At 48.8% G+C, this 1,076,617-nt stretch overlaps 2 protein-coding genes and 2 long non-coding RNA genes across 6 annotated transcripts; 2 read left to right on the plus strand and 2 right to left on the minus strand.

Annotated features, from left to right (window-relative positions):
* Window positions 1-228,486: 228,486 nt before the first annotated feature.
* Window positions 228,487-285,903, minus strand: LOC140403885 (uncharacterized). The gene is made up of 2 exons (XR_011938429.1): window positions 285,771-285,903; window positions 228,487-228,984 (listed from the first exon to the last, which is right to left on the minus strand). It is a non-coding gene; the product is annotated as an uncharacterized lncRNA (long non-coding RNA).
* Window positions 241,186-352,523, plus strand: LOC140403881 (uncharacterized). Its single transcript, XR_011938428.1, has 4 exons — window positions 241,186-241,225; window positions 259,535-259,604; window positions 349,080-349,227; window positions 351,810-352,523. It is a non-coding gene; the product is annotated as an uncharacterized lncRNA (long non-coding RNA).
* Window positions 341,758-891,758, minus strand: kcnh5b (potassium voltage-gated channel, subfamily H (eag-related), member 5b). 3 transcript variants are annotated; one of them, XM_072492088.1, is made up of 12 exons: window positions 891,574-891,758; window positions 802,307-802,430; window positions 776,439-776,545; window positions 706,445-706,573; window positions 681,706-681,821; window positions 680,659-681,051; window positions 646,077-646,506; window positions 560,194-560,408; window positions 535,366-535,618; window positions 521,167-521,363; window positions 479,403-479,453; window positions 347,481-347,607 (listed from the first exon to the last, which is right to left on the minus strand). In XM_072492088.1, exons 1-11 carry the CDS (start codon window positions 891,644-891,646, stop codon window positions 479,424-479,426), a joined length of 2,067 nt encoding a protein of 688 aa, XP_072348189.1. In that variant the 5' UTR covers window positions 891,647-891,758; the 3' UTR covers window positions 347,481-347,607; window positions 479,403-479,423. The 3 variants fall into 3 exon arrangements, with proteins under 3 accessions (XP_072348181.1, XP_072348172.1, XP_072348189.1); XM_072492080.1 differs by lacking the exon at window positions 479,403-479,453 and having other exon boundaries at window positions 341,758-347,607; window positions 560,209-560,408; XM_072492071.1 differs by lacking the exon at window positions 479,403-479,453 and having other exon boundaries at window positions 341,758-347,607.
* Window positions 891,759-976,751: 84,993 nt separating this feature from the next.
* Window positions 976,752-1,048,918, plus strand: rhoj (ras homolog family member J). Its single transcript, XM_072492114.1, has 5 exons — window positions 976,752-977,324; window positions 1,017,361-1,017,419; window positions 1,040,157-1,040,321; window positions 1,041,865-1,041,960; window positions 1,044,698-1,048,918. Exons 1-5 carry the CDS (start codon window positions 977,144-977,146, stop codon window positions 1,044,842-1,044,844), a joined length of 648 nt encoding a protein of 215 aa, XP_072348215.1. The 5' UTR covers window positions 976,752-977,143; the 3' UTR covers window positions 1,044,845-1,048,918.
* Window positions 1,048,919-1,076,617: the final 27,699 nt, after the last annotated feature.

Genomic DNA, 1,076,617 nt, shown 5'->3' on the forward strand with positions numbered 1-1,076,617 from the left:
CCCATCCACCTTGAGATCCTGCTTCTCTTCGACACAGGTAGAAAACACCTTGTTCCGATAGGACAAAGTCAAGGGTGAGGTTATCCCATCACTACATGTTGACTCCCCATACCTGCCTGACTTGCAGTCACACCTTCTTGTCCCTGACCACACACCAACTCTAAATTTCTGCTCATTCTAAGGGTCGTGACCGCTTCTTGGAATAAAGGGGGGATTCTCCCATCCCGCGGCAGAGTGTCCACGCCGTCGCGTTGTCCAACGGCGTGAACGGGCTGCTGCCAGGAGTAATTCTGGCCCCTACAGGGGGCCAAGACGGCGCTGGAGCGGTTCATGCCGCTCCAGATGCCGATCCAGGCATGAACTGTGCACTGCGGGATCTGCGCATGCGCAGTGGCGCCGGTGTCAACACGCGCATGCGCAGTGGCCTCCTACAACGCGCCGGCCCCGACGCAACATGGCGCAGGGCTACAGGGGCCGACGCGTAGGAAAGGAGGCCCCCAGCTAGAGAGGCCGGCTCACCGATCGGTGGGCCCCGATAGCGGGCCAGGCCACATTGGAGGCCGCCCCCCCCCCCCCGGGGTCGTACCCCCCTCCCCCCCCACAGGCCGCCACCCGACCCTTCAATGCCGAGGTCCCACCGGCTCAGGGCAGGTTGGAACAGCGCCGGCGTACTCGGTTCTTTTTACGGCCGCTCGGTCCATCCGAGCCGGAGAATTGGCAGGCCGGCCACGTAGAGCGGCGCGCGACCAGTGCCGCGCCAACCACGCCGGCACCAATGGCGCCAATTCTCAGCTCTGTGGAGAATCGCGTGCCGACGTCGGGGTGGCGTGGTCCGGTTGCGGGGGTTCTCCGGCCCGGCCCAGGGCTGGAAGAATCCCGGCCCGCAGTGTCTAAGTTACTCAGGGTAGTGCTCTGTGTATGTGGGATTGAATCCTGCCATTGCAGATGGTAAAATCTGAATTCAGTAAAATACATGGAATTAAAACTCTGACGATGACCACAAAACCATTGTCACAAAAAACAATCTGGTTCACTAATGTCCTTTAGGGAAGGGAGTCTACCATCCTTACCTCGACTGGCCCACATGTGACTCCAGATTCACAACAATGTGTTTGACTTTTAACTGCCCTCAGGAATGACCTAGCAAGCAACTCAGTTCAAGGGCAATTAGGAGGAGCAACAAATGCTGGCCTAGACAGCGAAGCCCAAATCCCGTGAATAAATAAAAAAACAAAGATAATTTTCCGTTCCCCTGATGCATCACAGTGTCTGCAGATCAGCCTCCAGCTCAATGACTTTGGGCTGAATCTTAAGCCATTGACACTACTCCAGATGTGTTTTACCTGGATCACACTGGCATCCAGGGGCACCCACATTCTGCAATCACAACACATCAGTTGCTGTGCCATGTTTATTATACGTGAATTAATCAATCAATCAATCATTTTTCCTTAATTATTTTAAAATTAATGTAGCCTATTAATCCCAATAACCTTTAATACTGCTTTAACACGACCAATAAAAACTTTAAATTATGAATGAATTACACATTGCCGAACGATAATAAAGCAAAATATTCAGCAACCAATCACATTGTTTCCCTGTAACCTTGTACTTTGGTAACTACTTACTCCATTCTAGCTTTTTCAGATTCCTCTCACTGTTAATGACCCTGCTCCTCTCACACTCTCTCACTGTTATTGACCCTGCTCCTCTCACACTCGCTCACTGTTAATGACTCTGCTCCTCTCACACTCTCTCCCGTTAATGACCCCGCTCCTCTCACACTCTCTCACTGTTAATGACCCTGCTCCTCTCACACTCGCTCACTGTTAATGACTCTGCTCCTCTCACACTCTCTCCCTGTTAATGACCCCGCTCCTCTCACACTCTCTCACTGTTCATGACCCTGCTCCTCTCACACTCTCTCACTGTTAATGACCCTGCTCCTCTCACACTCTCTCACTGTTAATGACACTGCTCCTCTCACACTCTCTCCCTGTTAATGACCCCCTCCTCTCACACTCTCTCACTGTTAATGACTCTGCTCCTCTCACACTCTCTCCCTGTTAATGACCCCTTCCTCTCACACTCTCTCACTGTTATTGACTCTGCTCCTCTCACACTCTCTCACTGTTAATGACCCCGCTCCTCTCACACTCCCTCACTGTTAATGACCCTGCTCCTCTCACACTCTCTCACTGTTAATGACCTGCTCCTCTCACACTCTCTCACTGTTAATGACCCTGCTCCTCTCACACTCTCTCACTGTTAATGACTGTGCTCCTCTCACACTCTCTCACTGTTAATGACCCTGCTCCCCTCACACTCTCTCACTGTTAATGACCCTGCTCCTCTCACACTGTTAATGACCCTGCTCCTCTCACACTCTCTCACTGTTAATGACTGTGCTCCTCTCACACTCTCTCACTGTTAATGACCCTGCTCCCCTCACACCCTCTCACTGTTAATGACCCCCCTCCTCTCACACTCTCTCACTGTTAATGACTCTGCTCCTCTCACACACTCTGACTGTTAATGACTGTGCTCCTCTCACACTCTCTCCCTGTTAATGACCCCGCTCCTCTCACACTCTCTCACTGTTAATGACCCTGCTCCTCTCACACTCTCTCACTGTTAATGACCCTGCTCCTCTCACACTCTCTCACTGTAAATGACACTGCTCCTCTCACACTCTCTCCCTGTTAATGACCCCCTCCTCTCACACTCTCTCACTGTTAATGACTCTGCTCCTCTCACACTCTCTCCCTGTTAATGACCCCTTCCTCTCACACTCTCTCACTGTTATTGACTCTGCTCCTCTCACACTCTCTCACTGTTAATGACCCCGCTCCTCTCACACTCCCTCACTGTTAATGACCCTGCTCCTCTCACACTCTCTCACTGTTAATGACCTGCTCCTCTCACACTCTCTCACTGTTAATGACCCTGCTCCTCTCACACTCTCTCACTGTTAATGACTGTGCTCCTCTCACACTCTCTCACTGTTAATGACCCTGCTCCCCTCACACTCTCTCACTGTTAATGACCCTGCTCCTCTCACACTGTTAATGACCCTGCTCCTCTCACACTCTCTCACTGTTAATGACTGTGCTCCTCTCACACTCTCTCACTGTTAATGACCCTGCTCCCCTCACACCCTCTCACTGTTAATGACCCCCCTCCTCTCACACTCTCTCACTGTTAATGACTCTGCTCCTCTCACACACTCTGACTGTTAATGACTGTGCTCCTCTCACACTCTCTCACTGTTAATGACTCTGCTCCTCTCACACTCCCTCACTGTTAATGACCCTGCTCCTCTCACACTCTCTCACTGTTAATGACTGTGCTCCTCTCACACTCTCTCACTGTTAATGACTCTGCTCCTCTCACACTCCCTCACTGTTAATGACCCTGCTCCTCTCACACTCTCTCACTGTTAATGACTGCTCCTCTCACACTCTCTCACTGTTAATGACTGTGCTCCTCTCACACTCTCTCACTGTTAATGACCCTGCTCCTCTCACACTCTCTCACTGTTAATGACCCTGCTCCTCTCACACTCCCTCACTGTTAATGACCCTGCTCCTCTCACACTCTCTCACTGTTAATGACTGTGCTCCTCTCACACTCTCTCACTGTTAATGACTCTGCTCCTCTCACACTCTCTCACTGTTAATGACCCTGCTCCTCTCACACTCTCTCACTGTTAATGACCCTGCTCCTCTCACACTCTCTCACTGTTAATGACCCTGCTCCTCTCACACTCCCTCACTGTTAATGACCCTGCTCCTCTCACACTCTCTCACTGTTAATGACTGTGCTCCTCTCACACTCTCTCACTGTTAATGACTCTGCTCCTCTCACACTCTCTCACTGTTAATGACCCTGCTCCTCTCACACTCTCTCGCTGTTAATGACCCTGCTCCTCTCACACTCTCTCACTGTTAATGACTCTGCTCCTCTCACACTCTCTCACTGTTAATGACCCTGCTCCTCTCACACTCTCTCACTGTTAATGACTGTGCTCCTCTCACACTCTCTCACTGTTAATGACTGTGCTCCACTCACACTCTCTCACTGTTAATGACCCTGCTCCTCTCACACTCTCTCACTGTAAATGACCCTGCTCCTCTCACTCTCTCACTGTTAATGACCCTGCACCTCTCACACTCTCTCACTGTTAATGACTCTGCTCCTCTCACACTCTCTCACTGTTAATGACTCTGCTCCTCTCACACTCTCTCACTGTTAATGACCCTGTTCCTCTCACACTCTCTCACTGTAAATGACTGTGCTCCTCTCACACTCTCTCACTGTTAATGACCCTGCTCCTCTCACACACTCTCACTGTTAATGACCCTGCACCTCTCACACTCTCTCACTGTTAATGACTCTGCTCCTCTCACACTCTCTCACTGTTAATGACTCTGCTCCTCTCACACTCTCACTGTTAATGACTGTGCTCCTCTCACACTCTCTCACTGTTAATGACCCTGCTCCTCTCACACTCTCTCACTGTTAATGACCCTGCTCCTCTCACACACTCTCACTGTTAATGACCCTGCTCCTCTCACACACTCTCACTGTTAATGACCCTGCTCCTCTCACACACTCTCACTGTTAATGAGTCTGCTCCTCTCACACTCTCTCACTGTTAATGACCCTGCTCCTCTCACACACTCTCACTGTTAATGACTCTGCTCCTCTCACACTCTCTCACTGTTAATGAGTCTGCTCCTCTCACACTCTCTCACTGTTAATGACTGTGCTCCTCTCACACTCTCTCACTGTTAATGACCCTGCTCCTCTCACACACTCTCACTGTTAATGACTGTGCTCCTCTCACACTCTCTCACTGCTAATGACCCTGCTCCTCTCACACACTCTCACTGTTAATGACTCTGCTCCTCTCACACTCTCTCACTGTTAATGACCCTGCTCCTCTCACACTCTCTCACTGTTAATGCCTGTGCTCCTCTCACACTCTCTCACTGTTAATGCCTCTGCTCCTCGCACACTCTCTCACTGTTAATGACCCTGCTCCTCTCACACTCTCTCACTGTAAATGACCCTGCTCCTCTCACACTCTCTCACTGTTAATGACTCTGCTCCTCTCACACTCTCTCACTGTTAATGACTGTGCTCCTCTCACTCTCTCTCACTGTTAATGCCCCTTCTCCTCTCACACTCTCTCACTGTTAATGACCCTGCTCCTGTCACACTCTCTCACTGTTAATGACTGTGCTCCTCTCACTCTCTCACTGTTAATGACCCTGCTCCTCTCACACTCTCTCACTGTTAATGACTGTGCTCCTCTCACACACTCTCACTGTTAATGACTCTGCTCCTCTCACACTCTCTCACTGTTAATGACCCTGCTCCTCTCACACTCTCTCACTGTTAATGACTCTGCTCCTCTCACACTCTCACTGTTAATGACTGTGCTCCTCTCACACTCTCTCACTGTTAATGACCCTGCTCCTCTCACACTCTCTCACTGTTAATGACCCTGCTCCTCTCACACTCTCACTGTTAATGACTGTGCTCCTCTCACACACTCTCAATGTTAATGACCCTGCTCCTCTCACACTCTCTCACTGTTAATGACCCTGCTCCTCTCACACACTCTCACTGTTAATGAGTCTGCTCCTCTCACACTCTCTCACTGTTAATGACTCTGCTCCTCTCACACTCTCTCACTGTTAATGACCCTGCTCCTCTCACACTCTCACTGTTAATGACTGTGCTCCTCTCACACACTCTCACTGTTAATGACCCTGCTCCTCTCACACTCTCTCACTGTTAATGACTGTGCTCCTCTCACACACTCTCACTGTTAATGACCCTGCTCCTCTCATACTCTCTCACTGTTAATGACCCTGCTCCTCTCACACACTCTCACTGTTAATGAACCTGCACCTCTCACACTCTCTCACTGTTAATGACTCTGCTCCTCTCACACTCTCTCACTGTTAATGACTCTGCTCCTCTCACACTCTCACTGTTAATGACCCTGCTCCTCTCACACTCTCTCACTGTTAATGACCCTGCTCCTCTCACACTCTCACTGTTAATGACTGTGCTCCTCTCACACACTCTCACTGTTAATGACCCTGCTCCTCTCACACTCTCTCACTGTTAATGACCCTGCTCCTCTCACACACTCTCACTGTTAATGAGTCTGCTCCTCTCACACTCTCTCACTGTTAATGACTCTGCTCCTCTCACACTCTCTCACTGTTAATGACCCTGCTCCTCTCACACTCTCTCACTGTTAATGACCCTGCTCCTCTCACACTCTCTCACTGTTAATGACTCTGCTCCTCTCACACTCTCACTGTTAATGACTGTGCTCCTCTCACACTCTCTCACTGTTAATGACCCTGCTCCTCTCACACTCTCTCACTGTTAATGACCCTGCTCCTCTCACACTCTCACTGTTAATGACTGTGCTCCTCTCACACACTCTCAATGTTAATGACCCTGCTCCTCTCACACTCTCTCACTGTTAATGAGTCTGCTCCTTTCACACTCTCTCACTGTTAATGACTCTGCTCCTCTCACACTCTCTCACTGTTAATGACCCTGCTCCTCTCACACTCTCACTGTTAATGACTGTGCTCCTCTCACACACTCTCACTGTTAATGACCCTGCTCCTCTCACACTCTCTCACTGTTAATGACTGTGCTCCTCTCACACACTCTCACTGTTAATGACCCTGCTCCTCTCACACTCTCTCACTGTTAATGACCCTGCTCCTCTCACACACTCTCACTGTTAATGAACCTGCACCTCTCACACTCTCTCACTGTTAATGACTCTGCTCCTCTCACACTCTCTCACTGTTAATGACTCTGCTCCTCTCACACTCTCACTGTTAATGACTGTGCTCCTCTCACACTCTCTCACTGTTAATGACCCTGCTCCTCTCACACTCTCTCACTGTTAATGACCCTGCTCATCTCACACTCTCACTGTTAATGACTGTGCTCCTCTCACACACTCTCACTGTTAATGACCCTGCTCCTCTCACACTCTCTCACTGTTAATGACCCTGCTCCTCTCACACCCTCTCACTGTTAATGAGTCTGCTCCTCTCACACTCTCTCACTGTTAATGACTCTGCTCCTCTCACACTCTCTCACTGTTAATGACCCTGCTCCTCTCACACTCTCACTGTTAATGACTGTGCTCCTCTCACACACTCTCACTGTTAATGACCCTGCTCCTCTCACACTCTCTCACTGTTAATGACTCTGCTCCTCTCACACTCTCTCACTGTTAATGAGTCTGCTCCTCTCACACTCTCTCACTGTTAATGACTGTGCTCCTCTCACACTCTCTCACTGTTAATGACCCTGCTCCTCTCACACACTCTCACTGTTAATGACTGTGCTCCTCTCACACTCTCTCACTGCTAATGACCCTGCTCCTCTCACACACTCTCACTGTTAATGAGTCTGCTCCTCTCACACACTCTCACTGTTAATGCCTGTGCTCCTCTCACACTCTCTCACTGTTAATGCCTCTGCTCCTCGCACACTCTCTCACTGTTAATGGCCCTGCTCCTCTCACACTCTCTCACTGTAAATGACCCTGCTCCTCTCACACTCTCTCACTGTTAATGACTCTGCTCCTCTCACACTCTCTCACTGTTAATGACTGTGCTCCTCTCACTCTCTCTCACTGTTAATGACCCTTCTCCTCTCACACTCTCTCACTGTTAATGACCCTGCTCCTGTCACACTCTCTCACTGTTAATGACTGTGCTCCTCTCACTCTCTCACTGTTAATGACCCTGCTCCTCTCACACTCTCTCACTGTTAATGACTGTGCTCCTCTCACACACTCTCACTGTTAATGACTCTGCTCCTCTCACACTCTCTCACTGTTAATGACCCTGCTCCTCTCACACTCTCTCACTGTTAATGACTCTGCTCCTCTCACACTCTCTCACTGTTAATGCCTCTGCTCCTCGCACACTCTCTCACTGTTAATGACCCTGCTCCTCTCACACTCTCTCACTGTAAATGACCCTGCTCCTCTCACACTCTCTCACTGTTAATGACTCTGCTCCTCTCACACTCTCTCACTGTTAATGACTGTGCTCCTCTCACTCTCTCTCACTGTTAATGACTTTTCTCCTGTCACACTCTCTCACTGTTAATGACCCTGCTCCTCTCACACTCTCTCACTGTTAATGACTGTGCTCCTCTCACTCTCTCACTGTTAATGACCCTGCACCTCTCACACTCTCTCACTGTTAATGACTCTGCTCCTCTCACACTCTCAATGTTAATGACTCTGCTCCTCTCACACTCTCTCACTGTTAATGACCCTGCTCCTCTCACACACTCTCACTGTAAATGACCCTGCTCCTCTCACTCTCTCACTGTTAATGACCCTGCTCCTCTCACACTCTCTCACTGTTATTGACTCTGATCCTCTCACACTCTCTCACTGTTAATGACCCTGCTCCTCTCACACACTCTCACTGTGAATGACCCTGCTCCTCTCACACTCTCTCACTGTTAATGACCCTGCTCCTCTCACACTCCCTCACTGTTAATGACCCTGCTCCTCTCACACTCTCTCACTGTTAATGACCCTGCTCCTCTCACACTCTCACTGTTAATGAGTCTGCTCCTCTCACACTCTCTCACTGTTAATGACCCTGCTCCTCTCACACTATCTCACTGTTAATGACCCTGCTCCTCTCACACACTCTCACTGTTAATGACTCTGCTCCTCTCACACTCTCTCACTGTTAATGACCCTGCTCCTCTCACACTCTCTCACTGTTAATGACTGTGCTCCTCTCACACTCTCTCACTGTTAATGACTGTGCTCCTCTCACACTCTCTCACTGTTAATGCCTCTGCTCCTCGCACACTCTCTCACTGTTAATGACCCTGCTCCTCTCACACTCTCTCACTGTAAATGACCCTGCTCCTCTCACTCTCTCACTGTTAATGACCCTGCACCTCTCACACTCTCTCACTGTTAATGACTCTGCTCCTCTCACACTCTCACTGTTAATGACTGTGCTCCTCTCACACTCTCTCACTGTTAATGACCCTGCTCCTCTCACACTCTCTCACTGTTAATGACTCTGCTCCTCTCACATTCTCTCACTGTTAATGACTGTGCTCCTCTCACACTCTCTCCCTGTGAATGACCCTGCTCCTCTCACACTCTCTCACTGTTAATGACACTGCTCCTCTCACACTCTCTCACTGTTAATGACCCTGCTCCTCTCACACTCTCTCACTGTTAATGACTGTGCTCCTCTCACACTCTCTCACTGTTAATGACCCTGCTCCTCTCACACTCTCTCACTGTTAATGACCCTGCTCCTCTCACACTCTCTCACTGTTAATGACCCTCCTCCTCTCACACTCTCTCACTGTTAATGACTGTGCTCCTCTCACACTCTCTCACTGTTAATGACCCTGCTCCTCTCACACTCTCTCACTGTTAATGACTCTGCTCCTCTCACACTCTCTCACTGTTAATGACCCTGCTCCTCTCACACTCTCACTGTTAATGACTCTGCTCCTCTCACACTCCCTCACTGTTAATGACCCTGCTCCTCTCACACTCTCTCACTGTTAATGACTGTGTTCCTCTCACACTCTCTCACTGTTAATGACTCTGCTCCTCTCACACTGTTAATGACTGTGCTCCTCTCGCACTCTCTCACTGTTAATGACTCTGCTCTCCTCACACTCTCTCACTGTTAATGACTCTGCTCCTCTCACACTCCCTCACTGTTAATGACCCTGCTCCTCTCACACTCTCACTGTTAATGTCTCTGCTCCTCTCACACTCTCTCACTGTAAATGACTGTGCTCCTCTCACACTCTCTCACTGTTAATGACCCTGCTCCTCTCACACTCTCTCACTGTTAATGACCCTGCTCCTCTCACACACTCTCACTGTTAATGACTGTGCTCCTCTCACACTCTCTCACTGTTAATGACTCTGCTCCTCTCACACTGTTAATGACTGTGCTCCTCTCACACTCTCTCACTGTTAATGACTCTGCTCTTCTCACACTCTCTCACTGTTAATGACTCTGCTCCTCTCACACTCCCTCACTGTTAATGACCCTGCTCCTCTCACACTCTCTCACTGTAAATGACTGTGCTCCTCTCACACTCTCTCACTGTTAATGACCCTGCTCCTCTCACACTCTCTCACTGTTAATGACCCTGCTCCTCTCACACTCTCTCACTGTTAATGACTCTGCTCCTCTCACACACTCTCACTGTTAATGACCCTGCTCCTCTCACACTCTCTCACTGTTAATGACCCTGCTCCTCTCACACTCTCTCACTGTTAATGACTGTGCTCCTCTCACACTCTCTCACTGTTAATGACCCTGCTCCTCTCACACATTCTCACTGTTAATGACCCTGCTTCTCTCACACTCTCTCACTGTGAATGACTGTGCTCCTCTCACACTCTCTCACTGTTAATGACCCTGCTCCTCTCACACTCCCTCACTGTTAATGACCCTGCTCCTCTCACACTCTCTCACTGTTAATGACTGTGCTCCTCTCACACTCTCTCACTGTTAATGACTCTGCTCCTCTCACACTGTTAATGACTGTGCTCCTCTCACACTCTCTCACTGTTAATGACCCTGCTCCTCTCACACTCTCTCACTGTTAATGACTGTGCTCCTCTCACACTCTCTCACTGTTAATAACCCTGCTCCTCTCACACTCTCTCACTGTTAATGACCCTGCTCCTCTCACACTCACTCACTGTTAATGACTCTGCTCCACTCACACTCTCTCACTGTTAATGACCCTGCTCCTCTCACAGTCTCTCACTGTTTTTTTTTAAAGAATATTTTATTGAAAATTTCTGGTCAACCATCACAGTACATTGTGTATCCTTTACACAATAATATAACAGTATAAATAACAATGACCTGTTTTATAAACAAAGAATAAATAATATATAACAAAAACTAAAACTAAAACTAAATGGCAACTGCCTTGTCTCAGATAAACACTCTCCAAAAATATGGTTTAACAATCCAATATACAATTATTTATAGCAACGACCTATACATATTATACATATGTATTAATAACCCTGAGACTCCTTCTGGTTCCTCCCCCCCCCCCCCCCCCCTCTCCCCCCTGGGCTGCTGCTGCTGCCTTCTTCTTTTCCATTCCATCTATCTTTCTGTGAGGTATTCGACGAACGGTTGCCACCGCCTGGTGAACCCTTGAGCCGATCCCCTTAGGTCGAACTTAATCCGTTCCAGCGTTATAAACCCTGCCATGTCATTTATCCAGGTCTCCACACCCAGGGGCTTGGCTTCCTTCCACATCAGCAGTATCCTGCGCCGGGCTACTAGGGACGCAAAGGCGAGAACATCGGCCTCTCTCGCCTCCTGCACTCCCGGCTCTTGTGCAACCCCAAATATAGCCAACCCCCAGCTTGGTTCGACCTGGACCCCCACTACTTTCGAAAGCACCTTTGTCACCCCCACCCAGAACCCCTGTAGTGCCGGACATGACCAGAACATGTGGGTGTGATTCGCTGGGCTTCTCGAGCATCTCGCACACCTATCCTCTACCCCAAAAAATTTACTGAGCCGTGCTCCAGTCATATGCGCCCTGTGTAACACCTTAAATTGAATCCGGCTTAGCCTGGCACACGAGGACGATGTGTTTACCCTACTTAGGGCATCCGCCCACAGCCCCTCCTCAATCTCCTCCCCCAGCTCTTCTTCCCATTTCCCTTTCAGCTTATCTACCATAATCTCCCCCTCGTTCCTCATTTCCCTATATATATCTGACACCTTACCGTTCCCCCACCCATGTCTTTGAGATTACTCTGTCCTGCACCTCATGCGTCGGGAGCTGCGGGAATTCCCTCACCTGCTGCCTCGCAAAAGCCCTCAGTTGCATATACCGGAATGCATTCCCTTGGGGCAACCCATATTTCTCGGTCAGCGCTCCCAGACTTGCGAACTTCCCATCCACAAACAGATCTTTCAGTTGCGTTACTCCTGCTCTTTGCCATATTCCAAATCCCCCATCCATTCTCCCCGGGGCAAACCTATGGTTGTTTCTTATCGGGGACCCCACCAAGGCTCCCGTCTTTCCCCTATGCCGTCTCCACTGTCCCCAAATTTTCAAAGTCGCCACCACCACCGGGCTTGTGGTGTATTTCTTCGGTGAGAACGGCAATAGGACCGTAACCATAGCTTGTAGGCTAGTCCCCCTACAGGACGCCCTCTCCAATCTCTTCCACGCCGCTCCCTCCTCTTCCCCCATCCACTTACTCACCATTGAGATATTGGCGGCCCAGTAGTACTCACTTAGGCTTGGTAGTGCCAGCACCCCCCTATCCCTACTACGCTGTAAGAATCCTTTCCTCACTCTCGGGGTCTTCCCGGCCCACACAAAACTCATGATACTCTTTTCGATCCTTTTGTAAAAAGCCATCGTGATCACCACCGGGAGGCACTGAAACACAAAGAGGAATCTCGGGAGGACTACCATTTTAACTGCCTGCACCCTCCCTGCCAGTGACAGGGATACCATGTCCCATCTCTTGAAGTCCTCCTCCATTTGTTCCACCAATCGCGTTAAATTTAACCTATGCAATGTACCCCAATTCTTGGCTATCTGGATCCCCAAGTAACGAAAGTCCCTTGTTACCTTCCTCAGCGGAAAGTCCTCTATTTCTCTGCTCTGCTCCCCTGGATGCACCACAAACAACTCACTTTTCCCCATGTTCAGTTTATATCCTGAGAATTCTCCAAACTCCCGAAGTGTCCGCATTATCTCTGGCATCCCCTCCGCCGGGTCCGCTACATATAACAACAAATCATCCGCATACAGAGATACCCGGTGTTCTTCTCCTCCTCTAAGTACTCCCCTCCACTTCTTGGCACCCCTCAATGCTATTGCCAGGGGCTCAATTGCCAGTGCAAACAGTAACGGGGACAGAGGGCATCCCTGCCTTGTCCCTCTATGGAGCCGAAAGTATGCAGATCCCCGTCCATTCGTGACCACACTCGCCACTGGGGCCCTATACAACAGCTGCACCCATCCAACATACTCATCTCCAAAACCAAATCTCCTCAGCACCTCCCACAAATAATCCCACTCCACTCTATCAAATGCTTTCTCGGCATCCATCGCCACCACTATCTCCGCTTCCCCCTCTGGTGGGGGCATCATCATTACCCCTAGCAGCCTCCGTATATTCGTATTCCGCTGTCTCCCCTTCACAAACCCAGTTTGGTCCTCATGGACCACCCTCGGGACACAATCCTCTATCCTCATTGCCATTACCTTGGCCAGAATCTTAGCGTCTACATTTAGGAGGGAAATAGGTCTATAGGACCCGCATTGCAGCGGGTCCTTTTCCTTCTTTAGGAGAAGCGATATCGTTGCCTCAGACATAGTCGGGGGCAGCTGTCCCCTTTCCTTTGCCTCATTCAAGGTCCTCATCAGTAGTGGGGCGAGCAAGTCCACATATTTCCTTTAAAATTCAACTGGGAATCCATCCGGTCCCGGAGCCTTCCCCGCCTGCATGCTCCTAATTCCTTTCACTACTTCCTCTATTTCAATCTGTGCTCCCAGTCCCACCCTTTCCTGCTCCTCCACCTTGGGAAATTCCAGCCGGTCCAGAAAGCCCATCATTCTCTCCCTCCCATCCGGGGGTTGAGTTCGTATAATTTTTTATAAAATGCCTTGAACACTCCATTCACTCTCTCCGCTCCCCGCTCCATCTCTCCTTCCTCATCCCTCACTCCCCCTATTTCCCTCGCTGCTCCCCTTTTCCTCAATTGGTGGGCCAGCAACCTGCTCGCCTTCTCTCCATATTCGTACTGTACACCCTGTGCCTTCCTCCACTGTGCCTCTGCAGTACCCGTTGTCAGCAAGTCAAATTCTACGTGTAGCCTTTGCCTTTCCCTGTACAGTCCCTCCTCCGGTGCCTCCGCATATTGCCTGTCCACCCTCAGAAGTTCTTGCAGCAACCGCTCCCGTTCCCTACTCTCCTGCTTTCCTTTATGTGCCCTTATTGATATCAGCTCCCCTCTAACCACTGCCTTCAGCGCCTCCCAGACCACTCCCACCTGGACCTCCCCATTGTCATTGAGTTCCAAGTACTTTTCAATGCACCCCCTCACCCTTAGACACACCCCCTCATCTGCCATTAGTCCCATGTCCATTCTCCAGGGTGGGCGCCCTTCTGTTTCCTCCCCTATCTCTAAGTCCACCCAATGTGGAGCGTGATCCGAAATGGCTATAGCCGTATACTCCGTTCCCCTCACCTTCGGGATCAACGCCCTTCCCAAAACAAAAAAGTCTATTCGCGAATAGACTTTGTGGACATAGGAGAAAAACGAAAACTCCTTACTCCTAGGCCTGCTAAATCTCCACGGGTCTACTCCTCCCATCTGCTCCATAAAATCTTTAAGCACCTTGGCTGCTGCCGGCCTCCTTCCAGTCCTGGACCTCGACCTGTCCAGCCCTGGTTCCAACACCGTATTGAAATCTCCCCCCATTACCAACTTTCCCACCTCTAGGTCCGGGATGCGTCCTAGCATACGCCTCATAAAATTGGCATCATCCCAGTTCGGGGCATGTACGTTTACCAAAACCACCGTCTCCCCCTGTAGTTTGCCACTCACCATCACGTATCTGCCCCCGCTATCCGCCACTATAGTCTTTGCCTCAAACATTACCCGCTTCCCCACTAATATAGCCACCCCCCTGTTTTTCGCATCTAGCCCCGAATGGAACACCTGCCCCACCCAACCTTTGCGTAGTCTCACCTGGTCTATCAGTTTCAAATGCGTTTCCTGTAACATAACCACGTCTGCCTTAAGTTTCTTAAGGTGTGCGAGTACCCGTGCCTTCTTTATCGGCCCGTTCAGCCCTCTCACGTTCCACGTGATCAGCCGGGTTGGGGGGCTTTTTACCCCCCCCCCCTTGTCGATTAGCCATCCCCTTTTTCCAGCTCCTCACCCTGTTCTCACGCAGCTGTGTCCCCCCCAGGCGGTGCCCCCCCGCCCATCCCACCCCATACCAGCTCCCCCCTCTCCCCAGCAGCAGCAGCCCAATAATTCCCCCCTCCCACCCCCCCCGCTAGATCCCCCACTAGCGTAGTTACGCCCCCCATGTTGTTCCCAGAAGTCAGCAAACTCTGGCCGACCTCGGCTTCCCCCCCGTGACCTCGGCTCGCACCGTGCGATGCCCCCTCCTTCCTGCTTCCCTATTCCCGCCATGATTATCATAGCGCGGGAACCGAGCCCGCGCTTCCCCCTTGGCCCCGCCCCCAATGGCCAACGCCCCATCTCTTCCACCTCCTTTCCTCCCCCCACCACGTCCTGTGGAAGAGAGAAAAGTTACCACATCGCAGGATTAATAACATAAAACTCCTCTTTCCCCCCTTCTTCGCCCCCCATACTCGCCCCACCACGTTGTTTCAAACGTTCTTTTTTTTAATAACCCGCTCATTCCAATTTTTCTTCCACGATAAAAGTCCACGCCTCATCCGCCGTCTCAAAGTAGTGGTGCCTCCCTTGATATGTGACCCACAGTCTTGCCGGTTGCAGCATTCCGAATTTTATCTTCTTTTTGTGAAGCACCGCCTTGGCCCGATTAAAGCTCGCCCTCCTTCTCGCTACCTCCGCACTCCAGTCTTGGTATACGCGGATCACCGCGTTCTCCCACTTACTGCTCCGAGTTTTCTTTGCCCATCTAAGGACCATCTCTCTGTCCTTAAAACGGAGGAATCTCACCACTATGGCTCTAGGAATTTCTCCTGCTCTCGGTCCTCGCGCCATCACTCGGTATGCTCCCTCCACCTCCAGCGGACCCGCCGGGGCCTCCGCTCCCATTAACGAGTGCAGCATCGTGCTCACATATGCCCCGACGTCCGCTCCCTCCGCACCTTCAGGAAGGCCAAGAATCCTTAGGTTGTTCCTCCTCGCGTTGTTCTCCAGCGCCTCCAGCCTTTCCACGCATCGTTTATGGTGTGCCTCGTGCATCTCCGTCTTCACCACCAGGCCCTGTATGTCGTCCTCATTCTCGGCAGCCTGTGCCTTCACGACCCGAAGCTCCCGCTCCTGGGTCTTTTGCTCCTCCTTTAGCCCTTCGATCGCCTGTAATATCGGGGCCAACAGCTCCTTCTTCATTTCCTTTTTGAGTTCTTCCACGCAGCGTTTCAAAAACTCGTGTTGTTCAGGGCCCCATATTAAACTGCCACCTTCCGACGCCATCTTGGTTTTTGCTTGCCTTCCTTGCCGCTGCTCTAAAGGATCCACCGCAATCCGGCCACCTTCCTCTCCTTTTTCCATCCGTATCCAGGGGGGATTCCCTTCTGGATCACCGCACAGTACTTTTAGCCGTTAAAGTTGCCGTTGGGGCTCTTATTAAGAGCCAAAAGTCCGTTACACCGGGAGCTGCCGAAACGTGCGACTCAGCTGGTTATCGCCGCACCCGGAAGTCCACTCTCTCACTGTTAATGACCCTGCTCCTCTCACACTCTCTCACTGTTAATGACCCTGCTCCTCTCACACTCTCTCACTGTCAATGACTCTGCTCCTCTCACACTTTCTCACTGTTAATGACCCTGCTCCTCTCACACTCACTCACTGTTATTGACTCTGCTCCTCTCACACTCTCTCACTGTTAATGAGTCTGCTCCTCTCACACTCTCTCACTGTTAATGACCCTGCTCCTCTCACACTCCCTCACTGTTAATGACTCTGCTTCTCGCACACTCTCTCACTGTTAATGACCCTGCTCCTCTCACACTCTCTCACTGTTAATGACCCTGCTCCTCTCACACTCTCTCACTGTTAATGACTGTGCTCCTCTCACACTCACTCACTGTTATTGACTCTGCTACTCTCACACTCTCTCACTGTTAATGACTGTGCTCCTCTCACACTCACTCACTGTTATTGACTCTGCTCCTCTCACACACTCTCACTGTTAATGACCCTGCTCCTCTCACACTCTCTCACTGTTAATGACCCTGCTCCTCTCACACTCTCTCACTGTTAATGACCCTGCTCCTCTCACGCTCTCTCACTGTTAATGCCTCTGCTCCTCGCACACTCTCTCACTATTAATGACCCTGCTCCTCTCACACTCTCTCACTGTTAATGACCCTGCTCCTCTCACACTCTCTCACTGTTAATGACCTGCTCCTCTCACACTCTCTCACTGTTAATAACCCAGCTCCTCTCACACTCTCTCACTGTTAATGACTGTGCTCCTCTCACACTCCCTCACTGTTAATGACTCTGCTCCTCTCACACTCTCTCACTGTTAATGAGTCTGCTCCTCTCACACTCTCTCACTGTTAATGACCCTGCTCCTCTCACACTCTCTCACTGTTAATGACCCTGCTCCTCTCACACTCTCTCACTGTTAATGACCCTGCTCCTCTCACACTCTCACTGTTAATGACCCTGCTCCTCTCACACTCTCACTGTTAATGACTCTGCTCCTCTCACACTCTCTCACTGTTAATGACTGTGCTCCTCTCACACTCTCTCACTGCTAATGACCCTGCTCCTCGCACACTCTCTCACTGTTGATGACTCTGCTCCTCTCACACTCTCTCACTGTTAATGACTCTGCTCCTCTCACACTCTCTCCCTGTTAATGACTCTGCTCCTCTCACACTCTCTCACTGTTAATGACCCTGCTCCTCGCACACTCTCTCACTGTCAATGACTGTGCTCCTCTCACACTCTCTCACTGTTAATGACTGTGCTCCTCTCACACTCTCTCCCTGTTAATGACTCTGCTCCTCTCACACTCTCTCACTGTTGATGACTCTGCTCCTCTCACACTCTCTCACTGTTAATGACCTTGCTCCTCTCACACTCTCTCACTGTTAATGACCCTGCTCCTCTCACACTCTCTCACTGTTAATGACCCTGCTCCTCTCACACTCTCTCACTGTTAATGACCCTGCTCCTCTCACACTCTCTCACTGTTAATGACTCTGCTCCTCTCACACTCTCTCACTGTTAATGACTCTGCTCCTCTCACACTCTCTCATTGTTATTGACTCTGCTCCTCTCACGCTCTCTCACTGCTAATGACCCTGCTCCTCGCACACTCTCTCACTGTTAATGACCCTGCTCCTCGCACACTCTCTCACTGTTAATGACCCTGCTCCTCTCACACTCTCTCACTGTTAATGACCCTGCTCCTCTCACACTCTCTCACGGTTAATGACCCTGCTCCTCTCACACTCTCTCACTGTTAATGACCCTGCTCCTCTCACACTCCCTCACTGTTAATGACCCTGCTCCTCTCACACTCTCACTGTTAATGTCTCTGCTCCTCTCACACTCTCTCACTGTCAATGACTCTGCTCCTCTCACACTCTCTCACTGTTAATGCCCCTGCTCCTCTCACACTCTCTCACTGTTAATGACCCTGCTCCTCTCACACTCTCTCACTGTCAATGACTCTGCTCCTCTCACACTCTCTCACTGTTAATGACCCTGCTCCTCTCACACTCTCTCACTGTTAATGACTGTGCTCCTCTCACACACTCTCACTGTTAATGAGTCTGCTGCTCTCACACTCTCTCACTGGTAATGACTCTGCTCCTCTCACACTCTCTCACTGTTAATGACTCTGCTCCTCTCACACTCTCTCACTGTTAATGACTCTGCTCCTCTCACACTCTCTCACTGTTAATGACTGTGCTCCTCTCACACTCTCTCACTGTTATTGACTCTGCTCCTCTCACACTCTCTCACTGTTAATGACTCTGCTCCTCTCACACTCTCTCACTGTTAATGACCCTGCTCCTCTCACACTCTCTCACTGTTAATGACCCTGCTCCTCGCACACTCTCTCACTGTTAAAGACCCTTCTCCTCTCACATTCTCTCACTGTTAATGACCCTGCTCCTCTCACGCTCTCTCACTGTTAATGCCTCTGCTCCTCGCACACTCTCTCACTATTAATGACCCTGCTCCTCTCACACTCTCTCACTGTTAATGACCCTGCTCCTCGCACACTCTCTCACTGTTAATGACCTGCTCCTCTCACACTCTCTCACTGTTAATGACCCTGCTCCTCTCACACTCTCTCACTGTTAATGACCCTGCTCCTCTCACACTCTCTCACTGTTAATGACCCTGCTCCTCGCACACTCTCTCACTGTTAATGACCTGCTCCTCTCACACTCTCTCACTGTTAATGACCTGCTCCTCTCACACTCTCTCACTGTTAATAACCCAGCTCCTCTCACACTCTCTCACTGTTAATGACTGTGCTCCTCTCACACTCCCTCACTGTTAATGACTCTGCTCCTCTCACACTCCCTCACTGTTAATGACTCTGCTTCTCGCACACTCTCTCACTGTTAATGACCCTGCTCCTCTCACACTCTCTCACTGTTAATGACCCTGCCCCTCTCACACTCTCTCACTGTTAATGACTGTGCTCCTCTCACACTCACTCACTGTTATTGACTCTGCTCCTCTCACACTCTCTCACTGTTAATGACAGTGCTCCTCTCACACTCACTCACTGTTATTGACTCTGCTCCTCTCACACACTCTCACTGTTAATGACCCTGCTCCTCTCACACTCTCTCACTGTTAATGACCCTGCTCCTCTCACACTCTCTCACTGTTAATGACCCTGCTCCTCTCACGCTCTCTCACTGTTAATGCCTCTGCTCCTCGCACACTCTCTCACTATTAATGACCCTGCTCCTCTCACACTCTCTCACTGTTAATGACCCTGCTCCTCTCAAACTCTCTCACTGTTAATGACCCTGCTCCTCGCACACTCTCTCACTGTTAATGGCCTGCTCCTCTCACACTCTCTCACTGTTAATGACCTGCTCCTCTCAGACTCTCTCACTGTTAATAACCCAGCTCCTCTCACACTCTCTCACTGTTAATGACTGTGCTCCTCTCACACTCCCTCACTGTTAATGACTCTGCTCCTCTCACACTCTCTCACTGTTAATGAGTCTGCTCCTCTCACACTCTCTCACTGTTAATGACTCTGCTCCTCTCACACTCTCTCACTGTTAATGACCCTGCTCCTCTCACACTCTCTCACTGTTAATGACCCTGCTCCTCGCACACTCTCTCACTGTTAAAGACCCTTCTCCTCTCACATTCTCTCACTGTTAATGACCCTGCTCCTCTCACGCTCTCTCACTGTTAATGCCTCTGCTCCTCGCACACTCTCTCACTATTAATGACCCTGCTCCTCTCACACTCTCACTGTTAATGACCCTGCTCCTCGCACACTCTCTCACTGTTAATGACCTGCTCCTCTCACACTCTCTCACTGTTAATGACCTTGCTCCTCTCACACTCTCTCACTGTTAATGACCCTGCTCCTCTCACACTCTCTCACTGTTAATGACCCTGCTCCTCTCACACTCTCTCACTGTTAATGACCCTGCTTCTCTCACACTCTCTCACTGTTAATGACCCTGCTCCTCTCACACTCTCTCACTGTTAATGACCCTGCTCATCTCCTTCGCTCTCTCACTGTTAATGCCTCTGCTCCTCGCACACTCTCTCACTGTTAATGACCCTGCTCCTCTCACACTCTCTCACTGTTAATGACCCTGCTCCTCTCACACTCACTCACTGTTATTGACTCTGCTCCTCTCACACTCTCTCACTGTTAATGACTCTGCTCCTCTCACACTCTCTCACTGTTAATGACCCTGCTCCTCTCACACTGTTAATGACCCTGCTCCTCGCACACTCTCTCACTGTTAAAGACCCTTCTCCTCTCACATTCTCTCACTGTTAATGACCCTGCTCCTCTCACGCTCTCTGACTGTTAATGCCTCTGCTCCTCGCACACTCTCTCACTATTAATGACCCTGCTCCTCTCACACTCTCTCACTGTTAATGACCCTGCTCCTCGCACACTCTCTCACTGTTAATGACCTGCTCCTCTCACACTCTCTCACTGTTAATGACCCTGCTCCTCTCACACTCTCTCACTGTTAATGACCCTGCTCCTCTCACACTCTCTCACTGTTAATGACCCTGCTCCTCTCACACTCTCTCACTGTTAATGCCCCTGCTTCTCTCACACTCTCTCACTGTTAATGACCCTGCTCCTCTCACACTCTCTCACTGTTAATGACCCTGCTCATCTCCTTCGCTCTCTCACTGTTAATGCCTCTGCTCCTCGCACACTCTCTCACTGTTAATGACCCTGCTCCTCTCACACTCTCTCACTGTTAATGACCCTGCTCCTCTCACACTCTCTCACTGTTAATGACCCTGCTCCTCTCACACTCTCTCACTGTTAATGACCCTGCTCCTCTCACACTCTCTCACTGTTAATGACCCTGCTTCTCTCACACTCTCTCACTGTTAATGACTCTGCTCCTCTCACACTCTCTCACTGTTAATGACTCTGCTCCTCTCACACTCTCTCACTGTTAATGACTGTGCTCCTCTCACACTCTCTCACTGTTATTGACTCTGCTCCTCTCACACTCTCTCACTGTTAATGACTCTGCTCCTCTCACACTCTCTCACTGTTAATGACCCTGCTCCTCTCACACTCTCTCACTGTTAATGACCCTGCTCCTCGCACACTCTCTCACTGTTAAAGACCCTTCCCCTCTCACATTCTCTCACTGTTAATGACCCTGCTCCTCTCACGCTCTCTCACTGTTAATGCCTCTGCTCCTCGCACACTCTCTCACTATTAATGACCCTGCTCCTCTCACACTCTCTCACTGTTAATGACCCTGCTCCTCGCACACTCTCTCACTGTTAATGACCTGCTCCTCTCACACTCTCTCACTGTTAATGACCCTGCTCCTCTCACACTCTCTCACTGTTAATAACCCAGCTCCTCTCACACTCTCTCACTGTTAATGACTGTGCTCCTCTCACACTCCCTCACTGTTAATGACTCTGCTCCTCTCACACTCCCTCACTGTTAATGACTCTGCTTCTCGCACACTCTCTCACTGTTAGTGACCCTGCTCCTCTCACACTCTCTCACTGTTAATGACCCTGCCCCTCTCACACTCTCTCACTGTTAATGACTGTGCTCCTCTCACACTCACTCACTGTTATTGACTCTGCTCCTCTCACACTCTCTCACTGTTAATGACAGTGCTCCTCTCACACTCACTCACTGTTATTGACTCTGCTCCTCTCACACACTCTCACTGTTAATGACCCTGCTCCTCTCACACTCTCTCACTGTTAATGACCCTGCTCCTCTCACACTCTCTCACTGTTAATGACCCTGCTCCTCTCACGCTCTCTCACTGTTAATGCCTCTGCTCCTCGCACACTCTCTCACTATTAATGACCCTGCTCCTCTCACACTCTCTCACTGTTAATGACCCTGCTCCTCTCACACTCTCTCACTGTTAATGACCCTGCTCCTCGCACACTCTCTCACTGTTAATGGCCTGCTCCTCTCACACTCTCTCACTGTTAATGACCTGCTCCTCTCACACTCTCTCACTGTTAATAACCCAGCTCCTCTCACACTCTCTCACTGTTAATGACTGTGCTCCTCTCACACTCCCTCACTGTTAATGACTCTGCTCCTCTCACACTCTCTCACTGTTAATGAGTCTGCTCCTCTCACACTCTCTCACTGTTAATGACTCTGCTCCTCTCACACTCTCTCACTGTTAATGACCCTGCTCCTCTCACACTCTCTCACTGTTAATGACCCTGCTCCTCGCACACTCTCTCACTGTTAAAGACCCTTCTCCTCTCACATTCTCTCACTGTTAATGACCCTGCTCCTCTCACGCTCTCTCACTGTTAATGCCTCTGCTCCTCGCACACTCTCTCACTATTAATGACCCTGCTCCTCTCACACTCTCTCACTGTTAATGACCCTGCTCCTCGCACACTCTCTCACTGTTAATGACCTGCTCCTCTCATACTCTCTCACTGTTAATGACCCTGCTCCTCTCACACTCTCTCACTGTTAATGACCCTGCTCCTCTCACACTCTCTCACTGTTAATGACCCTGCTCCTCTCACACTCTCTCACTGTTAATGACCCTGCTTCTCTAACACTCTCTCACTGTTAATGACCCTGCTCCTCTCACACTCTCTCACTGTTAATGACCCTGCTCATCTCCTTCGCTCTCTCACTGTTAATGCCTCTGCTCCTCGCACACTCTCTCACTGTTAATGACCCTGCTCCTCTCACACTCTCTCACTGTTAATGACCCTGCTCCTCTCACACTCACTCACTGTTATTGACTCTGCTCCTCTCACACTCTCTCACTGTTAATGACTCTGCTCCTCTCACACTCTCTCACTGTTAATGACCCTGCTCCTCTCCCACTGTTAATGACCCTGCTCCTCGCACACTCTCTCACTGTTAAAGACCCTTCTCCTCTCACATTCTCTCACTGTTAATGACCCTGCTCCTCTCACGCTCTCTGACTGTTAATGCCTCTGCTCCTCGCACACTCTCTCACTATTAATGACCCTGCTCCTCTCACACTCTCTCACTGTTAATGACCCTGCTCCTCGCACACTCTCTCACTGTTAATGACCTGCTCCTCTCACACTCTCTCACTGTTAATGACCCTGCTCCTCTCACACTCTCTCACTGTTAATGACCCTGCTCCTCTCACACTCTCTCACTGTTAATGACCCTGCTCCTCTCACACTCTCTCACTGTTAATGACCCTGCTTCTCTCACACTCTCTCACTGTTAATGACCCTGCTCCTCTCACACTCTCTCACTGTTAATGACCCTGCTCCTCTCCTTCGCTCTCTCACTGTTAATGCCTCTGCTCCTCGCACACTCTCTCACTGTTAATGACCCTGCTCCTCTCACACTCTCTCACTGTTAATGACCCTGCTCCTCTCACACACACTCACTGTTATTGACTCTGCTCCTCTCACACTCTCTCACTGTTAATGACCCTGCTCCTCTCACACTCTCTCACTGTTAATGACCCTCCTCCTCTCTCACTCTCTCACTGTTAATGACCCTGCTCCTCTCACGCTCTCTCACTGTTAATTCCTCTGCTTCTCGCACACTCTCTCACTGTTAATGACCCTGCTCCTCTCACACTCTCTCACTGTTAATGACCCTGCTCCTCTCACACTCTCTCACTGTTAATGACTCTGCTTCTCTCACACTCTCTCACTGTTAATGACCCTGCTCCTCTGACACTCTCACACTGTTAATGACCCTGCTCCTCTCACACTCTCTCACTGTAAATGACCCTGCTCCTCTCACACTCTCTATCTGTGAATGGGCTGTCTCTGAATATCCCCTTTTTGTGCAGATAGTTGATTGGAGAAATGATAATGAAGCCTAACACTTAAAATGCCTCCCAGCATTCTGGCTGTCTCAGAATCTTTGTGAATGAGTGTTAAAATTTCGCCTGAAATGCAGTCCTCGTTGCACACCTTAACACTATGTTTGCACTCACGAATACATAATGTACCTTGCCACTAAGTGGTTCAAAACCTCTTTTCGGCAAGATGATGATCAGATTCTAACAGAGGATTTTAGAAGCTCCAATGACCCACAAAATGAAGCATTTTCTGAAAGATTTATTGTGAAAGCACAGGAAAAACATTTGAACCTCAAGCTTCACTTGACAAAATGTAATACTGAACAGGAATGATTTGCGGAAATAAACGTAAGCAGGTGCAAGTGGCGAAAGGAACTCAGATTTTAGGCAAGTTTGGCCAGAGTTGAAGATTGAGGAAACATTAATTTGGATGTATGCAGAGAATATTTTGATCGTTTAGGGAAAAGCCATTAAAGGAAGTGTGATGATGAGTTCCCCGAAGGTAAGATGAGGACCAAAAACCCAAACAAAAATAAATAAATTTCATGGAAAAGTTAACACGGGGTGCATGAAAGTTTTAAATGAAAGTTTGATGATGGGGAGAAGCAGAAAATAATACTCCACACGGAACATATGGGATGGGAATGTTTGTCTTCCCTGTGCTCCGAGTATGAGCTCACCCGCTAAGTGCAGGGCATCTCAATTAACCCATTCATATAAGGTCAGCCAGAAAGGCACTGAGCTTGGTGGAACCCAGCAAGGATCTACCAGGTTGTGTACATATCATTTGTGTAAATAAAACTTTGTTTCTTATTCTACTTAGTGTGGACTCGCCGTGTCCTTATTAAACAGAAGATCAAGGAATTTTTTATTTGAAGTGTAGTGTAATGAGCAGAAGCCTTTATTTTTATTGGAAGAAGAATATTTTCATTTCGTTGAGTCTATTGCTCTTTGAGAACAGAAAATGTGCACAAGTCTCATTCAGGTCACCAACTTGAGTTATTTTGGCTTCCCATTTATGCTGCATTAGGCTGTGCAAAACATTTGGCATCCTGATGATTGCTGTGTTTCTGTTATCCATCACTACCCACTCCCATCTCCAGAGCAGAATCCAACTCTGCCCCAGCTTCACTCTTACCATCACTCAAATCTTCAACACTATTGTCACCAGCAGGTGCAATGTGTCGAGCATTCAATCTTTCATCATCCACCTACACTGACTCATTTAAGCTTTTAGCTTTCGGTAATTGTTAAAGATTATCATTCATCATCCGTGTCCTTGGCAGAAAACAAGCACCACACCAAATTTAGCAAATCCATGCTGGCTTTCCTTAATTCATCCATTGTTGTCGAAGTGACTGTCAGTTTCGCCCTGGATTATTGGATTATCATTTGTAAAAGCTTCTCTACCACTTGGTTTAAAGAGACCGCCCAGTAATTGCTGGGGTTATCCTGTAATAGTCAACGAGAGAATCCTTCAGGCCTATAACATTTTTTTAACCTCCATCTTGAGGATGTGTTTCTTATTACTCTGTTGGTAATTTAAATGCATGTTTTAAATCATCTTTTCTTATGTGTGTGTGTTTTTGTGTGTTTGGGGAGTGGGTGTTCATTGATTTAACTTGCAAGAAAGCCTGCTTGTGTCCTATACTGTCACAGCACTCAACAGGGTTAAAACACTTCTTCCAAAATGCATCTTGTTGCAATCAGATGAGAGATGAGAAAAGGGGAAGAATCATCATGTGCCTCTCTCTTAGTCTGTAACAATCCTTCCACCTTTGCACTCTGGCCCCAGCCCTGTATCTAAGGAGGAGTAGATTATTATTCACTTTCCTTGCGACCTTCAGATACATCTCATCAGGTCCTGGTGACTTATCAACAGCCAGCCTTTCTCGAGCCTCCTTTTTATCAATGTTTATCCCATGCAGTGCCTCAACTACCTCCTCTTTTATTGAATTTGGTGAAGGCAGATGCAAAGTGCTTGTTGAACCTCATAACAACGGCAGAAAGGACTCAGTCCCGGGGTTCCCAGAACCCCAAATTTCTGCTAGTGTGGGAGAAGGACGTAGGCTGAATTCTAAACCTGACCTGATCCATTGTGAGGGGTTGATATCTCCAAGCTCCCCACAATTTCCATGGAGTTAGCTTCTCAAGGACGTGTGGCTCACAGCCCCTCAAAAGAGTAATCGACCAAAGTCTGGATGTGAGAACATTTTGAAAGATAATTTTAAAAAGACTTACTCATGCCTCCAACAATTCTTCATACCCTCCATGCAAACTCATGGCATTACCTTGCCCATTGCCCAGTATAAACGATGTACAGAACCAAAGTAACAATGGCATGAAATGTTTAAAAAAGCTATTCATAACATTCTTCAAAACACTGCTGCAACAACCCATACAAAGTGTCAATCAACCAAACTTTTAAAGTATCAGTAATAGAACTTGACATCTCTTTTATCTTGTGTTATGGGCCGGGGTTTAGAGAACCCCAAAGTGTAGCATGGAGTTCACCTGACCCACAACTTTTACTAGATTGTGGTATGGGGAGCACATGGCCCACTCTACAGGTGTGGTACAGCAGAAATGGAAAAGTATTTTTAAAGCAAAACAATGTTTATTCTATGAACTCAAGTTAACCTTTTTAAAACATACAGTGAACATCTTAGCAGCCATTAATTCAAATACAACCCCCAAAGACTACAACACTAAGTAAACCTTTAAGCGTTCTTTTTAACATCCATACAACTTAAAAACAAAACCTTTATCAGAAGCACATCAGGTTAAAGTCATTATTGAAAACATTTATAATTCTGAATTTACCAAATGATCAAGAGATAGTCTTTTGATGGCAGAGAGAACAGCAGTACACCTGTTTGGTCTGGCTTCAGCTCCAACACTGAAAATAAAACTAAAACACACCCTGCAGCCAGCTCAAAAACAAAAGTAAAAAGCTGACAGACAGCCCAGCTCCACCCACTCTCTGACATCACTGCAGTAATAAGCACCCATTTCTTAAAGGTATTCTCACTACAGATATTTATATACACACCCATTTATAAACACCCATTTCTTAAAGGTACTCTCACATGACACCTCCCCGCAAGAAAAAAAACCCATCAACTTCAAGATGGTTTCATTTTTCACCTTTTCACTATCCTTTAAGAAATGCACACAGTAAATATACTTTTTCGTTACAAAAAACAACACACACAAACAGGTACAATAACATAGTCCATTTTTTCCCCCATTCTTTTCCTTCAACTGAAATCCTTCTCAATTGACAGTCTCTTTGAACAAGAAGTTCTCTGCACGATCTGTCCTTTTCTCTACGCCTTGGCATTTCTCTTTAAAGTCAGATACTTTAGTTCAACCTGATCACAGAGTCCCTTGTAATTCTCCAACACAGGAACATTGGTTATCACAGCTTTCAGGCAGTCAAATGCCTGTTGAAAGTCCGTTGTCCATTGACATTTTCGACGTTTCTTCAGCAGGTCCATCAGTGGAGCAATCACGCTACAAAACTTTTGCACAAATGTTCGATCAAATCCACTCATGCCAAGAAATCGCATTATTTCCCTCCGTCTTGAGGGTATTGAAAACTCCTCAATAACTGTTAGTTTCACATCCCGCGTGACCTTTCGACCCTGTCCGATTGTATGGCCAAGGAAAGTGACTGCGCTTTTCCAAATTCACTTTGGCTAGGTTGATCACCAAACCCGCCTCCTGATGTCGATCAAATAATTCCTTCAGATGTTTTAAATGTTCTGTCCATGTCTGGCTGAAAATTACCAGATCGTCGATGTATACTGCACAATTGGGTAATCCTGAAACAACTTTGTTAGTTAACCGTTGAAATGTTGCTGGGGTGTTTTTCATGCCAAATGGCATAACTCTGAATTGGTATATACCATCTGGAGTTACAAAAGCTGAAATCTCCTTCACCCTTCGGATAAAGGTACCTGCCAGTAACTTTTAAGTAAATCCAGTTTGGAAACAAAAACTGATTGTCCCACTTTCTCAATGCAATCCTCCAAATGTGGGATAGGATAACAGTCCATTCTTGTAACTGCATTAACCTTTCTATAGTCCACACACAACCGCTGGGTACCGTCTGGTTTTGGTACCATCACTATGGGTGAGCTCCATTGGCTGCAACCCACTTCAATTATGCCATTTTCAAGCATACCCTCAATCTCTTTGTTAACTTGTGCCAATTTTAAAGGGTTAAGTCTGTATGGATGTTGTTTGATTGGAACGGCATTTCCCACATCTACATCATGTATAGCCATTTTAGTACTTCCCAATTTATCTCCACAAATATGCCCATGTGATATCAATAACTCTTTCAGGTCAGTCTGTTTTTCCTCTGGAAGGTAACTCAACAATTTATCTCAATTTTTAAGAACATCCTCGTTTTCCAATTTAATTTGAGGTACGTCAAATTCACAGTCATCTGGATTTGGTTCGTCACTTTGTGTTAGAATTATTAAAACCTCCTCCTTTTCCTCTCCTTCCCTTTCAAAGTACCTTTTAAGCATATTCACATGACACACTCGGTGAGTCTTCCTTCTATATGGTGTTTTTACCACATAATTCACCTCACTTAATTTCCTTTCAATCTGATAAGGTCCACAAAACCTAGCTTTTAAATGTTCACCTACCAATGGTAACAATACTAAAGCTTTATCTCCAATGGCAAAACTACAAACTTTGGATTTCTTTCCGCTACCCGTTTCATCACATTTTAAATGTTGTCTAGCCAATTCATCTGCTCGATTTAATCGTTCCCTAAAATTTGATACGTAATCCAATAATGTAATTTCCGATTTCTCAGTCACCAATTTTTCCTTAATCAATTTAAGTGGTCCTCCTACTTCATGACCAAAAATTAGTTCAAAAGGACTGAATTTGGTTGACTCATTAGGTGCATCCCGAATTGCAAACAGTACGAATGGAATTACTTTATCCCAATCCTCTGGATAATCTTGACAATAAGCCCTCAACATTGTCTTTAATGTCTGATGCCACCTTTCTAATGCTCCCTGCGATTCTGGATGGTACGCAGTTGATTTAAATCGTTCTATTCCTAAACTATCCATAACGTCTGTGAATAACCTTGAGGTAAAATTTGATCATTGATCCGATTGTATTTCCACGGGTAGTCCATATCTAGTAAAGAATTTAAGTAACTCCTCCACAATCTTTTTAGCTGTAATATTATGTACTGGAATGGCCTCTGGAAACCTAGTAGACACATCCATTATCGTCAAAAGATATTGATTCCCACTTTTTGTTTTAGGAAGCGGTCCTACGCAATCAATTCGGACTCATGTAAAAGGTTCCTCAAATGCTGGAATGGGTATTAAGGACGCTGGTTTTATCACTGCTTGACGTTTCCCTATCACTTGACATGTGTGACATGTTTGACAAAATGTAACTACATCTTTATGTAGTCCAGGCCAATAAAAATGTTTCTGGATTTTAGCTTGAGTTTTCCTTTTTCCCAAATGACCTCCCACTGGTACCTCATGTGCAACTCACAACACCTCCTTTCTATACCCTACCGGCAATACTACTTGATGAACGTCTGCCCAATTTTCATCTGCCTGCATATGTAAAGGTCTCCATTTTCTCATCAAGACATTACTTTTACGGTTATAACACTCTGGTATACGCGCAGATTCCTCTTCCGTATATGCTTTCTGATACATCCGTTTTATTTTTATATCTTTCTGTTGTTTTCCTGAACTAAAAATATCTGCCTCATCCTCCACCTGTTCTTGTTCTTTTTCAACCATCTGATCAAAAATTGTTTCTGATAATTGCTCTTCAACGTCATCTTCACTCTTTAAATTCTCCTCTTGTCTTAGTCTGTGACTTTGCGACCTTGTTACTACAAACTCCGGAAAAATCCCAGGATATTCATCCTTCGACACTTCAGTTGTCTGATTTTCCACTGGCTTATCAACCACAGTAGGCATCACTCCCACCTGCGATCCAGCTATATCATTACCCAAGATAAACTGTATTCCTGGACAAGATAGTTTCTCTATTACTCCTACTACCACTTCACCACTCTTCACTGGACTTTCCAACCTTATCTTATATAATTGAACACTACTCCTCTCACCCTGAATTCCACATATTACCACCTTTTCTGGCAACATTCTTCCCAAACTACATAACTCCTCATCTCTTACCATTAAAGATTGACTAGCTCCCGTATCTATTAAAATTGTGACTTCTTTACCTGCTCCTCCTGATACACATGAGTAAACTTTACCCAGACAAGTAAATTCTTTGAAGAGATCTGGCACCTTCTTATCAATCACCTCTTGATCAGGCTGTACAATCTTTTGCACCTCCTTCACTTCACTTGGGCTTTCCTTTACCACTTTAACAAACCCTACTGTCTTATCCTGTTTTACCTCATCAGCCGTCCCAGTACTTTTCTTCAACCACCAACACTGTGACTTTACATGGCCTAGTTTATTACAGTGAAAACATTTGAAACTTTTCATTTCTTTTCCACCCTCCTGGATCTCTTTTTAAATCTGAGGTACACTCTCCTTATTATCTCCCATCAGATCACTTTTACCTTTATCACTTGAGTATTTTTCATGTCCCCAGTGTAGCCACCCGGGTTGGCCACTTCCCGACTTAAAATGGAGGCCCGCAAAGGCTGCAGGGAAATTCAGCCAACACAGGCAAAAACTAGCAAGTGCAGAAATCCTGTGTATTAGAACTTGCAAAAGCCCAGACAGCACTGAATCACACAGCCATCTGCATATTAATGAGCGATCCCCGGGACCAATTGAAACATTTAACGTGAATAAGGCCAAGCCAGACTCCTTGGCGCCAGCAGGAGCCAAGACAAAGGAAGGCCAACGGACACCTAGGGACCGCCCAGCGATCAGGGAACAACTCCAGTATTGGAGAAATCGATCCAAGTGATCGGAACGTAGTCCAATCACTTGGAACCAGATACGGGGTCCGCCCCAAAGGGCGGGAAGCCCATGGGGACTATAAAGTAGAGCCCCCAAGTTCAAATCATCCTTCTTGGCAGGGTCACTCAGCAGTGAATCAACCCTTGAGAGTGAACTGTCTAAGCTGCCGCATCAACCAAATAAGTCTCCAGTCAACGCTCGCTACGAGATAGGCGCTCCTAGCGACCAGCCCATACCAGCTTTTGAATCCTGCAGACTCAGATCGAACGAAAGGCCATTTGTTACCCAGACCTGGTGGGCCAATTCTGAAGCTAAGTATAGGCCTTTTAGTGACAGAGAATAGTCTAGAAAGTAGAGTTTGTGCATGAGTAGTGATTTTCTGTGTATAATAAATGTGTTTTAATTTGAATCTTACTAATTGGTGTGTTGAGTTATTGATCAGTACTTGAACTTGAACCTCGTGGCGGTATCATAAAGATACCTGGCGACTCTAGAGCAAAGGTTATAGAAACAGAGCAAATTCAGTAAAGATACAACGGGCAACATTTAAGAGCCAACCAAAAGTTAGCAACACCAATTTCTATCCTTCACAGGCTGAAACTGATGTCGGAAACCAAGCTTTGATTTATGAACTAATTCATAATCATCTGCCATTTCTGCTGCTAATCTCACAGTTTTAACCCTCTGCTCTTCCACATGAGTTCTCACTACATCAGGAATTGAATTTTTAAACTCCTCCAAAAGTATAATTTCTCTGAGAGCTTCATACGTTTGGTCTATTTTCAAAGCCCTTATCCACCTATCAAAATTACTCTGTTTGAGTCCTTCAAACTACATGTATGTTTGACCAAATTCTTTCCTTAAATTTCTAAACCTTTGTCTGTAAGCTTCAGGCACTAGTTCATATGCACCGAAGATGGATTTTTTTCACCTCCTCATACGACTCAGATACCTCCTCTGAAAGTGATGCAAACACTTCACTAGCCCTACCTTTCAGCTTTGTTTGAATCAGTAATACCCACATGTCCTGTGGCCATTTAATTTGTTTAGCTACGTTCTCAAATGAAATGAAAAGGCTTCCACTTCTTTCTCGTCAAACCTGGGCAATGCTTGGACATATTTAAATAGACCCCAACCAAGCCTTCGACTATGACGCTCTTTCTCACTATGCTCATCACAATCATCCAACTGTATGTTTCCCTTTACGTCTGCCAATTTTAACTGACTGTTATGTTTCATGGCCATTTTCTGAAGTTCAAACTCTCTCTCTTTATCTTTTTCCCTGATCTGTACCTCCCTTTCTCTTTCTTTTTGTTCTGCTGTGGGCTATTCTTTCTGTTTTCCTTTCTTCTCTCTCTTTTTCCTCTCTCTCTCTCTTTTTCTTTCTCTTTCTTTTTCCTCTCTCTCTCTTTCTCTTTCTTTTTCTTCTCTCTCTCTTTCGTATTCAAGCTGTTTTAATTCTTTCTCATGTTCCATTTGTTTAATTTGCAACTGAATTTTTGCTATTTCCAATCAGTCAAACTGTATCTCAGGCAACTTTAAATGCTTAGCCACCGCCATAATTACCTCATCTTTTTGCATTTTGTCAGGTAATGTTAACTGCAATGTTTTTGCCAAATCTAACAGTCTGCTTTTAGTCTCTGTCCGTAAGGTACTGCGTGTGACCATCTCCACCCTGTAGCCTTCTGAGATGGCCATTTAGAACAAGAAACATGGACGCTCGCAAAGCCTAAAGGGAAATGTGGACAATGTAAGATTGAAGGCAGCCCTTCGAGCACTCCACCGTTCCACCACGGAACAGAGGCAGAGTTCGGTGGACCATGCCAAGTGCAGGCAGCAAATTGCAAGATTGCAATCACTGCTCTCAGTCCAGAATGGGTTCAGAGATACCTTTGGCCCACAGTTAGATCAGGAAGATGGCCCCGATTGGCAGGAACTTAATGAAACAGCCCACCGAAATGTGAACGAAACAGAAAGTCAGAAAAGAGCCCCCCAGGTTCCGAAAAGGAAAGCACCCGCACCACCGACTGCACAGGCAGCACCCAACCCTATGAATCCAGTCACCACGCAGCGTAGAGTCCCGACCGAAGACCAACCCGATTTTGTGTACCCCACCCCACTAACCATCACCCAGTTAAGAGATGCCTGCGACAAAATAGAAACTTTTCAACCCACATCAGACTCACACCACTTTTTTGAACGAGTTAGACAACAGACCGTCATGTACGGTCTGGATGAGCAGGAAGAAGTAAAACTCATTGTAATAAGCCCTGACCCATCTGTTAGTTCAGCCCTTCCCGACCCACAAAATGTAGGAGGAGGTAGCCTGCAAGATATGAAAAGAGCCATCTTAGATGCCATTGGCTATAATAAAGGAGATCCAGTAGAAGGACTCAACCAATGCAGACAGAAAAAGGGAGAGCATCCAACAGCATTTGCTGGATGTCTCTGGATCCACTTCACTGCAGTATTCGGTGATTTAGCCCACGCCCATTTATCTGCAGACAATACGGCCAAATGGACCCGTATTCTAGTCTCCCACGCCACGGAGGCAGGACAAAAGGCATGTACGAATTACGATGCCTCAGACCTGGAAAGAATGAAGTGTGGGTACTGAAGCGACTATATAGAGCTTGGGAACAATCCCTACATAAAAAGACAGAGCAGGAGAAAGTAGATGGGAACATGAACCCCGTAAGGGTACACCAAGACCCTGCATGGGTAAATGAAGGTAGAAGTAACACGCAGCACCCTAAAGCGCAGGGATGCTACAATTGTGAACACGAGGGCCATTACGCCCGAGAATGCAATGCCCTCCTGAAACAGCAACAGAATCAGCCCACAAATGCCCCACCTAGGAACAATGCCAGACCTATCCACAGCGTTAGCGCCTGTGCAGATAAGTGTTCGGACTCCGCAACTTGGGTCTGCGACACACTTTGGGACAAGTCCAGAAGACCGGTAGTTGCAGGCACAGTCTGGGACACCCAGTAGAGTTCCTTTGGGACACAGGAGGGTCCCGAACCACGTTAAACTCTTCCACGATGTACCAGCGCGTTATATGGCCCACTACGGACACTATCACTCTTATTGGCTTTACAGGACACCTCCAGCAGGGACACATTACAGCCACTGTGGATATCCAGATCGGTAACATTAAAACCAAGCACTCAGTCGTTTTGGTAGATTTACCCCAGACAGCAGAGCACATCTTGGGGATAGATTTTATGAGCTCACAAAATTGTTCTTTCGACCCCGTAAATAAATGTGTGTGGAAAATGGCTAGAGAAGCACGAGCCCCCGCCACGCTCACTGTAGGAGACTACGCACACAGGATTAGCTCAGTGGGAGATTACTGGTTTGATCCACAAACCATTACCACAGACAAGACAGTTAGGGAAGTCTTGAAAAGACATAAAGCATTGTTTGCCCAGCACAAGCATGATTGTGGTAAAATCCCAGGAATGATCAACATTACAGGTCCCGATCCTAAGCCCCAGAAACAATACGGTTTTCCACAGCAGGCTGAGGGAGAGATAGCTAAAGTAATCCAGAGTTTATTGGACCAAGGAGTAATTTGGCCCGTAGCCTCAACGAACAATGCCCCGATTTGGCCCGTAAGAAAACCAGATGGTTCACGGCGACTGGCCATCGATTATAGAGAATTAAACAAAGTAACTCAGTTAGCAGCCCCCACCATTGCCATGAGTCACAAGACCATGTTAAAGTAGGGACTTCAGTCAAATGTTTCACGGTTTTGTACATTAGCAATGGCTTTTGGTCCATTCCATTGGACAAAACGTGCCAGTACAAATTTACGTTCACTTTCCATGGACAGCAGTACACATGGACATGCCTTCCACAAGGCTTCCACAACTCCCCCTCCATTTTTCACAGACAATTGGCGAATGGATTAGCAAAATGTTCCCGACCTGAATGCCTCGTTCAGTATGTGGACGACTTGCTCCTACAGACTGACACCAAGGAAGAGCACATTTCGCTTCTTTCTGAACTATTAGGACTCCTAAAAGAAATTGGATACAAAATGAACCCCCAAAAAGCCCAAATTCTCCAAAAGAAGGTCACTTATTTAGGTATGGTCATAACTCATGGTAAGCGTGAGAAGAACAGAAATGGATCGATTCAATTGTAAAATTGCCCTTGCCCCAAAATGTTACAGCACTCCGGTCATTTTTAGGACAGGTCGGTGTCATAATATACATCAGCATATTATGGTGCAGACACACACACACACTGATGGACATGCAGTGGGACCAATCAGCATACACAACACCGCAGCCAATCACCAGTGAGAGCACACGCACTATAAAGACAGGGGACAGGAGAGTTCCCGCTCATTCTAGTAGCAGCCAGCTCGGAGCACAGAGCTCACAGCCTGCAGCACAGACATTCACCATATGCTGAGTGCATCACCTGGTTAGGACTAGGCAAGGGTCAACAGTTAAAGTTGGTATTGCATTTACCCACAGTTCAAGTATGTTAATATAGTTAACCTTATAATAAAATAGAGTTGCACCACTTCCAGTGTTGGTGACCTGTTTGTGATCCAGAACACCCAACACATCATGGTACAAGGAGTGGTTGCATACATGCACTTCTGAGACCCACCTGCAACTAATCAGCATTCCGGCATCCTGAAGTATGGAGAACATCAACCCGCCGCCGCCGCTCCGCATCGTCGGCAATCTCGGGGTCAATTGGAAGATTTTTAAACAGCGCTTCCAGGTCTTTCTCGAAGCCACGGACAGGGAGAACGCCTCGGACACCAGGAAGATTGCTCTGCTCCTCTCCACGGCCGGGCAACACGCCATCCACATCTTCAACTCCTTCACATTTGCAGACGACGAGGACAAGACAAAGTACAAGACGGTTCTCCTCAAATTCGATACCCACTTCAGCATAGAGGTCAATGAAAGCTTCGAAAGATACCTGTTCCAGCAGCGCATGCAGGGTAAGGACGAGCCTTTCCAATCCTTTTTAACACACCTCCGCATCCTTGCGCAGTCCTGCGGCTATGGGCCCACCTCCGACTCCATGATACGCGACCAGATCGTATTTGGTGTTCTGTCGGACCCCCTGCGTCAGCAGCTCCTCAAAATTAAGCAACTCACCCTAGCGACTGCCATCGAGACCTGTGTCCTGCATGAAAATGCCACCAGCTGGTACTCCCACATACAGGCGGCTGAAACGGGGCGGCAAGGTCCCCACGAGGTGGAACGGGTCCAAACAATTGAACACCTCCAAGGCTGCAGCCTGGATGAGGGCGGTCATTTTGTGCGCTTTTCGCGGCATCCCGCGCTTGTACGCGGCAAACGAGGGGACGGTGAGATGGAGGAACATGATGCGCAGGCGCGCACCACGCAGGACCGCACCGTGCATGCGCGGTGGCACAACGAGCGTACTGACGTCACGACGTGTGGCAACTGTGGCTCTGCCCATTTAAAGCGGCAATGTCCTGCAAAATCGTGACAATGCCTATGATGTGGCAGACTTGGTCACTATGCTGCCGGCTGTCGAGCAGCTCAGCCTGCCAATTCGCATCGCTTCAGCCAGCCTCGCAGGAACGTTCGGGTAATTCAACCCATGTTCACCGAGTCCGATTCCGACTTCCCGCAGATCAGTGACACCGAGGACCCGAGGGAGCCTTTTCAAGTCGCTGTTATAACAAAGAACAGGCTGTCCCCAAATCAAAACCAACAGCCGCTGTCGGTGCACAGCATTGATCCAGACGACGAGTGGTGTGCCACCCTGACGGTCAACCAATCCCAGATACAATTCCGCCTGGACACTGGTGCTTCCGCTAATCTCCTAGCGTGGTCAGACTTTCAGACCCTTGGGGTTAAACCAACCATTCTTCCGTCGACCTGCCAACTAGTGGACTACAATGACAACGTCATTCCTGCTACTGGTTCATGCCAACTCGAAGTGACGCACGACTCGCGAAAAGCCATCCTTCCCTTCGAGATTGTGGGCTCCTCGAAGGACTCTCTGCTAGGCGCACAGGCGTGCAAACTCCTAAAACTCGTTCAACGAGTACACTCTCTCTCCAGAGGACATGTCTGCCTTCCAGGATGCGGACTTCAGGGCGCAACTCAATGCCATCATCGACCAGCACCGCAACGTTTTCGAAGGCATGGCCACACTTCCATACACTTACAAAATCCTGCTCAAACAAGACGCCACGCCTGTGGTTCATGCACCTCGCAGAGTCCCAGCACACCTCAAGGACCGCCTCAAGCAGCAGCTGCAGGACCTCCAGGACCAAGGAGTGCTCTCCAGAGTGACGGAACCAACCGACTGGGTCAGTTCCATGGTGTGCGCAAAGAAGCCTTCCGACGAGCTCCGGATCTGCATTGACCCAAAGGATCTGAATCGCAACAGAATGAGGGAGCATTACCCTATCCCCAAGCACGAGGAGATCACGTGCGAGATGGCTCGGGCCAACATCTTCACCAAACTTGACGCCTCGAAAGGATTCTGGCAATTTCAACTCGACAGGTCCAGCAGAAAGCTGTGTACCTTTAATACCCCATTTGGCAGATACTGCTACAACAGGATGCTGTTTGGGATTATATCGGCATCAGAAGTATTCCACCGGATCATGGAGCAAATGATGGAGGGCATTGAGGGTGTGCGCGTCTATGTTGACGACATCATCATTTGGTCCACCACCCCGCAGGAGCATATCAGTCGCCTCCAGCGCGTTTTCAAACGAATACGGGACCAAGGCCTTCGCCTCAACAGAGCCAAATGTTCCTTCGGCCAGACGGAACTCAAGTTCCTAGGGGACCACATCTCCCGGTTGGGTGTGCGGCTAGATGCGGACAAGGTGGCAGCCATCACGGCCATGCAGAAGCTAACGGATAAGAAGGCGGTCCTCTGATTTTTGGGCATGGTCAACTTCTTGGGGAAGTTCATCCCCAACCTTGCCTCCCATACCACAGCTCTCCGGAACCTGGTCAGGAAGACGACAGACTTCCAATGGCTTCCCGCCCAAGAGCACGAATGGGAGGAGCTTAAGACCAAGCTTACCACGGCCCCGGTATTGGTATTTTTTGATCCCACGAAGGAAACAAAAATTTCAACGGATGCCAGCCAATCCGGCATTGGGGCGGTGCTCCTGCAACGCGATGAGGCCTCATCATGGGCCCCCGTTGCATATGCGTTACGTGTCATGACCCCCACGGAACAGCGCTACGCGCAGATCGAAAAGGAGTGCCTGGGCCTGTTGACCGGGGGCGACAAATTTCATGATTACGTGTACGGCCTCCCCCAATTCACTGTCGAGACCGACCATCGCCCGCTGGTCAACATTATACAGAAAGACCTGAATCATATGACACCTCGCCTCCAGCGCATTCTGCTTAAACTCCGGCGGTACGATTTCCAGCTCCTATACACCCAGGGCAAGGACCTGATCATAGTAGATGCTCTGACCAGGGCAGTCAACACCCCGTGTGACCCAGAGGGGTTCGTCTGCCAGGTTGACGCCCATGTGGCCTTCACGGCCTCCAATCTGCCGGCCACGGATGAACGCCTTATCCACATTCGCCGCGAGACTGCGGCTGACCCCCTACTACAGCGTGTCATGCGCCACATCACGGACGGGTGGCTCAAGGGCCAATGCCCGCAGTTCTACAATATCAGGGCCGATCTGGCAGTAGTCGATGGTTTCCTCCTGAAGCTGGACTGCATCGTGATCCCGCACAGCATGCGCCAGCTCGTTTTGGAACAGCTACACGAGGCCCATCGTGGCATGGAGAAGTGCCGACGGAGGTCCCGAGAGGCTGTGTACTGGCCCGGCATCAATGAGGACATCGCCAACACAGTGCTCAACTGTCCCGCCTGTCAGCGGTTCCAGCCGGCCCAACACGTGAGACCCTACAGCCCCATGAGTTGGTTACGTCCTCTTGGTCTAAGGTAGGCGTTGACCTGTTCCATGCGCTCGACAGGGACTATGTTCTGATTGTCGACTATTTTTCGAACTACCCGGAGGTCGTACGCCTGCACGACATCACAACATCGGCGGTCATCCATGCCTGCAAGGAGACCTTTGCTCGTCACGGCATCCCACTCACGGTGATGTCGGACAATGGCCCCTGCTTCTCGAGCCAGGAATGGTCCAACTTTGCCAGCAGGTACATCTTTGTGCATGTGACCCTGCACCCCCAATCCAATGGCAAAGCGGAAAAGGGCGTCCACATCGTCAAACGGCTCCTCTGCAAGGCTGCCGATGCAGGATCCGACTTCTACCTCGCTTTGCTGGCCTATCATTCGGCCCCATTCTCCACCGGCCTGTCGCCAGCCCAGCTGCTCGTGGGTCGCACCCTCAGGACCACGGAGCCGTCCATTCACGTCCCAGACCTCGATCATGTTCCGGTCCTTCAGCGGATGCAACAGTCTCGTGCACAACACAAGGTGGCGCATGATGCTCGGGCGACTGATCTCCCTGCTCTGGCGCCAGATGTCAACGTCCGCATCCATCTTCCGGAGGGTGGCTGGTCTCCAACTGCTGTGGTTCTTCGGCAGGTATCTCCCCGCTCGCTCCTGGTTCGTCTGTCGGAAGGTTCCATTCGCCGCCGCAATCGGCGTGCCCTTCGTCTCGTTCCACGCTCACTCCGTGATCCTCCCCTGGTGCCACGCCCTCCTGTTGTCCCCAACCTGGACTATGTGGAGATTCCGAATACTCTGCATCCTCCTCACTCTGCCGTGGCCCAGCCCGTTCCTCAGCCGGTGGCTCCTGACCCACCCTTGAGGTGGTCAACCAGAATTTGTCGCCCACCTCAGAGACTTGATTTATGAGTTTTACAATGTTGGACTCTTTGATCTGTTCTGTTATCCTGTTTCATCGTTCCAGTAGTTTGTATATAATGTTCATTTCGTTGTTGGTGTGACACCCTATTTCTCTGCACCAGGCACCTTCCCGTGTAAATAGATTAGCCTCATGTACATAGTCATGTAAATAACACGCACACACATAGTCAGGTACATTCACTACACGATATTTATTGTCACGCAGGCACATGTTCTTTATATAAAAGGGGGGATGTCATAATATACACCAGCATATTATGGTGCACACACACACAGACACAGACACACACACACTGATGGACATGCAGTGGGACCAATCAGCATACACAACACCGCAGCCAATCACCAGTGAGAGCATACGCACTATAAAGACAGGGGACAGGAGAGTTACCGTTCATTCTAGTAGCAGCCAGCTCGGAGCACAGAGCTCACAGCCTGCAACACAGACATTCACCATGTGCTGAGTGCATCACCTGGTTAGGACTAGGCAAGGGTCAACAGTTAAAGCTGGTAGTGCATTTACCCACAGTTCAAGTATGTTAATATAGTTAACCTTATAATAAAATAGAGTTGCACCACTTCCAGTGTTGGTGACCTGTTTGTGATCCAGAACACCCAACACATCAGTCGGTTACTGCAGGAACCACATAGACGGTTTCGCCACAAAAGCAGCCCCACTGTCCAAGCTCCTTAAGAAACAGGCCCCCTGGAAATGGCTTCCACAGCACACGGATGCCGTAGATGCATTGAAACGTGCCCTAAGCACAGCCCCCGCTTTACAGGCACCAGACCCACACTCCCCATACGCAATAGAGGTAGCGACCACCGACCGAACCCTTTCGGCCGTACTTCTACAGGAAAGGCACGAGCGTTTAGGACCCGTAGCCTATGCCTCACGAGTTTTGGATCCCGTAGAGCAGGGATTTTCAGTCTGCAAAAGGCACTTACTCGCAGTTTTTTTGACTGTTCAATACTTCTCATACATAACAGGACTCAACCCCGTAACCATTTTGACCGAGCACACCCCGACACAGCTACTGTTAGACGGTAGGCTAAAAGACGGCACAGTAAGCCACATTCGCGCAGCACGCTGGACCCTACTCCGACAAGGATGCAACATTATGGTAAAAAGTACAAAGGCGCACACGTTTCTGGCCGACAGTTTACAATATGCAGGAACCCACATGAGTGCGAGATCTTTGCAGCCAAGCACAACACAGGAACCTTTGTTCCCAAATCGGTGCCAAAAAAGACAGGCATCCGACCACAGACGACCCAGTCCACAGACAAAGCTCTAAAAATTTATGTAGATGGCTCCTCCACCATTCTAAATGGTAAAAGGATCACAGGATGCGGCATTTATGTAGAGGATGCGCATGGTCGCGCTTTAGAGGAAACCTTGTTACAATTGCCAGGACATTTAGGTTCGCAGGCAGCCGAGTTAGCAGCCATTGCATACATTGTGCAGAACCCAGATTCGTTCCCGACCCCAGCAGACATATATTCGGACAGTTTGTATGTTTGCAACAGCCTGACAGAATTCCTGCCCCTGTGGGAATCTAGAGGATTTATATCCGCCGACGGAAATCCCCTACCCTCAGCACCATTACTAAAACACATTCTCCAGACAGCGAACGGTCGAAAATACGGAATCATAAAAGTTAGAAGCCATCATCGTTCCTTCCACCCGGTAACGTGAAAGCAGACGCCCTAGCGAAAGCAGGCTCAAGACATGGTCACTTTTGGCAGCCCCCCCCCCCCCCCCCCCCCCCCGAGAGTGCCCCAGTACTCGCGGTCCAGGTCTCACAGACCAATATTCAAGATTTAGCACAGGCACAAAAGGAAGATGACACTCTAAAGGAAATTTTAAAAGGAAACTTCCCAGCAACCTATGATAGGTTTAAAGGCACTTTAACGATACACGAGGGAATCATATTAAAGGATGGTATTTATGTGGTCCCCACCCAGGACAGGAACCAGATTATTTGCCAATTCCATGACGGACACGGACACCAAGGGATAGAATCCACCCTTGCCCACCTCAGACCTCTCTGTTGGTGGCCCGATTTAAAAACTGATGTAACCCACTACGTTGAGAATTGTTTGATTTGCGCCCAGAACAATCCAGACAGATAAGCAAAGAAAGGTCAACTAAGACACACCCACTCTGTTAATGGCCCATGGACGAACTTGCCATTAGACTATATTGGTCCCCTCCCCCCCTGCAGAAATGGATTTAAATATGTGATGGTCGTCATCGACGCCTTCACAAAATGGGTGGAAACGTTCCCTTCAAGAACGAACACGGCCAAAGCAACAGCAAAAATTCTGGCCGAGCACATTTTTACTAGATGGGGACTCCCCAGTAGTATTGAGTGGGACCAAAGTTCACACTTCACAGGCAGAGTAATGAAAAACGTCCTGACGATTTTCGGAATAAAACAGAAGTTTCACATTGCCTATCACCCACAATCCAGCAGCATTGTGGAACGCATGAATCGAACCCTAAAGGCAACACTTAGGAAGATGGTACAGCAGCACAATACGACATGGGACACAGTTCTCCCATTCGCACTGATGTTTATTAGAAACACGGTGTAGAGTTCGACAAGGTACACCCCCCATACCCTCATGACCGGACGACCCATGAAGGGTACCGAGTATTTATTGGGACTTGATTTGACCAGGCCCCAGTCACTACAGCCCCAGTGACACCGACCACGATATGTTCGGCCCCTCAGAGACAATTTATTTGCCATCACCAGAATCTGACCCACCGCCTGACGATAGCGACCCCCCCATTGCCCCTACCGCCCTACAGGATACGAAACAATGGCACCGCGACAATTCTTATCGACTGATAAGAAACGACGAGATGGATCCCACATCGGCCCACGCCCCATTGGCACAGAAACGCCAGTCACGAGTTTGGCAACCGGGAGATGGTGATGACTCAGAGTCTGACTCCTACCATGCTAACCCCTTTAAGACCCTTTTTGGAATGGGACACTGAGGTGTCCAGATGATGAGAGAAAGGAACCGATTGAGATTTACGGTGTCCTATTCCCTGATGGAACCTGCCCGCTTTCTTCTTCAGTGTGTTTTTTAATGTTGAATGTTTCTCCCTTGTACAACTTTGTTTGTCGATCTCATGCAAATTTCTTGATACAGGTATGACTACTCCTTTGACGCCATATGGTAGTTAAAGGTACAAGTTTGTTGAAAGTCCATAAATATTCAAATTCTTACCGTTCTTGTAAGGTCACTCAGGCAGTGGAGTAATGGCACTGATCCCCGCCCTGCCTGAGGACCCCCTATGTATTTGGTCAGCCAAGCTCAGGTAGTGGAGTAACGGCACTGGTCACCGCCCTACCTGGAGATTCCACCCATTCTTGCCCTGCCGCAGCTCATATGCACCCCATTCGGAAAGTACTTTTTGAAATTCTTTTGCTGTTCGTTTAAAAATGTGGTTTAAAGAATGCACTTTGCCACAACTTTTGTTTCCTTTCCGGCGACCCTTCGGTTGCTAACCCCCACCTGCTATTTACATGTTAAAACACTTGGTTGAAACGAATTTGCACTGGACAGAGAAATTGTCCGCCCACTCAGCCCATAAAACACAGGCTGCGAGAGTGCTCGCACTGTGACAGAATTACTTTTCAGATGTCTTGTCTCCCAAATGGTTGGTTTAAAAAAAAATGAGTGAGTCACATATGGTGACGATTCTAAATGAGAAATTGACGTTAAGAAGAAACAGACAGACAAACGAGATATTAAACAACAAGATAATAATAGACATTATGCTTGTACCCCCAGGAAGATACGAATATACCAGGAGAAATAGGAAGACACAGACAAGATGAAGATGGACCTGATGATCTGCATCATGATCGTCATTGGATCAATACAGTTGCGCGCATTATCCGCCCCCACACCCCTCACCACACAGGCCCTAAACATGACCACCCAACACGATACCCCTAGTGCGGACACTACACCACACATCGACACAGCCACTGATACCCCCACATGGTGCGAAAATATCATAAAGTGGTATTCCCTTTCGTACACGGTAGAAGCCCTATTGATTATAGCGATACTTTGCAGTGTCATCCAGACGATCAGATTTTGGAAATGGCGAAGGAGAGCCTCCTGCCCTCCAGTATACACACTCAGAGCCCCTTTTCTGAGACTTCAACAGACACCACACTCTTTTTGAACCCTTTTACTCCCTAATAAATTCCACTGTTTTTAATAAAATTACTTTCTCTATAAATTGTTAAGTAGGAATGTGATGCTGCTATTGTTTATTTTGTACTGTAATATAAGTTCCTTTGATTATTAGATAGCAGCATCAGTGTAGTTTAGGTAAGGACAGTTAGAGAAACTGAAATGTATGATTGAATGTTATAGTGCCCCCTTAGAATTTTTACAGATGTGTGCTGTATTAGAGAAAACTTAGGTAAATGTTCCGACCCATAGGACAGAGTAGGATAGAACCTGTCCTTGATTGAGGGTACCCGGCATACCAGAGAACAGGAGAAGATTCAGTAGTGTGATCCTTCACGCTTCGCATTGAGGATCAAGAGGACGGTCTGTAGCCACCTGGGATGGCCACTTACAACAAGAAACATGGACGCTCACAAAGCCTAACGGGAAATGTGGATTTTAATTGCGTTTTGTTCATGTGCTGGGCTGAGAGTATCTTGCTACATGTAGCCTAACTCTCTGCCAAGCTGGGTAGTAGCGAAATAGTAAAGCTTTCCCATTGGTCATTCTAGCTGACCTGAAGGGGCAGTGAATCAACTGCATTGAGGGTGTACAGGCCAACTCTTTGGATTCTGTAAATAACTTCCGCAGGAAACATGTAGATACACCGTGTACAATTGCAACAAAATCTCCCTATTTTTAAACCGACCCTTTGCCAACCCCTTTGCAATAAAGGGCAAAATGCCGTTAGCCTTCTTTTTTTCAAAAAATGTTTTTTATTCTCCATTTTCACATTTTCCTTCAAAATTTACACCCCACCCACAAGCAGTAAACGGTAACAAATACAAAATCAATCCCCTTAACAATACCAACGATCCCATCCTCCCACCACCCCAAACAATGGCCCACCTGTCAATATCTGCATCCAACAAAACAAACCCTCCCACGGTGGAAACAAAAAACAAAGGAGAAAAAGAAAAAGGAGTCCGGGAACGCCCATGGTCACCATTAACCTACAGAGTCCACTCCCCCCCCCCCCCCCCCCCCCCACACACACACACACACACACACACTCAACGCCATCCAACCTCTGAAAGAGTACCGTACATGATACCCAAGAGTTGATACCCCCCAGTCTCCAACTCCTCCCATCCACTGCCTCTTGTAAAACTCCTCCCCCTAACCTCGGTTCCTTCCCCCCAACTTTCCACCCCGGCTAGACCATTCGGACCCTGTTCTGCCAGGCTCCGATAGCCGCAGCCCCTCCCCCCACCTCACTCCCGTTCACTGGCCGGCTTAAACCGGCCAGCGTGGAGGCCACCGCCCGGGTCCCTTTCCCCTTGCCCGGCCCTAGAAATCCCCTTTTAGCACACAAACCCTGCATCTCCACCTACACCCCAAAGAGCCCTCATTTCGAGTGAAAGTCCCATCACTTCCCTTGTCCAAATATATACAACATTGGCTCCTTTAGCCCATACACCCGCACGCAGTGAAACAAAAAAGAAGAAAATACAGTCATGAGGTTACATCGGCACATGGCCATTTCTCAATTTCTCAGTATTGCCACAGTCCTTCTTCCTTCGCAAACTCCTCCGCTGCTTCCGCCATTCCAAAATAAAAGTCCTTGAGCTTGTAAGTCACCCTCAGCTTCGCTGGATATGCAATGCTGCACTGCACCTTGCTAATGTGCAATGCCCTCTTCACCCGGTTGAAGGCAGCCCGCCTCCTCGCCAGCTCCACCGTAAAGTCCTGGTATACACGTATACCAGCTCCAGCCCACTGCACAACCCGCTTCTGCTTGGCCCAGCTCAGGACCTTCTCCTTCACACTGTACGTACGGAAGCACAGAGTCACTACCCTTGGCGGCTCACTCGCCTTTGGTACAGGCCTCCACGACCGATGAGCCCGATCCAGTTAATCTCCATCACCTTCCGCATCTCCTTCCCCATCAAGGTAAGTTGATCACCGTGCTGCAATAATGTCTCCTCCACTTCCTTCAGCGCCTCCCCTTGCTCCCGCACCTCCGCCACTGTGCTCACCACCGTCACCGGGGAAATCGCCTCCTCCACCAGCACACTCAAAACCTCCCTCCTCTCCTTCCTCATTGTCTCCATGTATTTTGTAAACTGCCTTTCGAATTCCGCAGCCATCACCTTAGTTATTTCTTCAACCGTAAGCAATGCAGCCTCCCCTGGTGCTCCAGCCTCCATTTTCCCTGGTGACCCCGCGGCAACCTTTCCACTCCCCGACAGCCAGCTCTAGGCAGGAAGATTTCAAGTGAAAATTTTCTGGTGAGGATGAGGGCCGTCCTGGTCCTCTGAGTGTTTTGGACCCTCCATCTCTTTCTCCAGCTCCTCCCTGGGCTCATCCTCCATCTCCTCCTGTTGCGTCTCCCCTCCCTCCTCAGATGAAACCACATGTCCCTCCCCTCCTCTGCCAGCATGTCACCCCGCTGCTGTGCCTGGTTTGGAGTGCACAGCAGACAACCATGCAGCGGGTGTACTTCAGGGCACCACCAGAGCGATCGAGGCATCGGAACTGCATTTTAACCCAGTTGAATGCACAATGTCAGCACAGGTGGCACCATGGGCCTCATTACAATTTGTCTCTTCCTCGGTCTCTGGCCTCCGCACTGGCATCATCGGTCACCACCTCAGCGGTTATCCCTTGTCCCCCAAGAGCCAACCCGTCATCCTGGGGTGATCCTCGAAGATGCCGGGAATCTCCGAGTGTCCAGGATGTAGCTGTCATGCACACTCTATAGGCAGCGGGCACACACGTGCCTGATCTGGAATAGTGGTCGCACATAATCTGAACAGCCAGGGAGTGGAACCTCTTTCTGATAATAGAGGGAACTCTGGCGCACCCAGTGCATGCAGGGTGACATGCGTGCCATTGACTTCTCCCTCGACCCAGAGATCCCAGCGAATCCTGCAGCCTCGCATTTTGGTGGGCATGGTCCAGCTCAAAGGTGATAAAGTCTGATGCCTGGGAAATCAGGGCATTCGTGACCTCCCGGATGCACCTGTAGGCAGTAGATTGTGAAATGCCGCACAGGTCCCCGCTCGAGCTCTGGAATTAACTAATGGTAAAAACGTTGAGTGCTGTGATGACCTTCACGGCCACCGGGAGTGGATGTCCTGCTCTTCTACGGGGTGCCAAGTCCACGAGGGCGTGGCACAGATGCCGCACTGTCTCACTCCTGAGACGGAGTCTCCTGCAGCACATAGTTGTCCGTCATCTCATTGAAAGACCAATAATGCCTGTTCACCTTGGGCCATCACTGCCCCCCCCCCTCTGGGTTCTTCCTCAGTCTTATGGGTGACCGAGTTGTCAGGGTGTGCACATGGGGCTCCACATCCAGCCTGCATCGTTGCTGTTCCTTCTCCAGCATCTGGCCACCTGGGCTGCCACCAACAATGCGAAGGCAGCCGACACCACCATCCATTTTGGTATATGTAAGGAATGAGAGGAGGAGAGAAACCAAAAATCAATTGGGGTTTCCAACCCGGGACCCTTGAATCCTACAAACCACCCGACCCTTACGCAGCCCAGTATCTCAGAGTGCCATCCAGCAAGCCAGTTGTGCTGGCAAATCTTGTTCTTCACACTCACCCCGGCCACATCAGGCCCCAGACCCCAAACCTCTGCCGGGAACATTAGGGACACTGTGCTCAGGTGCCGTCCACTGATCCACACTTACCTTTCGCCGTGGGAGGATCCCCAATGCTGAAGCCCGGCTATTTGGTGTTTAATTGTTGACAGTTGCCTTGATGGTGCTGACGCTCGTAAAGTACAGGCACACTGTTCACGCTTCAAAGTTTCCTTGCACGAATCATCCTCTGAGGCATGGCACATGTGCCCTCGAGGAGGCACTTGAGAGTTGAGAATATTTTGTTCATTAAACAGTCAACAGTAGCAAAGATTTAAAAATCAACTCTGTAACATTCCACATTTCACATTAACCATTAAACAACAAGGTAACATCACCGTTCCATATTGGTACCAATACAAAGCTATATCAGCTCATTTTCACACAAAAAACAAATACACAATATCACACCTCGCAGATTCCTCAACAGAAATAGATATTAAGCCTGAGAATGTGTTATTATGTCCAGAACTTTGACGTAGAAATGATCTGTCCCAAGTGTCAGTGCCATTCTGTGTCCAGGAGTCGCAGCTTTGCAAATCCTCCCACACGGCTCAATCTCACTGGAACCCAATCCTGGCATCCGCATATTCCCCTGGCTCTCAAGGTGCAGTTGAACATTCTTGACTTCCAGTATGTTTAACCCACGGGTGATGCGCCAATTACGTGGAGCACTCACCACACCAGCATCAACAATCTGCAAAAGCATTTCCTCAATGGCGTTAGCAGGTGGCCCGTTTGGAACAATGTCATGCATCAGATCCAGCAGCGTCTTCCTGCATCAAATTAGATTGCCTTCTGGACTCATACGTCCCCTGAGCCCGGTGTTCCAGGACCCAGGTATCTTAGCAAAAATTGTCTTTCTTTCCAGCTACAGAAAAGGAAGGAAACAGCAACAGCTGCCTCCAGGCATCTGCAGCCACCAGCAGGAGCAAGCAGCAAACACAACCTGCAGCTGTGAAGTACGCTCACAACTAACAAGGTTAACTTGCCATTTGCAATAGCCTTCAACTGTGAAGAAAGAGGCTGCTCACAGTCAAAGGGAGTGAAATAGACTTTCAGCATTGAAGCCACAGCAAGGCTCTGTCCAAGAAGTGCTTAGTAGGAAAGGGAGAGAGCAGCTGTGGTATCTTTGTTATAGGTCTCCACAATATTAAAAGATGGCTCAAAGGCCTCACAAACGCAAAGCCCTTCGCACTCCCGGCCCAGGGCGACCCCCAATCTGGAACGCTTTAGCTCCCAGACCAAGCCCAACTCCCCTGAGGGATACAGGCAGTCCACACCGAGTAAAATATAGAAGCAAAGTTTTTACTTACAGCACAATATATACACAGCCCAGTAGATCCCTACCGGGTTACTCTCTGGTCGATGCCTTACTGACTGACCTTTTGCACATAGGGCACTAGAGATCCCCCACCCATAGCAGGGGAGCTTGAACTCTGCAAGGGCCACAGGGAAGATAATCATTGCCACCCCGTAGGCCCTTTGCGAGCTATTGCAGCTGAGATGCTGAACGTGCCACCGGGAGCGGGCCGGGTGAATTGTAAACTGATTCGCTCCCGGCACGAATCTCGATTTTGGTCTTTCCGGCTATTTAATGCGGTGGTTAAATTGCTTCCATACTCTATTTTTAGAATACTGTTGAAAGAAAGAACTAACTTTTAGATGTTAGGTGTCGTTCACACATTTAGGATTTTCAGTTGTCCACGGTGGCACAATGGTTAGCATTACTGCCTCACAGCTCCAGGGTCCCAGGTTCAATTCCAGCCACGGGTGACTGTCTGTGTGGAGGTTGCACTTCCTCCCCGTATCTGCGCGGGTTTCCTCCGGGTGCTCCGGTTTCCTCCTACAGTCCAAAGATGTGCAGGTTAGATGGATTGGCCATGCTAAATTGCCCCTTAGTGTCCAAAAAGGTTAGGTGGGGTTACTGGGTTACGGGGATAGGGTGGAGGCATGGACTTAAGTAGGGTGCTCTTTCCAAGGGCCGGTGCAAACGCGATGGGCCGAATGGCCTCCTTCTGCACTGTAAATCCTACGATTCTATGATTCTATGATCCCACCAGTTGGAAAAATCCCACCTAAACTGCTGAAAATACTCAGCAGGTCTGCCAGCACCTGTGGAGGGTGAAACAGAGGGAACGTTTTGAGTCAAATATGATTCTTGCAGAACTGAAGGCGTTCTGAAGATAAGTTATATTCAACCTAATCTTATCTCTGTTTGTCTCCGCTGATGCTGCCAGACCTGCTGAGGATTTTGGCACTTTCTGTTTTATATTAGATTTCAGGCTTCCGTGTTATCTCACTTCTATCCTGTAATAGAAGGTGTTTTCCCCTGATCTGATGGGTTATTAAACTTCTTTCTGCATTGCCTTCCCATTTAACCTGCCTCTTTTTCTGTCTTCACACATAATGGTGTTTCGCTCCACATCCCTGCACCTTGGCTTCTAAATTTTAAAATAAAAATTGCCAACATGTGATTCTGACAACCCAACTCTGACCTGTACTCCATGGGCTGTCTGCTCCACTCCAGGTGAGTTATGAGCTGTTTGATCTATTGCTGGATCCTGCTCTTCCAGCGCAAGAGCAATTTCTTTTTATGGCGTGGCTGCAATCTTTCACTCAGATGCTGTCCCAGATCAGTTGCTTCCTTCAAAATAAAAAGTTAATGCACGAGTGAAGGGAAAGTCTGAAGGTGAACAGTTCTCTGACTTACAGGCAGCACTTTTAGAGAACACCTAAGCGCTTAATGGGGTATGAATTTGTTCCATAAGTGTTTTTTTAAATTATTTTTTTCTTTACTAAGACTGGCACCGTATTTTCTCTACCATTGGCATTAGTGTCAAGAGGAAAGCTTACATCATTTCACTTTCTCAATCAATGTGCATAAATGATGTTTTGCTGACGTCGAACTTGAATTTTCAGATTAATAAGACAAGGGAGAAATTAAACCTATTGGGCTGGATTCTATGCCCCCTGACGGCGAAATCGCGTTCGGCGATGGGGCGGAGAATCGGTTTTGGCGCCGAAATCGGGAGCGACGCCGATTTTTTAATTCTCCGGCCCCCGAAAATTGGTATACTCGTGGAGTACGCCTCTCCGAGTATCCACCGCCTCAGCCCACTGCCTGAGTCCCATCCCGCGATGCTCCGTTGCCGACTGGCCAGATTCCTGATGGCCTGGGACTCTCATGGTCCCAGCCGTAGGGGGACCTCGCTAGGCGGCTGCGGACTTAGTCCGGGGCCGCTGCAATCGGGGGAGGGCCGATCGGCGGTCGGGGGGGCTTCATTCGGGGCTGGGGGCAATGTGGGCGGACCGTCCGGGGTGCGGAAGCGAGGCACTGCTTTTCCAGTCCAGGTCCGCAGGTTGAGTCTGCCATGGAGCACGGCGCGGCCGCTGCAGGCCGCCGCAGTGCACATGCACAGCCTCTGACCCGTAGGTGCTGGGGGCCGTATCAGCAGCTCGAGCTGCGAGCTCTACAACAGTTGCCTGTTCGCCCCCAGCAAAACGGTGAATCTGTGGCCTTTTGACACCAGTTGTCCTGGCGTAAAAGACCACAGTTTTCACGACGGCGTGGGAATATAGTCCCAAAAACAGAGAATCCAGCTAATTGTCTTCTGTGCTTTCCTTGGGGCCCCAGTTACATATCTACATTTTCTGCTTGTTTTATGCCAATTTATGGCGGATGTGGATGAGATTGATGGGAAATTCTGGCCCAAGACGCCTTAGGCAAAATACACAGGGAAACTAATATACATTGCATCACAACGCATGACAGTTATTTTCTCAGTTTGCACAGAAATGCAAAATGCGTTTTCGCCTGGCTTAAGTTTTGTCTTGGAGATTTGAAATTGCACTAAGCTCAATAAATTGGCAGAAGAAAGTATTTTGAATTAGTTTATGTTTTGTTTTGCTTGACTAGTCACCCGTGTTTCTAACTAATTGGGTGACATGCAAATTGATTCATACCCATCAGTTGAAGGAAATTTGGGATTGGCCCATCGACAAGGAGCTTGTCAGATAAGTTTAGAAATTAATACATTTGACTGATTAAGTGTGATGCAGAAGTGTAACATGAAATTGTTCACAAGCAGGAACTATCGGTGCACACATCGGGCACAATTTAATGGCCGCGTTGTGCTTAAGCGAGAGCACGACGAGGCTGTTAAATCACGGGGGAGGCCAAAAACGAGAACCGCGCCGAGCGCTGATCTGATTGCGATCTAACCGGCCCGCACCTGTTGGCTAATTCCGGATCCTGCCGTAGCGTGGTGAGAAACCAATAATCAGCACTTAAGCCCAATCTCCATACAATTAATGGGAGCGACCCCTATCTAACGGCCTCCCCAACAAGTGGTCATGCAGGTGTCAATTAATACTCCTTTTTAAAAATGTGAAGCTGGTGGAAACAGTGCTGCAGGACTCGAGGAGGTGAGTAGCCACCTTCGCTCACAGGCAAAGAGCTCATGGCACTGGGGTCAATGCCCCAGTCGTCGGAGAGGGGTGGAGGAGTCACCGGGGGGGCCAGCCTCAGCTGGGGTGGGCCACTATTGGGGGGGGGGGTTGGCCCCCCGTGGCCTGGTCTGGCTGGGGGGGGGGGAGAAAGGGTGTCCCAGCGCCCATGGGTCCGCCATGCCAACCCCTGGACCGTGTGGTCCCATTCTGGGGCATCCTCAGCACCTGCCCTCTTGCCCCACCGACTACTCATAACCACCACAGCCGCTGAAGGGTATAGCTAATTGGGAATTGGCAATCGTAATTAAATGAGCACTTTGCAGCTCCCACGTGGATCCCTGTGGGTAGGCGTGCTACGTAGCATGTGGGGGTTATTGCCTAGCATCCCAATCAGACACTGTGCCTGAACACTGAGGGAAGCAACACCATGGATGCACGGCTAACATCCGAGCATCCAGGGGCTGGGCCATGCCGCAGGGACATTTTGGCGACCGGAGGGATGGTGTGTGCTCCGGGGAGGGGACCAGCGCCCCGGTCCAGGTAACGTTACGTGTAGGTGTCTGGGGTCTGGAGTCAGTGAGTTCAGGCTGCGGCTGGGGGTGTGTGGGCAGGGTGTGTCGGAGGGGGGAGGAGGAGCAATGGGGGGTCTGGAGGGTCCCTGTGTGGACAATACCGCTGGTAGCCAGTCTCACACCCTCTCCAATTCTTTACAGATATTACACAGTATGGGCGATATCTTGGACCCCGCGGAACTTGCCCCATGCAAATCATCTTCTCCTCTCACGAGGCTGTTTAAATATTGATCAAAGTTAACATGGTGACTCATAGATTTCTGCCTTTAATGCTTTTATCTTTGCTAATGTTGTACAAAGTCAAAATTGCCAAAACCCGTCATTTTAATATATAATTAAGAAGAATTTCACCCGGACCTGTGAAGTTCTGTTGTCAGAAGCTTATTGAGAATCCTAGAATCAATACTGAGCAGAAGTTATTTTGACACAGTTTCTTGGGGCAGAATGTAATGCCCTCCCACATGACGAGGAGGAAATTTAATCAGGGCAGAGGATGGCAGGTGCAGACCCTCACCACCTTGATTAAAGTCCGTGGTCCGAAGGCCCATGGATGGCCAATTTAGGCTCCTAAGTGGCAGGTTAATGCCCATTCTGGGCCTCGTTCTGTTGTCGTTGGTTTTCAACAAGTGGCAGGTCAGGGACTCGCCATGTGAAGGGCTCAAAAAGCAAACTCTGTTGGGATTGCTTGTGGGCTCCTGTGAGCTGAGGTTGGGGGGCCCTCAGTCGAAGTCGCGCAGTGCCTGATCGAGGGAGCTGACATTGGGGGGGAGGGGGGGGGGGGGGGGGGAGGGGGGGGGGTGCCCTGCAGAGTGCCATTCCCTTGACCTTGTTGCTGACCCCATCCCACTTTCCCATCATTCATCTCAGCCTGGGTCCATCCACGATCCTAGGCCTCAGGTGTGTGTAGTACCAGCAGCGACATCAGCTCCCTGGTGGTGCTGCCGTTCAATGAAGGGTTGCCAGCCTCTGATCGGCAAGCAGGTCTTGGTGAGCTGGACTTCTCGTGCCAAGGTTCTTGATCCCAGGGAGAGCCTGCCGCTGCCTTGTTAAGTGCCAGGTAGCACTAAATTTAGTGGGCCTTCTCCAAAGGAGGCGACACTAGCAGCGGGATCCCCACCCCCTCCATTGAATACAGCCCTTCGGTACTTCCAAATTCAAGATTTTGAGTATCTCTATCAAATCACTGCTCTAATGAGAACAACTTCAGTAGCCTCCCCACATAACTGAAAAGTTGGGTTTTCAGCCCTGGTACCATTCCAATAAATCTCCTCTGCTTTGACATACTTACTGAAGTGAATGATTGGATGCTTGTGGGACACCATTAGCCCTTTACTTCCAATTTGAGTACATGCCCATTCCTTACAATCTGTCCTCTAATATCTTCTAATTCCTAATTTCTTTGAATTTCCGAACCAGCTAGGTCAATAATTTGCTGTCATTTGTGCTCAACTCCATGAGCTTTGATTTTAGATAACCGTGGTGCCTTATTGAATATCTTCTGGACATCTTCTGGACATCCTTATAAACCACATCCATTGAACATTCTCTTTTCTACTCCTTTAGTGTCTTCTTAAAAAAATACATTTGTCTTCCCTGACCGACCTTTTAGAAATCCGCAAGGGGAGATGAGGATGTGCCTATGTGGGAATTAAGGGAGGTATTGTGCAACGTAGCTGCTGTGCATTGGGGGATTTGGCACATGGTGAATGTTGCTTTCAGTCAAGGGGGAAAGGGCATTTGAGGCACCATGCCAGCCTCGCCTGTCCTTGTGAAGCACTTTTCACTTTTTGTATTGTTAATATCATGCCTTTGAGGGAGTTGGAAGTTGGAAGTCACTGACAATGCCAGCTCCTGCAGGAGGAATGACTGACATTGTGGTGTCTAGCATGGTGAATAGAGGACCCTTGGGAGCATGAGGTTTCTGTCTTGTACCTCCTGGAGGAAGGGCTCGCAGCCTCCATCAGAAAAGCTGATTGTTCTTCTGTTCAACACAATGGCATGGACACAGGTAGCAACTGACTGGGCGTAAGTGCCAATCTGCACGGTGGCACAGTGGTTAGCACTGCTCCCTCATGGTGGCGAGGACCCGGGTTCGATCCCGGCCCCAGGTCACTGTCCGTGTGGAGTTTGCACATTCTCCCCATGTCTGTGTGGGTCTCTCCCGCACAACAGAAAAATTGTGCAGGGTAGGTGAATTGGCCACACTAAATTGCCCCTTAATTGGGAAAAAATAAATTGGGTACTCTATATTTATATTAAAAAAATTAATGGACTGATGCTGAAGGTGAGAAATGCAGTTTGAGTGACTCGGTGCAAATTGCCAGTGAGACCAATCGTTGGCAGCTTATCTTGTTAGTCAGTATTCTATTGCTGCTGGAAATTTGTGATAACTATGGGGTGGCTCAGTGGCACAAGGGGCAGCACGGTGCAGAAGGGGTGGCACAGTGGCACAAGGAGTGGCACAAGGGGTGGCACAAGGTGGATGATCTGAATCCTGTTCAGCCTAGTACTGAAGCACTGCAAACTTTATGAGTTACTGCAGAGTTTAAGGTTCGCTCAAAGTTTACGATAATCCTAACTATGGTACCTGACCTGAAGGATTTGGAAGATGGGAAATGATGTTGTCAAATCACCTGAGTTACTATTGCCACCTGATACCACAGGTAGAAGAATGGGAAACTGGGGACATGAGGATATTTGTGGCCAACTGAAGACTCACCTGTAACAGACTGAAAGGAATATCACAGTATCCAATGTGACTCATGTCAATCTGCTCTAGAGCAGTGATCCCTATGTCCAGTTTACACCAGCAGCCAACTTGTCGACCAGAGTGTCTGACTTTGCCAAGTTAGGTGAGAATTCCCTTTGTTTCTGTGTCCACACAATTATGGGCACGATTCAATGGAAAACTTTCAAAGTCTCGTTTTGGATACGCTTGGCGGGGTGTTTTGCGTCGACCGTGTTGGCAAGATCACCGTATTTAACCGCACTTATCCTAGAATCATAGAATTATAGAATTTACAGTGCAGAAGGAGGCCATTTGGCCCATTAGTCTGCACCGGCTCCTATTTAAGCCCACACCTCCACCCTATCCCCGTAACCCAGTAACCCAATGGTCAATCCACCTAACCTGCACATCTTTGGACTGTGGGAGGAAACCGGAGCACCCGGAGGAAAACCCACACAGACACGGGGAGTACGTGCAGACTCCGCACAGTGACCCAAGTCAGGAATTGACTGGAGCTATGAAGCAACTGTGCTAACCACTGTGCTACCGTGCCTCCCATAAGCCCCCAAGAGATTCCTGACATTACTGGCCGCCTTGCCACCTGATTCGCCGGATTCGCTCCTCAGTAAGTCGTCATTAAACAAGGCGGAGCTGCTTTTAAACGCTCCCTCACCACTCACTCCCAGTCAACACACAAGCATGGCAGCGCGCAGACCCGCTCCTCACTTTGGGGTGCCAACCTACAAGACTTCTCGACACTGTGGATGAGAGGCAGGCCACCCTATTCCCCCCCGAGGGGGTCGAGGATGAGCTGTAAAGGTAAGTTACCACCTCCCTCCTGTCATCAATTCTGTCTGCTACCTCTCAAACTCTTAAACACCCTCATCCTTCAAATCACTGGCTGACACCTCGCACCCTCCCAAATCCGATCTTTGTACTTGTTTCTCAGAACCCTCTGGCACCCACCAGAACAACACCTTCATGTCCAGGTGCGGTGCCCATACATTTCACCTGGCATTGACCCTCCTGACCCACCAAGTGTGTGGCTCACAATGCCCTCTCTTTGTCCCTGCAGGAGAAGATAGCTCATAATAAATGGGAAGGGGCCAAAATGGGGGGCGAAATTCCAGAGATTCGAGTCCTCGTCCCTATGAGGAACGGGTCCTGGTTGACCGTGGAGAGAGCAGTCACTGACAGTGAGGTTGGCCTGCACCGCACATGTCCATTGTCTCGCAGGATCTCCATCTGATGAGGCTGGGCCATTTGGAGTTGTACCCCCTCTGCCCCCAAGAGACCATCTCGGAGGAGAGCTCCAAGGAAATCACCATCGAGGCATCACAACGTTTACCTGCACCTTTCATTAGCGCAGAGACACACACCTTGATGGGCGACATTAGTGGACAGGCTTCTGGGGCACAATCTGGTGAGTACCACACAGTTGTTGATGCTCATCAGGTGGAGACAAGAACATCTAAGGGAGCCAGCCATTGGAGGTCTGCTGGATCCCAGGATTCAGTTGGGTCCAGCCAGATGCCAAGCCTCTGGACAATGTTCTCCCAGAGCTGATGTAGATGATAGGACACAGCAAACATAGTTATATCTGGAAGGAATTGGAGAAGGAGGGAGATCGATAATCAGTTAGAGCTTCCATCCCGGCACCCTTAATTGCCCCAAGCACCTCCCACCCTTACCATGACTGTTCCCGCCTTCCCTCAGAGTGCCAGCCCACGAGTCAGTTGTGCTGGCAAACCTTCCTCTGCACACCCACCCCTAACCAAGATCCCAGACCTGTGCTGAGAACATTAGGGAGGATGTGCTCATCTGCCTTCCTCTCATCCACACACTGATTCTCAGTGCTGAAGCCCTCCTCTTCAGTGTCTGATTGTTGGCAGCTGTCTCTATGGTGCTGACGCTCCTAGAGTTCAGGTACACTGTTCGGGCGACAAAGGTTGCTGGACCTGCAGTGCACTAATCATCCTCTGAGACATGGCACCTGTACCGTGAGGAGGCATTTGAGAGTTGAACATAAGAACATAAGAACTAGGAGCAGGAGTAGGCCATCTGGCCCCTCGAGCCTGCTCCACCATTCAATGAGATCATGGCTGATCTTTTGTGGACTCAGCTCCACTTTCCGGCCCGAACACCATAACCCTTAATCCCTTTATTCTTCAAAAAACTATCTATCTTTTTCTTAAAAACATTTAATGAAAGAGCCTCGACTGCTTCACTGGGCAAAGAATTCCATAGATTCACAACCCTTTGGGTGAAGAAGTTCCTCCTAAACTCAGTCCTAAATCTACTTCCCCTAATTTTGAGGCTATGCCCCCTAGTTCTGCTTTCACCCGCCAGTGGAAACAACCTGCCCGCATCTATCCTATCTATTCCCTTCATAATCTTATATGTTTCTATAAGATCCCCCCTCATCCTTCTAAATTCCAACGAATACAGTCCCAGTCTACTCAATCTCTCCTCGTAATCCAACCCCTTCAGCTCTGGGATTAACCTAGTGAATCCCCTCTGCACACCCTCCAGTGCCAGTACGTCCTTTCTCAAGTAAGGAGACCAAAACTGAACACAATACTCCAGGTATGGCCTCACTAACACCTTATACAATTGCAGCATAACCTCCCTAGTCTTAAACTCCATCCCTCTAGCAATGAAGGACAAAATTCCATTTGCCTTCTTAATCACCTGTTGCACCTGCAAACCAACTTTTTGCGACTCATGCACTAGCACACCCAGGTCTCTCTGCACAGCAGCATGTTTTAATATTTTATCATTTAAATAATAATCCCTTTTGCTGTTATTCCTACCAAAATGGATAACCTCACATTTGTCAACATTGTATTCCATCTGCCAGACCCTAGCCCATTCACTTAGCCAATCCAAATCCCTCTGCAGACTTCCAGTATCCTCTGCACTTTTTGCTTTACCACTTAACGTAGTGTCGTCTGCAAACTTGGACACATTGCCCTTGGTCCCCAACTCCAAATCATCTATGTAAATTGTGAACAGTTGTGGGCCCAACACTGATCCCTGAGGGACACCACTAGCTACTGATTGCCAACCAGAGAAACACCCATTAATCCCCACTTTTTGTTTTCTATTAATTAACCAATCCTCTATCCATGCTACTACTTTCCCCTTAATGCCATGCATCTTTATCTTATGCAGTTGAGGTACGTGAAGTTCACTCACAACTAAAAAGGCTAGTTCCTCGTCTAAAATAGCCTTCAGCTGTGAAGCTAGAGGCTCCTCACAGTCAAAGGGAATGAAATTGAATTTCAGGAGAGAAGCAGCCGGCTCTGTCCTGGAAGAGTTTGATGTGGAGATGCCGCCGTTGGACTGGAGTGAGCACAGTTCGTGGTGTTGTAAGACTTCTTACAGGAAGTTTGGTAGGACAAACAGGCTGCAGTTGTGGTTGCCGCTGTTATGGGTCTGCACAATACTTAAAGACGGCTTGATGCCCTCACAGACGCAAAGTCCCTCATCCCCACTTCCCCCCTCCCCCACCCAACCCCGACCAAGGGCAACACCTGACCTAGAGCGCTTCAGTCCCCTGACCAATCCCAACCCCCTTAAGCAGCCCCCCCCCTCCCACCCAAGCACTGGGCCAGAAGCTCAGCTGCCCTGGAGCTACATGCTGGGAAATGGAAATGGCTACTCACCTTCTCACTTCCCTTCAGTAGCCATTGTGCCAGCGTCCCATTTTTGAAGAGGCGTACTAAATGACGCTCGCGTGACTTCTTGCTGGGGAGTCAGGTAATTCCCGGGAGGCCGCTGCATTCAACTTCAATCTCGTTAATGAGATTGAAATGAATGCAAATGAAGTTTAATGATATTCTCGCCATTTTTGAGCGGAACTTGCCATCGTAAGCGGGCCGGGTGAATCGCAACATGGTTTGCACTCGCATCAAATCTCGATTTTTGCCCTCTGCAGCTATTCACCCGGCATGCCCCGACTAAAGGTCCCAGCCACATTGAGAGGCCGGGGAGAAGAGAAGCGTGTAAGGTAAGCGGGTAGAGTAGTGAGGAGGTCAGGTGGTCAGTCGGGTATTGGAGTGTGAGGGATAGTCACCAAAGTCAGTGTGGTGATATACATCACTGTAAGTACACAAAGGGTTAATGTACATACACTACACCTACCTAGACACTAGAGGGAGCACCAGAGACATGACACACAGACAGTCAACCAATAGGTCAGTAAGATAGGATACGGCCAATGGGCATTCAAGATACACACAGAGGTGACACCACCACAGGGGGGCATTACACCAACCCATATAAAAAGGACACAACACACATGACCTTCTTCTTTCCAGTGGAGACACTCAGTGAGTACAGACACAGGGTTGATTGAACATCACATCCACCTCGTGGATTGTAGCAGACTGGTTCGTCAGTCTGATTAGCTATAGAAGGATTAACAGTAGCGTTGAATCCAAGTAGGAGAATTGTTAATAGTTTAATAAACATGTTAAAGCTATCTCCAAGTCTGAACCTTCCTTTGTCAGCGTGCACATCAAGGAAGCAGCTTATGCTATGTCAAGAGCATAGCAAAACAGTCAGGAGGGTAGTTGGAGATTATTTGGGGTGGTGGGGGGCTAGTTGGAGGGTTGGCAGGATAGTTGTGGCTGGGTGGCAATCAGGTGGTCCCTTGGGAGAGTTGAGGGGTGGGTGGTGTGAGGGGTGGCCAGTATTAAAGGACTAAAGGTACCCAGGAGTTAGAAGCAGTTTTAGTTATTCTAATGTATTGGATAACTATTCTGGTAAGACAGTCTGAACCGTCCAAAGTCTCCGACTTAAATTGGAATATCAGATGGTTCCCAGTGGAGGGTCATTGCCCAATGGAAATTTGAAATTCTGGACAATTCCCATGCAGTCCTTGCCTGAGGACCTCTGTGGGATTCCAAGCACATCTTCTGGGTACAACACCCGGTGGTTGGAACCTGTGGGACACTGTCTTGGGCCTCAATTGTGTAGGTTTGGGTGAATTTTTCTACGTTTGTGGAATGTTGAGAAATGATACATGGTTGTTAATTCAACAAGCAAAGGCTGTTAATCTTCCCTGGAAAATAATGTCAAGATGTGATTGTTAAATAATATGGTTAAGTAAGCGATGATAATGAGTTAAACATCTGACAAACTTAAACAGGATCTGTCTGACATCTTTGAAATAGCAATTACATAGTATTATGGTGTATAACATGTGTTGAAGTTTAATGAACAAGTCGTTACATTGAGAAGCTAATTAATGGTCTAACTACATGTATCAATGTCTTGGAGAAGCAAATGTGGTTACATATCTCATCAAATGTTTCGACTTTGTAGGAAATGCTGTGAAATGTTATGCAGAATTGTGACCTTTGGAATCTGCAGCAAGTAGTTCAGGAAAACCTGTACGGGTCTGTGGACTGAAAGGTAAAGAGATCTTAGCATCACACTAAATCAATCATGTTAGCTTGATTAATGCAACTTTAATTCAATCATGTTAACTCACTGAACCATCATATAGTCATGGGGGAACAAGGATGTAACTCTAATCTAATTATATTCGTATGGTAAGGCACCAGCCTTGTCATAATAAGAATAAAAGTGAGACCACTGCTGCAAACCAGCAGAAGTAGAACCAAAGACCATCAGTCATTAATGAAGATCCATGTGCCACAGCCAATTGGAACCCACAAACCGATATTCAACTGAACTGACTGTATGCTGCCTTTGTGAAGTATCATTCATGCTTTGCCTTATCTTGAAATAGCTTAATAAGTCTTGTTTCAACTCACTTGTAACCAGAGTGATCTGTGGTTAATCATGAATGTGTTTTAACCTGGATTTAGCCATAAACTTACAATTGAAGTATGTGAAATGGGAACCCCACCAACTTTGGGTGAACAGTTTAGCTACGGTTCAACATTGGAAACAAATGTGTGGCTTTCTAACAGTTAGGCAACTTGGGACATTTTGACGTCCAATCTGCCCTGTTTCTTCTGGGCTGTTGAATTTCAAAAAAAAAGCCAGTATTGTTATTCAGGCAAACGGTTTAGATTGTCAGGCAGCAGCAACACAAATAATATGCTACAGAGTGGACCAATATAGACGATGGACAAAATCTGATCTCGAGTCCTCTGGGGTACCCGTATAGATCCATCAGAGCCTAGAGCTTTGACAAAGAGTCATCCAGACTCGAAACATTAGCTCCCTTTTCTCTCCACAGCAGTTAGACTTGCTGAGATTATCCAGTATTCTCTATTTTTGTTTCAGAATCCAGAGGACCTGGTTTGAAACCTGACCCTTTAGAAGGAGTGTTCACGCATGTTCAAAGAATAAAAATTATTACTCGAGTGTACTACAAACAAAAAGCTGCTCTGAGGATGGATTGATTTCAAAATGTTTTTGAGAATAGTGTGTTATCCTGTGAAGCAGAGTGTACATGCGTATATGTGTGCGTGTAAAGATTTAATTAAGCTGGAGAAAGGTTATTGGAGACAACTTGTCTGGTAGAGTTGAGCGATAAAAGGGGGAAAGGTGCTAAATGTGTTCATTTGTAATGAGAGGAAATGGTGAAGTGGATTTATTTATTTTTAAAATAATTCCAATTAAGGGGCAATTTAGCGTGGCCAATCCACCTCCCCTGCACATGTTTGGGTTGTGAGGGTGAGATCCCACACTGACACGGGGAGAATGTGCAAACTCCACATGGACAGTGATCCGAGGCCAGGTTCGAACCTAGGTCCTCGGCGCCGTGAAGCAGCAGTGCTAACCACTGCGCCACCATGCTGCCCCGTGAAGTGGATTAATAAGTGCATATTGGCTCGGAAATTTGCATTGGAAGACTTGATTTTCAGTTGTTGAATTTCAAACAGGAGTAAGGTTTTTATTTACAACTTACAAAGGTTTCAGAAGTAAAGGAAGGTTATTAAATTCTCCGTAAGGACCTGAAAGGGGATGCAATAGGAAGACTTGAAATATTTTTATATTTTTCGAAAAGCTGAGTTCAAAGAGATGCTAAAGACAATAGAATCAAAGATGAAATGGAAAATGGATATTTAAGGAATGATGTTGAGCTGAATTGTGTTGGTTCTGTGGGGGGAAGGTGTCCTGAGGCCAAGCCCTGTGTTGAGAGAAGGTATAACATCTGAAGCAGCCATCCAGAAGTCAGGAAAGTCTTTGTTTTAGAAAGCAGCCTTGTTTCTGAATTCTCTTGGATTTCCAAGCGCGGCACGGTGGCACAATGGTGAACACTGCTGCCTCACAGCCCCAGGGTCCCAGGTTCAATTCCGGCCTTGGGAGACTGCCTGTGTGGAGCTTGCACTTTCTCTTGTGTCTGCGTGGGTACCCTCCGGGTGCTCTGGCTTCCTCACACAGTCCAAAGATGTGCAGGTAGGTGGATTGGCCACGTTAAATTGCTTAAATACCTATGTTGGGTTACTGGGTTACGGGGATAGGGTGGAAGCCTGGGCTTAAGTATGGTGCTCTTTCCAACGGCCGGTGCAGACTAGATGGGCCGAATGGCCTCCTTTTGCACTGTAAAATTCTGTGATTCTATGAATGGAAACAATTGAGAAGTTATGTGGTATACCTTTACTTAAGTGACAGCAATTTTGCCTTGGGTAATATTACTGGCTTTTTAGAGTTTAAAAATCTATAAGGGAGTGTTGCAAGAAGATGGTTACTTGTGTTTTCTGACCAAATGAAGTTTTGCAAGACTGTTTTAACTGTGTAACTTTATCTTGCATGTGTAAAGATTAAAGGTCCATTCTTGACCAACCACAGACCACTCTGGGTACAAATGAATTGAAACAAGGCCATCAGATTTAATAAGCTATTTCAGGATAAGGACTGAAAGTTACTTAACAATGGCAGCATACAGTCAGTTCAGTTGAATATCGGTCCATGGGTTCCAATTGACTGTGGAACATGTATCTTCACTAATGGCTGATGGTGTTCAGTTCTTCTCCTGTTGGTGTGCACCAGTGTCTCAAATTGTTTCACTTTTATTCTTCCCAGGGTGCTGGTGCCTTGTCACACAAATGTAATTAGATTAGAGTTACATCATTATTCGCCCATGACCATAACGGTGGTTCAGTGAGCTAACATGATTGAATTAAAGTTACATCAATCAAGCAAACATGATTGATTTAGTGTGATGTTAAAACAGCTTTACCTTTTAGTCCACAGACCCTTACAGGTTTCCTTCTTAATATGTTTTTCAATTTAAAAAAAAATCCTAAAGTATTAGTGGAATTCTATACTTCTGGGATCTGTATGTTTCCCCTCGCTTTCAGAACACAAGGAAAAAGGTTATGATCAGTTTGACAAGTTTCCCCCTGGGTTTTGGCTTGCTCAGCAAATAACATCTGCTGTGGTCATTAACTGTGTATTTATTTTCTCAACTTACTACAAAAAAAATTACATCATTTTTTGGAAATAGATTATGTGGAACACTTCACATAATATCAATGATGATTTATTGAATATCTCCAGGTATTTAACTTGCACATTAATCAAGATGGGCAGCACGGTGGCACAGTGGTTAGCACTGCTGCCTCACAGCACCAGGGACCTGGGTCCAATTTCGACCTCGGGTGACTGTCTTTGTGAAGTTTGCACTTTCTCCCGGTGTCTTCGTGGGTTTCCTCCGGGTGGCCCGGTTTCTTCCCTAAGGCCAAAGATGTGTAGGTTAGGTGACTTGGCCATTTTAAGTTGCCCCTAAGTGTCCAGAGGTTGGGTGGGGTTACAGGGACAGGGTAGGGAACTGGGCCTAGGTAAGGTGCTCTATCGAAGGGTCGGTGCAGATTCGATGGGCCGAATGGCCTCCTTCTGGATTGTAGGGATTCTATGATTCTATGAAGATGTAGCTCAGCCAGCAATGTCAACATAACAAGAAAAATGTAAAATGACTGTCACTGTATAGGTGCACTTTTTATGCAAAAAGGCTATATTTTATTGCTTGGGACGAGGGCAAGAGCCTACTAAAATGTCAGTTTATGGAAAATCTTATTTATACACACTGTTTATGCACACTAGGTTTTCCTCTGGCTATGAAGGCTCCTCAAGGACTATCCAACAATTCCACAGAACTATTTCTTTTAAAAATATATATATTTATTAAAGTTTTTCAACAACACAATTTTTTCCCGTTACAAACAATAACCCCCCACCCCCGTAACAAAATAACACTAAATCGCACTGAGCAAGATATATACATGGCAAAATGGTATATTTACATAGCTTTATACACTGGCTCTTTCCCGCACGTGCCAGTTTCCCCCACCCTTCATGTTATCTCCTACTCCTCCATCCCCCCAAGCAATCCCCCATCCCCCCCCCCCCTCCCCCCCAGGGTTGCTGCTGCTGCTGACCGACCTTCCTCTAACGCTTCGCGAGATAGTCTAGGAACGGTTGCCACTGCCTGTAGAACCCCTGCGCAGACCCTCTCAAGGAAAACTTAATCCTCTCCAGCTTTATGAACCCAGCCATGTCGTTTATCCAGGCCTCCAGGCTAGGGGGCTTCGCCTCCTTCCACATTAGCAGATCTGTCGCCGGGCTACTAGGGACGCAAAGGCCAGAATGCCGGCCTCTTTCGCCTCCTGCACTCCTGGCTCGTCCACTACTCCAAATATTGCTAGCCCCCAGCTTGGCTTGACCCGGACTTTCACCACCTGAGATATTGCTCCCGCCACTCCTCTCCAGAGCCCCTCCAGTGCCGGGCATGACCAAAACATCTGGACATGGTTCGCCGGACTCCCTGAACACCTTCCACATCTGTCCTCTACCCCAAAGAACCTACGCAGCCTCGCCCCCGTCAAGTGCGCTCTGTGAACCACCTGAAATTGTATCAGACTGAGCCTGGCACATGAGGAGGAGGAATTAACCCTACCCAGGGCATCAGCCCACATACCTTCCTCGATCTCCTCCCCCAGCTCCTCCTCCCATTTACCCTTCAACTCTTCTGCTAGCGCTTCCCCCTCTTCTTTCATCTCTTGGTGTATTGCCGAAACCTTGCCCTCCCTGACCCATACACCCGAGATCATCCTGTCTTGAAGTTCTTGTGTCGGGAGAAATGGGAATTCCCTGACCTGTCGCCTCTCAAAAGCCCTCACCTGCATATATCTAAATGCATTTCCCGGGGGTAGCTGAAACTTCTCCTCCAGTGCCCCTAGGTTCGCAAATGTCCCGTCAATGAACATGTCCCCCATTCTTCTAATCCCCGCCCGATGCCAGCCCTGGAACCCCCCATCCATCTTCCCCGGGACAAACCGGTGGTTACCCCTGATCGGGGACCACACCGAGGCTCCCACTGCACCCCTGTGCCGTCTCCACTGGCCCCAGATCCTTAACGTTGCCGCCACCACCGGGCTCGTGGTATACTTTGTCGGCGAGAACGGCAGTGGTGCCGTCACCAACAACCCCAAGCTCGTTCCTTTACAGGACGCCATCTCCATCCTCTTCCATGCCGCCCCCTCTCCCTCCATAACCCACTTGCGGATCATCGCCACATTTGCTGCCCAGTAGTAGCTCCCTAGGTTTGGCAGCACCAACCCTCCTCGGTCCCTGCTGCGTTCCAGGAACCCTCTCCTTACCCTCGGGGTCTTATTCGCCCACACAAACCCCATAATACTCCTACCCACTCTCTTGAAAAAGCCCTTGGTGATCACGATGGGAAGGCACTGAAACACAAACAAAAACCTCGGAAGGACAACCATTTTGACCGACTGCACTCTACCCGCCAGCGAGAGCGGTAACATGTCCCATCTTTTGAAGTCCTCCTCCATTTGCTCCACCAACCTCGTCAGATTTATGTAGGGCCCCCCAACTCCTGGCTATCTGGATCCCCAGATACCGAAAACTCCCCACCGCCCTCCTCAGCGGTAGGTCCCCTTTCCCTCTTTCTTGGTCCCTTGCCTGTAATACAAAAAGCTCACTCTTCCCTACATTGAGCTGAGAGCCCGAGAACTCCCCAAACTCCCTATGAGTCTGCATGACCTCCACCATCCCCTCCATTGGGTCCGCCACGTACAGCAACAGGTCATCCGCGTATAGCGGCACCCGATGCTCTTCTCCCCCTCGGACCACCCCCTCCATTTATTAGACTCCCTCAGTGATATGGCCAAGGGTTCGATCGCCAATGCAAACAACAGGGGGGACAGAGGGCACCCCTGCCTCGTTCCTCGGTACAGCCGAAAGTACTCCGACCTCCGCTGGTTCGTCACTACACTCGCTACCGGGGCTCTGTAAAGGAGCTTAATCCAGCTGATAAACCCTCCCCCGAACCCAAACCTACGCAACACCTCCCAGAGGTACTCCCACTCTACTTGGTCAAAGGCCTTTTCTGCGTCCATAGCTGCCACTATCTCCGCCTCTCCCTCCTCCGATGGCATCATTATCACGTTTAAGAGCCGCCGCACATTAGTGTTTAATTGCCTGCCCTTTACGAATCCCGTCTGGTCCTCATGAATCACCCCCGGGACACAATCCTCAATCCTCGTGGCCAGCACTTTTGCCAATAACTTAGCGTCCACATTGAGGAGCGAGATCGGCCTGAACGATCCACATTGCAGTGGGTCCTTGTCTCGCTTTAGAATCAAGGAAATTGTTGCCTCCGACATTGTCGGGGGCAGGGTCCCCTCTTCTCTTGCCTCGTTAAAGGTCCTCACTAGTAGCGGGGCCAACTGGTCTACGTACTTTCTATAGAACTCCACCGGGAACCCGTCCGGCCCTGGGGCCTTCCCCGCCTGCATACTCCCCAAACCCTTGCTGAGCTCCTCCAACCCGATTGGTGCCCCCAAACCAGCCACCTCTTGCTCCTCCACCCTCGGGAACCTCAGTTGGTCTAGGAATCGTCTCATCCCCTCTTCCCCCCCTGGGGGCTGGGATCTGTACAGCTCTTCATAAAAGGCCTTGAATACCTTGTTTATTTTCGTTACACTCTGAACCGTGGCTCCCCTTCCATCTTTGATTCCCCCTATTTCCCTCGCTGCCGTCCTCTTACGGAGCTGGTGTGCCAGCATCCGACTAGCCTTTTCCCCATACTCGTAGGTCGCCCCCTGCGCCTTCCTCCACTGTGCCTCCGCCTTCCCCGTGGTCAACAGGTCAAACACCGTCTGGAGCCGTCGTCTTTCCCCAAGTAATCTTTCCTCCGGGGCCTCTGCGTACCTCCTGTCCACTCTCAAAATCTCCCCCACTAACCTCTCCCTTTCCATGCCCTCTGTCTTCTCCCTCTGAGCCCTGATGGAGATTAGCTCTCCCCTGATCACCGCCTTCAACGCCTCGCATACCACCCCCACTCGCACATCACCATTGTCGTTGGCCTCCAAGTACCTTTCGATACACCCCCTCACCTTCCCACACACCACCTCATCTGCCAGCAGTCCCACATCCAGCTGCCACAGCGGGCGTTGGTCCCACTCCTCTCCCAGCCCCATTTCCACCCAGTGCGGGGCGTGATCAGAAACGGCTATGGCCGAATACTCCGTCCCCTCCACACTCGGGATGAGCGCCCTGCCCAGAACAAAGAAATCTATCCGGGAGTAGGCTTTGTGCACGTGGGAGAAGAAAGAAAATTCCTTGGCCTGCGGTCTTGCAAACCTCCATGGGTCCACTCCCCCCATCTGATCCATAAACTTCCTGAGCACCTTGGCCGCCGCCGGCCTCTTTCCCGTCCTTGATCTGGAGCGGTCCAGTGCTGAGTCCAGCACTGTATTGAAGTCCCCTCCCATTATCAGGCCTCCTACCTCCAGGTCCGGAATGTGCCCCAACATGCGCTTCATGAATCCAGCATCACCCAGTTCGGGGCGTATACATTTACCAACACCACCCACGTCCCTTGCAACCTACCACTCACCATCACGTATCTCCCTCCATTATCTACTGCGATAGTCTTGGCCTCAAATGACACATGCTTTCCCACCAAAATTGCCACCCCTCTATTTTTCGCGTCCAGTCCCGAGTGGAATACCTGTCCTACCCATCTCCTTCTTAACCTGACCTGGTCCGCCACCTTCAGGTGTGTCTCTTGGAGCATAGCCGCGTCTGCCTTCAGTCCCTTCAAGTGCGCGAACACTCGAGCCCTCTTCACCGGCCCATTCAGGCCCCTCACGTTCCACATTATCAGCCGGATTGGAGGGGCTCTCACCCCCCCCACCCGCCGACTAGCCATCTCCTTTTCTGGGCCAGTCCCGTGTCCGCGTCTCCCTCGCCCTCCAGTTCCCCAGCCGGGGGACCTCCGTCCCAACCACCTCTTCTGTGTCCCATTCCCTTTCGGCCAGTGCAGCAGCAACCCATTTCCCCCCCCCTTCCCCCCTCCCCTCCCCCCCCGCTAGACCCCTGTCTAGCTTTTTTCCCCCCATATCACTCCCGTAAGTCAGATGACATCTCCTGACCCCGGCTTCCCCCGCCGTCCCTTTGACCCCCCCCTGTGTGGGAGTCTCCCAATCAATCCTTCGTGCCCCTTCCCGCCTTTCTTCCCTCGCACGGGAAAAAAAAAAACGTGCTTTCCAAAGCCTGCCCCGCCCCCTCTCTCCCCCAGCCCATATAACATTTCCTGCGCGTGATTGACCCCCTATATACAACAGCCATCATACTTCAACCATCAAACACCCCCCCCACCCTCACAAAACCTCAGTTAGAGTCCAACTTTTCAGCTTGTATAAAGGTCCACGCCTCTTCAGGCGTTTTGAAGTAGTAATGTTGGTCCTTGTATGTGACCCACAGTCGCGCTGGCTGTAGCATTCCAAATTTCACTCCTTTCCGATGCAGCACTGCTTTGGCCCGGTTGAAACCCGCTCTCTGCTTGGCAACCTCTGTGCTCCAGTCCGGGTATATTCGGATCTCTGCATTGTCCCACTTGCTACTCCGCTCCTTCTTGGCCCATTTCAGGACGCTCTCTCTGTCCGTGAACCGGTGAAATCTCACCACCATCGCCCTTGGCGGCTCAGTTGCCTTGGGCTTCCTCGCCAGCACCCGGTGCGCCCCGTCCAGCTCCAGCGACCTCGAAGGGGCCTCCGCGCCCATCATCGCCCCGATCATCGTGCCCGCGAATGCCGCGGCATCGGCCCCCTCCACTCCTTCTGGGAGACCCAGGATCCTCAGATTATTTCTTCTCGACCTGTTCTCCAGGTCTTCGTGTCTTCCCGCCCACTTCTTGTGTAGCGCCTCGTGCCGCTCCTCTCTCACCGCCAGGCCCAAGAGCTCGTCCTCATTCTCACTCACTCTTTTCTGGACCTCCTGGATCTTCACCTCGTGGGCCTTCTGGGTTATCCCTAGTCCTTCAATTACCGCCAGCATAGGCGCCAGCATCTCCTTACGCAGCTCCTCGAAGCAGCGCTTGATGAATTCCTGCATCTCCTCTTTGTCCCCGGCCGCCGCCATTTTGCTTTTTTTCCCTCGCTTCTCCTGCTGCTCCAATGCCGCTTTTTTGGCCGTTGCACTTCGGGTCCGGTCCATAAAAGTTGGTAGGGGACCTCTCTCTTCTCTTCCCCACGGGCTGTCTGTAAAAAAAATTCCATTGGGGCTCCTCTAGCCAGCCCGAAAGTCCGTAATCGCGGGAGCTGCCGAATCGTGCGGCTTAGCTCCGCATAGCCGCAACCGGAAGTCCACAGAACTATTTCTACTATGCATTTTGGAAAAGGCAAAAAGACAGGACAATTAAATATGAAATTGGCACATTCATTAAGAACTCCTGTAATAATATTAGTTACATGTGATTCATAGAGCTGATGGTGCTCATCCATTGCAGCCGAAATACTTCCAATAAACATCCTTTTTGTACTGTCAGTGGACAGATGGCTGACACAGGATTTCTCAGTAGCTTCACTAATATTGTGTAGGTTGGCGTATTCATCAATCCAATCTATGCAGTAATGTAGGACGTGGTGAACAGATGTTCTTCAGTTGAGTAATAGAGAGATAAAGAATAAATGTATTCAAACTGTTTTCAGTTAGCAGTAAAAAGGAATTATCTGACACAATTTTGTTGCTCGGACCGCTTTTAAAGTTCCAGCACCACAAAACATTAGTAATTTTACTGAAAATCTTAAAACCTATCCCATCCAAAAAGACAGTGAACCATGCACTAGTACCCCATCTCTGTTTAAATTTGAACAAGCCTCCAAATGGTTTCTGTGTCATGCCTCCTAAATTCCAATCACAATGATTTTCTAAGTGTCCTGAGACCAGGGCCGGAATTCTTTTGCCGTTGGGATTCTCTGTTTCCGCCATCAGCTCACCCCCACCTGCGTGTCTCCCGACGGCCTGGGCTGGGTTCAATGGGAATCCCATTGACAAGCGGTGGGGACAGAGAATCCTGCCGCCAGCGAATCGTGCAGCGCCGAGAAAAACGGGGCTGGGGGACCAGGGAATACCGTCCCAGTAATAGATTGTAGCACTTTCCTTATTACTGATGTCAGGCTAACTCCTCTACATGTAGTAACAGAAGTAGTTGCATGGGCATTCAATTCAATCTCGGGACAAAGGCCCAATTTGTAAGTGTGAATGAGAATGGGGCATGAAATCACTGAACCTACGGAGTAGAGGCCTTAATTGAATTATTTTTTTCCAGTGCATCTATGCAAATCAGGTCAGGTAGAGGAGCAGGAGATCAGGGCAGAGGGCCATTGGTAAGATAAGTTGCCTTGGTCCCAGATGACCTTTGACTTCTTTCCCTTTTGAGCGGGAGAGCTGAATGGGGGTGGTTTAACCTGAGGATCACCACCCCTCAGGCAAGGGGCAAGGTTGAGAAAGCGGGGCCTTCATGGATAATCTCAGCCGGTACAGGAATCGAATCTGCGCTGCTGGCCTTGTTCTACATCACAAAGCAGCCACCTAGCCCACTGAGCTAAACCGGTCCCTGAGAGTCATAGCTGGGGAAATGTGCCGAGTTGTCAATTGAAGACGGCCTGGGAAAGGGGGAGCCAATCTTTTCTGGTGCTCTTCTTAGCCAATGAGGAAACCTAAAATGAACCTTTTCAAACTTACCGATAGGGACCCTTCTGGCCAGCAATCCTCATCCTGTTGGGAAGCCACTGCTATCCCACTTGCGAACATTACAGTCAGCTCCTGTTGATGTCTACTTGAAGATAGACTCTTCTTCCATCCTGCATGTGTGCTGCTTGCCTGCTCCAAACAACGATTTGAAGTCAGGACAGGCTGGAGAGGCAGCGCTATTGGGGGGTGAGGTGAAGTGGGGGGAGTGGGAGTTGCGGCAATTTGTGGCAATCTGATCAACGGTTAATGTGATGGAGCGGTTGAGCATGTCAGCAAGCAGCTGCAGAGTTGGATGCACAGCCTGAGGTGACGCTGGATGTTTTGGAATGTATTGGAAGAGAGGGAGTTTCTCGGGTGTAAGTGGATAGTTGGGAATACAACTATCCCTGAGGGTTAAGTTTCCTCATGATGTGAGTCTTACGATACGGAAGTTGGAAATGCTGAGAATCCAAAGCATTCATCCTTCTCGCATACATCGATCTTTCTTAAGCGTTAATGCAGTTTGTAACAATTCACCATTACTCATAAACTCTTAGAATCCTTTCAGTGAAGAGGAAGGCCATTTGGCCCATCGAGTCTGCACTGACCTTCCAAAAATGCAAACTCCACACAGTCGCCTGAAATTGAACTTGGGATCGTGGCATTGTGAGGCAGCAGTGCTACCCACTGTGCCACGGTGATGCTCACAGTACCTGCATCGCAAAAGGCCAGGGGCATATTAACTTCAAATTAAACACAGCCCGATGCCATCTGGCAAATGTCATCTAAATGGAAATTTACCTGTTCCTCTTTAAAGAGACATTTTCTTCTTCCCTATTCCCCACCCACCCTGTTTTCCAGGCTTCAGCACCATCACCTGCTACACTAAACATATTTGTTGAGCTCAGCAGGTTTATTTCAAGCTTGTTTGACTGATTAACAGAGTTATAACCAGAATTTCAATGAGAAACTGCATTGCAAATGCCAGATTTGATCACAATGCTGAAAATTAAAATGTGCAACGTTGTATGTTTTTGGAGCTGTCAATGCCGCTACCAGAAACAGCTGGAATAAATGCCAGAAGGGAAATCCAGGTATATCCATCCAAGCTGATTCCAAATCCTATAATGACCAGTCAGTCCCCAGGGGAAGTTCCCCAAATTTGTTAACCCGGGCAAGACCTCGCAATTTGCTACCGGTCCGGCTGGGATACAAAATTGTTAACCCGGGTGAGGATGGATGAACTTTATTCCACCCCCTCTGCTGGTCACTACAAGAATAATCTAAAAGAACCCCTCCAGACCTAATATTTATGTTTTAAAGGGAGCCAATTTAACCAGACTTTCTTGAATTTGTGATACAGTGACTAGATAGATAGAGCAAAGATAGATGGGAAGGCATATGTATATGCATTCACACAGATTAGAAGTGAGAATTGAGTCCAAAGTAAATTTTAAAAAGTATAAGAAACAGTTCTTGACTCGTGAAGAGTAGATGACTGAGTGTTATGGCCGTTGCAATTCAGTGGCATGAATTGAGAACTGGTTAGCAAACAGGAAACAGAGAGTTGAAATAAATGGGTCTTTCTTGAAGTGGCAGGCAATGCTTAGACACCAGGTATTCGCAATATACATCAATATTTTGGAGGAGGGAACCAAATGTAACATTTACAGGTTTGCCAACAACACAAAATATGGTGGGATGTGCGTGACCAGGAGGATTCCAAGAAGCCTCATGGTGCTTTAGACCAGTTGAGTGAGTGGACAAATACATGGTAGATGCAGTATAATGTGGATAAATGTGAACTTATCCACTTTGGATGGAGAAACAGAATGGCAGAGTATTATTTAAATGGTGACAGATTGGGGAAATGGGAAATGTGACCTGCAATGGGACCAGAAGAGGCTCTCCAGCATGATGCCTGGAACAAAGAGGCAGGAGTTGGTGTGAATGTCAGTGGCAGGGGTCCCTGGAGGAGAGGGTAGGGGATGCCCTGGCGCAATCTCAAGGGGGGGTGAATGGGTTTTTCTGGTATAGATGGGGTGGAAGCGTGGTTAGGGAGGTCTGGAGCTCCCTGTTGCATGAAGGGTGGGTGTCCCCAGTCTGAAGGGACCTTTTTTTTTAATAAACATTTTATTGACGTATTTTTGGTATTGTAACAACATCAAAATAAACAATGTACATGAAACTATAAACATAGTGCAAAAGCCGTCTCCCTTCCTTACAGGTCCCACCTTTATTAACCCCCTACTCAAAGCTAAACTAACTCACCCCCCTCCCCCTTCTGCTGACGACTGATTTTCCGCGAAGAAGTCGATGAACAGTTGCCACCTCCGGGTGAACCCTAACAGTGACCCTCTCAAGGCGAACTTGATTTTCTCCAAACAGAGAAAGCTAGCCATGTCCGATAGCCAGGTCTCCGACTTCGGGGGCTTTGAGTCCCTCCAAGCTAATAGTATCCGTTTCCGGGCTACCTCTGGGAAGCAAAGGCTAGAACCTCTGCCTCTTTCTTCTCCTGGATTCCCGGGTCTTCCGACGCCCTGAAAATCGCCACCTCTGGACTCAGCGCCATCCTTGTTTTTAACACCGTGGACATGACATCTGCAAACCCCTGCCAAAATCCCGTAAGCTTCGGACATGCCCAGAACATGTGGACATGGTTCGCTAGTCCTCTCGCACATTTTGCACACCTGTCTTCCACCCTAAAGAATCGGCTCCTCCGGGCCACTGACCTTGAATTGTTACAATTGAATTCAACGTCCTTGAACTGTATCAGGCTGACCCTGGCACATGTGGCGGACGCGTTGACTCTACTCAACACGTCCGCGCATAGACCATCCTCTATCTCACCTCCCAGCTCCTCCTCCCACTTGTGCTTCAGCTCCTCTGTCTGCGTCTCCTCTGACCCCATAAGTTCCTTGTAAATGTCACAGACACTCCCTTCTCCCACCCACCCTCTGGAAACTACCCTGTCCTGAATCCCCTTTAGCGGTAGGAGCAGGAAGGTTGACACCTGTTTATGTAGGAAGTCCCTGCAGATACTTCAATTCGTTTCCCCTCGCTAACCCAAACATCTCCTCCAGTGCCCTCATACTCGGAAAGCTCCCCTCTATAAACATATCCCCCATCCTCTCGATCCCTGCTCTCCATCATATCCGGAACCCCCCATCCAAACTTCCCAGGGGAAACCGGTGATTATTACAGATTGGGGACCAGGCCGATGCTCCCTCTGCCCCCACATGTGTCCTCCATTGCCCCCAGACTCTCAGGGCCACCACCAACACTGGACTGGTGGAGTACCGTGCCGGCGGGAACGGCAGAGGCGCAGTTACGAACACCCCCAAACTGGTGCCCTTGCATGACGTGACCTCCATACGCTCCCATGCCGACCCCTCCCCCACCACCCACTTCCTGATCATGGCTATATTCGCCGCCCAGTAATAGTTACTAAAATTTGGCAGTGCCAGCCCGCCCTCTCCCCGACTCCGCTCAAGCAGTACCTTCCTTACCCCCAGGGTCTTGCCCGCCCAAACAAAGCCAGAGATCACTTTGTTGACACGTTTAAAAAAGGACCGGGGAATAAAGATGGGGAGACATTGAAACACGAACAGGAATCTTGGGAGGACCATCATCTTCACTGTCTGCACCCTCCCAGCCAGTGACAACGGAAGCGTGTCCCATCTCCGAAAATCGGCCTTCATTTGGTCTACTAGTCGGGCCAGATTTAATTTATGCAGCCAGTCCCATTCCCGCGTCGCTTGGATGCCTAGGTACCTAAAGCTTCCCCCTACTAATCTAAACGGCAGCTCCCCCAATCGCCTCTCCTGCCCCCTCTCCTGGACCGCAAACATCTCACTTTTCCCCATATTTAGCTTATACCCTGAAAATCGGCCAAATTCCTCCAGAATCCTCATGATTTCTTCCATCCCCTCTATTGGGTCCAATTCATACAGAAGCAGGTCGTCTGCATAGAGCGAGACTCTGTGCTCCACCCCACCCCGGACCAGCCCCCTCCAGCCCCTTGAGGCTCTCAGAGCAATTGCCAACGTCTCTATAGCTAGCGCAAACAACAGTGGGGAGAGGGGCATCCCTGTCTCATCCCCCGGTGCAGTCTAAAATAGTCCGATGTTGTCCTATTCATCCGTACGCTTGCCACAGGAGCCTGATACAGCAACCTGACCCAGTCAATAAAGCCCCGCCCAAATCCGAACCGTCCCAGTACCTCCCACAGATAATCCTATTCTACCCGATCAAAAGCCTTTTCTGCATCCATTGCGATCACTACCTCCACCTCCCTACCTTCCGGGGGTATCATGATCACATTTAACAGCCTTCTTACATTGGCCACCAACTGCCTGCCCTTAACAAACCCCGTCTGGTCCTCCCCAATAACGTCCGGAACACAATCCTCGATCCTGGAGGACAAAATTTTGGACAGCAATTTAGCATCCACATTCAACAGGGATATCGGCCTGTAGGACCCACACAGCTCCGGGTTCTTGTCCCACTTCAGAATCAGCAAAATCATGGCCTGTGACATCGTCGGGGGCAGCGCCCTTCTTTCCCTTGCCTCATTGAACATCCTCATCAACACCTGCCCCAATATCCCAGAGAACCTTTTATAAAACTCCACTGGGTACCCGTCTGGCCCCGGGCCTTTACCCGACTGCATGGCCTTCAGACCCTCCACTATCTCTTCCAACCCGATCGGGGCCCCCAGCCCTTCTACCAGCTCCCCGTCCACCTTTGGGAAATTCAGCCCCTCCAAGAAGTGTCTCATCCCCTCCGGTCCTGTAGGGGGTTCCGACCTGTACAGCCTGCTGTAAAAATCCCTAAAGGCCATATTCACCCCTGCTTAACCTCCAACCAGGTTCCCATCTCCGTCATTTACTTTCCCTATCTCCCTGGCCGCCTCCCTCTTTCTAAGCTGCTGTGCAAGCATTCTGCTGGCCTTCTCTCCATACTCATAGATCGCCCCCCCCTCGCCTTTCTCAGCTGCTCCACCACCCTCCCTGTGGTTAACAAGCCAAACTCTGCCTGCAGCCTCCGCCGTTCCCTTAAAAGCCCTGCCTCTGGGGTCTCCGCATACCTCCTATCGATCTGTAGTATCTCCTTTACCAGTCGGTCTGTCTCTGCCCTGTCCACCTTCTCCCTATGGGCCCGAATCGAGATCAGCTCCCCCCTGACCACCGCCTTCAGTGCTTCCCAAACCACCATTACTGAAATTTCCCCCGTGTCATTGACCTGCAGGTAGTTCTGAATACATTTCCTCAGCCGCTCGCACACCCCTTCATCCGCCAAAAGTCCCACATCTAACCTCCAGTGCGGGCGCTGGTTACTGTCTTTACTAACCTGCAGGTCAACCCAGTGCGGAGATGGTCTGAGATTGTGATCGCCAAGTACCCCGTATCCACCACCCCTGCCAGCAAGGCCCTGCTCAAAATAAAGAAATCAATCCGGGGGTACACCTTATGCACATGTGAGTAGAAGAGAACTCCTTCACCCTCGGCTGCCCAAATCTCCATGGATCCCCCCCCCCCCCCCCCCGCCATCTGCTCCATGAACCCTTTAAGTTCCGCCCCAACCTCCTCTCTGTCCCTTAGCCCAAGTCCCTCCCTTGTCAGCAAAACATTTACCACCCCTACCTCCCTAGTAACAACACTCTGTAGCCCACCCCCTTTAATAAACCGAACATATGCACACTCCCCACTGCACTTCTGTGAGCTAGCCTGCCCAGCTAGCTTGGTGGCCCCCATCCCTGGTGCCGGATAGTCTTCCACCTATTGTTCCCTCCCCACCCTCCCCTATGCTCATACAAACATACTCCAACATCAAACAATCCCCACACGATTGCCCGACAGAAAAACACCAAGATCTAAACAAGCACACCTCCATCCCCCAACAGTGCAAATGCAAACCTTGACTCACTCAGCTCTACCGCTGGTCCCAAATGAATGCAAAAGGCATTACAAACAGCTTCCACAAAACAAAAAACAAGAAACTTTTTTAAAAAAAAGAACAGAAAAACAAAAACAAACAAACCCCCCCGCCCCCCCAAGAACGTTGCAGCAAAGTTCAAAAGTTCTCAGTCCACCACTAGTCCTTTCCTTTTTACGAAGTCCAGCGCGTCCTCAGGCGACTCAAAATAAAAGTGCTGTTCCTCGTGCGTGACGCAGAGATGGGCCGGAAACAACAGTCCGAACTTCACCTTTTTAAAAAAAGATCGATCTAATCTGGTTGAAGCCTGCTCTTCTCCTGGCCACCTCCACACTCCGGTCTTGGTAAACCCGCAGAATACGGTTGTCCCACTTACAGCTCCGTGTCTGCTTGGCCCACTGTAGATTGCGCTCCTTATCCAAGTACCTGTGGAATCTCACCATCATTGGGGGGTCTCCCATTCGTGGCTTCCTCTCGAGTGCTCTGTGAGCCCTATCCACCTCAAAGGGTCGGGAGAATGCCCCATCCCCCAGCAGCTTCTCACACATATCTGCGATGTATGCCCCAGCGTCCGCTCCTTCGGACCACTCTGGGAGCCCAACGATTCTCAAGTTCTGCCGACGGGGCCTATTCTCTCGGTCCTCCACCCTCTCCAGGAGCTTCTTTTGCTGGTCTCTCAGCATCCCCACCTACAGCTCCACCACAGTCTGATGTTCCTCCTGCTAAGCCAGTGCCTTGTCTACCTTCTGGATCGCCCGATCTTGGGCGTCCAATCTAAGCTCCAGCCGCTCAATCGACTCTTTTATTGGGTCCAAGCAGTCCTGTTTCTGCTTAGCAAAGCCTTCCTGAATAACTTGCATCAGCTGCTCCGTTGACGCTGGGTCGACAAACCAGAGGTCCGGTCCTCCGCCATGCTGTCTCCCGCTGCAGCTTCAGCCCAAGCCTTCTCTGTCTTTCTGTTTCTGCCTTTACGAGCACTTCTAGTCCTTCTCTCCATGCAGCGAAGTGGGAATTCAGTACACAATTGCCTCTGTCATCAGTTTTACAATTCAAGTCCAAAAGTCCGACCAGAGCGGGAGCCTTCATAGCCACCACTGGAAGTCCTGAAGGGACCTTTTGATGCAAGCATCCCCCCCGCCCCCCCCTCTCCACCCTTCCACCAATGGGGACAGATTACCCTTCTGTACTCTGTCCACACTCTTGATGATTTTGAATATCTCGATCAAAGCTGCTCTCAACTCTCTTTTCCTAGGAGAATTGTCCTAACTTTTCTAAACCAAGTAGCTAGCGGATAATCTTCATCCCTGGAATGATTCTTGTGAATCTTTTCTGCACCTTCTCTAATGCCTCCTTCCTAAAGTGTGGCTTCTGGAACTGGACACAATACTTCAGTTAGTCCAAGCTAGAGTTCTATATGAGTTGAACATAAAGTCCTTGCTTTTGTACTCTATCTCCCTGTTAATAAAGCCCAGGATACTGCGTGCTTTATTAACTGCATTCTCTATCTATCCTGCCACATTCAATGAGTTATACACAAATACCTTGGGGTAACTCTTTTCCTGCACCCCCTTTCCAATTGTAAAGTGTTAAACGTCAGGAGGCCATAGACAGGCGGCTGGAATGGGAGGATAAATGAAAGATGAAATTCGAATCCGAGCAGTGTGAAGTGATTCATTTTAATCGGAAGAACACAGGGAGACAGTGTAAAATAAAGGGTACAATTCTAAGGGTCAAAGACTCTGGTTCAGCCTCAAATGGAATATTATGCTCAGTTTAGGACATGTTTAAAACTGCAGATTTGGAACAACAGCGTTCGAGAGGGTGCAGGAGACATTCACGAGACTGGCCCCCGGGGTGAAGAATGTTAGCTGCGTGGATAGATTGGTGAAGTAGGAACTCTTCTTCTAGGAGAAAACAAAGTTGAGAGGAGGTGTTCAAAAGCATAGGGCTTCCAGACAATGTCGATCAAGAAACAGTTCCCTTGGTAGAAGGAACATGAACCAGAGACCATTTTTATTGCAACAACTAGTCTAATTGAATAGCAGATGCAGTTATAATTTAGCTAATAATGAATCAAGAACTAACGTGTTGCTGTACAGTCAATGAGAAGACAGCATATGTAATAAAGCAGATGTCACCACTCTGTAATGAATTTTCAGTAAGTTCTGTGACAATACTGGCATCGATGTAAATTCATTTTGACAGAAATATTTGCGATGAGGAGTGGCTCTCCTGTACAAAATCGATTTTGGAGTCCACTATTCATGTGAAGGTCAGCACTTGAAACAAAAGTGACGTAACTTTCACATCCTTATTCATGATAGAACTTGCTTCAGGAAAGGAGCTTATTTGTAATTGCTGAGAAACCTTTCAAATGTGTTCCTGATGTTTTCCATTTTTCAATACAGTGACTTTCGAGAATAAATCTCACCACCAAAGCTTGGTGTTGTGTCCCACAGAGTTTCAAGCCAGTGTAAATATGCACTATTTTGTATAATGGGATGAATTCATAGTGTATGCTTGAGCAATTTTTATACAAGCAATTTTTTTTCTCACCCAGTTTTAGAATTTCATGTCAAGGTGAGCTTCAGGCAGTTAGGAAAAGTACAATTATGCAATATATTTTCTGCTAAAGATTAAACTTCATTTAAAATGCATATAATTAATATCTTAGCTCAGAGATATTAGTTCCAGCAAAACCATTCTTACTCCTTCATAGTATTCTCGATTGTCCGTGTGACATTCATGCGGTTCTTCATCTGTCCCACTTCAATTCTTTTAGCTGAAGTAAATTTTGAACCCAATGATTATTCAAGTCCCAGTTCAGCGATTTAAAAAAATCTATTAAAAAAGGTGTTTTTGCCAAATCTCATGTAGGTTAAAGAGGAATTAGTGATTTTCATTTTAATGATGGTAAGGGCGGAACCTGACAAAATGCTGTAACAGAAAGTCTGAGAATGTAAGCTACTTGTGCCAGAAACATCTGGTGCACAATCCCTCATAGTTAAAATATCGAACCTGTAAGTTAAAGCAGAAAAATACATCCTGCCTAATTAAAGAGGGCACAGCTGTTGGAAGCAATGGGCCAGAGACCCTAAACTCTTTTAAAAAGTACCTGGAGCTGCACCTGAAGTGCTCTTATGCTACGTGGCTATGGACCGGATGCAGGAAGGTGGGATTAGAAGGGGCACCTGCCTGTCCTTGGGCTGGCATGGACATGATGGGCCGTATGGTCTCCTTCTGTGTTGTAACTCTTCTATGATTCCATTTTGCTGTCAAAGTAATGATGAGTCTAATGGCACCTACTGCTGCTGATGTGTAAATGCTGCAGAAACTTCAGGCAATGAGCTGATGTCTGCTTAAACTCAAATATCCAAAAATTGCTGTCCAACTTGTGCTGATCCAAATCAGCTTTGTGAAACATTGTTTTGTTGTCTGCCTCACCATTGGGGGTGCATTGAATATCATGGCATTGCTGCAGATTGATAGGAACTTAACCTGCTGCTGATATTCAGGGATTGTAATTAAAAGCCTGTTATAACCTGCCTGCTTACCATTGGCTGGGTACTAATGACAATCCCACAATCCTGTGGGAGTATGTGCTTCCCCAATGAGGGGGGCGGAGAAATCATTAGCAGACTTCCTGTATAAATAAAGCTGGCCAGTTTGGAACCAGCAGGAAGGAGTAAGCAGCAAGTGAGGCCGCCGCCTGTTGGATACAGGTTGGAAGTTGTTTTCTATTACACCATGCCTCTGTACGGATGTTTGGATGCTTTTGATGCTGCGCTGGAAAGCTGGAACCAGTACGCACAACGGATGTGTTACTATTTCCAGACAAACAATATCACCAAAAATGAGTGTCAGGTGGTCATATTGCTCACCGCCTGCGGCCCGCATACGTTTGGGGTGATTAGGAGCCTTACATACCCAGCTGCGGCGGACACCAAAACGTTTGATGAACTTGTGAATTTAGTGGGGCTGCATTTTAACCCAACCCTGTCCATGATAGTCCAACGTTACCGGTTTAATACCGCTGAGAGGACCCCAGGGGAATCTCTTGCCGACTTTCTATCCAGGCTACGCAGGATTGCGGAGTACTGTGACTATGGTGAGACCTTGTCAGAAATGTTACGCGACCGTTTGGTTTGCGGTATTAACAATGTGGCCACCCAGAGAAAACTGTTAGCTCAGCCAACATTGACTTTTCAACAGGCCATTCAAATAGTATTGGCCCGAGAGAGCGCAGAACGAGGAGTGCAGGAGATACAGGGAATGGAAGTGCATGCCTTGGGACGCAACCCCGTCCATCCGAAAACGTGCCCCCGCACTCCTGTGGTACCTTGGGCGAGGCGACGTCCGGACCGACGCCAGTGGCCGCCAGTGGCCGTCGGACATTCCTCCCCGAAGGGAGCCTTCTCCAGAACCAATGGATGAGGAGCCATGTCCGTGTCAGACTTGTAGGCGCCGACCCCGTCGCGCACGCTGGTCCTGGGGGCGCCAGAGGCGCCGTCGTTCCGACCGAAACTGGGACCAGCCCAGGGGCCGTACCTTCCATGTGGATGAACCTGCGGCAACTACTCCTGAGGACGTGGAGACGGAGGACGACTGCCTGCAGCTGCATTGTGTGGCAGCTCCCCGTGTGGCCCCATTAAGGTGACAGTACGGGTCAATGGTCACCCGCTTGAGATGGAGTTGGACACTGGCGCAGCGGTCTCCGTGATCGCCCAGAGGACATTCGACCGCATCAAATAGGGTATACAGACCCTTACATTAACTGACAGACAGGCCAGGTTGGCCACCTACACGGGGGAACCATTGGACATTGCAGGAACTACGATGACCTCTGTTGTTTATGGACGCCAGGAGGGGCATTTCCCATTTATCATGGTGCACGGCCATGGGCCCAGCCTGTTGGGTCGGGACTGGTTGCGCCATTTGCACTTGCAGTGGCAGCACATCCTCCAAACAGTTTCTGGAGGGTTGACTGAGGTGCTAGGACGATACCCAGATGTATTCCAGCCCGGTTTGGAGAAAATAAAAGGGGCCGTAGCCCGTATCCAAGTCGAACCAGGAGACACGCCGCGCTATTTCCGGGCGCGCCTGGTGCCTTACGCCTTGCTCGAGAAGGTAGAAGGGGAGCTCACTCATTTGGAAACTTTGGGTATTATCAGGCCCGTCCGTTTCGCTGACTGGGCAGCACCAATTGTACCTGTAATGAAGCCAGATGCCACAGTTCGCTTGTGCGGCGACTATAAACTTACAGTGAATATGGCTTCCCGACTCGACCGATATCCAATGCCTCGCATAGAGGATCTCTACGCAAAGCTTGCAGGTGGACTCTCATTCACAAAATTAGATATGAGTCACGCCTACCTACAGTTGGAGCTGGAACCTGCCTCCCGACCATATGTAACGATTAATACACACTGGGGCCTGTAGGAATATACACGATTGCCCTTTGGAGTATCCTCTGCCTGCGCTATTTTTCAACGCGTTAAGGAGGACATTTTGAGAGGTTTACCGCGTGTTGCTGTCTACTTAGATGACGTTTTGATCACAGGGACGTCGGAGCAGGAACATTTGGAAAATCTGGAGGCTGTCCTTAGATGCTTTTCGGAGGCTGGAGCCTGTTTACGCTGCACAAAGTGCGTCTTTCAGGCGAAGGAAGTAGTCTACCTGGGTTATCTGGTGGACCGCGAAGGTTTGCACTACGTCGCAGAGAAGGTGCGCGCGATTCACCAGGCCCCCGCCCCGACGGACACTTCGCACCTTCGTTCTTTTCTCGGACTCGTAAACTATTACGGGAAGTTCCTCCCCAATCTGGCAACTACGCTGGCCCCATTGCATTGCACCTTCTGCAGAAGAAAAATCACACCTGCGTTTGGGGCCAGCCGCAAGAAACCGCTTTCCGGCGGATAAAACAACAATTGTCGTCGTCTGGGTAACTAACCCACTCTGATCCTGGAAAGCCTTTGCTCATCACATGTGATGCATCCCCATATGGTATTGGGGCCATTCTGTCCCACAAAATGGAGAACGCGGCCGATAGCTTTGGCAGTGCTCTTTGCAGTGAAACGTTTCCACCAGTACCTGTATGGCCACCACTTCACTATCGTGACTGATCATAAGCCTCTGCTGGGACTTTTCAGAGAGGATAGGCCAATACCGCCCATTGCATCCACAAGGCTCCAGCGCTGGGCTTTGTTGCTCGCTGCATACGTGTATTCTCTGGAGCACAAACCAGGAACGCAGATGGAGAATGCCGACACACTGAGCCGATTGCCTTTATCGACCGGCCCCATGTCGACCCCCACGACCGGTGAGGTGGTTGCAACCCTGAATTTTATGGACACCTTGCCTGTCACGGCATCACAGATCCGTGAGTGGACCCAGACGGAGCCAGTCCTGTCAAAGGTTCGACACATAGTCTTGTATGGTGGGCAGCATAGACAGCTCCCTGGCGAGTTGCGGGCATTTTTCTCCAAGCTGTCAGAATTCAGCGTGGAAGACGGCATACTTTTGTGGGGGACGCGTGTGATTGTCCCGGAAAAAGGACAGGAGCTGATGCTCAGACTTGCACAATGGGCATCCAGGTGTGACCAAAATGAAAATGTTGGCCCGTAGTTATGTCTGGTGGCCAGGCCTCGACACCGACATTGAGAAGGTGGCCCAAAACTGCTCCATTTGTCAGGGGCATCAGAAGCTTCCGCCGGCCGCGCCCCTACATCACTGGGAATGGCCAGGGCGGCCTTGGGCGTGCTTGCATGCGGATTTCGCCTGCCCTTTTCAAGGATCCATGTTCCTTTTATTAATTGACGCCTAGTCTAAATGGCTAGAGGTGCATAAGATGCTAGGCACAACGTCCTGCGCAACAATTGAGAAGATGCGCTTGTCTTTTAGTACACATGGCCTCCCCGAGGTGCTGGTCACGGATAACGGCACTCCATTCACCAGTGAGGAGTTTGCGAGGTTCATGAAGATGAGCGGCATACGCCATATCCGCACTGCCCCTTACCACCAAGCTTCAAATGGGTTGGTGGAGCGCGCAGTGCAGACATTCAAACGAGGCCTAAAGAAGCAGTCTTCCGGGTCAATGGACACGAGACTGGCTCGCTTTTTGTTTTCGTATAGGACCACCCCCCATGCGGTGACTGGGGTAGCTCCCGCAGAACTCCTAATGGGCCGGAGACTTCGCACCTGCCTTAGTATGGTTTTCCCGGACATTGCCGCAAAAGTACGCTGCACACAAGAACGGCAGGGACAGGGTTTTTCTCGGCATCGGCCGATTCGGCAGTTTGCGACCGGTGACCCAGTGTTCGTTCGCAATTTTGCTGGTGGTGCCCAGTGGGTCCCTGGCGTAGTCTTTTGCCAACGGGCCCTATATCTTACCAGGTGCAAGCCCAGGGTCGTCTCCAGTGCAAACATGTAGACCACGTTCAGTCCAGAAGACTATCCCTTCCAAAGATTCCCTGCCCCCGGAGCTCATTTCTACAGCCACAGAGACCAGAGACATTGGAAAGTAGTCCTCACAATCTTCCTCTGGTGCCTCACTCGAAACCTGCGCAGGTCGTTACAGAACCGCGCGGAGATAGAGACGCCGAGATGACAGAGGCAGCAGACTCTGACTCCGAGATGGAGACACAGGACGCATCAGAGGGGGAATCCTCGGGCCCACGGGCCGTGGATGTATAACCGTTACGCCGTTCATCATGGAAGCGCCGGTCTCCGTCTCATTACATGCCGCCCGATCCAGCGCCTCGTGCAAATGGTGTCCGGCCTGCGGCAAAACGAGTCCGAAGCCCTCCTTCGCCAGGGTCTTCGGTGGATTCCTTGGATTTTGGGGGGGAGGGATGTTATAACCTGCCTGCTTACCATTGGCTGGGGACTAATGACAATCCCACAATCATGTGGGAGTATGAGCTTCCCCAATGAGGGGGGCAGAGAAATCATTAGCAGAAGCCCTGTATAAATAAAGCTGGCAAGTTTGGAACCAGCAGGAAGGAGTAAACAGCAAGCGAGGTTGCTGCTGTTGTGTATATATATGTTATTGTAAATAAATGTTATTTCTTTGTATCCTTGAAACTCGTGCTGGATTCTTCGTGGCCCTCACAAAAATGACTAAGTGCCTTTTTTGTGTGGATGGTCAATCAACCAAAAATCAAGTGTGCAATCTCATTCTTTCTGGTTTTGATTTTCTTCAGGATGTCTCAAATGTCATCATGTGTTTTTTTCCCTTCTCTCTCTCGTCAACCTTTCTTTCCCTCTCTTTATTTCTCTTTCTGTGCCGGATTCAACATCAAATTCACATTCTTTAATTCACCATCCCACCTCTTAGCCCTTTCACTGTTCACTTCCCAATTTTCAAATTTTATTATTTAAGAAGATACTTTTGTCATTGCTTTGATCACAATTGCCAGCTTACACTGTCAGCAAATTTGTGGGTGCGTGCTTTGAATGAACAAGTGCAGATTAAGGCTAACTTATCACAGGCTCGGTTAGATGCTCTCGTTCAGCAAAATCCAGCCCTGTACATGTTAGTTTAATTCTGCATGTTAAGACCACGCAATCAGTTCAACATATGGCTCAGAACTTTTAGGCCTCCATGGTAGAACTACCATGCCAGTTCCGTCTCAGTTCAGGTAGCGGATAGCCAATTCATCTTATTAAGGTCTAGTGTCTTCTGGATGGAATTTTCTAGTCAGCCTGCAGCACCCTGGAGGCGCTGGAACAGAATAGTTGTCCAGTAGCAGTTTCCAGTAGCAGACTGAAGATCTGGTACTTTAGGCAGGCTTAGAGGGCCTCCCTGCCTGCCCTGCTTTAACTGCAGCGGCAGACTATCCTGTGGAGGTGTTCCACACAGACACAGGCACAGGCACACACACAGATGACCTGGCCAGCTGCTGAGGATGATTTTATTTTAAATTTGAAAATATTGGAGAGAAGGGGACCTCCATTTTGGGTTCCCTTCTCCCTCACTTCCTTTCCACCTGCTGCTGGTGAATTGGCTAATTTGAGGAAAATCACTGATTCTTTTCCACGCATTGCAGGTTTCCGACCCCCATTTTTGTGAGTTATGCTCATATCTGAAACTAATGGCAATGCTCTGATGCCTGCAGTGAAAATCCTGCCCAGAAACTGTGACATTAGTGCTTTAGTAGTTAGTAACACTAATTAGTAATTAGTGGGGCGGCATGGTGACACAGTGGTTAGCACTGCTGCCTCACAGCACTAGGGACCCGGGTTCAATTCCAGCCTTGGGTGACCAAGATAGGATGCTCTTTCAGAGGGTGGGTGCAGAGTTGATGGGCCGAATGGCCTCCTTCTGCTCTGTAGAAATTCTATGGAATTCTATCTCATTGTGATATTTCCTGTAAAATGGATTAGAAAGCTGCCTTTCTCACACTGTGATTGGTAGAGCAGTTACTGGTTTGATATAATGTTAAGTCCAAGTTCCACTGCTGGAAGAAAGGAAGGAAGGACCTCAAAGTATTGTATCTCTTGGAATGTTTCCAGCCAACAAAGTTTTTTTTAAAATATAAATTTAGAGTACCCAATTATTTTTTTCTAATTAAGGGGCAATTTAGCCTGGCCAATCTACTTAGTTTACACATCTTTGGGGTGTGGGGGTGAGACCCATGCAGACATGGGGGAAATGTGCAAACTCCATATAGACATTGACCTGGGACCGGGATTGAACTCTGATCCTCAGTGCCATGAGGCAGCAGTGCTAACCACTATGCCACCGTGCCGTCATTTCCAGCCAACAAAGTTGAATTGTTGAGTTGGATTTCCATGGAGGCATAGAGACTCCATGGAGGTGTGAAAATGGTGGCTAGGACTAGATCCCACTGCTGGTGGTGTTTCTGATTTTCACTGGTGCTGTTTAATGGTGTAGGCTGGTAGGGACTATCTGTCCATATTCTGCACAACTGGCCTAGTCAGCACTATTGCAGGTGCAGGCATGTTCTAGTCCTCCACAATTTTCATGGAGTCGGGCCAACTTTTAAAGGACTTGAGGTGCATGGCACCTCAGATATCTTGCGAATCATCGTCTGGATGAGCAAACCTTTGAAAGATATGTTTAAAAGTTCATACCCATGCCAAGCTATGCACCCTCTCCCATCCCTCATGGTCCTGCCTAACCTCCGTGCCAACATAAGTCCCTCTACCCACCCTAGCCAAGAATATTTAATGAGGCTTGGCTGAGAGCCCAGAAATCCATTGTTGAAACAGCTGCGTCCAAAGAACATATTGCTCGATTGGCAGCTCTGACTCTCTGATCTCTTCTGTCAATTTCACAATCTTTATTTACAAAACAGAGATTTCAAGAGCATCCAGTTTCTGCGAATGATATTTTAAAGGGTCTGGATGATTGACTCTTTTATTGGGCCGTAGTAAAAGGAATTGTTATTAATTAATCCCTATTTTAAAAGAAATTTAATGCATCCTATTGTCAGTATAGGGTTCATTGTATAGAACCAATGTACAGTGGGTGAATGTGCACGCAAGTGTTATAGCTTGAAATGGGGGATATGAGAGTCCTTGAGGATGGAGGTAGAAGCATAGGTTAACATGGAGATAATGAGGAACCATGGGGTGTGGGTGAGGTGGCATGGGTGGAATATAGGGAGTGTGTGGGGCGGTGATAGTGTTTAAATGGTGAGGGCTAGAGGTTCTTACTGTTTTTAATATAAATTTCAATGCAGTCCCAAAGCATCGAGTTGGACCTTTCAAACAGCCTACCTCAGCAACCAGCAACCCCTGTGATTACCCCCAAAATCTTTCCGGTAGTAGTGGGCCTGACGTCGGTTGGCATCTCACCTCTGGTACAAAAATCTCGTCTTTGTGGGCACTTTCTCCTGAGGCTGATGCACCTAACCAGGGCATTTCCCGGCTCCTGCTGCCTGGCTCGCAGATGAAAATCCAGGCCATAGTTTCCTGTTTTGCAGGCAAGCGCAGCAGCCAATTTGCAAGGAAGCACAAATAGCAATGAGATCTCATCAGATTGTTTTAATGGTTGAGGGTGAATTTTATTTCTGCGAAGTTGACAACTATTTATGACATGGGGCGCGATTCTCCGACCCCCCACCGGGTCGGAGAAACGGAGAATCGCCGGGGGCTGGCGTGAATCCCGCCCCCGCCGTGTCCCGAATTCTCCGCCATCAGAGATTCGGTGGTCGCAGGAATCACGCCGTGTCGGTCGGTGGAAATCACAGTCTTCACTATGGCGGAGGCAGGAGCGACCCCCTCCATTGCGCATGCGCGGGGATGCCGTGAGCGGCCGCTGACGCTCCCGCGCATGTGTCGCACGGCAAAGTCATTTATTCCGCGCCAGCTGGGAGGGATTCTCCGCAATCGGAGCGATGTCCGCCAAACGGCGCGAATCAGTCCGGCATCGCGCTGCCCCAAAGGTGCGGAATTCTACGCATCTTGAGGGGCCGAGCCCTCACCTTGAGGGGCTAGGCCCGCGCCGGACTGATTTTCCGCCCCGCCAGCTGGCGAGAAAGGCCTTTGGCGCCCCGCCAGCTGGCGCGGAAATGACTTTGCCGTGCGACGCATGCGCGGGAGCGTCAGCGGCCGCTCACGGCATCCCCGCGCATGCGCAGTGGAGGAGATCTCTTCCGCCTCCGCCATAGTGAAGACCATGGTGAAGGCGGAAGGAAAAGAGTGCCCCCACGGCACAGGCCCGCCTGCGGATCGGTGGGCCCCGATCGCGGGCCAGGCCACCGTGGGGGCCCCCCCTGGGGCCAGATCACCCCGCGCCCCCCCCCCCTCCCAGGACCCCGGAGCCCACCCGCACCGCCTTGTCCCGCCGTTCGAAAGGTGGTTCAATCCATGCCGGCTGGCGTAGGTTGACAGCGGCGGGACTTCGGCCCATCGCGGACCGGAGAATCGCCGGGGGTGGGCCCGCCGACCGGCGCGATGACCGACGAGGCGCGATTCCTGCCCCCGCCGAATCTCCGGTGGCAAATAATTCGGGGCACAGCGGGGGCGGGATTCACGCCGGCCCCCGGCGATTCTCCGACCCGGTGGGGGGTCGGAGAAGCGCGCCCCTGAGCTCTAAATGTATTGAGAGTCGAACATTGAAAATAAGGTGAAATTACATCCAGGGGACCAGAGTAGAGAGATAGAAGGCTTGCCTCTAAGGAAAGTGGAAAGAAACTTCCGATACCTGGGGATTCAGATCGCTAGGAGCTGGGGAACCTTGCACAGACTTAATCTGACACGGTTGGTAGAACAAATGGAGGAGGACTTCAAGAGGTGGGACATGCAGCCTCTATCGCTGGCGGGCAGGGTGCAAGCAATTAAGATGATGGTCCTCCCGAGGTTCTTATTTGTATTTCAATGTCTCCCTATACTAATCACTAAGACCTTTTTTAATAAAATAGACAGGAGCATCACGAGCTTCGTGTGGGCAGGGAAAGTTCCGAGAGTAAGGAGGGGGTTCCTTCAGCGTAGTAGGGACAGAGGAGGATTGGCACTACCGAACTTGGGCGATTACTATTGGGCCGCCAATGTGGCAATGATACGTAAATGGATGATGGAGGGTGAGGGAGCGGCGTGGGAAAGACTGGAGAGAAAGTCCTGTAAAGGGACGAGTTTAGAGGCGCTGGTGACGGCGCCGCTACCGATCTCACCTAAAAAGTTTACCACGAACCCGGTGGTGGCGGCAACATTGAATATCTGGGGACAGTGGAGGCGACAGAGAGGGGTGCGGGGAGCCCTGGTGGGGTCCCCAATCAGGAACAACCATAGGTTCGCCCCAGGAAGAATGGATGGAGGATTTCAGAGCTGGTTCCAGTTGGGAATTAGGAGGGTGGGAGATTTATTTATAGATGGGACTTTTGCGAGCTTGGGAGCATTGGAGGAAAAGTATAAGTTGCCCCGGGGAAATTTCTTGAGATATATGCAGGTGAGGGCATTTACTAGACAACAGGTGAGGGAATTTCCATTGCTCCCGACACAGGGGATACAGGACAGGGTGCTTTCAGGGGTGTGGGTCGGAGAGGGCAAGGTGTCAGAGATTTACCGAGAGATGAGGGAAGAGGGGGAGAAGTCGGTGGGCGAACTAAAAGGAAAGTGGGAAGAAGAACTAGGGGAGGAGATAGAGGAGGGTATGTGGGCTGATGCCCTAAGCAGGGTAAATTCCTCTTCCTCATGCGCCAGGCTTAGCCTGATTCAATTTAAGGTGCTACATAGAGCACACATAACGGGAGCAAGATTGAGCAGGTTCTTTGGAGTGGAGGACAAATGTGGGAGGTGTGGCGGGAGCCCGGCAAACCACGCACATATGTTTTGGGCATGCCCGGCACTGGAAGGGTATTGGAAGGGAGTGACGGGAGTGATTTCGCGGGTGGTGAAGGCCCGGGTCAAACCAGGCTGGGGGTTAGCTCTATTTGGAGTTGCGGAAGAGCCGGGAGTGCAGGAGGCGAAAGAGGCCGACGTTGTGGCCTTTGCGTCCCTAGTAGCCCGGCGCAGGATCCTACTCATGTGGAAGGAGGCGAAACCCCCCGGACTGGAGGCCTGGGTAAATGATATGGCGGGGTTCATTAAACTGGAGCAGATAAAGTTTGCCCTGAGAGGATCGGCTCAAGGGTTCACCAGGCGGTGGCAGCCATTTCTCGACTACCTAGGGGAACGTTAGAGGGAAGACAGATGACCAGCAGCAGCAACCCAGGGGGAGGGGGGGGGGGGGGGGGGGAGGGGGGGTTTAGTTTAGGTCAAAGATAAAGGGGTTTTGTTACTTGTGTATTGTTTAAAATTTCTGTATTGTTATTGTTGCGTTTGCTTTGTAAGAGGGGAAAAATTGTTGTTTGGGAAAAAATTTTCAATAAAACATTTATAAAAAAAAAAAAAAAAGAAAATAAGGTGAAATTTGCTTTTGAAATTCCCTCAAACTTCCAAAGATTAATATGCAGGAAAGCATGTTTTTAAAAATGCAATCAAAGACGGATTTGTTTTTATGTCTTCTTCTGGCAACTTTCATGCCAGAAATATTTTATATTTGATCGTCAGCATAAATCCTTTTTCGATCACAATATACTGCACATAGATCCACAGCTTTAATGTTCTTTAAACCTGAAAGTTTGTTCACACATTTGTGCATCAGTGCCTGTAATATCTGCATTTGCCATCTCATTAACTGGTGCAAAGACGCAACAGTACTCATCATCTGATCAAAAGAAAACTACAGTGCAAGTTGCACATTGTAAAAGAAAATAGAAATTTATGCTGGATATTTGAGCAAAAAATACTCCTTTATCAATAACGCCATCAATGTAGATAAAGGACACAATGGGGTAAGTTTGAGCCCACGTTAGTCGTCAGTGAGAATGGCGACGCGGATGTAAAACCCGGAGAGTGTCGGAAAACGTGGTTCACTCCGGCATCGGAGTGTCGTGAAACATGCTGTGGGAGTCCGGGGACCTCTTACATTAATATGCCATTAGCGAGCACTCACTCTGGAACTTCCCACACTGAAAATCCAGCGGGCGCCAGCAGGAAGTCACGCTGCCAACATTTACAACAGGTTTATATAAATGTGAACATGACAGCCTCACCTCTGTCGGGGATTTTGGAGGTATTCTCTCAGCCGGCCACCACCCTCCAGGGTGTTAAATGCTCAGGGTGCAACGGGAGAGGACGCGGGGAACACTGATAAGTTCAACTTGGGGCTGGAGGTGGAGTTCAGTCTCTCAATCTCAGGGGGAGCGACCGCTCGCAGGCCTTAACTTCCCTTCCTGTCGGGGCATCCCTTGTTTCAGGAAATCTGACAGCTGGCATGCAGGCAATGCTTCCTGTGTGCTCCTTGCTGGGGTTGTGCTCAAATAACCGCTGAGGGACTGCCTTTCCTCAGCCGGAGCTGGAAAGTGGGTGGGAGGAGGTGAATAAAGAGGGTCAGCATGGGGGTGATATGAGGTACCTGGGTTCCATGAGGCTGTAAGAGCAGAGTGGGGAGACTCAGGAATGGGTTCATGAGGCATGAAGACCCTCTCAGTTGGAGAGAGGACGACTGCAGTGTGAACTAAAGTCCACTCTCAGGCAGCACTGTGAGCACAGGCATTGAGCTGCATGGAAGTTCAAATGAAGGTGCCCTCTAGGGAATGTGCTTGTCATGCTCCTTGCAGGCTTCACTCAAATCAGCTGTGCCTGATTTGCCACCAGGAGGCAGTCATTTGCGCAAAATGGTACCTCCCCCCTCCTTGACTCGTCAGTTGTGCAAATGAAATCTGCAGAGCTAAACATCAGTGTTATTGATTGGAGTTTTTAATCGTTTGGAAGTGTTGGCTTCAAGCATTAAACTCCAAATGCTCATGCAAGTGTTGACATTACACATATGATACTGATGTGTACCCCTATGCAAGGCGTGGTGGTGATGTCTATCATCATTCACCCCATTCAAGGTCATGACGGGGGTGAGGCATCTTTGGGGTGCCCAGTGAGGATGCAGATGTTGGCCCCATGCATTAACTCAACTGCCCTTTCCCCTAATGCCAAGATTGGGGGGTATGGAATTGTCAGGGCTAAGGTGCCATTGAGACTCTCAAGGGTCCATGTGCCTCATCTAGGTGGAGTTGAGAGGGACAACTGTGGGGAAGTGGCTACAATGTGAAAGGGGAGGATGTGAGGCTTAGTGGAGAGGCATTCAGTAAGAGGGAAGCGCATTGCTGGATGTCCCAGAGGTGTGGAGAGCTGGGGTCAGGGCTCTGACAGGAATCCTCACCGCTCCCTCTGGTGTTCTCGTCTTTTCAGTTTATGATTCCGGGGGATCATGAAGCCAGTCGAGTTGTCTTTTCTACTCCTAGCGATCGAGCAGTACAACAGCAGCGACATTGATGTGCAGCTGCACGTGGCCAGGACCAGCGGCCTGTAGATGAGGGGCAGGCTGAACCCATAACTGCTCCAGGAGCAGCACCACACATGATAGAGCCTCGTAGGAGACACTACCGGCAAAGGGTCTTCCAACGTCAGACATTCTACTTGCAGACGTTGGAGCTTCAGTGCGTCTGTCCCGGGGCACAGTGGACCACCTTTTGCCAGGGAGTGCAAGAGCTGGCCCAAATGGAATGGGTGGACTCCCATTTGTGCAGGCTGCTCATTTCAGGGCAGCAGCAGTGATCTATGTGGCACTGCCCAGTCAGCTGCACACAAGCGCATCAAGGAGGTAACAGATCCCCTTTATGTGAGTGTATAAACTTGGACCGGGACCAGGTGAGTCAGGACGCCAGAGTCATGGGTTTTACCCACTTAGCAGGCATGCCCCAGGTGCAGAGTGTGAAAGACTGCACCCACGTGGCCCTGCGTTCTCCATGGCGGCATGTGGCACAATTCATGAACCGCAAGGGGCACCAGTGCGGAGGCTGCAAATGCCTGTGGTGACTCCCTACAACGAGGCTCATGCATCAACGTCTGTGCTGATTAAGAAGGCAATTGGACTGCTCAAGATGCAGTTCTGGTGCTTGGCCCTCCAATACAGCCCCCAGAGGGTGTACCGCATAATTGTGGACAGACAGACAGAGGTCTGCTGCACTCTCCACAACTTGGGCCGTGCAAGCAGCAAAGCATCTTCATTGAGTCATCAGTATGGGAGACACATAGCACTGCCACTCTCACACGAGACAGGGATGAAGCGCCGAGTGCGTGTGGCCGTTTGCGGAGCATGGTGGCATGAAATGACAGGGCAGAGGATCTGCTGGAGAACAAAGTGATGTTTAATACAAGAACGATATTACAATGGTCACCTACCTCAACTAGTGCCTAGGTTGACCCGTGCCCAATAAGTGCCGACAGTTTCTTACTCTTCTTCACCTGCGATGTCCAGGTATATCTCCATAATCCGCAGCTGAGGTTGAGGAGACCTGCTGCCTTCTATGCCATTGTCCAAGATGTGGAGATGCCAGCATTGGACTGGGCTGAGCACAGTAAGAAGTCTTACAACCCCATGTTAAAGTCCAACAGGTTTGTTTCAAATCACTAGCTTTCAGAGCACTGCTCCTTCCACAGGTGAATGAAGAGGTAGGTTCCAGAAACATATGTCTCGACAAAGTCAAAGATGCAAGACAATACTTTGAATGCAAGCATTTGCAGATAATTAAGTCTTTACAGAGCCAGAGTGAGGGGTAATCCCAGGTTAAAGAGGTGTGAATTGTCTCAAGCCAGGACAGTTGTTAAGATTTTGCAAGCCCAGGCCAGATGGTGGGGGGGGGGGTTGTGAGTGAATGTAATGCGACATGAATCCAAGGTCCCGGTTGAGGCCATACTCATGTGTGCGGAACTTGGCTATAAGTTTCTGCTCGGCGATTCTGCGTTGTCGCGCGTCCTGAAGGCTGCCTTGGAGAACGCTTATCTGAAGATCAGAGGCTGAATGCCCTTGACTGCTGAAGTGTTCCCCGACTGGAAGGGAACATTCCTGCCTGGCGATTGTTGCGCGATGTCTGTTCCTCCGTTGTCGCAGCGTCTGCATGGTCTCGCCAATGAACCACGCTTCCGGACATTCTTTCCTGCAGTGTATGAGGTAGACAACATTGGCCGAGTCGCACGAGTATGTACCGCGTACCTGGTGGGTGGCGTTCTCACGTGTAATGGTGGTACCCATATAGATGATCTGGCACGTCTTGCAGAGGTTGCCATGGCAGGGTTGTGTGGTGTTGTGGTCGCTGTTCTGAAGGCTGGGTAGTTTGCTGCAAACAGTGGTTTGTTTGAGGTTGAGCTTTTATTTTAAGGCACGTAGTGGGGGTGTGGGGATGACCTTGGCAAGATGTTCGTCTTCATTGATGACGTGTTGAAGGCTGCGAAGAAGATGTCGTAGTTTCTCCGCTCAGGGGAAGTACTGGACGATGAAGGGTACTCTGTTGGTTGTGTCCCGTGTTTGTCTTCTGAGGAGGTCGGTGAGGATTTTTTGCTGTGGTGCGTTGAAACGGTCAATCGATGAGTCGAGCGCCATATCCCGTTGGTACGTAGGCATCTTTCAGTGTCTGTGGATGTCTGTTGAGCTCCTCATCTGAGCAGATCCTGTTTATACAGAGGGCTTGTCCATAGGGGATGGCTTCTTTAATGTGATTAGGGTGGAAGCTGGAGAAGTGGAGCATCGTGAGGTTATCCGTGGGCTTGCGGTAAAGCGAAGTGCTGAGGTGACCATCCTTGATGGAGATCAGTGTGTCCAAGAATGCAACTGATTTTGGAAAGTAGTCCATGGTGCGATGGAACTTATTGATGTCATTGTGTAGTCGTTTCAGTGATTCTTCGCAGTGGGTCCAAAGGAAAAAATGTAATCAATGTATCTGGTGTATAACGTTGGTTGAAGGTCCTGTGCGGTGAGGAGGTCTTGTTCAAACTTGTGCATGAAGATGTTGGCATATTGAGGTGCAAATTTGGTCCCCATGACTGTTCCGTGTGTCTGGATGAAGAACTTGTTGTCGAAGATGAAGACGTTGTGATCCAGAATGAAGCAGATGAGTTGCAGAATTGCGTCTGGAGATTGGTAGTTGTCGGTGTTGAGTATTGAGGCTGTTGCAGCAATGCCGTTGTCATGGGGAATGCTGGCGCAGAGTGCCGAGACGTCCATTGTGACGAGGAATGTTCCTGATGGAACTGGTCCATAGGTGCTGAGTTTCTGTAAGAAGCTGAGACGAACTTAGCTCACCAGTGCAGGAAAGTGACTCACGGATTGGGGTGCCATTTTTAAATGCCGTCCCAATCTTCTGACACCCACTCTCCAGCCCGACCGCGGCATCCGTCACTGCCCAACCCTAACTCTTAGGGGGTCCTCGAGTCCCCTCTCACCCCACCTTTTAAGAACAGGACGGCCCTGGGCCCGATCCCTGGCACGGGCAACCTGGTTCCCAGGCACCTTCGCATTGCCAGCCCTGGCACCCTGGCAGTACCGCTGTCAGCTTGGCAGTGCCACCCAGACACTGGCACTGCCAAGGTGCCCAATTCGCAGAGTCAAGATGCCCAGGTGCCAGTGGGAGTGCCGGGGTACCAACCTGCCCAGAGCCCGACCACCCGGGTGCCTCATTAAATCTCCCGAGGTGTTCTGAACATCGTGAATCACGCGAGAGGCCTCTCACGAGAGTAAACAGCTTCGTCCCGACACCAAGTCTGATGTGATAAGGGCATTAGATGTGTCCTTTGTTTCTCTCACATGCATATATTATAAATATCCCGGCTTTGGATTGGAGGATGCAAAACCTGTTTCCAATATTTCACTCTGTTTCCTTTTCCAAGTTGTTCCAGTAAAGATTTTCACTAGCTTATGTCTCCATATATCATCTCCACCGAACAAACCTCATAAATTGAGCTACACAGGGGCTAATGGGCTTGAACACTGGAAAAGTAAGTTGACTTGACTCTATTTCTGTCCTTACTGGACCATGGAATGATAAATCAGCTTCATTTGGTGGTGCCTATTTTCGACCATGTATCTATGCAAGAATGAATTTTGTCAGGTAATCTTGCCACTCAGAGTTGGGAAATGAAAATATTTTCTGACACCAAATATAGCTCAAGAAAACAAATTTTGTTACTGTGCAAAAAATTTGAGCTGTAGCCTTTCTGTTCCAAAGAACAGCTACGATATTACTTTTCTTTTAGGAAATTGGTTTAAAGGCTAGAGCATTGTTTTTAAAAAAAAAAATCTTTGGACAGAGTTTTAAAACTCTTTCAAAATGGCTCCAAGCTACCAGACAGAATTGTGTATTTTACGCTGGGTCTCCCCTTCTGAGAGAACAAAAGCCAATCCTTAATTTATGGTTCATTGTCGAATTGTCCAAGAGATAACAACGTTTTTGTAGACACCTCATTGTAAGCTGCCCGAACAAAAGCTGAGAACCACAGAAAAGCCATTTGAAATGTTGATGCCTTATAAGGAAAGTGACTCACCATTTTTGTCCAGGTCACAAGATAACCGTGACCATCTTGGATTACCTGCCGAGAGCATTGAAAAGGTGAGGGAGCTGGCGATCGACAGAGAATCATCTGGGCCGACCAGTCCTCTGTCCCCTTCACTGTCAGGTCAGATTACCTGAAGATGCTGGGGATATGGTTCGGAGCGGCTGGGGCGTGCACCAAAAACTGGGAGGAGCGCATCGCCAAGGTAGGACAGAAACTGGGCGGGTGGGAGCAACGCTCCCTCTCCATTGCGGGCAAAACCCTGGTCATCAGGTGTGAGGCACTCACGGTGTTACTGCACCTAGCGCAGGTCTGGCCCATTACCCGACCCTACGCCGCAGCAGTCACCCGGGCCATCTTCAAATTCATCTGGAGATCCAAGATGGACCGTGTCCGAAGGGACAAGATGTACAAACCTCTGGATAAGGGAGGGAAAAAAGTACCCAACGTCTCCCTCATCCTGATGGCCACCTTTGTGTGCAGCTGCATCAAGCTGTGTGTGGACCCCCGGTATGCAAACACCAAGTGTCACATACTGAGGTTCTACCTGTTCCCGGTGTTACGAAGGATGGGCCTGGCCTCATTGCCGCGGAACGCTCCAAGTAGTTGGACCGTGCCGTACCACCTGTCCCTCGTGGAAACGTTTTTGAAGAAAAACACCTTTGACCACTAGGCAATGAAGCAGTGGTCAGCACGTAATTTCCTCGAGGCCCTCAGGGAAAAGCGGACTGTGGAGGACGTTGGACGGTTCCCTGAGCAGACTGTCAGAGTCATCTGGCAGAACGTCTCATCACCAGAACTTACAAGCAAGCACCAAGACCTAGCTTGGCTGGTGGTGAGAAGGGCCCTCCCCGTCAGATTCTTCATGTACACCCGTAGGCTCTGCGCCGTTGCACGCTGTCCTCGGAGTGGCTGTGGGGGAAATGAGACGGAATGTGCCTTTGCAAAGAAGGTCTGGAGAGAGATGCAGTGGTATTTGTCAAGGTTCATCCCGAGCAGGTCTGTGACGCAGGACTCTGTGCTCTACGGACTGTTTCCAGGGGGACACACCGAGACAAACATCAACTGCTGCTGGAAGGTCATCAACTCGGTGAAAGACGCTCTTTGGCCTGCCCGAAACTTGCTGATCTTCCAGTGCAAAGAGCTGTCCTCGACCGAGTGTTGCAGACTGGCACATTCCAAGGTCCAGGACTACGTGCTGAGGGATGCACTCAAGCTTGGGGCAGCTGCTGCCAAGGCGCAATGGGGAAAGACCACTGTAAGGTCTTACCAGCAAATGTACACCAAGGGGCGGGTAACAGTGTAAACCCCCCTCGGTCTGGGTCATTAACACTCCAATGTATAAAAGAAACATGACAATGTAAATGTTTAAAAAAGAATTGTAACGTAAAGAGCGATGTGTGTAACGTTATCAAAATTGAATGGAAGAAAGTCAAGGGAATGTGTAACTCTGATGGAAATGTCCAGTCAAGACAATTCGAAATGTTCAGTAATGTTTATGATAGATTTTATGAATAAAGTATATTTTTTGGAAAAAAAAAGAATCATCTTGAAGAAGTTTTAACCCAGGGAGAGACAGAACACATATTGGTCTGCTGTAAAGTAACTATGCAGATAAAAGTGCCATGCTTGCAAGGGTAGAAGTAAGGAACCTTCTCTCCTCCCTGTAAACCTGATTGCACGTACGAAGCTCACTTGTGAAAGCAACCTCTGGACGTTCGACAACCGAAGCTATCGCAGCTACAGAGACAATCCTGAAGCCACCTGGGTTGGCCACTTCCCGACGTAAAATGGAGAACAGCAAAGGCTGAAGGGAAATTCAGCCAATGCAGGCAGAAACTAGCAGGTGCAAGTTTACTGTGTATTAGACTCTGCAAAAACCCAGACAGCAGCAACCATCGGCATAATAATGTAGCAGCCATCTACATACTAATGAGCGATCCCCGGGAACAATCAAAACATTTAAGGTAAACAAGGCCAAGCCAGACTCCTCGGCGCCAGCAAGAGCCAACACAAAAGAGGTTAACGGACACCTAAAGACCGCCCAACGATCAGGGAACCGCTCCAGCATTGGAGAAATCGAACCAAGCGATTGGAACAAAGTCCAATCACTTGAAACCAGGTACGGGGTCCGCCCCGAAAGGCGGGAAGCCCCTGGGGACTATAAAGTAAAGCCCCCAAGTTCAAATCGTCCTTCTTGACAGGGTCACTCAGCAACACGAACCAACCCTTGACAGTGACCTGTCCAGCTGCTTCCAAAAAACATAAGTCTCAAGTCAACGCTCGCTATGAGATAGGCGCTCCTAGCTACCAGTCCATACCAGCTTTGAATCCCGCAGACTCAGAACCCAAACAAAAGACCATTTGTTCCCCTGACCTGGTGGGCCAGTCCGAAGCTAAGTATAGGCCTGTTAGTTGTAGAAATAGCTTAGAAAGCAGAGTTTATGCATGAGTAGTGATTTACTGTGTATAATAAATGTGCTTTGATTTGAATCTTACTAATTGGTGTATTGAGTTATTGATCATTACTTGAACTTGAACCTCGTGGCGATATCATAAAGATACCTGGCGGCTCTAGAGCAAAGGTTATAAAACAGAGCCAATTGAACCAACCAAAAGTTAGCAACATATTACTGGCGACATCCTGACGGGACCCGATCTAGAAGTGGCTTAACCACTCCGGGAGAACCCAAAATTTGAATTAGAAATCCAATTGGGAACAGAAAAACCACAAGTGTTCAAGCAGTTCTGATCAATCCTCGTAATTCAGACGTGTGTTCAATGCATGCGTAACTAACAGGGCGATAAGGTAATACTGCTAGATTTTTTTGTTGCGACAAAACTGTCGGGAGTTTGTATTCCGGAAAATAGCGAAAGCCGTACCCGTAATTACAGCACCGCCTTAGTACCCCTCGTTCCAAATTTAAGAAAGCATTCAGAGGAAAGATGGCAATGAAGGCAATGCAACGCCTCATGAACCCCGAAGAATTCGCGGTCGCAGCGACCAGCAGCAGTAGAGTAGGACAGTGTCCCGTTTGGGAAGAGGAAATCAGGAAGTACCTCAAAGGGAAAAGATGGCCCCTTTGGAGCGAATTCTGTGAAAATGAGGAAACGGGTCCCGGGAGTACAGGACATACTTGGTGGGAGAACCTGAGCGAGATTCACAAGAAGAGCTTAGGAAAAGCTCGCAAGCCGATGGCAATCGTGTCCTGTTTGGCACAATTGCGAGGCACAGAGGAGGTCGTTAGGACTCTCCGGAAAGAGATAGAAGGCATACATCGAATGAGCAAGGTCGATGTCAGTGAGGTAGAAAAAGAGAACGTAGAGCTAAGGAGGAGGTTAGCAGCAAAGGACGGAGAGATGGATGATGCCAAGAAGGCACACCAGTCTTGTCTGGCACACCTAAGCAGCTTCCAATCCCAGTACGAAAAGGCCTATCAGGACACGCAACGTGCAGTCCTGGTATGAGAGGAAACCGAGAAGCAGGTAGAGGCATTGCAGAGGCAGTGTAGTGACCTGAAGGCAGCGTTAAGAGCACTCCATGCTGCCACCACGGAGCAAAGACAAAGCTCACTAGACACGCAAAGTGCCGGAAGCAGATTGCAGAACTGCAATCTCTGCTGTCAGTTCAAAAAGGATTCCAGGAAACCTTTGGATCACAGCTAGATGAGGAAGATGGCCCTGATGGGGAAGAATTGAGTGAGACAGCGCAGAGATATGTTCAGGGAACATGTGCGCAGGGAAAGCCCCAGAAGAGAGAAGCGCCCCAACTCCCCACAGAGCAGATAGTTCAGGCTCCAATGAACCCAGTCACCACCCACCGCACAGCCACATCGGACGACACAGAATTTCTGTATACCACCCCCTTAACAGTAACCCAATTACGGGACGCGTGTGATAAAATCACACCATTCCTCCCCACCTCAGACCCCCACCATTTCTTTGCCAGAGTAAAGCAGCAGGCGACCATATACAGCCTGGATGAGCGAGAGCAAGTAAAGCTCACAGTTTTGAGTTTAGACCCTTCGGTCGTAGCAGCCCTTCCCGACCCACAGAATGTAGGAGGAGGCACCCTTGCAGAAATGCATACCGCGATCCTAGACGCGATCGGGTATAACAGGGGTGACCCCGTAGATGGCCTCAATAAGTGCAGGCAAAAGAAAACCGAGCACCCCACAGAGTTTGCTGGACGCCTGTGGATCCATTTCGCAGCAGTTTTCGGAGACTTAGACCGCGTCCATTTGTCCCCAGACAACATGGCCAAATGGACCCGCACCCTTATCTCCCATGCCACAGAAACAGGACAAAAAGCTTGTGCGAATGATGACCCCTCAGAGGAGGCTCATAATGAGAAATGGGTTGTAAAAAGATTGTCCCGCACCTGGGAGCAATCTGTTCAAAACAAACCCACGAACAAAAATCCCGAAGAACAGCAGGCAGAAGCAGACATACAAGCAGTTAAGGCACACCAGAACCCCGCATGGGTAAATGAAAGCAAGAACAGCCCCCCACAAAAGTCACAGGAGTGTTACAACTGTGGACAGTTGGGACACTTTGCAAGAGAATGAAATGCCCCACAAAAGCAGCAGAGAGCACAGCAGACAGGCACTCTAAATAAGAACAGGACAAAGCCAATACATAGCGTTAGCACCCGTTGGATCTGCAACAGCCTTTGGGATAGGCCCGGCCGACCAGTAGTTGCAGCAAAGATACAGGGGCAGCCCATCGAATTTCTCTGGGACACAGGAGGGTCCCGCACCACAATCAATTCCTCCACCATATTTCAAAAGGACACGTGGCCCACTACAGCCACCATCACCCTCAGCGGTTTTACAGGCCACTCACAGCAGGGACACATCACAGCCCCTGTACCCATTCAAATCGGCAACATCACCACCAAGCACCCCATAGTTTTAGTCAATCTACCCCACACAGCAGAACACATTTTGGGAATTGACTTTATGAATTCCCACAACCTGTCCTTTGATCCAGTCAATCAATGTGTCTGGAGAATGGCAAAATCAGCAAGAGCTCACCATAGGAGAATATGCAAACAAGATTAGCGCAGTAGGCGAGTTTTGGTTTGACCCAACTACGATTAGCACGGACAAGCAGGTTAGGGCAGTTTTACAAAGGAACAGGACAGCATTCGCGACCCACAAACACGACTGTGGCCGGATGACTGGTTCAGTACAAATCACAGGACCTGACCCTAGACCCCAAAAGCAATATGGATTTCCCCAAGAGGCAGAGGGAGAAATCTCAAAAGTAATCGACAGCTTATTAGAGCAGGGCGTACTCAGATCAGTAGCCTCCACTAATAATGCCCCGATTTGGCCAGTGAGAAAGCCCGATGGATCATGGCGACTGACCATTGATTACCGGGAACTCAACAAAATCACTCCCGCAGCAGCCCCCACAGTAGCCACCAGTCCCGAGACCATGCTCAAGCAGGGACTCAATTCCCGATACTTTATGGTTTTGGACATCAGTAATGGATTCTGGTCCATTCCATTGGCAAAGGCGTGCCAGTACAAATTTGCCTTCACCTTTAAAAATCAGCAGTACACGTGGACATGCCTTCCACAAGGATTCCACAACTCCCCCTCCATTTTCCACCGACAGCTGGCAAATGGTTTAGCCAAATTGTCTCGCCCCGAATGTCTGGTCCAGTACGTAAACGACCTACTACTGCAGACAGATACCAAGGAAGAGCACATCGAGCTTCTGTCTGAACACCTGGAACTCCTACAGAAAATTGGATGTAAAGTTAACTCCCAAAAGGCCCAGATTTTGGAAAACAAGGTGATATATTTGAGTACAATTATCACGCACGGTAAACGCGAGATCGAGCATAAAAGGAGTGACTCGATTGCTAAATTGCCCCTTCCCCAGAACGTTTCAGCCCTCCGGTCATTTCTAGGACTGGTTGGCAACTGCCGAAACCACAGACGGTTTCGCCAGCAAGGCAGCACCCCTCTCAGACCTCCTAAAGAAAGGAGCCCCCTGGGAATGGCTTCCGCAGCATACGGATGCTGTGGACTCGTTGAAAAGAGCACTCATAGCAGCCCCCGCACTACAAGTTCCAGACCCGCTTTCTCCTTACGCCATAGAGGTAGCAAGCACAGACCGCACCCTTTCAGCCGTGCTCCTCCAGGAACGGCACGAACAGTTAAGGCCCGTGGCTTACGCCTCCAGAGTTTTAGATGCTGTGGAGCAAGGATTTTCAGCCTGTGAAAGGCACCTGCTCGCAGTTTTTTGGGCAGCACAGTATTTTTCTTACATAACCGGACTAAACCCCATCACAATCCTCAGAGAACACCCCCCCCATCCAACTTTTACTTGACGGACGACTCAAGGACGGTACAGTTAGTCAAATTAGAGCAGCTAGCTGGACCCTTCTTTTGCAGGGACGGGACATCACTGTAAAAAGGACAAAGACCCACACTTTTTTAGCCGATAACCTAAAGTACTCCGGAACCCCCCATGAGTGTGAAATTATCTCACCGCACCACAACACAGGCTTCTTTATTGCTAAAACACCCCCCAGAAAGGTAGGTAGTTCAACCCAGAGCCCCAAGCACACAGACACGTGCGAACCCATTAGGATATATGTGGATGGATCTTCCACATTATTAGAAGGGAAGCGCATAACAGGATGCGGCATTTATGTCGAGGACGCGCAGGGATGCGCCCGAGAAGAAATAGTTATTGTTAAATGTTGTTTGTGAAATCGGAATTTATTTCCACGGCTCCACACCTTATTTTTCGGCCTTAACCTCTGAGAACTTGTCAGCACGCTCATCAGCAGAAACCTCTGAGAGCTTGCCAGACCCCCGTTCGTAACTGTCCTTCTGGTTCGAAGGAACAACCAATACGGCAACCCCCCACGATGACTACATTTCTTGCCAGTTCTTGTTGTTTGCTCAGGCAGTGGAGAAACGGCATTGGGACCCGCCCTGCTTGGGAACCCCCCTCTGGTCAGCTACGCTCGGGGAGAGCACACACTGCATTGGTCGCCGTCCTACCAGGGGACTCCATCCAAATCTTACCCGTCGCAGCCCATACGCACCTCATTTCGGCAATTTTCGTTCAAAAAGTTTTGTTTTTGTTTTCAGGTGACCCTTAGGTTGCCATCCCTATGCTATTTACACCCTCAAACATTTGGATGGTAAATCGCATGGCCTGCGAGATAGCTCGCACTGGTTCAGTATTTGTAAGTGTGTCTTGTCCTGAAATTCGGTTTTTGTTTTTTTTAAAATGAGGGAGTCACACATAGTGATCAATTATAAAGGGAGTAATTGGCACTAAAGGACAGACATGCTATCATACGAGATATTAAACCAAGATAGTAACAGACACTATGCTTGATCCCACAGAACTCCGGAAGCTCCAGGAACAGAAGGGAAGAGAAGAGAAAGAAGAAGAACCATGAGGACATCCTCCGTGTTACTCATCACCCTCATGAACATTTGGTTGCGCGCGAACGCGAACCCCCTGACCCCAACCCCTCCCCCCAGCCATTAATGATTCACTTCCCCACAGTACCCAGAGCCCAGTCACAAGCGACACCACACCATCTTGGTGTGACAGGTTTGTAACTTGGTACTCCCTGTCCTACTTAATAGAATCCCTACTAGTATTGGCGATACTCTGCTGCATCGTGCAGACTATTCGTCTGAGGAAATGGCGAAGTAGAGCCTACCGCGCTCGCACCCCGGTATATAGGATAAGATCCCCTATAAGATCCCCCGACCCCCGCGATCTATAATAAAGAACATTCGTTTGCGTTCCTTTTTGTGAATAAATAAATGTTTCATGAGCGATTGTACAATCCTGAGCTTGACTGCCAAGTCAGGAAAAGTGTGAATACTGCTGCTATGATTTTGTTTGTGTATCGTTTAAGGAAGTTAGTATGATTGAATGTTTGAGTGAGTGTAGTTTATTGAGGCTAGTTAAAGGTACCGTTTTTCTTATTTTGTAATGTATGTCCCTGTTTTGACATAGCGCCACTTAGAATTGTCAGTTAAAATTTTCTTGCATAGTTATGGTCAGTGTAGAGGCCATAGAAGAGTGCTCGCAAGGTCAGGGAATGAAGACAACGCAGTTATGTGATCCCTCACGCTTCGCGTTAGGATCACAAGGAGGGAGTGTAGCCACCTGGGTTGGCCACTTCCTGACGTAAAATGGAGAACAGCAAAGGCTGAAGGGAAATTCAGCCAACATAGGCAGAAACTAGCAGGTGCAAGTTTACTGTGTATTAGACTCTGCAAAAGCCCAGACAGCATCGATACCAGCAACCATCGGCATAATAATGTAGCAGCCATCTACATACTAATGAGCGATCCCCGGGAACAATCAAAACATTTAAGGTAAACAAGGCCAAGCCAGACTCCTCGGCGCCAGCAGGAGCCAACACAAAAGAGGTTAACGGACACCTAAAGACCGCCCATCGATCAGGGAACCGCTCCAATATTGGAGAAATCGAACCAAGCGATTGGAACAAAGTCCAATCACTTGAAACCAGGTACGGGGTCCGCCCCAAAAGGCGGGAAGCCCCTGGAGACTATAAAGTAAAGCCCCCAAGTGCAAATCGTCCTTCTTGACAGGGTCACTCAGCAACGCGAACCAACCCTTGACAGTGACCTGTCCAGCTGCCTCCAAAAAACGTAAGTCTCAAGTCAATGCTCGCTATGAAATAGGCGCTCCTAGCTACCAGTCCATACCAGCTTTGAATCTCAGAACCCAAACAAAAGGCCATTTGTTCCCCTGACCTGGTGGGCCAGTCCGAAGCTAAGTATGGGCCTGTTAGTTGTAGAAATAGATTAGAAAGTAGAGTTTATGCATGAGTAGCGATTTACTGTGTATAATAAATGTGCTTTGATTTGAATCTTACTAATTGGTGTATTGAGTTATTGATCATTACTTGAACTTGAACCTCGTGGCGGTATCATAAAGATACCTGGCGGCTCTAGAGCAAAGGTTATAAAACAGAGCCAATTGAACCAACCAAAAGGTAGCAACAATCCTATCATTCAAAAGCTTGACTTCAGACAATGCAACATCTCAACTTCAAAAATATCAGGCCTACACGAAATATGGATTAAATTGATCCAATTTTTGTAAGTATCATTCATTCCTCATTTATAACTACATTATCGCAAGTGTACGAGTTAGTAACTTTAGCATTTCTGAAGTAACTTACAGAGCAATGAAGTGAAAAAATGAAACTTTTATTTTTTAAGTAAAAAGCCATTGCAGTTGGGTTATTTTAAATTGCATTTTTCATTCCTCGGGTAAGAAAATAGATGCACGCACATACAAATATATTGTTGATGGGAAATTGTGAGGATAAATTGTGGTGTTTTGTGGTGATTGGCCCTTTAAGGGCAAGCAACAAAGCAGAAGAGGGTCAGCTGTCTTGAGCAATCAATTGGAACCGAGAATGGTTAATCATGCGGCGGAGTCCTCTTGTGGGTAGAAGACAAGGAGAAGACATGTAAGTATTGGGGCAGACGGTGAGTTTCTCTAGGGCAGCTGTGGGGCTGCCGGCCTCTTTACAGTTTTTTTGTGAATAAATATCCTTTGTGTTTCTAGTGATGTCTGTGAGCGTGTATCATTGCATTTGGCGACGAGGATAAAATTATGATGACACAGCCTCTGGCCCGACACCTGTGAGCATCCTGTTGTAGTCAAAGTCTGAAGTAAAAAGTACTCACCCGAATGCTTCTGTTTGGACGAATAGGCCGACTTGAAATGCCGAGATATTGCCCAGCCCTGAGGGGCAGATGTGGAATGTGCCTGGATTGGCCAGTACAGTCAGAAGTTTAGAAATATATAAAAAAGAAGAGAAAATAGCCCTCAGATGCAAGGGCTGTGACTTTAAGTTTGAAAAAAAATGGAACTTAAGTTAAGAGAATGCAAAGAGTTGCTGCAAAATGAGAAAAGAAAAGAGAGCGCAGAGAGCAATGTTTGAGTGATAAGGAAAAACATGCCCTAAGTAGCTGCACAATTTTTGGGTTGTGGGGGTGAGACCCACGCAGACACGGGCAGAATGTGCAAACTCCACAGAATGTTCTGAAGTTTTTGAAAGAGGAAAAGATCTCGACCTATTTAAAGGAAGTAAAATAAAGTTTTGAAAACAACAGCCCCTGGGACCTAGAAAACGCCGGGTCTCCAACGCAAGACCTCAGGGTAGGCAATTGAAGACCCAGAAAGTGGGTAAAAGCCCCAGAAGGAAGGCACTGAAAGACCCCAGAATGAAAGACAATAAATGACCCAATGAAGAGCGATGAGAGAATTACAGAATGGAATCAAGTCAACATTTCATTTGAGACAGACCCGACCATCGGTGAAGCCGAAAGGGTTTGACTGAAGTTAAGACAAGTAGAAGTGAATGTTCCACTTGTGAAATGTATAGGTCCAGTAAGAACATGATGGATTTCCCTCCCGAGAAATGCAGACTTCAAAAGAAACTCGGCGCTATTGAACATAAAGAGGAATCAGCAAAAAGAATTAAAGTTCAAGAGAAGACATTAAAATAACAAGTTGAAATGACTGACAGCAAACTTAAACAGAGTACGACCATTCCTTCACACGTGACAGACTGAGATTGTGAAAGGACTGGCAAGGTATAAAACCTTGTTGTATTGTGATGATATGTGCCTGCATACGTTATAATGTAAGGTGCTCAGCAGAGCAAGCGTCAACGTGGGACAGGAGAATGGCACTGCCCACAGAGTGAAGTATACAGTCACATGGTCAGAGAACAGTCTAGGACATAGAGGAGTTAAAGGGTAAGAGATGTGGTGATTTGTGGTGATTGTCCTGTTAGAGGTGAAAATATTCACACGTAGGCCTGAGTATAAGTAAAAAAAGCAATTTATCATGTCAGAATTCTGGGAGGGAAGGTCTCAGACTCCGCAGCCTTTGACAGCACCTTCTCTCACTTGAGCTAAAGCTCACACGGGTTAATATACAGATTCAATGGGCGGAATTAGTTGTTTTCTCATTTACATCCAATCAATCAACTATATTCGCGTCACACTTATTACATGCAGTCAATCATCACATATATGGTTAAAGTGGGTGTTGTCTTACCCACCCCTAACTTCATACAGAAGTCATTCAAAACTAACATAATAATGTGTCCTGTCTACAGCTGTAGACCTTGAGCTTATCAAGGATACATTGCATGTCTTGTTCTGTGAAGCTGTTATCAGCAGCAGTTGGGACACTCTCTATACATAACCACGCTTGGGTCTCATGAGACAGTTTACAGGGAATGTGGCTTGTTCAGCCATTTTGTGTCATTAATATCACAAAATAGCTCACAGCCATTTTGTGTCTTTTCTGATATTAACAGCATAGTGTATACACAATCTATTTCTACAAATTGCCTCTCCTAAACAGGCATCTAAGCCAATGAGTATCTTTTGTTTCATCAGAACTATTCAAAACTAATATAGGAGCACAAATGTAGTTACAGGGCTACCTATAATTTATATCATAGTCCAGTATCACAAAATGGCCTCCAACAGTCCCTTTAAGAGCAACACAGCAGAAGAGGGCCACCTGGCTTGGGGGAACCAATTGGGACCGAGAGTGGGTAATCGCCTCAGGGGATTGAATCCTCTCTTAGGCAGAAGTCATGTAGAAGATGATGCATGATCAATCACTACTGAAGCGAGATTGTGGTCCAATTGAAGGCTTTAATGAACAAGTAATTACCCCAGCAGCTCCGGTACAGAATGACTGCTGTGGGTGAAACACAGACTCTTATGCTCCGCCTGCTGGGCGGAACCAGCAGGCAGGTTCTACCAATCATACTACAGTATAAGGTACATCCCACCTAGGTACCGCGATACCCCTAATATAGCCTACCACAGAAGACATGCAAGGTGAGCTGGTGGGCTGTCGACCCCTGTACAGCTTTTCTTATTAATAAATACGATCCCTGTAACTAAAGAAGTCTATGAACATGCATCATTACAAAAACCTTTTAAAACGTCTGTGACTTCTACATAGTTCTGTGGTCTCAGAGGATTGGTGCTGACTATCAAAAACAGATTATTTCAGGCAGAAATTCTGCCAGTAAATTACACACGAAAGTAGGAACTAAAATGGTTTTTATGTTTGTGTTATATATTATACATTTAATTTGCTTGAGCGAAAACCAGGTATATTTTTTAGATGTCTGTGTGCCAATCCCAGATGGCTATGAAACAATATTTCTGGCTTGCAACTTAATTTCAAGGGTTCATTAATCATCGTTTATCTGTGGTAGTATTTACAAAACACAGTCAAGGGCTTGTCGATAATAATTTCTGTTTCTTCTTGCAAACCTGCTGTACAAGCTCTGTCGCTCTTTCAAACCAATGTGATGCTAAACCGTATCTTGTAGCCAACGTGAAAGCACATTCCAAGGTGGGTATCCGCCTGACAGTAATTGAATCATGCCTTATTTATTTTAGAAATTGCATTATGGAGAAAACCTAACATAATGAAACTAGAGGGTGCAACCTCAAATTCTGTACTTGGAGGTCATACCAGTATAGCTGCTGTCTGTTCCGGTTAGGGGAATTCATTCTGAGGGCAATTGGAATCTACTTTAATCAACATTTTTTTGTGTGACTTCTTTTCTTCTTGTGACTGATGTCATTGCTTAAAAATACAACTCTTTTTCTCCATTTTTAGGCACTGCATCAGTGAAACACCATCAATAATAGACGACGAGTGATAAACGTAACTGAGGCTTTAATACACTAAACAGCCAGCTGCCTGCCTCTGGACCCGAACTGGGTCCGGAGGCGGAGACTTGCCACTTTTATACAGAAGCTGTGAGGGGAGGAGCCACAGGTGGAGCCAGCCTGGACAAGCCCAGGCACGTACAACACAGCACAGTGAATATAATACAATAAACACAATAACGTGGTTTACCACATTCACCCCCGGCGGGGGTGAAGTGGTGTTAAAGGTCAAGTCTGTCGGGCGCCGGGGACTTCCGGTGGCATGGGCGAGCAGGGCAGCCGCAGCAACAAGAGCTCCCGCCGGTGACCGCGATTTGCGGCGATTTCAGGGAAATCGCCGAGTCCTCATGCACCCCCCGACTATCGTCGGCCTTTGGGGCCGCCACGAGCAGCCAGCGGGGCCGGTTTAAAAACCGGCGAAGAACCCCGCGCGGGTGTCGGGCGGCGGGAGGGCTGAGGCGCTGGGCCCGGCGTGGCAGGTCAGAGTAGCGGGGGCGGAGTTACAAGGAGGCCGAGGCAGCAGGCCCGAGGCCAGGGCACCTTGTAGGGAGGGTGCTCCACATCGGATGGCTCCCACCTAGGAAGAAGAAAGAAGGTTGAAGCCTGGTCCTAGGTGAATGCAGAGGAGAAAGAAAGAAGATTTAAGGAAGTTTGGTGAAAGTTTTTTTTTTCTTTTTTCTCTCTCCCCATTTTTTTTTCAAAAGAGAAGAATGTCAGATTGACAAAGGGCAGGAGGGTGAAGGGGGAGAGAGGAGAAAAGAAAAGATTAAAAAACAATAAGCCGCTAAAGGATCCGAAGAGCAGCGTCGAAGAAAAGAGGAAACGCGGGTTCGCCGCCGAAGGAGAAGACGAGCAAAAGTGTTGACAGGATGGCGGAAGCACTATTTACGGTGGAGAAGATGACCGAGGTGATGGCGGTGGAGCTGGAAAAACATTTGGTGAGGCACATGGAGGCCTTGAGGAAAGAGATGGCGGTCGTGTTGAGGTCATGGGTGGAGGAGGCAATCGTCCCGATGAGGGTGGAGGTGGCAAAGGCATCGGCCGAGGTGAGAGAGCAGGGCGAGAAGATGAAGGAGGTGGAGGAGGCCGTGACACGACACAGCGACCAGGTCACCTCGATGGGGGATGGGCTGCGGAGGGTGGTGGAGGTTAACAGAGGACTCCGAGCAAAGCTGGAAAACTTGGAAAACCGCTCAAGGCAGCACAATTTGAGAATTGTGAGCTTGCCCGAAGGGACAGAGGGCTCAAGGCCAACGCAATACTTCGCTAAGAAGTTGGCGGAGCTGATGGGGGAGGGTGAGAGCCCCACCCTGTACGAGCTAGACCGAGCTCATCGGTCATTAAGGCCGAAGCCCAAAGTGAACGAGCCGCCAAGGGCAGTAATTATCTGCTTCCACAAGTTTTGCATGAAGGAGAAAGTATTAAGCTGGGCGAAGCAGGAGCGTGAGGTGCTGTGGGATGGTACTGCGGTTCGGATCTACCAGGACTTGACGGTGGAGTTGGCAAAAAGACGAGCGGCGTTTGGGCGAGTGAAGGCGGCTTTGTACAAGAAGGGGGTGCGATTTGGTGTGGTGTATCCGGCAAAGTTGAGAGTAACATATAACGGCAAAGACTTTTATTTTGAGACAGCGGAGGCGGCTGAGGCGTTCGTGAGGGCAGAAGGCTTGGGACAGACGTGAAGAGCGGAACTGGAAGAGAGACTGTGGACTGTGTTTGAGCGGCTGGAAAATGTACAAATGTTACAGCTTTCTTTTTACTGATTTGTATTGAAATTTACTTCTCTTTGCATTGTTACAGAGTTCAAGTTAATGGTGTTCTGTGTTGCGTCAGTTAAATGTTATGTTAGTGAATTGTAGGGGTTGGATTGTTGGGTTTGTTTTGGGGTTTCTTTCTCTGGGACTGGGTGGAAGGGGGCGAGAGTTCTTGGCGGGGGAGCCACCCGCGCTAGCTAACTAGAGTCAGTTAGTGAACGGGGGTGAGGTGAGAGGAGGACTGCGGACGTTGGAGCCTGGGTAGCAGGCTTCAATGGGCCTACGAGGCGAGCAAGAGGGGGTGGAGGGATGGATGTTGGTGGATGTTTTTGAAGGGGGGGGGGTCTTGGGAGGGGGGGAAGGGGTTCGATGTTAACAATGGAGAGGGACGGGTCAGGCTTATGGGGCAGAGCCTGGTGGTATGGTGATGGTGGATAAGAAAGGTGGGGGGAAGGGGGGGGGGGGTGAGAGACCCCCAGTAAGGATAATCACGTGGAGCGTGAGAGGGCTAGGAGGTCCGGTCAAGAGGTCAAGTGTGCTTGCACATCTTAAAAGTTTGAAAGCCGATGTAGCAATGCTGCAGGAGACTCACTTGAGGGTGAAGGACCAGGTGAGACTTAAAAAGGGCTGGGTTAGCCAAGTGTTTCACTCCGGACTTGATGGAAGGGCTCGAGGGGTAGCGGTGCTGGTCAGCAAGAGGGTACGCTTCCAGATGGAGAAGGTGGTGGCAGATCAGGGGGCTAGATATGTGATTGTGACAGGGGCACTGGAGGGGAGATTAGTGGCGCTGTTAAGTGTATACGGTCCCAATTGGGATGATGTGGGATTCGCGAGGAAGGTGTTTGGGGCTATTCCCGACTTGGACACACATGAGCTGATTGTGGGGGGGGACTGGAACCTGGTGCAGGAGCCAAGGTTAGACAGATCACGGCCGCGCTTGCTGGTCCCATCAGGGTGGGGCGAAAGCGATGGCTGGGCTAATGGCGGAAATGGGAGGGGTGGACTCTTGGAGGTTCCTGCACCCAAGGGAACGGGAGTATTCGTTTTTCTCAGCGGTCCATAAGGTATACTCGCAGATCGACTTTTTTGTGGTGGGGAAGGCTTTGCTGGCTGGAGTCAAGGGTCGGAATACTCTGCAATTGCAGTGTCAGATCACGCTCCACATTGGGTGGATATGGTGCTGGAGAAGGGGCAGCGCAGAGACTGGGGTGGAAACTGGATGTGGGGCTTTTGGGGAACCAAGTGTTCTGTGAGAAAATTGAAAAGGTAATTAAGGAATATGTACGTTTCAATTGTACGGGTGAGGTGTCGAAGGCAGTCGTCTGGGAGGCTCTAAAGGCGGTGGTGAGAGGTGAGGTAATTTTGTTTAAGGCCAGGGTGGATAAAGAGGAGAGGTTGGAGCGGCAGAGGGTAATAGATGAGATGTTGGAGGTCGATAGGAGGTATTCAGAGGATGGGGACCCGGCGAAGCTGGAAAAGAGGAAGGAACTACAGGCGAGCTTCGACCGACTGTCCACCAGGAAGGCAGTGCGCCAACTGAGACGAGCAAGGGGTGCAGTTTATGAACATGGAGATAAGTTATGTTAGCAGGTGAGCTCTGGAGGGAGGCAGTGGCAAGGGAAATTCTTCTGGTGAAGGATTGGGCAGGCAAGTTGGTGGTGGCCCCAGTGCTGATTAACAAGGTTTTTGAGGAGTTTTATGAGAGGTTGTACAAGTCAGAGCCACTCGGAGGAGACTGTGAGATGCAGGAATTTCTCGATGGGTTGGAGTACCTGAGGCTAGGGGAGGGGGACAGGGCTACATTAGAAGGAGCAATAGTGGAGCAGGAGATAAAGGATGCGATTGGGAGGATGCAGTCGGGGAAGGTGGCAGGGCCAGATGGGTTTCCGGTGGAATATTATAAAAAATGTAAGGATAGGTTGGCACCCCTGATGGTGGGGATGTTTGAGGAGGCGATAGGGAAGGGGGTGTTGCCGCAAACCTTGGGGCAGGCATCGATTTCCTTGTTACTAAAAAAAGATAAGGATCCGACGGAGTGTGGGTCGTATCGGCCCATATCACTTCTGAATGTGGACGTAAAAATGTTGGCAAAGGTACTGGCGGGTAGGCTGGAGGAGTGCCTTCCGAAGGTGATAGGGGAGGATCAGACGGGGTTCGTGAAAGGGAGGCAGCTGTTTTCAAACATTAGGAGGGTTTTGAACGTTGTTATGGCACCAGCGGAAAGAAAGGAAACAGAGGTAGTTGTGGCATTAGACGCCGAAAAGGCGTTTGATCGGGTAGAATGGGGGTACCTGATGGCAGTGCTGGAGCGGTTTGGGATTGGACCAAGGTTTGTGAACTGGGTAAAGCTATTATATAAGGAACCGAAGGCGAGTGTCCGCACAAATAATATCAGTTCGAGATACGTTTCTCTCCACCGTGGGACGAGACAGGGATGTCCTATGTCCCCCCTGCTGTTTGCACTTGCGATTGAGCCGTTGGTCATCGCATTGAGAAGTTCGGGAGCATGGAAAGGAATAGTGCAGAGGGGGTGGGGGGATAGAGCATAGGGTGTCCTCATATGCCGACGACTTGCTGCTGTATGTGTCGGAGCCGAGTGCGTCGACAGGAGGAATATTGGAGCTACTGCGGGTATTTGGGTCTTTCTCGGGGTACAAGTTGAACCTGGACAAGAGTGAGTACTTTGTGGTGTCTCGGCCGGGGGTGGGGGCAGGGGTGGGGGGGCTGCCATTCCGTAGAGCAGGGACTCATTTTATGTATCTGGGGGTGCAGGTTACCCGGGAGTGGGGGAGGCTTCGCAGGTACATCACTATTTTGGTGGGGAGAGTGAAAGCCGATCTGGCAAGGTGGGATGGCCTTCCTCTGTCACTGGCGGGTCGGGTACAGGCGGTTAAAATGAATGTGTTGCCGCAATTCCTGTTTATTTTTCAATGCCTACCGATTTTCCTGCCAAAGTCTTTTTTCAGGGAGACTGAGGGAAGGATTACTTCGTTCATATGGGGAGGGAAGGTGGCCAGAGTGAGAAAGGTGCTGCTACAGAGGAGAAGGCAGGCAGGGGGTTTGGGTCTCCCGAACTTGTTGTACTACTACTGGGCGGCAAACGTGGAGAAAGTGCGGAGCTGGGTCAGAGGGGTTGAATCTCAGTGGATCAGAATGGAGAAGAGTTTGTGCAGGGGGTCGGGGCTGAAGGCACTTGCAACAGCACCGCTCCCGATAGCTCCGGGGAAATATTCAGGGAGTCCGGTAATAGCTTCATTGAAAATTTGGAGGCAGTTTCGCCAACACTTCGGGTTGGGTTTAGGGTCAAGGGAAATGCCGATTCGGGGGAACCACAGATTTGAGCCAAGGAGGTGGGATGGAAGTTTTCGGAAATGGGAATAGAAGGGGATTAAGACGCTAAAAGACTTGTTTCTTCGGGGTCGGTTTGCAGGATTGAGGGAGCTGGAAGCGAAGTATGGGCTAGAGCAGGGAGAAGTGTTTAGGTACATGCAGGTTCGGGATTTTGCCAGGAAGGAGATATAGAGCTTCCCAGAGGAACCGGCCTCCACATTGCTGGAGGAGGTGTTGACGACAAGGGGACTGGAGAAGGGGGCAGTGTCAGCGGTGTACGGAGTTATTCTGGAAGAGTTTAAGGCACCACTGGAAGGGATCAAAGCAAAGTGGGAGGAAGAGCTGGGAGAGGTTATAGAGGAGGGGGTCTGGTGTGAGGTGCTCCGGAGAGTGAATGCCTCCACCTCATGTGCGAGGTTGGGGCTGATACAGCTGAAGGTGGTATATAGAGCGCACCTCACAAGGGCGAGGATGAGCTGATTTTTTGAAGGAGTAGAGGATGTGTTTGAGCGTTGCGGGGGCGACCCGCTAATCACGTTCATATGTTTTGGTCCTGTCCAAAGCTAGGGGAGTACTGGAAGGAGGTGTTTAAGGTAATTTCCAAGGTGGTGCGTGTGAAACTGGACCCGGGTCCCCAGGAGGCCATATTCGGAGTGTCGGACCAGCCAGGGTTGGAAACTGGAGCGGAGGCAGATATCATAGCCTTCGCCTCGTTGATCGCCCGAAGGCGGATCCTGCTGGGATGGAGAGCAGCCTCTCCACCCAGTGCCCTGGCGTGGCGGGGGGACCTGTTGGAATACTTGACCCTTGAGAGGGTTAAGTTCGAACTGAGGGGAAGCTCGGAGGGGTTCTACAAGTCATGGGCACTATTTATTATGCACTTTCAAGAACTGGATAACATCGACCATTAGTTGGGGGGGGTGGGTGGGGTGGAGGGGGTTGTGTAGATTAAGGGTGACTATGGGTAATCCCTGATTCCTTTTTGTCATTTGTTTCTGTAAACAAGCGGGTTGAGGTTTGGGGGTTGGTGGGTAGATGGGATCGTTGTTACTATGGGGACTGACATATCTTGCTGATTATTTGGCCCACTGAAGGATAGGCAAGGGAATCTATGTGTGGAGCCAGAGGAAATGGGCGAGGTACTAAATGAATACTTTGCATCAGTATTCACCAAAGAGAAGGAATTGGTAGATGTTGAGTCTGGAGAAGGGGGTGTAGATAGCCTGGGTCACATTGTGATCCAAAAAGACGAGGTGTTGGGTGTCTTAAAAAATATTAAGGTAGATAAGTCCCCAGGGCCGGATGGGATCTACCCCAGAATACTGAAGGAGGCTGGAGAGGAAATTGCTGAGGCCTTGACAGAAATCTTTGGATCCTCGCTGTCTTCAGGGGATGTCCCGGAGGACTGGAGAATAGCCAATGTTGTTCCTCTGTTTAAGAAGGGTGGCAGGGATAATCCCGGGAACTACAGGCCGGTGAGCCTTACTTCAGTGGTAGGGAAATTACTGGAGAGAATTCTTCGAGACAGGATCTACTCCCATTTGGAAGCAAATGGACGTATTAGTGAGAGGCAGCACGGTTTTGTGAAGGGGAGGTCGTGTCTCACTAACTTGATCGAGTTTTTCGAGGAGGTCACTAAGATGATTGATGCAGGTAGGGCAGTAGATGTTGTCTATATGGACTTCAGTAAGGCCTTTGACAAGGTCCCTCATGGTAGACTAGTACAAAAGGTGAAGTCACACGGGATCAGGGGTGAACTGGCAAGGTGGATACAGAACTGGCTAGGCCATAGAAGGCAGAGGGTAGCAATGGAGGGACGCTTTTCTAATTGGAGGGCTGTGACCAGTGGTGTTCCACAGGGATCAGTGCTGGGACCTTTGCTCTTTGTAGTATATATAAATGATTTGGAGGAAAATGTAACTGGTCTGATTAGTAAGTTTGCAGACGACACAAAGGTTGGTGGAATTGCGGATAGCGATGAGGACTGTCTGAGGATACAGCAGGATTTAGATTGTCTGGAGACTTGGGCGGAGAGATGGCAGATGGAGTTTAACCTGGACAAATGTGAGGTAATGCATTTTGGAAGGGCTAATGCAGGTAGGGAATATACAGTTAATGGTAGAACCCTCAAGAGTATTCAAAGTCAAAGAGATCTAGGAGTACAGGTCCACAGATCACTGAAAGGGGCTACACAGGTGGAGAAGGTAGTCAAGAAGGCATACGGCATGCTTGCCTTCATTGGCCGGGGCATTGAGTATAAGAATTGGCAAGTCATGTTGCAGCTGTATAGAACCTTAGTTAGGCCACACTTGGAGTATAGTGTTCAATTCTGGTCGCCACACTACCAGAAGGATGTGGAGGCTTTAGAGAGGGTGCAGAAGAGATTTACCAGAATGTTGCCTGGTATGGAGGGCATAAGCTATGAGGAGCGATTGAATAAACTCGGTTTGTTCTCACTGGAACGAAGGAGGTTGAGGGGCGACCTGATAGAGGTATACAAAATTATGAGGGGCATAGACAGAGTGGATAGTCAGAGGCTTTTCCCCAGGGTAGAGGGGTCAATTACTAGGGGGCATAGGTTTAAGGTGAGAGGGGCAAAGTTTAGAGTAGATGTACGAGGCAAGTTTTTTACGCAGAGGGTAGTGGGTGCATGGAACTCACTACCGGAGGAGGTAGTGGAGGCAGGGACGATAGGGACATTTAAGGGGCATCTTGACAAATATATGAATAGGATGGGAATAGAAGGATACGGACCCAGGAAGTGTAGAAGATTGTAGTTTAGTCGGGCAGTATGGTCGGCACGGGCTTGGAGGGCCGAAGGGCCTGTTCCTGTGCTGTACATTTCTTTGTTCTTTGTTTGTTTGTATTGTTTATTGCTGATGGGTGTAAATGTGGGAGAAAATGTGAAAAAGGAGAATAAAAATATATATTTTTTTTAATTAAAAAAAGTCTTTCGGGGGCCTTGCCCTTCCTCTGTGACCGCCTCAGTCCCGGCTGTGTTGTTGGCACCAGCGTCGAGACCTGCGCGTCCGGGAGCGTGTTGTCATCTTCACCCAGATGTTGATTCGGCGAAGGGGGGGGGTGGTGTATGGGCGGGGGTGGTGGTGCTTGTCCTCAGTGGGCCTGCAGGAGTGTGGTAAACACCACTAGTAACACATTGCATGTATTACGGTACTGTATTACAGGTACATCGGTAAATCCCAGCCTGCTGGCTCCGCCCAGCAGGCGACGTATAAAATTGTATGCTCTCCTACGCTGCTCCCATTCTGGTTCCAGCTGCAGGAGGCACAACATCTTGTGCAATAAAGCCTCGATTGTTTCACCATTCTCGTCTCGTGGTAATTGACGGTACATCAGGGAGTCAGTTCATGAGGGAAGTGGGCGGAGGTGGGGGGAGACGGTGTAGGGTGGGGTGTGGCAGTGATTGTCGCTGGGGAACCTGCAGGAGCCAAATCCCAAAGGGAGACTGTGGTAGGCTATATTAGGGGTATTGGGGTACCTGGGTGGGATGTACCTTATACTGTAGTCTGGTAGAACCTGCCTGCTAGTTCCGCCCAGCAGGCGGAGCATAAGAGTCTGTGTTTCACCCACAGCAGTCATTCTGTACCGGAGCTGCTGGGGTAACTACTTGTTCATTAAAGCCTTCAATTGGACTACAATCTCGCTTCAGTAGTGATTGATCATGGATCAATTTAATGAACAAGAATTGAAGAATGGCTGCTCTCCGCATCAAGCCAGAGTGTCTACAAATCAACCCCACGCGGCAAATGCAGCAGCAACTTTTAAACATTGGCTGGCATGTTTCAACGGGTACATCAGAACGGCCCCGACTACCCCCACGGCGAAACAGAAACTGCAAGTCCTCCACTCAAGGGTGGGCCCACAAATCTACACGCTTATCGAAGACGCGGGCGGTTTCGAGGACGCAATGACTTTGTTAAAAGAGCACTACGTCCGCACTGTGAATCAGGTATACGCTCGGCATCTTTTCGCTACCAGAAGGCAGATCCCAGGGTAATCACTGGACGATTTTTACCGCGCATTGTTAGTGTTAGGTAGAAACTGTAACTGTCCACAAGTCTCAGCCAATGACCACACCAAACTCTTAATACGGGATGCTTTTGTTGCGGGCATGCTGTCCTCTAAAATCCGCCAGCGACTGCTGGAAAACGACACGCGAGGGCTTAAAGAGGCACGGAAACGTGCGCACTCCCTAGATGTAGCCTCCCGCAACGCCCAGGCCTACGTTCCCGACCACGCGATACCCGCATGGACAGGGTGGACTCACCTGCGGCCGATTCCAAAGCACCCCTAAATGCTCCACAAGCTTGTGCAGTGCGGCAGCCACAAAACCCTGGGGGGGGCCCAATTCTATTTCTGCGGGCAAAACAAACACCCCCGGCAACACTGCCCGGCCCAATCCGCAATCTGCAAAGGCTACGGGAAGACGGGGCACCTCGTAGCAGTATGCCAGGCCCAGTTGGTCGCCGCTGTCTCCACAGGCGAACCGGGACCACTGCCATTCCTCTCCTCACAGGCCATGTGCGACTCATGGGGGCAGCCATCTTGGATGACGTCTCAGGAACTCGACTCGGCTGGCCATGTATCGCCTCATGAGATCTCCCAGCCGGCCATGTGCGATTCATGGGGGCAGCCATCTTGGATGACGTCTCAGGACCCCGACTCGGGTCGCCGTGTATCGCCCGACGAGATCTCTCAGCTTCTGCCACAACTCGCCTCAGTGACACTGGACCAGTCTCGGCCCCGAATCCTTTCAACCGCTACAACGTCGGTACTCATCAATGGGCATGTGGTAAACCACTGTTGCCCCTATATTAGGTGATGTACGGTAGGACCTGTACTACAGGTACGGCGGTAGTCCCTGCCTGCTGGCTCCGCCCAGTAGGTGGAGTATAAATATGTGTGTCCTCCGTGCAGCAGCCATTTCGCCAGCTGCTATGGGAGGCCACACATCTTAGAACAATAAAGCCTCAGTCGTATTCAACTCTCGTCTTTGTCCAATTGATCGTGCATCAATTTATTGCTCTAAGATTCTCAGAAGATGGACCTCCATTTCAAGCGGGATCGCCTGCAGTTGGATCCGCAATCAAGCGACGCCAAAAGGACTTCAGCACTGGCTACCTTGTTTCAAGGCGTACATCAGGTCTGCACCAGACCCTGTTCCGGAGGCTCAGAAAATACAGATACTGTACTGAAGATTGAGCTCCAACGTCTTTCCGCTGATCCAGGATGTGCCAAACTACGCCGAAGCCACGGTGCTACTTAAAGAAAATTACGCCCAGCGGACGAACGCGCTCTTCGGCAGACACGTACTCGCCACTTGCTCTCAGCTCCCTGGTGAGTCCATAGAAGACTTCTGGCGGGCCCTAATCCCACTGGCCCGGGATTGTGACCGTCAGGCCGTTACGGCCACTGCACATTCTAACCTCCTTATGCGGGACGCTTTTGTGACGGAGATTGGGTCGGACCTCATACGCCAGCGACTTTTAGAAGGGGCCACGGTCGATCTCGCAGAGACAAAGAAGCTAACGTTCTCTATGACGGTCGCCTCGCGCAATATTCAGGCTTACGCCCCCAGCCGCGCGGCCCACCCCTCTTACGCATCTTGGACCCCACAGACGGCCGCCTCAGCGGGGGCCTTACCCAGCCAATACGCCTGCGCCACGAGCCAGCCAGCTAGCCCCGAGGATCCCCAATGTTACTTTTGCGGCCAGCAGAAACACCCCTGCCAACGCTGCCCGGCACGCGCTGCCCTTTGTAAGGTTTGCGTTAAGAAGGGGCACTTCGCAGCGATGTGCCAGGCCCACGCAGTCGCTGCTATCGCCCCCACCCCCTCGTTTATGCACAATGGGCGCCGGCATCTTCACCCCCCCGGACCAAACGCGGCCAGTGGGCTCCGCCATCTTCCCCTCTGCGCAACACGTGCGGCATATGGGCGCCGCCATCTTGATCAACCCCCGCCACGCGCGGCCCATGGGCGCCGCCATTTTGTCCTCTCATAGAACTTCAGGCCTCGCCATCTTGTCTCCCCCACGGCACATCGGCACCACCAGCGTTCCAGGACCCGTGCAGCCCGGGCACCCCATCATCTGACACCAGCGACGACCAACCACGACTCGCCTTAGTGACCATCGACTAGTCTCGTCCGCACAACCTGGCCACCGCATCGACCAGCGTTAAAATCGACGGACACGTGACCTCTTGCCTGCTGGACTCCAGGAGCACCGAAGGTTTCATTCACCCGGATACGGTAAGGCGCTGCTCCCTCGCGGTACACCCTGCGAATCAAAGAATCTCCCTGGCCTCCGGATCCCTCTCCGTGGCGGTCCAGGGGTACTGTACGGTCACACTCACAGTCCAGGGCGTAGAAATCAGCGGTTTCCACCTCTATGTCCTCCCTAACCTCTGCGCTGCCCTACTACTCGGCCTGGACTTCCAGTGTAACCTCCAGAGCCTAACCCTGAAATTCAGCGGGCCCCTACCACCCCTTACTGTCTGCAGCCTCGCGACCCTAAAGGTCGATCCACCTTCCCTCTTCGCAAATTTAACCCCGGATTGCAAACCCGTCACCACCAGGAGCCGACGGTACAGCACCCAGGACAGGGCCTTTGTCAGGTCCGAGGTCCAGCGGCTGCTTCGGGAAGGCATCATCGAGGCCAGCAACAGCCCCTGGAGAGCCCAAGTGGGAGTCTGGGGTGAAACACAGAATTGTCGTGGACTACAGCAGAAAATACCGAGGCATGGGATTCAGGGTGATTTAGCAGTTTAGATCAGAAATTGTCTAGCTGGAAGAAGACAAAGGGTGGTGGTTGATGGGAAATGTTCAGACTGGAGTCCAGTTACTAGTGGTGTACCACAAGGATCTGTTTTGGGGCCACTGCTGTTTGTCATTTTTATAAATGACCTGGAGGAGGGCGTAGAAGGATGGGTGAGTAAATTTGCAGATGACACTAAAGTCGGTGGAGTTGTGGACATTGAGGAAGGATGTTACAAATTACAGAGGGACATAGATAAGCTGTAGCGCTGGGCTGAGAGATGCCAAATGGAATTTAATACAGAAAAGTGTGAGGTGATTCATTTTGGAAGGAATAACAGGAAGACAGAGTACTGGGCTAATGGTAAGATTCTTGGCAGTGTGGATGAGCAGAGAGATCTCGGTGTCCATGTGCATAGATCCCTGAAAGTTGCCACCCAGGTTGAGAGGGTTGTTAAGAAGGCGTACGGTGTGTTAGCTTTTATTGGTAAAGGGGTTGAGTTTCGGAGCCATGAGGTCATGTTGCAGCTGTACAAACTCTGGTGCGGCCGCATTTGGAGTATTGTGTGCAACTCTGGTTGCCGCATTATAGGAAGGATGTGGAAGCATTGGAAAGGGTGCAGAGGAGATTTACCAGAATGTTGCCTGGTATGGAGGGAAGATCTTATGAGGAAAGGCTGAGGGACTTGAGGCTGTTTTCGTTAGAGAGAAGAAGGTTAAGAGGTAACTTAATTGAGGCATACAAGATGATCAAAGGATTGGATAGGGTGGATAGTGAGAGCCTTTTTCCTCGGATGGTGATGTCTATCCCGAGGGGACATAGCTTTAAATTGAGGGGCGATAGATATAGGACAGATGTCAGAGGTAGGTTCTTTACTCAGATAGTAGTAAGGGCGTGGAACGCCCTACCTGCAACAGTAGTGGACTCGCCAACACTAAGGGCATTCAAATGGTCATTGGATAGACATATGGACTATAAGGGAATAGTGCAGATGGGCTTTAGAGTGGTTTCACAGGTCGGCGCAACATCGAGGGCCGAAGGGCCTGTACTGCGCTGTAATGTTCTATGTTCTACAGCCAGATCATCAATCGGTACACGCAGCTCGACGCGACCTCCTCCCACGCATATCTGATATGGTCAATCAGATCGCACAGTACCGGGTCTTCTCAACGGTAGACGTCAAATCCGCCTACCACCAGCTCCCCATCCATAAGGCGGACCGTCCATACACTGCATTCGAGGCAGACTGCTGCCACTATCACTTCCTCAGGGTTCCCTTCGACGTCACTAACGGGGTCTCGGTCTTCCAAAGGGAGATGGACCGAATGGTCGACTGGTACGGTTTGCGGGCCACCTTCCTGTACCTAGACAACGTCACCATCTGTGGCCACGATCACCAGGACCACGATGCCAACCTTGCCAAATTTCTCCACACCGCCACTCTCCTAAACCTCACCTACAACAAAGAGAAGTGCGTGTTCAGCACAAACCGCTTAGCCATCCTCGGCTATGTGGTCCAGAACGGTGTCATAATATACACCAGTATATTATGGTGCAGACACACACACACACATTGATGGACATGCAGTGGGACCAATCAGCATACACAACACCGCAGCCAATCACCAGTGAGAGCACACGCACTATGAAGACAGGGGACAGGAGAGTTCCCGCACTTTCTAGTAGCAGCCAGCTCGGAGCACAGAGCTCACAGCCTGCAACACAGACATTCTCCATGTGCTGAGTGCATCACCTGGTTAGGACTAGGCAAGGGTCAACAGTTAAAGCTGGTATTGCATTTACCCACAGTTCAAGTATGTTAATATAGTTAACCTCATAATAAAATAGAGTTGCACCACTTCCAGTGTTGGTGACTTGTTTGTGATCCAGAACACCCAAAACATCAAACGGAGTTCTGGGGCCCGATCCCAACCGCATGCACCCCCTCATGGAGTTCCCCCTCCCCCACTGCCCCAAGGCCCTCAAACGCTGCCTGCGGTTCTTTTCGAACTACACCCAGTGGGTCCCAAACTACGCGGACAAGGCCCGCCCACTCATACAGTCCACCCATTTTCCCCTGACGGCCGAGACTCAACAGGCCTTCGCCCGTATCAGAGCCAATATCGCCAAGGCTGCGATGCACGCAGTAGACGAGACGCTGCCCTTTCAAGTGGAGAGCGACGCATCAGGCGTCGCCCTAGCCGCCACCCACAATCAGGCAGGCAGGCCCATGGCATTCTTTTGCCGCACCATTCATGCCTCAGAAATTCGGCACTCATCCGTTGAAAAAGAGGCCCAAGCTATCGTTGAAGTTGTGTGGCATTGGAGGCATTACCTAGCCGGCAGGAGATTCACTCTCCTCACTGACCAACGGTCGGTAGCCTTCATGTTCAACAACACACAGCGGGGCAAGGTCAAGAATGATAAGATCTTGAGGTGGAGGATTGAGCTCTCCACCTACAATTACGAGATTTCGTATCGCCCCGGCAAGCTCAACAAGCCCCCAGACGCCCTATCCCGAGGTACATGTGCCAGCGCACAAGTAGACCGACTCCGGGCCCTGCACGACAGCCTTTGTCACCCGGGAGTCACACGGTTGTACCATTTCATAAAGGCCCGCAATCTGCCCTACTCCGTCGAGGAAGTATGGACAATCACCAGGGACTGCCAGGTCTGTGCGGAATGCAAACCGCACTTCTACCAGCCGGACCGTGCGCGCCTGATGAAGGTCTCCCGCCCCTTTGAACGCCTCAGCGTGGATTTCAAAGGGCCCCTCCCCTCCACCAACCGTAACACGTATTTTCTCAGTTGGTCGATGAGTACTCCAGATTCCCCTTCGCCATCCCATGCCCCATGACGTCTGCCACCATCATCAAAGCCCTCAACACAATCATCGCTCTGTTCGGTTTCCCCACCTACATCCACAGCGACAGGGGATCCTCATTCATGAGTGATGAGCTGCGTCAGTTCCTGCTCAGCAGGGGTATCGCCTCCAGCAGGACGACCAGCTATAACCCCCGGGAAATGGACAGGTAGAGAGGGAGAACGGGACGGTATGGAGGGCCGTCCAACTGGCCCTACGATCCAGGAACCTCCCGGCCTCCCATTGGCAGGAGGTCCTCCCTGATGCAGTACACTCCATTCGGTCACTGCTGTGCACCGCCACTAACAACACATCCCATGAACGTCTCTTGCCTTCCTCAGGAAGTTCACATCCGGGATGTCGCTCCCGATTTGGCTCGCAGCTCCAGGACCCGTCCTTCTCCGTTGGCACGTCCGACTCCACAAGGCGGACCCGTTGGTGGAGAGGGTACAGTTGCTCCATGCGAACCCCCAGTATGCCGACGTGGCGTACCCCGACGGCCGCCAGGATACTGTCTCCCTCAGGGACCTGGCACCAGCAGGTTCCACACACACATACACACCTCTGGCCCGGCTCCACACGCCAACCCCCCCTCCCCCCCCCCTCCCTCCCCAGGCGCTCCCAGCACCAACCCCCCCCCAGGACCATCCGTCTTCCCCCTGCCCAGGCCCGAGGATGAAGAAGATTTTGGCACGCTCCCGGAGTCACCGGAGACCAGAGCTGCATCGGCATCGCCGCCACCACTGCGTCACTCCCAGCGGCACAGCAAGGCCCCGGACCAGTTAAACCTCTAACTGGTTCACTGGACTTCAACAGAATTTTTCTTTTTTCGCAAATATTGTCTATGTAAATTCAATTGCTGTATATAGTTCTCCACCAACCCCGCCGGACTCAATTTTAACAGGGGGTGAATATGGTAAACCACTGTTGCACCTATATTAGGTGATGTATAGTAGGACCTGTACTACAGGTTCGCCGGTAGTCCCTGCCTGCTGGCTCTGCCCAGTATAAATATGTGTGTCCTCTGTGCAGCAGCTATTTCACCAGCTGCTGTGGGGGCCATACATCTTAGAGCAATAAAGCCTCAGTTGTATTCAACTCTCGTCTTTGTCCAATTGATTGTGCATCAGGGCACAAGACATCCTGCTTGATCGACTCTGGGGGCATGGAGAACTTCATCCATCCCAATACGGTAAGACACTGCTCCCTTGCTGTACACCCGATTAAACAAAAGATCTCCCTGGCCTCTGGGTCCCACTCTGTGGAGATCCGGGGGTACTGCATAGGCAACCTCACGGTCCTAGGCGTGGAGTTCAATAACTTCCGACTCTACGTCCTCCCCCATCTCTGCGCTGCCACACTCCTGGGATTGGACTTCCAGTGTAACCTGCAAAGTTTAACTTTCAAATTCGGCGGTCCCATGCCCCCCTCACTGCCTACGGCCTCGCAACCCTCAAGGTCGACCCGCCTTCCCTGTTTGCAAACCTTAACCCCGATTGCAGACCCGTCGCCACCAGGGGCAGACGGTACAGTGCCCAGGACCGGACCTTCATTCAGTCGGAAGTCCAACGGTTACTAAAGGAAGGCATTATCGAGGCCAGCAACAGCCCCTGGAGAGCTCAAGTGGTGGTTGTAAAGACCGGGGAGAAACATAGGATGGTCATAGACTACAGTCAGACCATCAACAGGTTACGCAGCTCGACGCGTACCCTCTCCCCCGCATATCTGAAATGGTCAACCAGATAGCGCAATACAAGGTTTTCTCCATAGTAGACCTTAAATCAGCCTACCACCAGCTCCCCATTCGCCCGGACGACCGCATGTACACTGCATTCGAAGCAGATGGCCGGCTCTACCACTTTCTAAGGGTTCCCTTTGGTGTCACAAATGGGGTCTCGGTCTTCCAATGGGAGATGGACCGAATGGTTGACCAGTACGGTCTGCGGGCCACGTTCCCGTACCTCGACAATGTCACCATCTGTGGCCACGACCAGCCGGACCACGATGCCAACCTCCACAAATTCCTCCATACCGCAAAAGTCCTTAACTTAACCTATAACAAGGACAAATGCGTGTTTAGCACCGATCGCCTAGCCATCTTCGGCTACGTAGTGCATGATGGAGTCATAGGCCCAGTTCCTGAACGCATGCGCCCCCTCATGCAGTTTCCCCTCCCCCACTGCCCCAAGGCCCTGAAATGTTGCCTGGGCTTCTTTTCTTATTATGCCCAGTGGGTCCCCAATTATGCGGACAAGGCCTGCCCACTAATCCAGTCCATGGTTTTTCCCCTATCGGCAGAGGCCCGCCAGGCTTTCAGTCGCATTAAAGCAGACATCGCCAGGGCGACACGCAATCGAGGAGTCCCTCCCCTTCCAGGTCAAGAGCGACGCATCAGACGTAGCTCTGGCTGCCACCCTCTATCAGGCGGGCAGACCCGTGGCCTTCTTTTCACGCACTCTCCACGCCTCAGAAATCCGCCATTCCTCCGTCGAGAAGGAGGCCCAAGCCATCGTCGAAGCTGTGCGGCATTGGAAGCATTACCTGGCCAGCAGGAGATTCACTCTCCTCACTGGCCAACAGTTGGTAGCCTTCATGTTTGACAATGCACAGTGGGGCAAAATTAAGAATAAGATCTTACGGTGGAGGATCGAGCTCTCCACCTATAATTACGAGATCTTGTATCGTCCCAGGAAGCTCAACGAGCCTCCTGATGCCCTGTCCCACGGCACTTGTGCCGGTGTACAAATAGACCGACACCGAGCCCTCCACGGCAACCTCTGCCACCCGGGGGTCACCCGGTTCTTCCACTTTGTTAAAACCCGCAATCTGCCCTACGCCATCGAGGAGGTCAGGGCCGTAACCAGAAACTGCCAAATCTGCGCGGAGTGCAAGCCGCACTTCTACAGGCCAGAGAAAGCGCACCTGGTGAAGGCTTCCCGCCCCTTTGAACGCCTCAGCGTGGATTTCAAAGGGCCCCTTCCCTCCACTGACCGCAACATGTGTTTCTTAAACATGATTGATGAGTACTCCCGGTTCACTTTCGCCATCCCCTGTCCCGAAATGACGGCTGCCACCGTCATGAAAGCCCTCCACAGCATCTTTACCCTGTTCGGTTTCCCCGCCTACATCCATAGCGATAGGGGGTCCTCCTTCATGAGTGACGAGCTGCGTCAATTCCTGCTCAGCAAGGGCATCGCCTCCAGCAGGACGACCAGTTATAACCCCCGGGGAAACGGGCAGGTAGAGAGGGACAACGGGACAGTATCCTGATGGCAGGAGGTTCTCCCCGATGAACTTCACTCCATCCGATCACTACTGTGCACTACTACCAACGAAACACCTCATGAACGTCTCCTTGCCTTCCCTAGGATGTCCTCCTCAGGGACCTCGCTCCCAACATGGCTGGTAGCCCCCGGACCCATCCTACTCCGCAAACACGTTTGGGCACACAAGTTGGACCCACTGGTCGAGAGGGTACATCTCCTCCATGCTAACCCCTTGTACGCCTATGTGGCGCACCCCGATGGCCGACAAGACACGGTCTCCCTCCGGGATCTGGCCCCCGCTGTATCCCCTCCCTCACCCCCCCCCCCCCCCCCCCAACTCCACACCAACCCCAACCATTTTTTCACCGGCCCTGCACATCCGGATGCGATGAAGCTGACGACGACACACTCCCAGAGCCACGGATGCCCGAGCTGACGCCAGCATCACCGCCGGGACTGCGACGATCACAGAGGACGACCAGGGCCCCCGACCGGCTGATAGTTTCATTGTAAAATGAACTTGTAAATAATTGTCTGTAAATATGTGTATTGCACGTAAAGGCACCGAAGGGTACCGCTGTAACCTCTACCACTGTAAAAGCAAGGCCACCATCCCCGCCGGACTCTTTTTTTTTAAACAGGGGATGAATGTGGTAGGCTATATTAGGGGTATTGGGTTACCTAGGTGGGATGTACCTTATACTGTAGTATGATTGGTAGAACCTGCCTGCTGGTTCCGCCCAGCAGGCAGAGCATAAGAGTCTGTGTTTCACCCACAGCAGTCATTCTGTACCGGAGCTGTTGGGGTAATTACTTGTTCATTAAAGCCTTCAATTGGACTACAATCTCGTTTCAGTAGTGATTGATCGTGCATCAGAGACCGTGTCCTGCCGCCCGTCCTGGTGTGTCACGTAGGCATATTGGGGGTTTGCATGGAGCAGCAGGACCTTCTCAACAAGGGGATCGGTTTTATGACTCCTCGCATGCTTACGGAGAAGAACAGGCCCCGGGACTGTCAGCCAGGATGGAAGCGAGACCCCAGAGGTGGACTTCCTGGGGAAGGCAAACATACGCTCATGAGGAGTCTGGTTAGTGGCAGTACACAGGAGCGACCAGATGGAGTGGAGCGCATCGGGGAGGACCTCCTGCCAGCGGGAGACTGGGAGACTTTTCAACCGTAGGGCCAGGAGGACGGCCTTCCAGACCGTTGCGTTCTCCCTCACCACCTGTCCGTTTCCCCGGGGGTTATAGCTGGTCGTCCTGCTGGAGGCGATGCCTTTGCTGAGCAGGAACAGACACAACACGTCGCTCATAAAGGAGGAGCCCCGATCACTGTGGATGTAGGCGGGGAACCCGAACAGGGTGAAAAGGCTGTGCAGGGCCTTGATAACGGAGGCAGAGGTCATGTCAGAGCATGGGATGGCGAAGGGGAATCTGGAGTACTCATCAACGATGTTGAGGAAGTACACATTACGGTCAGTGGAGGGGAGGGGCCCTTTGAAGTCGATGCTGAGGCACTCAAAGGGGCGAGAGGCCTTTACCAGGTGCGCCCTGTCTGGCCGATAGAAGTGCGGTTTGCACTCCGCGCAGACCTGGCAGTCCCTGGTCACGGACCTGACCTCCTCGATGGAGTAAGGCAGGTTGCAAGCCTTGATAAAGTGGAAAAAACGGGTGACCCCGGGTGACAGAGGTCGTTGTGGAGGGCCCTTAGTTGGTCTACTTGTGCGCTGGCACATGTACCGCGGGAGAGGGCATATGGGGGCTCATTGAGCTTCCCGGCCCGATACAAGATGTCATAGCTGTAGGTGGAGAGCTCGATCCTCCACCTCAGAATCTTGTCATTCTTGATTTTGCCCCGCTGTGTGTTATTAAACATGAAGGCAACTGACCGTTGGTCAGTGAGGAGAGTGAATCGCCTGCCGGCCAGGTAATGCCTCCAATGTCTCACAGCTTCTACAATGGCTTGGGCCTCCTTTTCGACGGAGGAGTGTCGAATTTCGGAGGCATGGAGCGTACGGGAGAAGAAAGCCACGGGCCTGCCCGCCTGGTTGAGCGTGGCCGCCAGAGCAAAGTCCGACGCATCGCTCTCCACTTGGAAAGGGATGGACTCGTCCACAGCGTGCATCGCGGCTTTGGCGATGTCTGCTTTGATGCGATCGAAGGCCAGTCCGGCCTCAGTCACCAGGGGAAACGTGGTGGACTTGATCAGTGGGCAGGCCATGTCCGTGTAGTTGGGGACCCACTGGGCATAATAAGAAAAGAACCCCAGGCATCTCTTCAGGGCCTTGGGGCAGTGGGGGAGGGGGAGTTCCAGGAGGGGGCGCATGCAGTCGGGGTCGGGCCCTAGGACTCCGTGTTCCACGACGTAGCCGAGGATGGCCAGGCGAGTTGTGCGAAAGACTCATTTCTCTCTATTATAAGTGAGGTTCAGGAGTTTTGCAGTGTGGAGGAAGCGCCGGAGGTTCTCGTCATGGTCCTGCTGGTCACGGCCGCAGATGGTGATGTTATCATGGTACGGGAACGTGGCCCGCAGTCCGTACTTGTCAACCATTCGGTCCATTTCCCTTTGGAAGACCGAGACCCCGTTGGTGACGCCGAAGGGAACTCTGAGGAAGTGATAGAGGTGGCCGTCTGCCTCAAAGGCAGTTTATTGGCGGTCCTCCAGGCGGATAGGGAGCTGGTGGTACGCATACGTCAAGTCGACTGTAGAGAAGACTCGATACTGCGCAATCTGATTGACCATGTCAGATATGCGGGGGAGTGAGTACGCATCGAGCTGCGTGTACCGGTTGATGGTCTGGCTATAATCGATGAGCATCCGATGCTTCTCCCCAGTCTTGACGACCACCACTTGGGCCCTCCAGAGGCTGTTACTAACCTCATTGATCCCCTCTCGCAGGAGTTGCTGGACCACTGACCTGATGAAGGCCCTGTCCTAGGCACTGTAGTGTCTGCTTCTGGTAGCGATGGGCTTACAGTCCAGGGTGAGGTTTGCAAAGAGGGAGAGTGGGCGACCTTAAGGGTCGCGAGGCTACAGACGGTGAGGGGGGGGGGCAGGGGTCCATTGAACTTTAGGGTAAGGCTCTGGAGGTGGCACTGGAAGTCGAGCCCCAGTAATAGGGCAGCGCAGAGTTGGGGGAGGACGTACAGCCTAAAGTTGGCGTACTCTACGCCTTGCACAGTGAGGGTCGCGACACAGTACCCCCGGATCTCCACTGCGTGGGATCCGGAAGCCAGGGAGATTTTCTGGGTTGCGGGTAGGATTGGGAAGGAGCAGCGCCTTACCATATCTGGGTGTATGAAGCTGTCCATGCTCCCGGAGTCGAAAAGGTAGGCTGTCTCGAGCCCATTGATCCGGACGGTCATTGTAGACTTCGCGAGGTGGTGCGGCCGGGACTTGTCCAGTGTGCCGGAGGCGAGTGTTGGAAGGAGGCTTGCTGTTTAGTGTATTAAATTGATATACCATTAATAATAGACAACGAGTGATAAACGTAACTGAGGCTTTAATACACTAAACAACAAGCCTCCTGCTTCTGGACCTGAACTGGGTCCGGAGGCGGAGACTTGCCACTTTTGTACAGAAGCCCTGAGGGGAGGAGCCACAGGCGGAGCCAGCTTGGATGAGCCCAGGCATGTACAGCACAGCACAGTGAATATAATACAATAACGTGGTTTACCACAATCAACTTTCTACATTCTTGACGGTGACCCTTAACATGCCTCATCAATGTTTCTTCTTTGGATCTAGATAATTGGATTGAACGGTTCACAGTTTGCTCTTGTGTTAACCCACGCAACAATAATTTACAGCATCAATCCTGTAGTGGCCACAGAGGAGTCCAAACAATAGGAGTAAAGAAAACGGTTTTATTGTAAACTAAACTATTGTTCTGGGATAGACGTTTTCAGAACCCCAAAATGTATCATGGAGTTCAACCAACCTCCCCCTTTAATGGATTGTTGCTTTTGAAGCACACGGCTTGTTCACCAGGTGTGGTATTACAATTATGGACACGTGGGTTTTTAAACACAAAACAATGTGTATTCCATGAACTCAACTTAACCTTTTAAATAAACATTGGATCACTTAACACCCCTTACTTCAAAGATAACCCCGAAAATAATACAACACTAAATACTCCTTCAGTTATTCCTTTCAACGTCCAAGAGACTAACACCTTTACACAGAAACACATCAGGTTAAAGGCATTACTATTATGAGTTTAAATCACCCAAATGATCCAGAGATAGTCTTTCATGGCAGAGATCACAGCAGATCCAGCTCACTGCAAACACATACACACCCAAGCTCTTTTCCTCAAAACTGAAACTAAAAACTGCAAAATGGCTGAGCTAAAAACCCAGCTCCACCCACACTCTGACATCACTGCATTTCTTAAAGGTACATTGCTTAAACATCCATTTCTTAAAGGCACTCTCACATGACACTATATACACTTCAAGTCCCAGCCAGGACTATCCATGCTCCATTCTCATCTGGACCAGCTTTTATGCTAGATTCCATTTACTCCGCTGATGGGCCCCCTCAGCGGAGAAGCTCGTACTCAATGGGGCTCAAGGGGAGGTTAATTGGTCCATCCACGAAGGTCTTGTGCGCGTTGTAACAAATCCTTATTATCATGATATCCATATTAACATATCATGGTGCAATCACACACACACTGATGGACAGGTAGATGGACCAACCAACACACACACAACATCACAGCCAATCATCAGTGAGAGCACATGTACTATAAAACAGGGAACACCACAGTTCCCGCTCATTCTAACAGGAGATAGCTCAGAGCACAGAGCTCACAGCGTGCCACTCAGACATACACCATGTGCTGAGTGCCTCACTAAGATAGTGCCAGGGCTGGGTCCACAGGTTAGCTGGTGAAGTACGAACCACAGCCAGAAGTTGATAGTTATTATTGTACAGAATAATAAAACAGAGTTGTACCATCTACAACCGTGTTGGTTCGTTTGTGTATCGGAACATCCAACACGACACTTAACTGTTATTACAAGTGATCTAACAATTACCTGTGCCAGGATCTTTTTGTGACTGCTACATTTATATCCCCATTTCTCTGAAGTTGTTCACAGTTGCTTAACCGACCTTGTGTTTTTCCAGAGAATCTTACAAAATGGGTGAATTTGGTGCGGGTGGGGGGGTCTGAAACTGGAACCCACCCCACCTTGAATCTGTTCCCTTTCAGTTTTAGTGATGCCACGACAAGGGGAAGGCAGCTGATCTGGTCACAGGACAGTTGGTTCAGTTAAATAATTTAGCAAAGCTTCAAGTTAAGTGATACCAATCTTTAACCACAGCTGTGGAAGGTGAAAGGAGGTAAGAAGGGCTCAATCCATCAGTTAAGTGACTTTACAACATTGCTTGTGGGCCAGGAGGAACAGGAATGTTCATTCTATGCCCAACATGTTCACCCTGCAAACACTTGCCCAACCCTCCCTCATTCCAATGAATTATCTGCTCTTCCCCCTTCCACTCGAACTACGCAATGTCTTCACTTTGTTAAAATTCCAGGCCTTTGGGCTAACACCCACTTCCAGGTTTCCTGACCACTATTCCGACCACAATACCCTTTTCTAAAATTGTTTCAAGGTTGTGATTCATTAAATATCACGGTCTCAGCCAAACTCAGCAAAATTATCAGAGATCCTCTAGGCCAAATATGTTGTCTGTTTTTCTGAATTGAACTTATAGTGACACCACTGAAGGTGAATGTCGAAAGTCCTGGTAATGATCCAAGCTTCATTAGAAAATGTGCATCATTTGACCCGTCGTTTCAAAAGGCCAGGGCTCTTATCTAGAAATTGAAGTTTTGTGACCCCCCCCCAGCTCGTATGGCATGGATGAAAAAGTTCTGCATACTTTTGTTATTAGAAACATGGAAAATATGTGGCAAAATCAGGACTTACTCTGATGCTTCGGACAAAAAAGGCGTTTTTTGTCCAGCTGATCTGCATAAGTGTTTCTAATCAAAAGTGACAACTGACTCTCAGGCACAGAGCTTCAAGGTGACTATCAAGTGAATTGCTGGTATCTGCATTCTAAAACGTGGTGCATTTTCTGGATTTCACAAATAAGAATTCACAGTGAACTCAATATTTTAAACAATTATTTACTTTCTTTTAAACAATACTCTTGGCACTTCCATGCAATAGCACAAGGATAGAAGTCTAGGTTTATGAATATCAGGACAGGCATTGAAATTTATTTAGTTACACAGATGTTGCTAACAGCTAATTTGATTTTCAAAATGGGCGATTGAAACCAGAGTATTTGACTAATTTAAGAAATGGTTCAATGTTGTTATTGTTGCATTTGTCTCCAAGAGGGGGCAGTGGTGTAGTGGTATTGTCACTGGACTAGCAATGCAGAGACCCAGGATAATGCTCTGGGGACCTGGGTTCAGATGGTGGAATTTGAATTCAATTAAAATCTGGAGTTAAAAGTCTAATGACGACCATGAAACCATTGTCGATTGTTGTAAAATCCCATCTGGTTCACCACTGCCCTTTAGGGAAGGAAATCTGTCATCCTTGTGTGGTCTGGCCTACATGTGGCTCCAATGTGGTTAAATGCCCTCAGGGATGGGCAATAAGTACTGGTGCAGCCAGCGACGCCCACATCCCATGAACGAATAAAAACATTTGGTCAATGAACCTCAGTTGAAAACATTTGGAATGTGCAATTTTGTTTTTGTTACCATCTTTTTATTATAACTTGGAAATAGTACATTATATTAAATGCATTATTTCTTTTGCAAATATAAATTCCTGAAGCTAAGCAATAGCCTCCTCATTTGCTGAGTATAAGGTGATTAGTTTGTCACTTAGTCTGTAGAGGGGGCACTCCTCGGTAACGCACAGTACTGTTTGTGCTTCTTCACAAGGGCATAAAGGGTTTGTACAGAGGCTCCATTGATGGAGATTGGGTGCACAGGGTCCCTGGCCTGTCTTGAACCTGATTAGCAAGGACCACTCTCACTGTGGTGGTTCAAAGCCTGCCATTTGACAAATGGTATTTGTCACAAGAAACCTGTTAGTGACTTCCATGTTTCCCACTCCTTAATCCAAAGAATGTTTGTTGGGAGATCTTGCGAAGGAAGGGTGCTCCATATGGGACGCTGAGATGGAAGGTGGGTTGACCACCTCCTCATAGATTGTGCAAATGAGTTGCAAGGCAGATGGTTTCAACCAACTTGTGGATTTTCATCAGGAGGTGGATGTTTGGGGGAGAGGTGTTTGCAAGAACAGGAATCCAAGGGAGGGTTGTTGAGCTGAGTGCTCCGGCTATGATATGCATTGTGGTATTCAGCTGAGTGTCAACAAGACATGTCTGTGTGATGGCCAGACAAGTACACATCTATCTGCTGCGGAAAACAAGTACACATCTATAGAGGGACAGGTAGTATTGCGGAATCAAGGGGGCTGCAGAAGGACTTGGACAAGCTAGGAGAATGGGCAATGAAGTGGCAAATGAAATACAATGTGGAAAAGTGTGAGGTTATGCACTTTGAAAGGAGGAATTTAGGCATAGACTATTTTCTAAATGGTGAAATGCTTCGGAAAGCAGAAGCACAAAGGGACTTGGGAGTCGTTGTTTACGATTCTCTAAAGGTTAATGTACAGGTTCAGTCGGCAGTTAAGCAGGCAAATGCAATGTTAGCATTCATGTCAAGAGGACTAGAATATAAGACCAGGGATGTACTTCTGAGGCTGTATAAGGCTCTGGTCAGACATCATTTGGAGTATTGTGAGAAGTTTTGGGCCCCGTATCTAAGGAAGGATGTGCTGGCCTTGGAAAGGGTCCAGAGGAGGTTCAGAAGAGTGATCCCTGGAATGAAGAACTTGTTGTATGAGGAACATTTGAGGACTCTGGGTCTGTACTCGTTGGAGTTTAGAAGGATGAGAGGGGATCTTATTGAAGCTTACAAGATACTGCGAGGCCTGGATAGAGTGGACGTGGAGAGGATGTTTCCACTTGTAGGAAAAACTGGAACCAGAGGACACCATCTCAGACTAAAGGGACGATCCTTTAAAACAGAGATGAGGAGGAAGTTCTTCAGCCAGAGGGTGGTGAATCTGTGGAACTCTTTGCCGCAGAAGGCTGTGGAGGCCAATTCACTGAGTGTCTTTAAAACAGAGATAGATAGGTTCTTGATTAATAAGGGGATCAGGGGTTATGGGGAGAAAGCAGGAAGATGGGGATGAGAAAATACCAGCCATGATTGAATGCCAGAGCAGACTCGATGGGTCAAGTGGCCTAATTTTGCTCCCGTGTCTTATGGTCTTATGGTCTGGACTGTTGTGGTTGCAGCACTGCACATACATCCAGCAAGTTCAAACCCAGCAAACTCTGACAAAGAGCCATCTGAACTCGAAGTGTTGGCTTTGTTTTCTCTCCACAGATGCTGTCAGACCTGCTGTGAGTTTTCTGTTTTTGTTTCAGATTCCAGCACCCGTAGTAATTTGCTTTTTCTTAAGTTTGGTTATTGGGCTGTTTCTCATTTTGACCTTTGCTGGCGTTTGCTTAAGATGTTCCCTGAATGACACGATGCTATCTCAAATCTTTCCATGATGAGTTTGGATCATGTTTTAATCTCTGGCCATTGATGTAGGTATTATTTTCTGGCACTGGCATTGTGGAGTTGGAATATACTGGAGATGGCTTCAGAGGGATTCAATGTGGGACACCATGTGCTGCAGTAGCTTTGTAATGTCCTCATTAAGGATCTGGTCCAGATTGCAGGAGAATGTAGCTTGAGTGCCACAACAGATGTCCTCAGTACAGAGGAACCTTTGGGATGTGCTTGTTGGCAGGTCATTTGTATACATGTCGGGGCTAGCACTGAGAACTTTAGTGGCCCCTTATCCAGTCTTGTCCACGCACTTCTCCCATCCCCAAGGTGGATTCTGAATCATTTGTTGCAAAGGAGTGGTCCAACTATTGTCCCAACCCAAGTTGGAAACACTCTGAACAGCTTTAGATGCCATCGTAGGCAACTGTGAGGACCAGTAGCACTCTGCTTGTCTTCAGATTCTTTAGGAAGCCATTTTCATTGTAGATAATAATGATAATCTTTATTAGTGTCACAAGTAAGGGGAAGTAGATTTAGGACTGAGTTTAGGAGGAACTTCTCCACCCAAAGGGTTGTGAATCTATGGAATTCCTTGCCCAGCGAAGCAGTAGAGGCTCCTTCATTAAATGTTTTTAAGATAAAGATAGATAGTTTTTTGAAGAATAAAGGGATTAAGGGTTATGGTGTTCGGGCCGGAAAGTGGAGCTGAGTCCACAAAAGATCAGCCATGATCTCTTTGAATGACGGAGCAGGCTCGGGGCCTACTCCAGATGGCCTACCCCTGCTCCTAGTTCTTATGTTCTTAAGTAGGCATACATTAACACTGCAATGAAGCTACTGTGTGGGGAGTGTCAGAACTTGATCACAACAAGTGGGCGGCATGGTAGCACAGTGGTTAGCACGGTAGCTTCACAACGCCAGGGACCTGGGTTCGATTCCGGGCTTGGGTCACTGTCTGTGCGGAGTCTGAAAGTTCTCCTGATGTCTGTGTGGGTTTCCTCCGGGTGCTCCGGTTTCCTCCCACAAATCCCGAAAGACATGCTTGTAGGTGAACCGGACATTCTGAATTCTCCCTCTGTGTAACCGAACAGGCGTGGAATGTGGCGACTAGGGGATTTTCACAGTAACTTCATTGCAGCGTTAATGTAAGCCTACTTGTGACACTAATAAAGATTATTACATGTTCTGTACCCTTTACAGAAACCAGCTTGATCAAATTTAAGGATGGCCTCTACTTCCAGAGATAGGCATTGTAGGATAAGACGCACAAAGATCTTAAGGCACACAGAAAGTTCTGAAATTGGTTGATAGCTGGTCACGAAAGTGAGATCTTTTCCAGGTTTTGGAATGGCAATGATGCTGTCGCATCCTCCAATCTGACAGGGAATGCAGCATTGAGAGAGTCAATGAGCTGTGTGCTATATTGAACTGGTCAGATGATTCGTACCCATTTAGGAATGCTGCACTCTCTGAAGACATGCTGTATAGAAGGGTGGTGGCCATCATGGGACTGATGCGGCACTGCTCAGGTGAATATTTATGACCCCATCTGGCTGAATAGAATATTCCTTGTTGCTTGGGGTTCTTTATGAGGGTGAGTTCATTTCTGGAGGCAATATCGGCAGGACTTGCTATTCCCAGCTAGCATTTGGAGGCTTGCACACTTTCACAATGTGGAAATTGCTGAGCTGAATTGGCACAGACAAGTAATGACATGACGGCTGCACTGACAATGTCGGATTTGGCATTGGTGCCACGGCCGTGTTTAGCTTGAAGGGTGTAGCACAGTAGGTCAAAACCTTTGATGTAATAATGACCTGTTTCTTCAGTTCCAATATGGGCCTCTTGTGACAGCGAGAAAGTGTTGTGTGACATCCAGTGAGGTTTCACTCAATGGCCTACGGGCCTTCAACAACCCCGAACATGCAAACACCTTTGTTGAACATGAATCTAACTAGAGTTTTGCCCTTTTTCACACAGAAACACTAAATTCAACTAACATAAATCTATACCTTATTTCTAATGTCCAACAATGCAAACATTGCTTCCTGATATGCTGTTATCTCCATTACAGGCTGCTTCCAGAGTGTTCTATGAGTCTATTACCATGTGGCTCTTTTTACATAATAGCCTGGGTAGTGCTATTTTGCAGTCACACATTAATCCTTTCACTGCCAAGCACCATTACATCAGAATGGCATGCAGGAATATGCAATGTAATACAACATTCCCTTTTCTTCTTAATAAAAAACTTTCCTCCCTTCTAATGGAGCGTAACTTTTGCAATACAATCTTTGCTTGCTTTCCCACCCATCACAAGTCTCTGACTGTATAAATTCAGGTGGCCTTTATTCTTGACAGCCTGCCAAGAATAGTAGTACGCCGTGTTCCTGGTACCTGCTTATCTCTATTCGATTCGCCTTTTGCACTCCTTCGAGTTGTGTTTCTCTGTATTAATACCATGTCAGCTTTTTTCGGTCACTGTGGTTTTTTTTTCCCATTCCTCCCAAATGAACTTTTCACTCCGTTCATTTCTAGAGCGGACTTGAATTTTCTTTTTCCTTGGTGCCCGTCATGTCCTTGCCGGATGAATATGTTTCGCAAATGGAACCTTCATTTCCACTTGTTTCACAATCTCAGGCAAACTTTTGTTCGTTGTTTCATTCTTCAGGTCATTTCACAAGCTTTAAAATTTTTTTTTTAGAAAATATTTTATTGAAGCATTTGTAATTTTCACAGTTTAACACATTAACATTTCTTAAACAACCCCGTGGGCCGACACACGCAAAACACCTAAAAGAACAAAAAGCAGAAAACGACGTTCCCTAATACCCCCGCCCTATTCCCGAATTACCCATATGCTAAAAGCTTTAGAATCTTTACATTTAGCTCAGCTATGTCGTCTTTTTGTTCCTTGTGCTTTAGCTTCGGGTTTATATTTCCTGATCTTATTTCTGTCTGTTCTTTCTCTGTCTGTAGCTGGGAAAGTTCGATGGCTTTTCCTTTCAATGCCTCTTCATTTTCATAACACTTCCTTTGTCAGTTCAGCAATTTTTTCCTGTAGCTTTTGGCTTGCTCCTGAAATGTGGAATGTTGTTCTCTTTGTAATCTTCCAGACGGATAAACTTTGTCTGGATGGATTCTTGTAGTGTGTGAAGATCCGTCAACAGGATTTCCTTTTCTTTGCAAAACTCACTTTATCTTGAGTTTTTCTCTAATTTGGCAATGTCTCCTCGGGTTTCTTCTGTCGCACTTCCATTCTGCTGTTTCAGACAGTCTTCATTTCTTCATGCTGCTCAATAGTTATGCATTCCTTTTGCATTTGATCATGACGGACAATCAGCTGTTCTTTCAACTATCTATTTTCTGTTGACTTACTTTGGGCTTCGGTGCATCGTCTTATTGCTATTGATGGTTCCAACGCAGCCTTTTCTGAAGTAATATTCAACATCTTTTTTGGCTGCCCATGTTTTTGCATGGCTACATTTAGAATCTTGAAGGGGTCTTTCAGGATCATAACTTGTCTGCGTGCCTTTTCTGCTGCTGTTTTGCCAGGCTGCACAACTGGTTGAATTTTCCCAACTCCCGCTCTGATTTGCCAACTGTGAAAATGAAGGTCATTCCGTCCTCCTGTTACCTTCATGTCGTGTCTAAAATTTGTTTGTTCAAATATCAAACAGCTCAGTTCATTGAAGGCTTCAGTTTATCATGCATTTTCAAAAGTATATACTCAGCTTGAATCTTGCGCTTCAAATCTGAACGTTCAGTTCTGATGTGAACATTTCCCTGTGGGACAACTTCATTGACGTTTTGCTTCTTTTGAGTTAAGTCAGATAGCTTTTCTTCATTCTCAGCAATCTGCTCACTCAGAACTGTCATGTGTTGTTGCACTTTAGGTGCCATGTAAGCATTTTCAAAAAGACTATTTTTAAGCCTTCCGGCTGATTCAGAGCCATTTCCTACTTCTGCACTAAATTCTTTGGCTCATGTGTTTCATTCCACTGACATGGTCAGCAATCATCTTGTGGTTCATTTGAATTTTGTCTCGCTTATTCTGGAGTCTTCTGTTTCCCTCGCTCTGGGGTCTTGTGTTGCCCTCACTCTGGGGTCTTGTGTTGCCTTCAGTCTGGAGTCTTCTGTTACAGAAGACAAGGGGTAGCAGTAAAAGGGTGTTTTTCAGAATGGAAGATTGTGACTAGTGGTGTTCCACAGGAATCTGTGCTGGGGCCTCTGTTGTTTGTAGTATACATAGAGGAAAATGTAGCTGGTCTGATTAGTAAATTTGTAGTTGATACCAAGGTTGAGGATTGTCAGAGGATTCAGCAGGACATAGATAGGTTGGAGGCTTGGGCAGAGAAATGGCAAATGGAGTTTAATCTGGTCAAGTGTGAGGTAATACATTTTGATAGGTCTAACATAGAGGGGAAATATGCCGTAAATGGCAAAACTCTTAGGATTATGGAAAGTCAGAGAGATTTGGGCGTGCAGGTCCACAGATCTTTGAAGGTGGCAACAGAGTGGACAAGGTAGTCAAGAAAGCAAACGGAATGCTTGCCTTCATTGGACTGGGCATCAAGTATAAAAACTGGCAAGTCATGCTACAGCCGTATGGAACCTTGGTAAGGCCACACTTGGAATATTACGCACAATTTTAGTTGCCACACTACCAGAAGGATGTGGAGGCTTTGAAGAGGGAGCAGAGGAGGTTTACCAGAATGCTGCCTGGTCTGGAGGGTATTACCTCTGGGGAGAGGCTGAATAGACTCGGACTGTTTTCATTAAAAAGACGGAGGTTGAGGGGTGACCTGATAGAAGTCTACAAGATTATGAGGGGCATGGATAGAATGGATGGGCAGGCACTCCTTCCCAGGGTGGAGGGGTTAGTCACCGGGGGGCATAGGTTTAAGGTTCATGGCGCAAAGTTTAGAGGCAAGGCAGGTTTTTTACGCAGAGGGTGGTGAGTGCATGGAACGTGTTGCCAGGGGAGGTTGTGGAAGCAGATACATTAACAGCGTTCAAAAGGCATTTTGACAACCACATGGACAGGATGGGTATAGGGGGATATCGCACAAGGAAATGCTGACGGTTTTGGCAAAGATTGGTATCATGACCGGTAAAGGCTTGGAGGGCCAAAGGCCCTCTTCCAGAGCTGTATTGTTCTTTCTTCTTGTTCTTTGTTACCCGCTCTCTGGGGTCTCTAGTTACCCGCTCTCTGGAGTCTCTAATTACCCGCTCTCTGGGGTCTCTAGTTACCCTCTCTCTGGGGTCTCCAGTTACCCGCTCTCTGGGGTCTCTAGTTACCCTCTCTCTGGGGTTCCTTGTTGCCCTCAGTGCTTTATTTGGGGGTGTACCAGACTTTCTTTAAGGGTCAGTTGGAGTTTAACATATCTGTCAAAGCCTTTTAATATTTCACCAAATGTTGTTGAGTATTGATGTATACATGAGCTGTGGAGTACTTCACCAACAAATGAACTGAAGATGAATAAAAACTTAGCAACTTGCAATTCTTTTGATTCCTTATTCAATCCTGCAAATCTCCTGTAAACTGGAAATTGTCTAATCCAAGACTCCCATTCACGTGTCCGGTCAAGCTATTTCCTTATCCAAAATGCATTTGACTCTTGCGATTTCCTGCCCGTGACTGTTCTCTTTTCTGGTTGTTACAGCGTTAAATGTCATTGTCCCTTTAAGGTTATCAGTGCTGGAACCGTTTTTTCACCCTCGCTTTCTGCAGCCTGTCGGGTTCACTCTCTGTGATTTTCCAATGCTTTTTCAGGATCCCTGCAATCGTGGGTGGGTTTTTTTTAACTCTGAAAAAATTTCTGCAGCAATGTCTCCTCTGAAAATCGATTGCAAGGAAGTTTTTTTTAAACTCTTCGGGTGTTTGTCTTTCCTGCGCTGCACTTTCCTGATTTTGGCATGTTCTCCTGCAATTGGCTGCTTCATTTATTTCAAACGCTTTTGGAAACTTGCCTTTATTTTTTAAAGTATATTTATTAAGGTTTGAAACTTTGACAAACTATGAGCAAAACCAGAATAATGATACAGTACAGCAAGCAAAAACACGCTCAGTGTAAATGAATCCAGAAGGGAACAAGAGAACAGCAGATTAATGTGCTCCACACAATCATTCGACATAACTTGATGCCCAATCAGTGAACAAGGGAGAATTTATTTTATTAGTTCATGGGATGTCGGCATCACTTGTGGGGTCAACATTTCTTGCCCATCCCTGAGGGCATTTAAGAATCAAGTCTGGAGTCACATGAAGGCCAGACCAGGTAAAGACAACAGATTTCCTTCCCTAAAGGACATTAGTGAACCAGATGGGTTTTTACAACAATTGACAATGGTTTCATGGTCATCATTAGATTTTTAATTCCAGAATTGTATTGAACTCTAATTTCATCATTTGCCATAGTGGGATTTAAACCCAGGTCCCCAGAGCATTACCCTAAGGTCTCTGGATTACTCATCCAGCGACAATATCACTGCGCCACTGGCTCCCCAGTGGCTAAGTAGGATTAGGCCATGAAAACATGGTAAAATGGTGCACACTTTCCCACACAATGAATGCTCACAATTGCCATGAGTGTTCAGTTTAAGTTTTTCATGCCACGTTCAGGTGCACAACAATATATATCGCCCTCAACACCAGCAGCATCAGAGGAACCAATGACACAACATAACCTTGCCTCCTCAGATGCCAAATCCGTCTGCACCCATGCGGAAACCAATCACGGACTCTTTATACCAACCCTTACAAAAAAGGAAACACACCACGAAAATATGAAAGAACCCCAGTTCTAAAAGGGTGTTACATCCATATCTCACAATGCAACATAACCCCAGTCTCAGGCCCAGTACAGAACCAACATCATTCCATACATATACACAGAGAGGACCAGCAACAACATATACAGTTATGATCAGTGCCTTCAACACATCCCAAGAAAAACAATAAGGAAGGAGAACTAAAACTACCAAGAGTGGGTCACAGGATTACAAAGGATCAGGACCCCACCCTGGGTCGGTATACCTCCGGCGCACACCCATCACCCATTTAGTGAAGAAAAGAACAAGCTGTTTATTCCAACAAGAAAGTACCCTGCCCATTAGGGGGCAACTCGATATCAACCAAAGTAAAGACCTCGGCTCAACCCCAGGCCACCGTGCACAGAAGAAGCAAGGCCCAGCCTTGCAGGATGTCCCTAAAAACCGCCTCTGAGAAGGGCCATCCCAATCCTCAGGGGGCAACAGGATATCAACCATAGCACCCAACCTGGCCTAGCCCAGCCCAATCTGACACACAGGAATCAGTACCGCCATGACCACCAGCACACCCCAAACGTACACCCCTGCTAATACTGCACCTGAGCAATCACACCCAGGAGAGTGCACCATCCCCATCTTTACCAAAAAAAGGATTATGGCAGTCCCAGCCGGGAGATCCCATCACCGAAGAGAAAAAGAATCCTCAAGCCACGTAATAATTGGGTGCCCTGGAAAGGGGAGGGGGTGGGGGTTGAATTCCTCCCACCCACCCTCACACCCCCCCACCACACCCCTCCCCACCCCCTCACCCTGGTAAGGTGAAACTCCCACAGACGATTGGACCAGACCAGGATTTGTAACAGCACACTGAGCACTCATGCTCAGATGAAGAGAAAAAGAAAAAAAAACCCTGAGGGAAGAATGTCCAAGCTGACCTATGAGTATTAGTGCCATCACAAGAAGGATAGTAAGGGAAACAACAGCGCTGCCTAAACAGAGGCACAAACACTGCTTTCACATGGAAAACCTAACCACAACGAGGAGGACACGCAGGAAACCACCATGTAAGACCACTTGAAGGAGGGCACCAAACACCCCCTCAAACCTTCCCCCGCAAAAGGGAAGGGCACTTCCTGGCAAACAATCTCTCTCTTCAACAAAGCAGTCAAGGATTGACCAAACCCACCTCAGCATGTGGCACCACTCCATCCCTTCTATTCTAAAAGATCTGAAGAGAAAAAAACCTCAAAAAACACTCCAACCCCAAGAAAAATTCAAAAGGAACCTCCCGGATACATAACACACCCGGGCCATCGAAGCAGACAAGCACGGATTCCTAAATTCAAAATAACAAAAAACAAAATAAAGACCTGATATGGTTAGCTCTAACTGGGGGGCTATTCCTCAACCTCAGTGGGGACTCAACTAACCCAACTCCACATCAAACGACCACCCAGGGCAGAACCACGAAAGAGGTTGGTAGGGTACAGACTTTCAAAAGGTCGACTGCTGAGGTCTGGTGGATCGCCTCAGTTCCCTGACAGGTTCTTCCAGCATCGAGGTTGTGGTGTCGTCAGCAACAGCTGGTTGTGTAAAGGTGTCAGAGGTGCATCGGTGTGGCTCCCCTCTCCAGGTCCCTCTGATGCAGCAGGAAGGGCATCTTCTGAAACAGCCGGTTCCTCCATTTCTGGATCTGATGAAGAAACATTAGTAGTAAACACTGGATCCATTTGTTTTGCTGTCCAGAGCTACAGACTCTCTCCTCCTTACATGGTCCATGTACTTTCACACCTGTCTCCTTTGTAGGTCCACCAAATAAGACACAGGCCCAAACATTTTTTCCCAGGTAATCATGTTGGCCAACCCCGAAGTTTCTGACAAAAACCAGATCACCTGCTTTGAAGGATCTGTTACCTTTGGTTGAGGCACGGTATTGCGGAGCTTACCTCGCTTCCATCCTTCCCGCCAAATTGGGGAACATCAAGTCCAGCCGAGTACAGAGACGACGGCCCAGCGACAGTTGCGTAGGTGTGACCAAAGGTGGTAATTTGGGGGATGGTGGTGTATGAAAGGAGGAAATTGGCTAGCTTGAGACACAATGTCCTGTCTGGCTGCTTCTTCATCGCCAATTGGAAACTTTGCACCACTCTTTCGCCAGGGCGTTCGAGGCCGGGTGATAGGGGGCTGTACGGGTGTATTGTATACCGTTAGTCAGGACAAAACGCTAGAATTCCCCCTCCATAAAGGTGATGCTGTTATCCAAAACTATAACTTCTGGGAGTTCATCAATCATGAAAATCCGTCTTAAAGCTTCGATGGTGGCTGTCAAAGTCGTTGTGCTCATTTCCTGTTCATCCAACCACTTGGAGTGAGTGTCTACCAGTACCAAGAACATATTACCTAGGAAAGGGCCAGAAAAATCTCAAAATCTTGTCCGAAGGCGGCCTGGCCATTCCCAAGGATGCAGTTGAGCAGCAGGGTTTGCAGTGACTGGCACTGGTGGACCATTCTCGAATCTTTGTCAATCCCCGGCCACCATATGTAGCTCCTGGCCAACATTTTCATTTTGGTTTCACCAGGGCGTGCGCTATGTGGTGCTTGCAGTAACGGCTCTCTTGCTGGGGGTGGTACCACCACCCAGGAACACCAGAGTAATCCCCCGTCTTGGCAAATTAGTTAGTCTTTCCTCAGTTTGTAGGGTCTGAGCTGCTCTGAGTTACCTTACTTCCAGCCACCTGTCATACTGCCAGCCATGTAAAACCATCCACTTAACCTTTGATAGGACCCCGTCCCTCCTCAGTCCAGTTCTGGGTGTGAGTCGCTGGCATGGGCAATGTATCCAATAAATTTAAAGCCAAAGCAATTTCTTGTGGCACCCGTGATGGAGCCACGTTCTGACGGAACGGGGGTTGACTCAAAACGTCAGCATCGGAGATCTGAGTCCCCGGTCAATGCTGAAAAACATAACCACAGGCAGCCAAAAACAGAGCCCAGCACTGTACCCTAGCCGAAGCAATGGTGGAATGGACTTATCCTCGTGGAGTAAACCACTGGCCTGAATGGTGCACTTTCCCCTTTTGACGTGACGTCACGGCCTGCAGGTAAGGGATTGGCTGGTGACTGGTAAGTAGTTTTTATTTTATTTTCCCTCAGGTGTTATTGTGCGGGGCGTAGAGGTTGTTGAGTGAGTGCTTGCTGAGAAGGGGAGTGAATAACAGGTAAGCTCTTTCTTTCTTTTTCTTGTTTTATCTAGAGGGGATGGCAGGGAAGGTAGTGCAATGTTGCTCCTGCAGAATGTTTGAGGTGAGGGACGCCGTCAGTGTCCCTGCTGATTTCATCTGTGGGAAGTGCACCCATCTCCAGCTCCTCAGAAACCGCGTTGGGGAACTGGAGCTGGAGCTGGATGAACTTCGGATCGTTCAGGAGGCAGAGGTGGTCATAGATAGAAGCTTCAGGGATGTAGTAACTCCGAAGAATAAAGATAGATGGGTGATGGTGAGAGGGCTGGGTGGAAGCAGTCAGTACAGGGATCCCCTGTGGCCGTTCCCCTTAGTAACAAGTATACCGCTTTGGATACTGTTGGGGGGGGGGGGGGGGACTTACCAGGGGTAAGCCATGGGGTACAGGTCTCTGGCGCAGCATCTGTCCCTGTTGCTCAGAAGGGAAGGGGGAGAGGAGTAGAGCATTAGTCAATGAAGACTCCATAGTTAGGGGGATAGATAGGAGATTCTGTGGGAACGAGAGGGACTCACGGTTGGTGTGCTGCCTCCCAGGTGCCAGGGTCCGTGATGTCTCGGATCGTGTTTTGGGGATCCTTCAGGGGAAGGGGGAGCAGCCCCAAGTCGTGGTCCACATAGGTATCAACGACATAGGTAGGAAAAGGGATAGGGATGTAAGGCAGGAATTCAGGGAGCTAGGGTGGAAACATAGATCTAGGACAAATAGAGTTATTATCTCTGGGTTGTTACCCGTGCCATGTGATAGCGAGACGAGGAATAGGGAGAGAGAGGAGTTGAACACGTGGCTACAGGGATGGTGCAGGAGGGAGGGTTTCAGATTTCTGGATAATTGGGGCTCATTCTGGGGTCGGTGGGACCTCTACAAACGGGATGGTCTACCCCTGGACCAGAGGGGTACCAATATCCTGGTGGTGAAATTTGCTAATGCTCTTCGGGAGGGTTTAAACTAGTTCAGCAGGGGCTTCGGAACCTGAATTGTAGCTCCAGTATACAGGAGGTTGAGAGTAGTGAGGTCATGAGTAAGATTTCAAAGTTGCAGGAGTGTACCGGCAGGCAGGAAGGTGGTTTAAAGTGTGTCTTCTTCAAGGCCAGGAGCATCGAGAATAAGGTGGGTGAACTTGCGGCATGGGTTGGTACCTGGGACTTCGATGTTGTGGCCATTTTGGAGACATGGATAGAGCAGGCACAGGAATGGTTGTTGCAGGTGCCAGGGTTTAGATATTTCAGTAAGCGCAGGGAAGGTGGTAAAAGAGGGGGAGGGGTAGCATTGTTAGTCAAGGACAGTAGTACGGTGGCAGAAAGGACGTTTGATGACGACACGTCTACTGAGGTAGTATGGGCTGAGGTTAGAAACAGGAAAGGAGAGGTCACCCTGTTAGGGGTTTTCTATAGGCCTCCGAAAAGTTCCAGAGATGTAGAGGAAAGGATTGCAAAGTTGATTCTGGATAGGAGCGAAAGCAACAGGGTAGTTGTTATGGGGGACTTTAACTTTCCAAATATTGACTGGAAACGCTATAGTTTGAGTACTTTAGATGGGTCCGTTTTTGTCCAATGTGTGCAGGAGGATTTCCCGACACAGTATGTAGATAGGCCAACGAGAGGCAAGGCCGTATTGGATTTGGTACTGGGTAATGAACCAGGACAGGTGTTAGATTTGGAGGTAGGTGAGCACTTTGGTGTCAGTGACCACAATTTGACTACGTTTACTTTAGTGATGGAAAATGATAGGTATATACCGCAGGGCAAGAGTTATATCTGGGGGAAAGGCAATTATGATGCGATGAGGCAAGACTTAGGATGCATCGGATGGAGAGGAAAACTGCAGGGGATGGGCACAATGGAAATGTGGAGCTTGTTCAAGGAACAGCTACTGCGTGTCCTTGATAAGTATGTACCTGTCAGGCAGGGAGGAAGTGGTCGAGCAAGGGAACCGTGGTTTACTAAAGCAGTCAAAACACTTATCACGAGGAAGAAGGAGGCTTATGTAAAGATGAGACATGAAGGTTCAGTTAAGGCGCTCGAGAGTTACAAGTTAGCTAGGAAAGACCGAAAGAGAGCTAAGGAGAGCCAGGAGGGGACATGGGAAGTCTTTGGCAGGTAGGATCAAGGATAACCCTAAAGCTTTCTATAGATATTCAGGAATAAACGAATGACGAGGGTAAGAGTAGGGCCAGTCAAGGACAGTAGTGGGAAGTTGTGCTTGGAGTCCGAGGAGATAGGAGAGGTGCTAAATGAATATTGTTCATCAGTATTCACACGGGAAAAAGACAATGTTGTCGAGGAGAATACTGAGATTCAGGCTACTGGACTAGAAGGGCTTAAGGTTCATAAGGAGGAGGTGTTAGCAATTCTGGAAAGTGTGAAAATAGATAAGTCCCCTGGGCCGGATGGGATTTATCCTAGGATTCTCTGGGAAGCTAGGGAGGAGATTGCTGAGCCTTTGGCTTTGATCTTTATGCCATCTTCATCTACAGGAATAGTGCCAGAAGACTGGAGGGTAGCAAATGTTGTCCCCTTGTTCAAGAAGGGGAGTAGAGACAACCCCGGTAACTGTAGACCAGTGAGCCTTACTTCTATTGTGGGCAAAATCTTGGAAAGGTTTATAAGAGATAGGATGTATAATCATCTGGAAAGGAATAATTTGATTGGAGATAGTCAACACGGTTTTGTGAAGGGTAGGTCGTGCCTCACAAACCTTATAGAGTTCTTTGAGAAGGTGACCAAACAGGTGGATGAGGGTAAAGCAGTTGATGTGGTCTATATGGATTTCAGTAAAGCGTTTGATAATGTTCCGCACAGTAGGCTTCTGCAGAAAATACGGAGGCATGGGATTCAGGGTGATTTAGCAGTTTGGATCAGAAATTGGCTAGCTGGAAGAAGGGTGGTGGTTGATGGGAAATGTTCAGACTGGAGTCCAGTTACTAGTGGTGCACCACAAGGATCTGTTTTGGGGCCACTGTTGTTTGTCATTTTTATAAATGACCTGGAGGAGGGCGTAGAAAGATGGGTGAGTAAATTTGCAGATGACACTAAAGTCGGTGGAGTTGTGGACACTGCGGACGGATGTTACAAGTTACAGAGGGACATAGATATCCTGGCCGCGAGGTTTGCGAGTGTCATACGGGAGGGTTTAAACTAGTATGGCAGGGGGGTGGGCACGGGAGCAATAGGTCAGAAGGTGAGAGCATTGAGGGAGAACGAGGGAATAGGGACAGTATGGCTCTGAGGCAGAGCAGACAGGGTGACGTTGCTGAACACAGCGGGTCTGGTGGCCTGAAGTGCATATGTTTTAATGCAAGAAGTATTACGGGTAAGGCAGATGAACTTAAGAGCTTGGATTAGTACTTGGAACTATGATGTTGTTGCCATTACTGAGACCTGGTTGAGGGAAGGGCAGGATTGGCAGCTAAACGTTCCAGGATTTAGATGTTTCAGGTGGGATAGAGGGGGATGTAAAAGGGGTGACGGAGTTGCGCTACTGGTTAGGGAGGATATCACAGCTGTACTACGGGAGGACACCTCAGAGGGCAGTGAGGCTATATGGGTAGAGATCAGGAATAAGAAGGGTGCAGTCACAATGTTGGGGATTTACTACAGGCCTCCCAACAGCCAGCAGGAGAAAGAGGAGCAGATAGGTAGACAGATTTTGGAAAAGAGTAAAAACAACAGGGTTGTGGTGATGTGAGACTTCAACTTCCCCAATATTGACTGGGACTCACTTAGTGCCAGGGGCTTAGACGGGACAGAGTTTGTAAGGAGCATCCAGGAGGGCTTCTTAAATCAATATGTAGACAGTCCAACTAGGGAAGGGGCGGTACTGGACCTGGTATTGGGGAATGAGCCCGGCCAGGTGGTAGAAGTTTCAGTAGGGGAGCATTTTGGAAACAGTGACCACAATTCAGTAAGTTTTAAAGTGCTGGTGGACAAGGATAAGAGTGGTCCTAGGGTGAATGTGCTAAATTGGGGGAAGGCTAATTATAACAATATTAGGCGGGAACTGAAGCACCTAGATTGGGGGCGGATGTTTGAGGGTAAATCAACATCTGACATGTGGGAGACTTTCAGGTGTCAGTTGAAAGGAATTCAGGACAGGCATGTTCCTGTGAGGAAGAAGGATAAATACGGCAATTTTCGGGAACCTTGGATAACGAGAGATATTGTAGGCCTCGTCAAAAAGAAAAAGGAGGCATTTGTCAGGGCTAAAAGGCTGGGAACAGACAAAGCCTGCGTGGAATATAAGGAAAATAGGAAGGAACTTAAGCAAGGAGTCAGGAGGGCTAGAAGGGGTCACGAAAAGTCATTGGCAAATCGGGTTAAGGAAAATTCCAAGGCTTTTTACACGTACATAAAAAGCAAGAGGGTAGCCAGGGAAAGGGTTGGCCAACTGAAGGCTAGGCAAGGGAATCTATGTGTGGAGCCAGAGGAAATGGGCGAGGTACTAAATGAATACTTTGCATTAGTATTCACCAAAGAGAAGGAATTAGTAGACGTTGAGTCTGGAGAAGGGTGTGCAGATAGCCTGGGTCACATTGAGATCCAAAAAGACGAGGTGCTGGGCGTCTTGAAAAATATTAAGGTTGATAAGTCCCCAGGGCCTGATGGGATCTACCCCAGAATACTGAAGGAGGCTAGAGAGGAAATTGCTGAGGCCCTGACAGAAATCTTTCGATCCTCACTGTCTTCAGGTGATGTCCTGGAGGACTGGAGAATAGCCAATGTTGTTCCTCTGTTTAAGAAGGGTAGCAAGGATAACCCAGGGAACTACAGCCCGGTGAGCCTTACATCAGTGGTGGGAAAATTACTTGAGAGAATTCTTCGAGACAGGATCTACTCCCATTTGGAAGCAAATGGACATATTAGCGAGAGGCAGCATGGTTTTGTGAAGGGGAGGTCGTGTCTCACTAACTTGATAGAGTTTTTCGAGGAGGTCACAAAGATGATTGACGCAGGTAAGGCAGTGGATGTTGTCTATATGGACTTCAGTGAGGCCTTTGACAAGGTCCCTCATGGTAGACTAGTACAAAAGGTGAAGTCACACGGGATCAGGGGTGAGCTGGCAAGGTGGATACAGAACTGGCTAGGTCATAGAAGGCAGAGAGTAGTAATGGAAGGATGCTTTTCTAATTGGAGGGCTGTGACTAGTGGTGTTCCGCAGGGATCAGTGCTGGAACCTTTGCTGTTTGTAGTATATAAAAATGATTTGGAGGAAAATGTAACTGGTCTGATTAGTAAGTTTGCAGACGACACAAAGGTTGGTGGAATTGCGGATAGCGATGAGGACTGTCAGAGGATACAGCAGGATTTAGATTGTTTGGAGACTTGGGCGGAGAGATGGCAGATGGAGTTTAATCTGGACAAATGTGAGGTAATGCATTTTGGAAGGTCTAATGCAGGTAGGGAATATACAGTGAATGGTAAAACCCTCAAGTGTATTGAAAGTCAAAGAGATCTAGGTGTACAGGTCCACAGGTCTCTGAAAGGGGCTACACAGGTGGAGAAGGTAGTCAAGAAGGCATACGGCATGCTTGCCTTCATTGGCCGGGGCATTGAGTATAAGAATTGGCAAGTCATGTTGCAGCTGTATAGACCTTAGTTAGGTCACACTTGGAGTATAGTGTTCAATTCTGGTCTCCACACTACCAGAAGGATGTATAGGATTTAGAGAGGGTGCAGAAGAGATTTACCAGAATGTTGCCTGGTATGGAGGGCATTAGCTATGAGGAGCGGTTGAATAAACTCGGTTTGTTCTCACTGGAACGACGGAGGTTGAGGGGCGACCTGATAGAGGTCTACAAAATTATGAGGGGCATAGACAGAGTGGATAGTCAGAGGCTTTTCCCCAGGGTAGAGGGGTCAATTGCTAGGGGGCATAGGTTTAAGGTGCGAGGGGCAAGGTTTAGAGTAGATGTATGAGGCAAGTGTTTTACGCCGAGGGTAGTGGGTGCCTGGAACTCGCTACCGGAGGAGATGGTGGAAGCAGGGACGATAGTGACATTTAAGGGGCATCTTGACAAATACATGAATAGGATGGGAATCGAGGGATACGGACCCAGGAAGTGTAGAAGATTGTAGTTTAGTCGGACAGCCTGGTCGGCACGGGCTTGGAGGGCCGAAGGGCCTGTTCCTGTGCTGGACTTTTCTTTGTTCTTTGTTCTTTGTTCTAGATAAGCTGCAGCGCTGGGCTGAGAGGTGGCAAATGGAGTTTAATGCAGAAAAGTGTGAGGTGATTCATTTTGGAAGGAATAACAGGAAGACAGAGTACTGGGCTAATGGTAGGATTCTTGGAAGTGTGGATGAGCAGAGAGATCTCGGTGTCCATGTACATAGATCCCTGAAAGTTGCCACCCAGATTGAGAGGGTTGTTAAGAAGGCGTACGGTGTGTTAGCTTTTATTTGTAGAGGGATTGAGTTTCGGAGCCATGAGGTCATGTTGCAGCTGTACAAAACTCTGGTGTGGCCGCATTTGGAGTATTGTATTGGAGTATCTGGTCGCCGCATTATAGGAAGGATGTGGAAGCATTTGAAAGGGTGCAGCGGAGATTTACCAGAATGTTGCCTGGTATGGAGGGAAGATCTTATGAGGAAAGGCTGAGGGACTTGAGGCTGTTTTCGTTAGAGAGAAGAAGGTTAAGTGGTGACTTAATTGAGGTATATAAGATGATCAGAGGATTGGATAAGGTGGACAGTGAGAGCCTTCTTCCTTGGATGGTGATGTCTAGTACGAGGGGGCATAGCTTTAAATTGAGGGGAGATAGATATAAGACAGATGTCAGAGGTAGGTTCTTTATTCAGAGAGTAGTAAGGGCGTGGAATGCCCTGACTGCAACAGTAGTGGACTCGCCAACACTAAGGGCATTCAAATGGTCATTGGATAGACATATGGACGATAAGGGAATCGTGTAGATGGGCTTTAGAGTGGTTTCACAGGTCGGCACAACATCGAGGGCCGAAGGGCCTGTACTGCGCTGTAATGTTCTATGTTCTAAGTCTCTAAACCTTGTAGTGACTTCCTACATACTGGCCAGATATTTTTCATGTGAAGTCCCTGTCACCAAAATATCATTTTGATAAACGTCTTTGTACTTGTACAGGATCTCTTAAAAAGCACCATGCAATATTTTTAAACTTTCTAGCCAATTTAGCTTGATCTGTCGTAGTCAGCCCCACCTCATGAGGCTTGGTCCCTGACCTTACACAATGATCATGGGTAATTGAGCAGATTCGCGTTGATACGATACAATGTGGTATCAATTATTAGGGTTTCCCCTGTATAAGTTACTAACTTAGCAGCTATGCTGTCCAGTCTCAGAGGCTGGACTTCTCCTCACAGGTAATTGTAGGTTTGTTCAGCCACCACCATAGCTGAAGCACCTGTGTCGGTCACCGTACTCAATGGTCCCCCGTTAACCATAAGTACCATCTCGATGTGAGCCTTCTTACTGCACTTTTACCATGTTCAACTTACAAAATTCAGCTTATTCCACAGGACTTTTTCTACCTTATGTACTGGAGTCAAGGTTAATTTTTTTTTTAAAAACTGGTTACGTCCTGTCTGACATGTGTCAACGTGCTTGAATGTGGCCTTTCCTGTTACAATTGGAGCAAACAAAATCTTTGCACTGGCACATTTCTTGAGGGTGGTCTCCCCCACATCTGTATCACTCATCAGAATTCCTGGGCTGACAGTCTGTTTTTTTCTTTTGCTGTTGTCCACAATCCTGCTCCTGGGGTCTCGATTCAGCCTCCTCTCTGCCCACCACAGGGGGCTCTCATCGAGCAGCCATTCCACTCCAAAGTTGATGCACCTCACCTCCCTGTACATGCTGTAACCCAGAAGCACCCTTTTCTGTGGCCCGAGCTATCTCTATCGCTTTATCCAGGGATATTTTTGTTTTGGCCAACAATTTTCTTTGGACATTGAGGTTGTTAGTGTTGCAAATCAGACGATCGCGTAACATGTCACCTAATGAAGAGCTGTTCAGCCATTTGACAAAACTTGGCTACAAATGCAGAAATTGTCTCCCCTGGGCCCCTGATGGTCAATTTAAATTTACACCGTTGCAGTATGATTGGGGCGGTGGGGGGGGGGGGCGGGGGGAGGGGGAGTCTGAAGTTGTAATGCTCTTTCACTAACATGACTAACTGAATGAAGTTATAAATCTGGGGTCCGCATACTGTCAGCAAGATGACCTTTTGTTTGTCTTCCCAGATAATCTCACCAGCAGTGAAAGAGTACTGAAGTCTCTCAATGCTTTGGCCCTAGTACCCCTGGTCAAAATAATTCAATTAGTGCCATTGTTTCTCACTCACTATTACTGCAGAGATCACTTCCCTGGAGGTTTCTGATGGCGAACCCTTCCCCCCTCGAAATTTTGAAGCTCGTGGCTATTGTCCGATTTACTCTCATCGCCCATGTGTCAATGAGGAGACTTCTTAAATAATGAAGTGATTTATTGGAATTAACAATGAGGTTAAACTATTTACAGGAACAGCAGTTGAAATACAGGTTTTAACTCCTTGATTCCCGAGTCCACACTCCCTGGGACCCTGCTCCATGGGCCCTATGTTTTCTTACCTTTGGTCAGGGTTGGCGCAGTCCCAAACAATAGGCCCCAGTTCAGTCACATTGCCTACCACACTAATAGAATATTATTGTTTATTGTGAGTGGAGCTGATTACAAAAATAGAGAAGTTATACTTCAGTTGTACAGGACATTGGTGACACCACATATGGAATAGTGTACAAGTATTGCTCACCTTATTGAAGGAAGGATGTAAATGCATTGGAAGCAGTTCAGAGAAGGTTTACCAGACTAATACCTGGAATGAGTGGGTTGACTTATGAGGAAAAGTTAGACAGGGTGGTCGTGGAGAGGACATTTCCTCTTGTGGAAGATTCTAGAGCGAGGAATCACTGCTTAAAATAAGGGGTCACCCATTTAAAACTGAGATGAGGTGAAATTTCTTTCTATCAGAGGGTTGTGAGTCTCTGGAACTCTTCCTGAAAAGGTGGTGGAAGCAGAGTCGTTGAATATTTTTAAGGCAGAGGGGATAGATTATTGGTAAGCAAGAAGCCTATTCCCGTTCTGGTTGGGTGAGGGAGGGGGTGTGTGGGGAGGGAGTGGGCTGGGAAAATAGTGGGAGGAGTGATATTGGGACATTCCCCTCATGGAATCCTGTCACTAGGAACTTGCTGCTTCTTTGAGCTTTTGGAACAAAGCTCATTACATTGTTAATGCAATATCTGGGTACAGTCAAGGTACATTCCCTTGAATGGGAAAGGTGGGTGCGGTAGTCACCACTGATGTATTATACTGTATATATATGGGTTTTATGGTAAGGCCCCTGTACTACAGGTACGGGGGTAGATCCCTGTCTGCTGGCTCCGCCCAGTAGGTGGAGTATAAATATGTGTGCTCTTCGTACAGCAGCCATTTCATCAGCTGCTGTAGGAGGCCACACATCTCTGTGTAATAAAGCCTCGATTACATTCTACTCTCATCTCGTCGTAATTGATAGTACATCAAAAATGATAAAATCTTGAGGTGGAGGATCGAACTCTCCACCTACAACTACGAGATTTTGTATCGACCCGGTAAGCTCAACGAGCCCCCCGATGGCCGATCCCGCGGCACATGTGCCAGCGCACAAGTGGACCGACCCCGGACCCTGCACGACAATCTCTGTCACCCAGGTGTTACCCGTTTTTACCATTTCATTAAGGCCTGCAATCTGCCCTACTCCATCGAGGAAGTCAGGGCTATCACCGGAGACCGCCAGGTCTGCGCAGAGTGTAAACTGCACTTCTACCGGCCAGACCGTTCGCACCTGGTGAAGGCCTCCCGCCCCTTTGAACGCCTCAGCGTGGACTTCAAAGGGCCCCTCCCCTCCACCGACCGCAGCACGTACTTCCTCAGTGTGGTAGTCGCATATTCCCGATTCCCCTTTGCCGTCACATGCCCCGACATGACGTCTGCCACCGTCATCAAAGCCCTCAACATCATCTTCGTTCTGTTCGGTTTCCCCGCCTACGTCCACAGCAACCGGGGATCCTCATTTATGAGCGAGGAGCTGCGCCAGTACCTGCTCAACAGGGGCATTGCCTCGAGCAGGATGACCAGCTACAACCCCAGGGGAAACGGGCAGGTGGAGCGGGAGAATGGGACGGTCTGGAAGGCCGTCCAGCTGGCCCTACGGTCCAGAAATCTCCCGGCCTCCCGCTGGCAGAGCTCCTCCCAGACGCACTTCACTCCATTCGGTCGCTCCTGTGCACCGTGACTAACGAAACCCCCCATGAAGGTCTCTTTGCCTTCCCCAGGCAGTCCACCTTCGGGGTTTTGCTCCCAATGTGGCTGGCAGCTCCAGGACCCGTTCCTCTCTGCAGACACGTGCAACTCCACAAGGCGGACCCGTTGGTTGAGAGGGTACAGCTACTCCACGCCAACCCGCAGTACGCTTACGTAGCATACCACGACGCCCGCCAAGACACAGTCTCCCTCAGGGACCTGGCACCAGCTGGGTCCCCACGGTAGCATTGTGGATAGCACAATTGCTTCACAGCTCCAGGGTCCAAGGTTCGATTCCGGCTTGGGTCGCTGTCTGTGCGGAGTCTGCATGTCCTCCCCGTGTGTGCGTGGGTTTCCTCCGGGTGCTCCGGTTTCCTCCCACAGTCCAAAGATGTGCAGGTTAGGTGGATTGGCCGTGATAAATTGCCCTTAGTGTCCAAAATTGCCCTTAGTTATGGGTGGGGTTACTGGGTTATGGGGATAGGGTGGAGGTATTGACCTTGGGTAGGGTGCTCGTTCCAGGAGCCGGTGCAGACTCGATGGGCCAGGTGGCATCCTTCTGCACTGTAAATTCTATGAACCACCCCCCCCCCCTGCCCTGGTGCCACCCTCCCCTCCCCCGGTGCACCCCACCGCAGCCCCCGCTCCAGGACAATCTGTCCTCCCCTTGCTCCCACACGGGGATGAAGAGGATTTCGACACGCTCCCGGAGTCATCGAAGACCAAGCCGACCCCTGAGTCGCCACCAGCACTGCGGCGCTCTCGACGACAGATCAAGCCACCGGATTACTAAATTTGTAATATTCTCTGTGAGTTTTAAAAGCAACTTGCCTGTATATAATCCTCCACCATCCCCGCTGGACTCATTTTTAACAGGGGGTGAATGTGGTAGTCGGCACTGATGTATTATACTGTATTTTTATGGGTTTTACGGTAAGGCCCCTGTACTACAGGTATGGGGGTAGATGCCTGTCTGCTGGCTCCGCCCAGTAGGCGGAGTATAAATATGTGTGCTCTTTGTACAGCATCCATTTCATCAGCTGCTGCAGGAGGCCACACATCTCTGTGCAATAAAGCCTCAATTACATTCTACTCTCGTCTCGTCGTAATTGATAGTGCATCAATTTATTACACAGAGATTTTTCAGAGATGGTCCTCCGCATCAAGCCAGATCGCCTGCAGCTGCATCCTCAAGCAGACAACGGCAAAAAAGACTTCGAACATTGGCTAGCCTGTTTTGAAGCATCAGTGGGGCCAACAAATTCAAAGATCCCTGGATGACAAAAGAGATACAGGACAGGATTTTCTATTGCGAGTCACCATCGCTACCGCTGCCATCGAGGACGGAGAATCTCCAAGCACTGCAGTGGGAATGGAGAATCCCGCCGGCGTGAAGGAACGGAGAGTCAAAGTCACAGATTAAAATGAGGAAGAAAACGTGTGCTTATGTCGGATGTCAGCCAGAAAATACAATTGAGAACCAGCTGAGTATAGAAGGTGCTGAGGAGAGGTGGAAATGCAAATAAGAGAAGCCAAGAGGGAGTATGAAAAGAGATTGACAGCCAACATAAAAGAGAATCCCAAAATCTTCTATCTGCATATAAATTGTAAAAGAATGGTAAAGGACAAGTGGGACCAATTAGGGAGAATGAAAGAGGATTTATGAATGGAGGCAGAGGGCATAGCTGAGGTATTAAATGAAAATTTTGCATCTGTCATTCTTAGAGAAGAAGATTCAACCAGTCTGGGGAGAAAGATGAAGTTATTCAGACAATAGAAGAGTTTAAAATTGATAAAGAGGAGGTAAAGGATTGCGTATCTGTACTGTGGTGATATACATCACTGTAAGTACACAAAGGGCTAATGTACATACACTACAGTAATAAACATGTTAAAGCTATCTCCAAGTCTGAACCTTCCTTTGTCAGAGTGCACATCAAGGAAGCAGCTTATGCTACAACAAGAGCAATACAAAACAGTTTGGATGTGGGGACCAAATGTAATCTTTCCAAGTTTGCAGATGATACAAAGCTAAGCGAAATGTGTGTTGTGAGGAAGATGTAAAGCAGATGCAGAAGATTTAGACAGACCTAGTGAGTGGTCAAGAACATGACAGATGGAACGTAATGAGGAAAATGTGAGGTAATCCACGTTGGTGGAAGGAACAGATGTACAGAGTATTTCCTAAATGGTAAGAAATTAGCAAGTGTTGATGTCAAAGGGGTCTGGGTAATCCTTTTTTTAAATAATTTAAAAAAAAATTTAGAGTACCCAATTATTTTTCTTCCAATTAAGGGGCAATTTAGTGTGGCCAATCCACCTAACTTGCACATCTTTGGGTTGTGGGGGTGAAACCCACGCAGACATGGGGAGAACGTGCAAACTCCACACGGACAGCGACCCAGGGCCGGGATTCGAACCCGGGTCCTCAGCGTCGTAGGCAGCAATGCTAACCACTGTGCCACCGTGCTGCCCGATCTGGATAATCCTGTCCATAAGTCAATGAAGGCTAACATGCAGAGGAAGGTTAATGGAATGTTAGCTTTTATCGCAAGAGGAGAAGTGAGATCTTGCTTCAATTGTATAGAAGCTTGGTTCGACAGCACCTGGAGTACTGTGTGCAGTTTTAGTCACCTTATCTCAGAAAGGATATGACTGCCATAGAGGGAGTGCAGCAGAGGTCAAAGATTCACCCAGACTTGTTCTGAGGATGGTGAGACTGTCTTGTGAAGGGCAAACTGGGCCTGTGTTCTCTAGAGTTTTGAAGAATGAGAGGTGATCTAATTGAAACCTACAATATACATAAAGAAATAGACAGGATAGATGCAGGTAAGATACTTTCCTTGTTGAGGTGTCGAGAAGCAGGGGACACAATTTCAAAATAAGAGGGATGCCACTTAGGACCGAGATGAGGAGAAATGTCTTTATACCAAGTGTTGTGAACCTTGGGAACTCTCTACCCCATTGGGCTGTGGAAACCCAGTTGTTGAGTATGTTTATGGTAGAGATTGATAGATATCTGGTTAACAATAACGTAAAGGGTTATGGAATAGTGTGGGTAGAAGGCATTGAAAGGTCCTTTAAGCCATGATCGTATCGAATGACAGAGCAGGTTCGATGGGCTGGATGCTATGTTCCTATGGTAAGAGAGGGTTGCTGAGAGAAATGTTGTTGATGTGGTGTACATAGAATTTCAAATAGCATTTGATACTGTGCCCCACAACAGTCTTGTGGAAAGAGTTATAGCTCATGGAATATGGACAGTAGTAACATGGCTTTGAAATTGGCTGAGTGGCAGGGAACAGAGAGTAGTTGTTAATGGGTGTTTTGTCGGCTGGAGGTGGGTTTGCAGTGGAGTTTCCCCAGGGGTCAGTGTTGGGACCTTTTCTTTTCCTGATACATATTGATCACCTCGAACTTGGGATAAAGGGCATAATTTGAAAATTTGTGGATGATAGTAAAATTGTAAGCATGAACTGTGGGGGAGATAATGTAGAACTTCAAAAGGACATTGGCATGTCGGTGGAATTGGCGGACAGACGGCAGATGAAGTTCAATGCGGAAAAATGTAAAATTATTCATTTTTGGTAGGAAGAACATGGAGAGGCAATATAAAATAAAGGGCACGATTTTAAAGGGTGTGTGTTTTTGTTTTAGAAATACCAACAATGCAGAAGAAGGCCATTCGGCCCATCAAATCTGCACCGACCTTCCGAAAGAGCACTCCTCCCAGGCCCACTCCCTCAACTCATCTCCGCAACCTGCACATCTTTGGACTGTGGGAGGAAACTGGAGCACCCGGAGGAAACCCACGCAGACAAGGGGGAGAAAGTGCAAACTCCACACAGTCACCCAATGTCAGAATCAAACCTGGGTCCCTGGCACTGTGAGGCAGTAAAGGGAAATTAATGTACATGTCATGTGCATAGGTCATTGAAGAAGTCAGGACAATTTGAGAGAGTGGCTGATAAAGTGTACAGTATCCGAAGCTTTATTAATAGGGGATTAGAGTACTAGAGTAAGGAGGTTATCTTGAATTTGTGTAAAACACTAGTCCAGCCTCAGCTGGCGTATTATGTCCAGTTCTGGACACCGCACAGTAGGAGGGACGTGAAGGCATTGGAGAGAGTGCAGAAAGGATTCATGGGAATGTTTCCAGGGATGAGGAACTTCCATTATGAAGCTAGATTGGGGAATTTGGGGCTGTTTCCTTGGAGAAAAGAAAGCTGAGAGGAGATTTGATCTAGGTCTTCAAAACCATACGGTGTATGGACAGAGGAGGTAGGGAGAAACTACCCCCACTCATGAAAGGACTGAGAATGAGCGGGCACCGGTTTAAAGTGTTTGCCAAAAGAAGCATAAGCAAGATGAGGAAAAAGAAAGTTTTCATGCAGCAAATAGTTAAGGTCTGGAATGCGCTACCTGAGAAAGAGGTGGAGGCGATTTAATTAAAGCAGGCAAAAGGGAATTAGACTATTATCTGAAAAGGAAGAATTTGCATGGTTACAGGGATAGTTGAGGCAGCAGAGGGAGATGGATGTATATGGACATAGGTCATTGAAGGAGGCAGGACAGGTTGAGAGAGTAGTTAATAAAGTATACAGTAACCTAGGCACTCAGTGAATTGCTCTTTTGGAGTCCTGCTCCCAGATTTGGCTGTGTGAATTTTAATCCCTGCCTCTAAATCTCCCTTTATTATGAGGCATCCTGAGCGACTCTGACATGCTTCAGCAGCGCCCTCCCCTACCCCAATGGCATTTCTGAGGCTCTAGACTGCCAGCTCTCTGCTTCGGAGAATTCACCCGCTGCCATTATTAGATGAGCATAGCCTTGGCTAATTAGGAGGCCATCTCCAAGTAAATTGTGATGCGGTGTTTGAGGCACCATCAATTGGACGAAGACGATACTTGAATCCAACTGAGGCTTTATTGCTATCAGATGTGTGGCCTCCCACAGCAGCTGGCGAAATGGCTGCTGGCTGGAGGACACGCATATTTATACAGGCAGGGACTACCGGTGAACCTGTAGTACAGGTCCTACCGTACATCACCTAATACACCTGCAACAGTGGGTTACCACAGTGTTGCTGCCGGACTTATGGGCTCAGGACCCCATGTGTACCCAATGTCTGGTCCGAAAGCCCAAAGGAAAATCCAGCCCATTGTTTAACGTACTTTCTACTCCTTGCAGGGTAATGGTCATGGCTATCATTGCAATTGTGCTGTTTTCGTGCAGTTTTATCACATTCAGCGTTGGAGCTAGGTTAGGACTACTGGAAGGGGTTAACCAGATCGCCCAGCACTGGGTATTCTCCACGGTTGACCTAAAATCCGCCTACCATCAGCTCCCTATCCGCCCGGAGGACCGCCCCTACACGGCCTTCGAAGCAGCCAGTCGGCTTTTTCACTTCCTCAGGGTCCCTGTTGGCGTCATAAACGGAGTCTCCATTTTTCAAAGGGCGATGGACCAAATGGTGGACCAGTATGGCTTACGGGTTACATACCCGTACTTGGACAATGTCACCATCTGCGGCCATGACCAGCAGGACCACTACTCAAACCTAAAAAAGTTCCTCTAGACCACCCGGGCCCTCAATCTGACCTACAACAAAGAGAAATGCGTTTTCCACACAACCCGACTAGCCATCCTCGGCTACGTTGTGGAAAAAGGGGTCCTAGGCCCAGACCCCGACTGCATGCGCTCCCTTAAGGAACTTCCCCTTCCCCGTAGCCTCAAGGCACTCAAACGGTGGCACTCAAACGGTGCTGTTATGTAGCGGTTATGTAGACAGTCCAACTAGGGAAGGGGCGGTACTGGACCTGGTATTGGGGAATGAGCCCGGCCAGGTGGTAGATGTTTCAGTAGGGGAGCATTTCGGTAACAGTGACCACAATTCAGTAAGTTTTAAAGTACTGGTGGACAAGGATAAGAGTGGTCCGAGGATGAATGTGCTAAATTGGGGGAAGGCTAATTATAACAATATTAGGCGGGAACTGAAGAACATAGATTGGGGGCGGATGTTTGAGGGCAAATCAACATCTGACATGTGGGAGGCTTTCAAGTGGCAGTTGAAAGGAATTCAGGACAGGCATCTTCCTGTGAGGAAGAAAGATAAATACGGCAATTTTCGGGAACCTTGGATGACGAGTGATATTGTAGGCCTCGTCAAAAAGAAAAATGAGGCATTTGTCAGGGCTAAAAGGCTGGGAACAGACGAAGCCTGTGTGGAATATAAGGAAAATAGGAAGGAACTTAAGCAAGGAGTCAGGAGGGCTAGAAGGGGTCACGAAAAGTCATTGGCAAATCGGGTTAAGGAAAATCCCAAGGCTTTTTACACGTACATAAAAAGCAAGAGGGTAGCCAGGGAAAGGGTTGGCCCACTGAAGGATAGGCAAGGGAATCTATGTGTGGAGCCAGAGGAAATGGGCGAGGTGCTAAATGAATACTTTGCATCAGTATTCACCAAAGAGAAGGAATTGGTAGATGTTGAGTCTGGAGAAGGGTGTGTAGATAGCCTGGGTCACATTGAGATCCAAAAAGACGAGGTGTTGGGTGTCTTAAAAAATATTAAGGTAGATAAATCCCCAGGGCCTGATGGGATCTACCCCAGAATACTGAAGGAGGCTGGAGAGGAAATTGCTGAGGCCTTGACAGAAATCTTTGGATCCTCACTGTCTTCAGGTGATGTCCCGGAGGACTGGAGAATAGCCAATGTTGTTCCTCTGTTTAAGAAGGGTAGCAAGGATAATCCAGGGAACTACAGGCCGGTGAGCCTTACTTCAGTGGTAGGGAAATTACTGGAGAGAATTCTTCGAGACAGGATCTACTCCCATTTGGAAGCAAATGGACGTATTAGTGAGAGGCAGCACGGTTTTGTGAAGGGGAGGTCGTGTCTCACGAACCTGATAGAGTTTTTCGAGGAGGTCACTAAGATGATTGATGCAGGTAGGGCAGTAGATGTTGTTTATATGGACTTCAGTAAGGCCTTTGACAAGGTCCCTCATGGTAGACTAGTACAAAAGGTGAAGTCACACGGGATCAGGGGTGAGCTGGCAAGGTGGATACAGAACTGGCTAGTCCATAGAAGGCAGAGAGTAGCAATGGAGGGATGCTTTTCTAATTGGAGGGCTGTGACCAGTGGTGTTCCACAGGGATCAGTGCTGGGACCTTTGCTCTTTGTAGTATATATAAATGATTTGGAGGAAAATGTAACTGGTCTGATTAGTAAGTTTGCAGACGACACAAAGGTTGGTGGAATTGCGGATAGTGATGAGGACTGTCGGAAGATACAGCAGGATTTAGATTGTCTGGAGACTTGGGCGGAGAGATGGCAGATGGAGTTTAATCTGGACAAATGTGAGGTAATGCATTTTGGAATGTCTAATGCAGGTTGGGAATATACAGTGAATGGTCGAACCCTCAAGAGTATTGAAAGTCAAAGAGATCTAGGAGTACAGGTCCACAGGTCATTGAAAGGGGCAACACAGGTGGAGAAGGTAGTCAAGAAGGCATACGGCATGCTTGCCTTCATTGGCCGGGGCATTGAGTATAAGAATTGGCAAGTCATGTTGCAGCTGTATAGAACCTTAGCTAGGCCACACTTGGAGTATAGTGTTCAATTCTGGTCGCCACACTACCAGAAGGAAGTGGAGGCTTTAGAGAGGGTGCAGAAGAGATTTACCAGAATGTTGCCTGGTATGGAGGGCATTAGCTATGAGGAGCGGTTGAATAAACTCGGTTTGTTCTCACTGGAACGAAGGAGGTTGAGGGGAGACCTGATAGAGGTATACAAAATTATGAGGGGCATAGACAGAGTGGATAGTCAGAGGCTTTTCCCCAGGGTAGAGGGGTCAATTACTAGGGGGCATAGGTTTAAGGTGAGAGGGGCAAGGTTTAGAGTAGATGTACGAGGCAAGTTTTTTACGCAGAGGGTAGTGGGTGCCTGGAACTCGCTACCGGAGGAGGTAGTGGAAGCAGGGACGATAGGGACATTTAAGGGGCATCTTGACAAATATATGAATAGGATGGGAATAGAAGGATACGGACCCAGGAAGTGGAGAAGATTGTAGTTTAGTCGGGCAGCATGGTCGGCACGGGCTTGGAGGGCCTAAGGGCCTGTTCCTGTGCTGTACATTTCTTTGTTCTTTGTTGTTGTTGCTTGGGGCTCTTTTCCTATTACGCCCAGTGGGTCCCCAGATATGCGGACAAAGCCCGACCACTCATTAAGACCACGGATTTTCCCCTGACGGCTGAGGCCCGGTTAGCCTTCAGTCGTATCAAGGCTGATATCATCAAGGCCGCCATGCACGCGGTGGACGAAACCATCCCCTTTCAGGTAGAAAGCGATGCATCAGACGTCGACCTGGCTGCTATCCTCAACCAGGCAGGCAGGCCAGTAGCATTTTACTCCCGAACCCTCACCGCCTCGGAAATTCATCACTCTGCAGTAGAGAAGGAGGCACAAGCCATTGTGGAGGCCGTGCGGCACTGGAGGCACTACCTAGCCGGTAGGAGGTTCGCCGTCGTCACTGACCAATGGCCGGTAGCCTTCATGTTTGATAACGCACAACGGGGCAAAATAAAAACTGATAAAATCTTGAGGTGGAGGATTGAACTCTCCACCTACGCGTACGATGTTACATATCATCCGGGGAAGCTCAACGAGTCCCCAGATGCCCTGTCCCACGGCACGTGCGCCAACGCGCAGAAATACTGTCTGCGGGCCATCCAAGATGACCTCTGTCACCCGGGGGTCACCCGGGGGTCACCCGGCTTGCTCATTTCATCAGGTCCCGCAACCTACCTTACTCCACCAAGGAGATCAAGGCCATGACCAAGGCTTGCCAGATCTGTGCGGAGTGCAAACCGCACTTCTACCGACCAGACAAGGCTCACCTGGTGAAAGCCTCTGGGCCCTTTGAGCGACTAAGCGTGGACTTCAAAGGGCCCCTCCCGTCCACTAACTGCAACATCTACTTCCTCACTGTCATCGACAAATTCTCCCGCTTCCCCTTCGCTGTCCCCTGCCCCGACATGACCTCGGCCACTGTAATCAATGCACTGCACAGCATCTTCACCCTGTTTGGTTTCCCCGCCTATATCCACAGCGACCGGGGTACATCGTTCATGAGCGATGAGCTGCGTCAGTATCTGCTCAACAAGGGCATCGCCTCGAGCAGAACGACCAGCTATAATCCGCGGGGAAACGGGCAGGTGGAGAGGGAGAACACGACAGTTTGGAAGGCTGTCCTTCTCGCCCTACGGTCAAGAAGTCTCCCAACCACCCGCTGGCAGGAGGTCCTACCCGATGCCCAACACTCCATTAGGTCGCTCCTCTGCACGGCCATGAACGAGACCCCTCACAATCGCTTGTTTGTCTTCCCCAGAAAGTCCACCTCTGGGGTCTCGCTTCCACGTTGGCTGACGACTCCGGGACCAGTTCTACTCCGGAGGCACACGAGTAGCCATAAGACGGACCCTCTAGTCGAGAGGGTCCAGCTTCTGCATACGAACCCCCAATACGCCTACGTCGAGCACCTCGACGGAAGGCAAGACACAGTTTCCCTGCGAGACCTGGCACCCGCTGGTTCTCCCACCGACGCCCCCCCTCTACCAACGCTCCCCCCCCTGCACCGGCTGCCAACACCGACAGCGCCCCCCTCTAGCACCTGCCCCCCCCGCCCGCGCCAGCACCAATCACCCTAATTACCCCGGATACCCCCCCTGCTCCACCACGGGCAAAGGCTCAGTCCCTGTGCTTCCGGATTTACCCCCACTGAAGACGCCCGCGTCCGCCGCACCACCGCCGGAGCTGAGAAGGACAACAAGGACAATCAGACGACCCAAAAGATTGGACATGTAATTGCACTTCACCCCCGACGGACTCTGTGTTTTCTTTTAAAACAGGGGGTGAATGTGATGAATGATTACTGCACCTTTAATGTAATTTTTTTTTTTTTCATAGAATTTACAGTGCAGAAGGAGGCCATTCGGCCCATCGAGTCTGCACCGGCTCTTGGAAAGAGCACCCTACCCAAGCCCACACCACCCTATCCCCATAACCCAGTAGCCCCACTCAACCAACACTCAGGGCAATTTTGGACACTAAGGGCAATTTAGCATGGCCAATCCACCTAACCTGCACATCTTTGGACTAATGATCCCTTTAAGACCGTGTTTGGAACCCTGGGGGACTCCGTCTCCGGCTCCACCCCCCAGGGAGCCATATATAAGGTAATGTCCAGTGGGCAGTATGCAGTGAGCACACTTCTCGGTAGCTGATTGGTTCTCTGCTAATTAAAGCCTTTGTATTACCAACCATCTCTCTCAAGTTGTAATTGAGGGTATCTCACTGTGGCTGCTGCTGGAAGGACAGGCACTGGCGACCCACAATCACAGAAGACCCAGGCTGCAGGTAAGTAAAGTGCGGAGGGAGGGGTTTCGTGAGATTCACGTGAAGAAAGTGACAGGGGTATCAGGAGCAAGAGCGGGAGGTGGCTCTAAGCTCCCCCTTCCCACTGTCCAGCCTCTTGATCAGGCATGGTGTACCTTTGATCAATGGTCAACCCCAGCCCTCGAGGTCAGAAGCGGCCTGCACCTGTCATGTACACCTCATAGCAACAGGCCTGCCTGCATGTGGGTAAATCCCAGCTGTGGCGCAATGAGGCCCTCAATTGGCCACCCACCATGGGCCTTCCCACCCATAACCCACCTGTGGTGGAAGTGAAAGGGACACAGTTCAGGTATGCTGCCACCCTGTCTAATTACATTTCTGCCTCGAAGCTCATCGCTAGTCAGAGCAGAAAATAATCTGCCTTTTGTCTCTAATGCTGTGCTGTTCAATTTGACAAAAAAAAGTACTCAGGCCAGATTCTCCATTCCTGAGACTAAGTATAGCCGCCAACGCAGGATTTGTGGACTTTCACGACTAAAACTGGCACCGCTCCTGGATCGATTTTCCAACTGCGGAGGGGCTAGCACCAGCGCCATGTGGAGCACAATCAAAATGGTGCGGGATTCACCGGGTCCGTGATTGACACTCGAGAGGCTGACAAGCTGCAGCCGCATAAACACATTTCACTCCCCACACACACCGTCGCAGCCAACATGATGGCACTGGTTGTGCTGGAGCACGCCCATACAGCTGATGGGTCGGCTGGGGCCAGAGGGCACCTGTGGGGGGGTGGGGGGGGGGTGGGGGGGGGCGGTGACACTCATACGCCCCATGGCCTTGTCAGCTGCATGCAATGGTGTTCCATGCACATCCATCCTGACCCCACAGCCCACCTCCTGGCCACCTCCCGCTACTCCCCCGAGCCCTGACAGAAGCCCCCACCCCGGCCAGCGGCACAACTGTCAGCAAACTATGGCAATGTTGGACACTTTCTGTACCCCCTCCCTCTCCCTCAGCAGCCACGGCACCTGTTTCCCGATTTATAAAAGCACAAGTGAACCGCGCCGTTGGTAACTCGACCCATTGGAGACGGAGCATCGGGAAGGCCCCCGGAGAATACCGGGTCGGGCCCACTAATGACATTGAAACAGTGTTTACTGTACATGCGTCCTGGACCACATTGACGACGCTGTCGAGGAGAATTGCGATTTGGCGTCAAATCGGCGTCTGCCATGATTTTGGCATCGGAACCTATTCCACGCCCAATCGCGTTTTGCGATTTCGGCGCCTGCTAATGGAGAATCCCTCATATTTGTGTGACCTTTCAACATTGTTAACAAAAGTAGTTAAAGTGAAGTATATGCTGCCTTGTGGGGTTTGACATCCTGGAGCAAGAAAAAGGTTTCCACTGCAGCTTTGTCTCCAGCTACTGTTGCTGTTTCGAAATTCTTGCTTTCTCAAACTCTTTTTTTTAATCATCTGGTTGGTAGGTATTGCTGCTGAATAAACTACCTGCTGTACGCTACTTGGACATGCTGTCACCACACTGGCCAAAAGGCTTCACTGACAGATGCAATGAGTCAGAGTGAAGCGATGTGAAATGGATGTGATTGGAGACAACACTTTTCTTACATATTTGAACTGACCTATTTAAAATGGACTCCAGGGCAAGTGTGAATTCATTTTTGAGTGACGCTAAATTTTATATCACTCGATGAAGCTGTTACGTAGAAAAAAAGTTAAGCAGTTTCTTTTCTGGGAGAAATTAAATGCAAGTTCAAACTGCTAATTTTGCTCCTCAGTAATTCTTCCAAGTACTAAACTTAAATACATTTTTTAAATATAAAATTAGAGTACCCAAGTCATTTTTTCCAAATAAGGGGCAAATTAACATGGCCAATCCACCTACCTGCACATCTTTGGGTTGTGGGGGTGAAACCCACGCAAACACGGGGAGAATGTGCAAACTCCACACGGACAATGACTCAGAGCTGGGATCAAACCTTGGACTTCGGTGCCATGAGGCAGCAGTGCTAACCACTGCGCCACCATGCTGCCCCTAAACATACATACATAAGCGTAGCTCAGTTAATTCTGATGAATTAATGTCCCCATCTCTGTTTTGTACTCCTAGCAACAGGAGGCCACGCTCCTTTGTTCTTAGCTTTAAATGGAAGCCAAAGCAGTTGGGGCCAGGACATTGAGGAACCGACATCTCTCAACTCTGCCAAGAGAAGCTGGACAAAACAAGGGAGTTAGAAAGAGTTACGCTTCCTAAGGAACAAGGTACAGTCCAGCTAACCAAGGAACTGGGACTTAGGATGATTGAAGTTAAGTGAATAGAGACCAAGGTATTGTTCAGAAGAATTCAAGGAAGAGTAAACTGAGTGTTCTGAGGTAAAGAGGAATTTGCTGCAACTAGATTTAAGATGAGATAGACGAGTTCAGGGATAGATGAAATGTTTGATGTCATCTTGATAAGAGACTGGGAATCGAGAGTTTAAGCAATTGTAAGCAGTTTGCATAGCAGTCAAGACAAAGAAATCCAAAAGGGGCTGGTGTAAAGTTCTGGGCTGGATTCACTGTTCAAGGTGGAGTGGGATCTTTGTTTGAATGTGTAATTTGGAAAACCTGTCTTGGATTTCGGAATGCAAACCATTAAGGGAAAGCTTATTATAAGAGAACATTTGAAAGCATGTTTTTGGGAGCAGAGTTTAGAAATTCTCATTTGGCAATCATCTGGGGGAATTCTCAGGAGAAAACCACAGACATTCATTTGGGTTCAGAGAGCAGTATTTGGCCACGATCATCTTGTGTGCTTAAAAGGGACTTTTGTGTTAATGAGACCATAGTAGCTCACAGTGTACTTTGTAATCTGTTTGCATCTTAAAATCTATGTGTATTTGTTAAACTAAAATGGGAGCAGAGGAGTATTATATAATAATCCAACCTTTCATGTTTAATAATCGTTTTTTTCTTGTTGTTGAAACTAATAGTGGTCCTGTGACTCTGTTCCTCCATGTTTTATTAAAAAATGTAAATGTTCAGTCTTTTGAGCCAGAGTTCCATTCTGGGATCTTCCTGTTCAGCTAGAACATCAACTGGGATTGTACCAGAAAAGCTCAATTCTGACCAAGCTCCTGTGTGAAACATTAAAAGATGTGAATGAGCAGGAGCATTTCCCCATCCGCCTTTCCCTGTTGGTAAAGTACAATTGGGCTGTAAAAGGGAAAAAGGGAAATTGTTTTTCAAGAGAAGGGGGGCAGGATTCTCCGTTGGCTGACACCGAAATCGGGGAATGTGGTTGGGCGGAGAATAGGTTCCGATGCCAAAATCGTTGATGGCAAATCGCAATTCTCCGCCACCTTGACAGCAGCGTCAATGCGGTCTGGAACGCATGTACAGTAGACACTATTTGCATATCATTAGCGGGCCTGACCTGGTATTCTCCAGGACCTCTGCGATTCTCCGCATCCAATGGACCGCGTTCCCGACGGCGCAGTTCACTTGTGCTTTTAAAAATCTTGAAACCACTATCATGGCTGCTGAGGGAGAGAGAGCGGGGACGGAAAGTGTCCAACATCACCATAGTTTGCTGATTGTTGTGGCCCTGGCCAGGGGGGGCTTCTGTCAGGGCCGGGGGGAGCAGCGGGAGGTGGCCAGGAGGTGGGCTGTGGAGTCAGGGTGGATGGGCACGAAGACTGCCGTAGCTGGAAAGGCAGCCATGCAGTTGCGCACGCCGCTAACAGCCCACTCTCTCAGTGACGCCCCAGGCCACCCCCTGAACCATTAGCTGTATGGGCGCCCTCCAGCACAACCAGTGCCATCTTATTGGCTAGGAGGAATGTGTGTGGGGATTGGAACGTGTATATGCGGCTGCAGCTTATCAGCCTCCTGAGTGTCAATCATGGACCCGGCGAATCCAGCACCATTTCTCATTGGAATCAATTGTGTTCCACGTGGCGCCGGTGCTAGCCCCTTCACAGTCACTGAATTGGTCCAGGTGCGGCACCAGTTTTGCTGCTGTGGAAGTCCATGAATCCTGCCCCGGCGTCAGCGCTTACCATCAGGAACGGAAAATATCGCCCAGAGTTTGAGAGTGTTACAAGAAGTATTTGGCAAAATGTTAGTGTTTTCCCCTAGCTGCAAAACAAATGATGCGCATTTTGAGGAAGTTTCTTTCTAACTTTTGTTGCACATTGCTGCCATCAGTTGTAACATCCAGCAGACACAACTTTAATATGGCAATTTATACTGATTGCATCAACGCACTTGTGGTCTTGCTACCTTTCATTGAATATAAAGTTTTCCAATAAACATTAGTCCCAAACTGGAAAAAAGAACAGTGCCTCATTTGTGAACTATCAATAGTGAGCTGATATAACACCTGTCACTTTATTTCTCCCTCGTCGTTTTTGCTATGTCGTTATTGTTTAGCTGATTACGGCTAATATAGTTATCGCCATGAATAGCATGATGTAACTCTGTTGGCCCTTACATTCTTTTATTCAATGTAATATATTTTTGCTCTGCTTGAGTTGCCAGTAACCCTTTAACTTCCACTTTCAAAGCATACAACACCATTTTGAAAGTGTATAAATGTGTCCCAGAAATCATGGGTAAATGGTTTACTGCCATGTTTAAGTATTTTTGGTTTGACTCAATCTTTAGCACTGTAAAAATTATTTTACTTTTACTGAATAAAAAATATATTGAATGTGCCTTTACCCCATTTTTCTTCAAGTAGCTTAGCACAGAAAATATTTTTCATACCATTTAATGGACTCCTGTCATGTGGCTCAGTGTATAATGTAGGTGGGAGTTGTTTCAGCAGACCTGAGGCTAAGACTGTCCTCGGATTATTTCTTTATGCATAGAGAGAGCCCCCCTGGTATCATGATTATTAACTACTGTTTAACCCAGCCTGCGTTTATATCCATTGGGAAAGGTGTGAGGAGGAGTTAGAAGCTAAATTGATGTGCTATTTTAGGCTAAATTCAAGAAAATATTCATGCTATTTGCATGTTCTCCATCCTTACTATTCAACATAATACTGTCAGATTGTCTTGTTCAGCTCCCCAGAAGGTAAAATACATTTTTATTGGCTGGCATATTTTCCTTCACAAACCATGATTTCCAGAAAGCATTTTAACTGTGTTGCTATAGCGTGTTCATATAATTTATTTGTTCCAACAAAAAAACATGTTTTTCCTGAAGATTTTCATTTATTAATAAAGGTGTGCATCACAAGAGTTTCCTTTGTGAATTGTGACTTTTGGGAAATTGTTAAAATGCAGTAGAAAATGCTTTATTGGCAAATAATAAATATAACTTTATATGAATCTTTAATTCCATTCATCTTGTCTGCCAGAATATGGCATCACCTCCCTGTGAAACATGTGTAAATTTATGAGCGCTGCAATGGCAGAAAGAAAGACCAAATGCACCGATGATGCGCCCAAACATTTTATCGACCATTTAAGCTGAGGGAATATTCATTTACAATGGTATGGCAGGCTGAGCTCCTGTTCAGGTTCCACTTGGATTAATATTAGAAGGATAAATGATTATTCAAGCGTTATAGGCTGTGGTATCCAAGTAGATAGCTGAGGATATTCATTTTATGCAGGTGGTGGGTATCAACTGGGGAATAAATGTGAACATATTGAAATTAGCTTTGTTAGGGCAGCATGGTGGCGCAGTGGTTAGCATTTCTGCCTCACGCCGCTGAGGTCCCAAGTTCGATCCGGGTTCTGGGTCACTGTCCGTGGAGATTGCACCTTCTCCCCGTGTTTGCATGGGTTTCGCCCCCACAACCCAAAGATGTGTAGGCGAGGTGGATTAGCCATGCTAAATTGTCCCATAATTGGAAAAAATGAATTGGGTACTCTAAATTGAAAAGAAAAGAAATTGGGATTGTTAGGTTAGGAAGGCCATGTTTACAAAGTCCATCACTGAAAACGCTTATGGAAGTGTGTAAATATTGGCTCCAGTTGTATCCTTCAGCACCTGGCTTTCTAAAGTAGAATAGGGGGCACTCAGAAATTCCTGACTACCAATTTGGGAGCCATACTCCTTAAATGGCTTGGACACAGACTTCGATCCCAGAAATGAGTCTGTTTGACTGCTTTATCATCCAGAAATTGAGCACAGCTTGGGACCACTTCCTCTCCCAATATGTTGGTTTAGAATCCTATACTCTTGGAGTGCATTTTATTTTTATCAAGAAATTATTCCCGTTGAATGGTAATATGCCTTCATCTCACAGCCTCTATGCAAATGCTGAGCCAGAAGAGACAGCACACTGGGCTTATGATGAAGTGTTCAAGGCTAATTGTCATTCAACTCTAATAGAACAAAAAATAAAGCTAGCATCATTATCAAGTTAATGATGCTCTAACTGCCTCCCCCAGATTCTTTAACTTCTAGAATATGAAGGCGAGGAAGGATTGGAAAGAATACTGGAAGCATGTGAAAAGGATGACCAAATGGGGTAAATGTAAAACTGCAAATAACCGTGATTGCAGATATTAAATAGAATGAGAAATTCTTCAAATGTCAAAACAGCAAGAGCGCAGTTGGGGAATAGCTGGTGCCAATGGGGTTTAAACTGAGGATGAGCAGTATGTTGTTAATGTACAGAATGAATAAATCACTAGAGAATACTTCGCACTGATACAATTAATCCATGCAGACTAATGGGCTTTGACATGAGCAATGTTAAGGTTTTAGATATACTTACAGGGCTCAAGGAATAATTTGGCAGGGATAAGTGATATCGATCCTAAAATACCCAAGGAGATGAGGGGTGAGAAAACCAAATATTTTTTGGGAGGGGGGGGTCCCCCCACCGCGCCCTATCTCAACCCAACCCTGCACATCGTTGGACTGTGGGAGGAAACCGGAGCACCCGGAGGAAACCCACGCAGACACGTGGAGAAAGTGCAATCTCCACAAAGACAGTCAACCAAGGCCGGAATTGAACCCAGCTCCCTGATGTTGCACGGGAGCAGTGCTAACCACTGTGCCACCCCTTATAGTGTGCACTTCTTCCAGTATTTTGCCTGCAAAAAGTGTGGAACAATGAGACTGTACAATCAGTATCAGGATATCCTCCTTTTCCGTGTGAAACTATAAATGCAGAAATTTGTAATTCATACAGTATTCAGTTTTGAAAGTTGATTGTGGGGGAGCAGAAAGCTAAGGTTCACCGAGAGCTCCCAATTATCTTGCATTGGCCCTGGGGAAGTCCCATCAGCTTGAGAACAAGATGATACCGTGCCCATATAAAGTCTTGAAGAAAGATCACTGACCTGAAATATTGAGACTTTGGGCATCATCCGTGGAGACAGAAAGTGTTGTGAGCTTTCTAAATTTTCTGTTTTATTTAAGCCTTTCAGCATCTATATTTTGTTTTCGTTTACGTCTATTGTCTAAGTCATTTTGTACTTTTCAAGGTTTTTTGTGAGATGTTACTATGAAAGTTTTTCAGTTATCACCGTAACCATGGTGATTCCATTTACAATGACTTTATACTTCTTTTGTTGCTCTGATCTGTGGACAGTGACCTCCATTTATCAATCTCCCATGTTAATACTACTGAAATGTTCTGTTCCCAGTGTGAACTTGCTTGAGGCTGGTTCAGGAAGGTCAGCCTATATCTTTCCCTCTTTCGGTATTCCCTCTGTTTTTTTTCCTTGTGAGCTTCCCAGGTTTCTGTTACCCTCGTTGTTTCTCTCCCAAATTCATGTTACTCCCCAAAGTTTTCATATTCTCAATTTTCTTTATTAGACTCTCACTGCGCCTGTTATTAACTCTTGTTATTCCAGTGAACATTTCCAGCTGTATTCTTTTTTTCTTCAAGTGAGTGATCTCCGTAGAATCCCTACGGGGCAGATGGAGGCCATTTGACCCATCAAGTCTGCACCGACCCTCTGAAAGAGCACGTTACCTAGGCCCATTCCCCCTGCCATTTCCCTGTAACCCCACCTAACCTGCATATCTTTAGACACCAAGGGGCAATTTTACCATGGCCAATCCACCTAACCCACACATCTTTAGATTGTGAGAGGAAACCGGAGCACCCAGAGGAAACCCACACAGACACAGGGAGAATGTGCAAACTCCACACAGTCACCCAAGGCCGGAATTGAACCTGGGTCCCCAGCACTATGATGCAGCGGTGCTAACCACTGTGCTGCTACTGCATTTTCCATCCTACTATTAAGGGACTCCTCCACTCTCTCTAGCAGCTAATCAGTACGTTGTATGAAATGCTTTTCTAGGACTCTAAACACATGGTCAATACACAGTTAGCAACTTGTGAAGATTAAGGAGATGAGTCAGAGCTTATGCCTCTTGGGTCAGAGTTGGCTGCAGCCACAGGATTCACAGGGTAGTTGACTTCACCTCGGCGGTTGCTTTTTCAGCCACTGTACTGCATCACTCTGGAAATCTCCCCTCACTATTCTCTCCCCACAAAGGTTTCTTGGCCTTGCTGCCTTGTATCCCTATTGCTTAAGTTTCTGCTTAAGTTTTAAGTTTTTCCTTTGGCGGAGTTCACAGAACAGATACTTGTGCCTTTCCGTGTGGCATGTTTGGTGGGGTAGGGTCATTTAATTCGATGATGGGTAGCACGGTGGTACCGTGGTTAGCACTGCTGCCTCACAGTGCCAGAAACCTGGATTCAGTTCTGGCCTTTGGTGACTGTCTGTATGGAGTTTGCACTTTCTCCCCATGACTACGCGGGTTTCCTCCGGGTGTTCCAGTTTCCTCCCATAGTCAAAGGTTGTGCAGGTTAGGTGGATTGGCCATGCTCTAAATTGACCCTTAGTATCCAGGAATGTGCAAGGTTAGGTGGGGTTATGGGGACGGGCTGGGGGAGTTGGTCTAGGTAGGGTCCTCTTTCGGTGGATCAATGCAGACTCGATGGGCTGAATAGCCTCGTGCTGCACTGAAGGAACTCTATGATTCTATGGTTGGTAGCAGGAGGAGACCTATTCTCCCTACTCCCAATGAGGTGCCACTGATTACTGCCCACTTATGGGCTTCACCCTATCAGTGGTGTTAACCCTGTCATAGGAGGGGGTGGATGCCATGTGGGTTGTATGACAAGCAAAACCTTGCACGTAGTTGTGGGCTCTCGGCGATGGGGGAGGTCCTTTGTTCAAAGATACTCAGTACCTGATCGAGGGGACCAGTCCCCTGACCTTGCTGCCAAACCATCTCCCCCGACCATCAGTCACCTGTGCCTGGATCGCTTCTGCTTCTCTGCCTTGGGTGGTTGTTGTACTAACAACAGCCATTGCCTCCCAGTGGCGCTGCTGCGTATAGAAGGGATGCAGGCCTCTGTTTGGTCAGCTGCTCTCATCAAACACGACTTCTACCATTGGGGCCTTTGATCCTGGCGGATGGCCCATTGCTGGCCAGTTAAGCGCCTGAGTGGCACAAGATGTGGCAGGCCTTCTCACTGAGGAGGCATTGCCTTGTTTTAGCTGGCAGCTGACAACCCTCCTATTACCTCCACAAATGCTCCCATGCTTTCTACTTTCCCCTCCTGTTTTCTGATCCTTTTTCCTTTCTAGCTTGTGACAAGATATTTGCCCCACCTCAGCTCATCTACTGCTAAAACCCTCATCCATGCCTTTGTTATCACAAGATTAGACTATTTCAATGCTTTCCTGGCCAATTTCCTATCTTGTATGCTCTATAAATTTGAACTCATCCAAAGCTCTGTTGTAGATTATTTTAACGCTTATCATGTGCCGATCACCCATCCTTACTCCCGGTCGGGAAGGCCTCAATTTTAAAACTCTCACCTTTGCTTTCGAATCCCTCCTCAACCTCACCCTTTCCTATAACCTCCTTCAGCCCGACAAACCTTCTCCCTGTACCTGAGTGACCTCCTCCCTGTACCTGAGTGTTGCTGATTCTGATCACTCCACTATTGGAGGCGATGCTTTCAGTTCCCTCAGCTCTAAGCTTTGGAATTCCTTCTCCAAAATTTCCCTCTCACCTTTTTAAAGAAAATCTTCATTGTCCAAGCTTCTGATCATCTGCCCTAATGTCTCCTTACGTGCTTGGTGTCAAACGTTTGTCTGATCGTTCATGTAAAGTGCCCTGAGGTGTTTCATTACACTAAAGGCTCTATATAAAATGCTTGTGGTCTTGCAAAACACTGAAACTGTGTCTTTCTGGGTGGGGGGATTGACATATGAATGCCAATTACTTTGGAAAAAGCCATGTACAGCGGCAGTTTGTGTGACTGGAGACTTGCAAATCTGAATGAAAACACTTGTGTTCCATATTATCCTCCAGTGTTTCATAATATAGCAGTGTGGTAGTATGCATTAGGGGTCATGTGGGACTGTGAAGCCGTGATGTCATTGGCTGACAGATCCCGGGTCCTGGTTGGCTGTTGACCTCTAGCTCCGCCCTGAAGGCGGAGTATAAGAACCAGGCGTTCTCCCCCGCAGGCCAGTCTGTTGCTGAACTGCGGGGAACAAGTCACGCTTAATAAAGCCTCATCGACTTCATCTCTATTCGTCTCTCGTGAGTCTTTGTGCGCTACAAGCAGAAATTGTTCGAAGTGTTACGATCCCAGTTGATGTTATAACTGGATGGGAAAATCTCAGAATGGAACCCTGACTCAAAAGAAACTTTTACTTTGTTTTAGAAAACATGGAGGAACAGGGTCACAGGACCGCTAATTAGTTTTAACAACACGGGAAAAACATTCCTTAAACGTGGAAACATTGGATTATAATGCTATATTCCTTTACTTATCTTAGGCCTTTATCTTAACACATACACACACATTTAAAGATCAATATGGATTATAGTGTACATCTTAAGATACAATTGTTCCATTCACACAAAGTCCCTTAATGTACACAGGTTGGCTGAGGTCTGAACTCAAGTTAGTGCCTGTAGTTTTCTCCTCAGAATCCCCCCAGATGATTGTCACAATAGAGTTTCCAAACTCCACTTCCAAAAGCATCCTTTAAAAGCTTCTCTCACAATAATGCTTTCCCTTAGCAGTTTGCATTCCAAAATAACACTTTTAAGCAAAGCTTCTGCTCCACTTCTAACAGAAAATCCAATCCAGGATTTTACAACCACCTCCTTTAGGATTCCTTTCTTTTGACTGCTGTACAAACTGTTCACAATTGCATTAACTCTCAATTCCCAAATTCTAATAAAATGGAATTAAACATATCATTTAACTCTGAAGTCTGCTGTCCCACTTTAAATGTAGTTACTGCAAATGTCTCTTTAACTCAGAACACTTTGTATACTCTTCCTTGAATTCTTCTGAACAATACCTTGGTCTCTGTTCTCTTAAACTTCAGTTATCTTAAGGCATTCTTTCTGTTCCAATTCTCTGGTTACAGGACTGCAACTTGTTCTTTAGAAAGCCTACATCTGCAACTCCCTTGTCTGATCTAGCTTCTCTTGGCAGAGAGACTTGCCATATTAATACTGTGGCTACCTGGGCAGGTCAAAGGCTAGGAATCCTATGGCAAGTTACACACAAGCTTTCCTACCCTTAAAAGGGCCTCCAGTTACTAAGCAATGGCCACATACTTCAGCTGGCCTATTTATTTTTCACGCCATAGCTCTCTAAGCACAATAGAAACACAGTTGGAATTGAAACCAACCTCCACAAATACAAACACTATTGTCCAGCATTAATCTAACTAGGTGTTTACCCTTCCAGGCACAGAAACATTAAATTAAACCCATTTAAAACTATACTTTATTACTAATGTTTATCAATACAAATATAAATTCCTTAAGACTACCTTTGTTTTCCAACATAACTCACGGTATATATGTTCTGATTAGAAGGTTTAAAAAGAATAAAATACCTCAAATGATAAGTTAATGTTGAATGAAGATTCAGTGTTGTGGTTGGAAAACTCATGCAAGGTGAAATTCAAATAAGGTCAGAAAATGAACGTTACAAAGGAAGCGGATGTGACAGAAGTAGCTGCCACTAAAGATCCCACACACATAGGTTTCTCAGAATATTTGGTTCTTCAAGTGAAGATCGGGCAAAGTAAAACTCTGTGGCTCTCTCTATTTCATTCTAATGCACCCCATTTCCTTCTCTGTTGTTCCTCTTCTTTTGTCCTCAATCCTTCAGATTTCATCATTAAAGAGATAGACTGCTGGCCTCATTATGTCAGCAGCCTCACTGACCTACCACTTCCGGCAAAGTGCAACACAATAAACCCGAGCAGGGTGGAGGGGGTGGGCAAAGAAATCTAACCATTGAGGGCCCACTGCCATAGTTGTTACAAACATATTTGAAACAAATTTAAAGGCAGCAATTTTCTCATCACAAGTAATCGTGAATCGGTGTTGAAGAAAAGCATGACATTCAAGAAGGTATCACGCAGCAAGCTGAGAATTGCTTCAATTAGCTGCAGCTGTCATCTAAAATGAAAACCTAATTTCCTTGCATGGGAACCGTATAGTCCCCTGCCCTCCCGATGTTGCTTTTCTACTCTGAGTTTCAAATGTTATCACCAGGTGAGCCACTTTGAGTGCGCTGCGTTTCAGCTGCAAAATTAGTCATCTGTAACCATTGAAGTGTGGCTACATTCAATTACTCAATGTTTTGTGTGAAACAGTAGTGGCTGGGGCATGCTTTGTAGGTCTTTTAGCCTGGTGTTTGACATTAATTCTACGCAGATGCAAGTTGTGTTAATCCGCGGAATAAAATATACTAAGGGTAGAGGGCAGCATTTAATATTGGCAACAAGGGTTTTCCTTGTTGAGAACCAAAGGGAGTCTCCCAAGGGACTGTGAATCTGTGGAATTCGCTACCCCAGAGTGCGGTGGATGCACGGACAGTGAGTACATTTGTGGAGTTAAACAGATTTGTTAATTGGTAATGGGTTGAAGGATTATGGACAATGGGCAGGACGGTGGAGTTGAAGCTAGGATTGGATCAGCCATGATCACATTGAGGGTATTAGGCTCGGGAGGCTAAATTGCCTACTCCCGCTCCTAGGTCATGTGTTCTAGTGAGGAGATGCTCTGGCTGATTTCGCAATCTAGCTCTTGGTCTGTAACATTGTAGGTAGCAGATGAGGAAAATATCAGCCATGATAGAATGGCAGAGCAGACCCGATGGGCCGAATGGCCTAATTATGCTCCTGTAAGTTCTTATGAACTTATGAACCACGTTGGGAAAGGCCTTCCTGTGTTTCAAGATCAGTGGGGTGGAACACGAAATTGAGGCACATCTCAAAACGCCTGACCACAAGGAAATTCTTGAGTTCATTGGAAAGAACATTCAGTTTGGAAAAAGAGCTAGCTGATTTCCTTCATGCAACACTGGTCAACAAGAATTTAAAAATTGTTGATCGTAAACAATGGCAAGAACAGGAGCAAAAGGAGCCAGCACAGAAACATGCTCAACAACCCAACCCTAAAGGGTAAACTGGATATGTTCTTAAAGGGGGCGAACCCTTTTGGAAATCCACAGGAGCAGCAGATGTAACTGGAGAGGCTAGAATTGTATTCCTAAACAAGGTCTAAAACATGAGGGTGAATGCAGCAAGGATGAAACCTTGAGGGGCAAGACACAGGGTCTGGCGGAAGCATGCCACAATCTGGAGAAGGCACCGCAGATGCTGTGCCGCCAAATTCAGGTAAAGACACCCTGATATGCAGCCGGGAAGGGCAGCAGTTGGCAACTAAAAAACACATTGGCAGCCTGGAACAAGAACTTAAAGAACAAGCCTTTGAAGTGAAAGCTCTGGAAAAGCAGCTGATTGTGTCCAATTCTAGTCACCACACTACCAGAAGGATGTGGATCCTTTTGGAGAGGGTACAAAAGCGGTTTACTAGGATGTTGCCTGGTATGGAGGGCATTAGCTATGAGGAGAAGTCAGATAAACTCGGTCTGTTCTCACTGGAACGACGGAAGTTGAGAGGCGACCTGATAGAGGTCTACAAAATTATGACTGGCATGGACAGAGTGGATAGTCAGATGCTCTTTCCTAGGGTAGCAGAGTCAAGTACTAGGGGACATGGTTTAAAGTGCATGGGGAGATGTTTAGAACTGATGTGCGAGGCAAGTTTTTTTACACAGAGGGTGGTAAATATATGCGCTGCCTGAGGAGGTGGTGGGAGCAGGTACGATAGCGGCATTTAAGAGGCATCGAGACAAATCTATGAATAGGGTGGGAATGGAAGGATACGTACTCCGTAAGTGCATATGGTTTTAGTTTAGGCAGGTACCATGGTTGGTGCAGGTTTGGAGGGCCGAAGGGCCTGTTCCTCTGAGGTATTGTTCTTTGTTCTTTAAATCAGGTTTTGCGAATGAAAACAGGGCTAAATGCCATGTTTTTCAGAAAGGTCAAGAGATATTGGTAAGGAACTGCACCAACTACAGCACAAATCAGTGTAAGCCGGGGTCATTATAATAAATTAATATAAGTAAACAAAGTAATAATAATCTTTATTGGCACAAGTAGGCTTACATTAATACTGCAATGAAGTTACTGTGAAAATCCCCTAGTCGCCACATTCCGGCGCCTGTTCGGGTACACAGAAGGAGAATTCAGAGTGTCCTATTCATGTAACAAGCACGTCTTTCGGGACTTGTGGGACGAAACCGGAGCACCCGGAGGAAACCCACACAGACACGGGGAGAACGTGCAGACTCCGCACACACAGTGACCCAAGCCGGGAATCGAACCTAGGACCCTAGCGCTGTGAAACAACAATGCTAACCACTGTGCTACCGTGTAGGGTAAGGGAAGTAAAGTTAGCCGAAGGGAGTAAGTAAATAGTATTCTTATATAGCTTATGTTTTGTTAAAAAGGAGTAAATAAGGGGCATAAGGGTCGTTATTATTTTTATTAGTCATGCAGGAGAGCTTGCACCCATGATATGCTTCTCCTGTGCTATTTGGCTAATCATGGAAGCTTGAGATGCCTCTGGTAACCACCTGTGCAGGAAGTGTGTCCAACTGCAGCTACTGGCTAACCGCATTTCTGAGCTGGAGCTGAGGGTGGATTCACTGTGGGGCATCTGCGATGCTGAGCAGGTCGTGGATAGCACATTCAGTGGTCAAATAGCAAGTGAGGATTGAACATGAAGAAAGGGCACGATTGACCACCATAGAACCATAGAATTTACAGTGCAGAAGGAGGCCATTTAGACAAACAGGAGGTTCTGAGTGGTCTGGCAGGCTTAAAGGTAGACAAATCTCCAGGGCCAGATGAAATCTGTCCCAGATTTTTGCTGCAGAGTGAGGCAAGGGAGGAAGTAGCAGGCGCGCTGGCAATAATTTTCAGTTCCTCACTGGCCATAGGAGAGCTGCCAGAGGACTGGAGGATAGCCAATTATTCAAGAAGGGAGGAAGGGATAAACCTGCAAGCTACAGGCCAGTCAGTCTAATCTCAGTGATGGCCAAACTGTTAGAAACAATTGTAAGAGTCAGAGTGAACCTGCGTTTGGAGAGGCAGCGATTAATTAAGAGCAGTGAGCAAGGTTTTGTTAAGGGGAGGTCATGTCTGACCAGGTGTGTAGTTGAGGGAAATGCATTTGACATAGTCCACTTGGACTTCAGCAATGCTTTTGATATGGTCTTGCATGGGAGACTAATAGCGAAGGTAAGAACCCATGGGATCCAAGAAAATTTGGCAAATTGGATCAAAAATTGGCTGTATGGCAGGAAGAAAAGGGTGATGGTCGTGGGGTGGTTTTCTGACTGGAAGCATGTGTCCAGTGGGGTTCCGCAGGGATCAGTATTGGGGCCCTTTCTGTTTGTACTTTATGTAAATGATTTAGATTTGAATGTAGGAGGGTTGATCAGCAAGTCTGTGGATGGTATGAAAATTGATGGGGTGATAAATTGTGAGGAGGAATGCCTTCGATTAACAGAGGATGTAGACGGGTTGGCCAGATGGGCTGATCAGTGACAAATGGAATTTAATCTGGGTAAGTGTGAGGTGATGCACCTGGGCAGGACAAACAAGGCAAGGGAATACATGATAAACGGCAGGACCCTGGGAAGCACCGAGGATCAGGGGGACCTTGGTGTATATGTACATTGGCCGCTTAAGGTAGCAGAGCAGGCAGATACAGTGGTCAAGAGGGCATATTGTGTATTTGCCTTTATTAGCCGAGGCATAGAGTTTAAGTGCAGGCAGGTTATGCTGGAATTAAATAAAACATTGGTTTGGCCGCAGCTAGAATATTGCGTTCAGTTCAGGAATCCACATTATAGGAAGGATGTGGTAGCACTGGAAAGAGTGCAGAGGAGATTTACCAGGATGTTGTCTGGGCTGGAGAGTTTTAGCTATGATGTGAGATTGGATAGACTTGGATTATTTTCCTTGGAGCAGAGGAGTCATGAAGGGGACATGACTGAGATGTATAAAATTATGAGTGGCATAGATAGAGTAGATAGGAAGAAACATTTCCCCTTGGTGGTGGGTCAATGACCAGGGGGCATTGATTTAAGGTAAGGGGCAGGAGGTTTAGAGGGGATGTGAGGAAAAACATTTTTACCCAGAGGGTGGTGGGAGTCTGCAACTCACTGCCTGAAAGGGTGGTGGAGGCAGAGACCTTCATAACATTTAAGATGTATTTAGATGTGCACTTGCGATGCCAAGGCATACAAGGCTATGGGCCAAGTGCTGGAAAATGGGACTAGAATGGTTAGATGGTTGTTTTTCATGGGCGCAGATGGGATGGGCCGAAGGACCTTTTATGTGCTGTATGATTCTATGACTCTCTGATTCTATGACACCAGTGAGAAATTGATATCTGCCATCATATTGGCATAGACAGGACCGGCCTCCTGCACCTTTCAAATTCTGGATGATGTAGTTTGGAGAAAACATGCTGATCAATTTTTAGCAACTAGAACTAGTTTTCCAGAGTCAACCGTGAGTCCGCAACAAACTGTGTCAAGTGAAGACCTAGACATTCTCGAGAACCTGACAATGCCAGAAACAATTATGGGAGACAGTATCCCAGTTGAGGACACTTCAACACCGAGTCAACCTCTGAACCTTACATCGACTCTGGTTGAGAAAACAACAGATGACGTACAAACTACACCAAAAACACCAGAGGTTAGAGCCAATATGAAAAAGCAGGTGCCTGAGGTTCACCGACAACCACACAGGCATCAACGTCCTCTCAAATGTTGTTTGTTAATTGTTCATATTGTAAATTTTAATTGTTAACATTATATTGTGTTTAAATGCAGGAAACTCTGATGGAAAGGGGAAGAATGTGCTGTGTATTCATCTTTGTTCCTAGTGGGAACAGGGTCACTTTAGGAGTTCGAGCACATGACGCACTAATGACGTCATTAGCAGTTTGGGCGGGCCTGTGTGACAACACCTTCTAGTAGCCTGTGTGACAACACCTTCCCAATAAAGCTCTTATTTGTTTCGTACCTTCCTGGTCTGCAAGCTTCTCTTTTAAAGCACCACAAGAAACTTGTTGCACTGGTTTTTGACAGTGGAAATTTGTGAGTTTGCAAGAGAACGCTGCTACTATTTCACCACTCCACTAATGCCTAATTTCCACTTCATTTGTCAATAATTATCCATCCCCACGGTCAAATGATTGGGAATGAAATGTTTCCTGTATTGATGTCAGTTCTAAGCAGGTGTAAACTAACATACTAGATATAGCATAGTCGAGAATTACCTGACAGTAATGCAATTCCGCTTTATGGAGTTTGATTACTATTTTCGTCTACCAAGACTGACATTATTATGAATCAAGGGCTTTGGTCTTTGTGTTTTGCCCTATTTTTCTGTTCAGTAAGATGCAGTTGGATTGGCCCCCCGATGGGCATATCTCTGTTTTTCATGATAATGGAGGAGGCATAAGAACAGTGTGTGCAATTGGATTCAAGTGTGGCATCAAGGGCGAAGGCAGCATGTATCTATTTACAACAGACCATTAGCTGATTGGTGACAATATGTTTCCATTACCTTAAATGCTCTGGCTGAGGGCGATAGGTTCTGCAGGAAATTCTGGCACAAGTTCCCGTTGGCAAGATCAATGTAGAAACCAATGTAAATTTTGGCCTATTTTCTACATCAGTGGGATTAATAAAATCCAAGCCAAGGTTTCTGATTTACATAAAACAATTTGTAAAACGTACAAAAAGGTTAATGCAACCTATTAAAAGAAGTAGGCAATCCATATCGCAAGTCACAATTTTGGGTCACATCCAATGAGGTAATTGCCATAACATAGGTCATCATGGTAGAAGCTAATTTAAATTCATATAATAGTTACTTTGCACTTTTTCTCTCTTGCTGTATATGGGCCAATTGCACTGTCTCAGGTTTGTGTGCTTAATAACCATGAAAATAAGTAAGTAAGTAAAGTTGCCTTAGTCGTCGATGACCATAGGATGATTTCCCCTTTGAGGGGGAGAGCTGACTGGTGGTGATTTAACCTGAGGATCACCACACCTCAGGCGAGGGACCAGGTTGAGAAGGCGGGGCCTTCCATGAATAACCTTGTTAAGGGAATTGAACACGCGCTGTTGGCCTCGCTCTGCATCACAAACCAGCTGAGAAAATGCTGGAAAATCTCAGCAGGTCTGATAGCATCTGTAGGGAGAGAAAAGAGCTAACGTTTTGAGTCCAATGACCCTTTGTCAAAGCTAACAGACAGAGAGAGTGGGAAATATTTATACGATGGGGGCTATACGGTATAAATATTTCCCACTTTTTATGACATTGATGCTCGATCAATGACTCCAGAAGCGAGATTGGATGACAATTGAAGGCTTTATTGGACTAGATGTTTCCCCCAGCAGCGCAGGTACAGAATGCAGCTGCTAGGGAGACACAGACTCTTATACTCCGCCTTACTGGGCGGAACCAGCAGGCAGGCTTCACCAATGATCTTCCTGTCTCAGGTACTTCCCACACCAGTGATCTTACAGCCTCAACCTAGGTACCGTAATACCCCTAATACCGACTACCACATACACCCCCTGTTTAAAAAAAACGTCCGGCGGGGGTGGTGGTCTCGCGTCATACAGTGGTAGAGGTTATGGTGGTGCCCGTCGGTGGTACAGTGTTTTCCCTTATTACATGTCACAACTATTTACAATATTTATTTTACATGTACATATCAGAATGAAGCAATTAGGCGATCGGGGGCCCTGGTCGTCCTGTGATTGTCACAGTTTCGGCGGTGATGCAGGCGCTTGCTCGGGCATCCGGGACTCCGGGAGCGTGACTTCGGCTTCTTCGGTAGCTTCATCACCCCTGGGTGGGACCAGTGGAAGAACCGATCCACCTGAGAAGGGGGCAGTCGTGGGGTGCGCCGGTGGGAGGGAGGGTGGGGGTGTGTGAGTGGGGATCCAGCGGGCGCCAGGTCCCGTGGGGAGACCGTATCCTGCCAGCTGTCGGCGTACACCACGTAGGCGTACTGAGGGTTAGCGTGAAGGAGGTGGACCCTCTCTACCAATGGGTCCGACTTGTCCGCCCGCGCGTGTTTGCGGTGCAGAATGGGTCCAGGAGCTGCCAGCCAGGTTGGGAGCGAGCTCCCGGAGGAGGACTTCCTAGGGAAGACAAGGAGAAGTTCATGAGGTGTTTCGTTTGTCGTGGTACACAGCAGTGATCGGATGGAGTGGAGAGCATCCGGAAGGACCTCCTGCCAGCGGGAGACTGGGAGATTCCTGGACCGTAGGGCCAGTAGGACGGTCTTCCAGACCGTTCTGTTCTCCCTCTCTATCTGTCCGTTTCCCCACTGGGGTTATTACTGGGTGTCCTGCTTGAGGCGATGCCCTTGCTGAGCAGGAATTGAGGCAGTTCATCGCTCATGAAGGAGGATCCCCTATCACTGTGTATGTAGGCGGGGAAACCTAACAGGGTAAAGATACTGTGGAGGGCTTTTATGACGGTAGCTGTGGTCATGCCGGGGCAGGGGATGGCGAATGGGAACCGGGAGTACTCGTCAATCACGTTCAGGAAGTACGTGTTGCGGTCGGTGGAGGGGAGGGGCCCTTTGAAGTCCATACAAGGGATGGGAAGCCTTTATCAGGTGCGTTTTCTCTGGCCTGTAGAAGTGCGGCTTGCACTCCGCGCAGATTTGGCAGTTCCTGGTGGTGGTCCAGACCTCCCCGAGGGAGTAGGGCTGGTTGCGGGTCTTGATAAACTGGAAGAATCGAGTGACCTCCAGGTGGCAGAGGTCTTCATGGAGGGCCCGGAGTCGGTCCACTTGTGCGTTGGCACATGTGCCGCGTGATAGGGCATCAGGAGGCTCGTTTAGCTTCCCGGGACGATACAAGATCTCGTTGTTGTAGGTGGAGAGCTCGATCCTCCACCGTAAGATCTTATCGTTCTTTATCTTGCCCCGCTGTGCATTATCGACCATGAAAGCTACCGACCGTTGGTCAGTGAGGAGCGTGAATCTCCTGCCGGCCAGGTAATGCCTCCAGTGCCGCACAGCTTCTACTATGGTCTGGGCCTCCTTTTCGACTGAGGAATGGCGGATTTCTGAAGCATGGAGGGTGCGTGAGAAGAAGACCACGGGCCTGCCCGCTTGGTTGAGGGTGGCCGCCAGAGCTACGTCGGACGCGTCGCTCTCGACTTGGAAGGGAAGGGATTCATCGATTGCGTGCATCGTGGCATTTGCGATGTCCGCCTTTGTGCCGCTGAAGGCCTGACGGGCCTCTGCCAACAGGGGGAAAACCGAGGATTGGATTAGTGGGCGGGCCTTGTCCGCATAATTGGGGACCCACTGGGCGTAATATGAAAAATATCCCAGGCAGCGTTTCAGGGCCTTGGAGCAGTGGGGGAGGGGAAACTCCATGAGGGGTCGCATGCGTTCGGGATATGGGCCTATGACTCCATCATGCACTACGTAGCCGAGGATGGCTAGACGGTCGCTGCTGAACATGCAACAATTTGTCCTTGTTGTAGGTTAAGTTAAGGGTTTTTGCGGTATGGAGGAATTTGCGGAGGTTGGTGTCGTGGTCCTGCTGGTCATGGCCGCAGATGGTGACGTTGTCGAGGTACAGAAATGTGGCCCACAAACCATACCGGTCAACCATTCGGTCCATCTCCTGTTGGAAGACCGAGACTCCATTTGTGACACCGAAGGGAACCCTTAGGAAGTGGTCGAGCCACCCATCTGCTTCGAATGCAGCGTACTTGCGGTCGCCTGGGCAGATGGCGAGCTGGTGGTGGGCGGATTTGAGGTCCACCGTGGAAAAGACCTTGTATTGTGCAATCTGATCGACCAAATCAGATATGCGGGGGAGAGGGTACGCGTCGAACTGCGTATACCTGTTGATGGTTTGACTATAATCGATGACCATCCTATGCTTCTCCCCGGTCTTTGCAATCACTACTTGAGCTCTCCAGGGGCTGTTGCTAACCTTGATAATACCTTCCTTCAGTAGCCGCTGGACTTTAGACCTGATGAAGGTCCTGTCCTGGGCACTGTACCGTCTGCCCCTGGTGGCAACAGGTTTGCAATCCGGGGTGAGGTTCGCAAAAAGGGAAGGCGGGTCGACCTTGAGGGTCGCGAGGCTGCAGACAGTGAGGGGAGGTATAGGGCCGCCGAATTTAAAGGTTAAGCTCTGGAGGTTGCATTGGAAGTCCAATCCCAGGAGCGTGGCAGCGCAGAAGTGAGAGAGGACGTAGTCGGAAATTTTTTAATTCTCTTCCCTGGACCGTGAGGTTCGTTACGCAGAACCCCTTGATCTCTACAGAGTGAGACCCGGAGGCCAGGGAGATTCTTTGGTTTACTGGGTGTATGGGAAGAGAACAGCGCCTTACCTTGTTAGGGTGTATGAAGCTCTCTGTGCTCCCGGATTCAATCAGGCACGATGTTTTGCGCCCATTGATGAGCACGGTCGTCGTCGCGCTCGAGAGCGTTCGGGGCCGAGACTGGTCCAGGGTCACCGAGGTGAGTCGTGGTAAAAGTTGAAGATTTTCCTCGGGCGGTATATGGTCATCCGAATCAGGGTCCTGACACCCCAGCCAAGATGGCGGCGCCCACGGGTCGCACATGGCTGGGGGTGGGCTTGATGGCGGCGCCCACGCATCGCACGTGGTCCCTGGGGAACAAGGTGGCGGCGCCCGGGGCCCGCACATGACTCGGGAAAATGAAGATGGCAGCACCCACGGCCCGCACGTGGCCCGGTGGAGAGAATTGTGGTGGCGGGCCCGGTTCGCCCCCGGAGACAGTGGCGACCGCCCAGGCCTGGCACACCACCACGAAATGGCCCTTTTTGCCACAACCTTTGCAGGTGGAGGTTAGGGCCGGGCAGCGCTGCCGGGGATGCTTGGCTTGCCCGCAAAAATAACAGCGGGGCACCCCGGGGTTGCCTGGTAGCCGCGCGGCACAAGTTTGTGGGGGATGGGGGATGCATCGGGGTCGGCCGCGGGTGGGTTCCACGCTGCCCAAGGAGCTGCCGCACGGTCGGGGACATCCTCGTGGGCGTTTCGGTAGGCTACATCCAGGGAGCTAGCAAGGGCCCATGCCTCCTTGAGGCCTAGTGTCTCTTTCTCCATCAGCCGCTGACGGATTTGGGAGGACAGCATACCTGCAACGAATGCGTCCCGGATTAAATGTTCTGTGTGGTCTCTGGCTGAAACTTGCAGGCCGTCACAGTTCCTACATAGTACCAGGAGCGCGCGGTAGAATTCATCCAGCGATTCTCCTGGGATTTGTGGCCTTGTCGCTAGCAGATGTCGGGCGTAAACCTGGTTTACTGGGTGAATGTAGTGTCCTTTCAACAGGGCCATCTCGGCCTCGAAATCGTCCGCATCCTCGATGAGGGTGTAGATCTCTGGGCTCACCCTCGAGTGGAAAACTTGCATCTTCTGGTCCTCCGTGGGTGCAGTTATGGCCATCCTGAGGTACCCGTTGAAGCATGGCAGCTAGTGTTTGAAGGTTGCCACTGAGTTTGCCGTGTGGGGGCTGAGTTACAGACACTCCAACTTGATTCGGAGCTCCATTCTTTAAAATCTAGTCCAATAAATTGATGCTCGATCAATGACTCCAGAAGCGAGATTGGATGACAATTGAAGGCTTTATTGGACTAGATGTTTCCCCCAGCAGCGCAGGTACAGAAGGCGGTTGCTAGGGAGACACAGACTCTTATACTCCACCTTACTGGGCGGAACCAGCAGGCAGGCTTCACCAATGATCTTCATGCCTCAGGTATCTCCCACACCAATGATCTTACAGCTTCAACCTAGGTACCGTAATACCCCTAATACCGACTACCACAGTCTGTTAGCTTTGACAAAGAGTCATCTGGACTCAAAACGTTAGCTCTTTTCTCTCCCTACAGATGCTGCCAGACCTGCACTGTTTTTCCTGCATTTTCTCTTTAATTTCAGATTCCAGCATCCGCAGTAATTTGCTTTTATCACAAACCAGCTGTCTAGTCAACTGAGCAATAACCTTCACGGGTAGCACGTGAAAGTATATACATGTCTAATTAATTGCATAGAATGGTTTCTGAGTTGGCCATGCCATTACTTATACCTGAAAGTAAATGCATGCCAGAATTATGCTATTGAATTTAATCCTTTACATTTAAATTTTCAGGTTTGTCAAGACGTGTTGACAAATGGGTTGGCCTGGTTGGTGTGAAATATGCATCTGACTGAAAACACAAACCAAAACCTGGTGATTAGCAGCTTTTAATCTGAGGTGAATAAATTGATATTGTACATAATTGTTCCATTTAGAATATCACACCATGGCAACTGGTGAAATTGAAATTCAATTAATAAATTAAAAAATAAAAAGATAGTCTCTGCTTTACGGAAGGCAACCTACCATTCTTACCTGATTTGGCTTATATGTAACTGCAGTCCCACAGCGAGATTCTTAATGCCCCTAGCAAGCCACTCTGTTGGAGCAAACTGCTACAATGAAAATAGATGGACATAGACACTTGAAAGAACAATGTCAACCCAGTAAAGGCCTCCTCCGGGAATTGAACCTGGCACCCTAGCGGTGTGAAGCAACAATGCTAACCACTGTGCTACCGTGCCGCCCACTGAATGAAGGCGGAACTGTACAATAGCGGCGTGCGGAGACTTTTGTGAGACTTTGGCAGAAGGACTGGGGCAGAAATGTGAAATGGGACTGGGGTCTGGTCTCGAACTGAAGGTAGAGGTGTGGAAGATTGTTTATAGTTCGATTTCATGTTGTTTATTGCGATTTAAGGGTGTGCATTTACCTGTTTAGGAAGGGTAAGAGTTGGGATTTTCTGTGATGGCAGTTTTGTGGGGTTTGTGTGTTTGCACTGAGTTTGTTTATCTGATAGGAATTTCTTTGTTTTTTAGGGACAGGGCATGGGGAAGGGGATTGGGAGGAGGGCCTGGGCAAGGGGCCAGTGTGCTGTAGTGGGGGGAGGGGACATGGTCATTGGAACCTGGTTGAACAGATTTCGATGGGCATGGGAGGTGTGAAAAGTGGGGGGATGAGATTGATACTTGGAGAAGTGTTTACGTGAGGAAGTGGATGGGGGGATTATGGGGGTGGGGGGTGAGGTTTGACGGCAACAAAGAGATGGGGCAGGCCATGTCCAGTGGGCTGGGCCTGGGGTTATGATGATGGTGGATTGGCGAGGCGGGGGCGGTGAGAGACCCCCATCAGAATAGTAACGTGGAACGTGAGGGGTTGGGGGAACCAGTGAAGAGATCCGGGTGTTTGCTCACCGAAAAAGCTTAAAGACTGATGTAGCCATGTTACAAGAGACTCACCTGAAGGTAAAGGACCAGGAAGGGTTGGGTGAGCCAAGTATTTCATTTAGGGGTTGACAGTAGGGCTCGGGGTGGTAGTGGTGTTGGGGTAACAGGGTGAGGTTCCAGATGGCGAAGGTGGTGGTAGACCACGGAGGTAGATATGTAATGGTAACGGGGGCGTTGGATATGAGGTTTGTGGCGCTGGCGAGTGAGTATGGCCCTAACTGCAATGATGCAGGGTTTCTGAGGAGGGTGCTGGGGGCCATATGTTTTGGTACTGTCCGAAGCTGGAGAGGTATTGGAGGGAGGTCTTTATCACCATTTCAGGGGACCTGGAGCCCTGGTCCTTTATAGTCCATTTTCGGGGTGTCGGACCGGCCTGAGCTGCAGGCAGATGTGGGGGAAGATGTTTTAGCCTTCGCCTCACTGTTTGCCCGGAGGCGGGTCCTGTTGGGGCAGAGGTCAGCTTCTCTACCCTGCGCCTCAGCTTGGCGGGGGGATCTACTTGAAATTTTGACCCTTGAGAAGGTGAAGTTTGAGCTGAGGGGGACGAAGGAGGTTCTACAATTCGTGGGTTTATTATGCACTTTCGGGAACTGGTTACCATTGAACATTGGGGGGGGGGGGTGAAATTGGGTTTACCGTTTCACTGTTTTGTTGCTAACTTTCACCTGGAATCATGGATTATCGTAGAATTTACAGTGCAGAAGGAGGCCATTCGGCCCATTGGGTCTGCACCGGCTCTTGGAAAGAGCACCCTACCCAAGGTCAACACCTCCACCCTATCCCCATAACCCAGTAACCCCGCCCAACACTAAGGGCAATTTATCATGGCCAATCCACCTAACCTGCACATCTTTGGACTGTGGGAGGAAACCGGAGCACCCGGAGGAAACCCACGCACACACTGGGAGGATGTGCAGAATCCGCACAGACAGTGACCCAAGCCGGGAATCGAACCTGGGACCCTGGAGCTGTGAAGCAATTGTGCTATCCACAATGCTACCGTGCTGCCCCAGTGTACGAATGGATGTATTGGACTGTGTTTTGAGGGTGCTGTTCGGTTTTGGGGATTGTTATTCTGTTTATTTTTCTTTTGTTGTTTGTTTGAGGAAAATGATGAAAACGTAAAGAATAAAAAGATTTTTTTTAAATTAAACCCATTTAAACCTATACCTTATTTCTGATGTTTACTGATACCAATGTAAATCCCTTAAAACTACCTTTCTTTTCCTAACAGTGGACAACAAATAACAGTAGGAGCATGCTCCAAAAATATACTCCTCCTCAATGAGGGGAAGGCTAGAATATCAGTATGAAAGATGAAACTGAAGCATTTGCTACAATCTTCAGCCAGATATGATATTAAGAATAAGGAACAGGAATAGAGCAAATGGCCCGTGCTGAGTGAATGATCCATCTCAGCTTCCTCCTCACAGATGCTGGTCTTCAGCCAATTCAATTCACTCCACACAATATCAAAAAACAGCTGAAATTGTTGGATATTGCAGAGGCTATTGGCCCTGACAATATTCCGGCAATAGCACTGAGACTTGTGCTTGAGAACTGACCATGCCACTAGCCAGCCTGTTCCAGTACAGCTACAACTCTGGCAACTACTCAGCAATGTGAAAAATTGCCCAGGTATGGCCTGTCCACAAAAAGCAGGACAAATCTAATCCAGCCAATTGCCATCCTATCTAGATCATCTGCAAAGTGATGGAAGGGGTCAATGACAGTGCTATCAAGTGATACGTGTAGTGGTATCATGGTTGTGTTGTAATTCACCGACTGACCACTAGGCATCTCACTAGTATATAAGTGAATGTTAAAGTCAGTTGACCTCAGACTGGCTGGAGGAAGTTGAAGAGAGAGGTTGCTTCACATGATTTTACTGTTTTTCATTTGTTGTCTCGTATATAGTTTACCCACAGTTAAAGTTAATAAATCATTTGTAACTTTAGCTACAAGTGTTCTTGTAATAAATAAGGCCATCCGACGAGAATATTGCAACACGTAGCAATAACCTGCTCACTGATGATCAGTTTGGATTGTGCCAGGGCGACTCAACTACTGGCCTCATTACAGCCTTGGTCTAATCATGGACAAAAGAGCTGATCTCAAGAGGTGAGGTGATATCAAGACCACATTTGACCAAGTGTGGCATCAAGAGGCCCCAGCAAAATTGAAGTTAATGGAAATCAGGGGGGAAAATCTCCACAGGTTGGGGTCATACCTGGCACAAAGGAAGAGTGTTGTGGTTGTTGGAGGTCAATCACCTCAGCATCAGGACACTGTTGCAGGATATCCTCAGGGTAGTGGGTAGGCCCAACTATCTTCATCAATGACATTCTTTCCATCACAAGTTGAGAAATGGGGACATCCTTTGATGATTGCACCATTTAGCATTCCTCCGATACTGAAGCAATCCATATCCGTATGCAACAAAACCTGTACAACATACAGACTTGGGCCAGTAAGTGACTAGTAACATCTGTTCCACACAAGTGCCAGGCAATGACCATATTCAACATGAGATAATCCAGCCATCTCCTCATGCCATTCAATGGCATTATCATTGTTGAATCCTTCACTGTCAACTTCCTGGAGGTTACAATTGATTAGAAACTGAACTGGACTAGACAAATAAATACGGTACTATGGTTAGAAGAGCAGGATAGAGGCTGGGAATTCTGCGGCAAGTAACTCACCTCCTGACTCCCCCAAGCCTGCCCACCATCTACAAGGCTATCTAGGATGAGAGAGCATTATCAAAAAGCAAGGGACCGTTCATTTAAGACATAGATGTGGAGGAATTTCTTCTCTCAGACGGTAATGAATCTGTGGAATTCTTTACCGCAGAGAGCTGTAGAGGCTGGGTCGCTAAGTATGTTCAAGGATGAGATAGGACTGGAGATAAGGCAGCAAAGTGGAGTTGAGGATTATATCAGATCAGCCACGATCTCATTGAATAGCGGATCGGATCCGATGGGCCAAGTGGCCTACTTTTGCTCCTACATCTTATTGTCTTATGGCACAAGTCAGGACTGTGATGGAATACTCTCCACTTGCCAAGAACATTCAAGAAGCTTGACAATGTCCAGGACAAAGCAGTGTATTTTATTGACATGCCATCCACCACCTTAAACATTCACACCATGCACCACCAATCTAGTGGCAAAAGTGTGTACCATATACTGTACAAGGTGCACTGCAGAAACTCACCAAGGCTCCTTTACAGCACCTTCCAAACCCACAACCTCTACCGTCTAGAAGCACAAAAACATAAAATGCATGAGAACACCATCACCTGCAAATTCGCCTCCCAGATACTCACCACCCGGATTTGGAAATATATCAACATTCCTTCACTGTCACGGGGTCAAAATCTGCAATGTCTGCAACAGTTTAAGAAGGCAGCTCACCACCACCTTTTCAAGGGTAATGAGGGATGGGTAACAATTGTTGGCCTAACCAGTGATCACCACATCCCATTGATGAATAAAATAAAAAGTGTTGGAAGCCAATTAAATGTTTGCTCCCAACAACCAATCAAACAAGGTAAAAAATAATTGAGAATTTGATGAAACTTGAGAGGACCTTTATAGCTATTATATTAGTGATAGGCACGGTAGCACAGTGGTTAGCACTGTTGCTTCACAGTGCCAGGGTACCGGGTTCGATTCCCGGATGAGTCACTGTCTGTGTGGATTCTGCATGTTCTCCCAGTTTCTGCGTGGGTTTCCTCAGGATGCTCCGGTTTCCTCCCACAAGTCCTGAAAGACGTGCTGTTAGGTGAATTGGACATTCTGAATTCTCCCTCAGTGTACCTGAACAGGTGCCGGAGTGTGGTGATAGCGAATTTTCACAGTACCTTCATTGCAGTGTTAATACAAGTCTACTTGTGACAATAATAAAGATTATTATATTATATTGCGGACCAAGGCTGTATGTAGTCCAAGCTGTTGTAAAAGTGTGAAGTCCTCAAGAGATGAGCTATAAAAGTGAAACATTAAGTATCGAATTGGAACTTTTACAAAGGCATCTTACTTGGGGTGGAACCCGTCAAATCTTCACAAACCTCACACTGGACATCCAGCATCTATTGCCTCACAGACAACTGCAGAGGCTCAAAATCAGTCACTCGGATCAGCCTGGACACAACTGGGACTGCCCGAGGCCTGTTTCACTGGAGTCCCTGGCAGCTGCACGTGTGGAAATGAAGTGTCCTCACCAGTTTGCCCACGATCCCTGTCCAATGCACCATCCCCTGCTGAGGTGCCAGTACCTGTGATGGCGCTTGGTGCTGAGAGAGAATGTGACGCTGCATCTTCCGTGAGTTCTTCCTCTTCCTCGGAGGGAGGAGATGGCGTAACCTCTGGCAGAGGGTGTGCGGAAGAGGCTTCTCTTGTAACAGAGGTACCTCAGTAAGGGGGATAATAGGCAACAAAGACTTTGCCACACACCCTTTTGCACAACTCTCATCAACTGTTTTACTGTCTGCAATGCATGAATGGACTCCGCAGTTGCAATATGCATTTGAATGATCAGGTGAAGGTTCAGATTATGAAGCTTGTCATGATTTCAATATGTGAATTATATTCAATAGCCAGATTGGATAACACCTACCCTGCATTATACCTGTACTCGCCATCTCCCCTTTTGTATCTGATTGAGCATTTTGCCATCTCACCAGACCCAGACCGTCCTCCAACCTCACCTCTACCGAGACCTATGGAGGACTCTGTGTCCAATGCGGCCAGCACCTCCTCTTCAAAAGGACTCAGGTTGTGAACTCCCCTGCCTGTATGTGTTTTCTCGCGGGAGTTGTGGGCTCATTTTTCCCGAAAACATATCTGAGAGATCAGTCATCAACAATTTCAAAACCTCATATGGTATGCTTCCATCACATCATCAGCACAGTGCGCGTCAGCCTGGCAGCGACAATCATGCGTCATCTGTAATCCACCCAGGCTATAACTAGATCATTGCTTGATGTGCACAATGGCATGGTCTAGAACAGCTATGTCGTTGTAGAAACATGCTGCCTTTGAGAAACAGCCAAACTCAGTTTTCTCCTGCATTTGTAAATGCAACGAACTAATGTCATACTCACCCTTAGGTCATTGAGCTTTTACTGGCACTGGAACCAAGTCCTTCTGACCAAGCCTACACTGTTGACCATCTTGGCCACCTCCTCCCACAGAGCATGTATCTGGGTCCTCCTTTTGCCAGGGGCTGGCATAAGATGCTCACGTCGGTCAGATAGTGTACACGGGAGAGATCTGAGTGAGTCCTCGTTGAAAATAAGGGCTGGCTTGGTCCTTCGATTCTGCCTCTCCCCTCACTCCGAGGGCACAGACATCTCTGTATGTAAACATGTATCATATCTACAACCCCTTCATGCCAAGAAATGGGAGACTTGCTGAGGTTTATGAAGAGTGAAAAGGTTTGGAGGTAATTACTAGAAATCAAGAATTTCACCTAACAAGTCTAGAAACTGTAGAAGCCCAAGATTTTCAAACAAATTTCACACAATCTTTAACTTGCTGGGTAAGCTGGCACTGTCCCGTACCAGGGGACCCTTTAAGGTGCTGGCCGTGACCTCACTCCAGGTCAGGGTCTACGACCTCGGAGACTTGACATCACATCCTCCAGCACTCATTGGACGGGATGAATGCCCCTAACATGTTTGTAATTACCTGCAAAGACTCTCATTCAAAGTGACATCTTGCATCATTGACTTTGTCAATATATGTCTTTGTGGAACCCACCTCTTCACTCACCTGATGAAGGAGCTATGCTCCGAAAGCTAGTGATTCCAAATAAACCTGTTTGTCTTTAACCTGGTGTTGTAAGACTTCTTACTGTGCCCACCCCAGTCCGACGCCGGCATCTCCACATCACGGCCTCGATGCTAATGAGCGTCAATTTACATATTCTTATTCTTGGTCGTGTTCCAATGGCACGCTCTGAAACCGGACTGCCGCCCACTTCCGGGTGCGGAATCCACCCTCGGCATGCCTCCCAATGAGTGAAGATTGAGCATATTCAATTACATGCGTAAGGCACTCACTTTTGAGTATCCTTGCGATCCTGCATTGGGTATATGCTTCATGTCACGTGCTAAGATTCTCTGGCCACAAACGCACAGCAAATACAAAGCTTGCTCTCGGATTAGATTATTTTAAAAATAGCATTCTGAATCTGCTAATTCTTCAATGTTTTGTGACAATCGCAAACAAATTTGTCAATTCCAAGTTTTTATCTGTAGCCATCCTACATCTGATGTGGCTGGCAGTACTTTTCATTATGGCAGAGGGGTCCCCCCCCCCCCCCCCCCCCCCCCACCCCCCCACCCCCCACCCCTCCCGCCCCTCGCCAACCATGGAGAAGGATCAGGTTTAAGATCCTGGTTTAGAGGGAGATTGCTTTTAGGTGTACAGAGTTGTTCCCTCAAGAATGAGGGCAGATGAAAATAGTTTGTATGGAGACCTAAATGGCAGGGCAAGAGAGGTGATCCTGATGGAGTTTATTTATTTCTTTTCTTCACACTTCATGAGGGAAAATTGGAACCATTGGGATGCATATAAGGAAAGTGTGGAGTTCCTCCTTGAAGTCAAGTGAATGTCTTTCTTTAATGCTGTTTTAAGATTGTTATATTACCTTGTTATTAGAAGCCCACAACCACTATGTTGTGCTAACTAAGTTATTTTTTATTAGTTATCACTAAGTTATTTTTCGTGTCGCCTAATTCCAAATTTTAACAATACTGCAAGAACTAATTTGAAGGCTGACTTTATTAATTGAACATTAAAAAGGAACATATTAAAATGCAATGTTATATACATGTGTGTCTATAATATAAAACCAAACTCCACCTTGTATGGATTTGCTGCAATGGCGGGCTGCAGCTTCTTCATTACTGGAGGACTTCCTAATGGGCCTTCAGTTTCAGGAGCCTGCCCATCAATCTTAATTGGCTAACCATGAAAAGTAATGCTGTCTGGTAGCTACTCCCACCAGAGTGCAGGATTAGGACCCGCATTTGATGTCAACATCAGGGCCTGAACCAAAATGGAAAATCCTGCCATAGACTAACTTAATTTAGTAACATAGGACAAGGGGTAAGGAATCTATCAAATATAAGCTGTGTTACTGCACCAGACATTGTTACCTGGGCAAACAAATCTTTCTCCAAACTGCTCAAAACAATGTGTTGCTATGGTAACAGTTAAATTGTGTGTGCAATCCATTCACCTAGAGATGTGCTTAAAAAGCTTTCCGATTGTCAGTGATGCTGTGTACTTCCAAGATGTATTAGATTAGCAAGACGGGACAGCGCGTTGGCACAGTGGTTAGCACTGCTGCCTCACAGCACCAGGGACCCCGGTTCAATTCCAACATTGGGTGACTGTCTGTGTGGAGTTTGCATTTTTTCCCTGCATCTGCGTGGGTTTCTTCCGGGTGCTCCGGTTCCTCCATTAGTCCAAAGATGTGTAGGTTTGGTGGACTGACCGTGCTAGAATTGCCCCTTGGTGTCCATAAAGGTTGGGTGGGGTTTTGGGGATAGGGCGGGGGAGTGGGCCTATGTTAAGGTGCTCTTTCAGGGAAGGTCGGTGCAGGCTCGATGGGCCGAATGGCCTCCTTCTGCACTGTAGTGAATCTATGATTCTATTACTTCAGTAATGAAGCTAAGACTGAAGGAATTGTTTCTATCATTAAATTTGAACATTATGAGCCCAGTTGTCAGGGGTTCAAATATTTACTGTGCAGATTTCTGCTTGAAGGAAATTTCACTGGGTATTGTCACTGGTTGAGTGTGCAGGTTGCTGTTGGAATTATATTCTTATGAATTTGAAAGTAGCCGGTGTCCCATTTCGGACTGGGAAACACAGAGGGTGAAGAAGGCGGACTAGTCTTCATAAACCCGCTCCTCCCCAAAACTACTGCAATGGGTCACTTTCTTGCTTGGACAGTGAGAAAAGAAAAATGTCCCGGCCAGAGTCCCATTACTTTTTTAAAATCTTGCTAAACTATACATCATTACATTAGTGTAATGGCTTGAGACAATACATGAGAAACCTCCAGTAACAGCAAAGGGGGTTTATTAACAATGGGCAATGATAACTATGTACAGGCACAGAGCAACAATGACTGGCTCTTAACTCTCTGGCTCTGGAGTCCACACTGCCTGGGCCCCTCTTCCAGGGCCCCACCCTTTCTCTCCATTGGTTGGGGTGCGCGCTCCTGCACGATTGGCCCCCAGCCGGTCACTTCGACCGTGAGGGTTTGTCCCTTAAAGGGGCCACATCCCTCCCTCCTTAAGTCCCTTAATTACATTTTACAAAACAGGTGTTACATGCAGGCGAAAAGATCGGGGAAAGAATTCATCACAGAATCAGTTTGTCCGGGGCCCTTCAAGTCCTCATGGACCGCCTCAGTTCCCCAACCGGCTCCTCCATCTCTGAGGTGGCCTTGCTGTCTACAAAAGAGGCCAGGCCAGAAGACTCCACTGCTTCTTTAGGGTCGCTCCCTTCTCCAGCTCCCATTTGGCTGAGTTAATTCTGAGTTCCTCAGCTCTCTCTGCTCTGGGACAGCCATGGGGAAACCTGTGGCACCTGTTGGACACGTCTCCTCTGGAATGGGTGTTGTCACCCCCCGAACTGTTTAAAACGTTGGTTAGGCACAGCTTGAGTACTGTGCGCAGTTCTGGAATCCACATTATAGGAAGGACATGACAGCACTGGAAAGGGTGCAGAGGAGATTTATCGGAATGTTGCCTGGGCTGGAGAGTAATGAAGAGCGATTGGACAAACTTGGATTGTTTTTCTTGGAACAGAGGAGACTGAGGGGGGACTTGATTGAGATGTATAAAGTTATGAGGGGCAAAGATAGAGTAGACAGGTAGAATCTTTTGACCAGGGGGCATAGATTTAAGGGGCTGGGTTCTCTGATTTGCAGACTAAGAGCGGACACCGGCGTGGGAACAGTGGCGTTTTATGCCCCAAAAAATGGCGCAACAACTGCACCGATCCTCTGTCCGGTGGGGTACCAGCAGCCGCGCAGCGTAAAGCCCCCGGCTTTACCTGTGGATACGGCTGGAGAATTGCTGGGTTTGTGGCCAGGCATGTGCGCGGCCGTGCCGTGCAACATGACACCGGCTCCGTGCGGATCCGATCTGCCCAAAACTGTCCCCCTGTGACCAGCCTCGCTACCCGGACCACCACCCACCAGTCCCCACTGAAGCCCCCCTTGCCAGCAGACTGGCTGCTCCCCGACTGTGGCGGCGCTGGACGCAGTTTGCAACCATCACGCGAGGTCCCCGAAAAAAAAAAACATTAGTGTTCCGCGCCATTGGGAACTCGGCCCATCTTGGGGGGGGGGAGGGTGGGGGGGAGCATTAGGGGAGGTCATCAGATTATATCCTGAGGCCGTCCAAATGCTGAGCGGCGTAACCCCCAAGTATGCCGTTTCTGAGGGAGTGGAGCATCGCAACAGCGCCGCCGCCACTGATTTCGGCGTGAGGAAGGATTCTCCGGCCGATCGTCGAACGCGATTTCGCCATTGCCGACTGGAAAATCCCGCCCAGGGTAAGGGGCAGGAGGTTCAGAGGGAATGTGAGGACAAACTTTTTAATCCAGAGGGTGGTGGGAGTCTGGAACTTGCTGCCAGAAAGGGTGCTGGAGGCAGAGACCCTCACAACATTTAAGAAGTATTTTGATGTGTACTTGCGACTGCATGCAAGGCTATGGGCCAAGTGCTGGAAAATGGGATTTGAATCGTTAGGTGGTTGTTTCTGACCGGCGCAGATGCGATGAGCCAATGGGCATTCTCTGTGCTGTATGACCTTATGACATCTCATGTGGTCAGTCTGCTCTGTTTGCCCTTCCAGTCACATTTTGGGCTCAATCCTGCCTGGTAACCAGAGCGAGCCCCAGGCACCCACCTGGAATGACTCGTCACCTTTTTGTGAAGTATGTTGGTTCCTTTGGGAAGCCTGACATGCCTCCACCCTCCCCGCCAAATTTGGGAATATCAAGTTCAGATGAGTCCGCAGGCGATGGCCCATAGGTAACTCAGCCGACCTGACCCCCGCGGTCGCTTGGGCAGTCTTACTGTAGGCCAAGAGAAAATTGACCAACCTTTAGCACAACTGGTGGCCTGATTGTTTTTTCATAGCATTTTTAAAAGTTTGGTCAGCTCTTTCCTCCGACCTGTTTGATACGGGGGGATATGGGGCCGTTTTGGTGTATCGAATTCCGTTTGTTTGAAGGAAGCTTTTGAACTCCTCCCCAGTGAAAGGAGTGCCATTGTCAGATATGACGGCTTCTGGGAGGCCCGTGTGCGGCAAATGCCCGGTACTAGGCTTCTACAGTGGCCACCGAGGTCATCACACGCATCTCTTGCATGGAAAGCCATTTGGAATGAGCACCTACCAAGGCGAGGAACATCCCCAAGAAAAGGTCTGCAAAGTCGATGTGCACTCTGGGCCATGGACAACGTGGTCACTTCCAGGGTGGAGATTGGCTGTAGGAGGCAACGATTTTTGCAAAGGGAGTTGACTCAACGTGTCTGCATTGGACATTTGGGTGCCTGGTTTGTATTGGAAAGTTTAATTGTATGCTACTATCAGCAATGCCCATTATTGCACCCTGGCAGAGGTGATTGGGGGTATCAGCCTTGTCTTCTCTTCTGACTCCCAGCATTGGTTTGTGGTTGGTTATTATTGCAAAACGTTGCCCTTGGATGTATTGGTGTAACATTTTAATTCTGTAGTTAACGGAAATCCCCCGTTTTCAATTTGGGCGTAATTTTGCTCAGCTTTTGAGAGAGTCCTGGAGGCAAAGAGAATTGGCCTTTCTAATACATCTACCATTTGATGGGATAGATGGCCCCTATCCCATATGGCAATGTATCACAAGTTAAGACGATTGGTTTTCCAAGGCAGGAAAGTTATTTGGTCAGTTGATGAGGCAGTGGGAGCGCCAGGGTCTGGGAAAGTTATCTTGCTCTTTAATTATTTTCCCCATTCTCCTCTTGTGAATGACCTTATCTGCAGTCAGTCCCAGCCCAATGGGCCAGCGGAGACTTGGGTCTTATTCCGTTGTTCTGCGCTACATATCGAGACACTGTAGAAAAATGCTTTTTCACTGAAACATCTGACATGCATCATTAACAATTGAAGATTTGAGTGCCTGCGAGGATGGAAGTCAAAAACAATAATCTCTGATAACGAATGCAATCTTTTGGAGCCAAAAGACTGTTCAATGTGCAATCAATGGGAAGGATGTACTGAGGGTTCAATTCTCCTGGGATATCTTTAATAAATTAATGCAACTCTATTTCATCTATCAGGTTTTTAAGAGTTCCTCATAGATATGTATCAGCACAGTATGCAAATCTGTAAAAATTGCATACAGTAAAATCCCATTGATTCAAATCCTAGAGGATCGTCGACAAATTTAAGTTAAGCGGAACTTGGTGATTGCCAAAGAGGTCCCATTGCACATGAATGTGTCTGTATGACATGATGTGCCTACAAACACGGTCAATGTCAAAATCAACAGTTTCAAATGCCAATGAACACACTGTAAAATAGTAACTGTGTGAAAGAGCTCACGTCTTACAATGGCCTGACCTGTAAAAGGCCGGAGTTTTGCATTGAAAAGTGGCGGGTGTTAGTTCCAGAGAAACTCTGTAATCTTCGTCTGCTCGGGCGAGTGGCCAGGCACACATCAGATTCGTCAGGTTATCGGCCTCCTCAGGATCCTCGGTTGAAAGAAGTACAGCATCCACGATTGCATCGTCTGTCAGTTCCCTCGTGCAGCATACGGCATTGTCCACGTAAGTCTCCATGGTTACCTCTGCTGGAGTTTCCATGCCGATCTCCCCACAGGTGAATGAAAAGTGCCTCTTCATCTGCTTGATCAACCTCACCTGACTCCTCCTCATTTTTGACGCCTTGCTGTGCAGTTGTAAGCCGTTTGAAGCCAACCTCTGATTGACAAAACATTTAACTCTCTTTTAGGGTTAGCCATACTCACAGACAGAATCCTAGAAGGTTTTCAGCACAGAAAGAGACAATTGGCCTATCGTGTCTGCACCGTTCGAATGAAGAGCCACCCAGCTTAATCCCACTTTCCAGCATTTGGTCCCTAGCTCTGCAGGTTACGGCAGTTGAGGTTCATACCCAGACATCCTTTCAATGAGTCAGGGTTTCTGCCTCTACTACACTTTCAGGTAGTGAGTTCCAGACCATGACAACCCCTTCAATGAAAAATATTTCCTCATCCCCCCCTATAAACCTTCTGCCAATCACTTTAAAACTTGCCCCCTAGCCACTGACCTCTGTGCTAAGATAGATACTCCCTTCCCAACCATTCTATCCAGACCCTTCTCAATTTTGTTCATCTCAATCAAATCCCTCCTCATCCTCCTTTGTCCCAAGGAGAACAACCCTGGCTTATCCAATCTTTCTTAGATGTAATTTTCCAGTCCTGGCAACATCCTCGTAAATCTCTTCTGTGTCCTCTCTGGTGCAATTACGCAATGAGATAACCAAAACTGCGCGACAGTACTCTGATTGTGGCCTAACTAGTGTTTCATATAGCTGCAGCATGACGTCCCTCCCCTTATATTCTATACCTCGACTAATGAAGGAAAGAATTCCGAATGACTTCTTGGACACCTTATCGACTTGTCCTGCTACTTCAGGCATCTGTGGGCATTCATGCCAAAGTCCTCAGGTTCCTCTACACTGCTCAGTATCCTCCCATTTATGGTGTATTCCTTCGCATTCCCAAATGCATAATCTCACACTTCTCTGGGTTGAATTCCATTTGCCACCTTTTGTCCATCTGACCAGTCCATTGATATCTTCTTGCAATGTTTTGTTATGCTCTTGACGTAGCATAAGCTGCTTCCTTGATGTGCACTCTGACAAAGGAAGGTTCAGACTTGGAGATAGCTTTAACACGTTTATTAAACTATTAACAATTCTCCTACTTGGATTCGATGCTACTGTTAATCCTGCTATAGCTACTCAGACTGACGAACCAGTCTGCTACGATCCACGTGGTGGGAGTGATGTTCAATCAACCCTGTGTCTGTACTTACAGAGTGTCTCCACTGGAAAGAGACTGAGCATATGTGATGTGTCCTTTTATATGGGTTGGTGTAATGCCCTCCTGTTGTAGTGTCACCTCTGTGTGTATCGTGACTGCCCATTGGTCGTGTCCTATCATACTGACCTATTGGTTGACTGTCTGTGTGTCATGTCTCTGGTGTTCCCTCTAGTGTCTAGCTAGGTATAGTGTATGTACATTAACCCTTTGTGTACTTACAGTGATGTATATCACACAATGTTTAGCTATTCTCCTCACTGTCAACCACGTGGCAAATTTTTGTGTTATCTGCAGACTAGTTGATCATTCTTCCTACATTTACATCCAAATCATTTATATGTACCACAAAAAAAAAGGGAATGAAATGCTGAGCCCTGCAGAACCACTAGAAACAGCCTTCCAGAAACAATTACACTTTGCTCCTTCCAAAGAACCAATTATGCATCCAGCTTCCTGCGTTTCCCTGGTTCCTATGGGCTTATATTTTTTTAACCAGTCTGCCTTGTGGGATCTCGTCAAAAGCCTTGCTAAAATTCATGCAGACCATATCAACTGCACTACCCTCACAATCACCCTTGGTACATCCTCAAAAAATTCAATCAAGTTAGTCAGACACGATCTTCCTTGGACAAATCTATGCTGACTATTCTTGATTAATCTGTACCCGAGTGATAGTAGATCTGTCTCTCGGAATTGACCCCAATAATTTGCCCACTATCGAGGTCAGACTGACTGGTCTGTAATTATTCGGTCCATCCCTCGTTGCCTTTTTAAGCAAAGCTACAAGGTTAACAGTCCTCCAGTCATAGAATCATAGAATTTACAGTGGAGAAGGAGGCCATTTGGCCCATCGAGTCTGCACCAGCCCTTACAAAGAGCACTCTACTGAAGCACACGTATCTACCCTATCTCCATAACCCAGTAACCCGCACTTTACATTTTTTGGACACTAAGGGCACTTTAGCATGGCCAATCCACCTAATTCGCATATCTTTGGACTGTGGGAGGAAACAAGAGCACCCGGAGGAAAGCCACGCAGACACGGGGAGAACTTGCAGACTCCGCACAGACAGTGACGCAGCCGGGAATCGAACCTGGGACCCTGGAGCTGTGAAGCAACTGTGTTAACCACTATGCTACCGCCTCCGTCACCACACCTTGTCCAGTGAGGATTGGAAAATGATGGTCAGGCCCCCAACTATTTCCTCCCAGGCTTCTTTTAACAGCCTGGGGTAACCTTTCTTCATTTGGCCGTGGTTCTTTGTCCACTTTTAAGAACGCTAATCCCCAGAGTACTTCCTCTCTCCCTCTGTTAATCACATCTAATATTACCTCCCACTTTTGTGAAGACAAGCACGAAGTATTCATCAAAAAACCATAAGCATGTCCTCTGCTTACTTGTTTTGGTCTTTTCTGGTCCCTACTTAGTTATTTAAAATTAAAAAAAATTTTTTTTTAAGAGTACCCAATTTTTTTTTCCAATTAAGGGGCAATTTAGCGTGGCCAATCCACCTAACCTGCACATCTTTGGGTTGTGGGGTGAAACCCACGCAGACATGGGGAGAATGTGCAAACTCCACACGGACAGTGACCCAGAGCCGGGATTCGAACCCGGGTCCTCAGCGCCGCAGTCCCAGTGCTAACCACTGCACCACATGCCGCCCTCCTACTTAGTTATTTGCACCACTTTTCACATGGAGTTCTCGCTATCAAATGATGGCTTGCCCAGGGTTCCATGATTCATGCATTTGTCTGGTCTAACTGCATTTTGATTGGTTGGTGCAGTCATATGACAAGCTTTGACAAGGTCAGGTAATCCAGAGTTACCAATCGAGAATTTTGGTCACTCACGGGCATTGTTCCCTGGGATGAACTATTCTGCTGGCTGGAATGGCTGACGACTTCGACATAACTAAAATTTAGTGTCATCCGAGTTTGACTCGTGGCAAATTCACAATACTTGGATAGCTCGAATCTTGGATAATTGGAGCTTGGATACTTGAATCTTTGGAATTCTGCATCATTAGTGATAAAATCCCACAAGCAGGTAAGGTATAATGTTCTCCAAAAGGCTAATTGCAAAGCATGATTAATCTTCCAGTAATTGTGTTCATGTAGCACTTCATCGTATCAATGACTCAAAGAGCTTTACGCAGTGATTTACGTTTGAAAGGCATTGATTGTTTTGATGCAGATTGGATGATGAAGTTCTACCACTGAATCTCAGCTGAACATTCAATAGAGGGCTAACGACAGGGAACAAGCTTTTATTGTCTTCGAGCCTTAACAACAGAGAGGCATAAACTATGGTGCCTCGCAACTGATGGCATAACTCATCGCCCATTGTTTCTAGGAACTTTGACATTTTAAATAATGATGCATTCTGTAGATGCACTCAATATGATAATGCTGCAAATTCAGGTCAATCAGACGAAAGCTCAATGCTTGGCAGGCATTCTGGCCAGATTTTCACCATGATCAAGAGCCTCTGTGTCATGGTGAAAATAGCTGCCTGAAAATCGCAGGTCCCGCCTTCGAACACCGCGCTTCCCATCTTCCAAGGGGTAGGGCACAATTTACAAGGTCAGCTGGCCATTTAAATCAACAGCTGCCTCCGCTTTGGCTTGATTTTGGTCTCCTAGGCGGCGGATACTGAAGGGTGTAAAGAAGACCCGATAAGAGCAGGTTTGAACTTGGGTGTATTATTTTGGATATCCAGGTTGGAGAAGTAGGGTACCCCTGTGGAATTTGCCTTAAAATTTTATTCACAGGCCCAGTGGTGGCACCAAACAGATTTCAACTGTCTTCCCTGAACCCAAGTGAGCAGGAGGCTCCAGGTTTCACAGGACAATTATTTTTTCCACTACTGACTCGTGCACCCACGTGGTCGGAAGAAGGCTTTGCTGAAGGAGGGCAAAGGAACATAGAAGATAGACATGGCCCCCTCGCCTATAGAGGCCATAGACGCCAGGCACCATTAACAGCCATAGGTCAGAGGGAAGACAGAAGGTCAGGAGGGAGAGGCTGCTGCCCACACACCAGGAAGGAGGTGGGGGAGAGTCAGGACAACTAGCTACTATTCTGTGGGAAGGGTGTACAGAACCAGGACATTCTACCTCAATATGATGGAGACTTAGGGCAGCACGGTAGCACAAGTGGATAGCACTGTGGCTTCACAGCGCCATGGTCCCAGGTTCGATTACCGGCTTGGGGCACTGTCTGTGTGGAGTCTGCACGTTCTCCCCGTGTCTGCGTGGATTTCCTCCGGGTGCTCCGGTTTCCTCCCACAGTCCAAAGACGTGCAGGTTAGGTGGATTGGCCATGATAAATTGCCCTTAGTGACCAAAAAGGTTAGGAGTTATTGGGTTACGGGGATAGGGTGGAAGTGAGGGCTTAAGTGGATCGGTGCAGACTCGATGGGCCGAATGGCCTGCTTCTGCACTGTATGTTTTATGTTCTAATGTCAAATGAGATTGAGGCCAAGCCCCGAGGATGTGACAGACCAATGTTGCATTGTCCAGCAGCAACTCGAACCATAATTCATTGACCCCCCCCCCGCCCGCAACTCGAACCATAATTCATTGACCCCCCCCTCCCAGGCCATGGCTGAGACGGTAACTATCGCTCTCAACTTCTATGCTTCGGGATCTTTCCAGGGATCATCAGGAGACTTGCCTGGTATTTCCTAGTCACCAGCATACAGCTGCATTAAGTCTGTAACTAATGCCCTCTTTGTTTGCGTAGGGATCATATTAATTTCCCTATAGATTTGGCATCTCAGGCACAGAGAGTCACAGAATTTGCCCAATTAGCAGACGTTTCTCAGACACAGGGCATTATTGTCTAGTTGAAGTGTCTTGCTGCTGCAGATTCTCTGTAGAAATATAGGAAATAGAAGCAGGAGTAGGCCATTCGGCCCCTCGAGCCAGCTCTGCCTATCAATTAGATCCTGGCTGATCTTTTTTGCCATTTTCCTGCATTGTCCCCATATCCCTTGATGTGTAGAAATTGAATGCCAGATGGTAGAAATCATCAGAAGCAAACCTCTAAAAGGCCTTGGGGCAACCGTAATTGGAATTAACGGCAAATGCTATTCTTCTGTGCTGGGAGAAAAATCTGGGCCGTACAACAAATGCTCTTAATGCTCTTTATATTGGATCATGCTAATGCTGAAATTATCAAGTGCTATCTTCCTTATCACTTATTCTAACAAGACTGAAAACCATCTCTAAATGTTATCGAGAAGTTCGATTGCATATTGATCAATCCTTCATTGTTGCTGGGCCCAAATCCTGAAACTCCTGCTCTAACAGCACTGTGGGTGTACCTACATCTCAGGGACAGCAGCGGTTCCAGAAGGCAGCTCACTATCACCTTCTGAAGCACAACTAGGGATGGGTAATAAACGCTGGCTTAGCCACCGATGTCTGCTTCCTGTAAATAAAAATAGCTACTCCAGTATTTTGTTACAATAATGTAGTTAATTGGTTATAAACCAGTTGCAAGTTATGAACAACCAATTATGTTTAATTTCCTCAACACTCCTTCAGTGTAATGTGCTTTTTCAATTATTGAAAATGTAGCATAATAAAATCAGATATAGTCTCTCCATGGATCATAGGTGACAGATTTCAGATAAACCATGAGTTTATCATTAGTTGGGTGGGATCAAATGCCTTTGATTTATTCACTTCCCTAGCTTTCACTTTCCTGTTTTAATGTCATGAGCTCCAACACTGAGCACAGTATCAATGAAATGTTTTACATTATACTTGTTGTCTCGCCATTTTCCTCCATTGATAAAATGTGACCAACGTCCTTGTATTGCCCCAGAGCTATTATCTGTTGACATGAGTCAGCTGGAAACACTATTTCTTTTCAACAGCTAGTGAAAGGATTTATTCGCTCAGTGACATTTTCATCACACTTGAATGTACACTTTTATTCTAGATACTCCATCAAAAGCACCAAATCAATAAATGATAAGATGTTACAGCATTTTGTAACTTGGTACTGTTAGTGTATCAATTTTAGCCTATATTTATTGAGTTAAAGTTATTAATTGGACCTTTAACATTCAAGTTATCAGAGTTAAAAGTAAAATGCTCTGTTAAGTGAATGTTATGTACAATATACCTTCCTCCAGAAACAACCATGTTTTGCATGGATTAGATGTCATGCTGTTCACTCAATCACAACATGGTGAAATCACAGATGGAGGCCATTCAGCCAGCCAGCCGGATGTGTCTGTGCCAACCCTCTGCAACAACTCAGTTATTCCCACTCCTTGCCCTTTCTCATAAACATGCATATTTTTATCTTCAGATAATTATTCAATTTCCTTTTGAAAGTCTCGACCAACCTTTCACAAAGTATTCCAGATCCTGACCACCTGCTGTTTAAATCTGCTCCTCACTCCGTAACTGGTCCTTTTGCCATTCACCTGAAATCAATGTCCTCTGGTTTGCAACCCTTCCAGCAACTAGGTTAATCCTGTTAAGATACTCAACCACACATTGTAAATTGCAAACAATTTATTATCCCATTTATTCTTTGACAGTGGTGTCACACAGCCTCCATTTGACAAAAAACAATTAGTTAAAAAAATCAAACCGGAAAACTTCGCAATAGCAAATGGAAAGGATTCTGCTCAAATAAAAGCAAAATACTGTGGATGCTGGAAATCTTAAATAAAAACAGAAAATGCCGGATAAAGGTAGCAGGTCTTGCAGCATCTGTGGAGAGAGAAACAGAGTTAATGGGCTGGATTCTCCGCCGTGCAATAACGGGAAAGGCCAATCGCAATCGGATAGAGAATCGGGCGTCAGGCCACAAATTGAGGTCCCCACCCGCCGCCGATTCGGGCATCATGCTCTGGTCCCTCCCTGGGGGCGAAAACAAGGTGTGTGCCCTATGCCAGCTGGGGACACGTAAAACTGGCAATTAATTTTTATAATCTTTATTAGTGTCACAAGTAGGCTTACATTAACACTATAATGAAGTTACTGTGAAAAGCCCCCAGTCGTCGGCGTCAACGGCCTTCCAGGCCCAGTAATTCTCCTCTTCTTCGGGAGCTGGCATGGCGCCGGAGTGCTCCGGCACCGAACGCTGGCTGTACACGGCTGGCGGGTGGTTGCCGTCTCCGCGCCGGCCCCTGCGCAACATGGCGGAGCCCTACAGGGGCCCAGCGCGGAGGAATATAGGCCTCCTCCCCCGGAATAAGCCCGCCCGCCAATCGGTAGCCCTCGATCGCGGGCCTGGCCACCATGGAGGCTCCCCCCCCCCCCCCCCCCCCGGGGTCGGATTCCCCCCCCCCCCCCCACAAGGACGGCCCCCGCAGCCAGAATGCCAAGGTCCTGCCAGGTGGGACCATATGTAAACCATGCCGGCGGGACTCGGCGGGCACTCGACCCGTCCAGCGCGGAGATTCACCACGGGGGCCGCTTTCAACGGCCCACGACCGGCGCCACGGCGACCGCGCGGGCACGATCGGCAGCCCAGCGTCGGAACGGTGTGGCGGGATTCTCGCGCGCCCTCGGCGATTCTCTGACCCAGCGCGGGCTCGGAGAATCCTGGCCCACGTCTTTCAGGACTTGTGGGAGGAAACCGGAGCACCCGGAGGAACCCACGCAGACAAGGGGAGAACGTGTCTCGGCACAGACTCTGCACAGACAGTTACCCAGGCTGGGAATTGAACCTGGGACCCTGGCGCTGTGAAGCAACAGTGCTAACCACTGTGCATCTGTGCCGCCCTAAGTTTTGTATGCATTTAGATGTACTTACAAGGTCGGACCCTGTATGCTCCATGCTTCTGTGATGCTCCGCCCCTCTAGGCAGAAGTCATGTGGTTGCGATTTACTGCTGGTATTTGCAAGCGGGGACTGGGTGCCATGGCTACTGAGGGTGAGCGAGAAAGTAAGCAAAATTTTAAGAAGTGTTAAAAATTGTAGCGCTTGCTGGGGTGGTGGCTGCCAGGGTCGGGGGGGGGGGGTGGAGGAGCAGCGGGGAGTGACTTGATGACAGCTCTGTGGATTCAGGATGTCCCCTCGGGATCGGGGTGGCCTGGCTCAGGCTGCCATTGCTGCAGTATTAGTTTTAAACAAACCCATTCGGTACAAGTTACAGGCCCCTGGTTGCTCACTCTGCTGACTGCTCACTGTGTCCTGTAAATGTTCAGAGAGCCACGGGTCATTTGGGAGCCCACGCAGGCCACCCGTCTGGAAACATCGGACCCCAGCTGACCCATCACTGGGATGGGCAGGGCCAAGCTCAATCAGCGGCACACCAGGTGCTGGCTGCCACTCCTCAGTTCACTCAGCATAAGCATAGCCCCCACTTCAGGGGAAGCAGGGGGATAGCAGAGCTCACCCCAAACACAGGACACATGCACCGTGATCTTTGGCACCCTCCCTGACACACAGGCCTCAACAGTGACATTATCAGCTCTGGTGCTCCTCATTGTTTGACAAAGTCTGACTGCTGCCTTCAGGATCACATTCCACTGTCCGCCTCCCTTGTGGTGCTCGATGGCCCCCAGGCTATTCCATGGGATGGAGATGAGGCCGGAGTGAGCTCCAGAGGCTCTACTGTCAACTGGCACTGTCAATGCTGGAGGTCTACCTTTGTCTGAACCAGGATCTTGATGCCCTCAACCATGGGACACTGGTTAGCAGTGCTGCCTCACAGCGCCAGGGACCTCGTTGAATTCTGAGCTTCGGTGATTGTGTGGAGTTTGTACATTCTCCCAGTGTCTGCATGGGTTTCCACCGGGTGCTCCGATTTCCTCCCACATCCAAAGGTGCATTCCTGGCATCCCGGGATGGAGAATCCAGCCCTAAGTCTACCAAACGGAGAATCCTGCCCAATGTTTCAGGTCCATAAGACCCTTCTACAGAATTGAGTATCAATAGAAATGTACTGAATTATATACATGTCGGGGGGGGGGGCAGAAAGGAAAGTCAGTAATAGGTCGGAGTTAAGGAGAGATTGACAAAGACGCATGGACATAAGACAAGTGAGCTGTTAATGAGCACCGACATTTGTTCTCCTATTAACACATTTGAAGTCGCATGGGGTTCAGGGTGTACTAGCTAGATGGATTTAGAACTGGCTGGGCAACAGGAGACAGAGAGTAGTGGTGGAAGGGACTGTCTCAAAATGGAGAAAGGTGACCAGTGGTGTTCCACAGGGATCCGTGCTCGGACCACTGTTGTTTGTGATATACATAAATGATCTGGACGAAGGTCTAGGTGGTCTGATTAGCAAGTTTGCAGATGATACTAAGATTGATGGAGTTGCAGATAGCGAGGAGGACTGTCAGAGAATACAGCAAAATATAGATAGATTGGAGAGTTGGGCAGAGAAATGGCAGATGGAGTTAAATCCAGGCAAATGCGAGGTGATGCATTTTGGAAGATCTAATTCAAGAGTGGACTATACGGTCAATGGATGAGTCCTGGGGAAAATTGATGTACAGAGAGATCTGGGAGTTCAGGCCCATTCTACCCTGAAGGTGGCAACGCAGGTCGATAGAGTGGTCAAGAAGGCATACAGCATGCTTGCCATTGTCGGACGGGGTATTGAGTACAAGAGTCGGCAGGTCATGTTACAGTTGTATAGGACTTTGGTTAGGCCACATTTGGAATACTGCGTGCAGTTCTGGTCGCCACATTACCAGAAGGATGTGGATGCTTTAGAGAGGGTGCAGAGGAGGTTCACCAGGATGTTGCCTGGTATGGAGGGTGCTAGCTATGAAGAAAAGTTGAGTAGATTAGGATTGTTTTCATTGGAAAAACAGAGGTTGAGGGGGAACCTGATTGAGGTCTACAAAATTATGAGAGGTATGGACAGGGTGGATAGCAACAAGCTTTTTCCAAGAGTGGGGGTGTCAATTACAAGGGGTCATGATTTCAAGGTGAGAGGGGGAAAGTTTAAGGGAGATGTGCGTGGAAAGTTTTTTACGCAGAGGGTGGAATGCTTTGCCAGTGGATGTGGTAGAGGCGGGCACGGTAGCATCATTTAAGATTCATCTAGACAGATATATGAACGGGTGGGGAACAGAGGGAAGTATATCCTTGGAAAATAGGCGACAGGTTTAGATAAAGGATCTGGATCTGCACAGGCTGGGAGGGCCGAAGGGCCTGTTCCTGTGCTGTAATTTTCTTTTCTTTGTCCTATCCCATTTTTACCACTTTTAACACTCTTCAGGTTCTCATGGTACCGTTAATCCTTTGCCTCAAGGTCAATAATGGAGGAGAACATTCACAGTCTGAAGCTGTCGAACTCAGTGCTAAATCCAGAAGGCTGGAAAGTGCCTGATCGGGAGATGAGCTGCTGTTCCTCCAGTTTGTGCTGGGCTTCATTGGAACATTGAAGCAGGCAAAGGACAGAAATGTAGATATGAGAGCAAGAGGGTGAATTGAAATGGCAAGCGGCTGGAAGATTGGGGTCTCGATTGCGGACTGAGCAAAGGTGTTTCGCAAAGCATTCATCCAATCTGCGTTTAGTGTTCCCAATATAAAGGAGACTGCATTGGAAGCAGCGAATACTGTAGAAAAAATTGAAGGAGGTGCAGGTGCGTCGCTGCTTCACCTGAAAGGAGTTTTTGGGGCCTTGGACAATCAGGAGTCAGGAGGGAAAGAGGCAGATGTTTCGCCTTCCACGATTGCATGGGACGGTGTTGTGGGAAGGGGATGAGGAGTTCAGGGTGATGGAGGAGTGGACCAGGATGTCCTGCGGAATGCTGATGGGGGATGGTGAGGGGTAATAGTGTTTCATGGTCGAGTCATGATGCACTTGGCGGAAATGGCAGAAGATGATCCTTTGAATGCAAAGGCTGGTGGGGTGAAAAATGCGGACAAGTGGGACCCTGTCATGGTTCTGGGAGGGGTGGGGGAAGGAGTGAGGACAGAGGTGTAGGAGATGGGTCAGACATGGTTGAGTACACTGTCAATCACAATGGTTTGGGGAGGGGAACCCTGGACTCAGGAAAAAGGCAGACATGTCAGCAGTGCTATTTTGGAAGGCGGCAACATCTGGATGGCTGCATTTTAAATGCAGATCTACCTCTTGCCTGAAGCTGTTCCATTAATGTATAAATAGCAGTGCGTGCGACTAGAGCCACCATTATTTTGACATAAAAATCTGGCTTCATAGCTTGGAACCCAAAATGTCTAACCCTTTGACCGGAATTTGTGACTGTGAGTCGAGAAGGCTTGCAAAATGGCACAGGAAGGCATCGGTGTTGAGTGGTGGGGGGTGGGGTGGTCGGGGTGAGTGGACCTCAGCCGACCGGGTAAAATTCAACCCACTGTAACAGGACCTGACCCGGGAGCACAGCTGTAAATCCATCATCTTGGAGAGAATTGTTCAAGGGTGGTTAACTCTTAAATCCACTGTTACTCGAGCTTGTTACGGTGGATAAGACACAACATTTCCTGATGTGGAAAACCGTAGCGTGACAAAGGAAGTCAAAGCAGGAATTTATCTCTGATTTAGAATGATGACATGTACTTTTACTGAGAAGATTTTATTTTATGACTTTATAAACGGATCACTTGAGATAAATAACCAGTTTGTTTGGAATGGTAGGTAGTTAGTGAAAGCTGGCAAAACTAAAATAAAGATTGGAAACCTTCATGAATCACAGAGTTACTGTTTAGCACAGGGCTAAATCGCTGGCTTTGAAAACAGACCAAGGCAGGCCAGCAGCACGGTTCAATTCCCGTAACAGCCTCCCCGAACAGGCGCCGGAACGTGGCGACTAGGGACTTTTCACAGTAACTTCATTTGAAGCCTACTTGTGATAATAAGCGATTTTCATTTCATTTCATTTCACATGATTCCTTTTTTTTAAACTAAAATATGCAATAGTCACTTATAGAGAACATAAAATCTGCTTAAACATGTAACATACATGTAACATAATGAAGAATAATTCCAATGTAAGCTTCATTTTAATATACATTTCATATATTGGGGGGGGGGGGGGTTTAGGGGTGGAGGTCAGTAGCGGGAAAGGCAGATGGGTTGTGTAGTGGTAACATCACTGGATTAATAATCCAGGACCATGTTAATTGTCTGGGGTAAAGGGTTCAAATGGTATCACGGCAGCTGGTGGGATTTACATTCAAGTAAAACATTTGGAATTGTAAAGCTAGGCTCAGTAATAGTAACCACGACAACTATCATCAATTGCTGTAAAAAACAATCTGATTCATCAATGTCCTTTTGGCAACCTGCCATCCTTAGATGGTCTGGCCTTCATGTGACTCCAGATCGATGGCAATGTGGTTGAATCTTAACTGCCCTGGGAAATGGCCGAGAATGTCACTCAATTCAAGGACAATTAGAGATGGACAACAAATGCTGGCACTGTCAGCAATGCCCACACCCCATGAAATAAAAATAAACAGAAAGATCCAACTGTATCACATTGGTACATTTATTTATTTTTATTTAAAAAATATATATTTTTATTCTCCTTTTTCACATTTTCATCAAATTTGCATCAACAAATAATCAACAATAACAAATACAATGGCAATCCCCTGGTCAACAATCCCCTTACCCCACCCACCCTCACACAGCTCCCAACACCTTTAATAAGAACACCAATGAAAAAGAATCAGGAATACGCCATCAACCCAGAAAGAATCATCAATAACGTGTAAATTCCAAACCCCCCCAGCCCCTCCCCCAAAGTCCGACACCATCCAATTCATGAAAATGCATGATAAACAAGGCCCATGAATTTTAGAACCCTTCCATCCTCCCCCTCAACATGAACTTCACTTTCTTGAGCATTAACAACTCCAACAGGTCCCCCTGCCACGCAGGGTGGAGAAGCTGACCTCCACCCCAACAGAATCCGGGCAATCTGTGAGGTGAAGGCTAAGACAATTACCTCCGCACCCGCTTCCAGCCCCAGCTGATCCAACACCCCAAATATGGCTTCTAGGGGACCTGGTTCGAATCTCACGTGACCACCTTTGAGATTACCCTAAAGACCTCCCTCCAATACCCCTCCAGTTTTGGGCAGGACCAAAACATAAGAATGTGATTTGCGGCCCCCCCCCCACACCGTCGTCGGTGGCTAGGATTAGGAAAGTGCTGTTGCAGAGAGAACGGCAGTCAGGAGGGTTGGGTCTCCCGAATTGATTGTATTATTACTGGGCGACAGATGCTAAGAAGGTGAGGGACTCGGTTAGAGGGGGCGGGGGGGACTCCCAGTGGGTTAGAATGGAGGAGAGTCTATGCAGGGGGTCGGGGTTGAGGGCATTGGTAACAGAGCCGCTCCCGATGGCCCCGGGAAAATATTTTGGGAGTCTGATGGTGGTGGCGATATTGAAGATCCGGAGGCAGTTGCGCCAACACTTTAGGTTGTGGCTGGAGTCAAGGAAATGCCGATTCGAGGGAATCATAGATTTGAGCCAGGGAGGTGGGATGGGAAGTTTCGGAGATGGGAGGAGAGGGGAGTTAGGGTACTAAAGGATTTGTTTCTGGGGTTTGCGAAGTTGGAGGAGTTGGGGGAGAAATATGGGTTGGAGCAGGTAAAGATGTTTAGGTATATGCAGGTCCGAGATTTTGCTAGGATGGAGGTACAGAGCTTTCCGGCGGCGGCTTCCACACTGTTGGAACTGATACTGATGGCAGGGGAATAGAGAAAGGGGTTGTGTCAGCGATTTCTGGGGTTATTCTGGGAGAAGATAAGGAGCTGGATTCTCCGCCGTCGGGATGCTCCATTTTGCCGGCAGCCCGGGGGTTTCCTGTCGGCGTGGGGTTGCCCCACAATGGGAAACCCATTGACCAGCCGGCGTAACGGAGCATCCCGCCGGCGGGGTGAAACAGAAATGTGGCGCGGCGGGCTGGAGAATCCAGCCCTGGGTATCACTGGAGGGGATAAAGGCAAGGTGGGAGGAAGAGTTGAGGAAGGGTATGGAGCAGGGGTTGTGGTGTGAGGTGCTCCGGAGGGTGAGTGCGTCAACCTCGTCAAGTTGGGGCTGATACAGTTGAAGGTGGTGTAAAGGGCGTATCTCACAAGGGCGAGGATGAGCCGACTTTTTGAGTGGGTAGAGGATTTCTAATGAAAGCTGCCAATAGGTTTTAATTAGGATTCAATGTTGTGAGGCACCCTGACCTTCCATTACTGTCAAGTAGGCACCATTGTGAAGTAATTTCTCTGGATAGTTATTAGTATTGCGAGACACCCCTATCCCTTCAGTACACTATTTTGGTCACATTTATTTATTCTGCTTTATTTACTCAAATTCATTTATTCTTTAGAGTGGAAATCATACTTGATGTGTTGGGTAGGCTGGGTCGATGTGGACTGCACTTGATGAAGTGCAGCGAGAGACAGACCTCCAACACTTGATAAGATGCAACATGATTTTATTAAACATCTATACATGTTCAACTGTGGGTTGACACTATGCTGATTTGACTGGAGACCTGATACTAGCCTAACCAGACTTTCTAGCTACCACATGGTGTTTGCACTGGCCAGCTCACTAACTCTGACTGTCTCAGAGGCTGGGTCCCGAGAGTGCGGGAAAACTGGTGCCCTCTGGCTTTATAGTGGTCGTGTCCTGTCTGGTGATTGGCTGCTCTGTTCTGTGTGCTTACTGGTCATCCTGTGTCAATCACTGCCTGTCTGCACGCCATTGTATACATAGATGTCTATTATGCCATCTCCCCCCCTTTTTCTTTTGTTCTGTATTGTGTGTGTTGAGATAATAAATATTAAGATGCATGTGCGTGTGGATGCGTATATGTGCATGACTATATACAGAATGTGCTAAAATAACCTTATGTACACAGGAAGGTGTCGCTAGTGCAGATATAGGGCAGATGAAATGGTAACAACGATATTTACAGAGGTCAAAACGATAAGGTAACACAGTTGTGCCTGAAGCCCTTTTAAGAGTTTGAGTTTGGAGAGAATAGAAGGTTTACTTACCCTGGTGGAGCGGATGAAAGCATTCATCCTTCAAACACTGCAGGGCGGTCCTTTTTAGTTTACCACAGGCCCTGGCGACCTCCTCCCAGGTCACTGAGGTGGGGTGGGTGGTCCCCCTGCTGGCGACTCTCAGAAAGAGGACCTCCTTCCTTTCCTGGATGGCATGGAGAAGCTCCTCCAGGGAGGCTTCACTAAATTGTGGTGCAAATGTGTTTGTGCATTTTGGCGGCATGCTAATTGAGTCATTCAGCATACACCTGGCCTGCAGTGAGCAATTGTATGTGCAGGTGCCGCTTAAAAATGGCGCCAGGACCTTTGACACCATGTGGCATGACAGGGCGGATAAATCGGTGCCCCCCCCACCACCCCCACCCCGATATTCAACGGGCTCCTCACTCATGCGTAAGTAATGAGCAGGAATATGGAAGATCAGGTGCAGAAACCTGCCACAAATCGATTTTCCCACCCTTAACTGTCTCCAAAACGGAAAATTCTGCTACGAAAGATAACTTGAACACCTTTATATCCAAATTGCACTTGAACCTGGGTCTGTGAACCAGAAAACACGACAGCTGCACAATTCTGATAACGGGCCTGCATATACTTTTCAGATGCCGATGGACCTGTCTACTTGCAACATCGTTAACTTCAGATTTCCAGCATTTTCAGTTCCTATCCTTCATCTCCTGAGGAGTCACCACACAATCCAACCTCTCCAGCCCAATTATTTTTATTCAATTTTCCAGCCATTGACTTTGCCTCAGGATAGTTATATAAATAGAAAAAAAAAACACACGTGATAACGTTTCACAAGCCAGGTTCCTCACAGGGGGCCCTGAACATTTATGTCAACATTCAATCTGGTAATCCGGCGTCAGTGCCTGATAATATGACTTACTTGATAAATGGCAAGGAAAAAATTATTTTCAAAATTCTCTTCATTGAAAATAGTCGATCTGCACAATGCCATCTGACGAGAATTTTCCCTTTTGATTTGAAAAGAAGGCCGTTTCGAGTTTGATTGTCAACGTTTCAATCATCATGGTCCTATTTTGCTTTCAAACGCACTTTCTCTCGCCTTATTTCCCCCTTACTGTGACATGTTTCTCTTGTAGATTTTATCGTGAAAAAATGCTCCATGAAGGAATGGTAATTGCCGTCTTCATTCCCTCTGTTCTCATTTACAATATCTGAAACAAATTTGATACGATTTATCTTATCATTTACTGTGTTCTCATAACCCTATTCATGATACTGGTTGATTGCTCCTTGACTTTTTAAAAAAACTTGCTTAATTTCATTCTCACTCTCCCCTGCAACCATCTGTCTCTGGAAAATGTACTGAGAGTCAGTGAGTAGATGACAGATTTCCCACAGCTTAATGCATTCCTCAGCAGTCTTGACTGGGCAAGAAATGTATTTCAATGTCTCCACATAAGCAGTAGAGTTCCAGAGCGGTCAAACTCTCCAGGGGAGTTCCACAGGCTGAAGTGCAAATCTTTACTGTTGATGTCCCTCTGAACCTTCTGAATGATGTGAATTTTTAGAGATGTGTTATCTCTTGTGCGTTTAGAATTAAGTGTGTGTGTGGCGGGAGGGGGTGGGGGGTGGGGGGGGGGGGGTACCTGACAAGAGTGGTAGCATCTGCCAAAGAGACTGGAAATTCTGGCACATTTTATCACTGTTTTGAGGATGGCTCTGATGCGTGGTAAACCATCCTTACACAGTCCACCCGCCATAGTATGTCAAGGGGCGGTATGCATCAAAGAATGTTTGACATGGAATGTAAATGGAAGTGGCTAATGAGATAGCTGATGCATTGGTTTTAATTTTCAAAACTTCCCTAGAATTGGGGATTGTTCTATTAGGTTGGAAGATAGCAAATGTAACTCCTTTATTTTAAAAAGGTGGGGGTGGGGTGGAGAGAGAGACAGAAAGCAGGAAACTATAGGCCAGGTAGGCTAATCTGTCATTGGGAAAATGTTAGAAGTCATTATTAAAGATGTTATAGCAGGACACTTGGAAACATTGATGGCAATCAGGCAGAAACAACAAGGTTTTGTTAAAGGGAAATCATGTTTAACCAATTCATTGGAGTTGTTTGAAGGAGTCATATGTGCTGTGGATAAAGGGGAACCAGTAGATGTACTGCACTTAGATTTCCAGGTGCCACATCAAAGGTTATTGCGTAAAGTAAAAGCTCATGGTGCATAGAGGCATGGATTGAAGATTGGCTAGCTAACAGGAAACAGTTGGCATAAATGTGTCTTCTCGGCAGGATGTGACGAGTAGTTTGCCACAAGGATCAATACTGGGGCCTCAACTTTGTGCGATTTAAATAAATGACTTGGATGAAGGGACTGAAGGTGTGCTGCTAAATTTGCTGATGGTGCAAAGATAGTTAGGAACGTAAATTGTGAAGAGGTCATAAGGAGGGCACAGAGGGACATAGATAGGTTATGTGAGTGGCCACAATTTTAGCAAATGGTGTATAATGTTTGCAAATGTGAAATTGTCCAGTTTGGCAGGATGAATAAATATGAAGCTTGTTATCTAAAAGATGAGAGAGTGTAGAGCACTGAGGTGCAGAAGGACCTGAGTTTCCTTGTGCTTGAATCACAAATGTCTAGTATAAAGGTACAGCAAATAATTAAGAACGCTAATAGAATGTTATCATTTATTGTGAGGAGATTTGATTACAAAAGTAGGGAGGTTTAGCTTTGGCATTGGAGGGACCACGTCTGTAGTATTGTGTACAGTATTGGTCTCCTTATTGAAGAAAAGATGTAAATGTATTAGAAGCAGTTCAGAGAAGTTTACTGGACTAATACCAGGAATGGGCATGTTGTCTTATAAGAAATGGTTGGAGAGGTTTTGGTTTATATCCACAAGTGTTTAGAAGAGGCAACTTGATTGGAACACCAACGATCCTGAGTGGTATGGACAGGGTGGATGTAGATAGAATGTTTCCTCTTGTCGGAGAACCTAGAACTAGGGGTCGTTGTTTACAAATAAGGGGCAATTCATTTCAGACAAAGATGAGGAGAGTTTTTCCACCGATTCCCCCGATGGCAGAGGGTACGTTAAATGGGAAACCAGGAGATCCCACCACTGGCAAGACACCTCTGCCGCCGCAACGCTGAGGATGGAAAATCTTCCCCTTCAAATATTTTTAAGAGCTGGATAGATTCTTGATTAACAAGGGGGTGAAAGGTTATCGGCAGTAGGCAGGAATGTGGGGTTGAGGATACAATCAGATCTCATTAAATGGAGGAACAGGCTCGAAGGGCTGAGTGGCCTACTCCTGCTCCTAATTCATATGTTCATATGAAGCACCTCATCTGTGGTGATTTGCATGTACACATAAATATATATAGTTGTATAAATGTATATCGTTGTATATCAGTGCACATAGCTATTGGTACGACCTCCGGCCAGCAGGTGGCGTCAGACATCAGTCACATGACTGGAGACACCCGGCAGTTGGTAGTAGGACGTACAACAGGATAGTCGCACATAGAGTAGCTACAGGAGAATTCACTGAATTCATTTAGTAACTTTGTCTGCATAGTAATCTGTTAGTTATCTTTCCACGTGTTTATTAATAAATCAGCTTTCTAGTTAAACAACTAGATGTTCTCATAGAATCATTGAATCATAGAATTTACAGTACAGAAGGAGGCCATTTGGCCCATGGAGTCTGCACCGGCCCTTGGAGGTGAGCCCATGCTTCCACCCTATCCCTGTAACCCAGTAACCCCACCCAACCTTTTCGGACACTAAGGGCAATCTATCATGGCCAATCCGCCCTACCTGCATATCTTTGGACTGTGGGAGGAAACCGGAGCACCCGGAGGAAACCCACGCACACACGGGGAGGATGTGCAGACTCCGCACAGACAGTAACCCAAGCCGGGAATCGAACCCAGGTCCCTGGCGCTGCGAAGCAACAGTGCTAACCACTGTGCTACCATGTTCTGTGGAAATCATTACAACAGCCCTCTCGCAGAACACAACATCATACACTGCTATGAAAGAATTGATCTGTATTGCACATTCAAACTGTAATGCCAAATTCAAGCTGTTAGGTCATATACGTCTACAGATTTTTATGAAAAAAATAATATTTTTAGGAAAGATAATCCTTGCACAACCACAAGTTTGGATAGTTGTGGAAGGCAAATATGTGTATTTTGTGTAGTAGTTGGAGGAGTCCTATGAACAGATGTTTGGAAACATTCCATAGATTATATCAGTTTTTCTCTCCACTCTGCCATTCTTGGGCAAGGATTAATGAACAGAATTTCCAGCGGATAGCAAAAGGATTTTATTCGCTACAACTGATCAGAGGTGAGATCTAAACCAAAGTGTTTGTTTTCTATTAAGATAAGTAAGGAAGATGCAGAGTTGTATTAGGGTCAGCGCCTTTATAACATGAGTTTCAACACAGGGTGGCCATTATTACTTTTCAGGCAACATTAACTTTTTAAAAAAAATATGTTTTATTGAAAATTTTTCCCAAACAACAATTTTTCCCCTCTTACAAAGCAAACGCAACAATAACAATACAGAAATTTTTAACAATACACAAGTAACAAAACCCCTTTATCTTTGACCTAAACTAAACTAACCCCCCCCCCCCTCCCCCCTCCCCCCCCCTTCCCCCTGGGTTGCTGCTGCTGGTCATCTGTCTTCCCTCTAATGTTCCCCTAGGTAGTCGAGAAATGGCTGCCACCGCTTGGTGAACCCTTGAGCCGATCCTCTCACGGCAAACTTTATCTGCTCCAGTTTAATGAACCCCGCCATATCATTTACCCAGGCCTCCAGTCCGGGGGGTTTCGCCTCCTTCCACATGAGTAGGATCCTGCGCCGGGCTACTAGGGACGCAAAGGCCACAACGTCGGCCTCTTTCGCCTCCTGCACTCCCGGCTCTTCCGCAACTCCAAATAGAGCTAACCCCCAGCCTGGTTTGACCCGGGCCTTCACCACCCGCGAAATCACTCCCGTCACTCCCTTCCAATACCCTTCCAGTGCTGGGCACGCCCAAAACATATGTGCGTGGTTTGCCGGGCTCCCGCCACACCTCCCACATTTGTCCTCCACTCCAAAGAACCTGCTCAATCTTGCTCCCGTTATGTGTGCTCTATGTAGCACCTTAAATTGAATCAGGCTAAGCCTGGCGCATGAGGAAGAGGAATTTACCCTGCTTAGGGCATCAGCCCACATACCCTCCTCTATCTCCTCCCCTAGTTCTTCTTCCCACTTTCCTTTTAGTTCGCCCACCGACTCCTCCCCCTCTTCCCTCATCTCTCGGTAAATCTCTGACACCTTGCCCTCTCCGACCCACACCCCTGAAAGCACCCTGTCCTGTGTCCCCTGTGTCGGGAGCAACGGAAATTCCCTCACCTGTTGTCTAGTAAACGTCCTCACCTGCATATATCTCAAGAAATTTCCCCGGGGCAACTTATACTTTTCCTCCAATGCTCCCAAGCTCGCAAAAGTCCCATCTATAAATAAATCTCCCACCCTCCTAATTCCAAACTGCTCCCAGCTCTGAAATCCTCCATCCATTCTTCCTGGGGCAAACCTATGGTTGTTCCTGATTGGGGACCCCACCAGGGCTCCCCGCACCCCTCTCTGTCGCCTCCACTGTCATATTCAATGTTGCCGCCACCACCGGGTTCGTGGTAAACTTTTTAGGTGAGATCGGTAGCGGCGCCGTCACCAGCGCCTCTAAACTCGGCCCTTTACAGGACTTTCTCTCCAGTCTTTTCCACACCGATCCCTCACCCTCCATCATCCATTTACGTATCATTGCCACATTGGCGGCCCAATAATAATCGCCCAAGTTCGGTAGTGCCAATCCTCCTCTGTCCCTACTACACTGAAGGAACCCCCTCCTTACTCTCGGTACTTTCCCTGCCCACACGAAGCTCGTGATGCTCCTGTCTATTTTATTAAAAAAGGTCTTGGTGATTAGTATAGGGAGACATTGAAATACAAATAAGAACCTCGGGAGGACCATCATCTTAATTGCTTGCACCCTGCCCGCCAGCGATAGAGGCTGCATGTCCCACCTCTTGAAGTCCTCCTCCATTTGTTCTACCAACCGTGTCAGATTAAGTCTGTGCAAGGTTCCCCAGCTCCTAGCGATCTGAATCCCCAGGTATCGGAAGTTTCTTTCCACTTTCCTTAGAGGCAAGCCTTCTATCTCTCTACTCTGGTCCCCTGGATGTATCACAAATAATTCACTCTTCCCCATGTTTAGCCTATACCCCGAGAAATCCCCGAACCCCCTCAAAATTCGCATAACCTCTATCATCCCCCCCGCTGGGTCCGACACGTATAACAATAGGTCATCCGCGTATAACGAGACTCGGTGTTCTTCTCCCCCTCTAATCACCCCTCTCCATTTCCTGGAGTCTCTCAACGCCATGGCCAGAGGTTCAATTGCCAACGCGAACAACAATGGAGACAGCGGGCATCCCTGTCTTGTTCCCCTATATAGTCGGAAATACTCCGATCTATGTCGATCTGTAACTACACTTGCCGTTGGAGCCCCATAAAGAAGTCTAACCCAGCTAATAAACCCGTTCCCAAACCCAAACCTCCTTAACACTTCCCATAAATACTCCCACTCCACCCTATCAAATGCCTTCTCTGCGTCCATTGCCGCCACTATCTCTGCCTCCCCCTCCACTGGGGGCATCATTATCACCCCTAATAGTCGTCGCACGTTAACATTCAGTTGTCTCCCTTTTACGAACCCTGTCTGGTCTTCGTGCACCACCCCCGGGACACAGTCCTCTATCCTCGATGCCAGTACCTTTGCCAGCAATTTGGTGTCCGCGTTCAATAGTGAAATAGGTCTATAGGACCCGCACTGCAACGGATCTTTGTCCCTCTTCAAAATTAGCGATATCGTCACCTCCGACATCGTCGGGGGTAGAGTCCCCCCTTCCCTGGCCTCATTGAACGTCCTCGCCATCAACGGGGCCAACAAGTCCACATATTTTCTGTAATACTCCACCGGGAACCCGTCTGGTCCTGGGGCCTTCCCTGCTTGCATGCTTCCCAGTCCCTTAATAACCTCGTCCACCCCAATCGGTGCCCCCAGGCCTACCACCCCCCGCTCCTCCACTTTCGGGAACCTCAATTGGTCCAGGGACTGCCGCATCCCCTCCTCTCCCTCTGGGGGTTGAGACCTATACAGTTCCTCATAGAAGGTCTTGAACACCTCATTTATCTTTCCTGCCCTTCGCACCGTGTCTCCCCTTTCGTCTCTAATTCCTCCTATCTCCCTCGCTGCTGCCCTCTTTCGCAATTGATGAGCCAACAGGCGACTAGCCTTTTCCCCATATTCATACCTCCTCCCCTGTGCCTTCCTCCACAGTACCTCCGCCTTTCTGGTGGTCAGAAGGTCAAATTCCGTCTGGAGTCGTCTCCTCTCCCTGTACAATTCCTCCTCCGGGGTCTCTGCAAATTCCCTATCCACCCTTAAAATCTCCCCCAGTAATCTTTCCCTTTCCTTGGCCTCTGTTTTCCTTTTGTGGGCTCCAATGGAGATCAGCTCTCCTCTGACCACCGCATTTAGTGCTTCCCATACCACTCCCACAGGGACCTCGCCGTCGTCATTGACCTCCAGGTATCTCTCAATACACCCCCGCACTCTTGCACACACTCCCTCATTCGCCATCAGTCCCACATCTAATCGCCAGAGTGTTCTCTGCTCCCTTTCCTCTCCTAATTCCAGGTCCACCCAATGTGGGGCATGATCCGAAACCGCTATGGCTGAGTACTCAGCTTCTTCCACCCTAGAGATCAACGACCTTCCCAAAACAAAAAAATCTATCCGGGAGTACGCTTTATGGACATGGGAGAAGAAGGAAAACTCCCTAGCCCTAGGTCTAAGAAATCGCCATGGATCCACTCCCCCCATTTGGTCCATAAACCCCTTAAGTACCTTGGCCGCTGCCGGCCTTCTTCCGGTCCTTGAGCTGGATCTATCCAGCCCCGGGTCCAGCACCGTATTAAAGTCCCCTCCTAAAATCAAGTTTCCTACCTCCAGGTCCGGTATACGCCCCAGCATCCGTCTCATAAATCCCGCATCGTCCCAGTTTGGGGCATACACATTAACCAACACGACCTCTATTCCCTCCAGCCTGTCACTCACCATTACATATCTACCTCCGCTATCTGCTACGATGTTCTTTGCTTCAAATGCTACCCGTTTCCCCACCAAAATGGCCACCCCTCTATTCTTTGCGTCCAGTCCTGAGTGGAACACCTGTCCCACCCATCCTTTCCTTAGCCTAACTTGGTCCGCCACCTTTAGGTGCGTCTCTTGGAGCATAACCACGTCTGCCCTTAGTCCTTTCAAATGCGCGAGCACTCGGGCCCTTTTTATCGGTCCGTTCAGGCCTCTCACGTTCCACGTGATCAGCCTCACTAGGGGGCTACCTGCCCCCCTCCCGTGTCGACTAGCCATTACCTTCTCTAGGCCAGTCCCATATCCCGCCTCCGCGCTCCCCCAGCTCTCTAGGCCAGTCCCATATCCCGCTCGCTCCCCCAGCGTCGCACACCATCCCCGCCCACCCACTCTTTAGCCATTTCCTTTTGGATTTCCGCAGCAGCAACCCAGTTGTCCCCCCCCCCTCCCCCTCCCCCCCCCCCTCCCCGCTAGATCTCTTTCTAGCATGATTGCTCCCCCCATATTACTTCCGTAAGTCAGCTGACTTCAACTGACCCCGGCTACTCCTGCTCACTCCTCGACCCCCCCGTGTGGGGAACTCCCATCCGCCTTGCGCCTGTCTTCCCGCCTTATAGGCAACATTAACTTAACTAACGACTCTGAAAGAAAGATTATCTTTCTAACTTTACATTTCATTCACATTAAATATTTAATGCCATATTTCACCTAAGGGGCACTATGTATGCGGCTCATAGTTTTTAACCGTCAACTCACTGCCTATGATAGTGGAAACACTAGCTGGGATAGATTTTCATCTTCTCTATCTGGGTGAAAAACTGACAAAACCGTTGTGGAATCTGCCTGATTTTCATTCTAATAACTTCAGATCAAGAGTCGGCGTAATATCTTCAAGAATTAGCTCCGCCTGTTAGCTTAAAAACACAACCATTTATTAGAGCTGTAAACAATTATTTACAGAGTGCTTAAAACAATCTTTCCATGCTCAGCAACTGTTGGGACAAGTTCCAACACATCCCAATGGATTCCTAACTCCATCCCTGATTGGACTAGCGGGTCACATGACTCCTCACTCAAAGAGCATCCCTTAAAGGGGATGGCTACTACATCCTTCCACCTTTAATCCTTTTTTGAGTGGCACAGTAGCACAGTGGTGAGCATTGTTGTTTCACAGTGCCCAGGTTGGATTCTCGCTTGGGTCACTGTCTGTGCGGAATCTGCACGTTCTCCCCGTGTCTGCGTGGGTTTCCTCCGGGTGCTCCGGTTTCCTCCCATATGCCCCGAAAGACGTGCTTGTTCGGTGAATTGGACATTCTGAATTCTCCCACTGTGTACCCGAACAGGCGCTGGAGTGTGGCGAACGAGGGGATTTTCACAGTTACTTCATTGCAGTGTCAATGTAAGCCTACTTGTGACAATAATAAAGATTATTATTATTATGTACCTTTTTACACATTGGAATAATTAAATGACACAGTTGCCAAAACAGTAACTAGAATGAACATTTTTACACTAGTCCATGAATAACTGAATCTAGAAGTGACAACTTCTTTCTCATAGAGTGACATAGCACAAGTGACTGAGGTTCCTCTGTTGAGGTAGTTACTGTAAGCCTTATTTCACAAGGACTCGCTCGTTGTCCCGACAACTCACCTTCCTCTGTTTCCACTGTTTCCTGGGGGCTAAAACTCTGACCTGTTACTGGCTGATCCGACAGTTCATTCATAGAACATAGTACATACATTGCAGAAGGGGCAATTTGGCCCATTGAGTCTGCACCGCCCCACTTAAACCCTCACTTCCACCCTATCCCCGTAACCTAATAACCCCTCCTAACCTTTTTTGGTCACTAAGGGCAATTTATCATGGCCAATCCACCTAACCTGCACGTCTTTGGACTGTGGGAGGAAACCGGAGCACCCGGAGGAAACCCACGCAGATTCCTCAGGAAATTCGCAATACTTCCTGTTGGCGCACTTAGATCAGGCCGTAGCACTGGCTCATGCCCACACAAATGGTTTATTTGCATGCTCCTTTAAAATTTTGTCCTGTCCTTTAACCTCATAGGATGCCGGCCCTGTCCATGTCACAACAACTCCTGGAACCCAATTTCGTCTGTTATCAAAATTCTTCACAAACACTGGATCCTCTGTCTCGAATGCTCATGTGCTTTTAAACAAATAATGGTTCCTCTTCTGGTTCCTCAGGCTTGTCTCCACCCTACCGGCTAAATTTGGGACCACCAGGCTTAACCAGGTCCTCAGCTGACCACCAATCAGCAGCTCAGCTGCAGAGACTCCAGTCGCTTGCAGGGTGATCCTGTATGATAGCAGGACCAAGTAAACCTGGTGTATAAAGACGCGGGTGGTTGCTTCTTCAAGCCAGACCTGGAAGTCTGCACTGCCCTTTTGGCCAGGCTATTGGATGAAGGATGGGACGGTGCCCTTCTGACATGTCTTATTCCATTAAAAGTCATAAACGTTTGAAACTCGGCACTGGTAAAAGCTATTCCGTTGTCCAAACCGTGACCTCTGGTAACCCGTGGATTGCGAAACACTGGCACAGCCTGTCAACTGTTGCATGAGCAGTTGTGGATCTCATCTAAAACGCCTCCATCCATTTTGAATGGGCATCCACCAACAACAAATACATCATGCCCATAAACGTTCCCGCATAATTGACATGGACCCTAACCCATGGCCATTCCCATGTAACAAGGCTGCGGCAGGTAACTTCTGCTGAAATTGGCACTGATCGCAGTGCTTTACCATTCTTTCAATTGCAGTGTTGATGCCAGGCCGCCACACATAACATTTTCATTTTAGACACACTCGGATGGGCACTATGTAACTCTTCCAGTAATAATTCTCTTCCTGGTCCGGGGCCAATCATCACTCTCAATCCCCAGAGGACGATAGCTTCCTCACAGCTAATTTTGTCTTTCCTGACCTGGTAAAGCTTAATTTCCTCTGGAGCTCTCTTGTCCCACCCTACATACAATGTCGTCTGCTTCACCTTCGACAACAATGGGTTTCTGTTTCTCCATTACTTAATCTGTTGAGCCGGTACTGGCAAAGTACTTAGAGAATTCATGACCAATCTGGATCTCTTCTGGTAGGGGGGGGGGCGCGCGGTGAGGGATATGGGGGGGGGGCATCCATCTCTAACAAAGGAGTATGACTCAGGGCATCTGCATTGGCTATTGGTGTCCCTGGACGATGTTGAATGGTGTACTCAAAGGCCGACAAGAACAACTCCCAACTCTATGTCCAGGCCTGAAGTTATTGGTGGAATCGCATTATCTTTCCAATAAACCCAACAATGGTTTGTGGGTTGTTGTTAAAGTGAAATGTTTCCAGTATAGATATTGATGGAACTTGTTGATGCCACAGATGACAGCTGATCCCTTTCTCTCGATTTGTGAAAGGTTCTTCTCCGCGTCTGTAAGGGTTTACAGCACCAATCCCACAAGTCTCTCCGACCCATCATCCATTCTGTGGGTTAAAACTGCCCCAGCACCATATGGGGATGCATCACATGTTAGTATTATCTTCTTGGTGGGGTTGAATTTAGCTTGACCAGGCTAAATGCCTCTTTGTGGTGTCTTCCAGACCCAGTTATGGCATTTCCTTAATAATACATGTCCTGGAGCTAACACTGTTGACAGTGGCGGTATGATAGCACAATTGTTAGCACTGTTGCTTCACACCTCCAGGGACCCAGGTTCAATTCCCGTGTTGCGTCACTGTCTGTGCACATTCTCCCTGTGTTTTCATGGGTTCCCTCCGGGTGCTCCGGTTTTCTCCCAGTCCAAAGATGTGAAGGTTAGGTGGATTGGCCATGCTAAATTGCCCTTCGTATCCAAAAAGATTAGGTGGGGTTTGTAGCCATCTGGGATGGCCACGTCCCGATTACAAAATGGACACTTGCAAAGAATGCAGGGAAAATTGGACAATACCGAAAAAGCAAGCAGGTGCAAGATCTGTCTGTTGATTAGAGCCTTAGCTCTCAGACAGGACCGGTACTACTAAGCCATCTACATACTAATGAGCCATCCTCGGGAACAAAAGGCAACATTTAGGTAAACAATGCTAAGCCAGACATCCCGCCGCCAGAGGACATTAAAACAAAGCAAACCAACGGCCACCTATGACACGCCCAGCAACCAGGGAACCCACCCCTCTATTGGAGGAAAATCGATAAGGACAATTGGGAAACGGCCCAATTAATTGGGGCCAAGTTCAAGGCCCGCCCAAAAGTGCGCGAAGCCCTTTTGGGGTATAAAAAGGATTCCCCAAGAGAGGATCGCTCTCTTGGCCTTGGCTCTCAGCGAGGAGATACCAGCCTAGCAGCTATGCCAGACCAAGTAAGTTCCAAGTCAACGCACGCTACGAGATAAACGCTCCTAGTTGCTATCCTGTAAACAGCTCAACCCAGCAGCCTCAGAACCGAGCAACGGCCATTGTTCCTCTGACTGAGTGGGCACCCGAAGCTAAGTATAGGCTTTTAGTAATAGCGATAGTTTTGGTCGTAGAGTTTTATGCATGCGTAGATTTGACTGTGTGTAAATAAATGAGCATTGCTTTTGAACTTACTAACTGGTGTATCGAGCCTTTGATCAGTATTCAGTTTTGAACCTTGCGGCGGTGTCGAAAGATACCTGGCGACTCTTGAGCAAACGTAATTAAACAGAGCCAAATTAAGAGAAACACAATTAGCAACAGGTTACTGGGTTACGGGGATAGGGTGGAGGTGTGGGCGTAAGTAGGGTGCTCTTTACAAGGGCTGGTGCAGGCTCGATGTGCCGAATGGTCTCCTTCTGCACTGTAAATTCTATGATTCTATGATTGACAGGTTTGGAGGGACCGCCCATAATGGTTAATTCCAGAAAGGATTTTAGTTCTGACGTATTCCTAGGGGCCGGTGGCTCCTTAATTACTCTCATCTTGTCCTCCATGGGGTGTAACCCTGTGTGTCCAACTGACAAGCCAGGTAAGTACCTCACTAGCCTGAAAGGTAAATTTATCTCTCTTGAGGCGCATTCCTCCTTCTTAGAATCTCCTTAATGCTTCTTCCAAACTGGACAAGTTTTCTTTTTCTGTAGGTCCTGTTACTAATACATCATCCAAGAACACAACAACACCCGACAAGCCTTGCAACAAAATTTCCATGGTCCTTTAGAATATAGTACATGGCAATGAAACTCCAAAGGGCAACTATGTGTACTGGTACAACCCTTTATGGGTGTTTATGGTCACATATTCCCTCGAGCCATCGTCCAGCTCCAGCTGCTGGTAGGCATGACTCACGTCTAACTGAGTGAACGTTTGGCCTCCAGCCAGTTTACCTATTGATCTTTGATTTTGGGGATGGGGTACTTGTCCAGCTTCACAACCTTGTTTACCGTCAGCTTGTAATCCCTACCATTGTGAATGGTTTTATCTGGTTTCTCTACTGGCACCATGGGTACTGCCCATTCTGCAAATTGCACTAGTTGAATGATGCTTAGGTCTTCCAGCCTTTCCAACGCCATTTTGAAGTTTTCTAATAACACATAGGGGACAGAAAAATCTTGGAGTGGCTTCTAGGTTCACATGAATTCTCGCTTATACTTCTTTTATTTTCCCCAGCTCTTCCTGGAGACATCTTGGTACTCGCTGATGATCTTATGCAGGCCTTCTTTGATGCTAAATTTCTTTAACCAATTTAATTTGATCTGCTGGAGTCAGTCATGCCCCATTAAACTCGGCCTCTGACCAGCCACCGCGACTAAAGGCATCTGAGCGGATTGCTGTCGATAACTGACTGGACTCATCATTGTTCCTATTATCTTTATGCTCTCCTCCATATATGTCGGCAGCCTGGTCCCCGTGTTCATTAAACTCAAGGGATGGACCCCTTCTTGAAGGTACCAGTGGCCTGCTGCCCATCATGGTGTCTGAGGCCCCAGTATCCACTTCCACCCATAACACCCTTCCATTTACCACTAATTCCACTGTGATTGGGACCACTTTGTCCACTTTTACATTATTGACAGGCATAACTTTCCGCTCTGCCTCAGGACCATCTTCCATACGGTATACATGTGTTTTACTGTTTGATTTACTTGTATTAGGCAGGCTCTGCGTTTACTTGCACTTATGTTCCAAATGTCCTTTTTTTCACACCTGAAGCATTCAGCTTCCTTAAATCTGCATACGTCTGTGGGATGGCTTCCCCCACATCTGTAACACTCTGGCACTCTGGGCCTATATTAGGTTGTGGGTTTAATCGTGTATGCATTCTGCCTCTACTACTTCCCAGCATCTTCACTCCTGGTGCCACTGCTGCTTGGGTTTTCCCACCCTGGAAGGCTCGGTGGCGCAGTGGTTAGCACTGCTGCCTACGGCGCTGAGGACCCAGGATCGATCCTGGCCCCGGGTCACTGTCTGCGTTGTGGAGTTTGCACATTCTCCCCATGTCTGTGGGGGTTTCACGCACACAACCCAAAAAAAAAAGATGTGCAGGCTAGGTGGATTGGCTACACTAAATTGCCCCTTAATTGGAAAAACGTAATTGGGTACTCTAAACTTTTTAAAAAAGTGTTTTCCTGCCCTAACTGCACTGCTCTGAGCACATTGTAGCTCCTGGGCACCCTTTTCCATGCATCCCATAGCTAAAATAGTCTCCTGCTCTTTTTTAAAATCTGTGTCCGATTCTGTCAAATGTTTCTTTTGTACGCCTTCATTGTTAACACCACCTACTAAACAATATCTTAGCATCTCCCTGCGTGGGTTTCCTCCGGGTGCTCCGTTTTCCTGCCACAGTCCAAAGACGTGCAGGTTAGGTGGATTGGCCATGAGAAATTGCCCTTAGTGACCAAAAAAGGTTAGGAGGGGTTATTGGGTTACGAGAACAGGGTGGAAGTGAGGGCTTAAGTGGGTCGGTGCAGACTCGATGGGCCAAATGGCCTCCTTCTGCACAATATGTTCTATGTTCTATCTCATTTAACACAGTCCCAAAATCGCAATGCGCTAAAAGCTTCTTGAACTTCACCACAAAGGCTGCAACGGCCACCCCTGGTGCTCTCGCCTGGTCAAATTAAACTTGAACACTGTAAAATTACTGTGGGTATGGGGTAGTAGTGTCCTTTGAATAACTCTACAATCTTTGTGAATATTCTGGTATTGGGGGATGTTAAGGTTTGAATCAGACTGCATGTCTGGGCCCCACACGCAGTTAACAAAATTACTCTCCATTTCCCCTCCCCGTCTATTTCATTCATACCAAAAATAATTTTAGGCATTCCACATACTGTATCCAATCTTCTGTGGCAAGATCAAACAGCTCTGGTTTTCTGAAAAGAGGCATTTAGACTGTTCTCTTCCTTGCAGGCTCGACTTGTTCCGCAACTCTTTGCAAGTGGACTTTATTCCACAAATTCTTGCCAACTGAGTCACTGATTCCATCCTTATCGCCAGTTAACTTATAAAACACAACGATTTATTACAACTATGAACAACTATTTACAGAGTTCTAAAATGGTCTTTTCTCTAGGGCCCAACTGCAGGGTCATGTCCCAGTGAATTCCCAACTTCGTCCCTGATTGGACTCGCGCGTCACATGTCTCCTCTCTCAGAGAACGTCCCTTAAAGGGGCTAGCTACAACATCCGGTAACATAATTGAATTGGCGGAAACTAAATGAGAAATAGTGTGCAGTAGAAAATGAAATTAATAAACCAAACACTGCAAAATTATATTTAATCTTCAGGGAGAAAATATTAATCAAATCACTGAACATAAGGCTATTCCCAAGGAGAAAGACTATAACATGAATGAAATTTTAAAAAGTATGCCAATTCACTCCAGCTTATTGCAAGCATTGCATATCAATTCTTTGGATTCGTAAATAGATTCAATCAATTGAATTATTCTGGTGTTAACCAGGTGACTAATTTTGTTCTATTCAATTGAGAATGTGTGATGAACGGTTACTGCCTTATCATCATGTAAGGTGATGTCCCCTTTAAGACCGGGCTTGGAACCCTGGGGACTCCGCCTCTGGCTCCGCCCGTCTGGGAGCCATACATAAAGGCCTGCCTCATGGTCTGTGTAACAGTCAGCTCTCGTCTCTAGCTGTAGTATAGTTATTAGTCTAATAAAGCCTTCTTTACAGTTTAATCTCTAAGCGTCATTATTGAGGGTACCTCAATTTATTAGACTAAACTAGATTCAGGATGGACGCAGGCCTAAAACCAGAGAAGCTCAATCTGGGAGCACGAACGCCGGAGGCAAAGGAAATTTTAAAATACTGGCTGCGGTGCTTCGAGGCCTACCTGGACTCCGCAGAGATTCCCATCCTAGGGCCACGCAAGCTGCGTCTACTCCACGTCCGGGTGAGTCACAGAATCTCCGCCACGCTCGAAAAGGCGACGACTTATGAGGAAGCGATTGAGTTGCTCCGCAAGCGGTTTGTCAAACCCGTCAATGAGGTGCACGCCCGGCATCTGCTCTCTACCTGCCGGCAGCGCTCCGGGGAATCGCTCGACGAGTTTGTTGAAAAACTCACCGCGCTTGCCAGGGACTGTGACCATCAGGATGTGACAGGGGAAGTCCATATGAACCTGCATATCAGAGATGCTTTCGTGTCCGGCATCTGCTCGATCTACATCCAGCAGCGGCTGCTCAAAAACGGGGCAAAAGACCTCCAGGAGACGCTAACGCTCGCCTCCTCGCTGGAGGTGGCCCGACATAACTTGGGTACGTACCCCGCGGACTCTGCCAGCCCCCCCCCCGGACCTCCTCAGAATCAACCGTATTACAGGCCTGCGCCACGCGGCGACCCGCTCACCATGGGGGCACACCATGCTACTTCTGCGGGCAGGGCCAGCACCCACACCCACGCTGCCCAGCCCGCTCCGCGATCTGCAGCGACTGCGGGAAGAAAGGGCACTTTGCGAGGGTCTGCCTGGCCAGACCCATGGACAGAAAAACAAAGAACAGCCGGCCCGAAAATCAGGCTCTCAGGCCCGCAGGCCTCGCAATGCTGCTGCGCACCGACCCGACACGCCCTATTCTGACGCGTCATCAGCCTCGTGCGAATCATGGGAGCGGCCATCTGGTCAGCGGCCATCTTCTCGACCCGACACGTGCGACCGACGGCAGCGGCCATTTTACGAGTCCGACTCGGCTGACGACTCCGACTAACGCGACTGGGTGCGATCACCCTCGATCAAACTCGGCCAAAACACCTTCAGAACTTCATGATGCAGGTCCAGGTCAACGGGCACGACACTGCATGCCTCTTCGACTCCGGGAGCACGGAGAGCTTTATCCACCCTGAAACGGTAAGGTGCTGCTCCCTACGCACCCATCCCGCATCCCAAACCATAGCCCTCGCATCTGGGTCCCACTCGGTACAAATCACAGGGTACTGTATTGCGGATCTCTCGATCCAGGGTGCCAAATACACCCGGTTCAAATTTTATATCCTCCCTCACCTCTGTGCCCCCCTGCTGCTCGGACTGGATTTCCAGTGCAGCCACCGAAGCCTGACACTGAAGTTCGGCGGACCCTTGCCCCCCCTCATGGTGTGCTGCCTTGCGACACTGAAAGTCGCACCCCCCTCGCTATTCGCTAACCTCACTCCTGACTGTAAGCCCGTCGCCACCAGGAGCCGGCGCTACAGTGCCCAAGATATGGCTTTTATCAAGTCAGAGGTCCAGCGTTTACTGGGAGAGGGGGTCACCGAGGCTAGCAACAGCCCTTGGAGAGCGCAAGTGGTGGTAGTCCGGTCCGGGGAGAAGAAACGGATGGTCGTGAATTATAGCCAGACCATAAACCGATTCACGCAGCTTGATGCGTACCCCCTTCCTCGCATCGCGGAAATGGTAAATCGGATCGCCCAATACCGAGTCTTTTCCACGGTCGACCTCAAATCTGCCTACCACCAGCTCCCCATCCGACCAAAAGACCGCCCCTATACTGCCTTTGAAGCAGCCGGCCGGTTCTTCCACTTCCTCAGGGTCACCTTTGGTGTCACAAATGGGGTCTCCGTCTTTCAAAGGGCGATGGACCAAATGGTGGACCAGTACGGTTTGCGGGCTACATACCCGTACTTGGACAATGTCACCATCTACGGCCATGATCAGCAGGACCATGACGCTAACCTCAAAAAGTTCCTCCAGACCGCCCGAGCCATTAACCTGACCTATAACGAGGGCAAATGCGTTTTCCACACCACCCGGCTGGCCATCCTCGGCTATGACGTGGAAGACAGGGTCCTAGGTCCCGACCCCGACCGCATGCGCCCCCTTAAGGAACTCCCTCTCCCCCGCAGCCTCAAAGCCCTCAAACGGTGCTTGGGGCTTTTCTCCTATTACGCTCAGTGGGTCCCCAAGTATGCGGACAAAGCCCGCCCACGCCTAAAGACCACCACTTTTCCCCTCTCGGCTGAGGCTCAATTGGCCTTCAACCGCATCAAGGCTGACATCATCAAGGCCGCCATGCACACGGTGGACGAAACCATCCCTTTCCAGGTAGAGAGCGATGCATCAGACATCGCCCTGGCTGCTACCCTCAATCAAGGAGGCAGACCAGTAGCGTTCTTCTCCCGAACCCTCACCGCCTCCGAGGTTCGACACTCTGCAGTCGAAAAGGAGGCACAAGCCATTGTGGAGGCTGTGCGGTGCAGGAGACACTACCTCGCCGGTCGGAGGTTTACCCTCGTCACCGACCAACGGTCGGTCGCCTATATGTTCGATAACACGCAACGGGGCAAAATAAAAAACGATAAAATTTTGAGGTGGAGGATCGAACTCTCCACCTACTCGTATGATATCAAGTATCGTCCAGGGGAGCTCAACGAGCCCCCAGATGCCCTGTCCCGCGGCACATGCGCCAACGCGCAGGAGGACTGCCTGCAAGCCATCCACAATGACCTCTGCCACCCGGGGGTTACCCGGCTCGTCCATTTCATCAAGTCCCTCAACCTACCTTACTCAACCAAGGAGGTCAAGGCCATGGTCAGGACCTGCCAAGTCTGTGCGGAGTGCAAACCGCACTTCTATCGGCCAGATAAGGTTTGGCTCGTGAAGGCCTCGGGCCCCTTTGAGCGACTGAGCGTGGATTTCAAGGGGCCCCTCCCATCCACCAACCGTTATGCCTATTTCCTCACCGTGATCGATGAGTTCTCCCGTTTCCCATTCGCCATTCCCTGCACCGACATGACCTCAGCCACGGTGATTAAGGCACTGCACAGCATCTTCACCCTGTTCGGTTTCCCTGCTTATATCCACAGCGACCGGGGTACATCATTCATGAGCGATGAACTGCGTCAGTATCTGCTCAGCAAAGGCATCGCCTCGAGCAGAACGACCAGTTATAACCCACGGGGAAACGGGCAGGTGGAGAGGGAGAAAGCGACCGTGTGGAAGGCTGTCCTTCTGGCCCTGTGGTCGAGAAATCTCCCAACCACCCGCTGGCAGGAGGTCCTACCCAATGCCCTACACTCCATTAGGTCACTCCTCTGCATGGCCACGAATGAGACCCCTCACGACCGATTGTTTCTCTTCCCCAGGAAGTCTACCTCCGGGGTCTCGCTTCCACCTTGGCTGATGGCTCCGGGACCTGTTCTTCTCCGGAGGCACGCGAGGAGCCATAAAACGGACCCCCTAGTTGAAAAGGTCCGACTGCTCCACGCCAACCCCAGTTACGCCTACGTGGAGTACTCCGACGGCAGGCAAGATACGGTTTCCCTCCGGGATCTGGCACCCGCCGGATCCTCCACCACAGACGCCCCTTCCCGTGCCGCGTCCCTGCAGGACCCGTCGCCCCCTACAACACACCCCCTTCCGGCCCTACCACCCATTGGTGAGCTCCTACCGTGCGCCCCCCCTTGCGTCCCCCCTTTACACACCCCGCCGGCGCCGGCTCCGCTACCCCCGGCCCTGCCTAGTTCCTCTGCCCCGACCCGGACCGAAGCTCCGACCGCTGTGCTCCCGGATGTGCCCTCAACCGGGACTTCCGTGCCCGCCGCACCACCGCCCGAGTCGAGGAGGACGATCCGGCTACCGAGACGGATGGACCTATGATGGCACTTCACCCCCGCCGGACTCCTTTTTAAACAGGGGGTGAATGTGATGAACGGTTACTTCCTTATCATCATGTAAAGTGATGTCCCCTTTAAGACCGGGCTTGGAACCCTGGGGACTCCGCCTCTGGCTCCGCCCATCTGGGAGCCATACATAAAGGCCTGCCTCATGGTCTGTGTAACAGTCAGCTCTCGTCTCTAGCTGTAGTATAGTTATTAGTCTAATAAAGCCTTCTTTACAGTTTAATCTCTAAGCGTCATTATTGAGGGTACCTCAGAATGAAAGTAAGCTTTGTGTTGAATATTTATTTTGGGAGTCTGCTCATGCCGATGGATCCATTGGTTTGACTGGTATCTTTTCAGGCTTCTTTCAAGATCCAAATTACAATTTCTGTTTAATGGTCTCCTAAACCTAAGACAATATATGCTTGCAGAACGTTACCTGGCTCTGAGCTATTTTGTGCATTGCTTTATTACCCATTCTTATTAATATTTATCTTGGGGTATGTATTTTTTTATCACAAATCTTCCCTCCTGTCATTAATTTGGATCACTCTTTTGTTAACTCTTAGCATTGTGATTCGCTTTGGCACCATTTCTCTTTTAATGCTGCTGTGTCAAATGTCACGGTAATTGCACTTGCTAAGCCAGTGGCTGAGGGAGAACATTTCTGGTTTTGTTTCTCTCTCACAGCCCTGTCATCAGATTGTTTTCCTGTCAGATACAAAGAAGAGCTTGAAGACAATTACGTTTCTCCCATCCTGACTGCAAATCTGGGGGAGGGGGTGGGGAAGAATCACGTTTTGAAGTTTGCAGCTCAGTCTCTCCTGCCCACATTTGGACATCTGTCTCCTCAACCTGTTTCCCTGCTCTGTTTCCTTGACCCTGTCTTATTACTTACACTCTGGCCTTTAGTGCTTGTCTTGGCCAATCTCCCATTCATCCCACTCATTTTAAACTGCACCTTTCTCCACTGCTGCCTGGCTCCATTAGTCAGTTCGCTCCGTAACTTGCTCTAAGGCTGCTTGATCCACAACCTGACTGTTTCCTGCTGGTGACATTTTAGCCTTATGTTTTGTGATAGCCTATTGCTAAAGAGTACAGGTTTCTATGAGAGCGGACATAATAAAAACAAAAGTGGCTTCTATGTTGCGTAGCAATTGCATTTTGAATGCAATGAGCAAGGGGAAGAATATGTTGAGGGACAAGTTACCAGAGGGGATAGTTTGAGCATGTTAGGAGCCCAGGCACCTAAGTAAAGACAGCCTTTCCGTGGATTACATCCATGGAGTTATGGCAGATAAACAGATAATCCAGCACTATGTTTCCTCTCTCACAAGAAATGTTCAATCATTTGCAGAACTCTTTTAATATCTGTATGAATATTTGTATTGAGTTAATTATTGTGGGTCTGCATCCAGGACTGATCCCTCTTCAGCACTGGTATGAAGGATTAGGCTTAGATTCTGTCAGGCCCCCCTCGTGGTGCAGGCTTCTACTATTTTCAGGAAAATTGGGCAACCTTATCCTGACCCCATAGTTCATGGTGCGGGTTCCCCTGGAAGGTACAATCGAGGGGTAAGTGCTGGGATTCATGTGCACTGATTGTTTGGGCCATTTGTAAGTATCAGGTCAGCTGATGAAATAATTCATGCTCTTTCAAGTAGGCCCTGAAAGCTGCCAGGTTTGCCTGGGTTTTCACCTGCAGGGAAGGAAACCTGTGTGTGCTCTACACGTGACTCCTCTCAGCTCTAGATGGCAGACTCTTAAATGCCTTCTGGTCTTTCTAACATCACTTACATCCCCGCCTCTGCTCACCCAACTGTCAACCCAATGCACATTGCTTATTAGTAGACAGATGAATCATTCTAAAGAATCCGAAAGAGATTAATCTTAGAATAGCAGAAAGGAGAAAAGTTTCACTGCAGTTGCTTCTGAAATAGCTTCTGTTGGCAACCCCCTTATGTTTCAGTTGTTTCAGTGTGCAGCATGCAAATAACTGAAGACATTTTTAGATGTAAAGAATTTTAAGTTTAATTCTTTCTGCTAATGGACATTCCAGCATTTGCATTACAGTGAGGAACCTCAGGCAGATGAAAACATTTGGGTAGGATCTCCTCATCTAATGAGCTGTCAGTCTCTGATGCAAAGACCCAGTGTGGGTCACCAATTCTAAATTAGCGGTGTGGCTTAAATTTGAAACACACTCTGTCAATCATACTTGCAATTGTGCGATTAACCTGCACTGCCTCTGTCAACGTGTAATTATACATTCCCTTGATCCGACTTGGCTTTGGAATTCTTTTTTCTTTAGGTTTATTCCTTCCCATTTCATTGCCCTCTTGACAACTGAAGCAATTTGGGATTATACAATGTCACAAGCCAGGCACAAGTGGACAATTGGTTTGCTGACCCCTATCGGGAGCATGAAGTGTCTGGAAAATTCAAAAGTTTATATGTAAATGTTGTCAGACATTCGTCTATCTTAGAGATTGCCTTCTTTAGTTCCAGATCGCAATTTGACATCTAAGGCAGAGATTTCCAACCTCTGTTCACACAAGTACTGCTGTATCTCAATCATCAATCTCACTGAAGCCTGGACAGACATTGTATAAATGGAGTAAATATAATCCCAGGTCTCTTCATCTTTCTCTGTTTCTCTTGTTTACTGGGACTAAGATTCTGCTATTTGTTATACAAATAGGTGAGCTGTTGCCGAGCCGACAATGGAGAAAATACATTTCAATGCCCCATTCTTGTGCTTTGCTGTCTGTTTCACTGCCTTTCTGGCTGCTGAACTTTCAGGTCCCACTGGGGACAGGTACAGAGGTGGCCAGTGTGCCAGTTTCCTAATGCCATTCCTGGCACCAGAAAATTTCACCAGAATAGGGGGAGAGTGGATCTGCAACCCTACTGACCTCTGGTTCGAGTCAATTTTGATGCTCAAGGAGTTTGTTAAGAGCTCATTAATAGGAGATGTAATGATTTGACTGGGGTGCATGGGCTGTATTTGCTCTCTGGGCAGACCAGGTGAAGAGAGGGAGGTGCACACTGGGCAAGCACTCCTGACCAGCCCAGGGAATTAACTGCGCTCCATAAAAGTGTGATTGGCAGCGAGCGAACCTCACCCATTGATGCGCAGATTCCCTTCAGTGCTGCACAGGTGGGCAGAGTGGGCAGTAAGCGCTCAGGCAGGTACAAGGCAGGGGGAGGCTCGTGACCTTTGTGTATCCCAGGGGTCACATGAACAGGAGGTAAGGTTGCCAAAGACAATTAGGTGACCAAAAGCTTTCAAAGAGGAAATGACTGAGATACCATCAGTGGCGATGAGGAGTAACAGTAGGCAGAGCAAGCCCGAGGTATCAGGAGGGAAGGTGTTACAATCTCCATAGAGGTCAATAATATTGAAAGAGAAATTTGATCTTCCAATTAATAGCTGAAAGGATGACACATCAAGATGTGACATTTTAAAACTTTTATTGTGGAAATGTTTTAAAAACCTTTGACTAAAGACTATTTTGTAGGCAACTAATATTTTTGTCATTGACCGCATGTGGATGTTTCCTCAGCCAGGCTTCATCACATGACCCATCACTGTAACTTGGGCTAGGTTTCCTTATTTTCCATTCTTGTACTTTATTCTTCCTGTCCATGACCTCCACTGCCTGTCCATCATCCTGGATAATTCAGCCAATTCTTATATTTTCCAATAGGCTTTCCTGCCTGTCCCACTATTGTTGCATCAATCCAGTTGTCCAATACTTCTGGAGAATACTATATCCGGGAACCCACTTGGGGGAGTTGACCTCTGGGGAAAAAAATAGCCCCTTCCTGTTCATCGCAATCTGGTTTTCTGCTGATATCCAACTCCTGATCTATTATATCTTGTCCCTTGGCTCTGCCCCACAAAATAGAAGAGTATGAGACACACATGGTGCTTTGTCATCTTCCATCACATTATCACAATGCAATGATCTGTGAGGAATGGGCTTTTATTGTTTGATTCCCATGTTGGATAATCACCGATTTCCCTTCACGCTCTGTAACTTTCACTGGGCCTTTCCATTCCTTTTGCATCAGGTCAGCTGAAGTAAATTCTACCTCAGATGTGTTTATAGGGTGTTGTAGTGCCCTTCTAATTCCTTGTGATACCATAGCTTGATTAATGTTTGCAAGGCATTTAAGTGGGAGAAAAAATAGAGCGAATTTTCCTTCAAGAGCAAGGGGAGCTTCTGAAATCACCGAAGGCTGTAATGATATGTACACAGACATGTAACTAAAGGGTTATTCACAACACTTAGCTGTAACACGACCACAAGAGGGCATTACTAGATACACTATATAACTGACTTCGCAGAAGCTCTAGCTCTCTTTCAGCTCTCATTACATGCAGGAGTTACCAGATAACAGCAGTGTAGCAGAGAGGATGTAGCTTAGATACAGTTTGTACAGTTAGTTATCTTTACATTATTTGCTAGAGTTAGTTCAGTGGAGTGTCAAACTCATTTATTAGTTTTATCGTTACTTAATAAATTCTTTCAGTTTACTTCGAAGACTCGAGTGTTCTTCAACATCATCTACAGTTAGTAACGACATATATTACTTAAATCCAGTAATATAACAAAGGCAACTTCAGGGGCGAAATTCTCCGTTATCGGCGGAAACTCCGCCGATCGGCGCAAAAAACGGCGCAAATCCCACTTGCGTCACGTCATAAAAAAGGGCCGATAGTCTGCGGCCCGAAATGGGCTAGCAGCGACGTAACGGGATCCGCGCTTGCGCAGTGGTTCACGCCGTGCAGTGTCATACGCGCTGCACGGCGTGACGGCTCATAAGGCAGCGCAGCTCCCCCCCACGCGACCGGAACACCCGACCGCAACACCCGACTTGATGGCTGGCCGTCGCTCAGCCCCGAGGTTCGAGTCACGCGATGTGGAGGCGCTCCTGGACGCGGTGGAGCAGAGGAGGGACGCCCTGTATCCCGGGCACGGCCGCAGAGTTGCCCCACGCCACAGCCGGCGTCTGTGGAGGGAGGTGGCAGAGGCCGTCACCGCTGTGGCCCTAACACCACGGACAGGCACCCAGTGCCACAAGAAGGTGAACGACCTCGTCAGAGCAGGCAGGGTGAGCCTCCCCCATATCCCCCCCTCCCCATATCCCCCATATCCCCCCTCCCCCATATCCCCCATATCCCCCCTCCCCCATATCCCCCCTCCCCCATATCCCCCCTCCCCCATATCCCCCATATCCCCCCTCCCCCATATCCCCCCTCCCCCATATCCCCCATATCCCCCCTCCCCCATATCCCCCCTCCCCCATATCCCCCATATTCCCCCCTCCCCCATATCCCCCCTCCCCCATATCCCCCCCTCCCCATATCCCCACTCCCCCATATCCCCCATATCCCCCCCATATCCCCCCTCCCCCATATCCCCCCTCCCCATATCCCCCTCCCCCATATCCCCCATATCCCCCCTCCCCCATATGACCCCCTCCCCCATATCCCCCTCCCCCATATCCCCCCTCCCCATATCCCCCCTCCCCCATATCCCCCCTCCCCATATCCCCCCTCCCCCATATCCCCCATATCCCCCCTCCCCCATATCCCCCCCCCTCCCCATATCCCCCCTCCCCCATATCCCCCCTCCCCCATATCCCCCCCTCCCCCATATCCCCCCTCCCCCATATCCCCCCTCCCCCATATCCCCCCTCCCCCATATCCCCAAGTAAATCCAGCCCTAACCTTAACCTCTGCAATGCACGCGCAACCGATGGCGTGCATTCATATACCTGCCTAACACTGTTGCCTTTTACCCCTGCCACCCCCCCCCCCCAGGAGAAGCGCGCACACAACAATAGGGAGCATGTGAGGACTGGAGGAGGGCCCGCTGATGAGAGGCCACTGACCGTACACGAGGAAAGGGCCCTGGAACTGGCTGGCGGACCTGAGGACCGGGAGGTTGCTGATGCAGAGGTTGGGGCCCCACGAGCAAGTGAGCCACCAACAGCCCGTCCCCATATCCCCCCCTCCCCGATATCCCCCTCCCCCGTATCACCTGATCACTGCCTGATGTCGAACCATGCATGCTTCATTGTGTATCGCAGGACCAAACGTCGAGGCACCCATCCCCGCAGATGCAGACCGCCCGCAGGATGCCCCTCGGAGACCACAGGAGACGGAGAGACCCGCACCCTCCAGCATGCGACGCCCGCAGGATGCCCCTCGGAGACCACGGGAGACGGAGAGACCCGCACCCTCCAGCATGCGACGCCCGCAGGATGCCCCTCGCACACCACGGGAGACGGAGAGACCTGGAGCAACAGGGAGACGACACCCCCGTCACGTGCGGGAGCGACCACCCAGCGATGAGGGGGGCAGCCACAGGCCCCCGTCACATCCGAGCCAGGACACCCCTACCCGGGACACCACTACCCAGGACACCCCTACCCGGGACAGCACTACCCGGGACAGCACTACCCGGGACAGCACTACCCAGGACACCCCTACCCGGGAAGACGAAATACCGGACAGTGACTCAGAGTGGATGGGTGGAGACGAACCCCCACCCCAACGTGCCATGGACTCAGAGTGGGACGAAGAGCACGACACAACGCCACTGCTGTCACCAACACCCTCCACCATCGCAGAAACACTCACCACGGTTGGGCACTTTAGTGATGAGGCGTCTGGTACACTCACTGGTGCGCACAACACAGCTGTCCCGGTACAGCAGGTGGAGGTAGGAGCAGCAGAGGGACCGGGCGGTCGGAGGGCAGCCCAGGCCAAGCGAACATCTGCCGCCCAGATGGATCCCAGGTTCCTGCAGTTACCACACCCACACATAGATCCGATGCAACCACCGACACGGAGACGAGCGAATAGGGTGACGGGTGGCTTGCGGCGGCTGCGGTCGCAGGTGGAGGAGTCCACCCGCGTCCAGGAGCTGGGAGTGGTCCCGGTCATGCGTGCCACCCAGGCTGACACCGCACGGGTGGCGTCCGCGGTGGAGGCAATGGGTGCGACGGTGTCAGACATGGGGAACGGTTTGCGAGGCCTGGGGCCTTCCGTGCAGGCGGCGTCTGTGGCCCAGGAAATGGCTGCCCTCTCACAGGAGGCCATGAGCCAGTGCCAGCGCCAGATGGCAGAGGCGCTCAACGCCATAGCCCAGTCTCAGCAGGCCATGGCCCAGTCTCAGCAGGCCATGGCCCAGTCTCAGCAGGCCATAGCCCAGTCTCTGCAGGCCATGGCCCAGTCTCTGCAGGCCATGGCCCAGTCTCAGCAGGCCATCGCTGAGGGCATCGGCGCCAGTGGCCATGTGCGAGCTGGCGTCGCACTGTCGCAGACAGGGTTCGACAACCCCCTGGGCTCCATGGTTGCAAACCTGCAGACCCCTGTCGATACCAGCACGGGCCTCCAGGACTGGCAGCGCCAGATGTCGGGGGCGCGTCGGATGGCCAGTCCGTTCGCATCCCCCACCCATGTAGAGGCCTGGGGGCCATCGGGCACCCCGAGGGAGGAGGAGGTGGTGCGGTCCGTCCCGGCTCCCTCTGTAGGGGAGGTCCCGGTACACCGCGACACCTCGGACTCCCCCCCTTCCGTCCCAGGTGCATCGGGTGGGCAACGGGCAGGACAGGCTGGCAGCTCGCCATCCCAGTCGCCCGGGCCGCAGCCTGGCCCATCTAGGCCAGGACGCCTCAGGAAACGGCCGCCAAAGGGATCCGGTGTCAGAGGGCAGGAATCACAGGAGTCCACCTCCAGTTCTGCTGTACCGTCTGGGGAACCACGTAGACGTAGTCAAAGGGCCCGTAAGGCCAAACAATTAGACACTGAGTAAGTTGGCACAGGTGCAGGGCACAGATGAGTTTTAGGGGCTAGGGCACGTGCATGAACTCCTTTGGTTATTAAAGTCAATGTTACACCTACCGAAGCTGCCTTTGTGCTCTGTCCAAAGTGTGCGGGCGTGTCATGTACGTTGAGCGCAAGTGTGTGTGTGACGGGTGGTCTTACCTCAGCCCCAGGTGAGTCTGCCCCCTTCCCCCTGGGCCGCCATCAACATCCCCCGGGCAGAGGACGGGACCGGGCGCTGCAGTGTCACAGCCGCATGCAGGGATGGTCCGGGTGGATGGTGGTACTGTGGCCATGGGTCAGACATAGTCCAACGATGTAGAGCCAGGAGCTCATCGGAGGCGGGTTGTCATCATCCTCCATGCCCTGCGATAGACACGCGTCCACCCGCAACTGGGTGAGCCCGGCCCCTTGTGCCGCCGGTGGATCGGCAATTGGGGGTGGGGGGGTGGTGTGCATGCGGGTGGGGTGTGTGGGGTTGGGGAGGGGGGTGAGGGTGCTGGGTGGGTGGATGGGTGGGGGGTGTGGGTGGTCGGCTGTTGTCATGGTGTGCGGTCTGTGGCCATACTACCCGATTCCCACGCCCATCTAGTCAGTGAAGCGGGCGTCTATCAGTCTGTCCCGTGCCCGCTGGGCCAGCCGGTAACGGTGGACAGCCGCCCGCCTGTGTCTACCCCGTCTGCCCTGACCATTGCCCCCATCCCCCTCATCTGGGGAGGACTGGGCCTCTTCCTGCTGCTCCTCCACTCAGCCCTCCTCTGCCTGCGGCACATCGCCCCTCTGCTGGGCTATGTTGTGCAGGACGCAGCACACCACAATGATGCGGCCGACCCTATCTGACCGATACTGGAGGGCGCCCCCAGAGAGGTCCAGGCACCTGAAACGCATCTTCAGCACGCCAAAGCACCTCTCGATCACTCCCCTTGTCGCTACATGGGCATCATTGTAGCGGTTCTCCGCCTCATTGCGTGGCCTCCGTATAGGCGTCATCAGCCACAATCGCAATGGGTAGCCCCTGTCGCCCAGCAACCAGCCCCTCAGCCGGGGATGGCGTCCCTCGTACATGCCGGGATGGATGACCGCGACAACACGAATGAGTCGTGTACACTGCCTGGGTGACGGGCGCAGACGTGCAGGATCATCATGCGGTGGTCGCAGACCACCTGTACGTTCATTGAATAGGTCCCCTTCCTATTAGTGAACACGGCCCTGTTCTCTGCAGGTGGCCGCACGGCGACGTGCATCCCATCGATCGCGCCCTGGACCATGGGGAACCCGGCAACGGCAGAGAAGCCCACGGCCCGGGCATCTTGGCTGGCCTGGTCCACGGGGAAGCGGATGTAGCGGTGCGCCATGGCATAAAGGGCATCTGTCACTGCCCGGATGCACCGATGCACCGATGTCTGCGATATGCCGGACAGGTCCCCACTCGGTGCCTGGAATGACCCCGTTGCATAAAAGTTCAGGGCCACCGTAACCTTGACGGACACGGGGAGAGGGTGTCCCCCGCCAGTGCCACGCGGTGACAGGTGTGCCAGCAGGTGGCAGATGTGTGCCACGGTTTCCCGGCTCATCCGGAGTCTCCTCCTGCATTCCCGGTCCGTGAGGTCCTGGTATGACTGCCGGGGCCGGTACACACGGGGCGCCCTCGGGTGCCTCCGTTGCCGTGGGGCCACGACGTCCTCCTCCCCCTCCTCGTCCTGTCGGTCAGGTGTCCCTCCAGCCTGGGCGGCTGCCGCCTGCCCCTCTGCGGCAGCCTGCGCCGCCTCTCTGGCACGCTCCTCCTCCTCCTCCTCCTCCTCCTCCTCATCCAGGGCAACATAGACATGAGCGGCTGCCACCACGGCAGCCAACATCGCTGGATGGTCTGAAAACATGACGGCCTGGTGGGGGGGAGGGGAACGACGACATGTCATCATTGCCCATATCCCCTCCTCCCCCCAGCCAGGTGGCATGGACCGCATGGGTCCAACTGTTGGAGGCTGGCACCTGGCCAGGTGGACCAACTCATTTGCCCTCCCATCACCCACCCCGGCACGGACCCCCTCCCCAACCCCCAACCTCCACCCCAGCACGGACCCCCCCCCCCAACCTCCACCCCGGCACGGACCCCCTCCCCAACCCACAACCTCCACCCCAGCACGGACCACCCCCCAACCTCCACCCCGGCACGGACCCCCTCCCCAACCTCCACCCCGGCACGGACCCCCTCCCCAACCCCCAACCTCCACCCCAGCACGGACCCCCCCCCAACCTCCACCCCGGCACGGACCCCCTCCCCAACCTCCACACCGGCACGGACCCCCTCCCCAACCCCCAACCTCCACCCCAGCACGGACCCCCCCCCAACCTCCACCCCGGCACGGACCCCCTCCCCAACCTCCACCCCAGCACGGACCCCCCCCCCCCAACCTCCACCCCGGCACGGACCCCCTCCCCAACCTCCACCCCAGCACGGACCCCCTCCCCAACCTCCACCCCAGCACGGACCCCCCCCCCAACCTCCACCCCGGCACGGACCCCCTCCCCAACCTCCACCCCGGCACGGACCCCCTCCCCAACCTCCACCCCAGCACGGACCCCCCCCCCCCAACCTCCATCCCGGCACGGACCCCCTCCCCAACCTCCACCCCAGCACGGACCCCCCCCAACCCCCAACCTCCACCCCGGCACGGACCCTCTCCCGGAGCCCAGCCTACTCTAACCACCCCCCCCCCCCCCGCCGCACACACACACAAGCCGAGACACACCTCTCCTCACGCAATCAGTCTGCGGCCACGCCATTTCCTGCCCAGAGCCAACCCCCCAGGCCGTCACTCACCTCCTCGCTGGTCGGCGTGAGCCTGGAGCACCGGGTCACGCCGATGAAAAGGAGGTTTGATTCACGTCGACGTGAACGGTCATCACGTCGACGGGACTTCGGCCCATCCGGAAGGGAGAATATCGGCAGGCCGAATATCGGCTGCCTTGCGCAGACCCGTGACATTCTCCGCGGCAGCGGCGCCATTAACGCCCCGCCGACTTTTCTCCCTTCGGAGACTTCGGCGGGGGCAGGGGCGGGATTCACGGCGGCCAACGGCCATTCTCCGACCTGGCGGGGGGTCGGAGAATGACGCCCCAGATTCCTACCATACTATACCCAGCCACCCCCTCCAACCATTTGCAAAGATTCTTTTGTAGGTATTTCCCATGTCAATGCCACTTGTAATGCAGTGGTCAATAAGTATTTTATGTCAACTACTGTCAACTACTGCATTGGTTCCCCTCAGACTGACCATTACTCAATAGGATCTCAGTTGCTGTTTTCATGAATATGGGCTGGAGAAGTCCAGCGAAGCCGGAAACGTGATTGGGAGGAGAGTTGTGCGTCAGCCGAAAATTGTGGCCGGCGCAGGGCACCCGCCAGAATGCCATGCTCCGGTGCCTTGACAGTGGTGTGAATGCATTCTACCCCACACGTACAGTAAATGCCATTGGCATATCATAGAACATAGAACATAGAACGATACAGCGCAGTACCGGCCCTTCGGCCCACGATGTTGCACCGAAACAAAAGCCATCTAACCTACACTATGCCATTATCATCCATATGTTTATCCAATAAACTCTTAAATGCCCACAATGTTGGCGAGTTCACTACTGTTGCAGGTAGGGCATTCCACGGCCTCACTACTCTTTGCGTAAAGAACCTACCTCTGACCTCTGTCCTATATCTATTACCCCTCAGTTTAAAGTTATGTCCCCTCGTGCCAGCCATTTCCATCCGCGGGAGAAGGCTCTCACTGTCCACCCTATCTAACCCCCTGATCATTTTGTATGCCTCTATTAAGTCTCCTCTTAACCTTCTTCTCTCTAACGAAAACAACCTCAAGTCCATCAGCCTTTCCTCATAAGATTTTCCCTCCATACCAGGCAACATCCTGGTAAATCTCCTCTGCACCCGCTCCAAAGCCTCCACGTCCTTCCTATAATGCGGTGACCAGAACTGTACGCAATACTCCAAATGCGGCCGTACCAGAGTTTTGTACAGCTGCAACATGACCTCCCGACTCCGGAACTCAATCCCTCTACCAATAAAGGCCAACACTCCATAGGCCTTCTTCACAACCCTATCAACCTGGGTGGCAACTTTCAGGGATCTATGTACATGGACACCTAGATCCCTCTGCTCATCCACACTTCCAAGAACTTTACCATTAGCCAAATATTCTGCATTCCTGTTATTCCTTCCAAAGTGAATCACCTCACACTTCTCTACATTAAACTCCATTTGCCACCTCTCAGCCCAGCTCTGCAGCTTATCTATGTCCCTCTGTAACCTGCTACATCCTTCCACACTGTCGACAACACCACCGACTTTAGTGTCGTCTGCAAATTTACTCACCCACCCTTCTGTGCCTTCCTCTAGGTCATTGATAAAAATGACAAACAGCAACAGCCCCAGAACAGATCCTTGTGGTACGCCACTTGTAACTGAACTCCATTCTGAACATTTCCCATCAACCACCACCCTCTGTCTTCTTTCAGCTAGCCAATTTCTGATCCACATCTCTAAATCACCCTCAATCCCCAGCCTCCGTATTTTCTGCAATAGCCTACCATGGGGAACCTTATCAAACGCTTTACTGAAATCCATATACACCACATCAACTGCTCTACCCTCGACTACCTGTTCAGTCACCTTCTCAAAGAACTCGATAAGGTTTGTGAGGCATGACCTACCCTTCACAAAGCCATGCTGACTATCCCTGATCATATTATTCCTATCTAGATGATTATAAATCTTGTCTCTTATAATCCCCTCCAAGACTTTACCCACTACAGACGTGAGGCTCACCGGTCTATAGTTGCCGGGGTTGTCTCTGCTCCCCTTTTTGAACAAAGGGACCACATTTGCTATCCTCCAGTCCTCTGGCACTATTCCTGTAGCCAATGATGACATAAAAATCAAAGCCAAAGGTCCAGCAATCTCTTCCCTGACCTCCCAGAGAATCCTAGGATAAATCCCATCAGGCCCCGGGGACTTACTTATCTATTTTCAGCCTGTCCAGAATTGCCAACACCTCTTCCCTACGTACCTCAATGCCATCTATTCTAATAGCCTGGGTCTCAGCATTCTCCTCCACAACATTATCTTTTTCCTGAGTGAATACTGACGAAAAATACTCATTTAGTATCTCGCCTATCTCTTCAGACTCCACACACAACTTCCCATCCCTGTCCTTGACTGGTCCTACTCTTTCCCTAGTCATTCGCTTATTCCTGACATACCTATAGAAAGCTTTTGGGTTTTCCTTGATCCTACCTGCCAAATACTTCTCATGTCCCCTCCTTGCTCGTCTTAGCTCTCTCTTTAGATCCTTCCTCGCTATCTTGTAACTATCCATCGCCCCAACTGAAACTTCACACCTCATCTTCACATAGGCCTCCTTCTTCCTCTTAACAAGAGATTCCACTTCTTTGGTAAACCACGGTTCCCTCGTTCTACGCCTTCCTCCCTGCCTGACCGGTACATACTTATCAAGAACACGCAGTAGCTGATCCTTGAACAAGCTCCACTTATCCAGTGTGCCCAACACTTGCAGCCTACTTCTCCACCTTATCCCCCCCAAGTCACGTCTAATGGCATCATAATCGCCCTTCCTCCAGCTATAACTCTTGCCCTGCGGTGTATACTTATCCCTTTCCATCATTAACGTAAACGTCACCGAATTGTGGTCACTGTCCCCAAAGTGCTCTCCTACCTCCAAATCCAACACCTGGCCTGATTCATTACCCAAAACCAAATCCAACGTGGCCTCGCCTCTTGTTGGCCTGTCAACATATTGTGTCAGGAAACCCTCCTGCACACACTGTACAAAAAAAAAAAAACCCATCTAATGTACTCGAAATATCATAACTCAAGTTTTACATTTTGTACATTGTACACTCGTTAAAGGTAGATGCAATGGTTCAATTCACAAACTGTTCTTCTTCTGTGTCGCCCTCCCTTCGCAAGCACCCCCCCCCACACACACACACAAACACACACCCTCCCCCCCCACCCCCGGCCCCCTCTACCTCCCTTCTTTTGCTATTTTAGGGTCCATTCCTGGCCCTTTACCGTGAATAATTTGTATCTGCTGCCTGTGGTCCTGTTGGCTCCCATGCGTTTCCCCCCCTCCCCCACTCTATTGATTGTTGGCTTCGAACAGGCATCACTCAGTGACTGCCACGTCCCTCTGAGACTGGTGCAGCTCAGCCAGAGTCGGGGCAATGCCGACAACGCCCTCAGCCATAACCCATTGAGACTGGGCCAAGCGCTGTAATGCCAGGTGGCCCTGGTACCTCGCTGCCTGTGACAGGGCAGCCCAGTCCTGTGCCTTGACCACCACCCGCACAGAGTACCCCAGGCCTTGGATGCCCAGGCCTTGAATGCCCTGACCCATGGTCGATACCTTCGCCCCCAGGGTTCCACCGCAGGCGCCACCTGTCAGTGTTGGCTTAGGTGGCAAGCATCGTCGGCACCTGGACTGCACGCAGTTGGACTCCTCCAACTGCACCTGCAGGCGCTGGGTGATTGCTGACAATGCCTCATGTTGTCCCCGGCTCTGTGTCTGCATCTCCATTATTGATGGGACCGCTGTTTCCGCTTCACTAGAGAGCCCAACCGAGGTGAGTGTTTCAGGGATGGTGGAAGGTGTTAGTGACAGTTGTGAGAGGAAGTCAGTGTCATCCTCGGTCTGGAGGTCCGCGGTGTCTCCAGATGGTATTTGAGGGCTCGTCTCACTGTCCATTTCCTCCTCGTCGCTGGAATCTGCTTGGGGGTGGGGGACACCAGAAGGGCCTGCCCTGTCGCTAGGTGATCCTGCAAAGATGATGCATTATTGAATCGTGGGTTGGGGTGGTGGGTAGTGAAAATGAAAAAAAAAATGCAATGAAAATCGCTTATTGTCACAAGTAAGCTTCAAATGAAGTTACTATGAAAAGCCCCTAGTCGCCACATTCCGGCGCCTGTTCGGGGAGGCTGGTACGGGAATTGAACCGTGCTGCTGGCCTGCCTTGGTCTGCTTTCAAAGCCAGTGAATTAGCCCTGTGCTAAACCAGCCCCTAGTGTGGGTGAGGTGGGGCGGTGTGGGGTTATGCCACACATGACATGGAAAACCAGTACACAGCAGTTGCCCGATGCCAACCTCCACTTTGTTAACGGCCCTATCGCCAGGCCCACTGATCGGGTCCAGTGCCCGCTGCTCTGTGGTGTCCGTCAGTTCACCTCCGTTCTTCTCTCATTCCCTGCGGCTGTGCACCGTCTTCTCCGGGGGGAGGGGGGGGGGGGCATGAGAAGACAGAAAGCGCACAATATTAGACAGTTGGATGTGGGCAGCAGAGGGGGTGGGCAGCTGGTGGGCTTCGTGGCCAGGGCACCTGGCTATGGCGACCGGCATGGGTGATGGCATATGGTGCAGGGTGGGAGCAAGCACACTGCCGGCAGGTGGGGTTTTGTCGCCCTCGAGGCGGGGGGGTTACCGGTGTGTGTGACGGGGGCTGGTGCCAGGAGCACAGTGCTGCCTCCTCACCCAGGCCGGTCCTGAGGAGGTCCTGCAGTTTCATACAGCTCTGCTGGCCAGTTCTGGTGGTGTGGCCTACGGCGCTGATGGCCTCTGTCAACTGTGCCCAAGGCCTGGTGTACGGCAGCGGGTCCCAGCCTCCTTACCACTCTGGGGAACAGGGTGGGCCGCGTCTCCTCCATGGCGGCCAGCAAGGTCTCCAGCTCGGCCTCCGTAAACCGCTGTGCCACTCTCGGTGCTGCCATCTTGTTGGCTGGAATGAGTATGTGTGGGGAGTGGGGCACGAATATGTGGGTGCAGCTGTCAGCCTCTCGAGTGCCAATCCTGACCCGGCAAATCGGACACTGTTTTTCATTGGAATCGATCCTGTTCCACATGGCACTGGTGCGAGCCCATTAACCAATCCTGAATTGCTCTGGGATTGGGACCAATTTAGTTGTCGTACAAGCCCACCGATTCAGTCCCAGCGTCAACACTCACGCTCTGAAACGAAGAATCCTGCCCATGATATCCACATTTTCCCATATGTCTTTCCTGAAATTCATCATTTGAAATTTGTTTTTCCTTTATTACATTGGGAATTTTCTCGGTGTCCCTAATCCATTACACACCCATTTCCCCATGACAATGGTCTGTTTATCCTCGCTATGTATTACCATAAATAGGCTAAATCTAGTCACGACATCTGCAAAATATAGCAATGAAAATACCTCAATCCTTGTCCCATACTTTTAAGTACATTGTCAGTGAACATCATTAAATTCCCTGGTCAGTGGCAGATTCGCAACAGGATGTGGTGGTGTCCTTCAATATTTAACACAAATGTCACATTGAGCTATAACGCGCTCAATAATCCTGTCATATTCTTTATCAACTACTCCAGCATCTCACAACAGAGCTTTCAGTTTCTTTGACACTGGCTGTGTGAATTTTCTGTGTAACTTCCAGATAATCCTTTTCTTGTCTGCCAAAGAGTGCACCACGAGAAGTTAACAATACGGCTTAGACTCCCTGATGAGAAAAACTGGCTTTCTCAATGGCTGGCAGTAATGGTCTATTTGCATCTATTTGCATAAAATGCAGACCTATGGGGTGGGATTCTCTGAAAATGGGGCTACGTTCCCATGCCGGCGGAAAAACTGGCGCCAACGACTCCGACGTCAATGGCCCCCCAAGGTGAGGAATTCTCACCTTTCTAGGGGGCTAGGTCGCCAGCGGAGTCGTCTTCGGTGCTCCAATCGGCGCCAAAGGGCCGGCGCGGGTTCGCGCATGCGCGGAACGGTCGGCGTATTCCGCACATGCGCGGGGGTTCTCTTCTCCGCGCCAGCCCCTGGGCAATATGGCGGAGCCCTACAGTGGCCCGGTGTGGAGGAAAGAAGGCCCCCACGGAAACAGCACGCCCGCAGGATCGGTAGGCCCCAAAAGCGGACCATCGTCAGATTGCCTATCAATATTCCTGTTTATGTACTGTCTAATATTTTGGCCATGATGTGGAGATTCCGGCGTTGGACTGGGGTGAGCAATATTTTGGCAATCTCAAACTTCGGTAACCAGGGAGTCTTCCATCCTTTGCTTTACAGCAGAGTTGTCCGTATTTGATTGGAAAATAACTGGGAATTACCGCTATCCCAAAAGTAGGACAGCAGCCATTTGGTATGGAGAGAATCTTTCCCATGCAATTGAACACATGTCTAAACCGAAAGTCTCTTGACATGAGAAACAAATCCACAAGAGAAAGTGGATGAGAAAATATCAGCAATGATTGAATGGCGGAACAAACTCGATGGGCCGAGTGGCCTAATTCTGCTCCTATGTCTTATGGTCTTCCAGCCAGAGACTTGAAAGCCAATGCAGACTCCAGGATTTCAAGGTTAAACTTTTTCAGCCTCTTACCAAAGTCCATAATATATTCCTTCATAAACTGACCTGTCAAAGATTGACCATATTTCATATGCTTCCAGTAAATCATCCTTTGCATAAAACCTTTTCAAAAACTGTAATAGAAAGGTTAATCCTTTTTCGCTGTCCAAATCATCCACATCCAATCCTGAAAATACTTCACCCTTTTTTGCTAGTTACGACAAAGCCAAGGCCACACCTTGCTTCCTCCGGGTAACCCACGCAGACACGGGGAGAACGTGCAGACTCCACACAGACAGTGACCCAAGCCGGGAATAAAACCTCGGACCCTGGTGCTGTGAAGCAACAGTGCTAACCACTGCACTGCCGTACCGCCCCGCCAGCATCAGGACCTCGGATCTGGCTGAAAAGTTATAACTCCCCACACAGTTGGTCCTTGCGGTGAGAGCTTTGGCCCATGAAACAGGTTGACCGTTCCTGACCACCCTTGGTGAACCACAGGGCCTAAACCTCCAGGCCAATATCACCACAATATGACTGAAAACACTTACAATCCCCAAACAACCGGTCTTGCCCAGTGAAAGTAGGCCTGAGTCAAGGTAGCCAGCCCTGACGCTCCTTATGACTACAGTGCCAGACCCCACGGCCTTGGCTTTTTATTACAATCTTATTAAAAACATCAACGCTCATTTCCTGAAGATATTGTGTTGAACGGTGAACATACTTCCTGAGGCATCCTGCTGGATGTCTGCTGCTTTTAGTGTCTTTAGACTGATTCATGCCTTGGTCCAGACAAACCCATTCATCGCTGACACTGTTTCTACGACAGAAACAATGGACCCCATTCAGGTGAGTTGCTGCTCTCGAATAAGGGGCGGGATTCTCCCTAATCCGACGGCAAAATCAGGAAAGGCGATTAGGCTGAGAATTGATTCCGCCAGGCGCCGATTTGACGCCAAATCGCAATGCTCCAGCACCTCGACAGCGGCGTCAATGCGTTCTGGAATGCACCTACAGTAGGCACCTTATGCATACCATTAGCGGGCCGGATCCGGTATTCTCCGGAGACTCCGCAATCCTCCGCCTCCGATGGGCCGAGTTCCCGAAAGCATGGTTCACCTGTGCTTCTAAAAATTGTGAAACTGGCGTGGTGGCTGCTGAGGGAGAGATAGGGGGCTGGATTCACCGATTCTGGGGTTATGTCCCCATGCTGGTGTGGGAACGATAACTTTTAGACCAGAAAGACTGGCGCAAAACAGCCATCGATTTCCCGTTTTGCTGGGGGCCAGCAGGACGGCAGCGTAGAGCACCTGGCTCCAGCTGCCGATATGCCCATAGAATCGCCGGGTTTGTGGGCGCGCATGCGCACGCCTGCGACCTGCAGCGGCCGCGCCGTGCAACATGGCGAACGCAGCCCGCGAAATACAGCCCCGTCTTTGGCTGGCTCACGTGCCCCGGACCACCTCCCCACAGTGCCCCCAGCCCCGAATAATGCCCCCCTGCCCGCGGATCAGCCCTCCCCGAACTGTGGGCCGCTGGACTGAGTCCGCAGCCGCCACGCTTAGTTCCCGACAGGTGAGACCATGAGAAACCCACGCTGTCGGGAACGCAGCCAGTCGGGGGCGGAGCATCAGGAGGCGGGCCTCAGGCAATGTCCTGAGACCGTTGATACGTGGTGCAGCTTATTCCTAGAGTACGCCGCTTTGGTGGGGGAGGAGCATCGCGAAAGCGGCACCGCCCCCGATACTGTCGCAAACGTGGATTCTACGCCCGTTTGACGAACCCGATTTCGGCGTTGGCGACCGGAGAATCCAGCCCAGGGCATACAGAAGGTGTCCAACATCACCATAGTTTGCTGATAGTTGTGCCGCTGGCTGGGGGGCTTCTGCCAGGGCCGGGGGGTGTAGTGGGGGTTTGGACAGAAGCCCGCGGATTCTGCATTGGCGTCAACACTTAGTCTCAGAAACGGAGAATCCCGCCCAAGATGTTTTCATCTCTGTCCTCTGTAGTATCAGAATCCCCTCTAACTGGACTTCTATTAAATATAAGACCCCTAAATCCAAGGCCAGAAACACTGCAAATAAACAGGCTAAACCCCACACAGCAGCGGCCTTTTACAGTCAGGGGGTAATCGTCAAAGCATGTCAATATCGATCCCAACCTGATACCATGTAAGGAAACTGCGTTATCATCACAATGGCGCAAGATAGTCGCCATCAGGCAACTTAATTAAAGAAATTGGGGAGATCCACATAGCAGACAGCCCCAAACAACAGCCATCATTCAAGCAGCACCAACAGCAGCTATGGAGAAATGAACTTTGTTCCGTGTTTATCAATCTGGGAGCCAGAGGCCTCTAACCTGAACGGGGTCCATGAGGGCCGATTTGGCAGAATGTGCTCATCAGTGGGACACGGACAAATGCAAATTGTAACTGTGGCACTAAAGACTTGTTGGAAAAATAACCGCAAGTTAACGATGCAAGTGTTATGGTGTAAATCAACCAGCAAATCCCAAGGTTTAAGAGTTATCCTGTAAATTATGGATCTCCAGAATTTGCAGGTCGATTTACAATGCTCTGCTGTTTGCTTTGTATAATACAATCTCACCCTTTGTCTCTCTGTTATTTTTCAGAACTTTCATGATTTACACATTTATTGCTCAATGCACTTGTTTCAGGAAGTCAAGTCTGCTTATTAGCAGCGTAAGTACCCTTTAACCATGTCAGAATTGTTATTGTGGTGCCAATCAATCTGTCTGAGCCAGAAAATGGACTATGTCAATTGGGGACTCTCAGTCTTTAAGATGGTGAATTTAAATTTTTTGTGTGTTCAGTTTTTTAAATCTCCATTTTTACCCAATCTTTAACTCCTTTTGTCTCTCTGTCGGTGACTGATGTGATCCTCCTTCACCCCCTCTGCTCTCTCGCTCAGCCACTGCAGTCTCTTTCTCAACTACCCAATGAGGTTTTAATTTGTTCCACCATTCGCGGAGCTCTCGGATGGCCTGTCGCCTCCGCCACACCTCCATCAGCTTCCACGTCCAACATGCAGGAATTTTTATTTCAGCTGAAGGGTGCAGAGAAATATTTAATGGGGCTGGACACAAGTTGTCCCAATCCAACAAGATTCATGTCCGCAATTTGAAATTCATTTCAGTTTCCAATTAGACAATTGGCTGGATTCCCCGATTCTGCGGCTGTGTCCGCAGGATCCATCTGGTCGGCGTCGCCCCTGCACCGATCCTCTGCCCGGTGGGGGGGCTAGCAATCGCACCGCATAACCGGCCACGCTGTCGGGGAGTCGGCCCATCGGTGGGCATAGCATCAGGGCGGGGCCTCAGGTGACGCCCTGAGGCCGTCCCGATGGCGTGCAGCGTACTCCCCGAGTACCCCAATTTTTGAGGGGGCGGAGCATCGGAAAAACGGCACCACCCCCGATCCCAGCGTAAAAACACCTTCTCCGGCCGATGGCAGAATGTGATTTCGGCGTCGGCGACTGGAGAATGCAGCCCAATGAGTCGGATACACACAGTTCTGTCAGCAGGTGTGAGAATTTCTTTATATAAAACACACCCAGCTTGAGCTGTGCCGACTAATTTCCTGCTCATTGCTGAGAGCAGTTTACAAGACTGAATTAGGTACAGCACATTTACTCTGACATTTTCTTTTCTCAATGAGAGTTGTGTGCGTGTTGAAACTGCACAACGCCACACATTAACTGTCAAGAATTGCTTTGAAGTCTAAAAGCAATTAGATATCAACAAGGACCTACTGTTGTTGAAAGATTCCAACAAATTAGCATCAATTTCGGTTGGGCTGAGATCGCCAAACATCATAAATTATTCCCTGAAACAGGCAAGAGAAATGTGCTCATTAAGAGGATTCAGCCACAAATAGAAAGCAGTGGACAAGGTATTCCTGATGCACAAACGGCTACTTCCATTTTATATTTAAAGCTGGAGATGAACTATTTATCATCAGCTCAATAAGATAAACTGATTTGATTACTGTGCTAAATCACTGACTAATTACTTGTTATTTGACTGACCTACTGACACCTGGCTGCCAGCTCCTCGGCACCCAAATACCAAGGCTGGATTCTCTGTTTCGGGGGCTATGTCCCTGTTGTGTTATGCTGCTTCATGTAGCATAAACTGCTTCCTTGATGTATGCTCTGACAAAGGAAGCGCCAGACTATGAAATGAGATCAACTTGTTTATTGAACTATTAACACAGTTCTTAAATGAGTTTGACTCTCTGATAATCTAGCTGTAGTAACTCAGTCTATCTTTACCAGCCTGCGCTAAGCCACGTGCTGGGTGTGATGCTGTTGATCAACCCTGATGTACTGTCTAGATATCTGTCTGTGGAAAGAGGCAGAGCATGTGTGCCCTGTCCTTTTGTATGGGTTGTGAAGTGCCCCCTTGTGGTAATGCCATCTCTGGGTGTCCTGATTACCCATTGGTTATGTCCTGTTGTAATGACGCATTGGCTGTATGTCTGCATATCATGACATCACTGGTGCTCCCTCTAGTGGTTACTTAGTTGTGTGTATTTCCATTAACTCCTTGTGTATATATCGTGATGCATATCACCACACACCCCTTTTTTCGTGTTACATATTTTCTGTACTTGGTTAAAGAAAATTGAACAAAATAGGTAGATAAGTGATGACATGTACAAGTCATGATGACAGTGATGATTATACAATACCAAATAATATTTGTGAGTCCAAAGTTCATGAATTTATATGGTTGAGTGTCTTTCATGTTTTCTTATTGAAGTGTCGATATTGATGTTGTCATTTCCTTGTGAATGCCGTCAGTGTCCCTCTGCTTAAGGAACTAAGAAGTCATCAGGAGGTGTTCAAATGGTCAAATCACTTTGTTATCTGATTTGGACTCTTTTTTTTTTGCGATGCTTGTGTTAGCGGTTCTTGATGTCATCTTTCCTGTCTGACCTGGACTGGTGTCTGTGTTTGCGGTATTGATGCCGTATGTCAGCTGCCTTGAAAGCTGATTTGTAAGATGCGTTATCATGCCATGGTATGTCTGCACACTTGCCATTGTCTTGAGCTGTACTGTCACAGTGTCCTGCATTTGCATATTGAGTTGTGCCATGTCGTACCAGTCGTTGTTCCAGTGTTGTTGGTTTTGTCGTGCTTGTTGTTGCCGTTGGTGCCATTGGTACGCTTCTTGTTGTTGTCTGTGTCGTTGTTTTTGTAGGTTTTGTTGTTGTGTTTGTTGCGCTCACTGACCATTCCGAGTGGAGAATTTGAGTTCTTCACAAAGTTACTTGTGTCAGTGTCCTTTGTGGCATCGGTTGTTTCATTGAGCGTTTTGTCTTTGATTCCTCGGTATTTGACAGGTTGCTGTAACCAATGTATCGACGATCTGCCATGGCATCATGGTATTGGATTCATCTACTATGAGAAGAGTCGTGTTGAGCTTTGCAACTGTGTTGCTGATGCTGTGATCAGCATATCCGAATAACTCAGCCATGTCTGAGTAGTATTCTTCAATAAACCAATTACCTTCTTTTGTTTCGGTATTGTCATTGCGCTCTCTGTGTCCAAGGAAGAAATCATCGTCTGAGTAGTAGTCTTCAAGGACCAAATCATCTCTTTGGGCAGTGCTAACTGCTTGTTGCAGGGTCTGCGGAGGTTGATTTCAACCACTGGTAGAAGTTCAGGCATTGTTCTGTCTTTCGAGGTGAAAGAATGGTGAGTTGCGGCTTTAAAACTCTTCTTTTAAATTTTCGGACATTTCCCCTTTAAGTAGGCGTGGTCCGGGGCCTCTGATGTCATGACGCTCATGACATAAAGCGTAGGAATGGATTGCGCATGCGAAAATCGCTTTTCCTTTACCGTGCGCTCTTTTCGCAACTGCGCATGCGCGGCTTCTCGCGCATGAGCAAAACACTGTTTTGCCGGTTTGCGTCGCCCAGGGAACTGCGCATGTGCGGACTGGGCTGGCTGGATACGCGCAAGATGGCTGCCAATCAAAATTGCCGTTTGCTTCTGTTGCAACCCTACCTCTGTCTCGTGGTGAGTATTGGTGCCAATTGTACCGATTTCTTTTGTGTTTACCTCGCAGTAGCTTTCAAATTTGTCCACGACTGTCTGGAATTGTGTTCTGTTCCGCCCTTTGGAGTATTTAAAGGAGTAGAAGATCTCTATTGCATGTTCAGCCGCAATGGTGAGTAGAAGAGCAAGCTTCTCAGCATCGGCCACGCCAGTTAGGTCGGATGCTTCCATGTGAAGCTGAAATCGTTGCTTGAATGCACGCCAGTTGGCATTGAGATTGCCGTGGTACCTGAGTGGATTAGGTACTGGAATCTCGATCATCGTGCCTCGGTCCGGTTTCTGGTTGACACGGATCTTGCTGAGTTGAGCTAAATAGATTGAACAGGCACTCCTGGTATCATGTTGTGCTATGCTGCTTCGTGTAGCATAAGCTGCTTCCTTGATGTATGCTTTGACAAAGGAAACTCCAGACTATAAAATGAATTCAACTCGTTAATTAGGGCAGCATGGTAGCATGGTGGTTAGCACAATTGCTTCACAGCTCCAGGGTCCCAGGTTCGATTCCGGCTTGGGTCACTGTCTGTGCGGAGTCTGCACGTTCTCCCCGTGTGTGCGTGGGTTTCCTCCGGGTGCTCCGGTTTCCTCCACAGTCCAAAGTCCAAAGATGTGCAGGTTAGGTGGATTGGTCATGCAAAATTGCCCTAAGTGTCCAAAATTGCCCTTAGGGTTGGGCTATGGGGATAGGGTGGAGGTGTGGGCTTGGGTGGGGTGCTCTTTCAGGGGGCTGGTGCAGACTCGATGGGCTGAATGGCCCCCTTCTGCACTGTAAATTCTATGATTCTATGATTGAACTATTAACACAGTTCTTAAATGAGTTCGACTCTCTGCTAATCCAGCTGCAGTAACTCAGTCTATCTTTACCAGCCTGCTCTAAGCCACGTGCTGGGTGTGATGCTGTTGATCAACCCTGATGTACTGACTAGATATCTGTCTGTGGAAAGAGGCAGATCATGTCTGCCCTGTCCTTTTATATGGGTTGTGAAGTACCCCCTTGTGGTAATGCCACCTCTGTGTATCCTGATTACCCTATTGTAATGACCCATTGGCTGTATGTCTGCATGTCATGACATCTCTGGTGCTCCCTCTAGTGGTTACTTAGTTGCAGTGTATTTCCATTAACCCCTTGTGTATATATAGTGATGCATATCACCACAGTCCCCACGCCGGCGTGGGAACGGTGAAAAATGACGCAAAACAACCACAGATTCTCTATGTAGCTGGGGGCTCGCATGCCGGCAGCGTAGAACACCCGGCTCTAGCTGCTGATACGCCCCGGAGAATTGCCGGATCCGTGGCCGCGCATGCGCATGGTGGCGCCATGTAGCACGGTGCGGCTGCTCGTGGACCCAGCCCGCGATATATTCCCCCTCTTCGGCCGGCCCGTGCACCCCGGATTACCCCCCCTCCCCCTACAGTGCCCGAATAATGTCTCCCCTGCCCGCAGATCAGCCCTCCCACGAATGTGACGGCGCTGAACTGAGTCCGCAGCTGCCACGCCGAGTTCCCGACGGGTGGGACCATGAGAGATCCACGCCGTCGGGAACTCGGCAAGTCGGTGGATGAGCATCAGGGGTCGGGCCTCAGACAATATCCTGAGGCTGTCGATACGTGGTGTGGTGTACTCCTAGAGTACTCCGCTTTCCAGGCGGCGGAGCATCGCAAAAGCGGCACCGCCCCTAATTTGGTTGTGAACCCGGATTATCCGGCCGGTTGTCGAACACGATTTTGGCGCGGTGACCAGAGAATCCAGCCCCAATAGCTGGCTTTGCAACAGGTCCATTTTCTCTGCATTGTCTTTATTTTTGTAACAATAATCTCCTAATGACAGAATCAGATCTGTCCAGATGTGCCCATAAAAAATATGAATGTGTGTGAGGTGTGGCTCCTCATACTTCCTCAAAGTTTCTTTATGAACAATGGAAAATGGTCAATTAGCTTAACTTCTTGCGCTGGTTACAAAAACTCCAGCGTGGTTCAAAGTGACTCCTTTAAAGTCACCGCTGTAAATCTGTTAGGGTGCAATTAGTCCTTGCTGGCATAGTGCAAAACGGTAGCCTTGTGGATAGCACAATTGCTTCACAGCTCCCGGGTCCCAGGTTCGATTCCAGCTTGGGTCACTGTCTGTGCGGAGTCTGCACATCCTCCCCGTGTGTGCGTGGGTTTCCTCCGGGTGCTCCGGTTTCCTCCCACAGTCCAAAGATGTGCAGGTTAGGTGGATTGGCCATGCTAAATTGCCCTTAGTGTCCAAAATTGCCTTTAGCGTTGGGTGGGGTTACTGGGTTATGGGGATAGGGTGGCGGTGTTGGCCTTGGGTAGGGTGCTCTTTCCAAGAGCCGGTGCAGACTCGATGGGCCGAATGGCCTCCTTCTGCACTGTAAATTCTATGATTCTATGAAAACAGGCTAGTAATTCACTACAGCTTGATTTACACAATTGAAATTGCTCAATTTCACTTCATTTGACTCTATTATTCTGATGGTTTATATACATTGGGTGAATTCTCTGCTGGTGAGATTCTCCGTTGCGCCAGCAGCGCACCCCTGCCCGTGGGTTTCCTGGCGGCGTGGAGTCGCTGCAGTGGGAAGTCCCATTGGCCGGCGGTGGAGTGGAGAGTGTCAGCGACGGCCGCGAAACACGCAGCTGGGAAGGCAGGGAATTCATCTCATTGTGTTACATGTATTTAAGGGCGGCACAGTGGTTAGCACTGCTGCCTCACAGTGCCAGGTTCGATTCTGGCCTTGGGTGACTGTGGAGTTTGCACGTTCTCCCCGCCTCTGCGTGGGTTTCCTCCGGGTGCTCCGCTTTCCTCCCACAGTCCAAAGATGTGCAGCTTAGGTGGATTGGCCATGAGCAATGCACGGAGTTGTGGGGATAGGGTGGGGGAATGAGCCTGGGTAGAATACTCTTATGGGGGTGGTGCAGACTCGATGGGCTGAATGGCCTCCTTCTGCACTGTAGGGATTCTATGGATTCTATGGATAAGGAAACCTCTTCAAGTCAATTTAAATGCTTCCTCATGGTTCAGGCTCACTGCTTATTGTCCAAACACAAGTTTATTACTTAGACACCAATAGTATAATAAACTAATAAAATCATACAACTGGATTTCCTGCAGACCCAAGGTGACCAGGCCTAGTTTCTGTAGGCCAGACTTCGGGCTGAGCTGACAGCATAACCCAAAATGCCGGTTATTTGATCTTGTGGCTTACTCCAATGTGAGTACTTTCATATGATATCCAGATTTTTAAATATTCTTTCATGGGATGTTGCTGGCCAGGCCAGCATTTGTTGCCCATCCTGACTGTCCTTGAGAAAGTGGGAGTGACCTGCAGTCCATGTGGTGCACACGCTTCCACAGTGCTGCTGGGAAGGGAATTCTGGGATTTTGCCCCCATCACAGTGAAGGAATGGCGATATATTTCCAACTCAGGATGGTGCGTCACTTGGTGGGAGACTTCCAGATGGTGGTGTTCCCAAATTGAAGTGAGGTTCTCCTCGAATTTCCAGGTGCTTACATACATGCCATCTTGATGATTTGATTGATAATCCTGTCCAGCATTCCAGTGGGACAGGATTTGCCCTGGCAATCGATTGTTCCAACCAACCTCTGTTCTTACCTTAAATCTATATCTGATTTATTTTGATGAGACACAAAGCAAATTCTAACAGATATTCTAACAGAAAGGCAAACTTGCAGGTTGAGTCCATAATTAAGAAAGCAAATGCAATGTTGTCATTCATCTCAAGAGGCTTGGAATATAAAAGCAGGGATGTACTTCTGAAGCTTTATAAAGCATTAGTTAGGCCCCATTTAGAATACTGTGAGCAATTTTGGGCCCCACACCTCAGGAAGGACATACTGGCACTGGAGCGGGTCCAGCGGAGATTCACACGGATGATCCCAGGAATGGTAGGCCTAACATACGATGAACGCCTGAGGATCCTGGGATTATATTCATTGAAGTTTAGGAGGTTGAGGAGAGATCTAATAGAAACTTACAAGATAATGAATGGCTTAGATAGGGTGGATGTAGGGAAGTTGTTTCCATTAGCAGGGGAGATTAGGACCCGGGGGCACAGCCTTAGAATGAAAGGGAGTCACTTTAGAACAGAGATGAGAAATTTCTTCAGCCAGAGAGTGGTGGGTCTGTGGAATTCATTGCCACAGAGGGTGGTGGAGGCCGGGACGTTGAGTGTCTTTAAGACAGAAGTTGATAAATTCTTGATTTCTCGAGGAATTAAGGGCTATGGAGAGAGAGCGGGTAAATGGAGTTGAAATCAGCCATGATTGAATGGTGGAGTGGACTCGATGGGCCGAATGGCCTTACTCCCGCTCCTATGTCTTATGGTCTTATATGCTCCACCATTCTACTGGCACAAAACAGTCTGAAATAATTTCAGCAATTACAAGTGGTATTTGTGTTATAATCCTATGCATGGTAGTAATTGGAAGATTACCTGAAATATATGGTGCAGACGAAGCTATATAACCTAACTAGTCTGTTCTGTTCCTTTTCCCCCTCATGTACTTATCTACCTTCCTCTTAAATGCAACAATGCTGTTTGCCTCAACTACACCATGTTGCAGCAAGTTCTACATTCTAATAACTCTCTGGATGAAGACGCTTCTCCTGATTTGCTTTTTGGATTTATATGTGACCATCCTATAGTGGGATGAGCAGTGTATCCTTTTCTTTTCCACAAGTTCCATTAGCATCCTGCCATCCTATTGACTGTTGATGGTAGATTTATGCTCTCTCAGCTCAGCTTGTCCAATGAGGCCCAACCTTCTGTTCCATTGATCCGCCCCACAACCCATGAATACCCCCCTGACCAGTCGACTAACCCCACCCCATGTGCATTTCAAGCACTAAGTGCATTCCAATCACTCAAGCATGTGATTTCACTGCACTTATCTCCCTTTGATGTGGTCAATTTTTACTAACATTGGGGTTTCACCACTTAGGTCACTGAACCATGAAGGGCGATGAATGAATCAAAGCTGCAGATGGTTTGTAGAAGCTGTCAATCACAGACCACTGCTAGAAACCTATGAATGGCTTGCAGCTAGTAGACCTGTGGCAAGCAGACACAGGTCACAGCTGCTCTCCTTCCAGGAATGGACCCATGGAGCTTCAAGGTGAGTGTTACAGCTGTAATTTATGTCACTGCCCATATCTGGGCTGCTCTCTAGCTTCCAGACAGGGGTCCCTTTTCTGGGGAGTGGGGGTGGGTAGGGTCTGTGGGGGGCCTCTTTAGGCAGAGGGTCCCTGTGGAGAGACCCCCGTTAACAGAGGTCTCTGTGGAGTATTACTGCGGTCCCTGGGAGGTCCCCCTATTGCAGGGATCCCTGGGGGGGTCTCCCTATTACAGGGGGACGTGGGGGGGGGTGTTGGTGGAGGAGGTGTGGGCAGGCAGTGCATTGTTGGGGGGTGGGGGGGTGATCCTCGGATAGAGTGGTCCTAATGTGGTGCCCCTTGCGGAGGACCCATAGCAAGGTCCACCTTACCAGGGCCACGCAAGTAGAGACCACAAGTGATCTGTGCCCACGTGATTCCTGGCTGGTGGGACCAGAGAATCATGAAAGGCCAGAGCATTGGGTGCTGGGCCTGCTAAATGGATGAAAATGGGTCATTTAAACATATTTGCATTTACTTACATGTTCCTGCTGGTGTGTGGCGTGGACCTTGTTCCCGCCACCAGCGGGGTTCGGAGCATCACGATCGTGTCAGCGCTCGCCGACAATCCCGATTTTGCCCCAATACCCGATTCTCCGTCCCATCGGGGAACACAGGGACGGAGAATCTCGCCCATTCTCTCTCCTTCTCACGTGCACATGCATGGAGTAGGATTTGCCCTCTCTGCGGAGGGTCCCCCTATTACTGCGGTCCCTGGGAGGTCCCCCTATTGCAGGGATCCCTGGGGGGGTCTCCCTATTACAGGGGGACGTGGGGGGGGGGGGGGGGTTGGTGGAGGAGGTGTGGGCAGGCAGTGCATTGTTGGGGGGTGGGGGGGTGATCCTCGGAACAGACATAGCATTTACAATTATAAAACCAAAGAAACACCAGCATTTGCGTACTTCCTGTTAATTGCATTATGCCAAGAGAATTTGAATGCATGTTCTGGGATCTAAACCAGCACATGCCACCTCTCGAATCAGTGACAGCTTCTAACATTCCCACATCCTTAGCATTGCACATCACCTTTTATGATATACTGACAGCCTGATTAAGTACAACCCAAAAAGATCAACCCCAACTATCGTTTCTTGTCTATGGTTTTGTTCATTCTTAAATTGCCTGAAGTTATGTTTCTTTTTAGTGACATTACCAAACTAATTTCACTCACTGGAAGATCTAATTTGTGGTGTTGATTCACTCCAGTTAGAAACAGAACTCTGCTAGGATAACCCAAACTTGCTTCACTGTGAATCATTATCAGGTATCCAAGTGACTTTTCTGCCAATCGATGTTGGAGTTAACAAAGAAAGGGGTAAAAACACAATCTAACGAGAATACTCAATTTCATTTTCAACTGTTTGTGACTCAGAAGCTTTAAGTTAATAGCACCACAAGATGAATGGTTTCGAAATGTAATAGGTTTTGCTACTTACAATCAATGATGTGGTCTTCCCCCAGTTCTATGAGGCTATGTGGATTTAAACATGTATTATTAACAGGTTAATAGGGTTAAACTGACCCCTCCCTTAGTCCCACTCATCAGTTGGTTATAGCAGAGTTTGAATTTAAAAGGGAGGCGATATTGCCGGTAATATATATATATTCAACTGTGTATAGCTTGCTGTGAGTAATAAATCAGCCGTGTTCTAATTCTAACAACTAAAGAATTAGTTTTATTGCCAGAACTCACTCAGGTAATGATGCAGAAATTATTAACAAAAGATTTCCAAATGTTCAATTACCCACTAATGCAAAAATAACACACACAATTCCACCCCCCCCCCCAAAAAATGCAAGACAGAAGTTCAACTCTGCAGAATATTAGATTTTGCAAACATGGCCAAGTAATAATTAAAGTCAAAGAAAACAATTATTCAGGAAGTGTCCAGATGCTTGTTTCCAGCTGAAGAGTCCTGGATCACTGCTGCTGCTGATTCTTTGGGTTTCTCACTGGAGACAGAGGCGTTGATTTGGTATTCTCCTTTACAAACTCTTGGTTTGCAGCAATGAGGTCTACTCGTGGGTTTTTCAAATCACAAATAAGTCAGCTTTGGTGCTAGAGATTTAAGAAGAAAGACAGATGGGCTAAGGGTGCTACCCCAGTGGCAACCTCTCTGACTTTACAAAATACAGTGCTTTTCACCCAAGAGAGGGGTCACGTGACTTCTCTCCGAGAGCTCCATTGACTCAGTGTCTCCAGAAATAGCAGCTTGTGTCCTTCACAATTACAGAATAGGAGCTGCTGTAAGCCATTGTCCTTTGCTTAGAAAAATGTGTCCTTTTCTCAAAAAACGCCCTGTACATACGTTTGTTCAGCTGATTACATTGTAAAGTAATACATGTCCAGCCGATGACATTATAAATTGAGGTCTTATATAATACATCTTTACTCCACAGGTCACATTAACAAAAGGATGGACAACTTCATTGAGCTGAATGGCTTCAGGAGTTTTCAAATTAACCTGCATGCTTGTTTGGGTTCAGAATTGGCGCGATGCAATCAGTGTACACTCAAAGCATGAAGGCCGTTCAGTGCATTGTGGGGGCTGGAGGTGGTTTATATTTGGAGTGGGTTACAGTAGAGGGTGCAGTCACTACTTCTGAGGAGGCCCTGCTTCACAAACTCAACAAAAACGAGTTTTATTTAAATAGAATATTTTTCACAACCTGTCTTCGGTTGCACTGAAAATTCACCAGTCATTTCTAAAAGAACATCAGCTGTTCCGCATCCATTTAGATATTTAATGGATCCATCATTATTTTAGGCATCTACTCATAATGCATTTTATTTTTAAAAAACACGGATTTAGCAGTGGGATCAATGCCTGCATAGGTTGTGGATTTGCAGTACACCGCTATATTGATGTGAGTCGCTCATTTTATGCCCACATAGCAGATACAAAACATAACAATTTTGTTCTCATTACTTCGATTATATCCATTTCTTGTAATTTGCCTTTTGCAGATACTGAAAAGAAATTATGTTATGCATACTGCGCATTATTTCATTTTAAGTGATGCACGTTTCTGCCTTGAGATATTATTAGGTGTAAAATGGCAGAATTCAAGGTAAGTAAGTAGAAGAATGTGTTTTGGAAAATATTTTTATTGGAATTTTTGCATTTAGTATCAAAACTTTGCAGAACAATATAAAAACAATGATAATAACCCAAATAATAACACCAACACAAGTATTGCAAGCTGCCACTGCATCTGTGACAGTGGTCCCAGTTCTATCATTTCCTTACATTATTTCCAATAGTGTGTCCCATATAGTTTTTTTTTAGATGTGTTCTTATTGGGACTTTTAATGTTTAGTAATAAGCATTATACACAATTTTGCATTCGTATTTACAATTACTGCCCCAACTCTTTATATTGTTTATAATTACATTCATAATTGGGGGTGGGGGGGGGGGGGGGTGGGGGGGGGGGGGTGAGGGGAGTCCTGTTTGCCCCTTGAGTTCTCGAGGGAGGTTAGGATGGACCGCCTTCCCGGTTTGGCACGTGTGGGAGGGATTTTTGCCCCCTCATGTGAATGCCCTTCCTCCCCTGCCTATCCCTCCCCCTCCCTTCCTATCTGCTCACCCAGTTAGTTGCTGGTTGCCCACAGGTCTGTAAAGAGGTTTCTAGTTGCAGGAACTCGACCAAGTCTGAGAGCCACTCTGAAGCCCTGGGTGGCGCTGCCAACTTCCAACCTAGCAGATGTCTCTGCCTGGCAATCAGCGGGAGAAGGGCCAGGGCGTCCGCCCCCTTCCCTCTAAAGAGCTCTGGATGCTCTGACAACCCATGATACGCCATAGATTGGCACGGCTCCATCTTGACCCTCACCAGCCTGGACATGGCCTTTTGGAAAAGGCCAGCAAAACTCCCTGAGTCTGGGGCAGGACCAGAATATGTGGGTGTGGTTGGCCAGGCCCCCCCCAACACCGCTCGCACCTACTCTCCACCTACGGGAAGATCCCGCTCATGTGTGTCTTAGTACACAAAGCGTACCACCTTGGCTGCATTAGGTTTAGCTCGGCGCATGAGGAGGTGGAGTTGATCCCGTGCAGTGTCTTGATCCAGAGTCCTCCCCCTATCTCCATGCCTAGCTCCTCCTCCCATTTCCACCGGGTCTCGTCCAGTAGGGTCCTGACCTTTTTTATGAGTCATCAGTTGGTGCTGTGACATTTGTCACCCCCTAACCAGTCCAGCCCTACTATTGTGTCCAGAAATGTGTCCATGTCTCTGGGGAATGTTTTTGTCTCCGTGGGGAGAAAATCTCGCAGCTGCAGGTACCTGAGCTCAATCCCTTTTGGAAGTCGAAGTGTCTCTGAAAGGTCCCCCAGGTAGCCAGTCTATTATCTACACACTTGTCCTCGACTCTCAGTGTTCCTCTGTCCTCCTTCCACGTCTCAAACGTGGCATCTATCCTCGCCAGTGTGAACCTACGGTTGTTGCAGATGGAGGGGATTTATGGACATCTCGCCAAGCTTGAAATGGTGCCTGAATCGGTTTCCATGTCCTTAGTGTGGCCACTACCACCAGGCTCCTGGAGAGTGTGTGCGTGTGTGTGGGCGGGAGCGGTGTGGTGGCCAGTGCTCGGAGAGACATTCCCATGCAGGAGGCCTCCTCCATTCGCAGTCTGCCTCCGTTTCCCTTAACCACTCCTTCACCCTCTCCGCGTTTGCCGCTCAGTGGTAGAATAGGAGATTCTGTAAGGCCTGGCCTCCCATGTGTCACCCTCGCTGTAAGATTGGTCTTGTGTATCCTCGGGACTCTACCCGCAGACGAAGGCCAAGATTAACTTGTCGACCCTGATGAAGAAGGATTTAGGGACGAAGATCGTGAGTGATCAGATTATGAAGAGGAACCTAGGCAGCAACTTCATTTTGACCGTCCGTTACCTTCCCGCTGGCGAAAGAAGGAGCGGGTCCCATCTGTTCAGGTTCCTCTTCACCTCCTCCACCAGGCTGGAGAGGTTCCATTTGTGGAGCCTCGGCCAGCTGTGGGCCAGTTAGATCCCAGGTAACTGAACTTGGTTTGTGTTACTTTAAACGGTAGTTCTTCCATCTCCGCTCCTCCCTCTTGGGGGTTCAGTGGGAAGATTCCGCTCTTTCCCAGCTGGTGTTTGCAACCTGAGCAGGCACCGAACTCCCTAAGGAATCCTGTTATATTTCCTATGCTGGCTAGAGGGTTCGGCACGTAGAGGAGCAGGTCCCCCACGTAGAGGGAGACTCTATCCTCTCTGCCCGCTCTCCGAATACCCTTTCACCACTCCGCCAACGTAAGCACGGCGGCCAGTGGTTCCATTGCGAGTGCAAACAGGAGCACGGATCACGGGCACCCCTGCCCCATTCCCCTGTGGAGCCAAAAGTATTCAGAGCTGGTGGTGTTTGTCCGTGCACTCGCCATAGGAGCGCAGCACAGGAGCTTCACCCACGTGGTGAACCCTGCTCCAAACTCAAACTGTTCAAGCACTTCCATGAGGTACCTCCATTTTATTTGATTGAAGGTTTTCTCAGCGTTCAGGGAAATGATCACCTCTGGTGTCCTCTCCCCGGATGGGGTGTTTATTACATTCAGCAGACAACTGGGGCCGGATTCTCTGCTCCTGAGATTAAATGTTGATGCCGGGGCAGGGTTAGTGGATTCTACGACAGCAAAACTGGCGCCACACCTGGACCAATTCACCGGCCGTTAAGGGGCTAACACCGGCGCCACGTGGAACACGATCAATTCCGATGAGAAACGCTGCCGGATTTTCCGGGTTCGGGATTGACATTCTGGAGGCTGACAAGCTGCAGCCGCATATACACACTTCACTCCCCAAGCGCACACATCCCAGCCAACAAGATGGCAGCAAGGAGAGCGGCACCCCATTTCACGGACGCTGAACTGGAGTCTCTGCTAGTTGGTGTGGAGGGGAGGCGGGAGATCCTGTACCCCGGGGTGGAAAGGAGGCTGCCAGTCGCCGCCGTTTGCTGTGCCTGGACGCAGGTGTCAGAGGTCTTGAGCGCTGTGGCAACACCGTCAGGACCGGCCAGCAGTGCCATAAAAAACTGCACAGCCTCCTCAGGGCCAACCCTCATCCCACACACCCGTAGCCCCACCACCCCTCGCCCAGGACAAGGCTGCCCTCAAAGCCAACCCTCATCCCACACACCCGTAGCCCCACCACCCCTCGCCCAGGACAAGGCTGCCCTCAGGGCCAACCCTCATCCCACACACCCGTAGCCCCACCACCCCTCACCCAGGACAAGGCTGCCCTCAGAGCCAACCCTCATCCCACACACCCGTAGCCCCACCACCCCTCGCACCCAGCGGGCGGCCGAACCCCCCACTTTTGTGCGGGCAGTGGCCGAGGCCCAGGACAAGGCTGCCCTGTCACAGGCAGCCATGTACCAGAGCTACTTGGACATTGCAGCAGCGCTCCAGGGTCTGACCCAGTCACAGCCGGTCACGACTGAGAGCTTAGGCGGCATTGGCTGGGTGCTGGCCGACATGGCACAGTCATAGAACGGGGTGGCCCAGTCGCAGAGGGCGATGACGCGGTCACTGGCACAGACCCAGAAGGTGGTTGCACAGCCAAAGCGTGATGTGGTGCAGTCACAGAGGGAGATTGCCCAGTCCCTGTGCTCCATGGCAGTGAGCATTTGAGATCCTGGTCGACACGAGAGCTGGTCTCCAGGACTGGCAGATGTTATGGGCCAGGATTTAGAGAACCCCAAAGTGTATCATGGAGTTCACCTGACCCACAACTTTTAATAGATTGTGGTATGGGGAGCACACGGCCCACTCTACAGGTGTGGTACAGCAGAAATGGAAAAGTATTTTTTTAAGCAAAACACTGTTTATTCTATGAACTCAAGTTAACCTTTGCAAAACAAACAGTGAACATCTTAGCAACCATTAATTCAAATACAACCCCCAAAGAGTACAACACTAAGTAATCCTTTAAGCTTTCCTTTTAACATCCATAAGACTTAAAACACCTTTTACCAGAAGCACATCAGGTTAAAGTCACTGCTGTTATTAGTTTTAAATCACCAGGATCGATTTACAGTCTTTAGATTACAGAGAGAAACTCATACACCTTCTGGCTGTGACTGCAGCTATCCAGCTCTGAAAAAGAAACTAAAGCACACCCAATTAGCCTAAAATGAAAGTAAAAAGCTGACAGACAGCCCAGCTCCACCTACTATCTGACATCACTGCAGTAATAAACACCCATTTCTTAAAGGTACTCTCACTACAGATATTTATATACCCACCCATTTATAAACACCCATTTCTTAAAGATACTCTCACATGACACAGGGCTAGGTGGCGAGGAGGCCTCAGGGGATAGCTCGGCTCGCACCCCACCCACGGAATAGCCCGGGGAGGAGGAGTTGATGGGGCCCTTGCTGGTGACTCCTGCAGCGGGTGTTGCCGGAACACCTCGGGCTCCCACCCTCCTGTCCCTGGCGCATCACATGGACAGCGGGCAGAACAGGGTGGCATCACACCAACCGGGACACCCGAGCAGCAGATCTTCATAGCTGACTGGTTTTTGCATTACCATCAACTACACATAAATGTGATGAAGGAGCATAGGTGGGAGACACAGGAAGAAATGTTCTCAAAAATATAGCAACATATTAAGGAATGGTAGCAGGAGATTGATTCAACTTATTTGGTAGCAGAGGGTTGAGTAAATATTGATGACCATTGTCAAAAATTACCAATTTTCTAGGGCTATGCCCCTGCACCCCTGTATAATTATACAAAGAATGGTTTTAATTACATAATGCATTGGTGAGAAATGCTCTGGGATGAAAATAGTCTGGAGTACATTCTTCACCTCCCCAGCTGTGTGTTCCTCAGCGACACGCTGTTGCAGGCAGCGGGATTTCCCATTGCAGCCACCCCGTACCACTGGCAAACCCGGAATTCACCCCACATATTCAATTTTGTGTTGGCTGTATGGTACACCATAGCCTGAATTCTCCGGTCGTTGTGATTTGCCGCTGTTTTCCCACCAGCAGTGGACCACCGTTCCCCCCCACCCCCCGCCCCATGGGGTGGCTTCAATGGGAAATCCCACTGACAAGCGGCAGGAGTATAGAATCCCAGCAGCAGCGAATGGCGTACCCCTGAGAAACACGCAGCTGGGGTACCGGAGAATCCAGCAATTCCAAGAAACAAAATCAGGGCCGAAATTCTCCATTTGGGAGAAATGTTCCCACTGGGATTGAATAGCCTATGATTTGCGTTTCCGTTGGGGGGGGATTTTCCATTCTGTGATTCAAGACATGCTGTCACGAGCTGCCTCCGCATGGTGAGGTTGGCAGCACAGACCGTCTCTGCCACCTCCTCCCTGGCACTGTTCAGAAGGGTGGGTTTGAGTCTGCGGCCCAGAATTATCGCTAAAGAACCTGACAGCTGGAGCTGTTCCAAAGTGTTCCACTCCCACACACTCACTGCAGCCATGGGTCGAAGAGTTCAGTCCTCGATGCTGGGTGCGATTCAGCGGACTCACGTTAAACTCAGCTGAACGGCACGGTTAGCGGGCTGTTTATAGGCAGCTGCAGCGCCGAAAAAGCATCCCGCTATCTAACGGCACTTTGGGTTTTTCTTCTGCCGAGGCTACACTTGGGATTTCCTGCCTCAGCCTGCCAGCGGGAAAGGCTTCCCGGCAGATCGGGGCGATATTTTGACCGGCAATCCTGATCTCCCCCCCTTTCAAGTTCCCAACCTCCCCCCACTTTTTAACCCCTCCTCATACCCACAACCTTGGGAACCCCTCCCCCCCCCCCCAACCTGGCAAGGCCCCCCCCCCCCCCTCGGGCCTGACACCTGGCAGTGCCAACTTGGCATCTGGGGCACTCAGGCACTCAGGCACAACCTGGCAGTACCCCCTGGGAACGCTGGCAGTGCTACTGTGGCTACATGCTCTCTGATCAACCATTGACTTGAGATGCAGCCAAGCAATTGCTGCTCCGATAGTTCACTGCTGAGATCCTTTGTAACCCATGGAGGCGCAAGTTCTATTTTAATTGCATGAAACCTCTTTCCAGCTTATTTTAATTAATCACAATGTAGCAAAAATATTTTCCTTTGTCATGCTGTGCACATAAATTAGAATTTCAAGTATAGCTAATGAAACATTTTTTTTTCCTTGCTAGACCTTGGTTCTTAATTAGCAAGTTGATGGCTTTAATGTGAATTCATTATCCCGCAAGCTCTAATTCTGTACTTAAATGCTGCTTTTGGACTGACCATAAGATTCCTGTTTGAATTTTAATTTTGTTCGCCAGTTGGTAAATTTATTGGGTCCCTTTCAGCTGCTGCACAGCTGTTTCCTTGAGACATCTGTATGTAAATGCTGAATATTTGTCCAGATGACATTATGAAGAATAGAACACAAACCTGGACTGCTGAGTGCTTGACATACTACAGAAGCCCAATGTTTCATCTCCATAGCAACGGATCCAACCCCCTTATTTTCATCTCTGAAAGCTAATTTTCCACACAGAGAACGGACAATGCACTTGCATTTGGAGTTTGCAGCAAACTGTTAACACTCAAGCAGCAAAGTAAAATGACCTTTCGGCAATAAGGCAAACAGCATTATGAGAATTCTGTGAGCAACAGGCCCCAGGTGATTTGCCTCTGATTCTGTGGTGCTATGGCTGATAAACAATTATCGGAATCCAGTGATGGACAGTCAAAAGTTACACCCTTCCAAAGTTGCAATGCTCCTTGATCAGGGTTGAAAGATTGTCTCCAACTTGTCTCTCCTCTTGCAGACTTGGCTGCTTTCGATCTCCGATAGCGGGGAGCTTCTTTACAGAACAGATGCTCCCATCTATTGTCAAATTGAAACTTTCCCCGTGGATTTTCTCACCATTCTGCAAAAACCGCCAGCACCAAATTCTGAAGCATTATGGGGACCAATATTTAGTGACTGGTCAGTAACTCTGAGACGCTAAAGGCCAGGTTTTGCTGAAAAAATTTAAATGATGCGCACCATGATTAGCATGCTCATTAGTGACTTGCAACGAGTGAGTTATGCACAACAAATTGGCACAGGTTGCTGGCTAATTTGGGTCATTCCGCCATTAGCTTCACAAAAGCGACATCTCACACTTGACCTCATAATTATCATCAGTTTGGACATTTGCATAATAATTGTCCATTAAGCTCACCACACCGGCATATCTAGTCATGAATAGTATTTTTTAAATGTGGCCATTATTTTTTTCTTTTTTTTAAGTAAATTTAGAGTACCCAATTATGTTTTCTAATTAAGGGGTAATTTAGCATGGCCAATCCACCAAACCTGCACATCTTTTGGGTTGTGGGGGTGAAACCCACGCAGACACGGTGAGAATGTGCAAACTCCACACGGACAGTGACCCAGGGTCGGGATCGAACCTGGATCCTCAGTGCCGTGAGGCAGCAGTGCTAGCCACTGTGCCACCGTGCCGCCCCTAAATGTGGCCATTATGAATGACAGCCAATCAACACTTCTTAACCAGAAAGTGAACAACTATAGATAGGATATACCATTCCTTCAGGTTGTGAGTTGTTTAGGAGATATTGGGCGGTATTCCCCCTGCCATGGTGTGTTTTGCGGCGGCAGAGGGAGCTCGCGATTGGATGGCGGTTGGATCGTCCAATCGTGCCACTGTCAACGGATTTTCCCATTGTTTGCACCCTCTGCCACTGGGGAACCTATGGTGGGGGTGGGAGGCGGGTTCACCGCCGGCGGGACTGGAAGTACCATCGGCAGGAACGGACGGAGAATTTCAGCTATTATCGGGAGGTTTTCTGAAAAGATCTTTCTTTTCCTTTCTTGTACGTCCTCTTTTAATCCAACCTTTCCTTCATCCTCTCTTTTTGCTTTCTGTCCTTGAGTTGGCATTGAACTCACTCCCTTTAATTCATTCTCCTCCTTGACCCACCTTTTTTCTTACTCCCTTAATCTTGAGACTGTCCCATTGCTCACCTATGCCCTGTTGCTCTTGCCCTGTTATTATCTCAAACTTCCAGCAATTTTTTGGACAAAAGAAAAAGAAAACGTCAATATGCAAAAGCAAGTGTAACTAACGGAGCATGCCATGGGAATGCCCATGCCAGTGAAACCTGTCCTAAAACCTTGCACTCATTTATCAATTTAATTCAGAGTATTTTATGAGCTCTAAATAAATACTTTACAAGACCGTTGTCTTTGATTTTCAGGGGTGTATTTTCCCTTTTGAGGTGTGGAGTGCAAGTCAGGAGATTTCCCGATAACACCTCCTGCCTGGCGATGTTGTTCTGCACTATCTTCATGGTGAGGTGGTGGAATCAGGGCTGCTGCCTCCAGAGGAAGACAGCAGGCGGATGGCGCTGAGGTGGGCAGATTTGTAGGCCTGCTTTTATTTCACTATTACATCAACCCAGTCGTGCGCCTGAGTTTAGGCATCCTACCCCTCATCCTTCCACCCATCCTCATTCCCCCACCATACACTCATGCCCTCTCATGTCGCCCCATGCCCACTCACCTGCTATCCACAATGGACACGACTTTTGAGTTTTAATATCAATGATATTATATGGTGGAAGAATAATACAGAAGCTTGTATTTTACCTTCAGCAAGTTTATTCTACATACAGCTCAGTAGAGATACAAACTCCTTATGGTTCTCCAAACCAACTGTTTCAGCTGTGTCCATTTATATACTTTTGGAGATTGAGCCAATGATCATCATCTGTCTTTAATTATTTTCTTGAATTTTTCTTTGGAATTTTGCAGTTTACACATAATTTGCAAAAAGTGATCATCGTGTATTTACATATGCATAGTTCCTTCCACCCACATCTTCCCCTCCTCCCCTCTGTCGGTTAGCGCCACCCCCCCCCCCCCCCCAACTTCTCCTCCTCCCCCTTGTTTTAGGTGTTCCCTTCGCGCCTTGGTCTATTTTGCCTTATTTGCTTGTGCCGACCCCATTAGGGCCCGAGGCCCTGTAACTGGTTCTATCAGTCTGCCGGTTAGTATGGACCTTTCCGCCCGGGGGGATGGGGGGGGGGAGGGGTTTTCGTACCCCTCCCCGTACCGGATGGTTTGGTCTTTGCTGGCCCCCACTTTGACCTGGGGCCTTTTGCCCCTGCAGGGCCCTGTCTTTGTGGCCCTTTTCTTGCCCCCCCCCCCCCCCCATTATTTGTTCCAGCTGTTCCCCCCCCTCCCACCGCCCTTTACTTTACCCTTCCCCTTCCTCCTTTCCTCTCTTTTCCTGTACTTTGGTGTCCCCTATTGGCTATTGACTTCAAACAGGTCCTGGAACAAGTTAGTGAATGGCTTCCATGTCTCCTGGAAGACCACCTCCGACCCTCGGATGGTGAAATTCATTTTCTGCCTGGCTGGCCGGTCTGTCGGAATTTCTCCACCTGGAGAAATTGCCTTTAATAAGGCAATTATCTTACAAATGGAATTTTCAAAGCATACACGCTGATTGACAATGAGCACTGCAATAGCATTGGAAAGTCTGTGTGATATCCATGGAACTGGCAAAATTAATAATCATTCCAACTCCACCTGGCAAAACTTTAATCCTCTTAAGTCGACATAAAACCGTGAAAATCAACATAATTGAAAAACTTCTTCTAACATAATTCTCTTTGGCGATCATAAAACTGTCTATCATAAAGCTCACAGTTCTCTTGGCAGCGATATCAACAGCCGTTGCTAAGCTAAGTCTATTTGTGGGACTTTGAGTTCAGTCAAGCAGTCAAAATAGATTCCATTGCACAGCACTGTCAACAAAACATCCAGAGCTGAATGAGTTAAAACCTTTGAAGTAGTCTAACAGATATCTGGGCTGTCAGTCAATGTAAATAACAAAGAACAGGGACCAATTGAGATACTAAAGTCTGATTCTCAATGCTGTTGAATGCATAAAAGTACTTTATCCACTGAACATATTTGTCAAAAGGTTCCCAGGTACAGAAGATGTCCCTATGCTTCATGGCTCCTCTGACCTGATGAAGTTCACACAAACTTCAGAATTCCATCTGTCCAAATCTCATTGAAACATGGTGAATGAGGAATTATTGCAACAATCTACAACATGGATGTCAGCATGGAATCAATAGCTAATTGAGTGACTTGTGGTCATCTTCAAATCTTAGTTTAGAAAGGAACAGTTCTTCAAATGCGCGATATATTGTGAGCAGTAAACTCAAAACTCTTGTGTGTGAACCTTGCTTCTCTTACCCAGAAATAGTGATCCGTTGATTTGGTGCATGGCCTCCTCAGTGGATGCAACACCGTTAGACAAAAAGCAATGCACACACAGGGGTGTTTCTGATATACATATTTTGAGGTGTTTGTATTCTCATCTGCAGCAAGGTTGTCGAAAGGTGATTTATTTCTTATTGATAAAAGTGGGATCTTCTATGGGATGTTATGGGTCCGGGTTTACAGAACCCCAAAGTGTTTCATGGAGTTCAACCGACCTACAACTTTTAATCGATTGTGGTGTGGGAAGCACACGGCGTACTCTCAAGGTGTGATACAGCAATTATGGACAAATGGTTTTTAAAACAAAAGAATGTTTATTCTATGAACTCAATTCAACCTTTAAAACTCAAACATTGAATATCTTAACACCCATTACTTCAAAGATAACCCCAAAAGACTACAACACTAAATAATCCTTCAAACTGTTCCTTTAAGCATCCAAAAGACTTCAACCTTCAAAAACAGACATGAAGTTACGTTCAATATATTTATAGTCTTTGGATTGCAGAAATCAACAGACCAGCTCTGTGTTTTCTTCCTGCAGCCCTCAGCAAAACACACAGACACTCCCAGCTTTCTCCTCAAACTGAAACCAAAAGCAGAAGTGAGCTCAGCTCCCCCCACCCTCTGACATCACTTCAGTAATATGATCAGCTCCATTTCTTAAAAGTACATTGCTTACATCAATTTCTTAAAGGTACTCTCACATGACAGTGATAATTAACTCCCCATCTGGAAAAGGTGGTTAACGTATTGGCAGAATTAAACAGTCAGCAGGCAAATAGTATGTCCTGAAAATACCAACACAAACTAATAACACTGTCCAGAATGATGAAGAATGATTGTGAGATAGCAGCATATATCAGATCACCTAGCCTCCTCGTCCAATTATCCTCCTTATTTTTCCCCATCCAAAATACCTCTTTCATTTATAAAAGTTAATCAGTATGAATGCTTTCAAATGTCAAGAACGTAGCTATTTCCTTTTGAACATGGTTTTGAATCACTAGCACTGATGGTTTGATAGGTTGAACACATTTTGGCTGAAGAAATACTTCTGGAATTGCCTATTTGGCTTATTCTTCCCTATCGTGAATCTTCTATGCAGTAGAAAACATGATTTGTTTCAAATTTAGTGAAGCGTTTATACAGAACAAAATACCGTGGATGCTTGAAGTTAAAAAAAATTACATTTATATAATACTTTCCACAACTGGGGGTCTCAGAATACGTTACAGGCTGTGAAGTACCTTCTGAAGCATAGTAGCTGCTGTAATGTTGGACACGCATCGGCAAATATGTCTGTAGCAAGCTCCTGGGGCTGGGTTTTAGAGGGGTTGTCGGTGAGGAGGTGTGTACTTACTGCTTGACATCCTGAAAGTCAGTTCCAAACTATCTGGCTTTAAATAAGGCCACCCACCGTGATAACACACCCCAGGCGGCCTAAACAAATTGGACGTTGGCCTTTATCCTTCAATGGGACAAAGTCCTGTCCTCAAGAGCTGCCAGCCAAATTGATAGACTCAGCAATGCCAGAACGTAGCAATGGGTACTGCTGGGACTGCAAGAGGGACATTGGATCTGAGTAAGTCCCAGGCCTTTTAGGTGCGGAGAGATTGTTGAACAAACAGCCTCACCAGTATTGACCGGCATCCACTGCCCAGCATTTATGGCAGTGTAGTCAGATTGATGGCTTCAAACTGGCAAAGTTGGCCACTTAAGTCCTTCAATTGTCCTGACCGCGTCAGGGGTGGGCTGGAAAAGTGGTGGGTTAGCCACCCAACATATTTCATGTGCTCAACATGCTCATCAGATGAGGTGGAGTGGGATGACGTGGGCATAAATTCCAGCTCCAGAAAAGAGCAGTGTGATAGTGACTCAATAATCTGTTTTTGTGATGTTGATTGAGAGCTAAATATTGGCCAGGTCACCATGGGTAACTCCCTTGCTCTTCTGAACAGTGCCATGGGATATTTGACATCCACCAAGAAGGCAGACCCTGGTGACGCCAGAGGCACGAGTGCTTGTGACACAGAAGGTGCTGCCCTTACTCAGCAGGTTAGGCAACAGCTGAAGAGGCAGAAACAGCGTTCATGTGGGGATTCTCAGAGTCATGGGGATATCGAGAGCTGCATATCGCAGGGTAGGAAATCGGTTGTAATTGAATGAGCATTGAAGTGGCTAATTAACTCAACTACAGCATGGGCATCATGAGTATCGCACTTTCGGGTTTTGCATCCAATCAGAGAGTGAATGGGTTGACGGTCCAAGTCTGTCAAAGTGAGAATTTCAAGTTCAAGATACTGTATCCCTCGGTCAGGAGTAGAAAATTCTTTGAGTTGGATCTCTGTGTGCAAACCTCTCTGTCATGGGGAGTGGCATATTCCTGAGGAGAAGGCAGCTCGTGCTGCCGATGCTGCTGCTCCTCTTGCCCCTCACCAGAGGTCCACAGTAGAGCTGTGCAAGCTGCTTTCATGGAGCAGTAAGTACTGACAGCAGGGAGGTGCTGATCAAGAAGAGTGAAGTGTGTGGCAGGTGAACAAACTTTTCAAGAAGCTGGGAATCTCCTGCCAAATTATACGAGCCCGCCTAGGCATGACTGTAATATCACCTGGGGCTGAGGTCATTAGCCTCCAACAACCACAACAATCTTTCTTTGTGCCTAGGCATGACTTCAATCCATGAAGAACATAAAACATTGAACATAGAGTGCAGAAGGAGGCCGTTCGGCCCATCGAGTCTGCACCAACCCACTTAAGCCCTCACTTCCACCCTATCCCCATAACCCAATAACCCCTCCTAACCTTTTTGGTCACTAAGGGCAATTTATCATGGCCAATCCACCTAACCTGCACGTCTTTGAAGAGTTTTCCCTCTGATTGGCATTGACTCCAGTTTGGCTAGGACTCCTTGATGCCACTATCAATCAAAGGCTGCCTCGATGTCGAGGCAGTCACTCAATCTCACCTCACCTCTTGAGTTTTCATAGAATTTACAGTGCAGAAGGAGGCCATTCGGCCCATCGAGTCTGCACTGGCTCTTGGAAAGAGCACCCTACCGCAAGGTCAACACCTCCACCCTATCCCCATAACCCAGTAACCCCACCCAACACTAAGGCCAATTTTGGACACTAAGGGCAATTTACCATGGCCAATCCACCTAACCTGCACATCTTTGGACTGCGGGAGGAAACCGGAGCACCCGGAGGAAACCCACGCACACACGGGGAGGATGTACAGACTCCGCACAGACAGTGATCCAAGCCGGAATCGAACCTGGGACCCTGGAGCTGTGAAGCAATTGTGCTATCCACAAGGCTACCGTGCTGCCCTCTTTTGACCATGTTTGGACGAAGGCGGTAAAGAGGTCAGGAGCCGAGTGGCCCGGCAGGGCCTAGATTGAGCTTCAGCGAGTATGTTATTGTTGTGGAAGTGCAGCTTGCTGGCACTGATTCCATCACATTTCCATCAATTAGCTGATCTTTGAGAGTTGAATAATGGGGTGACAATTGGCTGGATTGGATTTGCCCTGGATTTGTTTGGGACATTTTTGGGTAGATGCCGGCACTGTCGGTGGAATATCTTGGCTGAGGGAATGGCTAGTTCTGACACACAAATCCTCATCAGTGCTGGAGTGTTGTCAGGGACCATACTCTTTGCAGTAAACAGTAGTTCCACCCATTTCTTGATGACCACGGGGTGTGAATAGAATTGACTGAAGATAGGCACATGCGATGCTGAGGATCAGGGGAGGAGGCCGAGATGGGTCATCCATTTGACACTTCTGGCTGAAGGTGATTAAAATGATGGTGTCCAAATTACAAGCTTTGAGGTAAATGTCTTCCCATTAACATTTATTCCACTTCTCTTCTTGCACCTAGTGGTGCACTAAGGCAGGCTTGTATAGCTAGTAATTCCTGGAACAGTTCTCTAGTCTGTTGCCAGAAGCTTATAGCTTGAGGGGGCTCCATTCCACATCAAGTGTGACTGGCCAGGAGTCTCTCACGCTCTTACCGTCAGTCATTGACGTGTTTGGAAGGATTTTCAGGTTGACATTCAACCTGTTTTAGCCATGTTATGAACGGGCATTCCTTGGCCATCAAGTACTGGGGTAGGACCCGAACCTGGAGCTCTTGGCTGAGAGGCAGTGACGCTATCCATTGTGCCACAACAACTCCTCCTCATTTACTCCAACTAGCTGTCTCTTAATTCAATTAATTTTCACATATCCTGGGGCCTGAATCATGTTCAATCATTTTTTTTACGTTAAACAACTTGAATGGCATTTAATCCTTAACAGCATGGTCAGTAACACCAAACGTGACTAACCGCTGCTAAACCCCACTTACTTACTTTAACTTATGCTCTTGAGCTGATTTCCTGTAGTGTCCTTTAGAAATGTCTAAAGCACATTTTGTTCAGTAATTGATGTGCATCATGTGCACTAAGCCCCAGCCTGTTTTCACTTTTGTTACTTTCCAGTCCTCTGCAATTGTTCTGGAGAGCAGTGCATGTTGGGAGATATCGGTAAGTGATTTCACAATCACCTGTTTAAACTCTGAGGTTAAACTGGTCAGAGTGCGTTGGAGACAACTGACTATAATAAAACAGAAAATAAATCAATCCACTTCGGAGCCTTTGACTGCAGGAGCTTTTAGCGCTGAAGTGGACCTCTGTGTTTTGTCTGAATAATAGGCACAGCATGACCAAATTATCCGTTGTGTGTGAAGGACTTCAGAGTCATTTCTAAAAGATGAATTAAAGCACTTTAACAAGTCTACCTTGCTGTCTAAGGTCTGTAGCAACTGGCAGTGCCCAGCACAATGATTAGAAAACTCTTTCTCCAGATTATAGAGCCTCTCTCCAAGAGAATGTATTTGCCCTTGGATACAAAAATGTCAACGCAAAGACAACTATCATTAATTGAACCAGAGTTGTTGGAACATGCATTAAACTGTGCAAATCTGTAACTTATTCATTGGTATCACCGCACAATTTATTCAGGGCTTTAGTTGCTCCCAGCAACCACCGAGGTCAAATATGTGAAGTTGCTTTTCTGATATTTGCCTCGACTATACTGTATTCTTGGCACCAAGTTAACAAAAAAGAGCTAAAATTGTAAACTGATTTGTTGGTTGAAAGTGAGGCATAAATCAGACTATCTCACTGACATCCAGGAAATAATGGGAATGATTTCAATCCTGCGTGCCCAGCGGTTAGAAACAAGCAGGTTATTTAAGGAAAGAAAGTTTAGCTTATTTAACCTGCAAGCCTTTCCTGCAAATTGGATTTTCAACCTGCACGGTTCTGCAGGTGAAAGAGAGACCAGCTTAAAACAGGAAGGGATTCTGTTTGCTAACTATCCAGGGTTATTTCGTGGAAAGAGTTTTCCAGTGCGGTCTACTCTACATTGGAGAGACTAAACGCAGACTGGGTGACCGCTTTGCAGAACGCCTCCGGTCCGTCCGCAAGCAGGACCCAGACCTTTACTGTCGCTGTCATTTCAACTCTCCATCCTGCTCCCACATCCACATGTCCGTCCTTGGCCAGTGCAATGTTCCAGTGAAGCCCAGCACAAACTGGAGGAACAGCACCTCATCTTCCAATTAGGCACGTTACAGCCTTCCGGACTTAACATTGAGTTCAACAACTTCAGGCTGTGAACGCTCTCCTCCACCGTCACCCAATTTTTATTTCTATCCATTTATTGTCCACAACACACTCCCAACTTAAACTAAAATACCACACCTGAAAAGCAACCACAATATGCTCACCCCTCACTGTCTTTAGGTTCACTAAGCCAATCCAATAGATAGACTTTTATCCCCCTCGAGCCCCCAATTTGTTATGGGCCAGGGTTTTGCGAATCCCAAAGTGTATCATGGATTTCACCTTACCCACAACTTTTAATAGATTGTGGTATGGGGAGCACACGGCCCACTCTACAGGTGTGGTACAGCAGAAATGGAAAAGTATTTTTTAAAAGCAAAACAATGTTTATTCTATGGACTCAAGTTAACCTTTTTAAAACATACAGTGAACATCTTAGCAACCATTAATTCAAATACAACCCCCAAAGACTACAACACTAAGTAAACCTTTAAGCTTTCCTTTTAACATCCACACAAAACAAACATATTTTAACAGAAGCACATTAGCTTTACATTCACTACTGAGAACATTTATAATTCTGAATTGACCAAATGATCAAGAGATAGTCTTTTGATGGGAGAGAGATCAACAGTACACTTGCTCTGTCTGGCTTCAGCTCCCACACTGAAAACAAAACTAAAACACACTCTGCAGCAAACAGCCTAAAACGAAAATAAAAAGCTGACAGACAGCCCAGCTCCACCCACTCTCTGATATCACTGCAGTACTAAACACCCATATCTTAAAGGTACTCTCACTGCAGATATTTATATACACACCCATTTCTAAACACCCATTTCTTAAAAGGACTCTCACATGACATCAGCCATGATCATAATGAATGGCGGAGCAGGCTCGAAGGGCCGAAAGACCTCCTATTTTCTATGTATGTTTCCATGCATTATTCAAAAGTTTTACCCAGATGGCTTTATTGAAGAGGCAAACAAAGGAAACATATGTGTATAAATCCAAAAACTTTATTCAACAAACAGTAAAAATCAGTTACTGTTAAATTATCCTAAAATATTACTATAAAGTCCCAAGATTCTTAATACTACCAGTGCCGATGAACTCAGTCGCGCTGTGGGTCCGATTCTCTGAGTCTCAATTTCCTCAGGATCTTTCTTCGTTGCGAAGGTGGGTCTTGCAAGCTGCTTCCTTACGTCTCTGCTGCATGGAGTCCTCGTTGTTGGGAGGTCCAGGGGTTTGATTCTTATGCCACTCCCCATGCCTTTTCAGAATGCTCTCCAGCCCCAGTTGATAAGGTCACAGGATAGGAGTGGCACCATCCAATGGAATTACTAATGGCTACCCAGCAGGACATTGGGGTCCATTTCCTGACATATTGTTTGTCTGTAACCTAGTTTACTCAAAACAATTGACCTATGAATAGAGCTGATTGCCTCTTGATGGGTGATTGATTTACTCAACCATTTGAATAGAGGCAATTGTCTCTTGATGGATAATTGATAGGTCCACACATGTCCTGACAGTTTGTCTGAGTTTCAGTCTATTCAAACTTTGCCAAGTTCTAATTCCCATCAGGCCATTTGCTGGAGCTGACTCTGTCTTGATTTAAAATGTCTAATAATTTACTTTAATGTGTCTGATTTTATCGGGCCTAAAATCCAGGCCATTACAGATTATTACATTATTGGTTCACTTCCTCACCAGTCAGATATGTAGCTTGACTCCAGGGGCGGGATTCTCCGACCCCACGCTGGGTCGGCGAATAGCCGGGGGCTGACGTGAATCCCGCCCCTGTCGTGTCCCGAAGTCTCCGCCACCCGAGATTCGGCGGGGGCGGGAATCGCGCTGCGCCGGTCGGCGGGCCCACCCCCGCTGATTCTCCGGCCCGCGATGGGCCGAAGTCCCGCTGCTGGAATGCCTGTCCCGCCAGCGTGGATTAAACCACCTTTTGAACGGCGGGACAAGGCAGCGCGGGCAGGCTCTGGGTTCCTAGGGGGGGGGCACAGGGCGATCTGGCCCCGGGGGGTGCCCCCACGGTGGCCTGGCTCGCGATCGGGGCCCACCGATCCGCAGGCGGGCCTGTGCCGTGGGGGCACTCTTTTTCTTCCGCCTTCGCCATGGTCTTCACTATGGCAGAGGCAGAAGAGACCCCCTCCCCTGCACATGCGCGGGAATGACGCCGGCAGCCACTGATGCTCCCGCGCATGCGCCGACCCGCATCGCCCGGCGAAGACCTTTCGGCTCCGGCTGGCCTGGCGCCAAAGGCCTTTCCTGCCAGCCGGTGGAACGCAAACCACTCCGGCGCGGGCCTAGCCCCTCAAGGTGAGGGCTTGGCCCCTAAAGGTGCGGAGACTTCCCGAGTGGTTCCCGCCACTCCATTACGCCGGAACCCCCCGCCCCGCCGGGTAGGGGAGATTCCCGCCCCAGATTCTGAATCTGCACTGGATTCTGCAAAACCTGTTAGAGAGATAGTTCAGATTAGTTTATAGGAGGCTCCTATACATTAACTATGGCGCTAATCTTTGCTAAAGCATTTGAAATAATTGCCGAGGTTCGTAAGTGTCACCATTACATCGGTGGACTCTGAAATAACACCGCTTAAAATAAGTTGCAAAATTCAAATTTACTTTAGCTCTGCATCAGCTGGGGGGACAGGCGTAGAAACATTAGCGTCTTTGAAGAAGCCAAGAGCACCAGTATCACGGATATAATCATCCGAAAACAGCTCCGCTGAGCCGTGGCCAAGTGCTTAAGATATCAGGGTCCCGACTGCCAAAGCAAATCTTCTTCATAATGAAGGATGCTGGACAACAGGAGGTCAAAGGAAGCACTGCAGAGACACCCTGAAGGCTTACCTCAAAAAGTGCAACATAACCATCACGTCTGGGAGACCCTTGCTCAGAAGAGACCTACTTAGACCTCCTGATTGAAGGGACACAATTCTTTGAAGACATCCGATGGTAATGGGAAGCCCAGAAAAGGAGCCTGACAAAGGAATACCAGCGACCTAGAGTGCAAGGACCTATCCCACCTTTTGGAAACTTCAGTGAGTAACTGAAGATGTGGCTCTAGGATTTGGCTCATCAGTCACGCAAGGACCCAGAGAACGCGTGTCCTGTAACACGGAGTTTCCAAGGCGGACAATCATTAGCGAGTGATCATCAAAGATTACATCCACTCCAAAACCAATCGATCCATTTTAGTTTCTTTAATGGAATTCACGTCCTCATGACAAACCAACATTTAAAAAAATCTTTCTTTCACTTTGTGACTCTAAATTCACTTTTTATACTAAAGTACTTTTTAATGGAATTAACAGCTTCATGACAAACAAAAGTTTAAAAAAATAGTTTAGTGGGCACAGACGAGTCCGCGGTGAATGGATAAAGAGAAACAAGTTCTATTGCAAAGTAATAATATGTACAATACTCTTCAGATCCCGACTGGGTCTGAGGAGACAGTTTCAAACATGGCCGACATTTATACCAAAGGCTATTGGCTCTCCCTCAGCAGGGGAGTTCATATGCAATGAGGGCGGTGGAGTCGGAAGATGTCTGCGTCTCTTCGCTCCTGGCTGTGCCCCTGCCACCTGCTGGGCTGAACCAGGCGGCGTATACCTGGATGGCAAACACCGTTTCTATACTGGCCGCGGTGGAGGCACTGTTAAAGGCTGTTGAATGGCTTGTTCCCCATCGGAAATTCCTGACTCCTGTGTCTCCATGTCAGAATCAGTATCAATGACCGCCCGCATTTCAGTATCCTGTCCCCCTTGGGGCAATGCTCTTCAATCTAGAGGCTGGCAACAATTGGCTTCTCCCGAGGAGCTCTGTACACCACTGGTCTTCTGTTCCTGATATGATCAATGTGTTTTTCTCATGATGTGCTTGAACCTGGTATGATACCATGCCTGTATGGCGAAGAAGCATTCCTGAGATCCACTGGGTGCCATCTGTAAAGTTCCTAATGTAGACGTCGTCACCAGGTACAAACAGTCTGCTCCGCTTACATCCAAATGGCCTTGCTGCTCTTGGCCATGGTGTACATTCCTGGCAATATCTGGAAACGCAAGACTGAGACGGGTCCGCAGTCGCCGGCCCATTAATAACTCTGCCGGTGCTACCTCGGCTGCGGCATGTGGCATGGTTCGGTTACAGAACAGGAATCTGGCCAGCCGAGTGTCCATCAATCCTGAAATCTGTTTTTTCAGTTCCCGCTTAAATATTTGCACAATCCTTTCCTCCAGCCCATTCGAAGCCGGGTGATACGGGGCCGTCTGGATGTGCTGTACCCCGTTTGCCTTCATAACCCCCGTGAATTCCTCACTGGTAAAGGACGACCCAGTGTCGGTGACCAGCACCTCTGGATACCGTGCGTGCAGAATGAGAGCCGGAATTTTTCAATGGTCGTCCTCGAGGTAGTCAACACCATTCTGTTGATTTCAAGCCTTTTCGAGTGTGCGTCCACCATAATCATAGATATAATCATAGTATCATAGATTCTGGTAAAGAAGTATCTGCTACTCCTGACAAACACTGTATTGCTGGTCCAGCCTTTCTATTTCTGCATTCGAGTCCAGCCCCAAGACATAGCTGCGGATGAACACTTTCATTTTTGACACCCCTGGATTTCTGTTTTGCAGGTCTCACAAGATAGAGTCCTGGCCCTTGCTTGGGATGATGACATGTATCCCCCCACAGCAGGGTGCTGCCTTCAACACTGAATCTGGATATTTTGGTCGAAAATGCTTCCACTGTTGCCCACCGTACAACACTATGTGGCGGACTTTGGATCCATCTGCATCCAGTCCCGTATCTGGGACACTGTAACTGGCGTGGCTGCTACTTCATCAGACTTAGGAGGAAAGGGAGGGCACATTGGCAATGGCAGTCTGCTTAATGCATTGTTCGTCCGATGGCCAGCTATGCCTACTGTAGCTCCACTTTTATTCTCGTCGCCAATTTAGTGACCACAGACGAGTCCGAGGTGAGTGAATAAAGAGAAGCTAGTTTTATTCCAAAATAATAATACGTACAATACCCTTCAGATCAAGCAACATCTTAATCTCTATGTTTTGGCTCTAGGCCTGCAGACCCAGCCTGATGAAAGGGGAATCGCATTGTTGCTAACGGTGGCAGGTCTACAGGCAATTAAACTGCATAACTCATTTGCATTCAATGGTGAGGAGGGGCACAAGAAATATGATGAAGTCGTGTGGCACTTTGATCAGCATTGCTTCCCCAAAAAGAATGAGACTATTATTATTTTTTTAAATTTAGAGTACCCAATTAAGTTTTTCCAATTAAGTGGCAATTTAGCGTGGCCAATCCACCTAACCTGCACATCTTTGGGCTGTGGGGGCGAAACCCACACAAACACGGGGAGAATGTGCAAACTCCACACGGACAGTGACCCAGAGCCGGGATCGAATCTGTGAGGCAGCAGGGCTAACCCACTGCTCCACCATGCTGCCCCAAAAGAATGAGACATTTGAGCGATACATGTTCCTTATGCGTACCCAAAAACCGGGTGACAGTTTTGTTACTGACTTGAGGCTGAAGGCCCAGTCGTGCAACTTCAGCAGCCAGAAATCCTCTCTGATGTGCGACCAAATTGTCTTTTGTGTATCAAATGAGGAGCGTTGCTCAAATGAGAGGTAGCTGCACAGCAAATCAGCACACTCTGCTCAAAGAATTTTGGCGCCAACTCAGAGGAAGATGCCAGCGCTATTAGTGCTGTGACGCAAGTCATGAAGAAACATGGTCTCACTGCGGGTGGCCATTTTAAGTGGGTGACAGGAGACGCCACCGCCATGTTGTACCAAAAGTGTGGCACTCGGCATGGCCCATGGCAATGTCTGGTTTTTGGATATGTCTGTTCCAGGTGCAGCCGTATTGAGCACTTTGCAAATCAATGTTTTGTGCGTCCTACAATGGACCATACAAGATCAGTAAATGTAGTTGATGAGATAAGTACTGAAGACCAGTTTTTCATCATCCGGCGACCAGGCAATCCCGCCCAAGGTCAATGAAGTTCTCCATTGTCGGCGTTTCGCCGTGGCGCTCTTGCAGTGGGCGGGGTGGGAGAATCCTGGGACGGGGATTCTCCGACCCCCCGCCGGGTCCGAGAATCGCTGGGGGCGGCGTGAATCCCGCCCCTGCCGGCTGCCGAATTCTCCGGCACCAGCGATGGGCCAAAGTCCCGCTGCTGTAATGCCGGTCCCACCGGCGTGAATTAAACCACCTCCCTTTCCAGTGGGACCAGGCGGCGCGAGCGGGCTCCGGGGTCCTGGGGGGGGCGTGGGGCGATCTGGCCCCGGGGGGTGCCCTCACGGTGGCCTGGCCCGCGATCGGGGCCCACCGATCCGCGGGCGGGCCTGTGCCGTGGGGGCAGTCTTTTACTATGCGTCTGCCGTGTAGGTCTCCGCGATGGCCGACGCGTCGTTGACCCCCCACCCTGCGCATGTGCGGGGATGACGTCAGCAGCCGCGGACTTCCGCCGACGGCAGAGTCCCTTCGGCCCCGGCTGGCGTGGCGCCAAAGGCCTTCCACGCCAGCCGGCGGTACGGCAATCATTCCGGCGCGGGCCTAGCCCCTAAAGGTGAGGGCTTGGCCCCTAAAGGGGCGGCCCGACGCTGGAGTGGTTCGCGCCACTCCATCCCGCCAGGACCCCCCCGCCCCGCCGGGTAGTGGAGAATCCCGCCTCAGCTCTCTGTTTCTCTCTCCATAGATGCTGTCAGACCTGCTGCTTTTATCCACCATCTTTGGTTTATTATTTCAGGTTTCCAGCATCCTCAGTAATTTGCCTTTATTTTCTGTGGCTGTGGAGTCAGTAACTTATTTACAGTTTGAGATTGATGGCTACAATATACTTAAGAATAACAAAGCTGCAATTTGCAAATATATATTAATTTTTAATCAAATGAACAAATATAACTTCTTTTTGAGCACAGTCTCGCATTACCCAGTGTGCTATTAATAGTTGCATGCTTAATATTTTCCAAAACCATTGATTTCCTCACTATTTGTCTTTGCAAAAAGCATTAACCTGTTCAGCCGGCTACCTCAGTGAGTTGCATGTTGCAAGATGATTTCAGTGAATTGTGCAACACCAGAGTGCGTGTGCAAAATAACTGATGTACTTCATAATTTACTGGTAGGGTCAGTGATGATGAAACACAAAATGGTTTGAGTTATGTTTGCTGAGTGCATTGTTTGCTATCCACTTCAGGTTCTCTATAGTGTGCTTACTTTTTTTCCCAACCTTTATCATTCTTCACCTTAGGAAAGGTGGGGCCCCTGAGGACAGGGGGCAGGTGTCCCTTATGGAAGGGTGTTTATCACTTAGAAAAGACAGAGTGTGTCTTAGGAAAGGGATGCGTGATGTCTCTCAGGAAAGGCTCGGGTGCAAGGCAGCTTGTTGGAAATACAACCTCGGGAATTAAACCTAATAAGTCAAGCTTTTAAGTAATGGTTAATGACTGTATCAACTTGATGCAGATTTCAGCACCCATTTTTGAACCCTTTTAATATTCTTGTGAAAGGTGACTGAAGGCTGTTTTTAGTATCTGGACCAAAGGGCATTTGTTCATTTGTGAGCCTGGATAGCATGTGATAGCTGGCTATTTGGCCACTGGGGCATCATGGCCGAGCCTAGTTTATACATAGAAACTTTCCAGCAGGGCTCACTTTAATAGGGAGGCAGTGGTGTAATGGTATTGTCATTGGCCTTCTATTCCAATGACCCAGGGTACTGCCCTGGGGAGCTGAGTTCGAATCCCACCATGGCAAGTGGTGCAATTTGAATTAAAAAGAAAAAGGGAATTAAAAGTCAAATGGTGACCGTGGAACTATTGTTGATTTAAAAACCCAACTGGTTCACTAGTGCTCTTTAGGGAAGGAAATCTGCCATCCTTACCCGGTCAGGCCTACATGTGGCTCCAGACCCACAGCAATGCCTTCTGAAATGGCTGAGCAAGCCACTCAGTTCAAGGGCAATTTGGGATGGGCAATAAATGCTAGCACCTGCATCCCACAAAAGAATGTTTTAAAACTTTAAAAATAGCAGTCTGAAATAGTAACCCTGGGCTGGATTTAGTCCTAACACCACCACATTCACCGGCAGGGTCATCCGGGATCCGTCCTGGGTCCCTGGCAGTCAGCTGCCTTACTGTAGCCACCTGGGTTGGCCACTTCCCGACTTTAAAATGGTGACCCGCAAAGACTACAGGGAAATTCAGTCAACACAGGCAAAACAAACAGGTGCAAAGTTTCCTGTGTATTAAAACTTGCAGAAGCCCAGACAGCACTGAAACCAACAGCCATCTGCATATTAATGAGCGATCCCCGGGAACAATTGAAACATTTAAGATAAACAATCCAAGCCAGACTCCTCGGCGCCAGCAGGAGCCAAGACAAAGGAAGGCCAACGGACACTTACCTTCAATCAAGGAACAGCTCCAGTATTGGAGAAATCAATCCAAGTGATCGGAACGCAGTCCAATCACTTGGAACCAGGTATGGGGTCCGCCCAAAAGGGCGTGAAGCCCCTGGGGACTATAAAATAGAGTCCCCAAGTTCAATTTGTCCTTCTTGGCAGGGTCACTAAGCAGCTCGAACCAACCCTTGACAGTGACCTGCCTAGCTGCTGCATCAACCAAGTAAGTCTCCAGTCAACGCACGCTACGAGATAGGCGCTCCTAGCTACCAGTCTATACCAGCTTTGAATCCCACAGACTCAGGACCTGAACGAAAGGCCATTTGTTCCCCTGACCTGGTGGGCCAGTTCCAAAGCTAAGTATAGGCCTATAGTATAGAGATAGTCTAGTAAGTAGAGTTTTATGCATGAGTAGTGATTGACTGTGTATAATAAATGTGTTTTGATCTGAAACTTACTAACTGGTGTATTGAGTTATTGATCAGCACTTGAAATTGAACCTCGTGGTGGTATCATAAAGATACCTGGCGACGCGAGAGCAAAGGTTATAGAAACAGAGCAAGTTGAGTAATGACACAACGAGCAACATTTAAGAGCCAACCAAAAGTTAGCAGCATTACCCTTAGAGACACCGATCTGTGATGATGCTTTGAGGGGAGACCCTTCTGCACCTCAGCTGTGCGCTGCCCCTTTACATTCTGGACCCAAAGAACATTACAGCACAGGAAGAAGGCCTTCGGCTCACCAAGCCTGCGCCGATACAGATTCCTCAATTAGACCTACTACTTATTTCCCAAATGATCTGTATCCCTCCATTCTCCGCCCGATCATGTATCTATCAAGATACATTGTAAAAGTTGCTATCGTGCCTGCCTCCCCCACCTCCACTGGCAATGCATTCCAGGCACCCACCACCCTCTGCGTAAAAACCTACCCCGCACATCTCCCCAAACCTTTCCCCCTCTCACCTTGAACCTGGCCCCCTTGTAATTGAGTCTTCCACCCTGGGAAAAAGCTTCTGACTATTCACCCCGTACCTCTAGGTTCTGAATTTCCTGCCTTAGACTCCGCCTCCCAGAGTGTCAGCCCAACAGGTTTTTATACAGAGAGAATGTCTCCAAGGTCAATCCAGTGGCTCCTGGGGATCCAAAGGACTCTCACTTTGAATCAAGGGAGCCACATAAAAGCCACCAGCTATTACTTAGGCAGGCTAAAAGGCTCAAGAGTCATTTATGAGTTTCACTAAATTGAGGATATAGGATTATGTTACATCAAATTGTATTTACACTACATGTAAGTGGACAATTAAGCATATCTAAGAGTTTCCTGCCCTCAATGGGCCAGTTTCCCATTTTGTTTTCACACCAATGACCTACTCGCTTAGTTTTCCTGGAGCCGGGAGTTTGGCGCACAACCTTCCATGTAATTCTCCATGTCCACCCATCATCTTGCTTTTCCCATTCGGCACCACAAAATCCAGCCTTCTACCTGTTCTAGAGACAGCAATTACAGCTATTAGTGCAATCCTCCCTACTCCATTCCCAATTTCCCAGTTTATAAGGCAAAATATATACTTTTATTTGGGAACATAATTATAACATGGAAAATACTGGACGAAACCCAAATCACCATTGAAAGTTGCCAGGAGAGGTCCTGGCAACTGGTTTCTGAAACCTACTTCTATCTGATACAGTCAGTATTTATTACTTAAAAGTTTGATGGAGAGGGTCAATTTCCAATGTTGTGTTTTGAGCAAACAATCTCGCCACAGATGGTATGTGTTAATAATTTATATTGATATATGTGTTTCAATGTGGTAAAATATCTTAAGTGATTCACAGAGGCAGAGGTTTTAAATAAGGTTACCTAACCAAGGAAGGTGAATTTAATAGGGGGTCACAAAACGCTTGGGCAAAGAGTTGTGTTTAGCAATCGTCTTGGAGATGGTGAGAATATGGACAGGAAGCCTTGGCATTCATCAGCACACTTACACGAGGTGTGACCTACAAGTGCGGATTCTATTCTTGAATCGTGTGGACGGGGAAGCAGAGAGGGTTAAGGATGACGTTTGGAGGACGACAGAGGTAACAACTCAGCGGCCTTGAGGAGAAGCCATTGCGAGGGATGAGAAAAAGAATGGGACCAAGGCAGAGCAGTTCCACCAAGCAGGAGGTCAACTATAATCAGAGACTGCGGGGAGACGTATGGGGAAGGGTAATTCACCATGTTCACAGTCACCGACCGATGCAGCTCTGATTTTGTTTAAAGCTATTTCAGTGCTGCTGACTCAAGTGGGAAAGTCGGCATGGACCTTTCAACCTGGGCAGCACCACACATCTACAATGGACAGCATTCTTCTTCGTTTCTAATTGCCGATTAGAAATGAACAAGAGTCTATAGTCAGGAGCATAAGTCAGAAAATAACTCAGGGAAAATCAATGAAAAGAAAAATTGGGCAGTTTCTCCAAAGACTGGCTGATCTTTAATGTTGCCTTTCACACCCAGGCAGAAAGTTATAAATCTGCCACATGGTTACAAAAGTTGATGGTTGGTTAAAGTTTACAATTGAACTGTTGAGAAGTGTTATTGATTTATGACTAAACAGCTCCCCAGTGATAAATGTAGTTCTCCTTTAGATTACGGATGGTGACTCTGTGAGAGAGTTATGGTGTACAAAACTTTTTATGCTGATAATTTGTGGTGTTTTCTATCATTGAGCATCCTAGCAGGTTGGAGATAAGGCCAGTGGCATTATAAACATGACTTTGTATCTAATGCTGGCGTCGTTGTTTAAAGATGCTTCAAACCCCGTTTAGGTTATTGGCATTTATTGGACTTTTCAATTTATTTTACTCTGGGTTTGTCATTGAGTTTTTAGAATCTGCCTGCAATAGTTTTGCTAATAAGATTACTGTAAATCAGAAGCACTTCTCCAAAGTCATCTGTCCCATATTAAGGTTTTAAATAAATGTGTTGCATTAATAGGCTCTGCTGCTTCATTGTTGCTTCAGCAATTTAAAATTCTGCCATTGGTCAGCTTTATGTCGTCTCGTTGGTTTTTTGGGGATTCATTTCTTTTTCTTCAGCTCTAACTAACAATGTTCACTTTGCAATTTTCAAGCATAATGGTCCGATAAGTGCTGTGACCGACCAATGAGCAGCACCCACTGAGCTTGACTCGCCTCTTCCTCATTAAGTGTCGACAATGTTTGCCCTGGGATTTGCTGCAAGTGGAAGAGCAAAATTGTGCAATGCCCTCTACAGGGAATTTGGGATCACCTGGGATCTAAGTGATCAGGGAAAGCAATTGTGCATCTCCTCAACCAATTAACCCTATAAATCCATAAAACCCCTACAGTGCAGAAGGAGGCCATTCAGCCCATCAAGTCTGCACCGACCCTCCAAAAGAGCACTCCATCTAGGCCCACTCCCCCGCCTATCCCCCATAATCATGACCAATCCACCTACCCTGCATATCATTGGACACAAAGGGGCAATTTAGCATGGCCATTCCACCTAACCTGCATTTCAGTGGACACAAAGGGGCAATTTAGCATGGCCAATCCACCTAACCTGCACATTATTGGACACAAAGGGGCAATTTAGCATGGCCAATCCACCTAACCTGCACATCATTGGACACAAAGGGGCAATTTAGCATTGCCAATCCACTTAACCTGCACATCATTGGACACAAAGGGGCAATTTATCATGGCCAATCCGCCTAACCTGCACATCTTTGGACTGTGGGAGGAACCCGGAGCACCTGGAGTGAAACCCATGCACACACGGGGAGAATGTGCAAACTCCACACATAGAGGGCGGGATTCTCCGACCCCCCCCGCCGGTTTGGAGAATCGCCGGGGGCTGGTGTGAATCCCGCCCCCGCCGCTAGCCGATTTCTCCGGCACCGGATATTCGGCGGGGGCTGGAATCGCGTTGCGCCAGTCGGCGGGCCCCCCCCGGCAATTCTCTGGCCCGCGATGGGCCGAAGTCCCGCTGCTGGAATGCCTGTCCCACCGGCGAAGATCAAACCACCTCTCTTCCCGGCGGGACCTGGCGGCGAGGGGCGGGCTCCAGGGTCCTGGGGGGGGGGGGGGGGGCGCGGGACGATCTGGCCCCGGGGGGTGCCCCCACGGTGGCCTGGCCCGCGATCGGGGCTCACTGATCTGCGGGCGGTCCTGCGCCGTGGGGGCACCCTTTTCCCTCCACCTTGGCCACAGCCTTCACCATGGCCGACGCGTAAGAGACACCCCCCCCCCTCCGCATGCGCGGGGATGACGTCAGCAGCCGCTGACGCTCCCACGCATGCGCTGACTCGCGCCGGCCGGCAGAGTCCTTTCGGCCCCGGCTGGCGTGGCGCCAAAGGCCTTCCAGGCCGGCATGTGGATCGGAAACCACTCCTCCGTGGGCCTAGCCCCTCAAGGCCCCTAAAGGTGCGGATAAATCCTCATCTTTGGGGCGGCCCGACGCTGGAGTGGTTCCCGCCACTCCATCCCGCCGGGACCCCCCGTCCCGCCCGATAGGGGAGAATTCCGCCCAGAGTCACCCAAGGCTGGAATCGAACCTGGGTCCCTAGCGCTGTGAGGCAGCAGTGCTAACCACTTGGAGGATTCTGCAATTAACACCACAAAGTTTCAGAAGAAAGTACAAGTTGAAAAAGTAAGTCCAATGTCAAATCAAGTACGGAAACAGAAATAATGAGGGAAGGATTGGATTAATAGAGAGACCAAAATGAGAAGATTAAGGGTGGCATGCTTCTGCCCTCCTCACCGGTGGGATCTTCCGGTTCCTCCGAAGCCGACTTCCACCACGGGTTCCCCGTCGGCAGCCCAGGCAAGAAATATAAATCGTCGTCGACTTTCGTGGAACCGGCAGATCCCACCGCCAGCTGATGGTGTGCTGCCTCCGCCGTGGGAAAACCACCACGGCGGAACTGGAGAACTCTACCCAAAATGTATTTAAATTTTAAAAACTATCCTCGAACAATGAAACATCCATACTTGCCATAGTTGATTTTCAGTGCCAAAGAGATTGATCAGCAGCAATTAATGCTGAACATTTTGTCAAGGGCGTATTTAGACTGAAATGGACAAGGCTTAATATATTCTGTGGTCAGGTTTCTGTGACCACACAAATACAAGAAATTCATACTGTTCAATGCATTTAAATGGGGAACCGGTCAGAAAATGTAATTTCGATAATGGTGAAAAGGAGCATCTCCCACAGAATAATTTCATATGACCATGCTTAATCGCATATCTTCCCTCACTTGTGTTATGGACCAGGGTTTAGAGAACCCCCAAGTGTATCATGGAGTTCAGCTGACCCACAACTTTTAATAGATTGTGGTATGGGGAGCACACGGTCCACTCTACAGGTGTGGTACAGCAGTATTTTTTAAAGCAAAACAATGTTTATTCTATGAATTTAAGTTTACCTTTTTAAAACAAACAGTGAACATCTTAGCAACCATCAATTCAAATACAACCCCCAAAGAGTACAACACTAAGTAATCCTTTAAGCTATCCTTTTAACATCCATAAGACTTAAAACACCTTTTACCAGAAAAACATCAGGTTAAAGTCACTACTGTTATTAGTTTTAAATCACCAGGATCGATTAACAATCTTTAGATTACAGAGAGAAACTCATACACCTTCTGGCTGTGACTGCAGCTATCCAGCTCTGAAAATGAAACTAAAACACACCCTGCAGCAAACAGCCTAAAACAAAAGTAAAAAGCTGACAGACAGCCCAGCTCCACCCACTCTCTGACATCTACGCAGTAGTAAACACCCATTTCTTAAAGGTACTCTCACTACAGATATTTATATACACACCCATTTATAAACACCCATTTCTTAAAGATACTCTCACATGACACCTGAAAACGATGTAGCCTTTGTACATAAGGAATGGTGAGCCCCATTAGCTTCATTAATTTGGGATGTAAAGATTGTGGTCCCATAAAATGTAGCCACCGCACGTCGCAAGGGTAAGTGCCAATGCTGGGCAATTAGCTTTTTGTCTGTGGAGGCCTTTGGAGATAATTGGTCACTGCGATGGTTGAGGTTCACAAAAATATCTGAAAATCCTGGGTAATGACGCTAATTAGGGAAACAATTGTACTTTTTTGGGGTTACTCTGAACTAATTGAATGATGGTAAAAAATATTTAATATATTTGAGCTATTTACATTTGAGCTATTTGCGTGGTCTCTAACAGTGGCAATATTTCCCACTCAGTTTTTCACTGTACATTCCAGACAATATGATTTGCAATCACAAACATCATAGCCATCGAATAGGTTTGCATGCAGGAGTTCTCCTAATTACCAGATACCCCCATTGTCATTGGCCTCAGTAAGTTGTTAGATATTGTTAGAATGCTACCAAAGAAGGGTATTTTTTTGCCTTGCACTCAGCTCTTTCATAATAAAACAAAAGGGTGCCTTAAAAAAATCAGCTCACTTAATCCCGCTGCTTTCTCTGTGTGCCGTCGTGCTGTGATGGTATTCTAGCATTATATTGTTATTTGCTACGTTAGTAACATTCCTGTCTAATCCGATGGTAGGAATTCTGGCAGTGCTGTTCTCTGATAAACCAAAGGGGGAAGTCATGTGTGGGGGAGGTTGGAAAGCCGTCACTCATGAGGTTTCAATAATTGTACTCTACTGTTAGACAATGTAGAGATTGTTCGCAGCTATAGACTCTCATAAGAACTCTCCAACCTGGGACACTGTTTTCAGTACATTAGTTCACAGTGGTGTCATGGTGTCAGAACCCTTGTGGAGGAAAATTACAGTCTAATAAATGGTGTTTCTGTGGCATTGAGGCATAAGCTGTGAACATTGGGAAGTAAAGCACTGTGTGGGAGACTTGCATCAGAATTTGATTAATGATGCTGCAAACTAAAATAATTCAGATTTGTATATTTTGTTTTAACAGTGCTGTTGCTAGAGATTACTACTCTTCACAGTGGAAAGGATGTGGTTTTTAAATGAGCTGTTGTACGTTGAATTCTATTATTCTAAGTAAAGACTAGTGTCACGAGTTTTCAGTAAGACCAACTAAGCAACGTTGCAACATATTCTGAGTATTGGGTAAAACAACATTGGTTGTGACGTGTCTACCTTCAATAGTGGAACAGGGAGTCAGGGTGGTACTCGGTTTGGGTTGAAATCATGAGTAGCAAGGGAAGGAAGACAAGGGTGGGAGTAGTCTATGGACTCCCAAAATATGACCTCCCAAGAGGTCAGAGGATAAATGGAGAAATATCAAAGGCATGTTTGATGGGAACTGCAATTATCATGGCAGACTTTAATCTGTAATCGATTGGGCAAACCAGACCGGCAAGGGTAGCGAAGAAAAAGCATTTGTGGAATGCATCAGGGAGTGCTTTTTAGAGTTGTATGTTATGGAACCTACCCAGGAATAGGCTATTTTAAATTTGAAGAAGGAATAATAAGGGATCTTGTGGTTAAGGATGTCCAAAGGGTAGTGACCACAGATATCCCTAAGATAGCAGATGAGCTGTTTTCAAATAACATGGTAGAACATACAAAAATCCCAATCACAAGGGATAGAGTATTAGAGAAACTCAAGGGGCTAAAGGTCACCAGAACCCGATGAACCGAACATTAGGGCCGGGATTCTCCCCTACCCGGCGGGGCGGGGGGTTCCGGCGTAATGGAGTGGTGGGAACCACTCCGGCGTCGGGCTGCCCCTAAGGTGCGGAAGTCTGCGCACCTTTAGGGGCCAAGCCCTCACCTTGAAGGGCTAGGCCCATGCCGGAGTGGTTGGTGCTCCGCTAGCTGTCGTGGACAGCCTTTGGCGCCATGCCAGCCGGGGCCGAAAGGTCTGCGCCGATCGGCGGAAGTTCGCGCATGCGCGGGAGCGTCAGTGGCTGCTGATGTCATCCACGTGCATGCGCAGGGGAGGGGGGTCTCTTCCGCCTCCGCCATGGTGAAGACCATGGCGAAGGCGGAAGAAAAAGAGTGCCCCCACGGCGCAGGCCCGCCCGCCGATCGGTGTGCCCTGATCGCGGACCAGGCCACCGTGGGGGCACTCCCCAGGGCCAGATCGCCCCGCGACCACCCCCCCCCCCACCCCAGGACCACGGAGCCCACCTGCGCCGTCTGCTCTCGCTGGGTAAAGAGGTGGTTTGATCCATGCCGGCGGGAGAGGGTTGACAGCGGCGGGACTTCGGCCCATCGCAGGTCGGAGAATCGCCGGTGGGGGGGGCCGGCCGACCGGCGCGCCGCGATTCCCGCCCCCGCCGACCGGCACGCCGCGATTCCCGTCCCTGCCAAATCTCGGAGAATCGGGACATGGCGGGGGTGGGATTCACGCCAGCCCCCGGCGATTCTCCGACCCGGCGGGGGGGTCAGAGAATCCCGCCCTAGGGTTTTAATGGAAGTGTCTGCAGAGATAGTGGAGCCATTGGTTGAAATTTTTTGTAACTTGCTGAATTCCGGGAGGGCACCAGAAAATTGGAAAACAGTTAATGCGGCTCCGTTGTCCAAAAAGGGAGAAAGGCAGAAGGCAGGGAACTATAGGCCAGTTAGTTTAACATCTATTATTGGCAAGATGCTGGAGTCAATAATCAAAGAGGAAATAGCTAATCATTTAGGAAAGCCGAATATGATCAAACGTAGTTAAAATGGTTTTTTGAAAGATAAATCATGTTCGACAAATTTGCTCAAATTCTTTGAGGATGTAACAGTGAGAGTAGGCGGAGGGGAACCTGTAGATGTAGTGTTTTTAGATTTCCAAAAGACATTTGACAAGGTGCTGCATAAGAGGCTGGTGCATAGAATAAACTTGGAGGGAGTGGGTAGCATGGATTGAAATCTGGATGTCACATAGTAGATAGAGTTAGAAGCAATGGATCCTTTTCAGCGTGGAAAGATGTAACTAGTGGAATACCGCAGGTATCAGTTCTTGGCCTGCAATTGAGCATTATTTGCATCAATGACCTGGAGGAAGGAACAGAATCTAAGTTTTCCAAATTTACCAATGGTAAGAAAATAGGTGGAAGAGCAAGTTATGATGAGGATATTGTGATTCGGCAACAGGATTGAATGACTGGGCAAAAACCTGGCAAATGGATTTTAATGTGGGGGAAGTGTGAGGTCATGCACTTCAGTGGGAGGAATCAAAAGGCAGATTATTACCCAATAAGAGAGACTGCAGGTGAGTAAAATTCAGAGGGATCTAGGTGTTCTAGAGCAGGAATCACAAAAAGCTAGCAGGCAGGTGCAACAAGTAGTTAAGAAGGCTAACGGCATTTTGCCCCTTATTGCAAAGGGTTGGAAAGGGGTCGTTTTAAAAATAGTGAGATTTTGTTGCAGTTGTACACGGTGTATTTGCATGTTTGTGACAGGATAATGGTTCTTGCGGAAGCTATTTACAGAATCCAAAGAGTTGGCCTGTACACCCTCAATGCAGTTGATTCACTGCCCCTTCAGGTCAGCTAGAATGACCAATGGGAAAGCTTTCCGATTTCTCTACTACCCAGCTTGGCAGAGAATTAGGCTACGTGTAGCAAGATACTCTCAGCCCAGCACATGAACAAAACGCAATTAAAATAAAATGATGAGTTGCAAATGGAAATGATAAAATTACATCATAAAATTAATAAATTGGTCGTAATTTTAAGCCAAAGAAAACATTATAGTGCACTGAGAGACTTTATTAATGATTTAAGTGAGGGAACTAAAGGTATCTCCAAATTTGCAGATGACACAAAGTTGGGTGGGAGGGTGAGCTGTGAGGAGGATGCAGAGATGCTTCAATGTGATTTAGATAAGTTGAGTGAGTGGGCAAATGCATGACAAATGCAGTATAATGTGGATAAATGTGAGGTTATCAACTTTGGTAGCAAAAACAGGAAGGCAGATTATTATCTGAACGGTTATACATTGAAAGAGGGGCATGTACAACGAGACCTGGGTGTCCTTGTACACCAGTCGCTGAAAGTAAGCATGAAGGTGCAACAGGCAGTAGAGATGGCAAATGGTATGTTGGCCTTCATTGCGAGAGGATTCGAGTACAGGAGCAGGGATGTCTTGCTGCAATTATATAGGGGCTTGGTGAGGCCACATCTGGAATATTGTGCAGAGTTTGGTCTCCTTATCTGTGGAAGGATGTTCTTGCTATAGAGGGAGTGCTGTGTATGCTTACCAGACTGAATTCTGGGGTGCCGGATGTGACATGTGAGGAGACATTGAGTCGGTTAGGATTATATTCACAGGAGTTTTGTAGAATGAGGGGGGTAGAATTCCTGCAGTGCGGAAAAAGCCCATTAAGCCCATTGTGTCTGCACACGCCCTCTGAAATGGGGCCCTACCTAGGCCCACCCCCCACCCCATCCCCATAACCCAGTAACCCAACCTAACCTTTTGGACACGAAGGGGCAATTTAGCATGGCAAATCCACCTAGCCTGCACATCTTTGGACTGCAGGAGGAAACCGGAGCACCCGGAGAAAAGCCATGCAGACACAGGGAGAAAGTGCAAACTCTAGACAGACAGTCACCCGAGGCTAAAATTGAACCCAGGTCCCTGACGGTGTGAGGCAGCAGTGCTAACCACTGTGCTACATTGACGGCCTTATAGAATCTTACAGAAACCTCTATAATTCTAACAGGGCTAGACAGGGTAGATGCAGAAAGGACGTTCTCGATGGCGGAGCAGTCCAGAACCAGGGGCGTCATTCTCCGACCCCCCAGCGGGTCGGAGAATGGCCGTTGGCCGCCGTGAATCCCGCCCCCGCCGGTTGCCGAAGTCTCTGAAGGGAGAAAAGTCGGCGGGGCGTTAATGGTGCCGCTGACGTCGGAGAATGGCACGGGTGGGCGCAAGGCAGCCGATTTTGGGCCTGCCGATATTCTCCCGTCCGGATGGGCCGAAGTCCCGTCGACGTGATGACGGGTCACGTCGACGTAAATCAAACCTCCTTTTAAGCGGCGTCAACCTGTGCTCCAGGTTCACGCCGACCAGCGTGGAGGTGAGTGACGGCCTGGGGGGTTGGCTGCTGGACAGGCGATGGCGTGGCCGCAGTCTGAATGTGTGGGGAGAGGTGTGTCTCGGGATGTGTGTGTGTGTTTGCGGCGGGGTGGTTGGCTAGAGTGGGCTGGGCTCTGGGGGAGTGCCGGGAGGGGGGGTCCGTGCCAGGAAGGAGGATGGGGGGCCCGTGCCGGGGAGGAGGATGGGGTCCGTGCCGGGGAGGAGGATGGGGGGTCTGTGCCAGGAAGGAGGATGGGGGGCCCGTGCTGGGGAGGAGGATGGGGCCCGTGCCGGGAAGGAGGATGGGGTCCGTGCCGGGGAGGAGGATGGGGCCCGTGCCGGGAAGGAGGATGGGGTCCGTGCCGGGGAGGAGGATGGGGGGTCCGTGCTGGGGAGGAGGATGGGGGGCCCGTGCTGGGGAGGAGCATGGGGGGCCCGTGCTGGGGAGGAGGATGGGGGGCCCGTGCTGGGGAGGAGGATGGGGGGCCCGTGCCGGGAAGGAGGATGGGGTCCGTGCCGGGGAGGAGGATGGGGGGTCCGTGCCAGGAAGGAGGATGGGGGGCCCGTGCCGGGGAGGAGGATGGGGCCCGTGCCGGGGAGGAGGATGGGGGGCCCGTGCCGGGAAGGAGGATGGGGTCCGTGCCGGGGAGGAGGATGGGGCCCGTGCTGGGGAGGAGGATGGGGGGCCCGTACCGGGGAGGAGGATGGGGGGTCCGTGCCAGGAAGGAGGATGGGGGGCCCGTGCCGGGGAGGAGGATGGGGCCCGTGCCGGGGAGGAGGATGGGGGGCCCGTGCCGGGAAGGAGGATGGGGTCCGTGCCGGGGAGGAGGATGGGGCCCGTGCCGGGAAGGAGGATGGGGTCCGTGCCGGGGAGGAGGATGGGGGGTCCGTGCCAGGAAGGAGGATGGGGGGCCCGTGCCGGGGAGGAGGATGGGGCCCGTGCTGGGGAGGAGGATGGGGGGCCCGTGCCGGGGAGGAGGATGGGGGGTCCGTGCCGGGAAGGAGGATGGGGGGGTCCATGCCGGGAAGGAGGATGGGGTCCGTGCCGGGAAGGAGGATGGGGTCCGTGCCGGGAAGGAGGATGGGGGGCCCGTGCCGGGAAGGAGGATGGGGTCCGTGCCGGGAAGGAGGATGGGGTCCGTGCCGGGGAGGAGGATGGGGGGTCCGTGCCGGGAAGGAGGATGGGGTCCGTGCCGGGAAGGAGGATGGGGTCCGTGCCGGGAAGGAGGATGGGGTCCGTGCCGGGGAGGAGGATGGGGGGTCCGTGCCGGGGAGGAGGATGGGGGGTCCGTGCCAGGAAGGAGGATGGGGGACCTGTGCCGGGGAGGAGGATGGGGGGGCCCGTGCCGGGGAGGAGGATGGGGGGTCCGTGCCGGGGAGGAGGATGGGGTCCGTGCCAGGGAGGGGGATGGGGTCCGTGCCGGGGAGGAGGATGGGGGGTCCGTGCCGGGGAGGAGGATGGGGGGTCTGTGCCGGGGAGGAGGATGGGGTCCGTGCCGGGGAGGAGGATGGGGTCCGTGCCAGGGAGGGGGATGGGGTCCGTGCCGGGGAGGAGGATTGGGGGTCCGTGCCGGGGAGGAGGATGGGGGGTCTGTGCCGGGGAGGAGGATGGGGGTCCGTGCCGGGGAGGAGGATGGGGTCCATGCCGTGGAGGGGGGGAGAGAGGGCAAGTGAGTTGGTCCACCTGGCCAGATGCCAGCCTCCAACAGTTGGACCCATGTGGTCCATGCCACCTGGCTGGGGGGAGGAGGGGGTATGGGCAATGATGACATGTCGTTTCCCCCCCCCCCCCCCAACCAGGCCGTCATGTTTTCCGATCATCCAGCGATGTTGGCCGCCGTGGCGGCAGCCGCTAATGTCTATGTTGCCCTGGAGGAGGAGCGTGCCAGAGAGGCGGCGCAGGCTGCCGCAGAGGGGCAGGTGGCAGCCGCCCAGGCTGGTGGTACACCTGACCGACAGGACGAGGAGGGGGAGGAGGACATAGTACATAGAACAATACAGCGCAGTACAGGCCCTTCGGCCCACGATGTTGCACCGAAACAAAAGCCATCTAACCTACACTATGCCATTATCATCCATATGTTTATCCAATAAACTTTTAAATGCCCTCAATGTTGGCGAGTTCACTACTGTAGCAGGTAGGGCATTCCACGGCCTCACTACTCTTTGTGTAAAGAACCTACCTCTGACCTCTGTCCTATATCTATTACCCCTCAGTTTAAAGTTATGTCCCCTCGTGCCAGCCATTTCCATCCGCGGGAGAAGGCTCTCACTGTCCACCCTATCCAACCCCCTGATCATTTTGTATGCCTCTATTAAGTCTCCTCTTAACCTTCTTCTCTCCAACGAAAACAACCTCAAGTCCATCAGCCTTTCCTCATAAGATTTTCCCTCCATACCAGGCAACATCCTGGTAAATCTCCTCTGCACCCGCTCCAAAGCCTCCACGTCCTTCCTATAATGCGGTGACCAGAACTGTACGCAATACTCCAAATGCGGCCGTACCAGAGTTCTGTACAGCTGCAACATGACCTCCCGACTCCGGAACTCAATCCCTCTACCAATAAAGGCCAACACTCCATAGGCCTTCTTCACAACCCTATCAACCTGGGTGGCAACTTTCAGGGATCTATGTACATGGACACCTAGATCCCTCTGCTCATCCACACTTTCAAGAACTTTACCATTAGCCAAATATTCCGCATTCCTGTTATTCCTTCCAAAGTGAATCACCTCACACTTCTCTACATTAAACTCCATTTGCTACCTCTCAGCCCAGCTCTGCAGCTTATCTATATCCCTCTGTAACCTGCTACATCCTTCCCCACTATCGACAACACCACCGACTTTAGTATCGTCTGCAAATTTACTCACCCACCCTTCTGCGCCTTCCTCTAGGTCATTGATAAAAATGACAAACAGCAACGGCCCCAGAACAGATCCTTGTGGTACTCCACTTGTGACTGTACTCCATTCTGAACATTTCCCATCAACCACCACCCTCTGTCTTCTTTCAGCTAGCCAATTTCTGATCCACATCTCTAAATCACCCTCAATCCCCAGCCTCCGTATTTTTTGCAATAGCCTACCGTCGCGGCCTCACGGCAACGAAGGCACCCGAGGGCGCCCCGTGTGTACCAGCCCCGGCAGTCATACCAGGACCTCACGGACCGGGAATGCAGGAGGAGACTCCGGATGAGGCGGGAAACCGTGGCACACATCTTCCACCTGCTGGCACACCTGTCACCGCGTGGCACTGGCGGGGGACACCCTCTCCCCGTGTCCGTCAAGGTTACTGTGGCCCTGAACTTTTATGCAACGGGGTCATTCCAGGCACCGAGTGGGGACCTGTCCGGCATATCGCAGACATCGGTGCACCGGTGCATCCGGGCAGTGACAGACTCCCTATATGCCATGGCGCACCGCTACATCCGCTTCACTGTGGACTGGGCCAGCCAAGATGCCCGGGCCGTGGGCTTCTCTGCCGTGGCCGGGTTCCCCATGGTCCAGGGCGCGATTGATGGGATGCACGTCGCCGTGCGGCCACCTGCAGATAACAGGGCCGTGTTCACCAATAGGAAGGGGACCTATTCGATGAACATACAGGTGGTCTGCGACCACCGCATGATGATCCTGCACGTCTGCGCCCGTTACCCGGGCAGTGTACACGGCTCATACGTGTTGTCGCGGTCATCCATCACCGGCATGTACGAGGGACGCCATCCCCGGCTGAGGGGCTGGTTGCTGGGCGACAGGGGCTACCCATTGCGATCGTGGCTGATGACGCCTATACGGAGTCCACGCAATGAGGCGGAGAACCGCTACAATGATGCCCATGTAGCGACAAGGGGAGTTATAGAGAGGTGCTTTGGCATGCTGAAGATGCGTTTCAGGTGCCTGGACCTCTCTGGGGGCGCCCTCCAGTATCGGTCAGATAGGGTCGGCCGCATCATTGTGGTGTGCTGCGTCCTGCACAATATAGCCCAGCAGAGGGGCGATGTGCCGCAGGCAGAGGAGGTCGGAGTGGAGGAGCAGCAGGAAGAGGCGCTGTCCTCCCCAGATGAGGGGGATGGGGGCAATGGTCAGGGCAGATGGGCTAGATACAGGCGGGTGGCTGTCCACCGTTACCGGCTGGCCCAGCGGGCACGGGACAGGCTGATAGCCGCCCGCTTCACTGACTAGATGGGCGTGGGAATCGGGTAGTATGGCCACAGACCGCACACCATGGCAACAGCCGACCACCCACACCCCCACCCATCCACCCACCCAGCACCCTCACCCCTCTCCTCAAGCCCACCCACCCCACCCGCATGCACACCACCCCCCCCCCCATTGCCGATCCACCTGCGGCACAACGGCCGGGCTCACACAGTTGCCGGTGGACACGTGTCTATTGCAGGCCATGGGGGATGATGACAACCCGCCCTGCGATGAGCTCCTGGCTCCACATCGTCGGACTATGTCTGACCCATGGCCACAGTACCACCATCCACCCGGACCATCCCTGCATGCGGCTGTGACACTGCAGCGCACGGTCCCGTCCTCTGCCCGGGGGATGTTGATGGCAGCCCAGGGGGAAGGGGGCAGACTCACCTGGGGCTGACCACCCCTCACACACACACACTTGCGCTCAACGTACATGACACCCCCCGCACGCTTTGGACAGAGCACAAAGGCAGCTTCTGTAGGTGTAACATTGAATTTAATAACCAAAGGAGTTCATGCACGTGCCCTAGCCCCTAAAACTCATCTGTGCCCTGCACCCGTGCCAACTTACTCAGTGTCTAATTGTTTGGCCTTACGGGCCCTTTGACTACGTCCATGTGGTTCCCCAGACGGTACAGCAGAACTGGAGGTGGACTCCTGTGATTCCTGCCCTCTGACACGGGATCCCTTTGGCAGCTGTTTCCTGGGGCGTCCTGGCCTAGATGGGCCAGGCTGCGGCCCGGGCGACTGGGATGGTGAGCTGCCAGCCTGCCCTGCCCGTTGCCCACCCGATGCACCTGGGACGGAAGGGGGGGAGTCCGAGGTGTCGCGGTGTTCCGGGACCTCCCCTACAGGGGGACCCAGGACGGACCACAGCACCTCCTCCTCCCTCGGGGTTCCCGATGGCCCCCAGGCCTCTACATGGGTGGGGGGTGCGAACGGACTGGCCATACGACGCCCCCCCCAACATCTGGCACTGCCAGTCCTGGAGGCCCGTGCTGGTATCGACAGGGGTCTGCAGGTTTGCAGCCATGGAGCCCAGGGGATTGGCAAACCCTGTCTGTGACTGTGCGACGCCGGCTCGCACATGGCCAATGGCGCCGATGCCCTCAGCGATGGCCTGCTGAGACTGGGCCATGGACTGCTGAGACTGGGCTATGGCCTGCAGAGACTGGGCTATGGCCTGCTGAGACTGGGCCATGGCCTGCAGAGACTGGGCTATGGCCTGCAGAGACTGGGCCATGGCCTGCTGAGACTGGGCCATGGCCTGCAGGGACTGGGCTATGGCGTTGAGCGCCTCTGCCATCTGGCGCTGGCACTGGCTCATGGCCTCCTGTGAGAGGGCAGCCATGTCCTGGGCCACAGACGCCGCCTGCACGGAAAGCCCCAGGCCTCGCAAACCGTTCCCCATATCTGACACCGTCGCACCCATTGCCTCCACCGCGGACGCCACCCGTGCGGTGTCGGCCTGGGTGGCACGTATGACCGGCACCACTCCCAGCTCCTGGACGCGGGTGGACTCCTCCACCTGCGACTGCAGCCGCCGCAAGCCGGCCGTCACCCTCTTCGCTCGTCTCCGGGTCGGTGGTTGCATCGGATCTATGGGTGGGTGTGGTAACTCCAGGAACCCGGGATCCATCTGGCGGCAGATGTTCGCTTGGGCTGGGCTGCCCTCCGACCGCCCGGCCCCTCTGCTGCTCCTACCTCCACCTGCTGTACCGGGACGGCTGTGTTGTGCGCACCAGTGAGTGTACCAGACGCCTCATCACTAAAGTGCCCAACCGTGGTGAGTGTTTCTGCGATGGTGGAGGGTGTTGGTGACAGCAGTGACGTTGTGTCGTGCTCTTCATCCCACTCTGAGTCCATGGCACTTTGGGGTGGGGGTTCGTCTCCACCCATCCACTCTGTGTCACTGTCCGGTATTTCATCTTCCTGGGTAGTGCTGTCCCGGGTAGGGGTGTCCTGGGTAGTGGTGTCCTGGGTAGTGGTGTCCTGGGTAGTGGTGTCCTGACTCGGCTGTGACGGGGGCCTGTGACTGCCCCTCTCGTCGCTGGGTGGCACACGCCTGCGTCGTCGCACCCGCACGAGACGGGGGCGTCGTCTCCCTGTTGCTCCAGGTCTCTCCGTCTCCCGTGGTCTCCAAGGGACATCCTGCGGGCGTCGCATGCCGGAGGGTCCGGGTCTCTCTGTCTCCCCTGGTGTGCGAGGGGCATCCTGCGGGCGTCGCATGCCGGAGGGTCCGGGTCCCTCCGTCTCCCGTGGTGTGCGAGGGGCATCCTGCGGGCGTCGCATGCTGGAGGGTCCGGGTCTCTCCGTCTCCCGTGGCCTCCGTGGGGCATCCTGCGGGCGGTCTGCATCTGCGGCGATGGGTGCCTCGACGTTTGCTCCTGCGATACACAATGAAGCATGCATGGTTAGACATGCAGGCAGTGATCAGGTGATACGGGGGAGGGGGATATAGGGGAGGGGGGATATGGGGACGGGCTGTCGGTGGCTCACTTGCTGGTGGGCCCCCGACCTCTGCATCAGCAACCTCCCAGTCCTCAGGTCCACCAGCCAGTTCCAGGGCCCTTTCCTCGTGTTCGGTCAGTGGCCTCTCATCAGCGGGGCCTCCTCCAGTCCTCACATGCTCCCTGGTGTTGGGTGCGCGTTTCTCCTGTGGCGGGGGGAGGGGGGGGGGGCGGGGGATAAAAGGCAACAGTGTTGGACAGGTATATGAATGCACGCCATCGGTTGCACGTGTATTGCAGAGGTTAAGGTTAGGGCTGGATTCACTTGGGGATATGGGGGAGGGGGGATATGGGGGATATGGGGGAGGGGGGATATGGGGGAGGGGGGTATGGGGAGGGGCATATGGGGGATATGGGGGAAGGGGGATATGGGGGAGGGGGGATATGGGGGATATGGTGGAGGGGGATATGGGGAGGGGGGATATGGGGGAGGGGGGATATGGGGGATATGGAGGAGGGGGGATATGGGGGAGGGGGTTATGGGGGAGGGGGTTATGGGGGAGGGGGTTATGGGGGAGGGGGTTATGGGGGAGGGGGTTATGGGGGAGGGGGTTATGGGGGAGGGGGTTATGGGGGATATGGGCGAGGGGGATATGGGCGAGGGGGATATGGGCGAGGGGGGATATGGGCGAGGGGGGATATGGGCGAGGGGGGATATGGGGGAGGGGGGATATGGGCGAGGGGGGATATGGGGGATAAGGGGGAGGGGGGATAAGGGGGAGGGGAGATAAGGGGGAGGGGGGATATGAGGGATATGGGGGAAGGGGGATATGGGGGAGGGGGGATATGGGGGATATGAGGGAGGGGGGATATGGGGGATATGGGGGAGGGGGATATTGGGGGTATGGGGATGGGGGATATGGGGGAGGGGGGATATGGGGGAGCGGGGATAGGGGGTAGGGGGGATAGGGGATAGGGGGGAGGGGGGATATGGGGGATCTGGATATCGGGCAGGGGGGGGTGGAGGCTCACCCTGCCTGCTCTGAAGAGGTTGTTCACCTTCTTGTGGCACTGGGTGCCTGTCCGTGGTGTCAGGGCCACAGCGGTGACGGCCTCTGCCACCTCCCTCCACAGACGCCGGCTGTGGCGTGGGGCAACTCTGCGGCCGTGCCCGGGATACAGGGCCTCCCTCCTCTGCTCCACTGCGTCCAGGAGCGCCTCCACATCCCGTGACTGGAACCTTGGGGCTGAGCGGCGGCCAGCCATCCGGTCGGGTGTTCAGGTCGGGTGTTCCGGTCGGGTGGGGGGGAGCAGCGCGGCCTTATGAGCCGTCACGCCATGCGGCGTGTATGATGCTGCACGGCGTGAACCACGTGAACAAGCGCGGATCCTGTCACGTCGCTGCTAGCCCATTTCGGGCTGGAGACTTCGCGACGATTTTTGCGGCGTGACACAGGTCAGATTTTGCGCCGATCGGCGGACTTTGCGCCGATAACGGAGAATTTCGCCCCAGGGATCACAGTCTAAGGATACGGGGACTGAGATTAGGAGAAATCTTTTCACCCAGAGGGTGGTGAACCGGTGGAATGCACGACCACAGAAAGCAGCTCAGCCCAACACATTGTGGCTGGGCTTCTCAGTTTGGGGGACTGTGGGTGGAATTCAACCAAAACATTTCTTGAGGGCGCGATCTTCCAAAAAGTGAACAGTCACCCAGCGAGCGTGTTTAGCCGCGTGTATCCCAGCACTCGCAGTGCCAAGAAACACATGACTATTCAACCCGACTGGTGTTGAATTACGGGCCTTAATGGGGAACGGGCAGCCGAGGTCGCACACAGCGCCGTTTTTTTACAATGGGCAGCTGCGCTCGCTGGAACTGCCCGTTGTAGTGAGAGATTGGGACGTCATTTTTCAATGGTGCCCCGATCTCCGAGGCCCCCAAAACAAGCTCCGACCTTTTCCCCAGCCCGAACGCTGGGCAGGTCCCCCACCGCACCCGCCCCAAACACCCACACTGGGCAACCCCAGCCCGATCGCACATGCACAAGAAATGCTAGATTGGCACCTTGGCTGTGCCCCTGCCAGCTGACAGTGCCATCCAGGCACCTTGGTAGTGCCCCCAGCTGGCAATGCCAGGGTACCCCGGTGGCACCAGCAGTGCCAGGGCACCGCCTTGCCCAAAGGGCATGCAGCTGGGGGCCTCTGATCCCCTTGGAGACCCCCACAACTGCCGTTCTGTCTGGTCCCTGTTTGTCGCGTTCGGCGATCAGCCAGACAATCACAGTTCCCGACCAAATGGGAGGCGGCGCCGCTTTCGCGATGCTCCGTCCCCTCCAAAGTACGCTGCGCGATGTAGCGATGGCCTCAGGAAATTCCTTGAGGCCTGCCCCCTGATGTGTCACCCCCGACCGGCCAGGTTCCTGGCGGCTAAGGTTGATTGTGGTCACATCCGTCGGGAACTCGCCGTGGCTGCTGCAGACTCAGTTCAACGCCACCACAGTCGGGGGAGGGCCGATCCGTGGGAAGGGGGGAATTTATCAGTGGTTGGGGGCACTGTGGGGGCTGGTCAGGGGTGCTCGAGCCAGCCAAAGGGGGGGACTATTTCACGAGGCAGGTCCGCAAGCAGCCGGCACCATGTTGCACAGCGCAGCCGCTGTAGTCCACCGCTGTGCACACGTGCAGCCACAGACCCGGCAATGCCCCGGGCGGTATCAGCAGCTAGAGCCGCTTTACGCTGCTGGCATGCTCGCCCCCGGCCAAACGGAGGGTCGGTGGCTGTTTTACAACAATTTTTCTGTAAGTTCCCACACCGGCGTCGGGACATCGCCTCAAAATCGGAGGATCCGGTCCAAGGTCTCTGAGGCAAAGGAATTGAATCCCGAAGCTTCAGGTACCTCGGGAATCTGCACATTAGAGTAAGGCTAGCTGTCTCACTCTAATATGCAGATTTGCTAAAAACTGATCCCGCCCATTTGTGCGGGATTCACATCGCCACGTCTCGCCAGGCTTTGCGAGCCGGGTAGATCCCGGCTTTCAATGGCCATGCTGCACCGCGGAGCTGCTTTTCCGGCGCAGCGCGGTGGTTGGATCGCACCTGAAGTGTAATTTTGGGTGAGTTTGGCGGGGTGTTTCCCGCGGACGTTTTGGGTGAGATCCACACCGGTTTCACCCACTTTGGGCTAGGGGCTGTTTAGCACAGGGCTAAATCGCTGGCTTTGAAAGCAGACCAAGGTAAGCCAGCAGAACGGTTCAATTCCCGTACTAGCCTCCCTGAACAGGTGCCGGAATGTGGCGACTAGGGGCTTTTCACAGTAACTTCATTTGAAGCCTACTCGTGACAATAAGCGATTTTCATTTTTTCTCCCTGGTCTAGCCCAACCTGAGAGTTTTTTCCAACAGTGCGGAGCTGAACGCGCCAGCTCCTCAGAGGTCAGGCCACCATTTTGAAAGGGTACCCTGATCTCTAAGTGAGGTTGAGGGTCCCCCATAACCCCCACCCACTCACGATGTGGCCACCCCCCTGCACATTTGGGCATTAGCCCCTCCCCCAAATGAGGACAACGCTATGGGATGGCTGAGGACACCCCCCTTTTCAGGGGTCCCCACCACCCCCTTCGGCACCCCCCATTTAAGGACCCCCCAACCTTTATGAGGCCCCTTCACAGCTGCCTTTACCCTCCCCCCCCCCAAGCCTTTATACTCTCCTTATCCCCCCTTTCATGGGTATGGTCCCACTGAGGCCCCAACTCATAGCAGTGCCATCCTGGCACCCATGCACCCTGGCAGTGATAACATGCCGGGGCCATGGACAGCGCCATAGTGCCCAGGTGCTATCGGGAATGCCAGTTTCTAAATTTCTATATTTCTAGATGCAGATATTCTGCAGTGATCCCAATTTATGGAATGTCCCATTCATTCTTTGCAGTTATTAATGTCAAGTTGAGTTCCAGTGGGTTCGAATTAATGCTGAGTGCCGCTTGTTATTACTTTGGTAAAACTACTTGACTTAATTTGATTTTGATATGCCTATTGTGCACCTAAACATCTGCCGAATAAGGACCCACTTCATTTTCAGTCTGATCTGTCTGAACCTTGGTGCGATGAGTAAAAACTGGATTATATACTCATCAGTGTAGGTGGAAGCTACAATGAAGCAAATCAGAAGCAACATCTATTGATCGCAAGAGGCTACAGGAGGGCTGTTAATGCTGACAGAAAGCACAGCTGTAGTTAGGTAATAGCAAATCTGGCTGCTTCATTTTGTTCTTGGATATGGCCACATAAAGCATCAGCACGTAGCTAAGATAAAGTAGCTTTAACGTGGCCAATGCTTGACTCATTCCAATACTAACCATAAAACCATAAGATTTCGGAGCAAAAGTAGGCTAGTCGGCCCATCGAGTCTGCTCTGCCATTTAATGAGATCATGACTGATCTGCTGTGATAATCCTCATCGCCACTTTCCTGTCTTATTCCCATAACCCTTGATTCCTTTCCTGATTAAAAATCTGTCTATCTCAGCCTTGAACATACCTAATGACCCAGCCACCACAACTCTCTGCGGTAAAGAATTCCACAAATTCACTACCCTCTGCGAGAAGAAATTACTCTTCACCTCTGTTTTAAATAGACGACACCTTACTCTGAGATTATGGATGGCTCTGAGATCATGGACGACCCCTTACTCTGAGATTATGGACGACCCCTTACTCTGAGATTATGGACGGCCCCTTACTCTGATATTATGGACGACCCCTTGCTCTGAGATTATGGATAACCCCTGACTCTGAGATTATGGATAACCCCTTACTCTGAGATTATGGACGACCCCTTACTCTGAGATTATGGACGACCCCTTACTCTGAGATTATGGACGACGCCTTACTCTGAGTTTATGGATAACAACTTGCTCTGAGACTATGGATGACGACTTACTCTGAGATTATGGGTAACCCCTTACTCTGAGATTATGGACGACCCCTTACTCTGAGATTATGGACGACCCCTTACTCTGAGATTATGGACGACCCCTTACTCTGAGATTATGGACGACCCCTTACTCTGAGATTATGGATAACCCCTTACTCTGAGATTATGGACCACCCGTTACTCTGAGATTATGGATAACCACTTACTCTGATATTATGGATAACCCCTTACTCTGAGATTATGGATGACCCCTTACTCTGAGATTATGGACGACCCCTTACTCTGAAATTATGGATGACCACTTACTCTGAGATTATGGATAACTACTTACTCTGAGATTATGGATAACTACTTACTCTGAGACTATGGATAACCCCTTACTCTGAGATTATGGACGACCCCTTACTCTGAGATTATGGACGACCCCTTACTCTGAGATTATGGAGGACCCCTTACTCTGAGATTATGGATAACCCCTTACTCTGAGATTATGGACGACCCCTTACTCTGAGATTATGGATAACCCCTTACTCTGAGATTCTGGATGATCCCTTACTCTGAGATTATGGACGACCCCTTACTCTGAGATTATGGATAACCCCTTACTCTGAGATTATGGACGACCCCTTACTCTGAGATTATGGATAACCACTTACTCTGAGATTATGGACAACCCCTTACTCTGAGATTAAGGATAACCCCTTACTCTGAGATTATGGACGACCCCTTACTCTGAGATTATGGACGACCCCTTACTCTGAGATTATGGGTAACCCCTTACTCTGAGATTATGGACGACCCCTTACTCTGAGATTATGGACGACCCCTTACTCTGAGATTATGGATAACCCCTTACTCTGAGATTATGGACGACCCCTTACTCTGAGATTATGGACGACCCCTTACTCTGAGATTATGGATGACCCCTTACTCTGAGATTATGGATAACCCCTTACTCTGAGATTATGGACGACCCCTTACTCTGAGATTATGGACGACCCCTTACACTAATATTATGGACGACCCCTTACTCTGAGATTATGGACGACCCCTTACTCTGAGATTATGGACGACCCCCCACTCTGAGATTATGGACGATCCCTTACTCTGAGATTATGGACGACCCCTTACTCTGAGATTATGGGTAACCCCTTACTCTGAGATTATGGACGACCCCTTACTCTGAGATTATGGACAACCCCTTACTCTGAGATTATGGACGACCCCTTACTCTGAGATTATGGACGACCCCTTACTCAGATTATGGACAACCCCTTACTCTGAGATTATGGATGACCTCTTACTCTGAGATTATGGACGACCCCTTACTCTGAGATTATGGATGACCTATTACTCTGAGATTATGGACAACCCCTTACTCTGAGATTATGGACGACCACTTACTCTGAGATTATGGATAACTACTTACTCTGAGACTATGTATAACCCCTTACTCTGAGATTATGGACGACCCCTTACTCTGAGATTATGAACGACCCCTTACTCTGAGATTATGGATGACCCCTTACTCTGAGATTATGGATAACCACTTACTCTGAGATTATGGACGACCCCTTACTCTGAGATTATGGATAACCCCTAACTCTGAGATTTTGGACGACCCCTTACTCTGAGATTATGGACGACACCTTACTCTGAGATTATGGATAACCCCTTACTCTGAGATTATGGACGACCCCTTACTCTGAGATTATGGACGACCCCTTACTCTGAGATTATGGATGACCACTTACTCTGAGATTATGGATGCCCACTTACTCTGAGATCATGGACGATCCCTTACTCTGATATTATGGACCCTCTCTTACTCTGAGATTATGGATGACCACTTACTCTGAGATCATGGACGACCACTTACTCTGAGATTATGGACGACCCCTTACTCTGAGATTATGGATAACCCCTTACTCTGAGATCATGGATAACCCCTTACTATGAGATTATGGATAACCCCTTACTCTGAGATTATGCCCTCTGGTCCGAGGTGCAGATTCTATCAAAATTACATATTGGGTAACTTGCCTAAGTCAAAGTAAAAATATTACTTAAAACGGCCATTATTAAAAATTGAAGGCAGGTTTAAAAGTGCAAATGTATCATTATAAAGGATCCACTGGAGTAACTTTCAATTTTGGGTTGGAAACCTGATGCTGTCTGACTTGCCTTCCCAATAACTCAGAATAGGTATAAAATGAGTGATCAATGGGTTCTACCAGTTTTGTATCAGTGGAATACTGCCTCAGCAGCCCCCCCCCCCCCCCCCCCCCCCCCACCCCCCCCCCCCCGCGCCCCATGCCTCCCAACCCACCGCCTTCACATCACCCCAATTATTGTTAAAATTTGTGTGTTGTGTCATCTATCCAATGGGCGGAACTGTGGTTAGCATCACTGCCTCACAGCGCCAGGGATCCGGGTTTAATTCCGGCCTTGGGTCACTGTCTGTGGTGTTTGCACTTTCTGTCTGTGCCTGTGTGGGTTTCCTCTGGGTGCTCCAGTTTCCCCCACAGTTCAAAGATGAGCAGTTTAGGTGGATTGGCCATGCTAAATTGCCCCTGAGTGTCCAAGGTTGGGCTGGGTTACAGGGATAGGATGGGCCATTATACCCTAGGTAGGGTGTTCTTTGATTGGTCGGTGAGGACTCAATTGCCGAATGGCCTCCTTCTGCACTGTAGGGATTCTATGATTTTATTTTTCTGTGACTACAGTAGAAACTATCAGGTTTTCCATGTTGATTGTCTCCAAGTCTGGCGATTGCTGATGTCACATTTTTAATGGGATTTTTTGCAATATTGAGCCAATTCTGGCTGGAATAACACTGTCAAGCCAACAATGCTTCCTTCGTAATGAGCAAATCAGCCAGCAAACTTGGACTTCAGAGATTCAACATGAGTTGCAAATCTCCACAATTTTCTGGTCGATTTATGGCTCTTTGCCATTTGTTTCATACAAATTAAGCATCACCTTAAGCCCCCCTATTATTTTTAAAAGCTTGATGGAGCTACACATGAACCTCCCATTAAACTAGCCACTGCAGGTTTGTGTTTAAGAGCGTTTTTCCAGTCGGCATGTGGCACTGCTGCCTACGGCGCTGAGGACCCGGGTTCGAATCCCGGCCTGGGTCACTGTCCCTGTGGAGTTTGCACATTCTCCCCGTGTCTATGTAGGTTTCACCCCCACAACCCAAAGATGTTTAGGGTAGGTGGATTGGCCTCGCTAAATTGCCCCTTAATTGGAAAATAAAATAATTTGATACTCTAAATTTATATTTAAAAAAAGAGCGTTTTTAAAGATATAATGTTGTGCAATGACAGTCAATCCCATGGCCCAGAGAGTGAACAATTTAAACTGTTCATTCCGTGGGGAGGTGGTGGCATAACAGTAATGTCACTGGACAAGTTCAAATCAAATTCGATTAATCATTAAAGCTGGTCTCAGTAATGGTGACCATGAAACTATCATCGATTGTTGCACAAACCTGTCCCTCCAGGGAAAGAAATCTGCCGTCCTTACCTGGCCTGGCCTACATGTGATTCCAGGTCCATAGCAATGTGATTGACTCTTAACTGCCCTCTGTTGGCAAGATCCACAGTTCAAGGGTTATTTAGGGATGGGCACAAATGCTGGCTTTGCCAGCTGTATGATGATGTAAATAGTATTGATTAAGTTAGAGACCTGGGGGGAGGTGTAGTATAAAGGATTAATAATGAATATGTACATCATCAGTGATGTAAGATCACATGGTAACAGAGTATAGAAAGAGAGAGTTCCATGTAGAGCACCATGTAGAGACTAACTTGTAAATAACATAATATTAAATAAAACATAGATCTTGTTAACGGTATGGACTCCAACCTTATCTATAAGTCCTGGGTCATGACCGACATATCAGACCAAAGACAACAATCAAAGATAGTGGCAATGGTTAATACGATGCAAAGAGCAACGATGAAGAGCCTAACAACTAGAAGGAGCAGCGAGGAAGTTGGCTGCAGTACAAGAACAACACGGAAAAACATTTAACTATCCTCCAGAAGCAGCAATATTGAAAGGAAGAAGTAGAAAAATTCTAGATTCCACATTTCTTCTGCCATGCTGTAAAGAGCTCGTACTTCTGGCACAATGTGGTGCCAGGGGATTTTGAGCTGCCCTCACTAACTAACCTCACGCTGCACTCCCAACAAATTCCAGTCTAATATGACTGGCCGTGTTGTCGCAGCTACATGCACTGACCACTGGGTGGCCCTGCAGAGGCAAAATGCAAACTTTCTTCCCAGATGTCACTTTGATTTTTTTTAAACATCTGAGGTAATTGAAGTTTTGGCAACGTCTTGAGTTATAAATCAAAGGATGTTCGTGCCATCTGCCCCTCACAGTTTTCACTCTTGGAGGCTTCTCGGTATCAGTGATCCAGGATGTTCTGTGGCCCAAACATGGACATGTGCCAAAGGTGAATTATTTTCTGACCACGGGCACTCAGATACTGCAGGAACCCAATCTTGTTCTGTGGGCTGTCCTTAAATTACCTTTCCATCGGAGGCCCGATGTTCAGGCTCAGCTTTGTAATGGAATGTGGGTATCACTGCCATTTGCTGCCCACCTCTAATTGCTCTTGGAAAACACGATACTGAGCAGCCTTCTTCAACTGCGTTAATTGGATCCCGGTTGCAGGATTTTGATCCCAAGACAATCCCAGTTGATGTTATAACTGGACGGGAAGATCCCAGAATGGAACCCTGACTCAACGACCTTAGCTTTTACTGTTTTTTTATTAAAACGTGAAGGAACAGAGTCATAGGACCGCTAATTAATTTTAACAACAGGAGAAAATGTTTATTAAGCAAGAAAATATTGAATTATGGTACAATATGCCAATATACCCCACCCCCCACCCCCCAACACCGGATTAACAAGTTTTACAATGACCATGGATTACAAAGTACATATTAATCCACAAGGCCTCATGAACACAAAGTCCATTTTAAGCACACAAGATGACTGTGGTCAAATACACGCACTCTGCTCTGAACCCAAGTTAGTGTCTGTGGCTTTCCCTTCAGAATCTCCCCTGAGGATGATCACACGATAGTTTCCAAACTCCACTCCCAAAAGCATGCTTTAAAATCTTCTCTCATAATAATGCTTTCCCTTAGCACTTTGCATTCTGAAATCCTGACCGTGTTTTCCAAAATGGCATCTTTAAACAAAGCTTCCACTCCACCTTTAACAGCAAATCTAGCCCAGCATTTTACACCAATCCCCTTAGGAATTTTTTGTCTTGATTGCTGTGCAAACTTTTCTTAATTGCTTTAACTCTCGCTTCCCAGACATCTTCATTTCATCTACCTCTGAAGTAAGCTGTCCCACTTTAAACCTAGTTACTGCAATTGTCTCTTTAACGCAGAACGCTTGTTTACTCTTCCCTGAATTCTCCTGAACAATCCCTTGGTTTCTGTTCACTTAACTCCAGACTTCTTGGACACTTCTCTTTATTTTCCCAGTTTCCTTCACCAGCTGCTGTTCGGGGGCGAAATTCTCCGGAAGCGGCGCGATGTCCGCCAACTGGCGCCCAAAACAGCGCCAATTAGACGGGCATTGCGCTGCCCCAAAGGTGCGGAATGCTCCGCATCTTTGGGGGCCGAGCCCCAACATTGAGGGGCTAGGCCGAAGCCGGAGGAATTTCCGCCCCGCCAGCTTTGGTGCCCCGCCAGCTGGCGCGGAAATGACATCTCCGGGCGGCGCATGCGCGGGAGCGTCAGCGGCCGCTGACAGTTTCCCACGCATGCGCAGTGGAGGGAGTCTCTTCCACCTCCGCCATGGTGGAGACCGTGGCGGAGGCGGAAGGGAAAGAGTGCCCCACGGCACAGGCCCGCCCGCGGATCGGTGGGCCCCGATCGCGGGCCAGGCCACCCTGGGGGCACCCCCACGGGGTCAGATCACTCCGCGCCCCCCCCCAGGACCCTGGAGCCCGCCCACGCCGCCTTGTCCCGCTGGTAAGGTAGGTGATTTAATTTACGCCGGCGGGACAGGCAATTTATCGGCGGGACTTCGGCCCATCCGGGCCGGAGAATCAAGCGGGGGGGCCCGCCAACCTGCGCGGCGCGATTCCCGCCCCTGCCGAATATCCGGTGGTGGAGACTTTGGCAACCGGCGGGGGCGGGATTCACGCCAGCCCCCGGCGATTCTCCGACCCAGCGGGGGGTCGGAGAATGTCGCCCCAGATCTCAGCACCTGTTTTCTTAACCATTACTCCTTGGTATAGCTTTTCTTCTGGCAAAGCTGAGAGAGATATTCCCACTCTAGCTTTCTAAACCATCTGCTTCTAGTAGAGTGGCTTTTCACTCACTACCTATTACCAACTGCAATCAACTTAGCTAAATTAAAACTTGAAAGCTTCTCTACCTTAGAAGCTGTTGCTGAGCAACCACAACTGGTTTATTTATTCTTCATGCTATAGCTCCCCCTAAGCACAATAGAAACACAGTTGGAACTTAACCAACCTCCACACATACAAACACCTTTGTCCAGCATGAATTTAACTATAGATTTTATCCTTTCAGGTACATGAGCATTAAATTAAACACACCTAGAACTATACCTGATTTTCATGTTTACCGATGCAAATATAAATCCCTTAAAACTACCTTTGTTTTCCTAACATGGTGAAGGAACAGAGATGTAGTTTCAATTCAGGATGGTGTGTAGCTTGGAGGGGAACTTGCTGTCCTTGTCACTCTCATTGGTGGAGGCCACGTATTTGGAAGATGTTCCACTGTGCATCGGTAGTGGAGGGAGTGAACAGTTAATGTGGTGGATGGGGTCCCATTCAAGCAGGTTGCTTTGTCCCATAGGATGATGAAGATGGTTGGGCCTAGGACACTACCCTGAACAATTCTTGCAGCAATACCCTGGGATTAAGATGTTTGGCCTTCAACAACAATAACCATCTTTCTTTGTGCTATGTATGACACCAACTTTCTCCAACTGAATCCCATTGATTTCAATTAGACCAGGGCTCCTTGATGCTACACTCAGTTGAATGTTACCTTGAGTCAAGGACAGTCACTCGCACCTCACCTCTTGAGCTCAGCTTTTCTGCCCATGTTTGGATCAAGTTTGGAATGAGGTCAAGAGTCAAATGGCTTTGGCAGAACCCAAACTGAGCACCAATGAGCAGGTTATTGCTGGGTAAGCTCCCTTGATAGAACTGTCAATGACACCTTCCATCATTTTGTTGATGATGGAGGAGCACCTGATGGGGCGGTAATTGGTCGGGTTGGATTTGTCCTGCTTTTTGTTGGTAGGATATAGGTGGGCAATGTTCCAAATTGTCGGGTAGATACCAGTGTTGTAGCTGTCCTGGAGCAGCTTGGCTCGGGGCACGGCTAGTTCTGAAGCGCAAGTCTTCAGTACTATTGCTGGGATGTTGCTTTATTTTTTTCTATAAATTAGAAGCCCATTATCTGCTGCTCTTATCCTTGTTATCCCCTTTCTGTTCCTCATTGCCTTTCTTCCATTCAAGACTCTGAGCCTGCTCTACTATCTCCCTCATGGTCTCTGAATGTGTTCCAACTTCCTCTTTGTCTCCAAGGTACAATAGACATGCTCCGTGTTCCCTTTTCCCTCCTGACATCTAATCATCTTCTGCTTTCTCTTTTCTCTCCACATTCCTCCTTTTATTTACTTCCCTCCAGTCACCCCCCCCCCCACACACACACACTCGATTTGCCAAGGTCCCAATATTCCCCCCCACTCTCAAACAGCCTTTTCCCTGAAAAATTGGCTTGATTGGGACTTTCTGTCTGAAAGACTATCTGAGTTGAGTTTGTAGAAATTAAAACAATGAACAAAAACATTGTCGCCAAGTTTTGCTGCTGAATTTATTGATGAACAAAGCAGCTCGTACTGGTTTGGGAAACAGGGAGGTGGTTGGAACTATCTGAAAGAAAAAAATGAATCCATTAGTTAAGTTGCAGCCTGTTCAAGAGAGGCATTGTGTAATTTTAGATTTAGGCTCAAGGCCTAAACTTTCCTGTGAGCTCTAGAGGAATACTCCTTCCGGTCCACACAAAGGAAAGTTTGAAAAGAAAGTGTTTGGAGGACTTCATCTTCATCCTGATTCTCTTCTAGTTGCCCTTCAGCTGGTGAGAAATGTAAATGTTAAAATTGCTGTTTGGGTTTGAAGTCAACATTCAATTAGTATGCGTAAAGTGGGATCTCACCGGCTTTGGGAATATGGTTTAGCCATTGACCAGCGGTGACATTCCAAGTTAAAATGGTGGAGTCTGGGCAGTTTTGTGATGTGACATTGTAATTGTACACCTCCCCCCTTCACATCATGCAGACACTGCCATGTCAATAGGATTAGAATTCTCTCCCAGGTATCTACCCTGTGTGACTGCATGTACATGGCGTAAACCAACAAACTGTAAACTTTACAGAAGTCGATTTTTAAAAAAATCTTTTAAAGAAAGGACAAATGTGAATTCACTAAAGTAGCTGAGTTGATGTATTTTAAAATCCAATTTCAGCTGTCAGAGGTGGAAGTGAGAGTAGATTAAGTTAGAATCCTGGAAAGGAAATGCACACAATTGTTGATCTGGAGGGTTTTTTGAGAAGAACCACCTTTAAATCCAAAACTCAATGTCCAACAATTGGGGCAAAAGGTTACTTCACTTTCCTATCCCCTGAACGTTTGATGAACCATTTAGGTCAGAAATGATCTACTCCCTTCATAACTGGAGTCTGAATCAAGGAGTTTTAAGACTGGTTTCTCATTCGTGTTTTAATGCATAGGATTCATTCATCGACTTCTGTACACAACTTGGAGTACTGGAATTTGAAACTTCAGGAGTGGGATTCTCCGTTGGCTGACTCCGATATTGGAAAACGCGATTGGACGGAGAATAGTTCTCGGGCCAAATCGCAATTCTCCGTCATCTCGACAGTGGCGTCAATGCTGTCCGGAGCACACGTACAGTAAACACCTTCTGTATATCTTTGGCGGGCCTGACCCGGTATTCTCCGGGGCCTCCGCGATCTCCGCCTCCGATGGGCTGGGTTCCCGACCGCGCTGTTCACTTGTCCTTTTCAAAATTGTGAAACCGGTGTCATGGCTGGTGATGGAGAGAGAGGAGAGGACACAGAGCGGCGTGACCATGGTCTGTCGGGCCGGACACTGGCCGGGCTGACTGGGGTTAGGGGACACTGCCAGGGCTGGGAGGGGGTGACGGGGGAATGGGTCGAGTGGCCGGGGTGACCCTCCATGGGACTGGGGCAGTGTCCAGGCATGGAGCGCAATTGCTGCGCACCCCATGCACCTTGGCCCCTGATGTATGTGTGCCCCCACCCCTCCAACCCCTGCACCCCACCCTCCGCCACACCCAACCAACCCAGCCGCCACCTGTCAGCAGGGCATCAGGCGGCCCACTCAGGGCAGTGCCCACTCTAGCCACTATGGGAGTGCCGAGCGGGGGCTGCGGTACCCCTGGCATCATGGAGAGGCACCAGGGGCCAGAGGCTCTCGCGGTGCTGGGTACCAATGGGGCCAGGAGTGACGTTCACCCTGAACTTCCACGCGATGAGATCCTTCCAGGAGCCGAGTAGGAACCTGTGCGGGATCTCACAGCCTCGGTGCACAGGGGCATCCGCGTCGTCACGCGGCTCAATACATCCATTTCAATGTGGACCGAGCCCACCAGGATACCCAGGCAGCAGTGTTCAATGCCATCGCTGACATGCCTCGGGTCCATGGGATGATCGACAGGATGCATATCCCCCTGCGAGCACTTGCAGCTGACAGGCTGCCCTACACAAACCGAAAGGGAAGTCACTCGATGAACGTGCACCTGATATGTGGCCATCAGCTGCGCATCACACACATTACGCCCGATACCCGGGCAGTGTCCTTCATTCTGGCACACTCGACAATTCCTGACATGTTCGAGATGCACCCCCGCTGTGAGATTGGCTCCAGGGCAAAAGGCGTTCTCCACTGCAGTCATGGCTGGTGACACCTATCTGGAGGCCACAGACCAACCCCGGGACCCCCTACAACGATGCTCATGCCGCAACCAAGAGCGTGATCGAGCGGTGCTTTGGCCTCCTTAATATGCGCTTCAGGTGCCTGGACCGCTCATGATGAGGCTGGTTGTGAGGATGGTTGTGGAGAGTTGTTGACACATGTGTCACAGGAATGGTCTCACTTGCGCGCGGCCGAACTCCACGCTGACCTCTTCCCATTTCTCCGGGCCGCCGACCATGCCCAGGGCCACGGTCAGGGTTCACAGGTCCGGTGGCCCCCCTCCAGTTTTCTCCCGCTCCCGGCGGTATGGGTGGCCTTCTCCTGGGGGGCGGGGGGGAAACAGAAAACAACAGAGGTAGACAGTCGGACGCATGCAGCCCAAGGGGTGGGTGGCTGATGGCTGCAGTGGCCAGGGCACCCGGCCATGGCAGCCGGTATGGGTAATGGCATGTGGGGCAGGGCCGGTGTTTGGCCACCCCCCGGGTTGTGGGGAGGGGGTGTTACAGGTGTGTGGGATGGGGTTAGTGGCACAGTACTGCCTACTCACCCTGGTAGCTCTTTCCCGGTACCGCTGGATGGTATGGACAGTGTTATTTGTGGTGCTGACCGCCTCTGCCGCCTGTGCCCAGGCACGGCGAATGCTGCCGGTTGGCAGCCTCATTCCCACCTTTCCTCCACCGCTTCCAGGAGGGTCTCCAGCTTGGCGTCGGTGAAGTGTGGTGCCGCACATCTTGTTGGCTAGGATGGTGTGTCTGGGGAGTGAAGTATGTATACGTGGCTGCAGCTTGTCAGCCTCCTGAGTGTCAATCACAAAACCAGAGAATCACGCACCGTTTCTCATTGGAATCGATTGTGTTCCACATGACGCAGGTGCCAGCCCCTTAACGGTAGCTAAATTGGTCCTGGTGCGGCGCCAGTTTTGCTGTCGTGGAATTCCACGAATTCCTGCCCGGCATCAACACTTAGTCTCAGGAACGGAGAATCCCACAGTAGGTTTTCCAAACAGTTAAGTGATGGAGATAGCCCCTTCAGGAGCTGAGATCTGAGTCAATTGATGCCTATTGAGTTGAAAAGTATTTTCGAGAGATATCCGACATTCAGCAAGGCTCAAAGATTTTCTTCAGCTTGAGTTTTGAAGAGCAATGGTTTGGATGAATTGTGTTAAAAGGTGTCTGGCAGAGACTGTGGATTTGAACATTAAGTTGTAGCAGTATCTGGATAAGGAGAAGGAAGCTGTGGTCTTAATGAAGGGACCTTCAGCTTTTGGCAATCAGTCGGTTTGATATGAATGAATAGGATAGAAACACACCGAGTTATAGATTAAGAGGAGAAAAAAAAAAAGAAATGATGGGCACCCAAGCCAAAGAAACTTTGGGTCTCCGGCTGATGTTGGGATTGAAACGTCTTCACTGCATGTGTGTCCAACATTTAATTACTCTGGGGGCAGAATGCTCCCAGCACCCTGCCCGTCCTCACTGAAAACGGGAAGTTGTATTCGGAATGGCTTACACATAGACATAGACACAGACATAGAAGTTACAATGCAGAAGGAGGCCATTCGGCCCATCGAGGCTGCACCGACCCATGGAAAGAACACCCCACACCTTCACCCTATCCCCGTAACCCAGTAACCCCACTTAGCCTTTTTGGACACTAAGGGACAATTTATCACGGCCAATCCACCTAACCTGCACAGCTTTGGACTGTGGAAGGAAACTGGAGCACCCGGAGGAAACCCACGCAGATATGGGGAGAAGGTGCAGACTCCACACAGACAGTGACCTAAGCCGGGAATCGAACCTGGGACCCTGGAGCTGTGAAGAATCTGTGCTAACCACTGTGCTACCGTGCTTCACTATGCATTTGGAATTTTTGCCTGATTAACCCTCTCCCTGGTCAGGAGTGTGATGGGACACTCTCCACTGGACTGGACGAGTCAGCTCCAACAACACTCAGAAAGCTTGGCACCATCCAGGCAAAGCAGCCCGCTTGTTTGGTACCCTTTCCACAAACATTCACTCCCTCCACCACCAATGCACAATTCGTGTGCACCATCTGCAAGATGCACTGCAGGAACTCACCAAGGCTCCTCAGGCAGCATCTTCTATGCATGCCACCCAGGCCAACACTGCATGGGTGGCATCTGTAGTGAAGGCATTTGGGTGAGGGTTTTGACTATGGATCAGCATGTCCAAGGCCTGGGGCATTCTGTTCAGGTGCTGGCCGAGGCCCAGGACAGGGTTGCCACCTCACAGGCGGCCATGTCCCAGAGACACCTAGAAATTGCAGCGGTGCTCCTGAGCGTGGGCCAGTCACACCAGGCCATGGCTGGGAATATCAGGGCATTGCCCAGTTACAGGCTGTTGTGACACAGGCCCAGAAGGTGGTGGCACAGTCAATCGGTGATGTGGCGCAGTCCCAGACGGCGATGGTCCACTCCCTATGCTCCAAGGTCGCCAACATGCAGACCCTGGTCGAGACCAGAGCGTGCCTCCAGGACCGGCAGTGCCACGTGGTGGAGGAGCCTCAGGGGATAGCTCTGCTCGCATCCCTGCCCCATGGAGTAGCCAAGGGCCATCGGGCAGCCTGAGGGAAGAGGTGATGGGGCCCGTGCCAGTGACCTCCGCAGGGGAGGTGCCGGAACTCTGCAGCACCCCGGACTCCCACTCCCTCCTGTTGCTGGTGCACCTTGTGGGCACCGTGCAGAACAGGGTGACACCATGCCACTTGGGACACCCGAGCGGCAGCCGGCCCCAGACTACTGCAGCCAACGGGGACCCAGGTCGCAAGCAGGAGTCACAGCAGGCCGCCTCCACTCCTGATGTACAGTCTGGGGATCCATCTAGATGCAGTGTTAGGGCCCGTAAGGTCAGAAAGTTACACTCTAGTTAAGTTGGCACGGGTGCAGGGCACTATTTAGCTATAGGGGCTAGGGAACGTATCTGTAAATATTTGAGCACATTAAACACCTTTTAACACTGATACAACCTGCCTCGGTGCTCTGTCTGATGTGTTTGAGGGCTGGGCTGGGCTGGTCTGGGCCAGGGAGAGGGTGCGCGGGGAATGGGCGAATGTTGTGGGCCTCGAACATGTCAGGAATCGTCGAGTGTGCCTGGATGAAGGCGCTGTGCACCTTGCTCGGGTATCCGGCGCTGACGTGTCAGATGTGCATCTGATGGTCAATTAGCTTCTGCACGTTCAGCGCGTGGAACCTCTTTAGAGCGGCCTGTCATCTGCAGGTGCTTGTACAGGGACATGCAGTCCAAAGATGTGCAGGTTAGTGGATTGGCTGTGCTAAATTGCCCTTAGTGTCCAAATAAAAAGGTTAGGTGGGGATAGTGTGGAGGTGTAGAGATGGTGTGGGGATAGGGTGGAGGTATGGTCTGTCATGATATGCTGACATGCAGATAATGATATACAGACAGGCAGTTAATGAACACAGAGAACAGGACATGACCAATGAACAGGCAGGACACTCAGGGGTGGTATCTCACTATAAAAGGCACGAGGTACTCACACTCCGTCTCTTTCCACTGATGAACATCTACAGAGTGAGTCAGGGTGTATGCACAGTATCACACCTCCAGCACGTGGTTAAGAGCTAGTCTGGTTCAGTCAGACAGAGTAACCACACTTAGGTTAGCAAAGAGTCAAACTCATAGACAACTGTGCTAACTGTGCTCCTGGTTCAATAAATCAGATTGAACTAACTTCAAGGTCTGGAGTATCTTTTGGTTAAAGCTGCATCCAGTTGCAGCCTGTGTTATCCCAGAGTACATAACACGACATGCTACCAGGAGACTGCTTAGTCTAGGTGGTTTACCTCAGTCCGTGCCATGACGACCAGCGAATGTATCCCGGCACCATGGAGAAGATTCAGGCTCCTCACCAGCTCAGGACCTCCGGCAATCTCAGTGCCACCTGGCGGACATTCAAGCAAAAATTCCCGCCGTACATCGAAGCTTCAGACCTCGTGGATGCGTCTGATGCAAGGAAGATCACGCTTCTCCTCTCAACAGCGGGTGATCAAGCCATCGAACTCTTCAACTCTTTTCATTTCACCAAAGGCCAGGACAAGACAAAGTTACAGACCATCCTGGACAAGTTTGACAGTCACTGTGAAGTGGACACCAATGAAATCTTCGAGCGCTACATATTCAAACAGCGTCTACAAGGTAAAGATGAATCTTTCAACTCCTTCTTAACTAACCTCCGCCTGCTAGCGCTGTCCTGCAATTTTGGTGATATTGCTGACTCCATGATCAGAGACCAAATCGTTTTTGGAGTTCACTCTAATCCTCTGAGGGAGCAGCTACTGAAAATCAAGCATATGACCCTGCCAGTCGCGATTGAAACATGCACAGTGCATGAGCACGCCAAAAATCGCAATGCCCAGTACAAATCGGCTGAAAATGAGAAACTTGCCTCCCACGAGGCAGAGAGTGTGCAGGCCATCTCCCGGATGCAGTGCCTCAGCATTGATGAAAGCGACCATTTTGCGCGCTTTTCCCGGGGCCCCACGCATGCGCGATGCGAACGGGATAACGAAACGGCCGACACCTGCACTGCTCTCGAACTGCGGCAACGCCCACTTAAAGAAACACTGCCCTGAAAGAGGCAGCACGGTAGCCTTGTGGATAGCACAATTGCTTCACAGCTCCAGGGTCCCAGGTTCGATTCCGGCTTGGGTCACTGTCTGTGCGTAGTCTGCACATCCTCCCCGTGTGTGCGTGGGTTTCCTCCGGGTGCTCAGGATTCCTCCCACAGTCCAAAGATGTGCGGGTCAGGTGGATTGGCCATGATAAATTGCCCTTAGTGTCCAAAATTGCCCTTAGTGTTGGGTGGGGTTACTGGGTTATGGGGATGGGGCGGAAGTGTTGACCTTGGGTGGGGTGCTCTTTCCAAGAGCCGGTGCAGACTCGATGGGCCGAATGGCCTCCTTCTGCACTGTAAATTCTATAAAATTCTATGAAAAGAGGCAGGCGATGTTTAAACTGCGAGAAGCCTGGGCACTATGCAGCCTTGTGCAGGTCTGCACCACCAGTCAGGGGCCAGCGCTCCCAATTCCGACGACGGCGCGTAGAGAGTGCAACAACGATTACAGGATTCTGATCCTGGCAGCACAGCGGATCCAGAGTAGAATGCCTGGACTCCGCCTACTGTGTGGGCATCATTACCAAATGTGAATATGCCACATCCAACTCATCACAAATTCAATCCATCCTCGCTGTGAATTCTGCGGACGAATGGCGTGCGGTGATGCAGGTCAACCACTGCTCCATCCAGTTTTCGCTGGACACAGGTGCCTCTGCCAACCTCCTCTCACAGGCAGATTTCAAACGCATCAAGAAGCCCCCCAAGGTCCTTCCAGCAGCCTGCAGGCTCCTGGACTACAACGGAAAAGCCACCATGGAACTGGGATCCTGCCATCTCTCGTCTTCAACTGGAGCACCAATGCACGGTTACATTTTGAAATTGTCAAGCCAGACAGGGCATCCCTACTTGGCGCGCAAGCCTGCAAGCAACTGAACCTCGTGCAGTTGGTTTACACAACGACATCCTCCAATGTGGATCTTCAGGCCGGCATTGACGACACCCTTGCTCAGTATCCGGATGTGTTCGAGGGGATGGGCACGCTGCCATATTGATACAAGATTCTGCTACGACCTGATGCCAAGCCAGTGGTCCACGCACCACGCCGGGTCCCGGCTCCACTGAGGAAGCGCCTGAAGGCACAGCTCAAGGATCTTCAGCAACAGGGCATCATTTCCAAGGTAACCAAACCGACTGACTGGGTCAGCTCGATGGTATGTGTTAGAAAGCCTTCGGGAGACCTGCGCATCTGCATTGATCCCAAGGATCTCAATAAGAATATAATGCGTGAAGACTACCCCATCCTGAAGCGGGAGGAACTCACCAGTGAGATGGCACACGCACGGTTTTTCACCAAGTTAGATGCGTCACATGGATTTTGGCAAATCCAGCTGGATGAGTCCAGCAGAAGGCTCTGCACCTTCAACACACCGTTTGGCAGATACTGCTATAATGGCATGCCGTTTGACATTGTCTCGGCATCGGAGATCTTCCATCGCATCATGGAGCAGATGATGGAGGACATTGAAGGGGTTCGTGTGTACGTGGACAACATCATCATATGGTCCACGACCCCTGAAGAGCATGTTTCCCGTCTCCAGCAGGTATTCCGCTGTGTACATGCCAATGGCCTGAAGCTGAACAGGTCCAAATGTTGCTTTGGCATGACGACACTCAAGTCCCTAGGTGACCAGATCTCTCAGCAGGGTGTGCGCTTGGACACAGACAAGGTCAAGGCCATCAAAGCCATGAAGGTCCCTGAAGACAAGAAGGTGGTGTTGCGCTTCCTGGGCATGGTCAATTTTCTGGGCAAGTTCATCCCAAACCTGGCCTCACACACCACAGCCCTACGAAACCTGGTGAAAAAGTCCACTGCCTTTGAGTGGAAGGCAGCACATCAGGCAGAGTGGTTGGAGCTGAAAGCCAAGCTCACCACTGCACCCGTCTTGGCATTTTTCAACCCAGATAGGGAGATGAAGATCTCGATAGATGCGAGCCAGGATGGCATCGGTGCGGTGCTGCTTCAACGCGATGACACTTCATCCTGGGCACCGGTAGCCTACGCATCGAGGGCCATGACGCCCACCGAAACGAGGTATGCGCAAATAGAGAAGGAATGCCTGGGTCTTCTCACTGGCATTCTCAAATTTCACGACTATGTCAACGGCCTACTGACATTCACTGTCGAGACGGATCATAGGCCTCTGGTCCACATTATCCATAAGGACCTGAACGACATGACGCTTCGGTTGCAGCGCATCCTCCTCAAACTCAGAAGGGACGACTTTGACTTAGTGTACACGCCTGGCAAGGAGCTCATCATCGCTGATGCATTGTCCCGCTCCATCACATTGCCTAGTGAACCGCTGGAAATCATCCGGCAGATTGAATCACAAGTGCAGCTGTGTGCTAGCACCCACCTGGTGTCTGATGAGGTGGTTCGTATCCGCGAGGAGACAGCCAAAGACCCCCTCTTGCAGCGTGTCATGCACTACCTCGCCAATGGCTGGCAGAAAGGGCAGTGTCCTCAATTTTACAATGTAAAGGACGACCTGACGGTGATTGATGGTATCCTCCTCAAGCCAGACCAGATTGTCATTCCACTCAGTCTCCAGAGCTTGGTGCTCCGCCAAACCCATGAGGGACACCTGGGCATCAAGAAATGCAGAGGAAGAGCCAGGCAGGCTGTCTACTGACCCGGTATTAGCCAGGACATCTCGAACATGGACCTCAACTGTACGACCTGTCAATGCTTCCAGCCAGCGCAGAGCAAGGAGACGCTCCAGCAGCATGAAATTGAGACCTCCCCGTGGTCCAAGGTTGGCATTGACCTCTTTCGCGCGAATGTTCGTGATTACCTGTTGAATATTGACAATTTCTCTAATTACCCTGAAGTCGTGAAGCTCTCAGACGTCACATTTCGGACCGCCATCAAGTCCTGTAAGGAGACGTTCTCCAGGCATGGTATCGCACTCACTGTCATGAGTGAAAATGGCCCGTGCTTCAACAGCCACGAGTGGTCTATGTTTGCCAAGTCATACCATTTCAAACATGTCACTTCCAGCCCACACTATCCGCAGTCCAATGGGAAGGTTGAGAAAGGGGTGCACATTGTGAAACAGCTCATCTGCAAGGCCGCGGATTCTGCGTCTGACATCTACCTCACGCTGCTTGCGTACAGGGGATTCTGGCCCTGGCACCTGTCCCTACTGCCAGCGGTACCGTCGGCTGATGCTGCCCTTGCCAGCAGTATGGTCTACGGCCCTCACCTGGCATCCCCGTAGGGCCTACAGTGGGCATTGCCCTAGATGGGCCGCCTGATGCCCCACCAGTGTGTGGTGGCTAGTAAGGTGTGGTATGGCAGAAGGTGGGAGCACCCATACAGCCGGTGACACTCTGTAGAACCAGGGGTTAAGGTGGTTGGTCAGTGGAGTGCGCAGCAAGAGGGCTGTCTTACAGGCTGTGGCAATGGCAGTTCGTGCATGGACACCTCCTCAGTCTCGTGGAGGGTCACCCCGGCTATATGGCCCACGCCCCCGTCACCCCACCCCCCAGGCATGGCAGGGACCCGCCCCACCCTAGCTAGCCCGGCCAGTGTCCAGCCCGGCAGCCTGCAGTCGCACCTCTCTCTGCCTTACCTCCTCTCTCTCCCTTACCAGCCAGAACGCTGTTTTCACGATTTTTAAAAGCACAAGTGAACCTCGCCGTCGGGAATTTGGCGCATTGGAGGTGGAGAATCAGGGAGGCTGCAGAGAAGACAAGGTTGGGCCCATTAATGTTATGCAAACGTGTTTATTGTACATGCATTCCGGTACACATTGACGCCACTGTAGAATAACAGAGAATTGCGATTTGGCGTGAAATCGGCACCCGCTGTGATTTTGGCATTGGAACTGATTCTCCGCCCAATCGTGTTTCACGGTTTTGGCGTCGGCTGACGGAGAATCCTTCCCCTCCATGTCACCTTCCTTTTTCTGTCCTGATTAAGTCTGGGGAGGAAGGCTGTTGGGTGGCCTGTCTGCCCCACTGCCAAGTGAGGCCCTTAAGTCGGCAATTAATGCCTATGTCTTCTGATTGGCCAGCAATTCTTGGAGGGTGAGACTTGATCCTGGTGAAGATCTTCTGCTACTGGTTAAGTCCCTGAGTGGCACTTAATTCGGTGGGTCTCCCCAAAAGGAGGCCACACAGGACTCCCATCAGCTGCTGAGACCCCCATCGCCATCATTAAATAACCCCCATAGTGTAGCCACAATGTGCCACTGGAGGAAGGAAGAGGAGGATGGGAGGGAACGCTGAGTTACATGCAGAGGTGGCACTGAAGCTACTGCATCCTCCTGGGGGATTGTGTCAAAACTCTTGAGTGTCGACATGGCTATGCCCATGCAGATGAATGATGGGCATGCCATTACACTTCTGACCTTGAGCCTTGTAGATGATGAAGAGGCTTTGGGTAGTCAGGAGGTGAGATGCTACACAGAGTATCCAGCTACTGCCTTTATTCTGTGGACACTGTGGTGATATGGCTGGACCAGTTAAACATTGTTGAGTGATGTTGTGTGACGTTGAAGGACAGGAAGGGATGGTTGAGCTTTTGTCTTGTAGGTGGTCACTTCAATGTGGTGAATGTTCCCCACTACCATACAACGATTAATAAAAGACTGAATGAATTTGCTGTTACAATGTAATTTTTGATTTTAATGGGGTTGGACTGGGAGTTACAGAACAGACAACAAACCCACTTCCAGGAGACAATTTAGTCCCAGCATCAAAATCTCCCAGGTGGACAATTTCACCCACTTCACTTTGTTAAACAGATAAACCTCCCTCAGAAACTGCAATTAGCCTTGACTTGATCCTGGGGTGTGCTTACTCCCTCCATTCTGCATGTGTTAACTGAGCAGGGATAGATTGGATTACTTCTGTGCCCCAGTTACATTCTGTGACCTTAAAGGGGACAGGCTCATTAGACTTAGCTCCAAAGTGCAGCAGGCATCTTTCCTCAGACATTTTGACAGCTGGAACAGAAGTCCTCCAGTGCAGAAGGAGGCCAAGACTATCAAAACATAAGTGGTCCCATGAGAGGACAGCATAACTTCTGATTGACTGTGAGAAATGTCATGTGCAGTCTGCCACTGTAGAAAAAAATTAATGGGCAGTGCTGAAGAGAAGGAAGCATAAAGATATTGCAGAAAAGGCTATGAGGTGTTTTCAGTGTTCCATGCTTTTTTATTATGAAATTATAGGAAAGGGGCATTTAACTCCCTGTGGTAGTGCTTCAGTTTGTACATAAATAGTGGTTCTGCAGTGAAAGCACAACAGCTGTACATACGTGCAATAACTTTCCATTTTCTATTCATAAAACATATACATTGCATATTTCAAAGACTGATATTTTACAGTACCAGAATACATACATCTGTGCTTTCTTATAAAAACAAACAGGCTCTTATCAATCCATTTAAAAGAAAACAATTAAGAGAAAAAGATGAAGATGGATGCCTAAAACGTACAACGGCTTATGGGAATGGATTCCGAGATTTAACTAAATTGAGAACTGATTACACTTTGATATTTCTTCTAACCAAAGCTCACAGGCGCAAGGTGAATTCCTGGATTGTACTCCTAATGACTGGGTATAAAAACATTCCATGTAAAGACCAAAACCTCCTTTTAAGTAAACCGTGTTCAACCGCATTTCTTGTACTTTGCATCAATAATTGCCAAACGTTCTGTATTCCTTTTGTGAAAAGTATTCCTTGATTAACTGCCCATCATTTCGCTGCTCTCTTGCTCTCTTTAAGGTACAGTAGCATTTTTAACAGCTATAACAGCTAACAAAAATAAAGGCAAGCCCAGTTAAACTTATCAAATACTTTGATAGCCTGGCTTGCGTTAATTGTGACCGGCTGTACAGTGCACAGGTCTATAAAATGTATATAAAAACTGGCAGTTTTTACAATGTAACACATTGCCATAAAGAAGCTGTAAGTAATTTACTGTTAGGTCATGAATAGATGTAATTTTAAAAGTCTATGGAACGGTTTGTTAAAACGTACGTGTTCCATGCTTTCTAATTGAAGTTTACGTGTACTGTTGCTTATAAGAGTACACGTTACAGTTTTAGCAGTAGGAAATAAAATACATGGTGCCCAATTTTTCCCAGTGGATTTATTGCATCAATGGAATGGATTTGTTTCCATTCAGAAATATAATCTGCACTTTCTCTCTCCGAGTTCAAAACAAAGATTTCAATATGCTGCCACCTGTCAAGCAGAACATTCACAAGATTGTAGCCATTTCCATTTTCATCCTTGGGCTTCTTCAGTGAGTTTGGTTCTACAGCATGCAAAGCATCCAGTTATGAAATTAAAATAATGAAAGAAATGTCAGTGTTCCTTTTTCCGTAATCATGGCTGTGCCACCCAGCTTGCTGCCTGCTTTAGCCCCTTCCCTGCTCCTTACACTCAGAAATGTGGGGGTTGGTTAGCTCAGTTGGCTAGATGGTTTAAAGTGTGAGCAGAATGACTCCGATGACACAGGTTCAACCCCAATACCAGTTGTGGTAATTCATGGAGGGATGCCTCCTTGCCTTGCCCCATGGTTGATGCAGAGTAGTGGACCTCAAGCTAAGGCTAATTATAACAATATTAGGCAGGAGCTGAAGAACCTAGATTGGGGGCGGATGTTTGAGGGTAAATCAACATCTGACATGTGGGAGGCTTTCAAGTGTCAGTTGAAAGGAATTCAGGACCGGCATGTTCCTGTGAGGAAGAAGGATAAATATGGCAATTTTCGGGAACCTTGGATAACGAGAGATATTGTAGGCCTCGTCAAAAAGAAAAAGGAGGCATTTGTCAGGGCTAGAAGGCTGGGAACAGACAAAGCCTGTGTGGAATATAAGGAAAGTAGGAAGGAACTTAAGCAAGGAGGGCTAGAAGGGGTCACAAAAAGTCATTGACAAATAGGGTTAAGGAAAATTCCAAGGCTTTTTACATGTACATAAAAAGCAAGAGGGTAGCCAGGGAAAGGGTTGGCCCACTGAAGGATAGGCAAGGGAATCTATGTGTGGAGCCAGAGGAAATGGGTGAGGTACTAAATGAATACTTTGTATCAGTATTCACCAAAGAGAAGGAATTGGTGGATGTTGAGTCTGGAGAAGGGTGTGTAGATAGCCTGGGTCACATTGAGATCCAAAAAGACGAGGTGTTGGGCGTCTTGAAAAATATTAAGGTAGGTAAGTCCCCAGGGCCTGATGGGATCTACCCCAGAATACTGAAGGAGTCTAGAGAGGAAATTGCTGAGGCCTTGACAGAAATCTTTGGATCCTCACTGTCTTCAGGTGATGTCCCGGAGGACTGGAGAAGAGTGAATGTTGTTCCTCTGTTTAAGAAGTGTAGCAAGGATAATCCAGGGAACTACAGGCCGGTGAGCCTTACGTCAGTGGTAGTGAAATTACTGGAGAGAATTCTTCGAGACAGGATCTACTCCCATTTGGAAGCAAATTGACGTATTAGTGAGAGGCAGCATGGTTTTGTGAAGGGGAGGTCGTGTCTCACTAACTTGATCGAGTTTTTCGAGGAGGTCGCAAAGATGATTGATACATGTAGGACAGTGGATGTTGTCTATATGGACTTCAGTAAGGCCTTTGACAAGGTCCCTCATGGTAGACTAGTACAAAAGGTGAAGTCACACGGGATCAGGGGTGAGCTGGCAAGGTGAATACAGAACTGGCTAAGTCATAGAAGGCAGAGAGTAGCAATGGAAGGATGCTTTTCTAATTGGAGGGCTGTGACTAGTGGTGTTCCGCAGGGATCAGTGCTGGGACCTTTGCTGTTCGTAGTATATATAAATGATTTGGAGGAAAATGTAACTGGTCTGATTAGTAAGTTTGCCGACGACACAAAGGTTGGTGGAATTGCGGATAGCGATGAGAACTGTCAGAGGATAGAGCAGGATTTAGATCGTTTGGAGACTTGGGCGGAGAGATGGCAGATGGAGTTTAATCCGGACAAATGTGAGGTAATGCATTTTGGAAGGTCTAATGCAGGTAGGGAATATACAGTGAATGGTCGAACCCTCAAGAGTATTGAAAGTCAGAGAGATCTACGTGTACAGGTCCACAGGTCACTGAAAGGGGCTACACAGGTGGAAAAGGTAGTCAAGAAGGCATACGGCATGCTTGCCTTCATTAGCCGGGGCATTGAATATAAGAATTGGCAAGTCATGTTGCAGCTGTATAGAACCTTAGTTAGGCCACACTTGGAATATAGTGTTCAATTCTGGTCGCCACACTACCAGAAGGACGTGGAGGCTTTAGAGAGGGTGCAGAAGAGATTTACCAGAATGTTGCCTGGTATGGAGGGCATTAGCTATGAGGAGCGGTTGAATAAACTTGGTTTGTTCTCACTGGAAAGACGGAGGTTGAGGGGCGACCCGATAGAGGTCTACAAAATTATGAGGGGCATAGACAGAGTGGATAGTCAGAGGCTTTTCCCCAGGGTAGAGGGGTCAATTACTAGGGAGCATAGGTTTAAGGTGCGAGGGGCAAGGTTTAGAGTAGATGTACGAGGCAAGTGTTTTACGCAGAGGGTAGTGGGTGCCTGGAACTCGCTACCGGAGGAGGTGGTGGAAGCAGGGACGATAGTAACATTTAAGGGGCATCTTGACAAATACATGAATAGGATGGGAATAGAGGGATACGGACCCAGGAAGTGTAGAAGATTGTAGTTTAGTTGGGCAACATGGTCGGCACGGGCTTGGAGGGCTGAAGGGCCTGTTCCTGTGCTGTACTTTTCTTTGTTCTTTGTTCTCTTTATTCTATACTAATTGTCTTGCTCTAACAGAGGGAGATGACAATTGTCCCGCATAGAGTATAACTAATTACCTTACCTTACTCAGAAACAATAGCAAAAGACAATAGCATGTCACCTCCTGCTGTCATGCATGATAGAATCATTGAATCACTACAGTGGCCTTTCGGCCTTCAAATCTGCACCGATCCTCTGATAGAGCACTCCACCCTAGCCCACTTACCCACCCTATCCCAATAACCCCTTAACCTAACCTACACATCCCTGACACAAAGAGCAATTTAGCATAGCCAATCCATTTAACCTGCACATCTTTGGACTCTGGGAAGAAACTTGAGCACCCAGAGGAAACCCACACAGACATGGGGAGAATGTGCAAACTCCACACGGTCACTAGAGGATAGAATTGAACCCAAGCCTCTGACGCTGTGAGGCAGCAGTGCTAACCACTGTGAGTGGATGATCTATCTCGGCGTGATCCCGAGGTACACAGTCTTCATTCAATTTGATTCAGTCCACATGAAATCAAGACGTGACTAAAGGCACTGAATCAAGCAAAGGCTTTGGCCCAGACAATGTAACCTGGCAGTAGTCCTGAAGACTTGTGCCCCAGAACTAGCCACACCCCTAGCTATTGTGTTCCAGTATGGCTGGAACATTGGCATCTATCTGATAACGTGGAAGGTTGTCCAGGTATATCTTGTTTGCAAAAGCAGGACAAACCCGACCCAGACAGTTATTGCCCCATCAGTCTACTTTCAATTATCGGCAAAGTGATGGAAGACTCAACTTTTTGGAACTCTCGAGGGTTTGATTATGCAGTTATGTAATGGAATCACATTATGAATGCTTGGCTGAGCTCCAAACCCCATTCATGTATTTAGCACAGCAAAGGTTGTTTTCATAGCTGTGAAAGGGACTGTGGGCTTTTTTGACAGTTGAATGAGCAGCTAATTGCATTGATGTGTTTTGAAGAGGTTTTTGAATGGTTGTTTATTTATTTTGACAGATTTATGAGCACTTAAAAGGAGAAAATGTTTTTCAAGAGGGGTTTGAATGGCTGTTAGTTTATGAGCTACCAAGGGGATTGTTTTATGTGAGGATTGAATGGATTATTGTTTATTTAGCTGGCCTTTTAACCTTTCCACTTGGGCATCTGTCTGTCTCAATTCCTGCCTTGGGCCTTCTTTGGAGGTGGCAGCCTTGCTCCAGCCCATCCCTGCCAAGACAATAGTGTGGGCAAACACTGCCGGTCAGGAGGTGGGGTTGTAAAACTGGGAAATGGCCCGACTTGTGATTCCTGCCTTAAGATTGATCATGCAGACCCAGAACGCTCTCTCTCACTTGAAGGTAAATGGTGCTCACAAAATCGACCGTACCGTCCTGATATCATAAAATTAATGTTGGACTTTAACTATAAAGACTGACTTCCTGATATGCAAATAAAACCAATTGTGCGATGTTTTTAAAATGCTTCAGAAAATATGTAGCATAGTGGTTGAAACCTGCGGGGTTTTCACCATTTACAGATCTGACTTTCCCAAACTGTTGGGACTGTGTTTCCTCTCATCCCACTGACAGTCAAAGTAGCAGCAATAATAGCTTCATCAAATACTTCAAGTCACTCTGTATCCTCAAGCACCAGCAATTAACAGTATGACAAACAATCAGGGACAAGATAGCTCAGATCAGAGGTTCAACTAAATGGAGAATAATTCTCGAAGTAGGAAAGGTGCTGTGTGTCCAAAGTATTCCTCCCAGAAATACAATCATAAACATTTCAGTCGGCACTGGGTTTTACAAATGTTGCATCCGGTGATGGGGATATTCATTCCCAATCAAGTATGTCTCAGCCATCTGCAAACAAAGATCCATCCAGTCTGCCTCAGGAGGAAGGAGGCGATACCTCCTGACTGGGAAGCCCACATGCAGATCAGCAGACGACTGTGGTTTGCACCAGTGAATGATGGCAATTTGTTTTCTCAAAGTTAGCTTTTTGTAACATCCTTTGTCACCAGTATGGAGGAAGTACTTTGGGTTAAAAGCATTTCTTCCACGATACTGTCTCAGGTCCCGTCTTAACTAACTGGAGCCGCAGCAGAGGCAGGAGAAAAGTCTGTCTTAACAAAATGCTTGTAATAATGAGTTTCACCAGTCCCATACACTGAAAGACTTGTATTAATATATGAAACACCTATGACCACCAGACTTGGTGAAGCACTTTATAACTAGTGAACTTGTTATAACTAGTGAAGTGCTCTCTGAAGTACTGTCCCTGTTTCAGTGTAGGAAGCACAGCAACCAATTTGTGTTTAGCAAGTTCCCACAATCAGAACTGTGATAATGACCAGATGACCTGTTTGTGAGATGTTGAGAAAAATTAGCCAGGGCACCAGAGGTAACTCTTCAAACAAGTGGCATCAGGCCTTCTACGTCTGGACTGACCTTGATTTCTGTGCTCAATTCCTGGAGTAGGCCTTGAACACAGAACCGTCTGACTCCGGTGATAGTGTTACCAACTGAACCACAGCTGACACCAGACATAGGTATTACATTCAGGTGGAGGAGTTCTTTCTGAAGAAAATAAATATTGTGGTATAATTGAAAACAATGATGCTCTTCTATTTCTATTCAACTGTTTAGATTGCCCCAATTTTTAAGCCCAAGACATTACTAATTGACGAGCTGACTGTAATTAACTTTGGAATGTATTGCGTGCTATTGTAAAATAACAAATGGAACTCGGGTTTAGATTAGAAAATTAAATAATCAATTCTATTGTTTTGGGATTTGGTTTTATAATTATGTACTCGTATAAAGTGATAAATCTGTGCCTTTGGATCAAGTAATTAAACCACATTTCTATCTCCCATGAAGCTGAATGTTATCAGTTGATAAAGCGATGTTTTCCAACCTGATCACGTCTTCATGTAGAAATTGTTGATGAAAATAATAATCTAGGAATGCGATTTAAGGGAGAATAGAGGTTGCCACCTACTTTCATCAATGGTCACCGGTAATCATTTTCTTTTCCAAAATCAATATTTCATTTTTCAAAACACTGCCACAATGATAGTTGGTTCATAGAGAAAACACTTATGTAAAGTTAATCTTGAATAGCTGGCGCGATATTAAAAAGGTAACCGTTTATTTTTCTCAAGAGGGTTTCCCCAAAAGAAGACATTGTGCAGAATTCTCTGGACTTTAGGAAAATCACAGGTGATCTCACTGATTTATTTATGCTGAGATGTCTGGCTGGAAAACCCAGATCTATGTGTTACAGCCTGAGGACAAGGTGTGGCCATTGTGGACAGAGTTGGGGAGAAACTTGTTCACTCAGAGAACTTTGAATCTTTGGAATTATCTACCACAGAGAGCTGTGGATGCTCAGTTCATGAGATCAGTCAATTCAAGACTAAGATTAATAGATTTCTTGAACGCTTGGAATCAAGGCATATGGAAACAAGGTGAGAAAATGGAGTTGATGTAGGAATTCAGCCATGATCTTCTTGAGTGATGGAGCAGGCTTGATGGGCCATATGGCCTAGTCTAGCTCCTATTTCTTAGGTTGGTCTCTACAGTGCGTAGTTACAAAAAGGGAAAAGAAAATTTGACTTTCTTGCAAACATCCCTTGTGTTCTCTTCCCCAAGTTCTTCTTCTTGAATGCTAATAGTTGTGGTTGGATGGGGGGGGGGGTCTTATTCCTAATCTGGCAGCTGTAAAAAGAACAGAAAATGATCCTGGGAAGCAAATTTCTTTGTACAATAGGAGAAGTGTCTCCAAATTAGAAATTTGCTTTTTAAATTTCGGTAGTAAAGGGATTTATTTATGTAGCCATTCAATTTAAAATTCTGAAGCTGGTTTGGAATAACAAGATGAATCAAATAGGAAATAAGGAGAGACTTCCATAGCAAACAGCTTACTTGAGCCGATGGAAAGTATCCTATCTTAAAGTTATGTGAACCTTTGGTCCAATTACCCAAGCCTGACTTTAAAAAAATAAACTGAAGATATTGGGAAGCTTTTGCGAATGGGAACAAAATTCCTCCCCTAAGTAATAGATAAAATAAGGTGCATTTCTATCTTTGTATCTGTTCAGTTTTGCTCCTGCACTGTGGTGACAGATACCAAAGTCAAATAATGGTGATTGGTGATTGGTGAGTCAATTAATATTCAACCCGTATACTTACTTATAAGCTCATAATATGCAGATTCTTTTGAATATCAGGGAACTCCAGGACAAAAATCTCTTAAATGCAATTTTACAGATTATTTTGCCTGAACATGTTAAATCTTGCATGACAACACTACTGAATTATTAACATTAACCTCTCTCAGCTTCCTGAATACCTGAATGGAGTTGAAACAAAAAAAAACATAAATCTTCATGTCCATAAGGAATTCAAAATTATTTGCTGCAAGTAGCAAAATGATTCGTCTGGTATTATTTAATATTTCTCCAGTTATGGCACAAAAATTAATTTATTAATATTGGAGTGTATCATTTCTAATGCGTCTTTGTATATGTGCGCACATACCTGGATGCACAACAGGTTTTAAACTGTCTGTAATCCATCAAGATGGATTCTGATGTCAACATTATTTCCCCTCCCCTCCCCAAAAGGTTTTAAAGTGATTAAATTGACTTTAAAGTGTTTTTTTTAAGTTTGGTAAATTTCTCAACGTGTAAACTAAAACTTGCAGTGATACGTATGCATCAACAGCATTTGGTTTTTCTTTTAATGACCCTGAAGAAATAAAGCATGCAATAAACTGCCCCTGAAGAGGCAAGAAACATTAGTTCCCCACACAATAAGGGTAAAACGTTTCCATTTTCAAGCCTGCGGTCGTTCAGAGACATGGGCCGGGAGAACCACTGCCAGTCCATGATCTCTGAAGTCTAAAGGGAAAAACAGTAACTACACTACGCTGCACAGAATGACCCAAGATATGGAGTGAAGGATTGTAAACAAAGTTTTATATGTGCATGCAGATATGTATATAATTACAAGCAATATCTCTGTTAACAATTTTCTTTGGCAGGCCAGAATCCAGCTGGACATGCAAAAGTCTTTTGACTGTCAAAGCAGTCATCTTGTGCATTTGGTTAGAACTCTTGTGAGAAAGTTAAATCTTTACAGCATTTCTAAGCTAAAACTGAGCATCCTCCTCTTCCAACGAAGGAGTTACAGGCCTAGAAACATGAAATATTTCCTGACTGGAGTGTTGAGACTTCTCAGAAGGCATTTCCGCCAGGTTCTTTTCAGACAGTATTTGAAGGATTTCAGTCACTTGCTTCTCAAGGCCAGTCATTCTGTTGCATAGCAACTGAATGTCTTCTTTTAGTTCCATTTTGGCCTCTTGCAAGGTGGTCTGCAAAGCCTGCTCGGGGATTGGGTAAAAGGGGTGTCTGACATCGGCTTGAACTGGGCTGTGCTCCAGTGGGCTGCGGATCTCCCCTGCCTTGTCTAATCGCAGGTCACTTTTCGTAATGCCGCTGTCGCACGAGTCCGTTTTCCTCAAAGGATTCTTTGTGACATCATTCTCCGATTCAGTGCCTTTCGGTTCGTCTGAAAGAATCTCCATGGATTCAGCTTTGACCACATTGTTCCAGCTTTCCTGCTTCTCCTCTCTCGATCCGGGAAAGGAATCAGTGAAGGCAACAGAACTTTTAAGTCTTAGCCATCCTTTTCCATTTCCGGTCTTTGTCAGTATTGAACTGTTGCCCTTCAAGCACATCTGGTCATTCAGCCCATTTGGCTTCAGCTCCACAGTTTCGTGCTGCACCTGGGGCTTTTGCTCATTATTTCTCACAAATGAGAGTGAAGTTGAGATTGGTGTGATTTGAGACACGGTCACCACGCTCGTGCCTGTGGTGGAGACACCATTGTGAAGCAAATGGTTTTCCACTCTGAGGTGGCTTCCGACGGAGTCACCGTGCCCTGCCGCCTGATTCCGCAATTGCTTCTGCTGCTTGAACTTCTGGAAGAGTTTCCGGACGGGATGGTCCACTGGGATGCTCAGTGTAACCTCGTTTTTCAGCCGAAGCCGCTCTTCCTCCTCTTTCTTCACATCAAGAATCTTCCGGAAAATGATCTATAATGAGTCCCAGAGAAAAAAGAATGAAATTAGATTTCCGAAATGGAAGGTTTTTAAAATATTCCCAGAAGGCTGCAACCAGCAAAGCAGAATATTACTTTCAGCACAAATATCATTAAAATGTCTTTCAAAATTCTAAGGTGCATCTTATTTGATAGTAAAGTATAACATGGGTGGAATATCTGAAGCAATTTTATCCTGTTTCATATACATGCAGCTAGCTTTGTTTTGTACGAGGTATGACTCACCCACCTCCTTGTAACTGTTTTTCCTCATTCATGCAATTAATTTTTGATGACTACAATTGAATCTGAAGCTACCACTCAATAGGCATGGCATTTCAAAGGCTATGCAGTCACTACAGCAAGGCATTTTTCATGTCACCTCTCGTTCTTTTGCCAATCACTTTAAATTGCTGCTCTCTGCTTATCAACTCTTCAACCGGTCAAAACGGTTCCTATTTATCGAGTGATCATGAAGACCTCTGGCAACTCTCCTCTTAGCCTTCTCGTCCCTAATGATAGCAATCCCAGCTTCTCCGGTCTCTTCACCCTTCCATAGCTTTCATAGAATCCCTACGGAGCAGAAGGAGGCCATTTGACTCATCGAGTCTGCACGACCCTCTGAAAGAGCACCCTACTCCCTAAGCCCACTTCCCCAACCTATCCCCGCAACCCGATGGCCCCACCCAACCTACAGATCTTTGGACGCTAAGAGGCAATTTAGCATGGCCAAACCACCTAATCTGCACATGTGACCATTATAGTAGAATCTGATCTGTACCCTCTCCAAAACCTTCATGTCCTTCCTGTGCATTAGGTGCAATACTCCAGCTGTGCTGAACAACTGTTTCCCATAGGTTTAGTTTAACTTCCTGTTTTTTGTACTGCATGCTTCACTGTGTAAAGCCCAAGATCCCATAACATTAACTGTTATTTTGACCTGTCTTGCCACCTTCAAAAGTTTATGCACCCCCACGTATCTCTATGCACCTCACTCGCTTTAAAATTGTATCATTTAGTATGTATGGTTTCTGCACATTCTTCCCACCGAAATGTATCACCCCAAAACTTATCTGCGTTGAATTTCATCTGCCACACGTCCTTCTGTCCCATCAGTGATCCATGTCATCCCAAAGTCTATTGCTATTGTCTTCATTGTTTACTACACTGCCAAGAATCATGTCACCCTTTTGAAATTTGTGCCCTCTACCCCCAAGTCCAAGTCACTATTGTCCATCAAATTCAGGAGTGGTTCTAATTCGGAACCTTGTGGAACACCATGTAAACCTCCCTAAGTTTGATTAAACAGCCACACGGGCGATTTTTTGACCTTGTGACATTTGGATAGCTTTCACATTTATTTTTTTCTGCTTAAAAAAGGCTTCTGCAGTCTAACTCTCGCAGTCTCAAAAACTGTTTCACAACAGTTGTGGACCGTGTTTATCTTTCAAATCATTTTTTTTTCAGGACAATATTGGCCCTGTTCATGAGAAATGGCAGATGTTCCCTTGAGTGTTAATGGCTTCACCCAGCAGATTGGAGAAGATACAACAGTTGGCATAATGGAGTTGGCAGCTAACCTGGAATATTTCATGGATACTGTCAATTTAATTATGTACGTAACGTATGCTCCCTTTTTTCACTGCTGTCTCAGAAACGTCTCTGCAAGAGAACTCACTGTTTGAAAAAAAAAAACCATAAATCGCCATTATTCTAACTCATTCTAACCCCCACCAACCTCGAAATTCTGCGGAGATGACACCGGTTTCTATCGGCAGGTCTTTCTGGCCCCGTTGTGGTGGGTTTCCCTCGTGGTGGATGCAGTGATGCCGTGGTAGGGATGGATGATCCCACCAGCGGGAGGGCTCGGAAAATCCCACCCTTTGGGCTTAATTCAGCGTACAAATGTTAAAGTGGCTTTTGGGCACATTTGCAGGGTGTTCCTCTGTTTCTTGGCGGCTGCAGTGCTGAGAAACACCCTGCCATTCAACGGCTATTTTTGGCCTCGGCAAGTTTCTCCCCACTAAGGCCGCACTTTAGTTGATTGATTAGCCCACAAAGAGACACAGAAACAAATGCTGAACAGTTGAAGCGCTGCTCACAGATCGGGGTGCCACTTGGACCTGAAGCCCTGTTTTCTCCCCCGTTTTGGGCTATCCCCCGCTTTACTGGTACCCCCCCCTTCACCCCCAACCTTGCCGAGACCATGGGAACGCCCCCACCAATGGGTTAGGACCCGGGCCCGATCCCTGGTGGTGCTAATGTGCGTGGGTGCTAGAGAGAGTGCTCGGGTACTACCTTTCCCTGACCCTGACCACCCGGGGGGTTTTAATGGCCTGTGAAACCCGTCCTCTTCCTCTCGCCCCGAGGTGCCATCATGCCTGGTTTACATTTGTGTGAACCAGTACTAATCGTGCTCTGGCGAGGTCTTGTAGGTGCAGCCATTAATTCCCAGGCGATGGGTGAATCCAGCGTCCAGGTTTTTAAATCAGCTTAATGGCTCATTTAAATATGCAGATCTGGATCCCGGCCAGTCAGGGCGCAATCTAGTCAGGTGATTCGCAATCGACCTGGCTCCTGGCATGGAACCCGATTTGGGCCTCTTCTGCGCCTAGTGGGGATAGAAGCAAGAAGTTCTAAGCAGGAGAGCGGCCAGCACTTTTAAATAAAGCTCCACCTTAGCCATAATGGACATGATGTTCGGTGCATCGTGCCCATTGTGTCGAAGTTGGAGCTCTATTTAAAAGTGCTGTCTGCTCTCCTGCTTAGAGCTTCTTGCTTCTATTTAGTTTCTCTTTCTTAGTAACCACTATGGTTGACTAGCACGCAAAGGGAACAGTTACTTATCGCACACAATCAAATGCCAAACAGTTGAATAATTGAATATTGAATTTTGCAAGTTCTGTATGATTTTAAAATAACAAGCACAGTGAATAGTGTCACTTGTAAAACCCCAAACTTGAATTGACTACAGAGAACTGGGGGGTTGAGATCAATCCAAAGGGAGAATATAATGGTCTGTACATATCATGAGCATTAATGCAATTTACTGGATATGAAAAATGGGCCAAATGATCTTCTCCAGTTGCAATCATCCTTTCTTTAGTTAAGAAGTACATCATCATGGTAGGGGGAAAATGTAATTGAGAAGATTAGATAAATAAAGGAATTATTAATTAGTTGACACTGAGCTTGGATTTTCAATGCCTGTTGACTATAAGATAGAGGGAGGCCTGGAGAGAGGAAGGCTCAGGCATGGAAGACATCGGGTAAGAATCAGGGATAAGTGTTGATAGCCACACAGTGTAGGTGCAAGGAGAAGTACTCACACTTTCTTGTTAGTCCATAAGTTAAAAGAAGAATCACTTTAGTAAATCTCTAGTAAAAACGTGGGCAGCACGGTCGCATAGTGGTTAGCACAATTGCTTCACAGCTCCAAGGTTCCAGGTTCGATTCCCGGCTTGGGTCACTGTCTGTGCGGAGTCTGCATGTTCTCCCTGTGGCTGCGTGGGTTTCCGCCGGGTGCTCCGGTTTCCTCCCACATTCCAAAGATGTGCAGGTTAGGTAGATTGGCCGTGCTAAATTGCCCTCAGTGTCCAAAATTGCCCTTAATGTTAGGTGGGGTTATTGGGTAATGGGGATGGGGCAGAGGTATGGGTACGGTGCTCTTTCCAAGAGCCAGTGCAGACTCAATGGGTCGATTGGCCTCCTTCTGCACTGTAAATTCTATGAAAAAATCTGTTTAGCTTAGTCAGGTACAATGCAGTCCTTCTTACAGTTGGGAAAGGGCCAAACCTGCATCCTCAGGATAGTCTGTGCTTATCCTTTGTGTATATTTAATCATTCTCAGGATTGAATCATGGCATTTAATATGATTTTTTAGGGCTGTTCCAGACAGGATTTTCCCCACTTATTCTCAATATGCAGTTTAGTTTTTCAACCGTCAATTAGATGCTAAGCCAATTACTGAAAATAATTCAATTAATGTTAAAAAAAAATTTATGTACTGATGTGCAAGCATGAGAAATTGTGGTTATTTCTGAAGATCTGCATTTTTCTGACTTAAATAGACGGTGAACAGCCTTAGCGTGTGTTCATGAAGACTATCTTGAAATGATATCCACCTAGACCTCAGATGGATTCAGATTGGAGCTTATTTAACTTTGGAAAGATTAATGTACTCTTCCTTTACGGCAGAGATTCCGTCAATGGAAGAGGCACAGTGGGAAGCAGCAGGAGAGGAATGATGTGTGTCACAGAAAGCGAGTGAACAAAACGGCCGGTTCCCTGGAATACAATGTTCAGCATTCCTGGGTGAGAGAAACCCGGAGCTGAGTTCACTCAAGAAGCAAGCTGATGGAATCACTGGCATTGCCTGTTACAGCATTCACCATGTACCAAGCACTCTTTGTAATCTACACTTGTCATCTGATGAGTAGCACTCGCCTCATAATTAATTCTATTATATGCCTTGCTAAAGACAACTTAACCCATGGCATGTTCCACTGAGTGACGACAATGTAATTATTTTTCAATTTGTGATGCTAATTGGTGTTTTTAATTAACAGTAAACAGGTTTTGACTAATCATCCAGTGATATATTATAGCAGTTTTCTACATGTCTCCACATATTCTCCAAAGGAACTGATGGGAATTACTATTGGTTACTTAGTGAATGATTGGTTTTATTTAAAAAGAATGAGGAAGGACGGAAATACCGCACACTCTTTCTGACCAGATTAAACGGTACACTCTGATGAGTGACAAGTGTGTAATCCTGTGACATTGCATATTAATTCCCATCAGTATATTTGGCAAAGTACTCTTCTTGTAGTGATCCGCATTACTAACCACCTTAAGTCTGAATAGCTGAAACATCATTTCATAAAGGCATAGATAATATGTGGATTTTAATACTATTAAAAAGTCTAATCGTGCTAGGAATTTGTAATAGTTGCTTTTCAGTGGAGCGATGGTTTATTCACTGCCTGCTCTGATGTTTTATTTCATTCAGTCATGCTGGGTTATTGAGTATGTTGCTCTCCTACTACATGAAATCAAAAATCAGAAGGGGGTACATCAAGTAGTAATGAAGAAGCCCCCTCCTGATAACTTTAGAGGAGGTTAAGTGACTTTTTTTTATTGTAGTGCCAGTCCATTTGAAGTTAATTTGTTCTTATCCTTCATTACCACAGAGATGGAAACTTAAACAAAGGGCTGGCTGGTTAGAGTGAGAGTTCATCAGCATAACAACTAGGGGTAGCAGCCTCTGTTTCCAACTAATTGTTCAGGGAGAAACTTGATATGATTGAGGATATTTATCACATTCTTCTTCAACTATAGGTTGGAGTCCAACAAGATATACTACTTCAGCAGTGATCCTCATTCTCCAAAACAGGAGTTAAGTCCGTGAGAATCACAGCTCAAAAACAAGGAAACCATGATTTCAAGATTTACTGCCACTCCCGAAGATGTTTAAGACATGTGGGAGCTTTCTGATCTCTGTTTGAAGTGTAAAGGTGTGCAAAATAGGTTTGGCCCTGTTGTCAGGCCTAGACTTTCTTTTAGTACACTCCTGTATCATCTTTTATTACACTTCTTTGTATGTTTTGATATACTGCAGAGTGCAATATGTGTTACTCAAAGCTTAGTTGCTGATGAGGTCTTCTGAATCTCGATGAAGAAGACTCAAACTCGTCCAGTCATAACAAAAGGTTTATTGAGTAACTATAACAATAATTGCGTGAGCTCTTTACTTTAACATTGATACTAATGATAACGTCAACAAGATCTAACTACAGTAACTATGCTTAACTACACTAACCATCTGAGCTAATCTTATACTCCTGTCCTGGTCACAGTACACCCGAAAGAGAGAGAGAGAGGCACAATGCAGTTGCTTTTATACCCCTGTTGGTCTGGCCCTCTACTGATCATCTGGTACTACTGATTACACATTAGCAACTTATGTACATGCACATAAAGATCACTACAGACTTGACACTGTGTGGGCCTGAACCACAAGGCCGCAGGATTGGTAGATAGTGGTTATTGGACTTCATTCTGCATGTTACTGACCCTGCATGTGCTTCCGTAGGCAGTTTGCTGAATGGGTAAAAACAATCAATGACCACATGACTCTCCAGCCACCGCCTTCAAGGAAATCTTGTGGTGGTAGGCTTGGAGCAGGCTACTGAGAGGCTCAGGGTAGTTGGTTGAATCACAACTCCCGTGGAATCATAGAATCACTACAGTGCAGAAGGAGGCCATTCAGCCCATCGAGTCTGCTCTGATGCACTTCGCCTTATACCCGTAACCCAACTTGCACATCCCTGGGCACGAAGGGACAATTAAGCATGGCCAATCCACCTAACTTGCATATATTTGGATTGTGACGAGAAAACCGGAGCACCCGGAGGAAATCCACGCAGATACGGAGAGAAAGTGCAAACTCCACACAGGCAGTCACCCAAGGCCGGAATTGAACCCGGGTCCATGGCTCTGTGAGGCAGCAGTGTTAACCACTAGACTCTGGAATATTCATGTACTCGTCCTGGCTCCATAAGAAAGGGTATGATTTTTTTTTAAAATTCATGTCGGAGACTGATGAAGAAAACTGGGGCTAGATTTTGATCTTGGAGGCAGGGATTTGGAGTCAGGAATTTTCCCAACATTGCAATTCCACTGATGTACTGGCAATGCAGGAAGGGGCGATTTAGCCTCCGGGAGGGTGGGATGGACTGGAGTTGGGCCTGCCACAGGAGCTGTGCTGAGCTGAGGAGGCCTGGTTAAAAGGTCTACCCCCGCTCCCAGAGACACCGACCTAATTATGCAGATCACTGTAAATGCCCCTTATCCTCATCCCCCTAACCCTCTAGTCCCCTTTAACCCATCAACCACACAGTGCCCGTCCCTGCTCACCACACTCCCAACAACAACCGACCACTCACCCAAGGCCAGAATTTCATTATTAAGGTGGGAAAAGTGACTCGGGCCATTTCTGGATGCTGTTATTGCACCTCCTACCCAGCAGTGCCTGCCCATGCTATTTATGTGTTGGGAAAGTGGGGGCTGGCTGGTGTTGGAGTCATTACCTTGAAAAGCAGGCCCAAGACAATAATGGAGGCAGGCATATGCTGACACGGGCAGGTTGGAAGGCCTACCTCAGTTCCCAAAGATATTGGCCCAGTTCTGTAAATGCATGTTAGGCATCATAGCCCGCTACCCAGTATCTACTATTGACAGAACTCATGAATTCTTTTAGGAAGTCTTTGTGATGCTCATCACACTGCCAAAATAAACAACAACCATTCAAAAACCTTTTCAACAAAATTATCCTTGTAGCTAATAACTCAGTCAATAAAAATAAAACTCACAGTCCCTTTGTATCAAAAGTATCAAAACTTCCGGCTGATCTGAATCGCTCAGTGATGTCTGAAGCTCAGCCAAGAATTCATATTAGATTAAATTGTCCAAATGTGTTGATTAAATCTCCAGAGCTAAATACATTAAGATCTTTGTTGTAGTGGAACAGATGACCACCTACTTCAAAGGCTTAATAGATACAGAGCTGTTCATCAAATAAGTCAGCCATCTGTTCTACTTGCTTCAAAAGATCAACAAATGGTTAGGCTGTCAATCCAAAAGGTCAGCCATCCATTCTGCTATTTAAAAGACTTAACAGAGGGCTAGGGTGTTACTCAGCGCAACAATCAAACACATTGTCCAGGTGACACCGTAAAATATGAATCTCCATACTGTTGAATCAAGAAAACTTTATCTACTGGAGGAAGCACTCTAATGCGTCTAAAATCTTTTCCACTTTCACAATGTGGTCAATTAAGTGACCATATCATTTTTCAACAAAACCCGATCAGAAGTCCCTGCATTACCAAAGAGCATCTCATTATGACATGTGAAGTTGTGACATTCTTTTGAACCTATCTGTCAAAGGTTCCTGTCTTCAGATTAGATTTGTGATTCCTCTCAGGTGTGTGGACTATATCACCTACAAAATAGCGGAGACCTGAAAAGGAAGAACATGGATGTCCCACTTGCCGGTAAATCCAGGGGTTTTGGCCAGGAATGGATCAGAAACCCTCAGGAGGTGGGTGTTGGGTTCTGGAGGCTGGGGGATGCATAAATGGCTGCTGCCATTTTGGGAAGTGCTCCCATTGGGCACAAGAAACCCCCCCCCCTGCCAAAAGAGATACCCCCTTCCTTCCTGCCTTTGAGCCTGAGGTTGGCCTGGTCTCCTTTGTTCCAACTTACCCTGCCACTGAAGTATGGCAGTGGAGGCAGAAACATGCTCTTAACTGGCTCATTGAGGGCCTAAATAGGCCTAACGATGGATGGCCCAAATAGGCCTAACGATGGATGGCCCGGCTTACCTGTCCACAGGGTATAGCTTGGGGGCGGGCGGGAAGGCGGTGGGTTACCCACCCATTCTATTGTAGGTGCCTCCCTGCCTGCAAATGCACCCCCGGGAGGGAAGGGATGGTAAAACCCCCAGAAATTTCTTTAAAATGTTTAGGTAATCTGAAATTGATTTCAAGAGTGCTTGAAACTGACTTTGCAAGAGTTTGAATGAATTGTGAAGGAATAAATTGTAATTTCCTTCAGCACTAAGGAATACTGGTCCACCTGACTTGGCGACCCTCATGGCTGGCTAAGTAGCTATTGTTGTAAAGAACAATGGAGAGCTGCAGCAAAGGGGAGAACAGAGAAAGCATATCTACAGGGAGGTGTGTGCGTGCGTGTAATACAGGTAAACTGAAGACAGAGTGGATTCTCCATCAGCACGATCCTCCCTTTGGCCAGCAGCGCACGCACGCACGCCCGCGGAATACCCAACGGCGTGGGGGTGCCCATAATAGGAAACCCCTTGGCTGGCTTCCGGGACAGAGATCCCGCTGCTGGTGGGGCGAGCCGCACCAGAAAACGGGTGCGGAGGGACAGAGAATCCCGCCTAGGGTTAGAGCAGAGATTGTGAATTGGATAATTCTACAGCTATGCTTCATTTTGCCAGAGCCGACCAGATTATCAAATGAGAATTATTAAAGTAGTCAGACAAAGAAGACTCCTATGTCGTCAAGATTTCTGTGAATCTAGCCCAGGAGTTCCTGCAGGAATCTGCTATTTGGGTGACGACTGGCTCCATGGGATACCAATAGAATGGAGATACCATTGTTACTGGAGGACCAAATCTATTGAGTGAGAAAAGTGAGTTTCCACTTTCCAGAGGCTGTGTTGGAAAGACTGATATTGCACCACATCAGATGGTGAAATTGGAATTCAATGAAAACAATCGAAATTAAAGTCCAACGATGACCATGAAACCATTGCCAATAGTCATAAGAACCCACCTTGTTCACTAATGTCCTTTAGGGAAGGAAATCTGCCATCTTTACCTGGTCTGGCTGACATGTGGCTCCAGATCCACAGTAATGTGGTTGACTCTTAAATGTCCTCTGAAATGGCCGAGCAAGCCACTCAGCCCAAGGGCAATTAGGGAGAGGCGAGTAATGCTGACCCAGCCAGCAACTCCCACATCCCATTAATGAATTAGAAGTATTTTCGTATCTGCTATTCCATATGTAGTTTATTGTCCGTACTGACTGTAATTTGCTTGTTAATTCAACTTTGATATACGTGGCTTCTGATTAATATTAAAATAAAAGCTACCAAAAGTGGAATCTTGCTGGTAATTGCTTCATTTGGGTGGTGTTCAGTTTAGAACATAGAACATAGAAAATACAGCACAGAACAGGCCCTTCGGCCCACGATGTTGTGCCGAACCTTTGTCCTAGATTAATCATAGATTATCATTGAATTTACAGTGCAGAAGGAGGCCATTCGGCCCTTTGAGTCTGCACCAGCTCTTGGAAAGAGCACCCTACGCAAACTCAACACCTCCGCCCAACACCAAGGGCAATTTGGACATTAAGGGCAATTTATCATTGGCCAATTCACCTAACCCGCACATCTTTGGACTGTGGGAGGAAACCGGAGCACCCGGAGGAAACCCACGCAGACACGGGGAGGACGTGCAGACTCCGCACAGACAATGACCCAAGCCGGAATCGAACCTGGGACCATGGATCTGTGAAGCAATTGTGCTATCCACAATGCTACCGTGCTGCCCTTGAGAACAAATAAATCTACACTATATCATTTAACTGTAATCCATGTACCTATCCAACAGCTGCTTGAAGGTCCCTAATGTTTCCGACTCAACTACTTCCACAGGCAGTGCATTCCATGCCCCCACTACTCTCTGGGTAAAGAACCTACCTCTGATATCCCTCCTATATCTTCCACCTTTCACCTTAAATTTATGTCCCCTTGTAATGGTGTGTTCCACCTGGGGAAAAAGTCTCTGACTGTCTACTCTATCTATTCCCCTGATCATCTTATAAACCTCTATCAAGTCGCCCCTCATCCTTCTCCGCTCTAATGAGAAAAGGCCTAGCACCCTCAACCTTTCCTCGTAAGACCTACTCTCCATTCCAGGCAACATCCTGGTAAATCTTCTTTGCACCTTTTCCAGAGCTTCCACATCCTTCCTAAAATGAGGCGACCAGAACTGTACACAGTACTCCAAATGTGGCCTTACCAAAGTTTTGTACAGCTGCATCATCACCTCACGGCTCTTAAATTCAATCCCTCTGTTAATGAACGCGAGCACACCATAGGCCTTCTTCACAGCTCTATCCACTTGAGTGGCAACTTTCAAAGATGTATGAACATAGACCCCAAGGTCTCTCTGCTCCTCCACAATGCCAAGAACTCTACCGTTAACCCTGTATTCCGCATTCATATTTGTCCTTCCAAAATGGACAACCTCACACTTTTCAGGGTTAAACTCCATCTGCCACTTCTCAGCCCAGCTCTGCATCCTATCTATGTCTCTTTGCAGCCGACAACAGCCCTCCTTACTATCCACAACTCCACCAATCTTCGTATCGTCTGCAAATTTACTGACCCACCCTTCAACTCCCTCATCCAAGTCATTAATGAAAATCACAAACAGCAGAGGACCCAGAACTGATCCCTGCGGTACACCACTGGTAACTGGGATCCAGGCTGAATATTTGCCATCCACCACCACTCTCTGACTTCTATCGGTTAGCCAGTTCGTTATCCAACTGGCCAAATTTCCCACTATCCCATTACGGTTACCCCATGAGGATTGTAACACCCCTATCACAGTGTTGTTGCAGGTTTAACCTGATAGTGTTTCTAACTGCAGATAGAACTGAGCAGTGGAAAGGGATTGTTCCCTTGAAGGTAGAAATAAAAGAGTCCTTCGTTCTTAGAGCTTCCAATATGCATTGAACTCACTCATTGCTGCACCTCACTTTAGTGAGAGAATTGTCAGCTTCAGCCTCGGATGGCAAGTTAGCACAGCAAATCCCCCCACCCCCACCCCCACTACCCCATGATTGAAATCAATGGAAATGAAATTTTTGAATAATGCACCAGCTTACACCCAACTGAAAATTAGAGAGCTAAAATTTCTTCAAGGAATTTTGTTCCCTTATACACATGTGAGCAAATGAGGCAGATCGCTAGGAAAGGGGTGGTACTGATTGTCAGGAAACAAAGGTCATTTTAAGTAATCTATATTTGTAATTGCAGATGTTAAAAACATGGTGAAGCTTTAAGTGAGTTTAATTTTGCATTCATGTACAAGAAAGGGTTAAAACCTCCGTTGACTCATGCTAATGGTGCCAGCATGTCTGTGGGTTTTCATTTCATTTCAAGCTGGACCTGCATTGTAATTGAGGGTTTGTGATGTGAAATCACATCCAGGGGCCATGCAACATAAGTGTAGTTGAGTTGAAGCCAGGTAGCTGATAAGAAAGCAGCGGCCAGCAGAGAGGTAGGATAATGGAGTAAGGTGCAGAAAGCAATTCCCAGAAGCTAAAGAACAGATGGTTGTAGAAACCAGGGAATGAAAGAGAAGTCCCAGGAAGACTGAAGTTAGAGGGACCAAGAACAAAAAGTTGAACAAGACCCTGTTCGGGGAATTGAAGTAAAGTGCAGAGGAAGTGTTCTGAGTTAAAGAAACAGCTGCAAGAGTAATGTTTAAAGTGAGAAACCGGACATCAGAGGTAAATCAAAGGTTTGGTGACATCTTACTACAGCCTGTGGAGCAGTGGTGTTCTGCAGGTATGGCTGGGTACTTGAGAGATTGTGTGGGAGCTTGAATGCAGGTGGCCATCAGAGGCAGAGGAATACTGAAAGGAAGGATCAAAATCCTGGAAGTGGATCCTAGATGAATCATAGATTCATAGAGTTTACAGTGCAGGAGGCCATTCGGCCCATCGAGTCTGCACCGCCCTTACAAAGAGCACCCTACTCAAGTCCACGTCTCTTCCCTATCCCCGTAACCCAGTAACCCCCACTTAACCCTTTTGGACACTAAGGGCAATTTACCATGGCCAATCCACCTAACCTGCACATCTTTGTACTGTGGGAGGAAACCGGAGCACCCGGAGGAAACCCACACAGACACTGGGAGAACGTGCAGACTCCGCACAGACAGTGACCCAAGCTGGGAATCGAACCTGGGACCCTGGAGCTGTGAAGCAACTGTGAAGGCATATGAGAGAAAGCATTGTTTGGGAGGAGATCCCAAGGCATGTTTCTTAGTGAGTGGGGTTTGGAAGCACTCAGGCGGAAATGAGACTTCCAGTGAGACTAGTTGGCTTACAGTGTGACAAGCATTTGGGTGGATTTTATGAGATATCCACCCAACTTGTATTCAGTGGCATCTGCCACTTGGTTTCAGAGTGTAGTGTGTCTGACCACCGTTGACCTGCTGGTTTACATGGATTGCGTACTTCCCAATAGCATTACAGTAGAAGATATCTTTTTACCATTGACTGTGTTTACATTACTGTGTACTTACTGAGAACATTGGAATATAAGATAGGGTTAATAGGGTGCTCTTTCCAAGGGCTGATGCAGACTTGATGGTCTGAATGGCCTCCTTCTGCACTGGAAATTCTGTGATAAAGTTTGTAAATTGTGTTATCCTTAGAAATCTGTGAGGATACAAAGAAGTTAGGAGCAGGAGGAGGCCTTTTGGCCCTTCGAACCTGCTCCGCCATTCATCACGATTATGGCTGATCATCCAACTCAATAGCCTAATCCTGCTTTTTCCCCATAGCCTTTGATCCCATTCTCCCCAAGTGCCATATCTAGCCGCCTCTTTAATAGATTCAATGTTTTAGCATCAACTACTTCTGTGGTAATGAATTCCACAGGCTCACCACTCTTTGGGTGAAGAAATGTCTCCTCATCTCTGTCCGAAATGGTTTACCCTGAATCCTCAGACTGTGACCCCTGGCTCTGGACACACCCATCATTGGGAACATCTTCCCTGCATCTATCCTGTCTAGGCCCATTAGAATTTTATAAGTCTCCATGTGATCCCCCCTCATTCTTCTGAACCCCAGCAAGAACAGACCCAACCTAGTCAATCTCTCCTCACATGAGTCCCAACCTAGTCAATCTCTCCTCCGCCATCCCTGGAATCAGTCTGGTAAACCTTATAGGTGGGAGGAAGGAGTATTTTATTACAGTCAATCTTTTCATTTTTAATAAATGTTTTATTCTGTTGTTAAAAGTTAATTGACAGCCTTGTGACCCTTTTGATCCGTGTTTCCAAAGAAAGAACAGTTACAGTCTATTGAGTCAGCGTTCCATTCTGGGACCTGACTGTCCTGTAGCAACATTAGCTGGAATCGTAACACTCAGGTCTTCCTGGAGCTCTTCAGCCTCCTTTTAGCCCATACTGCAGCAGCTTGGCTACTAGCACAGCTAGTTCTGAAGCATAAGTCTTCAGTGCTATTGCCGGAATGCTGTCAGGGCCCCAAGCCTTTTCATCCAGTACTTTAGGCGAGGCTTTTTCAAACTGGGGGTCGCGACACATGGGTGGGTCGGGGGTGGATCTCAGGAGGGTTGCAAAGCGATCGGTCGCGGAGTTCCTGATCAAGGGAGAAGCGCCCAATGCCCTTGACTGGTTTTTAAGCATGCCGACCATGACCGGCCTTTAAATACGAACGCTGGAGTTGTCCCACCAGAAGCGGCGGCAAAGAGCAGGTCGCACACTCGGTGCGTACACTGACATCACGTGCCCTGTGCGTCCGGGCCTTGGGTGTGAAATCAGGGAGGAGAGTTTCCTCCATTTTTAGCTGCCACAATGCAAGCAACAGGACAGTGTGAAGAGATGAAAATGGGTAATTTTGAAGTAAGGAATAGAGGGCCAGAGACACAAACAGGCCAGGATCTCACAACCGAATCTGCTGGAGAGAGCTGCGCAGGAGAGTCCATGGTAATGCTGGTGTGAGCTGGAGAGAGAGCTTCAGGGCCTCTGGTAAACTTCACATTAAGAAGAACCTGAAGTTGGGAACAAAGCAGTAAAAAGATGATTTCTGGAGTTATGGCTTTGTTAAGTGTGCCAATGCAAATCAGGATGCAAAGCCTATGTGTGTTATATACAGGGACGCACTGGTAAATGAGAGATGGATGCTAACTATATCTTACCTTGCAGACATATTTTCAATTCTAAATGAACTGAACCTCAAATTGCAAGGGAAGGATGATGATTGTGCTCGGCCTGTGAAGAAATAGATGCTTTCCAAAAATCATTGAAAGTTTGGCAAATGCGAGTTCAAAGCCAAAACTACAACATTGCTATAACACATCAAAGAAAGTAATGTCTGTAAGGGAACTTCAAAAGACTGGAAAACCTTATTCAGTAGCATCTGGCTGTGCTGATCAACAGTTTTGTCGCTACTTTCCAGAGGAGAAGTTTCAGATTTTGAAATAGTACAGGTGGATGAAAGATCCTTTAGAATTTGAGACCCTAGAGTCAATTATTAACTTTCAGCTGACTCAAAGCTGACTTCAAGAGACTTAACTTCTGCACCTCACCTGTGACAGTACATTAAAAACATGCAACAAGTCCATGAAGCTGTCAGCATTCTGGAGTAGTGTCTCCGAGTAGTATCCAGTGCTGAGTAAAACAAGCATTTTGTTGCTCTTGCCCTTTATGCCAACCTACATGTGCAAGGTTGGATTTTCCATCCTCATAAAGATGAAGACAGCACAAAGGAACCGACTGAACTCTGTACCTGCTATATGCATTGCCCTCTCGTCCTGTGAGCCTGGTTGGAGTGAGGTCATGAGGACCAAACAGGCTCACCTCTCACATTAAAGGTAAGCGAAGATGGTGTGTTGCAAAGGCCGGTCAGCGTGCGTCGCGATGGTCGGCCGGCGTGGATCCCAAAAGGTTGGCTGGTTGGTAAAAGTGGTCCCGGGATTAAAAGTTTGAAAAACTGATTTAAGCCCTTTCTTGATATCATGTGGAGTGAATTGTATTGGCTGAAGACTGGCGCAAAGGCTGAGATGAATCCTTCACTTGGTACTTCTGGTTGCAAATGGTTTAAACTTGTCCTTTGCACTGATGATGCGCTGATCATTGGGGATGGGCATGTTTGTGTGGCTTCCTCTGCCTGTTGGTTGTTTAATTGCTCACCACTATTTCTGACTGGATGTGGCAGGACTGCAGAGCTTTGATCTGATCCTTTGGTTGTGGGATGGGTTAGCTCTGTCCATTGCATGCTGCTTCCACGGTTTTAAATACATGTAATCCTGTGTTGTAGTTTCAGGAGGTTGGCACCTCATCTTTAAACATGCATAGTGCTGCTCCTGGCATGTTCCTGTGCACTTCTATTGTCTCTCCCCATGCCAAGCGGCACCTGAAGCACATGCTTACACCTGTAGCTAACTTTTGCTGAAACAGGCCACTAACCTGTTGCCAGAGGGGCACCACCATCAAGACTGGCTGGACTAGGGGACTCTCCCACTCTTACATCTCTCCTCAGTTCTAATCTCATCTGCTTTGTGTCCCTTCCCCTTCCATTCCCGTCGGAACCCCATGCCATAAACTAAAGGTGATACAACTAAAAATATCTCTGCTAAAACGTTTGTGTCAAAAGCTAGAAAAAAAACTTGCCACAAAAGAGGCAGCACAAAGCTTCATTTAAAGAACTGTAGAGGAAGGTATCATAGAAGGAGGTTAAAAGAAACACAAACATACTCCAAAATAACCCGTCCATTCTGATTGTTGCTGCGTTCCCTCTAGGGAACTGTTTGGCATCTGGTCAATAGCTTCCTTCAAAGACCCAGCAAAAAATGAGAGGTTGTTGTGTGGACAGCTACTAGCACAATTTAATCTTGAACCTTTCTTTTTTTTTTTAAATCTGTCAAACGTTTATAAATGGTAAAAGTTTCTGGATTGTGTGCACTTCAGATTGTCACGCTTGCATCATGAAACATGATTTTGACATGCCCATGTCTCTGTCAGGCCTGCCAAGTTATACTATTACTATATATCATTAGATTTATTTTTGCTCTGATTGACATAGATTTTGTTTGGCAACAAGTGCACTTACTCATCATTTACTGGGGAAAGAAATTCAAATGGTAAGGTTCTCTGTCGCCAGTGTTCTCAGCTCCAGTCCACTGTCCTATAAGACCTAAGAACAGTAGAAGATGTTGAGTTGCCATCTCTGGTTGGAGATATTTCTGAAGTTTGATTATGTGACATTCAAATCACATGACATCTAATCATGTGACATTTGGGCAAGTGACCGTTACTCATATATTTTGAGATGACGTACCATCTGCAAATACTATCCCTCCACGTCCCTTATCTCCTTGGACTCTGGTTGCATGTGAAGATCACAAATCTGAACTGTGAGCCTCAGTCAGAGCTGATTTATACCCAGACTTTACACTTCAGAAACCTACTTTCCTGCCATGCATTCCCCCACCCTTCAAACTCCCCCTCCACCCTCCTTTCACAGGCATGGACCACCTTGGGCCCTGACCCTTGGCAGTTCCAGCCTGGCACCCGTGCACCCTTGCACTGCCATCCTGGCCCTACTCCTGCCAGCTTGACAGTGCTACCCGGGTACCTTGACAGTGCCAAGATCTTAGCTGGGCAATGCCAAGGTGCCTGTGTTTCAGGGGGAGGGCCAGGGAGCCACGCTGCCCTGTCCCTGACCACCAAGGGGTCTCTGAAGGCCCTGGAGACGCCTGGGGTGCTATTCCACCTGGTCCACATTTGTGTGGACCAGTACTGAATGGCACCAAGTGGCAGCCTCGCTGGGGAGGATGGTGGATCGCGGGAGGCCGGTAGCTATTGGGTGAACTCCCCTAATTAGGTTTAAAGCCTACTTAGGCGTGCAACATTTAGTCACGCCCCCTTTGGGCATGCTTCAGATTCCGACGCCTCGCGGACTTGGGTAGATCCCGCAAGGCATGAAGGCTGCCGGGAAGCACATTTACCCGCTCTCTCTCCATAGCCCGTAATTCCTCGAGAAATCAAGAATTTATCAACTTCTGTCTTAAAGACACTCAACTTGTGCCTTGCAGACGGTGAACTGCCTCTCCGTAATCAGGAGAGGTGTTACGCACTGCAGCTTTTCCCAGCCTCTGACCTGCTCTTGTAGCCAGGTTATTTCTACGGCTGGTCCAGTTCAGCTTTTGGACAATGGTAACCCCCAGGACTTTGGTAGTCGGGCATTCAGTGATGGTAATGCTATTGGATGCAAAGGGAAGATGGTTAAATTACCTCTTGTTGGAGATGGTCATTGCCTGGCACCTGTGCGGCACAAATGTTATTTGCCTTAATATCTAAACTAATATCTCATGTGGCTTAATGTCAGATTTTATTTTCTAATTCTCCTAGGAAGTGTCTTGATATATTTTAATATATTAAAGGATCTATATGAATACAAGCTGTTGTTGAGTTGTGTAGTTTGCCTTTGTGCCAATTCAGTTAAAGGGCTGTTTGAGCTGTTTCAAACCGTTAGTTCCATGACTTGAAGAAGTTGATTAAAAATGGCATTTGCACAGTTCAAAGCACACAGATGTGGGTAATGGAAAGTTACCTCCATCAGAAATGAAATTTATTGTATTTCATTTATATCATTAACTTTTTTCTCCTCCATACTGGCAGTGCAAGAACAAAACAAGCATTTCTCCGGCGTTTTCAGATCATCCATCACGCGTTGCCTTGAGAAGGTGGTGGTGGGTCGCCTTGATGAGTGGATAATGGTTTCATACAACTGAGAGGCTTGATTGGTCACTTGACAGCAAGCTAAAAGGCGGCATAATCTCTGGGCTGGAGCCATGTATAAACCGCACCTGGTAAGAGCACATTTCTACAGCATTCTGATCATGGTCATTTACTGGCAAAATTAATTCCTTTTTTGCAAGTTATTTTAAAAACGGATTGAAATTGTCAAAGCTAATGGTGGCTGAGAATATATTCCCTCGGTTCTAATCTTATCTGTTTTGCCTTCCTCCTTCCTGCATTCCCACTGGAATCCCAAAGTTAAAATCTAAAACTGTTGCAACTAATAAATCTCTGCTAAAGCAATTGCGAAGAGGGGGGCGAGGGGGCAGAGAAAGCCAGGCTAAGGGCAGGACGGGAAAGGGTGAGTAGCATGAACATTAGGCATGTAGGATTTTGCTGGGTTTGACAATGAACAAAAATGGGGAGGGCACGTGAGTGGGCAGTGCGATCTGTGGTCGTCAGCACACTGTCTGCACTGAAAAGCCAGCCACCACCCAGCAGGAAGGAGAAAAAGGGAAAGACAGAGGGAGAAACGGAAGGGGAAATCAAAGAGGAGCGGAGCTAGATTAGCGGGGAAACGTATCTGTTACCCCCCCCCCCCCCCCCCCTTGCACAGGTTACAGGAGTTCTCTTAGTATTGGATCAACAAGTGTCGATCGGTGATTTGAGATTTTATCTCTGTTTTCAGGTTGTGCACTCTTTATAAACAGCTTCAGCTTTACCACTGCCATTTATAAAATATTTAAAATTGCTCGGTTGCCAAACTGTCGAGTATCAGCTGTCAGGAAAAATAGTGATGACATGAAAACATCAGGGAGATCCAATAATTTGGAATATTCTTTGCTGGTTATATATTTTAAAAACTATGGGAAAGTGTAAGCAGGGAGAGTTTGATCACACTGATGGAACTAGTGCTTTTGATATGTTGATGAGTCCAGCAACACTGCAAACTAAGGCAAGTTGGTAACAATGGGAAACAGAATATGAAATGATTGAAAGTACAGCCCAGCAAACTTATGAAAAGGACAGCAGAAGACAGCTTGCAAAACAGCCCAGGAAATTTTAGAATCAGAAGCACCAGGGTACGCAAGGCTCATTCTATGCTCAATTATACACGGTAAGTGAGACTGGAGTCCCAAGGATCCAAATTTACACATTGGAAGGAAGTTCCTGCCTGAAACAGCTGGGCGCCATAGGTGTGCTTCCCAGGACCTTCTCAAGATAAGCGTGGCTGCAGCAGTGAAGTAAAGATGACAGTCAGTCAGGGCAGCATGGTGGTGTAGTGGTTAGCACTGCTGCCTCACGGCACCGAGGTCCCAGCTTTGATGCTCTGGGTCACTGTCCGCGTGGAGTTTGCACATTCTCCCCGTGTCTGCATGGATTTCGCCCCCACAACCCAAAGATGTGCAGGGTAGGTGGATTGGCCACGCTAAATTGCCCCTTATTTGGGAAAATGAATTGGGTACTCTAAATTTTTTTTTTTAAAGTAGTCTGTCAGTGACCCATTGCCACTTTTGGGATGCTACCACTCGGTTACATGGGACAGAATTCTGTGATCCTGAGTCTAAGTGTTTACACCGTCGGAAACGCCGCCGCGTTTCTCAACGGCGTCAACACGGCCTCAGGATCAGCAATTCTGGCCGCTACAGGGGGCCAGCACGGCACTGGAGCGGTTCACGCCGGACCAGCTGCTGATCCCGGCGTCAAATGGGTGCCACGGGATCCACGCATGCGCAGTGGCTCCGGCACCAACGCGCGCATGCACAGTGGCTTCCTTCAACGCACCAGCCCCGACGCAACAGGGCGCAGGACTACAGGGGCCGTCACAGAAGAAAGGAGGCCGTCAGCCAGAGAGGCCGACCCGCTGATTGGTGGGCCCCGATCGCGGGCCAGGCCACATCAGAGGCTGCCCCGGGGTCGGACCTCCCCTCTACCCTCACAGGCCGCCCCCCGACCCTCCCACGCCAAGGTCCCGCTGGCTGAGAGCAGGTGTGGATGGTGTCGGTGGGATTCTGCGTATTTACGACGGTCGCTCGGCCCATCTCGGGCCGAAAATCGGCAGGCCGGCTGCGTAGAGTGGCCCCCGACCGGCGCCGCGCCAACCACGCCGGCGCCAATGGCGCCGAATCTCTGCTCTGCGGCGAATGGCGTGCTACCGTTGGGGCGGCATGGCGCGATTCGCGCCGGTCGCGGGGATTCTCTGGCCCGGCCCCGGGCTGAGAGAATCCCGCCCAAGGAGTTGAAATTGGTCCTACACTTTTCCGGAAATGCTCTTGCCAAACTTGTACTTCAAAACTGCAAAAGTTCTCAAGTGTTCACTCCAGGAGATGCGGAGTGAAAAGCCAAACTGGGTTATTTTAAACTGAAAATTATTCTGCTACCGCGGCTCACAAAACAAACGTCCTGGCCCGGGACAATCGAGAACTGCCGGTCCGGGTCTGGGAGCTACATTTAAAGGTCTCGCTAATGAGCCTAGCTGAGCAGGACTCCGCTCGCTTACCGTAGGAACCGGCATCCTACGTTGCCCCAAGGGTGATCAAGCAGCCATTCCTCCCATGGTCCTTGTTGTCACACCCATATTTACACAGTTTGCCAAGCACTTTTGCAATTTAAAAGCAGAATGTGCTTTTCCAATAAATGTTCCTAACTTAAAATATATTGCTCAAGCTTCACATTTTCAAAGTGGTCGATTAGGTCGCTTGTTCACGATCCAAGGCAGCAGGAGGCTTGTTTTGCCCCTTTCTTATTCCATGCTTCCTTGTGCCGCAATGTACTACATTGATCAAACAAGGGAAGTACTAAAATGCTGCCATTTTGACCAAATAGTAATTGCAATACTGCTAAAAGATGTTGAAGCTGCTTTTCAGCTGAGTGGAGGTATTATGCGTAAATAGCCAATAAAACGAAACGGAACTAAAATATCCAAAGGCATGCGGGTGATCGAGCAATACAAATGTTTACAACTTCAGATGGAAGCAGAAAGCTGGTAATAAATGGTGTCCCTGAGGCGATGAGTATTTAATATTTATGCTTCTGTGTATATACTCATTACTCATGCAGATGCATCTCACTTATGCAAATAGAAGGAAGTTTAGTTGCACATGGGCTCGGCTTGGAAAGACAAAGTTCCAAAGTGTGTAGAGTGATTCTACAGGATGTTAACCAATTGTAATCATAGTTATTCCCAGGCTTATTCGGGTCAGAAATTTAAATTCTAAAGTAGTAACAATCGGGTAGCGGAGTTCCCGAGGCGGCAGAGAATCATGCGTCGGGTAAAAAGCAGGATTGGTGCCCAGAGGCAGCAGCAAGCTACAATCCTTGCACCGGCGGGAAGATGCAAATGGATCCTTTGAACCCATCTGCATCTGATTAGCAGGCTGGAAGCTTGATTCTTTATGTCTCTATGATGCTCTGACCCTCTTGGCTGGGATTCACAATGGTGTGGATTGGTGCAAGTATTTTTAAGCATGGCCCTGACTTGGTGGGTCAAGGATGTTAGTATGGAAGTAGGTGCCCCCAAAGTCTATCGGAGGGACCCCCTCTCCCCCAAATGCAAATCCTGCCCAACCCCACCCAGTCCCCCATCAGATTCCCCCAATCAGAACCCCATATCAGAGACCCCCACATATCAGAGATTCCCTATCACTGACCCCCATATCAGAGGCCCGCTATCAAAGACACCCCACACATCAGAGACCTCTCCCCCCCTCCATCAGGGACTGCCCCAAAAGTCACCCCTGCCTGGAAGCAAAAGAGCGGTCCAGGCAGAAACAATGAAAAATCACAGATTTTTCAGTTGCCCAGCCCTTATACCTGCTGCCTCAGACAGAAGTGTAAAAAGCAGCAGGTGTTACTTCATAGAAAGCCAAAACACATCAAAAGGCTTTAAATTCCCTTAAATCCTTTGATCTGTGAGGTCTCCATTCAATTTCAAAGAGAAATAGCTTATAGTAGGCTGTAATTAGAGCCTGCAATCAACCATCATACGTCGGGAAGAAATTGATCAGAAACTGAACTGGACTAGCCATATTAATACTGTGGCTACAGGGCAGGTCAAAGGCAAGGAATCTTATGACGAGTAACTCATCTCCTGACCCCCCCCAAAGCCTGTTAACCATCAGCAAAATACAAGTCAGGAGTGTAATGGAATACTATCCACTTGCCTGGATGAGTGCAGCTCCAACAACACTCAAGAAGCTCAACACCATCCAGGACAAAGACGCCCGCTTGATTGCTCCTCCTTCCACAAACATTCAAATCTTCCTCCATCGACGAACAATGGCAGCCTGTGTCCCATCTACAAGATGCATTGCAGTAACTCACCAAGGTTCCTTCGCCAGCACCTTCCAAACCCATGACTACTACCATCTAGAAGGACAAGAGCACCAGATACCTGGGAACCCCACCACCTGGAGGTCCCCTCCAAGTCACCCACCACCCTGACTTGGAAATATATCGCCATTCCTTCGCTGTCGCTTGGACAGTCCTGGAACTCCCTTCCTAACAGCGCTGTGGATGTACCTACACCTGAAGGACTGCATTGGTTCAAGAAGGCAACTCACCACCACCACCGGCAACTTGGGATAGGCAATAAATGCTGGCCTAACTAGCGACGCCCACATCCCGTAAATTAATAAAAAGAATTAGACCATAAGACATAAGAGCAGAATTAGGTCAGTTGGCCCATCGAGTCTACTCTACCATTTAAGCATGGCTGGCATGTTTCTCATATTGACAAGGTAATAGCTTCCAGACAGCCAGGTGTCTGTATTATTTATTGTCATTTCCTTTCAGGCTTGACTGCATCTCAAGTACTTTGCTGTGAAGCTAACCACAATGTTTATAAACATCTCGGAGATAAGTGCTTTCACTTCCTCTTTTTCTCAGCAGAAAGTACTTAACTGCTTTTGATGTGGTGAGGACCTGTCAACCATAGCTAGATGTTGAACTGATGATCTGATAGCGGGATTCGGAACAGAATCCCATGAGCTCCAAGCCTTGCATAATTAAGCATGGCAAGGGAAAGTGAATCATTCCTGGGCACCGCTTCTAGTGCCAGCGCAGGCCTGGAGTGATTCTACTCAGGTGGGACAACATTGTCTCCCAAATGGAGAATCCTGCCCAATGAAAAGCCTGTGATCCACCAAGTGCACAAGCACCTCTCTGCGTCACTACAGTAGACAGACGGTTCAAAGAAAATTTAAATTCACACAAGTTTAATATGGATGAGAAGGGAAGCCATTTTGCTTACTTTAACACATCTCAGAAGAAAGAAAAAGTTTTACAACACCAGGTTAAAGTCCAACAGGTTTGTTTCGATGTCACTAGCTTTCGGAGCGCTGCTCCTTCCTCAGGTGAATGAAGAGGTATGTTCCAGAAACATATATATAGACAGATTCAAAGATGCCAGACAATGCTTGGAATGCGAGCATTAGCAGGTGATTAAATCTTTACAGATCCAGAGATGGGGTAACCCCAGGTTAGAGAGGTGTGAATTGTGTCAAGCCCAGTTGGTAGGATTTCGCAGGCCAGATGGTGGGGGATGAATGTAATGCGACATGAATCCCAGGTCCCGATTGAGGCCGCACTCATGTGTGCGGAACTTGGCTATAAGCTTCTGCTCGGCGATTCTGCGACTCGGCCAACGTTGTCTACCTCATACGCTGCAGGAAAGGATGTCCCGAAGCGTGGTACATTGGCGAGACCATGCAGACGCTGCGACAACGAATGAACGGACATCGTGCGACAATCACCAGGCAGGAATGTTCCCTTCCAGTCGGGGAACACTTCAGCAGTCAAGGGCATTCAGCCTCTGATCTCCGGGTAAGCGTTCTCCAAGGCGGCCTTCAGGATGCGCGACAACGCAGAATCGTCGAGCAGAAGCTTATAGCCAAGTTCCGCACACATGAGTGCGGCCTCAACTAGGACCTGGGATTCATGTCGCATTACATTCATCCCCCACCATCTGGCCTGCAAAATCCTACCAACTGTTCTGGCTTGACACAATTCACACCTCTTTAACCTGGGGTTACCCCATCTCTGGATCTGTAAAGATTTAATCACCTGCTAATGCTCGCATTCCAAGCATTGTCTGGCATCTTTGAATCTGTCTATATATATGTTTCTGGAACATACCTCTTCATTCACCTGAGGAAGGAGCAGCGCTCCGAAAGCTGGTGACATCGAAACAAACCTGTTGGACTTTAACCTGGTGTTGTAAAACTTCTTACTGTGCTCACCCCAGTCCAACGCCGTCATCTCCACAAAAAATCTTTTGTTCTCACCCTGCTAACACAATGATTCATCTCCGTTAGTTCTCCTCTAACCAAATCTTGAATAACTCTTCCATTAAACATGCTATTCTCAAAGTTTCTTACTTGAAGACGTTTTCCCCAACACCAGTCCTAAATTTGTCTTTCACCATATTGAGTATATGCTTCCTTGCACTATTGCTGTGACATAAGTAGATGTGATGCTTCATTTTTTTTCCTACACCATTGTGCATTCATAAGGATCTCTCCGTTGTCTTCTGCCAAAGTTCAAAATGCCTAAGTTTGCTCATTGTTCCTTATAGTTTAGTTCTCTGCTGTTGGGAATCCATTTGTGAGGGTGCATTTACGTATCATTGCCAGGGATTTCCAGCCTTGCAATAACGTCAGCGATGGTGTGTGAAAAGAATAGTTGCTGGCTGGAATTGATTGCATTTCTATTTCCACCTCTTATTGGTTTCAAAACCAAATTCAACGAGCAGATCCAATCCAATCAGCTGTAGTTTAGGTCCAAAAGTCTGAATTTCAGCAGAGTGAGAGAGGAGGAATTAGTAACTTGTCAAGAGACCATCCCCAATCAGTCAACCCTCCTGAGGATAAAATCAAAAATAATTTTGCAGCAAGAAAGAGCAGAAATGGACGTACAGTGTGATGTGTTAGAATTGAGGTGAATTAGTTAACCCTTTAAGCCCTTCACTCTCAATTTCTGAAATGACTTGAAGTGACGGTGGTTCTATTTTATTCAGGGAAAGTAAGATTTGACACTTGCTGATATCTCAGCAGTGGCATTAAAGTGCAACAGATTATCATTATGCTCTTGGTAAAGGCCAGATGGCAACGCCAAATGGCTGTGCCCCAGACACTGTCACCCCAGTCTGTGTGACATGTACAGGCAGTCCCTCCGCTAGCCGATCCTTCCACAAGGATCCATCTGCGTGATAGCCCCAAACCTCCTCTGGCCCAAAACCTCTATACCTTAAGTGCTCAGGACACCTGAATCATTCATTGTCTTAGTTTGCACCACCCTCGTGGGCAGTGAGTTACTGGTCAGTAATACTCATGGAGTAAAAAGATTCCTCCTCACATTCCTCCTGCATCGCTTACCCAGAATGTTAAATCGGTCTCTCCTAGTCCTTGTGCTATCGGCTGATGGGAGCCGATTTTTGACTTGTTTATCTAATCCAATCCTGCCATACTCTTGTACCCCTCTATCAAATGTTCTCTCAATCTTCTTTGCTCCAAGGAAATAATCCAAGCTTTTCCAACCTAATCTTGTGACTAACTTCCTTCATCCCTGGAACCATTCTGGTACATCTCCTCTAAGCCGTCAGAAGGACCATCACATCCTTCCTAAAGTGTGGTGACCAGGACTGGACTCAATATTCTAGTTATTGTAGCATTAGGGTGTTTACGACTGTAAGGGTTAATATGGGACTGGGGAAACGGCACCATCAACATTGTGCCCACAAGGATGGTGGAAACAAAGTCAATGAATGATTTCAAAAGAAAATTGGATTGTCACTTTAAAAGAAATAAAATCACAGGGCTACTGGGATCGAGCAGGACAATGAGACAGGCTAGGCTGCTCCATGGAAAGCCAGCCAAATGGTCTGTACAGTACATAACTCTTTGGTAATTTCACACTGTTGTTCCTTTAAATTATTTTGCATTAACTTCAAGTCTTATAAAATGAAAATGAGTAAATCTTTCCGTATGCCCAATGTTGCAATATAACTTTAATGGAATGTCACCATACTAATTAGTTGAAAACATAAACTGGAACTATAGATCCCAAATCGTTTGAAATGACTGCTGAACCAGCGGGTGTCAAAATACATTTACTAGCTCTGTATAAAATGTACTTTTTCAATTAAAAGAAAAATATATAATGCATGTGGACTCTGATTTTTGCTATGTTCTATTATTCATTACGCAGTGTTAATTTTACTGGTAAAAGGCAATTCGCATTGGAGTTGGTAAACAAAGAAAATGTAACTATGTTTACTGCCCTTTGCTATTCAGTTTGAGAGTCAATATGCAGTCCTTTTAGGAACTATGGTAGTACCAGGTATTGCGGTACCTTAGAGGCTGATGACCACTGGTTAGACCCAGGATTTACCATGGCTGTTGTTACGTAGCTCCGCCCTGACCGGCGGAGTATAAGAAATGGTGCCGTCCCATCAGCCTTCACTTTCTGTACCGAAGCTGCTGGGGAACAAGTTCTAGACGATTAAAGCCTTCAGTTATGAAATCACTTTGTCTTGAGTGTAATTGATCGCGCACCAATTTAATCTACTAGACTTAAGCTGGAAGGATGGATCTCCGAATCAAACCGGAGTGCCTTCAACTCAGCCCCCACGCGGAGAACTCGGCTGCAATATTTAAACACTGGCTGGCGTGCTTTAAAGGCTACCTCGAGACAGCCGGAGGCACCCCCTCAGAAGGACAGAAAATGCATCTCCTGCGCTCAAGGGTAAGCCCTGGGATCTACACCCTTATCGAGGTGGCGGAGAACTATGATGCCACGATCGAACTGTTAGAAGGACATTATATCCGCCCTGTAAATCAGGTCTATGCACGTCACCTGCTTGCAACTAGACGGCAAAGCCCCGGGGAATTGTTGGAAGATTTCTACCGGGCGCTACTGGTGCTGGGCCGAAATTGTGGCTGTCCGCAAGTTTCGGGGAGCGAGCACACGGAACCTTTAATCAGGGATGCTTTCGTAGCAAGTATGAGCTCCCCAGATATCCGCCGAAGACTACTAGAAAAGGACACCCTGGGACTTAGAGAGGCACGGGCCCTGGCAGAGTCCATGGACGTTGCCTACAAAAACGCGCAGTCCTATGCGCCCGACCGTGCGGCGGCCCCCTGGGCTGCATGGCACCCCGCAGCGGCAGCCCCACAGACCTACCCCCTGATCCCGCAGGCCTGCGCTACGAGACGGCCCGCTAACACCGCCGGGCCTCGCTGTTTCTTCTGCGGGCAGGCGAATCATCCCCGCCCGCGCTGCCCGGCCCGCACCGCCGCCTGCAAAGGGGGCGGCAAGAAGGGCCACTTTGTGGGGGTCTGCCAGGCCTGCGCCGTGGCCGCGGTCTCCAGCGACTCCGGACCACCGCGGCAAACCCCCCTTCAGACCCCGACCGGCCAGCGCTCACCGGCACCCCCCTATCCTAGTGCCACGTGCGACCCACGGGCGCGGCCATCTTGCCCCCCGGACACCACACTGGATGGGTGGGCGCCGCCATTTTGTCTATCGCTGCCACCATCTTGTTCATCCCCGGACACCATGTTCAACCAATGGATGACGCCATCTTGGATGGGGCCCCAGGCCCCCAGCACGGCCGACTACACGCTGCCCGATCAGAACTCGCAACTGCTTCATCTGGCCTCTGTGACACTGGACCAAAGTCGACCCCGGACACTCGCAACAGCTACAACAACGGTCTTCATCAACGGCCACGAGACGTCTTGCCTGATTGACTCTGGGAGCACGGAAAGCTTTGTTCACCCCGACACTGGTAAACAGGATCGCACAATACAAAGTGGATCTCAAGTTCGCCTACCACCAGTTACCCCTCCGTAATAGTGACCGCAAGTACACTGCCTTCGAAGCAGATGGGCGGCTCTCTCAATTTTTAAGAGTTCCCTTTGGTGTCACTAATGGGGTCTCGGTCTTCCAGCGAGAGATGGACCGAATGGTTGACCGGTACGGCTCACGTGCAATGTTCCCGTATCTGGATAACGTCACCATCTGCAGCCATGACCAGCAGGACCACGACACCAACCTCCGCAAATTTCTCCAGACCGCGAAAATCCTTAACCTGACATACAATAATGATAAATGCGTGTTTAGCACCGACCGTCTAGCCATTCTAGGCTACGTAGTGCAAAATGGAGTTATAGGCCCCGACCCTGAGCACATGCGCCCCCTTATTGAGTTCCCCCTCCCTCACTGCCCCAAAGCCCTGAAGCGCTGCCTCGGGTTTTTCAGCTATTACGCACAGTGGGTCCCTAACTATGCAGACAAAGCCTGACCCCTAATCCAGTCCACAACCTTCCCCCTGTCGACGGAGGCCCGCCAGGCCTTCAGCCGCATCAAAGCAGACATTGCAAAGGCCACGATGCGCGCCATCGACCGAGTCCCTCCCCTTCCAGGTCGAGAGCGATGCGTCCGACATAGCTCTGGCGGCCACGCTCAACCAAGCGGGCAGGCCCGGAGCTTTCTTCTCCTGTACCTTCCATGCTTCCGAAATTCGCCATTCCTCGGTCGAAAAAGAGACACAAGTCATAGTAGAAGCTGTGTGACACTGGAGGCATTACCTGGCTGGCAGGAGATTCTCCTCACGGACCAACGGTCGGTTGCCTTCATGTTCGATAATGCACAGCGGGGCAAGATTAAAAGCGACAAGATCTTGCGGTGGAGGATAGAGCTCTCCACCTTCAACTACGAGATCTTGTACCGGCCGGGGAAGCTAAACGAGCCTCCTGATGCCCTGTCTCACGGCACTTGTGCCACTGCACAAGTGGACCACCTCCGAGCCCTCCACGAGGACCTCTGCCACCCGGGGGTCACTCATTTCTTCCACTTCATCAAGACCCGCGACCTGCCCTACTCCATCGAGGAGGTCAGGACAGTCACCAGGGACTGCCAAATCTGCGCAGAGTGCAAACTGCACTTCTACCGGCCAGAGAGGGCGTCCCTATGAACGCCTCAGCATGGATTTCAAAGGCCCCCTCCCCTCTACCGACCGCAACACGTATTTCCTGAACGTGATTGACGAGTACTCCCGGTTCCTATTCGCCATCCCCTGCCCAGACATGACCACAACCACCGTCATCAAGGTCCTCCAGGGTATCTTTACACGGTTCGGTTTCCCCGCGTACATACACAGTGATAGGGGGTCCTCCTTTATGAGCGACGAACTGCGTCAATTCCTGCTCATCAAGGGCATCGCCTCGAGCAGGACGACCAGTTACAACCCCCGGGGAAACGGACAGGTGGAGAGGGAGAACGGAACGGTCTGGAAGACTGTTCTACTGGCCCTACGGTCCAGGAATCTCCCAGTCTCCCGCTGGCAAGAAGTCCTCCCGATGGCCCTCCACGCCATCCGGTCGCTGCTCTGTACAACCACTAATCAGACACCTCATGAACGTCTCCTTGTTTTCCCCAGGAAGACCTCCCCCGGGACCTCGCTCCCAACCTCGCTAGCGACACGCGGACCCATCCTGCTTCGGAAGCACGTGCGGGCGCACAGGTCGGACCCGTTGGACGAGAGTGTCCACCTGCTGCACGCAGGTGCCTACGTGGCGTTCCATGACGGCCGGCAAGATGTAGTCTCCCTTCGGGACCTGGCGCCCGCCGGAACCCCACGCGCACCCGAACCATTACCCTCACCCCCACCCTCCCACAGCAGTGGGAGGGGTAAGTCCTCCCGCCGCTCCTGCCTAGGCCCACCCACCCACCAACGCCCCCCGTTGGCGTACAGGCGCCTCCCCCGTGTCAACCGTTTGCCCCAACAGCGCTGCCTAGGGGTGACGAAGCTGCCTGGGAGGCTGAAACCACGCTCCCGGAGCGTGGTGGCCCCACCAGAATCACCACCGAAGCCCAGACGCTCCAGAAGGACGACCAGGCCACCCGATTGACTGATTGCTTCGCTGTGACTTTAACTGTGAACAAACACTTTGTAAATATCCTCGACAGCACGGTACCTCCATACCTGATCATACCATGTTAAAGGCGACTGTTACCACTGGCCACCACCCCCGCCGGACTCTTTTTTAACAGGGGGTGAATGTGGTAGTACCAGGTATTGTAGTACCTAAGAGGCTGATGACCATTGGTTAGACCCAGGAGTTTACCATTGGCTGTTGTTACGTAGCTCCGCCCTGACAGGCGGAGTATAAGAAATGGTGCCGTCCCAGCAGACGTCACTTTCTGTACCGAAGCTGCTGGGGAACAAGTTCTAGGAGATTAAAGCCTTCAGTTATGAAATCACTTCGTCTTGAGTGTAATTGATCGCGCATCAGGAACGTAATGTTGATATTTGGTTGATGAATAAGGCCTATAATATGAAGCGGCTCACACACAAAGATGATATTCTTGCCTGGTTATTTTGAATGAAATGGTAAACAAAAGAACAGCTACAAATCCATTGGGGAGGCTGCTGAAACTTACTCAAATGTGTAATGTAGCAAGCCAATGATCCAGCCAGGAATTTAATTTGATGTACAAATCATATCAGAAGACTGTATGATGTACAATATGAAAATCGCTTATTGTCACAAGTAGGCTTCAATGAAGTTACTGTGAAAAGCCCCTAGTCGCCACATTCCGGCGCCTGTTCGGGGAGGCTGGTACGGGAGGCTGGTACACAATATTGTGTTCACCAACACAAGACAATATTAATATGTCACTAATAAAGGACAGATCTGGATCCGGAGGCTAATTCATTAAATTGATTCTGGTGAGAGATAAACGTTAGGGGAATTCAAGTTTTTTTTTAAACTAACAACCAAAAGCTTTGCTAAAATTATGCATCAAGCACTACAATTAGTCTGCTTCCGGCCTCAGTTCTATAAATATCTCTAGTAGGTCGGCCAGACATGTCTGAGTTCAGATAGTAGAAGCAACTACTGGATATCCAATTAATATAAAATAAAATATTTATTGGTTCTGGGTTTTATTTAGCAGCGTATGGTTGGGAACAGCATTCTGTCACATCATTAGTGACAGAATAGGGCAGTTCACTTTGGACCTCATTGTTAAGACTGGATAGAATTTTGATAAACTAGAGTTATTTAAAATACTAACAGCCATTCTTGAAAAACTGAATGCTGGATATCACCGCTGGAATAAAAGTACGGAATATTGAGAAGATACAAAGTGCTGATCAGCATTTGCATTCTGAGGAAGAGTCCCCCTCAAAATGTTGGCCATTCATTTAGTCTCAAGGTTGCTGTGCATGTCCAGAACTTCTTTTTATATCACAGCCCAATGTTTGCTTGCGTCGGAACATTTTAAAGGTTATTGACTGAAAGCAAAATGTCAGACCCATTTAAAATACATGGAACTCTGGAATAGTTTGTAATGAATTTCACTACCATTTCAAATATGGATGAGTAATTGAGATCTGTTTCGGTTAGGTATTTGTTGTGTTATGTACTCTGGGAGAACACAGGCTGCAACTTGATGCAGCTTTGACCAAAAGATACTCCAGACATTGAAGTAAGTTCAATGTGATTTATTGAACATTAGCACAGTTCTCTATGAGTTCGACTCTCCTGCTAATCCTGCTGTAGTAACTCAGTCTAACTAACCAGTCTGCTCTAAGCCACGTGGTGGGTGTGATGCTTCTGATCTGCCCCTGTCCTACTCCCTAAGTGTTGCCTGTGGAAAGAGACAGGCGTGTGTGCCCTGTCCATATATATGGGTTGGGTAATGCCCCCTTGTGGTAGTGTCACCTCTGGGTTTCTTGACTGCCCATTGGTCGTGTCCTATTCTATGTGTTCATTAGCTGTATGTCTGCATGTCATGACGTCTCTGGTGCTCCCTCTAGTGTTTACTTAGTCGAAATGTATTTACATTAACCCCTTGTGTAAGTATTCAAGGCAGGGAGGAGTATAGGGCTTTGGGTAGAGCACAGATTAATGGACTCCATTTTGGATTGTTCTCACAAAGAGCAAGGATGGGCAGAATGGTTACCCTCTCTGCTGTGAATTCTTTTGCACAATAAAAATAAAACAAATTATGCTCTGCATTAAGAAATGCAGCAATGACTGAAGAGCATTGGCTTCAGTAAAACTAATGGTGACTTACCTTTACCCTTATAAAACAAAGACATGCTTCATTACTTTTATCAGGCTGACTGTTGGCAATAACTCTAGTTATTGTCAGGGAACTTACACCTTACACTCTATAATTTTATAGAATATATATAGATGTCCTCACGGCTAATTTCTAACATGTTAAAAACTCGACAATGATCTTTTAAAATGGCTGAAGCTATGTCTGTTTCCGATCCTGAACTTAATAAGCTATTTGGAAGTTTTGAACAAGCTTACACCTCATTATCTCTGGAGAGACCCTGTGGGCTACAGAGACTAAGTTCAAGAAGAATTATACAAAGGCCATTTGCATTTCAGAACCCAATGTGGTCAACCAGTGTGTACTAGTCTGCTAGGACAAAGAACCCTGCACCCTTCCTTTTAATTCTTAATGGCGGGGACATTTAGCCACCTTGGGGACTCAGAAGATGAATGCACGTCCTTTATCAAAGGCAGTGGGGAGAGGTGGGAGTCAAGTGACATCAACCTGTAGTTGGTGGAATCTTGTGGAGCTGCAAAGCTCAGTCTGCCATTTTTACCATTTTCAAGCAACAGCGCAGAAAAGGGGCTCTGTACAGATTTGAATGCCTGGCCCCCATCTACACTGCTTTGACTGGAACTTCTGTAACATCGTGTGCAAGACTGATTCATTCCTGTACATCTATCCCATCGTGGAATTAATCTTTCCTGGAAAAATTAATTATCCAGTATCAGTTCAACCTTCTGACCTATATGAAGGAATACACCAGTGGTCTTTGATTCTTGACTCTGGACAGTTATTTATGGCCTTGACCCTGTAAACCTTACTTTTCTATACCTCTTTTATGGTATAAGTGCACAATGAGCCCCCCCCCCTCCCGCCACCTCCACCCCCCCCCCCTCACATTTGAAGTCTGTGCAAGTAAGTAAACTAACTCTGAGTTCATCCTATTTCAAGTTTGCTGTTGTGTTATTGGGTTATTAATAGCAGATTGAGTCATACCAAAACAGAGGGGTTAGGGAAGTAAATCAAAACATCTTCCTGCTCATGGACTGGCGGTGAGAGGGTTGCTTAAATTAACCCACTCCTGTCCATAGCATTATATTGCAAAGAGCGAGTTTCCCTGCTGTGATGTTGTCTCGTGGAAATACTAATGCAAAAAGAATAATTTAACTACCAAACATGTTGAGATTTGAATCCACAAATATACTCGATGCTCTGCTTTTGTTGTTTATCACAGTTTTTTCAGTTTTTTCTTGCCTCTTAAAAGTTGATTCATTTGCGTGGGTTTTGCCCCCACAACCCAAAGATGTGCAGGGTAGGTGGAATGGCCACGTTAAATTGCCCCTTAATTGGAAAAAATGAATTGGGTACGCTAATTTTTAAAAAAAGTTGATTCAGTTCAGTGGAGTGCCAGAACCGACCTGTAGGTCGTCTGAAAGCCGCTGACAACCCCAAAAGTAAATAGGACCATAAGGCATAGAAACAGAATTAGGCCACTCGGCCCATCGAGTCTGCTCCGCCATTCAATCATGGCTGATATTTTTCTCACCCCCATTCTCCTGCCTTCTGCCCAAACCCCTGATCCCCTCATTGTCACTAAGGCTAGACACCTCATGCAGGGTTTTCCACACAAGCTTCAGAATCTCACTCACTGTCAGGCTCCTGATTGGGGGGGTACGGGGGGGGGGGGGGGGGGGGGGGGGGGGAGGTAAGCACTGGAAACAGTCATTCATTGTCTGTGTGGAGTTTGCCCATGTCTGCGTGGGCTTTCTCCGGGTGCTCCAGTTTCCTCCCACAGTCCAAAGATGTGCAGGTTAGGTAAACTGGCTATGCTAATATTACCCCCAAAAACAGTTAGGTGGGGTTACGGGGATAGGAGCGGGGCATTGGGACTACGTAGGATGCTGTATCGGAGCAAGAGCCAGTGCAGACTCGATGAGCGAAATGGCCTCTTTCAGCACTGTAGGGATTCTATGATCTTGATTTTCCCCCCCAATTGCCCAGAGGGTGGGTTCGAAGTCAAGGATGGTGGGTGGGCTCTTGAAGCTGGAGGGCTAATACCGGACCCTACACAGAAACTGCAGCAGGAGGCTCCAACTGCTCTAACTGAGGGAGAGGGGCAGAGGCACCATCCCTGTAACCTGCATAAATGTAATATTAGAAAGTAAACTCCACAGCCAGTCCATCATTGTGGGTGGAGGGTAGCTTGCGACTGCAACTAGAGCCAAGGAACCAGGGATGTCCTCTAAGCCTCCCTAGTGATGGCCTCCACACACTGCCCTCTTTCCTGCCACCTCCGGAGACTTGGAGGCTGAGTGGAAGATTCCAGCCTTACAATAGATGTTAGTAAAATCAGCCTATCTGCTTCGGAGCAGACGGCCGTACTGCTTCCCCACTCCAGCCTCCAGGGACATGGATGGAACCTGAGAACCAACACACCAGCCAGTGGTTTAAAATTTCCGGTCCTGCTACCTCTATGTCCACACCCATTAGGACCTAAACCTTTAGACCCTATTAGTTTTTTTCCAGCCGCCAACCTTAGTGAGTCAAAGCAGGCTGTTGCTGGCTCTGCATGACCAGTGTATCAGGAGCTAGTGGCCCCTGGCAGCACATTGAAAATGAAAAATGAAATGAAAATCGCATTTGTCACAAGTAGGCTTCAAATGAAGTTACTGTGAAAAGCCGCTAGTTGCCACATTCCGGCGCCTGTTCGGGGAGGCTGGAACGGGAAATGAACCCGCGCTGCTGGCCCTCCATGGTCTGCTTTAAAAGCCAGCTATTTGCCCTGTGCTAAACCAGTCCCTAATTTGAGCTCTTTATAAAAACGACTCTAGCTTCCAATGCTCCTTTCAAAATAAATTTGATCCTCTCCTTTAGTTTTCTTGCACCAGAACAGAACAGGGGAAAAAAGACACAACTTGAGAAAAAGACAAGCCTGGCACTGAGAAAGTGAGAAAAGTGAAAGCTGCAAAACTGCACGTTCCAGTTTTATGCCAATGCCTTTCAATTTTCCTACATGTCCTGCTCAAGAGACTACTGGATTATCAAATATAAAGATTACTGAAGAGCACTGGCTTCAGTAAAACTAATGGTAGCTTATATGAAACTCAATGTGGGGACATGCTTCATTACGTTTATCAGGTTGACTGTTGCCAACAGCTCAAGAATTATTGAAAAATCTGAAGGCACTTAGGGCTGTATTTTCACCATTGAGGTGGGAGGTTCGAGGCTGAAAATTTCCCGTCTCCACATAAATGGCCCCTGAATGCACTATTTTCACTCTGGGGAGGCGGGGGCGGGATCGTGCTGGGCCTGCTGATTGCAAAGTAGATTAATGGAGTTGGGGGAGAGCTGAGGTGGGCTGGTTAGAAGGCCCACCTTGGATATCTGGGACATAGTTTGCGGGCTTGTATTAAAGGAGGTGAAGCTCTCTAGCCCTCACCCCTCACAAACCCTCAAACTGCCATCTCTCCCCCCATGCCACCTCCATGTCCCCATGCCCTTCTATGCCTATTGCCTTCCCTCCATTCCCCTTCCATGTCCCCTGCATCCTTCATGCCCATTCACCCAGTATGCACCATAGAATCAATGAGCCAATAATAATGAAAGGAATTTAATTACAAAATTCAAAAATCTGCTTTGAAAGATAATGCTGCTCGTACAACCCTATAAAATGTCAATCAAATAGAGTCATAATGGTATCAATTGCAGAGGCTTTACCTCCCTTCTAACCTCTTAATCTTGTCCACATATATTTGTAGACATTAAAAGAAACAGTTCAAAGGAAGTATAACAATGTCAGTCACTCAAAACAAACACTCCACTTCAGTCTGTGATAATAGAGTCCTTGCATTTTGGACCACAGCCAAGCATTCATAATGAGGCCTTCTGGCTAAACAGATGTTATGATCCAGCAGGTGTTAATTGTTGAGGTATCCAAATTCCAAAGAAAAACTTTGCATGCCATCACGACGATTTTCAATTTGCATTTTACTACAAAAAGATATATATGCTGAAGTGAGCTTTCACACTCCCGGTGAGAGAGCAGACACATCCAGAATGAGGCACATTGAAGAGGAGTTTAGGAGCTGGGAAATTGAAGCTAGGTGGGAACTTGAGGCTGTGTGGAAGGAGGTGCTTTTTATCCCTTGATTTGTTACACTCAAATTTCCAGTCAATGGCCTTGCCCTGCTGCAGTTGACTACAAGGGAGAGAGCTGATTGATGAGTAGCAGGTAAGGCAGGTAAGTCCTTAACTTCTATCGCTTATAATACTGTCTTGGTTTCTAATCTGTAATGATAGTACAAGGACCAGGAAAGAAGGGTCATAGAGTTCTGGATGTAATGTAATATAAAGTACTCTCCAAGGTTTAATTTAATTTCAAGAGGTAAACCATGGCAGGGGAGCTCAAATCTTGGTTTGCTCCTCTTGTTCCATATGGCAGGCAGTGAACATATCCCGTTCCCTGGGTTAGCATGTGTGCAGGAAGTGTCTCCTGCTACAGCTCCTGGAAGCTCGAGTTTCAGAGCTGGAGCGGCGCTTGGGGACACTGTGGAGCATCCACGAGGCAGGGAGTATCGTGGATAGCACGTATAGAGGGACGGTCACATCGCAGGCTCAGACTCCGCAGGCAGGAAGGGAATGGGTGACCTCCAGACAAAGCAAGAGAGATAGTCAGGTAGTGCAGGATGCGCCTGTGGCCATCCACTGCAAAACAGATGTACCATTTTGGATACTGTTCGGGGGAATGACCTCCAGGGGAAAGCAGCGGCAGCCAAACTCGTTGTACCATGGTTGGTTCTACGGCAGAGAGGAGGGGTAAAAGGTGTGCCAGTGCAATAGTTACAGGGGATTCAATTGTAAGGGGAATAGACAGGTGTTTCTGTGGTCACAGAATGGTATGTTGCCTCCCTGGTGCTAAGGTTAAGGATGTCTCGGAACGGGTACAGGACATTCTGGAGGGAGAGGGTGAACAGCCAGTGGTCATGGTACACATTGGTACAAATGACATGGGTTAAAAAAAAGGGATGAGGTCCTAAAAGCAGAATACAGGGAGCTAGGAAGAAAGTTAAGAAATTGGACCTCCAAGGTAGTGATCTCAGCATTATTACCGGTGCCACATGCTAGTCAAAGTAGAAATGACAGGACCCATCGGATGAATACGTGGCTGAAGAGATGGTGTCAGGGGAGGGTTTCAGATTCCTGGGGCATTGGGACCGGTTCTGGGGGAGGTGGGATCTGTAAAGATTGGAAGGATTACACATGGGCAGGACTCGGACTGATGTCCTAGGGGAAGTGTTTCCTGGAGCAGTTGGGGAGGGTTTAAACTAAAATGCCAATGGGGTTGGAACCTCTGTAAGGAGTCAGAGAAGGAGGGGGAAAGGACAAAAACAAAAGGTAGAAAGGGGAATATGAAAAGTGATAGGCAGAGAAACCAAGGACAAAATTCAAACAGTGCTGCAGCAAAAAATATTGGGAGCAAGACAAGCAATGTTAAAAAGACAAGCTAAAAGTCTCTGTGCCTTAATGTGTGGAGCATTTGCAATAAAGTGGATGAATTAATTGCACAGATAGATGTAAACGGGTACGATATAATTGGAATTATGGAGACATGGCTGCAGGGTGACCAGGGATGGGAACTGAATGTCCCAGGGTATTTAATATTTAGGAAGGACAGGCAAAAAGGAAACCATGGTGGTGGCATTGCTGGTTGAAGAGAAAATTAACACAATAGTGAGAAAGGACATTAGCTCTGACAATGCGGAGTCTGTATGGGTACAGTTGAGAAATACCAAGGGGCAAAAATGACTAGTGGGCATCATAGATAGACCCCCACACTGCAGTGCTGATTTTAATCTGCACACTAACATTAAACAGGAAATTAGAGATGCATGTGACAAGGGAATATCTGTGATCATGGGTGATTTTAATCTGCACATAGGTTGGCAAATGAAATTAGTCACAGTAATGTAGAGGAGAAATTCCTGGAGTGTATACAGGATGGTTTTCTTGACCAATATGTAGAGAAACCAACTGAAGAGCAGGCCATCTTCGACTGGTTACTGTGTAATGAGAAGGAAATCATTACCAATCTGGCTGTGCGAGACACTTTGGAGATGAGCGACCATAACATGGCGGAAGTTTTTATCAAGATGGAGAGTGAAGTAGTTGATTCTGAGATGAGGGTGCTGAATCTTAATAAAGGAAACTATGAAGATATGAGGTTTGAGTTGGCCTTGATAGATTGGGGAGAGTTACTTAAAGGGATGACAGTGGATAGGCAATGGCAGACATTCAGGGAGCGCATGGAGGAACTGCAACAACTGTTTATTCCTATCCGGCTCAAAAGCAAAATGGGCCAATCCATGGAGGGTCAAAGGAAATTAGAGATAGTATCCAATCCAAGGAAGAAGTATATGCCATAATATACACACAGGTATATGATGGTGCACAGACAGGCAGTGATTGACACACAGGATGACCAGTGAACACACAGAACACAGCAGCCAATCACCAGACAGGACACGACCACTATAAAGCCAGAGGGCACTAGTTTTCCCGCTCTCTTGGGATCCAGCCTCTGACAGTCAGAGCCCGTGAGCAGCAACTAGAACATACACCATGTGGTAGTAAGATAGTCTGGTCAGGTTAGCCTCAGGTCTCCAGTCAAGTCAGCATAGTGTCAACCCACAGTTAAAGTATGTATGATAGTTACGAGTTCAATAAAATCGAGTTGCATTTCTTCAAGTGTTGGAAGCCTGTTTCTCTCACTGCTGCAGTAAACGCAGTCCTCGCAGACCCGGCATACCCAACACATCAGTATACAGATTGGCCAAGAAAAATAATAGGCCTGAGGATTGGGAGCAGTTTAGAATTCAGCAAAAAGGACCAAGGGATTGATTAAGAAGGACAAAATACAGTACGAAAGTAAGCTTGCAGGGAATATAAAGACTGACACTAAGAGTTTCTATAAGTACATGAAGAGAGAGATTGATGAAGATGAATGTAAGTCCCCTACAGAAGAAATGGGGGAATGTATAATAGGGGACACAGAAATGGCTTAGCAACCGAATACATACTTTGGTTATGTATTCACGAAAGAGGACACAAATCAGATACCAGAAAGGTTGGAGAGTGCAAGATTTAGTGAGAGGAAAGAATTGAGGGAGATCAATATTAGTAGAGAAATGGTGCTGGGGAAATTGATGGGATTGAAGGCTGATAAATCCCCAGGGCCTGATAATCTACATCCCAGAGTACTTAAGGAAGTGGCTCTAGAAATAATGGATGAATTGGTGGTCATCTTCCAGGATTCTATAGATTCTGGAGCAGTCCCTGCAGATTGTCACTCCAATATTCAAAAAGGGAGGTAAAGAGAAAACAGGGAATTACAGACCAGTAAGCCTGGGGAGAATTCTCGAATCCATTATGAAGGACTTTATAGTGGAGCACTTCGAAAATAGTGACAGGATCAGTCAAAGTCAGCATGGATTTATGAAGGGGAAATCATGTTTGACAAATCTATTGGAATGCTTTGAAGATGTAATTCGTTGAGTTGGCAAGGATGGGCCAGTCGATGTGGTATATTTGGACTTTCAGAAAGCGTTTGATAAAGTCCTGCATAAAAGATTATCGTGCAAAATTAAAGAATATAGGATTGGGGGAAGTGTATTGAGATGGATAGAAAACTGTTTGGCAGAAAGGAAACAAAGAGTAGGAATTAACGGGTCCTTTTCAAATTGGCAGGCAGTAACGAGCGGGGTGCCACAGGGATCGGTACTGGGATCCCAGCTATCCACATTATATATTAATGATTTGGACGAGGGAACAAAATGTAACATCTCAAAGTTTGCAGATGATACCAAGTTACCAAGTTGAGTGGGAGGGTGAACTGTGACAAGGATGCAGAGATCCTTCAGCATGATTTGGACAGGTTGGGTGAGTGAGCATATCAATGGCAGATGCATATAATTTGGATAAATGTGAGGTTATTCACTTTGGAAGAAAAAACAAGAAGGCAGATTACTACCTGAATGGCTGTAAATTGGGAGAGGGGAGTGCGCAGTGGGACCTGGGTGTCCTTGTGCACCAGTCGCTGAAGGTAAGCATGCAGGTGCAGCAGGCAGTAAAGAAGGCAAATCATAGAATTTACAGTGCAAAAGGAGGCCAATCGGCCCATCGAGTCTGCACGGCTCTTGGAAAGAGCACCCTTCCCAAGGCCAACACCGCCACCCTATCCCCATAACCCAGTAACCCCAACCAACACTAAGGGCAATTTTGGACACTAAGGGCAATTTATCATGGCCAATCCACCTAACCTGCACATCTTTAGACTGTGGGAGGAAACCGGAGCACCCGGAGGAAACCCACGCACACACGGGGAGGATGTGCAGACTCCGCACAGACAGTGACCCAAGCTGGAATCGAACCTGGGACCCTGGAGCTGTGAAGCAATTGTGCTATCCACAAGGCTACCGTGCTGCCCAATGGTATGTTGGCTTTCATTACAAGAGGTTTCGAGTACAGGAGCAGGAATATGTTGTTGCAATTATCCAAGCCTTTGGTGAGGCCACACTTGGAGTATTGTGTGCAGTTTTGGTCTCCTTTTCTGAGGAAGGATATTCTTGCTCTCAAGGGAGTGCAGTGAAGGTTTACCAGGCTGATTCCAGGGATGGCGGGACTGACGTATGAGGAGAGATTGACTAGGTTAGGATTGTTTTCGTTGGAGTTCAGACGAATGAGGGGGGATCTCAGAGACTTATAACGTTCAATCAGGACTAGATAGGGTTGATGCAGAGAGGATGTTCCCAATGGTGGGTGTGTCTAGAACCAGGTGTTGGCTGAGGATTCGGGGTAGACCATTTAGGACAGAGGAGACATTTCTTCAACTATGATGATCAATGATTAATCTAGGACAAAGGTTCGGCACAACATCGTGGGCCGAAGGGCCTGTTCTGTGCTGTATTTTTCTATGTTCTATGTAAAGAGCGGTGAGCCTGTGGAAGTAGTTGAGGCTAAGTCATTGTATACATTCAAGAGGCGGCTAGATATTGCACTTGAGGCGAATGAGATCAAGGGTTACTGGGAGAAAACAGGATTAGGCTATTGAATTGGACAATCAGCCATGGTCATAATGAATGGCTGAGCAGGTTCAAAGGGCCGAATGGCCTCCTCCTGCTCCTATCTTCTATGTTTCTAAGTCAGGAATCACAAATTCCAATAACACTTTTGGAGATTTTAAATAATAAATTAAAACATTTATTAACCAAAGCAAAGAAAACCTAAACTCACCAGATTATATTTACACAATTAAAACTCATCTTGCAGAACATTTCCTCCAAAAGATTTCTCTTAGGTTTTACTCACAAACACTCCTTTAGGCAACAGTACCTATTTTTAATCTATACAAATTCCAGTAACATTCCACAAGGCACCCACTGTTACTCGAGGGAAAATATATCACAGCGATTCTCTCTGTATAATCCCACTCCACTGGGGAGAATTCCAAAAGCTTTAGAACAAAACCCTGCTTTTTGAAGACTACAGGCACTCTTCTGGGTGGCTGAAGACTGTTTCATTCTGCCTATTTTCACAGCTCTGACCTAGCACAGAGAATCAGGGTCGTGCATGGCCACATCTCTGAACACAGCTTCCAACCTTTCCTGAAATATTTTGTTTCTCTTTCATCTTTAAAACCATGTTTGCAACATCTCTCTGAACTTAACAGTCATGAACAAAAATATCTTTAATGCTCTCTATTGCCCCCACACTTGGGTCAAATAAAAGATTATAACCATTCCCGGGTTTATTATGTTGTAAGACATAGTTCCCCTTGGAAAGTTAGCAATTGAAATCCAAACTCTTATCTATCACCTAATGCAAATTTCAACCCGTGTCTTATGCACCCCTGTAGAACATCCACCCTATTCACAAATGACTGCTCTTCACACCCAGTCCCTTTGATGATCTTAATTCCATAGACACTCAGTCCCCAGTTTAATTAAGTTAATTACTCACACATGCATATACACTCAGCCCCCACAATCCTGGTTTACAGAATGCCATGGTACTTCTGAAATATTTTTTAAAAATAACATTTTATTCACACAGATGTCTATCTCTTCTGTTGATACAGTTCACCGTTAGCCTTCATTATGATTTTTTTGGTTGAACTCCAAGATTCCTTAGATTGTTATCCCAGCAAGGGTCTGCTTTCACAGGTAGAAGTGGAGTGTTTGCAGTAATTCACTGATACCTTTATGAGGTTATAATATATTGGGCTGGATTCATCGTTTTTGAGACTAAGTGCAGAGGAACTGTGGCGTTTTATGTCAAAAAATTTGAAGCCAACCCCTCACCAATCCTGCAACCGGTGAAGGGCTAGCAGCCGCATCGAGTAAAACTCCCGGCTCCCACGATATAAACGCCTGGTGAATGGCCGGGTCCATGGCCACGCATGCGCACGGCGACGACCTGCAGCGGTCGCACCGTAAAACATGGCTCTGCCGTGCGTGGACCCAACCTGCCAGATAGTGCCCCCCCCGGCCACCCGCCACCTGTTCCCCCAGCCCTCGCGGATGACCCCCGGCTATGAGCACACCTCCCGGCCAACTGTGGCGGTGCTAGACACAGTCCGAAGCCGCCACGCCGGGTTCCTGACCGCTGAGACCACGCGTCAACTGCGCGGTCAGGAACTCGGCCCTACAAGGGTAGAGCATCGGGGAAGGGCCCTCAGGTGACGCGCTAACGCCATCCCAATGGCCTGCAGCGCGACATGATGATGCCATTTCAGAGGGGGGGGGGGGGGGAGGATACAATACCTGTGTCAACGAAACACCACCACCGATTTTGACGTCAGAAGGGAATTCTCTGCCCGATCGGCGATTACAAAATTGGCATCAGGAAATGGTGAATCCGCCCATGATTTTTGTTAGAATGAAACAGATTAACTTGCTCTTGGTAACAGACTGTAATCTAGGCGTGCTTGACTTCAGTTAGAGGTGTTAAAATGACATACATCCGTCCATTTACCAATACACACTGGCTGGTCCGTATCAGTGGCTGTGCGGGCTTTGAACTCATGGCCTTCTGATTCAGAGGCATATGATTAATTATGCCTTAACTAACTAATGGGCTTAAAAATAATCTTATGTTTGACATCATTCAATCCTTTGAAGAAGGATCAGGAAACCTGCAATATTTAAAATTCGAATTTCATGGACATGAAATGAGAAGGCAAGCATCCAGTGAGGTATCTTAATTATTTTCACACTTTCACATCACTTTCCACTTTTACATACACTGGGGTAGATTTTTGTCTTTCACCCAGGTATAAAGCTGGAGCTATTCACGCATGATAGAAACCGTCTGATTTACAATTGCAATGAAATTAACACATTCTATCCTATATTGTTGACCTGCTATGCCACTGAGAAGCTATTTATGTTCCAACATCAATTGATTAACCTCATGGAAGCAAAACTCGAGGTGCACTAAACATGGGTTTCCTTTCAAAGGAGTTAACTAATTATACTAATTCAAGATGTGATGTTTGATTCCTTTTGAAGTAAGGAGCTGACATCCTAAAGAATGCTGCTGGCGAATTTTTTTCAACAAGTAAACAAATTCAAGTTTCACAATTTGTGACGCTGCTAATTAAAATACTAATATCTGCTTTGAAACTTTGAATTCAGGCATAATCTGCTAAATTTGCAAGCCAGGACAATAGCATTAGGTGATTCTATTGTAGATACATACAGCCCTCAGACTCACAGCTCAACTGGTCCCTGAAAACCACGTTGTAATTCGAAATGTTGTAAGTCGGAACTGATTTTCCCATAGGAAAACCAAGGTGGGAAATCACTCATGGGGCACCTGGCAGTGGAAAAGTATCTCAACTCTTGCCCTGTCAAGTGGCTGAGGCAACTGCTGATGTCTGCACATCTTAGCACAAGTTCCTCAGATAGTGTAAATCATAGAATTTACAGTGCAGAAGGAGGCCATTCGGCCCATCGAGTCTGCACCGGCTCTTTGAAAGAGCACCCTAGCCAAGCCCACACCTCCACCCTATCCCCATAACCCAGTAACCCCACCCAACATTAAGGGCAATTTTGGACACTAAAGGCAATTTAGCATTGCCAATCCACCTAACCTGCACATCTTTGGACTGTGGGAGGATCCGGAGCACCCGGAGGAAACCCACGCACACAGGGGGAGAACGTGCAGACTCCGTACAGACAGTGTCCCAAGCCGGTAATCGAACTGGGACCCTGGAGCTGTGAAGCTACCGTGCTGCTGTGGGGATATAATGAAGCTATTCGATCACGGTCAGCTGCCTCTTTAACCTTGAACTTTTCTTGGTCTGAGCACAGATTAAATATAACATAAGTGCATTAATGCATTAAAATCACTACGGTTCCACCAAAAAGAATAAAACACTTGTTTCCTCCCGCAAGAAGATGGCGGACGGATCTTGCGGGGCCGCGGAAGTACGGATGTCCTCCTTCAGAGAGGACGGCCCGACGATCGGTGGGCACCGATCGCGGTCCATGCCACATTTGAGGTACCCCCCCGGTGCAGGATCCCCCTCCCCCTCCCGCAGGCCGCCCCCCCCAGCGTTCCCGCGCTGTTCCCGATGGCAGCGACCAGGTGTGGACGGCGCCGGGGGGGAACCCGCCGTTTTGGCCTGGCCGCTCGGCCCATCCGGGCCTGAGAATAGCGGGGGTGCCGGAGAATCGCCATTTTGGGTGTCTCCGGCGATTCTCCGGCCTTTGGCCCGCGGAGCTTGACGGGGCCGTTCCCGCCGCTTGGGAGAATCGCGGGAGGGCGTCGGACCGGCGTCCCGGGAAATTTTGGCGGCCGAGGCGACTCTCCCAACCAGCGTGGGAGTAGAGAATCTCGCCCAGGATATTTAATTCTAACAATGCCAATTGACTCATTGCAATCGCCCATCATGCTGGCCTGGTACATGATTGATTGATTGATTTATTGTCACGTGTACCGAAGTACAGTGAAAAGTATTTTTCTGCGGCCAAGGGTCTTCAGACTTCTTGGGCGTCATTCTCCGACCCCCCGCCGGGTTGCAGAATCGCCGGGGGCTGCCGTGAATCCCGCCCCCGCCGGTTGCCGAAGTCTCCGGTACCGGACATTCGGCGGGGGCGGGAATCGGGCCGCACCGGTTTGCGGGCCCCCCCGCTGGATTCTCCGGCCCGGATGGGCCGAAGTCCCGCCGATAAATTGCCTGTCCCGCCGGCGTGGATTAAACCACCCTTTGAACGGCGGGACAAGGCGGCGTGGGCGGGCTCCGGGGTCCTGGGGGGGCGCGGGGCAATCTGGCCCCGGGGGGTGCCCCCACGGTGGCCTGGCCCGCGATTGGGGCCCACCGATCCACGGGCGGGCCTGTGCCGTGGGGGCACTCTTTCCCTTCCGCCTCCGCCACGGTCTCCACCATGGCCGAGGCGGAAGAGACTCCCTCCACTGCGCATGCGTGGGAAACTATCAGTGGCCGCTGACGCTCCCGCGCATGCGCCGCCCGGGGATGTCATTTCCGCGCCAGCTGGCGGGGTAACAAAGGCCGTTTCCGCCAGCTGGCGGGGCGGAAATTCCTCCGGCGCCGGCCTAGCCCCTCAATGTTGGGGCTCGGCCCCCAAAGATGCGGAGCATTCCGCACCTTTGGGGCGGCACGATGCCCGTCTGATTGGCGCCGTTTTGGGCGCCAGTCAGCGGACATCGCGCCATTTCGGGAGAATTTTGCCCCTTATCTTCTGCCTGATGGAAGGGTCTGGAAGAGGGCAAAGCCTGGGTGTGAAGGGGCTCTGACAAAGCTGTCTGCCTTCCTGAGGCAGCGGGAGGTGTAGACAGAATCAATGGGAGGGTGGCAAGCTTGTGCGATGCATTGTGATGAGTTCACCAAACTCTGCAGTTTCTTGTGATCTTGGGCCAAGCAGTTGCCATACCAAGCTGTGATGCAGCCAGATAGGATGCTCTGTGGCACATCTGCAGAAGTTAGTGAGAGTGGGTGCAGACATGCCGAATTTCTTTAGCTTCCGCAGGAAGTAGAGACGTTGTTGGGCTTTCTTGACTGTTGCATCAACGTGAGTGGACCAGGACAGACTGTTGGTGATGGTGACCCCCAGAAACTTAAAGCTGTCGACCATCTCCACTTCGGAGCCATTGATGTAGATAGGGGGGCGATGGAGGGGGGGCTGTCCTGCTACTCTTCTTCAAGTTGATGATCAGATCCTTGGTTTTGCTGATGTTTAGAGAGAGACATTTAGAGACGCAATCACTTTGATTACTTTATTTTTTTGTGGACAAAGTCCGGGATATTGGTCAATGGTTTCAGGTAGGTTGACACAGATTTCTACTTATTCCTCTGATTTTGGTTCCTGCTGGTGCATGGAAGAAAATTAAGTATGTCAGGGCTATAGGGAATGCAGTTAATTATAAAAATAAATCAATATGAAACCAGGGTTTAAACCAATCATGAGTCCCATGCAACTAAATTAACTAAATTTATTTCAAGCATCTACCATTGCGAAACAAAAAATAACACACTCCTCCTCCCTGCACAGCAGGATAATTTAATGCATCTGTCTCCAATTACTTCAATACCTAACATCACTAGCGAGCATGAGGGCTAAAACAAATCTTTCATCTCATCTTCCTCATCAGGCCTGCACGCATGATCTTCTGCATCCATACAAACAAACATTAACTGGAATTCTCCGGTTGCCGGGATTCATTTGTCCCGTGGGCAGCGCATCCTGCCAGCAGGTTTGCGCCGGTGTGGGATGGTTTCAATGGGAAATCCCACTGACAATTGGCGGAACGATAAAATCTCACCGCCAGCGAACGGCACCTGGCTGAAAAACATACGGCTCGGGGACCTGTGAATTCCGTCCATGGATTATATTCTCCTTCAGAGGAGTCAGTGGATAGTAAGGGGCTGGTTTAGCACAGTGGGCTAAACAGCTGACTTGTAATGCAGAACAAGGCGAGCAGCGCGGGTTCAATTCCCGTACCGGCCTCCCCGAACAGGCGCCGTAATATGGCAACGAGGGTCTTTTCACAGTAACTTCATTGAAGCCTACGTGTGACAATAAGCGATTATTATCTTGGCTATTTTGTTAGCCACTGATGATTCATTACTTCGTAAATGGATACTTCAATATTTTTCTTAGCTTGGTCACAAAGCACAGCAATTTAACCTTTGCGACCTCTCTCCTCACACCTCGGCAGAGTTCCTCTTGCTCTGAGAAGAGTTTTTCAATAGCAAAATCAGTTCAGTCTGCCTCTGCACCATTTTGATTGTTGCTGTGTTTCCTTTATTCCCCAGATATTAACTGCATCTTTAATTTTTAATACATCGTTTCTTATGGTGTTTTTATTGTGCTTTCTGCTTTTATTTGATTTTCTTCTGCACAAGATTCACAGCATGCAGACCATGACCATGGTGTTCATAGACCAGAAAATCTATATTCTAGTCTGTGTTGTCCACTCAATCGCAAGTCATTTACAATCCTATTCCTGTCTCAGACCGTTCTTGCGTCTGTTTTTCATGTTGGAAATGTTTTTAGAAGCTCAAGTATTGTCTTCTGAAGCTTCCATAACATAGTGGGTCTGGATTTCCACAGAAGGTTCTGCTGTTCGTCCTCCATAACTTTGCTGTTGTTCCAGAGTTCCAACTGTTTTATAAGGAGTTAATTCCAACTGTCATAGAATCACAGTGCAGAAGGAGACCATTCAGCCCATCGAGTCTGCACCGCCCCTCCGAAGGAGCACCCTACATAGGCCCAGACCCGCCCAATGCCTGTAAACCCAACTAAACGTTTTGGACATTAAAGGGCAACTTAGCACAGCCAATCCAAATAAACTGCACATCTTTGGACTGTGGGAGGAAAACGGAGCACCCGGAGGAAACCCACGCAGACACAGAGTGGATGTGCAATGTCCACACAGACAGTTATCCAAGGTCAGAATTGAACCCGGGTCCCTGGCACTGTAAAGCAGCAGTGCTAACAACTGCCATCGTGCCGCCCTAGTGTAATATGCTAATTGTGTAATATTCTAACCAAATACATCACAGGTGTTGATGCAACATCAGATGGTTTGCTCTCTTACTATAGCTAGCACAGTAAGATGTGTCTCAATAAAGCTCCTGTTTTATAGACATCTACAGGCTTGGTAAATATTTGGTATTTGTCGAACAATACCAAGAATATTATGGAGTGACACCGAGTGAAAGAACAGTTGAGAAAAAGTCTCCCACCACTGGAAAGTTTGAAGAAAGTTACAGGCCCCAAACAAGCACAAGCATGGCTGAATTGGTATCTGTGATGATTTGCTAGATATTGAACTGTGTGAGGCCTCATTGTGATGGCAAGCAGTGAGCAGGTCAGAACACTGCTATATGTGATGGGTGACTGTGCAGATGGTATCCTCATCAGGCATGAAGAAAAGCCATGTATGATGGAGTATTCAAAGCATTTGATAAATACTTCAATCTGAAAAAGAATACCCTTGCCAAGCAGTCTAAATTTAACAAATGTATTCAACAAGGGGAAAGTGTTGATACATTTCTAAATGACCAGTCTAGACTTGCAGAACTGTGGGCTTGCCATCTTAAAAGATGAGCTAATCATAGACACAACTTACATGGGTGTGTTGGATGATGCCTTGTCTGACCAGTTGAAGTTGAGAGATGGTCTAACCTTAGCAAAGGCTTTCCAACTGAGCAAGCAAACTGTGTTCAGGAAGCAGAGTCAGTTATGAGAACACCACATGGGCTACCGTTGTTTAAGAAAACTCCTCCCTCTCATCTTTTATTGGGGATGTGCAATAAATATGGCCTTATACCCACATCTCAAGAACAAATTAAAAACAAAATAGATTTTAATAAAATTATATATTTTAGCTAATTGATTCTTTAGCACCACTTGTTACTTGCATTACTTGGAAGAGTAAATAGTTTTACTTTCAGTGTTGGAAGACCACGGGGTTGAATTTTCACAGCAGCACTCCTGGTCATCTGCTACAACACAATCACAGAAGTGTTACAGTGCAGGAGGAGGCCATTCGGCCCGTCATTTCCAACCTGCTCTCTGAATGAACAAGTCACCTAGTGCCATTCCCATGCCTTCTCCCTCCAACCCTGCAAATACTTCCTTTTCAGATAACAATCCAATACCCTTTTGAATGCCCCCATTGAACCTGCCTCCAATGCACTCAGGTTGTGCATTCCTGACCCCCAACCAGTTGTATGAAAAGGTTTTCCTCTTGTCGCTTTTGCCTCAATTTTGCAAATGACTTTAAATCTGCGCTCTCTCGTTCTCGATCCTTTCACAAGTGGGAAGTTTCTCCCCACCTACTCTGTCTAGACCCCACAAGATTTTGAATAGCCCTATCAAATTTCCCCTCAGCCTTCTCTTCTCTAAGGAAAACAGTCCCAACTACTGGAGAAAAATCTACTGATAGCCTGGGGAAATGAATGTCATTTGCGTCTTTTCTCCAGGGTATCCATGGATCATCTGCTGAAGATTGGATGGAATCCTGCGGAAATGCAACTCCCAGATGCCTCCTTCAAGCTAAAAGAAAGACTGACATTTATATAGCGGCTTTCGCAACCCTGGATGTGACAAAGAAATTCACAGCCAATTAAATGCTTTTGAAATGCAGTCACTTACTCATTACACTTTGCTGCAAAGTGTGAAGAATGAATTTTACTTTGGGATAAAGAGTAAGTTTGTTTATGTATTGCTTGCTAGGTGTAGTGTAAGTAAGTTAATAAAATTATATATTTTAGCTAATTGATTCTTTAGCACCACTTGTTACTTGCATTACTTGGAAGAGTAAATAGTTTTACTTTCAGTGTTGGAAGACCACGGGGTTGAATTTTCACAGCAGGGTCCCAGGTTCGATTCCCTGCTGGGTCACTGTCTGTGCGGAGTTTGCACGTTCTCCCCGTGTCCGCGTGGGTTTCCTCCGGGTGCTCCGGTTTCCTCCCACAGTCCAAAGACGTGCAGGTTAGGTGGATTGGCCATGCTAAATTACCCGTAGTGTCCATAAGGGTTGGGAGGGGTTATTGGGTTGCGGGGATAAGGTGGAAGTGAGGGATTAATGTGGGTCGGTGCAGACTCGATGGGCCGAATGGCCTCCTTCTGCACTGTATGTTCTATGTAATTCTATGTAATTCTATTACCGATAAGCAATTTTTTTTCAATTGTTCTCTCCTTCATTCTAATCCTTTTCCTGTCCACTCTTTGCTACCAATCCAATGTTTATTTTTCAAGCCTCTCTCAGTTCTACTCCTTTCCACGTGACCACTAACTCCCAAAATAATGTTTCTTTCATTTGCAGTGAAGGACTTTCTCTAAATTACTAATCATTTTGAGTATATATACCAATGCTAAAAACCTCTGTCTTTCCGATTGGATATGCATTGACTTATTGACGAGATTCTCTTTTGGGATTACACAGTCAACTTCATACCTATTGGGACTTCCGGTGGCGGCCATGGAGTGAATGGTCGCACACAGGGCAGCTCCGGCTCAAAGGCATTGATTTGAACTCATTTTACTCGAAAGTGGGGAAATTTCAGCAGGAAAGCGCAGCTGAAGGTGTGGAGGAGACATTCCACCCGTGAGTGGCATGTCTGCTGGTTATCAGACCCAGCAGAAGAAGGATCAATACTCAGCCAAGGAACTGGAAGAAACCTGTGGCACAGTAGCAATTGGGAAGATGGCGGAGGGAAAAGGGTTGCCGAAAACCCCAGAAGGAGCAGTCAATGACGTTTATTAGAGAGAAGTTCCGCCAGTAGCGAAAGGAGATGCATGGAGATCGGTCGAAGGCCTTTGAGAGAGTGGTAGCACCCCTGAAAGGTTCAATGGAGAGAGTAAAGACATGTAGAGAGGCACAGAGGTCGCAGATCTGGGAGATGGAAAAGGTGATGTCTGATCACAGTGATCAGGTGGAGATGGAGTGGGGCTCCTGGCGGACCTTTGCAAGTTGCTAAGGGCAAAGGTAGAAGAGCAAGAGAACAGATCCAGAAGGCCGAACCTGTGTATCATTGGCTTGCCAGAGGTTGTGGAAGACACAAGCTATGTCTCAAATATGCTGGTGGGACTGGTGGCGGAGGGGGTGCTGGGCAAGGCCCCGGAGGTGGATAGGGTACATGGGTCCCAAAGGCTGAAGCCGAGAGGGGGAGAGCCGCCATGGGCAGTGATTATGAGGCTCCATGAGTTTGTCGAGAAGGAGAAGATCCTGCAGTGGATCAGGGAGAAGAGGGACTGCGGGGAGGGGAACAGGATCCGAATCTATCAGGATATTGGACAGGAGCTGGTGAAAAGGCATGCCAGGTTCAACAAAGCTAAAGCCGTTCTATACCGGAGGCAGATCCGGTTTGGGGTACTGTACCCCGCAAAATTGTGAGTTTTGAAGGCCGGAAGTACTATCTTGGAACCTCAGAGGAGGCCAATGACTTCATTACAAGCCATAAAATGGGGGAGAACTGAATGCTGATGGGAGGCGGAGGAGCTGGCACAACAGAGATGGGAAGATGCAAGTATCATGGGGGCTGGAGAGTAGGGAGCTTTTTCTCAGATGGGGTGATTTTACCGTTGTGATTGTTTGCTAAGGCGCAACAAGTTTGTAAAGGGGAAACTCCCCCCCCCCCCCCCCCGCCCCCCGGCGTTTGTGGTGTTTTGCATTTTAGAGGGGCTGACCTGTGGTTTTGGATGTGTCTTTGTTTGTGTGGTGGAGGGGTCCAACAGGTAGCCATTTGCACAGACTAAGGAGGGCAAGGTAGCAGAGGGGTGGAGGGTTAGATAGCAGGAGCCTTCGGGCAGGAGCTGCCATGTTGCCAGGTAATGCTGGTGAACGGAGGTGAGGTGGGGGAGGTGTCCGCACGGGTTGGCCAAGTCGGGGTGGGGGAGGGGCTGTGACATGGCAGTGTTGCAGAATGAATGAGGTCATGGGTGGAGAAGGGGGCCATGTTGGATGGGCCCGGTTCAGGGCGGAATCAAAGGAGGTAGAATCGTGAGGGGAGTATGGCAGATCGTTGAGGGAATGGAGGCACAAGCCTCTGGTAAGGTTCATGACATGGAATGTACGGGGACTGAACGGGCCGTGAAGAAGTCTCAGGTCATCGCGCACTTGAGGAGCTTGAAGGCGTGTATGGTCTTTTTCCAGGAATTGCACCTCTGGATGAAGGATCAGGTTAGGTTGAGAAAGGGATGGGTGGGTCAGGTATTCCACTCAGGGTTTGATTCAAAGTCGCGAGTGGTGGCCATCTTGCTCAGCAAAAGAACGGGGTTTGGAGAGGCCAAGGAAGTGCGGGACCTGGGTGGGAGATATGTGATAGTGAGCAGGGTGTTGGAGAGGACAGCGGTGGTGCTAGTGAATGTTTATGTGCCGAATTGTGACATGTGGGGTCTGTGAGGGGTTGCTGGGAACGATTTCGGACTTAGACACGCATCAGTTGAATATGCGGGGTGATTTTAATTCCGTGCTGGAAAGGAGGGGAGATAGGTCGAGCCCTAAGTCATGGAAGGTTGAGGATGGCAAAGGAGCTGGGAGGGTTTATGGAAAGGATGGGATTAGTGGATCCATGGAGGTTTAGGAACCCTGGGGAGGGGAGTACTCCTTCTTCTCACACGTGTACAAGGTATACTCCAGAATCTTTCGTAGTGAGCCGAGCTGTGATGGTGGGGGTGGAATATGCAGGAATCGTGATCTCAGATCATGCGCCACATTGGCTGGAAGTCAGGCTTAGTTCGAGGCAGGAGCAGAGGCCAGGATGGAGGTTAGATTTAGCGCTTTTGGCGGTTAAGGGGTTCTGTGAGAAGGTGCGGTCTGTGATCAGAGACTATATGGAGTTGAATCATTTCGGCGGTATATATAGGGAAATATCGGGAAAAATCGCCACATTTTCGGAGGCGTTTAAGGTGGTGGTTTGGGGGGAGGTTATCTTGTTCAAGGTGCACAGAGATAGGAGAAGAACGGAGGTATCAATGGTTGTTGGATAAGATAATCAAAGTGGACAGGAAACATTCGAGTGCCCCCAACAAGGAGGGGCTGGCGGAGAGAATGAGGTTACTGAGGGAGTTTGACATGCTGACGACAGGGAAGGAAGTGGAGCAGCTATGAAGGGCGAGGTGGGTGCAGTGTGACCATGGACAGAAAGTGAGCTTTATGCTACCCCATCAGCTACGAAGGTAGGCCCCATCCATGGAAATTCTGAGGGTGCGGACATGGAAGGGGGAGGCAGTGTCGTAGCTGGGTAAGATTAATCAGGCGCTCAGGGAGTATTATGAGATGTTTTACAGGGCTGATCTGGGTGGTGGGGAAGGGGATATGGGGTGTTTTTTGGATGAGCTGGAATTTCCAACGCTGGATGAGGAGAGGAGGCAAGCTTTGGCTGAGAGAGGTGATGGATAGCATAAAAGGGATGAAGTCGGGGAAGGCCCTGGGGCCAGATGGTTACCTGGCGGAGTTCTATAAGGAGTTCACAATGGACTTGGCACCACATTTACTGGGGATATTTTGCGAGGTGTTGGAGAAGGGGGGCCTACCGGAACACTGACACAGGCATCGATCACGCTAACCCCGAAAAAGGGGAAGGACTCATTGGAGTGTGCGTCATACAGGCCCATATCACGGGGCAGCATTGTGGATAGCACAATTGCTTCACAGCTCCAGGGTCCCAGGTTCGATTCCGGCTTGGCTCGCTGTCTGTGTGGAGTCTGCACATCCTCCCCGTGTGTGCGTGGGTTTCCTCCGGGTGCTCCGGTTTCCTCCCACAGTCCAAAGATGTGCAGGTTAGGTGGATTGGCCATGATAAATTGCCCTTAGTGTCCAAAATTGCCCTTAGTGTTGGGTGGGGTTACTGGGAGCGGGTGGAGGTGTTGACCTTGGGTAGGGTGCTCTTTCCAAGAGCCGGTGCAGACTCGACGGGCCGAATGGCCTCCTTCTGCACTGTACATTCTATGATCTATGATAAACACGGATTTGAAAGTGTTGGCTAAGTTGGTGGCTGGGAGGATGGAATGATGCATTCTGGGTATGGTTGTAGTGGACGAAAGGGCAGGCAGCTTTCCATAACATTAGGCGGTTATGAAAAGTGATTATGACCCCACCGAAGGGACGGGTACTGGCGGTAGTGATCTCTATGGATGCGGAGAAGACTTTCGACCAGGTGGAGTGGTGGTACCAGTTTGAGATTTTGGGAAGGTTTGGGTTTGGACCCAAATTTGTGGCATGGGTGCATCTGTTATACATGGCCCTGGTGGCGAGTGTACGGACAAATGGGATGAGTTTACGGAACTTTGGGTTGCATAGGGGAACGTGGCAGTGGTGTCCTCTGTCGCCGCTGCTATTTGCACTGGCAATGGCCCTTAAAGGGTCAGTAGAGTGGCAGCGGATCGCAAAGGGGAGTAGGGAATACCGGGTGTCGCTGTAGGCAGCCGACCTGCTGCTGTTCGTATCAGATCCACTGGAGAGTATGGAGAGAAGTATGGACATACTAGAGAGGTTAGGGGCCTTCTCGTGCTATAAGCTGAATGTCAGAAAAAATAAGGGGCGCTATTCTCCCCCCCCCCCACGCCAGGTGGGAGAATCGCCGGGACACCGCCCCGACCCCCGCACGCGATTCTCCCACCCCCTGGAAACCAGCGGTGCGCGATTTGCACCGGGCCGCTCGGAGAACCGGCAAGCAGCGATTCTCCGGCCGGATGGGCCGAGCGGCCGCTACGACACAAAAGGTTCCCCCCGGGCCTACCTCCTTCCGCGCGCGGCCCCAGGACACCGGCTCCATGTTGGTGAGGGGCCGGCGTGCGTAAGACGTTCCCCACGCATGCGCAAGTTGGCGCTGCGTAAGGATGCTGGAGGAGCATGAACCGCTCCAGCGCCGTGCTGGCCCCCTGTGGGGGCCAGAATAGGTTGTGTCTGGGCCCTGTTTGTGCCGTCGTGAAACGCGACGGCGTTCACGACGGCGCGAACACTTGGCCTCCATATCGGAGAATCGCCCCCAAGGTGTTTCTGGTGAATGCGGCGGGTCAGGGAGCGAATCTTGGGGCGTTGCCATTTAGAATAGCCAGGGACAGGTTTAGGTATTTGGGCGTTCAGGTGATGGGCGAGTGGGCAACAATGCACAAGTGGAACCTGACAAAGTCGGTGGAGGAGGTTAGGGAGGACTTTAGGAGATGGGATTCGTGACAGCTGGCATTGGTGGGGAGGGCTCAGGTGCTAAAACTGAACGTTCTGCCAAGGTTCTTTTTCGTATTTCAGACCCTCCAGGGCCTGTTTCCAGAAACTGGATGCAGTGATTTTGGAGTTTATATGGGCAGGGAAGGTTCCGAGGGTAAAGAGGGCCCTGCTACAGAGGCAGAAAGGGGAGTTGGTGCTATCAAGCCTGTTGCATTACAACAGGCTGGAAAAGATCAAGTTCAAATTGAAGAGATCAGCGGAGGGCTTTGAGACACAGTGGAGACGGTTCATGTCCTTGCGGATAAGTGAGGCGGTGGTGGAAAGGAGAGGGGTTAGAGTGGGTTAGGATGGAGCAAGAGTCCTGTAGGGGGTCCAGCCTGAGGGCCACAGTGCTGGCGGGGCTGTCGCCGAGGACGTATACTAAGAGCCCGGTCGTACAGTCCACGATGAGGAGACACTTTAGGATGGAAGGGAATGTCGGTGCCAACACCACTGTGTGGGAACCATGGGTTTAAGCCAGGGGAGAGGGATGGCATGTACAGGAGGTGGAGCTGGGTAAGGGCAAGGGATTTATATCTGGAAGAGAGGTTTGCAAGTCTGGAAGAGCTGTGGGAGGGTGGACCTGCCAAGCGGAAGCACATTCAGGTATATGCAAGTGAGGGACTTTGCGCTGAAGGAATGGAGAGGGTTTCCCAAGCTTCCAGAATATACCCTGTTGGAGTGGTTGCTGCTCCCGGATGTGGAAGGGGAGGGTAGGATTGGAGATATATTTGGGTGGCTGGGGGAACAAGGGGGACCTCACGTGGTGAGGATTAAGGAGAAATGAGAGGAAAAGGGGAGATAAGATGGGGAGTATGGAGTGAGGCGATGCACAAGGTCAATTCGACCTCCTCGTGTGCGAGGATGAGTTTGATTCAGTTTAAGGTGGCGCATCGGGTGCATATGACTCAGGCGAGGATGGATGGTTTTTTCCAGGGGGTGGCAGACGAGTGTGAGAAGTGTGGGCGAGGACCAGCGAACCACACGTATATGTTCTGGGGCTGCGAGAAGTTGGGGAGATACTAGGACGGAGTATTTAGGATGCTATCAAAGATTGTGGGGGTAGAGATTCCTGGGCTATCGGAAATGCCAGAGCCAATTGAGGGGAGGAAGACCGCCGTTGTGGCTTTCGCCTCTCTTGATGCTTGCCGAAGGATTCTGTTGGAATGGCGGTCGACAACGCTTTCGGGGGTGGCGGTCTGGCTGGGGCACCTGTATGAGCTCCCCCGGCTGGAAAAGGTCAAGTTCATATTGAGGGGATCAGCGGAGGGCTTTGAGATATGGTGGGGACGGTTCTTGACCATGTTTGAGGAATCGCTTGTCGTGGCGGGGGCTGGGGTGGGAGGGGGGTGAAAGGGGGGTGAAATGTGCACAAACTGTGAACTGGGAGGTGTGGAGAATGTTTCTTGTGATTTATTTATACCTTTGTAACCTTTGAATATGTTTGGAATAAAATACTTTTTAAAAAAAACTTCATAGCTCCTGAAATTGGACAGGCTCCCCCCGTTTGGCCTTATGATGCGAAAATATCTATGGCTATTCCACAAGCCAGTCAGTGCATAGCTTGGTGTTTCCAACAACATGCCACCCATTTTTTATTGGCTTGTCCTATTCTCTTCTCCCACTTACTCCTGCACCTCATAATAAATGGAGAGAGGACAGAGAAACAGCTGCGCTGGGGAAAACCAAAGAAGTCATGGATGGGGCAGCAGGATTTTGAACTCCAATGAAACTTCCCCTTTCTTTCCACCCCTGTATTAAAACTGATTTTTACCCTTAATGTTTTGCAGCAAAGCTAATGTGTGTGATAATGATACTTATCTCTGTGCAGTAAATATATAAAAGTTCCGACTGGAATTTTTTGCCACATTGCGAATTAACGGCCATCTGCGGATGACAAAACACGAACGAAACGCAGGAGTTTAGCTGTTATTTTGTAACTACTCCTTCTATATGGCAGAATTCTCTTTTGGTAAACATCAAACAGTTTGTGAATCAAGATTATTTTATGAATCAAGATTATTTTTTTAAATGGCATTTTTCTCCAGGTGTATTGAATGTTTTTCTTGTAAATTAATACCATTGCCTGCCGCATCACGATGGCTCCACGAGGCAGTGCAGCCCAAAACATTTCATTAATACTCTTAACTCCAGCATTTGTGTTTTCTTCAGAAGAATTTAAAAGACAATCTTTAGTTGGAAAGCAATAAACCTGCTAAAAATTCAGATTTATTTTCAACTTGCAATTTAGCTATTAAGAGCACAATCGAAATTTCAGCTTGCAGACAATTCTTTAGTTTACCAAGATTTATGGGGCTGGATTCTCCCAAAATGGGGTTATGTCCCCACGCTGGTGTAAAAATGCTGGTGTTTCACTCCCCAGTTTCCTGTAGAACAGACAAGGCGATTCACTTACCTTCTGGGGGCTAGCAGGGACCCGTATAACTTTACGCAGCTTTGGCTGCGGATTCGGGCCCCCGCACTTCCGGTTCTGAGTCCGCGCATGGGCACGGTGGCGTTCTCCAGCGGCCATGCCGAGTGCCATGGCGGACTCGGACCAACATGAACAAACTAGGTCCCCCCGTTTGGCCGCTTGCCGCTGCATCGGATCGGCCTGATCGCTGCCCCGGCCGCCACCTGGCCCCACCAGCGCGGGCGCAGACTGAGTCCGCAGCCGCCGTGCGAGAGTCCCGACCGGCCATACCACATTCGTTCCACGCCGTCAGGAACTCGGCCGTTCAGGAGCGGAGTATCGCTGGGAGGGCCTCTGGCAAAGGGCCCCCAGCCGCGCGTCTTAATTCGCGGGTATGTGATTCTCTGGGGCCCGGAGAATCGCAGGAGCGGCGCAGGCCCCAATTCGGTTGGGAACTTCGATTCACCGCCCCCGCCAAACGCGATTTTGGTGCGGGGCTGTGGAGAATCCAGCCCATGGTCTCCACGAAGTTCAAAGTGTAATTGATTCAAAGTACAATAGACTCTTTGAAGCTATCTTTTGCTAGTGTGTGCTCCCTTGTGTTACCAATGCAGATTATAATTCAGTCTGAGAGAGATGTATTCACATTCAAATGACTTAAGGTGCCTAGCAATAAGATGAATAGATATAACAGGGTAATTAAAAATCAGGCGATATTTGCTGGAATCATAGGAGGTCTCACGAACAGCAATGGGAAATAACCTCATAAATAGAAGCTTTGTACGTAAATGCTAGGAAGCTGGATTTTGGGATTAACTTCAATGGTTATACTGCAGCAGCAATCACATACATTTAACTTTTTCATCAAGACAAGTGCTTTGATCTGTGAAACCTTGTTATTTGCACATGGGATTTCCATAGCTACAATTGATACAGAGCGTTGTCGGTGGCACAGTGGAGTGGGGTGGCACAGTGGTTAGCTTCTTCACAGCACCAGAGACCCGGATTCAATTATGGCCTTGGGTGACGGTCTGCGTGCTTTGCACATTCTCCCCGTGTCAGCGTGGGTTTCCCCCGGTTTCCTCCCACAGTCCTAAAATGTACACGTTAGGTGGATTGGCCATGCTAATTTGCCTCTTCGTGTCCAGGGATGTGCAGGTTAGATGGGGTTATGGAGTTACACGGATAGGCTGGGAGAGTTGGCCGAGGTAGGGTACTCTTTCAGTGGGTCGGGGCAGACTCGATGGGCTGAGTGGCCTCCTTCTATACAGTAGCAATTCCATGGTTCTAGAATTTTTGAATAAATTTAAGTCAAATAATAAATGCTGCAATTGTTAATTCATTTTTTTACAATGGCTTTTCTTTGTTTTAAAGTTCTTAACCCATTATGACACTGCCATGATTAGAAGAACAGGAACAATTTGTGAAATTTTAGCAGACGAGACCAGGACCAAGAATGTGTACTTTGAAAATACGGTGACTTATGTGAATTGACAGTATTTGGGTAGTACAGTGATTAAGATCGAAAAGAGAAATTAAATTATTGGGAAGGTCTCAACCTACTCAAGGTGACACACGTTCATGAAGTTTTTCCTTTTCAATGAATTGCATATTAATGTATGCCAGTCCTCACATCCTAATAATGTCCTGGCTTTGTGAAGTTATTTGATTAGTGATGGGCTGTGAGATAACAAGGGTTGGAATTTCTGCTGTTGGGATCCTCCGTTACGCTGGCAGCGCACCCACGTCCGGAGATTTCCCGACGGAATGGTGTTGCCCACAGTGGTTCGTTGGGATCCAGGATGAGCTGCCGTGGAAGTGATAAAATGATGTGGGCTTGGAAATCTGAAGTATAATTTCAAAATTTGTGGACAACACCAAACTGGAGGGAGTGGGGTATATTTAATCCAGAGAAGGAGAGTGTCAAAATTTAGGAAGACATTAATATATTTACTTTGTTAATGTTTCAAGTCTGCATGACCCTTCTTCTGAACTAAAGAGAGGGAAAACTGCAATTATATATGAGGGGGTGGAACAGCGATTAGTGAGAGCTGGGAGAGATCGCAACAAAGAGGTAGCAAAGTTTAAGAACAAGTGACGGGTGGCCCGGTGGGGGAGGGGGAGGCAGGGTTTTTGCTTAGGAACCCAGAAAAAATTGGAGGGGGATATATAAAAAGATAAAGGTGGAGGAGAAAGGTCACAGTCTAAAGTTGTTGAACTCAACATTGAGTCCTGATCGGAAGATGTGATGCTGCTCCTCCAGTTTGCATTGGGTTTCACTGGAGCAATCCCCCTCCATCCCCAAACCGGGTCATCTGTCACTTGTCCTTCCGTTTTGCTACATCTTTGTTGCTGTCTCTCCCAATTCCCACTAAACATATTCGGAGTCGAAACGTTGTCAACTCTGTTTCTCTCTCCCTACAGATGCTGTTGGACCTGCTGAGTTTTCCCAGCTTTCTCTGTTTTTGTTTCAGATTCCAGCGTCTGCAGTATTTTGCTATTTTAATACATTTACTGCAATTGGCAATTGAACCTCAGCATAGTTAAGTGGATGGTGGCACATTTTGGTCGGAATAAATAAAGAGGTCACATACTCATCAGAAAATAAGTGTCTAAATGGAGCTGAGAAACCATAGAAACTGTGGTTACTGATACATAAGTCACTAAGTTGTGATGCAGGCTAATAAAGCCATAAAATAGCAAAGCACTGGGGCTTTTTTATAGAGGGATGGAACTGAGAGTAAAGCATCTTGACTGGATTCTCCGGTCGCCGAAATCACGTTCGGCGATCGGCTGGAGAATCACAGTACCTGACCAAATCGGGGCGGCACCGCTTTCGGGATGCTTCCTCCCCTCCAAAGACCACGTATCGACGGCCTCAGGACATTGCCTGAGGCCCACCACCCGATGCTCCGGCCTAACCAGCCGAGTCCCGACGGCATCGGTCGCGTGTGGTCTCATCTAACAGGGACTCGGCGTGGCGGCTGCGGACTCAGTCCAGCACCGCCACAGTTGGGGGAGGGCTGATCTGCAGGCAGGGGGGACATTATCAGGGGCTGGGGGCACTGTGGAGGGGTGGTCCTAGGCACGCAAGCTGGCCAAAGGGGGGGACTATTTCGCGGGCCGGGTCCACGAGCGGCCGGGGCCATGTAGCACTGCATGGACGCTGCAATGCGTGGCCACGGACCGGGAATTCTCCGGGTGCTCTACGCTGCCGGCATGCTAGTCCCCACCCAAACGGAGAATTGGTGGCCCTTTCAGGCCATTTTACCTGTTGTAAAACACCACCTGTTGTAAATCGCTGGCGTGGTGACATAGCCTCAAAATCGGAGAATCCAGCCCTTATGTTATACTTGTATAAACCAGGGGCAAAATTCTCCCCAAACGGCGCGATGTCCGCCGAGGGCGCCGTTTTTCAGACGGGCATCACGCCGCCCCAAAGGTGCGGAATGCTCCGCATCTTTGGGGGCCGAGCCCCAACCTTAAGGGGCTAGGCCGGCGCCGGAGGGATTTCCGCCCCGCTAGCTGGCGGAAATGGCCTTTGTTGCCCCGCCAGCTGGCGCGGAAATGACATGTCGGGGCGGCGCATGCGCGGGAGCGTCAGCGGCCGCTGACAGTTTCCCGCGCATGCGCAGTGGAAAGAGTCTCTTCCGCCTCCGCCATGGTGGAGGCCGTTGCGGAGGCGGAAGGGAAAGAGTGCCCCCACGGCACAGGCCCACCCGCGGATTGGTGGGCCCCGATCGCGGGCCAGGCCACCGTGGGGGCACCCCCCGGGGTCAGATCGCCCCGCGCCCCCCCCAGGACCCCGGAGCCCGCCCACGCCGCCTTGTCCCGCCGGTAAATAGGTACTTTAATTTACGCCGGCGGGACAGGCAATTTATCGGCGGGACTTCGGCCCATCCGGGCCGGAGAATCGAGCGGGGGGGGCCCGCCAACCGGCGCGGCGCGATTCCAGCCCCCGCCCAATCTCCGGTGCCGGATAACCAGCGGGGGCGGGATTCACGGCAGCCCCCGGCGATTTGATCACACTTGAGTACTGTGAACAGTTCTGCTCTCCATGTTATAAAAAAGATATAGAGGAGTTGCAAAAGGATTTAGTGGAATTATATGAGAACTGAAAGTGATACCCATCAAGAAAGATTGAATAAGCTAAAAAAAGAGATGACTTGAGAAGTGCATTTAAAATCATGACAGGGCTTCTTCATAAGGTAAATGTCGAGATGATGGGCTGGATTTAATGCAATCCATCACAGTGAGAACCATGGTAACCAGGCCCACTCAATCATAGGAGAGGCTCCATGTCAGTCTTCTGGCAGTGGCAAATCCTCCCAGATCGGACGGTGGAAGGAACTGTCATGGGATTCCCGGTCGCCAATAATGGGATGACAATTAGGTTCATTAATGAGACAATTAGTACCCATTCTTCCGGAGCCCACTGCAATCCAACGGTGGCTCATGGATTAAGTGGGAGCTACATGATTCTGCAGCTTCCCGAGGATTGCCCACAAACCCTATCAGGTTTGCCAGTGGCCTACTGGGTGGAGGTGGGTCCCTTGTTACCAGGCACTGTGTCTGATTGAGAGACCCAGCCTTGTGGAGGGGGAGGGGCTACTGAAAGCTACCCTGGCTCTTGTCTCGGACACCCCTGTCTCTCGTACCAGTGGCTCCCGCCTTGCAATACACATCCTGCAATTAAAAGGAAGCAAGATGAACATTTGGGAGAGAAAGGGGCAGAATGATTATATTGATAGGATTAGTGAAGAAGGGGGAAGGATGCTTATGTGGAGCACAAATCCTCAGGGGCATGCACCTTCTGGACTTAATCATCTGTCCCTGTGCTGTTAGTGTTATTTAATAAGAGTCATTACAACACAGAATAAAGCCATTCAGCCCATTGAATCCATGCCAGAAATGCAACAATGATTCGTGTCTGATTCAAAGTGCTTTGAAGGTATGATGCCAGGTATTTAATTATTTATATCTCTCCATATTTTACACATTTTTGTTCAGTTTGTTTGTAGATTTTCCTGGGATGAATTGTCAATTTCACAAATATCAGAAAATTACATTAAAAAGATGTAATTCTTTGTCAATTTATCAGGGACGTATGTGTTTTTGAGGTACAATCTTGAAGGGGCATCAGTGCTGTTGTTATAATTCCAATGGAGATCATGGGATCAGGATCATACGATTTCCCATGACCTCCCCAGAATATGAACTTCCCCTTTAATCAGGGCGGGACTTCCCCTTTAAGGAGTGGGGCGTCTCCTTAACAGAAGAGACCCAGCTGCATAAAATTCCTGGCCTGGTTGCAGGTCGAGGGAGGAGACCATTAACGAGTGGAGGGGTATTTGGAATTGTCTTGTAATAAACCTTGTTCAGTAATTTCTACTATCGCCTATGCATCCTGCTTACCATGGATTCATAAGACCATAAAGGAACTTTGCCAAATCACTCACCCTTACCCCGCCTTTGGCGGCTCCAGGTCCCGCCAACACAGCAAAATCCATCTCCGGGCTATCAGGGAGGCAAAGGCCAAGACGTGGCCTCTCTCTCCATCTACACTCAACCACGGACACACCCAAAATATTCGCTCATGGTTTCCCCCCCCATACCACACACACACACGCCACCTACACCTATCTCCATCCCTGGGGAGAACCGACTCATCCTGGACACCATCATGTGGGCTCCATGCACCACCTTAAATTGGATAAGACTTAGCCGAGCACATGACAAGGGTGCATTCAACCTGTGCAAAGCTTTTGAAGAGTTAAAGTTGTTGGAACTAATAACTGCAGAGGAAAGGAAACGGACTCTGAGTCATCCAAATGTTATTTACATTCAATTGTTTGAGACACTAATGCCTTAGAATGTTGTTAGTCTCCTCCTGCAGACTAGAAGTTGCTTTTAAATCCTATTTTCCATTATTTCACAGCTAATGTTCTTTAAAAAGGTGTTTATAACTAGCCACTTAAGAAACCTATTTGAATTGATGGTATCTACTGAGGTACAGGTGGTGAAAAACTAAAGGTTTTAAAAATTCAAGACAGGCAAAAAAAAATTTTTAATCAGGTGTCTTACCTTAACTTCAAGCTTTAGGAAATTATTTATATTTGATATTTGCAAATAAAACTTTTCCTGCTGCAAGTGCAATTTTTTTGCAACAAATGTACGGCAAAATAACCTTTAAATAAAAGTCTGCACGAAAATGGCAAGATCTGAATATTATTGAAAATGTAAATATCACAGTACCCCACAGTTCTGCCAAAATAATTATCCAAATGCTGATTGAACTTGCAGTTAAAAATATAATCCAGCCTTTTAAAACAGTTTTCTCAGCGCATGACTCAAATGACAGTGGTAGAATTGAAATATCCAGAATAGATATTGCGCAGGATTTGATGAGCTGATTTTGGGAACAGCAGCCCTTAATCTAATGGATTCATTCCGAGACATCAGAATGGGTTTCAGCTGAAAATTGAAAAAAAGACATTGCGGTTCTGTAAAGGTGTCTTTCAGAATTGAATTTGGGCAAAAACAGGGTAAAAAGAAAATCCTTCGATTACTGGCACTAAAAACCATCCTAGCTTGAGTCTCTGCTCTGGAAAACAAAAGTGACAGATTTTAAATACCTTATCTTGACCATGTTACTTCCTTCCCTTCACAGTGTGAACACCGCCGGGCATAATATAATAGACTGGTGCCTTTCATTGAGGCTACATAATGAAAGCCACCACATGTGGTGAAATGCTGCAAGATTCCTGTTCCCGGGAACTGCAATTTTCTAACATACAAAAATAAACCATATGTTAAAGGGGTAGTTCACAGCAACATATCTCTCCCAAACCCTTCTCCTCCCCTCACGGAATCTCTTAACTTGGCTTTCACTGTGCAATCAAAATTGAGGCCGCTCTCTGTTTCATAACATGAGATCCTTTGTGACTGTGACCAGAGTGTATTATTGCTCCTTGTCCCATTCAATCTTTCTTTCCCTTTTGAAACTACTGACTGCACTGTCAATCTCTCCTCTATTAACTGGTTCCTGCACGACTCTGTTCCAAATGACCTGAATGCAGCCAGTTCCTTCTCTCGCAATGGTGTCTCTTCCTGCTGCTTCATATTCATCCCAAAGGTTCCCCAACGGGCCCAGGCTTTAGTTTCTCCCTCTTCTCCATCTTGATTCTCCCCTCAAGATGTCATGCACAGGCACTAAAGGGCAGTTTGTGGATGAGGAAGAGGCGGCAGCCAAGGCTAGATTCTTGAACAATGATAGAGGTTATTGTCCGGGGATTGGAAGTTGCTGGAGATGTGCTGGCTGTATTTGTATGCAGATGATACCCGGCTCCTATTTACCACTTTCCTCCACCTAGTGGCCTCTGTGCTGGCATTCTGCCTGACTGGCGTGAAGTTATGTCTGAGCGAAAGCCTTTTTTTAATTGAACATTAGGAAAAATTAAGGCATCATTTTTGACCATTACCTTAAACTGCGGTCTGCTGTTACTGATTACACTCGGCCTGAGCGAAACCTTGGAATCCTGGGCAACTCAGAGTCAAGTCTCAGACTCAATCATTAAGAGTGTTTACTCCTGTCCCTATGCCCAGCTTCACCCCATTGCTGACAAAGCCCATATCCACATTTTGCAGAATTTCAGACTCTGCTGGTGGTTTTGAAGGTAGGCGGGGACAGATCATTTTCTGGCTAGCCTTTTCATCACCATCGTACCTGCCCCTGACCTGTCTTCAATTTTCTGTGGCACAAGCAAAGCTTAGGGCGACCCATTCTTGTCCAACTGAGGTCCTTAAGTGGCCAATTTTGAGGCTAACGGGAGGACTTTGGGGAAAAGCCCCGCAGGTCACCCAAAATTGCTTCCCATAGGAGCCCCTTTCCGCTTCGGGTACCCTCCCCTCTAAGGTCGACTGTAATCGCACCCCCCCCCCCCCCCCCCCCTCTCCCCAACAGGTGCTCCCTCTTCTCCCAATCTCTCTATCTGCACTTACCTGGTCCTAGATTGTGGGACTTGGAATCCGGGGACTGCTTGTAATTCAAATCCTGGCCACTGCTTCCACTGGCACTATTGAGGCTACGGAGCTGCCTGCCAATCGGATTGGTCGGCAGCCCACTAAGGTGAAACCTCCAATCGTGTAGGGGAAGAATACTTATTGATGGGTGTGGGGCTGCTGAGATGGGCAGGGACGTGCTGTCAGTTGACTCTTTGTGTGGTGGGATGGAAAACCCCACCAACTGAAAAATCCTGCCCAATTTCTCCAAAGTTCTGCCTCCTAGGCTACCACTATGAACTCCAGCATACTGAAAACTGAGCTGTCTGTATTCTGTCCTATAAAACCGATAAACCATTGCTGCCTACTCTGCTCTCAGTTGCGGTTTATATAGATGGCTCTTTTCCTTGAATATATAAAAGCAAAATACTGCAGATGCTGGAAATATGAACTATAAACAAAAAATTCTGGAAATGCTCAGCAGATTGGGCCGCACCAGTGGAGAGGGATGAAGAGTTAATACTTCAGGCCAATGACCTGTCGTCTATTTCATGATGGGTCATTGGCTTGAACCATTTACCCAGTTTCTCTCTACGCTGATGCTGCAAGACCTGCTGAGCATTTCCAGCATTTCTGCTATTAATGCCTCTATTATACACCAATTTGCCCTGTACCAGTGCTGGGGACAGCATGAGCACTAATCAGTGTGCATAAGCCCAGGCCTCAGATGCTCGCGAGTTGAGGGGGCTTCCTTTTATGGGCTGTCTGCGTGACAGCATTAAACAAAAAGAGTGCGCTCTCACTGGCCATTTTGTAGCTAGTACTGGGGAAAATTAGACTCCAAACCATGACCCTAATCATCTCCTCCACTCAAATGCAAGAATGGGATGGAGGGGAGTTCAAAATTCATTGAGGGGTAGTGGCTCGTACAAATAATCTATCCCCCTGATGGACAGAATATTTTCACACAGCTGCAAGGGGACTGTGTTCCCCACTGAGATAATGTATGTAAGCCTGCCCTAAATTGCAACTGTGTTACAGCAAATCCAAGAATGCCTGTGCTGACAGTGGATGCAAAACAAAAGAACATTGTATCTTATCGCTGTCACTTAATAATGAGCACGCGTACACAGTGAATCAGGCAGAAGTGGATTGAAAGAGAGCACACCGCACATGTCTGCAAGCTCCCAGCAGGGGGGAAAATTGGAAAGGTTTAGAAGTAATTACATGTATTTTCAAAATAAGCTTCTTAACTCGATAGCGCTGATTATTTGTAAACAAAATACTCAGATTGGCGGTAAGGTGTCGTTTCCTCTGTTTGGTATGCGTCTGAATATTCACATACTTCAGTGAATGTTTTTCTCTATCAATGAGCTGAGATCAATGTTTTTGAAACTGAGCTTGATTACTCGCCCACTCTAAGGCCACACCACAGTTTGAGGAAGTCTGTCACAAGCTCAGGCAGTTGTTTTAAGACATCCTCTGGAAATTTAATCCTGTCGATTATTCCATTTTATGTTGCGGCCAAAAATAAAATTTCCCAGCGGACAGACGAAATGTCCAAAATACCCGCTTGGTGAAATTCCCTCCCATTATACAAAGTCTGTATTCGTTGACAAATTATGGATTAACAATTGAGTATTTTACACTTGGGAGCATTTCGATGTTGCGCACACGGTGACCACGAATGAGAAGATACATTTTCAAACTTACTCATGACCTCTGGCTGCTCTGGAAAGTTCCAGCCTATGCTATCAGGGACTGGGAAACAATATACTATTTGGAACTCTGGATCACACCTAAAATAAGAATTGTCTGGGCATTGCCTGTCGTGTTATGTACTCTGGGATAACACAGGCTGCAACTGGATGCAGCTTTAACCAAAAGATACTCCAGATCTTGAAGTTAGTTCAATCTGATTTATTGAACCAGTAGCACAGTTAGCACAGTTCTCTATGAGTTTGACTCTCTGCTAACCTATGTGTGGTTACTCTGACTGACTGAACCAGACTAGCTCTTAGACACGTGCTGGAGGTGTGATATTGTAAATACACCCTGACTCACTCTGTAGATGTTCATCAGTGGAAAGAGGCGGAGTGTGAGTGCCTCGTGCTTTTACAGTGAGATACCACCACTGAGTGTCCTGCCTGCTCATTGGTCGTGTCCTGTTCTCTGTGTTCATTAGCTGCCTGCCTGTGCCTGTCTGTATATCATTATCTGCATGTCTGCATATCATGACATCTCCCCTTTCTTTATGTTTTGTTGGCATATGGGAACGTACTTACATGTGGTGGCATATATTAGCATATTTACAAGCGGTGGCATATGAGAACGTATTTACATGTGAAGACAGCTGTCTAATGTGAGAAAACAGAACATAGCAAACAAAACAAATGTTCATAAGTCCAGTCTCTGGGGCTTGCGTCTGAACCTTGTTGACCGCCGGAGAGGTGGTGGTGGGGACGCCGGCGCCTTGACAGGCGGGATGGAATCCTGACTGGTGGCCTCGTAGTTCGAGGTATCAGAAGGTGGCAAAACAACGGACGGAAACGGAGAAGAAAGCGTTTGCAGGCAGGCAACTTTGCGCAGTGCCCGTCTGTTTCGTCGCACAACAGAACCATCAGCCATACGTACAACATACGGGTGTCGAACAGCGACAGCTGGAGCAGACCACCCACCATCCGGTATCTTGGTCCTGACAGTGTCTGCCGGGGATAACACGAGCAAATCGGTGGCATGAGCATCATAGCCCTGCTTTTGCTGGTTTCGGAGCTGCTGCACCTTCTGCAGCACCGGGAGGTGATCCAGGTTGGGCAAGTGTATGGCTGGAAGTGTCGTCCGCAGGTCCCTGTTCATCAGGAGTTGAGCCGGCGACATGCCAGTGGACAGTGGGGTCGCCCTGTACGCAAGCAGCGTGAGGGAGATGTCAGAAGCAGAATCCGCGGCCTTGCAGATGAGCTGTTTCACAATGTGCACCCCATTTTGAACCTTCCCATTGGACTGTGGATAGTGTGGGCTGGAAGTGACATGTTTGAAATGGTATGAATTGGCAAACATAGACCACTCATAGTTGTTGAGGCACGGGCAATTGTCACTCATGACAGTGAGTGCGATACCATGCTGGAGAACGTCTCCTTGATGACGGTCCGTGATGTGAGGTCTGAGAGCTACACGACTTCAGGGTAATTGGAGAAATAGTCAATAATCAACACGTAGTCACGACCATTTGTACAAAAGAGGTCGATGCCAACCTTGGGCCACGGGGTGGTCTCGATTTCATGCTGCTGGAGCGTCTCCTTGCTCTGCGCAGGCTGGAAACATTGACAGGTCGTACAGTTGAGGTCCATGTTCGAGATGTCCTGGCTAATACCGAGCTAGTAGACAGCCTGCCTGGCTCTGCATCTGCACTTCTTGATGCCCACGTGTCCCTCATGGATTTGGCGGAGCACCAATCTCTGGAGACTGAGTGGAATGACAATCCGGCCCAGCTTGAGGAGGATACCATCAATCACCATCAGGTTGTCCTTTACATTGTATAATTGAGGGCACTGCCCTTTCTGCCAGCCATTGGCGAGGTGGTGCATGACCCACTGCAAGAGGGGGTCTTTGGCTGTCTCCTCGCAGATACGAACCACCTTCTCATCAGACACCAGGTGGGTGCTAGCACACAGCTGCACCTGTGATTCAATCTGCTGGATGATTTCCAGCGGTTCACTAGGCAATGTGATGGAGCGGGACAATGCATCAGCGAAGATGAGCTCCTTGCCAGGCGTGTACACTAAGTCAAAGTCGTACCTTCTGAGTTTGAGGAGGATGCGCTGCAACCGAGGCGTCATGTCGTTCAGGTCCTTGTGGATAATGTGGACCAGAGGCCTATGATCCGTCTTGACAGTGAATGTCAGCAGGCTGTAGACATAGTCGTGAAACTTGAGAATACCAGTGAGAAGACACAGGAATACCTTCTCTATTTGCGCAGACCTTGTTTCGGTGGGTGTCATGGCCCTCGATGCGTAGGCTACCAGTGCCCAGGATGAAGTGTCATCGCGTTGAAGCAGCACCGCACCGATGCCATCCTGGCTCGCATCTATCAAGATCTTCGTCTCCCTATCCGGGTCGAAAAATGCCAAGACGGGTGCAGTGGTGAGCTTGGCTTTCAGCTCCAACCACTCTGCCTGTTGTGCTGCCTTCCACTCAAAGACAGTGGACTTTTTCACCAGGTTTCCTAGGGCCGTGGTGTGTGAGGCCAGGTTTGGGATGAACTTGCCCAGAAAATTGGCCATGCCCAGGAAGCGCAACACCGTATTCTTGTCTTCAGGGACCATCATGGCTTAGATGGCCTTGACCATGTCTGTGTCCGGGTGCACGCCCTGCTGAGAGATCTAGTCACCTAGGAACTTGAGTGTCGAAATGTCAAAGCATCATTTGGACCTGTTCAGCTTCAGGCCAATAGCATGGACACGGCAGTATCTGCCAAACGGTGTGTTGAAGGTGCAGAGCCATTTGTTGGACTCATCCAGCTGCATTTGCCAAAATCCATGTGACGCATCATACTTGGTGAAAAAACGTGCGTGTGCCATCTCACTGGTGAGTTCCTCCCGCTTCGGGATGGGGTAGTGTTCACGCATTATATTCTTATTGAGATCCTTGGGATCAATGCAGATGCGCAGGTCTCCCAAAGGCTTTCTAACACATACCATCGAGCTGACCCAGTCAGTCGGTTCGGTTACCTTGGAAATGATGCCCTGTTGCTGAAGATCCCTGAGCTGTGCCTTCAGGCTCTCCCTCAGCGAAGCCGGGACCCGGCGTTGTGCGTGGATCACTGGCTTGGCATCAGGTCGTAGCAGAATCTTGTATCGATATGGCAGCGTGCCCATCCCCTCGAACACATCCAGATACTGAGCGAGGATGTCGTCAATGCCCGACTGAAGAGCCACATTGGAGGATGTCGTTGTGTAAACCCGCTGCACGAGGTTCAGCTGCTTGCAGGCATGCGCGCCAAGTAGGGATGCCCTGTCTGGCTTGATAATTTCAAAATGTAAACATGCATGGGTGCTCCAGTTGAAGACGAGAGATGGCAGGATCCCAGTGCCGTGATGGCATTTCCGTTATAGTCCAGGAGTCTGCAGGCTGCTAGAAGGACCTTGGGGGGCTTCTTGATGCGTTTGAAATCTGCCTGTGAGAGGAGGTTGGCAGAAGCACCTGTGTCCAGCTTAAACTGGATGGAGCAGTTGTTGACCTGCATCACTGCACGCCATTCATCCGCAGAATCCACAGCGAGGATGGATTGAATTTGTGATGAGTTGGATGTGGCATATTCACATTTGGTAATGATGCCCACACAGTAGGCGGAGTCCAGGCATTCTTCCTCTGGATCCGCTGTGCTGCCAGGATCAGAATCCTGTAATCATTGTTGCACACGCAGAACGCGCCGTCTTCGGAATTGGGAGCGCTGGCCTCTGACTGGTGGTGCAGACCTGCACAAGGCTGCATAGTGTCCAGGCTTCCCGCAGTTTATGCATCACCTGTCTCTTGCAGGGCAGTGTTTCTTTAAGTGTGCGTTGCTGCAGTTCGAGCTCGTCATGACGTCGGCGTCCTGACGCTCCGTGCATTGTGGCACATGCGCAGTGCGGGTGTCAGGCGCTTAGTTATCCCGTTCGCATCGCGCATGCGTGGGGTCCTGGGAAAAGTGCGCAAAATGGCCGTTTTCATCAATACTGAGGCGCTGCATCCGGGAGATGGCCTGCACACTCTCTGCCTCATGGGAGGCAGGTTTCTCATTTTCAGCCGATTTGTACTGGGCATAGCGATTTTTGGCGTGCTCATGCACTGTGCATGTTTCATTCGCGACTGGCAGGGTCATATGCTTGATTTTCAGTAGCTGCTCTCTCAGAGCATCAGAGTGAACTCCAAAAATGATTTGGTCTCTGAGCATGGAGTCAGCAATATCACCAAAGTTGCAGGACAGCGCTATCAGGCGGAGGTTAGTTAAGATGGAGTTGAAAGATTCATCTTTACCTTTTAGACGCGGTTTAAATATACAACGCTTGAAGATTTCATTGGTGTCCACTTCACAGTGACTGTCAAACTTGTCCAGGATTGTCTGAAACTTTGTCTTGTCCTGGCCTTGGGTGAAGTGAAAAGAGTTGAAGAGTTCGATGGCTTGACCACCCACTGTTGAGAGGAGAAGCGCGATCTTCCTTGCATCAGACGCACCCACGAAGTCGGAAGCTTCGATGTACAGCAGAAACTTTTGCTTGAATGTCCGCCAGTTGGCACTGAGATTGCCGGAGGTCCTGAGCTGGTGAGGAGCCTGAATCTTCTCCATGGTGCCGGGATACATTCGCTGGTCATCACGGAACGGACTGAGGTAAACCACCGAGATTAAGCAGTCTCCTGGTAGCATGTCGTGTTATGTACTCTGGGATAACACAGGCTGCAACTGGATGCAGCTTTAACCAAAAGATACTCCAGACCTTGAAGTTAGTTCAATCTGATTTATTGAACCAGGAGCACAGTTAGCACAGTTCTCTATGAGTTTGACTCTCTGCTAACCTAAGTGTGGTTACTCTGTCTGACTGAACCAGACTAGCTCTTCGCCACGTGCTGGAGTTGTGATACTGTAAATACACCCTGACTCACTCTGTAGATGTTCATCACTGGAAAGAGGAGAGGGTGTGAGTGCCTCGTGCCTTTTATAGTGAGATACCATCCCTGAGTGTCCTGCCTGCTCATTGGTCGTGTCCTGTTCTCTGTGTTCATTAGCTGCCACTGCCAGTCTGTATATCATTATCTGCATGTCTGCATATCATAACACCTCCCCTTTTTTTAATGTTTTGTTGGCATATGGGAACATACTTACATGTGGTGGCATATATTAACATATTTACAAGCGGTGGCATATATGAACGTATTTACATGTGAAGACAGCTGTCTAATGTGAGAAAACAAAACATAGCAAACAAAACAATTGTTTATAAGTTCAGTCTCTGGGGCTTGCGTCTGATCCTTGTCGTCCGCCGGAGAGGTGGTGGTGGGGACGACGGTGCCTTGACAGGCGGGATGGAAGCCAGACTGGTGGCCTCGTAGTTCGAGGTATCAGGAGGTGGCAAAACAACGGACGGAAACGGAGAAGAAAGCGGTTACGGGCAGGCAACTTTGCGCAGTGCCCGTCTGTTTCGTCGCACAACAGAACCATCAGCCATACGTACAACATGCGAGCGGGGTGCAGCCTGTCGAATAGCGACAGCTGGAGCAGACCACCCACCATCCGGTATCTTGGTCCTGACAGTGTCTGCCGGGGATAACACGGGCAAATCGGTGGCATGAGCATCATAGCCCTGCTTTTGCTGGTTTCGGAGCTGCTGCACCTTCTGCAGCACCGGGAGGCGATCCAGGTTGGGCAAGTGTATCGCTGGAAGTGTCGTCCGCAGGTCCCTGTTCATCAGGAGTTGAGCCGGCGACATGCCAGTGGACAGTGGGGTCGCCCTGTACGCAAGCAGCGTGAGGTAGATGTCAAAAGGGGATCCGCGGCCTTGCAGATGAGCTGTTTCACAATGTGCACCCCATTTTGAACCTTCCCATTGGACTGCGGATAGTGTGGGCTGGAAGTGACATGTTTGAAATGGTATGACTTGGCAAACATAGACCACTCGTGGCTGTTGAAGCACGGGCCATTGTCACTCATGACAGTGAGTGGGATATCATGCCTGGAGAACGTCTCCTTACAGGCCTTGTTGACGGTCCGAGATGTGACGTCTGAGAGCTTCACGACTTCAGGGTAATTGGAGAAATAGTCATTAATCAACACGTTGTCACGTCCATTCACACAAAAGAGGTCGATGCCAACCTTGGATGTTGGGGAGGTCTCGATTTCATGCTGCTGGAGCGTCTCCTTGCTCTGCGCTGGCTGGAAGCGTTGACAGGGCGCACAGTTGAGGACCATGTTCAAGATGACCTGGCTAATACCGGGTCAGTAGACAGCCTGCCTGACTCTTCCTCTGCACTTCTCGACGCCGACGTGTCCCTCATGGATTTGGCGGAGCACCAAGCTCTGGAGACTGAGTGGAATGACAATCCGGTCCAGCTTGAGGAGGATACCATCAATCACCATCAGGTCATCCTTTACATTGTAAAATTGAGGCCACTGCCCTTTCTGCCAGCCATTGGCGAGGTGGTGCATGACACGCTGCATGAGGGAGTCTTTGGCTGTCTCCTCGCAGATACGAACCACCTTCTCATCAGACGCCGTGAGGGTGCTAGCACACAGCTGCACTTGTGATTCAATCTGCCGGATGATTTCCAGCGGTTCACTAGGCAATGTGATGGAGCGAGACAACGCATCAGCGATGATGAACTCCTTGCCAGGTGTGTACACTAAGTCAAAGTCGTACGTTCTGAGTTTGAGGAGGATGCGCTGCAACCGAGGCGTCATGTCGTTCAGGTCCTTGTGGATAATGTGGACCAGGGGCCTATGATCCGTCTTGACAGTGAATGTCAGCAGGCCGTAGACATATTCGTGAAACTTGAGAATGCCAGTGAGAAGACCCAGGCATACCTCCGGCATTCCCCCCACCGGGTCCGCCACATATAGCAACAAGTCGTCCGCATAGAGCGACACCCTATGCTCCTCCCCACCCTGCACCAGCCCCCTCAAGTTCCTCGACTCCCTCAGTGCCATAGCCAGGGGTTCAATCGCCAGTGCGAAGAGCAGGGCGGACAGGGGACACCCCTGCCTCGTCCCTCGATGCAACCGAAAGTACTCAGACCTCCTCTTGTTCATGGCCACACTCGCCATCGGGACCTCGTACAACAGCCTAACCCACCTGACGAATCCCTCCCCAAACCTGAACCTCTTCAGCACCTCCCAGAAGCACCCCCACTCTATCCTATCGAAGGCCTTCTCAGCGTCCATCGCCACCACTATCTCCGCCTCCCCCTCCCTCGCCGGCATCATAATAACATTCAGGAGCCTCCGCACATTCACGTTCAACTGCCTCCCCTTCACGAACCCCGTCTGATCATCGTGGATGACCTGCGGCACCCAATCCTCAATTCTCGTGGCTAAGACCTTCGCCAGCACCTTGGCATCTACACTTAACAACGAAATCGGCCTGTAAGACCCACACTGCAGGGGGTTCTTGTCCCGCTTCAGGATCAAGGAGATCAGTGCCCAGGACATCGTCGGGGGAAAAGCCCCCCCCTCCGTTGCCTCATTGAAGGTCCTAACCAGCAACGGGCCCAACAGGTCCACATATCTCTTGTAAAATTCGACCGGGAAACGTCCGGCCCGGGTGCCTTCCCCGCCTGCACGCTTCCTATTCCTTTGGCCAGCTCCTCCAGCCCAATCGGGGCCCCTAATCCCGCCACCAGTCCCTCCTCCACCTTCAGGAACCTCAGTTGGTCCAGAAAGCGGCCCATCCTTCCCTCCTCCAGTGGGGGCTCGGACCGATACAGTTCCTCATAAAAGTCCCTGAAGACCCCATTGATGCCAACCCCACTCGGCACCACACTCCCTCCCCTATCCTTAACTCCCCCGATCTCCCTAGCTGCGTCCCACTTCCGAAGCTGATGTGCCAGCATCCGACTTGCCTTTTCCCCATGTTCATAAATCGCCCCCTGGGCCTTCCACCAATGCGCCTCCACCTTCCTAGTGGTCAACAGGTCGAATTCAGCCTGGAGGCTACGTCTCTCCCTCAACAGTCCCTCCTCCGGCACCTCCGCATACTTCCTGTCTACCCTCACCATCTCCCCCACCAGCCTCTCCCTCTGCTCTCTCCTCTCCTTGTGGGCCCTAATGGAGATCAGCTCTCCCCTAACCACCGCCTTCAGCGCTTCCCAGACCATCCCCACTCGGATCTCCCCGTTATCGTTGGTCTCCAGGTATCTCTCTATGCTTCCTCAGACCTGCTCACTCACCTCCTCGTCCGCCAACAGCCCCACCTCCAAGTGCCACAACGGGCGCTGGTCCCTCTCCTCCCCCAGCTCTAGGTCTACCCAATGCGGGGCGTGATCCGAAATGGCTATCGCTGAGTACTCGGTATCCTCTACACTCGCAATCAGCGCCCTGCTCAAAACAAAAAAGTCGACCCGGGAATAGGCCTCATGAACGTGCGAGAAGAATGAAAATTCCCTAGCCTCCGGCCTTGCAAATCTCCCCTCCCATCTGGTCCATAAACCCCTCAGCACTTTAGTCGCCGATGGCCTCCTACCCGTCCTAGACCTGGAGCGATCCAGTGCCGGATCCAACACCGTGTTAAAGTCCCCCCCCCCATTATCAGGCCCCCCACTTCCAAGTCCGGGATCCGACCCAACATGCGCCGCATAAAACCCGCATCGTCCCAGTGCGGGGTGTACACGTTGACAAGCACCACCCTCTCCCCTTGCAACTTACCACTTACCATTACGTACCTGCCGCCATTGTCTGCCACAATGCTCGACGCCTCGAACGACATCCTCTTTCCATCCAAGATCGCCACCCCCCCCGATATTTGGCATCCAGCCCCGAATGAAACTCCTGGTCTACCCACCCCTTCCTCAATCTTACCTGGTCTGCCACCTTCAGGTGTGTCTCCTGGAGCATGACCACATCCGCCTTCAGCCCCTTAAGGTGCGCGAACACGCGGGCCCGCTTAAACGACCCGTTCAGTCCCCTTACGTTCCAGGTTATCAGCTGGATCAGGGGGCTACACGCCCCCCTCCCCCGCCGACTAGCCATAACCCCTCCTCGGCCAGCCACGCGTCCGCACCCCACGCCCGGCCCGTTCCCAATGGCGGCAGACCCCCCATCCCAACCCCCTCTACTCGCTCCAGCTCCCCCTTGACCATACCAGCAGCAACACGGTTCCCCCCGCCCTCCACCCCCCACCCCCCCCCCCAGCTAGGACCCCTCCTAGCTGCATTGCTCCCCCCATTGGACTCCCGCAAGTCAGCTGACTCCTGCTGACCCCGGCCGCTCCCGCCTCTCCTTCGATTCCTCCCATTGTGAGACTTCCCCTCCACCTCCATTACCCACCCGCAGACTCTCCGCCTCCCCCTTCCATCCCAAGCGGGAGGAGGACCGCCCCAATACCGTCCTGGCTCGCGTCAGTGGATATTTTGGTCTCTTTGGTAGGGTCGAAGAACGCCACAGCCGGGGCTGTGGTGAGTTTTGCCCTCAGCTCATGCCATTCGTTCACATGAGCGTGCAGCCACTGGAATTCCGTCGACTTTTTGATGAGATGGCGGAGGGCTGTGGTGTGTGCCGCCATGTTGGGAATGAACTTCCCGAGGAAGTTGACCATCCCTAGAAAGCGGAGCACAGCCTTCTTGTCCTCTGGGGTCTTCATGGCGTTGATCTCCGAGACCTTGTCAGCATCTGGCCGCACGCCTTGCAGCGAGATGTGGTCACCAAGGAATTTGATTTCTGAGTGACCGAACGAGCACTTGGCTCTGTTGAGTCGGAGGCCATGCTCATGGATTCTGTGGAATACCTGCTTGAGGAAATCGAGGTGTTCTTGAGGAGTTGTGGACCAGATTATGACATTGTCAACATACACGCGCACCCCCTCGATACCCTCCATCATCTGTTCCATGATGCGGTGAAATACCTCTGAGGGAGAGATGATGCCAAAAGGCATCCGGTTGTAGCAGTAGAGACCAAACGGGGTATTGAATGTGCACAGCTTGCGACTGGATGCATCCAGCTGCATTTGCCAAAACCCCTTGGAGGCGTCCATCTTCGTAAAGAGTTTGGCATGAGCCATCTCGTTGGTCAACTTTTCTTGTTTTGGTATCGGGTAATGTTCCCTCATGATGTTGAGGTTTAAATCCTTGGGGTCGATGCAGATTCGAAGCTTCCCTGATGGCTTCTTGACGCAGACCATGGAGCTGACCCAGTCCGTGGGTTCTGTGACCTTTGATATGATGCCCTGGTCCTGGAGGTCCTGTAACTGCTGCTTGAGGCGGTCCTTGAGGGGTGCCGGCACCCGACATGGTGCGTGGATCACAGGGGTGGCGTTTGGTTTGAGCAGGATTTTGTATCGGTATGGGAGTGTGCCCATTCCGTCGAACACGCTGTGGTACTGCATGATGATGTCATCAATTTCAGCCTGCAAGTTCTCATCAAGTGAGGCCATTGCCTGTGAGGATGACATGGTGTGGACTCGCTGAACCAAGTTCAGGAGTTTGCAGGACCGAGCACCGAGCAGGGATGCTCTGTCAGGTCCCATGATCTCAAATCGCAGTGTCGCTTTAAATGACTTATTGGAAACTCCGAGTTGGCATGAGCCACTGGCAGCTATGGCATTGCCATTGTAGTCAAGGAGCTGGCAGGCCTGTGGAAGAATGCTTGGTCTGATGCGGATGGTGTCGAGATCGGATTTGGAGATGAGGTTCGCCATTGCGCCGGTGTCCAGTTTGAACCGGATGTGAGCCTTGTTGACTGTGAGGACAGCACACCACTTGTCGTCGGGATCCACGCTGAGGGTCGGGAGGTGCTTCGCTGTCTTGGAGAAAGGCAGCGCATGCTTCGTAATGATGCCCACCCAGTATGGAGAATGGAGATTTGAGGCACGCAGCATCAGGATCTGTTGGGCTGTCGGGGTCGGAGTCTGGCATGGCCTGCTGTATTGAACGGACGCTTCTGCGCCGCGGCTGGGATCACTGGATGCTGGACAGTGGAACAGATCTGCAAAGGGCTGCGTAGCGGCCAAGCTTGCCACACTGTAGACATCGTCGTGATTTTGCCGGACATTGGCGCTTGAAATCGGCGGAGCCACAATTCGGTCACGTAATGACGCCAACGTCAGCGCGTTCCATGCGCCATTGCACATGCGCAGTGCGGTCGAACGACGTACGCACCTGCGCAGTCTGGTCGTCGGTCTCGCCGCCCCCTCGGTCATGGCGCGCATGCGCAGGGGCCCGGGAAAAGCGTGCGGAATGGCCACTCTCGTCGATACTTAGCCCTGCATTTGTGCGATGGTCTGCACCCCTTCCGCCTCGTGGGAGGTTAGCTTTGCCGTTTCTGCCGCCCTGATGTGGGAGTACCGATTGTTAGCATGTTCGTGGAGAACACACATTTCGATGGCGATGGTGAGGATGAGCTGCTTGACTTTCAGGAGCTACTGGCGAAGGAAATCAGAGTGGACCCCGAAAACGATCTGATCCCGGATCATGGAATCAGTGGTTGAGTCATAGTTACATGACTGCGTGAGGATGCGGAGATGGGTCAGAAAGGATTGAAAAGGTTCATCCTTACCCTGAAGCCTCTGCTGGAAAAGGTACCATTCAAAGCCCTCATTCACCTCAATGTTGCAGTGGCTGTTGAACTTCAGTAAGGGAGTTGTAGATGTGGATGGCGTGGTCCCCGGCTGTATGGAGGAATAGTGCGATCTTCCTGGCGTCCGATGCGGCCTCGAGGTCGGTGGCTTCTAAATAGTGGCTTTATAGTGGTCGTGTCCTGTCTGGTGATTGGCTGCTCTGTTCTGTGTGCTTACTGGTCATCCTGTGTGTCAATCACTGCCTGTCTGCACTCCATTATATACATAGATGTATATTATGACAAAACTGACCTCCACCCCAACAGGATCTGCCTTTGGGCGATCAGCGAGGCGAAGGCTGTGAGGTGATTCATTTTGGAAGGAATAACAGGAAGACAGAGTACTGGGCTAATGGTAAGATTCTTGGCAGTGTGGATGAGCAGAGAGATCTCGGTGTCCATGTACATAGATCCCTGAAAGTTGCCACCCAGGTTGAGAGGGTTGTTAAGAAGGCGTACAGTGTGTTAGCTTTTATTGGTAGAGGGATTGAGTTTCGGAGCCATGAGGTCATGTTGTAGCTGTACAAAACTCTGGTGCGGCCGCATTTGGAGGATTGCGTGCAATTCTGGTCGCCGCATTATAGGAAGGATGTGGAAGCATTGGAAAGGGTGCAGAGGAAATTTCCCAGAATGTTGCCTGGTATGGGGAGAAGATCTTATGAGGAACGGCTGAGGGACTTGAGGCTGTTTTCGTTAGAGAGAAGAAGGTTAAGAGGTGACTTAATTGAGGCATACAAGATGATCAGAGGATTGGATAGGGTGGACAGTGAGAGCCTTTTTCCTCGGATGGTGATGTCTAGCACGAGGGGGCATAGCTTTAAATTGAGGGGAGATAGATATAAGACAGATGTCAGATGTAGGTTCTTTACTCAGAGAGTAGTAAGGGCGTGGAATGCCCTGCCTGCAACAGTAGTGGACTCGCCAACACTAAGGGCATTTAAATGGTCATTGGATAGACATATGGTCGATAAGGGAATAGTGTAGATGGGCTTTAGAGTGGTTTCACAGGTCGGCGCAACATCGAGGGCCGAAGGGCCTGTACTGCGCTGTAATGTTCTATGTTCTTTGTTCTATCTGCCTCCAGCCCCGGCCGATCCAATCCTCCGAATATGTCCTCCAGAGGACCGGGCTCAAGCCTCACATGTACCACCTTCAAAATTACCCTGAAAACCTCCCTCCAATACCTCTCCATCTTTGGACAGGACCAAAACGTATGAACGCCGTTTGCAGGGCCCCCCCGCAACATTCACAAACAAAGGGCCTGCACTGTGCTGTACTGTTCTATGTTCTAACCCCTACCCCCTCAAAGAGTCGGCTCATCCTCACCTTTGTGAGGTGCACCACCTTCAGCTGTATGAGCTCCAACTCACGCACAAATTCGCGGAATTCACCCTCCGGAGCACCTCACATAACCCCTCCTCCATGCCCTCTCTCAACTCTTCCTCCCACTTTGTCTTAACCCCCTCCAGCGGTGCCTTCTCTTCTCCCAGAATCGCCCCATAAACCGCTGACACCACCCTCTTCTCCATTCCCCCTTTCGTCAGCACCTCCTCCAACAGTGTGGAGGCTGTTGCCATCAAAAAGCTCTGCATCTCCTTCTTAGCAAAATCTCAGACCTGAATATACCTAAACATTCCCCCTTGCCCCAACCCATATTTCACCCCCAGCTCCTTCAGTCTTGCACACCGGTCCCCCAGGAACAAACCCTTTAGTGCCTTGACTCCCTTCTCCTCCCACCTCCAAAAGCTCCCATCCCACTTCCCTGGTTCAAATCTGTGATTCCCCCAAATCGGCATTTCCGTTGACCCCACCCCCAGCCTAAAGTGCTGGCGCAACTGCCTCCAAGTTTTCAATGTCGCTATTACCACCGGACTCCCTGAGTATTTCCCTGGGCCATCGGGAGCGGCGCTGTTGCCAACGCCCTCAGCCCCGACCCCCTGCAAAGACTCTCCTCCATTCTCACCCACTGGGAGTCCCCCCCTCTAACCCAGCTCCTCACCTTCTCCGCATTCGCCACCCAGTAATAATATCGTAAATTTGGAAGGCCCAACCCCTCCCCGACTACGGTCCTCTCTGCAACAGCACCTTCCTAATCCTAGTCACCTTCCCCCCGCATATAAACGAGGTAATCATCTTTTCAACCTCCTTGAAATGAAGTGCGCATTTAACGATAGCCGATTCCCACTTAGCTATAGCCTTCCACCACGCGGCCAGAGCCCTCCGCGGTCAGTGGGAGGTATGGGTGCCCAGTGGGGCAAGCGGGCTGGGGTTGCCCCTGGGAACGGGACCACATGGTCCAGTGGTTGGCATGGTGAGAGATCCACCCCCCCCCCCCCCCCCCCAAGCCTAGCCCAGGCCACGGGCGGCCATCCCCCTGCTCTGCAAACCCCCCGCTCCGCCGATAGAGGCCCACCTCGACCGAGGCTGACCCTTTGGTGGCTCCCCCACTCACCTCCCCAGTGCCCCTGGGCTCTTTGCCTTTGAGTGAAGATGGCTACTCACCTCCTTGGATCCCCACTGCAGCCCCACCACCAGTTTCATGTTTCTAAAAAGGTGTACTAATTGGTGCCATGTGACCACTTGCTGGGGAGGCCATTAGATCACGGGAGGCTGTTGGGTAGTGGATCGCTCCCATTAATTGTATGGAGATTAGGCTTAAGTGCTGATTATTGGTTTCTCACCACGCTACGGCAGGATCCGGAATTAGCCAACGGGAGTGGGCCGGTTCGACCACAATTGGCACTCGGTGCGGTTCTTATCTTTGGCCTCTCCCGCGATTTAACGGCTTTGTCGCGCTCCCGCTTAAGTGCCCATTGAATAATAACAAATGTCAACAAATAGATGTGGCAGGAACTGAGTATATGTAAAAGTTAAAAATATTTGTAATTAGGGTGTGTGTGACAGTCCGTCGATGGATTTTCTTCAATTGAACAAAAATAACATTGAAAAATAAATGCCTATTTTAAATACAATGCAAATTCGGCACGTGGGTGGATAAAATAGCTTCAGAAACCTGTGAATTTATTATTCTGTCACTTTTAGTTCAGCTTCCCTTGTTTGCTACCTTAACCTTATTTAATCCTGGGTGCTTCATGTGACTATCGTACTTCATGGCAAATGCCACATTATTTCCTGTACTCATCTCAATATATGAAATCACCATTCATCTTTTGCTCTGAGAATTTAGGCTGCTCACGAACACATTACTGGGGTGAAATAAATTCCACAGATAATTTCTTTACCAAGGAAACAACAGTGATAAATGGCTGTGAGATTTTTAAAGCCAAATATCTGTGATGGATCAAGAGATGTATCTACCAGTGTACCGTAAAGGGAGGAGGGCATTCCCGGCAGTTTTTCCCATAATATCCGCAGCAGTGAAGTCGGTTCTCAGCTACCATAAGGGAAGGAGCTACAGTCAGGCTGTGATTACAGAACATGATGGCTTGTATCGAGGGAGATTACACAGTTACTGGTCAGAGGGCATGGGAATTATAACCACATTCTGAAGCACCGGACGTTTTTAGGAAGCTGACAGTAGTGTATGTTAGAATTTCATTTCCAGGCACAATGATGGATGTGCTTCCATTGAAACATGCTCCTGCAGCTGTTGACGGTACTTGCAGAAACTGTCGGAACTAGGTCAACCTCACATTTCAGATTCTTTCCATTAATATCTTGTTATAAAGAAATAAAATAACTCATTTTTTAACAATCTTACGGTTTGTTACTTTTACGAACTCTTAAGTTTTCTCATGATATGCGGAAGATCAGCGTAATCATTGGAGCAGCAAATGATACCGGAAAGATTGATGGAGGCCATTCAGCCCATCAGCTCTTTGTGAGGGAATGAGGGAATCAGGCACTCCGGAGGAAACAAATGATACTGATAACACCGGCCTTAAAAATGGAACACTTTGTAATGCAGATAGGGGGCGGGATTCTCCGACCCCGCGGTTGGCACGGCACCGGTCGGGGGCCGCTGCGATTCTCCCAGCGCAATGGGCCGAGTTAGGCCGAGTCCCGCCGGCGCCGTTCTCGTATGGTCCTACCCGGCGGGACCTCGGCATTCATGTTGCGGGGGGCGGCCTGGTGGGGGGGGGGCAAGGGGGATCCGACCCCGGCGGGGCCTCCACAGTGGCCTGACCCGCGATCAGGGCCTACCAATTGGCGGGCGGGCTTATCCTGGTGGGGGCCTATGTTCCTCCGGGCCCCTGTAGCTCTCCGCCATGTTGTGTCGGGGCCGGCACGGAGTAGGCAACCCACGTGCATTCGCGAACTCGCTCCGGCCGTAGCGCGCATGCGCAGACCCGCGGCACCTGTGCTGCCGCCAGTATCGGCAGCTGGAGCAGCGTGACGCTCTCCAGTCCTGTGCTGGGCCCCTGTGCGGCGCAGGATCGCTGATCCTAGTAGCCTGTTGATGCCGTCGTAAAACGCTCCGGCGTTTACGACGGCATCAACACTTAGCCCCAGGATCAGAGAATCCCGCCCAGTGTATTTTTTTAGTAGTTATGCAATACATATAGCATTTACAGTCATCAATACTATATCAATACTAATGCATTAAAATTCACATCTATACCACTGATGAAAATTAACAATTTAATGCTTAAATGTTTAATAGTAGCTGCTTGCTGTTTGGATGAGAAATATGGGATTGATTCCACATGTGAGAGGGCATGTATTACGATCCCAGGGCAGACCCCCAACAGTGGATAGGACACTGCACCCAAACCCCAATATTTTAGTTTATTTGAAAGACAGTGCGGAAAGAATGATTCGCTCCAGGAGTGATTTCATGAAGAAACAGGGCTTGGTTATTTTTAAAACAAAACTTTATTATGACTACAACATTAAACTTTGTTAACTTCACAGCCGTAAAGAAGTTTACAATTTACACCTTAAACACTACTACTCAATTTCTCATTAAACAACAAAAGAAACATACAGATCTCAATCTATCTTACTGTGGGAGAATTGTGGACTTAGCGTCAGGCAGATCAAACTTCAACTCCTCTCGCTAAGGCTTTCTCCAAAGAATCTGCCTCTCTCCACAGCTTTCTCCATTAACTGCCTCTCGAAAACTTTTCAAAATGTCTCTCTGCATTCCTTGGCTCCACCTAGCAATGACCTTAACTACCAAAGCTGAAAAATAAATTATCTCCGCAGGCTGCAAAGCACATTAACTCCAAAGGGGCTTCTCCAGTCAAACCACAATCCATTAACCTAGACTGTAAAACACAGAGCTGGATTCTCCGTTTCAGCGAATAAGTGTTGCCGCCAACCGAGCATGCGTGGTCTTTTATGATCAAAATTTCTGAATGAAACCCTCACCGATTCCAGGACTGGTGAGGGGCTAGCAGCGGCGCTGGGTGAAACGTCCGGCTTCCGCACCGGAAATGGGTGGAGAATGACCAGGTCCCTGGCCGCGCATGCGCACGGCTGATGACCTGCAGCTTTTTCCATTTTTAATCGAAATTTTGATCATCCTTTGCTGGTTTCCAAAACTCCTCCAGTCCTCAGGAAAACTACTATGATTTATAACATTATAAATCTCCATTAATACTAGCTGTAACTTGTTTAGTAAGGCATGGCTGGATCACATTTCCCATGGAGTTTTTGTTTCTCAAAGGAATGTATTTTCCTTGAGAATGTTGCATTATTTCTTTAAACGATTGCTATTCCTATTTGCCTCGATACCTTTTAATCTATTTTCTCAGTCAACCTTGGCCGATGGGCAGCACGGTAGCATTGTGGATAGCACAATTGCTTCACAGATCCAGGGTCCCAGGTTCGATTCCCGGCTTGGGTCACTGTCTGTGCGGAGTCTGCACGTCCTCCCCGTGTGTGCGTGGGTTTCCTCCGGGTGCTCCGGTTTCCTCCCACAGTCCAAAGATGTGCAGGTTAGGTGGATTGGCCGTGATAAATTTGCCCTTAGTGTCCAAAATTGCCCTTAGTATTGGGTGTGGTTACTGGGTAATGGGAATAGGGTGGAGGTGTCGACCTTGGGTAGGGTGCTCTATCCATGAGCCGGTGCAGACTCGATGGGCCGAATGGCCTCCTTCTGCACTGTAAATTCTATGATAATCTATCTATGATGTATTCCTCATACCTACGTTATTGGCTTTATTTAAGTCTGAGGCCCTTGTTTCAAATATAAGTGTGTCTCTCTCAAACCTAATGTGAAATTCTATCATATTATGATGACTCTGCCCCATAGCATCCTTTAATAAGAGGTTGTTAATTCACCATGTGCCATTAACATAATATAAGATTTAAAAATGAACCTTACCATATCCCGAATGCATTCCATGAATTTGTCCACCAGATTACCGCTGCCAATTTACTTTGGCCAGTCTATATGAAGATTAATCACCCTCTACGATTATTGGATCATCTTAATCACAAGTTCTCATTATTTCTTGATTAATACTCTATCCAAGATACAGGTACTGTTAGGGGCCTGCTAACTACTCCTCTGCCCCCCCCCCGAAATGGGGATGGAGGAAGTTGAAACATTTTAAACTTTCTTCTCTAAAATCGGGAATAGTTAAGCATCAAGAATAAGTGGAAGGTTCCAAATATGTGATTTGATTTAGATATTTTCTTCAGCAGTCCCGCATCTACTTTACTGACTTTCTCTTCCATAGCTGCATCTAGTTCACACATTTTAACTTTTTTTGAGACAACTTATGCACAGCTATCTGAGAACAGCTTGTAGCTTCACCTTGTGAAGAGCTTGTATTGCTGGTCCGCTGTCCCAAGCCCCATTCAACAAATCCAAAAAGGTGCAATCTTCGAACACACCAAAGTAAATCAGAAGGAAATTAGCGATGAGGAGAGGTTGAATAAACTTGGTTTGTTCTCACTGGAGCGAAGAAGATTGGGGGGCGACCTGATAGAGGTCTACAAAATTATGAGGGGCATAGACAGAGTGGATAGTCAGAGACTTTTTCCCAGGGTAGAGGGGTCAATAACAAGGGGGCATAGGTTTAAGGTGCGAGGGGCAAGGTTTAGAGGAGATGTGCGAGGCAAGTTTTTTTACACAGAGGGTAGTGGGTGCCTGGAACTCGCTGCCGGAGGAGGTGGTGGGAGCAGGGACAATAGTGACGTTTAAGGGGCACCTTGACAAAATACGTGAATAGGATGGGAATAGAGGGATAGGGATCCGGGAAGTGTAGAAGATTTTTGTTTAGACGGGCAGCATGGTCGGCACAGGCTTGGAGGGCTGAAGGGCCTGTTACTTTTCTTTGTTCTTTGAAAGAAGGTAGGGTAAATAACCGAGCCTTGCTAGGTGGAGCTCCACTGTGAAATGAGAAGATAACAAAAATAAACTCCTTTGGCCAAGGAGTTCTAAGGCTAGGTTTAAGGATACAAATAAGAGAGCAAAGAGTTTGATGGAAGGATAAAGTAAGAGAACTGTCATCACTTTATATGTTAGTGCAAATGATAAAATAATTTATTATATTACAGGGGCCCAGTTAGTTCAGTTGGTTAGATGGCTAGCAAGTGGTTCAGAATAATGCCGACAGTGCGGGTTTGATTCTCGTGCCGGCTGAGATAGATTTGGGAACTGCCTCCTCACTTTGTCCTTGAGAGGGGAAAGCAATGACAAACCCCCACAGATAAAAAAACTGACAAGAAAAATAGCTTAGGATGAAGCACCAGCAGACAATCAACCAAGGATCTTCCTTCAAGCAGATTACTCATGGAATGGAGTGGAATTACATTAAAGGCGCTATATAAATAAAACACAGTAGCGTAGTGGTAATCTCACTGATCTGGTAATCCAGAGGCCAATGTTCTGGGAAACATGCATCCAAATCCTCTGTGACTCTACATGTGACTCAATATCCACAGCAATGTGGCCGACTCATAACGAGCCTCAAAAATAGCCTAGCAAGCCATTCAATTCAATGGGCAATTAGGAATGGGCAAAAAATGCTGGCCTTGCCTGCAATATCCATAAGACCATAAGACACAGGAGCAGAATTAGATGACTTGGCCCACCGGGTCTGCTCCGCCATTCAATCATGCTGATATTTTTCTCATCCCCATTCTCCTGCCTACTCCCATTAACCCCTGATCCCCTTATTAATCAAGAACCTATCTTTCTCTGCCTTAAAGACACTCAGTGACAGCCTCCACAGCCTTCTGCGGCAAAGAGTTCCACAGAGTCACCACCCTCTGGGTCAAGAAATTCCTCCTCATCCCTGTTTTAAAGGATCATCCCCTCAGTCTAAGGCTGTGCCCACAAGTTCTAGTTTTTCCTACTAATGGAAACATCCTCTCCACATTCACTCTATCCAGGCCTCGAGTATCCTGTAAGTTTCAATAAGATCTCCCCTCATCCTTCTAAACTCCAATGAGTACAGACACAGAGTCCTCAACGGCTTCTCATATGACAAACTCTTCGTTCCAGAGATCATTCTTATGAACCTCCTCTGGATCCTTTCCAAGGTCAGCACATCGTTCCTTAGAAACAGGGCACAAAATTGCTCACATTACTCCAAATGGGGTCTGACCAGAGCCTTATATGGTATCAGAAGTACATCCCTGCTCAATATATGTATATTTACCAAATCACATGTGGCGATATGAGGTCAGGTGGTCAAAGAGGTAGATTTTAAGAAGTGATTTAAAGGCGGAAAGTGAGATAGAGAGGCTGAGCGACAGGTATAGGGAAACAACTCCAGAACCTACAGCCCAGGTGACTGAAATCCTGGCTACCACTAGTGGAGCAATTAAAATCAAGAATGAAGAGACCAGAATTAAGTGAGTACAGATATATTGGATGGTTGTGGGACTGGAGAAGATTACAGAGATATTGAGGGGTGATGTCATGGAGAAATTTGAAAGCAAGGATGCCAACTTTTACATCAAGCCATTGACTGACCGGATGAACGGTGAGAACAGAGGTGATAGGTGACCAGGACTTGGTGTGAGTCAGGCCACTTCCGCAGGGTTTTGGATGGCCTCCAGCTTACAGGGGATAGAATGTGGGAGACCAGCCGGGAGTGCATTGGAATAGGCAAGTAGAGAGGTAACAAAAGCATCCATGAGGTTTCAACAGCAAATGGGCTGGGGAAAGTTCATTAGGCAATGTTACAGAGCTGAAATTGGTGATGGTGTCATTATGTGTTTAGGATCTCATCTCAGGCTCAAGTGTGACACCACGGTTGCCAACTGTTCGGTTTAGCCTTGGAGATTGGCAGGTAGAGGGAGTCGGTGCTTGGGGAACGGAGTTTGGAGCTGAAACTGAAAATAATGGTTTCGGTCTTACCAATACTTAAATGGAGGGAATTTCTTCTCATCCAGTATTGGATGTCGGATATGCAGACTAATAATTTAGGGTGGAATTCTCCCATTGGGTATTAGTCCCCGTGGCAAGAGTAGGAATGTGGCTTGTTTGCTGCTGCGAAGGCCAGCAGGAAAACAGGTAAAATCTTCTGGCCCTGACCTCATTAATTATGGAACCGGGGGTTTTGCACTGTATTCCGTCATGGGGCAGGTCTGATGGCGGGTAGTAGATCGTCTTATCTGTGCACCATATTGAAAAAGCTGCCCGGATCCTCACTGACCCTCTATTGAGGAAAGAGGGCGAACCTCCTGAAAATGAAGATAGATCTCTGGTAGAACTCTGAGACCAGAAGGTGGATTTACTGAGAAAGAAGATGGACCTCTCGGATACATTCTGAGGCTGGAAGATGGACCCTCTCCAGGACACCAAATCTGGAATGTTCACCTGTAGATACTCGCCCGACCCACTGTTGTGTTCTGGTATCCAGAGCTGCCATAAGCCTCCATCTTGAACTCTGGAGGCAGTCCCAGGCATTGTTCATTTGGGTCCCGACATCTGCACGCCATGAAGTTCCAGGCGTGTATTCCCACTGGTGCCGTGAAGGATTGAACATTGGTGGTAAGGCCTTCATCTGCATCCCATTAACGGGAGATCTGGAATTTCACGTCAACTTCCAGCAGGTTTCCGATTGGCCGTGGATAAAAATGGCAGCATAATAATGATTTTGGGCCTCCCGCCAAATTCTTCCCCATCCCGTTGAGATGGTTGGTAGAATTATGCCCTTAGTAACAATGAAGCAGTTAAGAGAAGTGGCAGTGAGGTAGAGTTGTGCGTTGTCAGCGTAGATAGGAAAACTGATGAGGTACTTGTGAATGATGTCACGAGGGGCAGCAGGCAGGTGAGAAATAGGAGGGGCCAAGGTCATTCTTGGGGGGGGGGCGGCAGAGGGACATCAGAGATAACGGTGTGGGAGCAGGAAGAGAATCCATTACAAAGTGATACTCTAGCTACAATTAGGTAGTTAAGAATGGAACCAGCAGAAAGTTGCCAAAGTCTGTCTCACAAAGGTCGATTACCAGAACACAGGGAACACATTTAAGAATTTGATGCTAAGTTGGTTTCCTGGTCATTGGTGGTAGGCCAGAAAATGTAAGCTTATTGCTTTCACTGATTGGGCGGGATTCTCCAGTACGTCTGTGGTGAGACCCGTTGAGGGCAAGAAGGAAAATTTGGCATTCCAGCCGAACCTTCATTCACTTCCCGCAGCACTGGAAAATCCCAGCTACAAATCAGGACAGAAGATTTCACCCATTGAGTTAGAAGAAAGCATTGTCATTTCAAATGGATTAGCAATCACAGATCTCCATGTAAATTAAAATACTATATAATTCTCTTCCTGTGAAAGTGCTGCATGAACATATCTTAATAATGCTTTTAAGAAAATAGGTATTCACTAACCAATTTGGTTGAGATATAGCATAAATGACTCTCGTCGTCGGGTCAATGAAAATATTTGATGTACACATAACCCACCTATACTATGCTCTCTGATATTCACTGTGTTCCGTTCCATTGCTAATTTCCCTGAAATTAGCAGACAACTTGTATTAGATTAAAGTTTACAGCGAATTATGGGGAAGTGCAATCAAGAGAGAAACACAGCGTTGCTCCCTTACAGGGTTTGCTGAGGAGTCAGCAATGTCTATCACTATTCTGGAAGCAAGCTGGAGTCGGAGGATTATAGATGCATGCAGAGTATCATTCAGAAAGAGCTGTCAAGAGAAGTACAGACACTGCCAGGCTGTCTTTCATTACATCAACTGTTAGTGTTTCAGCCTCCCGTGGTGGCAGCAATCTGCTCCCGCCTCTTACCAAGCCCAACGCAAGTTTACTTTACTTTCTAGAAAATAGCAACGCAAATGGAGTGGCTGAAAGAAAAGTGGACATTATCTACCCATGCAAAGTAAATTGATAGGCTGGGCCTAGGAAGTTTATACTTCCCTGTCAGAGAGGTGTTAAAGAATTATGACAAGGTAAAAAAGGCTATTCTGGGTGCATATGAATTGGTTCTCGAAGCATATCAGCAAAAGTTTTGGAAGTTAAGGAGACAGCCAGGTGCAGACATATGCCAAATTTGAAAGGGTTACGCAGAACAATTTTGATAGATGGGAAGAGCCTTGGGTTTTGTAACTACCTATGAGGCTCTGAGAGTGGTCATTCTCTTAGATGAATTTAAGAATTCCCTACCTTCTATGATAAGAACCCATGTTGAAGACCAGAGGGTAACAACTGCTAGACAAGCAGCTATGATGGATGACGATTATGAGCTAATCCATAAATTTACACCTTTGTTCCATCACCTCCATAATCTTGAGAAGGATAGGAAGTGGGAGAGTGAAAGGAAGGCAGGTAGCCAAGGTAAAGAATGGATAACTGGGAATGCTCCGAGATCCCTCCAGAGAGTTCAATGAAAGCACGTAATTTGTGAAGCGGACATGTAGAGACTATATCCTATCAGCAGAAGAAGAATAGAGAGAAGATCTAATAGAGATACTGAAAGAATATAGACAGAGTTGTAGGGAAACACCAGGGGACACTCCATAAGCAATCATGATGTAGCCATCAGAACACCTGAACCAATAAAGCCACATCCATCCCAGCTAAAACCATGGACTGTGATTTATTGTCAGGTCCAGTAGTTGTCAGAGTAATTAAGGAGTTACCAGTGGATGGAGTAGACTTACTTTTGGGGAATGATTTGGTAGGAGTGAAGCTTGTAGCTTCACCCATGATTACAGAGAGTCCAAGGAATGCACTGCAGATAGCGCATAAGAGACCAATGGCAGGACAGGTGGGAATTAGGAAAACTCATTGGGCATTAAACCACACAAAGAAAGAATTGCTGAAAGACATTAATCACACATCAAATGACAATGGTAGTGAATCTGATTCTGCTGATACTGATGAAGTTATCTCAAACAGAAGTTTGTCAAAGATAAAATCGAGTAGAGAACCAAGTTCAGAGAACTCCAAGACTGTAGATGATCCTAAGAAGGAGGAGTCCTAATCTAATAGTAATAACAGGTATGAAGATTCAGACGGGAGTTCTGAATCCGATTTGGGTTCTGTTTATGAAGAAACGATAAATCTCTGCTCCCGAATAGACTAACTGATCTTGAACAGTTGGCAAGAAATTTTTCCAAAGCTCAGAAAGGAAAACAGCAAATCAGAAGAAGAAAGTGAATTGGATTTCTAAAAGTAACTTACTCCTGCCTCTTGCAGTGAAGCCATTGCCATTCACGTGAAGTGCAAATATTTCCAAGAGCATTCCCGCTTTGAAGGTAAAAATGCATGGCATCAGCTATTCAGGATGAGGACGGCAATGACTGTGAAGTGACACCAAGCAAACGGCTGTCAACCCACATCATTTTAAAGGCCTACAGTGCCACTTCAAGGTAAAGGAAGCAAATATGAAAGGAGATGAAATAATTGGTGATCAATTCCTTTTGAAAATGAAGAGGAAGGTGGATGAAGAACCACACAGTAATTGTGCAACCACATCTGTTAACAAAAAGCAGAAAGTTAATGGAACCAACAATGTGCTGATAGTGATGTAAAAATTAGTTGCAGGCCATCACCATTTAAAGGAACAATGTCTCCTCAATTCAACACATTCACCATGGACACTCCTAGCTACAGGGTTCACATTAGTATATCTGAAAGTAAAGAAGAAAAGATGAAATCTGGAAAACACAAACTGTATCAGTCCGTATTACTACAAAGATAAAAGCTGTGCTTACGAAGACTCTGAGGATGAGGTAAAAACTGTAAATCAAAGAAGGGTGTATATAAAGCAAACCAACTCTGTGAAGATTGAACCCTCAGCTTTACAGTCGCTGAAAATAGAGAATGTAAAGCTGGAGGGATTGAAGAGTGTTTATTGATTAAAAATGAACCAAACAGTTCTCTCAGTATTGACAATATTGTTGGTAGTTTGGCTGCAGAAGATCCTCAAAATTTGGATATACATTCATTGGACAATCAGGAAAGAGAGGTTGTATTACACGCGAGACAGAAAGAGATAGAAGTACAGAAGAAACGCATTTGGGGGCCCTCTCCAATTCGGACAGTCAGAAACCTGACAAAGGGAGGCATATTCAGTGGGATTCTCCGCCGGCAGGATTCTCCGTTGCGCCGACAGTGCACCCACACCCGCGAGTTTCCCGGCAGCGTGGGGTGGCCAGAATGGGAAATCCCATTGGCAGGTGGCGGGAATGGAGAATCCTGCTGCCGGCGAGGTTGCACCGCCTGGAAAAAAGCAGCTGGCGGACTGGAGAATTCCACTTATTGTTTTTGATTTTGTTGTCGAGAATGAAAGCAAGGCGCTGTTTGAAGATATCAGAGGGAGTTCTAAAACCAAAGATGCAAACCTATCAGTAGAAGATGAACAGAGAAAAGATCTAACAGAGATACTGAAAGAATAGACAGAGTTGTGGGGAAACACCAGGGGGAACTCCATTAACTAATCATGATGTAGACATAAGAAACTCTGAACCAGTAAAGCCACATCTGTCTCAACTAAAGCCATGGAGGATGGTTCAGTTCGGAACAGATGTACAATGAATGTTGGATATGTTGTGGAAAGAAGTGGAAATGGTGTGATCCACAGAACACCCAGTAGAGTTTGGGAGATTGAAGGCCAGGTTAGTGGGCGAACTGGCGAACCACCCCAGACTTATCCAGCCCATTAAAATGGTCATAGATGCCAGTGACCTGGGAGCAGGGGTAATTCTACTAGCCCTCCAGCATTTTGAAGTATATGCCTGACATGACAATAAACAAAGCTAAGTTTATCCGGGCCATAATCCGCTTGTGTTTATAGAAAAGTTCTAAACCTGGAATGAAGGGTTATTCTGTTGGAGTTTATTATTACAAAAGTATTATTACAACAGTTGAATGTTAAAATTGTACACATTCCCAGAAAGAATAACGTGACTGTGGTTACTTTGTCACGGGTTTAAGGACTGACTAATTACCAATGTAGAGACTGGGAAGGGAGCTTATATAAAGGAGATGGATGGATGGATATGTGTTTGTGATTTGTGTCTTGCGTACCTCATCCATGCCCTGACATTTCATTCCTTTTAGAGAGGGTGGTATGTAAGGGTCCTTCCCCTTTCTTTACCTTTTCCATGATCATTTTTGATCCCTGGATGCTTAATGGGCAGGAAAACAGGTCAAATCTTGCAGCCATGACCTCATTAATTATGGAACAGGGGGTATTGCACCATATTCCGTTACAGGCCAGGTCTGATGGCTCGTAGTCCACCATCTTATCTGGGTGCCAAGTTGAAAAAGCTCCCAGCCTCACTGACCCACTATTGAAGAAAGAAGGTGAACCTCTTGAAATGAAGATAGATCTCAAGGAGAACTCTGAAACCAGAAGGTGGATCTCCTGAGAAAAAAACGATGGATCTCCAAGAACATTCTGAGGCTGGAAGATGGACATCTGAAATGTCCACCTGTACATGCTCCCCCGACCCACTGCTGTATTGTGGGGTTCAGGGCTGCTAAAGGCTTCCATCCTGAACTCTGGAGGCAGTCTCAGGCATTGCTCATCTGGGTCCGGACATCTGCACGCCATGTTGTTCCAGCCATGTATTCCCAGTGGTGCCGTGAAGAATCGGGCATGGGGGGAGGGTCCTTCATCCACATCCCAATGAACGGGATGAAAACGAGTTTCACGTCAACTTTCAGCAGGTTTCCCGATCGGCCGTGGTGGGCACCAGCGTAATAAATACCAACATAAAAATGATTTTTGGACCTTCCACTGAATTCTTCCCTCTGCCAATGGGGGGGTTGGGAGAATTCTGCCCTTAGTAGCAGTGAAGGAGTTGAGAAGGTGGTGAAGAGGTAGAGTTGTGCGTTGTCAGCGTAGATAGGAAAACTGATGAGGTACTTTCGAATGATGTCACCGAGGGGCAGCAGGCAGATGAGAAATAGGAGGGGCTAAGGTTGTTCTTGGGGAGTGGGGGGCAGAGAGGGACATCAGAGATAACGGCGTGGGAGCAGGAAGAGAACCCTTACGAAATGATACTCTTGCCACAATTAGATAGTTAAGAATGGAACCAGGGAACCAGCAGAAAGCAGACAATGTCTGTCTCCCAAAGGTCGATTACCAGAACACAGGGAACACATTTAAGAATTTAAAAAAAATATATATATAAGTTTAGAGTACCCAATTCATTATTTCCAATTAAGGGGCAATTTAGCATCTTCGATCCACCTACCCTGCACATCTTTGGGTTGTGGGGGCGAAACCCACGCAAACACGGGGAGAATGTGCAAACTCCACACGGACAGTGACCCAGAGCCGGGATCGAACCTGGGACCTCGGCGCCATGAGACTGCAGGGCTAACCCACTGCGCCACCGTGCTGCCCTACATTTAAGAATTTGATACTAAGTTGGTTTCCTGGTCATTGGTGGTAGACCAGAAACGTCTGTGGCAGGACCCGTTGAGAGCAAGAAGGAAAATTTGGCATTCCAACCGAATCTTCATTCACTTCCCGCAGCACCGGAAAATCCCAGCTACAAATCAGGACAGAAGATTTCACCCATTGGGTTTGAAGAAAGCTTTGTCTTTTCAAATGGATTAGCAATCACAGATCTCCATGTAAACTAAAATACCATGGGCTGGATTCTCTTATTTGCAGACTAAGTGCTGACGCCGGCGTGGGAACTGTGGTGTTTTACGCCCGAAAAAGGCGCAAAAGCTGCACCGATCCTCTGTCCGGTGGGGTGCCAGCAGGCATGCAGCGTAGAGCCCCCGGCTTTACCTGCGGATATGGCCGGGTCCGTGGCCGTGCATGCGCACTGCGGCCCCCTCTCCAGTCTCCCAGGAGACCACTTCGGAGGAGAGCTCTGAGGATGCCACTGTGATAGTTGAGACACAGCTGCCATCCCCACCCTCCAGCAGCGCAGATACACACATCTCAGTGGGTCACGTTAGTGGACAGGCTTCTGGGGCACGATCTGGTGAACACCACACTGCTGCTGATGCACATCAGGTGGAGGCAGGAACCCCCAGGTGTCACAGCAGTTGGAGGGCTGCTAGATCCCAGGTCGCACCTGGGCCCCAGCCTGATGCTGAGCCTGTGGAACAGAGTTACCTTCAGCTGTTCGAAACAATAGGGAGAAGCCGGGGCATTCAGAGAGAGATGTCAGCATCACTCCAGCAGCTCCATAGCAGAATGGAGGAGTCCCCGAGGCTACGGGCACAGGGCATGTCACTGGCAATGAGTGGCACCGAAGTCAACACTGCTAGCGTGGTGACCGCAGTGAAGAACCATGGACACGATGTCGGCACCATTAGTGGTAGTGTCCAAGGCGTCGCGCTGTTGGTGACGACAATGGCTGAGGGTCTCGGCAGAATGTCTGCCTCACTGGGTATCACCCAGCACTTGGTTGACATGATGAGTTTCTGCAGGACATGTCCCACTCTCAGATGGGAATGGCCGAGCTGCTGCGGAGCTTGTCCCAGTCGCAGGTGGGCATTGCTGAGGCGCTGGCAGAGCATGTCCCATTCACTGAGGGGTATCACCGAGGGCATCGACACGATGGTGCTGACCATGGGGAACCACAAGGGCTCGCAGAGCTAGATGATGCAGGGGCAGCCAGCCTCAAACCAGCTGCCTCTCCATCCCAAGGTGAACCCCAGGGCTCTATGGGCACCGACCGAGAGGAGGGAGCGCTGAGTGCCAACCCAGACCCGTCCCATGGAGTGGGAATAGTGGCCACCAGCTCCCATGAGTTCCACCCCTCTGATAAGGCTGCGTCTCAAAGTCAGCACACGGGACAGTGAGGCGGGGCGGCACCATCGGGAGAGTTGGACTTGTATTACACATTAAACACCGTTTATACACAACCAGTGTGATGCCTCAGTCACTTTCTTCCACAAAACGGGCCGACCTCCAAACCCTTGGCCCATCTCTCCAGGCATCTCCGCATCCATGTGGCACCCACCGACCCTCCAGCCACGGACATGTCCCCAGAGATGTGTCCCAACCCCTGGGTGTTCGGATGTTGGCTGCTGCATATGTGCTGTTGCCTCCCCCAGTGTTCAGGTAGTGTCCACGCGTCAAGGTGTGATTGGGATGCTAGGAAATGACTCCCACATGCTACATGGCCCGCCCACCCACAGGAATCCACTTGGGTTGTATGAAGTGCTCACTTAACCATGGTTGCCAACTCACCATTATCAATAGCCTTCAGCCACACGGCCAGAGGCTTCGGAAGTCAGCCGGGGTTATGGGTGGTCATTGGGTAGACAGGGAGTGACAAGGGTTTCCCCCGGAATGGGTAAGCACGAGCCAGAGGTAGGCACGGTGGTGCTGCGAACGATTGTCCCCCTGATTGCCCTCCCACGATGGCCCACCCCTGGGGAGGGTCCCCCACGCCCTGCCGAGCACAGGGGCGGCAATCCCAGCGCTCCCGTGCCCTTTGTCTGTGAGCAAAGATGGCTACTCACCTCCTTGGCTCCCCACAGAAGCCCTTCCGCCAGGTTCACGTTTTTCAAAAGGAGCACTAATCGGCGCCAACGTGACCACTTGTTGGGGAGGCTGATGAATCATGGGAGGCCATTGGATATGGAGTGGCTCTCGTTAATTGTATATGGATTGGGCTTAAGTGGTGATAATTGGTTTCTCGCCACGCTGCGGCGAGATCCCAATTTCACCTGCGGGAGGGGTCCGGTTGAATCGCAAACTGCCGCCTGGCAAGGTTCTCGTTTATTGCCTCTCCCACTATCACTAACCTCGTTTCGCTTGAGCGAGAGCGTAACGAGGCCGGAGAATCACATCCCTAACACCAGATTGGAGTTTACAGGTAATTATGGGGAAGTGCAGTCAAGAGAGAAACACAGCGTTGCTCCCTTACAGGGTTTGCTGAGGAGCCAGCAATGTCTATCACTATTCTGGAAGCAAGCTGGAGTCGGAGGATTATAGATGCATGCAGAGTATCATTCAGAAAGAGCTGTCAGGAGAAGTACAGACACTGCTAGAATGTTTTTCATTACATTAACTGTCAGTGTTCCTGCCTCACGGGAGGCAGCAATCTGTTCCCGCCTCCCACCAAGCCCGTCGCACGTTTACTCTCTGGGCCACTTCCTGCAGTCATCCGGTACTCTTCAGATTATTAGTGGACACGCTGGAAAGCCTTTACTGGCCTTGGAAGTCTGGGATCCCAGTTTGAGAACCCATTGCTGCGGATTCCGGAAGGACACTTCCTGGCTGTCCACTTGAATAGGGGAGAGGGAAAAGATCAGCTTAGAATGCAGGGAGTGCCATTTAACCAACTTGGAACCAGGATACAGAATTTCGTAATAAAGTCCCAGTAATGCTGGGAAGCTGATAGTGACAGTAACTAGTTCATTAACTTCGTAGAATGCACGATAGCTTACACCGGTCAAGCACATAGGTACACGCAGAGCTGGGGATTTTCTGGTCCCCTCGTGGCGTGTTTTCCAGCAGCGGAGGCAGCTCGCCATTGTCCACTGGCGGCATCTTCTGGTCCCGCCATCGTCTGGCATGGCTTTGCCTATCCTGCTGCCAGGGTGCCTGCCCCGGATGGGTCGCCATTAGCAGGACTGGAAGATCCCGCCAACAGGAAGGGCTGGAAAATTCCACCCAGAATTGCTCGAAACATTTTGATCCTGATACTGGAAGCATTATAATTGAATGCCGGAATGATGGGCCTTGGTTTCCATGGGATTTTCAGATGTGATTGACACTTAAAATTGATTTTGCTAAGGAATGTTTCACTATTCAAGACATTAGGTAAGCACAAGAGGTGAAAATGATTTGAGTTAGTGTTTATTTGTGAGCTGTAGTGACATCATTTGATCGGTAGGTATGAGAAGTACCGGTGGAATAGTAATTATTACCATTGCAACTGCTGAGGTAGACTAATAAACACTATTTTTTGACACAGTCTCATTTCAACTGGGCCTAATTTTCTCTTAAGTGCATTGGGCAATAATAACTGTGTTACAGAGGAAAGTGAGTTAGCTTTAAATTGACGCTGAAGGATAAATAAAAAGCCTTGTGCGTCCCCAGAGGTGGAGAAAATGAGGGTTCAAGATAAACTGGAGCGTCAAAGGCTAAATAGAGAATATAACCGAAAAAGGCATCTTAATAGAGTCATAGCTGTTTACAGCATGGAAACAGGCCCTTTGGCCCAGCTTGTCCATGCCGCCCAGTTTCTATCACTAAGCTAGTCCCACTTGCCCGCATTTGGCCCATATCCCTCTATACCCACCCTGTCCATGTAACTGTCTAACTGTTTTTTAAAGGAAAAAATTGTACCCGCCTCTACCACTGCCTCTGGCAGCTCATTCCAGCTGCTCACCATCCTCTGTGTGAAGAAATTTCCCCTCTGGTCTCTTTTGTATCTCTCCCCTCTCACCTTAAACCTATGTCCTCTAGTTCTAGACTCCTCTACCTTTGGGAAAAGCTGTTGACTATTTACCTTATCTATGCTGTAGCCACCTGGGTTGGCCACTTCCCGACTTAAAATGAAGGTCCGCAAAGACTACAGGGAAATTCAGCCAACACAGGCAAAAACTAGCAAGTGCAAAATCTCCTGCTTATTAGCACTTGCAAAAGCCCAGACAGCACTGAAACTCACAGACATCTGCATACTAATGAGCGATCCCCGGGAACAATCGAAACATGTAAGGTGAATAAGGCCCAGCCATGCTCCTTGGCGCCAGCAGGAGCCAAGACAAAGGAAGGCCAACGGACACTCAGGGATCGCCCAGCGATCAGGGAACGGCTCCAGTATTGGAGAAATCGATCCAAGTGATCGGAACGTAGTCCAATCACTTGGAACCAGATACGGGGTCCACCCCAAACGGCGCGAAGCCCCTGGGGAATATAAAGTAAAGCCCCCAAGTTCAAATCGTCCTTCTTGACAGGGTCACTCAGCAGCGAATCAACCCTTGAGAGTGAACTGCCCAAGCTGCCGCACCAACCAAGTAAGTCTCCAGTCAACGCACGCTGCGAGATAGGCGCTCCTAGCTACCAGTCCATACCAGCTTTTGAATCCTGCAGACTCAGGATCGAACAAAAGGCCATTTGTTCCCCTGACCTGGTGGGCCAGTTCCGAAGCTAAGTAAAGGCCTGTAGTGTTAGAGATAGTCTAGTAAGTAGAGTTTTATGCATGAGTAGTGATTGACTGTGTATAATAAATGTGTTTTGATTTGAATCTTACTAATTGGTGCATTGAGTTATTGATCAGTACTTGAACTTGAACCTGGCGACTCTAGAGCAAAGGTTATAGAAACAGCGCAAATTAATTAAAGACCCAACGGGCAACGAATTAAGAGCCAACCAAAGTTAGCAACAATGCCCATCATTATTTTATAGACCTCTATAAGATCACCCCTAAGCCTCCTACGCTCCATGGAAAATAGTCCCAGCCTATCCAGCCTCTCCTGATATCTCAGACCATCAAGTCCTGGTAGCATACTCGTAAATCTCTTCTGCACTCTTTCTAGTTTAACAATATCCTTCCTATAATAGGGTGACCAGAACTGAACACAGTATTTCATGTGTGGTCTTACTAATGTCTTGTACAACTTCAACAAGATGTCCCAACTCCTGTATTCAATATTCTGACCAATAAAACCTAGCATGCTGAATGCCTTCTTCACCACCCTGTCCACCTGTGATTCCACCTTCAAAGAGCTATGAACCTGTACCCATAAATCTCTTTGTTCTGTAACTCTCCCCAACTCCCTACCATTAACTGAGTAGGTCCTGCCTTAATTTGATCTACCAAAATGCATCACCTCACTTTATCCAAATTAAACTCCATCTGCCGTTCACTGGCCCACTGGCCCAATTGGTCAAGATCCTGTTGCAATCTTATATAACGTTCTTCACTATCTACTATGCCACCAATCTTGGTGTCATCTTCAAATTTACTAACCATGTGTCCTACATTCTCATCCAAATCATACTATATACAAATAACAGACTCAGCACTGATCCCCGAGGCACACTTCTGGTCACAGGCCTCCAGTTTGAAAAAACACCCTCCACACCACCCTTTGGCTTTGGTCGCCAAGCCAATTTTGTACCCAATTGGCTACCTCACCCTCAATTTTGTGAGATTGAACCTTTTGCAACAACCTACCATGCGGCACCTTGTCAAAGGCCTTGCTAAAGTCCATGTAGACAACGTTGACTGCACTGCCCTCATCTACCTTCTTGGTTACCCCTTCAAAAAACCCACTCAAATTGTGAGACATGACTTTCCCCTTACAAAGCCATGCTGACTTTCCCTAATTAGCTCTTGCCTGTCTAAATGCCTGTAGATCCTGTCCCTCAGAATATCTTCTAACAATTTATCCACTACAGAAGTAAGGCTAACCAGTCTGTAGTTCCCAGGCTTATCCCTACAGCCCTTCTTAAACAAGGGCACAACATTTGCTACCCTCCAATCTTCAGGCACCTCTCCTGTGGCCGTCGATGATTCAAATATCTCAGCTAAGGGGCCGGCAATTTCCTCCCTAGCCTCCCACAACATCCTGGGATACATGTCATCAGGTCCCGGGGATTTATCTATCTTGATGCGCTTTAATACCTCCAGCACCTCCTTCTCTGAAATATGTACACTCCTCAAGGCATCATTTTTAATTCCACAATTTCCCTAACATTCGTGCCTTTCTTAACAGTAAACACTGATGAGAAATATTCATTTAGGACCTCTCCCATCCCATGTGGATCTGCACATAGATGACCTTGTTTATCCTTAAGTGGTCCTACCCTCTCCTTAGTCACTCTTTTGCCCTTTATATATTTGTAAAAGCTCTTTGGATTTTCCTTTGCCTTATCTGCCAAGACAATCTCATGGCCCCTTTTTGCCCTCCTGATTTCTCTCTTGACTCTACACCGACAAGCCCTATACTCGTCAAGGGATCCATTTGATTCTAGCTGCCTATGCATGTCATATGCCTCCTTCTTCCTTCTGACCATGGCCTCAATACCCCGCGTCATCCAGGATTCCCTCTTTCTACGAGCCTTACCCTTCACTCTAAGAGGAATGTACTAACCTTGAACCCTAGTTAACCCCTTTTTGAAAGATTCCGACCTACCAGCTGTCTCCATGCCTGCGAATAGGCACCGCAATCAACATTTGAAAGTTCCCACCTAATACCCTCGAAATTGGCCTTGCTCCAATTAAAATTTTTAACTTTTGGGCCAGAACTATCATTCTCCAAAGCTATCTTAAAACTAATGGAATTATGGTCACTGGTCCCAAAGTGACCCCTCACTAACACTTCCATCACCTGCCCTTCCATCTTCCCCAAGAGGAGGTCAGGTTTTGCCCCGTCTCTGGTCGTGTCATCCACATATTGAATGAGGACTTCTTCCTGAATACACTTGACAAATTTCTCTCCATCCAACCCCCTAGTTCTATGGCAGTCCCAATTAATGTTGGGAAAGTTAAAGTCCCCAACTATAACCACCCTATTTTTCCGGCAGTTATTTGTAATCACTTTACATATTTGCTCCTCAATATCCCGCTGGCTATTTGGGGCCTCTAGTACAGTCCTATCAAAGTGATCTCACACTTCTTGGGCGAAATTCTCCCCAAACGGCGCGATGTCCGCTGGCTGGCGCCCAAAACGGCGCCAATCAGGTGGGCATCGCGCCGCCCCAAAGGTGCGGAATGCTCCGCATCTTTGGGGGCCGAGCCCCAACATTGAGGGGCTAGGCCGATGCCGGAGGGATTTCCGCCCCGCCAGCTGGCGGAAACGGCCTTTGTTGCCCCGCCAGCAGGTGCGGAAATGACATCCCCGGGCGGCGCATGCGCGGGAGCGTCAGCAGCCGCTGACAGTTTCCCGCGCATGCGCAGTGGAGGGAGTCTCTTCCGCCTCCGCCATGGTGGAGTCCGTGGCGGAGGCGGAAGGGAAACAGTGCCCCCCACGGCACAGGCCCGCCCGCGGATCGGTGGGCCCCGATCGCGGGCCAGGCCACCGTGGGGGCACGCCCCAGGGCCAGATCGCCCCGCGCACCCCCTCAGGACCCCGGAGCCTGCCCATGCCGCCTTGTCCCGCCGTTCAAAAGGTGGTTTAATCCACGCCGGCGGGACAGGCAATTTATCGGCGGGACTTCGGCCCATTCGGGCCGGAGAATCCAGCGGGGGGGGCTGCCAACCGGCGCGGCCCGATTCCCGCCCCCGCCGAATATCCGGTGCCGGAGACTTCGGCAACCGGCGGGGGCGGGATTCACGGCAGCCCCCGGCGATTCACCAACCCGGCGGGGGGTCAGAGAATGACGCCCCTTATTTTTCAGTTCTTCCCATATAGACTCAGTCGGCGAACCCTCGGATATATCCTCCCTGTGTACTGCCGTCATACTGTCCCTCATCTAAAACGCAATTCCCCCTTCTCTCTTACCTCCTGTTCTATCTTTCCTATAGCATCTGTACCCCGGAACATTCACTGCCAGTCCTGCCCCTCGATGAGTCAAGTTTCAGTAATAGCTATAATATCCCAGTCCCATGTACCTATCCATGCCCTGAGTTCATCTGCCTTGCCCATTAGGCTTCTTGCATTGAAATAAACGCAGTTCATCCGTTTCTCTGCCTTCCACTTTTCTCCTTACTAACTTTTGTTTCTGTCCTCTCTTTACTACCCTCCAACTTCCTGCATTGGTTCCCACCCCCTGCCAAATTAGTCTAAACCCTCCCCAACAGTGCTAGCAAACAACCCCTCTAGGACATGGGTTCCAGTCCTGCCCAGGTGTAGACCGTCCGATTTCTAATGGTCCCACCTCCCCCAGAACTGGTTCCATTGTCCCAAAAATCTGAATCCCTCCCTCCTGCACCATCTCTCAAGCCACGTATTCATCCTGTCTATCCTGTCATTCCTACTCTGACTAGCACATGGCACTGGTTCCAATCCCGAGATTACTACCTTTGAGGTCCTACTTTTTAGTTTATCTCCTAACTCCCTAAATTCACAAGGGGTTAATGTGAACACACTACAACTAAGTAAACACTAGAGGGAGCACCGGAGATGTCATGACATGCAGACATACAGCTGATGAACACATAGAATAGGACATGACCAATGGGCAGTCAAGACACCCAGAGGTGACACTACCGCAAGGGGGCAACCCATATAAAAGGACCCGGCACACATGCTCTTTCTCTTTCCACAGGCGACACTCAGAGAGAAGGACAGGGGCATTTCAGAAGCATCACACCCACCGCATGGCTTAGAGCAGACTGGTTAGTTCGACTGAGTTACTATAGCAAGATTAGCAGGAGAGTCAAACTCATAGAGAACTGTGCTAATGGTTCAATAAATCACATTGAACTTATTTCAAAGTCTGGAGTATCTTTTGGTCAAAGCTGCATCGAGTTGCAGCCTGTGTTATCCCAAAGTACATAACAAATCAGGACCTCATCCCATTTTTTACTTATATCGTTGGTATACCTATATCATATTTTACCTATATCGTTTACCTAATCTGTACAAGTCCAGAGAAAATAGGGGCTAGTATAAAATATAATAATTATTATATTTATAATAATCTTTATTGTCACAAGTAAGCTCACATTAACACTGCAATGAAGTTACTGTGAAAAGCCCCTAGTCGCCACATTCCGGCACCTGTTCGTGTACACAGAGGGAAAATTCTGAATGTCCAATTCACCTAACAACACATCTTTCAGGACTTGCGGAGGAAACCCACACAGACACAGGGAGAACGTGCAGACTCTGCACAAACAGTGGCCCAAGCTGAGAATCGAACCTGGGACCGTGGCACTGTGAAGCAACAGTGCTAACCACTGTGCTGCCGTGCTGCCCATATATGAGGACAATTAATTTCAGCATTCAGAATGTTAAAATGGCATTTTGAAAAGTATAGTGCTTGATTACTGTGGTGAGTGCAATACGTATTTTAAAGCTGTGCTAGGAAAAAGATTAAGAAATGTATATTTGGGGCAGAATTCTCCCCTCCTGGCAGCAGCAGGAATCATAGCGAGTGGGTGCATTTCATTTGGCATGAGGCAAAATGTCTGTTTCCCGGCGGCGGGATAAACTGTTGGCAATGTTTTTCTCCCACCTTTCAAGGCAGGTTAAAGGCGGATTGAGCTTCCCGACAAACAATGTCAGGAATTCCATTTGCATGCATTGGCATCTCATGCATGCTCATTAAAAGGCCAACTTGCCTGGATTAACTTTGCCCTCCAAATTAAGTTCACCGCCCAGTGAGAATTTTCAATATTCAACTTTACAACTGTGTATAAGTGGAGTGCACCTGGCATGTTGGCACTGCTGTCTCACAGTGCCAGGGATGTAGGTTCAATTCCGGACTTGCATGACTGTTCGCGTGGAGTTTGCACATTTTCCCCTTGTCTGTGTGGGTTTCCTCCGGGTGCTCCAGTCTCCTCCCACAGTCCAAAGATGTGCAGGTTAGGCTAGGCCATGATAAATTGCCCCTAGTGCCCAAAAGATGTGCAGGGGAGGTGTGATTACGGGGTAAGGTGGGGGATTGGCCTAGGTAGGGTGCACTTTCAGAGGGTTGGAGCAGACTCGTTGGGCCGAATGGGCTCCTTCTGCATTGTATGGATTCTATGGATGAATTTGAGGGCTCTAGATAATGCTTTATTCTTCTTTGGAACATCGTAGAACTTCATTCAAATGCCCTTAGCAAACGCTGCACTAATATTGGGCAAGGGAGGCAGACAAATGCTGGAAGGGGAGTAAGGTGAAGGGGTAGAGTAAAGTTGGGCAGGTGAAGAGGGGGAGCAATGCCTGAAGAAGGGAGGGAGGGGAGCGTCTTAGAGGGTGGGGTTGGTGGTGTCGATGGTGGGGTCCTGGGGGGGGGGGGGGGAGAACTCAGGGTACTGATGATAGCAGGGAGCAGTCACAGACAGAAAAGTGAAGGCGATGCTGTAGGGTGTCTAGTCCAGGGTGAGACTCTGGTAGGTGAATGTCTTATCGGGTGGGTTACAGAGGGGAACAAGGCAGGTGGCTCGGATAACGGGAGGGGGCAGGATCAGAGTAGGCATGGGGACAATAATGGGTGTGGGCTCTGAGAGGAGGAAAGAAATGTGGAGGTGGGCAGTGATAGGGTCCAAGAGGGAAGATGAATGTAGACCGTGGCTGGGTCAAGAGTAATTAGAGGAAGTTGGTGGGTGACAGGGGGAGGATTGAAGGTGACGGAATGAGTTTGAAAGATGACGCAGACTAATTTTGCAAAATGACCCTTGTCGTGTTATTTACTCTGGGATAACACATGCTGCAACTGGATGCAGCTTTAACTAAAAGATACTCCAGACCTTGAAGTTAGTTCAATCTGATTTATTGAACCAGTAGCACAGTTAGCACAGTTGTCTATGAGTTCGACTCTCTGCTAACCTAAGTGTGGTTACTCTGTCTGACTGAACCAGACTAGCTCTTAGCCATGTGCTGGAGGTGTGATACTGTACATACACCCTGACTCACTCTGTAGACGTTCATCAGTGGAAAGAGGCGGAGTGTGAGTGTCTCTTGCCTTTTATAGTGAGATACCACCCCTGAGTGTCCTGCCTGCTCATTGGTCATGTTCTGTTCTCTGTGTTCATTAGCTGCCTGTCTGTACCTGTCTGTATATCATTATCTGCATGTCTGCATATCATGACAACCCTGACCATGGATTTAGTCAGTCAGTGAGATCCCTCGAGGCAGGAGAAGGATTAATTCAGGAGGGCAGAGTTCAAATCAGTACAAATGGCTGACTAAAGGGACACCTTAATAATCATGAGACAACGGGATGTCAAGGATGCTCACTTGTGTTCTCCTCTCTATGGTGAAGACGCATTGTAATAGATGTGTTCCCAAACTCGTGTGTCTCATAACATCGAAATCCCAGCAAGGTGTGGAGCTGCCGTTCATTCTGTGCACCATTTGCCATTAGCTGCAGCGTAGAGTCAGGCCTGAAGGGAAAGGAGCACGGCTGTGGAGGGCAGCCAACTCAATGACTCCAAACCTCTGTCCTCCCGGGTGAATGGCCATTCTTGACAAGCTATCACGTCATTGTATGATGCCACGGCAATGATCTCTCTATAGAATTTCAAGGATAGTGGAAACAAGTAGAAAAGTGCCTCCATGGCTCTCATCAACCTGGTCAATGAAGAATTTGCATTATGCATATGCATTCTAGTACGAATGGGAAGAGCACCCATCTCTGGTCCTTTACCTGGAAAGGGGGGTGGGTGGAGATACCATCCCTAGATGGAGACCGAGTGAAGGGCTTAGCACTGGCCTTCTGGTTTTGGAATTGAGGGAAACCTGTAACGCATATGCTAATGAAACCTTTCACTTCTCTTCAGACACACATCCTGCAGTTACCTACAGAGCGATGTCGCTGGGCACATTCATAGGCTAAAGAGGCTTCCTGTTGATGAAATTGAGACCGTGGGCAAGGTTCTCCGACCCCCCCGCAGGTCGGAGAATCGCCGGGGGGCAGCGTGAATCTCGCCCCTGCTGGCCGCCGAATTCTCCGGCGCCAGAGATTCGGCGGGGGCGGGAATCGCACCGCGCCGGTCAGCGGACCCACCCCGGCGATTCGCCGACCCGCGATGGGCTGAAGTCACACTGCTGTCATGCCAGTCCCGCCGGCGGGTATTAAACCATCTCTCTTACCGGCGGGACTGGCGGCGCGGGCAGGCTCCGGGGTCCTGGGGGTGCCCCACGGTGGCCTGGTCCGCGATCGGGGCCCACCGATTCGCGGGCGGGCCTATGCTTTGGGGGCACTCTTTTCCCTCCACCTCAGCCATAGCCTCCGCCAACGCGGAAGTGACCCCCCCCCTGCGCATGCGCGGGAATGCTGTCAGCAGCCGCTGACGCTCCCGTGCATGCACGGACGTCCGTCCTGGCTGGCGTGGCGCCAAAGACCTTTCCCGCCGGCCGGCGGCCGCCAACCACTCCGGCGCGGGCCTAGCCCCTCAACCACTCCTTCCCACTGGGACCCCCGCCCTGCCGGGTAGGGGAGAATCTCGGCCCATGTTCAGTCAGGGTCTTTATTACCACCTTGGACCTGGGAGAATCCGACTTGACACCCTTGGCTACTCACCTGACCTGCAATCAGACATCCCATGCAGGTCTCCAGAACCTGCAAGTTACAAATGAGGTTGTCAATGACTTAATGGGGCCACGACATTTAGATTTAAATTGACAGTCTGCCTCCATGCAGAGGGAGCCTCAGCTGAATTATAATTCAGGTAAAATGTGCTTTGCATGGGACATACATGAGGTTCATCCAGCTGGGGATGATTGTTCCCTTGTCCTGATTGGACCAGGAATTAACCAGCATTTGTATATTCGGTCAGCCTCTGTAGTAGCCGATGGAAAGGAGTAAGGACCCGGTAATGTGTATCCGGGGTCCTATGTGTGTGCCGCTGTAAAGCCGAAGTTCCCTGTGAACTCGCCGGACTCCATGTCATGACCAGAGCCTAAATGCCTCGGAGATATGAAGAGATGATACCAGTTTCTATGTCTGAACAGGAGCCTTATCCAATGCCCTAAAATGATGCAGCAGCCAATAGCTTACTGTTTACTGTTAATTTTTCTTTCCCAGTAACACCATCCAGACCTGACTGATGTGTTGGGTGTTCTGGATCACAAACAGGTCACCAACACTGGAAGTGGTGCAACTCTATTTTATTATAAGGTTAACTATATTAACATACTTGAACAGTGGGTAAATGCAATACAAGCTTTAACTGTTGACCCTTGCCTAGTCCTGACCAGGTGATGCACTCAGCACATGGTGAATGTCTGTGTTGCAGGCTGTGAGCTCTGTGCTCCGAGCTGGCTGCTACTAGAATGAGCGGGAACTCTCCTGTCCCCTGTCTTTATAGTGTGTGTGCTCTCACTGGTGATTGGCTGCAGTGTTGTGCATGCTGATTGGTCCCACTGCATGTCCATCAGTGTGTGGGTGTGTGTTTGCACCATGATATACTGGTGTATATTATGACATCCCCCCTTTTATATAAAGAATATGTGCCTGCGTGACAATAAATATCGTGTAGTGAATTTACCTGACTATGTGTGTGTGTGTGTTATTTACATGACTATGTACATGAGGCTAATCTATTTACACGGGAAGGTGCCTGGTGCAGAGAAATAGGGTGTCACACCAACACATTATAGACAAACTACTGGAACAATAAAACAGGATAACAGAACAGATCAAAGAGTCCAACATCGTAAAACTCATAAGTCAAGTTTCTGAGCTGGGCAACGAATTCTGGTTGACCCTCAGGGTGGCACACCACTCATCGCCTGGATCAATGCTGTGCACCAACAGCGGCTGGTGGTTTTGATTTGGGGACAGCCTGTTCTTTGTTATAACAGCGACTCGAAGAGGCTCCCTCGGGTCCTCGGTGTCACTGGTCTGCGGGAAGTCGGAATCGGTTTTGGGGTAGGTAACTGCTTGTTGCAGGGTTGTTCGGAGGTTTATTTCATTTCCTGGTTCAATTTGAGGCATTGTGCTGTCATTCCAGGTGAAGGAAGGTTGTTTTACAGCTTTAAAAGATTTTTTCTTTGATTTGGGACGTTTCCCCTTTAAATGGGCGTGGTCTGGGGCCTCTGACGTCATGACGCGCGCGACGTAGCACGTAGGAGACGTTTGCACATGTGCAGATCGCGGTTCCTTTACTGATGGCCGTTTTCGTGATCGCGCATGCGCGGCGTCGCGCAACTGCGCAAGTGCAGTTCCTTTAGAAAGATGGCCACCGACCAAAATCGTTCTCTGCTCCGGGATTTCGGACTCAAGGTGAGTACTGGCACTTCTCTTACCTTTCCTTGCTGGTTGGAGTGTGTTTTCCTCACAGTATTTGCCGAATTTGTCCAGGACTGCCTGGAAGTCGCTCCTGTTTTGCCCCTTGGAGAACGTGAATTTTTAAAAGGTTTCTTCTGCTCTGGCACTGGTGATGGTGAGAAGAAGCTCTGTTTTTTCAGGATTGGCCAGGTCTTCTAGTTCGGCTGCCAGCAGGAAGATTTCAAACTTTTGCCGGAATGCCCGCCAGTTTTCGCAGAGATCGCCGTGGCACTGGAGCTGCTGCAGAACCCGGATCTTGAACATCTTGCCTGGGTATCGTCGCTGGTTGTCACTGTACGCTGAGGTGCCGGCGATGCGGAGCGGCCGCGGCGGGTTGATGTTCTCCATACTTCAGGATGTCGGAATGCTGATTAGTTGCAGGTGGGTCTCAGAAGTGCTAGTATGCAACCACTCCTTGTACCATGATGTGTTGGGTGTTCTGGATCACAAACAGGTCACCAACACTGAAAGTGGTGCAACTCTATTTTATTATGAGGTTAACTATATTAACATACTTGAACTGTGGGTAAATGCAACACCAGCTTCAACTGTTGACCCTTGCCTAGTCCTGACCAGGTAATGCACTCAGCACATGGTGAATGTCTGTGTTGCAGGCTGTGAGCTCTGTGCTCCGAGCTGGCTGCTACTAGAATGAGCGGGAACTCTCCTGTTCTCTGTCTTTATAGTGCGTGTGCTCTCACTGGTGATTGGCTGCAGTGTTGTGTATGCTGATTGGTCCCACTGCATGGCCATCAGTGTGTGTGTGTGTGCCTGCACCATGATATACTGGTGTATATTATGACACTGACTAGCAGCACATAGAAGGTTCAACAGGCACAGTGTGGCACGGAAGCACAGTCGTTAACAATGTTGCTTCACAGCACCAGGAACCCGGGTTCGATTGCCGGCTTGGGTCACTGTCTGTGTGCAGTCTGCACGTTCTCCCCGTGTCTGCGTGGGTTTCCTCCGGGTGCTCCGGATTCCTCCCACAAGTCCCGAAAGACGTGCTTGTAAGGTGAATTGGACATTCGGAATTCTCCCTCAGTGAACCCGAACAGGTGCCGGAGTGTGGCAACTAGGGATTTTCACAGTAACTTCATGATCTCGATCAATAACTCCAGAAGCGAGATTGGAGACAATTGAAGGCTTTATTACACTAGATGTTTCCCCCAGCAGCGCAGGTAAAGAAGGCAGCTGCTGGGGCGACACAGCCTCTTATACCCCGCCTTGCTGGGCAGAGCCAGCAGACACGCTTAACCAATGAGAACAGAGTACCTTCTACACCAATGGTCTTCCGGCATTACAGAGTACCGTAATACCTCTAATACTGACTACCACATTCACCCCCTGTTAAAAAAGAGTCCGGCGGGGGTGGTGGCTCCGGCGGGGGTGGTGGCCTCACATTACAGAGTTAAGGTTAAGGTTAAGTAGAAGTTAAGGTTATGAAGGTACCTGGTATACCTCCGTACAGTGTTTCGCCTCGTTACATCTCAACTGTTTACAAAATTGATTTACATTTCAGAATGAAGCAATTAGTCGATCGGGGGCCCTGCTCGTCCTCTGCGATCATCGTAGCTTTGGTGGTGATGCAGGCGGCGGCTCGGGCGTCTGTGGCTCCGGGGGCGTGGCCTTGGCTTCTTCAGCAGCTGCTTCATCACCCCTAGACGGGACCGGTGGGAGAACCGGTCCACCTGGGAAGGGGGCGGCTGTGGGGTGCGCCAGTGGGAGGGAGAGTGGGACTGGGGGGGGGGGGGGGGGGGGATCAAGCGGGCGGCAGGTCCTGTAGGGAGACCTTATCCTGTCGGCCGTCGGGGTACGCCACGTAGGCGTACTGAGGGTTAGCGTGGAGGAGATGGACCCTCTCGACCAATGGGTCCGATTTGTGCGCCCGCACGTGTTTGCGGAGCAGGATGGGTCCAGGAGCTGCCAGCCAGGTCGGGAGCGAGGTCCCAGAGGAGGACTTCCCAGGGAAGACAAGGAGACGTTCGTGAGGTGTTTGGTTGGTCGTGGTACACAGCAGTGACCGGATGGAGTGGAGGGCATCCGGAAGGACTTCCTGCCAGCGGGAGACTGGGAGAGTCCTGGACCATAGGGCCAGTAGGACGGTCTTCCAGACCGTTCCGTTCTCCCTCTCTACCTGTCCCTTTCCCCGGGGGATGTAACTGGTCGTCTTTTTCGAGGCAATGCCCTTGCAGAGCAGGAATTGACGCAGTTCGCCGCTCATAAAGGAGGACCCCCTATCGCTGTGTATGTAGGCGGGGAAACCGAACAGCGTAAAGATACTGTGGAGGGCTTTTATGACGGTGGCTGCAGTCATGTTGGGGCAGGGGATGGCGAATGGGAACCAGGAGTACTCGTCAATCACGTTCAGGAAGTACGTGTTGCGGTCGGAGGAGGGGAGGGGGCCTTTGAAGTCCATACTGAGGCGTTCAAAGGGACGGGAAGCCTTTATCAGGTGCGTTTTCTCTGGCCTGTAAAAGTGCGGCTTGCACTCCGTGCAGATTTGGCAGTCCCTGGTGGCTGTCCTGACCTCCTCGATGGAGTAGGGCAGGTTGCGGGTCTTGATGAAATGAAAGAATCGAGTGACCCCCGGGTGGCAGAGGTCCTCGTGGAGGGCTCGGAGCCGGTCCACTTGTGCGTTGGCACATGTGCCGTGGGATAGGGCAACAGGAGGCTCCTTTAGCTTCCCGGGACGATACAAGATCTCATAGTTGTAGGTGGAGAGTTTGATCCTCCACCGTAAGATCTTGCCGTTTTTTATCTTGCCCCGCTGTGCATTATTGAACATGAACGCAACCGATCGTTGGTCAGTGAGGAGAGTGAATCTCCTGCCGGCCAGGTAATGCCTCCAATGTTGCACAGCTTCTACTATGGCCTGGGCCTCCTTTTCAACTGAGGAATGGCGGATTTCTGACATGTGGAGGGTGCGTGAGAAGAAGGCCACGGGTCTGCCCGCTTGGTTGAGGGTGGCCGCCAGAGCTACGACGGACGCGTCGCTCTCGACCTGGAAGGGGAGGGACTCATCGATGGCGTGCGTCGAGGCCTTTGCAATGTCTGCTTTGATGCGGCTGAAGGCCTGGCGGACCTCTTATCGACAGGGGAAAAACCGTGGATTGGATCAGCGGGCGGGCCTTGTCTGCATAGTTGGGGACCCACTGGGCATAATAAGAGAAAAACCCGAGGCAGCATTTCAGGGCCTTGGAGCAGTGAGGAAGGGGGAACTCCATAAGGGGGCTAATCATGTGTTCAGGGTCTGGGCCTATAAATCCATTATGCACTACGTAGCCGAGGATGGCCAGGCAGTCGGTGCTGAACATGCATTTATCCTTGTTACATGTGAGGTTAAGGATTTTTGCGGTTTGGAGGAATTTTCGGAGGTTGGTGTCGTGGTCCTGCTGGTCGTGGCCGCAGATGGTAACATTATCGAGGTATGGGAATGTGGCCCGCAAACCGTACCGGTCAACCATTCATTCCATCTCTCGTTGGAAGACTGAGACTCCATTATTGACACCGAAGGGAACCCTTAGGAGTGGTAGAGCCGCCCATCTGCTTCGAAAGCAGTGTATTTGTGGTCGCGAGGGCGGATGGGGAGCTGGTGGTAGGTGGACTTTAGATCCATCGTGGAAAAGACCTTGTATTGCGCGATCCTGTTGACCAGGTCGGATATGCGGGGGAGAGGGTACGAGTCAAGCTGTGTATATCTGTTGATGGTCTGGCTATAGTCTATGACCATCCTATGCTTCTCCCCGGTCTTCACAACCACTACTTGAGCTCTCCAGGGGTTGTTGCTAGCCTCAATGATACCTTCCCTCAGTAATCGCTGGACATCCGACCTAATAAAGGTCCGGTCCTGGGCACTGTACCGTCTGCTCCTGGTGGCGACGGGTTTGCAATCCGGGGTGAGGTTCGCAAACAGGGAAGGCGGATCGACCTTGAGGGTTGCGAGGCCGATGACAGTGAGGGGGGGTATCAGGCCGCCGAATTTGAAAGTTAGGCTTTGGAGGTTGCACTGAAAATCTAACCCTAGGAGTGTGGCAGCGCAGAGGTGGGGAAGGACGTAGAGCCGGTAGTTTTTAAACTCCCTTCCCTAGACCATGAGGTTCGCTATGCAAAACCCCTTGATTTCTACTGAATGAGACCCGGAGGCCAAGGAGATTTTTTGGTTAACGGGGTGAACGGGGAGAGAACAGCGCCTTACCGTGTCGGGGTGTATGAAGCTCGCCGTGCTCCCAGAATCGATCAGACAGGACGTTTCATGCCCGTTGATGAGCACCGTCGTCGTTGCAGTCGAGAGTGTTCGTGGCCGAGACTGGTCCAGGGTCACTGAGGCTATTCGTGGCAGCAGTTGGATGTTCTCTTCGGGCTGTGTGTGGTCATCCGAATTGGAGTCCTGAGAGTCCAGCCAGGATGGCGCCGCCCACTGGTCGCACATGGCTGGGGGCGTGCAAGATGGCGGCACCCATCCATCGCACGTGGTGTCCGAGAGACAAGATGGCGACGCCCGGAGGCCACACATGGCCCTGGAGGAGGAAGATGGCGGCGCCCGCTGGCCGCACGGGACCCATGGAGAGGGTTGTGGTGGCGGTCCATATTCGCATCCTGGGACCGCAGCAACTGCATGGGCTTGGCATACCGTCACAAAGTGGCCCTTTTTTGCCGCATCCTTTGCAGAAGGATGAGCGGGCCGGGCAGCACTGTCGGGAGTGCTTGGCTTGCCCGCAAAAATAGCAGTGGGGCCCCCCGGGGTTGCCAGGCTGTCTCGCAGCAGAAGCTTGTGGGGGGATGGGAGATGCATCGGGGTCGGCCGCGGTGGGGGAGGGGGGGGGTTCCATGCTGCCCAGGGGACTGCCGCGCGGTCGGGGATGTAAGCGCGGGCGTTTCGGGAGTATACACTGTCAAGTGCCCGTATCTCCTTGAGGCCTAGAGTCTCTTTCTCCAGCAATCGCTGACGGATTTGGGAGGACAGCATACCTGCAACAAAAGCGTCCCGGACCAAAAGTTCTGTGTGGTCGCTCGCCGAAACTTACGGGCAGCTGCAGTTTCTCCCCAACACCAGGAGCGCACGGTAGAATTCCTCCAGCGATTCCCCAGGGATTTGTCGCCTCGCCGCTAGTAGATGTCGGGCGTTGACCTGGTTTACGGGGCGAATATAATGTCCTTTCAGCATATCCATTGCGGCCTCAAAGTCGTCCGCATCCTCGATGAGGGTGTAGATCTCTGGGCTCACCCTTGAGTGCAGAATGTGTAGTTTCTGGTCTTCCGTGGGTGTGTTTTCGGCCATCCAGAGATATCCATTGAAGCATGCCAGCCAGTGCTTGAAAGTTGCCGCTGAATTTGCCACGTGGGGGCTGAGTTGCAGACACTCCGGCTTGATTCGGAGCTCCATTTTTAAAAATCTAGTGCAATAAATTGATGCTCGATCAATAACTCCAGAAGCAAGATTGGAGACAATTGAAGGCTTTATTGCACTAGATGTTTCCCCCAGCAACTCAGATACAGAAGGCAGCTGCTGGGGCGATACGGACTCTTATACCCCGCCTTGCTGGGCGGAGACAGCAGACAGGCTTAACCAATGAGAACAGAGCACCTTCTACACCATTGGTCTTCCGGCAATACAGAGTACCCAGTATCTCTAATACTGACTACCACACTTCATTGCAGTGTTAATGTAAGCCAAGTGAATACCACAGTCACGATGTGGATTTGGCCAATTTTCAATTCAATCACGTCCTGTTCCCACTGGTGTGGTAGAAGAGCTGAGTATGTTAGTTAAACACAAAGACAGTTGTTTCAGTTGTACATCCTTCAGAGGAACTGGCTCTGCGTAAACAATATTTAAAAAGGAACAGGGCGAATGGAAAGGAGAAGGAATGGAGTGGTCTGTGAAGTGCTTAAGTGGAAAACAGGCGATGGTTAAATGACTAAAATAATATTAAGAGAAAAATAGGAAAAATATTAGAAAATAAAGACCGTTGTGAGAAGCAGAGAATGTGCAAACAGCCGTGGCAGTGGGTAATTATGAAAGCAGCGAGCCATTTAATTATGTCTTTTGTAAGCAATTTACAGATGGTTCTATGTTTTGTGCCTATGTGGGTGTTCTTCTCCCCTCCCTTTTTTACTCTCTTTTTAAATGCTGTCCGTCTGTAATTTCCAACTGTTCTGACAAGGCTTCCACACCCGAACTGTTAACGCTCCTGTTTTCTTCTGACTGACCTACTTGAATGCTACTTAATTTCACTGTTTTCGTTTCAGATTCTATGCATCTGAAATTTTATTTTTTAATTTGTACTTTTGTTTATGGACATCAGCCAGCTGTTTGTCCCTCCTCACAGCTTACCATAACAAATCCGTTTAAAATCTATTCTGCTCATTCTCTTTCTGATAGTAACTTGCATTCCTCACTGTCGAATTTGCCCCCATTTCACAACTGAAACATTGGGTGAGATTTTACGGAAAGGTGTTATTTGTGGCGAGTTTTGCTGGGAGTTTCCCACCGGCGAATTCCCCACCGCGAGCTAACAACATTTGTCACTTTTCTGGGCCCTGGAGAGTTTCTCACCGGTTTAGCCCATTCTTAGGGCATGATCGGACGCTCAGGCTGCACCCAAAAAGCAGCGCGCCATGGCGCAACATGGCCGATAGAAACCAGGAGACCCCACTCCCAGGATCTAACCGGCTCGCAATGGCTTGCGAGATCTAACGTTTTGGCTAATTTGGCGAGACATCTAGTCTCACTGTAATATGCAGTTTCCCGAGCACCTGAGGCACTGGGATCGATCCCCTTTACCTGGGAGACCTCGGGCGAGCGCCGCGCAGTACTGGTCCCCACAAACGAGGACCAGACGGAACGGTCCTCGCTACACTGGGGAATTCCGGCAAGTGCAGCTCAGTGCAGAAAATGGGGCTATGGGCAGCCTCGGCCACGCATTCCTGCTGAGGCCCCCTATCTAACCCAAGCAATGCTTTTTTATAAATAAACATTTTTTAAATTGAGGTATTTTTGGTTTTACAACAACGACAAAATAAACAATATACATAAGTCTATAAACATAGTGCAAAAAAAAAGCCTGCTACCTCCCTTGCAAGTCCCACCTTTATTAACCCCATACTCTAAACTAAACTAACCCCCCACCCCTTCTGCCGACGATTAATTTTCTGCAAATGATGACCGGTTGCCACCTCCGGGCGAACCCTAACAGTGACACTCTCAAGGCGAACTTGATTTTCTCCAGATAGAGAAAGCTAGCCATGTCGGTAAGCCAGGTCTCCGACTTCGGGGGCTTTGAGTCCCTCCAAGCTAATAGTATCCGTCTCCGGGCTACCAGGGAAGCAAAGGCCAGAACGTCTGCCTCTTTCTCCTCCTGGATTCCCGGGTCTTCCGACACCCTGAAAATCGCCACCTCTGGACTCAGTGCCACCCTTGTTTTTAACACCGTGGACATGACCTCCGCAAACCCCTGCCAAAATCCCCTGAGCTTCGGGCATGTCCAGAACATGTGGACATGGTTCGCTGGCCCCCCCATGGCACACCTTGCGCACCTATCTTCTACCCCAAAGAATCTGCTCATCCGGGCCTCTGTCACGTGAGCCCGGTGAACGACCTCTAACTGTATCAGGCTGAGCCTGGCGCATGTTTTGGACGCGTTGATTCTACTCAACGCATCCGCCTAGAGACCATCCTCTATCTCTCCTCCTAACTCCTCTTCCCATTTGCGCTTCAGCTCCTCAGTCTGCGTGTCCTCTGACCCCATGAGCCTTATAAATGTCAGAGACTTTCCCTTCTCCCACCCCCACTCTAGAAACTGCCCTATCCTGAATCCCCATTGGTGGTAGGAGAGGGAAGGTTGAGACCTGTCTACGTAGGAAGTCCCGCACCTGCAGGTACGCAAATTAGTTTCCTCTCGCCAATCCATATTTCTCCTCCAGCTCCCTCAAGCTAGGAAAGCTCCCTTCTATGAACATATCCCCCCAACCCAAGTGACGTTTAAGAGCATTGTGTTTCTTGGCGCTGCGAGCACCCGGAAACACGCGGTTAAACACGCTCACTAGAGGACTTTGTTCCCATTTAGATAAATCACGCCCTTAGAATTTTTTTCATCACTGGGGAGCTGAAGTCAAAGATCCCAGGGCCCTCCCCTCTTCTGAAACTCCCACACCCCCTTCCAGGCACCCCCCTCTTCAAGGATCCCCACCCGTCACCTCCCCCAACCTCCCAGGGGCCCCTTCTTACCTGCCCTGCACCCCCCACCCTTCATACCCCCTTCCACCCTCCTTTCATGGGCATGGCCCCCCTTGGGCCCTGACCCTTGGCACTGCCAGACTGGCAGTGATCCTGCCAGCTTGGCAGGACCACCCAGGCATCTTGGCAATGCCAGGGATGCAGTGCCAAGGCTCAACTTGGCAGTGCCAAAGTGCCTGCATTTCAGGGGGAGGGCCAGGGGGCCACCCTGCCTTATCCCTGATGGCCCAGGGGCCTCTGATGGCCTGGGAGACACCCCCGGGTGCCATTCTGCTTGGTCCACGTTTGTGTGGACCAGTACTGAACAGCGCCCAGCTGCGGCCTCCCTGGGATGGCCGGAAGATGCCGGGAGGCTAATAGATACCAGGTAAGTAGGCCTTAAGTAGGTTTAAGGCCTAATCACTCGAGTGCACCTTGGTCCCACCCATTGCAGGGGGGTTCCTGATCCCGATGCCGCACGGGACTTGGGTAGATCCCTCGAGATGTCATGGCTATTGGGACGCCTTTGGGGCGGCTTTAATCAGGATCTAATGGCCATGTCGTGCTCTCATTGGGGCGAGTTCTGACCAGGAGATTGCGCCCGTTATCTTTCCTCTGCCTCCATTGATACTGCCTCAACCGTGGCCTTCAGAGTGTTTTCTCCAACCTCTTGTTTTTATCCAGCGTCTGTGGTATTTTATCTTTTTATTTAACTTCAACTTCCTTCCGTGATTAATCCCTTTGAAAGAGGTCTCTTTATCTTCCAGCTCCCAATTCTAATGAAGGGTTGACATCCAATTTTTGGCTTGTTATTTTTCTTCAGCATTTTGTATTGATTGTTTTAAATTATGCAGAAGTCTTTATTCTTCCTCATGAAACCAGCTTTTAAAGCTAGTTGTGTAGTGCTGGAAAGGGAATGAATAAAGCCCAAGTAATTGTTCAGATGTTAAATATTATTTATCTGTCAGCTCTGATCTTATATGTGTCTGATAATCACCATGGAGCGGTATAACATTCGATTACCTTCTGTTTAGCTTCAGCTGCCTTTTTCTGGAACTAATTCCACTGTCGGTATGACAAAATGCTTGGTGGTTATATTTTACGTGTTCTCCGAAAATTCCTGCTGCCTCTGTCCTAACTTGCACCAAATCTCATTCCCCCATCACCTCTGTGCTCGCTGGCCTACATTTGCTCCCATTTAAGCCATGCCAAAGTGATTTGTGTCTCCAGTTCTCTCACCCTCTGAGATCTCTGCGCTTCTCTAATTCTGTCCTCCTCAGCAGCCCCACTCTACCACCACTGGCCATGTCTTCAGTTGCCAAGGCACAAAACTGTGGAACTCCCTCGCTAAACCTCTCTGCTCCAGGAATATTGGAACAGGAAGAGACGACTTACCCCCTTCATTTAACAATCTCTAAGGAGAGTCAAGGAGGGGGTCTGGTGGAGGTGCAGGGGAGTCGGGGGGTGGGGGGGGTTGAGGTCAGTTGTACAGTTACCCACATGTTAGATGTGGTTTTCTCTTGTCTACCTGTTCGCCTGGTTACTGAGAGTCAGTTCTCAGTTTCCAGAGTATCTCGTCAGGTAAGTAAGTCAGAACTGTCTGAGGTCTCTGGCTCTAAAGAGTTGCAGACTTTTTCCAGAGTGTTATGGCGCAGGGGGAATTGCCCATTAGAAACTGAAACTTTTTGGGCAATTCCAGCAGAGCCCCTGCATTGGGACTTATGAAGGGTCCCCAAGCACATCCTCCAGGGTTGGCCTATATCTGGAGTATGGCCATCCAGTCACTAGGTGATCCAGGTCATAATATAGCTAATATATGCTCAGTAATCCACCTAGAATATGAATTATGGTCTTGCACAAATTTCCATTCAGTGTTTACCAAAACTCAGTTCTTTCCCCACCTGTTTCTTGGCTTCATTTAATTCTTCTCACTGTCCCAAAAATCCGTATCCTTGCTCAGGTGTGGTGCTCAAAACTGATCACAGTACTCCAGATTAGTCTAACTAGGGTTTTGTATAGCTGAAGCATGACATCTTCCCCCATTGTATTACATTCTTGTAGATATACATGTCAGCATTCTATTCCCGTTTTGGATTTTTTTTTGTATCTGCTCATGACATTACTGGTGAGTTGGCTTTTGAACCGCTGCAGTCCAAAGGTGCAGCATATATCCGCAGTGCTTCTGGAGAGGAAGTTCCAGGATTCTGACCCAGCGACAGTGAAGGAAGAGCGATACAGTTCCAAGTCAGGATGGTGTGTGACTTGGAGGGGAAAGCGGTGGTTTTCTCATCCTTCTGCTGCCCCTGCCCTTCTAGGCAGCAGAGTTCACGGATTTAGAAGGTCTTGTCGAAGGAGGCTTGGTAAATTGTTGGAGTGTATCTTGTAGATGGCACGTACTGCTGTCACTGTACACTGGTAGTGGATGGAGTGAATGTTTAAGGAATTGAATGGGGGGGCAATCAAGCATGCTGCTTTGTCTTGTGCAGTGTCACGCTTCCCATACCAGCCTCCCCGAACAGGTGCCGGAATGTGGCGACTTGGAGCTTTTCACAGTAACTTCATTTGAAGCCTACTTGTGACAATAAGCGATTTTCATTTCATTTCATTTCTTGAGTGTGTTGGAGCTGCGATCATTCAGGCAAATGGAGAATATTCCATCACACTTCTTACTTAAGACCATAAGACATAGGAGCGGAAGTAAGGCCATTCGGCCCATCGAGTCCACTCCACCATTCAATCATGGCTGATTTCAACTCCATTTACCCGCTCTCTCTCCATAGCCCTTAATTCCTCAAGAAATCAAGAATTTATCAACTTCTGTCTTAAAGACACTCAACTTGTGCCTTGCAGACGGTGAACTGACTCTCAGTAATCAGGAGAGGTGTTACGCACTGCAGCTTTTCCCAGCCTCTGACCTGCTCTTGTAGCCAGGTTATTTCTACGGCTGGTCCAGTTCAGCTTTTGGACAATGGTAACCCCCAGGACTTTGGTAGTCGGGCATTCAGTGATGGTAATGCTATTGGATGCAAAGGGAAGATGGTTAAATTACCTCTTGTTGGAGATGGTCATTGCCTGGCACCTGTGCGGCACAAATGTTATTTGCCTTAATATCTAAACTAATATCTCATGTGGCTTAATGTCAGATTTTATTTTCTAATGCTCCTGTGAAGTGTCTTGATATATTTTAATATATTAAAGGATCTATATGAATACAAGCTGTTGTTGAGTTGTGTAGTTTGCCTTTGTGCCAATTCAGTTAAAGGGCTGTTTGAGCTGTTTCAAACCGTTAGTTCCATGACTTGAAGAAGTTGATTAAAAATGGCATTTGCACAGTTCAAAGCACACAGATGTGGGTAATGGAAAGTTACCTCCATCGGAAATGAAATTTATTGTATTTCATTTATATCATTAACATTTTTCTCCTCCATACTGGCAGTGCAAGAACAAAACAAGCATTTCAACCTTGCATAAAAATCAATAGAATGAAATAAGGCAGAGGGCTGGGGTTTTATCCATTATCTCAGATGAAACAGATGAGAAAGTGGGAGGAATGGGCAAAAACGCCAGGACTAAAAGTCAGCTTCTCAGCTCTGAGTTCCTCAGCTCACTATTTCTCTGCTCACTGATAACCATAGAAAATGGCAGCAGGCACAGGGCACAGCCATCATGTCCACAAATTGAGGGAAAGTGGCAAACACGGGAATGGTACCAATTGTAGCGTTTTTCAAACTGGGAGTCACGGTGGTTCACGGGCAAGTATCGGGAGGGTTGCGGTGTTCCCGATTAAGGGAGAATCGCCCGATGGCCACAACCGGCTTTTAAGAATGCCGGACATGACCAGCCTTTAAACAATAATAATAATCTTTATTAGTGTCACAAGTACGCTAACATTAACAATGCAATGAAGTTATTGTAAAAATCCCCTAGTTGCCACACTACGGCGCCTGTTCAGGTACACTGAGGGAGAATTCAGAATGTCCAGTTCACCTAACAGCACGTCTTTCAGGACTGTGGGAGGAAACCGGAGCACATGGTGGAAACCCACGCAGACACGGGGAGAACGTGCAGACTCTGCACAGACAGTGACCCAAGGCAGGAATCGAACCCGATTCCCTGGCACTGTAAAGCAACAGTGCTTACACTGTGTTACCGTACCATCCATATGTCAACGCTGGAGTTGTCCCACCAGAAGTGGCGGCAGAGAGCAGGTCACGGACACAGCATGTTCCTGTGAGAGATTCCTCAATTTTGTAGCTGCCAGAATGCAAGCAGCAGGACTGAGAAGAGCTGAAGGTGGGTCATTTTGAATAAGGAATAGAGGGCCAGAGACACAAACAGGCTAGGATCTCACAACTGAATCTGCTGGAGAGAGTTGCTCAGGAGAATACAAGGCAGTGCTGGTATGAGCTGGAGACAGAGCTCCATGGCTTCCGGTGAACTCATTAAGAAGAAACTGTAATCAGGAACAAAGCAGTATGAAGATGATTTCTGGAGATATAGCTATGTTAATTGTGCCAATGCAAATCAGGATGCAAAGCCCATGTGTGTTATATGCAGGGAAATGAGAGCTGGGGGCTAACTATATCTTACCTTGCAGACATCTTTTCAATTCTAAACAAACTGAACCTCAAATTGCAAGGAAAGGTTCATGATTGCGTTCAGCACTGTGAGGAAATAGATGCTTTCCAAATGTAATTGAAAGGTTGGCAAGTGCGAGTCCAAAGCCAAAACTATTAAATGTTCCCAACACTGCTACGACGCATCAAACAATACAATGTTAGTAAGGAAACTGTCAATCGACTGGCAAGCCTTATTCAGTCGCATCTGGCTGCGTCGATCAACAGTGTTTGTTGCTACTTTTCAGGGAAGAACTTTCAGATTTTGAAAGAGAGGTGAGCGAAAAATCCTTTTGAATTTGAGACGCTAGAGTCAATGATTAACTTACAGCTGACTCCAAATGAAGCAACTGAACTTCTGCATCGCACCTGTGACAGCACATTAAAAACACGCCACAAGTCTATGAGGCTGTCAGCATTCTGGAGTAGCGCCACCAAGGAGTATCCAGTGTTGAGTAAAACAAGCATTTTGTTGCTATTGCTCATCACAAAGACCTCCATGTGCAAGGTTGGAATTTCCATCCTCACAAAGAGGAAAACAGTGCAAAGGAACCAGCTGAACTCTGTATCTGATATGTGCATTGCTCTTTCCTCCTGTGAACCTGATTGGAGTGAGATCGTGAGGACCAAGCAGGCTCACCTGTCGCATTATAGGTAAGTGGAAACGGTGTGTTGCGAAGGTCGGCCGGCGTGAGTCACAAAGGTCGACCAGAGTGGGTCGCGAAGGTCAGCCGGTTGGTGAAAGTGGGTCCCGGGAAGAAAATTTGGAAAACACTGGCATAGTGTTAATGTTATAGCACTAGCAATTTAGAGGCCATTCTGATGTTCAAATACCACCATGGCAGCTGGTGGAATATAAATTCAATTAATAAATAACCCTGGAATCAAAAGCTAGTCTCAGTAATGTGTGGTAATGAAATTGGCAGATTATGACAAAAATTAATCTGGTTCACGAATGCCCTTTAGGAAATCTGCTATCCTTAAACTTATCCAGTCTGCATCTCAATCTAGGATCCAGCTACAACAGTGATAGCTTCCAAATAATGTCGGAAAATTGCCCAGGTGGTTCTTGTCCACAAAACGCAGGACAAATACAATCCAGCCACTTAGTGATAATGCACAGTGTTCAGCAACATTGCGACTCCTCAGATACAGAAGTGATCCGTGTTATGTTCTTTAAAAAAAAAAATTGTTGTTAGAAATGCTAAAAATGTTATATTTAATTATTTTTTAAATCTCTGGCCTGCTTTTCTGTCTCTTTTCCCTCATACTCAATCCAATCTTTCTTTCCTCCTCTTTATTTCCCTCTCTGTAGCTAATTTGAATCAAACTCACCCTATTTTCTTCTGCACGTTATGGCTGCGGGGCGGGCTGGCATGAAGAGGGTTGGCTTCACGCCGACTTTAATTCCAGGGTGGGGGGAGGTGGGGGACGGAATCCATCCCCGTCTCCTGGAATATTCTTCCAAATGGTTTTGGCAAAGTTCTAACTCTCCAGTATGAATAAATGGCCCTATTTTTAAAGGCTGCTGTTATACAGAGGTTTTCTTTTTTAAAATAAATTTAGAGTACCCAATCATTTTTTTCCAATTAAGGGGCAATTTAGCGAGGCCAATCCACCTACCCTGCACATCTTTTGGGTTGTGGGGGCGAAACCCGCGCAGACACGGGGAGAATGTGCAAACTCCACACGGACAGTAACACCCAGGGCCGGGATTCGAACCCGGGTCATCAGCGCTGCTAACCACTGTGCCACCGTGCTGCCCTCGACAGAGGTTTTCTTTCAATTGAATTCAGATTTCACCATCTGCTGTGGTGGAATTCGAACCTGGCTGCCCAGAGTCACTGAATTGCTTGCACAGTGACAATACCACGACACCACCGACTTTCTTGGGCAGATAGTGGCCTCTTGGTAATGTCACTGGACTAGTCATCCAAAGACCCAGACTAATGCTTTGGATTCAAATTCCACGATGGCAGCTGGTGGAATTTTAATTCAGATAATAAGTCTGGAATTCTAAAGCTAATGGTGACCATGAAGCTATCACCGATTGTCATAAAAACCCATCTGGTTCACTCATGTCCCTTTAGGGAAGTAAATCTGCCACCCTTACCTGGTCTGGCCTACATGCAACTCCAGGCCCACAGCGATAGAACATAGAACATACAGGGCAGAAGGAGGCCATTCGGCCCATCGAGTCTGCACCCACCCACTAAAGCTCTCACCTCCACCCTATCCCCGTAACTCAATAACCCCTCCTAACCTTTTTAGTCTCTCAGGGCAATTTGAAATGAAAATGAAATGAAAATTGCTTAGTGTCACAAGTAGGCTTCAAATGAAGTTACTGTGAAAAGCCCCTAGTCGCCACATTCCGGCGCCTGTTCGGGGAGGCTGGTATGGGAATTGAGCCTTACTGCTGACCTGCCTTGGTCTGCTTTCAAAGTCAGCAATTTAGCCCTGTGCTAAATCACCTCCTGACCAATCCACCTAACCTGCACGTCTTTGGACTGTGGGAAGAAACCGGAGCATCCGGAGGAAACCCACGCACACACGGGGAGAACGCGCAGACTTCGCACAGACAGTGACCCAGCAGGGAATCGAACCTGGGACCCTTGCGCTGTGAAGCCACAGTGCTAGTCACTTGTGCTACCGTGCTGCCCCTGTGGCTGACTCTTAACTGCCCTCTGATGTGGCCCAGCAAGCCACACGGGTCAAGGGAAATTTGGAATAGGCAACAAATGCTGGCCTTGCCAATGATGCCCTCATCCCATGAAAGAGTAAAGAAAAATATGCTGCACTCAAAAACTCAAGTGTTGTTTTGTTCTTGAAGTGACCATTGAAGTGATTGGGCAGTTAAAATTTCAGGAGGATTGGGCATTGTTCCCTCAGGTGATCAACTAAAATATCTTCCACTTTGGAAGCTTTGTCATTTGGCGTAAAGAAAAAGTTATGATCACAAACATTTTGATCGTCTCATTTTACACAGTTAGTTGTGGATGCAGCTGGCCCATAAACACTGGGGCGATCTCACGTTCAATCTCTGGCTTCAATTCAGGTCACTCGGGATTTGACTAATACTTGGTTTAGCAAGTGGAAAATTGTTTAGTGCTGTCAGTTCTGATCTCTAACCACCAAACATACCCTAAAGTTTCATTTGCCGTTTCTAATTACTTAATGATCAAACAATAATTTGATGAAATGGAAATCTTGATTGGTTTTGCAGCAATGTTCTTTGATGTGTGAAATAAAGTTTATTCCATTGAGCAGATTTTGAGGAGCAGCAGTGCAAATGATTCTCACTTGCCTTCAAACAGCTGCAGTACAATTAGAAATTATTGATTATTTTATCCACCATAGTTTGGAAATATGCGTACGGTGTAATGGGGAAAGTCCAGAAAACTACACTTGGAAGGAGTTATCAAAAATGTGGAATTTGCTGCAAAGGGGGTGGAATTCTGATGGGCCAGCTCGAAGGTTTTTGTGTAGAACCCAGGACTGATCTAAATGAAAGCTGTCAACATTGTCCCGAATTGAGGGGATGGAGTTATGACAGCTGCATGGGCATACTGGTTGTTCCAGCCTCAACAGTCCAACAGCTTTGTGGAATTTTGAAGCTCTTACTAGTCTCATAGCAGCACCCATGCCTGCACTCAATACCCATTCCATTGGACCTATCGGGGTGAAATTTCCCAGGAAACTCAGAAACGACATCAGCCATACAACCTTAACTTGGAGAGGGCTGGCATTAGACCTATCGACAATTGTTCCACCTGCCTTTGCTCACCACCCCCTGCCTTGTTCCAAAGCCTTCTTGCTGCTTGCAGCAATGTCCAGATGTACCAAGCTCGTGGACAGGGTTTTGTGCCCCTCAAATTTAGAAGCCGGGATTTGCCACTGTTCCGATATTCTGACACTTTCCAGACAAAGGCCTTGGTTTCACACAGAGGCAGCGTAGAATATATAATGTGGAACATTTCACACGGAGGCAATACCAGTTCAATTTGTTAGTGTAGAGTCTGGGCTTTGTCTATGAAAATGAATAAGCGTTAACATTTAATTTATCCATCGTACTCTCGCTTATGGGATGCATCTTTTCTCCTATTCTACTTTCAATATTTTTAAAAACGTTGTACCTTCTACTATTATTATTATTTAATTGTAAACAAATACGTAGGAAAAGGCAAAGTTAATGAGGCAGTCATCAATGCTTGTAACCCTAGCTCTACCATTTACGAATGCTACCCTCATTGTGAATATCGCAATCATTTATGTCTTTATAGGTCATTTTAACATTGTGTAAATGAGCGGGTTTTGACTGACACGTTATTGGTTTGCTTGACAGATTCTTCCAAACCTAATTTAAATCTAATGTCTCCTGGCTACAGATTCTTGGCATACAGATTGCAGTAACATTCAAGACTTACTTTTCATATAGATACTCCATCTTGTTTCTACACTATGGACCTGGGAGCATCATTCCACCCGGGTGGCATTTCGTTTTGCAGTTTGGTGACCAAAATTACTCACGTGTTGCAAATATGGTCTGACCAGTGCACTGTGAATCCTGGCATCATTTTTGAAGAGTTGTTAGGTCTGATAATACAGTTCCTGCACAGAGCTCCCAATCATAGAATTTACAGTGCAGAAGGAGGCCTATTGGCCGATTGGGTCTGCCCCAACCCTTGGAAAGAGCACCCTACTTAAGTCCACGCCTCCACCCTATTCCAGTAAACCCAGTAACCCCACCTGACCTTTCGGACACTAAGGGGCAACTTATCATGGCCACACCGCCTAACCTGCACACCTTTGGACTGTGGGAGGAAATCAGAGCACTCGGAGGAAACCCATGCAGACAAGGGGAGAAAGTGCAAACTCCACACAGTCACCCGAGGCCAGAATTGAACCTGGGTCCCTGAAGCTGTGAGGCAGCAGTGCTAACCACTGTGCCACCCCAATGTTGGTTCCATTTAAGTGCACCCTCTAGTTATACGCACACAGGTATGGGTATAGGACGATGCAGCAGTGGTGGTGTTGGGGCATGATTTTGGGTGGGTTATGCAGAGGATTTTTACTGTTTTCTTAAATTGGGGCCTCCGCTTTTGTCCACTCCCCAAATGGACAACAGAGGCGGGATTCTCCGTCCCACCACATTTGTGCCCCGGCCCGCCGGCGGGATTCTCCAATACGCCGGCTAGTCAATGGGATTTCCCATTGTGGGGCAGCCCCATGCCGTTGGGAAACCCCCGGGGGCGGCAAAACGGCGAATCACGCCGGCGAAGAATCCTACCCGTGTGTCTGAAGGGCCACTCCATTCATATGGCAAAATTCCCAAATTTGATACAAGCAAAATTTGTACAAATGCTTCCATTACTGGCTTATTAAGGCACACTGGATGCAGAGTAAGGCCTCTGCACCTTATGATGTGGGGCATTGCATTACCAGTGTTACAGTTTCCTATTCTTTGTATACATCCTACCATTCAATTAGCTTTGAATTGCTTTATCACATTGTTTAGAAACTGAAAATAATGAGCTTACAATTATCCCCATGCACCTTATTAAATCTCCCTCTGGGAATGTAAATTCCTTGCATTTTTAAAATTGCAGCAATTATCAATGTTAAAGTTTTGTTGCCATTTGTCTGAAGTTGTGATGTCAGCATGACTCAGTGATAACACTCCTCACCTCCTTGAGATAGAAGCACTGCTCCACGAATTAAACACATGATCAACTGACGCATGTGTGCGCAGTACCGAGGCATTGCTGCATTGTTGGAAATGCTGTCTTTCTCATTAAGCCACAAAACCAAGACTCCTGCTTGTTCAGGTGAAAGCAAGTGATTCCTTCGCACTATTTAAAGATGAGGGGCGTTATTCTCCGACCCCCCGGCGGGTCGGAGAATGGCTGTAGGCCGCCGTGAATCCAGCCCCCGCCCAAGTCTCCGGTACCGGAGATTGGGCGGGGGCAGGAATCCGGCCACGCCGGTTGGCGGGACCCCCCGCTGGATTCTCCGGCCCGGATGGGCCGAAGTCCCGCCCAGAGATTGCCTGTCCCGCCGGCGTAAATCAAACCTGGTATTTACCGGCGGGACCAGGCGGCGCGGGCGGGATCCGGGGTCCTGGGGGGGGGGGCGCGGGGCGATCTGACCCCAGGGGGGTGCCCCCACGGTGGCCTGGCCCGCGATCGGGGCCCACCGATCCGCGGGCGAGCCTGTGCCGTGGGGGCACTCTTTCCCTTCTGCCTCCGCCACGGCCTCCACCATGGCGGAGGCGGAAGAGACTCTCCCCACTGCGCATGCGCGGGAAACTGACAGCGGCCGCTGACGCTCCCGCGCATGCGCCGGGAAACTGTCAGCGGCCGCTGACGCTCCAGCGCATGCGCCGCATTTCCGCGCCAGCTGGCAGGGCAACAAACGCCATTTCCGCCAGCTGGCGGGGCGGAAATCCCTCCGGCGTCGGCCTAGCCCCTCAATGTTGGGGCTAGGCCGCCAAAGATGCGGAGCATTCCGTACCTTTGGGCTGGCGCGATGCCCGTCTGATTGGCGCCGTGTTTGGCGCCAGTCGGCGGACATCGCGCCGTTGGGGGAGAATTTCGCCCGAGGAGTGAGAGATCCCAGGGAACCAACATTCTTTTTCAACCACTACCCCATCCCGAAAAAAATAAGCTGGCCATTCAGCTCATTTGCTGTTCGTGAAGTCCTTGCTTTGTTGAGTTGGTTAGCATGATTATGGACAGTGATTATAGTTGATAAAATAATGAATTCCCAGCAAATTGCTTTGGGCTTACCAAGGGTGCAAGTCTTAAGGACACTACATAAATACAATTGTGCTTTTTCTTGTTCTAAATATAACTGAACCAAAGGCTTCCAAACTTCTGGCAATTAAAAATAACTCTTCATTTAACTTTCAAGTATGCCTGAGTTATTGTTTAAGCTCTTCTGTAGCCATCTGGGATGGCTACTTACAACAAGAAACATGGACGTTTGCAAAGTCCAAAGGGAAATATGGACAATGTAAGATTCAGGCAGGCACAGAGCCTGAATGTATATTTGTGAGCACTGAATCCAGACAGCATCGAAACCCCCAACCGATTAGCATTTTAATGGCCCATCTCCGTAAAACAAAGGATTAATACTTAACTGATACAAGCCCAGACATTTCGGCGCCACTCCCTGTACTCAGGAAGCATCAACAACAGGGTCAATGACCACTTAGGACACGCCCAGCCATCAAGGCACCTGCCCTTTATTGGCTCAGATCGAAGGCAGTGATCAAGAACTGCCCAATTAATGGGGTCTAAACCTAAGGACCGCTCAAAAGAGCGCGAATCTCCCCAAGGATAAAGAGAGTCACTGCCATGTGTTCGATCTCTTTTGGACCTGGCGCTCCGGCAACGTCCATCTCCAACTGCAGCACCACGACCAGAAGCAAGTCCAAGTTCAACGCTCGCTACCAGACGGATGAGCCCAGCTGAGCAGCAGTTACCTCTCCAGACCCAGTAAATCCAGATTCGAACAAAGGCCACTGTTCCTCTGACCTAAGCCGGGTGCCTGAAGTTAAGAAAAGGTTGTCATAGTTGTTAGGTGTAGTAGTGTTTATGTTGCATGTGTAAGATAATCTTTTGTGTGAATAAAGTACCATTGATCTTGAACTAACTAACTGGTTGTTTGGCTCTTTGGTCGATACCCAGTTGAACCTTGTAGCGGTATCATTTGATACCTGGCGACTCTGAAAGCAATACACTTCCTTTCAAAACTGTTGAACTTCTACCTGCCTTTAAATTGGATGAAAAGTTTCCTGTCAATATAAACTGCTGCAATAGACTCTACCTGAAGTGAATCTCCATCCTCACAGTTCTCACCCAAACCAAATCGGTACTGAACCTGATCCTGCCTGGTTCCTAACCATGGTTCCATAGAAACCTGCAGAATAACAGTGTGCAAAGGACGTCGGATGAGCACATGATTGGGCTGTCATATTCTCCACACTTGACTAACCTGCCCACACTTATTACTTAAGCTCACAAATGAACAATGACTCAAATAATACACTGCAGCAATAAATCATAATAAGATGTCACTGTCCTCGGAAGACGGGAGAGAAAAAAATAGTGGGAAAGCATAGGAAGCAAAACCAATTGAAATTACAGTGTATAACAAGCAGAAGTAATTTGCCCTATGACCTGCTTCATGTGTGGATTCATCTGCAATATCGAATTATTTCAAAATTTCCAGAGTTCCAGAATATGTTTCTCCTGTTTTGTAGGAGGTGTCGATAAAAGTGCACTGTATTTTAGATATACGTTACAAAACAAGCAAGGTCATGTACCCACAGGAGAGGAGAATACACTAATCTCATCACTGACCTTTGCAACTCAAACCATTTACTTACGTAGGCGTCACATTCTCTTTCACCACCGTAACAATTTGCATTCTCTTTTCAAGTCTTCCCACTGTTTCACAAAGATTAATCTTTTCCATCTCCCACCAGTTCCTTTCCATTTATGTTTTTTTTGCAGGACTGTTGATAAATTCAGCACTTCTTTTGCGATTCGAGTACCTGTTGCATCTTTCAGCGATTGATACGTTTGTTTATCTTTCAGCGTTCATCTTGGATGAGTTACAGCTGAAATATTAACCTATCTTTGCTCTTCACAGATAGACCCTGCCCTTTGGTACATTTTAAACATTTGCTGTAATTTTATGTACTATAGGCGGATGTGTGGGGCAATTTTCTAACTGCATGGACAGAATTTTCCTGCGGGCTTTCGGACCCCAATGTCAGGAACAAATAGGAATCCTGAGCTTTGCTTTGTCAGGAGACAGAACATTCAAGATATTTTGCCACAGGCGTGCCTCAATTTTATTGAGCAATCCAGCGCTGAAAGTTCAGGGGCAAAATTCTCCTTTTGCGAGACTGATGTTCTCCCGCTGGAGCTGAATTGCACATGATTTGTGCCCCCAATTCTTTGCAAATTTATGCAAGACGAGGATTATGATCAATTCTCAAGGGAATCATGCTATCGGGCCACCATTTTGAGTGGGCGGCCCGATGGCAAGGTCCCCGCGGCTGGCCACACCCCCCCTGCATTGCATTTCAGTCCCCACGCGCATATTTTCCCCAAGACCAGGGGTGCCCTGACCCCTCCTCAGAACCCATAAATAAGGAGACCCTCTCACAGAACCCCTAAATAAAAAAAACCTCCTAGAGACCCCCTAAACAAGGAGACACCCCCTAGAGACCCCCTAAATAAAGAGACCCCCAGAGATCCCCTAAATAAGGAGACACCTCCAGAGGTCCCTTAATAAAGAGACCCCCTCCTAGAGACTACCTAAAGAAGGACCCCCCCCCACAGACCTAAATAAAGAGACACCTCCCAGAGACCCCCTAAATAAGGAAAGCACCCCCAGAGACCCCAAAATAAGACCCCCAGAGATTACTTAAATAAAGAAATGCCCCCCTACAGATCCCCCCCCAGGAAGGATACCCCTATCAGGAAGCCCCCTAAAAAAGAGACTCCTGTCTGGAAGCTAGAGAGCAGTTCAGACAGAGGCAGTGAAAAAGAATTACTGTTGTAACACTCACCTGGGCAATACACCTGCTGGCTCAGACACAGGACGCACCAAGTGTCAATTCCTAGAAAGAGAAAACCAGTCAGGTGTGATTATGCCCCTTCAAATCCTTGAGCTGCAAGACATTCATTCATTTCCCTTACTAGGCTGTGATTGACAGCTTCCACACACACAGCTGTCAGCTTTGCTGCATTCATCTTCCTTCATGGTTGAGTACCTGAAGTGCTCTAACCTCAATGTTTAGAAACATCAATATTTGACTGACAGCTCCTGCAGCAATTCAAACAGAATTAAGTGCTTTCCAATCACCTCCCTTTATGCTTGAGTGACTTTGAAGTGGTCAGCTGGAAATTGACAGCACAGCTGTCAATCACAGCATGGTAAATTCAAAGTGAAATGAATGAATGGCTTGCAGCTCAAAGATGTGAGAGGGTTTAACCACAGCTTACTGGTTTTCGCATTCCAGGAATTGACATGTGGTGCTTCCTGTGTCTGAGCCAGCAGGTGTATTTAGGGGTCTCTTGGGGGGGGGGGGGGGGGAGAGAGAGAGAGAGGGGTGGGGGGAATCTCTTTATTGAGGGATCCCAGGGAGGATCTCTTTATTTAGTGGGTCTCGGGGGTCTCCTTATTTAAGAGGACTCTGGGAGTCCCTTTATTCAGGGTGTTTCTGGGGGTTCCCTTTATTCAGGGGGTCTCTGGAGGGGGGTCTCTTTCTTTAGGGGTCTCTGGAGGTCCCTTTATTTTGGGGGTCTCTGGGCAGGTCTCTTTATTTAGGGGTCTCTGGGGGTCTTTTTATTTTGGGGTCTCTTGGGGTCCCTTTATTCAGGAGGTCTCTGGAGGTCCCTTTATTCAGGGGGTCTCTGGAGGGGGGGGGGTCTCTTTATTTAGGGGTCTCTGGAGGTCCCTTTATTTCGGGGGTCTCTGGGCGGGTCTCTTTATTTAGGGGTCTCTGGGGGTCTTTTTATTTAGGGGTCTCTTGGGGTCCCTTTATTCAGGGTGTCTCTGGGTGGTCTCTTTATTTAGGGGGACTCTGGGGGGTCTTTTTATTTAGGGGGTCTCTTTATTTAGGTGGTCTCCGGGCGGCAGGGGGATCTGGTAGGGATAGGGGTGGGGTGGACAGGTTTAGCATTGTGGGAGGGAGGGTGGCCCCCAGGTGGACTTTGGGGGCCTCTCCCTTAAGGAGTTGCCCTCTCCTCCCACCGCGATGTCCGCCGCGTCAGGGTCACGCTTGTCTATACCTTCGGTAATTCTCACCCACGTGATTCCAGGCCCAGAGGACCGGAGAAGCACCCGGGCTGGGAGAATATGGTGCGCAGCCCGCCAAGTGGATGCAAGTGGGTCATTAATGAAGCGCGACCCCGATGCCAGCGGGGGAGGGGGCTGGAACTTCGGAAACCGGCGGCGACCCCCTTTTCTCCCCGACACTGGATTCTCCGCCTAATCGGGAACTCCGCTACCAGCGGGGCTAGGTGGAGAATTTCACCCCAGTGTTCAGTTTATGCCTAAAATTTCAATCTGGTTGTTCGGCTCCCTGCCAGGAAAGAGAGATTGTAAAATTTACTTTGCAATACATTTTCAGTAACATTATTGGTTTTGCAAATAAGAAATAGATAGTGGAGTCTCTCTTCATTCAAAAAATATTTCCCTTTTGTTTTATTTTTGAATCAAAATGGATAACTTCACACATTGGGCGAAATTCTCCCCCAACGGCGCGATGTCCGCCGACTGGCGCCAAAGACGGCGCCAATCAGACGGGCATCACGCCGGCCCAAAGGTGCGGAATGCTCCGCATCTTTGGCGGCCTAGCCCCAACATTGAGGGGCTAGGCCGACGCCGGAGGGATTTCCGCCCCGCCAGCTGGCGGAAATGGCGTTTGTTGCCCCGCCAGCTGGCGCGGAAATGCGGCGCATGCGCGGGAGCGTCAGCGGCCGCTGACAGTTTCCCGCGCATGCGCAGTGGGGAGAGTCTCTTCCGCCTCCGCCATGGTGGAGGCCGTGGCGGAGGCGGAAGGGAGAGTGCCCCCACGGCACAGGCCCGCCCGCGGATCGGTGGGCCCCGATCGCGGGCCAGGCCACCGTGGGGGCACCCCCCGGGGTCAGATCGCCCCGCCCCCCCCCTCAGGACCCCGGAGCCCGCCCACGCCGCCTGGTTCCGCCGGTAAATACCAGGTTTGATTTACGCTGGCGGGACAGGCAATTTCTGGGCGGGACTTCGGCCCATCCAGGCCGGAGAATTGAACGGGGTTCCCGCCAACCGGCGTGGCCCGATTCCCGCCCCCGCCCAATCTCCGGTACCGGAGACTTCGGCGGGGGCGGGGCGGGATTCACGGCGGCCAACGGCCATTCTTCGACCCGGCGGGGAGTCGGAGAATGACGCCCATCCACCTGCTAGGTTCTTGTCCAGACTCACCTCACTTATCTTCTGCTCTGTACCCTCTTTAAAGCCTCCTCACCATTTACTTTCCCACATAAGTTTGTATCCTCAGCAAACCTAGGTACATTACACTCAGTGTATCTAAGCTTATTCCGGCTCTGTAATCGGTCCATGAATGAATCCTGAGCCCATGTTAATATATTACCCCCATTCCAGGGAGTCCTAATTTTGTGCGATAACCTCTTGTTTGGCACCTTACCAAATGATTTTCGAACATTAAACTAAATACACCTGATGATTATTTCTTATCTACCCTATTGGTTACATCCTCAGAAATCTCTTCTGTATTTGTCAAAACATGATTTCCCTTTCACGAACATGCGTCAACTCTGTTAAATTGTATAATAGCCGGGATTTTCCATTCAATGCCGCTCCCATCAGGATTCTCGGTTGGGCGGAGAATGGAGCATTGAGGGAAAATCGGGTTTGGTGCCCCCGTTGCAATGCTCCAATCCCCCGCCAGTGGCCTCAGGGCACAATCCAATCCATGCCAGCGTCAGGATGCAAAGCAAGCATTTGAATAAATGTTCGTGTATTAACAGACTTGAAGCCCGAGTTTCCACCACCGCCGCCCCCCCCCCCCCCCACTTCCTCACGTTATGGCCCCCCCCCTCCGCAGTGGGAAATTCACCAGGCGGGCTTTGGTACAGGTTTGCCCAAGCTGGCCCTCACGCGGTGGACCCTGAGATGGATCAAGGGGGACAAAGCATACCTGAGGTGCCCCACAAAGTCCATCGGAAGACCCCCGCCTCGCAACAATGCAAATCCTGTCCCCCCCCTCAACAAGCAGGGGTACCCTCCTGCCCACCACAGGAATAATGGGTCACCCCCCTCCCCAAAGCACGCAAGCATGAGGTTGCCCCGACTTCCTCAAAGTAAAGAACACTTCAAAGGGCTTGAAATTCTTTGACAGCCTTTGAAATGCAAATCTTCCATTCAGTTTCACAGAGCAATACCTATCACTAGCCAGTGATCTACAATTTTATTGGTTCAGACACAGTTGCTTCAGGGGTTTGTTTATTTATCTTTCGCGTCACGCTTGAATGCAACTCAAGTACCCTCCACTGATGTTAAAATAATGTTTATAAACACTCTTCCTATGATTGACTGCTCCTCATCATATCAAAAGGAGCTAAGTGCTCTCTTCTGTGGAAAACTTAGGTAATGGGGAGTCTGATGGGGGGGCTTGCGGGCTCAAGTCACCCTCATGCACGCGTGCTGTGGCGGGAGTTTCCCGTTATTCCCATGTTGTGGGGGGAGGATACGCCTACTTGTCAGTGGGGGGCAGGATTTCCCAAATGGAGGGGGAGGGGAACTTGATGGACCTGCGTATCAAGCTGCCCGCTCCAAATGACGGCCCGATACTGGGAATCCAACGGAAATCAGCGACCTCTCCCCATGCATGAATTAGCATGGTAAAGGAAAGAGACTCATATTTCAGGCCCCCGCTCTGAGCACGAGCGGAGACCAGTAGCGATTCTCCACCACCGGGAGCACTTAGGCTCCAGAACGGAGAACCCTGGGCAATGATTTTCCAAGTATCCTGTTGCCACAGCCGGATTTTCCGGTCTTGCTGCAGCGGATGCAGCCAGCCAGCCAAAGTCCACTGGCATTTGCGGCACTGGCAATTTCTGCAGGCGTCCGAGGCCAGAATATCCCACCACAGGCCGTTAATAATAGATTTGAACATTCTGCCTAACCTATCTTCGCCTCCTTTATTAAATATTGTTGTTATGTTTTGACACCTTCCAATCCTTGGGAACTGTTCTAGATCAAAGGAATTCTGGAAGATCAAAACCAATGCATTCATTATCTCTGCAGTTACCTTTTTTAAAACATGGCCATCAGGTCCAGGTATTTTTAGCCAGTTAGCGCCATTAATTTCACCACTACCATTTCGTTATTTATCCTCAATTCATGAGGTTCCACATTCTTACTATACTCTTGGTTCGCCATTATTTCTGAAATGCTTCTTTCGTATTCTACAATGAAGATAATTTTAAAGTATTTGTTTAATGCCTTTGCTATTTCCTTATTTTCCAATATCATTTCACCTGTTTCTAATGGGCCCACGTTTGCATTCACTTGTCTCACGGATTGTCCTGGATAGAATGTATCTGCTCTCTAACTTTCCGTAATCAGTATGTTTTGTGTGGAAAGAGGTGTTTTTCTGACCTTTGAAGTGGTATTCCAGTTAAACAATTTAGCAGCAAGCTTTCATGAGTTTAATATGAATTTATTCTCACACAGGTTTACCCCAGAATAGCCCAACAACATACACGTGGTCTCACACATGCAAACCAACAGCATACATTCGGTCTCACATGTGCAGACACACACACAAACAGATTCCATGCGCGTATACATAGACAAACATTGGATGCTGATAAAGTTTGTTCACTTTTACAGCATACTCGGGGTGCACACCGCACGCTGTATGGACTGCCTCAGGACATCCCCTGAGGCCCTCCCCCGATGCTCCGCCCCCGATGGGCCGAGTCCCCGACGGTGTGGGACACGTGTGCTCATACCATTCAGGGATCTCGCATGGCGGCTGCGGACTGATTACAGCGCCGACAAAGTCGGGGTGGGGGGGCGCCGATCTGCTGGTAGGGGGGGCTTCGACGGGGTCTCGGGGGACTGGTGGGGGGTGGTCCGAGGAAGCGAGGCTGGTTAAAGGGGGGCTGTTTTGGGCAGGCCGGGTCCGCATGCGGCCAACACCTTGTTGCGCATGCGCGGTCACGGATCCGGCCATTCTGAGGCCGTATCTGCAGGTAAAGCCAGGGAATTTACGGTGCGTGGCTGCTAGCCCCCCACCGGACAGAGGGGGCGGCGCTGACTTTCTGGTGGTAAGACCAAATGGATCCTGCGGACATTGCAGCAGAATCAGAAAATCCAAACAATGGTGTCTTGAATAGATTTGATGATTTAAAGTTGAAGTGAAGGTATTGTAAAGTGAAGTATTCACAGTAAGTCATGAGGTTTCTTGTAGTTGAATATCTAGGAGGTTGAGTCTCAGATGAATTTGAAGCTGGAACAGGTTAAATTATTTTGCTGACTGATGACTGATGGCTCTGGTGATCTGCTGAGTTGTGGGATAATTAGGGTGCAGTACCTGAGACCAGTTTCTGTCACATGACGATTGGGTTAACACATCTGAGGCCCACCCAGTCTAGACCAGTTGGGGAAGCTATCATGGTAGAATGGAAAGTTGAGTTTCAATTTTCCATTCATCCAGTATGACCACAAGGCTGTCTGGAAACCCCATAGTCCTTTGATGGTGTGTGAATTCTGCAGGTGGCTGTGAGGTACTTTCACCGGTACCCACATTTAATTATGCATTCACGAGATACTTCATACTGTCTGTAGTCCAAATGTCAAAAGTCACATGCAGCAGACACCTTGATAGCTATTTTACCTCCAATTTTTAAAAGTATTGACTGAAAGTTCCTAAAATGACATACCCTAATCATACTGATTGGTAGAGCAGGCTGTAGGGGTTGTATGGCCTATCATCATAGAATTTACAATGCAGAAGGAGGCCATTCGGCCCATCGAGTCTGCACCGGCTCTTGGAAAGAGCACCCGACCCAAGGTCAACACCTCCACCCTATCCCCATAACCCAGTAACCCCACCCAACACTAAGGGCAATTTTGGACACTAAGGACAATTTAGAATGGCCAATCCACCTAACCTGCACATCTTTGGACTGTGGGAGGAAACCGGAGCACCTGGAGGAAACCCACGCACACACGGGGAGGATGTGCAGACTCCGCACAGACAGTGACCCAAGCCGGAATCGAACCTGGGACCCTGGAGCTGTGAAGCAATTGTGCTATCCACAAGGCTACCGTGCTGCCCCGTGTTGCCTACTACTGCTTCTATTTCTGACATTGATTAAACTTATAGAAACATTTAGGTCCATATTTTCATGGAGTCATGTGTACCTTTAAGGGATCAGGTGTGGATGACCCGCACCCATTTCCAACAGATCCCATTTTCATCAGTCGGGGAAAGGGGACAGGCATGAAACACATGAGGGAAACCTGAACTCAGCAGGGGCATTTGAACTCAGTGCTTTGCTCAAATAAACCCCATTTTGGATGGGGCAAGTGCCTTAACATGCTGTGTGGCAGTCACTATTTTAGAGCAGCCATAAATTCTCTTAAAGGGTGGATAGGATCTTTACAACCATCAGGATGTGAAGTTATTTAAATTCCCAGACCTTTAAAAATGGACACAAAACAGGCTTGCTCTGTAAGTGAGTGTTGAAAAAGATTCTGAGCGGGTTTCATGACGGCGTCAACAGGCCCTCACGCCCTCAGGATCAGCGATTCTGACCCCTACAGGGGGCCATGGCACTGGAGCGACCCACGCCGTTCCAGCTGCCGATGCCGGTGTCAAATGGGCGGCGCATGTCTGTGCATGCACAGTTGGACCGGCGCTGGGTCGCTTCTCCACGCCGGCCCTGACACAACATGGCATAAGGCTACAGAGGCCGGCGTGGAGCAAAAGAGGCCCCCAGCCCGACAGGCCAGCCCGCCGATCGGTAGGCCCCGATCGTGGGCCAGGCCACAACAGAGCCCCCCCCGGGGTCGGACCCCCCGCCCCCCCCCCCCCCACAGGCCGCCACCGGATGGATGGACGCCGAGGTCCCGCTGAGTAAGTCCACACGTGGACGGTGCCGGCGGGACTCAAGATTTTTTGTACGGCCGCTCAGCCCATCCCGGGCAGAGAATCGGCGGGGGGCGGGGGCTGCGCAGAGCGGCCCCTGACCGGCGCCTCGCCAACGCCAATGGCGCGATTCTCCACTCTCCGGAGAATCGGCGGACCGGCGTTGGGGCGGCATCGCGCGATTCGCGCCCGGCACGGTGATTCTCCGGCCCGGCCTGGGCTGAGAGAATCCTGCCCTCTGTTCCAGCAACTACAATAGCTATTTGTTGACATTTACCCAAGGACCATTATCATACTATTATGAATGTTGACTGCTTTCCACAAGGTATAATCATCTCAGTGGGGGAAGCCAATATTCAAAGATTGATTGGTGATTCAAAGGATTATTTAAAGATTATTTGTCTTTGATGTGAGGATTTGAATAGAAGTATGTTTGTTTTTATAATGGATTAAGGATTAAGTGAGGAGATTTAAACATTTTGTATGGGCTTTCAGGAATTGGAGTATCTTTTTTAAAATAAAGCGAATGCTGTACTAATTCTTTAGACGTTAATTTTATTTCAATTCAACATGGCTTTGGAGGTCTGCCCACGGTGGATATTGGCTAACATGGCACGGAGGGTACACGACCCAAGGGTTGCATTGGGCTGGCATGAATTGGCATTAAGTTTGCATGGGGCTGCAAGGGACCATGGGGGTGGTTGGGCAGGAGTTTGCACAGGTTACCATGTGGATATGGAGGTGGAATTTGGAGTGGAAAGGTGGTGGTGATCGGATATGAGTTGCGAGAGCTAAAGGGCCTAACATTTAACAAAACAACTGGGGGAAAATTTCCAAAGAACCGAGGAAGGCTGCAGTCAGCAGCTCCTGTGGCTGTCTCCACAATGAGTCTGGGGGTAATGGGTTTCTCTCTCTCTTGCATTTAATGTATTTGTCTCTGGAAGGGTAAAACCTATAGTAAGTTTCATGCTGGGCAAAAGGTTTTACATGTGTGGGGTTGGTTTCAATTCTAACTGTGTGCTTAGAGAGGGTTACAGTTCAAAAAGTAAATAGAAGTAACAGTGGTTGCTTAGCAACTGGGGGCCTTTTAAGATAGGAAGACTGGTGCATTTTAGTTTTTAGCTGAATTTGTTAGCAGTTGAGGACGGGGCACTGGGGACTGAATATCTCTCAACTTTGACAAAAGAAAGATTGGACAGCACAAGGGAGCTGCAAAGAAGCAGGCCTCCCAAAGAGCCATATACAATCCAGATAGCCAGGGAATTGTTACGTGAAGAATGTCAGAAGAAACTGAAGTTAACAGAACAAAGACCAAGGTATTGTTCAAGGGAGTTCAAGGGGGTAAGTAAACGGGCAGCATGTGGCGCAGTGGTTAGCACTGGAACTGCGGCGCTCAGGACCCAGGTTCGAATCCTGGCCCCCGGGTCACTGTCCGTGTGGAGTTTGCACATTCTCCCCATGTCTGCGTGGGTTTCACCCCCACAAGCCAAAGATGTGCACATTAGATGGATTGGTCATGATAAATTGCCCCTTAATTGGGAAAAAAAAATAATTGGGTACTCTACATTTATAAATAAAATTAACGAATTAGCGGTCCCGTGACTCTGTTCCTCCACATTTTATAAAAAAATGTTACTGGGCCCGATCTTCTGACCTCATTACACACGCGCTCCAGCAAAACAAAGCCGGTGAATAGCGGGCGAAGCCAAAAATGAGATTCGCGCCAGGCGCCAAACAGTTTGCCATGCAGCCGGCCCGAAGGCGAAATTGAGATCTCGCCGTAGTGTGGTGAGCAAACCAATTATCACTACTTCAGCCCAATTTCCATACAATTAACGGGAGCCACCCCATATCCTACAGCCTCCTGTCATTCACCGGCCTCCCCAGCAAGTGGGCACACTGGCGCCGATTAACGCCTTTTGAAAAAAGTGAATCAGGCGGAAGGGCTTCTGTGGGGAGCCAAGAAGGGGAGTAGCCAACTTTGCTCACAAGCAAAGAGCCCGGGGGTGCAGGACATGTCCCAGTGCTAGACGGGGGGTTGTAGACCCTTGGCTGGGGGTGGGGGACCCTCCGCCGGGATGGCCCACCATGGGAAGGTAGGCGGGAGGCACTGGGGGGTAACCGGGGGGCAACTGCTCACAGCACCACCATGCCAACCCCTGGATCGTATGTACCCATTCCTGGGGCAACCCTTGTCCCTGCCGGTCTGCCTCACCAGCCACCCATAACCACCATAAACTGCCGTGGCCTCTGGCCGTGTGGCTGAAGGCTATTTCTGATTGGGAATCGGTAATTGTGGTTAAATGAGCACTTCACACATCTCAAGTGGATTCCCATGGGTGTGCGGGCCATGTAGCAAGTGGGAGTCATTGCCTAGAATCCCAATCACACTTTGATGCATGGACACTGTGCCTGAACACTGCGGGTGGCAACACCACACATGCAGCAGCCAACATCCGAACACCCAGGGGATGGGACACAGCTCCAGGGGCATGTCCACAGCCGGAGTGTGGGTGGGTGCCACGGGGAGGGAGGATGCCTGGAGAGATGGGCCAAAGGTTCGGAGGTCAGCCCGTATTGTGGAAGAAAGTGACAGAGCCATCATAATGATTGTGCACAAAGGCAATTAATGTGTTTTACAATCCCCCACTCCCGATAATGCCGCCCTCCTCCCAGTCGGTGCCCATAGGGCCCTTGGGTTCACCTTGGTACGGAGGGGCAGCTGGTTCGCGCCCCAGCTTCCCTTGCGTCATCTGGCTCTGCCAGTCTTGGCGGTTCCCCAATGTCTGCACCACCATGGAGGCGCCATCAGCGATGCCCCTCAGCATGTTCTCAGCGCCTTGGCAATGCCCATCTGCGACTGGGACAAGCTCGGCAGCGCCTCAAACATGCCCATCTGAGAGCGGGACATGTCCCGCAGAACCTCATCAAGGTCAGCATGGTACTGGGTGACATTCCCCAGCGAGACGGACATTCTGCCGAGACCCTCAGCTATGGCCGTCACCAACTATGCACCTTCACGAATGATGCCGACGTGGTGCACCAGGCTTTCCACTGCGATTGCCACCCTAGCAGTGTTGGCCTTGGTGCCACATATTGCTGGCGCCATATCCTACACCCGTAGCCTCTGGGACTCCTCCAAGCTGCTATGGATCTGCTGGAGTGGTGCTGATACCTCCCTCTGAATGTCCCGGCTGCTCCCTATCTTCCCAATCAGCTGTGAGTACCTCTGTACCACAGGCCCAGCATCAGCTGAGTTCTGGGATCCAGCAGCTGTCCAACTGCTGTCTCGCCTGAGGGTTCCTGCCTCCACCTGATATGCATCAGCAGCAGTGCGCTACTCACCAGATTGTGCCCCAGAAGCCTGACCACTAACATTTGCCACTGAGGTGTGTGTATCTGCGCTGGTGGGGGTTGGGGATGACAGCTGTGCCGCGACTATAACGGTTGCATCCATAGAGCCCTCCTCCGAGGAGGTCTCCTGGGAGGCTGGAAAGGGGCCGTCCGGGATGTGCCGGCTTCATCAGCTGGAGGACCTGCGGGAGAATGGACTTGTGGTCAGTGGGAGGGGTGGGTCAGTCAGTAAGGCAATCAGTACTCACATGTGACAGGTCCACCGGGTGGTGACACAGAGGGAGTATCATTAGCCCCACACGTGCTTCACAGTGGTGAGAGGGTGTGTGTGAAAGGGGGGTCGGGGGTACGGGGCTGAAGGGGAAGGTTGTGGAGGGAGGGTTGGGGGGTCACATGAGGAGTTGGGGTGTGGATGCTCCCTGGGGGGCGGGGGTGGGGGGGCGTAGGTGTTTATTCTTCATGCTGCCCGCTGTAGGTCGTTCACCTTCTTATGGCACAAGAGGCCAGTCCTCCTGGTCACACTCCCCGAGCTCACAGCTGCCGCCACCTCATCCCAGCCATAGAGCACTGGCTGCTCTATGGCTGACCCTCCTGGTCTCTTGGGGGAACAGGACATCCCTGCTGACCTCCACGGGGTTTAGCAGCCTCCATAGATCTGCATACCTGAATCTTGGGGCTGGTCCCTCGGCGCCATTGTTACGAGCTGGCTGGGGTTGGCTGGGCATGTGCAGCTTAAGTGCTGCTCGACATTGTTAGCGGAGGGGCTGTCGAGCATGGTCCCGGCAAATCATCTGGCAAGCCTGCATTTGCGGCGAGAAGCCTGTGAGGCCTCGTTAAATGGACCAGTTAACGTTGAATAGTGTTGCTGGCCTCGCTGGGCCAAGCATGGGAAGCTCGCGGCATTTCCTGTTCGCTACCACACTTAGAAATCTTTGGGTTGAATCGCGCCCATGGTCTTTCGAGCCAGCATTCCATTCTGGAATCTTCCCAACCAGTTATAACATCAACTTGGATCTTCTGAATCAGAAAATAAACGAACTCGCTGCAGGCACTGTTAACAGATCAAATGGCTTTTCGAGTTACAATAATGTTTTAAAAAATCAGCTTAATATTAAGTGCAAGTAGTGTTGCAATGTTGAAAATGCTAAATGGAGGTTCATCAAGATTAAACTGTAATTTGACTACATACCTTGAAAAGCTCCAATAAAATTACTTCAAAATAAAGTTATACATTCAGATATGTGTGAAGATTGTGGCAGTTGTGGCCTGTACTCAGGTCTATTTACTGAATATTGAAGTGAATGATTCAGTCGTACCTGCTTATCACAAGGCTTTGGGTACATTGTTATGGATGGCACGATGGTGAATTGTCCAACATATTGTTGACTTTCGTTACATAAATTGGCTTTCGAGCAGGTATAAAATTTATAGTAAAATATATGTCTGGATAATAATTATACTTCCAGCAATCTGGGGCGGGATTCTCCCCTACCCGGAGGGGCGGGGGGTCCCGGCGGGACGGAGTGGCGTGAACCACTCCTGCGTCGGGCCGCCCAAAGGTATGGAATCTTCCGCACTTTCAGGGGCTAGGCCCGCCCCGGAGTGGTTTGCGCCCCGCCGGCCGGCAGGTAAGGGGCTTGGCGCCATGCCAACCGGCACCGAAGGGCCTCTGCCGGCTGGCATGGGTTGGCGCATGCGCTGGAGCGCCAGTACGTGATGGCGTCACCCCCGTGCATGCGCAGAGGGCTTCGTTTCCGCACCAGGAATGGCGGACCACTACAGCCTCCGGTGCGGAAGGATAGAGTGCCCCCACGGCACATGCTCGCCCGCGGATCGGTGGGCCCCAATCGCGGGCCAGGCCACCGTGGGGACACCTCCCGGTGCCAGAACCACCCATGCCCCCCCTAGAACCCCGGAGCCCACCCGCGCCGCCAGGTCCCGCCGGTGAGGGACCTACTCCAATTTACACCGGCGTGACTGGCAAAAGACGGCCGGGACTTCGGCTCATCGCGGGCCGGAGATTTCGTTCAGCCCCGGCGCCCATTAAGTCAGCGCCGGACCCCGCCATTCTCCGAGGCGGATGGCATGACTCACACTGGGCCAATTTTTGGGGGGGCCAGAGAATTAGGAGGATGGCGGGGGTGGGATTCATACCGATCCCCGCTGATTCTCCCACCCGGCGGGGGATCGGAGAATCCCGCCCCTGAAGTTTGTGTGAGGGATCGTTTTTCACTCTTATTAAGATCCACTTCACATGGTACATGATTTTATAATGTACATACACCTGTCTGAGGTGCTGTTCTCCAATTGCATCTCCATTGCTCAAGGTTTTTTTTACAGATTAATTTAAATCCAAGCTACTAATCTCTACCTCGTTTAATACATACTTATATTGATTTGAGGCCCTTATTAATTCCGCTCAGTTGGCTGGACGGCTGGTTCGTGCTGCGGAGCGGTGCCAACAGCGTGGGTTCAATTCCTGTGCCGGCTGACGTTATCCATGAAGGCCAAGCCTTCTCAGCCTTTCCTCTCACCTGAGGTGTGGTGACCCTCAAGTTAAATCACCACCAATCAGCTCTCTCTAAGGGGAGAACAGCCTACGGTCCTCTGGGACTTTCATTTCATTTCAATTCAAAACGTCAGTAAAACATTAAGGGCGGAAAGGCGATTGGGCGGAGCATAGGTTCCGATGCCAAAATCGCAGCAGGCGCCGAATTGACGCCAAATCGCAATGCTCCAGCACCTCGAAAGCGGAGTCAATGCGTTCCGAAACACACGTACAGTAGACAGAGTTGGAGGTAATCACATCCAAGGTACAGGACAAGAGCAGCTGGGTTACAGTCAGGGGAAAGAAAACAAACAGGCAGACAGTGCAGGGATCCCTCATGGCCGTTTCCCTTCAAAACAAGTATACCGTTTTGGATGCTGTTGGGGGGATGACCTACCGGGGGAAGGCCCTAGCGGCCAGGTCTCTGGCACTGAGTCTGGCTCTGGGGCTCAGAATGGAAGGGGGGAGAATAGAAAAGCAATAGTAGTAGGAGAGTCAATGGTTAGGGGAATAGATAGGAGATTCTGTGGTCGCGAGCGAGACTCCCGGAAGGTATGTTGCCTCCCGGGTGCCAGGGCAAGGGATGTCTCGGATCGTATCTTCAGGATCCTTAAGGGGGAGGGGGAGCAGCCAGAAGTCGTGGTGCACATTGGCACCAACGACGTAGGTAGGAAAAGGGGTGTGGAGGTAATAAACGAGTTTAGGGAGTTAGGCTGGAAGTTAAAAGCCAGGACAGACAGAGTTGTCATCTCTGGTTTGTTGCCGGTGCCAGGTGATAGCGAGTCTAGGAATAGGGAGAGAGTGCAGCTGAACACGTGGCTGCAGAAATGGTGTAGGAGGGAGTGCTTCAGGTATTTGGATAATTGGAGCGCATTCTGGGGAAGTTAGGACCTGTACAAGCAGGACGAGTTGCATCTGAACCAGAGGGGCACCAATATCCTGGGAGGGAGGTTTTCTAGTACTCTTCGGGAGGGTTTAAACTAATTTGGCAGGGGAATGGGAACCGGATTTGTAGTCCCGCAACTAAGCTAGCCGATATTCAGGACGCCAAAGCGTGTAGTGAGGCAGTGGGGAAGGGAACACTGACAAAGGAGAGTACTTGCAGGCACGGAGATGGGTTGAAGTGTGTATACTTCAACGCAAGAAGCATCAGGAGGAAGGTGGGTGAACTTAAGGCATGGATCGGTATTTGGGACTACGATTGTCATGATATTCAAACACACACATCATGATGGACACACTAACAGGCAAATCAGAGTACACAACACCACAACCAATCACAGACAAGAACACCAACCACATAAAAAGCACGAGCACGACACCTGGTGGTCAGTAGGTCTGGGGAGAAGGGAACAAGAAAGAGCTGTTAAAACATCACAAGCAGGGAACCCCCACGTGCAGAGTGCAAAGACCAAACTGCAAATAGTAAGTTTAAATAAAGTAGCGTTGTACCATATGCAACCGTGTTGGCTCATCTGTGTGTCAGAACACCCAACACCACATGGTACAGGAGTGGATCGATACCTGCCGACTAACCTGCCATTCTGGACATGGACCACACCGACGGACCGCAGCCGATGCAAGTCGCGGGGAACCTAGGCACCAATTGGAAGCTCTACAGGCAGCGATTTGACCTGTACATCCGTGCCACCGAAAAACAGAATGTCTCGGATGACACGAAGATTGCAATGCTCCTCTTCTACGCAGGTCCGCACGCCACCGACGTCTTCAACTCACTGGTGTTCGAAGAAGGCGAAAACCAAGCCAAATATGACACGGTCATCCTCAAACTGGACCAGCACTTTCAAGTTGAAGTAAATGAAAGTTTTGAAAGATACCTCTTTCAGCAACGCCTGCAAGGTAAGGAGGAGCTTTTTCAACCCTTTTTGACGCACCTCCGGATTCTAGCGCAGTCCTGCGGTTACGGCACCATCACAGAGTCCATGATCAGGGACCAGATTGTTTTTGGCGTTGCCTCTAGTGGCCTACGCCAGCAGCTTTTTAAAATGAAAAGCCTCACCTTAGCGTCTGCTGTGGAAGCCTGTGTCCTCCACGAAAATGCTACCTGCCGTTTTGCCCGATTTCAGGCGTCCGAGTTGGCACGGAGGGGGTCCCCAGCCGTCGAATCGGCAAGCCAGGCCGCCCACGACGTCGAACGCATCCAGGCCGTCGATTACTTCCCGACCCACGGCCCGGACGACAGCGGCCGCTTCCCGCGCTTTTCGCGGTCTCCCGCGCAGGTGCGCGCCAAAAATAACGGCCACAACGAGGGACGCACTGCGCAGGCGCGCCCACTGCAAGATCGCACTGCGCATGCGCAGTGGCGCAACGAACGCCGTGACGTCATGACGTGCGGCAATTGTGGAGCTCTACATTTAAAAGGGCAATGTCCTGCAAAAAACCGACAGTGCCACAGATGTGGCAAGATGGGCCACTACGCAGCCCACTGTCGTTCGGCTCAACCCATGGATCCGGCGCATCCTCGACAATCTCGCAGACAAGTCAGGACCGTCCAGCCCACGCATCAAGACTTCCAGTTAAGTGATGCAGATGACCAGGATGCCTTCCGCGTTTCCGTCATTGATGTCAACAAGGTCAATGCCATCAATCCAGCCGATGAGTGGTGTGCCACCCTGACGGTCAACCGATCGCGCGTCGCCTTCCGTCTGGACACCGGCGCATCCGCCAACCTGATTGCTTACTCTGCAGTCCAGGCCATGAAGGTCAAACCACCCATCACGCCATCACGGCTCAAGATGGTTGACTATAACGGGAACGTCATCCCGTCCATAGGATCTTGCCAGCTACAGGTGACTCACAAGATGTACACGGCCACACTCCCCTTCGAAGTTGTCGGCTCATCAAAGGACTCGTTACTGGGCGCACAGGCGTGTAAGGTCCTTCACCTGGTACAGCGCATTATGTCTCTCTCTCCAGATGAGATATCCGACTTCCCGGATGCTAAGTTCCACGCAAATCTCCATTCCCTCCTTGCTCACAACCAGGAGGTTTTTGAAGGCATGGGGACATTGCCATACACGTACAAGATTCGACTCAGACCGGACGCCATCCCTGTCGTTCACGCACCTCGCAGGGTTCCTGCGCCACTCAAAGACCGCCTCAAGGCACAACTGCAGATTCTTCAGGACCAAGGGATCCTATCCAGGGTCACGGAGCCCACGCCATGGGTCAGCTCCATGGTCTGTGTAAAGAAGCCCTCTGGCGAGCTCCGTATATGTATAGATCCTAAAGATCTGAATACCAACATCATGCGGGAACACTATCCCATCCCGAAACGAGAAGACCTCACCAGCGAGATGGCGCGAGCCAAAATATTCACTAAATTGGATGCGTCCAAAGGATTCTGGCAGATCCAACTGGACCCGGCCAGCCGAAGACTATGCACATTCAACACCCCTTTTGGCAGATTCTGCTACAACCGGATGCCATTCGGCATCATTTCGGCATCTGAAGTTTTCCACCGCATTATGGAGCAGATGATGGAAGGCATCGAAGGGGTACGTGTATATGTGGACGATATCATCATTTGGTCCACCAGTCCGCAGGAACACATGCATCGTCTACGACGTGTCTTTACCCGCATACGACAAAATGGCCTGCGTCTCAACCGTGCGAAGTGTGCCTTCGGCCAGACGGAGCTGAAATTCCTCGGGGACCACATCTCAAGGTCAGGGGTCCGTCCCGATGCAGACAAGGTTAGCGCCATCACAGCCATGCCACGACCGGCTGACAGGAAGGCTGTCTTAAGATTCCTGGGCATGGTCAACTTCCTTGGGAAGTTCATTCCCAACCTGGCTTCTCATACAACAAATATGCGCCATCTCGTAAAAAAATCGACAGAATTCAACTGGCACCAATCGCATCAGCGGGAATGGGAGGAGCTCAAGCACAAACTGGTCACGGCACCAGTGCTGGCCTTCTTTGACACGACTCGCCCTACAAAGATCTCAACAGACGCCAGCCAATCTGGTATTGGAGCGGTACTCCTGCAAAAAGACAGCACGTCGTCATGGGCCCCGGTTGCATATGCCTCACGAGCCATGACCCCTACCGAACAGCGCTACGCGCAAATCGAAAAAGAATGCCTGGGCTTGTTAACTGGACTGGACAAGTTCCACGACTATGTGTATGGCCTGCCACGATTTACGGTCGAAACTGACCACCGCCCCCTGGTCAACATCATTAACAAAGACCTGAACGACATGACTCCTCGTCTCCAGCGCATCTTACTTAAACTCAGGAGGTACGATTTTGAACTGATCTACACTCCGGGGAAGGAGCTCATCGTGGCGGACACTCTTTCCCGAGCAGTGAGCACACCACCAGATGCGGAGGGGTTCGTGCGTCAAATTGAGGCACACGTAACTCTGACAGCAGCAAATCTGCCAGCTGATGATCCTAGTCTGGCCCACATACGCGCAGAGACGGCGACTGACCCCCTTCTGCAGCGAGTGATGCGCCACATGACGGAAGGGTGGCTAAAAGGGCAGTGCCCCCAGTTTTATAATGTGCGAGATGATCTCACCAACATAGACGGGGTCCTTATGAAATCACACAGGATCGTTATTCCGCACAGCGTGCGCCAGATGATTCTTCATCAACTACACGAAGGCCACTTGGGCGTCGAAAAATGCAGACGAAGGGCCCGGGAGGCGGTATATTGGCCGGGTATTAATGAAGACATAGCCAACATGGTGCTCAACTGCACAACCTGTCAGAGGTTTCAGCCGGCGCAACCTCCGGAAACACTTCTACCACACGAGATGGTGACGTCCCCCTGGGCGAAGGTGGGTGTTGACCTATTTCACGCGCTCGGCAGAGATTACATTGTTATTATAGACTACTTCTCAAACTACCCGGAAGTCATGCCTCTCCATGATCTGACGTCGTCCGCAGTCATTGGGGCCTGCAAGGAAACATTTGCTCGCTATGGCATTCCAAGGACTGTCATGTCAGACAATGGACCTTGTTTCGCCAGCCGTGAATGGTCGTCCTTTGCCGCAGCATATGGTTTCACTCATGTGACATCCAGCCCTCTGCATCCACAATCGAACGGGAAGGCTGAAAAGGGTGTCCACATCGCCAAGCGGCTCCTGTGCAAGGCGGCTGCTGCCGGATCGGACTTTAACCTTGCCTTGCTGGCCTATCGATCGGCCCCGCTATCCACGGGTCTCTCGCCAGCGCAGCTACTAATGGGTCAATAGAAAATACAGCACAGAACAGGCCCTTCGGCCCACGATGTTGTGCCGAACCTTTGTCCTAGATTAATCATAGATTATCATTGAATTTACAGTGCAGAAGGAGGCCATTCGGCCCCTTGAGTCTGCACCAGCTCTTGGAAAGAGCACCCTACCCAAACTCAACACCTCCACCCAACACCAAGGGCAATTTGGACATTAAGGGCAATTTATCATTGGCCAATTCACCTAACCCGCACATCTTTGGACTGTGGGAGGAAACCGGAGCACCCGGAGGAAACCCACGCAGACACGGGGAGGACGTGCAGACTCCGCACAGACAATGACCCAAGCTGGAATCGAACCTGGGACCATGGATCTGTGAAGCAATTGTGCTATCCACAATGCTACCGTGCTGCCCTTAAGAACAAATAAATCTACACTATATCATTTTCCCGTAATCCATGTACCTATCCAACAGCTGCTTGAAGGTCCCTAATGTTTCCGACTCAACTACTTCCACAGGCAGTGCATTCCATGCCCCCACTACTCTCTGGGTAAAGAACCTACCTCTGATATCCCTCCTATATCTTCCACCTTTCACCTTAAATTTATGTCCCCTTGTAATGGTGTGTTCCACCTGGGGAAAAAGTCTCTGACTGTCTACTCTATCTATTCCCCTGATCATCTTATGCCCCCCCTGTCCTCCGGAGACAAAGTACGCGTCCATCAACCGTATGGTGGCTGGTCAGCACCGGCCGAAGTCCTCCGACAAGTGGCTCCCCGCTCGTTCCTGGTTCGCATGCCGGATGGTTCCGTGCGTCGCCGCAATCGGCGCGCCCTTCGCCGACTTCCACGCTCACAGCCACACAGCACGCACACGCCAGATCCTCAACAGGCTTCCGAGGATGACTTTGTGGAGCTGCCGCACATCACGCCCTTTCCATCGCCACCCATGGCCATGCCTGCACAGCAGCCGGTGGTTCTTGATCCACCCTTGAGGCGGTCAACCCGAACTCGTCGCAAGCCCATTAGACTGGACTTATAATACCGTTCATATGTTTAACAAGTTGCACAATTTTACATGATAACCTGTTGTTGTTTATCGTTCCAGATGTCGTCTGACTGGACAACTGTTCAAGTTTTTTTCTCTTCTTCTCTCGTTCGCATTTATGTTATGTTATGGTACAACTTGGTTCATGTGACGCACCCGACATCGCCCCATGTACATAGTTCCGTCATATGCACATGCTGCACACGACACACACACACTCTTAGATGCACTCACGACACGATCATATTTATTACCACGTAGGCACATATCTTTGTAAAAAGGGGGATGTCATGATATTCAAACACACACATCATGATGGACACACTAACAGGCAAATCAGAGTACACAACACCACAACCAATCACAGACAAGAACACCAACCACATAAAAAGCACGAGCACGACACCTGGTGGTCAGTAGGTCTGGGGAGAAGGGAACAAGAAAGAGCTGTTAAAACATCACAAGCAGGGAACCCCCACGTGCAGAGTGCAAAGACCAAACTGTAAATAGTAAGTTTAAATAAAGTAGCGTTGTACCATATGCAACCGTGTTGGCTCATCTGTGTGTCAGAACACCCAACACCACAACGATGTGGTGGCCTTCACGGAAACTTGGATAGAAGAGGGGCAGAAATGGTTGTTGGAGGTCCCTGGTTATAGATGTTTAATAAGATTAGGGAGGATGGTAAAAGAGGTGGGGGGGGTGGCATTGTTAATTAGAGATAGTATAACAGCTGCAGAAAGGCAGTTCGAGGAGTATCTGCCTACTGAGGTAGTATGGGTTGAAGTCAGAAATAGGAAAGGAGCAGTCACCTTGTTAGGAGTTTTCTATAGGCCCCCCAATAGTAGCAGAGATGTGGAGGAACAGATTGGGAAACAGATTTTGGAAAGATGCAGAAGTCACAGGGTAGTAGTCATGGGTGTCTTTAACTTCCCAAACATTGAGTGGAAACTCTTTAGATCAAATAGTTTGGATGGGGTGGTGTTTGTGCAGTGTGTCCAGGAAGCTTTTCTAACATGTAGATTGTCCGACCAGAGGGGAGGCAATATTGGATTTGGTACTTGGTAATGAGCCAGGGCAAGTGATAGATTTGTTAGTGGGGGAGCATTTTGGAGACAGTCACCACAATTCTGTGACGGTCACTTTAGTAATGGAGAGGGATAGGTGCGTGCAGCAGGGCAAGGTTTACAATTGGGGGAAGGGTAAATACCATGTTGTCAGACAAGAATTGAAGTGCATAAGTTGGGAACATAGGCTTTCAGGGAAGGACACAAGTGAAATGTGGAGCTTGTTCAAGGAACAGGTACTACGTGTCCTTGATATGTATGTCCCTGTCAGGCAGGGAAGAGATGGTCGAGTGAGGGAACCATGGTTGACAAAAGGGGTTGAATGTCTTGTTAAGAGGAAAAAGGAGACTTATGTAAGGCTGAGGAAACAATGTTCAGACAGGGCGCTGTAGGGATGGTGGGGCAGCACGGTAGCCTTGTGGATAGCACAATTGCTTCACAGCTCCAAGGTCCCAGGTTCGATTCCGGCTTGGGTCACTGTCTGTGCGGAGTCTGCACATCCTCCCCGTGTGTGCGTGGGTTTCCTCCGGGTGCTCCGGTTTCCTCCCACAGTCCAAAGATGTGCGGGTTAGGTGGATTGGCCAAGATAAATTGCCCTTAGTGTCCAAAATTGCCCTTAGTGTTGGGTGGGGTTACTGGGTTATGGGGATAGGGTGGCGGTGTTGACCTTGGGTAGGGTGCTCTTTCCAAGAGCCGGTGCAGACTTGATGGGCTGAATGGCCTCCTTCTGCACTGTAAATTCTATGACCTCTATGACCTCTATAAGATAGCCAGGAGGGAACTGAAGAAAGGGATTAGGAGAGCTAAGAGAGGGCATGAACAATCTTTGGCGGGTAGGATCAAGGAAAACCCCAAGGCCTTTTACACATATGTGAGAAATATGAGAATGACTAGAGCGAGGGTAGATCCGATCAAGGACAGTAGCGGGAGATTGTGTATTGAGTCTGAAGAGATAGGAGAGGTCTTGAACGAGTACTTTTCTTCTGTATTTACAAATGAGAGGGGCCATATTATTGGAGAGGACAGTGTGAAACAGACTTGTAAGCTCGAGGAAATACTTGTTAGGAAGGAAGATGTGTTGGGCATTTTGAAAAACTTGAGGATAGACAAATCCCCCGGGCCTGACGGGATATATCCAAGGATTCTATGGGAAGCAAGAGATGAAATTGCAGAGCCGTTGGCAATGATCTTTTCGTCCTCACTGTCAACAGGGGTGGTACCAGGGGATTGGAGAGTGGCGAATGTCGTGCCCCTGTTCAAAAAAGGGACTAGGGATAACCCTGGGAATTACAGGCCAGTTAGTCTTACTTCGGTGGTAGGCAAAGTAATGGAAAGGGTACTGAAGAATAGGATTTCTGAGCATCTGGAAAGACACTGCTTGATTAGGGATAGTCAGCACGGATTTGTGCGGGGTAGGTCTTGCCTTTCAAGTCTTATTGAATTCTTTGAGGAGGTGACCAAGCATGTGGATGAAGGTAAAGCAGTGGATGTAGTGTACATGGATTTTATTTTTTTTTAATAAATATTTTATTGAAAATTTTTGGTCAACCAACACAGTACATTGTGCATCCTTTACACAACCTTATAACAACACAGATAACAATGACCTATTTTATATAAACAAAAAACAAAAAATAAATAAATATTAAATAACAAAAATGAAAACTAGCCCTAATTGGCAACTGCCTTGTCACAAGCTACACCCCCCCCCCCGCCCCCCATCCCTCCCCCCCCCCCCCCCCCAAACCCTGGGCTGCTGCTGCTGCCTTCTTTTTTCCCCCATCTATCTATCCGCAAGATATTCGACGAACGGTTGCCACCGCCTGGTGAACCCTTGAGCCGACCCCCTTAGGACGAACTTAATCCGCTCTAGCTTTATGAACCCCGCCATGTCATTTATCCAGGTCTCCACCCCCGGGGGCTTGGCTTCTTTCCACATTAACAATATCCTGCGCCGGGCTACTAGGGACGCAAAGGCCAAAACATCGGCCTCTCTCGCCTCCTGCACTCCCGGCTCTTGTGCAACCCCAAATATAGCCAACCCCCAGCTTGGTTCGACCCGGACTCCTACTACTTTTGAAAGCGCCTTTGTCACCCCCATCCAAAACCCCTGTAGTGCCGGGCATGACCAAAACATATGGGTATGGTTCGCTGGGCTTCTCGAGCACCTCGCACACCTATCCTCCACCCCAAAAAATTTACTGAGCCGTGTTCCAGTCATATGTGCCCTGTGTAATACCTTAAACTGAATCAGGCTTAGCCTGGCACACGAGGACGACGAGTTTACCCTGCTGAGGGCATCTGCCCACAGCCCCTCCTCGATCTCCTCCCCTAGCTCTTCTTCCCATTTCCCTTTTAGTTCATCCACCATAGTCTCCCCTTCGTCCCTCATTTCCCTATATATATCTGACACCTTACCATCCCCCACCCATTTCTTTGAGATCACTCTGTCCTGCACCTCTTGTGTCGGGAGCTGCGGAAATTCCCTCACCTGTTGCCTCGCAAAAGCCCTCAATTGCATATACCTGAATGCATTCCGTTGGGGCAACCCATATTTCTCGGTCAGCGCTCCCAGACTTGCGAACTTCCCATCCACAAATAGATCTTTCAGTTGCGTTATTCCTGCTCTTTGCCACATTCCATATCCCCCATCCATTCCCCCCGGGGCAAACCTATGGTTGTTTCTTATCGGGGACCCCCCCAATGCTCCAGTCTTTCCCCTATGTCGTCTCCACTGTCCCCAAATCTTCAGTGTAGCTACCACCACCGGGCTTGTGGTGTAGTTCCTCGGTGAGAACGGCAATGGGGCTGTCACCATAGCCTGCAGGCTAGTCCCCCTACAGGACGCCCTCTCTAATCTCTTCCACGCCGCTCCCTCCTCCTCTCCCATCCACTTACTCACCATTGAAATATTAGCGGCCCAATAGTACTCACTTAGGCTCGGTAGTGCCAGCCCCCCCCTATCCCTACTACGCTGTAAGAATCCCTTCCTCACTCTCGGAGTCTTCCCGGCCCAAACAAAACCCATGATACTCTTTTCTATCCTTTTAAAAAAAGCCTTCGTGACCACCACCGGGAGGCACTGAAACACAAAGAGGAATCTCGGGAGGACCACCATCTTAACCGCCTGCACCCTCCCTGCCATTGACAGGGCTACCATATCCCATCTCTTGAAATCTTCCTCCATCTGTTCCTCCAACCGCGTTAAATTTAGCCTGTGCAATATGCCCCAGTTCTTAGCTATCTGGATCCCCAGGTAACGAAAGTCTCTTGTTACCTTCCTCAACGGTAGGTCCTCTATTTCTCTACTCTGCTCCCCTGGATGCACCACAAACAGCTCACTCTTCCCCATGTTCAATTTATACCCTGAAAAATCCCCAAACTCCCCAAGTATCCGCATTATTTCTGGCATCCCCTCCGCCGGATCCGCCACATATAGTAGCAAATCATCCGCATACAAAGATACCCGGTGTTCTTCTCCTCCCCTAAGTACTCCCCTCCATCTCTTGGAACCCCTCAGCGCTATCGCCAGTGGCTCAATCGCCAGTGCAAACAGTAATGGGGACAGAGGACATCCCTGCCTTGTCCCTCTATGGAGCCGAAAATATGCCGATCCCCGTCCATTCGTGACCACACTCGCCACTGGGGCCCTATACAATAGCTGCACCCATCTAACATACCCCTCTCCAAAACCAAATCTCCTCAACACCTCCCACAAATAATCCCATTCCACTCTATCAAATGCTTTCTCGGCATCCATCGCCACTACTATCTCCGTTTCACCCTCTGGTGGGGCCATCATCATTACCCCTAACAGCCTCCGTATATTCGTGTTCAGCTGTCTCCCCTTCACAAACCCAGTTTGGTCCTCGTGAACCACCCCCGGGACACATTCCTCTATTCTCATTGCCATTACCTTGGCCAGGACCTTGGCATCCACATTTAGGAGGGAAATTAGTCTGTAGGACCCGCATTGTAGCGGGTCCTTTTCCTTCTTTAAGAGAAGCGATATCGTTGCTTCAGACATAGTCGGGGGCAGTTGTCCCCTTTCCGTTGCCTCGTTAAAGGTCCTCGTCAGTACCGGGGCGAGCAAGTCCAAATATTTTCTGTAGAATTCAACTGGGAATCCGTCCGGTCCCGGGGCCTTTCCCGTCTGCATGTTCCTAATTCCTTTCACCACTTCTTCTACCTCGATCTGTGCTCCCAGTCCCACCCTATCCTGCTCTTTCACCTTGGGAATTTCCAGCCGATCCAAAAAGTCCATCATTCTCTCCCTCCCATCCGGGGGTTGAGCTTCATATAATTTTTTATAAAATGTCCTGAACACTTCATTCACTCTCTCCGCTCCCCGCTCCATCTCTCCTTCCTCGTCCCTCACTCCCCCTATTTCCCTCGCTGCTCCCCTTTTCCTCAATTGGTGTGCCAGCAATCTGCTCGCCTTCTCCCCATATTCATACTGTACACCCTGCGCCTTCCTCCATTGTGCCTCTGCAGTGCCTGTAGTCAGCAAGTCAAATTCCACATGCAGCCTTTGCCTTTCCCTGTACAATCCCTCCTCCGGTGCTTCCGCATATTGTCTGTCCACCCTCAAAAGTTCTTGCAGCAACCGCTCCCGTTCCTTACTCTCCTGCTTCCCTTTATGTGCCCTTATTGATATCAGCTCCCCCCTAACCACCGCCTTCAACGCCTCCCAGACCACTCCCACCTGGACCTCCCCATTGTCATTGAGTTCCAAGTACTTTTCAATGCATCCCCTCACCCTTAAGCACACCCCCTCATCCGCCATTAGTCCCATATCCATTCTCCAGGGTGGACGCCCTCCTGTTTCCTCCCCTATCTCCAAGTCCACCCAGTGTGGGGCATGATCCGAAATGGCTATAGCCGTATATTCCGTTCCCCTCACCTTCGGGATCAATGCCCTACCCAGCACAAAAAAGTCTATGCGCGAATAGATTTTATGGACATAGGAGAAAAACGAGAACTCCTTACTCCTAGGTCTACTGAATCTCCACGGGTCCACACCTCCCATCTGCTCCATAAAATCCTTAAGCACCTTGGCTGCTGCCGGCCTCCTACCAGTCCTGGACTTCGACCTATCCAGCCCTGGTTCCAACACCGTGTTAAAGTCTCCTCCCATTATCAGCTTTCCCGTCTCTAGGTCCGGAATGCGTCCTAGCATTCGCCTCATAAAATTGGCATCATCCCAGTTCGGGGCATAAACGTTTACCAAAACCACCATCTCTCCCTGTAGTTTGCCACTCACCATCACGTATCTGCCCCCGTTATCCGCCACTATAGTCTTTGCCTCGAACATTACCCGCTTCCCCACTAATATAGCCACCCCCCTGTTTTTCGCATCCAGCCCCGAATGGAACACCTGCCCCACCCATCCTTTGCGCAGCCTAACCTGGTCTATCAGTTTCAGGTGCGTTTCCTGTAACATAACCACATCTGCTTTAAGTTTCTTAAGGTGTGCGAGTACCCGTGCCCTCTTTATCGGCCCGTTGAGCCCTCTCACGTTCCACGTGATCAGCCGAGTTGGGGGGCTTCCCACCCCCCCCCCCCCCTTGCCGATTAGCCATCATCTTTTTCCAGCTTCTCACCCAGTTCCCACGCAGCTGTATCTCCCCCAGGCGGTGCCCCCCCGCCCATCCTCTCCCGTACCCACTCCCCCCTTTCCCCAGCAGCAGCAACCCAGTAATTCCCCCCTCCCACCCCCCCCGCTAGATCCCCCGCTAGCGTAATTACTCCCCCCATGTTGCTCCCAGAAGTCAGCAAACTCTGGCTGACCTCGGCTTCCCCCCGTGACCACGGCTCGCACCGTGCGACGCCCCCTCCTTCCTGCTTCTCTATTCCCGCCATAATTATCATAGCGCGGGAACCAAGCCCGCGCTTCTCCCTTGGCCCCGCCCCCCATGGCCAACGCCCCATCTCCTCTCCCTCCCCACCTCCCCCCATCACCACCTGTGGGAGAGAGAAAAGTTACCATACCGCAGGATTAGAACATAAAACCCCTCTTCGCCCCCCACATTCGCCCCACCACTTTGTCCAAACGTTCTTTTTAATAGTCCACTCATTCCAGTTTTTCTTCTACAATAAAAGTCCACGCTTCATCCGCCGTCTCAAAGTAGTGGTGCCTCCCTTGATATGTGACCCACAGTCTTGCCGGTTGCAGCATTCCAAATTTTATCTTCCTTTTATGAAGCACCGCCTTGGCCCGATTAAAGCTCGCCCTCCTTCTCGCCACCTCCGCACTCCAGTCTTGATAAACGCGGATCACCGCGTTCTCCCATTTACTGCACCGAGTTTTCTTCGCCCATCTAAGGACCATTTCTCTATCCTTAAAACGGAGGAATCTCACCACTATGGCTCTGGGAGTTTCTCCTGCTCTCGATCCTCGCACCATAACTCGGTACGCTCCCTCCACCTCCAACGGACCCGTCGGGGCCTCCGCTCCCATTAACGAGTGCAGCATCGTGCTCACATATGCCCCGACGTCCGCCCCCTCCACACCTTCAGGAAGACCAAGAATCCTCAGGTTGTTCCTCCTTGCGTTGTTTTCCAGTGCCTCCAACCTCTCCACACATCGTTTCTGATGTGCCTCCTGTATCTCCGTCTTCACCACCAGGCCCTGTATATCGTCCTCATTCTCGGCTGCCTTCGCCTTCACGACCCGAAGCTCCTGCTCCTGGGTCTTTTGTTCCTCCTTTAGCCCTTCGATCGCCTGTAGTATCGGGGCCAACAGCTCTTTCTTCATTTCCTTTTTTATCTCCTCCACGCAGCATTTCAAGAACTCTTGTTGTTCAGGGCCCCATATGAAACTGCCACCTTCCGACGCCATCTTGGTTTTTGCTTGCCTTCCTTGCCGCTGTTCCAAAGGATCCGCTGCAATCCGGCCACTTTCCTCTCCTTTTTCCATCCGTGTCCAGGGGGAATTCCCTTCTGGTTTACCGCACGATGTTTTTAGCCGTTAAAATTGCCGTTGGGGCTCCTATCAAGAGCCCAAAAGTCCGTTCCACCGGGAGCTGCCGAAACGTGCGACTCAGCTGGTCATCGCCGCACCCGGAAGTCGTGTACATGGATTTTAGTAAGGCATTTGATAAGGTTCCCCATGGTAGGCTTATGCAGAAAGTAAGGAGGCATGGGATAGTGGGAAATTTGGCCAGTTGGATAATGAACTGGCTAACCGATAGAAGTCAGAGAGTGGTGGTGGATGGCAATTATTCAGCCTGGATCCCAGTTACCAGTGGCGTACCGCAGGGATCAGTTCTGGGTCCTCTGCTGTTTGTGATTTTCATTAATGACTTGGATGAGGGAGTTGAAGGGTGGGTCAGTAAATTTGCAGACGATACGAAGATTGGTGGAGTTGTGGATAGTAAGGAGGGCTGTTGTCGGCTGCAAAGAGACCTAGATAGGATGCAGAGCTGGGCTGAGAAGTGGCAGATGGAGTTTAACCCTGAAAAGTGTGAGGTTGTCCATTTTGGAAGGACAAATATGAATGCGGAATACAGGGTTAACGGTAGAGTTCTTGGCAATGTGGAGGAGCAGAGAGGTCTTGGGGTCTATGTTCATATATCTTTGAAAGTTGCCACTCAAGTGGATAGAGCTGTGAAGAAGGCCTATGGTGTGCTAGCGTTCATTAACAGAGGGATTGAATTTAAGAGCTGTGAGGTGATGATGCAGCTGTACAAAACTTTGGTAAGGCCACATTTGGAGTACTGTGTACAGTTCTGGCCACCTCATTTGAGGAAGGATGTGGAAGCTTTGGAAAGGGTGCAAAGGAGATTTACCAGGATGTTGCCTGGAATGGAGAGTAGGTCTTCAGAGGAAAAGTTGAGGGTTCTAGGCCTTTTCTCATTAGAACGGAGAAGGATGAGGGGCGACTTGATTGAGGTTTAAAAGATGATCAGGGGAATAGATAGAGTAGACAGTCAGAGACTTTTTCCCCGGGTGGAACAAACCATTACAAGGGGACTTAAATTTAAGGTGAATGGTGGAAGATATCGGGGGGATGTCAGAGGTAGGTTCTTTACCCAGAGAGTAGTGGGGGCATGGAATGCACTGCCTGTGGAAGTAGTTGAGTCGGAAACATTAGGGACCGCAAGGCAGCCATGCAGCTGCGCACACCGCTAACAGCCCACTTTCCACCATGGAAGGGAAAGAGTGCCCCCCCACGGCACAGGCCCGCCCACGGATCGGTGGGCCCCGATCGCGGGCCAGGCCACCGTGGGGGTACCCCCCGGGGCCAGATCGCCCAGCACCCCCCCCAGGACCCCCATGGCACAGGCCCGCCCGCGCCGCCTTGTCCCAGCGGGACAGGCGGGACAGGCATTTTAGCGGCGGGACTTCGGCCCATCCGGACCGGAGAAGCGCGGGGGGGGACCGCCAACCGGCACGGCTAAATTCCCGCCTCCGCCGCTTATCCGGTGCCGGAGAATTCGGCAACCGGCGGGGGCGGGATTCACGCCAGCCCCCGGCGATTCTCCGACCCAGCGGGGGGTCGGAGAATCTCGCCCCTGATGTCGATTTTGTAATCGTCGATCAGGCGGAGAATGCATTTTTACGATGGAACCAGCAGTGACGCCTGTTTCACATGCTCCGCCCCTCTGAAATGGCTTCATCACGGCGTACGCCCTTGGGACGGCCTCAGGACGTCACCTGAAGCCCTCTCCCGATGCTCCTCCCCAATGGGCCGGAGTTATCATGTGGTCCCAGCCGTGTTGTGGACTGTGTCCATCGCCACCACCATCGGGCGGGAGCCATGCTGCGTGCCGGGGGGCCTTCGGCGAGAACTGGGGGGACTGGTGGGGAGTGGCCAGAGGGTGGTGAGGGGTGTCCAGGAGGACACTATCTGGCAGGTCGGTGTTGTACGGTGTGACCACTGCAGATCGTCGCCGTGTGCATGCGTGGCCACGGACCCAGCAATTCTCTGGCCATTTAGTTTGTGGAGGCTGGGTGTTTTACGTGGCATGGCTGCTAGCCCCTCACTGGTCACAGCATCGGTGAGGGGGCGGCGCTGATTCTTTCCATGTAAAACGCCACTGTTCCTCCGCACATCGGAAAATCCAGCCCCAAACATTTGAGTGAGTAATGCACCAACAACTGTGTTTGGAACAATAGTTACGCATGGAAATCCTTAGCATGTATGTACATATGCATGCACACACAAATAGGCTTCAATTGGAAGAAGAACCTGGGGCGAGATTCGCTGACACCCGCCGGGTTGGTGGCTGGCGTGAATCCCGCCCCCGCCGGTTGCCGAAGGCTCCGGCACCTGAGATTCGGCGGGGGCGGGAATCGCGCAGCGCCGGTTGGCGGGCCCCCCCGCTCGATTCTCCGGCCTGGATGGGCCGAAGTCCCGCCGCTAAAATGCCTGTCCCGCCGGCGTAAATTAAACCACCTACCTTACCGGCGGGACAAGGCGGCGCGGGCGGGCTCCTGGGGAGGGCGCGGGGCGATCTGGCCCGGGGGGGTGCCCCCACGGTGGCCTGGCCCACGATCGGGGCCACCGATCCGCGGGCGGGCCTGTGCCGTGGGGGCACTCTTTCCCTTCCGCCTCCGCCACGGTCTCCACCATGGCGGAGGCGGAAGAGACCCCCTCCACTGCGCATGCGTGGGAAGCTGTCAGCGGCCACTGACGTCCCGTGCATGCGCCGCCCGGAGATGTCATTTCCGCGCCAGCTGGCGGGGCACCAAAGGCCTTTTCCGCCAGCTGGCAGTGCGGAAATTCGTCCGGCGCCGACCTAGCCCCTTAAGCTTGGGGCTCAGCCCCCAAAGATGCGGAGCATTCCGCACCTTTGGGGCGGCGTGATGCCCGTCTGATTTGCTCCGTTTTGGGCGCCAGTCGGCGGACATCGCGCCGTTTCCGGAGAATTTCGCTCTCGATATCAAACTGCACACCAAGTTTATTATCTATTTAAATACCTTTCACATTTTCCTCCTCTGAATCTGGATGGAGGCGATGGACTCTGATGCTGAGATTTCAAACTTTCCAGTTCTCTTAATCTGCCTAAAGTCGTCCACCCTGACAACTCAAATTAATTCTAGAGTTTGGCCAATGAGTAGACTAGGCCATTGGAAATGTGCCTTCCAATACGAGCATTACCAGTGGAGGTCGGACAGCAGTTTACGACTTTAACTTAAAAAGAATACTGAGCCTCGACCTGGACTCCTCAGCTCAGTCCTGCGGGAGTGCTGCATTGTTGGAGAGGCCATCTTTCTGGCAAAGTGTTAAACCAAGATCTTAGCTGTTTGTTCAGATGGCATTATTTTATTGTTGAAAAACCCCTGCTAATCTGAACTGGAGATTTGAGCACATACTCCACTTGCATTCTTGCCTTATCAAAGGCAAATTGAGAAAACAATTGGTGGAATGAGGCTAGATATGAATCATGAAGCCATGTTATTTCTCACACAATAAATCAGCAACCATAGACTCACTTCATTCTATCGGTACAATCTGTTGTTGTGCAATGATACAAAATAAGGAATGATTTCCACTCTCTCATATCAGTGAATAACACCTGTTATTGGGAATTCATTTTTAGGGAGGGGGAGGAATGTCCAGCAGTGCTGCAGGAAGGAACTTATTGCAGCAGCAGTGTAAAGGACAGAGTGGAAACACCACATATTTAATTCCTCAATATTCTCTGATTTAATTATGCGTAAGGTGACATCCTGAAATCCTCCAAAGAGCTCGAAGGAATATGGCCCTCTTCCAGGACGCATTCACTAGCTTTTGTTTGCAAGCAGTGTGTATGATATGTGGCCTATTCGATATTAGCTGCTTTAAATCATCGCCCCCCCCCCAATGTGTTCCAGACACTTTTAATCTCTTGACTCCACTTGTAGGCCAAGATGTCACGCAGTTGAAGACAGCAGATGCAATTTGGAGAAGGGCCATGCAATATTAAGGCCTTCAATTTATTTCAAAATGCCACCTTGCATGTCATTTGGCCTGAAGCCATTTAGGGAGTTTGAGAGGGTAAAGTCAAGGCCTTGCCTCGCAACTCAGGGAACATGCCATTTTTGTCACGTCCTTCCTCACTAGCTTACTCATTGATGCACTTGCTCACTCCCTTTCACCGCATTCTTTCACAAATGGAAAATGACAGAGTGTCCTCCTGCAATTAATGTTAATTGATGTCATGCAACCAGCATATGTTCTTTTTCACTTTCTGCAGGTGTGCCATCGGAAGCAGTGCCAGGTCCCGGTGCCTCCCAAGAAGTTAACAATGAATGCAAAGTACACACTCCAAGGGAAACAAGCACCAACAGGGGTACAACAACCTCAGGGAACTTAGGTAGTGGAAACACAGAGGTGCGCCAAGTGACACATGAAACACGAGCGAGCAGCAGCTCCCACTTCCCAGCAGACCAACGCTTGTCATTCTCAGCTGCTGAGCCTTTCAAAATTGAGCTTCCTGGGTTGTGATTTTAAAAGAAGGAGGCTGTCAACACACCACAGGAGCTGCCAAAATGCTTTTGCTAATTGCATTATGAGAGCAAGTGTGGAAGTGCTTGTTGCATGCAGCTGTGTGGTAATGCATGATCATTCCTTGTTACTGCAGCCCCCCCTGTGTCCGATGAAGTCCAAAGGATAACTTTGGATGCTGCAAACAAAACACAGAAAATGCTTGAAATGCTCACTATGTTGGACTATTTTAAATTTTAGGTATGGACCCTTCAGCTCTAAGTGAGTTTTTAAAATTCATTATTAGAAATATGAGCATCGCTGGTGAGGCCAACATTTATTGCTCATCCATTGTTTCACTTCAGAAGGTGATGGTAACCTGCCTTCTTGTACCTCAACAGTCCCTGAGGTGTAGGTAAACCCACAGTGCCGTCCGGGAGGGAATTCCAGGATTTTGACCCAGCGACAGTGAAGGAACGGTGATATATTTCCAAATCAGGATGGTGAGTGACTTGGAGAGGAACTTCCAGGTGGTGGTGTTCCCAGGTTCCTGCTGCCATTGACCTTCTAGATGGTAGCGGTCGTGGGTTTGGAAGTACTGGCTATGAAGCCTTGGTGAGTTCCTGCAGTGCACCTTGTGGATGGTACACATGGCTGCTCCTGTGCATCAGAGGTGGAGCGATTGAACGTGTGTGGAAGGAGTAGCAATCAAGCAGGCTGCTTTTGTCCTGGGTAGTGTTGAGCTTCTTGAGTGTTGTTGGAGTTGCACTCATCAAAACAAGTGGAGAATATTCCATTACACTCCTGACTTGTGCCTTGTAGATGGTGGACAGACGTTTGGGGGCCAGGAGGTGGGTTAGTCGCTGCACAATTCCTAGCCTCTGACCTGCTCTTGTAGCCACAGTATTTATATGGATAATCCAGTTCAGTTTCTTGTCAATGATAACCCCCAGGATGTTGAAAGTTGGGGACTCAGCGATGCCATCGAATGTCAAGGGCCGATGGTTAGATCCTCTCTTGTAGGAGATGGTCATTGTCTGGCACTTGTGTAGCATAAATGTTACTTGCCACCCGCCAGCCTAAGCTTGGATATTGGCCAGGTCTTGCTGCATTTAGATATGAATTGCTTCAGTATCTGAGGAGTCACGAATGGTGGTGAAAGTTGTGCAGTCATCTGCAAACATCCTCACATCTGACCTTATGATGGAAGGAAGGTCATTAATGAAGCAACATAGGTTGGTTGGGACACCACCCTGAGGAACTCCTGCAGTGATGTCCTGGAGCTGAGATGATTGAGCTCCAATCACCACAACCATCTTTCTTGTGCCAGGTATGATTCCAACCATGGAGAGTTTTCCTGCTGATTCACATTGACTCCAGTTTAGCTAGGGCTCCTTGATGCCATACTCAATCAAATGCTGCCTCGATGTCAAGGCCAGTCACTCTCACCTCACCTCTGGCATTTATCTCTTTTGTCCATGATTGAACCAAGGCTGTAATCAGGTCAGGGGCTGAGTGACCCTGGCAGAACCCAAACTGAGTGACCCTGGCAGAACCCAAACTGAGTGTCCATGGGCAGGTTATTACTGAGTAAATGCAACTTGATATCACTATTGATGATCCCTTCCATTACTTTTCTAACGATCAAGTGTTGCCTGACGGGGCGGTAATTGGCCTGGTTAAAATTGTCATGTTTCTTGAATACAGGATGTACCTGGGCAATTTTCCACATTGCTTGTTAGATGCCAGTGTTGTAGCTGTGCTGGAACAGCGTGGCTAGGAGCGTGGTACAGTCTTCAGGACTATTGCCAGAATATTTTCAGGGTTCATAGCCTTTGCAGCATCTACTGCCTTCAGCCGTTTCTTGATATCACTGAGTGAATAAATTGACTGATGACTGATATCTGCGATGCTAAGGACCTCTGGAGGAGAAAGATCATCCACACAGCAGTGGGCTTGGGGCAAGGGGGGGGGGGGGGGGGGGGGGGGCGGTTGCAGAGATGGAATGCTGAGGGAGATATGCTGGGCCATGAAGTTACAGATTGTGGTTCAGTAGAATTATATTGCTGCTGATTGCCCACCATGCCTCATGGATGTCCAGTCTTGAGTTGCTGGATCTGTTCGAAGTCTGTCACATTTAGCACAGTGGTAGTGGCACAAAACATGAAAGAGAGTTGTGGATAATCCAGTTCAGTTTCTTGTCAATGGTGATCCTCAATGTGAAGATGGGACTTTTCCTCCACAAGGATTGAGCGGTGGTCTCTGCGACCGGTATTGTCATGGACAGATATATCTGTGGCAGGCAGGTTGGCGATGATGAGGACAAGTATGTTTTTTCCTCTTATTGGTTCCCTCACCACCTGCTGCAGTCCCAGTCTAGCAGCTATGTCCTTTATGATCAGGCCACTCTTGGTAATGGACATTGAAGTCTCCCACCCAAAGTACATTCTGCGCCATTACCACCTTCAGTGCTTCCTCCAAGTGGTGTTCAACATGGAGGGATACTAATTCATCCACTGAGGGAAGACAGTACGTGATAATCAGCAGGAGGTTTCCTTGTATATGTTTGACCTGGTGCCATGAGATTTCATGTGGTCCAGGGCTGATATTATGGACTCCCAGGGCAACTCACTCCCGACTGTATACCACCTATGCCACCACGTCTGCTGGATCTGTTCTGTAGGGGAGATAGGACATACCCAGGAATGGTGATAGGGGTGTCTGAGACATTATCTGTAAGGTATGATTCTGTGAGCGTGACTATGTCGGGCTGTTGCTTGACTAGTCTGTGAGACAGCTCTGCCACTTTGGCACAAGCCCCAGATGTTAGTAAGGAGGCCTTTGCAGGGTCGACAGGGCTGGGTTTGCCTCTGTCGTTTCCGGTTCCTATGTTGATGCTGGGTGGTCCGTCCGGTTTCATTCCTTTGTGTTTTCTTCATAGCGGTTGAAAATGAAATGAAAATCGCTTATTGTCACAAGTAGGCTTCAATGAAGTTACTGTGAAAAGCCCCTAGTCGCCACATTCCGGCGCCTGTTCGGGGAGGCTGTTACGAGATTTGAACCGTGCTGCTGGCCTGCCTTGATCTGCTTTCAAAGCCAGCGAGTTAGCCCTGTGCTAAACAGCCCCTGAATATAACTGAGTGGCTTGAGAAGCAATTGCAGAGGGCATTTAAGAGTCATCCACATTGCTATGGGTCTGGAGTCACATGCAGGTAAGGATGGCAGATTTCTTTCCCGAAAGGACATTAATGAACCAGTTGGATTTTTACAACGTCAATGGTTTCATGGTCAGAAACATTACAAAATAGGAGCATGAGGAGGCCATTCAGCTCTTCGAGCCCGCTCCGCAATTCATTATGATCATGGTTGATCATCCAACTCAATAGTCTAATCCTGCTTTCCCCCCGTATCCTTTGATCACCTTCACCCTAAGTGCTTCTCACTGCTTCTTGAAACCATTTAATGTTTTGGACTCACCTACTTCCTAAGGTAACGAATTACACAGAGTCACCAGCTAGTCATTGACTTCAGGATGCAAAGTATTGTACACACCCCTGTCAGCATCAACGGGGCCGAGGTAGAACCAACACACGAACCTGCCTCCCATCCATTGACTCCATCTACACCTCCCGCTGCCTGGGGAAAGCGGGCAGCATAATCAAAGACCCCGCCCACCCGGCTTACTCACTCTTCCAACTTCTTCCATCAGGCAGGAGATACAGAAGTCTGAGAACACGCACGAACAGACTCAAAAACAGCTTCTTCCCCGCTGTTACCAGACTCCTAAATGACCCTCTTATGGACTGACCTCATTAACACTACACCCTGTATGCTTCATCCGATGCCAGTGCTTATGTAGTTACATTGTATATCTTGTGTTGCCCTATCATGTATTTTCTTTTATTCCCTTTTCTTCCCATGTACTTAATGATCTGTTGAGCTGCTCGCAGAAAAATACTTTTCACTGTACCTCGGTACACGTGACAATAAACAAATCCAATCCAATCTAATCCAATCCATTCTCTGGGTGAAGAAATTGCTCCTCATCTCTGTCCTAAATGGTCTACCCCATATTCTCATACTGCGACCACTGGTTCAGGACACACCCACATCGAGAACATCCTTCATGGTATCTACCCTGTCTAGTCCTATTAGAATTTTAGAGGTTCTATAAGATCCCCCCTCATTCTTCTGAACTCCAGCGAATACAATCCTAACCGATTCAATCGCTCTTCGTACTTAAGTCCTGCCATCCCAAGAATCAGTCTGGTAAACCTTCATTGCACTCCCTCTATAGCTAAACATCCTTCCTCAGATAAGGAGACCAAAACTGCACACAATATTCCAGGTGTGGCCTCATCAGGGCCCTGCATAATTGCAGCAAGACATCCCTGCTCCTGTACTCGTGTCCTCTCGCAATGAAGGCCAGCATACCATTTGCCTTCTTTACCGCCTGCTGCACCTGCATGCTTACCTTCAGTGACTGGTGTACGAGGACACCCAGGTCTCGTCACACGTTCCCCTCTCCTAATGTGGTAACCTCACATTTATCCAAATTATACTCCCATCCATTTGCCCACTCACTCAACTTGTCAAAATCACAGTGAAGGATCTCTGCATCCCCCTCATAGCTCACCCTCCCACACAACTTGGTGTCATCTGCAAATTTGGAGATTTTACATTTTGTTCCTTCATTAATATATATCGTGAATAGCTGGGGTCCCAACACTGATCCCTGCGGTACCCCACCAGTCACTGCCCGCCAATTTGAAAAAGACCCGTTAATTCCTATTCTTTGTTTCCTACCTGCCAACCAGCTTTCTATCCATCTCAATACACACCCCCCCCCCCCAATCTCATGTGCTTTAATTTTACACGCTAATTTTTTATGCGGGACTTTGTCAAAAATCTTCTGAAAGTCCAAACATCCACTGGCTCCCCTTCATCAATTTTACTGGTTACATCCCCGAAGAATTCCAGTAGATTTGTCAAGCATGATTTCCGCTTCATAAATCCATGCTGACTCTCTCCGAGCCTGTCACTGTTTTAAAAGTGCTCTGCTATAAAACCCTTGATAATGGGTTCTAGCATTTTCTCCACTACTGACGTCAGGTTTACTGGTTTATAACTGCCTGCTTTCTCTCTACTTCCCTTTTTAAATAGTGGAGTTACATTAGCCACCCTCCAATCTGCAGGAACCGTTCCACAGTTTATAGAACCCTGGAAGTGACCACCAATGCATCCACTATTTCTAGAGCCACCTCCTTCAGTACCCTGGGATGTAGATTATCAGGCCCTGGGGATTTATCAGCCTTCAATCCCATCAACTTCCCAACACCATTTCTCCACTGATATTGTTCACCTTCAGTTCCTCCCTCTCACTAAATCTTGTATTACCCAATATTTCTGGTATCTTATTTGTGTCCTCATTTATGAAGGCAGAACCAACGTATGCTTAGTCATTTCTTTGACCCTTATTGCAAATTCCCCTGTTTCTAATTGTAAGGGACCTACATTTGTCTTCACTATACATTTTCTTTTCACATACATACAGAAACTTTTACAGTCACTTTTTATGTTCCCTGGAAGCTTACATTCATACTGTATTTTCCCAATCTTAGTCAATCCCTTGGTCCTTCTTTGCTGAATTCTAAACTGCTCTCAATCCTCAGATTGTTCTTTTTGGCCAATTTGTATGCTATTTCCTTGGATCGAATACTATCCCTAATTTCCCTTGTAAGCTATGGTATGGCCACCTTTCCCGTTTTACTTTTGTGTCAGACAAGAATAAACAATTGTTGCAGTTCCTCCAAGCACTCTTTGAATGTTTGCCTTTGCCTGTCCACTATCATCCCTTTCAGTAACATTGCCCAATCGATCATCGCCAACTCATGCCTCATTTCATCGTAGTTTCCTTTGTTAAGATTCCGGATCCTTGTCTCAGAATCAACTACTTCACTCTCCACCTTGATGAAAAATTCTGTTATATTATGATTGTTCATCCCCAAGGGGTCTCGCACAAATAAATTGCCAATGATTCCATTCTCATTACACAGTACCCACTGTTCTCCAGTTGGCTCCTCAACATATTGATCCAAAAAACCATCCTGCATACACTCCAGGATTCCTCCTCCAGGGTATTGTGGCTAATTTGATTTTCTCAATCTATATGCAGATTAAAATCACCCATAATTGCAGTTGTTCCTTTATCACATGCATCGCTAATTTCCTGTTTAAGGCAATTCCCAACAATATCACTGCAGTTTCGGGGTCCATATATGCCGTCCACTAACATTTTTTGCCCCTTGCTGTTTCTCAGCTCTACTGTTTATCATTAGACTTTTAATTCCGTATGTTTAATTAACTTAAATTTCACCATCTGCCATGGTAGGATTTGAACCTGTGCCCCCAGAGGAGTACCCTGGGTCTCTGGATTACTAGTCCAGCAACGATACCACTGTGCCCCCACCTCCCCGGGCTCCTCAGTTGGAGAGCTGGTGCTGACTCAATGGGGCAAATGGCCGCCCTCTGCGTCCTAACAGTTCTACATTTTGATGAATGGCCCCACATTTGAAACGTTGGGCGGTATTCTCCCCCCCCCCACGCCGGGTGGGAGAATCACCGGGGCGCCGCACGAGTCGCGCCATGCCGCCCTGACACCCGCGCGTGATTCTCCAACCCTCCCCGAAACCAGCGCCGTGAGAATCGCGCCGGGCCGCTCGGAGAATCGCCACAAATGGCGCGCGATGATTCTCCGGCCCAGACGGCCGGCGAAAAAAATGACAGTCTCGTCGGTGCCGTTCACCCATGGTCGCCTCCGGCGGGAACTGTGCGGGAACACTGGGGGGGGGGGGGGGGGGGGGGGGGTGCTCCGATGGAGTCTGGCCCGTGATCGGGGCCCACCAATCGGCGGGCCAGCCTCTCCCCCCCCGGGCCTACCTCCTTCCACGGCCAGCCTCAGAACCCCGGCGCCATGTTGGTGAGGGGCCGGCGCGCATAAGACGTTTCCCACACATGCGCAGGATGGCGCGGCCCATCTGTGCATGCAGAGGAATGAGTTGCCCCAACTGCGCATGTGCGGGTTAGCGCGGCGCCCATTTGGCACCGCATAAGGAGGCTGGAGCGGCGTGAACCGCTCCAGCGCCGTGCTGGCCCCCTATGGGGGCACCTAGTCCCGGTAGCGGAGAATCTCGCCCGTTAACTTTTCTGTTCTCTCTACAGCAGCTGACTGACCTGAGCCAGCATTGGTTCCAGTCAAGGGGGCACCCATTGTGAATGCTCAAGGCTACTGCAGTTATAGTACCATCTTTGTGTTTGTCTGCAAGAGGTGCTTTGTCTCGCACCAGCATGTTGGTGGGCTGGCTGGAGAGTGCAATTATGCAGAGCTTCACTGTCACCTGAGTTGCCTTTCACCCTGCGCCACTGAAATGTGTCAAAATGCCACAGAGGCCTTTGTTCTTCTTTGAACAAAAAAATAATGGAAGGTGTGACACAAAGTTTTCTAAGGTATTCAACAAATTTCTTCCACCTAATCCACTTTGAGCATGATTATTCTTTTGATTGCAACAGCAGACTATGGTTGCTTTGAACACAAAATAGCACCAGAGGCCTCACTATTCATTCATCTAAAACACTGGAGAGAAAAGGTTTACTGCCTTCCCACCACACAAGACAAAATTGCATGTTACTCCGTTTTCAGGTGAAGTGAATAGGAAAATATTTTAACATACAATGAAAAAAACACCTTTAGCAACTTTTCAACGTTCAGAAAGGAAGTGAAGGGGAATTCAGCTACTATTGGAAAAGGAAGAACGTGCACAGTTACGGGGACTAATAGCACTAAGTGAATCCAAATTCACAATTGTTCGAACTTTCGTCACTTAGTTTAGTTTCTCGTATACCCATTACAGTGCAACATTTTAAATATATTGTTGCTGTTGAAACTCTTCCCAGGCATCCTACATAACAGACCGGTTGCCGACAAAACCTGCGTAGCACAATGTATTCAATAACTAGGTCAAGTTATAGAGCAAGACCAGTCAGATGGAGTAACAAAGGTTCTGAGGCGTCATAATTGTAAATATGACACAGGAATTCCACACAATTAAAACATTGAAAAAGGCCCGCATGATGTACGGAAACTGTGGATGCCGATAAAAGTATTTTGCTAATCATTTTCACTTTCGACAAAGAAAACACAAGAATGGGAAGAAAACCAGAAATCTGACAGGATCTGTGCCATTGCTTTTTGCTGATAACTCAACTATCCTCCAGATTAACAGCTGTTCCAATTTCCCCTTTATTTTTCATTTGAGACCAGGAGCAACGGCTTCAAGTGAGACATTACATGGATCATTAACAGGTAGAAGCAGAACGATGCTACAGCAATATAATTGGCCGGATAATTACTGTGTCCAAACAGTAGGAAACTCAGTTAACTTTTGGTTCCTAACCACAACACCAACATCATTCTCCCAGATGATACATTAAAAAAAAACTAATCAAGCTCCAATTCATTGCTGTTATTTCATTTACATAGCTACACCACAAGGCACTGCAGCGGTTCAAGAAGGCAGCTCACCACCACCTTCTCAAGGACAGTTAGGGATGGGCACCAAATACTGACATTGCCAGTGATGCTCACATCCCATGAATGAGTAAAAGAGAAATAAAAAATAGCAAGCAAATACATTCACACATCCTCAAATGTAATCATTTGAACAAATTATTTGGGAGAGGTGGCACGGTTGCACAGTGGTTAGCACTGCTGCCTCATAATGCCAGGGACCCAGGTTAATTTCCGCCTTGGGTAATTGTCTGCGTGGAGTTTGCACTTTCTCCCCGTGTCTGTGTGGGTTTCTGCACTAATTGATGTTCTCTTCAGTAAATGGAAAATGGGGATTTTCCCACATTGCATCAACTAATAACGGCCCCATGATGACCCTGCTTTGGGAATCCAGGCCAGGCAAGTATACTTGGCCCGTGAAGAATGATCGTATTGGAAAAATAAGTATCTTGATCAGATCCTTACACTGGGAGTAGGGACTGTCTGAAATCTCTCCCAAACACGATTTCTCTAGCTGTGTGGGAAGGTTCGTGCCAGAGAAGCACTGCTCCGCACTGCCTGTGTCATGCAAATGTAGGCAAGTCATTTGGGCCTGAGATGAGGAGAAATCTCTTCACTCAAAGGGTGATGAATCTTTGGAACTTTCTACCTCAGAAGGCTGTGGAAGCTCAATCATTGAGTATACTCAAGAGACATAGAATCCCGACAATGCAGAAGGAGGCCATTCAAGTCTGTACCAACCCTCTGAGAGAGCACCTATCCCTACTCCCCCACAACCGTATAACCCCAACTAACCTGCATATCTTTGGACACTAAGGGGAAATTTAGCATGGCCAATCCACCTAACCTGCACATCGTTGGACTGTGAGAGGATACCTGAGCAAAACCCACGCAGACATGGAGAGTTGCACATTCCACACAGACTGTCACCCAAGGTTGGAATTGAACCCAGATTTCTGGCGCTGTGAGGCAGCAGTGCTAACCACTGTGCCAGTGGGCTGCCCCTAATAACATCAAGGAATATGGGGATAGCGTGGTAAAGTGGCGGTGAGGTAGATGGTCAGACATGATCTAGTTGAATGGGGGATCAGGCTCGAAGGACTGAATGACCTCCTCCTGCTCCTATGTTCCCAAGTAACTCTGGAAATAATAGCGGGAGGCACGAGCGGGCACAATAATGTACGGCCAACTTGGATAGTATCTCCCAAAATGCACACGAAATTGGACAATTTGCCTGCCAAACACATTCTCTGCAGTCTGAGATTTTCTTTCAGCAACAATAGCCATGAAATATCCAACAAACCAACACTAACCACCATTTGAACACTGAGCTTTACTCGACAGTGAAGAAATAAATAGCAACAGCAATTTTCAAGATTGAATGTAACATTAAGCAAAAGATTAACATGTTGGAAGATAAAAACTTAAATGAAAACCAGAGAAGTTATAATCTCGAAAAGACAACTTACTCGCTTCCTCAGATTGCAGGTCAATATGAGGTTTCGTGAAAAAGAATTTGCAAATAGCGTGTAGAATTCTAAAACTTTCAGCAAGGCCTCACGGTGGATTATATGCAAGTCGCAATAAGTCAGTGCCCTCACATTGGCACAGGCATGGGCAAGGGTGGTTTCCTTCCAGAAAATATCCCCAAATACGTCCCCTTTCCCTGGAAAATATTTGGAAGGTAAATAGTTAGAGCAAATAATCATCATTTAATTATTATTAAACAGGTGAGTCATGGTGAGACACTCAATCGAAGCTGTGACTCGCGTGATGGAGTCCGTATCTTTGGTGAGCAGTGGCGGGGAGATATCAAGCTGAGGATAAGGAGTTCCACACCGGGAATGAGGAAAGAAATGAACAGCAAGTTCCCTGATCAGAGGTGCCTGTGGCCTGGAGCTAAGGGTAGATTTGCGTTCTCACTCTCTCGGCTGGGAAATGGTGCATGACCAACGAATACGAAGGGAAGGAGATTAAAGCAATATAAATGAGGATCCTCCCCCCAGATATAATACTGACTGAATGGTATCAGCTATCATGAAGGGAAGGAGATTAAAGCGATATAAATGAGGATCCTTCCCCCAGATATAATAGTGACTGAATGGTATTAGTTGTCATCTGTCAGTTTGGAAGGCATTGGGTATAATTTTAGAAAATCTGCCACAATGTTCTTCGAGGTGACTTGGAAGGTTCTCTGTTTTGTAATAATACGGGTGCTCATACCATGTAGTCTATGAAATTAGAACCATTGATGTACTCTCTTACTTTGAGACTATTGCACAGCATTTGTGAGGACCAATTATTGCCATTGTCTATGATATTCCGAAAACCGAGAAGGTGGGGGCCTTTATTTTATACAATTTTCTTTATCCCTGGGTTATATTTTTAATCTTTTACTATTTATAAAGCTGAAAAATGCAGCAAGATATTTTCTACGTCCTATGTCTAGACCATCCCACCTCTTCTGAGTTCTGTAATAATCCAGGCACTTGCCAACAGTGTGACTAGGTCGGCCACTTCTGTTGTACCCCTCATGCAATCCCCCAACCCAACCTGCCAAAGTCAGCCCAGGAGATTTTCCTTAACCTTCCCTTATGTGCCGCCAATTCTGTATTTCTATATTTTCTGTCTTTGACATTTGTCAATAATCAGACTATCCATATTATCGATCAAAGTATTCACATACATGATAAATATTTGATAAAATATTTCAAATTAAGAAGAGGAAGGATTCCCTCCCATTGTAATACGCACTGTGAAGCTTATAGTATGGAAGCAAAAGTTGTAACAGTTTTGTAATCAGTCCCTTATGTTCTCTCACTCATATATCTATGTTTTAAAAAGCACAGTTAATGAAATGAAAATCACTTATTGTCACAAGTAGGCTTCAAATGAAGTTACTGTGAAAAGCCCCTAGTTGCCACATTCCGGCGCCTGTTCGGGGACGTTGGTACGGGAATTGAACCGTGCTGCTGGCTGCTTTCAAAGCCAGCTCTTTAGCCCTGTGCTAAACACCAGTTAGAGCAAAACTTGAACGAAGCTCTTGAAATATTTTCCTCCAGTCTTTCTTCAAGTAATTTTGAAATTTAAACACACAGGATTGCCTGAAAGCTGAACAAAAGCAATCAGCAATCAAGCTGGACTAACTGTTACTAATGTATCCTGGAAAAGTAAGTGCACTGCACATGCTGAGATGACAAGATCCATATTTACTGAACACAGTCACATCCCTGAGCATAAAATTAATGCCAAGCTTTTGGAAGAGCGACTTCTTTTTAGCAATAAGTATTAAGGAAATGGACAAGGAGGTGGGAAAGCTGATAAAATAGTAGTGGAATGCATCAGGAGGGAAGCCCAACGTCTCCCTAGCACCATGGGATATCTTGGTAGGTGGGAATGGTGGCAGCTAGGCTACCTAATGACCAGAGGTGTACAGTTAATTAACCAATACCTGGCCTATTACCAGCTACTATGTACATCGAGGTGGCCTCCAAGCAACTGCCCAGGGGGCTTTGTCTGACTTCCCGGATGCCAGATGGCTGCTGGAGGGCCCCCAGTGGCATTGAATGCCCCCGCAGCTCGACGTCACCATGGGGGGATTCACCCCTCTATTAAGAAAACGTCTCCCCAGCCTTTCTCGGGTGCCTCAACACTATGGCACTGCCGAGCTGCCAGCTTCCCACCTCCCAAGATATCCCATGGTGGTAGGAAGACGTTGGGCTTCCCTCCTAATGCATTCCACTACTATTTTATCAGCTTTCCCACCTCCTTGTCCATTTCCTTAATACTTATTGCTAAAAAGCAGTCGCACTGCTGAGCTGCCAGCTTTCTGATTGGGCCTGCAGTTTGGAGAGGCAGACCATCCTCCTTAATTGGAATGTGGTCCCAATGACAACCTTAAAATTGACATGATCCCAGTGTTCATTTGCACGGGCTCACGACCAGGTTTGGTCCTGGTGGCGGGACGCTAAGAATGCCGGTAAACCTTAGACCACTTTGTGAATATGCAAACACAATTTATGTATGCAGACCCAAACATGAAGATGAATCTAGTCATACATGCACAAACCATTTTTACAGATAATTATACCTGGATATTTAATTCTTTATGTAACAGGGTACAAAGAATAGGAATGTTAGTTCTAACGGAGATGGATGTTTCCTTTTCTAAATTCTAACTAGACTATAGTTCTACTGAGGACAATATGAGAACAAATACAGAATAAACAAGCTGCCAGGTTAGACACAGCTTCTTAACAACTGCTTCCCTATGGAATTAATGTATGTGTATATATAAATTTTTAAAAGGAACCTAAAGTATACATCACCAGTTAAATCTGAAGACAAATGTCTAATAAGGCATTTTGGTTTGAGATTCTGAACTGTAATTAAATGTTCCATTATTATTGTTGCAAAGTATTGCAAAGGAAAACATTTATGTTTGACATGATTTAGTCGCAAGACGTTCATATAAATAGCACTGTCCATTATGCTTTTCCTTGGGTCGGTGCTTGATTTGTTTTTAATTTCATATTGTATGTCAGACGTGGTGGGTTGGGTTTCACGCTCCTCCCCCGCCAGAGGGTTTGAAGGTGGAGCGTGTGTGTGTGGAGAGGGGGGGAGGGGCAGGAGAAGTGGGGGGGGTAAGGGGCAAGAGGAGTGGGGGAGGGCTCAAAAATCCAATCTGCCACATGCCCACTGCTTACCCACCCACCCTTGACCTGATCAGAAGTGGTGGAAACATTGGGTGGCCTGTTCACTTGGGCTTATTGTGGCCCTTAAGTGACCTGCTACGATTTCACCTGTGTCGGGGAGGCTCATTTTAGCTTTAGCTGCGTGGACTGGTGTTGGAAAAGTGGGGGGAGCCCCCCTTGAAAGTCCCCAAGAACATTGGAGGCATACACACCTCCCTTAGGTCATCCTTCCACCTTTACCCTCCTCCACTGGCCTCTCAAACCCAGTCCCCAACCCCCTCACATCCCTTGCCAGGGCTTGCCAGCCTGGACCGAGTGATACCCCTGACTTATCTTAAGTCTGGGCACCTCTTCATCATGGAAGCCTGTTATGAAAGCAGTGGCCGCCACTCCCACCTGGTACTGCTGGGACTACCAAACCCCTGGCCATCTGATTGATCAGATGATCTCTAAGACCTTCCTCCCAGGTTAGGGCTGAAGTCTCACTTTAAAGCAAGTTAATGCTGCTCCCAGCATTAAGTTGCTGAGGATGGCCATCACGCTGATGGAATGGTTCATCACCAACATTTTAGCAGGCAGTCAGGGACTACAGCGCCCTGGAAAATCCAGCCTCATTTTAACTAAAAACCTCTGCTCAATTTTAGACATTTTCTAAAATATAAGAACTTACTATTATTTTATTGATTAAATAAATATTAATAGAATCATACTTATAGTACTGCATGCTTAAGACCATACAAAATTATTGACTTTCTTTATAAATGTATGATTAGCCTTTTCTCATTCTCATGCCCCTGAGTCAACCAAAGTCGCTGTCCAATGTGCACAGGAATAAAGGTGAATACTGCAGCCTTTCATTATGTTCACAGTGGATTCTGGCCCAATATAATCCATCATTCCTCATTGTGGTGTCAGTCTAAAAACTCAAAAGGTAAAGCAATGCTATTTCTGGAACACAGGAGCAGGAGGAGGCCATTCAGCCCATTGAGCTTTTTCCACCATTCAATATGACCATGGCTGATCATCCACTACAATTACTTTTCCCCAAACTATCCACATATCCTTTAGGTCATTGGCTTTTAGAACTCTGTCCATTTCTGCTTCAAACATGGTCAATGACTGAGCTTCCACAGCCCTCTGCATTGACTGAGCTTCCACGGCCCTCTGCATTGACTGAGCTTCCACGGCCCTCTGCACTGACTGAGCTTCCACGGCCCTCTGCATTGACTGAGCTTCCACGGCCCTCTGCATTGACTGAGCTTCCACGGCCCTCTGCATTGACTGAGCTTCCACGGCCCTCTGCATTGACTGAGCTTCCACGGCCCTCTGCACTGGCTGAGCTTCCACGGCCCTCTGCACTGACTGAGCTTCCACGGCCCTCTGCACTGACAGAGCTTCCACCGCCCTCTGCATTGACTGAGCTTCCACGGCCCTCTGCATTGACTGAGCTTCCACGGCCCTCTGCACTGACTGAGCTTCCACGGCCCTCTGCATTGACTGAGCTTCCACGGCCCTCTGCATTGACTGAGCTTCCACCGCCCTCTGCATTGACTGAGCTTCCATGCCCCTCTGCACTGACTGAGCTTCCACCGCCCTCTGCATTGACTGAGCTTCCACGGCCCTCTGCATTGACTGAGCTTCCACGGCCCTCTGCATTGACTGAGCTTCCACGGCCCTCTGCACTGACTGAGCTTCCACCGCCCTCTGCATTGACTGAGCTTCCATGCCCCTCTGCACTGACTGAGCTTCCACCGCCCTCTGCATTGACTGAGCTTCCACGGCCCTCTGCACTGACTGAGCTTCCACGGCCCTCTGCACTGACTGAGCTTCCACGGCCCTCTGCATTGACTGAGCTTCCACGGCCCTCTGCACTGACTGAGCTTCCACGGCCCTCTGCATTGACTGAGCTTCCACGGCCCTCTGCATTGACTGAGCTTCCACGGCCCTCTGCACTGACTGAGCTTCCACGGCCCTCTGTACTGACTGAGCTTCCACGGCCCTCTGCAATGACTGAGCTTCCACGGCCCTCTGCATTGACTGAGCTTCCACGGCCCTCTGCAATGACTGAGCTTCAACGGCCCTCTGCACTGACTGAGCTTCCACGGCCCTCTGCAACGACTGAGCTTCCACGGCCCTCTGCATTGACTGAGCTTCCACGGCCCTCTGCACTGACTGAGCTTCCACGGCCCTCTGTACTGACTGAGCTTCCACGGCCCTCTGCAATGACTGAGCTTCCACGGCCCTCTGCATTGACTGAGCTTCCACGGCCCTCTGCAATGACTGAGCTTCAACGGCCCTCTGCACTGACTGAGCTTCCACGGCCCTCTGCAACGACTGAGCTTCCACGGCCCTCTGCATTGACTGAGCTTCCACGGCCCTCTGCAATGACTGAGCTTCCACGGCCCTCTGCATTGACTGAGCTTCCACGGCCCTCTGCATTGACTGAGCTTCCACGGCCCTCTGCACTGACTGAGCTTCCACACCCCTCTGCACTGACTGAGCTTCCACGGCCCTCTGCAACGACTGAGCTTCCACGGCCCTCTGCATTGACTGAGCTTCCACGGCCCTCTGCATTGACTGAGCTTCCACGGCCCTCTGCATTGACTGAGCTTCCATGGCCCTCTGCATTGACTTAGCTTCCACGGCCCTCTGCACTGACTGAGCTTCCATGCCCCTCTGCATTGACTGAGCTTCCATGCCCCTCTGCATTGACTGAGCTTCCACGGCCCTCTGCATTGACTGAGCTTCCACGGCCCTCTGCACTGACTGAGCTTCCACACCCCTCTGCACTGACTGAGCTTCCACGGCCCTCTGCATTGACTGAGCTTCCACGGCCCTCTGCAATGACTGAACTTCCACGGCCCTTTGCATTAGCTGAGCTTCCACTGCCCTCTGCACTGACTGAGCTTCCACGGCCCTCTGCAATGACTGAGCTTCCACGGCCCTCTGCATTGACTGAGCTTCCACCGCCCTCTGCATTGACTGAGCTTCCATGGCCCTCTGCAATGACTGAGCTTCCACGGCCCTCTGCACTGACTGAGCTTCCACGGCCCTCTGCAATGACTGAGCTTCCACGGCCCTCTGCATTGACTGAGCTTCCACGGCCCTCTGCAATGACTGAGCTTCCACGGCCCTCTGCATTGACTGAGCTTCCACGGCCCTCTGCACTGACTGAGCTTCCACGGCCCTCTGCATTGACTGAGCTTCCACGGCCCTCTGCACTGACTGAGCTTCCACGGCCCTCTGCACTGACTGAGCTTCCACGGCCCTCTGCATTGACTGAGCTTCCACGGCCCTCTGCAATGACTGAACTTCCACGGCCCTTTGCATTAGCTGAGCTTCCACTGCCCTCTGAAACTTACTGAGCTTCCACGGCCCTCTGCAATGACTGAGCTTCCACGGCCCTCTGCATTGACTGAGCTTCCACGGCCCTCTGCATTGACTGAGCTTCCACGGCCCTCTGCATTGACTGAGCTTCCATGGCCCTCTGCATTGACTGAGCTTCCACGGCCCTCTGCATTGACTGAGCTTCCACGGCCCTCTGCATTGACTGAGCTTCCACGGCCCTCTGCAATGACTGAGCTTCCACGGCCCTCTGCAATGACTGAGCTTCCACGGCCCTCTGCAATGACTGAGCTTCCACGGCCCTCTGCATTGACTGAGCTTCCACGGCCCTCTGCAATGACTGAGCTTCCACGGCCCTCTGCATTGACTGAGCTTCCACGGCCCTCTGCATTGACTGAGCTTCCACGGCCCTCTGCATTGACTGAGCTTCCATGGCCCTCTGCATTGACTGAGCTTCCACGGCCCTCTGCATTGACTGAGCTTCCACGGCCCTCTGCATTGACTGAGCTTCCACGGCCCTCTGCAATGACTGAGCTTCCACGGCCCTCTGCAATGACTGAGCTTCCACGGCCCTCTGCAATGACTGAGCTTCCACGGCCCTCTGCACTGACTGAGCTTCCACGGCCCTCTGCACTGACTGAGCTTCCACGGCCCTCTGCACTGACTGAGCTTCCACGGCCCTCTGCATTGACTGAGCTTCCACGGCCCTCTGCATTGACTGAGCTTCCACGGCCCTCTGCATTGACTGAGCTTCCACACACCTCTGCACTGACTGAGCTTCCACACCCCTCTGCATTGACTGAGCTTCCACGGCCCTCTGCATTGACTGAGCTTCCACACACCTCTGCACTGACTGAGCTTCCACACCCCTCTGCATTGACTGAGCTTCCACACACCTCTGCACTGACTGAGCTTCCACACCCCTCGGCACTGACTGAGCTTCCACACCCCTCTGCATTGACTGAGCTTCCACGGCCCTCTGCATTGACTGAGCTTCCACGGCCCTCTGCATTGACTGAGCTTCCACGGCCCTCTGCACTGACTGAGCTTCCACGCCCCTCGGCACTGACTGAGCTTCCACGCCCCTCTGCACTGACTGAGCTTCCACGGCCCTCTGCATTGACTGAGCTTCCACGGCCCTCTGCATTGACTGAGCTTCCACGGCCCTCTGCATTGACTGAGCTTCCACGGCCCTCTGCATTGACTGAGCTTCCACGGCCCTCTGCATTGACTGAGCTTCCACGGCCCTCTGCATTGACTGAGCTTCCAAGGCCCTCTGCATTGACTGAGCCTCCACTTTCCTCTGCATTGACTGAGCTTCCACGGCCCTCTGCATTGACTGAGCTTCCACGCCCCTCGGCACTGACTGAGCTTCCACGGCCCTCTGCATTGACTGAGCTTCCACGGCCCTCTGCATTGACTGAGCCTCCACTTTCCTCTGCATTGACTGAGCTTCCACGGCCCTCTGCATTGACTGAGCCTCCACTTTCCTCTGCATTGACTGAGCTTCCACGGCCCTCTGCACTGACTGAGCTTCCACGGCCCTCTGCATTGACTGAGCTTCCACGGCCCTTTGCATTGACTGAGCTTCCACGGCCCTCTGCACTGACTGAGCTTCCACGGCCGTCTGCATTGACTGAGCTTCCACGGCCCTCTGCATTGACTGAGCTTCCACGGCCCTCTGCACTGACTGAGCTTCCACGGCCCACTGCACTGACTGAGCTTCCATGCCCCTCTGCATTGACTGAGCTTCCACGGCCCTCTGCATTGACTGAGCTTCCACGCCCCTCTGCAATGACTGAGCTTCCACGGACCTCTGCACTGACTGAGCTTCCACGGCCCTCTGCAATGACTGAGCTTCCACGGCCCTCTGCATTGACTGAGCTTCCACCGCCCTCTGCAATGACTGAGCTTCCACGGACCTCTGCACTGACTGAGCTTCCACGGCCCACTGCACTGACTGAGCTTCCATGCCCCTCTGCATTGACTGAGCTTCCACGGCCCTCTGCATTGACTGAGCTTCCACGCCCCTCTGCATTGACTGAGCTTCCACGGCCCTCTGCATTGACTGAGCTTCAACGGCCCTCTGCATTGACTGAGCTTCCACGGCCCTCTGCACTGACTGAGCTTCCACGGCCCTCTGCATTGACTGAGCTTCCACGGCCCTCTGCACTGACTGAGCTTCCACGGCCCTCTGCATTGACTGAGCTTCCACGGCCCACTGCACTGACTGAGCTTCCACGGCCGTCTGCATTGACTGAGCTTCCACGGCCCTCTGCAATGACTGATCTTCCACACACCTCTGCATTGACTGAGCTTCCACGCCCCTCTGCATTGACTGAGCTTCCACGGCCCTCTGCATTGACTGAGCTTCCACGGCCCTCTGCATTGACTGAGCCTCCACGGTCCTCTGCATTGACTGAGCTTCCACGGCCCTCTGCACTGACTGAGCTTCCACGGCCCTCTGCATTGACTGAGCCTCCACGGTCCTCTACATTGACTGAGCTTCCACGGCCCTCTGCACTGACTGAGCTTCCACGGCCCTCTGCATTGACTGAGCTTCCACGGCCCTCTGCATTGACTGAGCTTCCACGGCCCTCTGCATTGACTGAGCTTCCACGGCCCTCTGCAATGACTGAGCTTCCACGGCCCTCTGCATTGACTGAGCTTCCACGGCCCTCTGCAATGACTGAGCTTCAACGGCCCTCTGCAATGACTGAGCTTCCACGGCCCTCTGCACTGACTGAGCTTCCATGGCCCTCTGCACTGACTGAGCTTCCCCGGCCCTCTGGGGTAGAAAGTTCCAAAGATTCACAACCCTCTGTGTAAAAAGGAAATTCTCCTCATCTTGGCCCTAACTGGCTTCCCCCTTATCTTGAAATTGGGTCCCCTGGTTCTAGACACATTTTACCCGTGTTTACCCTGTCTATCCCTTTAATTATTTTGTAGGTTATAATGAGATGATCTCTCATTCTTCGAAACTCTAGAGAGCACAGGCCCAGTTTTCCCGATCTCTCTTCGTAGAACGGTCCCGCCATCCCAGGAACAAGTCTGGTGAATTTTCATTGCACTCCCTCTATGGTAATAACATCCATCCGAAGGCAAGGAGACCAAAACTGCGCACAGTACTCCAGGTGTGGTCTAACCAAGGTTCTATCCAATTGAAGCAAGACTTTACTACTCCTGCACTCATATCACTTTGTGGTAAAGGCTAACATTCCATAAGCCTTTCTAATTGCTTGCTGCATATTAGCTTTCAGTGACTTGTTGATGAGAACATCTGGGGCGAAATTCTCCGGAAACAGCGCGATGTCCGCCGACTGGCGCCCAAAACGGTGCCAATCAGACAGGCATCGCGCCGCCCCAGAGGTGCGGAATGCTCCGCATCTTTGGGGGCCGAACCCCAACATTGAGGGGCTAGGCCGACGCCAGAGGAATTTATGCCCTGCCAGCTGGTGGAAAAGGCCTTTGTTGCCCCGCCAGCTGGCGCGGAAATGACATCTCCGGGCGGCGCATGCGCGGGAGCGTCAGCGGCCGTTGGCAGTTTCCCACGCATGCGCAGTGGAGGGAGTCTCTTCCGCCTCCGCCATGGTGGAGACCGTGGCGGAGGCGGAAGGGAAAGAGTGCCCCCATGGCACAGGCCCGCCGGCGGATCGGTGGGCCCCGATCGCGGGCCAGGCCACCGTGGGGGCACCCCCCCGGGGCCAGACGCCCCGCGCCCCCCCCAGCTCCCCGGAGCCCGCCCGCGCCGCCTTGTCCCGCTGGTAAGGTAGGTGATTTAATTTACGCCGGCGGGACAGGCAATTTATCGGCGGGACTTCGGCCCGTCCGGGCCGGAGAATCGAGCGAGGGGGCCCGCCAACCGGCGCGGCGCGATTCCCGCCCCCGCCGAATCTCCGGTGCCGGAGACTTCGGCAACCGGCGGGGGCGGGATTCACGCCAGCCCCCGGCGATTCTCCGACCCGGCGGGGGGTCAGAGAATGTCGCCCCAGGTCCTTTTGAATATCCACACTTTCTAATCTCTTACCATTTAAGCAAAAGTACTCTGCACATCTGCTCCTCCGAGCAAAATAGTACACCTCATACTTTGCCATTTGTTTTCTGACTCATTGCAAGTTTAACCACGCTGTAAGACTGAATTAGCATCTCATTATTTATTCAAAATAATAACAAGAATTTTTAAATGTACTTACCAACCCCTTATATTTGAAACAGTTCCAAGCTGAGTAATTTTGACATAGTTCATTTTATTCAAGAAGTATTTTAAGAAAGTCTTTGTCTTGCAAGTCAAAATAAATCCAATTGGAGAAAACTGCATATTTGTGCTGCAGCCAATATTTATGTTGAGCTGTGAAAATACTGAGTGTATGTCTGTTTGTGTGGCTAATGTAATTAAGCTAGAAACTGAATGTCAATGAAATTGAGACCACAGAGGGGCTAGGTATTTGAGTGAATAGGATCAGTTTGGATGTGTTACAAGTAAACACATCATGGGTAGAAACTTTCATTAGTAGATAAGTGAGGATTTGGATTTCTAGCTGTTGAATTTCAAACGGAGGCAAGAAGGAGTTTACAACTTAACAAAGATCCTAATAAATAAGGCAAAGTTATTTTACCTGAAAGTAGAGGTCATAAGGAGAACACAAAAGTTTTTTATGTTCTGGGAAAGGTAAATTTCAAAGCAAGGTAAGAACAATTGGGAAAAGATGAAAGGTGGGAAAATATATTTAAAAAGAGGTTGGAAGCTGAGCTAGAGGGTGTGGCTGTGCAAGATCCCGAAGAGAGTGCTGTGCTGAGACAGAACTATGGAGAAATGATGTGAGTAGCCATCAACCACCCCAGAGAAGTGTTTGTTTGTTCCAGAAAGAAGGGTTTTGTTTAAAGCCTTGGATTTCCAGTCGAGTGAGGGAGAGAGATGCCCTATGACATGTTGTCCCTCCAGCAACAGTGCCTTGAGGCAATTTTACTGGAATTTGTTTTATAGATTAAGTTTCTATTAGGACTGTTGCCTACAGATGTGTTTTCTTTTAGTCTAACCAGGTAAGAATCATTTGGGGAAGTGTTCTGTAAGAGTAATTTTAACTGTGTAAATGTAATCATGTGCGGTTTAAGTTTTTTTTCTCATTTGTTAATAAATATTTCAATTTATCACTTAAAATCTCCAAACGTGTTATTGGAATTTATGACTCCTGACTTTCGCACGTGTATTTTCTCACAGTAAAATGAAAATTGATTGTGATAGCTTGCCAAATTCCCCTTTAGGATTTGGTTAGCATGGCAATTACCACCTGTCAGATCATAACACATTCACTATTTTTCAAATTGTGATGGCATATTGTGTTGGAAATTAAACACATGTCTGAATTGACATAGAATCATCACTCAACTATAATTATTGAAGGAATATTTTATCTTAAACTTTAATATTAATATCTAGTTGTCTCACTGAGGCTATCTAGCTCATACACCATTAAATATTGAACGGTATTAATTGTGCCAAAAACAAACTCAAGCAAAAGGCATCACAGATTTGAGGAGGGAACTTTTCTGCACCTACCTGAGAATCAAATCAGGATATTGTCCCAGGGATTCCAATAGCCACTGGAACAAAAAGGCTCTTTCAGGACTGATCAATACTCCAGTATTGAGGAGTTTGGCTTGTTAATGTAGCTTGGACAGAGGTCATGGGTTTTCGTGGTTCTTTGAAATGTTTCACATTTTGAATTTTGAATTGGTAATTCTTATTGTATGCAAGAGGTTCTATAGAAAGAACTGTATGTTATCTTTGTTGAAAGGAATCCAAGATATGGTAGTTAGAAAATTGAATTGGATGGCTTCTTAACTGTCACTTGCACCAATTTTTCCAATTAAGGGGCAATTTTAGCATGGCCAATCCACCCACACGGCACATCTTTGGTTTGTGGGAGTGAGACCCACAAAAACACGGTGGGAATGTGCAAACTCCACACGGATAGTTGCCCGGGGAGGGGATCAAACCCGGGTCCTCAGCGTCGTGAGGAGCAGTGCTAACCACTGCGCCACCGTGCCACCCTTCGCACTGGCATAACTGCTTGACTTTAATTACCTGTTTTTCTTACATTTTGTTGAGTACATGTGGAATTTATAGGTAATAATTGCTCTTTTGTGGATTGTCACTGTGCTTTGATATATAATTTTTTTTCAAGCATGACAAAATTGTCAGAAGCATAAAAGTAGGCTACATGTCGGGTTACACTTTGGCTGACGAATAGTGTGCGGTATCGGGAGAGATAAATGAAAATAGATGAGTGGGTAAATGAAGGGTGAGAAATCAATGCATTGGGCACAAAATCTGAGGAGCGGTGGAATGACCTCTGAAAATATGGGTCACTAAACTAAAATGGAACATATAATTTAGAACAGATGATTCATGTGCCATCAGAAATACCCATAAAGGAAACAAAAATAGCTTCTCTTAGCGTAGAAGTAAACTGTGGAGTTCCTTCATTATATATTTACAAGCATTACATGCAGCGGATGATGAATTGTGATCTGGGCGTCATTCTCCGACCCCCCGCCAGGTCGGAGAATCGCCGGGGGCTGGCGTGAATCCCGCCCCCGCCGGTTGCCGAAGTCTCCGGCACCGGAGATTCGGCGGGGGCGGGAATCGCGCCGCGCCGGTTGGCGGGCCCCCTCGCTCGATTCTCCGGCCCGGACGGGCCGAAGTCCCGCCGATAAATTGCCTGTCTCGCCGGCGTAAATTAAATCACCTACCTTACCAGCGGGACAAGGCGGCGCGGGCGGGCTCCGGGGTGCTGGGGGGGGGCGCGGGGCGCCTGGCCCCGGGGGGGTGCCCCGCTGGTTGGCGGGCTCCCCCGCACGATTCTCCGGCGGGCTCCGGGGTCCTGGGGGGGTGTGGGGCGATCTGGCCCCGGGGGGTGCCCCCACGGTGGCCTGGCCCGCGATCGAGGCCCACCGATCCGCGGGCGGGGGGCACTCTTTCCCTTCGGCCTCCGCCACGGTCTCCACCATGGCAGAGGCGGAAGAGACTCCCTCCACTGCGCATGCGTGGGAAACTGTCAGCGGCCGCTGACGCTCCCGCGCATGCGCCGCCCGGGGATGTCATTTCCGCGCCAGCTGGCGGGGCAACAAAGGCCGTTTCCGCCAGCTGGGGGCAGAAATTCCTCCGGCGCCGGCCTAGCGCCTCAATGTTGGGGCTCGGCCCCCAAAGATGCGGAGCATTCCGCACCTTTGATGCCCGTCTGATTGGCGCCGTTTTGGGTGCCAGTCGGCGGACATCGCGCCGTTTCGGGAGAATTTCGCCCCTGAGGTTCATTGAAGTCAACCAAATACAAATCAGAATTAACTATGAATACCCTATCGTATTGTGCAGAAGTGCCTGGCAGACCGACTTTGCTCAAAGAGCAAGAAGTGCCAGAAAAATCCATGCATTGTATCCGTCACGAGGATATCCCCGACAAATTAGATGGCCATGTTTTTGGAATGTGTTTTTACATTCGCACGTATTATATGGGCAGCAAACGAACAAGTCTGAACACTTTTTCGAAATGAATGAGTATTTCCTTTCTCAGTCTTATTGGAACCCTCGCAGTTTATACTAAAGGTGAGCCAGAAGAGAAATTAAGGTACCTAGAATAGCGACAACTTCATCATCCTGAATGACTTCCAGTGATCCTGATACCACAAAGCAGAGCGCGTCGACACTTTCTCCAGCGTGATAGATTAGGTCACCCGGAGCACAGTGTATCATTTGGAACTCCACAGCCAGTGCTCGAAGGCAGCCGTCACTCGCAAGCCGAAAAGCTGGATGCTCATTAAACACCTTTCGGTTCAGATGGACACAGATGTCAGCTCTCATGTCTTTGGGACATATGGCGAGGACCTAGAGTGATTTAAAAAAACGTACAGTATGCATAAACAGACACCTCCATTCGAAACACAGAATTAAATAAGTTTACGGTTTTCATGTTCTGCCACTGGATAATATGTTTTATACACTATCCGTTGGTCATTGGAGTCACTGAGTCGAAACCTTGCCAAGGATAATTATGTGAGGACTTTGGTCTAAGTTTCAGAAACCATATTACATTTAAACGAAGGGCTACATCCAAAACCACTTACTTACTCTTTGTTGGAAAGTAAGCTGATTAGAAAATTGGACTGGATTTTTAATTAGTCTCTATCAGTGATTGCCCTCGGAATCTGTGAGTAATAAAACTTACATTTTTTGGCTCTCATGAATTCAGAAAGATATATCGGCCCAGATTTAGTGTTAATAACAACGGCGAGGCTATCAGTGCACAGTTATTTAAAAGTAAATTAAACAGAAACTTCCAGAGTTTCCGTATGTGCAGTTCAACGTGGAAATCAAAAGGTTGCTGCCTGATGCCCTGTTCCTCCACCAATAGACTCACCATTCAAATACATGCAATGGGGTGGAGTCGCAGTACTCACCACTAGATAGCCACAAAACACATCAGAAAAAGTTAGGCTATGTCCATTTAAAAGCAAGTGCATTTGCAACAGCGTAATATGTTTTAATTGTCTGCCGAACAATTTCTCTGGTACTGAAAATTTACTTTTGCAAAAGAGCAGACTGTCATCCATTTTCATTATCGTTTGAGATTTAATTGTTTTTTAAATGTTCTAATTGTTCTCATCTTTCTTTCCCTCTCTATTTTGTTTTATATACATGATTTGGCAGCAAATTTAATACTCTAACTTGAACCATTGTACACCTTCTGGCTTAGACTCTCCGTGGCCCAATAAATATTTTTCAATCTGATCCATTAAGGATATCTACTATTGACTGCATTATTTGTGTAGTTGTTGGATGCCCTGAGGAGGGGAGTGCACTGTTTTGGGTTTCTAATTACCGCAAATGGCAGTGCAAATTCCCACAAGTACCGTTCATTCAACCTGACTCCAAAATCTGGGCCAGTAAGATATTGGTGTAAAGTAAACTAAAATATATTTGCCTCTGTAGCTGATGCCCAGTTAAAAATAGATGTGGATAAACTAATGAGTAAGATGAAATAGGAAGTAGTAAGAAAGATTTATTCTGTTATTTTCGCTATTCAGGACATTCTTCTCATGCTACTGAGTGAAAAAAAAATTACTATTTCCCATTAACATTATTCAGTACAATCTCTTGCAACATTATTCAGTAAGATCTCTTGCACTTTTACATAGGAGATGGGACAATGAGTAGAGGTAAATACTTTGTCAGGCACATCAATCAGGTTTTTGCCAAAAATGCCAAAGGTTAAATTAACCAGTGACGTGAGCAGGATGCAGCCACATTCTTCCTAATTCACCTCATTTAAGTTCTGGGGCGAAATTCTCCGGAAACGGCGCGATGTCCGCCGACTGGCGCCTAAAACGGCGCAAATCAGACGGGCATCGCGCCGCCCCAAAGGTGCGGAATGCTCCACATCTTTGGGGGCCGAGCCCCAACATTGAGGGGCTAGGTCGGCGGCGGATGAATTTCCGCCCCGCCAGCTGGCGGAAAAGGCCTTTGGTGCGCTGCCAGCTGGCGCAGAAATTACATCTCTGGGCGGCGCATGCGCAGGAGCGTCAGCGGCCGCTGACAGCTTCTCACGCATGCGCAGTGGAGGGAGTCTCTTCTGCCTCCGCCATGGTGGAGACCGTGGCGGAGGCGAAAGGGAAAGAGTGGCCCCACGGCACAGGCCCGCCCGCGGATCGGTGGGCCCCGATCGCGGGCCAGGCCACCGTGGGGGCACCCCCTGGGGCCAGATCGCCCCGCGCCCCCCCAGGACCCCGTAGCCCGCCCGCGCCGCCTTTTCCCGCCGGTAAGGTAGGTGGTTTAATTTACGCCGGCGGGACAGGCATTTTAGCGGCAGGACTTCGGCCCATCCAGGCCGGAGAATCGAACGGGGGGGCCCGCCAACCGGCGCGGCGCGATTCCCGCCCCCGCCGAATCTCTGGTGCCGGAGACTTCGGCAACCGGCGGGGGTGGGATTCACGCCAGCCCCCGGCGATTCTCCGACCCGGCGGGGGGTCGGAGAATTTCACCCCTGATTTCCAACGTTTTACATGGCAGAAACTAAAATAAGCTTACAGCGAACAAGTCTACCACATTTAAATCAGAGCAAATCAAAAATGGAGGATGAGTTTATACATAACAACATTTTAAAGTTACAAATGAAGTAACCAAACTCCAGCCTCAAATGAATGAAATTGCAAATTGAGCAATTTTCTTGGTTTTGTGCTAGTTTTGGTGGTTGAAACACGTGAATACAGCTTAATTACAACTGGGTCTCGACTGGCCAGATTTTATCCCTTTTTGCCAAGTGATTAAGACTGCACTGAAACTTTGGAAGCCAGTTTTGATTACACTTGCCATCTTGAGATTGTTCTGTTAAATTCTATAAAATATGAATAATTAACCCTTAATTTCAAAAAAGGAACAAACTACAGCCTTACAGGAAATTCTGGTGCTGGTCCAGGGTGCAGGATATAAGAGTTAAATTAAAAACTGTCAACATATCTGTCCAGAGGGCCGTCGACTGATTAATACAGTTTGACCCTTCGCTTGAAAACTTAGGAATATCCAGACTTCTGCATATTATAGTAAAACCTCTTCTCTGTGATGCTATTTGAGCATGTTGCATATTTTGTAAGATCACTTTTTATGATCAGACCACTGTATGTTCAGTCAGCAAATAAATAAATTATTTCATTTATTTAATTGAGAAACATTGGGTGGGATTCTCCGACCCCCCCGCCAGGTCAGAGAATCGCCAGGGGGCGGCGTGAATCCCGCCCCCGCCGGCTGCCGAATTCTCCAGCGCCGGGGTTTTGGGGGGGGTGGGAATCGTGGCGCCCCGGTTCGGCAGCTGCTGGCAGCGGCCACCCCTTAGATTCTGCGGCCCCTGATGGGCCGAGTGGCCGCCCGTTTTCGGCGGGTCCTGCCGCCGTAAATCAGAACAGGTCCTTACCGGTGGGACATGGCTCCACGGGCGGCCTGCACAGTCCTCGGAGGGGGGGGGGGGCGCGGGGGGATCTGGCCCCGGGGGGTGCCCCCCCGGTGGCCTGGCCCGCGATCGAGGCCCACCGATCCGCAGGCGGGCCTGTGCTGTGGGGGGACTCTTTCTCTCCGCACCAGCCGCTGTCAACCTCCGCCATGGCCAGTGCGGTGAAGAACCCCCCTGCGCATGCACTGGGATGACGCCAGCACACGCTGGCACTCCCGCGCATGTGCCAACTCGCGCCGGCTGGCGGAGGCCCTTCGGCACCAGTTGGCGTGGCGCCAAGCCCTTCCGCTACCAGCCTAGCCCCTGAAGATGCAGAGGATTCTGCACCTTCGAGGGGCCCGACGCTGGAGTGGTTCACGCCACTCCTTGGCGCCGGAGTGGCCTGCACCGCCGGGTCGCGGAGAATCCCGCCCATTATAATCACACAGCCTAAAGTTAGACCAAGAGTTTACTTTGTTTGTAGTGTTGGTATAGGTGCCAAGGCATGAACAGTTGTGACTGAATGATTCTTTCTCTTTGAAACGTAGAGCGCAATCTTACAGCCTCATTACACTCATGCTCAAGCGAAACAAGGCTGGTGAATAGCGGGAGAGGCCAAAAATGAGGTTCCCGCCAGGCAGTTTGCCTGCTCCTGTCGATGAAATCGGGATCTTGTCATAGCGTGGCGAGAAACCAATTATCACCCCTTTATCCAATGGCCTCCCATCATTCAGCGGCTTCCCAGGTGAGTGCTCATGCTGGCGCCGATTAGTACTCTTTTTTAAAAACGTGAACCTGGCAGAAGGGCCTCTGTGGGACCTGAGGAGATGAGTAGCCATCATTGGTCACAGGCAAAGAGCCCAGGGTTTGATGGGCTTGCTGCTCCAGTGCTCGGCGGGGTGTGGGGACCCTTGGCTGGGGCAGAAAGACTCCGCAGGGGTGGGCTGCAATGGGAGGGTGGGGGGGGGAGGCATTGGGGTGGCAACCTGGGGACAACCACTCATGGACCACCATGCCAACCCCTGGATCAGAAATTCCTGTTCCGGGGGCAACCCTTGTCCCTGCCCATCTGCCCCACCGACTGCTGAGGCCCCTAGCTGTGCAGCTGAAGGCTATAGCCTCTGGGGAATTGGCAATCATGGTTAAGTCAGCACTTCACACAACCCAAGTGCGTTCCCGTGGGTGGGCGGGACATGTAGCATGTGGGAGTCATTGCCTAGCATCCCAATCAGACTGCGATATCTGGACAGTATACCTGAACACTGCTGAAGGCAACACCACAAACGCAGCAGCCAACATCCGAACACCCAGGAGATGGGACACAGTTCCGGGAGACATGTCCACGGCAAGAGGGTGGGTGAATTCCACGGGGAGTGGGCCAGCACCCAGTCCAGTTGACGTTGTGAGCGGATGTTAGGGGTACAGGGTCTGTGGCCTGGTAAGGGGGACCCGCTGCGGCCGGGTGGGGGGGGATCAGTGGGGAAATGGAGAGTCTGGGGTGGGAGCCACCACTATTTGTCAGTCTAACACCCTCTCCCAATGCCTTACAGATATTGAATGCTGTGGCAGGAATGTTGGATGCAGACATTGGTCTAGTGGCGCTGGTGCTATGCGATGCGGCCAAATGGCAGAGAAGGTGGCAGTAGCAGCAGTATTGGCAGATGCGTGAGACAGCAGCCCATGTGCCGGACGCCACCACACACCCGTGGTACCTTAAACTCAGTAAATAAGGAGGCTATTGCTTGATTTCTGGGATTTGCATTTACTCAATAATATAAAAATGAAGAGATCAGGAGAGCATGCCAGGAACAACACCAGGCATATGTAAAAATTAAGGGTCAGCCTTGTTACACTATAACACGGGACTACTTGGATACCAAACAGTAGAAACAGCATGATATAGACAACATTAAGCAATCCCACAACCATCAGATCAGATCAAAGTTCTGTGCTCCTGCCACATCCAGCCATGAATGGTAGTGGACAATTAAGTAGCTAACATGAGAAGAAGGTTTCAACAATATCCTCATCCTCAATGATGAAGGTGCCCAGCACATCAGGCCAAAATACAAAGCAAGCATTTGCAATCATCTTCAGGCAGAAGTACCAAGTGGATGGTTATCTCAGCCTCTTCGTTGTGATCTCAAGAAATGGCTGAAGGCACTGGATACTGCAAAGTCCATGGGTCTTGAAAACATCCCAGCAATAGTGCTGAACACTTGTGCCCCATAACTAGTAACGTCTCTAGCCTAGCTGTTTCAGTGCAGCTATAATGGTTCCCGGCAATGTGGAAAATGCCCAGGTATGTCCAATTCACAGAAAACAGATGAATCCTATCTGTTTATTCTCATTCAAAGTGATGGTAGGTGTCACTGACAGTGCAGTTAAGCAGCAATAGCCTGCTCAGTTGCTCAGTTTGGGTTTCACCAAGGCCACTCAGCTCCTGACATCATTACAGCCTTGGACCAAACATAGCCAAAAGTGCAGATGAGTGATGAGAGTGACTACCATTGACATCAAGGTAGCATTTGACAAGTGGGGCATCAAGGAGCCTTTTGTAAGGGCCACAAAGAATCCAGCCCGAGTTTTAAGGATACAAAATAATAACGTTTATTTACTATAACAATATATACATAACAGTAGCAGTAACTTCCCTTGCTACCTTCTCCTTCCTGCTGGTTCCTGAACTGGCCAGCTTATTTATACTAGGAGTTTCTCCGCCCCCCTCATTGGGGAAGTTCATACTCCCATAGGATTGTGGGATAGTCATTAGTCCCCAGCCAATCGTAAGTAGGCAGGTTATAACACCCTCCCCCCCAAAGTCCAAGGAATCCACCGAAGACCCTGGCGAAGGAAGGCGTCGAACTTGTTTGGCCGCAGGCCGGACGGCATCTGCACGCGGCGCTGGATCAGGCGGCGTGTAACGAGACGGAGACCGGCGCTTCCATGATGAACGGCGCGGTTGTACATCCACGGCCTGTGGACCCGAGGATTCCCCCTCTGATGTATCCTGTGTCTCCATCTCGGAGTCAGAGTCTGCTGCCTCCGTCATGTCAGCGTCTCGATCTCCATTTGGTCCCGTAACGACCTGTGCAGGCTTCGAGTGAGGCACCAGTGGAAGATTTTGAGGACTACCTTCCCTTGTCTCTGGTCTTTGCGGCTGTTGAAATGAGCTCCGGGGGCGGGGAATCTTTTGAGGGGATGATCTTCTGGACCGGACGTGGTCTACATGTTTTCGCTGGAGACGGCCCTGGGCTTGCACTTGGTAAGATATAGGGCCCGTTTGGCGAAAGATTACACCAGGAACCCATTGGGCACCACCAGCAAAATTCTGCACGAATACTGGGTCACCGGGCGCAAACTGCCGAATCGGACGATGCCGAGAAAATCCCTGACCCTGCCGTTCTTGTGTGCGGCGTACCTTTGCGCCAATGTCCGGGAAGACCATACTAAGGCGGGTGCGAAGTCTTCGGCCCATTAGGAGTTCTGCGGGAGCTACCCCAGTCATTGCATGGGGGTTGGTCCTGTACGTAAACAAAAAGCGAGCCAGTCTCGTGTCCATTGATCCGGAAGACTGCTTCTTTAGGCCTATTTTGAATGTTTGCACTGCACGCTCTGCCAACCCATTTGAAGCCGGGTGGTAAGGGGCAGTGCAGATATGGCAGATGCCGTTCATCTTTGTAAACCTAGCAAACTCCTCACTCGTGAATGGAGTGCCATTATCCGTGACCAGCACCTCGGGGAGGCCATGCGTACTAAATGATAAACGCATCTTTTCAATTGTTGCGCAGGACGTTGTCCCCTGCATCTTATGCACCTCCAGCCATTTGGACTGGGCGTCAATTAGTAGAAGGAACATGGATCCCTGAAAAGGGCCTGCGAAATCTGCATGTAAGCGTGCCCAAGGCCGCCCTGGCCATTCCCAGTGATGTAGGGGCGCGGCCGGAGGAAGCTTCTGATGCTCCTGGCAAATGGAGCAGTTTTGGGCCACCTTCTCAATGTCGGTGTCGAGGCCTGGCCACCAGACATAACTCCCGGCCAACATTTTCATCTTGGTCACGCCCGGATGCCCATTGTGCAAGTCTGATAATATCAGCTCCTGGCCTTTTTCCGGGACAATCACACGCGTCCCCCACAAGAGGATGCCGTCTTCCACGCTGAACTCTGACAGCTTGGAGGAAAATGCCCGCAACTCGCCTGGGAGCTGTCTATGCTGCCCACCATACAGGACTATGTGCCGAACCTTTGACAAGACTGGCTCCGTCTGGGTCCACTCACGGATCTGTGATGCCGTGACAGGCAAGGTGTCCATAAAATTTAGGGTTGCAACCACCTCACCGGTCGTGGGGGTCAACATGGGGCCGGTCGATAAAGGCAATCGGCTCAGTGCGTCGGCATTTGCTATCTGCGTACCTGGTTTGTGCTCCAGAGAATACTCATATGCAGCAAGCAACAAAGCCCAGCGCTGGATCCGTGCAGAAGCAATGGGCGGTATTGGCTTATCCTCTCTGAAGAGTCCCAGCAGGGCTTATGATCAGTCACGATAGTGAAATGGCGGCCGTACACATACTGGTGGAAGCGTTTCACCGCGAAAACCACTGCCAGGCCCTCCTTCTCAATCTGCGCGTACTTTTTCTCCGCTGGTCAATGTGCGGGAGGCGAAAGCTATCGGTCGCTCGGCCCCGTTCTCCATCTTGTGGGACGGCACAGTCCCAATACCATACGGGGATGCATCACATGTGACGAGCAAAGGCTTTCCCGGATCATAGTGGGTTAGTAACCCAGACGACGACAATTGTTGCTTTACCCGCCGGAAAGCGGTTTCTTGCGGCTGACCCCAAACCCAGGTGTGATTTTTCTTTAGCAACAGGTGCAAGGGGGCCAGGGTAGTTGCCAGATTGGGGACGAACTTCCCGTAATAGTTTACGAGACCGAGAAAAGAACGAAGATGCGAAGTGTCAGTCGGGGTGGGGGCATGTTGAATTGCACGCACCTTCTCTGCGACGGGGTGCAGACCCTCGCGGTCCACCCGGTAACCTAGGTAGACTACTTCTTTTGCCTGAAATACGCACTTTGTGGGACGTCAACGGACTCCAGCCTCTGAAAGGCGTCTAAGGACAGCCTCCAGATTTTCCAAATGCTCTTGCTCCGACGTCCCTGTAATCAACACGTCATCTAGGTAGACAGCCACACGTGGTAAACCTCTCAAAATGCCCTCCATAACACGTTGAAAAATTGCGCAGGCAGAGGATACTCCAAAAGGCAACCGTGTATATTCATACAGGCCCCGGTGTGTGTTAATTGTTACATATGGTCGGGAGGCAGGGTCCAGCTCCAACTGCAGGTAGGCGTGACTCATATCTAATTTTGTGAATGAGAGTCCACCTGCAAGTTTCGCGTAGAGATCCTCTATGCGAGGCATTGGGTATCGGTCGAGTCGGAAAACTGTATTCACTGTAAGTTTATAGTCGCCACACAAGCGAACTGTGGCATCTGGCTTCATTACTGGTACAATTGGTGCTGCCCAGTCAGCAAAACGGACGGGCCTGATAATACCCAAACTCTCCAAACGAGTGAGCTCCCCTTCTACCTTCTCGAGCAAAGCGTAAGGCACTGAGCGCGCCCGGAAATAGCGCGGCGTGGCTCCTGGTTCAACTTGGATACGGGCTACGGCCCCTTTTATTTTCCCCAAACCAGGCTGGAATACCTCTGGGTATCGTCCTAGCACCTCAGTCAACCCTCCAGAAACTGTTTGGAGGATGTGCTGCCATTGCAACCGCAAATGGCGCAACCAGTCCCGACCCAACAGGCTGGGCCCATGGCCACGCACTACGATAAGTGGGAAACGCCCCTCCTGGCGTCCATAGACAACAGGGGTCATTGTAGTTCCTGCAATGTCCAGTGGTTCCCCCGTGTAGGTGGCCAACCTGGCCTGTGAGTCAGTTAATGTAAGGGTCTGTATACCCTGCTTGATGCGGTCGAATGTCTTCTGGGCGATCACGGAGACCGCTGCGCCAGTATCCAACTCCATCTCCAGGGGGTGGCCATTGACCCGTACTGTCACCTTAATGGGGGCCACACGGGGAGCTGCCAGACAATGCAGCTCAGGCAGTCGTCCTCCGTCTCCACGTCCTCAGGAGTGGTCGCCGCAGGTTCATCCACATGGAAGGTACGGCCTCTGGGCTGGTCCCAGTTACGGCCCCTGGGCTGGTCCCAGTTTCGGTCGGAACGACGGCGCCTCTGGCGTCCCCAGGACCGCCGTCCGCGACGGGGTCAGCGCCGACAAGTCTGACACGGACATGGCTCCTCATCCATTGGCTCTGGAGAAGGCTCCCTTCGGGGAGGAATGTCCGATGGCCACTGGCGTCGGTCCGGTCGTTGCCTCGCCCAAGGTACCGCAGGATTGCGGGGGGACGTTTTGGGGCGGAAAGGGCTGCGCCCCAAGGCATGCACTTCCATTCCCTGTAGCTCCTGTACTCCTCGCTCTGCGCTCTCTCGGGACAAGACTATTTGTATTGCCTGTTGAAAAGTCAATGTTGGCTCCGCTAACAACTTTCTCTGGGTTGCTGCATTGTTAATACCGCAAACCAAACGGTCGCGTAACATTTCTGACAAGGTCTCACCATAGTCACAGTATTCCGCAATCCCGCGTAGCCTGGATAAAAAATCGGCAAGGGATTCTCCAGGGGTCCTCTCAGCGGTATTAAACTGGTAACGCTGGACTATCGTGGACGGGGTTGGGTTAAAGTGTTGCCCCACTATATTCACAAGTTCGTCGAACGTTTTGGTGTCCGGCGCAGCTGGGTACGTAAGGCTCCTAATCACCCCAAACGTATGCGACCCGCAGGCGGTGAGCAATATGACCACCTGGCGCTCGTTTTCAGTGATATTGTTTGCCCGGAAATAGTAACGCATCCGTTGTGTGTACTGGTTCCAGCTTTCCAGCGCAGCATCAAAAACATCCAAACGTCCGTACAGAGGCATTGTATAATAGAAAACAACTTCCAACCTGTATCCAACAAAAATCCAGGGAGGTGGCTTCAGCAGTGTAGACAGCTATTCACTTTTACCTTCGTCGCCAGTTTTGTAAAGGCCACAAAGAATCCAGCCCGAGTTTTAAGGATACAAAATAATAATGTTTATTTACTATAACAATATATACATAACAGTAGCAGTAACTTCCCTTGCTACCTTCTCCTTCCTGCTGGTTCCTGAACTGGCAGCTTATTTATACTAGGAGTTTCTCCGCCCCCCTCATTGGGGAAGTTCATACTCCCATAGGATTGTGGGATAGTCATTAGTCCCCAGCCAATCGTAAGTAGGCAGGTTATAACAGAGCACTAGCAAAACTGGAGTCAATGGGAATCAGAGGGAAACGTTTCCACTGGTTGAAGCCATACCTGGCACAAAGGAATATGGTTGTGGTTGTTGGAGATCAAACATTGCAGTCCCAGCATATTGCTGAAGTTCCTCGGGGTAGTCCCCTGAGCACACCCATCTGCAGCTCCTTCATGAGAAACGCAACTGGACCAGCCTTATAAATACTGTGGTTCCAAGAGCAGGTTAGGGGCTGAGAATTCTGAGGTGAGTGTCATGAATTTCCCTAGATGCAGCAGTAAAATGAAGTTAACAAAAAACTAATAGGATGCAAGATGTCCAGCGACAGATAGAAATCTGCCTAGAGACAGCAGGAGGCAGTTTACAAAAGACTTCAATGAGATGTGTCTCTCCCAGTCCTTATGAGGCAGTTTAGATAAGATTCAGATGTGAATGGTTTATGTGTAGAAACAGTCTACATAGACATTTGGGAAGGTCAATGTGGTGTACATATGATAATGTCTAGAGTCAAGGAAGTTGATTGGGGCAGTCAGCCAAATACACAGAAGGTATAATCAAAGTAGAGTAAAAGTATAATTGGCAGAACCTTCAGAAGCAAGCAGACGAGTTAACATCTAGCAGGCAGAAGCAGACAAGCCACCTTACAGCCACTAAGCCTGAAGGCCAAGTTTTACAACTAACAGCCTCTAAGTCTTAGAGACAAGGCAGTGCAGAAAACCTTCCCAGAGGCATTTTAAGGGACTTCCGGTGGTGACTGGTGGGAGAAGGACGTACATAAGGTAGCTCCCACTGTGGTCCTTGTTTTTTGGACTTTTTAACCTGGTTTCCGGGGATATTGGTTACGACAACTGGCCCATCATATGAGATAAGAAATTTGTCGGTGACAATATGTCGAAATCTATGAAGAAGGTTGGTGGCAAGAAGATTACAGGGGATAATCGTTCCACAAAGCGAGAAAGCCCGCAAAGTTCAGCAGGAGGGAAGGCAGTGGCTAGTTTAGCAAAGGGCTAAAGAGCTGGCTTTTAAAGCAGACCAAGGCAGGCCAGCAGCACGGTTCAATTCCCACACCAGCCTCCCCGAACAGGTGCCGGAATGTGGCAACTAGGGGCTTTTCACAGTAACTTCATTTGAAGCCTACTTGTGACAATAAGCGATTTTCATTTCATTTCATTTCATCCACCAATCTAAACATTTACACCCTCCAGCACTGAAGAACAGTTTCAACAGTGTGCACTCTCGACAAGATGTAGCAGCATCTCATCAAGGCTCCTTGAATAGCACCTTTATTGCCTTGATGGACAAGGGCAACAGATACATGGAAACACCACCACCCACCTGCACATTGCCCATCAAGCCACACACCATCCTGATTTGGAACTACTTCCCCATTCTTTCACTGTCACTGGATCATAAACTTTACATTCCCTTCCTAACAGAACCATGGGTGTACCACAACACATGAACTGAGGCGGCTCAAAAAGGCAGCTCACCGCCACCTTCTCAAGGGTAATTCCATATGAACAACAAATGCTGGCCTAGCCAGCGACACCCACATCACATGAAAGATTAAAAAACACTCAAGAATGTCATCTGTTCAGCTATGATTGATTGTTCCTGAGGTTGGATCTGCAAATTCTTTAAATCAGTTTCTCTCTTAGTTCTGTTCTTATGTGAAAGTGTACAAACTCAGCAATAGCATGATGGGAAAAATAGCCAACTTATGTAACCAAGTGTAAGACAGCTGTGTCAGCTAAGTGCCAAGTTCAGACCCTGACAAACTAGACAAAGCTAAGAATCCACATAATCGTATCATACGAGGCCAGAAGAGGGAAAATAGTGCCTGACCTTAGTAAAACCTGATAACAAAGCCACGATCTAGGAATGTCCTAATAACACAACCTCCTCATGACCTAGGTCCATCTGCGTCAAGGCATCATGAGGGCAGAGGTAAAAACAAAATAGGACCACGTCTTAAATCCTCTAAAGACAAAATACTGCTAATAAGCCGAGTCAGGGTCTTTCCATGACAACATGTTTGATCAGAAGTTATGACTGTATTGACATTTTTGAACAAGGTCTGTTTTTGTAAAATGATACAGCTTTTGTATAAATATTGAACGTTTTCTCCATGTCTTTGCGAGCTTGAGAAAGAATGAGCAGGTTTACCTTAACAGCTCTCTCTCTCTCTAACCTGTAGCCATCTGCATGCAGACTTTGGTCAATAAAGACAAAGTTATTTATTTCGAAACAGAGTTGTAAAGTTGTTTTCTTCACAGTCTTGAAGTAGGAAAGATTTTAAAAGACGACACTTACATTCAAAACAGGTCAATATTACCCATACACCTGAGGACAAAATTGTACAACTTCACCTCCAAAAGGAACGATTGCTGTATTGTTGCTTTTAGAGCCCAGACCTATTGTTTACATAAAACACTGGCACAAATGTAGACCAAATTAACTACATTTATGGTTAGAATCTTAACTTCACAACCACGTATATTGAAAAGTTAGCAAATTGCTGAAGGCTACCCAATATGACTGAAAATGGCAAACATAATCCCTGTCTTCTGTAGAGACTCCAAAGAGCCCTCAGGGTCCAAATCCTATGCATAACCAATCCTCTTCAATAGTAGCTCTGCCATTTCTGTAAAGCTTCTTCCAGTTCAGATCACAAAGAACATATTCACTTGCGTCTTTCTAGGTCCTCCATTGCATCAAAGCTGCAGCTTTCGCTGACTGGGTCCCACGGGCTTCCATCATTTTCCAAATCTAGATTTACTGAAGTGACGGCTTACATTTTGATTCTTCCAAGGGGCCATCTTCATTTTCTGACCCCATCTGCAGCTTCTACTGAATTGCCTGCAGCAATTTCTCCTCAGCTTCTTGGATGGCTGCCAATTTCCCTCAGGTTCTTGTAGCCATACCTCTTCATTGTCCTTGAATGGTCGCGGCAGGTCCTCCTCAGGTTCCTGCAGATGCTGCCGCCCTTACAGCAGGTCCTCCCAACCATCTAAGCTGCAGTCGGGTGACAGTCCAGCTGCCCCAATTTGTAGTAGACCTGAATCTGACCGCATGATTGGAATTTGGTGACGTGGGCACTGCCCTGCCATCTGCTGTAATAAGAAAGTAATACTAAGCGGTACAATAAAAAAAGGCACAAAAAAAACTTGGAAGCGTGATAAAATTAGAATTCATCCAGGGATTCATGCAACATAAAAATAATAGCACTTCAGTTACTTCACTAATGACTTCATTTCTTCTTAGTTTTGAGAGCAGCTCACTTCTGAATATTCAGAAATTATTCATCCTTAGGGAATATCCTCTATATTTTTTCAAGGCTTAATATTCAAAGCTTGGTAAATGTCAGCCTAGTGAATTAGAAAAGTCTTGCTTTTGTGCTGTGAAGTGATACTCAACAAGCCTTAAGGTGTCCTGCCATGACTTCTTCATAATCACTCCCATACCATTACCCCTGGCGTCACTCAAGGATCTATCACTGGCCCTCTTTCTATTTCTCATCTGTCTGCTACCCCTCAGTGATAGCTTCTGAAAGCACCTCAGGAACCGCATGTACACTGAAGATACTCGACCTTGCCAGCACCACTCTGGGTCCTTCAGTTAGGATTTGGAGGGAGTGAAAAAATTGGTTTCACGCCAGTGGGAATTTCCTATGGGAGCTTCCTCTACTGCCTGCCATGGTGGATCGAGAAACCCACTGGAGGCCGACATGAAACCGATTTGCCTCCCGAGAATGGGATGCAGATGAAGGGCCGACTATGCATGCCTGATATGGTGTGGTTTCCGTTCAGCCTCCTTAGCGGGAAACTCTCTACATTCCTCCCCTGCCTTAGCCCTTAGTCCCAGTTCAGAGAATCCTGCCTGGGGTTACAAAGCTGCACGTCCCGACCCTGTTACACGGCTCCCCAGTCTCCCAGCCTACGTCTTGGAGAGCATCAAATCCCATCCATAAGTGCAAAATATAAATTGGATTGAAATGACATACACAAAGCAAATCAAGATTGAAAAAATATAGATGAAATTAAGGGAGAAATTAAGAAGAACAGGCAGAAAAAGTAAAATCTTTAACACTAATTTTCTCAGAGGCAATGAGTCTCCACAGCTGTAAATTAATTTTTCAGGGTCAGTGACATTGTTCAGCAACAATTATTATTTATAATGCTGTTAAAATGTGATTTATTCGCAATGCACCAGCACTAATATTTTCAGCTGTTTTTATTGTGGAACTAATGGAAAATAAAGCAAGTCTCCAGCATTGCACTGTCATGTCTGTCAGCAAAGATTTGCACCCTGTGGAGGAGCAAGTTATCTCAAACTGCAACATCTGAATTTCTGTACAGGGATGGACACCGTAGGTTTCTATCTGATTGACCTCAGGATAATGGTGAGTGCTGATAGTCTCATTGTTATTAATAACATATATTCCAAGCCACTAAATGACTGATCAATTAACTTCATTTCCTGTCTCCCATGTTAGCTGATCTTCCCAATGATCCTCTCTATGTAGGAGTGGTCCCTCTCTCTTTCAAATCTTCCCTCATTATTCGCCCACCACAAATAAACCAACCCTTGATCCCACTGACATTCCAAACTACTGTAAGTCTCCAATCTTCTTTTTCTATCCTTGAACATGCTGTTGCCTCACATATGCATGCCCATGCCCCATGTCTGAATCCCTCCAATCAGATTCCAACACGGTCACACAACCAAAGTGGCTCTTATTAAAGTTAAAAAATGGCACCTTATGCGATGGTTTCAAAGACAAACTATCCTTTCTTGTCCTTCCCGAAATCTTTGCAAGCTTTGATATGGTTGTGCACAGCATCCTCATCCAATGTTTTTCCACTGCTGACCAACTAGGTGGGACAGTACCAGCTGGGTTACATTCCTACCTATCTCAATATCACAATCATCTGCACTGACTTCTCTTCTCACCTCCACGCCATGAACTCTCGTGTCCCCCCAAAGGATTATTCTTTTGGCCTAGCCTCTTCCTTGTGCCAGCTGTGGCTGTGTTGATAGCACTCTTGCTGCAATTATACAGGGCCTTGGTGAGATCACACCTGTATATTGTGCAGAATTTGGTCTCCTTATCTGAGGAAGGATGTTCTTGCTATAGAAAAAGCGCAATGAAGGTTTACCAGACTGATTACCAGACCTTGCGGGGCCGCGGAAGGAAGGAGGTCCTCCTTCAGAGAGTACGGCCCGACGATCGGTGGGTACCGATCGCGGGCCACCCCACATTCCAGGTGAAGCCTGGTGCAGGATCCCCCCTCGCCCCCCCACAGGCCGCCCCCCCAGGGTTCACGCACCGCCCACGACTGCAGCGACCAGGTGTGGACGGCGCCGGGAGGAACCTGCCGTTTTGGCCTGGCCGCTCGGCCCATCCGGGCCTCAGAATAGCGGGGGTGCCGGTGAATCGCCATTTTGGGCGTCTCCGGCCTGCGGCCCGCAAAACTCGACCGGGCCGTTCCTGCCGCTTGGGAGAATCGCCGGAGGGCGTCGGACCGGCGTCCCCGGAAATTTCGGCGGCCCAGGCGATTCTCCCAACCGGCGTGGGAGTGGAGAATCGCGCCCTGTATGTTTTCAGGAAGGAGTTAGATATGGCACTTGGGGCTAAAGGAATCAAAGGATATGGGCGGGAAACAGGAACAGGTTACTGAGTTGGATGATCAGCCATAATCATATTGAATGGGGGAACAGGTTTGAAAGGCTGAATGGCCTACTCTTGCTCCGATTTTCTATGTTTCTTTCGTATGACACTATTTCAAAGAGCAAGAGTGTTACCCCTGACGTCCTGGCCAATGTTTCTCCCTCAACAGCAGAAAAATTGATTTTCTAGTCGTTACCACATTTTTACTTGTATGAATCTGCTGTTTCTACCCTGGGCTAGGACACAGTCAGTTCCAGCCCCCCTTGACCCGGAGTCGCAACACAGTTGAATTAACCAATAATTCTTCGGAAAATACTCAAAGTCTTTGGCCCTTGGCTACCAAATAAGTAGTCACCAGGTTTGTAAATTTAAAATAATTGCTTTTTATTTATAAAAAGAACTATAATGAAACAAGCAGAAAATACAACTGGTGCCCTCACCCTCTACACACACACAAGGCAAACAAACACAGAGGGGAAGAGAGGGATGAAAATAATAACAAAAAGGAAAAATAATCTTTGTTTTGGATGGTTGTCTTTAAGCGCACCTTCCTTCAAAGTAAGCTTTCAGGTCGAGATCTCTGCAGCCAGTAATGATTTTCACTGTAGATTCATTCATTCAGGTTTTCTTTAGGTTCAGGAGGGCAGCAGTTTGACGCATTACTAGAGAGAGAGGGAGATATCGAGAGCAGGCACTCATAGCTCCCTCTTCTTCAGCGTTCAGGACCCAACTGAGCTCCTTGGGTCTCTGAAAATCATTCCATTCAAGTAGGACCCAATCACCATCCGGTACCGGGCAGAATATGGCATTTTGGTCAAACAATTGAGCCAAGTCCCACCCCATCTCTCGGGTGCCACAAAGTCTGAGTTTTGCTGTCCAAAGCTAGCAGCACCTTACACTATGTTGCAACTTCTTGAATTCATCATTCTCTCTGCTGCTTGACTTAAAGATACATGTCCATTAAGTATCCATGGATCAAAAATGATAACGGCAAAAATAAAGAAAATGGAATAAAGGGAATCAACAGGAAGGACCCTTACATACCTCCCTCGCTAAAGGAATGAAACATCAGGGTCTCGCTGGGCGAGATCCAGATTAACATGTTTACGTGAGCCATTAGTGAGGTAAGTGCAGCCTCAGCAGGGTGTTCCCAAATGAGGTCAGAAGACCCCACTATGCATGTCCAAAACAGGACTCCTTTTTGCATGTTAAATCGCACCCAAAATGTTGCCTCTGGTTGGAGATTCTAGAGCTAGGGGCATAGTCTAAAAATTAGGTTCAGACCATTCAAGAAAGGTGTTGGAAGCACTTCCACGCACAAAAGGTGGTAGAGGTTGAGAACTATCTTCCACAAACAGCAATTGATGCAAGATCAGTTGTTAATTTTAAATCTGAGTTAGATAAATTTTTGTTGAGCAAAGATATTAAAGGATAAGGGCCAAAGGCAGGTATCTGGAGTTAGGCCACGGATCAGCCAGGATTCATTCATGGCAGAGAAGGCTCGAGGGGGTGAATGGTCTACTCCTGTTCCTAGTTGGAGGAACACACTAGTGCCCCTGATATCGAAGGGGGCGGAAGCAAATGAGAACATGTCCAGTATCTCTGAACCCCATGATAAACCTGTTCCTTGGCAGTACGCGTTTAGCTTTAGGTCAGGCAGGAGTTAGACATATCTCTGAGGATGAGAGGAGCAGGCCTCTTGTCCTCATTGTCAGTCATCATCATTCTCCTGCAGAGACCAGCCAATGCCTTTAGCATCCTGCCCATGGAATCGGGCACCACATTAATGCTGAGATAGCAATCCCCTCGCTACGAGATTTCATCACCCCTAGTTCTGCTCATGCCCAAGTCCTGAAGCTATGCGGGCATCCCGAGCATGACAGCCCATGCGGGCCCTGGTCATGGCCTGAGATCCTTCCTCCTCCTCCTCCGCCGGTTGCTCCTCGCCACCCTCTTCGACCTCTGCCTCATCGAACGTGATGTGGAGCTCCATGTCCAGGTGGTCTCTGCTCTGCAGCACCAACTTGTGGATTGCGTAGCAGACCAAAATAATGTAGGCTACCCTGTGGGGGCTGCATTGGAGAGCACTGCCCAATGGTCCAGGTACCGGAGTTGCATCTTCAATTATCCTATCACTCCTCCACCAGCACGCAGATTAAAGAATTAGCCTCACTGTAATGAGCCTCCGCCTGCGTTTGTGGCCTCTGCACTGGCGTCATCAGCCACCTCCTTATTGGGTATGCCTTGTCCCCGAGGAACCATCCCTCCAGTCGCAGCTCTCCCTTAAAGACAATAAGGGAGCGCCCCAATATGTGTCTGTGATCGACGCTTCCCAGAAAAAGCGCACACACCTGCATGATTCTCATTGTGTGGTCACAGTCGATCTGCATGTTGATGGAATGGAATCCCATGCAGTTCATAAATGGCATTGCATGATGCCATGGAGACCATAGGGTCACCTGGGCGCAGTCTATCAAACTCTGCACTTGTGGCATGCCAACAAAATGAATGTAGCCCCTGGCCCTGGCGTCTTGGATCTCCTGGTCCCGGTACAAGTTGATATAAATGTGGGCCCTCACATAGAGGCATCGTTCACCTCCCGAATGCATTTGTGTATGGCTGACTGGCAGATGCCACACAGATCACCGGTGCTACCCTGAAACAAATCACTTTAATCGACGTTCAGAGGGGCAGAGACTTTAAGGGCCTCTGGCAGTGTGTGTCCTCCCAACCCAACTCTTTCAGGACTTGGCAAAGGTGATCCACCTCCCTGGGACAGGTGCAGTCTTTCCGGCACTGTGGTTCCAACATTTGAAGATAGGAGGACAAATGTCGGCAGAGCCTCCATTGAGGGGTTCTCCTTATGTATGGTGGGGGTAGTGGGGGAGCCCTAATGACAGCACGGAGGGATAGTGCGGGTTCCCCCGATAGGTCCACTGTGGGGGTCACCCCGAAGCTTGTGGTGGTGGTCCTCCATCTCCATGGGTGATTGGGGTAACTTATTTTAAACACACATCAGAGTGGCCTTTAAAGATGGTGCCCCGATCTCTGTGGAGCCAGCTTTGCCAGCTCTACCCAGTAAAACAGGGATGTTGTAACCCCCACGAGATCCAGGGGGACGACCCAATTAATCTTCGCATGAGCCTTGTGGAATACGTGCTCCCCTGCTGACTCATTAATTATTTTTCTAAATTTAAAGTACCCAATTCTTTTATTTTCCAATTAAGGGTCAATTTAGTGTGGCCAATCCACCTACACTGCACATCTTTGGGTTGTGGGGGTGAGACCCACACAGACACGAGGAGTGTGTGCAAACTCCACACGGACAGTGACCCGGGGCCGGGATCGAGCCCGGGTCCTTGGTGCCGTGAGGCAGCAGTGCTAACTACTGCGCCACCCCTTGTGGGCTCATTAATTCATTGCCATGAAAGCTGGCCCAGGTCAGGGCTGAGCTGCAGAGTAGTCCTGGCTGGGGGTTGGATTATTGTATGTAAATACTTTCCTGTTGGATATAAACCATTGTTTCACTCTCCTTTAGCAGCACAGTGGCGCAGTGGGTTAGCCCTGCTGCCTCACAGCGCCGAGGTCCCAGGTTCGATCCCGACTCTGGGTCACCGTCCGTGTGGAGTTTGCACATTCTCCCCGTGTCTGCGTGGGTTTCGCCCCCACAACCCAAAGATTTGCAGGCTAGGTGGATTGGCCACGCTAAATTGCCCCTTAATTGGAAAAAATGAATTGGGTACTCTAAATTTTGGGCAGCACGGTAACATTGTGGATAGCACAATTGCTTCACAGCTCCAGGGTCCCAGGTTCGATTCCGGCTTGGGTCACTGTCTGTGCGGAGTCTGCACATCCTCCCCGTGTGTGCGTGGGTTTCCTCCGGGTGCTCCGGTTTCGTCCCACAGTCCAAAGATGTGCGGGTTAGGTGGATTGGCCATGATAAATTGCCCTTAATGTCCAAAATTGGCCTTAGTGTTGGGTGGGGCTACTGGGTTATGGGGATAGGGTGGAGGTGTGGACCTTGGGTAGGGTGCTCTTTCCAAGAGCCGGTGCAGACTCGATGGGCCGAATGGCCTCCTTCTGCACTGTAAATTCTATGATCTTTCCGGACTCCTCCTTGACTACTAAATCTACCCAGAAGGAAAAGAACAGGAAAACAGGGCAATAAGAATACTGTTCTGAACTGGTTTTCCCTTCTGGGTATCAGGCCCTGCCCCACCAGAGTTACAACGTAAATCACACCAGCAGATTTTCTGTGCGCTCAGTGTTTCTCAGAGTCGTGCCGTTCCCTGGCGGTAGAAAACTTCCTTCCCGACGCTTGTCAATGGGATTTCCTATTGAAGCCACCACATGCCTCCGGGAAACCCGAGGGCGGCGGCGGTGCGTTGCCAGCGAGTAAAGAGAATCCCGATGACCGGAGTATTCCAGCCCTGCTCAGTAAACTCTGCTGTGTTTCTGGAGAGAGACACACATCAGTTTTCAGTCAGAGCCTGACATTCTGACAAGTTTTGGGAAAAGTTCCATTCAAAATATGCCATAAATCAGCACATTTGTGCAGCTTTTAAAATGCATTTTTTTTTGTTTAATTTGCTTTAGAAATATTCCTTTATATATTGAAGAGTGATGCCTTGGAATAATTTGATTGACACAATTAAAAGTGGATTTCTCACAAAAAGTAAGCAATCTTAGCCACAGTGACAAGCAGCGAGTGCGATTTATCAGGCACGTCCCACGGGATGTGGCTAGTAGATCCTGTGAGAGATCTCTTCCGGGATTCCCAACGATTGTTAAATCCAATGAGATCTCGCGAGACATTGCGATCTGGGTCTCGCCCAGCTTGCAGGGTTAAGTGAGCTTAAGAGCTCTGCCAACGCCAGATCTAACCAGCCCCCAAGATCTTCCGACCTCGCCGAGGAGACCCCAACTGGGCGTCATTTATTACTGGTCCCAATAAATGGGGACCAAGTGTAACGGCACTTGGGGAGTGGGTCTCCCAGGTTATCGGAGGCCCCCTAGAGGTTAGTATCTGGGCTGGGTGACACCCTGGCACTGCTGATACCACCTGGGCACCTTGAGGTGGCTCTCGCACTGCTAGGGTGCCAGGCTGGCAATGCCAATGTGCCCTGGTGGCATTTTCTCCCCCTACTGAAGATCAGGACCAGAAGTGAACTGCACGTATGAGGTGGGGAGGGGGGGCTCGAACACCCCAAGTGAGTTGAGGTGTTGGGTGGGGTTCGAGGGTCGTGTGGGGGGTTACGAGATCGGCGCACCATTTAAAAATGGCTCCCCGATCTCTCCCTGCACTGACGAATGGAGTTCCTCAGTGCAGGAAATGCGACCGAGTGCTGCCTCGACGGGGCATTCCTCGCTGAGGCCCTGAAAAGAAGAGTGCCATTAGATAGTGGGGTTATTCCCGCCATCACAAGCACTGGGAACGACCTTGCCAATCTCGCCCAGAGCGGACTCTGCTTTATTTTTCATTACATCGCGCCCATCATCTGTGAATAACCAGATTTTAAATGACTGAAAATCCAAAAGAATACATATCTCTAGTTATACTGGGGAACAGTAGTCAATTTCCAAGCAAACATAAAATAGCCCTCCTGATGAAAACCTTTGAAAAATGTGCCTATTTGTGCTCTTGTGCCGAATAGAACCAACTTAATTTTTTACACCTTTGGCACGATTAGTGGAAAATTCCCTGAAGGTGTGGTTGGCTGCTAGCATGATTTTTTTTAAAAACAGCTGCAATAGATCGCGGATGCTCAATTTGCATAGAACATAATTTGCATTTTTAATTTTGCAATCCTTTTCAGAGTTAGGCCAATCTCAGGTGACTTGGGACAAAGGAACCAGCACGACCTACAAAAGTGGAAACTTTTCCCCTGGAATTTCTATCTTCTGAACTGCGTAGAATATTCACATAAATAACAAGCCTGGATACCATCAAACTGCTGTTTGAGTGTAGGGATTAAAGAGCTCTTGCACTAACCAACCCCACCATATTAATTTGATTTAACATTATTCTTTATTGACAAACTGTTTATTGTATTTATTAAGTCAAGACGCAGCTGCAATTGACTATGAAAGCAGGACTCCTGAAAATAATTGTGCTTCCTCATGCATCACCTTAGTTCATCTGTGAAGCTTTCAAATGATTAAATTGTTGAGTGAGTGCAAAACAATAAAGGTTCTCTCTCCTTGACACAACAGTTCAAAAATATATGAAAATCCATACAAAGCACACAGAGCCACAGCTAAAAAATTATATTGCGTGTTAAATGAGCATGGGAATTTGGGTTTGAGTTACAATCCCTAATACCAAGAAAACTGAACTTTCCATACCTGCTTTGGCTTTTCGCTGTAATGTTGAGATAAGATTAAAATCAATGGCAATTAATCACAACAAAGCATTTGACTTAATACTTGTGACAATAAATGGTTGTAATTAAAAGCACATGCAGCCACCTTGAGCGGATTATACAATGTTCCACTGCTGACTTCAACCTTTCCCCAATTTGTATTATTTTTCAATGTGGCTTCTCCCGCTCTCAGAATGACTACAGTCCTGGTGTGTTTGCAGTAAAGGGTGTGGATTTTACCAGTCCTTAGGAGACAGGCTGGGAGGTGGGAGGACTGAGAAAATGTGGGGTGGAAGGGGTCGTTGGGGAGTCGACATCTCCCTGGTTTCACGACATTTCACAAATGTCTCTCAAACGCTCACGAAATGCCAACCCAAGTCCTGCTGCCTGCCAACGTGATGTTGGCTCCTGTTTTTTCATACTGGTGACGGGACTTGATCCCTGCTTGGAAAATCCAACACAAGGAGCGAATGAACATCTGGAAATGTCTATCTTTTGACAGCTTAACAAAATTGCGACAGAATGGGTTATAAAGTAGAAAATCAATCTATTTATTGTATCTCTTAAGTTGAGACATGGCTGCGGTGGACTATGAAAGCAGAACTCCTGAAAATAATTGTGTTTCCTCATGCGCGGCCTTAATGCTTTTAGATGATAAAATCGTTAAATGATAACGATTGCATTCCTCCTCACACAAATGGTATTCTTTAGTTAAAAGCAGTAACAATTGCTTCAGAGAACTGTGGTCTGGTCATTTTGAGCAATCAACGTTTTTAAAATGAGGTTATTTTTGCAGCAACATCACAGTTTCACCATTTTATTACATCAATTATCCGAGGTGGCAAAAAAATAAATCTGGTTTGAAGCCTGTAAATTATTACAGTTCCTTCAATTGTCACCAGTCCCCTCCAAAAAAAAACTATATTCTGCAAAAATGAAAAATGTTATGTAACTTAACTTTGGAAGTTGCAATGGCATTTCTACACTGACAATGGGTTGTAACGTATTAAGATCCTGCGCTAATTTAAGAATGTCCATAGTTTTGTACATTTTACCCAACTGATTCCAACAAACACAGAACTAGACATTTGCAGTGAACTATTTTGCAAAGATTACCTGCTTAAAACCTGCAACAATGCAACCATTAATTAAAAGATTAAGGGAGAAGAAATATTGCCTATTCAAACTCAAAAGATTACGGGCGGGATTCTCCACTCCCACGCCGAAGTGGCCGCGCCGTCGTGAACGCCGTCGAGGTTCACGACGGCGCGGAACGGCCCCGGTCCCGACCGATTCAGGCCCTGGCAATGGGCCAGTATCGGGGCCGCGTCATCTACCCGCGCCAGGCCTTGTCGCCCGCGTAAAAGCGGCGCCGCATAGATGGCGTGGCCGGCGCCGCATAACGGACGTCATCCGCGTATGCGCGGGTTGGCCGGCGCCAACCCGCGCATGCGTGGTTGCCGTCCTCTCTAAGTCCGCCCCGCAAGAAGATGGGGGACAGATCTTGCAGGGCCGCGGAAGGACGGAGGTCCTCCTTCAGAGAGGACGGCCCGACGATCGGTGGGCACCGATCGCGGGCCACCCCACATTCCAGGTGAAGCCCCGGTGCAGGATCCCCCCTCGCCCCCCCACAGGGCGCCCCCCCCAGCGTTCACGCACCGCCCATGACTGCAGCGACCAGGTGTGGACGGCGCCGGAGGGAACACGCCGTTTTGGCCTGGCCGCTCGGCCCATCTGGGCATCAGAATAGCGGGGGTGCTGGAGAATCGCCATTTTCGGTGTCTCCGGCGATCCTCCGGCCTGCGACACTCGACTGGGCCGTTCCCGCCGCTTGGGAGAATCGCGGGAGGGCGTCGGACCGGCGTCCCCGGAAATTTTGGCGGCCCAGGCCATTCTTCTAACTGGCGTGGGAGTGGAGAATCGCGCCCTACATTCCCACTCAAACTCAAAACACCCTAAAGATTAATTATTTTCAAATATGAATTTCACAAGTTAATGCACTACCTATTTGATAATTCGATTTAAATCTGATCCTTCCCAGACAGATGTGTGCATGCAACTGTAAGTGATGAAGTAAACACTGCTCCTGGAGGTCTTAGATCATTTTTACCTCATAAGCTCGTACCTTCTCCGTGTCGATCCCTTTGGACATAGACCATGTCGACACAATATAATCCATCACTCGTTCGCTGAGTCCTTTGGGAACTTGGTAAAGTTTGAGAAAATCACGCACGTTGTTTACCATTTCGTGGTAGCGATTGGTGTTAGCGTACATTTGCTGGAAGATTGTGGTGACATTTCCAAAAATAGTTGCATACAGAAGAGCTGCAATTTAAAGAAACACAGAGTTTTTCAGTCCATGTACTCTCCACACTGCCACTTAATAAGCATTTAGAATTTTTTTGAATCTGGTTAGTGAAATATCTAAAACCACTCTCACTCACAAGATAAATTCTCAGCTGAATACCTCAGCAGCAAATGCTGATGATTTCACAGTAAGAAGTCTTACAACATCAGGTTAAAGTCCAACAGGTTTGTTTGGAATCACTAGCTTTCGGAGCGTAGCTCCTTCATCAGGTGAGTGATTTCACAGGAATAGAACACCTACCTGCAAACCCTGTTCGAAAGTAGTTTTGATGTGGAGATGCCGGCATTGGACTGGGGTGAGCACAGTAAGAAGTCTTACAACACCAGGTTAAAGTCCAACAGGTTTGTTTCGATGTCACTAGCTTTCGGAGCGCTGCTCCTTCGTTTGTTTACCTTTATTCTTTTTGAACTTTAATCACATTTCCCTTTTTTTTAAAGAGATGCTTCCCCTTTCATTTCTTTTTTACTCTTTCATGATTTCACTTCGCAGCAATCCCCAGAATACAATTTATCTACTTTTGGAACCAACTCTGAAGGCTGTAAAGTCACAAATATCTTGGGCACTGCAAACTCAACCAAAGCACAGTGCATTGTTATACTTTTTTAAAAATATGTTTATTCAAATTTTCCAACAGAATTTTTAACAACCCCCCCCCACAATAACAAAAAGAAAGAAACACAAGCAACTGTCAAAAATTATACAAAACTTATACATTGGGTTTCCCCCATATACAGTAACCCCCCCATGTGACATTCAAAGGTACCCATAGGGAAGCCCCCCCCCCCACCCACCCGAATTCCCCACCCCCGAAAGAGACCCCCCCCCTCCCCCCCCCCACCCTTGGGTTGATGCTGCTGCTGACCTCCTCCTAACACTCCGCGAGATAGTCTAGGAACGTTTGCCACCGCCTGAAGAACACCTGCACAGACCCTCGTAAGGCAAACTTTATCCTCTCCAGCTTAATGAACCCTGCCATGTCATTTATCCAGGCTTCCATACTGGGGGGCTTCGCGTCCTTCCATAATAGCAAGATCCTCCGCCGGGCTACCAGGGACGCAAAGGCCAGGATACCGGCCTCTTTCGCCTCCTGCACTCCCGGCTCGTCCGTTACCCCAAATAGTGCCAACCCCCAACTCGGCTTGACCTGGACTTTCACCAGCTTGGACATAGTCCTCGCGAAACCCCTCCAAAATCCATCCAGTGCCGGGCACGACCAGAACATGTGGATGTGATTCGCCGGGCTTCCCGAGCACCTCCCACATCTATCCTCCACCCCAGAGAACCTACTCAACCTCGCCCCTGTCATATGCGCTCTGTGAGTAACCTTGAATTGTATTAGGCTGAGCCTGGCGCAAGATGAGGAAGAATTAACCCTACTCAGGGCATCAGCCCATAGATCCTCATCTATCTCCTCCCCAAGTTCCTCCTCCCACTTGCCCTTTAACTCCTCTACCGAGGCCTCCTCCTCTTCTTTCAGCTCCTGGTAGATCGCCGAGACCTTGCCTTCCCCAACCCATACGCCCGAAATCACCCTGTCCTGAGTCTCCTGTGCCGGGAGCAGCGGGAATTCCCTCACCTGCCGCCTCACAAACGCCCTCACTTGCATATACCTGAAAGCATTTCCGGGGGGTAACCCAAACTTCTCCTCCAGCGCCCCTAGGCTCACAAACGTTCCATCGATGAACAGGTCCCCCATTCTTCTAATCCCTGCCCGATGCCAGCTCCGAAACCCCCCATCCATCCTTCCCGGGACGAACCAATGGTTCTCCCGAATTGGGGACCAAACCGAGGCTCCCACCTCGCCCCTGTGTCGTCTCCACTGCCCCCAGATCTTCAACGTCGCCGCCACCACCGGACTCATGGTGTACCTTGTCGGCGAGAGCAGCAGCGGTGCCGTCGCCAGCGCCCTCAGGCTCGTGCCCACACAAGACGCCATCTCCAACCTCTTCCACGCCACCTCCTCTCCCTCTATTACCCACTTATGGATCATCGCCACATTGGCAGCCCAATAATAGCCACACAAATTCGGCAGCGCCAGCCCTCCCTGTCCCTACTTCGCTCCAGAAACACCCTCTTTACCCTCGGGGTCTTATTCGCCCACACAAAACCCATGATGCTCCTACTTACCCGTTTGAAAAAGGCCTTGGTAATCATAATGGGAAGGCACTGGAACACAAAGAGAAACCTCGGGAGGACCATCATTTTAACCGACTGCACCCTTATCGCTAGCGAGAGTGGCAGCACATCCCATCTTTTGAAATCCTCCTCCATCTGCTCCATCAACCGCGTCAAATTGAGCTTGTGCAGGGCCCCCCAACTCCCAGCCACTTGGATCCCTAAGTACCGAAAGCTCCTTTCCGCCCCCTTCAACGGTAGGTAGTCTATCCCCTTTTCCTGGTCCCCTGGATGCACCACAAAAAGCTCACTTTTCCCTACATTGAGCTTATACCCCGAGAAGTCGCCAAACTCCCTTAGGATCCGCATGACCTCCACCATCCCCTCCACTGGATCTGCCACATACAGCAACAGGTAGTCCGCATACAGCGACACCCGATGTTCCTCTCCCCCTCGGACCAGGCCCCTCCATTTCCTGGACTCCCTTAATGCCATGGCCAGAGGCTCAATTGCCAATGCAAACAACAAGGGGGACAGGGGGCACCCCTGCCTCGCCCCTCGGTACAGCCGTAAGTACTCCGACCTCCGTCGATTCGTAGCCACACTCGCCACCGGGCCTCTATATAGCAACCTGACCCAGCTGATGAACCCCTCCCCGAACCCAAACCTCCGCAGCACTTCCCAAAGATAGTCCCACTCCACCTGGTCGAAGGCCTTCTCCGCGTCCATAGCTGCCACTACCTTCGCCTCTCCCTCCACCGAGGGCATCATAATCACATTGAGGAGCCTCCGCACATTGGTGTTTAGCTGCCTGTCCTTTACAAATCCCGTCTGGACCTCATGAATCACCCCCGGGACACAGTCCTCAATTCTCGTAGCCAGCACTTTTGCCAGCAACTTAGCATCCACATTGAGAAGCGAGATCGGTCTATACGACCCACATTGCAGTGTATCCTTGTCCTGCTTCAGGATCAGAGAGATCAGCGCCCCGGACATTGTCGGGGGCAAGGTCCCCCCTCCCTCGCCTTATTGAAAGTCCTCACTAACAACGGGCCCAGCAGGTCCACGTATTTCCTGTAAAGCTCGACTGGGAACCCATTTGGCCCCGGGGCCTTCCCCGCCTGCATGTTCCCCAATCCTTTAACCAGCTCCTCCAGCCCAATTGGCGCCCCTAAACCAGCCACCTCCTGCTCCTCCACCCTCGGGAACCTCAGCTGATCCAAAAATCGGCGCATCCCTTCTTTCCCCGCTGGGGGCTCAGATCTGTACAGATCCCCATAGAAGTCCCTAAATACCTTGTTTATTCTCGCCGCACTCCACACCATATTCCCCCCGCTATCCTTAACTCCACCTATCTCCCTCGCTGCCTCCCTCTTACGAAGCTGGTGTGCCAGCATCCGACTCGCCTTCTCCCCATACTCATACGTCACCCCCTGCGCTTTCCTCCACTGTGCCTCTGCTTTCCCTGTGGTCAACAGGTCGAACTCCGTCTGGAGGTTCCGCCGCTCCCTGAGTAGCCCCTCCTTGGGGGCCTTTGCATATCTCCTGTCCACCCTTAAGATCTCCCCCACCAACCTCTCCCTCTCCCTGCCCTCTCTCTTCTCCCTGTGGGCCGTAATGGAGATTAGCTCTCGCCTGACCACCGCCTTCAGCGCCTCCCAGACTACCCCCACCTGCACCTCCCCGTTGTCGTTGGCCTCCAAATATCTTTCAGTGGACCCCCGCACCCGCCCGCACACCTCCTCATCCGCCAATAATCCCACATCAAGACGCCACAGCGGGCGCTGGTCCCTCTCCTCTCCTAACTCCAGCTCCACCCAGTGCGGGGCGTGGTCTGAGATGGCTATGGCTGAATACTCCGTTCCCTCCACTTTCGGGATTAGCGCCCTACTCAAAATAAAGAAATCTATCCGGGAGTAGGCTCTCTGGACGTGGGAAAAGAATGAAAATTCCCTGGCCAGGGGCCTGACAAACCTCGATGGATCCACTCCCCCCATCTGATCCATAAACCCCCTAAGCACCTTGGCCGCAGCCGGCCTCTTACCCGTCGTGGACCTAGAGCGATCCAGTGCTGGGTCCAGCACCGTGTTGAAGTCCCCCCCCATTATCAAGCTTCCTACCTCCAGATCCGGAATCCGACCCAGCATGCGTTTCATAAATCCGGCATCATCCCAGTTCAGGGCATATACATTTACCAGTATCACCCGCACCCCCTGCAACCTACCGCTCACCATCACATATCAACCTCCATTATCCACTACAATATTCATTGCCTCAAACGACACCCGCTTCCCCACCAGTATTTCAACCCCTCTGTTCTTCGCATACAGCCCTGAATGGAATACCTGTCCTACCCATCCCTTTCTCAGCCTAACCTGATCTGCCACCTTCAGATGTGCTCCTGGAGCATAACCACGTCTGCCTTCAGTCCCTTTAACTGCGCGAACACCCGGGCCCTCTTGACCGGCCCGTTCAGGCCCCTCACATTCCAAGTTATCAGCCGGATTGGGGGGCTACTCACTCCCATCCCCTGCCGACTAGCCATCTCCTTTTCTACGCCAGCCACGTGCCCGCGCCTCCCGCATCCTCCAGTCCCCCAGATGGGATCCTTGCCCCGGCCACCTCTCCTACTTCCAGCTCCCATTTGGCCAATGCAGCAGCAACCCTATACCCCACCCCCCCCCCCGACCCCCACCCCGCTAGATCCACATCTGGCCCTTTTGCTCCCCCCCATAACACTCCCGTAAGTCAGCTGACTCCTGCTGACCCCGGTCTCTCCCGCCATTCCATCGACCCCACCCATTGTGAGAATCCCCCCTCCCCTTCCCTGGCAGTCAGTGTGCGCTCCTCCCCAGCACCGCCCATCCCCCCCTGGCCCCCGTCCTTCCCTAACGCGGGAAAAAGTCCGCGCTTTCCTGAGCTGGCCCCGCCCCCTCTGGCGCAGCTCCTTTTGCGGCCTACCCCAATTCCCCATCCCTGGGCCTCCACTCCCCCTCTTCCTTCGTGGGGGTCTGCCTCTCCAACACCGACGCCCACACTCTCCCACAGTCTCCCCATCAAATCCCTTCACCCATCCCCATCCAGCACCCAAAGCAAAAGAACATTCCCTAAACGTAATAAAAACCATATACACAGTCAACATCCCCCCACAATAAACCCTCAATTTGAGTCCAACATTTCAGTCCGTATGAAGCTCCATGCCTCATCAGGCGTTTCGAAATAGTGGTGCCGATCCTGGAACGTGACCCACAATCGCGCTGGCTGTAGCATACCGAACTTCACCCCCTTCCGATGGAGCACCGCCTTAGCCCGATTGAAACCAGCTCTCTTCTTAGCCACCTCTGCACACCAGTCCTGGTAGATTCGGATCTCCGTGTTCTCCCACCTGCTGTTCCGCACTTTCTTGGCCCATCTCAGGACACACTCTCTGTCCATAAAGTGGTGAAACCTCACCACTACAGCCCTTGGCGGCTCGTTGTCTTGGGTCTCCTTGCTAGGACCCGGTGAGCCCCATCTAGCTCCAGAGGCCTCGGGAAGGCTCCCGCACCCATCAGCGAATTGAGCATCGTGCTCACATATGCCCCAACATCGGGCCCCTCCACTCATTCGGGATTCTTCCTCCTCGACCTATTCTCCAGGTCCTCAAATCTTACCGCACCCCTCTTGTGCAGCGCCTCGTGCGCCTCCACCTTCACCGCCAGGCCCACGATCTCGTCCTCGTTCACCGAGGCTTTTTGCCGCATCTCCCGGATCGCCGCCCCTTGGGCCTTCTGGGTCTCCACTAGCTTCTCAATCGCCGCCTTCATTGGCGCCAGCATTTTGGTTTTCAGCTCCTCAAAGCAGCGTTTAAGAAACCCCTGCTGCTCCTGAGACCACTGCGCCCATGCTGCTTGGTCTCCACCCGCCGCCATCTTGTTTTTCCTCCCTCTCACTTTTCGCTGCTCCAAGATCACTTTTTTCACCACTCCACTCCTGGTCCAATATAGATAATGTCGGGGGGACCTTGCTGTCACCTTCCCACACTGGAAGCCGTCGAACAATTGCCGTTGGGGCCCCTCTAGAGAGCCCAAAAGTCCGTTCCCGGCGGGAGCTGCCGAAAGTGCGTCCTACCTAGGCATGGCCGCAACCGGATGTCAGTGCATTGTTATTCTGAGCGGTGCTCATCCAAGTACCTTTTAAAGGTTAAAAAAGTTTCCTGCCTCAACTACACTCCCAGGCATTGCAGTCCAGATTCCCACCACCATCTGGGTGAAAACTATTTTCCTCAAATCCCCTCTAAACCTCCTGCCTTTCATTTTAAAATGATGCCCCCTTGTTATTGACCCTTCAACTAAGGGGAACAACTGCATTCTATCCACCCTGCCCATGCCCCTCATAACCTCATAAACCTCAATTAGGTCACCTCTCAGCCTTCTCTACTCCAAATAAAACAGCCCGAGCTTATCCAGCCTCTCTTCATAACTACAATTCTCCACCCCAGGCAACATCCTGGTGAATCTCCTCTGCACCCTCTCTGGGGTAATTTCTCCGCCTCCCCAGCCGCATGTTCCTCGGTGGCACGCCGTCGCTGGGAGCGGGACTCTCCGTTCCTGCCACTGGCCAATGAGGTTTCCCATTGTAGCCATTGCTGCCAGAGGAAGGGAGAATCCTACTGGTGGAGAATTTGCCCCTCTGGTACATCCTTCCTATAGTGCGGTGACCAGAACTGAAAGCAGTACTTCAACTGTGGTCTAACCAAGGTCCTGTACAACTCCAGCATAATCTCCCTGCTCTTGTAATCTATGTCACGACTGATAAAAGCAAGTGTCCTGTATGCCTTCTGAACTACCTATTAACTTGTCCTGCCACCTTCAGGGATCTGTGGAGAAGCACCCCAAGATCCCACTTTTCCTCTGAGCTTCCTAATGTCCTGTCATTCATTGAGTATTCCCTTGTCATGTTACTCCTGCCAAAGTGCATCACCTCACACTTTTCAAGGTTAAATTCCATCTGCCACTCATGTGCCCATCTGACCAATCCTCCTGTAACCTGAAACTTTCATTTTTACTGTCAACCAGCTGGGTAGATTCGGGAAAAGAGATCTCCCGGCATCTATCGGCCGTGTCTCCATTTAGGCCAGTCGATCGTGCCCACGATTCCCTCGCCATAATCTTCTATATCGTTTAGATATGTAACACAAACAATAAGGGACCCAGCACTGATCCCTGTGACAAGCCACTGGACACAGGCCTCCAGTCACACAGACAGCCTTCCACCACCAACCTTTGACTCCTATCATTAATCCAACGTTGGACCAACTTGCCACGGTTTTCTCTCACAGCACATGCAAAATTATTGGATATGGTGTTAATGGCTTTAACTTAAAAATTCAACAAAATCACAAGCTGTAACTATATCGAAGCATAATAAAGATCCCCACCTACTGAATCAAAGAAGGACGTGACCAGCACATTAAATTGGTGTCTGCTCTTTGAGCACCTTCTGTGCTGTAGCCATTCTTCGATTCTCTTTTTCAGGGCCACAGAGGAATGGCTGGGGTGTGGTTAAAGCTGAGTTACCCTTGCAGAGTGTGACTGGCCAAATGGCCTCCTTCTGTGCAGTAACCATTCTATGAATCTGTAAAATGGGTGCCATTCGGAAGACTAAACCCAAAATGGGGAAACTGCTCATAGAAAGATTAAAATAAAAGGGTGACAATGAGAACACAGCTGAGAGAGCTGTTGACAGGGACCATGAATGTGATTATCTACTTCGTGTCTAATTATGTGAATTCACACTTCAAATTGGTTGAGAATATCCGAACTCATTTTAGGTCGGAAGGAGACGCTCCTCCCAGCAGTCTGATTTGGGCTTGAACACTGGGAATTGGAAGGAAATGTTTTGATCTATTGTTGTACCTGTCCTCCATTTAATATTATTTTCTTTTTCCGGCACTTTGCATTCATCAGAATTTTAAGTAGCGCGGGCAAAGTTCGTGGACGAAACAGTAAGTCACTTGGAGCACCGAAGTTTAATAAGGTAATCAAGACCCATGCTTATTCCCAGTTTCATTGAAGAAAGGTGTTTGGGTTCACTCATCCCTATCAAGCACAATTTAAAATGTACACCCTCAGAAACCCTGGATTTCTTTGAGTGCTGTTCAAACGTTATGACTGTTCCAGGTGGTCATCGGTCAAAAAGAGGCAACGAAACCTGGAAAGAAAGTCTCAATCTATCTCCCAAACGTCGTGAAGCTAAGAGATGGAGATTGACACTTGGCAGAATCCTCAAAAAACTTGGCTCTGGACCCGGGCTGGCATTACATCATCTGGGGAGGACGGCATGTTTGAAAAGTACCCAGGCACTTTTTGGGGCTTTATGGGAATTTGACAATTCAGTATTAGCCTGGATTTTCATTGCAATGATAGCAAATTGGTGAGCTTTCATAGTTAAATGTGGAAATCCAGAATCTTTGCCAGAGGGTGCACTGTGGAGGTCTCCTTTGGCTGCAATCAATTAGCAATCATCGAACTAATGAGAATCTCCAAACTTACGTTCTTAGAGTGAAATGTAATGCTCTCCCTTCCACCGGGCAGGAGGGTACTAAATGGGTGCCTCACTGCATCCCTATCTCCATCTGATTGAGTCTGAAGTGAGAAGGCTTAAAGGCAGCCTTCCTGGATGCCAACTGAGGTCTTTAAGAGGGCAACTAATACACACATAAGGGCCTGGCCCCTCTGGTATTCGGCCAGTGGTGGGCAGGAACTTGCCTTGCAGGGAGGCAGACAAGAAAAGCTTATGCCTAATCAAGGGACCCGACATCGGGAATTGAAGAGGAGCCTGCTGAAATCCACCGCTGCCCTTCTTTCTGATTACCCCTCCCAGCCAGCCAGTGACCCTCTCGCCATGACCCCAATCCCACCCTCACTCACTTGTGCTTCGGCCCCTCAGCAATCCTAGGCCTCTCCCTGGATGCTTCCCCAACAGCAGCCACGCTCCCAACTTCGGTGACAGACAATCGAAGAGCTGTCAGCCACTGAATGGCAGGCAGCTCTGGGCAGATGGGATTTCCACCTTCTGGAGTCCTTAATCCTAGGGAATCCCCAACACTTGTAAGCTCCTTAGCCTCGCTGTAATAACCATTGAAAAAGTTGCACCTTGTTTAACAATTTAATAACTTCATAATTACTGCTAAAAAAACATCACAGGCCCTGCAAGAGTAATTTTATATTTGTGACTGCCAAATTTCTCCACTCTGGTAAGAAATTTTGAAACTAAAAAATAAACTTTAAAAATATTTTAATTTCTACCTGAATCCCCTGTGCATGGCTCTGGTTCAGTCTTTTATTTCATAATGAATTTAAAATTAAAGGTAAAAAGATTCAATGATTTCCAATCCCAGTTTGCTCCCAGTCTTTGAGACCCCGGGCTGCTTACCCTGCTTGGTGACATCAATACTGCTGGACACCCTGGAGTACCAGATTCAAAAAGGCATGCAAAACAAAAGGGGAAATCTCTGTCACCCAGAGAGAACTGAATCTTTCTGGGCAGCTTCCTTCGTCGTCGATAGCGAGCACTGTCACTTCACCATGGACTGCAGAAATCCAGCCCATCGAATCATCTTGATGTTGTGAGAAAAGTAGGTTCCTGCTAGTCAAACAACAGCTTTTCTCTCGAAGTATAAAAATGGCAACACATTCACCAGCTACAAAATAGATTTGCGTTCTGCGCAAGCTAAACTTATTTTCCAAATCTTTCTATTACTCATTTGATTATCTGTGAGTCAGACAGATGTACTATTATTGATTACTACGGGCTCTGTGCATCTAAGCCATGACACAGTAGATCACACACATTAGGTCCATTTCATTCATCAAGCACTCTTCCACCTACATATCTTCTTAAAGCCTCTAAGAATGAAGTACTGATAGTAAATATAACATGCTGCTTCGTTGTAGACTAGGAGAAATGATAGAAGTTTAAATATTCAAAGCATCTGAAGGATAGTAAGAAGTCTTACAACACCAGGTTAAAGTCCAACAGGTTTGTTTCGATGTCACTAGCTTTCGGAGCGCTGCTCCTTCCTCAGGTGAATGAAGAGGTATGTCCCAGAAACATATATAGACAGATTCAAAGATGCCAGACAATGCTTGGAATACGAGCATTAGCAGGTGATTAAATCTTTACAGATCCAGAGATGGGGTAACCCCAGGTTAAAGAGGTGTGAATTGTGTCAAGCCAGGACAGTTGGTAGGAATTTGCAGGCCAGATGGTGGGGGATGAATGTAATGCAACATGAATCCCAGGTCCCGGTTGAGGCCGCACTCATGTGTGCGGAACTTGGCTATAAGTTTCTGCTCGGCGATTCTGCGTTGTCGCGCGTCCTGAAGGCCGCCTTGGAGAAGGCTTACAGAGATGTTTTTTGGGGGGGGATGTTAAAGAGAGGCAGACCATCTGAGACTGATGTAATCAGTCCACAGAGGCAGAAGTACCTTCACCAGAATTCCTTTTATTTACAAAACCAACTGCAGAACAACCAGGTGCATTCCACTTGCTGTCTACACCGGGAGCACAGAGGATCTGCCACTCCCTGTTATATACAGAGAAAGAGGTTTCCTGATTGGGCCACTAATCAGGGAACTCATATTCCAATTGGCCAATCTAAAAAGCCTGGTCTAAGTTATTACAACAGCTGACATTGAGGATTCCAAGGGAATCTGTAAGGGGTGGAATTTGTTCACCTGCATATGATAAGGTCAGTAGCATGAGAGGGGGACGGAAATCTGAATACTAGGGGTTGGATTTTCCTCTTTGAGTGGGGGAATCGTGCTATTTCCCTCATTGCCTGACTCCTGGTCAGCACAGCCAGTAGTGGCGGTCAATATGCTCAATGTAAAGAGGTTGCTTTGTGTAGTGGAAGGGCGTCCGTCTGGGCAATCCAAACCAGGGATATATTTGGGCTCCTGACAATTGTGAGATCATTAACCTCTTTCTAGCTGTTGGATAATCTTCTGTAATGACTCTGGGACAAGGGGACAGGTTAACAAACCTTGAAGTATGCACTCAACAGATGCAACCTGTGACCTCCCATTGCAAATGGTGCTTGAAATGCAACCCTGTGCACGGCATCCCTTGTTAATATTTAAACTATCTTCCTCTAATCTTGAAAATCCTATAGCGATGCATTTCAGAAATTGCCTAGCAGAGGATTCCCATCTTTTATGGGATGGATGGTCAATGGGTTTTCAGCCCCAGTTTGTTTTTTAAACCGAGAGAATTTAAGAACGCAATTACTCCAACAAATAAGTGCTGTTCAAACTTCTTTTTAATGCAGTAACTAATATTCTTGCATTATGCCTTTTTGTGCTGATCTCACGATTGCCAGATTTCTGCATAATGTTACAGCAGTGAACTATTAAAGGATGCCCTCAGGCACAAGCTGCTTAGTTCTGCTTGTAATGTATATTGCTGAAGCGATGTGCGACAATGCTAGTAATAAATCTGCCACACTGCAACTCTGCAACTTTCTACTGTCCAATTCCTTATTCAACTATGGAATCATGTTTATCGATCTCCAACTGAAATAACGCCTCCGGGTGGCTGAGTTGTCATCACAGTAGCGGGTCGTGTGTGTACAGTAATAACTGTTTAAGCATGTAACAACTATTTAAATAACTTGCCAAATGCAAGTTAGTCACTGTCAATATCTTTCACTTGGTTTAATAGCGGCAGATGAATAAATTATGAAAGGAATACACTTTGCCTTAGAAATAGGTTAAATTCTTCCAAGTAGCTTAATTTCGTGAGAATTACATTTATTTGAGGGGCAACATTTTTCATTGAAGGCAAAGACAATGAATGAATATTTAAACTGCTCAAATTCAGAAATCATTCCACAATATTGGCTGAAATTACACTGCTTCAAACGTATCTGTGTGTGATGATTTATTAATGCATGATAAATCATACATGTTCATTTTATTTGATGAGGAAGTTAGCAACTCTGCTGAAGTTTTTAAAATTAAAATGGGGTCTCAATGTAATTTTAAGCAGCCGGCTTATTTTAATACAAATCCAATCACAATAATGGCATAAAACTGACCAATCATGATGCATCTTGAATAATAATTCTCCATACCTCATCACCCATCAGTGATCCAGTTGACTCGTACAACTGACCAATCATGATATTGATTCCTCCGCATCTCACACAGTGATTCTCTTAACTAGTGTAACTGCAAAACAGTTCAGCAACTAAGCTTGGGAATTTGCAGGTGGGGCAGCACAGTAGCTAGCACTGTGGCTTCACAGCGCCAGGGTCCCAGGTTCGAATTCCCGCTGGGTCACTGTCTGTGTGGAGTCTGCATGTTCTCCCCATGTCTGCGTGGGTTTCCTCCGGGTGCTCCGGTTTCCTCCCACAGTCCAAAGACGTGCAGGTTAGGTGGATTGGCCATTTTAAATTGCTCTTGGTATCCAAAAAGATTAGGAGGGGTGATTGGGTTATGGGGATAGGGTGGAAGTGAGGGCTTAAGTTGGTCGTGCAGACTTGATGGGCCGAATGGCCTCCTTCTGCACTGTGTGTTCTATGTTCTATGTCTTGTATGAAGTGGCTCCACAGTGTAGCAGTGAAACGCTGAATCTGAATTTTTTTTCAATTGCTTGTTTATTCTCTGATGGTGGAAATTGAATTTCTTTCTTTCACACGTTTGTCTGAGAGAGAAAACACAGGGACAGCAGAGAAAAGGTTAATTTAAAGAAGGTGGAAATCCAGTAAACATTTCATAATTTGAGGAAGAGGGATGTGTGTAAGGGACGGATAAAGAGGAGCTCTTGAAGAAACAACATGGGGTGTTCGGTGCAGAGGGAAAAGTGCAACTTAGTGTAATATTTTCTTCAGTTTAGGGTCATTGATTCTCAGGATAAAAACCGAGCCTCCAGGTTGATGGACCAGTCTGATTGTATGACATGTTTTCATTAAGTCTAGATTCCTGTTTTCTCTGGACGGTATAGTATCATAATTTGGATCAGTTTTGTTCTGAACATTTTGTCGAAGTGTTTCTGCTTTGGGAGCAATCAGCAGTCCAAAGTACAAAGTGCGCTCAACATAATAATAATAATAATAATCGCTTACTGTCACAAGTAGGCTTCAATGAAGTTACTGTGAAAAGCCCCTAGTTGCCACATTCCGGCACCTGTTTGGGGAGACCGGTACGGGAATTGAACCCGTGCTGCTGGCCTAGTTCTGCATTACAAGCCAGCTGTTTAGTCCACTGCGCAACATTGTGCTAGTTTTCAGAATTGAATCTTTTGCTCATGTTTCTGCTCAATCACATTTTCCTATCACCATATGTAAAATTGTCCATGAACCAGTGCAACTGTGCAGCATTTTAGCACTTTTGTTAATTGCATTGAAAATATTCTATGATATATCGAAGAGTGATATACTGGTGCAGTATTAGTAGCACTGCTTAAAATAGGTTTCTCACAAAAAATAATCATTTTGTCTTGTTTTTATGTTAGGGGATGACTGACACCATTGCTGTAAACTAACTTTATTACTAACACATTTTCAGAAAATGAACACACATTTTCAGAAAATGAACACACAACTGCAAAGCATCTACAGCCTTGCCATAATATTCTCAGGTGATCCCCATGTAGTTCACAGTGTACAGTTTTTAAAAATTCATTTACAGGATGTGGGCAGCAATATATTTCTCAGTCAGGGGGGTGAGTGACTTGGAGGGGAACCTCCAGGTGGTTGGGTTCCAGGTATCTGCTGCTCATGTCCTTCTAGATGTAAGTGGTTGTGGGTTTGGAAGGTGATGTCTAAGGAACCTTGGTGAGTTACTGCAGTACACCTTGTAGATGGTACACACGGCTGCCACTGTTCGTCGGTGGTGGAGGGTTTGAATGTTTGTGGAAGGGGGAGCAATCAAGGGGGCTGCTTTGTCCTGGATGGTGGCGATCTTCTTGAGTGTTGTTGGAGCTGCAAATGGAGAGTATTCCATTACACGCCTCACTTTTGCATTGTAGATGGTGGACAGACTTTGGGGGTCAGGAGGTGAGTTAATCGCCATAGGATTCCTAGTCTTTGACCTGCCCTGGTAGCCACAGTATTAATATAGCGCGGTTCTTATTTTTGGCCTCTCTCGCTATTCACCAGCCTCGTTTCTCTCGAGCGAGAGCGCAACGAGGCCTGAGAATCGTGCCCAAAGTCTCTTATCTATTCTTTCGCACTCTATTTTGATCCGTCTGTTTTGTCTTTTATTCATCTCTGGCAGCTCTGAGGTTTTTTTTCACAATTCTTCCACTGGATGTTCTGAATGGTGGCAGGATGATTTTGAAGGATGAGGGGCCTCCTCCGTCTCTGTGTCACTTTCACTCCTCCGATAGTTTTCAGGACTGTCAGGTTTTGTCTGTCAGGTTTTGTTTGGTTCACTGGTGGATTCTGGCTCTTGGTCTTCAGCTGCACTTTCTGGTTCATAGCAGGGTCGTGTTTCATTTATTTTCCGTAGGATTTTTCCAGTTTTTCCTCTGATTCCTGTGACAACAGCAGGATTCCAGATCCCTTCCTGCTGAATCCTCACTGCCTCTCACACGTTCAGTTCAGACAGAGATCGGGCTCCTCAATCAAAGTGCTGTTTCTGTTTGAGTAGGTCCTGCACGTTGCAGCTCCCTGACTGATGGAAATAGCAGTTGGAACCTTAGTGCTCAGTCTTGTCCCCCATCAGGACCTGTGCTGGAGATAATCCAACACCACCTAATGGAGTATTCCTGAAATCTAGCAGGGTCAGGTAGAGTTCTCTTCCGTTCACTTTCTTCAACGGGTTTCTTTTAAGGTCTGCACAATACCTTACACCTTACACAATACATTCCGTTAGATGGTGGATATTTGGGACTTGAGATAGTGTGGCAAAACTCCCAGTCTTGCACAAATTTGCCAAACTCAGTGCCTGGGAATTGTGGACCGTTGTCCGAGATGAGCACTTCAGGTATGCCATGGTGAGCAAAAATTGATTTCACATGATTTAATACAGTATTGCTCTTACTATCCTTTCTCAGCAGCACAGACTCAAAAAAAACTTTGAATGGTAATCGATACTCACTGCTGTCAAACGTAAACAGGTCCACTCCAATTTTCTGCCAGGGCTCTCACTAGAACACTTGGTGGTTGAAATGGTTCATTTTGTTGTGATTTGCTCTACTTTTGGCACACTGCACACGCATTCACTATTTCCCTAATTTGTGCTCCCATTCCAGGCCAATATATTACATTTCAATATCTTTTCTTGCATGTTACTATGTCGAGGTGACTTTCATGTATGCGTTGCAGCATTTCTCTCCTCGGTGTTGCGGGAATTACTATATTTTCTCCCTTGAAGAGTATTCCCTCTGCGACACGAAATTCCTCGGGAAAGTTGCAGTACTCTTGTACAGCAGAAGGGGCTCCGCTCCCAACTTGTAGACCAGTTTATTTTGCGCAATTTGCTGCAGTTTTCTTAGTGTGGCATCGTTTTTGGCCACTCCCCTGATCTCAACCAGTTGGGTCACAAACACAGGTAAATTCTTTGTCAGCATGTGAACCTGTTGCTTCTGTTCCCCTGTCCTCTGACACATGCATACCTACCCATCACGGGAGAAATGTCTGCGATGCACATTTCTTTGCCCAGTTTGTATTGAACTCTGACCTGGTACTTCTGCAGATGCATGAGTAATCTTTGGATTCTTGGTGCTACACAGTTCAGGGGCTTTTTATGTATAGCTTCCAAAGGCTTATGATCAGACTTTACCTCCACATCGTTGCCACAGACAATTTGGTGGAAGCATTCTAAGCCAAACACAATTGCTAGCATTTCTTTCTCTATTTGGGCATAACACTGCTGTTATTTAGTCATTGCCTTTGAAGCGAATGCCACTGATGCCGCACGAGGACAGCTCCCAGGCTGGTTTTTGAAGCGTCCATTGCTATCTTGACTGGCTGACTGACATTGATCCCGCCACCAGTGTTAAAGAATTACAATGTTCTCTTTAGACTGGTCAAAGCTTCTTGGTGACTTTGTTCCCAGTGCCTTTCCACATCATTTTATCGAAGGTCTCTGAGGTGCTGTCAGGTCAGGCATGTGTAGAATGAATTTCCTAAGATAGACCAACATGCCCACAAACCCCTCCAAGTTTTTCTTAAATTCTGGGGATGGCATGATCACAACTGCTCCAATTTTACTCTGGTCTAATTTCACTCCCTCACTTGTTAGCCACATGTAGTATTATCATAACTGTAAGAACTGCAAGGGTTAATGAAATGTCTAGAGTAGCCACGAGAGGGAGCTACAGTTACAAGTATGTAAGGCTTGATGCTAAGTCTTGTGGGGAAGTGAAGTGAAGTAGTCAGCTAGAGACAGACTGAAGTAGATATAGCGTGAGTAAGAGATCATAGTTTATCACATATAGATTAGTTGTAAGTGAGCGTAGATTATATGTTAATTATCAACTGAGTAGAGTGTCAAATCCAAATTAGTAGTGTTAATAAATGTATAGCTTTGTTCAAGTTAAAGCTATTTTGTGGTTGTTGTGAACACTATGCCAACCATCCTGAATTTAGCAACACCCTTATGGCGTGCTGAAAGTACAGAGATAGGAGCTGCGAATATCCGGCTTGAACTGCCAAAAGCCTGAACTCGTATCCAAGACGGAATTGTATTTAGCATCAGTTAGTTAAGATGTGATATCTTCTACTGTGAGCAACTGATAATGCTCTCTTTATACTGTCTGTTTAGGTCTCTGGTATCTAGGCAGATCCTCAGATTCCATCTGATTTTTCTACAATTACAATTGGATTAACCAATTTTGTCAGATCTTCAACTTTCTTGATTCTGTGAAGTTTCTCCATTCTGTCCAACTCTGCTCCCAGTCAGTTTCTCAGCATCACTGGTACTTTCCTGGGTGTCATCAATCTCGAAGATGTGTTCTCTCTTGAGATAACCAATCCCCTCAACCCATCTTTGTACTCACTCAGGATGTCATTAGAGGTGACTATCATTATTCTCTTTATTTGCTTCTGATTTTCACAAGCTTTGATTCCAAGAATGGGTGATGCATCATTTTTCACCACGATGAATGGAAGTGCTCGAGATTATTATTGTAGTTTACTTTACGCAATCTCTTCACCTGTGTAAATGCACAGTTTAACTTTTGTTTTAGTTAGGTTATTTCCCGTACTTGTCTTGTGATACAGGCTTATGGGAATCACATTTGCTTGTGCACCTCTGTCAAGCTTAAAATTCACCATCAAGTTGCCAATTTTTAAATCAACCTCCCATTCGTCTTCTTTAGAATTTGCTGTTACTGCACCAATTAACAATTCAGATTCAGTGTCTGCATCATCATCTTCATCGTGCACACGTTCTACAATTTACACATCTTAGCGAAGTGACTTCGTTTATCACAGTTCTTACACTGCTTTCCATAGGCTGGACAACTATGTAGTAAATGCTCTATTCTACAGTGACTGCATTTAAATGGTTCAAGCAGTCTTGTTCTTTTTTACCTTCAGGCTGACTATTTGTTTTTTTCCCAGCAATGTTTCTGTTTAACTATAGCTAACTGGTGACTGTGTGCAGCATCTCATATTCCGTCATTTGTTTAATCTGTCATTTTGTTGTTTCTGCTGCTCTAGATATTTCTTTCTTTCTCTTGCGTGAGATCCACTTCGCTCAAAAGCCATTCTCTCAGCAAATCCTTTGCAATCCTGCAATAATTCTATCTCAGATGAATAATTCTTGAAGCTCTCCAAATTCACACGACTTAGCTTATTTTCTCAACTCCGTTACATAATGACTATTGTTGTCACTGTCTTGCATGCTCGTAAGAAATGTGTATCTTTCACATGTGATGTTTTTCATAGGGCTGCATTAAGCTTCAAATTTCTCCATTATTTATTTCAAGTCATTTTGTCCAGAAAGGAGAGGGGGCCTGAAAGAGGGGGTGCAGAGATCGGGGTTGCCAGTCAAAATGGCGCCCCAACCTGCAAGGAGCCGTTCCTGCCCAGGAAATTGACTAAAGTTTGGCCTCGGCAGGGAGATACTCCCCAGGACACAAAAAACTGGCAAAGTTCGAGTGAATAGCGGGGTGAATCTTAGCACTGCAGCCTCCGAGAAACACCCCACCAAATGGGTCCGAAACCAGACTTAAAGTCCACGGAATCTCGCTCCATGACCTGATTTTATGTTTCATGATGACCAACACCGTTGGTCTAAACTAACACATTTTCAGAATGGACACACAACTGCAAGGCCTCTGCAGTCTTGCCACAATCATCTCTTACTTGTGCTATCTTACCTATGACCCCCAGGTCAGCTGATCCCATGTAGTACAGCATGTACCGTATTGTATCTAATGCTGACGCCCACTACCGCAATCCCCCTATTATCATGACATCATTCACCACCTGTGAGTAAATTATTGAAAATAATTTTTAAAATACTATACAGAAATATTTGATAGTTTCACTGGTAAATCAGCTTCTTAGTTTATTTTTAGCCGGTTTAGCTCAGTTGGCTGGGCTGCTGGTTTGTGATGCAGAGCGAGGCCAGCAGCACGGGTTCATTTCCCGTACCGGCTGAGTTATTCATGAAGGCCCCGCCTTCTCAAACTTGCACCTCGCCTGAGGTGTGGCAATCCACAGGTTAAACCACCACCAGTCAGCTCTCCCCGTCAAAGGGGAAAGCAGCCTATGGTCATCAGGGATTATGGTGACTTTACTTACGTTATATTAAATACATTTTTAAGATTTAAAATCTGTATTGTCACTGGATACCATCCGATTTAGATTATAACAATAGAGAAACGCATAAAAGTGAATAGTTACAACTCATGCTTGTAGATTTTTCTCTGTTGTCTATAATAAAGTCCATTGTGAGAAACTAACAATTGCAAACGTATTTTGGGGTACAATGTGAATGTCTTGGATGCATTGCACCAAAGTTTTACTTTGAAACAAATTTAGCCTGTTTCACTTCTGGTATTGGCATATGGGGCGAAATTCTCCCCCAACGGCGCGATGTCCGCCGACTGGCGCCAAAAACGGCGCCAATCAGACGGGCATCGTGCCGGCCCAAAGGTGCGGAATGCTCCGCATCGTTGGGGGCCGAGCCCCAACATTGAGGGGCTAGGCCGACGCCGGAGGGATTTCCGCCCCGCCAGCTGGCGGAAATGGCGTTTGTTGCCCCGCCAGTTGGCGGAAATGGTGTTTGTTGCCCCGCCAGCTGGCGCGTAAATGTGGCGCATGCACGGGAGTGTCAGCGGCCGCCGACAGTTTCCCGCGCATGCGCAGTGGGGAGAGTCTCTTCCGCCTCCGCCATGGTGGAGACCGTGGCGAAGGCGGAAGGGAAAGAGTGCCCCCATGGCACAGGCCCGCCCGCGGATCGGTGGGCCCCGATCGCGGGCCAGGCCACCGTGGGTCGCGCCCCCCCCAGGACCCCGGAGCCCGCCCACGCCGCCTTGTCCCGCCGGTAAATACCAGCTTTGATTTACGCCGGCGGGACAGGCAATTTCTGGGCCGGAGAATTGAGCGGGGTTCCCGCCAACCGGCGCGGCTCGATTCCCGCCCCCGCCCAATCTCCGGTACCGGAGACTTCGGCGGGGGCGGGATTCACGGCGGCCAACGGCCATTCTCCGACCCGGCGGGGGGTCGGAGAATGACGCCCCTGATATCAGCATAATATGGTAACCCTCACACTGGAGGCCAAGCCATACACCAGACTGCAGAAGAGCTGCTAAACTGTAGCAGACTTTAGAAAGCCCCAACAAATCTGGTGCTACTCTATCTTCTTAGACTGTTTTCAAACCAGTATTCACTTGAAACTCCCAAGTAGATCAAATGGTTTGCACCTGAGTTCCAGTATCATAGAATAGTCAGTTGTTTAAAAGAAGAATTTAACTTTGTGTCCTCTTAATTCTAAAAGATCATTATGTCCGTTAACTATAATCAAAATTGTCCCAATTCTTGCTGAAGATTAGAAGATAAAATAGAGACAGAATTTGGCAAGTGTTATGAATGCAGGAATTTCAGCTATATTGTATTACAGGTATTTGGTGCAGTAAGGGTTAAAGCCTAGGTTAGTGTGTATGATTGCTGCAGACGTGTTTTTAAAGAATCCTGGTTTGAAAGATTTCTGGAGCCAGGGGTGCAATTAAGGCATCGTAAAAAGCTTGAGCTTTTGCAGTTTTGTTTTGATTAAGGGGGTTCTCTGTGGAATTAATTAGATTTCAGCTTGGTAAGATGATGCAATTACTGGGTGGAGATAAGGTATCAGGCATTTTACATAAAAGCAGTTTAGTTGAGTTTTAGATGTGAGCAGAAGTCACGATTTTGCTCTCATTTCAGTTCAGTTAAAGATATGTCTGTAGATAGATTAGCAGTTTCTTTCCAAGCAGTTCAGAATTGTCTGATTAGAAGGTGAACTGAAACAAGCTGAGAAGCAGCTTCTGTAGAGGTATAGCCAAAGTTTCTGCATGGTTCTGACAGGTTTCAGGTATTTTCTTTAAAACAGCCTCGGAGACCATTTCTGTACAGCAGGTATTCCTGACTGCTAACTGTATTGACCAGTGGATTCAGGGCTGAGATTATTCTTTTGCTGTTTGAGTGAGAATAAAGATAGCGGTTACGGGTAACTGCATTGCATTGATTAGAATTGTTTAAGGGGTAATATTTTAACACTGTGTTAGTAATAACGTTTATTTTAATCTACTATATCCCTATTTTTCATGAAATCACTCCTGGAGCGAGGTATCCTTTGCTCACAGTCTTACAAAATTAAAACAAAATATTGGGGTTTCTGTCCAGTATCCTAGCTACTGTTGGGGTCTGGTCTGGGATGGTAATACAAGGCACTGCATAATAACTAGCAGAAATTAATGTTTTCCCACAACGTATCTGGTGAACGAGTTGTTTGAGTTGGAAAAGCATACCAGATTAGGATTTAATTATAATTGTTGGCCACTCATATAGAAAGAGGCATACACTATGCAACAACAGCAATTGGTTGACTTGTTTAGAAATTGGGCTCTTTAGCACATGATTTAATTAAGCATGTATTTTAAGTGTGTCTTTCTAATTCCTATCTCATATCATGAGCATCTATAAAGTTTCTGACAGCTTGAATTCACCATATAACTGCCATTTACATTTTACGTAAAAATTTGTCATTTACTGACCAGCCTTAACCATCATAGTCTTCTTTTGATTGTCGCTAATTCAGCCCCATGTAGCACAACAATATGCTCTTGATATATCAGCTGCTTGCATTCAAATGAACTTGTCAGTATTAAACATCTGATCAAAATAGATGACCTGTGTCTTTAATATTTATACACGGATGTTGCTATTATTCTCAAGATGGTTTACATCTGTCAACAAATATTACTGGATCTTTTGACTGTGAATGAGAATCAGGACTACTTTTGCAACATGTATCAATTATACATAAAGATATTGATGCATCATTGAAAATACAGAAAGATTCACAAATATTTAATTAGAATTGAGAGGATGCAATTATCAGGAAACACTCAACTGGGACCCATTTCCCTGGAAAAGAGAAGACGGAAAGGAGACCAGAGAGAGATAGTTAAAATGATGAAGTGGTTCGACAGTGTGGAGAAATCGTTGTCACTTGTGTGCGGGTCCAGCAAAAGTGGGCATAAAAATAAGACAGAAACTAATAGATCAAGTAAAGAATTTGGGAAGAATTTATTTACTGAGGGTGTGGAACCTGTAGTCACACAAAGTAGATACCATTGATAGATATAAGAGGAGGCTTGATGCATACATGAGCCAAAAAGGAACAGTAGGCTACAGGGGCAGAGTAGGAAGAGGTAATTATAGTGAAAAAGGATTATGTGACATGGAATGGTCTCTTTTTGTGCTGTGGATTCTATGTAATTCTATGTAACATGCTTCAAACAGCACAAAATATTTTCTAATCTGACCAGTTTTGAAATTAAAGAAAAATTCTACTTACCTTACAATACTTAATCTTATTGTCATAACATATCTCCCCCAGTTACATTTGCTATACCAGCCTAAGGATCCCAACAATTAACTTTATTTAAAAGCAAACTTGTGATGTTGAGCACGTGCTTTATCGATCTTTTAGGATTTCTTTGCTTGGCAGACTGGTAAACTAATTTAGCTGATACATTTCAAATAGCTGGGATCAGAAGGATGAGTGGAATTATTATTTGCCATTCAACTGAAAGTTCATGTTGTTAATAAACTTGGTCAAATTATTAACTTTTTATTGTTGAACTTTGATACCGGTAACATTTTGAATTGAACTCCTTAAAGATTTTAAGCTGCTGCAGTTGCCTGATGCCGATTACACGTTCCAGTAGATTGATTAACGGCTACAACTAGAATAACTGAGAGCCCGTGGATACAGCTGTGACCACAGCTGTAGCCAGGTAGACAGATGGGTGACTCTCAATGTCTTACTAGAACACTGGTCTAACCCATCTTCCCCCAGGATGCCTCCTCTTCTCATGCGCCAAAGGATTCTGGTTGGCCTCTGATCGATGGCTTTAATTGGCCTTTTAATTACCTCAATTGGCTATCTGCGGCTTGCAGGCACGTAGCTGTTCTGCCCTGATCCATCTTCTGGGAAAATGATTTGGGCTTGGGTGGCAATCCCAGATCAGCTTGACTGCGTATAAGTAATGCTTTATTGCTGCTTTGAGTGGAGTTTGTATGAAAAAAAGTTGTTGCATACGTAGGTTACTACTTTTTACAGAAGGAAAACAATCTAAATGTTCTCTAAAAAGTGAAGCAAAATATATTAAACATGGTTTTGGAGTGGAAGTGCTTGGCCCAGGCTACACAGCTTTAAATTGAGTGGAGATAGATATAAGACAGATGCCAGAGATAGGTTCTTTACTCAGAGAGTAGTAAGGGCGTGGAATGCCCTGCCTGCAACAGTAGTGGACTCGCCAACACTAAGGGCATTCAAATGGTCATTGGATAGACATATGGACGATAAGGGAATAGTGTAGATGGGCTTTAGAGTGGTTTCACAGGTTGGCGCAACATCGAGGGCCGAAGGGCCTGGACTGCGCTGTAATGTTCTATGAGTGTCGCACATGCACAGTTAGCTACCCGAGTTGCACTGCTATCCAGCAGTTTGTCTCTAAGTATATATCTCTGACTTAGCATTCTCATTCATGAAAGGGCATGCTTTTGTGCAACTTAATTTATACACACCCATTAAATTCGCTAAGAAATGTTAGGGCTTGTCCATTCCAGTGTAAGTACGTTTTTAGCAGTGTGACAGCGTTATTGCTCCCTCTAGCATGGTAATGTAATTTTACAAATGTGGAGTCACATTCCCTCAGATTTTGTTTAATGTTGGAGATTTTTATTTTCTTTCAATCTCTTTTTATCCCTCTCACCCAATCCCATCATTTCCCCTCTCATCATTTCACTTTCAGTACATGAGCTTACATTGAAATAAATATTTTGGGATAGATTTTCCACTCTGTGTGAAATAGGTGGAAATACTGCTCAAAATTGTACTCCTTTCCTTTCAAACTGATTTGCACACCACCAAAAGCAAAGTTTATACTGAACTAGAGCAAAATGGGAGTGTTTTAAAACATGATTTTAGAAAACAGTTTGCCTTACAAATGATATATTTAAGTGTGATATGTCGGTGAAGTTCGATTCACATGGTTTATCACAAATAATTTAACACCTGCGAGCAAGCTGATTTAAAATGACTGAAAATGCTTGAAAAATATAGAGGACCATTCAAAGTAATACTGGAACACAGTGGTCAGTGATGTGTTGGGTGTTCTGGATCCGTGGAACACATACAGGCCAACAACACTTAAAATAGTGCAACACTATTTTATTAAGTTAGAAACTGTTGAACATACTTTCACTGTGGGTTAACACAATGTAAGATTAAACTAAAGACCTAAGCCTGTACGAACCAGTCTATGCACTCAGCACATGGTGAGGACCTGTGCTGTAAGCTGTAAGCTCTGTCCTTGTAGGAGGCTGCATCCCGAATGAGCGGGAACTCTGATGCCCCTTGTCTTTATAGTGAGTGTGCTCTAACTGGTGATTGGCTGCGGTGTTGTGTGTGTTGATTGGTTTGCTTTGTGTCCATCAGTGTGTGTGTATCTGCACCATGATATACTAGTGTATATTATGACATCCCCCCTTTTATAAAATAATGTATGTGTGTGGCAATAAACAATGTATGGTGAGAATGTTCCTAACTACGCGGGGAGTGCAAAGACATATTTACAAGACTACATACATGAGAACTAAGCTATTTACATGGGAAGGTGCCTGGTGCAGAGAAGCCGTATGCAACAAGAATAACGAGATCAACACTATATACAAACCAGGGAAACGATCAAACAAAGCAACAAATCAATTCAGAGAGTCTATACGTCCGCAAAGTTCATAAATTAAGCCTCTAAGGTGGGCGACAAATTCTGGTTGACCGCCTCCACGGTGGGCCGAGAGCTGCCAGTTCAGGAGCGGGCTGGACTGCATCAGAGTAAGGGGGAGGCAGAGTGACAGGGAGCTCTGCATAGTCCGTGGCAGGGTCCGCAGGAGGGCGAGGCGACAGTGGAGGATCACATGGTGAGCGTGGAACGAGACGAAGGGCGCGTTGATTGCGGCGCAGAATAGAGCCATCTGGTAGACGAACCAGGAACGAGCGGGGGGCCACCTGCCAAAGGAAAACAGCGGTCGCAGACCAGCCCCCATCCGGAAGATGGACGCGGACATTGTCATCTGGAGCCAGAGCAGGGAGATCAGCTGCACGGGAGTCATGAGCCGCCTTGTGCTGGAACGTGGTCGAGGTCTGGGACATGGATGGCCGGCACCGTCGTCCTCAGGGTACGACCCATGAGTAACTGGGCTGGCGACAGGCCAGTGGACAGTGAGGCGGTGCGATAGGCCAACAAGGCAAGGTAGAAATCGGACCCAGCATCGGCAGCCTTGCATAGGAGCCGTTTGACTATATGTACTCCCTTCTCCGCTTTGCCGTTGGATTGGGGGTACAGTGGACTGGATGTCATATGGGCAGAATTGTACCGCCTGTCAAAGTTGGACCATTCCTGGCTGGCGAAGCAGGGGCCATTGTCCGACATAACCATGAGAGGGATGCCGTGTCGAGCAAATGTTTCTTTACATGCATGAATGACGGCAGAAGAGGTGATGTCGTTCAACCGGATCACCTCTGGGCAATTCGAAAAGTAGTCCACGATCAGGACATAGTCTCTACCCAGTGCATGGAACAGGTTGATGCCCACCTTGGTCCATGGTGAGGTGACCAACTCATGGGGCTGCAGGGTCTCACGTGGTTGGGCCGGCTGGAAGCGCTGACAAGTGGGGCAGTTGAGTACTGTGTTGGCTTTGTCCTCATTAATGCCGGGCCAGTACACTGCCTCTCGGGCCCGTCGGCGGCACTTTTCCACGCCAAGGTGGCCCTCGTGTAGTTGTTCCAGGACAAGTTGGCGCATGCTATGCAGGATGACAATGTGGTCCAGTTTTCGAAGAACCCCGTCTACTACCGCCAGATCATCTCTGATATTATACAACTGAGGGCATTGGCCCTTGAGCCCCCGTCCGATAGGTGGCGCATGACATGCTGTAGCAAGGGGTCAGCCGCCGTCTCGCGGCGAATTTGGAAGAGGCGTTCATCCGTGGCAGGTAGATTGGAGGCCGTGAATGCCACATGGGCGTCAACCTGGCAGACAAATCCCACTGGGTCACATGGAGTGTTGACTGCCCTGGAGAGAGCGTCAGCAATGATGAGGTCTTTGCCTGGGGTGTATACCAGCTGGAAGTCATATCGCCGGAGCTTGAGAAGAATACGCTGGAGGCGAGGCGTCATATTGTTCAAGTCTTTCTGTATTATATTGACCAGCGGGCGATGGTCGGTCTCGACGGTGAATTGAGGAAGTCCGTAGACATAATCGAGAAACTTAACCACACCGGTCAGAAGGCCCAGGCACTCCTTTTCTATTTGCGCGTAGCGCTGCTCCGTGGGGGTCATCGCACGTGACGCATATGCAACGGGGCCCATGATGAGGCCCCATCACGTTGAAGGAGCACTGCCCCAATGCCGGATTGACTGGCATCGGTGGAAATTTTGGTCTCCTTTGCTGGATCAAAGAAGTCTAAGACCGGGGCCGTGGTGAGTTTTGTTTGAGTTCTTTCCATTCGCGCTCGTGGGCAGGGAGCCATTGGAAGTCTATCGTCTTCCTGACCAGGTTCCTGAGAGCCGTGGTATGAGAGGTGAGGTTAGGGATAAATTTCCCTAAAAAATTGACCATGCCCAGAAATCAGAGGACCGTCTTCTTGTCCTCTGGTGTTTTCATAGCTGTGATGGCAGCTACCTTGTCCGCATCCGGCTGCACACCCAATTGGGAGATGTGGTCCGTCTGACCAAAAGAGCATTTGGCCCTGTTGAGGCGGAGGCCATGCTCATGTATACGTCTGAATACGCGCTGGAGGCGACTAACATGCTCCTGCGGGGTGGTGGACCAAATGACTATGTCATCGACATAGACGCGAACACCTTCAATGCCTTCCATCATTTGTTCCATAATCCTATGGAACACTTCTGATGCAGATATGATCCCGAACGGCATCCTATTGCAACAATATCTGCCAAAGGGGGTATTAAATGTGCAAAGTTTCCTGCTGGATTTATCGAGCTGGATTTGCCAGAATCCTTTTGAGGCGTCGAGTTTGGTGAAGAGCTTTGCGCGAGTCATCTCACATGTGAGCTCTTCGCGCTTGGGAATTGGATAATGCTCCCTCATGATATTGCAATTTAGATCCTTGGGATCAATGCAAATTCTCAATTCGCCGGAAGGCTTTTTTACACATACCATGGAACTGACCCAGTCGGTCGGTTCCGTGACTTTGGAAATCACTCCTTGGTTCTGGAGGTCCTGCAGCTGCTGCTTGAGGCGGTCCTTAAGGGGTGCTGGGACCCTGCGAGGTGTGTGCACCACAGGCGTGGCATTCGGTTTTAATAAAATCTTGTAGGTGTACGGGAGCGTGCCCATGCCCTCGAAGACTTCATGGTATTGGTTGATAATGGCGTCGAGCTGCGCCCTGAGGTCGGTGTCCTGAAAGGCAGACCCGTCAGCAGGAGAGAGAGAGTGAACTCTCTGAACTAGGTTCAACAGCTTGCATGCCTGCGCGCCAAGCAGGGAGGCTTCCGAGGAGCCCACGATTTCAAAGGGAAGGATGGCTTTGCGTGACTTGTGCGTCACTTCGAGTTGACACGAGCCGCTGGCAGCAATGGCATTGCCATTATAATCTAATAGCTGGCAGGCTGATGGGAGGATGGCTGATTTGACACGAAGGCTTTGGAGGTCAGACCGTGCAATGAGATTGGTGGAGGCATCAGTGTCCAGGCGGAATCGTAGTTGGGACCGGTTGACCGTAAGGGTTGCATACCACTCATCGTCTGGATCGATGCTTTATACCGATAGAGGCTGGATTCTTTGCTTCGGGGACACCCTGTTTTTTTGTAACGATACCGATTTGAAAAGGTGCCTTCGGGTCCTCGGTGTCAATATGGGTAGCAGGTCCGCATTGGACTCGGTGACCATGGGTTGAATGGCCCGGACATTCCTGCAAGTCTGGCTGGAGTGATACAAATTGGCAGGCCGAGCTGATCTGCATAAAGCAGCATAGTGTCCAAGTTTGCCACATTTCAGGCATTGTCGGGATTTGGCAGGGCATTGCCGCTTTAAGTGGGCGGAGCCACAACTGCCGCACGTTGTAGCATCAGTACGTTCGCTGCGCCACCACGCATGCACGGTGCGGCCGTACGTGCTGCGCGCCTGCGCAGTACGTTCGTTGACGTCGCTGTCCCATCGTTCGATGCGCACAAGCGCAGGAATCTGCAAAAAGCGCGCAAAATGGCCACCCTCATCCAGGCTGAGGCCTTGGAGTTGCTTGATTGCTTGGACCCGTTCTGCCTCATGGGGACCTTGCCACGCCGTTTCAGCCGCTTAGATGTGGGAATACCGACTACTGGCGTGTTCCCGAAGCACGCAGGTCTCGATGGCGGTCGCTAGGGTGAGCTGCTTTACTTTGAGGAGCTGCTGGCGTAGGGGGTCCGACTGAACACCGAAAACGATCTGGTCGCGTATCATGGAGTCGGAGGTGGGCCCGTAATTACAGGACTGCACACTGATGCGGAGATGGGTGAGAAAGAACTGGAAAGGTTCATCCTTACCCTGTAAACGCTGTTGGAATACATAGCGCTCGAAACTTTCATTCACCTCTATGTTGCAGTGACTGTCAAACTTGAGGAGGACCGTCTTGAATTTTGATTCATCTTCATCATCAGCAAAGGTGAGAGAATTGAAAATGTAGATGGCATGTTTCCCGGCCATGGATAGGAAGAGAGCGATCTTCCTGGTGTCCGAGGCATCTTCCCGGCCTGTGGCTTCACGGTAGAGCTGGAAGCGTTGTTTGAATATCTTCCAGTTGGCCCCCAGGTTACCGGTGATCGGAGCGGCGGTGGCGGGCGGACGCTGTCCATTTTGCAGCATGACAGTATGCTGGTGGAAGGCAGATCACTTGCAGGTCGGTGTAAGACGTTCTAATATCCCTCAACTCCTGGTATCATGACGTGTTGGGTGTTCTGGATCCGTGGAACACATACAGGCCACCAACACTTAAAATAGTGCAACACTATTTTATTAAGTTAGAAACTGTTGAACATACTTTCACTGCGGGTTAACACGATGTTAGATAAAACTAAAGACCTATGCCTGTCCAAACCAGTCTACGCACTCAGCACATGGTGAGGACCTGTGCTGTAAGCTGTAAGCTCTGTCCTTGTAGGAGGCTGCATCCTGAATGAGCGGGAACTCTGATGCCCCCTGTCTTTATAGTGAGTGTGCTCTAACTGGTGATTGGCTGCGGTGTTGTGTGTGTTGATTGGTCTTGCTGTGTGTCCATCAGTGTGTGTGTATCTGCACCATGATATACTGGTGTATATCATGACAGTCAGTTTCTTACAGTGGGAGTTTCCGCCCTCCACAGCGTGTTTTCCAGTGGCGGAAACAGCTCACCATTGGCTGCCAGCAGGATCTTCCAGTCCCACCGATGTCTACGGCGTTTTGCGTGGCTCGCCCATCCTGCTGCCGGGGCACCCACCATGGAACTGGAAGATCTCGCCAGTGGGAAGAGCTGGAAAATCCCGTACCTTTGTAAATTTAAAAGAGATTCTATTCAAAACCTGAGAAAACAATTTTGATTAGTGTCCTTGCGCGAGAATAAAAAAGTTAAATTTTTTTAAGAGTCTCCGAAGACCTTCATCGGAGTCCAATTGGCCAAAACTCTCAATGACAATTAATCCCATCTGAGGGCCTTGGCTGTTTACGGGCAGCATCATCTTCCAGCACAATGTTTCTTGAGCAGGTGCCAATGGTTGCAAACTACCTGCATTCGGCTAAATGCAATTTTCTGGTAGAATTCCATGATGCTATGTGTCGGTTTTGGGAGTATTGTGCCAAAACAATGAACAACGCAGCCAAATGGAAATTCCAGGTCTCTAATTATCAATTCCTGGTACAGACTCTGGCCCGGGTTTTGCCACAACGGAAAAGCTTGGTTGTGGCGTAAATCCCGGAAATGGCTGAAGATTCTAAGTCCCTTCCCCGAACGCATTGTTTCCCATCTTTTCAGAGGCAAGAGTGGAGTTGAGCCAGGGTTCACGCATGCACAATTCACAGAGGCAGCTGGCCATTTAAATCACCAGCTACCTCCATTGATAGCCCATCGAAGTGGGATTTTGGAGGAACAGGAGTTTAGAATCGGGTGGTTGCAGATTAGAGCAGGTAAAAGAAGGTCTGAACTTTGTGGATTCGTATGGCTAGTCAGAGTAGCCCTTTGGAGAAGTACGGTACACCTTGGGAGAGGTAAGGTGCCGCTTGGGAGGGTTAAAAGTGAACATGATTATGCACTTTTGACGCACAATTGCATTGGAACTTTCAAACTGTAAAAGAGCTGTTGAACTGTTCGGGAGCTGTCTGGCTGACAAATCTGTCAAAGCTCTCCAGGAAGTGTCAAAGCTATTAAGGAACTGTCCAAGGATACTAGGTGCATTGGAAATGGGGGTGGAGGGTGGAAAGGACAAAGGGTGGAGGTGAGAACCTGAGTTGGCACTTGGTTAGCATGGGTGGTGGGTGGGGGCATGGGTTGGCATGGGTAGGACATTCGGTGTGTGTATGTGTGTGTCGGGGGGGGGGGGGGGGGGGGCAGCTGGAGAAACTTTGTTAAAGTAAATGACTAATATTGATGAAACACAATGCTGGAGCACAGAGGCAAGCCCAACCACGCACCAGAAAGCCTCTACATTCATTTTGGGGTCATCCACACCAACCCGTGCTTCAATCACCGGCATAAAATTTTTTATACATTAACATATACTTAGTGGGCTTGACGCTGTAACATTCGCCCACAATGTATCTTCGCTCCCAGTTGGCGTGACGTCACACCGGCACAAATTACTTGCTGGGTTTTGAAAGCAGAGACCAATCATGATGACCATGCTGGGGGCACACAGGTAAATATAACCCCCAGGTGGTAGAGGACATAACGGGCTCGTGACCTGGCACTGCACCAGGCACCCTGGCAGTGCCACACTGGCAGTTCCAGGTTGCCTGTGCCAGGAGGGACAGAGTTGGCCCTCTGGGATGCCCCATTGTGAGGGGGGGGGGGTTCCCTTATGTGTGGTGGGGGCAGGAGCGCCCCTCTACTGGCATGGTGGGTAGTGAAGGGGGGTGAACCCGATGCATATGGGACGGTAGGGTGGATTGTTAGGGTGTGCCCCGATGTTCTCCTTTGGGTGGGGGGGCGATGAGGCCTTAAGCGAAGCTGGAGATTAAGGTGCCCATTTTAAAGGGGGTGCCCTGACCTCGGGCTTCCTGGCCTTGCTGGGGCTCCTGTAGTCCACATCCCTCCAGCGGACTGATTCTCGCTTCCCCTGTTCCATATGGCTGGAAAGGATGACTGAAACCTGCATGCGTCACATTGGTTTTCTTGCCTGAGCCAAAACTCAGGAAGATTTGGTTCAGTATTTGCAGCTAAAAGCTGTTGCAGCAAAAGGTTCTAAATTATTTGAACAATTATCTGCTAGCCAGTTATAACATTAAGGAAGATTTCCAAATTTACCAAATTTGAAGCATTACGCACTTTATCAAGCAGAGATAAATGAATTGCAGACAAAACCATGAATTGTCATACTGCAGTAACCACCTATTCATATTTAAGCTGCTGTGCTTCAGCTGTCATGTCATATCAAATTAGAAATGAAATGAAAATCGCTTATTGTCACAAGTAGGCTTCAAATGAAATTACTGTGAAAAGCCCCTAGTCGCCACATTCCGGCGCCTGTTCGGGGAGGCTGGTACAGGAATTGAACCTTGCTGCTGGCCTGCCTTGGTCTGCTTTAAAAGTCAGTGATTTAGCCCAGTGTGCTAAACCAGCCCCATTAGTTGATAATCTGACACGTTGTAGGTTCGACAGTTCAATTTTGGTTTTTGAGCAGAGTGTCTGGAAATGTCCAAAACGTAAACTGAATTGGTAAACATATTTTTGAAACTATGTGTTATGGTTATTATGAATGTCATGAGACGATTTCAGTGAATGTTCATCAACAGGGAAACCGACATTGTAAATGAAGCCATTATCCCAACTGCTGCCCCACCCCATCCTAATCTCTCTTTGGAGTTGAGGTAAGAAAAAGTTGGCAATAGAATCATAGAATCCCTACAGTGCGGAAGGAGGCCATTCAGCCCATCAAACCTGCACTGACACTCTGAAAGAGTCCTTCACCCAGCTCACTCCCACGTCCTATCCCAATACCCCCTTACATCTAACCCACACATCTTTTTTAGTCATTAAGGGGCAATTTAACATGGCCTGTCTCACCTAATCTGAACATCTTTAGAGTGTGGGAGAAAATCGGAGCACCCGGAGGAAACCCTCGCAGACACAGGGAGAAAGTGCAAACTCCGCACAGTCACCCAAGGCCGGAATTGAACCCGGGTCCTTGGTGCTGTGAGGCAGCAGGATTAACCATTGTGCCACCGTGCCGACAAAACTTTGACACATGAGTGTGAATGCAGCTTTCAAACTGTGAGGGGCAGTAATTCAATAACAACATATTTATATAGTGTCATTAATGTGATGAAACATCGCAAGCTGCTTCACAGGAGCATCGTAAAACAAAGAATGACACTGAGCCATATAAGAAGGTAGTGGGTCAGATAACAAAACGCTTAGTCAAAGAGGTCTTAAAGGAGGAAAGCAAGATGAAGAGGTGGAGAGGTTTAGGGAGGATATTCCAGAGCCTGCGACTAAGGCAAGTAAAGGTACAGCCACCAATGGTGGAGCAATTAAAATTGGGAATGTACAAGGCGCCAGAATTAGTGGAACACAGCTATCTCAAAGTTCTGGGGCCAGAGGAGGTCACAGAGATACGGAAGGGTGAGGATGTGGAGGGATTTGGAATCAAGGATGAACATTTTTAAATCAAGGCGTTGCTTGACCAGGAACCAATGTAGGTCAACGATAGAGGAAAAGGTAATGTGACATATTGCAAGTTAAGACATGAGAGGAAGAGTTTTGGATCATCTCAAATTTACAGAGGGAGTGCATTAGAATAGTCAAGTCTAGATATAATGAAGGCATGAAGGAAATCACTTAAAGCAATCCCTAACTGACATTCATGATAACCAATTGTGGCTCAATTAATAGCTGTGGACAGTTCTAGGAATTCAACCTTTACAACAAATATTGATCCTTAGACTATTGTTTTTGCAGTTTGCTGTATAATAGTCTGAACAAAACTGTTCCAGACCTCAGGGTGGACAATCTAAATATCACAGCCATGAATAGGAATTTAAAACAGTCACCGGATCAAGAATGGAATTGATCACAAAATTGAAAGGCAAAACATTTAACGATTTCAAGTAAGAGATATGAGTGTCTGTATTTGGTCAATTATTTGTACAGGAGAAAGCACATTTATAGAATACTCAATTGTTATATTGCCTAGATTTCAAAAATAAATAAAATCTTTAGTCTTGCAACACGTACTTTTACCTTGTTCTGTCAAGGACACATATATTTATTTTGGTACTCAAAGGAGCATCTTTAGTTATAAGCCAATTACTGTGTGATTCTAAAAATGCCCTCAACTTATTTAGTGTATGTTTGCTTTCTTGTATCATACAAGATTACATTGATGTAAATAATTTTCATTCAGTATTATTCCCTATTCCCTTCATGCCTTTTCTTCTACAGCATTTATGCAGCTTGGCTGGAGTCGCAAAAACTCAAAGCAATTGTTATTAATGTCACTCAATAGTAGAGCAAGAGCAAGACACACTGCGGGATTCTCCATCGGCGGGATCCTCTGCTTCACCAGCAGCGCACCCACGCCCGCGGGTTTCCCAACAGTGTGGGGGTGGTCACAATGGGAAACCCCATTGGCCAACTGCGGGAATGGAGAATCCCGCTGCCGGGGGGGGGGCGCACTACGCCGGAAAACGGGGCTGGCGGGACGGAAAATTCCATCCACAGTCTTTCTAATTATTTCTCTTATTTAGTAATGGATAGCCATCTCTCAGGTATGCTGGACTATTGCTCAGAGGCAGATCAATGTAACTGTGACTGCTTAAGCTTTTGGAAAAAGAGGCTCAGAAAACACTAATATCTTTGCTGCAGCTCATCATGATTTAGCCACACCTACTTTCCAAGCTTCACCAGTGGCAGTCGTCATAGCTCTGCCCCTAAATACCATCGGGCAATCACTTGATTATTCTTATCTGTTGAGCACCACTGATTGTGACTCTTGCGGTAAACATAAGATTTATCACCAAAGATAGTCCATTATTATATGCCCAGAGGAAACCCTGTCAACTGTGACACAGTTCATTCAGTAGCAAAGCAATTGGGGAGTAAGGTATAACTTTTAGGACAATGTAATATCCCAGTAACAATGCATTAACAGTACGGCAATGTGACCATATTATATTTAATTGCATATACCTCTGCATCTTACTTTGATCTTGTTGGTATTAAAAACAAATCTGCTTTCCAATTAATGGAGATGTGAGACAGCACAACGGAGTGTCATGAGCAAATTAATCTCCTTGACACAACATATGAAAACTGACTCGAGTACTGCAGACAATCTACTCCAGTTTCAATTCTTGTCTCAGAAGACCTAGATAAGATTTTCATGTATTCTGTCCACCTAAGTCTTCCATCATTGGTTGGCTCATCAACTCTTGCCCATAGCATGAATTATACAGTACGATGACTGATACCAGAAATTCTGGCATTTAGGTTGAATTGAAGAACTTACCTTTCCCTCCTTTTTGAACCTGCAACAACCAGGTTAAAGGTGATACTTGTAATCTGTTGTTCTGAGGCGAGTGGAAGTGGGGCAGGATTTGTATTTATCTAAATAAATTTGTTTTCCTTTCAACTCTCTAAATCTGCAACAAGATAGTGGCCCAGATTTTGTGATTGTAATGCGGGTAAAACTGGCAGCTTTTGTCGTCGTTACAGCTGTTCTTATAGTTCTGAAATCTCATATTTCTCTTGAAGAGATTTTTCATACATTTTTAAAATCCTTTATTTTTAAGTTTGTTTATGATATGTAAGCATGTACCTTAATCCAACGTGTATATCTTCCAATCTTTGTTGCGCTGTCTTTCTCAATATCTGATCCGATCAGATGCCAAATATGGACGGGTAATGACATTCTAAACAAATGGGCAGGTGGCCATAACTTCCATTGTGTGCCAATTAATTGATACTTACAAGCCTTCTCATTAGTGCCTTAAGTGTCATGCCTCCTGAGGTTGTGGGCTTAAATTTAAAAAAAACACTTGCAATTTAACTTGCTAATTGAACTGGCAACATGACAAGGCCGGATTGGAGGAGGTGAGGCTGACATCTGTGCAGAGGCGGTATTTCGTTATCCTGAGGGAAAGTTCCAAGCCCGTGCGAAACAAAATTAACTTGAACAGATTCCCTCGTATTATTTGATTTTAGTTCTATGTTAAACAAGGATGGAAATGGTGTTCGAAATAGAAGGCAAGTATGTGAAATAATAAATCATTAAAAATAAACTGAATAAAGAAGTCACGTATGAAAAATCAAATCACGATACAGGAAGAAGTTAACAGCAGTAAATGAGTCAAAATTCCTCGCTTTCCAAAGTGTGTTTATTAATTTACTGCTCACCAAAGTACAGCAGTAAACAAATCCACAGCTAGCAGATTTAGTTACCCATTCAAGTTGTAAATTGGTTTAAACGTGATAAGAAAAAGCCACTTGAGCCCTGTCATCAAATCTATAAAGTTAATGTGACCATTGAGTTGTGGCGAATCTGGTGGAAGAGGGCAAAGAAAATAATTCACAGCATTGTCAGTCTCCACCAATGAAACACCCATCCAGACCTCCAGATCATCCAGACATCCAGAAATCAGACCTTAAACACACATGGACTGTGTGGTAAAATTCAGCTCCAATTCCATCTACAGGTTTGCTGATGACACGACCGTAGTGGGTCAGATCTGAAACAATGACGAGTCAGAGTACAGGAGGGAGATAGAGAACTTAGTGGCGAGGTGCAATGACAGCAATCTCTCCCTCAATGTCAACAAAATTAAGCAGCTGGTCATCGACTTCAGGAAGCAAAGTATCGTACACGCCCATGTCTGCATCAATGGTGCCGAGGTGGAGACGGTTGACAGATTCAAGTTCCTAGGTGTAACCATCACCAACAATTTGTCGTGGTCCACCCATTTCGACACTCTGGCCAAGAAAGCACAATAGCGCCCATTTCCTCAGGAAATTAAGGAAATTCGACATGTCCACAATGACTCTTACCAATGTTTATAGGTGTACCATCGAAAGCAACCTATCTGGCTGCATCACAGCCTGGTATGGCAACTGTTTAGTCTAAGAACGTAAGAAACTACAGAGAATTGTGAACTCAGCCCAGTCTATCACGCAAGCCATCTCTCATCCATTGACTGTATACACCTTCCACTCAAAGACCCCTCCCACCGGGTTATTCTCTTCCATCAGGAGAAGATACAAAAGTTTGAGAACATGCACCAATAGATTCAAAAACAGCTTTTTCCCGCTGTTGCCCGACTCCTGAATGACCGTCTTATGGACTGAGCTGAACTTTCTACGCTTCTTCTCTACAGTTGTAGCTCTACATTCTGTATGCTGCACCCGATGTCTATGTTTATGTGTTTACACAGTGTAAGTATTTACACTGTGTATTTATGATATCTTCCATGTATTCATGTATGGAGCAATCTGCCTGACGGTATGCAGAACAATACATTTGATACACATGACACTAAATAAATCAGAATCAAATCTCGCAGACTTTGTAAAATTCAGATTATTTAAACTCTGCTGCCTGTATCATATCCTGCATCATCCATCAGTCCTATGCTTGTTGACCTGTGTTATACTTGGTCCCCCAATGCTTCCAATTCAAAATACGCATGTTAGTGTTTACATCCCTTCATGTCTCACTCTCCCTTAGCTTTAGAATCGCCTGGAACCCTACGACCTAAATACTTTTCAAGTGAGGAACAGGCAATTGCACCTGCCCCCTCCCCCATTATTCTCAAAGTATGAGCTGAACTGAGATGACTAATAGGTACAGCAGGCTAAGGAATTCATCAGGGAAGCTAAGACACAGAACAAGGTTAGGTTAGCAAAGCATATTAAAAGAAATGTCAGATAAAAACAGAAAATAATGGATACACTCAGCAGGTCTGGCAGCATCTACGGAGAGGAATGAAACATAGGTAATGTTTTAAGTCCACATGGTCCATTTATAGTTCTTGGTAGCACTGAAGAAGCCCCCGGTGTTGTGCTCGTCATTGAGGATTGCAGTTCGTGTTCTTCTTTGTGCCTCCACCTTGGCTGATGGATAAGCTTTCTTCTTTGCCTTGCTGGTTATGTTGTTTTATCAGGCATGGAGAGCTTTCCTCCTCTTGTCGAAGAGGTCTTGGATAGTGTGGTCGTTCTTGTCGAACCAGCCTTGGTGTTTCCTGGGCTTGTGGTTTCTTCCAACTGAAATGATGGCCGTTTTCAGCTCTTTCCAGTTTTCCTCTACTCCATTAGAATGGACACTTTGGAAATTTTGGAGAAGACATTGTTGCAAGTTCACTAGCATGCTTAACTCTTGAAGCCGCTCAATGTTGAATTTTTTTCTGAGTTGTTTCTTCATCATTGCTGCTTCTGGTGGAGTTTGATGGACATAGTGCAGCAGATGAGTTGGTGATCTGTCCAGCAGTCATGCGCACTGGTCATCATTTTGGTGATGGGGGCATCCTTGTGGTCTCGGGATTGGATGATGATGAAGTCAATCACCTGCCAGTGCTTTGATCGTGGGTGTCTCCAGGGAGTCTCAAACTTGTCTTTTTGGTGGAATAGTGTGTTAGTGATGACAAGCCAGTGTTCCGTGATTTTGGTGAGCAGGAGAAGCCCATTGGTGTTGCAATTCCCAACTCCTTCATTTCCAATGGTTCCTTTCCATAGTTGGCAGTCCTTTCCAACCCTGTTGTGGAGATGCCGGCGTTGGACTGGGGTGAGCACAGTAAGAAGTCTTACAACACCAGGTTAAAGTCCAACAGGTTTGTTTCAAATCACTAGCTTTCAGAGCACATCTGAGGAAGCAGTGCTCCGAAAGCTGGTGATTTGAAACAAACCTGTTGGACCTTCACCTGGTGTTGTAAGACTTCTTACTTTCCAACCCTGGCATTGAAGGATGATCTTATCTTCCTTAGTACTGTTGGGGAGTATGGTGCCCAGGGTGGAGTAGAAGCCTTCTTTGGACTCATCATTGGCATCAAGGGTTGGGGTGTAGGCACTCATGACCATTGCCTGCTGTGTCTTCACAAGTAAGAGAGTCTTGAGGCGCTTGTAGATGCTGATAGGGAGTTCTTGAGAGTTAGTTGTCAAGTTTGCTCTTGATGGTGAATCCAATTCCATGTGCCCTGGGCTTACCCTCGTGTTTTCCTCTCGAGAACAAGGTATAACCACTGCCATCTTCCCTCATCTGCCCTTCATCTGCTCTTGGCTCTCTTGCAGGGCAGCGATGTCAATATTGAAGTGCCTGATTTCAAAGGCAACAAGGCACTTCTCCATTCCGGGAGATTTTGCTGCTCATAATCCATGAGGGTTCGTACATTCCAGATTCAAAAATTGAGTTTAACTTTGATTTTCTGACCGCAATAGATGAGGTTTGCCAGCCAGGTTGGTGAAGGAACAGATGTTTTGAGGGACGTTTTCTAGCCCTTTCCCCATGCAGGGTGAGCAGAGTAGATCCTGAAGAGGGCTACTCAGTCATGAAAAAGGCTGCCGAAACGTTCTCCTGTTCCTATTCCAAGGGCGAGATGACAGAATCAAACTCGCTGCCTACATACCGGTCCGAAGCTAGGGACGTCCAGATCTCATGGTCCTGTCCCCATCACCGATCGCCGCAGGGCTTGTCTGAGTGGGGGATGTGTTGGTTTCCTATAGGTAGATGCTTGGTGTGGGGCATCTTTTAATGAGGGTATGCCACTGCACATCAGCAGACACATGGGGCTGGATTCTCCGCAGCCCTGCGGCGAAACCGCGTTTGGCGCGGGGGCGGAGAATCAACTTTCACACCGAAATCGGGCCCAGCGCTGGTCCGCCGATTCTTCGGGACCCGAGAATCGGCGTGTTCGCAGAGTACTCCGCGTGGCTGGGGGGCTATTGCCAGAGGCCCGCCCAGCGATCCTCCGCTCCCAACCGGCCGAGTTCCCGACGGCGTGGTTCAAACCACCTATCGCCGTTTGGGAACCTCACGTGGCGGCTGCGGACCCAGCCCGCGGTCGCCCTTGTGGAGGGCGGGGGGGATCGGACGCCTTATGGGCGGCCGGGGGTCAGATCAGGCCAGTCGGATCTTCGGGCGCGCGGCCGATTTGGGGAGCTTGCATTTTGAAGCTGCCTCCGCGGTCCGAGTCCGCTATGGCGCTCGGCGCAGCCGCTGGAGGCCGCCGCCGTGCGCGTACGCAGACTCCAGACCGTATGTGCGGGGGCCTGTATCCGCAGCTAAAGCTGGGTGAATCACTCTGGGACCCTGCTGGCCCCCTGCAAGTGAGTGAATCGACTGATCTGTTTCATTGGAAACTCGGGAGTGAAACACCAGCATTTTTACGCTGGCGTGTGTCATGATATGCAGATTCACACATAATGATATACAGACAAGCAGCTAATGGACACAGAGAACAGGACATGACCAATAAGCAAGCAGGACACTCAGGGGTGGGATCTGACTATAAAAGACACGAGGCGCTCACACTCCGCCTCTTTCTACTGATGAACATCTAGCGAGTCAGTCAAGGGTGTTGTTACAATCTCACACCTCCACCACGTGGCTAAGAGCTAGCCTGGTTCAGTCAGACAGAGTAACCACACTGAAGTTAGCAGAGAGTCGAACTCACAGAGAACTGTGCTAACTGTACTATTAGTTAATTATTTTATTGAACTAACTTCAAGGTCTGGAGTATCGTTTTGATCTATGCTGTATCTAGTTGCAGCCAGTGTTAGACCAGTGTACCTAACACAACATGATATCAGGGACTACTAATTTAAGGTGGCTTACCTCAGTCTGTTCCGTGACGACCAACAAATGTATCCTGGCACCATTGAGAAGATTTATGCTCCTCATCAGCTCAGGACCTCCGGCAATCTCAGTGCCAACTGCCGCATATTCAAGCAAAGGTTTCTGCTGTACATCGAAGCTTCAGACCTCAAGGGTGCGCCTGATGCAAGAAAGATCGCGCTTCTCCTCTCAACAGCGGGTGATCAAGCCATCGAACTCTTCAACTCATTTAACTTCACCGAAGGCCAGGACAAGACAAAGTTTCAGACCATCCTGGACAAGTTCGATAGTCACTGTGAAGTGGACACCAATGAAATCATCGAGCGCTACATATTCAAACAACGTCTTCAAGGTAAAGATGAATCTTTCACTGCCTTCTTAACTAACCTCCGCCTGCTAGCGCTGTCCTGCAACTTTGGTGATATTGCTGACTCCATGATCAGAGACCAAATCGTGTTTGGAGTTCACAGTGATCCTCTGAGAGAGCAGCTCTTAAAAACCAAGCATATGACCCTGCCAGTAGCGAATGAAACATGTACAGTGCATGAGCATGCAAAAAATCGGTACTCCCAATACAAATCGGCTGAAAATGAGAAACCTGCCTCCCACGAGGCAGAGAGTGTGCAGGCCATCTCCCGGATGCAGCGCCTCAGCATTGAAGACAGCGGCCATCTCGCGCGCTTTTCCCAGAGCCCCACGCATGTGCAATGCGAATGGGATGACGAAGCGGCCGATACCCACACTGCGCATGTCTGCCGACTGCACTGTGCATGTGCAACGACGTACATCGCATCATGACGCTGATGTCATGATGTGCCCGAACAGTGGCAACGCCCACTTAAAGGGATACTGCCCTGCAAGAAGCAGGTGCTGTTTAAACTGCGGGAAGCCTGGACACTATGCAGCCTTGTGCAGGTCTGCACCACCATTCAGATGTCAGTGCTCCCAACTCCGACGACGGCGCGTCCACACTGTGCAGTAACGATTACAGGATTCTGGTCCTGGCAGTACAATGGATCCAGAGGACAAGTGCCTGGAGTCTGCCTACCGAGTGGGCATCACTATTACACGTGAACATGCCACACCTAACTCATCTCCCATTCAGTCCATCCTCACTGTGTATTCGGAGAACGAATGGCGTGCGGTGATGCAGGTCAACCGCTGCTCCATCCAGTTCAAGCTGGATGGTGCTTCTGCCAACCTCCTCTCACAGGCAGACTTCAAATGCATCAAGAAGCCCCCCAAGGTCCTTCCAGCAGCCTGCCAGCTCCTGGACTATAACGGTAATGCCATCACGGAACTGGGGTCCTGCCATCTACTCGTCTCCAACCGGAGCACCCATGCACGGCTAAGGTTTGAAATTGTCAAGCCGGACAGGGCATCCCTACTGGGCCTGCAAAAAGCTAAACGTGGTGCAGCGGGTTTATTCGACGACATCCTCCAACGTGGATCTTCAAGCTGGCATTGACGACATCCTCGCTCAGTATCCAGATGTGTATGACGGGATGGGCACATTGCCATATCGGTACAAGATCCTACTGCGACCTGATGCCAAGCCAGTGGTCCATGCACCACGCCAGGTCCCGGCTCCGCTGAAGGAGCGCCTGAAGGAACAGCTCAAGGAGCTGCAGCAGCAGAGGATCATTTCCAGGGTAACCGAACCGACTGACTGGGTCAGCTCGATGGTGGTGGTTAAAAAATCCTCTGGAGACCTGCGCATCTGCATTGATCCCAAGGATCTCAACCAGAATATAATGCGTGAACACTACCCCATGCCGAAGTGGGAGGAACTCCCCAGTGAGATGGCACATGCAAGGTTTTTCACGAAGTTAGATGCATCACATGGATTCTGGCAAATCCAGCTGGATGAGTCCAGCAGAAGGCTCTGCACCTTCTACACACCGTTTGCCAGGTACTGCTATGACATCGTCTCGGCATCGGAGATATCGCATCGCATCATGGAGCAGATGATGGAGGGCATCGAAGGGGTTTGTGTGTACGTGGACGACGTCATCATATGGTCCACGACCCCTGAGAAGCATGTTTCCCGTCTCCAGCAGGTATTCCACCGTGTCAACACTAATGGCTTGAAGCTGAACAGGGCCAAATGTTGCATTGGCATGACGACACTCTAGTTCCTAGGAGACCAGATCTCTCAGCAGGGCGTGTGCCCCGACACAGACAAGGTCAAGGCCATCGCAGCCATGAAGGTCCCGGGAGACAAAAAGGCGGTATTGCGCTTCCTGGGCATGGTCAATTTTCTGGGCAAGTTCATCCCAGACATGGCCTCACACACCACGGCCCTACGAAACCTAGTGAAGAAGTCCACTGCCTTAGAGTGGAAGGCGGCCCATCAGGCAGAGTGGTTGGAGCTGAAAGCCAAGCTCACCACTGCACCCGTATTGGCATTTTTAGACCCAGACAGGGAAACACAAATCTCGACAGATACGAGCCAGGATGGCATCGGTGCGGTCCTGCTGCAACGCGATGACACCTCATCCTGGGCACCGATTGCCTACGCATCAAGGGCAATGACGCCCACCGAACAAAGGTATGCACAAATCGAGAAGGAATGCCTGGGCCTTCTCACTGGCATTCTCAAATTTCTACGGCCTGCCGACATTCACAGTCGAGACGGATCACAGGCCCCTGGTTCACATTATCCACAAGGTCCTTAATGACATGACGCCTCGGTTGCAGCGCATCCTCCTCAAACTCAGAAGGTACGACTTTGACCTGGTCTACACACCTGGCAAGGACCTCATCATTGCCGATACACTGTCCCGCTCCACCACCGTGCTCAATGAACCACTAAACGTCACCCGGCAAATTGAGTCACAGGTTGAGTCACAGGTGCAGCTGTGTGCTAGCACCCTCCTGACATCTGATGAAAAGGTGATTCGTATCCGTGAGTAGACAGCCAAAGACCCCCTCTTGCAGCGTGTTATGCAACACCTAGCCAATGGCTGGCAAAAAGGGCAGTGCCCTCAATTTTTCAATGTAAAGGACGACCTGACGATGGTTGATCGTATCCTCCTCAAACTGGACCGGATTGTAATTCCACACAGTCTCCAGAGCTTGGTGCTCCGTCAAATCCATGAGGGCCACCTGGGTGCGGAAAAGTGCAGACGCAGAGCCAGGCAGGCTATCTACTGGCCCGGGATCAGCCAGGACATCGCGAACATGGTCCTTAACTGTGCGACCTGTCAACGCTTCCAGCCAGCGCAGAGTAAGGAGACACTTCAGCAGCATGAAATCGAAACCTCTCCGTGGTCCAAGGTTGGCATCGACCTCTTTCATGCAAATGGTCGTGATTTTGTGTTAATCACTGATTACTTTTCCAATTACCCTGAAGTCGTGAAGCTCGCAGACCTCACATCTCGGACCGTCACCAAGGCCTGCAAGGAGACGTTCTCCAGGCATGGTATCCCACTCACTGTCATGAGTGACAATGGCCCGTGCTTCAGGAGCCATGAATGGTCTCTGTTTGCCCAGTCGTATCAGTTCAAACACGTCACTTCCAACCCACACTATCCGCAGTCAAACGGAAAAGTTGAGAAAGGGGTGCACATAGTGAAGCAGCTCATCTGCAAGGCCGCGGATTCTGCATCTGACATTCACCTTGCGCTGCTTGCGTACAGGGCGACCCCACTGTCCACTGGCATGTTGCCAGCTCAACTCCTGATGAACAGGGACCAGCGAACGACACTTCCAGCCATACACATGCCCAACCTGGATCACCTCCCGGTGCGGCAGAAGGTGCAGCAACTCCGAGACCGGCAAAAACAGGGCTATGATGCTCATGTCACCGATTTGCCCGTGTTATCCCCGTTAGACACTGTTGGGGTCAAGATCCCTGATGGAGGCTGGTCGGCTCCAGCTGTCGTTGTTTGACAGGCTGCCACCCGCTCGTATGTTGTGCGTCTGGCTGATGGTTCTGTTGTGCGACGAAACAGACGGGCACTGCGCAAAGTTGCCTGCCCGCAACCACATTCTTCTCCGTTTCCTTCTGTTGTTTTGCCACCTCCTGATACTTCGACTCACAAGGCCACCGGTCAGGCTTCAATCCCGCCCATCAAGGCGCTGTCGCCCCCACCACCACCTCTCTGGCGGTCGACCAGGATGAGGCGCAAGCCACAGAGACTGGACTTATGAACATTTGTTCTGTTTGCTATGTTCTGTGTTCTCGCATTAGACAGCTGTTTTCACATGTACATATGTTCACATTCACTGCATGTATATATGTTAATATTGGCCTATTCTTATAAATATGTTCACATATGTCATCCAAACATTAAAAAAAAAGGGGAGATGTCATGATATGCAGACGCATAATGATATACAGACAAGTAGCTAATGGACACAGAGAACAGGATATGACCAATAAGCAGGCAGGACACTCAGGGGTGGGATCTGACTTTAAAAGACACGAGGCGCTCACACTCCGCCTCTTTCCACTGATGAACATCTAGAGAGTCACTCAAGGGTGTTGTTACAATCTCACACCCCCACCACGTGGCTAAGAGCTAGTCTGGTTCAGACAGACAGAGTAACCACACTTAAGTTAGCAGAGAGTCGAACTCACAGAGAACTGTGCTAACTGTGCTATTAGTTAATGACTTGATTGAACTAACTTGAAGGTCTGGAGTATTTTTCTGATCTATGCTGCATCCAGTTGCAGCCAGTGTACCTAACACAACAGTGTGGGAACATAGTCCCATTTTGGGAGAATCCAGCCCATGGTCCTCGACAGAGCATAGGTCCAGTTCCAGTGGCAAGGGAACCTCGATGACAGGGTATCTCCTTCCTACTGCAGCCGTCAGCTGCCATTGCAGCTGTTGTTATACGGAAATCTTCCGCCTGGTGTGCCACTGAGGACTTGTTTTGGACTGCGCTTTTTCTGGTTCCTCCCCTCCGACCTTACTGTCATGGGTGACCCTGCCAGGAGTTGAGGACTCCCGATGTAATCGCTCTCGGGATCAATGGAACATTCAAGCCTCTCTGCCACGGCAAGGTGGCAGTCGAAGGACCTAGTGTTGGTTTGAGCATTTGCACCGATGCTGGTTCTCTTTCAAATTTTGGCAGCTCCCTCCTGTTTTAATAATCTGTATTATCATCACCAGTAGGCTTACATCAACACTGCAATGAAGTTACTGTGAAAATCCCCTTTGCACAAGCTTGCCCTGCACAAGCATGTGTTAAATGTGTGTCTTGCGGTGAGGTTCTGATGGTATATGAGGCTGCTTACTATAGAGGACAAGCTGGGAGGAAGAAGCTGCAGGTGTGGGTAAGAGGAGGTAGTCAGTGCAAGCAGAAATTGTTGCAGTAAACATCCTGCTCTAACTGGAGGAAGGGTTCACGATGTGGGAAAGGAAATCACTGGCAGTGCTTGAGCTAAAATTAAAGTAGTGCAGGGCTGTACAGAGAGCATTGTTGAATAAGCTGGCTCTATTGTTGCCACGGATTTGATGCTACAATTGCTGCTTTTGATCCAAACTGGCATTTGCATTGCCATTATTATTGTGCATTGTCTTTGGTGAACCTGTGACTGGACTAATGCTTCCATCCCAGTTGTTGCAACATGACCGGTGGAAGGCTGATTAATTTTCCTAGGGGAGCCTGTTGATGACCTTGCGGGATGCCCTCAAACAGTCGTAGTTTTTAAACAGCCTGGCATTGGATTGCACCATCCCGGCATGCACGATGGCAGTCAGGACTCACTGGCTGATGGTCAATAGCAAAGGCAGGGAGCGGCAGCGTTGGGAGCACGAATGCAATCATTCTTCCAGAGCACAGAAAGTTCATGCTCCACGAAACCACTGACATTGCCCCAGGTCAGTCGGTGCCTCAGCAATCCTAGTAATCTGTTGGAGGACTGCTGTGAGACACTGAATAATAGCAGCTTTCAACAAAAAGCAAGGGGAATGAGCAGATTATGCACCAGTGTTCTGTTTGCACATTGATATCTGCAGCCATGGCAGCAGCAGTCGGCGTCTAAACAGCCGAGAGTTGAGATTGCACGATCTGCCCTGAGATTCTGCTGCAGCGAGTGGCTTCTGCCTGCCTTGGGCATGCAAGTGTTCTCATGGAATTGGCCACCATTCCCATCCTGGAAACGATAGACTCCAAAGTCTGCGTAAAGCCCTGTGACATGTTGATGTTGAAGAGTGGTTATGCTCTGGACAGGGTGGCACTGCCAGCCAGGCAGGAGTACTGCCAGGATGCTAGACAGGCAGTGCCAAGGTACATGGGTGGTATTTTGCCTACGCTGGGGATCGGGCTACGGGGGTGCCCTTATGAGGTGGAGTGTGGGGGGCCCAATGCCCCCGATGAGTTGGGCCATGGTGTGGGTCTAGAGCGGAGTTCACTCGTGCTGGAAATAGGACTAAATGCGCCCTCAGCAGGGCGTTCCTCACCGAGGCCCCGAAATGAAGCAGAGACCCTTTTGATAGCAGGGTCATTCTTGGGGTTGCCCCGCGATTTGGGATGTAAGATGGAGGATTACATATAAACATACTGTCATCCTCAATGGTTTCAGCCCAGCCGTTGGTCGCAGCCTCAGCCAGCACCGTCTCCAGCACGGTGACGGTGGGGATATACAGCAGTGCCTATCTCCTACATGTTGGGCAGTTACATACCATCTTGTCCTGACAGAGGGAGGGGAATATGACAAAGTGTGGTGCAATGTATTTGGGAAATGTGCCTGTCACAGTTCAATAGCAAGCAATGTGTGTGAAAGCTGAGAGATGTGGATGTGAGGTTTTCAGCAGTTCTAGGTGGGTGAGGTGAGGCTAGAAACATTAGTTTTGAGTCGTGGGTACGTGAGAATCATGGGATGTGAGTGAGGGAGACACTGTTGTTTGGAGCAGTGTGTGAGGCTGGTGATTTTTCTGAATGCTATGACATTTGAAGATGCACTAACTGACCTTGGCCACCCATGCTGAGGTCATTAAACGTCTTCCTGCACTGCATCAAGTTCCTTGGAGCTACATTGACAGCCATGCCTATCTGCTCACCCTGTCCCCTCCGTGGCACATGTGGGATATCAATTCGCTTCTCCTTTCTGCCTCCTGCGCCAAGGCCTCCAGCACTGCATCAGAGAGCCTTGGAGCATGTCCTGTTGTGCGGTTTTCACATGTGTTCCTGTTCAGAATGCCTTCTGTAACCGGTTCCAGCACCAGCTGCAGCCAGAATACCTCCGCATTAGAGGTGCAGGCCAGTTTCCAGCTTGCAGGTCAGCTTTAAATGGCTCTCGCCTCACACTACCTTGGGCACCCTGCTGAGAAGCACACCCACCCAGCACCACAATTAACACTGGGCTATGCATTGTTATTAATTAAATTAGTGTGGTGAACCACTATATTATGGGATGTAAGGTAGGACCTGCACTACAGGTTCACCGGTAGCCCCTTCCGGCTGGCTCCGCCCACTAAGATCTGTATAAATATGCGTGACCTCCATTGCCCTGCCATTTCACCAGCTGCAGCAGGAGGCCACGCATCTGACTGCAATAAAGCCACAGTTGTACCCAATCTGCATCTTTGTGCAATTGATTGCGCATCAATTTATTGCAGTCAGATTTTTCCACAGAATGGATATCAGAATCAAACCAGATCGCCTGCAGCTGGATCCTCACTCGCCCGACGCTAGAAAAGACTTTACTCACTGGTTAGCATGATTTGAGGCCTACATCAACGCTGCGAACCCCATGCCAATGGAGGCTCAGAAGATAAACGTCCTGTACTCCAGACTGAGCTCCAGCATGTTCCCGTTGATCCAAGACGCCACGAATTACACAAAAGCAATGGAACTCCTTAAAAAACACTATGCTCAGAAGACAAACACACTCTTCGCCAGGCATGTACTCGCCACCCGCTCGCAACTACCTGGTGAGTCCATCGAAGACTTCTGGCGGGCCCTAATTCCACTCGTCCGGGACTGCGCCTGTCAGGCCGTTACGGCCGCTGAACACGCAAATCTCCTCATGCACCATGCTTTTGTGATGGGGATTGCGTCGGACCGCATCCGAGAATGATTACTGGAAGGGGCCACCCACGAACTAGCGGAGACGAAAACCTTGGTGCTCTCCATGACGGTCGCATCCCGTAATGTACAGTCTTACCCCTCCCGCCGCGCTGCCCACCCTTCTACCCCTTCCTACCCCTCCTGGACCCCGCTGACGACCTCCTCAGCTGGGGCCCTGCCTTCCCAATATGCCTGCACCGCACGCCGATCCGCGCACCCTGGGGGTCCCCGCTGCTACTTCTGTGGTCAGCAGAAGCACCCCCGCCAACACATCTCTGCGCTGCACTCTTGTTGGGCCTGGACTTCCAGTGCAATCTCCATAGCCTCACCCTCAAATTCCGCGGGCCCCTACCCCCCCGCCTTACAGTTTGCGGCCTCGCGACCCTCAAGGTCAACCCCCCCTCCCTCTTTGCCAATCTAACTGCGGATTGCAAGCCCGTCGCCACCAGGAGCAGACGGTACAGCACCCAGGGCGAGGCCTACATCAGGTCCGAAGTCCAGTGGCTGCTTAAGGAGGGTATTATCAAGGCCAGCAACAGCCCCTGGAGAGCCCAAGTGGTAGTGGTTAGAACTGGGGAGAAACACAGGATGGTCATGGACTACAGCCAGACCATCAATCCGTACACGCAGCTCAACGCGTACTCCCTCCCACACATATCTGATATGGTCAATCGGATTGCGCAGTACCGGGTCTTCTCAACAATTGACCTGAAATCCGCCTATCACCAACTCCCCATCCGGAAGTCGGACCGTCCATACACTGCCTTCGAGGCGGACGGTCGGCTCTATCACTTCCTTAGGGTCCCTTTCAGCGTCACAAACGGGGTCTCGGTCTTCCAAAGGGAAATGGACCGAATGGTCGACCAGTACGGTTTGCGGGCCACCTTTCCATACTTAGATAATGTCACCATCTGCGGCCATGACCAGCAAAACCTCAATCAATTCATCCGCACTGCCACTCTTCTCAACCTGACCTATAACAAAGAGAAGTGTGTGTTCAGCAGAACCTGGTTAGCCATTCTCGGCTATGTAGTCCAAAACGGGTGTCTTGGGCCCGACCCCGACCGCATGCGCCCCCTCATGGAGCTCCCCCTTCCCCACTGCCCCAAGGCCCTCAAACGCTGCCTGGAGTTCTTTTCCTACTATGCCCAGAGGATCCCAAACTATGCGGACAAGGCCCGCTCACTCATTCAGTCCACCCAATTCCCTCTCGCGGCCGAGGCACAACACGCTTTCGCCCGTATCAGAGCAGACATCACCAAGGCCGGGATGCGCGCAGTGGACGAGTCACTGCCTTTCCAAGTAGAAAGCGACGCTTCAGACGTCGCCCTTGCTGCCACTCTAAACCAGGCAGGCAGACCCGCCACATTCTTTTCGCGCACCTTTCATGCCTCTGAAATTCGACACTCATCCGTTGAAAAGGAGGTCCAAGCTATGGTTGAAGGCATATTGGAGGCATTACCTGGCCGGTAAGAGATTCACTCTCCTCACTGACCAACGGTCGGTAGCCTTCATGTTCAATAACATACAGTGGGGCAAGATCAAAAATGATAAAATCTTGCGGTGGAGAATCGAGCTCTCCACCTATAATTACGAGATTTTGTATCGCCCCGGTAAACTCAACAAGCCCCCAGACACCCTCTCCCGAGGTACTGTGCCAGCGCACAAGTAGACCAACTGCGGGCCCTACACAACAGCCTTTGTCACCCGGGGGTCACTCGATTGTACCATCTGGTCAAAGCTCACAATCTGCCCTACTCCGTCGTGGAAGGACAGTCACCAGGGACTGCCAGGTCTGTGCGGAGTGCAAGCCGTACTTTTACCGGCTTGACCGTGCGCGCCTGGTGAAGGCTTCCCGCCCCTTTGAACGTCTCAGCGTGGATTTCAAAGGGGCCCTCCCCTCCACCAACCGCAACACGTACATTCTCAGTGTGGTCGATGAGTACTCCAGATTCCCCTTCGCCATCCAATATGACCTCTGCCACCGTCATCAAGGCCCTCAACACCATCTTCGCTCTGTTTGGTTTCCCCACCGACATCCACAGTGACAGGGGATCCTCATTCATGAGCGATGAGCTGCATCAGTTCCTACTCAGCAGGGGTATCGCCTCCAACAGGACGACCAGCTTAAACCCCCGGGGAAACGGGCAAGTAGAACGGGACGGTTTGGAGGGCCATCCAGCTGGCCCTACAGTCCAGGAACCTCCCAGCCTCTCGCTGGCAGGAGCTCCTCCCTGACGCTCTAGACTCCATCCGGTCACTATTGTGCACCACCACTAATAACACACCCCATGAATGTGTTTTTACCTTCCCCAGGAAGTCCACATCCGGGGTGTCGCTCCCGACCTGGCTCGCAGCTCCAGGACCGGTCCTTCTCCGTAGGCACGTCCGACTCCACAAGGCGGACCCCTTGGTGGACAGGGTTCACCTACTCCACGCCACCCCTCAATATGCCAACGTGGAGTTCCCCGACGGCCTCCAAGATACTGTCTCACTCAGGGACCCGGCACCGTCAGGTTCTACCCCAACACACTCCCTCACCCATGCCCCCCCCCCTCCTCCCACCGCGCCGCAAACATTGACCCCACCAGACCAACCCCTCCCCCCTTCCCGCACAAGAGGATGAAGAGGACCTCGGCACGCCCCCGGGGTTCCCCGATGACTGGCCAGCATCAGCATCACCACCACCGCCATTCGTGCCACCTCCACCACCGCCAGCACCGACTTCGCTGCCACCGTTACGCCGCTCCCAACGAAGCACCAAAGCATCGGATCGGCTGAACCTTTGACGGACTCCGGATCGTCAACATGAACTTTTCTTTTTTTTTTCTTCTTGTTTTCCCCATTCTTAACACTGTACATAATTGCACAATGCGTATATAGTTTCACATCACCCCTGCCAGACTCATTTTTAACAGGGGGTGAATGTGGTGAACCACTGTATTATGGGATGTAAGGTAGGACCTGCACTACAGGTTCACCGATAGCCCCTGCCGGCTGGCTCAGCCCACTAAGATCTGTATAAATATGTGTGACCTCCATTGCCCTGCCATTTCGGCAGCTGCAGCAGGAGGCCACGCATCTGACTGCAATAAAGCCACAGTTGTACCCAATCTGCGTCTTTGTGCAATTGATTGCGTATCAATTAGCAGGTAGCACAAAGCTCGCATGCTCCCTGCTTCAGCATGAACAGGCGCAGGTTTATGGTGCCGTAAACCACATGTCCATTTTTTGTGCGTCATCTAACTTTTTCCCTCTTGAGAAATATACCTTAGCAGCTCTGGCAAGGTCAATAACTTCTTTCCAGCCTTGCTGTCAGCTCCTGGGAAAGATGGTGCTTGCCTTCTTCACCTGATCAAGCCACCTCTTGCTGTGCTATTTGTCTGGGTATGCAGTGCACGGCACGGGGGGAAGAGTATCCCTTTCCTGCTTTTGGGCCTGCTCGACAAGGAACATCCACAAACCTTGACTGCAATCCCATTCTCCTCAGAGTGTGAGGCACCGGCTTTATTGCCTTCTATTAAAAAAATGTGCACCTCCCCTTTTTAAGAGTTGCACGCTGAGTTTAAATAGCAGCAACTCTGCCACTCTTCTTACCCCCACAATAGGCAAGTGGCAGTGAATTTATGGGAGCCACAATACTGAGGCCTGACAATGAAAATTATTTTTAGCTGATCTCTTCAGCTTCCTAGGGGAGCCCACCACAAAAACAATAGGCAGACTTGCATCCCTGAAGCAATTTTCCACCTATCAGCCTGAATTATTTCAAAGCATCGGTGAAGGACAGGCAGAAAATGTAGGCTAAATTAACTAGGCCCTGAAGATACACTGCAGTATACAAACACTTAATCCATTCAGCTAAAATTCCCCCTCTTCTATTTTACTAAAGACACTACTCGTTTAAAATAAATTAAGTGCTACGTTCTTCCACTCATAGTCCATGACATAATTTAAATCCTAATGTTGTTTGTGGTCTTTATCATACCAAACATATTGCTACAGCACTGAATTTCATTCATTTTTTAAAAAAACCACGTTCTGTCCTGTCTCATTTTGCTGATTTTCAAAGAGAATAAACAAAATTGAACAGTCCTGGGTCAATATTTAAAAAAAACACTTTCAGATCGTGCACCATTTTATGTCCTTGCTTTTTTTAAGAGGAGCACAAATTGTTCCATTTGCAACCAACACAAATTACTCGGGCTATTTTTAGCTCGACATGTATTAGTAACTGAATTAATGTCACACCATAGCTATTGCCAGCAGCACAAAAATTGAAGTTTGGGGAGTCGAGAAGGAAGGACTGCGGATGCCGGAAGTCTGAAATAAAAGCAGAGGATGCCGGAAATAGTCAGCAGCATCTCTGGAGAGGGAGACAGAGTTAACGCTTCAGGTCAGTGACTCTCCATCAAAACTGGAAGAAGGGTCGACCTACCGGACACATTAACCGTTTCTCTCTCCACAGATGCTGCCAGGCCTGCTGAGTAGTGGCTATCACTCACCCAAATGGCTACCCTTCATTTGGGAGGTTAGGGACTTGGTTGGTTATTTGATGAAAGGGGATTCTACTCTCAAGTTCAATTGCCCTGAATTTTTAGCAAGGTATCCAGCACTGTAAAATCCAGCCCAATGTTATGCTATAATTTTCCCTTCAGCCATATTTTCCCTGAGCAACTAGATTGAATTATAGAATCATAGAATTTACAGTGCAGAAGGAGGCCATTCAGCCCATCGAGTCTGCACCGGTCCTTGGAAAGAGGGCCCTACTTAAGCCCACGCCTCCACTCTATCCCTGTAATCCCACCTAATCTTTTTGGACAATAAGGGAAATTTAGCATAGCCAATCCACCTAACCTGCACATCTTTGGACTGTGCGAGGAAACTGGAGCAGCTGGATGAAACCCACGCAGACACGGGGAGAACGAGCAGACTCCGCACAGACAGTGACCTCAAAGCTGGGACCCTGGAGCTGTGAAGCAACTGTGCTAACCACTGTGCTACTGTGCTGTCCACAATTGGGATTGAGACTGCCCAACCTAATTTCACATAAAACTTCACAGCCATCAGATTTAAAAAGCATGCATCTCAAGTATGGCGGCACAGTGGAACAGTGGTTAGCACTGCTGCCTCACTCTGCCAGGGACCCAGGTTCGATTCTGGCTGATGTGAAGTTTGCACATTCTCCCGTGTCTGCGTGGGTTTCCTCTGGGTGCTCCGGTTTCCTCCCACAGTCCAAAGATGTGCTTATTAGGTGGGGTTATGGGGATAGGGCGGGGTGGGTGCACTTAGGTAGAGGGGTGCTCTTTCGGCAGGTCGGTGCAGACCCGATGGGCTGAATGGCCTTCTTCTGCACTGTAGGGATTCCATGATTCAATTAGATTGGGATGGGGTTAATCCAGACCCCTTACACTCAGAAATCTTTATACATAAAATATCTTTGCACACAGCTTTCTGCACAATCCATATCTGTACTGTGCTTCTTTGCGTATAATGTAGACATACCTTCGCATTTTTCTTTATGATCTCATTAATACATCAAAGCTTCGGAACACAGCATCTGCATTATGTTGCCTTCTCTTGCTATTGTGAACTGCAGCAACACCAAAAAACTAACTTTCTCATCTGCAGGGCAGATCTCATCTACAGAAAAAGGGGCAAAATTCTCCCCAAACGGCGCAATGTCCGCCGACTGGCGCCCAAAACGGCGCCAATCAGACGGGCATCGCGCCGCCCCAAAGGTGCGGAATGCTCCGCATCTTTGGGGGCCGAGCCCCAACATTGAGGGGCTAGGCCGGCGCCGGAGGGATTTCCGCCCCGCCAGCTGGCGGAAACGTCCTTTGTTGCCCCGCCAGCTGGCACAGAAATGACATGTCAGGGCAGCGCATGCGCGGGAGCGTCAGCGGCCGCTGACAGTTTCCTGCGCATGCGCAGTGGGGAGAGTCTCTTCCGCCTCCGCCATGGTGGAGACCGTTGCGGAGGCGGAAGGGAAAGAGTGCCCCCACGGCACAGGCCCGCCCGCGGATCAGTGGGTCCCGATCGCGGGCCAGGCCACCGTGGGGGCACCCCCAGGGGTCAGATCGCCCCGCGCCCACCCCCAGGACCGCGGAGCCTGCCCACGCCGCCTTGTCCCACCGGTAAATAGGTACTCTAATTTACGCCGGCCGGACAGGCAATTTCTCGGCGGGACTTCGGCCCATCCAGGCCGGAGAATCGAGCGAGGGGGCCCGCCAACTGGCGTGGCCCGATTCCCGCCCCCGCCGAATATCCGGTACCGGAGACTTCGGTAACCGGCGGGGGCGGGATTCACGGCGGCCAACGGCCATTCTCCGACCATCTGGGGGGTCGGAGAATGACGCCCAAGGTTTTTCATTTTCTGACAACCAATGCGATGGATATACTTAGATAGGCACGTGTTGATTTATCCAAAAGCCTAAAACATGAAATGTAGCAAGAAGTAGTCAGGATTTGGGGGATAATTTAGACTGCAGCATGTTCAAATTAGAATCGTAGGGTGCGATCTACAAGCTGCATCCCGCCAGTACCAGGGCGCGACGCAGTCGGTAGATCGGGGGAGAGGCCTCCCCTGGGATTTCCAACAGCTGTAATGCCTTGCAAGATCCAACCAGATCTTGTGAGACGTCGTGACCTGAGTCGCACCCACAGTCTCGCACGGCTTAGTGAGTTCAAGAACCCACTTAGGAGACCCCAGCTGGGCACTGTTCAGTACTGGGCCCCACAAACGGGTCTAGCAGAACGTTACCTAGGCGGCTCCTCGGTGATTGGAGGGCCCCGCGTGGTTGGCCTCTGGACAGGGTGGCACGCTGGTACTGCTGGTGCCACCCAAGCACCATGACACTGCCAGCCTGGCACATTGGGGACATTTGGTGAGGGGTGGGGGTCCTGGGGTCGCGTCTAGGGGGAGGGATGGGTCAAGAGATCGGGCTGGTATTTTCCCCTTGCATGGGGAAGCTCTGCTGGCCGGAGCTCCTGCATGCAGGAAATGGCGCTGTGCGGTCTCGGTGGGGTGGTCCCATCAGGGCACTAAATAAACAGTGCCATTAGAGAGCGGGGTCGTTCCCGGCACTATTCCGCCCATTGTAGTTGCATCGCGCCCATAGAATCCATTTGGCTCGAGTCAACACTGACCCTCCGATAGAGCACCCTACCTAGGCCCAATCCCCCACCCTATCCCTGAAACCCGACCTAACCATCAGACCATTAGTGGCTATATCGCATGGCCAATCCACCTCACCCAGTGGGGAATGCATCTCCACTGACACTGAGTGACCCGCTGCCATTTAATGCTCTAACGAGTGTTAATTGGCAGCAGGCGGGACTTTCGTCTGCATTTGGAAGGGAGTTCCACCTTTGAGAGCAGTCGGCTAATCAGATTGCAGACCTGTGCCTGGATGAGGTACCATGACACATACTCAGTGCCACGCCTGAGAATAAATCCCAGGAACCGTAGTAACGGTAAGTACCAGGGGTCCCAGGGAGGGTAGAGGATAATATACGCTTGAGGAACACGAGGGGGAAGATCTCGCTGTTGGGTTTAGGCTGGGGGGGCGGAGGGAGAGCTTAAGGTCTCCGGTCCTGTGGGGAGAATGTTCGCAGTCTAAAGGGGGCTTCCAATGGAGGCACGCTCCCACCCCTTTCCCACTCAAGATCAAGGGCGAGAACGTATTCTGTTTGCTACCTTCAACCAACGAGTGGCCCGCCAGCCAAAAAGTTGAGGCTGGGCGGGAAAATGCCCTTGAGTTGCCATTAAGTGACCACTCAAGGGCCTTAATTAGGGCATGGGTAGGCTTCCCGTCAAAGAGTCTGTCCGCCCTACTGTAAAATCGTGTCTGGGCCAGGGTAGTCGGGATCCCAGAGTGTACCCTGCCCACGCTACCTGAAGCTCCCCTCTCACCTCAGTACCTGCCTGAGGAGGGGTGGGGAGGGGGAGTGTAAAATTCTGACCATGAAGTACAATGTGGGAATAAAAGGAGTAATATCCCACATACAGAAATTATTGTGTAACTTAAAGCAAAATTTAATTTGGTTTAAATTCCTGTAGCAACTACTTTCCATGGTAAAGCTCATTATTTCCATGCTGGATGTCTTGGCATCTTTCTTCAAAAATAATTGGCTTTGATCTGAATGAGCGATCAATACCCACTTCAATAGAATTTATACTCACCAAGAGATACACTGACCACATTGGTTAATTAAATCTCCAGCTATCCCTTTCAGCAATGCCGGTTAAGGTTGCAAAAACAACCTCTCAGATCTAACATAATCTAAGTGCTCTAATTGTCTAGGTTCAGTTTATCTATTGGTAACATTATGTGGGTAATAGACTACTTCATTATAAGGTTGTGAAAACCACTTTAGTTACTGCAAATAAATCTGAATTTGTGTGCATTGTACCAAGATCTACAATAGCATTTAATACATCACTTGAATTACAGCCAATTGCAACTGTAGCCAATAATACATTACATATTAAAATAACAAGCCAACTCCGTGATGAGAGCACTTTACCCAACGTAATGCTGAAAAAAGTGGAAAATGTTTAATTCCCAAAGGCAGACATCCTTCATTGATGTTAATAAAATTCAATGATTTTTAAAATGACTTTTTGCGGAAAAAAAATAGCCCAGGAAAAAGGCTTCTTGTGTGACAGACCAGACAAATTTATTGTCCCTTTTTTCTCTTGTTCATGATGGTCAGGGTCCCTGGAATTACGGGACCTTTCAAGCCAATTGTGACAGCAGCCTCAAATACAGCCTACAGCAAGAAATTGTAGGTCTTTCCAGTTTCTGCAGTGCTTATTACATTTCTAAGTTATTCCAAAGTCAAAAAAAATTGAACAGCAATTTTTTTTTTTTTTTTTTAAATGTCAACTGTATTTGTGTCAATTAAATCTTAACTAAATATTCAATTAAAAAGTAATGGTTCAGTAATTAGCGATTTTGATTTCAAATTCAGCCATATTTATTAGAAAATTTTAAAAGCAGTTTAAATGCCCTTATTATCTGATACAAATTCCCATTAAACTTTATATTAAGTGTTTAAACATTGAAGCATACAAAATAATGGAGAGGTCTGACAAAGGTATTGCAGTTGATGTGTAAATGGACTATTAAGGCCGCCGGGTGGTCGGACTATGGGCAGGGTGGTAACCTGGCACCCCTCATGCCACCTGGGCACCTTGGCACTGCCAACCTGGCAGTGCCACCTGGGCATCCTGGCTGTGCCACTCTGGCACTGCCAGGGTGCCCAGGTGGTACTGCCAGGCTGGCAGTGCCCAAGTGCCAGTTTGCCCCTGCTGGGGATCAGCTCCTGGGGTGCCTTGCTCATACGAGGTGGGGGCTTGAGGATCCGCAATCAGTAAGTTCGGACATTGGGGGCCTGGACGCGATGGTGGAGGTGGGGGTGGGGGGTCTAGAGATCAGGGTGGTGGAAATGAATGTAAGTGCAGCTTCGGAGGGGAAAGGCCGAAAAATAGAACCCGTTTAATAGCGGGGATTTTAGACTTCCGGTGGCGGCATGTAGGTGGAAGTTGGACGTTGGGTGACTCCTGCTTGAGGTTCTAGTTTTTAGAATGCCAGTTCCAGGGGCAGATTTGCTGGTGCAGGAAGGAGGGGAATGTCGAAGACCCCCAAGAAAACAGCCGGAAAATTCGCCGTTGAGTGAACGGGTCAGCCCGGCAGCAGGAAAGGTGGCAGAGGTGGGTTGCTGCGTGGGGCCGCGCCCTCCACCTTAGAGACTTTGACCGAGGTGATGGCTGGAGAGTTTGAGAGGCAGTTCGCCAAACACATGGAGGTGATGAGTAAGGAGATGATGGCAGCGATGAAGGAGCTGGTGAAGGCGGCGATGTTGAAGACATCGGCTGAGGTACGGCAGCAATGAGAGAAGCTGCAGGCGGTGGAGGAAACTCTGAGCAGCACAGTGACCAGTTCCCCTCGATAGGTGAGGAGCTGCGGAGGCTGGTGGAAGCCAACAAGGGACTCAGAGCCCAGCTGGAGGACCTGAAGAACAGGTCAAGGCGGCAGAATTTGAGAATTGTGGGCTTGCTGGATGGGGTGGAGGGCCCGATGCCGACTGAGTACTTTGCAAAGATGTAAGCAGAGTTGATGGGGAGGGGAAAAACTCTCCCGTATGAACTTTACAGGGATCAACGGTCGCTCAGGCCCAAGCCGAAGGCAAACAAGCCGCCAAGGGCAATCATAATTTGTTTCCATAAATTCCATGTCAAGGAGAAGGCCCTGAGTTGGGCAAAACAATGGTGTGAGATGCGGTGGGAAGGAACTGGTATTCGTATAGACCAGGACTTAACTGTGGAGCTGGCAAGAAGGCGGGCGGGTTTGGTCGGGTGAAGGCAGACCCTTCAGCAATGGTGTAAGGCTCGGCGTGGTCTACCCGCCGAAGTTGAGGGTGACCTATAATTCAAGGGATTTTTACTTTGAGAAGGTGGAGGCATTTGTGAAGATTTAAGGACTGGGTTAAAATGAGAAACTGGACTTGGATTTGACACTGGATTGAAGGAAGGGGGTGAAATTTTGTGTTCAGCATTATCGTTTGTTTCTGATTTCAGGGTGTTTATTTGTTTTTATTTGTGGGGGGAACAGTTGGGGGTTTGTTTTTTTGGTTTGGTTGATGGGGAAGGGTAGTGTACCCTTTGCAATGGGTTACAGTGGGTATGAGAATATTGTGCTTCGGGATAATGGCGTTTTTTCTGGGGCATGGTCTTTGCGTACTGGTTATGCTTGAGTGTCTTGGTTTTCCAGGGATTGGGTCATGGGGCAAGGGACTGGGAGGAGGGCAGCCCTGGGCAGGGGCTACCACACTAGCAAGAAAAGGCTGGCTAGTGAATGGGAGTGTAGTGGGTGGAGGGGCTGCGGTCATTGTAACTTATTTGAACAGGTTTCCATGGGCCTGGGTGGTGTGAAAGGTGGGAGGATGGGATCGATACTGGGCGAGGTTAAAGGTGGGAGGATGGGATCGATACTGGGCGAGGTTAAAGGTGGGAGGATGGGATCGATACTGGGCGAGGTTAAAGGTGGGAGGATGGGATCGATACTGGGCGAGGTGTTTTCAAAAGGAATTGGATGGGGGGATTCTGGGTGGTGGGGGAGGGGCTCAATGGCTATAAAAGGATGGGGCGGGTCAACCCAGTGGGCAGGACCCAGGTTACGATGATGGCGGATATGAGGTGCGGAGGGGGGGTCAGTGAGAGACCCCCAGTCAGAATAGTGATGTGGAACGTGAGGGGGCTAGAGAGACATTTGCACATTTAAAGAATCTGAAAACCGACATGGTGATGCTGCAAGATAGCCATTTGAGGGTGAAAGACCAGTTGAGGCTCAGGAAGGGTTGGGTGAGGCAGGTTTTCCGTTCAGGGTTCGATAGCAGGGCTCGGGGGGGGGTGTTGGTGGGCAGAGGGTGAGGTGTCAGATGGAGAAGGTGGTGCTGGACCAGGGGGGTACATATGTGTCAGGAGCATTAGAGGGGAGGTTGGTGGCACTGACGAGCGTATACGGTCCCAACTGGGAGCCATACTGAATTTGGATACCCACGCGTTAATAGGGGAGAGGGGGGGGGGGGGGGGGGGAGATTGGAATCTGGTGCAAGAGCCGAAAGTGGATAGGTCTCAGCCACACTTGCTGTCCCAGTCAGGGTGGGCGAAAGCGCTGGCTGGGCTCATGAGAGAGATGGAGCAGGAGTATTCGTTTTTCTCCCCGGTACATAAAGTGTACGCAAGAATAGACTTTTTTTATGGTGGGGAAGACATTATTGGCCGGGGTCAAAGGGTCAGAGTATTCAGCAATATTGATTTCGGACCAAGCACCACATTGGGTGGTTGTAATTCTGGACATGTGGGTGGCTCAGAGGCCAGGGTCAAGAATGGACATGGGCTGCTAGGGGACCGGAGTTTTCGCGATAAGATTGGGAAAGTGATTGAAGAATATGTGGGGTTTACTAGCACAGGGGAAGTTTTGCAGTCGGTGATTTGGGAGGCTCCGAAGGCAGTAGTAAGAGGGGGAGAGGTTATCTCGTTTAAGGCTAAGATGGACAAGGAAGAGCGAGAGGAGCGGCAAAAATTGATAGATTAAATGCTGGAGGTGGATAGGAGGTATGCGGGGGATCCGGACCATGCCCTTTTGTCCAGGAGGAAGAGGCTTCAGGCAAAGTTTCAACCAGCTGACCACAAAAAAAGCGGTGCTCCAGTTGAGAAAGGCGAGGGACGAGGTCTGTGAACATGTTGGCCGGCCAACTCTGGAGGGAGGTGGCGGGGGTGAGGGAGATGGTTCACGTGCGGGATAAGTAGGGGAAGCTGGCGGAGGCCCTGGAGCAGATCAATAAAGTTTTTGAAGAGTTCTATAAAAAAACTGTACAGGTTGGAGCCACCAGGAACTCCTGGACGGGATGGAGTCCCCGAGGGTGGGGGTGGAGAACAGGGCAGGGTTGGAGGGGCCGGGCCGGCGGGGGAGCAGGGGGTGAAGAAGACATTTGGGAGGATGCAGTCAGGGAAGGCGACGGGGTCAGATGGGTTCCCGGTGGAATATTATAAGAAGTTTAAGGATAAGTTGGCGCCACTGATGGTGTGAATGTTTGAGGATGCGATAGGTAGGGGTTTCCTGCCACGGATGTTGGGGCAGGCTTCGATTTCCCTGCTGTTAAAGAAGGATAAGGACCCAGTGGAGTGTGGGTCATATAGGCCCATATCCCTATTGAATGTAGATGCCAAGATATTGGCAAAGGTTCTGGCGACAAGATTGGAGGGGCGTCTCCCGAAGGTGATTGGAGAGGATCAGACAGGGTTCGTAAAGGGAAAGCAGCTGTTTTCGAATGTGAGAAGGTTGTTAAATGTGATCATGTCTCCAGCGGAGGGAAAGGAGACGGAGGTGGTGGTGGCACTAGACATAGAGAAGGCGTTTGATCGGGTAGAGTGGGGTTATTTGATGGCGGTATTGGAAAGATTTGGAATCAGACCGAGGTTCGCAGCATGTGTACGGCTGTTGTATAAGGAGCCGATGTCGAGTGTTCACACTAATAATATGAATTCGGGGTACTTTGCTCTGCACCAGGCTATGCGGCAGGGGTGTCTGATGTCCCCCCTGCTATTTGCACTGGTCATACGCAAAGGAGCTCGGGGTTGTGGAAGGGGATAGTGAGGGGGGGAAGGAGCAGAGGGTATCCTTATATGATGATCTGTTACTGTACATTTCGGAGCTGAGCACGCCAGTGGGGAGTATAATGGGGCTGTTCCAAAGATTTGGGTCATTCTCGGGGTATAAACTAAACCTAGGCAAGACCCAATACTTTATCGTCTCCAAGCCGGGAGTGGGGGCGGTGGGGTTGGGTGAGTGGGGCGGGGGGGGGGGGGGGGGGGGGGGGGGGAGGTGCTGCCATTTTGTCTGGCGGCAACCCACTTTCGGTACTTCCTGGGGTTGTGTCGGCGATATATGGGAGGATAGTGTGTCCGTGGAGGGGGTTAAAGTGAATGGGAGGAAGAGATGGGGCGGGGGCAATGGAAGAGGGACTGTAGTGTGAGGTGCTGCGGAGGGTAACCACCCCAACGTCATGCGCGAGTCTGGAGCTGATACAGTTGAAGGTTGTGTACAGGGCACCTCACAAAATCAAAGATGAGCCAGTTCTTTAAGGGGATGGAGGGTGTTTGTGACATATCACCACAGACGCTACACAGACTAAGAAATTTAGGTTTTCAAATATGGTGATTAATTTCTTGGCGAAATTATTAGTAGGATTCATGATTGTCAGGACGTTCCATTTCATCTGTTACTGCCTCACCTGCAAAACAAAACTCTGTTGAAATATTTAAACTGAAACAGGAGAAAGTACACTGTGAGAAAAAGCTGCGAATTTGGTGCAGAAGGATTGAACAGCAAGGCAGATGAGAACAGGCAGTGGGCATAATTTGCCGAATGCAAATCTTGTGTGTGTCAGGAATGCAGAAATGTACTTGCTCTAAGTACATTTCTCAGTTTGGTGGGGGGCGGGAGGTGAAAGCTCTCAGCAGATTACGTCACACAGATACATACCTTGACCCTGTGAACCAGATAAAGGAAAACAAGGGTGAAAGCTTGGCATAATTATTCTGTGCCTGAGCTGCAGATTGCAAGAATGAAGCAATTTAGATTTATACACTTTTACCACATCCACAAGCCTAAGCGAGCTTCTCATCCAATTAAACAATTATCGTCATTGCTATTATATAGGCAAAATCAGTTTGTACACTGTGAGTGAGGTGAGTAACCAGTTAATTTTTTTTGATGACTGTTGGTTCAGAGAAGCATGTTGGCAGGCATATTAGAAGAACATCATTTGCTTTACTTAAATAGTACATCTAACTGAAAATCCAGATGTGGTTTTGGTTTAATATCTCCTCTGAAGGCAGCACTCCCTCAGCACTTCATCGAAGTGTAAGTGTGGTCCTTGACTACATGCTCGAGTCTGGGAATGGTGCTTCAGTACCTAACTTTCCGACACAGAGAGAAAGATGCCCTCAACTGAGTCAAGCTAATAAACTCCGTAGTTTATCTGCAGGAACCTGATTCAAACAGCTCGCACATTTACACCACAAAGCATGCCACGGATGAATCTTATTGGACACTTGCGCACGTAGTTAAAGGCTTGATCATTTGAAAATAGGCTGGAGTGGGGCTGCAAGGACGTTTAGCTTTTCAGAGAACCAGAAATGATGGCAAATACAATGGTCTGGTGCAGTACAGATAAGCAACAGCTTGGTGTTCAATATTAATCAATTCTATTATTTATGTGGGTGTTACATCTTATGATACTTATTAAGCAATACAAAGAGGTTGATCAAGAACGGCCATATGTGGCTGAAGAATTCATCACGTCAATTTTGAGTTGAGATGGGAAGCACGGCAAAGTCATAATGTAACGGTGGGACATCCTCTTTTGATTATGAATATCTTCTTCTGATAGGCAGGTAGAGACCAAATTGCATTCAGACCTTCACATCCAGACAAAGAATTCTTGAAATTACAATAGCAGGCACAGAATCCATTTTAATTACTAATGACTAGGTTTAGCTGCAACTTTAGATAAAAATGTACAACCTAGAAATTCTTACAGCTTGAAAACAGATCTCCTCATATTTTGACATTTAGGACAGTCACATGACATACTGAATTACTGTAAAAATGTACCTTCCTGTAAATGTCAGATTGACAATGCACACCCCTGCAACATTGGTGTCAAAATTCATAGAATCATAGAATCCCCACAGTGCAGAGGGAGGCCATTCAGCCTACTGAGTCTGCACCGTCCCTCTGAAAGAGCACCCTATCTGGGTCCACTCCCCCAACCCACCTAATCTTCTGGACACTAAGGGGCAATTTACCATGGCCAATCCACCTAACCTACATATCTTTGTACTGTGGGAGGAAATCGGAGCACCCGGAGGATACCCTCGCAAAACTCCACGTAGTCACCCAAGGCCGGAATTGAACCCGGGTCCCTGGCGCTGCGAGGCAGCAGTGCTAACCACTGTGCCACCATGTTGCCCCTGTATTGGACAATTGTTCTTTTGTCTAAAAATAAGCGGGAAATTTCAAATCATTGTTTATACCAAGACATTAATTGCTAAATGTTTGCCTACTCTCTAATTTCAGCATAAGGTTTAAATTGTTTGCAATGCTTAGTTTGTTGGTTAAAATGCATGGGAGATCGAAAGTCAATGATGATACTGGAAATTAAAACTCTAGATTATCTGGCTTAGTAACAATCCTGTGAATGCATTGGGATTTTTTGTTATGTTAAAGGTGCTATATAAATACAGGTTGTTGTTGCGAGAGGAGACTTATGAGCTCAACTTGTAACCATTCAAGTAAAGATATTTTTGTCAGTTGGAAAATGCTTTTAGCTCAAATGGCTTATCTCTTTTTAAACAATCTCAGCTTCATTTAACCCCTTTATTGCCATATCCAACATTCTCTTTCCTATCCAGGAATATACCTAGTTGCCTCTTGATTCATTTATATTATTCATTCTATAATTTCTCACAAGTTGATTATCCTTTGAGTTATAGAAGTTTTACATGGTTTCCATTGTCATCGCTCCATCATGCCTTGAGTTTTCTGGCATTTGAGCCTTTCATCAATGTGAACGCGTTAGGTTTTCTCAACCACGCCATGCTAACAATTCTGATTGGAACGCCTTAGTTCAATATATATTTTTAACGTCGCAAATCCTGCCTTCCACCTTAGTTGGAATTATTGTTGCATTGTTGAGCAAGAAATAAAGTTTCTTGACTGAGAAATTCAGATTTTGAAATTGGTAAGCAGACAGGGAAAGTAAGCAGGCGGCATGGTGGCACAGTGGTCAGCACTGCTGCCCAACAGCACCAGGAACCCGGGTTCAATTCTGGCCTTGGGTGACTGCCTGTGTGGAGTTTGCACATTCTCCCTGTGACTGCGTGGGTTTCCTCCGGGTGCTCTGGTTTCCTCCCACAGTCCAAAGATGTGCAGTTTAGGTGGATTGGCCATGATAAATTGCTCCTTCGTGTTAGGTGGGGTTACAGTGATGGGGCAGGGGTGGGGCCTAGGTAGGGTGCTCTTTCAGAGGGCCGGTGCAGACTCAATGGGCCAAATGGCTTCCTTCTGGACTTTAGGTATTCTATAAATAGAAAAAGTAGAAGGCAAGTTTGGGGTGATTATATTCTATCCAAAATAACTTTTCATTCTATCTTAAAAACTAAACATGAGGGAATATAATGCCTGATTTTTCTTATTTACTGCCTCATGGAAAACAATATTTTGCATCACTTATTTTCTCCAGAGATACCCTGCTAACTCAGGTCATAAAGCATTCCTCTTGCCATCCAATCCTGATTGGCCTGAATACTGCATTTGGTCTTCACTCCCACTGTGCAATGTCCCAGTCATCAATTATTATATTATTGCTTTTGTTTTATCTAGGATTGGGTACTCTCAGTGTCGGAAGTGGAGTCAAGGATGGCATGGTGCTGGGGGGAGCATTGAGGTTATTATTCCTTCCCTTCACCAAATCATTTTAATGTTGGCCAAAATGGCTTTGGAGGATTGGGTCCATTTCACTCCCAGAAACTTCTGTCACCCATCGTCAGCCTCCAAGTGTGGTCTGCACATCTGTGTGGTTCAGAGTTCCGCTTTCGGACAAGGTATGACTGCCTTCTACAGTTCTCATCTCACTACTCCATCTGCTAAGTTATAAGTTCAACATTTATTTGTACATGAATTGTGTTTAATTGTATGTAGGTGGTGAGTATTAACTAGGGTTTCACTTGAGTCAGTTAAATAGACACAGGCTAAAACTGCAGTTGTTGGGGTTAGGAGGTCCACAGAATCCCTACAGTGCAGAAGGAGGCCATTCAGCCCATCAAGTCTGCACTGACCCACTGAAAGAGCACCCTAGCTAGGCCCACTCCCCTACCTTATCCCTGTGACCTCACTTAACCCGCACATATTTGGACACTAAGGGGCAATTTTAGCATGACCAACCCACCTAACCTGCAGATGCTTGGAATGTGGAGGAAACCGGAGCACCTGGAGGAAATCTACTCAGACATGGGAGAACGTTGAAACTCCACACAGTCACCCAAGGCCAGAATCAAGCCCTGGTTACTGGCGCTGTGAGATAGCAGTGCTAGCCATTGTGCCACCATGTTGCGACCCATTGTTTACACCGTGAGTGTATACTTGCAATGCGTAACCGTATAAATAAATATAAAAGTTTCTAAAGATCGGCTTCAGTTCTATTCTTCACCAACTGGCTTTCTGGAGTAGAACAGGCTCCTTCAGTTGTCCAACTTAATTTCATCATTACTCGTTCTGCAGCCAGCCTGACTCAACCACCTGTATGACCACATATCAGCACCATCACCGAGCCTGCTCATTTACACCTCTGTAGCACTGTACAACTCGATCCTCACCTCACCTCATTTGCTTCTGAAGTCCACAGTGATGACTGGGTTGCCCCAGACTTGAATATTCTAATGTACACCTGTCCAGCCTCCCATCTTGCATTCTCCATAAACTTAAAGTCTGGTACCCGTGTCCTAACTCACACCAAATCCCATTCACTGACCTACATTGGTTCCCACAATTCCTCAATGTTACAATTTCAATCCTTGTTTTCAAATACCTCCATGGCCTTCCATTGTCCTCCCTATCTCTGTAATCACCTCCAACCCCAGAACCCTGCAAGATATATGCACCCATTCTGGTCTCTTTTGGCCTGATTTTAAACGTGCCACCATTGATGTTGGACTGGATTGGATTTGTTTATTGTCATGTGTACCGAGGTACAGGGAAAAATATTTTTTTGCGAGCAGCTCAACAGATCATTAAGTACATGAAATGAAAGGGAAATAAAAGAAAATACATAATAGGGCAACAGAAGGTACACAATGTGACTACATAAGCACCGGCACAGCTGCCAAAGAGCTCTCGCTCCGGAATTCCCTCCCTAAGCCTCTCCACATCTCTGTCTCTCATATGTACTTTAAGATACTCCTTATAACCGATTAAATTTGACCAAGCTAAAAAAAAAAGGAGAGACTGGTCGCGGTGAGCTGCACGTGGAGGAGGAGTGGGGATCGCTCAGAAACGGCCTGAAAGTCGGAGCATGGAGAGGATCACAAGAACAAAATAAGAATTTTTAAATTCAGCCTTCTTTGTTCCTCTCCTGCAAATTTTTTTTAAAAAAGAAAAACTTTTTTAAAGGGAAAAAAAAATGTTTTTAAAAAAAAAATCCCTTTTTATTAAAGAAAAAAGCGTTTTTAAAAGGAGAAAAAAAAAACTTTTTTTCTTTGGGGGGAACAAAAAAAAAGAATTTATTTTTCGCTCCAAAACCCAGGAAAAAAAAGAGAAAGGCTCAGACAGAAATATGCCTCCAAATAATAAATTGGGTGGACGGCGAGATGCAAGAAGGAACAGCAGCGAAGGCGAAGGAAAAAAGCAGGAGCTGCGGACGCGCAGGCAGACGACACCACGGGGCGAGGCGGAGTTTCAGGCGAATCAGGAAACGGAAAAGCTGGCGAGCCGAGCATTGGAGCAGGAACAGGACGTGGCGACCCGCACAGGGGGAGGAATGGAGAAGCGTGCTGAAAACGGAAATAAACGCCATAAAGGAGGAGATAAACGCCATGAGGGAGGCACTCAGGACGGAGCTCCACACAATGATGAAGGAGATGCTGGCGGAGACAACAGAAAAAATGCAGTGAACCATCAACGGCCTGGAAAGGAAGGTGGAGGTGCAAGAGAAATCTATTCAGGAGTTGGAGAGGCCGCCTCGGACCAGAGCGACAGGATGGTAACTCAGGAAACCGAGGTGAAAAGGCTGGTAACGACCCAGGGGAGCCTAAGAGGGAAAGTGGAGGACCAGGAAAATAGGTCCAGACGGCAGAATGTTAAAATAGTGGGTCTGCCAGAGGGGATGGAGGTCAGAAACCCAACAGGCCACGTCACCAAATGCTGGGCAAGCTAGTGGTAAGGGAGAAGTTTCCAAACCCCCCAGAAATCGACTGGGCGCACAGGTCGCTCCGACCCAGGTCCAAAGCCGGGGAGCAGCCCAGAGCGATTATTGTGAAGCTGCACAGGTTCCAAGACAGGGAAAAAATCCTAAAGTGGGCCCGGCAGACGAAAGCGAGCACGTGGGAAGGGAAGACCATAAGGGTGTACCAGGACATTGGGGCGGACCTGACCCAAAGAAGGGCTGAATTCAACAGGGCCAAGTCAGCACTCTACAAGTAATGTGAAATTTGGGAAGCTATTCCCAGCCAAACTCTGGATAACATTTGAGGAGAAGGCGCTGTTTTTTAACGCCCCAGCGGCAGCGGAGGAGTTCGTTAGAGCGAACAAACTGGGGGAGGGACAGCCACAACGGCCATCATGAAAGCGACGGGGATGGAAAAGATAGGAAGAATCGGAACAAAGAGCGGAGGGTAGACCGCAAACAGAGACAATACGATCACGAACTGTACACACGTGTTTGGTGCACTCTGCGGGACTATGCTAACTCGTTTCCGGGCTCGTTCCACCTCTCAATGCCATGGGGGGGAGCGAAGCAAGGTGAATGAGGGTGAAAAAGGTGGACAGGAGGGCAAGACAAGGGCTAGCAAAAGGAAGGTAAAACAGGACCAGAACAAGGCACGTGGTGGGAGGGGGGCCTCCGTGCTAGCGAGGAGGGCTAACACAGGAGGGCAGGAAGAAAGGAGGGCCGCGGCGCGCTTCTCAGGGGAGAGGGAGCGCCTGGCACAAAGAGAAGGGGGGGCAGAGCAAAAGGGGGGGAAGAACACAGAGGGGGGGGGACAGAGGAACAGGGACTATGGAGAGGGAGAGGAGTCGGGGGGGAGAGCGCAGAACAAAAGAGAGGCAAAGCGAAGGGTGAGGTAGATAAGCAGCACGAACAGAGGCCTCGGCAGGCATGGAGCAGGGCGAGGAACCAAGACGGTGCTACAAACAGCCACTCGGGAGTGTCATGATATTCAGGTAAACATCATAGCACATACATACATACATTCTGATGGACAGATCAACGGACCAATCAACACACACAACACAACAGCCAATCACAGGCAAGAGCATACACAGTACAAAACAGGGAACACAACACTTCCTGAGCATTCCAGCAGGAGACAGCTCAGGGCACAGAGCTCATTGCAAGCCACTCAGACATCCACCATGTGCTGAGTGCCACTATACGATAGAATTAGGAATAGGTCCACAGAATCAAGGGTCATGATCGAACCTCAGTAAACAATTTGCCAGTGTAAATAGATGTTTGAAATAAAACTGCGTTGTACCATTCGCAACCGTGTTGGTTCGTCTGTGTAGCAGAGTACCCAACACTTCAGGGAGGGCTTCAGGACGAAGGGAGACCCTGGAGTGCAGGGGCGCAGCCACGTTGCGTACACACAGCTGGAGGCCATGGTGGGTGCTCCCTGGACAAAAGGAAACCCCGGAGCCCTGGGGCCCGAGCTCATGGTGAGAGTGATGACCGCGGCCATTTTGTACAGCCCCCTAATGAAGGGAAACCCCGGAGGGCAGGGGCGCGTCCACCAGGTAAGTATGGGTGACCCCGCAGGACCGGGGAGTCAAAGAAAACCCACCAGGATTGTTACCTGGAACGTAAGGGGACTCAACGGCCCGGTCAAAAGATCCAGAGTCTTCACCCACCTAAGAAGCCTAAAAGCAGACATAATCTACCTACAAGAGACGCACCTGAGAGAGAAGGGCCGACTGCTGGTAAGGAAGGGCTGGGTGGGACAGACATACCACTCATGCTACGGGACGAAGGCTAGGGGAGTAGCAATATTAATTAGTAAGAGGACAAGATTTACGGAAACCAAGACAGTTACGGACCCAGGGGGACGGTACGTCATGGTCAGCGGTGTCCTGGAAGGGGCACCGGTCGTACTGGTAAATGTGTACACACCCAACTGGGACGACACAGAATTCATAAAGAAGACCATGGCAGAAATCCCCGACCTTGACACACACCGACTGATCATGGGGGGCGACTTCAACTGTGTACAGGACCCACTGACCGACCGATCAAACCCCAGAACAGGGAAAAAGACTGGCATGGCTAGGGAACTAGGAGCATTTATGGAGCAGATGGGGGCGTTGGACCCATGGAGGTTCCTGCACCCGGGAGAGAATGAATTTTCATACTTCTCACAAGTACACAAGGTATACACCCGTATCGACTTCTTTGCAGGGGGGAAATCGGTGCTTCCAGTGATCACGGGATCGGAGTACTCCGCGATCGTTATCTCTGACCACGCTCCACACTATATGGATGTGAGGTTGGAGGCAGGCCGTGCCCAGCGCCCCACATGGAGGCTGGAACCGGATCTCCTGGCCGACGAGGCCTTCTGTCAGAAAACATCGCGGGCCATAGGCGACTACATGAGTAACAACCAAAACGGGGAGGTCTCACCCTCCACGTTCTGGGAGGCACTGAAGGCCGTGATTAGAGGAGAGATCATAGCCTACAAGGCAAGCAGAGATACGGAAGAGAGGGTGGCCAGGCAACAACTGGTGGACTCCATCCTGGAAGTCGACAGAAATACTCCGAGGCCCCGACCGTAGAGCTTCTGGCGGAGAGGAAAAAGCTGCAAATGGATTATAACCTGCTATCCACTAGGAAAGCAGTGTACCAGCTCCGTCAGACAAGGGGTCCTTCTACGAACACGGAGACAAGGCTAGCCGCCTATTGGCTCACCAGCTGAGAAAGCAGGCAGCCACAAGGGAAATAGCACAGGTAAAGGATAGCAGAGGCAGACTGGTAACAGAACCAAAGGAGGTCAATTGGGCATTTGAGACCTTCTACCAGGGACTGTACACCTCCGAGCCCCCTAACGGGGACGCGGGGATGAAACTGTTCCTAGACGGACTGGAACTACCAGTTGTGGAGGAAGACAGATGGGCGGAGCTGGAAGCACCAACAGACCTGGGAGAAATCATGGAGAGCATCAGCTCCATGCAGGCGGGGAAGGGACCGGGACCCGACGGATTCCTGGCGGACTTCTACAAAAAATTTGCACCAGTCCTGGCCCCACACCTAAGGGACATGTTCGCGGACTCACTGGCAGGGAGAACCCTGCCCCCAACGCTAGTGCAGGCCACAATTTCACTGATACCCAAAAAAGATAAAGACCTGACGGAATGCGGATCATACAGACCCATTTCACTGCTGAACGTGGATGCGAAAATACTCGCAAAGGTCCTGCCCAAAAGGCTGGAGGGCTGCGTACCAGAGGTGGTCGCAGAGAACCAAACGGGCTTTGTCAAGGGTAGGCAGCTCACAGCGAACATCAGGCGGCTGCTGAACGTAATAATGACCCCCTCTGGGGAGTGAACACCAGAGGTGATCGTCTCCCTGGGCGCAGAAAAGTCGAATGGAAATACCTCCTCGAGGTACTGGAACGGTTTGGGCTAGGAGCGGGGTTCACCGCCTGGGTGAGGCTCCTGTACAACGCTCCCAAAACGAGTGTCCGAACTAACACCACAGCTCTAAATACTTCCAGCTGCAGAGAGGAACAAGACAGGGCTGCCCCCTGTCCCCACTCTTGTTCGCGCTAGCCATCGAACCCCTGGCGATAGCCCTGCGGGATGTGAAAAGCTGGAAGGGAATCCGGAGAGGAGACAGAGAGCACAGAATCTCACTCTATGCAGATGACCTGCTCCTCTATGTCTCGAAGCCACAGGAGGGACTGATACTGCAAACACTGCAAATACTGAAAGAGTTTGGAACCTTCTCGGGGTACAAACATAATCTGGGCAAAAGCGAGGCATTCCCACTGAACCCAAACGGAGAGAGCTGGAGGGGCTCCCGTTTAAAACAGCCCAGAACAGATTCCGCTACCTGGGGATCCAGATAGCCAGAGACTGGACACAGATCCACAAGTGGAACCTGATCAGCCAGGTGGAGGAAGTAAGAAGAGACCTTCAAAGGCGGGGCTCACTCCCACTCTCCCTGGCGGGGAGAGTGCAAACAAATAAGATGAACGTACTGCCAAGGTTCCTCTTCAGATTGGGTACAAATGGAGGAGGCATCCTATAATGGAGTGACCCTCTGGGCCCTGGCTACAGCAGCACTCCCATCCTCCTCAACAAGATACACAACAAGCTCAGTGGTAGCGGCCACGCTGAGCATATGGACCCAGCTCAGACAACACTTCGGGATAACTAAAATGTCCCCCATGCATCTGCGGCAATCACAGATTCCCCCCAGCCATGCTAGATACCACCTTCAAAAGATGGAGGCGGGACATAAGAACATAAGAACTAGGAGCAGGAGTAGGCCATCTGGCCCCTCGAGCCTGCTCCACCATTCAATGAGATCATGGCTGATCTTTTGTGGACTCAGCTCCACGTTCCGGCCCGAACACCATAACCCTTAATCCCTTTATTCTTCAAAAAACTATCTATCTTTTTCTTTAAAACATTTAATGAAGGAGCCTCTACTGCTTCACTGGGCAAGGGAATTCCATAGATTCATAACCCTTTGGGTGAAGAAGTTCCTCCTAAACTCAGTCCTAAATCTACTTCCCCTTATTTTGAGGCTATGCCCCCTAGTTCTGCTTTCACCCGCCAGTGGAAACAACCTGCCCGCATCTATCCTATCTATTCCCTTCATAATCTTATATGTTTCTATAAGATCCCCCCTCATCCTTCTAAATTCCAACGAGTACAGTCCCAGTCTACTCAACCTCTCCTCGTAATCCAACCCCTTCAGCTCTGGGATTAACCTAGTGAATCTCCTCTGCACACCCTCCAGTGCCAGTACGTCCTTTCTCAAGTAAGGAGACCAAAACTGAACACAATACTCCAGGTGTGGCCTCACTAACACCTTATACAATTGCAGCAGAACCTCCCTAGTCTTAAACTCCATCCCTCTAGCAATGAAGGACAAAATTCCATTTGCCTTCTTAATCACCTGTTGCACCTGTAAACCAACTTTTTGCGACTCATGCACTAGCACGCCCAGGTCTCTCTGCACAGCAGCATGTTTTAATATTTTATCATTTAAATAATAATCCCTTTTACTATTATTCCTACCAAAATGGATAACCTCACATTTGTCAACATTGTATTCCATCTGCCAGACCCTAGCCCATTCAGTTAGCCTATCTAAATCCCTCTGCAGACTTCCAGTATCCTCTGCACTTTTTGCTTTACCACTTATCTTAGTGTCGTCTGCAAACTTGGACACATTGCCCTTGGTCCCCAACTCCAAATCATCTCTGTAAATTGTGAACAGTTGTGGGCCCAACACTGATCCCTGAGGGACACCACTAGCTACTGATTGCCAACCAGAGAAACACCCATTAATCCCCACTCTTTGCTTTCTATTAATTAACCAATCCTCTATCCATGCTACTACTTTCCCCTTAATGCCATGCATCTTTATCTTATGCAGTAACCTTTTGTGTGGCACCTTGTCAAAGGCTTTCTGGAAATCCAGATATACCACATCCATTGGCTCCCCGTTATCTACCACACTGTTAATGCCCTCAAAACATTCCACTAAATTAGTTAGGCATGACCTGCCCTTTATGAACCCATGCTGCGTCTGCCCAATGGGACAATTTCCATCCAGATGCCTCGCTATTTCTTCCTTGATGATAGATTCCAGCATCTTCCCTACTACCGAAGTTAAGCTCACTGGCCTATAATTACCCGCTTTCTGCCTACCTCCTTTTTTAAACAGTGGTATCACGTTTGCTAATTTCCAATCCGCCGGGACCACCCCAGAGTCTAGTGAATTTTGGTAAATTATCACTAGTGCATTTGCAATTTCCCTAGCCATCTCTTTTAGCACTCTGGGATGCATTCCATCAGGTCCAGGAGACTTGTCTACCTTTAGCCCCATTAGCTTGCCCATCAATATCTCCTTGGTGATAACAATCCTCTCAAGGTCCTCACCTGTCATAGCCTCATTTCCATCAGTCACTGGCATGTTATTTGTGTCTTCCACTGTGAAGACCGACCCAAAAAACCTGTTAAGTTCCTCCGCCATTTCCTCACCTCCCATTATTAAATCTCCCTTCTCATCCTCTAAAGGACTTATATTTACCTTAGCCACTCTTTTTTGTTTTCTATATTTGTAGAAACTTTTACTATCCGTTTTTATATTCTGAGTAAGTTTACTCTCATAATCTATCTTACTCTTCTTTATAGCTTTTTTAGTAGCTTTCTGTTGCCCCCTAAAGATTTCCCAGTCCTCTAGTCTCCCACTGATCTTTGCTACTTTGTATGTTTTTTCCTTCAATTTGATACTCTCCCTTATTTCCTTAGATATCCACGGTCGATTTTCCCTCTTTTTACCGTCCTTCCTTTTTGTTGGTATAAACCTTTGCTGAGCACTGTGAAAAATCACTTGGAAGGTTCTCCACTGGTCCTCAACTGTTTCACCATAAAGTCTTTGCTCCCAGTCTACCTTAGCTAGTTCTTCTCTCATCCCATTGTAATCTCCTTTGTTTAAGCACAAAACACTAGTGCTTGATTTTACCTTCTCACCCTCCATCTGTATTTTAAATTCCACCATATTGTGATCGCTCCTTCCGAGAGGATCCTAACTATGAGATCCTGAATCAATCCTGTCTCATTACACAGGACCAGATCTAGGACCGCTTGTTCCCTTGTAGGTTCCATTACATACTGTTCTTGGAAACTATCGCGGATACATTCTATAAACTCCTCCTCAAGGCTGCCTTGACCGACCTGGTTAAACCAATCGACATGTAGATTAAAATCCCCCATGATAACTGCTGTACCATTTCTACATGCATCAGTTATTTCTTTGTTTATTGCCTGCCCCACCATAATGTTACTATTTGGTGGCCTATAGACTATTCCGATCAGTGGCTTTTTCGCCTTACTATTCCTGATTTCCACCCAAATGGATTCAACCTGATCCTCCATAGCACCGATGTCATCCCTTACTGTTGCCCGGATGTCATCCTTAAATAACAGAGCTACACCACCTCCCTTACCATCCACTCTGTCCTTCCGAATAGTTTGATACCCTCGGATATTTAACTCCCAGTCGTGACCATCCTTTAACCATGTTTCAGTAATGGCCACTAAATCATAGTCATTCACGATGATTTGCGCCATCAACTAATTTACCTTATTCCGAATACTATGAGCATTCAGGTAAAGTACACTTATGTTGGCTTTTTTACCTCTGTTCTGAATCTTAACACCTCGATCAGTAACCTCTTCTAAGTTATATTTCCTCTTAACCTTTCTCCTAATTTTCCTTGTCGTTGAACGCATATCTTCATGTAACAACCTGCCGCGTCGCTTACCATTAATGTTTTCACTTCCCGTTTTATTCCTTTTAGTATTCCTGGTCCTATTCACTGAGCTCCCCTCAGTCACTGTACCTTGTACTGGCTCCCTTTTTGATTTTTGACTGTGGCTTCTCTGCCTTACACTTTCCCCTTACTGCCTTTTGTTTCTGTCCCTATTTTACTACCTTCCAACTTCCTGCATCGGTTCCCATCCCTCTGCCACATTGACAGTCGGGGACTTCTACGTAGGGCACAGACTGGCGACACTAGACGAACTGACGAGTAAGTGGAAACTAGCAAAATGACAGGAAATGAGACACCTCCAAATAAAACACTTCCTTCGCAAAGAGACAGTGGGGTACCCTGGGGCCCCAGAAACCACACTATTAGAGGACCTGATAGGCACAAGCAACGGGAAGGGGGGACTATATGGGAAAATATACGGACAGCTACTGGACAGAGCCCGGACTCCACTGGACAAGATCAGACAAAAATGGGAGGACGAACTGAGGACAGAGGTAGGATGGGTACTCTGGAGCGAAGCACTGAGCAGGGTGAACTTCACCTCCTCCTGCGCAAGGCTAAGCCTAATACAGCTCAAAGTGGTGCACAGAGCGCACCTGACCAGAGCCAGAATGAACAGGTTCTTCCCAGAGGTGGAGGACAAATGTGAGCGGTGCCAGAGGGGCCCGGCCAACCACACCCACATGTTTTGGGCTTGACCCAAGCTTGCTGGGTTCTGGACAGCCTTCTCCGAGGCAATGTCCAAGGTTGTGGGGGTGAGGGTGAAGCCATGCCCAACAGTGGCAATCTTCGGGGTATCGGAGCAGCCAGAGCTACACATGGGGAAGGGGCCAACGCCCTTGCTTTCGCTTCCCTAATCGCACGCCGGAGAATCCTGCTCGGCTGGCGATTGGCAGCACCGCCCACAGCTGCAGACTGGCTCGCTGACCTCTCGGAATTTCTCCACCTGGACAAGATTACGTACGCCACCCGAGGGTCAGAGGAAGGCTTCCTGGATACTTGGGGGCAGTTTGTCGGTCTGTTCCAAAACCTGTTCGAGGCCAACAATGAGGAGTAACCTAATAAGAATTTTTTTTTATTTTTTTTTAAACACCAAGATAGATGAGTTACCAAAAGACTGCGCAACCTGGGGGGCGGGGGGAGGGGAGGGGGAAGGAAGGCAGGGAAACCACGAGAGATGATTCCACTCTGTCTGGAAAAGAAAAGAAAAGCACAGCCGAAGCCGGGGGGTGGATGGGGGGGGGGGGGGGGGGGGGGGGGGGGGGGGGGAGGAACCATAGACCGATCCAGAGGGCAATGAAAGGCACGTAGGGTCAGTTAACCGAAGGACAAACTAAACATCTGTATAATAAAGGAAATTAGCGCGGGCGAGAAAAATGTGATGTGTATATATACAACTGTTTATAAATATGCGAAATGCCAATAAAAAGATTTTTTTTTTAAATTTGACCAAGCTTTTGGTCATCTGTCCTGATGTCTCCTCATGTGACTTTGGTCAAATTTTGCTTCATAATGCACCAATGGAGTACCTTATTGGAACATGATATTGTGTCAAAGTTGCTGTGTAACTCTAAGTTGTTGCTGTTTGGGTCAAGGTCTATAACTGTTCTAAAATACACCGCAATCTAAATTGCGATAAGACTGTAGGTGATGTGGCATCACAGGTCCTTCTGCCTATCAGAATCTTTCAGCCCATCAAAACGAATGGCTCTACTGAAGTCTTGTCCTTTATTTATTTATCTATCTTTCCCCTCCTCCACAAGCACTCTGAAAAGTATATAAAAGACTTGGCTTGAAGAGAATGACTTGTATTTATATAGCAGCTTCCACAACCTGACAACAGGCCAATGTGCTTTACAGCCAATTAACTTTTGAAGTGTAGTAATTGTTGTAATGGAAGAGTTCAATTGTTTTAAAACGTATAATGTTTGTCTGACAGATTGCTGTATTAGCTGTTCCTCTGTGAACAATTCGGCCAAAGGCAAACCATTTCTTTACTAAAGTTATTTCCAAAACATTTTACCTTCTTCACAAGAATTTACCATGGTCACTTAATCCCACCCATGGTACTCACAGAGGTGATCTAGAAACCATGATCATTGAATCATAACAAACAAGCTGGAGCATAAGCCATAGAGACATAAAAGCAGATCATTATTTTATCGAGCCCACACTACTTTAACACTGCAAATTCAAAAGTGCCTTAAATGTCCTCTATTCAGGAGATAGGAGAAGGGTGTTGGGAGGAGCTGTTGTGTTATTTTTGTCCAGTGCTAACACTCTCACCTCTCTGTCAGAAAACTTTGGGCTCCAAGTCCCAATTCAGAAAATTGATTGCCTAATGTAGGCTGAGACTTCCTTGTCGTGTTGTTCAAGTGGTGAATTGATGCTGCATTTCAAACAAGACAATGCGCCAAATTTTGTTCCCAACAGAGACAGGAACGGGGGGGGCGTCATTCTCCGACCCCCCGCCGGGTCGGAGAATGGCCGTTGGCCGCCGTGAATCCCGCCCCCACCCCCGCCGAAGTCTCCGCTCCCGGAGATTGGGCGGGGGCGGGAATCCGGCCGCGCCGGTTGGCGGGACCCCCCGCTGGATTCTCCGGCCCGGATGGGCCGAAGTCCCGCCCAGGAATTGCCTGTCCCGCCGACGTAAATCAAACCTGGTATTTACCGGCGGGACCAGGCGGCGTGGGCGGGCTCCGGGGTCCTGGGGGGGGGCGCGGGGCGATCTGACCCTGGGGGGTGCCCCCACGGTGGCCTGGCCCGCGATCGAGGCCCACCGATCCGCGGGCGGGCCTGTGCCGCGGGGCACTCTTTCCCTTCCGCCTCCGCCACGGCCTCCACCATGGCGGAGGCGGAAGAGACTCTCCCCACTGCGCATGCGCGGGAAACTGACAGCGGCCGCTGACGCTCCCGCGCATGCGCTGGGAAACTGACAGCGGCCGCTGACGCTCCCGCGCATGCGCCGCATTTCCGCGCCAGCTGGCGGGGCAACAAACGCCATTTCCGCCAGCTGGCGGGGCGGAAATCCCTCCGGCGTCGGCCTAGCCCCTCAATGTTGGGGCTAGGCCGCCAAAGATGCGGAGCCTTCCGCACCTTTGGGCCGGCGCGATGCCCGTCTGATTGGCGCCGGCTTTGGCGCCAGTCGGCGGGCATCCCGCCGTTGGGGGAGAATTTCGCCCGGGGTTGGGAAAGTTAAAAAAAATGTGGGAATTTTTTATTGTAATTTCCAATTTTCAGTGCCCTCCCAATCCTAAATTATTGTGTGGCCTTTTCATATTTTGGGAAGGCCTTGAGACTCTTATCATGTTGGCATGGAATTGTGGGCACCGTGGGAAATTTAAATTTCCTTCCTGCACTAATTTCATGTGTTGATGTAGGTTTTCGAAGCTCAGATTTTTAAAAGCTGCCAAAATTGAGAATTTGTGACCATTGAAGGTAAGTGTTAAATATTTTTACCACAATATCAATATTAGATGCTGTATTGTAATATGTGTTTTAATACTAGTTTTGATAGCTGGGACTATTATGAGTGTTTGGCTGAATCTTAAAAGGTCAGTAGGAGGGGGTGTGCATTCACAATTTGATTGACAGTTTTAAGAGAATACTGAAGAAGCATTATGACTGTTTGTCTGAGCTCTAGAAATGGCTAATCGATTCTGACACAGCTAGCAGGGAAGTGCTAGCATTGTTTGGTTAATATCTTTATAATGTTGTTATATGCTGATCTTTCTTTGAATGCTTTTTTCAATGCCTGTGTGTTTATTAACACAGGATTAAGGGGTGCGAAGTGTATTAAACCTTTTTTTTGTCAGTGATACGATGAATGGCTGCAATTGATTGACAGGTTTAAGAGAAGTGGGGCAGTGTATTTCAAAAGGAATGTTGAATGGCTGTTTTTGTTGTGTTCCCAACTCAGGACTGGGGTTCCACCGTGGTTCAGAACTCCTCTGATGTGCTGAGAACCAGGGCTACTAACAAAATGGGCCAGCTCTGTCAAAATTGCAATGGAGCCAGAAAGAATGGGAGTGTGTGTGGACTTAACCTGCAGTGACAAAAATGACCAGAAACGAGAATGGGGGAGGTATTCCCAGAACCTGGTTCAGCATTTATAACAGCTTCTCAACCCATATCCTGGAACTAGAGCTGAAGACTTGAGCAGAGTTAGACCTTTAGCTAAGCTGTTCCAGAACAGTTCCAATGCTGGACTGATAAGTGACACATAACATCTGGGTCACACAAGTGTCAAGCCATGACAGTTTCCAATTAGATCAAATCTAATTACCTCCTTTGACATTCAACAGCATTAACACCGCTGAATCCCCCACCATCCACATCCTGGTGGTGACTGACCAGAAACTTAACTTAATACTGTGGCTACAAAAGTAGATCAGATTCTGTATATTAGATGACAAATGACTCATCTCCTGACTCTCCAATGCCTCCTACACCATCTACAAAGAACAAAGAGAACAAAGAACAAAGAAAAGTACAGCACAGGAACAGGCCCTTCGGCCCTCCAAGACTGTGCCGTTCATGATGCCCTAACTAAAAAATAAGCTTCTGTCCGTACCCGATTCTGGGTGTGTCCAGAACCAGGGGCGTCATTCTCCGACCCCCCGCCGGGTCGGAGAATGGCCGTTGGCCGCCGTGAATCCCCCCCCCCCGCCGAACTCTCCGGTACCGGAGATTGGGCGGGGGCGGGAATCGGGCCGCGCCGGTTGGCGGGACCCCCCGCTCAATTCTCCGGCCCAGATGGGCCGAAGTCCCGCCCAGAAATTGCCTGTCCTGCCGGTGTAAATTAAACCTGGTATTTACCGGCGGGACCAGGCGGCGTGGGCGGGCTCCGGGGTCCTGGGGGGGCGCGAGGCGATCTGACCCCGGGGGGTGCCCCCACGGTGGCCTGGCCCGCGATCGGGGCCCACCGATCCGCGGGCGGGCCTGTGCCGTGGGGGCACTCTTTCCCTTCCGCCTCCGCCACGGTCTCCACCATGGCGGAGGAGGAAGTGACTCTCCCCACTGCGCATGCGCGGGAAACTGTCGTCGGCCGCTGACGCTCCCGCGCATGCGCCGCATTTCCGCGCCAGCTGGCGGGGCAACAAACGCCATTTCCGCCAGCTGGCGGGGCAACAAACGCCATTTCCGCCAGCTGGCGGGGCGGAAATCCCTCCGGCATCGGCCTAGCCCCTCAATGTTGGGGCTCGGCCCCCAAAGATGCGGAGCATTCCGCACCTTTGGGGCGGCGCGATGCCCGTCTGATTGGCGCCGTTTTGGGCGCCAGTCGGCGGACATCGCGCCGTTGGGGGAGAATTTTGCCCCAGGGGTCACAGCCTGAGGATTCAGGGTAAACCATTTCGGACAGAGATAAGGAGACATTTCTTCACACAAAGCCTGTGGAATTCATTACCACAGGAAGTAGTTGATGCTAAAACTTTGAATATATTCAAAAGGTGGCTGGATACAGCACTTGGGGAGAATGGGATCAAAGGCTATGGGGAGAAAGCAGGATTAGGCTATTGAGTTGGATGATCAGCCATGATTGTGATGAATGGCAGAGCAGGCTCGAAGGGCCAAAAGGCCTCCTCCTGCTCCTAACTTCTATGTATCTATGTAATTATGATCCGTATCCCTCTATTTCCTCCCTATTCATGTACCCATCCAGCTGCCTCTTAAATGTTGCTAATGTGCCTGCTTCAACCACATCCTCTGGTAGCACATTCCAGGCACCCACCACTCTCTGCGTGAAAAACGTACCCCGCACATTTCCCTTAAACTTTCCCTATCTCACCTTGAACTTGTGCCCCCTTGTAATAGACACTTCCACCCTTGGAAAACGCCTCTGACTGTCCACCCTGTCTATGCCTCTCAAACTTTTGTAGACCGTTATCAGGTTTCCCCTCAGCCTCAGTCTTTCCAGTGAAAAGATTCCTAGTTTATTCAACCCCTCCTCAGAGCCAACACCCTCGAGACCAGGAAACATCCTGGTGAACATTCTTTGCACTCTCTCCAAAGCTTCCACATCCTTCTGATAATGTGGTGACCAGAACTGCAAATGCGGTCTAACCAAGGTTTTATATAGCTACCATGATTTCCCAACTCTTGTAATCAATGCCCCGGCTGATGATGCAAGCATGCCATATGTCTTCTTAATCACCTTGGCCACTTGTGTTGCCACTTTGAGGGAACTGTGGACCTGCATGCCCAGACCCCTCTGTATGTTAGTGTTCCTAAGAGTTCTGCCATTTACAGTATAATTCATACCTAGATTTGATCCTCCAAAACCCATCTGTCCGGATTAAACTCCATTTGCCATTTCTGTGCCCACATCTCCAATCTATCTATATCCTGTTGGATCCTCTGACAATCTTCGGCACTACCAGCAACTCCGCCAATCTTGAAATGAAATGAAATGAAAATCGCTTATTGTCACAAGTAGGCTTCAAATGAAGTTACTGTGAAAAGCCCCTGGTCGCCACATTCCGGCGCCTGTTCGGGGAGGCTGGTACGGGAATTGAACCGTACTACTAGCCTGCCTTGGTCTGCTTTAAAAGCCAGCTCTTTAGCCCTGTGCTAAACCACCCCCTTTGTGTCATCCGCAAACTTACTAATCAGACCATCCACATTTTTCTCAAGATCATTTATATAAACTACAAACTACAAACATCAGAGGTCCCAGCACTGGCCCGTGGGGAACATCACTAGCTACAGATCTCCATTCAGAAAAACACCTTTCCACCGCTAATCTCTGTCTTCTATAACCAAGCCAGTTCTGTATCCATCTCGCCAGCCCACCTCGAATCCCATATGATTTTAGTTTTTGTACCAGTCTGCCATGTGGGACCTTATTAAATACCTTACTAAAGTCCATATAAATTACATCCACCGCCCTTCCCTCATCAATTCTCTTTGTCACCTCTTCAAAAAACTTAATTAAGTTGGTGAGACATGACCTTCCCTATACAAAATCAGGCTGCCTGTCACTAACTAGTCCATTTTCCTCCAAATTTCCTTACAAGTTCCAAATGTGTTAGAATATTCTCCACTTTCCCAGATGAGAGCAGCTCTGACAGCATTTGAGAAACTTGGCATCATCCTAGTCAATCTACTTGATTGACATTACATCCATTACGTTAAACATTCATTCTTCCCACCATCAGCGCATAGTGGCAGCAGTGTGCATAACCTACTGAGGCTTCTTCAACCACAACTTCCAAACTCATTGAACCAAATCCCCACTGCTGGGAAACCCGCAGCAGGGGTTCGCCGTTGGCAGGTCCAGAAGATCCCGCTCGTGAGAATGACCAGAAAATCCACCCCTCCAAACCTTCCAGCTACAAAGTCAGGGGTAGCTGGCACAATGGAACACCTCTACCAGTAAGTTCCATTCAATTGACAGACCTTCCTGACATAGAGCTATATCACCAGGGTCAAAATCTACCTAACAGCACTGTGGGTGTACCTACACCCCATAGCCTGCAGATGGATTACCATCACCTTTGCATAGGCAATTGCGGGTGGATGATAAACATTGGTCTTGCCAACACTGCTCACATCCCCAAATAAATAATTTAAAAATAGTTTCAACTTGACTGCTCAAAAAAAAAGATGGCATGGATTCACCGGCCCTCGGCACTGGCAATGCGAGCCGTGATCGGGCGTCTGGCTGAAATCAAGGTTCGCGTCAGGAGCCGAACTGACCGCTATGCTCCGGCCCCCTCTGCTGGTGGCGGGATCAGGGTTCGCTGATCTCAAGTGCATTTAAATCACCCTCTTCACACCTGAGTGATTTTGAAGTGCTGAGCTGGAAATTGACAGCACTTAACTCTCTTTGAAGCGGTTGATGTTTCTAAACATTGTGGTTTAAGCATTTAGGATTATTCATCTATGAAGGAAGATGAATGAAGCAAGGCTGACACCTGTGTTTGTAGAAGCTGTCAATCACAGCCCACGAAGAGAAATTAATAAATATCGCCTGTCGTTAAAGGAGCTGAGGGGTTTAAACACAGGAATGGACACTTGATACTTCCTCTGTCTGAGCCAGCAGGTATATGCCCAGGTGAGTGTTACAACAGTGATTGTTTTCACTGCCCCTCTCTGGACTGCTCTCCGGATTCCAGACAAGGGTCGATTTTTTGGGGGGGTCGGTGAGGGGTTGGGGGGTTCCTTTAGTTATCGGGTCTCAGGAGGAGTCCATTTAGCTAGGCGGTCTTTGGCAGGGTCCCTTTAGCAAGGGAGTGTCGGAGGGATCCCTTTAGCTAGGGGGTGTCTGGGGGGATCCCCAATCAGGTGGTCTTTGTGGGGGCCCATTTATTCAGGGGGTCTCTCAAGAGATCCCCGATTCAGGGGGTCTCTGAGAGGTCCCCCAATTCGGAGGGGTCTCTAGGCGGGTCCCCATATTTACGGGTTTCTGGGGGGGGGGCAGACGGGCTGGGCGGGTCACCCTCGTACTTGGAGGAAGGGGGGGGCCCAGAAAATCTGGGGCTTGGGGGGCTGATTCCTGATGTGGGGGCGAGGGGTGCATTGGGGGGCTGCTTTACAATGGGGTTGGGAGTATCCCAATACGAGATCCCTTGGGATTCCCTCGTCATGCAAATTTATACTGAATTGCTTCCTGGTTTGCATTCCCGCTGGGAGCACAAATCAGTTCCAATTCACCACGCGAATCGCGCCACGCCGCCCCGACCCCCGCACGCGATTCTCCCACCCCCCGGAAACCAGCGGCGCGCGATTCGCACCAGGCCGCTCGGAGAATCAGTGAGGGGCGATTCTCCGGCCAGATGGGCCGAGCGGCCGCTACGACACGAAAGGTTCTCGCCGGTGCCGTCAACCCTTGGTCGCTGCCAGCGGTAACTCTGCGGGAACGCTGGGCGGGCGGCCTGTGGGGGGGTTGGGATGGGGGCTCCTTCACTGGGGTGGCCTCCGATGGGATCTGGCCCGCGATCGGGGCCCACCAATCGGTGGGCCGGCCTCTCCCCCCCCCCCCCCGGGCCTACCACCTTCCGTGCGCGGCCCCAGATCACCAGATCCATGGTGGTGAAGGGCCGGCGTGCGTAAGACGTTCCCCACGCATGCGCAGGATGGCGCGGCCCAGGATTGGGCTGCCCCAACTGCGCATGCGCGGGTTGGCGCGGCGCCAGGATGCTGGAGTGGCGTGAACCACTCCAGCGCCATGCTGGCCCCCGTGGGGGCCAGAATAGGTCGTGTCCGGGCCCTGTTTGCACCATCGTGAAATGCGACGGCGTTCACACTTGGCCTCTATATCGGAGAATCTCCCCCATAGGCTTCCAAATGGAGAGGCCTGGCCAATGTTTTTTTTTTCCAGATGTGGAACTCTGATATGCCTGTATCTTTGCCCATCCCAAATAAGGACACATTACTCTACCAGTCAAAATCTAGACAACTTGAAAGGGTATTCTAATTGATTGAAACTTGTATCAAAACCCACAAGAGTTAGTGACTCGATCAGTACCAAAGTGTTACCAGGTCAACATTAGCAATGGAAATTACATTAAAATAAAAAGTTATACATTTATATGTTTCTCCACACCTTGCTATAACTGTAACATTATATTCTGCAGTCTCTCCTTCCTTCCCTATGTACGGTATGCATTATTTGTACAGCATGCCAAGAATCAATACTTTTCACTGTAGACTAACACATGTGACAATAATAAATCAAATCAAATCAAATATATCATATGCAGGATATAGATATGCGATACAGATAGTAGGAAGATGTTGATAGCCAACTAAGGTGCAGAATCAGCACCTTAATGATAGCTTGAGTGGGATTCATTAAATGGCATTTCACATCCCTATCTCTTCTGTTTTTATATCAAAACCATGAAAGAAATCAAAAATAATGACACATCAAATTATATATTTTTGTGATTAGTACTGAATTGGTGGTGCTTCATCTGGAAAATTGTGTTATCAGTCTCTCAATTTTCACAAAAGACATACCATAACAGCGAAGGCAGCAGCTACGTGGCTGGTCAATTCAGCATATTTTAAGGGAAAATTTACAATCTACAATGCTGATGTATGCTCTACATTTCTGGATGACAACGAGCAGAGACTATGGTAACACAAGCTGAAACACAGCAAGTGGAACCAAGAGGGCAGGATCGGGTACCCACTCCAGGCCATTATTTCACAGCATTTCCCACCGTGACCTAATTAATGCTGGAGATGGGTTGTGCTGCATTTGCAAAGATACCCTCATCACTCACTCAGCAGTTGGACGATTTTGTCCACTTTTGGACGCAAGACGTAACGGGTGGTGAGTAATGACTACTGATTCAACAGCTCCTGGAAGGATAATGTGCTGATGATAAGAAAAGTCAGAGACATCAGAGTTAAAGTTAGATTTGTTTTAAAATGCAATTAGAGTAAGCCCCCCCAAAAAAAACATTGTCATGAAATCGCCAACTCAGATTTCTTTAACCTAGTGTTTGCATTAGACAAAGTTTTTACCAACTCAGTAAAACTCAATGTTAAACCTAAATATGCTCCTTCCATCTGTGTCAAATGGTGGGACTGCTGCCTCACAGCGTCAGGCACCCGGGTTCAATTCCGGCCTTGGATGACTGTGTAGAGTTTGCACGTTCTCCCCGTGTCTGCGTAGGTTTCCTCCGGGTGCTCTGGCTTCCTCCCACAGTCCAAAGATGTGCAGGTTAGGTGGATTATGTTAAATTTCCTCTTAGTTTCCAGAAGGTTTGGTGGGGTTACAGGGCTAGGGCGGGGAGTGGGCCTAAATAGGGTGCTCTTTCAGATGGTTGATGCAGACTCAATGGTCCAAATGGCTCCTTCTGCACTGTAGTGGTTCGCTAGTTCTAACACCTTATGTCATAATGGATACTACAATCTTTAAAATATGGTAACCATTTTGAATTGGTAATTTAAAAAATGCATGTACTTACAGCCAACCATCATCATAGCTACAGAAAATATCTTCTCCCCATCTGTGGTAGGAGCAATGTTGCCGAATCCTATTGTGGTAAGGCTGGTCATGGTGAAGTAAAGGGAAGATATGTACAGCGAATCCTTTGTGGGTCCCCCTTCCCACTGTCCGGTACCACTGGCATTAAAATGGTAGGGCGTACCAATACTTTGTCCCAACTGGTAGAGCCAGCTGTCTGTTTTTATTCTGTTGGTGATTTCATCGATGACCTCGTAGTCTCCGATACTGTACCATATGCAGGCAAGCCAATGAGCCACTAAGCCAAAAACGCATACCAGGAGTACCAGCACGGCGGCACCATATTCAAGGTAATGGTCCAGCTTCCTGGCGACGCGGCCAAGTCTGAGAAGACGCACAACCTTCAGGGAACTGAACAGGCTGCTGATACCCTGAAATCAACAGATTTGAATCATGTTATTTTTGTAAAGGGTGCAAAATAAAAAAGAGAGCCGTGTTTACTTTTCAAGACCATTGTAGAAAGAAATCAAGGGTTATGGGAACAGATTCCAGGAGTGAGTTTTATAGGATTTAAGAGGCAGCACAGACATGATGAGTAGAATGGCTTCCTTCTGTGCCGGTGATTCGAAGATTCTATATAGTACCACAGAAAACCTGTAGATGTGGTGTATTTAGATTTCCAAACAGCATTTGATAAGGCGCCGCATCAAAGGTTATGACACAAAATAAGAGCCCATAGTATAAGGGGTAAGGTATTGGCATGGTTAGAGAATTGATTAGCTAAGAAGAAGCACTGATTAAGGATAAAAGGGTAATTTTCGGGTTGGTAAGCTGTGAATAACGGAGTGCCATATGGAGCAGTGCTGGGGCCTCAACTATTTACAATCTATATCAATGACTTGGATGAAGGGACCAAATGTATGGTTGCTAAATGGGATAATGCAAAGACAGGTAGGAAAGTAAGTTATTTAGAGGAGTAGAGACTGGAAGGGGATATATGTAGGCTAAGTGAGTGGGGAAAAGCATTAGCAAATGGCAAATAATGTGGGAAAATGTCCACTTTGGCAGCAAGGATAGAAAAACAATCCATTACTTCAATGGAGAGAGATTACAGAACTCAACTGTACAGAGGGACCTGGGTGTCTTGGTACATGAATCATACAAAGTTGTTGTGCAGGTACAGCAAGTGATTAGGAAGGCAAATGGAATGTTGGTGTTTATCGCAAGGAATGGAGTATAAAAGTAGGGAAGTTTTGTTACAGTTGTATGGGGTGCTGGTGAGACCACATCTGGAGTATTGTGTAGAGTTGTGGTGGATATAATTGCATGAGAAGCAGTTCAGCGAAGGTCCACTTGAGTGATTCCTGGGGTGAAGGGATTATCTTATGAGGAAAGTTTGGACAGGTTGAGCAGATATCCACTGGAATTTAGAAGAATGAGATGTGATCTTATTGAAACAGAGAAAACACTGAGGGGTCTTGACAGGGTGGATTCTGAGAGGCTGTTTCCCCATGTGGGGGAGTCGAGAACCAGGGGACACAGTTTACAAATTAGGCATCTCCCATTTAAAATGGAGATGAGATTTTGTTTTGTCTCAGAAGGTCATTAGTCTGTGGAATCTTTTTCCCTGGAGAGCTGTGGAGGCACGGTCATTGACTATTTTGAAGGCTGAGTGTTTTTTTTAAATTTGAGTACCCAATTATTTTTTCCAATTAAGGGACAATTTAGCATGGCCAATCCACCTATTCTGCACATCTTTTGGGTTGTGGGGGCGAAACCCACGCAGACACGGGGAGAATGTGCAAACTCGACATGGACAGTGACCCAGGGCCGGGATTCGATCCCGGGTCCTCAGCGCCGTAGGCAACAATGCTAACCACTGTGCCTCCATGCTGCCTTTTTGAAGGCTGAGTTAATGGATTCTTGATTAACAAGAGCGTTAGATAGGAAAATACAGTTGAGGCCACAATCAGATCGGCCCATATCTTATCAAATAGTGGTGCAGACTCGAGGAGCCGAATACCCCTGCCCCTAATTCATACTTTTTCTCCGCAGATGCTGTCAGACCTGCTGCGATGGTCCAGTATATTCTGTTTTAGTTCCTAATTCATATGTTTGTATGTTAGTATGTTTCAACTATTGTCAAACTAAGTTTACAAATACTCAACATCAAGTAGTGGATCCACTACTGCATTAATCTGAATACTTTTACCAATACATCGATATCAAAGATACTGCCACTTTGTAATCTCAGCCTCTGCTCACAACTGACTAAAGGAAATCAAGTTAAAAGTGATCGGAAAATTTGTATTTACAGTATGAGCTGGGAATAGAACCTGCCGTTCAAGCTTTGAAAGTGAATGGATCCAATAGCCGATAGATAGTTCAAAGAATATTTACTTTCAGCTCTACTGGCATTGATTTATTCACTCTCGGGATGTGGGTGTGTAGTGCCTGCATGGTTGCCTTTATTGTCTGCTTTGCCTGCGGGCATTAATGATCAATGCATACTGTCAGTAGCACCACCTGTAGGTCAGGAAGTTAATGCACCTTTAAAGGACGGGTGTTTTTTTTACAGCAAATCAGCGGTCCACATATCACCAGACTTATCTAATTCACTTTCAAGACCTTTTACTCCAGTATCATAGCCGTCAAGAATTTTTCCCCCTTTGTAGATAGTACTATACCAGCCAAATAAAAACAAAACCAATGTAAAAACATAAAGGTACCTGTGTTATTCCTGGAATTAACATCTGAACAGTGACATGTCGATCTGGGTAGTTTGTATTACTGGATTTGTGTTGCATATTGTGACATTGGTGCACTTGGTGATTCATACCAGAATGTCATGATTTGACCAAGTCCATCTTTCCACATAATCTAAACTGCAAAAATGATGTCCTGCTATGAGGATGCAGAAGTTCTGATCATATGAGATCAAATTCAGAAACCCAAGTAACCAGCACTGGGAACTAAAATAATACCATTAGGGCATGACCAATCAAAACTGAATCCATATCTACTAACACACTGCTCACACTTGGGTTAATCTTACATTCAATTGTACTCCTCTAGTCGCCTATTGTTTTTTAATTAACGTCTCTCAGGCAATGAATATGACTGGAATCTTGATGATATTAGTGGGATTGTTGCTGAATGTGGAGGCACTGCTTCTCAAATTGCTCCTTCCACAAACAATGCTATTTCCATTTAGGCGTACCCACTTCCATCTTTGGTTGCATGCGTAAAGATTGTCACATTACATGTGTGGGCGGAATGGTAGCACAGTGGTTAGCACTGTTGCTTCACAGCGCCAGGGACCTGGGTTCGATTCCCGGCTTGGATCACTGTCTGTGCGGAGTCTGCACGTTCTCCCTGTGTCTGCGTGGGTTTCCTCCGGGTGCTCCGGTTTCCTCCCACAAAGTCCTGAAAGACGTGCTTGTTAGGTGAATTGGGCATTGTGAATTCTCCCTCTGTGTACCCGAACGGATGCCGGAGTGTAGCGCCTGTTTTCGAATGGTTCGCCCCCTTCAAAACTCCGTCATTGGTGAGTACGCCACACGCCACTGGGACGGACTCAGGATGTCACCTGAAAGCCCACACCCGATGTTCCGCCCCCGGTTCGCCGACGTCCCGACAGCGTGGGACTCTTGTGCTGTGAGTTTTCGTCGACCTCGTGTGTCGGCTGCGGGCTGGGTCCAGCGCCGCCACAGTCGGGGGAGGTGGGGATGATGCCGTTCCACTGGTCGGGGGGGCTTCGGCATCCGCTGGGGAGACTGCTGGGGGGGGGGGGGGGGGTCCGGGGTGGCGAGGGGGTTTACAGGGCGGCACTACCTGGTAGGCCGGGTCCGCATGCGGCCGGCACCATGTTGTACGGCGCGACCGCTGCAGGTCATCGCCGTGCACATGCATGGCCACGGACCCCCCAATTCTCCGGCCGTTTCTGTCAGGAATGCCAGGGTTTTACGTGCGCGGCTGGTAGTAGTTTTCATTGTAAACTTCCTCCGGACATAGACTCAAAATCGGAGAATCCAGCCCAAGATCTGTGAAGATCTTTTCTCGTACCATGCGGATACAGCAGTATTTCCTGTAAGCAAAGCAGATTCACAGAAGTAGGGACTTCATTGTACCTTGATTGCAGCTGACAACGTTCAGAGCAGGGAGCACACTTTGCCCAGAGAAAGAAAAATGGCTTAATAGATTATTGTAACTTTACTGTCAAACTACTTTATATTCATGCATTCTTCTAACCATGTAGAATAATGCTGTCGCCGCAAGCAAGTAATGCCCTTGTTGTACACTCATGCCGACTTGACAATAAATTACAAATTGATAAGCTTAGAGAAAAGAAACAAAATTTGAGTATGTAGCTTTGAATCACTTGCCCACTAGTGTTCAGTAACATCTGGGCAAGATGCAATCTTCAAGTGTTCAATAACCATGAAGAAAAGGAGCTTTTCAATAACAGTGTCTGATAATCCCAGCTTTATTAGAAATGTACCCTTGATTCATCAAATTATTGAATTTTACATTTTAAGAGTATTATTAAATTACTTAAGTAAGTTGAATTAATCACAGGATTGTGGAAAAGCAGCTTTTTTAAAAAGGCGATGATGTGATTTTTATTTGAATAGGGAGGCTGTTGATTTGTCAAATTCGTTGAGCTCCGCTTCTTCAAAAGGCGAAAACTTAACCAGCGGTTCCCACAGAATCTGAACTATTTTGTGACATTTTATGCTGCATCTTCCCATTTACACTCATTAGGTGGAATAAAATGCCTCCAACAAGGGGCAGGAAGGTGGCAGGATCTCCAAACCCACCTGGCCCTGGCAAACTCCGACCTCACCACCACCCCTTTTACCCCTGGGATTCCAGCGATATTCCCTCATGTTGACCGCATTGCAGTATCGACAGTGGCCACTGTTCCCAGTGGCGCTGCCGGTACTGGAGAGCTGCCAGTCTCTGATTGGCCATCAGCTCTCAGAGGTAGGACATCCACCCCGCTAGCAGGATTTCTGGGGGAAAATTCCCCTTGCAGGAACTGGGAAACCTACGTTAATCGGGTATATATCTGAACGGGGTTGGGGTAGGGTGGGATTTTTTTTCATCCCTCCCTCGGCGGCCATGTTTTGGGGCAGGTGAGGTTACCTGCCATTGGCCAGCAGCAGGATCCTCCGGTCCTGCCACTGCCAATGGGGTTTCCCATTATTCACACCCTCCACGACAGGGGAACCCAAGGTAAGGGGTCACCGTTGGCAGGACCAGATATTCCCATTGGCGGGAACGGCCAGAAAAGCCCGCCCATTGGGTCTCCCTGAAATGGCTACACCAGGGTTCTCACTGATTTTTCCAGCCGGTGAACAGGACCCCAGCACAATTTATATTCCGCCCATTGCTTCCACAAAACTGACTGAAATCACAAGCTTTGCCTTTTCTTCTCCTGAATTATTGTAGATGAAACCGTTGCCAATGTCCTAATGATGGAAAATAATATTAAACCAAGAGAATCATGCTTCTGTTAAAGAATACAAATTATAAGACGATTGTTTTGTACGCTTGATTTTCTTTTTGCCGTGACGGAATATAAAATATGAATTGAATATTTTAGTACAGACTAATGTAATCAAAGTCAAAATTGTATGATTTCAACATTTCCAAATTTTGTTGTGGCCCAGACAGCATATTACAATAATTTCAGAAATAATTGCTCTATCTTCTGTGAAGGTGAGAACGGATACTTATCCAATTTATTTTGGGTTACTTGCATTCCTATAGATATTTATCTGCCAGCCCCCACATGCCCAGCAATTTCATTATGAATAAAATCTACAAATTGCACCATAGGCTTGACACCTGTCTGCTAAAATAACTTTTTATTATTGCAAATAATTAGTGGCAGGTAGACTGATCTGTTGCTGAAAGGCGAACAATTTAAGAACTGGTAAATATGTATCACATTTGACTTTCGATGCATACTAAACAGTACTCAAGACTACGGGCATGATTCAATGGCCACGCTGCACCAGAAAAGCAGCTCACCGCAGCGCAGCGTGGCCGATAAAACCCGGGAGACCACACTCCCGTGGTCTACCTGGCTCGCAGCGCCTCGCGAGATCCAACGCAATCTCACGAAACATTGCGATGTTATTTCCGCCCATTGTGGGCTGGATCACTTTTTGTCAAATCTGCATATTAGAGCTAGACAGCTAGCCTTGGTAGTGCCAAGGTGCCCAGGTGTGACTGTGAGCTGGCATGGGCACTACCAGGTTGGCACTGCCAAGGTGCTAAGCTGGCATTTTTTGCACACGAGCGATCGGGCGGGGGGGTGCCCTATGTGGTGTTGGGAGGGGCGGGGGGAGCTGGGGACCCTCCCATAGTACGTTCGGGCTGGGGAGGAGGTCGGGGATCGCTTCGGGGGCCTTGGAGAGTGGGACGCCATTTTCAAATCTCTCGTTACACTGGGGCGATCCGGCGAACGGAGCTCCCCACTGTACAAAGTGGCGTTATGTGCAGCCTCGGCCTCGCGTTCCCCGTTCAGCCCTCTTATACAATGTGAGTCTCATTGAATAGCCATGTGTTGCTTGACACTGCGAGCACTGGGAAACACGTGGCTAAACGAAATGAAATGAAAATGAAAATTGCTTATTGTCACAAGTAGGCTTCAATTAAGTTACTGTGAAAAGCCCCTAGTCGCCACATTCCGGCGCCTGTTCGGGGAGGCTGGTACGGGAATTGAACCGTGCTGCTGGCCTGCCTTGGTCTGCTTTAAAAGCCTGCTATTTAGCCCAGATGCTAAACCAGCTAAACGCGCTTGCTAGGGGACTTTGTTCCCTTTTGTGAGAATCGCGCCCTACCTTTTGATACCATCAGTCAGCGTGTGACAAACTACATCAATAAACATGAATGACCTTCAGTTCAAAACACTGGACTTCAATAGTGTATACACAGAGGATTGTGCAAATCATGGGGTGCCCTGAAAAGAACTTGTCAAATTTTAATTTTTAATCCTTACTTTAACAGTCAGTTTGCCTTCTCTGGATACCTGGATGTACTCTTATATTTAGTCTAATGGCATGCATGGGCTTCAAAATCCTTAACAGCTGGTTTGTAAACCTTAGTTTCATAATAAGGAGCATTCGATTGTAGCCACTTTTAATCATGGAAAAACAAGTAGTATCATAAAGACATCAACTTAATGTCTGCTAATTAATTTTAATGCAAAATCTATCAAAATCGCCATTGACAAAATAACTCCACACAGCCTGCACTCTGAAGGTTTTTATATGTCAGGGATCAAAAAATATGGTAAGTACTTAGCTTAATTAGTTGCTACAGGGCAAAAAATTTGAGAATATGGAGCAACCTAAATTTAATATAATTGGCCACATAAAATAATAACTTTAACATCTACAAATGGCAGTTTTTGCCTTGAAAGACTAAAAGTGGGAATGTGAACAACAAAAGTAAAGGTTTTCCTGCTCTGAAGCCAAAATCTAAATTTAGATTTTTTTTTTTCCCCAAACAAAGCACCTTTTCACAAAAAAAAACTCAGTGGATCTTTTGGAGTTTGTGTCTGTTCGTTGTAAGGGCTCAGCTAGCTATTCAGATTTTGACAAAATAAAATTAAAATTAGATGAAGAATTTCAATAGTCACTTTCAAATCCGTGGGCAGTGCTATGACAAGCACTACCCTTCCCCTCCCAATCCTGTCATGAGGAGGCCGAGATCATGGCAGGCAAGGTGATGTGAGAAGGTTTTGGATTTAAGTGGAAGATATGCCCCGGGGTCAGATTTGGAAGCATGATGCCAAGGCTTCAATGGGGAGGACTGATGAGAGGAATATGGAGGCAGGAAGGGTGGGTCCTTGGAGAGACAGAGACAATAGTAAGTGGAGGTCGGAGGCACTGAACGGCCAGGAGAGGGAAAACCTCTTGTGCTACCATGGTCCATGGAATTTTTCAAACTGTAAAAAAGCTTCAGCATCTTTTTAGGAGTGACACATTCTTCTCCTGCAAGTACTTTTACTCAAGGTGGTGTAGTATGCCATGATAAATACTGGAATTTCTAACGGGGAGGCTGTCCATTAGCTCTGGAAGAAAATAGGTTACCAGAATTTCTTTATTCATTCTAAAGAATGTCTATTTCATTACTGTCAGCCTTAAGTAGGGTTTCATCCCATTTCACTGACAGCAATTACGCTAAACATCCCTCTGTGTCGCAAAGTCTTGGGCACAGAAATGGTTAGATTGTGCAAACACATGCTGCAAGTTGATAAATTGCATTTCTAACCTTTACTCTTGTTTCCTGGGGTCAAGCTACTTAAGATCACCTCTAATGCTGGTTCAAAGTCCCTTGCCCTGCAACCTTATTTATAATAGAGCCACTTTGGGACGCACTCAATAACTGACATCGCTAGAGACGTTCCTCCCTCTCTGAGAGGCAGAACAAAGACAGGGGACGGGATTCTCTGATCCTGAGGCTAAGTGTTGACACCGTCGGAAACGCCGTTGAGTTTCTCGACGGCGTCAACATGGCCTCAGGATCAAACATTCTGGCCCGTACAGGGGGCCAGCATGGCACTGGAGCGGCACAAGCCGCTCCAGCTGCTGATCCCGGCATCAACTGGGCGCCGCGGGGTCCGCGCATGCGCAGTGGCACTGGCGCCAACGCATGCATGCGCAGTGGCTCCCTTCTCTGCGCTGGCCCCGACGCCAAATGGCATAGGGCTACAGGAGCCGGCGCGGAGGAAAGGGGGCCCCCAGCCCGACCCGCCGATCGGTGGGCCCCGATTGTGGGCCAGGCCACAGCGGAGGCCTCCCCCAGACCCTTCCACGCCGAGGCCCGGCTGGTTAAGAGCAGGTTAGAACGGCGCCGGCGTGACTTGGGTTTTGTGGTGGCTGCTCGGCCCATCCTGGGCGGAGAATCACCGGAGGGGGGAAGAGGGCGGCCGAATGGCCCCCGGCCGGCGCTGCGCCGAACGTGCCGATGCCAATGTCGGGGCGGCGTGGCGAAATTCATGCCGATCCTGGCGATTCTCTGGCCCGGCCCCAGGCTGAGAGAATCCCACCCAGGGAGAGGATGCTTTAATGAAAATTGGAACTCAATTTGATCAGGGTCTGTTGGCGTGTAAAATTAAGATCAGCGGGAGGCAAATTTCCCACTAAGTTGCACTCATGTACATGCCACGCAGGGAATAAACGGGACGTGCAACCAACTTACAACATTTTTTTAGCTGTGCACATTCGCAATCACACAGCAAACTGCAACACACAGGTCACCCATAGCAAAGAGAAGTTAAAGGGAGCATCGGAGATGTCCATGAATTAATTTAATATGATACAGCTTGGGGACACAAGCTCTACTTGCCAAATAACAGAATAATCAAAGAGGCCAGAGACTACATTAAACTAAAAAAAAAAAGACTTTGAAAAGCAAAAAAAAAAATTAGGGGCGGAATTCTCCACTATCCGGCAGGGCGGGACGTACCGGCACCGAGGAGTGGCATGAACCACTCCGGCGTCGGGCCGCCCGTAAGGTGCAGAATCCTCAGCAGCTTCAGGGGCTAGGCCGGCGCAGTTGGGCTTGGCGCCACGCCAACCGGCGCCGAAGGGCCTCCGCCCACCGGCGTGAGTTGGAGCACGCACGGGAGCACCAGCATGTGCTGATGTCATCCCAGCGCTTGTGCAGGGGGTTCTTCTCCACACCGGCCATGGCAGAGGTTGATAGCAGCCGGCGCGGAGGGAAAGAGTGCCCCCACGGCACAGACCCACCCATGGATCGTTGGACCCCGATCACGGGCCAGGCCACCGTGGGGGCACCCCCCGGGGCCAGATCCCCCCGTGCCCCCCTGAGGATTCTGCAGGCCACCCGCAGAGCCAGGTCCCGCCGGTACGGACCTGGTTTGATTTACCAAAAACGGGCTGCCGCTCGGCCCATCGCGGGGCGGAGAATCGCCGGCAGGGGGGGGGGGGGGCGCTGCCAAAGGCCCCCGACCAGCACGGCGCGATTCCCACCCCCCAATGAAAAACCGGCGCCGGAGAATTCGGCAGCCAGCGCGGAGCGGCGTGGGGGGTTTCATGCCGCCCACCAGCGATTCTCCGACCCGGCGGGGGGGGTCGGAGAATCCCGCCCATTCTAGTGAATGGGAAAGAACAGCAAAGGGTGTGAAAGCAAACAATAATGGCAACAAAAAGAGTCTATTTAAAGAAATTTGTAAGGGGTATCAATATCAACATAAAAATTATTTTACAATTATATTAGGGAATAAAAGAGGGTGGTCAAGGGAAATGTTGTCCCCTTGAAAACTGATGACTGGGATATTGTGTGAAATTCTCTATTCGGGAGACTATGACCGGGATTCTCCACCCACGGGATTCTCCCTTCCGCCGGTAGCGCATGGGGTGGCCACAATTGGAAATCCCATTGACAGATGATGGGAATCCTGCTGCTGGTGAAAGCATGGCGCCGAGGAACATGCGGCTGGTGAACCGGAGTAATCCGCCCTATTTCTCCCGCCAGAGGTGAATTGCTACTGATTTCCACACCCCCTGGGAACACAAATCAGGGGCGAGATTCTCCGACCCCCCGCCGGGTCGGAGAATCGCCACGGGCTGGCGTGAATCCCGCCCCCGCCGGTTGCTGAATTCTCCGGCACCGGATATTCGGCGGGGGCGGGAATTGCACGGCGCCCGTTGGCGGGCCCCCCCCCCCCCCCCCCCCCGCGATTCTCCGGCCCGGATGGGCCAAAGTCCCGCTGCTAGAATGCCTGTCCCGCCGGCGTAAATTAAACCACCTACCTTACCGGCGGGACAAGGCGGCGCAGGCGGGCTCCGGGGTCCTGGGGGGCGCGCGCGGGGTGATCTAGCCCCGGGGGGGTGCCCCCACGGTGGCCTGGCCCGCGATCGGGGCCCACCGATCCGCGGGCGGGCCTGTGCCGTGGGGGCACTCTTTTCCTTCCGCCTTCGCCACGGTCTCCACCATGGCGGAGGCGGAAGAGACTCCCTCCACAGCGCATGCGTGGGGATGCTGTGAGTGGTCGCTAACGCTCCCGCGCATGCGCCGCCCGGAGATGTAATTTCTGCGCCAGCTGGCGGGGCACCAAAGGCCTTTTCCGCCAGCTGGCGGGGCGGAAATTAGTCCAGCGCAGGCCTAGCCCCTTAAGGTTGGGGCTCGGCCCCCCAAGATGCGGAGGATTCTGCACCTTTGGGGCGGCGCGATGCCCGACTGATTTGCGCCGTTTTGGGCGCCGGTTGGCGGACATCGTGCCGATACCGGAGAATTTTGCCCCAGGAAGCAATTCCCAATTTATGCATGGCAAGGATTGCGAGCAATTCCCAAGGGAATCCCATTATCCTGCTGCCATTTTGTCTGCACGGCTCTCTAGCTTCCAGACAGGTATCTCTTTTCTGGGGGGCTTCCTGACAAGTCTCTTTTCTGGGGGACTTCCTCAAAGGGGTCTCATTTCTGGGTGGTCTGTAGGAGTCCCCCATGATGGAAATCTCTGTGGAGAGTGATCCTGTGTAGGGGGTCTCTGTGGGGCTCCCCTCATGTAAGGTGTCTCTACGGGGTGTCCCCCTATTTAGGGTGTCTCTGGGGGAAGTCCCCCTAAGTAGGTGGATTCTGTGGGGGGCCCCCAATGTAGGGGGTCTCTGCAGGGTCCCCCTATTTAGGGGGCCTTGGGGGAGGTCTACTGGCGGTGGGGTGGGGAGGGGTGGGCAGGTCTGGCATTGTGGGATAGAGAGGGTGGCCCTCGGGTGGACTTTGAGGGCAACCCCCTTAAGGGGTTACCCACTTGGCCCACAGGCGAAGTGCATCACAGCAGGGCCACATTTGACCATATCTGTTGTAATCCATGCCCATGTGATTCCCGATCCAGAGGACCGGAGAATCGTGAGGGCCCAGAGAATCTGGGGCTGGATTTTCCGCCGGCGGGTTTCTCCATTTTGCTGGCGCCCGGGGGTTTCCTGACGGCATGGGGCTGCCCCACAATAGGAAACCCCACTGACCGGCCGGCATAACGGAGCATCCCGCCAGCGGGTCGGGGCAGAAATGTGGCGGGGCGGGATGGAGAATCCAGCCCATGGTGTCCAGCCCGCTAAGTGGATGCAAACGCTTCATTAAGACCCATTTGCATCCATTTGCATCCTCCCACTGGCACGTGGGTGAGAACCCCGATTCTTCCGCCAGCGGGGAGTGGGAGGGGGCTGGAGCATGGGCAATGGCCGCTGATCCCATTTTTACCCCTGACACCCGATTCTACGGCACATCGGAAATGTTGAGTAATTATTTTGCACAAGTGTTTACAGTACAACAGAAGAAAAGTTTCCTAAGGAAATTAACATTGAATTAAACACTACACTCATCAAAATTAACATATATAAAATAATATTAATGAAGAAAATAATAGCACTAAAGAGTGACAAACCCCAGGACCAGAAAATTTCCATCCCAGATTTTTAAAGGACTTAGGTGAGAACATGGCAGATGTCCAACTATACTCCTCTAAATTCCTCTAGATTCAGGGGCTGTTCATTTATATTGAGGAACTGCATGTGTCCCACCGCAATTTAAGAAAGGTGAGGGATTTAAACCAAGGATCTCAACCAGTCAGCCTAACACCTAGGGCAGGATTCTCTCTTCCTGAGGCTAAGTGTTGACGCCGTCGGAAACGCCGTTGTGTTTCTCGATGGCGTCAACTTGGCCTCAGGATCAGCAATTCTGGCCCCTACAGGTAGCCAGCGCGGAACAGTTGCTGATCCTGATGTCAACTGGGCGCCCCGGGGTCCGTACATGCGCAGTGGCACCGGCGCCAACGCGCACATGCGCAGTGGCTGTCAAATGGCGTTGGGCAAAAGGGGCCGGCGCGGAAAAAGGAGGCCCCAAGCCCGAGAGGCCGGCCCGCCGATCGGTGGGCCCCGATCGCGGGCCAGGCCACAACAGAGGCCCCCCCCCCATCGGGTCGATCCCACCTCCCCGCCACAGGCCACCCTCGGACCTTTCCACGCCGGGGTCCCGCCAGCTGAGAGCAGGTTAGAACGGCGCCGGCGGGACTCAGGTTTTTGCAATGGCCGCTCGGCCCATCTGGGGGGGTCCACGTAGAGCAGCCCCCGACCGGTGACGCGTCGACCACGCCGGCGTCGATTCTCCCACGTCCCGGCGTCGGTGCGCAGTGGCGCAATTGCCGCCGGTCGCAGGGATTTTCCGGCCCGGCCCCGGGCTGAGAGAATCCCATGCACATTGTCAGTAAATTACTAAAATCTAGAATTAGTAAATTACTAAAATCTGAACACCTCGAACATTTTCGGTAAGAGAGAGCCTGTATGCATTTGTGAAGACATACAGGATCCTTGGCATTATGAATCGAGGCACAGAACACAAAAGGAAGGAAGTTATGATGAATCTTTATAAAACGCTAATTCAAGCTCAGTTGAGGTATTGTGACCAATTGTGGGCATGGCACTTTGGGAAGGGCATGATGGGATTAGAGAGGGTGCAGAAAATACTCCCAAGAATATTTGCAGAGGTGAGGGACTTCAGTTATTTGGATAGATTATAGAATCTGGGCTGTTTTCCTGAAAGAGAACACTGACTGGAGATTTGATCGAGCTGTTCAAAATCACAAGGGATCCAGACAGAGTAGATAGAGAGAAACCGTTCCCATTGGTGGAGGAGCCAAGAACCAGGGGACAGAGATGGAAGTTAATTGGCAAATGAAACAAATTCGACCTGCGAAAACATTTTATTTAAATTTCAGCTCAGTGGTTAGGACCTGGAATGCATTGCCTGAGAGGGTGGAGGAGGCAGGTTCAATTGTGGCTTTCAAAACGGAAATGGATAAGCACCCGAAGAGAAATGATTTGCAAGGTTACCGGGAAATAGTGAGGGAGTGGACTTGCACTTGCAGAGAGTTGGTACCGGCTCAATTGGCTGAATGGCCTCCCTACTGTATCCATCTCATGATTGTGTGATTCTATGCAAAGTGTAGATCATGCCTGACAAATCAGCTGAAATTTTTTTGAAGAAGTGACTGAAGCCATGGACTGTGGGTAATATTTGTATGGACCTTCAGAAGGCATTCGATAAAGTCCTTCGTAAGAGACTGTGAGCTAAAGTTGAAACCCATGGAATTGAAGGCAAATTATTAACATCAACTGAGTGAAAGAAGACAAGAATTTTGGGATAATATGCAGGTACTCAAATTGACAGAATGTGACCAGTGGCATCTGTGAGGATCTGTGTTGGGCCTCATATTTATCAACAAATTAGATGATGGGCAGAAAGCCATATATCCAAAGTTGCTGATGACACAAAAGGCAGTGGTTTAAGTAGTGTAGATGGATTCATGAATTGCAATGAGATATTGATAGATTAAGTGACTGGGCAAAATTAGGCAAATGAATTTCAATGTAGACAAATCTGAGGTCATTCAATTTGGGTCGAAAAGTGATAAAACGGTCATTTCTAAACCGTAAAAAAGCTAGAAAATGTGGATGCCCAAAGAAATTGGGGTCCAGGTACAGAAATCATTAAAATGTCATGAACGGTGAGAGAAACTAATCAAAATGCTAATGGAATGCTGGCCTTTATATCTGGAGGACTTTAAAAAAAGACTTGTATTTATATTGCACCTTTCACAACCACGACATCCCACAGCATTTTACAGCAAATGAAATACTGTTGAGGTGTTGTCTCTGTTATAATGTAGGAAACATGGCAGCCATGTTTCATAGAATCATAGAATATCCAGTGCAGAAGGAGGCCATTCAGCCCATCGAGTCTGCACCGGCCCTTGGAAAGAGCACCCTACCCAAGCTCACACATCCACCCTATCCCCGTATCCCAGTAACCCCACCGCAGCTTTTTGGACTCTAAGGGCAATTTAGCATGGCCAATCCATCTAACCTGCACATCCTTGGACTGTGGGAGGAAATCGGAGCACCCGGAGAAAACCCGCGCAGACACGGGGAGACATACAGACTCAACACAGACAGTGACCCAAGCCGAGATTTGAACCTGGGATCCTGGAGCTGTGAAGCAACTGTGCCAACCACTGTGCTACCTTGCTGTCACATGACAAGCTCGCACAAACAGCTATGTGATAATGGCCAGATAATCTGTTTTTGTGATGTTGATTGAGGGATAAATATTGACCAGGACACTATGGGGAACTCCACTGCTCTGCTTCAAAATAGTGACATGGGGGGGGCGGGATTCTTTGTCAAGCCGGCAGCGGGATTCTGCGTCCCGCCAGCCTGTCAATGGGGTTTCCCATTGTGGGCAGCCCCGCGCCGTCGGGAAATCCCCGGGCGTGGGTGCGCTGCCGGAATAACGGAGAATCCCGACAGCAGAGAATCCAGCCCGGCAGCTTTTACATTCACCTTAGACCAACGGACTATTTTGGACACAAGCCCTGGAGTGACAATTGAACCCAGAATATTTGACTCAAAGATGAGACTGCAGCCAACTGAGCCATAAACACAAGGAGGTGTAAGTCTTGCTTCAGCTCCACAAAGCCATTATTACGTATGCCTGGAGGCTGCGCGCATTTCCGGGCACCAAAACCAAGGAAACATAGAAACATAGAAAAGTGAAGAGGGAATAGGCCATTCGGCCCATCAAGCCTGTTCCACCATTCAATGTGACCATGGCTAATCCTCTATGTCAACGCCATACTCCTGCTCTCTCTCTACACCTCTTGATGCCTTTAGTGTCTAGAAATCTAATTTCTTTCTCACATATATTCAGTGACTTGACCTCCCCAGCCTTCTGTGGTCGAGAATTCCACGGGTCACCACCTGAAGAAATTTGAAGAAAAGTTGAAGAAATTTCTCCTGATCTCAGCCCCAAATGGCCTACCCCGTATTCTGAGACGGTGTCTCCTTGTTCTAGATCCCTCAGCTGAGGAAAGGTCACGCTGTATCCAGTCTGTCCAGCCTTGTCAGGATTTTATATCTTTCAATGAGATTCCCTCTCATTCTTCTAAACTTCGGTCAATTCAGACCCAGTCAGCCCATTCTCCCCTCATACAACAATCCTGCCATCCCAGGAATGAGTCTGGGAAGCATTCGCTGCACTCCCTCTATGAAAAGTATATATTTTCTTTGGTAAGGAGACCAAAACTGCACGCACTACTCCAAGTGTGGTTTCACCAAGGCCTTGTCCGGCTGCAGGAAGACATCCTTGCTCCTGTACTCAAGTACTCTTGCAGTGAAGACCAACATTACATTTGCCTTCCTAACTGCTTGCTGCACCTGCATGCTTGCTTTAAGTGACTGGCAGTCTAATATTATTCTATAATCTAGAAAATTCTGAAGGAAATCTTGGCACAGGACAGAGTGCAGCTTAAATTTACCGGAATGATGCCTGGTCTCCAAGATTTAAATTGCAAGAAGAGATTACATAAACCAGGATTGTACTCCCTGAAATTTAGAAAGTTATGCAGTGATTTAACCAAAGTTTTAAAGGTGCACTGTAACCTCTCCAGTCTGGCAACTTATTGTTCAGAATATTGTTCAGGACCTCTTTCAGAAATTATCGAGAAATCATCTGAGCACACTCTCAGCAACATTGCATCATTTTGGTACTTTGGGAGAGGAAACATGGAGAACTGTTTGGACAAGTAAAACAATTTCCATTGCTGCTTTATAATGTTTGATCACTATTTTATGTTTCAGGTAAATGTTTATGTCTGCAGCGTTTTCCGATGGTCACACTTGTGGTTAGGTGTTCTAATATAATCCCAGGTATGTAGAAAATTCCAAATCCAGAAATGATTTGGTGTTAAGCATTCTCGACTGGAGGGACAGATAGGACAGATAGAGAGATTGTTGAGGCATTTTAGGACTAAGGGCCATCGTCTAAAACTTAGAGCCAGACCTTTCATGGCAGAAGTTTGGAACTGTGTTAGAACCACCATAGAATTCCTACAGCGCAGGAAGCCAATCGGCCCATCGAGTCTGCACTGACCCTCTGAAAGAGCACCCCACCCTATCCCCGTAACCCCACCTAACCTGCACATCTTTGGACACTAAGGGGCATTTTAGCATGGCCAATTCACCTAACCTGCACATCTTTAGACTGTGGGAGGAAACCAGAGCACCTGGAGGAATCCCACTCAGACATGGGGAGAACGTGCAAACTCCACAGTCACCCAAGGCTGGAATTGAACCTGGGTCCCTGGTGTTGTGAGGCAGCAGTGCTAACCACTGTGGCACTGTGCCATGTTCTGCAAATGACAGTGGATGCATGATCAATTGTTAATTTTAAATAGGAGTTTTTGAAGTATTTAACAAAAAGTATGAATGGATAAGGCACAATGGTGGGGATATGGATGTAGGTCCAGATCAACCCCAATCTGATTGATTGGCACAGCAGGCTCGAGGGGCTAACTGGCTTCCTTTCTTATGCTATCAGGAAGAGCTAATCACTGCTCTTTCAGGGGGACAGCCAAGCTTCCACTTCCTCTGTCAGTGCACTGTTTGGTGATGCGTTTGCCTAAAATTCAACAGTCCAGGTAAATAATTGAGTTAAATCAACGTGCAAACACATTTTACATCAACACTTTGAGAATTGGTAACAAAATCTGAGAGAATTATATTGGCTACCTGTTACACACTCTGCCTGATGTTCAGTGCCAGTGACTTTAATAGAACTGAACATCTGACACGTTGCATAACAGGCAGCCTGTGCAATTCTGCCCATTTGTGCTCTGACGCAAGTCGCACTTCCAAACTCCGGGAGTTAGAAACCACAATGTGCAAAATCAGCAGAGACATGCGTTGCCTCCTGCTTTAAAGAAGGCATTGACCTACTAAAACGGCACGCGGGGTTAATTTTTTGCGAACACGTTGCAAGGACTGTGTTTTTATGCGCGTTCAGAAGCTGCCACAGCTTTGTTATTGAGACCAGCGTTGTCTTAATAATTAAAGTTTCAGGAGTCTGGCAAAATGGCGCCTGGAGTTCTGTCAATCGTTACTGCATATTCATACAATGTACACAGTTGGAAAGTGGCTATCTTCAGAAGAAATTGTCATTGTCTCCTGTAAGATTCTGTTTGTCGCACGAATGGCTAGATAGTGCCATCATGTCAATGTCAGTCTTATCACTTGTGTCAGCTGCTGGGAGCTCCAGTCAGTGCACTAACCTTTATCTGCTGCTGTGATTCAATCACATAACTCCTGACAACACCATTCACCGTGAGTAGCGCACCTGCTATAGCATTACACTGTTTATTACTTGAAAAATATTCATATCATGTTCTTCAGCACCCTGTTATCCTCCTCAACATTTACCTTTTTTTTTGCGTTTTGATAGACACGACAATAGAACGGCCTTTCAAAACCAATCACTGAGAATGAAGGTGTGATTAAGGTCACACTGCTTATTGCACCTCCGCTCCGTCTTCAAACATAAAAACAAAACGCTGGCAGCTTTTGCCGAGCGAAGAAACGGCCACACAAGGGACAGAAATCTAACCCAGGAGCATGGGACTCAATCTGCAGCCCACAGCGAAGCTGCTGGGATGAGCTGGCACTATCCTCACAGGCGGATTTGTGGCGTGGATGGAAGGAGGTGAAGACACATTGAGGCCACTGCTAATCGGTGCTGTCACTGGCCGAGTCGGCCTTAAGCTGCACATTGGCTGGTTTCCCTGCAGCTGGGTGACACCGCTCCCTGCATCTGACTTGCTACCCTCTGGAATCAATGCCACACAGACATTGACAGGAAGATGTGTGAGGGCCGTGGAATATGGTCAGTGACATTTTGCAGGTTCAATCGATCAGGCAATGCTGACAAAACAATTATCTTGGCTCCATGAAGTCCCGCACGAGGCGTAATGTGCTTCCGAAGAACATATCGGCATCACGGTCAGTTAGACTGGCGGCCACCTCATGCAGCCTCCCTTGGGAATTGGTCCTCTGGAAGTCTTTCTTCTCCAACCAAGCAATGAGTACCTTTACCTGAAGGCACAGGTGTGAGGGTACGCCAGTGGCTCGATAAAGAGCACTTCAGAGCTGTCTGAAATCTCTCTTGGTCTTAGCTTCCTCCAAAATCCAGCCATACATATATATGTATATCTATATATGGGCTGGATTCTTCAGCCCCTCGCCCCTAGTCGCAGGTTTCTCGGCAACGGGCGGCAGCGCGCCATTCGCTGGCGGCAGGATTCTCGACTCCCGTCGCTGCCAGTGGCATTTCCCATTGAAGCCACCAGGAAACCCGTGGGCAGGGGCGCGCTGCCAGCGGGGGACCAGGGAATCCTGCCACCGGCGAACAGCCAGAGATTTCCGGCCGATAAGAGTGGATCGATCCCAACGCTTTTACTTTTGGAACTGCTGGGGAAAAGGCAGCAGCAGGAGAATAAGTTGTCTCAAAGGTTCCTGGACACTTAAGTGGGGGAAGAATTTTTCTTGAAATCAAGAATATTTTGCAGAAGTGGTGTGAAAAACCGTGCCCTTTAGATGAACTTTCCACGTGCATCCAATTCCCTAGTAATATCATAGCATGGCAAGAATTATGTTATTTAAACCCCTGTGCCATTTTCTGATATTTGCACATTAAATACTCATGAACAGAAGTCTGCCATATAAATTGGCCACCTAATATTTCAGAAAAAAGGAGCTTAAAAGTAATCAAAAAAATAATGAAGGCCACACTTGGAATACTGTGTACAGTTCTGGCCACCCTATTATTAGAAAGGATATTATTAAACTAGAAATGTGCAGGAAAGATTTACTAGGATGCTACCGGGACTTGGTGGTTTGGTTTATAAGGAGAGGCTGGATAGGCTGGGATGTTTTTCCCTGGAGCGTAGGAGGCTTAGGGGTGATCTTATAGAAGTCTATAAAATAAGCAGAGTTAAGGTAGATATTCAATGTCTTTTCCCAAAGGTAGGGAGTCTAAAACTAGCAGGCATAGGTTACAGGTGAGGAGGGAGAGATACAAAAGGTTCCAGGAGGGGTAGTTTTTTCACACAGAGGGTGGTGAGTGTCTGGAACGAGATGCCAGAGGCAGTAGTAGAGGCGGGTACAATTTTGTCTTTTAAAAAGCATTTAGACAGTTATATGGGAAAGATGGGTACAAAGGGCTATGGGCCAAATGTGGACATTTGGGACTAGCTTAGTGGTAAAAACTGGGCAGTTTGGACAAGTTGGGCCCAAAGGGCCTGTTTTTCATGCTGTAAACCTCTATGATTCTATGACTAGGAATGTGGGGGCTCAATGGTAGCTGCCAAGCTGGATAGGAATTCTGAGGCTCGAATATGGAATGGTGATAAGCAAATAACTCCTGTTGCCTATGTTAAATATTTACACATTCCTTTATTTTTCGTTACACAGGTCAGAGTCTCTAGCATGTGGTGATGTGCCTGTGAATAGTATTGTACATAGTTAGCAGTGTGACCTCCAACCAGCTGGTGGCGTCAGACATCGGTCACATGACTTTGGACAATTGGCAGTTGGTAGTAAGGCATACAACAGAACATTCGCACAGAGGAGCCGAGATTCTCCGAGCTTCTGTGCCAAAATTGTGCTCGGCGCGGGGATGGAGAATGGGGCGTCAGATTTGCAATCGGGTCCGACACCAGGACGCGAACCTCCGCCGACCAGAGAATCGTGCACGCGGTCGTCTTGGCGCCGGTCAGGGGCCGTTGAAAGAGGCCCCGCGGCGATTCTCCACGGTCGACCGGCCGAGTTCCCGGCAGCGTGGTTCACGTATGGTTCCACCCGGCGGGAGCTTGGCGTCGCGGCTGCGGTGGCCGACCTAGTGGGGGGGGCGGGGTGATCAGTCTCCGGGGAGGGCCTCCATGATGGCCAGGCCCGCGATCAGTGACCAGCGATCGGCGGGCAGGCACGATCTGGGGGGGGGGGGGGGGGGGGCCTACCTTCTTCCGTGCCGGCCCGCTGTTTGGGTCCGACATGTCACAGGGGGCTGGCACGGAAGCGGCCGCCGCGTGCATGCGCGGACCCGCGGCTGGCAATGCAGGGCCCCGTATCGGCAGCTGGAGCTGCGTGGGGCACTCCAGCTCCGTGCTGGCCCCCTGTGGGCCACGGAATCACTGGGCCAAGAGGCCCGTTGATGCCGGCGTGAAACACTCTGGTGTTTACACCGGCGTCAACACTTAGCCGCCGTTTTAAAGAATTCCGGCCAGGGTATCCAGGAGAGTTCACGGAACTTAAATAATAACCTAGTCTGTACAGTATTCTTTTTGTTATCTTTACACATGTTCATCAATAAATCATCATTCTAGTTAAGTCACCAGATGTTCAATGAACATCATTGCAACGGCAAAGTCGCAGAACACAATATCAGGAGTGCAGAACATTTAACGGTAACAGTAGAAAAGACAAGGCGAAACAGGCTGAAGAATGTAAAAAGAGAAGATTCTTCCACCGACCTAGTAAACTATGGCCATTGGTGACTCAACGCAACAAACAATGGTGAAGTTTGAGACAGAAGGTTTAAAGGCACTCCATCAGCTTCAAGTCTCGGGTAACGTAGAAAAAAACTGGTGCATTTTCAAACAGCAGTTTAAACTCAATGGGCGGGATTCTCCATTTCTGAGACTAAGGGCGGGATTCTCCATTGCCTGAAGGCAAAATCGTATTTGACAGTCGGGCGGAGAATCTCCGTTTGCGATCGAATCAGGGATTCGGATGATCCGCCCCCTCCAAATCAGCGTCATCTAGGAGCATGGCGCATGCTATTGTGACGGTGCCAGCTCGTCGCTTTGAGGCTCTCCCCTGATACTCCGCCCCCAATGGGCCAAGTTCCCAACTGTGCAGGCTGCGTGTGGTCTGAGGATTCATAAACCCAGCGTCGCGGCTGTGGACTGTGTCCAGCACCGCCACAGTCGGGGGGGAGGGGGCGTGGGGAGCCTGGCTACTGGCAGGGGGGGCTTCAGAGAGGGATGGGGAGACTGGTGGGGGGTGGTCCGGAGGTGGCGGGGTTGGGTCAAGGGGGACACTATTTGGCCGGCCAGGTCCCCGCGCGGCCGGCACCATGTTGTACGGCACAACCGCTGCAGGTCATCGCCGTACGCATGCGCAGCCAGGGACCCAGCAATTCTCCGGCCATTTATGTTGCCAGAGGCACTGCCAAGTGGCAGATCCTGAGGGGGGCCATGCTCATAGAAGGAGGTATGAAGAGTGGCACAGTGGTTAGCACTGCTGCCTCACAGCGCCAGGGACCCAGGTTCAATTCCAACCTCGGGTGAATGCCTGTGTGGAGTTTCCACTTTTTCCCCTTGTCTGCACGGGTTTCCTACGGGTGCTCCGGTTTCCTCCCACAGTCCAAAGATGTACATGTTAGGTGGATTGGCCATGCTAAATTGCCTCTTAGTGTTCGGGAACTTGTAAGTTAGGTAGGGTTGCGGAGTTATGGGAATATAGCGGGGGAATGGGACTAGGCAGGGTGCTCTTTCAGTGGGTCGGTGCAGAATTGATGAGGCGAATGGCCTCATTCTGCAATGCAGGAATTCCATGTGTAGGGTGGTATGAAGGGGGTGATGAGGGGTGGGGAGTTTTGAAGGGGGGATATGAAGGATATGAAAGCGGGACCCTCAGCGACCCCGTGGTGAGGTATGCTCACTGAGGGGTGGGGGGGGTGATGTCTTGATGTTCACGAAGATGGAAGAAAGTGTGACACCAGTGTGGTTGGGGGGGGGTGGGGGGGGAACGGGTGGTTGCTGCTCCAGCGTTGGGTTTTGGGGGTGTTGCCCATGTCTACGGGAGGTGTGGGGGACTCTCAACCTCACTTTGAGATCGAGGCACCCTTTCAAAATGGCAGCCCGATCTCTGAGGGAGCCGGTCATGCCGGCCTGTTTAGTTCCCCACTGCAGAGTGGGACTTACCAGTGAGAAAGTCCCCAAGCTCCAGGAAATTGACTAAGTTGCAGGTGAATACCGATCTTGATCACACAAATGCAGCGGATGCGAATCATCCCACCGAACCCACCGAAATTTACACTGTGGGTGGGGTTTAATCGGCCGCATCTGCCCGGCGACCGGAAATTCCCGCCCGAAGTCAGTGGACCTTTACATGACCCCCATCCGTGCCAATCTTGCAGTGGGTACGGCCAAAAAATACAGCCCTTAGTAATTCTTTGGGTGAATCATGCCACATTGTTGTTGGTTGGAGCTTGTTGTGTGCAAATTGGCTGCTGATTTTCCTACATTGCAACAATGGACGCAATTCTTCGAAAAGGTTTCTAAGTGTGGTAGCGAGCAGGAACTGCCATACATATCCTGCCATGTGGCCCGGCAAGACCGTCACCACAATACATTAATTGGCCCATTTAAGGAGGCCCCATGGGCTTCAGGCTCGTCAGCCAATTCATCGGGTCCGTGCTCGCCAGCCCCCCGCTAACAAGGTCGGGCAGCATTTAAAGAGCCCTTGCACAGCTGATCCCACTCAGCTTGCAGCCATCGCATCAAGACGAACAGCCCCACGATTCGGGGATGAAGATCTGGGGAGGCTCTTACATGTGGTCGAGGCCAGGAGGGATGTCCGGTTGCCCTGAGGGTCCAGAGGGTGAGCCACAGGGCAGCCAGTGCTGCCTGGGATGAAGTGGCAGAGGATGTCAGCTCAGGCAGCATGACCAGGAGGACCAGCACCCAGTGCTGTAAGAAGGTCAACGTCCTACACCGGGCCGTACCGGTGAGTCGGCAGACCCCTCCCTGCACCAGCCTCTGGAAATGATTTACCGGGAGCAGAGATTAGGGTTTTGCCGAGACATTCAGAGGGAGTTGTCAGCAACACTCCAGCAGATCCATAGCTGATTGGAGGAGTCCCAGACAGGTGCGGAAGATGTCACCGGCAATATGTGGCACCGAAGTCAACACTGCTAGGGTGGCGACCGTAGTGGAGAGCCTGGTGCACGACATCAGCAGCATTCGTGGAGGTGTCCAAGGCATGGCGCAATCGGTGACGGCCATGGCTGAGGGCTTCGGTAAACTGTCTGACTCAATGGGCGACATGACCCAGTACCAGGCTGACATTGATGAGGCGCTGCGGGACATGGCCCGGTCTCAGATGGGAATGGCCAAGGCACTGCAAAGGTTATCTGTGCTGTACATTTCTTTGTTCTTTTATCCCAGTCGCAGGTGGACATTGCTGACGCACTAGAGCGTGGCCCGGTCACTGGGAGAAGTCCCAGTCACTGAGGAGCATCGCCGAGGGTGTCGACGCCATTGGGGAACCACCAGGGCTGGCCAGAGCCAGATGACGCAAAGGCAGCTGGGGCTCAAATCAGCTGCCCCTCCATCCCGAGATGAACCCTGGTGCCCTATGGGCATCAATCAGGAGGAGTGGGCACTGGGTGCCAATCTGGACCCGTCCCATGGAGTGGAGATGGTGGCCACCAGTTCCCCGAGTTCCACCACTCTAACAACGCCGCATCTCACAGTCAGTACCCGGAATACTTTTCACTGTACCTCGGTACACGTAACAATAAATCAAATCAATCAATCAACAGGGTGGCATGGCTGTGCATGTGCCACAACCAAGTGCGCCGGGACCCTCCGGCCCCAGAGGACACCTGCCAGGGGCATCAAAGGCCTTGTCACATGAGAAGCAGCTAGCTGCCTCCGCCTCTGATGTGCATCCTTCGGACACACCTCGTCGCAGCGGTAGAGCAAAAAAGCACATCGAGGATCACTGAGGGCACTGAGGGAGGAGGGGGGGGGGGAGAGGGGCAGGTAGGTGGTAAGGGGGAGGTGGGGAGAGCGGGGCAGTGTTGGACACTTGCATGAGGGCCTCCCTGGCCTTTTGGGCTTGCTCGACCCTTGCTGCTGCTGCCTGTCCTGCAGCCTTCAATTGGTCCTCTGGTTCCTCCCCGGGATCGTCCTCCAGCCCCTGCTGGCCTGGCGCCTCCTCATCATCCTCGTCAACCTCGTCCTTGGAGGTGGCCACATGTTCCTCATCCCCCACCTCCAGCTCGTTGCCCTGCTGCTGTGCCAAGTTGTGGAGAACACAGCAGACCACCACAAAACGGGCGACCCCCAGGGGAGGTGTACTGCAGGGCACCACCAGAGTGGTTAAGGCATTGGATCTGCATTTTGAGCAGTCCGATGCACTGCTCAATGACAGCCTGGGTGGCCTCATGGGCCTCATACTGGTCCTCCGCATCGGTTTCCGATCTTCGTTCTGGCGTCCTTAGTCAGGTGCTCAGCTGGTACCTCTAATCCCCAAGAGCCAGCCAGTCATCCTGGGCTGGTCCTCAAAGAGGCCAGGGCTGTCTGACAACCCCAGGATATAACTGTTGTGCAGACTCTCTGGGAGTGCATGCTCTTAAGGTGGTTCTCATACATGAACTGTATGTTCAGGGAGCGGAACCCCTTCCTGTTGATGTAGGGCACTCCATGATGGCCTGGTGTGCGCAAGGCAACATGCGTGCAGTCTATCAGCCCCGGAACTGGAGCATCCCAGCAACGGCGGAGAATCCTGCTGCCCAGGCAAATTGTTGGTCTTAGTCCGTGTCAAATTTTATATAGCTATCTGCCCTGGCTAACAGGGCATCCGTGAACATTCGGATGCACCTGTGGGCTGTAGCCTGAGAGATGCCACATTAGTCCCCGCCCGAGCCCTGGAAGGATCCCAAAATGTAAAAGTTCAAGTATACAGTGACCTTGATGGCCACGGAGAGTGGGTATCCTCCTCCTACTTGCTGGAGAGGCGGCCTGATCATGGGAGGCCGTTGGATACAGAGTAGTTCCCATTAATTGTATGGAAATAGGGCTGAAGTGGTGATTATTGGTTTCTCGCCATGCTATGGTGAGATCCTGATTTCATCTATGGGAGTGGTCCGGTTGCATCGCAAACAGTTTGGCGGCCGGCGTGGTTCTCGTTTTTGGCTTCTCCCGATATTCACCGGCCTCGTTGTGCTCTCGCTTGAGCGCAACGAGGCCACTGAATCGCGCCCAATGATTACATTTCAAAAGGACAACATTAACTGTAAAGGACTTTAGGTTGTCCTGAGATCGTGAAAGATACGATATAAACGTAATTTATTTTTCATTGGCTTCTTCAGAGGTGAGTGCTTTTCATTAATAGAGTTCACATCTCTTATCTGAATCACCATGCTATGCTTCAGGGTTGCAGATATTTCATGCAGCATTTGTGGACTGAACTCTAAAAACTCCATGTAGAATTCCCATGAGAGTCTTTAAATTTGCCACGTAATGAAAAGTAAGTGTAAATTTTCATCTTTAGCATTGTTGGCAGTCCATGCCAGCAGGCACACATTCAAATCTCAATACAGGGGGCAGGATTCTCCGTCCTGCCAGACCCGCCCACGGCAGCAGCAGGATTCTCCGTCCTGGCACCCATTGTGGCCCCTCCCCCACACCGTCGGGAAATCCGCGGGCGTGAGTGCGCTGCCGGTGAAGGGAGGATCCCGCCAATGGAGAATCTCGCCCAGGGTATCTTCCACGATTTTCCATCCACACTGAATCGGCCTCCATCTGAATTCCCGAAGATGGTCCCAGCGCACGATGCTCTGCACAAGGAGTGTTAAAGATGAAAAATGACCCGTAAAACTGTTTCATATGATCTAAAAGGGATGCTGGAGAATTCCATTAAATCAACTTGAGTCTCAGTGGTTGGGGTGCGTTAATGGAAGAACATTACCCGGACACACATACATGGCCTCACATATTGCACTGAAAGCCAGATTAATTAGCTCGATGAGATTACTCGCATGTCAGATAGCATTCTCACTCACATCAAACCCTTGTCGACTGAAACGGAAAATTAGGGGAAATAATCTTCCAGATCTTAAAGGCTTTAGAATTGGTCATAGAGCAATGCCACTGTATGCTGTGAATCTGCAGTCCAATCAACTTTTTCCTGGGGAAGAACTGGAGTCTCGGCTGCAGCCTTTGCAGGTGGTGACCTATTTGAACATCAATAAGATGATTCAGCTGCTACCTGAAGCAAATTATACCGGAGCAGTTTCTGATGTCGGTTTTAAGAAGGCAAAATTATTGTCCTAACAAACAAAGAAAATACCGGATGTTGTCGACAGTCCTACTCCAGGCTAATTGTGATCGGTAGATTCTGGCAAGCTGGAATGTACTTCGAGTATTCCAGTTATCCAGCATTTGTGTTTGATCTCAAATGATAATAACTGGAGCAACAAAGTGTTTCAGCTGGCCGTGCTTGAATCATTAGAATGTGACTTTTACTTCACAGAAACATGTCTTGTGACCTTGACAATTCATCCATTCTAACAGTCGCACTGCTCCAGTTATAATGATGGCTGAATACCTGGGGCGTCATTCTCCGACCCCCCAGCGGGTCGGAGAATGGCCGTTGGCCGCCGTGAATCCCGCCCCCGCCGGTTGCCGAAGTCTCCGAAGGGAGAAAAGTCGGCGGGGCGTTAATGGCGCCGCTGCCGCGGAGAATGTCACGGGTCTGCATAAGGCAGCCGATTTTCGGCCTGCCGATATTCTCCCTTCCGGATGGGCCGAAGTCCCGTCGACGTGATGACCGTTCACGTCGACGTGAATCAAACCTCCTTTTCATCGGCGTGACCCTGTGCTCCAGGTTCACGCCGACCAGCATGGAGGTGAGTGACGGCCTGGGGGATTGGCTCTGGGCAGGCAATGGCGTGGCCACAGTCTGATTGCGTGAGGAGAGGTGTGTCTCGGGTTGTGTGTGTGTGCGGCGGGGGGGGGGGTGGTTAGAGTAGGCTGGGCTCCGGGGGAGTGCCGGGAGGGGGTCCGTGCCGGGGTGGAGGTTGGGGGGGGGGGGTCCGTGCCGGGGTGGAGGTTGGGGGGGGGTCCGTGCTGGGGTGGAGGTTGAGGGGAGGTCCGTGCTGGCGTGGAGGTTGGGGGGGGTCCGTGCTGGGGTGGAGGTTGGGGGGGGTCCATGCCGGGGTGGAGGTTGGGGGGGGGTCCGTGCTGGGGTGGAGGTTGGGGGGGGTCCGTGCCGTGCCGGGGTGGAGGTTGGGGGGGGGTCCGTGCTGGGGTGGAGGTTGGGGGGGGGGTCCGTGCTGGGGTGGAGGTTGGGGGGGTCAGTGCCTGGGTGGAGGTTGGGGGGGTTCCGTGCTGGGGTGGAGGTTGGGGGGGGGGTCCGTGCTGGGGTGGAGGTTGGGGGGGGTCCGTGCCTGGGTGGAGGTTGGGGGGGGGTCCGTGCTGGGGTGGAGGTTGGGGGGGGTCCGTGCCGTGCCGGGGTGGAGGTTGGGGGGGGTCCGTGCTGGGGTGGAGGTTGGGGGGGGTCCGTGCCGTGCCGGGGTGGAGGTTGGGGGGGTCCGTGCTGGGGTGGAGGTTGGGGGGGGGGTCTGTGCTGGGGTGGAGGTTGGGGGGGGTCCGTGCCGGGGTGGAGGTTGTGGGGGGATCCGTGCTGGGATGGAGGTTGGGGGGGGTCCGTGCCGTGCCGGGGTGGAGGTTGGGGGTTGGGGGGGGGGGCCCGTGCTGGGGTGGAGGTTGGGGGGGGGGTCTGTGCTGGGGTGGAGGTTGGGGGGGGGTCCGTGCCGAGGAGGTGGATGGGAGGGCAAGTGAGTTGGTCCACCTGGCCAGGTGCCAGCCTCCAACAGTTGGACCCATGCGGTCCATACCACCTGGCTGGGGGGAGGAGGGGATATGGGCAATGATGACATGTCGTCGTTCCCCTCCCCCCCACCAGGCCGTCATGTTTTCAGATCATCCAGCGATGTTGGCCGCCGTGGTGGCAGCCGCTCATGTCTATGTTGCCCTGGATGAGGAGGAGGAGGAGGAGGAGGAGCGTGCCAGAGAGGCGGCGCAGGCTGCCGCAGAGGGGCAGGCGGCAGCCGCCCAGGCTGGAGGGACACCTGACCGACAGGACGAGGAGGGGGAGGAGGACGTCGCGGCCCCACGGCAACGGAGGCACCCGAGGGCGCCCCGTGTGTACCGGCCCCGGCAGTCATACCAGGACCTCACGGACCGGGAATGCAGGAGGAGACTCCGGATGAGCCGGGAAACCGTGGCACACATCTGCCACCTGCTGGCACACCTGTCACCGCGTGGCACTGGCGGGGGACACCCTCTCCCCGTGTCCGTCAAGGTTACGGTGGCCCTGAACTTTTATGCAACGGGGTCATTCCAGGCACCGAGTGGGGACCTGTCCGGCATATCGCAGACATCGGTGCACCGGTGCATCCGGGCAGTGACAGATGCCCTATATGCCATGGCGCACCGCTACATCCGCTTCCCCGTGGACCGGGCCAGCCAAGATGCCCGGGCCGTGGGCTTCTCTGCCGTTGCCGGGTTCCCCATGGTCCAGGGCGAGATCGATGGGATGCACGTCGCCGTGCGGCCACCTGCAGATAACAGGGCCGTGTTCACTAATAGGAAGGGGACCTATTCGATGAACGTACAGGTGGTCTGCGACCACCGCATGATGATCCTGCACGTCTGCGCCCGTCACCCAGGCAGTGTACACGACTCATTCGTGTTGTCGCGGTCATCCATCCCCGGCATGTACGAGGGACACCATCCCCGGCTGAGGGGCTGGTTGCTGGGCAACAGGGGCTTCCCATTGCGATCGTGGCTGATGACGCCTATACGGAGGCCACGCAATGAGGCGGAGAACCGCTACAATGATGCCCATGTAGCGACACGGGGAGTGATCGAGAGGTGCTTTGGTGTGCTGAAGATGCGTTTCAGGTGCCTGGACCTCTCTGGGGGCGCCCTCCAGTATCGGTCAGATAGGGTCGGCCGCATCATTGTGGTGTGCTGCGTCCTGCACAACATAGCCCAGCAGAGGGGCGATGTGCCGCAGGCAGAGGAGGGCGGAGTGGAGGAGCAGCAGGAAGCTGCCCAGTCCTCCCCAGATGAGGGGGATGGGGGCAATGGTCAGGGCAGACGGGGTAGACACAGGCGGGTGGCTGTCCACCGTTACCGGCTGGCCCAGCGGGCACGGGACAGACTGATAGACGCCCGCTTCACTGACTAGATGGGCGTGGGAATCGGGTAGTATGGCCACAGACCGCACACCATGGCAACAGCCGACCACCCACACCCCCCACCCATCCACCCACCCAGCACCCTCACCCCCCTCCCCAACCCCACACCACCCCCACCCCCCGCCATTGCCGATCCACCTGCGGCACAACGGGCCGGGCTCACACAGTTGCGGGTGGACGCGTGTCTATCGCAGGCCATGGAGGATGATGACAACCCGCCCTGCGATGAGCTCCTGGCTCTACATCGTTGAACTATGTCTGACCCATGGCCACAGTACCACCATCCACCCGGACCATCCCTGCATGCGCCTGTGACACTGCAGCGCACGGTCCCGTCCTCTGCCCGGGGGATGTTGATGGCGGCCCAGGGGGAAGGGGGCAGACTCACCTGGGGCTGAGGTAAGACCACCCCTCACACACACACTTGCGCTCAACGTACATGACACCCCCGCACACTTTGGACAGAGCACAAAGGCAGCTTCGGTAGGTGTAACATTGACTTTAATAACCAAAGAAGTTCATGCACGTGCCCTAGCCCCTAAAACTCATCTGTGCCCTGCACCCGTGCCAACTTACTCAGTGTCTTATTGTTTGGCCTTACGGGCCCTTTGACTACGTCTACGTGGTTCCCCAGACGGTACAGCAGAACTGGAGGTGGACTCCTGTGATTCCTGCCCTCTGACACTGGATCCCTTTGGCGGCCGTTTCCTGGGGCGTCCTGGCCTAGATGGGCCAGGCTGCGGCCCGGGCGACTGGGATGGCGAGCTGCCAGCCTGTCCTGCCCGTTGCCCACCCGATGCACCTGGGATGGAAGGGGGGGAGTCCGAGGTGTCGCGGTGTACCGGGACCTCCCCTACAGAGGGAGCCGGGACGGACCACACCACCTCCTCCTCCCTCGGGGTGCCCGATGGCCCCCAGGCCTCTATATGGGTGGGGGATGCGAACGGACTGGCCATCCGACGCCCCCCCGACATCTGCCGCTGCCAGTCCTGGAGGCCCGTGCTGGTATCGACAGGGGTCTGCAGGTTTGCAGCCATGGAGCCCAGGGGGTTGGCAAACCCTGTCTGTGACAGTGCGACGCCGGCTCGCACATGGCCTCTGGCGCCGATGCCCTCAGCGATGGCCTGCAGAGACTGGGCCATGGCCTGCTGAGACTGGGCCATGGCCTGCAGAGACTGGGCTATGGCGTTGAGCGCCTCTGCCATCTGGCGCTGGCACTGGCTCATGGCCTCCTGTGAGAGGGCAGCCATTTCCTGGGCCACAGACGCCGCCTGCACGGAAGGCCCCAGGCCTCGCAAACCATGTCTGACACCGTCGCACCCATTGCCTCCACCGCGGACGCCACCCGTGCGGTGTCAGCCTGGGTGGCACGCATGACCGGCACCACTCCCAGCTCCTGGACGCGGGTGGACTCCTCCACCTGCGACCGCAGCCACCGCAAGCCGCCCGTCACCCTCTTCGCTCGTCTCCGGGTCGGTGGTTGCATCGGATCTATGTGTGGGTGTGGTAACTGCAGGAACCCGGGATCCATCTGGGCGGCAGATGTTCGCTTGGGCTGGGCTGCCCTCCGACCGCCCGGTCCCTCTGCTGCTCCTACCTCCACCTGCTGTACCGGGACGGCTGTGTTGTGCGCACCAGTGAGTGTACCAGACGCCTCATCACTAAAGTGCCCAACCGTGGTGAGTGTTTCTGCGATGGTGGAGGGTGTTGGTGACAGCAGTGGCGTTGTGTCGTGCTCTTCGTCCCACTCTGAGTCCATGGCACTTTGGGGAGGGGGTTCGTCTCCACCCATCCACTCTGAGTCACTGTCCGGTATTTCATCTTCCTGGGTAGTGCTGTCCCGGGTAGGGGTGTCCTGGGTAGTGCTGTCCCGGGTAGGGGTGTCCTGGGTAGTGGTGTCCTGGGTAGTGGTGTCCTGGGTAGTGGTGTCCTGGGTAGTGGTGTCCTGGCTCGTATGTGACGGGGGCCTGTGGCTGCCCCCCTCGTCGCTGGGTGGTCGCTCCCGCACGTGACGGGGGTGTCGTCTCCCTGTTGCTCCAGGTCTCTCCGTCTCCCGTGGTGTGCGAGGGTCATCCTGCGGGAGTCGCATGCTGGAGGGTCCGGGTCTCTCCGTCTCCCGTGGTCTCCGAGGGGCATCCTGCGGGCGTCGCATGCTGGAGGGTGCGGGTCTCTCCGTCTCCTGTGGTCTCCGAGGGGCATCCTGCGGGCGTCGCATGCTGGAGGGTGCGGGTCTCTCCGTCTCCTGTGGTCTCCGAGGGGCATCCTGCGGGCGGTCTGCATCTGCAGGGATGGGTGCCTGGACGTTTGGTCCTGCGATACACAATGAAGCATGCATGGTTAGACATCAGGCAGTGATCAGGTGATACGGGGGAGGGGGATATAGGGGAGGGGGGATATGGGGACGGGCTGTCGGTGGCTCACTCGCTAGTACGCCCCCGACCTCTGCATCAGCAACCTCCCGGTCCTCAGGTCCGCCAGCCAGTTCCAGGGCCCTTTCCTCGTGTACGGTCAGTGGCCTCTCATCAGCGGGCCCTCCTCCAGTCCTCACATGCTCCCTATTGTTGTGTGCGCGCTTCTCCTGTGGGGGGGGGGGGGCAGGGGTAAAAGGCAACAGTGTTAGGCAGGTATATGAATGCACGCCATCGGTTGCGCGTGCATTGCAGAGGTTAAGGTTCGGGCTGGATTCACTTGGGGATATGGGGGATATGGGGGAGGGGGGATATGGGGGAGGGGGGATATGGGGAGGGGGATATGGGGATATAGGGGAGGGGGATATGGGGGAGGGGGATATGGGGGAGGGGGGATATGGGGGAGGGGGGATATGCGGGATATGGGGAGGGGTGATATGGGGGAGGGGGGATATGGGGGAGGGGGGATATGGGGGAGGGGGGATATGGGGGAGGGGGGTTATGGGGGAGGGGGGATATGGGGGAGGGGGGATATGGGGGATATGTGGGAGGGGGGATATGGGGAGGGGGGTTATGGGGAGGGGGGATATGGGGGATATGGGGAGGGGGGGTATGGGGGAGGGGGGATATGGGGAGGGGGGATATGGGGGAGGGGGATATGGGGGAGGGGGGTTATGGGGAGGGGGGATATGGGGGAGGGGGGATATGGGGGAGGGGGGATATGGGGGATATGGGGGAGGGGGGATATGGGGGAGGGGGGATATGGGGAGGGGGGATATGGGGGAGGGGGATATGGGGGAGGGGGGATATGGGGAGGGGGGATATGGGGAGGGGGAAATGGGGGAGGGTGGATATGGGGAGGGGGGATATGGGGAGGGGGGATATGGGGGATATGGGGGAGGGGGTATATGGGGGAGGGGGGTATATGGGGGAGGGGGGATATGGGGGAGGGGGGATATGGGGGAGGGGGGATATGGGGAGGGCGGGATATGGGGAGGCTCACCCTGCCTGTTCTGACGAGGTCGTTCACCTTCTTGTGGCACTGGGTGCCTGTCCGTGGTGTCAGGGCCACAGCGGTGACGGTCTCTGCCACTTCCCTCCACAGATGCCGGCTGTGGCGTGGGGCAACTCTGCGGCCGTGCCCGGGATACAGGGCGTCCCTCCTCTGCTCCACCGCGTCCAGGAGCGCCTCCACATCGCGTGACTCGAACCTCGGGGCTGAGCGACGGCCAGCCATCCAGTCGGGTGTTGCGGTCGGGTGTTCCGGTCGGGTGGGGGGGAGCAGCGCGGCCTTATGAGCCGTCACGCCGTGCAGCGCGTATGACGCTGCACGGCGTGAACCACTGCGCAAGCGCGGATCCCGTTACGTCGCTGCTAGCCCATTTCGGGCCAGAGACTATTGACCCATTTTTCCGACGTGACGCAAGTCAGATTTGCGCCGTTTTTTGCGCCGATCGGCGGACTTTCCGCCGATAACGGAGAATTTCGCCCAGGATCCCTGTTGTTGCTGTAATGTAACCCATTTATGTGGAAAACGTGCACGTTCCTAAGCTTTTCATACAAATCCAGTCAGTGAGTTGCTTTTACATCTCCATATGTGCTTCGTTTTATCGCAGATACCTCTTCGTTCATTCCTTCCTCGGGTTCACAGACAGGATACCATCCTTTCGGTTGAATCGCAAAGCAGCGTCTCACAAAAGCTGCCAAAATCCCTGAACTTTTGCTGCACAAGATGTAGGAGGTAAAATTTGTGTGAAATCAGTGACATTAATTTAGCGTTAACAGGACTGCCTTTTTAAAAAAATTAACTTACGGGATATGAGAGTCGGTGGGTGGACCAACATTCATTGCCCGTTTCTAACTGCCCCAAGCATTTGAGAGTGAACCATATTACTGTGAATATGGAGTCACATGAAGGCCTGACCAGGTAAGGACAGCAGATTTCTTTCCCTAAAGGACATTGGTGAACCAGGTGGGTTTTTATAACAATTGATTCCTGGTCATCATTAGATTTTTAATTCCAGATTTTCATTTGATTCAAACTTCACCATATGCCCTGGTGGGATTCCAACTCCAGTCCTCAGATCTTGCCCTGGGCCGTTGGATTACTAGAGCAATGACAATACCACTGCGCCGTTACAAAGGGGTGCTGGAAATCAAACCTTACACTGACAGCACAATGCTAAATGCTGTAATAGGGGAAGCAGAAGTCTGCTGCTTTCACTATAATAAATTTTAGACATGTCGACTTACCTCATCCACATTCTCAAAGGCATTGATGATGTCATATGGCAAACAGGAGAGCAGATCAATCACAAACCAGGTTTTTAAGTAGTTCATTCTGATTAGTTTAGGGTCAGATATAACTTCTCCTCCAGGACCCACGAACGTAGTGTGGAAATTTAAGACAATATCCACTAAGAATATCACATCAACTACACTGTCCAGAACGAGCCAAGCAATGTTGTTCTGTTTCGTTCTGAAGGACACATTGTAAGGAACCATAATTGCAGTATAGAAGGTTAAAATAAGGATGATCCAGTCCCAGGTCGTTTTAAATGTACAATAGTGCAGGATGATGTGCGGCGGAGTCTTTGGAGCCTCCTGCTTATATTGAGGAAGAATGTCTGATCCCAGCTGCAGAACCTGAAATACAGGAATATTGACCGTCATAATGCATTATCCAAACTTTTAGCAGCTTCCAAAAGTTTAAAGCTTTGAAATTTAACCTCCCCTCAAACTCTGCGGGTTCAAGTGCTCTCCTGAACATAGCACTGGGGCACATGACAAACGTTCCAGATGGAAGCCGAAATATCACCAACCACCCACCCCCCAACCCCATCCCACACATATTCTACTTCGTTTAAGTAAAATCATCGGTCCCACACCCCTCTAGGCTTTGGCCTGGCTACTCCCTCCTCGATAAATGTCCTGAAATCACAAAATGATTTTGAAAGGGAAGAGAAAAAAATCCGGACCACCGAGACTCGGTCCCTTTCTTTTCCCCTTGTCCCTTTGTCCCCGAGAAATGGATTCCTGAAGATGAGCCAAACACAAAAGGGCGGGACGGTGGGGGGGAGGCTCTCACATCCAAGTTTTTGCCACACGGGGTGACGTAATGTCAGGTAATTGACTGGTTTCTCAGTCAGGAATAAAGAATTCTTTGCGGGCCTCAAATTGTGAATCCGCCAATCCAGACACAGGATTGAGTTTCTTCATCTGAGAAACCTTCCGTCGAGATCGAAGGCTCTGAAGGAAAAAAAGATTTAGCTGAAGTATAAAGTGGAATTCGATACTTACTTCTGCTAAACGTGAATGTTTGTGGACCCCATCGGATTTGTTCATTGGAGTTAGTTGCTGCAGAACACTTCGACTATTTGTCAATGCTCTTGTCAGTCGTGCAAATTTTGCCCAGCCTTGATTCAGAAAAAAGGACACAGTAACTACCGACTCCAGTAACCCACGCCTTACTTACACCTCCGTCATTTTAGTTGTTACAAAGAACAGTCTTTCAACTGTAATGCCTGCGACGCAATAAAGCCGTACCCGTTCAAAATAGATGTAACTGAGCAGCTATTAGTTCATTTCTTTCCAACATTGCTTACAGTGAGCCAACGTAATTTTTAAAGCATTCAGTTAATACCTACTTTACTGTTGTAAACCATTTTGTGTGCAACTGTATAAAATTGACACTGTGGTTGCAAAAACACGATGGTCGGTACTATCCAAATTACCATGTTAATTCTATTTTGCCCTTATTTATCGCATGATTGCATGTCAGTGTGGCCAATACCTTCCACATTGTGAGAATGAAGGGGTGGCGCAGTGGATAGCACTGCTGCCTACAGCGCTGAGAACCCGGGTTCGATCCCAGCCCTGGTCACTGTCCATGTGGAGTTTGCTCATTCTCACCGTGTCTGCGTGGGTTTCACCACCACAACCCATAGATGTGCAGGGTAGGTGGATTGGCCACGCTAAATTGCCTCTTAATTGGAACAAAGTAATTGAGTACTCTAAATTGTGAGAATGAAGGGAGGAAACGAGTGTACACATGATCAACCAACGCTCGAAATCTTTCCCCGTTTGGACGATTAATTGAAAAAAACAAGTGGAAAAGAGGTACACCGTTCTTTTACAACCCCTGGCACACCAAGGCACACGCTTTTATCCTATTCTGTTCTGTTTTTTCTGCTTGCACGTGGAAATAGTAGCCGTGTTTGTTCCAAAGTGGTCTTACGTCCGTTGCCCAGCTGTGGTAAGGAAGTCATTATATTATTAGCTGTCCCGGAAGAGGTAATTTAAGGGAGTGTGAGCAGGGAAAGTCACAACTAAAATGAATGGAACAAAAAACCTGCAGAGTTTCTTTTTCACATAATCCTACCAATGACAGGTAAAGAAATGTTACCCTCATTGTGAGACTGTCTCTAATTGGTTGGAGGCTGCACATGTCGAATGAGATGAATTGCCTTTCTATCCCAATGTCTATTCCAATATAGAACATAATAGAACATAGAACTGTACAGCACAGTACAGGCCCTCAAGCCCACGATGTTGTGCCGAACTAGTCTGAAACTAAGATCAAATCAACCTACTCCCAATCATTCTTGTGCACTCCATATGCCTATCCAATAACCACTTGAAAGTTCCTAAAGTGTCCGACTCCAGTACCATAGCTGGGAGTACGTTCCATGCCCCAACCACACTCTGACATCCCTCCTATATCTTCCACCATGAACCTTATAGTTATGCCCCCTTGTAACAGCTAGATCCACCCGAGGAAAAAGTCGCTGAACGTCCACTCTATCTATCCCTCTCATCATCTTATACACCTCAATTAAGTCAGCTCTCATCCTCTTTCGCTCCAATGAGAAAAGCCCTAGCTCCCTCAACCTTTCCTCATAAGACCTACCCTCCAATCCAGGCAGCATCCTGGTAAATCTCCTTTGCACCCTTTCCAATGCTTCCACATCCTTCCTATAATGAGGTGACCAGAACTGCACACAATACTCCAAATGTGGTCTAACCAAGGTCTTGTATAGTTGCAGCATAACCTCACGGCTCTTAAACTCAATCCCCCGTTAATAAACGCTAACACACTATAGGCTTTCTTCACGGCTCTTTCCACTTGGGTGGCAACTTTCAGAGATCTATGGGCATGTACTCCGAGATCTCTCTGCTCCTCCACATTCTTCAGAACCCTGCCGTTAACCCTGTAATCCGCATTCAAATTTGTCCTACCAAAATGAATCACCTCACACTTATCAGGGTTAAACTCCATCTGCCACTTTTCAGCCCAGCTCTGCATCCTATCAATGTCTCTTTGCAGCCTACAACAGCCCTCCACATTATCCAGTACTCCACCAATCTTGGTGTCATCAGCAAATTTACTAACCCAACCTTCAGCTCCATCGTCCAAGTCATTGATAAAAATCACAGATAGCAGAGGACCCAGCACTGATCCCTGAGGTACACCGCTGGTGACTGGGCTCCAGGATGAAAATTTACCATCTACCACCACCCTCTGTCTTCTATGTGATAGCCAGTTACTGATCCAATCGGCCAAATTTCCCTCAATGCCATGCCTCCTTACTTGCTGCATGAGCCAACCATGGGGCACCTTATCAAACGCCTTACTAAAATCCATGTATACGACATCAACTGCTCTACCTTCATCTATGTACTTAGTTACCTCCTCAAAGAATACAATCAAACTTGTGAGGCAAGACTTACCCCTCACAAATCTGTGCTGTCTATCCTGGATTAAGCTGTATCTTTCCAAATGATCATAAATCCTATCCCTCAGGACCCTTTCCAATAATTTGCCAATGACTGAAGTGAGACTAACCGGCCTATAATTCCCAGGATTATACCTATTCCCTTTCTTGAACAAGGGGACAACATTCGCCTCTTTCCAGTCTTCTGGCACTTCTTTGCTAATCACTGCACAATAATGTTTCGGTTGAAGCTAACCTTTGACAGGTATTGACTTGTCTGTTGGCACACGATTAGGCAGAAGCTTGTGTAACTTTAAGAAAAAGTCAATTCAATGATTTATATTGGGGTCCAGGGAGTTTAATCTCTAATGGTGACTGTGTGCTTTTGTTTGTCGACGCAGCCAAGTCGTGTTTGATTTATGTTCCAACAAAGCACTTTGATACCGTTTTTCTTGAGTCCATTTGTAAAACAAGTTGAAAAACATTTTTCCCAGATTAGATGAATATGTTGAACACACTCTGCATCTATAGAATCATATTATAGAATCACAGAATGGCTACAGCACAGAAGGTGGCCAGGCGACAGAGGAGGAAACTTCAAGATTAATCAGAAGGAAGTGTTGAGTAAACTGTCGGTACTTAAAGCTGACAAGGCACCAGGACCAGATGAGATGCATCCAAGGATATCTAAGGAAGTGAGAGTGGATTGCAGAGGTGGTGGCCATAATCTTTCATTCTTCCCTAGACTCAAGGGAGGTGCCAGAGAAACTGAAGAACTACAGACATTACACCATTGTTCAAAAAGGGTAGTATGGATAAGCCCAGTGTTACAATCCCAGACCAGACCCCAACAGTAGCTAGGATACTGGACAGAAACCCCAATATTTGTTTTAATTTTGTAAGACTGTGAGGAAAAGATACTTCGCTCCAGGAGCGATTTCATGCAAAATAAGGATATGGTGTATCAAAACAAACTTTATTACGAACACAGTATTAAAATATCTTTAACGTCACACCAGAAAATAGCTTACAATTACCGCTTAAACAATGCTAATCAATACAGTGACACAATAACCCTTAACTGCTATCTTTACTTCCATTTAAACAACAGAACCATCTTGGGATCCAATCCAGTTTTAAATACAGTCGGCACTTCAGGAATGCTTGCTGTTAAGAGATGTCTTTTGAGTCTGCTTGAAAAGATAAACCTGACACCCTGTCAGAATAATGCAGAATCTCTGGCTGTATTTCTTCAGAAACTGCTTCTTAGCTTGCCTTCCACCCCACAAACTAACTCTGTGCCTCAACATCTGAGTGCTTCAGCCCTTGGCACCTCCCATTAACTATATCATCTGACTAAACTGAACACAGTGGGCGGGATTCTCCCGAATCACCACGATGGCCGGAACGTGGTGAAAAAAGCGGCGCGAACCACTCCGGCGTCGGACCGACCTGAAGTTGCAACACTTCTGGGGGCTAGGCCAGTGCCGGAGGGGTTGACGCCACGCCAACCTGCACCGAAGGGCCGGCGCGAGTTAGTGCATGCGCAGAACCGCAGGCATGGTTCCACGCATACACAAACCGGCCGGCGTATTCTAGCGCATGCGCAGGGGGGTGTCTTCTCCATGCCCTACAGGGGCCAGCGCGGAAGGAAGGTGTGCCCCCATGGCACATGCCCGCCCGCAGATCGGTGGGCCCCGATCGCTGGCCAGGCCACCGTGGGGGGCCCCCCCCCCCAGAGCCGGATCTCCCCGCGCCTCCCCGAGGACCGCACCAGCCGGCCTACCAGCCAGATCCCGCCATGTGGGACCATATCCAATCCACGCCAGCAGAACTGGCCAGAAACCGACGACCGCTCGGCACATCGGGGCCCGGAGAATTGCCGGGGGTGCCGCTGCCAACAGCCCCCAACCGGCGCAGCGTGACCCCCGCCCGAAAACCACGTTGGAGAATACGGCAGCCGGCGTCGGAGCGGCGGGGTGGGATTCACGCCGCTCCCCGGGCATTCTCCGACCCGGCGGGGGTCGGAGAATCCCGCCCAGTGTTTCTAATTAACTACTCTGCAGAGAACTATCTCAATATAAATTAAAGTCCATTAGCCCAAACTTTGTCAATGCTTTAACTAAACTTTTGGCTCCAAAACGGCTAGCTGTCATGCAAACCAGGATTTTTGAAAACACTGCAGCAGCAGTCATACACACACTAACCCAGGCTTTTAACCCTTATTGCACCAAATACATAGAATACAAAATATCTGAAATTCCTACATTCATCACACGAGTGATTATAGACCAGTCAGTTTAACGTCAGTGGTTGGCAAGCTTCCAGAAACAATTAGTCAAGATACAATTAGCAGTCACACGGAAAAGTGCGGGCTGATTAGGAAGAGCCAGCAGGGATTTCTAAAGGGGATATTGTGTTTAACTAACTTGCTGGGTATTTTGAAAAGATAACAGAGGGTTGATGAGGGTAATGCTGTTGGTGTGGTGTACATGGACTCTCAAAAGGCATTCAATGCAGTACCCCACAACATACTTGTAAGAAAAGTTAAAGTTCAATGGATAAAGGGAACAGTAGCAACAAAATTGACTGAGTAATAAGAAACAGAGTAATGGTCAATGAATATTTTTTGGGGACTTCTGGTGGCGGCTATGGAGGAGTAAGTCGCACATTTGGTGGCTCCCGCTCTGGTCGGACTTTTGGACCTTTCCCCCTGATGTTCTACCTGACTTGAATTGTAAAACTGATGTTGGAGTATGTTTGTATAAGCAAGGGGAGGGTGGGGAGGGAACAATAGGTGGGAGACGATCCGGCGCCAGGGATGGGGGGCCACCAAGCTAGCTGGGCGGGCTAGCTCACGGAAGCACAGTGGGGGGTAGGCATATGTTCAGTTTGGTAAAGGGGGTGGGTTACAGGGTGTTGTTACTGGGGGGGGGGGGGAGAGAGGGGGTAAATGTTCTGCTGACGAGGGAGGGACTTGAGCTAAGGGACAGAGAGGAGGTTGGGGGCGGAGGCTGCCTGGTGGCGGACCGGTGGAGGCGCGGAGCATGGGCTGGAGGCAGGCCCAAAAAAGGGGATGGCTGATCGGCGTAGTGGAGGGGGGTGCAATGAGCCCCCCAACTAGGCTGATCACCTGGAATGTTCGAGGGTTAAATGGGCTGGTCAAGAGGGCACGTGTGCTCGTGCACCTTGGGGGACTGAAGGCAGACGTGGTAATGATGCAGGAGACGTACCTTAGAGGAACTGACCAGATTAGATTGGGGAAAGGCTGGGTCAGTCAGGTCTTTCACTCGGGACTAAACTCAAAGACTAGAGAGGTCGTGATCTTGATCAATAAGCGGGTGGTGTTTGAAGCGGGTAGAATAGTCTCGGATGTGGGAGGTTGGTACATTATGGTCAGTGGGAAACTGTCGGGGGTGCAGGTGGTATTAGTAAGTATGTAATAATGTGGAGTTTATAAAGAGGATGCTGGGGAAGATACCAGACCCGGACTCACACAGGTTGGTCATGGGAGGGGACTTCAACATAGTTATTGACCCTGGCTTGGACCGGTCAAGCTTGAAAATGGGCAGGGTGCCAGCAATGGCAAAGGAACTAAAAGGGGTTCATGGAGCAAATGAGGGGGGGGATGGATCCATGGCGATTTGGGCAGACGAGGGTGAAGGAGTTCTCCTTCGATTCACACCTGTATAAAGTGTACACCCGGATTGATTGATTTATTTTGAGCAGGGCCTTACTGGCAGGGGTGGTGGACACGAGGTACTCGGCGATCACAATTTCAGACCATGCTCCGCACTGGGTTGACCTGCAGGTTAGTAAAGACAGTAACCAGCGCCCGCACTGGGGGTTAGATGTGGGACTTTTGGCTGACGAAGGGGTGTGCGAGCGGCTGAGGAAATGTATTCAGAACTACCTGCAGGTCAATGTCACGGGGGAAATTTCAGATGCGGTGGTCTGGGAAGCACTGAAGGCGGTGGTCAGGGGGGAGCTGATCTCGATATGGGCCCAGGGGAAGAAGGTGGACAGGGCAGAGACGGACCGACTGGTAAAGAACATACTACAGATCGATAGGAGGTATGTGGAGACCCCAGAGGCAGGGCTTTTAAGGGAACGGCGGAGGCTACAGGCAGAGTTCGGCTTGTTAACCACCGGAAGGGCAGTGGAGCAGCTGAGAAAGGTGAGGGGGGGGGGGATCTATGAGTATGGAGAGAAGGCCAGCAGAATGCTTGCACAGCAGCTTAGAAAGAGGGAGGCAGCCAGGGAGATAGGGAAAGTAAATGACGGAGATGGGAACCTGGTTGGAGATTCAGCAGGGATGAATAAGGCGTTTAGGGATTTCTACAGTAGGCTGTACAGGTCAGAACCCCCTACGGGGCCAAAGGGGATGAGGCACTTCTTGGAGGGGCTGAATTTCCCAAAGGTGGACGGGAGCTGGTAGAAGGGCCGGGTCGGGTTGGAAGCGGTAGTGGAGGGTCTGAAGGCCATGCAGTCGGGTAAAATCCCGGGGCCAGACGGGTATCCAGTGGAGTTTTATAAAAAGTTCTCATTTGATATTGGGGCCGGTGTTGATGAGGATGTTCAATGAGGCAAGGGAAAGAGTGGTGCTGCCCCCGACGATGTCACAGGCCACGATTTTGCTGATTCTGAAGCGGGACAAGAACCCGGAGCTGTGTGGGTCCTACAGGCCGATATCCCTGTTGAATGTGGATGCTAAATTACTTGCCAACATTTTGTCCTCCAGGATTGAGGTTTGTGCTCCGGACGTTATTGGGGAGGACCAGACGGGGTTTGTTAAGGGTAGGCAGTTGGTGGCCAATGTAAGAAGGTTGTTAAACCTGATCATGATGCCCCGGGAAGGTAGGTGGAGGGAGTGATCGCAATGGATGCAGAAAAGGCTTTTGATCGGGTAGAATGGGATTATCTGTGGGAGGTACTGGGACGGTTCGGATTTGGGCCAGGCTTTATTGACTGGGTCAGGTTGCTGTATCAGGCTCCTGTGGCAAGCGTACGGATGAATAGGACAACATCGGACTATTTTAGACTGCACCGCGGGACGAGACAGGGATGCTCCCTCTCCCCTCTGTTGTTCGCGCTAGCTATAGAGCCGTTGGCAATTGCTCTGAGAGCCTCAAGGGGTTGGTCCGGGGAGGGGATGGAGCACAGAGCCTCACTCTATGCAGACGACCTGCTTCTGTATGTATCGGACTCAATAGAGGGGATGGAAGAAATCATAAGGATTCTCGGAGAATTTGGCCGCGTTTTCGGGGTACAAGCTAAATATGGGGAAAAGTGAGATGTTTGCAGTCCAGGCGAGGGGACAGGAGAGATGAGTGGGGGAGCTACCGTTTAGATTAGTAGAGGGAAGCTTTAGGTACCTAGGCATTCAAGTGGCGCGGGAATGAGAATGGCTGCATAAATTAAATGTGGCCTGACTAGTAGACCAAATGAGGAAGATTTTTGGAGATGGGACACGCTTCCGTTGTCACTGGCTGGGAGGGTGCAGACGGTAAAGATGTCGGTCCTCCCAAGATTCCTGTTTGTATTTCAATGTCTCCCCATCTTTATTCCGCGGTTCTTTCTTAAGCGGGTCAACAAAGTGATCACTGGCTTTGTTTGGGCGGGCAAGACCCTGTGGGTAAGGAAGGTACTGCTTGAGCGGAGTCGGGGAGAGGGCGGGCTGGCGCTGCCAAATTTTATTAACTATTACTGGGCGGCGAATATAGCCATGATCAGGAAGTGGGTGGTGGGGGAGGGGTCAGCATGGGAGCGTATGGAGGTCACGTCATGCAAGGGCACCAGTTTGGGGGTGTTCGTAACTGCGCCTCTGCCGTTCCCGCCGGCACGGTACTCCACCAGCCCCATGGTGGTGGCAGCCCTGAGAGTCTGGGGTCAAGGGGGGAGGCATGTGGGGGCAGAGGGAGCATCGGTCTGGTCCCCAATCTGTAATAATCACCGGTATGCCCCGGGAAGTATGGATGGGGGGTTCCAGATATGGCAGAGAGCAAGGATCGAGAGGATGGGGGATATGTTTATAGAGGGGAGCTTTCCGAGTATGAGGGCGCTGGAGGAGAAGTTTGGGTTGGTGAGGGGGAACAAATTCAGGTATCTGCAGGTGCGGAACTTCCTACGTAAACAGGTGTCAACCGTCCCGCTCCTACCGCTAAGTGGGATTCAGGACAGCGTAGTTTCCGGAGGGTGGGTAGGAGAAGGGAGCGTCTCTGACATTTACAAGGAACTTATGGGGTCAGAGGAGATGCAGACCGAGGAGCTGCAGCGCAAGTGGGAGGAGGAGCTGGGAGGAGAGATAGAGGATGGTCTATGAGCGGACGCGTTGAGTAGAGTCAACATGTCCGCAACATGTGCCAGGCTCAGCCTGTTACAATTCAAGGTCGTTCATCGGGCTCACATGACAGTGGCCCGGATGAGCAGATTCTTTGGGGTGGAAGACAGGTGTGCAAAATGAGCGGGAGGACCAGCAAACCATGTCCACATGTTCTGGACCTGTCCGAAGCTTAGAGGATTTTGGCAGGGATTTGCAGATGTCATGTCCACCGTGTTAAAAACAAGGGTGGCACTGAGTCCAGAGGTGGCTATTTTCAGGGTGTCGGAAGACCCGGGAATCCAGAAGGAGAAAGAGGCAGACGTTCTAGCCTTTGCTTCTCTGGTAGCCCGGAGACGGATACTATTAACTTGGAGGAACTCAAAGCCCCCGAAGGCGGGGACCTGGCTATCGGACATGGCTATCTTTCTCTCTGTTTGGAGAAAATCAAGTTCGCCTTGAGCGGGTCACAGTTAGGGTTTGCCTGGAGGTGGAACCGTTCATCGACTTCTTCGCGGAAAATTAATCGTCAGCGGAAGGGGGGGGGGGTTAGTTTAGAGTAGGGGGTTAATAAAGGTGGGACATGTAAGGAAGGGAGACGGCTTTTGCACTATGTTTATAGTTTCATGTACATTGTTTATTTTGTTGTTGTTACAATACCAAAAATACCTCAATAAAATGTTTATTTTTTAAAAATGAATATTTTTTGGGTTGGAAGAAGGCTTGTAGTGGAATTTCCCCAGGGTTGGTACTGGGAGTCTTGCTTTTCCTGATGTACATTAATGATCTAGATCTTGGTGTGCAGGGAACAGTTTCAAAGTTTGCAGATGATAAATAACTTGAAAGCATTGTAATATGTGAAGACAACAGTGTAGAACTTCAAAAGGATGTAGGCAAGTTGTTGGAGTGGGCAGATAGGTGGCAGATGAAGTTCAATGCAAAGAAGCATGAGGTGATGCAAATTGGTAGGAAAAACATAAGGAGAAGGTATATAATAAGGGCTTGAAGATTATTTCTCCTCATATGAGAATCTAGAGCAAATAATATGGGTTTCCCATTTAAGATGGAGATAAGGAGGAATTTCTTCTCTCATGGAGTCTGATGTCTTTGGCATTCTCTTTCTCAGACAGCAGTGAAGGCTGGGTCATTAAATAGGTTCAGTTAGACAGATTTTTGATTGACAAGGGAGTTAAGGATTATGAGGGATAGGCAGGAAAAAGATCAATCATGATCTTATCAAATGGCAGAGCAGACTCAATGGACCAAATGGCTTACGCCTGTTCCAATTTCCCAATATATAATGACCTGGAATGGAATTTGGCTGCCGAGGTGGGTAATTGGAGTAGGGAAATTTCCTGATCTGCCTCAGTAAATCTGTCCGCAGCACCCGATTGTCACTCTGGGAAGGGCGGGGATGGAATATAGTCAGGCCCACCAACCCCAGTAACAATGTAGGCAGTCACGGGGACAGGTAAATGTCAAGGTGGGCAGGTAGAAGGTCCATCATCCTTCACCACCCATGCCAATTAAATGCCAGCTCATGCCCTCCACCCACCCAACCCACACCAAATATCCTCTCATACCCTTCATTCCGACTCCATAGCCACCCCCTCACCCTACTTGGCCTCTCATATCCTCCATGCCACCTCCATAGCCACTCGTGGGGAGGCCTCAGGAGCCAGAGCCAGAGGTGAGAAAAAAATAACCATCTAAAATTCTGCTGCAATTCTCACACCTCCACACGTGTTTGTGAAAAGAACACCCATTCATAAAATCCATTTAAAGCTTTTACATTTCCTGAGGAGGTTAACCCCTTAAAAAAATAACCAAGCTTTTGATCGGCAGCAACAATGAAATAGCTAATCCTTAATTGCCTCTTTAAGCAGTCAATCAAACTGTGAACGCAAAATCCCTGCTGTGATAATTGCAGTTTTTGAAACTCAGCTAAGCACTCATAATAACATAAGGATTGTCCCTGGGGAAATGTCAGCAAACTGCACAAACAGTTGTAATTTTTTTTTTGAATGTCTGCTCTGTCAATCAATAACATCTAGCAAACGTTTTTTAAATTTTCAATAATATCTGGAGCCGGCTTTTTAAGTTTAAAGAGCAGGACATTTTTTTTAAACTTCAGATAATGGCAGTCATTCTTCCTTTGAACGACCTTATCTTCCCTTCAACTTTGTCTGGCACTGTGGGTTCAAGGCTCCTGGACCAGCCAAAATGGGGTCCATTTGAATTCACAAGGCCCTACTGAGGTCAGGTTTCCTGCTTGTCTGTATCGTGACCAGACTTCTGCCAACAGGTCTCATCCATTTTTGAAGGTACGGAGAGTCTGCCCAACTCAGCGAAAATCCATTCCTCTATCTCTTCATAACCCACAGAGCTCAGACTTTGTTTGGTCTTTCTTTTGTCTCTGTGGGAATGTATGTTTACTCTACCCACACCATCTCTTGAAAGGCAGTCCATTGTTCTGCTGGCGTTTGGTCTGCCAATCTTTAATTCCAATTTAATTGGGACAGGTCTCAACCAACTAAAATTCCTCAAAGAAAGCTTTGGGGCGTGATGTACCGGCCACATCATGCCCCTTTCGGGTGAATGGGGGCACAACGCAGCCGGTAGATACCGGGAGAGGCCCCTTCCAGGATCTACCCGGCTCCCCATGGTTCGTGAAATCTAACGGGATCTTTTCAGACAGTGCGATCTGGATACCACCTATTGTGGGCAGGATCAGTATTTGACAAATCTGCACATTAGAGTGGGCAACGTATCTCACTCTAATATTCTGCTTGCCTGATCTACCCAAAGCATTGGGAGCTCACCCCTTCGCCTCGGAGACCTTAGGCTGTTCAGTACTGGATCCCACAAATGGGGACCAGGCGGAAGGGCACATGGGGGGTTCTCCTAGGAGATCGGAGGCCCCCGGATGGTTGGCCTCCAGGCAGGGTGGCATCCTGGCACTGCCATCTGGGTGTTAGCCTGGCACCACCAAGGTGCCCAGGTGACACTGCCAGGCTGGCATTGTGCCCACACCGGGGATCGGGTCCGGGGGTGTGGTGCGGGGGGTTGAGGACCCCCTTACTGCTGCTGTGGGGGACCGGGAGTCTTGTCGGGGGGGGGGGGGAGGAGGGAGTGATCGAGGCGCCATTTTCCTCTTGCACTTAGGAGTTCTGGTCTAAGTGCGACATTCCCCCTGAGGCCCCGGATTGCTCTCTTTGATCCGCACCCACCACCACCAGAAGCCATCCCCCATGCAACAACCCCAGAGGTAGTGCCAAGATACTACCCTGGCATGACCCTCGCCCCCAGAGGCTGTGCCCACCTGTACATATCCAGCAGGTTCTGCTTGCCAGGCACACATCATTGGGAACCTGTCATGATCCACATCGACATGAATGGACAATTTATCACGGGTGTAAAGGTCTAATAATTATATTTAAATGTATGCAAATGGAGATCCCGACTTTGAAATGGTATTTATTGAAGTGTATAATACGTAATGATTTACTTGCATTTTGTCTAAAATGGGATTTTATGAATTATATGATTTTAAATATTGCTTTAAGTAAACTTTAAGTAGATGAGAAATGTTTGGTTTTAAATATTCCCCAGTCCCTGACCAGTGCTAGAACTGGGGTACTTTTTATCCACTTTGTTTCCATTTCTCGGTCACTTTGTCTTCCTGCAGTTCTTTTGTCAGCTACTATAACCCGTTCTTCTGTTCACAGTCCCCCAGCTGTCTGAAAGTGGATAGAAATCAACCACAACTCCATCAATTTTGGTTATGTGGTTACTTGGCGAGCCCTGGCCTCCATCAGGAAACCATTTGACAGGTTTCATCACACAGGTGGTTAAAATGTGACCTCTCGTATTGACTCCGACCCATAGCTGATATGAATAAACAATTTATCCCCTTGACACCGAGCTAACATTCTCTGTATGTTTGTGGGCCAGCTTACAGAACATCACAAATCACAATGAATGTACAATGCGGCTTCAGTCGATTCTATGGCAGTAAATTGCAAGATTATTCAAACGCTATAACCAAGCAACTACCCTGCACGATGGATCATTCATTTGCTCTCTACCTTTCTCAAACAAAAGGGACATAGGATACAAGTAACAAATCAAGTAAAAGGGATTATACCTTGAGCAGGAGGTAAATATTTAACTATCTTCCATTAATCCTAAGCTGTGGAACACGGCCAACATGAAGCGTTGTGCCAAATGATTAATACTCTCGGAAACAACACAGCACTGAAGCAAATAAATCTGAAGCTGAGGTCAGGTGGGTCGCCTCACTCAAAGTACTCAACAGGCAGATTACATCAAAAATCAGTATACCCCTGCCCTGTTCACGATATCAGGCATGTTTCCCTTCAGAAATCACATTTGGACTATTAACTTTGTTAATGGACCAACTTATTAAGTTGATTAATCTCGCTGGGAGAAAAATTGGATGAGGCTGGAAAACTAGCAGGGGATCGCCATGCTTTACCCTGCTTGTTAACTTAATCAAAAGTGGTGTTCAGCTCAGTGCAAAGCACTCTCCTGGTTGGCCGCACGCCTCAGCAGGGACCACCTTCATGAAATGCTAACACAACATAAGGTTTGCCTGCGCTACCTAAAGCCGGACTGAGCCTCTTAAAGCCTCTCAGCCAGCAAAGGCAAACCTGGGCCAGTGAGTGGGCCGCACGAGTGGCCCTCCTTCATCTCAGTGGGCCCCAAGATTGAAATCGGGCTTGTTCACTAACCATCACCCCATGAAAAAGATTAAATGCATTTGATACACGCCAAATATTTCATAATGAGTTACAGAAACTGCTTATTCATTTATATATTAATAGATCTGACATCAACTACAAATGGTAAAAACAAAATAAATATTGGACTTTGGGCGCAGAGGAAGCGCAAAGCTCTCACAGTCAATGTTGTGTGCAATCAGCACACACCTGACTTCACTTGCCCTTCCTTTACACTTCTGTTATACCCATGGGGAAAAAAGCTACGCGGATGGAAACCAGCGGAATGCTCATGGAACGGGATTCTCCGGCCTCCTAGCTGCTGTTTCCCGGCCTCGGGAGGTGGTGTGTCATGAACAGGCGGAGGGATTCTCTGTTCCCGCCGCTGAGAATGGGAATTCTCATTGAAGCCAGCCCTCCACACCACCGGGATGAGCTGCCAGCAGGACGAGAGAATCCTGCCGTCAGCGAATGGATGGAGAATTCTGGCCAAAATGTCTAGTGGGCCGCATTGGCCGCTGGGCAGCAGGTTACCCAGCACTGCTCTCGGTGCATTCTAGCGTAGGGCACATGGCACAGAAAAAAGCTGTTGAACCCAATCAGTCCACGCCGGTAAATGACCTCACACTGGTGATTAAAGTTACTGAATGCATCTTCAGATGACATATCCTTCCAATGAACCACACACCACTCAATTCACGAGCCTCCACCCCTCACTCTCTGACCAACATTCTCTATCAAGCACAACTCACATCACGCATTCATAAATTGGTATCCCTCCACACACTTGCTGAAAACCTGACATTCACAGCTTGCGTACACTACCAGCTATTCAGCTCTGACAGACACATCGCCCCAAACACATTGGGTGGGGTTTTCCGGCCATGCCCGCCTGGCAACTGGAGAATCCCTCCCCAGGTCGATGGACCTTTCCATTGTCCGCGTCTCGCCCGTGGTGATCTTGCGGCAGGCGAGGCAGAAGAATCCAGCCCATTGCGCCACACTGAGTGACACATTTCCCTCTCTCTTGCAGGACAAGGTGGCCTACGATTGGAGGGAGCAACAGTTTAACTAATGTGGTATTGGCTCAGCCACATTTCTCCATGGAGAAGGTGATGGAGGTTATCATTAACATGGCCAGTGGTCGGGCTGAAACCATGGCCCTGTTTTTCCAAGGAGAGGTCATTACCATCGTATTAGCATTCTGCCCCTACCCTTTTTGCTCAAAAACTGATCTCTGCATTTCTGGCCAGATATCCAATCCTAGCTTCTTTAGAAATGCAGAGTGTACCTTCCATCCAAATGTTTCCTGTTACACCCCCCCCCACCAATGTAAACCGCACATGTGGTTAACAATGTCCTCTCTGGTCTCCGCAGGAGAAGCTCCCCCACAATCGCCAGGACAGGGCCCATACTGGCGGATAGGTGCCGGACATAAGAATCCTCACGGCCTTTGAGAAATGGACCCTGGAGGTGACGGGGGTAGGTGAGGACAGAGCGGTCACCATTGCGGAGGTTGGCGCATGCCACAGACGTGAGGATCCACCAGGCCCCACCCGGATGGACAGTCACAAATGAGTTGTTACTGCCATACAGATTAACCCATCCCTCCCACATGTCCATTACCCCACAGCACCTCCAGCTGAAGGTGCCAGCCCATCCGAGGTAGCCCCCTCCCCTGCCTGCCATGAGACCACCTTGGAAGAGAGCTCCGAGGATGCCACGGTCGACATGTCACAGCTGTCATCCCCACCCTCCACCAGCGCAGACACGCGCAACTCGGTGGGCAACATTAACGGACAGGCCTCTGCGGCACAATCTGGTGAGCACCTCACAGCTGCTGATGCACACCAGGTGGAAGCAGGAACCCCCAGGCGAGACAGCAATCGGAGGGCTGCTGGACCTCTGGACCCAGCTGGGTCCCAGAATGATGCTGAGCCTCTGGAACAGGTTTAACAGGAGCTAATAGAGATGTTAGGGATATCCAGAGGGAGATGTCAGCAACACTCCAGCAAATGCATAGCCAAAGGAGGAGTCCCAGAGGCTACGGGCGCAGGAGGTGTCGTTAGCAATGCGTGGTACTGTGGTCAACACTGGTATGGGTGGCAACCGCAGTGCCTAGTGCACAATGTTGGTAGCATGAGTGAAGGTATTCAGGGTGTTGCGCAGTTGGTGACGGCCATGGCTGAGGGCCTCGTTAGACTGTCCAACTCGATGGGCGACGTGACCCAGTACCGGGCTTACCTTGATGAGGTGCTGCGGAACATGGCTTGCTCTCAGATGGGAATGGCCGAGGTGTTGCGGAGCTTGTCCCAGATGCAGGTAGGCATTGCCGAGTCATTGCAGAACAGGCCCCAATCACTGAACAGCATCGCTGAGGGCGTCGACATCAAGGTGCAGACATTGGGGAGCTGCCAGGGCTGGCAGAGCCCGATGATGCAGGGGCAGCCGGCGCTCGAACCAGCTGCCCTTCTATCCCGAGGTGTACCCAGAGCCCTCTAGGAACCCAGCGGGGATGGGGCGGGGGGGGGGGGGGGGGGCATTGGATGACGGACCCATCCTATGGACTAGTGACAGTGACCACCAACTCCCCAGTTCCACGGCTCTGATGAGGTCACGTCCCACAGCCAGCACCCAGAATAGGGAGGCACGGCTGTGCACCTGCCGCCGACAAGTGCGCCGGGGCCCTCCGGCCCCAGAGGGCACCCATCAGGGGTATCAAAGGCCACAGGTAGCAGCTGGTTATCTCCACCTCTGTTGTGCATCCTGGGGGTACAATTAGACGTGAGGATCCGATTAGACGCGGTAGAGCAAGGAAGGCCAAGCACAACGGGAATTACTGAGGGCACTTCTAAGGGTGATTGTAGCTGGGGGGTAAGGAGTGAAGTGCGCATTGGGAGGGGGAGCGGGCATTGTGGGGGTTTGGGAGGCTGAGGGAGGGAGGGTGTGGAGAGTGGGGTGGCACTACCAGGACAATGGGGCACTGGTATACACTTAAACTAGGAGCATTAAAATACCCACCACAACCAGCACGACGCCTCTGGCTCTTTGTACCGCGATGCGGGCAGACCACCAATCCCATGCTCCACAGCTCCTATGCTCACCTCCAGGCTGCACATCCTCTGCGGGATTCTCCATCGGCGGAATCCTAAGCTTCGCCAGCAGCACACCCACCCCCGGTGGCGTGGGATGGCCACAATGGGAAACCCCATTGACTGGCTGCAGGAAGGGAGAATCCTACTGCCGGTGGGGGCGTGCCATGCCAGAAACCGAGGCTGGCGGGACAGAGAATCCAGCACCCCATTTCTCACTGCAGGTGCCCATGGTTTATGATGCTTATGCTGATACCATTTAGCCCTTGTTGTACGTCAGGCTTTATTGGTGTCTTTACAAATACCTATCAGATTATAGTATCTCTTTAACATGGCCATATTCCCCAGTAGGCTGAGGACCAAGACTACCCTCATCCCAAAAGTGCTCAATGGAAACCTCCTCCCTCTCCCCCCCGATCCCTCTCACTCCAACAATGCAGGCTCTTCTGATGTTGGATAGACAGGAGCCAGGGATTCCGGAAGGTGAGTCGGGAGAGCGGCGTGGGCGGAGGTGATAACTATCTGTGTTGGGGGGGGGGCACTGTTCAGAGTAGGGGACGGGATAAGCACTATCCAGAAGGGTGGATGGGCGTCCATGAGTACTCCCTGGCAACAGAGAGAAGGTGAACTCTGGCCACGGGTGTTAACATTGTTTGGGGTGAAGGAGTGGAGATTGTCTGGGAGAGGTGTAAACATTGCTGTTGGTGCTGGTTTTATACCTGCTGAAAATTTCTGTGCAATTCAGTGTGCAATCCAGGCGAGGTATAGTGAAAACAAGGGTTTTCCGATTCCCCGTGGTGGGTTTTCCGGCGGCGGAGGCAAATCGCCACTGGCCGTCAGCGAGGTCTTCCAGCCCCACCAAAGGAAATGCCATTTCCATGGCTCACCAGCCACGCCATTAGGGAACCCTCCAGCCATTGGTGACTCGCCTCCGCTGCCGGAAAACCCACCACTTGACTTCCTCAGGGTCCCGGGGCACATCAGCAACATAAGTTGAGTTGGAGGCATCTCCCCGTATCAGAAGATTTGGGACAGTATTCCTACCGGATCCTCCTGCACATATTCCACAATCTTTTCTGAATTATGAGCTGCAGATAGTACACGTTTGCGGCTCTTGCTTCTCACCCTCTCTTCTCATCCTCTCTTCTCACCCCACCTCACCCTATGTCTTTATCTTTTCAAATACCCACGAGCTGCCACCATATAAAGCAATTCTGCAGGAGCTTGAAGTGCAAGAGGAACAGGATACAGATGACAAAGAAACACCGCCATTCGGTTTCACTCACAGTTCAGATATAGACAATGCACAACACTTGACAGAAGAGCATCGTGGTGAGATCTGCTCATGGTGTGTCACAAACGTCATGCAGCCAGGGCGACGACAACTTTTTATCTCGCTATTAAACATCACAAGGCACTCCACAAATGCATCATAAAACAAAATATGACACAAACCACATAAGGCGATATTAGGGCACATGGCCAAAAACTTAGTCAAAGAAGAAGAGTGAGGTGGATGCTGGGACAGTGAGTAAACTTAAGGAGCAGTTAGACACCAATTTTAATTAGTCATGGGTTGAAGGACAGGGCGATGAAGTTGAGACCATGTTGAGATCAGCCATGATCGTATGAAAGGTGGAGCAGGCTCAAGAAGCTAAACTGCCTATTCTAGCCCCTAGTTCTTGGGCTGGATTCTTCGTTATTGGGACTATGTCCCCATGCCGGCATCAAAACTGTGGAGTTTCACGCCAGAAAACTGGCATGATAGGGCCACATATTCCTAGCCCTGCTGGGGACTAGCAGGGACCCGGAGTCGATCTAGCAGTTTTTGCTGCAGATTCGGGCCCTGCACTTCCGGGTCGGAGGCCGCGCATGTGCACGCGGCGGTCTCCAGCTGCCGCGCTGTGCTCCATGGTGGACTTGGACCGTGGAGCTGGAGTCTAAAATAAACTCCCCTATAGGCCGCGTGCCCGACCCTCAATGCCCACACAAACATTTCCCGGCCGTCTATCAGAACTCCAATCAGACCGCCACCGACCAGGGCGGCCGCGGAGTGAGTCCGCAGTTGCCACGCGAGTATCCCGACCGGCTGGACAACATTAAATCCATGCCGTAGGGACTTCGGTCGATCGGGGGTGGAGAATGGCGGAGCGGGCCTCTGGCTATAGCCTCAGGTAGGTCCTAGGCGACGCGTCAGGCCACCGTGGGTGCACCCCCCGGGACCAGATCCCCCCGTGCCCCCCGAGCACTCTGCAGGCCGCCCGTGGAGCCAGGTCCCGCCGGTAAGGACCTGTTGTGATTTGCATTGGCAGGACCGGCCGAAAACAGGCGGCCACTCGGCCCATCGCGGGCCAGAGAATAGCCAGGGGGGCTGCCAACGGCCCCCGACTGACACGGCACGATTCCCGCCCCCGCCAAAACCCCGGCGCCGGAGAATTCTGCAGCCAGCCCGGGGCGGGATTCACGCCTCCCCCTGGCGATTCTCTGACCCAACGAGGGGTCGGAGAATCCCGCCCCTGGTGTTCTTGATTAAAAAGGGGCTCAGGGGTTATGGCCTAATTCTGCTCCTATGTCTTATGGTCTTAAAGGAAGAAAGTGAGGTGAGAGGTTTAGAGCTTGGTGTCCAGACAACTGAAGGCACAGTGATTAAAGTCCAGGCTGCTTGAGAGGACAGAATTAGAGCCGTGCAGAACTTGGGAGGGTTGTAGGGCTGGAGGAAATTACAGATAGACCAGGGTCCTAATTCTGGGGAGGCCTGACAATGGGCACGTGAGCGCCTGGTGGCCACTTAATTCCAGCAGGCCTGCCCCGCGGGGTTCCCAGTCGTCCGCCAACATCAAATTTTATCCAATGGCTTCAGTGTTTCCAATATTTAATTGGAGGAATTTTTTAATCATCCAATACTCGATATCAGACAAGCAGTCAGGTGGCGCAGTGGGTTAGTCCTGCTGCCTCACGGCGCCAAGGTCCCAGGTTCGATCCCGGCTCTGGGTCACTGTCCGTGTGGAATTGGCACATTCTCCCCGTATTTGCGTGGGTTTCGCCCCCACAACACTAATGTGCAGGGTAGGTGGATTGGCCACACTAAATTGCCCTTATTTTGAAAAAAATGAATTGGGTACTCAAAATTTATAAAAATAGATAAGGGGCGAGATTCTCCGACCCCCCGCCGGGTCGGAGAATCGCCGGGTGCTGGCGTGAATCCCGCCCCCGCCAGTTGCCGAATTCTCCGGCACCGGAGATTTGGCGGGGGCGGGAATCGCGCCGCACCGGTTGGCGGGCCCCCCCCCCTGCGATTCTCCGGTCCGGATGGGCCGAAGTCCCGCAGCTAAAATGCCTGTCCCGCCGGCATAGATTAAACCACCTACATTACCGGCGGGACAAGGCGGCACGGGCGGGCTCTGGGATCCTGGGGGGGGGGCGCGGGGCGATCTGGCCCCGGGGGGTGCCTCCACGGTGGCCTGGCCCGCGATCGGGGCCCACCGATCCGCGGGCAGGCCTGTGCCGTGGGGGCACACTTTTCCTTCCGCCTTCGCCACGGTCTCCACCATGGCGGAGGCGGAAGAGACACCCTCCACTGCGCATGCGCGGGAATGCCGTCAGCGGCCGCTAACGCTCCCGCGCATGCGCCGCCCGGAGATGTCATTTCCGCGCCAGCTGGCGGGGCAGCAAAGGCCTTTTCTGCCAGCTGGCGGGGCGGAAATTCGTCCGGCGCGGGCCTAGCCCCTTAAGGTTGGGGCTCTGCCCCCAAAGATGCGGAACATTCCGCACCTTTGGGGCGGCGCGGTGCCCGACTGATTTGCGTCGTTTTGGGCGCCAGTCGGCAGACATCGCGCCGATACCGGAGAATTTCGCCCAAGTAGTCTGATTGTTTAGTGTCAGTGGTGGGATCAAGAGAAGTGGTATCAATGTAGAATTGGGTGTCATCAGTGTACGTTTTATTTTTATTTATTCGTTCATGGATGTGTCCATTGATGGCAAAGCCAACATTTATGAGACAAACTTTCAATTCCAAATGTATTAAATTAAATTGAATTTAAATTCTACCAGCTGACAAGATGGGATTTGGACCTCTGTCCCCAGAGCATTAACCTGAGCCTCTAGATGGTTAGTTCAGTGATGTTACCACCACGCCACATGTCAAATTGTGGGAGAGGATTTTCTGCAGTGGTAGAGGGTGGTTCACTAGTGGCCGGTGGAAGGATCTTATGGTCCTGCCGTTATTAACAGGGTTTCCAGTTGAACGCACCTCTTGCCGCCGCGTGGGCCAGCGAGAACAGCTAGAAAATCCCACCCGTCATTGTGTTTCCAGATGATGTTGCTGAGGGGCAACATGGAGATGAGGACTAGAAGAGGGGCTAAGGACAGATCCTTGTGTGTGTGTGGGGTGGGGGGGTTACCAGTGGTAACTCTGTGGGAATGAGAAGAGGTGTCATTGGTGGCGTTTTTCTGGTTACGAACCAATAAGAATGGATCTGGGTGAGTGCAGTCTCAGCCAGGTGGTGATGGTGGAAAGGCATTGAGGGAGGATGCTGTAATCAACCATTTCCAAGACTGCAATCCGCTCAAGAAGGATAAGGAGGGATAGTTTATCAGGGCCACCGTCATATAGGATGCTATTTGGAACTTTGATAAGAGCTGTTTCGTCACTGTGGTAGGGGTGGAACCCTGATTGAAGAGATTCAAAATTGGATTTCCGAGAAAGGTGGGCAATAATTTGGGAGGCGACAACACATTCCAGGACTATGGGGTTGGAGACAGGGCAATAGTCCAAAAGGACAAAGGAGTCAAGGGCTGGTGTTATCGCAAGTGTTTTTGTGAAAGTGTTGCGCAGGTGTCAGCTTTTGGAGGGCAAGTTTGCTCAGCAGTTCTGCAATAGAGGACTCAGATGAGGACTTTGCTGGAACAGCCTACAGAACAAAGGGTGATGGGCGTGACATTGAAAGGCTTGGTGCATTGGCAGGCATGTCAGCGAGCCTGCTATCACTGTCAAAGAGCATGGAAGAGGCTAGCTCCAATTGGGGACAGCGCTTTACGGAGAGCTTGGAGCCCCTTTTCCCCAGCATAAGAGCACTTGAGGACCGAACTGTGACGGAGCATCTGATGGCCAATGTCTGAGCTCCTGTTGCAGCACACGCAGAAGTCACCCAATGTCCCGAGGAGTAAAGTGAAAGCTCAGATTAGGTTTCAGAAATATCAGCTTTGCTGTCAGTCAAGATCAGTTTGATGCCATTCCAAATTGCCCCTTAGTGTCCAAAGGGTAGATGGGGTTACATGGTTACCAGGATACCAGGATGGGGCAGGGACATGTGCCTAGGTAGGGTGCTCTTTCAGAGGATCGTGTTGTATTACTATTTTGTAATATATATATTACTCTTTTTGTCTAGCTGAGTTGTTGAAATATGGGTGTAGTCTTCCAGGAGATGACAAAATAATTTAATGAGTAATATGAAATAAATTAGTGAGTTCTTTTTACTTCAATACTGAACCAGTAAACAAACAAATAACTACAGATTAAACCATTAAATAAAACAATGCTATTTACTAAGATCTGGGGTGAAATTCTCCCCCAACGGCGCGATGTCCGCCGACTGGCGCCAAAAACGGCGCCAATCAGACGGGCATCGCGCCGGCCCAAAGGTGCGGAATGCTCCGCATCTTTGGGGGCCGAGCCCCAACATTGAGGGGCTAGGCCGACGCCGGAGGGATTTCCGCCCCGCCAGCTGGCGGAAATGGCGTTTGGTGCCCCGCCAGCTGGCGTGGAAATGCGGCGCATGCGCGGGAGCGTCCGCGGCCGCCAACAGTTTCCCGCGCATGCACAGTGGGGGGAGTCTCTTCCGCCTCCGCCATGGTGGAGGCCGTGGCGGAGGCGGAAGGGAAAGAGTGCCCCCACGGCACAGGCCCGCCCGCGGATCGGTGGGCCCCGATCGCGGGCCAGGCCACCGTGGGAGCACCCCCCGGGGTCAGATCGCCCCGCGCCCCCCCCCAGGACCCCGGAGCCCGCCCACGCCACCTGGTCCCGCCGGTAAATACCAGCTTTGATTTACGCCGGCGGGACAGGCAATTTCTGGGCGGGACTTCGGCCCATCCGGGCCGGAGAATTGAGTGGGGGGTCCCGCCAACCGGCGCGGCCCGATTCCCGCCCCCACCCAATCTCCGGTACCGGAGACTTCGGCGGGGTCGGGGGCGGGATTCACGGCGGCCAACGGCCATTCTCCGACCCGGCGGGGGGTCGGAGAATGACGCCCAAGTTAACTTCCTCTCTCTAACTATACCCTTCTGTACTCTCCACATTCCTAACACACTCTCCTCTAGGAAAGAGCGGAAAAACCTTTTTATAGGTCTTGGTAGTGTGGCCATCTAGAGATCATTTGCCTGTACTTGCTTAACATTAATTGATCATGTATTACTACATACAGAGATCACTACAGGTCGGTGAAGACTGATGGGCCAAATGGCCTCCTTCTGCACTGGAGGGATTCTATGAGACTTGCAGGGTCTCAATGCAGTCCAGCAATCTGTGCTCCAGCAGGTTACAAGAACCACAGAGGCGCTGTCTCAAGATGTGACAAGGGCTCCGTGACGGCAGGTTTGCTGCCACCATTTCCATTCCTTCAGTGCTTCCTCTGTTGCTTTCCAGTCAGCCAATGCATACTGCTGCAGTCCGAAATCGGGCCTTCTAGGCACCAGGTCATCCAGCAAAGCCATCTTCAGTCTCTTGACTGAAAGTCAGCAGCCTTCCACCAATCTTGTTGCAGGTACTGGAGTAGCTTTGTAGGCAAAGGCAGCCTCAAAGCAGGCAGTAAGAGAACGCACAAAGGTAATTTGTTGGCTTTTGTATTAAATACTGGATAAAGTCGGTTTGGGATGGTTGTTCTGTGTGGCTTTTATTTCAGGTGCAGGAGAGATCACAGGCGGGGGTTGCTAGGGGTGGGAGTTGGGGGCTAGAGGATTGGAAGCTGGATTGGGGAGTGTGGTAGCTGGAGAGACTGGAAGCTGTGGTGGAGGCGGATTGGGGGGAGGGGGCGGATAACAAGGGGAGATTGGAGGCCAGCCCAGGGGCGTGGAGGCTGGGAGGCGGGGCAGTGAAACTGGAGGCTGTGGAAGGAGAGCAGAGGGGGGATAGAGAGAGATGAGAGACTGGGCTAAAGCTACCAGAATCCAGAAGGAGAAGACCACTCTGAGGCCGAAGATGCAAGTAGGACCGGGGATGGGAGCAGTTTGTACTCTTTAAACATGGAATAAGGAGGATTAAACTCCACATTCAGATAGGTATATTTCATAAAGTTTCCTTATTGTTTACAACCAACCGAGGTCCTAGGGCTTGAATGTCGAGTTCAGTGTCCCTGCAGCTCTATTACCAAGGGTGGCGACTAATCTTTGAACATACTTTTTCCTTTTTAAGTACTGCTTTACCCAGGAGATCTGTGGCGAATACTCGTCATCCTGAGAAAGTCACTGACAGCCCTGTACAAGATAGTGCAAAAGCAGCCTTTACCACATTGAAAATTGAATGCAGCACTGAAAATTATTGACTTCAAAATCAAAGGTAAAAAAAAAGAGAACCGAAGCAAGCAGAAGCCTGGCTTTAGTACCTGTATTTCTTCCTGCTTAAGACACTGAAACGGATGAAGCTGCTGACTTGTATTTATCACCTCCTTCCATTCTGGGGCCATTGATTAACCCGCAATCTCAATGAAATCATGCACAAGTTATCTTCGAGGGTCATTTGGTAAATAGACGATCAGTTTGGGAAATGCACAACCTCGGGGTCGTAATAGTGTGTTGAATATTTTTAGAAATGTCATTACATGCTACAGAACAGAGCACATGAAAGATCCAAGGCTGCAAATGAGTGCTGAGGGAGGAAACACTGCGATGAAACATAAGCCATGCAATATATTCAGATGTTTAAGTGATCCATTGTGTAAAATAAAATAATTTTTTGATCATGCACACTATGGTGTTCTCTCCAACTGAACAATGATAGAAGCTTCCAATGCGACATATTGCAGGCACATCATTCTTTTATGATTGTAACATGCTAGAGAATGGAATGTTATCTAATATTCTATTATTTTTGTACAAAAAAAGTAAAGCATATTTAACGAAAGCCATATAGAATTTCCTCATTACAAATACATTAAATCAGCAAGAGAAAGGAAATATTACCTTTAGTTGATTCATCTTCAATGGGTTGTTTAAATACTGTAATGTCTTTGAAAGTGCATAAAAATAAAACCACTTTGTCATATTCATTTCTTATGGGTGCAATTTGCATGTAGAACCAAACGGGAGTTCCTGCCAACAGAAAACAAAAGGATACACTCAGCAGGTCATTCCACGAAAGCAAGTCACATGGCCTTGAGTTTGTTTTTGAACGGCCAACTGGTCTTGTCTACTAGTCTACGCGGTCACTGCTGGTTTGTATTTAGCTGGATCATGTTACATATCTCTGAAATCCCTCATTTAACCCCACTGGTTCAAAAGTTTTGGAACGTGTGATTTGTAGGCCATTAGGGGCGGCAAGGCAGCACAGTGGTTAGCACTGTTGCTTCACAGCACCAGGTCCCAGGTTCAATTCCCGCTTAGGTCACTGTCCCTGTGGAGCCTATATGTTCTCCCTGAGTCTGCGTGGGTTTCCTCCGGGCCCTCCGGTTTCCTCCCACAGTCCAAAGATGTGCAGGTTAGGTGGATTGACCATTCTAAATTGCCGTAAGTGTCCAAAAAAAAAGGTTAGGTATGACTGGGTTACGGGGATAGGGTGGAAGTGTGGGCTTGGGTAGGGTGCTCTTTCCAAGGACCGGTGCAGACTCGATGGGCCGAATGGTCTCCTTCTGCACTGTAAATTCTATGATTCTAAGATAAAGTGGGAAGAATAAGGTCACTTTTTTCCATTTGTGTCACATAACAATAATAATAATATCAGGGAGGGCCAGTGGAAGTTTGTATGAGCGTGATTAGTGCCATTGTGTCACCAATAATGGCAAGGGAAATAACCTGCTAGCATCGAAGTTACCAGTATGCAAACTGACACACAGATAATGTGGGCATATTGCATCAAGGATCATGTAAACCCATCCCCGCAGCTTCATAACTAAAGTTTGAGAAAAGTGAGAGGACAGGACCTATGGGCGACCAAACTTACACAATCTGTATTGAAAGGGACAAGTGCAGAATGTGGTCACTGGCAGGATCTTTCACTTGAAGAGATATGAAGCTCCAGCCAGTATCCAAATTGGTAGCAGGGCTGAACATATGTCCACAAGGTTTCACAGAACCCAGGGTATTTCTGTAATCGGCAAGCAGAAGATAGAGAGGAACTCTATCATAATTACATGCGATTCTTTGGTGGTGAAATACGACAGCTTTATTCTGGCATCATTTGTTTTCTTTTCTTATAATAGTAATTTTTATTAGTGTCACAAGTAGGCTTCCATTAATACTGCAATGAACTTACTGTGAAAATCCCCCAGTCGCCATACTCCGGCACCTGTTCAGGTACACTGGGGGAGAATTCAGAATGTCCAATTCACCTAACAAGTGCATCTTTCGGGACTTGTGGGAGGAAACCGGAGCGCCTGGAGGAAACCCACGCAGACACAGGGAGAACATGCAGACTCCGTACAAACAGGGACCCAAGCCGGGAATAGAACCTGGGACCCTGGCGCTGTGAAGAAGCAGTGCTAACCACCGTGCTACCGTGCCACCCCTGAAAAACAGCACTCATTATATTTGAGGTCAAGAGTCTATTCCAATTTGCTGCAATGAACGAATGTACACAAAGACAAGATGGAAGAGTGCAGGTTTTTAGTAAAGAGCATGGTTCAAAGGTTGACTGTAAAATCCATCTCTTCTCACATACATGCTAACCAACTCAATGTGCCTCTGGAACAAAATGGACAGAATAGGTAAAACATTTAAAAAACACACACCATTTTGTTTTGCCAATTGGTTCTCAGAATGCAGGCATTGCTGGCAAGACCAACATTTATTGCCCACCCTTAATCCCTCTGGAGAAAGTGGGGTGAACCACTTTTTTGGACAACTGCAGCCTTTGATGTATACAGAGGCGGATTTACAAGTTGTGGGGGCCAGTGCTCTGCTTCATTTTTGGGGCCCCCACCCCGGGATCTGAAGGGTGAAGCATGCATTCTCTCTTTCCTCCCCCCCCCCCCTCACACACACTCTCTTTTCCTCCCCACCACTTGTATGCACGCTCTCTTCCCTCTACCCCTCGCATATATGTTTCCTTCCCTCCACCCCTCACACACAATCTCTTCCCCACCTCTCGCAAACAGTCTCTTCCCCCAGCACCCTCTCTCTTCCCCCACCGCTCACACACATTCTCTCTTCCCCCCTTGCACACACTCTCTTCTCCCACCCCTCATGCGTACTCTCTCTTCCTCCTCATTCTCCGCATACCCTCTCTCTCCACCCCACCCCTCGCACACACTCTCTCTTCCCCTACTCCTCGCCTACACTCTCTTCCCCCACCCCACCCCTTGCACACACTTTCTCTTCCTTCCCACTCCTCGCACACAGTCTCTCTTCCCCTACTCCTCGCCTGCACTCTCTCTTCCCCCACCCCTCACTCACACTCTCTTCCTTTCCGCTCCTCGCACACACCCTCTCTTTCCCCACTCCTCGCGCATACTCTCTCTTCCCCCACCCCTCACTCATACCATCTCTTCCTCCCCACTTCTCGCACAAACTCTCTCTTCCCACACTCACTCTCTCTTCCCACACTCCTCGCGCATACTCTCTCTTCCTGCCACCACTAATGATGTAGTTGGATATTTTGAGTTGCAGAAGCTCAAAGAAAATGTGTTGGTCATAATTTCTCAATCTTCTACTACATTGTTTTCCTATGTAATTATCATTTGTGTACGCAAATGCCAGTAAAACTATGCTTTTTAAGAGAAATGTATTTGTGCCAGTTGGCATTTTATTTTGAATATTAATCATTGAATTATTAGTCTTTGACAAAACTAGAAATTCATTATGCGACAGCTTAATTATGTAATTCAAGCCTATTAAAAACATGAATTACAGGGCTTTCCTTACAGGATATGGAACTAAACTGGATAATTAGAGGTAGGATACTGATCAACCATAATGGAAGAAATAGCTCAAGGGGCTGAATGGCCGAGTCTTGTTTGTGTTCCTATCTAGATATCAATAAATGGGGCCTGGCACATGTGTGAAACCATTCATGCATCAAGCCCTTTCTCCAGTCAATTCAAACTAGACTAGATTCCAAAGAAATATTAGTCAGCTAAATTAATGGCTTACATAGTACTTGCTGAAATATTTATTTTTCAGGCTACTTTCCGATGGTTTATATAAATAGCTTTATTTTCCTTCTCGATAACTTATTTAAATCAACCAGCACACTCCAATCTCCATTTTTGAAACCTTTCTTTGTACCTGACAATTGAACCCATTCTTACAGCAGGTACAACACGTTGTCTGCTACAATAGTTTTCTCAGCCAATGAAACATGATGATACAATGGCTACTAATATGAATTGATGGGTTGTTATGACATTGAATGTTCCCGCCAGGAACAATGAAATGAATAGAATCCATCAAACGTTTTATGTCTGAAATTAAAGAAAATAGAGAAAGATGTGAAATAGGACAGCATGGATAATTATTTCTGAAAGCTGTTCAGTTACAATGATAAGCCAAGTAGCTTCACTGAGTCATAGAACTTGTACAGCACTGAAAGAGGCCCTTTGGCCCATCGTGTCCGTGCTAGCCATCAAGCACCTATTTACTCTCATCCCATTTTCCAGCACTTGGTCCACAGCCTTGTGTGATGTGGGTTTCTACAGTTCCCACATGGAAATCGGATATCATCTCAGGAGTACTGCTACTGATTAAATCCATTACTTCCTAACATGTTGTTTAAGGAAGAGATCCTTGCATGAACCCTCATCTTATCTTTTCCATGCCATTCTATCTATTTAATAAGGTAACACACCCTAATTTTTGACCAATTATCATTGTTTCATAATATTAGATATTAAGTATAAAGAAACCTCTTTATTCTCAGAAAATGTGGCTTAGCATGACCCAAGTCTTGATCCATATAAAATATTTATTCGTTGGGAAGCCGAAAGAGGTTGCAGCCCTGGTGCTGAGGTTCTATAATAGAGGCCATCACCCCAGCTTGCGAAAACGCAAAGAGTAAAGGACGTTAATTAAAAAGCAGAATATATTGTTCTTTCAGAGGGAATGCATGCTTAAATTGGACTGACTTGACCTCACCGGAGTGCTAGGGTGGGGGATTTACCTGCAGAATAAGCTTCTCTCTCCTGGTGAGCTGATGGCACACTCTGGTATCATAGAATCATAGAATCCAAACAGTACAGAAGGAGGCCATTCAGCCCATTGAGTCCACACCAACCGTCTGAAGAGCCCTGCACCCAGGCCCACTCCGCTGTCTACCCCACCATATCCCTGCAACCTAATCTGCATATTTTTGGACACTAAGGGGCAATTTAGCATGGCCAATCTGCCTAATAGATGTGGGAGCACCTCCCCACAGACCTTCTCAGCTGAAGCACTCCTCCCCGGCAGTGCCCCTTGACATTTCCCCCGGTGTTGCCCAGACACTGTCCCCTAGTCCCCTCCCCCCTGTAGTTACTAATGCAACCCCCCCCTCCCCCTCGCCATCATAACGTAGAGGGACAATACGGTGGGGAAGCCCGCTAATGTTATTTAAATGTATGATAAAACGGTTTCCGTCTTTACACGGCAGGGACCCCATTACGCCATTGGCGGGGGAGGGGGCGGCGACAATGGGAACGGGATATCCTTCCAGCCTAAAAGCTGTTGGGGATCCCATTGGATTCTCCGCCCCTACCAGCTTTCCCGCCCACCAAAAACGGGGGTAGAAAGTCCCGGTCCGAGAGGATGCAACAAAATTGTTAAAATGAATAGATAAACAATTCAAACTACTAGCGAAACCTGCATAAATGAGAGAACAAAGTATTGGGAAAAGAAAAAACTGGACTATTAACGTATGGAAAAATGTATAAGAGCAGTGAAGATATGAACATAACAGAAAACAAGGGAACAGAACAGGCTAAGAAGCATTTTTTTTTAAGATAGCCAGAAGGATGCATTAGTAGTAGAACTAGTGATACATTTCTGGGTGAGAAAAGATCTCAGGGAATAAAGCATTGAAGTTAAATAAAATTTATCCTTGAGAAACTCAACAGGAACAGAGAAAAAGGAGAATACAGGCAGAAGACGGGAGGGCCAGCTGAAGCGGAAGTGAGCACGAGACGACAACGGCAGCAAAATCTGTCCGGGAGAAGCAAGGGACAACACCAACACCAGACCCATTCGAGTATTGCCCTCCATAATTGTCTCTCCGGCACCCAAATGTATATCTGCCCCCCCACTCCCATCTCCGCGCCCCCCCCCCCCCCCCAAGCAGATGCCTACTTATGTGTGTAAATAATTGATTTTTTATTTCTCTCGTGTTGTTACCTTTTTTTTTTCTTTCCCTTTGTGATTTGTGTGTGTGTGCCCTTTTCTTCTTCTATATCATGATATATCTGTATCATATCCTGTGTACATAACGGCAAATATACTTTGTTCAAAAACCCAATAAAGAAACATTTATAAAAATAATGTGTTTCCTGCAACTGCTAGTGCAAATATTAAGATTGTGGTGTTATAGAATATCAAGTGTAGTGTTCTTGTGTAAAGGGAACCTGGGACCAATTGATCCTTACTCTCACAGTGGAAATTCCAGAATCAGTGATCAAGGACAAGTTGGTTGGACATTTAGGGAGTTTTAAGAGTCTGCAGTAGTGCCCACTTGGGCTCAGTGGTGTCTGTCACTCGATTAAATAGTCTAGCTGCCTGTGTTTTTGTTTCAATCAAACGTTTACTCCTACTGCCTGGTCTGCTAACAATATTCAGAAGTCTAAAGACAAGCCTCCCTTGTGATCCAGCTCACAGCCCCTGTGTCTTAAGCACATATACTCCTTTGATCTACCAGAAATCAGGCAGAGTCAAAAGTGGGAGAGGCGTCATTTGATTCAAGTGCTTTACACAATGATAGGCGAAATGTATTGGACATTGAGCACCCACTTGGTTTAATCGGTACACTATCTGTTCACCTTCTGTTACAAAGGATATGTATTCTAACAGTCCACCGGGGGGAATTTTACCTTAATACAGAAAGCGTAGTCTCTCTCCCTGTTGGCTCCCATTATCAAGCACAGAGTTTGTTCCAACCCAAAAGCCTTGACTGGAACACCTATTGGCAGCTACATGATGACAGGGATTGAACGAATACTGGACAATAGGAAACGGGGGAGTCCGCCAAGTCTGTTGGACTAAATGGGGCCCTGCTGTTTGTTGAGACAGCTAGTCTTCAAGGTATGAAGAAACCACCTGAATGAAGGTGACCTTTTAAAGTGCAAGGATAATACCAACGTAATGGGGTGGATTAATACTGTGAAATGTGGGACAAAAATACATGCCAATTTGGGAAGGAAAGCTGACAGCTACGAGATGCAAAATAAATGGCTGGGCTGTGGAATTGATGACGAAATAGTGAGATTGACGCTAAGGCAGAAAAAAGTAAGCAAGGGCCAGGTTGGAGAAGGGGCAGGAGAAGGCCTCTTCCAGAGCCTGTCCCTCTACTGGTGGAGCGGAATGCTCCGCTGATTCCTGGGTTCTGCTGCCACTTTGCACAAAGCCGCCCCAGAAAGCGGCAGTAAATGAAGCAGGTGGCAAGAAAACACACCAGGGATCTGAACCACAGCTGCACTAACATTTGAATGTGATGGGCAGGGAAGATCAACAGTAGCGATGACTAGGTCGGCGACAAAGAAAAATCCAGTTTGGGGTGATGAAGCACTGGCGTGCCTCAAAGCTGCAATTTTCCCTTGCTCTCTATCCCTATTCTGCCCATTTTTGGTGGGACTATCGAGGAAAATATCCCACTTGAAATTGTCTGTGCTTCTATGGTGTACTAATGCAGAACATAAAAGGATGCCTTCTCCAAACAGCAGAGAATTCAGAACAAATAAATAAGCATTCAGCAGTAACTATAATTATAACAGAGTAATTTGTTACTCCATGTACCTGAGACTGATTGGCAAAATCCAATATGCCACATAGGAAACATAAGCAACATTGCCAAGAGTGTCCCACAGAAAGCAGGAGAGAACTATTACAGCATATCTTTGAGTAGCACCACTCAGCTACATTTGATTAGCTCACTGGATGAAACGGCACTCGCAGCTTAAGTACTGTATGGGAGTTTTGCTTTTTCATAGCCAAAGCAAATGTTTTTTTGGCATGAATCATGCCAAATTTAGCAAACCCAGTGATCCATTTCCCCTGCCAGCGATTTGCTTTGGTGTGTGGCTTTAGCGGTAGAGTACAAAGCAATCAGCGATTGCATATGCAAATCAGCTGAAGGTCCAACATCTTAGGTCTGCCACAGTGTACCTGATTCTAGCAAAGCATTTGAGAAAATGCATTAAAGACGACCTTACAAAATTGCTCAATTGCCTTCATTTCCATTTTTACATATAGATTTGTCTCCTTCCTCTTTTAAAAAAAAGTCACCTGAATGTGGATTGTGTGAAGGCTTGTCCCTCTTTTCTTTCCTCCCGCCCCTTTCTTTCCCGATTGTTACGTAAAATTTCAAAGCAAATGTGAGCTTGAAATAGATGGACCCTGTCTTATTGATATTGACCCGGTGATATAAATATAGCTCACGTGTTCAAAATTGTACAACAGTGGTTCAAGATGCTGAAAAACACACTCAAAAATACACAGCTCAAAAATCAAATTCAGCTTGTAATATCCTTGAACCTTTATAATCCCAAATGGAACAGGCGCTACAACAGGTTCTGGGTGCTATCCAGTCAATACAAACAGCCCAAAATTCCATTATGAAGTTAGCAAAAAGCAGGGTGAGGGTTTTAAAAGAGGCGGCTGCAGAGATAGTGGATGCATTGCGTTTGAACTTGCAGAATACCCTAGACTTTGAAAAAAAGTTGCGGTCAACTAAAAGCTAGCAGATGTAACCTTACGATTCAAGATGAAGGGAGGAGAATATAGGCTCGACGGCTCATCAGTCTGGCATCAATCGTAGGGAAATGCCAGATTCTATTATTAAGGAGGTGCTAACAAAACGCTGAGAAAGTAATTATTTGACAGGGTAGATACTACGGGTGTGCTTTTGGGCAACCACCCCCTCCCCCATGTTTTGCAGCCACACGATCGCCTGGTCCCGCCACTGTCATTGTTCGCACCCTCCGCCTGTCGGGGAATCCGCGGCAGGGGAGGGGGCATCCGCGGCAGGGGAGGGGGCATCCGCGTTAGTGAGATGGTAAAGTCCTGCTGTCGGGAGTGGCCGGAAGATGCCGCACGTGTTGATGAAAGGGATACTCGCTGGTTAAATCAGGGGCTACCAATGGATGTAGTGGATCAGGAAGCATTCGATAAGGTGCCACAGAAGAGGTTATTGCGCAAAACGAAGGGTGGAATTCTCCAGCCCTTCCCAGCAACGGGATATTCCGGTCCCACCAAAGTTAACTCCCGCAGCCGGTTCCCTGATGGTGTGGCACTGGTAAGCAATGTAAATTGCCATAGGCACTGGCGGGACCAGATGATCCTGCCGGCAGCCGATGGTGAGCCGCATCTGCTGCCGTTTCCCCCACACACTGCCACTACACCCACTCGCCCTTCGGCACGCAGTCTAATCATGTGCCTTTACCTTGTGTCTTGCAGGACCTGCTGGTTACAGGGTGGGCCCTTCTGGTGTGCCCCACCTCCGACCCCAGCCACAGCCCCAGGTGCCGACCAGCGATGGTGACACCGAAATGGACGCGAGCCATCAATATGAAGCCCAGGACACCCCAGAGCTCAAGTCTGGGATGACACTGATTTCCCGTCACAGCTGTCTCCCACACCCTCCAGCATCCCTCAGACACTCATCTAGGTTGGGCACTTTAATGAAGGGGCTCCTGGGGCACTCTCTGGTGTACACCAAACACATGCTCAGGCACAGCAGGTGGAGATAGTAATTCACGAGGGGGCAGATGGTGGGAGGGCGGACCGACACTAGGGACTAGCTGCCAGCCTGATGGGTTTCTGGTTTCTGGAATGGACAGTCTCAACGATTGAGGAGATGCAGTTGCAGAGCCAGGGACTACATGAGGGGATGTCGGCGAGCATCCAGCACCTGCAAGTGCAGGTGAAGGAGTCCAACCACGTGCAGGAGCAGGAGGTGATGACGGCCATGCGTGCCACCCAGGCCAACTGCATGAGTGGCGTCTGTGGTGGAGGCCTTGGATCGGCATGTTCAATGCCTGAGGCACTCCGTGCAGGTGCTGGCCGAGGCCCAGGACAGGGCTGCCCTCTCACAGGCAACCATGTGCCAGAGTTGCCTGAACATTGCAGCGGCGCTCCTGAGTATGGCCCAATCACAGCGGGCCATAGCTGAGAAAGTCGGTGGCATTGCCCAGGCAATGTCGCGGTGACACAGAGGAAGGTGGCCCAGGCCTAGAGGGAGATGGCAAAGTCACTGGCTGATGTGGCACAAATCCAGCAGATGGTGGCACAGTCAATGGGTGATGTGGCACAGTCCCAGGTGGAGCTGGTCCACTCCCTGTGTTCCATGACCACGAGCGTGTAGACTCTGGTCGAGACCAGAGAGGGCCTCCAGTACTGGCAGTGCCAGGTGGCTGGGGAGCCTCAGGGGTTAGCTCTGCTCGCACCCCTGTCCAATGGAGTAGCCTGGGGGCCATCGGGCACCCCGAAGAAGGAAGTGGTGATGGGGCCTGTGCCGGTGACTCCCACAGGGGAGATGGCGGAACACCGAGCACCTCGGACTCACCCCCCCTCCTATCCCAGTGCATCACATGGGTAGTGGGCAGAACAGGGCGGCACCACGCCACCTGGGACACCCGAGCTATAGCCGGGCCGATCCAGGCCTGGTCACCCCAGAAGACGGCCACCAAAGGGGACCCAGGTCACAGGGCGGGAATCGCAACAGGCCAGGACTAGGGCACAAATCTGTATATATATGTTTTCACATTAAACACCTGTGCCCAATGTTACGACCTGCCTCAGTGCTCTGTCAGATGGGTGTGAGGGGTGGGGTGGTCTGGGCTGGCCACAGAAGGGGCACGAGGTGGGGGGGGGGGAGTGGAATGGGTGGCCGTTATGGATGGGCTTGGCTCAGGGACTGAAGTTCAGCCAGCGCTCACCGCTCCATTGTCCCACCTCATCCTCACCTACCCCACCCCACCATCCCCACCTCCGCCACCCTGGGATTCAACGGGAATGTTTGATGGAATGGCCAGCTCGCATATAGGGATCTATAGGTGGACAGTGGAAAGCGCTACCATGGGCAGGAATCAGGCATTGTCAAATGATGCAGAGCACCAGAGCTCATCGAAGAGAGATTGTCATCATCCTCTATCCCAGGGACAATACCCGCTGTTACTGCCAACCCAGGGCCCGTACCCCGTAGTGCGACAGGTATGTATCACGGAGGGGGTTGCTGGTAGGGGGGTGCCGGGTGGAGGCCTGTAATGTCCATGCCCCTGGCAAATCCCTCCCCCCCCCCCTTGGTGAACCTGGAGGCGATCAGAGCATCCTGTGCGCGCCAGCCCCATGTCCTGTCCATCCTCGCCCTGCCCCCACAGTCTCCTCCTCCTCGGCCTGGTGTTCATCGTCTCTCCATCCTCAGAGACTGACTCCTGTTCCTCTGGGACATGCTCCGCTGCTGTAGCTTCCTCCTCCTCAAGCAGCTGCAGCTCGTACAGCCTCAGTGCATCCCCCAGGGTAGCGGTGACTAGGAGGAAGGCCACCGTTGCTGGTGGTTGTATTCAAACATCCATTGTGTGCAGGGGGTGAAAGGCCAACTTGTTACCATAGTGTGCATCCCCATGTCCAACTAAGTCCACCAGCCTACTGCTTGGCACTGCGGACTCTGCCCCTGCATATCCCCCACTCTCATCCCTGGATCCCTGGCCACATCAGTGCCCGCCACCATGGGCGTCTGGCCCTGGCACTCATCTCTGCCCCCAGGGATACTGTCGGTTGGCGCTGCCCATGCAAGCGGTACGCCCCGTGACCCCCATCCAGCACCCCCTGCAGGGGCTACTGTGGGCACTGCCCTAGGACGGGTCACGTGATGCCCTTCGGCGGGCCACATGATGCCCCACCGCAGTGGCAGTCGGTTGGGGGCGGGTGGTGTGGTGGAAGGTGGGGTGCAAGGCTCGTGGGGTGGGAGCACCCATACGGCCAGTTTCGTTCTGCAGAACCAGGAGCCAAGGTAGGTGGTCATTGGGTGCACAGCAAGATGGCTGCCTTGCAGGCCATGGCAATGGCGGGCCATGCCTAAACATCTGGCAGGGGTCCCCTGCCCTGCAGCCAGTACTGCCAGTGTCAGGGCCAGCACCCCACCAAACCCCCAGACATCCCCTGGACACCCCATCAGATCAACCATCAGAGACCTCAACACAGTACAATTATAGACCCCCAACAGAGACCCCCATCAGAGACTGCTGGCTGAAAGCTGAAGAGCAGTCAAGGCAGAAGAGTGAAAAATCACTTACCCTTCCCTAATATCTGCTGCCTCAGACAAGAGTGTTTAAACCAACAGCTGTTAAAATTATCAGATGCTTCCTCAAAGCAAAGTGCACTTCAAAGGGCTTCCAATCCCTTCACAGTCTTTGAAATGCAAATCCCCCATTTAATTTCACCCAGGAATACATTGCATTAGCCAGTGATTGACAGTTAAATTACTCCAGAAACTGCTGCTTGGTGGATTGTTGATCTATCTTTCCCTTCACGCTTGAAGGCATCTCAAGTATCCCGCTTTGACTCTGGCCAAAATGTTTATACACTCTTGCTATGATTGACATTTCCTCACCACATCAAAAGCAACTAAGTGCTTTTACTTCCATTTTTGAACAGCAGAATAACTTAGCTGCTGCTGCTTTAAACTTTTGTCTGAGGCAGCAGATGTTCAGAAAATATCAATTAAAATGCAGTGATTTTTCACTCTACTACCTGGACTGCTCTTCAGCTTCCCCAATATTGACTGGGACGCACTTAGTGCCAGGGGCTTAGATGGGGCAGAGTTTGTAAGGAGCATCCAGGAGCTCTTAAAACAATATGTAGACAGTCCAACTAGGGAAGGGGCAGTACTGGACCTGGTATTGGGGAATGAGCCCGGCCAGGTGGTAGAAGTTTCAGTAGGGGGGCATTTCGGGAACAGTGACCACAATTCAGTAAGTTTTAAAGTGCTGGTGGACAAGGATAAGAGTGGTCCTAGGGTGAATGTGCTAAATTGGGGGAAGGCTAATTATAACAATATTAGGTGGGAACTGAAGAACCTAGATTGGGGGCGGATGTTTGAGGGTAAATTAACATCTGACATGTGGGAGGCTTTCAAGTATCAGTTGAAAGGAATTCAGGACCGGCATGTTCCAGTGAGGAAGAAGGATAAATAAGGCCGTTTTCGGGAACCTTGGATAACGAGAGATATTGTAGGCCTCGTCAAAAAGAAAAAGGAGGCATTTGTCAGGGCTAAAAAGTTGGGAACAGACGAAGCCTGTGTGGAATATAAGGAAAGTAGGAAGGAACTTAAGCAAGGAGTCAGGAGGGCTAGAAGGGGTCACGAAAAGTCATTGGCAAATAGGGTTTCGGAAAATCCCAAGGCTTTTTACATGTACATAAAAAGCAAGAGGGTAGCCAGGGAAAGGGTTGGCCCACTGAAGGATAGGCAAGGGAATCTATGTGTGGAGCCAGAAGAAATGGGCGAGGTACTAAATGAATACTTTGCATCAGTATTCACCAAAGAGAAGGAATTGGTAGATGTTGAGTCGAGAGAAGGGTGTGTAGATAGCCTGGGGCACATTGAGATCCAAAAAGACGAGGTGTTGGGCGTCTTGAAAAATATTAAGGTAGATAACTCCCCAGGGCCTGATGGGATCTACCCCAGAATACTGAAGGAGGCTAGAGAGGAAATTGCTGAGGCCTTGACAGAAATCTTTGGATCCTCACTCTCTTCAGGTGATGTCCCGGAGGACTGGAGAATAGCCAATGTTGTTCCTTTGTTTAAGAAGGGTAGCAAGGATAACCCAGGGAACTACAGGCAGGTGAGCCTTACGTCAGTGGTAGGGAAATTACTGGAGAGAATTCGTTGAGACACGATCTACTCCCATTTGGAAGCAAATGGACGTATTAGTGAGAGGCAGCATGGTTTTGTGAAGGGGAGGTCGTGTCTCACTAACTTGATCGAGTTTTTCGAAGAGTTCACAAAGATGAGTGATGCAGGTAGGGCAGTGGATGTTGTCTATATGGGCTTCAGTAAGGCCTTTGACAAGGTCCCTCATGGTAGACTGGTACAAAAGGTGAAGTCACATGGGATCAGGTGTGAGCTGGCAAGATGGATACAGAACTGGCTAGGTCACAGAAGGCAGAGAGTAGCAATGGAAGGGTGCTTTTCTAATTGGAGGGCTGTGACTAGTGGTGTTCCGCAGGGATCAGTGCTGGGACCTTTGCTGTTCGTAGTATATATAAATGATTTGGAGGAAAAAGTAACTGGTCTGATTAGTAAGTTTGCCGACGACACAAAGGTTGGTGGAATTGCGGATAGCGATGAGAACTGTCAGAGGATAGAGCAGGATTTAGATCGTTTGGAGACTTGGGCGGAGAGATGGCAGATGGAGCTTAATCCGGACAAATGTGAGGTAATGCATTTTGGAAGGTCTAATGCAGGTAGGGAATATACAGTGAATGGCAGAACCCTCAAGTGTATTGAAAGTCAGAGAGATCTAGGTGTACAGGTCCACAGGTCACTGAAAAGGGCAACACAGGTGGAGAAGGTAGTCACGAAGGCATACGGCATGCTTGCCTTCATTGGCCGGGGCATTGAGTATAAGAATTGGCAAGTCATGTTGCAGCTGTATAGAACCTTAGTCAGGCCACACTTGGAGTATAGTGTTCAATTCTGGTCGCCACACTACCAGATGGATGTGGAGGCTTTAGAGAGGGTGCAGAAGAGATTTACCAGAATGTTGCCTGGTATGGAGGGCATTAGCTATGAGGAGCGGTTGAATAAACTCGGTTTGTTCTCACTGGAATGACGGAGGTTGAGGGGCGACCTGATAGAGGTCTACAAAATTATGAGGGGCATAGACAGAGTGGATATCAGAGTCTTTACCCCAGGATAGAGGGGTCAATTACTAGGGGGCATAGGTTTAAAGTGCGAGGGGCAAGGTTTAGAGGAGATGTAGGAGGCAAGTTTTTTACACAGCGGGTAGTGGGTGTGGAACTCGCTACCGGAGGAGGTGGTAGAAGCAGGGACGATAGTGACATTTAAGGGGCATCTTGACAAATACATGAATAGGATGGGAATAGAGGGATATGGACCCAGGAAGTGTAGAAGATTGTAGTTTAGTCGGGCAGCATGGTCGGCACCGGCTTGGAGGGCCGAAGGGCCTGTTCCTGTGCTGTACTTTTCTTTGTTCTTTTTTGTTCTTTGTTCTTTCAGATAGGGATCTCTGATAGGGGGGGGGGTCTCTGATGGGGGTCTCTGTTGGGGGTCTGATGGGGGGGTCTCTGTTAGGGGTCTGATGGGGGGTCTGAAGGAGGTTCTGTTGGTGGAGTATCGGTGTGGGGGTCGGCTCACCCTCATGCATGCGTGGTGTGAGAGGGTGAGCCCTGATTCGCGTGGTGGGGAGGGAGGGAGGATGCCCCTACCTGTCAGCGGGGGGAGGACAGAATTTGCGTTGTGGGGGGAGGGAGCCGGCCACCGGACCTCGGTATCGGGTCACCCGCTCAAAATGGCATCCCGATACCAGGATTCTCTGGAATTTTCCTCCAAGCATAAATTAGCATGGTAAAGGAGAGAGAATTGCACCTTGACACTGCTCCCAGCGCCAGCAGAGACCAGGAGCAATTCTACTCTGGCAGGAACAAGTCTCCAGAACAGAGAATGCAGCCCATAATGTGAGGAAGTGTGAAGTTAGTCACTTTGGCAGGAAAAATAGAAAAGCACAATTTTTTTTTGACATATTAGACTGGGAAATGTTAATTCTCTGAGCAATCTGGGAGTCATTGTGCATAGAATGTTAACATGCCAGTATGGCAAGCAATTAGAAAAACAAGTGTATGTCGGCCTTTATTACAAAGCGATTGGCGTATAAAGGTAAACATGCAAAGGTGACTTTAGTGAGACCACACCTGGAGTACTGTGTCCAGTTCCTTAAGTAACAAAGAACATTCTTGCCCGAGAAGAAATGCCATGAATGTTGACTAGACTGATTCCTGGGATCAGGGGTTTGCTCTATGAGGGAAGATTGATCAGATGAGTCCTACCTTTCCTAGAGTTAAGAAGACTGAGAGGTGATCTCTTTAAAGTATAGAAAATTATTCAGGGGCTTGACAGGATAGATGCTAGAGGATGTTTCCCCCGACTGGGGAGTCTAGAACCAGTGTTTCTAAAACTCAGACTCAGGGATTGACCGTTTTGGCCTGAGATGGGGAGACATGTCTTCATGCAGAAGGTTTTGAATCTTTGGAATTCTCCATCTCAGAGGGCTGTTGAATATGGTCAAGGCAGAGGTCAATAGATAAAGAGAATCAAGGAAAATGTGGAAGGTGGAGTTGAGGTCAAATATTAATAAGGGGATTAGGGGTTATGGGGAGAAGGCAAGAGAATGGGGATGAGAAAAATATCAGCCATGATTGAATGGCAGAGCAGACTCGATGGGCCGAGTGGCCTAATTCTGCTCCTATGTCTTATGCTCGTATGGTCTAACATCTGCCGTATCTTACTGAGTGGCACAGTAAGCTTGGCGTGACAAAGTTCAGCTTCAGTTCCTATTTCTTATGTCCTTATGCTCTGAAACTGCAGGGCTTTCAGTTTTTAGTAAATTGCATTGCTCAATCTCCGTAGTCACTTTCACTCTTTTCGATGATTCTCTGTCGAAACAAGTCTCAAAATCAAATAAATAAACACAGAGCAGATTGAGAATTCAGAACAGATTGACTACCAGCTGAAAGACAAAAATATGTGAATGCTTCAATTTGATCCTGCAGTCACATCCAAAACAATTTACTCTCAGGTGCCAGCCAGACAGTTTGCTGCATATGTCCAACATTGTAATCTGGTTTAAATTCTTTCAGAATTGTTCATTTTGTCCTCTGACATTCCAATGAGGTAGCTGTACTTGTTCTACTTAAATTCTCAAATGCTTTGCTCTCCTTCTTTAGCTGCTCAAATGAAGCCACCAGCAAATTAGTTGGCAACACTGTTCAGTTTTGTTGGACTGTAACGTGCTTAACAATTTGGGCTTAATGCAGCAAAAGGGAGCATATGGTCAGATAAACTCAAGCCTCACAACAGGCATCTGCCCATTCACAATACAGATACTGTGCCGATAATCATCAATACCACCATGTGTGATCCCAACTTCAATAAACTAGAGGTGATTCTAGCTTCTTGAAGTGTCCAGCAGTGAATGGCGCATGTAGCAAGTACGCCTCAGGAAATCACAGGTGCCCAGCTGTAACTTTTCTTTCAAAGTAGTAGGAAAATCATAGGTTATGCGCTTACAATTTACCAGTCTGCAATTTCTTCCAGTTCCACTCGCGGTAAGCTTTCTCCAAGATGACCTTCAGGACGCTCAACAACGCAGAATCGGCGAGCAGAAACTTATAGCCAAGTTCCGCACAAATGAGCACGGCCTCAACCGGGGATTCATGTCACATTACATTCACCCCCACCCCCCACCACCATCTGGCCTGGGCTTGCGAAATCCTACCAACTGTCCTGGCTTGAGACAATTCACACCTCTTTAACCTATGATTATCCCTCTCTCCAGTTGCTCCGTCTGGACCTGTAGACTTAATTACCTGCAAAGACTTGCATTCAAAGTATCGTCTTGCATCTTTGACTTTGTCTATATATATGTTTCTGGAACCCACCTCTTCATTCACCTGAGGAAGGAGCAGTGCTCCGAAAGCTAGTGATTCGAAACAAACCTGTTGGACTTTAACCTAGTGTTGTCAGACTTCTTACTGTGCTCACCCCAGTCCAAAGCCAGCATCTCCACAATATAGAAATAGAAGAGCAGAATTTTATTTAAATGGAGAGAGACTACAAAATGTTATGGTACAGACAAACTGGGTGTCCTTGTGCATAAACTGCAAGGAACCTGCATGTAGGTACAGCAAATAATTGGAAAGGCAAATGGAACGTTGGTCTTTATCACAAGGGGAATGGAATGTAAAAGTAGAAAAGTACTGTCACAAGCAGATTGGGTGCTTAAGAGAGTATTGTGTATGGTTTTGGTCTCTTTATTTAAAGAGAGATATACTTGCATTGAAGAAAACTCAGGTAAGGTTCACCAGGTTGATTCCTAGGATGAAGTTTGATATAACTTACCTTGCAGGAGCATCTCTTAGAGTTTCAGCGGGGGCTGCTGGTGGGTGAGTATTTAAGTAAACACTTACCTGGTCCCGTTTCTGTTCCTCTTTGCTGTTGTTTTTTTTTAAATTTTATTTTTTAAGGCGGGAACAGGAAGTTCGACCCGCGGACTTCTGGGAAGTCCCTCACCAATAAATTCTGGTGGAGAGGAAACCCGAGACACTACGCGTGTAGTGTCTCCCACCCGCCCTCCTCCTCTAACCTAATAATAAAACCCATTGGTGTGAGGTAAGTACCATATTGTATTATTATTATTATTTTTTTTTTTTTTTAATTTAGTTGTTAGCCAGATCTTGGTTGAAAGTTAGAGGGATGGCAGGGAAGGGAGTGCAATGTTCCTCCTGCAGGATGTTTGAGGTGAGGGATGCCGTTAGTGTCCCTGCTGATTTTACCTGCAGGAAGTGCTGCCATCTCCAGCTCCTCCGAGACCGAGTTAGGGAACTGGAGCTGGAGTTGGAAGAACTTTGGATCATTCGGGAGGCAGAGGGGGTCATAGATAGCAGCTTCAGGGAATTAGTTACACCAAAGATTGGAGATAGATGGGTAACTGTAAGAGGGACTGGGAAGAAGCAGTCAGTGCAGGGATCACCTGCGGTCGTTCCCCTGAGAAACAAGTATACCGCTTTGGATACTTGTGGGGGGGGGGGACTTACCAGGGATAAGCCATGGGGTACGGGCCTCTGGCACGGAGTCTGTCCCTGTTGCTCAGAAGGGAAGGGGGGAGAGGAGCAGAGCATTAGTAATTGGGGACTCGATAGTCAGGGGCACAGATAGGAGATTTTGTGGGAGCGTGAGAGACTCACGTTTGGTATGTTGCCTCCCAGGTGCATGCATCGTGATGCATCGGATCGTGTTTTCCGGGTCCTTAAAGGGGAGGGGGAGCAGCCCCAAGTCGTGGTCCACATTGGCACTAACGACATAGGTAGGAAAGGGGACAAGGATGTCAGGCAGGCTTTCAGGGAGCTAGGATGGAAGCTCAGAACTAGAACAAACAGAGTTGTTATCTCTGGGTTGTTGCGTGATAGTGAGATGAGGAATAGGGAGAGAGAGCAATTAAACACGTGGCTACAGGGATGGTGCAGGCGGGAGGGATTCAGATTTCTGGATAACTGGGGCTCTTTCTGGGGAAGGTGGGACCTCTACAGACAGGATGGTCTACATCTGAACCTGAGGGGCACAAATATCCAAGGGGAGAGATTTGTTAGTGCTCTTTGGGGGGGTTTAAACTAATGCAGCAGGGGCATGGGAACCTGGATTGTAGTTGTAGGGTACGGGAGAATGAGAGTATAGAGGTCAGGAGCACAGATTTGACGTCGCAGGAGGGGGCCAGTGTTCAGGTAGGTGGTTTGAAGTGTGTCTACTTCAATGCCAGGAGTATAAGAAATAAGGTAGGGGAACTGGCAGCATGGGTTGGTAGCTGGGACTTCGATGTTGTGGCCATTTCGGAGACATGGATAGAGCAGGGACAGGAATGGATGTTGCAGGTTCCGGGGTTTAGGTGTTTTAGTAAGCTCAGAGAAGGAGGCAAAAGAGGGGGAGGTGTGGCGCTGCTAGTCAAGAGCAGTATTACGGTGGCGGAGAGGATGCTAGATGGGGACTCATCGTCCGAGGTAGTATGGGCTGAGGTTAGAAACAGGAAAGGAGAGGTCACCCTGTTGGGAGTTTTCTATAGGCCTCCAAATAGTTCTAGGGATGTAGAGGAAAGGATGGCGAGGATGATCCTGGATAAGAGCGAAAGTAACAGGGTAGTTATTATGGGAGACTTTAACTTTCCAAACATTGACTGGAAAAGATATAGTTCGAGTACATTAGATGGGTCGTTTTTTGTACAGTGTGTGCAGGAGGGTTTCCTGACACAATATGTTGACAGGCCAACAAGAGGCGAGGCCACGTTGGATTTGGTTTTGGGTAATGAACCAGGCCAGGTGTTGGATTTGGAGGTAGGAGAGCACTTTGGGGACAGTGACCACAATTCGGTGACGTTTACGTTAGTGATGGAAAGGGATAAGTATACACCGCAGGGCAAGAGTTATAGCTGGGGGAAGGGCAATTATGATGCCATTAGACGTGACTTGGGGGGGGATAGGTTGGAGAAGTAGGCTGCAAGTGTTGGGCACACTGGATAAGTGGAGCTTGTTCAAGGATCAGCTACTGCGAGTTCTTGATAAGTATGTACCGGTCAGGCAGGGAGGAAGGCGTAGAGCGAGGGAACCGTGGTTTACCAAAGAAGTGGAATCTCTTGTTAAGAGGAAGAAGATGAGGTGTGAAGTTTCAGTTGGGGTGATGGATAGTTACAAGGTAGCGAGGAAGGATCTAAAGAGAGAGCTAAGATGAGCAAGGAGGGGACATGAGAAGTATTTGGCAGGTAGGATCTAGGAAAACCCAAAAGCTTTCTATAGGTATGTCAGGAATAAGCAAATGACTAGGGTAAGAGTAGGACCAGTCAAGGACAGGGATGGGAAGTTGTGTGTGGAGTCTGAAGAGATAGGCGAGATACTAAATGAATATTTTTCGTCAGTATTCACTCAGGAAAAAGATAATGTTGTGGAGGAGAATGCTGAGACCCATGCTATTAGAATAGATGGCATTGAGGTACGTAGGGAAGAGGTGTTGGCAATTCTGGACAGGCTAAAAATAGATAAGTCCCCGGGGCCTGATGGGATTTATCCTAGGATTCTCTGGGAGGCCAGGGAAGAGATTGCTGGACCTTTGGCTTTGATTTTTATGTCATCATTGGCTACAGGAATAGTGCCAGAGGACTGGAGGATAGCAAATGTGGTCCCTTTGTTCAAAAAGGGGAGCAGAGACAACCCCGGCAACTATAGACCGGTGAGCCTCACGTCTGTAGTGGGTAAAGTCTTGGAGGGGATTATAAGAGACAAGATTTATAATCATCTAGATAGGAATAATATGATCAGGGATAGTCAGCATGGCTTTGTGAAGGGTAGGTCATGCCTCACAAACCTTATCGAGTTCTTTGAGAAGGTGACTGAACAGGTAGACGAGGGTAGAGCAGCTGATGTGGTGTATATGGATTTCAGTAAAGCGTTTGATAAGGTTCCCCACGGTAGGCTATTGCAGAAAATACGGAGGCTGGGGATTGAGGGTGATTTAGAGATGTGGATCAGAAATTGGCTAGCTGAAAGAAGACAGAGGGTGGTGGTTGATGGGAAATGTTCAGAATGGAGTTCAGTTACAAGTGGCGTACCACAAGGATCTGTTCTGGGGCCGTTGCTGTTTGTCATTTTTATCAATGACCTAGAGGAAGGCGCAGAAGGGTGGGTGAGTAAATTTGCAGACGACACTAAAGTCGGTGGTGTTGTCGACAGTGTGGAAGGATGTAGCAGGTTACAGAGGGACATAGATAAGCTGCAGAGCTGGGCTGAGAGGTGGCAAATGGAGTTTAATGTAGAGAAGTGTGAGGTGATTCACTTTGGAAGGAATAACAGGAATGCGGAATATTTGGCTAATGGTAAAGTTCTTGGAAGTGTGGATGAGCAGAGGGATCTAGGTGTCCATGTACATAGATCCCTGAAAGTTGCCACCCAGGTTGATAGGGTTGTGAAGAAGGCCTATGGAGTGTTGGCCTTTATTGGTAGAGGGATTGAGTTCCGGAGTCAGGAGGTCATGTTGCAGCTGTACAAAACTCTGGTACGGCCGCATTTGGAGTATTGCGTACAGTTCTGGTCACCGCATTATAGGAAGGACGTGGAGGCTTTGGAGCGGGTGCAGAGGAGATTTACCAGGATGTTGCCTGGTATGGAGGGAAAATCTTATCAGGAAAGGCTGATGGACTTGAGGTTGTTTTCGTTGGAGAGAAGAAGGTTAAGAGGAGACTTAATAGAGGCATACAAAATGATCAGGGGGTTAGATAGGGTGGACAGTGAGAGCCTTCTCCCGCGGATGGAAATGGCTGGCACGAGGGGACATAGCTTTAAACTGAGGGGGTAATAGGTATAGGACAGAGGTCAGAGGTAGGTTCTTTACGCAAAGAGTGGTGAGGCCGTGGAATGCCCTACCTGCAACAGTAGTGAACTCGCCAACATTGAGGGCATTTAAAAGTTTATTGGATAAGCATATGGATGATAATGGCATAGTGTAGGTTAGATGGCTTTTGTTTTGGTGCAACATCGTGGGCCGAAGGGCCTGTACTGCGCTGTATCGTTCTATGTTCTATGTTCTATGAAGGGGGTTGCCTTTCGAGGGATGGTTCAGCAGGTTCATTGAAACATAAAAGACTCTAAGGGACCTTGACAGGATAGATGCTGAGAGGAGCTTTTCCCTCCTGGAGAATCTGTAACTTAGGAGTCACAGTTTCAGAATTAGGAGGCTCCCAATTAAGACAGAGTTGAAGAGGAATTTCTTCTCCCAGAGAATCATTAATCTTTGGAATTCTCTATCACAGACAGCAGTGGAGGCTGGGTTACTGTATACATTCAAGGCTGACTTCGACAGTTTTTTGATTAACAAGTGAGATAAGGGTTACGGAGTACTGGCAGGAAAGTGGAGGTGAGGCTGTTATCAGATCAGCCATGATCATTGTGGTGATCTCTATGTGTGCATGTACACAAGGGGTTAATGTGTAATCAGTAGCACCACATGATCACTAGTGGGCCGGACCAACAGGGGTATATAAAAGGCAGCCACATTGGGTCTCTCTCTCTTGGGTGCACTGTGATCAAAGCAACAGCAGACTAGTTTAGATGGCCAGTGTAGTTACGTACAGTTACCATAGTCAGATCTTGTTAACCTTATCACTAGTATCAAAGTTAAAGTAAAGAACTCATGTAAATATTGTTGTAGTTACTCAATAAACCTTTTGTTACTACTGGAAGAATTCAAATCTTCTTCATCGGGATTCAGAATACCTCCTCACTAACAAGGATTGAGTAGCACATGTTACCTACCACACAGGTAACAAAACAATCATATTCACTGGCAGAGCAGGGATTTACATTGGGAGATACATGTTGATACCCTGCAGAACTTCTGATGTACAGATATATGTGCCATTTCCTGGGAAGTTTAAACTTCCAATGGGCTGATTCTCAGCTTCCTGGAACCCTTCACGAATGTGTCCAACCCGAGCTCAGGGTGGAGACTTGGATCTGATATATGGGACTCAGTTGGATATTTTCCTGGGAGTGGTAGGCAGTTTAATACCTGGTTTAACAGCTGCGTTACTTAACTGTGTATCACAACCTATGCCTCCAATTACCATCCAACCCGATCTAGCCCCCCCCCCCAACCTGACCTGCTCTGGTTAACCAAACCTTCCAATCACCTGACACAACTACCAACTCTGACCAGGCCCAACTAAGCCCAACCAGATCCAACTGGCCCCGATCCAACTATGCCCCCGACCACATGGCTTCTCTCCAACCAAACCCAACTAACTCTGCTCAACGGCTTGAGTAACCTCCTCTCCCGACCCATCTTTCATTCCCAACCCAGACTTGACCATCCGACTGCCTTCCCAACAACTTAAGACTCCCCCTACCCAACCACCCATCAAGTACCTGACTACCACCTGCCAAACACCCGACTACTGCTTGACCTATCCCTACTACCATCTCCGACCAGATCTGATTTTGCACCCAACTACCGCCTTCTGACCAGACCTGACTACTACCCTCAACCAGCCATCCCCACTCACCCAACTAGCTCCCAAACGACCCTACTACGCCACCCATCACCTAACAACCTCCAGCTCACCTGCCGGCATAATCCACCTAACCCACCTACCCACCACATCCACTTACCCACCACACCCACTTACCCATTTACCCACTACACCCATTTCACCCACTCACTCACCCATTCACTAAGCAAGCCCATTCATTAAAAGTCTTGTACAAAAAGGGAACAAAAGTGTTCCCTTCCAGTCGGGGAACACTTCAGCAGTCAAGGGCATTCAGCCTCTGATCTCCGGGTAAGCATTCTCCAAGGCGGCCTTCAGGACGCGCGACAACGCAGAATCGCCGAGCAGAAGCTTATAGCCAAGTTCCGCACACATGAGTGCGGCTTCAACCGGGACCTGGGATTCATGTCGCATTACATTCATACCCCACCATCTGGCCTGCAAAATCCTACCAACTGTCCTGGCTTGACACAATTCACACCTCTTTAACCTGGGGTTACCCCATCTCTGGATCTGTAAAGATTTAATCACCGGCTAATGCTCGCATTCCAAGCATTGTCTGGCATCTTTGAATCTGTCTATATATATGTTTCTGGAACATACCTCTTTATTCACCTGAGGAAGGAGCAGCGCTCCGAAAGCTAGTGACATCGAAACAAACCTGTTGGACTTTAACCTGGTGTTGTAAGACTTCTTACTGTGTTCACCCCAGTCCAACACCGGCATCTCCACATCATTAAAAGTCTTGATATCTTTAAAACATACCTGAATACAGCAGCAACAGCTGTAAAACGGGATGGGGAGTGGTTGTCCTCTCTTTCCCCCGACTCTCCTACACTGGCTGGATTTACCTTGCAGTGCCTGCGCTGCCTGTTTCTGCTTCAGCTGGGATCAACAGATCATGGGATAAATGTGCAGTTTTGTCAGGTCGCTAGAAACTTCCTGGCCCTAATATCTAGGCAGAGCTGCCCAACCTGGGCTCTGAAGAACCCTGGGGTTCAGTTGGATCCATTCAGGGGTTCGGCAATAGGCCACACTGATGCACAAAATATGAAAAATGTTGTGGAGCAGCGTGTCCAATCAGAAGCCAGATTTTCCCTGCACTGGCTGCCGATGGGCTCCCTGGATCACAATCAGAGGATTAAAAAGTGAAGGAAATATTAAGCTGAACAAGATTGCAGCTATAGGTGGGCTAAGACCATACAGTGACACGGAGATGGGGCCAAGGAGTTTACATTTAATCCACTGGGCAGACAGTGTTAGCCAGCAAACAGTGATAGACAACAGGACTTGGTATCGCATGGTGTGAGTTGCCAAGATTCTGCACATTCTGCCTCAGTGTGAATGAGTATGAATAACTGCTGCTGAGGTGGGGGGCAGGGGACAATGGGGAGGTGGAGTGGGGGGAGGCTGGTGGTGGGGGAGGTGGGAAGGAGGTTCCAATGGGTGGAAACAAATTTCACGATGGAAGCCGGAAACAATCGCCCCTCAGTTTGCCAGGTATTAAATTGGAGGAGGCTGTCATCATCAATGACTTTATGTCGCACACTCAGTCAGTCTGAATGATTGCGGGGTCAAAACAGAGGTGATGATGCAGAGCTGAATGACATCAGCAGACATACGGAAGCTGACCCTGTGTCTGCGGACAATGTCCCCAAGGGCAACATGCAGATGAGGAAGCCAAGAATAGAACCTTGGGGAATTAAGTGTTGATGGTGTGGTCAAGGAAGAGAAGAGATATGTTGATTACATTTTATTTTCTTTGCTCTTCTTTGCACAGAGTAGTTTCTCACAAAGTAAATTGTTGACAGCGGTGTAGAAGGATGAATATTTCCACCAAAAAGTAATTAAGTAGTGACCCCGATAACTTGATTTCTGATGATTTTGAAACGTTTACCTCACGTTTTCATTCTCACTTTATTCTTGATTTAACCACTGCAGCTCGTGAACCTCTCGTCACAGTACAGCAGTTATGTTATATTTTTGAGTCACAGCAGTTAATGTAACTTTTACACTCAGGTAGCCTGCTTTTTTGTGGTGCAGCATCCCTGTCTCTAATCAAGAAGCTCTAGGTTGTGTCTCACTTAGGGCCAAGGATGGTGAGTTCATTACACGGCCAAACAGCACGAGTATCAACCTACAAATCATTTTAACCAAAGACTGGCAGTAACAGTGGGAGAGATTCCTGACCAGCCACGTGATGGAAAGAATTTTGGTGCCTCTGTGCATCATTATCCATAGCTCCAGACTACAACATGCATGTAATAATGTATGTTGCCACAGCAACATGGATTTCCTGAGTAACTGTAACACACGCCACGCCAGCCTGCTCCTGACGTACTTACCATCAGACAGTCCACAGGTAAGGGACAACAGGGTCATGAAAATTCAGAGATCTTTGCTCCAAAGATTTGTGCACAATCTGCCCATCAGAATATCTGCATTCAGGGTGCTGTTTCCTAATTAGCAGGAAAGTGGGATGTACTTGCACCCCATGGGCACATCACATGGTACTCACCAGAGCAGAGAGCGAGTGAATAAATAACCTAATGCTGAGAAGCTGCTCCTTTTACTCCGAGCACACCAGCCTCAGAGCTAGGTTATGATATGCTTATCAACCCGATTCTGAAGGGGGGCCCATAGATCCTGAATTTTAGTTGAGGGGAGAGGGATGCAGGGTTGGGCTTAAACAAAGGCTTGGACCTCCCAGATAGACCCAGCATATGTTTCAAATTGAGTGACAAATCTGATCCTTCTCAGTCTGAAAATTGGCATCCTTGTCCATACCCTTCCAACTTCAGAGGTTATTTTGGTTCCACCCAGAATAGGTCCCGCCGTGAACTCGAAGAAGATACTGCAAACTACTGCCCTCACCCCTTCCCTTCCCTCCCAGAACCACGATAGGATTTCCCTGGTCCTCACTTTTCACCCACCAGCTGCCACATACAAAGAATCATCCCCCATTTCTGTTGTGTTGGGTGTTCTGATGATCCAACACGACTGTAGATGGTACAACTCTGTTTTATTGTCTAAACAACTGTAACAACTAACTACTGGCTTGGGTACGTGCTTCACCAGCTAACCTGTGGACCCAGTCCTATCACTATCTTAGTGAGGCATTCAGCACATGGTCTATGTCTGAGTGGTGCACTGTGAGCTCTGTGCTCTGAGCTATCTCCTGATAGAATGAGCGGGAACTGTGGTGTTCCCTGTTTTATAGTGCGTGTGCTCTCACTGGTGATTGGCTGCGATGTTATGTGTGTGCTGGTTGGTCCAACTGCCTGTCTATCAGTGTGTGTGTGATTGCACCATGATATGCTGATGTGGATATCATGCCATCCCCCCCTTTCACAAAGGATATGTGCCTACATGCTAATAAATAGAAATGTGTACTGAGTGCATCTGAGTATGTGTGTGCAATATTTACAACATGTACATGAGGCTAAACTATATACAGAGGAAGGTGTCAGGTGCAACAGAACAACGAGGTTGTACCAATAACAGAACAAATGCAATCAACAAACGACAAAAGAAAACTTCTGGAACAATGAACGACAAGAAAAGAAACTCGTTAACAGTACTGTAAAACAATTCAGTGAGTTCAATGTGCTAACAGGCTCACAGGTCAAGTCTCTCAGGTGGGCGACGAATTCGGGTTGACCGCCTCAAGGGTGGGTCAGGATCCACCGGCTGAGGAATGGGCCTGGCCACGGGCGAGACAGGAAGAGGCAGAGTGGCAGGAAGCTCAACAAAGTCGACATCAGGGACAACAGGAGGGCGTAGCACCGGTGCATGATCTCGTAGCGAGCGCGGCACCAGACGAAGGGCCTGCCGATTACGGCGGCGAATGGAGCCATCAGGCATACAAACCAGGAATGAGCGGGGAGCCACGTGGCGGAGAACCTCGGCGGTTGTCGACCAGCCACCCTCCGGTAGATGTATGCGGACGTTGTCTCCAGGCGCCAGGACAGGAAGATCAGTCGCCCGAGCGTCATGTGCCACCTTCTGCTGAGCACGCTGTTGTTTCATCCTGCGCAATACTGGAGCATGGTCGAGGTCAGGAACATGAATGGACGGCACAGTGGTCCTGAGGGTGCGACCCATCATCAGCTGGGCTGGTGAGAGGCCCGTGGACAATGGGGCCGAGCGCTAGGCCAGCAGGGCTAAAGAGAAGTCAGATCCGGCATCAGCAGCCTTGCAGAGGAGCCGCTTCACAATGTGGATGCCCTTTTCCGCCTTGCCATTCGACTGAGGATGCAAGGGACTGGACGTCACGTGTGTGAAGTTGTATGCAGTGGCAAAGGAAGACCATTCTTGACTCGCAAAGTAAGGCCCATTGTCAGACATGACGGTGAGCAGAATTCCATGGCGAGCAAAGGTTTCTTTGCATGCCCGGATGACAGCTGATGACGTCGTGTCGTGCAGGCGTATGACCTCCGGATAACTTGAGAAGTAGTCAATAAGAATAATGTAGTCCCTGCCGAGCGCGTGAAAGAGGTCCACGCCCACCTTCGCCCTGGGGGACGTGACCAACTCATGGAGCTGAAGGGTCTCAGGGGGTTGCGCCGGCTGAAACCTCTGGCAGGTGGGGCAGTTGAGCACTATGTTGGCGATGTCGTCGCTGATGCCCGGCCAGTACACAGCCTCTCGGGTCCTCCGCCTGCACTTTTCAACTCCGAGATGGCCTTCGTGCAGTTGTTCGAGGACAAGCCGGTGCATGCTGTGTGGGATCACGATCCGGTCCAACTTCAAGAGGACACCATCAATGACGGCCAAGTCGTCCCGAACGTTGTAAAATTGTGGGCACTGCCCCTTGAGCCACCCTTCCGTAATGTGGCGCATCACACATTGTAGAAGGGGGTCAGCCGCAGTCTCACGGCGAATGTGGGCCAGACGTGCATCAGTGGCCGGCAGATTGGCCGATGTGAAGGCTACTTGTGCGTCGACCTGACAAACGAACCCCTCCGAGTCGGGCGGTGTGTTGACCACCCTGGACAGAGCATCTGCGATGATGAGATCCTTCCCCGGGGTGTAGACAAGTTGGAAGTCGTACCTCCGGAGCTTGAGCAGAATGCGCTGGAGGCGAAGGGTCATGTCGTTGAGGTCCTTCTGAATGATGCCGCCCAGGAGGCGATGGTGGTCTCCACAGTGAACTGCGGAAGACCATATACATAATCGTGAAACTTGTCGATGCCAGTCAACAGGCCTAGGCACTCCTTCTCAATCTGCGCATAGCGCTGTACTGTGGGGGTCATGGCCCGCGACGCATAGGCGACCGGAGCCCATGATGCGGTGTCGTCCCGTTGCAGGAGTACCGCCCCAATGCCGGACTGGCTGGCGTCAGTTGAGATCTTTGTTTCCCGTGTGGTATCGAAAAACGCCAGTACCGGGGCGGTGGTGAGCTTGATCTTGAGCTCCTCCCATTCACTCTGGTGTGTGGGCAGCCACTGGAATTCCATTGTCATCTTGACCAGGTGGTGAAGAGCAGTCGTGTGTGAAGCAAGGTTAGGAATGAACTTCCCCAGGAAGTTGACCATCCCGAGAAAGCGCAGCACTGCCGTCTTGTCTGACGGCTGCTGCATGGCTTCGATGGCTGCCACTTTGTCGGCATCCGGCCGCACAGCCGACCGGGAGATGTGGTCCCGCAAAAACTTTAGCTCAGTCTGGCCAAAAGAGCACTTGGCTCGGTTAAGGCGCAGGCCCTGATCCCGTATCCATGCAAAGACACGATGGAGACGACTGATGTGCTCCTGTGGTGTGGTGGACCAGATGATTACGTCGTCTATGTAGATGCGTACCCCTTCGATGCCCTCCATCATCTGTTCCATGATGCAATGGAACACTTCGGAGGCCGAAAAGATGCCGAATGGCATCCTATTGTAGCAGTATCTGCCAAATGGAGTGTTGAAAGTGCACAGCTCCCTACTGGACTGATCCAATTGAATCTGCCAAAAGCCCTTTGAGGCATCAAGCTTGGTGAATATTTTTCCCCCGAGCCATTTAGCTCGTGATTTCTTCTCGTTTGGGTATGGGGTAATGCTCCCTCATAATGTTGTGATTCAAATCTTTTGGGTCGATACATATCCGGAGCTCGCCGGAGGGCTTCTTGACACACACCATGGAGCTGACCCATGGCGTTGGATGCGTGACCCGGGAAAGCACTCCTTGGTCCTGCAGGTCCTGCAGCTGCTGCTTGAGGCGGTCCTTGAGTGGTGCTGGGACCCTACGAGGTGCGTGAATGACCGGGGTGGCGTCCGGTTTGAGCCGTATTTTGTACGTGTAGGGCAGTGTGCCCATGCCCTCGAAAACCTCCTGGTTGTGCGCGAGGAGTGAGTGGAGCTGCACCCTAAAATCTGCATCCAGGAAATCGGACGTGCCTTCTGGAGACAGAGTGTGTACCCACTGAACGAGGAGGAGGATCTTGCACGCCTGTGCGCCTAACAGAGAGTCCTTCGAGGATCCTACGATTTCAAATGATAATGTGGCTTTGTGTGAGTTGTGTGTAACATCAAGCTGGCAGGACCCCGTGGCCGGGATGACGTTTCCACTGTAGTCAACCAGCTGACAGTGAGATGGCAGAATCGGTGGTTTAACCTTCAAGGTCTGGAAGGCTGACCATGCGAGGAGATTGGCGGAGGCACCAGTGTCCAAGCGAAATGTGATCTGGGATCGGTTGACCGTTAGGGTGGCACACCACTCATCGCCTGGATCAATGCTCTGCACTGGCAGCGGCTGGTGGTTCTGACTTGGGGACATCTGGTTCTTGTGGATTCCGCAACGCGGAAGGGCTCCCTGTCTTCGGTATCGCTGGTCTGCATACTATCTGGATATGACTCAGTGTAGGTGGACTGAATCGCCCGCACGTCCCTGCGAGGCTGGCAGAATTGTTGGGAGTTGGCAGGTTGAGCTGCTCGACAGCAGGAAGCATTGTGGCCCATCCTACCACAGCGGAGGCATTGTCGCGCTTTGGCCGGACATTGCCGCTTGAAGTGGGCGGAACCACAGTTGCCGCACGTCGTGACGTCATGGCATTCGTTGCGTTCATTGCACCACCGCGCATGCGCGGTGCGGTCCTGCATAGAGCGCGCCTGTGCATCACGTCCCTCTGTGTCAACGTCCCCTCTTTTGGCACGTACAAGTGCGAGAGGCCTCGGAAAGCGCGCGAAATGGCCGCCCTCGTCCGGGCCGCGGGCCGAGAGGAACGTGATCGACTGGACCCGCTCCGCCTCGTAGGACCCGTGCCGTGCCGTTTCGGCCGCCTGGATTTGGGAGTACCGGCTGGTCGCGTTCTCATGGAGGACGCAGGTCTCGATGGCAGTCGCTTGGGTGAGTCGCTTTATTTTAAGGAGCTGCTGGCGTAGGGTGTACGAGATGACCCCAAAAACTATCTGATCCCTTATCATGGAATCGGAGGTGGCCTCATAGCCGCAGGACTGCGCGAGTATAAGGAGGTGTGTCAAGTAAGATTGGAAAGGTTCATCCTTACCCTGCAGGCGCTGCTGGAATAGGTACCTCTCGAAGCTCTCATTAACTTCCACGCTGAAGTGTTCCTCGAACTTCAGAAGCACCGTCTTATATTTTGTTTTGTCCTCGCTTTCCACGAATGCCAGGGAGTTATAGATGTGGATGGTGTGTTGCCCCGCCGTGGAGAGGAGGAGGGCGATCTTCCTGTTGTCCGATGCATTCTCCCTGTCTGGCATCTAGGAAGAGCTGGAAGCGCTGTTTAAACAGCTTCCCGTTTACACCGAGGTTACCAGCGATTCGGAGCGGCTACGGCGGGCTGATGGTTTCCATGGAGCAGGACGGCGGATTTCTGAAAGGGTGCAGGTAGGTCTCACAGTCGCTGGTTAGCTTCCAGTACTGGTATCATGTCGTGTTGGGTGTTCTGATGCACAAATGATCCAACACGACTGTAGGTGGTACAACTCTGTTTTATTGTCGAAACAACGGTAACAACTAACTGCTGGTTTGGGTACGTGCTTCACCAGCTAACCTGTGGACCCAACCCTAGCACTATCTTAGTGAGGCACTCAGCACATGGCCTATGTCTGAGTGGCATGCTGTGAGCTCTGTGCTCTGAGCTATCTCCTGGTAGAATGAGCGGGAACTGTGGTGTTCCCTGTTTTATAGTGAGTGTGCTCTCACTGGTGATTGGCTGCGATGTTATGTGTGTGCTGGTTGGTCCAACTGCCTGTCCATCAGTGTGTGTGTGATTGCACCATGATATGCTGATGTGGCTATCATGACAATTTCCTCCAACAGCAGCATGATACCACCACCAAACATATCTTCCCCTCCCCTGTTAGCAATCTGAAGGGACTGTTCCCTCCTTGATAACCGGGTCCATTCTTCTATCATCCCAACATTTCATCCTCTTCCCGGGGCATCTTCCCTTGCAATCATAGATGGTGTAACATCTGCCCCAATATCTCCTCCCTCCTCACCATCCAAGGCCCCAAACACTGCCTTCAGGTGAAGCAGCGATTCACATAAACCTCTTTCAGTTTAGCCGATTGCACTCATTTTTCCAATGCGGTCTCCTCTACATTGGGGAGACAAAGCATAGACTGGATATTGCTTTGCAAAGCACCTCAGCACAGTCCGCAGGCATGACCCCGACCTTCTTATTGCTTGCCATTTCAACACACCATCTTGCTCCCAAAGCCACATTTCTCACCTAGGCCTACTGCGATGCCTCAGCGAAGCCTAATGCAAAGGAGATACAGCACCTCATTTTTAGATTTGGCATTTGTGGTAGTATGTATTAGGGGTCATGTGGGACTGGAAGCCCTAATGTCATTGGCTGACAGATCCCGGGTCCTGGTTGGCCGTTGACCTCTAGCTCCGCCCTGAAGGCGGAGTATAAGAAGCCGGAGTCCTCCCCCGCAGGCCATTCTACTATCGAGCTGCGGGGGAACAGACACGCTTAATAAAGCCTCATCGACTTCACTCTATTCGTCTCACGGAGTCTTTGTGCGCTACAATTTATTAAGCGTGCCTAAAAAGGACTATGAAGCTCAGGATCATTCCGGAATGCCTGAGGATCAGCCCCCACGCAGTGAACACGGCAGCAGCCTTCAAGCACTGGCAGACTTGTTTCGAGGCCTACCTCAGAACGGCCACCGGCCGGGTCACAGAAGACCAAAAACTACAGGTCCTGCACTCGAGGGTAAGCACGGAGATCTTCTCCCTCATCGAAGACTCGGAGGATTTCGAGACGGCGTTCGCAGCACTGAAAGGTCTCTATGTCCGCCCAGTTAACCAAATCTACGCTCGCTACCAGCTCGCGACGAGACGGCAAGGTCCCGGAGAATCGATGGACGAATTCTACGCCGCGCTGCTGATTTTGGGACGAGCCTGCAGCTGCCCTTCAGTGAACGCAAATGAACACACGGACATGTTAATGCGCGATGCTTTTGTGGCAGGTATGAATTCCTCCCAAATCCGCCAAAGACTTCTAGAAAGAGAGTCGCTAGGACTCTCAGAGGCCCGGGCCCTAGCAGCCTCCCTAGACGTGGTCGCGCATAATACCCGCGCCTACGGCCCCGACCGCGCGGCAGCCCATTGGGCTCCGTACGTACCCGTCGCGACAAACCCACCCCCCCCCGGACACCCCACAGGCTTGCGCGGTCCAAACGCCAAGTCGCACCGGGGGCGCCCGCTGCTACTTCTGCGGCCAGGCGAATCACCCCCGACAGCGCTGCCCGGCCCGCGCAGCGATCTGCAAGAGCTGCGGGGAAAAGGGCCATTTCGCGGTTGTGTGCCGGTCCCGCGAGGTCGCCGCTGTCCCGGGAGAACAGGGAGCCCTGCAAGCCGTTTACGCTCCCCAACTCCCCCAGCGCATCATGTACGACCCGCAGGCGCAGCCGCTCTGTGTCCCGACCACCGCGGTCCCGGGAGAACAGGGAGCCCTGCACGCCGCCTACGCTCCCCAACCCCCCCACCCGCACCCCATGTATGACCCGCCTGCGCTACCACTTTGGGTCCCGACCACCACTCCCCATGGAGAAGAGGGAGTTCTGGGCGTCTCTAACGCCCCCCTAACCCACCCCCCGCGCCCCACGTCTGACCCGCCGGCGCTACCAACTTGGGTCCCGACCACCGCTGTCCCCGGAGATGAGGGAGCCCCGCGCGGTCCTAACGCTCCCCAACCCCCCCAGCGCCCCATGTGCGACCTGCAGACGCCGCCATTTTGGGTCCCGGCCACCACGAGGGGAGGAAGGGCGCCGCCATCTTGGACCACCCCAAACCTGTACGACGCGTGGGGGCGGCCATTTTGTCCACCCCCGCCGCCATCTTGTGACCCCCCAGCCATGTGCGATGTATGGGGGCGGCCATTTTGTTCATCCCCTACGCCATCTTGGACGGCAACAACGGACCCCACTCCGCTACTACAACCACGTCTCGCTTCAATTACGTTCGATCAAGCTCGGCCCCGGACACTCCAGACGACGACGACAACGGTGCTAATAAACGGCCACGAGACACCATGCCTAGTCGACTCCGGGAGCACGGAGAGCTTTATCCACCCCGACACGGTAAGACGCTGTTCCTTGACCACCTATCCCAGCGCACAAAAGATTTCCCGAGCTGCAGGATCCCACTCCGTACAGATCCAAGGATTCTGCATAGTTACCCGAACGGTGCAGGGGAGGGAGTTCAAAAACTACAAACTAAACGTCCTTCCCCAACTCTGCGCCCCCAACTTACTGGGATTAGATTTCCAATGCAATCTACAGAGCCTTACGTTCAAATTTGGCGGCCCAATACCCCCACTCACTATCTGCAGCCTCGCAACCCTCAAGGTGCAACCCCCGTCCTTGTTTGCGAACCTCACCCCGGATTGCAAACCCATCGCCACTAGGAGCAGACGGTACAGCGCCCAGGACCGGACCTTCATTCGGTCCGAAGTCCAGCGGCTACTAAAGGAAGGCATAATCCAGGCCAGCAATAGTCCCTGGAGAGTGCAGGTGGTAGTAGTGAAGACAGGGGAGAAACAAAGGATGGTCATAGACTATAGCCAGACCATCAACAGGTACACACAACTAGACGCGTACCCTCTCCCCCGCATATCCGACATGGTCAATCGGATTGCCCAATATAAAGTCTTCTCCACCGTGGACCTCAAGTCCGCCTACCATCAGCTCCCCATCCGCCCAAGTGACCGCAAGTACACTGCCTTCGAGGCAGACGGGCGATTATACCATTTCCTAAGGGTCCCATTTGGCGTCACAAACGGGGTCTCGGTCTTCCAACGGGAGATGGACCGAATGGTTGATCAACATGGGTTACGGGCCACGTTCCCGTACCTCGACAATGTAACCATCTGCAGCCACGACCAGCAGGACCACGACGCCAACCTCCAAAAATTCCTCCAGACCGCCAAAGCCTTGAACCTCACGTACAACGAGGACAAGTGCGTTTTTAGCACCAATCGGCTAGCCATTCTGGGCTACGTAGTGCGCAATGGGATAATAGGCCCCGACCCCGAACGTATGCGCGCACTCATGGACTTTCCCCTCCCGCACTGCTCCAAAGCCCTGAAACGCTGCCTGGGGTTTTTTTCATACTACGCCCAGTGGGTCCCCCAGTACGCAGACAAGGCCCGCCCCTAATACAGACCACGACCTTCCCTCTGTCGACAGAGGCTTGCCAGGCCTTCAGCCGCATCAAAGCGGATATCGAAAAGGCCACGATGCGCGCCATCGACGAGTCCCTCCCCTTCCAGGTCGAGAGCGACGCCTCTGACGTAGCTCTAGCGGCCACCCTTAACCAAGCGGGCAGACCTGTGGCCTTTTTCTCCCGGACCCTCCACGCCTCAGAAATCCGCCACTCCTCAGTGGAAAAGGAAGCCCAAGCCATAGTGGAAGCTGTGCGACATTGGAGGCATTACCTGGCCGGCAGGAGATTCACTCTGCTCACTGACCAACGGTCGGTAGCCTTCATGTTCGATAATGCACTGCGGGGCAAAATCAAAAACGACAAGATCTTAAGGTGGAGGATCGAGCTCTCCACCTTCAACTACGAGATTTTGTATCGTCCTGGAAAGCTGAACGAGCCGTCCGATGCCCTATCCCACGGCACATGTGCCAACGCACAAATTAACCGCCTCCAAACCCTCCACGAGGACCTCTGCCACCCTGGGGTCACTCGGTTTTTCCACTTTATCAAGTCCCGCAACCTCCCATACTCTTTAGAGGAGGTCCGTACAGTCACAAGGGACTGCCACATCTGCGCGGAATGCAAACCGCATTTTTTCAGGCCGGATGGTGCGCACCTGATTAAGGCTTCCCGCCCCTTTGAACGCCTTAGTCTCGATTTCAAAGGGCCCCTCCCCTCCACCGACCGCAACACATACTTTCTTAATGTGGTGGACGAATACTCCCGCTTCCCATTCGCCATTCCCTGCTCGGACATGACCGCGGCCACAGTCATTAAAGCCCTGAACACCATCTTCACACTGTTCGGTTGCCCCGCATACGTCCACAGCGACAGGGGGTCCTCTATCATGAGCGACGAGCTGCGCCAGTTCCTGCTCAGCAAGGGCATAGCCTCGAGCAGGACGACCAGCTACAACCCCCGGGGGAACGGGCAAGTAGAGAGGGAGAGCGGCACGGTCTGGAAGACCGTCCTACTGGCCCTACGGTCCAGGGACTTCCCAGTTTCACGGTGGCAGGCGGTCCTACCGGACGCTCTCCACTCCATCCGGTCGCTATTATGTACGAGCACTAATCAAACGCCTCATGAGCGTCTCCTTGTCTTCCCTAGGAGGTCCTCCTCTGGAACGTCGCTGCCGACCTGGCTGGCGGCCCCAGGACCCATCTTGCTCTGAAAGCATGTGCGGGCACATAAGGCGGACCCATTGGTCGAAAGGGTTCACCTCCTCCACGCGAACCCGCAGTACGCTTACGTGGAGTACCCCGACGGCCGACAGGACACGGTCTCCCTGCGGGATCTGGCGCCCGCCGGCAACACACACACCCCCCCGACACCATTCACCCAACCCCCCCCCCCTTCCTGCCACCGCCGCACCCCGCGACCGCCCCCTTCCCAGGAGGATCGGTTCCCCTCCCCTCAGGCCCGACCAAGAATAAAGCCCAAGCGGAAACCGTAAGGCTCCCGGAGACGACAACACCGGTACAAGCACCACCACCACCACCACCGGGGCCGAGGCGATCGACATGGACGACCAGACCGCCCAACCGACTCATGGCGTCGATCTAAATCAATATATGGACTTTTCACAAGAACATTTTGCTTTTCTCCCGATACCTTCTGTAAATAGTTGAAACAGGACAAAATTGTACAATACTGTATTGCCATGTGAATGTTTTTTTCCTCCCAGGACCAGCCCTGTAAACCCTTACCACCATACGAAGCATCACCCCGCCGGGTTCATTTTTGACAAGGGGTGAATGTGGTAGTATGTATTAGGGGTCATGTGGGACTGGAAGCCCTAATGTCATTGGCTGACAGATCCCGGGTCCTGGTTGGCCGTTGACCTCTAGCTCCGCCCTGAAGGCGGAGTATAAGAAGCCGGAGTCCTCCCCCGCAGGCCATTCTACTATCGAGCTGCGGGGGAACAGACACGCTTAATAAAGCCTCATCGACTTCACTCTATTCGTCTCACGGAGTCTTTGTGCGCTACAGCATTCAAAAGCCTTCTGGACTTAAAATTGAGTTCAACAACCAGCTATTTAAAAATGGAGATAGAGAGAAACCAGGGAATTCTGGAACAGTAAGCCAGATGTCAGCAGTGGGAAAAATTCTAGAACCCATCATCAAAGATTTTATACCAGAGCACTGAGAAATGAGAGGCAGGAGCAGACAGAGTCAGCATGGATCTATGAAGGGGAAATCGTGCTCGACAAATTTAGTGGAATTCTTCGAGGATGTAACTGGTAGAGTTAATGAGGGGGAACCAGTGGATGTGGTATATTTGGACTTTCAGAAGACTTTTGACAAAGTCCAGCAACAGAGATTAGTGTGTAAAATTAAAGTGCATGGGATTAGGCGTAGTGTATTGAGATGGATAGAAAACTGGTTAGCAGACAAGAAACAAAGAGGAGGAATTAACTGGTCTTTTTCAAATTGGCAGGCAGTGGGGTACCACAGGGATCGATTAGGATAGTATTTGCTGGAGTTCAGAAGAATGAGGGGGATCTTACAGAAACCTATAAAATTCTAACAGGACTAGACAGGATAGATGCAAGAAGTATGTCCCTGATGGTGGGAGCGTCCAGAACCAGGGGTCACATGCTACCATTTAGGACAAAGATGAGGAGACATTTCTTCACCCAGAGAGTGGTCGGCCTATGGAATTCGTTACCACAGGAAGTAACTGGGGACAAAACATTGTGGGCTGGATGCTCCGTCGGATGACACCGGAATCGGGGAAGGCGATTGGGCGGAGAATCTTTTTTGAGGCTGAAATCGTGACGGGCACCGGTCTCACACCAAAACACAATTCTCCTGTGCCTCGATGGCGGCATCAAAGCGTTCCACTCTGCATGTTGTTATGGGCCAGGGTTTAGAGAACCCCAAAGTGTATCATGGAGTTCCCCTGACCCACAACTTTTAATAGATTGTGGTATGGGGAGCGCACGGCCCACTCTACAGGTGTGGTACAGCAGAAATGGAAAAGTTATTTTTAAAGCAAAACAATGTTTATTCAATGAACTAAAGTTAACCTTTTTAAAACATACAGTGAACTTCTTAGCAACCATCAATTCAAATACAACCCCCAAAGACTACAACACTAAGTAATCCTTTAAGCTTTCCTTTTAACATCCATAAGACTTAAAACACCTTTTACCAGAAGCACATCAGGTTAAAGTCACTACTGTTATTAGTTTTAAATCACCAAGATCGATTTACAGTCTTTAGGTTACAGAGAGAGATTCATACACCTTCTGGCTGTGACTGCAGCTACCCAGCTCTGAAAACGAAACTAAAACACACCCTGCAGCAAACAGCCTAAAACAAAAGTAAAAAAGCTGACAGACAGCCCAGCTCCACCCACTCTCTGACATCACTGCAGTAATAAGCACCCATTTCTTAAAGGTACTCTCACTGCAGATATTTATATACACACCCATTTATAAACAACTGTAGCCACCTGGGTTGGCCACTTCCCGACTTAAAATGGAGAACCGAAAAGACTGAAGGGAAATTCAGCCAACACAGGCAAAATTGAGCAAGTGCAGAAATCATGTGTATTGAAACTTGCAAAAACCAGGCAGCACTGAAACCAGCAGCCATCTGCATAGTAATGAGCAATTCCAAGGCACAATTGCAACACTCAAGGTGAATAAAGCCAAGCCAGACTCCTCGGCGCCAGCAGGAGCTAAGACAAAGGAAGGCCAACGGACATTTAGGGACCGCCCAACGATCAGGGAACAAGTCCAGTATTGGAGAAATCGATCCAAATGATCAGAATGCAGTCCAATCATTTGGAACCAGGTACGGGGTCCGCCCCGAAGGGTGGGAAGCCCCTGGTGACTATAAAGTAAAGCCCCCAAGTTCAAATCGGTCTTCTTGGCAGGGTCACTCAGCAACTTGAATCAACCCGTGAGAGTGAACTGTTCAGCGGCCATTCCAACCAAGTAAGTCTCAAGTCAACGCTCGCTGCGAGATAGGCGCTCCTAGCTACCAGTCCATACCAGCTTTTGAATCCTGCAGACTCAGGACCTGAACGAAAGGCCATTTGTTCCCCTGACCTGGTGGGCCAATTCCGAAGCTAAGTATAGGCCTGTTAGTGATAGGAATAGAGGAATAGTCTAGAAAGTAGAGTTTATGCATGAGTAGTGATTTACTGTGTATAATAAATGTGTATTGATTTGAATCTTACTAATTGGTGTGTTGAGTTAGTGATCATTACTTGAACTTGAACCTCATGGCGGATACCTGGCGACTCTAGAGCAAAGGTTCAACAAACAGAGCAAATTACGAATTAAGAGCCAACCAAAAGTTAGCAACACACCCATTTCTTAAAGGTACTCTCACATGACAATGTACAGTTAACATCCTTGACATATGATTAGCAGGCCTGACCCGGTATTCTCCGGGGTCTCAAAGATTCTCCGCCTCCACTGGGGTGAATTCCCACTGGCGAGGTTCACTTGATCTTTTAAAGATTGAGAAACAGGCACCGTAGCTGATGAGGGAGAGAGAATTATGACATGGGGAGGCATGACCAGGGGGCTGCAGGCCCTGACGCTGGTCGGGCTAGCTGGGGGGGGGGGGGGGGGGGGGGGGGGTGCCTGCCAGGGCCGGGGAGAGGGAAGGGTGGGGGGGGCAAGGGCTGTGGGATGGACGATTATGACAACCCGCCCTGTGATGAGCTTTGGTGCTCCGCATCGTTTGACATCTGACTCCTGACCAAGGTAGCACTTTCCACCGTCCACCTGGGTGATTCCTGCACTGCGAGCTGGCCATTCCATCACACGGTCCCTTCGGATCCCCTGGGTGGTGGGGGAGGGGGGGGGGGGGGAACGATACCAGAGCGGTGAGCGCTGGCTGAACTGCTCCCTAAGCCAAGTCTACCCCAATGTCTGCCGTTCTCCCACTCCCACATCCCCAAACCCACGCCCCCTCTGAAGCCAACCCACCCCTCACACCCTTCTGACAGAGCACCTGGCAGGTTTTAACATTGTGTTTAATGTGGAAGCATATAAACAGGTACGTGCCTTAGCCCATTCACTGAACTGTGCCTGGACCCGTGCCAACTTAACTGGTGTCTACTTTTCTGACTTTACAGGCCCTAACGCTACGTCTAGGTGGATCCCCAGACGGTACATCAGGAGTGGGGGAGTCTGAGGTGCTGCGGTGTTCCAGCACCCTCCCCTGCGGGAGTCACCGGACGGACCCCATCATCTCCTCCTCCCTCGGGGTGCCTAATGGTCCCTGGCTACTCCAAGGGATGGGGGTGTGAGTGGAGCTAGCCCCTGAGGCTTCCCTGCCACATGGCTCTGCCAGTCCTAGAGGCCCGCTGTTGACTTGGCCAGGGTCTGCATGCTCACGGCCATGGAGCACAGGGAGTAGACCATCTCCGTCTGGGACTGCACCACATCAAACTGTGACAATGCCACCACCTTCTGGGTCTGTGCCACATCAGCCAGTAATTGCGCCATCTCCCTTTGGGACTGGGCCACCTCCCTCTGCGGCTGCATCTGCACCACATTGGCCAGCACATGGGCAATTCCGCTGACGTTCTCAGCCATGGCCGTCTGTGATTGGGCCACGCTCAAGAACGCCGCTGCAATGTCCAGGCCAACACTCCATAGGCCTTCTTCACAACCCTATCAACCTGGGTGGCAACTTTCAGGGATCTATGTACATGGACACCTAGATCCCTCTGCTCATCCACACTTTCAAGAACTTTACCATTAGCCAAATATTCCGCATTCCTGTTATTCCTTCCAAAGTGAATCACCTCACACTTCTCTACATTAAACTCCATTTGCCACCTCTCAGCCCAGCTCTGCAGCTTATCTATATCCCTCTGTAACCTGCTACATCCTTCCACACTATCGACAACACCACCGACTTTAGTGTCGTCTGCAAATTTACTCACCCACCCTTCTGCGCCTTCCTCTAGGTCATTGATAAAAATGACAAACAGCAACGGCCCCAGAACAGATCCTTGTGGTACTCCACTTGTGACTGTACTCCATTCTGAACATTTCCCATCAACCACCACCCTCTGTCTTCTTTCAGCTAGCCAATTTCTGATCCACATCTCTAAATCACCCTCAATCCCCAGCCTCCGTATTTTCAGCAATAGCCTACCGTGGGGAACCTTATCAAACGCTTTGCTGAAATCCATATACACATCAACTGCTCTACCCTCATCTACCTGTTCAGTCACCTTCTCAAAGAACTCAATAAGGTTTGTGAGGCATGACCTACCCTTCACAAAGCCATGCTGACTATCCCTGATCATATTATTCCTATCTAGATGATTATAAATCTTGTCTCTTATAATCCCCTCCAAGACTTTACCCACTACAGACGTGAGGCTCACCGGTCTATAGTTGCCACTAGGGCAAGCTCTGGGTCCAAAACTCCTGCCATAGTGTTCAATATGTGTAGGGCATTGGGAGAGGCTGTCAGACTGACAAACAGCAGTTGCACCCACCCCGAGGCCCTCCAATCCCTTATTGATCTCCTGCCCACCCAGAACGCCATGGCCACGCACACCTGGCCTCAGCAGGCCGCACTAACCAGATCCCAGACCATGTACCCCGGACACCCATTCATTTTTAAAAAAAATATATTTTATTGAAAATGTTTTCCAAACAACAATTTTTCCCCTCTTACAAAGCAAGCGTAACAATAAAGAAATTTTTAACAATACACAAATAACAAAACCCCATTATCTTTTGACATAAATTAAACTAAACCCCCCCCCTACCCCTCCCCCCCAGGGTTGCTGCTGCTGGTCATCTGTCTTCCCTCTAATGTTCCCCTAGGTAGTCGGGAAATGGCTGCCACCGCCTGGTGAACCCTTGAGCCGACCCTCTCAGGGCAAACTTTATCTGCTCCAATTTAATGAACCCCGCCATAGCATTTACCCAAGCCTCCAGTCCGGGGGGTTTCGCCTCCTTCCACATGAGTAGGATCCTGCGCCGGGCTACTAGGGACGCAAAGGCCACAACGTCGGCCTCTTTCGCCTCCTGCACTCCCGGCTCATCCGCAACTCCAAATAGAGCTAACCCCCAGCCTGGTTTGACCCGGGCCTTCACCACCTTCGAAATCACTCCCGTCACTCCCTTCCAATACCCTTCCAGTGCCGGGCACGCCCAAAACATATGTGCGTGGTTTGCCGGGCTCCCGCCACACCTCCCACATCTGTCCTCCACTCCAAAGAACCTGCTCAATCTTGCTCCCGTTGTGTGTGCTCTATGTAGCACCTTAAATTGAATCAGGCTAAGCCTGGCGCATGAGGAAGAGGAATTTACCCTGCTTAGGGCATCAGCCCACATACCCTCCTCAATCTCCTCCCCTAGTTCTTCTTCCCACTTTCCTTTTAGTTCGCCCACCGACTCCTCCCCCTCTTCCCTCATCTCTCGGTATATCTCTGACACCTTGCCCTCTCCGACCCACACCCCTGAAAGCACTCTGTCCTGAATACCCTGTGTCGGGAGCAACGGAAATTCCCTCACCTGTTGTCTAGTAAACGCCCTCACCTGCATATATCTCAAGAAATTTCCCCGGGGCAACCCATACTTTTCCTCCAATGCTCCCAAGCTCGCAAAAGTCCCATCTATAAACAAATCTCCCACCCTCCTAATTCCCAACTGGTGCCAGCTCTGAAATCCTCCATCCATTCTTCCTGGGGCGAACCTATGGTTGTTCCTGATTGGGGACCCCACCAGGGCTCCCCGCACCCCTCTCTGTCACCTCCACTGTCCCCAGATATTCAATGTTGCCGCCACCACCGGATTCGTGGTGGCGGCAACAATTCTTCCCCATGTTTAGCCTATACCCCGAGAAATCCCCGAACCCCCTCAAAATTCGCATAACCTCTATCATCCCCCCCGCTGGGTCCGACACGTATAACAATAGGTCATCTGCGTATAACGAGATTCGGTGTTCTTCTCCCCCTCTAATCACCCCTCTCCATTTCCTGGAGTCTCTCAACGCCATGGCCAGAGGTTCAATTGCCAACGCGAACAACAATGGAGACAGCGGGCATCCCTGTCCTGTTCCCCTATATAGTCGGAAATACTCCGATCTTTGTCGACCTGTAACTACACTTGCCGTTGGAGCCCCATAAAGAAGTCTAACCCAGCTAATAAACCCGTTCCCGAACCCAAACCTCCTTAACACTTCCCATAAATACTCCCACTCCACCCTATCAAATGCCTTCTCTGCATCCATTGCCGCCACTATCTCTGCCTCCCCCTCCACTGGGGCATCATTATCACCCCTAATAGTCATCGCACGTTAACATTCAGTTGTCTCCCTTTTACGAACCCTGTCTGGTCTTCATGCACCACCCCTGGGACACAGTCCTCTATCCTCGATGCCAGTACCTTTGCCAACAATTTGGCGTCCACGTTCAATAATGAAATAGGTCTATAGGACCCGCACTGCAACGGATCTTTATCCCTCTTCAAAATTAGCGATATCGTCGCCTCCGACATCGTCGGGGGTAGAGTCCCCCCTTCCCTGGCCTCATTGAACGTCCTCACCATCAACGGGGCCAACAAGTCCACATATTTTCTGTAATATTCCACCGGGAACCCGTCTGGTCCCGGGGCCTTCCCTGCTTGCATGCTTCCCAGTCCCTTAATAACCTCGTCCACCCCAATCGGTGCCCCCAGGCCTACCACCGCTTTCGGGAACCTCAATTGGTCCAGGAACTGCCGCATCCCCTCCTCTCCCTCTGGGGGTTGAGACCTATACAGTCCCTCATAGAAGGTCTTGAACACCTCATTTATCTTTCCTGCCCTTCGCACCGTGTCTCCCCTTTCGTCTCTAATTCCTCCTATCTCCCTCGCTGCTGCCCTCTTTCGCAATTGATGAGCCAACAGGCGACTAGCCTTTTCCCCATATTCATACCTTCTCCCCTGTGCCTTCCTCCACAGTACCTCCGCCTTTCTGGTGGTCAGAAGGTCAAACTCCGTCTGGAGTCGTCTCCTCTCCCTGTACAGTTCCTCCTCCGGGGTCTCTGCAAATTCCCTATCCACCCTTAAAATCTCCCCCAATAATCTTTCCCTTTCCTTGGCCTCTGTTTTCCTTTTGTGGGCCCCAATGGAGATCAGCTCTCCTCTGACCACCGCTTTTAGTGCTTCCCATACCACTCCCACAGGGACCTCGCCATCGTCATTGACCTCCAGGTATCTCTCAATACACCCCCGCACTCTTGCACATACTCCCTCATCCGCCATCAGTCCCACCTCTAATCGCCAGAGTGTTCTCTGCTCCCTTTCCTCTCCTAATTCCAGGTCCACCCAATGTGGGGCATGGTCCGAAACCGCTATGGCTGAGTGCTCAGCTTCTTCCACCCTGGAGATCAACGACCTTCCCAAAACAAAAAAATCTATCTGGGAGTACACTTTATGGACATGGGAGAAGAAGGAGAACTCCCTAGCCCTAGGTCTAAGGAATCGCCATGGATCCACTCCCCCCATTTGGTCCATAAACCCCTTAAGTACCTTGGCCGCTGCCGGCCTTCTTCCGGTCCTTGAGCTGGATCTATCTAGCCCCGGGTCCAGCACCGTATTATAGTCCCCTCCTAAAATCAAGTTTCCTACCTCCAGGTCCGGTATACGCCCCAGCATCCGTCTCATAAATCCCGCATCGTCCCAGTTTGGGGCATACACATTAACCAACACAACCTCCATTCCCTCCAGCCTGCCACTCACCATTACATATCTACCTCCGCTATCTGCTACGAGGTTCTTTGCTTCAAATGCTACCCGTTTCCCCACCAAAATGGCCACCCCTCTATTCTTTGCGTCTAGTCCTGAGTGGAACACCTGTCCCACCCATCCTTTCCTTAACCTAACTTGGTCCGCCACCTTTAGGTGCGTCTCTTGGAGCATAACCACGTCTGCCCTTAGTCCTTTCAAATGCGCGAGCACTCGGGCCCTTTTTATCGGTCCGTTCAGGCATCTCACGTTCCACGTGATCAGCCTCACTAGGGGGCTACCTGCCCCCCTCCCGTGTCGACTAGCCATTACCTTCTCTAGGCCAGTCCCATATCCCGCCTCCGCGCTCCCGCTCGCTCCCCCAGCGTCGCACACCATCCCCGTCCACCCACTCTTTAGCCATTTCCTTTTGGATTTCCGCAGCAGCAACCCAGTTGTTCCCCCCCCCCCCCCCCCACCGCTAGATCTCTTTCTAGCGTGATTGCTCCCCCATATTACTTCCGTAAGTCAGCTGACTTCAACTGACCCCGGCTACTCCTGCTCACTCCTCGGCCCCCCCGTGTGGGGAACTCCCATCCGCCTTGCGCCTGTCTTCCCGCCTTTTTCTGGCGCGGGAACATCCCTTTACCTGACCCGCCTCTTATGGCGCAGCTCCCTTTCCCCTCCCCCTCCCCTTCCCCTTTCTCCAACTATGTCCCGTCTTTCCCCCCTCACCGGCGCCCACATTTCCCAATGTCTCCCCCCTTCCCAATTTACTTCTCAATTAACTTCAACCATAACATTAACAATAACATTTCCTGCAGCATCAGTCCCTCAGTTCCGATCCAATTTCTCCTCTTTGATAAAGGTCCATGCTTCCTCCGCCGTCTCAAAATAATGGTGTCTCTCCTGATACGTGACCCGGACACCCATTCATAACCTCACCTGGACCGGGTGCTTGGCCCCTCCCTGTAGCACTCACCCACCTTCCAGCCGTGCACATGTCCCCGGAGCTGTCGCCCATCTCCTGGGTGTTCGGATGTTGGCTGCTGCATGAGTGGTGTTGCCTCCCGCAGTGTTCCGGCACGGTGTCCAGGCATCAATGTGTGATTGGGATACTAGGCAACGACTCCCACATGCTACATGGCCCACCCACCCATGGGAATCCATTTGGGTTGGGTGAAGTGCTCACTTAACCAAGATTGCCAATTCCCGATTAGCACTAGCCTCAGAAGTCGGTGGAGGTTATGGTTGGTCGGGGGGCAGATGGACAGTGACATTTTGTTGCCCCGGAATGGGTGCACACAATCCAGGGGATGGCATGGTGATGCTGCGAGCGGTTGCCCCCAGCATCACTTCCCCACCCTTCCATGGTGACCCACCCCTGCGGAGGGCCCCCATCCCCAGCCAAGGGTCCCCCACCTCCCACCGAGCAATGGGGTGGCAAGCCCTGTGCCCCCAGTCAGTTTTCCTGTGAGCAAAGATGGCTACTCACCTCCACGGCTCCCACAGAAGCCCTACCTCCAGGCTCACGTTTTGAAAAAGGAGTACTAATCGGCACCAGTGTGACCACTTGCTGGGGAGGCCGCTGAATGACAGGAGGCCGTTGGATATGGGGTGGCTCCTGTTAATTGTATGGAAATAGGGCTTAACTGGTGATAACTGGTTTCTCGCCATGCTAGGGTGAGATCCCGACTTCGCCTACGGGAACGGTCCGGTCGCAAACTGTTTATCGCCTGGCGCTGATCTCGTTTTCTGCCTCTCCCGCTATTCACCGGCCACGTTTCGCTCGAGCGAGAGTACAACGTGGCAGGAAAATTGCACCATTAGCCTTTAACACTACAATTAACACTTCCTTTGCCTTGTGTCCATGACAACTTTGTCCAATTTCTCCTGAGCTCCCACCTATCCCTGACCTTCTATTTTGCTCCAACCGCTCTCTTCAACAGTATATAATCCATCATATTTCTCCCTCTCTTCAGCTCTGAAGAACAATCATGAAGACTCGAAACATCAACTCAGTTTCTCTCTCCACAGATGCTGCCAGACCTGCTGAGCTTTTCCAACATTTTCTGTTGTTACTGCAGATTTCCAGCATCCATAGTATTTTGCTTTTATATTACTGCAAACCACCACCTGGTATCTGGCCCAGTTCCTGCTGTGTTCCAGGTAGACTACCTTCGCGGTTGCACTTATAAAGGCCCAGAGAAATTCAGAGGTGTTGTTCTATCACTGCAATGTACTGCAACAAACCTCATACAGTAAACTACCTACTTCCTCAAGTCTTACATTTGACCCAGCTTTTCACTGCCTGTAAAGCTCCTCACCTGGCCCTCCCCCATTTTCTGTAGAATTTGACAGAAAGTTCCATTATTTCTACTACATTAGCACAGCAGTTGGATAATTTCTTGGTTCAAGCTCACTGGCTTGAAGCAGAACCATCTGGTCCGATGGAAGTGTACCCATGCCGACCAAACCATGGTAGCATTGAAGTCTGCATCTGCTCACCCACCAATCAAGCCAGAATCAAATGCATGGGACTATACAATCAGAAAGAGAAAGGTGAAAGACAATAGCCTTCAGTTCCTCTTGTAGCTATCACTTGTCCTGAGGCATTGACCGGCTAAACTGTTCGCTTTAAATTTAATAAAATTTCTTGGGAGAAACTGGATTTCTCAAGGGCAACCAGGGATGGGCAATACAGGCTGGCCGAGCTAATGATGCCCCACATCCATAAATGAATAGGAAATAAAGTATCATGCCAGATTCGTGAGGCGATTGGCTGAGCTCCATTTGACACAGGCCTCATTTGCAAGAAACCAGCATGCTGCGGGTGCCAGTCGGGCCTCCTGAAGCAGGTTGTCAATCGGGGCCTGACATAGTCTGGCATGGTGTGGTGCCGGGCCAGATCACAAGTAGGTATGTGGGGAGGGTGAGCCCGAGCCACCAGCTGCTCACAATATATTGGTGTCATCAGGAGGAGTACTTAAGCTGAGAAAGATTACCATAAAGCTTTTGTGGCACCTTCTTGAGTGGCCTTCAGCGATCCCTATAAAGTTCATTGGCTCAGACCTCATACAACTGGATGGAGTTTTTGCAGCTCAAACTCTGTCCATTTGTACTCTATTTTTGCATCAAGGCTCGGTAACCGGCAATAGGTTCTGGGGTGCACATGTAAGGTGCATACTGACCATTTAAAGCCAGCACCCTGGATAATTAAAATATAATAATCTAGGAATACATGAACAGGAATAGGCCAATTAGCTGCACGAGCCGGTATAGCCATTCAGTGAGATATGCTGATCTGTGATCTAACTCGAGATGGGCCTTTGCCCATATCCCTTCTGGGGCTGGAGTCTCCGTTTTGGAGACTGTCCCCATGCCGTTGTGAAAACTGTGGTCTTTTATGCCAGGAAAACTGGCGTCAAAAGGCCACAGATTCCCCATTTCGCTGGGGGCTAGCAGGGAGCCGGTGTATAGCTCACTGCTCTACCTGCCGATACGACCCCTAGCACTTCTAAGTCAGAGGCCGTGCATGCGTACAGCGGCGGCCTGCAGTGGCCGCGCCATGTTCCATGGCGGAGTCAGCCCGCGGACCTGGCCTGGCAAAGTAGTGCTGCGCATCGGGCGCTCGTGCACCCCAGACCGCCGCCCACATTGCCCCCAGCCCCGAATGAAGCCCCCCCCCCCCCTGCCTGCCGATCGGCCTTCCCGTAACTGTCCGCAGCCGCTTTGTGAGGTTCCCATACGGCTGGGACCATGAGAGTCCCACGCCGTCGGGAATTCGGCTGCTCGGGGAGGGAGCATCATAGGGCGGGCCTCAGGCAATGTCCTGAGGCAGTGGATACTCGGCGCGGCGTACTGCACGAGAACACTGATTTTCCGGGGGGGGGGGGGGGGGGGGGGGGGAGAATTGAAGAAACGGTGCCGCTCCCAATTTTGGCGCCAAAACGGATTCTCCGCCCAGTCGTCGAACATGATTTCGGCGTCGGAGAGCGGAGAATCCACCCCCGATCTTTGATTAACAACATCCATCCATCACAGACTTAAAATTTACAGTTGATATGGCATTTGTGGAAATAATTCAAAACTTCTACCACTTTTCACCGTGAGAAGTGCTTCCCAATTTCATTTCTGAAAGGTTTGGCTCCAATTCTGTAGACTCTGCCTCTTAGCCCTAGACTCCCCCATCTCGCTGAAATACATTATCTCAATCTCCCCTTAATATCTTCAAAATTTTGATTAAATTGCCACAAGAAACTTCAGAGAGTCGTGAACACAGCCCAGTCCATCACACAAAGCTGCCTCCCCTCCACGGACTCCATCTACACCTCCCGCTGCCTAGGGAAAGTGGGCAGCATAATCAAAGACCTCTCCCACCCAGCTTACTCACTTTTCCAACTTCTTCCATCGGGCAGGAGATACAAAAGTCTGAGAACACGCACGATCAGACTCAAAAACAGCTTCTTCCCCGCTGTTACCAGACTCCTAAACAACCCTCTTATGGATTAACCTCATTAACACTACACCCTGTATACTTCACCTGATGCCGGTGTCTATGTAGTTACATTGTGTACCTTGTGCTGCCCTATTATGTATTTTCTTTTATTTCCTTTTCTTTTCATGTACTTAATGATCTGTTGAAATCCATTTGCCCGTTTTGTCCGTTCACTGAGGCTAGCAACATCCTTATACTTTCAGCTTCTACCTGCATTGTTTACAATGCAGTCCACCTTTGCCTCATCAGCTAGTCAGGGGGTCCCTCTGGGAGGTCCCATTAGCCAGGGGTTCTCTGTGGGCGGACCCTTTAGTCAGGAGGTCACTTTGGAGGGCCTTTAATCAGGGGGCCCCTGTGGGAGTTGCATTTAGTCAGGAGATCCCTATTTGAGGGTCCCTTTAGTCTGTGAGGTCCTTATGGGGTGTCCCCTTAGTTAGGCGGTCCTTGTGGATGGTCCCTTTAGTCACTGGGTCTCTTTGGGGGGGGGGCAGGGGGCTTCATTAGTTAGGAGATCCCTGAAAGGGTCGTTGTAGTTAACGGGTCCCTGTGGGTGGGGGGGGGGGGGGGGTCTTCCTATTACAGGGGTTGCTTAGGCTCTCCCTATTACAGGGTTCCTGGGGGGTCTCCCTATTACAGGGGTCCCTGTGGGACATCTTCCTATTACAGGGTACTTGTGGGTTGGTCTCCCTATTACATGGGTGTCTGGAAGTTCTCCCTATTACAATGGTCTGGGTGGGAGAGGTCTCCCTATTACAGGAGTCCATGGGGGGGCCTCCCTATAAAAGGGGTCCCTGGGGGGATCATGTGACCCACGTGCTTGGGGAAAGAACCCAGGCAATCCGGGATGGGGGCTGATTTGCGGTGTGTGTGTGTGTGTGGAGGGGTGGGGCTGGGGGGTGGGCTTGATTTGTGGTGCAGGGGTTGGTGGCCGGCCATGGGTCTTTGCTATCAGGCTGCCTGCTCCGGCGGCCTGATAGCAGGATTCCCTTCGGAATCCCTCCTATTCCTCACCATGCAGAAATATGCATGGCAAAGGATACTGAATTGCTTCCCACTTTGCGCTCCCAGGGGGATTGTAAAACGGGTGCAATTCTCCTCCGGCGGGAGAACATACTCTCCCAAGCGGAGAATCCTCCCCAATGTGTTTTCAGCTTGGGGAGATGAGGTCATCACTGAGTGGAGCCAAGAAATGCAGAGACATTTTGAGAAGCTGTGAAGGGAGGCAGTTTGGGGGAAAGATGTGGAGAGAATCAGGAGAAAAGTCTTTGGAAGTGAAGTCTGATCTGACAAGCCTGTTTTTTTTAGACTACATATAAAGGTAGCTTTACTTTCCCAGTAGAATTTGGAAAAAAGAGTAACAATATTTTAAAAGTAGAGCATTCTTGTCTGAAGACAGGGAAGAGCCTGAAACACCCCGGTTGTAGCCGCTATGTTATTCTCTAATTCTGAATAACGACTGTAGACTTACAGTTAACACAAATACTTTATTCAAAGGGTTCATTCTGCTTCCAGAGCTCAGCTAGATGTAAAACAGTCAAGAGATATCACCAGTGAAACTGAGGTAAACTGCCTATGCTAAGCTATCCCTGTGTGCTGCTGCTCACTAGCTCTGTGCTTCTAAAAGAGGCCGATCCTGCCTTGGGATCGACCCTTTATACCCGTATCTGATGCTCCCTCTAGTGATGCTGTGGCTGTCACATCTGTGCTGCAGTCCCTGGTGTATGTGCAGATGTTTGTACAGATGTACAGATCACTACAGCCGCCATTTGAAGGTATTCAGCCAGAGTCTGAAGTGGTTCCAACAAAAGCCAGAATCTGTTTTATAGAGCAAGAATTACTCTGTGCCCTTCTGATGTTTAAGCTGGATTGAAAGCTTTATGTTTCTTTTCTTGTTGTTTAATGGGGAATTGTATCATTGTGTTAAGAGGTAACTGTAAGTTGATTATTTCAGCTGTGGAGTTAAAAGTTTAATATTGTATTTATAATAAAGGTTTTGTTTTAGAAATTCCATTTTTTTCATGCAATCACTCCTGGAGCGAATCATTCCTTCCGCACAGTCTTAAAATAAACTAAAATATTGTGGTGTAGGTCCAGTATCCTAGCCATTGTTGGTGTCTGGTCTGGGATCGTATTAAATTCTAGTGATTTAATGACAGCAGATGTTGGGCTAACTGGTCTATCATGTTTAAATAGCGGAGTCACATGGGCAATTTTCCAATCTAAAGGAACGGTTCTTGAATCAAGAGAAAATATGCCTACTACCAATTTCTCTGGGGAAGATCAGCATTGTCACCCCAAAAATAGTTTCCTTCTTGTTCATTTAATAGCCATAAAATCACATGGAAAGAAGCTGAAGTTTTCCTTCTTCCCTACCCCATCCCTAACACATCAGCAATTTTGTTTGAAGAATCACCGTATCTTCAGGAATGTTAAATTCACATCTAAAAGCAAACTAATTGATATTTTCTGGAGGGATAGCTAGTTGTGGTATAACCTGACCTGGCAATCCTGCGAGTGTTTGTATAATGCAGTTAAATAATTCACATACTTAAAATAGAAATTTTAAAATAGAATCGTGATCACCACTCTATTTGAGTGCTTATCTAATCCCGCTGTATGAAAGGTGCGATAGTGCTTTCATGAAATCTCCCAAAGAATTCAAAAGAAGGTTTAAGCCACATTTGTAAGTGTGTGGGGGGGGGGTTTATACTGTGAGCTCCTCAGCTGAATGACAGATCCGGGGAGTCCGCAAACATGGAGGCCCACGCCATCAATCACAACCCGGTCAGATAATGACAGCAGAAGTATCCCATGATTCTCCCGGAGTAGCCAGGGAATCATGGGAAATGTGGTGAGCTGGCTGTGGACACAATCATGGGGAGGAGGTAGAGCTCATGACAAAGGAGATAAGCAACTGGCACAAAGGATCAGAACGGGTAAGTCACTACCTCCATTTTATCCGCCCCTCCCCCTCCTGTTTTCCATCAGTATTTGGCAAGTGTCTCACCTGACATAACATGAGCAATCATCCAAAAAAATGTACTGTTCAAGTGTGATCTAATTAAACAGAATATTGTCGAAATGTGCTTTTATAATTGGAACATTTTAAGCAAAGAACATTGCATTTGTTTCCATTTGCAGCACACAACCATTGCCAATTTCATTGCTGCAGTTTCAGCGTGATGAAAACGACAGACATGTTTGGCTCCAAAATTCCCTAGGTATGATTATGCAGGCATCAGGATCGACTGTGTCCAGCATCAAGTCTGCTAAAGTTTGTGGAGTCAACAGAAGGACTAATTTACCTACCTACTGGTACAGCGAGGTGGAAACACCCCTTCAGACACATCCCCAATGCCTACGTGCTCAATGTTGCTGGAAATGCCAACAGCCCCCTCTGCCTCAAAACCCATTTCCCTCCACCTTCCCCCCCGTGCTTGATTTGGGGGGAGGGGGCATTTTGGTCTCCTCAAACACCTGAGCTAAGGTTAGAGATCTGTTAAGATCTGTTAGAGATCATTTGCCTGGCCTGGATTGGTACAACCTACGTCTACCCCTGTGTAGACTGATTTGCATCAACCCTCTGGACGTTCCATTCTCCACAGAGGTCGGATCCAAACAAGCCTAAGTGACAGGATGGCTCTGACTGTATCCTGGCTCACCGCCTCCTGTCAGATTGACAGAGGTTTCGCTCCTCACAAGGCAACCTGAAACCCCTGGACAAGTGGAGGCTGGGTACAGCCAGATCCTCTCCATTTTTCCAGAGGATTTGTCAGTATCCCTAAGGAGTTACTGTGGGAGATTAGTGGGACGCCTTTGAAACCTTGATTTTCAAATGTGGGTGCATTCACTGAGTAAGGAATCATCAAAAAGATAATGGCCACAAAAAGTTCTCGGATACACTCCAGTTTAGACTGTGTAACCTAGCTGGAATTATAGCAGAAATTGCACTTAGACAAGTAAAAGGCGACTTCCGGGTGCGGCGATGACCAGCTGAGTCGCACGTTTCGGCAGCTCCCGGTGAAACGGACTTTTGGGCTCTTGATAGGAGCCCAAACGGCAATTTTGACGGCTAAAAACACTGTGCGGTAAACCAGAAGGGAATCCCCCCTGGATACGGATGAAAAAAGGAGGAGAAAGTGGCCGGATTGCAGTGGATCCTTTAGAACAGCGGCAAGGAAGGCAAGCAAAAACCAAGATGGCGTCGGAAGGTGGCAGTTTAACATGGGGCCCTGAACAACAAGAGTTCTTGAAATGCTGTGTGGAAGAGCTCAAAAAGGAAATGAAGAAAGAGCTGTTGGCCCCGATACTACAGGCGATCGAAGGGCTAAAGGAGGAACAAAAGACCCAGGAGCGGGAGCTTCGGGTCGTGAAGGCAAAGGCAGCCGAGAATGAGGACGACATACAGGGCCTGGTGGTGAAGACGGAGACGCATGAGGCACATCAGAAACGATGTGTGGAAAGGTTGGAGGCACTGGAGAACAACGCAAGGAGGAACAACCTGAGGATTCTTGGTCTTCCTGAAGGTGTGGAGGGAGCGGACGTCGGGGCATATGTGAGCACGATGCTGCACTCGTTAATGGGAGCGGAGGTCCCGGCGGGTCCGTTGGAGGTGGAGGGAGCATACCGAGTGATGGCGCGAGGGCCGAGAGCAGGAGAAATTCCCAGAGCCATAGTGGTGAGATTCCTCCGTTTTAAAGATAGAGAAATGGTCCTTAGATGGGCAAATAAAACTCGGAGAAGTAAATGGGAGAACGCGGTGACCCGCGTTTATCAAGACTGGAGTGCGGAGGTGGCGAGAAGGAGGGCGAGCTTTAATCGGGCCAAGGCGGTGCTTCATAAAAAGAAGATAAACTTTGGAATGCTGCAACCGGCAAGACTGTGGGTCACATATCGAGGGAGGTACCACTACTTTGAGACGGCGGATGAAGCATGGACTTTTATTGTGGAAGAAAAACTGGAATGAGCGGGTTATTAAAAAGAACGTTTGAACAAAGTGGTGGGGCGAATGTGGGGGGCAAAGAGGGGGGTTAAAAAGGGGGGAAAGAGGAGTTGTATGTACTAATCCTGCGATGTGGTAACTTTTCTCTCTTCCACAGGTGGTGATGGGGGGAGGAGGAGGGTGGAGGAGATGGGGCGTTGGCCATTGGGGGCGGGGCCAAGGGAGAAGCGCGGGCTTGGTTCCCGCGCTATGATAATTATGGCGGGAATAGAGAAGCAGGAAGGGGGGGGGGCGTCGCACGGTGCGAGCCGAGGTCACGGGGGGAAGCCGAGGTCGGCCAGAGTTTGCTGACTTCTGGGAGCAACATGGGGGGAGTAATTACGCAAGCGGGTGATCTAGCAGGGGGGGTGGAAGGGGGGAATTACTGGGTTGCTGCTGCTGGGGAGAGGGGGGGAGCTGGTATGGGAGGGGATGGGCGGGGGGGCACCGCCTGGGGGAGATACAGCTGCGTGGGAACCGGGTGAGGAGCTGGAAAAAGGTGATGGCTAATCGACAAGGGGGAGGGTAGGAAGCCCCCCAACCCGGCTGATGACGTGGAACGTGAGAGGGCTGAACGGGCCGATAAAGAGGGCACGGGTACTCGCACACCTTAAGAAACTTAAGGCAGATGTGGTTATGTTACAGGAAACGCACCTGAAACTGATAGACCAGGTTAGGCTACGCAAAGGATGGGTGGGGCAGGTGTTCCATTCGGGGCTAGATGCGAAAAACAGGGGGGTGGCTATATTAGTGGGGAAGCGGGTAATGTTCGAGGCAAAGACTATAGTGGCGGATAACGGGGGCAGATACGTGATGGTGAGTGGCAAACTACAGGGGGAGACGGTGGTTTTGGTAAACGTATATGCCCCGAACTGGGATGATGCCAATTTTATGAGGCGGATGCTAGGACGCATTCCGGACCTAGAGATGGGAAAGCTGATAATGGGGGGAGATTTTAATACGGTGTTGGAACCAGGGCTGGATAGGTCGAAGTCCAGGACTGGAAGGAGGCCGGCAGCAGCCAAGGTACTTAAAGATTTTATGGAGCAGATGGGAGGTGTAGACCCGTGGAGATTTAGCAGACCTAGGAGTAAGGAGTTCTCGTTTTTCTCCTATGTCCATAAAGTCTACTCGCGAATAGACTTTTTTGTGCTGGGAAGGGCGTTGATCCCGAAGGTGAGGGGAACGGAGTATACGGCTATAGCCATTTCGGATCACGCTCCACACTGGGTAGACTTGGAGATAGGGGAGGAAACAGGAGGGCGCCCACCCTGGAGAATGGACATGGGACTAATGGCAGATGAGGGGGTGTGTCTAAGGGTGAGGGGGTGCATTGAAAAGTACTTTGGAACTCAATGATAATGGGGAGGTCCAGGTGGGAGTGGTCTGGGAGGCGCTGAAGGCGGTGGTTAGAGGGGAGCTGATATCAATAAGGGCACATAAAGGGAAGCAGGAGAGTAAGGAACGGGAGCGGTTACTGCAAGAACTTTTGAGGGTGGACAGACAATATGCGGAAGCACCGGAGGAGGGACTGTACAGGGAAAGGCAAAGGCTACATGTAGAATTTGACTTGCTGACTACGGGCACTGCAGAGGCACAATAGAGGAAGGCACAGGGTGTACAGTACGAATATGGGGAGAAGGCGAGCAGGTTGCTGGCACACCAATTGAGGAAAAGGGGAGCAGCGAGGGAAATAGGGGGAGTGAGGGATGAGGAAGGAGAGATGGAGCAGGGAGCGGAGAGAGTGAATGGAGTGTTCAAGACATTTTATAAAAAATTATATGAAGCTCAACCCCCGGATGGAAGGGAGAGAATGATGGGCTTCTTGGATCGGCTGGAATTTCCCAAGGTGGAAGAGCAGGAAAGGGTGGGACTGGGAGCACAGATCGAGGTAGAAGAAGTGGTGAAAGGAATTAGGAGCATGCAGGCGGGAAAGGCCCCGGGACCGGATGGATTCCCAGTCGAATTCTATAGCAAATATGTGGACTTGCTCGCCCCGGTATTGACGAGGACCTTTAATGAGGCAAAGGAAAGGGGACAACTGCCCCCGACTATGTCTGAAGCAACGATATCGCTTCTCTTAAAGAAGGAAAAGGACCCCCTACAATGCGGGTCCTATAGACCTATTTCCCTCCTAAATGTAGATGCCAAGATCCTGGCCAAGGTAATGGCAATGAGAATAGAGGAATGTGTCCCGGGGGTGGTCCACGAGGACCAAACTGGGTTTGTGAAGGGGAGACAGCTGAACACGAATATACGGAGGCTGTTAGGGGTAATGATGATGGCCCCACCAGAGGGGGAAACGGAGATAGTAGTGGCGATGGATGCCGAGAAAGCATTTGATAGAGTGGAGTGGGATTATTTGTGGGAGGTGTTGAGGAGATTTGGTTTTGGAGAGGGGTATGTTAGATGGGTGCAGCTGTTGTATAGGGCCCCGATGGCGAGCGTGGTCACGAATGGACGGGGATCTGCATATTTTCGGCTCCATAGAGGGACAAGGCAGGGATGCCCTCTGTCCCCATTATTGTTTGCACTGGCGATTGAGCCCCTGGCGATAGCGTTGAGGGGTTCCAAGAAGTGGAGGGGAGTACTTAGAGGAGGAGAAGAACACCGGGTATCTTTGTATGCGGACGATTTGCTACTATACGTGGCAGACCCGGCGGAGGGGATGCCAGAAATAATGCGGATACTTGGGGAGTTTGGGGATTTTTCAGGGTATAAATTGAACATGGGGAAAAGTGAGTTGTTTGTGGTGCATCCAGGGGAGCAGAGTAGAGAAATAGAGAACCTACCGTTGAGGAAGGTAACAAGAGACTTTCGTTACCTGGGGATCCAGATAGCCAAGAATTGGGGCACATTGCATAGGTTAAATTTAACGCGGTTGGTGGAACAAATGGAGGAGGATTTTAAGAGATGGGATATGGTATCCCTGTCACTGGCAGGGAGGGTGCAGGCGGTTAAGATGGTGGTCCTCCCGAGATTCCTCTTTGTGTTTCAGTGCCTCCCGGTGGTGATCACGAAGGCTTTTTTTAAAAGGATTGAAAAGAGCATCATGGGTTTTGTGTGGGCCGGGAAGACCCCGAGAGTGAGGAAGGGATTCTTACAGCGTAGCAGGGATAGGGGGGGGCTGGCACTACCGAGCCTAAGTGAGTATTATTGGGCCGCTAATATTTCAATGGTGAGTAAGTGGATGGGAGAGGAGGAGGGAGCGGCGTGGAAGAGATTAGAGAGGGCGTCCTGTAGGGGGACTAGCCTACAGGATATGGTGACAGCCCCATTGCCGTTCTCACCGAGGAACTACACCACAAGCCCGGTGGTGGTGGCTACACTGAAGATTTGGGGACAGTGGAGACGGCATAGGGGAAAGACTGGAGCCTTGGGGGGGTCCCCGATAAGAAACAACCATAGGTTTGCCCCGGGGGGAATGGATGGGGGATATGGAATGTGGCAAAGAGCAGGAATAACGCAACTGAAAGATCTGTTTGTGGATGGGAAGTTCGCGAGTCTGGGAGCGCTGACCAAGAAATATGGGTTGCCCCAAGGGAATGCATTCAGGTATATGCAACTGAGGGCTTTTGCGAGGCAACAGGTGAGGGAATTCCCGCAGCTCCCGACACAAGAGGTGCAGGACAGAGTGATCTCAAAGACATGGGTGGGGGATGGTAAGGCGTCAGATATATATAGGGAAATGAGGGACGAAGGGGAGACTATGGTAGATGAACTAAAAGGGAAATGGGAAGAAGAGCTGGGGGAGGAGATCGAGGAGGGGCTGTGGGCAGATGCCCTAAGCAGGGTAAACTCGTCGTCCTCGTGTGCCAGGCTAAGCCTGATTCAGTTTAAGGTATTACACAGGGCGCATATGACTGGAGCACGGCTCAGTAAATTTTTTTGGGTGGAGGATAGGTGTGCGAGGTGCTCGAGAAGCCCAGCGAATCATACCCATATGTTTTGGTCATGCCCGGCACTACAGGGGTTTTGGATGGGGGTGACAAAGGTGCTTTCAAAAGTAGTGGGGGTCCGGGTCGAACCAAGCTGGGGGTTGGCTATATTTGGGGTTGCACAAGAGCCGGGAGTGCAGGAGGCGAGAGAGGCCGATGTTTTGGACTTTGCGTCCCTAGTAGCCCGGCGCAGGATATTGTTAATGTGGAAAGAAGCCAGGCCCCCGGGGGTGGAGACCTGGATAAATGACATGGCAGGGTTTATAAATCTAGAGCGGATTAAGTTCGTTCTAAGGGGGTCGGCTCAAGGGTTCACCAGGCGGTGGCAACCGTTCGTCGTATACCTCGCAGAAAGATAGATGGAATGGAAAAAAGAAGGCAGCAGCAGCAGCCCAGGATCGGGGGAGGGGGGGGGGGGGGGAAGAGGAACCAGAAGGACTCTCAGGGTTGTTAATATATACTGTATAATATGTATAGGTCGTTGCGACAGATAATTATATATTGGACTGTTAAATTATATTTTTGGAGAGTGTTACTTGTGATAAGGCAGTTGCCAATTAGGGTTAGTTTTCATTTTTGTTATTTATTATTTATCCATTTTTTGTTTATAAAATAGGTCATTGTTATTTGTGTTGTTATAATATTGTGTAAAGGATGCACAATGTACTGTGTTGGTTGACCAAAAATTTTCAATAAAATATTTATTTAAAAAAAAAGACAAGTAAAAGGCTTTCTGCTACCTTCCTGTCAAGTGATGAAGCAGGAGCCGTTCACAAGACAATTCAATCCTGATCTATTAAACATAGATACGTCGAAGATAGGAGCAGGAGGAAGCGACTCGGCCCTTCATCACGATCATGGCTGATCATCCAACTCAATAGCCTAATCCTGCTTTCTCCCCATTACCCTTGATCCCATTCACCTCAAGTGCCATATCCTGCCACCTCTTGAATGTAGTCAATGTCTGAGCATCAACTACTTCCTGTGGTGATGAATTCCACAGGCTCACCATTGCATGGGTGAAGAAATGTCTCCCCATCTCTGTCCTAAATGGTCTATCCCGAATCCTCAGACTGAGATTTCTGGTTCTGGACACACCCACCATCGGGAAAATCCTCCCTGCATTCACCCTATCTTAAGTATTATTGAGATGGAAATAGATAGCGAGGGCAGGAAAATAAATGGATCTTTTAAAAAGTGGAGCCAAGGTTTTCATCTCCCATCCCCCTCCCAGTGATCCTCCCGAGGTTCCTGAGAATGGGGACTAATTGAATACTAGAGTGGGCACCAGCTTTAGTGGCACAGAAGCAGCACAGAGCAACTGTAGGGATCTCTGGGGCCAATATTCTTGGCTTGCGGCAATTCACAAGTCTTCCCTCGGCCCAGAATATGACCCGTGCCCACCCTTCATAAGTTAAAATCTCGATCGGTTTATCAGGATGCAGATGGGTGGAATTTATGGGATTTCTCAAGAAAACTGTACAACACACATCTTAAATGCTATCACTGGCACAACTGGGTTGACAGAAGCAAAATGCAGTTTTCTCGGTGATGTTTTTGTGGAAGGAAGCCCATAGATCTAACTCCCCGCACAGAACAATGCCAGAGTGCTCTATTTTTAAGTGATCTGTGGCAGAAAATAATTACATGAATAAAATTATTTATATGGTGCACAATAGTCAGATGATGTACGTTAATGTTTGGGTTGTGTGTGTTGAGGCATTTTAGAGCATGCACTGCATGTCACCTTATTGTATTCATGAGCTACATTTAGTTCTTTGGGAGAAAAAAACTTTGCACAAGGAGACAAACCAATAAAAGAGTTTTGTAGAGGAGCTGTGTAAATAAATCTTCAACATGGGCTTTATTCCTTGATGTAACCTAACTAGCTTGCAAAAAATGAACACTGACCAAAATGTTACGCTTCTCCCTTCATGGCCACTTAAGGTCCTTTTTCTGCCTAGCCTCGATTTTTAGGCTGACAGTTCAGGTAATAATGCCAGGAAAAAAGCGAAGTTCGATCTTGGGCGGGAAAGGTGGCAGTGGCACCTCCATCAGAAGGCCCCTCTGATTGAGAGCACCCTCCCCTTAAGACCCATTGACCTCCAGACCTCCCTCCTCCTGGGTAGCACGGTACCACAGTGGTTAACACAGTTGCTTCACAGCTGCAGCTCGGTTCGATTCCCGGCTTGGGTCACTGTCTGTGCGGAGTCTGCATGTTCTCCCCGTGCCTGCATGGGTTTCTTCCGGGTGCTCCTGTTTCCTCCCACAGTCCAAAGATGTGCAGGTTAGGTGGATTGGTCACGCTGGATTGCCCTTAGTGCCCAAAAAAGGTTAGGTGGGGTTACTGGGTTACAGGGATAGGTGGGGCTTGGGTGGGGTGCTCTTTCCAAGGGCTGGTTCAGACCTGATGGGCTGAATGGCCTCCTTCTGCACTATAAATTCTATGATTCCTCACCCCACACCACCCCTCCCCTGGCCTGTTCTCCAAGACCACAATCACCACCCCCTTGCGATGCCCCATGCGTTCCGTACTTGCCCCATCCTGGTATCTCTGCCACTTACCTATCCTCCAGGTCCTGGGAAATAGTTCTAAGCAGCTTCGTGCAGAGCCTCTTCCAGCCACTGCAGCGTTGTGCATGGAGGGACTGGAGAGCTGCCGGCCAAACCAAGGCAGGACCACTTCCCGATTGAGGGGGCAAGTCCCGCCTTATGCCAATTAACGTTTGTTAGAATGTTAAATGGCATCGGGGCTGCTAGACTGGGTGGGATGTGTTTCCCCTCCAATTCATGCTCCCGCCACCCTAAAAATTCAGGGCACTGTTTGTTTAAGAATATCACTGAACAGTCGAAAATAAACAGCGGCTATTACCATCCAATACATCACCCAGCCTCAAAATAAGATAGACACGTACTTCATTAGTTTTTGTATCATGATATTTCAGCTTGAAGATAGACTGCTAACTGGACAATATTACTTTCTGTATCAGCATTCCAGGTCTGTGGGATGCAATAATATTGATGTGTTTTTCTTACCGAGGCAGATATCGGAATATCTTGCCCATATTTTTCTCAGTGCTCCTTTAGTTCAAATGTTAAAAAAAAAAAATTCCCATCACAGGTTTTTTCAAAAACGAAACAATTCGGGTTATTTTTTCCAACCTGCTTGCATGAAAATTTTTCTAACTCCTCATTCAGAAAACATTTTCAATATGTACCATTTGAAAATATGCCTGAAATTAGTCACAAGGCAGGGAACTCCTGTGGTGCTAAAATAAAGACGACAAGCTGGGCAGCTGAATAGTAGAAAGCAATATCATGCTTACAAAAACAAAGTCACGGTAATGTGATGATGCTTTGGAACCTCATCCAATTTATCTTTTTAATGAGGCCAGTAGTATTTACTCGTGCTACTCTCTGTTTCACATTATATTCAATGGTACTTGCAGATCTTTGAGAATCTTAAATCTCCAATTTGTAGTGACAAGGCTGAGGGTGGTCAGACACAGGGGGCGCGATTCAATGGCCACATTGTGCTTGTGCGAGAACACGATGAGGCCATTAGTGTCATGATATCCACATCAGCATATCATGGTGCAATCACACACACACTGATGAACAGGCAGTTGGACCAACCAACACACACATAACATCGCAGCCAATCACCAGTGAGAGCACACGCACTACAGAACAGGGAACACCACAGTTCCCGCTCATTCTACCAGGCGACAGCTCAGAACTCACAGCGCGCCACTCAGACATAGACCATGTGCTGAGTGCCTCACTAAGATAGTGATAGGGCTGGGTCCACAGGTTAGCTGGTGAAGCACGTACCCAAGCCAGCAGTTAGTTGTTACCGTTGTTTAGACAATAAAACAGAGTTGCACCATCTACAGCCGCGTTGGATCATTTGTGAATCAGAACACCCAACACAACATGATACCAGTAGTGGACGCTAACCAGCGACTGTCAGACCTACCTGCAGTCTTTCAGAAATCCGCCATCCTGCTCCATGGAAAGCATCAGCCCACCGCAGCCGCTCCGAATCGCTGGTAATCTTGGCGTCAACTGGAAGCTGTTTAAACAGAGCTTCCAGCTCTTCCTAGAAGCCACAGACAGGGAGAATGCATCGGACACCAGGAAGATTGCCCTCCTCCTCTCCACGGCGGGGCAACACGCCATCCACATCTACAACTCCCTGGCCTTCGCGGAGGGCGAGGACAAAACTAAATATAAGACGGTGCTTCTGAAGTTCGAGGAACACTTCAGCGTGGAAGTCAATGAGAGCTTCGAGAGGTACCTCTTCCAGCAGCACCTGCAGGGTAAGGATGAGCCTTTCCAATCTTACTTGACACACCTCCGTATCCTCGCGCAGTCCTGCGGCTATGAGGCCACCTCCGACTCCATGATACGGGATCAGATAGTTTTTGGGGTCATCTCGGACACCCTACGCCAGCAGCTCCTTAAAATAAAGCGCCCTACCCTAGCGACTGCCATCGAGACCTGCGTCCTCCATGAGAACGCGACCAGCCGGTACTCCCAAATCCAGGTGGCCGAAATGGCACGGCACGGGTCCTACGAGGCGGAGCGAATCCAATCGATCGAGTTCCTCCCGGCCCGCGGCTCGGACGAGGGCGGCCATTTACGCGCTTTCCGAGGACTCCCGCGCGCTCTACGCAGGACCTCACCGCGCATGCACGGTGGCGCAACGAACACCATGACGTCACGATGTGCAGCAACTGTGGCTCCGCCCACTTAAAGCGGCAACGTCCGGCCAAAGCGTGACAATGCCTCCGCTGTGGTAGGATGGGCCACAATGCTTCCTGCTGTCGAGCAGCTCAACCTGCCAACTCCCAACAATTCCGCCAGCCTCGCAGGGACGTGCGGGCGATTCAGTCCACCTACACTGAGTCATATCCAGATAGTATGCAGACCAGCGATACCGAAGACAGGGAGCCCTTCCGCGTTGCGGTAATCCACAAGAACCAGATGTCCCCAAGTCAGAACCACCAGCCGCTGCCAGTGCAGAGCATTGATCCAGGCGATGAGTGGTGTGCCACCCTAACGGTCAACCAATCCCAGATCACATTTCGCCTGGACACTGGTGCCTCCGCCAATCTCCTCGCATGGTCAGCCTTCCAGACCTTGAAGGTTAAACCACCGATTCTGCCATCCCACTGTCAGCTGGTTGACTACAATGGAAACGTCATCCCGGCCACGGGGTCCTGCCAACTCGATGTTACACACAACTCACACAAAGCCACATTATCATTTGAAATCGTAGGATCCTTGAAGGACTCTCTGTTAGGCGCACAGGCGTGCAAGATCCTCCACCTCGTTCAGCGGGTACACACTCTGTCTCCAGAAGGCACGTCCGATTTCCTGGATGCAGATTTTAGGGTGCAGCTCCACTCACTCCTCGCGCACAACCAGGAGGTTTTCGAGGGCATGGGCACACTGCCCGACACGTACAAAATACGGCTCAAACCCGGACGCCACCCCGGTTATTCGTGCACCTCGTAGGGTCCCAGCACCACTCAAGGACCGCCTCAAGCAGCAGCTGCAGGACCTGCAGGGCCAAGGAGTGCTTTCCCGGGTCACGGAGCCAACGCCATGGGTCAGCTCCATGGTGTGCGTCAAGAAGCCCTCCGGCGAGCTCCAGATCTGTATCGACCCAAAAGATTTCATAGTTTTCACAGAATTTACAGTGCAGAAGGAGGCCATTCGGGCCATCGAGTCTGCACCGGCTCTTGGAAAGAGCACCCCACCCAAGGTGACACCGCCACCCTATCCCCATAACCCAGTAACCCCACCCAACACGAAGGGCAATTTTGGACACTAAGGGCAATTTATCATGCCCAATCCACCTAACCTGCACATCTTTGGACTGTGGGAGGAAACCGGAGCACCCGGAGGAAACCCACGCACACACGGGGAGGATGTGCAGACTCCGCACAGACAGTGACCCAAGCCGGAATCGAACCTGGGACCCTGGAGCTGTGAAGCAAGTGTGCTATCCACAATGCTACCGTGCTTTCAATCGCAACATTATGAGGGAACACTACCCCATACCCAAACGAGAAGAAATCACGAGCGAAATGGCTCGGGCAAAAATATTCACCAAGCTTGATGCCTCAAAGGGCTTTTGGCAGATTCAATTGGATCAGTCCAGCAGGAAGTTGATTTTTAGGGTCGCGAGGCTGCATATAGTGAGCGGGGGCAGGGGCCCCCCGAACTTAAGAGTTAGGCTCCTGAGGTTGCACTGGAAGTCGAGTCCCAAAAGGAGAGGAGCACAGAGGTCTGGGAGCACAAATAGTTGAAAATTAGCGTACTCAGCGCCCTGTATCGCTAGGGTTGCAGTAGTGCACCCTTGGATTTGCACCGAGTGCGACCCAGAGGCGAGGGATATGGTTTGTTGCGTCGGGAATATTGGGAGCGAGCAGCACCTTACCATGTCCAGGTGAGTGAAGCTCTCTGTGCTCCCGGAGTCGAAAAGGCAAGGTGTCTCGTACCCGTTAACCCGGACGGCCATCATGGAGCTCCGGAGGTGCTTAGGTCGCGACTGGTCCAGGGTGACCGCGCTGAGTTGTGGGTAGCCGGCGGCGTGATCGGAGGTGCTGGGGTGGCCCCACGATGGCTGTCCGTGTAGGTCGTACGCGTCGAGCGGCGTAGCAGATGGCGGCCCCCGTTGGTCGAGCGTGGCGGGCGGTGAGGAAGATGGCGTCCAAGATGGCGAACCCCATGGATCGCACGTGGCCGGCCGCGTGGGGGAGGATGGCCAAGATGGCGGCCCCCATGAGTCGCACATGTTATGCGGAGGCAGAGTCAGCAGACACGCTGCCACGCTGCGGAGTCTGCGGGCCTGTGAGTCTGTGGATCGGGTCTGTGAGTTCGAGTTCTTAGACCTGGCCAGGCAGACCTTGGCGAAGTGTCCTTTTCGCCCGCAGCTGCTGCAGTTTGCGTTGCGGGCCGGGCAGCAGTGCAGTCGGGGGTGTTGGGACTGACCGCAAAAGTAGCAGGGTAGCCCCCCATGATGGGCAGGCGGCCGCGCGGCACAGGCCTGGGGTAGTCTCGGGTCGGGGGCACACGAGGGGGTCGCATGATCAGCCGGTAACGCAGTAAAGCTCTGAAAAGCGGCCTCCAGAGAGGTAGCCAGTTTTACCCTGTCGTCCAGGTCCTGGGCCCCTTTTTCGAGCAGGCGCTGTCTCACATAGCTCGATCGGACCCCCGCCACGTAAACATCTCGGACGGCGAGCTCCATGTGCTGAGTGGCCGTAACGGCCTGGTAGTTACAGTTGCGCGCGAGGTCTTTGAGGTCGCGTAGGTAATCATCTAGCAACTCCCCGGGGTGCTGGTGGCGAGTGGTGAAGACGTGTCGCGCATATACTTCGTTCACAGGCCGCACATAGAGGCGTTCGAGTAGTGCGAGGGCCTCTCTATAGGAAGCGGCTTCGTCGAGCTGGACAGAAATGCGATGGCTCACCCGTGCGTGGAGGAGGCTCAGCTTCTGTTCGTCAGCGACGGATGACGTAGACGACCCGGCGAGATAGGCCTTGAAGCATCGAAGCCAATGTCAAAAAATGTCTTTCGCCTCCACGGCCTGTGGATCGAGTTCCAGTCTGTCAGGTTTGAGGGCTGATTCCATAGTAGTATTTTAAGCTGATTAAATTGATGCGACCATCAATTCACTCAAAGACACGTGGAGAAGTAAAGCGTGGTTTTAATCAGCTTAGAACTGAGCCTGCCTGTGACCGGTACAACACTGAAGGCGGCCCCGCAGGTCAGCAGATCTTATACTTCCTGTAAAGGGGGTGGAGCCATGGGCGGAGTTCGTACATGCCCCAACATATCCCCCTGTGGGTGAAGCCACACAATGGCCCATAGGTAGAGCCCACAGGGTTAATAAAATAACACAGTGCACTGGTGAATTATCAGTAATTATACATTCACCACAGCTGACAGAAGGGCTGCTGTGGGGATCCGATGAGGTGAGTAGCCATCTTTGATCTTGGCAGTGAGCCCAGGGGCACTGGGGTCACTGCCCCGGTGCTTGAAGGGGGAGCTCCCAGGGGTGCCGGTCTCAGTTTGTGTGGCCCACCATCAGTGTTTGGGGGGGGGGGTGCCTGCCCATGGCCTGTGGGAGAGGGGGGAGGGTGGGGGGGTCTCAGCACCCACAGGTCCGCCATGCCACCCTCTGGATCGTGTGTCTACCCATTCTGGGGGAAACCCAAGCCCCTGCCTGCCCATAACTCTCATTTACAGCGGAGGCCTCTCGCCGTGCGGCTGAAGGATTTGCTAATTGAGAATTAGCAATCGTAGTTAAGTGAGCACTTCACAGCCCTCAAGTGGATTCTTGTGGGTAGACATGCCATGTAGCATGTGGCAGTTATTGCCTAGCATCCCAATCAATCTGTAATGTATGGACACTGTGCCTGAGCACTGAAGGAAGTAACACCATGGACGCAGTGGCCTCCATCCGAACACCCAGGAGCAGGGCCCCAGCACCGGGGACATTTCGGCGACAAGAGAGTGTGCACTGGGAAGGGGACCAGCACCCAATCCAGGTAATGTCATCTGCAGGTGTCTTGTGTACAGGTTGTGGGGTCCGGTGATCAGGGGTACGTGGGCAGAGCCTGTCAGAGGGGATGGGAAAGAACAGAGCAATATGGGAATGGAGGGTCCCGGGGTGGATAACACCGCTGGTTGTCAGTCTCACCCCATCTCCAATTCCTTATGGATATTACACGGAATGGGTGATATCTGCAACCCCGCAGAAGCTGGCCTCATGGTACTGTTGGCAGACCAGACGGCCGGAAGCCAGAGAAGGTGGCGGCATCACCATTTTCAGAGGCTAAAGGAGGTGGTCCACGTGCAGGGCCCTGCCCTACACCCCGACGACCCGGCTGTCCATCATGCCAGGGAGGGACCCAGAAGGGAGGCCCAGGGTGTACAGGCATCGCTGGTCTCTCGAATAGATGACCAACAGCGTGTGCCGCAGGAGGCTCCACCTCACAAAGGGGGCAGTGTGGCACCTGTACCATGTCTTCACAGACCTGGCACCACATGGAGAAGGATATGCTTTTGGTGGCCAACCCGCAGCCCTGAACTTCTGGGCTTCTGAATCATTCCAGGGCTCGCGCGGGGACTTATGTGGCATCTAGAACAAGAGCTCATGGATATAGGTTAAGAGGCGATAGATTTAGAACTGAGATGAGGAGGAACTACTTCTCGCAGAGGGTAGTGAATTTGTGGAACTTGCTGCCCCATAGTGTATCATGGAGTTCACCTGACCCACAACTTTTACTAGATTGTGGTATGGGGAGCACACAGCCCACTGGACAGGTGTGGTGCAGCAGAAATGGGAAAGTATTTTTTAAAGCAAAACAATGTTTATTCTATGAACTCAAGTTAAACTTTTTAAAACATACAGTGAACACCTGAGCAATCATTAATTCAAATACAACTCCCAAAGACTACAACACTAATTAAACCTTTAAGCTTTCCTTTTTAACATCCATAACGACTTAAAAACAAAACCTTTATCAGAAGCACATAAGGTTAAAGTCACTACTGAAAACATTTATAATTCTGAATTCACCAAATGATTAAGAGATAGTCTTATGATGGCAGAGAGAATAGCAGTACACCTGCTTGGTCTGGCTTCAGCTCCAACACTGAAAACAAAACTAAAACACACCCTGCAGCCTGCTCACAAACGAAAGTAAAAAGCTGACAGACAGCCCAGCTCCACCTACTCTCTGACATCACTGCAGTCGTAAACATCTATTTCTTAAAGGTACTCTCAATACAGATATTTATATGCACACCCATTTATAAACATCCATTTCTTAAAGGTACTCTCACATGACAAAAGAGATAGATATATTTTTGATTAAAAAATGGGTAAAAAGGAAACTGGGCAACAGGTGGAGAGGTGGATTTGAGACCAGGAAGAGATCAGCCATGATCTGATGGAATAACAAAGCAGGTTCAAAGAGCTGAATTGCCCACTTCTGCTCCTAATTCCGATGTTTCGATCTCACAGCTACGGCCCACAAGTGCATCCGCGAGGTGATGGATGCCCGGTTTGCCCGAGCAGCGAACTATATAAACTTTGACATGGACCAGGCCCAACAGGATGCCGGGGCAGCAGGATTCTCTGCCATCCTCGTGATGCCCCAGGTCCAGGGGGCAGTGGATGACGCACATATCACCCTGCGCTAACCAGGCTGTCTGGGAGTGCCATACATCAACAGGAAGGGGTTTCACTCCATGAACGTCCAGCTCGTGTGATACCACCACATGAAGATCAATGCACGTGTATACACGCTTCCATAAGGCCATAAGACATAGAAGCAGAATTAGGCCACTCGGCCCATCACGTCTGCTCCGCCATTCAATCATGGCTGATATTTTTCTCATCCTCATTCTCCTGCCTTCTTCCCATAACATATGATCCCCTTATTAATCAACAACCTATCTACCTCTGTCTTAAAGACACTCAATGATTTGGCCTCCACAGCCTTCTGCGGCAAAGGGTTCCACAGATTCACCACCCTCTGGCTGAAGAAATTCCTCCTCATCTCTGTTTTAAAGGATCGCCCCTTTAGTCTGAGATTGTGTCCTCTGGTTCTAGTTTTTCCTACAAGTGGAAACATCCTCTCCACTTCCACTCTATCCAGGCCTCGCAGTATCCTGTAAGTTTCAATAAGATCCCCCCTCATCCTTCTAAACTCCAATGAGTATAGACCCAGAGTCCTCAACCGTTCCTCATACAACAAGCTCTTCATTCCAGGGATTATTTTTGTGAACCTCCTCTGGACCCTTTCCAAGGCCAGCACATCTTCCCAGGAAGTGTGCACAACAGCTACATCCTGGGAGTGTTGGACATCCCCAGCCTCTTTGAGGACCACCCCAGGATGGCTGGTTGGCTCCTGGGGAATAAGGGGTACCCACTGAGATCCTGGCTAATGATGCCAGTACGGAGGCTGGTGAACGATGTGGAGACCCGATACAACAAAGCCCTTGAGGCCACCCGAGCTGTCATTGTGTGGTGCATTGGACTCCTCAAATGCGGTTCCGATGCCTTGGCTGCTCTGGTGGTGCACTGCAGTACACCCCTGGGAGGATCGCCCGCTTTGTGGTAGTCTGCTGTGCCCTCCACAACCTAGCAGAGCACCGATCTGCTGGATGTGGAGGAGGAACATGTGGCCACCTCTGAGGAGGAGGACGAGGAGGCTCCGGGCCAGGAGGGGCTGGAGGACGAGCCCTGGAAGTACCCACAGGATCAGTCAGAGGATGGAGGACAGGCGGGCTGTGGCGAGGGTCCGGTAAGCCCAGGCGGCCAGGGAGTTCTTCATCCTCACCCACTTCACACACAATGTGGCCTTGTCTGTCATTTCCCTCTTCCCCCTTTCCCTCTCCCCCCTATTCCTCCCCCCCCCGCCCCCCCCCCCCCCGCCATTCCATTCCACACATCCCCCAGGGCTGTGTCAGCACTGTCAGCGGGTCACTTTTGAGGGCAGGGAGGTGATGATAACCCACTGAGAGCTGAGCATTGGTGCTCTTCAACCTATTCCAAAGTCTGACTCCGCTTGTCCGCTGAATCCTCAACTGACTCAATCACCGATGGTACCACCACCACCTTCCCTTGGCAATGCCCACCTGAGACTGGGACATGCTCCACTGCCTGCACGCGGTCACCAGTTGGGCCTTGTTAAGTGGACCAATTAACGTTTTATAATGGTAACAGTCTCGCTGGGCCGAGCGTCGGGAAGTTCGCAGCAGTTTCCGCATGCTACCACACTTAAAAACCTTTCCATTAAATCGCACCCAGGGTCTTTCCTTGGTAATGGTGGGCACCTAAATGGGCAAACATAGGTGGGCCAGGATACTCACTGGGCACTGGCTCAGTAGGGTTTGTGCGGCACATCATCTGTGGGGTTCTGCTGAAAAGGTTGATAAGAAGTGCCCCCACTTACTCAATGGGCAGTTAAAAAACCCAAATTGGGTTGGAATTAAATCGCATTAAGGAACAAATGTCTTTCAACAGATAGAAACAAGTTATCCCGTCTGTAATGGAGCCCTCAAACTAACAAAATATTTCAAATGCAACTCACAGATTTGAAAATGCATGAATCAGTAATTAGGGAAAGCAGAAGGAGTGCAGCAACTTTGAAGACACTTTTAAACACCTGTGTCAAAGAAATGTGTACGTTATTTGAATTTATAATTGCATTATAATTACTTACTGGCCTTTTTATACAGAAGAACTTCAAAGCAGTTTGATTCATAGTTGTCAAACGCCTGTCTGACCTTCTCAATGGTCTTCTTATCCGTGAGGTCACCATGCATGAAACTGCACAGAAAAAGAAAAAAAGAACACTATTTTAGATTCTCACCTATTTTTGCTTCCATGGGGGCTGTGGTCCTGGTCTTAAATTTGTACACTGGACCCACAAGGGACAATGATATTGGCATTTGTTGGGGATGGCTGAATCACTATATAACTGTTTCACTAATTCATTCAATAAGGGTGTTTATACGCAAATCAATATAGGAATGTCACATGCACCTCAAGTGTTCATGTTGCATTTAATAAAGTTGTGCGAGAGTGTTGCAGCATTGTTATAACGTTACCATTGGCAGCTGACTACACTTGCGTTGAAAGCCAGCATTTGGACCTATTGTTTGTGCTTGTTAGAACTCAACAGTCATTCAAATTTCCTGTTCTCTTCCAAGGTTACCCCACGAGGCACTCCAGCTCAGTCATGCTACCCACATCCTACCACCAACAAGTTGCCCACTGTTGAAGGAAAGAGGCAGAAAGTCAGAGAGACATCACAATTACTTCACGGCACCATGTCCACATATCGGAGCAGGGTACTGAGGGACCTGGTGCTTCAGACAGGTCAGCATTGGTTGAAAACATAAAAGGAGCACTCACTGGTCGCACAATGGAATGCCTGGATTTATGGCTGGAAAGGTCCGGGACAGATTGAATGAAGCATTAGTAATGTGGTCACATCTTGTGGGATAACAACTGAAGAACGTCAGAATGCATTCACAAAGGTGACCCTGATGACATTGTCAAAAATGTATTTTCTCAAAAAAGTACATGGGATGCTTAAGAGCTCACAGGCAAGTGCTGCAGGAAGCATAGATGCCAGCTATCTGTGTTTTACACTGCCAGCCTTTCAGATGTATTGTGTTTACTAATGAAGGTCAGCAGGGATTCAGACATCCCAAGCTTTGCAGAGGTCACTCCATGAGCCAGCGCAGCATTCATGTAGCATTTACAGTGCCACTTATCATCATTCATCATCGTGTGGCTCCTGCATTTAGCAGGATACATTGAAGATAAGATGGGATTTGGCTTCCTCTGCAGCCTGGCAGAGGCTTCAGGATTGATGGTCTCTCATGGAATGTTTTATGTATTATAAATATATATATATATATATATATATATACGCATAGCGAGTGGTGGGGCTGGGATCTGGATGTATATATTTTATTGGATTGACTTATCCACGAGGAGTAAAGTCATTCCAATTAACACATTAAAATGTAAATGCTCACTTAATTTTTATCACTACTTTTAACATTCTAAATGTCTATTTTGTCTTAGAATTATTTATGGAAACAGAATAACAATCTAGACACATTGCAGGCTGGGATTTGCCTCCCATTGGCAATATCTGCTGGAACCAAACCTCCAGGAAATAAATCGTTGCAATTTTCTAAATAGAGCAAATCCCAACCCAAAGATGTGCCGGTTAGGTGGATTGGCCACGCTAACTTGCCCCTTAATTGGGAAAAAAAATAATTTGGTACTCCAAATGCAAAAAAAAAATAGAGCAATGAAAGGATGTTGGAGATAATTCCAGTTTCAGCTGAAAACAGAGAATTGGCCATTGCGCTTAATTTATCTTCAAATGTCAACGAGTTGCACTCATAGTTGAGTTGTCCACTCTTTGGAACTTTTTGGTCAGCTTTTCTACTATCCTGGATTGGGGTGCAAGTTATATAACCCCTTTCTCGTTAAAATATTTAGGATGCCGACGTTGTATATTATGGAAATTGGGATTATTTTATCTTCTCCAGCGAGTCAGATGTAGAATTCTGATCTAAGAAGTTAGGAACAATTCACTGCCCTTTATCACAAAGGTACTCTAATACATTTCAGCATTAATTTTGTTGTAACAAGGACGTAAAACGTTACACTTTTCCATACTTGGCTGGTTGACTGGATGGCAGATATTTTCTAACACCAATTTTAAACAGCACCAATAAAGCAATGAAAAGGGAATGTGAATGCCATAGCATTGATTACTCCAGCCTCACCGCAAGGAAAAATCTCCGCAGATTATCTAAAATATTGCTACTGACCTCACGGAATAGCAACCAACTAGCTAAATCCTGAGCCTGACTGATATGGGTAGCTATAAATAAGGGAGGTGACAGGTCTAAGACGTAAACCTTCTCCTTTTTCAGAAGCTACAGAAGATAGAAATGACATGACAAAAAAGTGGGGACAAAATAAGCATTGAACATGATGACCTGTTAATGACTTAGGTGGCACTTTGTGAAATTGTAACATATACATTCAAATCCTGACAGCAAGTGGAACATTTTATGCGTGATTTCATGTCTCATTTCAACTCTGTATCAGGTGACATATTTACAAAACATGATAAAGAAAACAGCTTATGCTCAAGCAACTGAAAATGCCAATTGATTGTATTATACAGACCATTAGCGACAGAAAGCCTGCAATTACAGTTATTCAGTGACGAGAGACTTAGGACGATTGAAGCAAAATTGTACTATTCAATCAATGAGAAAAGTGTATTAGAGTGTTCCTGGGTTTATGTAAATCTAACAACCGGATCATAAAACAACAGAGATATAGATGATCCAGACAGACCAGGGAACCCAGCAAGTGCATTATCTGCACAAATCAAAATTAATGAGCCGAAGCTATTAAACCTAAGAGAACGGTAATAAAAACAATGAAAATCATAATCAGATCTAAGGATGGGGAGATTCTATCACGTTGTTCTAGTTAAACAATAGAAAAATGTTTAGCGCTGCCATATACACACAATGGGGGAATTTTGTGCCCGTTCTCGCCAGCGGGATCTTCCGCTCCCGTTGATGGTGAACCCCCGCTGCGGGTTTCCCAGCAGTGGGGGGGTGGATACAATGGGAAATCCCAGCTGTGGGACAGACCAGCAGATCCCGCCACCAGCCAACGGCAGGTCGCCTCCTGCCGGCAAGAAACACGGAGGGGGGGGGGGGGGGGGGGTTGCACGGAAAATCCCCCCCCCAATTTGTCTCTCATTCTACTTTCCAAGGCCAGCACATCCTTCCTTAGATATGGGGCCCAGAACTGCTCATAATACTCCAAATGGGGTCTGACCAAAGCCTTATATAGCCTCAGAAGTACATCCCTGGTCTTGTATTCTAGCCCCCTCGACATGAATGCTAACATTGCATTTGCCTTTCTAACTGCTGACTGAACCTGCACATTAAGGGCAGTGCGGTAGCACAAGTGGCTAGCACTGTGGCTTCACAGCGCCAGGGTCCCAGGTTCGATTCCCCGCTGGGTCACTATCTGTGCGGAGTCTGCATGTTCTCCCCGTGTCTGCGTGGGTTTCCTCCGGGTGCTCCGGTTTCCTCCCGCAGTCCAAAGGTGTGCAGGTTAGGTGGATTGGCCATATTAAATTGCCCTTTTGTGTCCAAAAAAAAAAGGTTAGGAGGGGTTATTGGGTTACGGGGATAGGGTGGAAGTGAGGGTTGAAGTGGGTCAGTGCAGACTCGATGGGCCAAATGGCCTCCTTCAGCACTGTATGTTCTATGTTAGCCTTAAGAAAATCGTGAACAAGGACTCCCAAGTCCATTTGTGCTTCTGATTTCCGAAGCATCTTCCCATTTATAAAATAGTCTATGCCTCCATTTCTCCTTCCAAAGTGCATAACCTCACACGTTTCCACATTGTAATCCATCTGCCACTTCTTTGCCCACTCTCTTAGCTCGTCCAAGTCCTTATGAAGCCCGCCTGCTTCCTCAATACTACCTGCCCCTCTACAGATCTTTGTATCATCTGCAAACTTAGCAACAGTGCCTTCAGTTCCTTCCTCCAGATCATTAATGTATATTGTTAAAAGTTTTGGTCCCACGATGGGCCGAAGTCCCGCCGCTGTCAACCCTCTCCTGCCGGCGTGGATTAAACCACCTTTTGAACGGCGGGACAAGGCGGCGCGGGCAGGCTCCGGGGTCCTGGGGGGAGCGTGGGGTGATCTGGCCCTGGGGGGTGCCCCCCACGGTGGCCCGGCCCGCGATCGGGGCCCACCGATCCGCGGGCGGGCCTGTGCTGTGGGAGCACTCTTTTTCTTCCGCCTTCGCCATGGTCTTCACTATGGCGGAGGCGGAAGAGACCCCCTCCCCTGCGCATGCGCGGGGATGACATCAGCAGCTGCTGATGCTCCCGCGCATGCGTCGCCCGGCGAAGACCTTTCGGCGTGGCGCCAAAAGCCTTGCCCACCAGCCGACGGAGCAGAAACCACTCCGGCGCGGGTCTAGCCCCTCAAGGTGAGGGCTTGGCCCCTAAAGGTGCGGAGTCTCCGCACCTTTTGGGCGGCCCAACGCCGGAGTGGTTCCTGCCACTCCATTACGCCGGAACCCCCCGCCCCGCCGGGTAGGGGAGAGTCCCGCCCAAGGTTCCCCGGCTTTGCAGGACTGCGGAGCGCTGGAAAGACGGTGACGGAGGTGCTGAGGAACGGGCAGAGCTGCATGGAACCACGGGAGAGCAGAAAGCAGCGAAAACGGGAGAGGAAAGGACAGAGGCAAGGTGCAGGGGAAGCTGACCTGGGAGCAAAGATGGCGGACCTACGGACCTCGGACCCGGCGATCCAGCAGGCCCTGGAAAACATGCTGCAGGTGATAAAAAGCAGATTTGAGTCATTGAAGAGGGATAACTTGGACCCACTTCAGAAGGCAGTGGATCAGCTGAACCAGAGATTGGATGCCCAGGACGAAAAAGTTAAGGAGCTGGGGGAGGCGGTGGAGGAGCAGGCGGACGCGCAGACAATGGCTGCGCTCGAAGTCGATGGGTTGAAGGGGAGACAAGAAGACTGCTGGACAGAGTAGAGGAACTGGAAAATAGAGCCCGCAGACAAAATCTGAGGATCATTGGCCTCCCGGAGGGGGCGGAGGGAGCAGATGCCACAGCGTTTGTGGCTGACCTGTTGATGCAGCTGATGGGGGCTGACGCCTTTCCGCGACCGCCGGAGCAGGAGGGGGTACATAGAGTACAGGCGAGGCAGATGCGTCCGGGGCATCCCCCCCCCCCCCTCCCCCCCGTCCCGTCCCCGTCCCCGTCCAATGGTGATCAGGTTCCACAGGTATGTTGGAGAAAGAGCGGGTGGTGCAGTGGGCAAAATGCGCTAAGAGCAGCACGTGGAATAACAGTGTTCTTAGCATATATCAGGACCTAAGCCAGGAGGTGGCCAGGCGTCGAGCAGCCTTTAAACAAGTTAAGGAGGCGTTATTTAAAAAGCACGTGAAGTTTGGTCTGCTCTTCCCGGCTCGTCTTTAGGTCACGCATCAGGGCCAACACCACTACTTCTCCGAGCCCGAAGAAACAATCGACTTCGCGAGGGATCAGAGGCTGGTCCCGAAACAAGAACCAACAGACGCAAGCTAGGGTCCGAGAGCTATCATTTGGGGGGATGCCTACTGTGCCTGGACTGTCGGTCGACTGTTTACTGCTTTAAAGGTGCCATGCGTTGTATTTTTGGGCGGCTTTTGCCTACGTGGGGGAGGGGATCCCCCTCTCGTATGCTCTTTTTTTTCTTTTCTCTTTTTTCTGCTGTTTTTGGAACTTTCGTCGTGTTCTCTGGGTGTGCTGGAGCCTTCATTGTAACATAAAGGTGGCCGGTAAGCAATGGGGATTAAAGATATTGGTCGGGGTTTTTTATGTCTCTGGTTTTTATGTTTGTTTCGGGTGGGTGATATACGGGTACTGTGTTACTGTGTTGCTATTTTATTAATGCTCAGAAAGGGACGTGGGTTCACACTTTTCTGTGTACACAGCTGGAACTGTGTTGTACCTGGAGCAGCCTCACGCTGCTGTTTGATGTTTCCAGCTTGTTTGATCTTTCCCATCTTAGTGAGACTGCTCCAGTGGGTCCGAGTGGGGGATGGTGTGTTGATGAGTGGGGAGATGAGGTTGGGGAAATAATGGGAGTGAGACAAGTGGGCGCCGGAGGGATGAGTCACCGGGCTAGCAGATTGGCTAGTCAAGGGAGTCAGGTGGGGGGTGTGAATACAGCCAGTAGATAGGCTATCGGGAGATGTTGCTAGGGGGGGAAGGGGGGGGGGGGAATTATTCTGCTGGCGTGGGAGGGGTCTGAAGTAGGTAATGGAGAGGAGGTTGGGGGTGGAGGCGGCCAAGAGGCGAGCCAAGAGCAGCGCGGCACATGGGCCGGGGGCAGGCCCAAGAAATTGTTATGGCTGACCGGCATGGGGGGGTGGGGGGTGGGGGGGGGGGGTGGGGGGGGTGCTCCCCAAACAGGCTGATCACCTGGAATGTCAGAGGACTAAATGGGCCAGTTAAAAGGGCACGTGTGTTCAAGCACCTGCGGGCTCTAAAGGTGGACGTAATTATGTTGCAGGAGACACATGTGAAAGTGTCTGACCAGACTAGCCTAAGGAAGGGCTGGATCAGCCAGGTCTTCCACTCGGACGTGGACTCTAAGTCCAGGGGGGTAGCAATTATGATCAATAAGCGGGTTCAATTTGAGGCGGAGGGCGTAATCGCAGATGGCAGGGGCAGATTCCTTATGGTAAGGGGCAAGCTGGAGGGGAGGAGAGTGGTGCTGGTGAACATATATGCTCCGAACTGGGACGACGCTGACTTTATTAAAAGAATGCTGGGGAAGATCCCAGACCTAGACTCATGCAAGTTGATGATGGGGGGGGGGACTTTAATATGGTCCTCGACCCGGGGCTAGACCGGTCATGTCCCAGAACGGGTAGGCTCCCAGCAATGGCAAGGGAGCTGAAAGGGTTCATGGAGCAAATGGGGGCAGTGGATCCATGGAGAGCCAGACAGCCGACGGGATGAGGCTACTCGTTCTACTCGCATGTTCATAAAGTATACTCTAGGATTGAATTCTTTATCTTGAGCAGGGACTGTGTAGGGGAGGTAAGGAATACAGAATACTCGGCAATCACTATTTCGGACCATGCCCCACATTGGGTGGACCTGCAGGTCGGTGGGGCGAATTACCAACACCTGCAATGGAGGTTAGACGTAGGATTGTTGTCGGAGGAGGGGATATGTGAGAGTCTGCGGAAGCGTAAGCAAAATTACTTGCAGGTGAACTATACGGGGCAGGTTTCAGCAGCGACCCTGTGGGAGGCGCTGAAGGCAGTAGTGAGGGGGGAGCTGATCTCAATTCGGGCTCACAGGGATAGGGCAGACCGAGCAGAACTGGATAGATTGGTTAAGGGGATTCATCGGATAGAGGAGGAGCATGCAGGGTCCCCGGGGGAGGACCTACTCAGGGAAAGACGGATACTGCAGGCGGAACCGGGGGTGCTATCCACGAGTAGGACCGTGGAACAACTTAGGAAGGCAAGGGGAGTGGTATATGAGCATGGGGAGCAGGCGAGCACATTGCTAGAGCAGCAACTCAGGATGAGGGAGGCGTCAGGGAAATAAGTAGAGTGGTGGACGGGTAGGGGAGCAGAGTGGAGGACCCGTGAGGACTGAATAAAGTATTTCAGGACTTTTATAGTAAGCTTTACACTTCAGAACCCCGGGGGAGCCGGAGGAGATGAAACGGTTCCTGGACGGACTAACCTTCCCAAAAGTAGGCGGGGGACTAGTGGATGGGCTGGAGGCCCCGATTAGAGCAGAGGAGGTACTGGGGGGCCTTAAGGCCATGCAGCCGGGGAAAGCCCCGGGACCGGATGGATACCCAGTAGAGTTTTACAAAAAGTTCTCGGAGATAGTGGGACCGGTCCTGACTAGGGTTTTTAATGAGGCGAGGGACAGAGGGACCCTGCCTCCGACGATGTCGCAAGCCACAGTCTCGCTGATATTAAAGTGGGACAAGGACCCGGAATCCTGCGGGTCATACAGGCCAATCTCCCTGATCAATGTGGACGCCAAGCTCCTGGCCAAGGTCCTGGCGATTAGAATTGAGGACTGCGTACGGGACGTGATTGGGGACGACCAAACAGGGTTTGTGAAAGGCAGGCAGCTGACAGCCAACTTGAGAAGATTGCTTAATGTGATTATGATGCCCCCGACGGGCAAGGAGGTGGAGGTAGTGGTGGCAATGGACGCTGAGAAGGCCTTCGGAGTGGGACGATTTGTGGGAGGTACTCGGACGGTTCGGGTTCAGGGAGGGACTGGTTAATTGGGTCAGACTATTGTACCAGGCCCCAAAAGCTAGCGTAAGGACGAACAGGATAATGTCAGATTACTTCAGACTACATCGTGGGACCAGACAGGGATACAGGGATGGCCACTCTCCCCGTTGCTGTTCACCGTGGCCATAGAACCATTGGCGATTGCGATGAGAGCTGCAAAGGGGGTGGAAGGGAATGACTAGCGGGGGGGGGGGGGGGGGTCGGACCCACTGACCGAGATGGGAAATATACCGGAGACATTGAGGAAGTTTGGCCGGTTCTCAGAGTACAAATTGAATATGGCCAAGAGTGAGATGTTTGTGGTGCAGGCAAGGGGCCAGGAGAATAGACTGAAGGAGCTGCCATTTAGGCTGGTGGAGGAAAGTTTTCGGTACTTGGGGATACAGGTGGCATGAGACTGGGCCAGATTACATAAGTTAAATTTGACTAGAGTGGTGGAATAAATGAAGAGGGAGTTTCGGAGATGGGATGCACTACTGCTGTCACTTGCGGGGAGGGTGCAGATGGTAAAGATGACAATCCTCCCTAGATTCCTGTTCATCTTCCAGTGCCTCCTGATCTTTATCCCACGGTCCTTCTTCAAAAGGACCGGCAAAATCATCATGAGCTTTGTCTGGGCAGGAAAATCCCCGCGGGTGAGAAAGGCGATGCTTGAAAGGAGCCGCAGCGAGGGGGGGCTAGCATTGCCAAATCTGATCAACTACTACTGGGCGGCTAACATAGCCATAATAAGGAAATGGATGGTGGGTACGGGGTCTATCTGGGAGCAGGTGGAGGCGGCTTCCTGCAGGGGCACCAGTTTGGCAGCCCTGGTCACGGCTCCCCTACCGCTTGCGCCGGCCAGGTACTCCACCAGCCCAGTAGTGGGGGCGGCCCTGCGGATTTGGAGCCAATTGAGAAAGCATGCAGAGGAGGTGGGTGCGTCGGTCTGGGCTCCAATTTGTGATAACCATCAATTCGCCCCCGGGAACATGGATGGAGGTTTCGAACATGGCGGCGGGTGGGGGTGTGGAGGGTGGGCAATATGTTTCTGGAGGGGAACTTTGCGAGTTTGAGGGAGTTGGAGGAGAAAGCTGGGCTGGTAAGGGGAAATGGCTTTAGGTACTTACAGGTGTGGGACTTTGTACGCAAACAGGTCCTATCCTTCCCACACCTCCCGCCAAAAGGGATTCAGGACAGAATAGTCTCTAGAGGAGAAGGAGGAGAGGGTAGAGTCTCGGATATTTACAAGGTGCTCATGAAGGGGTAAGAGTCCCAGACGGAGGAACTGATACTCAAATGGGAGGAGGAGCTCGGCGGGGAGATGGAGGACGGTGTATGGGCAGAAGCCCTGAGTAGGGTAAACTCAACCGCAATGTGTGCCAGGCTCAGCCTGATTCAGTTTAAGGGCTCACATGACGGTGGCTCGGATGAGAAAATTCTTTGGGGTAGAGGAGAAGTGCGCTAGATGTGCGGGAGGACCAGCGAACCACATTCACATGTTTTGGGCATGCCCTAAGCTTAGGGGGTACTGGGAGGGATTTGCGGGGGTCATGTCCCGGGTGCTGAAAACAAGGGTGGTGATGAGTCCAGAGGTGTCAATTTTCAGGGTTTTGGAAGACCCGGCAGTCCAGGAGGAGAAAGAGGTCGATGTTCTGGCCTTTGCTTCTCTGATAGCCCGGCGGCAAATACTGCTGGCATGGAGGGACTCAAAACCCCCAAAGACCGGACTATGGCTTTCGGACATGTCAAGTTTTCTGGGTATGGAGAAAATCAAGTTCGCCTTGAGGGGATTTGTATTGGGGTGCGCCCGAAGGTGGCAACCATTCATCAACTTCTTTGCGGGAGTGTGAACGTCAGCAGGGGGGATGGGGATGGGGGGAGGGGGGTGGGGGATTAGAGTAGAGTAGGAGGGATAAATAGGCAGGTAGTGTCTATGGGAGAGGAGCGGGAATGTGCATTATGGTTTGGTTGAAGTGTTGGTTGTCCATTGATGTTTGCATATTACTGTAATCTGTAACTGTTTATAATGCCAAAAAATACCTCAATAAAATTGTCTGTTAAAAAAAAAAGAAATGATCGTGTCCACTTTGTGAAAAAAGGCCTTTGGTATAAAGATCGGGAGAGCTTGAAAGATAAACAAGAACCTCAGCAGAATATTCATTTTGCGAGCTGTGGACTTGCTGGACAACAGTAAGAGTCATCTGTTGTAAGGTTTGTTCAGTACGTCTCACAAAGAGGTTCAGAGAGTTGTACGGTTGAAACAGTAGTGTTTATTGATGAAGCATAACTATTTACTTATGTTCATAGCATAGCCCAGACTAGAAGCTAACTCAATGCTGACTTCTACTCAAGTCTTGCTATACAACTCCTGTCTACTTTCATGTGTCTCTTTACATTACACTGTGGGGCGGAACTGATCTCCAATCCCACATTAACCCTTGCTCTGCCAAACACCCTTACACTGCATCTTCCGTATGAGTGTAGTAATGCAGTCTTGAATCACATATGAGCCGGACTGGATAAGGACAACTGGTTTGTTTCCCTAAGGAGCATTAGAGCCACAGTTGGGTTTTCTACGACAATCCTACAGCTTCATGGTTACTTTTACTGATGCCGGTTTTTATTTCCAGATATGTAAATCTGATGCTAAATTCTCAAGCTGCCATGGTGAGATTTGCCCAGGCCCCTGGAGTGCCAGTCCAGTAAGATTGTCTCTCTGCTCCTGTACACTAATGTAATGGAATTTCAATCTACATCAATTTATAAGGTTCCCATCTGCTTCTGGCAGGTGCCTCAGCCACTGAAATGTAACAAACAGTTAAAATGCTGGCCAACAGTAAGAGAATGCTCCATTGCAAAGGTCTCCAACACTCCATGACAGTGGAGTAGGTTAAAAATGTCATCGACAATCTACCTATTTTTCCCCAGCCTTCAAATAAAGGACTAAGGGCACCATTCTCCCAAAAGGGAACAAAGTCCCCTGGTGAGCACGTTTAGCCGTGTGTTTCCCAGCACTCGCAGTGCCGAGAAATACATGGCTGTTCAACGCGATTCGCGGTGAATAAGAGGCCTCAACGGGGGACGCGTGGCCGACGCACCACCCTGCCCCAAGGGCATGCAGCTGGGGGTCTCCAACCCCCTTGGAGATCCCGAGTGCAGTGCCATCTGCTCCCCGTTTGTGGAGTACCAAACAGCGCTTGCCCGAGGTCTCTGAAGCGAAGGAGTTGAATCCCAAGGCCTCAGGTAACTCGGGAATCTGCACATTAAAGGGAGACTAACTGTCTCGGTCCAATATGCAGATTTGCTAAAAAAAAATGATCCCGCCAATTTTGTGGGCAGGATTCACATCGCAACGTCTCGCGAGATTGGTTGAATCTTGTGAGACTTTGTGAGCCGGGTAGATCCCAGGAGCGGGGTTTCCCGACTTTCAATAGCCACGCTGTGCAGCGCCGCGGTGAGCTGCTTTTCCGGCGCAGCGTGGCTGTTGGAATGCGCACTAATTCTTTAATCCAGTATCCATCCTAGGACATTACATCATGTTAGATCTTTGTCAAGGTGGTACGCCAATTGAGGCGAGCAAGGGGGGCAGTTTACGAAGGCGGTACGCCAATTGAGGCGAGCAAGGGGGGCAGTTTACGAGCATGGAGAGAAGGCGTATGTTGGCGGGTCAGCTCCGTAGGGAGGCTGTGGCAAGGGAAATTGTTTAGGTGCGGGACAGGGCAGGGAAGTTGGTGGTAGCTCCAGATCTGATTGACAAGGTTTTTAAGGAATTCTATAAGAGGTTGTACAGGTCAGAGCCACCTGGGGGAGGCCGGGAGATGCAGGAATTTCTAGATGGGCTGGTGTACCCGAGGTTAGGGGAGGGGGACAGGGCTACATTGGAGGGGGCGTTAGTGGAGCAAGAGATAAAAGATGCAATAGGGAGGGTGCAGTCAGGGAAGGTAGCAGGGCCGGATGGGTTTCCGGTGGAATATTATTAAAAATACAAAAATAAGCTGGTACCGCTGATGGTGGGATGTTTGAGGAGGCGATAGGGAAGGGGGTGTTACCACAAACTTTGGGGCAGGCATCAATTTCCCTGTTAAGAAAGATAAGGATCTGACGGAGTGTGGGTCATATAGGCCCATATCACTTTTTTTTAAAAATGTATTTATTAAAGTTTTTTAACACTATTTTTCTCCCTTACAAACAATACCCCGCCCCCCCCCTCGTAACAAAAAAAAATGAGAAATCGCGCAGAGCAAGATATAGGCCCATATCACTTTTAAACGTGGACGCAAAGATGTTGGCGAAGGTACTGGCAGGTAGGCTAGAAGAGTGCCTCCCGAAGGTGATAGGTGAATATCAGATGGGGCTTGTGAGAGGGAGGCAGCTCTTTTCGAACATTAGGAGGGTATTGAACGTGGTTATGGTACCGGCGGAGGGGAAGGAAACAGAGGTGTTTGTGACATTGGACACCAAGAAAGCGTTTGACCGAGAAGAATGGGGGTACTTGATGACAGTTCTAGAGCGGTTTGGAATTGGACCCAGATTTGTGGACTGGGTAAAGCTATTATATAAGGAGCCGAGGGCCAGTGTCCGCACAAATAACATCAGCTCAGAATACTTTCCTCTCCACCGTGGGACGAGGCAGTAATGTCCTATGTCGCCCCTGCTGTTTGCACTCACGATTGAGCCATTGGCCATTGCATTAATAAGTTCAGGGGTATGGATAGGGATAGTGCAGGGGGGGATAAAGCATAGGGTGTCCTTACATGCCGATGAATTGTTATACGTGTCGGAACCGAGTGTGTCAATAGGGGGAATACTGGAGTTGCTTCAGGTGTTTGGGTCTTTCTCGGGGTACAAATTAAATCTAGACAAGAATGAATATTTTGTGGTGTCTCGGCCAGGGATGAGGGCAGGGGTGGGGGGGCTACCATTCCGTAAGGCAGGGACTCACTTCAGATACCTGGGGCTGCAGGTTGCTCGAGATTGGGGGGGCTCCATAGGTACAACATTTCATTTTGGTGGGGAGGGTGAAAGCTGATCTGGCAAGGTGGGATGGTCTCCCTCTGTCACTGGCGGGTCGGGTACTGGCGGTTAAAATTAATGTGCTGCCGTGATTCCTGTTTATTTTTCAATGCCTGCCGATTTTCCTGCCAAAATGTTTTAGAGTGATTGAAGGGATGATTACCTCATTCATATGGGGATGGAAGGTGGCCAGAATTTTAAAAGGTGCTACTACAGAGAGGAAGGGAGGCAGGGAGTTTGGCTCTTCTGAACCTGATGTATTATTGCTGGGCGGAAAATGTGGAGAAGGTCAGAGGGGTTGACTGCCAATGGGTCAGAATGGAGGAAATTTTGGGTAGGGGATCGGGATTGTAGGAGCTAGCGACAGCGCCGCTCCTGGGGAGATACTCAGGGAGTCCGGTAGTAATAGCTTCGTTGAGAATTTGGAGGTAATTTCGACAGCACTTCAGGTTGGGGGCAAGGTCAAGCGAAATGCCGATTCGGGAGAACCATAGATTTGAGCCAGGGAAATGGGATGGAAATTTTCGGAGATGGGAGGAGAAAGGAAGTAGGACACTAAAATATTTGTTTCTTGGGGGTCGGATTGCAGGATTGAAGGAGCTGGGAGCGAAGTATGGGCTGGAGCAGGGTGAAATATTTAGATACATGCAGGTTCGAGACTTTGCCAGAAAGGAGATACAGAGCTTCCCAGTAGAGCCAAAAGAGAAAATGCTGGAAAATCTCAGCAGGTCTGGCAGCATCTGTAGGGAGAGAAAAGAGCTAATCGGACTCAAAACGTTATCATTTTCTCTTTTGTTTCAGGTTCCAGCATCCGCAGTAATTTGCTTTTTTCCCAGTAGAGCCGGCTTCCACATTGCTGGAGGTGGTGCTGACGACAGGGGGACTGGAGAAGGGGGTAGTATCGGCAGTTTACGGAGCTATTTTGGAGGAGCAGAAGGCACCACTAGAAGGGATCAAGGCAAAGTGCAAGGAAGAGTTAGGAGAGGGTATGGAGGAGAGGTTCTGATGTGAGGTGCCCCGGAGGGTGAACGCCTCCACCACGTGTGCGAGGTTGGGGCTGATACAGCTGAAGGTGGTGTATAGAGTGCATCTTATAAGGGCAAGGATGAGCCGGCTCTTTGAGGATTTAGAAGATGTGTGTGAACGTTGCGGGTGGGACCTACAAACCACGTTCATATGTTTTGGTTCTTTCCAAAGCTGGAGGATTACTGGAAGGAGATGTTTAGGGTAATCTCTAAAGTGGTGCACGTGAAACTGGACCCGGGCCCTCGGGAGGCCATATTCGGGTGACGGATCAGCCGGGGTTGGAAACGGGTACGGAGGCAGATGTTATAGCCTTCGCCTCGTTGATCACCCGAGACGGATCCTGTTAGGGTGGAGATTAACCTCTCCACCCTGTGCTCTGGCATGGCGGGGGACCTGCTGGAATTCTTGACGCTTGAAAAGGTCAAATTTGAACTGAGGGGGAGGATGGAGGGGTTCTACAATTCACGGGCGTTATTCATTATTCACTTTCAAGAATTGGATCACATCAAACATTGGGGGGGGCGGGGGGGCGGCTGGGAGGGTTCGGGGAGGGGGACTGTATGTGTTAAAGGTGACTACGGGTGATTCCTGATTCCTTTTTGTCATTTGTTTATGTTAACATGCGGGCTAATGTCTGGGGTTTGGTGGGAGGATGGGATTTTTATTATTGATATGGGGATTGACATTACTGAATATTGTTTATTGTTGGGTGTATATTTGGGAGAAAATGTGAAAAAGGAGAATTAGAAATTTTTTTTTGAAAAATGTTCGATCTTTGTCCTAGAAGACAATGCCAATAATCATAACTGATTATATAAATTAGCTCAAAATAAGTGAACCCTTTCTTTATAATTGTAATCTCCATGAATAACCGAGCACAACATAAGTGAACAATCTCCTTTCATACAACCAACTCCAAAGTGGACAGAATCCAACAAGCGGCTGGATTTTCTGCCCCGACCCGCCGGTGGACTTCTCCGTTACGCCAGCCGGTCAGTGGGGTTTCCCATTGTGGGGCAGCCCCACACGCCGTCGGGAAACCCCCGGGCGCCGGCAAAACAGAGAACCTCACCGGCGGAGAATCCCGCCCCAGGGCGTCATTCTCTGACCCCCCCCGCCGGGTCGGAGAATGGCCGTTGGCCGCCGTGAATCCCGCCCCCGCCCCCGCCGAAGTCTCCGGTACCGGAGATTAGGCGGGGGGCGGGAATCGGGCCGCGCCGGTTGGCGGGACCCCCCGCTCAATTCTCCGGCCCGGATGGGCCAAGTCCCTCCCAGAAATTGCCTGTCCCGCCGGCGTAAATCAAAGCTGGTATTTACCAGTGGGACCAGGCGGCGTGGGCGGGCTCCGGGGTCCTGGGCGGGCGCGGGGCGATCTGACCCCGGAGGGTGCCCCCACGGTGGCCTGGCCCGCGATCGGGGCCCACCGATCCGCGGGCGGGCCTGTGCCGTGGGGGCACTCTTTCCCTTCCGCCTCTGCCACGGCCTCCACCATGGCGGAAGCGGAAGAGACTCTCCCCACTGCGCATGCGCGGGAAACTGACGGCGGCCGCTGACGCTCCCGCGCATGCGCCGCATTTCCGCGCCAGCTGGCGGGGCAACAAACGCCATTTCCGCCAGCTGGCGGGGCGGAAATCCCTCCGGCGCCGGCCTAGCCCCTCAATGTTGGGGCTCGGCCTCCAAAGATGCGGAGCATTCCGCACCTTTGGGCCGGCGCGATGCCCGTCTGATTGGCGCCGTTTTTGCCGCCAGTCGGCGGACATCGCGCCATTGGGGGAGAATTTCGCCCGAGGTCTTTGCTGACCCAATCCATTCCCTGACTGTCCAAATGTGCCTTTCCATTTCCTGTTCTAGTGTTTCTTTTATTTGCAAACTGAGGGCAATATTGTGAGACGCTGTTCTTGTTCTACAACAGGCTTCTAGGACTGAGATGACTTTCCATCTTTAGCAGCTAGAGCTCCTGGGTTGGAGCCAAGTCATCAGATGAATCATTCTCCAAATGTCCTTTCACATACATAAGAATCAAGGCAGTGGTACTGCTGAGGCTAAACTTTCACAAATATAACTGAATATCAGTTACCGAGACAGAGACATTTTTACCTCTGCTCTTCAGTGGAGTAATCATCCAGTAGAAAATATGGGCAAGAATTTCCTCCATATAATTGGTAATTAAATTTGATGTCCACCAAAGCATGAACAATATCAACTCCCACATTTTACGGCAATCTATGTATCGACCTCGGTACTGAATCTTTGAGGCTATGTTCGTAACTTAGACTTACAGTAACAAAATTGCAACACACCACATTCCCTTTACAGTCTAAAGTTTAGACTACTGTTCCATTATCAGACAGAAGTGATCCTGTTTCATCGCAGAGGCGCTGAGCCGTACAAGGAAAGTAAACTTGCCTCATTTTGCCTCAGCCAGAGCAACAAATTAAGGGTCTTCTTTGAGTTCTACCCACCTGTTTGAATTGTTTCAGCAAAAGAAATGGATTCTAATATGGTTTCTAAGTTAATTCCAGAATGCTGTACAGTAAGTATACACTTCCCTGCAATGGCTGATTGCATTTATTCTTTTCATTCCAGTGGATTTCAGCCTGATTTAAAAACATTAGCACTGACAGAAGGACCACGCTGATTCCAATCATTGAAATATTTTGATCATTTTATTTTTTACAAGCCTACCGGGGTAAATCAATGAATGCCATCAGCAACTAAATTGATTGTTAAAAGAAACTTAGCACGGATTAAACAGAATCCATTTCTTCCAATTTATGTCTTTCAAAGTACAAACCAGGGACTGGATTCTCGGCCCCCCGGTGCCGAAATCACCTTTGGCGACAGGGTGGAGAATCCGTTTTGACGCCGAAATTGGGAGCGCCGCAGTTCTTTGGATCCTTCGCCCCCTGAAAAGCAGCGTACTCTAGGAGTATGCTACACCAAGTATCCACAGCGTCAGGGCCTGAGGCCCGCCCTGCGATGCTCTGTCCCTAACCGCCGAGTTCCTGACGGCGTGGGTTACGTGTGCTCCCACCATCCGAGAACCTCGTGTGGCAGCGGCGGACTCAGTCCGAGGGAGGGCCAATCCGTGGGCAGGGAGGGCTTCATTCGGGGCTGGGGGCATTGTGGGCGGGCGGTCTGGGGCGCACGAGTGGCCGAAGGGGTGGGACTACTTTAGCGGTCCGGGTCCGCGGGCTGAGTCCGCCATGAAGCATGCGCGGCCACGGAACCGGAAATGCTCAGGGCCGTATCAGCAGCTACTGCTGCGAGCTCTACGCTGCCTCCCTGCTAACCCCCAGCAAAACGGTGAATCGAAGGCCGTTTTGCGTCAGTTTTCCGAGCATAAAAGACCACCGTTTTCACGCAGCTGGGGACTTAGTCTCCAAAACGGAGAATCCAGCCCCGGGTTCGTTTTTCGCTCTAGGAAAGTGTACACGTAAGACTTTCTGGTGACCTGCATCAATTAAGTAATGGCACATCTATGGCATAAGGATGCTGCATCAGCGCAAAAGAAAGGTGAAATTATGGAGGAAATTACTGACACTATTAATTATGGTGCTTTGTATTTTCCAAGAAGTTTATGTCATTCTCCCATTAAACTCAATGAAAACAGTAAGATGGTCGCTGCAACCCAACCCATTAAAATCAATGGTGATGGCTATTTATAAGCCATTAAGCTAATTTTACTGCTGCTGTTACTTAAACTTAACAATAATGGTCTAAGAGGGATGAAAAAATGCATTTGTTAAATCTGTCTTTTACTTTTAACTGATTCCTAAATGACACTGGAAACAATTTAGATATCCTAAGCATTTATTTTCTCTCAGAGTGTAAACAACAATGACTTCTGAGCCAAGGGCATAGCAAAAACAAAGCATTAGCAAAATGCTGGAAGCTCAAGTAATGCGATTGCATTATATGCAGTAAATATAAACAGTCATAAACAGTGGGGGCGATTTTGCTCCGTCAATGAGGCAATAACATGGGTGCAAAATACCATCTCACCAGGTATTTTCCCCACCCCACATCGGTAACGTAACAAAGTTCCTACCAACATTTAAATAGATTTTGCTACATTTAAATATGGTTAAGGAGCTTCCTAGCCATATGTTCCTCACTCACTAAATATTCACAAGGAGTCGAGGGGATCCCGCAGGGGGCACCAAGATAAGTATAGCCTCTGGGGGTGGGGACAAGCTGGCATTGCCCCAGGGTAGGTCCTCTAGGAAGCCCAATTGGTGGCGGGGGTCGGGGTCCCATTATGTGTGATGGGAGGGTGGAGAGGGGTGAGGCCTTTGAAAGAAAGGACTTGACAGTAACAGGGGGAGCAAGCAGTGAGGGAGACCATAGGAGCAGAATTAGGCCATTCGGCCCATCGAGTCTGTATCGCCAGTCAATCATGGCTGATATTTTTCTCATCCTCATTCTCCTGCCTTCTCCCCATAACCCCTGAGGGAACCTGCAATGAAGGGGTGAGCAGGCATTGAGGGGAGGGTTCTGGCATTGAATGGGGGACCAACAGTAATACTGCTATGGCGGCTGTGAGGGGGAATGTGGGGGGGGAAGAGCCCCCAATAATTGTGCGGGGGGGGGGGCAGAGGGAGAGCTGCCAATACCTTTGTGGTGGTGGTGAGGAGGGAGCGGTTGACCTCAGTGCTGATTGGGGTGCCCTTTAAAGATGGTGCTCTGATCTCAGTGGAGCCGGCCTTGCAGTCTCTATCAGGGCCCGTCCCGTCAGACAGACGACATACACCATCCCATCCCCCAACCCACCGATTTTCTTTTTGTCAGAATGGTTGAAGTTCTGGTCAGAAATTTCGGCTGTGTATCTGGAGTAGTACACGCCGGTTTTTGATCAGGGCCTGGCACTGACAAATTGCAGGAAACTTCCGCCCAGTATGTCTATCACCCTTTTATTGCTCAAACTAAAAAAAAGCTTCAGGGAACATTAATCAATGGCAACTGCATCAGCATTTTTTAAAACTTAAGGGATGCAAAGGTTGCAGGCATGGCATGGTCAGCATTTGTTGTCCATCCCTAATTGTTGCAAAAAGATAGTGGTGAGACACATCTTACTGATGGCTCTCATCTTCCATGGCTAATAATGTGATGTTGCTTCACTCTGTGGTGATAAATACAAGACGTGATCTACCAAATGAGAACAGAGTCCCATGGCAGCGCGATTCCCGGCACTCGGAGCATCGAGAAACACCACTCTATCGAACGGCCACTCGGATAGATCGGGGGCCTCAGTGGGGAACGTGGGGCCAAGGCCATACATAGTCCTGTTTTCTCCACTGAGGAGGTCCACTCGCTGGAATTCCTCAGTGCAGGGAGAGATTGGGACGGATCTGTCAACCCCCACCTACACAGTGCACTGCCCGGCTCGATCCCCATCGTGTGAAAAATGCCAGCTTGGCACCACCAGCCTGGCACCACCTCCTGGGCAGTGTTGAGCTGGCACCCAGGTGGCACTGCCAGGGTGCCCAGGTGTCACCAGCAGTGCAAGCGTGCCCCCCTGCTCAGAGGGGAAGCACCTGGATCCCTCCAGTCGCCTGGGAGACGCCCACAAGTTCCATTCTGTCTGGTCTGGTTCATGGAGACCAGCATTGAACGGCGCTTGCGTGAGGTCTTCAAGGAGAGGGGGCTAGGTCCAATGCCTTGGGTAGATCTCGGGAGTATAGATTAGAGTGAGACTAGCTGTCTCAGTCTAATATGCAGATTTGCCAGAAAGGGATCCCGCCACAATGGGCAGGATTCACATTGCGACGTCTCGCGTTAAATCTCGTGAAGCATGGCGAGCCAGGTAGATCCCAGAAGAGGGAATCTCCCGGCATCTATCAGCCGCGCCGTGCTGCATTTTGGGCGCACGCAGCTGGTAGATCTCGCCCACAGTATCTGATCAGCATATTCTTTAGAATTGGCCAATTGTATTTGCCTTCCATTCCTATAATGCGAAGATCAAACAAACCACAACCTTTAAACTGTGGTGCGTTGCAATCCTGTTTTCCTCTCTTAGCTCCTCTTCTTTCCTCCCCCCTTCTTATAAAGATAATTGTGGCTTATCGCAAGTCTATTAGAACAGATCCACTTCTCTTTTTGAAGGGCATTAAGAAGTCTTACAACACCAGGTTAAAGTCCAACAGTTTGTTTCGAGTCACTAGCTTTCGGAGCACTGCTCCTTCCTCAGGTGAATGAAGAGGTGGGTTCCAAAAACATATATATCGGCAAAGTCAAAGATACAAGACGATACTTTGAATGCAAGTCTTTGCAGGTAATTAAGTCTTTACAGGTCCAGATGGAGCGACTGGAGATAGGGGTAACTCCAGGTTAAAGAGGTGTGAATTGTCTCAAGCCAGGACAGTTGGTAGGATTTTGCAAGCCCAGGCCAGATGGTGGGGGGGTGAATGTAATGTGGCATGAATCCAAGGTCCCGGTTGAGGCCGTACTCATGTGTGCGGAACTTCGCTATAGGTTTCTGTTCGGCGATTCTGCGTTGCCGCGCGTCCTGAAGGCCGCCTTGGAGAACGCTTACCCGAAGATTAGGGGCTGAATGCTCTTGACTGCTGAAGTGTTCCCCGACTGGAAGGGAACATTCCTGTCCATTCATCCATTGTCGCAGCGTCTGCATGGTCTCGCCAATGTACCACGCTTCGGGGCTTTTTGAAGGGGCCTGGGGTTTGAGTCCTATGACTGGTTTCTCAGGCTCTGCTGGGCAGGCGGGGAATTGGCAGATGGCTTGGGTTCACCAGTCAGGTTGTCATCTGGATTGGTGGATCAATACAGCATCTCTGCCCAGTTAGGTTGGGTAGATGAATGATTCCACAGGACTGTACCCAGTCTTCTTATGGAGCGAGCTGGCGCTCATCACCTCTGCCACAGCCTTCCAGCCTCCCAGGCAGGGCTAGTAACCTTGCTTGCTGGACATCTGGCCGATCGCGGGTACAGGATGTCACGCCTCTGCTCGTCACCATCCATACGTTTGGTGAGGGCTCCCTCCGTGAATCATGGTGCTGTCTTCCTATCAGCCATCCCCCGGACTGGACTTGGAACAAGTGCTGGGGAGGCATTTAAAAGGAGCGCCCCACTGGGTTTCTCCAGGGTGACAGAATCAGAGGAAAGCCGCCACAAGCGTAGCGTGAAACACGTGGGGGACAAAAATTGCTAAAGAGGCTGAACATGGTTTTCCCACCTGCATCTGACACTTCGAGAAAATATCAGACAATTCCGCCCCACGCTACCAATCAGAATATCTTACCCTGGTTCAACATTTTGTGATGCCCAAATGTCCTTGGTGCAAACGCTCAAGTCTCGGAATTCTCAGAATGACCACTACACTTCATAAATTAGTCAATCATCACCTACACTGAGGTGTCCCCTCTGTTCACAATACTGTCTGAGAATTGGATTGTGTGGCATATATGCTGGCCATCTTTTGACACAGTGCTCTCTAACCTGAGCACATTGTTCAACAAATTTCTGTGCATCTCTGATTTCATTCAGTCACTGAGTTGTTGCTGGTAGAGTTGCGGGTGTGGTTGATGCAATGGTTTCCACCTTTTCAACAAGGACTTGTGGTCTATCTACAGGTGGAGTCCAAGATCTGTGAACTTCTCGCAAGTCCAGTAGCAGCTAGTGCTTCTTTCTTTATCACTGCCTATCTGTTTAGTCTCCATAGTAAATGGTCTGTGTTTTCCAATCATCTGCATCTGAAAGCTTACAGCTCCTAGTCCTGTAGAAGATGCATCTGCAACGATGATAGTGGGTCGCTCTAGGGCACACTGAATAAAATATAAGGGGCTAGATTCTCTGTTTCTGAGACAATGGGCGGGATTCTCTGTTTCTGAGACTAAGGGCGGGATTCTCCGATCGGCGACGCCAAAATCGCGTTCGGCGGTCGGTCGGAGAATCCATTTTTACACCGGAATCGGTGGCGGCGCTTTTTTTCCAATGCTCCGCCCCCTCAAAAAAGGCGTACTCGGGGAGTATGCCGCACGACGCCAGGACGGCCTCAGGACGCCACCTGAGGCCCTCCCCCGATGCTCTGCTCCCAATGGGCCGAGTCCCAGGTGGCGGCGGTCGCGTGTGCTCTCACTTTTCAGGGACCTCGCGTGGCGGCTGCGGACTGTGCCCAGTGCCACCACAGTGGTGGGGGACCCGTTCCACTTGCGGGGGGTGGGGGGGGGCTTCCGCGGGGGCTGGAGGCACTAGTGGGGGGTGATCCGGGGGGTGGCGAGGAAGGTTACCGGGGAGCAGGTTTTGGCAGGCCGGGTAAGCCATGTTGTACGGTGCGGCTGCTGCAGGCCACCGCCGTGCGTATGAGCAGCCACTGATCCGGCCATTCTGCGTCCATATCAGCAGGTAATGCCAGGGGCTTTAGGTGGCTAGCCCCCCACCAGGTGAAGTATTGGTGCGGGGGGGGGGCGCCGACTTTTTGGTCATAAGACCAGTAGGATCCTGCAGACAAAGTGACAGAATCGGCGAATCCAGCTCTAGGTGTTGATGTCGGCGTCGAATTTGTGGAGTTCCACGACAGCAAAACTGGCGCCACACCTGGACCAAGTCAGCGATGTTAATGGGCGAGCACCGGCTGCACATGGAACACAATCGATTCCAATGAGAAGCGGGGCCGGATTCGCCAGTTTAGCAATTGACACTCAGGAGGCTGACAAGCTGCAGCCGCAGATACACTTCGAAAACCCCACACACACTATCCCTGCCAACAAGATGGCAGCAAGGAGAGCAACTCCACGCTTCACCGATGCCGAGCTGGAGACCTTCCTGGGTGCGGTGGAGGAGAGGCAGATGGCCCCGTGCCCCGGCCCGGGATGGAGGCTGCCAGCCGCCGCCATTCGTCATGCCTGGGCGCAGCTAGCAGAGGCAGTCTGCACCGTGGGCAATGTGGTCCGGAGCGGCCAGCGGCGCCTGAAGAAACTGAACACAGGGCGGCCAGGGTGAGAAGGCAGCACCGTGCCCCTGGCACTAACCCGCATCCCACGCACCCATAACATGGATCATTCCATCTTTTGAAGGCTTCTGTGCATATTTGATCCAGGCTTCTTATTACAGTACATAGTCTGGAAGTGTCCCTCTTTCTGCAAAATATGTAATTTGCCTCTTTGTCAGGGAAATTTTGACCCCTGTGTTTTCTATGCCACACCAATTACAGCTAACTGGGACTGTTGATGGATTCTTTTCCTTTTTTTAATATTTGACATACTCTACTGAGTCAGCTGCTTTTAAGGTAAGGCTGTCCCTGTCACTTTGAACCACAGCTCAGTTCTGTTTCCTGGCCTGTCTGCTCAGTTGGATTGTCTTTGCTAAGGCTGGGTCATCTCTCAACCGCAAAAGTTATTTATTAATGCATCAACACTTTCCTCTTGACGTTGGGTACGTTTGTCAAGTTTAGCCCGCTCAATAATGGTGTACTTTTTCAGCGTTGCAGTATGTATGAAATGCCTTGATTTCCTAATACGAGGCTTTCTCCTCATCGATAACCTGCCTGACAAGAATATTGTCTGCACAGTCACATATAACAGCATAATGACCTGCTCCCCTTTGTAGCGAGGCCCAATGTAGTTCAATATTTAGCAAGTCTCCAATACCTGTTCAACCAGGCTTCTGTTTGGTGTTGTGACCTTCTTGAAACTTTCTGGCAATGGTAGGGATGTCTCCATAATTATTCTTGCCACCATATAATATTCTTGGTATTGTATGACGAATAAAGAGTATACAGTGAGTCTGTAGAGGTCTGTATTGAGGTGCATTTGGCTGCTGGCTCACGTATTCCACAAGGCTGCACAAGACAGCCGAATCACGCGATATTGCATCAGTTCCTGTGATGCACCGATGCTGGAGCTTGTGATGGGTGGGGTGGTAGCCCCTGATGCTGATGGTGGCGGTGGAGGGGAGAGGGTAAGAGCCCCGATACTGATGGCGGTGGGGGAGAGCCCCCGATGTTGTTGTGGGGTAGGGGAGCCCTTTTTAAGGGGCGCCCGATCTATGCGGAGCCGGCCTCGCCGGCTCTATCGGGCTCTGCCCTGCCACAGAGACGGCGTAAACCATTCCCCCTGGATTTCATTTTTCAGAGAAGCTCAAGATCTGGACTAAAACTCGGCTGTGAAGGTGCAGAGCTACACGCCAGGTTTCAGTCAGTGGCGTTCTGAAAAAATATGGGAAAATTACACCCAATTATTCAAAATCAAATAGATGAAATCCAGCAACAGTAAACTTTAATATTCCAATTAATTTTTAAAATAATTTTAAGAAGCAAAGCAGCTTAATGCATATAATGATGCAGCTTAGGAATCAATGGAACAAAAATAGGGCCAGTTCTTGAGAGACTGGGATTCTGCCTGACTCCTGGCCAGGTTGTGAAGTTCAAAGTTACCCCTGCCATCTTTAAATTTTCTTTTCTCCCACTAATATCCCAGTATTAAAATGTTTGAGGTCCTCCAATCAAGGCTTTCGCCCCACCCATAGCACTGAAGCGAACAGGCCAAAGTTGAAAAAAATACATGAGTAACTGTAGCCACAGCTCAATAATTCTCTTCATCTATCTCAACCACTCTCTTGCCTTTGATACAGTTCATCCTCCTTGAGTATCTTCATTTCTCAGCCCACTTTCGTGGATTGCTATTTTATAGTTTACCGTCCTCGCCAATGTTGTTATAATTTGCCTCTAAGGGTGTGACATTGTGGGAAATGTTCAGAATACAAAGGGTTAATATCATATCATAATTAACCATTTGATGGAGCTAGATGCAGAGCTATATAAAGCACTGACTCACAGCTTCTGGGAGAAGGCTGGAGGGGAGAGCATTGGAGCAGTGAGAGAGATCAGAGTACAGTTATAGATAGAGTGTAGAGACTAGTGCTAGTAGTGTAGATTGTAGATTACTACTGGGTTGGTTTAGCTCAGGGCTAAATCGCTGGCTTTGAAAGCAGACCAAGGCAGGCCAGCAGCACAGTTGAATTCCCATACCAGCCGCCCCGAACAGGTGGCGGAATGTGGCGACTAGGGGCTTTTCACAGTAACTTCATTTGAAGCCTACTTGTGACAATAAGCGATTTTCACTGGATTATTGTTTACTATAGGAGTAAGTGGTCGAGCTTTAATTAGTCGTGAAAATAAATGTTAGCTTCGTTAATGAACTTAGCTTCTATGTTTTTTTTGTGAACTCTACAACATCCATCCTGAGAACAAGAATCACAAAGAACACCACAAAGGGATTTGCCAAGTGGAAAATATTTTAATGCGTTTGCCCTTCTAAGCTGCCACGGTAGCAGCAGCAGCACGAGGCTAGTAAAATAACACTATAAAGTCATGCATGTGGAGCTGTATCATTGAATTGAGAATGCTTCCCAGGCGAACATATCAAGTAGGTGGAGGAGTATGCTATTAGGCTCCTCAAGCCTGCTCCACCATTTGATAGGATCATGGTTTTGCATCTTCTGGCAGCTCAAGTCCTTTTGGGGGGAATTCTGCAGTCTGGCTTTCAGTTCCACCAACTGAAAGTAACTCATGTGCAAACCCATCAGTTCGCTTCCGTTAAAAAAGTAATCTGAGTCAAACATTGGTAAGCAGCACACCGTTATTGAGTGTGCCTGTGCAACTGTGACATAATTAAACAGTAAAAAATATTCCACTTACCTGCAGGTACTGCTTTTCTGCATTACTTCAGCCCGATGGTATCCAGATAACTTGCAAAATCCATCATTACTGTAAACTACTGGCCAGTCTACAATCTGGGCATTTCCAAGTAAGAAGCTTGTCTCTACAAAGGGAAGCAAAGAATAACAGGTTAAAATAGGACAGTGCAGTGTGCCATCCAGAACTGCATTTGAGGGCTACATTTGGATGTAAATATTTATGTCCAAAGATGTGCAGGTCAGGTGGATTGGCCATGCTAAAATTGCTCCTTAGTGTCCAGGGATGTGCAGGTTAGGTGGGGTACCAGGGATAGGGTGGAGGAGTGGGCCTAGGTTGGGTGCTCTTTCAGAGGGTCAGTGCAGACTAGATGGGCCGAATGGCCTCCTTCTGTGCTATAGGGATTCTATGATTCACAGTAAAATTATTATTCACCTGTGTAAAAATAAAGCCACAATGTCCACATTATGTGAACTTATAATTTGATTAAGTCACACAAAGATTCGCGCTCTACATGATTAAGTTAGCTGCAACCAAATTGGGATTTTTCCACCATAGGTAATGTACAGTCAACACAGATAATAGTCAAACTGGCAGTGATCAAGTAACCTATTTTTTATATATGCCTTTCCCTTTATCATCATTAAACCAAATACAGAAAATACGTATTTAGTGTAACATTTTACTGATGTAGTACCATCTCAATAGGGACTCCCACCTGGTGTGCAAAACACAGCCTGCAAACAACATGCAAGCTCGTCCTGATTAGCAGTAATCTGCTCTAGAAGTGTTCAAGGGCTATAGTTCTAATTCTCTTGATAGCAGGATAATTTGGTAATAACACAGTATAAAATTGGGCCTAGGAGTATCAAAGAGATTCCGTTCACTCGTTGCTGTTATTCCGTTCACAAACTCACTGACAGTCTTAAAAACAAAAGTCTTGCATTTAATCAGGACCGTTAACAATTTCAGAATGGTCCAAAGTACTTTAGAGCAATGAATTACTTTTTTTTTAAAGAGCAGTCACTGTCGTAATGTCAGAATTGCGGCAGCCAATTTTGCAACATCCCAGAAGAAAACATGATGATTGTCAGATAACTTGCTCAGTGATGTTAGTTCAGAAATAAATATTGGCCAAGACGCCCGAATGAAGTCCTTTGAAGTTTGTCAAAACTATTCGCAAAGTTGTTATTGAGCAATAATTTTCTGTAGGAGTGATTCCAGCTGCATCACTCGTAGGATTCGCCCTTCCCCTTCAATCTTAACAATATTTTGCACCACAGGTTGCTGGAAGTGCAAATTGAAAACACAAAGCAAATCAAGCATCTAGTGCCCGAAGGAACAGGGGAACCAATTGTGCATCTACTTAAACAATGAGAAGTCTTACAACACCAGGTTAAAGTCCAGCAGGTTTATTTGGTATCTCGAGCTTTCGGAGCATAGCTCCTTCATCACGTAAGTTAAGAGGTAGGTTACACAAACACAGCATAGATAGACAAAGCCAATAGTGCAAGATGATACTATGAATGCAAGCCTTTGCAGGTAATTAAGTCTTTACATGTCCAGACGGTGCGACTGAAGAGAGGGATAATCACATGGTTTAGGACACTGGGCTAAATCGCTGGCTTTGAAAGCAGACCAAGGCAGGCCAGCAGCACGGTTCAATTCCCGTACCAGCCTTCCCGAACAGGCGCCGGAATGTGGCGACTAGGGGCTTTTCACAGTAACTTCATTTGAAGCCTACTTGTGACAATAAACGATTTTCATTTCATTTCATAGGTTAAAGGGGTGTGAATTGTCTCAAGCCAGGATCATGCTTCCACATCGTACTTAAACAATCAGATTGAAAGATGGATGAACAAACAGTTCAAGGACCGAGAAGGCACACGTGCATAAAGTGTATTCCCGGTTTGATTTATTTATTTTGAGCAGGGCTTTGCTGGCTGGGGTGGTGGACACGGGGTACTCGGTGATTACCATCTCGGACCATGTTCCGCACTGGGTTGACCTGCAGGGTAGTAAAGACAGTAACCAGCGCCCGCACTGGAGGTTGGATGTGGGACTTTTGGCGGATGAAGGGATGTGTGAGCGGCTGAGGAAATGTATTCAGAGCTACCTGCAGGTCAATGTCACGGGGGAAATTTCAGCAGCGGTGGTGTGGGAAGCACTGAAGGCGGTGGTCAGGGGGGAGCTGATCTCGATTCGGGTCCATAGGGAGAGGTTGGACAGGGAAGAGACGGACCGACTGGTTAAGGAGATACTACAGATTGATAGGAGGTATGCGGAGACCCCAGAGGCAGGGCTTTTATGGGAACGGCGGAGGTTACAGGTGGAGTTTAGCTTGCTGACCACAGGGAGGGCAGTGGATCAGCTGAGAAAGGTGAGGGGGGCGATCTATGAACGTGGAGAGAAGGCCAGCAGAATGCTTGCACAGCAGCTTAGGAAGAGGGAGGCAGCTGGGGAGATAGGGAAAGTAAAAGATGAAGATGGGAACCTGGTTGGTGATTCAGTAGGGGTGAATAAGGCGTTTAGGGATTTCTACAGCTGGCTGTACAGGTCGTAACCCCCTACGGGGCTGGAGGGGATGAGGCACTTCTCGGAGGGTCTGAATTTCCCAAAGGTGGACAGGGAGCAGGTAGAAGGGTCGCGGGCCCCAATTGGGCTGGAAGAGATAGTGGAGGGCTTGAAGGCCATGCAGGCGGATAAGGCCCCGGGTCCGGACGGGTACCCAGTGGAGTTCTATAAAACGTTCTCGGGGATGTTGGGGCCGGTGTTGTTGAGGATGTTCAATGAGGCAAGGGAAAGAAGGGTGTTGCCCCCGACGAGGTCACAGGCAACGATTTCACTGATTCTTAAGCAGGACAAGAACCCGGAGCTGTGTGGGTCCTACAGGCCAATCGCCCTGTTGAATGTAGATGCAGAGTTGCTGGCCAAAATCTTGTCCTCCAGGATCGAGGATTGTGTTCCGGACGTTATTGGGGAGGACCAGACAGGGTTTGTTAAGGGCAGGCAGTTGGTGGCTGTCATAATATACACACAAGTATATGATGGTGCACAGACAGACAGTGAATGACACAAAGGATGACCAATGAGCATACAGTACACAGCAGCCAATCACCAGACAGGACACGGCTACTATATAACCAGGGGGCACTAGTTTTCCCGTTCTCTTGGGAGGCAGCCTCTGAGACAGTCAGAGCCTGTGAGCAACAACTAGAACATCGACTTCCGGTAGCGGCCATGACCTGATAGGTCACGCGAACGACAGCTCCCGCCGGGATCGGTGTTTCGGGCCGCTAAAAGGAGCGGCGGCGGCAGTTAACAGGAGGGACCGGCGTGGGAAAAGACGTGGGAGAGCCCCCCCCTCGCTGGTGGATGGAGAGGATCAGGAGCGGAGCCGGCAGACGCGCGACCCCGGGAAGAAGGTCGAGAAGGTCCGGGTGGACAAAATGGCGGCCGGAGAGGATCGGGAGGTGTGGGCCCAGTGGGCCAGAGAACAGCAGGAGCTCCTGAAAAACTGCTTCATGGAGCTGAAAACGGAGATGCTGGCCTCCATGGAGAGAATTGTGGTGACCCAGAAGGCGCAGGAGAAGGAGATCAAGGAGGTGAGGAGGAAGGTGGCGGAGAACGAGGACGCGGTCCTGGGCCTGGCGGTGAAAGTGGAGGCGCATGAGGCGCTCCATAAGAGATGGCAGGAGAGGCTGGATGACCTTGAGTGCAGGTCTCGGAGCCACAATCTGCGGATCCTGGGCCTTCCTGAAGGAACGGAGGGGGCGGTCGCGAGCAAGTACGTGGCCACAATGTTGAGGACGCTGATGGGCGTGGGGGCCTTCCTGCAGCCCTTGGAGCTGGATGGGGCATACAGGGTTCTCGCCAGAAAGTCGAGGGTAAACGATCCACCGATGGCGATGGTGATACGGTTTCAGCGCTTGGCAGACCGGGAGCGAGTCCTACGGTGGGCGAAGAAAGAGCGGAGCAGTAAGTGGGAGAATGGCGAGATCCAAATTTACCCAGACCTGGGAGCTGAGCTGACGAGGAGGCGTGCAGGTTTTAACCGGGCGAAGGCGGTCCTCCACGGTAAAGGGGTAAAGTTTGGGCTCCTGCACCCAGCGAGACTGTGGGTAACATACCAGGACAGGCACCACTATTTTGATACCCCAGACAAGGCGTGGTCGTTCATCAGGCAGGAGGAGCTGGACCTGAACTAAGGGACTGCTGTATAGGAGTGAAATGTGCGGGTGGGGAGGGATCGAGGGGAGGACGGCGGGTAAAGCATAAGTTTATGGGCATGTCTACCCTAGTTTGGTTGGGGGTTCTGTTGTTTGTTTTGCTTGTTTTCCAGGTGTTTTGTTTTCCAGGTGTGCGGTGCTAGGGTGTGGGATACACCCGGGACGGGCTGTCCGGCGCACGGGGAGGTCCCAGATGGCACTTACCCCTCTACCCTGCAGGGGGGGGAGGGGGGGCGGCCCGAAGGAGGCAACAAGTTAAGGGTCGGTATGTAGAGGCGGGAGCGGCCGGGGTCAGCATGGGTGAGCTGACTCACGGAAGCACAATGGGGGGGAAACCAGAGCTAAGCGGATGCTTGGCAAGGGGGGGGGGGGGGGGGGGCGGGGGGGGGGGGGGGGGGGGATGCTGCTTTGCTGACTGAAGGGGAGCCAGGTGAGGGGTATGGATGGAGAGTCGGGCGAGGGGGCCGCCGGGGGAGAGCTGGAGGAGGGAGGCAGGGGCACGCGGTTGGCCGAAAAAGGGAGATAGCTAGTCGGCGGGATGGGTGGGTGGTTACCCCCCCCCCCGCCAAACCAGGCTGATCACGTGGAACGTGAGGGGCCTGAATGGGCCGGTCAAGCGGCCCCGCGTGTTCTCGCATTTAAAGGGGTTGAAGGCGGACGTGGCCATGTTGCAAGAGACGCACTTAAACCTCGCGGACCAGACGAGGCTAAGGAAAGGATGGGTGGGACAGGTGTTTCACTCGGGGTTAGACTCAAAGATCAGAGGAGTGGCTATTTCGGTCAGTAAACGAGTGACATTTGAGGCAGGGAGCATCGTGGCGGATAAGGTGGGCAGGTATATAATGGTGAGTGGCAAGCTGCAGGGGGCCCGGGTGGTGTTCGTGAATGTATATGCCCCGAACTGGGACGATGCGGACTTTATGAGGTGCGTGTTGGGTAGGATCCCGGACTTGGAGAGAAGTCACCTGATTATGGGAGGCGACTTTAATACGGTCTTGGATCCGAGCTTGGATCGTTCCAAGTCCAGAACGGGAAAGAGGCCGGCGGCGACCTGCGACTGGGGGCGGAATGGGGTCAGCGCCCTCTCTGGCGACTGGATGTGGGGCTGCTGGCGGACGAAGAGGTGTGCGGGCGGATAAGGAGGAGTATTGAGAATTATGTGGGAGCGAATGACACAGGATAGGTGATGGTGGCAGTGGTTTGGGAGGCTCTGAAGGCGGTCATTAGGGCAGAGTTAATCTCCATTGGGTCCCATAGAGAGAAGGAGAGAGCGGAGAGAGAGAGGCTGGTGGGAGAGATACTCAGGGTAGACAGGAGGTACGCGGAGGCCCCAGAGGGGGGGCTGTTGAACGAGCGCCGGAAATTACAGGCGGAGTTTGACCTGCTGTCCACGGGGAAGGCGGAGGCACAGCTGGGGAAAGCGAAGGGGGCAGTTTATGAGTATGGGGAGAAGGCGAGTAGGATGCTGGCGCACCAGCTGCGCAGGAGGGAGGCGGCCAGAGAGATTGGGGGAGAGCGGGATAGGGAAGGCAACATGATGCTGAGCCCAGTGAGGGTCAATGAAGTCTTCAGGGAGTTCTACGGAAGGTTATACAAGTCGGAACCCCCCGGGGAGGGGGAAGGTATGAGGCGGTTCATGGACCGGTTGAGGTTCCCAAGGGTGGAGGCAGAGCGGGTGCAGGGACTGGGCGCCCCGATTGGGTTGGAGGAGGTAGTCAGGGGGCTGGCAGGCATGCAGATGGGCAAGGCGCCGGGCCCGGACGGCTTCCCCGTAGAATTTTATAAGAAGTTCTCGGAGCTGTTGAGCCCGCTCCTGATGAGAACCTTCAATGAGGGAAAGGAGAAAGGGATCCTCCCTCCGACAATGTCACAGGCATTGATCTCGCTTATCCTGAAGAAGGAGAAGGATCCACTTCAGTGTGGGTCCTACAGGCCGATATCGCTCCTGAACGTGGATGCCAAGCTGTTGGCAAAAATTCTGGCCACCAGAAAGAGGACTGTGTCCCGGGAGTGATTGGGGACGACCAGACGGGTTTTGTTAAGGGCAGGCAGCTGAACGCGGATGTGAGGAGGCTCCTGAATATTATCATGATGCCCTCGGAGGGGGAGGGGGGGTGGCTGCAATGGATGCGGAGAAGGCCTTTGACAGGGTGGAGTGGGAGTATCTGTGGGAGGCGCTACGCAGGTTTGGATTTGGGGAGGGATTTGGGTGGGTCAAGCTGCTGTATCAGGCCCTTGTAGCGAGTGTGTCCACAAACAGGCTCAGGTCGGAATATTTCAGGCTGCATCGGGGGACGAGACAGGGGTGACCCCTGTCCCCGTTGCTGTTTGCCCTGGCAATCGAGCCGTTGGCCATTGTGCTCAGGACTTCGGGGGATTGGAGGGGACTGGTGAGCGGAGGGGAGGAGCACCGGGTCTCCCTCTACGCGGATGACCTGCTGTTGTATATTTCGGACCCTTAGAGGGGATGGGGGTGGTCATGCGGATCCTGGGGGACTTCGGGAGGTTCTCGGCGTATAAGTTGAACGTGGGGAAGAGTTAGCTGTTCATGGTCCACGGTAGGGGCCAGGAGGAGAGACTGAGGGAGCTCCCGCTCAGGATAGTGGAGAGGAGCTTTCGGTACTTGGGGATACAAGTGGCCAGGGACTGGGATGCCCTGCACAGGCTCAACTTAACCCAGCTAGTGGAGCAGATGGAGGGAGAGTTTAAAAGGTGGGATATGCTCCCGCTTTCCTTGGCAGGACGGGTGCAGACTGTGAAGATGACGGTTCTCCCCAGGTTCCTCTTCGTGTTTCAGTGTCTCTCCATTTTCATCCCCAAGTCCTTTTTCAAGCGGGTGAATAGGATTGTTGCGGGATTTGTGTGGGCGAATAAAACCCCGTGAGTCAAAAGGGTATTCTTGGAGCGCAGCCGGGGGGGAGGGCGGGGAGGACTGGCTCTGCCGAACTTCTGCGGTTATTACTGGGCGGCCAATGTGGCCATGATCAGGAATTGAATGATGGAGGAGGGGGCGGCGTGGGGCGGTGTCGTGCAGAGGCACCAGTCATGGGGCATTTGTTACGGCTCCGCTGCCATTCTCGCCGGCGCGATACACCACTAGTCCGGTGGTGATGGCAGCATTGAGGATCTGGGGGCAGTGGAGGAGACACAGGGGAGAGGAGGGGGCCTCGCTGTGGACCCTGATACGGAATAACCACAGATTTGCTCTGGGTAGGTTGGCTGGGGGATACCAAGGCTGGTATTAGGAGGATGGGGGACCTGTTTATAGACGGGACTTTCCCTAGCATGCAGGCGCTGGAGGAGAGGTTCGGCCTACCCCCGGGGAATGCGTTCAGGTACCTCCAGGTTCGGGACTTTCTTAGAAAACAGGTGGGGACATTTCCGCTGCTGCCCCCACGTAGGATCCAGGACAGAGTGGTGTCTGGCATCTGGGTAGGGGCGGGGAAAGTGTCGGACATATATCAGGAGCTGCAGGAGGTGGAGGAAGCCTCAGTGGAGGAGTTGAAGGGCAAGTGGGAGGAGAAGCTGGATGAGGGCCTGTGGGCTGACGCCCTGGGCAGGGTGAATTCCTCCTCATCATGTGACAGGCTCAGTTTAATTCAGTTTAAGGCGGTGCATTGGGCGCATATAACGGCAGCAAGAATGAGTAAGTTTTTTGGGGTGGAGGACAGGTGCCCAAGATGTGCAGGGAGTCCGGCGAACCATGCTCATATATTTTGGGCATGCCCGGCGCTTAAAGAATTCTGGCAGGGGTTTGCGAGGGTGATGTCTAGGATTTTGGGCACTCGGGTGAAGGCGAGTCCAACAGTAGCGATATTTAGGGTGTCCAGGAATTAGACAGGATACAAGGCATGGAAACAGGACATTTGGCCCAACTAGTCAATGCTGCTGTTTATGCTCCTCTCGAGCCTCCCCCTTCTTTTGTCATCTAAACATACCATCAATTCCCTTCCACATCATATGCTTGTCTAATTTACCCTCAAATACATCTTTTCGATTCATTTCATCTGCTGCAACAGGGAGCGGTTTCCACATTCTTTGCAATATTTGGTTGAAGTTTCTTCAGAATTGCATACTGTATTTCTTGGCAACTACCTTATATCAATGGCCATTCTCTGTATCAATTCTATCAAAACTTCCATCATTCTTCAGCTGTCTTTTTCAAGAGGAAAGAAAATGCAGTTTGTCAATCCTTTCCTGATATGTGTAGTCCTGCAAGAGTGCCTTTAAGAAATGGATGTGTAAGCAATGTACCTTTAAGAAAACAGTGATGTCAGAGAGTGGGTGGGGCTGGGCTTTAGTTCGGCCATTTTTGCAGTCTGTCGGAGGATCTGGGAGTACAGGAAGCAAAAGAGGCCGAGGTACTGGCCTTTGCCTCCCTGGTAGCCTGGAGACGGATCTTGCTAATGTGGAGGGACTCAAAACCCCCGGATGTGGAGACCTGGCTTAGCGATATGGCGGGGTTCCTCAGCCTGGAGTGAATAAAGTTCGCCTTGAGAGGGTCTTTGATGGGGTTTTCCCGGCGGAGGCAACCTTTCCTTGACTTTCTAGGGAGCAGTAAGTGTCAGCAGCAGCAGCAGCAACCGGGGGCGGGGGCGGGTTCAGGTGGGGGTACTGTTGATATAATGTGAGTTGGACAGGGAGACAAAACCCACCTTGTTCTGTTTTTAAAAAAAAAGGAAAAACTTTTCTGTTGTGTAAGTAGTTTCACTGTAAGCTTAGGGATATGTTGATTATTATTTTTTATCATCTGTATTTCTATTTTTGTTATGTAAAAACACTCTTTGGAAAAACTTTAATAAAACATTTATTTAAAAAAAACAACTAGAACATCCACCATGTGGCAGTAAGATAGTCTGGTCAGGTTAGCCTCAGGTCTCCAGTCAACTCAGCATACTGTCAACCCACAGTTCAAGCATGTTTAATAGTTAAGAGATTTAATAAAATCGAGTTGCATTTCTTCAAGTGTTGGAAGCCTGTCTCTCTCTCTCTGCTACAGTAAACGCAGTCCTCGCAGACCCAGCTTACCCAATACATCAGTGGCCAATGTAAGAAGGCTGTTAAATGTGATCATGATGCCCCCGGAAGGTAGGGAGGTGGAGGTAGTGATCGCATGGATGCAGAAAAGGCTTTTGATCGGGTAGAATGGGATTATCTGTGGGAGGTACTGGGACGGTTCGGATTTGGGCGGGGCTTTATTGACTGGGTCAGGTTGCTGTATCAGGCTCCTGTGGCAAGTGTACGGACGAATAGGACAACATCGGACTATTTTAGACTGCACCGGGGGACGAGACAGGGATGCCCCCTCTCCCCACTGTTGTTGGGCTGGCTATAGAGCCGTTGGCAATTGCTCTGAGAGCCTCGAGGGGCTAGAGAGGACTGGTCCGGGGGGGGGGGGGGGGGGGTGGAGCACAGGGTTTCGCTCCATGTGGATGACCTTCTGTACATTTCGGACCCAAGAGAGGGGATGGATGAAATCATGAAGACTCTCGGGGAATTTGGCCGGTTTTCGGGGTATTAGCTTAATATGGGAAAGAGTGAGATGTTTGTGGTCCAGGCGAGGGGACAGGCGAGGCGACTGGGAGAGCTGCCATTTAGATTAGTAGAGGGAAGCTTTAGGAACCTAGGCATCCAGGTGGCGCTGGAATGGGACCGGCTGCATAAATAGAATCTGGCCCGGCTGGTGGACCAAATGAAGGACAATTTTCGGAGATGGGACGCGCTTCCGTTGTCTCTGGCTGGGAGGGTGCAAACAGTGAAGATGACGGTCCTCCCGAGATTCCTATTTGTATTTCAATGTTTCCCCATCTTTAATCCGCGGTCCTTTTTTAAGTGGGTCAACAGAGTGATCACAGGCTTCGTCTGGGCGGGCAAGACCCCGCGAGTAAGGAAGGTAATGCTTGAGCGGAGTCGGGGAGAGGGCAGGCTGGCGCTGCCAAATTTTAGCAACTATTACTGGGTGGCCAATATAGCCGTGATCAGGAAGTGGGTGGTGGGGGAGGGGTCAGCATGGGTGCGTATGGAGGCGGCTTCATGTAAGGGCACCAGTTTCAGGGCGTTGGTAACTGCGCCTCTGCCGTTCCCGCCGGCATGGTACTCCATTAGTCCAGTGGTGGTGGCGGCCCTGAGAGTTTGGGGCCAGTGGAGGCAGCATGTGGGAGCAGTGGGAGCACTGGTCCGGGCCCCAATCTGTGATAATCACCGGTTTGCCCCGGGGAGTCTGGACGAGGGTTTCCGGTTATGGCGGAGAGCGAGGATTGAGAGGATGGGGGATATGTTCATAGAGGGGAGCTTTCCAAGTATGAGGTCATTGGAGGAAAGTTTTGGGTTGGCGAGGGGAAACAAATTCAGGTATCTGCAGGTGCGGGACTTCCTTCGTAAACAGGGGTCAACCTTCCCGCTCCTACCGCTAAGGGGGATTCAGGATAGCGTAGTTTCCAGAGGGTGGGTAGGAGAAGGGAGCGTCTCTGACATTGATAAGGAGCTTATGGGGTCGGAGGAGACGCAGACGGAGGAGCTGAAGCGCAAGTGGGAGGAGGAGCTGGGAGGAGAGATAGAGGATGGTCTATGGGCGGACGCATTGAGTAGAGTCAACACATCCGCAACATGTGCCAGGCTCAGCCTGATACAATTTAAGGTTGTTCACCGGGCTCACATGACAGTGGCAGGATGAGCAGATTCTTTGGGGTGGAGGACAGGTGTGCAAAATGTGCGGGAGGAACGGCAAACCATATCCACATGTTTTGGACATATCCAAAGCCTAGGGGATTTTGGCAGGGGTTTGCAGATGTCATGTCCACGGTGTTAAAGTGTGGCGCTGAGTCCAGAGGTGACGATTTTCGGGGTGTCAGAAGACCCGGGAATCCAGGAGGAGAAAGAGGCAGACGTTCTGGCCTTTGCTTCCTTGGTAGTCCGGAGACGGATACTCAAAGCCCCCGAATCGGAGACCTGGCTATCTGACATGGCGAGCTTTCTTTGCTCGGAGAAAATCAAGTTCGCCTTGAGAGGGTCACTGTTAGGGTTCACCCGGAGGTGGCAACCGTACGTCGACTTCATTACGGGAAATTAATCGTCAGCAGACCCGGGGGCGGGGGGGGGGGGGGGGGGGGGGGGGTAGCTTAGATTAGAGTAGGGGGTCAATAAGGGTGGGACCTGTCCGAGAGGTAAATGGTTTTTGCACTATGTTTATGGTTTCATGTATTATTTTGTTGTTGTTACTATACCAAAAATACCTCAATAAAATGTTTATTTAAAGAAAAGGATTGAGAAAGAAGTGTAAAATTCGAGTGGGTGAAGCCAATGTCAAATCTGCTACGGAAATAGAAAGAAAGAGAGGGAATGAAAGATTGGATTAAGAGAGAGATAAAGACAAAGGAAAAGTTTAAAAAATTGTTAATTTTAAATTTCCCATTTATAAATCACAAACTCTGAAGAAATGGGAGTCCACATTTTAAATCTTTATTTGTCAGTGCCAGGAAGGTTCACTGCATTTTTAACAGCCAACCATGGTTTAATTAAATATGCATGGCTCCGAAATAGGCTCCTTGTGTCACTTCAGACCAGGTCTAACTTTCTGTGGTGAAATTAGTTTATGTCGACTATGCAGGTGCAGCATCTTTATGCCACCCGGTGCATTTTAGTGGTGACCCAGGGCAAAATGCTGTTTTCACAAAACTAATGATGTAGCGGCTCAGCTAAAATACCAACTTTTGGATTTCTGTGTTTAATTTTATGTCTGTCTGCTGTTGTTATGGTCTTTGCACATAAATAACAGGGAGCGCCAGTAGCCTCACTGTTATTTTGACAGTAATGTATGGACCACAGGAAATAGTACAATTCCTTAGGCCCAGAGTTTTACTCCTGAGTCAGGAGGGCTCCCGGCTACATCCGCCTCCAGAGAAATTCCCTTGAATGACACGATCTTCATTTTGGGGAGGACGGGTGCAGGATGGAGTCAGATCTGCTGCCTCTGGGCGCAGATATGAGGCTGTAAAAAGGACATCCAAGTGATAAGGCAGATTGTTTAAATGGTCTGCTTCAGTTCTCACTGTATTATAAAATCATTATGTTGTAAAAACATTTGTATTCAAGAAAGCCCATTCAAAACATTTAAATCACTTGAAGTACTTAATCCCTTACAAAACAGATTTGTATGCATAACCCCACATCAAAAAACACTAGAACATAGAACATACAGTGCAGAAGGAGGCCATTCGGCCCATCGAGTCTGCACCGACCCACTTAAGCCCTCACTTCCACCATATCCCCGTAACCCAATAACCCCTCCTAACCTTTTTGGTCACGAAGGGCAATTTATCATGGCCAATCCACCTAATCTGCATGTCTTGGGACTGTGCAAGGAAACCGGAGCACCCGGAGGAAACCCACACAGACCACGGGGAGAACGTGCAGACTCCACACAGACAGTGACCCAGCGGGGAATCAAACCTGGGACCCTGGCGCTGTGAAGCCACAGTGCTATCCACTTGTGCTACCGTGATGCCCCTATAATACTCCATCCTGCACCCGTCCTCCCCAAAATGAAGATCGTGTCATTCAAGGGATGCAGCCATGAGACCTCCTGATTAATACTATAATAACCTCTTGAGAAAACTGTGAACTTAGGATCCACGACTGAAATAAATTTGGGCGTGGAAAACTTTCACAAATTAATTATACTATTATTGTAACCTTTGTGGTAATGTCACCAGACTGCTATTGTAACTGCTAGAACAGATCTTTTTTCAACTCTCACTACCACAGGCAGCCTAGTTTATTCTTTTTAAAAGGCTGGAGATTTGAACATCTCACAGCTTGATGATTCAACAGAACTTACCTGCACCCCCTGAGCATTTAAGAGGACTCTAAAATTTCATAACTTCCACACTGCACTGAGTTGGGTTTCCTCCATGTGTGAAAATAAGGGGTGGGATTCTCGAATCCCGCGGCAGAGTGTCCACGCCGTCGTTAACGCCGTCGCATTTTGCAAAGGCGTGAACGGGCCAACCTGACGACTAATCCTGGCCCGCAAAAAGGGCCAGCACGGGCGTGGCGAGAATCGCGGGGGACGTGGCGCCAGACCGGCTTCATTCACGCAACGCCTCAATGACGCAGCGCATAAAATGTGCGCGAGCGGCGCACAGCCTCGAGACCGGCAAGTTGGATGCCCCCCGCCGTGCCGCCCTGAGGTTCAGGGACCATGACCTCAAGATGCCGCTGGACACGGTAGAGGAGAGGAGGGGGATCATGTGCAAACAAACAAAGAACAAAGAAAAGTACAGCACAGGAACAGGCCCTTCGGCCCTCCAAGCCTGTGCCGACCATGCTGCCCGACTAAACTACAATCTTCTACACTTCCTGGGTCCATATCCCTCTATTCCCATCCTCTTCATGTATTTGTCAAGATGCCCCTTAAATGTCACTATCATCCCTTCTTCCACCACCTCCTCTGGTAGCAAGTTCCAGGCACCCACTACCCTCTGTGTAAAAAAACTTGCCTCGTACATCTCCTCTAAACCTTGGCCCTTGCACTTTAAACCTATGCCCCCGAGTAATTGACCCCTCTACCCTGGGAAAAATCCTCTGACTATCCACTCTGTCTATGCCCCTCATAATTTTGTAGACTTCTATTAGGTCACCCCTCAACCTCCGTTGTTCCAGTGAGAACAAACCGAGTTTATTCAACCGCTCCTCATAGCTAATGCCCTCCATACCAGGCAACATCCTGGTAAATCTCTTCTGCACCCTCTCTAAAGCCTCCACATCTCTTCTGGTAGTGTGCCGACCAGAATTGAATACTAGACTCCAAGTGTGGTCTAACTAAGGTTCTATACAGCTGCAACATGACTTGCCAATTCTTATACTCAATGCCCCGGCCAATGATGCTTGCATGCCGTATGCCTTCTTGACTACCTTCTCCACCTGAGATGCCCCTTTCAATGACCTGTGGACCTGTACACCTAGGTCTCTCTGACTTTCAATACTCTTGAGGGTTCTACCATTCACTGTATATTCCCTACCTGCATCAGACCTTCCAAAATGCATTACCTCACATTTGTCCGGATTAAACTCCGTCTGCCATCTCTCCGCCCAAGTCTCCAAACGATCTAAATCCTGCTGTATCCTCTGACAGTCCTCATCGCTATCCGTAATTCCACCAACTTTTGTGACGTCTGAAAACTTACTAATCAGACCAGTTACATTTTCCTCCAAATCATTTATATATACTACGAACAGCAAAGGTCTCAGCACTTATCCCTGCGAAACACCACTAGTCACAGCCCTCCAAATAGAAAAGCACCCTTCCATTGCTACTCTCTGCCTTCTATGAGCCAGTTCTGTATCCATTCTGCCAGCTCACCCCTGGTCCCGTGTGACTTCACCTTTTGTACCAGTCTGCCATGAGGCACCTTGTCAAAGGCCTTACTGAAGTCCATATAGACAACATCCACTGCCCTACCTGCATCAATCATCTTTGTGACCTCTTCGAAAAACTCGATCAAGTTAGTGAGACACGACCTCCCCTTCACAAAACCATGCTGCCTCTCGCTAAAACGTCCATTTGCTTCCAAATGGGAGTAGATCCTGTCTCGAAGAATTCTCTCCAGTAATTTCCCCACCACTGACGTAAGGCTCACCGGCCTGTAGTTCCCTGGATTATCCTTGCTACCTTTCTTAACCAAAGGAACGACATTGGCTATTCTCCAGTCCTCCGGGACATCACCTGGAGACAGTGAGGATCCAAAGATTTCTGTCAAGGCCTCAGCAATTTCCTCTCTAGCCTCCTGAAAATGAAAATGAAAATCGCTTATTGTCACGAGTAGGCTTCAATGAAGTTACTGTGAAAAGCCCCTGGTCGCCACATTCCGGCACCTGTTCGGGGAGGCTGGTACGGGAGCCTCCCCAGGAAAGGAGCGCTCCCACCCGGCCACAGTCTAAGGGAGTGAATCTGAACCGTGTGCCCGGGAAAGGAGCGCTCCCTCCCGGCCACAGTCTAAGGGAGTGAATCTGAAACACCTCCCCGGGAAAGGAGCACCCTCGGGGCCTTCAGTATTTTGGGGTAGATCCCATCAGGCCCTGGGGACTTATCTACCATAATATTTTTCAAGACACCCAACACCTCGTCTTTTTGGATCTCAATGTGACCCAGGCTATCTACACACCCTTCTCTAGACTCAACATCCACCAATTCCTTCTCTTTGGTGAATACCGATGCAAAGTATTCATTTCGTACCTCGCAGATTTCCTCTGGCTCCACACATAGATTCCCTTGCCTATCCTTCAGTGGGCCAACCCTTTCCCTGGCTACCCTCTTGCTTTTTATGTACGTGTAGAAAGCCTTGGGATTTTCCTTAACCCTATTTGCCAATGACTTTTCGTGACCCCTTCTAGCCCTCTTGACTCCTTGCTTAAGTTCCTTCCTACTTTCCTTATATTCCTCACAGGCTTCGTCTGTTCCCAGCCTTCTAGCCCTGACAAATGCCTCCTTTTTTCTTTTTGACGAGACCTACAATATCTCTCGTTATCCAAGGTTCCTGAAATTTGCCGTACTTTATCCTTCTTCCGCACAGGAACATGCCGGTCCTGAATTCCTTTCAACTGACATTTGAAAGCCTCCCACATGTCAGATGTAGATTTACCCTCAAACATACGCCCCCAATCTAGGTTCTTCAGTTCCCGCCTAATATTGTTATAATTAGCCTTCCCCCTAGGACCACTCTTATCCTGGTCCACCAGCACTTTAAAACTTACTGAGTTGTGGTTACTGTTCCTGAAATGCTCCCCTACTGAAACTTCTACCACCTGGCTGGGCTCATTCCCCAATACCAGGTCCAGTACAGCCCCTTCCCTCGTTGGACTATCTACATATTGTTTTAAGAAGCCCTCCTGGATGCTCCTTACAAACTCTGCCCCGTCTAAGCCCCTAGCACTAAGTGAGTCCCAGTCAATATTGGGGAAGTTGAAGTCTCCCATCACAACAACCGTGTTGTTTTTACTTGTTTCCAAAATCTGTCTACCTATTTGCTCCTTTTTCTCCTGCTGGCTGTTGGGAGGCCTGCAGTAAACCCCAACATTGTGACTGCACCCTTCTTATTCCTGATCTCTACCCATATAGCTTCGCTGCCCTCTGAGGTGTCCTCCCGTAGTACAGCTGTGATATTCTCCCTAACCAGTAGTGCAACTCTGCCACCCCTTTTACATCCCCCGCTATCCCGCCTGAAACATCTAAATCCTGGAATGTTTAGCTGCCAATCCTGTCCTTCCCTCAACCAGGTCTCTGTAATGGCAACAACTTCATAGTTCCAAGTACTAATCCAAGCTCTAAGTTCATCTGCCTTACCCGTAATACTTCTTGCGTTAAAACATATGCACTTCAGGCCACCAGACCTGCTGTTTTCAGCAACATCTCCCTGTCTGCTCTTCCTCAGAGCCATACTGGCCCTATTCCCTAGTTCTCCCTCAGTGCTTTCACCTTCTGACCTATTGCTCCCACCCCCCTGCCATACTAGTTTAAACCCTCCCATGTGACACTAGCTAACCTCGCGGCCAGGATATTTATGCCTCTCCAGTTTAGATGCAACCCATCCTTCTTATACAGGTCACACCTGCCCCGGAAGAGCTCTCAGTGGTCCAGATAATGGAAACCCTCCCTCCTACACCAGCTGTTTAGCTACGTGTTTAGCTGCTCTATCTTCACTGGCACGTGGCACATGGAGTAATCCCGAGATTACAACCATAGAGGTCCTGTCTTTTCACTTTCTGCCTAGCTCCCTGAACTCCTGCTGCAGGACCTCATGCCCCTTCCTGCCTATGTCGTTAGTACCAATATGTACAACAACCTCTGCCCGTTTGCCCTCCCCCTTCAGGATGCCTGCTACCCGTTCTGAGACATCCTGGACCCTGGCACCAGGGAGGCAACATACCATCCTGGAGTCTCCTTCACGTCCACAGAAGCGCCTTAATGTGCCCCTGACTATAGAGTCCCCTATGGCTATTGCTCTTCTGAGCTTTGACACTCCCTGCTGAACATCAGAGCCAGCCGTGGTGCCACTGCTCCGGCTGCTGGTGTTTTCCCCCCACACAATTTGAAAAGGTAATAAAAATAAAATTAAAATTAAAATAGTAAACGTGGCCACCGGCATCCTGCCAGCACTGTCCAGCGGAATTGGCGTGAGGTGTGCAATGCCGTAAGCGCGGTGGGGCACACTCCACAGATGGGCGAACAGTGCCGCAAGAAGATGCACAACCTGATGAGGGAAGCCAGGGTGAGTACACCGAGACGTGCCCCTGGCACCACCCAACCCCTACCACCCACACGTGACAATAACTCATCATCTAGCCAACATCTGCGCGGGATGCTGTGTACCGCATAACTCCAATGCTTTGCTCCCCCCCAACCCCCAGGAGAATACCGCCCACAATCACAGGGATCGTGCAAAAACTGGAGGCGGTCCACCTGTACTGCACCCCCTCACAGTACACGAGCAGAGGACATTGGACCTCGCTGGTGGAGCTGGGGACCGGGAGGTTGCCCCTTACCAGATCGGAGGCGCACCAGCAAGTGAGACTCCACTGCCTGGCTCCACTCCCTCCCCCCATTCCCCCCCCCCACTACACCCCCTCACCCCATTCCCCCCACCACTACATCCCCTCCCCTCATTCCGCCCAATACACCCCCTCCCCCCCCCCATTCCCCCCCACCATTCCATCCCTCCCCCATCCCCACTACACCCCCTCACCGCAGTCCGCGTGTCTTAACGATACACACTGTATTGTGTGTTCCAGTACCTGCCGCCGATCGTCCAGGCCCGTCTGGCACCCCTCGCCCATGACAAGTGCCAAGTCCAGATGTCCCCAGGGACGCATGCCACGGCGGGGAGGGCAGTCGTCAAGGAAGGCCTTCATCCGTCACTGGGACACAGGAATCGGACGCACAGAGGACTGAGACCTGAGTGATGAACAGAGGATGGACACCCAGGACAGCGACAGCTGGAAACGGAGACGATGGACATTGGCGCGCACGACAGCCAGGACAGTGACGCACAGAGGACGGCCAGACAGATGACGGACTGACCGGACAGTGCCGCTCTGATGGGGGCAACACAAAGAACATCGGCCCAGGGCTCGACGCAGGAGCCCCCAGACTTTGGATCTGATGAGGACATAGACTTGGCGTCACTGCAGTCACCCACACCCTCCACCGTCGCAGAGACTCGCACTTGGGTGGGCATTTTAGTGATGAGGCTTCTGGGACACAGACTGGTACGTACCACACAGCCGTACCGGTACAGCAGGTGGGGGTAGGAGCAGCAGAGAGGTCGGAGGGCAGGCCAGCCCCAGCAACCAGCTGCCGCCCAGGTGGGTCCCGAGTTCCTGGACTTTCCAGACCCACCCATTGACCCGATGCAGTTAGAAACCCAGCGACTAGACAACGGGATGACGGCCAGCTTCCAGCAACTGCAGACACAGGTGGAGGAGTCCATCCGCGTCCAGGAGCAGGGAGTGGTGCCGGTCATGGCTGCCACCCAGGCCGACACCACACAAGTGGCATCCACGGTGGAGGCAATGGGTGCAACGGTTTTGGCCATGGGTCAGGTTATGCAAGGTGTGGGGCTTCATGTGTGCGCATCATCCGTGGCCCAGGACAGGGCTGCCCTCTCACAGGCAGCCATGTGCCAGAGTCAGCTGGACATCTCAGCCGCCCTACGCTTCTGGCCGAGTCTGAGCAGGCCATCGCTGAGAGCATCGGCGGCATTGCCCAGGCGATGGCTCAATCTCAGCAGACCATCGCTGAGAGCATCGGCAGCCTCGCCCAGACGCTGGATGGGGTTGCACAAGCCCAGAGGGAAGTGGCGCAGTCCCAAACAGGGATGCCCACTCCCTGAACTCCATCGCTGCTAACATTCAGACCGTGGTCGATAACACAGTGGGCCTCCAGGACTGGCAGTGCCAGGTGTCGGTGGTGCCTCGGGGCTTGTCTCCGCACGCACCCCCGTCCCATAGAGAGGCCCGGGGGCCACCGGGCATCGCAAAGGTGGAGTAGGTTATGCGGCCCGTCCCGGTGACTCCTGCAAGGGAGATCCCGGCACACCGCGGATCCTCGGACTCCCCCGTTCCATCCCTGGTGCATCTGGTGGGCAGAACAGGGAGGCACCAAGCCATCCAGCACCCCCGTGGAGCAGCCTGGCCTATCCAAGCTGGGTCGCTCCAGGAAACACGCGCCATCCGGGAGCCAAGTCGCAGGGCAGGAGTCTCAGCAGTCCGCCTCCACTCCTGCTGTACCGTCTGGGGAAACACTTGAGACATAGTGGTAGGGCCCGTAAGGCCAAGAGGTTTGACATCTAATAAGTTGGCATGGGTGCAGGGCACAGTGTAGTTATAGGGGCTAGGGCACTTGTATGTTCCCGTTACAACTAAACTCACTGTTACACCAATGCAAGATGCCTCTGTTCTATGTCCGGTGCCCGCAGGGTCATGAAGGGGACTGAGTGGCACTGTGTTCGAAGGTTGGTGGAACGGTGAGTGTAAATCATCCCCCCACCGTACTCGGCACCCCGCCACCAGGTACCCAACATATCCATGTGATGGAGTGTCAGTAACGCATACAGGGACCACCCAGGTGGAGGGTGTAGCTGTGGCCATGAGTCAGACATTGGCTAACAATTTGGAGCTCACAGCTCATCGCAGAGCGGGTTGTCATCATTCACCATGGCATTGAACACACCCGCTTCCACAAGCAATCGTTTGAGACCAGCCCATTGTGCCGCAGTTGGAGGGTGCTGTGCATGTAATGGGAGGTAAGGTTGTCGGGTGGTGTGGGAGGTGGGGGTGCTGAGTGGTGAGGTGGGGTGGTACGGTGGTGAGGTGGGGTGGTACGGTGGTGCCAGTGCCCCTGCTCAGAGAGCCACTACCCCCGCTAGTTGGTGAAACGTGCGGCGATTAACGCCTCGCCTGGTCGCTGGCCAAGCCGGTGGCGTCGTGCAGCCTCCCGTCCATATCCAGCCCCCCTCGTCCCCATCCTCCTCATCTGGAGAGGCGTCCCCTTCCGCAGGCTCCCCCTCTGCTCCCTCCTCCTCCTCCAGCACATCGCCCCTCTGCTGGGCAATATTGTGGAGGACGCAGCAGACAACAACGATGCGGCCAACCCTCTCCGAATGGTACTGGAGGGCCCCTGGTTGCTGCATGGGCCTCATTGTATCGGGTCGCCGCATCGGTCTGTGGCCTCTGTATAGGCGGCATCAGCCATGACCGCAACAGGTAACCCTTGTCACCCAGCAACCAGCTCTTCAGCCGGGAGGGGCGTTCCTCGAACATGGCGGGGATGAACCATTGTGCCAGGATAAACGCGTCATGTACACTGCCCGGGTACCGGGCGCAGACGTGCATGATCTTCATGCGGTGGTCACAGACCACCTGAATGTTCATGGAGTAGGACCCCTTCCTGTTCATGAACATGTCCCTGTTCTCCGCTGGTGGCCGCATGGTGACGTGAATCCCATCGATCGCCCTCTCTACCATGGGTATCCTGGCCACGGCTGCGAATCCCGCTGCACGGGCATTCTGGTGGGTGCGGCCACTGGGAACTGTATGTACCGGTCCGAGATGTCATACAGGACGTCAGTCACTGCACGGATGCACCTGTGCACCGATGGCTGGGAGATGCCGGACAGGTCCTCATTCGGCGACTGGAAGGACCCCGGCGCATAAAGGTTCAGGGCCACCGCAACCTTGACGGCCATCGGGAGAGCATGTCCTCACCCAGTTCCACGCAGTGCCAGGTGTGACTTCAGGTGGCAGATTTGGGAAACCGTTTCCCGACTCATCCTGAGTCTCCTCCTGCATGCCCTGCCCGGCAGGTCCTTGAAGGATATGCGGCGCCGGTAGACATGAGGCCTCATCGGGCTCCACCAGCGCCTTGGCACCACCACCACCTGCTCCTCCTCCTCCTCCTCCCCCTGCTCCTCATCCACATCGGTATCGTCATCCTGTGCATCCACCTCGTTGTTCTGGTCGTCGTCCGCCTCTGCCTCCTCCTGCGCCCGTCGGACGGGCGGCCCTGCAGCCTGAGCGGGTGCCACCTGGCCCTGTGCAGCCTGTCCCTCTGCTGCAGCCTCCGCTGCCGCAGCCGCTCTGAGCCGCCTGCGCCGATGCTGCCACGGGGCCACATGCAGGGCAGCGGCTCCCGCCAGCGGCCAACATCGCTGGCTAGTGCCCAAGCATTATGATCTGCAGGGGGTGGGGGGTATACAACATGTTTAGGGATGGCGCATGGCCCCCTCTACAGCCATGTGCAATGGGCTACATGTCTGTCCCGGTTTGCCAATTGCGCCACAGCCACGCATGCACCCAGATCCCTGCCCACACCCTCCGTGCTCCGCACACTATTGCCCGTCCCTCCTGATAGCGCCATCGCTGGATGGCTATGTCCTCACGGGATGCTGCCATGGGTGCGGACCGCCCCTTCCCGCCGATGGTTGCCGGCTGCAGGGAGGTCTGCCCCTGGGGGGTCCAGCACCCATGGGCAAAGACCCAGGGCCGTGCAGGCAGCCAGCGCCTGGTGCCCACCAGACTGGCCGCCGTACTGGCATGTTGTCCCCACACCCCCCCCCCCCCCCCCCCACCAACATGGGGGCCTCCCCGAACATAGAGGCCCCGCCCCTGAACATGGAGGCCAGGCCCCTCCCCCCCTGATCATGGAGGGCCCCCCTCGCCCCCAGTCCCCTCCGTGTCCGTCCCGAGAGACTCAGAAGCGCAATGTGCCGGCAGCTCACCTCCTCTCCCGCATCGTCAGCCAATTTCTTTTTTTTTTATATTTTATTGAAAATTTTTGGTCAACCAACACAGTACATTGTGCATCCTTTACACAATATTATAACAACACAAATAACAATGACCTATTTTATAAACAGAAAATGAATAAATAATAACAAAAATGAAAACTAACCCTAATTGGCAACTGCCTTATCACAAGTAACACTCTCCAAAAATATAATTTAACAGTCCAATATATAATTATCTGTAGCAACGACCTATACATATTATACAGTATATATTAACAACCCTGAGAGTCCTTCTGGTTCCTCCTCCCCCCTCCCCCCCCGATCCTGGGCTGCTGCTGCTGCCTTCTTTTTTCCATTCCATCTATCTTTCTGCGAGGTATTCGACGAACGGTTGCCACCGCCTGGTGAACCCTTGAGCCGACCCCCTTAGGACGAACTTACTCCGCTCTAGCTTTATAAACCCTGCCATGTCATTTATCCAGTTCTCCACCCCCGGGGGCTTGGCTTCTTTCCACATTAGCAATATCCTATGCCGAGCTACTAGGGACGCAAAGGCCAAAACATCGGCCTCTCTCGCCTCCTGCACTCCCGGCTCTTGTGCAACCCCAAATATAGCCAACCCCCAGCTTGGTTCGACCCGGACCCCCACTACTTTTGAAAGCACCTTTGTCACCCCCATCCAAAACCCCTGTAGTGCCGGGCATGACCAAAACATATGGGTATGATTCGCTGGGCTTCTCGAGCACCTCGCACACCTATCCTCCACCCAAAAAAATTTACTGAGCCGTGCTCCAGTCATATGCGCCCTGTGTAATACCTTAAACTGAATCAGGCTTAGCCTGGCACACGAAGACGACGAGTTTACCCTGCTTAGGGCATCTGCCCACAGCCCCTCCTCGATCTCCTCCCCCAGCTCTTCTTCCCATTTCCCTTTTAGTTCATCTACCATAGTCTCCCCTTCGTCCCTCATTTCCCTATATATATCTGACACCTTACCATCCCCCACCCATGTCTTTGAGATCACTCTGTCCTGCACCTCTTGTGTCGGGAGCTGCGGGAATTCCCTCACCTGTTGCCTCGCAAAAGCCCTCAGTTGCATATACCTGAATGCATTCCCTTGGGGCAACCCATATTTCTCGGTCAGCGCTCCCAGACTCGCGAACTTCCCATCCACAAACAGATCTTTCAGTTGCGTTATTCCTGCTCTTTGCCACATTCCATATCCCCCATCCATTCCCCCCGGGGCAAACCTATGGTTGTTTCTTATCGGGGACCCCCCCAAGGCTCCAGTCTTTCCCCTATGCCGTCTCCACTGTCCCCAAATCTTCAGTGTAGCCACCACCACCGGGCTTGTGGTGTAGTTCCTCAGTGAGAAAGGCAATGGGGCTGTCACCATAGCCTGTAGGCTAGTCCCCCTACAGGACGCCCTCTCTAATCTCTTCCACGCCGCTCCCTCCTCCTCTCCCATCCACTTACTCACCATTGAAATATTAGCGGCCCAATAATACTCACTTAGGCTCGGTAGTGCCAGCCCCCCCCCCTATCCCTGCTATGCTGTAAGAATCCCTTCCTCACTCTCGGGGTCTTCCCGGCCCACACAAAACCCATGATGCTCTTTTCAATCCTTTTAAAAAAAGCCTTCGTGATCACCACCGGGAGGCACTGAAACACAAAGAGGAATCTCGGGAGGACCACCATCTTAACCGCCTGCACCCTCCCTGCCAGTGACAGGGATACCATATCCCATCTCTTGAAATCCTCCTCCATTTGTTCCACCAACCGCGTTAAATTTAACCTATGCAATGTGCCCCAATTCTTGGCTATCTGGATCCCCAGGTAACAAAAGTCCCTTGTTACCTTCCTCAACGGTAGGTCCTCTATTTCTCTACTCTGCTCCCCTGGATGCACCACAAACAACTCACTTTTCCCCATGTTCAATTTATACCCTGAAAAATCCCCAAACTCCCCAAGTATCCGCAATATTTCTGGCATCCCCTCCGCCGGGTCTGCCACATATAGTAACAAATCGTCCGCATACAAAGATACCCGGTGTTCTTCTCCTCCTCTAAGTACTCCCCTCCACTTCTTGGAACCCCTCAACGCTATCGCCAGGGGCTCAATCGCCAGTGCAAACAATAATGGGGACAGAGGGCATCCCTGCCTTGTCCCTCTATGGAGCCGAAAATATGCAGATCCCCGTCCATTCGTGACCACGCTCGCCATCGGGGCCCTATACAACAGCTGCACCCATCTAACATACCCCTTTCCAAAACCAAATCTCCTCAACACCTCCCACAAATAATCCCACTCCACTCTATCAAATGCTTTCTCGGCATCCATCGCCACTACTATCTCCGTTTCCCCCTCTGGTGGGGGCATCATCATTACCCCTAACAGCCTCCGTATATTCGTGTTCAGCTGTCTCCCCTTCACAAACCCAGTTTGGTCCTCGTGGACCACCCCCGGGACACATTCCTCTATTCTCATTGCCATTACCTTGGCAAGGATCTTGGCATCTACATTTAGGAGGGAAATAGGTCTATAGGACCCGCATTGTAGCGGGTCCTTTTCCTTCTTTAAGAGAAGCGATATCGTTGCTTCAGACATAGTCGGGGGCAGTTGTCCCCTTTCCTTTGCCTCATTAAAGGTCCTCGTCAATACCGGGGCGAGCAAGTCCACATATTTTCTATAGAATTCGACTGAGCTTCATATAATTTTTTATAAAATGTCTTGAACACTCCATTCACTCTCTCCGCTCCCCGCTCCATCTCTCCTTCCTCATCCCTCACTCCCCCTATTTCCCTCGCTGCTCCTCTTTTCCTCAATTGGTGTGCCAGCAACCTGCTCGCCTCCTCCCCATATTCGTACTGTACACCCTGTGCCTTCCTCCATTGTGCCTCTGCAGTGCCCGTAGTCAGCAAGTCAAATTCTACATGTAGCCTTTGCCTTTCCCTGTACAGTCCCTCCTCCGGTGCTTCCGCATATTGTCTGTCCACCCTCAAAAGTTCTTGCAGCAACCGCTCCCGTTCCTTACTCTCCTGCTTCCCTTTATGTACCCTTATTGATATCAGCTCCCCTCTAACCACCGTCTTCAGCGCCTCCCAGACCACTTCCACCTGGACCTCCCCATTATCATTGAGTTCCAAGTACTTTTCAATGCACCCCCTCACCCTTAGACACACACCCTCATCTGCCATTAGTCCCATGTCCATTCTCCAGCGTGGGCGCCCTCCTGTTTCCTCCCCTATCTCCAAGTCTACCCAGTGTGGAGCGTGATCCGAAATGGCTATAGCCGTATACTCCGTTCCCCTCACCTTCGGGATCAACGCCCTTCCCAGCACAAAAAAGTCTATTCGCGAGTAGACTTTATGGACATAGGAGAAAAACGAGAACTCCTTACTCCTAGGTCTGCTAAATCTCCACGGATCTACACCTCCCATCTGCTCCATAAAATCTTTAAGTACCTTGGCTGCTGCCGGCCTCCTTCCAGTCCTGGACTTCGACCTATCCAGCCCTGGTTCCAACACCGTATTAAAATCTCCCCCCATTATCAGCTTTCCCATCTCTAGGTCCGGAATGCGTCCTAGCATCCGCCTCATAAAATTGGCATCATCCCAGTTCGGGGCATATACGTTTACCAAAACCACCGTCTCCCCCTGTAGTTTGCCACTCACCATCACGTATCTGCCCCCGTTATCCGCCACTATAGTCTTTGCCTCGAACATTACCCGCTTCCCCACTAATATAGCCACCCCCCTGTTTTTCGCAACTAGCCCCGAATGGAACACCTGCCCCACCCATCCTTTGCGTAGCCTAACCTGGTCTATCAGTTTCAGGTGCGTTTCCTGTAACATAACCACATCTACCTTAAGTTTCTTAAGGTGTGCGAGTACCCGTGCCCTCTTTATCGGCCCGTTCAGCCCTCTCACGTTCCACGTGATCAGCAGGGTTGGGGGGCTTCCTACCCCCCCCCCCCCCCCCCCTTGTCGATTAGCCATCCCCTTTTTCCAGCTCCTCACCCGGTTCCCACGCAGCTGTATCTCCCCCAGGCGGTGCCCCCCCCGCCCATCCCCTCCCATACCAGCTCCCCCCTCTCCTAAGCAGCAGCAACCCAGTAATTCCCCCCTCCCACCCCCCCCGCTAGATCCCCCGCTAGCGTAATTACTCCCCCCATGTTGCTCCCAGAAGTCAGCAAACTCTGGCCGACCTCGGCTTCCCCCCGTGACCTCGGCTCGCACCGTGCGACGCCCCCTCCTTCCTGCTTCTCTATTCCCGCCATGATTATCATAGCGCGGGAACCAAGCCCGCGCTTCTCCCTTGGCCCCGCCCCCAATGGCCAACGCCCCATCTCCTCCACCTCCCCTCCTCCCCCCATCACCACCTGTGGAAGAGAGAAAAGTTACCACATCGCAGGATTAGTACATAAAACTCCTCTTTCCCCCCTTTTTAACCCCCCTCTTCGCCCCCCACATTCGCCCCACCACTTTGTTCAAACGTTCTTTTTAATAACCCGCTCATTCCAGTTTTTCTTCCACAATAAAAGTCCACGCTTCATCCGCCGTCTCAAAGTAGTGGTGCCTTCCTCGATATGTGACCCACAGTCTTGCTGGTTGCAGCATTCCAAATTTTATCTTCTTTTTATGAAGCACCGCCTTGGCCCGATTAAAGCTCGCCCTCCTTCTCGCCACCTCCGCACTCCAGTCTTGATAAACGCGGGTCACCGCGTTCTCCCATTTACTGCTCCGAGTTTTCTTTGCCCATCTAAGGACCATTTCTCTATCCTTAAAACGGAGGAATCTCACCACTATGGCTCTGGGAATTTCTCCTGCTCTCGGTCCTCGCGCCATCACTCGGTATGCTCCCTCCAACTCCAACGGACCCGCCGGGGCCTCCGCTCCCATTAACGAGTGCAGCATCGTGCTCACATATGCCCCGACGTCCGCTCCCTCCACACCTTCAGGAAGACCAAGAATCCTCAGGTTGTTCCTCCTTGCATTGTTCTCCAGTGCCTCCAACCTTTCCACACATCGTTTCTGATGTGCCTCATGCATCTCCGTCTTCACCACCAGGCCCTGTATGTCGTCCTCATTCTCGGCTGCCTTTGCCTTCACGACCCAAAGCTCCCGCTCCTGGGTCTTTTGTTCCTCCTTTAGCCCTTCGATCGCCTGTAGTATCGGGGCCAACAGCTCTTTCTTCATTTCCTTTTTGAGCTCTTCCACACAGCATTTCAAGAACTCTTGTTGTTCAGGGCCCCATGTTAAACTGCCACCTTCCGACGCCATCTTGGTTTTTGCTTGCCTTCCTTGCCGCTGTTCTAAAGGATCCACTGCAATCCGGCCACTTTCTCCTCCTTTTTTCATCCGTATCCAGGGGGGATTCCCTTCTGGTTTACCGCAGTGTTTTTAGCCGTCAAAATTGCCGTTGGGGCTCCTATCAAGAGCCCAAAAGTCCGTTTCACCGGGAGCTGCCGAAACGTGCGACTCAGCTGGTCATCGCCGCACCCGGAAGTCCGTCAGCCAATTTCTATTTGCAGATGTGAACCCAGGGTCACGCCGTCGGGACTTCGGCCCAAACGGGCTGCAGAATCCACGGGACCCCAGAGAATCACGGGACTTGCCCCCTCCGCCGATTCTCCGGGCGGCGCGGCGCCGTCCACGATGACACCGTTCACGCTGGTTGAGTGGATGGCGGAACGGCGTTGGACTGGCGTCGCGTAAAAAATCGGCGCGATCGCCGATTCTCTGACCCAGCATGATCTGAGAGAATCCCGCCCAGGATTTGTCAGAAATGGGGCAGGACCTTTGGATCTGCGGTCCCTCAGCCAATTTGGCATCTCAGTGGTGTTTCCATGAACATCCTGGCTTTACCCTCAAAACCTAAATTCTTCTGTATTTTCAAACTGATAAACTCCACATTATCACTACTAAATACTAACCTTAAATGATCCCTGAGATAGACCAACTTAAATAGGTGCATTCCACAAATCCACTCAAGGAGCAACACGTGGCAAAACTTCAATATTATGTACTCCTGCAACAATGAGGACGTTCTTGCCCCGGTAGTCAGCCTGGAGGCAGGAAAGAAATTTGGCCAAATTGCATGGGATTGTCTATTTCCTGTCCTCAGGCATATGGGGATTAGATGTTAATCTGGACTGTCTGGGTGTTATAACCATTTCAGCAGAGCGCAACAATGAAAACCTAGCAGGGCGGAAATGTGTGTCAGTAACAGGACCTAGCTGACCTTACTTCCATGAAAATGAGGCGACACAGAAGAACATCATACCTCAAGGTCTTCGGTGGCCCATTGAAATGCTGCATCAAATTCCTCTACTGCTATTACTCATTCTTAACAATTATTAACAGCACCACTTTTACACTCCCTCAAGAAGAAGCCGCAGATAAGGAATAAGGATATGCTCCCGCACCTCCCCTCCCCACCCCATTTCTTGTCATCATGACTATAGAATTCCTGCCTTCACACATAAAGCTGAACTCCAAGGAAAGTGAAGCACAAGAATCGCTCCGCACAAATCTTTTTCTGATACCCAATGACTGGCCCAATTACAACCATCCACAGTGCCTTCCAAACCATCAAAAAAATTAAGTCAATTCTTCTGCTCCTGACAGAGTTGAATTGTTTGTCTAATAAATCTATAGAAGTTGTGTTAGCGTACTGACAAGAGCAGCATTTATTTTGTGACCAGTTCTTTCAGTTTTATTAACATTGGTTCAGTAATTGAAAGATTGAGCAATAAATTAGTAGCACTAGTTATGACTGAATAATGTACATTCTGGCAAGATTTTCTGCACAAGTGGATGGTATAAGGTTTCAGTGTTTATCCCCCTCCACTCCATAAACACAAATGTCTCCCTTCAATATTCTTGGCATTAGGCCAATCTCAGTACATGAGCACTGAAAAGTTGGCATTGCAAATTGCAAGTGGAGAAATTGCTGTTGCCATTCAGGCTAGTTTCAGCAGGAGTCAATATTGTGAATGTTGGTTAGCTCCCGCTGACCGTTCATTTGCAAACTCTGAAGTTTCTCTTAAATCAAGGTTAGTTTTGAGCATCACAGTACTGAGGCATACATGTATAACCAATACCGCTACAAAGGCTGCATCCTATGACCGTGGATCTTCACTTAAAATTCAGCTGATGCATGTTTTAACTGGAATTTGTAGGTTTTTTTTTGTTGGGGGGGGGGGGGATTTGAGGAAAAGCCTTTTCACCCAGCAGGTGGTGGGAATTTGGAACTCACTGTCTGAAAGGATGGTAGACCTTCGCAACATTATTGGACAGAGGTATCATTTTAATACCATAGGAAGGACCTGGGGGGAGTGCGTCCCTGAGTATTTGTCAAGGTTGGGTAAGATTTCCAAATTCTGCAAATATGGCACTTCCCTGCAAGAAAGGCTGCAAGATCATTTATATTGAAACTATTGGCTGATCCTTCCCTGAATCTACAGCAAGCCGTCCAAATTTTGCTGTCCTGAAAAAGTGCAGAGCAACGAGTGCAGGAAATACAGGGCATGGAAGTAAACGCCTTGGGGCGTGCCCCCTCTAGGAATAGAACCCCTCACTGAACCATTACCCTTCCCTGGACTGCGTGCCAGTAAAGGCCCAAACCATTGGCTGAAGGCTGAGATATCCCGTCGAAGACTTCCCCGGGATCCGCTGAGGGCGAGCCAGGTCATTGCAGGGCATTTGGTCACCGGCCCAGGCGAGAGCGCAGACCACAGACCAAGCAGAGAACCAAGGTAGAGGTAGGCATCAGCCTAGACCCTGTACCTTCCACCTGGATGAGCCTGAAGAAGTTGGCTGCAAGCAGTTAAATTGCATGGTGCTGCTCCAACTGGCCCCCATAAGGATTACGCTGCAGGTGAATGGACATTTTCTGGGCATGGAACTGGACACTTGGCGTGACAGTTTCCGTTGTGAGCAGGAGTACGTTTGACCTCATTAAACAGGGTATACATGATTTGGATCTGATAGAGACGATGGCCACCTACACCGGTGAGCCATTGTACATTTCAGGTACCACCACGACTCCGGCGGTTTTTGGGCACCAATCGGTGCGCCTCCCGCTTATTGTGGTGAGGTGGCAAGGCCCCAGCTTATTGGACCGTGATTGGTTGAGCCATCTGCATGCTAAATTGGCAACACATCCTCCAGATGGGATCCGGGGGTCAACGTGAAGTGCTAGGCAAGTACCCTGAAGTATTTCGACCCGAGCTGGGAAAGATAAAAGGGGCCATAGCTCACATTCACGACGACTCAGGAGCCCAACCTTGGTATTTCCGGGCATGACCAGTCCCCTATGCGCTGTTGGAAAAAGTGGAAACTGAACTCAGTCGACTAGAGAATCTGGGTATCATCAAGCCCATACGTTTCACGGATTGGACAGAGTCGTTGGTGCCGGTGTTAAACACGGACAAGGTTGTCCGATTATGTGGGGACGATAGGCTGACAGTGAATATGGCTTCAAGGTTGGATCGCTTCCCCATGCCCCTCCTTGAAGATCTTTATGCGAAGTTGGCGGGTGGAGGCTGGTTCACTAAACTCGATATAAGCCACGCATATGTACAGTTCGAGTTGGATGTAACCTCTTGAAAATATGTCACAATAAATACACACAGAGGACTTAACGTGTACAGCTGATTCCCTTTTCGTGTACCCTCGGCCTGTGCAATATTCCAACGGGTAATAACGAACATCCTGAGAGTGTTGCCACGCGTGGCGATCTACCTGGATGACAGGTTGGTCATGGGGGCGACTGAACAAGAGCATCTGGACAGTACGGAAATGGTTCACTGAGTGTTATCCGCTTGCAGCGAACAAAATGTATCTTCCATGCAAGGGAGGTGATCTACCTTGGTCACCAGGTGGACCGCGAAGGCTTACACATCACAGAAAAGGTGCGCACCATTCAGCAGGCCCCCAACCCGACAGACGTCACAGAGCTACATTTGTTTTTAGGACTTGTTAACTAATCTGGCAAGTTCATTCCAAACCTTGTGACCATGTTGACCCCCTTGCATCTCCTTTTAAAGGAAAATCAGTATGGGGAAAACCGCAGGGTGCGGCTTTTCTGCAGGTGAAAAAACGGTTATTGTCTTCCAGGTTACTGACCCACTACGATCCTGCCAAACCCTTGTTCATCACCTGTGGCGCATCGTCTTATGGCATTGGAGTCGTCCTGTCGCATCGGATGGAGAATGGCGGGGAGCAGCCAATCGCTTTTGCCTCTCAAGACATTGGCCGCAGCAGAACGAACATACCCACAGATTGAAAAGGAGGTTCTGGTGATGGTCTACACGGAGAAAACATTTCAGCAGTACGTCCATGGCCACCACTTCACTATTATTATGGAACATAAACCTATATTCAGTCCTTTCAAAGAGGATAAGGTGATCCCGCCCATTGCCTCCACAAAGATTCGACACTGGGCCCTGCTGTTGGCCGCCTACGAATATTCGTTCGAGCATTGGCCAGGGACCCAAATAGCGAATGCTGATGCTTTGGGCTGTTTACCTTTACCAGTTAGTCCAATATCGCAACCCCTCCTCCCCACCCCCACCCCCCAGAGCAGATAAAGTGGTCGCCACTCTAAACTTCATGGACTGTTTGCCGGTCTCTTTGTCTCTAATCTATGAATGGACTCAGACAGGCCCGATTCTCGCAACAGTTCGGCACATTGTGTTGTATGGAGGTCAGCATCGCCAGCAACCAGGGGAATTAAGGGTCTTTTTTGTCAAAACTGTCCAGGTTTAGTGTGGCGGACGGTATCTTGCTATGGAGTATGCGCATCATCATTCCAGAAAAAAGCCAGGAGTTCATATTGAAAGATCTCCACAATGGACATCCAGGGGTGTCCACAATGAAGATCTTTTTTTTCTCACAGTTATGTCTGGTGGCCGGGCCTAGATGCGAACATTGAAATAATTGCCCAGAAAGGCTCCGGCGGTCAGGAGCACCAGAAGCTCCCATCGACTGCACCCCTTCACCCTTGGGAATGGTCAGGACGCCATGGGCATGATTGAACACCAAGTTTGCCAGTCCGTGTCAGGGTTCAATCCTCCTATTCATCGGCACGTACTCAAAATGGTTGGAGGTCCACAAGATGGCGGCAATCATCTCCTGAGCAACCATTGAGAATTTGCGGTTATCTTTCACTGCACCAGGCATCCCTGAAGAGGTTGTTACGGACAACAAGACTCCTTTCACGAGTGTGGAGTTCTCTGGGTTTTTGAAGGCAAATACGGTATGGCACATCCATACCGCCCCGTACCACCCGACTTCTAATGGTTTAGCGGAGTGGTACAGACGTTAAAAAGAGGCCTCAAGAAGCAGTCTTCAGGTTCACTGGACACAAGGCTGTCTCGTTTCTTATATTGCTACAGGATCACCCTCCACGCAGTGAGTGGGGTGACTCTGCCTGAAATGCTGGTGGGGCAGAGGCTTCAAACCTGCCTTAATATGATTTTCCCTGACATGGGTGCAAGAAACTTCAGAGAGTCAAGAACACAGCCCAGTCCATCACACAAATCTGCCTCCCATCCATTGATTCTATCGGCACCTCCCGCTGCCTTGGGAAAGCGGGCAGCATAATCAAAGACCCCTCCCACCCGGCTTACTCACTCTTCCAGCTTCTTCCATCCGGCAGGAGATAAAAAAGTCTGAGAACTTACACAAAGAGATTCAAAAACAGCTTCTTCACCGCTGTTACTCCTAAACGACCTTCTTATGGACTGACCTGATTAATACTACACTTCTGGATGCTTCACCCGATGTCAGTGTCTATGTGTTTACATTGTGTACTTTATGTTGCCCTATTATGTATTTTTATTTTATTTTCACTTATTAAATGATCTGTTTGAGCTGCTCGCAGAAAAATACTTTTCACTGTACCTCGGTACACGTGACAATAAACAAACCCAAATCCAAAGTGCGCCACAACTAGGAGCTGCAAGTGCATTGCCCAATTCGACGTCGACCACCCAGACGCTTTGTACCAGGTGACACGGTGCATATTCAAAACTTTGCAGACAGTGCCCAGTGGATTTCCAGGACTATCCTGTCATGGACAAGTCCAAGGTCAGACCATACAAAATCACATTCGTCCAGCTGAATCAGATGTCACAGAAAATTGTAGCGGAGCCCCAAGGGGGTCATGACTCTGATACAAGAGGGGTCGTGGACACAGATTCGAAAATGGAAACACAAGCATCGCCAATCTCAAATGGGGAGTCAATAGTACAGCAGCCTCCCCAGCAGAGCATCCACCACAATGTTCCAGTCAAAAGTGGCATTCACCTTCCAGAGTCACGCCGACCAGTCCGGCACTTCGGGTACGCGATGCCCAGCCAGGCGCAAAGAGAGTCCAGCGCCCTCTTTCTCCGCAGACGTCGGAGGATTCTTCGGAGCAGGGATGTTATAACCTACAAGGGTCTTACGGGGTGGGAACAATTAACTACCCTATGAACTTTGCAGAATACAAGCTCCCCCGTTAAGGAGGCAGGGACCTCTAAACAATGCATCGTTGTAGGGTATATAAAGCTGGCCAGTTTCGCATGGGCAGGCAGACCCAGTTGGGATCTACCATGTGATGTATATAATACATTGGTCAATAAACTAAGTGTGGACTCCTTCGTGGCCTCATAAAAAACACCACTGCACCACCCCCCTCCTCTTACATCATATAAGGAAAGAGGAGGAAATGGGATTGGTTTTATTGTGGAGCCAGCAAGGGAAGGGGTACAATGAACTGCTTTCTGTGCTAAAATTTCTACGATTACTTAACTAACACATTGTGAAGAGTTAAGATTGGATATCTGGATATTATAATCTGAAAGAACATAAACAAATTCATTTAAACATTTTATTATAAGTAGAAAATTTTCCTCAGACGTTAGTGCAGTTAAGGAATATAAATAATATATAAGCACACATTAGAATTGAAAGGCATTTTCAACAGTTGTTAAGATCCCTGCTGATGTTAAATGTGAGGGTGTCCAAAACCCAGAAGAGTAACTTGGAACACCGGTTCATAATGGTGCATATTGTCCATTTGGTATAGCGTGAGACACATTTCCTGAACTTTGAGACACTCCTTGTTCCCAAACAACATCCAATATTATATAACTCTATGAGCTATTAGGTTTGGGGGAAACGTTTTTAGTTTCAGTGAAGACGTAATCTTCTTTGTTTGAGTTTTTAACTGGCTGCCCTTTTAAGCAATAAAATATTTTCAAGGGATACTGTTTTCTGCAGCTGGGTATGGTTGTGAGAGTAGCTGCCGCTACTTTCTCCAATTATCATGCTACGCATATATAATTCTTTCCTTTTGATTTTACCCACCCTGTGGACCCGGCTTTTTTTTTTAAGCATTTTTATTCAGATTTTTAACATTTTACAAAACAAACAAAAACATTATACCCCCAAATACTATAAACCCTGCACCAATCCCCCCCCCCCCCCAACTGTTGACGGTAATTAGCTCTCTAAACAAATCCCATCTCTTGTGGAACCCCTTAGGGCAAATTTTACCTTATCAAGATGTAAGAACTCCATTAGATCCCCTCGCCATGCCGAGGTACAGGGTGGAGAAGCTGACCTCCACCCCAAGAGAACCCATCTGTGAGCGATCAACGAGGCGAAGGCTAAAACATCTGTCCCCGCTCTTGTCTACAACTCCGGCAGGTCCCACACCCCAAATATGATCCTCAGGCTACCTGGCTCCAAATCTACATGCAGAATGACCGACATGGTGCTGAAAAACAACCCTCAAAATTTCTCCAACTTTGGGCAGGATCAGAACATATGCACATGATTAGCTGGGCCCCTCCCACACGGTTCGCAAGTATCCTCTACCCCCTCAAACAGCTGACTCATCCTTGACTTCGTCAAATGTGTCCTGTGCACCACTTTCAACTGTAGCAGCCTCGGGCATGAGGTTGAGACATTCACCCTCTGCAGCACCTCACACCACAGACCCTACTCCAGCGGAATCCCCAGCTCATCCTCCCACTTGGACTTAACCACCTTCATAGACACCTTATCCTCCTCAGGAATCCTCCCATAAATCGCTGAGATGACTCCATCCTCCAACAACGAGGAGGCAGGCGCTATCAGAAAGGTTGGAAAGACCTTTTTCGCAAATCCCTCACTTGCATATACCGAAAACCCTCTTCATGCAGAAACCCAAACTTCAGGACGCACGTGGCGCAGTGGTTAGCACTGGGACTGCGGCGCTGAGGACCCGGGTTCAAATCCCGGCCCTGGGTCACTGCCGTGTGGAGTTTGCACATTCTCCCCATGTCTGCGTGGGTTTCACCCCCACAACCCAAAGATGTGCAGGTTAGGTGGATTGGCCACGCTAAATTGCCCCTTAATTGCAGAAACAATAATTGGGTACTCTAAATTTAAAAAAGAAAAAAAAAGAAACCCAAACCTCCCCCTCAACTCCTCCAAGCTCACAAACCACCCTCCCAAAAATAAATCCTTCATCTCCTTCACTCCTCTCTCTTCCCATTCCCGAAACCTCGCATCTATCCTCCCTGGCTCAAATCCATGGTTCCCCCAGATCGGCATCAGCCTCGACCCTGTTCCCAGTCCAAAGTGCTGCTGAAATTGCCTCCAAATCTTCAACGAGGCAACTACCACAGGACTTCCCAAATACTTCCCAAGTGCAAACGGAAGTGGTGCCGTTGTCAGCGCCTGCAACCCCTACAGGAAACCGCCTCCATCCTCACCCATAAAGCCTCCGTCTCCCTACTCCAGCCCTGCACCTTTTCTGCGTTCACCGCCCAGTCACAATACAACAAGTTTGGGAGGCCGAACCCCTCCCAACCACCGGCCCCTCTGAAGTGCTACCTTCCTTGCCCTGGCCACCTTCCATGCCTAAACAAATGAAGAAACCAACCTGTGCACCCCCTTCAACAACGACTTCGGCAAAAAGACCGGCAGGCACTGAAATAAGAATTAAAACCATGGCAAAATGGTCATCTTAACTGGCATCCGGCTTTTTAGCATGTAAGTGCCAATCCCATTATCGCTCTACTTTGAAGTTACCTCCTCTATACCCCATTGTTTGCCCCGAATCACATCAGTAAACACTTGCTTTTCTTATCGGTATACTTGTTCACATATCCAATCCTCTTTCAGACAGCTGCCCTTATCAATTCCCTTTTTATTTTATTTTATCCCAATTTCATTTTTTATTTTAGTTTCCCCCTTAACTTCATGTGGGACGGCCGAATCCTGTCCATTAGCCCGAGAAAAGTGTCTGAACCATATTTATGATCGGCCTCACAAAATATTTTTGGACGAACTTTCAGCTCACAAGAAGTGTACATAAAGATGTTGCCGCTGTTGTGGAGAGTGAGAATAGTTAGCTATGGGCTGGTTTAGCTCAGTGGGCCAGAAGCTGGTTTGTAATGCAGAACAAGGCCAGAAGCGTGAGTTCAATTCCCGTACCGGCTCAGAATTCTGAATTCTCCCTCCTGTGTACCCGAACAGGCACCAGAATGTGGTGACTTGGGGATTTTCACAGTGACGTCATTGCAGTGTTAATGTAAGCCTACTTGTGACAATAAAAAGATTATTTATTTAGTGAGGTAATCTGACTGCATTGATAGTATCTCCAATGGGGAAAGGAGAAGCAATCCAGATGTGGGAGGGATGTGCATTGAGTATCCATGGGAGAACTTCCACGTACAAATGTCCTTCAGGTTTTATAACCAGCATAACATGCCTGGTGTCTCAGTTTAAATGTTTTGTTTAGACATGCGAGCTGCCCTTCTCTGAAAATGTCATACCAGCTGGTATTCCAGCATTTAGTGGGCGGGAAATGATTTTAACTTCCAGTAAGCTTTTTTTTTTATAACACTAAGGATTGGGCAACAATTGAAAATCACCCCCATTGCCTGCCGCGTAAACAGTGCACAGTGGTTTGTGATGCAAATCAACGTAAATGACTTTTTGACAGACCAAAATGCAAACAGTTAGTTCTTTAAATAAGCACTCTAAGCTTGTACATACTAATGCTACCTCCCTCAAACATAATCACTGGTCTTTCATCAAAGTCGCAAAGATCTGCAAATACTTCAGATGCTGGAACTTGTCATATGAAAATTGCTCTTTCACTAAAACATTACTCAATTTAACAATGCGTCATGTCATCATTTGTGCACGAGCAAGGAATCGAATATTTACCCTCTTTGTTCCTTTATAAATGAAATGAACCATGACTTAAATATGAAAACTCTGTCTATATTGTTATATTTGTCTTAACTAAAGCATGGCTATTTTTTTCCAAAAATATACTTTATTTATAAAATATAAAAAGCTACATTACAAATTTCAAATTTAACATTGCATTCATTACAGATCAGTTTATTTCATTAAAGTGCACTTGCCATTAAAAGGGTATATTTATCATATATATTTACATTTCATGTTGAATGGTCTCTAGTGCATATGGCTTGAGCAGTTTTACACAGGTTCCAGCCCCCAGTATACTATGAAGATGGCCTTCGGCAACGAGCTTTACCCATTAAGCCTTTGCGACGGCTGCCCCAAGCTTTAACACGTCCATCTACCATGTGGTCCTGCACCTTGAAGTATGCTAGTCTGCGACACTGGCTCCTCAGCATCTCTTTTTATTGGAAGACAGCACGTTTTGGGCAAACCAAGAGTGTCTTTCACCGAGTTGATGGTCTTCCGGCAACAGTTGATGTTTATCTCATTTTGCGTCCCTGGGAATGGCACGGAGCACAGAATCCTGCTTTACGCAACTGCTTGGGACGAATCCCAACAAAAACCACTGCATCTCTTTCCAGGGCACGCTCCAGAAAAAGGGAGGCAATGGTTTCTTCCTCACTGCAGCCGCCGAAATGACAGTATCTGGAGGTGAGGAGATTCCAGCCACGTAGCAAGGATCTGATGGGGAGGGAGTTTTTCACCGCCAGCCAAGATATGACGTGGTACTGCTTGAAAATGCTGCTGTTGAGGCATTCTGCCAAATAATTTTGTCTGCTCAGGGAATCATCTGACATGGTTCACCATCTCCTTTTCCCAAACAGCCTCAAGGAAGTTATGTGCTGACCGCTGCCTCATGGACTTGTGGTTAAAGGTATTTGCCCACACAAACTTCCCCACGAAGGACGGGTGGTACAGCACTATCCAACTGGCTGGAGAGTTCAGCGACAATGTGGCCAGAACCATCCTTCGCAACACTGGGGACAGATAGAACCTCGGCAGTGACACTTGATGTTTGCATACCAAAACTCCTCCCACATGAGGGCAGCACGGTAGCACAAGTGGATAGCACTGTGGCTTCACAGGGCCAGGGTCCCAGGTTCAATTCCGCGCTGGGTCACTGTCTGTACGGAGTCTGCACATTCTCCCCGTGTCTGCGTGGGCTTCCTCCAGGTGCTCCGGTTTCCTCCCACAGTCCAAAGACGTGCAGGTTAGGTGGATTGGCCATGATAAATTGCCCTTAATGACCACAAAAGTTAGGAGGGGTTATTAGGTTACGGGGATAGGGTGGAAATGAGGTCTTAAGTGGGTCGGTGCAGATTCGCTGGGCTGAATGGCCTCCTTCTGCACTGTATGTTCTATGTTCTATTCACAGGCTTGATGTAACTGCATACGATGGCAATCATTTATTGTCCCCCCTCCCTCCCCCCAACTCTTAATCTCGATGTTGGTACTATGATGGTATGTGCCTGCATGAATTATAATGTAAAATGCTCAGCAGAGCAAGGATTAATTTGGGATTGGACAGCGGCACGCTCCTACTATTCTCCCTATACAGATACGGCTGCGTGGCAAAATTTGGTTCCAACCCCACCTACAAGTTTGCTGACGACACAACCATAGTGGGTCGGATCGCGAACAGCAATGAGTCAGAATGCAGGAGGGGATAGAGAACTTAGTGGAGTGATGTAACAACAAGAATCTCTCCCTTAATGTCAGCAAAACTAAAGAGCTGGTCATTGACTTCAGGAAGCAAAGTACTGTACACGCCCCTGTCTGCATCAATGGGGCCGAGGTGATGATGGTTAACAGCTTCAACTTCCCAGTAATGTACATCACCAAAAATCTGTTCTGGTCCACCCACGTTGATGCTGCCACCAAGAAACCACAACAGCATCTATACTTCCTCAGGAAACTAAAGAAATTCGGCATGTTCACACTGACTCTTACCAACTTTTTCAGGTGCACCATAGAAAGCATCCTATCTGGCTGCATCACAGCCTGGTATGGCAACTGCTCCGCCCAAGACCGCAAATAACATCTGACAGTCATGAACACCGCCCAGTCCATCACACAAACCCGCCTCCCATCCATGACTTTATCTACTCATGTCTCAATATCTCTTCAATGAGCCACGACCACTACAACAGAAAAGCCTATGTAACATACACAATATGACATGTGCATCATGTCACTGTGGATCACTGCAGAGCCATGGGTTGCAGAACAGAACACTACACAACATAGATGCCATTTTACAGCTTGTCAACCATAAACCTATTCCGTTCTCTGCCATACAAGCAATATGGAAAGTCCAATGTTTGTTAGATCCTGACTCCTGCAGAAGGACTCATTTTGCCACAAAGCTCAAAATATTATATGGTTTGTTTTGTGAGGGCTACGAAGAATCCAGTACGAGTTGAAGGATAGAAAGAAATAACATTTATTTACAATAACATATATATACAACAGCAGCAGTAACTCCCTTGCTGCTCACTCTTCTCTTGCTGGTTCCAAACTGGCCAGCTTTATTTATGCAGGGAATCTGCTAATGATTTCTCTGCCCCCCCCTCATTGGAGAAGCTCATGCTCCCAAAGGATTGTGGGATTGCCATTAGTCCCCAGCCAGTGGTAAGCAGGCAGGTTATAACAGTTTGATTATTGACTAACCGGTAAATGTGCACAATCATTATGGGCTCAGCTCTACCAATTCAATCAATTTCTGAACTCCAGCTAAAGTGGAAGATGGCTTATGCGACCGTCGTGGCGAAGAGCCTGCACCAGGTAGAGAAAAACCGAGAGCACCTCACACCTGATGGCCAGGTGGTGACCCACAATGGAGAGGGAGCGTCACTCCCACAAGAACAGTTTCTGTTTCACCATAGTTATATGCTCCTTCCAGTTGTTTGGCACACTCGCCAACATGTGGCCACCATATCCTCAACACCTTCTGGTAGTCTGATCCGACAGTGAAGGAGGGCAAAGCTCCGGTCTGCCCAGTTCTCAAGCTTAATCATTGTCATGTGAAATTCCTGCAGGATGCTTACTTCCACGTCAAGTTAAGGCAGAGGTTTGCAGAGTAGAACAGGGCTCAAAGCGTTATTTGATTTGATGTTTGATTAATCGTACAACTGTGCACAATCAGCATGGGCTCAGCTCCACCAATTCAATTTAACTTCCTCATATTCGGTGTTTCAGGAGATTTCACATTGAAATCGCCATCCCTTACATAGAAATTTGGCTCAATATCTAAAGTGCCTTTCCTCCTAATTTCTTAATGAAATTCTTGAGCTCTTAATCTTCAAATTTTTGCTAAGCAAACATAAATTTTCTTTCTGCGAATATATCATAAAAGTGCTGCAGTTGGGAAACCAAGGAACCACACCTTTCATTAATGCTTCTTTTCATTAAATAACTTGAAAGCAATTTTAATTCTGATGGGCCCAACACTATATAAACTGCACAAAATTACTATTAGTTTAAAGTGAGAATATTGGGGCTCAATGGGTTATTTTTCTACAACCTTGACTCATGGGGCTGGATTCTCAATTTTGGGGCTATGTCTGGAGGGTCCGTGGCGTTTTTATGTGGAAAAATCAATGGGGCCCCAGCACCGATCCTCCAAACGGTGAAGGCTAGCAGCCGCGCCACGTAAAATGCATGGTCTTCCCGATATAAATGTGCCCGGAGAATGGCCAGGTCCGTGGCTGCACATGGCAATGACCTGCAGCGGTCGCGTTGTACAACATGGTGCCGGCCACACCAGACCCAACCTGCCAGATAGTGCCTCCTGGACACTCACTCGTCACCCCGGGCCACGCCCCACCAGACCTCCCCAAAGCCCCCCCCCCCCCCCCCCCCCCGGCCAGCAGCACGGCGCCCAGCCCGACGTGGCGGCAGTGGACACAATCCGTTTTCTTACAATCCTGAAACCACACGTCCCCTGCGCAGTCGGGAACTCGGCGCATTGGGAACGGAGCATCAGGGGAGGGCCTTCCGGTAATATCCTGAGACCGTCTCAACGGCGTGCGGCATACTCCTTGATGACGCCATTTTGGAGGCAGCGAAGCATCCGAAAACAGCCGCTGCCCCCGATTCAGTCTTAAAAAGGGATTCTCCGCCCGATCGCCGATTACGGAATCGGCGTCGGCAAGCGGAGAATCCCCCCCATGGTCTTTTACAAAATATACTTATCATCAATGCACATTTGAATGATGATACCAGCCGGTTGAGAAACAATTTGTGTTTCCTTAAAGACAGCTGTCTATTAGGAGAGGTTTGCTTTTTTTCCTCTTGAAGCGCTAAGAGCTGATTTGACCAGTTACAATTACTACTTATATTTGGTTCCCATGTTTTGCTTATATGGCACCTTGCTTCAAAGGTGAAATGGAATTCCACATAACTGAATCGCATTATGCATATCCAAGCCCCACTTAAAGGAATCTGTAGAATTTTGAGATATTTTGTGTGAGAAAGCAGATGGCACTACATTGCTCTTTATTTTCTATGTTACGCTAAATTTATATCTTACAACAACAAAGAAATACACTAGTTTAACTCAGGACTTAGCATCTTCACAGTGTGGGATGTGAGGAAAAGGCAATTCTTAGTTTGAGAGGACATGCTGACACAGCTGCCAGGCTGGGTTTCCATTGGGTGATAAGAGAATCTTGCCCTCCATGTACCAGGACATAGATAAAGGTGGTATCGGCCAGTCCATGGCAGCCACCTTAGAGCAAATAAATCATGTTGCAAAAAGGCCCAAATTATAACAATGACCAAAAACACCAATTAGCAAAATGGTTACTAAATGTACACAGGAAGTCAACTGTAAGTGTCTCAGTAGTACCACCATTGACCGAACTAACCAAATTCTGGAGGGCACGGGTGTCAGACTGAGCTTGAGTTTGGTGGAGAGGGAACAAACAGGAAGGAATATTTTACAGTACTTGACCACAACCTCACCAATCTACATACTGCAGGCAAATCATCCTCACAGTGAGTTTACACTTCTTCATGTGGTGTAGCCCTACCATCATGCTGAATGGGATGATTAGTGGTAGATTTAACAGCTCAAAACTGTCTGTCATGAGAAACTGCGGGTCACCAGCAACAATAGACTCTGTAGACTCCCGCTTTGGCATATCCCTCTTCAATCACAATTAAGCTGGGAGATCAAACCCTCTTTAATGGGGAGTGTAGAAAACTTTGCTAGAAGCAACAGCAAGCATGCATGAGGCTACATCACAAAGCTACCTGAATGCTAACAGAAAAGACAACAGACTATTCACAAAGGTAAGCATCCCACAAGCGACAGAGAGAGGAAAGCTCTGAAGTTCCACGGAATCCGACTGTGACAATCCTACTTTGCCTCTTTCTAAGGTCTTCACCATCATTGAAGGCAATCTGCAGCCAATGTAGTTCACTCTACATGATGTTCAAGACCAGCTGAGTTAACTGCACACAACGACGGTCATGGGTCCAATAATATCTCAGCTGGACTCTAAAAGATAACAAGGCTGGCCGGGGCTTAGCCAAGCCATTCCAGAGTGCAGCCACGACACTGGCACCTATATGCCATTTCAAAAAATTGACCAGATGCACATTATCAGCTAAAAGCAAGTCGGACTCAGCCCAGCTAATTACAATCCTGTCTGCCACCAACCATTCATCAACACAGTCCCAGCAAATGACCAAGGATGTTACTGAGTCAGTGACCCATAGACGTGAATCATTAATCCACCATGGCTGTTTGAGAATTTGAATTAATTGTTAAAAATCTGAAAATAAGAATCTTGTATCAGTAAAAGAGGATGTGACGTTGTTTTTAAAAACCCACATGATTCACTGATATTCTTTAAGAATGAAACCTGCCTGGCCTATATCTGACCTATGTGTGATATGTGATGTTCATAACAAGCCAGGAGGAGGTATACCATTCTAACAATTCCCAACAATCTATTGTCGAATGATGAATGTCAAAAAGCCCTATAAATATATATTTCATACTTGAGCAATTTTCAGATGATTAAGTTCATAACATATCCAGACTGCCTAGACATTTACTTTATGGCTTTCCATTATACTCAAGTGACACTCTGTCCAGTGCAAAACCAGAGAGAAATGAAACTACCTGCTGGAATTGTTTCGCTTCTCTGTAAAAATGTACATAATCGACATTGAGCTGACACCTGAGTCATATCATTGACTTTGCTGTGATGCAAGATAGAATACACTTTGCAATGATTTAAAATGGTACAATAACTAGGCTAGATCTTTAATCAAAGATACATGAGGTTCCCTGAGAAACCTGAGTATGGAGCTAACAGAAATAGAACTGTCATGTTCAATGCTTGCTTCACATACCCACTTCCCCCTTGCAGGAAAACTAGCACAAAACAGACACTGCACTTCAGCGTAATTTTATTCATAAGCTGTTCTCTTTAATTCGAATAGGGAACAAATTGCAAATCTTTTGATGTTTTACATTTCTTCTGCTATGATTAACGTTTGGAGCATTATTTATCTAGCTCCCACTACACAATGCAACAACTGCCATTTGCAAACCAGCCCATCGCCTGAATTACAGAGCCCATCGCAAACATAATTCTGCAATTGAGTGAAAATAAGGCGGTCAAAGCAATTGAATAGTTTACAAATTAGGAATTCACTGATTAAATGAAGATGTCTATAAGAGTCGTTTACATTGGGAAAATAACATTAGGTTGCAATCACACCACAATCGTAGTGTCTGCACAAAGTGAAGGAGGAAGGAGTTTTGCTCCACTTCACCACAGTGTTAAGTCAGCCTTTGTGTCATTGTAAAACCATCTTGTGTAAATGCAACCTTACACTAAATCTATCAGCATTAGTTACACTTTAGCTATGTTGATTAAAGGAAACTGAATTACAGATTTTAATACGTCTATTTTGATCTCAAAATCAATTTCCTCAGTTTATAGACATTCACACTGGAAAAGGTTAGAGTATTTAACAAGAATATGTTTTGGAAAATTCTGAGAATATGAAATAAGAAAATCCTCCGGTGCTGTTTCCGAAGTGAAAATGAAACTGTTGGATTATTGTAAAAACCTTTAGGCCTAGTCTTGTATACGTCTCCAGGCCCAAACCAATGTAGCTGATCCTTAACTGCCTTCTGAAGTGGTCAGCAGTCCGCTCAGTTCTATCAGACCACTGCAACTGCAATGAACAAAGAACAATGCAGCACAGGAACAGACCCTTCAGTCCTCCAAGCCTGTACTGGCCATGACACCACCCTTGGCCAGAAATCTCAGCACTTCCTAGTGCCGTATCCCTCTGCACCAATGGTTCAAGAAGAAGATACCACCTACATTGGCTTTGTCAACGATGACCACATCCTGAGAATAGGAAATGAAAGAAGTAATTTTGCTTAAAGTGGGAACATATTATCAGCAAATACCAACTGTTCATGGTTTTGTCATGAAGGAACAACTAGAATCTGTCCTTTCATGGAAAATGTTGTTTGGTCATGAAGTTAACTAACACTTAAAGCACAATCTTGCCAAGTTAATGGAATTTCTATTAGCCTGAGATTATTGTAGCGTTGGAACAGGAGGCCATTCATCATCTGTTCAGTCATTCAATGAGATCCTGGGTGATCTGTACCTCAATCCCATTTATCTGCCTTTGACCCATATCCCTCAGCTCGCAAAATTCTTCCGATTCAGCCTTGAATATTTTAATTGATCCACCATCCACAACCTGTTGAGGCGAGAGTTTCCGATTTTTCATTATCCTTCATATGAAAAGACACTTCCTAATTTCACTCCTAAATAACCGAGCTCCAATTTTAAGGTTATGCCATTTTGTTCTGGATTCCTCTCTGCCAGATAAAATAAGTTCACCCAATCCAATAAAATCTGCTAATTATTTTAAAAACCGCAATTAAACACCTCAACCTTCTAAGCTCTACAGAACAGAAGCCCAAGTTTAAGCAACCTGTCCTCATAACTTAACCCTTCAAGCCTTGGTATCATTCTGGTGAATCTTTGCTGTACCATGTCTAAAGCTAATATATCTTTCCAAAGCTTTAATGCCAAAATAGAACACACTGCTCCAGATGGGACCTAGCCAAGGCTCTGCAAAACTATATTACTTCCTCTTCTGTTTACCCTTCTTTGTTCAAACTTTAATCTTCTGATTCAGATTGGAATAAGAACATTTTAATGTAATTCCTGTTTCTGTTAAACAATTCAGTTGGATTCCATGTACACAGCAGGAAATTCTGGAAACACTCAACAGGTCTGGACGATATGGATAGAGAAACAGAGTAATGTTTCATCAGACATTTCATCACTTGAGGTCACAGACCAAAACTATCAACTGTTTCTCTCTCCAGATAGAATCATAGAATCATAGAATATACAGTGCAGAAGGAGGTCATTCGGCCCATCGAGTCTACACCAGCCCTTGGAAAGAGCACCCTACTTACGCCCATGCCTCCACCCTGTCCCTGTAACCCAGTAACCCCACCTACCCTTTTTTGGACATTAAGGGACAATTTAGCATGGTCAATCCATCGAACCTGACAACTTTGGACTGTGGCAGGGAACCAGAGCACCCGGAAGAAACCCACGCAGACATGGGGAGAAAGCACAAAATCCACACAGACAGTCACCCAAGGCCGGAATTGAACCCGGGACCCTGGAGCTGTGAGTCAGCAGTGCTAACCACTGTGCCGCCTTGCCGCCTGACCTGCTGAGAGTTGCCAGGATTTTCTGTTCTCTTTCAGATTTCCAGCTTCCACAGTATTTAGCTTTTGTACTCTAATTCCAATTCCTACAAATGAACCGAAAATAGTCACATACTCAGAAGACAAACTGAAGATAAAGGCAAAGTAGTCAGTGATTTCATGGAAGTGCAGAATTTGACCACAATTTACAAGTCCGTATTTTGGTGGCCTTGTGCTGCCTTTCTGTTCTGGTTTGGATGGAGAAATCGGCACTATCTTCAAAGAAGATACTTTCTAACCATGCTGTTCTGCTGTGTTTCCTCCTTGGCATGTTTGCATTATTTCTTCCTTGATGTCCCACACCACTATAACTCATCTTGGGTTCTTTCCTCTGAACTGATTGTTCTCCTGCCCTTCCTTAACCACACCCTCCATATTAGCTCTCGCCCTAGAACAAAGAACAAAGAACAAAGAAATGTACAGCACAGGAACAGGCCCTTCGGCCCTCCAAGCCCGTGCCGAACATACTGCCCGACTAAACTACAATCTTCTACACTTCCTGGGTCCGTATCCTTCTATTCCCATCCTATTCATATATTTGTCAAGATGCCCCTTAAATGTCCCTATCGTCCCTGCTTCCACTACCTCCTCCGGTAGTGAGTTCCAGGCACCCACTACCCTCTGCGTAAAAAACTTGCCTCGTACATCTACTCCAAACCTTGCCCCTCTCACCTTAAACCTATGCCCCCTAGTAATTGACCCCTCTACCCTGGGGAAAAGCCTCTGACTATCCACTCTGTCTATGCCCCTCATAATTTTGTATACCTCTATCAGGTCACCCCTCAACCTCCTTCGTTCCAGTTTACCTCAACTTTACCAATCCACGTGGCATCTCTTTATTGTCCTCGTCTTAATCACAAGTCTACCTGTGATCATTTAATTCTATCCCTCACCAGTAACATCCATATTTTCCCCTTTCTAGCCCGGTTCCTTCTGCATTGACCCTTCAGGAAAACCTCACCCCCTCAGGTTATTTACAACAGCTCCTCAAATTCTTAACCCTCGAGCCGCTGGACCTTCGTTTGCTATGATACTCTGTAGCTACAGATCTGCTCAATCACATCCCCACCAAACTTTGTGCCCTTCTCCCCAGTTAAACCCTTGCTCACTCCATCCCATTACTCTTGGCATGGCTTCCGCCTTCACTCAATTACATCCAAGGGACACAGGTTTGAAGGTTTGTGGTGCACAGATGGTTAGCTCTACATCGCCTGCTGGAGATTATCTTCCATTGTCAAGATTTGAATTCTCTCCTCAAAAATTACTGGGACTCCAACAGAATCAGAGATGGCACAAGAGTCCCCTCTAGGGTAGATACTGCCTGAGGGTCCTCCCCTCACTCCCACTGAAGAAACGGTCATGAACCGCCTGAAAACAATCATGTAACTGGTGTCAATTCAAGTATATTTATGGGATATTGTTATGATCTCTACCACGGACTATTCCACAAACACTCAAAAGTACCACACACTTGTGCATGCACACACACATGCACTCATGCATCTGTTCCACACTGTTGTTATACAATCTGTTTATCCTTGGGGTGTGATTCTGAGGCCTCGCTGCACTCTTGTTCAAGCAAAACGAGGCCGGTGAACAGCGGGAGAAACGAAAACGAGAACCGCGCCAGACGCCAAACAGTTTGCGATGCAACCAGCCTGCTCCCATAGGCGAGAAACCAATTATCACCACTTAAGCCCTATTCCATACAATTAACGAGAGCCACCCCATATCCAACGGCCTCCCATCATTCATCAGCCACCCCAGCAAGTGGTCATGTTGGCGCCGATTAGTACTCCTTTTTAAAAACATGAACTTGGTGGAAGGGGTTCTGCGAGGAGCCGAGGAGTAGCCATCTTTGCTCACAGGCAAAGAGCCCAGTGGTGGTATGCTTGCCGCCCCAGTGCTCGACGGGGGGTGGGAGACCTTCGGCTGGATGGGGGGCACCCTCCAAAGGGGTGAGCCGCCATGGGAAGGGGGGATAGGAATGAGGCACTGGGGGGCCACTGCACATGGTACCAGCATGCCAACCCTTGGAACATGTGTTCCTGTTCCGGGGGAAACCCTAGCCCCTGTCCGTCTGCCCCACTGACCATCCATAACTCCCACCGATAGCCGAGGCCTCTGGCCATGCGGCTGACGGATATTGCTAATAGGGAATTGGCAATCGTGGTTAAGTGAGCACTTCACAAATCCCAAGTGGATTCCCTTGGGTGGGCGAGCCATGTAGCATGTGCTAATCATTGCCTAGCATCCCAATCACATTCTTGATACATGGGCTCTGAACACTATGGGAGGCAACACCACACACGTAGCAGCCAACATCCTTACACCCAGGGTACGGGACACAGCTCCGCGGACATGTCCGTGGCCGGAGGGCGGATGAGTGCTAAGGGACGGGGAGGAGATGCCTGGAGAGACGGGTTCGGAGGTCCGCCCATAGCGGAAGAAATGACATGTGTCATACTGGTTGTGCTCAAGTGTTTTAAATGTGTCACAGGTGTCATACCATTCCCCATTCCCGATGGTGCCGCCCCCGTTCTCCCACCACCCCTCACCCCCCTCTCACCCCCTACCTACCCTCCCTCCCCCTCCCCACCCGCTCTCTGCTCCCCCAGTGCCCTCAGTGCTCCTAAACGTGCTTAACCTTCCTAGCTCTACCGCTATGTCTAGGTGTCTCCCCGGGATGCACATCTAAGGTGGAGGCAGCCAGCTGTTTACCTCGTCCAGTGGCCTTTGATGCCCCTGGCGGGTGTCCTCTGTGGGCGCTGGGACTGGAGGGCCCCGGCGCACTTGTCGGCAGCACATGCACAGCCATGCCGCCCTGTCCCATGTGCTGACTTTGTGATGCAGCCTCATCAGAGTTGTGGAACTCTGGGGATCTGGTTGCCATCATCCCCACTCCATGGGACGGGTCCTAAGCCATGGCAGTCACTGACTGTGTGATGCCTTGGCCACCTTCACTAATGCTGCCGACTTCATGCACCAGGCTCTCCACGGTGGTCGCCACCCTAGCAGTGTTGGCCTCGGTGCCATACATTGCCAGCAACATCTCCTGCGCCCGTAACCTCTGAGACTCCTCCAATTCGCTATTGACCTGCTGGAGTATCGCTGACATCTCCCTGTGAATGTCCCGCCACTCCCTAACGTCTCCATCAGCTCCGGGTAAACCTGTACCAGAGGCTCAGCATCAAGCTGGGTCCTGGGATCCAGAAGACCTCCGACTGCTGTCTCGCCTGGGGAATTCTGCCTCCACCTGATGTGCATTCAGCAGCTGTGTGGTGCTCACCAGATTGTGCCCCAGAAGCCTGTCCACTAATGTCGCCCACCGAGGTGTGCGTATCTGCGCTGGTGGAGGGTGGAGATGACAGCTGTGACACGTTGATCGTGCCATCCTCGGAGCTCTCCTACGATGTGTTTTCCTGGGAGGCTGGAGAGAGTGCCACCTGGGATGGGCCAGCGTCATCAGCTGGAGGTCCTGTAGGAGAATGGACATGTGGACAGTGGGAGAGATGGGTCAGTCAGTGTCGCAATAACAACTCGTGTATGACAGTCATCCAAGTGGGGCCCGGTGGATCCTCAGCTCTGCGGCTTCCGCCAGCTTCCGCGTGGGTGACTGCTCTGTCCTTGACCACATTTGTCACCTCCAGGGTGCATTCCTCGAAGGTGGTGATAATCCATATATCTGGCATCCCTCCACCAGCCTGGGCCCTCTCCCTGCAATTGTAGGAGAGCTTCTCATGCGAACACACAGAGAGGGCATCATTAGCCACATGCATGGTTCACAGTGGTGGGAGGGGGAAGAAGTTGGGTTGGAGGATTGAAGGGAGAGAGGGGGTGAAGGGAGGGTTGGGAGCTGCATGTAGGGTTGGGAGAGAGGTGGATGCTCGAATAGGGGGGAAAGGTCTCGGTGGAAAGGCGTTGGTGTCAACTCACCCGTGCTGCCCGGTGTAGAAATTTAATTAAATGAAAATCGCTTATTGTCACAAGTAGACTTCAAATGAAGTTACTGTGAAAAGCCCCTAGTCACCACATTACGGCACCTGTTCGGGGAGGCTGGTACGGGAATTGAACCCGTGCTGCTGGCCTGCCTTGGCCTGCTTTAAAAGCCAGCTCTTTAGCCCTGTGCTAAACCAGCCCCTTAGGTCATTGACCTTCTTACAACACTGGAGCCCAGTCCTCCTGGTCACACTCCCCAAGTTTACGGCCGACGCCACCTCGTCTGAGGCGACACTCGCCTCCCTATGGCTCACCCTCCAGGACTCTCGGGGAACAGGACGTCCCTTCTGGCCTCCACCGCGTCAAGGAGCCTCCCCAGGTCTCCATCACCAGATCTTGGGGCCAGTCTTCTCGGCGCATGACTGCCGGTTGAGTGGGGTTGGCTGTGCAATTGCTGTTTAAGTGCTGCTCACCCTTGTTTACGAGGGGCTGACGAGTGAGGTCCCGGCAAATTGGCTGGCGAGCCTTCATTTGCAGTGTGAAGCCCATCAATTAACATTAAATAGAGTTGCTGGCCTCGCTGGGCCAAGCACCGGTAAACCCGCGGCAGTTCCCGCTCGCTACCACATTTAGAAATCTTTCTGGAGAATCGCGCCCCTAGTTTCCACTTGCACATGTCACATAATAGCATGAAGTAAATCATTTATGAAATGGCGTAGTCCTTTCATCTCTTCCCTCGCCAGACTAAGTACTTCTTTTTCATTCAGCGCAAAAAATTACTTTGATGCTTTATTCTGGCGATGAATCTCCCCAGAGTCTGCTTTCTACCAATGTCTGGCTTCCCTTCCTTAAACAGCCAGGGCCCTTACTTGGGCCTAGGGTCAATCAGTTTCTAACCATAAACTCTTATTCAACTCAAAGACCTTAATGTTGATTATTCTTCCTACAAACACTTTTTATAAATGTTTCAGCGTGAACATGGCAAGAATCATAGAAACACATTTCAATGTTTGAAATATCCTTCTTAACACAGTAAACACTGAAATAGCAGCAATATTAAACCATTAGATTTCACCAGGGAGATTAACAAGGTGGATTTGACATTAGAACAAGAGATCAAACAAGGCATTTAAGATAGCAATTAAGGGGGAAGATAATTGATGAACCAGTCAAACTTAGGATAAAACCTTAAGCCCAAGCACATTGATGTAAACCAGGGAAGAGATAGCAAAGTGGATATCAGAAAAATATATAGATCAAATTGAAAAGAGAATAGTACCAGAGGACGGTTGGACAGCTAATACTATTTGAACTTTACAAATAAAATAGATTCATACAGCTCAGTAGGAGGCCATTTGGCCACTGTACCTGTGTTGCCTCAATAGATGTATCCAATTGGCACACTTCTTATAGCCTTGTTAATTATCCATTTCAAGTATTTATCTAATTCCATTTTGAACGTTACAAAATCTCTTTCCACCATCCTACAGGTAGTGCATTTCGGAACTTAATAACTCAAACATTTTTATAACATTTTACCCTCTGGTTGCCTTGTGTTCTTGTGCAAACTGCCTTAAACCTGTGTCCTCCACAAACAGCTATTCCTTATTTACTGTACAAAAACACTTCAAGATTTCAAATGCCTCCATAAAAACAGCACTTAACTGCCTCTGATCTAAGAACAACCCCACCTTCTCTCGTCACTCCACACACCTGGCTGCGGGATTCTCCCTTGGGGACTAAGTCCCCACGCTGGCGGGAGAACCGGCACCAACCACTCCGGCGTCAAAAGCCCCGAAATGGCGGAGTTCTCCGCACTTCCGGGGCTAGATGGACAGCGGAGGAGTTGGCGCCGCTCCAGCGGGTTCGTGCATGCGCCAAAGGGCCGTTGGAGCCCGCCCCAGGGTCGGACCCCCGAGGACCGCCCCAGCCAACTTACCTGCCACGTCCCGCCATGTGGGACCATGGGTAACCCACGCCCGCGGGACTGGCCAAAAACGGACGGCCACTTGGCCCATCGGGGCCCGGAGAATTGCCGGTGGGAGCGCTGCCATCGGCCCCCGACCAGCGTGGCGTGAAACCCGCCCGAAAACCGGCGCCGGAGAATACGGCGGCGGGGTGGGATTCGCGCCGCCCCCCGGGGATTCTCCGACCCGGCGGGGGTCGGAGAACCCCACCCAGGAGTCTTTCACCCCGGTACCATTCTAGTAACTCTTCACTGCACCCACACCAGAGCTTTGACATCCTTCCTGAAATGCTCCTAGAATTGGACACAATACTCGAAGCTGAGTCTAATCGGTGATTTATAAAGATTTGGCATAACTTATTTCCTTTTGTGCTTTGTGTCTCTATTTCTAAATCAGAGAATCATTTTTAACAGCCTGCTTAACTTGTCCTGCCATCTTCAAAGACGTGTGTGCAAACATCCCCAGGTATTTTTTTCCTGGAATTCCTCTAAAATTGTTCCATTTGGTTTGTATTGCTGCTCCTCATTATTCTTGCCAAAATGAATCACTCCACACTTTGCTGCATTAACTTTCATCTGCCATTTGTCTGCCTATTTCACCAGCCCAAATGTTCCTGAAGTCTGTTCCTGTCTTTCTCACTGCAATATATTTCCGAGTTTCATATAATTTTTGAAACTGTGAAATTCTACACAGTAGGCCCTAATCATAGAATTTACAGAGCAGAAGGAGGCCATTCAGCCCATCGAGTCTGCACCGGCCTGTCATAATATACACCAGTATATCATGGTGCAGATACACACACACTGATGGACATACAGCAGGACCAATCAACACACACAACACCGCAGCCAATCACCTGTTACAGCACACTCACTATAAAGACAGGGGGAATCAGAGTTCCCGCTCATTCGGATGCAGCCTCCTACAAGGACAGAGCTTACAGCTTACAGCACAGATCCTCACCATGTGCTGAGTGCATAGACTGGTTCGGACAGGCATAGGTCTTTAGTTTAATCTAACATCAGTGAAAGTACGTTCAACAGTTTCTAACTTAATAAAATAGTGTTGCACTATTTTAAGTGTTGGTGGCCTGTATGTGTTCCACGGATCCAGAGCACCCAACACATCACGGCCCTTACAAAGAGCACCCTACTGAAGCCCACGTATCTACCCTATCCCCGTAACCCAATAACCCCCACTTAACATTTTTTGGACACTAAGGGCAATTTGCATGGCCCATCCACCTAATCCGCACATCTTTGGACTGTGGGAGGAAACCGGAGCACCAGGAGGAAACCCACGCAGACACGGGGAGAACGTGCAAACTCTGCACAGACAGTGACCCAGCGGGGGATCGAACCTGGGACCCTGGAGCTGTGAAACAACTGTGCTAACCACTATGCTACCGTGCTGACCTAATCCATACACAGATGCATTTATAAATATATATTTATTTTTGGAAAATATTTTATTGAGGCATTTATAATTTTAACAATTTTCAACATCAAATTTCAACCAAAACAAAAACACAATATAACCAACAAACCCCTCAAGCACAGACCCCAGCCAACATGGCTTACACAAACAGTGCCACCTTCCGCCACCCCTCTGTTAGTTCTCCTGCCCTTACTCGTCTCTTCCATGCCTCCCCTTTCCCCCACCTCCCCCTCCCCCCTGCTGACAGCTTAATTTTTCTCAAAGAAGTCGATGAACGGCTGCCACCTCCGAGCAATCCCCTAACGAGTCCCTCAAGGCAAATTTTATTTCCTCAAGTCTGAGAAACCCTGCCATGTCGCTAACCCATGCCCCCAACTTCGGGGGTTCCAAGTCCCTCCATCCTAGTACGATCCACCTCCGGGCCACCAGGGAGGCAAAGGCCAGGACGCCGGCCTCTCTCACGCTCTGGGCTCCCGGGTCTTCCAATACACCAAAGATGGCCACCTCTGGACTCAGCACCCCCTCACTTGAAAGACCTCTGACATGGCGTCAGCAAATCCCTGCCAGAAACCCCTCCGCCTCGAACATGCTAAAAACATATGGACATGGTTCACAGGACCCCCCGCACGGCGCCCACACCTATCCTCCACCTCCTCAAAGAACCTGCTCATCCGGGCCACAGTCATGTGTGCCCTGTGGACCACCTTAAACTGTACCAGGCTGAGCCTGGCGCATGACAAGGATGGATTAATTCTCCTCAGGGCCTCCTCCCATAACCCAGCCTCCAACTCCCTACACAGCTCTTCTTCCAACTTTCTCTTCACCTCCCCTATTGGGGCTCCTTCCCACTCCATCAGCTCCTTATAGATCTCAGAGATCTTCCCCTCTCCTACTCCTGTTCTCGACACCACTTTGTCCTGCAGTCCCCGCGGCGGCAGGTGCATGAAGGTCGAAACCTGCCTCCGCACAAAATCCCTCACCTGCAGATACTGGAACCTATTCCCACCTGCAATTCAAACTCGTCCTTCAGCTCCACCAGGCTCGGGAAACCCTCATCAATAAAGAGATCCCCAAATTCCTCGATCCCTGCCCGCTACCAGTTCCGAAATCCGTCCCCAGAGCGAACCGGTGGTTATCACATATCGGTGCCTACGCCGACACCCCCTCTAACCTTATGTGCTCCCTCCACTGTCCCCACACTCTCAGGACTGCCACTTCTACCGGGCTTGTGGAGTACCAAGCCGGGGAGAACGTCACAGGTACCATTAACAATGCCCCCAAACCCTGTGTCCTTACATGATGCTGCCTCCGTCCCCTCCCAGACCGACCCCTCCCCCACTACCCACTTCCTGACCATCACAATATTCGTCACCAAGTAGTAATTTCTGAAATTCAGAAGAGCCAGACCCCCTCTGCAATGCCCCCGTTCCAGCCACATCTTCTTCACCCGTGGGGTTTTATCCGCCCACACAACTCCCGAGATCATCGCATTTATGTTTTTGAAGAATGCCTTGGGGATAAAAATTGGGAGGCTCTGAAAAACAAATAAAAATCTCGGAGGGACCGTTATTTTCACTGTCTGTACCCGCCCTGCCAGTGACAACGGGAGCGGGTCCTACCTCCGAAAGCCCCCTTCATCTGATCTACCAACAGCCCCAAATTCAGTTTATGCAGCTGCTCCCACTCCCGCGCCACCTGGATACCCAAATATCGAAAGCTCCCTCCCACCACCTTGAACGGCATCTCACCCAATCGCTTCTCCTGCCCCCTTGCCTGGATCACAAAGACCTCACTCTTACCCATATTCAATTTGTATCCCGAAAACCGGCCGAATTCATCTCATATCCCCATAATCCCTCCAATCTCCCCCCCCCCCCCCCCCCCCCAGCATGTCCGATATGCACAGAAGTAGATCGTCCGGGTAAAGCGAGACCCTGTGCTCCATGCCCCACCCCCCCACCCCCACCCCCCGTACTGTCCCCTGCCAGACCCTCAACGCTCTCAATGCCAATGCCAACGGCTCTATAGCCAAGGCAAACAACAGTGAGGAAAGTGGACATCCCTGCCTCATCCCCCGGTACAACCTGAAGTAGTCCGAACTCACCCGATTCGTCCGCTCACTCGCCACCGGTGCCTAGTATAGCAACCGGACCCAGTCCACAAATCCCTGCCCAAGCCCAAATCGCCCCAGGACCTCCCATAAGTACTCCCAACCTCCTAACGTTGGCCGCCCCTTATCGAACCCCGTCTGGTCCTCCCCTATTACCCCTGGGATGCAGTCTTCGATCTTTGTGGGCAGGATCTTCGTCAATAGTTTGGCATCCACATTTAACCGGGAGATCGGTCTGTATGGCCCACCGTTTTCAAGGTCCTTATCCCGCTTTAAAATGAGGGAGATCGACGCCTGTGACAACATCAGGGGGAGCACTCCCAACTCCGTTGCTTCATTGAAGGCCTTACCAACAGCGGTCCCAACACCCCCGAGAACTTCTTACAAAATTCCACCGGATATCCGTCTGGTCTCGGGGCCTTACCCGATTGCATCACCTCCAACTCCTCTACTACTTCTACAAGCCCAGTTGGGGCCCCCAGGCCCTCCACCAGCTCCTCATCCACCTTCGGGAACTCCAACCCTCCCAGAAACTGCCTCATTCCCTCTCCCCCGGCTAGGGGGTCCGACTCATACAATTTGCTATTAAACTCCCTAAACACCCCATTCACCCCCGGCGGACCCCAACCCTAATTAACCCTTCACTTTCCCAATCTCTCTTGCCGCCTCCTGCTTCCTCAACTGGTGCATTAACATCCTGCTCGTATTCTCCCCATACTCATATACCGTCCCTCTCACCCTTCGCAACTGCCCTACCGCCTTACCCGTGGATAACAGCTCGAATTACATTTGCAAACTCTGGTGTTCCTTTAACAACCCTTCCTCCAGGGCCTCTGCATAGCTCCTGTCCACCTGCAGGATTTCTTCCACAAGCCTTTCTATCTCCACCCGCTCCGCCTTCTCCCTGTGACCACAAATCGAAATAAACTCCCCCCCTGACCACTGCCTTCAGTGCCTCCCAAACCGTACCTGCTGAAACCTCCCCCGTATCATTAATCTCTACACGCCTGGATGGCCTTCCTCACCCGCTCACACACCTCTTCCTCCGCTGGCCTTCCTCACCCACTCACACACACACCTCTTCCTCCGCTAACAGTCCCACATCCAGCCTCCATTGCGGGTGCTGGGCCAACTCCATTATTGCCGAATAGTCAACATCTACCACCACTGCCAACAACATCTTATCCAACACTAAGAAATCTCTTCGGAAGTACACCTTGTGCACATGGTAGTAAAACGAGAATTCTTTCACCCTCGGCCTCCCAAATCTCCATGAGCCCACCCCCCATGTGCTCCATGAACCCCCAAAGCTCTTTAGCTGTACCTGACACCCTCCCCGACCTCAGCCTCGACCGGTCCAATCTCGGATCCAGGACATTATTAAAGTCACCCCCGCCCCCATAATCAGCCGAAAAGAGTCCAGGTCAGGAATCCTCTCCAGTACCCTCATGAATGCAACATTGCCCCAGTTCAGGGCTTAGATGTTTACCAACACCACTGGCATCCCCTCCAGTTTCCCACTTACCATAACATACCTTCCCCCAGAGTCAGCCACTATATTTTCCACCTTGAATGCCACCCGCTTATTGACCAAATTCGCCACCCCCTTCGTTTTAAAGTTAAATCCCAAACAAAGTACTTGCCCGACCTAGCCCTTGCTCAGCCTAATCTGGTCCCCCACCTTCAGGTGCGTCTCTTACAACATGGCCACATCCACCTTCAATCGCTTTAAGTGAGCGAACAAACGGGCCCTCTTGACTGGCCCATTCAATCCTCGCACGTTCCACTGACCAGCCTGATCAGGGGGCGCCCTGCCGATCAACCATCGTCCCTCTTGGGTCAGTCTCCGGCCTGTGTCCTGCACCTCCCCAGGCCCACCCTCGGGCGCCTACCATCATCGATCCTCCTCCCCTTACACTTTAAAAGCCCTACCCCTGTCGGCAGTACTTCCCCCCCACCCACCAGCCCAAATCCTTCAGCAACAACCCCTGCCCCCATCCCCCCGCTGACCTTCCACTCACCGCCCCATTGTGCTTCCGTTAACTAGCCCACCCAGCTAGCCTAGCAGCCCCACCCAGGGCACCTAGCACCCTACCCCCCTCCGCCCCACTCGAACATTAGTGCAAACAAGCAAGAACAACCCCTCCCCAAGCCTAAACAAAGAGACCAACCCCCTATCCCTTAACAAATTGCAAAGAGCAAACCTGAAGCTGAAAAAGAAAAGAATGACTCCAAACACAAGCTAACAGATGCACCACAGCATCTCCACCAAAGTTCAAAGTCCACCTTCTCCTGCCAGTCCATTGACTTTAACAAATTCTACCGCCTCCTCCCCCGAACCACAGTACAATTCCCGGCCTTCGTAGGTCACCCACAGACATGCCGGGTACAGTAGTCCGAACTTCACCCCCTTCTTATAGAGCGCTGCCTTGACCTTGTTAAAGCTCACTCTCCGCTTGGCCAGCTCAGCACCCAGGTCCTGGTACACTCGGACTTCACTGCCCTCCCAGGTGCAGCGCCTCGTCTGCCTGGCCCACCTCATAATTTGCTCCTAGTCCAGGAACCGGTGCAACCGCACCACTCGATCGCCCTCGGCACTCGTTCGCCTGGAGTTTCCTCATTAGCGCCCTGTGCGCTCAATCCACCTCCAAAAGCCATGCAAATGCAACCTCTCCAAGCAGCCTCTCCAGCATCCTCCCACATGCGCGCCAGCACTGGCTCCTTCACGCCCTTCTGGCAAACCCACGATCCTTATGTTCTGCCTGTGTGTGCGGTTCTGCGGGTGAGGCACCATCAATTTGGCTGGAGACGAAGTTGAATTCAAACTGAGGCTTTATTAGTATCAGATGTGTGGCCTCTCACAGCAGCTGACGAAATCGCAGCGAGCTGGAGGCCACGCATATTTATAACCCGGCTCCTGGGCGGAGCTAGCATGCAGGGGCCCAGGTGAACCTGTAGTGCAGGTTCTACCGTACAACCCTTAATATATAACACAGTGGTTTACCACAGCGGGTCTTCAACCTTCTCCTGGAGCCGCCTCTGCTGGTCCCGCATCAGCCCCATCTCCGCTGCCATCGACACAAACTGCTCCTCATGTGCCCCCGTCACCTCCTCCATCTGGGTCGCCTGACCCTGGGCCTCCAGTTTCCTTTCCAAGCGATCGAATCCACTGCCCAGGCCAGGTCCTTCAGGCTCTCCTTCCGTTGCTGGGTGAACTCCTCGTTCAAGAAGCTCACCAGATGGTCCATCGACCACTGTGCCGGCAGGGCTGCTCCTGCCCCCCCCGCCATCTCCACGTGCATCGCAGTCGCCGCACCAGCTCCAATCGACTGATTCCCTCTTTTCAGACTGCTTCTGGCCCTCAGCTCCAGACACCAGAGGGCCAATCTCTTCCACTCACTCTCCTGCACCTTTTTTCCGCCTCACATCCACCTGTTAACCGGGGAAAAGGTCCAACAAAACTTCCACTAGAGGGAGCCACCAAATGTGCGACCACTCACACCATGGCTGCCACCGGAATTTATAAATATATATATCTTATGTAATATATATGATTAATCCCGACAGTTTAGAAAGAGACCATTCAGCCCATCAAGTCTGCATCAAACCTTTGAAAGACCACCCTACCTGGGCCCAACCTCCTGCTCTGTAACCTCACCCTCAGGGGCAATTTAGCATGTCCAGTCCACCTAACCTGCACATCATTGGACTGTGGGAGGAAACTGGGGCACCAGGAGGAAACCCACACAGACAAGGAGAGAAAGTCAAACACCACACAGACAGTCACCCGAGGTCGGAATTGAACCCGGGTCCCTGGTGCTGTGAGGCAGCACTGCTAACCACTATGCCACTCTGCTGCCCTATAAAACATACATAAAATATAGATTGTTACGCTCCTTGGCCAGACCCAGGTTCGTGGGAGGAGATCCTGTTCGGGACCAATTCGTTTCATTCATAGTAGATAAAGTTTGAGATTCAAGATGCTTACCAATTGAATAAAGTCACAAGATTTCACAGGTTTTTAACAAACAAAAACAAACTTTACTATACAAGGTCAGAAAGATAGAACAATTTACAAATCTGTCTTACATTATAACAATCAGGGTAAGTATGAAGTAATATAAATTAACAGATGAACTGTGGTCAGACACACACCATTACAGAGTAAATGACAGATGCAACCAAAACAAATCCCATGGATTTCCCAACAAACCACCTAGGCATTAATCCCACTGTGAGTCAACTGATCCCATTAAAAATGTGTCTTTCTCACGAGGGCTTCCAATCTCCACCTTTGAGAATCCCTCCTCAAAAGTTGCTCCCAGTCGGACAGCTTTGATAAATGTCCACCTCACAGGGTTTCAATCTTGCCTACTGAGATTGTTTCTCCCGAGATTTCTGAGTACACTCAAACACTAGCTCGTAAGCGCACTTTCAGATCTATGGTCATGCCAAGCAGAACACTACTGCTTCAATGAGGTACTTTTTACAAAGAGGTCTCTTTACTTTAAGTCTGCTCTCTACAGCCCTTTCTTTAAGTTTTTAACTCAGCTTAACTGGGACCTTTCCTTGACTGTTCATCTGTGGCACATGGTGGCTGGCAGGTTCCCGGAAACTGACTGTCTGAAGAAGAACTGTTCACTAACCCTTGGATAGATCTTGCGACTAATCAGAACACTTCCAGAGGGTCCCACTCCTATTAGTAGGTAGGAACCAATGTAACAAGCATTTGAACATCCTGTATTTTAAATGTTACAATCTTGGGACTTCCGGGTGCGGCGATGACCAGCTGAGTCGCACGTTTCGGCAGCTCCCTGTGAAACGGACTTTTGGGCTCTTGATAGGAGCCCCAACGGCAATTTTAACGGCTGAAAACACCGTGCGGTAAACCAGAAGGGTGTTCCCCCTGGACACGGATGGAAAAAGGAGAGGAAAGTGGCCGGATTGCAGCGGATCCTTTGGAACAACGGCAAGGAAGGCAAGCAGAAACCAAGATGGCGTCGGAAGGTGGCAGTTTCATATGGGGCCCTGAACAACAAGAGTTTTTGAAACGCTGCGTGGAGGAGATAAAAAAGGAAATGAAGAAAGAGTTGTTGGCCCCGATATTACAGGCGATTGAAGGGCTGAAAGAGGAACAAAAGACCCAGGAGCAGGAGCTTCGGGTCGTGAAGGCGAAAGCAGCAGAGAATGAAAACGACATACAGGGCCTGGTGGTGAAGTCGGAGATACAGGAGGCACACCAGAAACGATCTGTGGAGAGGTTGGAGGCACTGGAAAATAACGCAAGGAGGAACAACTTGAGGATTCTTGGCCTTCCTGAAGGTGTGGAGGGGGCGGACGTCGGGGCATATGTGAGCACGATGCTGCACTCGTTAATGGGAGTGGAGGCCCCGACGGGTCCGTTGGAGGTGGAGGGAGCATACCGAGTTATGGTGCGAGGACCGAGAGCAGGAGAAGCTCCCAGAGCCATAGTGGTGAGATTTCTCCGTTTTAAGGATAGAGAAATGGTCCTTAGATGGGCGAAGAAAACTCGGTGTAGTAAATGGGAGAACGCGGTGATCCGCGTCTATCAAGATTGGAGTGCGGAGGTGGCGAGAAGGAGGGCGAGCTTTAATCGGGCCAAAGCGGTACTTCACAAAAAAAAGATAAAGTTTGGAATGCTGCAACCGGCAAGACTGTGGGTCACATATCAAGGGAGGCACTACTACTTTGAGACGGCGGATGAAGCGTGGACTTTTATTGTAGAAGAAAAATTGGAATGATTGGACTACGAAAATGAACGTTTGGACAAAGTGGTGGGACGAGTGGGGGGCGGGGGGGGCGAAGAGGGATTGTATGATTAATCCTGCGGTATGGTAACTTTTCTTTCTCCCACAGGTGGTGATGGGGGGAGGTGGGGAGGGAGAGGAGATGGGGCGTTGGCCATGGGAGGCGGGGCCGAGGGAGAGGCGCGGGCTTGGTTCCCGCGCTATGATAATTATGGCGGGAATAGAGAAGCAGGAAGGAGGGGGCACCGCACGGGGCGAGCCGTGATCACGGGGGGAAGCCGAGGTCAGCCAGAGTTTGCTGACTTCTGGGAGCAACATGGGGGGAGTAATTACGCTAGCGGGGGGTCTAGCGGGGGGGGGGGAGGGGGGAATTACTGGGTTGCTGCTGCTGGGGAAAGGGGGGAGTGGGTGCGGGAAAGGATGGGCGGGGGGGCACCGTCTGGGAGAAATACAGCCGCGTGGGAACTGGGCGAGAAGCTGGAAAAAGATGATGGCTAACCGGCAAGGGGGGGGGGTGGGAAGCCCCCCAACTCGGCTGATCACGTGGAACGTGAGGGGGCTTAACGGGCCGATAAAGAGGGCACGAGTACTCGCACACCTTAAGAAACTTAAAGCAGATGTGGTCATGTTACAGGAAACGCACCTGAAACTGATAGATCAGGTTAGGTTGCGCAAAGGATGGGTAGGGCAGGTGTTCCATTCGGGGCTGGATGCGAAAAACAGGGGGGTGGCTATATTAGTGGGGAAGCGGGTAATGTTCGAGGCAAAGACTATAGTGGCGGATAACGGGGGCAGATACGTGATGGTGAGTGGCAAATTACAGGGAGAGATGGTGGTGTTGGTAAACGTGTATGCCCCGAATTGGGACGATGCCAATTTTATGAGGCGAATGCTAGGACGCATCCCAGACCTAGAGACCGGAAAGCTGATAATGGGGGGAGACTTTAACACGGTGTTGGAACCAAGGCTGGATAGGTCGAAGTCCAGGACTGGTAGGAGGCCGGCAGCAGCCAAGGTGCTTAAGGATTTTATGGAGCAGATGGGAGGGGTGGACCCGTGGAGATTCAGTAGACCTAGGAGTAAGGAGTTCTCGTTTTTCTCCTATGTCCATAAAGTCTATTCACGCATAGACTTTTTTGTGTTGGGTAGGGCATTGATCCCGAGGGTGAGGGGAACGGAATATACGGCTATAGCCATTTCGGATCATGCCCCACACTGGGTAGACTTGGAGATAGGGGAGGAAACAAGAGGGCGTCCACCCTGGAGAATGGATATGGGACTAATGGCGGATGAGGGGGTGTGCTTAAGGGTGAGGGGATGCATTGAAAAGTACTTGGAACTCAATGACAATGGGGAGGTTCAGGTGGGAGTGGTCTGGGAGGCGTTGAAGGCGGTGGTTAGGGGGGAGCTGATATCAATAAGGACACATAAAGGGAAGCAGGAGAGTAAGGAACGGGAGCGGTTGTTGCAAGAACTTTTGAGGGTGGACAGACAGTATGCGGAAGCACCGGAGGAGGGACTGTATAGGGAAAGGCAAAGGCTGCATGTGGAATTTGACTTGCTGACCACAGGCACAGCAGAGGCACAATGGAGGAAGGCGCAGGGTGTACAGTATGAATATGGAGAGAAGGCGAGCAGATTGCTGGCACACCAATTGAGGAAAAGGGGAGCAGCGAGGGAAATAGGGGGGGTGAGAGACGAAGATGGAGAGACGGAGCGGGGAGCGGAGAGAGTGAATGAAGTGTTCAAGATATTTTATAAAAAATTGTATGAAGCTCAACCCCCGGATGGGAGGGAGAGAATGATGGAGTTTTTGGATCGGCTGGAAATTCCCAAGGTGGAAGAGCAGGAAAGGATGGGATTGGGAGCACAGATCACGGTAGAAGAAGTGGTGAAAGGAATTAGGAACATGCAGACGGGAAAGGCCCCGGGACCGGACGGATTCCCAGTTGAATTTTACAGAAAATATTTGGACTTGCTCGCCCCGCTACTGACGAGGACCTTCAACGAGGCAAAGGAAAGGGGACAACTGCCCCCGACTATGTCAGAAGCAACGATATCGCTTCTTTTAAAGAAGGAAAAGGATTCGCTACAATGCGGGTCCTACAGACCAATCTCCCTCCTCAATGTAGATGCCAAGGTCTTGGCCAAGGTAATGGCAATGAGAATAGAGGAATGTGTCCCGGGGGTGGTTCATGAGGACCAAACTGGGTTTGTGAAGGGGAGACAGCTGAACACGAACATACGGAGGTTGTTAGGCGTAATGATGATGGCCCCACCAGAGGGTGAAACGGAGATAGTAGTGGCGATGGATGCCGAGAAAGCATTTGATAGAGTGGAGTGGGATTATCTGTGGGAGGTGTTGAGGAGATTTGGGTTCGGAGAGGGGTATGTTAGATGGGTGCAGCTGTTGTATAGGGCCCCAGTGGCGAGTGTGGTCACGAATGGACGGGGATCGGCATATTTTCGGCTCCACAGAGGGACAAGGCAGGGATGTCCTCTGTCCCCATTACTGTTTGCACTGGCGATTGAGCCCCTGGCGATAGCGCTGAGAGGTTCCAAGGGATGGAGGGGAATACTTAGGGGAGGAGAAGAACACCGGGTATCTTTATATGCGGATGATCTGCTACTATATGTGGCGGATCCAGCGGAGGGGATGCCAGAAATAATGCGGATACTTGGGGAGTTTGGGGATTTTTCAGGGTATAAATTGAACATGGGAAAGAGTGAGCTGTTTGTGGTGCATCCAGGGGAGCAGAGTAGAGAAATAGAAGACCTACCGTTGAGGAAGGTAACAAGAGACTTTCGTTACCTGGGGATCCAGATAGCTAAGAATTGGGGCACATTGCACAGGCTAAATTTGACGCGGTTGGTGGAACAGATGGAGGAAGATTTCAAGAGATGGGACATGGTAGCATTGTCAATGGCAGGGAGGGTGCAGGCAGTTAAGATGGTGGTCCTCCCGAGATTCCTTTTTGTGTTTCAGTGTCTCCCGGTGGTGATCACGAAGGCTTTTTTCAAAAGGATAGAAAAGAGTATTATGGGTTTTGTTTGGGCCGGGAAGACTCCGAGAGTGAGGAAGGGATTCTTACAGCGTAGTAGGGATAGGGGGGGGCTGGCACTACCGAGCCTAAGTGAGTATTATTGGGCCGCTAATATTTCAATGGTGAGTAAGTGGATGGGAGAGGAGGAAGGAGCGGCGTGGAAGAGATTAGAGAGGGCGTCCTGTAGGGGGACCAGCCTGCAGGCTATGGTGACAGCCCCATTGCCGTTCTCACCAAGGAACTATACCACGAGTCCGGTGGTGGTAGCTACACTGAAGATTTGGGGACAGTGGAGACGACATAGGGGAAAGACCGGAGCACTGGGGGGGTCCCCGATAAGAAACAACCATAGGTTTGCCCCGGGGGGAATGGATGGGGGATATGGAATGTGGCAAAGAGCAGGTATAACGCAATTGAAAGATCTATTTGTGGATGGGAAGTTTGCGAGTCTGGGAGCGCTGACCGAGAAATATGGGTTGCCCCAAGGGAATGCATTCAGGTACATGCAATTGAGGGCTTTTGCGAGGCAGCAGGTGAGGGAATTCCCGCAGCTCCCGACACAAGAGGTGCAGGACAGAGTCATCTCAAAGAAATGGGTGGGGGACGGTAAGGTGTCGGATATATATAGGGAAATGAGAGACGAAGGGGAGACTATGATGGACGAACTAAAAGGGAAATGGGAAGAAGAGCTAGGGGAGGAGATTGAGGAGGGGATGTGGGCAGATGCCCTAAACAGGGTAAACTCGTCGTCCTCGTGCGCCAGGCTAAGCCTGATTCAGTTTAAGGTATTACACAGGGCACATATGACTGGAACACGGCTCAGTAAATTTTTTGGGGTGGAGGATAGGTGTGCGAGGTGCTCGAGAAGCCCAGCGAATCATACCCATATGTTTTGGTCATGTCCGGCACTACAGGGGTTTTGGATGGGGGTGACAAAGGTGCTTTCGAAAGTAGTAGGAGTCCGGGTCGAACCAAGCTGGGGGTTGGCTATATTTGGGGTTGCACAAGAGCCGGGAGTGCAGGAGGCGAAAGAGGCCGATGTTTTGGCCTTTGCGTCCCTAGTAGCCCGGCGCAGAATATTGCTAATGTGGAAAGAAGCCAAGCCCCCGGGGGTGGAGACCTGGATAAATGATATGGCGGGGTTCATAAAGTTAGAGCGGATTAAGTTCGTCCTAAGGGGGTCGGCTCAAGGGTTTACAAGGCGGTGGCAACCGTTCGTCGAATATCTTGCGGAAAGATAGATAGGGGAGAACAAAGAAGGCAGCAGCAGCAGCCCAGAACTTGGGGTGTGGGGGGTGGGGGGGGGGGGGGGGGGGGTGTGGCCTGAGACAAGGCAGTTGCCAATTAGGGCTAGTTTTTTTTTTTTTTTTTTGTTATTTAATATTTATTTATTTGTTGTTGTTTTCTTTTGTTCTTGTTTAAATAAAAAAGGTCATTATTATCTGTATTGTTATAATGTTGTGTAAAGGATGCACAATGTACTGTGTTGGTTGACCAAAAATTTTCAATAAAATATTATTTAAAAAAAAAATAAAAAAATGTTACAATCTTGAAAGACTGCCAATTTCACAGCCAGGGACTCAAAGATCAAAGGATTTCATGACAATATACACAAATATACACATCAAAAATAGTTGCACGGTGGTACAGGACTTGAGTGTTGCTAAAAAAAAAGAAAACGTTTCAGTTTGCACTCATGTCAACAGTTCACTAGAAGGCCAATATTAAAGGGAACAACAATGTATACTGCACGAGAAGAGAATGCTGATTAATTGGCAAAAGGATTCTAATCGGTTAGGCGGTGCCATGGTGAATGCACCTAGGAACAGTTCACTGCGAAGCTTTTGTTTGAATTCAAACCAAGCAGATTGACTGAGATTATTCATGGTATTGCCATGAAGAGCTAACCAGGGAATGGCTGTCCACCAAGTATCAAAAATGTCAGTGGCACCAACACCAAACCCTTTGGACACCACTGCACATGTCCCTCCACTCTGTAAAGGAGCCATTCAACACCACTCTATGCTTTCTATTTCTAAGCCAATTTTGTGACAATGCAGCAACTGTCCCTTTAATCGCATGGATTTCAATTTTGTTCACAAGTCACTTTGTTCACGTGGCACTTATCAAATGCCTGTTGAATCCTCATATACTCAACATCAATCGCACTAACCTTATCAGCCCACTCTGTTACTTCAAATAACTCAATCATGTTAACCCAAAAACAATTTACTTTCAGCAAATCTATTCTGGCTTTAATTTACTAACCCTTATTTTTCCAAGTACTAATCAACATTGTTACAGATTAGCATCTTGAAAAATTCCCACACTACAGACATTAGGTTCACTGACCAGTAACTGTCGAGTTTAACCTTCGCCCACTTTTTTTTTGAAAATATTTTTATTCAAGTTTTTGATTTCTTAACATTTTAAAACACACAATATAGCGAAGAAAAAAAACACCAACCCCCAACTCCCCTCCCCCAGTAACCTCAACCAAACACCCCACTTTCCTCCCCCTTAACAGCTGATGGTAACCAGCTCCTTGAAATGTAATATAAACAAATCCCATCTCGCCCCCCCCTCATCACCCACTTTCTAAACAGCTTTAACATTTGCAACTCTCCAGTCCTCTGACACCACTGCCATTTCTAAGCAGGATTGGAAGGTGGTGGCTTATCCCTTTGGAAGTTCCACCCTTTCTTCTCACAGCAACCTAGGATGCATCCCATCCAGACTGGGTTTGTGACATTTCTGTTTTGGGCAGGGTCAGCCTTTTAACATCATTTATCTACTACTGCACTATATAATTTCCCCACTACCTCTTTCTTGGCAGAATCCTGCTCTTTAATAAGATTACATGACAATGGCTCATAGCCCCGACTTATATACTGACACACTGAACTTTTAAATAAGATGTGCTTTTTTAAAAACAAAGGGCATGCAATCTAAAACTTGCTGGGACAGCAAAGTAACCATGTGTTGGAATTTCCATGTGGATTATTCTCTGTCCCACGAGAGAGAGAGAGAGAGAGTCAACGGAATGTTGCATCCTTTTTCAGGCAGAGACATTTTGAAGAAGCAATGCAGAAAATGAACTGTAATCTCCTGTGGAGGTAATGGAAGTTGATTATCACCATCCTGCGAGTTATAACCAAGGCATGTTTGTGGTTTTCCCCTTCCAGGAATACACAGGAAACCTGGATAAGAAGCCAGCTGCAGATCTGATAGGTGATAAGTGTGTGTGACACAGAAACAAGAAAGGACAGCAGTCTGTAACCCCTGCAAAGGCAGCTTGCAGGAAAAGAGATTTCTCTCTATCTCTCTGTTAGTAGTAGGTAACTCAGCAAAAGCCACAAGCGAAAGGAAATCAGGCAGCTTTCCAATCACCCTGCAAAATCCAGTGTCTTCAAACAAACTATAACTCTGTTCTCTGTGTGCTAATCTGCTGTTCTAGCTTTACTATGTTAGTGTGCGCTGTGAGGATCACAGCTGAAGGACATATACTGGGTACCCCTGCCACTGAAAGTCCCCTTCTTTCTCATTGCTGGAAGCAAGCCAAGTCAGCAAAGTCACAGTTGAAAAGGGAGCAGAACAACTCCTTTCCGCTAACACGTGGAACCAAGAATCCTCAAACCAACTACTCAACGGCACAACTGGAATCACACATCTTGACAGCCACATCTACTCCTCGTGGACAAGTCAAAGACTGATTCTGATATATATTTTTTAAACTTTTATTTTTATGTAGATTTACTATTTCACTAGATTTCTTCTCGTGTTTCAGTAACCATTAAACTCACTCTTTCTTTGACGCCAGAAAGCCTGGTTAAATTGGCTCCTTTTAAAACATTTGAACTAGGAAAACCTATCCACAAGGGAAGGGATCTTTTCTAAATTGACCGTGTTGTGAGGGGTTGAATAAAGGCGGAGGGGTCAGTTCATTCCTCCTCACCGGGGAGCATAACCATTTGGGGGTACACGTCTGGAACCATAACAAATTGGGTCTTATGCCAAGAGAGTTCCCACAGAGAGGGTTGAGGGTAACAATTTAAACGATTATAAAGTCCAAAAGATGCGCAGGTTAGGTGGCTGGGCCATGCTAAATTACCCCTTAGACTCCAGAGATGTGCAGGTTAGATGCAGTTATGGGAATAGGGCGGGAGAGTGGGCCTAGGAATGTTCTTTCGGAGGGTCAAGGCACATTCGATGGGCCGAATGGCCTCCTTCTACACTGTGGGATTCTATGATTCTGTGATTTGGGGACCTCACCCTGGTGACATAAGTAATCACTCATTACCTCATCCATCCCCTTATTTTTGTCCTATTCAGTCCCATCCTTCCTTTGATTATCCATTAAGTATTTATTTGTCAATTTTGTGTTCCATTTTACATTGTCCATTGATCTATTTTCAATCAGTATCTTTATGCCGACTATTTCTTTTACGTTCTTCTCCATACTTTTATATTCAGCTTGCTACTCTGGGGAAGTATAAACCTGACATTGATTAGAAGCCTTCTTTTTCTGTTTCATTTTAATCTCTATATCTTTCAAATGCTTTTTCCCCTGGTCTTTATCAAACCATCTTCTTCTTGAAGGTCATCCATTGCTCATTTGCCATTTTAGCTTCCAAAATTTGATTCCAATCTACTTTGACCAAATCAACGGCCGCATTTGGAGTATTGCGTACAGTTCTGGTCACCGCATTATAGGAAGGACGTGGAGGCTTTGGAACGGGTGCAGAGGAGATTTACCAGGATGTTGCCTGGTATGGAGGGAAAATCTTATGAGGAAAGGCTGATGGACTTGAGGTTGTTTTCGTTAGAGAGAAGAAGGTTAAGAGGAGACTTAATAGAGGCATACAAAATGATCAGAGGGTTAGATAGGGTGGACAGTGAGAGCCTTCTCCCGCGGATGGAAATGGCTAGCACGAGGGGACATAGCCTTAAACTGAGGGGTAATAGATATAGGACAGAGGTCAGGGGTAGGTTCTTTACGCAAAGAGTAGTGAGGCCGTGGAATGCCCTACCTGCTACAGTAGTGAACTCGCCAACATTAAGGGCATTTAAAAGTTTATTGGATAAACATATGGATGATAATGGTATAGTGTAGGTTAGATGGCTTTTGTTTCGGTGCAACATCGTGGGCCGAAGGGCCTGTACTGCGCTGTATTGTTCTATGTTCTATGTTCTAACACACTGAAATAAGCTCTCCTCTTAGCTCAGTATTTTCTTTTTCCCTGTACTTTTCAATAACAATTTGAAATCAAATGATATTATGATTACTATTACCAAATTCTCTAGCTCTAAAACATGCTCCCTTGCTCCACTCAATTCCCCAGAACTCGATCCAGTATTGATTTCTTCCTCATTGAGCTGGAAACATACTGAAACAATTTTTAAAGTAATTTTATTCAACAGATTTTCAACATTTTCACAATACAAAAACTCCAAACAAACGAACAAAAAACCCCAGACCCACCCCCCAAAACCCCTCCCAACTCCATACCCAAGTACATGATGAACAAACCCAACAATTGTGGAATCCCTCCTGCACGCCAGCTCAGCTCAAACTTCATCTTCTCCAGGGTCCAAAACTCCAGCAGGTCCCTCCGCCATGCTGAGGCACAGGGTCGAGAAGCTGTCTTCCACCCCAACAAGACCCCCGAGGAGCAATCAGCGAGGTGAAGGCTAAGATATCTGCTCCCACTGCCACCTGCAGCTCGGGTAGGTCCAACACCCCGTATATCGCTTCCAGGGGACCAGGCTCCACATCCACATGTAAGACCCCCGAGATTATACTAAACACCATCCTCTCCAGCTTCAGGCAGGCCCAAAACATACGAACATGGTTCGTGAAGGACCCTCACAGACATCCTCCACCCTTTCAAACAGCTGGCTCATCCTTGATGTTTTAAGTTGCACCCTGTACACTACTTTCAGCTGTATCAGCCCCAACCTCGCATACAAAGATGAGACATTCACCCTCTGCAGCACCTCACAACATAGCCCCTCTTCCAGTGCCACCCGCAACTCTTTCTCCCACTTCGCGATAATTCCCTCCATGGACACCCTATCCTCCTCCAGAATCCTCCCATAACTCGCCAAGACGACCTGCCTCCAACAACAAGGAGGCCGGCACTATCGGATCAGCCGTCTCAAAAGTGAACCCACAGAAAGCAACGGGTCCTGACGGAGTCCCTGCTCATGCACTCAGATCCTGTGCGGACCAACTGACGGGTATTTGCAGATATCTTCAACCTCTCCCTACTCCATTCCAAGGTTCCCACCTGCTTCAAGAAGACCACCATCATACCGGTGCCAAAGAAGAACCAGGCAACATGCCTCAAGGACTACCGTCCGGGGACCTTAACATCTATCTTTATGAAGTGCTTTGAGCAGTTAATCATGAGACACATCAACTCCAGAATGCCTTGATCAACTGCACTTTGGATATCGCCACAATTCATCCACAGCAGACATTGTCTCCCTAGCCCTACACTCACCCCTGGAGCATCTCGACAACAAGGACTCCTACGTCAGACTCCTATTCATTGAATACAGCTCCATCTTCAACACTATAATCCAAACCAAGCTCATATCCAAACTCCAAAACCTAGGACTTGGCTCCTCCTTCTGCAACTGGATCCTCTACTTCCTGACCTATAGACCACAATCAGTAAGGGTAAACAAAGGCAGCTCCTCCATGATCATCCTTAATACCGGGACCCAGCAAGGCTGTGTATTTATCCCCCTACCATACTCCTTATACACACTCGACTGTGTGGCAAACTTTAGCTCCAACTCCATCTACAAGTTTGCTGATGACACAAATAGTGGGTCAGATCTCAAACAACAATGAGTCAGAGTGCAGGAGAGATATAGAGAATCTAGTGGCTTTGGGAAACGACAACAATCTCTCTCTAAATGTCAGCAAAACTAAGAAGCTGATCAGTGTCTTCAGGAAGACAAGTGTCATACACACCCCTGTCTGCAACAATGGTGCTGAGGTGGAGATGGTTGAAAGCTTCAAATTCCTAGGTATGCACATCACCAACAATCTGTCCTGGTCCACCTACCTTGATGCTACGACCAACAAAGCACACCAGCGCCTATACTTCCTCAGGAAACTAAGGAAATTCGGCATGTCCACATTGACTCTTACTAGTTTTTACAGATGCACCATAGAAAGCATCCTATCTGGCTGCATCACAGCCCGGTATGGCAACTGCTTGGCACAGGACCGCAAGAAACCTCAGAGAGTCGTGAACACAGCCCAGACCTTCACACGAACCCGCCTCCCATCCATTGACTGTCTACACCTCCCGCTGCCTCGGGAAAGCGGGCAGCATAATCAAAGACCACTCCCACCTGGATTATTCTCTCTTCCAACCTCTTCCATCAGGTAGAAGAAACGCACTAACAGATTCAAAAACGGTGGGCTGGATTGTCTGTATCTAAGGCTAGGTGCCGGCACCAACTGAGAATCCGTGGTGCTCCACGAGGGGAAAATCGGCGCGAAATCTTCACCAGTTCCAGTACCGGAGAGGGGCTAGCACTGGCACCGCATGGAACACCCGCAGAATGCACGGAAAACAGCCAGAGAATCGCCGGGACCCGGGCCGCACATGCGCAGGGCTTACAAGCTGCAGCCGCGCACGCCCACACCCCCGCAGGTTGCGCCGGAAAACATGGTGCTGGCGACGCTGGAGTGCGTACCCGCCCACCCGGACCCCACAGCCCACCTCCTGGCCACCCCCCACTACTCCCCCCAATCCTAGCAGAATCCCCCGGGCCAGCGGCACGGATCTCGGCTAATTGTGGCGGGCGCTGGACACTGTCCATATTTTAGGATTCCCGAAGTAGCCCGTGCCATCGGGAACTTGGCCCATCGGAGGAGGAGCATCCTGGGTGGTCCGCTTGATGATGCATCAATGGCGTTGCGATTGCGCGAGGTGCATGTCCCTATGATGCCGATTTGGAGGGGGCGGAGAATCACCAACTTGCGTCAAACTGGCACGCGCCCGGATTTCGGCGTCGGGAGCCATTCTCTGTCCGATCGCCGTTCCCGATTTCAGCATTGGGCTACGGAGAATCCCGCACAGTTTCTTTCCCGCTGTTACCAGACTCCTGAATGATCCTCTTCTGGACTGAACTGACCTCTGCGCATCTGCTCTACTGTTGTTAGCACAATACTCCGTATGCTTCACTCGATGTCTTTGTCTATGGATTTACATTGTGAATTTTTCGTATCCCTATGCTTTTTCATGCATGGAAACATCTGCCTGGACTGTATGCAGATCAATACTTTTCACTATACCACAGTACCTGTGACAATAAATCTAAATCTAAATCTACTGATCAAAAAAGTTCCCTCCTTGGGGGAAGATGGTTTTGTTATTGTGCGTATTTTGTGTTTGCTGAATCTCTTTGTTTAAAAATGTTAAAATTATAAATGCCTTCATAAAATATTTTCTAAAAAAAAAGGACGTTCCCACCTACATATTTTAGGATTCCACTTTTCTCTGCTGTTTACATGGTTATTTTCCCAGTCTATAGTCAGATAATTGAAGCTCCCCATTATCATTACTCAAAAGTTCTTGCAACTTTCTCCCATTTTCATTGTAAATTTGCTTCTCCGCTTCCTTTTCACTGTCTCTTTAAGGACTTCAGCTCTTGCCATTGTCTACTCAACTGCAGAGAACTGTGCACCAGTATGGTACAACTCATCCCACACCAGTCTTGCAGGTACCCACTACAGGTTAAGCAAGTGGACAACAGGGCAGCAGATGGAGTATGATGTGAGGACGTGCGGGGTCATTCACTTTGGTTGTAAGAATAGAAAAGCAGGATTATTTTTTTAAGACGGTGCCTAACTTATAAATGTCGATGCTCAGAGAGATTTGGGTGTACTCATACTTATGCAGGTACAGCATGCAATCAGGAAAGCAAATGGCAAGTTTGTCGTTATTGCAAAGGGATTGGAATACAAGAATAAAGAAGACCTGCTACCATTGGTGAATTCACACCTGCAATATTGTGTGCAGTTGTGGTCTCCGTACTGAAGGAAGAATATACTTGAATTGGAGGCAGTACAGCAAAGGTTCACTAGATTGGTCCCCAAGATCAGGGGGTTATCCTATGAAGAGAGGCTGAGTAAACTGGATCTATTTTCTCTGGAATTTAGAAGATTGAGAGGTGACCTCACTGAAACATCCAAGACGATGAAGAGACTTGACAGGGAAGATACAGAAAGGTGTGTTTTTTTCCCCTTGGCTGGGGAATGTGAAGCATCAGGGCACAGTCTCAGGATTAGGGGATGACTGTTTGGGACTGAGATGAGGAGAAATTTCTTCACCACAGGGTTGTGAATCTTTGGAATTCCCCACTCCGGAGGGTTGCGGATGTTCCATCATTGAATGCTTTCAAGCTGAGACAGATTTTTGGTGTCTAAGGGAATCAAAGGAAATGGGGAGGGGCAATAAAGTTGAAGCCGTAGATCAGCCATGGTCATGTTGAATAGCAGAGCAGGTTTGATGGTCTTCTCATGCTCCCATTTGTAACAAATAAGAATCTGTCTTTGAACTCTTCATTTCAAGAAAAACATTGTTAGTTTTTGTCCTCTAATAGTATCTATGATCAATACTCCCCAATTTAACCCTGAATACATTGCAGCTGGGAATGTTAAGTGCTCAGTGCTCCCAGTGATTTAGCCCGTTCTCTGTTATTGCTACTATGTTGTAATCGCGGTGGGTAACTGTACCTGCGGCTCACCAATCTTATTTTACTGCACTCCGTGTAGTTATGCACATGCACCCCAAACCCATCTTAGGCTGCCGGGCACTTTGCCCTGTGTGATTCCTCCTATTTCTGAAGAACCCATTATCCTAATGATGTTTGTCTCCTCCAGTCATCACCAATGAGGTACAAGGTACACAATGTTTACCCTGGTGCCACTCCCCAGCCAAATTAGCCTGAACCTTCTCCCATTTGAAACAGGAGATTGAAATAGTCCAGGGAGCTGTAGACCAAGGCAGGTTGGCTGGATGGCTTGTTTGTGATACATTGTTTGTGATGCAGAGCAAAGTCAACAGTGTGGGTTCAATCATCGTACCGGCTGAGGTTATTTGTGAAGGCCCCGACTTCTCAACCTTGTCCCTCGCCTGAGGTGTGGCGATCCTCAAGTTAAATCACCACCAGTCAGCCCTCCCCTTCAGAGGGCAGCCCATGGTCGTCTGGGATAGTGGGAAAGATTATGGAATCTTTATTCAAAATAAAATTTAAAAATGTTAAAACTGACATTTCTCAAAAGACGTGTGACTTCAATCAAAAATGGCAATTATTTGGCTATTGCTCACCAGAGACAGGACTGGCTGAAGGACTTGCTCTGAGATTACAATGGACGGCTAGGTGATTTTCCCTGTTCTAAGAGACTCCCGGCCCTCAAGGAGTGAATCGGCCACCAGTACATAGAATATAGAACATAGATCAGTACAGCGCAGTACAGGCCCTTCGGCCCACGATGTTGTGCCGACCATTTATCCTAATCTAAAATCAACCTAACCTACACCCCTTCAATTTACTGCTGTCCATGTGCTTGTCCAAGAGTCGCTTAAATGTCCCTAATGACTCTGACTCTACCACCTCTGCTGTCAGTACATTCCACACACCCACCGCTCTCTGTGTAAAGAACCTACCTCTGACATCTCCCCTATACCTTCCTCCAATCACCTGAAAATTATGTCCCCTCATGACAGCCATTTCCTCCCTGGGGAAAAGTCTCTGGCTATCCACTCTATCCATGCCTCTCATCACCTTGTACGCCTCTATCAAGTCACCTCTCTTCTTTCTTCGCTCCAGTGAGAAAAGCCCTAGCTCCCTCAACCTTTCTTCATAAGACATGCCCTCCAGTCCGGGCAGCATCCTGGTAAATCTCCTCTGCACCCTCTCCAAAGTATCCACATCCTTCCTATAATGAGGCGACCAGAACTGGACACAATATTCCAAGTGTGGTCTAACCAGGGTTTTATAAAGCTGCAGCAAAACCTTGCGGCTCTTAAACTCAATCTCCCTGTTAATGAAAGCAACACACCATACGCCTTCTTAACAACCCTATCAACCTGGGTGGCAACTTTGAGGGATCTATGTACGTGAACCCCAAGGTTCCTCTGTTCCTCCACACTTCCAAGAATCCTGCCTTTAACCCTGTATTCAGCATTCAAATTTGACCTTCCAAAATGAATCACTTCAAATTTATCTAGGTTGAACTCCATCTGCCATTTCGCAGCCCTGCTCTGCACCCTGTCAATGTCCTGCTGTAACCTGCAACAGCTCTCAACACTATCTACAACGCCACCAACCGTTGTGTCATCGGCAAACTTACTAACCCGCCCTTCCACTTCCTCATCCAAGTCATTTATAAAAACCACAAAGAGCAGAGGACCCAGAACAGATCCCTGCGGTACATCACTCGTCACCGACCTCCAGGCGGAATACTTTCCATCTACCACTCTCTGTCTTCTTTCGGCCAGCCAATTCTGTATCCAGACAGCCAAATGAAGTACATGGGCCTACCACTCAGGTGGACTCCTATTGTTGCCCTCCACATCCGTAGACATCTCCATCATCTTAGACGGGGATGGGGCTCCTCCTCACCTCCTCCCCCTCTTCAAATTCCTCATCGTCCTCCTCCTCCAATGAGCTAACTTTATTCACTGACTTCTATCTTTTCTGTGTGACAACCCTTCTGCTGCTACATATTGTGGAGCATACAGCAAACAATCACCATCCTTAAACGTTGTGGGTGAATGACGGAGTACTCCTCCAGACGGTCAAGACATGGGAACCAGGTCTTCAGAATGCCAATAGCCTGGTCAGTGATGTTTCTGGTCTGCATATGGCTGCCATAAAGTATTGTCATTCAGGTTCAAGAGTATCATTAGCCACCCGCTTAAGGAGTACCCCTTGTCCCCCAGAATTCAACCTCAGGCCTGTGTTGGGCAGTGGAACAGCTGAGGCAGCTGTGAATTCCTCAATATGAGTGCGTTATGGAGGCTTCCAAGAACACATGCCCCCTTGACATTCAATGAGTGGAATTATTTTCTGCTCATGAAGCTATCCGGCAGATGAACTGGTGCCTGTATAACATGTAGGCAGTCTCCCATGCCTTGACCTTGTGGAAAGCATACCAAGTCTGTGTAACCCCAGACCCTCTGCATCTGCGACGACACATCCTTGGGAAAGTTGATGTGCTTCCCTCACCCGAGCAAAGAGTGCACCTGTGACAGCTGTTACATACCTGTGGGAGCTGTTTGAGGAATGCCACAGCGGTCTGCAACAGATAACTGGAAAGAGCCAGCCACATAAATGTTGAGAATTGCTATAAACTTCAGTGGAACTGGCAGGGTATGGGGATCAGTTGACTGCTATGACAGGTCTTACTGCACGCATAGAAACATCGAAAATAGAAGCAGGAGTAGGCTATTTGGCCCTTCGAGCCTGCTTCGCCATTCATTATGATCATGGCTAATCACCCAACTTAGTAACCTGTTCCCGCTTTTCCCCCATATCCTTTGACCCATTTGGCCTCAAGAGCTATATGTAACTCCTTCTTGAAAACATACGATGGGGTCTATTTTGCGCTGACGACCGCCATCAGCACGAATGGCAACTCGGGCGCGAGATCTCTCACAATTCGAGAATGAGATTCTCTCCATCAACGTCTTGTTTCTGTATTTTCCACACCCCTCGCCAGGGATGTATCGAGGTTCATACCCACAAAGGGCAAAAATCTCAATTTAATACATTTTAATGCATTTATATATAATTAGTGAGCTCCCCGCCACATGACCGCTCTCATTGACTATTCAAACCCCACTGACGTCACATTAGCATGGTTTACAACAAGTTTGGAAAAACGAGATTCAATCAACAGGATCCCCCTGAGAGTGTATAGGTAAGTAAAGTCCCTGGGGGAGAGGTTCATGACTGGGCAGTGTCGTTGGCAGTGCCAACCTGTGCCAGGGTCAATGCCAGGGTTGGATTCTCTGGGGAGCCCCATTTGAGAGGAGGGGGGTGTTCCGTTTTGTTTGTTGGTGAAGTGGGAGGCCCCGATGCTGATGTTTGTGGTGGGGGGAGAGATCGGGGTGAGGTGGACGGGGAGAGCCCTGATGCTGATACTTGTGGTAAGTATCCCCCAATCCCCCATGTCTGCGGGGGTGGGGGGGTGGGGGGGGGGGGGGGGGCGGTCTATGGGATTGGGATGGGTTTCTTCCTAGCTGATTAGGAATCAGCACAGATAGTGTCCCGATATCTGTGGAGCGGGCCTCACCTGCCCAATCAGGCCCCACCCCAGACAGCGTAAAACATGCCCACTCTTTCTTTTGCTCAAAGTGACTCAAGATGGGGACTAAAACTTGGCTGTGCAATTAGCGAGCTACACGTCGGGTTTCTGTCAGAGCCTGACATTGACAAAATATTGGAAAATTCTGCCCAATGTTTTGGCCTCAATTACTTTCTGTGGTAGCAAATTCCACAGGCTCACCACTCTCTGGATGAAGAAATTTCTCCTCATCTCAGTCCTAAATGGTCTATCCTCAGACTGGTGGATTCCCCCACCATTGGGAGCATCCTTCCTGCATCTACCCTTGCTAGTCCTGTTAGAATTTTATAGTTTTCTATGAGATTCCACCCATATTCTTCAAAATTCCAACAAATATAATCCTAACCGACTCAATCTCTCATCATATGTCAGACCCACCATCCCAGGAATCAGTCTGGCAAACGTTCGCTGCACTCCCTCCACAGCAAGATCATCCTTCCTCGGATAAGTAGTCTAAAAGTGCACACAATATTCCGGGTCTGTTCTCACCAAGACCCTGTATAAATACAGCAAAACATCCCTGCTCCTGTACTCGAATCCTCTCGCTATGAAAGCCAATATACTATGTTCATTTTTCCACTGCCTGCTGCACTGCATGCTTACCTTCAGCGACTGGTGTACAAGGACACCCAAGTCATGTGGCACATGGCACAGATCCCTCCAACCATTTCTCTGGACATGCTTAAACTTTTCCTCCATTGGGTCTTGGTCCTGTTAAGATAGGACCTGCTGATACAGTACTCCCTTCCCTTGATCTATTGGCCTTTCTCCTTCTTCCATCTCTTGCTAGGGGCAGAAAAGGTTTACCAAACTGATTTCTCGGATGGCAGGATTGATGGAGAAGTAGAGATTGAATTGATTAGGATTGTATTTGCTGGAGTTCAGAAGAATGAGGGGGATCTCATAGAAACCTATAAAATTCTAAAAGGACCAGACAGGTTAGATGCAAGAAGGATGTTCCCGATGGTCGGGGGTGACCAGGACCAAGGGTCATAGTCCAAGGATACGTGGTAAACCTTTTACGCTGAGATGAGGTGAAACTTCTTCACCCAGAGAGTGGAAAACCTGTGGAATTCACTTTCACAGGAAGTAGTTGAAGCCAAAACACATGTTTTCAAAAAGGAGTTAGATATAGTTCTTGGCACGAAGGGGATCAAAGAATATGGGGGCAGGTGAGATCAGGGTATTGTGTTGGATGATCAGCCTTGATCATAATGAATGGTGGGGCAGGCTCGAAGGGCCAAATGGCCTCCTCCTGCTTCTATTTTTTATGTTTCCTGATGTGCTCTGGATTAGCTCTGCCAACTCCGAGCTGTATCGGTTCACTCCGGATGCACATTGCTCCCACTGCAGTGCCTCTATGGCCCCCATGCAAGATGGTGCCACACCCATTTTACCAAATTGTTTTGTTCTCTGCGCACTCTTCCCCCAACGAGCCTGGCACTCTATGGAATGGATAGCTTTCAATTTGTTGCGCTCTCAAAAATGAAAACACTCCTGTTCAGAGGCCTTCTGAGAGGTTTGCAACTTTTCCACAAGGTCCTTAGTCCTGCACGGTCACTTGTCTGATGTTGATCCCTTCCTCCTCAGCTGTTGTTTTAAATGTCCCGCCTAATTGGGGAACCACACACGTGCAAAACATCCCACCTCTTCCCATAACATCTCCCCCCCCCCCCCCCCCCACCCCCCCACCCCCACCAGTGAAAATGGTTCTGCCAGAATTGGGGGCAGTACATCCGGTTCCAGGGCCCATGAGTTTTCTCGACTCTGTGAAAATCCAGGCTTCTGTCTATCGAGCATTAACCCAAGTTTCTGGATTACTGGTCGAGTAACATTACCACTGTGCTACTGCTCCCTACAATGGATAGATGATAAATAGAGCCAGTGTTCACATCAGCACTTTCCTTTCCAAACCACTGTTAGACATGTACAAATCACCCTGCCAAGGGTGAAATGCACTCCCACATTTTCACTGCTTGCCAGTTTGTGTATTAGTTTTCCAATGAAAGGTGTTTTTGCGAGTTATTTGAAATCGGCAGTCTTAGATTACTTTACACAGAATTGCATCAAATTTTAAAGCACACAAACCGACCACAGTCAATGTCATTTATGCCAACATTTATGCCCCATAGCAACCTCCTCCCACCTTGCTTAATCTCGCGCTTCCAATCTTTTCAATCTCGTGAATGTACCTGAACTCCCATTAAATGTATCTGTGTTATATATCTTGCTGTGTTATATATCTTGACTACTTCATGTGGGAGCACTTTATGATTGTGGTTTTGAATGAGTACGTTTCACCCAAAGGTCATCGGTGACTATTTTATACATTTATATTTGTTTTATGGTCTGGGACTCCCCCACAAGGGGAAACACCCTTTCTACATCATCCCTATCAAACTATTTCAGAATATTAAAGATCTGATCACCTCTCAGCCATCACTTCTTTGAAGAAAAGAGCCCTTACCTGTTAAGTCTTTGCCAATAGCTTTACCTCTTAGTTGTGATATCCTTTATGTAAATCTTTATTGCACTTTCATCAGCGCCTTATATCGTTTTAGCTATGATGAGACCAGATCTAATCACAGTTCTTTAAATGTTGTCTAACCACAGATCTACACTCGTTTCAAAAGGATCTGTGCCTTAAATTCAAAGTTATTCTATGTAATCTATGGGCACTGCTTTCAAATAAACTGCAGGAGTCTCTTTCATTGGGAAACTAATGCAAGTATCCTACTGGAAAACATCTAACCTACAATGTGAAAAGCTGCCCAGGCATGTCCTGTCCACAAAGGTCCCCATCTCTCAATCATCAACAAAGTGACGGAAGGAGTCATCGACAGTGCTATGAAGCGGCACTTACTCAACAATAACCTGCTCACCAATGCTCAGTTTGTGTTCCGCCAGGATCACTCAGCTCCAGACTTTATTGCAGTCTTGGTCCAAATACGGACGAAAAAAATCGTACTCCAGAGTTGAGGTGAGAGTGACCTCAAGGCAGCATGTGACTGAGTGTGGAGCCCTGGCAACATTAGAATCATTGGGACTGAGGCTCATGCATCTTCCTGAAGTTCCTCTGCTGCAGCCCTCGTCGCTGCCGAGACTGGCGAGCTGCCAGCCAATCTCTCCGCGGCGGAACTTCCTGCCGAGCGCAGGGCGTAAATGCCGCCTGCAGCAATCGAGGCTCATTTAAGTGTGAAATGACTGCGAGGCAGACAGTGTTGGTGGAATGTGTTCCCCGCCGTCTCTTTGGATGGCGAGAAGGGAAATCCCGCCATCCAATATATTCGGGCCTCAGGTCTGACAGGGGTCCTTGAATTTTAGTGAAGTCGGGGGATTCTACAATTGCAGAAATCAGATCCAGCCTGAACAATATCCAATACAGCGAACATAATTTTGTGTACTTTTGCATTTCTTGTTGCAAAGTACTGCTTTATTTACTCAAACACCCATTATTCTATTATTTCACAGGAATTTCAGGATTTTAATTATGTTTACCTCAAGAACAAGCGAGGGAGCCGTCTTTATGTGAGCCCAGATAGATTGGGCTCAAGATTGGGCATGTTATCTGCTAATTCAAAGTGCCTGTAAGGTAACAGTTTTGGATGGTGTACATATCTACTGTTATGTAATGTTACTGTGGGCATATTGGTTAGCACAATTGCTTCACAGCTCCAGGGTCCCAGGTTTGAGTCCCGGCTTGGGTCACTGCCTGTGCGGAGTTTGCACGTTCTCGCCGTGTGTGCGTGGGTTTCCTCCGGGTGCTCCGGTTTCCTCCCACAGTCCAAAGATGTGCAGGTTAGGTGGATTGGCCATGCTAAATTGCCCTTAGTACCCAAAATTGCCCTTAGTGCTGGGTGTGGTTACTGGGTTATGGGGATAGGGTGGGGGTTTGGGCTTGGGTGGGGTGCTCTTTCCAAGAGCTGGTGCAGACTCAATGGACCGAATGGCCTGCTTCTGCACTGTAAATTCTATGATAACCCGCTGGGGCTTACAGGGTAGGGATGATCCACTACCCCATGGAGAATACAAGCTCCCCCATAAGGGCTCAACTCAATCCATGTGTCTTTGTATAAACAGAGTCGGCCAGTCAGGCCCCGACTAGATAAGACCTAGTAGGGAACTACCGGAGTCACGTATATAGTTAACGTGTTAAATAAAAATAAGTTTTGTTTTCTCTACAATTTGGTGTGGACTCTTTTAGTTATCCTTTACAAAACTGGTGACGAGGATAAAGACTGGTTTGTTGTAGACGCCACTGAGCTACCTCCCCATATCTTTTGGATACAGGTTCAAAGCTTACATATCTGAGAAATATTTTTGCTGATTGCGATGTGCACAACAGTAGAGTTTCCACTTTGGACATAATTCCAACACTAATTGCTCTTGTTTCAAAAAGTATTTTGTTCCCCTTGAGTTTCTGCTAAAGCTCATTTGCATATCAGCGAAAGCAAACTTTGCCATGAAACAGTACAATTGGGTAATGTTGTTAAACAAAATATTTTTTAAATTTTGCTTTAAATTCCCTCATAAACTCAAGAGTGGTAAATTAGCACAATTGATTAATACAACTGAAAATTGATCTATCATTTAAAAAAAGCAATGTCAATAAGCACATGTGAAATGGCTTCTAAAAAGAATTAACTATTTTCTTGTTAGATTTGGAATGATTTCATGTTTTTTTTTTTAATGTTCAGATCCTTTCAAATGCTTTCCAATTAGTGTCCTTTTGTGCCGAATGGTTCCAGCTTAATTTTTGAAGTCTCTTTGAAAGACCTCTTCGTGCAAAACGTTTTTAAAACTAGCACAAAGGATCATGCAGCTAGAGTTAAACTGAACTAAATTTGTCTTTAAAATTTCACAATCCTTTGAGCCACTTACCCCAGTACCCAGTATCGGGGGATTTGCACCCAGAGAAACTATTGCAACTGAGCAGAAGCTGCAGACGCATGCTCCAAAATTCTTAGAAACCCAGGAATGGGAGAGAAGCATTGGCACTCTTCTGCCTTCAGGAAAAGGAAGACTACAAGATCTGCACCTCCATGAGCTTCCCAGACACAGTTGAATATCGTGAACTGAGCAATTTTCCCAGATGCCTTGGGCGATGCCAGTTGCACAAAAATCAATCATTACAATTACTTACAGCGAGTCAAGTTGCTCGCTGGGAAGGTAATTCCAGGTTGATATTCAGCTTAAGACAGCAATCAGCTAGTTGTATGTCTCTTCTGGGACAATGCCAATGAAGACCTGTTACTTTCTAAGAACAAATAGCTGGCTTACACCTTGTAAATCATTTGAAAAGGAGACTGAATCCTTTTGCTCATTGAGGTTTCTGCTGATCTAAGACTCCAAAACAATCACCCAGCTCACAAGTCTTCTTGATTTTACAAATGTGGTAAGGTATTCAGTGCGCAGTGGTAGCAGTACCCTGTGTTTGAATCATTTTTCAACTGAGACTAATAAAGGGATTTCAAGGTTTCTAAATGCTGAAAATGCTGCTTTAGATTTTTGTCTCAGATAAAAAGCTTAGTAATTGGTTTAATTAGTCTTTTAGTGGATGGCAATGATTTATTACAATTAGGTTAAACTGTATATGGGTAATGTGGGCCTGCAGTAATTAACATTAAGTGCTGCATTACTGCCTGTGGTAACACGCCACAATACATGATCCTAATCTCGGGTCAATCAGGGAGGAAAGCTCTGACTTGCATAGGATTATGACCTTAAACATGGTGCACACAGGAATATCTCCTGGATTGAAGTAGTACACTTATGAAAGGGCATACATACCTCCATTCAGAAACAAAGGGGGGCAAATTCAATTTTGGTAGAGGTGCAAAATGAGTGCCAGTACAGTTGGTAGGAGGACGCGCGACAATGCAGAATCGCCGAGCAGAAACTTATAGCCAAGTTCCGTGCACATGAGTACGACCTCAACCGGGATCTTGGATTCATGTCGCATTACATTCACCCCCCACCCATCTGACCTGGGCTTGTGAAATCCTACAAACTGTCCTGCCTTGAGACAATTCACACCTCTTTAACCTGGGATTACCCCTCTCTCCAGTTGCTCCACCTGAACCTGTAAAGACTTAATTACCTGCTAAGGCTTGCATTCAAAATATCGTCTTGCATCATTGACTTTGTCTATATATATGTTTCTGGAACCCACCTCTTCATTTCCCTGAGGAAGGAGCTGTGCTCCAAAAGCTAGTGATTCAAAACAAACCTGTTAGACTTTCACCTGGTGTTGTAAGACCTCTTACCATATTTTATTTCACATTGAATCTCTAACCCATCTCTCCTGCCCTTGCTGACCTATCCCGCCAACTGCTTTCCTTAACATCTTACATTTAATATGAATATCCTTGTGTTTAAAATACTCCATGGCCTCTCCCCTCCCTAGCTTCAACTCTACAATGCCTCTGACCTTTCTATTCCTCTGATTCCAGCCTCTTGTACTCTCCCTCTCCTTTCATCCCATCATTGGCAGCCAAGCCAACTGCCATACTCCAGAATGTCTCCCTGATTCCCTCTGCCTATTTTAAGACCCTCCTCTTTGACAAAGCTTCTGGTTACATTATGACCACAAGAAAAAGGACCAGGAGTAGGCCATTCAGCCCATCGAACCTGCTCTGCCATTCAATTAGATCATGGCTGATATCATAGAATTTAGAGTGCAAAAGGAGGCCATATGGCCCATCAGGTCTGCACTGGTCCTTGGAAAGACCCTACTTAAGCCCACAGCTCCACCCTATCCCTGTAACCCAGTAACCCCACCTAACCTTTTTGGACACTAAGGACAATTTAGCATGGCCAATCCACCTAATCTGCACACCTTTGGACTTGTGGGAGGAATCCGGAGCACCCGGAGGAAACCCAAGCAGACACGGGGAGAACGTGCAGACTCCGCACAGACAATGACCCAAGCGGGAATCGAACCCGGGACCCTGGTGCTGTGAAGCAACAGTGCTACCCACTGTGCTACTGTGCCGTCCATCCCCCAAACTCCTTCATTCCTTTGTCAATTAAAAACCTGTCTAAGTCAACCTTGAATATATTTAATTACCCAGCGACTACTTCTCTCTGTGGAAGAAACTTCGAAGGACAAATGGCCTTCTGAGAGAAGTAATTCCTTCTCATCTCTTTCTTCTAGATTCTAGTTCTAGATTCACCCACGAGAGGAAGTATCTCTTAGCAGCTACCCTGCCGAGCCTTCACAGAATCTTATGGTTCAATAAAATCACCTCCCATTCTTCTATATTCCAAAGAGTTTCGGCCCAACCTGCTCAACATTTCCTCCTAAGACAACCCCTTCATCCTAGAAATCTCCCTGGTGAACCTTCTCTCAATGGCTTCCAATGCAAGTATATTCATACTTAAATAAGCAGACCAAAACTGTACACTCTAGGTGTGGTCTCACCAATGTCCTGTCCAGTTGTAGCAAGACATATCTACTGTATGCTCCATCCCCCTTGCAATAGAGGCCAATATTCCATTTGCCTTCCTCATTATTTGCTGTACCTGCATGCTAATGTTTGGTGATTCATGTTCAAGGACACTCAGACCCTTCTGTACCACAGCATTCTGTGGTCTCTCTTCATTTAAATAATATTCCGCTTTTCTATTCTTCCTCCAATCTGGACAACCTCACATTTTTTCACATTATACTCCATCTGCCAGATTTTTTTCCCACTCACCTAACCTATCTACATCCCTTTTCAGGCACTTTGAATACTCCTCACAATTTGCTTTACTATTTATCTTTGTATCATCAACAAACAGTTGGTTCCTTCTTCCAAATCATTGATATTGATCGTAAATAATTGATGCCCAGCACCGATACATATGGCACCCCACTTGTTGCAACTTGCCAACCTGAAAATTATTCATTTATCCTGGCTCTCTGTTTCCTTTTACTTGGCCAATCCTCTATCCATGCCATGAGCTCTTACCTTGTGCAGTTAACTTTTATATGGCACCTTCACGAATGTATTTTCGATATCCAAGTACATTACATCTACCAGGTCCCCTTTATCTACCCTGCTTGTTACATCCTCAAAGAATTGCAATAAATGTGTCAAACATTATTTCCCTTTCACAAAGCCATGTCGACTCTGCCCGATTGTAAAATGATTTTCGAAATGCCTTGCTACTGTATCTTTAATAATGGATTCTAACACTTTCCCAATGGCAGATGTTTGACTGGCCCGTGGCTTCCTGCTTTCTGTCTCTCTCTTTTCTTGAACAGAAGTGATACATTTGCAGTTTTCCAATCCAATGGTACCTTTCCAGAATTGAGGGAATTTTGGAAGGTTACAACCAATTCATCCACTATCTCTACAGCCACTTCCTTTAAGACTGTGGGATGTAGGCCATCAGGTCCAGGGGACTTCTCAGCCTCTCGCCCCATTCACCTTCCTAGTATGTTTTCTCCAGTGGAGCCAGATATAAAACACTTGTTCAAAGTCTCTGCCCTTTCCTTGCTTTCCCTTATTAATTCACCGAAACAAAAATGGCCCCAAGCCACAGAAGGACATATGAGGTTCGATGTCCAAAAGCTTGGTCAATGAGGTAGGGTTTAAGCAGCATCTTAGTGGAAGAAAGCAAGGTGGAGAGATATGGGAGCAGGTACTCAAGATGCCAGAATTGGAGGGGCACAAGTTTCTCAGTGTTGTAGCACTGGAGGAGAGAGAGAGTACAGTGACAAGTGAGAGACTATGGAATGATTTGTGCATAATACTTTTTTTCAAACTATGGCATTATTTAAATGGGTGCCAATGAAAGTCAGCAAGTGCAGGGGTAATAGGTGAACAGGACTTGGTGCAGCATATAAAGATGTTATCCCCAAGGGTTTTAAACTGTATCCCAAATACAATACTCGCCTATAATTTTCAAATTTCATAAATGTTCATGGTGAATACTATGTGATTGTCTTCCATCAATTTGCTAGGTTTTATGTTAGGCTGTTTATTTTGCCCTAATAAATCAAATTTCACGACGTCCTCGGTATTTAGGGCAGCAGAGTGTTGGATGACCTCAAGTTTACAGAGAGTAGAAAATGGGAAACCAGCCAGAAGTGCGCATCGGAATGAATAATCAAACCTGAGGAACAACGGGTGAGGGTTTCAGGAGCAGATGAGCTGAGGCCAGGTTGGAGATGGGTGATATTGTGAAGTTGCAAACAGACAGTCTTAGTGATGGCACAGATATTTTTGCAATCTGCACTTCAACACCGTTCCCATTGGAAATAAGAATAACATCTAACTCCATAATTTAATTTGTAATTACTGACCAGCGATCCAAACAGGCTCCCCGATGCAGAGTTATGGGAACAGACAGTAATGACTGAATCACCAGCAATCCTTGCCAACCCAGTTACTGGATATAAAGGTTATCTCAATGTTTTTAAATTGTATCCATTTATACAACTATTATTTATACTTTTTTTCAATTTCCTAATTTTCATGGTAACACTGTTGCTCCATCAGTTTGGGTTAGGTTTTCTGTTTGGCTGCTTTCAAATAAGTTGATATTCAAAGTGTCCTTTGTACAAATTAGGAAACAGATTCTGTGTCTTTAATTTTGAAAGGTATACACTAAGACACAACATGCCTTGCTAATTTGTTCGAAGTTCCAAAGCAGCCCTGGTGCATAGCCCAATGGTTTGTTGAACAAACCTTCACGTGCCCTTTCTATCCCCTTTCCTCTAATTTCTCCAGTGATGCATGGACAACTTTAAAAGAATTGGTTTGTAACAAGCGAATCCTGTCACCTTAATAAATAGATCAGCAGTGCTCATTAGGAAAATGGAGCTTTTAAGGGTTGATTTGCAGCCGGCTGTTGACGTATCGTATCAGTCAAACTGCTTGACGTCTTGCAAAGACTCTTCTCTCGAAAGTTAAGTTGCAGTGATTGTCCACAGGCACTGGTGTGTGTATGTGAGGGTGAGGGGGGTGAGGGTGAGGGGGTGGTGAAGGGGAGGGGGTGGTGAAGGGGAGGGGGGTGGTGAAGGGGAGGGGGAGTCTGTCTGGTTAAGGTGTAGAGGTGGCACCGAGGTTACGGATGCCACTGCGTGAGGAGTAACAGCGACCCGTAATGGCAAGAAAAATACCACGGAGTTTTGGTGGGCTTGTCAAATGATCCATTCTGCTTACAACCCGTCCAGTGCTTAATTCTAACTGAAATGGTCAGAGCGAATGTAACCCGCTCATCGTCACACATGATTTGGACCGACCACTGCATTTTTCAATAGCCTCCCCCTGATCACAAGGTAGGCTGCCAGTGGTAACACACTGTACCAAAAAGCTCTACATAAAACCCCGACAGAAGCAAATGGCTCGACATTTCCCCCCAGCTCTTCAAGCGCCAAATATACAAGATATTGTGCGGTACTGCGAGTTATACAATTTTAAAACGTGTCTCTAATTAAAGTTCCTGTAGGATATAGGTGTTTTAAATGCTATCACCTGGAAAGAAATAGTTTCTATTTTTAAACTGGCGCCTGCAGCTTTGGGAAATATCGCACACCATAATATTTAGGTGGCTTTTTATTTTAAGACTGAGTTTTATTTGTAAAGGACGTTGTGTTGAGTGTGGGTGAATGTTACAGTCGCCGTGTTATTAGTAACGGCGCGGTTTCCATCAGCTCCACACTGCATCCTTTCCACAGACCAAAAGTAATTTCGTTTATTCAATGTTTGGTGCTCTCCTCCCGCCTTTTAAATGTCTATTCCAAACAGACTGAAACTGGATTTGCAAGGGCGCTTCGGGCAAAACTGTCCTGAAATCTCTTCCTTCTGCAAACCCTTTTGGTCAGCTTCTGACTGAGCCCCTCTGCAAGTTCCTCGGGAGTTCAAGCCCCTCACCTGCCCCCACGGTCTGAGCCGGGGAGGGGGAGGGGGGGACGACAAGTCTGTGCCCCAGAATTGAATCTTGCTTGAAAAATCTTTGTACCCAACCCGCGCAATCAATCCCCCTTCGTTACCGTTTGCTGTCAAAACTCCTCGATTCGCTGCCTCTGACACTTCGTTGTTGCTGGGGCGGTTGTCTCGCTCGCTTGGTGGTTGAATCAAAACTAAAAATAACACTTACAAACCATTTTGGGGACCTGACAATGAGAATGGCGGTGCAGAGAAGAAGGAGCTTTCTGGTTTCGCGTACAGCTCCAGCCATTTGATACATAGATATAGATAGATACGCACAAGAAAAGTTCAATCGCTTCCCACGACGAGATCTATTAACAAGTGTCTCAGCAAATTACTTTTCAATCATACTTAACAATTCTACTCATTTGAGTTGCGTTTGTGAAACACAAGGACAGGTTGAAACTAAATCCCAAATGGATTATCCTTCTCATGGCAGAACAGACATCCAATTCTTAGAGATGTTATTTTTTACCTCGCAGACATACACATTCAGATAGTTTAGTCAGTCAACCTGTGTGCCAGTGGAAGAATGGAAAAGGGGAGGGGGGGGGGGGGTGAAGTGGAGGAGACACAATAAGCCGAGCGAAGAAAGAGCGGCTTCCCTCCCTCACTCACTCGCTGTCAAAGTGCCCGCGCTGCCAGGTGTTGTCTTACCGCTGGATCGCCGGACAATGTTTTCCAAGAAAGTATTCTGCGGTGCCACCAGCCCTCTTTTTCCACCGGGCATCCTGGGTCTGCAGAGTTGAGGGGGGGAGATGTGGTGAGGGGGCTCTCGGCGAGTCCGGCCGGATGCTCACTGTTTGACGGGAATGTGCTCATGGCAGCGCCGGCGCCGCAGCTGCCGCTGCCGCCGGTCCATGGCGGGACTGGGAGAGCTGTCCCCGGCGCCGCGATTGCGCACTCTGCTCCTGACGCACTTCACCCCCCCCCCCCCCCCCCCCGCTATTTTCACTGCTGGCTTCGAGGTGGTGGTGTGTGTGTGGGGGGGGGGTCATCACACAGTCTGGGGAGCACCCAACCCCTCTCCACCTCCCCCACCCCTCCTCCCCTCCAGAAGCGCCCTTTCCCGCTCTCTGGGAACCCAAGCCTACTCATCCCCACACCACACAGCAGTGCCAACCTGTGGGGTGACCCAATTCCCCTCGGTGTCTGGGTGGTGAACCCAACGTCTGGGCAAACTGCGTACTGAAACACACCTACAGTGCAGAAGGAGGCCATTCGGCCCATCGGGTCTGCACCGACCCCACCTAAGCCCCCCGCCCTGTCCCAGTAAACCCACCTAACCTTTCGACGCTAAGGGGGAAATTTTGCATGGCCAACCCACCTGGCACCCTCTTGTGCTTCTTCGCCAGTGAAGATCGTGTACTTTTCTCCAAACTTGACCTGGATGAAATCGAGTCAGCCCACCGCCCGCTCATTTTCTCCCTCCCCTCCCTTCCCCACTTATCAGTGTCCCCCGGCCAAGGGATTTACTCCCCTCTCTGGTTTTGGTCGCATGCGGTTGTATTTTGCATCTGAGACACGAGGTGGTCAGTCAGGTGTCTTCTCCCGAAGCACAAGGCGGCCCGCGAGAAGACGGGCTCACCACCAGTTGCATCAGCAAGCTGGGTCATCCTGTAGAATACTTCTCTCAGAACCCAAACGCATTTTACAAAATTGTTATCAAACAAATGTGAAAGCCTAGGAAAAGAGGGAGAGAGCGGAGTGCGGTTTAAAAACAGACTTTACTGTAAACATTGAGCGCGTCTGGCAGCATCTTTTTCGGTTGACACTCTAATGGAAGGTCTTCAGCCTGAAACGTCAACTGTCATTCTCCACAGAAGCTGTCAGACCCGCGGAGTATTTATTGCCAGCATTTTCTGTTAGATTTCCGGCATCTGCAGTATATCGCTTCTGGAAGGCATGGGGGGAGGGGGGGGGGAGCGAGTAGGGCGGGAATGGGGTCATTGAAGGATGACTCAAAGTTTATCATGAAAGGGGGACTTGGGTGGGCAGGGCATAATTTCAAAATGTGCAGGTGACAAAAGGTAGTGTGAACTGTGAGGAGAATAGTGACAGACTTCAAGAAGACAGACAGGCTGGTGGAATGGGCAGATAGCTGGCTGATTAATGGTAGAGGGTTAGAAAGCGAGTGATATAGTCTAGTTTTATTCATAGTTTTATTCATATAGGGGCTAGTTGCATGCATATAGCTAAGAAGCAAAATATTAAAAGTGTCTCGATTGTGGGAACCCAGTCATTTCTCATATAATGAATTAACCATTATATTCCATTGTATTCAGCACTGAGGATGGATTGTTCTCTGTGTAATCAAATAGTCAATTTTAGCTAGGTTTTCTCAAAGTGTGAGAAAACATACCTTGTATTTTTCCTAAGACTGAGCACGCAGACGCTAAGCTAGTTTTGATAGGCTCCCGTCAATCTTAGGAATGTCCAATATTTGATTAACAAGTTATCCTCTAAGTAACAGGCATTCATTGAACAAACCAGGAGGTCTCAGCTGAGAATTAGAAGCCAATGAACATAAACCAGAGATAAGAATTCCCTTAAAAGTAGGACGTCGAGGTCCTTTGTTCCTGAATTCTTAAATCATCTATCTGTTTGTTTGTGTTTAACTAATTTATTTTGTGCTTAATGCTTTTGCCACGTGCTTGACTTTTTAATGTATTGTTTGATATTTCATTTCTAAGTTTTTATTCAGTTCTTATTCAAGTGTATACCAGTGAGTAACTAACAATAAAGTTGTCTTATTGACACATCCCACCAATCGGACTACCGATTAGATGAGACATTTAAGAGTCCCAACAGCGAGAAAGTTCTGGCGAACATTTCAGACCAGAATCTCGGCACCAAGCTTATTTCCTTTGCTTTGCGTATTCTGTTTTTTCTCCCTTTTTTTGTTCGATCAGCCAACAGCACACCTGCTCTCGGCACATCCTTTCTTTGTTTCCTTCCATTCCCATCACCATTCCCTTTGGCCCAGAAAGTCATCCTTCTGTCATTCAATTTCTCCTTTTATGCACCCTATCACAGACTTTCCTTTTATCCTTGTCGAACCCACCCTTTGTTCAAAACTTATTACATTCCTAACTTTTCCCAGTTCTGATGATCACAGACCTGAAACGTAAAGTCTGCTTCTCTCGCTCTCTCCACAGATGCTAAGTATTTTCAGCATTTTCTGATTTTACTTCAAATTTCCAGCATCTGCTGTAATCTGCTTTTCAATTAACCCTTGGTACAACATTGGTTAAGTTCGGCTGAGGTAATGAGTCCACTTCTGAGCATTACACTTTAGGAAGGATGTGAAGGTATCAGAGGAGGCCTAAGGGGTTGGGGGGGGGGGGGGCGCAAAAACAATTTATGAGAATGGTTCAAGGGATGAGAAACATCAATTATGTGGATAGATTGGAGAAGCTGGGGCTGTTGTTTGAGTAGGGAAGATTATGGGGAGTGTATGGTGATGTAACATGTGCATGTGTGATCTTTCATTTCGCCGGCTGATCAAATATATATTGAACTGCTTTAAAAGGACTTTGAAAGGCAAACTAAGACATTAAGTTAAGATGACTGCCACTAGTGATCTGATGTCTGTATTACAAGGTGACCAGTTTCTTGAAGTTTCCAATGTGACTTAAAATTAAGACAACATCCTGTGGAATTTCACACCTGCAGATGTCAAGAATCATTTTGAAAGATGAACTGGAGCTATAGGACTCTTACTATTTGCATTTCTATAAAGCTACCTTTCAAGTGGAGCCCGAAAGTCCATGGAACCATAGCTATATATGTGTTCTTCTTATCTCATCAAGATGGAAGATAGATCATTCAGGAGTTAATGGTGGTGGCCATAGCCATGGTCTGTCCAGCCATGAGCTAATCAATTCCCTTCTGAAATCATTATGGGGACAGAGATCATGTTACTAGAATAACCATTTTTGAAATGGTTACAACAGCCAAGCTAACAGGAGTCCAGAAGAAATCAGCAGTAATCATGTCTCTCCCCACTCTCTCTCTCATGTTGAAGATCCTATCTCTATTGTAGTTTGAAATCCAGCACAGAGAAAGAGAAGTCCCCTGCCCTACCACCAACACCCAAGCCTCCTCTGATACCTTCACATCATTCTTAAACTGTAGTGCCCAGAAGTGGATGTATCACCCCAGCCAAGCTTAACCAGTGAGGGGAACATCAGATACAAAATAAATGACTTTTGGAAAAGACGGGTTACATCTTTAAAAAAGGCTGTCTCATGAAATTGAGGTTTACATCAGTTTCAACTCCACTGAAATGTCTAGACCACTCTGGAGCAATTTTGCTGCAAATGAATATTGCCTATTTTTCTTGAATTTTAAATTGGCTAAAGAGAAATCTCCAACTTTATATCTTGTTATTTTGTGTGTGTGTATGTGTTCATTGCAAAGGTCAGGATCTGAGTTTATCTTTGTAAATATCTTTATATCTTTACCTGGATGGGCTTTTAACTTAAAAACTTTGTGTTTTAAACCCAAGAACACCTGTCACACCGGTTTCTTTACAACCAGTACATAAAAGGTTAAGCACAGAAATTGAGTTAATACCTTCATCCTTATAAATTAACACCAAAAAAATCCTGTCAGTCTTAGAGTGGTAGAATAGGGAAGTCATTTCACCCCTCCCCACCTGGCCATAGTAGAAGATTTGACAGAGGAATTGAGAGAATTTTAAGTTGGTGATTGGGAATCAGTCCATATATGTCAACAAGAATCAAGGCGAATGGAACTTGTGGCAATATAGAACACGGGCATCATATTCAATTGTTCAATATTTTGGTGTTTGATTATGTATGTCTGCTGATTCTTCTCTGTTCTGTGTGCTGTTTGTTAAGCCTGGGTGTGGCTATCGTGACAGAGAAATTAAAAGCAAACAATAAGCTTGTGGCTGCTGCAATGTTTTTTAAGGTATTGAATAAACTCCTGTTTAGACCTAGAAACTGGTGTTATCTCTGCATACCCCTGAGTCATAAAACACAACAATTGGGGATGGGTTGGAGAACAATTTAAATTTATCATCTGCACCACCTTTTCTTTCTTCACCATGAAATCCACCTATGTTGTGGGATTGATGGATTTTGGGGTTCAAGAGCTAGTTGTCTGCTAAGAGGATGGACAGTCGGGATGTAGCAGCAACCTATAAAACGTGATTCGCATACATTGTCTTGGGGCAGAAAGCCAGCGAGTACTCAAACAATTCACAGAAGACGCGTTTACATTTGAGATGCTCTCAAAAAGTACTTTGGATGAAAGAAAAGTGAGATGATCAAACAATACACATTCTGACAGGGAAATAGTGAACCCATAAAACAATATGTGGCGGTGGTTGCACATGGCCCCCATGCGTAATGTTGTCACACGAATCAATGAACTAATTCATGACCAAATAATTGAAAAGCTTCAATTGCATAAATGAGGGAATAGAGGATGATGGTTTAACCTTGGAAAAAGCCGTAATCTTGGCAGTCCAGATCAAATGCGCAAAGTTTTGTTAAAAGGGGTTACACAGAAATGCACCCTCAGGGGGACTTCCGGTGGCGGCCATGGTGTGAGTGGTCGCACACAGGGCAGCTCCTGCTCGAAGGCATAGGAAAGAGCTCTTTTTACCCGATATTGAGTACGTCAGCAACGTCGACAGAAAAATGTAGTGGAAGGTCAGAGGAGCAGTTTCTCCCGGGAGTGGTATGTCTGCTGGTTACCAAACCCGGTGGAAGATGATGAAAGACCTGGCCAAGGAGTTGGGAGAGATCGGTGGTGCAGCAGCCAGTAGAAGGATGGCGGAGGGGGAAGGGTGGGCAAGTCGTAAAGCCCCAGGTGGCTTTCATCAAGGATGAGTTTCGCCAGCAGAGGAAGGAGATGCAGGAGGATCGCTGAAAGGCCATTGAAGGGGGCGTGGCACCCCTGAAGGGCTCGATGGAGAGGGTGGAAAAATGTTTAGAGGCACAAGGGTCGCAGATCGGAGAGATTGAGAGGGTGATATTGGATCACAGCGATTGGGTGGTAGGATTGGAGGCAGAAGTGGGGATCTTTGGCGGAGAAAAGGTGGAGGAGCAGGAAAACAGGTTCAGAAGGCAGAACCTGCGGATGGTGGGCCTGCCTGAAGGAGTGAAAGGTATGAGTGCCTCAAGATACGTGTCAAAGACGCTGGCGGAGCGGGTGCTGGATAAGGCTTCTGAAGTGGACAGAGCACACAGGTCTCTGAGGCAGATGTCTAGAGCTGGGGAGCCACCGCGGGCGGTGATCATGAGACTCCATAAGTTCATGGAGAAAGAGAAAGATTCTGCAGTGGGCCAGGGAGAAGCACAACTGTGAATGGGATGGCAACAAGGTCTGAATATACCAGGACATTGGACCTGAGCTGGCAAAACGGCATGTGGGGTTCAACAAAGCCAAGGCGGTGCTGTACCAACAGCAGATCAGGTTTGGGGAGCACTACCCGGCCAGGAATATTACTTTGAGACCCCAAAAACGGCCGAGGACTTCATCAAGGAGCATAAATTGGGGGAAACCTGAATTGAACAATTCGGGGCGACTGAGGTGCTGGCACTTTGAAAAGATTGGGCAATCGGGTGGAATGTGGGTAGAGAGTGGGGGGGTTTTCATAGAATTTACAGTGCAGAAGGAGGCCATTCGGCCCATCGAGTCTGCACCGGCTCTTGGAAAGAGCACCCTACCCAAGGTCAACACTTCCACCCTATCCCCATAACCCAGTAACCCCACCCAACACTAAGGGCAATTTTGGACACTAAGGGCAATTTATCATGGCCAATCCACCTAACCTGCACATCTTTGGACTGTGGGAGGAAACCGGAGCACCCGGAGGAAACCCACGCACACACGGGGAGGATGTGCAGACTCCGCACAGACAGTGACCCAAGCCGGAATCGAACCTGGGACCCTGGAGCTGTGAAGCAATTGTGCTATCCACAAGGCTACCGTGCTGCCCCACTTTTCCTCCGAGCTGGAGGGGGTTCTTTTTCTTGTTTGTTATATACTGTTGGGTTAACAAAGAGAAGCAGGGGTGACAGGTTTATGTGGGGATGACTGTCCCTATCCCCCCCTCCTGTTTCATGGGATTGTTTGCGTTTTACCTCTTGTTTGCTCTTGGGGGAGTTAACCTGGTGTTCAGGATGTGTCTTTGTTTGGGTGGGGAAGGGTAAGGTCAGCAGGAGCCTTCTTCCCTGAGGGTGTGTGTGGTGGGGGGGAGGTCAGTGAGAGGAGCCTTTGGGAAGCGGCTGCCATGCTAGCAAGTAATGCTGGTGAACGGAGGTGAAGTGGGGGAGAAGGCCGAGAGAGGTGGCTCTGGGGGGGGAAGGGGAGGGGGCAGGGGATAGGGGGGAGAGGGGTGGGAAGAATAGGGAGGGTGAGGCGATGAGACAAGGTGGGAGAAGAGGCATGGTTAGGGGTGGAGACGGGGGCCATTTTGGATGGGCCAGGCACAGGGTGGAATTATTGGGGCTGGAGATAAAAGGGGAGAATGACAGACGGTAGAGTGGAATAGAGGCGTAAGCCTCCAGTAAGACTGATAACGTGGAACGTGCATGGGCTCAATGGACCAGTTAAAAGATCTAGGGTTTGTGTGCACCTCAGGAGCTTTAAAGCGGAGGTCGTCTTTCTGCAGGAGACACACTTCCACGTGAAGGACCAGGTGAGGCTAAGGAAGGGGTGGTTTGGTTAGGTTTTCTACTCGGAGTTTGATTCAAAGTATAATAATAATCTTTATTAGTGTCACAAGTAGGCTTACATTAACACTGCAATGAAGTTACTGTGAAAAGCCCCTAGTTGCCACATTCCGGCCCCTGTTCAGGTACACAGAGGGAGAATTTAGAATGTCCAATTCACCTAACAGCACGTCTTTCAGGACTTGTGGGAGGAAACCAGATCACTCGGCGGAAACCCTCGCAGACGTGGGGAGAACATGCTTACTTCACACAGACACTGACCTGAGCCGGGATTCGAACCTGGGACCCTGGAGCTGTGAAGCAACAGTGCTACCCACTGTGCTACTGTGCTGCACCAGTTGCGGGGAGTGGCAATTTTAATGTGCAAAAAAACGGGTTTGTGAACGCGAAGGAATGAGGAATCCCGGTGGGAGATATGTTACTGTGAGTGGGTATTAGAAGGAACGCCTGTGATATTGGTGAATGTGTATACACCGAATTGGGATGATATAGGTTTTATGAGGGGGTTGCTGGCAGCAATCCCGGACTTGGCCACGCACCAGTTAAGTATGGGAGAAAATTTTAACTTTGTTCTAGAGCCGAGGGAAGATAGATCGAGCCCCAGGTCGATGGGTAGGATATGAATGGCAAAGGAGCTGGATGCTTTATGGAAAAGATGAGTATGGTGGATCCATGGCACTACAAGAACCCAGGGAAAGGGTACATTCCTTTTTTTCTCATGTCTATAGGGTGTATTCCAGAATTGACTATTTTGTGGTGAGATGGGAGATTTTGGTTGGGGTGGAGGGGGCAGAGCACACGGGGATAGTAATTTCAGACCATGTGCCCCACTGGCCGGAGATTCGGCTTAGATCGGGACAGGAGCAGAGACCGGGGTGGAGGCGACCACCTTTTGGGAAGCGCTCACTCCGAGGGGAGATGATCTCGTTCAAGGCTTATGCGGATAGGAAAGGGAGGGAGGAACATGACCAGCTTATGAACGAGATAGTGGAGGTGGATAGGGAGTACTCAAGGGTGCCCAACACGGAGGGATTGGCGAGGAAGAAAAATTTACAGGGGTAATTCAAAAGGCTGACAACGGGGAGGGTGGTAGGGCAGCTGCGTAGGGCAAGAGGGGTGCAGTACGAATACGGGCAGAAGGCAAGCCGCATGCTGGCGCACTAGCTGTGGAGGCAGGCCGCCTTCAGGGAAACATTGAGGATAAGGACTGGAGCTGGGGATGTGGTGTCGGAGCCAGGGAAGATAAATGAGGCGTTTAGGAAGTATTATAATGTGTTGTACAGGACGGACCCCGGGGGTGAAGATGGGGACATGGGACGGTTGTCAGATGAACTGGCACGTAACATTGGTGCCACACTAGTGCCAGGCAATGATCATCCGCAACGAGAGAGAACCTAACCATTGCTCCTTCACATTCAATGGCATTGCCATTGCTGAATCTCTCGCTATCAACATCCTGGGGTTACCATTGATTAGAAACTAAACTGAACTAACCATATACCTACTGTGGCGAGAAGAGAAAGTCAAAGGCAGAGAATCGTGTGGCAAGTAACTCTCCTCCTGACTCCCCAAAGGCTGTCCACAATCTAAAAGGCACAAGTCAACAATCTGATGGAATACTCTCCCCTTGCTTGGATGAGTGCAGCTCTAACAACACACTAGAAGCTCAACACCATCCAGGACAAAGCAGCCCACTCGATTAGCACCCCATCCAAAACGTTCACTTCTTCCACCACCGACACACAGTAGCAGCCGTGTGTACCATCTGCAAGATGCACTGCAGGAACTCACCAAGGCATCTTAGACAGCACCTTCCAAACCCACGACCACTATCGTCTGGAAGGACACGAGCTGCAGACACATGGGGACACCAACAGCTGGACGTTTCCCTCCAAGCAACTCTCCATTCTGACTTGGAAATATATCGACATTCCTTCACTGTCACTGGGTCAAAATCCTGGAACTCCCTTCCTGACATCACTGTGGTTGCACCTACACCACAGGGACTGCAGTGGTTCAAGAAGGCAGCTCTTCCCTAGCTTCACAATGCAATTAGGGATGGGTAATAGATCCTGGCCTAGCCAGCCATGCCCACACCCCTTGAATGAATTAAAACATTTATTTTTTATTTCTCTGAACAGCAAGACACCAGCTGAACTTATGATAGGTCATAACCTTTGCATGCTGCTGACCTTTTTTAAACCATCACCATTATCCAACAGGAATGTCAGAGCGAAAGCAGAAGAGGTCGCAAAGTGACAAGGCCATGCAAAAGCATAAGTTCGCAAGCAAACGCAGGCAAAGAGAGCATTATTTGGAAATGGAGATTGGGTTTGCTTCAATGGCTAAATTGCGACCACAAACTCACATCATCTGTATCAGGACCAAAGCAGACTAATGGTTGTTTGGAACCAACATTTATCTTTTGGGTGACAACACAAATTGGAACACAAGACACTTGATAGTGAACGGACCAGAGTATTCCCAAGACAGAAATGATGAAGATACACTTCCTTTTCCAATGAACAACAGCAATGTTGATAATCTGCCCCCATCAAACTGATCACTTGGAACAACAACCTCAGTTTCATAGATCTCAACACTGCCATCAGTGACCATCCTATCTCAAAGACTATGGGCTGGATTCTCTGCTTCACGCCACCAGTAGTAGAGTTCCCGATGTGGTGGAGAATGCAGCATCGGAGAGAAAATGTAATTGGAGCACTTAACTTGCGTTGCGGGAGGGGCGCTGAATTGCGTTGGGGGGGGGGCTCAAAATGGCTGCCCAATAGCTGTATTCCCTAGGGAATCGCTCGGAATCCTCAACATGCATAAACATGCATGGCTCAGGATTGGGAATCGCTTCCTGACGGGAGCCATAATCAGGTGCTATTCAGATGCGGTGGGAGATCACTGTCTCGCAAACAGAGAATCCTGCCCTATTTCTGCATTGAGGGAATGGGCATGCTGAACCCTAAGATATGACTCAATGTATAAATGCTTATTGTTAATGATTGTTTAACTTAAAATAAGGGGCGTGATTCTCCATTGGCTAACGCCAGAATCGGGAAACTCTGGGCGGGATTCTCCACTCCCACGCCGAAGTGGCCGCGCCGTCGTGAACGCCGTTGAGGTTCACGACGGCGCGGAACGGCCCCGGTCCCGACCGATTCAGGCCCTGACAATGGGCCAGTATCAGGGCCGCGTCATCTACCCGCGCCAGGCCTTGTCGCCCGCTTAAAAGCGGCGCCGTATAGATGACGCGGCCGGCGCCGCATAACGGACGTCATCCGCGCATGCGCGGTTTGGCCGGCGCCAACCCGCGCATGCGTGGTTGCCGTCCTCTCTAAGTCCACCCCGCAAGAAGATGGGGGACGGATCTTGCGGGGCCCGGAAGGAAGGAGGTCCTCCTTCAGAGAGGACGGCCCGACGATCAGTGGGCACCGATCACGGGCCACCCCACATTCCAGGTGAAGCCCGGTGCAGGATCCGCCCTCGCCCCCCCACAGGCCGCCCCCCCCCAGCGTTCACGCACCGCCCACAACTGCAGCGACCAGGTGTGGACGGCGCCGGGGGGAACCCGCCGTTTTGGCCTGGCCACTCTGCCCATCCGGGCCTCAGAATAGCGGGGGTGCCGGAGAATCGCCATTTTCGGTGTCTCCGGCAATTCTCCGGCCTGTGGCCCGCGAACCTCGACCGGGCCATTCCCGCCGCTTGGGAGAATCGCGGGAGGGCGTCGGACCGGCGTCCCCGGAAATTTTGGCGGCCCAGGCGATTCTCCCAACCGGCGTGGGAGTGAAGAATCGCGCCCAGGATTGGGTGGAGAATCGGTTCAGCGACCAAAATTGCACCGATTTCACACCAAATCGCAATTCTCTATTAACAGTCGATGGCGGCATCAATACGTTCCAGAACGCAGGTGCAGTAAACGCCGTTAGCATATCATTAGACTGAGCCAGCATTCACCAGGGCCTCCGCGATTCTCCACCTCCAATGGGCCGAGATCCCGACAGCGAGGTTCACTTGTGGATTTGAAAATCATGAAACAGGCGCCATGGCTGCTGAGGGAGGGAGAGGGAGTACGGAAAGTGTTCAACACCGCCATAGTTTGCTGACAGCTATGTTGCTGGCATAGGAGCTTCTGCCAAGGCAAGGGGAGTAGCAGGGGGTGATCAGGTGGAGGGCTGTGGGGTCGGAGTGGACGGCAGGGAATACCATTGCCGCAGCCTGCAAGGCAGCCGTATAGCTGCACACGCCACTGACTGCCCTCTGTGAACTTAGGGTCATGGGTCATATGGGTGTGTCCCCCAGGCCACCACCCCCCTAGGTGCCCTCTGGCCTCAGCCAACCCATCAGCAGTATGGGTGTGCACCAGCTCAACCAGTGCCATCTTGTTGGCTGGGATGAGTGTGTGTGGGGAGTGAAGTGCGTATATGCAGCTGCAGCTTGTCAGCATTCCCCCCCCACCCCCCCCACCCCCCCCCCACCCACCCACCGAGTGTCAATCGCGGACCCTGTGAATCCTCATTGAAATCGATTGAGTTCCAGGTGCCGCCGGTGCTAGCCCCTCCACAGTCACTGAATCGGTCCAGATGCAGCACTAGTTTTTCTGTCCTGGAAATCCACGAATCCTGCCCCAACGTCAACACTTAGCATCAGAAACAGAAAATCCAGCCGAAGATCTTTTCGTTTTACAAGGGGGGAAAGACGGAAGCTAGGATTTTCCGGCCGTTCTCGCCGGCAGGATCTCCTGATGCTGTCAACAGTAAGCCCCTGACGGGGGAGGTTTGCATAGAATAGGAAACTCCATTGTCAGCAGCAGGGTCCTTTCAGCCAATGGTGGGTTGTCTACTCTGCTGCGAAACCCGTCATGCGGGAGCGTGGGAAATCCCGCCCGCAGTATTCAATCGTTTGGTGTTTGACTATGTACGTGAATTGACTCTTCTCTGTTCTTAGTGCTGTTTAGGCAAGCCTGGCTGTGGCGACTGAGAAAGTTAAATTAAAACCAGCAGTAATCTAGTGCCTGCTGCAGACATTTTAAAGCTTTGAATTAAACTCCTGCTCAGACATAAAAACCGGTGTCATCTCTGAGCACAAAACACAACAATAAACAAAAGTGTTTTGGATGAGCTGAAGTTTACAGAGCATGGAGAATGGGAGGCTGTCTATTACAGCATTGGATCAGTGTTCCAATGAAGTTCAATGCAAAGTCAAGGAACGGTACCTCAACTTTCAATCAGGCACTTTACAGCCTTTTGGAGAAATTCAACAATTTCAGACCACAAACTCTATCACCCATTTTGATTCTTTTTTTTTACTATGTGTGGTCCGAATCCTGTTGCTCATGTTTTTGCTTTTGGATAAAGCTATTCATTCTTCTGCCATTCACACACTCTGGACAAATGCACAGGGAGAACGTGCAGACTCCGCACACAGTGACCCAGCGGGGAATCGAACCTGGGACCCTGGCGCTGTGAAGCCACAGTGCTATCCACTTGTGCTACCGTGCTGCCCCTCGAGGGCAGCGTCAATCTAGATTGTGCATGTTCAAGGTTATAATCTCACAACCCAACATCTGTTGTCGGGAAATGACCAGGGTCTATAATGAAGGATAGAGTGACTGAACACCTTAAACATTTCCAGCGGATCAGAGAGAGTCAGTATGGTTTTGTAAATCATAGATTATCATAGAACTTACAGTGCAGAAGGAGGCCATTCAGCCCATCGAGTCTGCACCGGCTCTTGGAAAGAGCACCCTACCCAAGGTCAACACCTCCACCCTATCTCCATAACCCAGTAACCCCACCCAACACTAAGGGCAATTTTGGACACTGTGGGCAATTTATCATGGCCAATCCACCTAACCTGCACATCTTTGGACTGCGGGAGGAAACCGGAGCACCCGGAGGAAACCCACGCACACACGGGGAGGATGTGCAGACTCCGCACAGACAGTGACCCAAGCTGGAATCGAACCTGAGACCCTGGAGCTGTGAAGCAATTGTGCTATCCACAATGCTACCGTGGAGAAGTCATGCCTGATGAACCTGGTAATTTTTATTTGAGAAGGGATGACCAGTGATTAGGGACATAGACGGATGCTATTTATACAGACTTGTATCACAGAATGGTTACAGCACAGGAGGCGGCATTGGTCCCATCGTGTCCAGATGCAGGCTCTGTTCGAACAATTCATCTGGTACCACTCCCTTACCTTCTCTGCATAGCCCTGCAATTTCTCTCTCTCTCTCGGATATTTCTCTTTTCAAAGCCACGATTGACCTGCCTCCACCACAACTCAGGCAGTGCACCGCGGATCCGAACCACTCACTGTGTTAAAAGCCGTGTCGCCATTGCTTCTTCTGCCAATTACCTCTTCATCTCGATCCTTCCAGCAATGGGAAGTGTTTCCACCCCCACCTACTCTACCCTCTATTTGCACTGTTAAGTTGCATCCCACAAGAAAGCAATCCTGGGAACTCAACTATTCACTGTATTTGTTAAAATCAATGTTTCTCTACCATTGTCCATCTGGTTCCAATCATTGTCAGAGGATCACATTTATGAGCTGCTTCTTGCTCCCACCCACCAGCCTCTTCCACCCCAACTGCCCCAACTACCTAGGAACTATTCTTGACCGCCTTTCCCTTTCTCACCGACACACTATCCCACAATGGGATCAACTGAAAATACAACATCCGTCCTCACGGGAAGGCCGGCGATATCCAACTTTACCTCACTTACCACCTCTTCCACTCTTTTGCCAAATTATCAGGATCGCTTGGCCGACAGAAACATGGAAAATAAAAGTGATGTGTTGGGTACTCTGCTACACAGACGAACCAACACGGTTGCGAATGGTACAACTCAGTTTTATTACTATAATTTATTTACAGTGGTAAACTGGTTACTGAGGTTCGATCATAACCCTAGAATCTGTGGACCTATTCCTTATACTATCTTGTAGTGGCACTCAACACATGGTGGATGTCTGAGTGGCTTGCGATGAGCTCTGTGCCCTGAGCTGTCTCCTGCTGGAATGCCCAGGAAGTGTTGTATTCCCTGTTTTGTACTGTGTATGCTCTTGCCTGTGATTGGCTGTGGTGTTTTGTGTGTGTTGATTGTTCCGTTGATCAGTCCATCAGTATGTATGTGCTATGATGTTTACCTGAATATCATGACGTCCCCCCTTTTGTACAAGAACATGTGCCTATGTGGTTATAAATAGAGATGTGTACTGAGTGCAGATGTGTGTGTGTGCAATATCTACACCATGTACATGGGGCTAAACTATATACAAGGGGCGATGTCGGATGCGACATAACAACGAGGTTGTACCATTAACAAAGAACGGGGAAATGTTGAACGACAAAAACGAAATCCTGTAACGACAAAGAAGAACAGAAACATATTAACACAGTGGTGTTATGAGTTCAATGTACAAACAGGCTCATAAGTCCAGTCTAGTAGGTGGGTGACAAATTCGGGTTGACTGCCTCAAGGGTGGGTCTGGATCCACCGGCTGAGGAATGGGCCTGGCCACAGGCGATGACGGAAGGGGCAAGGTGACAGGAAGCTCCACGAAGTCGATATCAGGAGCAACAGGAGGGCGCGGTGTCGGTGTAAGTTCCCATAGCGAGCGTGGAAGTATGCGAAGAGCCCGACGATTGCACCTACGAATGGAGCCATCAGGCATGTGAACCAGGAATGAGCGGGGAGCCACGCGTCGGAGAACTTTGGCAGGTGCTGACTAGCCACCTTCTGGTAGGTGGATGCGGACGTTGTCTCCAGGCGCCAGGGCGGGAAGATCAGTTGCCCATGTGTCATATGCCATCTTATGGCGAACGCGCTGCTGTTGCATTCTGTGTAGTACACGAGCATGGTTGGTTGTGGGTACCAGAATGGATGGCACAGTGGTCCTGAGGGCGCGACCCATCAACAGCTGGGCTGGTGAGAGGCCAGTGGCTAGTGGGGCCGAGCGATAGGCCAGCAGGGCTAGGCAGAAATCCGATCCGGCAGCAGCAGCCTTGCAGAGGAGCCGCTTGACGATGTGAACGGCCTTCTCCGCCTTTTCATTTGACTGGGGATGCAGAGGGCTGGACGTCACGTGTGTGAAGCCATATGAAGCTGCAAAGGACAACCATTCCTGGCTGGTAAAACAGGGTCCATTGTCCGACATGACAGTAATCGGAATGCCGTGGTGAGCGAAGGTGTCTTTGCAGGCCCTTATGACAGCGGACGATGTTAAATCGTGCAGGCGTATGACCTCTGGATAGTTGGAAAAGTAATCAATGACGATTACATAGTCCTTGACAAGCGCGTGAAAAAGGTCCACACCCACCTTCGCCCAGGGGGACGTCACCAGCTCATGGGGCTGAAGCGTCTCAGGGGGTTGCGCCGGTTGAAACCTTTGGCAGGTGGGGCAGTTGAGCACCATATTGACAATGTCATCACTGATGCCCGGCCAATATACCGCCTCTCGGGCCCTCCGTCTGCACTTCTCGACCCCCAAATGGCCTTCGTGTTGTTGGTCGAGGACCAGCTTGTGCACGCTGTGCGGAATCACAATCCGGTCCAGCTTTAGAAGGACACCATCAATGACGGCCAAGTCGTCTCGGACATTGTAGAACTGCGGGCACTGTCCTTTGAGCCACCCACCCATCATGTGGCGCATCACCCATTGCAGTTTCCCGGCGAATACGGGCCAGACTGGAGTCGGCTGCTGGCAGATTTGCCGATGTGAAGGCCACCTGCGCTTCGACCTGACAGACAAACCCCTCCGAATCGGGCGGTGTGCTCGCTGCTCTGGATAGGGCATCAGCAATGATAAGGTCCTTTCCCATGGTGTAGACCAGTTGGAAGTCATACCTCCTGAGTTTAAGTAGGATGCGGTGGAGGCGAGGGGTCATCTCGTTCAGGTCCTTATTTATGATGCTGACCAGGGGGCGATGGTCAGTCTCAACGGTAAACTGGGGGAGACCATACACATAGTCATGGAACTTGTCTATTCCGGTTAGCAAACCCAGGCACTCCTTTTCGATCTGCGCGTAGCGCTGTTCTGTGGGGGTCATGGCCCACGTGGCATAGGCAACCGGGGCCCATGACGCAGTGTCATCCCGCTGTACGAGTACCGCCCCAAAGCCGGACTGGCTGGCATCAGTCGAAATTTTAGTGTCACGAGATGTGTCGAAAAACGCCAATACCGGGGCTATGGTGAGCTTAATTTTGAGCTCCTCCCATTCCTTCTGGTGTGCGGGCAGCCACTGAAACTCCGTGGACTTCTTGACTAGGTGGCGAAGAGCCGTCGTGTGGGAGGCAAGGTTGGGAATGAACTTCCCCAGGAAGTTGACCATGCCTAGGAAGCGTAGCACTGCTTTCTTGTCTGCCGGCTGCGGCATGGCTGTAATGGCGCTCACCTTGTCTGCATCCGGACGGACCCCTGACTGGGAAATGTGGTCCCCCAGGAACTTCAGCTCGGTTTGGCCGAAAGAACACTTGGCTCGGTTGAGGCGCAGGCCGTTTTCCCGCATGCGCGCAAAGACGCGCTGGAGACGATTGATGTGCTCCTGTGGTGTGGTGGACCAGATGATGACGTCGTCCACGTAGATGCGCACCCCTTCGATGCCCTCCATCATCTGTTCCATGATCCTGTGAAAGACTTTGGATGCCGAGGTGATGCCAAATGGCATTCTGTTATAGCAGAACCTGCTGAAAGGGGTGTTGAAGGTGCACAGCTTCCTGCTGGACTGATCCAGTTGGATCTGCCAAAAACCCTTTGAGGCATCCAGTTTTGTGAAGATTTTAGTCTGGGCCATTTCGCTCGTGATCTCTTCCCGTTTGGGTATTGGGTAGTGTTCTCTCATTATATTGTTGTTGAGGTCTTTTGGATCAATGCAGATCCGGAGCTCGCCGGAGGGCTTCTTAACACACACCATGGAGCTGACCCATGGCGTGGGCTCCGTGACTCGGGATAGCACCCCTTGGTCCTGGAGATCCTGCAGCTGCTGCTTGAGGCGGTCTTTGAGTGGCGCTGGGACCCTGCGCGGAGCGTGAATGACCGGGCTGGCGTCCGGTTTGAGCCGAATTCTGTAGGTGTAGGGCAGTGTTCCCATGCCCTCGAATGCCTCCTGGTTGTGGGCGAGGAGCGACTGGAGCTGTGACCTGAATTCTGCTTCCGGGAAGTCAGATGTGCCTTCTGGAGACAGAGCGTGGACTCGTTGCATGAGGTGGAGAACCTTGCATGCCTGTGCGCCTGGCAGGGAGTCCTTTGATGATCCGACTATCTCGAATGAGAGTGTGGCCGTGTGTGTGTTGTGTGTCACTTGGAGCTGGCAGGATCCCATAGCCGGGATAACGTTCCCGTTGTAGTTGACCATCTTGCAACGAGATGGCCGAATTGGTGGTCTGACCTTCATGGCGTAGAAGGCTGACCATGCTATGAGGTTGGCGGAGGTGATAGTGTCCAGCCGGAATGTTATCGGTCATCGGTTGACCGTTAGGGTGGCACACCATTCATCATCCGGATTGAGAGTGTTCACTTACAACGGCTGGTGGGTCCTGGCTGGAGACATCCGCTTCCCATCAATGACCGCAATACGGAAGGCTTCCCGGTCGTCTGTGTCACTGGTCTGGATATCACCTGGGCACGACTCGTGGTAAGGAGGCTGAATGGTCCGCACGTCCCTGCGAGGTTGTCGGAATTGGGGAACATTGGCAGGCTGAGCTGCTCGACAGCAGGCAGCGTAGTGGCCCATCTTGCCACAGCGGAGGCATTGTCGGTTTCTTGCGGGACATTGCCGCTTTAAATGTGCGGCTCCGCAGTTGCCGCACGTCGTGTTGTCATGGCGTTCGTTGCGCCACCGCGCATGCGGAGTTTGGTCTTGGGTCGAGCACGCCTGCGCATCACGTCCCTCTGTGTCGACGTCGCTTTTGGCGCGCACAAACACGGGAGGCCTCGAAAAGAACGCAAAATGGCCGTCTTCGTCCGGGCCGCGGGCCGGGAGGAACTCGATCGCCTGGACCCGTTCGGCCTCGTAGGACGCCTGCCTCGCCGATTCGGCCGCCTGAAATTGTGAGTAGCGGCTAGTCGCGTTTTCATGCAGGACACAGGCTTAGATTGCGGAGGCTAGGGTGAGGCCTTTTATTTTTAAGAGCTGCTGGTGTAGGGTGCCCGAGGTGACCCCAAAAACGATCTGGTCCCGAATCATGGAATCGGAGGTGGTGTCATAACCGCAGGACTGCGCGAGGATACGGAGATGCATAAGGAAGGATTGAAAGGGCTCATCCTTACCCTGCAGGCGCTGCTGGAAGAGATACCTCTCGAAACTCTCGTTGGCCTCGACGTTGAAGTGTTGGTCGAGTTTGAGAAGGACCGTCTTGTACTTGGTCTTGTCCTCACCTTCCGCGAACACCAGGGAGTTGTAGACATGGATGAGGTGTTGACCTGCCGTGGAGAGGAGGATGGCGATCTTTCTGGTGTCCGAAGCGCTCTCCTTTTCGTTGGCTTCCAGGAAGAGCTGGAAGTGCTGTTTGAACAGCTTCCAATTAACGCCGAGGTTTCCAGCGACTTGAAGCAGCTGCGGTGTGCTGACGGTGTCCATGGCGCAGGATGGCAGATTCTGGAGGATTCATAGGTAGGTCCCACAGTTACCACAGTTACTCCTGGTACTATGATGTGTTGTGTACTCTGCTACACAGACGAACCAACACGGTTCCAAATGGTCCAACTCAGTTTTATTACTATCATTTATTTACAGTGGTAAACTGGTTACTGAGGTTCGATCAGAACCCTAGAATCTGTGGACCTATTCCTAATACTATCTTGTAGTGGCACTCAGCACATGATGGATGTCTGAGTGGCTTGCCCTGAGCTCTGTGCCCTGAGCTGTCTCCTGCTCGAGTGCCCAGGAAGTATCGTGTTCCCTGTTTTGTACTGTGTATGCTCTTGCCTGTGATTGGCTGTGGTGTTGTTTGTGTGTTGATTGGTCCGTTGATCTGTCCATCAGTATGTATGTGTTATGATGTTTACCTGGATATCATGACAAAGAGGAGGCCATTCGGCCCTTCGAGTCTGCTGCGCCATTATAATCGTGGTTGATAGGGGCAGCACGGGGGGAGCAGTGGTTAGCAGGGTTTCCTCACGCCGCCGAGGACCCGGGTTCGATCCCGGCCCCGGGTCACTGTCCATGTGGAGTTCCCACATTCTCCCCGTGTCTGCGTGGGTCTCGCCCCCCACGACCCAAAAGATGCGCAGGCTAGGTGAACTGGCCACGCTAAATTGCCCCTTAATTGGAAAAAATGACTTGGGTACTCTAAATTTTTTAAAAATCATGGCCAATCGTCCAACTCAGTAACCTGTTCCTGCCCCCCCTCTCCAAACATCCTTTGATCACTTTCACCCCTAGAGCTATATCCAACTCCTTGAAGTAAGAAGTCTTACAACACCAGGTTAAAGTCCAACAGGTTTGTTTCAAACACTAGCTTTCGGAGCACTGCTCCTTCCTCAGGTGAATGTGTTCTATATATATGTTTCTGGAACATACCTCATCATTCACCTGAGGAAGGTGCAGTGCTCCGAAAGCTAGTGTTTGAAACAAACCTGTTGGACTTTAACCTGGTGTTGTAAGACTTCGTACTGTGCTCAGCCCAGTCCAACACCGGCATCTCCACATCACAACTCCTTGAAAACATACAATGCTTTGGCCTCAACTGCTTTCTGTGGTAGCAAATTCCACAGGCTCACCACTCTCTGGGTGGAGAATTTTTAAAAAAATTATTCTTGATTGTCACAAGTAGGCTTACATTAACACAGCAATGAAGTTACTGTGAAAATCCCCTCGTCGCCACACTCCGGCGCCTGTTCGGGTACACAGAGGGAGAATTCAGAATGTTAAAATTACCTAACAGCATGTCTTTCGGGACTTGTGGGAGGAAACCGGAGCACCCGGAGGAAACCCATGCAGACACGGGGAGAACGTGCAGACTTCGCACAGACAGGGACCCAAGCCGGGAAACGAACCCGGGACCCTGGCGCTGTGAAGCAACAGGGCTAACCACTGTGCTACCGTGCCTCCCACCTCCAAGTTTCTCCACATCTCAGTCCCAAGTGGTTTATCCAATATCCTCAAACTGTGACCCCTGGTTCTGGACACCCCCGCCATAAGGAACATCCTTCCTGCATCTACCCCTGTCTAGTAGTTAGAATTTTAACGGTTATGAGATATAATCCAAACTGAGTCAACCTCCTTTCACTGGTCTGTCCCACCATCCCCAGGGATCAGTTTGGTAAACCTTCGCTTCACTCCCTGCCAGGGTATCCCAAAACCCAGAAGGGTAACTTGGATCACCGGTTCTTAATTGTTCATTTTGAAATTTGGTGTGAGGTGAGGAAAGATATGCAAATCAATGAAGAAAGGTCCAGTCTTCTGTTGGCATTGAAATAAAATAATGTTTATTAACTTAAAGGAAACACACAACAAGAAGTACCACAATACAAAACAAAGGTACGCTTAACTATATTAATGGCTATACACACACACAGTATCTTACGGCGTTAATCCAGTTTTTATCTATCTACATTCCTGAACTCTGAGAAAAGCCATTTGTCCCAAACCAATATTCCACACAGTGTAACTCTATGAGGTAAATACAGCAAATAGTTACCAGCCATGAGTTATCCTCAAGTTTAGGAAGTCTTTCTTCAGTTCAGCATAACGTTTCTTTGAGAGTTTCAACAGTCACTTGGAGCCTCAAATCCTGTGCTCTGGGAGTAGTCTGCTCTCCAGCTTGGCGTGGCTATGGGCTGTGACTGCTTGCCAGCTGTTGTCCTCTCCTTCACCTTTAGGATTGGATTGGATTTTGTTTATTGTCACGTGTACCGAGCTACAGTGAAAAGTATTTTTCTGCGAGCAGCTCAACAGATCATTAAGTACATGAAAAGAAAAGAAAATACATAATAGGGCATCACAAGGTATACAATGTAACTACATAACACCGGCATCGGGTGAAGCATACAGGGGTGTAGTGTTAATGAGGTCAGTCCATAAGAGGGTTGTTTAGGAGGTAACAGCGGGGAAGAGGCTATTTTTGAGTCTGTTCATGCGTGTTCTCAGACTTTTGTATCTCCTGCCCGATGGAAGAAGTTGGAAGAGTGAGTAAGCCGGGTGGGAGGGGTCTTTGATTATGCTGCCCACTTTCCCCAGGCAGCGGGAGGTGTAGATGGAGTCAATGGATGGGAGGCAGGTTCGTGTGATGGACTGGACTGTGTTCAAGACTCTCTGAAGTTTCTTGCGGTCTTGGGCCGAACAGTTGCCGTACCTTAGTTTTCTGAGGAAGTATAGGCGCTGTTGTGCTTTCTTGGTGGTATAGGCGCTGTTGTACTTTCTTGGTGGTAGTGTCGACATAGGTGGACCAGGACAGATTTTTGGAGAATAGCAGGACAGAGCTACACCTGTCATTGATATACTGGCCGGGAGTCTCCCTTCTGGGGACTAAGTCCCCATGCCGGCAGGAGAACCGGCGCCAACCACCCCGGCATCAACAGCCGGCATTGAAGGGATGGCGCGAGTTTACGCAGGCGCCAAAGGGCCGGCGTGATCTCGCGCACGGAACTGCCGGCGTCGCTCCACGCATGCGCAGACCGGCTGGCGTATTTTGCTGCATTGGTTCTCTTCTCTGTGCCGGCCATGGCGGAGCCCTCCAGGAACCGGCGCGGAAGAAAGAAGTGCACCAACGGAACAAGCCCTCCCGCAGATCAGTAGGCACCGATTGGGGCCAGGCCACCGATGGTCCTCCCCCCCCCCCCCCCCGCCACGCCCCCGCCCCGGGTCGGATCCCCCTGCGTCCCCCCGAGGATCGCCCCCGCCAACATACCTGCCAGGTCCCGCCGGTACGTGAGTTGAGTGATTCACGTTGGCAGGACTGGCCAAAAATGGATGGCCGCTCGGCCCATCGGGGTCCAGAGAATTGCTGGGGGGGCCGCTGCCAAAAGCCCCCGACCGGCGTGGCGTGAACCCTGCCCAAAAAACAGCGCCGGAGAATACAGCAGCTGGCGGCGGGGCGGGATTCGCACCGTCCCCCGGGGATTCTCTGACCAGGTATGTAGCCCACAAACCGTACTGGTCCACCATTTGGTCCATCGTGCTTTGAAAGACGGAGACCCCATTTGTGACACCGAAGGGGACCCTGAGGAAGTGGAAGAGCCAGCCGGCTGCTTCGAAGGCAGTATAGGGGCGGTCTTTTGGTCGGATGGGGAGCTGGTGGTAGGCGGATTTGAGGTCGACCGTGGAAAAGACTCGGTATTGGGCGATCCGATTTACCATTTCTGTGATGCGAGGAATCGGTTTATGGTCTGGCTATAATCCACGACCATCCGTTTCTTCTCCCCGGACCGGACTACCACCACTTGCGCTCTCCAAGGGCTGTTGCTAGCCTCGCTGACCCCTCTCCCAGTAAACGCTGGACCTCTGACTTGATAAAAGTCATATCTTGGACACTGTAGCGCCGGCTCCTGGTGGCAACTGGCTTACAGGCGGGAGTGAGGTTCGCGAATAGCGAGGGGGGTGCGACTTTCAGTGTCGCAAGGCAGCATACTGTGAGGGGGGGCAAGGGTCCACCGAACTTCAGTGTCAGGCTTCGGTGGCTGCACTGGAAATCCAGTCCAAGCAGCAGGGGTGTACAGAGGTGAGGGAGGATATAAAATTTGAAACGGGTGTATTTGGCACCCTGGATCGAGAGATCTGCAATACAGTACCCCTTGATTTGTACCGAGTGGGACTCAGATGCGAGGGCTATGTTTTGGGATGCGGGATGGGTGCGCAGGGAGCAGCGCCTTACCGTTTCAGGATGCTCCCGGAGTCGAAGAGGCATGCAGTGTCACGCCCGTTGACCTGGACCTGCATCATAGAGTTCTGCAGGTGTTTTGGCCGAGTTTGGTCGAGGGTGATCGCACCCACTCGCGGGTAGTCCGAGTCCTCAGCCGAGTCGGACTCGTAAAATGGCCGCCGCCGTCGGTCGCACGTGCGGGTCGAGAAGATGGCCGCCGACAAGATGGCCGCTCCCATGATTTGCACGAGGCTGATGACGCATCAGAAGGGGGCATGTCAGGTCGGTGCGCAGCCGCATTGCGAGGCCTGCCGGCCTGAGAGCCTGATTTTCAGGCCGGCTGTTCTTCGTTTTTCTGGCCCCTGGGTCTGGCCAGACAGACCCTCGCAAAATGCCTCTTCTTCCCGCAGTCGCTGCAGATCGCTGAGCGGGCTGGGCAGCGTGGGCGTGGATGCTGGCCCTGTCCGCAGAAGTAGCACAGTGTGCCCCCATGGTGAGCGGGTCGCCGCGTGGCGCAGGCCTGTAATACGGCTGAGTCTGAGGAAGTCCGGGGGGGGCTCGCAGAGTCCGCGGGGTACGTACCCAAGATATGTCGGGCCACCTCCAGCGAGGAGGCGAGCGTTAGTGTGTCCTGGAGGTCTTTTGCCCCGTTTTCGAGCAGCCGCTGCCGGATGTAGATCGAACGGATGCCGGACACGAAAGCGTCTCTGATGTGCAGGTTCATATGGACTTCCGCTGTCACACCCTGATGGTCACAGTCCCTAGCAAGCGCAGTAAGTTTCTCGACGAATTCGTCTCGCGATTGCCCCAAGCCCTGCCGGCAGGTAGAGAGCAGATGCCTGGCGTGTACCTCGTTGATGGGTTTGACAAACCGCTTGCGGAGTAACTCGACTGCCTCTTCATAAGTCATCACCTTTTCGAGCGTGGCAGAGATTCTGTGACTCACCCGGGCGTGGAGTAGGCTCAGCTTGCGTGGCCCCAGGATGGGAATCTCTGCGGAGTCCAGGTAGGCCTCGAAGCACCTCAGCCAGTATTTAAAAATTTCCTTTGCCTCCGGTGTCCGTGCTTCCAGATTGAGCTTCTCTGGTTTTAGGCCTGCGTCCATCCTGATGTAGTTTAGTCTATTAAATTGAGGCACCCTCAATAACGACGCTTAGAGTGTAAACGGTAAAGAAGGCTTTAATAGACTAAGAACTATGCTAGAGCTGAGACATGTGCTAACTGCTGCACAGCCCACAAGGCAGCCCCTTATATATGGCTCACAGATGGGCGGAGCCAGAGGCGGAGTCCCCAGGGTTCCAAACCCGGTCTTAAAGGGGACATCACCTTACATGATGACAAGGCAGTAACCGTTCATCACACCTTGCTCATCGCAGAACCCTCTATTTTTCTATAAAGCTGTGGAATATTACAATCACTGCACACGGTCGATCTTCGGAACAAGGCTTTTGTCAAAGTAAGCGATGGGCACAGTCTAATTCAGGCAGCATTGCAAATCCATCCTCGCCCATCATTTTGAGGCACATGTTGGGAGAAATATTCTGTGGGGTTATGGCCCTCGATCCCCTCCAGCAACCCCAGTATTCAATCCCCTATACCTGTTTTCCAAGTCATTTAGCTCAGTTCGTAACAACTTATTAGTTTCAGCCACTGAAGTCAGAAGGGACCCCAGCACTGCAATCAAAGCACTGTGGTCTGAAATAGTAGCCTCTATGGACTTCAATGGTTTTAGTAGTTTTTCCAGAACCACACAAATGGAGGCCACAGTCTCTTCAATTGAGATCCTCCAAAATGATTGGTCAGTGTCTTTTGAACTCTTTCGCCAAAATATGAGTGAGAGCCTCGGCCGTTAGTGGAATGGACGACGAGAAAGAAGCCGACTCCGTCATCTCAGTCCTGAGAGGTTTCAGATTCCGTCAACGAGTTTCTTTTTTTAAAAAAAATAATTTTTATTAAAGGTTTTCATAAAATATCAATAACAAAATGAGAAAGAAAAAAGAACCCAACAGGGTTAAATACAAAACACAATCTAAAAAAGCAACCCCCCAAACCCCTCCCCCCTGTACCTAAATAATAAATTAACATTATCACCCCGACTTAACACAACAGGTGTATACACCCCCTCAGACCCTCCAGTGTAAATAACATAAACAAAAATAAAATAACCCCCCCCCCCCCGAGCTGCTGCTGCCATTGACCAATGTCTATCGTTCTGCCAGAAAGTCTAAGAACGGTTGCCACTGCCTAAAGAACCCTTGTACCGACCCTCTCAAGGCGAATTTCACCCTCTCCAATTTAATGAACCCTGCCTGATCCAGGATTCCACGCTTGGGGGCCTCGCATTTTTCCACTGAAGGAGAATCCTTCGCCGGGCTACCAGGGATGCAAAGGCCAGAATTCCGGACTCTTTCGCCTCCTGCACTCCCGGCTCCTCTGCCACCCCAAATATTGCGAGCCCCCAGCCCGGTCTGACCCTGGATCCTACCACCCTCGACACCGTCCTCGCTACGCCCTTCCAAAATTCCTCCAGCGCTGGGCATGCCCAGAACATATGGGTGTGATTTGCTGGACTCCCTGAGCACCTAACACACCTGTCCTCACCCCCAAAGAACCGGCTCATCCTTGTCCCGGTCATGTGTGCCCTGTGCAGCACCTTAAACTGTATGAGGCTGAGCCTCGCGCACGAAGAGGAAGAGTTCACCCTCCCTTGGGCATCTGCCCACGTCCCGTCTTCGATCTCCTCTCCCAAGTCCTCCTCCCACTTACCTTTCAACTCCACCACCAAGGCCTCCTCCTCCTCCTGCATCACCTGGTAAGTTTCCGAGATCTTCCCCACACCCACCCATCCCCCCGAGAGCACCCTGTCCTGTACTGTGTGTGGCAGTAGCCGTGGGAATTCCACCACCTTGCATCTGGCAAACGCCCTTACCTGTAAGTACCTGAAGGTGTTCCCCGGGGGGAGCCCGTACTTCTCCTCCAGCTCACACAGGCTCGCGAACTTCCCGTCCACAAACAGGTCCCCCAACTTTCGTATCCCTGCCCTGTGCCACCCCGAAACCCCCCCACCTGTTCTTCCTGGGGCGAACTGGTGGTTCCCCCGTAATGGGGTCCACGCCGAGGCCCCAAATTCCCCCCTATGTCGCCTCCACTGCCCCCAAATTTCAAGGGCCTCCACCACCACCGGGCTCGTGGTATACCTCCGTGGAGGGAGCGGCACCGTTGCCAGCGCCCCCAGACTCGTACCCACACAGGACGCTGTCTCCAGCCTCTCCCATGCAGCCCCCTCCCCCTCCATCACCCACTTGCGCACCATTGTCGCATTGGCGGCCCAGTAGTACCCACAGAGGTTGGGCAGCGCCAGCCGCCCCCTATCTCTACTCCGCTCCAGGTACACCCTTCTCACCCTGGGAGTCCCTCCTGCCCACACAAACCCCATTATACTCCTGTTAACTCGCCGGGATAAACACGGGGAGGCACTGGAACAGGAACAGAAACCTTGGGAGGACCGTCATTTTGATTGACTGCACCCTACCTGCCAAGGACAGCGGCAACGCGTCCCACTCCTCTTGAACTCCTCCTCCATTTGCTCCACCAGCCTTGTAAAGTTAAGCCTATGCAGGGCCCCCAAGCTCCTGGCCTCCTGGACCCCCAAATATCTGAAGCTCCTCTCCGCCCTGTTTAGTGGGAGCTCGCCAGTCCCCCTCTCCTGGTCCCCTAGCTGAACTACGAACAGCTCGTTCGTCCCCATATTGAGCTGGTACCCAGAAAAGTCCCCGAATTCCCTAAGGATCCTCATTACCTCTGGCATTCCTCCCACCGGGTCCGCCGCATACAGCAGCAGGTCGTCCGCATAAAGCGACACCCTCTGCTCCTCCCCACCCCGCACCAACCCCCTCCAGTTCCTCGACTCTCTCAGTGCCATAGCCAGGGGTTCAATCGCCAGTGCGAAGAGCAGGGGGGACAGGGGACACCCCTGTCTCGTCCCTCGGTGCAACCAAAAGTACTCGGACCTCCTCCTATTTGTGGCCACACACGCCATCGGGACCTCATACAACAGCCTAACCCACCTGACAAACCCCTCCCCAAACCCAAACCTCTTCAGCACCTCCCACAGGTACCCCCACTCTACCCGATCGAAGGCTTTCTCAGCGTCCATCGCCACCACTATCTCCGCCTCCCCCTCCCTCGCCGGCATCATGATAACGTTCAAAAGCCTCCGCGCATTCGCGTTCAACTGTCTCCCCTTCACAAACCCCGCCTGGTCTTCATGGATGATCTCGGCACACAATCCTCAATCCTCGTGGCTAAGACCTTCGCCAGCACCTTGGCATCTACATTTAGCAAGGAAATCGGTCTGTAAGACCCACATTGCAGGGGATCCTTGTCCCGCTTCAGGATCAAGGAGATCAGTGCCCGGGACATCGTCGGGGGCAAAGCCCCCCCCCTCCCTTGCCTCATTAAAGGTCCTAACTAACACCGGGCCCAACAGGTCCATACATTTTTTATAGAACTCAACCAGGAAACCGTCCGGCCCCGGTGCCTTCCCCGCCTGCATGCTTCCTATCCCTTTGATCAGCTCCTCCAGCCCAATCGGGGCCCCCAGTCCCGCCACCAATCCCTCTTCCACCTTTGAAAACCTCAATTGGTCCAGGAAATGGCCCATCCCTCCCTCCTCCCGTGGGGGCTCGGATCGGTACTATTACTCGTAGAAGTCCCTGAAGACCCCATTGATGCCAACCCCACTCCGCACCACACTCCCTCCCCTGTCCTTAACTCCCCCGATCTCCCTAGCTGCGTCCCGCTTCCGAAGCTGATGCGCCAGCATCCGGCTTGCCTTTTCCCCATACTTGTAGACCGCCCCCTGGGCCTTCCTCCACTGCACCTCCGCCTTCCTGGTGGTCACCAGGTCGAATTTGGCCTGGAGGTTGCGCCTCTTCCTCAACAATCCTTCCTCAGGCTCTTCCGCATACCTCCTGTCTACCCTCACCATCTCCCCCACCATCCTCTGCCTCTCCCCCCGCTCCTTGTGGGCCCTAATGGAGATTAGCTCTCCCCTCACCACCGCCTTCAGTGCCTCCCATACCATCCCCAGCCGTCGACGAGTTTCTGCTCAACACTTTCTTTGTTTTGTTTTTTCTGGGCATTTCAACAAATACCCCGATAACTTTCATGAGTTTCTAAGGAATAAATTATCCGTGTCGCCAAAAAAAAGGGCAAAAGGATTATTTTTCCAACGGGTGCCACCTTGTGGGTGTCTTCCCTTTACATCGTGCCACCCAAAGTTCAGGAAGCAAAGGTTAATAGTTGACTGGTATTTTTGTGATTGGAGCTTTGTTTCCAGTGGGGTTCCACGAGGTCCAGTTCTAGGTCCCTTGCATTTTGTGGTATGCATTAATTATTTAGATTTAAATATAGGCGGCACGGTTGAAAAGTTTGTAGATGATGGTAAAATTGGCATGTAGTTGATAGTGAGGAAACAGCAGCAGGCTGCAGGAAGATATCAATAGACAGGTACGGTGGCAAATAAAATTCTGAAGATGTATAATTTGGGGAGAGCAAACAGACAAGGGAATGGATAGTAAATGTTGAATACTGAGATGTGCAGCGGCACAGAGGGACCTTGGAGTGCATGTTCACAGATCACTGAAGGCAACAGGACAGGTGGATAGGTTGGTTAAGAAGACATTGGGGATACTTTCCTTTATTAGCTGAAGCATAGAATGTAAGAGAGGGAGGTTATGCTGGAATTGTATTAAAAAATAGTTAGGTCACAGCTGGAATACTACACACAGTTCTGGTCATCATATTACAGACAGAATATGACCATACTAGTGAGGATACAAAGGGGATTTAGGAGAAAGCTGCCAGGACTGGAGAACCTTTGCTGTGAGGAATTGCTGGATAGGTTGGGGTTGTTTTCTTTGGAAGAGGAGGCTTCAGGGAGATCTAATTAAGGTGCATAAGATATTGACGGGCTTAGAGAGAGTGGGTAGCAAGGACTTATTTCCCTCTGCAGAGTAATCAATAACCAGAGGACATAGATTTGAAGGCAATTCATAGAAGGATTAAAAGGGGATTTGAGGAGAAATTTGTTCACCCAGAGGATGGTGGGTATCTCGAAAGGGTGGTAGAGGCAAAACCTTCATCACATGAATAAATAACCTTAGGATATGCACTTGAAGTTCCATAATCTATATGGCTATGGACCAAGAGCTGTAAAGTTAGATTCGGCGGTTAGCTCTTTTTTTGGCTGGCACCAATAGGATAGGCCAAATGGCCTCCTTCTGAACAATAATGTCTATGATTCTGTGATAACTAATAGATTTTTTTTCATCTCAAAAGCTACAGGCAATTGGAAATTACATATATATGTTCATCTTCATATATGTGTGCTTTTTGTCCCCTTTACATTAGCACAAATGGAAAGTTAGCATGATTCAATAACGGATGATCAGGCATCATGTGCAATTGGTTACTAATCCACCATCGCCAGTTCTACTGCCCCCACCAAAGTTGAAAATTACGATAGCACAGTGGGTAGCACTGTTGCTTCACAGCTCCAAGGTCCCAGGTTCGATTCCTGGCTTGGGTCACTGTCAATGTGGAGTCTGCACGTTCTCCCATTCTGAATTCTCCCTCTGTGTGCCCGAACAGGCGCCGGATTGTGGCGACTAGGGTTTTTTCACCGTAACTTCATTGCAGTGTTAATATAAGCCTACTTGTGACAATAAAGATTAATATTAAAGATCTCTATTTGTCTTCCTGTCTCTATAAGTACAAAAAGAAGAAAATGATAGAAACACGGAGCGGATCAGACAACAACTGTGGAGAGAGAACAGAAGAGCATAAGGAATAGGGGCAGGAGAAGACCAATCAGCCCCCACAAGCCGGCTCTGAAATTCAATGAGATTACGGCTGATTTTCAACTTCAACACCATTTTCCTGCACTATCCCCATATCCCTTGATGTTTTTAACATGTTGAAAACTATTGATCTCAGTCTTGAGCATACTCAATGACTGAGTCACCACAGCCCTGTGGGGCAGAGAATTCCAAAGATACACCAGCCTCTGAGTGAAGAAATTCCTCCTCATCTCAGCCCGAAATGGCCTCCCCTAATTCTGAGACTGTGCCCCTTGGTTCTCGGCCCACCAGCCAAGGGAAACAACATTCCAGCATCTACCGTATCGAGCCCTGTAAGAGATTCGGAGTTTACGTAAAATACTGGAATAGGATGCTTGTTTATCTGTGTTCCATGGTAACTTCCCCTTGTTCTGGATTGTCAGAGGGAATCACGTTTTAGCTGTCCATGAATGAATTTCCATCATTATTTTAAATTCCTAAATCAGGCCGTCTGTTGACTTTCTCACGTTCCAGAAATATAACCCAGGGAAGATATCTCGGTGCGTAAAAAGTGCTCGGCAGATGTGTTTTCCTAAATAAAAACAAAAAGTGCTGGAAATACTCCCCAGGTCAAGCAGCATCTGTGAGGAAAGAAACAGGTTTAACCTCTTAGGTCAATAACCTCATTTCTGCTCTATTCATCCCAAAAGCGACAAGATTCCTGCTCAGACAGGAATGACACATTCACATCTCATATGCGTATTTGTGGCATCTTAATCAATTATTGAAATTGAAATTGTTAATAGTAGACATGGGGGAAGCTCTCATTGGCAGTTTTGTGTGTATAGCGTATACCCTGTATAAAAGTACATTCTGATAATCTAACTGCATTTTTAATACAGACCTCTCAAAGGGATCAAACTTTCAAGACCAGTCCATTCAAACCTATTAAATGACAAGAGGGTAAAGAAATTATTATTGGCTTAAATAACCACTATAAGTTTTTGACTATGTTGACTGGCTTAAATATCTAATTAATTAAATGCAACTCAATCAAAAACATTTCCATTCACGAGGGAGATAGAAAAAGTGATTGGTCAGCAAACTGCAGCAACCACGTGAAAACAAACAGGTCAAATTACTTTTTTCCAAAGCTGTTGTCTATATGGACTTCAGTAAGGCCTTTGACAAGGTCCCTCATGGTAGACTAGTACAAAAGGTGAAGTCACACGGGATCAGGGGTGAGCTGGCAAGGTGGATACAGAACTGGCTAGGTCATAGAAGGCAGAGAGTAGCAATGGAAGGATGCTTTTCTAATTGGAGGACTGTGACCAGTGGTGTTCCACAGGGATCAGTGCTGGGACCTTTGCTCTTTGTAGTATATATAAATGATTTGGAGGAAAATGTAACTGGTCTGATTAGTAAGTTTGCAGACGACACAAAGGTTGGTGGAATTGCGGATAGCGATGAGGACTGTCAGAGGATACAGCAGGATTTAGATTGTTTGGAGACTTGGGCGGAGAGATGGCAGATGGAGTTTAATCCGGACAAATATGAGGTAATGCATTTTGGAAGGTCTAATGCAGGTAGGGAATATGCAGTGAATGGTCGAACCCTCAAGAGTATTGAAAGTCAAAGAGATCTAGGAGTACAGGTCCACAGGTCATTGAAAGGGGCAACACAGGTGGAGAAGGTAGTCAAGAAGGCATACGGCATGCTTGCCTTCATTGGCCGGGGCATTGAGTATAAGAATTGGCAAGTCATGTTGCAGCTGTATAGAACCTTAGTCAGGCCACACTTGGAGTATAGTGTTCAATTCTGGTCGCCACACGACCAGAAGGATGTGGAGGCTTTAGAGAGGGTGCAGAAGAGATTTACCAGAATGTTGCCTGGTATGGAGGGCATTAGCTATGAGGAGCGGTTGAATAAACTCGGTTTGTTCTCACTGGAACGAAGGAGGTTGAGGGGAGACCTGATAGAGGTCTACAAAATTATGAGGGGCATAGACAGAGTGGATAGTCAGATGCTTTTCCCCAGGGTAGAGGGGTCAATTACTAGGGGGCATAGGTTTAAGGTGAGAGGGGCAAGGTTTAGAGTAGATGTACGAGGCAAGTTTTTTACGCAGAGGGTAGTGGGTGCCTGGAACTCGCTACCGGAGGAGGTGGTGGAAGCAGGGACGATCGTGACATTTAAGGGGCATCTTGACAAATACATGAATAGGATGGGAATAGAGGGATACGGACCCAGGAAGTGTAGAAGATTGTAGTTTAGTCGGGCAGCATGGTCGGCACGGGCTTGGAGGGCCGAAGGGCCTGTTCCTGTGCTGTACATTTCTTTGTTCTTTGTTCTACCATTGATGAACCATTGAGAAGCAAAGAAAAGATTTGCTTCTTCCAACATCCACATTGTACAAAAATTCACTGACTACAGGGGCTATTCTCAACGGGCACTTTGTTGATTGGCATGCACAACGTTTTCAGTCAGAGGCCTGAACCATTTTCCTCGTCGGGCCTCATCTCAGTATGTTTGGCAAGCTGTTAATGCACAGCAAGCGAATGCATGCAATTTGCCACTGAGGTAGGATGTGGTAGGGTACCCACTAGCTGCCCTGGAGTAATGCCATGAGGTGGGTAAAGGAGGAGGGCCTTCTGGATAGGGGGGGGCACCAAGCAACCATCAACAGTGGTCCCTTTAGGACGGTTGGTTAGACCATTCAATAGATGGGACCAATGGGTGGAGCATGATAGTGATGATGTGTGCCTGTATGCAGTATAACGTAAAGGTGCTCAGCGGGGCAAGGATTAATGTGGGACTGGAGCGTGGCACTGCCCACAGTGTGATGTATTGTTGCTCTGTTTACTTGCTATAAATATGGCAGTTAATAAGGTCGCCTTTCTTAATCCTGATTATGAGTATGCTTTCAGAGTCGCCAGGTATCTCTCGATACCGCCACAAGGTTCAACCCGAATACCGATCAAAGAGCCAATACACCAATTAGTTAGTTCAAAGTCAATACTACTTTATTTACACACAGTATGATTTACTCATGTACGATAACACTACAGGCTAAACTATCTCTATTGCTAACACCTATACTTAACTTTGGGCGCCCACTTAGGTCAGAGGAACAATGGCCGTTGTTCGGATCTGAGGCTGTTGGGTTCGAAGAGGTAACAGGAGAACAGCTAAGGTCATCCGTCTGGTAGCGAGCGTTGACGTTGAACTTACTTGCTTCTGGTGATGCTGGTGGAAGGGTCTCTCCGCTTGAGAGCTGAATCCAAGAGAGTGAACCTTTCGCGGGGGTTCCTTCTTATACTTGGAGGGGCTTTGCGCGCTTTTAGGCGGGCCTTAAACTTGGTCCCAGTTAATTGGGCCGCTTCTTGATCATTGTCATCGATCTAAACCAATAAAGGGGCGGGTGCCTTGATGGCTGGGCGTGTCCTAGGTGGCCATTGGCCTTGCTTTGTGTCTTCTTGCTGGGGTAGTGGCGCCGGACTGTTTGGGACAGTATCGGCTACCTGAGCATTAGTCCTTTGTTCCTCGGAGAAGGGCCATCAATATGTAAATCGACCCAGAGTTTTGGTTCTGTCTGCTGACTGCCTTCCAAATATACATTCAGGCTCTGTCCCTGCTTTTTGCTTTGTATTGTCCATTTTTCCCTAAAGGCTCTGCGAGTGTCCACTTTGTATACAGAAAGTGGCCATCCCAGATGGCTACAGTATGCAGTCGCGAGGTAAGAGAACAATCTAGAGGCAACACTCTGCTAGCCTGCATGGTGGAAGCAACACCATGCATTATCATACTTGGAATTGTAAAGAGTTAAAGCCTATCAATAAAGGCGTTTATGTTTAAACACACAAGTCCCAAGATCTCATTAATGAGACACCACCATTGCAACATAAAGAACCCATATTATGACAGCATTAGAACAAGAAAATGGCATCACATCTTGCAATAACTGTAGGACTCTGATTTCACCATTTTACTAAGGACCCTACCTGGTTTAGGCAGGAGAAGTAGCTACCCATGTTGAGGTTACCTGTAAATCATGCAAGCAATATTTTAAAATGACCTGCGCTTGGCCAAGTTTTGCAGTCCAAATAGAAGAGGCAACAGTTGAAAATTACCCCCGATATGGCTGAGAGTACAATTGATAAAACATAAAATACAAATAATTTTCAGAAAGATCATCAAACATAGACCTAGACAGCCGGTGCGGAAGGGGCTTCTCGCCACGCCAACCGGTGCCGAAGGGCCTCCGCCGGCCGGCGCGAGTTGGCGCATGCGCGGGAGCGCCAGCGTGTGTTGGTGTCATCCCAGTGCCTGCGCAGGGAGGGTTGATCTGCGCGCCGGCCATCGTGGACTGTTACAGTGGCCGGCACGGAGGAATAGAGTGCCCCCACGGCACAGGCCCGCCCGCTGATCGGTGGGCTCCGATCGTGGGCCAGGCCACCATGGGGGCACCCACCGGAGCCAGATCCCCATGCGCCCCTCCCCGAGGACCCCGGAGGCCGCCCGCAGAGCCAGGTCCCGCTGGTAAGTACCTGTGGTAACATACACCAGTGGGACTGGCTGAAAACGGGCAGCCACTTGGTCCATCGCGGGCCAGAGAATCGCCGGGGGGGGGGGGGGGGGCGCTGCCAACGGCCCCCGACCGGCGCGCGCGATTCCGGCCCCCACCAAATCCCCGGCGCCGTAGAATTCGGCAGCCGGCGGGGGCGGTATTCACGCCGCCCCCCGGCGATTCTCCGACCCGGCGGGGGGGTCGGAGAATCCCGCCCAACTTTATTCTGACTTGTGAATGTGCCAGTTTCCCTCTACATGGGTCTATCTCTTCCTCAGAAGCCTTTGGCTGGCGTCCTCATCAAACAGCTGATTGGCAGGTTCCCAATTCCGTTAAAAATTAACTGGGCTTTCCTGCCTATATTCAGTGTGATCTAGACATGACTCAAAAATATTTGCAACCTGAGAATGCGATAATTAGGAAATTGACATATTTATGCCTGAGAAAAATCTAGTGGTAAAATCTCACTTCCCAATACTGCTGGAAATAAATAAAGTTGATTGTTTCTGCTCTCAGGTTTTATTTTAAAATATCTGATGCTGAGATAAATCCAATTGAGCAGCACTATAATAAAGTGAACAGGCAACAGTATCCTCCGAGGGAATCTATTGAGGCATTCTGAATTCAATGCAATATTGAGAGTTTGGAGCCAATGCAAAACTACATTGAATAAACCATGACTTTTTCTTTTATTGCTCTAATGAGTTATTCGACTTTGTTTTGAAGTTAAGAGTCACCGAAGGAAAACATGCACTCACTTACTTGTTTGTGATCTTGCTTCCTTCTTGCCTCAGTCCTGACCCAGCTCCTTGCTACTTTTACCCTTTTGAGTGCAGATTCAATCGTACTACTCGCTCCACTTTTAGTCCTATATTCATCCAGATTTGTCAGCTACTAGATCCACAGAAACACATTCCAAGTACAAAAACGAGACCGTACCCAACTGACCACCTCAACCCGCAGCTCCCTGTTCCCTGACTACCCCCCCCCCCCCCACCCCCAATCCCAGCCACAACACTCTGAGAGCAATAGTAATGACTAATACCTTTATAATGCAGGCCACGATAGATAAAAACAAAACTGTACTTCACCAGCCAGAACAGGGCAACAGTAAACATCCGTATTAAAAGTTTTGCCATTTTGTTTCGCTACATAACGACGTTTCTTCTTATGTCATCGAAACCCCATATGTTATTGTCGCACAATCGATAAAACATTGTGGTTTGTAAATTTTCACTGATAATACTTTTTGTTAAACCAATCAAATCACTTAAAATGGTTTTGAAGTAGGTTTAGAAATAAATTTAATCGTGCATTTTTATCACTATAAATGAAATCTCGAATGACCAAAATAAAACTTGAACAGAGTAAATATATATTTATTTATATGTATACAGTTCCTGGAAGGCAGTGGTGGTGGCACAGTGGTATTGTTGCTGGGCGAGTACTCCAGATACCCAGGATAATACTCGAGAGACCTGGGTTCGAATCACAACATGGCAGATGGTGGAATTTAAGTTCAATAAAACATCTGGAATTAAAAGACAAATGAGGGCCATTAGGCGACTTATGAAGCGAGACATAAAAACACAACTAATCCACTATTGCCCTTTAGGGAAGGAAATCTGTCAGCTTTAACTGGTCTGGCCAACATGTGACTCCACTGCAACGTGGTTGACTCTGAAAAGCCATTCATTTTATTCAACCGCTCCAAAGAAGACACAAAGGGCGCGATTGTCTGGCCTCGTTAGGCTCTTGCTCAAGCGAAACGAGGCCGGTGAATAGCGGGGGAGGCCAAAACCGAGAACCACGCCAGGAGCCAAAGAGTTTGCAATGTAACTGGCCCACTCCCGTAGGCGAAATCGAGATCTAGCCGGAGCATGATGAGAAACCAATTATCACCACTTAAACCCGCTTTCCATTCAATTATCGAGAGCCACCCCATATCCAACAGCCTCTTGTCATTCATTGGCCTCCCCAGCAAGTGGTCCTCTTGAAAAACGTGAACGTGACGGAAGGGCATCTGTGGGGAGCCAAGGAGGTGAGTAGCCATCTTTGCTCACAGGCAACGTCTGGGTGCGCTGGGCCTGCTGCCCCTGTGCTCGGCGAGGGGTGGGGGACCCTCGGATGGGGCGGGCCGCCATGGGAGGATTGGGGGGGGGAAGCGATGGGGGTTGCAAACGGGGGGGCAACCGCTCACAGCACCACCATGCCAACCCCTGGATTGTGTGTATCCATTCCAAGGCAACACTTGTCCCAGCCCATCTGCCCCACCGACCACCAAAAACCCCCGCTGACTGGCAAGGTCCAGGTGATGTTACAAGCAGGTGTCCGGAGTACAGGGTCTGGGGTCTGATGAGCAGGTCTGCTGCGGCCTGAATGCATGGGTGGGGGGCTCCGGGTGGGGGGGGGAGATTAATGGGGAATGAAGGGTCTCGGGGTGGGAGCCACCACTGTTTGTCAGTCTAACACCCTCTCCCAATGCCTTACAGATTCTGAACGCTATGGCAGGGATATTGGACGTAGAAGTTGCCCTAGTGGTGCTGGTGCTAGGCCGGGCGGCCAGACGCTGGCGACGGTGGCAGCAGCAGCGTCTGCAGATGCTCGAGGCAGCGGCCCATGTGCCAGACTCCACCCCACACCCTGAGGACCCAGCTGTCCATCAGGCCAGGGAGGGACCCGGAGGGGGATTCCCACGACGGCCCAGGGTGTACTGGCGTCGCTGGTCTTTCGAACAGATGACGGATGGTGCGTGCCGCAGGAGGCTCCGCCTCAACAAGGAGATGGTGCGACACCTGTGTCATGTCCTCACAGAATTGGTACCACGTGGAGGAGGAGGGCACAGGCCACAGGTGCATCCGACAGGTCACGGATGCCCTGCATGCCCGGGCGGAAAACTACATCGCTTTTGACATGGACCAAGCCCAACAAGATGCTCGTGCAGCAGGTTTCTCCGCCATCGCCGGGATGTCCCAGGTCCAAGGGGTCATAGATGCCGCGCATGTTGCCCTGCGCTCACCGGGCCATCTGGGGGTGCTGTATGTTAACAGAATGGGTTCCACTCCCTCAACATACAGCTCGTGTGCGCCCACTAGATGAAGATAAGGCATGTGTGTGCATACTTCCCGGGGAGTGTGCATGACAGCTACACCCTAGGCCAGTCGGCCATCCCCGCCCTCTTCGAGGAGCACCCCAGATAGGTGGCTGTCTCTTGGGGGACAAGGGGTACCCGCTGGGGACCTGGCTATTGACGGTAGTAGGGAGGCCAGTGACCGAAGCGGAGACCCGGTACAATGAAGCTCATGTGGACACCCGAGCTGTGACTGAGCAGTGCATCGGATTCCTCAAGATGTGGTTCCGATGCCTCAACCGCTCCGGTGGTGCCCTCCACCACACCACCCGGAGGGCCGCCTGCTGTGTCCTCCACAACCTTGCACAGCAGCGGGGCGATGAACTGGAGGTTTTTGATGAGGAACCTCGAGGAGGGGGACAAGGAGGAGGAGAAAGAGGAGGACGAGGAGGCAGCACGGGCTGCAGGACGAGGCCAGGGAGGAACCGGAAGGTCAGCCTGAGGCTGCAAGACAGGCAGCAGTGGCGAAGTTCAAGAGCCAGGGAGGCCCTCATAATCACCTGATTCACTTAGGACGTGGCCTGGTCCGTCACCCCCCAATCCTGTTTCCCACCCTCCCCGGGTCTGTGTCACATTACTCCAAGGGTGCTGCAACTGTGTCGGCACCGTCAGCGGGTCACTATCGAGGGCAGGGGGGGGGGGGGGGGGTGATGATAACCCGTAGAGAGCTGGCCGCCAGTGCTCCTATATCTATGCCATAGTCTGACTCCTGCCTGTCCGCTGAGTGCACGCTCACACCCATCACCTGCAAGCGGTGTGCCTGGGGGCAGAGGGGATGCCTGCAGAGATGGGCCAAGGGTTCGGAGGTCGCCCCGCATTGCAGAAGAAACTGACATAGCGGTTGTGCACAAGGGTGTTTAATGTATAATACAAGTCCCCAATCTCGATATGGTGCCGCCCCCCCCCCCCACCCTCCCAACCCCCACCCACACTTATCCCCTCCCTACCCACCCTCACCCATCCTCCATCCCCTGATGCCCACAATGATCGTCTGAGTGCTTTGCCCTCCTCGCTCTACCACTAGGTCTTGGTGTTTCCCCAGGATGTACATCTGCGCTGGAGGCAGCCAGCTGCTTACCTCGTCCCGTGGCCTTCGATACCCTTGGCGGACGTCTTCTATAGCGGTGGCATCCTCGGAGCTCTCCAAGTTGGTATTCTGGGAGGCAGGAGAGGGGCCACCCGGGATGGGCCGGAGCCGTCAGCTGGAGGACCTGCGGGACAATGGACATGTGGTCAGTGGGAGGGATGGGTCAGTCAGTAAGGCAATAACAACTCACATTTGACAGATCCCCCGGATGGAGCTTGGCGGTTCCTCACCCCTGTGGCGTCCACGTTGGTGACCACTCAGTCCTCAGCCACTCCAGTCACCTCCAGGGCACGCTCTTCGAAGGAGGAGAGGATTCTTAGGTCCGGCAGACCTTCATCAGTCAGGGCCCTCTTCCGATGATTATGGGAGAGCGTTTCCTGAGGAGACACAGAGAGGACATCGTTAGCCACCCATGTGGTTCACAGTGCATGGAAAGGGGCTGTGGAGGGAGGGTTGGGGTGGTTGAAGGGGGGTGGGGGTGGAGGGGGGATCAGGGTTGCATGGGGAGTTGGTGCTCCCTTGGGGGGGGGGGCGGGGGGGTCGAGCTGGTGCCTACTCACTCATGCTGCCCAGTGTAGACTGTTGACCTTTTTCCGGCACTGGAGGCCAGTCCTCCTGGTCACACTCTCCGAGCTTACAGCTGCTGCCACCCTCGTCCCAGGCAGGTCTGGCTGCCTTGTGGCTGACTCTCTGGGACAATTGGGAGAACAGGACATCCCTCCTGGCCTCCACTGGTTGTAGGAGCCTCCCCAGATCAGCAGCCCTGAATCTTGGGGCCGGTCTCCTCGACGCCATTGTTGCGAGCTGGCTGGGGTTGGCTGAGCAAGTGCAGCTTAAGTGCTGCTCAATTTTGTTAGCGGGGGGCTGACGAGCGCGGTCCCGGTGAATCAGCTGGCGAGCCTTCATGCGCAGCGGGAAGCCCGTGAGGCCTCGTTAAGTGGACCAATTAACTTTGAATTGTGTTGCCAGCCTCGCTGGGCCAAACACCAGGAAGCCTGCGGCAATTCCTTCAGCTGATGAATCGTCCATGTTGAACACCATTTGGAGGAAGCGCCGAGGACGGCAAGGGCGAAGAATGTACTCAGGGTGGGGACTTCAATGCCCATCACTAATTGTGGCTCAGTAGCACCACTACTGAACAAGCTGGCCGGGTCCTAAAAGACATGACTGTTAGACTGGGACTGCAACAGGTGGTGAGGGAGCCAACAAGAGGGAAAAATATTCTTTACCTCATCCTCATCAAGCTGCTTGCTGCAGATGCATCTGCCCATGGCAGTATCAGGAGGAGTGATCACCGCACATTCCCTGTGGAGTCAAAAGTCCCATCTTCACATTGAAGATACCCTCCACCATATTATGTGGCCCTTGTTCAAGGGACAGTGCAGGAGGGTACGCCAGCTTATACCTAGGCCAGAACTCCTTGTCTGTGAGGCTGCTAGTCAGGTGGTAAGAAAAAGTAGACTGAGACTCTGCAGTTCAGCTAAGTAATATCACTGGTTCCACAAGCCAGAAGCCCATTTCACATGACCCTCACCACTCCACACTATCTCCACACTATTACAGTGGTTAGCACTGTTGCTTCACAGTGCCAGGTTCCCAGGTTCGATTTCCGGCTTGGGCCACTCTCTGTGTGGAGTCTGCACATACTTCCCCGTGTCTGTGTGGGTTTCTTCGGGGCGCTCCGGTTTCCTCCCACAAGTCCCGAAAGACGTGCTTGTTAGCTGAATTGGACATCCTGAATCCTCCCTCTGTGTACCCGAACAGGCGCCAGATTGTGGCGACTAGGAGCTTTTCACAGTAACTTCATTGCAGTGTTAATGTAAGCCTATTTGTGACAATAAAGATTATTATTATTATCTTTGACAAGGGGTGTATATCCCTTGGATGGATCCCCAAGATTGTTAAATGTCTCAACCATTAAGAATTGAAGTGAAAATTGTGGTACCCTTTGTTCAGGGTCACAGGCAGACATAGATTCAGCCACTTTAGGTCTTCGTCCAGTTTAAAGTGTTTAGAGATACCAATTAAAATATCTCAATATATTTTATATGAAAAACATACAGGGTGAGGTTTTAGTCCTGTTGTGTTATTGACCCTGGGGTAACACGGACTGCAACTGGATGCAGTTAGACTGTAAAGCAGACACCAAACTTAGACGTTGGTTCAATACAATTTATTGAACTTCTGTAACAAGGCACACAGCTTGCTGTGGGTTGACACTTTACTACTGTAAGTATGCTAACTCTAACTAACTAGACCAGACTAGCTCTGAGCCACGTGTAGAAGGTGCTAATGATATGTACACCCTGGTTGTCACTACAGTTGTCACCAGTGGAAAGGGGCGGAGTGCTGATGCCTCGTGTGTTTTATAGTAGGAAGCCCCCCTCTAGTGTTCTGCCTCGTGATTGGTTGTGTTCTGTCCTGTGTGTTGATTGGCTAACCTGGGTGTCTATCACTGCCTGTCTTTACCTTATGATGTGCATGAGTGCATATTATGGCATCCCCCTTTTAAAAAAAAAATGTGTTGGTTGCTTAGAGCACATACGACATATATACAGAGATAACTGTTTACAGCGAGTGAAGGCATATGTACATGTAAGGTGTCTAGCGTGCAGATACAGAACAATATGTACAAAAGAAATGTCTATAAGTCCAACCTCTGGGGCTGGCGCTGGATCCTCGTCGACCGCCGGAGAGGTGGAGGTGGGGACGACGCCACCTTGGCAGGCGGGATTGCAGCCAGAGTGGTGGCCTCGTGGAGCGAGGTGTCCGGAGAAGGCATAACGACAGCTGGAAAGGTGAGATCCGGTGGTGGGCAGGCAAGTTTGCGTAGTGCCCTTCTGTTGCGCCTGACAATGGAGCCATCAGCCATGCGAACCACGAACGACCTGGAACTAACACCAACAGCTCTGAATACTTCCAGCTACAGAGAGGAACAAGACAGGGTTTCCCCCTGTCCCCACTCTTGTTCGCGCTAGCGATCGAACCCCTGGCGATAGCCCTGCGGGACGCAAAAAGCTGGAAGGGAATCCGGAGAGGAGACAGAGAGCACAGAGTCTCACTCTGTGCAGATGACCTGCTCCTCTATGTCTCGAAGCCACAGGAGGGACTGAAGGCAATACTGCAAATACTGAAAGAGTTTGGAACCTTCTCGGGCTACAAACTTAACCTGGGCAAAAGCGAGACATTCCCAGTGAACCCAAAATGGGGAGGGACAGAGCTGAAGAGACTCCCGTTGAAAACGGCCCAGACAGATTCTGTTACCTGGGATCAAAATAACCAGAGACTGGATACAGATCCACAAGTGGAACCTGACCAGCAAAGAGACAGTAGGGGACCCCAGGGCCCCAGAAAGCACACTACTAGATGACCTGATAGGCACAAGCAGCGAGAAGGGGGGGCTATGTGGGAAAATATACGGACAGCTACTGGACAGAGCCCGGACTCCACTGGACGGGACCAGACAAAAATGGGAGGACGAGGTAGGATGGGGACTCTGGAGCGAAGCACTGAGCAGGGTGAGCTCCACTTCCTCCTGCGCAAGGCTAAGCCTAATGCAGCTCAAAGTGCTGCACAGAGCGCAACCGACCAGAACCCAAATGAGCAGGTTCTTCCCGGAGGTGGAGGACAAATGTGAGCGGTGTCAGAGGGGCCCGGCCAACCACACCCACACGTTTTGGGAGGAAAATGGGGAAACCACAAGAAAAGAGGAAGGTGGCCCTACGCCATGTTGCATCAGGGCCGGCGCGGAGTAGGAACCCACCGCATATGCGCGCAATCGTGCCGGTCGCACTGCGCATGCGCAGACCCGCGGAGCCCATTTGACGTCAGATTCAGCAGCTGGAGTGGCATGGGTCGCTCTGTTGCCGTGCTGGTCCCCTGTAGGGGTCAGAATCGCTGCTCCTGAGGGCATGTTGATGCCGTCATGAAATGCGACGGCGTTTACGACAATTTCAACACTTAGCCTCAGGATCAGAGAATCCCACCCACGGTTTTGGGGAAATTAATGTGATTGAAGACGGACAAATCACCAGGGCCTGATAATCTTCATCCTGAAAGTGGTCTTAGAAATAGTAAATCCATTGGTGATCATTTTCCAAAATCCTTTGGACTCTGGAATGGTTCTTACAGATTAGAGGATAGTGAATGTAGCCCCACTATTCGAAAAGGGAGGTAGAGAGGAAACAGGTAACTATAGACCAGTGAACCTAACGTCAGAAGTAAGGAAGTTGCTAGCGTCCATTATCAAGGATTTCATAACACAGCATTTGGAAAGCAGTCCAGTATTCAGACAAAGTCAGCATGGATTTACGAACGAAAAATCATGCTTGACAAATCTACTAGAATTCTTTGAAGTTGTACCTAGTAGAGTTGACCAGGGGGAACCAGGTGGATGTGGTTTATTTAGACTTTCAGAAGGCTTTCGGCAAGGTCTTACACAGAAAATTACTATGCAAAATTAAAGCGCATGGGATTATGGGTAGTGTCTTGAGATGGATAGAAGGCTGGTTAGCAAACAGGAAGCAAAATGTTGGAATAAATGGGTCTTTTGCTGATTGGCAGTGTTAGATATTGTTATAAAACCGTTTGCCTGTCCTGTGTTCCCTTTATATCCCCATCCTGCAGCCTGCTTTGATCTACAGTCTTCTGGTTCACTGCTACCACATTACTTCGCCCTTTGGGATTTCTGTTTAAATTACAATCTTTGGACATTGAAACCTCCTGGCCTGATGGACCAGGCCAAGACGTCCCTTTAGGTTCTGTGGCAGAACCTGTGATGTCGATGTGATAGACTTGGCAAGCAGCCAATCAGTGAATGTAGAGTTCTCAGCCGTCTCCTATTGTTGCCTGTGATTGGTGGAGCCAGTCAGAAATTTCCAGAAAGAAGTTGGGTCTTCTGCAGAGTTCCATCTTTTGTTTCAATTCTGTGAAGGAAACTCAGCTAGAAGGTGGCTGAAATTTTCCTTGTCTCTCTCTTTGCCGGATGATTTTAAGAAGCATTCTAGCTAAAGCTGTGGAGACATTCTTGTTTATAAGGGCACAGACAGCCATCAGAACTGGGAGAAATATTTTGAATGTGAAGGTGCCAGCTATTTTCCTACAGGTACAGTTCTGTACAAAAATCAAGCAAGTGAAAGTCTGCTAATTCCACAGTAAAGCCCATTAATTTCACAGTTAGATGAAAGCGCCATCTGGTGGCTGAAGAACAGATTTGCACTGATCTGAATATCTCATGTACAGCACCATCTGGTGGCCGGCAATGGAAATTGCACTGGCCTGAACATCCTGTACCTTGCTCCATCTGGTGGCAGAAAGACGGAACTGCGCCGACCTGAATTCCTTGAGCAAACGTATTCCTATGGGCCGCAACCACAGCATTGAAGACTCACCTCAAACTTTTCCCTTTAATCCCCATTTTTTAATCCTCTCCAACCCTTACCTTATGTTTGTCTTGTGTGTGTCTTGGTGGAGTGGAAGACAGGGTTTGGGGATTAGTTAGACTGATAGACCATTGTCCTGTTATTTCTTTATATGTTCATCTTTTCCTTTTGTTATTAATAATCTGTTTGTTTTACTTATAAATCTGGTATCTGTAACTCATGGAAGCAGTCGAGGGTCCACTGTTAGCAGGAAATTTGACAGCCGAGGTCTCGAATATCGAAGGACTGTTGGAGACCAGGTCCCTGCTCAGCCCCATGATATTAAGCTTCTGGGCTCAGCCATAAGAGAACTCTTTGAGATGCGGAGACAGCAGAGATGCAGAGACAGGCAGGAGAAGATCAGGCAAAAATGCGGGACGCCATGTACAGACTGGGCCAAAGGCTGGAGGACTCCATCCACATTCTGTCTGCTGTTGTAGCTCCAGCACATGAGTGCTTGGCTATCTCCATGGAAAAGATTGCCTTGGAGACTCATGTCCAGACGAACACACAGTCGCTGATGTATATGCACTTGGACCTGCATTCCATTGGTCTAGCCATGAGTGTAATGCAACAGGGGCTAGGTGAGAGGGGGTTGGGGTTCCTCGATCTCTCACCAAGTGCCCCCTCACCTCAGGGAGGAGTAGCACCAGAAAGGCATCCCGGGAGCTTCATCCCAGGACACTCACTAAGGTGCCCTGCTGCTCCATCTCTCCTCTGTCAGTGAGCCCATTGCCTCTAGTAGGTCAGGCTGAGGAGGATGCGCAGGGCACTCTTAGGAAGCCTGGGCACTCTAGGTCCTGGGTCACCAGAAGGCAACTTCCAAAGTCATCACAGACACCAGGTCATAGCAGTCAGCCTCCACCTCAGCTGTAGAATGTAGCTGAAAGAAAAGATAAAGACATTTTGAAGGCACACAGGTGGCATAGGTGTACAACTATTGTATAGTTTAGGCACTTATGTGTTCACTTGCACTATTTGGAAGTATCCATGATTCTCTTCTTGTGCTCATTGCTTCTTTTTTTTTAAATTTAGAGTACCCAATTCTTTTTTTTCCAATTAAGGGGCAATTTAGCATGACCAATCCACCTAGCCTGTGCATCTTTGGGTTGTGGGGGTGAGACCCACGCAGACACGGGGAGAATGTGCAAACTCCACACGAACAGTGACCCAGAGCCGGGATCGAACCCGAGACCTCAGCGCCCTGAGACAGCAGTGGCAACCACTGTGCCACCCTGCCGCCCCAGTGCTCGTTGCTTCAATGGTCACGGGCATTGAAAGTTTTGAAACTTGGTCCCCCATCAGACTCCGATAACATCCTCTGACAGAGTCACTTCTCTCACACTATCAACATTTTGATTACAGTACTGAATATTCTGACATGAGGATGCTTAAGCGCTGACCATCATTTGTGAGTGTGTGGCCTTGTCATGCATCATGTAATCCATTACTAGTGGCTCACCGTGTTCTGAGCTGTGAGAATGATGTCTGCACTGAGCGTATCGCAGTCATTGCATCACCTGCTGCTATTGCCGTGATGTGATTTGTGGATACAAATGGCTGGATTCTGCGGTCTCCCGGCCGCGTGTTTCTTGGAGGGGCGACGTTCACTGGCGACTGGATTCTCTACTCCCGCCGCTTGTCAATGGGATTTTCCATTGAAGCCACCCCATGCCACCAGGAATCCCATGGTTAGGAGTGCACTGCTGGTGGTAACAGACAATCCCAATGGCTGGAGAATTCCAGCCAAAGAGTCCTCAAGGGGAATTAATCAGGCTAGGTGGGTGCCAAGGAACACTCTGGACACGGTTTGAGGGCTAAAGGAGTGAAGCTCTCCATTGTGGTCTGAACAATACAAAACCAGAAGCTTCCCTAGATGTTCGGAAAATAATGAGGCGCACACATTCCTGGCTGTCCGTATACAATTGTAATTTTCAGCTATGGTGCAGGAAAAGCCTGCTGGTCAGGAGGCAACAAGTAAGTTGGCCTTGATTGCAAGAAGAATTGTGTGTAGCAATAAAGGGGTATGCCGCAGTTGACTGCAGCCTTGGTGAGACCTTGCGTGGAGAATGTTTCCCTGCTCATCTCTTTTTCAAGAGTTGGAATAGATTTTGCATAAAACGATATCATTGGACATTGTCAAAGTACCAATTACTATCTCATGAGGTGAGAGCCAGTAGAAAAGGCATGTATGCTGGACTGTGCAGAGGACTATGTGAAGCATCATTAGCTCTTTTGAGGCTCTGCAGGGTCTATGCAGGAAAGGTGTTTAACAATCTCGCAGTAATACCATGGACACCTACGACTGAGGTTTGTGGGTCTTTCTGCAACTGGAGGGTCATGAGTTGGTCCTCACTGCCTCATAGTACAGGTAAGGCACTGTCATTGAGTGGACTCCAAAGTTACTTCAATACTTTTCAGGATGATAAAGATGTCATGGGATATGGAGCTACTGTGGGCGAGTGGCAATCAGGAACCAGTTACAAGAACCAGTTACATGCGCATGATCAAGGTGCATGACAGAACAATCTCAAGGGGCCAAATGGTCTACTCATGTGCACCTATGTCACTGATTCCACTGAAAAATCTCTCTGCAATGTCTGCTTCCCATTGGGAGCAGATGTGAGGGTAACACAAGTGCGACACTCAAAAAGGTTGACACCATGCAGTACAAAGCACCTCATCCACCTTAAACATTCACTCCCTCTACCACTCATGCACAGTGACTGTAATGTATGCTACCTCCAAGATACACAGCAGCGACTCACCAATGCTCCTTCAACTGCACTTTCCAACCTCTTGACCTCTTCCAGCTAGAAAAACAAGGGCAGCAAATGCTTGGGAACACCACCAGTAAAATTCCCTCCAAGGCACACGCCACCTTGATTTGGAAGATTATTTCCATTCCTTCAACAATGTGGAACATCCTCCCACATAGAGGGGCTGTTTAGCACAGGGCTAAATCGCTGGCTTTGAAAGCAGACCAAGGCAGGCCAGCAGCACGGTTCAATTCCCATACCAGCCTCCCCGAACAGGCGCCGGAATGTGGCGACTAGGGGCTTTTCACAGTAACTTCATTTGAAGCCTACTTGTGACAATAAGCGATTTTCATTTCATTCAGTGGGATTACTTACATCAGAAGTACTGCAACAGTTCAAAAAGACAGTTCATCAACTTTTTCTCAAAGGAAATTTGGGTTGGGCAATAAATCCCATGAACGGATGTCAAAGTCCTGTATTCACAGGGGGAAGGAATACCTCCATCGCATGGTGAGAAGACAGCGAGGGCAGATGGCTGTAGACGTCAATTGCAGGAGTCAAGCCCAAGCACCAAGATGCAATGCCAAAAGAAGTTCAATGACCTCACACAAGTGGTCACGGTCAGTGAATGCAGCTTCAAATTCCATATCTTACTGACAGAATCGCAGCCTCATATGCTGTTCAAATCATCGCACCTTCCCTTCTCTCACCTAACAAGAATTTTGTGTGTCTTCAGCTCCCTCTCACACACTTAGCACTGTTACCAGCCTTGTACCCATGTCTTAGCGACTGTACAGACTGTCAACTATTTTAACACGGCAACCACATCAACCAAACAGATGGCAGGTTACTCTGTGACTGTGATAGTCACTTCAAGCCTGCAAGATCCCAACTTTCAAGATGGACTTCAGTCATTGTGGACTTTTGAAAATTGACCTTAAAGTGGCCAAAGTGCAGCCCAAGATGGCCTCCGAGGGTAACCTTCTGGGATTTCTGCACAGACAAAGAATTAACTGATGTCTGAATATACTTCTGGAAAGTTTTTTAAATGTAAATGATTAGAAGTGGATGTTCACAATGTGTTCACAATGTGAAACAACTTGTGAATTTACACCCCCCGACTGACTGGAAATTTGTCAAAACTCTAAATTGGTAGACCTCTCAGACAGTGGGAGCAATTAAAGGAAACGAAACAGAGTCTCATGTCAAGTGTGTTTAGTCGGGTGTTTCCCAGCACTTTCGGCGCCGAGAACGACCTGCTATTAAATGGGGCACTGCTTCATTCCTGGGTCTCGGCGAGGAATGCCGGCCGCTCTCATTTTAAAATGGTGCACCTTCTCTCAATCCCCAATGCATCCTCCGGCCTGCACCCCCAAAGCCCCAACTTACCTGTTTTAGGGGGCCTTGAGCCCCCACACCCCACAAGGGCAGGGCACCCCCAGGCCCGATATCCGGCGAGGGGAAAATGACACCTTGGCAGTGCCCAGGTGGCATCAGCAGTGCCAGGGTGCCACCCTGCCCATAGGCCTCTGATCATCTGGGAGACCCCCCGCCCAAGTGCCATTGCGCCTGGTCCCCGTTTGTGGAGACGAGTGCTAAACGATAAACGGTTGGGGTCCCCTCTGCGAGGGGATTCGATCCTGGTGCTGGGTAGTTCTGATGAGTGTGTATTCAAGTGTGCCTAAATGCACACTTTAATATGTAGATTTAGACCGTGCCCATTGTGGGCGGGATCCAGATCGTGACGTCTCGCGAGATTCCCTAAATCTCGTGAGGCGTGGCGAGCTGGGTAAAATCTCTCGAAGCCATTCGCAAGATTTACCGGCTGCATCGCGTCCCGAATCGGCACGGCACAGTTATTAGATTGCGCCCAGTGTCTGTGAACTGGACACTTAACAAAGTTAGGTGTTATGGGGCCATAATTCGGATTTTTTAATTTTGCATATGCACAATACAATCTCTCCTCATGTTTGCATGCTTTAAGAGTTCTGTCAGCATTCCCCTGCACTCATGCAACCCTTATCAGCTCTTAAAGCTCTGGAGGTACACACATATCCCTGGTATTGTAGCCCTGGCAGCACGCAACAACCCTACTGCCCCTCCCTATTGGTTTACATGGATTGTATACTTCATGTGAGGGTGGAATTAGCTCAGTGGGCTAAACAGCTGGTTCATTATGCAGCAGCATGGGTTCAATTCCTGTACCAGCTGAGGTTATTCATGAAGGCTCAACCTTGCCCCTCGCCTGAGGTGTGGTGATCCTCAGGTTAAATCACCATCTGTCAGCTCTCCCCCTCAAAGGGGAAAGCAGCCTATGGCCATCTGGGAGTATTGAGACTTTATTTAATGTGAACATTAGACTGTAAGATAAAGTGTAACTTGTGTTATCCTTCCAGATCTGTATATATCAGTCAAGGTGTAGCTGAGGTGAAGGAGTAGTGGATTATAATTCATATTTTGTTGCTTTTAAATATTTTATTCTTTTGTTCAAAGTTAACCAGTAGTCCTGTAACTTTGTTCATCCACACCTCTGAACAAAAAAATAAAAGTTACAATCTACTGACCTGGGATCGTAAAAAATACAGAAGATAGCGTTGTGGCAGAATCTCCACATAGTGAGGTGAGTGGGCCACAGCCAGGCCAGGGAGGCGTGGATAGCACAGATGTCAGCTTGGCAGTGGACAAGATCATAGGAACGTTTTGTGGCAGGAGGCTCAAGGAGGACTTTAAAGAGGCAGCCTGCTGGGTGAATGTTGATGGGCGTGTATGATAAAATGCTTGGTGAATTGGGAAGCCTCTCAGAAAGCCTCCTCATCATCCTGACTTGGAAATATATCACTGATTCAGCCAAAATCCTGAAACTCCTCCCTCATAGAATCCCCACAGTTGTAGAAGGAGGCCATTCAGCCCATCAGGTCTGCACTGACCCTCTGAAAGAGCACCCTACCAAGGCCCACTCCCCCGCCCTATCCCCTATAACCCACCAAAGGGGCCAATCGACCTAACCTGAACATTTTTGGACTGACAGCACTGTGGGTGTATACAATCATACAAATGAAGAGCAGGTGTCAGCCATGCAGTTCTTTGAGCCTGCTTTATCATTCAATAAGATCACGGCTGATCTGATTTTAACCTCAACTCCACCTTCCTGCCTATCCCTAATAACCTTTCACTCCCTTGTTTAGCAAGAATCAAAAATATTCAAGGACTCTGCTTGCACTGCATTTTGAGGAGAAGAGTTCCAAACAACTCACCATCCTCGAAGAGAGATAAATTCTCCCCACCTCCTAAATGGGCGCGTCCTTATCTTTAAACCGTAGCCCCTAGTATAAATTCTCCCACAAGAGGAAACATTCTCTCCACATCAACCCTGTTAAGACCATACAAGATCTTATATGTTTCAATCAAATTGCCTCTTACATTTCTAAACTCCAGTGGATACAAATCTAACCTCTCTAACCATTCCTTATTAGACAACCTGCTCATTCCTCACTTAGTAAACCTTCTCTGAACTGTTTCTAATGCATTTACATATTTCCTTGGATATGGAGACCATTACTGTACACAATACTCCAGATGTGGTCTCACCAATACCCTGTACTGCTGAAGCATAATCTCCGCACTTTTGTAATCAATTCCCCTCACAATAATGGATAACATTCTATTAGAGTTCCTATTTACTTGCTGTACTTGCATACTAGCCTTTTGCATTTCATGCACCAGGACACCCAGATCCCTCTGCATCTCACAGCTCTGTAATCTCTCACTATTTAGATAATATTCTTCTTTTTTATTCTTCCCGCCAAAATGGACAATTTCACACTTTTGCACATTACACTCAGGACTTTGTCTACTCACTTAACCTATATATATGCCTTTGTAGTCTCCTTGGCTCCTTTTCACATCCTACTATCCTATCAATCATTGTGTCATCATCAAATTTAGCATTCTCACCTTCAGTCCCTTCATCCAAGTCATTTATATAAATTGCAAAAATGTTGGGGCCCCAGTTCTAATCCTGTGGCAAACCATTCTTTACATCCTGCCAACCAGAAAAAGACCAATTATGCCGAGCCTCTATTTTCTATTGGCTAACCAATCTTCTATCTATGCCAACATCATACCCCTACACCATGAGTTTTTATTTTCCACAGTAACCTTTGATGTGACACCTTAACAAATGCCTTTCTACCAGTTCCTTCTTTATCCACAGCAAATGTTACTTATTCAAAGAATTCCAATACATTGGTTAAACATGATTTGCCTTTCACAAAGCTATATTGACTCTGCATGATAACCCTGATCTTTTTCCAATGGCCTCTGTATAACATCTTTAATAATAACTTCTAACATTTTCCCTTTTGACACATTTTAAGCTAGCTGACCTATAACGTCCTGCTTCCTGTCTACCTCCCTTTTTGAATAAAGTCCGGTCTAATGGAAGCTTCCCTGAATCGAGGGAAGCGTGGAAAATTAAAACCCAGATCTCACAGGCCACTTCTTTTAACAGAATTTCTTCACCCTCTGGCTGAAGAAATTCCTCCTCATCTCAGTTTTAAAGGATCGTCCCTTCAGTCTGAGGCTTCGCCCTTGATTCTAGTTTTTCCAACTAGTGGATGATGTCCATCAGGACAACGTAATTCCAACAATTTGATCAGTATCACATCCCTGATGATAGTAATTTTCACAAGTTCCTCCCACCCTTCCATGTCTGGGATGTTACATGCATCCTCTACAGTGAAGACCGATGCAAAATGTTGGCCTTGCCAGTGATGCTCACATCCCATGACTAAATAGATGTTAAAATGTGCCAAGGAGCATGGAGGGGTCCAGCACCAATTTAGCACAGGGTTTTGCACAAAGCTTGGAACAAATGCTGTCCAGCAAGGAAGTGGTGGTCAACATATTTTGCACATTTGTGCACCCAACCATGGTGACGTGTCTGTTGACTGAGGTTTAATCTTCCATGGTTGCTACAGTGGAAGCTCAAACTTCTGTTATGCAAGCTCAGACTGCTGCGTCATGTTGTGGATTACAGGGTACAAATAGGCTTGCATACTCTCACAGCAGTCTAGCATTCTGTCCGCCCATTGAGGTGCTGCTCTGAGATCTGACAGTAGCTCCATGGGGCACAAAGCTACTGTTCTCTCTTAGGATGACAGCATTTGTCCTCCGACCCCTGCCACTCCACCATTACACCTGGCGTTGTCTTTCAGCCAGATGGTTGCTGCCTATGCTGAGATAATGCAATTTACAGGCAGGCTCTCTAGACCCAGAGCTGCTCAAGAATGTCCCTCCAAGGCCATCTGTAAACTCCATCACAAAATGCCACGAGCTATGCTGTAACCACTGGGGTAACTCTGAGTTGGAGCAGTAGAATAGACAAAGGCACACCAAAGTCAGGCACTTAGGAAATTGTAGCCACCTCAATTGGCCAACTCCTGATTTAAAATGGCGAACGGCAAAGGCTGATGGGAAAGTCAGCCAACATAGACAGAAACCAGTAGCTGCAGGTTTGCTGTGTATTTACCTCTGAAAAGGCCAGACAACATCGATACCAGCGACCATCAGCATAACAAAGTAACAGCCATCTGCATACTGATGAGCAATCCCCGGGAACAATAAGTAACATTTTGGACACACAAAGCAAAGCCAGACTCCTCGGCACCAGCAGGAGCCAACACAAAGGAGGTGAACGAGCACCTCAAGACCGCCCATCGATCAGGGAACCGCTCCAGTATTGGAGAAATCGAACCAAGCGATTGGGACAAAGTCCAATCACTTGGGACCAGGTACAGGGTCCGCCCCGAAAGGCGGGAAGCCCCTGGGGACTATAAGAGTTGAGCCCCAAGTTCAAATCACGCTCTCTTCACCTCTCTTCACCTCTGCGTCCTGCCCGGGACACCCAGCAACACGAACCAACATTGACCGTGACCGATGCAGTGACTCCCGAGCAACGTAAGTCTTAATTCAACACTCGCTACGAGATAGGCGCTCCTAGCTACCAATCCGTACCAACTTCGAATTCCACAGACTCAGTACCCGAACGAAAGGCCATTTGTTCCCCTGACCTGGTGGGCCAGTCCGAAGTTAAGTATAGGCCTGTTAGTTGTAGAAGTAGCTTAGACGTAGAATTTGTGCATGAGTAGCGATTACTGTGTATAATAAATGTGCTTTGATTTGAATCTTACTAATCGGTCTATTGGGTTATTGATCATTACTTGGACTTGAACCTCGTGGCGGTATCATAAAGATACCTGGCGACTCGAGAGCAAAGGTAATAAAACAGAGCAATTGAACCAAGGAGAAAATCAGCAACAAAATACACAAGGGTGTCGACTGATGGTGTAATTTCATTTGTAAATTTGGTTTGGAAAGTTTATTTTGTGGTGGCTTTTATTTTTGCATTGTGGCCAAGTGGACACTGTGATGATCATTGTCAGAGAGAAGGGAAGGTGTGGGATGGTTGGTGAATGGGGAATTGGGGTTGGTGTTACTGGTATCATTCCTGGATGATTTCATCACTGACAGCCTGGACAGAAAAGGGCTATCTAGTTGACCTCCTGCCTTGCTTCCCTTCTTCCTCATCCTCGTATTCCTGCTCCTGAGCTGCTTGTCTGATAACTGATGGCAAGGACTGTCCTCACCTTATGGCAAAGTTGTGCTTTTGGTTCTAGAGTGACATGCGACATCCTCAAAGGGAAGTGGAACATGGGCGAGTCAGCAACCCTCCTCTGCTTACTCCAACTGTTTGTCTCTGACAAAAGAGAATGAAATGTGGTTAACTCTCTAAGAATACAGATTCTCAGTGGTTGGCCTCACACAACAAAGGTAGGAGAACTGCAAGTTAGGTAGGAGCTTGATAGCTGGCACGGTCTTGATGGGCCGTGGGACCTCATTCTGTGCTGTGAAAACTCCTCCTTGAGGAGGTAGAGATCGGAAAATTGCCCCCTGGACACTTCTGGCAGATAATGGTCTCCTGCTGAGAGCCCTTTGTCTCCTTTCTCTTTCAGCAGTTTGTCATGTTCAGCATGGCCTTTGTGCATTCTCCAAGATATGCTGTATTCCAAGGGGAATCTCTACTAGTGTATCCATATTGAGGAGCAACTATACAAGTACACACTCAGACAGGTACACACTCAGACAGGTACACACTCAGACATGTACACAGTCAAAACCCTTGATGTCAGCAAAAATGCCATTCAGTGCCTGTCACAGCATTCTCTGTACATTTTAACAAATTTAAAAAACACTAGAAGGCGCCAAAGACTTGTACATTCATAGCAACAGCCAGTAGAAATCAGTCAAAACTAATCTGTAAATTGTTAATGATCCCTTTAAATAGCACTGCTGCTGAATGCACGGTCTGCTGTGCGAGACACATAGTAGACGATGGCCAAAGCCTTGAATTCCCAATTGGCAGTGCTTGCATCAGAGCAGCATTGCAGTCTGGGTGGAGTCATGACCTACCTGCTCGGCATATTCCCACCAAGTACACTAATACTTGCCCGGTTATAGATCTGGCTCGGTTTGTCCCCACAAGCGTGCAAGTGCACTATGAACACTATCTTGAATCTCCAAGAGCACTTTTAGCACCACTCTCCCCCCACCCCACCCCCATTATGGGTGCTAATGAGTCCAATTTCTCACCTTTTAAGTTTAATTTCTCAGGCTAACCAATTAAATATTTACCGGAATTGGAAGCACTTAAATATGTTCTGATTTAATCATTCAAATATGTTGTGGGGGCCTTCTGATTCAGTGGGTAGCACCTACACCTCTGACCTAGAAGCCCCTGGTTCGAGTCCTATTTCAGAACTTGGTCAAGCTGGTTAATAAACAATCTGCATAATCCTTCCAATATGCCTGTGGCAGGCGGTAAGAGGAGGAGAGGTGTAGGAATATTGTTATATATAGGAATGATTAGGTAAGTTACATAGAAACGTAGAAAATAGGAACAGGAGTAGGCCATTTGGCCCTTCAAGCCTGCTCCGCCATTCATTTATGATCATGCAACTCAGTAACCTGTTCACATTTTCTCCCCATATCCTTTGATCTCCTTAGCCCCAAGAGCTGTACCTAACTGCTTCTTGAAAACCTACACTGTTTTGGCCTCAACTCCTTTCTGTGGTAACAAATTCCACAGGCTCACCACTGAGTGTAGAAATTTCTTTTCATCCCAGTCCTAAATGGTGTACCCCGTATCTTTAGACTGTGACCCCTGGTTCTGGACTCCCTTGCCATCGGAACATCCCCCCCCCCCCCCAACCAACCTTCTGAACTCCAGCGAATATGATCCTAACCAACTCAATCTCTCCTCATATGTTAGTCCTGCCATCCCAGGAATCAATCTAGTAAACTTTTGCTGCACTTCCTCTATAGCAAGATCATTCTTCCTCAGACAAGGAGCCCAAAACTGCACACAATATTCCAGATGCAGTCTCACCGAGGCCTGCATAACAGCAATAAGGCATTCCTGCTCCTACACTCAAATCCTCTCGCTATGACGGTCTTCTTTACCGCCTGCTGCACCTGCATGCTTTCTTTCTGTGACTGGTGTACATGGACGCCTGTGTCTTATTGCACATTCCCCTCACTCAATCTATAGCCATTCAGATAATAATTTGCCTTCCTGTTTTTGCTCACATTTATCTACATTATACTGCATCTACCCACTCACTCAACTTGTCCAAATCACACTGAAGCATCTCTGCATCCTCCTCACAGCTCACCCTCCCACCCATCTTTGTGTCATCTCATAGAATCATAGATTCATAGACATTACAGTGCAGAAGGAGGCCATTCAGCCCATCAAGTCTGCACCAGCCCTTAGAAAGAGCACCCTACCTAAGCCCAGAACTTCACCCTATCCCTGTAACCCAGCAACCCCACCCAACCTTCTTTTTTTTCTGGACTCTAAGGGCAGTTCAACATGGCCAATCCACCGAACCTGCACATCTTTGGACTGTGGGAGGAAACCAGAGCACCCGGAGGAAACGCAGACAGACACGGGGAGAACGTGCAGACTTCACACAGATGATGACCCAAGCAGGGGATCGAACCTGGGACCCTGGAGCTGTGAAGTAACTGTGCTAACCACTGTACTACCGTGCCTCCCTTTTATTTAATTCCCTCATCTAAATCATTAACATATTGTTGGATCTCTTATTTTCTAATCAGAGATGGGGTCCGATGGTAGATTGAGATTGAGTTTATTGCAAACACTTGATTAGTACACGTTCAAATACAAACAAAAGAAATAAAAGCCCAGTGGGGCATAAGGAAGAGAACAGTGGAAAGGGAACAAAGAAGAGAGAGGGCACCACATGCACCCCGAGCTTTTTACCTGCACTTTCTGTTACCGCCCTCCTCTTTGCCCCTAATGCTCCATACCATCACTCACACTGGTATCTAACTTATTGGCTCTGTACATTTGCAGTCTGGATCCTGAAAGACTGGTGTGAGATTTGACTTTTATCACTACCAAACTGCAAATGTATAATCTGACCTTGACTCAGAACAATACAGGCTTGTATTACAATTACAACCCAACTAATTCTTTATTTGACTTTCCCACAGTTACAATATTTTCAAAACTTGGTTTTAATATTTCCCCACACATATATATTTTGAATGGCTGAGATCTTAGCACTGAACATTGTGGTACCCCACTAATCACTGCCTGCCATTTGGAAAAAGACCCGTTTAAACCTACTCTTTGTTCCCTGTCTGCCAACCAGTGTTCTGTCCATCTCAACACACTATCCCAATCCCACGTGCTCTAATTTTACACGCTAATCTCTTACATGGGACTTTATCAAAATATAACTTAATCGGTCAAATGTTAATTTTTTTTTAATTGAGTTGTGTGCAGTGTAATTTTAGAATAAGATAGACTGTAACAAATATATTTGTTATGTGTTTAAATGCGTCTTAATAACATAGAGCAACTCTGGAGCAGGTAAGTTGTGCGTATAACTATCGTTAACTGAGGCAAAAACATGTAGTGGTAATCATTCTATTGTTGTCAAAAATGATTTGACACGTAAGAATATGGAGAGTAAACCTACATAAACTTTAATCTATATTTCAATTGTACACCTTTGTCAGGTATTGCAGCTCCCCTTCTACTGAATAACAGTCTTCCTTGTTGAAAATTGCGATGTACGTATGTAGCAGTAGCTAAAAGATTATCTTCAGACACAAATTATCAATGAAGATTTGGGATTCCTACATAAATTAAACAAAGGAAAGATAACGTTAATTAAAATCAGAAATGCTGAAAATACTCAGCAGGTCAGGCAGTATCTAAGGACAGTGAAACGTCGCAGATCTTTCATCAGAACCGATAAGAAAGATACTGTTATTCTTTTGATATATCTATCTTTTATCCACCTTATCATTCAGGTGGTAACAAAGAGAGTCGATGAGGATAGTTTGTTTGATGTAGTCTACATTGGAGCTTTGCAAGGCTTTTGACAAGGTCCTAAATGACAGACTGATTAGCAAAGTAAGAGCCCATGGGATCAAGCGCAAATGGCAAGTTGGATCCACTTTGGTTCAGCGGCAGGAAACAGAGGGTGCGATTCTCCCAAAAGGGAACAAGTCCAACAGCGAGCGCATTTAGCCGCTTTTTTCCCGCCGCTCTGCCCCCTCCAAAGTGGCGTTTTCGGAGAGTATGCCACGCCACGTATTGACGGTATTGCCTGAGGACCACCCCCCGATGCTCAGCCCCCGACCGGTCGGGTTCCCGATGGCGTCGGTCACGTATGGTCTCATCCGTCGGGAACTCGCCGTGGCGGCTGCGGACTCAGTCCAACACTGCCGCAGTCAGGGGAGGCCGATCCGCGGGCTGGGGGACAATACCAGGGGTGGGGCACTTTGGGGGGGGGGGGTGGTCTGGGGCAAGTGAGTCAACCAAACGGAGGGACTATTTCACAGGCCGGGTCTGCGAGCGGCCGCCACCACGTAGTACGGACTGTACTGCAGGCCACCGCCGTGTGGATGCGCGGCCACAGACCCGGCAATTCTCCGGGCCATATCGGCAGCTAGAGCCAGGTGCTTTATGCTGCCGGCATGCTAGACCCCGGTCAAGCGGAGGATTGGTGGCTGTTTTACGCAATTTCTCTCTGTCATAAAACGCTACCGTTCCCACGTCGGCGTGGGGACACGGCCTCAAAATCGGAGAATCCTGCTCCTTGTTTCCCATTTTCAGCCGAGGTAAATTCTCGCTGCAGTACAGTGTATGACCACATGAGGCTGAAGTAGAAGCCGGTGCCATGGACTTTCTGCCTCCCTGGGTCACTGTTACAGCCACCGCCACTGACACAGCCTCCAGCAGCCGTTAACGTTGTCAGTGTTGGTTCAGTTCCTGCGACAATTAATCTTGTTTATGCCTGTTGAGTTCCAGTTACTCTTAACCTTGCCAATGAGATCTATGTTTAAAATTATGCTGTGTGTGCATAAGGGGTTTGATGTAGATTTAAAATGGGGAGCCACTCCCCACTCACTTTCTGAGATCAGTCGCTCTCTCAGTGAGACTGACTTTGTGGTCAATGGTGAGTCTCCTTCCTTCCCCATCAGCCAAATTCCAGGCGTGTTTCCAAGAATTTCTTCATTTCCCCTTCAAACACCTCAGGAGTCTGCGATCAAAAGTCTTGCACACTGATCTGTGCAGAGATTTTTATTACAAGTTTTTTAGATCTCCAAATAACAACAAAAAACAGAAAATATATTTTAATTCACAATTTTTTACATTTAATAATACAGAAGTGCCAACAATATATGTGATGTTTTAAAAAGTAACTATGGAGAATCTATTGTAAACATGCCATGGGTCGTGAGAGGCGGCCATTTTGTAAAAATGGGTCACCAGAAAAAAAGTTTGAAAAACAGCTCTGAGGTGAAGGGGATGAATCCCAAAGCCTCCAGTACCTCAGGAATCTGCACATTAGAGTCAAATCTATTTGCCAAAAGATTTGCCAAAAAGTGATTCTGCCCACAAGAATAATCTTTATTAGTGTCACAAGTAGGCTTACATTAATGCTGCAGTGAAGTTACTGTGAAAATCCCCTAATGGGCAGGATGTACATCACAACATCTCGCGAGATCGCATTGGATTTTGCGAGGTGTTGCGAGTAGGGTAGATTCCGGGAGCGGGTTCTCCTGGCTTTTATCGGCAATGCTGCACCGCGGCAAGCTGCTTTTCTAGCACAGTGTGGTTGTTGGATTGCACCCAAAGAAAGAATTGATTGGCGTTTTTGTGACTGAAAAGTTGTTTCCAATGATATTCCAACAGGGATCAGTAAAATCAGATCCCATTTGCAGTATTGTGAGCAGTTTTGGGCCCCGTATCTAAGGAAGGATGTGTTGGCCTTGGAAAGGGTCCAGAGGACGTTCGCAAGAATGATTCCTGGAATGAAGAGTGTGGTAGTATGTATTGGGGGTCATGTGGGACTGGAAGCCCTAATGTCATTGGCTGACAGATCCCGGGTCCTGGTTGGCCGTTGACCTCAAGCTCCGCCCTGAAGGCGGAGTATGAGAAGCCGGAGTCTTCCCCCGCAGGCCAGTTTACTATCGAGCTGCGGGGGAACAGACACGCTTAATAAAGCCTCATCGACTTCACTCTATTCGTCTCATGGAGTCTTTGTGCGCTACAAAGAGTTTGTCATATGAGGAATGGTTGAGGACCCTGGGTCTGTACTCGTTGGAGTTTAGAAGGATGAGGGGGTATCTTATTGAAGTTTATAGAATACTGCGAGGCCTGGATAGATTGGATGTGGAGAGGATGTTTCCACCAGTAGGTAAATCTAGAACCAGAGGGCACAACCTCAGACCGAAAGGAAAATTCTTTAAAACTGAGATGAAGAGGAATTTCTTCAGCCAGGGAGTGGTGAATCTTGTAGCCACCTAAAATCGCTGATTCCCGGTTAGAATGGTCAAACCCCGATCTAAAATGGCGAACAAAAGAGGCTCATGGGAAAATCAGCCAACAGGACTCAAACAGACAGCTGCAGGTAAAATAGTGTATTCGCCTCTGGGGAAGTCGGCCCAGACCGATACCTGCAGCCATCAACATCACAACAACCCAGCCATCTGCATATTAAGCAGCCATCCCCGGGAACAATTGCTACACATTAGTAACATAAAGCCGATCCAGACCTTTCGGCGCCAGCAGGGGCTGTGACAAAGGAAGGTAGATGACCACCCCCCGATCAAGGAATCGCCCCATTATTGGAGCATATCGAACCAAGTGATTGGGACCAAGTCCAATCACTTGGAACCAGGTACGAGGTCCACCCCGAGAGGCGGGAAGCCCCTGGGGACTATAAGAATAGGGGCCAAGTTCAGATCGACCCTTCTCTTCCTGCTCGCGACCGTCGAGACCCTTCGACAAAGAAAACAGTAAGTCTTACTCCAGCGATCGCTACCAGAAAGGTGCTCCTGACTATCGACTTGTACCAGCTTTGAATCCCGCAGGCTCAGACCCAATTCAGAAGGCCATTTGTTTCCCTGACCTGGTGGGCCATTTCGAAAGTTAAGTATTGGCCTTTAGTGGTAGGTAGTAGTCTAGAAGTAGGATTATTGTATAAGTATTTATTGCTGTATATAATAAATGATCGTTGATTTAACTTTTACTAAGTGGTGTGCTGCATTATTTATCATTACTTGAGCTTGAACCACGTGGCAGTATCAGAAAGATACCTGGCGACTAGTGAGCAAAGGTGACAGAATTAGAGCTAATAAAACTAAGGCTAATAAGAGCAACATTTTGGCGACTCCGCCTGGACCCGATCTAGAAGTGGAAAACCACTCCGGGAGAACCCAAGAAATTTTGAATTAGAATCCAATTGGAAACAGAAAACAACAAGTGTTCAAGCAGTTCTGATTAATAAGTCATAATTCGGAAGTGTGTGTATGCATGCGTAACTAACAGGGCTATAAGGTAAAACTGATAGATTTTTGTTGCATCAAAACTGTCGGAAGTCTGTATTTTCGGAAATTAGCGAATGCCGTACCCGCATCTACGATACCACCTCAGCCCCCTGTTCCAAATTTAAACGAAGCAAGCGGATAGGAAAGATGGCCATGCAGGCAATGCAACACCTCATGAACCCCGAGGAATTTGCGGTCGCAGCGACCAGCAGCAGTAGAGTGGGACAGTGTCCCATTTGGGAAGAGTAAATCCGGAAATATCTCAAGGGCAAAGGATGGCCCATGTGGAATGATTTCTGCGATAATGAAGAATCAGGTCCCGGAAGTATAGGGCATACTTGGTGGGAGAACATGAGTGAGATCCATAAAAAGAACTTAGCAAAAGCTCGCAAGCCGATGGCAATTGTGTCCTGTCTGGCACAATTGCGAGGCACAGAGGAGGTCGTCAAGACGCTCCGCAAAGAGGTAGAGGGCATACATCATATGAGTAAAGTCGATGTATACGAGGTTGAGAAAGAGAATCTGGAATTAAGGAGGAAATTAGCAGCAAAGGACGAAGCGGTGGCTGATGCCAAACGGGGTTGCCAGTCTTGTCTGGCGCATTTGAGTAGTTTCCAGTCCCAGTATGAAAAGGCTTATCAGGACACGCAGCGTGCAGTCCTGGTAAGAAAAGAAACAGAGAAGCAGGTGGAGACGCTACAGAAACAATGTAGTGATCTCAAGGCAGCCTTGAGAGCGCTCCACACTGCAACCACAGAACAAAGACAGAGCACCACAGACCATGCAAAGTGCCGGAAGCAAATTGCAGACCTGCAGTCACTGCTTTCTGTCCAGAAGGGATTTCAAGAAACCTTTGGGGAAAAGTTAGGCCAGGAAGACGGCCCTGATTGGGAAGAATTACAGGAAACAGCGCAGAGATATGTTCAGGGAACGTGTGCGCAGGGAAAGCCCCAAAGGAGAAAAGCACCCCCACCCCCCACACAACAGGTAGTTCAGGCTCCTATGAACCCTGTAACAACCCACCGCACAGCCACATCCGACGAGGCGGAATTCCTATATTGCACCCCTCTCACAGTGGCCCAATTACGGGACGCGTGTGCAAAAATCACACCGTTCCTCCCCGCTTCAGACCCACACCATTTCTTTGCCACCGTCAAACATCAGGCGACCATGTACGGCCTGGATGAGAGAGAGCATGTAAAGCTCATGGTTCTAAGTTTGGATCCATCGGTAGCAGCAGCCCTTCCCGACCCACAGAACGTAGGAGGAGGCACCCTTGCAGAAATGCATACTGCGATCCTGGATGCGATTGGGTATAACCGGGGTGACCCCGTAGATGGCCTAAATAAGTGTAGGCAGAAGAAGTCTGAGCACCCCACAGCGTTTGCAGGATGCCTGTGGATTCACTTTGAAGCCGTTTTTGGAGACGTAGACAATATGGCCAAATGGACCCGCATCCTTATCTCCCATGCCACAGATGCAGGACAGGAGGGCTTTTTGGAACAGCTTGTGATGGAGCCCACGAGGGAACAGGCCATTCTGGACTTAGTGTTATGTAATGAGCCAGACTTGATTAAAGATCTTAAAGTAAGGGAACACTTAGGAGGCAGTGATCATAATATGGTAGAATTCAATCTCCAATTTGAATGAAAGGTAGAATCAGATGTAAAGGTGTTACAGTTAAATAAAGGTAACTACAGGGGCATGAGGGAGGAACTGACGAAAATCGACTGGGAGCAGAGCCTAGTGGGAAAGACAGTAGAACAGCAATGGCAGGAGTTTCTGGCAGTAATTGAGGACACAGCACAGAGGTTCATCCCAAAGAAAAGAAAGGTTATCAGAGGGGGGATTAGGCAGCCATGGCTGACAAAGGAAGTTAGGGAATGCATCAAAGCAAAAGAGAAAGCCTATAATGTGGCAAAGAGTAGTGGGAAGTCAGAAGATTGGGAAGGCTACAAAAACAAACAGAGGATAACAAAGAGAAAAATAAGGAAAGAGAGGATCAAATATGACGGTAGGCTAGCCAGTAACATTAGGAATGATAGTAAAAGTTTCTTTAAATACATTAAAAACAAACGGGAGGCAAATGTAGACATTGGGCCGCTCCAAAATGACGCTGGTAATCTAGTGATGGGAGACAAGGAAATAGCTGAGGAACTAAATAAGTACTTTGCGTCAGTCTTCACAGTAGAAGACATGAGTAATATCCCAACAATTCAGGAGAGTCAGGGGGCAGAGTTGAATATGGTAGCCATCATAAAGGAGAAAGTGCTAGAGAAATTAAGAGGTCTAAAAATTGATAAATCTCCAGGCCCAGGTGGGCTACATCCTAGAGTTCGAAAGGAGATAGCTGAAGATATAGTGGAGGCGTTAGTTATGATCTTTCAAAAGTCACTGGAGTCAGGGGAAGTCCCAGAGGATTGGAAAATCGCAGTTGTAACCCCCCTGTTCAAGAAGGGAACAAGGAAAAAGATGGAAAATTATAGGCCAATTAGCCTAACCTCGGTTGTTGGCAAGATTCTAGAATCCATTGTTAAGGATGAGATTTCTAAATTCTTGGAAGTGCAGGGACGGATTAGGACAAGTCAGCATGGATTTAGTAAGGGGAGGTCGTGCCTGACAAACCTGTTAGAGTTCTTTGAAGAGATAACAAATAGGTTAGACCAAGGAGAGCCAATGGATGTTATCTATCTTGACTTCCAAAAGGCCTTTGATAAGGTGCCTCACGGGAGACTGCTGAGTAAAGTAAGGGCCCATGGTATTCGCGGCAAGGTACTAACATGGATTGACGATTGGCTGTCAGGCAGAAGGCAGAGAGTTGGGATAAAAGGTTCTTTTTCGGAATGGCAACCGGTGACGAGTGGTGTCCCGCAGGGTTCAGTGTTGGGACCACAGCTGTTCTCTTTATATATTAACGATCTAGATAACGGGACTGAGGGCATTCTGGCTAAGTTTGCCGATGATACGAAGATAGGTGGAGGGGCAGGTAGTATGGAGGAGGTGGGGAGGTTTCAGAAAGATTCAGACAGTTTAGGAGAGTGGTCCAAGAAATGGCTGATGAAATTCAACGTGGGCAAGTGCGAGGTCTTGCACTTTGGAAAAAAGAATAGAGGCGTGGACTATTTTCTAAACGGTGACAAAATTCATAATGCTGAAGTGCAAAGGGACTTGGGAGTCCTAGTCCAGGATTCTCTAAAGGTAAACTTGCAGGTTGAGTCCGTAATTAAGAAAGCAAATGCAATGTTGTCATTTATCTCAAGAGGCTTGGAATATAAAAGCAGGGATGTACTTCTGAAGCTTTATAAAGCATTAGTTAGGCCCCATTTAGAATACTGTGAGCAATTTTGGGCCCCACACCTCAGGAAGGACATACTGGCACTGGAGCGGGTCCAGCGGAGATTCACAGGGATGATCCCAGGAATGGTAGACCTAACATACGATGAACGTCTGAGGATCCTGGGATTATATTCATTGAAGTTTAGGAGGTTGAGGGGAGATCTAATAGAAACTTACAAGATAATGAATGGCTTAGATAGGGTGGACGTAGGGAGGTTGTTTCCATTAGCAGGGGAGACTAGGACCCCGGGGCACAGCCTTAGAATAAAAGGGAGTCACTTTAGAACAGAGATGAGGAGAAATTTCTTCAGCCAGAGAGTGGTGGGTCTGTGGAATTCATTGCCACAGAGGGCGGTGGAGGCCGGGACGTTGAGTGTCTTTAAGACAGAAGTTGATAAATTCCTGATTTCTCGAGGAATTAAGGGCTATGGAGAGAGAGCGGGTAAATGGAGTTGAAATCAGCCATGATTGAATGGTGGAGTGGACTCGATAGGCCGAATGGCCTTACTTCCGCTCCTATGTCTTATGGTCTTATGGAATGCCTGTAATAGTTATGATCCCTCGGAGGAGGCTCATAACGAGAAGTGGGTGGTTCAAAGATTGTCCTGCGTTTGGGAGCAGTCTGTTCACAATAAACCCGCCGCTAAAACCACAGAGGAAAAGCAAGCCGCCGCAGACATGCAGGCAGTAAAAGCCACACCTCACAACCCCGCCTGGGTAAATGAGGGAAAGAACAGCCCCCCACCCAAATCACAAGAATGTTACAACTGCGGACAGTTGGGACATTTTGCAAAAGTGTGCAAAGGCCCCAAAAAGCCACAGAAAGCCCAACAAACAGGCACTCTGAGTAAGAAAAAGGCAGAGCCCATCCATAGCGTTAGCGCCCGTTCGGATCAGACGGACTTGACCGAAACAGACTGACGGTGTACGGGCTCCCCCAGTTGGGTCTGCGATACCCTTTGGGATAGGTCAGGACGACCCGTAGTTGCAGCGAAGATTCGGGGACAGCCTATCGAGTTTCTTTGGGACACAGGAGGGTCCCGCACCACCATAAATTCCTCCACCCTTTTTCAAAAGGACACGTGGCCCACTACAGCCACTATCACCCTCAGCGGCTTTACAGGCCAACAGCCCCTGTTTCCATCCAAATCGGAACCATAACCACAAAACACCCCGTAGTTTTAGTAGACCTGCCCCACACAGCAGAACACATTCTGGGAATCGACTTTATGAATTCCCACCACCTATCCTTCGATCCAGTCAACCAGTGTGTCTGGAAGATGGCGAAATCCGCTAGAGCCCCCGCAACGCTCAACATAGGGGACTACATGAACAAAATTAGCGCAGTAGGCGAGTTTTGGTTCAACCCCACCACGCTTAGCACGGACAGGCAGGTTAGGGCAGAGAACAGAGCAGCATTCGGGACCCACAAGCACGACTGTGGATGGATGACTGTCTCCATACAAGTAACAGGACCGGACCCTAGACCCCAAAAACAGTACGGATTCCCCCTAGAAGCAGAGGGAGAAATCCTAAAAGTTATAGAGAGCTTATTAGAGCAGGGCGTACTAAGAACAGTAGCCTCTACTAATAATGCCCCGATTTGGCCAGTAAGGAAGCCCGACGGATCATGGCACTTGACCATTGATTATCGGGAACTCAATAAAGTCACCCCCACAGCAGCCCCCACCGTAGCAACAAGTCCCGAGACCATGCTCAAACAGGGACTCAATTCCCGCTATTTCACGGTTTTGGACGTCAGTAATGGATTCTGGTCCATTCCATTGGCAAAGGCGTGCCAGTACAAATTTGCCTTCACTTTTAGAGCGCAGCAGTACACGTGGACATGCCTGCCACAAGGCTTCCACAACTCCCCGTCCATTTTCCACCGACAGCTGGCAAATGGACTAGCGAAATTCTCTCGCCCCGAATGTCTGGTCCAGAATGTAGATGTTCTACTACTTCAGACAGACACTAAGGAAGAGCACATTGAGCTTCTGTCCGAATTCCTGGAATTATTACATTCCATTGGCTGTAAAGTCAACCCCAAAAAGGCCCAGATATTGGAAGAAAAAGTGGTATATTTGGGTACAATTATCACACACGGCAAACGCGAGATCGAGCATAAAGGAATTGACTCGATCGCTAAATTGCCCCTTCCCCAGAACGTTTCAGCCCTCCGATCGTTTTTAGGACTGGTTGGCTACTGCCGAAACTACATTGACGGTTTCGCCAGCAAGGCAGCACCCCTCTCAGACCTCCTAACGAAAGGAGCTCCCTGGGAGTGGCTTCCGCAGCATACGGATGCTGTGGAATCATTAAAACAGACGCTCATAGCCGCCCCCGCACTAAACGTTCCAGACCCGCTTTCCCCTTACGCAATAGAGGTAGCGACCACAGACCGCACCCTTTCAGCGGTGCTCCTGCAGGACCGGCACGACCAGTTAAGACCCGTGGCTTATGCTTCCCGACGTTTAGATGCTGTGGAGCAGGGATTTTCAGCCTGTGAGAGGCACCTGCTCGCAGTTTTCTGGGCAGTCCAGTACTTTTCCTACATTACCGGACTGAACCACATCACCATTCTGACCGAGCACACCCCCACCCAACTTTTACTGGACGGACGACTTAAGGACGGTATCGTCAGCCAAATACACGCAGCTAGGTGGACCCTTCTCTTGCAAGGACGGAACATCACAGTAAAACGGACAAAGACTCACACATACCTAGTGGACAATTTGCAGTACCGGAACCCCCCATGAATGTAAAATCATCTCTCCACACCACAACACAGGCCCCTTTGTAGCAAAAACACCCCCCAGAAAAATAGGCAATCCATCTCAGAGCCCCCCTCACCCGGACACGTGTGAACCCATTAGGATTTATGTGGATGGATCTTCCACAGTCTTAGATGGGCAACGCATAACAGGTTGCGGGATTTATGTTGAGGACGCGCAGGGACGCGCCCTCGAGGAAATAGCATTAAAACTGCCTGGGCACTTAGGCGCGCAGGCAGCAGAGCTTGCGGCCATCGCGTACATAGTAGACCACCCAGATTCCTTCCCCAGCCCAGCAGACATATACTCAGACAGCCTCTATGTCTGTAACAGCCTTACAGAATTTCTTCCCCTGTGGGAAACAAGAGGATTTGTTTCCGCGGATGGGAAACCCTTCCCCTCAGCCCCATTACTCCGCCATATTTTACAAAAAGCCCAGAACAGGACATTTGGCATCATAAAAGTCCGCAGCCACCATCGTTCCTCCCCCCCTGGAAATGTAAAAGCCGACGCACTGGCTAAGGCAGGATCCAGGCATGGGTACTTTTGGAAACCCTCCGAAAGCGCCCCAGTGAGTGCAGTTCAGGTCACGCAGACTAGGATCGAGGATCTATTAGAGGCCCAGAAGCAGGATAGCGCTCTCACTGAGATTGTGAAAGGGAAGTTTCCAGCCTCCTACGAGAGGTTCAGAAATACACTAACCACACATGACGGTGTGGTGTTAAAGGACACCCTTTATGTAGTTCCTGAGCAAGATAGGAACCAATTGATTTGTTTATTCCATGATCGTCATGGACACCAGGGAATCGATCCCACTACAGCCCACCTCAAACAACTTTGTTGGTGGCCAAATCTCAAGGAAGATGTAAGCCATTACATTGAGAATTGCCTTATCTGTGCGCAGAACAACCCCGATAGATATGCCAAAAAGGCCCAACTTAGCCACACCCGACCCGTTAACGGCCCCTGGACAAACCTCCAGATTGATTTTATAGGTCCATTGCCCCCTTGCAGGAGTGGCTATAAATATGTACTGGTGGTCATAGACACCTTTACAAAATGGGTGGAAGCATTTCCAGCCCGCACCAACACCGCGAAAACCACAGCCAAGATCCTAACCCACCACATCTTTACAAGATGGGGACTCCCCCGCAGTATTGACTCGGACCAAGGTTCTCACTTTACGGGACAGGTCATGCAGAACGTTCTCACGATATTTGGCATCACCCAAAAATTCCACATTGCGTACCACCCACAGTCGAGTGGTATAGCGGAGCGCATGAATCGGACCCTAAAAACCACCCTCAGAAAAATGGTCCAGCAGAACAACACCACTTGGGACTCAGTCCTCCCTTTTGCGCTGATGTTTTTGCGTAACACTGTTTCCACCTCCACAGGTTACACCCCACACACTCTTATGACCGGACGCCCCATGAAAGGGACAGAATACTTGTTAGGTTTAGACCTGACCTGCCCTGAAGTAATGGCCCTCACCCACGAGAAAGCCGTGGAATCATTAGTTGCTAATGTCAAAACGGCTCAGTTAGCAGCCGCAGTTAAATTGGGCACCAAAAAGAAACAGAGCAAGGCCTGTTTCGATAAGGCAGTGCATGCAACCGAGTATGATATAGGACAGCAAGTGATGTTGTCTGTATATAACCCCAGCACATTCCTGTCTCCAAAATACTCGGGTCCGTACTCCATTTCGGATAAAGTAAGCCCATCAGTATACAAAATAAAATACCCAAATGATAAGACTGCGTGGTTTCATATAAACCAGTTAAAGGCTTATGGAACACAGTCAAACCACGCCCACCGCGTCATGCTTGACGCAGCAGACCACACCCCGCCCACAGCCAACGTAACCTGACCAACCCCCACCACGTCCAGCCCAGCCACGGACTCAACCTCGACTCCACCCCCAAAATATACACTCCGCCCCGGCAACGCCCTCAGACTGCAGCAGCAGAGACAGCGACTGTGACTCAGACGATGGCCACAGCACGCCTCCCTACTATCCCCATACAATCGGACCTACACCCAGCGACTCCGTCTACGATCCCAGTGATCCCTTCCTGATCACTTTGCTAAATATATCCCACCACCGACCACCGAACCACACGGATGACCCCGACTTTGTCCCCACACAACTCGACACAACTCATTGGCACCGCGACAACTCCTGCAGACTCGTCCGCAACGACTAGAGCAACCCCAACTCACACCAAGCAGCCCTTTCAGCCCTAATCCACTCCAGAGTTTGGCACCCGGGAGAAGGGGACGACCTTGAATCTGACTCCCAAGCCGCCAACCCCTTTGCGACCCTGTTCGCAACAGAGAACTGAGGTGTCAACATGATGTTTAAAGGAAACGCTTGGGAGAAGTTTTGTCCTTCCTGATGGAACCTGCAGGATGCTTTATGTTGTTCGTACGTTTGTTTCGTGTTGTTCGTCCGACAGGAGAATTTTTTTTCCAGCCGCTTGTTCAGCGGTGCCAACTTATATGCAGATACCTGGTCAACAGACCAGACGCTTGTTCAGCGGAACTAGCTTTTCAGCTGATACTGGTTCGAGTATCAGACACCCGATCGTAACTGCTCTTCTGATTCAAGGATAGAATCACTAGAGCAGCCCCACCACAATGACTACATTTTTGCCCGTTCTTGTCGGTTGCTCAGGCAGTGGAGCAACGGCATGAGACCCGCCCTGCCTGGGGACCCCCCCCCGTTGGTCAAACACGCTCGGGTAGGGGAGATACGGCATTGGTAGCCGTCCTACCCGGGGACTCCATCCACCTCTTACCCGTCGCGGCCCATACGCACCTCATTTGACATTCTTTCATTTCAAAAAGTTGTATTTGTTTAGGCGACCTTTAGGTTGCTGCCATCTGCTATTTACATCCTGGAACATTTGGATGGTAAATCAGCACTGGTCCGTCATTGGGAAGTGTGCCGTGTCCTAAAATTTGTTTTTGAAAAAAAATGAGGGAGTCACACATAGTGACCAATTATAAAGGGAATAATTGGCCCCAAAGGACAGACACACTAACATACCGGATATTAAACCAAGGTAGTTACAGATACTATGCTTATTTCTACAGAACTCCAGAAGCTCCAGGACCGGAGAAAATACAAGAGAACACACAGAAAGAAAAGGAAAGAGGACAGCCATGAGGACCCCCTTCATTGTGCTCAACATGATTTTTATGGACATTTGGTTGAGCGGGAACGCGAACCCCATGACTTCAAACCTCCCTGCCGTTAATTTTTCACTGCCCCGCAGTACCCAGAGCCCAGTCACCAGCGACACTGCATCTTCCTGGTGTGCCAGGTTCATAACCTGGTACTCCCTGTCCTACGTGATCGAAGCACTGTTAGCGTTGGCGATACTCTGCTGTGTAGTGCAGACTATGCGCCTACGTAAATGGAGAAGGAGAGCGAACCGCGCTCGAACCCCGGTATATCGGATCAGATCCCCTATATTCAGTTACGACCGGACCCCCGCGATCGATAACAAAATAATAAAGAGCATTCACTTGCGTTATTACCGTGAATAAAGAAATGTACAAATTTTTCATGAAAAAAAATACTGTATGATCCTGAGCTTGACTGCCAAGCCAGGAAAGATTATGGAATAATATGATTTTTGTTGTATGTTTTAGGAAGATAGGATAATGCAATGTTTAGTGAGTATAGTGTAATAAGGTTAAAATAGAGGTTCCAAGTTTGTTATTTTGTAAATGCATGTCCCTGCCTGACATAGCGCCCTTAGAATTGATAGGTAAAATGTTTTGTGCATAGCTAGGGTCAGAGCAGAGGCCATGTAGGAGGTGTGTCCCCCCCGGTCAGTGAATGGAAAGAACAAAATGTATGTGATCCTTCACGCTTCGCGTTAGGATCACAAGGAGGAACTGTAGCCACCTAAAATGGCTGATTCCCGATTAGAATGGTCAAACCCCGATCTAAAATGGCGAACGAAAGAGGCTCATGGGAAAATCAGCCAACAGGACTCAAACGGACAGCTGCAGGTAAAACAGTGTATTCGCCTCTGGGGAAGTCAGCCCAGACCGATACCTGCAGCCATCAACATCACAATAACACAGCCATCTGCATATTATGCAGCCATCCCCGGGAACAATTGCTACACATTAGCAACATAAAGCCGATCCAGACCTTTCGGCGCCAGCAGGGGCTGTGACAAAGGAAGGTAGACGACCACCCCCTGATCAAGGAATCGCCCCATTATTGGAGCATATCGAACCAAGTGATTGGGACCAAGTCCAATCACTTGGAACCAGGTACGAGGTCCACCCCGAGAGGCGGGAAGCCCCTGGGGACTATAAGAATAGGGGCCAAGTTCAGATCGACCCTTCTCTTCCTGCTCGCGACCTTCGAGACCCTTCGACAAAGAAAACAGTAAGTCTTACTCCAGCGATCGCTACCAGAAAGGTGCTCCTGACTATCGACTTGTACCAGCTTTGAATCCCGCAGGCTCAGACCCAATACGAAAGGCCATTCGTTTCCCTGACCTGGTGGGCCATTTCCAAAGTTAAGTATTGGCCTTTAGTGGTAGGTAGTTGTCTAGAAGTAGGATTATTGTATAAGTATTTATTGCTGTATATAATAAATGATCGTTGATTTAACTTTTACTAAGCAGTGTGCTGCATTATTAATCATTACTTGATCTTGAACCACGTGGCGGTATCAGAAAGATACCTGGCGACTCGTGAGCAAAGGTGACAGAATTAGAGCTCATAAAACTAAGGCTAATAAGAGCAACAATCTGTGGAACACTTTTCCGCAGAAGGCTGTGGAGGACAAATCTCTGAGGGTCTTTAAGACAGAGATAGCTAGGTTCTTGATTAATAAGGGGATCAGGGATTATGGGGAAAAGAAAGGAGAATGGGGATGAGAAAAATACCATCCATAATTGAATGGCGGAGCAGACTCGATGGGCTGCGTGGCCTAATTCTGCTCCTATGTCTTATGATCTACTGTCCTTGCTTACCATGGTATATATCAATGATTTAGACTTAAATGTAAGGGGCATGATTAAGAACTTTTCAGGTGATAGCAAAATTGGTTTGTGTGGTTGATGGTGAGGAAGAAAAGTGTCGACCACAGGAAGATATTAGTGGACTGGGCAGGTGGGCAGAAAAATGGCAAATGGAATTCCATCTGGAGAAGTGTGAGGTAATGCACTTTGGGCAGGCAAGAATACACAACAAATGGTAGAGTACTGACGGGGACCTTAGAAAGCTGATCCCCAAAGGCACCAAGACAGGTAACTAAGGTGGCTAAAACATATGGGATACTTTTCTTTGTTAGCCACTGCATAGAACAGAAGAGCAGGAAGGTTACGCCAGAGCTATGCAAAAAACAAGTTAGGCCCAAGCCTGTGCAGTTCTGGTCACTGCATTGCAGGATGAGGTCGTGCTTGAGAGGATACAGAAGAGATTTACAAGGGTGTTGTCAGGAATTGAGAATAGTAGCTATGAAGAGAGGTTGGACTAGCCTAGAATTGTTTTCCTTAGAACAAAGTAGGCTGGGGAGAAATTTAATTGAGGTGTAAAAAAATATGAGGAACCCAGGTAGAGTGGATAGGAAGGATCTATTTCCCTTAGCAGAGAGGTCAATAACCAGGGGAAGTAAATTTTAAATAATTGACAGAATTAGAGGGGAGTTTGTTCGCTGATAGGATGGTGAGGATCTCAAATTCACTGGCTGAGAGGGTGATCAATACAAAAATTCTCATTGCATTTAAAATGTATTTGGATATGCACTTAGCATGCCCCAACCTGTAGGGTTAGTGACCAAGATCTTGGAAGCAGATTAGATAACTCATTTTGTGGCCAGCACACATGATGGGCTGAATGGCTTCCTTCTGTCCCATGTTTTCTGTGTTTATAATGGTGGAAATCATTATTTCCTCTGTGTAAATAAAATGATTCTGTACGGTAAGAACCACTGTTTAGATTTGACATATGTTCACATTAAAACTGTTTTATTAAGTGCTAGTTCTCTTTTTGAACCATCTGATGTGCCAGATAAATTAGCCTTTTGGTGTGACTTCATCTTTGTAAAGTGCGTGCATTTGATTTTTACATGAATTATCTTCTAATGATTGTTGAAGGGTCTCCAGTAAAAGTGGTTCCCTGGACTCCACTACAAATTAAATCAAAAGATTATATCCTTCAGGCAAGAGATCTTAGGGTATAATTATGGGGAACTATTCTTTTTTTTTAATAAACATTTTATTGAGGTATTTTCGGTATAGTAACAACAACAAAATAAACAATATACATGAAACCATGAACATAATGCAAAAGCCATTTACCTCTCGTACAGGTCCCACCCTTATTGACCCCCTACTCTAATCTAAACTACTCCCCCCACCCCCCGCCCCCCGTCTGCTGACGATTAATTTCCCGCAAAGAAGTCGACGAACGGTTGCAAACTTGATTTTCTCCAAACAGAGAAAGCTAGCCATGTCCGATAGCCAGGTCTCCAACTTCAGGGGCTTTGATTCCCTCCAAGCTCATAGTATCCGTCTCTGGGCTACCAGGGAAGCAAAGGCCAGAACGTCTGCCTCTTTCTCCTCCTGGATTCCCGGGTCTTCTGACACCCCGAAAATCACCACCTCTGGACTCGGTGCCACCCTTGTTTTTAACACCGTGGACATGACATCTGCAAACCCCTGCCAAAATCCCCTAAGGTTTGGACATGTCCAAAACATGTGGACATGGTTCGCCGGTCCTCCCGCACATTTTGCGCACCTGTCCTCCACCCCAAAGAATCTGCTCATCCGGGCCACTGTCATGTCAGCCCGGTGATCAACCTTGAATTGTATCAGGCTGAGCCTGGCACATGTTGCGGACGTATTGACTCTACTCAACGCGTCCGCTCATAGACCATCCACTATCTCTCACCCCACCTCCTCCTCCCACTTGCGCTTCAGCTCCTCAGTCTACGTCTCCTCCGACCCCATAAGTTCCTTGTAAATGTCCGAGATGCTCCCTTCTCCTACCCACCCTCTGGAAACTACCCTGTCCTGAATCCCCCTTAGCGGTAGGAGTGGGAAGGTTGACACCTGTTTACGAAGGAAGTCCCGCTCCTGCAGATACCTGAATTTGTTTCCCCTCGCCAAGACAAACTTCTCCTCCAGCGCCCTCATACTCGGAAAGCTCCCCTCCATGAACATATCCCCCATCCTCTCAACCCCCGCTCTCCGCCATAACCAGAACCCCCCCATCCACGTGAGTTCACTTCAGCCATTATCACAGCGCTCTACATCCCACCCCAGGCAGAAGTGAGGAAGGCCCTGGACGAACTGTACACAGTTATAAACAACTACGAAACAGAACATCCGGAGGCCTTGTTCATCGTGGTCGGAGACTTCAACAAGGCCAACCTCAAAAGTGTACTGCCAAAATTCCACCAGCCCATCTCCTGTCCCATCAGGGGCGACAACACTCTTGACCACTGCTACTCAAAAATCAAGGGTGCCTACCGTTCCATCCCCTGACCGCACTTTAGGAAATCAGACCATAAGACGGTGCTCCTTCTCCCGGCATACAAGCAGAAACTCAAGCGGGAGAATCCAGCTAAGAAGGTTGTGCAGTGCTGGTCCGAGGAAACAGAAGAGCTCTTACGTGACTGCTTAGAGACAGTGGACTGGTCCATATTTAAGAACTCAGTGACCAACTTAAATGAGTATGCCACCACTGTGGCATCAGCAAATGTGTGGACGACTGCGTGCCAAAGAAAGTAGTACATATGTTCTCCAACCGGAAACCATGGCTCAATCACAAGATTGACTCCCTACTGAAGGACAGATCTGAGGCGTTCAAGTCAGACGACCCTGACCTATACAAGAAATCCAGGTACGACCTCCGCAAAGCCATTCGAGATGCCAAGAGAGAATATCAAACCAAGCTAGACTCTCGGCGATTGTGGCAAAGACTAAGCAACATAACGGGCTACAAAGCAAAGCTGAGCAGTATCTCCGGCAGCAGTGCACTCCTCCCCGATGAACTCAATGCATTCTATGCTCGGTTCGAGCAGGTAACCAACAATCCGCTGACGAGTGCCCCAGCAGCCCATAACTCACCCATACCCACCATCACAGCTTCCAAAGTCAGATCAGCATTCCTGAAAGTGAACCCTCGGAAGGCGACGGGCCCGGACAGGATCCCTGGTCGTGCACTCAGAGCCTGCGCGGACCAGCTGGCAGAAGTATTCACGGGCATCTTTAACCTGTCCCTACTCCACTCCGAGGTCCCCACCTGCTTCAAGAAGACCACCATTATACCGGTGCCAAAGAAGAACCAGGCAACGTGCCTCAATGACTACCATCCGGTGGCCCTGACTTCAGTCGTAATTAAGTGCTTCGAGAGGCTGATCATGAAGCGCATCACCTCCATTATCCCAGAACACCTTGATCCACTGCAATTCGCATACCGTCGTAACCTGTCCACAGCAGACGCCATTTCCCTGGCCCTACACTCATCCCGAGAGCATCTCGACAACAAGGACTCCTATATCAGACTCCTATTTATTGACTACAGCTCTGTCTTCAACATCATAATCCCAGCCAAGCTCATATCAAAGCTCCAAAACCTAGGACTTGGCTCCCCACTCTGCAAATGGATCCTCGATTTTCTGCCCAACAGACCACAATCAGTAAGAATGAACAACAACACCTCCTCCACAATAGTCCTCAATACCGGGGCCCCGCAAGGCTGTGTACTTAGCCCCCTACTCTACTTCCTGTACACACACGACTGCGTGGCAAACTTTGGTTCCAACTCCATCTCCAAGTTTGCTGATCTCGAATAACGATGAGTCAGAATACAGGAGGGAGATGGAGAACCTAGTGGAGTAGTGCAGCGACAACAATCTCTCCCTCAATGCCAGCAAAACTAAAGAGCTGGTCATTGACTTCAGGAAGCAAAGTACTGTACACACCCCTGTCAGCATCAACGGTGCCGAGGTGGAGATGGTTAGCAGTTTCAAATTCCTAGGGGTGCACATCTCCAAAAATCTGTCCTGGTCCGCCGATGTCGACGATACTACCAAGAAAGCACAACAGCGCCTATGCTTCCTCAGGAGACTAAGGAAATTCGGCATGTCCACATTAACCCTCACCAACTTTTACAGATGCACCATAGAAAGCATCCTATCCAGCTGCATCACAGCCTGGTATGGCAATTGCTCAGCCCAGGACCGCAAGAAACTTCAGAGAGTCGTGAACACCGCCCAGTCCATCACACGAACCTGCCTCCCATCCATTGACTCCATTTACACCTCCCGCTCGCTGCCTGGGGAAAGCGGGCTTCATAATCAAAGACCCCCTCCCACCCGGCTTACTCACTCTTCCAACTTCTTCCATCGGGCAGGAGATACAGAAGCCTGAGAACACGCACGAATAGACTCAAAAACAGCTTCTTCCCCGCTGTTACCAGACTCCTAAATGACCCTCTTATGGACTGACCTCATTAACACTACACCCTGTATGCTTCATCCGATGCCAGTGCTTATGTAGTTACATTGTATACCTTGTGTTGCCCTATTATGTATTTTCTTTTATTCCCTTTTCTTCCCATGTAAAGATCTGTTGAGCTGCTCGCAGAAAAATACTTTTCACTGTACCTCGATACATACATACTCCCCGGGGCAAACCGGTGATTATCACAGATTGGGGCCCAGACCGATGCTCCCACTGCTCCCACATGCCGCCTCCACTGGCCCCAAACTCTCAGGGCTTCCATCACCACTGGGCTGGTGGAGTACCGTGCTGGTGGGAACGGCAGAGGGGCAGTTACCAACGCCCCCAAACTGGTGCCCTTACATGAAGCCGCCTCCATACACACCCATGCCGACCCCTCCCTCACCACCCACTTCCTGATCATGGCTATATTAGCTGCCCAGTAATAGTTCGTAAAATTTGTCAGCACCAGCCCGCCCTCTCCCCGACTCTGCCCAAGCATTACCTTCCTTACTCGCCCAGACAAAGCCCGTGATCACTCTGTTGACCCACTTAAAAAAGGACTGCGGAATAAAGATGGGGAGACACTGAAATACAAATAGGAATCTCGGGAGAACCATCATTTTCACCGTTTGCACCCTCCCAGCCAGAGACAACGGAAGCGCGTCCCATCTCCGAAAATCGAGCTTCATTTGGTCCACCAGCCGGGCCAGATTCTATTTATGCAGCCGGTCCCATTCCCGCGCCACTTAGATGCCTAGGTATCTAAAGCTTCCCTCTAATAACCTAAATAGCAGCTCTCCCAGTCACCTCTCCTGTCCCCTCGCCTCGACCACAAACATCTCACTCTTTCCCATATTAAGCTTATACCCCGAAGACCGGCCAAATTCCCCTAGAGTCTTCATGATTTCATCCATCCCCTCTCTTGGGTCCGAAATGTACAGAAGCAGGTCATCCGCATAGAGCGAAATCCTGTGCACCACCGCACCCCCCCGGACCAGTCCTCTCCAGCCCCTCGAGGCTCTCAGGGCAATTGCCAATGGCTCTATAGCCAGCGCAAACAATAGTGGGGAGAGGGGGCATCCCTGTCTCGTCCCCCGGTGCAGTCTAAAATAGTCCGATGTTGTCCTATCCGTCCGTACACTTGCCACAGGAGCCTGATTAGCAACCTGACCCAGTCAATAAAGTCCCGCCCGAATCCGAACCGTCCCTGTATCTCCCACAGATAGTCCCATTCTACCTGATCAAAAGCCTTTTCTGCATCCATTGCGATCACTACTTCCACCTCCCTACCTTCCGGAGGCATCATGATCACATTTAACAGCCTTCTTACATTGGCCACCAACTGCCTCCCTTTAACAAACCCCGTCTGGTCCTCCCCAATAACGTCCGGAACACAATCCTCAATCCTGGAGGACAAGATTTTGGCCAGCAACTTGGCATTTACATTCAACAGGGAGATCGGCCTGCATAGCTCCGGGTTCTTGTCCCGCTTAAGAATCAGTGAAATCGTTGCCTGTGACATCGTCGGGGGCAACACCCCTCTTTCCCTTGCCTCATTGAACATCCTCATCAACACCGGCCCCAATATCCCAGAGAACTTTTTATAGAACTCCACTGGATACCTGTCCAGCCCCAGGGCTTAACCCAACTGCATGGCCTTCAAGCCCTCCACTATCTCCCCCAGCCCGATTGGTGCCCCCAGCCCTTCGACCTGCTCCCCGTCCACCTTTGGGAAATTCAGCCCCTCCAAGAAGTGCCTCATCCCCTCCGGCCCCATAGGGGGTTCCGACCTGCACAGCCTGCAGCAGAAATCCCTAAACGCCTTATTCACCCCTACTGAATCACCAACCAGGTTCCCATCTCCATGCTTTACTTTCCCTATCTCCCCAGCTGCCTCCCTCTTCCTAAGCTGCTGTGCAAGCATTCTGCTGGCCTTCTCTCCATGTTCATAGATCGCCCCCCTCGCCTTTCTCAGCTGCTCCACTGCCCTCCCTGTGGTCAGCAAGCTAAACTCCGCCTGTAACCTCCGCCGTTCCCTTAAAAGCCCTGCCTCTGGGGTCTCCGCATACCTCCTATCAATCTGTAGTATCTCCTTTACCAGTCGGTCCATCTCTGCTCTGTCCACCTTCTCTATGGGCCCAGATCGAGATCAGCTCCCCCCTGACCACCGCCTTCAGTACTTCCCACACCACCGCTGCTGAAATTTCCCCCGTGTCACTGACCTGCAGGTAGCTCTGAATACATTTATAGGGAACTATTCTTGATAGCCCTCTGTCTACTCCATGGAAATAAAAATTGGGAGAGTTGTAAAACATGAAAAACTGGTTCATTCTCCTGGATTTTTGCACAGGTTTTTTCTTGTGTCTTCTTGATGCCTTTCATTGTATTTGCCCTAACCTGTCACCTAGTTGATAATAGCCACAGCACCAGAAGTTTTCTTTTGGGTCACTTTGAGAACACACCACTGATCTCTCTTGGACATAATTAACTTCCAAATTGTGAATTATGAGGTTAAACACCACCAAGTGGTTTACTTTGAAGTTTCATTCTCCAGGTTTTTGTAAAATTGCTTAGTGTAAATATATTGATAATTGTTCACCTTCTTACACCAAGAGGCCAGAATTATTCAATCATGCTTCTAGTAAAGAGGCCATAATCTGACACTCTGTACTTGACTGGTCAAACATTCACCATTTGGAATCAGGAAACAGGCATAGCAAACAAATTTTACAATTAAAGCTTTAAACCTTTACCCTTTGTGCAGCTACTGAGGGGTGTTGTGAATCTGAAAGAGTGATAACTCATAATACTAAAAGCAAAATACTGCAACGTTGGAAATCTGAAATAACAACAGAAAATGCTGGAAATACTCAGTAGGTCAGGCTGTGGAGATGGAAACAAAGTTAACATTTCAGGACTTTCCACTAGAGAAGTTAGAAATGTAATAGATTTTGAGCAAGGGGTGGGGGTGTGGTTGGGGGTAGATTGGGAAGAAAAACAAAAGGGTAAAGGGCAGAGAGATTAAATGGCCCAAGGTTAAGCTACAAGGCTAAAGGAAATGGTAAAGGAACTAGCAAAGAAGGGCAGCATGGCGGCACAGTGGTTAGCGTTGCTGCTTACGGCGCTGAGGACCCGGGTTTGAATCCCGGCCCTGGGTCACTGTCCGTGTGGAGTTTGCACATTCTCCCCATGTCTGCGTGGGTTTCACCCCCACAACCCAAAGATGTGCAGGGTAGGTGGATTGGCCACGCTAAATTGCTCCTTAATTGGAAAAAATAATTGGGTACTCTAAATTTTTTTTTTTTAAAAGGAACTAGCAAAGAAACAAAAGATGTGCCTAAAGTGTGAACGGCAGGATCCCGAATTGCTGTCGCCCAAAAGGAAAACAGGAAATAAGACAGAAACAAGAGAAAAAAAAACTAGCAAAACATGAAAGAAGATGGGAGTTAGAATTTTGAATTGTTGAACTTAATATTGCCTCCAGGTCGCTACAATGTTCTCAGTCAAAAGATGAGATGTGTTCCTCATTGAGCTTAATTTGAACACCACAGCCGGCCAAGGAGAGAAAGGTCAGAGTGAAAGCAAAGTGGAGAATTAAAATGACAAGCAAATATTCTGCAAATTAGTCATCCAGTCTGTGTTTGGTCTTCCCAAGTTAGAGACCACATTGTGAGCAGCAAATGCAGTAAATTGAAACAAGTACAAGTGAATTGCTGGTTATTAACCTTTATTAGTGTCACAAGTAGGCTTACATTAACACTACAATGAGGTTACTGTGAAAATCCCCTAGTCACCACACTCCGGCACCTGTTCGGGTACACCGAGGGAGAATTCGGAATATCCAATTCACCTAACAGCACGTCTTTCGGGACTTGTTATATTAGAACAGTGAGAAGGGAGGAGGCACAAGAACAGGTGATTCATCTCCTTCACTTGCACAGCAAGGTGCTGTAGGAAAGGGAAGAGTATTGGAAGTGTCAGAGCAATGGATCAGGATGTCACCGAGGGAACAACCCTTTGGACTGTTGGAAGCAGAGGGGAAGATGTTTTTGGTAGTGACATCATTCTGGAGGTGGCAGAGATGATGCCCAATCATTATATACAGAGCTTTGCATGGTGGAAGGTGAGGACAATTGGAACCCTCTCATGGTTTTGGGATGAATGGGTAAGGGGTGAGAGCAGAGGTAAGTGAAATATATAAACATGGTCAAATGTTATGGGAGGGGGTAAATGTGGTTGGGATCATTGATTGGGGATAAAAGACATATTGAAAACATTAGTGTATGAACATGCGAATTAGGAATAGGAGTCGGCCACTCAACCCCTCGAACCTTCTCCACCATTCAATAAAGTCATGGCTCATCTGATCGTAACTTCAACCCCTCATTCCTGCCTTCTCTAATAACCTTTCACCTCCTTGTTAATCAATGATCTATCAAGCTCTGCCTTCAAAATGTTCAAAGACGCTGAAGCTATCAAAACGCAGTGAAAACAGAGAGAATGGAAGGTTGCAGATCAACTGGGCAGCACGGTAGCCTTGTGGATAGCACAATTGCTTCACAGCTCCAGGGTCCCAGGTCCGATTCCGGCTTGGGTCACTGTCTGTGCGGAGTCTGCACATCCTCCCCGTGTGTGCGTGGGTTTCCTCCGGGTGCTCCGGTTTCCTCCCACAGTCCAAAGATGTGCGGGTTAGGTGGATTGGCCATGATAAATTGCCCTTAGTGTCCAAAATTGCCCCTAGTGTTGGGTGGTGTTACTGGGTTATGGGGATAGGGTGGCAGTGTTGACCTTGGGTAGGGTGCTCTTTCCAAGAGCTGGTGCAGACTCGATGGGCCGAATGGCCTCCTTCTGCACTGTAAATTCTATGAACTACAAGGGCCACAGAGAAACTGGGATAATGGTGTGCAGTCCTGCAGGAAGCATGGTGTGAAGAAGTGTAGTTGAGGTTGCTGCAAACGCCGGTGCCTCATCGTGAACTTTGAGTGCCTATCCCCAGAAATGGAGAGAAGTCAATGAAGGGAGGAGAAGAGTTGAGGTAGATCTTCTGAAGATAAAACGGTGGAAAGTGGAAGGAAAGTTGATTAAACTTTCTAGTTCAGTGAGCGAGCAGGAACTGGCTCTGATACAGATATCAATGTACCAGCAAAAGAGGTGAAAGTGGAAGATGAGTCGGGTTGAAACAAAAACTGTTCCATACATTCCACAAAAAGTCAAACAAAGCTCGGAACAATGCAGACAGCATGGTGGTATGATAGCAGTACTTTTTATTTGGGGAAAATGAGTGGGGTTGAAGGAGAAGTTGTTCAATGTGAGAACATGTTCAGCCAGGTGGAGGAGGATGGTGGTGGACAGGGACTGGTCATGTATCTGGTTAAGAAGCAGAGAGCTTCCAGATCAACCTGGTGGGGGTTGAAGTTGTAGATGGAGATGTAAAGGGATTGAATATCCAAGAAGACCATTCAGATCATGAAACTGTTAAAGTGACCGAGGGCATCAGAAGAATCACAGTTCTAAGTAGGAAAAGACTGGACAAGGGGAGGAAAAATAGAATTAAGATAGGATGAAGTCAGTTTAGCGGAGCAGGAACAGGCGGTAATAATAAGTCTACCTGTTTGTGGATTAATATACTACAGGTGGCCCAACCTATCCTCACCTTGCACTTTACTGCCCTGTGTCCATAGGCCTTAATTATTAGCCAGGTACATGAACCAAGTATTCATAGGGCTAGAATTCAGTGAAAAAATTTTAAATGTTTCTGGAGTTTAAACTTTTTTTTAATACATCAAATTCACAGTTGAGTTAGCTATCTCTACTCTGATGATTGATAGAGGCGTTGCCATGGAGAATGCAGCAGGGAGCAGTTAACTGTTCTACCAATCAGAGTCCATTTGCCAACCAATCAGCACTCTCTTCTCCTGCGGTGTACATTGGTAATCCTGCAATCTGTCCTGACGAGAGCAAGATAAAAAGGTTAGACAGCAGATCTCATCTTTCAGCAATGCTTAAGTTCTGTACTACCAAATGATTAATCTCTACTCACTTCAAAGCAGATGAAAGATCGTCTAACTAAATAAATCAGATCAAAATTAGTATGGTCATCAGAATATCACATTTCAGGAATTAGAGCAGGGTGAAGGGGTAATAAATGTATTGCATATCTCGCCTCATTTTCATATTAAACTGTACATAATGTTAAGTACCTAAAATAAGAACTTATCTAAAGCCGATGCATGCGTCAAACATACAATGGTTGTCTTTCCCCAGTGAATGCAGGTGCTACACTAGTGAGAGAAAGGTACATTCTCTTTTAATAATCTTTATTAGTATCACAAGTAGGCTTACATTAACATTGCAATGAAGTTACTGTGAAAATCCCCTAGTCGCCACACTCCGGCGCCTGTTTGGGTACACTGATGGAGAATTCAGAATGTTGAATTCACTTAACAAGCACGTCTTTCGGGACTTGTGGGAGGAAACTGAAACACCCGGAGGAAACCCACGCAGACACGGGGAGAATGTGCAGACTCCACACAGACAGTGACCCAGAGCCGGGAATCGAACCCGGGACCCTGGAGCTTTGCTTTAAGTTTTATTAAGATTTATTTTAGAGCTTTTGACACTGTATCAATTAAGTTTGAAAGGCAATGTTCCTTTCCAATAGGCCATTAAATTACTCTCAACTCCAAGATAATGTGTTTTATGGCATGCCTTTATATGTCGTGGCACAGTGGCAGGGAACTGGGTTCAATTCCGGCCTTGGGTGTCTGTGTGAAGTTTGCATTTTCGCCCCGCGTCTGTGTGGGTTCCCTCCAGGTGTTCCAGTTTCCTCCCACAGCTATGCTAAATTGCCCCCTAGAGTCCAGGGATGTGCAGGTTAAGTGAATTTACAGGGATAGGGCAGGGAGTGGCTGAGGTAGGAATGTTCTTTGAGGATTGTGGCAGACTCGATGGGCCGAATGGTTTCCTTCTGCACTGTAGGAATTCCACAGTTCTATGGTTAGGAGAGATGTCGTAGTCAGAAATTCATGTTCCATTATAATTTCAGAAGATATGTTGTCATACCAGCTTACCCGAACAGGCACCGGAATGTGATGACTAGGGGCTTTTCACAGTAACTTCATACGTGTGACAATAAAACGTTATTAAATATTCTTTAATAATTGATGATTTCTACAACACTCACAAATACAAAAACAGGATTTCACCTTTCTTAAACTGAGAATACCTATAACGTGATCGGAATTGGTTTCTCTTGAAACACAAGCTCTCTGCGAATTTAAGCTAATTTGAAATGACAAAAACTATCCCATCTCCAAGGATGGCTGTCTGGAAGGCGGGGTGAGCGATTTCCCCCTCCTTCCACAACACGGTTCAGCACATATTTCCTTGGGGAAAATTGTTTAAACATAGAAACTTACAAATTTCTCACAGGATTACACAGGGTGGATTCAGAAAGAATGTTCCTGATGGTGGGAGAGTCCAGAACTAGGGGTCATAGTTTGAGGATGAGGGGTAAATGTTTTAGGACTGAGTGGAGGAGAAATGTCTTCACTCAGAAGAGAGTGGTGAATCTGTGGAATTCCCTGCCGCAGAAAGTAGTTGAGGCCAAAACGGTGTGTAATTTCAAGAAGTATTTAGATATAGCTCTTGGGGCTAAAGGGATGGGGAGAGGGGGGGGGGGGGGGGGTGGGATCAGGGTATTGAGTTGGATGATCAGCCATGATCATAATGAATGGCGGAGCAGGCTCGAAGGGCCGAATGGCCTCCTGCTGCTTCTTCTATAGCCAAGGCCAACCACGTTCGCACCTAAACCGGTTTCTTGGGTCTAGATTTAAACAACATATCGGATTCCAAGTAAACGATTGGAATATTTGAATTCGCTACAATTTCCCATGGTTAAAATAAAATATTGTCTAACTTCCTGTTTCCTTTAGAAGTTTTGTTTTTGGGGGCAGATGTGGGGACGGGGGTTGGTGGCGGTGGCATCAGTTACCTACAGGAGGAGGGAATCATCCTTTAAGGTCTCTGTATTTTGTGCCTGTATGTTCTACACTTAAGATAAATATTTACACTCCAGAGAAAGTTCCATTACCACTGAATACAGTATCACAGGAAACAGCAGTCCGGAAAACATACACATTTTCAATGGCAGAGCCGCGGAGTTTTTCTTTGAGTTACGAACAGAATCATCGACAATAAAGAGAGCTAACTCGAATGACCTGTGCATGATTTCTGGGAGAGAGGTGGCAATGGATCTTCAGCAGGAAGGCAAACAAAAAAACATTTTAAAGGTTCACCCATAAGCAAATCATATGCGACTCTTGAGACAATTCACCATGATTTGTCTTTTAAAAAATCGAAAACGGCAGTTTAAAACGCTCTATGTTACAACTCTAGTTTTAGATTGCATTCTGTTTTCGAAACACTAACTTTCGAAGCATTTGACTCGAGAGACTTATTTCGGAGTTCAAATAAGTTTGTTTCGACTCCAATACATGTTGGTCCCCTTCAACGAGGGTACCAAAATATACAAGTGTGTCGAAAAGTGCAACGCGCCACTCTCAACGTTCATGTACAATGTCCAAACTCGTCCTTTTACATTGGAGACAAGATGACTGAGAAAGAAGTTCACAAGTCAGAGTTTTCTTTTCCCCTAACACAATATTTGGGTCTTTGGAGGTCAGTTGTGGTCATAATATAACCTCCGCATAAATCACTTGAAGTGACATGCGGACCAGTTGCCAATAATACCAACACGAGATTGTCATGCTTTTTCGTCTTCCAATTCATAAATATTGACCTATTTATTGGACCTGATCAGATTCTGCAATTTATTGTCAGCCACGCTCATAAATCTCGTGGGGATCCCAATGACAAAAGTGCTGTTGCTTCAACAATCTCGCCTAACAGCAAGGACATTATCTGCTCACTCCCATGCCGTGCACATGAACTATCAGATTACACCCAGAGTCGATTTGAAATGGAGCCTGCATTCCAGCACCCCGTCGAATAAAAGTGCAGGTTTACGACGCTCGGAAAGGTTAAAGATAATTTCGTTCAAAAGAAAAGAGGGAGACGGGGTTGGATACTGATTTTTTTTTTTACACAAAAAGCTCACACACATTGGAAGGAAACAGACGCTGATGGGATTTAAAGTAAAGATCCTGGCGCAGTTCCGTCACACACATACAGAGCTTCCATTGTATTAGCTGCCGCTTTGCACATCTCCTAATTTGGATTTACCGGGAAACTCATTTCCTGAGGCAGGAGAGGGAGCGCGCGAGGCTGGGGGAGTGGGGCAGGGAGCGACCGGCAGAGAGAGGCCGCTCCAGATGGCGAGGGGCCGGCGCTGAGGACGATGCCGGGGGTTGCGAAGGAGCAGCAGCGACCGCGGCCGCCACCCCGCCAGCAGCAGCGGGACATGCTGAAGTGTGTGGTGGTGGGCGACGGGGCGGTGGGGAAGACCTGTCTGCTCATGAGTTACGCTAACGACGCCTTTCCTGAGGAGTATGTGCCGACCGTCTTCGACCACTATGCAGGTGAGAGAGGCCTCGGGCTGCAGGCTGACCTCCAGGCGGGTTAACCCTCCCCCTATCTGTGTTACCTGTCTAGGCCGAGATTTGTCCCCCCCCCCCCCCCCCCCCAGAATAAAGCCCAGCACAGGGGGAGGGGAGTTTCTCATGGGCACGGTGGGTCAGCCCAGCTCCAGTGTGGCCGTTGAGACTTTGCATGACCTGGGTGGCAGCTTTTGCTGTAAATAAAGTGATCTCAGACTGAAAGAATCCGAGGATGCAATAAAGCGAAGCTGCAGTTTCCGCAGCGAGAGGGAGAGAGAAAAAAAGTCCTGAAACTTGCTCATGTGGCTCGATTAATTGCATAACCCCATTGAGTGAATCGAATCGTTCACTCATTCTCTCTCTTTCCCCCCCCCACCCACGTTTCAACCCGGGGAACTTGCGAGATGGCAAAGTGATCACACTGTACACATGAGGTGTGGGAATGCCCATGAACAAGTTGAACAGTGTGTGGACCCTTTCCCATGCATCTAGTCGTGATTATATAGGATTTACTGATGTGCTGTTTTAACTGAACTTGTCTGATGGGTTGAGCTGAACTAATGCCTTCCAAACACTATCAATTGATTCTGAACCAAAATTTCATTTACATTAATCCCCACTGTCTTCACTCCCCCCCCCCCCCCCCCCCTTAATATGTCTTCCAGCTGCTTGTTTATCATGACCTTGGAATCCACTGCTCTTAATACAATATGCATTTTTGTTGCTAAATAGTTCATTTTCTATGTCATTTATGTTACTTAATTTGAAGCACTCGATAACTCAAATTTGTTTAGAAGAAACTTCAAATTATTCAGAGTGGACTTGGCTATATTATCTAACATCGATTTTCCAGTTAAGCACTACCTGTCTGCTTTTTGACCTATTAACCTCCTTAGTGATAAAGTGAGAGTTGCCAGGGTGCGTGTTTACTGCCATTCCATCCTCCACATTTGCTTTGTCCACTTGTTTCCCTGTTCTGATCAAGGATTATATTCAAAATGTTAACCCATCGTCACATTGCACATGCTGACAGACCTACTGGACATTTCTAGCACCCCCTTCTAAATTATAATTTTTAAGTTTTTGAACAAAACGAGAGAACACTAACCAGAAAACTCTGTTATAGAAGTTAATGTAACTAGCGTAATTTCTGTGACATTTTTCCTCTGAATATTTTTACTCCATAATGTAATTAATAATTGTGAAATTTAGCATCTGCCACAAATAAAGGGTAAATCTTAATGAGATGGATACTTGGACGATAACCTTTGCTCAGTGGTAGCATTTTAACCTCTGAGTCAGAGGTCTTGGGTTTAAGTGCCATTGCAAAGATTTAAGCACATTATCTAGGCTCACACTTCAGCACAGGAATGAAGGAGGGTTGCACAAGGGAGGAGTGCACCGTCTGTGATGCCAGCATTCAAATGAGAAGTTAAACCAAATGTGGTCTGCTTCTTAAATGAGCATGAAAGATCTCATGGAATTATTTGAAGAGTTGTGGAGTTTTCCCAATGCCCTATGCCAACATTTATCCACCAACCAAACTCACTCTCTCACTGCTATTGAGGACCAAAGAACGGTTAAAGCATAGAAGGGAGACAATTTAGCCATTTGAGTCTGTGTGGGCTCTCTGAAAGGACAATCCAGCCACATCACCACCTTTTCCCCAGATCCCTGAAAGTTTTATCTCCAAGTACTTGTCTAATAAAAGCCTTGATTGAATCTGTCTCCACCATGCTTTCAGACAGTGCATTCCAAGTCATGACCATTTGCCGTGTAAAAAGTGTTTTCCCTCATGTCGCCTTTGATTCTCTTGCCTCAGCTCTGTGCACTCTGGCTCAAGACCCTTCCACCCTTCTCTTTACCTGTTCTGCCTAGACACCCCACACCTCACTATTTGGTATCCCTCTGTCAAATCTCCTTCAACCTTCTCTGCTTGAAGGGGAGCAACCCCAGTGGAGCACCTGCTGTGCAGAAATTGGGTTATCATGTTTCTCTACATTTCAAAAGTACTTCATTGACGATGCAATGATTTGAGACAGCCCAAGGCCATGATGTGTATAGGTTCCTACTTTGTTGCTGACCGGGCAAACGTTGCTGGACTAGTTCTGGTGGCCCTATCTGGCACATTTCAGTGCAGGATACGGCCCCAAGGCTATTTTCATCAAAATCTACCTGTAGTAGTTTGGAGATTTTAAATCTAGGAACACTAGTAATTTACTTTATGCTACCTTGCCGTAGATTTCTGAGTTAATAATGCTACCTTAAATTACTTTTTAATTCAATGTTTGTGTCTTTTTCCAAACTATTTCCTCTAAAGTATTGGTGGAGTATAGTAACAAGTTTGATTTGATTTATTTATTGTCACATGTACTGAAGTACAGTGAAAAGTACTTTTCTGCGGCCGAGGGAACGTACACAGTACGTACATAGTAGACAAAAGAATAATCAACAGAGAACATTGACAAACAGTGATTGGTTACAGTGCAGAACAAGGGGCCAAACAAAGCAAATACATGAGCAAGAGCAGCATAGGGCGTCGTGAATAGTGTTCTTACAGGGAACAGATCAGCCTGAGGGGGAGTCATTGAGGAGTCTTGTAGCTGTGGGGAAGAAGCTGTTCCTATGTCTGGATGTGCGGGTCTTCAGACTTCAGTACCTTCTGCCTGATGGAAGGGTCTGGAAGAAGGCAATGCCTGAGTGGGAAGGGTCTCTGATAATACTGTCTGCCTTCCTGAGGCAGAGGGAGGTGTATACAGAATCAATGTGGGATGATTGCGTGATGCGTTGGGCTGAGTTCACCACACTCTGCAGTATCTTGAACCGAGCAGTTGCCATACCAGGCTGTGATGCAGCCGGATAGGATGCTCTCTATCGCACATCTGTAGAAGTTTGTGAGAGTCGATGCAGACATGCCAAATTTCTTTAGCTTCCATAGGAAGTAGAGACGTTGTTGGGCCTGCTTGACTGTTGCATCAACGTGAGTGGACCAGGACAGACTGTTGGTGATGGTGACCCCCAGGAACTTAGAGCTATCGACCATCTCCACTTCAGAGTCATTGATGCAGACAGGAATGTGTGTCGTGCTACGCTTCCTGAAGTCGATGATCAGTTCCCTGGTCTTTCCAACATTTAGAGAGAGATTGTTTTCGGTACACCATGCAACCAAGACATTTACCTCCCTCCCGTAGTCTTATCCGTTGTTGTTTGAGATATGCCCACCACAGTCGTATCATCCGCAAACTTATAGATTGAGCTGGAGTTCAATCTTACCACGCAGTCGTGTGTGTATAGGGAGTACAGTCGAGGGCTGAGCACACACCTTGCGGGGCTCCGGTATTGAGGACTATTGTGGAGGAGGTGCTGTAACACTTTGGTTGAGCCAGGGTTTCCGATTGTGGAATACCCATAATTGTCTTCTTTGGTACACAGTCCTCAACACACTTACTGATGAAGTCTGTGACGATGGTTGCATACTTGTCCAGGTTAGCTGCCACGGCCTTGAATATGGACCAGTCCACAGTCGCCAAGCAGTCGCGGAGGACGTCCTCGGACCAGCACTGCACAGTTTTTTTGACTGGCTCAGCACGCTTGAGTTGCTATTTGTAAGCCATGTTGCAATATCCCTGTTGCTCTCTGTGCCACATCCAAATGGCCGTTCTTCAATTATGAGTCTTGAGAGTGTGTCAGTCAGTGTATTTGACTGTGGAGGAGGACATCAGCCAAGCTTAACATCCGCAAGCATCGACTTGCTATGGTGCTTTCCAGATCGTAATCAGGAGCAGGAGTTCTGCATGGTGCACCCTTCCTGACTGGGGGCTACTTCAACCATTTGCGATGCCCCTCCTGTTGTACCCGTTTTAACCTGTATTTTCACATATTTGGGGCTGTCAGAAGAAATGTAACTTAGAGCTGTAGGTGCTACTCATTCTGCTGTTCCTTGATTAGTCAGCAACATTTGGCAGGCTAAGGTTGTGCCGGCAGCCTCCTACCATTGGCAGCTGCATCTAGTTGTGTCCCTGAAACTTTGCAAGGCTCACTCCAAATTATGGCATTGCTGACAGATGTGAAAGATAGGCCTAGGGCCCAAACCCATGGTTAAATGTCTGTGAAGTCGGCAACCGTGTGAGCTTTTAAACATTTAAAAACTGGAAGTCAAAGTTTAGTTTAACATTGTCCCTTGTGCATGTGTCTAATTTGAGGAAAAGAAACAAAAGATCCAGGATGTGCTGATCGAGGGTTGGGTTCACTGCAAAACACAATAAGCTTTTGTCCTTGAAATGACATCAGATTTAATTGGGTGGGGCAACTTTTGGTGTTGCCGTTTTTGGTTTAACCTTGTATTATTAACATTTAGTTTTGTTTTTAACTGTACAAGTGAACTGTAGATCTTTAATTGAAAAATGGCTGGATTTTAAAAAATTAAGAGATCTAGGTGGACATGACTTTGATTGTCTTAAGGTGGACCATATGTGTAGGATAATGCACAGTAGTGTATGATAGTACACAGCACACTATTCAGATCAGTAACGCATCTAGTATTTTATCTTTGTTTTATTCACCCTGCCCTGTGTTGCTACTTGGAACACACCACCGAACACATTATGATTTGATGGATATATCTTCTGTTACTTGCATTGGTGGGAGTGTTATATACCATATGGCAAGTTACACTTGTCTGCTGTGTGATTTGAATGGAATTGATCTGTGATTTATTAAACTGACTGGTTCCATGTGTTAAAGTCTTCTGTCTGTTAATGCAATTCTGTAAGGCTACTGGCCTTTGGTTTGTGGGTTTTCCTGTTGTATTTTAGGCTAGATATGTTTCATGCTAACACAACCATTAAATGCTCCAATTTCAACATACTCCTGTAGAGACTGTTGTAATAAATATGGTTAGTAAATAGAAGGGTATCCAACTTTCGACGCAGTATAAACATTGTATTCCGCAGATGTTGCATGTAAAATTAGTCAAGAGTAGCTGTTTTCTTATTTTAATTCCCTATGGAACGTACATATTAGATTTGCATTCCATTACAGTGAAGCATGCTGTTTATAGTATAATCTCAATTGGTTAAAATCCAACACCTATAATAAATCACTGCTTCAGTGAAAATGGAACATTACATTTACACAACCAACATACTATATATTCTTTTGGAAACTACTGTTTAAATGGTATGTTAATACCATGGTATTTTGACCTATTTTACAGTAACTCACTGTACAGCTATTATGAAAGTAGTATTGTTAAATGTCTTCAAAAATGAGTTAGCCAATCAATTACTCATTCTTCTATTTCTGGAAGTCAAAGTAATAATACCAGGACAAAGTAGCAGTTCAGACTCTCCTGTTGATATGCTGCAGCTAGTTTCTCACTACCATACAAATACACTAACCCCATTGTGGAGCTTCTCAAAACTGAGAGCAAAATCCCAAAACACTACTTCTGCACACAATATCATAGCACTGTTCTAATCAGGCTCTGCAATTTTCACCCAATGAGGAGCTGAACAAGGCAGTCTCGGATAGTCCAATGTTCAATCAATAGTCGGTGCAGATTTCGCTAATCCTAGCCAAGGCATTAGTACAACTACTACAATTGGCATCATTATCCTGGAGTTAGGGAAGAAAAAAAACACACAGGTAGGGTTCCTGTTCCTGGGATTGAATGTTTGAAAGTTGAGCAGGAAGACAATTAACTTTGTCCACAATGGTGCCTAGCGTAAAATAACCTAATGACATTCACTGTACAAACTCATAGGGAGCGAAAAAGGTATCTGAGGGTGATTGCCATCCATTGAACTGTTCAGCAGGAAGCTGTCACCGGTATTGGGAGAGGAAAGGGTGGGGACAACATTGTGTGCAAAAGATATACTGTAATATGAGCAGTGTATATCATGATACTTTATCTAATTTGTATGGTGTAGCTGAGTATGAGACAAGGCAAAAGGTTACTGCTGTGATATTTAATATTGTTTCCTCAACTTAAATGCTGACTTGACAAAATAGGTCTATGGACCAGATTCTATTTCACAGGATGTTCTTTTGCATGTGCTATTGTGACATTTTGCTGCGTTTGTTTCCTTATACTGGCATTCTATTGAGGACTTTATTAGCATATGTGGAAGAAAATTCTTGAGTACTTCAGATCAACATTAAAAACATTTGGCGTTTCAAAAAAAAAAGGTTTGTGCCAACTAATTATGTGAACTAAGATGTGGGAATCCTTCAGCCCCCAAAAAGAAAGTCATATCATTTTGATCAAGGCTTAGTTCAGTACATTCAGTCTTATTTCCAGTTGGTCAGCAATCAATAATGCTATGAGTTTATTGAATATGAAAAAGAGTAATGGAATCACGGCATCAGTTGCTGTAACTTGACATATGGCATAAGGATAACATTTAATTGGTCTCTAGCTGATTCACAATGACCATGATGTGTAATTACTGTCTGTGGTGAAGCATGCAACCAGAGAACAGGAAAATACTGCAACTCCATGTGAATAGATTAGCACAGATGTGCTACTCATCTCCGAATGCCTACTGCGGATAAAACAAAATATCTTTTGTGACCGCATCCAATTTCCTTTTCGGTCTTTTGTTATTGATCAGTTTAGCCAATGTGTTTCTTAAGATAAACTTGATGCATTTTGTTACTGGAATACAAACCAATTTTCAGAACTTAAGTATTCTTCAGCGGTCACTTGCTAATGAGTATGGTTGCCCACCTAAGAAACTCTGTATTACTGGACAGAAGCATGGGTGATGAGCCCGATCCAGGAGCCAGATCGCCGACCGCACACTTGGCAGGTGTTTCTGGGAGGTGGGGTCGGACCTTGGGATGCTAGATCATTGGTATTCCTTTCTCCGGCTCCTTTTCCAGGCCTGCTCTTGCCATTGGGTGACCTCAAAGAATTATGTCCCTTCAATCAGGAGGTTCCTCCAAGTACGTCTCCTCTGAACAAGGGTCTCCCAGGTGTTGATGTCTACTTTGCATTGCTTGAGGTACACATTCAGGGTGTAAACCCTGACATGTAGTATTAAACTGAGGATGATTGTAGACTGTGCGTTCATGTGTATTTTGTATGATCTGCACATGGGAAATGACGTATCAGTAGCACAGGAGTTAGCCCCGGTATGGCCATGCACTCAGCATGTAAGAGCTGCTAAATAACTCCGTAAGTAAACTGTTTAAGTTGTTGGTCTGTTGTCATCATTACCATACCACCCAGCAACTTTACATGGTGTCAGGAGTTGGCTGAGATGGCACTTCGCTACATCGACTGAAAACATCTTCAGCGATAACTGGAAGAAGTTTGAAAAAGAATGAAGCGTCGACGACTACACCAGTCTCTCTGATAAAGGAGATGGTGCAGGCATACACACTGTTACACCCAGCTACTGGTCAGAATGAGGTGGTCTGAAGTATCTCAATCTTTTTGTCTTCCATGGGGAGGAAGACCAAGAGGACCCTGCGGTACTGTTTTTAAAAAAAAAACCTCGAACAGGTATGCACGCCAGTAAAACTGCCATCATGGATGGACACGTTTTTAACACCACTAACCAGAACTTCAGTACATTCATATGCCTCGACTTTGAAAATTCTAGCAAGCAAGTGTGTGTTTGGCACTCTGATCGATGAACTTGTAAAACACCGCATAGTGTGTGCAACACACTGATGCTGTGCGCAAAGAGTTGCTCTGAAAAAAAAAATCCTCATGTTGAAATTTGCCATTAGTATCTGCGTGCTAAATAAGCAGCCCAAGCGGAGCACCAAGTAATTTATTAAGGAGAGAAACCAAATTTTTCTCGGTACAGAACACAACCTGCCCGAACTGCAGCGGCCAATATCCACAAAAACGAGTGCGCGCTTCGCACTTAATGAAGGTTGCAACAAGGTGGCAAATAGAATCACTTTGCCAAGTGTTGCAGGTCCAAGCCACAGCAACTCGCCACTGCCACTGGCCACATTGCCCCCGGCTACCCCTCCAAGCTTTGGAACACGAATAGAGCGAATAAACTGGAGGCAAATCAAAACAACCAGAGCAGATTGCCCCTCGGAACGTTGCACTGCGAAAGTGTTGACTTTATTATGGGGAAAGGTGAAATATTTACAATGTTAAACATTGCACACAGCATCGAAAAATTTAAAGTCAAAATCGACACCAAAGCCAATTGCAATATTTTGTTGAAGCCATTTCTGCGAGAAATCGCTCATTGTTCTGCACGAGATTCCACCGCCAAGGTAAATCTTGTTGCATAAGGTGGACAAACCATACTCATGGAAAGTGTAGCCACCCTCCATTACACGCAGGGCAAGTTCCAATCCCACCTAGTCGACCAAGGTGTAAACACACTACTGGGTCTCCAGGGACAGCATTACATTGGGAGTAATACACCTTGGGGAGAAGGCAGGAGAATGGGGATGCGAAAAATATTAGCCATGATTTAATGGCAGAGCAGACTCGATGGGCCGAGTGGCCTAATTCTGCTCCTTTGTCTTGTGGGCCGGATGTACGCACTCAGCAGCACCAAGCCCCAGAGATTTTGGAGTACAAAGACCTTTTGACTGTGATAGTATTGGGAAACTGCCAGTCATATATTGCATGAGTTTGGATGACTCAGTAATGCCTGTTGGTGCTGCAATAAGAATAGCCCTTGCTATGTAACAGAAAGTAGTCGAAGAATTGGATCGAATGACAAGACTGGGTGCCACAACCCTCCTAGATAAGGCCAACGACAATGGTAGCTGCGTTTAAAGAAAGATGGAACGGTCAAGGTCTGCATTGACCCAGTTCGCCTGAACAAAGCACTTCTGAGACCTTGCTACCCTGTACACTGATATGCAAATGCCTCTCGGCATGAGTGGCGCATTCTGTATCCGGAATGATAGACCAATAGCCTTCGCATCAACGGCCCTCGTGGACGCTGAAACGCACTGAAACTCACTATACCCAGATCGTGAAGGAGCTCCTTGCCTTAGTCTTCGCATGTTAGAAATGTCACAACTTCAGCTATGGCTACCCTGCCCACGTTGAAATTGATTATCAACTGCTCATCACTATCCTAAAAAAAGCCTCTCACACTGCATCACATTGCCTGTAGTGGATGATGTTCAAGCTACAACCTCCATGTCATTTACAAGCACAGTAAGGAGCTATGCTGCCGATGCCCTTGCCCATGAATAGCACCATTGTGATTAGAAAGAGACATTTCACTACACGTGGCATTCCTCAAGAGGCTGATGAGGAACAAAGCCGAACCGTTTGTCTCCAGGAGTTCAAGGACTTTGTACATATAATGGACTTTGAACACATTAGAAGCAGCCCTTTTAAAAAAAATAAATTTAGAGTACCCAATTCATTTTTTCCAATTGAGGGACAATTTAGCGTGGCCAATCCACCTACCCTGCACATCTTTGGGTTGTTGGGGGGGGCGCAAAGCCCATGCAAACACGGGGAGAATTTGCAAACTCCACACGGACAGTGACCCAGAGCCGGGATCGAACCTGGGACCTCGGCGCCGTGAGGCTGCAGGGCTAACCCACTGCGCCACCATGCTGTCCGAAGCAGCCCTTTTTACCCACAATCAAATTAATAATAATCTTTATTAGTGTCACAAGTAGGCTTAAATTAACACTGCAATGAAGTTACTGTGAAAATCCCCTAGTCGCTACACTCCGGCTCCTGCTCGAGTACACAGAGGGAGAATTCAGGATGTCAAATTCACCTAACGAGCACGTCTTTCGGGATTTGTGGGAGGAAACCAGAGCACTCAGAGGAAACCCATACAGACAAGGGGAGAATGTGTAAACTCCACACAGACAGTGACACAAGCTGGGAATCGAACCTGGGTCCCTGGTGCTGTGAAGCAACAGTGCTAACCACTGTGCTGCAGAGCCGCCCATGGTTTTTCAGTGTGCACAGTATACTCACCAAACCACCTCCTTGAAAAATGCCTTTTGTGACAAAACTGACTTCTATGCCGAACTACTCAAACTGCATAATATGCCAAGACAGCGCTTGACCTTGTCAGCACAGAGAATGTTTTCCAGATGAATTAGAATCATGGGCCGGGATTCTCCCCTACCCGGCGGGGCGGGGGCTCCCGGCGGGAGGGAGTGACGTGAACCACTCCGGCGTTGGGCCGCCCCGAAGGTGCAGATTTCTCCGCACCTTTAGGGGCCAAGCCCTCACCTTGAGGGGCTAGGCCTGCGTCGGAGTGGTTGGCGCACTGCCGGACTACGGGAAAGGCCTTTGGCGCCACGCCAGTCGGGGCCAAAGGGGGGGGGGGGGGTCATTTCCGTATCGGCCATCACGGAGGCTATGGCCGAGGCGGAAGGAAAAGCCTGCCCCTTGGCACAGGACCGCCCGCGGATCAGTGGGTCCCGATTAGGGGCACCCCCCGGGGCCAGGCCCGCCCGTGCCGCTAGTCCTGCCAGTATGGTAGGTGGTTTGAGTCACGCCGGCGGGACTGGCATGACAGCAGCGGGACTTCGGCCCATCGCGGGCCGGAGAATCGTCGGGGGGGAGCGCCCGCCGACTGGCCCGGCGCGATTCCCGCCCTCGCCTAATTTGTGGCGGCCGGCGGGGGCGGGATTCATGCCGCCCCCCCTGCAATTCTCCGACCTAGCGGGGGGTCGGAGATTCCTGCCCATGATCGCTGACACCAAGGCCGTTCTACAACCCAAAGTGGAAACAAATGTGAGTGGAGCCCCTATGGAATGGCATCAAAAAGGGAAAAGGTACAATGACTACAACGCCCGCAGACTTTATACTCCAGAACAAATCCGAATAGTCAGAATGCCGACCACACATGGCCATGACATATTGGCAGTGGTCCACAGGTATGCTGCCCAATCCAATCCAAATACCCCAGATGGGGCTTTCTGTGTCGGGGACTGGTGTCATTTGTTACAGATACCCACATCAGCATTACCAACTGTCACAGGGCTCGACACATCAAGTCCAGAATCTGCGCCCGTTGCACCGGAGATGGAAGCCCTGACGGACACCAATGCAACAAACCCTGCAGCCATTGTGAACACTCCAGGCACGCCCGAAGCCACCCACCCTGTGGACAACAACCCAAGTGCATCCCTTACTGTATATATGGGCTGGGCTTTTTTTCAGGTGGGGGGGGGGGGGGGGGAGGGTTGAAGAGACACATTGGGTCTTGTGCCAGGTTTGGCGGACCAAGTTTGCGCATTGAGTTAATGTCCTATTATCGCCATCCAACATTGTTACATGCGAGTACAGGTCACCCCAACTAAAATGGAGAAGATGTAGATGTATGTTTGTGTGTTAATGTGATGACCTGGAGGTTATGTGTCAATAGCGCAGTGTTTTTCCAGCATGGCCCCGCACTCCGCATGTAAGAGCTGTCAAAGAACACTACTAAGTAAACTGTTAAGTTGTTCGTCCTTTGTCATAATTTCCATACAACCCAGCAACTTTACAGCAATGATTTGATTTTTAAAAAAATTGTTTTGCGCAAAGTCTGCAGAATGCTGAAAATGCATGTAGAATACTTTTGGAATTGTCTGTTGTGCCTTCAGAAGGATATTAGTTGGAAGCATTATTGTCGCAATAGAGAATTATAATATTGTTTTCAGAAATTCAGAATTAATGTTAGTGCTTATTATCCACTGGCGACGTATTGCATTTTATTTAGGTGACATGAGACTATTTGGGCATTTTAATGGTGAGGTTTATTTTTATTTTCAAAGAGATGTTCAACTTGACCTTAACTTCCACTGGTGCGTAAATTTAAATTAACTTATTTGAACCAATTCACTCTTTCATGTGCTTTACATTCCACTGACTTTAGCATGCAGGCATCAGCACATTTTAATAATATTTAATGATATGGAATCTAATTTACCCAGACCCACGAGATTAGCCATTTTCAAAATTATGAATATTTTGTGCCAGAGTTTCAACTTTTGTTTACAGTAAATGTTTTAATTTAAAATCAAAAAGATAAATGGAATAATAATTGATGTTTAGTGACTAATTTCAGACCAGTGACACTTTAATAAAGGCTGTAGTGCGTTTTTCATTAAATGCCCATAGGAATGAATGATTTCCAATACTAGTTCATAGTCAAACATTATAAGAGCCAACAGCTACCATTTGCATTGAACCTTCCCGTATCTTTAATTTTGTCACAAATGTGAGGTTTTGCAGGATGGTTATGCTTTGACTGTCTCTTTTATTTATGATTCAATGGAGTAATGTGATCTGCTGTGAGATTTGCCGACAACAGGACTATGTGGCCTTGTTGCCATTGAGACACCGGGCCCAGGCCTTGTGCTATTGGAACGAGTGTGCCAGGTTTAACACCTGAAAACAAAGGCAGAAGCAGCTGTTCCTGATATTGCAGGCTTTCTGTCTCACAGACCTTACACAGGAGCCAAGAGAGGGAGAGAATGTGGTGGAGAAAGAGAGACAAGGAACAACAATTGTTGTGGTCTCCAGAGGGAGAAGGTTGTCTTTCAGGTCCGTTACCAAGCTGAATGCTGGAGAAAGCTTGTCCATTGTTCAAAGACCAGAAATGCGCAGCAATCGAAGGACACTGGAAGATTTGCTCTGGCGAGGCTGAAGAAGAAATCATCACTCAACGTTGGTTCATGCATTCCCAGGAGATGGAGGGAAAAGACATCTGACAGTTTTGACTTGGCAAAATATGAACTGAACCTATTGAAAACTGTGAATGACATTTGACCGTTTTCTGAAATGGCAATGGCCTGGATATTCACCATGGAAAATCTGATTGATGGTCCCAGAAATTGTAAGTCACACCCCAAAACGTGACATTTATCTTTTCTTGAACGGGCGAGAATGGGAGTGGTTTCTATTGTGTAATGCACAGTTTGCAGAGGCAACTAACCATTTAAATCGACAGCTGCCTCACTCAAGGCAGACTTTGGTGGCCCAGGAGTGTGAAATCCAAAGTAGGCAGAGTAGATCTGGTAAGAGAAGATCTGTACATTTCTTTGAAGAGGTCACGTACCCTTTTGGATCTGGTCTCGGTCACCTTTTGTGGAGTTAAGGTGCCTAGAGATAGGCATGAATGTGTGTAAAAAGTGCGTAACCTCATACCTGTCAAGCATATTGGAACTGTCAATGCAGCTGTCAACACTGTCATGAGGACGTGTCAAGAGGAACCTTTGGAACACACTTGTCAAAGGGAGCTGTCAAGCTATCGAGGCATTTGAAATCCTGACCGTTAAATCTTTGAATGATATGTCCGGAGTGTTTAAACATAATAATTACTTGCTATTTCACACTGTTGACATAAGCGTAAGAGTTTTCATTATTGCATTAGTGCTGCAAGTCTGATCTCACAAAGGAGTATTATCACAGTTGGGTGCCTACCATTTCACAGTTAGATTGAGAGCTAGAAACGGTTATAGACTCTTTCAAGTGGGAGTATGAATTCCGACGCTTGTCCTTGTGAGGAATTGAGCACTTGAATTAAATGTTTATTGTTGTAAGGCTTTTGTAGTTGAAGAAATGTAATCTACTATATTGGAATTTTGGACTTTTTTTTTCAATATAGTGAAGTCCTGCAATGGACACATGTAACTTTATTTTATCTTCTCTCTGCATGGGTCCTGAAGGTTGCCCACGGTAGATCTAGGTGAGTTGGTATGTATAGGAATTTGACATTTTTATGGCATAATGTTGGATCTGAAGTAACATTTCAGGAGGGAGAAGGTGGCGTTTTGGTATTGTCACAGATCTAGTAATCCAGAGACCCATGGTAATGATCAGGGGACACTGGTTCGAATCCCACCATGGCAAATCATGAGATTGGAATGAAATAAAAAGCTGGAATTTTAAAAAGTCCAATTATATCATAAAACCATTGTCATAAAAATCCCATCTGGTTCATTAATGTCCTTTATTGAAGGAAATCTGCCATCCTTATCTGGTCTGGCCTATATGTGACTCCAGATCCACAGCAATGTGCTTGACTCTCTGAAATGGCCTAGCAAGCCTCTCCGTTCAAGCGGATTTGGAGCAGTAAATACTGGCCCAGCCAACTATGCCCACATCCCCTGAAAAAAATAAAAAGCAAAATTTATGGATTTTATCAACAGTTCAGTTTGAATTTCTGCTGTTGAGATAATTGGCAGATAAGGCAGGCTGGGAACAGGAAGGAAGCGACTTGTAACAGACTGTTTATGTGGTCGAGGAATTCCATTTGTTTTAATTACGCTAGGTGCAATTCAAGGCTTCTTTGTCAACGTTTAAGAAAAAACAAAAATGTTTTGTTATCGACAGAAGGGGATTTAAACAACCCTAATTTCTTCTCTCACCTTCTGCCGTAAACAGAAAAGCATTTTGATTTTGATTACCCCATTGAGAAGCAGTAATGTATTTCTCAGCCCCTCCGTTGTGGTGTGATCAATTTTTATCAATAACCCAACAGCAAACTCAAGAAACGATAAATTCAGAAGGTTGGTTTATTCGTGTACACTCAAATGTAGGAGGGTGACACCAGGTAGCCCATTATGCATTTATAGAATAAAAGAGGGATTATAGAAAGAAAAGTTTGTAGGGCAAAGACGACAGAGCGAAAAAGTATTGTTTCACTCGAGTCCAGAATCAAATGTCCAATGGTGAATTCCTTCATAGAGGTTGGGCAGGCTGAACTGATGCTGGATAATTAATTTTTCCAGTAGGGTTGAGTTCCAAGATGAGACAGGCACGTACAGAGGTTCAGAAGTCGAATTAAAAATAGTATAGCGGGGGGCAGGCATTTATGGAGCTGCTGCTTGCTAGACAGAAGATAGCAGATTGAGCTTAGCAGCTCCACAAAGCAATATTACAGGTTCCACCATCTAGGAGATCATGTCACACGACTCCCATCTGTCCACTTTGACTTTGACAAAGGGTGTAATTGATTTTTTGGGGGTTCCTGAGATTGTCAGTGTTCCAACCATGAATAATTACAAGGGAAGGTGGCAGGGTTCTTTGCCCCAGCAGATTGGTAGACTTCAGCAGCCATGTCTGGCTTATGGACTGTAGATGGCATTTGCATGATTCCCTTTGAATTTGGTCTCTGCAGGGTCGTTAGTGTTTTGTCTGAGATAATGAGCCACAATTTTCTTTGATATTATGAAGTTAGCCTCTATTGTTCAAAGGTCACCGCCAGACATGGATTCATTTTAAAAGATCATTTTCCAGTTTTAAAATTTTAGAAGTAGCCATGATGATATATAATATATGTTTCATAAAAATATAATGTGAGGTCTTAGCTTCGGTACAGTTTGAACTCACAGCTTGAACTTGGTGTGACACTTTGGGTGCGATCTACTGGCCACGTTGTGCCCTAAAGGCAGTGCGGCATGGCTCGTAGCTGCCGGGAGATCCCTCTTCCCGGATCTACCCACTTGCCACACTTCCTGAGATTTAAAGCAATCATTCGAGATGTCAGGAGGGATTTTGCAAATAACATATTAGTGAAACGGGTAGTCTTTAATATGCTCTCCCCTGATCTACCCGAGGTGTGGGATCTAACCCCCTCACCTCTGAGTTCTCGGGCAAGTGCCTTTCAGTACGGGTCTCCACAAACGGGGACCAGGCGGAAAGGCACTTGCTGGGCTCTCCCAGGGGATTGATGCCCCAAGTGCTTGCCCTCTGGTCAGGTTGGCACCTGTCACTGCTGGTGCCAATCTGGCACCCTGACAACTGGATGCCAGCCTGGCACAGCCAAGGTGCCCAGGTTACACTGCCAGGGTGCCAGGCTGGCATTTTGTCTGTGTCAGGGTGCCCTACGTGGATGCGCACCGGGGGCGGCGGGGGGGGGGGGGGGGCGCGGTGAACCCCCTTATAGGTGAGTTGGGGCTTTGGGAGGGTTCTTGGAGGCCTGATCTTCTGCACTGAAGAGTTCCGGTGAGCAGAGCTCCTCAGTGCAAGAAACAAGACTAAGTGTGACCTCGTTGGGGAGTTCCCTGCTGAGGCCCCGAATATAACCAGAGTTCTGATCGCAACGCCAAGAAGCACCCAGCCCGTTACAGGACTCTGTACCCATTCGGTTAGACGCCGCCCTTTGTTTTTAAGCAAGGGCCATGTATTTTTCGATTTTGTATTTCTAACTGCCTTAATTGAGTAACCATATCTTTAGGACAGTGTGTCAGTATTTTAAAAGAAAGTAATTTTTTTCTGGACATTATAGTAGGAATTATTATTAACAGTTGTTTAATGGCTTTGGTAACCATGGGACGTGAGTAGTGTTGATGTAAGTTGTTTATGACCGGTTGCGTTATTGATGAAAGGATGTAACATTGTTTGTACAACTCTGTATCTACAAGAGTCAGTCATTTATTCATAATGGAATGTGCTTCTGGGGGCTCAGGGAATAAGCAATGGACATTTTTCTTTAATTTACATGATTAGAGGTGGGGTGGCACAAGATGACCCATACCCTAAGCCAATGAAAAAGGTTAATTTGGACAGTTTCCTAATAAGGAAGAGGATGGTCAGAATTGGGGATAAAAGTTGGAAAACCAGAGTCTTTGTTGGTGCAATTTTATTTTGCTTCTCTGGTGTAGTTCTTCCGAGACACAGTTCAACAAAACATCACTTCAGAGACAGAAGAGGAAAGGAATCGCCTGTGCTTGCAACATCTGAAGAATCCTAGAGCCTTTAATCTTCCGTGTTGTCTTCACTGCTTTTTGTTGAGTATATAACATCTTGCTTAATAAATTCTACTTGATTCATAAATACTACTTATTCCTACCTTGTTAGGTCAGGCATAACTGAGGACCTCAATGTTGGAAATCATTAATTTGGAACTTAGATATTTTAGCGTTCTATACCTCAAATCTCCCCAAAACTATACATGGTAGGTGTAAGGGCAGAGGATGATGGATGGAGGGGGGTATGGGTTCGGATGAGTTGGCACTAAGTGGACATAGGGGCTATAAAGGTCCATGGAGATAGGTACAGGGGTATAGGTTGGCATGGAGGGTGCGAGGAATCACGGCACAAGTTGGCATGGATGGGGAGGGGGGGGGGGATGTTGAAGGATGGAAGAAAATTCTATGTTTTATGGGGTTCTCGGTCTTTTGTTTTATCCCATCATGGGATCGGTGTTTTGCTGGCTAAGACAATATTTATTGGCCATTCCCTAACTGCCCTTGAACTGAATGGCCTGTTAGGCGATTTCAAAGGACACTGTAAGCGTCAACCACATTGCGATCTGGAATCGCATGTAGGCCAGGCCAGGTAAGGATGGCAAATTTCCTTCCTTAAAGGGTATCAGTGAACCAGATGGGCTTTTCCAACAATCGACAATGGTTTCATGGTCATCGTTCGACTTTTGTTTCCAGATTTTTATTTAAATCAAATTTCCCCACCTGCCATGGTGGGATGTTGAGACATTAATGAGGGTTCTACTTCCTGTAGTTTAGAGTACTAGGAGCCACTGAGGTAATATTTTGTTGTTGTTGCTTTTAGTTTCTTTGATAAGTCTTGAAACTTGAAATCTTACCGCACAATTATTTTAAGTTGATCACTGGGAATTTAAATGTCTTTTTAAAAAGTACTGGTCTCTACAGGGATTGTAGCAGCTTTGCCAAGCATTCAGCACACTCTTCAAAATGTGTACTGTGGATGATGAATGCTGTAAGGAAATTTGTCTAAAATTAGCACTTGCAACACCCTTGAATTGGTCTCGGCTGCGCTTCCTGAAAGTGCGCTCTGTGTAATTCTGAGCCTGTTTTATAATCTTTCCTTACAATTGCGATGACTTATCCTGTTTGTTCTGTAGTCGTTCCATTTCCAGTGAAATGTAGTTCACCCTATATGGGGCAGCTCAAAATGCTGTCCGATATATTATTTTGTTCAGTGCTAATTGCTGACCAGTCAAACTGGTATGAACTTGAGCTACAAAATTAAATACAGGTATTCTGTTTTTCAGTTCTTTGCAGACGTTGCTATTAATCTCTGTAAATTATTAATACCATCCCTTTTTCCTGGCATTGAAAATGTTAATGATTTGACCTAATTCTCCTAAAGTATCCAAGTTGGCTATAGAATAGTAAATTTGGCAGTGCTATAAATGGGGCAATTTATACTATTCAGTAACATAAGAGCAGCACTGTTCATAGTCTCGCTCCCTTTACCCATTCACTTAAGTTGTTCTTTATTTATCCAGGCATGAAGCGACAGTGATGCAGTGGTAATGTCGCTGGACGTGTAACCCCGAGACCCAGGCTAATGCTCTGGAGACATGGGTTCAAATCCCACCACACTAGCTGGCACAATGTAAATTGAATTCCTGTTGTAAAATCTAAAGCTAGATTCAATAATTGTGACCTATTCCATTCAAGGGTAATTAGTGATGGACAACAAACACTGGCCTTGCTAGGAACGCCTACGTTCCATGACAGAATTTTTTTAAATGTAGCTTTAAAGTCTATTATGGATTCCACTTTCAACACCAATGCCATGTTTCTGCAGAAAAACAATTCTCGTAACATCTTTTCTTGCAAATGGTTTCTTCGCCTCTGGATTCCTCACTTTTAAAAATGACTGTCAGCAGCTTTTTTTGCAAATAAAACCCAAAACGGCAGCTTTCCCTCCCATCACCTCGTGTGTCATCCAAGGATCCACTCTGAAAACAGCGGGCCTGGTGGCCTGAAGTGCATATGTTTTAATGCAAGAATTATGACGGATAAGGCAGATGAACTTAGAGCTTGGATTAGTACTTGGAACTATGATGTTGTTGCCATTACAGAGACCTGGTTGAGGGAAGGACAGGATTGGCAGCTAAAAGTTCCAGGATTTAGATGTTTCAGGCGGGAGAGAGGGGGATGTAAAAGGGGTGGCGGAGTTGCACTACTGGTTAGGGAGACTATCACAGCTGTACTACGGGAGGACACCTCCGAGGGCAGCGAGGCTATATGGGTAGAGATCAGGAATAAGCAGGGTGCAGTCACAATGTTGGGGGTTTACTACAGGCCTCCCAGCAGCCAACGGGAGATAGAGGAGCAGATAGGTAGACAGATTTTGGAAAGGAGTAAAAGCAACAGGGTTGTTGTGATGGGAGACTTCAACTTCCCCAATATTGACTGGGACTCACTAAGTGCTAGGGGCTTGGATGGGGCAGAGTTTGTAAGGAGCATCCAGGAGGGTTTCTTAAAACAATATGTAGATAGTCCAACTAGGGAAGGGCCGTACTGGACCTGGTATTGGGGAATGAGCCCGGCCAGGTGTTAGAAGTTTCAGTAGGGGAGCATTTCGGGAACAGTGACCACAATTCAGTAAGATTTAAAGTGCTGGTGGACAAGGATAAGAGTGGTCCTAGGGTGAATGTGCTAAATTGGGGGAAGGCTAATTATAACAATATTAGGCAGGTACTGAAAAACCTAGATTGAGGGTGGATGTTTGAAGGTAAATTAACATCTGACATGTGGGAGGCTTTCAAGTATCAGTTGAAAGGAATTCAGGACCGGCATGTTCCAGTGAGGAAGAAGGATAAATAAGGCAGTTTTCGGGAACCTTGGATAACGAGAGATATTGTAGGCCTCGTCAAAAAGAAAAAGGAGCCATTTGTCAGGGCTAAAAGGCTGGGAACAGACAAAGCCTGTGTGGAATATAAGGAAAGTGGCAAGGAGTCAGGAGGGCTAAAAGGGGCCACGAAAAGTCATTGGCAAATAGGGTTAAGGAAAATTCCAAGGCTTTTTACACGTGCATAAAACGCAAGAGGGTAGCCAGGGAAAGGGTTGGCCCACTGAAGGATAGGCGAGGGAATCTATGTGTGGAGCCAGAGGAAATGGGCGAGGTACTAAATGAATACTTTGCATGAGTATTCACCAAAGAGAAGGAATTGGTGGATGTTGAGTCTGGCGAAGGGTGTGTAGATAACCTGGGTCACGTTGAGATCCAAAAAGATGAGGTGTTGGGCGTCTTGAAAAATATTACGGTAGATAAGTCCCCAGGGCCTGATGGAATCTACCCCAGAATACTGAAGGAGGCTAGAGAGGAAATTGCTGAGGTCTTGACAGAAATCTTTGGATCCTCACTGTCTTCAGGTGATGTGCCGGAGGACTGGAGAATAGCCAATGTTGTTCCTTTGTTTAAGAAAGGTAGCAAGGATGATCCAGGGAACTACAGGCCAGTGAGCCTTATGTCAGTGGTAGGGAAATTACTGGAGAGAATTCTTCGAGACAGGATCTACTCCCATTTGGAAGCAAATGGACGTATTAGCGAGAGGCAGCACAGTTTTGTGAAGGGGAGGTCATGTCTCACTAACTTGATAAGAGTTTTTCAAAGAGGTCACAAAGATGATTGATGCAGGTAGGGCAGTGGATGTTGTCTATATGGACTTCAGTAAGGCCTTTGACAAGGTCCCTCATGGCAGACTGGTACAAAAGGTGAAGTCACATGGGATCAGGGGTGAGCTGGCAAGATGGATATAGAACTGGCTAGGTCATAGAAGGCAGAGGGTAGCAATGGAAGGGTGCTTTTTTGATTGGTGCGCTGTAACTAGTGGTGTTCCGCAGGGATCAGTGCTGGGACCTTTGCTGTTCGTAGCATAGATAAATGATTTGGAGGAAAATGTAACTGGTCTGATTAGTAAGTTTGCAGATGACACAAAGGTTGGTGGAATTGCGGATAACGATGAGGACTGTCAGAGGATACAGCAGGATTTAGATTGTTTGGAGACTTGGGCGGAGAGATGGCAGATGGAGTTTAATCCGGACAAATGTGAGGTCATGCATTTTGGAAGGTCTAATGCAGGTAGGGAATATACAGTGAATGGTAGAACCCTCGAGTATTGACAGTCAGAGAGATCTAGGTGTACAGGTCCACAGGTCACTGAAAGGGGCAACACGGGTGGAGAAGGTAGTCAAGAAGGCATACAGCATGCAAGCATCATTGGCCGGGGCATTGAGTATAAGAATTGGCAAGTCATGTTGCAGCTGTATAGAACCTTAGTTAAGCCACACTACCAGAAGGATGTGGAGGCTTTAGAGAGGGTGCAGAAGAGATTTACCAGGATGTTGCCTGTTATGGAGGGCATTAGCTATGAGGAGCGGTTGAATAAACTCGGTTTGTTCTCACTGGAACGACGGAGGTTGAGAGGTCTACAAAATTATGAGGGGCATAGACAGAGTGGATAGTCAGAGGCTTTTCCCCAGGGTAGAGGGGTCAATTACTAGGGGGCATAGGTTTAAGGTGAGAGGGGCAAGGTTTAGAGTAGATGTACGAGGCAAGTCTTTTACGCAGAGGGTAGTGGGTGCCTGGAACTCGCTACCGGAGGAGGTGGTGGAAGCAGGGACGATAGTGACATTAAGGGGCACCTTGACAAATATATGAATAGGATGGGAATAGAGGGATACGGACCCAGGAAGTGTAGAAGATTTTAGTTTAGACGGGCAGCATGATCGGCGCAGGCTTGGAGGGCCGAAGGGCCTGTTCCTGTGCTGTACTTTTCTTTTTTCTTTGTTCTCTTTGTTCTTCTTCAATTTATATGTTGCCCTCGATGCCATTATCTACATCTCCAGTTAACTTCCACTTGCATGGTGTTGACACCCTGTTCTTTCGAGCACCTTTCTCAATTTCGAAGATCAAAGGCATCATTCCCAGTCTAGATCACAAACCTCCTAGCCTCACTAAAAACTCATGGTCACCTCCCTTATCACTGTCTTGGGCTGAGCTAGATCTCCAACCTAGTTTCCTTTTCATCAGGAGGACAGCCTACCGACATCAAATGCATTTCCCCTCAACCTCGGTCATTTGCAATTGAATTCCTCATAATAATTTTTACAATAACCTTTATTGTCACAAGTGGGCTGACATTAACACTGCAATGAAGTTACTGTGAAAAGCCCCCAGTCGCCAAATTCCAGCGCCTGCTCGGGTACATGGAGGGAGAATTGAAAATGTTCAAATTACCTAGCAGCATGTCTTTCAGGACTTGTGGGAGGAAACCGGAGCACCCGGAGGAAACCCACGCAGACGCAGGGAGAATCTGGAGACTCCGCATAGACAGTGACCCAAGCCGGGAATTGAACCTGGGACCCTGGCGCTGTGAAGCAACAGTGCTAACCACTGTGCTACCGTGCCACCCTCATTGATACCTTTATCACCTCCACATATAATTTTTTCAATAACATTCACAGACATTTACTCCTTCCACTACCAGCGCACAGTGGCATCTATAAGATGCACAGCGAGAACCCACTAAGGCTCCTTAGTGGGTTCCAAACCCATGACCACCATCATCTAGATGGCCCAAAGATGTGCAGCTTAGGTGGATTGACCATGCTAAATTGCCCCTTAGTGTCCTAAGAGGTGCAGGTTAGGTGGGGTTACAGGAATGGGGCAGGGGAGGTACGGTACTCTATTGGAGGTTCGGTGCAGACTTGAGGGGCTGGAATGGCTTCCTTCTGCACTGTGGGGATTCTATTTTTTTTAAATTTAAAGAGTACCCAATTATTTTTTTACAATTAAGGGGCAATTTAGCAAGCATGGCCAGTCCACCGACTCTGCACATCTTTGGGTTCTGGGGGTGAGACCCACGCAGACATGGGGAGAATGTGCAAACTCTACACAGTCAGTGAACCGGGGCCGGGATCGAACCTAGGCCCTCAGCGCCATGAGGCAGCAGTGCTAACCACTGTGCCACCCTCACTGTAGATGTTCTATGGACTCTAGAAGGACAAAGGCTGGTTTAGCTCAGTTGGCTAGACATCTGGTTTGTGATGCAAAGCCAGCAGCGCGAGTTCAATTCCCATACCGGCTGAGGTTATTCATGAAGGCCCCGCCTTCTCAACCTTGCACCTTGACTGAGGTGTAATGATTCTCAGGTTAAATCACCATCAGTCAGTTCTCCCCCTCAAAGGTGGAAAGCAACCTATGGTTATCTGGGACTATGGTAAATGTACTTTTTTCCTTACCTAGACACCACTACCCCTGATTATGCCCTGTCCCCATCGGCAGGGTAGACCACCAGAGGTGGTGGCACGGTGAGTAAACAGTCAGGAGGAGGTTGCCCTGGGATCCTTCAGCATTGACTCTGGACCCCATGAAGTCTCACGACTTTGGGTCAAAATGGGCACAGAAACCTCTTGCTGATTACCACCTCCCTTGCTCTCTGTGATGAATCAGGACTCCTCCATGTTGTACACACAAAGAAGCACTGAGTCTCTGGCAGGTCAAGTGCAATCAGTTAAAATGAACATCTTGCCGAGATTTTATTCTCATTTCAGTGCCTTCCGATATTCTTACCCAAGGTTTTTTTTTCAGAGATTGACCGCCTGGTGACTGGGATTATTTGGGCAGTAAAGAGCCCAAGGATCAGGAGGACGGTTGCTCCAGAAGAGAGAGACTATTAGGGGGCTCAGCCTTGCCAAACGTTCAACACTATTAGTGGGCAGTTAATTCTGAAAAGGTGTTCGAGTGGTTGGAGATTCGGATGAGCTTTGGGTTCAGGTGGAAGCAGAGACTAGAAGGGGAGCAAGCCTAGCGGCGTTGGTATCAGCCCCTTTACCGGTGGTACCAAAGAAACACTCATCTTACTCGGTACTAGCCACGTTAAAAATCTGGGGGCAACCTTGCCATCATTTTAATTTGAGGACCATTCTAGGCTGACCCCTATTTGTACGAATCAGTTATTTGAACCTGCTCGGTCGGATGTGAAATTTAGGAAACGGAAGGATAAAGGTTTTGAGAAAGTGGGAGACTTATTTTTAGAAGATCGGTTTGCTAGCTTATGGGAACTGAAAGAAAAGTATTGGCTCACAGATACTGCTGGGTACAGGTATATCCATGTGCGCCGCTGGGTGAAAAGGTACTTTTCGGCCTTTCCAAAGAAGCAGCCTTCTGTCTTGATAAAGTCGACGTGGAGCGGTTGCTTCGTCTTTGTGGAGCATTCTAGAACGAGAGGTCATAGTCTTGGGTTAAGTTAAACAGAGTTGAGGAGAAACTGCTTCTCCCAAAGGATTGTGAATCTGTGGAATTTGCTACCCCAGAGTGCGGTGGATGCTGGGACAGTATTTAAGGAGGAGTTAGACAGATTTTTAATTGGTAATGGGCTGAAGGGTTATGGAGAATGGGAAGGATGGTGGAGTTAAAGCCAGTTTGAGATCAGCTACGATCGAATGGTGGAGCAGACTCGATGGGCCAAATGACCTATTCTGCTCCTGTATCTTATGAACTAAACTTCGCTCAAGGCGATCTGCTCTGGTTCGGAGGTGGCCAGCACATCGGGTATATACCAGTGGATAATGGGAAAGGAGACGGGCTGTTGAGGGTGTGAAGACAAAGTAGACTGAGAAGTTAGGTCTGCTCTTGGAGGAGGAGGTTTGGATTGAGGCGCTGAGGAGGGTTAACTTGACCTTGGCCTGTGCGAGGCCAAGTCTCATCCAGCTAAGTGATGTTCCGAGCACACCTTACGACGGCTCGAATGAGTTGATTTTTTGAAGGGGTGGATGATAGATACGCTCGGTGTCTGGTGGGGGCCCAGAACATCATGCGCACATATTCTGGTCGTGCTCAAAGCTGGTGGACTTCTGGAGGTGCTTTTTTGAGACTGTGTTGGCGACCCTGAACATCGGGTTGGAGCCTTGCTCATTGGTGGCGATTTTTGGGGTTTTGGTTGTGCCGGGACTCCGGACAGAGGCAGAGGTCCTGGCCTTGGAGGGGAATCCTCATGGGCTGGAGGTCGATTACATGCCCAAGCGCTTCGGTGCGGCTGGGTGACTTGATGGAGTTTTAAATCTCGAGGAGGCTATGTTTACGGTGAAAGGGTCAGTGGAAGGGTTTTACCGCCAGTAGCGGCCGTTTATATTGTACTTTGGAGCTGGTCACTGTTCGCTGTTCGGGGGGTGGGTTGGGGGGACTTACTAACTAGGTTTTACTGGTGTAAGGTGGGGGGGGGGTGAGACTCTTACTATTTAATTGTTATTCTGTGATTTTGTAGATTTTATTAAAACTTCAAAAATTTTTAGAAAAATGTTTCCAAATAAAAGAAGCACGGAGGGTAGAACGGGCACAATACGCTCGAGGTAAAAGACCTCGGTGACCATTGCTAAGAGTGGCTGGGTAGCACTGAATTAACCAGCTGTTGTGGACACAGAGCCTTGTCGACATGCTGAGATCAGCCTCCCGTAATTTGTGTGGCACTAGCGCTGTGCTAAAAAGGATTGTAAGAAGTCTTACAACACCAGGTTAAAGTCCAACAGGTTTGTTTCGAATCACTAGCTTTCGGAGCACAGCTCCTTTCTCAGGTGATCCCATTCACCTGAGGAAGGAGCAGTGCTCCGAAAGCTAGTGATTCGAAACAAACGCGTTGGACTTTAACCTGGTGTTGTAAAACTTCTTACTGTGCTCACCCCAGTCCAACGCCAGCATCGCCTAAAAAGGATTGATTCAGAACAGACCTAGCAAAGCAAAACTGGGCATCCTTGAAGCACTGGGCTGGCAGCAGAATTGTGTTTCGCCATAATGTGCAATCTCATGGCTGAGTATATTTCACTTGACTATTACAACCCAGCCAGGGGACCAACCCTGCTACTGTGAGCTGTCATAATATGCACCCATGCACATCAGGAGGTAAAAGCACGCAGTGACAGACACCCAGGTGAGCCAATCAACATACAGAACAGAACACGACCAATCACCAGACAGAAAACCAGAGGGTGGCTTCCAACTATAAAACACATGAGGCATCAGCACTCTGCCTCTTTCCACTGGTGACAACTGTAGTGACAGTCAGGGTGTACAAATCATTCAACATCTTCTACACGTAGATTAGAGCTAGCCTGGTCTAGATAGTTAATGTTTGTTTACTTAGAGTAGTAGAGAGTCAACCCACAGGCAGCTGTGTGCTTCGTTACTGAAGTTCAATAAATCTTATTGAACCAATGCCTATGTTTGGTGTATGCTTGATAATTTAACTGCATCGTGTTGCAGTCCGTATTACCCTAGGGTGAATAACACGACATGATACCAGGGGTGGCTACTGCTTCTAAGTAATTTACCTTCGAAAATTCACTGACGACCAGCAGCTGCTTTCCAGCGGCATGGAAAAGATCCAGGCACCTCCACAGCTCCGGATCTCCGGGACCCTTGGCGACAAATGGTAGGTCTTCAAACAGAAATTCAGTCTATACCTTGAGGCCTCGGGCCTCGAAAGTGCGTCCGATGCCCGACAAATCGCGGTGCTACTGTCAACTGCGGGGGTACCAGGCCATCCAAATCTTCAATTTGCTCACTTTTGCCGACGGTGAGGACAAGACCAAGTTCCAGACCGTCTTAACCAAATTCGACAGTCATTGTGAGGTCGGGACAAATAAAAGCTTCGAGCGTCATGTCTTCCAGCAGCGCTTTCAGGGTAAGAATGAGCCTTTCCAGTCTTTTCTCACTCATCTTAGCATTCTAGCGCATTCCTGCAACTACGGTGACACCAGGATCATCAGGGATCAGATCGTGTTTGGCGTCCACTCCGACGCCCTGCGGGAGCAGCTCCTAAAAATAAAAAATATGACCTTGCCAGTGGCCATCAAGACGCGCAAAGTCCACGAACAGGCGAAAAGTCGCTATTCCTGTCTTAAGTCGGCAGGGCAGGGCCAACTTGCCTCCCACGAGGCTGAGAGTGTACAGCCTATCGCCCGAATGCAGCGCCTGAGCATCGATGAAGGCGGCCATTTCGTGCGCTTTTCCAGGGGTCCCACGCATACGCACCACGGTCGGGAGAACAAAGCGGCCGAAGACTACACTGCGCAGGTGCAAGAGGCGGCTGACCGCACTGCGCATGTGCGACAACACAGCGAGCGTCACAACGTCAACGTGATGGCGTGCCCCAACTGCGGCACCGCCCATTTAAAGCGGCAATGCCCTGCAAGAGGCAGGTGATGTCTCAACTGCAAGAAGCTTGGCTATTATGCGGCTTTGTGCAGGTCTGCACCTCCGATAGGGGGCCAGCGATCCCAGTTCCAACGCAGACGCGTTCAAAGTGTGCAGCAAGGGCTGCTAGATTTAGAACCTGATCCCGTCACTGATCCAGAGGACGACTGCCCGGGACCCCATATCAAGTGGGCATCATCACCATGCATGACCAGGCCTCCTCGCATTCCGCAACACACACACGCCCATCCTCCAATGTGGATTATGTGGACGAGTGGCGTGCCACAGTACAAGTCAACGATTGTAGCATTCGGTTCAAGCTGGACACCGGTGCTTTGACCAATCTTAATATCCCTAGCAGATCTTGCTTGTATCCAAAGGCGGCCAACAATTCTTCCGCCGGCCTGCCAGTTGCTCGACTACAATGGAAATGTCATCACTGCGTTCGGGTCCTGTCACTTGCATGTATCCAACAAGGCCATCAAGGCCACTTTGCGGTTTGAGATTGTCAAGCCCGGCAAGGATTCTCTACTTGGTGCTCATGCATGCTACTCCATCTCGTCCAGCGTGTATATGTGATGTCCTCTGGATCAGGCCAACATTGAGGACCTACTATTGCAATACTCGGATGTGTTCAGTGGGATGGGTACGCTGCCCTACCACTATAAAATTCTGCTCAGCCCTGATGCCATGCCTGTCATCCATGCGCCATGCCGGGTGCCGGCGCCCCTAAAAGACCGTCTAAAGGCGTAGCTGCAGGAGCTCCAAGATCAGGGAATAATATCCAAGGTGACGGAACCAACTGACTGGGTTAGCTCGATGGTCTGTGTCAAGAAGCCCTCTGGAGAACTGCGCATTTGTATCAATCCCAAGGATCTGAACCACAACATTATGAGGGAACACTACTCGATCCCGATGCGGGAGCAGCTGACGAGTGAGATGGCACATGCCAAATTTTTACAAAGCTGGATGCATCTCGTGGCTTCTGGCAGATACAACTGGATGAGTCCAGCAGGAAGCTCTGCACGTTTAATACACCCTTCGGAAAATATTGCTACAATCGCATGCTGTTTGGTATTGTTTCGGCCTCCGAAACCTTTCATCGAATAATGGAGCAAATACTAGAGGACATTGACGGTGTGCGGGTTTATGTTGACTACGTCATCATATGGTCCACGACCCCGCAGGAACATATTTCTCGTCTGCAACAAGCCTTCAGGCGCATACATGCCAACGGCCTGAAATTAAATAAAACCAAATGCTCCTTTGGCATGTCGTCCATTAAGTTTCTAGGTGATCAGATCTCCCAGCAGGGCATGCAAACAGACTCGGACAAAGTCGAGGCCATCAATACAATGAAGACCCCAGAGGACAAGAAGGCAGTCCTCCATTTCCTGGGGATGGTAAATTTTGGGGGGAAGTTTATTCCCAACCTCACGTCACACACCACGGCCCTCAGGCACCTGGTGAAGAAGTCCACCACTTTCCAGTGGCTACCCGCACATCAAGCAGAGTGGCTTGAGTTGAAAGCGAAGCTAACCATCGCTCCTGTTCCAGCTTTTTTTGACTCAGTGAGGGAGACTAAAATCTCCACAGACGCCTGCCAGGACAGCATTGGGGCGGTGCTCCTCCAGAAGGACGACACCTCGTCCTGGGCTCCAGTGGCCTACGCGTCAAGGGCCATGACCCCCACTGAGCAATGATATGCTTAAATAGAGAAAGAATGTCTGGGCCTTCTCACTGGCATCGTGAAATTCCACGATTATGTCTATGGTCTCCCGACCTTTACAGTAGAGACGGACCACAGACCCCTAGTGCACATTATACACAAGGACTTAAATGACATGACACCCAGGCTCCAGCGCATTCTCCTTCGACTCCGCAGCTATGATTTTGAACTGGTTTATATACCTGGAAAGGAGCTAATCATCACGGATGCCCTGTCGCATGCCATCACCTCACCATGTGAGCAGGTAGACTTCATACACGACATTGAGGCACAGGTGCAACTGTGTGCCAGCACCCTCCCGACATCCGACGAATGACTCATCATCATTCGAGAAGAGACCGCAAAGGACCCTCTTCTGCAGCGGGCCATACATCACCTCACGAATGGCTGGCAGAAAGGGCAATGCCCCTAATAGTATAATGTAAAGGATGACCTGTTGTCGAGGGGATCCCCCTGAAATTGGATCGCATCGTCATTCCGCGCAGCCTCCAGAGCTTGGTGCTCACGCAGATACACGAGGGACACCTCGGTAATGAGAAGTGCAGTAGCAGGGCCCGGCAGGCTGTCTATTGGCCCGGCATCAATGAGGATATATCAAACATGGTCCTCAATTGCGCTTCCTGCCAGTGCTTCCCACCTGCTCAGCCCAAAGAAACGCTCCAGCAGCATGAGATCGTGACCTCTCCATGGTCTAAGGTTGGCGTTGACCTTTGTCACGCCAACAGGCGTGACTACGTCCTGATAATTGATTACTTCTCCAGTTACCCCGAGGTAGTGAAACTGTCTGACCTAACATCTAGGACTGTCAAAAGGCTTGCAAGGAGGCATTTGCCAGGCATGGAATCCCACTCACGGTTATGAGCGACAACAGTCCCTGTTTCTAAAGTCAAGAATGGTCCAACTTCACAAAGCAATACCACTTCCAGCACATCACCTCGAGTCCACATTACCCGCAATCTAATGGGAAGGTTGAAAAAGGGGTCCATATTGTGAAGCAGATGTTCTGTAAGGCTGCGGACTCAGCTTCGGACTTTAATCTTGCTCTTCTGGCATACAGGGCAACTCCTTTGTCCAACGGTATGTCTCCGGCACAGCTCCTTATGAATCAGAACCTGCGGACAACTGTTCCGGCCATTCATGTACCTGACCTGGATCACCTCCCAGTGCTGCAAAAGGTGCAGCAACTCAGGAACCGGCAAAAGCTGACATATGATGCTCATGCTACTTATCTGCCCGTGCTCTCTCCGAAGGACGCTGTTCGCATCAAGTTGCCTGGTGGAGGCTGGTCAGCTCCAGCTGTTGTTGTTCGACAGGCCGCTCCCAGGTCGTTTGTGGTTTGCATGGTTGATGGATCTATTGTCAGGCGCAACAGAAGGGCACTACGCAAACTTGCCTGCTCACCACCAGATCTCACGTTCCCAGGTGTCGTTCTGCCTTATACGGCCATCTTGCTCCACGAGACTACCAATCTGGCTGCATGCCAACCTGTCAAGACACCATCATCCCCCCCCCCCCCCTCCACCTCTCAGGCGGGCCACAAGAATCCGACGACAGCCCCAATGACTGGACTTATAAATAGTTCCTTTGTGTATATATACTGTTACGTTTCTGCACGCTGGACACCTTACATGTACATATCCATTCACTCACCAATTGCTGTATATAGTTACTTTTGTAAATATGTCGTATATGCTCTAAGCAGCCAACATATTTTTTTAAAACTGGGGGGGATGTCATAATATGCACATCATGAGGTAAAAGCAGGCAGTGACAGACACCCAGGTGAGCCAATCAACATACAGAACAGATCATGACCAATCACCAGACAGAACACCAGAGGGGGGGCTTCCAACTATAAAACACACGAGGCATCAGCACTCTGCCTCTTTCCACTGGTGACAACTGTAGTGACAGTCAGGGTGTACAAATCATTCAACACCTTCCACACGTGGATCAGAGCTAGCCTGGTCTAGATAGTTAATGTTAGTTTACTTAGAGTAGTAGAGAGTCAACCCACAGGCAGCTGCGTGCTTTGTTACTGAAGTTCAATAAATCTTATTGAACCAACGCCTACGTTTGGTGTGTGCTTGATCATTTAACTGCATCGTGTTGCAGTCTGTGTTACCCCAGTGTGAATACATGACATGAGCAGAGCACGTCGGGAGCAAAATCGGGGCATACATCAAAATGACGTGAATGCAATCCCAAAAACAATGGATTAGACAAAAGCTTTGCAAGTCTGCTGCATCCACTCGTGAATGATGATGGACAATTAAACAAGCAACTGGACGGAGGAGGAGGCTGTTTCATGATCCATAATGATGGTGGAGCCCAGCAAACCAATGCAAAACAAAAGGCTGAAACATTTGCAAACTATCTTCAGTCAGAAGCACTGAGTGGATAATCCATCTTGTCCTTCTCCTGAGGACCCCAGCTTCTCAAATGCCTGTTTTCAGCCAAGTGGATTCACTTCACATAATATCAAGAAAAGGCTGAACGCACTGGATACAACAAAGGCTAGAGCCCTGGGAGGATCCTGCATATTGTACAGGAGGGAGAGGGGGGGGTGGCAGCGGGCTGGGGCCTGGGGCCTGTGTTCCAGAACTAGTTGTGCCTCATATCAAGCTGTTCCAGTACAGATACAACACTGGCATTTACCTAACAAAGTGGAAGATTGCCCAGACACATCCTGTCCCCAAGAAGCAGGACAAATCCAAACTGGACAACTCCCACCCTACTCGCAATCATCATGAAAATGGTGAAAGGTGTTATCAACAGTGCTATCAAGCAGCACTTACTAAGCAATAACATGCTTGGCATTGTTCAGTTTGGGTTCCCCCAGGAGCATTCTGCTCAGACCACATTACAGCATTAGCCCAAACATGGGGGAAAAAAAGAGCTGAATTCCTGAGATGAAGTGAGAGTAACCACCCTTGGTATAAAGGCAGCATTTGACTGAGTGCCGTGTCAAGGAATTCGAATAACATTGAAGCCATTGTGAATCGCGGGAAACACTCTACTGACTGGAGTCATGCCTAGCACAAAGGAAAATGCTTGTGGTTTTTGGAGACCAATTGTATCGGACATCACTGCAGGAGCTTCTCAGGGCAGTATCCTCAGCCTGAACGTCTTCAGCTGCTTTATCAATGGTTTTGTCTCCATCAATAGATCACATGTGGCAATATTTGCTCATGATTGTACAGTATTCACTTGCATTAACAACTCCTCAGATAATGGAGATACTGGTCTCATGCAACAAGACCTAGACACATTAGAACATAAGAGTGCAGAAGGCCATTTGGCCCATTGAGTGTGCACCGACTCACTTAAGCCCTCACTTCCACCCTATCCCCGTAAATCAATAACCCATCCTAATCTTTTTGGTCACTATGGGCAATTTATCATGGCCAATCCACCTAACCTGCATGTCTTTGGACTGTGGGAGGAAACCCACGCAGCCACAGGGAAAATGTGCAGACTCTGCACAGGCAGTGACCCAGCGGGGAATCGAACCTGGGACCCTGGCGCTGTGAAGCCACAGTGCTATCCACTTGTGCTACCGTGCTGCCCCCCTACAACAATAAGGAAGGGACAAACGAGCACACCCCTTCAAGTGTCAGGCAATGACTATTGTTATGACTGCGATGGGAGGAGTGCGCAGTTGATCTAGCCCCACTACTCCACCACTAGTTTAAAAGTTTAAATCCCTCACCTGGGCGACCAATTACTTATCTTCGCTGCTGTTAGACCCAGAATAAACAAGCCTTTTCAATAAATTCCGAATGATATTATAAAACAAAACTTTTGTAAAACGAGTTGCAAGAATTGGTACACATACTATTGTACTCTGGAAGTATCTATCCCATTTTTAAAATACCCTAGTGTGTGTGTGCGCGCGCACGTACAGACAGGACAACAGATAAAGTCTCTTGAGACTACTGACGTTCGCAAGCTTTTGATGCTGTGAATCTGGAGCACCGTCATGTGAAGGTCCTAGTAGATGTCTGGAAGTTCTCACTTCCATCTCTGGGTGAATCTATCCACCAATCCCCTTCAGACAAACTTGACCTTTTCCAGCCTCAGGAACTCTGCCAGGTCGCTCACCCATATACCCACTTTCAGTGACTCCAAGTCCCGCCAGCCAAGCAAAATCCATCTCCGGGCTATCAGGGAGGCAAAGGCCAAAACATTGGCCTCTCTCACCCCCTGAACTCCTGGGTCTTCCGACATCCCAAATATAACCACCTCTGGACTCGCGACCACCTCCACCCCAGCTCCTTGGACATCACGTCCGCGAACCATTACCAGAACCACGTCAGGCACCTAAAACCGTTCCCCCTGGGCAACTCGTACTCTTATTTCAAGTCCTCCAACTTCGCAAATTTTCCCGCAATGAACAGATCGCCAAACCGCTCAAACCCTGCCTGCTGCCACCCCTGAACCCTTGCATCCAGCTCCCTCCAGTAGTAATGCCCTCCTCACCTGCGGAGTCTTCCTCGCCCACACAAACCCAGAGATCAGCGCATTGACCTTCTTAAAAAATGACTTGGATGAAGATTGGGAGGTCCTGGAGCACAAACAGAAACCTTGGCAGCACTCTCATTTTAACTGTCTGCACCCACCCTGACAGCAGCAGCACATCCCACCTCTTGAAATCTGCTTTCATCTGCTCCACCATCCGAGCCAGGTTCAACTCGTGCAGCTGCGCCCAGCCCCCCATCACGTGGATATCCAAATATCTAAAGCTCGTCCCCACCACCCTGAACAGCAACTCCCCTAACCTCCTCTCCTGTCCTATAGTCTCAATCTGAACACCTCGCTCTTCCCCATATTCAACAATAATCCCGAAAACCGGCCAAATTCCTCTAAAATCCTCATGTTGCCTCCAATACTGCCCAACAGGTGTGAAATATACAGCAGCAGGTCATCTGCATACAGCGAGACCCTGTGCTTGGTGCCCCCCCCGGCTCAATCCCTCTCCAGCCCTAAGTGCCATTGCTGGCGGTTCGATGCACAAGGCGAAGAGCAAGAGGAGAGCAGGCACCCCTGCCTCATCCCCCTATGCAGCCCAAAGTACCTCGAGCTCAGTCAGTTCGTTTGCGCACTCGCGACCGCTGCCTTTTACAGCAACTGGACCCAATCTACAAACCCCTGCCCAAAACTGAACCACCCCATCACCTCCACCAGGAACTCCCACTCCACACAATCAAATGCCTTCTCTGCATCCATCGCCACCACTACCACCACCTCCTGCCCCTCCGAAGACATCAGAATTACATATATATATATAATATATATATATGTAGCACAGTTACCAAAATAAAGTTACCAAATTATTATTCCAATCTCAAGCATAAGTAACAGTTTTTAAACTTTCCACTTTTTTTGAAAACGAGGAAATATATATTTTGCTGGATACAGCATTTGATCGCAATCGCTAAATGTTAGTGCATTAGTCCAGATTCACCACTAACTATATGTTGCTAGCTTCAGTTTACTGATGAACAATCGGAGGTGATAACCCAGCAAAGTAAAGGGTGATTTTGATTTTCCTGTAAATTGGTGTTTACGGCAACCTACTGACAATTCAAAATACAAAGGTCCGCATTATATTATAACTTATTATAGGTTATTCATTGTGCTGACCTCGTGTTTGTGGGTTCATTGACCTTGTTAACTAATAGAAGACATCTGGCACTGCAAACAGAAATACTGACAGTCTTTTTAAGAAAAAAAACGAATTTGGCTCAAATCATAAGCAAGCTAGCTAGCTAGAATCTGTAGAGTCTCACATGACATGCCTGCTCCAAAGATAGCCTAACTGGAGGCTATTCTATAAGAAGTTGATGTGTTCTAAATTCCTGTTTTCTTTTAACTAAATAACAAGTGTAATTTATGTGTGCTGTTTGCTACTTCTGTGTAAATAGAATATGCTATTTGTAGAATCTTTGATATAATCAGTGTATAAGCACAGAGCTTGCCAACAAAGAAACCAATTTTGAGTAGAGCAGGATGCAAATTTGCAACTAATTCGACTGGGCCTCTACAGATTTCAGGGAAAAATAGATTACAGCATACTTTGCAATATTATAGGAAGAAAGTCATGATATCCAGTTCATTATAGCTACTACCCTGGCATCATAAATTGCAAGGATTAAAGTTTAACGGTTTGTCAAGGTTATTCGTATGCTAAGACCTGTTGCAGCTTTGAAAGAGGTTTATTTGTTTTGTACAGGATTTACACAGGTTTAGATTAACTTTGTTATGCTTGCAATGGTACTGTGCTGTACTGAGGAGCTTCATACTGAGTGGGAACTGACAAGGGAGGGCAAGAGTGGATGTGATAACAAAACAATCACTTGCGTTGTTCTGATGTTACAACGTAAGTGAAAATATGGGCTGAATTTTCATTGCTGAGGTAGGAAAAGTTAGGGAGCTTTCCCTCAGGAATTCTCACGCGATTCTCATGTGTGGAGGTAGGGAGAATGGCTCATGTATGCGGTATGGGATCAGGCCTGGCAATCCTGGAAACTTGAGTGTGATGTGACCCTGTTTGGGCGGGGGGGGGGGTGCGGGGGAGGAGAGTGCTGAGGCCCACTGCTTAGGAGGCCTGACTCAGTTCCTGGGACTTCACCCCAGTTGCCTCAGAAGTTTCTAGACCCTCTAGCCCTCGTCTCTTACACCCCATCAGCCTCCACCCATGGCCCCTCATACACTCTCTGCCAGCTCATGCCCCTACACACACCCAAGGGCCGCTTATGTTCTCCATGTCACTATAGCCGCTCACCCAGTATCTACCATGGACAGACTTCAGGAGCTATGTGGAGATGAAACAAACTTCTAATCTAATACATCTTTCAATAACTCACACTTAGTCATAAGAAAACCCGATTCGTAAAAGAAAACCCTACTCGTAAAACCCATTCAAAGTTTTTAATGTGCTGAAGTGGTTAATCTCTTATCAAGCAAATAAACTTTTATTAAGGCCCACAGCAAAGACCTTTAATAACTGTTTCTGTTTTAAACTGTCAATCAAACTGAACTCTGAAACCCCTACTGAGATAATTATAGCTTTTAAAAACCAGCCAGCATTCATTTTTTAACATTTTTATTAAGGCATTTAGAAATAAGCATCAAACACAGCCACAACTAAGATCAAAAAGATAACAAACAAGAGATCACATCATAACTAAATCAGTAACCAACAATCGCAACCCGCCCTCCCTACCATGTCCCCCCCCCATCCTCTCTGCCTCCACCTTTTCTTATTATCCCCCAAACCTCACTTCCCCCCCCCCCCCCCCTCCCTTTCCCCTACTCCCTGCTGACTAAGCTGTACTGGAAGAAATCAATAAACGGTTTCTATCTCCAGGCAAACCCTTCCACCGACCCCGAAACGCGAACGTAATTTTCTCCAGCCTAAGGAAACTAGCCAGCATTCATAATCACACAATAATAACCCTTAGGCAAATGTCAACAAAAAATCTATTGAAACTGCATGACCAGATGCTACGATTTTCTTTTCTAACCTGCAGCAGATGGCCTGTCAATCAAAGCAGTCCAGTAGAGTTTTTAAAAAATCCTCCATAAGACATATATTTCTGCAGCTTGTGTTTCTTTGAAAGTTTGAAGAGAATGTGATTTATAAAACTTTGTATCATGACAGTTGAACAGACCTTGAGTGTGAGCAAATCAAATAGGAACTATGTCCTATAGCCAGTGCGTTTAGCTGTGTGTTTCACAGTGCTTGCAGCGCCAGGAAGCACACGCTTTCTTGCGCCACTCCGGTTAGATATTGGGCCTCAACAGGGAACGCGTGGCCAAGGCCATACTTAGTCCTGTTTCCTGCGTTGAGGAGCCCCGCTCGCCATTTTCAAATGGCGGCCCGATCTCTTGACCCCTGGACGTGACCATAGAGTGAAACTAGCTGACTTACACAAATGTGCAGATTTGCGAAAAACAGTTCTTGCCCACAAGGGTGGGCTTCACATCATGACGTCTCACAAGGTGCGGGCAGCTGGGTAGTTTCCGGGAGCAGAGTTACCGGCCACATTGCGCCGCGGCACGCTGCTTTCCAGGCACATGGGGGTCCGGTAGATTGTGTCTTTTATCCATTATATCTATTCCATCAATTTGTCACTCCCACACTGGATTAAGGCCCTTGCAACAACCAAAATGGGATATCAAAGAACAAAGAAAAGTACAGCACAGGAACAGGCCCTTCGCCCTCCAAGCCTACACCGACCATGCTGCCCGTCTAAACTACTAAACTAAAATCTTCTACACTTCCAGGGTCCGTACCATGAGACAGGATCTACTCCCATTTGGAAGCAAATGGACTTATTAGTGAGAGGCAGCATGGTTTTGTGAAGGGGAGGTAGTGTCTCACTAACTTGATAGTTTTTCGAGGAGGTCACTAAGATGATTGATGCAGGTAGGGCAGTGGATGTTGTCTATATGGACTTCAGTAAGGCCTTTGACAAGGTCCCTCATGGTAGACTAGTACAAAAGGTGAAGTCACACGGGATCAGGGGTAAGCTGGCAAGGTGGATACAGAACTGGTTAGGTCATAGAAGGCAGAGAGTAGCAATGGAAGGATGCTTTTCTAATTGGAGGGCTGTGACCAGTGATGTTCCACAGGGATCAGTGCTGGGACCTTTGCTGTTTGTAGTATATATAAATGATTTGGAGGAAAATGTAACTGGTCTGATTAGTAAGTTTGCATACGACACAAAGGTTGGTGAAATTGCGGATAGCGATGAGGACTGTCAGAGGATACAGCAGGATTTAGATTGTTTGGAGACTTGGGCGGGGAGTTGGCAGATGGAGTTTAATCCGGACAAATGTGAGGTAATGCATTTTGGAAGGTCTAATGCAGGTAGGGAATATACAGTGAATGGTAGAACCCTCAAGCGTATTGAAAGTCAAAGGGATCTAGGAGTACAGGTCCACAGGTCACTGAAAGGGGCAACACAGGTAGAGAAGGTAGTCAAGAAGGCATACGGCATGCTTGCCTTCATTGGCCGGGGCATTGAGTATAAGAATTGGCAAGTCATGTTGCAGCTGTATAGAACCTTAGTTAGGCCACACTTGGAGTATAGTGTTCAATTCTAGTCGCCACACTACCAGAAGGATGTGGAGGCTTTAGAGAAGGTGCAGAAGTGATTTACCAGAATGTTGCCTGGTATGTAGGGCATTAGCTATGAGGAGCGGTTGAATAAACTCAGTTTGTTCTCACTGGAACGAAGGAGGTTGAGGGGCGACCTGATAGAGGTCTACAAAATTATGAGGGGCATAGACAGAGTGGATAGTCAGAGGCTTTTCCCCAGGGTAGAGGGGTCAATTACTAGGGGGCATAGGTTTAAGGTGAGAGGGGCAAGGTTTAGAGTAGATGTACGAGGCAAGTCTTTTACGCAGAGGGTAGTGGGTGCCTGGAACTCGCTACCGGAGGAGGTGGTGGAAGCAGGGACGATATTGACATTAAGGGGCATCTTGACAAATACATGAATAGGATGGGAATAGAGGGATACGGACCCAGGAAGTGTTGAAGATTGTAGTTTAGTCGGGCAGCATGGTCGGCACGGGCTTGGAGGGCCGAAGGGCCTGTTCCTGTGCTGTACATTTCTTTCTTCTTTGTATCCCTCTATTCCCATCCTATTCATGTATTTGTCAAGATGCGCCTTAACCGTCACTATCAAAGAACTCAGTACTGAGTTCAAATGGCCCTGCCGACTTCAGATTTCCCTCTTGTCCCCTTTTCCCGACTGGCAAGAATTGGATCTGTTGGAAATGAGTCTTACTTGTTTTGAAGGCCTGTGTAGTCTCCCTGAGTCTGTGAAAATCCAGTTCACTGTCTTGTTGACTCTGACCATGTATTCTAAACTTTGTATGTGAATTAGTAGGCCAGTGTCTTGTATATGTGTGACAGTCTGAGTAACTGAAAGTGCACAGGCAAATGGAAACAAGGATGCAAGTAAGTCATAAGCCCTTTTATATTTACCTTGCTGTCTCATGGTAACTGTAGTGTAGCTCATGCTTAGTATTTTTGGTTTCTTCATTAATCATCTCTGGGAACACAATTGTCTCCCCTGTCTCATACGGGACGTACATGGGTAGCTCTTGGGAAAGAAGGGTATTTTAGTCAGTTTGTGTAGTGGAAGAATATTTAGGATGATGTGTGTGTCTAATTTCTATTACTTGTTTTTCTCCTTTACTAGTTCTGATAACTGTTCATTGCAATCTTTTCTTCCTCAGTTTTATTCACACTAACGTTATCAATGCTGTTTTGGAGATTACTCTCTTATTCCTCCGAGGATATAGCTCATTTGAGAATAATGGCCATGAGAATGAGGAGCTGTAGAGTGCCAATAGAACTGTACTCCTTCAGGAGAAAAGAGACTAGGAGGGAAGATAAACTTAGTGACCTTATTCTGCACAAATCTTGAAGCAAGTGTTTTAAATAATTATGCTGGCAAGCTCTCAGTTGTGAATGTTGTGTTGTAGATTTATTCGCCATCACTCTCTATGCACCTACTAAAACTGTCATACAGCTCTGGATATTTTTTGCTACATTCTTAAATTATCCTGCATTTTGTGAGATGCTGTCAAATTCTGTAGATTAGACGGTTTAGCCCACTTGTTATTCTATCTTTGTGTAAGAGACCAGTCGAGCCGATATTTAATTTGAAGTCTCATTTCTGCTGGCTAAAGAGTTCTGTATGGACCAGATATACAATAGGTGTCATCTGTCTGGCAAATCGAGTTTGACATGTGGAGTAGTAGTAATTTTGTAGGTTTTCTGGCAGTTTGAACGAAACCTTAATTCCAAAAACAGCTTCTTCCCCGCTGTTACCAGACTCCTCAACGACCCTCTTAATGACTGATCTGATTAATACTACGCTCCTGTATGCTTCACCCGATGCCAATGTCTATGTATTTACATGTGTACCTTGTGTTGCCCTATTACGTATTTTCTTTTCATGTACTAAATGATCTGTTTTGGAGCTGCACGCAGAAAAATATTTTTCACTGTACCTCAGTACACGTGACAAGAAACAAATCCAATCCAAGTATAAATTATAAATATGGGAGGTGTAAATTTTATAATACTATTTATAGCAACTATTGTCAGCCTATGCTTCAACATTTAACTTTATTTCTAAAGACATGTCTGTATTTATTTTCAAGAAAGTCGAAAATATAAGTGGAGAAGTGTCTTTGTCTCATGCGCTTTTGAAGTAATCCAGTGTCATCGTCATTTATGGTAATGGCTAAGCCCATTTAATACGCATTCCCCAGCTTAAAAACAAATAATTTCACATGTTTACTATTTATATTTTAATGCCCCAACCCATGGTTGATATACATAGGGAGATAACCCTGTGAGTAGCAATTAATTTAATTATTTTACCTTGCAGTAACCATCACCGTTGGAGGAAAGCAACATTTGCTTGGTCTCTATGATACTGCTGGACAGGTATGGTGAAAAGCTGAACCTCTCACTCTACTAAATATGTATTATATGTTAGGATTCTTAGGCTGAACAAATTTTAGACTTTGGTCATGTGTATTGCATTGCAGAAGTTAGGTGGAGGATTCAGCCATTAATTAACAAGTTATGCAGTACTGACAGAATTGCATAGATGGATAGGAACATTTTGGCCATTGTAAAATGCATGTTTGTGGCCATTGTAAAATGCATGTTTGTGACCATTGTAAAATGCATGTTTTTGGCCATTGTAAAATGCATGTTTTTGGCCATTATAAAATGCATGTTTTTGGCCATTGTAAAATGCATGTTTTTGGCCATTGTAAAATGCATGTTTTTGGCCATTGTAAAATGCATGTTAACCTTCGAGCCCTATTAGGTCTGACAGGAAAAGACAACTTCAGTTTTGTAGCAACTGCTTTGCTGACATTCGTAAAGTTAAAAATCTTGTTTTATAACCTAGTAGATCTGTTTTTACAATAAATCGTCAATTTAAAGTCAAGGCCCTTTACATATAAACGGAAAAGCAATGATCCTCACACTAGTCCCAACCAGGAAAACATCCATCTCCCCTATCCCGTAGTTAGTTATGTACTCCAGTTACCACTGTCACTTTAATGCCATGGTCTTCTATTTTCCAGATAAGTCTGTTATGTGTTACTTTATCAAATGCCTTTTGAAAGTCCATATATACATCTACTATCTTCCCCCCTTTTGTTACTTCTTCAGAGAACTCGATCAGTTTAGTCAGACATGATTTACCTTGAACAGATCCATGCTGGGCATCCATTAGTAACTCGTGTCTTGCCAAGTAAGAATTAATTTTGTCCTTGTCTCTGTGGATTTTTCCACCGCTGGTGTTAGATTGATTGGCCAGTAGCTCCCAGATTTATCGCCCTCCCCTTTTGTTGAGCAGGGATATAACATTTGCAATCATCCATTCCTCTGTCATGGCTTCCATAACCAAGGAGAATTGAAAAGATTGTGGTCGGAGCTTCAGACCCAGCTTCCAACAGCAACCTAGAATGCAAAGCATTGGAGCTATGTAACTTGGTAACTTTAAGTGATGCCAATCTATTTAGCATCTCCTTCATTGGATCAGTTACAATTTGTAACTGATTTGTAACTGATCCAATCCCTCTCCTCTCCTCTGCCCTACCTCAACATTAGTCATCAGTATCATTTTTTTACAGTACCTCAGCCAAGCCACCTCCTTCCATAAGAATGTTTCCTTTTTATGTCTCAAAACTGACCCCGCCATTTGATTAATTATCCTATTGTTGCACTCACAAAGGGATTTTTTTGGTTCTCTTTTATGCTAGCTGCAAACCTATCCCCAATCTCTCTTCTTGCCCAAATATCCTTTCTCAATTTCCCCCTGCACTCTGTTCGCTGCCTGGTTTGCGACCGTATTTTGTACCAACCATAGAACCCCGTCCTGTTGGACAATGTACAAGAGGCATTGGAGGAGGATCATGTGATCAAGTCTATCATCAGCTGCAGGAAAGTCGAGAAAGATGAGGAGTAATAGTTTAACATAGTCACAGTCACATCAGATTCTATTTGTGAGCTTGATAAGGGCCATTTTCACACTGTGGCAGAAGCCTAATTGGAGGGAATTGAGCATGAAGTTCCTGGAAAAATGGGCACAGATTTCAGAGGTGCCAGCAATTTAAGGACTTTGGAAATGGTATGGAACTGAAGAGGGAGGGAGGCCATTCGGCCCATCAAGTCTGCACCAACCCTCTGAAAGAGTACTCTTGGCACACTCTCCTACACTATCCTCCTAACCCCATCTAACCTACACATCTTTGAACAATAATGGGCAATTTTATCATGGCGAATCCATGATTCAAGATGGCGCCCGAGCATGGTGACTTTGCGAGCTCTCTCAACCAAACCCCTTTCTTTTCTCTCGTATCACCGTCCTGATCTACCAAAACTCTTTTCCACTTCATATGAAATCCGCACTGTAACCAATCACTATTTGTTGATGCACCACTGTCAATGTACCCTGTCGATTATTCTTTTGTCTATTATGTATGTACTGTGTACGTTCCCTTGGCCGCAGAAAAATACTTTTCACTGTACTTCGGTACATGTGACAATAAATAATCAATCAAACCTAACCTGCACACCTTTGGACTGTGCACCCAAAGGAAACCCACGCAGACACTGGGAGAAAGTGTAAACTCCACACAGACAGTTACCGGAGGTCGAAATTGAACCGGGTTCCTGGCGCTGTTCGGCAGCAGTGCTAACCACTGTGCCACCATGCCGCCCCAACACTTGACTTCCTTTTCTGTTTTGCTTTAACCTCTATATATTTTGTCATCTAGCTTTGAATGCCTTGCTTTTCCCACTTTTCGCAAATATGCTTATCTTGTGCCCCACGATTCCTCACCTTGGAGGCCTACTGTTGCTCATTCAGTGTTTTTCTGCTCGCTCTTTGTTTCCAGTCCAGCTGTACCAGATCCTATTTAAATCACTGAAATCGATCCTCTTCCAGTTGGATATCTTCACCTTTGATTTTTTTTTATGTTGACCTTGCCCATAATTACCTGAAACCTCTATTACATTATGATCACTGATGAGCACTCCGCTTACCCATTTCCTTCCCTGGAACGACATACTACATTGCTTCTGCGCTCAGTCCTGATGAAAGGTCATCGACCTGAAACATTTATATTTTTCTCTTCAGGGATGCCGCCTGACCTGCTGAGTATTTCAGTTTTTATTTCAGATTTCCAGCATCTGTAGCATTTTTCTTCTGCTTCCTTCCGCATGGGGCGAGAAACACACTGATTAAGAAAGTTCTCCTGTACACACTTTCGGAAGTCTTCACCCCTACTTGCCCTTCATGTTGGGGTAATTTATGTTCCGATTGTTGTGCCCCTTTCCTGTTGTGTTACTCAGGCATTTTCCGACAGATTTTCTTCTCCATGTCCTTCTCACTATTTGGGGTTCTGCAGTAAACACCACTTTGCTGTTCCTTAACTCTAACCAAGAGCGATTCAGCTTTTTCCCACTGTAGTATACTTATCCTCTATAGTATGTTGTCCGCTGTGGAAATGTAATAATGCCCTTGATTTGTATTGCCACCCCACCCCCACCAACCTCCTGTATTTTTTCCCTTCCAGATCCCCCTTAAATGCATTTTAGCCAGGAATGTTTACCTCCCATTCCTGCCCGTGTTTAAGTCAAGTGTCTGTTATGACCACTTCTGTATGTGGCTTATCAGCATTATTTGGAATGAGTCTTGCACACAGGTGTTCCAACTCCATTCTGATCAGCTTCGCCTTTTTTCACCCTCTAATGCCAGCTCTTTCTACACTCGTTCTGTTGTTGTTTGTAGCACCTAGTTTTAAAACCTATACAATAGCAAGACGGTTTGTATGTACAATTTACATGTTCCCTTTACATCGGCCTTCTCTCCGCCCCCCCCCCCCCCCAACCCCCGCCCCATGTCTCTGTTGGGGGTTGGGGGCTCCTGCCCCTTCTCGGTCTTTTCCCGAGTCCCCTCCTGATGTTTCCCTGGGCTCCTCCCTTGCTGCCCCCCCCCCCCCCCACACTGCCTGCCAGGGAGAGAGCGGGAGTGCAGCCCTTCTTTGTTGGTCCTTTTTAACTTTCTCCGCCAGACTGGTCAGAATCCATTTGTGGATCTGTTTCCATCATGGGCTATCTGGATCCCCAGGTAGCGGAACTTGTTTTGGGCTTGTTTGAATGATAGACCTTCCAGCTCCGTCCCTCCCCCGCTTGGGTTCACCGGGAATACCTCGCTCTTGACCAGGTTTGGTTTGTAGCCCGAGAAGGCCCCAAACTCTTCCAGGAGCTTCATGATTGCCTATAAGCTGCTCTGCGGGTCTGAGATGCAGAGGAGCAGGTCATCCACATAGAGTGTGACTCTCTGCTCTCTGTCTCCTCTTCGGATGCCCTTCCTGCCTTTTGCCTCTCGCAGAGCAATCGCCAGGGGTTCAATTGCCAGGAGTGGGGACAGCGGGAGTCCCTGCCTGGTGCCTCTGTGCAACTGGAAGTATTCAGAGCTGGTGGTGTTGGTTCGAACACTCGCCTTGGGGGCGTTGTACAGGAGTTTTGCCCACGAGGTGAGCCCCGACCCTAGACCAAACCGCTCCAGTACCTCTATGAGGTACTTCCATTCGACTCTGTCGAAGGCCTTTTCTGCTTCCAGGGGGGACGATCACCTCTGGTGTTCTCTTCCCGGGTGGGGTTAGTATCACATTCAGTAGCCGTCTGAAGTTCACAATTAGCTGTCAACCCTTGACAAAGCCGTCTGGTCCTCTGCGACCACTTCTGGTACGCAGCCTTCCAAGCTCTAGGTCAGGACTTTTGTCCCCCCCCGCCCAAATTTGGCATGTCCAGTCCATCGAGGAACCGTTTCATCCCCGAGTCCCATCAGGGGGCTCAGAGGTGTACAGTCCCTGGTCGAAGGCCTCAAATGTTTGATTGACCTTTTTTGGTTTGGCTACCAGTCCGCCTCTGCTATCCTTTACCTGGGCTAACTCCCTCGTGGCTACCTGCTTTCTCAACTGGTGAGCCAACAGGCGGTTAGCCTTCTCTCTGTGTTCATAAAAGGTCCCCCGTGTCTGGCGGAGTTGGTGCACTATCTTCGTGGTGGATAGCAGGTTAAAGTCCATTTGTCGCTTTTTTCTCTCTGCCAGAAGCTCGACGGTCGAGCCTCCGAGTACCTTCTGTCAACCTCCAGGATGATGTTGATCAGTTGTTTCCTGGCCACCCTCTCTTCCTTATCTCTACGAGCCTTGTAGGCTATAATCTCTCCCCTAATCACTGCCTTCAGTGCCTCCCAGAACATGGAAGGTGAGACTTCACCATTCTGGTTGTTAGTAAAGAATTCGCATCTGGCAAAACACCTTGCCGGCCAAGAGGTCCATGTCCAACCTCCATGCGGGGCATTGGGCACGACCAGTCTCCAACCTCCCATCCATGTAATGCGGAGTGTGGTCGGAGATGACTGTCACGGAGTATTCCGTTCTTGCTATGTCTGGAAGCACCGATTTCCCCACTGCAAAGATGTCGATACAGGTGTATACCTTGTGCACCGGTGAAAAAACGAGAATTCCTTCTCACCGGGGTGTAGGAACCGCCATGGGTCCACTGCCCCCATCTGCTCCATAAATGTTCCCAGTTCCTAGCCATGCCTGTCCTTTCCCCATTCTGGTGTTTGATCGGTCTGTCAATGGGCCCTGTACACAGTTAAAGTCCATCCGTCCGTTCCCCCCCCCCCCCCCCCCCCCCCACCACATGATCAGTTTGTGTGTGTCGATGTCTGGGATTTCCGCCATGGTCTTTATGAAATCCGTGTCGGACTGGTAGCCGAACCAAAAAAGGTCAATCAAACATTTGAGGCCTTCTACCAGGGACTCCAGTTGGGAGTGTACAAGTTTATCAGGACTAACGGTGCCCCTTCCAGGACACCGCTAACCATGATGTACCACCTCCCTGGGTCCGTGACCGTCCTTATCACCATGAACCCCATCCTCTTGCTAATCAGGATAGCTACCCCCTTAGCCCTCGTCCCGTAACATAAATAGTACGTCTGCCCCACACAGCCCTTTCTTTCCCACAGCCTGTCCTTCTCCCTCGGGTGCATTTCTGAAGGAAGACTATGTTGGCTTTTAAACTTCTGAAATGGGCGAAGACTCTGGATCTTTTCACTGGGCCATTAAGTCCCCTAACGTTCCAGGTGATAATCCTGGTGGGAGGGTTTTGTCCCCACCTTCCTGTGGGATCTGGTGGACGCACCCCTGCACTCTGGGATGTCCCTTTGTCCAGGGGGCACCCAACATGGCCACCAAGGACAGGCATGGCTAGGGAACTGGGAACATTTATGGCCAGGGGCTGTTTAGCACAGGGCTAAATCGCTGGCTTTTAAAGCAGACCAAGGCAGGCCAGCAGCATCGTTCAATTCCCGTAACAACCTCCTCAAACAGGTGCCGGAATGTGGCGACTAGGGGCTTTTCACAGTAACTTCATTTGAAGCCTACTTGGGACAATAAGTGATTTTCATTTCATTTCATTTCATTTCAACTGTGTGTATGCCACATCGGTGCACCCCTGCACTCTGGGGTCTCCCTTGGTTCCTTCACCCTACCTGCTGAAGCTAATCTGACAGCCATCCCTTTCTTATCCTTGTATTCCCCACGTATTCCTCCTTCCCCCTCTGTCCCCCCGCTACAAAGCAGTTTTGCAATTATTGCCCTTGGTTGTTCCCTTGCTTTGGCTTCGGCCGGAGCGATCTGTGCGCCCTGTCGATCTCCGGCGGCTTCGAGAAGCTGCCCCTCCCGACTAGGTTGCCCAGCATCTGGGTCACACAGCCCGTCCTGCCCTCGATCCCGTCTGGCAGGCCCACGATCTGGATATTCTGATGTTGGGACTTATTCTCCTTGTCCTCGACTTTTCCTTTCAAGCTCCCCTGAGTCGCCTCTAACCTTTTAATTTCAGCCTCCAGAGCAACAATTCTGTCGCTCTGGTCCGTTGACGCCTTCTCCAGCTCAAGGAGCATCTTCCCCTGAGCTTGATTTGATTTGATTTATTGTCACATGTACCGAAGTACAGTGAAAAGTACTTTTCTGCGGCCAAGGGAACGCACACTGTACCTACATAGTAGACAAAAAAGAATAATCGACAAAGTACATTGACAAATGGTACATCGACAAACAGTGATTGGTTACTATGAGGAACAAGGAGCCAAATAAGGCAACTACATGACCAAGAGTAGCATAGGGCGTTGTGAATAGTGTTCTTAGAGGGAATAGATCAGTCCGAGGGAGAGCCGTTGAGGAGTCTAGTAGCTGCGGGGAAGAAGCTGTTCCTATGTCTGGAAGTACGGGGCTTCCAACTTCTTTCCCATTCCATCAATCGCCACCTGCATGGCGACCAACGCCTCCGTCACTGCCACCTTTACCATAACCTGTATTTCCACTTTTATCGCCTCTCTTTTGCCATCAGTTCCTTCATCAGGAACATCTTCCATCCATCTCCAGATGGGGGGGGAGAGGCCGTTGTTTAAGTCGTCAGTCTCCCTCTCTCCGGGGTGGCCGGGGGACCCCTCATCCACCGACTCATCCACCCGCTACTCGTGGCCTTTTCGTCCGCTCCTGCCATCTCTGCGGTTTCTCAAGCTCCTGTTTGCTGGCATGATGATTCTATCCTTTCCCTTAATTGTAGGTGAGATAAATCCAAATTTTTTAGCTAATTTTGACTAAAAGTGCCTCTTTGGTTGTGTTCTGGAGGAGAGCCACCTGATGTGTGACTTGCACAAGGCATTTGAGGATTTAAATTGATAACTTCACATAATCTTCATAAATGAAATGCTTGCAGTCTTTACTTCTATAATAATTTCTATTGTAAATCATTACTGACTTGTTCAGAAGTTGTGAAAAGTACTATAATTGTATTTTTTTTTAATGGCTGCTGGGCAATGCTAAATATAAGTTATCACGGTCTCATTGAGCTAGTATTTAAGGTTACACCAACACCAAAACTGCTTGTTTAATCCTTTGCATGTTACACATGGAAGCAAAGAACCATGAAACAGAGCACAAAGCCACAGATTTTAATGCATTTGAAAATAGAAGTTGGATGTGGCACCCACATGGTTAATCAGCATTTGTAGGGGGATAAAAGGATATGAGATTGAATAAATTGCAAAGAGGCCCCTGTCTTTGCCTATGAAACCATAACTCCAGATAAAGCTACATTTTAAAAATTCAGTTTGATGGGGAGTCAGCAATTGGGTTCTGCCATCTCCTAAATGCTGACTTCCACCCAGCTTCATCCATCGCTATTCAATGGTGCTCCAGCCCTAAACCTCTACACAACTGGTTCATTCAATGCTGTGGGCGCCAGCAACAGCAGTCGGGCAGTACTGCACTGAATGTAGTTGTCTGAAGACTGATCACATGGCCCTCAGCATCCATTAATTAACATTAATAGACATTCATCTCCAGTACTAACAGCAGGCACAAGGTTTCTTCCCCTGTTCATGTCAGTGTGACTGACTGCATTGTTTACCAGTGCAAACACTTTCATCTTTTTTTCCCCCGTGAACGACTGGCAACAAAATGAGAGCTGAGCATTTTTACAGATGGTAGGATTCCTCGGTGCATCATAAATGGTCCCCTTCTAGCCTTCCGGGCACCTGCGTGGTGTTCCTTAGCCTCCGTGAACTGGAAGAATTCCATTTCATCAATGTGGGTCACTTGAGAGATGCAGAACCTAATCGTGCGTAAGTAATTTGGTTGCTTTCCAGGCCGCTTTCCTATTAAAGCAACCCATTAAGCTCGGATTGTTCCACACACCCCTGGGAAATACCTGATGTTTACAAAATAAAAATGTGAAAGGGATTATAAAATCTGAGCCATCCAGAGTGAATTCCCAATGTTAGCAAATGAGCATTATTGAATGGAGACAAGAGTCCAGAGGAGTGATTTAGAAATACAACAAGCTGGGTGGATAACTGCACCTGCCTCCCAACCTTCTCGGCATTGGAGAATCTCAGGCTACCTGGTAGCCCCAACCTCATTTCCATTCCACTGGCAAGTGATAGGTGTGTCCCAATGCAACCCGTCATTCCTGAACGAGGGGAATATCAATTGACTCCCACAATGTGTTAGTTGGCAGTTGGATTTTTTTTTTTAGGTGGGGAGGGGGTAGTTAGTTGCATATTTTCTCGTGTGGTTGTTACTTCCCACAGATCAATCCCAAGGTGCTGAGTTTGTGGGCGTCACTGGGGCCTGTGCTGCTGGAGCTATTTGTGAGCATACAAACAGAAGTATATAAATACTGTGTTATGCTAGTGTGCTGAAATGTTTGTGCATGAGAAAAGTACATTAAGAAAATTCATTCAAATTTTGAGGAGGTCGTTGTCATAATATGCAGATAATGATATACAGACAGGCAGTGGCAGCTAATGAACACTGAGAACAGGACACGACCAATGAGCAGGCAGGGCACTCAGTGGTGGTATCTCACTATAAAAGGACGAGGTACTCACACTCCGCCTCTTTCCACTGATGAACATCTACAGAGTGAGTCAGGGTGTATGTACAATATCACACCTCCAGCACATGGCCAAGAGCTAGTCTGGTTCAGTCAGACAGAGTAACCACACTTAGGTTAGCAGAGAGTCGAACTCATAGAGAACTGTGCTAACTGTGCTACTGGTTCAATAAATCAGATTGAACTAACTTCAAGGTCTGGAGTATCTTTTGGTTAAATCTGCATCAAGTTGCAGCCTGTGTTATCCCAGAGTACATAACACATCATGCTACCAGGGGACTGCTTAATCTCAGTGGTTTACCTCAGTCCGTTCCGTGACGACCAACGAATGTCCCGGCACCATGGAGAAGATTCAGGCTCCTCACCAGCTCAGGACCTCCGGCAATCTCAGTGCCAACTGGCGGACATTCAAGCAAAAGTTTCCGCTGTACATCGAAGCTTCAGACCTTGTGGGTGCGTCTGATGCAAGGAAGATCGCGCTTCTCCTCTCAACAGCGGGTGATCAAGCCATCAAACTCTTCAACTCTTTTCACTTCACCGAAGGCCCAGGACAAGACAACGTTTCATACCATTCCGGACAAGTTTAACAGTCACTGTGAAGTGGACACCAATGAAATCTTCGAGCGTTACATATTTTCAAACAGCGTCTACAAAGTAAAGATTAATCTTTCAACCCCTTCTTAACTAACCTCCGCCTGCTAGCGCTGTCCTGCAACTTTGGTGATATTGCTGACTCTATGATCAGAGACCAAATCGTTTTTGGAGCTCACCCTGATCCTCTGAGAGAGCAGCTACTGAAAATCAAGCATATGACCCTGCCAGTCGCGATTGAAACATGCACAGTGCATGAGCACGCCAAAAATCGCTATGCCCAGTACAAATCGGCTGAAAATGAGAAACTTGCCTCCCACGAGGCAGAGAGTGTGCAGGCCATCTCCCGGATGCAACGCCTCAGCATTGATGAAAGCGGCCATTTTGCGTGCTTTTCCTGGGGTCCCACGCATGCGCGATGCGAACGGGATAACAAAGCAGCCGACACCCGCACTGCGCATGTGCGACGACGCGCGGAGCGTCAGGACGCCGACATCATGACGTGCTCGAACTGCGGCAACGCCCACTTAAAGAAACACTGCCCTGCAAGAGGCAGGCGATGTTTAAACAGCAGGAAGCCTGGACACTATGCAGCCTTGTGCAGGTCTGCACCACCAGTCAGGGGCCAGCGCTCCCAATTCCGATGACGGCGTGTTCAGAGTGTGCAACAACAATTAGAGGATTCTGATCCTGGCAGCACAGCGGATCCAGAGGAAGAATGCCTGGACTCCGCCTACTGTGTGGACTTCATTACCAAATGTGAATATGCCACATCCAACTCATCACAAATTCAATCCATCCTCGCTGTGGATTCTGCGGACGAATGGCGTGCGGTGATGCAGGTCAACCACTGCTCCATCCAGTTTAAGCTGGACACAGGTGCTTCTGCCAACCTCCTCTCACAGGCAGATTTCAAACGCATCAAGAAGCCCCCCAAGGTCCTTCCAGCAGCCTGCAGGCTCCTGGACTACAACGGAAAAGCCATCATGGAACTGGGATCCTGCCATCTACTCGTCTCCAACTGGAGCACCCATGCACGGTTACATTTTGAAATTGTCAAGCCAGACAGGGCATCCCTACTTGGCGCGCATGCCTGCAAGCAGCTGAACCTTGTGCAGCGGGTTTACACAATGACATCCTCCAAGTTGGATCTTCAGGCCGGCATTGACGACACCCTTGCTCAGTATCCGGATGTGTTCGAGGGGATGGGCACGCTGCCATATTGATACAAGATTCTGCTACGACCTGATGCCAAGCCAGTGGTCCACGCACCACGCCGGGTCCCGGCTCCACTGAGGAAGTGCCTGAAGGCACAGCTCAAGGATCTTCAGCAACAGGGCATCATTTCCAAGGTAACCGAACCGACTGACTGGATCAGCTCGATGGTATGTGTTAGAAAGCCTTCGGGAGACCTGTGCATCTGCAGTGATCCCAATAGGATCTCAATAAGAATATAATGCGTGAATACTATCCCATCCTGAAGCGGGAGGAACTCACCAGTGAGATGGCACACGCACGTTTTTTCACCAAGTTAGATGCGTCACATGGATTTTGGCAAATCCAGCTGGATGAGTCCAGCAGAAGGCTCTGCACCTTCAACACACCGTTTGGCAGATACTGCTATAATGGCATGCCGTTTGGCATTGTCTCGACATCGGAAATCTTCCATCACGTCATGGAGCAAGTGATGGAGAGCATTGAAGGGGTTCGTGTGTAAGTGGACGACATCATCACATGGTCCATGACCCCTGAAGAGCATGTTTCCCGTCTCCAGCAGGTATTCCGCCATCTCCACGCCAATGGCCTGAAGCTGAACAGGTCCAAATGTTGCTTTGGCATGTCGACACTCAAGTCCCTAGGTGACCAGATCTCTCAGCAGGGCGTGCGCCTGGACACAGACCTGGTCAAGGCCATCGGAGCCATGAAGGTCCCTGAAGACAAGAAGGCGGTGTTACGCTTCCTGGGCATGGTCAATTTGCCGGGCAAGTTCATCCCAAACCTGGCCTCACACACCACGGCCCTACGAAACCTGGTGAAAATGTCCACTGCCTTTGAGTGGAAGGCAGCACATCAGGCAGAGTGGTTGGAGCTGAAAGCCAAGCTCACCACTGCACCCGGCTTGGCATTTTTCAACCCAGACTCAGGGAGACAAAGATCTCGACAGATGCGAGCCAGGATGGCATCGGTGCGGTGCTGCTTCAATGCGATGACACTTCATCCTGGGCGGCGCCCCTGATTTCGGCATAAACGGGGATTCTCCGGCCGATGGCCAAACGTGATTTCGGAGTCGGCAATCGGAGAATCCCACGTCGTATGTTTGCTTGATAAACCTCCTGTTTGTTGAAAGTCCCTTGCGCAGTCAATGATTTAACGGACCACATGGAACTGCATGTGTCAGGGCTGACAGTGTGGCACAGGGACTTTGAAACATTGACCCTCTTGTCTTTGGTGAGAACATGGTGGGCAATTGGGACAGATTCGAGCAGAAATGGATCATCTCCTGTGCTGCAGCGATATCTAGAGAAAACAAAAAGGTACAAGCCTATACTCTGCTGAATTTAGCACAGTCGTGGAGATTGTTAGACCGCAGCATATTCCATTCTACGAATCAGAAACCATTTGAATCAATCCAGGCCCTGCGTGGACATATTAAAGGTCTTAGCAGAAAAATGTGCATTTGGAGCGTTTACCGACAAACCCATTAGAGATCAATTGGTAGCGGGTATAGAATATGATGTACTCCCAAAACAACTACTGAAACGGAAGGGCCTGACTTGACAGTCTACTTTGGAAACATGCATTTTAAACGAGCAGTCTGAGAGATCGAATAGAGAATTCAGGCGGGAAGCAGCACAGTATAGGAGAGAAACAAAATTACTGTTGCAGTACAGTGGGTGCTCTGCATCAACTGCAGCAGCCTGTATGAACCATTGATGAACAATCTGAAACATTACATAAAGATTTTCAGCGAGATACAGCACCATTCCGGTGGGACACTGAAGTATTTTCAGTTCGTTAGGGGTCATTCAACTTGGCCCAGAGGCCCACGCTGTGCAACTTCTAGCCTCGGAGATGGCAAGGCCGAGAGACATTTTGGACAACAACAACTATGTGCATCAAGAAGAATACCGATTGCGATCAAGCAAATGGGCATCAATGAGCTGCATCGAATGACCAAACTGGGCATAATTATTCCAGTGAAAGAGGTCACAGATGGTAGCCACGGTGAAAACGGATGGTGCGGTCAGAGTATGTATTGACCCTGTACGTTTGAAGAAAGCACTACTCTGGTTACATCACCCCAGGAAGACAGTAGAACAGGTGACCTCAGACATTCTGAAACAAGAGAATTTAGTGTGTTAGATGCGAAATGTGGATTTTGGCAAATCCCACTGGATCTGACATCCTCAAGATCATGTCCCCGATAGGCAGATAATGTTTTCTCTGAATGTTATATGGCATCTCTACCGGCAGAAGTTTTCAGCGCTGTGTGGAACAGCTCTTTGTAGATCAGGCAAGTGAAATCATAATTGATGACGTCCTGATCTGAGGTCGCACTACAGCTGAATATGATGATCATGTCCTAAACACGGTTAGGGATCTCAATCTGAAGCTCAACCCTACAAAGTGTCAATTCAGGGCCAACCAGGTGCAATATGTGAGCCATCTGTTGACAGATGTTGGTGTAAATCCTGACCCGGAGAAGGCTGTGGCTCAACGCCACATGGACACTCCAGTTGATAAGTATGCTTTACAGTATTTCTCTGGTATGACAAACTACCTCACAAAATTCATTCCTTGCTCTCGTGAAATTAGTGGACCACTTCGTCAACTCCTACATCAGGACGTTGAAACATGATGCAAGAACACCACAGTGTTGTTCAACAGACTCAAACCATCATTGGCATCTCCACCACCTTTACAGCACTTCAGTGTCCAAACTCCTGTCCTAATCTCCGCGGGTGCATCACAGCATGGACCTGGTGCAGCCTGCATCCAAAATGGTAGACCAAAAGCTTTTTTTATCTCAAGGGCTCTCAGTGGCACAAACTCGAGATCACAAATCGAAAAAGAGTCCCTTGCCTTGGTTTTTGTATGTCAAAAAATCCCAACTTCATCTATGGTCTTCTGACAACTGTGGAAACTGACCATCAACTGCTCATAACCATCCCGAAGAAACCGCGTCACTCTGCACCTGCTAGGCTACAACACACAATGTTAAAAGCTACTACATCAGTATGATGCACAAACATGGCAAGGAACTCTACCTCATCGCTGCCCTCTCCAGAGCCTTCCTACCTACCACAGACTAGGTTGATCGTGAGGCAGACATCAACATCATGGAGTTGGGTACTTTTCTTCCGTCATATCCAGGAGTTGAAGCAGACGCTGCAGCTAGATGTCACGTACACGTGACTGCATAATGTCATCATGCAAGGCTGGCCAGAATCTTCTAGGGAACTTCCTCATAACCTCACTGTGTCCTTTGCTTTAGGGGAGGAACTAACCGTTCAAAATGGTCTAATCCTGCGAGGTCAGCGGTTCGTCATTCTACCTCCTCTCTAGTGGTACTCCACCGAATAAGGTCCACCATGGGAATCATGGATTGGATGCAACTAAGGCCAGGACCAAACCGTTGCTGTATTGGCCCTCTGTGCAAGCTGACATTAAGAGAGAAGTCTCCAGTTGCACCCCCTGCAACCCGCTTACATGAAGTCCATGGGTGTTCACGGCAGCAGACATTTTTGAATGGGATGGCAAACAACACCTGGTATTGGTGGATCCCTACTCTGGATGGTTCGAACTGGACCATTTGCCAAGTGCAACCAGCAGTTCGGTAGTTGTGAAACTCAAGGGACACTTGGCCTCCCATGGCCTACTGCAAAAGCTCATGATCAACAATGCCCACCAGTTTGTCTCCGCTGAATTCCATACTGTTGCTTTCACTTGGGATTTTCATGATGGTACAAGCAGCACTTTATATCCACAGTCCAATGGGCTTGCTGAGAGAACTCCCCCAAACATCTTCTGGAAAGGCATGTGCAAGACAACACTGATTTCTATGCTACACTTCTAAGCCTGGGTAATCTTACCCGATGGGACCTGCCCTTGTCAGTCAATGGCTCTTCTTTAGAAGTAGCAGGACCATGATCCCGAATGCCAAGACTATTCTGCAGCCGGAACTTGTACCTAATGCAGATGAAGCATTGCTACAATGCAGATTAAATAACAAGGTGCACTGTGATAAACACACCATGTCCTCTAGTGCCGGGCCAAACAGTTCCTATGCAGACAGCAAAAGGCTGCAACTAGATAACAGTGGCCAACGTCAGGGCCCTACAACCCAACAGTTTTTTGTGGTGGCCTACAATGGCGGCCAGGATATATGCAATCACCGTCACCTGTTGCCAATAGTCGAGACACTATTGGCAGCTGATTACTTAGATCGATCAGGCCCCATCTGCCTCCCTCAAGCCTGACGCTGGTGGAGTCCTGCATAACAAAGCCTTTGCACCGCACAAACGATATGCCTTGCATGCACACCACAACACACACACTGCTGATAGGACAGTCCTACTAGCCCCTGTTGCCGTCTATACATGTTCCGGGCCCTTGAGCAGACCAAGCACATAGTATTGGAACTTTATCACGCCTGAAACTGTCTGGACTTACTGAAGTCATTCATTCCGTTTTACTTTTGCCATTCCCCCCAATTTCTCCCCTTTCTTTCAGCATAAGTGCACACAATGGACACACAACAGACCAACTGCAAGAGCCAAATTGGTGCTTCATTATTTGTACAGACTGTTGTACACTTCTGTAAATTCATTGTTCTGTTTGCACGCACTTGGTTGTACATTGGATTGGATTGGATTTGTTTATTGTCACGTGTACCAAGGTACAGTGAAAAGTATTTTTCTGCGAGCAGCTCAACAGATCATTAAGTACATGAGAAGAAAAGGGAATAAAAGAAAATACATAATAGGGCAACATAACATATACAATGTAACTACATAAGCACTGGCATCGGATGAAGCATACAGGGTGTAGTGTTAATAATCATATGTGTACACTGTTACATCTCACACCACCGGGGGGCCCAAACTAAATGTGGAGAATGTAGACCAGATTGTCTCATGACTGCATGATGATGCGATCACATGGAGCGTCAAGGGGGAGGGCGGGGAGGTTGGCAGGATTATCCGGGACCTTGTGCAGAGTCGGTGTGTTAATGAGAGTTTGTATGTTTAGTTAATAAACCTTCCGTTTGCTGAAAGTCCCTTGTGCAGTCATTGATTTAACAGACCACGCAGAGCTACAATTTACATACTTTGATAGTTTACTTTATATAGTTTGATTCTGGCTAGCTTTACCTTGGCATAATCCTTGAGGGATTTTTTTATGTCTCATTTGCCAAAATGTCTCCTAGATCTTTGAGACTTTTAGTGGCAACCTCCTGCCAAAAAGCCTGGGTAGATGTTTGGAGAGTAGGGTCTTCCTTGATTCGGGGTAACCCTGCAGCATTTAATTCAAGATTCAGAAAATGGAGTTAATCTCTGCCTTTTTCCCAGCTATTTTTCTTGCTCGTTGAACGTATAAGCATCCCTTTAAATAAAAGCGGCTGGCTTTTAAGACCAAAGACATTAAAGTAGGTGAACAAACACTTGGGACAGAGAACCAATGCTAACTAGTGTTTCCGGAAGAGGGAGAGAGAGAGAAATGAAGAGACGGAAATTCCAGAGTTGAGGGTCAAGGTGAATGAAGACATCATCACCAATGGTGGGGTGAAGGAAGGGGCAGCTGCTCACATGGCCTAACTTAGAGCAACATCAGGTCCTTGGAGGGTTTTACAACTTTGAGGAGTTAGAGACGGGGAGGATATGGCAATGGAGGACACGCCGATGGAAGGATTTGAACACCGGGATGAGGATATTAAAATCTAAGTCGCGGTGTGTTGGAGGTACTGTATGTCAATTAACAAAGTGGTAATGAGTGAATAGGACAGAGGCTTCAAGCAGTTTTGGGTGAGCTCCAGTTTATGGAGATTGAAAAATGAGAGGTGGGTAGGAAAACATTGTAATAGTCAAATTAAGATTTAATCAAAGCTTGAGGGCTTCAGTCACAAACGGGCTGAAGGGCAGGGATGAGCATTAGTATTGACTGGGAAGAAGGCAGTCTTTGTGATGGAGTGGATATGGGGGGCAGAAGTTCATCCCTGGGTTAAATAAGATGGCACGGTTAGACTATAAAACGTAAGAGCAGAAGTAAGCCACTTGGCCCATCGAGTCTGCTGACCTGAAATGATAATCCTCCCCTCCACTTTCCTGCCTTATCCTCATAAACCTTGATTCCTTTACTGATGTAAATTCTGTCCATCTCAGCCTTGAACATACCTAGCGACCCAGTCTCTACAGTTCTCTGCGGGTAAGAATTCCACAGATTCATTACAGTCTGAAAGAGAGAATTCCTCCTCATCCCTGTCTTAAATGGACAACCCCTTACTCTGAGATTCCGCCCTCTGGTCCTAGACCAACCCCCTCCCCCCCCCCCCCCCCCCCCCTCCCCCCCCCTCCCCACACACACACACACACACACACACCACACACACACACACACACAAAAACACCAAGGGGAAACAACCTCTCAGCATCTCCCCAGCCCCCTGAGAATCCTCTATGTCTCAATAAAGCCACCTCTCATTCTTCTAAACTCCAATGAGTACAGGCCCAATCTACTGAACCTCCCCTCATTAGAAAATCCCTCCACACTCTGGATCAACCTAGTGAACCATCCCTGGACTGTCTCCAATGCCAGTACATCTTTCCTAAGATAATGGGACCAAAATTGTTCACAGTGTCCCAGATGTGACCAAAAGTTCACTATTCCAGATTGAGAGCATTGTACACAGTCACAGGCAGAAACATATAACCATGTTTATGAAATTTGCATAAAGCCTTTGAGAAAGTGGCTTCTAAAACTATGTGCACTCAAATATACAATGAGTTCATAGGGGAGACGGCATCATTTAGTAATGTCACTGAACTAGTAATCCAGAGACCCAGGCTCTGGGCCTGGGTTCCAATCCTACCACAGCAGCTGCTGGAATTCAAAATCCAGTTGATGAATAAAAGCTGGATTTGAAAGCAAACTATCATGAAACTCTCATTGTTTGTCGGAACAACCCATCAGGTTCACTTGTGTCCTTGAAGGGAGGAAATCTGACACCCTCACCATTTGACTCCGCTGTAATGTAGTTGACTCGTAACCATCCTTTAAAATGGCCGCCCAGCCATTCGGCCCACCTGAACTGCTACGGAAAAGTCAGTCTGCAGTGGCTCAAGAATGCAGCACACCACCACCATCTCAAGGCTAATTAGGGATGGGCAACAAATTCTGGTCTTGACAACGATGCCTACACCACATGAAGATTTTTAAAATAAAACAATTAAATGTATTCTTAATTGTACAATGGGTCCATAAAAGATGTGAATTTGTGTGAAACATTGTACTTGATGTTTGCGATTAAAATCACAAGCAATATCAGATGGTTCCTTGTGCAGGAAGTTTGAATTTCCTGCACAATTGCAGTGTAATCCTTATATGGGGACTTTGGGAGCCTGGGAGTTCCTCAGCGCATCTTTGGGGTACCCACAAAGCGCAATGCTCCAGTTTTTCTAACTGTTGCTCGATTCATTGGAAACCCCTCAAAGCAATTTGAATGGCTAGCTATCAAGTGAAAAGGTTTTGCCCTTTATGTGCCGCCTATGCCACACTCTAGCTGGCCATTTCCATGGTTGCAAAGGAACCAATGGTGGCTTTTCTACAGCCTGACATGCTCTACACTGTTTTACTATGTCTTTGTCTAACCTTTACCATCATAGCTTCTCGCTAGACTCTTTACCAAGCTCATCCCTAATTGTTGAACACGAAGATCACAATCACGACTCTGGCTCCCCATGTGACACAACCTTTATTAACAGACAATCCATTCTTATGCATTGAAATCCAGTATCTGTGTTGGTCACCCGTTTGCGATTGAGTCAAACACCTTACCAATACAGGGTGCCTACGAGCTGTTCTACCAATGTCAACTGCTGTGACTGGTCACTTATCTTCATGTGAAAAGAAAAATACATTCTCCCTGTCAGGCTCTTCCTTGATGGAGATGGTAATCTTGGCATTGCTTCAAAATATAAAAAGAAACCTACATCTCCCTGGTTAAAGTTCACTTGGATCCTGACTTTCTGAGATTACACATTCAGAACAAAATGGAAGATTTTCCTGGTTTCTGATAAATTGTGCTGCCTTATGTGAGCCATCTATTCACTAAGTCCAGCTAAGGGGGCGGATGGTGGATTCTGCTGGGGTGGAGGTCTGCATCTCCGCCCGCACCTCAGTGTAGTTGAGACTGGATAGAGTTTATAAAATTTTGAAAATATGTCCAGCTGATCAATAATATGTTAGGTGATCTATCAAGTCACGCTTGAAGTTCATCATGGATTCCCCTGCTATTTCATAACTCTCTTCTGGTAACTGTGCATTTACAGGACTCCGCCATATATTCTCAAATCCTTAGGGAATCCTTACCCATCTGGCCTACATGTGACTCCAGACTCTCAGCAATGTGCCTGTGCAATGGCCCAGCAAGTTACTCAGTTGAAGAGTATTTAGAGTTGGACAACAAATGCTGGCTTGCCAGGAAAGAATAAAGAAAAGAAAATCACCTGCTCCTCCCCCAATGAGCTTTCTCCTTTCAGGACCACAAGGCCCACACCTCCCTGAGGGGCTGGACCACAATGACTGAGGCCCTTGCAGGAGCGTACTGGTGGGCACCACCTGACTGGTCCAGGCACCGGAATTGCATTTCCAGAAACCCAATGGCCTGGTTGCTGCTTGGCCAGTTGAGCAGATGCCATTGGTCATATTACTTCTGTCTGGAACTCCCACAGCGAGGTCAGGAGTCATCCACTTAAGAGAGATCCCCTCTGATCCAATCATGAACTTTTGTGGGTTGAAGTTGCGGACTGATGGAGAATGAAGGAATCATGGCAGCTGCCAGGAAAGCAAGTGCACACGTGGAGGAAAATTCTGTTCTGGTCACCAACCAGTTGGACGTTGAGAGAGTGGAAACCTTTACTTTTAATAGATCTCATTGGACAGTCGCTGGGTGCCTTGATGACAACATGATGCTATTGATGATGCCCTGCATCTGAGGTAATCCCGCTGTCCCTGTGAAGCTGTATCTGTGATTGCATTAATTTGCTCTTCCACTTTGCTGAAGAGGGCATCAGTCACCACCAAATGCTTTGGTGTACAGACATTTATGCGATACCACTCAGGTCTGTCGATCCTTGCAAGGATCTATGTGCAAAGGCATTGAAGACCCAGTGACTTTGACTTCCCACTGACAGGATATGGTAAATAGTGCTGTGAGGTGCGAGGTCTCCGCAATGACGGCACAAATGGTTTGTGCACATTTGCCTGGAGATTTACAGTCTCCTATGGCACTGGTTCTCTGTCGTGTCCAGGTAGCTCTACCTTCAGCAGTAGATCCTGTGTTGAAGGCTTTCCTTCTGTTGCCTTCCTGTCCCTCTTTCACCTCCACTTCCCTCCTGATACCCAAGGTTCTACCCTTGCTGCCCCTCATTGCCACTTGAACCAAAGTCCAAGAGCCATGCCCACATTGCCAGTTGGAGCCATCCTTCTGGGTAGGTTGTGCCAAGTAGACCCTGTCAGTCCTGCCCCTGCAGTGTTAGGGAGGTACCAACCTTATTCAATGCCCCGGCACTTGGTGCTCACTCTCTATGCCACCTGTGCAGTGCCAGGGAACTCCTTTATCAAATGCCCCTGACCCCATTTGCACCCTGATTCTCTGATGGAGCCAGAGTAATGCCCTGAGGGCCAGAGTAATGCCCTTAGGGCCAGCCATGACTGGCTCCCCATTCTTTAGCTGTCTACCTTTAGCTTCTGAAGACACAGTAACCTGTCCGCCCTTGAAACGCTAACCATGAAAAACTCTTGACAAGCTTTTCAATAGACTGAGTTGGCTTAATTTAGGAGGAGAGTGGGGTTTCTGTCCTACCCTGTCCACACCACCAACCTCTCAACCGCCTGGCAATCTCCCCTGGCTTTCGGATAACGACCTTGAAATTGACACACCCTCGCACAGTGGTGCAGTGGTTAGCACTGGGACTAAGGCGCTGAGGTTCGATCCCGGCCCTGTGTCACTGTCTGTGGAGTTTGCACATTCTCCTCATGTCTGCGTGGGTTTCACCCCCACAACCCAAACAAGTGCTGGCTTGTTGGATTGGCCACACTAAATTGCCCCTAAATTGGAAAAACATAATTGGGCACTCTAAATTAAAAAACATAAATTGACACGCCACCCAGCATCTGGGAGGGGAGGGGCTTTGAAAATTCAATCTTTGTGGATTTTTTACTTTACTCTGAAATGAAACAACATTATTTAAGCAGTGCTTGCATTGATTTATTAAATGTAATCCCTTCATTTTGTTTCATCCACTATCTACGTCAGTGGACTATTTGTCTTGCTATAATTAAACAATTTTCAATTAAATGTCACATTAATGGATAGGAAATGTCTATGATTTGATAATTCAGTAATGATATATTTTTGGAAGTGCTGCACCATTCAAACTGATTCGTGTTGTTCTGTGAAATATAATTTAAGCAGCAACTTACTCCACTGCTCAGATTTTATATTTAGAAAGTTGGAAAAATACGAGTTCCTTGGCTCGTACATTGATTTTACCATCATCACATCTCTTGGCAATAGTGTTAAACTAGCTTTTAATGAACTTTGATAGCTCCTGTTATCAAACTTCCTCCTTCATTAGGCCAGATGGTTCAGAAGCTGTGTGTGATTTTACTTCTGTACCCATGGGTATGGGGTTGTTATTTTGTACAGCGTGAATTTGAGACAACAGTTTTATAATGGGGGCATGTAGAACGGTTGTTAGCACTGTTGCTTCACAGCTCCAGGGCCCCAGGTTCGATTCCGGCTTGGGTCACTGTCTGTGCGGAGTCTGCACATCCTCCCCGTGTGTGCGTGGGTTTCCTCCGGGTGCTCCGGTTTCCTCCCACAGTCCAAAGATGTGCAGGTTAGGTGGATTGGCCATGATAAATTGCCCTTGGTGTCCAAAATTGCCCTTGGTGTCCAAAATTGCCCTTGGTGTTGGGTGGGGTTACTGGGTTATGGGTATAGGGTGGAGGTGTTGACCTTGGGGACGGTGCTCTTTCCAAGAGCCGGTGCAGACTCGATGGGCTGAATGGCCTCCTGCACTGTAAATTCTATGAAACTCGGGGATTTTCACTATCATCATTCCAGTGTCAATGTAAGCCTATTTGTGAGACAAATAAAGATTATTATATTATAATGTAGGAAACCTTGACAAATAGTTTAATTCTACAGTAAAAGATTCCCATGATTGTACCTCCTCGGTCTGTCAGCAGCATAGCCAGTAGATGGAGCACTATCAATATTAAAGCATCGCTGTTCTAAGGTGTAAATTGACATGGTCATGCTTGGGTGTGTCTCCTGTAGATTTTAGGACTCTGGTTCTTAATAGACCATCCCAGGCAATTGACTGTCCGAAACACTATTTAAAGAAAACTGAAGATCAGCTTGTCCATTTAATATCAATGTAGGATTTTAGTGCATTTGACTTTTCAAAGGATTTAAAACTGCACAAGTATCCACTGACTGACAGAATAAATTGGAGTGGTGAACATTAGTCTTAGACTTGCGCAATGTTTTGTTTTGTAATATGCTATTTGAATATTCTGAGAAGTGAGAAAATGAAGGTAAATTATCCAAACTTGAGAGCAATTATAAAAACTGTTTACCTAAAAACCAGTAGTGTCTAGCTGGTTAACAGGCCGATTTAAGTCAGAATTGTCCATTTAAACCAATTTCATGTCAACAATAGGGGCGGTAAATCTAACCACATGGGGCTCTTCTGTGAAAGTGATTTCTTGAATACTGTTTTGGTGTTCCAACAATTTGCAAAGCACAACTAATCTCTGAATAAAAAAGAATGGGTTCAGGGTGATGTATTTTATTGCTTTCTCCAGGAAGACTACAATCAACTGAGACCTTTCTCCTATCCTAACACTGATGTGTTTTTGATCTGCTTCTCTGTGGTAAATCCTGCATCTTACCACAATGTGAAGGAGGAGTGGGTATCCGAGCTGAAAGCATGCATGCCACATGTGCCTTATGTCCTGATCGGAACTCAGGTATGATACCATGTTAACACTGAGCAGGGATGAGTGATACTCTCATTCTAACCAAGTTTCTTTGCAAAACGTTGAGCTTTCCATTAGAACCCTGTTTCTCCCCAGTTGATATTTTCCATTTGGAGCGATAATCAGAAAATTGAAAATTAAGAGAGAATGGATACAGTGGGTGGAATTTTCCCGTCATTTGTCAGCGTGTCAGGCTCTGACTGAGTGTGTATTTCTTCAGGTGCACTGCTGAGTTAACAGACTGGATTTTCTAGCACTCTGACAAAAAGAATGAGGCGATGTGGTATGGTCAGTCTGGTGGGGGCGGGAGATGGGGGCATTTACACAAGTCAGCCTGGTGGGGGGAGGGGAAGTTTACATGGTCAGCCTGGTGGAGGGTTCTGGAGCCGGTTGGCTCCACGGTAATTGTATCAGCCTTAAACTCCCTCCAGTGCACCTCTCACCACAAAGGTATTTGGAGCCCTATTTCCAGCCCCCCCGCATCTCTTGCAGCCACTGTGGCAGTATTGCCGGTGCACCCCCATCCCCAATCACTGCAAGTTTCACCCCACCTCCCCATCACTGTAAGTTCCCCCTCCTCAATGGCTGCTTCCCTAACACTGCCAAATCCCCCATTCGAAGGCCTCGGTGCTCCCTCCCCTCCCAACCACACGTAACAAGAAACCCATCACCCAGAGGGCCTGTCCCTGGCATGGGTTGGCACAGGCTGGCATTGCCAACCTGGCAGTGCTTACCTGTGCCGTAGGCAGTGTCGAGACATGCTCTCTTTCTCTTCCCCCCCCCCCCCCCCCCCCAACCGACCAGGGGCTGTAGTGACCTTGGCGCTCGCTGACTGTTTCCCACCTACCTAAAGCTATAATGTACCACATCAGTGAGGTTTGACTGTTCAGTAAGGGTGGATCATGTGATGTGTAAGCCCTTTATTAATATGTAAATCTATGAAAATGTAGATGAAGGACGGGACCCTCACTCTGTCCCGGTGAGGGGCGGGGAAGGAAAATCAGGAAACAAGACCTCTGCAGCGAGTATCTCATTTCCTGACTCTCGTGAGGTTTTGTACCTGCGCTCACTGTTTTCGCTGATAACGAACGTGGGTGTAAACTCACCCCCAGTGTAAATGTAATATTGTCACATTGGTTGCAGCACTTGAAGGCAAATTATTAAAATACGGGGGCTGGTTTAGCACAGGGCTAAATAGCTGGCTTTTAAAGCAGACCAAGGCAGGCCAGCAGCACAGTTCAATTCTCGTACCAGCCTCCCCGAACAGGCGCCGGAATGCGGTGACTAGGGGTTTTTCACTAACTTCATTTGAAGCCTACTTGTGACAATAAGTGATTTTCATTTCATTTTTCATTTTCAAAATGTTTTTTCATCGGTTGCCATCTCCTTCTCGCTGGCACAGGGCAGTAAGAGTTATTTTGTGGAAATTTGCACTGGTAAGCATGTTGGTAAAAAAACAATGAGTGCTCAGGTAAAGTTATTGTGCTTAAAAGTGAATATAAAAGTCTAACATCCCATTAAAATATATTTTCAGATTGATCTAAGAGATGATCCTAAAACACTGGCCCGATTAATTCATATGAAGGAAAAACCCATTACATATGAACAAGGTGTGAAGTTGGCTAAAGAGGTAATTTTTGTTTTGGTGATCATTAGGATTCTGAATGCGTTTACAATTAGGCACCTCTTATGCAAGATTATTTTTATTGTAAAGTAAAGTCAGCAGTTAAAGTGAGTGTATAGGTGGTGGAGACTTGCATTGTTAGGAACTGTTCTCCACCGCATCACTGGATGCATTGCAGAAAACTGGGCGGAGGTTTCTATGTGAGTTGCTGTTAAAATTCCTCTTTATATTTATTTTTTAAAAGACAAAACTTCTGAAGTTTTGGCTTGTGTGGAGCTATTTTATAATGAAAGAAATAGATCAGAAAAATATATTATAATTTGTCCCAGTAAACTGCAGGAAAACTGGTGCCAGTTCTTTATAAAATTATACAGCACAGAAGGAGGCCATGCAACCTATCTTACCTGTGGTAACTCTTTGATAGAGTTACCCATTAGTCTTACTCCTCCGCTGTTTGCCTATAGCCCTGCATATATTCTTGAAGTATATACCCAGTTTCTTTTTTAAATTTACTATTGAATCTGCTACCAAAAATCCTATAGGAATTCCGTGTTAACAAATCCTATAGCCATTTAGGCTATTGGTTTGATGCCAGTAGACACAGAGTGCAAATTGCAGCTCACAGGACTACAGTTGCATTGTTAGGTTTACATATTTGCACAGAATTCTTCTGCTGGCTCATTTCAGAAAGCAGGCGGGAGTTTGTCCAATTTCTAGAGCATTTAAAAAGATTCTGCATTAAGTTCATAAATGTTAGGTTTTTAACGGGCCCCTGTTGAACATTTTTTAACCTTAGCTTGATGGTTATTCTTCACATGGTGCCTAACCTAAGTGGAATAAGGCTGCTTCTATGAAAGCTTGCAATCAGATTTGGAACTTTTATTTGTGTCAGATATTTTATTTCCAAAGAGTTATCTTTTAAGCTAAACAGCGTTTGTTATTGAAATGATAAAGCCGAGGGGGAATCTCATCGAAACCTATAAAATTCTAACAGGACTAGACCGGGTATATGCAAGAAGGATGTTCCCGATAGTGAGGGAGTCCAGAACCAGGGGTCACAATATGAGGATAACCGGGTAGACCATTTAGGACTGAGATGAGGAGAAATTTCTTCCCCCAGAGGGTGGTGAGCCTGTGAGTGACTTCATAGAATTTACAGTGCAGAAGGAGGCCATTCGGCCCATCGAGTCTGCACCGGCTCTTGGAAAGAGCACCCTACCCAAGGTCAGCACCTCCACCCTATGCCCATAACCCAGTAACCCCACCCAACACTAAGGGCAATTTTGGACACTAAGGTCAATTTATCAAGGCCAATCCACCTAACCTGCACATCTTTGGACTGTGGGAGGAAACCGGAGCACCCGGAGGAAACCCACGCACACACGGGGAGGATGTGCAGACTCCGCACAGACAGTGACCCAAGCCGGGAATCGAACCTGGGACCCTGGAGCTGTGAAGCAATTGTGCTATCCACAATGCTACCGTGCTGCCCCAAAAATCTTGGAGGGGAACCTCCTGGTGGTGGGGTTCCCAGGTATCTACTGTCCTTGTCCTTCTGGATGATAGTGGTTGTGTGTTTGGAAGGTGCTGCTTAAGGAGCTGTGGCGAGTTCCTGCAGTGCATCTTGAAGATGGTACACTAGGCTGCCACTGTTCGTCAGTGGTGGAGGTATTGAATGTTTGTTTGTGGAAGAGAGAGCAATCAAGCATCTACCCTGTCAGAACTTTATAAGTTTCTATGAGATTCTCCCTCATTCTTCTGAACTCCAGTGAATATAATCCTAACCGACTTACTCTTTTCTCATACATCAGTCCCGCCATCCCAAGAATTAGTCTGGTAAATCTGCTCTGCACTCCCTCTGTAGCAAGAACATTCCTCCTCACATAAGAAGACCAAAACTGCACACGCTATTTCAGGTGTGGCCTCATCAAGGCCCTGTATAATTGCAGCAAGGCACCCCTGTCCCTATTCTCGAATCCCCTCTCAATGAAGGCCAACGTACCATTTGCTGCCTTTGCCACCTGTATGCTTACCTTCAGTGACTGGTGTACAAGGACACCCAGATCTCATTCCAATTCCCCTCTCTTAATTTAAAGCCAATCAGATAATAATTTGCCTTCCTGTATTTGATACCAAAGTGGATAACCTCACTTTATCCACATTATACTGCATTTACCTTGCATTTGCCCACTCGGTCAACTTGTCCAAATCGTACTGAAGCATTTCTGCATCTTCTTCACAGCTTACCCTCCCACCCACCTTTGTATCATCTGTAAATTTGGAGACATTACATTAGAAATGTTTGGTTAAAAGCCATTGATAATTTAAACCATAATGTCATCTGATTCACATGGCAATAGGTCTGTTCCTTTTTTTAAATGTATTCATTTGTGGGATGTGAGCGTTGCTGGCTTGGCCAGTATTTATTGCCATCCCCAATTGTCTTTGAGAAGGTGGTGATGAGCTATCTTCGTGAAGCCGCAGTCCTTGTGGTCGGTGCACCCACAGTGCTGTTAGGAAGGGCATTCCAGGATTTTGACCCGGCGACTGCGATATCGTTCCAGGTTCGGACGATGTGTGGCTTGGAGGGGAACCTACAGATGGTGGGTGTCCCCATGCAGCTGCTGCCGTTGTCCTTCGAGGTGGTTGAGGTCGTGGGTTTGGAAGTGCTGTCATCCGGTTTTGTAACAAAACAAAATTGATTCTTCTTTTTAAATCGGATTTGTTTTCTCATTCTTTTCAGATTGGAGCACAGTGTTATCTGGAATGCTCCGCCCTCACGCAAAAAGGCTTAAAAACAGTGTTTGATGAAGCGATTTTGACAGTTTTCCATCCGAAAAAGAGGAAAAGAGGTTGTGCAAAATGCCGTGTGTGTTGTGCGATTGTATGAGGCAATGGAAGATGACAAAGGAAAGTTGATACAAGAAAGCAAGTTCCGGTTGATTAATAGGAGTGAAGCTGATTGTAAAAACAGTAAGCTTTTTACTGAAAGTATTTGGAGAAGGAAAGCATTTCTTTCCTGGCTCCTTAATATGATGAAGAGATGGAGAACGGGTCCAATGAGGAACCAGCTGCAGTAGTAGACTAACTTAAAACTATCAAACCTCACAAAAGTCATATCAGTTTACTGCTAACTACCGTTCACTTTTCAAATGGCCAGGTGTGCATCTTTTCTCAAACCTGGCTGCAAAGCACTGAGCCGTTGTTTAAAACTGCCTGTTGTTACGGCAAGGATGTTACTGGGAAGCCTGAGGAGAAAAAGAGCCAAAGGTTTTGGACAGAACACACTGAAGCACTGCGGCAGAACCCTGTTACTTTTGGCGAAATTTTTTGTGGCCTTATGCAGCTAAATTATAAGCTCAGCTAATGCAATTTAAAGACCTCAGTAGTATTTGTCCAAACAGTACTGCCTTCCTGAAGCTGAATGAGCATTAATGCAACTCACAGTAGACATCTGAACACTTGTAGCCATGTAAAGATTAATGAGTAACTTCTTCTTGTACAAGCCATTATTTCAGAAGCACAGTGATGACGGCCACATGGTAGGATTAGCAAGCTAGCATTATAAAATAACACCAGCACCACATTGAGAATTGAAAACATAAGGTTTGAAATGGGATCTTGATATCCCATCTTTCCGAATTCCACCACAACTTCACTGACCAAATTCATTCTCTCACAGCACAAGACTGTTGAAGTAGCCCAAGGAGCTTTTTTTTTTGTTACAGCATCTTTGATTTGATGATGCTTTGCTTTATGGCCTGTTAGGACTCTCTTTTGTTTCAACCAGTAGATTAGTTATCCATTGATAGCAGTTGTGTCTTCACTCCATTTTAGGAATTTCTGTTTAATGTTTAAGTCGCCTGTTGGGCGAAACCCAGACTAATTAAAGTGTGCTTTTTGAAAAAAGAGCACATCTGCTTGGTAATGGGGTTGCTGGCATTTTGCATTAAAGTATTGACGTGCGCCATCATCAGGTGTTGGCTTTGATCCTTTTACCCCAACGTGGAGGTGCTGAGCAGAGGGCAGGTGCATCCTCACAGGAGGGAAAGAATATTTGAAAGGGCTCTAACCATTCACTCTTCTACAACTTTTAACAGGCAGCTCAGAATGGCATCAGCAAAAGCTCAAGATCAAGTCACCGCTTTCCCACTCAGCTGCAGTTAATATGTAGTTCAATGAAGCCAGAAAATAGAAATGGGGAGAGGGAAAAAAAATATCTAAGCAATAAGTAAATTAATTTTTTTCTGGCACTGATTTACATTTGGATAATTAGCTCGCTTCAGGTCACCTTGAACTCTCCCCGCACCTGACCTCTACTCTGCAGTCCTAACAAGACTAATGGATGAGGAGAGGATAGTATGGCGATAAATTGCTCTCCATATACTCCACTTTCACATTATTCACACCAAAATGTGTTTCGTGGCCCCAAAAGTTGCGTTGAATCTTTTTTTTTCTCGAAGCACGTTGTTTAACATATGGATGCAAGCTGCCTTGAATTACATTCTTCAGGCCAAATATAATAAAATAAGTTTGTTTTAGTCAAGACCAGTGCAAAGGAACAGGAAGAAAATGGCATTGACGTATTGATGAACGAGGTACATATCAGAGACTCTGGAAAAACCTAGTTGGAATATTTTCATTGTGCACCTCAGTTCAGCTTTAATCCATGTGCGGTAACTCCAGAATAATTCCCTCCAATTGATAAAGCAAATTGGCCCAGGATTCGCTGGAATTTGGCATCTTGCAGTCTGCCCTATTAGTTAGATTTCTTCCCTCACCCTTCACCTCTGGGTGCATATGTTGGAATTACAAGCTAATAATGGCTCAGTAAGGGCAATGGGGAACCTGGAACCTTAATGAACAGTTAGACCTGCACTCTGACTCCTTAAAGCAGGAGATTCAAGTTTTGAGAAAGAAATTGAGGAATTACAGAGCGGTGGGGTGAAATACAGCCAGAGAAGGTAGAGAATGATGAATGTGTACAGCAAGATTGGATGGAGAGAGAGTGAGAAAGACAGAAAGTAAAAGTTAAGAAAAAAGTTAAATTTTAGCATCAGTGGTGCTTCTCGTCCAGCAACCTGTGTGTGGTCACTTACAATTCACAGGGTATCTCTTCCTCGTCACAAGTTGCTCAATGATTTACACATTTAATGGTGGCAAGTACTACTAAACTGGCCATTATCTTGGGGTTCAGCTCGAAAAGAATTCTGGGCTGTTTAATAAATACTAGATAAAAATATGGCTAGTGTGTATAATTCACATTATGATTTAAGTTATGCAAACACTTAGTACGTATAGATACTTCCAAATTAGATAGATTTATCACTTGAAATCAGGATTGTGCTGACAACTGTATTATTCTCTTTGTACAGTGCATATGATGCAGTAGTGCTCCAATTTAACTTTAACTTTAGTTATGTACAATAATTTCAGGCAGTTCCAAGAACTCTCAAGTTTTTTTAAAACAGCAACACTGGCTCAGTCAGCCGATTTCAATATTAGAATCATCTTGGTTTGATTTGCTAGATTAAGACTTTCCAAATATTTTTACCAGCACGGTCAGTTCTGCTATTTTGCCAATTGGACCTTAATCGGTATTCTTAAACATTTGCATAATGTTTACCAGAAGTTTTCTGAATCTTTGGAAGCATATTTCTGGCATTTTCCAAAGTCATTTTCACGAATGCTGGCTTAGTGTTTTGCTGGTTAAGAAGATTCTGTGCAGTTTATTTTTGTTATATTCTAAAATACATTGATTTGTGACTCTTCATTTGATTCAATTTCTTAATTATATCAGCTCGCATCACCCTCATCAAATCTTTGCATTATTGGCAACTGATTGGTTGGTTACATTACAGTCAGTCACCTCTGGCTCTTGTTAATTCTATTATTAGTAAGAGCTTGCTAGGGAGAGTTAATGCATTTCTTACACTTGCAAGCGGCCACTATTAACCAGCTGACAAGGGAATGCACGTCAAACCTTTTCAAGAACACTATGTTTGGGAGTTAGTTTTCTTAATTGTCATAGTAAGTGATGTGAATTTGGGAGCGCTGTAGAGTAGGTTAATAGCTAGTCGAGTAACCAAAAATCTCCTTGAACTAATGCACATGGAAAGTTTTATTATTCTTTCAGTATTTACTTTGTGCAGTTAAAATATAAATATAAGCTGAGCAAAGCCAGTAAACCGATTTTGAAAGCAAGTGGACGAGTGTGGAAGTATACAGCGTCTCCAACTACGAGTTTGAGGACACTGTTCAGCTTGAAAAAAATTAAGATAATCGAGAAGAATATTTGAGTCAACTAAAGCTTCCAGATCATGGAGGATTGAAGGAGATGGAATCAGAAAATAGTTTAAATAAGCAATATAATTTTTTTTGTCAAAGGTGTTGGCACGAAATACCACATGGAAACAAATGCTCCAAATAGTATCAGTATGAAGACAATCTAAATGTAGACAGGGCTACCTTTCATATACACTGATACACACACTCTCGGGTCGAAACTGAACAATGCGTTAAGTTTGGACATTCTGAAATGCTGTACAGTAGTGCTGTAATTATCCATCTTGGAATCCATACTAAGCATATGATTTTGTTGCATTTCAGTGGCTCTGCCAACCTCCCAGTCAAACAAACGGGAAACTTTTGGTTCTAATTAATACTGGTTTGATATATCTTTATGCAATGGGGGTTCCGAACTAACCAACCTATTATATTATATTTCTGCTGATCTAACCACCAGAGTATTTGTTACTATTTTTTTAATTTTTCTTAGTTCAACAAATCTGGTTTCTCAAGAGACAATCCGGTAAGCTATTTTAATTATTGTATTCATATTCAAACTGATATCCTGAACATTGCACCTTGGAGTAGGAATCCAACTTTTATTTCATGCTTAGAAGGACCATTAGCATTTGTTTTTTTCTGACCACTGAAATAAAAGTCAGGATTACACTCTTGAGCTTGCATTTGTTTTATTGTACAAAGCGCAATATATCATCCTTTTTTTCCTCATCGATTCTACTAAGACAAACAGGCGGGTCCATAAATATCTACTGGAATGAAGCAATCCATACTTATTGCATTGTGAAGTTCACACACTGGTAATCATTTAGAGCAGCAATAAAAAATTTTAAAAGCATTTTGAAATTGGGACTTAACAAAGACACTTTACTGTATTTACTAAATATGCATTGACAAAATAAGAATTGTAATTACATCCCTGGAACTATTCGACGGTTAATCTTAATGATTAGTTGATAGTCTGAACGTGGGAAGGGCGGGGTGGTGGGAGTGGGTGTGGGGGTGGGATAGAAAGAGCTAATTCCAAAATAAACTAGGCAACCGTTTTAACATTCTTCAGATACAGGACGCAATTTACCTCCTTGCACCTGACTCGGTGGCGCAATGAGGCCATTGAATCGCACGAGAGGCCTCCGGCAAGATTCACGATGCTCGAGACATCTTGCGAGATTTAACAAAACCTCGGGAGACGCCGCGATTGGGATCTCACCCGCGCTGTGCGAGATCCAGATCAGCATATTTAAATGAACCTAATGACTCATTTAGGCTCATTTTAATATGGACTCGCCGGATTCTCTCAGATGCACGGGAACTAACAGCCTCCCCAGCGAGGCGCCATTTATTACTGGCCCACACAAATGAAGACCAGGCATGACGGCACCTGGGGGGATTTCACAAGCCATTGGAGACCCCTGTGCGGTTGGGGACAGGGCAGGGTGGCACACTGCCCTCCCTCTGGCACCCGGGCACCTTGGTAAGTGCCATGGTGCCCAACTATCACTGAAAAGCCTGGGTGGCATTGCTAGGGTGTCTGGCTAGCACTGGCAAACGTCAGGGCCTGAAGGGGGCCATGCCCATGCAAGGGGAGAAGGGGGGTGTGAAGGGCGGGCATGAAGGGACCCCATAAAGGTTGGGGGTTGAAGGGTGGCAGTCCTTAAAAGAGGGGGTGGCTGAAAAGGTGTGCTCTTGGCTACTCAATAGCGATGTCCCAATCTGGGGGGGGGGGGGGGGGGGAAATGAGGTAAGATCCAGGCGTGCGGAGGGTAACATTGTCCATCGGTGGGGGTTGTGGGGGACCCTTAAGCTCACTTGAGCTCTGGGCACCCTTTCAAAATGGCGGCCTGATCTCCCAGGAGCCGGTCTCACCGGCACGTTCAGCATCCCATTGCTGAAAAAATTTCTAAGGGCCAAATTGGAACCTCTGTGACGAACGTGTTTCGCCAGATGTCTCCCGGTGTTCGCAGCATCTATCTTTCGGGACTCTGTTGCAATTCGGGGTCTCAGAGGGGAACTCCCCACTGAGGCCGCTTATTCCAGATTCCTGCATGGAGGAGCTCACTCGCTGGAACTCCATGGTGCAGGAAGAGATTGGGACGCCATTCCTCTCCGATGCGACACCTGATCGCCAACTCACTTATAAGAGGGCACCCAGGGCCCCCTCACATGTATAGGGCACCGCCTGGCCTGATCCCTGCCTTGGGAAAAATGCCAGCCTGGCACTTATGCACTGCCAGTGCCCCTACCAGGCTGGCAGTGCCAAGATGCCTGGATGGCACCAGCAATGCCAGGGGGCCACCCTGCCTTGAGGGCAATCACCAGGGTAGCCACAGATCCCCCAAAGTGCCGTTCCACCTGGTCCCGAGGTCTCTGAGGCAAAGGGGTTAGATCCGGGGCTTCGATAGATCAGGGGAGTGCATATTAGAGCAGGGCCAGCTGTCTCACTCTGATATGCAAATTTGTAAAATATTGATCCCGCCCACAATGGGCAGGATTCAGATCACGACATCTCGCGAGATCGCATTAGATCTCGTGAGGCGTAGCGATCAGAGTATATTCCGGAAGGAGGAACCCCCGGCATCTACCGGCCGCGCCGCCTTCTAGACGCAGCACTGTCGGTAGATTGCTTCCAATGTGTGGGCTAGACCGGCGAGACACTTCCCTTGGGCGGAATTTACCAGCTGTTCACGCCAGAGGGAGATTCCGGGCCCACAGGTTTCCCAGCACCGTTGACAACAATGGGACCAAAAAAAACCCCGCTGGCGGGCCACCTCCGCTGCTGAAAAACACGCGGCACGTTGCGCAGGAAATCCCGCCCTAAATGTGGGCGAACGCCAGTGTGGACCCTGCCCAAAAGCTGGCTGGAAACACCCCGCCAAACTCACCCAAAATGACACTGAGAGATGTTTTCATTAAATCGTGCAAACAAAGTCATGAGCAACCCAGTGCAAGTTACTAAGGGCAATTAATTATTAGTAGATAAGCAGGAATAATTCTCAATTGAATTAATCGCTGATCCTGGGTGCTTTGTCATTACTTGCTTTACCTTGCATGCATAGCCATTGGCAATCTCTCACTTTAAAAATACTCAGCAGTTGCCAACAGGAAGAATTCCCTTGGGCTGTTGGTGCTCTGCAAACGCATCAGGAGATTGAGCGAGACTGGCATTTAAACATGTTTGGAAGCATTGTACTATAATTTGTTTTCTAATGTACTCGAAGTTTTGTAGTTGTTTGGACACATTTCTTTGACTTAAAAAGATAAATCTGATTCACGATCCAGGAATGAGGACCGAACATTCGTCTTGGAAATAAAATCAAAACAAAATGTTGCAACTTAAGCTTAATTCTCATGCAAGGAAATATGCACTTGCCCCTCAAGAAAACTGGCCAACTAAACCTGTCAGCAATAGTGTAACACAGAACAGGCCAGGATTTCTTTCACTTGAATACGATGAGCTTAAATAGCTCTTAGAAATGGAAATGAAATGTCAGTCTTCGCATGGTTTTAAGTGAAGGGGATTTTGATTGTTTGAAACCTGCAGCAGATAAAAGTGCACAGCATTAAGTCAAAATGGAAGTAGCCAGAATGGTACCTTTGAGAATTGACAGACTCATCAATTTTCCCAGCTGTCAACCGAAGATATCAGGAGGTGGTAATCCCAAATTCAGCTTCTACCCTTGCCATTCCTCCGGGACCAAAACTGTTTTCTTCCTCGTCTGGCAAAATTAACATCCCCAGCCCCCTTCACCTTCTACTGTCCATGCTTTCACTATCGAAAATCCTGCTCCAGCTGGAAGTCCCACCTCAACCTGCTGAAACCTGCATCTTCCCACAATTCCAGCACGATCATCCTCCCTAAGTGCTACTCGCCTGCTGCTGTGCTGGCGGGTCAATTTCAAAATATTCATCCTTGTTTTTAAATCTCTGTATCATATTTTTTTATCATGCTCTCTCTTGTACCCATGAATGCACCTTTTCTCCTTCTATACTGAACACTCTCCTTGCTATCCGTAATGGACAACTCTCTGTGCGAGCATTATGCTGCTGCCTTTGGGAAACCTCAATTCTGCATTCTTTTTCTTGATGCCCCCCTGCCCCTCTTCTCAAAAGCCTCCTCCATCTTCCTTTTCTGCAGCAGTGCGTTTGGTTCTCCAATCCAGCAACTCCATCCCATCCCCCTCACCCTTCCCCGTGCTGTGTGTGCACCAAACACATTTCTCCCTTATTACGAAGTACCCTGAGGTGACTCCCTGCACATGAGCAATGCTACATAAAGGCCAGTTACAATAAGAGCATCCTTGTGAAATAAACACAGCATCATTCTCGATTCAAAAGAAGCCTAATTGCACGGCTTCTATTTTAAATGGTGGTTTTGTTGGACAGTCGACGATAATCAGCCGCTTAATTGGAATGGAGTCGACAAATTGAGACAATAAGGATGAAACAAACTGACGTGGTAGTTCTTCACCATGGGAGATTAGCGCACACATGGAAAAATAAAAGAATCCTCATATCTTCTAAATGTACACGAGAGCCCTGGGAATTGCTGACGGCCAAAATCAGTCGGGTCTCCAGTGAGTGCGAATCAACAGCAAAAAACTAAAACATTGACTTTAATTACACGTAGGCTTGGTTTGAAGGAAGGAGATTTGGGAGTTTTCAACCAGTGCAGTAATGATATTCTTGTAATCCAGGAGTTTTCAGGGCTAGGGGAATATTTTAAATAAATGTATATGAGCTGCTCTAGAACTTGTAATTTCTCATATTTTTCTGGGCCCAACAGCAAAAAATTGGAAATTGGATCAACATAATATCAGGTTATAATATCAAATTATAATATATATTACAACCATTCATCAATGAATGACAACTAGACAGACTCTCTTTCTTTCCAACAAGCACTCGTTGATCAATCACCAGAATGGTCTTGTTAATCTACCTGGCAAGTTCCAGATTGCCATTTTAAAATCAAAATACAATTTGGAACCAAATTAAAACAGGAAGCATCATGTCAATAGAAAACAGCTAGTGATCCCTGTGAGTATGTTTGTGAAACTATTTTGCACAAAAACAAAATCACAATACATTATATTGCAACAGTGAAAACACGTCGTAAGTAGCTCTTTGACTGCAAAGAACTGTAACATGTTCCAAGATCATGAAAAGGGTGCAGGACAGACACATGTATTAGAAGCAGGAGTAGACCAGTTGTCCCTTGAGTCTGCTGTGCCATTAAGTAAGATCATGGCCGATCTGACTGTAGCCTTAACTTCACATTCCACATCTCCCCCCCCCCAACAAATTCTGTAGCCCCGCATTGGAAAATGTCATCAACTTAACTTCTAATTTCCACCCTTTCCCTTACCTTCACATGGTCTAACTCTGATTCTTTCCTTCCCTTCCTGGCTCCATATCTGGTCATCATCAAGCTATCAGCCAATGGTCAATATACGCCCATTAACTTCCACAGCTACCTTAACTACAAATCTTCCCACCCCACTTCCTGTAAGGACACTATCCCATTGTCCTAGTTTCCCCACCTCCATCATATCTGTCTTGATGTTGCAACATTCCATCCTAGAACTTCTGACACATCTTTTTTACTCGAGCATGGATTCCCATCCTCCGTCACCGTGGTTGATAAGGGGCCTCAACCATGTTGATTCCATTTCCTGCACAATTGTTCTCGCTCTTCCATCCACTCCAGGAAACACAATCGGCTTAATTTTGTCCTCACCTGCTGTCCCGCCAGCCTCCTTATTCGATGGATATTGCCTGATCTGTTTGGAGATGGTTCCTGGCACCATGAGGCGCCACCCTGCCAGAATGACGGCGTAAACTAATTTTTCTTGTGTGCCAGAGGCTCAGGATTCCATGAGAAACTGGTCTGAAACTGGAGAGTTCCACGTCAGTTTTCTATCTGAACCTGACACTTTGTCAAATCTTAGTATGATTCCACCCATTGTTTCCCTTTCTTTGCTGGATATATAAATGCAAACCTTTACTTTCTGAACTAAAATAAAGACTACGGAGTGAATTCTCTGTTGGTGGAATTCTCCATCACGCTGGCAGCGCTCCCCTGCCCGTGGGTTTCCTGGCAGCATGGGGTGCCCACAATGGAAAATCCCATTGGCAGGCGGCGGGAACCAAGAATCCCGGCAACTCCGCGCCACGGAGGAACACGTGGCTGGGGAGGTGGAGAATTCACCCCTACATGCTTGTGGTCCATATATAATGACTCGGGTAAACAGCCTAACTGAGTAACCCATCAGAAATTGCAGGTTGTAATTGTTGTGACGTTCAGTCCATCTGCTTTGAGAATATTCTCAGTGAAATCTCTACCTGTTTTCTATTTACACGACGCTTCCCGAATTAATTTGCTTTCACATTCTACTTTGTTTGTAAAATTGCAATCAAAGATTGGCAGGCAAATTAACAAGGAACTTCTGGTGCGAGAGTGGTACTCATTGAAAGGAAATGGTTATCTGCCTGACTGACATTTATTGATGAATGGCTGCAATGAAAAACAATTGGAGATGGTGTTAATAGTATGCTACACAAACAGATTGTTCATTTATTCACTGAGTATTGTAATGGAGAACCCAGGAACGACTTTACTGAGCACTGCATTGAACTTCATTTTCTCAAAGATATTTTTAGATGACACAGTCTCCGTAGCATGACATAATACCGCATCAAAACAATATTGATAGAAATTAGATCCACTTTAAAATAGTGACTGTACAGCCTGAAAAACCTTTTCATTCTTGGAGCAACTAATTCAGTTGCTGCTGGCTAAGAAACTGGAATCCTTCTTACAACAAACACAATGGGCTGGCTGCTCTTCAGTCTCCCAACACTTGTCCAGTTATGGGCCTGTGGCATTTTCTGAAAATCTCCCACCTTTAAATGTTTGGATTTTTCCAATTTCCAGATTAATTATTTGGTCGGGGAAATGCTACACTTTTCTTACGCATCCGGTGCAATTTATTTGAGCGTAGCAGTATTTTTCTGTCAAGTGGATAGAATTGCATTGTGCTCCGCATCACAATGACCCCTTCTTTTGTGAACTTAAACAACAGTAATCTCCTGCGGATAAAATAGTCTTTAGGATTGTCAGACATCAGCTCATTTGATTCTGCTCAAGATGCATAATGCAACTTCACTCGGGACAAAAACAAAATGAAAGTAATTTATCTGAAAATGCATTAAATAACCAGAACACTGCTTTGCAAAGCACACAGTATTTTTGGTAATGCACCCCTCAGCATTTTTACAAATCTTAGCCAAATTTTTTGGGCAAGCATTAGTAGTGCCCGAGTGTAATTGCATGACTTGCCATCGCCCCCAAGTTAAAATTGAGGCATAATTAATCAAAAGGTGTTTCGCAGGGATTCTAAACTGCTGGAATCCTTTTTCCTGGGATCTCGCTATCAATCATATAGTTAGAAAATAAATTAACTCTGGCATTCTTAGTCAGATGCTATCGTCTTTAAATGTATTTTGGAGTTACTCTCGTTGATATTAATACTCCTTCCAAGCATGTATGACCAACCATGTTAGTAACAATATAATAGGACCAAAATACACAGAACCAAACAAGCAGATCATAATTCTTTGTAGTTCATTTTAAAAAGGATGGTGAAATGTCCTTCATAAGAATCAGAATGAACAATAAATAAAATGTTGCACTCATACTTTCCCAAGAGTCAGATATAAATTAAGTGCTAATTATGTATGGTTTGACCAATTACCTTCAATGGATAACACCTTGTGGAGTTTTCTAATGGCATAATGCAGTATAATAGATAATTGATTTATTTGTTATCAGTTTTATTCGACAGCATTTTGCGGAGTACTGTTGGCATAATGCAGTGTTTTGCACATTTGACTTGTTTCAATTTTACTCTACAGAAGACCGCTGTTTGGAAAAACAAAATATGAGAAACATTAGCTACAGATTTGAAACATACTTTAGGTTTAGTATGTTTTCTACTCATACAATTTAGTTTTACTTCCCGCAAGTGACTAGCACCATGTTTTGGTTTTCAAATGGAATATCAAATTGCAAACATAACTGGCTGGCGTATATTTACAGGTATTAATGATAATCTACCACTCAGTACATTTGAGATCCTTTCTTTATAAAATAACAGATCTCCACAGCATCTTTTCATAACTTGCAGCAAATTTCAATGCATTATTATAATATTAATTATCCTTCGAGGAATTGATCTGGGTAAAAGAGCGTATTTGCATTTTGAACATCTCAAAACATCATCGTAAAGTACTTTAGCCAACTTTAAAATAGAATCGAGTGACATTATTTTGCAATGCGAATGAGTGAACTATAATTGAAAGATCACCACAATATGAATTGTGCATGTTTTATAATGTTAAAACAGTTCAGAACTGTGCCATTAATTAACGCTCATTTACATCTTTCAAACTATTAAACAGGAATGTACCATTGACCTGACATCTAATCAAATCAAATGTTTCAACTACTACACGTATAATACTAAGATCTAAATCATGCGAGCATTAGTTTAATGTCTATATTTAATTTTCAATCACAACCCAGAAGATGATGCACTTGAAATAAAAATTAAGTTGTGTAATTAATGTTTGTTTTCACTTTGCACAAACAGTTAACCATGAAATCCTGTATGGAAAATAACTACAGTTTTATTGGATAGAATTCTGTGCTGGAGACTCTCTAGTGCATCTAGTACTTTTGCTAACAATATCTAAGTACATTATCCTTTCAGTGCCTTAATATTGCTTCCATGTTATAGGGAAATGCAGGTATTCATGTTTCAGAAGCAGCAATAACTTGAACCCAATAGAAATGCAAATTTCTTACAATTTAATCTTATTAAAATATGAAAAGCAACTTGTAATTAGCATTTGTATACATAATTCCATATTTGCTTTTGATTTCTATGCAACAGATTTAAGTACTCACTGTATTATTGCTTTGTACTTTTAATTTTGTATAATTCAGTTTATTGTGCATAGTTTTTTGATGAAAGTAAAAGTTTAATGGACATCTTTGACTTTGCTATCTTTTGTTCTCTAACTGCATTTGATTCTCTGATAAAACTGCAGATGTGTTCTTTTGGCTCCTTTGCAGTTTTTATAGTAAATTGAACTTTCACCCATTTATGCTTGTACAAAATGGATAGCAAATTACTTAAGGGGCTGGTTTAGTACAGTGGGCTAAACAGCTGGCTTGTAATGCAGAACAAGGCCAGCAGTGCGGGTTGAATTCCTGTACCGGCCTCCCCGAACAGGGGCTGGAATGTGGCGACTAGGGGCTTTTCACAGTAACTTCATTGAAGCCTACTTGTGACAATAAATGATTATTATTACTTCAAAACATGTTACTTGTTACTACATCTTTACCCTTTGACATGCAGGCAGACTACTTTAGCAATAAGGCAATCAAAGTGGCACAAACTACACACTACAATATTCTTCCTAGTAAAGCTCACGTTTTTAAGATCCTGACAAGGAAGTCAGATGATGACCTAGGATCTATATTTAAATGAATTATGGCAATTTAATATGATATAATTCTACCTACTATATAGGGGGGTCCATCAGGCAGGGGCATCAAGACAAAACACTAATTTCAGTGTATTGTCAAGCTTTATAGCCTTTAATGCGATGATCAACCTACTAAATCCCAAACGCTTTAACAGCTCTGTTTCTGTTCATTCTTAAGAATTTTGTGGTTTACAAGCCAAGTATTTTTTTAAACTTTCCAAACTTTGCATATACTAAATGCAGTAAATTATAAATAAATCAGGTTGATGCTCATTGCTAAAGAAAGTATGCAGCTGATCCCTACAGACCAGCAACCCTTTGTTCCATTCCTGTTAGCTACACTCAGGTGTTCGATGGCTGGGGTGCTATGTTCAACCTAGTTCGGAAGGGAAAATTCAGCTATAGTTCCTGTTGTTGTGATCCATTAAATCTACATGGTTATCGGGCAAGAAACCTTGCTCTTCCCAACACTCAGTACGTACAAATCAAGAATGGTCCTTTTGAGGTACTAGAGGCTCACAGCAGAAACAATACAAATTGGCAAAATAGAACATAACCATAAAAAAAATCAAGACACAGGCTCATACCATTAAGGAAGTGATTTGTGAAAACATATTTTAAGGGAGTACATGAGCTGTCTCTTTGTATTGTTTCGAGCAGTGCGAAAGAGAATATTAACAAATAGAATCCGCTTCTGATCTGACTCCATGCAGTGAAGCGAGGCTAATCGGGGAGGCTGACTCTCGGGGTTGAAACTGAATGAAGTGTAACTCCAGCGCGTTGTCAGACAGGGTTTTAATAGTGCCCAGTCTGTTACTATTGTTGTGGGTCTTAGATGAGGTTGGTCTTGATCAGGATTGATGGAGACTGCTGGAGACATGGCTGTTAGTAAACTTACGGAACATTCAACAAAGTATGTACAGTACAAGGCTTCACATAGAACTGTCTCACAGCATTCTCTTGTCATGTGATCTTACATCACTGTTGAGGGTTCTGAGCATTTGCGAGCTTCGGGCAGGCTTTTTCAGTCTGTAAGAGGGTGACCTGTAAACAAGACCTGTTTTACTAGCTCTGGGTCACTTTCCATGTGGAGTTTGCGCATTCTCCCCATGTTTGCATGGGTTTCGCCCCTACAACCCAAAGATGTGCAGGGTAGGTGGTTTGGCCACACTAAATTGCCCATAATTGGAAAAAATGAATCGGGCACTCTAAATTTATATTTTAAAAAAACCAAAACAATGCATTGGACTACCTTGTAAAGAAGGCTAATGGTATGTTGGCCTTCATTGCGAGAGGTTTTGAGTATAGAAGCAGGGATGTGTTGCTGCAATTATACAGCGCTTTGGTGAGGCCACACCTGGAGTATTGTGTGCAGTTTTGGTCTCCTCTGAGGAAGGATGTTCTTGTTCTCGAGGGAGTGCAGCAAAGGTTTACCAGACTGATTCCAGGGATGGCGGGACTGTCATATGAGGAGAGATTGACTAGATTGGGATTGTTCTCGCTGGAGTTCAGACGAATGAGGGGGGATCTCATAGAGACTTATAAAATTCTAACAGGACTAGACAGGGTAGATGCAGGGAAGATGTTACCAATGATGGGTGTGTCCAGAACCAAGGGTCACAGTCTGAGGATTCAGGGTAAACCATTTCGGACAGATATAAGGAGACATTTCTTCACCCAAAGAGTGGTGAGCCTGTGGAATTCATTACCACAGGAAGTAGTTGATGCTAAAACGTTGAATATATTCAAGAGATGGCTAAATATAGCACTTGGGGAGAATAGGATCAAAGGCGATGGAGTGAAAGCAGGATTAGGCTATTGAGTTGGATGATCAGCCGTGATGAATGACAGAGCAGGCTCGAAGGGCCAAAAGGCCTCCTCCTGCTCCTATCTTCTATGTATCTATGTATCTTGGGCTGGATTCTCCGTTTCAGGGATTATGTCCCCACGGCGCCGTAAAAACATTGGCCTTTTACGCCAGAAAAACTGGCGTCAAAGGGCCACATATTCACAGCCCTGCAGGGGCTAGCAGGCACCTGTTGTGAAGCTTGCAGCTTTAGCTGCAGATGTGGGCCCCAGCACTTCCGGGTCAGAGGCCGCACATGTTCCATGGCGGACTCAGACCACGGAGCTGGACCTCGTAAATAGTGCCCCCGATCGACCGCGCGCCTTACCTGGAACACCCGCCCTAAAGTAGCCCAGTTTCCAGATGAGGCCCCCGCCCACCGATCAGCCCACCCCCGACCATGGCAGCCATGGACGGGGTCCGCCGCCGCCACACGAGTATCCCGAACAGCAGGACCATATTCAAAATACGCTGTCAGGACTTTGGCGGGTCGGGTGTGGAGAATAGCAGGGCGGACCTCTGGCAATGTCCGCAGGTAGGGAGTACGCCGCTTTTCGGGGGCCGGAGAATCAGGGAACCGGCGCCGGCCCCAATTCCATGCGCGGAAATGGATTCTCCGCCCCTTGACTCTGAGCAGTCTCTCATCATAAACCAGAAAGTCATCTACAACACTTGAGAGGTAATCGTTGCTTGCAGTAATGTTACAGCTTGCGATTATTAGGAACATATTCTGCCCATCCACTTATGAATTCTTCCAGAATTTTTGCACATTCTTCATTTGCTCTTTATGCATTTTGAATTTAATCGAGCTGGCTGAAATCTTGTAGTCAGTGAGGTAAAGCACTCGATGGCCGCGATTCAACAAAGAGAAATCAAAGTAGTTTTGACGGTTTGGCAGATGTTTCGTGACGGCTGGGTTGACGGGATTACGGCCCAAATTCAATGGCACTTCGTGCCAAAAATGCGCCAGCAGGAGATTCTCAACATTACTGGCTGCCTCGCCGTCTGATTCGCCTGACTCGCGCCTCAGCAGCTCGTTGCTGACAAGGGGGAGCTGCTTTCAAACACTCCCTCACCACTCACTCCCAGTCAGCACACAAGCGTGGCAGCGCGCAGACCCGCTCCTCGCTTTGGGGATCGCGAGTTCACGAGGCTTCTCGACGCTGTGGGTGAGAAGCGGGCCACACCTTTCTCCCGAGGAGGTCGGAGGACCAGCAGCAGGGTCAGCAATGCCACCTGGGAGGCAGTGGCAGTGACTGTCAGTGCGACAGCATGACCAGGCACAATGTTGAAGAAGACAAGCAACCTCCAATGAGCTGAGCAAGAGTAAGTTACTCTTCTGGGACATCAGATGCTCTTCTGGCATCAGTACTGCCTGCCACAACACAAATTCCCAAACCCCCCCCCACCCAAAATCACTGGCGGACACTTTGCACCCTCCCCACATCTGAACTTCATGTTTGTTGCTCAGAACCCCCTGGCACCCACCAGCAAAACCCCTTTATGTCCAGGTGTGATGCCCACAGATGCCACATGCTATCGACTCCCCGACCCAGCAAGCATGCGGCTCACAATGCCCTCTCTTTGTGCCCGCAGGAGAAGAAAGCCCATAATAAATGGGAAAGGGCCAAGTCAGGGGGTGGAGTCCCAGAGATTCAAGTCGTCACCCCCTGTGAGGAACAAGCCCTGGAAATCGTGGAATTGTCCGAGGAGAGAGCAGTCACCGACAGCAAGGTTGGCCTGAGCCAGAGAGGTGAGGATCCACTGCCCCTTCACCCAGGTGTCCTGTCTCAAATGAGTTGTTCATGTCAGACAAAATGATCGTCCCTCTCACTGACCACATGTCCATTGTCTCGCAGGATCTCCATTTGATGAGGCCAGGCCATCTGGAGTCAAACCCCCCCCCCCCGACACCCAAGAGACCACCTTGGAGGAGACCTCCAAGGAGACTACCATTGAGGTGTCACAGCTTTCACCCCCATCTTCCAGCAATGCAGAGGCACACACCTCGATTGGCAACATTAATGGATAATTTCTGGGGCACAATCTGATGAGCACCACACAGGTACTGATGCACATCAGGTGGAGGCAGGAACATCCAAGGGAGACAACAGTCAGAGGTCTGCTTGATCCCTGGACATAGTTGGGTGCCAGCCAGATGACAGTCCTCTGGACAAGGTTCTCCACAGCTGATACAGATGATCAGACACAGGTGTGACATTCAGGAGAGGGTGTCGGTGACACTGCAGCAACTACGAGCCTATTGGAGGAGTCCCAAAGCCTTCTGGCGCAGGAGATGGTGCCACCAATGCATGCCACGGACGCCAACACTGCTAGGGTGGCAACCACAGAGGAAAACCTGGAGCACGACGTCCGTGTCTTGAGTGGTGATGATCAAGGCATAGCTCAGTCTGAGGTAACACTGGTTGAGGGCCTCAACATGATGGCTGTTGCTGAGGCACGTGTCCTAGATGCAGGTAGACATTGCTGAGGCACTACAGAGCATGGCCCAGTCCCTGAGGAGCATCACTGAGCGTGTCAACACCAGGGTGCAGAGAATGGGGAGCTGCAAAGACTGTCAATGGCAGATGACTCGGAGGTCACTAAACCTCACTCCAGCTGGTCCCCCCCCCCCACATCCCATGGAGTCCCCCAGGGCCCTATGAGCAGTGCCAGGGAGGAGGACGTGCTGGAGGCCAACCCGGAACCTGCCACCAAGGAGACAACGGCGGTCTCCGTTCTTTCCGAATCCTCCCTCCAGACACCAGCGCACCTGGGCAGAAATATGACACTAAGATCCGATTGTTGCCGGGAAGAAGGATGAAGTTGGCAATTGGAGAATAGAGTTTGAGAGGCGGCAGAAAGTAATGGCTTCAGCCTTTCCAAATATTTAATTGGAAGAAATTTTTGTGGTATTGGATGTCAGCTATGTAGTCTGATAATTTAGCAAGGGTGGAAGAGTCGAAAGAGGTGGTGTTGAGGTAGAGCTGGAGTTCATCGGTATATAGGTAAACACTAACACCATGCCTTCAGACCATGCCACTGAGGGGACATCAGGCATATGAGAAATAGGAGGGGCTCGGGGATGGATCCTTGGGGAACACCAGATATAACAGTGCACGGGCAGCAATAGAAACCATTGTAGATGACAACCTGGATACAATTAGAAAGATAATGGAACTTGGTGAAATTTTCACCAATATAGTATTTCAGAATTGTTAGCACTTGCGTGTCAAGTTACTGCAACACATTGGAATGATAATTGAAAAGGAATTGCAATTAATGATCTGTAACCATCCATGAAGTTTTGCTTCATTAATCTAAATCAATATCTACCAATCTTTACTGTTCTGACTTTTCACAGACCCATAAAGAGGAACATTATCATAGAATCATAGAATCCCTGCAGTGCTGAAGGAGGCCATTTGGCCCATCAGGTCTGCAGCGACCCTCTGAAAGAGCACCCTACCCAGGCCCACTCCCAAACCCTGTCCCCGAACCTTCCTAACCTGATGTGGAGATGCCAGCGTTGGACTGGGGTGAGCACAGTAAGAAGTCTTACAACACCAGGTTAAAGTCCAACAGGTTTGTTTTGAATCACTCGCTTTCGGAGCACTGCTCCTTCCTCAGGTGAATGAAGAGGTAGGTTCCAGAAACATATATATATATATATATATATATATATATATATATATATATAGATAAAGTCAAAGATGCAAGACGATACTTTGAATGCAAGTCTTTGCAGGTAATTAAGTCTTTACAGATCCAGAGGGAGGGATAATCACAGGTTAAAGAGATGTGAATTGTCTCAAACCAAGACAGTTGGTAAGATTTAGTAAGCCCAGGCCAGGCGGTGGGTGGGGTGAATGTAATGCGACATGAATCCAAGGTCCCGGTTGAGGCTGTACTCGTGTGTGGAACTTGGCTATAAGTTTCTGCTCGGCGATTCTGCGTTGTCACGTGTCCTGAAGGCTGCCTTGGAGAACGCTTATCGGAAGATCAGAGGCTGAATGCCTTTGAGTGGAAGGGAACATTCCTGCCTGGCGATTATCGCACAATGTCCTCCTAATCTGCACATCTTTGGACTGTGGGAGGAAACCAGAGCGCCTGGAGAACGTGCAAACTCCACACAGACAGTCACCCAATGTCGGAATTGAACCTGGGTCCCTGCCGCTCTGAGGCAGCAGTGCTAACGTCACTGTGTTGCCCAATAGTGTAAATGTCGCCATTGCCCCAGAGGGCTATAGGCTGCTCGCCCCTTTGAGAGAAAGAGAACTGACTGCTGGTGATTTAACCTGAGGGTCACCAACACCTCAGGTGAGGGGCAAGGTTGAGAAGGCGGGGCCTTTACGAATAACCTCCGCCGGTACGGGAATGGAACCTGCACTGTTGGCATTGCCCCGCGTCATGATCAGCAGTTCTGCCAGCTAAGCTACCCGACTCCCCCTTAAATCAAAGTGGAGAATGTGGGCATCAATCCCACTACCTTTCACATGCCAAGCGAGCGCTCTATCATTTGAGCTAATTCCCCCGACATATGAACAGCGTTATACAATTTTTTTTGCAATTTGTGGAAATGTTATATAGCAATGAAACATTCTGATGAAAATAATGCACAATCCTTTTGAATCTTCATCTCCAAATTTTTGATGTAACTGCTCGAGAGATGACCTTATCTTGGGCTCTGTTTCATTTCCCGAGTTCCCAGTTGAATTCGACATTCCTTATACAAACACTCGACTACGTTCCCCAACTGGAAGTTGCACCTTGGAATATCTCTCTTATTTTTATAAGCTGGCTGCCTGTTAAAGCTGATAATGTGGAGAGGAATGTGTTTGCAAGATAATTGAAGAACAGATTGAACTGCAAGACTTAAAGAACAAGAAACCTGGTGTGATTGGCATTTCGAGAATTAATTATGTTAACAGGTATCATTCATTGCATAAATCCACAAATCTGTTGCCGCATGTTTAAATGGTCCAGGTCCACAATCTAGCAGTAAGAAGCTAACGCAGCAATGTTAAATAAAAACAGAGAATGATGGATACACCTAGCAGGTCTCTCAGCATCTGTGGAGAGAGAAACAGTGCTAATGTTTTCAGTTCCAATATGACTCTTCTATGGAATGTTAAAGTTGGGTCTCAGGGATGATGCTGGATTCATGAAACGTATGTGGGGGAGTATTCCGGACTTGGAGGTAGGAAGCTTGATAATGGGTGGGGATTTTAGCACTGTGTTGGACCCAGCACTGGATCGCTCCAGATCTAGGACCGGAAAGAGGCCGGCTGCGGCCAAGGTGCTTAGGGGGTTTATGGACCAGATGGGGGGAGTAGATCCTTGGAAATTTGCCAGGCCTTTGGCCAGAGAATTTTCTTTTTTCTCCCATGTACACAAGGCCTACTCCCGGATAGATTTTTTTGTTCTGGGCAGGGCATTGATCCCGAAAGTGGAGGGAACGGAGTATTCGGCCATAGCCATTTCAGACCACGCCCCGCACTGGGTGGAACTAGAGCTGGGGGAGGAGAGGGACCAACGCCCGCTGTGACGGTTGGATGTGGGACTGCTGGCAGATGAGGAAGTGTGCGGGAGGGTGCGGGGGTGCATTGAAAGGTATCTGGAGGCCAACGACAATGGGGAGGTGCAGGTGGGAGTAGTATGGGAGGCGTTGAAGGCAGTGGTCAGGGGAGAGTTAATCTCCAGGGCTCATAGGGAGAAGAGGGAGGGAAGGGAGAGGTTAGTGGGGGAGATTTTAAGAGTGGACAGGAGATATGCAGAGGCCCCTGATGAGGGACTACTCAGGGAGAGGCGAAGTCTCCAGACGGAGTTCGACCTGTTGACCACAGGGAAGGCAGAGGCACAGTGGAGGAAGGCACAGGGGGCGATGTATGAGTGTGGGGAGAAGGCGAGCCGGATGCTGGCACATCAGCTCCGTAAGAGGATGGCAGCGAGGGAGATAGGTGGAGTCAAGGATGGGAGGGGAACTACGGTGCGGAGTGCGGTGAAAGTGAATGAGGCATTCAAGGCCTTTTATGAGGAGCTGTACTGGTCCCATCCCCCAGTGGGAAAAGAGGGGATGCGACGATTCTTGGACCAACTGAGGTTCCCGAGGGTGGAGGAGCAGGAGGTGGCTGGTTTGGGGGTGCCAGTGGGGTTGGAGGAGCTGATTAGAGGACTGGGGAGCATGCAGGCAGGGAAGGCCCTGGGACCAGATGGGTTCTCGGTGGAGTTCTATAGGAAGTATGTAGACCTGTTAGCCCCGTTGCTGGTGAGGACTTTCAATGAGGCAAGGGAGGGGGGGACCCTTTCCCCGACAATGTCGGAGGCGACAATCTCTTTGATCCTGAAGCGGGATAAGGACCCACTGCAATGTGGGTCGTACATGCCGATCTCGCTCCTCAACGTAGATGCTAAGTTGCTGGCAAAAGTGTTGGCTACGAGGATTGAGGATTATGTCCCGGGGGTGATTCACGAGGACCAGACGGGATTTGTAAAGGGCAGGCAGTTAAACACCAATGTGCAGAGGCTCCTAAATGTGATTATGATGCCCTCGGTGGACGGGGAGGCGGAGATAGTGGCAGCTATGGACGCGGAGAAGGCCTTTGACCGAGTAGAGTGAGAGTATCTCTGGGAAGTGTTGTGGAGGTTTGGGTTCGGGGGAGAGTTTATTAGCTGGGTTAAGCTCCTATATAGACCCCCGGTGGCGAGTGTGGTTACGAATCGGCAGAGGTCGGAGTACATCCGGCTGTATCGAGGGACAAGGCAGGGGTGCCCCCTGTGCCCCCTGTTGTTTGCATTAGCAATTGAACCTTTGGCCATGGCATTAAGGGAGTCCAGGAAATGGAGGGGGGTGGTCCGAGGGGGAGAGGAGCATCGAGTGTCGCTATATGCAGACGACCTGTTGCTGTATGTGGCGGATCCAGTGGAGGGGATGGTGGAGGTCATGCAGATCCTAAGAGAGTTTGGGGACTTCTCAGGCTACAAGCTCAATGTAGGGAAGAGTGAGCTCTTTGTGGTGCACCCGGGGGATCAGGGAAGAGGGATAGACGACCTACCGTTGAGGAGGGCAGAAAGGAGCTTTCGATACTTGGGGATCCAGGTAGCTAGGAGCTGTGGGGGCCCTGCACAAACTCAATTTGAGGTGGCTGGTGAAGCAGATGGAGGAGGACCTCAAACGATGGGACATGTTGCCACTCTCGCTAGCGGGCAGAGTACAGTCAATTAAAACGGTGGTCCTCCCGAGGTTTCTTTTTGTATTCCAGTGCCTTCCAATTGTGATCACCAAGGCCTTTTTTAAGAGTGTGGGCAGGAGCATTATGGGTTTTGAGTGGGCAAGCAAGACCCCGAGGGTAAAGAGGGAGTTCCTGGAGCGTAGTAGAGATAGAGGAGGGCTGGCGTTGCCGAATCTGGGTGGCTACTACTGGGCAGCCAACGTGGCGATGATCCGTAAGTGGGTGATGGAGGGAGAGGGGGCAGCATGGAAGAGGTTGGAGATGGCGTCCTGCAAAGGAACGAGCCTGGGGGCGCCCTGTGACGGCACCGCTGCCGCTCTCGCCGACAAGGTACACCATGAGACCGGTGGTGGCGGCAACGCTAAAGATCTGGGGGCCAGTGGAGACGGCACAGGGGTGCGATGGGAGCCTCGGTGTGGTCCCCGATCAGAGATAACCATCGGTTTATCCCAGGAAGGATGGACGGGGGGTTTCAGAGCTGGCATCGGGTAGGGATTAGAAGAATGGGGGCCCTGTTCATCGATGGGACGTTTGCGAGCTTAGGGGCACTGGAGGAGAAGTTTGGACTACCCCCGGGAAACGTTTTCAGGTACATGCAAGTGAGGGCGTTTGTGAGGCGGCAGGTGAGGGAATTTCCGCTGCTCCTGCCACAGGAGATTCAAGACAGGGTGATCTCGGGTGTATGGGTCGGAGAGAGCAAGGTGTTGGCGATATACCAGGAGATGAAAGAAGAGGGGGAGGCTTTGGTAGAGGAGCTGAAGGGTAATTGGGAAGAGGAGCTGGGGGAGGAGATTGAGGAGGGTCGGTGGGCTGATGCCCTAAGTAGGGTTAATTCCTCTTCCTCGTGTGCCAGGCTTAGCCTGATACAATTTAAGGTTGTTCACAGAGCGCATATGACGGGGGCAAGGCTGAGTAGGTTCTTTGGGGTGGAGGACAGATGTGGGAGGTGCTCGGGAAGCCCGGCGATCCATGCCCATATGTTTTGGTCGTGCCCGGCACTGAATGGGGTCTGGAGGGGAGTTGCGAGAACTATATCTAAGGTGGTGAAAGTCCGGGTCAAGCCAAGCTGGGGGCTAGCACTATTTGGAGTGGCGGACTAGCCGGGAGTGCAGGAGGCGAAAGAGGCCGGCATTCTGGCCTTTGCGTCCCTGGTAGCCCGGCGGAGGATCTTATTAGTGTGGAAAGATGCGAAGCTCCCCAGTGTGGAAGCCTGGATAAATGACATGGCAGCAGGGTTTATCAAGTTGGAGAGGATAAAGTTCGCCTTGGGAGGGTCTGTGCAGGGGTTCTCCAGGCGGTGGCAACCGTTCCTAGACTATCTCGCGGAGCGTTAGATGAAGTTCGGTCGACAGCAGCAGCAACCCAGGAGAGGGGGGGGAGGGGAGGGGAGGGGGTGGACATCTCTTTCGAGGGGGGGGAAGAAGGGGGGAACGGGGAAGGTTTTTTTTTCTGGGGGGCACTTGAGCAAGAAAATACATAAATGATCCGGAAAGTTGATATGTACGGGAGGAATCCAGTGTACAAAGTTCTGTATTCTATTGATTTGCCATGATTATGTCTTGCTACGCGAGTTTTCTTTTCTTTTGTTACGGGGGAGGGGGTTTGTATGGTTGAAACTTTTGTTTAAAAATTCTTAATAAACATTTTTTTTTAAAGTTGTGTCTCAGAATTAAGCCTCTACATTTTGACGATTCAATTCATTGTGGTAAGTATAAGCCATGATGGTAGCAAACAACCTTTGTTCATCAAATTGTGCTGAATTTTGGTTTGAATAGTACTTAAATACTTGACTAAAATGTGAACCACAGGTGGCAAGGTGGTGCAGTGGTTAGCACTGTTGCCTCATGGCGGCAAGGACCCTGGTTCAATCCCGGCCCTGGGTCACTGTCCGTGTGACCCCGTGTCTCCGTGGGTCTCACCCCCACAACCCAAAGATGTGCAGGGTAGGTGGATTGGCCAAGCTAAATTGCCCCTTAATTGCAAAAAAAAGAATTAGGTACTTTAAATTTATGATGAATATGTGTACCCAATAACATAATGAGACATGAAGCTGACAGCCGAGAAGGCAGACGATTTATTTTTGTCCATTAAAGACTATGGGCATGATCTACCAGCCACACAGCATCCAAAAAGTAATGCGCCGTGGCACAATATGGGCAGTAACTGCCGGGAGACCCTGCTCTCAGGATCTACCCAGCTCGCAATGCCTCGGGAGATCTAACACGATCTTGCGAGACTTCGCAATGTGCCACCATTGGAGGCCCCAGACCCCAGGTTGGGTACAGGGCAGGGTGGCACCCGGTCACCTGGGCTCTCTGGCATTGCCACCCTGTCACTGCCCAGGTGGCACTGCCGGGTGTCCAGGTGGCAATGCCAGGGTGCCCAGGTGCCAGGGTGGCACTGCCAGGTTAGGCCCAGTGAGGTCTTGCCAGGTTGAGGGGGAGTTCCTGCGGGCCTCCACCGGGTTGAGAGGGTGAAGAGGGCTCAAAAAAGCAGGGGGTGGGCCTGAAAGAGGGGGTCAAAAATCGGGGCTGCCAGACAAAATGGTGTCCTGATCTGCGAGGAGCCTTTCCTGTTGGCGAGCTTCAGGAAATCCCTCTAAGTGCGGCCATTCATCTCTAGCTAATTCAATGTCATTCATTAAGGCTATCCCTAATTTCTTTTCATCCAATGAGTAAGACTTGTACCTATTGAATTAAGGGCGGCACAGTGGTTAACACTGCTGCCTCACAATGCATTGCACATTCTCCCCCTCTCTTTGTGGGTTTCCTCCGGGTGCTCCAGTTTCTTCCCACAGTACAAAAATGTGCTGATTAGGTAGATTGGCCATGCTAAATTGCCCCTTAGTTTCCAAAAAGATGTGTCGGTTAGATTAAGGGGTTAATGGGATAAGGCGGGAGAGTGAGCTTGGATGAAGTCATCTTTTGGTTGGTCGCGCAGACTTGATGGGCCGAATGGCCTCTTTCTGCACTGTAGGTATACTATGATTTCATCTGTTCTAGTTTTTCTCATTTGAAAATACTGTCTAGGTCTTTCTGCAATCACTTAACTACTTTGTCAGGTTTTCTTCTCCATCCCCACACTTGGAATCAGCTGTGAATTTGACCAATTTAGTTTGTGTTTTTGAATCGAGGTAATTGGTGTAGATCAGCAGCAGTACATTCCCAGCATTGATCCCTGAGGCACTCCACTCAATCCATGGCCTGAACCCAATATCATCCATTACTTCCCCCAACTCCATCAGCCAATTCCTCATCCTGGTGTGCCCATTGCTTTAAGTAAATTTTCATGTGGAAACTTGTCGAAGCTTTCTGGATGTCCAGTGATTACTACATCATGAGATTTTCCATATCCATTTGGAATGTCACTTCTTAAGAATAACTGTGTGTGTTGGGTCAGGCCAAAGCTACTTTTTCAGAAAGCATGTTGGCTGTCAGTCAAAGGTTATTTTCTTATTCGTATTCCTCAGTTTGTTTACAATGATCGCTTCCATTCTTTACCAGTTATTATTGAAAGTAGTGTTAGGTCTCAGATAACCAACTGTAAAGGATAGAACTTTGGAGTGAAGGCTGTTTACAGTTATATCATTGACAGAGACTCAATTGACATACGATGCACCTCCAGCCTAACAACCACGGTGTCAGCTTGTTCCACGCAGCTGAGTCCTCAACTAATGTCCGCCATCTAAATGCAATTCAAATCCCAATTAATGTACAATTAACATGTGGGTACTCTGATTTCCAATCTAGTGGGCAAACACCACTGTCCCATGTATTCATTGATTCCTCCACAATGACCATCAATTCTTCATAGATTTGGGGCGGGATTCTCCGCCGTCGGGATGCTCCGTTTTGCCGGCAGCCCAGGAGGTTTCTCGACGGCGTGAGGCTGCCCCACAATGGGAAACCCCATTGACCAGCCGGCGAAATGGAGCATCCCGCCGGCGTGCTAAACCAGAAATCTGGAGCGGCGGGAGGGAGAATCCAGCCCCTGGTTCCGAGTTTTACATTCAATATATGCTTTCTCTCTTGTGATTCGGTGTTGGGGCCATTAAGCCTGTCCATGCAAATTGGATGTAGGTGTCGCTGGCGTGGCCAACATTTGTTGCCCATTCCTAATTGCCTTTGCCTTTGCGAAGATGGTGGTGAGTCTCATTCTTGAACCACTTATAGTCTGTGTAGTGAAAGTACTTCTATAGTATAGTTAGGAAGGGAGTTCCAGGAATTTGGCCTGGTGACAGTGAAGGAATGGTCCCACATTTCCAAGTCAGAATGGTGTCTGATTTAAAGGGAACTTACAGCTTCCCATGAGCCTACAGCCCTTGCCCTTCTAGGTGGTGGATGTGAGGAAAGAAGCAACCTTGGTGAGTTGCTGCAGTGCTTATTGTAGGTGATGCACATGGATTCACAATTGAGTCTGCTGATTAGTCCTGGAGGGTATTGAACCACAGAGAATTGTTAGAGCTCTGTTCATTCAGGCAAGTGGAGGGTATTCAATCACACTCCCCACTTATATCTTGTACTTGGTGGAAAGAGTTTGGGGAGTAAGGTGGTGAGTCGCTCAACCGAGAATTCCCAGCCTCTGACCTGGTCTTACAACCACAGTATTTCTATGGGTGGTAAGGTTAAGCTTACGCTCAATGGTTATCCCTGAATGCTGATAGTGGGGTATTCAGCGATGGTGATCCCTTTCAATGTTAAGGGAAGATGGTCATTGTCTGGCACTTGTGCTGCACAAGTGTAACTTTCCAGTTCTAAGCCCAAACCATAATTATTTCCAGGGATTGTGGTCACAGACTGTATCATTAGCTGAGGAGTTGCAAATGGAACTGAATACTGAACAATCATCAGTGAATATCCCCAATTCTAACTTTGAGTTGGAGGGAAGGTCAATGATACTGCAGCTGAAGATGGACAAGCCTACTACACTTTCCTGAAGAACCCCTGTCTTGGGACTGAAATGATTTGTCTCCAACAACCACAACTATCTTCCTTTGTGCTAAGTATGACTCCTCCCATTTTCCTCTGATTCCCATTGACTTCAATGGATTCCTTGATGGTCCACTCCATCAAATGTTGTCTTGATAGCAAGGGCATTCGCTCTCAACTCGCCTCTGGAATTCAATTGTTTTGTCTATTTGTTTACCAAGATTGTAATGAGATCAGAAACTAGGTGGTCCCGATCAAAGGGGCAGCACGGTAGCACAGTGGTCAGCACTGTTGCTTCACAGCGTCGTGGATCTGGGTTCGATTTCCGATTTGGGTCACTGTTCAGAGTCGGCACGTTCTCCCCATGTCTGCGTGGGTTTCCTCCCACAAGCCCCGAAAGACATGCTTATTGGGTGAATTGGACATTCTGAATTCTCCCTCAGTGTACCGGAACAGGTGCCGGAGTGTGGCGACTAGGGGATTTTCACAGCAACTTCATGTGTTAATGTAAGCCTACTTGTGACACGAATAAAGATTATTATTAAACCTAAACCTACCATTGTTGAGTAAGTTATTGCTGAGTAAGTGCTGCTTTACAAACTGTCCATGAGCCTTCCCATCACTTTGTAGATGACTGAGAAGTAGCCTAATTGAGCAGTAACATTTTTATTTTATTATTTAATGGGCTTTGGGCATTGCTGACTAGCCAGCATTTGTAGCCCATCCCTTATTGCTCCTGAAAAATGGAGTGACCTGCTTGGCTAATTCAGAGGTCAGTTAAGAGTCAACCACACTGCTGTGGGTCTTGAGTCACATGTACGCCAGACCAGGTAAGGATGGCAGATTTCCTTCCCTGAAGGACATTAGTGAACCAAATGGATGTTTACAACAATCAATGACAGTTTAATAGTAACCATTACTGAGACTAGCTTTGCATTCCACACTTATCCAGGAAGGAGGGAAAATGTGCACAAAAGATTGCTTTATCCTCTCTTCAATTGGCAGACATTGAGGTGGGCAGACAGAGGAATCGGTCTTATCTCAGCCATACCAGAGGATTGTGAATGATAAGGAGAAAATAAGAGGAAATATAAGCGTTAACATTTTTATAAGTCCTTATTGAAAGGGACAGTATACAGTGGAAATGAACCATGAAACATTAAATATTAAATATTTATTAAACCCCAATGAAGTTTATTTGTCATCAGCTAAAATCAAATTACTAACAGAAAGAGAAGGACAATTTTCTGATTTAGCATAAGTATAACAAGTACGTTCAGCACCTCCCACTTGATTAAAATAGTCACATAATTAAAATAATAATTCCTTACATAAATCTCACAAGGAAAATTATATTCTTATCGCAACAACTGGCAATTAAGTGCAAGTACTAATTAAATGTAGCAATATAATAAAACACTACTATTATTAAAAGCCCACTGCAAGACAAATTATTTTAAACAAGAATAGCAGATTTGTCAGTAATTGTGGTTTGCATTAGAGCTCACTCTGTTATTAAGAGCTATATTTACATTTTCACATGTTCAGCATGGCACTTCCAATAACGACTGGTATTATTTTGTCAGCTTTATATAGCAAATGGGAAATTAAATTGCAGGAAGATTAACTTTGGATTTAATTTACCACAATACTGCTTCACGGAGTAAAGACTGGCATTGTACAGCAATTGCAGAGTTAAGTATGATTGAAAAGATGGGATTTTTAAGTGTGTGGAGGGATATGTCATGTTGTTGGGGGTTCTCTCACTCTTGGCTCAGTGATCACACGCTCACCTGTGAGGTTGGAACTTGTGTGAATTCAAAAGCTGCTCCATAGACTTAGGCATATAATCTGGACTCTCATCTTCAGTACAATAATGCTGAATGGTGCATTATTTCAGATCAACATTAAACTGAGGCTCCATCTGCATTCTCAGAGCGCCAGAAAATATCTTTATGGCATTACTCAAGGAGATGGGAACTTTCCTAGCCAATTGTTATCCCTCGGCTGATATCACCAGTATAACTTAACTGATCATTTATTGCATTGCTGTTCATTGGACCCACCCCTCTGTGCACAGATTGGCTGCTGCATTTAGTTATCTTACAGTAGTGATTATATTTCACGGAATCATACACCACAGAAGAGACCCTTTGGCCCATCGAGTCTGCAGCCACTCATGAAAAACACCTGACGTGCCTACCTAATAATGGAAAGATAATTCATTGACTGCAAGGTGCGTTGTACGTCCAAGTTAATTATTTTATGGAAGATATGAGGCTGAGACATCCTGGCCAGTCTTTTTCACCCAACCAACATCCCAAAAAGAACCCATTGTCTGGTCATCGCCACATGGCTATTTGTGGGATTGGATGTGGTTATTCCTGCAGTGTGACAGCAGTCACACTTGGAAAGTACTTCATTGGCTGTAAAATGCTTTGTGACATCTTGAGGTCACGAAAGCCATGGTTTAAATTGTTTCTGCCTCCCAGAAGGGCAGGCAGTGGTGTAGTGGTATTGTCTAGTAATCCAGGGACCCAGGGTAAACCTCTGGGGACCAGGGTTCAAATCTCACCATGGCGGGTGGTGAAATTTGAATTCAATTAAAATAAATCTGGAATGAAAAGTCTAATGATGGCCATCAAAATGAAACGATAGTCATAAAAACCCATCTGGTTCACTAATGTCCCACTGAGCAAGCCACGCAGTTCGAGGGAAATTAGAGATGGGTGCCTGCACTCTACCACTGATGTAGTTAAGGTCTTGTATATGATCCAAAAATCACAGGACTGAAAGGTATAAGATAGGAGATTATAACGGTAGACTGAATGAGGTAAGGGGGGAAGTCTGAAGAAAAGTGCACGGAATTTGAATTTGGTGCAGTTGGGGGCAGGGTGCCAATGGAGGTTGGTGAAGTTAAGAGTAACGGGTCAGAGGAACCTAGCACCGAAATGGATACAACTGGGAGTGACTTGGAGTTTGTGCATGGTGGAGTTCCAGAGGCCAGTGAGGAGAGAAGTGAAGAATGAAAGAATGGATATTGATTTCAGCAGTGGTGGTGGGAGAAACTCTTAAGCAGGAAATGTTGCCACAGCAGAAGTTTATTTACATATTAATGACAGTTTAACTTAAAATTCTAGAACAGGGCATTCAGCTCTTGATAGTGCTAGTCCTGAAATACATCTTGACTTAGGGAGAATACTGAAGTTCTATTCTTCCGCATACACACCCGGGAAATGGATTATCATCGTAAGAATGTAAAACAGGCTTCTTCCCACTGATTGCTAAAAATTTCATGTTTCATTGTATGAGGTTTACTGAATGGACGGGAGATCGCTGCCAGGAGCTGAGAATAGGCTCTGCTCTTTATTGCTAATGATTATAGTCATGCATCTCTTTGACATCTGTGTTCCGATTGCATACAGTGCTGTTTGTAACACTCGTGAGGAGATGGCTGGTATTAATTCATCTGCTCTTTTTCCTGTTTGCCCAAGCTTCTATTCGGACTAGATTCAAATAATGTTTAAGCAATGAATCTGGCAAGACAGGTAAATATTCTGGAATCCTGGCTGATTATATTTGACCATTTTGAGGAACTTGATGAGAATTTTCCTTGAACAAGTGATATGATTGGAGTCTAGTCCTAAATGACGTAGATTGAACATGAGCTACAGAAAGAGAAAATTTGATGGTGATACAGTCTTCTCTCATTCCATGTTTTTTTAATGCTTATAATATGGAAATAAGTTTCTGGTTACTCTACTTAAGTTAATGTCAAACATGCCGACTGCCAATTGTTTCGCAATATCTTGACCTGGATTTTGTGGTAGAAATAATGGTTTATTAAAATGTAAATTGGATAACAACTTCTCGTGACAGTATGGCTGCAGTTAAACAGGGAATTCAGGAAGTTGCTTTCCAAGTTGTCTTGCTCCGTCACAACCCACATGATACTGGAATCTCACTGAGAAACCCAGCATTGAAATATATGGAAGGTCATGAAATTGCAATTGTTACATGATAGGTACATAGTAACGGTTAGGGCCTGTCTTTAGCACCATGATAAATGTTAATTACTGCCAAACAACTTCGGGCACTAAAAATTCCTTTCGCAATGTGGAATCTCATTCCTTCAGATTTTAAGTACTGCTGTAAAAAAAATTTTTTATAGTTGATTGTTTTTAACTTTTTCTGTCCCTTTTCTCTCTATCCAATCTTTGTTTTGCCCTCTTTATTTGACTTCGTATGTATGATTTATATTTGAATTAGCTGCTCTACCTTATACTTCCTGGTGGCGGACTCTGCGTGCCTCAGTAAGGATTCTTCAATCTGATTTGTTAAGGAGATGCACAATTGCCTTCCTTGCTCATCCACTTCAGAAGGCACCACATTGTTTTTGGCTCCCTAATCGCAGCAATTTCCAGTACAAAAGCCCACAGGAAACCAGTGGCTACGTGTAGTGAACAGCTAACACCAATCATTGCCACTGACCTCACAGTCTGGGCCATCACCTTTCAGCGCAGATGACGGCTATCAAAAAATCTAGTGTGTTTCCATTAAGTAGCCTTGGAAAAGGACTGTGGAAAACTACCAGACTATAACGGTGAGGGAACAGACTGGGCAAATAGACAGCAGATGCAGTTTGTGTAGAATGATGTGAAACGTAAAGATATTGTTTGTAAGATTGGATAAAGGGTAGCAAATGGTAACATTTTTAAGGAGAGTATAATACCTTGGTGTGCATTAAAGGTACATTGCACAAATGGATAAAGTCATAAAAAGAAGGGGGTCTCTAGTTT

This window comes from Scyliorhinus torazame, chromosome 2 (genome assembly GCF_047496885.1).
Source record: "Scyliorhinus torazame isolate Kashiwa2021f chromosome 2, sScyTor2.1, whole genome shotgun sequence".
NCBI classification, from domain to species: domain Eukaryota; kingdom Metazoa; phylum Chordata; class Chondrichthyes; order Carcharhiniformes; family Scyliorhinidae; genus Scyliorhinus; species Scyliorhinus torazame.

Bases quoted from the DNA above. Each gene is read 5' to 3' on its own strand.
- rhoj (XM_072492114.1), top strand. From the start codon at position 977,144: ATGCCGGGGGTTGCGAAGGAGCAGCAGCGACCGCGGCCGCCACCCCGC. The intron at 977,325-1,017,360 runs GTGAGAGAGGCC...TTTACCTTGCAG, and splicing joins CGTCTTCGACCACTATGCAG to TAACCATCACCGTTGGAGGA. The intron at 1,040,322-1,041,864 runs GTATGATACCAT...ATATATTTTCAG, and splicing joins ATGTCCTGATCGGAACTCAG to ATTGATCTAAGAGATGATCC.
- kcnh5b (XM_072492071.1), bottom strand. From the start codon at position 891,646: ATGCCCGGTGGAAAAAGAGGGCTGGTGGCACCGCAGAATACTTTCTTG. The intron at 776,546-802,306 runs GTAAGTGGAATA...TTTTCTGTGCAG, and splicing joins CAGAAAAGCAGTACCTGCAG to TTTCATGCATGGTGACCTCA. The intron at 706,574-776,438 runs GTAAGTAATTAT...TTCTGTTGGCAG, and splicing joins TCTTCTGTATAAAAAGGCCA to GAACTCCCGTTTGGTTCTAC.